The sequence below is a fragment of the Aotus nancymaae genome, unplaced genomic scaffold (assembly GCF_030222135.1).
Source record: "Aotus nancymaae isolate 86718 unplaced genomic scaffold, 86718_ANA_hifiasm-v0.15.2.pri h1tg000044l, whole genome shotgun sequence".
Classification (NCBI taxonomy): domain Eukaryota; kingdom Metazoa; phylum Chordata; class Mammalia; order Primates; family Aotidae; genus Aotus; species Aotus nancymaae.
Genome location: NW_026988458.1, coordinates 4,918,206 through 5,868,480, shown reverse-complemented (window position 1 = coordinate 5,868,480; position 950,275 = coordinate 4,918,206). Strand labels below are relative to the sequence as shown.

The window sequence follows — 950,275 nt, the reverse complement described above, 5'->3', positions numbered from 1 at the left end:
TAGAGGTTCAGATTTGACACAAGATTTGGTGGGGACACACATTAAAACCACATCAGGACTCTTACTTTTTTGGAAATAATATAGCAAGTAAATGTTTTGACTTTGAGCCTAAAGGTTAGGCTCAACCTATTGTATTCTATTTATCCTCCAATTTCTAGCACTGTATTATCAAGAAGGGACAATGTTTTTGTCTTACATTAGAAATCACATTAGAAATTGATAATAAGACTTTCACTTTAGAACCATTGATATATTCCATTCAGAATGGGTCACAAATGTAGAAGTTTTTTCAGTCTCTGGGACGTGTTTAAGAGATAATGACCTGCCAGTGAAAAATATGGAAACTGTCAAATAAGGAAATGTAAAGGACTTAAAACGTTCTCTACAAAAGGAAGGGCATCCTCCCCTCAAATAAAGAAGGCAAAAAAGAGAGAAAAGAAGGAAAGGAATATTTTCAATATTTAAAGAACAGTGAAATGACGGGATAAAATTAGAATCAATCGATAGAACTTACGGTTTTTAAGACTTTCTTAAATACAATACACATACTATAAAACTGTCCTATTTTGAATGTAACATTCAATGATTTTAATATGTTTACAAAGTTACACAGAAGTTACAGAATTTATTTAAAAATATTAGGAACTTGATATTAGAATCCTGGGAAGGGAGGACTTAGAGGAATATGAGAAAGAAGAAAGAAAGAAAGAGAGAGAAAGAAAGAGAGAAAGAAAGGAAAGAAAGAAAGAAAGAAAGAGAAAGAAAGAGAGAAAGAAAGGAAAGAAAGAAAGAAAGAGAAAGAAAGAGAGAAAGAAAGGAAAGAAAGAAAGAAGAAAGAAAGAGAAAGAGAAGGAGAGAGGAAGAGAGGGAGAAAAGGAGGGAGGGAGGAAGAGAGGAAAGGATGGGAGGAAGAAAGGAAGGAAAAAAACGAAGGAAGAAAGTTTGAGAAAAGTCCTGATGCACCCTTTGAAAGAACATATCAATGTCAATATCTTTTTGATCTTATAATATATTTAGATGTATAAAAATTGCAAAATTATACAGATAATGCCTATAATCCCTCACCCAGTTTCTCCTATTTTTAACACATTACTCACAAAATATTGATCACAGCTGAGAAACCAACATTGATGTATTGTTATTAACTAAACTCCATTCTCTGTTTAGATTTCAATAGTCTTTCCACTTCTGTTCTTTTTCTGGTCCTGAGTGTAGTCACCTGTACCTCATTGCATTAGCTGACATGCCTCCTTAACATCCCTTGGTCTCTGACAGTTTCTAGTCTTTCTTTGTTTTTCATGGCCTTGACAGTCTTAAGGAGCATTTGTCAGGTGTTTTATAGAGTGGCTCTCAGTCTGGGTTTATCTGATATTTTTCTCATGGTTGGAAGTGTGTTACATGTCTTTTGGAAAATAATATCTTACATGTCACATCAAAATCAGGGTACACGACCATCTGGCCAGATATCGTTTGTCAAATTCCCAAGAGATCACTTTGAAATTCAGATTTTTTCCTCTACTCATGAAACTACTGAACTATACACGCTACATTAATTTGGACACAAACCCACAAAAGATTCAGGTTAGACAATGTATGTAGCCGATTCCTTCATTTACATTGATGTACGCGTGCATTACCACTAGAGGGAAGCACTTGAACAACTAAAGTGTACAGTCTGGGTTATTCTTAAATGCAATTAAATTGATGATAGACAAACACCAAAATTTATAAAACCATGAACTGGAAGAATATTAAGAGACCAAACAGATACTTTTAGCGTTTCGTCAAGCCGTCTTCCATGCCTAATGAAAGTTTACGACATGGCAACTTCTACTTTTTTCCTATTTGTTGGAACCCATGGTTCCAGTTCAGTTCCAAATCAGTTGTGTACGTGAGGACTCTGACACACTTACATCTCCAGACCTTGGGAGCAAAGAGGAGGAATGCTGGCAGATAGCAGCTGTAGAGAGGGAGGTTAGAGGACAAGGTCTACCCTAAATTGGTTCAGTCTTTATAGGAAACTCTTTCCATTTTTGACTTTAAACAGCTCCTTTTCAAATTAGCCTGGATTTCCCGGAAGCGGTTAGTGGGATTTTCCCTTGGTTGACATATTTTTTTTCTGGTTCTTCAATGTCTTGACTTCTTAATCCCTTTCTAGATTATAAACCCTTTTCTATCTTCAGCCCAAAATATGCACATCCTTGACTGATGTACAATGAGATACATACCTGCCCTTTAACTGTTTTCATTGATAGATCCTGACACCTACACATAGCATGTATTTGTCTCCTTCTGTTTATGTTTTTAGGTTATCCGTGTATCAGTCACTGCTCTAACACAGTTTCGCCTATTATCTAATTTAATTTTTTAAAATGAGTAAACTTTAGTTTTTTATAGAAGTTTGGGGTTTATAGAAAAATTGAGCAGAAAGCACAGAGTTCCCATAAACTCCCTGTTTCCTAACCCCACAGTTTCTCCCATTGATGAAATCTTGCATTAGTTTGGTACATTTGCTGCAATTAATGAACATTTATATGTTTATTGATAAATGCTAATGTGGTAACTCAAGTCCATAGTTTGCATTAAGAATCACTTTGCATTGTGCAGTTCTGTGAGATCTGATAGGCACATAAAGCCCTGCATTCACCATTACAATAATACAGAATGTTATCACTCCCTAGATTTCCCCTGAGCTCCACCTCACCATCCTCTGCCCTCTCATTCAAACCCATGGCAATCGTGCATATGTTACTGCCTCTATAGTTTTGTTTCTCAGGATGTCATACGGTTGGAATAATCAGCATGTAGCCTTTACAGATTGAATTCTTTCACTTAGCAATCTGCACTTAATGTTTCTCCCCATCTTTTCACGGTTTGATATCTCATTTTTTATTGCCAAATAGTGTTCCATTGTGTTGATCATCCACAATTTGTTTATCCATTCACCTGTTGCAGGACGTCTTGATTGCTTCTAATTTTTAGCAATTACAAATAAAACTGCTGTAAAGGTAGGTTTTTGTGTGGATGTAAGTTTTTGACTTATTTGGACAAATACTTCATACTGTGTAGCACGACTGCTGGATCAGACAGCCAGACTATAGTTAGCTTTGCAAGCAACTGTCAACTTGCCTTCTAAAGTAACTGTATCATTCTGCATTCCCATAAGCAATGAATGAGAGTTCCTGGCATTCCACATCTTCACCAGCCTTTTAACGCTGGTGTTTCAGATTTAAGACATTGTAACAGGTGAAGAGAAGTATGTCATTGTTGTTTTAATTTGCAATTCCCTAATGACATATGACATTACGCATTTTTCCTGTGCTTTTCTGCCATCTGTATATCTTGTTTGATGAGATTCCTGTTTAGATCTGTAACCCACTTTGTAATTGGGTTGTTTTCTTATTGTGAAATTTTAAGAATTCCTTGTGTATTTTCGATGCAAGTTCTTTGTCAGGTATGAGTTTTGCCTACATTTTCTCCTCATCCATGACTTTTTATTTTTTAAATCTAATATGATTTTTGTAACAACTCATTGGGGCAGATGTTATTATTAACTGTATTTTACAGATGAGGAAATAGTGCCATAAGAAGTTATATATCTTGCCCAAGATCTCAAAAGCCAGTATGAAGTGTATCTAGAATGCAGAGCCTGACGATCTGAGTGCAGTTCATTGAGCTTTCTGCTTCATCACCCTTGTCCTATGCACTCATTAGCTTTGCATGGCAGGCTGCTCATACTCAGCTGAGACCAATTATGATAATGAGCCCCTAATATTGGTCTATTTTCCGTCTGTGTTGCTCTGGACACTAGTGCTTACTTAGAAATGAAAAGAAAAAGAAGGGCCATTGGGCTAGCAATAGTAAGACTAACAGCAGATTTTAAATACTGGAAAATCAAATATAGCCTTTAAAAAGTTTAATTGAGACCAACAGGAGGTGATTTTTACCGTCAGTGAATAATGAGATGGTTTCTTAAAGAATCACATTTTAAAGTCTGCTGTTACTTTCACATAGGAAAGAATTTTAGCCTTTTCCATTGTGGTAGGGAAAAATGAAACTTCAGAAGTGAGATCACAGTGTGCAACTCTCCTCATTTTAATCACTTTGGCCTAGAGATGTTACAAGGAGAGAGAAATGGTGTTTTGTAGTAGGCTTACTCAAAGGACACCCACAGAATAAAAGGTGTATGGGTGACACTGTGGGTGCCAATCTTCCTCAAAATGTGCTGAGATCACCAATATCTTCTAGTATCAAACTGTCGAATTGCTTGACTTCCTCCAGGCCTTCCCTAGCTTAAATTCTAAAACCTTTCATAATGTTCAGAATCTTCTTACTATTCTTAGGTATACATTAGTTTCCAATACATCTAGGTCTAGTGAAACCATTTAACTATTGATCTGTCTGCCTCTCATCAACTCATCTTTCCATCTGTCCACCTACCAATCCATCCGTCTGTATGCCATCTGGAGCCTCTCTGCCTTTCAGAAATTGCGTAGCTTTTCCGGAATCTAATTCCATTTTCCCTAACACCCCGGCGCTCTCCTGGATCATGCTTCCTTTTGCTTCTATTCTTCCTTGTCATAACACTGCCTCCTTCTCCTATTGTAGTCTGAATGCAGGGCTTAATCTTACTCACCAAGCTATAGTTGAAGTCCACCCTTTTTAAGCATTTTGTGACTTCTTTAATTGAAAATTGAGAGGATCATGAGGGTTCATGACATTCCCAGATGATGATCAGCGCTGTAGACTGGTGGTCGGCATCTCCCTGGCTTCTTTCTTCACGTTATCTCTCTTCTTTCCCATTGCCTCCACAGTCTGCAGGATCTCAAGGCAATCACTGGTCTTTGCAGAGCAATGTCACCATATCCTGCCCTCTCTCAGTTTCACCAGCCAACACTTACTTATATATTTTTTCCCACCAAAATATTTTTGTGTTTCTAGCAGTAATTCTGGGAGGAAAATATTCATACTTACACACACACACACACACACACACATGCATGTACGCACACACACACTCCAGTAAGCAAATATAATTGTTGATACTTTCATATCACAATGAATTTGATATATTAGACAGTTTATCACTTACAGCTACCCTACTTTGCTTTGAAGTAGCACATTTACTTCCTGAGAGCTATTATTTCTCTTACAGGAAGAAAAACAGCAAATATGTAAATGGACATCTAAATAAGCTACACTTTCTGTCAGTAAGTTACCTGGTCTTGTCCAGGAGTCTGTGCCCAAGCTCTGGTACACAGCTCGCTGAGTGGCCTTGGGATGCTCATCCCTTATCATTCTTCCCTCCAAGCTTTCTTATCCATAAAGGAATTTCTGTATGAAATTCCTGTCCTTGTTTCTTACAGAACTACACAGAGACCCAAAAACAATGTCTGCAGAGTGTTTTAAAACTGTCAAATGTTAAGCAAATATAAGTTCTTATATTTGTTCTCAAAAATGAATTAAATCGATGAAATAACTATTATATAACATGTTTAAATGAAGAAATCAGCTCCCAATTCTAAAAGTGCTTTTAAAATTTTCATTTTCATGTGTTATACTATCTGAAACACTTCTAGGCACTCCTGTTAGAGATTGTTAATCATATTTGTTATGTTGTGGCTGTTAGTTAAAATAGGAAATATTTTCACGTAGGGCTATATAGCATGGGGGTGGAGGGTGAGAAGCAAAGACATATTTACCTAAGAAGACAAAGCAAGGACCCTGCAGCTGAAGTCTCTGAGTGTCGGCCTTTGGTGAACCTGACTAGATCTCAGCGGCGGGCCCTCACCACTCTGCCAGTTTCACAGTGTGTTCTAAAGCTTAACACTTAGTACCAGGTAATCTAATTCCTTAGCCACCCATCAAATTACTTTTAGAATAGCTGTGTTCAGTAAAGCCTTTGAGTTGGGGATACAAAGATGGTGAAGACAAGGTCCCCACTTCCAGGCGATTTGAACTGAGTGTTTCTCACTTCATCTCTATCACCTCTCTGCTCACCTTTTTGGAAATGCAGGCCATAATCTGCGGTCTTTATCCTCCTAATTATTATTCACGCCAATTAGGATAAATTTGGGACCAGATAACCGATGATCCTTTAGCTGCAGAAATTTTCATTCATCGGCAGCTTGCTGGTGAATTGGCTTTGTGAACTCTATTATAGGGAATTACCTACGTTTTACATCAACGATAGCATTCATGATAATTCAAATCGGAAGAAAAAACGCTTGCTTTACTGCCATTCCTTGTTTTCTTGATTGTCCTCATTGTCCTGAGTTGCTTTGTAAAATCAGTTAATAGAAGTGTGTTGTGTTTATGCTGTATTGTGTATATATGTATTCATCTGCTAAGACTGCCGTAACAGAGTACCACAAACTGAGTGGCTTAACTAAAAGAGATCTATGGGTTTTTTTTTTGAGACAGGGTCTCGCTCTGTCACCCAGGCTGGAGAGCAGTGGCAAGATCTTGGCTCACTGCAACCTCCACCTCCTGGGTTCAAGCGATTCATGCCTCAGCCTCTTGAGTAGCTGGAATTACCAGCACCTACCACCACGCCTGGCTAATTTTTGTATTTTTAGTAGAGGCAGAGTTTCACCATGTTGGCCAGTCTGGTCTTGAACTCCTAGCCTCAAGTGATCCACCTGCCTTAGTCTCCCAAAGTGTTGGGATTACAGCTGTGAACCACCATGCTCAGCCAGAGACTTATATTCTCACGGTTCTGGAAGCCAGATACCTGACCTCAAGGAGTCACCAGGGTCTGTTTTTTCTGACACCTCTCTCCTTGGCTTCGGATTGCTGTCCTCCTGCCGTGTCCACAAAAGACTTTTTCTCTGTGCATGCATCTCTGCTGTCTCTTTCTCTCATTATAAGGACACTAATCCTATTAGATTAGTGTCCAATCTTATCACCTTATCTAACCTAAATTACGTCTTTAAAGGTTTTGGCACCAAATGTTATCATATTGAGGCTTAGTGCTTCAAATATGGATGGGGGCACAGTTTGGTTCATAGCAATACATCTGTACAGGTTCCTGCTGTATACACTGCGGGGTTCTGCTTCTGCTTATAACATCCAGGGATTTATTTCCCGGCTCCCAATGTCAGCCTTGAATGTCAGGAGTTTGCAGCCACCACCAAGGTTTTATTTAGTGATCTATTATGGATCTACTATCCATTAATTCTTAAATTCTTTGAAGCTCTTTATACTGTCAACTAGTGTTTCCTCTAGGGTAATAAGTTTGACATGTTGTTTTTTTCTGGAGGAAAATGGTGGATAGGAGGCAGGACTAAATTGCAGCTCCCACTTGGATGGAAAGAGCAGCATGTAGAGACTCACATCGTGAACTTTTGCTCCAAGAACTACCACAGGAACATACCAAGAAAGCTGAGAGAATCCACAGACCCTTTGAAGGCAGTGGATTGCTCCTGCAGGCCCCAGCAGGCAGCCCCTCAAAACTGTGAGTATGAAAGTATAAAAAGGGGGTTGTCCATCCTCAAACATGCACCCTCACTGGGGAACTTGACAGTACAGATCACAGAGGAAAGATGTGACCTCACCTGAAGCTGAGACAATCTAGAGAGCCGAGTGAAACACAGAGGGAGAAGAATCAGCAGAAAGAGCCCAGGGCTCTCTTGGTCCCCAGGGAAGCCATTTCTGACTTTGTCTCACATAGGCCCTTGGGGAAGGCTGCAAGAAGAACTGGGAAGAGACCACAGGGAGAAGGAAACTTCCAGCTGAATTTCGTAACAATTTTGATGGAACACAGTTTCCTGGGCAGAACCCTGGAGAGGAGGTAAATCAAGAATGCAAAGCACAGAAGCTGCGGTAGGTGGGGAGGCACAAAACCTGAACGCCTGGCTTGCTTTCACAGCCAGAAGGCTGGTAGCCTGAGGCAAGTTCTCAGCCCTGCTCAGCCACTGTCTGGAAACAAACTCTGTGCTGTGCTGTTGAGGGGAGCATAGTTGGAGTGAAACTGGTCTTTTGAGCTGCATGGGAGCTGGATGAGGTCTGTAACTGCCAACTTTCCCCCACTTCCCTGGCAACCTGCATGACACAGCAGAGGCAGGCAGAATCCCCTGGAAGCATAACTCTATTGGCCTGAAGAACTTCACCCCTATCCTCCACAACAGCCACTGCAAGCCCCGGCCAAGGAGACTCTGAGCTCGGACAGGCCTAACCCTGCTCCCACCAAATGGTCTTTCTCTACCTGCGCTGATAACCAAAGACAAAAGACATATTCTCTTGGGAGCTCCAAGGCCCCACCCACTGCCCAATCCTCCCTAAACTACCACAGCTGATGCTGTCTTGGAAGCACCATCTCCTGGCAGGAGGCCAACCAGCACAAAAATAGTGCAGTAAACAAAACTACAACTAAGGGCCCTCACAGTGTCCATTTCACTGCCACCTCCACCAGAGCAGGTGCTGCTATTCACAACTGAGAGACACGAAGACAGTTCACATCACAGGACTCTGTGCAGACACCCCCTAGTACCAGCCTGGAGCCCAGTAGCTCTGCCGGGTGGCTAGACCAAAAAGAGACATATCAATTACTACAGTTCAACGCTTGGGAAGCAACATCCCTAGGAACAGAGGAGAGCACTACATCAAGGAAGCACCCTGTTGGACAAAGGAATCTGAAAAGTAGCCCTTGAATCCCAGATCTTCCCTCTGACATAGTCCACCCAAATGAGAAGAAACCAGAAAAACAATTCTGGTAATACGACAAAGCAAGGTTCTTTAACACCCCCAAAATTCACACTAGCTCACCAGCATTGTATCCAAACTGAGGAGAAATCCCTGAATTGTCAGAAAAAGTATTCAGAAGATCAAGTATTAAGCTAATCAAAAGGGCAACATAGAAAGGTGAAGTCCAACTTAATGAAATCAAACAAAGGGTACAAGATGTAGAGAAAAAAATCTTCAGTGAAATAGATAGCAGAAATAAAAAAATACCAACTTCTGGAAATACAGGGCACACTTAGAGAAATGCAAAATGCTCCAGAAAGACTCAGCAATAGAATGAAATAAGGAGAATAAAGAACTTCAGAGCTCGAGGACAAGGTTTTCAAATTAACCCAATCCAACAATGACAAAGTAATAAAAGAATTTCAAAACATGAGCAAAGTCTCCAAGAAGTTTGGGAATATGTTAAACAACTAAACCTGAGAATAATTGGTATTCCTGAGGAAGAAGAGAAATGTAAAAGTTCAAAAAACATATTTGAGTGAATAATTGAGGAAAACTTTCTCAGCCTGGATAGAGATCTATACATTCAAATACAATAAACTCAAAGAATACCTGGTAAATTTATAGCAAAAAGATCATTGCCTAGGTACGTAATAGTCAGGTTATCTAAAGTCAAGATGAAGGAAAGAATCGAGAGCTGTGAGGCAAAAGCAGCAGGTAACCTACAAAGGAAAATCTATCAGATTAACAGCAGACTTATCAGCAGAAACCTTACAAGTTAGAAGGGATTGGGGCCGTATCTTCAGCTTCCTTAAACAAAACAATTATCAGCTAAGAATTTTGTATCCAGGAAAACTAAGCTTCATAAATGAAGAAAAGATACAATCTTTTTCAGACAAATAAATGCTGAGGGAATTTACCACTACTAACCCAGCACTACATGAACTACTAAAAGGAGTTCTAAATCTTGAAACAAAATAGAACCTCCTTAAAGCATTACTCTCACAAGACCTATAAAACAAAACCACAACCATTATAATTTAAAAAAATCCAAGGTGTTAGGCAACAAATAGCATGATGAGTAGAATAGTACCTCACATCTCAATACTGACATTGAATGTAAATGGCCTAAGTGCTCCAATGAAAAGATACAGAATCACAGAATGGATAAGAACTCACCAACCAAGTATCTGCTGTCTTCAAGACACTCACCTGACATGAAAGGACTCACATAAACCTAAGGCAAAGGGGTGAATAAAGATATTTCAAGCAAACGGACACCCAAAGCGGGCAGGATTAGCTACTCTTGCATCACACAAAACAAACCTTAAAGCAACAGCATTTTAAAAAGGCAAAGAGGGACATAAAGAACCAGCCCAACAGGAAAATGTCACAATCCTAAACATATCCACCCCACACTGAAGCTCCCAGATCTATAAAACAATTACTACTAGACTAAGAAATGAGATAGTAACACAGTAATAGTGGGGGACTTCAGTACGGCCCTGACAGCACTATACACTATACAGGTCATCAAGACAGAAAGTCAACAAAGAAACTGTGTTTATACTACATCCTAGAACAAATGGACTCAACAGATATTTACAGAGCAGTCTACCCAACAACTGCAGAATATACGTTCTATTCATCAGCACATGGAACATTCTCCAAGATAGACCATATGATAGGCCACAAACAAGTTTCAGTTTAATTTTCAGACATTTAAGAAAGTTAAAATTATATCAAGTACTCTCTCAGAACACAGTGGAATAAAATTGGAAGTCAACTCCCAAAGTAACCTTCAAACCATGCAAATATATGGAAATTAAATAAACTGCTGCTGAATAATCACTGGGTCAACAATGAAATCAAGATAAAAATAAGAAAATATTTGAACTAAATGTAATAGTAACACAGCCTACAGAAACCCCTGGGATACAGCAAAAGTGGTGTTACGAGAACAGCTTATAGCCTTAAATGCTTACATCAAAAAGTCTGAAAGAGCACAAATAGACGCTCTAAGGTCACACCCCAAGAAACTGGTGATTAGTCCTCTCGGTTCATATAATGTGAAGGCTGTAATGAGAGCTAATGAGTGCTGGGCCAGGGGAGGATTTGGATTCTTTTGCTTTGTCAATCAATCGTCTTCTCCTGTCAAATCAATGTGGAAATCCACAGAGGCCCAGTGGCCTTCTTTGGTAAAGCCCTTAGTAGTTCTGTTTTTTAAACAGCTTAACAAAGACCACAAGGAATGAGATTACATGTAAATAATGATTTAGTGAACTCTTTGCAGTGGACATGAGCTGCAGAAACTGTGAAATGCAGGTTGGTCCTTCCCCACCTCTCTCTAACATTCCCCCGCCAACACCTGAAAACCCTCACTCTGCTTCCTGTCACAGTTTGAGAGTTTGGGAGATAGATGTTCAGAGCCTCATTTTCTGCCCTTTGAATGGAGGAAAAGCATTTTCTTTAAATTGAATACTTGCAAGCCTCTTCTCATTGAAGTTTTTGATGAGAAGCTCCATTTAAACTGACGTTATTACGGCCTTCACATTGTTTCCTGAATCAACTTCTTTACCTCACAGTAGAAAATGCATCTACATTTCTTTCTTTCCATTTCTAATTAGCTTTTGAGTTTAATAATGAATTAAGTTTAATAGGTCCTGAGCCCTAGAGGCAGCCTTTTTGAATTTCACTTACTTTTGTTTGAACTGGACTAGCCATGCATCACCAGGAGCAAACGGATTCATCTGCATTGTGAATTGTATTAATAAAATACTATGGAAATGGTAGAATTTTAACGATTATGTTGCTAGTATCTAGGAATATTATAACTTTAATGATTGTGTTATTTTATTTATCTTAAAGTCTCAAATCATCAGTTTTCTTTTAAATTAATGCACCAGACCAAAACAAGGTGATGAATCAGGGAATATTTGATATTTTAAGGACCAGCCACATTTTACACTTTAACTAGAAAAAGCCTTCTGTAAATCTTCACCCACACACTTTTCTTTGAATTTGCCAGCTATGAATTTATAATTGCAGAGAAGCATGTATATGTATCTAAAATGGCAGTTGGGGTGGAATAATTTGTATTTTGAGTTTGATTAATTTCTATTGGACACCAATATTTTTGCTTATATAGGAAGCCACTTTCTTTGCCGTGAAGATTTTGCAAACCTCTCTAATTGGAGTCCCTCAAACCTTCCTCTGAAATGGCACAGGGCTTTACTTTTACATATTTGATGTATCTTATATCCTTGAAGAGCAGCTTTCTATCCTGACAGCAGCGTGGGAGCTAGAGACCGAGAAAACTGGTTTGAATTCCAACTGTGCTCATTTTAGATATGCATACTTGAGCAAGTGCTTACTTTTCCTGGGTCTCAGTTTCCTAATCTGTGAAATAGGGATGCTAATTTACAGCAGGGTTGATGTACAAATGAGAGACAAGTTGTTAAAACAAGGAGTTCAGCTCCTGCCCACAGTGGTCGGACAGTTATTATGCCAGTGCATCCGCCTTTGTCACTACACAAGCAAGTGCTGATCAGGGCGAAGGCTATTCCTGTCTTGTTCGCTTTTCTATCCCAGTGGCTTAGTGCGGTGTTTTACTTATAAAAGGTATCAGCTCATGTTTCTTGATTGAGGAAATTAATAATTAAAGAAATAAAGCCCATCGTAAACTCTAACAAGAGAATCTGGAAAGGTATGAAATTCCCACTTTCTTGCCCTGCATCAATTTATTTCTGTATGTGATGCCAGTTTGTAAACAGATGAAGGCGCTTACATTACGCATTAGCGAAGGTCTTACCGGGAGGAGTAAAATAATTTTCATATCTCAAGCGAACAGAGAGTTGAAATGGCCACAAAGAATGTGTTGCACATTCTATGTTGTTTCCTATATCCATAATTCTCATTGTGTCAACACAGTGGTTCAAAAGAGCTTGTCAATAGGCTTAGTAAACAAAAATGACTCCAGGTAAGTTACAATTCAGATAACAAAAAATTTGATGCAAAGATGCCTTTAAAAAAAAAAAAAAGAGCTTTTTTTTTTTTTTTTTTTGCTCACGGGTAAATAGACATTGTGGGAGATTGTGACTTCTGTTTAAAATGCAATCCTTATTTTCTAATACCATGCCCGTATAAATTTAGTAAGTACAATTATTTCTCCCATGCCGGTTCTTGAATTCAAGCATCATAGGAAAAGACTGACTGCTGAAGTAATATAACTATCTACGTGTTTTCATTATGAAGCTCAGGCCAATGTATTTTGCTTCCCTGTCCCCCATCCATCTGTAGTTTATATATTTTCTCCTTTGGAGATGTATGATAAGGATGGGAGTTGCCTGTTAGAATGAGAGGTGGAGGACTTCTGCTTACAGAAGTCACTATTAAGTCTCTACTAAAATGGAATTGGTCTCTACCAGACAAAACTTCAGAATAAAATAAGTTAAAATAAGTACAAAGCCTGGACATGAACAAAAGCCACAACCAGGAGGCCCTGGTGGGTGAAGAGAAGCAAGCAAATCCCCGGAGAAGAGCAGGCTCGCTCGGAGAAGGGGTGGTAGAAACTCCTTCAGTTAGGTGGGAGGGTGGCAGCGGGGCTAAGGCTAGAAAATTCCCTGCTGGGTACAATGTTCACTGTTGGGGTGAAGGTGCACTCCAAGCTCAGACTTCACTATATCCACACAACAAAACTGCACTTGTATGTATTCTCTAAATCTATACATTTTTTTTAAAAAAGAAACTCCCTAAGTAATTTTTCTTTGGGGGTTGTGGGGCACATGTGAGAAAAATCTAGCATCTTTCTGCAAGATAAGTAAGAAGCCAGAAAAGAGCTGTTGAAGAAACTAGGATAGTCTCAAAGGAAACAACTTAAGGATGGATGTCCAAAGTCTACCTCCTCACAGCTCTGACCCCTGAAACAGGCATACGAAGAATAAACTGAAAATCTACCTACCCGCAACTCTGACTGACTCCTGAAACATGCAAACGCAGAATAAACTCAAAGCATATCAGCTAAAGAACAAATAGCTGGACTAAGATCAGAACTGCTGCCTAAGAAACCGAGTTTCCACTTCAAAGCAGGTAACATAATTTTATATAATTACTTAAATATATAAATCCATATACCAAAACAGGAAGTGCTTTTGTATGAAACTATTATGTATATTAAAAATGAAATAATGAAGGTCGGAGAATCACTTAAGGTATAATACTAATTTAAGTATAATTCCTAATTTCGTCTATTTTGTAGTTTCAGCTGTTTTCAACTAACCTATGTTTTTTTTCCAAACAAGCAGTCTCAACGTAAAAGTCGTACCATTTTTTCTTCTTAGATTTTCATTGCCAGTTGTTGGTGGATTTAAAATCTGTGAAACCATTTTTATTTCTCTCTGTATATGTATTATGTATTTTTTTCATTTATTTATGTTTAGCATAATTGTACAAAACATTTTTTTGCTCATTCTCTTAGATTTTGAAGGGACCTTCAGTATCTTGTGTTGGCATATCCAATTATTTACTTCATTGCTTAATGAATTAAGCTTTTTCTGAGATAGATATATATCTGCTGGAAATGGGCCTAAATCAAACTGGTGACTCACATGTGTCATATCGTATTTTACGCACAACGGTAGTTACTACAATTGGAAGTAGGCAGCCCACCGCTGTCTAAGCAAACTGTCTACCGGGAGGTGCGCTGCAAAGGTGAGTACTGCAATCTGTATGCAGACATACAACCAGTTCTCTGTCCTTTTGTGTACTTTGGTAAGTGGTATGTATGAAAGATGTACTCAGGTGCAAATTCAAAAACTTCTTAAGGTAGAATATATCAAATCGCTCGAAGTTTTTGGCCAAAGGATTAACCAAAGGTTTAGATCTCTGGCACCATTTTAGGAGGTTAATCTACTCACGCCACAGAACTCATTTATACACTTACAAAGTGAGCCAAGAGAGATACATAACTATATTTAGCAATCATATATTGTGTACACCACTCATTTCTCCAATGAAATACTGTTTGTATCATCCCTTATGCTAATAAATAATTTTCTAGTACACATACAGAGTGAGTTATTCCAAGGGCTCCCTGTGACCCTTTAGATGAAATCCTGGTTCAGTCTTTCTCTCGCCCATCCCTGGAGTTTGATTCATGATGACTTCTCCAAAGTTGAGTCATCATTTCTTGCTCATGAATTGAAGGTAAATTGTTCACACGTATGTATCACTCTGTCTACATTGAACTTTACAAAGGAAATTACAGGTAACATAATGGTGATATGAAGCGCAATTATGTGAGAACAGTGATTTTAAAGCACTTTGGATTGTGTAGCAGGCTGGCAGCTTGGTTCCAGAGTAACTGAGAAGGGAACGAGAGGAGGCAGAAGAATTACTGTGCTGAAGGAGTCACGCTGGAAGCCGGCTCTCAGCAGGAGGGCGATAACCATTATCCATACCCCATCTACACTCCATGGATAATAATCCATAGTCTATTGTGCATGGCTCACATGGGAACAAAGGTCCTCCTCTGAGGACAAGCAAAAGCAGGAGATGGAAGGGCAAAGAAAAAGTAAAAATAGGAGTCTTCATTCTCCACGTTAAAAGTAAGGAAAAAGCTTACAGACCACCCCATCTTCATTTCCTCAGAGCATGTTCTTCAGAAAACTTCTGTATTCTTTCTTTGTCTTTTGTAAAGATATATAAATATTTTTAAAAGCTAAAGTGACCAGTTGCACAACCTGGGAGTGTCTTTCTCAAAGACCCAGGAGCCAAATCTTGGAAATGTAAACAAGGAGCACAGTGACCCTGTCTCTGATTTGCTGTGGGAGGGTAGGAGCTTCTTTAGGTGGGCACTTTGTTCTAGGTTGTAAAACTGCTTCCTGTCATAAAGAGAAGACAGTTTGTTTTTCCTTTAGATAAAGCTAATTAAGTAACATAGATGGTCACCCCAATTACCAGGTGGATTTCAATGAATTATGTGTAACAAATGCTACCATTGAGCCCTCTTACTTGAGGACTAATGGTTGTTTTGCTGGAGAGTATGTAGGTTGTGTATCCTCGGCTACACAAAAGGGTGACGTTTCCTTCTGTCTTTGCAATTTCTTAGCAGATGTCATGTGCATCACTTTCTCGATTAATGCTTATTCAACGGTAAAACCATTTTTTTTCCTCTACTAACTTTGTGGAGAGGATTTCTGGATTGGATTCAATTTTGTTTTTTATATTTCCCCAACAAAGTCTAAAGCTTGGGGAACTTCATGATTTATTTGTTATTTTTACTGCATCATGAAGATGACAAGATTTGCTCCTAGAACATTTTTTCTTTTTTGTAGAAATACAATTTATCTTCTAGTGGGTGAGCAAATTAACCCTCTCACCTCTGGTGGAATACTGTAACTCAGTTGTCTCTTTCATCACGTTGAGATCCCCGATCGATCTAATGGTTGTCTCTAGCTGAACCCTGAGGCCTTTCAGTTCATCCCAATGTGCTCGTAGGTGATTTGATCAATAGTGTTTAGCCAAGTGTAAACTGGGCCCCAAGATGATTTAGTCAAAATAATAACATACGCATATATTCTCTGAATAGTGCTTCTTCTGGTGTGTCACTAGAGTTTGTAGCTCTGTCTTTGAACAATTTAATCACATTTCAGATCTTTATCAGTATCTTCAATTTCTTTTTCAAAAAAGAAACTGAAAAAAACTGATTTAATTTTATTTTTTCTAGATTGAAGTAGAAAAAGAAAATTATCCACCTGTCAGAAAAACACACACAACACTAACTGCCCACAGATTCATACTTCCCAGTGTTTGGACATTTGAGTTTTTTCACGTATTTTTTATTGCAAAGAGAACAAAGCAGCAATAAATGAATATACAGTTTAAGAATACTTTTAGAAGGAATAAAGTAGAAACCACTCCCTCCAAATTCTTAGTAGCACCTATATATTTTAAACAGTCATTTTTACAAACCACTGTATTTTTAAGAAAATCCCATTTGAAGAACATTCATTTTCAATTAGGTTTTTATGTTGAACATCTTACTATCAGTTCAATTGCAGTAAGCCAAATTGCTTTCACTAAATTGCTTTCAGCCTAATCATACGCTATTTCTTAATACAGTGCTTCTTGTAACTACTGTCAATTAATTTGAGTAATCTTAAATAATTCTTTTTCATTATTGGAGTAATCATAAAGAGTTCTTTTTCATTAGAGAGGTTGTATTTTAGAATAAATTAATCATTTGTGTGGGATTTATAAAAAAAGAAATTTAGGATTCAAAAACAATTTCCAGATTGCAGGACATTCCCCATACTCTGTTGCCTGTTTGAAAAGTGTAAGCCCTTAGCGGCGCCTAAACAAACAATGGGTCTCTTAGGACAAACATCAATGACAGTAAAAGGTTACTGACCAGAAATCTAACTTCCAGCATTACAAAACTGTAGCAAAGATAACTCCTTCTGAGAGGAGGGACAGGCACAATAAAAGGGAAGTAATTATTTATTTAAACTAACTGTGAGCTCTGATGACCTTTTACAACGATCTCTCAACTAATTTTAATACTAGAGGAAATATTTCCTTAAGCATCGGTCTTGAGCTTCACTCGTCAATTCTAATTGCTTAAAAAACTAATATACTTTCTAAAGTGGCTTAATTTTTAACAAAGCACAAGTGAAGGCATGAGAAAATTTGGCTTCAATCGCATCCTGTCTCTTCCTTTTGAACACAAAAGGCTACTTCATTTCTTTGCAGTGACTGCCACTAGATGGGGCAAGCCAGCAGTGCCTGCTCTTCTGACTCCTAAGCAGCCCATAATAGAAAGCTTTTTTCCTCAGGAACTGCAGTCATCTCATGCATTCATATAATTTATTAATTGTCTCTTTAAGATGGAAATGTGATAATGTAATTGTGATTAAGCCTAGCCTCCTGTTTTACCTGTTTTGTGTTTTGGGTAGCCCTGGACAGGTCCCCTGTTCCTTCCCTTTCCTGTTGCACTCGTACCTTCTAAGGAACGGAAGGAAATCACCAGGTTGTCGAGGTGGTTAATTTCAGCAGAGCAAAAGATAATGTGAGTGCTGATGATTTTGCAAACCAAGGAGTAGAAGAGAGCATGTAATATCAATATCTTAATATTTTATCTTAAAGGCCAAAGAAGGGAGACCTGAGCTTTCAAAATTCTCTAAGACAAAGATCAATTTTGATATCTTGTTCTTGTTGCATAGGAGAGAAAAGGGAAAATGGAAGCATACAGGAAGAAACAGACATTTTGGATGACAACGTAGAAACAGAAACAGACTTTGCCTTGCTTTTGGTATGACTGAGAACTTCCAGGGCTGCAATGGTCTGAAGAAAAAAATACTATGTACCTTGAGATAAGCCAAGAGATAATAGATCACTCTACTGGTTCTGATACCTAAAATATTGAAACCTTGACTATTTTGCATAAATATGAACTTCATGACAAAAATTTTATTCTTGATTTTTTACATATTGATATCTGAATATATATTATGAACTTTGTGATTATATAACTTCTTGAGAAATTGCTTTTTCTAGAAAGAGCAGATTACTATAAACTCACTAAACATTGTGATTTGCAGCTGCTAAAAATATTGGTTATGTTTTATATTTGTTGAGCCAGTTTTTCTGAAGTCTGACTCTCCTAGAACTCCTTGCAAATAAAACCTTTTCATTTCTAAGTGACTCTGCCTGTGAGTCTTCCTTTGACAACATTTTCAGTACATATGCTGCATGCGAAGACGTTTGATGAAGAAAAAATCTTGCTTTCAGAAATAGCAATCAGATTTGATGTATCCCACAGGTTAGACAGCTTTTCCTTTGATGTATTTAAGCAACATCTTTTTAGAGTCTTTTCATTGTTGCTTCTAATCAAAAAGTGGAGACCACAGCCTATAATTCTGTAGTATTTTCAGCCTGGCGCACTTTGCTAGGCAACTTCCAATATCCTTTCTCTTCTTTCTTGATGGTAACAGAAGTTTATGCCAGGTTAATTATTTCTCAGAAGAGTGCATCGTCAGTGTCCCACCCTGAAGACGGATGTGGCTATTTGATATATATATAGGCAGCAGGAGGTGATGGAAAATGGGAACAGTGTTGGTGAAACTTCCCTAAAAGATATCTTACTTCTGTTCTCTACTGTTTTCCTCCTTGCCCATTACCATTTCCTGGTTGCAGGAATAGCATCACGGCTGGTGCTGGAGTAATAGCTTTGATCCACGAGGTGAATTTGGAAAAGATAACCATGCCCAGCTGAGAAAAAAATAGAGCTTGGCTTTCTGAGGATATTGCAGAAAGTAAACCAGCTGTGGATATACCATCCCTGAATTATATGAGAAAGAATGAATTGAATTAATTTCTATCTTGTATAAATCACTGATGTTTTAGGTCTTTCTTTTTTTTTTTTTTTGAGACAGAGTCTCACTTTGTCGCCCAGGCTAGAGTCCAGTGGCACAATCTGGGCTCACTGCAAGCTCCATCTCCCAGGTTCAAGCCATTCTCCTGCTTTAGCCTCCCAAGGAGCTGGAATTACAGGCGTGCACCACCACACTCAGGTAATTTTTGTATTTTTAGTAGAGACAGGGTTTCACCACGTTGGCCAGGCTGGTTGTGAACTCCTGACCTCAAGTGATCTGCCCGCCTCAGCCTCCCAAAGTGCTGGGATTACAGGCATGAGCCACTGGGCTCGGCCTGCTTTAGGACTTTTATGAGTTGAATTTTGTCCCTCCAAAAATGATCTGATCAATGCCTTACCCCACTACCTCAGGATGTGCTCTTATTTGGAGATGGGGTCTTTACTGAAGTAAACAAGTTAGTGTGAGGTCATTAGTGTAAGCCCCAATCCCAAAGGACACAGATGCACACACAGGAAGAATACCAGGTGAACATAGAATCAGCTGTCCATAAGCCAAGAAGAAAGGCATGAGGCAGAGCCTTCCTACACAGCCCTCAAATGGAACCACCTTGACACCTTAGTCTTCAATTTCTAACTTCAAGAACTCTGACATAATAAATCTCTGCAGTTTAAGCATCCCAGTCCATACTTCCTTATGGCAGCCCTAGAAACGTAATACACAGCCTGAGTATCAGTGAGCATTTTTTCAGGAATCATTCTAAGTGCTTCAAGTTGAGAGGATTTAACACATGAAATGGAGGTTAGAAAACTGTCAGAATGCCTGGGAAAGCAAATAGAAAAGAAAATGACTGCTGGTTTCAAGAAGTCAAGAATCACAGGAACACACGGCTGGCTGATGATCTCAGCTACCCGCTGGACCAGCGCAGGTGATCTGCAGGAACATCCTTGGAAGCTGCAGCTCCCCAAACTCCATATCCGCTGGCCATGGAAGCTCACACATCTGCCTGCTCCTCACGGAACCATGAAGCCTGCCACTCCTCTTCTTGCCCCCGATGCCTGAGTGAATGCCTCTTGGTGGTGGAATCTAAGTTAAAATCCTGCTGGCAACTGGAAAATGTAATTTTCAGGCTTTCAGCCCCTGTAAATACAAGGGAGAATATGGAAGTAGGCAGCAGTATTCCCGTGATGGAAATAGAAAAGCCAGCACAGCATCCATTACTCATAAACAAAACTAGTGAAACTTAGTACACATTTCACATCCACTAAAAACTATGTGTTCCCTTCCTCACTATGTGATCCTTTGGCAGTGTTTACAAAGTATAACTGTGAAGTCGATTTCAGAAGTATGCTTCAGATCCTCATGTACCTCAGGCAGGCTTTGTAATCAACCAAATGGGATCAAACCCAGATCCTTCATTTCCCAGCTGCATGACTTGGGAAACTTGCTTGGGCTAGGTCTTCCCCTGTGTCTGTAAAATGGGACTGCTAACAGTACTTATTTTCAATCATTTGAGGATTAAATGACATAAATTATGTAGAATATCTTTCAGTTGGTGCATCTAAGTATTCCATAAACGTTAGATCTTTGTGTTATTGCTGAGATTTACTTCCTCCCTTTGGTGTAAATTAGTTATTTACGTATCAGTCTGTCCATTGAGACTGTTGCATTCTCCTAAGGTCAGGAGTCTTACATTTTTAACTTATCCCAGTGAGTGGTAGGCAGTGTATTATTCTCAAGACACTGAGGCGGTTCTTATCTAATATCTACAATTCTAAAAGTTTTCAAGAATTTTACATTAATTCAACCAGCCATTCTTTTGACAATGTTGAGGTTAAAACTTCTAATGTATCCCTGATCACCTCAATTCTGGTATTTCTGTGTTCCTGTACAAGAATAAATTTATAGACAATGTGGTGAAACTTTATAAAAGATTAAGTGTTGGGATGGGAAAGGGGAGGCAACAAGTCAGGAGAGGGTTTAGATCTGCCTGGAGAAGCTGAAGACGTGGTTACTCATTATGTCCTCATATGATATGTTAAGGAGTTCAACCTCCTTGGGAGGCAATGGGAATTAAACAAGGAATTTATTTTGAATGAGAAAGTGATATTATACTTGTACTTTTAAGAGTACATTGGAATCACTGCCATGGATGGTTTGTCGGGGCGAGACAGGAGACGAAAGTTAGTTAAGAGGGCTTGAACTTCGGCGGTCATGGAGAGGAAGGGGAGAAGTGCATGGGCTGTGAAGACGCTGAGCAGGTGGAGCTGACAGAAAGGATGGCCCTCAGTCAGGTGAGGCAGACCGGGACTCAGAAACAGGTGGGAAAGGGAGGCAGGTCACTCAGAGAGAGAGAACAGCTTTGGTGAGGGCCACGATTTTACTTCTCACAACCTGTACCTGGAAAAAGGTAGTAAGTCTTCAGTTCTGGGCTTCTGTGGCTCGTGCAGGAGACCTTGACCATGGAACTCCCTGCATGCCTCCTTGAGGACTTGGGGAGCAGGAAACACTGTGCCTACCTGAAACCTTGCCCTCGTTTCTGTTGTCAGCATAGCTCATTTACGGGGTCCATGGTAAACTCAAGTGGAAACAGCCTTACTCCATGTCCCAACTGTCACTCACATCCTCTTTGAGCCCTGACTGGCTTCGGTCTCATGTGCTACCACGTCAGAACAAGATGGACCAAGAAAAGAATAAGCAACTCCCAATACACTCCAGCAGTTAGGATGGCGTGATTGACCTTGCTGGGAGCGGCTTCAATCCAGCCTATGGCTGATTGCTGTAGATCAAGAAATGCACGGAAGATAAAATAGTGGGGGTTATTGAGTGGATTTCGCTTCATTCAATAAGTTTACCTGCAAAAGGAAGAAGAGAGAAAAGGGAGCAGTAGCAGGAAAATGTCTCTATTTTGTCAATTGAAGTGTTCTCTGTATTCTGTTAGATGAATGGCATTTTATTTTACTGCTTAACTGCAAAAACCATTGACTGTATGATTAAGTATGTAATGCCAATAAAATTGACCTTTCAACCTATTGTTTTTTAAATCACCAAATTACTGCCTGGCTGTCAGTAATAATGAATCTGTACATACCAACAATAACAAAATGTTTATTTAGGACATGACCTCACGTGAGGACAGCCTTTCTAAGGAAGTGAACAGTCACTTGCTTTGTTCTTAAGGAAATGTTTCCAAATAGACCTCCTACCTTATCACTCACAGACCAAAAACTCCTTTTCAAATAAAAAACCTGGGCGTATTTTGCCAGCAGCAAATCCTGAAAAACATCTTAGTAGGAACTGGGAAACACCGCATTAGAATCTGAATCCTTCAGTAGCTTCCTTTATAGTATCATTTGCTTTTCAGAACAGTTTTACATTTACAGAAAAAAAAGAGAAATTAATACAGCTTTTAGATACTCTGCACCACATGTTACAAATACTGAAGCCGTGTGGATATATTATAAACCACATTTCACTCTGTACTCGGATATCCTTGATTTTTACCTGCTGTCCTTTTTCTGTTCCAGGATCCCATTCAGGATACCACTGGGCATCTGGGTGTCGTCCGTTTAGGCTCCTCGTGGCTGTGACAGTTTCTTGGATGTTCCTTGCCCCTTGTATGCAAGACTTTGATAGTTTTGAGGAGTGCGGCTCAGGGATTTTGCAGGATGCCTGCTATTGGGATTTGTCTGATGTTTTTCTCATGAGAAGAGTGGGGCTAGGAGTTACTGGGAGGAAGACCACAGGGTAAAAGTCTCATTGTTATCACATCCTATCCACTGGAGACATTATCAACATGATTTTTGATTCTTAATGTTGGCCTCGAGCACCAGGAAGGAAGTCTTTAAGTGCGGCCCACACCAAGGAGTGCTTCACCTCTGCAGCGGGAGAGGGGCGGTATCTACATACGTCATGGGAAATTTTTCTGCATGAAGGATTTGTCTCTTCTCCTATATTTATTAATTTATTCAACCATTTATATCCTACGAATCCATGGATATTTTTATTTGGGTTATAATCCAATGCTACTTACTGCTCAAAGTGTTCCAGCTTTGGCCATTGTTCATACTTTCAGCTGGCTTCTGTATTCTCCTGACACGTTCTATTATCCTGACACTTTCTTCTTCTTCCTCTTTTTTAACACTTTGTTACTTTCTGCTTATAGGGTGTGTGTGTGTGTGTGTGTGTGTGTGTGTGTGTGTGTGTGTGTCTGGTTCAGGGGAAACTGTCTAGACCTGCACCTGGGTCTCTTTAATACCCTTCCTTCGTTTTTGTCCCCCTGATAGCTCTTACACCAAGAATATGTTTGTGTCTGTCATTCATCTCTCACAGCTTCTGCTTTATGGCGAGTTGATGTGTTACTTGGTGCATAAGTATTCACGCCTTCTATATCTTAATGCAAAATATTTAAAATGATTAAATGATATTAATTTGTCCCACTTAATGTTTTTACTCAAATTCTCTTTTGGGTGCTGTCAGGACCACCATGCTGATGATATCGTTGATTCCATTTGCCTTGTGCATTTTGTATATCCTTTGGCCTTTCTGGGTCACTTCGTTTTGGGAGTGTCACTTGCGTGTAGCTTGTGGTTGGCTCTTGCCTCGTGAGCCAAGTTGAAAATGTTGATATGCTGAGTTTCAGCTCTGACATATTACTATTGTTGAATGTGCTGTGTTTTCCATTACATCGTTTTTCTGAAGGTTTAGTGCTAGTGCGGTTTTATTTGTTCTTGTTGGTGATCTGTACAGTGTTTTGGAGGATGTGTAAAGTGATTGCAGTTAAGTGATTGTCAGCCACCAAAAAATTCCCCACCGCTATTTCTTTTCAACATTTATCTTTCTTTTCTTGTACTCAAAAAGCTATAAAAAGGCAAACGCCCTTGGGATGTCCAAAATGGCTATGATTTGTCATGTCCTTTTGGCAGAAGTATTAATAAGGCTTTTAATAAAGTAATGGAAATGTATCTGACATTTTCAGAAAAGCCAGTCAAGATTCAGAGGATTATTTATACCTCAGCAGTCAATTCCCTCAATATTCATATGTAAATTTAATGAAATTACAATTACAATCCAGTAGAGTGTACCTAATGTAGAACTGAATAAAATGATCTTAAGATTCATATGAAAATTCAAATCTTTGGGAATAGCCACGACAATGCTTTTTAAAAACATATTTAACAGATGTCAACAAATATTATAAAGCTACTGAAGTCAACTTAATTTGACATTGGGTTAGATAGATTAGTCCAGCCAAATACCAAACAGAAGCAAGGGCCAAAGCCCAGGATACATAAGATAAATCTTAGACAAATAATCATATTCTAGTTCAGCGGCAAAGCGTGGCTTATTTAACAGGCAGTGCTGGCACACATGAAAGAGAATATTTAAAACCTCAGGCAGGAGTTAAGTGTCCCATCAGTGGTCCCATGTGTCTGCGTGGTTGGCAAGAACATAGTGCAGGGGGATAGGCTGGCGAGTGAGGTGGCTTTTTGACTGTGAATATCTTTCTATGTCATATAAAGGAGTCTAAATTCAACCTTGTGGGAAAAATGGGGAGCCATTTTTTTTTTTTTGGCAGAAGGAAGACAATTGTATATACGTTTCAGGAGAAAGTTGGCAGAAATACAAAAGGGGAGAAAAGTAAAAGTGCTGAAGGCAGCTAGGACGGGAGAGCTTGGGGAGGCAAGACGGGGAAAGACAGAGGGTTCTAAGAACCTGTGAAGAGCCCTGATTCTTGAGGAGGCAAAACTCGAAGCCAGGCATGGCCTGCTTGATCGTCTGCCCAGAGCCACTGTCTTGCTTGCCATGTGCATTGCAGATACTGACATGCTCCTGGCTTCCTGTTCTTCCCTCCCCTGCTGTACAATTATAGCGAGGCACAACGTGCTGTTTGTTTAGCTGTCTCACAACATAGTCCTCCTCTTTCTCAGCTCCAGGCACCAATGTTCATCCTGTGGACCTTTGTCCTCTTTATGGTGATCTGGTTCACGGTCATCAGCTCTGCAGTTCAATACTCACTCAAGGGAAACTGAAGATCTGTAGCTCAAAATTCAACCCAGAGTGTTCCCAAATTGATTGAATAGTCAACAGGGGCGTGGCGCCACTGGAGGGGCTGCGTTCCCGGCTGTGCCATTTCCCTCAGCTGCTGCTTGTCTAACGCAGCAGGTGGAGCTCGGCCGGGGCACAGCAGACGTACTGCTGCTAGTTGACAAGGACGACTGGGGTGTAAATTTTTTAAAAACACAGGTTAGATTAGGTTTAGAGTCTAATCAAACTGTGTAATGCAACATGTCTCTATTCAAACACAAAACATACCCAAGCCTGAATGCAAGAGTGAAAATAAATGTCTTCATGTTATATGAGGATTTCTGTTTTATGTTTTACAAGCTCTAAATTGACTTGGAAGGTCCAGGAAGCAGTGCCTTTTTTTCCCCCTGAGGCTTCCTATTATTATGGTTTCAATTGTTATTATTGTATATTATCCTTACATTAGTTTATTCGGTATTTTGTGCCAGGTATTCCAAGAAAAATATTTATTCTCATTTTATTCTTCATTCTCAAATCATTTTATTTTCAGAATAATCCTTATTTTATCAACTAGTGCTCTGAGATTTCAGCAAGATTAAATAATTTTCCCAAAGTCACACAGCTAGGAAGTGGAAAGTTTGTAATTTAACTCAAATGTATATGATTCAGAGGGGCCACAGCCTTCCCACATTGTATTTCTGAATAGGGCCAAACAACTAATTTGGTTACAGAGAAGTGAAGGATACTTTGGGATATTTTGGCAATGCATTTTGCCCTTACTACAATTTGTGTTTGTGCCTATAATCTTTTCTGTCTTTTTTTATTCTGAGACAGAGTCTTGCTCCGTCACCCAGGCTGGAGTGCCGTGGCGCGATCTTGGCTCACTGCAGCCTCCGCCTCCTGGGTTCAAGCGATTCTCCTGCCTCAGCCTCCCGAGTAGCTGGGATTACAGGCATGCCCCACCACACCCAGCTACTTTTTGTATTTTTAGTAGGGATGAGGTTTCCCACGTTGGCCAGGCTGGTCTCAAACTCCTTACCTCAGGTGGTCCTCCCGCTACAGTTCCCCAAAGTACTGGGATTACAGGCATGAGCTACCATGCCTGGCCTCTGTGACTATAGTCTTAATTTAATTGAATAATGCAACCCATCATTTTAATGTGAGCACTGAATCTAAAGAGGGTCAAACTGGTTTTTGATCTTTTCCTTATACCCTTACTGACCAGGCTCAGAATCTGATAGTCACTAGATGTTATTTAGGACAAGTTACTTAAGTTTTCTCAAGCTCAGTGTGCTCATGTTCCAGACATTCAGTAAAAATAGATGTAAATATATCTAGAGAATAATAACCACCAAATAATATCTCCAACCCCCTCATATCTCTTGTGCTTTAGACCCCTAGAAGTTTACACTTTAAATTTTAAATAAAACTCCTGTAGTGAGGATGGCATTTAACCCAAAGGATACATCTATCATGGTGGGATTTTATTATTAAGTTAAACAAAGAAAAAAAGAATTTGAGTTTTAGAATCTTCTCGGAATACTCTCAAATCTTAGTAAATTTTTGTCTGTTTCTTTAAAATGTGCTATGAAAATATAAGTTTTGGCTAGCATTCATTGACAAAGTTAGGCACTGAGAAAAAAGGGAAGAAGTTTTTGGAATGGAAAGAACAAGACCAGCACACAAAGAAGTTAAGACAAGTAATTTTGAAATGAAAACATACACACATTGTGAGAAAATGATGAGAAATAAATCACTAACTAACCATTTTGATAGAAAGTTTTGAATGTTGTTAGTATTTAACATTGCCATTTTTATCCTCATCATGTTAATAATAATTTTTTCATCCATTTGGTTTTCTATAAATTCAAGCATCACTATGAATTATCTAAGCCGAGAAGTTAAGGTTGGAGCAAAAATCAAGAATGACCTTCAATACTAAAGCACAGAAGCTGGCTGCTTTCACTGTTAAAGGCGACAGAATGAGAAGAGACTCACAGAGAATGTGGTATTCAGGTTCTATTTTTCCTGACAGTAACAGACATGCATTGTGACTATTTGCTGTGGGAAATTGTGTAATTTTTTTCTCTAGAGATTTTGATATGGTTTTGCCACAAGACAATGTATTACCTGACTATCACAGCTCTTCCCCTTGCCTGTGGGGAATATAATTCCTTATTTAAGAGCTCAAATTATCTTCTGTTGTGTTTCAAAGAATCTGGAATTCTATGACCACCATAACAAAAAGAATGTCATTCACTTCTGTAATTTGTTACACTGGAAATATAACTCAAAGTCTTTGGCAAGAGTACCTTTTTCTTAGCTAATCCTCTAACGGCCATTATGTTTAAAGTCAAAATAGAGCCTTTAATCTCTCGCTGGAGACTCTCAGAGGTCTCTCAGCTGAGGAAGGCACTTATGTCCAAAGTGATATACACAAATGGTCAAAACTATGTAATGTCAACGAAGAAAAATTGTTGGAAGTAACTGACATATTTTGAAACTTGATGTACAGAAAATAGGGTAGTAAAAAATGTCCTGTCATTGGTACTAGGTAATTGAAGAATCACTGGGTTGAAGCCTGCACAGAAAGAAAGACAGGAAGATGAATTCAGCTTTCCTCTTCATCAATATAATATTGACAGAGTAACAGTATAGCTCTTGTATGAAAATTGTAAGTAAGGCTGACAGATATACTGGTGAGGTCTGTTCACTTGCTTTGTTCTAATGGGTTTACTTTGGGGAGCCATCAGCTTCTATTTAAAATATTAAACAGAACATTGAGATGCAGTAGTTTGTTCTAAAAGCTTTACCTATCTCACTCCGTCAATGATCATTTTTGAGTGCATGCAATACAAATGTCAGACTCACTGTATTCAAAGATGGAAAAGACGTGGGGACTCTTTCAATAGTCAGTCTTCAAGGTTGCTGGAGTCCATCTCTGCAGAGGGGAACTGGGTAGATATTCGTTAAATTTTAATTTAGCTCCTTACTGTGCATGACCAGCAATTAGGGAGTAATTCCTGCAGTACTATTTGGCTCCCCTCCACATTTTTGTCATTTTTTTGTTTGTTTGTTTGTTTGTTTTTGCTACAGATGGAACCAGAGACTGGGTCATGCAGATGGTAATAGTCATCCAAGGAGGGTGATGACCCTTGTTAACATTTAACCCATCTTCTGAACAACAGGCAGTGTGGTGTTCACAAGATCACCACACACTTTCTTCAATCTGGAGTGGTTACAGCCTAGGACTCTCAGTAGTGAGGAACTGCATTGTGCTTTTGTATTGTATAAGAATGCTATGTTAGTCATCAGAGCCGTCACTGTACATCCACATGCCCAATGTCCACGTGAGAGAAGCTACTATTTCTGTTTCTCTGACCAACAAATGATATTTAAGAGACCCTCATTGATAAGAAGATGACTCAAGTTCACAGAAGATCATCCATGCAATACTTTGCTGCATATACTTTTGATATGTAAACAGATCATGACTCAGACATGCAAAGGGGCATACAGTCTATGTCTCCATAGGCTGAGTTTACTGATCACGTGCATGGATTTCAATATGAGAGACAACTTTGTTTCTTTGTTCATTTATTTAATTGAATTTACTTCCTTGGTGTGCTCTTTCAGTGCTGCATGTGCAAAACCACAATTTTATGCCTTGCTGGCCAGACCACAACCTTTGAAGACTCATCCTTGAAGGACTGTGTGGAATTGTGAAACAAGTTTTAATTGGTGGGCTACTATGTTCTGGGTCCTATTCTAGTTTTGGGGGATGCAGTAAGGAACAAAATACACAAAAGTCTCTACCAGGGAGCTTACATTCCAACGAAGGAGGTAGATAATACATAGAACATACAGCACATGCAATAGTGGCAAGCACTTAGGAGGAAATGTGAAAAATGGAGCGGGTGTATGAAATGTCAGAGTTGGGGCTGGCATTGAGGTAGCCTGGCCGAGAAAACATCACACAGAGAGTGACTTTTAGGTAAACACTCAAGGAAATGAGAGAGCTATGCATGCAGCTAACAGGAATGAGAGCAGAAAGGAAGCAGGAAGTAGAAGAGCATTGGGGTGGGAGTGCCCAGCGTGTCTGGAGAGCTGGGGAGAGCCCAGTGCACCTGGAGTGCAGAAAATGAGGAGGAGCCTGAGAAGAAATGAGCTCAGGCAACCAGGAGCCTTGGAGAGCATGGCTTTTACTCTGACACGGGAGTCTCCTGTGGAATTTTTCACAGAGGAGGAATAAGGTATGATGTATGCTTTCACAGGTTCATCCTGACTGCTATGTTGAGAATGTACTACAGAGAAGCCATGGTGTAATCAGGCAGAAACTTAGAACAATACCTAAGGGGGAGAGTTCATGGTGGCTTTGGTAAGGGAGTTGGTCATGAAGATAATGAGAAAAGACAGGATGATGAACTGCTGTGAGGAGCGAGGAGGTGAGAAGAAGAGAAGACTCAGGAAAAGAGAGTCTTGAGTTTGGGAAGATTGTGGGATGAGATTGTGCGGGTAGGGATTTATAAATTTGCTGTTTTTGTTGCTAGTATGATTCCAAATGTGGTGATCAGTGAACAGGTGGATATATATTTTCTGGAGTTTGGGGAAAAGTCGGGGCTTCAGGCATAAATTTGAAACTCATCAACAAAGGTAACAATTAAAGCTATGAAACTGAGTGACATTGACTAGACAATTAGTAAGATTTTTTGTTTGTTTGTTTAAGGCTCATGGGAACAGGCAGAGGGGCAGGGCTGGAGCAGAGGCTTGGTCAACACGTGAGGTACCTATTAGGCCTGTGGTATTTACCAGATATCAGAGGAATTCCAGTCCCACTTTTGGGAGCAGCTTCCATTCAGTGCTCACAACGAATCACCCGACTTGGTTAAAGTTCGAACTTGAGTCTGAATATTAAATAACCATAAAATCCAAGTCTTTAGTGTGTAAAGAGGAGAAGGGCTGAAGTAGGCAAAAATGAGGTGTTTAGTCATTAGTAATTCTGCCGATACAAATATTGTTATAAAATTAAGTATATACATATATTAAAATATTTAATTAATATTGAATATATGTTTTAAAATATAAAATTATTGGCATTGACATAACTTTGGCTAACTTTCTCAAAACACTCTCATAATAAGCAGAAGTTATCATTCTTCAGCCCTGAAGAAAGTCAAGCAAAATGCCTTGAGCATCCCCAAGAAACTGTTGCCATGACCTTTGCTCTCGACCAGTCTGTTTTTGCTTTCACTGGTCCACTTCCACCTCTCAGGAGCCATCGCTTTGATCATGCTTTGTCTTCATGATCATACGGGTAAAGCCATGTTTCATCTTGTGTTACAATTCTTTGAAGAGATGCTTCAGGGTCTTGATCCCACTTGTTTAAAATTTTCATTGAAAGCCCTGTTCTTGTCTGCAGCTGATCTGATGCGAAAGTTTGGTACTCATTGGGTGGAAAGTTTCCTCAACTTTAATTTTTCAGAAAGAATCGTGAAAGCTGAACCAAGTGAGATGTCTGCGGCATTGTCTAGTGTTTCTGCTGCTAATCATCAGTCCTCTTCAATTTGGGTATAAATAATAATCTCTTTTCTTTGTAATTGATGTGGATGGTCTGCCCCTGCAGGCCTCATCTTCAATGTCATCCGGTCCCTTCTTAAAATGAGTTGTCCGTGTATAAACTGCTGACTTCTTTGGGACATTTTTCCCATAAACTTTTCATAAAGCATCAGTGATAGCACCATTCTTCCACAAGCTTTTTCATAAATGTGAGGTTTGTCCTTGCTTCCTTTTGAGCAGAAGTTATATTCCTCTGATAGAGGACATTTTCAAAGTGCTTTCTTCTTAGTACTTCAAACTAGATCCTGTTCAGACGTAGTATAACAAATTTGTGCAAGTTTCATTTTGATACAAAAAAGTTTTGAAATTCTTTTTCATATTTCATGAAATATAAAATGCGTATTTTTTCCTAATACTCATTTTCCATGAGCCTTTTGAACAGTCTTTGTTTATTCATACATATCTTTATGTATGCATGTATTTAACTAAAATTGGCTATTCATCAATGTTATATCTGGCATCCTTGAAATTATCTAAGAACGTATAGTTGACTTTTAAAATGATTTACCATTATAGCGTATCATTTAGAATTACTGTTAATGTCTTTTTTCTTAAAATTTTTTCTTATAAATCTCAGGATATTATTAATACCTTAAAATTAATTAACAATATTCATATCAAGGTGTTTTAGCTGTAACTTGACATGAGCATCTCCTTATGTATTTCATATATTGAAATTTCTTTATTGAAATATAATCATATACTGTATTTATTATTGCAAAAGTCAAATGCAATGATTTGTGATGATCGTAATTTATGTATAAAATAATTAGGAACTTTCAAATAACTAACAAATAATACACATAGAGGTTGAAAAGTAACTGCAGATGCATTAGGTAGATATTGATGGAATGATCACTGTGCAATTAAGTGGGTATAAATTAAAAATTATTTAAATTAAAATTTAAATAATATTTCAGGCAGGACAGTAAAGATTAGATAAAATCACAAATCCAAACTGAGGAAATATAAGTGGCATTTATAATATAAAACAACATAAACTTTAAAAGCTATATTTTTTTAGTTTTTAAATGCTGATTTGACCTTCACTTTTTCTTTTCTTTTTTTTTTTTTTTGAGATGGAGTCTCGCTCTGTTACCCAGGCTGGAGTGCAGTGGTGCTATGTTGGCTCACTGCAACCTCTCCCTCCCGGGTTCAAGCGATTCCCCTGCTTCAGCCTCCCAAGTAGCTGGGACTACAGGTGTGCACCAGCATGCCCAGCTAATTTTTTATATTTTAGTAGAGATGGAGTTTCGCCATGTTTGCCAGGATATAATTTTTCTAAATAAAAATCCTATTTGGGCATTCTTAACATCTCACAAAAGTGAAGTAAAAGCAGAATATCCAATTTAAAATAAGGATCATGTCCAATACCATGTAAATAACATTAGTGATACACATTATTTTATCTAGGCATAATGAAAAATATGTAGACTAAAAATAATGGAAAGCATATTGGAGAGAAATGGAGTACTCTATGAGCGTAAACCTCAGTCAAAGCAAAGTAAATATATGCAAAGGTGCAGTACACTGATTGCAGCAGACTTCCAATAGCTGAATGTGCAGACGGGATTATTCCTTTGGTTCAATGTAAAACCTTTAAAATGGAGCCAGTCAACATTTTAAGAGTAAAATGTTTACAATTTAAAAATTTATATATTAGGCTTATTCCTATATTGAGAAGTTAATGCTATGGTGACATTCATCTTTGGTGGAATACTGATTTTAAGACTCAGCCATTAAGAGTTTGGATACAATATTATTTGAGGGTCTTTTTCTCTATGTATTAATTGATTCATGTATATTTACATAAATTGTCTTTCTGTCTCTGTGCCCATGTTTCTAGCAATCAATCTTTGAAACACAGTATGTTTTTTAGCACTTCAGATTTTTCACTGCTGAATCCAGGCTGCAGGTGCTTCTTTCTCTATAACTTTTATTTTCCTTATGTTTCCCACAATTGATCATTTTCTGTTGTTCTGAATTGTTTTATTCATTAAAGCCTAGATTACCAACCAGGTGGAAAAGTGGGGTTTTTATTACAGGGAGAAAGGACCTAGCAAGTTCTCAATAAATACTTCCTTGTTACGTGATGCTAATTTTATAGTCGTTTCTTTCTTCTCTTGCTGGAAATAGTCATGGTCCTAATTTTAGACTATAGAATTTAAAGAGAGATGAGATTATTGAAAGTACATTCATAATTTCAATATTCAAAAGGGTATCTTTATGACTACTTATTGACTCTACCATAAAGGTACATTTGTCGACTCCATTAGGGTTTAGTTAGTTGCCGAAAAAAAAATTTTTTTTAAAGAAGAGAGAAGAAAAGGAATTCCATTATTAGAATCTCCACAATGGTATTATCTTTTAACTGTATTTTGACTCCTACCCCCCCGTATTTAGAGAGTGTGATGCTAAAAATACAGTCTGGGACAGCTGGGTGGTGGATAACAGAAACTGCAGCTGTTCTGGGGGTAAACTTTGATCAATGCCATCTGCATGCCAGTTGTTAATTACTACCATAGCAAAGCTTTTCTTTTTCTTTTAAAAAATGGAAATAAGACCACAGCATTAGACCTTTCATGCAGCATGGAATTTCTTTTTAAAAATCCTCACAGTATGGTAACATAGTATAATGAAATATATAAATGATGTATTTTAATACAGTACCACTAGAGGAATTGACAGTGAAAAACGAAATATACATAGCTTAATTCCATAAACTGCTGGAGACAGACACAAAATCCGAAAAACAGGAGATAATCTTAGTTAGGTTCATAATTTGCATTTACTAAATGGTAAAATACATATGGCCAACACAAGTGATGATCCTTCACGTTCAGCCTTGTTGATTTGACCTGGGCCCTGAGTCCAGGTGTTGTGGTAGGCACTTCCACATCATAATCTCATTTAATCCCTGTAACAATCTTTGAAATGTGTTTTATTATTAACTTTTGTAGGTGTGGGAATAATGCTCACCCAGGACGAAGTACTTGTCCCAAATCACCCACTGGTTCTTGTAGATTCACAATAAAAGATTAAAAGTTAAAATTGGAAAATCAAATTATAAGGAGTGGAAACTAAGGACAAAAGAGGTGAGGAAATGTGCACGGGTGATCTGCAAATCCAGCCACACTGTCAAGGGACTCCCAGGGTGTCCCCTCCCAACAGTAGGGCGGGAATCTCACCTTCATTCCAGAATGACAGCACATTAAAGTGAAAAGATTGTGATTTTAGACTCACAAATGGACTGGCATGACTATTTTTAACCTCTAAGTGGAGGTGACAATGACATCCTCTGTACACATTATTCAGAAACTGTTTTTATAACCATTAAAGTGTATTCTTAGCAGGCATTTCAACAACTGAAAAGATTAAGAACAGTAACACTCTTTATAGAGTACCCATATATTTGCTCTAAATTATTCCTGCTAATGCTATTTTGCTGAGATGTTAATGAATTCAGCTAAGATGAAGGTGCAATATAGAATCACACAGTGGCAAGAATTTTCACTGACAGCTCCTTACTTCTCTTGTGTTGTCCCTAACTTTAATGGACTTTGGGATAATTATGACAAACATGAAGAAACAGAAAAACAGAAACCACAAAAATGAGTCTTACATGAAAAATAAAGCTCATCATTCATAGGTGATCGACAGTTGAGCTATAATGAGGTCTGCGTGGAGGACGCCACTCTCACTGACTGCCTTCCCATATGAGGACAAGTGTGACCTGGTGGGACATAGGACCCTAAGTCCTGAGACTTGACCCCCAGTCCCTGCTTTATGTCTATTACCTACACAACCCAATCTTTCTGCTAAAGTTTCCTACTCTGTCAGAAAGAAGATAATATGATTTGTCTACTTCTCAAGAACACTGTGAAGGTCAAATGAAGGAGTAAGGGTGTAAGAAAGAACTCCGTGAGCTCTGAGGGATGGTGTGATAGGCAGGGTTTCCTTCCTGGCTGGCTACACGTTGGAATCATCTGGGGGGATTTAAAAATTGCCAATGCCAGGGCCACACTCAAGAATAATTCCATCATAATCTTTGGGAATAAGACTCAAGCCTTAAGGTGTTAATTTTTATTTAAAGAAGCTCAGTGGATTCCCTCTGGTAGCCTAGGTTGAGACCCACAGGATTACAGGGTTGTTAAGAGCACTGCTAAATGCACAATGTGCTTGCTGTCTTCCTCACTCTGAAATGCCTCACACAGTCTCTGCAGCAAGCCTACTGAGCCCAGAAGGCCAGAGTTTTCAGCTATCATTACTCACACCCAGCGCTGTAGACCTCCCTCCAACAGATGGGCTACTGTGGGTATTAGCTCATAGCTGTGTGCTCACTAGCTATGTGCTAATACAATACTACAATTAGATTAGAAAATTGTATGGACTAAATGACAATTTGAGACCTAAGGAAATGAGAGAAAAAGGAGTTATAGCATGATATTACGGAGACAAACACCAATAGTACACATTTTCCCCCAAGATACAAAGTATCAAGATACAAATTATCTAAATAATGAAATGTTTCCGACCCATGGTAGAAATAGTCATTTATTCAATTATACATGCACATCTCACGTGGAAGTGTTTTTAAATAGGAGAAGTGTTTTTAAATGATACTCCCAAATTTAGAGTGGAGATATAATTGTGATAAGTTAAAATGTCGAATTTAGAAACAGATGTGAACTTGATGATTATAATTATGCTCATGCTAAGGTGAGGAAATTGTTCTTTATATGGATATGGCAAGCTGTCTTCATTGCATTAGAAGTTTCAAATTTTTATTTCCTGAATTTTTCTGAAGTGTTTATTCACCTAATATTTGAAGGTCCACGTGATCCAAGAATCTTTTAAGAAATGTCCTTGATAAAGACCAATTTATTTTTGCAGAGTCAGCCAACAGCTCTGTATTCCTCAGTGGAACAGTTAACAGTCAGCGGTCCCATCACACCTCACAGAATTTTAACGATACCGTTTCACAGGCACTCTAAATCTCTCCAAAAAGCAATCTTCACTCCAACTGGGCCTTTTCCCTGTCATGGCTGATCAATTCCAGCAACAGTATTCACGGTAAGTGTGTATGCAGCACAAATGCAAGCAAAGAAGGTTGTCGATTGTAAGATACCAATTGAGCAGAGGTCTATCATTAATCTTTGAATTTTATTTTTGAGAAGAATGAACCACATGGTGATCATAGTGGTGACTGCTGAGTGCTTGAGACATTGTTTATACCTGCCCCATTTAAGAAAAAGCAATGCAGGCTTATGAGCTATGATAGGCCCATCATGTCTCTTACACCTGCTGGTCAGCCACATGCCTAACCATTCATCTTTGCTCTGAAACAATCAGATAGTAACTTAGTAGGAAATTATTTAGATAATCCGGATTCCAGCAATTCAAGAATGCTCTGTTTTTGAATCCTGAGTTGTTCTTGCTGTTTACTTACTATCATTACTTTGAGTAAGCTGGTCTTCTCACAGCATTGATACTATAATTCCTGGGGAAGCTTAGGAAAATGAATGAATTGGAACTTCTAGTTGTATGCATCCTGTGGGAGCACAAAGAGGAGGAAGAGATTGAGATTTTTTTTTTCCAGGAATTAGTCTGAAAATATAAAGAGTTAATGTAATTTCTGCTCAACAACAAAAGGGTCAGCCACCTTCTCAGGAAGAAGGCAAGGTCAAGAAAATCTGAAACAGAGTGAAGCCGACTCCAAGCGGGATCAAAGCCGGCAATGATGTGGGGAAGGAGACAGGTGGAAGCCAGATGTGCTGGAGTGACTGGGTCAAGGCGTTGGCCGTGTGTCAGCAAACTTTGCAGCTGCCAAGCTCAGTGCAAGGTGACAGCACCAGTTGCTTACAATGATGCGGGGAAAAGATCCAGGCGGGGAGAGGAGACAGGTGCGGATGGCTCAGGACAAGGCTGGGGCGAATGAGTCTTGTTTGACTGCCATCAGGTCTCTTTGATATTGTTTCAGAAGTGAAGGTGGAGCACAGAGAGGCATCAGAATATTTTATTCTTGTTTATTTAGCTTCTGTATCCATTGTACTAAAATCTTTACAGAAAAAGTGAATATGTGTTCATGCGCCAATGAATATTTTAGGCTACGTGCTAATACAATGCTCCAATTCCATACAGGGACCCAGGAAATGTTTAATGGACAGCCTCAGCATCACTGTGAAAGCCCATTCAGGTGAGTGTCTGGGTTTGATTCCCTGCACACCCCTTTCCAGATGACTGACAATTCCTTCACCTTTCTCTGCCTCAGTTTCTTCGTGTGGACACGGGGATTATGCTGGTCACTATTTGATTCCTCTGTGAGGAGGATTAAATACACTTATTCTTGAGAAAAACACTAAAACACCAAAAAATGGAAGCTTTTATTTTCTCAAAAATCTTTTACAGAAATAGACTAAATATACATCCAGGTGAAACCACGGAGTTGTTCATGTTTTCTGCATCCTGGCTGGCTGTATTGAGTGAATAAGCTTAGGGGCAGAGGCATGATTCTCAGAGCAAACTTCAGTTAATGAATTGAATCCATCTTGTTACCAGGAATGCAGCAAAAAAATTGAAAAGCTTGAAGTTATTTTTTAAATATAATCAAGAGACTGTCAAACAATTTGTACATGTGTTTTAAGAAGCAAATAGAGCAGAAGCAATTTAAAAAAACATGAGATCCTGTTCCATCATTTTCCACCCGGGTTACTGCCCAAAGCAGCAAATTCTTTATGTGATCAAGAAAAACATAGGGCCGGGCGCGGTGGCTCACGCCTGTAATCCCAGCACTTTGCAAGGCCGAGGCGGGCGGATCACGAGGTCAAGAGATCGAGACCATCCTGGCCAACATGGTGAAACCCCGTCTCTACTAAAAATACAAAAATTAGCTGGGGGTGGTGGTGCGCGCCTGTAGTCCCAGCTGCTTGGGTGGCTGAGGCAGAAGAATCGCTTGAACCTGGGAGGCGAAGGTTGCAGTGAGCCGAGATTGCTCCAGCCTGGCACCTGGCAATGGAGCGAGACTCTGTCTCAAAAATATATCTATCTATGTATATGTACATAAAAATGCACAACTTGTAGGTGTACAGGGTGGATTTCTGTAAAATGAGCTCTTCTCTGTAGTCACTGCCTGCATCAAGCCATAGAGATGTGATGTCCAATGAGTGTGGCTGTTTAGCATTTACTATGTAATTACCAAAACTGACTACTTTTATTTATTGTGTTAACAACTTGAGCATATGACTTTACTTTTTATCTATAAAATTTATAAAATCTAAGTACAGATCAAGAAATTCTGTTGATAGATTAACATCTGAATTGAGATGAGTTATAAATGCAAAATACATAACTGATTGCAAAGACTTAGTACCAGAAATGTAAAATACCTCCTTAATACATTTTGTATTTATTCCACGTTAGGTTAAAGAAAATATATTAAAAGTATGATCTATTTATTTTACATTTTAAAAATGTGGCTACTACCAACTATTTTGTCACGTACAGCTTCTGTTCTATTAATTTTCATCCAGAATACTCCCCACCCTGATGACTGACTTGTGCCTATACCTAGCAGTAGTGGGAAGTCTTTATAGCTCTTTAATTTCCCATGGTTTCAGAATATCACCATTTATTTATTTATTTATTCATTTATTTAATTTTTTTGATACAGAATTTCACTCTCGTTGCCCAGGCTGGAGTGCCGTGGTGTGATCTCGGCTCACTGCAACCTCTGCCTCTCAGGTTCAAGCGATTCTCCTGCCTCAGTCTCCTGAGTAGCTGGGATTGCAGGCATGTGCCACCATGCCTGGCTAATTTTTTGTATTTTTAGTAGAGATAGGGTTTCTCCATGTTGGTCAGGCTGGTCTTGAACTCCCACCCTCAGGTGATCCACCCACCTCGGCCTCCCAAACTGCTGGGGTTACAGGTGTGAGCCACCACATTCAGCCTATTTACTCATTCTACTGGTCATCTGGATTATTTTCTTTTTCTTTTTTTTTTCTTTTCCTGCAATTTGGCTCAAGAAACCAAGCTTTTCTAACCCTTCAAAACCCGACTTTGGAATCTCCCTATTCCTAACATTGTTGCATGCGGTATCTCCAATTCTTTCTTGAGCTCATATTTTATTTTCTCAGACTATGTAGTTCAATGCAGTCTACTGGACCAGCGTACATTTTAAATATTTTTATTTTCATAGCTCTTAGGAGGTACAAGTGCTGCTTTCCAGCCTCTCATCTAGATTCCCGGCATCAGAGGCTCTACTCTTACAAACGCTTTCTCATGGTATCACGTGAACTTCCTGCAACATACCCTGCAAAATTGTTTGCTGGCTACTACGCCCTATTTCAACACCAACACCACATATTTTAGATTTTTGTTACAGCAGTAGCTCAAGTCAAGGTACCAATTTCTATTTCAGTCAGACTGCATGATCTGCCAAAAAAAAAAGTTACCCAGAATCTCCGCTTAGCAAAACCACAGTCTATTTCTTGCTGATGTCCCCGTACTGACTTTGTCGTGAGTAGCTACTGCTCCTTACACGTCAGTCATCCATGAAGAAAATCCAAATTTTCTTCAAATGCCTTAACCATTCCAAACATCTCGGTATCTGAATGGATCATCTGCATTCAGGCAACAAAGGAAAATAGAGATCGGGGGAGGAGAATAGTGTGGCTGTGAAACACACACATGGTCTGGTGAAATGTCCCAGGAAAAAAAGCACAGCATGGGTGACATCAAGCCCAGCCATTCTCTTTGGCAAAGTCCTTTTCGATTTTCTGTGGTGCCTTCCTTGTTGAATTCTTCTGACTTTCAACCTTGGAAATTATCATGTGTCATTCTTTAATACTGTGTTTTCCTCACTTTCAGGGAGATCGTTATAAATTGTACACTCCACCTCCCATACCCACTGCTTATCTTTCATGTCATTTTCCTTTTTCCTCTTTTATTCGTTCAGTTCATATGCACCTTCCAATTAAAGTGGTGTGGGTTTTGTTGTTGGTGTTGATTTCTGTTCTTTGACTCGTTTTCCTGGACCATTTTGTTTTTCTTTGGACTTTCCTTTTCATATTACAGAAGTTCTTACAATGACTTAGGTTTCTTGATTACTCACATTTAAGGAAACCATGATAGAGAAGCTGAATAGGAATTCTGTAAGTGCTGGTTGGCCTGTAACCTGACAGAATGCACTCTGTGATGATTGGGAATGAGCCAGCCAGTGAGCTGGAGCACCCCTGAATGTGAAAATAAGTCAGCTTTAAGCTAAGATTTCAAAGCCATCTCCAATTTCCTTGTGTCCCCCTGAACATGTCTTCAGAGAATACCGCCAGGAGTTATTTATAGTTTTATTTTGCTTATGTTTTAGGTGTTACCTGGGCACACATGATGCTTGGGAGGTGGTTTTAGAGAGAGGATATCGATCACATTCTCCCATCCTGTCTCTTCTCATACTTAAATCTCTCCTGGGCTTTGCTCAGCAGGTGGGCTCCAGCTTCTACTCTCAAAGACCATTTTTCAGCTTGATTCGTCAATAGAGAACTCTGTCTACCTTCTGTCTTCCGAGTATAGCTGACCCTTGAACAACACAAGTTTGAACTTCACATACCAATTTATACTCAGATTTTCTTCTGCTTCTGCTATCCCTGAGATGTCAAGACTAACTTCTCCTCTTCCTCCTCCTCCTTAGTCTTCTCAATGTGAAGATGATGAGAATGCAGACTTTCATGATCTACTTCCACTTAATGAATATTGAGTGTATTTTCTCTATAACATTTTTTCCTCTAGGTTAGTTAATTGTAAGAATACAGCATGTAATGCATATAATATGCAAAATATGTGTTAATCTACCATTTATGTTATCAGTAATGTTTCCAGTCAACACTAGGCTATTAGTAGTGAAGTTTTGGGGAAGTCAAAACTGATATATGGTTTTCCAACTACGTGGCGGTCAGCACTCCTAACCTCCCAAGTTCAAGGTCAACTGTACTTGATCTCCAATCACCATCTGATGGCTCTTATGTATCTTTTACTTTTTATGTGCTCGTAGACTTTTTTCTTTATTTTCAATCAGATATATCAGATTTGGGAAAGGAGAGAATGTTCTTCATCTATCATTTGGACAGAAGTTCCTGGTTGTTACAATTAAATTGATCCAAGAGAGGGTGCTGCTTTTCCTGGAGGCCAATTGAATGGTGAAATGGTGTTGTAAAGCATTAGGTAGAATATTGATTTCACTCGACTACTTAAGGTACGTTGTGGGATAGGAGTTTTCTGCTATGTTCTGGGGATTTTCAGACTCCTTGCAAGATCTAATTGATGAAAAAGCCAGGAACCTGCTTTATTTTTCTCTCATAAAGCTCAGTGTTGTTTCAAAGTGTCATTTACATTTTGTTTTTATAGATTCCCCTTTCTTTCTCTCTCTTCCTTACCCTCTCCTTTTTTCTTTTTTTTTATTGCATTTTAGGTTTTGGGGGTACATGTGAAGAACATGCAAGATTGTTGCATAGGTACACACATGGCACTGTGATGTGCTGCCTTCCTCCCCATCACCTATATCTGGCATTTCTCCCATGCTATCTCTCCCCAACTCCCCACCCCTCGCTGTCCCTTCCCTGTTCCTCCCTACAGACCCCAGTGTGCGATGCTCCCCTCCCTGTGTCCATGTGTTCTCATTGTTCAACACCCACCTGTGAGTGAGAACATGCAGTGTTTGATTTTCTGTTCTTGTGTCAGTTTGCTCAGAATGATGGTTTCCAGGTTCATCCATGTCCCTACAAATGACACGAACTCATCGTTTTTGATGGCTGCATAGTATTCCATGGTGCATATGTGCCACGCCCTCTCCTTTTTTCAAAGCATTATGAAACATTTCTTTTTGATATATTCATTATATGGAATTCACCAAAATTTTAATGATTAAAATATGATCCACATTTTAATTGATGGTTTAATATAAATTGCTGTCAAATAACAGCTAGGGAGTGTTTACTTAACAAGATATGAAATTTTGTTTCATGTACTCTACGCTAGAAAATGTATTTTGTTGTTAGCTCTTCTAGCTAGCACTTATTGGATGCCAGACACTTGACTAAGGGTTTTACATGAATGATCTTGTTTAATCCTCTCAATGGTCTTATAAAGTAAAAATAGTATTAACTCCAATGTAAAGATGGTAAAATTGAGTACTAAAGAGTTTAAATTTTTTGTCGAGTTTTTCATGGCTAACCAGTAGCAAATCAAGATTTAAAAACAAGAATTCTGACTTGAAGTCGTCTTAACACTGAAACACTTGACAGTTAATGCAGATGTCTTCGCTTCTATGGTCATTTTATACCATCATTATCACTTCTGCCATGTCCACACTGCACCAAGCTCTGTCTTCACGGTCTTTGGCTGTATTCATGTCCTACCAATTCTATTGTATATAATATGGGCCTTTTAATGCATTCACTTTTCTATTTCACTTAAATTAAAACACAAAAGGAAAACCCTCATTGTTTTCTGTATGGTAACCAGAGTAGTAGTGGTGTAAGTGTGAGTGTGCAGTGTGTAGTCTGTACGTACAGACATGATTAAAAGAGTGAAATTTTATTGGCCGAAGATCGGAAATTGTATTAAATGTTAAACCAAACAAAGACAACTCGGCATATTCACAAATGAAGGTACATCGACCTCCTGGCCCTCACGAAATGTCCCACGGCCATGAGGATTCTGTCAGGCATCAGAAGCTCAGATTTTCTATCCCTGAGGACAGTTTGAAAGCCTGGTCAGTCTGATTCTCACGACTGTTCTAGAAACCCCAATCAAATATGTTCCTGCAAATCAGGTACAAGTAAGTGGGGCAAGCAACTCCCAGAGCACAGTCAGGTGTTCCCTGCGAGAGGGGCAGATCCAAGGTCACTTACCACACATGTCATCTCTTGACAAATTCGAGCTTCAGCCCTGCCTAAAGTCCATTACTGCACATCAAATAAACGAAGGTATTACGTAAGATATTTTTCCTGCTTTTTTAGCTGGATGCTGTCATCAGCCAGAGCTCTAAGTCTGAATTTGCCTGTCTTTTTTTTCTTTATAGAAAGAGAGATTAGAATTGTGTCTTAGTCAGCATGAGCTACTGTGACAGAAATACCATAGACTGGGGACCTTAAAAAAACAAATTTATTTCTCACAGTTCTGGAGTCTAGAAGTCCAAGATCAGGGTGCTAGCCTATTTGGGTTCTGGTTCGGGTTGTTTTTCTGGCTTATAAATGGCCAACTTCTTACAACTTTCTTACATGGTAAAGACAGAGAGCATGTTTCTGTGTCTTTTTTTTTTTTGTCACCCAACCTGGAATGGCACAATTTCTGCTTGCTGGAACCACTACCTCCCAGATCAAGCAATTTTCCTGCCTCAGCCTGCCCAGTAGTTGGGATTACAGGTGCCCACCACCACACCTGGCTGATTTTTGTATTTTTAGTGGAGACAGAGTTTCACCATTTTCACCAGGCTGATCTTGAACTACTGATCTCAAGTGATCCACCCTCCTTGGCTTCCCAAAGTGCTGAGAATACAGGCGTGAGCCACCGCACTTGGCCTCCTATGTCTGTTATTATAGGGGCATTAATCCCTTCATGAGTGCTCCACCCTCATAACCTAATTGCCCCCAAAGCCACACCTCCTAATCTCATCCCATTGGGAATTAGAATCTCAACATATAAATTGGAGAAGAAGAGACCATTCGTCCCTAGCAGATTCTAACATATTTTAACATTCAATTTAGACTTATTCCTCACCATTGTTTTACGATTTTAAAGAGAAGTGAAATGGGAAATCTTCGCTTTGCAATGAAGTGATATTGAGTGTCCTATATGGTTATCACCTGCATCAGTTGGGGTATAATCTGTCTTTTACACTTACACCTTGGGAAACTCCACTCAGTGATACTGCTCCTAAATCAATGACAGTTTTGTTACTAAAGCTTTGGCCAATTTAATTAAGATGCACTAATTCTTGTTGTAGAGATCTTTCATCTTCCTGGTTAGCTTTAGCCTAGGTATTTTGTTTTTTTGTGTGGCTATTGTGAATGGGATTGTGGTCTTGGTTTGGTTCTGAGCTTGGACATTATTGGTGTATGAAATGCTGCTGATTTTTGTGCATTGGTTTTGTATCCTGAAACATCACTGAAGTCGTTTGTCAGCTCTAGAAGCCTTTGGGAAAGTCTGTGAGATTTTAGGTATAGATTTATATTGTCTTCAAAGAGAGATAGTTTGGCTTTCTCTCTTCCTATCTGGATGTGATTTATTTCTTCCTCTTGCCTGATTGCTCTGGCTAGCACTTCCTATACTATATTGAATAGGAGTGGCAAGAGCAGGCATCCTTGTGTTATTCCAGTTCTCAAGGGAAATGCTTCCAACTTTTGCCTATTCAGTATGATGTTGGCTGTGGGTCTGTCATAGATTAATCTTATTATTTTGAGTCTGTTTCTTCAATGCCTGAATTGTGGAGGGTTTTTTTAACAGGAAGGGATATTGAATTTTATCAAAGACTTTTCTTCATCTATTGAGGTAATCATATGATTTTTGGTGTTAGTTCTGTTTCTGTGGTGAATCACATTTATTGATTTACATATGTTAAATCAACCTTGCATCCCAGGAATAAAGCCTACTTGATCATGGTTTATCAAATTTTATTTATGTGGTGCTGGATTCAGTTTGCTAGCCTTTTATTGAGTATTCTTTTCAACTAAGATTCCCATCAACAGTGGACTGGATAAAGATGTGGTGCATATACACCACAAATCTTGTCCTTTGCAGCAACATGGATGCACTGGAGGCCATTATCCCAAACCAATTAATGCAAGAACAGAAAACCAAATACCATATGTTCTCATTTACAAGTGGAAGCTAAATATTGAATACACATGGTTGCAAAGATGAGAACAATAGATACTGAGGACGCTTGACAGGGGAGGTTTGGAGGGAGAAGTGGGTTGGAAGGCTACCTATAAGGTACTATGCTCACTATCTTGGTGACGGAATCATTTGTACACTAAGCCTCAGCAAGATGCAATTTGCCCATGCAACAAACCTGCATATGTACCCCTGAATATAAAATAAAAGTAGAAAAAAAAATTTAGTAATTCTTAATACATAAAAAAGGAAGTGAGTAAAAGTGTAAAAAAAAAAAAGAGAGAATTAGTGGAATAAAAGGAAGAAGCGAGAACCCACATGCTGTTTGTATAAGACGGCTATGTTGTCTAGGAGGGAATGAAGTTTGGTAAATTATTTTATTTAAAACAAAGGTACTCTACCAAGCTGGTTTGGTTATCAAGTTCTTTCTCAATATTAAAAAAGTAATTTTGACTGTTTTATGTGGTTTTATGAGTTTTGACACATACGTAGATTTGTGTGAACACCATAATAAGGTTACAAAACAGTTCCATCATCCCCTAAAACTTACTGACACCGCTCCTTTGCAGACAAACTTTCCCTCACTCAAATGCCTGGCTATGACTGGCCTGCTCCTTGACCCTTTAGTTTTTCATTTTCCAGAATGTCATATAAATGTAACATTTTGAGACTGAATTATTTCACTCAATGTACGTCTTTGAGATTCATGTACATTGTTGAACGTGTCTGTAGTTAGTTCCTTTTTATTGCTGAATAGTATTCTGTCGTATGGATGTGCTACCGTCTGTCTATCCCTTCATTAACTTGAGGATTGGAGAGCATCTGGGTTGTTTTTTCATTGTCCAGTATAAATAGAAATATTATAAACATTGATACGGTGTGGCTCTGTGTCCCTACCCAAATCTCACCTTGAATTGTAAAGATCCTCACATGTCAAGGCTGAGACCAGGTGGAGGTAATTGAATCATGAGGGCAGTTTCCCCCATGCTGTTCTCGTGTTAATGAGTGAGTCTCACGAGATCTGATGGTTCTATAAGCATCTGGCATTTCTCCTGCTGGCACTCATTCTCTCTCCTGTAGTCCTGTCAAGAAGTACCTTCCACCATAATGGTAAGTTTCCTGAGGCCTTCCAAGCCATGCAGAACTGTGAGTCAATTAAAGTTCTTTGTTTTATAAATTACCTGGTCTAGGGCATTTCTTCATAGCAGTGTGAGAACAGACTAATACAAACATTCATCACAAGTTTTATGTGAATGTAATTTTTTAATTTCCTTCAAATAAATCCCTAAGTGTAGTATTCTGGTCATAAGGTAAGTGTATGTTAACTTTTTTAAGAAACTTGCAAACTGTTTTTCAGACAGTGGCTCTGTCCGTTTTTATTCCCAGGAGGAAACTGTAGTTATGCATGTCAGGAGAACATCTGACACTAACGATGATATTCCCCATGCAGAGACTCAGAGATTAAGGTGACTCTTCCAGTGAAGACAGATGAAAGCCATTTGACATTATACTTTTGTGGATCCAAACTAACCAAGGATATAGGGGTGTGTGTGTGTGTGTGTGTGCACGCGCGCGCGCGTGTGTGTGTGCACACATGTGTGTGTACACATACATCTATAGGGATGAATGAGACAAAAAGCTGCTGACTTATAGCTTAGGAAACCTAATGTCAAGGTTTTCTTTTTACTCTGAAGAACTAAAGTGTGTAAAGGCTCAAGTTTTAAAACTAAGTCTTTCTAAAATACCAGCAATGTTAAAAGAGTATTTCATGTATAGTAGACGTGTCTTTAAGCAATAAAACTTCCAAGAGCTGATTAAAGAAAAAATGAAAAAGGAGGGTATGAGGATTCCAGCTACTCTGCAGCACCAGCATTTGGGGTTGTCATTGATTATTTCTTCAGTCCTTAATGTTTTAGCCGTTCCAATAGATTTGTAGTATTATTTTCTTATAATTTTATTATTTATTTATTTGTTATTATTACTTTACTTTTATTTTTTGGTACAAAGTAGGTGTGTATATTTATGGCATACAGGAGATATTTTGATGCAGTCATACAATAGGAGATATTTTGATGCAGGCATATAATGCATAATAATCACATCAATGTAAATGGAGTATTCATTGCCTTAAGCATTATCATTTCTTCGTGTTACAAACATTTCAGTTATACTCTGTTATTTTTAAATTATTGTTGACTGTAATCACCTTGTTGTGCTTATCAAATGCTAGATCGTGTTCATTCCAATTAATTATATAATTTTGACCTATTAATCGTCCCTACTTCTGCCTCTCCCAATACCCTTCACAGCTTCTGATAACCATCATCTACTCTCTATCTCCATGAGTTCAATCGTTTTAAATTTTAGCTCCCACAAATGAGTGAGAACATGCAAAGTTTGTCTTTCTGTGCCTCGCTTATTTCTCTTAACATAATGTCCTTTAGTTCAATTCATGTTTTTGCAAATGACAGAATCTCATTCTATGTTATGACTAAATAGTACTACACTGTGACTGAATAGTACTGCACATTTTCCTTATCCACTCATCTGTTGCTGAACATGTAGGTTGCTTCCAAATCTTGGCTATTGTGAACAGTGCTGCCATAAACATGGGAGTGCAGACATCTCTTTGACATACTGATTTCATTACTAGCAGTGGGATTGATGAATCATACGGTAGTTCTATTTTTAGTTTTTTGATGAATCTTCCTACTGTTCTCCACAGTGGTTGTACTAATTTACATTCCCATCGAGAGTGTATGAGGGTTCTCTTTTCTCCATGTGCTTGCCAGCATTTGCTAGTGCCCCTCTTTTGGACACAAGCCATTTTAACTGGAGTGAGATGATAGCTCATTGTACTTTTGATTTGCATTTATCTAATGATCAATGATCTTGAGCAAGTTTTCTTATGCTTGTTTGCCATTTGTATGTCTTCTTTTGAGAAATGTCTTTCTTCTGAGAAATGTCTATTCAGATCTTTTGCCCATTTTAAAATCAGATCAGTAGATTTTTTCCTATAGAGTTGTTTGAGCTCCTTATATATTGTGGTCATTAACCCAACGTCAGATGAATAGCTTACAAACATTTGTTCTCATTCTGTGCTTTGTCTCTTTATTTTGTTGATTGTTTCCTTTGCTGTGCAGAACCTTTTCAATGTGTGATACTTTTTTTATTTTTGCTTTGCTTGTCTGTGCTGCTGAAGTACTACTCAAGAAATGTTTGCCCAGCCCAATGTCCCGGAGAGTTTCCTCAATCTTTAATTTTAGTAATTTCTGAATTTCTGGTTTTAGGTTTAAGTCTTTATTCTATTTTGATTTGATATTTGTATATGGTGAAAGATAGGGATTTAGCTCCATTCTTCTGTGTATGAATAACCAGTTTTTTCAGCACACTTTATTGACGAGACTTCTTTCTCCATTGCATGTTCTTGGCACCTTTGCCAAAAATGAGTTCACTATAGATGCATGGCATTTATGATAGTTTCTATATTCTCTTCCATTGCTTTATATGTTTTTATGACAGTGCCCTGTTGTTTTGGTTATTATAGCTCTGTAGTCTAATTTGCAGTCAGGAAATGTGATTCCTCCAGTTTTGTTCTTTTTGCTTACAATGGCTTTGGCTATTCTGGGTTCTTTGTGATTCCATATATATTTTAGGTTTTTTTTTTCATTTTGGTGAAGAATTTCATTAGTATTTCAATAGGAATTGCACTGAATTTTGTAGACTGCTTTGGGTAGTATGAACATTTTAATGATACTAATTAATCCAATTCTTAAATAGGGAATATATTTATATTTTTGTGTTCTCTTTGATTTGTTGCATCAATGTTCAATAGTTTTTTTGTAGAGAACTTTCACTTTTTTGGTTCCATATGGAACACCCAGATATATAATGAAATTGTTAATGTATATATTTAGGTGCATATATATATTAATAATTGTTATAGCCTCTTGCTGAATTGACCCTTTTAACATTATATAATGACTCTCTTTGTCTCTTCCTATAGTTTTTGTCTTAAAATCTATTTTATCTGATATAAGCATAGTTATTTCTGCTCAGTTTTGGTTAATGTTGGCATGGAATATCTTTTTCTATCCCTTTATTTTTTTTTCTATCCCTTCATTTTCAGTCTATATGTGTCTTTATAGACGAATTCCATTTCTCATAGGCAACAGATTATTGGGTCTTTTTAAAAATTAATTTAGCTAATCTATGTCTTTTTATTAGAGAATTTGGTCCATTTACAGCCAATGATATTATTAAGTAAGAAAACTATTGCAATATTGTTATTTGTTTTTTGGTTGTTCTGTGATCTTCTCTTTCTTCCTTCTTGTCTTCCTTTTTGTGAAGGTGATTTTTTCTTGTGGTATGTTTTAATTTCTTGCTTTTTATTTTTTTTGTATCTGTTGTGTCTGTTTTTTTAAATATACTTTAAGTTCTAGGGTACATGTGCAGAACGTGCAGGTTTGTTACACAGGTACACACCTGCCATGGTGGTTTGCTGCATCTATCACCCTGTCAACTACATTAGGTATTTCTCCTAATGCTATCCCTCCCCTAACACTTACCCCCTGCTATACCTCCCCAGCCCCCCACCCCCTGACATGTCCTGGTGTGTGACGTTCTCCTCCCTAAGTCCATGTATTCTCATTGTTCAACACCCACTTATGAGTGAGAACATATGGTGTTTGGTTTTCTGTTCTTGTGTCAGTTTGCTGTGAATGATGGTTTCCAGTTTTATCCACATCCCCGCAAAAGAGATGAACTCATTGTTTTTATGGCTGCATAGTATTCCATGGTGTCCATGTGCCATATTTTCTTTATCCAGTCTATCATTGATGGTTATTTGGGTTGGTTTCAAGTTTTTGCTGTTATGAACAGTGCCACAATAAACATATGTGTGCATGTGTCTTTATAACAGAAGGATTTATAATCCTCTGGGTATATACCCAGTACTGGGATTGCTGGGTCCAATGATCTTTCTATTTCTAGATCCCTGAGGAATCACCACACTGTCTTCCACAATGGTTGAACTAATTTGCACTCCCACTAACAGTGTAAAAGTATTCCTACTTCTCCACATCCTCTCCAGCATCTGTTGTCTCCTGATTTTTAAATGACCACCATTCTAACCGGCCTGAGGTGGTATCTCAATGTGGTTTTGATTTGCATTTCTCTGATGACCAGTGATGATGAGCATTTTTTCATATGTTTGTTGGCTGCATAAATGTTTTCCTTTGAGAAGTGTCTGTTTATATCCTTAGCCCACTTTTTGATGGAGTTGTTTGTTTTTTTCTGGTAAATTTGTTTAAGTTCTTTGTAGATTCTGGATATTAGCCCATTGTGAGATGGGTAGACTGCAAAAATTTTTTCCCATTCTGTTGGTTGCTAGTTCACTCTAATGATAGTTTTTTTTTTTTTTTTTCTGTGCAGAAGCTCTTTAGTTTAATTAGATCCCATTTTTTTTTTTTGATTTTTGTTGCCAATGTTTTTGGTGTTTTAGTCATGAAGTCTATTTTAGTAATTTTTTTTTTGAGACAGAGTTTCACTCTGTCACCCAGGCTAGAGTGAAGTAGTGTGATGTCAGCTCACTGCAACCTCTGCCTCCCAGGTTCAAGCAATTCTCCTGTCACGGCCTCTCAAATAGCTGAGATTATAGGCACGAGTCACCACGCCTCACTAGTTTTTTGTTTTTTCCATAGAGACAGGATTTGCCACGTTGACCGGGCTGGTCTTGAACTCCTGACCTCAGATGATCCACCAGCCTCAGCCTCCCAAAGTGCTGGGCATGAGCCACCGCACCCAGCCTATTTTAGTAATTTTTAAAGAATAATTGCTTAACTAATGACTTTATGAAGTATGAGAGATCAGTGTTGAGGATTTTTGTTTTTGTTGTTTTTATAAGTAGCTTTTATAGACACACTGGAAATGTAACAAATGATTTTTTTGACCAGGAATTCCAAGCTTGCGGATGTAGGAGATAGTATGTCAACAACCAGTTTGACTTTATTTAAATCAAAAAAATAAATAAATGATATCTGTGTTTTTCAAGTTCAGTTTTTCATTTTGTGTTTATGCTTCTATGGGAATTAGCTTGTTACCATTACTTGTCAATGAGTTAAGCATCCCCCCACCTCCTACTCTACACCTTAATCACACATACATTAAGGAAAAAAATACCAATGTGATAACCAAATTTTGTAAATACATCATATTCACACACTCTAAAGTTTGCTTGGGAACACATTGACCTTCAATTTCAGGTCACCAGATTAGTGTACGAAAGGCTCTACTGTAGTACGATCTAGAACCAGGCATTTCTGAGAAGCGCCACTTACCAGAAAATCCCCATGGATTATCTGGTTGTCTTCTTCTTTAAGCTTGGATACATAGTCATGTCTGCTTGAAAAGAAGCAAGGCCAATACAGGAATCATTTATCTCTGGATTTCACTGGAAGCTCCTCTCACTGAGGGTCTGGGGCTCATGCCTCCTGTGCTCAGTTCCTAAGGCTATGAACAAATGTGTCCTTTTATATTGCTGAACTGAATTGTTTCCACAGCAGTTACTTCAAAGGGAGGACAATTTCACTTCCGGTGAACTACAGGGGCTAGATGATATGAGTCAGAAAATTGCATGTAAAACACACACCATTTTATTTCCCCAAGGACCACATGCTCCTCTAAAATTTTCTCTCTTGGACTCTTTATTGTCTAATTTGCTAAGTGTATATCATGGGTATTTTCACTAAGTCATAGACTATTAACTGACAGTAGAAGAGTTTGTATTTTAAGAATTTGAAAGACTGTACACAGTTCCATTTGGGTTTGTAATTCAGTTAAATCCGTTTTTCTCAGCTGTGGCAGTACTGACATTTGGATGCATAGTTCTTTGCTTTGGTTGGGGACAGGGGTCTGTCCTATGTGCTCTAGGATGTTTAGCAGCATCCCAGCATCCCTGGCTCTACCCACCAGATGCCAGGGACTCTCTCCCTCTATCTTCAGTCAGAACAATCACAAATGTCTCCAGACACTGTTGCCTGATCCTGGAAGTAGGAAAGCAAAACTGTCCCTAGCTGAGAACTACTGAGTTAGAAAATGATAGCATTGAGAGAAATGCCTAATGTAGATGACGGGGTGATGGATGCAGCAAACCACCGTGGCACATGTATACCTACGTAACAAACCTGCACATTCTGCACATGTACTCCAGAACTTAAAGTGTAATAAAAATAAATAAATAAATAAAAATACAAAGAAAAACCAAACAAACAACAAAAAAAGAAAATGGTAGCACTAAGTAGCAATGTATGTTTGCAGTGTTTGTGACTTCAGTTTGGAAACAAAGTCTGTTAATTTCAAAACCAAAAAAATTACATTTTGGAAAAATTGTGTTAAAGTCTTCACAGTGAAGGTGAGCTGTAAAATGCGTTGACATTTATATTAAACAGATGTATTAAAATAGTCCAATGTCATAAATTTCCCAAATCTCCAATGTCTGTTCAAGCACAGATGACATAAAATCATGAGTTGCACATATGTGTCAAATTCACTTAGTTTTGTGATTTAATTTTGCCATAAAATATTTAGTTTTCCTTTATAGACAAGTTTATTCTTCTGGCTGTTGGATATTTCTATTTTATGCTGAGCTCAATGGACTATAATAGAGCAGCTATTTGTGGAATCATATGAAAATATTCATGGCATTTTATTTTAGAATCACACATCTTCGTATTCAGTGCTGCAATTTTATGCAATTCACTTATGAAATGAATCTGTTTTCCCAGTTTTTTAAAACTCCATTTCATCCTTCTAAGTATCTCAGCAGGAGGTCTTTAATAGCTGTAGTGGACTATTTTTCTGTTTGACTTTGCTCACCTCTGCACAGAAGGCCAGTGACTAGTCACCTAATGCTACCTCCTCCTCTATTGTGTGGTATGTGAAGTCAGACTGACTCTTCTTAGATTTAAAATGGAACATAGAATTATTCACTTGAGACAGTAACTTTAAATTTTTTTCATTCATATGAGGACTATTTAAGACTCAAGGATATGAATGAAAAGAAGTAGCATGATTTGTTACAGGGTAAATTTTTTCAGAACTAAAACATTTTAAACAATACCATTTATAACACATATTTTAATATTTTTAATTTTTAGAATTTCCACTCCCAGATAAATAAACCTTAGGTAATTCAGAAGTAGTAATAAGTTTCCAAAATTCGTAGTTAAGAAATGTCTTCATAATTTCAAAGACCATTTGCTATTGTAATATAATTTAATGGTATCTAAAATAAAGAAATTTTAGTTCATTCTTTTTAATAACCACTTGTTAAAATGGTAGGGAGATCTGGTATTAAAATAAAACATTTATCATACTGAAAATCCAGCTGAAAATGGTCACTTATTTCTTTGAAAAGCATTGTTTACAGAATTGTAAATAATATGATGACAGTCTAAAACAGCCTTTGCAACTAGAAGCATAATTCATCTTTCTCCTATCTTTGTGAAGGTGACTTTCACCACTGTATTTAGACACTGACTAGCTAGGTGCTGGAAGTGATTACATTTCATAACTTCAGATTACTAAAACAAAATCAAAGCACACATCCAAGAAAATAACATGCTAATGTGCCTGCCTTCCTTCCTTCTTCCTTCCTTCCTTCCCTTCTTCCTCTCTTTCTTTCTTTCTTTCTTTCCTTCTTTCTTCTTTTTTGAGATGGAGTCTTGCTATGTTGCCCAGGCTGGAGTGCAGTAGTGTGATCTCCACTCACTGCAACCTCTGCCTCCCGGGTTCAAGTGATTTTCCTGCCTCAGCCTCCCGAGTAGCTGGGACTACAGGTGCCCACCACCACGCCTGGTTAATTTTTGTATTTTTGGTAGACACAGGGTTTCGCAACGTTGGTCAGGTAGGTCTCAAACTCCTGACCTCATGATCCACCTGCCTCGGCCCCTCAAAGTGCTAGGATTACAGGCATGAACCACTGTGCCCGGCCAAGAACATGCCTTTTAATTCCTCTTTAGCTTGAAAGAGTAGCAGTAACTTCATTCTTTCTGTATGGGTATAAAGCTCACTAAACAAGTCTGTTCTAGGGCCGAGAGTCATGAGACACAGTGGCGAAGCTGCTAACTTTGAAGCTCAAGCCTATGACCCAGGGAGGCATCAAACCACAGGAGGCTGGCGTGGGATGGTTTTGGGGAAGCACCGCGGGCCAGTGGAAACTGCTTAAACCTGGGAATAGGGGTCACCAGGGATTTTCAAAGGGTTCTGTTTATTTTCAGCACACTTTAAAATACTACTGTTTTGTGTCATACCCCAATGCATTAGCAGACATGAGCAAAACTAAGCCGGTGCCCAGGAATGACAGCACACTCACTTACCTTATGTAAGCTCTTAAAGCACCCATAAAGCACCCCAAATACACCATTCTCTGACTTGCCTTTCAGCACTCAGCAGTTTTGGTGAAACTGTTTCCTGCCTTCGCAATGCTCTCTCATTGACGCCCGTGACAAAATTCATGAACGCCCCGGGAGACGTGGTCATTCCCAGCCTCCCCACGCTGAGCTCCCAGCCCACAGCACCAACTCCAGGCTGGCCGCCTGAGTGACTCAGCTGAACACTTGCAGATGCTGTTCTGTATCAGGTGAGCAATGATATTTGCATTGGGATTTTCGTTAGCAGTTGAGGGAGGTGTGCAATCCCATTGAGACCTGTGAAAAGGTTCCAAGCCCTTCATTTCATCAAGGGCAGTGAACATGGATGGGCCAGCCCATAGGACTGTGCTCCCTGCTCCATCCCTGCACATGGGAGTCACTACCAATCCATCAGCACACCAGTCCCAGTGGGTGCTTGGACTTAGTCCTCCCTCACAGACAGCAGATCCAGTGAGCACACTATTCCCAGTGAGTGCTTGCACTGAGTCCTTCATCAAACAGCCCCTAGGAAGCCATTGTTAATTTATTAAGTTAGGACTAGAGTTGAAAGCTTTATACCATCCTTATTCCAATTCTCTCTTTGTCGCTGTGAAGTGGTGTCACCTTTGGTTGACTGCACCTATTGGTCTTGACTTTTTCGTCTGCAAAAGAAAAAGGGACTCATTTTTCATTCTACCATAATTAGCCTGACTGAAAGAAGGAAGGTGGAATATGTAAAATCTGATACTTTTTCCAATTTATTATTGTATCACGAAAAGCGTATGATACTAGGTTGCCTGTGAGAATTTGAACACTTCGCTTGCTTATTATGACTTATATGTGAGCAGATTTTCTTACTATAGTTCTTGAGAAACATTAATAACATTTCTATTTACAAAATAAACCTAGATTATTACCCAGAAATTATTTCTCAGTGATGACCAAGAATTCTGCAAGTTAAAGCCAAATAACAATACAAGAAATTGTCTTTTTTCTTAAAGAACACTTTTTCTCCAGCATTTTTTCTAAAATTCTAAAAAGTTTTATGTCTTAGTAATTAACTATAGCTTCCAATTATACCACTTTTAACACTCGGTATTCACATGAGAACAATTTGACCCAAATTCACTTAACATATGGAGCTGCGGCTGTTAGAGAAAAATGAGCCGAAGAAAGCTCTGGTGTCCTCCCAAGTCCCAGGTACAGTCACTAAAACACCAATCTGAGGGTTTCAACCAGCTTCCCGTGATACAGTATTAAAAGAACTACCATTGCTAGCAATTTCATTGTGCAATAAACATTCTCTTTGGAAATGGCTAGGCTTTTGGAGGTAGGGGCAGAACTGTACTTACGAGGCATGAGGTCATAGTACTTACAACTGTGGCTTCTAGAGACAGCTGTCTTGGTGCAGGCACTTGTGTGACCTTGTGTGACCTTGGAAGGTTATGGGACATCTTTGTGCCTTGCTTTTGCCTGTGTGAAAAGGGGCTTGCCTCTGTGGTGCTGTGTGCTTGTGTGACTAACTTGGCTAATCTATGCACAATGCTTGGGATGCTGTCTGTTAACTAGTAATGGTCCACTGCATGTAAACCATCATCCTTAACAAAGAAAAGTGCTCCAGGTTTTCAAGTGTCCTTGCTGTGAACCAATGCTCAGGAAGCAGCTACAGCGTTCAGAGTTGTTGGCTGTCAGCTATGATGAGGTCACAAGCTGGGTCAACAGCGGCCTCAGGGTCAGAGAACCAGACTGTGCTGTCAGAGATTGGGACATCCATCAACCTTCCATTCTCCTTGAGGGTTTCAGGCTCTCAGTTCCAGAGACTCTCACAGTGCTGAGGACTGGGAGCCAAGGAGATGCTGGCTTCTGGAGACCTGCTTTTGTATTTCCTGGGCTCTCTCAGGTGAGACCTCGGACTCCTCACTCACCAGTGAGGAGTCTGCAAGATGGGCCTGCCTCACCTGTCCACAACGGGGCTCGGCATCTGCTCCAAAGAACCACCGACTTCACAGCACCATTGCCAGGCACCATTCAGGACCGTTTTAATGACGCCTGGTCTCTGGGACAAGTCCTTCCCTGCTGCGGTTGCCTTCAGGTCCAAGGCCTTTTCCTGAGTTCTGCATCGCCGTGGGAAAGGTGGAGATCTTGGTTTATAAACTGGGACCTAAATCTTGGTCACCCCAATACTCAGGCTGCACACCAGACCAATGAAAATGAGAATAGCTGGCACTGAACCAGCACATCAGGATTATTTTAACCTCTCAGGTGTATCTGATGAGCAGTCATGGCTGAAAACCACCTCTGCTCCCCCAGGTGTAATCCCAGGCCCCTCTCACCTGGGATCTTGTTAGATGTGCAGACTCTCGGGCCCATCCCATGGTACTGAATCAGAATCCACATTTTCACAGGCTCCTCTGATGATTTGTTTGCATATTAAAGTTTGAGAAACTGTGGTTTAGAAAGTACGCTGTAATTTAGTAGTTCTTGGCCTGCCCTCACATTCAATATTCAGGCTTTTCCATCAGCTTTTATGGGTCTGGAGTGAAGTGTGGCATAGATTTCAAAATACTCCTCCAAGACTAAGACCCACTGCAACTGACCTGGGCTATGTCTTTGTACTTTACATCCTTATAACCAGGTATGATTAGTAAGATTGCATTTAGAATGCAACAGGTTCAGAAAGAAACTTTGAAAACACAAACATTTTTCACCTTAAACTTTAAACAAGGACTTTATTTCAAGCCTCAGAGCTCTCTCTTCTTACATTTTAAATGGTGCTAAATTACTACCACTCTCAATTCTTAATGAGTTTTGACTTCTGGCTACAATAAACACTTTCAGTAAAATGTATCATATAGGTTTTTCTTTTTTCCTGTGCTAAGTAATGATACTGGTAGGTCCCATAATTTGGGGCTCTAAAATAAATGTTTCGTTTACCTAACATGAAAATAAATTCACTTAAAACTGTTTTATTCAGTATAACCTTAAAGAGAAATTGCACCAGATAGGGTTAAACAAGTAAAGAAGACTTTATCCAAGACTGCTACCATTGGCCTGGTACAGACTTGAGCCTATAATCTCGGTTACACAGGAGGCTGAGGCAGGAGGATCCTTTGAGGTCAGAACTTTGAGGCCAGTTTGAGGAACATACTGAGACCCCGTCTCTAACAAAATTAAAAAGAAAATTATTTAACCAGGTGTGGTGGTGCATGCACATCTGTAATCCCAGCTGCTAGGCAAGCTGAGTCAGGAGGATCCCTTGAGCCCAGGAGTTCAAGGCTGCAGTAAGCTCTAAGAACACTGCTGCACTCCAGCGTGGGCACAGAGCAAGAGTCCCTCTTAAAAAAAAAAAAAAGACGATTATAACATGGAAGAGAGAGATTGAACTGAACTCTGCTGAAACAAAAGATGGAGAGTTTCTTTAATTTTCTTTTTTTTTTTTTTTAGACAGAGTCTCACTTTGCTGCCCAGGCTGGAAGCACAGTGGGGCGATCTCAGCTCACTGCAGCCTAGGATGGAGAGTTTCTAAGCACCAGAGTGAGCCCATGGACAGCTGTAGGGGACCTTAGGATCAACGTGATTAGGTCATCTGTGTTTAATTCTTAGTTAGGCCCGTACTGTCCCACAGAGACTGTAAGATCTGGGCCCCCTCTTCCTTGATTATTTCATTTCAAAGGGATGGCTCCCGGGTCTTTGAGAAAGACATTTCTGAATTTTGAAGCTGGCAAAAAAACTTTCAAAGGGATTTACATACATTTTTGGGGTAGGCAAAAAGGTCAACTTTCTGTGAAGGGTTTGATCTTTGGGCTCTTTTTTAGTCGCTGTTGGTGCAGAATAGTAGTGGGTCTAGGCTGGGACCCGAGCCCGGACAGTAGACTTAGCTACCTTCCTCCCTTTCTCTTCTTTTTCCGTGGGAGAGCTATCATCGGTGGGGCTCTGAGCTCTTTGGTACATTGGTGATGTGCTGGTCACACAATTTAAATCCAGATTAGCAGAAAGGAGCGACTCTCTTTAGGCCTTAAAACTAAATTATATCCTCTGTTTCTACTGGAACCAAGTATCAGGCACTTGAGTATTGAATGTTAAAAAGAAACTTTGATTTTCTATTTTCCACTTTTCTTTATGTATATCTTTTTCGGGAAGCAGGCAGAAAGAAGACATGATCCTTAGAAACTCTTACACTCTTAGGTGCATACAGTATTATTATTCAATAACTTTCAAACACTATAGTCACCATTTAATAAGAAACTGGATTGCAGCATAAACTGAACAGTAAACTGAAGGGGAAATGAGTTAAGAAATTGGCCACAGTAAGTTTAGCCTTTTCTACCCAGAAGCCCAGTTGGCAGGGAGAGCAATTATCCTCTTTCAAATGTTCCTTATTCTAAGGACCTCAGTGACTTTTATTTGATGTATTTCATCATGATCATCAGTCATTTTACTTCACCTACTGTTGACTAACTGCCATCCCTTCTCTGTATTTTGGGGACTCACCGACATCTTCAAATACAGGAATTTGAAAGCCTTCTGCATCCCTTTCTTTCTATAGTACCAGCATCTGATCAATTACCCAATGCTGATGACTTATTATAATTATGTGTCACATAATATCCCATCCTCCCCTTTTCATCTTCACCAGCTTAAACTATGCCCGCCTTTTTCTCTATCCTGAGCCATGTATCAGCCTCCTAAATGGCTCCTTGTCCCATTCTCTCATAAATGTGTCTCACATTATCCACAGACCAATTTTCCTAATGTAAAAACAGTTTTACAGGATGTAGCCTAAGGGGAAAGTTGGGGAAGGGGTAAAAGGTACATGGCATTTCTTCATATTATTTCTTTTTTTTCTTATATATTTTTAAATTATACTTTAAGTTCTGGGATACACGTGCAGAACATGCAGGTTTGTTACATAAGTATACACATGCCATGGTGATTTGCTGCACCCATCAACCTGTCATTTACATTAGGTATTTCTCCTGATGCTATCCCTCCCCTATCCTCCCACCCCACAACAGGCCCCAGTGTGTGATGTTCCCCTCCCTGTGTCCATGTGTTCTCGTTATTCAACTCCCCCTTATGAGTGAGAACATGTGGTGTTGGTTTTCTGTTCCTGTGTTAGTTTGCTGGGAATGATGGTTTCCAGCTTCATCCATGTCCCTGCAAAGGACATGAATTCTTAAAACTAAATGTGAATCAACAATTATCTAAACATTAAAAACTTTAACTGAAAAAAACAGTAACTCCCCTTTTCTTGTCAGATTCTAAAATATTTTCCCTAGTTTGCACATCCCTTTATAAACTGGCTTCTTGCATTCTGTCCAGCCTCACTTCCTGGTACACTTTGTCACCATACTTTTTATTTAACCATATGGAACTATTTATAGAGACCAGAATTTTCCACTTTGTCTCACACTATTGTCTTTGTAGGTGATATTCCCCTTGGCTTGGGTGTCCTCTGCAACATGCTAGTTGAAAAACTCTTTTTTATTCCTCAGATCTCTTCTTAGTTGCTGTTTTCACAATGGGGCCTTTCTAGATGGCCCCAAGCTAACCCAAAAGTTTCACGTTTAACACTGTATAGCAATTGGTATATATCTCTGTTTGGGCAAATGCTTATTATACAGTAACTGATTTTTGCATATCTCCCTACTTACTAGACTGTAGGCCCCTAGTTCAAAAGGGGTTCACAAGAAGCCTACCTTTTAGTGAATAGGGAGATATTAAAAAACCATTTAGTGAACAGTAAACATTTGCCCAAGCAGAGGTATACACTAATTGCTATACAGATTTAAATGTGAAACTTTTAGGGGTCTATTTATCTCTATATTTCTAGTAGCTGAGATAAAATGGATCTCAATAAGTATTTGTTACAAAATGCATGAATCATTTCTCTTGCTTTGATTAACAGATGCAATTTAAAATTTATTATGTCCCCAAATGTCACTGAAATATTTATTATAATATTGCTGATGCTTCTTGTCCACTTGGAAAATTATGCAAAAGTTTGGGAAAAATAAATAATTTTTTGTGCTTAGGATGAAAACTTGTTGAAGATTAAAAGATTTAAAAAACATTATACAATCAGATCACATCTTTCATTCTAAACATCTAAGTCAAATAAATAAGTAATTAAACCATTTTTCATCAATAGTTTATTAAAAAGATGAAAACCATATTCTTTTTAGAGTTCCCATCTTTCACTTAGCTGAAAAATGTTTATATGGAATAATGAGAAGTAAACCAATTTATATATAAGTTGTACAAGGGTTAGTGATAAAGGTGTTGGGAATTGAATACAAAGAGTGACTATTTAAATTACCTTAAAGCATATTTAAGGTATTTAACAGTATGGAGGAATTTAAGATTTTCACTGTGGATGAGGCCCCTGAATGTAGATATTCAGCTAGTGACTAAGATGTAACACTACAGGAGATGTCATGGCATGTGGACCAGAGCCGTGAAGACCATCATCACCAACTCCCTTTGTTGTAATGCCTTCCATGAGGCCTCATCCTTGAGGCAAGGTGGACTAGTGGGGAACTCAGGCATCTCACCCACTTGGCAGGCATAAGTTTATGAACGTTTGAATTTCACATTGTCTGTATGCTGGACCATGATGGCCTCTGGGTGCACTAATAATCACATTAATGAGCCTACAAAAAAGGAGAAAACCACACCTGGAATTAGGAGATTGTGCCAGTTTAACACCACCCTTGCATCACCCTTTCTGAGTGTTCAACAAAGCTTGACTTCTTATCACAAAACTTCACAACTCTGATGAGCAGATAACTAATGTGGTTTCTATTGAGCAACTAAAATAATAAAAGTGAAATTGAGCAGCTTAAATTAAATCAAATTTTTCCCATCACCATATTGTCCACATACCAGGACAAGATATTTGATTACAGTTGTTTTCTTCTTCCTTTTCTTTTTAACTTGGATATTTAGAATGAATTACATCATGCATTAAATTGGTATTTTACAATTGAATACTTTGGCTTTTAGAACACATAATTTAATTCAAATTAATTTATATACAATAATGGCTTTATTTAAACCAATGAAACCCTTAGATATGTTTTTAATATAATTTAAAGCCAAACATAATAGCTTAATTTTGTCAGGTTATTACAATAAGTCATTAAAATGAATATAAATGTAACACATACTTTTTAAACATTTTAACTAATTCCTTACAGGATATATCTGAGTGAGAAACAATTTACTGTATTCCCTATTTATATAAGAGTTATTTCTTATAAACTATTAAAATTATTGATGGTGTTATTTGCAAGAATGAATTAACTTCTTTTGAGGACAGTGGCATACAAACATCTTTGAAAGATGCCTAACAAAACTTCATGAAATTATGTTTAATGGAAGAAATTATTTATTCATGTACATACTATATGTATAATACACACCACACAGGCACACACACACACACACACACACACATCCCTGTGACATCAAATTCAATGAAGCATGGTGGGTGGATGGTGCTGAGTGTTGGATAATTAGAATAGCTGGTGATCTGAAAAAATAAAATAGATTGCTGTCAACTGAGCTACATGTTTTTATTTGCATACTACTGAAAAGAAAAACTAGTCAAAATGGCTCTTAAAGTATCCTGGAAAGTGTTTTGGGAGCTTGATATTCTGAGATAGTTAAGGATTTATTAATATAGTGAAAAAGTTAAAATTGCTAATCTTGCAAATGAAAAATGACTATTGGATAATTGTAAAGTAGGCATAATATTGACCCCGTCATGTATCTGTAGCTTTTGTCAAACTCTTTAATGTCTCTGAGTTAGTTTCCTCATCTTTAAAATGGGATAACCAAATTTCAACATCAGAGACAGGCTTCACTTTCAGGGAATCCCCCTACTTGACAGAGAAATCCTCTCCATCCTATGTTCTGTATCTTTCAGATTTCTATTATTACACTAATTATTATTAATAGTACACCCCACTCACACACACACACATACAAAATACACACACACACAGGCACACACTGAATTTAAGTATTTTCAAGGAAAGTGTATTCATTGCTGTATTTATTGCATTAAACAAGGAGACTAAACATATTTTTGATATCATTTAGTATCTTTCTGAATAATAACTACTGGTTCCTTAGGGAAATTATGTGTATTAATGAAATCCTTAACATGAATATTTCAAATGATGCTTGACACAATTTAGTGCTCCATAAATTTAGTGTTTCTATTTTAGTTTCCAAATGGTGCAAAATAACCAGATCCCAGCTTCACAAGATTTCAGGCTACGCAAAATTCTCCAAGCCAAACTCAGATAGAGGCATTATGGGCATAGAAAGTGAAATGCAAAAATGTGAGAAGAACAGAAGCAGAGTTTCAGATTCCCTGGGAGTTTAGGGATGTGTCAGGCCACAAGGTAGTGCTTGGCCCAGAGAAAGTGTTAAGTACATTTCACAAATATCAACTACACCATCATTCCCCCATCATCTTCACCATTGCCTGGTCTGTAACCACCAACCATCTACCGATAAATACCTATGAAAGACACAGAAAAGTAAACACCTTTTATCATCACAGATAACTGAGCTGTCAACTCAGTGACAGAATCTGGGAAGAATTAATTTTAATTATAAGGTCTGTGGTGGGGGCTTGAGAAAAAGTTAGAAGAGATGTTGGCTTCTCTTCAGGAAGCAGACGACATCTGAGAACAGGTAGGAAGATATTTTCTATTATTTGCAATGTTTTATTTGTGACTCAGACACCTGACAAGGAGATAATTAAGTTTTTTTCAGGCCCAGCAATAAAGTCAGAGATACTGTAAATCTCTAAAAATAATGCACAAAATTTAGGACACAACTTTTATGGTGCACTCTGAGGGGGTGTAGGGCCCACAAATAACATCTGCAAGGGGCAGACAGGCAAATCTTGGTAACAAGGATGGCTGTGAATCTCTGCTTGCGCTCCCATCTGTACCCAGTGCAGGTGGGTGTGGAGGGCTGTGTGGGTTGTGGGGGAGGAAGACACCGATAGAGAAAACTCAAAGCCTGTTGCATGTTGGACCTGGGAATTAGACTGAGGGCTTTGCACACCAATCTGCTTTTCGGTAGCAGATATGAGAACACTCAATCGTGATTGGGCAGAACGTCAGGGCCAAAAACTAATTTTTTATCTTAACATATGTCAAACATTATGCCTTGTTCAAGGCTGAGTTAAGAAATCTCGTGCACATCCATACACACACAGCAAATGGGATCTATAAAGAAGTACTACAATGCAAGTGCAGACGACATAGAAGAGAAAATTTATGTGATGAATATATGATGTTCTGACTTTTGCTCCAGAGATTACAAACTTTTACACAGGAGCCAAAGGATATTGTCAATGACTGGATGATAATTGACACTGCTGGAAATGATGGTAACCTGGAGTCCACCTACTCTATCCCAAAGTGAAGTTGGAAACCAGCCCCACTGCTTATCGCTGGGTGGAAAACGAGCCCAGTACCAGCCGATCAAATTTTTTCAGTAGAGCTGAATCTCTAAATTTTATGGGTGCCATCCCAATAAACATGTCTGTGGGCCCTGTGTGCCCCAGGAGAGCCAATATGTTACCTTCTTTGTGCACAGAATGAGAATGCATTAAATAGTTAAGTCTGAAAATGTTAGAAACACAAAGGCTTAATCACCATAAATGTAATATTTCACACTGGCACTTTGTCAGATCTGGTAATACAGTTTATCAAAGTCGGGGCTAGAGTTGGCTCAAAGTGGTCAGGTTATATGAAAACACCCTGAAGAGGAAAACACAAATAAGCCAACAAACAAATTAACAAAACTATACATTTAAGAAATTAGGACACAATCAGGTTTGTTCTGGAAATGCAAGTTTAGTTCATCACCAGGACATCATAAGTGATATAAAATAAACCTTTTGACAGCAAAAAGCAGGAAGTGAAATTCCATATTCATTCCCTTTTTTAAATATTAAGTAAGAGTGATGCTTTTAAGAATACCATCATAAAAATGAAAAGAAAATTAATGGAATGCAAGAAAATATTTGTGAATGATATATCAGATAAAAACTCAAAATGCATAAAGAATCTTACAACTGAACAACATAATGAAAAATAACCCAAAAAAAACATGGCCAAAGGATTTGAGTGGGCATTTCTCTAAAGTAGATAGACAAGCGGTAAATAAGCACTTGAAAAAATGTTTGATTAAATGAATCATGAAGGAAATGCATATCCAAACCATAATGAGATACCACTTCATACCCACTAGGATGGATGACATTTAAAAGGCAGACAACAGAAAGTATTGGAAGAAAGGGGAAAAATTGAAACCCTCATATATTGCTAGTGAAAATGTAGAATTCAGCCACTTTGGTAAACAATTTTAAAAAATGTTGCTATCTGCTATAACATGAATGAACTTTGAAAAAAAATTATACTAAGTGAAAGAAGCCAGACACACAAAATATGGTTACTTACTGTACAATTTCATTTACATGAATCTGGATATAAAATATCCAGAACAGGTAAATTCATAGAGATAAGAATGGGATTGAAGATTCCTAGGGACTGGAGGGGAGAGGAATGGGGAGTGAGTGCTAAGGGGGATGGAGTTCCTTTCTGGGGTGATGGCAGTGTTCTAAACTTAGATCGTGGTAATTTTTGCATGTACTAAACCAACAGAATGTACTAAAACTGGCAGAACTGTACACTTTAAAAGGATGCATTTTATGTATGTAAATCATATTTCAAAAACAAGTTACAAAAATAAAGTAGGAATAGAAAGAAAGATTCTTCTGAAATGGTACAGATTAGCAATAGGTTTGCATTTTCTTCTCTTTCCAAGCCCCCACTAAAATGATAGATAGAAGAAGGAAAATAACACAAATAAGGTATTGCAGGTATAGCCCACACACCACACTGATGATAGACACGATGATTTTAAATGAGAAGATCATCTCCTAATGTCACGCACTCCCCCACATTGCACACCCTGGAGGTCCTGGCAGCAGTGGCCCACATTCTCATGTGGATGCTGTGGCTGAGGCTTGGTGGGCTGCGTGGCAGCCACGGCCTTCAGGTGGAAGCCTGTGCTCTCCAGTGCATTTCAGCCCCTTTCAATTCCTAGGCTGGTCACCCAGTCCATGTCACTCATTAACTTTACTCACTTTGTCACAGCCATTTGTGACATCTGGCATGAAAGCACAATCCTAGAATGAGTGGGAAACATGGCTGACCACAGTAATCAGCAATTTCCGGAAGTCTGGATATGGTTGGAGGAGATGTACCTAGTGAAGTGGAGACGAGGAACCTGCAGTTCAGAGCAGCAGCTCTCAAAATCGTTCATTCTTTAAAAAGGAACCCACGAAAACCACCTGTTAAAATATCACTTGGAGGCACCAATTCCAGAGATTCTGATTCAGTTAGGTCCAGGGTGGCATCAGAGAAAGTGTATTTCTATCAACCTCCTCAGTGAGGTGGATGCCTTGACCCACAGACCACACATGGACCAATGTGGGTCTAGAGTGCGCAGGAGGTGGTCACGGCAGAGGAGGGAGGCAGCTGCAGAACCCCAAGGAACACTGAGTCTCAAAAACACCATTTACAAAAGAGTGCTGGAGCATAAGGTTGGAGGAGTGAATGTTGCAAAGTTGTTTTTAGATTAGCTAACACAATCTCCCCACGTCTCCCCAGCACCGAAGTGTTCACCCAGGCAAAAAATTGCACAGGTCTTTCGTCTAGAACTTTGATCTGGACCAAAATGCTCACATGACAGCCCTCCAAGTTACTTTCCTGCTTCCTGAATCATTACTGCAAAACAAGAGTGCTAGTTGACAAGACTTGCCCATACAAACAGAGCTTACAGGCAGCTTTTATTGTTTTCATCTCAAACATAACTGAACCATTGAGACCTTCTTATATTTAATGATATCCTTGTGATGTAAAAGATACAAAGATTAACACCTAGAACAACTGATCACAGAAGAATCCAAAAATAGATGAAACCCAAAGTGTAAAAAACAGTGTCTACTGATGGTCAAGAAAAAAGTTCATCCATAAAATAAGAACAAGATACTTAACAAGAAATTAAAAGCAAAAAGTACAGTTAGACAATTAAAACTATGATTTAAGAAATTTTAGAATATTTAATTACTGGTAGGAATTTAAAATCAAGGAAATAGCCTAGAAAGTGAAACAGGAATCAATGGGAATAAAAAATATGAGTGGAAGCAAGAGGTATGGAAATTATTCCAAGAAATTGAAATTCAACTACGTCTAACTAATAAAAATTCTTGAAAGAAAGAATGGAGGAAATAGATGGGGAAATGGTAAAAACTCTAACAACAATATTTTCCTGAAGTCAATGGCCAGGGGTCTACAGATGAAGTAAGCTTAACAAATGTCCAGTGAAATGATTGAGAACGGATGCGTGGTAAGTGTGCTGCTGTAATAATTAAGAACAGTGAATTTAAAGAGAGGTCCCTAAAATTTCCAGAATAAAAATCACCACAAAAGGATAAGAATCAAAAGAGGCATCAGACCCTCCAGAAATAAGAATAACTGCAGCTCAGAGGATTTATGCCTACAGAATTTTAAGTAATACAATTTTTAACTTAGAATTTTGTTGCAGCAAGATTTTCAGTGAAGTAAAAATAAATAAAAAATTTGGCCAAAATTTATTTTATTTCCACTTATCTTTATGTTATGGTGTGCTCTATGAAAATAAAGGATAGTTTTAAAAAAATGGAATCAATAATTGAATGAAAGCAAGAGCAAAACATCTTAGAGCAATAATGAAGGAACATAAAACAAAAACAGATGTGGAGTAGACGTCGAAAATTTAGCAAGTAGCAGGAGCACAGAGCACTCCAGCAGAAAGTTCGAGTGAAAAAGGGTGAGGTGAGAGGTGAGATTTTTGACGCTGTATTTGGAATATTTAATAAACAATAAAAGCAGATGATACCAGGCAGAAAAACTAACCAAGCTTGAAATGTATCATAGTTATAGTAATAAAGGTTGTTCTGAAGAAACAAACAATTGTATACACAGTAACTAAAGATGAAAACTATCTTTGTAGAGAGAGGATGATAGATAGATGAAAGATAGACAAACAGATGATACATAGACAAATAGATGATAGATGTAAATAGATAGATAAAATAAACGAACAGATGACAGGTAAATAGACAAACAGGTGACAGATAGATAGAAAAACTGATGATTAATAATTAGATCACTAAATAGACAAACATGATAGATGACAGATAGATAATAGATGATAGATAAATAGGTGATAGATATAAGATAGATAGACAGATAAATAGAAAAATAGTTTCCTTAAATAATATTCAGATCTCCCATTCCACATCTTAAAACTTTTTATGTGGAGACATAGTTTCCAACTTTGTTTATTGAGTGAAGGATTGAATGGTAGATTGTCAGCAGTAAGGTATTTTTGAAGGAAGAAGTTATCATATAGAAAGTGAATCGTCTTTTTGTTTAGAGACTTTGTGTTTCTTCAGTTTTTATATTTCTCATCTTTCCAGATAATGAAAACTTTTGTCCATAACATTCTTTGATTTTTTATGACATCAGCAGATTTTTTTCACTGCCTCTTCTCGGGAGACCAGTTAGCCGATTTAACAATGTGAAAACCCAACTTCCAGTTGAAAGGTATCCATATAGATTCAGTCATATAATAAAAGGTCGTGGTTTAAAATGTTGGTCACTACCAATGTGGTTAGTTCCTGACTTTAAAGATGTACTGTCATTAGACCGCTTAGCACTGAGATGAGCAGTAACTTCATTGTCTTACTGATTTCTCATGTCAAATTTTACATTCGTGCCATGTTTTCTCAGCTACTGAGAAAAGTTTAGATCGGTTGAGCTTTATGCTTAGGATGCATTCATACCACATTTGTGTGTACAACTTCTAAGAAGAATTATAATACTTCCCAGATAGTAAATACACATTCAGATGGCTAAGGAGTTTTCAGTAGTCAGAAAATCTGGGATGAAATTGGTCTAATTGGTAGTCATTTGTTTATACTTGTAAAAAAACTGGAGACATAAACTGACATGCACTAGAGTCAGGAAAATGTCTGGGCAAGAATACACTGAGGCAATTTTAATAAAGTGATTTTTTAGAGTTTCTTCCGTTTCTCTTTCAACTAGAGTTATATGCACAAACACACATATGCGTTTTCATGTTTAGGAACTTTGTGAGGTCACGCTATGCATATTATTCTATAATTTTAGGTAAATTCAGCAGTGACAAACACCCAAACAGTATAAAAACAAGGGCCTGTAACACCTGCCTCATTCTAGAATCTTACAAAATGTCACATTGTCCGACAGAAATGCCACCAGTTTGTAACGTCTGCTATATAATGAAAGATTAAGTTTGACTCCATAAAAATTCGCAGCTAGTCTATAGAAAAAACGTCAGACAAAGTAAACAGACAAGTAACATTTCTATATCTCACATATGGCCAACCAGAAAAGGTAAACAACCTTTCCACTAAATACTGAAAACGTACCAGATAATAATTTCAAATATTTTCTTCGATGCATGACTGAAAAGTTAAGTAAATAAGGAAAGTTCTTAATCATCAAAATTGAGCAAGAACAGAAATCCAGAAGTATCCAGCAGGGAGGAGGGGCAGAGCCTCTGGGGTTGGCAGGAGGGCAGACAAACGAGGCACTCTGCAGGGAGCAGGACCCCAGGGGGCCACATGCTCAGGAAGGGTGGGCGTGATGTCCACAGCCGAACACCTGCTCACGAAGGGTCCTGACTTGCCTTGGGAAAAGCTCACGCAGACACTTCCCCCTGGCTGCATCTGCAACTACAGATTGCTCTTTCCATTGCAATGGGGCCTGAATCCACACCAGTTGTGTGCTTTTAAATTCGTTTTCCTGGGAGGAATATACATTGAGCTCACTTTATGGAGGTTGATTTGGCAAAAACAATTAAAATGAAAAATATATCTTTGAACCAGGAATTCCACTTCTAGAGGTCTATTCATATAGGTGCACACACAAGACAGTATCTTCAAGGATGTTTTTAAAAGTTAAAAACAGAGAAAAGAAACAACTATATGCCCACCAATAAGGGTATAGGACTATTATTTATTTTAGGGTAATAAATAATGAGCCACAAATAAATAAATAATGAAAAGAAAGGAAAATATGACCGCAGTTATCATTGAACAATTTTTAAAATTTGACTAGATCAAGATAAATGACGGAAGTAACTGTGTTCCTTGTCCCCGTTCTGATTTCTGTTATCTGAGAAAGAAACACTGAAAATTCAACCCCATTTAGGGAGATAATTCTGGAGAAACATGTCTATAGCCTACAAAAGTGGAAGTGAGGAATAAAACAGTACAACTAAGTAGAAGGTTGAGGGCAGAAATCAACAAAATTTAACACTTTTGATAAACGTAGCTGGTATGAATCTCAGTCCACAAACCCAAGTCAGCAAGGTACATATATTTATAAAACTTGGGTATCCAGAAAACAGAAAATTCAGCTTTGTTTATTTTCAGGCCCTGTAGGGGGTGAACGTCCAGGGCCATATCGAACATCCGGCAATAGGAAGCCGCTCTCCTCGACCACCCAAACCACAGCAACCACGCTTCTCCCAGGCCCACGTGTGCCCGGGGCCATGCTAGCCTGCTGGGTGACACTGGGGACCTGCATTCGTGCCTCTGCAGGTGCACAGTTGGAATTTCCAGTGGGAGTCCTGCTGCCCGAAGGAGCTCCCGGTATCACCTCAAGTCCCACAGCTCCATCAAGGAGGCCTAGAAGCAGCAGAGCCCCTCAGCCAAGAGACTCTGCTCTCAGACCCTGCTCTAACCCCCGACTTCCCGTTCCCTTCCGGGTGTTCTGGGATTTACCCCCAACCCTTTCCTGGCTCCCAGAACTTTCCTCCTGCACAGACCGTCCAGAAAATCCAGGGTAATCTCTTCAGGCGGTTTAGGCTTTTACAAAGGACAGGGAGAGACAGACTGCCTTTGCTTTCATCCCAGCCAAAACCCCAGGGGAGTGGGGGTGGAGGGAAGATTTCTAAAAGAATTACAAATCCTGACTACTTGCTTGAAATGAGGAGAAGGAGAAAATTTCGGGAAGTACAGAAACAATGTACTATTTCAATAACTTATCTTGGCCACATAAAGAAAGAGGATTTAAGCGTGTCCAATTTAAACCACAGTGAAAATGCTTACGGCAAGAAAGCATCAGAGAAAACAGAGGCTTGTTGTCTGGTTAAAAATCAAATTCTAAATAAAACTGTGACATCAAATTCAAAGAGAAAGGCAAACAAGTCTTTGGAAGTTGTGAAAGCAAACTAACTTAGACGGTTTAAAACCTGCAGCTTGGCGGTGTTACTTCCCTGAATACAAAGGTGCCTGGTCCATGATCTCTGTTCTGAAAGGTCTGCTACCGAAGACACAACCCAGTAGAAAGGAGCACCAGGGATCTGCACTCTGCTTATTCAGCCCTGGGGGAAGTTGTCCTCGCAGCAGCCAGAGATGTCCTCCCTGTCAGAGTCAGGCCTCTTGCCCAAAGAGATCCAATTCACCAAGATGCCACTGCAAATAGACTTGGTTCCTTTCAGAATCCTGGCTAAATGAAGAGCAGGTGGTAGTGGTTATTGTCTTCTAAATCAAATTTATTTTCAAGAAGAACAATCGTGTTTATCCTTGCATTTTCCCTACATTTTAAATGTTAACTGGAATATACAAGATGATTTTCTTTCACATTTCACCATCCTGATTAACATGTGCTAGTAAACAAACAAACAAAATGTATAAATGCATTTCTGCGGAGATAATGAAGGAAACTGTCTCCTAGACTTTTGTTGTGAGAAGAAACAGAAGTGGGTTGGTTGTTGGAGCTGGAAAAACTATAAGTAGAGATTTGGAGTTTCTTGTTTGTTTTAGTTTTGCTCCTTTGGGGAATCGATGTGTGAGTGAACGAGTATAATACCATAAAAGAAAAAATGATGCAGCAAGACAGGGAGGCAAGAATTGCTAGCACCATCTTTGAGGAGAGAGGGAGTAATCCCAGTGGGCTCCTGGAGCAGTTGGCCTTAGTCAGGATCGTGATTGGTTCATGTAGGAACAGGAGGATGTGGAAGATGAACACTGATGCCGGACATTGACAGAAGGCATCATTGGGCGTCAGGAAGTCTCCAGTTGTTTCTCTTTGTGAATGACAAGAGCATTCGTGCCTCCCAGCACTTCCATAGATGCCATTGCTTCTCCTTTCATGGGAGTTCTTTATCTCTGAAAAACTCCCTTCTCCTGCATCTTTAACTTCTTTCTCGCCATTGACCTCTTCTCTTCCATTTAATGGCATTTTTTGAGTTTGCTCCATCTTAAACTGTAACAAAAATTCTCCAGATTTTCTCCACTTGGGCTACTATCATTCAACACATTCTTACTTAAGCAGCTGCTCTTTGCTAGATCCTAAGCTGATGCTAAGAATCAGAGACAGATACCAGGAGGTTCTGTTTCCTGGGGGCACTAACCAGCTAGTAGGCATGTCCTCTCTTCCTCCCTTCCTAGAGAGGAATCCGAGAACAGTTGTTTATAATTTCTGTCTCCATTTTCTCACTTTTCATTCCATCTTCTGGGTATTGCAATTTGTTTCCTGCCTCAGGAGTTCACTGAGATTCTTCTAGGGTCCAGTGATCTCCGAAATGACAAATCAATCCCTGAGCCATTTTCATGCCATATTGAATGTAGTGTGCAGACTCTGCAGGAACCCTCAATGCTTTCCACCTCCCAACATTCACGTCCTTCTTTAACCCTCTCCCTTAACTGCAGAACCTGTGACTTGCTCTAACCAATAGAATATGGCAATGGTGATGGGATGTCCCTTCAATAATTATGTTAGAATATGCAAGACTCCATTTGGCAGATGGAGTGAGAAATTCTCTTTGATGGCTTGATAAAGTAAGCAGACATGGAGAGGAAGGCCAAGCAACAAGAAATTGTGGGGTGCTTCTAGGATCCAAGAGTGACTCTAGCCAACACCTAGCAAAAAATGGAGCTACTCAGTCATATAGACATGAGGAAATATTAGGTTGGTGCAAAAAGAATTGTGGTTTTGCCATTACTTTTAAAAACCACAATTCCTTTTGCACCAACCTAATATATGCCATAACCTGAATGAGCCTGGAAGTGAATCTTCCCCAGTCAAGCCTCCACATGAGAACACACCCAGCCAACACCTTGGTTGCAGCATCCTGAGATCCTCAGCAGAAGGCCCAGAAAGGTGATGCCCAGACTCCTGACCCATGGAAACTGTGAGATAGTGAATACATGTTTTAAGCTTCTAAGGTTGTCATAATTTGTTAGGCAGAATCAGAAAATTACTGCATTGTACGAGTTAAGAAACATTTGTATCAGTTTACCCATTTTCTCTCTCTAGAAAATTTCTTTATCCTTTTTTATCTATATCATTTCTTTCTGATTTTATTGTTTACTCTGCAAAAATTTATGCTACTCTGGTATGTGAGTTGATCTTGTCTCATCTCACATTCTTCTCTTTTTTTTTTCTTTGAGACAGAGTTTCACTCTTGTTACCCAGGTTGGAGTGCAGTGACACAATCTCAGCTCACTACAACCTCCACCTCCTGGGTTCAAGCAGCTCTCCTGCCTCATCCTCCCAAGTAGCTAAGATTACAAGTATCCACCACCATGTCCGGCTAATTTTTTGTATTTTTAGTAGAGACTGGGTTTCACCATGTTGGCCAGGCTGGTCTCGAACTCCTGACCTCAGGTGATCTGCCTGCCTTGGCCTCTCGAAGTGCTGGGATTACAGGAGTGAGCCACTGTGCCCAGCCTCACATTCCTCTTAATGCTCATATTCCTCCGGGCTGTGCTCTCTGCACATGGTGGTGGCTTCCAGATTTGCATCTCTAACTTCAATTTCTTTAAAATCAAAGACACATATTTGTGATTTTTAAACAAACCCAACAACTCAAACTGAACATATCTAAACCCTGATATGCCTCCTGTACAACCTAACTAGAAATTAGACAACATCACTCAGTTTATCCCCCAGCCAAATTTCCATAAGGGACCCTCTAAATCACTCCCTGTCTCCAATGTGCCTCATTCAAAACTTCTGATTAGCCATACGTTAGTTGATGTTAAGTTGTACGTGTCTCCATATCTTTCCCTCCTCTCTCTCTACTGACAATACTTTGGTGTGGAAAGTCATTCATTCTTTCCTGGACTATTTCAACAGCACTATAATAGCTCACAATATTCTAGGCTTGTTCCCATTCCATGGTCAGCCCAATATTTCTTGAGCATATGCCGTATGATGCAGTCAGAGCTGAGAGTAGCTATGGAGTGCAAGCCCCATCTGGTGACACCCTTATGGAGCTCACTTCTCTACCATCCAAAGATGCTTATTGCTCAACAGGGAACTATCGGCTCACCTCTGAGCAGTGCTACCCAAGGTGCTGGTCTACAAAGAGATGAGGAGCTTGAGTCAGGATGTAAATTAATGTGTTACTATGTTCAGCAACGTGTAGCTTTTAGAAATCAGCTGAACTAAATGAAGCGCACTTCGTGAATTAGTTGATTTACATTCTGGAGCACAGTCCTTAACATGTCTGAGGCCAGAACAAATGGCTTGCAGACTGGAAGAGGATTCAGAGACAGCGCTTGGGTAGGAATGGTTCAGGGCGTCCCCGCTGTTGTTAAAATGACTTCTGTAAGAATGAGTCGTTTTTTTAATGCCTTTCTCTATAAATTAATTCAGTGGCTCTCTTTCACTTATTAGATAATCTACAAAGTCCTATTATTAGCACAGAAAAGACCTTAATGAAATAGCCCTTGCCTACCTCTCTATTCCTAACTTTATACATTTTATTATGCTTCTAGCATATGGAGCTATTTGCTTTTTTTTTTTTTTTCTACTTTGACATTTTCTCTCCATTACATTGTAAATTATTGCCTCTTTGCTAAATGCTACCTCATTCTTCAAGTCTCAAGCTTGATGGCCGGCATTTCTATGAAACATTCTGCCTCATAATATTTTGTACCCACCTCCAGTTTTGATTTTATGCTATCTTTCAGGATAATTGTCACCATTCACTAGATTGAGCTCTTCAGAGGCGATGATTTTGTCTGAGTCATACATGTATGCCCAGAGCACAGCACAATCCCTGGAGCTTGAAATATATGTGTAAAACAAAGCAAATTAGTCTTTGTCTCAATGCCTTCACTCTTGGAGATACTTGTTTTTCTAGGTATTCTGTGCTGTTTTCTGGTAGTTAGCAGCAAAACATCCCATACATGTCCGTCTTGGGAAATTTGTTTGCCTCAGAGATACTACATTAATGTAATAAATAATAATGAAACCTAATGATTGAAATTGCAATATTGTAGCACACTACTGGGAATGATGTTTTTTGTGGCTGATAGAATCTCACACGTTACTTAAGCTATTGACTAAAATCTACCTTGCCCGTTTTGCTTATAGAGAAAGTTTACTTGGGTGATAGAAAGAGTGAAAAAAAAATAGATAAAGGAATAGATTTGGAGCAGAGGTGAGGACTCATTTGTCTCAGTTGTTTATTCGTTTTTCTTTCTTTCTTTTTTCTTCTGGAGGCACTGCTTTTAAATTTTCTTTGTTTGCATCAGTAGCTCTAGGTTGAAGAGTTTGAACTTCCCAGATAAGGTGAACAACGTTTCTGATGAAAAGGCAGTTGTATACAGGGAGGTGTTTCTTCCTTTCTTGCTGTGTAGGGATTATTGCTGCACGGGGTTTCTTTTTATTAATAACATGCTAACGCCAATCACACTTTTTATGAGCACACTGTTCTTTCTCAGGATAAGCAGAATAAGCCTACCATTTTGTAATGACTATTTCACTATAATCCTTACGCACTTCCTCTTTTTGCACTGTGAAACGTTCGTGCTTCTCATCTATCATTTCTCCACTGTACCAGGCAGAATAAATTGCTTTCTTCCAGTAATTAGTCTCAGTGGAGACAGAATAAACACTGTCTTTAAACAGAATACTTTGCAGCCTAACATTTTTTAGTAATTTGTTTTACTGATTTTGGTTACCTATGCATATCCTTAAACAATTAGGCAATTGAATCAATTTGATGAGAAATGTTAGTTAACCTAATTGTCTTTGAGTCACTAGCATCTCAGTGGAATGCTTTAGAATACTTGGTTTTAAAAGAAAGGAATGAAATAAGAATGTCAATCAATAACCGGATGTCTTTTCACTATGTGAATTGATTCACTTTAACCAATTGATCCACAGATCTCTTATTCATATACTAACTTACAGTGTTTTAAAAGAAAATAATACCATGACAGTGAACTAAAGCAAAATGATACCTTTCTTTTATTCAGGACTAAATCCATTTGAAAGAATAAAATTTATGGTAACATATTTTATGATTTCATTTATATGAAATGTCCATAATGGATAATCTACAGAGACAGAAAGTGGATTAGTGTTTGTGTGGAGCTCAGGCAAGAAGAAAATAGGGAATGACTTCTGATGGATAGGGTGTTTCTTTGGGATGATGAGAATGTTCTGGAACTGGATTGTGGTGATGGTTGCAAAACTCTGAATGTACTGAAACTACTGAATTCTATATGTTAAAAGGGCGAATTTTATGGTGTGCGAATTATATCTCTATAAACAATAATAGATAGAGATGGTGTTATCTATTGTTTTTCAATTTCAATGTGCCTCTGTATTGAAAGCACAGTATTTTTTTTTTCTGTCTACTCCCATTGTTTTGAGAATGGAAAATTGACATTTTCTAGTTGAAGAAATACCTTTAATTCATGGAGTATCAGATTTAGGAGTTCTTTATTGGCTAACACTTCAATTTTTAGTTTTTAATAGGGGTATCTGTCCCTGAATAAATTTGCTAAGAGTTCCACTGACTGGCCACACGTCCTGGCTCAGCTTCCTGCCCCTCCCTGCAGGTGCATGGGCAGCTCTGGCTGGTCTCAGAGCAGAGCAGTAGGGTCTGTGAGGCACCGGGAGACACCATCAGAGGCTCAGACCCTCCTCCTTCTCTGAGAGAAACATAGCTCATTCATGTGTGCCTGCTTAAAGTAGTAGAGTATCATTGCTCATGCAGTGTCTACAACTACAGAAGGAACTCCATTCGGTCTCCCAGTCACTTATTGAATGACTTTCCTCAGTCTTAACAATAATAAATAAGACTGAGGCAGGAGGATCATTTGGAGGCCAGGAGTTCAAGACCAGCCTAGGCAACAAAGTGAGACGCCCCCATCTCTACAAAAAATTTAAAAAAATAATAATAAATAAATATCATACAAAGAAACATATAAACCAATAAATCTCCCATGGGCATTTTTACTGTGCTGCTTTTACGTGATTTACCACCTACGAAATGTGAGCAGATGATTCTGATATAAATCAGGTCTTATAGTATAGATACCCTGGAAACAATAATTACTTTCTCAAAAAGTGAAAAGACTTTTGAGCCCAAATTAGTTGCACAACTCACTTATTTTTAGCCTTTCTTGAATCAATAAACTTCCATTTAATGATCACTTAGATATTTTCTTTAAAAGATTATTTAACAAGGGCTTAGCAATACTTGTAAACTGTATTTGCAGTCAGTTGGAGGAACGATGTGGTGAGCAGCTCAGTAGCCCCTGACTAAGCAGCAGCCATGTCCAGCGGGTTTGTGTTGTTGGACACACACGATCAGGACCAAGAACAAACAACATGCTAAGATTTGTCTCTCCTCAAAAGGCAACAAAAAGATTCACTGAGCTTGTTTTGACTGTTACTAATAAATACCTTGATTATAAATTTTTAAAACTGTGTTGTACAAAAATTGTAGAATTCTTATACCTAAGTACTTTAATAAGCCAGACATTTGAAATATTAATTACAAAATATTTTTAAAAGAAATTGATAAAAAGAGACACTTTAAACATTATTAGTATGCTCCTACTCCTAGATATTTTTGATTTCCTGTTCACTTGAATTTAAAAGGAGACTTTAAAATAACTACAAAACATGCACACATGAAGTTCTTGCTACTATAATAAAATCAGCTCCTTTTTATGTAGACATTCATAAGGGTTTTGCTAGACTGTCTGTATCTGCTTTCTTATGTGAATTATATTTTAGTTCAGCACTCTTTATAAGCTGCAGGGAAAAATGGGTATTTTATCATAATCTGTGCTGACCGTAGCTATTAGTTTTTTTCTAAACCTGAATCTAGGACTTAGCATATATTTCATCGTCTGATGAAAAATGTTTAAAAAAGATAAGAGAATAAAAAGAAATGTAAATTAGACTTATTGTGTGAAAGACAATTATGCTTTTATTTTTATAATACATTCAAACTCTGCTTGGAGAGGAAACTAATTTTAGCTGAATTCTTAAGAGAGAAAAGGCACCAGCAAAGCTTCTTAAATTAGAAAAAATCCTAAAATATACAACTTCTTTTTCTAATCCAGAATTTGTTAGACTTATTTGAGTATTAATACCAGCCGATGCTCTTAATCAATATTTACACACTCTTTTCATTTTTAAATGGTTTTACTTCTTTGTTCTGCTTATGGTTGTCTCTGAATTAAAATTTTAGAAATGTGCTACAGAGATGCACTGTCTATTTCCCTGCTATTTATTTGTTTATTAAGACCAAACATGAATCAATCCACCCTAATAGAGCAAAGGCACTTATTTATTCCCAGAAACACAGCGCCAGCAGGGCACGTATCTCCTAACACAGCAGTCCCCAACCTTTTTGGCACCTGGGACCAGCTTGGGGTAGGACAATTTTTCCATGGACTGGGGTTTGTGGGGATGGTTTCGCAAAGATTTAAATGCATTGCATTTATTGGGTGCACTTTATTTCTATTATTATTACATTGTAATATATAGTGAAATAATTATACAACTCACCAGAATGTAGAATCGATGGTAGGTTCTATACAATTCTAGAATGTAGAAGCCCTGAGTTTGTTTTCCTGCAACTAGATGGTTCCATCTCAGGGTGAGAAGAGACAGTGACAGATCATCAGGAATTAGATTCTTGGAAGGGGTGTGCAACCTAGATCCCTCACATGCACAGTTGACATCAGAGTTTGAGCTCCTACGAGAATCCAGTCCCAGGGCTGATCTCACAGGAGGTGGAGCTCAGGCGGTAATGCGAGCAATGGGGAGTGGCTGTAAATACAGATGAAGCTTGGCTCACTGGCCTGCCACTCACCTCCTGCTGTGTGGCCTGGTCCCTAGTAAGCCAGGGACCTACTACGTTCATGGCCTGGGTGTTGGGGATCCCTGTCCTAATGGGTGTTCCAAGAGGTATAAAATAGGTGCTTCTTAGGAGCAAAAGATTCGGAGATCAATTCTTCCAGGAACTGTGGCGCTCAAGACTGAATCAGACTCACTTTGCAGAGGACTTGAACAGCAATGGGGCTGTGGAGGAGCAGCAGTAGAGGCTAAAACACTCCTCCAAGCGAATGGGATAGTTTTGAGAAAAGATCATGTCTTGTTAACTCCTGCATCCTCAGTGCCTACAAAAGTGTTTGGAACGTATAAGATGCTCAGTAAGTATTCATGGAATTAATAATATATTTGGGCAAATCATATTTTTGAAAAGAGTAAGATGATCTTTGCTGTTCTATTATTTAAATACATAATGGAATCCTTTGATAGAGAACTGACATAAAAATCCCTTATGCTAGAAATATGGGACAAAGCTCTCCTTTTCTCTGTGAGCTCTTTTTTCTTGTTTATTTAATGGTTCTTTGAGTGGTTTTATGATTGCTAAGACTCACAGGAAAAAGCAGTTGCCTGGTGATTACCTATATTTTTCTTTACTTGGGGGCTAATATTACTAAAAACAATGTTGTTTTTGAGGTGTTTTTAACCTATTTTTTTAAAAAACTCTTTTTGACACTCCAGTATCTAGTTTTATTTGTGTCTATGGGAAATCACGAGGAAGTCAAAAGCCCCTTTTTGCTGTGGTATCTCTTCACGTTTTGGAACTATTGAATAAAATAATTTTTCTATTCATTTAAAAATGAATGGATGGTTAACTCTGTCAAAGATAATTCTGGTCGTAGAAGCACATTAAAGGTGTATACAGTTACCTGCCATTTAATACTAGTTGCATTCAAATGGCCATCTGACTTGGGGATATATATATGGTTCATTGGTTCTAATTATGCTGACTTTTAATATTTCCTAATTTAGCCTTAGTGTACTCTACTAAGTACTAGACTTATAATATTTACTAATTTAGTTTTAGTGTATTGTATTAAGTACTATTCTAGTTGGTGGAGGCAAGTTTGCTGCAGGACATACCTTCAAGGGATTCTGGAAAATGTGATTTTAGCCTTCTTACCCTTCTAAATAGAAGAAGTTTGGAATGGAGTTGCAAAGAGCCAATCCAGTCATCAAACACATTCATCTTTAGTTGACTGAAAGACAGTTGCCTCCAATTCCAGGCATCACCTCTGTATCCAAGGCAAGATGAAAGTGCAAGACCCAGCGAAATCCCACCTGTCATTTGTCTTTCCCTGATGCCACATACCACTTCCCAGCAGAGACCTCCCTATGCTTCATTATTCATAAAAGTCTCATGAGGCCACATCTAGCTGCAAGGGAGGCAGACAGAGGGCGGGAGCTCTGAAATGCCTTGATCAGCCAATATGTAGTGCCACTTTATCCACTCAAGTGCCATTCAATAATCAAAATAAAGAATACTTTCAAGAATTCATGCTTTTAGGGACCACACAGTCTTGTTGAAAGAAGAGCACTTGATAATAAAATCAGCTGTCCAAGAGATGAATGAACATGTTCAGGGTACAGAATTAATGGTACGTGTTGAATCCAGTATTAAAGAAAGGTATGGAGCAGGAAATGAATGGTATAAATAACAACACCACATCAAGTTAGGCTGCAGTATGAAAGGGAAGAGGAGTGGAACAGAGAAGTGTTTAAATATTTGCATCTCTCATGGTGAGGGGTCAATAGAATCACCTAAAGATAATAACTTAGTTGAAGTTTAAGAGCATAAATAAATCAAAAAACAAATTATAATAACATAATCAAGTATATTATTGATGTAGGGAAGATGAAAGAAAAAAGAATAATTCATAATGTTTTAATGTCTTCATCTGGAACTTAAAGAAAAGCAGAGGTGAATATGTCTTTATTTCTTACTATTGTTCACCAGTATCCACTGCTGGTTTATTTTTATTTTTATTTTTTTTATTTTACTTCAAGTTCTGGGACACGTGCAGAATGTGCAGGTTTGTTACATAGGTACACATGTGCCATGGTGGTTTTCTGCACCTATCAACCTGTCATGTAGGTTTTAAGCCTCACATGCATTAGGTATTTGTCTTAATGCTTTTCCTCCCCTTGCCGTCTCTCCCCAACAACAGGTCCTGGTGTGTGATGTTCCCCTCCCTGTGTCTATGTGCTCTCACTGTTCAACACCCGCTTATGAGTAAGAGCAGTGTTTGGTTTCCTGTTCCTGTGTGTGTTTGCTGAGAATGATGACTTTCAGCTTCATCTATGTCCCTGCAAAGGACATGAACTCATTCTTTTTTATGGCTGCATAGTATTCCATGGTGTATATTTGCCACACGTTCCTTATTCAGTCTAACACTGATGGGCATTTGGGTTGCTTCTAAGTCTTTACTATTGTAAATAGTGCTGCAATAAACATATGTGTGTATGTGTATGTATAGTGGAATGAATAATGAACATTTGGGTATATACCCAGTAATGGGATTGCTGGGTCAAATGGTATTTCTTGTTCTAGATCCTTGAGGAATCACCACATTCTTCCATGATGGTTGAACTAATTTACACTCCCACCAACTGTGTAAAAGCTTTTCTATTTCTCCATAGCCTTGCCAGCATCTGTTAGAATGGTGATTTAAATAATCACCATTCTAACTGGAGTGAGATGGTATCTCGTTGTGGTTTTGATTTGCATTTCGCTGATGACCACCAGTGATGAGTTTTTTTTTTTTTGTATATTTGTTGGCCACATAAATGTCTTCTTTTAAGTGTCTGTTCATATCCTTCACCCACTTTTTTATGGGGTTGTTTTTCTCTTGTAATTTCTTTAAGTTTCTTATAGATTCTGGATTTTTAAAAAAGTATTACACAGATATTATTAATATTTAAACATAAATTTTTAAGACAAAATAAACTCAGACTATAATACTTCTAAATACATAGAGGGAAGGCACACACACAAGCTCCAAATTAAAAACATAGAGAAAATGGAGAAAGAGAAAAAAATTGAATAATTACTAAAAAGGAAATAGCTTTGGGAGCCCGAGGGCAGAGGATTACTTGAGGCCAGGAGTTCAAGAGCAGTGTGGGTAGCATAGCAAGACCCTATCTCTACAAAACAATAAAAAAAGAAATTAGGGAGGTGTGGTAGCCCTACCTGCAGTGCCAACTACTTGGGACACTGAAGCAGGAGGATCACTTGAGCCCAGGAGTTTGAGGCTGCAGTGAGATGTGTTAGTGCCACTGCACTCTATCCTGGATGACAGAGCAAGACTCTAAGAAAAAAAAAAAAAGAAACAAAAATAGAAAATGAAAAGAAAATATAATGAAGAAGACAAAACTGAGATCAAAGTCACGTGTCATATCCATAAATGTAGATGAGATGACAAACAAACTAAAGGAAAACTTTTCTGACTTTATCAAATATAGAAGCCAAACATTTGTACACAAAACAATGTATTCTAGAACATACTTATAAATAAATACTGAGAATAAAAGGAAAGGAAAAGAATTAACAGATAAATGTATACAAGTGAATTCAGGGATCATAAGATTATGCCATGCAAGTTTAAATACAAGGCAAAAATATTGAAAGACACAAAGAGATGCTTTATGATGATTAATGTTCAATATAAGATAAAGATTTACAATCATCATGAATCCAGTGCTGCCGATACAGTACACATTGTACGCTGAATTCAAGTGTTGTGCTGTGGGTTCTGATATATGTGAGATTTCATTTTGAGCACTGCATAGAGTGAGAGAGACAGAAGACAGGAGACTTAACCTAGGGCTATCCTAGGTTGGAAGTCTCATAGAAATTCCTTGAATAGAGCTGGTCCCAAAGAGTCAGCACTACTTTTTGTACAGGAAAGCAATAAATAAACCTGCAGAATCAAAGAAGGCAGGAAGGAAACTCACCTGCCATAACTTCAGCAGTGAGTGACCACATAATTTATCATCCAAACTGGGACACTTTTGAAGGGAAAGACACACTTCTTGTAATTGTGCTACGACAAAGTCTGGGATAGGAACAGTAATATTCTGAGAATTCAGTACCACAATACAGTTCTTAAGCCACTTTCAACAAGAGTTCACATTACCTACATGTCTCTGAAAAACCTATGCAAACAATTTAACTTAAAGTAGTCTCAAGGAGGTAGTAATCCTTGGGGCCTGGCAAAACAAATACCATTCCTCTTTCAGGAATACAACTTTAAAACAGGCCTAAAAGGATTTTCACAGGAAAAGTTGAATATGAGCATAAGGAAAAATATCAGAAAACATACAGAGAATAAAATACAATTTGAGTAAAGGCAGCAGAAAATCCAACTGTAGAATGAAGCCCTCATTCAAACAATTAAATAATTCCACAGAATGCAAGACAAAGAGGCAAATGTAAAAGCTGCAATTAATTTCCAAACTCCATAACATACAATTTAGTCATTGGTCATTTGTATAGCTGCAATTAAGTATTAGCTTAATCACAATAGATAAGAAAAATACATAAAAACAATCACAAATAAATACAAAACAAATGAAAATAGTTACATGTGATTACATTGCTAAACCCTAAGCTAATAATTTGAAAATCAGATTAAATGATAATTATTAGGAAAGATGAAATGTCTAAAATTGATCTTGAAAATATTTAAAATCTGTACAGTCTATCACTGATGGGCATTTAGGTTGATTCCATGTCCCTAATATTGTGAATAGTGCTGCAATGGACATACATGTGCATATATCTTTGTAACAGAATGATTTATATTCCTTTGGGTATATACCCAGTAATGGGATTGCTGAGTCAAATGGTATTTCTGGTTCTCACTCTGAGGAATTGCCACACCATCTTCCATAATGGTTGAATTAATTTTTATTCCTACCAACAGTGTAAAGACATTCCTATTTCTCCTCAACCTCACCAGCATTTGTTGTTTCTTGACTTTTTAATAATGGCCATTCTGATTGCCATGAGATGGTATCTCATTGTGCTTTTGATTTGCATTTCTCTAATGAGCAGTGATTGTATTAGTCCATTTTCACGCTGATCAAGACAGACCCAAGACTGGGCAATTTACAAAAGAAAGGGGTGTAATTGGACTTACAATTCCAGGTAGCTGGGGAAGCCTTATAGTCATGGCCTAAGGCAAAAAGGAGCAAATCATATCTTACATAGATGGCAGCGGAAAAAGAGAGAGTTTGTGCAGGGGAAGTCCTCTTTTTAAAACCATCAAATCTTGTGAGATTTATTCACTACCATGAGAACAGTATGGGGAAAACCACCCCATGATTCAATTATCTCCCACCAGGTCGCTCCCACAACATGTGGGAATAACTGGAGTACAACTGAAGATGAGATTTGGGTGGGGACAGAGGCAATCTATATCAATGATGTTGAACTTGTTCTCATATGTTTGTTGGCTGCATGAATGTCTTCTTTTGAGAAGTGTCTGTTCATGTCCTTTGCCCACTTTTTAACAGGGTTATTTGCTTTTTTCTTGTAAATTTGAGCGCCTTGTAGATTCTGGATATTAGACCTTTGTCCAGTGGATGGATTGCAAAGATTTTTCTCCCATTCTCCTGGTTTCCTGTTCACTTGATGGTAGTTTCTTTTGCTGTGCAGAGCTCTTTAGTTTAACTAGATCCCATTTGTCAATTTTTGCTTTTGTTGCAATTGCTTTTGGAGATTTCATCATGAAATCTTTGCTGGTGCCTATGTCCTGAATGGTATTGTCTAGATTTTCTTCTAGAGTTTTTGTAGTTTTGGGGTTTATATTTAAGTCTTTAATCCATATTGAGTTAACTTTTGCATAATGTGTGAGGAAGGGTTCATTTTCAATTTTCTGCAAATGGACAGCCAGTTATCCCAGCATCATTTGTTGAAGAGGGAGTCCTTTCCACATTGCTTGTTTTTGTTAGGTTTATAGAAGATCAGATGGTTGTGGGTGTGTGATTTTTTTCTGAGTTCTCTATTCTTTTCCATTGGTATATGTGTCTAATTTTGTGTAAGTACCATGCTTTTTTGGTTATTGTAGTCTTACAGTATAGTTTGAAGTCTGGTAGCGTGATACCTTCAGCTTCGTTCTTTTTGCTTAGACACCATGGAATATTATGCAGTCATAAAAATGAATTAGATTGTGTCTTTGCAGGGACATGGATGAAGCTGGAAGTCATTATCCTCAGCAAACTAATGCAGGAAAAGAAAAATAAACACCACATGTTCTTACTTATAAGTAGGAGCTGAACAATAGGATTACATGGACATGGGGAGGGAAACAACACACACTGGGGTCTATCGGAAGGTGGGGAAGGGGAGGGAGAGTATTAGAAAAGATGGCTAATGCAGGTGGGTCTTAAGACCTAGGTGATGGGTTGATAAGTGCAGTGAACCACTATGGCATACATTTACCTATTTAACCAACCTGCACGTCCAGTACATGTACCCAGAACTAAAAATAATAATAACAAAGAAAATATTAAAAATCTAAAAAAGAAATTACCAAAAACATTGTTTTGGATTTTTACTTTAGATTCAGAGCTACCTGTGTAGGTTTGCTATGCAGGTGAATTGGATGTCACAGAGGTTTGGAGTACAGATTATTTAATCACCTGGCATAATTCAGCATTGAGTAAAGGCAATAAGCATAGTACCTGATAGGCAGTTTCTCAGTGCTCACGCTCCTCCCACCCTCCACCCTAAAGTAGGTCCTGGTGTCTGTTGTTCCTTTCTTTGTGTCCATATGTGCTCAATGTTCAGCTCCCATTTATGAGTGAGAGCATTTGTTTTTAGTTCCTGTCTTAGGTTGTTCAGGAAAATGGCCTTCAGCTCCATCTGTGTTGCTGTAAAGGACTTGATTTTGTTCTTTCTTATGGCTGTGTAGCATTTCATGGTTTATATGTAGCACATAGACTAATAGCTTTCTTTTGGAAGTAAGCTAATACATTACAAATTATTAATATATCAAAGGAGAAAAAGCAGTATCTTGATAGAAGCTGAAAATCTAATTGATAAAATTCTACATCATTTATGATAAAAGTTATTAACAAATTAGGAATGTATGAGTACAAATATTGAATCAAAACCTAGAATAATGATTAATGGTAAAAGACAAGAGGCATTTTTATTATAGTCAGAAAATAATCAGAACACCAATTGTTCTTTATCACGGTTTGGGACAACTAGCTAAAGTATTGAAGAGACTGGAAAAAAGTGCAATAACATTTTAGCACACAAGATCATTTGAAAGTAATGAGGAAAAATCCAAAAGAATAAACTGAATGTACTTAATTGAAATGAAAGATAAGGAAGCTTAATAAGCTGACTGGTTGAAAAATTAATATGTTAAATTAATAGGCTGCAAATATACAAACACCATCCATTTAGAAATATAATGGTTTAGAAAAATTACTTTCAAAAGCAACATGAAAGAGAGAAGAGCAGGAAGAAGCCTTTTTCCTTCTCACTCAAGATTGGACTGTAAGCAATTTTAACAACTCCTCTCTGCCCCACACCTTTAGACAACAGCAATTTGCGACCCTAGGGCTGCTTACATTGCAAAGATCTCTATTTTCTCCCATCCCAGAGACAAACCCTGCTGTCAGTGTGGCTCTGCTGAGAGAAATTAGTTCATGTGTCTATTAAAAGATTGCATACAAATGTTCAAAGCATCCTTATTTATGATAGTCCCAAAATGGAAACAACCCCAGTGTGCATCACTGGGAGAATGGATAAAAACTTGTGGGATGTGATACAATGGAAGACCCTTCAGCAATAGAAGAAAAAGGAAATAGAGATTGTTACATGTGCCATGGCTGAATTTCATAGTAACAAGAACGAGAGAAACACTAAACATAAGAGAATGCTGAAGCATCCTCCATTGTATCACATCCCGCAAGTTTGAGAAGGAAAAGTGCTTCTTCCTGCTGTTCTTTCATGTTGCTTCTGGAAGTAAACTCTTCTAATCCACCCACAGTCTTTCCTCTCACTGTACCTGCCACACTTTACGGTTTCTGCATCTTCCAGATTCTGTTCCCTAAAACATGCAAACTCATATGTTAGCAATTACACGACTTAAAAAAAATGCTTGATGTTCAAGATTATTGTTTCTCTTATATATTTTAAGAGCACAAATTTTGAAACTCAAGTTCAAAATTGGACTCTCTAATCTTTACTCACTACCCTGAAGACAGTGAGTAAAGAAACACTCAATGTATCTGCATTGACAGGGGTTGGGGGTCAGAAAATTGAAAGTTAAAAGAAACATTGAAAATTATCAGACATGCAAATTATCATCTTGCATGTACATAGCACAATGATATGAAAAAGTATTTTTCATTACCTTTAAACATAAATTTCAAGTGAATCTATGTTTTTAATTTATAGAATAAATCCTTAAATTACTGGATGAAAACATGAGCCATTTAAAAAACAATTGAAAGCAAACTTACCATTAGACTTGATGTTTTTTAGAAAGATATTTTCATAAGTTTTCTTGGTAAACTGAAAATCTCAGCTCATGTTTTCTAATAGACAAACAAAGTCACTTCTACTAATACTTTTCATTTGGTTTTATTTGAGAAAGGGCACTCAACAGAAAAATAACGCAGCCATCACTGATGTGACTAAGAACAGTATGATTTTGATCTTGTTTATGTCCTAACTTTTCAATAGTATCTAAGTACTTGAAATTGAATTTTGCTTCAGAACTTTGCCAATGCCTAGAATCTTAAGAAAAATTATGTCTTTGCATTTTAACCATGTATCACTGCTTTTACAAAAATCGTACAACCCATATTGTGGAAAAATGCAAAGATTATAATTTAGTATGCTTATGTGGAGAACTGCACAATGAATACATATGTCTAAGATGACAGATATGAATACTTTTATGCTTTAATTTTTTCTATTTTATTCATCATTATATATCATTTTAGGTCATTTTAAAAATTCTAAAATATTAATATAAATTTCTTGTGCTATATATTTCCATTTCCCACTTCAGACTGTGAATTTACTTCTCTACTCTGCCCTTTGCCCTAAGAGGCTGATTTGAATGGACTAAATTAAATAAGTTATCTTGTCTTTAGGCTTGTAGTTGGCTTAAGCCAAAAGATCTAAGTAGCATGGGACTGGAGGAAGGAAGGAGAGGAAGGCTGGGGTATTTATGTTTTTGATTCTCTCAGGTGATTCCCCTGCCTTGGCCTCCCTAAGGGCTAGGATTACAGGTGGTGAGCCACCACGACCAGCCTTGAACCCCAGAAAACTTTTACATACCCTCTGGCAAATGTGACCAAGATCATAAAGCTCTGACTGACAAAAGGCTCATCAGATGCAATGGAGACTTCCATTCCTCCTGGACTAGATGAGGATGGATTCCTCCTTGCTTCAAGAGGAATTCCTTCCATGGAACTTCACCGTGCTGATTTCCCTTGCCTGCTCTGGGACCTACCCGTTACTCTTCAGTTACTTGAAGATGCTGAAACTCAGTGATGTTGTTTGCACCTAGAAAAATAAGCCTGAGGTTTTATTTTATGCTTCCTCCTCCCAGTGTCAATCTGTCTCCCATGCCACAACACGACATACATAATCCGTAAGAGAACAACAGTATGCAAAACTGCACAATAAAAACCATAAGGCTAGGGGAAAAAATTAGGTTAGGGATACAACACTCAAAAACGTTGTCAGTGACACAGTAAAGAAAAAAAGATATAAGCCTAATGAAAATGAAAGCACAATTTTCACATGTAAAATGGTCGGAACTAACACAATAAAAATGACACATTAAATTGGAAAAGAGCCCAGGTTGCTTATGGAAGGGGCGTAGAAACAGCTCCAGCTTGTGAGATACTGTGAGGTCATTGCAGTAGGGTTATTTGAAACAACAGATATGATAGGTGTGGCTAATCATATAAGAGAAGCTGAGGTTGCTGGTAGAGGTATGAAGCCTGTGCATTTTGTGTATTTCTTCATGGCTCTGTATCTAGGTGCAGTTTTTTGTATATATCTAATATTTCTTATAGACAAAACAAAATTCACATTAAACACAGATAGTTTTCAAATAAATCAGTCATATAGGAGCAAATTTGAATTTTTCTCAACAAATGTTACAGCAGAATTGGCTGCTCTTAATAATCTTTAATCATCTTTGCATACACTTGAATATATGGTACAACATTTATTTAGACTAGTGATTCACCACCTTGGCTATCTATTAGGTCACCTAGGGATCTTAAAAAAAAAAAAAATCAATGCCTGGGCCCAATCCTGGATGACTTAGAGCTGTCTCTTAGTATGTGGGTCCTGAGTACATTGTTTTATATATGTTCTGATAATCCTAATGTCTAGTTAGATTTGAGAACTACTGATTTAATTACACATATGAGTTAGAAAATTATATAGTATTATACTATGTGTTTATATTTATAATTTACATAAATAGTATTATACCATAAATCTCTTGGTTTTTTCTTTTCATTTATACTGAATATATAAATATATATATATATATAAAATACATATCTGAGAGCTCTCCATGTTTCTATCTACTTAATTACTCATGAATCTTTTCTTTATAGTATCCCCCTCTATGCATCTCTTAAATTTTGCATATCTATTACAATAGTGAACGTGAAATTACCTCAACATTTGTTATCACAGGAGGAGCTGGGTTCCTCCTCCCAAATCTCCCCAGGAGCAAGGCTCTTGGCTGATGGAGTGCGGCAACTCAATTTCACTGTAGGTGTCAGATTGCTCTCTGGAGTGGCATCCCTACCTGTTAAAATTGCCCCAAGAGTGTATGCAACTTTGGAATCAGGGTTCAAACTTGATACCCTAACTCCCTTACTTTTTTTTTTTTAAACTCTGGCAATTTTGTTCACTTTCTTAGGAGCCATAGTATGTATTTAAAGATTTACTTTTTATCCCATATTTCCAGTTAGACCGTGGGATTGAATGTTAGAATATCCAGGCGTCCATATTGCTGGAAGCAAAATTTTAGAAACAGTTTGTCCATTGCCTTTGAAAATTTTGTTAGGATTTGCATTGCATTGAGGCCTTAATTAAAGAAGAATTCACATCTTTACAACATTTCCTCCTACGAAGTGGAAAACCCCTTCATCTGTTCAGGTTTTATTTTATGTCCTTTGGTCTAATTTTAGGATTATTTTCATAAAGGATTTCTTCAGTGTTTAGTAGATTCATTCCCAGACACTTTTAAGTTTCTGAAGCTACTCTAAATGCCCTTTGAGTTCCTATGTTATTTTCTAATTGATTATGGCTGCTTTAGTGAAGCATGGTTGATTTTGGATGTTGTTCATGCATCTGGCAATCTTGCTAAAGCTGGATAATAGTTCTAGAGGTTTGTTCATTAATATTCTGGGTTTTCAAGGTAAGTATTTACGTGATACCATCTGCATACATGAAGGGAATTTAATCTCTTTCCTTTAAGGGCTTTGGTCTCTTCCTTCATTTTCTCATAATATGTTGCACATTATTCAACTGTAAGAGGAATGTTTATCTTTCCTTCAACCTTAGGGGGAGGACTCAATATTTATCCAGGGTTTTCATTAAATGTGATATTTGTTTTATGTTCTTGAAATTTTTTTGTATCCTATGACAAGTTTAGAGAGAGTTCTATATTTGGCATGCTAAAAAGACTTTGTTTCTCACTTTAATAGTGAATTAAAGATTATTAAATTCCTTTTTGACACTATCGAGATGGTTTTTTTTTTCTGTTTCAATTCATTATTGATATGTACAATGTGAAACCATCTTTCATTTCTACCAAAAACCCTATTTGATTATAACATCACTTTTGCTACAATATACATTTGCATTTGGGTAGCAAATACATTTTTGGTAGCTAGTATTTTATGTAAAATTGTTTCACCTATGCAAATATATCAACATTAACTAGGATTTTTTTAACTTTTTACCAACCTTGTTTATTTTCGATATTGGCACTCTAAGTCCTTCCCCTCGTTTTCTATTCTCTGACCATTTATTTTATCTTCTTTGCTATTTTCTGTAGCCACTTGTATAATATAGGAATTTCTTAAAATTTTGGCAGAATTGATAAAAACACATATGCCTGTGACTGTTGTGCATGCACATGTGAGAGTGTGTGTGTGTGTGAAAGAAAGAGAGAGAGGGAGAGAGAGAGAGAGAGAGAGATGCATGCATGTTCATACTATTAAAAGCAAAAAATTGGCTGGTGCAGTGGCTCACGCCAGCAATCCCAGCACTTTGGGAGGCCAAAGCGAGGGGATCACCTGAGGTTAGGAGTTCAAGACCAGCTTGGCCGACATAGTGAAAACCCATCTCTACTAAAAATACAAAAATTAGTTGGGTATGGTGGTGGGCGCTTGTAATTCCAGCTACTCGAGAAGCTGAGACAGGAGAATCACTTGAACCCAGGAAGCAGAGGTTGCAGTGAGCCAAGAATGCACTATTGCACTCCAGCCTGGGCAACAAGAGCGAAACTCCATCTTAAAAATAAAATAAAATAATAAATAAAAAGAAAATATTTCGAATGTCATTATAAAATTTTAAATTATTATTGGCCATGCCACATTTCCTTATTTCTCATTATGTTGTTTTATATTTTATAATGCTTTTGAAAAATTTATAACCATGTAATTTAGGTTTTCAAATATCATTGTACAGAAATTTTAGACTATATTTTGAATTTTACATTTTTGAGTCATTTTGATAATTTAACCCTATAAAATCTGTTTCCTGCTTATTTGCTTAAAATTTAAAAATAAGTACGTGCAATATTTTTTCCTATATCATTAGTCTTCTAAAAGAAACATTTTTCCACTTTGGTAACTAAATTTATTATATTTCTATTGTATTTCATTTTTGTCTTCTCTTTAATATTTTCTTTCTTGGTTTATTTTTTATGTTTAATCTGTTGACATTTTTCTTGCTGCTGAGTTCAAGATGAGTTTATTTCCTGCTAAATGTTTTAGAAGCTGTGTATTGCCCTCTGAATTCTGTCTGCATTCCACACATTTTGATAGGAGGAACTCACACTTGATGCCTGACACTTGATTGCTAGTTATCAGGGGCCATCACTCCAGGCCCCTGAAGCCCAGTCTCCCTTTAGGTTTCCTCCATATGTCACTGCCTGTCAAGAGCCAAGCCCTCATTCTAAAGAGACATAACAAATGGTGAAGTAATGAAGAGCTGAAACCAACAGTCACATTAAATACAAAGCCTCACATTTCCTCAAAAGTTACCTACCTTTTATCTTAGTCCATTAAGGCTAATGTAACAAAATACTGTAGACTGAGTAGCTAATGATCTAAAGGAATTTATTTCTCACAGTTCTGGAGACTGGGAAGTCCAAGATCATGGTGCCAGAAAGTTTGGTGTCTGGGGAGGGCCCACTTTCAGATTCATAGGGGTGCACCTTCTAGGCATGCCCTAACATGCTGTAAGGAACAAGGGAATTCTCTGGGATCATTATTATTATTTGTTTTTTTGAGAAAGAGTCTCTCTCTTGCCCAGGCTGGAGTGCAGTGGCATGATCTTGGCACAGTGCAACCCCCACCTCCTCGGCTCAAGCGATTCTCCTGCCTCGGCCTCCTGAGTAGCTGGAATTATAGGCACATGCCACCATGCCTGGCTAAGTTTTATATTTTTGGTAGAGATAGGGCTTCACCATGTTGGCCAGGCTGGTCTCCAATTCCTGACTTCAGGTGTTCTACATACCACAGCCTCCCAAAGTGCTGGGATTACAGGCATGAGCCACCGTGCCCAGCCAGGAGTTCTTTATCATAAGAGCACTAATCTCAGCCATGAGAGAGCCACCCTCATGATCTAATCACATCCTGAAGTCCTCATCTTCCCAATACTATCATCTTTGGAGTTAGGATGTCAACACAGGAATTTGGTAGGGGCACACAGACCATAGCATCTTTTTACCTTTCAGGGTTTTAGGGTAGCAAAAACATTCATTAATTTCTCAGCAATACAGTGAGTGTACCCCAGGTACAAATCTACTACAACAGACCCTCAAAGATAAACAATTTTCCTAAAAGTATAAAACAATTTCAAAATAAAACCAAAATAAAACTGGAAAGAATTGCCTTACCTTCTTTTTCCATGTTACGAAAAGCAAGTCACAGAATCCTCACTGAGGGAGCTGAGTTCACAGTTTGCTGAGTCAATGTGTGTCACCAACATAACACGTCTGCCCACGCACAGGAGAGAGGCGGGAAGCTGGCAACCGCTGCAGGTGGAACCAAGGCTTCTTTATGCCGTATGTACCAGCAGAAATGCTGCTCTGCTGACAGACACAGCCTTTATTTAGTTCTTGCATGATTGGTGAAATTGACCAAAAAGTTTTTGGTAGATAAAGTGAAGCTAAATAAAATAGTATAGATTCCCAGTATGCAAACGTGTGAGTGAATGCATGTATCTGGGTAGTGCTCTTCCTCTATCTTTCTGGCATGCTCTTGCTAACTGTATTGGTAATTTGGTTAGATATCACCTTAATCTGGTTAACAACCAGTTTTTACCTGATGGTAGCTAACCAGAGACGAAGACTGTGTAAGTAAAAGAGTTTAAACAACTTTTCCTTTCTTTGTTTTCATTCTTTATTTTTTTATTTATATTTTTAAAATATATTTTTTATTGTACTTTAGGTTCTGGGGTATATGTGCAGATCATGCAGGATTGCTGCATAGGTACATACATGGCAATGTGGTTTGCTGCCTCCATCCCCCCATTACCCATATCTGGCATTTCTCCCCATGTTACCCCTCCCCAACCTCCCTACCTCCCCGTCCCTCCCCTAGTCACGCACCCCAACAGACCCCAGTGTGTGATGCTCACTTCTCTGTGTCCATGTGTTCTCATTGTTCAACACCCACCTATGAGTGAGAACATGTGGTGTTTTATTTTCTGTTCTTGTGTCAGTTTGCTGAGAATGATGGCTAAACAGCTTTTCTAGGCCTCCTGGACAAACAGAAACTCTTCAACTGTTAATGATACGTCATAGTGACTTCTAAGAATCAAAGATTTTTCTTTAAAATTTTTAACCCCAACTTTGTGTGTTATGTGTATTTGCATCAGGTCATTTCCGGGTTTTTACAGGGGCTCTAAACTTCAAGCAGAGTATAGGAACAATGGTGGCCAAAACATGCATGTCCTAACAGCAATGCTGGAGATGGAAGGATAGTTCTGCCAGCCCATCATCCAATTGTAAATAAAAAATTGAATTGGAAGGTACAAGAAAGCGATAAAATTGTGAGTGTTACGGTGTTTCTGCCATTACTCATGTGAAAGAGGAGGTGGGGGGCTTCTCCTCCCAGAAAGCAAAGAGAAGGGGCTCTAAGAGCATCTTCAGAGGGCTTGGCACATGCTCCTAGACTGAGAGACACGGAGACTGATACTGGACTCACAGCTGAAAGTCTAAAGACAAGCAGCTAAGACCAGAGCTGCCACCTGAATGCTTGAAAAGCAAAGCGAAGTGCTTATGTGGGGACCAGCTACTTTTCACAGTGAAAGGAAATGTTTGAGTTTTGGGGGAACCAAGTATGAACCTTCTGATGGGAGCTGGCCTGAAGTTTGCTTAAAAGGGATCCCACTCAAGATAGGTGGAACAAAGAGACCCCCACAGAAGGATGGACTGCCCAGGGGCTGAAGGGTGAGTTTGAAGCATCAGTAACAGAAGCTTGTGCCAAACCAACTGCAGTGGGAGGATCCCAGCTAAAGATACCACAGCCAGCGAAGGGCAGCCAAAGAAAGCGAAGGCCAGCTACGGAAACATCCCTCGTGCTTGCTGGACAAGGTCGCAACTACTGACTGCATAGATGGTGCCGTGCTCCCCGCAAGCTGTTCCGCATCTGGGCCTCACCCTGGGGCAGTCAAAAGTGGAAATCAGAAGACCAGGAAGGAGAGACTGTGAAGAAAGAAGCCGGCCTTCCCGCCTTCTTCCTCTGCAGACTTCCTGAAGCAGGACAGAACTGGGACAGGGAGCAGTTCACATTGGACTGGAACTTGGGATTCTGATTGTATTCTAGGGAGAGCTCCTTAAAAGCTGAAGTGAGGCTGCACTTGTGACTAAAAGAAACTGGGAAAGCTAGATAGCCTGCCTGGACTTTTTCCTGGAAGCCTGGGAGAACGGTTCTGCTGGGTGAATTCACGGGAAGGGAGAGAGCGTAGAGCAGCTTTCTGCTTCCAGTCTTTGGGATCCAGTATGTCCCATAAAGTGGTTTCATACTTAATATCTTCATTTTGAGAGTCCCTCAGAAAATTCAGCATCGGGATTCCCAGGACTGAGCTCTTCATTATCCAATCTCATCCTCCTTTTGTAATCCCTGTCTCGGCAAACAGGACCATAACCCAAGCCAGCACGGATGCTCCATCTCACCTACTGGTGATTCCACCTCCAGCCTCCTGAAACTCACCAGAGTCATCTTGCATGCCACTGCAAGGCTATTGTTCTGCTAAAGGAAATGAGTTCATACACTTTCTTTTTAACGTATCACCTACGTTTTAGCCTAGGACATGGTGCCCCTCATGTCAAGTTTCTACACAGTCCTCTCATGTAAACTCTCCTCCCGCTCACAGCATCTACACTCTGTGATAGGCATTGCACAGCCACTCTGAACTACTGGGGGATCCCCCAAAGATACCGTGTTTCATCACTCTGAGGCATCACATCTTATGTTGGCATTATCTGAAATGGTATCTCCTCCTTGAAATTATGTTTTATCCTACAAAACTCAGGTTAAGCATCACTATTTCGTAAACTCTTTCCTGGTGCCGCACTCTGAGGCGTGTGATCCGCCTTAGTCCTCCCCTCATAAGCTGCAGTTTATCATACTTGGCCAGGAGAGCTGACTGACTTATTTTCTCTTCCTTGCTCTACACTTCACGCTCTTCTACGTCTTGTTTGAGATTACAATTCAGCACAATACCTGACACCAATTATGTGTTTACATATTGTTTGTTGGACAGATGAAAAAAGAAATAATGGGTGGATGGCTTTCTTAATGCAGTATATTATTATTATTTAAACCAAAAGCTTATGTTCAATAATGCTGGGCAGTTTGCAAATTGTTTCCTATGTATTATCCTATTGTTATCTTACTTTACCCTATACAGAAAGAGAACCCAAAGTTAAAACAAGATAGAAAACTTAACACAGGTAATCAAATAGTATTTCTTTTCTTTTTCCCCCTTTCTAACAATTGCAACTTTACAAAAGAGTTGGAATTGCAGTCAAAATGTTTTTACCAGAACTACTTGCGAGTCGGTGGCCAATCCATTGCCACACAAACACCGAATACTATAGTGTTCTAAAAAGGGAAATACAAGGCAAAGCTCAACCATCAAAATCAGGAGCGAATATGGATGCATGACTACCTTGTAACCCCATACAACTTCTGCCACTTGTACCAACGATGTCTCTTATATCAAAGAGTCAGAGGTAAGCATTACGGTCGGTCTCTTCAGGCTTCCAAGTCTGGAAGGATCCCTCTGTGCCCCTCCCTTGTACAGCATGATCATGATCTTGATGCCTTTGAGTATGAAGTAGGGTATTTCTCAGTTTGGACTTGTTTGCTGCGTACGTGATTTGATTAAGGTTATGCATCTCTGGCAGAAGTGTCGCTGAAGTGGCACCGTCTTCTTCTCATCCATCTTCGAGTGGTGCATGTTGTTGAGTTGTCCACACTGATGATGTTCACTTTGATCATGGATGAAGGTGTTGTCTTCCAGAATTTTCCACTACTAGGCTATATTTTCTGCTTTATAATTAATACATATTTTGTGGAGCTATATTCTGAAGCTATGTAAATATCCTGTTTCTCATCATGCCTTCAAATTATTAATTTATTTTTATCCGTGTGAACTCAGGGTTTCATTTTCTAGTCAGTGGGTCAAAATCTATTACTCTCATTATTTACTTTGATGCTCCAGTTGTCTTTGAGTTAACCAGTGCCCTTGTCCAAACTGGATTATGAGTGCTTTTGACATTTCCATCACACTTGGAGCACTTCTTTGTCTTCTGGCAAAACCGGATGTTTCAGACTCACACCCCCTGCACCCTGACCCCAGCCTTCAAGCTTTCTCCAAAGAGCCTTGGTTCTTTAGAAGAAAATAGCTGCTAAGTCTGCTTATTTCTTTGGGGTGTCATACCCTCTGTCTCTCTCAGTATACACACCTGGCGGAACACACATTAACACATACATTTACATCTATATTTATGTCTGTATCTATCCACGCACTCTGAAAACCACCAGTTCACACCAACACATCCAACTCCTATCCAACATCACATGATGTCTACTCTCATCTTCTCTTTTCCCATTTTTTGTAACTCTTTCCTATGAAAATAGAAAAACCTACTTTGAATCATCCTTAAGATATTTACTATTTTTTGACTTTTTAACCTTTTTGATTATTACCCCTGTGTATAATCAACTTGCCATTTCCACTTCCACCTGCTTCCCTACACGAATTCTCCCCTCAAACTACTTGGGCTTCAACCTCTGGGAGGCCACCCCTGGAAGGATAATTTCTTCCCACTGCTGGGGCTCTGACACTGTGACAGGCAGGCCCTCCCAGGTGCGCTTCCCTCACCTTGAGCTCTCACTGCTGCCCGTTCTCTGCTGTCGGAAAAGGAGCCTGCCTTGCTGTAGCTCACAGGGTAGAATGAGGCTTGAGTTATTCAGCATGGGCAGGATAGGGAGGAAGAAGAGAAAGAGGAGGAGCAAGACCTGTTGAGAAGTTGTAAGTAGCAGGACAAATTAAGACATACGGAGCTTTCAGTTCCAGTTTGAGGAACTGAATGAGATGCCAACTCATTGGCATCTCTTTGGTTGAAGCTGAAGGGCTACAGCTGACTTCATCTAGTGGAGCATGAAATGGCCTTGCTTCTTAATGGGCTCAGGGGCTAGGATCAGGCACAAAAGACTACTCATGTGTCTCTTAAAGAGATGTTCATATTGAAGAGGCTCAAAGCATTAGTCACATAGGTTATTTCCAATTTCTCTTTGATGAGTAATGCTCAATGAACATTTCTGTAAAAAATATATGATAATTTCCTTAGGATCAATTTCTAGAATTGAAATAAATGGCTGGTTCAAACACTGAATAATTTTAAAGTTACATACACACACACACACACACACACACACACACACACACAAAACTGTCTTAAAAATAAACTAGCTTTTTACTATATGTAATATATATAGTAAAGCAAAGAAATACAAGAACCATCTTGTAACACAAAGAGAAGACTCATATGCCCATATATCAGTGTCTCTACATATCACATAAATATATTTACTTAGGACACCTAGAACTGTGCCTAACACAGAGTAGACAATCCAAAAATTTACTAAACAAATGGTGCTTTCAAATATAGCACTATATCTGTATTCTTATTTTGTTGTTTTAATATTTTCTTTAGGTAATTGATCATAGATGATTGTTGCTCATTATTATCTTTTAATTAATTAAAAGCTTTAAATTTATTAAAGTATTAATTTTTTCTTACATATGATGTAAGTATGTTTTTATTTGCTTATTATTGGTTTTCTTTGCAATGAGAGACATAGAAAAAGGAGTTTAAATGTTTAAGTGTTAAAGTCTGTCAATCTGGTGCAGTGTTTAAATGACCTTTTTTCTTTCCAAAGTAGTATATAAATATCAATCTCTTTTTTCAAACAATTTAATTATTTTGGTGTAAAGATGATGATATATATATTTAATTTCCCTCCAAATTGCCAGCTGGTGTTTATAACTCTGTTTACAGTGTATCTTTTCCCTATGGATTTGAAATAATACGTTTATTATATATTAAATTTTTCAACATGCTCAAAGCCATTTTTGAATATCATCTCTGTTCCAGCTATCCAGTGTCTTATCTAGCCCAAGTTTTAATTATAGCATACTATCTTTTGATATCTTATAGGTTATTCATCTTGTTAGTTTGTTTCTCTCTTTTCTCATGTGTATTGTTTTAGAAAATCTTTAGAGTCATTTCTGGGAAAAAATGACACTGGTATTTTTATTAGACTTGTGAGAAATGTATATGTTTTATTGAGGTATATAGAGGTATCTTTTATTTTTAATATCCTTTTTTGCCTAATAAATTCTCATATAAAAATGTAGTCAGTCACACAATGTTAGTCAGATATTTTTATGTTAACGTTGTTTCTGATTAATTTATATATATGCATGTGTGTGTGTGTGTATATATATACACATTTAAATATATGTAATTTTTTTCTATTCTAACTTAACCTTTGTGGTGTATTGTTGGTATAAGTAAAACTACTCGTTTTATGTATATACATTTTTCACTAGTCTCCTTACTGAATTACTTTATGCATCTTTAATTTGATTCTTTGGGTTTTATAGATAGCAACTATTCCTATATATAATTTAACCTGTCACTTTATTTCAAATATTATATATTAGAATGATGAATGCTAGTAATCTGCTCACTGTCCATAACTCTGCTCCATCCCATATTTTTAGCAATAAAACAATGATTTTTGTTAGGAATGACGAGCCAAAAATATACAGCTTCTGAGATTAAAAGACAAAATTCTGGAAATGGAAACATGTAGGCAAGTTCTAGACATCCTTCTGGCTTTATTGGCTATGAAACTTTAGCAAGTTATAACATTGTCTAAGGAGACCCCAGGGACACCAGATGACAAGAGAGAAAACACAGAAAACCTAAGCTTCTGCAAGGGTTGTCTTTGGGGGAAACCAAAGGCGTTTAATAGGCTGGATGCATGTGAATTCTGATCATGCAGCATTTGACATGTTCCTCTATGTTTTCCACTTCTTGATGGGATCTTGAGAGGCAGGGATGGAGGATGTTTCATTACTATGAAAACAACGCTCATGATCTAGAGATGTTCCATAATGCACCTGTCTACAGCCTAGACTGGAAAAACATCCCATACCTTGGCAGAATCTTGGAGAAAATGTCACACCATAGTTTTCCACATTCGTGAATAAAATGATGCCTTCTAAGCCAAAAACTATTGTCCTGTTTCTTAAAATGTTGTTATATAACTTTCAAATATTATTTTATTAATGTTATGAGTGACTGGTATGGTTTGGCTGTGCCCTGCCCAAATCTCATCTTAAATTGTAGTTCCCACAATCCCTACATGTTATGAGAGGGACCCGGTGGGAGGTAATTGAATCATGGGGGTGATTTCCCCATGCTAATCTCTTGATAGTGAGTTCTCATGAGATCTGATGATTTTATCAGGGGCTTTCTCCCTGGCTCAGCTCTCCCTCTTCTCCTTACTGCCACCATGTGAGGAAAGATGTGTTTGCTTCTCCTTCTACCATGATGGTAAGTTTCCAGAGGCCTCCCCAGTCCTGCTAAACTGTGAGTCAATTACACCTCTTTCCTTTATAAGTTACCCAGTCTTAGGTATTTCTTCATAGCAACCTGGAAATGAACTAATACAGTGACAAAATACAAAAAATATCTATATTAGAATATAAAACAGACTTTTTAACCAATAGAACTACCAAAAAAATGGGAAATGTGGTCGATGAGTAAACCAACCACACCACTTGATGCTCACAACAAACTAAGTAAATGGCCTCATACAGAAATGGATGTTAGGATTTTTGTCATTATTCAAACTTAAAACTGGACTCAGTCAAAGGCAAGCAACTATTATATTTTTCTTACCAAAAAAAAGCAGGGCGTGTGATTTCAATCCTGAATACACTATTTATATCAGTAGCTCTCAATGACTGCCATCAGATGATAGAAAATTGCTGCTAGAATCATATTCCCCTTTCTGCCTTATTCAACCATCCTCTCCCTGATTCCCAAATTGTGTAGCTTCCCCAAACAAAGGAATGTTTATATTTGCCATATCAGTAGAACTCATATGTTTTTATTTTGCTTTAATTGAAAATAGGACAGATACATGAAATTTAAGAATTTAACAAAAAGGAATAGAGTTAGCACATAATGGTACCAATAGCCACTGAGAAGAATTTTGAAAAGCTAAGAATGTAAGCATCCTGGAGCAAAACTAGTAAGAATCTATCTCAAGCATGCTGTTTTGTGATTAGAAGTGGGACATTGTTCAGCTTGAACTTTTGCCATTGGTAGAGAAAACTGGAATAGTTTGAGATAGAAGAACATTGGCTCAAGTCTAAGTTTCTGTGGAATAAATTGTCAATGAGTGGATTCAGTTCTCATCCTCATCTTGAGGCTTTGATGAACAAAACTGGTTTGTCAGCACATGAGCCACTTGCTCTGTTTGACTTTCAAGTATATCACAAGTTTTTCTGTATTGCTTGGCAATGCTAGCAACTCTATATTTTTGCCAAGTTTTTGCCTTTTAAAAAAATCTAGCACATTTGTTTTGTAAACATAATTGCATATTATTGTAGATCTAGCTACTTATTAGTTTCTGTCTCTCTGATATCTGAATTATAGATGGGAGTGGAAGCCACAGCCTTAGAAGAAGGCGTCTTTTAGAGCAGATCAGCTCCTGGCTGAAATTTCTATTACAAGGGAATGAGATTAAGCCCACATTGAATTTGTACTGAGATAACCTTGTCGCTTCTCATTACTTAATTCTAAACAGTTATGAATAAGTGAAAGCTCCCATCATCCTTCTTGGATTATGCCAATGTCAGAGAAATAAGCACAGTATCTAAACCAAATTGTGCCATTGTCACATTGCCTTCAGCAGTTAACAGATTCTATGTAAACAAGATTGATAAGCTATTCTCAGATTTTCTGTGGGACCAAAAATAACCACTGAGTCTTCTTTGTTGTCATATAGGTTGGAATCCACTCTTCTAACAAATCTGAAGATATTTAAAATTTTTATTCTCTCAAATGAAACTATGATTTTCTTAACTACACAGCACAGATGCTAACACTCAACACAGCAGCCCTGGGAGCCAAGGGAGTGGGATGATAGACATGTAGGCTGTAAACAAGAGGCTGAAGCTTACATTACAGTCAGAGCAGCTACAGCAAATCATGGCCATCCTCAATCAGCTCTGGGGATGTATCTTTTAAAAATCTCCTTTTCAGCAGCATGTGCGTTAGATATTCTAATCACTGAAAGTTATTTATTAGCTTGGAATATTGAGAACGATCATATAGTATCTAAAAACTGTTTTTAACTAAGGCAGCGGTTTCTTAACATATTAGATTGGGGGTCGACAAACTATGGCCCATAAGCTAACTCTCAGTACCTATTTTGTACAGCCCATGAGCTCTGAATGGTTTTTACATGTTTAAATGGTCAGAAGAAAATCAAAACAGGAATAGCAGTTTATGATAGATAAAATTATGTGAAATTCAAGTTTCAATGCTCATAACTAAAGCTTTATTGCCAAGCAGCCAGGCTCACTTGTTTACATATCCGTGGTGGCTTTCAGGCTACAAACTTAGAGGGTTCCAACCAAGTGACTGAACCAGTCGAGAAACAGAATAAACTTTCGGAGGTTGTCCCCATCAAAGCTTTGCCAAAAGACATCTGATCATCATTGCTCCTGTCTCTATGATGACCTGAGCTTCAGGCCCATTTCAGGTGATGGTTAATTAATTATAGGTGTCCATTTGTGTTCTGAAACTCAACAAATGTTATTAGGTGTGGCCACTCTGGTGACCCACATGTCCCTGATGCAGAACTGTTGGCTGGGGAGGAGGCAGTGGTGGCTACGATCTTCAGAAAATGTCTTTAAGCAATTTTTTTTTCTTATAACCAAATCACTTTGTTATGGCCAGATGAATAGTACATAAGATCAAAATTCATGTTTGCATCTTTGTTTCAAGAAGTAATTACTTCTGACTCACGAATCTTTTCTCAGAGTTGCAGATGCATTCGTCACCAATATACATCTGCACAGTGGTTTGCAGTTTGCATAGGTGCTGATAATCGTGGTCCACTGTTGACTCCACCAATGCGTTCAGCTAGTCTTCGGTTCATTTCCCAACTCACCTAAAACCATGGACTAGCTTTCAGGGGAAGGAGCTGAGCAGAGATAGGCATATGTTTGGCTTAGGACACACCAGCCCTTCCAAAGCTGCTTCAGGGGTCTCCACGCTTGAAGTGCGGATGCCAAGAGCATGACACAGCAATTCATGAAAAAAAAAGCAAAACTAGGACAAACAAACTCCTTTTCCTCCTGTTATTTTCCAATGCTTGTTACTGTCAGTGTTTCTATGTACATGAACTCCAGGCCTTTTTGTAATTTTCTAAACTTCAAATGAGAGACAAAACAATAATGAATCATGCCAGAGATAGCATGACCCCCACACCTTACCCACCCCGTGTGGACAGGAGCTCAGGGGCCTCTACGGGCCTCTGTTTGATTATCCATGGTTGACAGTAATGGCCTGACAAGGAAGTCCATTCCAGTTTGCTTGCGTTTAATTATTAGATTACCCTCTCACCCCCACCACACACACACACACACACACACACACACACACACACTCTTTCTCTCTCTCTCTCTCTCTCCTTGTATGTAACTTCACAGGTTTCCACTTCTTGACCCCGAAATGGCCCATAATTAAACATGACCCCTTGTCCACAGCATGCTACGCCATCATATGTGAGGCAATTATCTGTTTCTCTCAATTTCCACTTCCAACTTAAGCATTCCCCACTTCCTTCAGCTCTTCCCAGTAAAGACCGCCTTTCAGCTCCCTCAGTGGCGGGTCTCCCTGCCTTTGAACACATGCAGACTTCAGGTGTAGTATGGGTGGTTTATATCACAGCTCCCTGAACTATAATTACGCTGAGGGTCCTTTAATACAGCATTCAATATTTTTCTTTACATACCTTCTCAGTGCCTATTTTCTTGCCAAAATGCTAGAAATAAGCACAAAGACCAACAAAACTAGTGATTTTTGGCACAGACATTTTCCCATAAACTCTTTGCTAATTTACAGAGAAAGTTAAGACTTTGAACTCATTCTTTTACTATCTCATGAAAACGTGGTACAAAGTATAATTCAGAGTAAAAGCAAAATTCTTATTTCTGAAATATTTCATCAAGGTTAGGTACATTTGATGAAAGAAGATAGATTAAGTAAGTGAAATTGGCTCACAATTAGCATTGAAGAGGCAAAGCCTGAAAAAATTCAACAGAATTGTGATGTTCTGATTTCAGGATAGCTTACTATTGAAGACTCTCCGGGATTAACACTAAACTGAATTTATTATGCATATTTATTTTTGGCTTGGAAAATGAGGACAAACTGCAATTCCTTCGTTATTTCTGAACCAATCCCAATTTAGAAAGTGTTGTAAACATCACCAAGCTTAAAATCCACATGGGAAATAACAAGGTAATGTTTAGCCTGGATAATTTGAGTTAATAGTTCTAGAGACTAGCAATCCTGAGCACAACCAGTCAGCCGGGAGCTGCTGAGAAAGCATCAGTGTTAGTGCTGGGAAAGCCTTTTAGATTGCAAAACAGATACAATTTGCAATAGGAGATAGGCAAATCCAGAGTGACTTCAGCTATAAGCAAGGAATCATCATACCCTGAGGTATAATCTTTCCATCTGTCATACCAACAAAGCTGGAGAATTCTAAGTACAAAGAGTGAACTCCGTGACATTCAGTGCACCTCAATGACATGAATATATGATAAAATATGAGAGGATACAGGAAAGTATCAGAGAAAAAAAGATTTTTTTCCCCAAAAGTGTTTTAAACTAACAGGAATCTGTATGAATACTCTAGCCTCATATTTTATGTGTTATGAAAAAAATAGTGAAGATATTTTGGGGGTATGTTTATACAAATGCCTATTAAGTGAATAATTTAATTGCATGCAAATAATAGAGACAGATTCAGAGCATAAGTGATTTTCAATTCCTATCTCTAGATGTGAGGCTTCTACTTGGAAATATTAGAAATATGTCCATAGGAAAGGGGAAAAAGGATTGATTCAAACACGTACAGGCAGAATCAGTTTGAAATTCAGAAATGGCAACATATTGAGAATGTGTGTTTCAGGATACGTGGTTCCAGGATCCTGCCTCATTTCAAATATGTAGCAGCTTGTTCCCTTCAACATCAAGAGGAGCAGAGTGCAAGACAGATGGCCCTAATGGCCTGCAATGCCAATATTTGAAATTCCCTGCCCAACTGTAACAATAATGTCCTTTCAGATTTTAATAACACCTGTCACCCAGGGGACTCATGACCCTCCTCGAATTTCATTATATGCAACGTTTCCATTGGGTTGGTTGTCTGTTATGTTATTCTCCACCCAGGAAGAATCATATTAGGGGTTTGTAAATTGGCTAATGTTATGATTCAGATTGGTTAATATATTTTTAAGTCTGGTATAATAATTGGACTCACAATTTCCTACACATTGGTTTACAGTGTACCTGATTACTGTGTTAATTTTCACAGAACTGTACCTTAGCAATTAACGTGTTTGGAGAAGGTGAAATTTAAATGTGTGTTACCTGTCAAACATAAGCAAAAGGTAGTTTCTTCTGAACATATTTACTCCTTCTCACATATCCTCTTGCATTTGAGAGACAAAGGAAATGAGGACTACCTAGATGACTCGCCTGGGATATTTAGTAAGATTGCAGGTCCATGGATTCACTGAACAGAAACGTTACTATTGAAAGTCAGAGCAAGCAACGCAGCCTCCACAGCACTGTGTGATTTTGCCAGGCGTCCTTTTCCCATTCTCCTGTCACCTTCTTCTATACCTCACCCTCACTCCAAAGACCCCAGGGTGGATTCCTTTCCACTTTCAGGAGAGTATGTTGTTGGACTAATGGCAAAATGAACATCTGTCTACATTCCACTGATACAATAAATTTCAAGTTTTCACCGTCTTAAATATTAATGTGTGTGTATACGAATTATCTAGGAAGTATTCAACCAACTGATCAAATCGGTCATTTCACTGAAAATGTAAAAGGTAACTTCCAGCCTTTGACGGATTTTGTCACTTTTCCGCATCCAACTTGGTGAGTGAGGCGTGTTGGCGACAGGGTTGCTGGCAGCTTAGACTGGACTTATTTTTCCCAGCAGTTCAACAATAACAATAGCTAACACTTACTCAGTGGCTTTCCTGGGCCGGCTCTGGGATCAGCACTCCGCACACTTCAGTGTATGGAAATCCTATGAAGCAGGCCCTATCGCCACCCCATTTTAGAGATGATGAGGCAGAGGCCTAGAGAAGCTAAGAAACATACCCGAACCGTACAGGCAGGTGGTGGTAGAGCCCGTGGAGCTCTTAACCCCTCTGCTAAAACAACCACAGAAAGAACATTCACCCAGGCCCCTCTTCATTTATCATTACATTTTGTGGAGGCTCTATATGCAGAATTGGCTGCATAATTTGCAGTGCCCAGTCAAAATGAAATGGGGGGGCCCCTGTTCAAAACTTATGGAGAATTTTCTGACAGTGAGAGCAGGGCATTAAGTTAAGTGTGGAGTGCTTCTAAGCATGCCCTAGACAGCAGCATAGTTCTCTCCCCCATGCAGCCAGCTCTGCCCAGAGGCTTCAGTTTCTTCAGCTAGAAGATGAAGATGATGGCATAGGGCAAGACCCTCTCCCATTCAGTGATTTTACGGTGGTGAGCACTTTCTTACCTGCCGCCATACCTGTCATTAACTGAGGAGAAAAGAGGGTCTGCATTTCCTGAATCAACAGATACTTCAACTGGTTTTATTCATTTAGATAATATTTGGCTTCACAGGTAAGTTATGGCCTTTATCCCTATGCAACCTTGAAATTACCTTGGTCGATCCTTTTTCTCTGTGCGCACACTCACAAACATGATCACTTTTCTTTCTTTCTTTCTTTCTTTCTTTTTTTTTTTTTGGAGACGGAGTTTCGCTCTTGTTACCCAGGCTGGAGTGCAATGGCGCGATCTCGGCTCCCCGCAACCTCCGTCTCCTGGGTTCAGGCAATTCTCCTGCCTCAGCCTCCTGAGTAGCTGGGATTACAGGCACGCACCACCATGCCCAGCTAATTTTTTGTATTTTTAGTAGAGACGGGGTTTCACCATGTTGACCGGGATGGTCTCGATCTCTTGACCTCGTGATCCGCCGCCTCGGACTCCCAAAGTGCTGGGATTACAGGCGTGAGCCACCGCGCCCGGCCCATGATCCCTTTTCTCTTGTAGATTGCCATTATCGAAATGAATCTGCAGCTTCTTTCCCTAAGTGTGAAGACGTGCACCTTCCTAAGGAGTGTGACAGTAAAAAATCTCTAGTGCTGGTATAACCCCCAAAACATGAAGCCCACAGATCCTTTGTTCCAGAGCTTTCAACAGCTCATCCTTTTCAGGAACATTAGTGACAGGGAACTGATAGTTGCTTATTTTGAGAAGTGCAATTTATAATGTTTCTCATGAAAAATGTCTGCTTATATTGAAAGGTACTGTTTGTGCTTGACATCTAATTTGAACCTCACATCCAGAAAGTTAGAAGTGAAAATTACCCCATACGTTTCACTTTCCACATCATTCCATAGAATCATGAATTCTCCATCTGTCCTCTTAAACTCAGATTCCAGGAAGTATAACCCTAAGCCCTTATGACCCAGCTTACTTGCTCCTGTCTTCAGTACTACAAATAAGAAACTTCACCTGCCTTATAAGGATGTGTTTCTTTAGGCTTGGATTTTCTTAGATAATTTATATGCCAAAGAGCCTTTAAACAATGTTTTATATCTTATTCTGTCAAAGTAAAAAAAAAAAAATTAGGATTTTTCTAATCTTTCCTTTACCTGCCTCTACAATAGTAGAATGCTAAATTGGGTTCTCACCTGTGGATGTGTTTAATCCTCATACTTATCTGAACCACTCCTCATATTTATTGTGTTCCTAAAATTTAACTTAGGGAATTACAAAAGTAGCTAATTTTACTTGACAAACTTCAAGATATTTCAAATACTCAACTGAAAATTAATTCCACAAAAGAAGATGTTTAAACAACATACAAAACTCCCAAGTTAATATAACCTTGAGCTATTTTTATAATGAAAAGAGACAGATGAAATCTGTTCACCTTGATAATATAAAGGACAGATTTCGGTCTAATATTGAGAAAAGCTAACACTTTTAAAAGCAGAAACATGTCTTTATTGCTAGCTGTATGTCTTATACCATTGGTGGTGCTGTAACAGAATATCTGAGACTGGTTAATTTATAAAAAACAGAAATTTATTTCTCACAGTTCTAGAGGCTGGGAAGATCAAGGTGATGGCATCTTGTCGGGACCTTCTTGCCACATCGTCACATAACAGAAGATGAAATGACTGAACTTGCCCTCTTATAATGGCATTATTCCCACTTGGAAGAATGAAGGCCCTCATGGCCTCATTTTCTCCCAAAGGTCTCATCTCTCAACACTACCACAATGGCAACAGAATTTCAGCATGAGTGAAACAAACATTCAAACTACAGCACTGTGGCATTCACTGTGCAAGATGAGCTCCAGCTGGTCTTCAGATCACTCTTCTGTTATCCACACCCTCCTGTTGAGCGTGGACTAGATTTATTGACCTCTTCCTAATATTAGAATAAGACACAGGTGAGTGTGACTCAAGACTAGGTGGTAACGCAGAGTGTACTCCCTCTCTCTCCCAACTCACTTGCTGTGGTGGAAGCCAGTGACCACCCTCTGGCAGACTATGGTGAGGCTCCCACGGCAAGAACAGAGATCTCCAGGCAAAGCAGGAGAGGGACAAAGGCCTCCTCACACCATGTTAGGAGTTTACAAGCAAATCCTTCAGCCCAATTGAGCCATGAGATGACTGCGGCCTCCTGAGTGATTCCTAACCCTCAGATACTCTGTGAGATAATAAATGTTGGTTGTTTTAAACTACTCAGTAACAGGGCTAATTTGTTACATGTCAATAGCTCACTAATACACTGGCTCAACATGATTATAAACAGAAACTAAAGAAAATAACATCATAGCCATGTATAAATACCACAACCAACACTTTTATTTTATGTTCCTTATTAAGGATGGTTATTTTTATTATTAGAAAATATGTAAATCAAGAATAAACAAATTGATGTAGAGATAATTAGATATATGACTTACATATAATTTTCTTCATTATATTAAAATGCATCTGTCAGGATTTTAAAGTCTTTTTAAATCTGGCCCTCTTTAACCTTATTTTCTACCACTTTTTGGCAGAATCTAGGGTCTAGCCTGGCTTCATTCTATACCAGGAAGACAGCATGGCCATCCCCCTTCTCCACAGAGAATAAGTTCCAAGACTGCCAGTAGATGCCTGAAACTTCAGATAGTACTGAATCCTATGTGTACTCTATTTTTCCTATGCATACATACTTAAAATGATGTTTAATTTGTAAAGTAGGGACAGGAAGAAATGAATGACAGCAGCTAATAATAAAATAGAACAACTATAACAGTAGATGGTGGCAAAAGTAACTTGACTGTGGTTCTCTCTCTTTCTCAATATCTTATTGTACTGAACCATGGGTTACTGACACCCTAGCAAGGGAAAGCGCAGTTAAGAGGGGACTACTCTCTGTGACATAATGTTCTCACTTCTTCGTTCCCCTGGTATAAAATTTGAATTCTCCTTTAAGGCACTGTTCTGATGTCATCCTGCCTACCTTAGTTGGGCTCCCTTCTTTTGACTGAATTCCCAAATACTGTACTTGTTTCAAATCTGGCTACTTTATATGCCATTTATTTAATATATGTGTTGCTTCCTTTATAAGATGAAGAATTTCTAAAATACAAGGATTCCAAGACCAGCTAGCTCAGCACTGAATATATTTTGTTGACATGATGAAATTCTGGTGAATTGATAGATTATGATCAACAATAAACTTATACCATATAATGCAAAACAATGTATCAATAACTTTTGCAAACACTATCTAATTTAATTCTCAAAGAAATTAATTCATCTAGGACATTGTTTTAAGCTAAATTGGGTTCCCCCAATTCATATAGTGAAGCCCTAAGCCCCAGTACCTCAGAATGTGACTGTACTGTATTTGGAAATAGGATCTCCGTAGTGTCTTTAGAAATATAATAAAGTTAAGATGAGCTCATGTAGTGGGCTCTGATCTCCTTTTAATGAGAGGAGATCAGGACACAGACATACACAGAGAAAGACCAGGTGAGGACCCACCAAGCAAGCGGCCATCTGCAAGCCAAAGGAAGAGGCCTCAGAGAAACAGACCCTGCCGGCATCTGGATCTCAGGTTCCAGCCTCCAGAACTGTGAGACCATAAATTTCTGTTGTTTAAGCCCCCTGGTTTGTGGCACTTTGCTGTGGTAGCCCTGGCAACCTGATCTATATTGCCATAGAGACGAGGTAATGGGGTCGAGGGCCTCATTCTTGATGAGCCGGACTGGGACTGGAGTCTGGGACTCTAACCCATTGTGCAGGCCTCTGGCGACCTCAGTATGTTGCTCTTTCCAAACGGAAGCTTTTTGAGTATTTTTTCTTTATTTTATGGTCTTGACTTTATGTTAAAACAGTTTCGCCTGGTAAATCTTTTAACGTAGTTAATCAAGTCAGGTAGGGCCAAGCATAAAGCCTCATTAACTGCTTTGTTCATAATGAATGGATAAGATTTAAGATGAGCACATTCTGGAGTGTTTCAGTTATCCCTAAGGGACAGTACGGGTAAAAACGTATCCTCTGTGTGCATGTTCTTCATATAGAAAATGTACGCAGGCTGGGCGCAGTGGCTCACGCCTATAATCCCAGCCCTTTGGGAGGCTGAGGCAGGATAATCGCTTGAACCTGGGAGGCAGAGGTTGCAGTGAGCTGAGATCACACCACTGCACTCCAGCCTGGGTGACAGACCCAGACTCCATCTAAAAAAAAAAAAAAGAAAAGAAAATATACGCATAACATGATTCACTGTCTCAAAAAATAGGAAAGAAAATGTACAGGTAACATGATTCACCTCACATCTTCCACTTTGCTTCTTGTTGCTACTCATCATTATTCTCACATGGATTTATAAGAAATAATCATATTTGGAACATTGAGAAGATGGTGAGGTTCTGAGAAATGAAATGACATGGTGTGTGGCATTTGCTTCAATGTGGGGAGGTGGATGAATTAATGCTCAAATTGAATGATGAATATAGCCATTTAAAAATGTCCAAGTGTTAAAATTATATTGTAGAAATGAGAATGTATTTAAAATTCAAGAAAACTTTCAAATAAATTACTTTGAAATAATGACGAAGCATTTATTTATAGGAAGTACAACCTAGCTTGGATATTACTAAATGAGCTTATTACCTGTAAAGCAGCAGCAGTGTCTGATTTAAAGACCACAGCCCCGTCTTCATCTCCCTCTTGTCTTCAAAACTCTTTGGACTCCCTGTTTCACACCTTGAACACCAGGAATATAAACATGTCTGGCAGTCTCATCGTTGTTTATCTGCAAAAGGCAGCAGTGTTCTCTACGGGCCACTGCTGAAATAGATGAAGTGCAGGGGCGAGTAAGAGTTCCTCCCTAACAGTGAAACTCTGTCTCAGAAAAAGAAAAGAAAAGAGTTCCTCCCTAGCTGCACTCAGTTCTTGGTATCCTGTTTGACCAAAGAGAGGGGCCCATGCCAAGTCTTCTCAACCTAGATGTGACTAAATTGTTGGCTTCTTCTGGACACCTCCCTCAGGCTACCCAGAGGGCTACAGGTATCACCATTTGAAGGTACACGTGCAATCCATTTACAGAACACTCCCTTTAAAGTTTCTCACTAGCTATATGAATAAAAACTGATATAGGAAGAGTCAATCCAAATTTTTAGGATCTCCATTCACTATCCCTTTGTCAAAGGAAAACAGCACTTTACTGAGAGATTATTGTGAAGCCTCTGGCTCCATGGCAGCCTCAAATAGTTCATCTAAGCTGCCGTAACCACCCCTTGCCTTTTCTCCACCTTTTGTTGCACCTGGATCTACTCAAAGGCTGACATTCAGAATCCTCTGACAGGCACACTCTCACATCTGGCTGATACCTTGTGCCAAGGCTTGTCCACCTGGTCATGTGCCTGCCTCAACCTACCCCCTGCCTTTGGACTTGAGTCTTGGTGTACCTCTTCCTTCCTATAGCCATGGCCCTGTCCTGGGTGTGCTGTTAATTCTGCTGTCCATTCCCTCTCCTGTCAGCTTCCATTTGATAATAATCTTTTAGACTCTTCAGGTTTAGAAACATCACTAATACTGATAGGACTGTTTCTCATATTGATGGCAGGACCAGTAAAGGCAGGGTAAAAGGCAAGCAAAACCGAAGTCAATCCATCAGAGACAATGTCCAAACCAATTGTCAAAATAAAAAGGCACATATGGAGAAAAACAGCTCTAAGGACACAGAGAAGCAGAAACCAATAAAGAGAGTTGGAATAGAGAGCCACGGGACTGGGCGGGGGTGGGGGAGGCAGGGGGCGGGGGCCGGGGGAGGGCCGGAGGCGGTGGCGGTGGGTTACTGTTAAATAGGAGAGTAGCCTGCGACTTGAAGAGGGTTGGTTAACAGCCTCTGGCACTGACTTCCAAGTGACTCTGGGACATTTGCGGCACAATAGGGAAGGGTCTTCTCTGTTTCAAAGGCTAAGAAAGGGGCAGGCAATTTCCTGCTACTTGACCTACAGCTTAAGAACTAAAACTGCACCGTGAGAGCAGACATTTTTCTTCCTGTTTCCAGCTTGCAAAGAATATCCTTTTTTTCATTCACTCATGAATTCATTTATTTACCAAAAATCTATTAAACAGATAATGAATGACAGCCACTTAGGCTGCAGTGGTCACTTGGATAAAGTCTGTGTCTTTAAAGAGTTTCCAGTCTAGTGAGATGTACAAGGAGATTCACAATTTCTATGAAAATAATTTACTGAGAAATTATGCTGAACTTGAGATAAATTGATGAGAGAAAAATCTTTGCACTAAAAGCATTCTTAGTTGTATCATTTATCTATGTCACAGTAATTGCTGAGTAATAATCGACTCTGAAGCTTAATGACTTTAATTAGTATAAATTTAGCTCATGAGGCTGTAGGTTGGTGGTTTAGACTGGTTGCAGCTGGCGGTACTTCTGACCTCAGCTTGTCTTGCTCCCATCTGTGGCTGATCCAAGGTGGCCTTATCTGGATTGACTCCACATGTCCCTTATTCTCCAGCAATCTAGCCTAGGCACATAGTCGGCCATAGTGATAGCAGAAGTGAGGAAGATTCAACACACCGAACTTTTTAAACCTCTGTTTGCACCACTTTGCTAAACACCATCAGCCAAGACACGTGGCCAAGGCCAGAGTGAGAGTGGGAGGACCCTACAAAGTTATAGAGCAAAGGGTAGGGAATTGGGCCGTTAAAGCAACCGGTGTACCCCCCACCCTGGGAGACAGCAGGCTTTCTTCTTTCTCCCCCCAACCCTGGGAGACACTGTCTTTCTTCTCTCATCAGCTCCCAGAATGAAGAGGCGTTTTCATTTACGCTGTCAACGAATAGGATACTTTGAGATTTCCCAACAAAACGGATACAGGTGTAGAAACCTGATATGGTTTCATTCTGTGTTACTACCCAAAACTCATGTTGAACTATAATCCTCAGTGTTGTGGGAGGGACCTGGTGGGAGGTGATTGGATCCTGGGGGTGGGTTTCCCCCTTGTTCCTGTGATAGAGTTCTCGCGGGATCTGATTGTTTAAACGTGTGTGGCCTTCCTCCTTTGCACGCTCCCTCTCCTGCTCCACCATGGTAAGAAGTGTTTGCTTCCTCCTTGCCTTCTGCCTTCATTTTACGTTCCTGAGGCCTCCCAGCCATGCCTCCTGCACAGCCTGCAGAACTGTGAGTCAGTGAAATCTCTTTTCTTTATAAATTACTCAGTCTCTAGTAATTGTTTATAGCAATGCGAGAACAGACTAATGCAAGACCTAAAGTGTTCATTCCTTATTCAGCAAAGCCTAGGGTGTATCGTTGTAGCTGAAATGTCCTCCTGGAAGTTTTGATAATCGACTGTTTTGCGCCGACTGCCCCTTTGCCACACAGTCCTCCCCGAAGGTTGAATTCAGCTGCATATCACATGGGGAGGAGCAAGGGCTTTTACTGGGCAAGTGGGATGGGGCAGTGGGCAGAAAAGACCCTGCCACAGCTCCCATCACTGACTTATCCCATACTGTCTTTGAATCCTTCAAGGCACTGGTAAGAAACAGATCCTTGCCACCCTAGGAGAATTAGGACAGCCACTTCTCTGCAACCGAGAAAAGACCACTGCCATGACAACACCACACTAAATGGGTCTCCTGGAAAGGAGGGAGCCCATCATTGTCTGTCTGCAGATACCACAATTAGCTCAAATGAGATAGAGAGTGACGGGGCCCTGGAATCGCAGATGGGTCTTTTGTCACTTGCAGAGAGGCTAAGCTGACTAATTATCTGTGAAGGGAGAGCAGAGGTAATGCCCGCTGCCTCCTAGAACTGAAACCACATCCATCCTTGAAGGAGAGTAAGCACCTTGGTTGCAACTCTTCAGGGGTGTAATTATCCATGTCAGCCCCATTGCGTATTTTGGATTGCTTAAAAAAATTTTATTCAGATATTCATTTTCTCTCTCTTTGTATGTATGTAAATTCAATCAAATTAACCCATGATTCTTACAAATATCTTTTAATACTTGAGTAAATAAACTGAACTGAATTACCTGAAGTCAAGTATGTTTTATTTTCTTGTTTTTAAAAAAGAAAAAAGATTAATGCAATTAGGGAAAAATCTATTGCCAATGTATAACTTCCGTAAGTAGACAGCATAGTAGTTAAGATCACACTATCAGTTGTATCTATTTTGACAAGTTACTTTTCTTTCTAATTCTCATATGGCAGTCTGAAAAACAGTGATATTAATTATACTCATGCAGATGGTTATTTTAAGAATTAAATAAGTTAATGCATGTAAAAAGCTTAACATAATTCCCAAAATATTGCAGTGGAAATCACTGTCGTAATTAAGAGTCTTCTATTAACTTGATCTGACTTTGGAAGTCCCAGTATTTAATTTTAAAAAGATTAAGTATCTCCTCCCTGCAAAAAATTCTACCAGATTCTGGAGTGATATAAAAATGAAAGCAATATAAACTTTGCTTTTAAGGAACTTATAAACCAATAGAGGTTGCTGTCACATATGTGGAAAAGAATATAATGAAAAAAATGTAATTATTTCAAAACCTATGTACTAGACAGAAATGAGGGTGGGCGTCTGAGAAGAGGTGGGGCTTTGGGATTTCTTGCAGGGAAAAGGGGGATTTTGAATAGTGAAAGGATTCCAGGCAGAAGAATAATAAGCAGACTTAGGGAAGCTGGAAAAATCAAGGTGCATTTGTATTTCAATAACCTACTAAAATGTCAGAGAAATGTATTATATGACATTATTATAATTTACATTATGTAATTCACATATAATTAAACAATTAAATATAAGACCTTACAAGATTGTGATTATTTAAGGGTCAACACATACTTCTATGATTGCATAATGTCTTCATTAATATTGAATATAGACCATGGCAAATGAATCCAAACACCATTTGTTCATTCATTTATTCATTTAATTAACATTTATATTGTGCTTACTATTTGCCAGGAACTGCAAGTAGGACTTAGAACTCAAAGCAAGTAAGATTCACACTGAGTTCTCAGGAAGTGTGAGTAGATGGAGGGGAAAGTTGACTTAATAGGCCTTTATAGTGCAGTGAAGCAGTGGGCTGTCCTGGGGCTGGTGGAGCTGCTAGGAGGTTGATGTAGCTCACGCTGTGGGAGGGGGAGTGAGGAGGATAGTGGCAGAGCTTCTGGAAGAGGTGACACGTGAGCCCAATTGTGCGGGATGACAAGGAATTAGATAAAAGTAAGAAAGAGGGGGTCGTTTATATCAGAGGCACTTTTTTTACATATTAATCAGAATTTTAGTTTCTTTTTCTGTGTGTTATTTGGTCATGTGCTTTGCTAGTTTACCTTGTACTGTGTATATATAAAAATGCATATATACACACACACAGTCAATTTGTAATTACTTTTTTAAAATTTTAAGAGTGCCATGCCTGGCACAAGACTCGCCTGTAATCCCAGCACTTTGGAAGGCCAAGGCAGGTAGATTGCTTGAGCCAGGAGTTCAAGACCAGACTAGGCAACATGGTGAGAACCTGTCTCTACCAAAAATACAAAAAAAATTAGCTGGTGTGGTGGTGTGTGCCTGTAGTCCCAGCTACTCAGGAGACTGAGACAGGAGGCTCACTTGAGTCTGGGAGGCAGAAGTTGCAGTGAACTGAGATCACACTACTGCACTCCAACCTGGGTGAGAGTAAGATCCCATCTCCAAAAAAAGAAGTGCCATTTTCTCTTACATTAGCTGCCAGTATGTATTTTTGTCCTTTTCATCTTTTACTCTACATAAGTATAGTTAAATTTATCAATTATTTTTCAATTTATAAAATAGATGTATAAAATTGCATGTGTTTATTGACAGACAAAAGGATAAATAAATGTGGTGTATATAAACAATGGAATGTTATTCAGCCATAAAAAAAAGGAAATCCTGTCATTTGCAGCAATGTGGATGGAATGGAAGGTTATGATGTTAAGTGAAAGAAGTCAGGCACAGAAAGACAAACATGGCGCCTTCTCACTCATATATGGTAGCTAAAAAGGTGAATCTCATCGTGGTAGATAGTAGTTTAGTGGTTACTAGAGGTGAGGAAAGGGCAAAGTGGGGCAGGGGGTGACGAGAGGTTGGTTAATGAGTAAAATAATACAGTTAGAAGGGTTAGGATCTAGTGTTAGATATTTCAGTTGGATGAATAGTTATCTAACTATAACTAGTTATAGTTAACAATAATTTATGGCATAGTTCAAAGTAGCTAGGAGAAAAAGCTTGAATGCTTCTAACATAAAGAAAAGATAAGAGTTTGAGACGAAGCGCATCCCAATTACCCTGATTCGCTCATCACGCATTGTATACATTTATCAAGGTATCATGTGTAACCAAATATATGTAAGTTTTTTATTGAAACATAATAAGTAAAAATATGCATATCTATCATGTACAGCATAATGTTTTGAAGCATACAGACTTCCAATGGTTACATCTAACAAATCCATTACCTCACATAGTTATTTTTTGTAACGAGAACACTTAATGTCTACTCCTAGCATTTATCATGGATACAATCTATTGTCATTAACTACTCACTATGTTGTACAATAGATCTCTTGAACACATTCTTCCTCTCTAACTGTGCTTACTTATTCTTTGACCAACAACTCCCTCAACGACTTCTTCTCCAAACCATACTATCCTCTGGTTAGCACTTATTTCACTTACTGTAACATCCTCCACGTTCATGTTCATCCATGTTAATAACAAATGGCAGGATCTCCTTTTCTATAGTTGGCTAGTATTCTACTGTGGATATATGTCACATTTTCATTATCTATTCTTATAGTGAACACTTAGCATGGATTCCACATCTTGGCTCTTCTGAATAGCACTGCAGTAAAAATGGGGGTACAGATATTTCTTTGACATACTCTCAAGATATTGTAACTTCACTTTTTGAGGATATTATCATACATCTGATATTTTCTTTTAATTAAAGATAAAAATAGAAGTATTTCTATTTGGCTATATTAATGGAACTGATCTCTTTCTGACTTGTATTTAATGTTTTTTTAAATTGTATTTCATTTTGTTAGATTTAGGTACAGAATTATTTCACCTGCAAAGGATAATTTTTCCACATCCTTTCTCATTTTACAATTTCTTTCTTTCTTTCTTTCTTTTTTTTCTACTTGCTCTGGCTAGCCCTCCTGAAAAGATTTCTAAGTGCTGATACTAGCAGTGAGCCTTCCTACCTTGATCTGGCTTACACAGAACCACTCTTAGCATTTCTCCTCTAAGTATGATGCATGGCTTCATTTTACTTGTGCTTTTTTTAATCAAGTAAAGAAATATTTAACTGTTCCTGTTTTATAGAATTTTTTTTTTCTGTAATCAGGAAGGGCGTTGGGATTTTTCAAATGTTATTTGAATCAAATGAAATGAAAATGTTATTTTATTTAAATTTATAGTTTACCTAATCTTTAACCATAATTGCATTACTATAATAAATCTATTTTTTTGTAGGCGTTATTTTTTTAATGTGTGTTGGGTTCTATTTTGTTTTGCAAGAAATTCAAAATTTAATTTGTTGTTTCCTTTTTTATGCTATCTTGAGGTTTATTCAGACCTTACTTTGCTATGGTACAGCCGGCAACAGACAGAAGAAAACTTCCTCTCCCCTCCTCGTCTCCTCCCCGCCCCTAACCTCCTTCCTTCCTTTCAAATTAAGAGTGAGATCCTCTTACTGATAGACTCTAAAATCTGAAATCATATTTAGGAGAGGATACTGGAAAGTGTAGCTTTCATATTCTTTCTGCATTGGAGACAAGATTTTATTTTTTATTTAATTTGAAATGGAGTCTCACTCTGTTCCCCAGACTACAGTGCAATGGCATGATCTTGGTTCACTACAACCTCCACCTCTAGGGTTCAAGCAGTTCTCATGCTTCAACCATGGGAGTAGCTGAGACTACAGGCACCTGCCACAACACCTGTCTAATTTTTGTATTTTTAGTAGAGACAGGGTTTCACTGTGTTGGCCAGGCTGCTGACTTCAAGAGATTCACGTGCCTTGGCCTCCCAAAGTGCTGGGATTACAGCCACCAGTCACTGTGCCCACTGGGACAAGACTTTAGCACATGATGGTGACACCACTGGGGTAGACAAGAGGCAATCTATCACAGTTGTCAGAGAATTAATTTTTAGCTTTATTTTGGTTTTATATCATTGCTTCTTATCTCCTTTGTTTTAGTTTGACGTGCTTTCACTAAATTCCCAGGATACACCTTTGTTTAATTTAATTCATTCTTGTTTAGTGACATAAATACTTAGTTTCATGTATTTGGTCTGAGTACTGCCTTACCCACATCTTAAATTAGTGCCGTGTGGCCAAATATATGTATCTTCCTCTCCTACTACAAAGACTATACGTGTTCCAAATTTCATCACAGTAAAATCAGTTCCTATGAAAGAGATAATGGGAAACATTTTTAGTCTATGCCAGTGGGAGTGTGACTTGAGAAAACTTTTAGAAAAAATTTTGGCTAGACATATAAAATGCATTTAAAACTTTCATGTGTTTTAATTCATGAATCAAACTTCTAGTTTATCCTAAGGAGATCATTAGTGATACACATAAAGCTTTATGTGCAATGACGTCAATCCCAGTTCTACTTACAAAACTTGAAAACAGCAAAAATGTCAAATAATGGAGCAGTGATTAAATACGAGTTTTGGTACATTTATGTGATGGAATATTCTACAGCTTTATTAATATTTTAACAAAAATATTAAACTATTAAAAGTTATTTTACTGGAGAATATTTAAAGACACAGGACACTTCTTATGAGTATATTTTATAGTGTAAAAAATACATATAGTAGGGGCAATATGTCTTTAATTTTGTAAGAGAATCATTTGCAAAATATAAGGCAAAATGTTTATAATGCTGATTTCTGGGTGGTAGAGATACAGATAACTTATATTTTTAATCTTTTTTCCTTCAAATATTCCATATTATGCATGCATTGCCTTTATAATAATAGAGAAAGAAATGATAAACATTTGTGTACAACATAGGAGATAAAGAATCCCAGTTTAGGAAGCAACCTGGGCATACAGCTCACCATATGAAAGTATCTGAAAAGCAGCCTGGTGCTACTTTTGTTCCAGATCATAAAATTTTTGAATTTTCTGGATCTCAAGCAGTGATCAAATATTTTAACTTCCAAAATTATTTCTTAGCACACACATTTAATTGTTAACAGAAAGTATGCCAAATAAATAGAACATTTCTGGACTCACGTTTTATAAGACAAAGCAGACACACATGCTTAGAAGCAGGGGAAACAGAGCTGCTGTCCTCCTTTGTCACTAGCTGGACAAGCTTCTCTAATATGTCCATAGAAAGTATTCAGACATTCATATGGCTTGGATATGTGTCCCCTCCAAATCTCATGTTGAATTGTGATCCCCAGTATTGAAGGTGGGGTCTTCATGGGAGGTGTTTGGATCATGGGGATGGATCCTTCAGGAACGGCTTGTTGCTGTCCTTGCAATAATGCATGAGTTCTCACTCTGTTAGTTCACACGGTATCTGGTTGTTTAAAAGAGACTGGCACCTCCTTCCTTCTCTCTTGCTCCTTCTCACCATGAGCTATGCCCCCTGTATTAGTCCATTTTCACCCTGCCAATAAAGACATACTCAAGACTGGGCAATTTACAAAGGAAAGAGGCTTAATTGGACTTCCAGTTCCATGTGGCTGAGGAAGCCTCACAATCATGGTGGAAGGCAAGGAGGAGCAAGTCACATCTTACATGGATGGCAGCAAGCAAAGAGAGAATTTGTGCAGGAAAACTTCCCTTTATGATAACCATCAGCTCTCGTGAGACTTACTATCATGAGAACGGCACAGGAAAGACCTGCTCCATCATTCCATTACCTCCCACTGGGTTCTTCCCACAACATGTGGGAATTCAAGATGAGATTTGGGTGGGGACAGAGCCACACCATATAACCCGCCTTCACCTTTTACGGTGACTGGAAGCTTCCTGAGGCCCTCACTAGAAGCAGGTGCCAGCACCCTGACTCTTGTACAGCTTGCTGAACTGTAAGCCCAATAAATTTCTTTTCTTTACAAATTCCCCAGCTTCTCATATTTATAGCAATGGAAGCCAACTAATGCAGGGACCCAAATTATTGACAGGTAAGGTTATAACTATGGGCCTAGGTTAGGGTTTTAAAACCTTTTATTCAAATAAAAGAAACCAGAAAAGTAGTTAATGTTGAATCAAAGCTGTTCTCATGAATACTATGCACAACACATAACCAACAGAGAGTAAGTTGTGCTTCTTTAGGATTGAAGTGGGTGGATGGGGTTTCTTTTAGAAATCTTTTAATGAAGCATTCTGAGCAGAAAAAGGCAAAACAAAGACTTATTTTAAAGTGCGTTTTGATCCTGCTTTTGGAGACTATGTGGGAATTACTGATGTTTGAAAACTATTTCTGTAGATCAAAACCAGACCATGAAAATGAAATTTATCTTTCCCATTAGAAATGTAAGATTTATTTCATAATCCAATTGCAAATAAAGCTGGTCTTCCCCAACCAACCTATCCACAGCAGGTCTGTGTTGATAATGTTCAGCACAGCCTTCTTTCTTTCACTATTTTGTTCTTTCTCTCTTTTTCACTCACTCTCCCTCCCTCCCATCCTTTATTGCTCTCTTTCTCTTTCTCCCTTCCTTCTTTATTCCTTCCTTCCTTCCTCCCTCCCTCTCTCCCTCCCTCTTTCTCTCTTTCTTTCTCTCATTCTTGCTCTCTCTCTTTCCTCCCTCCCTCCCTTCCTTCCTCCTTCCCTCTCTCCTTCTCTCTTTCTCTCTTTCTTTCTTTTTTCTTTCTTTTCTTTCTCTCTCTCTTTCTTCCCTCCCTACCTCCCTCTTTCTCTCTCTCTTGCTCTCTTTCTTCCCACCCTCCCTCCCTTCCTCCCTTCCTTCCTCCCTCTCTTCTTTCTCTTTTTTCTTTCATTTTCTCTTTCTTTCTCTCTCTCTTTCTTCCCTCCCTCCTTTCCGTCCTTCCTCTTGCTTTCTTGCTTTTTCTTGCTTTCTCACACCCTTCTGCTCACTTGCTCACTCTCTCTCCCTCATTATGTATCTGTTCAACGAGCGAAGACATGAATGAATAATTGGTTTATGCAGTGAGCAATATTTAGAGTCTGTTCAGATAATTACATGTATAACTGGATTATCTTCAACAACAAGAAAACACTGGTTTTGAAGTAGTGATTGGACAGTTATAACCTTATTTCTTTTTTTTTCCATGACAAAAGTAATCTCAGACAAAAGATCTTGCATTTTTCTTTAAGTGAGATTCAAAATTAAGTGCTAGGGGATTGTTTATGATCCAAAATGGACAGCTTCTCTTACGCTACTGAATGTAATAATACTTTCTATAATATATTTTAGAAGTGATATCAACAAAGGAAGTAGAGGTATGCAATTACAATATTTTTACTTTGAAACCTAAAGTCTATTCTAAACTCTGACTCTTCTTTTAATGAAACAAGTAGTAAGTCATGACAGTGAAACTGTTGCTTCTAAATACGGTTTAAATGTACCTTCAAATTTTACTTTAGTTAGATGGCTAAGCAGTGTGTCCACAGGAGCTCTGTGTCATATTTCTTTCTCCATCAATGACCCTAGGATTTTGATTAAAATTCCTGCCGTGTCTCTCAATTCCAAGTACTTACTGGGAGTGAGTTTGTGGTATTTATCGTTTAAGAATATGAACTTCAGGTCACATTCCTCCAGCTGGAAGTTGTGTGACCTTGGGCAAGTTTCTTGTATGTAAATTTCATTATAATATGAGAATTAGCAAAAGTACCTGCTAATATTACTTTCAATGGAAAAAAACTGCAAATACTTTTGCACCAGCCTAATATTTTGATTATGTGTAGAGTACATTTGTTGGTGTAGTTACAACTGTGTCAGTTACGTGGCAACGTTCCTCCTGCTACAGTTATTATTATCGTTACCATGAACGTTATTTAATGTGTTAGGAAGTCACCATTGACCTTGAGAGCTGACTAGATGATCAAAGAGGATGATCAAACAGGAGCTGAATTATCTTTAGGACCTGTTCTTAGCATTTGCTTTTAGGATGTCCCGTCTCACTTGTGGGTTCCATTCTCTTGCCTCAGAACGTTCTCAAACCTGTAACTTCTCAGTCATTTTATCTCTTCTCCCACTAGACATGACAGCAGCCAGAACTCACAGTGACGAAACAAAGTGGGTTGTCTTCACTTAATGTGTATTTCAAAAAGAGCTAAGAAAGGTGAAACTGTCCCAGTGAAAATCGCAGTGTGTTCAGTACTGGATAAACAGCGGTGGAATTCAGCGTGAATTTATAAATGTTAAAAGATCATTGTGTAGTGTCTAGGAATCCTGCAGTAATCGTAATATAATGCTAGTTTTCATATTTAACTTTCACAGGCATGCTCTGAGGGCTTTACATTTTTAAATTCATTTGACTCTCTTAACAAATTTATAGATATTAAGTCACTATTATTTTGCCCATTTTACAGATAAGCAAACTGAGGCACAGATGATTTAAGCCACTTGCACCATAACACACTGACCTTTGGTAGCATAACTATGGAGTCACAGAGCATGTCCATAACCAGTACCCTGCAGCCAAAGGCATGCACTTACGAACACTTTAAAATAATGTGTTAATTTGGGATATTTATCTGCTTAAATTATTTCAAGAGCATTATGACATTTATTGAACCCCTGTGCTACCTTACGCTTCTTCCCAAAGAAAGTTGGAAATCTCACGCAACGCTTTTCCTCTGCCTGTCAATTTATTCTGTGTAGGGTCTGCCCTTTAGACATATTCCAACGACTTCATGACTAGTAGTTTAACTTATTTCTCGGTTTTAAAATTAATAGTGGTTTCAAGTACTTCTCTTGAGTGCTATGCCTGTCACAGGCCACACCCAGGCTCTTTTCTCTGACAACGAAAGACGTACGGAAGACGCAGTAAGAAAGGAGACACAGAAGTGACCAGGTTGTGCCAGTGTGGCGAGCAGTGGGTGCTAGACTAACTGCCATCTGTCCCAAACCCTGGCTAAATAGTGGCACCTGCAGTGCCCGCCTCAGCCAGGACTGGGGTTTGCCCAACGCATCAGGAAGGAGGGAGGCACGGGGAAGCCCACACAGGGCACCATACATTTGAGATCTCATGAATTTGCACCGTGAATTGACACATTTGATTATGATACCAAGTGGAAGTCACACTAGCCAAGTTTAAGCTGTTCCCATCGGTCCTTGAACTGAAACTAGGCTTCGTGGTTTCCCTTTGCTCAAAGGCATTACTACTTATTTTCACTCTAAACTGAATATAGTTAAAGGTTTTGAAAGGTAAAGTATATAGATATATATACACAACACACACACACACTCACACACACACATATATACACACATGACAGGTCTTTATCATACATTATTGATTATCTCTTTAAAATATTGCTGAACTGAATTTGTTTTCATCATCAAGTAAAACAAATTGCACACGCCCCCAAATTATGTTTGTGTACAAATGTGAAATAATGAAGCTCTATCATTGTGAAACTAGAATCATTGTAAGTGGATCACTGAAGCTCTTTTAAATTGTTCCACATTAAAATTAAATGATCACTAAGTGTAAGACTGCATTGAAATTTAGTATATTATCAGGAGAGAAGACGGGGCCTGACTAATCCAGCAAGTTGATCTTAACTTTAGAGGAGTCATTACATTTCAATTTTTAAAAAACGGATAACTCCAAATACATAATTGTATGAGTTCTTACATTAAACATACTCTGTGTGTGTGTGTGTGTGTGTGTGTGTATGACTAAAGTGTAAAGATTATGACCTTTCCTCATTCCTCACAAAAATATTTCAATTGGTTAATTGCAAATTGAATATATATATATATATATATATATATATATATATATATTTTTTTTTTTTTTTTTTTTTTTTTGAGAAGAAGTTTTGCTCTATTGCCCAGGCTGGAGTGCAGTGGCGCAATCTTGGCTCACTGCAACCTCCACCTGCCAGGTTCAAGCGATTCTCCTCTCTCAGCCTCCTGAGTAGCTGAGATTATAGGTGTATGCCACTATTCCTGGTTTATTTTTGTAGTTTTAGTAGAGACGGAGTTTCACTATGTTGGCCAGGCTAGTCTTGAACTCCTGACCTCAGGTGATCTGCCCACCTCAGCCTCCCAAAGTGCTGGGATAACAGGCATTAGCCACCATGCCCAGCTGCAAACTGAATACATTTCTAAAGAAAATATGATGCGTGATCCTCTCTTCTAATCCAGAATGTCCATATTAATAGAGACACTTCTGAAACCATGTGGGAGCATTGATTTGTGGTTTTCTAGTTTCCTTTCCTTCACTGAACCATTAGCTGGAGTGTGGTGGAAAAATAGAAGATTCTGCATTCTCCCAAGTTTCGAGTAATCACAAAGTCCACAAAAATGAGATAGAATGGGAATAGAGTGACTCTCTCCAGACATCAGGGCCTTCTAGAGGAATCAGAAAACCTTTGAGCAGCTCCTGCTCAGGTTCTGTATATCTCCCTGTCTGTTGCCACCCATCAAGTATCACCAGGTATTACTGCCATTACTGTTGGCATTATCAACACTCTGGTCTTCTTACTAGAGACCCAATGTGTGGCCTGGACTCTGCAAAACATGGGTTTAACCCGCTGCAAGCATCACAGAGCCAGAACTTCCTATTCAAACTAGGACTTTCATTCATAAAACTCATATGAGAGACTTAAATGCTTTGCTGAAGAAATATCTTGCTAAAATGAAGATACACTACATGGTTTTGGGCTGAACTATCCACATCACATTATGAGGAAAGGACCTGTTGCCAGTTTGGTTACCTCGGTTTTAGAGAACCTATTTTGGTTCTGGTTCTGGTTCCCAACAATTATTTTTCTTTTCAAGTAATTTGCTCACAGAAAAGTAATTGATCCTCTTCTCCATATTGAAATAAAGTCTACATCTCACCATATGAGACCTGATTGGTCATTTTATTTTTAATAGTCTTTTGTTACTTTGTTTTACAGTAGTTTTGGAAAAAGAGTAGTTATAAGCAACTTAATAATTAGTGAGAGCCAATAATTGTGTACATTTAAAATCTTAAGAAAATGTGTAGAAACAAATGGCTGTGAAATAAAACATTGTGCTTTTCGACCAAATATAATTAATGAAAAAAATGTATAAATGAGCAGAAAAGAAAATCTACTGATTTTGTAGTGAAAAGTGGAGTTGAACCCTAGTAGGGAACTTTCACCTTGGTGTTTAGGTTCAAAATCCTGTGAACCTGTTGAAAATATGGGTTCCAAGAAATAAAGAATAAAAGAAACAGAAAAGCTAGGCTCTGAAAATAGTGTTAACACTTTTGTAAATCTGCCAAGCATCTCAATACAACTGCCAAAGTTTTGATTTTCAGAAAAACACAGTGGAATTGCTAACATGCACGCTGTATAAATGACTATTCATTGAATGAATGCTGTGGCTTATATGCAACTGCTTTCCCTGGCTCACTAATATATCAAGCACGGTACTTGTTTTGTGCTCTGAAAAACTTTGTCCATTACCATAGTAACCTCTTACATGCTGGCGGAAGCTGATGTCATTCAAGGTATTATTCATTCTTAGTGGATTGATACTCAGAGTGCTAATAAGTCTCAGAATGATAAAAAGAACTAAGCATACATACTGGTTAAACATTACTTAACCCTTTCACCCCAGGGAGTCCCCAGATGTCCACTGAGAGCATTACTGAGGACAGTTTAGAATGCTTTCTGTTCTCAAGACGGTTATTTAGCAAGAGTCAGTGTTAAATTATACCATACTTTGCTCAGTATGTTTGCATCACTGTATTCATCTGCTAGGGCTGCCATTACAAAGTATCACAGACTAGGTGGCTTAAGTAACAGAAACTTACTTTATCACAGTTCTGGAAGCGGGAAGTCTAAGATTAAGGTTCTGGAAAACGTGGATCCTGGTGGGGCTGTCTTCCCTGGCTTGCAAACAGCTACCTTCTCACTGTGCCCTAACATGGGAACCAGGAACTGGAGCTGTTATCAAGAACAAGTGGAGAGAAATCCTCAGAGGAAGACTGGCTCACTGGTCTGTTAAGCATCACATAAAATAAGCAGAAAAGTGTTTCTTGGATTTGGCAATTTAGAGATTGGTGACCTTGGAAAGTGACATTTTAATAATGTGGTAGCGATGAAACCATATTTAAATTGCTGAGGAATGCACAGAAAATGAGGTAGGAGATATACAGGGTTTAATTTCCAATGAGTAAAAATGGCATACAATGATAACTTAGGAGTGGTGGGCAGAGACCGGACGACAATCTCATGGGACATATTTGAGCATATTTATGTGCAGACAGAAAATAGCAAGTGGAAAAGAAGCAGAAGAGACAGAGACCTTCATGAAACACGGGCACAGTGAAGGCAAGATGGAACAGATTTTCTAGTAAAGAAGGAGGTAACAGTTTCAGAAAGACATAGGATGGAAAGGAAATAGGGAGACTTCTCAAATAACTAAAACTAGAACTACCATTCAAGCCAGCAATCCCACTACGAGGTATCTAGCCAAAGGAAAATAAATTACTCTATGAAAAAAGACACTTACACCTGTATGTTCATCACAGCGTTATTCATTATAGCAAAGTCCTAGAACAAGCCTACACGTCTATCAGTGTTTGACTGGATGAAGAAAAATGTGGTCTATACACACAGCACAAATACAATGCAGCCACAGAAACAATACGATCATGTCTTTCTCAGCAGGTGGATGCAGCTGGCGGACGTTATGTTAAGTGAAATAAGTCAGAAACAGAAAATCTCACTTATAAGTGGGAGCAAAACAGTGTGTATACATGGACATAAAGATGAAAATAATAGACACTAGGCACTCCAAAAAGAGGGAGAGAGGGAAGTGGGGCATGAGAATTGAAAAATAACCTATCAGGTACAATGTTTACTCTTTGAATAATGGGTAGAGTAGCAGCCCAGTCCCCACCAGTGTGCAATATACCCACATAATGAATATGCACAAGTGCCCCCTGAATCCAAAGTAAAATTAAATTGGAAAACAAGTATAGGAGCATTCTCAAGAGGTGTGTGCCATGTCTGGCCACCAGGACTGCTGTCAAGTTGTAGGGGTTGTATCCTGCATGAGGGTTCCTTGCACCTCAGGGAGTTGGATAGGTAAGCTCTATTTGCCAAGCTTTGTGTTTGGGGCACTGGTGCATCCCCAAACCAGGGCTTTTAGTAATTAAGATTATATATATATATATTTTAATCCAGAAAAGGTGCTTTGTAAATCCTCTCAAAGCCAAAGTATACATGTAGTCTTAAACACAATACAATTTCACTTTCTACTTTTTAAAGAATTCCTCTATCTATTGTATCATTTGATCATCATAACCTCCCTGGCCCAATCCCATGGTTGTAACTGCTATAACGCTGCCAATTTACAAACATAGAAAATGAGAGTCAGAGAAGTTTAATGCTATCACCGAGGCCACACATTTACGAAGTGTAAAAATAGATTGAAGCCCACCATCTATTAATAATAAATCTTTAAGTGATATTTTACTATACCAGATGTAAATACTACTTAACAGCAATGTTTGCTGAAGAGCTTCAGACTGTTGTGACTATCTTTCTCTTCCCCTTTCCATTCATATTGGAAGGGGAGGAGAACGCTAGGCATGAGAAAACATATCTTGAAATTAAGCCTTGTCTAATCTCAAGCACCTTTGTATCCCATAAGAAAAAAAAATTAGGGTCAAGGTATTATTGAGGTTACAAAGTACTGCAATGGAAAAAAATAGATGTATTAAATTAGAAGCTAACAAATTTTTGGAAAACGTATTGAAAGTTTAGGCTGAAAATCATCCAATATCAATTATGGGTGGGGGTGATAGTCACATTCTGCTTACACTTTGAGCTTAGGTTTTCAGATTTATTCTTAATCCTTCCAAAAAAACCTGATGAAATAAAGAGAATAAGGTCTTTTCTGTATTCCCTGCAGATGTATGGTGGTGATGGCACTGAAATAAATATTTAAAAATTTTCAGGAAATTGGGGAGTAGCCTTTCATTTTCAAGAAGAGATGTTTCATGATAATGGGGTGAATAAGAGGGAAATTCCTGGGCTCTGTAACTCATTCATTCAAAAAATAATTGAGCAACAATTAGGAGCACCAGTCACAGGGGCCATAGCAGTGAACAAAAGGACATGTTTCTGCTTTTATGGAGCTTACCTTCTCTTATCGGAGATGGAAATCCAAAGAGTTGATGGGTAATATACAAGGTGAGGATACTCATATTGAAATAATATAGCAGGAAAAAGCAGAATTACGGAGCATAGTGTGCTGTGTTCATTTTTAAATTTTATTTATTTATTTATTTCATTTATGTATTTATTTTGAGATAGAGTCTTGCTGTATTGCACAGGCTGGAGTGCAGTGGTGTGATCTCGGCTCACTGCAACCTCTGACTCCCTGGTTCAGGCAATTCTCCTGCCTCAGCCTCCTGAGTAGCTGGGATTACAGGCAAGTGACACCATGCCCAGCTAATTTTTGTACTTTTTTTTTTTTTTTTAGTAGAGATGGGGTTTCACCATGTTGGCCAGGATGGTCTCGATCTCCTGACCTCGTGATCTGCCCACCTCAGCCTCCCAAAGTGCTGGAATTACAGGCCTGAGCCACCGTGCATGGCCAGCATGCTGTTTTAGTAGATAGGCAGGAAAGCCTCTTTGGTAAGTAGCATTTGGAAAAAGACCCAAATGGAAGTGAGGAGGTAAACCTCATGCCTAGGGAGAAAGGCAGAGGGAAGAGCTCAAGGGATCCACAGGGAGACCAGCAAAGGAGGGAAGCTGAGGTAGATGATGAGCGTGAGGAGGTCCAACAGTGCTCATGAGAGACTCGAAATAGGCAAGAAACATTGGAGAAAATGGGAAACAAGCCCTCACTGGGATTTTAAAAGGATCATTCTAGCTACTGTGTGAAAAAAGTACAGTAATGAGGACAAACGTGCGGAAATTCCAGAGCAGGGCTAATCTAACAGCCCAGCTCACAGACGATGATGACTTGATCCAAGATGACCGCAGTGGAAGTGATAAGTTAACTGGATTCAGTGTGTAATTTGAAGGTAGACCCAATCGAATCTGCTTGTGGATTATTTGTGCAAAAGAGGAAAGGCTCTAGGTTGACACTAAGGTTTCTGGCCCAATCGCGTGGGAAAAATAGAATTCCCCTATCTTAGATGGGTAAGACTAGGGGATGATAGAAAACAGCCTTGGACAAATTGTTAACTAAGAAGTAGTTCTGAGATAAACACTTGTCACTAAACAAAAGTAGAATTAAATCATAGTATTTAAATTACTGGAAAAATATTAGTGTACTTTATTAAACGCAATATTAGATTAACCAGGAAACTGCTCCCACAACGTCAGATAATAGACACCATGGAACAAATTGAGTCTTGAAGAGTTCCCATCCCCAAACTTCCCACTATTTTCTTTCTTTCTCTCCCTCCCTCCTTCCCTCCCTTCCTTCCTTCCTTTTTCTTTTTCCTTTCTTCTTTTTGAGATGGAGTTTCACTCTTGTTGCTCATGCTGGAGTGCAGGGACATGATCTTGGCTCACAGCAACCTCCACCTCCTAGGCTCAAGCTATTCTCCTACCTCAGCCTTCCAAAGTGCTGGGATTACAGGCATGAGCCACCACGCCTGGCCCTCACTATGTTTTAAAATTACCATTCACAGAAAAAAAAATTAAAAATGTTATGAAAAACAGTTTGACCTAAACATGAGTGTGCATTCAATTTGTAAACCAAATTTTCTGGCTTGAATTTTAACAGCCATGTAAGAATCAGTTTTAAAGGAAACATGGGAGCATTGTCATATGCCTGCAATTCCTCAACATTCTGGCAGAGACTTTCTCCCTGCACTGTCCTGTGTCCCTTTCTCCTCCCTGCTGAGTGCTACAAATCACTCAAACAAGCATCCCTGATTTGATTCTGCTTCTTGGGAGCCTGACCTAAAATACATAAACACACAGAACACCTTACCAAGGGTTTATGCATCTGATTGCCTCAGAAAGAAAGCGCTGATTTTTCTTATATAAAATAAAGATGACTAGAGAAGATAAAAACTCACTTTCGCACTCACCACCACAGATAGCTACTATGAGCATTGTTGTATGTGCTATATATCTTTTTTATGTATAAAAATACGTATGTGATTAAATTTCAGTACTAGCTATACAATTCTGCATTTGCTTTTTCACTAAACAGTATAAGCTTGGCCAGCCTTCTCTGCCGTTACATATTCTTTGCAAACTTCTTTGATAAGGGCTGCATAGAATTCTACAATTTGGACAATTGAAATAGCAATTGGGGTCGGGGTCACCCTACATCCTAAGCTGTAGATAAGATTGCCTCAAAATCCCCCATATAATAGATTGTAGGAAGTTCAATGCCCTCACCAGGATTTCTATAAATTACTGGAGATATTATTTTTCTCACCATCAATCCTGGCTCTCTGTTCAGACTTCCATTAAATTAGTTTTCTCTTAGAATCTTCTTACTATCTCACATAAAATTTCCTTGTCTGAACTACACTGACCCAGATACGAATTTCAGGTATTTTCCTTAATAAAAATCTCAAAAGACATTTGTGTGTGTGACTGAAGGTTTGGGAAGAAGAAGGGGTTTATTTACTCTGCTGTAATGCAGAGAATCTTAAAACTAGCATTAGACATCACTCACTCCGGTTTTTGGTTGAGGAATTTTATAGAGGCTTCTGTGTTATACTTCGTCTTCAGCATGTGTCTCCCTCTTTCCTCTGCTCCTCCTTTTCTGCATGTTTGCTCACTTTTCTGCCCCTTTCTTTTCCAGAGCTAGACTGAGTTATTCTTTCACTTTTAGAAAACAGTGTGGCTTTCGGTAGTGTCTGGCCCTCTGAATCTCTTAGAAGAGAATCCTTCCATTTTCACCTTTTACTTATTTGCCATGGGGTAAGAAGTGAAGGAACTGACAATTTTCCATTTACAGAGGGATATCCTCTAATTCCTCTCGTGTTTGACAGTTTCAATGTTTCCATTTTTTGCCAATATAAATAACAATTCTGTGAAAAAATAACAATAATTTAATTATAAGATAAAATTTTATTATTTTAATAATAATTCTGTGATAAATATCTTTGTGTCTAAATTTACGTCTATATTTGATGTCTTCTTCTTCTAGATGCCTAGAGTGAGAATTTTCAAAGTCTGTGAACATTTTCTAAAGCGTATCATACTTATTGGTAACTTGTTTCTAGAAAAGCAATACCAATTTTTATTACCATTAGCAGTGTATGTGGACACCCTGGTCTTCTCCAGAGACTATAATTCTTTTTAATTTTTACCTACATGATATTTGAACATATAATCTCACTTTCTAATTTGCATTTCTTTAACTGCTAGTATAGTTGAATATTTTTTCTGTATGATTGGTAGAAATGTGAATTTCTTTTTTTCTAAATTGGCCCTTAGTCTCCTGGAAATTTTTAAAAATTACATTTTTAAAAATGTAATTACTTTTCTTAAATTGGTTTGTAAGGGGCTTTTGAATATTTACACTGCTAACCAGTTCATCACCGGCTGTTTTATTCATTTAGTCTGTTAAGTGTCCTATGGTTTTAAAACCTGCAGATGCATAAGTGTTCTAAGTAGCACTTTGAGAAGTTCACATTTCCTTTATGCTTCTGCCTTTGAGGTGTGATAGGACGCCTTTAATAGGACCCTGAGGAACACAAGTCAGAACCACCAAGCTAAGTCCCTCCCAGTTCCTGACCCATAGAAATGGATAATGCATACCTATTATTTTATGATGCTGAATTAGGAAGCAGTATGTTATACATCAATAGATAACTAAAATAGTGGTTATCTTAGGAAGCCTTTCAACCAAATATTATATAAAAAATTACCCTCTATGTTACCCTAGTTATGTTATTGTTTAATTTTAACAGTTAAATATTTGACCCATTAGGAATACACTATTGTGATACCATTTGGCTGAGTCCCCACCTAAATCTCATCCTGGATTCCCATGTGTAGTGGGAGGAACCTGTCGGCAGGTAATTGAGTCACAGGAGTGGGTCTCTCCTGTGCTGATTTTATGATAGTGAATAAGTCTCATGAGATCTGATAGTTTTAAAAATGGGAATTTCCCTGCACAAGCTCTCTTCTCTTGTCTGCCACCATATGAGACATGTCTTTCACTTTCCACCATTATTGTGAGGCTTCCCCAGCCATGTGGAACTGTAAGTCCAATAAACCTCCCTCTCTCTTTTTTTTTTTTTTGTAAATTGCTCAGTCTTGGATATGTTGTTATCAGCAGCATGAAAACAGATTAATACAGTCAACAAGAGGAGAATTACATTTAAAAAAAGATGGTTTTTCTTTATTTTGTAACATGAGGATTGCACATCTCTATCTTCATTGTAGGAATTTGCATTGATCAAGAGAAAAGTTATTTGTGAAAATGCTTCAAAGTTATAATTTTAGAACACACATTGTGGTTATATACAAAGAAGAACATTTTATATAAATGCTTTAATTTATACTGTATTAATCATGCCTTTTTATTTTTTATATTTTTAAATTCTTTCACATCTTGGGCCCCTGCTGACCTGGAAAGACTCTCTCAGGGGTAGTCAGCTCCTAGAGATAGTATCAGACTGATCCGAGAGCATCTTTCCATGTGTAAAACAGCCAATCCAGAGTCTACACACCCTCATCTCTTTTACTGGACTCTCAGACACCAGGACACTAAGCCCCTATCCCAGGCACCTCAGGGCCAAGTACCAGACAGCTAGGGACAGCCCCCTATACCCCAGAGCCTGCTGAAATTATACCCAAAACCTGTTTACCCCATCTCAGCCATTTCTTTCTTCAGAAACCACAATAAAGGGCTCTTCCTGTGTTTCCTCTTTGCCCCCTCTCCCCTGACTGAACCTGGTGCTTCCCTGGCTGCCCCGACATGATGTGCCACTCCTCTTGGGATCTCTAAGTACAAATCATGCAATAATGCATCACTTAACAAAGGGAAAATTTTTTAAGGCATCATTAGGCGATTTTGTCATTGTGTGAACATCGTAGAGTGTACTTAAACTGACCTAGATATTACCGTCTGCTCCACCTAAGCCATGTGGTACACAGCTTATTGCCCCCAGCTACAAACTTGTATAACATATTACCATACTAAATGCTGTAGGAAACTGTGACATAATAGTAAGTGTGTATCTAAACATATTAATTCAAAAGTTACAAGAAAAACATGGTATTAAAATCTTATGGGATCACCATTGTGTATGTGATCCTTCATTGATGAAAATATTATGTCACTCATAACTATATTAACTGTGTAACTAATCATCTTTTCAGTGAGTCATCTCCTGATCTGTTGGTATTACCATAGCTGAATATTGATAAACCTATATTTTAAAACATATCTATGTCTATATGTGTAACTATATATATATATATATATATTGCTCTATTACGTATATGTTTAGATGTCTGTGTGTGTTAGTGTGTTTTACTTGCTATAAAAGAATACCTGAAATGGGTAATTTATTTAAAAACGAGGTTCATTTGGCTCATAATTATGCAGGCTGTACAAGAAGCATGGTACCAGCATCTGCTGTGGTAAGGGCCTTGGGAAGCTTCCAATTGTGATGGAAGGTGAAGGGGGAGAGGCATAGCACATGGCAAGACAGGGGGCAAGAGAGATGCCAGGCTCTTTTAAACAATTATCTCTCACATGGACTCATTATTACAGTGAGGGTACCAAGCCACTCATGAGAGTTCACTGCCATGACCCAAACGTATCCCGCTAGGCCTACCTCCATCATTGAGGATCATATTTCAACATGAGATTTGGAGGGAACAGATATCCAAACCGTATCATTCTGTCCCTGGTACCCCAAATCTCATGTTCTTCTCATTTTACAAAATCCAATCATCATTTCCCAATAGTCACCAAAAGTCTTAACTTATTCCAGCTTCCACTCAAAAGTCTGAAGTCTCATCTGAGACTCCAGGCAAGTTTCCTTCACTTATGAGCCTGTAAGATTAAAAAAAAAAAGTTAATAACTTTTGAGAAACAATGATGGTACAGACATTGGAAAAACTGCCATTCCAAAAGGGAGAAAGTGGCTAAAATGAAGCGTTTTGATCATAAACACTTAACCAGTCTTTAAGAAATTACAAACTTTCCTTCATCTTCCTGTTTTCTTCTGGGGCCTGAAAAGTCTTCCAAACTCTGCATATTACCCAGTTCCAAACCATGTCCACTTATTCAGTTATCTTTAGAGCAACACTGCACTTTTTGGTAGCAATTTTCTATGTTAATTCACTTGCATTGCTATAAAGGAATACCTAAGACTGAGTAATTTTTAAAGAAATGAGGTTTACTTGGCTCACAATTCTTCAGGCTGTACAAGGAACATGGTGCTGACATTGGCTTCCGCTTAGGACCTCGGGGAGCTTCCGGTCATGGTGGAATGTGAAGGGAGAGCAGGCACATCCCGTGATGGAGAATAGGGAGCAAGAGAGATGCCAGGCTCTTTTAAACAACTAGATGCTATGTGAACTCATTCCTGTGGTGAGGGCAAATCTTTCATGAATGATCTGCAGCTATGATGCAAATACATCCCACCAGGCCCCACTTCCATCATTGAGGATTATATTTCAATATGAGATTTGGAGGGAACAAATATTCAGACCATGCCAATATGCACGCGCGTGTGTGTGTGTGTGTGTGTATACAATTATAAACTATACAGTTGCTTGTAACTTTAATAAAATTGTATTCTGGACAGGGAATTTTTCTATTTTTTCATGCTTTCAATGCCCATTATACTTTCTGATCAGATGAACAAATAGCTGAGGAAATAAAAGACAGTTTTTCTAGTCCATAATATTTCTCTATAAAACTTCTTTGGTGATGACAGACCTTGTTTGTAAGCTGTGTTTCTTTAATTACATTACTTATGGACATCAAGTGATACTCACCAGATTTACGGTGTGGGCGTTTGAGAAGAGGTTTACTGCTCTGCACTGAAATACCACCTTGTTGTCATTGAATATCACTGCAGTTTTTCTCACTAAGATTTACAGTGTTTTTTCTACTGACAGTTGCCAGTCACACCTTTTCAGCTTATCATGAAATAATACTTTCCCCATCGTTACCATCTTTCAACATTTATGGGCATGCAATGTGAAGATGGCACTCTGAAGTGCAGTGTTTGGCTGAAGAGTCAATCAGACAAATATAAAATATTCTTCCAAACACGATGAAGGCAATTTTCTGAAAAAAAATGACTAAGGTGGTAAAATTTAAAACAGGAGATTAAAGAACAAACACAGTTTTTAAAAACCCTGACATACTGCAATTCTCTCACAGAGAGATGAAACCACACATAATAATGTATATATTTTCTACCACTCTTCTAATCATATAGAAAATTCTCCTCTTATATAACTCTAATAGAGGAAAAAGGAGGTGAAATCAAAGTTAGATGAGAGATAAGGAAGGACTGAGATGGTAGTTTAACGGCGGCCAGGAAAGAGATGAAGTAGAATGAAGAGTGACAGGAGAGAGGAATGCATGTAATGGGTGAGAGCAGCTGCTCCTCCAGCCATCACCTGGGACGTGGGCTCAGAACAACGCACCAAGAACTAGCACAAATCTAACTTATTCTTGGGCTGCGAGGGAGAACACACCCAGAAACCAGCACCCTGCCAGGTGGCACCACTGCAGATTTGTCTTGCAGGGAAATGACCTGGAGCTTGTGTAGCAGGAGCTAGGAGATGCTTCTCAGCCTTTCTGGGTTATGACTACAACACTTTGCCAGCTCCTGCATTTGCTGATGCACAGCGTACTGGTTTAATAGTGCAAGATAAAATATCATAACACTTTTTCTAAGGCAGTGCTGAGATGGTGGAAAGAGCTTTCAAATCAGAGAAACAGCCATTAGCGTGAATTTGTAATTGTCTTTCTAGCCAGCTGAATGGTTCTGAGTACTCACTGACCTTTTTGAAAGGCTCAGTTTTATTGATAAAATGAGATCAATAATAGTAATTCATAGCCCACACATGAAACAAAGTTGCTGTGAAATTCTCCAAGGTAACACTTTATACAGAAATCTGTAAATTGAAAAAAAAAAAAAAAAAAAAAAAAACGGAACTACGCAAATCTGCAGAGGGGGAAGTTCCAGAGATCAACTTGGCATTATGGAAAATGCAATGAGAGATGCTGGTACCTGGCATCACCCTACACCTGCCGAATCAGAATCTGTGTTTAACAAAATCGCCAGGTGATTTGTATGCACGTGAAAGGATAAGAAATAGTCTTTTAAATCACCTTGGTGAATTCAAGAAACTCAACTTCTCATACTCAAGGGAACTTTCTGAGTAAAGTTTATGAACTAGTTGATATGGTTTTGGTGCTGTGTTCTCACCCAAATCGCATCTCAAATTATAATCCCACATGTCAAGGAAGGGACCTGTAATCCACACATGTTGAGGGAGGGAGGTGATTGGATCATGGGGGCAGTTTCCCCCATGCTGTTTTTCTCACAAAATCTTCTCAGAAGGTCTGATGGTTTTATAAGTGTTTGGAAGTTCCTGCTTTGCCCTTCTCCCTCTCCTGCTGCCTTTTGGTGAAGGTTCCTGCTTTCTGTTCCACCATGACTTTAAGTTTCCTGGGATCTCCCCAGCCATGTGGAACTGTGACTCAATTAAACCTCTTTCCTTTATAAATTACCAGTCTCAGGAAAATTTTTTATAGCACCATGAAAATGGACTTAATACAGTACATTGGTACCAGGAGTGTAGCACTGCTATAAAGATAACCTGAAAATGTGGAAGCAACTTTGGAAGTCGGGTAACAGGCAGAGATTGGAGCAGTTTGGAGGGCTCAGAAGAAGACAGACAGATGTGGGAAAGACTGGAACTTCCTAGAGACTTGTTGAATGGCTTTGACCAAAATGCCGATAATGGTGTAAATGATAAAATTCAGGCTGAGGTGGTCTGAGATGGAAATGAGGAACTTCTTGGGAACTGGAGAAAAGGTCACTCTTTCTATGCTTTAGCAAAGAGACTAGTGGCATTTTTTCCCCTGCCCTATAGATCTGTGGAACTTTGAACTCAAGAAAGATGATCTGAAATTGGAACTTATATTTAAAAGGAAAACAGAGCATAAAAGTTTGGAAAATTTGCAGTTTAAAGATACGATAAAAACAAGTTCTGGAGAGAAATTCAAGCAGGCTGCAGAAATTTGAATAAGTAATGAGGAGCTGAATGTTACAAGCCAAGACAATGGAGAAAATGTCTCCAGGGCATGTCAGAGATCTTGGTGGAAGCCCCTCCCATCATAGGCCTGAGGCCCAGGAGGGAAAAATGGTTTCAGGAGCCAGGCCCAGGGCTCTGCTGCTGTATGCAGCCTTGGGACTTGGTGCCCTGCATCCCTGTCACTCCAACTCCAGCCATGGCTGAAAGGGGACAATGTACAGCTCGAGCCATGGTTTCAGAAGGTGCAAGCCCCAAGCCTCGGCAGCTTCCACATGGTGTTGAGCTTGCAGGTGCATAGCAGTCAAGAATTGAGGTTTGGGAACCTCCACCTAGATTTCAGAGGATGCATGGAAACACTTAGATGTCCAGGCAGAAGTCTATGCAGGGGGAAAGCCCTCATGGAGAACCTCTGCTAAGGTAATGTGGAAGGGAAATGTGAGGCTGGAGCCCCCACACAGAGTCCCTACTGGGGCACTGCCTAGTGGAGCTGTGAGAAGATGGCCACCATCCTCCAGAACCCAGAATGGTAGATGCACCAATAGCTTGTACCATGCACCTGGAAAAGCCACAAGCACTCAATGCCAGCCTGTGAAGTAGCTGCCCAATGCCATGGGACTCCACTCCTTGCATCAGCATGCCTGGGAGGTGAGACATGAAGTCGAGAGAGATTATTTCAGAGGCTTAATATTTAATGACTGCCCACTGGATTTTTTCTTGCATGGGGCGTGTAGCCCCTTTGTTTTGACCAATTTCTCTCATTTGGGAGTGGAGCATTTACCTAATACCTGTATCTCCATTGTATCTAGGAAGTAATTAACTTGCTTTCGATTTTACATGCTCATAGGTGGAAAATATTTGCTTTGTCTCAGATGAGACTTTGGACTGTGGACTTGTGAGTTAATGCTGAAATGAGTTAAGTCTTTGGGGAGACTGTTGGGAAGGCAGGATTGATTTTGAAATGTGAAAAGACATGAGATTTGGGAGGGGTCAGGGGCAGAATGACATGGTTTGGCTCTGCGTCACCACCCAAACCTCATCTTGAATTCTAATCCACACATGTTGGGGGGGGACCTGTAATCCCAACATGTCTAGGGAGGGAGGTGATTGGATCATGGGGGCAGTTTCCCCCATGCTGGTCTAGTGAGTTCTCTTGAGAGCTGATGGTTTTATAAATATTTGGAAGTTCTTCCTTCACTCCTTTCTCTCTCCTGCCACCTTGTGAAGAAGGTGACTGCTTCCCCTTCTGCCATGATTGTAAGTTTCCCACACCCTAGCCATGCAGAGCTGTGAGTTGGTTAGACCTCTTTCCTTTATAAATTACCCAGTCTCAGGGAAGTTCTATATAGCAGTGTGAAAATGGACAAATACACTAGTTATATCCATCACAATGCACTAAGACCTACTTACCTCTGATCAAAATTCAGAAGAGAAACTCTTCAATGTAAACTAAAATCATAGATGACATGCTCAGGATAAAAATATAACATCAAAAATTCAGGAGAGTTAAATGAAAAGATTACAAAATATGGAATCATGAAATCTGAATTTGAGTCCTAAATCACCCTCACCGGATTTGAGAAAGAGCTACATTCAGTAACCTCAAATATTAAATCGAAGTGATGAAATTATTGCTTTCCAAGAACTTTAAGATTACAAGAACTATTTTATATAGAAGTTATTTTAAGCTATATAACAATTTAAAAGTGTTAATTTTTTTCTGTTTAATTATTTCTTAAAGGGTTTAACATCTTCTGAACCAGAGTATCATGCTAGGTAAAATTAGCTACAGTCATTCTGTAAACACTGCCACTTTGACAACCTGGTTATGTGTGCATATAAATAAAATGCTTCATTGGAAAACATTTTTCACAGACCAAAATAACAAGAAAAGAAAGTGTGCCATTGCCACAGCAAGTAACACACATTTATTTGTGAAAGATGCAATTATTGAGATATATGTTTGCGTTCCCTTTTACTGTTGATAATTTCTGAAACATCTGTGAGGTCCAAATTTAGTGGCCATTTATGCTTACTATATTTTAAATCAGTAATTTATTATAGATGACATTTTGTAAGACTGCAATAGATTGCTGTGTATCAATGACTCCTCTCATCTTAATGTTCTGCCTCCTCTGTTGTCTTTTGCTTTCATTTCTATACCTATTCACCTCTTTCTATAGCTGCTCTTTGAACAACACAAGTTTTGAGTTGTGTAGGTCAACTTAGGCACAGTTGTTTTGCAATCAAATGTAGCCTGAAAATACAGCATTGGCAGGATACAAAACCTGCATATACTGAGGGCAGACTCCTCATATACACAGGTTTCACATGGTGGACATAGGTACTTGCATATGGTGTACTCAGAAATCCTGGAACCAATCCTGTATATAACAAAGGACAACTGCATTTATATTTCTCCTCGTAAGCTGTCTTATGTTCTTTCAGAAAGAAAAGAATTAAAAATAGATACTGTGGCATGCTGTTCATAAGCAAATTCTGTTTGAAATATACATTATATACCTGTATATACATTATATATGTATATATGTATAATTTAGATTTTAAAATGCATTTTATGGTGGAACCAAATTTAAGAATGTTAAGTAATAATCACATATAACAATTGTACTCAATATTGTTAAAAAGACAAGATGTCATTGTCAAAAATTTCAGTTTTGAACATTGTGTTTTCAGAAACCAATGTTTTTTGTTTTTACTCTTAGTAATTGTTTTTAAAACACAGGAATAAGAACAACCATATGAAAATTTAATGGAGAAAATAAACCACTTTGGCCTCTAAAGATTTATTTGAAATTTTGACTCATTTTCTTAGGCAAATATATTCTGGTACAAAGACATTTCTAAAATGCCCAGAGGTGACGCATCTAGGTGGTTGACTTGAAACGAAGCAAAAAGATTAATTGCAGAGATTCAACATTGAGATAAATGTAGTCAACGTTGCAAACTGGCATTTGCATTTCAGATGTAGGCTGACTGAAGGGAGATCTGACCTTCATCGGCAATTCACCTTCTAGTGCCTCATCTTCAGGCGGAAGGTTGCCCTCCAAGACTCGTGGGGTGGAAGCGCTTCCACGAGGAGCATCTATTTGCACTATTCTCTTGACTGAGAATAAACTAGTAAGTTATAAAATCAGAAAGGCTGGTTTGGGGAATCTTCATTCTTTATTTGGCTTCCTTCCATCCTTGCATGGTATCTTGTCTCTTCCAGCCCCCTTAAGTGTATCTGATGACTTTATAGCAAATGGAAAATACGTTCTATCATCATTTAAAAAGACTAAAAACACATTCCCTGTCCTAGGTCAGCTCCACCTCTCTCAAACTTTTTTATTTTTAAATATTTTCATGTCTATAAAGAAATAATTTGTTGCTAAAATTTCAGATAATATGAAAGTAGTTTTTTTTCCTAATAGAAGGAGGATGATATTCTTACTTAAGATATACTTAAGCCGTGGCCTGACAATGAACCTGCTTCTTTATTTTCATGGCTCCATAAGGGAGAAGCAGAACCCCAAAGGTGTGCGACTGACCACGGCAGTCCTGGGGTGCCCCTTTGCTTCTCCTTCTTCTGCCTGGAAGTGATCCACCCACTTCACTTTTCCCCACACCCCCTCAGACTCATAGTTTCAGAATCAGTCCTCAGTGTGGCCTCTCCTGTATCTGGAGCCTTAGCTTCCCATCTGTGCCACATGGCAATTATGCTGTCATTTCCCAGCATGCTGTTTCTGCCCTCTTGGCACCTACAGTTTCTGAGATACCTGACATGACCACAGAGACCAGGAACAATAGTTTAAGTGTCTATCCGTGTTTAGGGGACTTGAGAGAAGATTGCGTAGACTTGCAGGCGAGCATCTGTGATCATCTAAGACTCTAAGATCATGGTAGAGGTAGGTTCAGGACAGGAGAATACATGATATGTAAGAATAAATATCTAAAACCTTTGTCTTTTAATGTTTAGTGATGATAATTTTAAATATAAGACAACAGCTATTATAAAAATATATCCTACTTAACCCATTTATAAATGTTGTAAGATTTTTTAAAAACACAAGAGAAAAATAAAAACAGTTTTAATTATTAGAAAATATGACAATGGTGTAAAACAATGACTTACCTTTCTGATCTAATTAGTATAAAGCATAATAATAATTACATAAATTATTAAAAACATCGGGTTCAGGTGGCTGAAAGTGTTTATTGCAATAATAAAGTCAATATACTCTATATCAATCCTCAAGAATTGTGAAATTGTAATAGAGTCGCATGCTCACTGGTCCTGATTTTCTAATCATGCCTGTAAAAATACGTAGCTAGCACTAATGATAAATGGAAAAGCGTCCTGATGTCTAGTGTAGGCTGGCGATAGAATAACAAAGTGCTGGTGTCAGAGCAGAAATAACGCAGGGAGTTATGGCTTAAGCAGACAGAATAATGTTGGAGACAGAATCAGTTTCAATATGACAGTATTGATCTAGGGAAGAAGTTTTACCACAAATGAAGACAGGGCTTAGAGACTTAGGCTTGGGAAATGAATTTCATTTTATATCAGGGTGTAAAAAGTCTAGTTTTATGAAAAATTACTGATAACTGGGGGAGTAATTAAACTGGAATCATAGTCCACACAGCCATAAAGCCTATGTAGGACTAAGCCTAAAGTAATAAGACCCAGAAGACTCGTACGTAGAACACAACAAGGATCTGGGGAGGAGAAGGAGCCAGTGCTGCTTGTGTGAAACCCGTCCTAACTTCAGAGCTCATGTAATAAAAGTACCATGGGGTATCACAGTTGTAAAAGTTTGATGGTCACGCTAGGAAAGTAACCTGACATTTCTTTGATAAAGTGAAGAGCTGCTCCGTCTTTAAACCTTTGATACAGCTGAAATAATTTTAATTTTTATGTAAATGTATTCCACATTTTGTAGCACTGGTAAATTACATTCTTCGAATAATAGAATTTAGCAGAAATATGTTGCCCTTTTTCTTTCTTCCTTCCTTCCCTCCCTCCTTCCCTCCCTCCCTCCTTTCTTTCCTTCCTTCCTCCCTCCCTCTCTCCCTCCCTCCCTTCTTTCTTTCCTTCACTCCCTCCCTCCTTCCTTCCTTCTTCTTTCTTTCTCTTTCTTTTCTTTTTTTTCAGAGACAGTCTTTCCCTGTCTCCCAGGTTGGAGTGTGTGGCACAATCATAGTCTTCTTTACTTCAGAGGTTTTCAAGACCATTAGTTATTGCTTTATACAGATGCTGGAAACTGCTATGAGTGAATGAACCATGATAATTGGTAATTACATTAAAGATAAAACATATTTAAATCAAAGTGAAACAATTATGCTCCAGAAAGAATATTTTAAAATTGAAAATGTTCCAGATCATTCTTATGCTTATAAAATCATAAACATGAACACTCATAGATTTATAAATAGTTTTCACACCACATATGTGGGCTCAATAACTGCTACACAATATTTAAAGTTTTCTAAACCACATCTTAGTTGTCCATAAGCTTGGCATATACTAATGACATTAGTGTATCCGTGGTAACCAACCAAGTTAAAGAGGTAAATCGCTTAAAATCAGAGTGATATTGAAAAGGTGAAAAACATGTACCTGACTATAAAGCCTGTAAAGTAATACCTGGTACTTTTGTGAAGAAGCTAAGGTAAATTTCTACAATTTAGGAGAAAATAGAAACTTTACAAATGATGAACCTTGGGGTTCAGAGAATTTGAAAGTATCTTTTTATTCTTTTACAAATATATGACAAAGTTTTATTTTTGAAATGACTTATTTAAAAAATTTAATATTGTCTAAATTTTGGGTGATTGTCTACTATGAAGAAAAATATTAAGTTCAGATTAGTTTGAACTGAAATTTAGAATGTTGCTTAACTAATTATATTTACAAGATGATTGTTAACAATCTTTTCATAATTACTCTGGGTATTTTCCTATGAGACACACTTGAATTAATTTCTTTTTAAACTACATATATGTATATATTCATGAATTTTTTGCTCATTTTGCTTTATAGAAAAGAAATTTTCACATTTGAATCAATTTCTCTTATTTCCCTTAATATCTTTGAAATAGCCATGGGTGGTTAGTGATTTTTTAAAGCAGTTCTTACAAGTGATTTGATGATAGCATTAAAGAATACATAAGCAGAGATTTTCACTTCTGTCCAAGAAAGAGTTACAGAGAGCAAATTTACTCATTGCTTAAAACAACTAAAAATCCAGACAAAATGTATACATCAGCTATTTTCAAGATGGTGAACATGAGCAGTGAAGCACAGTGATCCCTGAGAGATGAGGAGCAAACAAGATGAGTCCTATGATTACCCAGTGTATTTGTTTGTTCTCACACTGCTAATAAAGATGTACCTGAGACTGGGTAATTTATAAAGGAAAAAGGTTTAATTGACTTACAGTTCTGCAGAGCTAGGCAGGCCTCAGAAAACTTACAGTCATGGCAAAAGGGGAAGCAAACACTGTCTTCTTCACACGACAGCTGCAAGGAGAAGTTCAGAGCAAAGTGGGGGAAATGCCCCTTACAAAACCATCAGGTCTCATGAGAACTTACTTACCATCATGAGGACAGAGCATAGAGGTAACCAGCCCCATGATTCAATCACTTCTTACTGAGTCCCTCCCACAACACGTGGGGCTTATGGGAACTACAGTTCAAGATGAGATTTGGGTGGGGACACAGGTAAACGGTATTGCCTAACTTATTGCCCAGGGAAAATGTCCAGATGTAGTACAGGGAAAGGGAACTAAGGTGGATGTGGGTGGACTACAGAAATAAAGAGACTGGCTGAGAGTCTGAGAATGCCAAGTCAGCTGGATTTCACAGGCTGAATGCCAGAGATGAGACAGCTACACAGAGAGACAACTTTGGAGAGCTGGAGATGGTCATCTTCAAGCCTTCACATGACATTCAATCAACCCATGCCTATGAGGAAAATATCTGGGGCTGGGAAAATAACTACTCAAATTATAGTGAACAATTGGTGAAATTCACACAGAGCTAGGAATAGTGTCTATTTCCACAAGCCAGAGTGGGAAATGTTTTAATTCTTAGGGTACTAAGCAGAGTGCTCCCAGGAGTTTTAGTTCAAATCTGTATAAGTTAGACTGACACTAAACAGTTTTGTTTTTCAAACTAACATCTTAAAATTAAGATCCAAAAAGTTCAATCGATTTTTAAGAAATAAGTGTGTCATAGAACAAAGCTCAAGAATATTTACGGGAATATAAAAACAAACAGCACCAAAAAGGAAAATCACAATATATAGCGTTCAATCAAAAATAACTAGGGAAGCAAAGAAACAAAAAAGATGCCCATAATCAGAAGAAAATTGATCAATTGAAACCAACCAAGACGACAGAGTTTGTAGACAGGTACACTGAAATCATTATAAGGGGCCCATCCTCTATGCATGGCGTGGACACTGGACTGTGGTCTTCTGGGAGTTGATGATCATCTTTAGAAAGGACAAAGGGCATTGTGGGAGAGCTGCAAGTCTCTACAACACTGTTAAAATTCAGTGTGTTCTACCAGCTCTTAGAGGAGACATCTGTCCAGGCCCTGCCATCCATGGATTCCTTTGTGATAGCACCAGTATTTGTATTTGGAGGAAGAGTTGAGGATGAAAGATATAACAAGTTCTGTGAGTTATAAGCAGGTTGTTTGTTATGGAAAAAAAAAAAAGAAAAAAGAAAATCCCAGCCCCCATCTTTTTATTTATCTCTTTGTATTTAACTTATAAATTTTCACTAATGGTAACAATGGATATTCCTTTTGTGGTCTGAAAAAGAAAGGTAAAGAGTCAAAAAATAATATTGCCAGATATTTAAATCACTTCTATGAGCTGGAGCCACAGGATGCTTCTGGAGGTTGTGATTGTAACAGTCCAATGGCTCAAGGGATTGTGTCTTCTCTGAGGCATGTGGCCATTCTAGATTGTAGTAAGAAAAATTCTGTAGCAAGAAAGATTCTAGAAGCACTGATGAAAAATGTGATGCTTAGTTGAATGATCTATGGCAATTTGACATTAAGGCTATGTGATAATTAAAACCACAAATTGAAGGAACAGTGTCATTACCATGAAGTTTTTGCATAGCCTTTTTAGAGAAAAGAAGATGTATATTTTTTTTGGTGGATGGGATCCACATACAGGGAAAAATAATGAGTACTTGCCTCATGATTATGAATGGCAATATACCAGTTCATTTTCTTACCTGAATCTGGATACAATAACATAGACCACCCTCATATCAGATTCTTGGGAGCATTAAACAAACAAACAATCAAGACATAAGAACAACAGCTGACCATGTGCTGTTGCAGTTGGTAAGGTGCTCAGTTGTCTTTTTGGGGTGGAAGGATAGCTACAAAAAAATTGGGAGTAGTCACATATGCAGCAAAGATCTTTGTTACTTTGATACTAAGAAACCACTAGCACTATCATAAATTCTGCAGATAAAAGCTACTACCAACACTCATGTCAAGTGGCATACAGTGTATGTATAAGCTGTACTGAATTGCATCATTAGATTCTCCAGCATCACCACATAGGAAAGGATTCAGAATGCACTCTCACAGAAAGGCAGTAATAACATTATTCCCCAAAGTATTCAAGCTTCTCTGTTTAAATAACTTAAAACTCCATAATATAGTAAACAGTCAATAAACTGGACATACAGCCATGAGGGCAACTTCAGTAGACAACAAATTAGATCTCCAGATATGGGGAGAGGATATTTCATTTTTTATTTTGGTGACTAACACTTCTAATCATAGAAGTTGTAAGATGAATATGCTAAGGAAAAATGAAATTCCTTACACTTGAACAAAAGTAGATGAACTAAATAGTTGCCCGAGCTTAAGAAATTTCTGTACCTAGCACTGTTTTGAGCAAACAAATGATGGAAATCCAGTAGATCATGATTCTAGTAACTGGCTGTTGTACACTATTCTCTCTCATGTATTAGGTTGGCACAAAAGTAATTGATGCAAAAGTAACTGTGGTTTTGCTATGACTTTCAATATAATGAAATTTAGAATTTTTGCCATTGAAAGTCATGGCAAAACCACAGTTACTTTTGCTCTAATCTGTAGTATATATTTTCCACATTTTAAAAGTTCAATGTTTAAGTACTTTCTCTAACCTTATTTCATATGAACAGTGGTCTCTAGCAGCCATTTTTTATTGGATAATACATGTTATACTAGTTTTATTGGCCACCTGATTTTATTCCTTTTAAAAGTATTTCCAGTTAGTACAGAGCTCAAGAAATGTTTTAAAAGAAGAAAGTTCAGAAGTTTTGCTTTTGAGTTTCTATGATTTTCTAAGAATCATGGTAAGATACAAATTATTAATAAATATTGCTGATTCTTGCCAGACCAATATATTTGAATAAATTTATGGTCAATTCATGTAATTTATCTGGCCCTCAGTCTCTTCATTAATAAAATACCTTACATTTATACATTTTCCAGAATTATAATTCTGGATTTTTGTGACATATGAAACTTTTCATGAGCTATTAAACTGAATTCTTTGTAAGTTAAAATTCAAAATTAAAGCATATGTTCTACTATTGCAGAAAGAAGCATTTTAACAGGATACAAGTTTTAAAATAGTGTTTTCATTACTTATAAGATTTTGTAAATGTTTTAAATGTTTCATTTTCACAGAATTCACTTCAAAATTATATAAGCTTACTTCCAAAATATAAATACTGTACAACTTACTGAAGCTTCATTACGACCTTGAAGATGCAGAGAGACATCAGCCATGCACTACGGATAACTTTTAAATCTATTAGAAATGCCGTAATTGTTTTGCCTATTCAAATCTGAACTGAGTGTGCAGAACGATAATTGCAGAATAGACATTTAGAACTAAGAGCTCCAGTAATTTCATAGGCACAGGTCTCTACTTTTATACACATACCCTTATGCCAATTTAGTTTCACAGAGTAGCTGTGTTCCCGCAATTCATGTGTAAGAGTGAAACAGAGGTGGATTTGTTTGGGCAGGATTGATATGTATGTTGCAGTTACTAACTTAAAATATATAGAATGTTTTGTAAAGTTCCTGTTTTTGTAAAGAAATGGTATTTTTATACCACAGTATTCATAATTAATATGCTTTATTAATTCTTTTGAAGAAAACATGCAAACGGTTGGGTGCATAACAAATGTTTTCTGAACTCTAAGTGCACTTCCATGGTTTGATTAGAATTCCTTTCTGTGGTTATATGAATGCTAGAGCTTTGGGCGTACACTTTACATGCTGTGTTGACAGAGTATCGTTGGCTTGCTCCTCCAGCACCTCGGTGAGTGAGTGCTGCATTCTGCATTTGTTCAACTCATATGTTTTGCCTTTGGCTTATGACTGTTTTTTCTAACTGATAAAAATTTAACTTACCTCATTATTGTGTTTTAAAATCATTTACATAGACACATTTAATCAAATGTGTCTGATATAAACTACATAAACACTTCACCAAAGTTAAATTTAAAATAAATGGCAATCAAGTTTGTACATATTACATGCTAACCCTTGCAAGTGCATAGGTGAATTTAGATTAAAAATATAAATGTAAAGTTGTGGTAAGTGTATGTTTCAAGAATAATGATTTTAATGACCTATTTTTTGTCGGAGAAAGACTGAATTTTAATACCTTATTCTCAACATTCATTAGCAATTTTCTTCTTGAAGCATTCCTCTTAACAAGAAGAGACTATTTGACTTTCAGTACAGTATAGAATATGTGTGTGAGTACACACATTTGTACCTATTTCATACTTTCAAGTGGTTGGTTTACATAGTTTAAATGCCTTTGCAGCTGCAGAGCAGGAAGTGAAGATGAAACGGGCTCTGACCAATGCCTTACCCTTTCAGACAGAAGCGTGGCATTTCTATAGCAAGGAACTTGCTAAACTAAATAAACAAATGTTTTCAGTTTGAGAATTAGCCAAACTATTGTTCATTTTCTGGCTTGTGTGTGTTAACCACCAATCACACTTATTTCTTGCAGAAGTGACTAGTGACTGAAAGATATTATTGAGACGTCTTTGTGGCTTTGCTGTTGTTTTGCCATTGGTGCAGACAGAGAAGATCAATTATCTTCTTATGATTTGCATATTTTTCTAATAAGATCCTTTTGTTATATTCTTACACTATACGTATGCATGAGATAAATGTAAATGGTCTAAACATTTCAATTAGAAGGCAGAGATTGTAAAAATGACTAAAAAAGCAAGACCTAATAATATACTTCTTACAAGAAACACACTTTAAATACACAGACCTAAATCATTTAAAATAATTAGAAAATGTAAGATATCATGCTATTATGAACTAAATGGTTATGCTCCTTGCCCCCTCCTCCCAAAAAACTGTACATTAAAACCCTAATCCCCAATGTGATGGTCTATGGAGGTAGGGGCCTTTGGGAGATAATTAAGGTTAGATTAAATCACAAGGATGGGCCTCTAATGATAGGATTATTATCCTTATAAAAAGAAAAAACAGGATATTTGTTTTTTTCTGCCACGTGAGCTTCCAAAAAGATGATTATCTGCAAACCCAGAAGAATGTTCCCACCAGACCCAAAGCTGTGAGTGCCTTGTTCCTGGACTTTGCAGCTTCCAGCACTGTGAAAAATACTTGTTGATTAAGCCACCTGGTCTATGCTGTTGTGTTATAGCAGCCCAAACTGACTAAGACATATGCCAACACTAATTTTTTAAAAAGCTGAGTGACTACATAAATATGAGAAACAAAAGTAGATTGTTTTATCAAGGAACATTACTAGGAATAAAGGATCATTTAGTGATAAAATGATTAATTCATTAAAAGTATATAACATTTCTTGGTGATCACAGCAAACTGGTGAAATAGAAGCCAATACCATTCTACTTATCCTCTGCAGGAACACCAAATTTTAACAACTGACTACACACAAAATTGCACCATCACAAGAACCAAGAATCAGGTGTGTAATCATAGTACTTGATTTTAACTTCATATCACTAAAAGAGCCATGAGGGAGGGTAGGAGAGACAATCTGGAATTGCCAATGCCTCCCCTGGCATCACCTGAGGTCAGGAGTTTGAGACCAGCCTGGCCAATATGGTGAGACCCCATCTCTACTAATAATACAAAAATTAGCTGAGTATGGTGGTGCAAGCCTGTAATCCCAGCTACTTGAGAGTCTGAAGCAGTAGAATTGCTTGAACCCAGGAGGTGGAGGTTGCAGTGAGCTGAGATCATGCCATCGCACTCCAGGCTGGGTAACAAGAGTGAAACTCTATCTCAAAAAATAAAAATAAATAAAAAATAAAATAGAGTGCTGAAGGAGAAAACCTTTGACCCTAGAAAAGTATATCCAGCAAAAAGAAAAAAAAGGCCGAGGGAATTTTTTCATCGACACCAGACCTGTCCTACAAGAAATGCTAAAGGGAATTCTGCCATCTGAAAGAAAAGGATGGCAATTAGTAAGAAGAAATAATCTGAAGGTACCAAACTCACTGCTAATAGCACACAGAAAAATATAAAATATTACAGTACTGTAATTGTAGTGTGTAAACTACTCAAGTAAAAAGACTAAATGATGAACCAATCAAAAATAATTATAACTTTTCAAGACATAGTATAATAAGAATAAATAAACAAATAAATAAATAGAAAAAATAAGAGCTTAAAAAGCAGGAGGATGGCCAGGTGTGGTGTCTCATGCCTGTAATCCCAGCACGTTAGGAGGCCCAGGAGGCTGTATCTCTTGAAGTCAGGAGTTTGACACCAACCTGGCCAACATGGTGAAAACCCATCTCTACCAAAAATACAAAAATTAGCTGGGCATGGTGATGGGTGCCTGTAATCCCAGCTATTCAGGATGCTGAGGCAGGAGAATCACTTGAACCTGGGAGGCAGAGGTTGGAGTGAGCTGAGATTGCCCCACAATGCACTCCTGCCTGGGCAACAGAGCAAAATTCTGTCAAAAAAAAAAAAGAAAAGGAGGACAAAATTAAAGTGTGGAGTTTTTATTAGTTTTCATTTTGCTTGTTTGTTTATGCAATCAGTGTTAAGTTGTTATCAGTTTAAAATAATGGGTTATAAGGTAGTCTTTGCCCCCTTATGGCAACCTCAAATTGAAAATCATACAACAGATACAAAAAAAAAAAAGCAAAAAACTAAACCATATCACCAGAGAAAATCGCCTTCCCTAAAAGCAAGACAGGAAAGAAGAAAGAAAAGACCACCAAACAACCAATCAATGTGATCAAACATATCAACAGAATGAAGGACAAAACCATGCAATCATTTCAGGTGCTGAAAAAGCATGTGATAAAGGTTAACATCCTTTCACAGTAAAAATCTCTTAAAAAACTGGATATAGAATGAACATGCCTGAACACGATAAAAGCTGTATGTGACAGACCCACAGCTAGTATCCACTGAATAGGGAAAATCTAAAAGCTTTTCCTTTAAGATCTGAAACACGACAAGAATGCCCAGTTTCATCACTGTTATTCGACGTAGTACTGGAAGTCTTTGCTAGAGCAACAAGATGAGAAAAATTATAAAGGACCCCTAAATTAGAAAGGAAGAAATTGAATTATCCCTGTTTGCAGATTCTATAATCTTATATTTGGAAAAACATGAAGACTCCACAAGAAAACTATTAGAACTAATAAACACATTCAGTAAAGTTGCAGGATACAAGATCAATACACAAAAATCAGTAGCATTTCTATATGTCAACAGTGAACTGTTCTGAAAAAAAAAATCCTAAAGTCATCCTATTTACAATAGCCACAGATAGAATTAAATACCTAGGAATTAACTTCATCAAAGAAGCTGAAGAGCTCCTCAATGAAAACTATTAACACACTGATGAGAGAAACTGAAGGGGACACACAAAAATGGAAAGATATTTCGTACTTAGGCATCGGAAGAATCAATATTGTTAAAATGTCCATACTGGCAGGGCACGGTGGCTCATGTCTGTAATTCCAGCCCTTTGGGAGGCTGAGGTGGGTGGATCACGAAGTCAGGAGATTGAGACCATCCTGGCCGACATGATGAAACCCTGTCTCTACTGAAAATACAAAAACATTAGCTGAGTGTAGTGGCACATGCCTGTAATACCAGCTACTTGGGAGACTGAGGCAGGAGAATCACTTGAACCAGGGAGTTGGAGGTGGCAGTGAGCCGAGATTGCGCCACTGCACTCCAGCCTGGTGACAGAGCAAGACTCTGTCTCAAAAAAATAAAAAATAAAAAATAAATAGAAGTCCATACTACTCAAAACAATCTGTACATTCAATGCAATCCTATCAAAATATCAATGACATTCTTCATGAAACACAAAAACCATCCTACAATTTATATATAAAGTTAAAAGACCGAGATTAGCAAACAAAGCTATCCTAAGTAAAAAGAACAAAATTGGAGAAATCACATTACCTGACTTAAAATTATACTACAGAGCTATAGAACCAAAGGAGCATTGTACTGGCATGCAAACAGACACATAAATCAATGAAACAGAATAGAGAACGTGGAAACAAATCCGTACGCCTACAACGAGCTCATTTTTGAGAAAGTTGCCAAAAACATGCACTGGGGAAAGGACAATCTCTTGGATAAATCGTGCTGGGAAAACTGGATATCCATATGCAGAAGAATGAAATTAGACCCCCATCTCTCACCATACACAAAAATCAAATCAAAATGGGTTAATGGATTAAATCTAAGACCTTAAACTATGAAATGAATACAGGAAGACATTGGGGAAAATCTCTAGGACATTGGACTGGGCAAAGATTTTTTGAGTAATACCCCATAAGCACAGGCAACCAAAGCAAAAATGGACAAATGGGATCACATCAAGTTAAGCTTCCACAAACCAAAGGAAACAACAAATAAAGAGATTACCAACAGAATGAAAAAAAATTAGCAAACTACTTATCTGACAAGGAATTTAACCAGAATATATGAGGAGCTCAATCAACTATATTGGAGAAGAATCTAATAATCTGAATTCAAAATAGACAAAAGATTTGAATAGACATTTCTCAAAAGAGGATATGCAAATGGGAAACAGCCATATGAAAAGGGGCTCTACATCATGGATCATTAGAGAAATATCAAAACAGTTGTCCCACTCCACTCCAGCCTGGGCAACAGGCAAGACTCTGTCTCAAAAAACAAAACGAAACAAAACAAAAAACTGTAACAAGATGTAATCTCACCCCAGTTAAAATGGCTTTTATCCCAAAGATAGGCAGTAGCAAATGCTACAAGGGTGTGGAGAAAGGGGAACTTCCATACACTGTTGGTGGGAATGTAAATTAGTACAACCACTATGGAGCACAGTTTGAAGATTACTCCCAAAACTAAAAATAATGCTGCCATACATTCCAGCAACCCCACTGCTGGCTCTATACCCAAAAGGAAGGAAACAGTATATCAAAGAGATATCTGCACTTCCAAGTTTGTTGCATCACTGTTCACAATAGCCAAGATTTGGAAGCAACCTAAGTAGCCTTCAACAGATGCATGGATTAAGAAACTGTGGTACATATACACAAAGGAGTACTATTCAGCCATAAAGAAGAATGAGGTACTGTTATTTGCAGCAACACGGGTGGAACTGGAGTTCATTATGTCAAGTGAAATAAGTCAGACAAAGACAGACTTTGGATCTTCCCGTTTATCAAAGTGAGAAGCAAAAAATCAAAACAATTGAAGTCATGCAAATAGAGAGTAGAAGGGTGGTTACAAGAGGCTGAGAAAGATAGTAGGCAGGTTGTGGGGAGTGGGGTTAATGCATACAAAAAATAATTAGAAAGAATGAACAAGGTCTAGTATTTGATAGAACAACAAGGTGATCATAGTCAATAATAATTTGTACATTTTAAAATAACTTAAAAAGTATAATTGGATTGTAACACAAAGGACAAATGCTTGAAGGGATGAAACCCTATTTTCATGATGTGATTATTACACATTGCATGCCTGTATCAAAGTAATTCATGTACCCCATAAATATATATACCTACTATGTATCCACAAAAATTAAATATTAAAATTTAGAAAGGAAGTGTGTAACCATTTAAAATATGCACTGAAAAGAAATTTTCAATACAAAAGTAAAAACTGATAGCATTACAAGGAGAAATATAAAAATTCACAATTACAGCTGGAGATTTCAACACCCCATTTTCCTAATTGATACAATAGACAATGGGTATATAAAGGACTTTAATAACTCTATCAACCATCAACATAATTAACATTTAGAGTAACTCCACCTATAATCACAGAATGTGCATTTTCTTCAAGCGCATTTGTCACATGGTTGGCTCTGTGTCCCCACCCAAATCTCACACTGAATTGTAATAATCCCTATGCCTCAAAGGACCAGGTGGAGATAATTGAATCACAGGGGTGGTTTCTGCCATGCTGTTCTCATGATAGTGAGTTATCACAAAATCTGATGGCATCTTCATTTGCTCCACCCTCATTCTCTCTCCTGCCACCCTGTGAAGAGGTGCCTTCTACTGTGGCTGTAAGTTTTCTTGAGGCCTCCCCAGTCATGTAGAACTGTGAGTCAATTAAACCGCTTTTCTTTATAAATTATCCAGTCTTGGGTATTTCTTCGCAGCAGCTGTGAGTGAATTGGTACCAGTAGAGTGGGGTGCTGCAGTAAAGATTACTGAAAATGTGGAAGAAACCTTGGAACTGGGTAATAGGCAGAGGTTGGAACAGCGTGGAGGGCTCAGAAGAAGGCAGGAAAATGTGGAAATATTTGGAAGTTCCTAGAGACTTAGAGGGCTCAGAAGACAGGAAGATGTGGGAAACTTTGGAACTTCCAAGAGAGCTATGGAATGGCTTTGACCAATATCCTGATAGTGATATGAACAATGAAGTCCAGGGTGAGGTGGTCTCAAATGGAGATAAGGAACTTGTAGGGAAATCGAGTAAAGGCCACTCTTGCTTGCAAAGAGAATGGCGGCACTTTGCTTCTGCCCTAGAGATCTGTGGAACTTTGAACTTGGGAGAGATGATTTAGTGTTTCTGGAGGAGGAACTAATACAGTTTCGGAATACTTATGAAGGTAGACCATATTCTGGACCATAAAATAATGCGTAATGATTCAAGTCACATTGAATATGTTTGCTGGCTGCACTAAGAATGAATTAGACATCAATAACATAAAGATTTCTCTATAAATTACAATCATTTGGAAACCAAGCAACATGCATCTAAATAATCCATATGTCAAAGGAATAAGTCAAGACAAATATAGATAGTTTGAAATTAATGCTCTTTGTTTTACTGCAAAAAATTAGAAAAATCAGAGAAAATTGCACCCAAACAAAACTGAAGAAATAAAATAATAACAGCCATAATGAAAATGAGTAACATAGAAAACAGATCAAAAGAAAAATCAATAGGACTAGAATTTAGTTCTTTGAGAAGACCAATAAAGTTGATAAAGCTAGACCCATCAGAGGGAAAAATAAAGAAGACACAGATGATCAGTGTTGGGAGTGACAGAGATAACCTCTGTACCTACTCTAAAGTTACTAAAAAAAGAATAAGTTATGACTATGAACAGCTTTATGCCAATAAATTTGACAGCTTATATGAAATCAATAAATGTTTTGAAAGACATACACTACCAAAGCTCTCTCACAAAATATACCATGAACAGCCTTATATTTATTAAAGTAATTTAACTTGCAGTAAAATATTGTCTCAAAACTTTCTACCCAGTTATATTTACTTATGAATTCTATTAAACATTTAAAAATCCATTTCAGTTCTGCACAAAGTATTCCAGGAAAATGAAGAGGCAAAATATTTCCCAGTTTACTCTTTGAGGGCAAATTACTCTAGAGCTAAAGATAGACAGTGACATAACAATAAAAGAAAGCTATAGGCCAATATCCTCATGAACAGACAGACATGAAGTAGCTCCTAACTACATTTAAGGAAATAAAATTCAACAATGTATTGAGAGAATATCTATCTATCTATCTATCTATCTATCTATCTATCTATCTATCTATCTATCTATCTATCTCATGACCAAGTATGGTTAATTCCAGAATCCAAGGTTGGTTTTACATTTGGAAATTTATCAGGATAATTAACCATTCTAACAAATAAAAAAAGCAAAAGACCAAATGATCATTTCAATGGATGCAAAAAAGGCCAAGTGCCAAAATCTCAAATGCCAAATGTCAAATAAAAATTGAACACACATTCCTAAGAAAAACTTTCAGCAAACTTGAAAGAGAGGAAAACTTTCCCTTCTCATAAAGGGCATCTATAGCAAATCTAAAATTAACATCTTAATTAATGGTGAAAGGCTGAGAAAAGCTTTTCCTTAAAGATCAGGAAGAAAGTAGAAAAGTCTACCATCATCAATGTATTCAGTATTATTCTAAAGGTTCTCATAGGTGCACCAAGGCAAGAAAAAGAAGTAAAATAAATATAGATTGGAAAAGAAGAAGTAAACTTATCTTTACTTGCAGAGAAAATAATCATCTATGTAAAAAAATTATGGAATCCTCCAGAAAGCTACTAGAATTACTAAATGAATTTAGCAAGGGCACGGGATGTGGGATGTAAATCAAAAATTTATATCAGCAGTGAACATTGAGAGGTGGAAACCTTAAAATGAATACCATTTTAAACAGCATCAAAATGTGAAATTATTAGGAACAAATATCACAAAACATATGTATGACCTATACACTATAAAAATATTGCTGAAAGAAATGAGAACAGACCCAAGGAAATTGAGATACATAAATGAAGAGGAATGTGTTGTTTAAAGATGGGCATATTCAAGATTGTTAAAATGTCACTTATCCAGAAATTAATCTGTAGATATAATGAAATACCAATCATAATCTCAGCAGATTTCAAATAAATAAAATGATTCTAAAATTTATATGAAAATAAGACCTAGGATAGACAAAAACGATTTTGACAGCAGAAAAACCATATTCGAGGACTTACACAACTTGATTTTAAGATTTATTCTAAGCTATAATAAATGAAAACAGTATATTATTAGGGTAAATTTATGGAATTAGTTCAATAAAGTCCAGACACAAATCTACATGTATATGGCCAATTAGTGTTTTTTTAAAGGTGCAAACAAGTTCAATGGAGAAAGGATAGCCTTTTCAAGTACAAGGACAAGGACAACTGGATGCCCATATTTTTAAGCAAATAGAAAAAGGGAACTTCATTCTATGCCTTGTAGTACATACAAAATTAACTCTAAATAGTCATAGACCTAAATGTAAAATCTAAAACTGTAAAATATTTAGGATAAAACATATAATATCTTTGGAATCTTGGATCAGGCAAAGATTTCTGAAACATGATACCAAAGGCATAATACATAATATAAAAAAATGATAAATTGAATTGCATCAAAATTAAGAACATGAATTCTTTGAAATTTACTGTTAAAAGTTTTAAAAGATAACCTGCACATCAAAAGAAAATATTTGTGAAGTACATTTTTTTTGGTAAAAGACTTGTATTTAGAACACCTATTATTTAAACAATGTTTATTTTACTTCAAGTTCTAGGATACAGGTGCAGAATGTGCAGATTTGTTACATAGGTACACATGTGACATGGTTGGTGGTTTCCTGTGCCTGTCAACCCATCATCTAGGTTTTAAGCCCTGCATGCATTAGGTATTTGTTCTAATGCTTTCCCTCCAAACCCCCTGACAGGCCCCAGTGTGTGATATTCCCCTCCCTGTGTTCATGTGTTCTCACTGTTCAACTCCCACTTATGAGTGAGAACATGTAGTGTTTGGTTTTCTGTTCCTGTGTTAGTTTGCAGAGAATGATGACTTCCAGCTTCATCCATGTCTCTGCAAAGGACATGATCTCATTCTTTTATACAGCTGCATAGTATTTCATGGTGTATATGTGCCACATTTTCTTTATCCAGTCTATCATTGATGGGCAATTTGGGTTGGTTCCAAGTCTTTGCTATTGTAAATAGTGCTGCAGTAAACATATGTGTGTGTGTCTTTATAGTAGAATGATTTATAATCCTTTGGGTATAAACCCAGTAATGGTATTGCTGGGTCAAATGGTATTTCTGGTTCTAGATTTTTGATGAATCGCCACACTGTCTTCCACAATGGTTGAACTAATTTACACTCCCACCAACAGTGTAAAAGCATTCCTGTTTCTTCACAGCCTCCAAGAACTCTCAAAGCTCAATAATAAGAAATCAAATTACCCAATGCAGCCTGAGCACAGTAATCCTAGCACTTTGGGAGGCTGAGGTGGGTGGATCACTTGAGGTGAGGAGTTTGAGACCAGCCTGGACAACATGGTGAAACCCCATCCCCACTAAAAATACAAAAATTAGCTGGACATGGTGGTGCACACCTGTAGTCCCAGCTACTCGGGAGGCTGAAGCATTAGAATCGCTTGAACCCGGGAGGCTGAAACATTAGAATTGCTTGAACCCGGGAGGCAGGGTTTGCAGTGAGCCGAGATCGCTCCACTGTGCTTCAGCCTGGGCATCAGAGTGCGACTCCATCTCAAAAAAACAATAAACCCCAAAACAACAACAACAACAAAAACGACCCAATGCAAAAATGGCAAAAGATTTGAATAGATACTTCATAAAAGAAAATATATGGGTGGCAGTTGAGCCTTTAAATAAAAGGTCAACATCATTAGTCAAGAGAGAAATGAAACAAAAACTACAGTGGGATACTCTTGCACATCTATTAGAATATGTAAAATTAAAAAGGCTTTCATACCAAATGTTGACAAGGATCTGCAGAAACCAGAATTCTCATATAATGCTGTTGTGAAGGTAAAATGGTACAACCACTTTGGAAAATTGGCAGTAACTCAAGCTGTTAAGCATAATTTTGTCATCTGACCTAATCATTCTACTGCTAGATATTTACCCAAGAGATAGAAAAGCACTTGTTCAATAAAAATGTGATATGAATCTTCAGAGCAGCATATTTTATCTGCAATAGCCAATAAATAAACAATTCAAATGTTAATCAACGGGAATGGATGAGCATACTTCAGGCTATCAGACAGTGGCCTGTGGCTGCCAGAGCATAAGCTATTTACTCTGAGTTCACCATTTTGGTATACTATGTTTGTGAAATTATTTGGACATTTTTATAAACAAAAAATAAAATAAATGTATAAAAAAGTGATAGGGAATATGTTCTTAAAACTTATGCAGTGAAGGCAAAGTAATACATTATTTGATGTGCAAAAAAGGCATGTTCTGTACTGCAGCCAATCAGCAAGGTCTTCAACTACAAAGGAAAAGAGCAAATAAAAAATAGACCAAAACATTTGAAATCATGGTACAGATCATTGCATCCAAAAGAAGATATGTATTAGGTATCCTATAATTTTATATAATTTTCTGGAAACAAAGTCCTTTGAATAGTGACTCCTACTATTTAATCTTTTTTTTCTTTTTTTAAAAAAATCAACTTTTATACGTGGTTTTAGTAATAGTTACAATCACATGCTAATATACCCATGTATTTATTGTGTTGAATTTAACAAATATATATTCTGCCTCAATCATAACTCTGCCTTTGATTTATATTATTCAAAGAAGTATAAAAGCTAGGCTCTCTTTAAATAACTTAAAATGCAATTGGAGAAACTAGATTTTCATACAAATGGAGAAGCAGAAGTTATAAATTTGCAATAATTGTGATTTCCAATAATATATATAAAATTCTTCATACCAGTTCTCTGACACACACCGATGCAGTCATGTACCACATGATACCATTTTGGTCAACAATGGACCATGTATAGGATGGTGGTCCCATAAGAATATAATGAAGCTGAAAAATTTCTATAGCCTAGTGACATCATAGCCATTGTAATGTGGTAATGTAACCTATGACTCATATGTCTGAAGTGCTGCTTGTGTAGACAAAGCTAATGCACTGCCAGGTATATAATAGTCTAGCACATACAATTATATACAGTGCATCGTACTTGATATGGTTATAAATGACTGTGTTACTGGTTTCTGTATTTATGATACTATACTTTTTATCGTTAGAGTGTACTCCTTCTACTTGTATTTTTAAAAAGTTGGCCAGGCACGGTGGCTCATGCCTGTAATCCCAGCACTTTGGGTGGATCACGAGGTCAGCAGTTCAAGACCAGTCTGGCCAACATAGTGAAATCCCATTTTTACTAAAAATGCAAAAATTATCTGGGTGTGGTAGCACGTCTGTAATCCCAGCTACTTGAGAGGCTAAGGCAGGAGAATCGCTTGAACCCGGGAGGTGGAGGTTGCAGTGAGCTGAGATAGGGCCACTGCACTCCAGCCTGGGTGACAAAGCAAGACTCTGTTTCAAAACAATAACAACAACAAAAGTTAACTGTGACAGTTAACTGTGATACAGCCTCAGACAGGTCCTTCCTGGAATGCCAGGTCCTCTGGTATGCAGAAGAAGGCATTGTTATCATAGGAGATGACAGCTCCATGCGTGTTGTTGCCCCTGAAGGCCTTCCAGTAGGACAGGACGAGGAGGTGGAAGACAGTGATAGTAACGATTCTGACCCTGTGTAGGCCTAGGGTACTGTGTGTGTTTGTGTCTTAGCTTTTAACAAAAATTTTTAAAAAGAAAAAATATTCTGAAAATAGAAAAAAGCTTTTGGAATAAGTTATCAAGAAAAAATACTTTTGTAAATTTGCACAATATGTTTCTTAAATTGTTATTATAAAAGAGTCAAAAGTTAAAAAAACTTAGAAGCTTATAAAGTAAAAATGTTACAATAAGCTAAAGTTAGTTTATTATTGAAGAAAGACATTTTAAAAAATAAACTTAGTGTAGCTTAAGTGTACAGTGTAAAGTCTTCAGCAATGCCCTAAGCCTTCACATTCACTCATCACTCACTTACTGATTCTCCCAGGGCAACTTTTATTCCTGCAAGCTTCATTCATTGTAAGAACTTTTATGCCATGTTTTTAATGTAACTTTTCTATGTTTAGATAGTAGTAGATGCTCAAGTACTTACCATTGTGCTACCGTTGCCTGCAATACTCAGTAGAGTAACATGCTGTACGGGTTTGTAACCCGGGAGCTTTAGCATATGCAATAGGTGTGTAGTAGAGACACCATCTAGGTTCCTTTAAATGCACTTATATGTTTGCGCAACAATAAAATTGCTTAATGATGCATTTCTCAGAACGTAGCTCCATCGTTAAGCGATGCATGACGTTACTTTTAGGTACATCACTTTAATCTAGACATGGTGTTTTATGGAAAGAATTGTCTCTGTTTCCCAAACAACTGTTAAAAATTAGAAAATACTTTATATTTCCATGTCTATATTCTAGTTCATTTGAGAAAGGTATATATATATAGATACCTATTCTGCCTATATATATATATATATATATATTATATATATATATAAAATACATATAATACATATATATTATATATATATATAATATATATGTATTATATATATAATACATATAATATATCTTTTATTACACTCATAATATAGGCAGAACAGATTATGAGTGTAATAAAATACAAACAATTCACTTTACACATTTCCATTGGATGAACTTAATACTTTCTGTTTCGAAAAGTGCTAAAAACTTTAACTCAGTATATTGTGATAGCCATCTTCTTTAAGGTTTCTATTTTAGGTAATCCTCTTTTACCGCCATATACCTCACAGGGCTGCCAAAGCTGGATAATGCATACTCTGTCCTAGTAAAAAAATTACTATTTCAGAACTGGCTGTTTTCATTTAAACAGAGAAATCAGCAATGACAAATGAGTATTCATATCTCACTTTAAACAGGAAAATTACCTTTGGGAACTGAACCAGTATCGACATTCTTAATAACACATTGCCCATATGCATAAGTAGCAGAGTGATTTTTTCAAACCTTATCAATGTCAGCTGTGTATTTCAGGCCACTGTAATCACTACCTGATGTAGAATGTAATGGGAATACCTATGGAAATACCTAGAATGCAAACATGATTTCTATTTATGACTTATGCTATTTTCTTTGCATGTTTTTGTCTTATACTATCACCTGCTAATACAGAAACTTAGATATATGATAGAAGCATATATCCATTATATAACCTGTATTTGAGAATCACATACTGTAGCAATACAAAGCCTGCACTCTCGTCCTGACCACGTTAGTATTTTATCAGGCACCTCCACTGTTTGACCTCTGTAGAGGTTTAAAGGCTAGTTAACCAGAGCTTAACTTTTGGTAAGCTCAATTTCTGCAAGCATCTTCTTCTATACAAATCTTACAATATAAAGAAAAACAGAATGATTTCAAATATTATGCAATGCAATAACCATAAAATGGGTAATATTCTTCATACCACATTTATATTTCTCAGACACTAAATGCATAAAATGCCAGGAAAACAATAAGGTGCTGAAATAATTATTTTAGTTTAAATTCATAGTCAATCTTGTTAGCCTTCATTATTATTATAATTTTGTAAATTATTTTTATAAGAACTCTGACTTAGACTCCATTACATTACATATGGAAAACATCTTCATATGGTTTCATATTTAAGGTCAATTAATTAGTTTAATTACTCCTATCTTAAAAACCACAGAATATATTTCAAATAACTTAAGATGTGAAATATAAATAGCAATTAAAAAGCAGTATCTCGGCCGGGCGCGGTGGCTCAAGCCTGTAATCCCAGCACTTTGGGAGGCCGAGGCGGGTGGATCACGAGGTCAAGAGATCGAGACCATCCTGGTCAACATTGTGAAACCCCGTCTCTACTAATACAAAAAAATTAGCTGGGCATGGTGGCGCGTGCCTGTAATCCCAGCTACTCAGGAAGCTGAGGCAGGAGAATTGCCTGAACCCAGGAGGCGGAGGTTGCAGTGAGCCGAGATCGCGCCATTGCACTCCAGCCTGGGTAACGAGAGCGAAACTCCGTCTCAAAAAAAAAAAAAAAAAAAAAAAAAGCAGTATCTCAAGTCATTTTTGTTTAATCCATTCCTGAAAATGCAACCTTATAATGTCACCTAAGTATGAAATTTGAATTTCATGTAGAAAACTAACTATATAGAGTCTCTATTTATCATATATTCATGTATCATTCAATTTATCCAGGCATATCCAATAATTGATAAGGTAGTAAACTCATTTGAATAAACAGTTATTGAGTGTGTACTATGTTCAAAGCCCTCTGCTATTATGTCTATATACACGTATATATATAAACACATGTGATTATACATAATCCATTATATATAATCACAGTATATACATACATAGTATAATCACATTATATATTGTTTTATACATACATTATATAGATTATATATAATATATATTACTGTGTATAATATGTGTATACATAATCACCTGTGCAGTCATGCACTGCATAAGGAGGTTTGCGTCAACAACTGAGCACATGTAGAAAGGTGGTCCCATCAGATTATATTACCATGTTTCTGTTGTACCTTTTTCACGTTTACATATGTTTAGATATACAAATACCACTGTGTTCTAATTGTCTATGGTATTTGTCACAGGCCCATGCTTTACAGGTGTGTAGCCTAAGAGCAATAGGTCACCTACCATACGTATTTTGTGTGTGTGTGTGTGAGGCAGGGGTCTCCCTCTGTCTCACAGGCTGGAGTGCAGTGGCGCGATCTGGGCTCACTGCTACCTCCAGGGCTCAAGTGATTCTCCCACCTCAGCCTCCTGAGTAGCTGGGACCACAGGTCGCGCCACCACACCCAGCTAATTTTTTTTTGCATTTTTGGTGGAGAGGAGGTTCTCTTCATGTTGCCCAGGCTGGTCTCAAACTCCTGAGCTCAGGAGATCCACCCGCTTTGGCCTCCCAAAGTGCTGAGATTACAGATGTGAACCACCGCACTCGGCCTGTACCAGATGTCCTCAGTTAGCCCACTGAGTCCTGTGCAAGTCCATTCACCCCATGATGTTCGCGCAGTGACACAATCGCCTAAGGACACATTTCTCAGAGAGTACCCCTCTGGTAAAGCAACGTAGGACTGCCCATCTTCATTGACCCCAGAATTAATACAGCAAATAGCCCTCTTGGCAAAATGTGGACCGTGAACAAGTTTACACAGCCACCCAGGAACAAAATTGGGAGCGGGGGTAAACCTGCCATTGAGTTAAATTCCAATGTACTGGAATTCTCTGACAACGGTGACAGGGAGCCGTCCCCAGGACACATGTTCTTCAATGCTGAAGTTCATTTTTGGAGCCCAGTTCAGAAGGCTCTTGAATTAGCAGAGAGGGCGAAGGACTGTTACGGCCTCTGTAGCGTTAAAAGAGGTCACTCATTTCACCTGGTAACCAGTGCCACGGTCCGCGCGTGGCCTTTGTTCTGTTGGGACTGCCCAGGGGGACCCCAGCTGCAGGTCACAGCGCTGGGCACTCCCTTCCCCTCCTGCTCCCTGGATCTTGCACAAGTGGAGACGGAAAAGTTTCCGGAGTGAGCTCCGTTCTCAGAATTGCCCCAGAGAGAGAGGCGAGAGGGAGAGGAGAGAACCGGAGGGCAGGAGCGGAGAGAGGCGCGGTCTCCAGGAACGCGCGAGGAGCGTGGAGAAGAGGGCGCAGGAGATCTGGTGGCCGCCGGGGCGGGAATCCGGAGGGAGGCGGTTCCGCGTCCCGGCGCGGAGGGAAAGTGACCCGCAGCGCGAAGCGCGGCGCCCAGGGAGCCCGACCCCAGCCCCACGACCCGCGCTGCGGCGGGCACCACGCGGGGGGCGCGCGGGGAGGGGAGGGGAGAGGCGGGGCCGGCGGGGACCGTGTCGCCGCCGACGCCGCAGCTGCGGGTCGCAGAGGCTGGCAGAGCGAGCCGCCGCCGAGCGGGTGGCGGAGCCGTCCCCAGCCCGCAGCCGGCCCCGGGCGCAGGGGCGCCGCCGACCCCTCTCTTGGGCCGCGCGGGGCTGGTCTCCGCGCGGGGTCCCGGCCCTCGCCGCGCCGCCCGGCCCCAGTCAACCGCGGACCCTTCTCCTTCGGCAGGTAGGGGCGTCGGCGCGGCGCTGCGCGCGGTCCCAGCGCGGGGAACTTGGCGGGGCAGCCTCTCCCGGACTGGGACTGGAGGTCGGCGGGGCTGGGGGCGCAGGGAGGGAGGGTGCCGGGGGTCGAACCTGCGTCGCGGGGTCCCCACCCAGAGTTCCCGCAAGGCGAGGGCTGGATGCGCCTGGGGGGCGTGGAGAGGAGGCTCCTCGGTCCCTTTCCGGGAAAGGGATCGCGGGGACTTCCCCACCGTTAGGATGCCTACGCCGAAGCTGAGAGTAGACGCCTTCTCAACTCCGGACCTGGCCCAGGAGGAGGGGGCGAAACGGGCCATTTCGAGGGACGCGGCAGTCCCGTTGCTACGGGAGATGGGGGAAGCGGCGTGGTCACCTACACAACCGCTCCCGGGCGCGGCGGGGGCTCCGCCTCCCCATCTTCTGTGTCTTTGGGGTTGGAAAAGAGAGAGCAGAACAAAGATGCAGGGTGAAGGAGGGCTCCCCAGCTGTTGCCTCTCCGGTGGAGGCTGCTGACCCCTCTGCGCGACCCCCGCCGGGGAGTGTCAGCTCCATTGTCTCAGAGGCCGGCGGCCAAGTGAGCGGCCGGTGGGCGGGCGGCGCGCACCCACCCGGGTGGGGGGCGCCGAGCCTCAGCATCGCCCCGTCTTCCCTGGCTGCGGAAAACCACTAGGCCGGTGCAAGCGCTCCGTGTCACGGGTCCCTAGTACGCCCCCGAAAGGAAGCGGAGCCGATTTCCATCAAGTTCTCTTGGTATTTCTGTCATTTACGGAAAAGCGGTAGCTACTCACAAGTGGCTCCGATGTCTGTGTCGGGGTTGTGAGCCAGGGCATTACAATTGGGTGTTAATCGTTTGGCACTCGGAAGAATGATTAGCCATTGGAGGAGGGGCGGTCTCTCTTGCTAAGCAGGGTCAAGTGAAACTTGGCTGCTCCGAATTGGCCAGAGGAGTCAATGAGCCGAGGGCCGGCCTGCGTCCTCCCAAGGCAGAAGCGCAGGGGAAGCCCCAGCCTCTTCCGAGTAGTGGCTTTCTCTGCGAATCTCACGCAGTCTCTGGAGTCTGTGTTCGGAGGAAGGTTAAAGCGTTTACAACACGCATTTGCCATGTGTTCTTGGGAGTATTTCTGATGCTCCCACGGGCTATCCATGCATCTCCCAGTGCATTTCACTTAGAATCAAGAGGAAGAACAAGGGATCCCAAAGTCGTCAATGAGATCCTGAGATCAAAGCCACATGACTCAGGAGGGGCCAACCACAGATGCACTGGGACCACCAGCTTCCTTCTTGTGGGATTATTGCATAGCTGCCAGAATAAATTACATTTTCCTCTTAGTATTTTTAATTTTTAGAAGCCTTGAAGGTAATTTGTCATCTGTGGATTAAGGGTGCTTCAAAACATGTCTGTTGGTCTGTTTGAAGTTGTTTTATTTTGTTAATATTATACAAGCATATGTGACATATACTTAACACTCTCACATGTGATTAACCCGTGTAAGCATATGAGGTTTACATTTGATGGACTTTTGAAAACCAGTATATACAACAATGCATTACAGACAGCATTTGTTCCAGGGACAATACTACTTGCTATAAAAATCATCCAGAGTGTGACATTTAATTACTGAAGGAAAAATACATTTAACCAATAAAATGTTACCTAGAGGGCAGGATGCTATGGTTGAGTTTATCTGTGTACTATGAGAATTGGCAGGGGGAATTTAATAAAGTAAAATGATTTGTTTAGTATACATTAAAATAGCTAAACTATTTTGCATATACAATGAATACTATAAAGGTTTCTGCCCCTCTCCTCCAACCCCCTGCCTGAGAATACTTGAAGATACAAGCCCCACCTGCTGGGTCATCAATGTAATCTGTGGGTAAATCAGTTGCCTGTGGATAATGGAGAGTGTATACTGAATCCAAGTCTGCTGCAGAACCCCAATAAAAACAGAAATATTGCCTTCTTGAGAAATCAGAAAATAAAATGTGTTGGGTAAAACCACAATCATACCTAGAATGCATATATGATCCACATATATATGGATATGTGTGTATATCTCCATGTGTGTACATAACTTGCAGATCTTAAATGTGTTAAAACATTTGCAAAAGTGAGAAAAGATAGGCACTGGGATTGTGATATTTGAAAATGATACTTAAAGCCTGTGCTCAGCTGAGCACCTCAAAAATGTGTCTGCCCTTTCCGAATCTCATCACCAGGGCAAATCCAGGCCCATAATAGCACATGTTCATAGAATGAGAAAATGCTGGGGTAGAAAGGAACTTTCAAAATGTTCTGTTCGAGCGTGCTGTACTTCAAATGAAGGCAAAGAGGTCCAGAAGACTTAGGTAATTTTTTTCATGATCACACAGCTAGATATTGGCCAGGCTGCTGGGTCTTGCTGTTTCCACCAGACTGGAGTGGTAGATGTGCAGGGAGAGAGAGTGATTTGATTACTTTCTCCTGAGAAAAGGGCTGGCTAGTGAAACTGCCCCAGATGTGTTGCCTCTCTATCCTCTCCTTGCTCCCTTCCTGTGTGGTTCTAGATTCTGCTCTGTACTAGATATAACGCATTGTTCGTTAAGATTTCCAGAGAGCAAACAGTGAGCATGTGAAGAAAACAAGAAAAAACCTTACTGAGATTAAAATGCGTACAATTAAACCATGTGGGCTTAAAAAAATCTAAAAAGCCAGGCAGTAAAAGCAGATGATGTTTACCTGAAATCCACTGAGACAAAGACACAGTCCTAGAGGGAGAAATGTTGTCACTCTGAGAAACTGAAAAGCTCACAGTACCAACACCTTTCCTGTCCCTAAGTTGCTTTTCCCTTTAATGTCTCATTTGATCCTTACAAGTTCCCTGCCCAGATGCAGGGCAGGCATATTCATTCCACATTGCCGACTTCCTATGACTGAATTATGTTCCTTCTCCCTCTCACAGATGTCCCCAGACAAAATCAGGGGCTCCTCTGGGGCTCCGCTACGTGTGGGTGATTACCACCCTGTAACATTTGTTGTCTTTACGTCTATTTTCATCTCCATATCCTGGTAGCCTGCCCTCCACGTGCTGCTCAGTAAGGACTCAGTCAGTGCCTTCAGAGCATAGTTGACTCATGAGTTCATTGAGATAAAACATTCATACTCAACTTGCCTGTGTTAAGCATGGGCTTTTTTTCAAGAGAATGTGCTAAAGAATAATTTTCAGAGAATGAAAAATTATAAAAATTTATTAATAATTCTGTAGTGACATTTCCTGAAAATGAGTAGTCATTCAAGCATGCAGGACCTTGACTTTGAAGATTGTAAACTTCTAAGGACTGGCGAGGTGTGCGCCTCGGGAATGCCAACTCAAGATTTTCTGGAGATGCCCAGTAAGAATCTGATTCCCCAGCCTGTCCCAAGCCCATGGAATCAGAATCTGGGGCTGGGACACAAGCAGCCCCTGGGTCATTTACGGGAGCACAGTGCATGGTCTTTCAAAAATGTACATTGGGCGGACCCCGACCCACCCCATCTAGAACCGCGACTCTTTCCCATTTACGAAGGAATCTGCAAAGATTTTCTTATTTGGTTATTTTTGTGTTATAATAAGGAGGAAGATGTGATAATAAACCAGGCCATTAATTCTAAGGAAGTTTAGGTTTACATTCTCAACTCTTGCTAAAAGCAGACATGGGCGAAGTACTGGTGTTTTTGTATAGAGTATAAACTTTATGCCACAGGATCAAATCGACTCATTTATTGTATATCTCACACAGGATTACGATTCTTAGTATACAATTATGTTTTAAAAAATAACTATTTTACGTGACTCATTCTTTATAATTTCTGTGGTGTGCTTATTTCTGTGGCCAGAGAAGAAGTCTGGGCAGAGGCGGCTCCGTTCCTTCCCTCCACTTTATGGAAGTCCATTCCTCAGCTCTCTGCAGCCCAGCTTCTCTGACCCCCTGCCTGGCATGGCCCCTCTTTCCCTCTGCTCGGGTGGACCCTCCTTGCCCTCGCTTTGACCTCTCCCTTCCCTTCTTTCCCATGGCCGCAAGTGTCTGCTGCACCTCTTGGTGCGTGCATGCGCCTGGGCTCCACATCCGCCTCTCTGGTTCTGACCTGGAGGTTCCCCGCCGCACCTGATTCCTCACATCCACGCTGGAATCCTAACCTCCATTGCTCTCTCTAGGCCGGCCTCTGTGATTCCCGTTTATTCCTGTTCAGTTGGTTTGTTCCGCTGTTTTTCTCCTTCTTCCTTTCCCTCTCCAACATCCCATTTTCCATTAGTCATCAAGTCCTTACAGTGTATCTTATACATATGACTGAGATGGGTCTTCTCTATTCTGACCTTTTAGGACTGTCCTGCATCCAGTCTTCATCAGGCCCTGCCAGGGAGCAAGGGACCAGGCCCTAATTTATCTTCCTGCTCCGGTCTTACAGTTGCCAGAGTGATTTATCTTAAATGCAAATTTAGCCATGAAACCTCTGGCTTAAAAGACTTGAATGATTTCCTATCATCTGCAGCGTAAAGTGCCTGCTCCTCCCCGCGACAGACACCTTCTTGACTTGTTCCCCGCCCAGCTCCAGCCTCCTCTGACACCTCTTCCGACTCACATCCCTGCCCTTCACAACACCGAGATGTTTGTTCTCTGTGTGGAGCTTAGCATTTCTGAATACACTGACTTTATTCATCCTCCTGGACACTGGGCATGAGCTGCTTCTAACTTTGTTCAGCTGGAATAAAATCCAGATCATCTTCCCCCAAACACCCCACCTCATAGAGGTCCCTCTTCTGCCTTCTCCTGCTGCCTGCCCATCTTCACTGTTAACCCTTAGTGTATCACACTTTGTTGAAACGCCGGACTTTCCCCGGCACTGTGGTTACTGCTTCTTACTCATCTCTGTGTGTCTGGATCGGGTGGGTGTTCCACGAGTGGATATGAGCACTGCAGAAGATAAAAGCGAGCTGCCCTAGAGGCAAGAGTGCCACGGGGAGATTCTAGCTTCAGCAGCTCCCTAAGCTCTGCCTAGGGACCCTCTCTCTCACCTTTCATTGTATCTCTCCTCTGCCTTTAACCCAGGGTCCTACTGTATTCATTCTTCTGACCCTCTCTCATCTGCTCCCTTCCATAAAAGACATCTGCTCCTTCTACAGATGAGGTAAAGAAAACTCCGAGAGACTGAAGTATTTATTCAGTTACACTGCTAGCTTAGGGTACATCCAGACTTGCAGAAAGGGCTGATTATTTACTCTGTGCTCTTAGCACGTTTTAAAAGAAGAAAACTGGCTTTTTAAACAAGGGCCGTATAGAAAACCATCTATAGCAAGAACCAGGAAGCCACCACCACCAGTGGGCCAGCTCCAGCCTTGGCCTGTTTGTGTACAGCCTGTAGCTAAACATGTTGTTTGCACTTTTACACTATGGGAAAAACCCAAACCAAATAAAGAACGTGTGACCAACTGGGACTCTGCGGCCGGTACAGCCCAAAGTGTTTACTCTCTGGCCTTTACAGAAAGGGTTCGCTGAACCCCGATCATTGGAATAATGAGACCTGAAGATGATGTTTAATATAATTTATGTGGTAGCTGACTTTGGCAAATAATTGTGATACCAGAAAAGACTGGACATGCAAAAATGAGTTGTAGATTTATTGATTTTAGGGGAAAAAAGAAAGAAAACCCATACTATATTTAAATACTTGATGTCATATTTATTTCTTGTTTTTGACACATTATTTATCCACAAATAATTGGCATGATAGATGTAATTTTAAGTAATGTAAGTAAGTTAATTCCTCATCAAATCATTCTGGGCATTTTTGGCTAAAAATGCTTGAAGGTGTAGATAACAGCGAGTTTGATGTTCAAATTATAATAAGCTGAATTGAATTATGCATAAAAATTGATATTTGAATATCCTTTTTTTCTTTAACTAAAATGTTGAAAGCATTTTAATGTCATTTTTATTACTGAAATTAGTTGATATTTTAAAAATAAACCCAGGAGGCTAAAAACTGTAGCATGTGGTACTGTGTGGCTTTAATGAATACATTTGAAATATTAAATAATTCCTTTAAGAATGATAAAGTCTTATTTGAGCTTACTCATTTTCTTTCTAATTTAGATTATTGGTTTTAAGCAGTTCTGTAATATGTGGTTGGAGTTCCTGGGTTGAAATCATTTCATATGAGCTATCAAATCTTCTTTTAAAAAGTCTATTAATATGCCTTTTATCTTTATCATTTGGAACAAAGAGCCATTAACTTTACATTCATTTCAGAGATTTAAATCTATATAGAAGAGCAAGACAAAAGTAATTTGGCTTAAGAAATAAAGAAACTTAGTAGAACAGAATATAGAGAATATGTTTTTATATAAGGTATAGCTTGCTATTTTCATTTTATGGTGTATAGAAACAAGTTTTCTGGAGTGAACCTAAGACACGTTATTTCTAAGGAAGAGAGTTTGCTAAAGCTGTAGATATATAAGCATTCAGATAAGGATGATGATATATGGGGTTTTCCTAATATATACTGTAAAAGACACATTGAGGCAGGAAATTGCTATATAGTATAATATGGTCAATAAGAAGGTAAACGAGGTGGAGAAGATTCCAGTCCTGCTTCTCAATTCTCTGAGATGGTGAATACATGGAATACCCTTCCTAGGCCTCACCAGTGAAATGGTACAGGCACAGTGCCAGCTACAAGAGCTGCAAGGCAGAGGCCACCATCTGCCAGGAGCCAACGGTATAAAAAAATAAAGACCATTTCAAAGCAGGGCTGTTTTTCATACTTTTGGCCTCAATTATCTTTATCAAGAAGAAGTTCAAAGCAGTTTTTTTTTTTTTTTTTTTTTTTTTAAAAGATCAGAATCATGGATTAAAGCCAAAGCTAGGTGAGTAAATTAAAACAAAAATTTATTTAGCTCTGTGAAGGTCATTCAAGTTAGGGTCAAGTTCATCCCATGCCAGGAGACTGCAAGGATTGCAATGTGCCTTTGCAAGTGCTACTCGTAATCTTTAGGACATGATGGAGAATTATAGAAATGCCAGACAACTGGGTAGATCAGATGAGCTGTATAAAGAAGCATCCTCCATGACATAAGGTGGTAGACGAATGACATCAAAAATAAATTATATATGTAATATGTAGGCACGTATCACAAATAATTTTTAAACCTTTAAAACATGAGGAGCTAGAATATATCTCAAAAGTAAATCATTGCAAACTAACCTGATGACCTAGTCTTTAAAAAAAGCCAGATAAAATTAATGCAAGAGTTTGCTTATCTATAACACTGGGGATCTGGACTACTTAATTTCCAGGGTTCTTATGTTCTAAGAATTTATCACAGGTTTTATTTTTATCTTTTGCCTTTACTTGGTGTCAGCTTTTAAAAAACTGTGGTTAAAAAAAACACAACAAAATATATTATTTTAATTATTTCTAAGTGTACAGTACAGTAATGTTAACTACGTGGGAGTGGTTGAGCCACAGATCTCTCAAACTTTTAATCTTGCAAAGCCGAAACTCTATACCCACCGAATAACAACAATCTATTTTCCTTATAACTCCCAGCCCCTGGTAACCATGTTCTATTTGCTGTTTCTATGAGTTGACTCATCTAGGTACCTCACATAAGTAGAATAATACAGTATTTTATATTTTGTAACTATTTTTTTTCATTTAGCATAATGTTCTCAAGATTCATCTATGTTGTAATCTGTGACCGAATTTCCTTTACTTTTAAGGCTGAACAATGCTCCATTGTTCTAGGTAGACCACATGTTCTTCGTCCATTTATTTGTTGATAGAAATTTAGGTTGCTTTCACCGTGGCTTTTGTGAATGATGCGGCAATGAACGTGGGTGTGCAAGTATCTCTTCAAAATCCTGTTTTCAATTCTTTTGGATTAAAACCCAATGAAGAAGGATTCCTGGATCATATGTTAATTCTATTTTTAATTTTTTGAGGAACCGCTAAACTGTTTTCCATAGTGGCTGCACCATTTTACATTCCATCCGAAAGTGCACAAGAGTTCCAGTTTCTCCATATCCTCACCAGCGCTTCTTATTTTCTGGTTTTTGTTTTCTTGTTTGTTTGATAGTGGCCTTCCTAACAAGTGTAAAGTCATATGTTTAATTTGCATTTCCCTGATGTCTAACATCTTTTTCTTTTTTTATTATCTTTAAGTTCTGGGGTACATGTGCAGAACATGCAGGTTTGTTACATAGGTATACACGTACCATGGTGATATGCTGTACCTATCAACCCATCATCTACATTAAATATTTCTCCTAATGTTATCCCTCCCCTAGCCCCCTACCCCTGACAGGCCCAGGTGTGTGATGCTCCCCTCCCCATGTCCATGCTTTCTCATTGTTCAACTCCCACTTATGAGTGAGAACATGCAGTGCCTAGTTTTCTGTTCTTGTTTGCTGAGAATGATGGTTTCCAGCATCATCCATGTTCCTGCAAAGGACATGAACTCATCTTTTTTTTTTATGGCTGCATAGTATTCTATGGTGTATATGTGCCAAATTTGTTTTATCCAGTCTATCATTGATAAGCATTTGGGTTGGTTTCGAGTCTTTGTTATTGTGAAGAGTGCCACAATAAACATACATGTGCATGTATCTTTACAGTAAAATGATTTATAATCCTTTGGGTATATACCCAGTAATGGTATTGCTGGCTCAAATGGTATTCCTAGTTCTAGATCCTTGAGGGATCATCACATTGTCTTCCACAATGGTTGAACTAATTTACATTCCCATGAACAGTGTAAAAGCATTCCTATTTCTCCACATCCTCTCCAGCATCTGTTGTTTCCTGACTTTTTAATGATTACCATTCTAACTGGCATGAGATGGTATCTCAATGTGGTTTTGATTTGCATTTCTCAGATGACCAGTAACAATGAGCATTTTTTCATATGTTTGTTGGCTGCATAAATTCTTCTTTTGAGAAGTGTCTGTTAATATCCTTCACCCACTTTTGATGGGGTTGCTTGTTTCTTTCTTGTAAATTTGTTTAAGTTATTTGTAGATTCTGGATATTAGCCCTTTGTCAGATGGGTAGATTGCAAAAATTTTCTCCCATTCTGTAGGTTGCCTGTGCCTGTTTCTTTTGCTGTGCAGAAGCTCTTTAGTTTAATTAGATCCCATTTGTCTATTTTGGCTTTTATTGCCATTGCATTTTGTGTTTTAGTCATTAAGTCTTTGCCTATTCCTATGCCCTGAATGGTTTTGCCAAGGTTTTCTTCTAGGGTTTTTATGGTTTTAGGTTTTTCATTTAAGTCTTTAATCCATCTTGAGTTTTCCCAACATCATTTGTTGAATAGAGAATCCTTCCCTTATTGTTTGTTTTGTCAGGTTTTTCAAAGATCAGATGGTTGTAGATGTGTGGTGTTACCTATTCTGTTCCATTGGTGTGTTCTGTTCCATTGGTCTATATATCTGTTTTGGTAACTGTACCATGCTGTTTTTGTTACTGTAGCCTTGTAGTATAGTTTAAAGTCTGGAAGCATGATGCCTCCAGCTTTGTTCTTTTTGCTTAGGATTATCTTGGCTATATAAAGTCTTTGGTTTCACATAAAATTTAAAGTAGTTTTTTTTTACCAATTCTGTAAAGAAAGTTAATGGTAGTTTGATGGGGATAGCATTGAATCTATAAATTACTTTGGGCAGTATAGCCATTTTCACAGTATTGATTCTTCCTATCCATGAGCATGGAATGTTTTTCCATTTCTTTGTGTCCTCTCTTATTTCCTTGAGCAGTGGTTTGTAGTTCTCTTTGAAGAGGTCCTCCGCATCCCTTGTAAGTTGTAATCCTAGGTATTTTATTCTCTTCGTAGCAATTGTGAATGGGAGCTCACTCATGATTAGGCTCTCTGTTTGTTATTGGTATATACGAATGTTTGTGATTTTTGCACATTGATTTTGTATCCTGAGACTTTGCTGAAGTTGCTTATCAGCTTAAGGAGATTTGGGGCTGAGACAATGAGTTTTCTAAATATACAATCAAGTCGTCTGCAAACAGAGACAATTTGGCTTCCTCTTTTCCTAATTGAATACCCTTTATGTCTTTCTCTTGCTTGATTGCCCTGACCAGAACTTCCAATAATGTGTTGAATAAAAGTGATGAGAGAGGGCATCCTTGTCTTGTGCCGGTTTTCAAAGGGAATGCTTCCAGTTTTTGTCCATACAGTATTATATTGGCTGTGGGTTAGTTATAAATAGCTCTTATTATTTTGAGAAACATTCCATCAATACCTAGTCTATTAAGAGTTTTTAGCATGAAGGGGTGTTGAATCCTGTCGAAGGTCTTGTCTGCATCTATTGAGATCATCATGTGGTTTTTGTCTTTGGTTCTGCTTGTGTGATAGATTATGTTTATTGATTTGCATATGTTGCACCAGCCTTGCATCCCAGAGATGAAGCCGTTTTGATCGTGCTGCATGAGCTTTTTGATGTGCTGCTAGATTCGGTTTGCCAGTATTTTATTGAGTATTTTTGCATTCATGCTCATCAGGGATATTGGCCTGAAATTTTCGTTTTTTGTTGTGTCTCTGCCAGGTTTTGCTATCGGGATGAAGCTGGTCTCATAAAATGAGTGAAGGAGGAGTCCCTCTTTTTCTATTGCTTGGAATAGTTTCAGAAGGAATGGTACCAGCTCCTCTTTGTACCTCTGGTAGAATTTGACTGTGAATCTGTTTGGTCCTGGACTACTTTTTGTTGGTAGGCTATTAATTACTGCCTCAATTTCAGAAATTGTTACCTCCTTGAGGTATAAAGTTAAAATGTTAATTTAAGATTCTTTTTTGTTTTGTTAAAGTAGGTGCTTACCATTCAAAACTTCCCTTTTTGAATAGCTTCAGCTGCATCTTGTAAATTGTGGTTGTGCTTTCCTTTTCATTTGTCTCAAGATATCTTCTAATTCCGTATGTGATTTCTTTTTTGACAATTAGTTTCCAAGAGCGTATTGTTTAATTTCTACATATTTGTGAATTTTCCAGCTATCTTGCTCCTATTGATTTTTATTTTCATACCATCATGGTCATAGAAGATACTTGGTATGATTTCACATTTTTTGAATTTATTTACTTTTGTGGCCTAATTATTATCTATGCTGGAGGATGCTGGGTGTACGCCTGAGGAGAAAATATATTCTGCTGTTGTTGGGTGGAATTTATGTCTGTTAGGTTCCATTCTATGGCGTTGTTCAAGTCGTCCTTTTCCTTATTTATCTTCTGTGTGGCTGTTCTATCCGTTATTCAATGTAGAGTATTTAAATGTTCTGCTCTTGTTTATGTTATTACCTATTTTCCCCTTCAGATACGTTAATGTTTACTTCATATATTTGGGTTCTCTGATGTTGGGTGCTACATACTTATAATTGTAAGCATGCACTTCCTGGTTATTGACCCTTTTGTCATTATATAATGTCATTCTTTGTCTCTTGTGATAATTTTAGACTTCAAGTCTATTATTCTGATGTAAATCTGGCCACTGTGCTCTTTTAAAATTACCATTTGAATGAAACATTTTTAATCCATTCTTTCACTTTGGTTGTATCTCAATTGAAGTTGTTTTTGTAGAATACATACAGTTGGATCTTGTTTTTTGTTTGTTGTTGTTTTTATTCACTACTCAGCTACTGTGTGTCTTTTGATTTAGGACTTTAATCCATTTGCATTTAAAATTACTGACAAGAAGGAAGTAGTGTTATCTTTTTGTTAATATTTACTGTATCTTTAATATTTTGTCCTTTTACTTTTTTGCTGCCTTTCTTCGCATTTCACTGGTTTTTTGCAGTGATATGCTTTGATTTCTTTCTCATTTTCTTTTGCATATGTTCTATAGGCATTTTTGTAGTTATGATGTGGATTGCATAAAGCATTTCATAGTTAAAACATATTTTAAGCTGATAACAACTTAACTTTAATCATATATGAAACCTCTACCTCTTTACGTCTTCCTCACTTTATGTGCTTGATGTCACAAAGTACGTATTTTATACTGTGTATCCATTAATAGTTTACAGTTACAGGTATTTTTATGCTTTGATTTTTTTGATTTCCATATGAAAATTAAAATGATTTATGTATCACCTTTAAAGTGTTAAAGGGTTCTGTGTTTGAGTATACAGACAGTCCCTGACTTATGATGGTTTGACTTACAATTTTTCACCTTTGCTATGGTGAAAAGGGGATATGCATTCAGTAGATACCATACTTCTCTTGTCATGTTGGGCAGGAGCAGTGGGCCACAGTTCTTAGTCATGAATCCTTGACTTAAAATACTTTCAACTTATGATGGGTTTATTGAGACTTTCATTAACCAAGGAGCATCTGTATATTTAACTTTGCCAGAGAGCTTTATATTTATATAGGCTTTCATGTTGCTATCTAACTTCTTTGCATTTCAACTTGAAGGGATTCCCTTCAATGTTTCTCTTAAGGCAGGTCTGGTGGTGATGAACTCCTTTAGCTTTTGTTTATGTAGAGAAGTTTTTTTTTTTCTTCCTCATTTTTGAAGGGCAGTTTTGCCACATGTCATATTCTTGCTTGCTAGGTTTTTGTTTGTTTGTTTGTTTGTTTTTTAGAACTTTGACTATATCATCCCACTTTCTTCTGGCCTGTAAGATTTCTGCTGAGGAACCCACTGATAATCTTATGGGAGCTCCCTTTAATGTACCAAGTCACATTTTCTTTCTGCTTTCAAGATTCTCTCTGTCTTTGACTTTTGCCAGTTTGATTATAACGTATCTCTGTGTCATTTTGGATTTACCACATTTGTAGTGTGTTTAACTTCTTAAATTTGGATGTCTATTTTTATCCTCAGATTTGAGAAGTTTCTAACCATTATTTATTCAGATAAGCTCTCTGTCCCTTTCTCTTTTCTTCTGGGTCTCTCATAATGCATATGTTGGCCCAGTCAATGTTGTCTCATAAGTACCTTAAGATTTCTTCATTTCTATTGGGTTATTATTACAGATAATAATGTCACTTACATTATTATCTACCTTCTGATTAGATAACTTCAAATGACTTGTCTTCAAGTTCAATATTTTTTCTTTTGCTTGACTAAGTCTGCTGTTGAATATTTATAGTGAATTTTTTATTTCAGTTATTATATTCTTAAACTCCAGAAATTGTTCTTTTAAATGTTTAATTCCTATCTGTTTCCTAATATTCTCTTTTTGTTCACACAGATAGGTTTCTGGATTTTTTTCTTATTTGTCTATCTGTGTTTTATTTAACTCATTAAGCTGTTTTAAGATAGCTAAAGATAGCTATTTCAAATTATTTGTTATATAATTCATACATCTCTGTTTCTTTAGGCTTGAATTCTGGAGATTTATTTTGTTCTTTCTATTGGGCCAAGTCTCCCTTTTCTTTGTAATTTTTTGCTGATACTTGGGCAGTTGAAAAAAAGAAAAAAGCTGTCTTTCTTAGTCTTTATGGACTAGCTTTATACCGAGGAAGACTTTCACTAATTTGCCCAGCTAGAGATTCTGGGGGCCTCTCAGAACTTTTTTTGCGTTACACTTTCTCTGGCTAGTATGTGTAGTTTTCCAGAGAGGTTTGCTTGTTTCTTTTCTAGAAGTTTGTAATCTCCTGCTCCCTCTGGTGTTTCTCTTTGGTGCCACCAGTTCTCTTTTGTTCTCAGTGGCTCCCAGGGATCTAAAGTATGCAAGTTTTGTCAGTATTCTAAATCAGGTTAAAGAGAAACCAGTGTCTTGATATCTCCTGAAAGCCCTAACATTGGATGCACTTTTCTTCCTTCTCTTTCCCTCCTGAGAGAGAAACTATGAGCTGAGCTTTCTCCCAGCTGTGCTGAGCTTTGCCAGCTTGGGGTAGGGAGAGGGAGAGTAGAATGTAAAGGCTTTTCTTACCATTTCAGTGCAGGTATTCCTGATATTGCATTTCCCTGAGGGTACCACAGCTTCTTCACTGGTTTCTGGAGCTTTCATAAAAAGGTTTTGGTTCATATATTGCTTTTTAGTCAGTGTCTTTTTGGGAGAGTGAGGGATGGGGCTTACTATTCAGTTATCTGCTTATCATCCCATAGATTGGAGTTTAGCTTAGTTTTAACCAGATGTTCTGCAAACTTTCCTGGATTTTGTAGAAGATACTATTGCTCTCATCAGATGCGACTCCTATTTGTGGACAGGGGAAACTGAGTAAGATGAGAAACGTTGAGCCAAACCAGGTTGCTTTAAAGCAAAATATTTAATAAATCCGGTGTTAGCCTTAGAGCATCAAAGATGAATTTTAGTGAAGGATAGCGAAAAGAACAGGCAGAGAGATCTGAAACCTTCAGGGAGTAATATGTAATAGAGGACTGATCAAGGTCAAATAATGAAAGACCAACAGAAACAGAATTGAAAACCCGGATAAACATCAAAACCAGTATGATACTTGCACAACCTGAAGAGAACTTTGTAAGTGGAGATTTGTCTCATGCAGAAACTAGAGAAAGGGTTTTTGGTTATTAATAGAAACGTTACAAAGTACAAATAATTCAAAAGAAGAAAGTGAAAGAATTCATAATCTGACTACTCTATGGAAAGCTACACTTTACACTTTGTTGTACATCTTTCCCTAATGTCGACTGTACAACTGTGTATACGTGTATGTGTGCGTATGAAAATATACAAGTTACCATTAATTTCACTCTTTCCCCATAATGTAGTAACCACGTGGTTTGAATGAGATTGGTTCAACTCAAGCTCTAAAAGTGGGCTATGATTGGCCTACGTTGGTTGGCATAATCCTGCTTGTTCTGATGACTTTATTTTACCTTTGGTCATTTTTCAGGTTTAAGAATGTGACCCGACTGAGTGTGGCCCAGGACTTTCTTCATCATCGATTCTCTCTTTCTCTCCCCAAGTGCCAACATTGTTTTTCTATAGTCATGTTGCTGTCATACCAGAAGTCATTTCATTACTGATGTTGCTACAAGATACAACAGAAGTTGATCTTGGACATAATCCCAAATATTAGTTCTGCCCTGGAATGTTTGTAGATTATAAAAGGATAGTCATGATAGTTAACTTTAAAAAATTGATCTTAGTCTTTTATTGAGAACTATGACACATATAGAGAAAAATGCACATAATATACATGCACACATGATAAATTATTATAAGGTAAATATGTATCAAGAAATAGACTATTCAGCTACTCGGGAGGCTGAGGCAGGAGAATCATTTGAACCCAGGAGGTGGAGATTGCAGTAAGCCAAGATAGCGCCATGGCACTCCAGCCTGAGCGACTCAGTCTCAAAAAAAAAAAAAAAAAAAAACAACGTGTATAGACTATTACAAACCACTCCACCATCCAGCGTTCTTACCTTCATAGTGTTTATTTATCTTGCTTTTCTCTATTGTTTTGTCACCTAAGTACACATCTCTAAATGCTGTAATTGTGTTTAGAGTGACTGTGAACTTCATGAGAATAGAATCATTCACGTTTGCTGTATTGTCTGCAGTTTATTCAGTTTTGCTGCTGGGTACATTTATTCCTGTGAGTATACCAGAAGGTGTTTGATCATTCTACTGTTACTGGGCTTTTGGGTTTTTGTGTGCCATTTGAGTGATTTTGTTTTGTTTTGTTTTTAGAGACAGGGTCTCTCTCTGTTTCCCAGGCTGTAGTGCAGCGGTGCGATTGTAGCTTATTGCAGCTTCGAACTCTTGGGTTCAAGTGGTCCTCCCACCTCACCTTCTGAGCAGCTGGGACGATAGGCATGCACCACAATGTCCAGTTATTTAAAAATGTTTTTGGAAAAATGAGATTTCACTGTATTTCTCAGGGTGGTCTTTTTTTTTTTTTTTTGAGACAGTGTTTCACTGTGTTGCCCAGGCTGGAGTGCAGTGGTGTGATCTTGGCTCACTGCAGCCTCTACCTCCTGGGTTCAAGTAATTCTCCTGCCTCAGCCTCCTGAGTATCTGAGTCTATAGGCATATGCCACTACACCCGGCTAATTTTATATTTTTAGTAGAGACCGGGTTTCACCATGTTGACCAGGCTGGAATTAAACTCCTGGCTTCAAGTGATCCTCTCACCTTGGCCTTCCAAAGTGCTGGGATTACACACATGAGCCACTGCACCTGGCTGTGTGTTGTGAATAATGCTGCTATGTAGCGTCCTGGCATGTCCCCTGAATACATATGTGTACATGTGTCTGTAAGGAGTGTGCCTGGAAGGGGAGGGTGAAATCCTATACATGAATATCTTAGATGGTAAACCTTGATTCTAAAAAATCTTTACAGGTTAACATTTCAGGCCAAGAGTAACAAGAGGAAATTTGTTAGGGAGAATTGTAAGCCCTGCCAGTGAATTCAGAATATCAATGGCATACGTTCAGAATGTCAAAGACCCATCTTTACAACAGACACTTGGGAAAATATATGGGTATTAGTTAACTAATGTTCAACATAACAAGAGCAGCCTTGCCATAATTAATATGGACACTGTTGAAACTGAAATACAATGTCTAATATCCCAAGTTGATGGTTTTACTTTTAGAATAATATATTCATGTTGGGGAGCCATCTGTAGTTAAGGATTTTATAAACCGGAATACTGCCTCAGTCTGTTTGCTGGCTGCTGTAACCAGAATACCGTAGACTTGCTAATTTATAGACAATATAACTTTAGCTCTGGAGGCTGGGAAGCCCAAGAAAACACACCAGCAGATTTGATGTCTGTTGGGGGCTCTCTGCTTCATACATGGTGCCTTGTTACTGTGTCCTCACTGGCACAAGAGGCAGGAGAGCTCGCTCCAGCCTCTGTAATAAGGCACTAAACCTCTTCGCGAGGGTGGACCCCTCATGACTTAATCACTTCCCAAAGGCCTCACCTCCTAATATTATCATGTTGAGTATTAGATTCCAACATATGAATTCCGGGGGGACACCAACATTTAGACTATAACAAATATATAAAGAGGAAATAAGCCAGTATGGCTAAAGCCCAGAAAGAATAATGTGAAAAGTTTATCCTGGGAAGGTTTACCCTGTACAGGAGTAGAAAGAATGTAATATCTTCCACATAGAAACGTGATTATGCCTAATTTGTTATGTGTATAGCTGACCTCTGACCAATGGGTGGGGTTGGAGATGGTTGCATTAAGGCATCTTTAATATGACTCATAATTTAACATAAATTGGATTCCAATGATTCCAAGAAAAGGAAAACGAGATCTTACAACACAGAGGACTCGCCATCAAAAAGCTGTTCCAGGAATAGCATCTGCCTGAGATCTAAGGTGTCCTGAGTTTAGATGACGATTTTTTAGGGTCTTCTAAATATGTCTTCCTTTCCAGGAAGGTAGGAAACATTTACAGCCCTAAATGGCAAAATCCTGGGTGACCTTTAAAATATCCCACTGGAAGCAATTTTTAACTTTTTGAGCAGAGAGGTGTTTCTTTGTCCTAAATTATAGCTTTCATTCACCATGTGTGATGCGACATAGACAATTGCACCGGTTTTTCCATACAAATAATTACCACTTGGAGAAGTGATAAAGTAAAAACAGAGGGAAAAGTAACTTCTAAGGACAGATACTAAAAAAATACTGTTAAGCAAAATCACATGCCACAGTGAATAACTCTTAGTGTAGTCTGTTGTATAGTTCTAGATTACCTCACAGGCACAATTTTAATGGTAGAAGGAAATACAGTGTGGAGGGGTACTTAATTGAGAACAAAAGAGTATCAGAAATCAAAATGTTTTAGAAATTCATGATTATTTTAATTTTCTAAGGGAACTTAATAGAATTATAAATCTCTATCGTGCCAAAGGAAGCACATAAACTTAGTAATGTGACCTCACATTAACATACCTTTTCAAAAGAATAGAGACACCAAGCTTAAGCATCTTGGAATAGATGCTGCTTTGAAAGTGTTGAAAAATAGGAAAAAAAAAAAGAAATTATATTATATGGATATTTCCATAATTTTAAAAGATAGGTAGCATAAATATATTTCTTGAGTCTGCATCTTGGTCATCTCACCAGAGGCAAAAAGTCCAAATTTCACACAGGTGAGCACAGAATAGTTTAATCTTGCATCACAGATGGCTCCAGGTCAGTGGCCAGTAACGATCTGTAGCATGCCAGTGATGGGTAGGAAAGCCAGCTCTCTCCACAGAGTGCAACCTGCTTTATAGAACAAAACAGACTGGTGACTTTTACTGCAGCATGGAAATCAATCTTCCTTTCTCTCTCTTTCTTTCTACTCCAACCCCTCTGTTTTTTCTCTTTCTTTATTTGTTTCTTCATTTTTAAATTTGTTTTTTATTTCTGTGTCTAATCTGTGGATTGGACTGCATTTAGTTGTTCTGTTCTCTTGATTATGTAAAAGTACTGCATGTATAAGCCAATTGAAAACTTACTTAGATAAATTCGAACACTAGAAATAATGGAAAAAACAAGATTTCCTTGGCCAAAATAAGCAATATGCGAAACAACACACACACACACACACACACACACACACACACAGACACACACACCAGGAAAAATCAAACTTGTATACTAAGTCAATTCATTCTTAAGAGCTTACAAAGACTATCTAAGCATTACCCAAAAATAGCAACAGGAAGCCCATTTGTAGGAGTCAAAGTAAGTGTACTGGGGAATGACTCCTTTATGTCTTGTCTGACTTAGGAAAAGGAATTGAAATTAGTGACATTACATTAAAAAAACTGAAAACGTAAGTTTTGAGAAATTGAGTACTTGTACACTTTAATACTGTACCAGTTTTAATGAAAAAATTGTTTTAATGCACCATATCTAGAGGAACCTTATTTTTTGACCCTGAGACTATAACCCTGGGGCCATCAGTTTACAAGATAGCAACTTACTAGAATTATTTTGGAGTATATTTTCACTAAGGAAATAATAAATGTGAAGATAAAACTTTTAACATTCATTTTCTCTAGTTATATCTCCTTGTCTTCTTCCCTCCTCTTCTTTTTCTCCCTCTTTCTATGTGTCCTGGGTAAGTCACATAACATCACCATCATGGTGCTCTAACTTATAAATTGTATGTCACAAGATCTGTTTAGCCTGCTGCAGTTTTAGTAAGAATCAAATGAAATGATGCCTGTGAAAGTTATTTACACAACTGTAATATGCACACTATAATAAATACACGCATAATTATGTATCTCCAAAGTTAAAATATGCAATTGAAATTGCAATAAAACCCCACATCATTTTATTTGAAAAAATAAATCCAGTTTATATGTGTGACTAAATATATAATCAGACCATATCTGGCTTTAGAGAATATTAGGGAATATTTTTATCTCTTCGTTGTGAATTTTAATCTCTCATTTTAGCACTTTGCAAATAACTACTCATTTGGGGAATTAATAATCTTGATTCATTGAAATAATAAACTATGGCACATTGAACAAAATTGCTATTTGTCAAGGAGAAAATTGGTTAGTAAAAATCTATTGACAGTCTGATACATTTTTACAATTCATTAAATTAATACATTGAGATTTTCATCAGTCTCGGTACATTCAAGCCAATAAATTACTTTGAACACATCTTGTAGTATAGATGCACACAATTTAAAGGCACAGAAGACAAATGAGATCACAATAGAGTCGAAGTGTGCAGTGATCACATCGAACTAAATTCCATATGTATAGACAGTGAGCTTTATCTTCCAATGATAATTCTCAGTGGATGTTCCCAACACCTGTCAGTCAGTAGAGGATTGGCATTAATTAGAATTTGGGCTAAATGCCTCGAATTAGTCTGTGCAGTGGGTAATTCCCATCTTCCACGTGTTCCTCCCTCCCACGTCGCCATCCCTCTTTTTCTTTCTTTACTTTCTTCTTTCTCCCTCTTTCCCTCCTTTGCTCTTCTTCCTTCACTTCCTCCATTTCTTTTCTTTCCTTTCTTCTTCCTGTTATCTAAAATGTATGTAGTTCTATTTTGCTAGGTATGAGATGAAAGCTGCACAAGCTATATTCTCCAACCTTCTACAAAGTGGAGAGGCTGGAAATGAACCTATGAGATACGCGTGGCATAGTGCAAGCAACTGTGTGACAGACAGTCTGTCTCAGGAGAGGGAGACAACAGAAAGTGTTAGGGAAGTTTAGGAAGAAGCGGATTAGTGAGACTAGAATAGATAGGGAGACTTCACAGAGGGGTTGGACTTTTTAAAGGATGCCTGAATGATACAATTAAGTTATATAAGTAACAAATGCAGATTGTATAAGATCGTGTGGTTTATTAAATATTATTTTGCAAGTCAGCATTGGGTAGCAAGAAAAGCAAACAATGGAAACTTTAAAAATGAATTCCAACTTATTTTAATTATCTACAAAGTCTGTTTTCAACACAGCTGTCTGTTAGAGGGGAAGAGTCTTGTTTTTCAATTCTTTCGATCTCAAACATGATTGCCTATAATATAAATGTATTAGGTGCCTGCACACTGCTTACTGCGGTCACCTTTTCTGCAGCTGCCTGGTAAATAGCACTAATCGTACTGATAAGTGTGCCCTTTACATCTGATAATCTGCCTCTGAACCTGGCATTTGGGGCCTTAAGTAGTTTTGCTTGTAAATGTAATTATATTTAATGATCTGTTTTGTAAATAGAATGGCTTTTCTTTCCTGTGAATAGTCAACTAAATCTGAATGTGGAAAAAATAACAGAAGAAATGTGAGTATTAGATATTTCAGAAAAAGTTCCTATTTTGTATATATTTTATACTTTCTCTAGATTTACATTAAGTACAATTTTATCATTATTAATCCTCAATAACATAAATATGGCTTGAATTTATCTAAGCATTTGTTGGATGCAGACTGAATTTGTTTACTGTGCAATTTTCCCAGTCTTTCTTCTCCTCAGTAGAATATTTCTAATATTGTGTACACAGGTTTTTCAATAAATAGTTATTAACTATCTTCCAAATGTGAAAGCAAACTCAAGGTCAGGAAGGAAAGAGGAAAACACATTTAAGTACAAAGACTGTTTTGCACAGCTATTATTGATGTCCTGGAAAGGAATCTTTTTACCATGCTTTGCTGTAGCCCAGAACTGGGCCAGAATCTTGGAGACCCCCAAATTCTTCCCTATTCAGAAAGCAATGACTTCTATAAATTATAAGATTCAAATAATATGCTAAAAAGAAAATCCGACAAGTCTATTGCTATTTGTTTACTGAATAAATGAAGAAATAAATATATAATAATTACACTTAACGTGTTCCTTTTTTTCCCACATGGATTTATAATTTATTTCAGGGAAGAGTACAGTTCTTGAATCCTATAATTTCTAAGAACTTAGCAATATTTCACTTTTGAGAGTATATCAGCTTCCTAGGGCCAGCATGACAAAATCCCCCAAACTAGGGGGCATTACCAACATAAATTTATTGTCTCACAATAAATTGATTCCAATAAATTTGGAAATTTATTGAATCCAGGATATCTTGGAGTCTAGAAGTCCAAGATGAAGATGTCAGCAGGGTTGAGTCCTGAGGAAAGTGAGGGGGAATCTACCCCATGCCTCTTTCCTACTCTCTGGTGACTGCCTGGCAATCTTTGGTGTTCCTCGGCTTGTAGATCTCTGCTTTGTCTTCACAGGATGCTTACCGCGTGTGTGTGCGTGTGTGTGTGTGTGTGTGTGTGTGTGTCCGTGTGTCTGTCTGTCTCCATGTCTACATTTCTGCATTTAACAGGAACAGAAGCCCACTTTCATAACTGCATCTTAACAATGTATGTCTGCAATGACCCTACTTGAAAATATTTTCAAATACGGTCATATTCTGAGGTTCTGGGAGTTAGGTCTTCAACATATGAACTTGGGACAGGGGTAAACACTTCAACCCATGACAAAAAATGCCATAGAAAAGCCTCAATCCTTTCTACATAGAGTGCTTTGCACAGAGGATAACATTAAATATGGCAATAGACATAACAAGGACTTAGTGAAATGAATGCTGGGGTGGGTGAGGTCTCATGTGCAGGGACCCCAGTGACAGTGAAGCAGACACATCAGCTTGAGGCAAATCAGGGTTCCCAGGGACCTACCAGGGAGGAGACAGCTTGAGAGTTGAAGAGAGTGTGGATCTTGGTCCAGTGAGCAAACAGCTCAACTCCAACAGATCAAAGAGGAAACTCAGCTTTCCGAATAAACGTGCACTTGGCCTGAATTCCCTGGAGCCAATGGAACCTGAGTCTTCTCTCCCTCACATCTGTTTCCACTGCTGCTGCCCAGCTTCAGGCCTTACTCTGAGATACCAGTGCCCTGGCCGGCAGTCTCCCGTAACATTTCCGGCATTGGAGTCTTCTCTTTATCATCCCTCCTGCACATCACTCCCCGATTCATCTCCTCAGCACCCAGTTTGTTCATTATTCTGCAGACCCCAAACCTTCAATGTCTCCCTATCACCTTCCCATCTTATTCAATCTTATTCAAGCTCTTTACCCCAGTAGTCAAATCTTTTCAAAACCTGACCTGAGCCTCTGTTTCTCATGTCAACATTCAGTAAAGTTGAAGGGCCTCAACTCTGGAAGACTTTGGAAGTTACCTGGTTTAACTCTGCACCACATGCATGAACCCTTCAATATCCCAGCAAAGTGTGCATGTCTTATTTCTGTCTCCTGGTCCAGGAACTTGGGCTTGTTACCCAGCTGACCTGTGTGCATGACATTTCAAGTGATGATATAGTTTAGATATTTGTCCCCACACAAATCTCATGTTGAATTGTAATTTCCAGTATTAGAGGTGGGGCCTGTTGAGAGATGGATTGGATAGGAGTGGATTTCTCATGAATGGTTTAGCGCTATCCCTTTGCTGCTGTCCTCATGATAGTTAATGAGTTCTTGCAAGGTCTAGTCATTTAAAAGTGTGTGGCACTTCCCCCGACTCTCTCTCTCTCTCTCTCTCTTCTGTTTTCTTTTTCTTTCTTTGTTATTATATTTCAAGTTCTGGGGTACATGTGCAGATCTTGCGGGATTGTTACATAGGTATACACATGCCATGGTGGTTTGCTGCCCCCATCCCCCCGTCACCTCCATTAGGTATTTCTCCTAATGTTATCCCTCCCCAATCTCCCCATCCCCTGCCATCCCCCTAGCCCGCCACCCCGCAACAGACCCCAGTGTGTGATGTTCCCCTCCCTGTGTCCATGTGTTCTCATTGTTCAACACCCACTTATGAGTGAGAACCTGTGGTGTTTGGTTTTCTGTTCTTGTGTCAGTTTGCTGAGGATGGTAGTTTCCAGATTCATCCATGTTCCTGCAAAGGACATGAACGCATCCTTTTTATGGCTGCATAGTATTCCATGGTGTATATGTGCCACATTGTCCTTGTCCAGTTTATCACTGATGGGCATTTGGGTTGGTTCCAAGTCTTTGCTATTGTAAACAGTGCTGCAATGAACGTACATGTACATGTGTCTTTATAATAGAATGATTTATAATCCTTTGGGTATATACCCAGTACTGGGATTGCTGGGTTAAATGATATTTCTACCTCTGTATCTTTGAGGAATCACCACACTGTCTTCTACAATGGTTGAACTAATTTAAACTCCCACCAACAGTGTAAAAGTGTTCCTATTTCTCCACATCTTCTCCAGCATCTGTTGTCTCCAGATATTTTAATTATTGCCATTCTAACTTCTGCTTTTGCCATGTGAATTACCTGCTTCCCCTTCACCTTCCACCATGATTGAAAGTTCCCGGAAGCTTCACCAGAAGCTGAGCAGATGCCATCACCATGCTTCTTGTAAAGCCTATAGAACTGTGAGCCAATTAAACGTTTTTTTGTAAAAAAATTATCCTATCTCAGGTCTTTCTTTATAGCAATGTAAAAACTGTAAGAACATCCTAATACAAGTGCGTGGGTGTGCTATCTCATTTCTGTGTCTTTCTTTCTGCCGTAATCCTCTTTGAATCACCTTCATCTTTGCCTTACCTCACCAGTTAATATTACCCCATCATTCTCCACTATGAAAAATGATTCTGGTTCTCACATTATTACACCTGGAGCATGGATTGGGGCTGTGTGTGATGACAAGGTTAATGACATATATGAGAGAAGTGACTAAGAATGAGATGTTAATAGAAATATGTGCAGGTTTGTGTTAAAGGGTTGGATATTTTATGTAACATTTATTTTTGAAAATATTAAGATGGCTTTTAAAATCACATGCTTATCTAATATTTCTGATTTCAAGTAAAAATGATTACCCTATAGTTTATATTTTTAAACATATTTTTAAAAAATTAAACTGTTGTAAAGTAGTAGTTCACATTCAGAACTGAAATAAGACAGTGAAATGTCTGGGAGTGTAAGGACTAGAGTCCACTCAACACATGGACTCTACCTCTGGTTCCCAACGAGAATGACCATTCAAAATCACCTTGGACACATAAGATACCATGTGATGAATGCTCACAGGGCAAACCAAACTCACTTACCTCAAAAAAATACATTTTACAGCAGTGCATTATTGCCTCAAAAATAATCTTGTTTTATGTATACTTTGGGATGCAATAGAAGCCATAGCTAAAGTATTTAGCTCTCCCCAGTTTGAAGTGCTCGTCAGGTTTTAGGCACCCAATGAAAATAATTGAATTAACGAAATGATGAATACCATTCACTAAGCACTGTGAGTTCTGGGCTCTGCTCACGGTCCTCGAGCCATGTGGGGAATTTGCTGTGTTTTATGATTTCCCTTGAATGTACATTTATTTGCTGTGGGGACAACCCTGTGCCTCTGGCCTCTACCCTAGATGATAGAAGCACACCCTACCCCCTAGTTTTGATAACTAAAAATGTCTTCAGACATCGTTAAAATGTAATGGCAAAGTCACCACTGATCTTGATATTAGCACTAACTCCATCGTCTACTTTTCATTAATTCGAGTGACCGAGCACTTTGTGCAGAACACGTCCTCAGTGGGCCACTGTCCGGTGGCCTCGCACGTCAGGCAGGCATATTAGCTTGAAGAGGCTTTAACGAGAACCCTAAAAACAAAACCCATGCATTTTGGATTTCTTTAATGAGTGTATTGCACTTAACTCCAATGATCAAGAATTCATTACTTTTTACTCATTCTATACATTGTCTGCGTGTGCTTGAGCAAATGATACTTTTTTTTCTTTTTAAGTGTGGCAACAGATGCTGCTCTTCATCTTCCTAGGTCTGATTTTTTTTTTTTTTTTTGGCGGGAGGGGATAGGGAGGCGAGATGAGAAAGACACCAGCTGGTGAATGCAGAATTAATTACAGATTGTTTCCCTCAAGAAACACATACATGGATGACCAACCTCTAATGACTCTGGCAGCTGTTCCTGCCCTTTTAATATTACTAGTAACTGGACAGATACTCTATTCTTTTTTTTCTTTTTGGAAGCATATGTTGCAATTTTTGGGAATTTGGGAGTAGATGGTTTGTTACAGATACTGTATCTGATGAAAAATTTGGACTATGCTTCCATTTGACTCCAAAATCAGTTATAAAACTTATTAAATTACTAACTTTTTGGTATAACTTGAATTTTTTTACTTAAAAATGAGTAAGTACATTTCATAAAATGGCTATCTTAGAATTCAGCATATATGCCTTAAGAAAAGAAAACTTTCAGAGTGGTAAAAAATGATTTTTTATATTGAAAAATATGACTTCAATGACATTTAAGTGATCCTTAAGATTTGTTGTGTTCATGGCAGTAGTTTTGCAGAGGCATCTTTTTACCCCAAATACTGATTTGTTAACGGTTTAAGTGCATTGAAATAGCGCCTTTCGAGAAATGCTTGGGCAAAACAAACGGGATCATTACTGAACTAATAATGCTATATTTTTTAAAATGGAAATCATTTTAATTTAAATTATAGTTAAAAAGAATTTTAATAATCTCAAAAATTCTTTTTACATATTTTCTCTATTTTCTCACTTTTCATTTATTCCTCAGCCCACCAAATTTGAACTTTTGTCAAAGTATGCTGTTAATGAATACATTGTATCTTCCTGTGAATATTCTGTTATTTCTGCCTTTTTCTAGTCTCCAATTCTGCTGATTCTACTGCTAATATTTCTCTCTAGTCTATTACTTCCTTTTTGTACACGAGCAGAGTAGTGTCAGGGTTAAAAGCACAGACTTTTACACAAACTGCCTAGGTTCGAATCTTAGTTGTGCAATAGGCTGATCTTGTGGAAAGGCAATAGAATCTGTTATCTTGTTCTTTCACTAACAAATAAGGTTAAGTCATTAAATTTGGATGAAGTTACAAAATACTGTGTGATCACAGATGGTGAGTTAATTATCATGAGGCTAGTGTATAAAATCAACTTTCTATGAGAAAAATGGTTCATAACTCTAAGTGAACTAGCACAGCTTTCTAAGACAAATTTCTAACAAATGTAGCTTTTTACAATAAACAATCATAAGCACAGTCCTGGGAACTTACACATTATTAAAACAGATTTTTCAATATTTATAGGAAATGTTTTTTTCTCTCTCTCTTAGCAAAGACAGTTTATTTAGAAACTCAAGTTCATGATGACAAGCTTCAGATTAAGTGTAGAGTCAAGTTTGATCATAACTACTAAGTAAATATTGCCAAAATTGTTCTTGTTTTTTTAATAAGATGTAATGGATAAATGCATACTTAGATTTAACAAATTCCCCATGTCAACAGTTTCTAAATTATTTGCATGACTCCTTATTAAACTGTTCATTAAGGCTTCTAGCCTCTGGCTTCAGTTACAGTTTTGGGTAATGGCTGAGTCAAAGAATGTGAGGCTTGTAATTTTCTATTTTTGTGCATACTCATTAAAGAAATAATTTTTCAAAGATTCCTGTAGCTGCTCAAAATTGTTTGGCAATTTGAATTATGTAAGTGATCGTTCTTATACAGCTGCCTTTCTAAAATCTCTGTGGTAATGGTATATGCCAATGAAAGGATTCTTTGAAAGTGATAGGTTAGTTTCATAACTTATTTATTTCATTGTAAGGATTATTAATATAGCAATTTCAGATCAGTAATAATCCTGTTTGTTTTGTCTACCTTATTTTTGAAAATGCTCTTTTTTTCCCCCCACTGGGCCTTTCTAACATTTCTAAGTTAGCAGCATGCCAATGAAAGGATTCTTGGAAAGTGAAGGTGTTAGTTTTCTGTTTAACAGGGACTTTCCAAATGTGCCCCTTGTTTTATGATCTGGTATCTGTGTATCTCTGCTGTAAACATGTCACTTCAGTGACAGTTCGCTCTCTGAAACCTGATTCCATTCAGTTTGACACACGGAAAATTGGTAACTGCAGGATCCCCAGGCATCTACTGAAACATAAGAAAGGAAGATTATGGAAAATAAGTTAGAGACAGAAAATGGTGATAGGTGTGGAAAGAGGTGAACTCTAAGTAATTAAGTGGGATGAATGCTTCATGAAAACAGATTAGCACTTGTATTTACCATATCTGACAGACTTTTTATATGGCATTTTAAACCAAAGCATTGTCAATGAGGTGAAAGACAAAATCTCATAAAGGGGCAGACCCCATCAACAGTTTACCTTCGGCCAGATGGCATAACTTAGGGCTATTTATCTGGCTGTGAGGATAGAATTTGGGATGACAAATGTTAGGTCTGATGCCAAGAACAGGACAGGAAACTAACATAGTGAGGAGACTTGGAATTATCTGTTCTAAATAAGTATAGCGTGATTTAAAGTACAAGTTCTTATATTAACTAGAAAATATTAGTTCCCTAAATTGTACTTGAGAAATAAGAGTAACTTCATTTTGCCCCTCCCCTCCTCCCCTCCCCTCCCCTCTCCTCTCCTCTCCTCTCCTCTCCTCTCCTTTCCCTCTCCTCTCCCCTCCCCCCACCCTCTCCTTTCCCTCTCCTCTCCCTTCCCCCCTCCTCTCCTCTCCTCCTCTCCCCTCCCCTCCCCTCTCTCCTCCCCTCTCTCCTCCCCTCCCCTCTCTCCTCCCCTCCCCTTCCCTCTCCTCTCCTCTCCTCTCCTTTCCCTCTCCCCTCCTCTCTCCCCTCTCTTTCCTCTTCCTTCTTCCCTCTTCTCTTCTCTCTCTCTCTCTTTTTTTTCTAACAAAGTTTTCAGCTTTTGAAGAGGTGGGAGGAAGAGAAACTGATAATAACTTAGACAAATGAAGGAAGGGAAAGTAAAGAGAGAAGGAAACAAGATAAAGGCTTAGACCAGTGTAGGGTTTAACCTTTCCCAGGTTGGAAGTGATGACTTGGTAGCAACATTTCGGGTCCCAGAAAACTGCATATTCCTTTTAAAATTCCCTTTCATCTCTCTCTCTTTACATTTCTAAATCTTTCAAAACATAACCTAAATATTATTTCCTCCAGAAAGACTTTCTTATTAATTCACCCCAACACGGGATAATCTCCCACCTTCCAAACCCTGGTACTAACCACCGATTGTCCCTATGGTGTAACTGTATATTGCCTTATGTTTGTTATTGTTAGCATAAACATTTTTAATGCATTTTGTTCTGATCTTCGATTCTCATCTCTCTACCAGAGCACAAGGATCACTGGGACATTCAGAGCCAGTAGAACTACATGTGTGCTTTTCTCACTCCAGAATCTACCATGAGCCTTGAAGAGAACATGCTCTTCATTGGACACGTCACTTCTTCATTTGCTGAACTGTCAATCTGGGTATCATGTATTCATATTTTAAAGCTATTCTCTTATCTTACTAAAGTGGTCTCTTTGAAAGCACATAGGTTTTCCAGTGTTTTGGCTTTGTGTTTTCTCTGTTAAAACCCCATTAGGATGAACTTCACTAGAGCTAGCAATGTTCCCCATGCACATGAACTAAAAACGTTGGTTGGGTAACATAAAATGAAAAATATCAGAGGCAGACTGGGGACCTGAGTCTGGGTTATCTTCAGGATCAATTCCCCTTGAGCCTGACAGTTATTTGTAAAGTGCATAACTGGATGGGAGAGTAGGTTACAATGATTTTCCCCAAAATTACGGCCTTATCTTGAAGAGTGTTTTTTTAATTAATGCTGATTTGATTAACCACAAGGGTTCTCATTTACAAATCCTTGGGAATACTGAACACCTCCTATGATCATCCTTGGTGCAACAGAACCAGTTCTATTCTGACTTCTGCTAAGTTGAGCATTCTGGTAACCCACTTGGGTGCCACTGCATTGTCTTAGATCGACTCTGTTAGAGCACAGGGGCAGAGTGGGGAATTTTTTTGAAGAGTATTCATTTGATTTCCCTCTCATTAGGATTTTCTAGAACCCAAATAGTTCCCAACAATTTCCTGCTCTCCTCACAGAAAGCCTCCCACCTGGCCAGGTGGGTCCACGTGCATTCCCAACTCCTTCTGCTCCCAAGTGAGCTCAGTGCTGATGTATCTCTGGGTTTCCTGCTGCTCAGACTTTCCAGACACTGCTGCAGATCCTTCCATTTCTGCTACTTCCAAGTCACTTCTAAGTTCTATGTGGGAAATCTCCTAGAGAGAGAAAAACTGGGAGGGTGAGAGTCCACTCTATCAACAACTGCGTCAGAGTCAGTTGAAGGACAAATAGCTGGGAACCAAAAGCCAAAGAGAAGATGTAGCATTAAGGATGCTGAAAAAATGAGAGACTAAAAGGATAAACAGGACTAAAAGCTGCAGACAAGAATGGGATGTGATTATTTAAATGTTCATATTTAATGAATTTAAATGGCCTTGAATAAAAAAATGCAGATGTTCTTTTGTAGTGATTTTATCTGCATATATTCAATTGAACATACATAGCACCCTGCAAATGGTTCTCTGATTTTTAATACTGGAACTTTTCTCCTTATTGGAGATTTTACATTGCCTTCCTCTACCCCCTTATTTTTGCATAGTTGTGAAAGTGGATTTTTTTATGTTTGCTCAGACAGGCTGGGCATTACTGGAAGTGTTACAACTCAAGCTAATTACTATAATTATACAAGAATTGAAATGGTGCTTGTTCTGATTCTAAGAGGTTATTTTCTTGCCTTCAAGTTCTGGCTTTACATTTTGTTTATCCTTTAATTGTACTTGTGTCTAAAAATTGTTTTTATTGCATCAGCTTCAGTAATGGGAAATTCAGAAGAAAGCCTTCAGACAAGAATATTGTTTTAGTCATCTTTTAGGGTCATTCTTAGGAACCATTTCTGTCCCTTGGACCACCATTTCTACATGTTGTTATTGAAAGCGGAAAGTTTCATCTTGACTATCATAAAGCTTCTAGAGAAAGTTATGTTTAGTTTTGACATACTATTCGTTAGCCTCAGAAGAAACCCATTCCTCAGAGAATCCCAACCTTACTTGATTTTTCTTAGGTTTGGTGTCTGGTGATGATTTTTCATAGCAACAAGACAACAGCAAGAAAAATAGATCATGCTGCTGTCAAAGTAGCTGACTCCTGGTAAATTTCTTTAATGCCCTCATATCAGATCCTTAACCTTTTACTAAAACATTGCAGTCCTTTTTCCAGTTCCACCCAGGAAGGGTTAAAGTGGGAAACACAAGTCTCTACTCACTCTGCTTCTACATGAAATAACTCAAAGAGGAATCTCTGCTCTTCATTGTCTCACTTTGTTGACTCCGTAGCCAACTAATCTCTATAGGTGAAAAGTAACGCCTGGCAGTTCCTTGCTACTACCGCTACTACTGCTGCTGCTCCTTCTTCTTCTTTCTTCTTCCTCTTCCTCCTTCACTAGTACTTCTCTTTCTTTCTTTCTTCCTCTTTTCTCTCCTCTCTTCTTTCTTCTTCCTCCTCCTCCACTACTACCACTGCTATCACTTCTTCCTCTTCTCCTTCCTTTCTTCTTATTCCCTTCTTCTCTTCATTCTTTCTTCTTCTTCTCCTTCCCTTCCTCCCTCCCTTCCTCCCTCCCTCCCTCCTTCTCTCTCTCCATTCCTCCCTCCCTCCCTCCTTCTCTCTCTCCCTTCCTCCCTCCCTCCTTCTCTCTCTCCCTTCCTTCCTTTGTTCCTTCCTTCCTTCCTCCCTCTTTATCTTTCCTCTTCCTCCTCCTTCTCCTCTCACCCTTCTCCTTCTTCCTCTTTTTCTTCTTCCTCTTGTTCTTCCCCCCCATGTCTTCCCTCCTTTTCCTCCTCCTTCTTCTTTCTCTTCCTCTTTTTCTTTCTTCCTTTTCCCTTTATTTATTTATTTATTTGTTTAGCAAAGGGGAAACTCTTTGAGTGGGGAAATCATCTGCCAAACATCAACAAATCTCAGTTCTTTTCACTTGTATTACTTAAGTACAGGTTTGGATACAGTGGCAAGAAAACCCCACAACATCTGAAATACCAATTGTCTAAGTAATATAGATGCTGATTTTTCTTTCCTATTTCTTGACTGACATGCACAGCCTGGGGTGGGCATGGTGCTCCCATAGTCATTCTGGACCAGAATCCTTCTATCTGGTGGATTCCCATAGTTCTGTATGGTAGCAGCTCCAATGGACATTCTCACATTCTAACTTTCAAGGTAAATTGAAAAATAACAGAATATGCCATTTTCCTTTCAGGAAATCTGTTGAAAATTGCATTCATCATTTTCCCTTAAGCCCTGTGAAATGGAATTTAGTATCTGGCTTTACTTCGCTACAAAACATAATGGAATATAGTCTTTTTTCTTAGATGTCCTCATGTCAAACCAGAATTCAGGAGTGCTATTACTTCACTATAGTTTTAATAGGCTAGATCATGCCTTGCACTTTCTCTATAGACCCAGTTGCTTCCAAAATGCTAAGTACTTTTCAATATTTTACTTAATGTTGATCATTTTATTTGCCCTAATATCATTTCGTCTGAAAATTTGGAGTGGAAATCTTTTTAGAGATGTCCAGGTGATAAAAGAAAACTTCACTTTTGTCTAACTCCACATGTTCAGCCTTTCTGTGTTATATGTCTGCGTGTGTATGCACATACAAGTGTGCGCGCATGTGAGTGTGCTTTTGTTGGATATGGGAACATTGCTAGATGTGGCAATTTCTAAAAATCAAAGCCATTAGAATATATAGTGTAGGTCAAGTGAGAGTATTTATTGTCACTTGAAGAAAAGAGAAACCATTTTCGTTTTGGTGTAATCTCTTTAGGACCGGTAGTCAAAGAACTATACGTTTACAACTGACTGTTTCTCAGAGATTTAGTTTTGCAGTGACCATGCTGGACTTTCACAGCAGAGTAAGTTTATCAAATTATTAAAGCTGGGGAGGGCACAAGTTGAAAATAATGTTGCAAGAGAGAGCAAACAGCTTAAGATATGAAATACGTGGAATCCTTGTTTCTTGAAGCTCTATTTCGTGTATTCAGGAGTCAGGGTGGGGGTGGGGGTTAACCCTTAACAATAACAGTAACAAACTCTGTAACCTTGGACAAGTTACATAACCTGTCTATATCTTAGTTTTTTAAATCTACATATAGGGAAAATGAATGTATTATTCCTTCGTCACTTAATAATGAAAATCTCAGAAGTGAATCAGTCAATTTAACTACTTGGCAATAACTTTGGAAGTGTTAATGAAGGAAAATCTAAAACTTTTAGTTTAAACAAGAATTGAGGGCTTTTCTTATTATTTCTCACCCTTTCTATGTGAGAAATAAGATATGTCTATACAATAAGACATTCAATACTTGTCTTAATGTATCATTATAAAAATGGAGGGAGTAAGACATATTTAAAATCTAAACCTCTCATTGTACTAAGGAGACTGAACAGGATACCAAATAAATCCAACCTTAAGTCCATCATCACAAATAGTGTTGTTGAGATTCCTGGAACTAAAGTCTGGGGTTTCTGACATCAGGTCCTATGCTCTTTCTCTTTTTATTTGTATAATGCAGGAGGGTGTATGTCAGGCTTCTTACATGGATATATCGCATAATGGTGAGGTTTAGGCTTCCAGTGTATCCATCAACTGAATAATGAACGGTTACCTAATAGGTAATTTTTCAACCCTCACCCACCTCTGCATTTCGGAGTTCCCAGTATCTATTATTTCCATCTTTATGTCTACATGGACACATTGTTTAGTTCCCAATTATAAGTGAAAACGTGGTATTTGATTTTTGTTTCTGAGTTATTTCACTTAGGTTAATGGCCTCCGAACTCCATCTGTGTTGCTGCAAATGACATGATTTTATTTCCTTTTTATGGCTGCATAGTATTCCATAGCATACATTTTCTGCAGTTTCTTTATTCAATCATTAGTTGATAGACACTTAGATTGATTCCATGACCTTGCTATTGTGGATAATGCTGTGATAAACATATGACTTCAGGTGTCTTTTTGATATAACAATTATTTCCTTTGGGTAGACATCCAACAGAGGGATTACTGGGTTGAGAAATAGTTTTATTTTTAGTTTCTTGAAAAATATCCATGCTGTTTTTCACATAAGTTGTACTAATTTATATTCCCACTAAAAGTAGGTAAGCATTCCCTTTTCTCTGCATCCTCACCAACATCTATTGTTTTTTTGATTTTTAATAATAGCCATTCTGACTGCTGTGAGATAGTATATCATTATAGTTTTAATTTGTATTTCTTTGATGATTAGCGATGTTGATAATTTTTCATATGTTTATTTTCCACTTATACGTCTTCTTTTGAGAAATGTCTGTTCATGTCTTTTGTCCACGTTTTAATGGGATTATTTATTTATTTATTTTTCTCGTTGAGTTGTTTAAATTCCTAGTAGAGTCTGAGTTTTACTCCTTTGTCAGATGCATAGTTTACAAATATTTTCTCCCATTCTGTAGTCTGTCTGTTCTTTGTGTTGCTTGTTTATTCTGCTGTGCAGAAGCACTTTAGTTTAAGCCCATTTGTCTATTTTTGTTTTTTCTGTGTTTGCTTTTGAGATCTTAATAGTAAATTCTTTGCTGAGGCCAATGTCTAGAAGAAAACCATTTCTAGGTTTTCTTCTAGAATGAGCACTTTCTTTTTCTAATAGCACAAAATATATTTATGTATGGGAGAGAATTTAATCCGTGAAGATAGACTAATAAAGAGAATGTCACAGAAAGAGAGGTCCAAGGTAGGACCAGGGCAAATAAGAATATTTAAAGGGTGCAGAGAGTAGAAAAACTATGCAGATAGAAGAAGTAATCAGAGACTAGAAGGTCACCAAGAAAACATAATATCATCAGAAGAAAAACCAATGTTAAACTTGGGAAGCGTCCTACATGATTAGTGAGCAAGATTTTTCACTTTTGAAATTAATTGATTATTAGTGACTTCATCAGGAGACATTACACTGGTGGTTGTGCGGTTATGGGATAGAGGGATCAAATCCAGAACATAGTGGGTGTGAGAGTGACTGTTGGGGTGATGAAATGAAAACAGCAAATACTGATTGTTCCTCACCAAAGCTTAGCTCTGAATGGAATGAAAGTCAGGAGGTAGAGGAGCCTGTGGGTGATTTTTCCAGGGAGGCTTATCATTCTGGAGAGGTAGCTTCTAAGATTAATCCCTACTGGTATAGCATCCTTGCTTCCCTCCAACTTCACTCTGAAATATTAAACAACAGGTGTTCTTTTTATTTATTTCTGGGTCCCTAGTGTTTAGCACTCTGGCTATACAACTCAAAATCTATATGTGGAATGAATTTAAAAATTCTCACATGGCACTCTAACATAAAGTTAGTTTTTGTACCATGCCAGACACCAGTCACAAACTTGGATCTGGCCCCTGGTGTCTGTAGGAATATTCAACCTAGATTTGAAAAGGAATAACGTAAGTTTCAAATTTTCCCTTTTTGAGTTCTCCCAACTGAATAGTGTGTACCACTCAGTCTTGTGTGTTGCATTTTTCTCTTCCCTGTTCACCTCTGCTGTCACCTGGTGCTTTTCCCTGTGAGATGCATCACCTGCAGCTTTCTTGCTATAGTACCAGATTTTAAAAATAGACTGTGCGTGAGTTGTTATTTATCAGAGAAATTGCTTTCCAGTGTTTCGTGTCCTGTACCTGAGTTAAGAGAAATGGTTTTGATCAGTGTTTGCCAAAAATTCTATCTAAGAAAATATCCTATTTAATGTTAATGACTTACTGCTCAGACATCTGCTTTGCAGAAGAGTAAGCTGTTTTTTAAACCCAAGAAATCCTCACCGCTGTACATTACAAAGCAGTACAGGGCGTATGTTTCACTGGTATTGGTCAAATATCAATCTGCATGGACACCCCCTCCATTCAGTTTTCAGTTCTTAGAGAACTGGCATTTCATTCTTTGAGCAAATGAATGATGAAAGAGCTAAAACATCTGTTAAATTTCAGAGTTTGTCTAGGAAACCAGGAAAAGAAGCTGTGAATTAATGATGAAACTCCCTGTGGGACAAATAATGTATGATCTGCCAAATAGTAGATGGAAGGCTATGGCTAGGAAGTAATATTACAGGAGTTGTGTGCAGATATTTCTTACACTGAAAAATGGGTTGATTAATGGCATACTTATGGAGAAAGCTCTAATCTGGGATTCTGTTACCGTATTTAATTAACTAGTCAACCATTGAAGATCCATGAAGCCTAGGTCTAGAAGTGAGAGATGATCAGTTTTTGGTTTTGCTCTGTCCACAGCTGAGGAGAAGATGGTTGCAAGCCTGAGAAAGCTCAGCCAAAAGAGAAGATCAGTATTTCATTTTGTCTTTTGTTACTGGTCTTCGAAAGGGAGGAAATACACTTACCTTTTCCTTACTTTTTCCTTGGCTCTATGCTTGCACTATTTTCAAGGAGCTCAGAAGTGTGAATTGGAAAGAGAGTATTAAATTATTAGTGTCATTGCAAGATGATGATTACATGCCAAGCTTATGCAATCATTGTCGCTAAAATTAAAATTAATAGTGTAATAGGAGAAGTATAGTATCAGCAAATCTTAAGAGAATGATTCAAGATTTTTAGGGATGATCAGCTTGATTTCTGTAATTATATGGCTACCTTCTTCCTTTTCTTATGCAACTATTTATTGAGAGTCTGAACAAACTATACTGTAATTAAGGACACTGGTGAGAAGATATTTGGTATTATAGTCATATATACATAAATTTTTCAAATAATTTTCAATAAGGGAAGTTTTTTAATGATTGTATGGTTATAATAATAAATTATTTTTAATAGATCATTTTGACTATGCAATATTTTTAAAATAAAATATTGGCCGGGTGCAGTGGCTCACACCTGTAACCCCAGCACTTTGAGAGGCCAGGGCAAGTGGAGCACCTGAGGTTCAGGAGTTTGATACCAGCCTGGCCAACATGGTGAAACCCTCTCTCTATTAAAAATACAAAATTAGCTGGGTGTGCTGATGCATTCCTGTAATCCCAGCTATTCGGGAGGCTGAGGCAGGAGAATAGCTTGAGCCAGGGAGGTGGAGGTTGTGGTGAGCTGAGATTGCACCATTGCACTCCAGCCTGGGCAACAAGAGCAAAACTCCATCTCAAAAAAAAAAAAAAAAAAAGCACGATAACTTCTTTGTTTTTATGTACATCCAATACTGCAGGATGTTAGATATTTAGTGCTTTTAAGCCCTCATATATTAATATGTTTAAATTAATATGCCAAGTTGTGGCCTTGTTTATTCTAGGTAAATGTAGCCATCAGTTCTCACTCTCATTGATCTTCCTTAATCAGGAACAATCACCAGGTATTGCCCAATCACATAAAACCTTAGATGTGAGATGAGAAGTGAAAGAGTTTATTATTGAGCCATATTTTACTTCTTTATTCACTAATTTAACTTTTTAAATTTTTAATTTTTGTGAGTACATCTTAGGTGTATATATTTATGGGGTATATGAGATATTTTGGTCGGGCATGCAATGCATTAATAATCACATCATGGAAAGCGGGCTGTTCATCCCTTGAAGCATTAATCCTTTGTGTCACAAACAATCCAATTATACTCTTTTAGTTATTAAAAGAGTATTATGCTTATGTAGTTATAAAAGGTTATATAATCATGCCTGTATAACTTTCTATACCTATATAAAGAGTTTAAAATGTACAATTAAATTATTATTGATTATAGACCCCCATTGTGCTATCAGTTACTAGGACTAATTTATTCTTTACAATTTTTTGGTACCCATTAACCATTCCTAACTCCCATCTACCCCGCCAGCATCCTTCCCGGACTCTGGGAGCCATTTTTCTGTTGTCTGTATCCGTGAGTTCAATCGCTGTGGTTTTTAGATTTCACGATTGAGAGAGAACATGCCATGCAATGTTTGTCTTTCTGTGCCTGGCTTATTCCACTTAACATAACGGCCTCAGGTTCCATCCATGCTGTTGCAAGTGATAGAATCTCCTTTGTTTTTAATGGCTGATAGAACTCCATTGTGTGTAAGTACCACATTTTCTTTTCTTTTTTAAAATTTTACCTTTTATTTTAGGTTCAGGGTACATGCACAGGTTCTTATATAGGTAAATTATGTGTTGTGAGGGTTTGGTGTGCAGATTATTTCCTCACCCAGGTAATGCTCATACTACCTGATACGTGGGTTTTCAATCCTCACCCTCCTCCCATGCTCCACCCTCAGGTAGGACCCTGGGTCCGTTCCCTTCTTTGTCTCCATATGTTCTGGATGTTTAGCTTCCACTTATAAGTGAAAACGTACGGTATTTTGTTTTCTGTTCCTGTGTTAGTTGGCCGAGGATAATGGCCTTCAGTTCCATCCATGTTGCTGCATATGTGATGTGGTAAATCCCCATAAAACTCTGTAACACTAATGTGACAGGCAAGCGGTCCAAACCCACGCCATCTTGGCCCCTGCGACTTGTAATAAGTAACTAAGGTCTGTAATTTCCACCCATACCCAGACAATGTGTAAACTAACGCTTATCTTGACTTTTGTGAACCACTTAAGTAACAATCAGAATGTCAAAAGTCCCCTGGCCCTCGGAATGTCCAGAGCCCCTCACCCTCATCTCCACCCAGGAGGTGATTTACAGAATCCACTAGCCCTCAGAACATCTGAAGCCCCTCACCCCCACCCCAGCCCCTCACCCTCACCCCTGAGGTGGTTTTAGGGGTACAAAAGGTCTTGACACCCTCCTTTCGGGGCCACGGGTTGGAGAGACGCGAGTCCTCCATGGCCGCCGGCAGTAAAGACCCTGCAATTTGGCATACTTTTGTCTTGGTGTTGACTTTCTATGCTTGGGCCAGTACAACACATAGGACGGAATCTTGTTTTTTTATGGTTGCATAGTATTCCATGGTGTATATAAACTACATTTTCTTTATCCAGCCTACCATCGTAGGGCATTCCATGTCTTTGCTATTGTGAATAGTGCTGTGATGAACATATGAGTACACGTGCCTTTATGGTAGGATGATTTATATTTCCTTGGGTATATACCCAGTAATTGGATTGTTGACTTAAATGGTTCTTCTATTTTAAGTTCTTTCAGAAATTGCCAAACTGCTTTCCACAATGGCTGGACTCATTTTCATTCCCATCAGCAGTGTGTATGCGTTTTCTTTTCTTCACAACCTCACCAGCATCTGTTGTTCTTTTACTTGTTAGTCATAACCATTCTGGCTGGTGTGAGATGGCATATATTGTAGGTTTGATGTTGAATAAAAGGAGCAGGGAAGCGGGTGGAGTTTGACTTATACCTTGAGGGAGTATGTGGTAGCAGTGAAGACCTTGGCATGTCAGAGTCAGAACCAGGCTTGGTTTCTGCTTTTGATACTTTCTCTGTGTGTGGACAGCCTCTCCTAGCTTTGGTGAAATGGAGATAACCAACTCATAGCTTCTATGAGGACCGCATTTGAAAATTGTGGTTAGGGTCTGCCACATCACAATCTCTCAATCTACACTAGTGACTTGGTGGTAAGTTTGCCGTCATGTTGAGTCGGTGACCTTTGGCCACATGGTCCAGCTTCCTTTCTAGCTGGCCTGTGTGCACTGTTCTGCATGAGTGCCGACCCTCATGGATATAAGCCCTCCAGTTCTCAGTGTGTTTTGACTGTATATGATGCAGGAGAGACAGACAAAAGTGAGGTCAGGGGCTACCTAGCACAGATGAGAAGTAGCATTGGATGACTGGGGTTTCCAGAGGCATCAACAACTGCTTCTGCCAGAGGCTTTTAGGGCTGCATTCTGAGCTCATCATTCCCAGAAGGCTGTTATGACTTTGCTATTCTGTTTTCTTGTTATAAGTGAACTGAAACTAGGAAGCTTTTCTGAAAATAGGTTCTTTTAGAGAAGTTGGTTTTCAGGGTGTTGACACAACATCAAGAGGACCATGAAGGTGCATCTGAGAAGTTTAAAGTGTGTAATGTGGCACTGCAATGTCTCTGGAGAAGATATTTATCTCTAGACAATCTCCTTCTCTCTCCCTGTGACACACACGCCTCCACAAAAAAATCTAGCCCTTTACGGAGCTTGGCTGGCACTTTATGTTCAATTTCCGCAATTGCTTTCTGAAGGTTTATTGTCCTCACTCACTTTCCGAATATTTTGCAGAGAAAATAGCATTTGACGGATACCTGAGTCCAGAGCACATCATTACACAAAACGCCATGGTCCTCACTCCTCCCATCACAGCATGGATGCAGCACAGAATCCTCCAGTGGGGCATGGAAACCTTGTGTTTCTTCTCACCTCATTCTTGTTCATCAGTATAGTCAAAATAATAACATTGTTTTATTTGCATTGCACATTTCAGAACAGATCTTCAAATCACTGCAGAGAAAATCGTATGAGCTTGATAAGTGGTGAGTGGTAACTGTTATCCTTCCTCCAGGAGAGAGGCATGGAACAGACTCAAAGCTGTCTTAGTACCACTTAGTAAGCTTGTATCAGTGCTCAGAATAAAACCCAGAACTGTTGAATACTGAGCCCACCATCAATTCACTTGTACCCACAAGCAGTGTGCACAAGTAATATTTCACATTGGCTTTCATGGGGTTGGGCGTGGGGCCCCTGATTGTAACATGGTGTCTGCAGTATGAAAACTCAAATCATGGCTGATTTCAAGCTATCAACATATGATGTCACTGAACAGAGTTAGGAGAGATGTGTACCGTTGGGTTTTGACAGTCAGTGAACACTGCTCTGTGTACTATTAAGCAAACCTTCTTGGATATTTAGTGAGTAATTTATTGGATGATTATTAGGCTGTTTCCAAGTGCAACATAATGTACTATGGCAGTTGTAAAGAAATAGGCTATAGGTCATTTATCTAAGAGCTTAAAAATAAAATTGGTGGATGGGATGCTGTTAGGCATTGGTTGTATAAAAATCGCCATAGAAATGCCAGGTGGGTAAGAACACTTAAGACTGGATGAGTAGGGCTTTGACTAATAGTATGTAAATAAAGGAAATCTTCAGTGTGCATACTGGTGAATGAGGGCAGCCCCTATCCTCTTATTCTAATTTGGATCATTCTTCTGAATTTGTCATCCCTTCCCTCTAGTTCAGATACAATGTTATTTATGCTTTCCAAAAGACAGTGTGGTCTGATGGAAAAAGCAGTGATTCATTGAAAAAGTTCTAGGTTTAAGAGCCAATTCATTACCTTCTAATACAAGGTGTTGGGAAAGTCTCCTAAATGCCCTAAGATATCTGAGTCCATGTTTTCTTCTTATATGAAATATATGCGGTAATCCTTTGAAATCTTTTGATCTATTTAGCTAGTTTGTTTTGAGGATAAATGATGTATTCAAAAGGTAAAAATCAGTTTACCATCAAGTGTACCATGGTGTGTTACTGCTGCTACACATAATGGTGATGATAATGATGATGGTGATGGTGGTGGGAATGGGGGTAAGGATGAGGATGCTGGTGGTGGTTAGAATGATAAAAATTATAATGGTGGTTGTTGTGGTGTTGATGAGGATGATGACGGTGAGGATGTTGATGGTGGTAGTGGTGGTGGCGGTAATGAGGATGACAGTGGTAGTGGTGGTGAGGAGGAGGAGGATGATGGTGGTGTTGATGAAGATGATGATGGTGATAGTGGTGGTGGTAATAAGGGTAAGAATGATGATGGTGGTGGTGGTGGTAATGTTGAGAATGGTGATGGTGGTGGTAGTGGTGAGGAGGAGGAGGAGGAGGAGGATGTGGTCTGTTGTAATACTTTTATAAGATAAAAAAAGGCAAGGAAATTATCAGAAAAGGTATTTAGCTCTATACAGAAAAATAAAGTTGTGCAAAATGAGTTACCTAATATTTACATATATCTTGCTTGGACCATTCATAATATGGTTTTATTCTTAGTACAAGAATTTTAGATAAACATAACTTGAGTGAGAGGCTCAGATAAGGGAGGACAGTGTTTAACATTTGTAGTTACATATGTCTATAGAGGCTACAAATGCCTCTGTTACAAAATAAGAACTTTGTTTATACTTTGTACTATTATTATGCTTTGTTTTTATTTCCTATCACAATCTCATTTAAAAATGCAAGTAATTATAATTTCAAGAGTCTATTTTTTTTATCAGAAAGAAACTTTAAAAAGGCTAAGCCGTACATTGCTGTTTGCAGAGGTCCTGTTGGAGATGCGTGATTGTGGTGCTAGTGTATGTGTCTGTGCACTCACACTGGCACCTTATCAACAATGATTCATTTCACTTAGGAGAAAATGGCACAGAGGGCAATCAGAACAACCCCACGCCCAGCAGTCCCTCCCCATGCCACACATATCTAGAATAAAACTCAAGGGTTTAAATGGTTGTTTTTGTGGGCTAGGAGTGGCCCAGAGTATTCTTCTTCTTGCGAAGCTTAAATGATAAAGTTTGGTGACTACTTACTGGTTTCAATTTATTTTCTGTCAACTGGTTCTTGTTTGGCCAGATTTTACATTCTCCTTGCACAGCTTTCCAGTCTCACTGGTAACGTTTGAGCTCCTTTTGAGGGAGGAATATTTCCAGACGTGTGGTTGTAGATTCTGATATGTGTTTCTGGGGTCACATATCAACCAGTAGTTCTGTAGTTGTGAACAGGAAAATAAATAGTACATATTCTGTATATGAATTTTAGCTCATCTATTTACCTGGAAAACACTTACTCTGGAAGGAAACATTGCTTTTGACCTAGAAGACCTCAACTTGAAAGGTTTCTTTATATATTTAGTTGTAAGATAACTCATGGTGAATTCTATCTTACATTTTATAATTTTTAATATGATAGTATTATAGGTTATCATAGTATATCATTTATAACACATAAATAAGCTCTCATTTTATGGCATTTAAAGCCTATAAGTGTTATTTAGTGCAATAGAGGATTTACATGACTAAAATTTTCATAACATCATATGAGTTCCCAATTATTCAAGTTAAATTTTATGTCTCTTAAGAGCATGTTACAGTTTACACATTTTCACATACAGGTGTTGGAAATGTATATATTTGTATCTGTGTATATATGTGTATACATATACCCAATCACACCTTCACACCTTTCTTCTATAACACTGAAGTAGAATACATTTATTTATTGTCTGTGTCTCTCCATTAAAAAAATTATATTCTGAGAACATAATGTATTTATTTTATTCGCTGATGGATCCCAAGTGCTAGGAATAGTATGTGACATGTAATAAATGATGTAAATGTACTTGGTCAACAGATAAAAGTAGATGTAGATAAAATTCCCTCTCCATTACCATCTCCTTCCAAATACAGGTCTACTCTTAGCCAAAGTAGTATATATTTTCATGATTGGTCTATAAGTGTATTTAAGGGGTGTTTTTATAATTACCAATGAAAAAATAATTTCCAGAGCAGATATAACAAACTGGCAACTCATGGAAAATTTTGCAGAGACTTTTGTTTTCCCTAATAAAATATGTAATAAATGTACAGTTAGGTGGCACCTACATAAAACACGTGACTTTGCTTGACTTCCTGTGATAAGCTGATGTAATTGGTAGTCGCCCATCTCCGTTGCCCCCATTCCTAAGTGCAGGTGGTGGAAGCAGAGTCATGGCTGCCTCTTTCACATGGTTCAGGCATTCTCTGTCTGCCATGGGGCTCTACTGTTTTTGACTCTTCACTTGGATTCATTTAGGGAGGATCATTCATCCCTCCTGATCTTTGAAGCCAATTGCATTTTCTGTCTGTGTCCACTGAGTTTCCTCTTTGCACAAGACATAAAATAAAACAATAACAACAACGACTGGTGTGTCTTGAGCACCTTCCAGAAGTCAGACAACTGAGTTAATGTTATTTCATTTAATTCTCACAATAACCCAGTGAGGAAGTCCTTATTGTCTCTGTTTCAGATAAAACATCAACAAAACAAAACCAAGCAAAACTCATCCCCTTCTAGGGCATATTTTCATAACAGTGTCTTTACACACAGTGGTAGCGGTGGCTTAATAAGCTAACATGGCATAATTTCATTACTTACAAAATTAGTGAGATTTATTAGCTTCTGAAATGTAATAAATTACAACACAATAAGGGTTGTAATTCAACCCTTGAGTATCGTTAATTTTCTTAAAACCATTTCCCTCTTGCACCTTTTTATTCTCAGAATTCAATACCATTTTCTTTACACGATACATGCAAAATAAAGAGTTGCTGATACTCTGTGATAAAAGAGTTAGATATGTGAAGTGTTTTAAATCTGAAAAAGCCATTATTATGATAAATATGTGAGTCACGTCATTAGTAATTTGTCAATTACTTGAAACTTTTAACACAGAAGTTGTCTGATCATAGACATGTCTGTCTGAAGTTGTCTGAAACTTTTAAAACAGAAGTTGTCTGAATATACCACCACAGCAAACGAATTGTTCTTCATATGAATAAAACCATGGAAATGGAGGCCTTGTGAGCAGAAGGCTGTGGGTCAGGGAACTTTTATAGTAGTAAATTAAATAACTTTTAAAATCAAATATAAATGTCTTTAATTCTTTACTCCTAGCCTCACCCTCATTCTACTGAACCTCAGACTGACAGCGCCAGTGCAGCTGGCTAGTCACTTGCACTCCACTCACCTGGCTGAAGCTAGGTTCCCCTCTTGCAGGCTCCTGCTTAGCCCAGGCAACTCGCAGCAAAAATAAGCTCCAATGTGTTCCTTAACTCTGTTTCCACTTCCCACTGCCTATGTGAAGGCTTTATCACACTGAGACCCAGCAATGACTCCCAAGTCATTTTTCTCCCTCCAGTTTCAAATCCATCCACTGCTTTGCTGCCGTAATAATTGACTTTAAAGACAAAGCATTCTCCTGCTTTAAAGCCTTCAATGACTCTCTGTTTCCTAAAAGTTAAATCCCAACGTCTTTACTCAGCAATGAGAAGGGGCAAGAGTTAGTCACTGCCCAGCCTTCTTTCTGCTTCTCTCCTCCTCGCACGTTATGCAGCGTCAGTGATGGACTGTTCCTACGTTTGCCACGCACGTTGTTCAACCCTCATCTCCTCTCTTATCCCAGTGCTTTATGCAGTTGTTCATTGTCATCTATTGAAAATCCGCTTGTTTATTTCATCATCCAGAAAGATACGATGTTTGCACCTGCTGCCTTGCCACCCTGCTTTCCAGCTTGGCGTATGGCTTCATTTCTGAGATTCTGAAGATAACTAGATAGATAGATAGATAGATAGATAGATAGATAGATAGATAGAGATCTATAGATAGATGGATGGATAGGTAGATGATGGATAGATATATCTGCAGATAGAGCTATATAGATAGTGATAACTATAGGTAAATGTATAGAAAATCTATAGATAAATGGATAGCTCTAGCTACATATACATAGATAGATACATCTATAGATACACAGATTGATAGAAGAGAGAATCCCACAGCACTTCTTTCTGATTGCACTGAACATATACAAGGGCAGGGATTTGAAGAGAGTCTTACTGATTCGATTCCCTTATGTCGCAGGCAGAGTAATGCCTCTTGAAGATGCCCATGTCTTGATCCTCAGAAACTTTGAGAATGTTACCTTACATTACAAAGAGGACTTTGCAAATGCGATTAAGTTAGGAGTCTTGAGATGGGGAGATAATTTTGGGTTATTTGGGTGATCCCATATGATCCTACGAGTAAGAGAGACTATAAGATACTACACAGCTGGCTTTGAAGATGGAAAAGGGGCTACAAGCTGAGAAATGCAGGCACCTCCAGAAGCTGGAAAAGGTGGGAGAACAGAGTTTCCTCTGGATCCTCTCAAAGGAGTACAGTGCTGCTGGCACTGTTTTTGTATTTTTTTTTCCAGTAACATCTATTTTGGACTTCTGACCTCTGTAACTGTAAAATAATACATTTGTGTTAAGGCACTGTGTCTAATAATTTGTTACAGTAACAATGGGAAGTGAAAGCAACATAACTAGAGGAAGGGGTTCATAAATATCAATGTGTAAGTAAATGAAAGATAGAATGAAGCATATTAGATTTTATGTCAAATGCATGCATGAAAGTCAGTCCTCTGGGAATGGGAAGACAGTTATATTTGGTGGGTTAGTACAAGTGGGGAGACTGGTCCTGGTGGCTGTTTGAGATGGACAACTTTCAGATTATGGTAATAATATAAATAATGAGAAAAAAACCCCAGCTCCTCCTGCACTAGAAGACATTAAAAAGTGATTAAAAGTTTAAAAGACCCTAATATGTTTCACTTAAAATGGAAGCTAATTTCAGTAATAATGCAAAGCAGAAGGAGGAGTCATAATGAATTCAAGTTGTCTGAGCTGAACTTTAGTGCAGACTTTCTGGCCCCTGTGTGGGCAAGATACTTTGGATTTCTGTCTTCCATGGTCTGCCATGCGGCTGGCACTGAATCCAGCTCTATTTCATCTCCATAATGTTGATAGGGCCAGCTGGCTGGCACACCTCACAACTGTCTTTGTGGACCTGTGGCCTGGATTGCAGATGGGCAAGAAGTGAAGCATCTGAGCAATGCAAAGAGACAGTGGGCCTCGGAGACAGTTCAGCCACTGGCGACATGATCCCTCACCCATCTGCTCTGTGACACAGCTGCTGGGGGTGCCACTGCCATGGCGTCAGCCATTTGGCAGCCAAGCACGGAGTCTTGGAAAGAACGACAACCTTTGCAATTGCCTGGTAGTCCCAGCCGTGCCGTACCCCTGAGCTTTTAACGTGAATATCACTGGGTAAAACAAAGGACAAGCATGCTCAAGTCATGTCAGAAGCTCAGCCTCTAAGTAGCATTGATGCTTTACTTACATTCAACACCTTGGACTTGAATCTGGAGTCTTTCGTTTTTTTAAAGAAAGTATGAAAATAGTTTATCACCTGCTGGAATACAAACAAAATTAAAAATAGAAAAGCAAGCTGGTGATGTTTGTATTCTGGTTTGTATTCCTTGGTGATTTTTAACTAAGGCAAATAATATGGAATCATATCACTTTGAGATTGATTTAAGTTATAATGTCTGTGGATCTGTAATAAAGTAAATTAGAAAAGAAAAGTAATGATTATCATTTGTCTTTATTTTATTTTACTTACCAAATCTATCCCTCTCTTTTGGAAAAATAAAAAAGTATGTATTGAATCCCTGCTAATATTTTAAAACTGAATTATTGCATTTGGGAGAAAAGCATCATATTGTTTTAATTTTTCTTCTTTGCTGGCAATGGTAATGCTCTTTGAGAGCGTGTCTTAAAAGAAATATCCACAGGCATGATGCATGATTGAAAATGCACCTGATATCTTACACATTTGGTAACTATCAAGGTCAGGAAATCGATGTTTTGCAACATTTGGTGTTCTGCCTCGTGCCTTTTAATAGAAACTTCTTTCTTTGTTTTCATGATACCGAAATAACATTGTCGCCTCTGATAGAGCATGTCCTCCTTGCTTTCCTTCACATGCACATTTTAATTTATACTTTTCTTAAATAGAGGGATTCTGAAAAACTCTGTCTGTTCTATCTCCGTTTGTTTTCACACAACACCATCTTCCTGAGTAATTCCTTCTGTGCCCTGAGCTACATCTTTCAAGTATCCCTAGTAATTTCCTCATTCACACCTTCAGCCAGTCTTTCTCCTAAGTTTAAGATGTATCCACACAACTGAAGAGCACCTCTTCTCGTAGCTTGCTCTTCCGTTAAGTCTAAAACTGAACTGGTCCCCGAAACTGAAGCTGCTCCTCCAGTCTGCACAAAAGTGACTGGTCCTGCCTGGCTGTCCCTCTAAGCCTTATTTTTATTTCTCACGATACCTCGACTTGTCCACTTGCCATTTCTTGAAGCTGTTTCCATGTCACCAGTCCCACAGTGAAGCCTCTGGTCAGCCTTATTTTATTTCCTACTTGAATTGTGCAGTCCGATCTTAACTGTCCTGCTTATGTATATCTAGACTGCTTCCTCTCCAATTCATTATCGCAGTAATTCCAGAATTATTCCAAACATGGTCATATTTTTTGCTCCACAAAAATCTTACAAGGATTCTGCGTTGCCTAGGAATAAATTTTTCACCCCAAAGATTTGTAGGAAAGGACTTTGATTTAATCTGTATCTATTTCTCTCCACTTATCTCTTATCACTTCATAACTAACATCTAATGTTCCCAGCATACTAAATTTCCTGTAGTTTTCTCATGGTAACTGTTGTCTGGGAAATAATCCTGAGACAATGGTAGCTTCCAAATACACTATCCGTCAGGCTATTCCAGAGCTTGAAAGACAGAAAATATCATACATCAAATTAAAACAACTGAGTCAGTCTATCCACCAACTTAAACACAGAGGAAGAAGCAATGGGAAAGAAATGGGCAAGTTAATGTTCACAGGGCGGACTTCAGGCTGGCGCAGGGACCATATCTCCCTGAGCCCAGGGACACTGATGAAGATGATATGGTTATGAGGACCCTGGCTGAGGTTTGAGTGAGGGGTCCATGGATACAAGGTATCTTGGGCCGACAATCTGTGCTTCCCCTATGGGAGAGCAAGGCCATCTGGCTACAGGCATCCCTTGTACCTTAGCCTCCTGGACAGCCATGATTTTCATGTACTTTTCTTGGATCAAGCATATGTGAGACCAGAATGAGAATATGTTGAGTGTCACCAGTGGGTGGCTAAATTTGGGTGACAGAGCTGTCAACCTGGAGGTAGCAAGATCATGATTTGGTGCTTCTGTCCTTTCTGTCTATAACAGTGCTCTTTTTTGTTGAAACGTTTTATTTTATTTATTCCATCTCTCCTTGGCATGTCTTACAGCTCACTCACTCTCTTCTCGGTTCTGCCTGCGGTGCAGGAGCTCCCTGTTTACACATCATCCGTACGACCATTCTGCCTAAATCTTGCAAACTACCAGCTCACCTACAATTTATGTTCAACACTTTTTATGAGTGCATCCAACCTGTTTGCATATCTTGCCTTTAAGCAGAATTAAGTATTCTCAAATACATTCTCAGATGAGTATCAGCAAATACATAGGTGTTACAGTTATGTGCTGTGATATACCAGATGACTTCACTCCTTCCTCCTGTTGAATCTGTCTCCATCTGTTCCGTGTAACTATAACAGAATACCTGAGGCTGGGTATTCTGTTTCAGAAACTTACTGGATCACAGTTCTGGAGGCTAAGAAGCTCAAGGTCAAGGTGATGCATCTGTGGAGGGCCTTCTTGCTGTATCATCACATGGCAGAAGGAGAGAGGATGAGAGAGAGAAGAGGGGACTAAACTTGCCCCTTTTAGAGCAGCACAAATCCCACTTATGGGGGTGGAGCCCTCATAGTCTATTCATCTCTTAAAGGTCCCACCTCTTAACACTCTTTTTTTTTTTTTGAGATAGAGTCTTGCTCTGTCACCCAGGCTGGAGTGCAGTGGCACGATCTCGGCTCACTGCAACTTCAACCTCCGCCTCCCAGGTTCAAGCAATTCTCCTGCCTCAGCCTCCTGATTAGCTGGGATTACAGGCATTAGCCCGGCTAATTTTTGTATTTTTAGTAGAGACAGGATTTCATCATGTTGGTCAGGCTGGTGTCAAATTCCTGACCTCATGATCCACATGCCTTGGCCCCCCAAAGTGCTGGGATTACAGGTGTGAGCCATCATGCTGGCCTTCATACTCTTACAATGACAGTTAAGCTTCAACATGAGTTTTGCAGGGGACAAACATTCAACCCATAGCAGCATCTATCTGCCTTCCCTTTGATAGGCTCCTTTGTATTCACCCTTCAAGACCCAATTCTTGCATCCCTGGGAAACTTTCTTGACCCCACCAGTCTGGATGAGAAGCCCCAGAGATAATGTTTATTTTGTCTACATCTGTCATGGTATTTAATCATACTTTACTGTAATTTCATGTTTACTGTTTCATTCTCTTACATTACACTGGGAACAGCTTTGAGTAGAAATTTTGGTAGAACCTTTTATATGTTGCTACTCTTAGTTATCCCAAGCTGAGTTATTCCCACGGTGGAATATGAGGTTATGATGTTGATAACATAGTATTTTTCTAGTTTTGCCTTCACTCGGAATTGCAAATATTCCGGTGCCACTCCAAGACTGTGTCTTCCTGTGATAGCGTTAGAAATCCCAAGTGGTGTTTCTTAGCACAGCCTTCTCGGCTCCCACCTGGGGTCAGTTATTGAGCTTCTTTTCTTCCCTTACCTCCTCATGTAATCTGCTGCTGCTGATACTAGTGCCTCAAGTGAGAAGAGAAAAGTGTGTTGGAAGCATGTACCTGTTCTGTGGCCCATCTCCCTCTGTGCTGCTTCTGAAGTCAGAATGCATCCTCACCAATACATTCTGATGGTCCAAAGTCAGGTGCCATCTCCACATTGCTATACCATGGGTTTTCCTTGATGTGCCACACAAGGCACTTTGGGTTCTCTGCTATTTAGGGCAAATACTCTGTCTTTATTTTGCACTCTGTTTCATGGACCAACTTAATTCTGCCTTAACCTGACAACAAATTACAGAAATTGTACACTATGGACAATTTCTTCCTGAATTTGTTCTAGTCTGAATTCTGTTACTCTGCCTTATGAAAAAAAATGGCTTCCTTTCCTGGGTCTTTTTCTTGTGCTTTTCTCATCCAACCCCCCCGCCCGCCGACCCCAGAAATCCAAGGTCAGCAATGGCCTCCCAGTCTTTTCTATAAATACCTGTTTCAGAGTGTTTATCCATTCATTTTCCTTGAAGGACAACCTTTATGATGTTGGCTCCAAATTCTAAACCTTTAGCTTTGCCATCTCATTCAAGCACTGGCCATGTTCTTATTCTTGTCCATTTATGCACAGAAGTTTTGATGTTTGTCTGGTTTCATGAATTTCTCAAATCCACATTTATAGTATTTTATTTGAAAATGATCTGCCTCCACCTATATTTTGGTAGTGGTCTTTCATAAACTTGGAAGAGATCTGGATATTATGTAACAAACGCAAACTTCTCAGATTATACGGAAACCTGATATATGTATTTATTCTATTTGACCTGCTAGCATTGGTAATCTAGCAGGTATTTAATAAGTAGTCATTAATCGGCTATTCTTAAAAGAGAATCATTAAATATTTGGGCCTGTGTGTCTTCCTTAAAGCAATTATTTATCATTTTATCTAATCAGTCAACAAGATTTTATTGGGTGCTCATTGTGAGCTGGGCAAATAACTGAAAGTAAGGAGTCACAGGCACACAGGTAAGATGAACTCAGATGACATCTGCCAGTGTGCATGCAAAATGGGGTAGATCCCTGAAGACACTGGCTTTCAGATTTTTAAAACGTTTTTAAAATTTATTTTTTAAATTGACAAATAAAACCTGAATGTGTTTATTGTGTACAATACAATGTTTCAAAATATGCATACATTGTGAAATGGCTAAATCGAGCTAATTAGCATAAGCATTACCTCACATAGTTACTTTCTTGTGTTGAGAACACTTTAAGTCTACTGTCTTAGCAATTTTCAAGAATACAATAATTTGTCATTAACTGCAGTCACTATTTTGTATAATAGATCTCTTGAATATATTCTATCTAACTGAAATTTCATATCTTTTGACTGACATTGTCCCAACTCCCTCCTCCTCCTCCCCTTACCACAGCTTCCACGAGTCAACATTCTACTTTCTACTTCAGTAAATTCAACTTTTTTGATTCCACATATAAGTGAGATCATGTGGTATTTGTATTTTTGTTCCCGGTATGTTTCACCTAACATCATGTGGTCCAAGTTCATCCATGTGTTGCAAATGACGGAATTTCCTTCTTTGTGGTTGAATAGTATCCCATTGTATATATTATACCATATTTTCTTGTATCCATTCATCCATTGATGGACACTTAGGTTGATTCTGTATCCTGGCTATTGTGAATAATGCTAATGGATACTCAGGTTGATAATACATCTTCGCTATTATAAATAATGATGCAATGATGTGTTAGTGCTTATCTCTCTTTGACTCGCTGACTTTATTTCTTTTGGATATATATACCCAGTAGTATGACTGCCAGATAATATGGTGGTTCTATTTTTTGTTGTTGTTGTTATACTTTAAGTTCTGAGGTGCATGTGCAGATCTTGCAGGATTGTTGCATAGGTATATACATGCCATGGTGGTTTGCTGTCTCCATCCCGCTGTCATCAGCCATTTCTCCCAGTGTTATCCCTCCCCAACCTCCCCACCCCCTGCTGTCCCTCCCCTACTCCCTGCCCCCCAACATACCCCTGTGTGTGATATTCCCCTCCCTGTGTCTATGTGATCTTACTGTTCAACACCCACCTATCAGTGAGAACATGTGGTGCCTGATTTTCTGTTCTTGTGCCAGTTTGCTGAGAATGATGGTTTCCAGATTCACCAAGTCCCTACAAAGGACACATTCTATTTTTAATTTTTTCAGGAACTTTCACACTTTTGTCCATAATGGGTGTAATAATTTGCATTCCCACCAAGAGTGTGTAAGACTTCTTTATTCTCCACATCCTCACCAACACTTTTCTGTCACTCTTTTGATAATAGCCATTTTAACAGGTATGAGGTAATAGCGCACTATGGTTTTAATTTGAACCTGATGATTAGTGAGTGTGAGCTTTTTTTTTGTACACCAATTGGCCATTTGTATTAATTTTGAGAAATATCTATTCAGATCCCTTGCCCATTTTAAACCAGGTTATTTGTTTTTCTGCTGTTGAATTGTCTGAGTTCCTTATGTATTTTGGATAATAATCTCTTATCAGATATATGGGTTGCTAACATATTCTTCCATTCCGTAAGTTGTCTACTCACTCTATTGATTCTTTCCTTTTCTATGAAGAAGCTTTTTAATTGGACACAATCCCATTCATCTAGTTTTACCTTTTTTGCCTATGTTTTGGGGTTCATATTTAAAAATCATGGCTCTGACCAATCGCATGGTGCTTTTTCTCTATATTTCCTTCTAGTTGCTTTATAGTTTCAGATCTTGAATTTAATTATTTAATCCATTTTGAGTTGATTTGTTTGTATGTGATGTTCAATAACGATATAGTTTCATTCTTCTGCATGTGGATATTCATGTCCCAACACCATCTATTCACGGGACTGTTATTTCTCCATTGTGTGTTTTTGGCACCTTTGTTAATAATCAATTGACTGTTACTGTGTGTTTATTTCTGGGTCCTTTATGTTGTTCCATTAGCCTATGTGTCTGTTTTTATGCTGGTTCCATGCTATTTTGACTACCATAACTTCCCATTATATTGTGAAATCAAGTAATGTGATGCCTCCAGCTTTGTTTTATTTGACCAGGATTGCTTTGGCAATTTGGGGCCTTTTGCAGTTTCGCAAAAATTTTAGGACGGTATTTTCTATTTCTATAAAAAATATTACTGGAATTTTGATAGGGATTGTATTGAGTATATAGATCACTTTGGGTAATATAAACAACTTAACAATATTGATTTTTCCAATCCGTAAACACAGAATTCTTTTTATTTATTTTGTGTCTTTCTCAATTTCTTTTATCAAAATGTTACAGTTGTCAATGCACAGGTCTTTCATCTGTTTAGTTAAGTTTTAGGTTTTTAGATCATAATGCACATTAAGGTATACATTTAACAGGGCATCAAACATTTTGTTGATACCCACATACCGCACAAACATGTACACACTTGTAACTGAAAAACACTTTAAAATATAACTGAAACAAAAGTTTTACTAAACAGTATTTGTATTGTATGAAATAGACTCTGATACTTTTAAGCCTAGAAATGATGCTAGTTATTTTCCTCTGAACTGAGTCCTTGAACCACAGTTTGAACAGAACAGCTGTGGTTTATTTGAAATTGGAGACAACTGGCATTTCTTTCTTTCCTCAATGTAGGAAATGGTATGTGTATTATAAAACCTTAGAAGAAAATAAACATTTTAGATTATATCATATAATGAGTGAAAGGAGGTAAATATTTAAATCAGAAGAAAGACTTGAAATATTCATTTTAGCACTAGCTCTTTTAAAGGCAAAAGGGGTTATGCAAATAAAAATGAGCATTACATATGCATTTTCTTTTTTTCTTGTTTTTTTTCTGAGACAGAGTTTCACTCAGTCATCCAGGCTGGAGTGCAGTGGTGTGATCTCAGCTCACTACAACCTCCATCTCCTGGGTTTAAGCGATTCTCCTGCCTCAGCCTCCTGAGTAGCTGGGATTATAGGTGCATGCTGCCATGCCCGGCTAATTTGTTTTTGGTATTTTCATTAGAGATGGAGTTTCACCACGTTGGTCAGGCTGGTCTCGAACTCCTGACCTCAGGTAATCTGACCGCCTCAGCCTCCCAAATTGCTGGGATTACAGGTGTGAACCATTACACCTGGCTGTATTTCCTTTTTTATTTTATGAAATTATATTCTTCTGTAGCTATACAAAGCATATATCATTATATATACATAGATAGGTGATAGATACACACACATACACATACACATTATCACATAGTGAGGCTGCATAATAATTGGAATTAATCAAGCAACCATTATCAAGCAGCCATGAGAATAATTAACATAATCCTTTATTAAAATTTTGTTTTCATTTTTTTTATAGCAAATTTATGGATTTATTATTGAATTATTAGTAGTTCATAGTTGATCACAACATATTTTAAATTTTAATAATTATTAAAGAAAACTTACTGGAAATAAGATTAAAGGAGCTAATGCTTTTTTTAAATTGCATTTTAGGTTTTGGGGTACATGTGAAAAACATGCAAGATTGTTGCATAGGTGCATACGTGGCAGTGTGATTTGCTGCCTTCCTCCCCTTCACCTATATGTGGCATTTCTCCCCATGCTATCTCTCCCCAACTCCCCACACCCTGCTGTCCCCCACCACTCCCCCCCAACAGACCCCAGTGTATAGTGCTCCCCTCCCTGTGTCCGTGTGTTCCCATTGTTCAACACCTGTCTATGAGTGAGAACATACGGTGTTTGATTTTGTGTTCTTGTGTCAGTTTGCTGAGAATGATGGTTTCCAGGTTCATCCATGTCCCTACAAAGGACACGAACTCATCGTTTTTGATGGCTGCATGATATTCCATGGTGTATATGTGCCACATTTTCCCCGTCCAGTCTATCATTGATGGGCATTTGGGTTGGTTCCAGGTCTTTGCTATTGTAAACTGTGCTGCAATGAACATTCGTGTGCATGTGTCCTTATAGTAGAACGATTTATAATCCTTTGGATATATACCCAGTAATGGGATTGCTGGGTCAAATGGAATTTCTATTTCTAGGTCCTTGAGGAATCGCCACACTGTCTTCCACAATGGTTGAACTAATTTACACTCCCACCAACAGTGTAAAAGTGTTCCTATTTCTCCACATCCTCTCCAGCATCTGTTGTCTCCAGATTTTTTAATGATCGCCATTCTAACTGGCGTGAGATGGTATCTCAATGTAGTTTTGATTTGCATTTCTCTAATGACCAGTGATGATGAGCATTTTTTCATATGTCTGTTGGCCTCATGTATGTCTTCTTTTGTAAAGTATCTTAAAGAAAAATTCAAAATTTTAGGAGGCTTACAGTAAAATAAAAAAAATAGATATCAATTTTCTATAAACAGAGCTTGAATTTTTCTCCTAGCAAAGATAAAGAAGCCAGAGCTTCAGACATGTGCAGATTCCCTCCCTTTTTATTCAAGGTATTCACTATGCCAGAGTGGCCTGTTTTACATGGAAGTCAAATTGGCTTTGGTAATTCCTGCTGGCTTTCCCGCTTCCACTGAATTTTCTTTAGGAAATGTCTCCTTGTCCTTTTGCCTCTCATGTTTCCAGGAGGGCTTGGCACATCAAGAGGCATCATCTTTGCCATGCTTCCTTAGGTCTGCCTTGAATCAAAGGGTAAGGCATTGATAATTGACGGTTTTTGAGTGTCCTGAGTGTGGGCACCTCCACTGAGTCTTCTCACAGAGGACTTGCAACTGTGGCAATAAACGTACAGTGCAGGGCTCTATCTGTTGTTTGAAGATGAAGTCTGCCTGAGGGAAGTGAGGACAGGATGAGGCCTTGGCTGCCTCTTAGCTGAAGGCTCCTCCACTCGCCCCAGCTCCCACGAATGGCTTATAAATCCAAGTACACCTTGGAAGTTTTTCCAGCATCAGCTGGCAGAGCTGTCTGCTCTTGTTCCTGCTGCCCCCTATAACTTGCACGTGAGCATCTGCCACAGGAAGTCCAGGGTTCTGACCTTGAGTACAAGGATCTGCAGGAGAACAGTTCAAACTCCAAGGCAAGTGCAATATCCCATCATTGGGTATCTGTGTGGAAAGGCATATGTCATTGATCTTTTGTATTATTTTCATTTCAAAATTCATTTCAGAAACCCACCATTTTTGTCACTTGCTCATGTATCGGTGAGCACAGTTCAGTACCTCTTCAGCCTCTCCACACAGATGAATGAAGCCGTGAACTGTTGAGCTGTTGATTCTTTTTCCATATTGTATGTACGTTTCCTCAACAGTACTGTAATGGGTTGAATTGTGTCTCTGGAAAATGTTGAAGTCCTGCCCCCTGTACCTGTGAATGTGACCTTATTTGGAATTGGAACTTTGCAGATGTAATCAAGTTGAGTTCATTAGGGTGAGCCCTAACTCTGTGACCACTGTTCCTATAAGAGAAGACACAGAGATGTACGCAGAGAGGGAAGCGTGTGTGAAGACACACAGGGAGCGCTCTGTGTGACCACAGAGGCAGAGACTAGAGGGACATACTCTATGCCAAGAATTGCCAGGAGCCACCAGAAACAAATGCATGAAGCAAGTTTTCCCCTAGAGTCTGCAGAGAGAGCATGCCCTGCCAACACCTGACTTGGATTTCCAGCCCCCCAGAATTGTGAAAGATTACATTTCTGTGTTTTAAGTGACCCAGTTTGAGGTGCTTTTCTATAGCAGCCTTAGAAACTCATGCAAGTGCACAATCGCTGTGCCAGTAAAGATTCTATAAGAAAAACAAGGTGCAATACCACTAAGTTTTCCATACCTAGAAATCAGAAGATTTAATTTTAGACAACTTCCCTGTATAAAAGTGTAGCACCGTGACCAGATATTCAACCTGGAAATTAGTTACTTAAAAATCGTATGGTAATCTGAAGCCCCTCCAACACCCTTCCTAATGGTACCGCAAGTGAGCTTGTGTTCTTTTTTTTAGGGCTTTTAGAAAATGTTAGATATGCACCTGCAGTGTTCTCTTCAACATCAAGAATTAACGTTAATTTTCTAACATTGAATTATCATTACTTGCAATTAATATGCCAGGCTAAGAGTAAGCTAAGGTAAAATGACTCCTATCTCTGAAGGCACAGTGCTGTCTATTCATATGATGCCGTTCACCATACACTGGGACTTGAGCAGCAGAGCTTAGCTGGCGTGTTACCATGTTGCAGAGTTGCCATGGCAATATCAAACCAATGAATGGACCACCTCCCAGAGACAGGGTGGTGAGTAAGTGTGAAATTGATTCAGTTGTACACAGGGATACGCTCAAGCCAAATTTGTCAAGATAAAATTTCTGGTAGGAAACTGCATTTTAAAATAGACATTATGAATATGATATTAAATATTTGCTTTGGATATTCCAGTAAAACAGTACTTGAAAATTAAGTGTATCATTCTAATTTTATGCTTTTTAATGTACTGTCTACTTTGTATTTATTTCAGATAGCACTGATTTTGTTTCCACTCATTTAAATTTGGATATCTAAAGAAGAATTTTACAGTTTACATTAATATTTTAAGTTATGTGTCTTTGAAGTTAAAGTGGTGTTGTTTGCTTATTTTATATTAATATGCTTAGGGAAGTGACTTAGGAAATAGAAACAGAAGTTGCTATGTATATACATTAATTTTTAGATAACATTTATAAATTAGATTTTGCATTGAATAGTATAAAAATCAGACAAAAATAATCAAGTTTTTAATATTTTAGTACTTAAGAAGCCTATGGTTAGGCTTTACAAAAGTAATGTATTCACATGATATTTTATTGTTTTCAGAACTTATTTTTAGCACTTCATTGTTACAGAGTTTGATATTAGATATTAAGTATGTCTTGAACTTAGTCGCCATGATCTTTTAAGGTAAATTTTTATTTTTAGCTTCCTGATAAAATAGGTGTTATTTGCTTCCTTTCTTTTCTTACTCATAATACACATACAAGGCTTTGTCTGTCCCGTAAGGTTGCTGAAAACACTGAAGAACAGGGACAGGTCTGTCTGTGATGTGTCAATTACTGAAATGCCTCTCTCAGATATTAAATGCAGTTTATATTAACAAAATACATTTATCTGGTATAATCAGTTTGAAATTAGAACAAGACTAATATCGGGAGACCCTTACATACTAAGGGCTGTCTACTTTCCCATTAGTTCAACTTGTAGAGCAGAAGAGCATGACTTGTTTATGTAACAGAAACCAATATTTACTCTTTTTTATTCTCTTGGCATAGACTTCCAAGGGCAATGTTTGCCAGATCCTGGCAAAACCCTTGCTGACAATGCATTTCTTCTTGGGTAATTAAATGGAACTCTCTAAACTGAAGCAATACTGCTTGAATATTTTTATGACTTTCTAACAGTTACATGTGAAAACCTTGATTTTTTTTCTTATAAAAAGATACAGATGTTTTTAATTGAAACTGAAGTTAGATATTACAAAGTGTGTTCCATTTTCTTTCTTAACCTAACACTGTGGTTGTATATTAATATTTATTTTAAGGCACTAGCACATTAAACTGATGCTGTAGATTAAATCAGACTTTCTATTCAATCACACAGATAGCTATTTGTAGCAAATGCTATTATGTATTTCTTATTTGTAAACCCATTTAAAGCTGTGAACATCCATTCTTAATGGAGAAAAATGCATATTCAAAACAATAAATAAGATGAGCTTCTCAAGTGAGGAAATCAAATAAATTCTCTTGCTAAAGTCTTTATAAAAGTAATAGTACATTGTATGAAGTGAGTAAGCCTTTCCAAAACGGAATCTCAGGAGACAAGGAAAACATTTATAAGTACAACATTCCATCAGTACATTGAATCATTTGTGAGCCCACACTCTGTAATCAATTAAACCTCCAAATTTTACTTTCCCAAGTAAGCTTTTCACAGAAGGTATCTGTCTTAGCTTGAGCTGCTCAACGGTGTATTGTAGATTTTGTTTATGAACTTTATAGTCAGCAAAAATAACAATTTATTTCTCATGATTCTGGAGAGTGCAGATATATTTTTAATATACTGATTTCCTTTCTTTGGGGTATATACACAGCAGTGGGATTGCTGAATCATATGGTAGTTCTAAATTTAGTTTCCTGAGGAAGCTCCAAACTGCTCTCCGTAGCGATTGTACTAATTTACGTTCCCACCAACAGTGTACTAGCGTTCTCTTTTCTCCACATTCTTGCCAACATTTGTTATTGCCTGTCTTTGGATAAAAGCCATTTTAACTGGGGTGAGATCATATCTCAATGTAGTTTTCATTAACATTTCTAATGATCAGTAATGAGCAATTTTTCACATGCATATTTGTCATTTGTCTACTTTGCAGAAATGTTTGTTCAAATCTATTGGCTTTTTTTTTTTTGAGATGGAATCTCACTCTGTTGCTCAGTCTGGAGAGTGCAGCGGTGGGATCTCAGCTCACCACAACCTCTGTCTCCCGGACTCAAGCGATTCTCCTGCCTCAGCCTCCTGAGTAGCTGGGACTACAGGGGTTCGCCACCATGCCTGGCTAATTTTTGTGTTTTTAGCAGAGATGGTTTTCACCATGCTGGCCAGGCTGGTTTCGAACTCTTGATCTCATGATCCACCCGCCTCGGCCTCCCAAAGTGCTGGAATTACAAGCGTGGGTCACCACACTTGGCCCCTATTGCCCCTTTTTTAATCAGATGATTAGATTTTTTTTTTTTCTATAGAGTTGTTTGAGCTCTTTATGTATTCTGGTTATTTAGCTCTTGTCAGATGGGTAGTTTGAAAATATTTTTTCCCATTCTATGGATTGTCTCTTCACTTTGTTGATTGCTTCCTTTGCTGTGCAGAAGACTCTTTAACTTGATGTGATCCTATTTGCCCATGTTTGCTTTGGTTGCCTATGCTTGTGGAATATTACTCAAGAAATTTTTGCTCAGAGTAATCTCCTTGAGTGTTTCCACAATGTTTTATTTTAGCAGTTTCATAGTTTGAGGTCTTATATTTAAGACTTTATTCTGTTTTCGTTTGGTTTTTGTATACGGCAAGAGATGAGGGTCAAGTTTCATTTTTCATTCATACAGATATCCAGTTTTCCCAGCACCATTTTTCAAGAGACTATCTTTTCCCCAATGTAGGTTCTTTGCACCTTTCTTGAAAATTAGTTCACTGTAGGTGTCTAGATTTGTTTCTACATTCTCTATGCACTCCCATTGGTCTATGTGTCTGTTTTTGTGCCACTACCATGCTGTTTTGGTTATGATGGCATTGTAGTATAATTTGAAGTCACGTAATGTGATTACTCCAGTTTTGTTCTTATTGCTCAGCATAGTCTCAGCTATTCTGTGTATTTTGTTATTCCATATAAGTTTTAAAATCTTCTAATTCTTTGAAGGATCTTCTATTTAGATTCTTCTTTGATAATGTCATTAGTGTTTTGACAAATATTATAGTGAATCTGTTGGTTGCTTTTGGTAGTATGAACATTTTAACAATATTAATTACTGCAATTCATGAACATGGAATATCTTCTAATTTTTTGTATCTTCTTCAATTTTCTCATCATTGCTTTATAGTTTTCATTGCAGAGATACTTCTTTCTTTCTTTCTTTATTTTTTTAAGTTCATTCCTGGGTATTTAATTCTATTTGTGGCCATTGCAAATGAAATTACTTTTTGGTTTATTTTTCAGTTTTCTCAGTCTTGGCATGTAGAAATGCTACTGATTTTTGTATGTTGATTTTGTATCCTGCAACTTTAATGAATTTGTTTATCAGTTCTAGTAGTTTTTTTTTTTTTTGGTGGAGTCTTTAGGTGTTTCCAAATGTCAGATCATAGCATCTGCAAACAAGGATAATTTGAATGTTTCTTTTTCATTTTTGATACCCTTTATTTCTTTCTCACGTCTGATTGCTCTAGCTAGAACTTCCAATATTATATTGAATAACAGTGGTGACAGTTGGCATCCTGTTACGTTTCAGACAAAAGAGAAAAGCCTTTTAGTTTTTCCCCATTCAGTAAAATATTAGCTGTTGGTCTGTCATGTACAGCTTTTATTATGGTGAGGTTGTGTTCCTTGTATACCCAATTTTTTGATAGTTTTTATCATGAAGGGATGTAGAACTTTATCAAATGCTTTTTCAGCATCAACTGAAATAATCCAGTGCTTTTTATCCTTCATCCTGTTGCTCCATTGTGGCAGGTTGATAGATTTGCATATGTTGAACCATACTTGCATCCCTGGGATAACTCCCACTTGGTGATGATGAATGATATTTTAAATGTATCATTGAATTTGGTTTGCTAATGCTTTGTTGAGGATTTTTGCATCAATATTTATCAGAGATATTGGCCTGTAGCTTTTTTTTTTTAATGTGTCTTTGACTAGTTTTGTTATCAGAGTAATACCGGCTTCATAGAATGAGTTTGGAAGTATTCTCTCTTCCTCTATTTTTTGAGATAGTTTGAGTAGGATTAGTATTAGTTCTTCAACTATTTGGTAGAATTCAGCAGTAAAGCCATCAGGTCCTGGGCTTTTCTTTACTGGGAGAGTTTTTATTTTATTTATTTATTGTTTATTTATTTGTTTATTTTTAAATATATATTTTATTGCAGTTTAGGGGTTACATTATTCTGGGGTACATGTGAAGAACATGCAGGATTGTTGCATAGGTACATACGTAGCAATGTGGTTTACTGCCTCCATCCCCGTCACCTATATCTGGCATTTCTCCCCATGTTATCCTTCCCTAACTTCCTACCCTTCACTGTCCCTCCCCTAGTCCACCCCCACAGACCTCAGTGTGTGATGCTCCCAACCATGTCCATGTGTTCTATTGTTCAACACTTGCCTATTAGTGAGAACATGATTTTCTGTTCTTGTGTCAGTTTGCTGAGAATGATGGTTTCTAGATTCATTCATGTCCCTACAAAGGACACAAACTCATTGTATTTTATGGCTGCATAATATTCCATGGTGTATATGTGTCACATTTTCCCTGTCCAGTCTATCATCGATGGGTATTTGGGTTGGTTCCAAGTCTTTGCTATTGTAAACAGTGCTGCAATGAACATATATGTGCATGTGTCCTTATAATAGAACGATTTATAATCCTTTGGATATATACTACATGGGAGAGTTTTTATTATGGCTTCAATCTCATTGCATATCATTGATCTGTTCAAGTTACAAACTCCTTTGTGGTTCAATATTGGTAGATTATATGTATCTAGAAATTTATTTAGTTCTTCTAAATTTTCTAATCTCTTGGTATATAGTTTCTCATAGTAGCCACTAATGTTTCTTTGGATTTCTGCAGTATCAATTGTAATATCTCTGTTTTAATCTCTGATTTTCTTTATTTGAGTGTTTTCTAATTTTTTCTTAGTTTGGGTAAGGATTTGTCAGTTTTATTTATCTTTTCAAATAACCAAATTTTCATTTCATCGATCTTTTGTGTCATTTTTATTTCAAAATCCATTTATTTCAGCTCTGATCCTTATTATTTCTTTTCTTCTACTAATTTTTGGTTTGGTTTACTGTTGCTTTTCTAGTTCTTTAAGATGCATTATTAATTATTCAAACTTTTCTTTCTTGATGTAGGCATTTATAGCTGTAAGTTTCCCTCTTAGTGCTGCTTTCTCTGTATGCCATAGGTTCTGGTATGTTGTGTTTCCATTATCATTTGTTTCAAGACATTTTTTTCCATATCCTTCTTAAATTTTATTGACCCACTGGTCATGCAGGAGCATATTGTTTAATTTCCATGTTTTTATAGTTTCTAAAATTCCTTGTTATCGATTTCTAGCTTTATTCAACTGTGGTCAGAGAAGTTGCATGATATTTTTTCCATTTATTTGAACATTTTAAGATTCATTCTGTGACTTAACATGGTTTATCCTTGAAAACGATCCATGTGCTGAGGAGAACAATGTCTATTTTGCAGCTGTTGGATAAAATATTCTTTATATTAGGCCCATGGGCTCTTTAGTCAGCAGATGATGAATCCTTCTGGGACTGGGCCCTTCCCTTCAAGGCAGCAGGTTCCCTTTTGGCCCAGGGCTTGTCTAGAAATGTCATCCTGGAGCCAGGACCTGAAATGAGGGCCTCACGACTCTGCCCAGTGCTCTATCCTACTGTGGCTGAGCTGGTACCTAAAATGCAAGACAAAATCCTCTTTACTGTTTGCTCTTCTCTGCTTAAGAAGAAAGAAGGAGTCACTTTCATTGCTGTGAGCTACACTGGCTGGCGTTCAGGGAGGAACAGTGGGAGCACTCCCTTAGCTGCCCTTTCTGTTCTTACCCTAGGTCACCTGCCTCCCTAGATTACTGGCTCTAAGCCCAGTCTAGCACTAGTATTTGCCAAGGAATTGCAGTCTCTGTGTCCTAGGCTGTCTTTTAAGTTTACTGAGGATCCTAGAGCTCTTCAACCCCGTGGTGAGGTGTGCCAAGAAACTCAACTTCCAGCTACTGGGATGGGTGATTTCTCTTTGGCTAATGCTACTCCAAATGCTTCTGTGCTGGGTGCTGGCTGAGCCCAGCCAGCTTTATTCTCCCTTGTGGCAGAGCAGCACTGAGTTCAGTGTGAAGTCCTCCAGGCACTGTGCTCTCTCTTCCCAAAGTGCACATATTCTCTCTCTCTGCCACAGAGCCACTGCCAAAGGATGGGAGGGGGTGTTGTTGGTGATTCAAGACTCTGTCTCCTGCCCTCAATGCCTCTTTTGGACATGTGAAATTAAAACTAGGTACTGTGATTGCTCACCTGATTTTTGGTTCTTGTTATAGTGTTTTTTGTGTGCAGGCAGTTGTTAGAATTTTGTGTTCCAGTGTGGGGAATGAACAGTGTAGGCTTTTATTCCATTATCTTGCTCCGCCCTCTCAGGAAATGTTGAACTTGCTTGATGAGTGTAAAGTGATGCGAACTATGTACCACTCACATGTAGCATTTCCACATTTTTATCTATAATTAATGCTTTTAAAGCTCATTCACAGACATTGCTTAAAGAACATAGATGTGGTGGTGTAGCTAGGGACTAATTTTCATCAAAAGATAAAATGTCATGACTATATAGATATGAACTATAGCATATTTTTAATCTAGAATTTTTTATTTAAATGAGACAATTCTCATTCCGATGATAACAGTAATAACAAAACAAAAAACAATAATAAAACCCTGCCACTTCCTGTTATTTAACATACTGGACACCATGCAGGCTACGTCACCTACACTGTGCTACTTCATTTTTAAAATCACTCTCTAATGTGGTGGTATTATGACCATTATGAAGCCATTGAAGAGATGAAGAAATTAAACATAGAGCTTGCTGGAATTTTAGCACTAGTATATGCAAGGGCTTAAATTCAGGCATTCTTCCAAATCTTAGGCTGTCTTCACTAGACTCATAAGAAAGAGGTATTTGACAAGGCACTGTGGCTCACGCCTGTAATCCCAGCACTTTGGGAGGACGAGGCAGGCTGATCATTAGAGGTCAGGAGTTCTAAACCAGCCTGATCAACAAGATGAAACCCCGTCTCTACCAAAAATACAAAAATTAGCTGGGCATGATGGCGGGTTCCTGTAATCCCAGTTACTCAGGAGGCTGAGGCAGAAGAATTGCTTGAGCCTGGGAGGTGGAGGTTGCAGTGAGTAGAGATGGAGCCCTTGCACTCTGGCCTGGGTGACAGAGCGAGATGAAATATAAGAGTGGGGAAAGAATTTAAAGATACATTGTGATTATCTGAAAATGACTAAGAGAACCACAAAGGAGGATACTTATAGCATCTGTTTGCTTTATGTAATAAAATGAGGAGAACTTGGTGATGTAATGATGTTTTTGAAATGATGTCATGCAAAACATTAAAATGAGAATAGGCATGGCAAAGTCAACTTCTGTTTTAATATCTTTGAGATATAATTCACAAAGTATAAAATTCACCTTATTAAAGCATACAATTCAATAATTTTTAGTACATTCAGAGTTCTGCAATAATCACCACAATCATCACCCCCTACAAAAAACAAAACAAAACAAAACAAAACAAAACAAAAAAACCACTTCTCTGTACTCATTAACAGTTTCTTCCCATTTCAACTCATCTGCTCCACCAGCTCCTGGCAACCATAAATACATTTTTCTATCTCTATAGATTTCCTTACCTATACTGAACATTTCATATAAATACAATTAACATGTTTGTCCTTTTGTGTCTGGCTTTGTTCACTTACTGTAATATTTACAAGGTTCATCCATGTTGTGGCATGGATCAGTACTTCAGTTCTTTTTAACACTGTATTCACTATTCCATTGTAGAGATATACCATATTTTATTCTCACTTTATCCATTGATGAACATTTGTGTTGTTTCTACTTTTTGGTTATAATGAATAATGTTGCTGTGAGCATTTATGTACAAGATTTTTAAAATAAATTTTAGGTTTTCTTTTCTTTTGCATCTATGACTGCAATTGCTAGGTCATATGATAATTCCAATTTTAAAATTTTGAGAATCTACTAAACTTTTCCAAAGTGACAGTGATATTTTAAATTCCACCACCAATGCATAAGGGTTCCACTTTCTTCTTACCTTCATTAACACTTATAATTGTCTGAGTTTTGATTGTAGCCCTCCTAGTGGGTGTAAACTATCTCATTGTGGTTGTACTTTGCATTTTCCTAAAAACTGTATATTCAGAATATTTTTATGTGCTTATTGCCTGTTTGTATATCTTCTTTGGAGAACGATCTATTTAAATTCCTTGACTATTATTTACGTGGGCTGTCTGATTGTTGAGTTGTGAAAGTTCTTTATGCATTCTGGATAGCAGACCCTTATAAGAAATGTTTTGCAAATATTTTTTTCCATGGTGTGAGTTGTGTTTTCACGTTTTGGTGTTCTCAACTGCATGACAAAAGTTTTGAATTTGGATATTGTTCAGTTTATCTACATTAATTTTTTTTTTTTGCTACTTGTGCTTTTGATGTCATATCTAAAAAACCATTACCTAATCTAAGGCCACGGAGATTTACTCCTACATTTTCTTCAAAGAGCTTTGTGGTTTTATCTCTTAGAATTTGTTCTGGCATCTATTTTGACATAATCTTTCTGTCCAACTTTCTCCATTTGCATGTGGATACCCAGTTGTTCCAGCACTATTTTCTGAAAACCTGTTATTTTCCTGTTTATACTTTTTTCACATTCAATTGACCATAAATGTGAGTGTTTATTTCGGGAATTTAAATTCTATTCTTTTGATCTATACATCTCATCTTATGCCAGCACCTCACTGTCTTGATTATTGTAGCTGTGCAGTAAGTTTTGAAATTAAAATGTGAGCCTTTCTCCAACATTGTAACTTTCAAGATCATTCTGGCTAGTTTTGGTTCCTTGTATTTTCATATACATTTTATGATCAGCTTGTCAAATTTTTCACAAAAGTCGCTGGAATTTTCATAGAGTTTATATTAAGTCTGTAGCTCAATGTGAAGAATATTGCCTTCTTCACACTTTTGAGGCTTCCAGTCTGTGAACATGTAATGTCTTTTATTTATTTTGATATTTAATTTATTTTAACAATGTTTTCTTGGTTTTAGGATACAAATCTTGAGCTTCTTATGTTAAATTTATTCTTAAATGCTTCATGGTTTTGATGTTGTTGGTGGAATTGCTTTCTTAACTTTAATTTATTCATTGTTAACATATCAAAATACAATTGATTTTTTTAAAAATATTGATCTGGTAACTTACAAACTTCCTAAACTCAATTATTAGTTCTGATAGATTTATGGCATGTAAATTTCTATGATTTTCTGTATACAAGATCATCTCTTCTCTGAATAGAGATAATTTTACTTCCCCCTTTCCAATCTAGATACCGTTTATTCTTTATATCATCTAATTGTCCTGGCTAGAACTTCCCTTCAAATGTTGAATAGATGTGGTGAAAGCAGATGTCCTTATCTTTTTCTGATTTTAAAGTGAATATTTTTAGGCTTTTACCATTAAGTATTATATTAGTTCTGGGTTTTGTGTAGATGTCCTTTATTGGGCTGAGAAAGTTCTCTTTCTAGTTTGTTGGGTATTTTTAACATGGACTGTTATTGTCTATTGAAATAATTGTGTGTTTTCTGTTCTTAATAGTATAAATATGATGTGTTTGATTTTCATAAATTAATTGTTGATTGATTTTTATATGTTAAACTGATTTTGCATTCTTAGGATATATCCTAATTGGCCATGGTGTATAATACTTCTCAAATGTTTCTGGATTTCATATCCTTGTATTTCAGTGAAGATTTTTGAATTTCTAGTCATGAAAATTATCTGTATGTATTATTATCACAATCTCTGCCCAGTTTTGTAAATACTGGCCTCAAATAATTAGTTAGGATATGTTTTATTTTATTTCAGACTTTGGAAGTGTTTGTTAAGGGCTGGTCTTTCTTTCTTGCTTGCTTTTTTCCTTTCCTCCTTCCTTCTGTTCTTCTTCCTTTTTTTCTTCCTTTCTCTCTTTTTTTAATCTTGTTCTATCACCCAGGCTGGAGTGCAGTGGTGCAATCATACAGTGCAGACACAAACCCCTGGGCTCAGGTGATCCTCCAGCCTCAGCCTCCCTGGTACCTGAGATTACAGGTGTGCACCACCATATCTGGCTAATTTTTAAATTTTTCATAGAGATGGGGTTCCTATTATTTTGCCAGCTTGGTCTCATACTCCTGACCTCAAGCTTCCTCCCACCTTTGCCTCTCAAAGTGCTGAAATTATAGATGTAAGCCATCATGCCCAGCCTGTTTCTTAAATGTCTGTGATAACATACCAATGAAGCCATCTGGACCTGAGAAGTAAACATTTAAATATGGTATTTCTTGCCAGTTTGCTTACTCTGGGTACAAGTGTCTGAAATACCTTGTGCATTTTACTAAATCCATGCATATTTCTGTGATAACAATTCAGAAAGTCTTTTTATTTAGAACTTCATAAAAATTTTAAAAACTACTTTGAAATTGATCAAATCAGTTCATGATTATAAATGGCATAGTAGTAGCCAAAAACCTTGCCTCCTTGCTGACCAGGAATACTATTATTTTGTTTTTGAGCTATGCTGTTCAGTGGTTCTATAGAGAGATTAGTGCTTTCCTTTGGTATGACCATTATTTTGAATTAAAACATCTCTTAGGTCTATTAGTCACTTACTGAAAGTTAGCTTTAAAGACAAATATTTATCAAAAACATCCTAAGGAAGTCCAAAGTAAGACTCACAGGTTATTGTAATTTTGGGTTTTTGATATAGGTAAGTTTGAGTAAATATAGGTCAGATTTTTTTTTAATATTACAGAGGGAAAAGGGGAAAATAATAACTCAAGTCAAATAGTTTGTTCTGCAGTTGCCATTATTATTTTTTCCTTCAGGCTCTAAGAAAATGCCTTTTTGGTGACTGAATCTCTGTGAACTGTGGAAACCTAAGAATTGGTTCACTGGTTAAGGATAAGAGGATCCAGTGAAGATAAAAGCAAGGAGATCAGAGGATGGCTCAGGACTGAGGATTAGCCCTGGGACCAGGAAAAAAAAAAAAGACAAATTTGTCAAGATTTGTGGACCTTTGAAAACAGAAAAAATAATACAAGTGGTTCGGAAGTTGGCAAGAGCTCCAAGTGTTCATGTCATGATGTTGATAACTGATTTTAGAAATTTCTAAAATCATAAGAGGCTAATCATGAGTATTTGAGAGATTTCTAATGTAAGGTTTTTGTTAGTTATATACCGAGATTAAAATGTATTTTTAAGAAGGTCAGATGTGCCAAATGTGGAAGAAGAAATGAGGTTGCAGCTGCTACCTGGAGCCACTCTCTGAGTGAAAGAAGCCATGTGAGCAGGAGGTCTGCAGATCTCCTGGGTTCTCTGGCCAAAAAAGGCATTGCAGGGTGGTAGCCTTGCCCCTGTGCATGCGTGACTTTGCATATGTGTGTGTGTGTGTGTGTGTGTGTGTGTGTGTGTGTGTGTTGAGAGTTTGAAACAAAAGCAAGAAATCAATCAGGAGGTTTTTTACATTTGGAAAAAAAAAGTTGACTAACTATGAGTTCCCATGCATGTTTTGCATGTAAGTCTTCCTGAAATTGACTGGAGAAAAGTTTTCGTGTAAGCAACCACTGACACAATCCCGGCATCAACTTTTGTTGTTGTTTTTTCTTTTTAAACAGGATCTTACCCTGTTGCCCAGGCTTGAGTTCAGAGGTGCAATCACAGCTCACTGCAGTCTTGACCTCCCAGACTCAAGCAATCTTCCTGCCTCAGCCTCCTGAGTAGCTGGGGCTACAGGTGCATATCACCATGCCCAGCTAATTATTTTTTAAAAAGTATAGGGATGGGGTCTGGCTATGTTGCCCAGGCTGATCTCAAACTCCTGACCTCAAGTGACCCTCTGCCTTGGCCTCTCAAACTGCTGGTGTTACAGGTGTGAGCCATCACACCTGGCCTCTTCCATTTATTTTACTACCTTTTTCTTAATGCTGGCACCGAGCTTTACAGACACTGAAGTTTTACAAAGGCCTGTTTTCTGTGGTCTTCTCCCAGTAGCCATTGGGTGTAATCTGTATCATGTAAATGACTTAAAATACAAGTGGTAGTTGTTTTATTTGGAAAAAATATGATTTCTAATTTTCAAGTTATTATAATAAGTAAAGTATGGCCACCTGGGATGTGTAGGACTGAAAGGTTGTCTGCTCCAGCCTTCCCAACAGTGAGTGAATTCTAGCAATAAAACATGGTCATTCAGCCCCAGGTGAGTGCGTATTATTTGGTAGATCACAGTGTAGGAAGACAGCCCATTCTGCATTTTTGCAGCCATAACCGTTGTCTATATTGCCTTTCTTTAGGTCCTTTCCTCCCCATTTAAAAAAAGTCAAATTCCTTTATCATTTCTTTTGTGACATAAGTTACTGAAAATGTTACTATTCTGATTATATTCCTCTAGATTTGAATTTGGTGACCTCTACTTAATGGTATGCTTTAAACTCCAAATGGTGGGGTGTGTGTGTTAATAGTGGTATTGTTAACTGGTTTTTGCTACAGCAACAGGCCATGCAAAAATCTTCTGTCCAACCATAACAAGCACTAATTGCTTGACAACCTGAGGACTGTGAGTGTCCACTGCAGATAAACTGGCTCAGCCTCGTGGGTCTTTCTTCTGGGACCCAGGCTGAAGGAGCAGCTACTATCTGGGGCCACTCTTCCCAGGATGAGACAGAAGTCTAAGCAAGCAAGCAGAATCTCTCAGTGCATCCTCTATTCTCTGGCTGTCACTGGCATGCTGTTCCTCCCACCTGCAATCCATGAGTCAAAGCAAATGACACGGCCGAGTGTAAACGCCTGTACTTACTGAAGCAGAGGTCCAGGAGAGGGGACGCAGATGCAGAAACCAGCAATGAGGTGGAGCGATGGTTGTGTGCTTTCATTCAGCGCACTGGTTTCTTGGATTCAGATTGTAGATTATTCTGTTCTCACCTCTTTAGTTTTATCAACATTTTTGCAATGAATATAAGTTACTTTAGAAGTTGGAAAATAATATTATTTTTAAGAAATAAAACTTTTTAAATGTAGCACTTTAAAAAATACTACCTAAACTCAAATATCCATATAGTTGCAGTGAATGTAAGTTACTTTAGAAGTTGGAAAATAATATCATTTTTAAAAAATAAAATTTTTGAGAAGTAGGACTTTTTAAAAATACTACCTAAACTCAAATATCCATATATTTAAAAATTAATTGATGTATAATTTGCATATGCACTGTTTTGATACTTCTAGTTTATTAACAATTATTAACTGCATAGCAGAATTATCATGGTAGGAAATGGGAATCAGAGTGGCCAGGGATAGATTGGTGATAGATTCTGAACAAGAAATAAAGCAGGATAAGGAGGTCAATTATCTCCGTAGTGGTCTGGGAGTGGGGGAGGTCAGGGATGACACTGAGCCGTCCAATCTCCTCACCTGACTTAACAGGCTCAGAGATAGGGTAGCAGCCCCTCAGATGTTCATATTCTGCTCCTCATCCAGATGCGCTGTTTTCCTATTTAAAAATCAAATAATAAATACAGTCATTTACAGTCTTAGAAGGTCAGGTTCAGTATTTTTCATGAACCCTGATGATTGGGTTTCTGTTTTATTTATTTATTTTTAAGGCAGGGCCTTCCTCCATTGCCCAGACTGGAGTCCAGTGGCACAATCACGGCTCACTGTAGCCTGGACCTCCTAGGCTCAAGCGATCCTCCCATCTCAGCCTCCCAAGTAGCTGGGACCACAGGCACATGCCAGCACACCCATCTCATATTTTTTATTATTTTTGTAAAGACAGGGTCTCCTTATGTTACCCAGGCTGGTCTCAAACTCCTGGGATCAAGTAATCCTCCTACATCAGCCTCCTAAAGTGCTGATATTACAGGTGTGAGCCACCGCATCTGGCCTAATTGGTCAAGTTTCTCTTGCTTGGATTTGTCTTGAATACATCAACCGCTGGCTGGGCTTGCAAATGACATCCTTTGTGACTTGTGTCTCTTGTTGGCAACCAGCTTTCTATAGTCCTACGGGAAATTCAGGAAGCTGTCTGAAAGCTCTATGGTTATATGGAGCAAGGAAATGGGATAAAGATCTGTTGACCTTTCTTTCAGTGAGCTTTTTCTAGTTGCAAGAGCCAAGCATACCTGTAGTATCTAGTCTGTTGGTATATGGGTTTTCTGATGGAAAATCATGAAATAAATTTTAGAATAAGCTTTATCTCTCATGAAACCCACTAAACATGCTGAGTGCAGACAGTGCTAACTTTTATGTAACAAGAAGTCATCTATCCCTTTAATTCTCAATAAAACTTCAACACAGTGACTTAAAATGTCCAGTGTCTGAAAATCCTCACTCTTTCTAATACGATTTAAAGTTAAATCTTCTCCTTTTCTGCAGCATGGGTCCTACCAATAACAATTTCTCTCTCTCTCTCTCTCTGTGTGTGTGTACATTTGTATGTGTGTGAGTGAGAGAATAAGAGGTTCTTTTTTTACCAAGCATTTCTTCTCCCTCAGTTTGTTAAACACATTTGTTAATCACAACAGGGTCAAAGTTAGGTTAAAAAGGAAAACAAGATTGAGAAGTTCTCACTTGACTAATTGTATTATAAGGTGTACTCACATACAGCAGTGTGTAGAGCTAACCCTGTCATGCCACAAGTGTTCATGGGTTCATCAGGCACCGTCTTAGTTATACGACATGTTAATGATGTCATAATTCAAATAATCCAAGACAAAGCCTTGCTGTGTTGCCCAGGCTGGTCTTGCACTCCTGGCCTCAAGCGCTCCTCCTGCCTCAGCCTCCCAGCGTGTTGGGATTACAGGCGAAAGCCACTTTGCCCAGCTTGCAGAGCCTTTCATTTGATTCAATTTTTCTAAAAGGCCCCACCATACAGTTTTCTTGAATTGTCCTTTTCATGAGGCTTTTGGTCATTTTTTGTTTAATGCAACGTGACATCCCACTAACTTTTAACAACGATACAAAAATGAGTGAGAAATGCCACATTGATGTAATTAACCCATTCTTGGAGTGTGCCTTTAGGAGAGTAGTGACTTAGAGGAGCGAATGGCTAAAGGCTGGATTCTGGAGGCAGATGGCCAAATCTGGCAGTTAGAGAGTCTCCATAGCTCATCTATAGGACGAGGATAATGAGAGATCTCCTTACCGTGTTCTATGCATATAATGCAAATAGCAGAAGCTCTCTCTGTGCTCCAACACAGGGCACCAGCACAGCGTGGTCTAGTTTGTTACCTACCTGCCTTCATGCCTTTAACTTCTGCCTCTCCCCTCCATCTGGAGCCCCACATCCAACTCTTCCTGCCAGCGTCAATTCTGCCCTACCCATCAAGGTCTCACTCATGTCTCATTTATCCTGGAATGCTTCGAACCCACTGTGTGCTGTATTATCACTTTTAATATCTATTCCTAATATTTAGTGTCTTCTCTCCATCACTTGGTGTTAAAGTTGTCAGACCTTTTACACTGACTACAAGATCTGCTGTCGTCTCATTGACATTGTAATAATCATTTTGACTATAGGAAAGGTGATCAAGAAGTCTTTTGTTGAGAAAGTATTTAATAAAAGTTGTTTAATAACTAATTAACAAGAAAACTTTGTATCCATGTATTTATAAAAACCCCAAGCTTGCCCCTTTTACCCCACCCCGATATCTCTTTCTGATCATCTAATTCTATTTTGATTCTACTTGAGTTTCATTTAAGTAGCTTAATATGGAAGATAAAATAGCCCAATTAGTAATCTTTTATAATTTCCCTTTACTAAGTAAGTATATATTTTCTGCTTCTTTTTATGTTTTGATAAAAAAAATAGTTTTAAAGCAGATCTGGAAAATGAAATTTTCAGGATTAAATTACTTCTATTCCTTTGTTTTTAACCCAGCTTGAGAAGCAGTTACCAATGTTAAGCTTGGGTTTGAGGTAATATTTGACTTAATATTTATTCGACACATAAACAGCTGCCATCAGTTGCCAGAGTTTGTATATGGGTCTGAAATGATTTAGTATAGCTGGGATATCTGTGTAGGATTTTCCCATGTTTAATTCAATAATTAAAATACTAAAAATGTTATGTAAACTGCCATTTGAAGAGTGAAAACCAGATAATGAGAAACGTGTTTATATAACAAAATATCTAATTGCAATCCATTTCACAGTTCCTATTTTAAACTCAAATGGGAGCGATTATGCAAAATTACATATCGAGGTAATGCCAGTGCCAGATGCCCATTTGAGGACTTTAAGACTAGAAATGACCACTTAGAAAAGGCATGTTATAAATAAGGCATCTGGCCCAGGATTCCATATCCCTTTTTGTTTTTTTTGGGTTCTGTGTATTTATAAAGCCTCTCCTTTCAAAGAAAGCCGCTGGTGTCCTTCCCAGGGCTCCCACTCTTCCCTCTGTGTTTCGCCCTTCCCACTGGGATGTCTGGCTGGAATAAAACCCTGGCATTCCGATGCCCACGTTTCTCATATTTGACTTCAGAATATGGGTACTATTGGTCAAGATACGCATCGCTAAGAGAATTGTGACCTTTTCACATCCCCAGGCCCTTCACCTTCTGATTGCTCTTGTGATGTATTCCTAACTATGGACTACATATGCATCATAATAATTACTGGGAATACATTTTGAGCTCCAGTATATATTTATTATAATTATATGTATTATTACACATTATAATTACGTATTACATATATTTATTATCATATAATAAATACATATATATCCCAGTGTCAGAACATTGTAAATATAATGACTGGGAAATTGTATCTTTAAAGTCCTATTATATTTAGGACTCATGGAAAATTCGAAAGGGGTTAATAATATTATATTTTTTCTTGGTAGGGGACATTGGGGTAGAAGGACCAATGGCATCCTCAAAGGCTGCTTGGCATCCTGTGGAAACCTGGACAGGGTGGTGGCCCACACCCTCTGTAGTTACTTGCAGTTAAGGTGGTGTGTCCTTACCTGAGTCTCTTGCCATTTTCCCATCAGTCACCATTGGCTTTAAAATAACCTCAGTAACTAAAATGAAAAGTGTCAGAAATGTAGTGCCTAGAAGGATCATCCCAATGGTGAGTGAATTAGAGCCTGGAAGAGAAGTCCTTTTGAATGCATTTAGGTCTAAAGGATTAATGCTGCTCATTGAATCTCTATAAATGCTAAAGGCAAGATTGCAGGATATCTTCTTTTTTTTTTTTTTTGGTATCTGCAAATTAATTCTGTAGAAAAGTTAAGAGCCATGCCTATTGTTTGGGCATTTTAATTAATAGATATAGCTGGCCACTTGCTAAATAATAATTCACACTGCTATTTACAATGACTGTTATTTGTTGAGTAATAAACCATTTGGAGTTAGGTGGTTTGTAATCAGGTATTTTGAAGTTGATGATAATTTATAGATCCAGGGATTCCTATGACATTGACTAATTGACTACATTTTCCTGAATGGAAAATAATATAATTAAAATACATAATAAATCAGTGTTTGATACTTAAAAAAATAATAATAAAAATAAATGTAAAAAATAAATTCAATAAAAGAGTTCTAATTGATGCAGTTGTTTGCATGTACTGAAATACTTAAATGTGAACATAAACAGAAACAGTTTGCTATAGAGCATCCCTGGATAGACATCTACAGAGTAGAGGTTCAGTGTCTTTCTTTACTAAATCATACCTATAATCCCAATCTTGAGATTTCTATGCTTAACATTCTTAGGTTAACCTAGAACCAAAAGATACATGTGCAACAAATGGAGTGTGGAATTGTGCTGGATTTTTCTCGATTTTCCAACCTGAAACATTTAAAGTTGTTTATCCTCCACCTAATTGGACAGTTCTTTTGAGCCATTTAGTGTCTACAAAGAATTAATTTTAGTGTTCCTAAACACTAAATTTTTTCACTCTCTCTTTTTTCACTCAATTTATTTGTTTATTCAGTTAAATTTAAACTATAACAAGTAAAACTGGCATATCCCTGTTTGAGACTACAGGAGCATGCAGTCTTGGTAAGCTCACATCTCTATAGGTGGAAGTGGAGTGTCTGTTCAACTGAAGATGAGCCCGGTGGCTGTGTGTTGGGGTGTCGCTCACACTGCTCAGAGTATTTTGCAGTGAGACTGGAGGACTCTCAGTAAATGGAAGTCTGTTGGAAACTTTTAGAGTAGCTACTTGTTTTGTATAATTTAGCAATTCAGAAGATAACATATATAAACACATGTAACACTTAGACTGAATAGACAGGCTAAGAATATTGAGAGAAATGAATGTACATTAATTGTTTTATAAGCTTTCCACAGGCATATTTATTTCTATAATGAAATGTAAAATTATGCTTTTTTCTTCTCTATGGAAGATGTAAGTGGTGATTTAATTACATTCACTTTAAATACATTGCATGAATACATGCTACTATGTAGGTACATATGATTAATACACTACATATAAACATTTTAGGATATTATATTTTGAGTACTAATTTTAGAAAAGTGAAAAGCAGTATAAGAACTTATTAAGATGATTTATGATTCACTAGAGTCATACAGCAAAAGGAACAAAATATGTTGCCTAATACAGAATTTCTAAATGTAGACCATATCCTGGTAATGTGAATATGATTAGAGATTCCAGGTGGAAATCATTTTTGACTGTCAGAATCTTAAGTCATACACAGATGATATATACATATAACATGCAAGCTGCAATGAACATCCAAACTCTATTCCTAATTATTTTTCAAGAATATTCTCCAATAATTGAGGTATCTTTTTTTATACTAATATCCCTCAACCTTCTTCTTGCCTTTTTGTTTTGTATCTTGCCTGAATTTCCCTTCATTGTTGTTCCATTATGGTTTACTCTGTTCCTACTCCTTCTCATAGGCTGGCCCTAGGCACTGTTATAAAGTAGGGGGAGTGGCCGGGCAAGGTGGCTCATGCCTGTCATCCCAGCACTTCGGGAGGCCGAGGGAGGCGGATCACCTGAGGTCAAAAGTTTGAGACCATCCTGGCCAACATGGTGAAATGCTGTCTCTACTGAAAATACAAAAATTAGCTGGGCATGGTGGTGGGCACCTGTAATTCTACTACTTGGGAGGCTGAGGCAGGAGAATCACTTGAACCCAGGAGGTTTCAGTGAGCCAAGATTGCACCATTGCACTCCAGCCTGGGCAACAGAAATTCCATCTTAGAAAAAAAAAAAAAGAGAAAAAGAAAAAGTAGGAGAAATTAATCAGCACTGTTAGAAACTGGTGAAACAATTTGGATTTTTGCAGCATTCCCGATGAGTTTATTGAGCTAAAGTGTACATTTGTTGTTTCATTTAGGAGACTCTGCATTATTTAGGTACATTTGGTAATGTATTTTCTAGGTAGCTTTAAAGTCATTTTGCAGTAGTATGAAGACAGGGTTTTCCTAATTTGAAAGTATTCTTATGTTCAGATTTCCCTAGGACTTTTCATCATGATGGTTTGATTTTTGGGATCTTCTCTTGACAGTTTGTGACTCTCAGGTTCATAGACATAATGGGAGTTCTCTGAAAATATACTGAACTGGAAGATGAAACACCACCAAATCATTTATTTTTTTCCTATTGACTTTGCATCTCAGTTTGGTTCAAGTCTGTCAAGTTCCACATGTATGTATTCAGCCCATTTCATGTGACACATTCTCTCAGGTAAGGAGACACAAAGCAAAAATACACATACTTCTAAACCTGAGGATCTATAAGGAGAGGATGTCCTGACCAAGAGTGGCAGGTGGCACAACCCAACTCAGCACCCAGCACACCCGAGCCCAGCCAGGGGAACAAGAAAGATATCTAAGCAGAGTATTTCAATTCATAGTGTAAGTTCCCGGAAGCAGTGCTGCTGGAAGAGAAAACAGGGCAATTACCAAGTGTTCTTGTGCCTGTCTTGGAAATGGCGTCCATGTTATGTGAAGATTGAGTTGAGTCTTGGGAAGACTGGACCGATGAGTAGGGATTAGACAGATTGAGGCTGTGAGTGTGTGTTTTGGAGATGGGGGTGGGGTTTAGGATGAAGATGACCCTCTCTCACAAAAGGAAAACAAAGTATTGCAGTTGGGAAGTGTCACGGTGCATGGGCTGGGTTATTGCCTAAAAGTTTCTGAATAGTCCTGGAAGGTGGAGAATGACAAAATTATTACCTTCTTTGCTGACCTCTGAGGATTATAGGGTCATTCACTCAAAATGGAGTTATGAATGGAAAATCTATTTAAAGTCACAAAATTGTAGTATTATAATATTCAGCTTTAGCACTGATATTTTAGTTTCTGAGAATGCAATAGATCAAGTTTATAAGTAAATATTAGAATATTTAAAAATAGATTCTATCAAAGGAAAATAACATTTGTAGATTTGTAAAATTACATGGTTTGCATTTTGGCTGTTACAGTTTTTATAAAATGATAGGAGCAATAATGATTACCATGTTTTCATTTCTACTTAGAAAACCAAGCTACGTAGAATTTCTTCTTCTGTACATATTTATTTTCTTTACATTTTTGATCAACGAAGGTACTCAGGATGTGATATAAAAACTACATTATGGAACATATTTGTAAATCATCCTGGGGATGGAATAAAGACTCATGCATCAAGTTGACAGGGTTGACGGCATCATCCATGTAGCATTCCTGCATTTAGATGCAAAGGATGCTAGAAGAGGCTTTCCTTACACAGAAAAGCTTCTCTCAAACATGATTCTAATATGCTTTTGGGTTGCTAAATGGAATATTTTAGTGCATTGCAGATTTAAACCTCCTATTTCAATAATAGAAATACCACAAGTATGCATAGAGGACTTGGAATATTATAATCCAGTGACATGTTATTATTTTTGAACAATTTTAGAATTATTTAAAATGAAATCATAGCATGTAACATTTGCAGTTATATGGGTAATTCTGGGAAGGGATTTCAATGCATCCATTGACAAAGTGCTGGAATGATGAATGATAATAATCTACTGGGGTTTTTTTTGTTTGTTGTTTGTTTGTTTGTTTTGAGATAGAGTCTTGCTTTGTTGCCCTGGGTAGAGTGCAGTGGTGTGATCTCAGTTCACGGCAGCCTCTGCCTCCTGGCTTCAAGTGATTCTCGTGCCTCAGCCTCTTGAGTAACTGGGACTACAGGTGCCCGCCACCGCACCCAGATAATTTTTGTATTTTTAGAAGAAACGGGTTTTCACCATGTTGGCCAGGATGGTCTCAACCTCTTGACTTCGTGATCCGCCCTCCTCAGCCTTCTGAAGTGCTGGGTTTACAGGCATGAGCCACCATGCCCGGCCAATAATTTACTTATTTTTAAATTTTGTGTTACTCAGTGATTTTTCTAAATTACAAAGCTGATTCTGGCACAAGGTGGAATATTTGGAAAGCAAGATAAGCAAAGTGAAGGAATTAAATCTGCCTTCAATATCATCAGGCAGAAAGCAGTAACTCCTAACTTTCTGGTGCCTACCCATGCAGTCTTTTAAAGCTCTTTTGAGAAGACATTATCAAAAGATTAAAAATTAAGAATCCAAAGCAAGGAGTGTATCTTTGAGATTTGCCCACTAAAGTAGTCTTTGAATCAATTTTAATATATGTAATTGGATAGTTATTTGCATTGGCTATGATTTCTGGTCAAATACTATTGAAATCAGGTATTTTTAATTGGTACATCATAATTACACATATCTACAGAGTACATGTGATATTTTGACACATACATACAATGTGTAATAGGGTAATTGGCATATCCATTACCTCAAACATTTATCTTTCTTTTTTCTTTCTTTCTTTCTTTTTTTTTTTTTTTTTTGAGATGGAGTCTTGCTCTGTCACCCATGCTAGAGTGCAGTGGTATGATCTCGGCTCACTGCAACCTCTGCCTCTCAGGTTCAAGCGATTCTCCTGCCTCAGCCTCCCAAGTAGCTGGGATTATAGGCACCTACCACCGTGCCCTGCTAATTTTTTTGTATTTTTGGTAGAGACAGGGTTTTACTGTCTTGGCCATGCTGGTCTTGAACTCCTGACCTCTTCATCCACCCGCCGCGGCCTCCCAAAGTGCTGGGATTTACAGGCGTGAGCCACCACACCCAGCCACATTTGTCTTTCTTTGTGTTGGGAAACTTCCAAATCTTTCTTCTAATTGTTTTGAATTATACAAGAATTTATTGTTAACTGTAGTTACCCTACTGTGCTGTGGAACACCTGTACTCATTCCTCCCATCTCACTCTACGTTTTCCCAGTAACCAGCCTCTCTTCAAACTCCTCCCTTGCAACCCTGTCAGCCTCAGGAGCCGCCGCTCTACTCTCCACCTCCATGAGTTACCCTTTTTTAGCTCCCACATATGAATGAGAACATGAGGTATCTGTCTTCCTGTGCCTCGTTTATAAAATCAGGTACATGTCTGTTAGAGCAACTTTGGACCAAATATTGTGATGTACAACAATTATTACCATTACACATAATTAGATTTAATACCCTTAAAGTTGTATTTTTACAGAATAATTATAAATTGAAATCTGATTTTAGAGTTGGCCCAATAGAAGTATGATTTATCAATATGTTTAAGGCAAAGTTTGAAATTTAGTGGCTTTCCTCTTTTTAAGCCCATAACAAATGTGTAATTTAGTTATGAGTAAGATCTTATTTTCTCTTGTAGTTAACTGAGAGTAATGGTGAACCATTGGGAAGTTATTCAAAGTACTATCACTTATTATATTTATTTACTCTTAGATTTTGTTGACAAAAGGATTCAAACTTTGTAAAATATTTTCAGACATTTATTCTGAGCTGAATATGAGTTAATGTGGCCCATGACACAGCCCTCGGGAGGTCCTGAGAACATGTACCCAAGGAGGTTGGAGTACAGCTTGGTTTTATATATTTTAGCAAATCATGAGACATCAATCAAATACTTTTAAGAAATACATTGGTTTGGTTCAGAAAGTCGAGACAACTCAAAGCAGGGACTTCCAGGCTATAGGTAAATGTAAACATTTTCTGGTTGACAATTGGTTGAGTTTGTCTAAAGACCTGGGATCCATAGAAAGGAATGTTCAGGTTAAAGATAAAAAATTGTGGAGACCAAGTTTTATTATGCAGAGGGAGCTCTCAGCAGACTTCAGAGATAACAGGTTGTAAATTGTGTTTTGTCAGACCTGCAAGGAGGCTTGGCTCTTCCTTGATTATCTCCTGGATCTGGAAAGAAAGGAAGGAAAACAAAGGGGGAAGGGGATTCTTTATAGAATGTAGATTTTTCCCACCAGAGACTTTGCAGGGCAATTTCAAGGTATGGCAAGGAAATATATTTTGGGGTTAAATATTTTTTTCCTTGCCTTATAATGTTATGCCAGAGTCAGATTGAAAAGTAAGTCATAATATATAGGGTCAAATAAAACCCATCTGATGAGAATTTATGATTTGTAAGGCATGACTCCCTAGACCCCTTAGGTAGGAATTTGGATAAGATTAAAAAAAATCAGAGCTTCATTCTCAATTTATATGTAGATAAAAATATAAGTATTGATTTTCCAAAATTATAAGAAATTAAAGGATGGAGAAATCGCTTGTTTGCTATTTATTACAATGTTCAATCTTTAGCAAAATATCTTAAACTACCCAAGATTTGATCTGTAAACTAAAATGGATGAATCACTGGAAGTTTCAATAAGTTACCATATAAATGTTTTTAGAATAGATCTTGACACAGAGTAGGCATTCAATTAGCATTAATTATTTTAAATAACATTAAACTTATAAGATGCATAAGTTATATACATTCATGTCGTTTACACATAACTCACACACACATACACACATATATCCCAGATAAAGAAGAAGAGATCATTAGAAAAACATACTAACTTAAAATAAATGAATACAAGAAAAATACAGATTTTATCTGAATTAATATTAACAAATAATATTTATAAATGATAACTGTATGCTGAATATGAAGAAATCACATTTATATATGAAATATCCTTATTTGGCTATTTTTTAAAAATTTTCTTCAGAAGCTTTCCTCATCTTTATAATATTTTAAATTTGAAAAAATAGTTAAAATGGGCTGGGTAGTACTGAAGGTCCATTTGGTAGGCTGAGGTTCAGATATGCTAAGTAGTGTATCCAAAGAAAAGCAGCATCTAGAGATTTTTATTCCTGCCACCTGAATCTCAACTCCTCTCTGGAGGTGAAGGCATGTCACTGAAGGGTAGGTGCAAAGTAGTCACTTTTAAGGAATTGTCCATTCAAAGTAATCCTTTTATAATCAAATGTCATGTAGGTGAAAAATGGGTCAGGTACTTTAGAAAATGGTGGAATAAAACAACTGCCAAATTCAGGTAAGAGATACCAGTTATTACAATTTAACAAGTGACAGGATTCTTATGCTGAATCTCAGAGCAGACAACAGCTACTTCTCCAGCTTGTCTGTCCTTAACCCCTCAGTCTGGAGTTACTTTCAATTTCTAAAAGGACCTTTTATACCCTGTGATTGCATTATTGTTTCACAATATAGTGAAAAGGGCCTATTTTCCTGTCTTTCCAATGAGATCCCCAGGAAATTTGAAGGCAGGTATTTTCTTTGTTACCAAAAACACCAGGAGTTCCACTCTAGATTCTGCAGCTTGCTGCACAGAAAGCCAATCACAGAAACAGCAAGTATTGCTAAGGAAGAAGACTATTGGATACTACAGCTGAGGAGGTGGGAGATCAGTCTCAAATTAGGGAGCAGTAAGGAAGAGGAGTTGGTCAAGAGGAAGCAGGTAGTCAGTTAAGCCATTATGATCATGATGGCGAAGAGTCTGGCATCTCATTGTCCAGATGCAGTGATATGGTGAGTTTCAGCTCCTTGATATTTTCTGGATGGACTACTGGCTTTCTGAGAAAGGAATTCAGATAAGACAAATGTAAGTTTCTCAAGTTTTAGGCTAGGTGTGTCAATTTCTATGTTTATTTCAAAAGAAACATAAACATCAGTTCTATGGGACAATTAGGCTAGTTTCATTATCAAGGGGCCTTATAATATTTCACCACCTTAAACTACCAAACAATGCTGTGTCAGAAATGTTATTCACATTTTGAATTCAACAGCAAGTTTTAGCAACAAATTTGGATATTACATAAGTTAGGAATATGATTTGAATTGATACTGACAAGGTATATTTTATGAAAGAGTATAGGATGAGGTTAGCATTTGCTAAGTTTTGGTACCACTGAGAAGAAAAATTCATATGTAATCTTTTTCCACCACACAGCATCCTACATATATAACCAACATTTTTCACATGAAGATTCTTCTCAAAAAGGGGAATGACCTCCCAAGGCATCTAACTCTACTTCTAAAACAATAGTTTATTATAGCCATGCAATGAAGTAGTGTTTTAAAAGCAACCTAACATCATAATACACCGGTGAGCAGAGGTTAACATCTGGGCCATAAGTTACCTTCTCAGAGAAAACAGATATATCTGAATATAACCATTACATGAAGCACTTAGTTCCTTTTCTCCAAAATAATATCTATGTTTTTTCTTTTTACAAATGTAACGCAAGTGTACTGCAGAGTATCTGGAAAACAAAGAAAATATCTAAAGAAGGAAATATGTTTTTAAAAATGGACTCAAATACCATTACTTAGGAATAACAGCCTTTAAAATGTTTTTTCAGAGGTTATTATTATAAATACATATTCAGTTAATGTTGTAGAGATCATCTAATATATTGAATTTTGTGTGTGCCCTCTACTTGTCAGAATATTACATGCAATTTACTGCTATTTCTGTGTCTTTTTTTTTTTTTTTTTTTTTTGAGAAGGAGTTTCGCTCTTGTTGCCCAGGCTGGAGTGCAATGGCGCGATCTCGGCTCACCGCAACCTCCATCTCCTGGGTTCAAGCAATTCTCCTGCCTCAGCCTCCCGAGTAACTGGGATTACAGGCGCACGCCACCATGCCCAGCTAATTTTTGCATTTTTAGTAGAGACGGGGTTTCACCATGTTGACCAGGATGGTCTCGATCTCTTGACCTCCTGATCCACCCGTCTCGGCTTCCCAAAGTGCTAGGATTACAGGCGTGAGCCACCGCGCCCGACCATTTCTGCGTCTTGAAAGAAACTATATCTGTATTTCACAATCAACACTGCTTATTTGTGAAAGGGAAGTTTCCCTTATTTGTACTTTGACAAATGTGGCTATTTCCTAGGCTTTACTCGTCACAGAGACTGTGCAAAAAGACCCTGAATCATTACATGCTCAGTGCTAGGTAGGTAGAGGGGTTCGTATGGAAAATGGGACATACGTAAAACATGGTTTCCTATCCAGCATCTTTGAAACCAAGAGCAGATTTAGAAACAGTTTTAATAGACTTCCCCTCCTCAAAATAGGAAAGGAAAAATACCAATAAAGGTATTTATTAAGAGCCAGTTTCCAGAAGACATTAAGTTATGAAGTTATTTTTACAGTAAATATTCATTATACTTGCAAATATTTCCATGACCCCTTAGGTAGGATTGCATTTTGTAGTCTTTTCATGGTTGGGTGATACTGTGTGATTAGTTGCGGTGAACTGGATATGAACGAATGTGTCATGTGTCATTGCCAAGGAGTGACGTGCACTGTTGGTGAGAGGCCTTGGACATCCTTTCCTTTTCCTCGGTTTCCGTGATTGCTAAAGTTCAAGGCTCAGCTGAACGGAGACCCCTGCCTGCCCATGATGTGCAGGTAACCTGAGAGATAAGTATACTTTGCTTTCAGCCACTGAGCTTTGGGGGTTGATTTTTACTGCAGTATAGTTTAGCCCATTTTTACTCTTAACAATAATTGAATATTTATGGACTGTGGTACAATGTATTGGAATCAATGTTGAATCAATGAATACTTCTTCCTATTTAGTCATGGAAAAGACATTAGGATGGTGTTTCAAGGGCTAAAGCAATGGCACAGGCAAAGGTGAGCTGAGAGCAGTGGTGGAGTGGACTCAATTCATAGTGGCCCCACATCCAGGCGGGGAACGGTCTCTGCTCACACCTATTGTGCTTGAATAATGTTCAATAGCAACTTCTTTTCTTCTCACGGGTCCTGGTTTGGATGATAAACTGTGTCTTAGTTTTTCATAAACCACACGTTGACTTCTTTATCCTTACCTTTTCCTACCGAACAGATTTTATGATCTACTTGTTATTATTAACCTGATTACTGTGTTTTGGTATATTTTCATATTACTATTTTATTTCTCCTATTTTATTGTGCTATTTCTCAATATAGCCCTTGATGTTTTCATTAATATGTTTTCTTTTCTCCTGGATTATAAAATACTAGTATTTATTTAGCTGCCTACTTTATACTATGTTGTAATAAACACAGTGGAATTTATTATTTCATGATATTGTTATTACTGTGTAGCCAGTAATCACTGTTACAACAAAGCAAATACCCATGCAGGAAAATGACATCTGATGCCCCAATATTACTTCTTTTACCTTTTCCGAAGTCTTGTTTAGGGCTCCAGGTATGACCATATATATACTGAACACCTCTCTCTTGTCTTCTCTCTCTCTCTCCCTGTCTGTCTGTCTGTCTGTCTCTCTCAAGTAAGTAGTGGCATCCATCTATTTGAAAAAGTTAGAGCAAATGTTTCCTGGAATCATGAGTCTGGAAAATTGGCGGCAATTGGAGAGAATAGTTCAAAAACAGTTCAATTTTCTAGCTCCTATGGAGCAAAATTACATATGTATCACCATGGCAAGTCTTGAGAAAGGTATTAGGATGTCATAAACGTATTCTGCTTAATTTTCCTGGCTCAAATTTCCTCTGTTTAATTCTCTCATATGTACTTTCCCTTTAACCTTTTGCGTTTATTTCTAAATGTGTGCAGTGAAATATATATAAGAATATTTCATAATCGATATTATACTCCTATTTTTAAAAAAATCAAATTTTTATAATCATTATTAATGGAAGAAACTTTCGATTTCTTGAAACCCATTATCAAAATTCTGCTTTCTAAACAACATATTTCCAGCATAGATTAAATTACCAGTCTATTTGCTTACTAAGAAAGCAGACATTCCATTTAGAAGTACTACACATATTCACCAAGGTCTGTAAAATCTGAGTCCTATGCAGTAGTTCTCAAGTGGTTCTTGGTATGCACTAGAATTACTTGGTAAGTTTTAAAGAGTAGTAATGCCTGAGTTTAACCCTAGAGTCAGATTTCATTGGTTGTAGCCGAGTATTGATATAATTTTGAGTTCCTCTGGAGATTCTAAAGAGCAGTCAGTACGAAGAACTGCTCTTTTAGTGGATCCCAAACTTTGGTGTGCACATTTTGGGTTGAATGGTATCCCCCAGACAGATATGTTGAACCCCTAATCCATGGGACCTGCAAATGTGACTTTATCTGGAAATAGAGCCTTTGCAGATGTTATCTAGTTAAGATGATGTCATTCTGAAGTAGGGCGGGCCCTAAGCCAATGACTGATGTCTTATGAGAGGAGGGGAGTTTGGGCACAGACACACGCACAGAGAAAGCAGCATGAGAAGACACAGAAGGACAGAAGACACAAACGAGAGAAGGCCTTGTGAGGATGGAGGTGGAGACTGGAGTGATGCACCCACAAGTTGTAGAACACCAACGACTGCCGGCCACCACCAGAAACCGAAGAGGAGAAGAAGAATTTTTCCTTACAGCCTTCAGAAGGAGCACAACCTCAGCCCTTTGATTTTAGAGATGCAGCCTCCAGTACTATGAGGGAATATATTTCTGCTGTTGTAAGCCACCATGTTTGTGTTACTTAGTTATGGCAGTCCTAGGAAATTAATACAGTGCAGAATGATCCTTTGCTGATTTACTAAAGTCAGAGAAGTCCAGTCCCTGTGACACACAGACATAACTGAATTTCTGGGAGTGGGTCCGTGGATGGGTGGCTGAAATTTGCTACAGCTCTCTAGGCCCTTGCAGTCCCTGGACCAGCAGCCTTGACATCCTTAGAAAAAGTCTCAGGTCCCTCACCTGATCTCCTGACTCTTACCTGCATTGGGACAAGATCACCTGATGACTCCCGGGAGTCCATCCTGCAGTCTGAGAAGTCCTGCCTCCGGAGCATCACGAGGTGCCCCAGGGGTGGGCTTGTTTGCTGTAGCCAAAAAAATTAATTTGTAATATGTGTAAGAGCTTCGATCTCTCAGAAAATGGAGTTAGTTCTTAAAAACACAAGTATTTCCTAAACACAAAAGAGGAGCATTCGGTGTTTCTTTGAAAATCTAGTTGAAAATTGAGTTCAACACAAAATAATAATTCACTTGCTCTTTAAAATAAAAAAAAAATCAGGCTCATAAATGGTTAATATCTCCATCCTTTCATTTTGAGTTCCAGGCTTTGTTTCTTTTCTTCTTTCTTTTCCATTTTTAGCTTACAGTCAATGACTTTTCATAATGATTGGAAGGAAACATAACAAAAATCAATTTCATGACTTATTTTTCCTAACAATAGTGGACAATGTGCTTTAGAAAAAAAGTATTCGAAATAGGGTTTCACTGTTGTTGAGCCTCCATTTTTATGTTAACTGTTTTCTCTTTTCTTCCTTGTCCTTTTCACTGTGTAAATGACCTACTTTGAAGTTTCAAATAAAAAGAAGTTAAATAGGCTTTTATTTGGCTCTTGATTCTGTCTTTTTCTAGCAAATTTGGAAAAGGTCCTGACTTTGAGTATAACATGGCTGAGTGTAGAGAAGAAAAGAAAGAGCTTACCCTGACTTGTCTCCTTTTCCTGGTGTGCTCAGGAGAACTTTTCTAGCACGAAGCCTAAGCAACTAACCTGCCAATATTTGCACTCTATGAATAGAGGCATTTGGGTAAAAAATATATATAAAATAGAGGATGTTTATCTACTTCTAAAGACATAAGATAAAAATAATTTAAGTATGTTGTGTGTGGGGTGTGGGTGGGTGGGGGTGGAGGGGTGGGGGACTGTGTGGGAGGTTTGGGGTATGTGTGGGAGTGAGTCTGGGGCGATGCGTGTGTTGGGGTATGGAGGGGTGTGTGGGTGTGGAGGGGCGTGGGGAGCTGTGTGTGTGGGAGTGTGTGTGGGTTGTGTGGGGCATGTGGGGCTTTGTGTGGGGTGTGTGGGTATGGGGCTGTGTGTGGGGGGGTGGGGCTATAGGTTGAGTGGGGTGGGTGAGGTCTGTGTGTGGGATGTGCGGGGATTGTAGGGGCTGTGGGACATGTTGGGGGCTGTGTGTGGGATGTGGGGGGATTGTAGGGGCTGTGGGGCATGTTGGGGGCTGTGTGTGGGATGTGGGGGGATTGTAGGGGCTGTGGGACATGTTGGGGGCTGTGTGTGGGATGTGGAGGGATTGTAGGGGCTGTGGGGCATGTTGGGGGCTGTGTGTGGGGTGTGGAGGGGGATTGTAGGGGCTGGGGGACATGTTGGGGACTGTGTGTGGGGTGTGGAGGGGGGTTGTAGGGGCTGTGGGGCATGTTGGCGGCTGTGTGTGGGGTGTGGAGGGGGATTGTAGGGGATGTGGGGCATGTTGGGGGCTGTGTGGGGTGTGGAGGGGGATTGTAGGGGATGTGGGACATGTTGGGGGCTGTGTGGGGTGTGGAGGGGGATTGTAGGGGATGTGGGGCATGTTGGGGGCTGTGTGTGGGGTGTGGGAGGGATTGTAGGGGCTGTGGGGCATGTTGGGGGCTGTGTGTGGGATGTGGAGGGATTGTAGGGGCTGTGGGGCATGTTGGGGGCTGTGTGTGGGATGTGGAGGGGGATTATAGGGGCTGTGGGGCATGTTGGGGACTGTGTGTGGGGTGTGGGGGGATTGTAGGGGCTGTGGGGCATGTTGGGGGCTGTGTGTGGGGTGTGGGGGGATTGTAGGGGCTGTGGGGCATGTTGGGGGCTGTGTGTGGGATGTGGGGGGATTGTAGGGGCTGTGGGGCATGTTGGCGGCTGTGTGTGGGGTGTGGAGGGGGATTGTAGGGGATGTGGGGCATGTTGGGGACTGTGTGTGGGGTGTGGGGGGATTGTAGGGGCTGTGGGGCATGTTGGGGGCTGTGTGTGGGATGTGGGGGGATTGTAGGGGCTGTGGGGCATGTTGGGGGCTGTGTGGGGTGTGGAGGGGGATTGTAGGGGATGTGGGGCATGTTGGGGACTGTGTGTGGGGTGTGGGGGGATTGTAGGGGCTGTGGGGCATGTTGGGGGCTGTGTGTGGGATGTGGGGGGATTGTAGGGGCTGTGGGGCATGTTGGCGGCTGTGTGTGGGGTGTGGAGGGGGATTGTAGGGGATGTGGGGCATGTTGGGGACTGTGTGTGGGGTGTGGGGGGATTGTAGGGGATGTGGGGCATGTTGGGGGCTGTGTGGGATGTGGAGGGATTGTAGGGGCTGTGGGGCATGTTGGGGGCTGTGTGGGGTGTGGAGGGGGATTGTAGGGGATGTGGGGCATGTTGGGGGCTGTGTGTGGGGTGTGGAGGGGGATTGTAGGGGCTGTGGGGCATGTTGGGGGCTGTGTGTGGGGTGTGGAGGGGGATTGTAGGGGCTGTGGAGCATGTTGGGGGCTTTGTGTGGAGTGTGGAGGGGGATTGTAGGGGCTGTGGGGCATGTTGGGGGCTGTGTGGGGTGTGGAGGGGGATTGTAGGGGATGTGGGGCATGTTGGGGGCTGTGTGGGGTGTGGAGGGGGATTGTAGGGGATGTGGGGCATGTTGGGGGCTGTGTGTGGGGTGTGGAGGGGGGTTGTAGGGGCTGTGGAGCATGTTGGGGGCTGTGTGTGGGGTGTGGAGGGGGATTGTAGGGGCTGTGGGGCATGTTGGGGGCTGTGTGGGGTGTGGAGGGGGATTGTAGGGGATGTGGGGCATGTTGGGGGCTGTGTGTGGGGTGTGGGAGGGATTGTAGGGGCTGTGGGGCATTTTGAGGGCTGTGTGTGGGATGTGGAGGGATTGTAGGGGATGTGGGGCATGTTGGGGGCTGTGTGTGGGATGTGGGAGGGATTGTAGGGGATGTGGGGCATGTTGGGGGCTGTGTGTGGGATGTGGAGGGATTGTAGGGGCTGTGGGGCATGTTGGGGACTGTGTGTGGGGTGTGGAGGGGGGTTGTAGGGGCTGTGGAGCATGTTGGGGGCTGTGTGTGGAGTGTGGAGGGTGATTGTAGGGGGTGTGGGGCATGTTGGGGGCTGTGTGGGGTGTGGAGGGGGATTGTAGGTGGTGTGGGGTGTGTTGGGGGCTGTGTGTGGGGTGTGGAGGGGGATTGTAGGGGGTGTGGGGCATGTTGGGGGCTGTGTGTGGGGGGGATTGTAGGGGCTGTGGGGCATGTTGGGGGCTGTGTGTGGGGTGTGGGAGGGATTGTAGGGGTTGTGGGGCATGTTGGGGGCTGTGTGTGGGATGTGGAGGGATTGTAGGGGATGTGGGGCATGTTGGGGGCTGTGTGTGGGATGTGGAGGGATTGTAGGGGCTGTGGGGCATGTTGGGGAGTGTGTGTGGGGTGTGGAGGGGGGTTGTAGGGGCTGTGGAGCATGTTGGGGCTGTGTGTGGGGTGTGGAGGGGGATTGTAGGGGGTGTGGGGCATGTTGGGGGCTGTGTGGGGTGTGGAGGGGGATTGTAGGGGGTGTGGGGCGTGTTGGGGGCTGTGTGTGGGGTGTGGAGGGGGATTGTAGGGGGTGTGGGGCATGTTGGGGGCTGTGTGGGTTGTGGAGGGGGATTGTAGGGGGTGTGGGGCGTGTTGGGGGCTGTGTGTGGGGTGTGGAGGGGGATTGTAGGGGGTGTGGGGCATGTTGGGGGCTGTGTGGGGGGTGTGGGAGGGATTGTAGGGGATGTGGGGCATGTTGGGGGCTGTGTGTGGGGTGTGGGAGGGATTGTAGGGGGTGTGGGGCATGTTGGGGGCTGTGTGTGGGATGTGGAGGGATTGTAGGGGCTGTGGGGCATGTTGGGGAGTGTGTGTGGGGTGTGGAGGGGGTTTGTAGGGGCTGTGGAGCATGTTGGGGGCTGTGTGTGGGGTGTGGAGGGGGATTGTAAGGGGTGTGGGGCATGTTGGGGGCTGTGTGGGGTGTGGAGGGGGATTGTAGGGGGTGTGGGGCGTGTTGGGGGCTGTGTGTGGGGTGTGGAGGGGGATTGTAGGGGGTGTGGGGCATGTTGGGGGCTGTGTGGGGTGTGGAGGGGGATTGTAGGGGGTGTGGGGCGTGTTGGGGGCTGTGTGTGGGGTGTGGAGGGGGATTGTAGGGGGTGTGGGGCATGTTGGGGGCTGTGTGTGGGGGGATTGTAGGGGATGTGGGGCATGTTGGGGGCTGTGTGTGGGGTGTGGGAGGGATTGTAGGGGGTGTGGGCATGTTGGGGACTGTGTGTGGGGTGTGGGAGGGATTGTAGGGGGTGTGGGGCATGTTGGCGGCTGTGTGTGGGGTGTGGGGAGCTGTGTGTGGTGTGTGGACTATGAGGATGTGTGTGGGATGTGTGTGTGTGTGTGTGTGTTGGGGTATGTGGGCGTATGAGGGTATGGGGGGCCTTACGGGGGTGTGTGGTGGCTGTGGGGGTCGTATAGGGGATGATGGGTCGGGGAGGTGTAGGAGATGTGGGGGCGTGAGTTGTGGAGTGGGTAAGTTGCGGTGTGTGGGGTTGTGTGTGTGGTGTGTGGAGGTGTGTAAGATGGAGTGTGGAGTAGGGTGGGGCTGTGGGAGGCTGTTTGGGGTTTGTGGGGTGTGTGTGGTGTGTGTGAGGGTGGCTGTGTGCGTGGGGGTTGTGTACTGTGTACTTACCTGTGTGTGTGGGGGGGTGGTGGTGTTAGAGACCTGGGATTCATTCTCTCTTGGATGCTTTGATGCCAGCACAGGGCCATTCTCAATAGTATATGATGACAATGATTGCATTCCACTTTAAAAAAAAAAAAACTATATGCAACTGCTAAAATAAATAGTTGATGTAATTATTTGTTAAAATTTGTAGGACATTGTACTCTTCTCCAGAGAAAATTGCAATCATGGTTCCTTCCAAATAAGATTCCCTCTGCCACCACTGAGTTTGGTGACTGCCTCTCTAATGTTCGTCCCTGTGAGCCCAGGTGGAAGTGCCTCGTTCGCGTTGGGTCACCGGGAAATGAACACCTTCAGTATCATTTCACTGTCATCTCTGAGGGGCCTGTTTTCTCTCTTGAAAGTGAGGAGTAAATGGAGGGTAGAGGAGTTGGGGTGAATATCATGCTTCAGAAATGGAGAGTTTGTTAGCAGTCATTTAGTATGGACACATCACAGGATTAAACTAAAATACTCAAATGGCTCTTCTCAGAGGAATTTAAGATGGAAACGTAAGCTTCAATGCTCGTGTGAATCAGGCCGTATAAAAGGTGCAGAAGGCAGGCTGGAGTTCGGTTAATCCAGCAGAGCAGAGGTTTCTGGCAAAGGATTCTGGGAATCAGTTCTCCCAGGGAGCTGCCCGCAGGGGCGTGAGCTGCTCGCAGGACTGCAGTGTTTCCTTCAGCTGGACGCACCTGAGACACCATCCACAGCAGGACGGTGCGGTCAGCGCTTCAGAGTGTGAGACCTCACAGATGATGAGTTTCCCTGTGTATTTTTATTTTATTATTATTATTTTTTTTTTGAGACGGAGTTTCGCTCTTGTTACCCAGGCTGGAGTGCAATGGTGCGATCTCGGCTCACCGCAACCTCCGCCTCCTGGGTTCAGGCAATTCTCCTGCCTCAGCCTCCTGAGTAGCTGGGATTACAGGCACGCGCCACCATGCCCAGCTAATTTTTTGTATTAGTAGAGACGGGGTTTCACCATGTTGACCAGGATGGTCTCGATCTCTGTGTATTTTTAAAGTGAGAAATAAAAACTGGTTTACATAGTGGTATTTCTTAACCCATGACATTAGGAAACTGTTACCTATAAAACTAGACATGAAGAGACATGACCCGCTACTGAGGGTGTTGATACATTTAGCCCCAGGCTCTGCCTTTTTCAGAGCCTCACGTGTGAATCCACTGCACACACCTTTCTGCAAGGGCGAGGTCAACACTCCAGCTCAGACACCTGTTATGAAGTCATACTTAGAGTCTGCTGGGCTCTTGTGCCGCTCCCAGGCCCTGTCAGCCTGTCACGCCCTCTGTCCTGACAATAATAACTCACCTGCTGTCCTCCTAGAAGCACAAGACAGCCCCCAATACCCAGGAGGGTGCACCTGGCAGACACAGCTGGCCCACGGTGGTCCACTGAACATGAACAATTTTTCCAGACCTCAACCCTCAGCACAACCAGGTGACTCTGTGCTCATGATGGAACAAGACCCCTCTGTAACATATGAACTCAGACAAAACGTGAACATTATTCAAGCCACCCAAATGCTAGCTACCCGAGACACCCTTGCTGGCTAATCTGAGTGATGCTACTTCTTGTCTAATTACAGCCTTAGCCTGGCTCTTGTCCTCACTCCTTAGAGATGAGGTTTACCATGAACTGACCCATGTCCTGACAGCATCCAACCCCTAGAATATCCCTGCTTCCTTGAACACCCTCTAAAAGTACCTGACACAGTCCACATCCTGTAGGTCTGTCTTGCTGCGATGCCCACAATGCCTCCCTGGCTGCGTTCTCCCTCATTGCAGCGATGGGAACCCTCACGTGTTCAGCCTCAGGTGTGTCTGCAGGTCTTGGTGAAGAGCACTGGCACTCTTTCCTGCCTTCACAATGCCTGCTTCCCTCATCCTTTGCCTAATAAGTGTTTCTTGAATCCCAGCTGGGTATTCCAGCTCTTGCCAGCTGCTCTCCTCCCTAGTCAAGTGATTATTATGTTGCCATCTTTTAACAAATATTTTGGAAACTGTATACTGGAGAACTGGCCTCAATTGACCTACACTGAAATTCTTCAATGGCTCTGTTGGGACACTTTGGTGCCGGATAATTTTAGACAACCTGAAAGCTCTAGGCAGGGAAACTTCTTTGCATCCTTTGTTGCAATCCCTGGGGCTGAATCTGTTCTTTTAGCCCCCTACCAGCCCAGTGTTGTTGAGTGAATGACAGGTCTTGTACCATAGCCTGCTTGATATGTGACATTCTTAGAAATATTCAGGCATCCATTTGTTGGATCTCTGCATTGGGAAATGAGTGTGAACCAGTCATCAGCAGCACTCTTCCAAATAGAAGTTTCTCTGATGATATGATTCATAGAAGCTGAAGGAGAGGAATAATTTTTTGCCTCTTGGTGATCAGTTAGGGATAACTTTTGCTGAGAGGTTAAGGCATAGTGAATTCTGGCTCATACACATCAAAGGATTTCTGACTTCAAATTCTTAAATATATTCAATCTACATATTGCATGGCTATTTTGACTATCTGAACTCTAAAGTGAAAATGTCAAAATCTTGACTTCTGTGGGGAAGGTTTTTCTTCCTGTATATGGCATCTCTCTTCTTAAATTAGCTCTAATTGTTTTGTAGATACATATGTATTTCTTTCAGGGACCAATCACAGAAGTCTGGAATATCCAGACTGGAAATTCACAGTTTATATTGGCTTTATGAGTTCTGTTCCGGTTTTCTTCGTAGTAGTAGGCTAATTTAATTCATTCCACAAAATTGAATGGATTACAGAATCAGGTCAAATCTCCCCACCCCACATGGCTTGAAGAGTCTGACTGATACATTTTATAAAGAGCCTGACTTACAGCTTGCTCTTGAGTTTAAAAAAAAAAAAAAAAAAAGATCCTTCAATACAGTTTTGCATATTTACATAAGGTTACATCCCTAAGTGATTAAGACACCTAGTGCAGTTAAAATAGTCACATTCTTTTAGTGGAAGTCTAATCAGGTCTCTGATACCCCAGGCAGCGGCTCCCCTGCAGAAGTTCAAATCCCTCTTTGCTCTCTAATCACTATAGAGTCAGCCTCCTCTCCACCTGCTGGGAGTGTTTTGACAGAAAGCAAGGACTTGGCCCTCAGCAGCCTCTGATCCCTCCAATAAATAAGGCTGCTGATCTTCACGCCTCCTCTTCCCTCTGCCCCACTTCAACTCCAGTCCTCCTGTGTAAACCTTTAACTTTTTTTATTGTATGGATTTTAATGTTCATCATGCTGGCTACTTTGAGTGTTTTTAGAGATAAAAAGGAGTGCACATATCAGAGTTCAATGCAAATTCAGAAATTAAGCCTTTTTTTTTGTTTGTTTTTTTACCTTGAGCAGGCTAAGGCTTCCCTATTAATTAAAGAGCTGTACTCCAGCTCTCCAGTCAAAAAGGACAGCAGCCAACTGCTGTGGGCTGATTTTGGGGCTGCCTTTGAGTTAACCTGAGTTGATTTGTTTTATGGAATGACTTTTTCTCTTTTAAAGTCGATCTACAGGAATCAGCCTCATTCACTGTGTGTGTTGAGAGGTGGGGATGGGGGAGGGATGCGTCAGACTGAGCGTGGACCAGAACTGCGCTTGGAGACTTTCATTGAAAAGAGAGGAGAGATTTCCAAAGGTTGTATTTTCCTTCTGGTTGGAGCCTCTCATCCACACTGTGGTAAGTGGGTCAGCTCTGGTTCACTCTTCTTTTTAGAAGAACAGGAGAATTCCATGCAGAATTAACTCTGCATTTTCCACAAGTGAATTTAAGTTCCCTTGTTTTAACTTTAAAATGTGGGTATGTCAGTATTAAAAGCTTTTTCTTTGCTTTGGTTTTGTTTTTGCTTTCTGATAACTAGATTCAGCTCAGCCTAATTGAATCATTTTCTTTAAAAATTTAGCTCTAATTAAAGCTATTAAAAAAGTCACAGTTCTGAAAGTCTTCATGAGTGAAGATGAAATGTTGAAAAATTTTGAAAGACAGACAAAAAAGTGATTTTGTCAGGTATAAATGTTTTAGTAAAGTCTTGTGTACAATTTAAGATTGAAGCTCATAATAGAAAATAGTATTTTTTTCTTATTCAAGAGCACATACACATACATTTTAAATGCCTATATAATATGTCTAATACAATTAAAACTGACACCATTTTTTTTACAATATGTGATGTGTTTTGCATATATCATATTCTCACAAAACATAATGTACTTTTTGTAGAAACAGTGTATCTGGGTTATCTGAATTATTCAGCCTTGGCTTTTTTTTTAATAAAGCAATAGCCACCATTTGATAGACAAAACCTAGTGTTAGATAGATCAGCAGGGTGACTAAGGTTACAATAATCTACTGTACATTTCAAAATAGAAGAGAATATTTCAAATGTTTCTAGTATAGAGAAAAGACAAATTCTAAAAGTGATGGATCCCAGGTACAGTGATTTGATCTGTAAAAATTAGATGAATGTACTAAATTATCACATGTACCCTGAAACTATATACATCTTATGCATCAATAAAAATCAAGGTAAAAAATAATGGCCATTATTTATGAAGCTTCCTTTATTCAGGTGTTAGATCTTTACTGCATTATTTCACTATATACTTACAACAAACTCATGAGTTAGACATTTTTGTTACTCTCTTAAGATATATATTTATAGGAAAGTGACACATACACATGGTTAAAGTAAACCAAATAGTACTGAAGGTTCACAAGGAAAACCTACAATCTCTTTGCCCCATAGCCATCCTTACCTAGTTTTGTACCTCAGAGAAAAATATTTAACTATTTATGTCTTTAGATCTTGGGGGCTTTACCTCCAGATTCCTAAATAATATGTCAAGTCTGCAATTGTTTATTTTTTTAAGACGTTGTCTTATCAATATCTTGCTATTATAGATAGGGATTCAGCTCATCCTACACCATTCTCCATCTCCTATCACCCCATTGTGTTTGATACATACATGTAACTTTTAGTTTTTCTCCTGTCAGTCACCTTGATAACTTCAAAAACGCTTAAGCCTATATTTATTGTTCTATCAACAATAGACAGTATTTCTCAACTCATTTTATAAAATGCAGTTGGTAGTTCTTCTGCCCTCTCCTGCCCTGCCATTCCCCTCTACTTTCCAAACTCTATCAGCCATGGCTTGCTTTTGATCATCTTGAAAATATGAAATTGCTGATGTGTGATTACTGGTGGTTTCATGTGGTTATGGTCAAGGTAAAGAACATTAGATTGTGTTTCATAACCATTGTAAAGTCTTCCATATCTGTGGGATGGTTTCAAGGTGGAAAACCAATTCATATTACTTATAATCTTATAACTCTATAAATGTGTTTATAAACAGGGATACATAATAGAAAAAGATAACTTTTCCTTCTTTACCAGCCTTTATTGCAAGCGAGAAATTGCCTTAGAATAATTCTCCTTTTGAATAGTCCACCATTCCCTTACCCATGGCTGCTCCACCTCTGAAAATACTGTTAGTACTGAGAAGGTGAATCAGCAGCACCTTGGAGACAGCTGCTTTAGTGAGACATGGAAACGGGGGGAAGAGATCAATATCAGTGTTACTTTCCTTGGTTTATTCTGCAAATATTTATTGAGCAACTTCCATGAGCCAGAGATTGTGTGACAGGGCACAGAATGAATCACACGGTGAATCTGATTCCTGCCTTCAAGTTGCTGACACTCTAGTGGCAGTAATTTGTGTGTGGCTCTCCACGAATAAACACTGGAGTGATGGAGAGAGAGAGAGACAGACAGAGAGATGGAGAGACAATTAAACTTCTCACCTCTAATACAGAAATAGTAAAATTCTTATTTGTGTTAAGTTGTCTGGAAGATTTTATATTTCCATAATTTTGAGAATTAAGTTGAAATTTACATAACAAACCAAATTGAATTGTCTTTCCATGGTAGAACAATATTTTTAAAGGTTGTTATTCAAGTGATAGGTTGAGGCTTTTTGTTTTGTTTGCCTTTTAGCTGCTACTGTCAAATATGAGTTGAAAGTATCCATTTTCTGTTACTGGACTTGCTAATTCATAGAAAAAAAAAAACAGTTTTAATTGTGAAATAAGTAGTTTTGTTTCACATAACCAGAAACTCTTGAACAACCTTTGTTCATCAAATTCCCTCTACCCTTACACCTTCTCAGGGCAGTGTTGTCCTGAGAACTTACGTGATTTGTAGAGATAAATATGATCTCCACTCCCTCCATTTTTATTCATTGGAACATAAAACTGCTTTGATTGAGATCAAGTGCAAGAAATCTGTGTTTGAACAACTGGAATACTGAACAAAATTACCTGTGGTTTATTTCTCCTTGTGTAAGTACTCTTTTTTCCCTAGTATCTTGGGAAAACAAGGGTTGTGCTCACTCTAGGCTGTTACTTTATAATTCCAGTGTCAGTCGTAGGTCACAGTCTGCTTATAGCTAAGAAGGCTGTGTATACCACATAGAAGAGTGTCTGGATCGTAGCGCTCCATTCGCATGTTTGGAATCAGGGAAGAAGTAGAGCTATCCCAGATGCTGCTCAATGGCATTAAAACAAAAATCAAATGCCCGCTGTGAGGTTTCCGTGAATTCCTAGGGAGCTAAACATTTTTATGGTTCCTTGTGGCTCTAAATTACTCCTCCACCGATTACTATAATTTTCTGTTTGTCTTACAAAACTCACATGCTTTCCCAGTTTTGGGTGGAGAGAGTTCAGAGATGAAATGAGGTCCTTTCTTTGTACCCTTGAACAGGGATGGAAAGAAAAGTAAACAACAGAAAATCTATTCACAGAGGCCATTTGCCAGCATAGTGGACTTTATGCAAAGTTTGGGAAATTTTTCTTAAATTCCATGTCCAGTAATTTGGCCATCCATTTGCACAATCATCCATTGTATTTTTAGACACACCCCCAGGACTTATTTTTGCAAACAAAATTATTCAGCTGAAAAAAAGTCAGCAGTACCTCTCTAATTACTCCTATTTACCCTAATCCTTGACTTTTTAAGATCACATTTTCTTGGACTCTGATTCTGATGCAAAACTTTTGGCAACATTTCCCTGAGACAGTGTAAGGGTAGGGGGAAATTGATGAACAAAGGTTGTTCAAGAGTTTCTGATTATGTCAGACAAAACTGCATTTGTACTTTGGCTCTGATATTTACTGATCATTGGCATTGCTTAATTTGCTGAGCTTCTCTCTAAGTTGTAGCCTCCTTGTATGAAATGTGGGTAATTACAACATTTTACCTACCACATAGAGCTGTGAGCATTGAATAACACAGTGCATCAAAGGTGCTTAGCATTGTGTCCAGTAACTGGTAAGAAGACAAAAGCTTTCCTTTGTTAACATTGTATTATTAATGCTGCTGCTGTTGACCTTCACACATTCAGAAGACCTTAAGGTTCATCAATCATCTTTAGAAATTTTTACTACTACAGAATTTACTACATTTAAAAATAGTTCCCTAGGAGAGAAGCAAAACTACAAGACAAAAGGTAAATGGTGGGGAAAACCATACCCTAGAGCTAGTGGCATGACTGAACTATTTCACTTTCTGTTAGAAATTCTAGGACTTTGAAGTGTCAATACTTTGAAACTTAGCAACCATGGTATGAACAGGAGCACTATTTTTTCTTTCATTTTACGGTTGCTTTTGCAAAATTTAGTAAATGTAGCCCATAACAGACCTTTGTTAGTGATAACAGTCTTGCCTTAAATGCTGACCATTTATTTATTTTACTATGGATTTTTATAAGCAAATAAGCCTTTTCAACTTTATATTTTCCAGCAGGTCTTGTTGAAAATGGCATTATTTTTATGCCACTTTTCCTCATGAAGATTTTTTAAATTTTATTTTACAAAAAGAAATATGAAGAGAGAGAAAAAAGTAATCCCAATTCCTTTTTACTTGAGGGCTTCTTGTGTGGCTTTGAACTCGGCAGGTAGGGTATTTTGACCCATATAAAAGCCTTACAAAGGGACCACATTTTTTGTGAGGTAGACAGAGATCACTGTGGATGTGTGCTTCATTCAATGCCCCGTTTCCCTTTGCAGATGTGTGTCCCATGGAGCACCGCAACTGAATTTTAAGCTTTTGAAAGTAACATCTAGGATTTGATGAATTTGGACTGTGTTGTAAGAAAGTGGAAAATTGAAAAGCTTCCTAAAACCTGTTAGAGAATATCCTATTATTTATTTTAGCTATACACCATTAACAGAGTAATTATTTGAAATTTAATAGGTTCCATCCCAATAAATTTTTAAAAAAATGAGAAGGAACATAATTTTAAATCACATATATATAAGTTGTATGCAGAGGAAACAAAGGGAAATACCGAATTAATTATTCTCTGCTTAAAGAACTATAAATCCTATGGTCATCTAAAAGTCAGATTAGGGACTAAATAATTTATTTCTTTTTTAATATGACAGTATAGTAATTTGGTTTCAAATTTCAAGATGATTCTAAATTCTTCCATGCAGTGTATATGAGGAGGCTGTGCCCAGAGAAGTTATAAGACAATCCTAGGGACCCAGAGACTGTGCACATTCACCTGCATCCCAGACCTTTGTCCCAACTTCCAACCCCACCCTGAGCCTACATTTTTATATTTCTAGTCCTGTATTTGGAATAAGGGAAGGTAGGCAATGGGTGAACACTGCTGAGAGTTTGGTTATTTGGCTTTTATGTTGTCTTGAGGCAGTTTACCAACACATTCAGGAACCTACAGCTATCCCTCAGGCCTCTCAGTTTGGGAGAGTGTGACTTTGCAATTGGTGCTCTCGATTCTTTTGACCTGCTGTGAACTTGATGTGACTCAACCAAATTCATATGTTGAAGCCAAATCCCCAATGTGATTATATTAGGAGGTGGGGCTGTCGGGAGGTGAGGAAGTTATAATGGTGGGGCCCTCATGTTGGGATGAGTGCCCTTATAAGAACACACACTAGAGTTTTCTCTCTCTCTCATTGTCATGTGAAGATATGATGAAAATATAGCCCGGGAAGAATTCCACCACTGGACACCAGGTCTGCCAGTGCCTTGATCCTGGACTTCCCAGCCTCACAACTCTGAGAAGCACTTATCTGTGATTTAAGCCATATGGCCTGAGGCATTCTCTTTTAGCTGCCTGAACTGACTGAGGCACTGCCTACACAGGCATACAGCATTTCATCAGTTTTTATAGGATGTAGACCTCTTGCCCCTTTGGTTCTCTGTAGCCTTCTTTTCCTTTCCTTAACTCTTGCCTCTCTGATGCACTCTTTGGTAGTCATTTTCTATATAATTGCAACCTTAAAAGAACATGTGTAGATTTTTAATATATTGGTAAGAGTTTTGAAGATGTTTTGATAGTAATTTAATTCCTTCTTCCGAGGGAATTTTTTGAAAATCAACATAGTCATAGAACATGTCACTAATAAGTGAAAACATTAAAATGTAACAAATGTGGGGAAAAATTATATGTTATGTTGTAACTGTGGCCTAGAGCCTTGCTTTTGAGAAATCAATCTGTCTTGACTTTGAAATATTAAATAAGGCTACATTGGAAGTGGTAGTTTGGCCCTGCAATATTCTGAACAATACTGAGGAATATTTTCACTCCAGAAAATCGTTCACTATTTGTAGAAGAACCTTCATTTTGAAACTACCACCAATGGAATCCATTTTCCATCTCTACTCCTGCAGCTTTCTCTTATTGACTAAAAAGTTCCTACTGAATTTGGAGGCAAAACTAGAGAAACTGTAACACCTGCTATGAAGTAGTGGACAGGTATAGAAAAGCATATCCTGAATTGAGGGAATGCTCCTGGAGAAAAAAACCTGGAAAAATGTCCAGTTTCCATGTAAGCCCTGGTTACACAGTATGTGGTTTGAAGTGAAATAATGAGTCTATTGAAATGTATGTAATAAAAGAGGACTTAGACTCTTAAATAAATTACCAAGGAATTTGCTCTTTGTTTTAAAAAATATATTCCAAGGGAGTATCTTGAGATATCACAAAACACATATCTCACCTAAAAACTAACTGAGAATTAGATTTGATGTGTGTCATGATTGTGTTGGTGATGAAAAGATAGAGGGAACAGCCAGTTTTGCTAATTAGGAAAATCCTGGACATGTTTGCATCATCCTACAATGTTGTGATCAATCTAGAAGGCATTAAATTGACTACTTTTCCTAATAGAGATAATGCATGTGTTTTGAATTGTTAATTGGCTCTAAAATTAGTTATAGCATATTTCTAAATTGAACCAAAGTGGGAAAAACTCATAGGCTTAATCTGAAATAGGTTATTCATCAATTTCATATACAACTTTGGTTTTTTATGATTTTAGATGTTGAATCTTTGAAATAATATTTATATTATCTAATGATAACTTTTGATGTTTGGATAGGTCATTGTCTTTACATTTTAAATTTAAGCTTCTTTTTTGCTTTCAATTCATGTGATTAACTCCTTTGGATGAACTTGTTAGGTGTCTGTCACTGCAAGTTCATTTGAATGCCTTATTTTTTGACTTAAAGCACTATCTATATTTTGCTATATTTAGCAGTTTGACGGCTATGTTTGTACCAGGTTTAATGAACAAAGGAAGGTCAATAAATCATCCTGCTACAGCTAACACATATGCTTATGCTATTTTCTTGTCTCTGAGTAAAGCCTTAATAGATTATTCTTTTCCAAATCTTTTTTTCTTAAACACTAGTGATCCTTGATCTATAACAAATACATTCAATAAATATATTGAGTGCCTTGTATTAGTCTGTTATTACACTGCTACAAATAAATACCTGAGACTGGGTAATTTATAAAGAAAAGAGATTTAATTGACTCACAGTTCTGCGTGGCTGGGGAGGCCTCAGGAACCTTACAATCGTGGCAGAAGGGGAAGCAGACACGGCCTTGGGCAGACAAGAGAAATGCAAAGCGAAGGAGGAAGAGCCCCTTCTAAAACCATCAGATCGCACAAGAACTCACTATCACAAGAACAGCATTACCCCCATGACTAATTACTCCTCCTGAGGTCCCTTCCCCAACAGTGGGGATTATAATTTGGATAGCAATTTAAGATGAGAATTGAATGGGTTACAGAGCCAGACCATGTCAGTGCCTACACTGTGTGTAACCTAATGAGGCATACTAAGATATTTTGGTGAAAAAGACATCCCTGTGCCAAGGAACTAAATCTGAAAGTCCCTTTTGGGAAGGCCAGGCAAGGACTAAAATAGTGACTTGTAATATTTGAAGAAAGAATGCAGTAGTAAGACCAAGGAAATGAAGTAGCGTTTAGCAAAGTATGGACAAAAATCATAGTGAGTGAATGGGGCCATTTATTGCAATGGTGATAGCCCAAATGAACCAGCAGAATAATCAAGGCAAAGTTGAGATGCTAGTGGAGAAATTCTTGACAATACTAACTCAAATATTAACATTGAAGTTGACTTAAAGTTTTGAATTATTGAAGTCATCTTCAATGTATAAGTTTAGGTCCTAGATTCTGAACTTTTCTATCACAAATTTTAGTTTAATGCTTGATTTTTCTGATTTTGATGACTATTTCATTAGCAGATTTTTATTTTATGGAAGGATTTTAAATAAGCACTTACCAACTTAATTGCAACTGTGTTTCTGTTTTACTTAATACATTGTCAGACTTGGAGGGCAGGTACAGTGTCTGTTTTTCCACTTGTATACCTCTGCACGGTTCATGGCAATGGGTAATATATTATTGAATAAATGGCTGGATGCATAGATGGATGGATGGATTGGTGGTTGTCTAGATGGATGAATGGATTTGGAATGTCCCAGCAGGATTATGTATATTTGAAATATTCTATCCATGTGTATGCATTTCTACTTTTTCAGGAATTATCAATGGAGTGTTCTGTGGGAAACAATCCATATCTGGTAGTGACAATGGGTTTTGATAATAAGCAAAGCCCTTCTACCTTTATCATAGTCCTGCATCACAGTTATATGCTTGTTCAGTTATATATGGTCATTTCTTAAAGGACTGACTCTTAGACATAATATGGACTTCTGTGAAAGAATTATACTTGAATCCTAAATATAGCTATGAGTGCCAAGAATATAATTACTTCTGCTTTTAAGGAGTCAGTCTTAGTAATCTATCTTTGCTTAACTTACAGGAATATTCATCATCTGATTTTCTCCATATGAAAAAAAATCCCTTCCAATGTCCAAGTACCCTGCAATGTTGTAGGGTACTGATGTGGTCTGACTCTCTGTCCCCACCCAAATCTCATCTTGAATTATAATAAAAATTGTAATCCCCACACGTGGGATGTGATTGGATCATGGGGGTGGTTCCCCCATGCTGTTCTCATGATAGTGGGTGAGTTCTCATGAGATCGATGATTTTATAAGGGGCTATTATTCCTTCACTTGCACTTCACTCACCTGCCATCATGTGAAGAAGGACTTGTTTGCTTCCCCTTCTGCCATGATTGTAAGTTTTCTGTGGCCTCCCTAGCCATGCAGAACTGTGAGTTAATTGAACCTATTTCCTTTATAAATTTCACACTCTTGGGTATTTCTTCATAGTAGTATGAAAATGAACTAATATAGTAAATTGATACCAGGGTAGTGGGACTATAAAGATACCTAAAAATATGGAAGTGACCTTGGAACTGGGTAACAGGCAAAGGTTGAAACAGTTGGGAAGGCTCAGAAAAAGACAGGAAAATGTGGAAAAATTTGGAACTTCATAGGGACTTATTGAATAGTTCTGACCGAAGTTCTGATAGTGATATGGACAATGAAGTCCAGGCTGAGGTAGTCTCAGATGCAGATGAGGAACTTCTTGGGAACTGGAGCAAAGGTCACTCTTGCTATGCTTTAGCAAGGAGACTGATGCCATTTTCCCCCTGACCTAGAGATCTGTGGAACTTGAACTTGAGATAGATTATCTGAAATTGGCACTTACGTTTAAAAGGGAAGCAGAGGATAAAAGTTTGGAAAATTTGCAGCCTAATGATGTGATAGAAAAGAAAAATCCATTTTCTAGAGAAATTCAAGTTTGCTGCAGAAATTTGTGTAGGTAATGAGGAGCCAAATGTTAATCACCAAGACAATGGGTAATTTGTCTCCAAGGCATGTCAGAGACCTTCTCAGCTCCTCTCATCACAGGCTAAGAGGCCTAGGAGAGAGAAAAATGGTTTTGTGGGTAGGCCCAGGACATGGTACCAAGTGTCCCAGCTGCTTCAGCTCCAGCCCTGGGTAAAAGCCAAGGTACAGCTTGGACCAGTGTTTCAGAGGGTGAAAGTCCCAAACCTTGGCAGCTTCCACATGATGTTGGTCCTCTGGGTAGACAGAAGTCAAGAATTGAGTTTTGGGAGCCTCCACCTAGATTTCAGAGGATGTATGGAAATGCCTGGATGTCCAGGTAGAAGTCTGCTGCAAGGGTGGAACCCTAATGGAGAACCTCTGCTAGGGAAGTGTAGAAGGGAAATATGGGGTTTTAGCCCCTACACAGAGTCCCCACTCCTAGTGGAGCTATGAGAAGAGGGCCACAATCTTCCAGAACACAGAATGGTAGATCCACTGACAGCTTGCACTGTGCAGCTGGAAAAGAAACACTCAATGCTAGCCCATGAAAGCAGGGTACATGAAGCTGTACCCTGCAAAGCCAAAGGGATGGAGCTACCCAAATCCCTGGAAGTCACCTCTTGCATCAGCATGACCTGGATGTGAGACATGGAATCAAAGGAGATCATTTTGGAACTTTAAAGTTTAACGATTGCTCTGTTAGACTCAAATTGCACGAGGCTTGTAGCCCCTTTGTTTTGGCCAATTTCTCCCATTTGGAACTGGTGTACTTACTCAATGCCTGTATCCCCAAGATATCTAGGAAGTAACTAACTTGCTTTTGGTTTTACAGGCTCATAGGTAGAAGTGACCTGCCTTGTCTTGGATGAGACTTTGGACTTGGACTTTTGGGTTAATGTTGGAATGAGTTTAGACATTGGGGAACTGTTGGGAAAGCATAATTATGTTTTGAAGTGTTAGAAATATGAGATTTGGGAGGGGTCAGGGACAGAATCATATGGTCTGGCTTTGTTTCCCTACCCAAATCTCATCTTGAATTGTAACCTGAATTGTAATCCCCATGTATTATGGGAGGGACCATGTGGGAGGTGATTAGATCCTAGGGGTGGCTCCCCTGTGCTGTTCTCATGATAGTGAGTGAGTTATGAGATCTGATGGTTTTCTAAAGGGCTTTCCCCACTTCTCTCAGTACTTTTCCTGTGCCATATGAAGAAGGACATGTTTTCTTCCACTTTTTCCATGATTGTATATTTCCTGAGGCCTTCCTAGTCATGCAGAACTGTGAGTCAATTAAACCTCTTTCCTTTATAAATTCCCCAGTCTCAGGTATGTCTTCATAGCAGCATGAAAATGAACTAACACAATAAATAACAAACTAATTAATATACTTGCTCCCAGACTCTTAAAGTGGTAGTGTTGGTATAGAAAGAAAGGAACCCCCACACCTCCACTGCCTCTTGTGGAGCTTTTTGGGACTGAACTCAGTGTGCTCACACTTTCTCCAAAGCCAGCCAATAACACAAGAGCGCTATGTACCTTCTCACCCTTTACAGTCCTTCCAGCTGCCATGCTTCTGCTAAACCTTACCTACTGGTTGTTCTCTTAGGGTTTCACCCCTCTCTTCTCTCTGGTGCCTTCCCCTGCAATTCTCTGATCTTACAGTGCTCTCCTTCACCTCAATCTCAGCATGTCTAAAAACTGCTTATATTAAAAATGAGCAGTGTAAACATCATCAAGCTTCCCTTGATTTTCTCAGCTAGTCGGGATCTCTTTCCCACAGCACTTTGTAATTCTAATGATCAATAATTATCACTTTCAGTTTTGCAGATTTCTGGGAACTCTGATTTTAGTTTCTATCATTGCTTTGGAAGCTTCACATGATCATTTCAGTCATGCACATAGGCCAAGGGTGGCATCTAAATGTGACCTTTACTGCATGCATCAGGGGCCTGTTATCCAGCCTTTGTAGCTCCCGGTGGCATGGCCTCTGGCTTTGCCCTCCTCCCCTGTAGCTATGTGGGTATTTTCTTGGTTCCTCTACTAATAATTTGCCATTATATATGAGTGGCCCATGCTGCACACACTGCTTAGGAGCCTTCCCCTAACTAATGCTGATTCGTCACACACACCTCGTCTTAAAGCTTCCTCATCAAACCTGGCCAGAACCCTCCCTGCCACCCCAACAGCTAAATTACCCCTTTCCCATTCTTCTCTTTCATCATAATCTATTCCTGACTTTCACGGTATTTTCACAAATGCTATATACACATTAAACATAATAAATACATACACACACATATATATATACACACATAAATACATATATATCTGTGCAGAACCAAATAAATATCTGAACCAATTTACCCACGAATGATTTTTTTTTTTTTGAGACAGAGTCTCACTCTGTCATCCAGGCTAGAGTGTGGTGGCATGATCTTGGCTCACTACAACCTCTGCCTCCCAGGTTCAAGCAATTCTCCTGCCTCAGCCTCCTGAGTAGCTAGAATTACAGGCATGCACCACCAGGCCTGGCTAATTTTTTGTATTTTTAGTGAAGACTGGGTTTCACCATATTGGCCAGGCTGGTCTCAAACTCCCAACCTCAGGTGATCCGCTCTCCTCGGCCTCCCAAAGTGCAGGGATTACAGATGTGAGCTACTCTACAATGATATTTTTGAAAGTATATCTTTGTTACCAAAATCAATGTAAAAGAAATTTTTAATCTTCATTTCTTGAAGGACATTGAATGTGACCTAATGTGTGACCCCAGCGACACTCTTCACAATCTCTCATCCTCACTGCCTTATTTTCCATAGGCAGGTTCAACACCTCTCACTAGCCAACAACTCAAGCCCCTCTGCAGGCCAGCCCGTGAAACTATGGAGTCCCTGGAAGGTTCCTCCTCATTCTTCTCATGGCCTTTTCTTTCTCCTTGATCTGCCCAGCCTGTCTTCTTATTCTGTATCACATACAGCTGAAGCTGCTGGCTTTACACTGGGGAGAAAGGGCTAGAAATGTGTGCAAAGAGAAACAGGCTGCAGAAAAAGGGAAGACGGGAGGAGTGCTCTCAGGTCCCTGGGCCACCATGGTTCCTTAATGCTTAGCCTTCCTCTAGATGGTGATTCTCACGAGGGGAGGGCCTAAGTCTGTTCTGTTCATGGCACATACACCAGCCCGAAACAGGCGCTCAATGATATCAGTCAAGTGAATGAATGATGGAACAATTTTGGTCATTAAGCTGATGAGTAAATGTAGTACTGAATGAAAGACACTAGAGGGAGATCACAGAAGGACTTTAGCAGCATGAGCACCGCAGAAACCAAGATTCAGCTGTGTTTGATAGGGTGGAAATTTCATTTCTGCTTCTTTGTCTTAAATTTTAAACTTTTTAAAAATAAAAGTAAATTATATAGATAGATAGATAGATTTATTTATCTGAACTGAATCTGACACAAATCCTTTCTGTGTTTAATATGGGTCATGATGGTCCTACCATTTGTAGAATAATGTAAGACTGTAGATAGACATTCTAAGAAGATACTCATTTGAGTAAAAACCTCATGGAATGGCATAAATGGATTGTAGAATGAGCACCACTACCAGTCATCTGAAAGGACGGACACTTGAAGGAGTGCTGGGAGGAAAGTACGGGGTCAAACGGAAATTGTCAGACCTTCTCCTATATAGGAGAAACAGGAAATTATTTAGGAACAAGCAGAATAAAGTTCATGTGAAACTCTGGGACTGACTGATTGTTATGCCTGAAATGGGTATGCAGGCTTACTCTTTCTTCAACCTTGACAGTCACCTCTCTATTCATCGTTTGTCCATCTGTAAAATGGGACTAAGAGTAGTACGAAGTTTGTAGGGTGAAGATGTGGCAAGGATTAAAGGAGGGAGAGCACATAAGGACCAACACAGGGACTAGACCAGCGCACCCGTAGTCAGAACGTACTATGTGCGCTCTGTTGAGGCCTTCTGTGAAATTGATTAAATTTTCTAACATATGCCTGCCTCAGCCGTTTCCTCTCTTGGACTCCCTTTTAATGATTATGCTGCACTAGAAACTTTTTCTTGAGCAGTACTTCAAATTATTTGAGACCTGGAGCACTCTGTGGGCAAAGGTACTCTTCCCTTATTGTTGAAATCTTCCTGAATGTTGGTTCATCTGGTGAAAGAGAATGACAAGGCCCCCGCCCTGGTTTATGAAGAAGCATAGAGCACAGTGCCATTCTAAAAAACATTTCAGATTGCATGCAAAGGTGCTGAAGGAAGCGTGTGATGTCGAAGTTATACAAGCATTTTAAGTTCAGCCACATTCACGCTGCTGTTTATAGTAAATCCTCCTTCTGATATTTGCCTTATTCTTGGCTGCAGTATTTTGTTGAATCTGGCAGAGTTTCTGATAAGCAAGTGGCCAAGGCCGTCTCGACAAGGAAGAGGTGACCTTGAGGCAGAAGACAGGAGACACTGAGAGAAATGAGTAGATAGAATTACAGAATGGTTAAAAAAAAAAATGGCGCTTTTGCCTTCACTTTCAGCTTGTCTGTATTAGTGCTCTTTTTCCTCTGGATAGATAAGGGTACTGGAAGTTCATTTCCAGATGCTTCAGTAAAAAATTAAGTTGACTCATAGTAATAAAAGAGATGACGGGAAAGTCTTCAGTGGGTGCAAAAGCCATAATGTTTTGAATGATGAATTCTTATATGAACTTTAAAAATTAAAGATATCCATTAGGTATCACATATATCATTTTGAAAATAATGTCATGTATTCTGCCTAAATTTGAAAGAGGTAAGATATCACTTCAGAGAGCTTAGTTTATGTAATTTAGCTTTCCATAAGTAAGAGTAAGTCAACATAAAATAGAAAGAGACAATGGCATAGCCAGATCTGACAGCCTTCTAGTTTTAAAGACCTGGGTGGTGGACCTGGTCTGTTGTTTTCAGTTGCATTATCTCACAATAAAAATAGAAAACAGGGACCTTAAAAAATGAATCAAATTAATCACTTAAAAAAATTCTAACTTGGAAGTCACACTGAAACAAATGAAAAAGGAATTAATTTGGAGCTACTAGAAAAATAACATGTAGCCAGTATTGGATTCAATTCAATTTCAAATCAGAACAACTTTTATGTTTTACCATCTGCCTCACCAAGAGCCTTATAAAATTTGAACACTGCAGTCTTTAGAGACTCACATATGAGGAAAGCTTTTTAAAGACCATTTGATGAATATAAAACCAGAAGAAATAATGTTGGTGCTTGTCCATAAATAGAGTTAGTAATTAGTGATTTCTAAAAAGATAAGTCACATCTGTCATATCATGGGCTCAGATATTCCATTTGAACTTTTCCCACTACACAGTCCCACACTCGTCCAGTTAAATGATCTTCTGACCCATGGTAGGTAAGCAAATTGAGACTCAGAGAAGACAAGCCAGTTGGCTGTGCTCCTCCAACCTGTAAACTGGGGAAAAAAATGGAATTGAAGCTATGGCTCTAAACTGATGGATTTAGACATAATAGTTATTTTTTAAAATAGGAAAGAAGCATAAAACAGAAACAACTTCTTTCTGCAGAATGTCGTGTTCCAGTTATAAATTGAGATGAGCTAAATAGAAGGCAGGTAATATGTTGATAAACACTTTACTTTCCTCACACATACATGCATGCGTGTGTGTGTGTATGTATAGGGAGTTTAATCACTTGTTAGCTTTGGTTTACAGATAACGGATGAACATTTTATTTGCCCATTTAGTTGGCTCTTCTTCAGCTCCTCTGGACATCATGGTAACATATGTGCCTTTACAGTCCTGTGTCTTGCACGTTGCCTGCTCAATGCATTAGTGAATGTTGAGGAAAGAAGGAATCCTCAACAAGAAAAAAGGAACAAAAAAAGGACAAGATGGTGGTACTAGAAAAAAAAGTAGCAATATCATTGAATCAAGGTTTTACTGAAGCTAATCATTTTAAGAAAATGTAAGATTCTACAGGAGACAGCATGCTTGGGTGGTAGACGCTAATAAGACAGATCCAGCTACTGTGTGCACAGTCTTGACAGAAGTGCCTTCAGGTTTAAAAATACTGAAACACTAACTATTTATTGATTTAGCATTTAACACGTGCCAAGTACTCTGACCGGGTTAAAGTGTCAAACAAGACATGGTCCTTGCCCAAATGGAGTTCACAGGAGACACTCGAGGAGGAAATATATAAATAGACTATAAAGTGACAGGTGTGGAGATAGTCCCTGCACTACACAAAACAGGGCTCGGAGGAAGGGCACCATCTATCAGGGTGAGATTGGGAGGGGTAGGCTCTGACCTCCGACAACCTATTCCCATTTCCACCTTTCAGACCATAAGAAATGTCACTCATCAAGATTGATATCTGGTTCACATTCTTGCTGCCCTGTGAGTAGAGTCTGTCTTCCCTGCTAAATGAGAAAATAAACCAAGAAAAGTTATTTCAAGAACTAGGTCTTGAAATTAAACTAGTATGCCACTTGGGGAGAGGTAGCTGGGATAAGGAGAAGGGGTTATTCCAACACAAAGACTCTGAAGCAAGAAATAGCACTTCATGTTTGAAGATGATATAGTGTTTAGGGAGTGGAGCTGAGATGAAAGAGACAAGTAAAGCTAACTGAACTTGTAAAATAAAGTTTATGGCTTGGAAAGATGGGCTTGATTATGGCCACACTTTAAGGTCAACAAAGCAAATTGGGCACATTGTCTTATGAGGGCTAAAGTTTAATTAAATTTGATTAAAATATAAAAAAGAATTCAGCGTTTTCTGATTATGGTAGGGCTCATTTGTGTGTCTGGGAAATCTACATAATCTTTCTGGATTTGACATTCTGTCTGCCTGTAAAAACATTGGAAATATGCAAATGAGCGATTGTATCTAAATGTGTCCTCAATTATGGATAGGCTTAAGTTGTTCTAAAATTTATCTTACTTGTCTCTTCCTTTTATTTCTTGATATCTAGATAGGTAACATGCCCTTCTGGTTATGCTCATGGAAGTTATCCTTTCATGTGTAAGAAGCCACCTTCAAAACTTATGTCATAATAGATGAGGAAGGAACACTTCCCAATCAACCATGCTGCCAGCATGCCCTTATTCCAAAACCAAAGTCGTTCCACAGAAACTACAGGCAAAAGTCCCTTATGAATGTAAAACACAAAGTAGGTAACAGAATGCTAGCACACCCTATCCAGAAACATAGGAAATATTTATGCATGTGACCAGGTTGGACTTATCCGAGGAGTGTCAGGTTGGTCCAAGACATGAAAATCACTGAATGTAATACATCATATTAATAGATAAAGTATCACAAACGACAAGTTCACAAATGATCATCTCAGGAGACTCAGAAAAATTATTTGACAAAATATAACTCCCTTTTATGATAAAAACACTCAATAAATGAGAGACAGAAAGATGATTCCTGAATCTAATAAAACTTTATTCCCAAGACGAGGAACAAGACAAGGATCTCTGCCCCCAATACTTCGATTTCATAATGTACTGAATATTGTAGACAGGGCACTTATGTAAAAAAATGAAATAAAAGTGATTTAGATTAAAAATTAAGAAGCAAAATTATCTATTCTTAGATAACATGATCGTGCATATAGAGAATCGAAAGAAATCCACATAAAATATAGAACCAATAAATGAGTTCTGAATGTTTACAGGATAGAATATCAGCAAACAAAAATCCATTGTGTTTCTATAAACCAGCAATGAACAACTCAAAATGAACTTACAAAAAAATTCTAAATGCAAATAGCATCAAAAAGAATAAAGTCTTAGGGATAAATTAACAGAACAAGTACAATATTTGTACATTTAAAACTGTAAACTATTGTTTAGAAAAATTAAAGAACCCTTCAAAGAGAAAGGCATTCTTTGTCATAGATTGAAAGACATTATACTGGAAAGATGACAATGCTTCTTTGAAGTGGTGTACAGATAAAATGCAATCCCTATTAAAATTGTAGCTGGACTTTTTGCAGAAATTGACAATCTGACCTTAGAATTAATACATAAATGCAAGATATCCAGACTACAAAAAACTATCTTTAAAAAGAAAACAAAATTATAAGACTGATATATCCCAATTCCAAAATTACTACAAAGCTACAAAGTAATCAAAACAATGTGATACTGGCATAAGGCTGGATATATAAGTCAATGGGATATAATTAAGAGTCCAGAAATAAACACTTACATTTATGATCAATCAATTGTAACAAGCAAGCCATGACTATTCTATGGTTAAAGAAGGGTCTATTCAACAAATGTTGCTGAAATAACTGAATAGCCATATGCAAAAGAATGAAGTTGGACCCATCCTTCATACCGTATATACAAATTAATGAAATAATAGACCATGGAACTAAATGCAGGTGCCATAATTATAAAATTCTTAAAACACAAGAGTAAATCTTTGTGACCTTGGATTAGGCGATAGTTTCTTATATACATCATGCCAAAATCACAGTGACAAAAATGATAATTTGAACTACATTAAAATTGATAACTATTATGTTTTATAGGTCATCATCAGAACAGTGAAAAAACAATAGAATGGGAGAAAATATTTGAAAATTTTATATCTGATAAGGGATTTTTTCTAAAATATTTAAAGTGACTCTTGTAGTACAACAATATAAAGACAAACAGCTCAATAATAGAGGGTAAAAGATGTGAATAGTATGTCTCCAAACAAGATAAACAATTGATCAATAAGGAGAGAAAAATGTGATTAAAATCATTAATAATTAAGAAAATTTAAATCAAACCTACCATGAGATAAACTTTTTACCCATAATTGGCTAAAATAAAAGGTAACTCAGACAATAACAAGTGTTGACAAAAATATAAAGGAATTGAAACTCTAATACATTGGTAGTAGAGTTGTGGAATAGCACATCCCCTTTGCAAAAGTTTGGCAGTTCTGCAAAGTTTTAAATGTAGTGTTATCAAAAGACCCAGAATTCTGCTCCTATGTAGCGACCCAGGAGAACTGGAAACATGTCTGCACAAAAACCTGGACATTCATAGGATTCTTCATGATAGCAAAAGACCTAGAAACAACCTAAATGTTCATCTACTGAAAGGAATAAACAAAATGTGGTATATCCATACAATGGAATATTATTCAGTATAACAAGAATGATACATTGAGCCATGCTACCAAATGTATAAACCATGAAAACATTATATGCTAAGTGAAAAGTGTTAGACACAAAAGGCCACGTAAGGTATAACCTAATTTGTATGAAATGTCCAGAATTGACAAATCCCAGAGACAGAAAGCAGATTAATGGTTCTAGAGGCCTTCAGATTGTTCTGGGTTAGTATACACAGTTCAGAAAGAAAAAAATGCATATTTTACTGGACAATCCATTAGTATAAAAGTAAAATATGCATTTCTTTCTTTCCGAACTATTTATACTATTCTGTATCGTGAATTTTCTTGTCCACCTTCCTTTCTCTGCACAAATGCAGTCCCTTATATCCTGAAGTAGAATGCATCACTGTATCTTTAGTGCTCCCATGGCGTCGTGGAAACAATTTGATTTGGCATAAACTCTTATGTTTTCATGTGGCTGATGTTCTGAGTAAGTGCAAGCCCCAGTTTCCCTGGGGATTCTAATTCTTCACCATTGTAGTCTGTGCTTGGAATCATCAAGAAAACAGTGGATGGCGTCAACTCCATTTTCTTTTTTAGCTCTGCCTTGGCTGTTTAGTGACAGGTGATATGATGATGACTTGGGAACTGAATCATGAGCAGCAATCCTCTCTCCCTTGTTCATGTGTAAACCACGCTGTCAGTGAATTAAGTGGGAGATTATGTGGTTTCTAGGGAATGATGGCATTCTTGGTCTGGAATTTGAATTCTTTACTGACTGCTCTAAGTGCATTAAATGTTGTAGTATTTTAGGAACTATTTATTGTTTTAAGAAAGTTATTAGAATCCATCAGTGAGTCAAAGCAGTACAAAAGTGTAGAAAGAAAGGAGTTGTTAGGACTTACTCATTTATCTGCTTATGTCTTAATATGACAAGGTAGGAAAAGCCTAGAGGAAAGGTGAGGTGTTGTATACATTGCCCACACTATAACAAAAGTGATCGCCTAAAATGTCATTTCATTCTGGGGCTTGAAACCTGCGGATGGTTCCCTCCCCGCCATCCCCAAGATAAAATCCAAATTGCTCCAAACCATTTGGTGACCTGAAGAATAGCAAGCTGATGAGAGAGGTCACTGAGATGGAATCAGAGACCTCTCTCATCAGCTTGCTATTCTTCACTCCAGGCTCCAGCCATGCCCGAGCTTTCCTTTACACAAAAGAAAGCTGTTTGCCATTCTTTCTTGCCACAGAGTATGCCATTTTCTTCACCTTTTTGCTTTCCTAGAGCAGTGATTCTCAGACTTAGTGTTTAGCAGAGAGCTGCCTGGGGAGCCGGTGAGCTCGCCAGGAGCACTGGACCCACCCCAGAAATTTGGATACAGCACAGCTTGATGGAAGCACAGAGTATGCATTTCAAACAAGTTATCTAGGGATGCCACTGCTTCTGGTCCAGGGGCCACAGTTAAAACCACAGGACTGCATCACTCTTTCATACGCCCTCATTCCCTCATTCCTTCTATGTATTCTGCAGAGTTCGGCTATGGTAGCTCATTTCAGCCGTGTTATTTGATCCCTAGCAGTTGGGCAGAGGCTTTTCCATGTATACCTGAGTAGTTTAACTCCTCCTCACTATACCACTGAGCAACCTGTTGTTGTAAATGCTGAAATAATGTCATTTAAATGGTAAGCTCTTCACAGGTACGGGCTTTCATCCGCACCATGGTTGTCTCTCAGAGCCTAGTTCCTGCCTGATAGTACAGACCCCAGAAACAAAATTACTAAAGGAAAATAAAAGAAAAAATGAATGGAGACCAGAATCCATGTTCAGTCCATCTTATGTTCTCTCTGATACCAGCAGAGGCTGTACATAGCAGAAGCCCTGCACACATTTGTAGAATTAACAAGGGATGGTTTTACAGGGATCCAAGGACCAGACTTACTGAGCAGCCACTAAATGTGCTTATTTATTCCATTAACGTTTCCTAGATAGATCGTCCCCAGATAATAATTGATTGTCTTTCACTAAAACCATCCCCTTCCTCTTCCACTCTGCTTCTTCCTCCTCCACTGTCCGATCTCTCACCAGATACGCAGATGGCCTCACCAAACACCCAAGCACCTGGAAACCTGGCCTTCTCTCTCACTTCCCAATCCTGCCAGTCTCCAAGCTGTTGCTTCCTGAGAATTTACGCAGTCTGCCCTGTCTTCACTACCGTGACTCCATTTCAAGCCCTCATGCTCTCTTCCCTGGACCATTATAGGAACTTTGTAAATCAGTTTCCTTGCTGTCCATCTTGTTTCCCTCAAATCTGTTCTTAGCAGATCATCACGATTTAACTCCTCTGTTAAAAATCTGCTAACCACTCCCCATCTGCTGCAAGAGTGGTCTTAATTTTTCGGGTCAGGGATCCCTTTGAATAACTACCAACTCTCTCCCAAGATTCTATGGAAGAGTTGCATGTAATTAATTCAGGAGAGAAGAATATCTGCAAAAAAGGGAGAAAAGACTCCAAGCAGGGGACATCTCCTTCAAGGCAATGCCTTTAAGGCTGTGGTGGCAGTGGGTGTCCTGGCACATTTGCACTGCAGATGCTGAGAAATGGCTAGAGTTGGGTCTGCAGAGACAGACAGGAGCACCTCACAGAGGACATTGTATATGGTATGGAAGAGCCATGGCCTGGGCCAGCCCCCCTCTTCTGTGCCTCCATCTTGTCGTGTCTGAGCTTACCTTTGCATTTTCCACACTGTGTTATAGTTGCTGATTTGCTATGACAGGAAATCACTTTAAGGGCAATGACTGCCCCTTATTTATTTGTATTCATATGTGAAAGTACAGCAGCCTGTCAGTCAATAGTTGTTGAATGAATGAATGGTGAATGAACCAATGCTTCTGAGTTACCTTAGTTTTATGCCCTTGGAAAGCCTTTCCTCACTGTGTCTTTTGCTGCTATGTTAGGGACTATGTCACTATTTACAACACTTAAACAATAGATTATAATTTGCATACAGTAAAACACACATATATTACATGTACAATTCAACCAATCTTTATGTATCTCTCCATACTTAGACCTGTGCAACCATCACTCATCACCCAGATCAAAATATGAAACATTTCCATTGTTCTAGAAAGCTCCCTAGAGCCTTTTTTCTTATCAATAGTTCATTTCTCTGACTTCTATTATCATGAATTGCTTTTCCCTGTTTTTGGATTTTATCTAAATACAGTCATAAATTTGACATTCTCAAAATATCCCCCATCAGATTCATGTAAGACTTTTATTTTGGTGATATTTCTTCACAACCTTTGCACTACAACTTACTTTAATCCATTCAATTAACACTTACATAGTGGGCTTTAGAGATGTATATCAATATCCTCTGTGGTCTGGAAATAATTCCTATCATATTAGCAGCTTAAATATAATTGCCTGTATTCACGTTAAAAAATGTTAATGAATGTCTATTAAAATTGCTATCTCTTAGCTACTTCATAAGAATTGAAAATTTGATTCCCTGCTATACTCTTAAGTATTTAATATAAACATATGTACCTCTTCCCTTGATAAAGTCTTACTTCCGAAGATCTGTAAATCTTTTCTTGACACTTTCCTTCTCTTTACATTTTTCGTTGACTGCGTCTGTATGTTGCAATGTCTGCCTTGATAGATATTCGAGGGTATAAAAGTAACATCACTGTAGCAGCGTCATGTCAGCATTTTGAGAGGAAGCCTACGCAGGACATAAATTAGCCGTAATGAGATGTAGCATCAGGAGGTATCACAGCGATACATCAGTGCAGCTCACCTGGCCAAGAAGAAAGGGGAGGGACCCAAACGGGAAGCAGTTTGCCTGCTGTGACCCTCGAACACTTATTTCCTGATCGTTTTACACAACACCTTCCCTTCTCCGCCTTCTCCTCTCCAGATGCCTCTCCTACGTGCATCCTCTCCTCTCTGTCTCCCTCCCTATGTACATAACACCAACACAGAGGGTTGAAGTTCATCAGGCAAGGGAGGATGGGGCCTGAGGAAGGTATAAAAACTGTGGCAGATAGAAGAAAGGCCTGTGGTAAGAGTTGAGGGTACATGATGTCCTCGAAATCTAAGCCCAAACCACCCAGCAGGAGGGGTACTACCCATGTTGAAAGATACGGTAGACTCTGTGGCCTGAATGTCTTGACCGGCAGAGTCATGCTCTTGTATGGCCAAACAATCTTGGACATCTTGCTTAGTCTTTGTGCCTCAGTTTCCTCATCTGTTACAAAAGTGTTAGTACCCACTGCATTGTTCTGTTTCTTAAATGAACTGATGACTGTGAAGAGATTAGAATAACGCCTACCACATAATGAGCACTTTTTACTGTTTGCTATATAAGATGAAGCCTTAAAGGTGGAAGTCATTTCCTAGAAATATTCACTTAGAATTTTCTTACTTTTCGAATAATAAATCTGAATATTTATTCTGGAAATGCTGAAGGGAATGACGCTAACATATTTATTTCTTGACTATCTGAGATTTAGGTCTTCTCTGATTTTTGACATTGAAGCCACACTGAAGAAGAGAGGAAGCAGGGATGAACAACGCTAAGGGAATGCAGCCACGTTACTTTTTTCAGGCATCCCAGACTTTTCTCTTAATGCCAAGTCTAGGGCTGGAAATTCTAGATTTGGGGCTTCTTGGGATGAGAGGTTTCCAGGATTGGCAATATTAGATAAATTAAAGAAATATTGCATTGGGTCAGATCCAGTCCACCTTTGTGAGGACACTGTGGAAAGATGGAAGCAGAGAGGGATAGAGATTTCGAGATAGGAGGAGGAGGACTTCCCTGTTGGTCGATGACGGGATGTGCTGTCCACTTGACACTTCTCACTGCCTCTGCTCTGGCCCCAGTGCCTCGCCCTTGGGAGCTTTGGGCAGCCTCAGCTTCCCAAACACACTGCCCTCTCTATTTCTCCTGCTCCAATAATTTCCTGTGATATTTATAATTATCAGATCTAATCAACCCACTCCTCTTCATTAAAAGCTTACTTGTCTCTATATGACTCATGAGAAGGAACAGAGTCCACCCACCCTAAACCCCAGCCTGCCCTCCACTCACCTCTCTAACTCACCTCTCAACTGGCTGTGCCAGGTACTTTTTGTTAGCCATTCCAAACATTTCTGTTTATTTCTTGAACGTGTCATTGAGGCCCCCCACACCTCCCTTCTGCCCACCTGCTTTGCCTGGTCTCTTCCCATTCGTCCTCTGGTGTCTGCCAGGCACCGCATCTTCAGAAACACACTGCAAACCCTCAAGCTTTGGGTGCCTGCCCCGTAATGCCATACATTTTCTAGTGTAGTCTCTGTAATTCTGTTTCCCAGTGTGTAATCTTCGTAAACTCCACGGGGTAGGGTCTAGGTCTGATTCCTGACTATTGTGTGCCGAGTGCTCAATAAAGGCGTCCAGGGTTGATAGAATCCTATGGTAGTCCCCCCACTTATTTGCAGTTTTGCTTTCTGCAGTTTCAGTTAACCACAGCCAAGGGCAGTCTGAAATATTAAATGGAAATGTCTAGAAATTTCCATTTAATATTTATATTCCATTTCTAGAAATTCATTAATTTTAAATTGCACACTGTTCCGTGCATGGAGTTGCATGATGAAGTGTCACACCATCCAGCTCTATTTCTTTCTGGACATAAATCATTCCTTTGTCCAGTGTACAAACACTACATGCCACCTGCTTGTTAATCATCCACATCATCTACTCCTGACATCCAGTCATTGACACTGCCGTGGCTCAGTGATCCTGGACCATCTGCAGCAGATGATCCTCTCCTGGCTGCACTGTTAGGTCAATAGTAGCCTGCTCCACACCAAAGCCTACGTCATTCCCCTCACTTCATGCATCAGTAGGCATTTTATCATCTCACATCATCAAGAAGAAGGGTGAGTACAGTACAGTAAGATATTATGAGAGAGAGACACAGAGAGAGTACATTCACCTTTTATTATAGTATATTGTTGTAATGATTGTCCTGTTGCTGTTAATCTCTTACTGGGCCTAATTTATAAACTAAACTTTATCGTAGGAATATATGTATAGAAAAAAAATAGTGTATATAGGCCTTGGTATTATCTGTGGTTTCAGGCATCCACAGAGGATCTCGGAACGTGTTCCCTGCAGATTGGAAGCATCCTGTGTAATGTTTACTTGTTTAGCACCTGGTTCATGGGTCAACATGCCATAAATAATTACTGTGAAGGAGTTCTCCCAGTTATTGATACCCACAAGACTGTACCAAAGGCAGTGATGTCTTCAGGGCAAATCACATGATAAATGTTTTCACTAATATAAGGATAGCATTAGGTTAATACAACATCAGGGGTGTGTGAAATACTTCGATAGGAATGGTTGGAAGTGTATTTGTTGAGCATTTAGCTTGTATGGAGGAACCCTGAGCAGTAGGCATTATTCTTTCCATTTCCCATCACAGGAATTTGAACCTGACCTTTAGGGAGTGACAGATACAGGATTCATATCCAAGGAAGAAGTTTACTGATGTAGAAGTAAAGAGGGATGACCCACTAGAGGAGCCTTGGTAAGGGAAAGGATGCCCCAGTCTTCTGGGGTTTCATTAGCCTCACTCACTGTGGCTAGAATTTACCTGATCTGTTGCTTCACTCTGAGAAGTCCTTCCAGTTATTTATAGGAGTGTTAAGTATGGAGAGAGAGACAGAGAGAGGAGGAAGAGAAAAGGACAAGGGGGAAGGCAGCAGTTGGTGGGGAATGGAGAAGAGAGGGCAGGGGAGAGGAGAAAGAGGAGGTAAGAGGAGAGAAAAAAAGGGGTGAAGAGAGAGATTCTGATGGGAAACATGAAGTCGTGGATCATGAATCAGACATGGATCAGAGCACGGACCATTTTCTACTCACAGAGCATCCTGGCACTGACTTCCCAAGCCCCACTCTTCAGAAACCAATGCACAGAAAGCCTGATATTACCCCACGAGGGTAGTGGGATTGTAACATAGGAGAGGAACTAGACTTCAAGGACTCTAAGCTTTTATAGGCTGTGGGCACATCTGCCCATTTGAGAGAAAGAGTGTGAGAGAGAAAGGAAACACATTTTCTCTTGGAGAAGAAAAGAGAAAGTCTCCAGCCTCATTACCCTGAAATATAAGTCCATGGGTCTGGGGGCTAATTCTCCAAATCACTTCAGAGCGACACACACAATGTCCAGCTTCCAAAGCATGTTTTTATGCAATCACTGTTTAACCAAGGTTGCCAGTGCTCCATAGTTCAGGCTATGCAGCTAGGAGAATGTATTTATGGAGAACAATATCCCAACAATGAGGGCTGTTGAAAATTATCCAAAAGTCTTGAGACTTCAGTTCAGGGAAATAATTTAATATCATTTATGAATCTGGATATTTCAGTGTATATTTCTTTTCCTGGAACACTTCAAGATATTGTTAAATTTTGGGAACCTCTCTAGAAACCATATTGTATCCATTGTCACTCAAAGTAAATTAGCAATAAGGGAATTCAGTTAGAAGGAGAAAGTCAAACTTGCACCCAGATCTCCCTATGATCCATTTTAATGGAGCCTTCATAGGGAATATTGAAAAACCAGATAAACTCAGTTCACTAGTGTTTTGGACTTCACAGGAAAAAAGGAAAAATAGAAGATTTGAGAGTCAAATAACTAATTACCTACCTAGGAAGAGCCTTCCATATGATGCAATTTGAGAAAAATACAAAGCATTGCATTATAAATCTGGATTGACTGGTATGTGAAAAAAATGAATAGAGGGTTTAAAGAAAGTCAGAACGAATTTAATCAAAAAATAAAAAATTAAGAAGAGTTTGTAGATTAAATGGGCTTGAAGTGAATTTTGAAGAATGCATAGAATTTGAATAAGTAACTTAGTGTGGTTAAATTGTAAATAAGAGCATGATTCAACTCAAGAGACATATTTTGTTTAAAAAATCAACATATATCAATTGGAAAAGTATGAAGGAGAGGTCCTTATCTAATTGCCTCACAATTCCTTTTATCCTTTTCAGGAAAATTAAGAATATAGTTTAGGTCATCAAAAAACCTTCAGATATTGTCTTCCAGATGACCAGTGTATAGGGATATATCCAAACATTTCAGCCTGGTGTCCCAACTGTCATCTTTAGGCCATCAGTAATCTCTAAACTTGCTGTATCATCAATAGAAATTTATTTATCTGCCTATTCCTGGTAACTGGTTGCAGTATACTATTTCCTCCCTCAAACTGATTGAAGAACAAGGCAGAGAATACTTAATTATCTATGTGCTCACATGCATCCATATCACACACATGCACATAAGCCTAGACAGAGCCATACAGACACAAATCAACACTGTCTGTTTCTTATTCACCGTTAAGATATGCAAACTTTTGTTCAAGGTCAAATGTTAGTGAGATGAAATGACAACTGAAAATTGGAAAGTCCTCCTAGAAAGTTGTAACACATAAGCTGGAAAGATTTCAAAATGGTTGTTCGTATTCAAGTGAAAAACCTTACAAATGCTTTACAAATGTCCTACTTTAGATATCCAGTTAACTGGTCCTCACTAGAATTTAAAACATTTCATTTTGATTAAGGAAAAAAATCACCAAAGAGAGTGGGTGGCCAAATGCCCTTAGGGAGCAATGAGAACATCCCATATAGTCTGTGTGTATGTGTGTGTGTGTGTGCGCGCGTGTATGTGTGTGTGTGTGTGCATCTTCATGTATTTGTATCTGCACATGCATGTATTTGCTGTTCTATTAATCTATATTGTATTATACACAGTAATTTTCAGTCTTTGTGAAATTTTTAAAATTGCATTTCTTTTCTACATCACTATTCTATGAAAGTATTTGAATGATCGGGGGTATTTCCTATCCCTTATATGAGAAATTCACTTTTAGTCACTAAAGCAGTGCCTACCTGGGTTAGTCCTCACTGCCCTCTGACATGAAGAGGGCAGTTCCTATTAACCCCTACTTTATTTCCAACCATGCAATTCTGTATTGTAAATTCCCTCTTGTTTACCTCACAATTGGCCACATCTAACTTGAATGTCCATTTGTTCTGGTTGGAGAAATGTGAGACTATGTGAAGCTGAAGTGAGTACACAGCCCTGTGGAGTCCTGAATCCCATAGCTAGGGGTTTCATAGGCAGGCCAAAATCAAGATCAACCTCAACAGTCAGTAGCCTGAGAACAGGGACTTGATCAGAGAGTCAAGGATATGATCAGTCATTCAAGGTAGGCTTGATCCTGGTCCTGAGGCGCCTGGGATTGACCAGAGGCTGATTCTATAGTAATAACTGAGTGTATTTAAGCCTTATTTTTTGACAACTTGGATATTTTCTTCCCTGTAGCCTTCAGCCTCAAAGGGCTCTAAATTATTACATCAGAATTATATTCACCAGAGATGTCTTGACTCTATTCACCCAGAAGCAGTCAATATTTGTGATAGAGCATATTATAAATTTAACTCTCAGCCATTGTGTGTGAGACACTTGTGGCTCAGCGTCTCTAACTGTGTGTGATTTACTTCAAAGGCTAATATTTATAAGCCTCAACCTATTCCCAGGGCAGAGGCAGTGATGCTACCACCACAGAGCTTAAATGTGCATTACAAAAAACTGTTGTGTGTGATTTATATCTTCACTTAGAATTTTTGTTATGACCTACTAATAAAACATACCTTACCTAAATTGGTGATGTTTGTAAACTTGAGTTTTAATTCCTTCATTTAGTAAAGCATGACAATACAGGAACTATTAGATTAGAAATTATCTGTCAGTAGACTGGCATTAGGAATCTGCAGGTTATACATTGTCCAAATATGGTTTTAAATGAAAACATGAAGTAGTATTTCACCTGGGGGCTTTTTGGAGCTATGTGTCATTTTGAAAGATATTTACTAAGCAATTTGTAATTTTTAAATGCTATTCTCTCATTAGAATCATTGCAATTTCTTTCTTTCTTTTTTGGCTGGGAAATAATTTAGCCTTATTTGAAAAAATCTGGTGTATAATAATGCTAACATTTAAAAGAAAAAATCATGTGTTCATATTAGAAATAGTGTGAATAATGAGCAGCTGTATGGTGTATACAAGAGAAAAAGGAGTTTCTTGATTATTCAAAAATGCATTTGAAATATTATGTGTTTGTATTTGGGAAGAAAAATAGTTCATCGTAATAATTCTGAAAAATAATAAATAATTGTGCTTCATTTGTTTGTAAATTTTCTGGAAATGAAAAACAATACCTGCTTTCAAGTGCATGGATTTAATTTTGTACTTATGACCATATTCTACAAAATAGACAAATTGCTAATAATATATCTAATTTAGCTGTGGTAAGTTTTTGCTACTATCATCAACTCTGATATCATATTTAAAACCTAAAATAAAACCTCTGATACCATTTTTTAAAAAATCTTATTTAAAAAAAAAAAAGATTCTGCTGGGTGCCATGGCTCACGCCTGTAATCCCAGGACTTTGGGAGGCCAAGGTGAGTGAATCACCTGAGGTCATGAGTTTGAGACCAGCCTGCCCAACATGGTAAAACACTGTCTCTACTAAAACTACAAAAATTAACTGGGTGTGACGGGTGCCTGTAATCCCAGCTACTTGGGCAACTGAAGCAGGAGAATCTCTTGAACCTGGGAGGTAGAGAGGTAGAGAGGTGCAGTGAGCTAAGATCACGCCATTGCACTCCAGCCTGGGTGACAGTGAAACTCTATCTCAAAAAAAAATAATAACATATATATATATATATATATATATATATATATATATATATGATTCAAGGAGTCCTGAAATAATTGCTCCGACAATCCTTGAGTTGAGTTTCTCAGAGATGGACATATATCAGGAAATTTTAATCAACTTTAAATTACCATTTTAAAAAATTATGAAGGAAGTAAAGTTAATGGAGCCAAAGTTATTTTTCCTCATATTAACACCCGCATTAGAAACGAATTTTTGTTTTCTAGTAATGAAATATATAAATAGGTTTAAACAAAGTTCTCCCACTTTTAGAGCATGAGTATGTGGTTTCAAAGACTAAAAGGTAAAAGGGCTTCTTAATCTGGGGAAATTATATGTAGATACACTTTATACATCGGAAGCAGATTCTAAGTAGTTTAATAAATCTGTGGATACATTTCTCAGTGTATCCTCCTTCAACTCCTCAAAGTGGATTAGATGTTGCCCCTTGCTGTTTTAGAGGTCTACATTTCCAGTCTTAAAATTTCTAGCACGCCACGCCGTGCTATCTTGATTGACTCTATTTCATCTGACGATAAACACTTTGAGACCAGGGATGGAGTCATGTTTCTCTTGTAGCACAAAGAGTTGCCAAATGTTTATGGAATAAATGCATAGATGAGAAATAAACACGTCTGATAATGAGCCCCTGGAGATGAGATATTAATTCTCACAGGGTACCTTGGTTAGAGTTCTTATAAGAAATGACTTAAGTTACTTAAAAAATGTAGGACTCAGATCAATTATATTTTTAATAACATATTTTCTTTGTCAAGTGCACAACGTGCCTCTGACTGTGAGGCTTTTTTTTTTTTTTTTTTTTTTTTTTTTTTTTTGAGACGGAGTTTCGCTCTTGTTACCCAGGCTGGAGTGCAATGGTGCGATCTCGGCTCACCGCAACCTCCGCCTCCTGGGTTCAGGCAATTCTCCTGCCTCAACCTCCCGAGTAGCTGGGACTACAGTCACGCGCCACCATGCCCAGCTAATTTTTTGTGTTTTTAGTAGAGATAGGGTTTCACCATGTTGACGAGGATGGTCTCGATCTCTTGACCTCGTGATCCACCTGTGTCGGCCTCCCAAAGTGCTGGGATTACAGGCGTGAGCCACCGTGCCAGGCCCGACTGTGAGGCTTTTTTACAGTTTAATGAATGGTATCATGAAACTCAATTGTCTTAAGATGTTTGCCGAGTTTGTATATATGCAGAGGCATGCAATTTGCAGAAAATTAAGACATTTAGACATTTAAGGAAGGTATGTAGGCAACAAACTGTTTATCTGGCATTGTATTAAAAGGCGGGGGTAGGGACATCTAAATGGATACAACCTTACCCAAAGAGACATTAGGTAATGTTTCAGAAACTCACAATTATTTTATGCACATATAAAGATTTGTATTGATTTAAAGAGGAGAGAGCCTTACTTCCTGTGTTGAAAACAGGCATAGCTGTCCTTTACAGTTTTATTGAAACATTACAAAACATCCAAGAAACGCTTTAAAAATAAATTATAGATCCCTGATATATAAATGTTCTGTTTTAGACTATTTTATTCCTGAAAAGCACCCAAAATCATGACTTGTGTGACAGTGACTCTCAATAATTAATTGTGGAGTCAGTGAATAAATGAAGAATCAGCATTCCTGATAAGGGCAGCAAATTCCTCATTCTAATTTTTAGAAAAAACAAGTTAAAGTGTCCATAACCATCATTTGTCACATAACTAAATATTTTTTCCTTGTTAATGTTAATGACAACTTTTCACTGAACACAAACGAGAGAAACTGGAAATTTTATGTACATTATTTGTAACCTTCAGAATAAGGATTAGGAATTATATTTCACATACATAGATGAGGAAAGTGAGGCTTTAGCAGGTTAAATAACATGTTTACATTGATACTCTGGTAAGTGGTAGAACCTGTATTTGAACTCACGCTGTTCTGAGTGAAACCATTAATTTATTCTTCTATATCACACTACTAAAATGGTTAGAATATTATGCAGTGAAAATTTAATAGTCATGACCCTTTGTTGTATAGATTTGAATTTCATAATCTTCTAGTTTAATAACAGCACTGATCTTGGAGTTTTGTTCAGTAAGGTAATACAAAATTATGTTACTACCATAGAAAGATGTGTGTGCTTAGCATACTGTTCATGTTTACCATTCTGATACCCTCGAATCTGAAACATAAATTCTAGACTATCTCAACTTGTCTTTGGAGAAGATCATCCTAAAAATGTATCAATTTGCAAAAAAAGTATCACTTTGAATTTGTAAATAACTTAAAATATGACCTTTTTGTTTTCTATCATGGCTATTGCACTATGAGTATGCTATTCACTTTTATAACAATAAAGCCTAGAAGACCATATATTTCTTTCTGATTCCAATTCAGTCAGACTTACTTCATCCAAATGGGTTGTACAGTTAAATTCACTGCAGTCTGCAGAGGTAGGAGAATCGTAAATTTTAAAGCTATGCAAACCAGAAGCTTCTTGTGGATAATTTAAGTTTTACATTCTGCACAGAAAAGCAGAAAGATGTGTTCTGAAGCATAATGCAGTTTTTTCATTACTAGGGACAGATCAAAGATCTCTGATTCTAAGAGGTGGCTATTTTAAGCTCCTGCTATCAATTTCCTATTCACACACAGCAACTGGTGGCAACTAAAAATAATCTGCTTTACTACCAGCTAGGAATCTGGTCATATGTGGCTCATGGACAATGTGCACGAAGAAGATTTAGGATCCCTCGATCCGTGGCTTCTCTCCAGCCCACTCATCAGCTTAGTTTGCTGCCATTTGAAAGCTATTGAAAAGCCATTAACAGGCAGGACCGGGAGAGCCGCACTGCAGCACACCTCCGTGCGGCAGAATGTGGCTGCATGTGAACACCAATTAGAGCTGACTATTCCCGGGATTGTGGCACTCCACTCGGGGCTGTGTCAATCAAGGGTGCTACAATAGCACGTGCAGCAGTGGTGCCTCAAGACCACCGGGGAGAGGCTTATCTTAACTCCAGCTGCTGAATGAGAATGAGTTTGAAGCTCTTTGCAGGATCATGGAACAGAGCCTCCGTGCAATAGTGCATCCTGAGGTAAACTGTTACCTGAGTAAGGGCTTTAAGTAATGCATTTCCTGGGAACGACAGTTGTGACAGAAGAGAATGTTGGAACCCGTAGCAAGATTCCTGTCTGACATGGAAAGATGTCTCACTATCATTTTATCAAGTGCTGTAAGTAAGCTTGATGCTTTGCTCGTGTGGTTATTTGTCTTGTTGAAGTATTATTTTGTGCAGATGGCAAAATTAAGGCAGGTCTCCTGGTGTACCACATTCAGATGAGTGACATAGACTGGTGACTTAGAAGAATATTTTACAGGTTGGATATATTTCCTTTTAATTTCAGACTGTGAAATAATTCCAGTGTGATCCAAATGATAATAGCATAGAGATCTTTAAAACTTCAGCTTAAAAAAAAAAATGATTCATAGACACAGCAATGGGAAGAAAAACTAGCAACACATGGAAAGAAATTGTAAAAGCAAATTTTTGTTCATCAGCACATATTAATAAAGTACATGAAAACTAAGTTTATTAATATATGGCTGACGTTATTTAGCTAGTATTTTAGTCTCATGTTTCACTGCTTAAGCTTCTATTCAATGAATGCTTTGTGTAAGCTTGATCTTTAGGGTTATCCTTGACTGTAAACTTTTGTCCTTGTATCATTCACCTTGTGGTGCTCAGGGACTCCAGGGACTCGGTACCAAATGCTCTCCACTGATGTTCATATGGTGAAATTGACTTTGTCACCAGCTTCTCTACTGGGCTTATCCAGGGTCTCTTTAGTGTCTGAAATGTTGGCAGAATTTTCTGAGCTAGAGAATAGCTTCATCTAAACCAGCTCGGGATGGTCATAGTGAAGAGGAAGACATATTTATACAAAAACGGCTTGCTGGATATGCATTTTTGTCCCCTGTAGCACTTCTGAAAACTTCTGTTCATGTATGTCATGAGCTTAAAGTGACAAATGACATTTGTAGAAAATGATTTTCTTTGAGGCTGAAGATTTGCTGCCAAAGGACATGGCAATGTTAAATTTAAGTAACATGTTAAGAAAACATGTGTGTTGAATGAATCTTGAGCTTTGCACTAAAGGAGACTGAAAAGAATGATGATTGAGAAGGAGAAATATTTACTTTTCTCTTATTTTTGGTAGAGAATGTATACAGGAATTCAGACTATGATTCATGGAAATAAAAATGCTTTACTGTTGAGCATTGCCAAAAATGTCATGCTTTCATGTTGCAGAACAATTTTAATTCCCAAAAGGGTTCACTGGTCGTCTTGTAAGTTTGTAGATTAGCTCTTTAATTAATAAAAATTAGAGGCATGCAGCATATTTAAGAATTTTGAGAATAGTCTTCTGTTTAATCTCTTAAATCTTGGGGCTATTTCCTTGGAGAAACAGACATAGGACAATACTCTGACTGGTTTTTGTGTTGCCTCTCATGTTTTACTGCACTAGCAGAATGTCATTATTTTCCTTTCTGTGCCTCTGCAGAGGAAAAACCCTGCATCGTTCCTACAAGGAACCTGGGTGCTCCTGAGGCACAGTGAACACACCTGGCGGAGGGCAGCCATGGAGCACGGGCGGAAGCACAAAGGGACAGTGACATGGATGTGAGAGATTCAGGGAGCAGTTGGTCACCAAACACAATATGAGGTTGCCCTTTCTCGCCTTATGTTTTGTTTTAGTTGAATTATTTGACTGTAGAATTTCAGAAAATTATAGACATTTCAGAAACTTGGTCATGTCAATGGGAGCCTGTGAGCTATTCCTTTTAGCATGCTAGTATAAGAGATGAAATCTAAAATTAATGAATTTAAACATTCCTGATGCATTTCTGAAAGTAATTAGCAACTGCTTACTAAAGATCTGACTATTTTCTAAGCTTTGAGTGTGGCAGTCTGTGAAATGGAAAGGAGGCATGAATATTATTAAATGCTAACTTTACTGGAGAAATGGTGCGATGTGCTAAAGGAATTCAGAAATTATATTGCATTGTGTGCTGAACTAGTGAAGGGTGTTTTATCAAAAGAATACATCCTGAGGTGTATCTTAGAAGGATGAACAAAATACAGATCAAGGCCGGGCATGGTGGCTCATGCTTGTAATCCCAACACTTTGAGAAGCCAGAGGTCAGGAGTTCGAGACCAGTCTGGCCAACACGGTGAAACCCCATCTCTACTAAAAATACAAAAATTTGCTGGGCATGGTGGTGGGCACCTGTAATCCCAGCTACTCAGGAGATTGAGGTAGGAGAATCACTTGAACCAGGAGGCAGAGGTTGCGGTGAGCCAAGATGACACCATTGCATTCCAGCCTGGGTGAAAAGAGTAAAACTCCAACTCAAAATAAATAAATAAAAAAACGTAAATGCCTTCATGATATCATAAGAGTTCATGGATAAGATCATAATTCTTGGTTTAATGGTTGTTCCCGATGCATAAGATTTTCCCAAATTGTTGTCCCCATATTGGGCTGATCCACTGGCGAGGTTCATTAGCCCACCTTTGTCACACTCCGTTCCTTCTTCACACGTCCTCAATCTCCTACCTTAACCATTTCTGCCACATACCTGTCTTTCATTCTGAGCCAGATTTGTCACCATAGCATGTCGGTTTCCAAGCCAGGCAGCAATGCAGGAAGTGGATGAATTCCAGGGCAGGAGCACAATCTTCCGAAATGTGCAATATTAGCATCACGTGTGGTCCTAGGGAATCAGCGGAAGCCTTCGGGTGGGATGTTGGGTGACCAATAACTAATGCTCGCAAGAAGCTTTTAGTCACCTGGGAAAATGTTCATCATTTCAGGTTGAAAAAATTATACACTTCACGGTTGAAACTTAATCTAGCAGTTCTTATCTCCAGTTTATGTATTATCCATTACTTTGTAAAAAATAATTGTTTTTTCATTTAAAAAAATTTTTTTTGAGACAGAGTCTCACTCTCTCACTGAGGCTGGAGGGCAGTGGTGTGATCTCGGCTCACTGCAACCTCTGTCTCCTAGGTTGAAAAGATTCTCCTGCCTCAGCCTCCCAGGGAGCTGGGATTTCAGGCGTGCACCACCACGCACAGCTAACTTTTGGTAGAGATGGAGTTTCACCATGTTGGCCAGGCTGGTCTTATACTCCTTGCCTTAAGCAATCTGCCTGCCTCAGCTGCCCAAAGTGCTGGGACTACAGGTGTGAGCCATTGTGCCTGGTCTCCGGTTTACGGTATTATCAGTTACTTTTATAAATTCTTCCATAGTTTCAAAATTGTCAACAATGGACATGTTTTACTTTTACAATCAGAAAAAGAAAACTGTAAGGCGATGTTGGAATATCCAAAGAAAGAAATTGCTCCAGTCCATATCACTGCCTATATCCCTTTCTGATTCCATAGGGACTGACCTAGTTTGCATGGTCCATGTATCTTGTAAAGAAGTGTTAAAAACTAACTGAAAAAATTTACTGTGGAAGCAAGATGTAGCAGGAAAGTTTAGGAATGCCACAGCTAAAAGTGTGGAGGTTTCATGTATCTTGGTAGCTGAGAAGTAGCTTTAGATGGATCTGCAGTGAGAGCCAGTCTCTGAGCCCCATGCCTGTTGAGAGGTAGCATGTGAACATGGCCAGGCCCAGCTGAGGAGCAAGCAGGAATAATGAATGGAACTCAAGGGAGTAATGGGCTCACAGAGCTTTGAGGCCATGTGAGACTTAAATCTACTTTTGTTTTACTCTTAACAAACCGGAGCAGAGGCTTGAGGTCTAGCAGCAGAGTTCCCGTCACCTGCCTCTGGGGGTGAAGCATTGCAGTAACTACACCTGGCCTACTTCTCTCCTGGTTCAGCTCTTCTCTAGGCATGCACGTTTGGGGCAGCATTGTTTGCAGCAGGAAAAAGGTTAAAGTTATTTAAAATGAATGTTCTCCAGAGCTGCTAATTCATTTACAACAACTAAGAGTGAATTGTAGCAGAAAACCTGTTACTTTACATATTGTATTAGGGTTCTCTAGAGGGACAGAACTAATAAGATAGATGTATATATAAAGACGAGTTTATTAAGGAGTATTAACTCACATGATCACAGGGTGAGGTCCCACAATAGGCCATCTGCAAGCTGAGGAGCACAGAAGCCAGTCCAAGTCCCAAAACATCAAAAGTAGGGAAGTCGACAGTGCAGCCTTCAGTCTGGGATCAAAGGTCCAAGAGTCCAAAAGCTGAAGAACCTGGAGTCCGACGTTCAAGGGCAGGAAGCATCCAGCACGAGAGAAAGATGTAGGGTGGAGACTAAGCCAGTGGTTCTTCCATGTTCCTCTGCCTGCTTTTATCCTAGCTGTGGTGGCAGCTGATTAGGTAGTGTCCACCAAGATTGAGGGGGGGTCTGCCTCTCCCAGTCCACTGACTCAAGCGTTGATCTTCTTTGACAACGCCCTCACAGACGCACCCATGAACAATACTTTGCATCAAGTTGACAGTATTAATGATCACACATATTAAACATGTTTTATGATACACTGCAGTGGTTCTGCAATTCACTGACGCTCCCAGATGCTGGTCCCTCCATCTCCCTGCTCTCCCATATCCTGTTCTCTGCCTGGTCCAGACCCCATGGTCCATGCACTTGACTCCTTGCCCTCACCTCCCTCTGTTGCACTCAAGCAATGAATACTACCCAAGGTGGAGTCCCCCTTTCCAGTGTGTCTGTCCTTGCCCCAGAGCTTCTGGATGACCCTTGAAAAAGGAGATCAGAGCAAAATCAGGCTGATTTCATTTTGATGTCAAGATCACACATCTCTCCCAGGCAGGCGACACTCTCCTGTACCCTCGTCCTGTTTCCATGGTAGGCAAGACTGCTCATGCCTAGAGACCCCTTCTTCTAACTCCAATCTCCCAGGCGGAGGAGCTACACACCACCAGTTGTAACTCTCCTACCCTCCCACCCCTATATCTGCAAAGGTGTCTGTGTGTGAATTCCTCTTTGCCCACTTCTCATCTGCAGTCCTGAATTTCCTCCCGTGTGTCCAAGGCCAATGTGCTTGGGATTCTATCTCCTTCTGCCTCCTTCAAGGTTGTACGCTGCTTTAGCTCTTCCCTTTCTCTCCTGCATCAATTTCCATCAGAGTGAATATGTGGCCAATACATCCATCTTCCAATAAGCAAACATCTCCCCTTGGTCTCTCTTCCCTCTGGCCACCACCTCATTTCCTCGTTTGCAGCTTATATGTTGAAATGATCGCCCATGCACATGGTCCCCGCCCCTCATCTCCTTGTCTCCTCTTCCATGGCTGCATCCCGCTTCTTTCCTTTACCACTCAAGGGAATCCACTTTACTTAAACCACCTTTATGTGGCAAAATCCAATGGACACTAGACCTTCCTCGTGTTCGTTAATTTCTGGCGTGATTACCACCTCTTCTTTTGCAACTCTTGGGCGTTTTCTGTTACTTCACTGGCAACTTTTCCTCCACCCTAGCTGCTGGCTTTCTCTTCTGCTTAGGGCATGGCCCTAACACTTTCTTTTGACAACCTCGTCCTTTCTCATGGCTCTAAACATCATCTATATTTTCCCAAATATGAACCTTTGGCTCAGACTTGCCCTTATGCAGCACTCCCTTCCGTCCCTTAACCACATGGCGATCTTCTTATATATCCAGGTATTCTTTCTTGATAGTGAAGTATTGTAACAGTCTACAGCATTTATTAAACCATTTATGTATTCAACTCTTCCCTTTTTGACAGACATTGAGACATTCTGTGTTAGGTATTTTGGCTTATAGGAATATTGATTCACAAGAGCAGTAACACTGAATTAAATGGTATGTGTTGTTTAAGGTTTTGTAGAAACTGCTGGATTTCTTTCCAGTGAGTTGTATTACTTCAGAGTCCCACAATCAGCAAGCAAAGAACGCGCATCCCTGCACCTCAGCCAACCCAGAAAGGTACCTCTCACAAAATGATGTCACCTCCGTTGTTGAAATATGGTTTCCTGAGAGGTTCTCCATACTATTTAATAAATAGTCAAGGGCATTCCCCCATTTTTAACTAGTCCTGTTTCTTCATATCTGTTTTCATTATGTACGTTGGGTTTTTAATACTTTTTCTTATTGATTTCATGTAAACTTCTGTGTAAGGAAATATTAATGTTTCTCTAGGTATGAAGGTGCTGAAGATGGTGTTTCTATTTTTGACTTTTGCCTTTGTTTTGGGTGTTTCATGGCATCTAAGTTTTTATTAATTGCATAGAAAAATATGTCTTTGTTTTATAGATTTGGGTTTCATTTATTGCTTTGGGTAGGCTATTTATTCTAAAGCTGAATTCGTTTTCTACATCTTAATTTAAACTTTTATTTTTGTATTTTAAATTTTAATTCATGTGGAATTAAGTTGTATGTGTGATTTAAGTTGAGTTATTTCTTTCCCCCTTTCATTTCTATATGCACAAAACCTACTGAATTGAAATTTGCTTTTGTCATATTTTAAATTTCTAAATATATTTGCATCCACTTCTGGTTTACACTGCTCCATTGATTTAGCTTAAGGCTATACTGATTCATTATCTTCGCTTTTGGTAACTTTTGAGATATGATGAGGTAACTCTCCTCTGATTAGTGTTCATGACATTCTTAGGTCAAATATTCACTTTTCTGTTCAATATTAAAATAATTTCAACTAGTATTAAATGAAAAAAAAATTCCCAAGTATTTTTTACAAATGAACCCAGCATTTCACATTTTGAAACGGATTATAATAAGATCTAGAGATTTATAGTACCTATATTCTACTAAATAAATTTGTTTCAATACACACTATGATGACTTCAAACTGAGACTGATCTTTGTGACAGTGTAGCTCTAATTATAGGATGTATTACTTTTACTCACACTATTTTATAACTATTGTTCAGGTAAGTGATGTCCTCATACTAGTGGTTAAGTCTAAGATGTATAGACATAATGCAATTAAGAGAACGATAGAAATCGTTAAATATACTGCTAAGAGAAATCTTCAACTTCAGATATGCATATCTGTGTCTGTGTCCAGATCTATTCCATACCTCCCTCTCTATGTATGTATGCGTATATACACACATATGTGATATATAAAATGATAAGCTTATAATATATGTTTTTTGTTCAGCCTTTATACATTTGACTTTCAAGAACATCATGGGCTGCTTGTGTGCTGATGGCCTAATGATAATGTCTTTGTGTTTTGCGCACTGTTGATGTTGCATTATTTAAGGCTTGCCATTGTATCTGGAGGGTTTCACACTGACATCCTTACTTGGCATCTGTTATTCTACCTGGATACCCTTCCTTCTAGGTTGTTTGGTGGATGGGAGAGCTTATGCTTTCCTTATGCTTTCAGTGGTTGGCCCAGACTCATAAATATGCCACAGTAACTGAACTGAGCTGGGGAGCTTAAGTCAATTTTAGTTAGCTTTTATTTTATTCATTTATTCAGTCCTTAATTCATGTATTTATTTATTCATGACTTCAAGAAATACATTGAACTCCTGGTCCTTTTCAAACAATAGGCTAAGGCTAAAGAAACAAAGATGACCAGGTGCGGTGGCTCACACCTATCATCCCAGCATTTTGGGAGGCCAAGGCAGGCAGATCACTTGAGGCTAGGAGTTTGAGACCAGCCTGCCCAACGTGACAAAACTCTGTCTCAATCAAAAATCCAAAAATTAGCTGGGGATGGTGGCATGGGCCTGTAATCTCAGCCACTTGGGAGGCTGAGGCAGGAGAATCGCTTGAACCTAGGAGGCGGAGGTTGCAGTGAGCTGAGATCGTGCCACTGCACTCCAGCCTGGACGACACAGTGAGACTCTGTCTCAAAAATAAATACATAAATAAAAATAAAGATACAAAAATGAACAAGTGAGCTAGCATTCTTACTGTCTTGAAATCACCATGCCAGCGTCTGAGAGAGTAGGTAAGTAAACAAAGAAATGTTGGTAAAAACTTTTGGTAGCATCAACTAATTGCAAGAAAAATAAAAGTATTTAAAGACTAATGAGTGACCTGGAAGCAGAGTGGACTTGAAAGGTAATTTTAACTAGGTTGTCAAGGGAAGGTCGCTCTGAAGAAGTGGCTTCCAAATGACGGAGTGGAGTCAGTGAGTCAGCAACGTGAAGACCTGTGGGAAGAGTGTGCCCAGCAGAGGGGACAGCAAGTGCAAAGGTCCTGAGGCAGGAATGAGCACATTCCATGTTTTCAACCAGAGAATCAGACCTGTCAAAAATTATAGTTTTGTTAATTCTTCCCAAACTAATAGCTCAATACTACTTTTTATTTTGGTGTTACTTACTCAAGCTAATATCTCAGAACTCGACTTACCTTCACTTCCAAAGTTTAAAAAAAAATTATTGCTTCATGCTCCTCAAATACCTTTCCACTCAAATACTGCATTTTATCTCCCACATTGTTATTGTACTGAAGCATCAAACTCTTTTATTTCCCATTTATCTCAAATTATTTGCACATTTTCACTCAGTGACCATCTCTAACTTTTTAACCTCTCACTGCTTGCTTTTCTAAAAATAATGGTCCTTGTAACACTGACATTTTCTGCCCCTCTTACTTTTCCCACCTATTCTCATGTTTTAAAGTTTTCAGTCATTCACTCATGCCAGACATTTGCTATGCACTCAGTTTATATGTACAAATAGACTTTTTTCTACAAGAAATTCACAATCTAGAGGAAAAATTGAAAATGAATAATGAATTTTCAATTTCCATCTGTAAGTCAGTATTATGAGACAAGACAGAGGAAAGGCACCCAGTTCTGCCATGAGAAAGGTGTGCATGGGGCTGGGGCAAGCTCCTCAGAGTGGGCAGGAGGCATTTCAGGACGAGGAGGCATTTACTGAAGATCAATGGATGAGGAACTCAGGGAGAGAAAACCTGCACAGAGCACAGTGCTGTGAGCATGTGGTGCATTCAGAGCAAAGAGCTGGAGAAAGCAGAACCGTGCACAGTTTTGGACGAGTCTGATGCATTTTTGTGTTCCTCATTATGCAAGGGAGGGAGCTCCTTGAATGATTTTCAAGAGTGAGGGATGTGATCAGCTTGTGTTTTAGATCTGTCATTCTGATGATATTGTAGAGTGTGGATTAAAGGAGAGACTGAAAATGGGAGAAACCTTGAAATAGTCCAGGTGACAGCTTAAATCAGGAGGGTGGGGACAGGGGTGGGGAGGCAGGGTCTGACTAGAGAGGTATTTGTAAGGTGGAATTAACAGAATTTATTGTCTGATTAGTGAAAAATTCTGCATGTTGCTGTGCTCTTTTATAAACATATGTATCCTATATGGGTCATTATTTCATCTCCAACATCTTTGTGGCTGGGTTCCAGAAAAATCTGTCAGGCTGCGCCGTTGGTTTGGGTCTCCATATTTGCACTAATTGAACCCAAGCAGACCCCTGTATCCTATCAGCACTTCAAACCTGCACCATCCAGACCGAATCTCTGCTCTTCCTTCCTAAACCTGAATGTCCCAATCCTGAATCATATAGGAACCACAGGTCAGGTTTAGAATGTTGTAAGGACTTTTTCTGAAAACAGCTGGAGTCCACAAAGATATTTTAATCCTGAGTGGAAAGTAAAGATCTGTGTTAGAAAGATCAACTATGGAGAACAAATGGGAGGGAGCTGTGGTGCAGTCTAGGAGGCAGGTAGGTGGCTCTGATCATGACCCACCTGGGTGAAGAGTTTGTGTTGGTGATTGACCTGAGCATGGAGAAAACTGGAGGAATTTGAAAAAGATCTGAGTACCAGGACCTTAAGGCCTTGGGATGATTTAGGCGTTGTGGAGGATACAATAAGTGGAATATTCATGGCTCTTAGGTTTTTGTGTGAACAGCTATGTGTATGGTGTTGCTAAGCTTCAGATGGGAAGGACAGGCTTGGGCGTGCTGAGTCCCATGATATCCAAGAAGAGCTGTCCAGCACGTAGCCGTAGACACATCTGCAGATCAGATGAGAGATGTCTATTTGAAATAGGCATGGGAGTCGTTAGCATACTGGTTTAATTTAAGTCACAGGAGGGGAGGAAGTAGGCGACAAAGAAAGAGATGGCTCAGGTCAGAAATTTTAGAAGGGCAGACAAAGGATGAGTAGTTCGCAAAGGAGTTAAGAAGCTTCAATCAACAGCTCAGGTAACACTGTTTCAAGAGGCAAAGTCTGCTAAGCAGCCTGGCATGAAGTGAGAAGATAACAGTGCATGCTGGAGCCACACCCTCTGGCATAATGGATGAGGAGGCCATGTGTGATGTGGACACGGAGCAGGGCAAGTGGAGAGGTGGGTGGAGTTCCATCTGCAATGACGAGCTGCAATTGGAAGGGAATGAAGAGCACAGGACACATACAAGCTTTGACTACTAAAAGGAAAAACAGACACAGGGCACTGCTGGAGGAGGATGTGCTGCTCAAAAATGCTTTTTTTTTTTTTTTTTTTTTTGAGAGACGAAACACATGAGCAGTTTTAAATTTACTGTATCAAAAGTAGGTCACACGTGTTGATACGGTGCATCTTCTTCCTCATCTTTGGACACTGAGACCCGTCTATCCCTTCACACTCACCCTCCACCTGTGGTCCAAAGCCCTCAACAATTTGTGCTGTCTTTACAGAGAGTGAACAGAAAATCACTGAAGGCCAAGTATTGGGTGTGGGTTTTGCTTTTAAAACGTTTGGCATCCGACAATGATTTGAGAAACTTAAATAATGTAACAACAACCACAAGGACAACAAGACAGATTTGGGTGAGGTTTGACTTGAACTTGTTCTTCACTAAGTTTAACAAATTAATGCTAGAATAGAACACACAACATCATGGTTTAAGAGTGACTGTTCTGTCAGAATGAGCCTTCTTCATAGCACTGTGAAAGCCTGTTCCAAACCAAGGTTCAATGACGTTTTGCTTTCTAAAAAGAAAGCTTCATACTGTGGAGTCTATTTGGATAATTCTTAAGCTGTTGAGTTTTAAATCGACTGGTGCATTCAGAAAATGCTCAAGAGGTCACTGTAGAAATTTCAGTAAATATGTTATCTCCACATATATTTGTGGTTGCAAAAGCTTATTGGAAGCTGCTCAATACTTTAAAGCAAGGTAAGAATGCAAAAGGAAGTTTGTGACAACCTTGCGTGAATCAATGGTGCGTTCTAACGGCTGTTCCGTTTTGGTTAGTTCAGCTCAACACCGTCTTTTGCCAATAGAAAGTGGTTGAGAGAAAGACAGACAACGGCAAAACAGCTCCAGGGTCTTCTGAATAAGGAAAGATGAGAGACTTGAGTTACTGATTATCTATGAATGAGAAGTGACAGGAAAGACGGGCACAAATTAATGGATGGTCTTGTGGAAATCAATTGGCTGTTCTCCTTCATTCAAGTTGTTAGGAGAAAGAGGAAGGGAGTCATTGAAGTGGGCCAGGGACAAATGTGAGGTTCGTGAAAGACATTCCTCTTGCCGCCTCGTAGTTTAAGTATATTAAAGTCATTGTGGCAGAGTATGGTCGAGTATATTTTGAGTATATTAAAGTCATTTTAAGCACACTCTAAGTATATTAAAGTCATTACTGTGGAGTATTTTTGGGGAAAAAAGCCATTCAAAGGTTGAATTGTTTTCTACATGTCTAGTTCATTATTCTCTACTCTGAACGACTTTACCTATTAAGTCTAGCTTTGGAGGACCGAGCTGAGTTTGAACTCTTTCCACAGGGCACTCATGAGCTGAATTTTTGCAGGGTGACACTTTGCTTCACTTTTTCCATTCTTAGGGAATCCTAAACAAGTCTTCATTTCCCTTTCATCTCACAGTGATACATGAAGCACATCACCTGTGATGTACCCGCAAAAGCAGTTTAAGTGAAATTCAGTAAATCATCCCATGGCATACTTGGCCAGTGTGAGCTGTGGTGACAAAGGCAGCCGTGCAGGCTGGGCAGGGAGGCAGTACATGCCCTCTCTATCATCCACTCAACAGCTACTTATGGGACCACAGGGCAAATCCTAGGGTATCTTGGCTACTTTCCAGTTTTTATCATCACTTAACTCTTCTAGGGCTTGCTACTTGATTTCCCTATTTGAAAAATGAGGCCAATGAAACCATCCCAATTCATTCCCTAGGGGCTTTGAAAGTCAATCAAACTATTAATAACTTCTCCCTCCTTCCATTCTTTCCTTTATCCATCATACATTTATCCAACTATGCAGTCAGCTCTTCCTGAGCCACTGCAGATTACAGGGCAGGTACAGGAACTGCCTATGCTGTGGGACTGTGGATGTGAAAAGGACGTATTTTTTGCCTGAACCCCGGTCTGCAGTCTAGTAACAACATGTGAAAGCTCTTGGAAATGTGTGATATACCATGCAGATTGAGAGACTGTGGCAGGAAGGAGTTACTCTGCTCTTCCCCACTTTAACCAGACACCTTGGTAGCTTTGGTTGAAGTTTGTTTGTTTGTTTTTGGAGATGGAGTCTCATTCCGTCACCCAGACTGGAGTGGAGTGGCGTGATCTTGGTTCAAGCGATTTTCATGCCTCAGCCTCCTGAGTAGCTAGGATTACAAGCATGCACAACCACACCTGGCTAATTTTTGGATTTTTAGTAGAGACACGGTTTCACCATGTTTGCCAGGCTGGTTACAAACTCCTGCCCTCAAGTGACCTGCCCAACTCAGCCTCCCGAAGTTCTGGGATTACAGGCATGAGCCACCGTGCCCAGCCTTTGGGTGTTTCTTTTATCTGACTCCTCTGATTTATAGCAAGTGACGGAGGCTGGCATCTGTTCACAAGACTTCTTTTCCATCTTTTTAAAAATAGTTTTATTTACTAATCATAACTCCCACATTTTCTCTTATTAAAAATGTTCATTATGACAGCATGTAACTGAATCCCCTCAGTATTTTGTAGATTGATTTCAACACTTTGCGTTTTAACTTTCTGAAAGTCTGGTTCTAAATGAAACTATCTTCCATTATTGTTTCATCTATTTTGTTAAGTCAGGTTTATGGAGGTATAACTTACATGCATAACTTATTTCTAGGTGTATGGTTAAAAAATTTTGACAAATGCATACCACCAAGTAAGTGCCCCACAACAAAGGTGTAGAATATTTTTCTCACTCCAAAGAGTTCCCTTGTGTCCTTTATAGTCAATCTCCTTCCATAATCACTAGACTCTGTCAATCACAGATCTGATTTCTGTGTTTATAGCTTTGCATTTTCCGGGATGTCATGTAAATGAAGTTGTACAATATGTGATCTTTTGAGATTGGCTTTTTAAATCCAACACCAATGCCCTTAAGATCCAGCCAAGTTGTTGTCTACCGATGGCTTCTTCCTTTCTATTACTGAGTGGTATTCCATGGTGTGGATGCACATGGCTTGTTGAACTATTCACCTATTGAAAGACATTCTGTTTGTTTGTAGTTTTTGTCTATTACAAGTAAAGTTACTATGAACAATCCTGTACTGGTTCTTGTGTGGACACAAGTTTTCATTTCCTTTAGTAAATGTTCAAGAGTGCAATTGCTGGGCATGGCAAACGTGTTTAGTTGTTTAAAGAGACTGGCTTTCATTCTTTAGCATGATGCATCCAGGAGTCATCCACGTTGATGCATATATCACAGGTTTTTTCCTTCTCATTGTTGAGCAGCATTCTCTTTTATGGATATATCACAGTGTGTGCACCCAATTCACTAGTTTGTGGGCATTTTAGCTGTTTCCAGTTTGGGGCTATTATGAGTAGAGACTCTAAAAATATTTAAAGACACATTTGTTTGTCTTGCATGGGTGCATGGTTTTATTTGCTTCAGGTACATACTTAAATACTTAGGACTGGGATTTCTCTTGCATCTTGACACACTGAAATTCCTGGCCTACCATGGAGGATTTCACTAGCAGAAATCATAAAAATGCTGTATTCAAACCATTGTGATTTAATTATTAAGCCACTGAATGGGAAATATTAGATGAACCATTCTACTTTCAAAAAAATCTCAATTGGGCAAGTTCAACACAGAATATTTCTGGGCTTTCTTCTTTCATTGAGTCTATTATATTCTGGGCCCAGTTTCCTGGGTCCAGCTTGGGGTTTCTCTTTCTGTATGTGGCTCTTGAGTTTTGGATCCTCAGCTCTGAGACAAAGAGAAATTCCTGAGCTCATTCTGCATATATGGTAGGCTTCTGGTTTCCACGGCTGTGTGGTCTAGCAGTGTCAGCCCAGGGATGCTCCCGCACTGTCACTTTTGATGTCTTCCAGCTTCTGATGTCCAGGGTTCTTGCACTTCCACCACTCCACTCTCTTTCCAGATACCTGGTCTCAAATAGTTGGAACATCTATTCTATCATCTATCTGTTATCTATTTAAATGACTCCAACCCATGAGCTGAAATAATAAACTTTAATCTTATTTTACTCTGCTAACACAATGGGAAGGCTTTGCTCTTTAAATAATTAGTAGTGATGGTATTTTTTTAATGGAAAACCCATAGTCTCTTTACAAACTGCTTTGTGAAGAAGAAATTCTTGATGAAATTAAGCTCCAAATTTTAATTAACAGTCTCTAAAATACGTAGCATTTAACATTTTTTTTTCTCATTTGCTTACCTAACTTTACCCTTATCTTCATCTATTGATTCAGGCATAAATGACATTTCAGAAGTGTATTTAAATAACTGGTTTTCAATAGTGACAATGAAGGCCATAGAAAGAGAAATCTGTGTTTAACACTCACACCCATGAACATGCCAGAAGATACTGGTTTAAAATATACTCTGGAGTATAGTTCTCTGAAAATATTTTTAGATAGTTTGGTTAGTAATATTTGATGAAGTTAATAGTGGCAATTTTATTCCAAGAGTATAAGTAGAATAATACCAGCAGCATTTCTTAAACTGGTTTTCTGAAAAATTGGAAGTTCCAGAGTGTTGTTCTGGGCTGGTTTCTAGAAGTTCTGTGCCTTATCCCTGTACCCCTAGGAAACAGTAGCAGAGACATCGGGGTAAAGACAAGAGAAGAAGCAATGGTCATCACAGGTCTCCTGTGTCTTCCCCACTCATAGTGAAGACTTACTTTGGACCAGATCTAAGCTAGGTCTGGGTTGTCAGGACTAGACTGATCATACACTAAAGCTGGCTTGGAGTTAAAACCAAACTTACGTTGATAAGGTCTGACACATTTTCATGCTATTTGCAATAATATTTGGTAAAAGAAATTGAGTCATCAGTAGTAATTAGTACACATAAAAGACTGTCATAAATATTCTTTAATGAAGTCATGTTTCAGCGGTTCTGTTCTTAATTCCCCAGTGTCTACAATAGTTTGCAGTGTTGAAAATGACCCCTACACCTTGTATGTATTGTATGTCCACTGTTTCCTGTAACTTTGAAAAGGCTCCCATTGTGATTCTGAACATTCAGAGAACTCAAACTTCCCTACTCCATGCCCCAGATCTCCTTCCACCAACCTTCTTCCACCTCCCACAAAATAAGGAGTATGGTCTTGTTCATCTACAAGGGTTCTGGGGAAAAGATCTCCAGTGGTTTTCTCCTTGCCAGCTGTGACTTTGCTGAGGAAACACACCGAGTTGCATAAGATGATAGATGATAGTTGCATAAGATGATAGATGATAGTTGCATAAGATAATTCCATCTGAGTTGGATGGAATTACATGGAGGGTGCTAGATGAGGAGAAGGCTCTGAGTGTCTGAAAGGAATGCATATGGCCTCAGGTAGCAGCACAGCCCAACACTGCCCAGACAACCCTTTGTATCCTCCACATCTACCTTGTACATCCCCCACCTTTCCCTATGCCAAAGGGTTGAAGCTGGATCCACAGAGGAAGTGGAATCGGTACTTCCAAGTTTCCCAGCTCAGACTGAACAGAGCATAAGCAGCCCTACCCCAGGGCGGAGGAAGGTGGGGACTCTAGAGCTAGGAAGGAAACCCTCTTGGAAGTGCTTTCAAGGTCATGCACTTACTCCCAGCCCTGCCTCAGCTCTGCCCAAGGTTCAGGCTGACTGCAGGTGACCCCTGTCCCCTGGGGCACCACATTTTCCCTGGTTCCTTAGTTTGTGATCACATGTCTCCATGAGGAGAAAGTGGTAGCTTCCATGAAAGAAAAGTAAGAAAGACGAGGGCTGTTTTTGTTAGTTTAATTTTCTTTCTTTCCCTTTTTAAAATTTTCGTAATGTATCTGGATTATATCATCCACGATACAGTTTTTAGCATGCTTTTCTTTCTGTATTATTCAATTAATTTTTAACACATGACCAAAGATTTTAGAGGCACGAAGATGAACCACAAAACCCCATTTTATTAATATATTTGGAATAACATTTTAGTTGACTGTTGATTTAAAATCAGCTGTGAAATTGTCCTGTTAAAGGATAGTAATAAAAGTTATGGAAAAAAATCTGTTATGCGTCAGGGCAATTCCTCATGCCTCTCCTCAACTCATGATTAAGCAATTTATGTCATTCTGTAGAATTTATAAATTGGCATTAACTATTCATCTTTGAATTTCAAAATTTTAGCCTTTATCAAATTTCAGATCAAAAGGTATGAAATCTAACTTGACCTTCTCCAAGCACTAAATTCTTCTTCTACCTGAGTGAACCGAGCACTTTATCTAGTCCTCTCCTTTAGGTATAGGTATATTTAGGCCATTGTGCTATGAAAGTACTCTGTAACTAGTATAATCTGTCAAAAGAAGACAATATTGGTAATTTTGACATTATTTAGTAATAATTAAATGCACCCCTTTGAAAATCACATATTGCAATATTTTCTCATTTTTATAGCTTTAAAATATGTAATAGGATGAGACTTCTGCTTGTATATATAAACTGACAGCTAGTTTAAAGAAATTGTATGCAGCTAATATCTGTAAAATATTATAATTCCTTGATGGACATTTCCTACTTAAAACATTGTCAGCTAACAGTATAAATATGTATTCTGATACATAAGAATTGATAATTGATACATTTGTATCATAGTCATATGCATAATATATTATCCCCTCTTCTAAAATCCACGGCATTTTACCCTTTTTAGTGATGGTTTTACCTTTATTCTAGTCACTATAGTTTGAAAGTTCAGAGAACTTTCTTTCTCTACCTTCTGACTCTGCTTTCTCCCTTGTCACCCAGCAGGGCAATTCACCATCTCTCAAAGGTCCTTTCTCTTCATAATCCCTATCATTCACCCTGCATTGCATTATTTTGTTCTAACTCAGAGTCTCCTAACTTTCTCCCAGAATCAGTGCATATGCTTCCTGATGATGCTCCCCGTTGTGTCTCTCCATCAGCTGCTATAGAAGCCTCCAGATTTTTGATGGACTCCACTATTTTTATTGTAATGCTGTTTGTAAACCTTTAATGGCTCCCTGTGGCAGAACTAAAAGTGATGAAACTATTTTTACTCTCTCAGAAATGTGGATATTCCAATTCTTGTTTTAGCTTTATTTTCAACTTTTCACCCTCATGTATCTTTGCTTCTGCCAAACTAAGTGCTTGAGATGATCCTGTGACTTCTGCCTTTCTTCCATTTTTTTCCTCAACTTAAAATTGAGATATTTTTTCTCATCTTTGAATTTCAAAATTTTAGCTGTTACCAAATTTCAGATCAAAAGGCACAGAATCTCTAAGTACTAAATCCTCTGTATATATGAGTTAACTTAGCACTTTATCCTTTCCTCTTTTTTAGATACAGGTACATTTTTGGTAACTATCTTCTTTATCCTACTTGGTAAACAATATCAATGCAAAGTAACTGATTAAACTTGTAATCATCAAATGTCTAAGGACAACGCTCTGCATATAGCAAATTCTTAATAATATACTTGAATGACTCACTACATTATCAGATGAATGAATGAATTAATGAGCGCCTTTAACATGGCAGGACCCTTCAATTCATGAAGTTTATGGTCTATAGGGCAGAGGGAAAAAAAAAAAGAATACTGATTAAAGTCTTCCTTTAATCACAAGAGTATAATTATGTGGTGAGCCAACTGCTTTACATCAACTTTCAGACACATTCAGATGTTAAAAGAGTACAGTGCAAGCACTGGGCTCAATGGGCCATAATGGGAAAAAGACGGTTAAACTTAACTTTCATGCTCCGGTCCTTCTCCGGCTTTAACATCCCCTGGGAATGGTCAATGGTGTTTCCATATCCCAGGAACGGAAGCACTGAATACCGATTTTCATTGCCTCTCAATTCTTTCTTACATGCGTGCACTCTCACCCCCACAGTTATGTCTTCGTGACCAGGGATTTTATCTTCTACCTTTTTACGTCTTAGTTCATAGCCAAGTACACAGAAGACATTCAATGAATTTTTTGTTTATGAAGAATCAACCAGCTGAAGGGAATTGTTCTCACTATAAGTGCAGCGCATATCAAACACAAAATATGAAACTTTCTGATATCAGAAAATGTATTATTTTAAAATAAATAATATATTATAAATATGCTATGTAACATTTAAACTCTTGTTCTACTTGTGGAAATAAGCTATACATTCAAAAGAGGACAGAACTAGATATGCCAAAAGCATATGCCCTTTGGCATGAAGAAATAGATCACATGGATTTCTATATTACATGAGTCACTTGGTTGCCATTGACAGAAATCAACTCATAAGGTTTTAAATAAAAAAGGGTACACTACTTGGCTTTCATATTTGGAAAATTGCCCTTATACTCAGAAAATCTGAATGCCAATGGCTTCGTGTATTGCTGGATCAGGATTTTGGAGATTTGACTGATATTTTTCCATTCCAATTATTTCTCTCTCTTTCCTTCTTACTTGCTTGCTTTCTTGCTTTCCCTGTCTCTCTCTCTCTCTTTTTCATCTCTCTCTTTTTCTGTGTCAGAAGAGATTGACCTTGACAGCAAATGGCTCTATTTTCATGGACTGATATTAAAACAACAGAGAGAACATTAAAAAAAAATAATCTTCTGGTGTCCCTTTATCAAGCTTCAAGAAAGATCCTGAATTGCAGTCATGTCTTACACTAGAATCAGTCATTGATTGTCAGTGTCAGGGCCAATATGGTGAACTCAGCCCAATTCAGATTTCCAGTCCTGTGGGAAGTTGAATTGGACAATGTTTCTAATAACTTTAGGACCACATGGAGTGAAAAGGATGAGATGATTCCCCAGGGGAAGGATGTCCCCAGAAAAAATAATGGACCACCCTAGATAGTTCATTGCAGACTCTGTATAATGGAGTAGCAGGAAAATAGGCATAAGGATGGAAGATATATGGAAAAAACTGACTTTGTTTGGAATACAAATTAGTATTAACTTTCAATAAGCAAGGTAGAACCATTGACAATGGGTTTTAAATTTTGACCAGTCCTATTTCTATATGATTATTCTGAGTTAGTATAGAAACAAACATGTTTTTGAAGTCTACCTTGTAGAGTGATGTGGTGAAAGAATAAAGCCAAAGGTGTTTAATGCAATACTTCACACTTGTAATGAGGAGGGTTCTTACGTGGTACACAGAGAAACTTACCTGTGAATTGATTTCTGTGTTCTTGCATTGATCTTTAAATTCACCTTGCAGAATTTTTTGCATCTGAATGTGTCTTAGAAATTAATAAAAAGGGCAATGAAAATTCTTTAGAAATACAGAATATAAGTAAAACCTAAAAATGACAACAGAAATGTTAGCATCTTATTTTCCCTAAATGTATTTACAATGAAAAGGAAAATAAAACAGGCATCATAAATCCAAAATCGAATATTAAATGTGAATTTTAATTTTGTCTCGGGTCTTTTAATACTGAAAATATTTTACATCAAAAAATTAAATAGCAAATATTTTATATAAAAATAATTTTTTAAATAAAATTATTTTCAAGACACAGGAATATCATGAAATATCAAGTAAATTGCAGTCATGAAATTTAAGTTACCTGGGTGCATACACACATACATACATCCTTTTTTTTTTTTTTTGAGATGGAGTCCTGCTCTGTCACCCAGGCTGGAGTGCAATGGTGTGGTCTTGGCTCATAGCAACCTCCAACTCCTGAGTTCAAGTGATTCTCTTGCCTCAGCCTCCTGAGTAGCTGGGATTACAGGAGACCACCGCAATGCCCAGCTAATTTTTTTGTATTTTTATTAGAGACAGGATTTCACCATGTTGGCCAGGCTGTTCTCAAACTAGTGACCTCAGGTGATCCACCTGCCTCGGCCTCCCGAAGTGCTGGGATTACAGGTGTGAGTCACTGTGCCCAGCCATACATATATACTTTTAAATAAAAAAAAAAAACACTGAATTTAAGGGAAATTATTAATATAAAGCATAGGCTCAATAGTCTTGTATCTGAAATGTGTAATGTTCATTTTGCAATGTTGCTTCAGACTCAGACTAAAGGAATCCAGGAAGCTGCCTGAATGAAGCCAGCAAGGGCTTCTGTTTCTGTAGGAGGGAATCCTGTCTGAGACAGTCTGAGCACCAGAGAATTTGTCTATTAAATACCTTTCTGGCAGGAACAGTGAACTGAGTCTCTTCCAACCGGAACTGAAGATGTTGATTAAAGATGAAATATGTAGATATGGATTCAGAGCAGAAAATTGTTCAACATTTGAAGGTTCAAAAATGTATATTTGTGGTAGTGCATCTAAATTTATTTTATTGAGTATAAAACCAAAAAGAACTTCTCTCTTGGGATATAGCCTGTTTGGGCCAGGAATCCAAGCTTGTCTGAGACTGTCTTAATTCCAAAGCATCATCTTCTCTTGGAAGAAGCAGAGCAACAAATTGCACTTCCAAATCTTGAAGACACTCAGTAGTGGAAGCATGGTGTTTAGAACGGCAGGGGCATTTAGGAAAAGACAGGTCCTGGCATCCTGCTTATGGCACGTCATCCAAAGGCATCTGAGAACAGCCATAGGAGGCAATTCTGATCTTCAAGGGGCCAGATCTTTTAGAGAAATTGTCATCTGATAAGTCAATAGCTATGATGGGATGTGTCAGACCTTTGGCTGACACTTCACATGCATTTTATCATTGGACCGACATGAGACACAGAGAGGAAAAAGAATTTGCCCAAGTCACACAACCAGTAAATGGTTGAGTGAAGATTTGACATCATGCAGTTGGTTCCAAGGGCAGGGCTTCAAATCAGCAGACTCTCCAGAGCCTGGATGTAGCTGGCTGGTCTCTGCAGGGAACCTGGATGGTGGAGGCCCCCAGCAGTCTTTGCGCTGGGGCCTTAGCACTTGGATATGACTTTGGAGCTGTCTGTGGTACCACCTGCGTGGCATAGTACACTCCATCGGCCATAGGTGTGACTGGACATCTGGGACTACTGGGATAATGAACCAAAAACATCTCATCGTGGGGAGAAACTTCAGTTTTATTATTACCCTGAGACAAATCCTAGAAAGAATTATTACTGTAAATTTATATCCACTGAAAGATTTTTATCATAATCAAATCACTTGTTATTTAAGAAATATGGTAAGAGAAATATTAAGTGTAGAAAAGCGTAGATTGATGTGCAAAAAGTAAATATACCTTAAATTATACAGTAATGTTTATGTCATGTGTATTTGTGTTATTTCCATTTTAAAGAGAAAATATTTATTACATTCTCTCACTAGAAAAGCGTGCCCAAATGATTGGATGGAAACACAAGAAATGGCCTCTTGATACATAAAGTATTAAGAGATAGCTGTAAACTAGTGAAATAAAAAATATTGTTGAATTTCTTGAGAAGAATTAAAATTATTTTATTTCTCTGTCTTTTAGAGAAGTGTTTAAATGCAGGATTACATGTAGACCTAAATCTTCAAATATTTTAGGGCGTAATAGCTATATCTTGCCCAAATGTAATTTCTTTAGACTATTTTTTGCTCTAGAAAGAGGGATATGGGCCTGCAGCTTAATTACAGGGATGGTAAAACACAACACATTTTAAAGACTTCAGTGCTTAAGGAAGGTTTTTTTTAGGCTCTGAGGGAGTAGGTTGAAATTGATTATACCTCTTGTCTTTGAGAATCCTCATTGTTCCTTTGTTTCAGTATCATTGTACACGCAGTAAAAAAAAAAAGTCTTTGGAATAGTGTTATAACAATGGATTCTGATAATAAACCTTCTGCTAGAGGAGTTGTTGGGAGCACAGATACCAATGTCTATGTGTGTGCATGTCTGTGTGTGTGTGTGTGTGTGTGTGTGTGTGTCTATAGCACCTGCTTGCAGGCATGCTGTTTCCTGAATAACCATCTTTTAGGCTCTCAGAATTTCTAGCAAACACTTTTATAAAGTATGGTAAACAATAACTTTGTGATTACATTTTTTTGTGAAATACTTCAGCAAAGACTTCATGACTAAAACACCAAAAACAATGGCAACAAAAGACAAAATTGCCAAATAGAATCTAATTAAACTAAAGAGCTTCTGCACAGCAAAAGAAACTATCATCAGAGTGAACAGGCAACCTACAGAATGGGAGAAAATTTTTGCAATCTATACATCTGACAAAGGGCTAATATCCAGAATCAACAAAGAATTTAAAATTTATAAGAAAGAAACAATCCCATCCAAAAGTGGGAGAAGGATAAGAACAGACACTTCTCAAAAGAAGACTTTTATGCAGCCAACAAACATATGAAAAAAAAAGCTCATCATCACTGGTCATTAGAGAAATACAAATCAAAACCACAATGAGATACCATCTCACACCAGTTAGAATGGCTATCATTAAAAAATCAGGAGACAACAGATGCTGGAGAGGATGTGGAGAAATAGGAACACTTTTACACTGTTGGTGGGAGTGTAAATTAGTTCAGCCATTGTGGACGACAGTGTGGTGATTCCTCAAGGATCTAGAACCAGAAATACCATTTGACCCAGCAATCCCATTACTGGGTGTATACCCAAAGGATTATAAATCATTCTGTTATAAGGACACATGCACATGTATGTTTATTGCATCGCTGTTCACAATAGCAAAGACTTGGAACCAACCCAAATGTCCATCAATGATAGACTGGATAAGGAAAATATGGCACATATACACCATGGAATACTATGAGTCACAAAAACGGATGAGTTCATGTCCTTTGCAGCGATGTGGATAAAACTGGAAACCATCATTCTCAGCAAACTAACACAGAAACAGAAAACCAAACACTGCATGTTCTCACTCATAAGTGTGAGTTTAACGATGAGAACACATGAACACAGGGAGAGGAACATCACACACCAGGGCCTGTCAGGGGTGAGGGACTAGGGGAGGGATAGCATTAGAAATACCTAATGTAGATGACAGATTGATAGGTGCAGTAAACCACCACAGCACGTGTATACCTATGTAGCAAACCTGCAGATTCTGTGCATGTACCCCAGAACTTGAAGTATATTTTTTAAAAGCCCCCATAACGTAGCTCCTTGTGTCTTATCACTTTCTTTCATGTTCCTATAGTGGTAAAAATACATAATATAAAATGTACCATCTTAACCATGTTTAAGTGTACAGTTCAGCAACGTTAAGTATATTCTCATTGTTAGGAAACAGATTGCCCGAACATTTTCATCTTGCACTTCTGAAGCTCTGTACCCATAAACATCAACTTGCGTTTTCCCTCAGTCCCTGGCAACCACTATTCTACTTTCTGCTTCTGAGTTTGACCTTTTTAGAGACCTCATCTAAGTGGACTCCTACAGTATTTTCCTTTTATTGATCAGTTTATTTCACTTAAAACAGGTCTTCAGTATCCATTCATGTTGTGGCATGTACAAGAACCTCTTCCATTTTAGGCTGAATAATATTCCATTATGTATGTATACTGTATTGGTTTACCTATTCATCCCTGGACATCTGCTTCCACTTCTTGGCAATTGTGGATAGTGCTTTTATGAACCCGGGTGTACAAATATCTCTTCTACACCACACTTTCAATTATTTTGATGTATACGCAGAAGTAGGATCGTCAGATCATGTGACAGTTCAATTTTTCATTTTTTGAGAACTGTTTTCCATAGTGGCTGCACCACTTTACAATCCCAACAAAGAACAAGTATTTCAATTTATCTAAATCCTCACCAATGCTTTTTATTTTTTGTTTCTTTGATAGTAGCTATTCTTTCGGATATGAGGTCATATCTCGTTGTGGTTTTGACTTCTATTTCTCTGACGATCAATGATGTTGAGCATCTCTTTATATGCTTGTTGGGAATTTGTAAATAAACTTTGGAAAGATGTCTATTCAAGTCCTTTTCCCATTTTTAATCAGATTATTTGATTTTTTTGTTGTTGAGTTCTAAGAGTTCTTTATGTGTTCTAGATATTAACCTCCTATTAGGTATATATTGGTGAATATTTTCTCCCATTCTGTAAGTTGCCTTTTCACTCTGATGATTATGTCCTTTTATGCACAAAAGCTTTTAAGTTTGATGTAGTCTCATTTATCTATTTTTTCTTCTGTTTGTGATTTTATTGTCATATCTAGAATTCATTGCCAAGTCCAATCTCACAAATATCATAAATATTTTTCCCTTTATTTTTTTCTAAGAGTTTTTACAATTTTAGGTCTTCAATCCATTTTGAATTAATTTTGTGTATAATATAAAATAAGTCCAATTATATTTTTTGCATGTATCTTATTTTTATGCTTTTATTATTATTTATTTTAAAAACAATATTATTAAGTATGTCCAATCTGTGATAATATTTGTATCTTCTAAAATATATTCTCCCTGGTATAAGACATGAATGTTAATAGAAAATAGAAGAGGATATATATGCTTATATGCACACACACATATATGTATTCTTATATAGATCGTGCCCCTAGAAGCAGAATATGAGGAGTCAGGTGCACTTTCCTGTGTATTGAGACAGCTCAACAGAGAAAGCCCATAAGGGAGTGAAGGAATCAGGACATAGAACAGAAAAGAGCAGAAAAACTATGTAGTCTTTGGCAGAGTCTATTATCATTCCAATCTGCTTCGCTTTAGAGTATAAATCACACCATGGAGTGTCTCTCCTTGAGTCAACGAGACATGTTTTGGTATCCTTGTGTAGGTCTCTCAGTGACTGTGGCTTATGGGATGGGGTTAGGGTCTCCCGCTACCTGGGAGGCTGAGGCTGGCAGGGCAATTGTTCAGAGGAGGGGACAGCTGTGAATCCTTTCCGCCACTATCGAGGTGATATGGTTTGGCTGTGCTCCCATCCAAATCTCATCTTGAATTTTACTCCCATAATTCCCACATGTTGTGGGAGGGACCCAGTGTGAGATAACTTGAATCATGGGGGTGATTTTCCCCATACTGTTCTTGTGGTAGTAAGTTTCATGAAATCTGATGGTTTTATCAGGGCTTTCCATTTTTGCATCTGCCTCATTTTCTCTTGCTGCCACCATGTAAGAAGTGCCTTTCACCTCCCACCATGTTTCTGAGGCCTCTCTAGCCATGTGGAACTATAAGTCCAATTAAACCTCTTTTCCTTTCCAGTCTCAGGTATTAACAGCAGTATGAAAATTGACTAGTACAGTAAACTGGTACCAGTAGAGTGGTGTGTTACCAAAAAGATACCTGAAAATGTGGAAGCAACTTTGGAACTGCATAACAGGCAGAGGTTTGAACTGTTTGGAGGCCTCAGAGGAAGACAGGAATATGTGGGAAAGTTTGGAACTTCCTAGAGACTTGTTGAGTGGCTTTGACAAAAATGCTGATAGTGATATGAACATAAGGTCCAGGCTGATGTGGTCTCAGATGGAGATGAGGTACTTGTTGGGAACCAGAGCAAAGGCGACTCTTACTACATTTTAGCAAAGAGACTGGTGGCATTTTGCCCCTGCCCTAGAGATTTGTGGAACTTTGAACTTGATAGAGATGATTTAGTGCATCTGGCGAAAGACATTTCTAAGCAGCAAGCCATTTAAGAGGTGACTTGGGTGCTGTTAAAAGCATTCTGTTTTAAAAGGGAATCAGAGTGTAAAAGTTCAGAAATTTTGCAGACTGATGATGCAGTAGAAAAGAAAAACTCATCTTCTGAGGAGACATTCAAGCCAGCTGCAGAAATTTGCATAAGTTACAAGAAGCTGAATGTTAATCCCCAAGAAAGTAGGGAAAATGTCTCCAGCTCATGTCATAGGTCTTCATGGCAGCCCCTCCCACCACAGACCCAGAAGCATAGGAGGAAAAAGTGGTTTCATGGGCTAGAGTGAGGGTCCTCATGTTGTGTGCAGCCTAGGGTCCTGGTGCCCTGTATCCTAACCACTCTAGCTATTGCTAAAAGGGGCCAAGGTTCAGCTCAGCTCAGCTCATGGTTTCAGGGAATGCAAGCCCCAAACCTTGGCAGCTTCCACATGGTGTTGAGCCTGTGGGTACATAGAAGTCAAGAACTGGGGTTTGGGAACCTCCACCTATATTTCAGCAGATGCATGGAAATGCCTGGATGCCCAGGCAAAAGTCTGCTGTGGGGCGGGGCAGGGCAGTGTGGAAGGGAAATGTGGGGTCAGAGCCCCCCACAGAGTCCCTACTGGGGCTCTGCCTAGTGGAGCTGTGAGAAGAGGGCTACCATCCTCTAGCCCCCAGAATGGTAGATCCACCGACAGCTTGCACCATTCACCTGGAAAAGCTGCAGACAACACCAGCCCATGAAAGCAGCCAGGAGAGGGGCTATATGCTGCAAAGCCACAGGGGTGGAGCTGACCAAGACTATGGGAACCTACTTCTTGCATCAGTGTGACCTGGATTCGAGACATGGAGTGAAAGGAGATCATTTTGGAGTTTTAAAGTTTTACTACCCTGCTGTATTTCGGACTTGCATGGGCCCTGTAACCCCTTTGTTTTGACTAATTTCTCTCATTTAGAATGGCTATATTTACCCACTACCTGTACCAGCATTGTATCTAGGAAGTAAATAGCTTGCTTTTGATTTTACAGGCTCATAGGCAGAAGGGACTTACCTTGTCTCAGATGAGACTTTGGACTGTGGACCTTTGGGTTAATGCTAAAATGAGTTAAGTCTTTGGGGGATTGTGGGGAAGGCATGATTTGTTTTGAAATATGAGGACATGAGATTTGGAGGGGCTAGGGGCAGAATGATATGGTTTGGCTGGGTCCCCAACCACATCTCATCTTGAATTGTTCTCCCATAACTCCCACATGTTGTGGGAGGGACCAGGTTGGAGATAATTTGAATCATGGAAGTGGTCTCCTCCACACTGTTCTCATGGTAGTGAATAAGTCTCAGGAGATCTGATGGTTTTATCAGGAATTTCCGTTTTTGCGGAAAATCTTCCTCATTTTCTCTTGCCACTGCCATGTAAGAAGTGCCTTTCACCACCTGCCATGATTTTGAGGCCTTCCCAGCCACATGGAACTGTAAGTCCAGTTAAAGCTCTTTTCCTTCTCAGTCTTGGGTATGCCTTTATCAGCAGCATGAAAATGGACTAATACACCAGGTTAGCAGGGGATGGGTAAGGGGAATTGGGCAGGGCATCAACAGCATGCAATTCCATATTCCTGACATCTGAGGTCTTTGACATAAAGCATCTCCTAAATTAAAAATATAAGGAGAGATGATTGAAATATAATTCATCCATATCACATAAATAGATATATGTTCTTAATCATATTTGATAGCCTATTTTTTTTCCTTTACAGAAAAATCTCCAACAATTATTTTGTTTCCTTCTGTTGATTCATTTTCCTTTTTGAAAAAAAGTAGAACAATAAGCAATTTACTTTCATTCATGTCCAGAATATGTTGAACTTTTCACTAGAATCCACTTTATTCTCAGCTTTTTGAGGTCTACTCATAAAGGGTGAATACATGCCCACTAAAATCTAGTTCAAAAATGAAAGAAAAAGCAGTCAGTGAAAACAGGCACTCCATCCTAATCGTCCTGCTTCCTTGGTGCTCCGTGGAGACAGCTGACTCAGCACCAGACAGCAGACTGCCAGTGTCCACCACACATCCCCTAGCAGGCTCACTTAAGAAGGCACACATGCCTGCTTGTGTCTGAAGCTTCCAGGCCTCCCATGTTGAAAATCATCTGGAACGGTCTTCGTGAACCACATAATTTCATCTAGAAATGTTACTACATAATGTAGCTAAAGAAATTGCAGAACTATTTTTCTAAATAGCTGTGATACTTTAATTTTGATCATAATCTGAATATGCTCCCTCCATTGGCTAGCTCTTTGGACCTCTGTCACAAATCAGGTGGCTGTGTTTGTATAGAGCTCTTAGTTTGTTCTGTGTTCTGTTCCATTGGTCTAAGTGTCTATTCCTCTACCAAAGCCCCAGTTAGGAAATATCGAACAGAGAAAGTGGCCAAATAGACTTACATCTTCCAAAAATAGAGGAGTTATTTGAAAGGTTTATTTTTGTTACCTGTAATTTTTTTTATTGCATGCTACATTATTTTGTGTTTGTTTAATTTTATCTGCAGCAGATTGTTGAATAAATATATATCTTGGTTGTAGGAAAGATGATTCTATATTTTACTAAATATTTCCAATTTGCTTTTTAATTGTAATGACATTTATAATCATAATCAATGATGTTTTTCATCTTCTTACATTTTCCTATGTGTTAATAAGGTGGAGCATCTTTTGTTAGGTTTGAAAATGTAGCTCTCTTCTTCTGTGTGTATTTTGACTTGTATTCAGCAAAGTTCCTGACTATCACTCCTAATAACTGACTCATAGGATGTGTTGGTTTTTCCACATAGATAACAGTATTTACAATAACTGATGTTTTTCCTCTTCCTGCCCACGTTGTATGCTCCTTATTTATTTCCCCTTTCTTCTAAGCTAAGACCTTCATTTTGAGGTAGAAGCAGCAATAAAGGGCCTTCATTTTCTAAATTTTAAACAAAATTTAAAATAGAACCTTATTAGTAGATGTTTTATAACAAGCCATCCTTCTATTCCACTGGCAAACTACATTCAGGGGTTCATTTTGCTAATATGTATGCATGTGTGCTATTTGCATGTGTTTATATAAGAGATTGACCTGTAATTCTCCTTTTTGTGGATGGCCTTATTTTGGTATCAAGCTTATGCTAGTCTCAGAAAGTGAATTGTGGTAAATTTCTTCTTTTTCTATTGTCTGAATGAACTGGATGAAAATGTTGGTTATCCCTTCCTTAAAGACAGGTTAAATCATGTGGGTCATTTTCTTTGTTTGCTTTTATTTCTGGTCTATGGATTTTTAATAACTGATTTAATTTATATAATGGTTACATAAATTGGTTCTTTTCCTACTTCATCTTGAGTAGTTTTTTATAAGTTAAATTGTTCTAGAAGTTGTCAGTTTTTCATGTCTTTCTTCACCTTTGCTCTTTTCTTGTTTTATTTCTATTCATAGCATCACTTTATTTTCTTCTTTCTTTTTTGTTTCAACTTGTGTGTGTGTGTGTGTGTTCCTTTCTAACTTCATGTGCCAGATGCTTTGCTATTGACTTTAGAACTATATTCTTTTCTAAAATGTGATTAAGGTTATTAATTTATTTCTATGAACGACTTTACTTTTATCCACAAAACTATGATGAATTTTCTTTCATCAATGGTTGGTTCTAAAGATTTATTATTTCTGTGATTCTTTTTTCTCTGAAGCATGCTTTATGTAGAATTGGCTTTATAAGTTTCTGAACATATGGGGAGGTATGGTTTCATTTCTGTAGTTGACATTCCATTTTCAATTATGTTAAGAAAATGCCTGTGTAATTTCGGTTCCTCAGAATTTATTGAGATTTGCTTTGCTTTATGGCCTAAAACATAGTTAAGACCATATATCATCTATGAATTCTTGAAAAAGAATGTGCTTTTCACAAACTGTCTACCAGTTTTTATAAACCTACTTAGATGAAATTTTCTGTGCTCTCAGTAATATTCTGCCTCTTCAGCAATCACAGAGATTTGCTTAAAAATCTTGAACATTGAGTGTACCATGGCCGCAAGAAGATTTTTACTCTAGATGATATGGGGCATTTATGGTAGCTGCACAACAGAATAATTCTTATTTATTTAATTATTATTTTTATATTTTTAGTAGAGACAGGGTTTCACCATGTTGGCCAGGCTGGTCTTGAACTCCTGGCCTCATGATCCACCCATCCGTGCCTCCCAAATGGCTGGGATTACAGGTGTGAGCCACCTGGCATGGCTGAAAATAATATTTCTATAGCAGTTGGGGGTAAATGGACAATGTCTTTTGTGGCCAGAGGTAAATGGCCCAGGGGCCCCAGCACTCCAGGTCCCACTGAGCCTGCCCCACAGCTGAGGGCATTGGTATTTCCACACCCTACAATGCATGATGCCCCAGAACAGAGATCGGATGCTCTCCTTTATTCAAATGGGGAGTTGAGAGTATTGTAATTGTAATTGAATAAATAAGTATTCATACACTGTTTTTTTTCAAGAGATGGAAATTATATATATATAATTTATATAATTATATATATATAAAATAGGGCTTTAGTGCAAGAGAAAAGGGCTTTACTTCTTTCCCTGCCTGAAGTCTACATGCCTGATTCACACCCTCTCTTGAGTTCTGGCCAGGAGGCTTCTTACCCCGTTCAAATTGTTACAAAGTTCAGCTAGAGAATTCCTTCTCCCTGTGGAGTTTTACCCCCTGCTCCTCTAGCCACCCTCCCAATTGTTCCCTGTGGTGCCAGGCAGGAATGGACTGCTTGGCAACCCAGCGAGCTCCCAGGGCCTTTCTGCTGCTTCCTCTACTCCTGTATTTTGCTGGCCTCTCTAACTTGACTCAGCTCCAGGTAAAGTCGGAAACTTCTTCTGCAGACTTTTAGTTTCTCCAGTTGGGAGAGGGTGCGTTCAGGAGAGGAGGGTCTCTCTTTCCCACTTCAGCAGTTGGGGCACTCATTGCATTTGAGGTGTCTCCCAGGTCCTGCAGGAGCAGTTCACTTCCTTCAGAGGGTCTGGGGGTCCTCTTGGGATTGCTGGTTTCTTCTTGAAGTTTGTCTGGAGCTAAAATTCACAAGGCAAGCCTCCACATGCTGTTCTGTCCAGAGCTGCAATCTAGGTCTGCCTCCCATCAGCCATGATCTCCTAAATCCCTGTGTTGTCTTATAGATTCTTTCTTTAATTTTTTTGAGATAACTGGTCATATCATATATTTTATAGATTCATTGACATGTACATGCATGACACAGCTGGCCCACTTGTAATTAGATTAGAAGAAAGTCAAAATGCCCAATAAATTTTCAGAGTATAAAAGAAACAATTTATAAACTAACATTTTAGATCAAAACTTGGGGCATTATTTAACAAAATTACACTAAAAATCAAGATTTGAGAGATGGATGAATTTGAAATTTAACAATCATGGCCTTTGAGTTTTCCAAATCATAAAGGAAAATGAGAAAGTTAATTTAAGAGCCACGCTGTACATTCCCTCTTGATAGCCTGTGAGGGTTAACTCAATGAATTATGATCTGTCACCATGGATTCCTTAAGAGTTAATTGAAAATTCCACCAAGAGACCCTCCTTAAGAGTTACAAACTAGAGGACTGCTGTGTTTATTAGATGATCCTCAGTCATCAACTGCTGGCTAATCAGCACATGGCACTCCGTGATGTTATTTGTTTTAATTCTTTAGGTGTTTTATTTTTTGTGTGGTTGTTTGTTTTTGGCCCTGTTGATCCCCTGGGCATTTAACAACAAGCCAGAAAAGTCACAGAAGTCAAAGTGTCACCAGCATCAAAGTCGATCAATCAAACCCTGTGCAGTTTTCTAAACAGATGTGAAACAGAAGACATTTACACTTCTTTATTAATGAGCTCTCTCACACAATCTGTTTGTGGCAGTGATCATAGCTTTTATAAAGTAAGTGTACTCCGGAGCAATTTGTCATCATTTCATAACCGCTGTTGTCTATTTGCATTTAGGTCACGGGAAAGGGAACATTTTGTGTATAGCTAGCTGATACTTCTCACATCACTTTCACAAATACTTACGAAGAGTGTTATGAAAACATATGATACTAACATGTATAGCTTTTGTCAATGCAAATAAATGAACACAAAATCCCCCAACACGGCTTCTTTTTCTTCCTACATCTTACATAAAAACACTTATACATTCATTACCTAGCATTAGAGAATCACAGCGCTTTGGCTTTTTTCTCCTTTATGGAGCATTTTTTAGTCTGTTTATCTAATTGTCTCTTTAATCTTAGACAAGTGGCAGCGTCTCTCGACTTAGTTTACTTTATGTGCTAAACAGGGATGGTTATGCTGGTGCACCTGAGGGCTGTGAGAATAAAAAAGACTTACAAAGTGTCACAAGAAACAGAAGTAGAAATAGTGTTGTACTGACTTCTTGTTCCTTCAAAGGAGCATGGCATCTTGCTGAAGATGAACTATGCCCTTAGTATATGATCTCGGATATGGCACATGATCAACCACATTTTGTATATGCATGGTTACTTTAACCTCCTTGGGACTTCATATCATAAATATCTTTAGAATATATAAACACATCTGAATTTGTTTGCAAGCCAGCTTCTAGAATTTTTAATGCTTTAACATTGATTTTCTGCCAATAGTAAAATTTTAACCTGGTGACAAATGTAAGGGTTTGTACAATTCCATTACAGGTGCTTTGAGTGGTGTTTATAGCAAGTAGCCTTTTGAAACAAAGTGAATATTTTAAGTTTCAGAAATGGAAATTCAGTTTGTTAATCACTATATAAATAAAACAAAGACCGTAGCAGCCAAAATTCTCTCCACGATTTTGAGAATATCTCCGTGCCAACCCTCAGTCTTTATACTTAACCTCAGGTTTCTTGGAAATGAATTTCACTGATTATGAGAAAAAGAATCTAGCAATAAATTGGTGAAAAATGACCACTATATCATATAGAGTTGATAGCACATATATTCTTCTTGTTTCCTAACTCTGTCACCCAGACTGTAGTACAGCGGTCCAATTCTAGCTCAATGAAACCTTAAAACTCCTGGGCTTATGCGATCCCCACCTCAGTCTCCCAAGTAGCTGGGACTACAGCCACATGCCACCACGCCAGCTAACTTAAAACATTTTTTTTTTTTAGAGATGGGGCCTTCCCATGTTGCCCAGGCAAGTCTTAAACTTCTGGTTTCAAGTGATCCTTCCGTCTCAACCTCTCAAAACACTGGAATTAGGGGCTTGAGCCATCATACCTGGCAGCTTATATATTGTATTGCATTAAATTAACAAAGTCATGATTAGTCATAGTTGGAATGACTTTATGCCAACATTTAACATGCAAGTTAGTATTATTCAACTAGACAGAAGGAGCTTGACGCAACGGTGAAATCTGGAGGCTTTTGGTATGGACTGAAAGAAATAGGAAGGGATGGGTGGTTAGAAATTGTGTTGAGCTTAACTACATATGCATGTCTAATTCTACCATTTGTTTTATTACCACAGAATCTTGAGAAACACACAAACTGTTTTCCCCCAATCCATAAAAAGGACTTTGGATTTGCATATCAAGGGCAAGGAGAATTACTGCATTTATGACCTGTGCAATGGGCAATATAAAATCAAGTGTGCTGTGGTGCACACTGATAGCGGTTATATTAATAGTTCTGGTGACGCTCCCCTTACATGTCTTCCAGGTTGCTTTCAGCTATGTAACGTTTTCCGATCCCATGAGATGGAAATCGACCAGTGCTTGCTGGAGTCCCTTCCCCTTGGCCAACGGCAGCGTCTGGTGAAGCGCATGCGCTGTGAGCAAATCAAAGCCTACTATGAGCGTGAGAAGGCTTTTCAGAAGCAGGAGGGGTTCCTGAAAAGGCTGAAACATGCAAAGAATCCGAAAGTTCACTTCAAACTCGCGGACATGATACAGGACGCCATTATCCACCACAATGACAAAGAAGGTACATGATAAAAACGAAGAACCCATTTTCTGATGTGGTTTTTCATGATTGATTTTTGTTGGTTTGTTGTTTTTTGATGGAGCAATTGGGCAGAAAAGTTTTAAATATTGGAGGCTGCTCTCTTTTAACGGTTTGAATTATTCGAGAAAAAAAGGTCTTTCCAAAGAACATCATCTTTGATGTTCTTTGGAAAGAAGGCAGGCATCCAAAGTCCTGCCTCCTAGTAAGATGGAAAAAATATATATAAAAATTGTGGGGAAATTGTATTTCTTTAATTATTGTACTTTAGGTTCTGGGGTACATGTGCAGATCATGCAGAATTGTTGCATAGGTACACACATGGCAATGTGGTTTGCTGCCTCCATTCCCCCGTCACCTACATCTGGCATTTCTCCCCGTTATCCCTCCCCGACTTCCCCAGCCCCCTCCCTGCTGTCCCTCCCTTGCCCCCCCCAACAGACCCCAGTGTGTGAAGCTCCCCTCCCTGTGTCCATGTGTTCTCATTGTTCAACACCCACCTGTGAGTGAGAACATGCGGTGTTTGATTTTCTATTCTTGTGTCAGTTTGCTGAGAATGATGGTTTCCAGGTTCATCCATGTCCCTACAAATGAAACGAACTCATCATTTCTTATGGCTGCATAGTATTCCATGGTGTATATGTGTCTATCACCAATGGGCATTTGGGTTGGTTCCAGGTCTTTGCTATTGTAAATAGTGCCGCTATGAACATACATGTGCATGTGTTCTTATAACAGAATGATTTATAATCCTTTGGGTATATACTCAGTAATGGGATTGCTGGGTCAAATGGCGTTTCTATTTCTAGGTTCTTGAGGAAGTGCCACACTGTCTTCCACAATGGTTGAACTAGTTTACACTCCTACCAACAGTGTAAAAGTGTTCCTATTTCTCCACATCCTCTCCAGCATCTGTTGTCTCCAGATTTTTTAATGATTGCCATTCTAACTGGTGTGAGGTGGTATCTCAATGTGGTTTTGATTTGCATTTCTCTAATAATCAGTGATGGTGAGCATTTTTTCATATGTTTTTTGGCCTTATATATGTCTTCTTTTGAGAAGTGTCTGTTCGTATCCTTCTCCCACTTTTGGATAGGTTTGTTTTTTTTTCTTCTAAATCTGTTTTAGTTATTTGTAGATTTTGGATATTAGCCCTTTATCAGATGGGTAGATTGCAAATTTTTTTTCCCATTCTATTGGTTGCCAGTTCACTCTAATGATTGTTTCTTTTGCTATACAGAAGCTCTGGAGTTTAATTAGGTCCCATTTGTCTATTTTGGCTTTTGTTGTCAATGCTTTTGTTGTTTTAGTCATGAAATTCTTGCCTATGCCTATGTCCTGAATGGTTTTGCCTAGGTTTTCTTCTAGGGTTTTTATGGTGTTAGGTTTTATGTTTAAGTCTCTAATCCATCTGGAGTTAATTTTAGTGTAAGGTGTCAGGAAGGGGTCCAGTTTCTGCTTTCTACACACTGCTAGCCAGTTTTCCCAACACCATTTATTGAACAGGGAATCATTTCCCCGTTATTTTTTTGTTAGGTTTGTCAAAGATCAGATGGTTGTAGACATATGGCGTTGCCTCTGAGGCCTCTGTTCTGTTCCACTGGTCTATATCTCTATTTTGGTACCAGTACCATGCTATTTTGCTTACTGTAGCTTTGTAGTATAGTTTGAAATTAGGTAGCGTGATGACTCCGGCTTTGTTCTTTTTGCTTAGAATTGTCTTGGCTATGAGGGCTCTCTTTTGGTTCCATATGAAGTTTAAGGTGGTTTTTTCCAGTTCGGTGAATAAGGTCATTGGTAGCTTGATGGGGATAGCATTGAATCTATAGATTACTTTGGGCAGTATGGCCATTTTCATGATATTGATTCTTCCTAACCATGAGCATGGAATGTTTCTCCATTTGTTTGTGTCCTCTCTTATTTCCTTGAGAACTGTTAGTAGTTCTACTTGAAGAGGTCCTTTATGCCCTTTATTAGTTGTATTCCTAGATATTTTATTCTCTTTGTAGCAATTGTGAACCAGAGTTCCCTCATGATTTGGCTCTCTGTTAGTCTGTTATTGGTATATAGAAATGCTTGTGATTTCTGCACATTGATTTTGTATCCTGAGACTTTGCTGAAGTTGCTTATCAGTTTAAGGAGATTTTGGGCTGAGACGATAGAGTCTTCTAAATATACAATCATGTCATCTGCAAATAGAGACAATTTGACTTCCTCTTTTCCTGATTGAATACCCTTTATTTCTTTTTCTTGCCTGATTGCTCTGGCTAGAACTTCCAATACTATATTGAGTAAGAGTGGTGAGAGAGGGAATTCTTGTCTAGTGCCAGATTTCAAAGGGAATGCTTCCAGTTTTTGCCCATTCAGTATGATATTGGCTGTAGGTTTGTCGTAAATAGCTTTTATTATTTTGAGATATGTTCCTTCAATACCTAGTTTATTCAGAGTTTTTAGCATAAAGGGCTGTTGAATTTTGTCGAAGGCCTTCTCTGCATCTATTGAGAAAATCGTGGTTTTTGTCTTTGGTTCTGTTTATATGGTGAATTATGTTTATAGACTTGTGTATGTTGAACCAGTCTTGCATCCCCAGTATGAAGCCTTCTTGACCGTGATGGATAAGCTTTTTGATGTGCTGTTGCAATCGGTTTGCCAGTATTTTATTGAAGATTTTTGCATCTATGTTCATTATGGATATTGGCCTGAAGTTTTCTTTTTTTGTTGAGTCTCTGCTGGGTTTTGGTATCAGGATGATGTTGGTCTCATAAAATGATTTGGGAAGGATTCCCTCTTTTTGGATTGTTAGGAATAGTCTTAGAAGGAATGATACCAGCTCCTCTTTGTACATCTGGTAGAGTTCAGCTGTGAACCTGTCTGTACCTGGACTTTTTTTGGTTGATAGGCTATTAATTGCTGCCTCAATTTCAGCCCTTGTTATTGGTCTTCAAGGTTTCAAATTCTTCCTGGTTTAGGCTTGGGAGGGTGCAAGTGTCCAGGAATTTATCCATTTCTTCCAGGTTTACTGGTTTATGTGCATAGAGTTGTTTGTAGTAGTCTCTGATTGTAATTTGTATTTCTGTGGAGTCAGTGGTGATATCCCCTTTATTGTTTTTTATTGCATCTATTTGATTCTTCTCCTTTTTCTTTTTTATTAATCTGGCTAGTGGTCTATTTTGTTGATCTTTTCAAAAACCAGCTCCTGGATATATTGATTTTTTGTGTCTCTATCTCCTCCAGTTCTGCTCTGATCTTAGTTATTTCTTGTCTTCTGCTAGGTTTTGAGTTTTTTTGATCTTGCTCCTCTAGCTCTTTCAATTTTGACAATAGGGTGTTGATTTTACATATTTCCTCCCTTCTCTTATGGGCGTTTATTGCTATAAATTTCCCTCTAGACACTTCTTTAAATGTGTCCCAGAAATTCTGATACATTGTGTCTTCGTTCTCGTTGGTTTCCAAGAACATCTTTATTTCTGCCTTCATTTCATTGTTTATCCAGTTAACATTCAGGAGCCAGTTGTTCAGTGTCCATGAAGTTGTACGGGTCTGAGTTAGTTTCTTAATTTTGAGTTCTAATTTGATTGCACTGTGGTCTGAGAGACTGTTTGTTATCATTTCCATTCTTTTGCATTTGCGGAGGAGTGATTTATTTCCAGTTATGTGATCAGTTTTAGAGTAGGTGCCATGCAGTGCTGAGAAGAATGTATATTTTGTGGATTTGGGTTGGAGATTTCTGTAGATCTATTAGGTCTGCTTGATCCAGATCTGAGTTCAACTCCTGGATATCCTTGTTAATTTGCTGTCTTGTTTGATCTGTCTAATATTGACAGTGGAGTGTTAAAGTCTCCCACTATTATTGTGTGGGAGTCTAAGTCTCTTTGTAGGTCATTAGGAACTTGCTTTATGAACCTGGGTGCTCCTGTATTGGGTCCATATATATTTAGGATCATTAGCTCTTCTTTGATGCATTGATCCTTTTACCATTATGTAATGCCCTTCTTTGTCTCTTTTGATCTTTGTTGGTTTAAAGTCCATTTTATCAGAGACTAGGATTGTAACTCCTGCTTTTTTTTTGCTCTCCATTTGCTTGACAAATCTTCCTCCATCCCTTTATTTTTAGCCTATGTGTGTCCTTGCCCGTGAGATGGGTTTCCTGAATACAGCACACTGATGGGTTTTGACTTTTCATCCAATTTGCCAGTCTGTGTCTTTTGATTGGAACATTTAGTCCATTTAAATTTAAGGTTAATATTGTTATGTGTGAATTTGATCTGGCCATTTTGATGCTAGATGGTTGTTTTGCCCATTAGTTGACACATTTTCTTCATTGTGTCGATGGTCTTTACCATTTGGTATGTTTTTGTGTGTCTGGTACTGGTTGTTCCTTTCCTTGTTTAGTGCTTCTTTCAGGAGCTCTTGTAAGGCAGGCCTGGTGGTGATGAAATCTCTCAACAACTGCTTGTCCATAAAGGATTTTCTTTCTCTTTCACTTACAAAGCTTAGTTTGGCTGGATATGAAATTCTAGGTTGAAAGTTCTTTTCTTTAAGGATGTTGAACATTGGCCCCTACTCTCTTCTGGCTTGTAAAGTTTCTGCTGAAAGTTCTGCTGTGAGTCATGCTTTCAGTTGAATGGGCAGCTCTGTCTCCCAGGAGTTCCAGGTGCCAGCTGAAAAGGCAGCCCAGACTTATGTGAGTTTCTGTGTGCTGACCTGGCACCAGCTGAAACCGCCATGCTGAAAACTTGTGGTGCTTTTTGTCCCGGGAATCTCCTGGTCTGTGGGCAGTGAAAACTTGTTTGGAAATATGGTGAGCACTCACCTTCTGTGCCGCTCTCGCTGGGAACTGCACTCCAGAGCTGTTCCTATTCAGCCATCTTGGATCCCTTTGTCAAAATTATATTTTTTAAAAGAATTATCTATCAGAAATACAAGTGAGTTTCTTTCAATTTGTCCAATTCTAATTGTTAGGGAAACATTTTAGCAATGATGTTTTTTCTGTTTAAAACATTTTTATGGAGACAAGGTCTCACTGACTTGATCAGCCTGGTCTCCAACTCCGGGGCTTGAGCAGTCCTCCAGCCTCAGCCTCCCAAAGTGCAGGGATTACAGTGAATTTTTTTCCTGATGATGATTTTGGGCTGTGAAACTTGTTGATCCTTAGCTCATGATTGGATAGATGCAGCAATAATGTCACCTCCCCTGACTCTCAAGAGTCAATTTCTTTCTCCCTTAAATTTGTCTGGCTTGTGGTATCATGTTTTTCTAAGATTTCCCAATGCAAATCTCAATTGTCTTTACAAGATTGTTAAATTTTTCACTTTTCATATATTCTTGTGTGTGAGTTTTTCTGTTTTCCTATATAGTACCCACTTTACCAAGTTCTAATGTGAAAGAAATGTTCCAGCTCTGGATGTAATTCAAAGAAACAGATATAAGTCAATTTACCTTGATTGGTTCTCAAATCAGTATTTGGATGAATCTAAAATAAGCATTCTTCACAACTCATTATTCACAGTTTGAAATCCAAAAAGCTCTGAAATCATTTTGATAGCTCATTTAGTTGTAAAACGTTCCCTGACCTATTTATGGTTTATAACCTGCTCAGTTTGGAAAAATAATAAATTCAGTAATATATGTGCTTTGAAAGCTTTCAAATGGGGATTGTGGATCTATAGCTAAGAAAACTTACAGCACATTATATATAATAATAGTTATGTATAGTAAGAAGACTCAAGTCGTTCTTTTCATGGTTTTGTGTGGGCTTTTTCTAGTCAAACTGGAATACTCTGAGAAGTTCTGATTTTTTTTTTTTTTTTTTTTTTTTTTGTCTTAAACTGCAATGACAGTAACTGTGAATCTTTGAGCTGGAAAGTACCTACAAACATTTGGTGTGATCCTCTTACTTTACCCATGAAGGAACTGAAATTCAGCCATTGTATCACATTCTCTGGAAAGCTGTCTGGAGCACTCTGACCTTTCACTTTATTATTCTCCTCTCACCTACAGCTGTTCATTTAATGGCCATCTCCTCTGTGAGTCTGTGAGCACATCAGAGGTAGGGACAATGCCCATTAGGGTCATTGCTCTCTCCTGCCCATTTCATAACTTCCAGCAGTGTGGAGTAAAAGAGACAAAAGTGATCGGTTCTTGTTCAACACACAGTAGTTGTTACAACAAACTTAAATTAGAAATCAGGTCTTTAAATTGAAGCCCTATGTTGATTTAAATGTATTAAAACACAAAAATTAATTGGTGCCAGATGCAGTGGCTCACACCTACAATCCTAACACTTTAGGAGGCAGAGGTGGAAGCATCACCTGAGGCCGGGAATTTGAGACAAGCCTGGGCAACACTGTAAGACCCCATCTCTACAAAATATTTTTTTTAAATTAACTGGACACAGTGGTGCATGCCCACCACCAAGAAGCTGAGGTGAAACACTGTTTGAGTCCGGGGGTTAAGACTATAGTGAGCCATGATGGTGACCCACACTCCAATCTATGCGACAGAGCAAGACCCTGTCTCAAAAATGCTTTTTAAAATGTATTGGAAATGTTTTAAAATCTCTTGTGCCAAATACCTACAGTACACAATAATGTCTGGGTTAGGGTTAAAAGAAAATTCATAGTAGTAAAGTACTAAACCAAAAGCCAAGAAACAGTCATTATATAAGTTAGGTTTCCCCAAACATTCATGTTGTACAATCTGAATTAGTCCTTTCTAAGCAGTTGTTGTAGGTGTGACACTATGCAAGCTAGTTTCTCGTGGCAAGCTAGGCGAGAGATGATGGTGGCTTGGACCCAAGTGGAGCAAGGGTGTGGTGAGAAATAGTTAATTTTAGGATTTATTTTTAGGATAGAGCTGACTGAAAATGCTGATTGCCTGGCTATAGGGAGTGTATTAATTTTCTATTCCTACCAAAAAAAATCATCACAAATTTAGTAGTGGAGAACAGCATAAGTATTATCTTACAGTTCTGTAGGTCAGAGGTCAAGTATGGGCTTCAGTGAGATGAAAACAAGGTGTCATCAGAACTGGTTCAACAATTCTAGTTTCCAGAGGGCACCTGCCTTCCTTGGATCAGAGCTCCCTCCTCCGTCTCCAAGGTCAGCAGTGATGGATACGGGGCAGGGACAGTGTTCCTTCCCATGCCTCAGTTTGCCTGTTTCTTTGTCCATCCTTGCATCTGACTGAATCTTCTGCCCTCCTCTTGCACCTTTAAGGGCCCAGGTGATGGCAGTGGGCTACCTGGACTATTCAGGTTCACCTTCTGTTCCAGAGGCAGCTCACTAGTAACCATATGCCCCTTAGTAACCGCACATCCCTTTCTCCAGATCATGTCATGTAGTCATAGGTGTAACTCCAGAGGGTGAATCAGGACAGCCAAAATCCTCCCTACTATAGTGAGTGCGAATTTGAGGATAACATCAAGCTTTTGGGGCCTCAACAACTAGAAGAATGAAGTGCTATTAGCCACAGAGGGAGTGCCTCTAGGAGTTGCGAACAAGATGGGGTGGCATCCTGACTGGAGATGTAAATTCAAAACTCATATATATGCATAGATGATACTGAAAACCCCAAAAGTGGATAAAATGACTTAGAGAAAGAGTTGAGGTAAAACGATAAGAAGTCTAAGAACTGAGTCCCAAGGAATTCCAGTATTAAGAATTCGGTAAAATGAGGTCCAACCACAAGGAATGACCAGGAAGAAAGGATAGAAATGAGGGAGGGTGCTTTCTTGGGAGCCAAGATGAGGAGTTTTGAAGGAGGAAAAAATTTTGTTGATCAAGCAGAAGGGAACCTGAGAATTAACCATTGCATTTAAACGTATGGAGGTGATTAGTTTTCATGACTTGTTGGGAAGCAAAAATTTTAATGAATTAGGTTACAAACAGAGTAGGAAAACAGGAATAGACACAGAAAATACAAAGAGCTCTTTAAAGGAGGTTTCTGTAAAGAGGAGAGAAATGGAAAGATTGCTGAAGAGGGAACAGACATCAAGAGCTTTTCTTTAATGATGGGAGAATTAACAGCAAGTGTGTGTGCTGATTAAGAATAACTCATTTGCATTTCTCTAAAGACCAGTGATGATGAGCTTTTTTTCCTGTTTGTTGGCCACATAAATGTCTTCTTTGAGAAGTGTCTGTTCATATCCTTCACCCACTTTTTGATGGGGTTTTTTTTATTGTAAACTTGCTTAAGTTACTTATAGATTCTGGATATTAAATATGGTACATATACACCATGGAATACTATGCAGCCATAAAATAGAATGAGTTCATGTCCTTTGCAGGTACATGGATGGAGCTGAAAACCACCATTCTCAGCAAACTAATATAGGAACAGGAAACCAAACACCACATGTTCTCACTCATAAGTGGGAGTTGAACAATGAAAACATACGGACACAGTGGGGGGATAATCACATATGGGGTCTGTCAGAGTGTGGGGGGTAAGGGGAGGAAGAGCATTAGGATAAATACCTAATGCACATGAGGCTTAAAACCTAGACGACTGGTTCATAGGTGCAGCAAACCACCATGGCATATGTAGACCTATGTAACAAACCTGTATATTCTGCACATGTATTTCAGAACTTGAAGCAAAATTAAAAATAATAATAATAAAAAAATAAAATAATTCACGAGAGGGAAAATCTGGTGACGCTAGAGCAAGAGATGACAATTCATGAAACAAGCCTGTGCACATGCACACTGTGATGAGGTCAGCTGCTCACTGGAAGTTCTTGGCTTCATTCTCAGTCCTGGCTGTATAACAGAGTCATGTGGTAAGATTTTAGTTTTTAATTTCCAGATTTAGGACCTGCCCATAAACATGCTGACATAATGAGTCCGATGTGGGTCCAGGACAGTTTTTAATGGTGCCTAGAAGACTATGGTATACAGAGAGAGCTGAGAACCTCCGATCTAGGGAATAGTGGATGTGGTGTGAACCTGTGGTGATTCTCTTTCTGGTTTTGATACTAATCGATGAAAGAACCATGGCCCTTGGCTAAGAGTGAGGGTGTGGAAGATGAACTGAAAGTAAAGCAAAGAGGGGAACATGCAAGAATGGGAGAACGAATGGACCAAGGCAAATACTGTATTTTTAAAAATGAGACTTTGTAGAAAAAAATAAGTATAAAAATAAGAACTACAAAGAAGAATCAAATATGATTCGAGAGTTTCAGTAATGGTTTGGCATGGCCTCTCTGTTCCTTTGTCCTTATTCTTAGAACATATAGGACTTCCTATCCTGAAATTTCCTATAGTTTCTAGAATACATCTGTCCTTAATTTGCCTTCCCTGAAATTATTTCACCATTTTGGTGGAATATAATATAATCTTATCAATAGGCAGTCACTATTTGTTACATAATTAGAATCCATTGGTAACCACAAATGCCTGGCAAGGGTTTCTTAACACACATTTTTAAGTGCAGTAAATGAATAAGTGTATTATGTATAACAGTTTGTTTATATTATGAATGTTGGTACGAAGGCACGAAAATCTAAGGAAGCAGTCAGATCTGATTTTCAATCAAAAGAAGCAAAGAGTATTTTTTAATTTAAATTAATAGATGATTAACTTTGAGTTGTGTTTTACTTAAGAAATGGCTTTTTTATGTCTCTTTTTTGAATGGCAGAGGAGAGAAAAGACTGAATAGAAAAGTCCCATATTTTGCATGGTGTCATGATCATGTTAAGGTGCTCAAAGTGATAGGAACGACAGGAGGCAGACAAAAATAATCACACACAAGCACATACACATATGCACACACAAAATGTGTTTTGCATGCTTTCTCTGTGTACACAACAAACTGTATACACCCTTCCTACATGCGATGTTGTTTATGCTTTATGACAGGAATAACACAAACATTTCTGAAGATATTGGAGGGAAATAGCTTCAGAAAGACAACCAATATAATTTCATCCCTTTTAGTGAATAGCTTCCATTACTAAGGGAAGCAAAAATGATGGACTATAGTGAAAGTCATCATTGGCATCAAATGATGAAAAAATAGTTAAATGACTCCTACAATGCAATGAAAGTTTGTATATGTAACAATTATTATAATTTCAAATGCATTATTGCAATGTAAAAATTAAAATATTTGGCTCTAGAGGGTTTCTGTTCAGCTCAGGCTGCTATATCAAAATATCATAGACTAAATGGCTTAAACAGCAGACATTTATTTCTCACGGTTCTGAAGACTGGGAAGTCCAAGATCAAGGCACTTGGCTTGCTGACAGCCACCTCCCTGCTGTGTCCTCACTTGGGGAAGAGGAAGCTCTGATATCTCTTCTCTTCTTTTAGAGCACTAACTTTATCATGGGACTTCACCTCATAAACTGATCAAACCTAATTTCCTCCCAAAGGCTACAACTCCTATTACTATCACATGTGGGTTAGGGCTTCCACATATGAATCTTTTGGAGAAAGAAACATTTAGTCTGTAATAGGATATATTTATTTGGTGCTTGGAGCTGACCCAAGTATAAAATAATGGCTATACATGTATTATTTCGCTTGAGTTTCTCATCTACCTTGGAAATACCCTCGTGAGTACTCATATACCTCACTGTGCTAGGGGAAAAATGCGAATTTCTTACAATTTAAGAAAGTTGGATTGCAAATGAAAGTAATCTCTTTAGACAGTATAACACCTCTAGCCTATGTATCACTTCTCCCAAGAATGCATATAAGAAAAAGTTTTCACCTCATAGTGGTCATATTTTCATTTATCTTTAAGCTATTGAAATAGTCAAATGCACTTGTTTATGCAATTGAGAAAGTAAAAAAAAATTGCCGTAAGTAAAAAGGTTTCCATTTAAATTGTTGTTTAAACTTGCAGATTGTGTATTTGTATGAATAATTTTATCTCTTATTTCCAAGTACTTTTATTGGCTTACTGAGCATAAAGAATCAAATATTCTTTTTCAAAGCACAACATATCTGTGCTGTTATTTATGTTAAGTTTATAGCATGTAATTTAAAAGTAATTCAGGATTTTTTTTTTTTTTTTTTGCTTTAAAAATGTTGTATTTTTGTCAGTGTAAATTTAGTGTCTTTGATGTTTTTATTGTTCTCTTCCGGGAGTTGGTGATATTTTAATGTGCAATTTGTCATTTCAATATACATCAATCTAAAATGTGTTCAACAACTCTTCTTCCCTCTATAAGGAAAACTGTCCTAAATTTTCTTTTAAGGCTGTTAATTCATTTCTATTTGAGTTACACCACATGAAAGAAAAGGGAAGATGAAGGGAGAGAGAGATACAGAAATAGAGTGAGCAGGTGACTTAAAGAGAGGAAGCACATAGGGACAATTTAAGAAGGAATTAATTCCTCTATCGGAATTGCCACTCCCAAATATCACTTCTTACTAATTAGTCCACAATATGTTTCCATTAAAAGTAACTGCTAATGTTATTATCTGGTGCCTTGCAGGTATGCTTGGTATGGTCCAAGCTTTACATGACTTGACTTACTCCTTTCAATAGCATATGTAGTAGGTACATATGCTATTGAAAATACATAGGACATGCACCCTACTTTGCGGGTGAAGCAATGGAGCCTTAGAAGAAGAAACTGCTACCTCAGGGCTTTCTGAGTTGAGAGACCATGTTTTTATAGACAACATCATACAGCAAAACTGATTTATGATGGTATAGTTAGAAAATCTATTAACTCTGCAGGTTGATTTAGCTTCCTTGCCATTTGAAATTCTTTCTTCCGGCTTTCTAGTGGAGCTCTTTGCCTGCTGTCAAGGGAATGTTTAAAGGCCAGGAGAAGTATTCTTTATGCTTTGGGGTTTTCCATCTTCTTTCTCTGATCAATTCCTCCCTGTTCTTCTTCCTTTCTTTCAAAAGCAATATTATTTATTTACTACTTAAAATGCCAAATGTTTACTGAGGGTCTGTTTCAGTCCAGCTACACAAAGAACTCATAAGCATACTTACAGAAATATAGTATCATACTTTTTTTATACCTCTACTTTATCACAAAATTCTAAGTAATTTATTAAGAAAATTGAAAAATGTCAAATTGTAACACTGGGATACCTCTGTTTTCTTTTCCTGGCTTCTCAGACTTTCTGTCCCAGCTTCCTTGGTGGGTTTTCTGTTCTATTGATCTCAGACCCTGATTCTAACTCTCTTTCTACCCGTCTTCCCCAGGAGATCTCATTTTCCCCCATTGCATCCACCTCACCCATTCTAATTATCCCAAATCTGTATCCAGACGTTTTTCCTGAGTTCCAGTCTTCATTTTTTGGATGATCTTACCTTTATACATTGCCATATTTGAAGTTGAATATATCTGCCCTCATCTTATTCCCAAACCAGAACTTCCTCTACAATTCTCCACTGATGTTGCCATCACTCCCCGGGTCTTCCAGGACACAAACCTTGAAGTCACTTTGATTTTGGTTCAATTTTGTAAAGTATTGATGGTTTTACCTCTTCTGAATAACCTACAAGAAATATCAACTGTCTGCATGTCATTAAGAGCCCTCTAAGTAAATGCCTAAAATATGTGGACGATCAATGTACGTTGCATGATGTATTCATTGACAGGCTGCACATTTCATTTAGAATTTTGTAGGTAAATCATCAGGACCAAGCTTCCTCTCCTCTACGTACGCCATTCCCAAAAGTGCATGCTGAGGTCAAAGAACAAATTTCATATACACCTTAAGTGCTTTATACACAAAAAAATGCAATAAGACTGCGACTGCCCATTTACTTAGTTTGTGATTATTTAGTCCAGCCATTTCCTTGTATTTATTATATTGTCTCAGAAGTTAAAATTCAGCAGTAGCTGGTTATCAAGTAAGCTTATTTTCAAAAATTTATCTCCTAGTATCGAGGATATAAAGATAGAAGGAGCCTGTTATAATTTTCACGATTAGCATTTAGTGAGTGCTGTTTGTACGAGCATGACCCATCTGGGCTGGCACTGTTTCCACAGTGGTGGCGATGATGTTTTATTGGACGCAGCTTCACCCTCTCTCCCTGACCTCCCCACAACCAGCTACACAAATTAGCAGTTAGAAAATGTGATACTCCATAAGCGGATTTAAGCTGACACCTCAGAAATTGAAATCAGAGCCCTGCCACCTTTGGAATTGGTCAAATCTAAGAACGTGACAAAGTCTGGATCTGTGTATGCATTTTTAAATGAACATTACTGCGTGTGATGTATGTTAAGTACTCTGCAAGGATGAATATTTCTCCAACTCAAAATTAGGAGTATATTTGACATGGAATGTATGTAGATTCTCCCCAAAAGAGTCAGATTTCACCACTATGAGTGTCTCCGATATTAGATGCTTTGGTTGTAGAGCAAATATAAACCATCATCCTGTCCTAAGGAAGAAATAGGGAAGCAACATTCCCAGTGAAAAGACTTTGAGAGCATGGTGCTGTCTGCATCTTTCCTGCTCCAGAGTGGCACCAAGCCTGGGCAGAGAGAGGGAAGTGGCAGCTTCATCAGCGTCACTCCCATTTCATTAACTGCTCAATGGGACAGGAACATGCCACCCTCGGAATGCAAAGCTGTGGATTCATCCTTTCCTCTAACTTTGCCCAGGAGGGGAAGGCTGCAGGAAGAAGTAGCTTGGATAAGATGTTTGCTGTGGCAGCTACGAGATACAAAAGAATGGCTTCTGGATTTTCGACAAAAATTGTGAGTTTTCCAGCTCTACGTACCCACCTATGTCAGAGATTTGAATGGCCAAATATGTAGAGCTCAGGCACATGCTGGCTCTAGCCCTCCGGGGCAGGTTAGAATCTCACAAAGATACATCCAGTGTGTTATGATGCTATCAATTAATAGGTAACAGCTGCTAGGTAATTAACGGTGCCCATTTCCAAATCAGATATAAAATTACAAAAGGTTACAGATTAATTGCATTTAAATTCTGAAGGATTCTATATGAAGTGAATGCATAGCTTAACATTTCATGAACACAAATTCATATTTCTGAGCAGTACTGTTTTAATTGTCTGCTATACGGTCACAACTTTCATAGGTGTTGTGAGAATAATTGGGAAAAGAGGAAAAATATGCTTTATAGTCTTTTATAATGTAGATGGAAGGATGCACCATTCATTAGAAAGGAGTTGTTGTGGGCATTCACTGGGGTGAGGTAGGATGGCATGAATCTGAAACTGTGCTCTCCTCAATATTTTATGAGTTTGATAGGAAGAGAGAAAGGGACTTTCAGCTGTGATCAGTAGCGTGAGGGCAGCAATGGAGCCAGAGGAAAGCAGATTTCTGATATGAGAGCATCACCACAGAGGCAGCATCACTTGGATTTGGCATCAAGGATCTAACTCTGGAGTTCAGTCTGGGGGTTGATCTGTACTCTGGTACTTAAGAGCTGTGTGTCCCCTGCCAGGGCACTTTCTGTGCCTCATCTTTCTGCAAATAAGGTTAAGCGGTGTACCTCTCCCATAAGTGGTTGTGAAACTTAGTAGGTTAGATAATACATGCAAATACATGCAAATGGAATCTGCTGTGCATTGTCATATGCATAATAAATGTTAGCTACCATTATGATTTGATGGGAATTAAGAGATATTATCAGAGTGGTAAAGAGTGGCTAAATAATGACATTGGCATATGATTCAATGATAGTCACCATGAATATAAATATATAGGAATAATAGCACGGTTTTAGGAATGTATTAGGTGATCATATTTTAAATGATAATGAAATGGAAAAAGGCTGAAGATAGGTGAGCTAAGGGCACTGATGTAAATGACATAATGAGAAACCGGAATTCGATAGTTCCTTTGGAAGTGTATTGAAAGGGAAAAATTATTAAGGAGCATGGAGCAATGTTTTTATTTATTGTTTTTTGCTAATGTGTGGTTATATGTGCGTGTACGTGTATGCATGCCAGCCATCTCTCTAAACGCTTTATACATATTGTCTCATTTAATCTGAAAATAATCCTATGAGGTACTGTACTAGGTTAAAAATCTATGTCTACTGAAAACCTGTATGATGGTATTTGGAAATAGAGTATTTGCAGATGTAATCAAGTTCAGATGAGGTCATCAGTATGAGGGTGGGTCCTCGTCCAGGAACTGGTGTCCATTGAAAAGAAGGGGAGAGTGTGGGCACACACAGAGGGAGGACAGCATGAGAATGTGGACCAAAGTCCACATGGAGTGACACAGCTGCAAGTCATGGGACTAGCCTTCTCAGCAGCCACAGAAGCCAGAGGAGAGGCGTGGTTGGTTTATCTGGTAGTTCGGCAGTTCCCAGAACAGGAAATGCACTTGCTTTCTGCTGTGTCTACTGCATCTTTGCTCCAGGGATTTCCCTACCTGCCAGGAGCACCCTCCCTCCATTCCTTGTGATGTACCTCTCCTCTCCCTAGTGGAACCCTCCCTGACATCCTCAGGTGGAACACACAGAGCCCTTCCCTTGCACCACTGCCAACACGAATTTCTTGAAGTGTAATCTTTTGTTTGCATTCCCACATCTTTCACTAATTGTGTGCTATGCAAAGGAGAGGATCAGGATTCCTTCATCATTCATTCATTCATTCATGTAGCAAATGTCGATTGAATCCCTGTCATCTTCTATGTACTGTTCTAGGTGCTGGGGATGTGCAGAAGGGAGAGGGGATTCAGGGAAGAAAGAAAAGCTTGAGCAAAGGCACAATGAGAAAGATTTTCTTTTCCTGCCCTAATGAACTTCGTAATATTTCTATCTCTATTCCTACCACAGAGACTGTGTATGAGTCAGCGTTCTCCCGAGAACTAGAACCAATAAGATGCACATACATGTGTCTCATATATATATACACACACACACACATATATACACATACATATATACACACATGTGCATATAAATATACAGGTATATATACAGTATATACATATATTCAGGTATATGTGTATATATGTACATATACACATATATATACATGTGTTTATGTATATATATGCATATATGTATATGCATATATGTACCTATATATATATATATAATGCACATATATACTTATTTTAACCCAGTATTTTTGCATATTTAGGAAGTGGGAAGGAAGTCATGAGTACTGGGTTCTGGTCTTTATAAAAACATTGTCTCCTGATTTTGTAGTGTCACTTCCTCTGTGTAACTTTCTTGCTCCATACGATGTTATTTCTTAGAGCTGCTCCCTTCTGAGCCGGATGTCTAATAAGGATTAATGGCAAAACATGAAGTCTGTCATTTCTGTCTCTTCACAGTCAAGTTTTGATTACATTGAAACTGAAAAAACGCAAGCATTTTAGGTACCTGAATGAAAACTACAGCTCAGGTCTCCGATCCGTCAAGGTTTAGACAGTATTGCCATTCCTGGCATAAACCTAGAGTTTTCTGATTTATTGTGCTCACAACAGTCTATAAGAAAGAAGAAGAAATGACTGGTAATCTTCATAGGAAAAAGGCACAGTCTGTCAGCGGCCTGGACTGCTTTCTGCTTAGTGCACAGGTGAATACAGCTGCCAAACAATCTGCAGATGATCGCTGCCTCCGACAGTGCCACCGTAGTACATGCAGGAGCAAGATGTTCTGCAGCGAAGATGTAGATGTGCCATTTATGAGGTCAGAGAAGTCGCTTACTTAGTGCAAGAATGGACAGAACAGAATATATTATCAGGATTTTTCTGAGCCTTTTCAGTACACAGAGAATTTCTAAAACTGGACATGCGTAAACACTGCTTCATAAAGCAGCATTTGCAAACAGTGTTACAACTGCCACACTGGAGCCAACACCTCGGAACTTCTCAAGATCATTACTCTTTCAACCTTTCGTGATCCACAGAATAGGATCATATCCACAGAAGGGGAAAAGAATTTTAATGTCTTTGGAAGGAAAGGAAAAGAAAGCCAAACCACCTCCCCTTCGTTTTCGTTTCCTTCATAACCAACGTGGCTCAGGAGTGGTCTGTGCTCACAGGCTCCACTTTCTCTCTTCCATTGTCTCTTGAAAACACCCCTAGCAGGCTTTTCCCCAGCGATTCCACCAAACCTGCCTGTGGCCATGATCTGCCTGCTGCCAAGCTCGGAGGGTACATTTTTAGTCCTTGTCATATTCATCCACAAGCATCGTTGACATCCATTATTTCTTCCTTTTCCACTGACTTCTTTCACTTGCTTTTCTTCAGTTGGCTTTCTCTCCTTGGTTCTTCATCTACCTCACTGACCTTTCCTTCTCAGTCTCCCGTGCAGGTTACTCTTCGCCTCTGCAAATTATAGAGCTCATATGAGTATTGGTTTGCTAGGGCTGACATAACAAAACACCACAGACTGGTTGCTTGAACCATAGAATGCATGCCCTCAAAGGGCTGTAGGCTGGGAAGTCCAAGGTCGAGGCTCCGGCAAGTTTGATGTCTGTTGAGAGTCTGCCTTCCGGGTCATCGATGGCAGCTTCTCACTAGGTACTCAAAGGATCGAAAGGGCAAGGGAGCGTTCTGTGGTCTCCTTTATAAAAGCACGAATCCCATCAATGAGGACTTTACCCCCATCAGGTAATAACCTCCCAGAGGCCCCACCTCCTAGTATATCATATTGGGAATTGGGCTTCAACATAAGAATTTTTTCCTTAAATACCTCTAGGCTGCTCCTGCCTCAGGGTCTTTGTACTTACCAATCCAGATTCTGCATGGATCGCTATCGGTGTCTGTCAGATCGCCACTCAAATGCCGCCTAATCAGTGAGACTTTACTACTGACCTACATCAACCCAACCCCCTCACTCTCTCCACTCACCTGCTTTCTTCTTTTTCATTGCATTTATCACCTTGCAGCAAATTCCTCATTTCCTTGAGTTTCTGTTGTCTGTCTCCTCCTGGTAGACTGTAGGGTTACCTGAGTAAGAGCTTTCTCTGCTTAGTTTAGTATGTTCCCTGGGTTCTGGAGCAATGACTTGCACAAAGTAGGTGATCAACAATATTTGCTCAGTGAGCAAATAAGAAAAAGGAGCCTCTTCCTGAGCATCTTTTACGTATTCCGGGATGCTCAGTCCCCACTGTCAGGACCTGGTTGTGGCCGGCCACCATGATTTTGCATCTGGATTATTGCAGTTGCCCCTAAACTGATCACATTATCTTCAGTCTTGTCCTCCCTTAGATTCATTCTTCTCTCTCTAATGAAGATGATCCTAAGTGTACTTTTCTTGTTCCTGCAAAAAAATCTTGTAATAATGCTTAATTTCCAAACTTGTTTTCAAGAGAGTAGTCCTGGTTGGTCTTTAATCCTTCCAGAGTGATTGCTGACACAGCCAGCCTTCACCCTTTCCATTTCACACCCAGCCCACCTCCCACACCAGCCATTCCCATTGTACCTAGGCTTATCAGCTCCTCAACCTCTTGTGCCATTCCCTATCTAAAACTCTATATGTTCTAGTCCCAATACTCTCAGCTCTTTCTGTGTGGATAATCCCCATTCATCACTTAGATCCCAGTTTCTGTCTGAGCTCTGAACCTAGAGCTCTTCTTCAGAGAAGGCTTTGCTGCCTCCCAGAATGGTCCCTTAGTGCCTGGAGCTGCTCCAATCCCAGCAGATGTCACAGAGTGTATCAGGACATTGCACATTTGCGTCACTGGGACCAGAACTCACAGTGGGCTCCATGAGAGCAGGGCCTGGCTCTCATCCAAGTGACTGGATCCCAGTGCCTGGCAGAGTGTAGTTGCTCACATGTTACATGTTTCAATTACTGTCTATGTTATTTTTTGCATATTTGTTTTGCAATTAACATAAGATGTCCATTTCTAGATAGCTAGCTCTTTCTACGATGCAAAAAAAAAAGAAATGAGTTTTTTTTCCATTCATCTTGCTGAATATGAGATTGCCAGCTGTCTAGTCTGTTATTTGCTCACATATCCAAGGTCAATATATGGTGTCTGGATCAACCTCTCCAAAATTCTGTAATGCGGGCTTTGCGTCGAGTTTGGCACTTTTTAAAACTCATCTACGTAGAGAGAGAAAGCAAAATTAGCTGCTATGAGCGCCATCAAGAATACCACTTTTTAAAACACCTTGAGGCACTTTTTAACACAAAACTTAGGTTTCTAGATATTATACACATGTGGGTCAATTGGCCTTACTATTTGCCATAGGACAAGGAGGCATAATATTGGTAAGAACCCAGATTTCTTCATTACATATCCCCTCCCACCTTTGTGGTTGCCCCAGTGGACTCAGCCTACAGACGGGGAGCTGAAGGAGGGCATGGGAGAGGTTCAGGGCTTTATTAGGGTCCCAGATTTCATGTGTGAACAATGGTGTGGTAGCTTATATTTTGCATTTGTGTAGTGACTTCTTATACAGTGATTTTATTAAAATGTCAATGCTTATTAACAAATTCTTGCCAATACGATTTTTGACTCAAACATGTCAAATGTCTTTCTCATGACCTTGATCTCTTTCATAGGATCATATCCAAATTTGATTTTTCCAAAGTCTGGCCACTGATCTAACTTTTTCTCTTACATTTTTAATAAAAAACCATGCAGTCATGTAAAACCACTTATGTCTAACGCAGATCTGTTTTTCTACACGCCCACTCCTCCTTCCTCACAAAAATATGCTTCTCTTCCCCACGTGTGTGTGTCAATAATGTGGCCGTGTTTTTTTTTTTTTCTAGAAACTCCAGTCTGAAATCTAATAATTATATTTGATACTTTCTGTATAAACTGACCATGGCTCTTTCACATCTCCCTTCCAGACTCTGCTAAGGAGTTTCAGTAAAAGGCTTTGCCCTTCACCCTGCATGTGACAAGCCTAATGGGAGGCTTGTAACTCTTACAGTGTCCTTCTCCATCGCCTACTCTTCACTTCCAATGTTGTTCCAGCTCTCATTCATTCATTCCTTTGCCATATATATTTTCTGTGGCATATATGTGCCCAGAATAGTGTTCTATGTGGGAGGTTGTACTGAGCAAAATCAGGTGAGGTTCTTGATTCGTGGAGCTTATAGTCCAGAATAAATACTCATCCCATTGGTCTTGTTTTTCTGATTTTCCTCTTCTTTCTTTTTTTCCATCAAGAAAGTGAACATGTGCTCCTTGTTACTACTCTGCTGTTCCACAGCTACAGGGGGTAAGTAGAGAGAGAGAGAGCCAGAGTTTTAATTCTATCCTAAGAGATTTCTAAAGCCATCCATGTTTCTCTTTTATGTTTCTCTCTCTTTAAGTCTTGAATGGAATGGTGGAAATGTAGTCAGGCATTTGACTTCAGAGACTCTTCATCCCTATAACTACGTTGCTATTCCTGATCCTCCACAATCTTATTATTCCAATATGACTTTCTATTTCTTTATTTTATACTCCATAGACAATGGTGCCCCAAGACTGTTCCCAGGACAGGAGCTTCCTCCTCATCTGAGAACTTGTTAGAAATGCAAATTACCAGACCGCATCCCAGACCTGCTAAATCAGAAACTGGAGGGTGGGGCCAGAAATCTGTTTTAGTTAGGTTCTAGTGGTTTTCAACTTGACATATTTGCCAAATGACTCTTGTATACCACTGAAATGATCTTTTCAGGGGATAGAGACACTAAACATTGTGCATCTATGGCACGGTGCTAAACCAAAAAAGCCCATCCCATTCCAAATGCCTCAGTCATCACTGTTGAGAAACATGATGAATCTGATCTAATAGGGACCTTGCCATTCCTTGAATACAGTGGTTGGTTTCCTGCCTATTGTGAGCAGTGCAAGGTCAGAGATAACAAGAGGCCCAGGCTTGTGTCTTTCCACAATGTCAGGCTTTTATTGATGTTATTTCAATCACAAGAGCCATGAGCTGCATGGAATTCCCAAGGAGGCAATTCTTGGTGGTGCTTCCCATTTACTCGTAGTCAGAGCCACCGGGGCACACAAACCCAAGACACTCCACACGTCAATCAATATTGCAAACCATATATACGAGTTTGTTTAATCAATAGATAAATGCTATAGATTAAATATTCCACAACAAACAAAGTGACATTTAACATCAAGGGGAAGGAAAAAGGGTTAAGGAACCAGTCCAGGGAGAGTAATGTAGACAAAATGAATATCCTGGTCTGTCCTGGGCAGACCATGCACAGGTCGTGCATGGAAGAGTCAGTGATGTGGGCAGAGCATTCGGTGGTAGATTCCGGGTGCTTATCACAAGAGACAGTAAGAGGATGTCTCTTAAGAGGCTGTTTCGAGCTGCTGAAGTCTTGCTCTTTTTATGGCTGAGAATCCTCTGGTCAGGATTGTTAGTGGAAGAACGTGCTTCATCATGTCCTTATCTGGTTGGATGCAGTCTTTATTGATCAAGCAAAATATATGGTCCCTGATGGCAAGGTGCCTTGTGAAATATAAGATAGAGTCTTTTTCTAAGATGGAGCCACTTATGTCAAGGGTGCTGTATAAATGGCCTCTGTGGGTTTCCTCTTTCTGTTTTACCCCCATCTCAAAATATCTAAATTCTATTCATCCTAATGCCTGAATTAAATAGTACCTCCTTCAGATATCTTCCCTGATTTCCTCAGCTGAAAGAGTTATATTTCTCTTCTGTACTCCCACAGGCATTTTATCTGTGGATCTAGAATTCATTTATTTATACAATTATGATTCAATTCTTGATATAAGTGCCTTATCCTTCCCACCCTAAGCAACTGAGGTATGAGATTATGTCCTCAATCATTTATAATCCCAAGCAAAGTTGCTGGCTTGTGATAGGCTCACAGGAGAATCTTCTTTTTCCTTCCTTCCTGCTGTTCTATAGTAGCCTTTGACCACAGGCAGTAAGAATTACTGATTAATTTAGCAATGTGCAAAAAAAAAAAAAAAAAGAAAGAGAAAAACACCCAAACCTTACAGTCCATGACCTAACTCTCACAGAAAGCATTTATAAGCAGGAAATTTGTGTCTGATAAATGAGCCACTTTATGCAGAATTGGTGTGTGATCTAAGAAGCCGTAATTTGGCTAAGCTGCATGATAGTGGAAGCCATTTTTGAATACCCTGGGGCAACACAGATTTTGACAACTGCCTCTGTTTCCTTCTCAATTGAAAGTGATTCTACAAAGAAACACAATTACCTTCTTATTCTAATAAAATAAAGATCACGAACACAATTTTACATCCCATTTGAATCATAGAAAGATAAGGCTTAATGTTAAGCCTGAGAATCCGAGGCCTTGGTGTGTGTCCCCTGAACTTCTTTTTTGAGTGGGACAGATGATAGGAAGAAACATGCTTTATGCCTCTGGTGATTCTGGAGAAGCAAGATGTGTTGCCTTCTTTTTCTTTCTTTCTTTCTTTTCTTTTTTTTTTGTTTTGTTTTTGTTTTTGTTTTTGAGACAGAGTCTTGCGCTTTCACCCAGGCTGGAGTGCAGTGGTGCGATCTCGGCCCACTGCAACCTCAGCCTCCTGGGTTAAGTGCTTCTCCTGCCCCAGGCTCCCAAGTAGCTGGGACTACAGGTGCACACCACCACACCCAGCTAATTTTTGTATTTTTAGTAGAGACAGGGTTTCACCATGTTGGTCAGGATGGTCTTGATCTCCTGACCTCATGATTCACCCTCCTCGGCCTCCCATCGTGCTAGGATTACAGGTGTGAGCCACCATTCCAGGCCAGATGTGTTGCCTTCTTAGATGACAACAGGAAGGGCGTGCAGGCTGGATTCCATGTGGGGGCAACTCCTAGGACTTTGTTTTCTGTTTTTACCTTGCGAGGTTGTTTCAAGCATGAACGGTGTGTTTTGGCTTGTGTCTCCTTTTAGCAAGTCTGTGTTAGTTTGGATCCATTGAGAAGTGGACATGAGAGGAGGTTAGATATGCAGGAGATTTGTGAAGGGAACAGCAGCAAGAGAAAAGGGATGTGTGCTATTGCGATAGAATAAGAGATATATCTCATATTGTGCATGTATATATCTATATCTCTGTCTATTTATATCTGTGGATTTGTGGATCTGTATATATATATTTGATCTCTACCCTTAGTTTCCAACACAGAGCTCCTAATCCTTTGGGATTTCCTGGGTGATAGGGACATGTTTTGTTCTAATGAGGCAGTCACTAGTGGCTCCTGACTGGAGGCTGGTCACTCAGCCATGATTAGGAACTTGGAATTCTCAACTCCAACCCCTAACCTCTAGAAGAGGAAGAAAAGTTGGATATTGACTTAATAAGTGATCATGCCTACATGATGAATATTCCATAAAAATCTCTGAACTGTGGGGTTTAGGGAGTTCCCAGAATACTGAACTCATCAGGGAGCTGCAAGGGCTGCCTAGTGATCCTGGAAGCTCCCTGCCTGGCCCCAGACCCACCTTATGGGCCTTTTTGCCAGCCGTTCATCTGTGTGTGTCTTAATACTCTTTACAAAAAAATGGGTAAACGTAAGTCAAGTGTATCCCTGAGTTCTGGGAGTTGTCCTAGAATATTATTGAACCCAAGAAGGGGGTCGTGGGAACCGCAATTCATAGCTGGTTGGTCAGAAGTGCAGGCCACAACCTAGGGCTCAGAACTGGCATCTGAAATGGGAGGAGCCTTGTGGGACTGAGCCCTTACCTGTGCATTTACCTGTGCAAAATCTAATGGAATTGCTGGTGTCCACTGGGTGATTGCTTGGTGTGGTGAAAACCCCTATACATGTGATTGAAGGACTATGTTAACTTCTTCTCTTCCTGGGTCCACAAGGGGCATGGTTTCAAAGGCAAGAACTTCCCAGTACCATGCCTCCATCGACCTTCCCATCCTGGAGACCAGAGTTCTTTGTCTAACTTTCCCTTGTGCCGGAAGGGTAGACACTTCCTTTGTTTAGAAAGCCCACCAAACACCTTGGAAGGATGGGCTCTATTGCAAGCCAGGCAGCCAATCTAGCCCCAAGAATCGAAGATCAGTCACTCCAGAGAAAGTTTTAAAAAGCTCCTCTCACTGGATGAGAGCTTGAATGGGGCAAGAGTAACTCCAGGGTTAAAATCCCTGCTACTCACTTAACTATGTGGACTCCATCTCTGGATCCACTCCAATGACAGCATGGGAGCTCTCTCTCTCTCTCTCTCTTTCTCTTTCTCTCTCTCTCTGCCTAATAAATTGCTTTTCTGCAAAACTCTCTGGGTCTGATACTTACTTGAACAAGCTCACCGTGCCACCAACGCCCTCTCCCCATTCTTGGGTAAGTGAGGCTCAAGGACCTGGGAAAACACATCTGATCAGGGGACAGTAAGCATCTTTGGAATGCCTCTCAACCTGCTCCCGTACCCCAGTTACATGATCACAGAAGTGTCTGTGTTGAGTGTTTAGGGTGTAGTAGAAGGAAAACCAGTTGTTTGTTCTTGTTATACAAGGAAGGTCCCAGATGAGGCTGGGAAGACCTTCAAATGCCCCATCCTGGTGTGATCCTCACTGACAGTTGATAGCTGCCCAGACTACTATTACAAAACACCACATCCTGGGCAGCTTACACAACAGACATGTATTTTCTAACAGTTCTGAAGACAAGAAGTCCAAGATTAAGGTGCCATGTCAGGAAATTTGGTTTCTTCTGAAACCAGTGTCCTTGGCTTGCAGGCCATCTTCACTCTGTCTTCACAGGTTCATCCTCTGTCCTTGTGTGTCTGTTTCCTAACCTCCTTGTCTGTGAGGGCACCAGGTATATTGATTGGATTAGAGCCCAGCCTAATGACCTCAGTGAATCTTCATGAACCTCCTGAAAGACCCTGTTTTTGGATACAGTCACATTCTGAAGTTGCTTCAATATAGGAATTTTGGGAAACACAGGTCAGCCCATAGACCCAAGAAGGAGAGAAGAAAGCAGCAGACCTGGTAGGAAATGTTTCAGGACGTAGCAAAATCTAAGAATTTCCCAGTAGGCTGAGAAGTGGTTCTCATCCAGGCAGAGTTGGCTACAAGAGGATCCCACATCTTGCAGGAGTGGAGCTGCCTTGATGAGCATCCGTCTTTTACTCATTTGAGTGGGCTGGGAGTAGTTGGTGATGTGTGGCCTATGTGTGACTCCCACAGCAGCTGGGCCTGAGCCACTTATGCTTTTTGCTACAGGAGATTTAAGTAGGCCTTTCTGTGGGCAATACAATCCCTTTCATCATATCTTAAAAGTACTTTAAAGATATTATACATATTAAAATATCTTCAAGTATTTTAAAGATAAAGGCCTGTAGTATTTGCATTGAGAACTGAGATCCAGGCAGGAATATAAGGGCAGGAACTGCAACTGGCATATCTAGTGAAGGAAGCTGTGATGACACCAGACCAGAACAGGGTCAGGGGCCCAGCCAGGGGCTGTGGAGGTGATCAGACATCAGCTCTGAATACTTTGATTCAGAGTCACAAGGAAGAGACTGACAATGATCATTCCTAAAACTATGTGAGGGCTTAAACCAGAGGTTCAAATGTATGAACCAAAATAATTCCCTAAATTTTTATTTTTACGCATAGGAAGTTCTGACTTCCTGACATGTTATGAAATTGATGCTGTAAATCATGAAGAAGAGAACAGGCAACCATTTTCCTGGGTGATATGGATGTTCAGAGGCCTGACGACAATGCAGCAGCAGTGGGAAGAGGAGTGGTTTGTAACTGGGGAGTGAGATGCTTCCTGGAAAATAGCGTATTTGCTGTGAAGGCAGTGGAAGACATGGGCTGTGGGTGGTACAGCCGACAGCAGCAGCCCAGGCTGGACGTGGTCCTGGAACAATGGCTGCTTACCCCACCAGTCCCCCAGGATATCACCATGGGCAAGAACAATTATCAAGTTCATATGGTTCTGTTTTGGTTTGACTACCTGCTCTAAAATCCAAAAGGGAGCTATCTGATTTTGCATTTTTTTTCAGATAACAAGGATTCACGTGTAATGACTGATTCCACACAATGGAAGAAGCTTATGTAGTTATTAAATATGGATTTATGTTAAGCGTAAATATATGCATAGCAAAGCATAATTAGAATATAAATGTCACATCTCTGTAGATTAGTAGACTAATTGCAGTGCAGCTTCTCCTCCCCAGGGGTTTGATAAATAACATTGGCAGAAATGGTTATGGGTAAGTCCCTGGTTCTGGCCTCATGATTTTCAGTATCCTAAATAATTATAAACACACAGTCTCTCCTGTGTGTTCCAGGCTGATGTTTTTTTCACATTGAACCATACCAGGCTTGTCACTTCTCTCTCCAGAGCTGATCTACCAACTGTAGAAAAATCATAGCCACTCGCAGTTGCACAAATTCTTTACTTTAAGGTTCAAAATTCCTGCAGCTTCCTGGTTCTTGCTTTGCATTTGTTTTAAATCACTCATTTCTGGGCTATATACATTTTCTAAGTCTGTAGCTGGAAGAAGTAGAGAACACGTTGAGTATAGAAGGAGAATCTAAAAAGAACTTGATGAATTTGAACAACGTACTTAACCCACAATAGAAAAATGAGGCAAGGGCAACTGTAAATTCTAAAATACTGATTACTTAAGTAAAGAATTTATCAAGTGTGATTTTTTGGGCAATAATGTAATATGAGTGCTACCCTCTCCTAATAAATAAATCCAAAGTTTGTATAGTAGAATATGTTATCTAAAACGAGGAAGGCAGAAGGACTGGGATAATAAAATGTAATTTGACAGCCTTGGTAGATCTAGCTATAGAGAGGAGATTCTAGGACAAAGGACATTTGAGAAAGATGAGGAACCTAAAACCATCTTACATAGGAAGAGGCAGAGTAACTATGGGTATTTCACTCAAAGAAGAGAAAGCTCAAAGCAAAATGGCTTTGAAATACCTGAAGCATTTGCCATGTGGGGTTTTACTCTCATAGCTTATTCTTCTTATTGTGACTTATGTTTGTTCGGTATTGGAGCTGGGTAAAAGAAGGCCCTTGTAATTCTTTCTCTTGTGAAAAATGGGAAATTACAAGGCCTTAATTACAAGGGCCTTGTAATTTTTTTCCCTAGTAAAAAATTACAAGAGAAACAGAATGTAGCTCCATGCAAGGAAGCAGATTTACACCTTGAGAACAGGATGCCCTAGGAGGTCATGAACAAGTCAGGAACGTTAACTAAAACTTTCTGAACTTAACTAAACTCTCTCATCGGTAGAAATAGTACTGATGTGATGAATCCTATGAGTGGGAATTTGAGGCTTTATACCTAGAAGTTACAATTCTCATCATTACTTTATTATTTTGTATATAACTGAACTGGTTCATCTTTAAAATTTCAACCAATATTATCACAGTCCTGTTCTCCAAGTTCTTTATACTAAAATGATGACATGCTCAAGCTAGAACTGCAGGCTGAACTAGAACTGCTCCATAATTCCTGAGACTGTCAGGATCAGACGTTGCATAGGTTTCATCATAAATATACATTATTTTTAGTCCAGAAGTAGGATTTAGGGAGAAAACAGACTCCCATGACTTATTCCTTCTTTTCCCCTGAACTTTTTATGCAGGTGGGCATTTGAAGGGCTATGGATTAAATACACAGTTGTATAAATTTATTAAAGTGCTTCATGAAAATATATTTTTAGAAAGACCATCAATTTTGGAAGCAGTGATGTGTGAGTTATAAATGTCACATGGGTTATTTATGTGTCTTGATGGTATCATGCAAGTCAAGTTAATGTCTTTGAGCCTTGGTTTCCTTACCAGTTAAGTAGAGTTAGTACCAGCTTACAAACGTGTTATAAAGATTGGACATCAGCTAGATAATTGTTAAATAGCAGCCTTCTTATTAATAAACTGTCAAGGGATCACTGTAAGCATGTATTGTCTTTATGTTTAATACAAGTTATAATTATTACAAGGAAGAGATGATTAAACTATTGCTGTAAAATACTGTGATACTGTAATATATATAATACTATATTTTATATAGTATTAATACTGTGATACTATAAAATATATAATACTATAATTTTAAAACTTTAGGTGATGATCTTTAAGAACATATATTGTTGATATGACAACAATTTGCTTTTCAGTCAAATATAATTTTATTTTCATAGTTCAAATGGGTTTCAAATCTGCTAATCATCAGAAATAGTCTCTATTTTGAATTTTCAAGTTTTTCATTAAACCATTTTTTTTTATCACCAAGAACCTTCAAAAATGCATTGTGGACATTAAAATACATTAAATAATATGATTATTTAGCTACATTAAATAATTGTACATTTAGTTATCTATGTCCATGCTTGCCTTTAAATACATATACAGACATTTTTAATCTTACTTGCTAATTAAACTAATAATTGTAAAAGAACCCATTTTATTATGATATTGTGTTATAATAGTTAAATCATTTTACTTGAATGACCCATAAAGATTTCCAAGTGAATAATAGACATTTTTATTGTCTTTGCAATTATCACATTTAGTAAGAATTCAATTAACTTTCATTGTCAAAACTCACTTATGTTGAACTCAGACAAATCATCTATTTCCTTGCCTAATTTTATTAACTGCTATTTTGTAGAAAGGTAATGAATATACAAATACAGAGTCTCCAAAATACAAAAGATAAAAAATATGATAGCAGCAAAGAAGTTAAAGCTGAAAAGCTCAAACAATACCAAACCAGACTTTTAAACACCACCACAGCCAACATTTTTCTAATTGTTTCATTTCCAGCAGAAAATAATCAGTTAATCAAGGAACGGCATGTTATAGAAATAGTATTCAAAATGAGGTTCTACATCTAACAATTTGTAATGGGAACTGTAGCATGTCACTTGCTTTTCATATGATATAATGAGGTGTATATGTACCTACATTATTTTACCAAATGTGTATATGAACCAGCTCTCATCTGATGTCCCACTGCTTTCCCCACTAATTGAATAAAAATCCTCATTTCTCAGATAAGCCCAATGCCTTCCACCAGATACTCTCAAATCTGTTTAGCATAAAGGTCAGACTCAAATGGTGGATACCATGCAAAACAAAATTAAAATGCACTTGTACAGGCTTTTGTGAATGCTTCAGACTTCAGTAGGAAGGTTTGAAGGAACTTTCAACAAAAGAATAAAGCCATCCTTTATTTTCTTACCTTTTCCTTCTTGTCTTTATCCTTCTTTGCACAAAATAAAAATTCCTGCTATTTTCTTTTGCAAGTTATTTCCAACCTTTTACCTTACTGCCCAACTCATTTCCTACCTAAGAACAGGAAGGGCTTGCATGTAAATAATTGAGTTTTTAGCTAAAGTCTTTTCTTTTTCATCAGCTTCTGTTTAGTGGAGAATATACACGATCTCATTGATTCTTCTAATTAATGTCTTCATTGCAAAGTCTGAACTTAATGAATCTCAATGAAAACTTGATTAAATAACAAGAGCCACAACTCTATTGACTTAATGTTTATGCTTGAGCAATACTTATTCAGGATTGATTGAATTGGGCAGACCGGAGTTTTCGCCAAGTTGGGCTATTCTTAGATGATTGCAATAATCCTCTACCTGGTGTTTCTACCTTTAAAGTTTCTTTTTTCCAGCCTGTCATACCCAGCAGTATATTAACACTATTTGTAAAAATATCCTCTTTTTACCATATTATTCCCATTCTATCTGTCTTCCTTTACCTAGCAGGATAAATAATCCTTTCTATGTTGCTTAGTTTCAACATGTTTGTAAATTGACTTTTCATATTTTTCATCCTCTCTAATTTTTCTACAATGAGTGTTCCTATTCCAGTTCCTCTCTCTGTGGTTCTCCAAATGCATCTTGCATTTTCTTGTTCCATGGCTTCTTAATAATATTAGTTCCACTCAAAGGCTTTCTTCAATTATCTCAACCTCTGCTATGAATGCCCTGTAAATAAAATGTCTGTAAATAAAATGCCCTGTAAATAAAACCAGAGCTTTCCAAGAAACTCTCTATTCCCCATTCTCTCTCTCCCTTTTCCTCCAGGCATAGTTGATAAAAATTACCCCACAGATACTCAAAAATTATGAAAGTAATTTTTTCTTGATTTATAGACTGGTTTCCGTGAATTGCTTTAGGCTAGTTTAATTAGTTTTCTATTGTCCTATAGTAACTTACCATGTGCCTTAAAATGCACATTTATCATCTCAGTCCCCATGGGTCCAGAGTCTGGCGGTGGCTTAGCTGAATCCTTTGCTTAGGGTCTCAAAAGGCTGCAGTGAAGATGTTGGGGGTGGCTGTGTTCGCACTTCAGAGGCAACCCAGGAGAAGAATCCACTTCTAAGCTGACCAGGTTGTTGACAGAATTCATTTCTTCCTGGCGTAGGACTGAGGGCTCTGGCTTCCTGCTGGCCAAAGGCCACCCTCAGCTACCTGCACCCTAAGCCCTTCAGCATGGCTGATTACAAGGCCAGACTCTAACAGAGAGGCTCCAGTGTGACTCCACCAGCAAGACTGCTTCCTGGGACCGATGTCCCACTGCCTTTGCTATGTTCTGTTGGTTAGAAACAAGTCACAGGTTCTGCTGGCACTCCAGGGGAAGGGATCATAGAAGAACATGAACACCAGGAGGTAGGACCCCAAGGAGGTGTACACTCGCCTGTGTCCACCTCCTGCACTAGTCTGTCTTCTCTGTGATTGAAGCCTGGTAGAAAAGAAATGCACAGTGTCCCCTCTCATCTGAGGAACATACATTCCAAACCCCCGGTGGATACCTGAAACCGAGGACGGCACCGACCTGATCACCGTCAACCAAAACGCATTTCTATTCATGCCTTTAACCCACAAATGTGACGCCTTTTCTATCTTGACTGAGCAGTTATCACACATTGTGGCTGTAACTTTTGCTGGTTGTAATGTAACCGCAAAACTAGAATGAATTTCTTTTTCCTTCTTCACAATTTCACAGATAGAAGATTCATTTCCACTGTTGATCTTAGCAGCCTCTCAGCACGTGGGTGTTTTTCTTTCTTGAAATTGAGAACTCTCACCTTTTCATTTAAAGGAAGCTCTTTACAGCTTCTCTTTGGCATCTTTGAATTGCCAGCATCACTACTCTTGCACACACCCTTAACACAAGCACTGGGATACCACCACAGTGGACCTCATCATCGCGATGGCTCCTGAATGACTAATGGGTAGGTACTGCAGAGTGTGGACGAAGGAACATTTCCCATCCTGAAAGGGACGAGGGGGAGCTGCTCTGGATGGTGCAAGATTCCATCATGCTACTCAGAGTGACACACAATTGAAAACTTATAAATTGTTTATTTCTGGAAGATTTCATTTAGTATTTTCAAACTGTGGTGGACATCAAGTAACTGAAATTTGGAAAGTGAAAGTCAGATAAGGGAGGACTATGTACTTACATTTTTCTCTTTTTCTTTTCCTTTCTCCGTTCTGTAACGCACATGCATGTTGACCTCTGTTGGTCATTTGAATCCCACATCCCTACAGAGACTGATTAATTCATACATGGTTTATGAATCTAAAGCCTTCTGTATAATTAAAGTTCTTTAAATTCAGTTGATGTCAAATGTCCTTAACTGCTAAATAGTCTTTAAAAGACCCTTCAGATTTAAGTGAATTAAGTACAATTCACAGCATTTTAACTCTTATTATAGGATGGTTAGAGTATAGGCAGGTGTGATGTCTCACACCTGCAATCCCAGCCCTTTAGAAGGTTGAGGTGGGAGTATTGTTTGAGACCAGGAGTTCCAGACCAGCCTGGTCAGTATAGTGAAACCCCATCTCTACAACTTTTATCTAATTATCCAGGTGTGATGGTACACACCTGTAGCCCCAGCTACTGGGAGGCTGAGGTGGGAGGATCTCTTGAGTCCGGGAGTTCGAAGCTGCAGTGAGCACTGTCCTCCAGGCTGGGCCACAGAGACCCTGTCTATGAAATCAAAATAAATTTTTAAATCCTTAGCATATAAACTTTGAAAGAAAGTTCTATTACCCAGAATAAACCATTTCCCGTGGACTAAACTGTGCATATATGCAGTGCATTATTTTTCATTTTTATGTTAATATGTATATGTAGTTCAGAAAATTCAAATTAAATAATTGATGCAATTTACTACAAAGAGTTTACAATTGTTATCTACTATCAGTGCTGTTTTTAACTCGGGCCATAGTTATAGTCTCCTAATACCAACATACTTTAAATAAACAGTTTTTTCCACGTTGATTCGGAATTACCATTTTACTATTTTAGATCTATGTTATAAAACTAAAGGAAAAAAGTTCTATTGAAAACGACAGTTACAAGATACTATGCGTGATCACATTAGAAGATTAAACAAAAACTCTTTGGGAAGAAAAAGGAAATGTTGAAAATATTTTAATGTATAGGCCAGTTAGGTAAGACTAGAATATTACACATGTATGCCAAGATCTCCTTAACATATAAAATAGATTGAACCAATTAGCAAATCTGTATGATAGAATACAATCACCTTTTGTTCTACATGAATTTCGTTCTGCATTTGCTCCCTAAACTTTGTTCTGTGTAATCACACCAATTTTCTAATTAAAGAATTGAACTGCTTGCTTTGATAATCAGGAGCGATTGTAATCAGTGAAATTAAGATAATCGTATCAGCACAAAACACTGCATGCCTCTCTCCCTCTCCCTCTCCCTCTCTTCTCCCTCTCTCACTCTGACACACACATACACATACACTCACACATGCACACACATACACACACTCTCTCTCCCCCTTCTCCCGTCTCTCTCTGACACACACATCTACACACTCACACATGTACACACACTGTTTTTCCCTCTCTCTGACACACACATATACCCACACTCACACATGCACACACAGATACACACTGTTTCTCTGACACACATATACACACATGCACAATCATGTACACTCCCTCTCTCTCTCTGACACACACATACACACATTCACACATGCACTCTCCCTGTCTCTCACTCTTTCAATTATGCTCTGAAATACCATGATTGGGCTTTTGTGCCTAAGAGGTTTTACCTTCGAGTGTTTTTCCTATCATTGTCCTTTGCCATCGCTGGTCGGCTTTGCTGGTGGAGCACCCATACCCATTGCTTCTTCTCCCCCATGGAAGCTCTGTCGGGTGGCCACAGCACTTGGCTCACCTGTCCCGCTATGGTACACCTTCTCTATATCTAGATCTCGTTGTGTCTCTAATGTCAGCTCAGTCCTTTAATTCTGCAGGGATGTTGCTTGTCTGTTTTCTTTCAACTCACGCTTTAATCCCCTAATCTTCTAGTCAGCCACCTATCTTGACTGTTAGCTGTGGTCTAGACTGCTGCTTCCAGTGCGTTAAATGTTTCAAAGTGGCTAAGTCTTTTGATCCAATCAAAATCAAAATCATTATCTTTTTCTTACTTTGGGGCTTAAACATTTTGTATTGCACATATAGAAACCATGGACACATTTTAATTATAAATTCCTTTTTACATAGCTTGAGTAGGTGATTATAATCTAAAAAGGTTTTTGATTATTTGAAAATGCAAGTTCTAGCTTAGTACAAAAATGAAACCTTTCATAATTCCTGGAGCTAAACTTTAAATGTAGCACACAAATATATAAAAATATTGATAAACTAGATGGGCAAAAATTGTGAACATTGTTCAAGTCATTATTATGAAATGATGTTTATTATACTTGAATATATGATAAAGTATTTACAATCCAGGAAAAGTGAGATGGGGTTATTTAACAAATGGGCAGAATAAAGGGCTAATTTGGAAAAAAAAAGAAATCAATTTGTGATGATATTTTCTGATTACTCAGGTAGGGAAGGGGACTATGTTATATAAGAATTTCTTACAAGTTTTTTCCAAAGTACCTGTTCCCTCCTGTGTGGAGTTTTGTCAAGTCTCCTTGGTGTTATGGTGCTCAACGTCCTGCTGCTTAGCCACCAAAGCTATGGGAGTGCTTTGGAGCAGAAAGACATTGAGAATCACAATACATCTTATGTCATGCTACGGCCTTAATTAAGTTGGAGCTGCATTCATCAGTTTAATGTCTAAGAAACTTTTAAATACAGTTAGATGTTTACCTGATTTCCAGAAGGGTAAAGTATTCATAAATAAAATGGAATAAATGCTATTTATTTATTTTACTTAAATTTCTAATTTAAAGTTGGCAGTGAATCTAATATTTATGCAACAATTTGTCTCCAGCACTTTTTTGGGTAATAAACATCAGTGTGGCCAAATGTTACCTCATTCCACTCGTATGTCAATGACAAATATTTATAACAATGTTACTGACAAAAGTATAACATTTTTCTTGTAACTATTTTGTTTCTAAAATTAAACGCTGTTAAAAAAATAGTATCGCGAGGCACATTCTGAAAGGTATGAAATTTGTGGAGGTGGCGGTTAGGAAGACAGTTTCAGTTCAAGTATATTAATTCTTCAGACTGCGAAGGATCATACCTTAATACCAAACTGTTATGTAACTAAGCTTCTTTCTGTTCTGAGTCACCATTCTCTCCTGTTTTTAAAATTATGATTCTTATGGTAGATGTAGGTCTTGATTAATTTTAGCATGGCAACAGATTAACAAATTATTATTGATATAGCCTTTTCATGTGTCCCAGTTAGAATCAGCCTCAAATCTTCACAGCATGTCGACTTTCAAGGCATCGGCTACAGTTCTGGTTTTTTATTGAATGGAATATATGCTCATGTAACCTAAATAAGTACGAGGCTCGTGAAAGTGTCTTGGTGCTAATTCATTTACTTCACTTACTCTTTACACAAAGGATTTATTTTGGGAGCATCTCCCAGATTTTCGCCTACTAGATTGTATTGTAAATAATGGAAGGAAATCCAGACAACCAGAGTGATCTACGTCCTGTAGATAAATTAGAGGAGTAGGGTGTGTGTGTGTGTCTGTGTGTCTGTTTGTGTGTGTGTGTGAGAGAGAGAGAAATATTGAGGAGTGAGAGAGAAAAAGAGGGAGAAATTTGTACTAGAAACAATTATTTCCTAGCACAAAGCATTTGATTCTTTGGGTTTCTGCTTACTGTTTACTTGCTTTTATGTTCGTTTTGTTGTTTTCTTTAGAGACAGGGTCTCGCTGTCCTGCCCAGCCTGGAGTGCAGTTAGAGATTGTAGCTTACTGCTGCCTTGAACTCCTGGGCTCAAGCGAGCCTCCTGCCTCAGCCTCACATGGTGACTTGTACAGTAAGGATTCACTTCATCTGAATTCTAAAGGGTAGAGGATGTACTTATTCAGTAATTCTTGCCACTTGCTTAGTCACTCGAATTTCTAAACCAATTCTTTTGGGTTTAAAGCAAGATGACTTTTGCAGTTCACACTAATAGTTGATGATACATTTGATGAACAGAGGTAAGCTGGAAAACTAGCTGGGACTATTAAAATGGTCATATTTCTGAATTTTTAGGAAATAATTCTCTATATGGGACAAGACCTTGGTTTAGAAGTCACGACTCAGTGACAGCACAGAAAGTGCCCCCTTTCCCAACCAAAGCAAATGCATTTTTGCTGTCTCTAAGTTGACTGAAAGACATCACTTCCAATAGCAATATTTTGAAATCTTCCTAAATTCTGACTCATTCCCTCTAATTTTGTTTTTGTTTTTGTTTTGAGACAGAGTCTTACTCTGTCACCCAGGCTGGAGTGCAGTGGCATGATCTCAGCTCATTGCAACCTCTGCCTGATGGGTTCAAGTGATTCTCCTGCCTCAGTCTCCCAAGTAGCTAGGATTATAGGCACCCACCGCCATGCCTGGCTAATTTTTGTATATTTAGTAGAGACGGGGTTTCACCATGTTAGGCTGGTCTCAAACTCCTGACCTGGTGATCCGCCTGCCTTGGCTTGCCAGAGTGCTGGGATTACAGGCATGAGCCACCACTCTGGCCCCCTCTAATGTTTCTGACTTACTGTTTACATCTAATAATGAACTTTAAAAAAAGACATCATGAATCAAATGTAAGCCTCCAGTGTATTTAAGCTAATCCGACTTGGGCAGCAGGAAAATGTGCTCTTGAGCCAGCATTTGCTCTTCAAAGAACGATCTTCATCCCACAAGCTTTCTGTTTCCTCGATTTTTCATGAAGCAGAAATGCCCTCAGCACTTCTGAAACCAACTGAGGTGTTTGGTATTCATCAGTGTAACCGAGCTGGTTCACACAAAATTGGATTTTAAAAAATGTTTCAAGTAAAAACTGAAAGTGAGTAAATTAAAATAAAATACTCATCATGCAAGGACATCAGATACTGTTGATTTTGCCTTTGTGGGGCAGTTCCCTCCTGTGAAGGTCTAATACTGACAAACAGATTGTTCCTGCAGCTTCCGTGGTCATGAGCAGCCTGGGAAGGAGTAGGCTCTGGCAGTTTTGTGGAATCCTGAAGCCTCTGGCGAATGCTGCAATTGGAATTGATAACGTCCTGAGGGGCAGCATTTATCTCTCTTCCTTAATACGTCACATGCCACACATCTTTCTACACAAGCTTCTCTGGGGACTACAGTTATGAATGCTTAATGGGGCATATGTGTGAGGATTAGAAAAAAATGTGCTTATTAATGAAGTACAAAAAGAAGGATAGTGGTTTAACTAGGAAGCTGGGAAATAACTGGGTAAACTGTCAGCAATTTGACAATGTGGCTTATCTGACTGAGTAGAGACCCTGAAACGCCGATGTCCGCATTGTGGACAGGATTTGAACTAGCTCTGTCTCTATGGAGCAATTCTTAGGTGATCAGAAACCATAACCATGAACTCAAAACTATTCTCATGGCTACATGTACATATATCTTGCATATCAGAAAGAAATTACAAATGAATAGTATACAGACAAGAAGCCTTAATTATCCTCCAAAGTCGCTTTCTTCATACCTCATAATTACGAAAAAACACGAACAGGATTTATGCAAATAAAATTATTTAACATTAGATTTTCTATACAGACAGTCTTATAAAATACAACGATAATAAACAATATATGGCTTAAGAAGTTTATGGAGTTTAAGAACACCAGTGTCAGGAATTGTGGCTCTTTATGGTGGCAAAAGACACCTAAAATGAAACTCATCCTTTTGACCATTTTGAAGTGTACAGCTCAGTGGCATTACTATATGCAGAATGTCATGTGTCCGTCACGTCTGTCTGGCCCCAGGACATTTTCATAGCCTCAAGTAGAAATCTTGTGCCCGTTAATTAGTCACTTTTCATCTCCCCACTTCCTCTAGCTTTGCAAACCACCAATCTGCTTCCTGTCTTTGTAAATTTCCCTACTTTTGATATGTTATGTAAGGGAAGTTATACAATGTATAACCTTTGTGTCTGGCTTCTTTCACTCAGCCTATTTTTAAGGCTCGTTCATGTTGGAGCTGCACTGGTACTCCATTTTTTCTTGGAATAGCATTCCATTGCATAGATATAGAAAACTTGGTTTATCCATTGATCAGTTCATGGGAATTTGGCTTGTTTCCTCTTTTGACTGCCGTTGATAGGGCTGCTATAAACGTGTCTTGGTCGGACTACCTGTTTTTCTTAACTTTTAAGTTCAGTGGTACATGTGCAGGTTTGTTATATAGGTGAACTCACGTCATGGGGGTGTGTTGAATAGATTATTTAACCATCCAGGTGTAATGCCTAGTATCCGGTAGTGGTCGTTTTTTAATCCTCTCCCACCTCCCACACTTCACCCTCTGGTTGGCCCCAGTGTCTGTTGTTCCCCGCTATGTGTCCATGTGTTCGGATCATTTAACTCCCAGTTTATAAATGAGAATACGTGGTATTTGGTTTTCTGTTCCTGTGTTAGTTTGCTAAGGATAATGGCCCTCAGCTCCATCCATGTCCCTGTAAAGGACGTAATCTCATTCTTTTTTATGGCTGCATAGGATTTTATGCTCTACATGTACCATATTTTCTTTATCTAGTCTGCCTTTGATGGGCATATAAGTTGATTCTATGTCTTTGCTGTTTTTAATAACTACTAAACTGTTTTCTACAGTGGCTAGACCATTTTACATTCTCTCCTGCAATGTATGAAGGTTCTAATCTCCCCACATTCTCACCAACACTTAATGTTCCTTTTAAAAATGTATTTATTATAATCGTCTGATTTCCCAAGCATCTTTCATGTCTTGTTGGTCATGTTTATCTCTTCTTTAGAAAAAAGTACTTTGTCTATTTTTGTTTGACTTTTTGGTGTTCAGTTGTAAGAATTCTTTGTATACACTTTTTGTGTGCTACACCCCTATCAGATACATACTTCGCAAATATTTGATCTCATTCTGTGGGTTTTTAAAGTCCTTTTGATAGTGCCCTTCAATGCACGTTTTAAAAATTCATGTCTGTCTCCTCTCTTTACTCTCTCTTGCCGTCAGATGCCCTTTCTTTATTCCAGGACTACCCAGTCCCCTCAACAGTGCCTCTGTTTGTCTTCCACTGTGATCGTGAGGTTGGCTAAAGTCCTATCCCCAGCTATCCACAGAATTCCACCCAAAAGAGAAAGTCTAGAGATTACTCAGAATGGGCGGCCATTTCTTTTCTAGGAATTCCAGTACACCTCCTTGAATTGAAGTTCAATTGTGTCACTGATTGTGACACAAGGGTCTAATGTACAACAAAGACATCAGCTCACATGTAAACTGTATAGAAGTTTTGATTTAAATTTATGACTATCACTGCTGCCGATGAAATAAAAAGAAAAATAAGAGTATTTTTTAGAATCAATTTGTATGTTTTTGTTTTTAGTATCTGATTTATAATCAGTTATATTAAACTTTATTTACAAAGGGATGTGTATTGTTCCTTTTTTTTTTTGATACAGAGCCTCAGTGTGTCACCCAGGCTGGAGTGCAGTGGTGTGATCTCAGCTAACTGCAACCTCCGCCTGCTGGGTTCAAGCAATTCTCCTGCCTCAGCCTCCCTAGTAGCTGGGACTGCAGGCATGCACTACCAAGCCTGGCTAATATTTGTATTTTTAATACAAAAATTGTGTTTTGCCATGTTGCCCAGGCTGGTCTTGAACTCATGGCCTCAAGTAATCAGTCTGCTTAGGCCTTCCAAAGTGCTGGGATTACAGGTGTGAGCCACCACGCCTGGCCAGGATGTGTACTACTCTTATACCAGATTAATATCTACGTCAAACCACTCCTGAATAATATTTTTATTAATTTGTGCCAAGTGTGAAAAATTGACAGAACACTTTACCTAACCTGATAAGGTAATATACTATTCTCCCCTTTTCAAGAGATTAGAGCTATAAAATTCTTACTAGTAGTTTTAAAATCAGAATTTTAAACTTTTTTTTTTCTACTTACAAGACACAAGAATATCTTGGTCTTATTTTGTGACTATTTGGGTGAGTCATAACTGTGGTAAACATAAGTCTGTATATTTTATACTAAATGAAAAAGGAATAGATAAAATTAATAAAAGTTATGGTTTGATAAATATAAATATTTGATGTGCTACAACATTCATGTAGTTCAGCATTTACTTGACAAAGTTGCTCTAAATAAAAAATCCACTTCCATAAAAGATAGCCCTCTAGACCTTATTGTGGCATTTCTTTAAATACAGTAAAACCAGAAAATGATTGCACTAAATTTATTATAAGTATGGCAGATTTGGCCTCATCATGCTCACCCGCATCATGAAAGTGGCTGATGTGACATTTCAAACCCACTGCAAGGTGGTGAATTTTCAAAAGGTAACTCCTACTGAAGCGGTTTAAAGCACATCAGCCAGTTCTTTGCCACTCCTACCACTGAAGCTTGGAGTCTGCATCGTTTTTCCTTGTACATCAGCAAGAGTTTTTGGTTGCCAATATACAAAACAGAACACAGCTCATAGATGCTACATGACTTCAGACTCCACCAGAAACTGGGCCATTTGCTCTTTGAGGTTCCACTTGCTGTGCAAGAAGTCCTGACTGTCTAGAACCACTGTGTGGAGACTTTACATGGGTAGAAACATGTAGAGAGGTGGAGGTGGGTGGGCTGCTTGAGCTCAGAGTTCGAAATCAGCCTGGGCAATATGATGAAACTGTGTCTTTACCAAAAATACAAAAATTAGCTGGGTGTGGCGGTGTGTACCTGTAGTCTCAGTTACTTGGGTGGCTGAGATGGAAGAATTGCTTGAGCCTGGGAGGCAGAGTTTGCAGTGAGCTGAGAGAGTGCCACTGCACTCCAGCCTCGGCGACAAAGTCAGACTCTGTATAAAAAAATAAATAAATAAAAAATGTAGAAGCAATAGATTGTAGATAAAGAGATGATATATATATAGAGAGAGACAGATTATAGGTAGAATATAGATGACAGATAGATAATAGATAGATGGGGGATGATAGATGATAGATCATTGATGATAGGTGGGTGGGTAGGTAGGTAGATAAGAGAAAGAAAATCTCTCTCTCTCATGTTCATGGGGCCTCAGCTAGTCTAGTCCCTAAGTTTTCTCAGCCCAGCATATAATTGAAGAATCATTCAGAATGACCCATCCCCAGCCTCCATCTGACCACTACACAGAAGACCTTAAACCAGGTCTGGTCAACAGAGCCCCATCACGCCCCAGATGTATGAGCAAAGTAAATGATTTTAATTTCATGCACTGTATGGGGGTCATGACTCACATAGCAACAGATAATCTACTGTGACCCACCTAAACTGAGAGCTGTTTCGCCACCCTCTCCCAGTTCAGAGCCTTCACATCAGTGTTTGAACAATGTAGGATGGCTCTGCCGTTACCTCAACTCTGTTGCTCAGTCATAATGAGAAAGTCTCCTTTGATCTTTACATTATCCCGGCATGGGCAATAAGTTGTATGGCTACACTAGTAATTAACTACAGATGCATTGCCTGAGTCAGGGAGGGTTTTGTTATTTAAAAAACAAACCAACTCATGTTTACTGAAGTGCACACCACGTAGGAACGAGGAAGTATCCCACAAATTTAAGTATGTGAAGTGAGACCACCCATGGAACTGAACATAAGGCCCAGGAACTGGAACGTAGGTAGGGCGTCTGCTTCACTTTCTTTCTGGTCTTCATGCCCTCAAGTGAGTAGGCTCGCTCTTTTTATTTGCTCTCTGCCTTCATTCCTCCTCTGCAGATTGGGCTCTCATTTGTATTTAAGCTATTATGGCTATCTCTATATGGCACTTAGTTAGGTCACGTTCCCTGTCCAGGGCCCATAACTAGTAACTAGTCTCTGTGTCCCAATCCCAAATTCCCAGCTGGAAAATCCATCATGCCCAATGGGTCAGATGTCCAGGTCCACTCAGTGGTATTCGGAGAATAAACGTAATGTGTATGCAGTAGGACCCCTTGCTGAACAGCTGAAGGGGGTAATTTTCAGGAAAAAAAAAGTGTGGACCGATGTATACTGTGGTGATTGCAGAATAAATGAGATAAATAAAACTTGAGATGTGATTTCTGTTCCCAATTGGAAATGTATCCTTTGGTAATTCATGTGGTGATTGTATCCTATTCCTGAGGGTTTGGGAAATCTTGTGATCCTGTGGATTTTTCTCAAATCTCACATCAGACAAACACAGAGACTATGTAAGTACTAAGGCTCCTTGATTAATTAAAACCTGACAAGATAAGAATGTCATAAAATTATCTAAGATAAAAGGAAATGCATGATGAAACTGCAGGGTAGGGTGTGACTTCACTTCCATAAAGACATTTCTCAGATAGGCCTAAAAGATACGTTTGAAAGGAAAGGAAATTAAGAAATAACTGGAAGTTATTTCTGCGAGTTGTAGTTGAGATTTCTACCACAAAAGCTTTGCTTTCAAAGCCGCATGCTCAATAATTGTCACCTTTTGAAAAGCTTTCTCAAAAACTGTCTACTGCCTCCTTTATGCTTTCATCCTGTCCCCAAAATTAATGAAGTAATGATCGACCATAACATTTATATGGTATATTATCTCTCACAATAACATAGTGCTTTCGCCATGGTTTTACAAATGAGGAAACTGAGGCCCTCCCAAAAAAGTCAATGAGCAGAGTAAGTGCCACAAACAGCACTGTGATACAGCCCTTTTGATTCCCAGGTTAGCTTTATGCAATGGTCAGTGACATACTAAGATATTTCTCTCCCACTTGACTTACCTTTAAAAGACTATATATGTATTTTAAAGAGTATATATATGTATATGTATGCATGTAAATATAGTTATTACATATAGACATATATATGTATTTATATATAGTTATTACATATATGTATGTATATACAGCTATTACAAATAACATTTTACTCACATTTTAATAACTTCCACAGATATTGGCATGGTTTCCTTTATTTTTGTTTCTATTATCTCAAGATGTAAACAAAATTCCAGATTAGTAGTTATGTCAGTTCTTTTTATTTGTAAAAATGAGTCATTTTTTGAAACTGTTTATTTCTAAAATTTGGCATAAAAAAGAGCATTTTAAACTTACATAAATTGGCAGAGAATTATATAGAGAGAAAATAGGAAGCGAAGCATGCATTTATATTGCGTGCATCCTGGATTTATTGTTTCTACATCAAGATATGAGGCAATATGCTCTCAATTTTATGATATTATAATACTGTCACTTTACATCTGTTCTGGAATATATAGAGTCAATGATTTATAGGACTGGCTTTGGTAAGCAGACCATTCCTGATTCCCACCAGATAACTTGTACTACAATAGAATATAGTAAAAGTTCTGTGGACCATGTAAGTTTGACAGTAGCCTTTTGAATACTTTTTCTATCTTACAGAAACTTGGAAATTTAATCTGTAGCAAATAATAATTATTACTATCAATTTAATATTAGCTAATTTATTCTTCTCAATGGGAGATAAATCGTTCTAGGGATTCTTCTGTCAGGTTTTAAGATAACGGGGGAGACCGCTCCTGGGACTACAGAGAGATGATCACTGAAAATCTGTCCTTCATAAAGCAACAAGAACACTGGCACAGTCAACTCTTTTGGCACGCTGGAGATTAATCAAAGGCTTCCAACAATCTAAGAAGCATTTATTCAGGAGGAAATGGTTGCACTCCAGCAAGAACAGTGTTTTGCGGGGCTTCGACTTTGGTAGCCACATCCTCTTCTCTGCAGCTCTCCAGTAGCCCTGAAAACCAGCAGCCTTGGAGCCACCGGAGGCTGCAAACTGGGTCTAGATCTCCTCCAAAAACCCCATTCCATCATCATGTGACATATCTGGCAACTTCCACTCACAAGATTTGTTTTGATTTAAAGTGACTCAGAATAATAAGCTCACTACAAACCTTTTCCCCAGAGCATTTGTGGAAAACAACCAGCAGTAACCCTTTAGTTGTGCAGCAATTGGGACAAACAAGAAGCTGGCCTCGTGATCCGCCAGCCTCGGCCTCCCAAAGTGCTGGGATTACAGGCGTGAGCCACCACGCCCGGAGATCGAGACCATACTGGCCAACATGGTGAAACCCTGTCTCTACTAAAAATACAAAAAATTAGCTGGGCATGGTGGCGCGTGCCTGTGGTCCCAGCTACTCTGGAGGCTGAGGCAGGAGAATTGCATTGCTTGAACCCGGGAGATGGAGGTTGCAGTGAGCCGAGGTCGGGCCATTGCACTCCAGCCTGGCGCCTGGTGACAGAGTGAGACTCTCTCAAAAAAAAAAAAAAAGAAAAAAAAAAAAAAAGAAGCTGGCCAAAACACTTAGAAGGAAAACTATGGAATGAGATCCTCAGAGTCTAGAAGGTTATGCACATGTTCAGAGCTGTGGGTATACTCGTAAGATACCTGGGAAGACTCCAATTTCTCTCCTAAGGACTGACCTTAGGGCTTTACACAAGTAGGAAGTGCTGACTAAGGAAAAGATGTGAACTGTCTCCCAGAGCACCACAGGAATGCCCCAGCACAGACACTGAGCTCTTCAGCAAAGGCTGAGAGGTTTATTGGTTCAAGCTGTTTCAGGAAATATGTTTAGTCATTGACTACTACAATAAATGGGCAGATTTCAGTGTCTGCACATGACACATAATGTAGACATTGCAGATGTAGTTAAGAAAGGTAATGAAACAAACTAACAACGATTAAAAGCAGAAACAACGACCTACCCTGGAGAGGAGAGTGAATCTGATTTTCAAATTTTCCACATTTTATTATTTATCATGTGTTGTGCTATGTTTGGAAAGTTTGTCCCCTCCCAAGCTCATGTTAAAATTTAATTACCGTTGTAACAGTATTAAGAGGTGATTAGGCCAGGACTCTGCCCTCCTAAGTGGTTTAATGCTGCCATCACAGGAGTAGGTTTATTATTGTGGGAGTGGCCTCCTTCTAAAAGGATGACTTTGGTCCCTTTGCCCTCCCCTTCTTCCTACCTTACACCATTGGATGACCCAGCGAAATATTTCTCATAATATGCTAGCCCCTTGATTTTAGACTTCTCAGGATATAGAACAGTTAGAAAATAAACTGCTGTTTTTAAAAATAAATTATCCAGTCTGTGCATTCTGTTATAGAAGCACAAACCAAACTAAGAAATACAGTTAGTTGTCAACCAAAAATTATATTCAAATAAACAAGAAAGTATGTTCCATAGAGAGAGAAAAAAGTAGTCAAGGGAGAGGGATTTTAAATAAACAATCATAAAAATGTTCAAATAACTAAAGACAACCATATTTAAATAGCTAAAGGAAAGTATGAGAGTGGTATCTCCCCATATAGAGGAGAACAATAAAAAGATGAAAATTATGAACAGAAACAAGTAGAAATTCTGGAGTTGAAAAGTACAGTAACTGAAAAACATACATTAGCAGAAATAAAGTATATTTAAGCTGGCAAAACAAGCAGTGAATTTAATGATAGCTCAATTAAGATGATCCAGTCTGAGGTAGAGAAGAAAAAAATAATGAAGAAAAATGAACACAACCTGAGGGGTCTGTAGAGCACCAACAGGTGTACCAACATACATAATGTAGTCACGGATGAGAGGAGAAAGACAAGGCAAACAGAACGTGAGAAGAACTGATTGGTGAAAACTTGCTGAATCTGTTGGAAAACATTATTCTACACATAAGAAGAAGCTTCTCAGATTCCAGGTAGGATAAACTGAAACAGATCCATGCCTAGACACAACATAATCAAACTGTGAAAAGCTAAAGACAAAACACATCTTGAAAGCATAAATACAGAAGTTATGCTTCATGTACCTCAAGAAAATTAACCACTGACTTCTAATCAGAAACCATGTAAGCCAAAAGGCAGTAAGATGACAAATTCAAAGTGCTAAAAAGGAAGACTGTCAGCCAAGAATTCTATATCCATGGCAACCACCCTTCAAAAATGGAGGAATATTAAGACATTCATGATAAACAAAAACTAAGAGAATTTGTCAGTAACGATCTGCCCTTCGTGAAATAGCAAAGGGAATCTTTCAGGCTGAAATGAAAGACATTAGACTTGAATTTGCATAAAAGATAAGCAGCACTTGGAAGTTAAACACATAAGTAAATATAAAAAACTGTACCGCATATTTTTGTTACTGTAATTTTTAATTATATTTAAAGCATAATTACATAAATAAATAAATATATGTCTGTATAAATGAGCTCACAATGCATAAAGATGGAATTTGTTTGAACATAATGACCCAAAGTTAGAAGCATAGGGCTAAAGCTGGCTATATAAAAGCAAAGTTTTGTACCCTATTGAAATTTTGTTGGCACTAATCTGAACTAGATTATTATGGATTAATACATTAATTGTAGTCCCCAGGGGAATAATGAGAAAATAAATAAGATATGAAAATATACACAAAAGAAGGCAGCAATGGGGCATAGAAAAATGAAACAGATATAATACACATAACAAACAAAAAGCAAAAGGCTAGGCATAAATCCTACTTTTTCAGTAATTGCATTAATATAAATGGATTTAATACTCAAAAGTCAGAGATTAGCAGAATTGATTAAAAAGTCATTCAGTTGTATTTTGCCTGTAAGAGACATCTATTGGATTTAAAGACACAAATTGATTGAAAGTAAAAGATGGGAAATCATGTACCATTCAAAAAGTAACCCACAGAGAGCTAGAGTACGTATGTTAATATCATGTGACTCAACTTTAATGTAAAAATTGCTATTAAAGAAAAAATAAGGACATTATATAGTGATAAAGGAATTATTCCATCATGAAGACATACAAATTATAAATATATATGTGCCTAACAACAGGGTTTCCAAATACATGAAGCAAAACTGACACAATTTAAAGGAAAAACAGAGCATTTATAGATATTTGAATATTCTGGTACCTTTCATAGTAATGGGTGGAACTAGACAGAAGTTCAACAAGAAAATAAAAGACTTGAACAACCATATACAGCAGAAATTTATCAAACCCACTATTCCACAACAGCAGAACATGCATTCTTCTGAAGAGTACATGAAACATTCTCCAGGACAGACCACATGCAAAGCCATAAAACAAGTGCCAATAAATTTTAAAAGAAAATTAAAATATTACAAAGTATGTTCTCTGACCATACTGGAATGAAAATAACAATACCTAATAGATGGAATTTTAGGAAATACACAAATATATAAAAATGCTCTGTCATGGGCTAAATTTTATCCTGCCCTGTCCCCTCCCCCCAATTCATATGTTGGACCCTTAGGCCCCAGTAACTCAGAATGTGACTGTATTTGGGAACAGGGCCTTTAAGGAGGCCAATAAGTTAAAAATAGGTCATTAGGGTGGTCTCAAATCTAATACAACTGGTGTTTTAATAAGAACAAGTTTGGACAAACACAGTGTGTGCCATCAGAGAGTCACGTGAGGACACAGTGATGACACACTGAGAAGGCAGCCATCCACAAGCCAAGAAGAGAGGCCTTAGAGGAAATCAAACTGCCAACACCTTGATCTTGGATTTCCAGTTTCCAGAACTGTGAGAAAATAAGTTTCCTTTGTTCAAACTGCCCATGAGGTCTCTTGTTATGGTAGCCCTAGCAAACTACTAAATTAACCAGAATACTCCTAAATAATCAATATATCAAAAAAGAAATCATAATAGATATTATAAAATAATTTTAGATAAATGAAATGAAAATACTACATACTAAAAGATTTCAGGTGTAACTAAAGCAGTTCTTAGAATTTCATAGCTGTAAACACTCATATTTCTTTGAGAATTTTATTTTTAAGAGAAGCTTTAGATTCACAGCAAAATTAAGAGGAATGTATAGAGATTTTCCATCCATCTCTTGCTCTGACACATGCATAGCCTCCCCTGTTATTAATCTCCCCCACATGAATGTTACACTTTTTACAATTGATAAACCTACATTGACACACGCTAATGACACAAAGTCCATAGTATTAAATGCCTGCACTTAAATAAATTAATAACCTGACTTTTTATATTCAAAAATGAGAAAAGTAGTAAACAATATCCAATTCCAATAAAAGGAATGATATAATAAAGATGTGAATAGAAGTAAAAGAAATATAGAAAATAAATAGAGAAATCAATAAAACCAAAACTTGTTTCTTTGTAAAGATCAACACAATTGAAAACCTTAGCTACCATGACTAAAAAAAAAAAAAAAAAAAAACTGACCAAAACAAAAATTAATAAAATCAGGAATGAAAGAGGATACAATAATGCCCCCTTACCTATGATTTTACTTTTCATGGTTTTAGGTACCTATGATCAATCCTGTTCCAAAAATAAAAAATAGAATATTCCAGAAGTAGATAATTCCCAAAAGTTTAAATTACACAGCATTCTGAATAGCATAGTGAAATCTTGTGCCATCTGACTCCATTCCATCTGGAGCATGAATTAACTCTGTCCAGAATATACACTGTGTACACTACCTGCATGTTAATCATCACTATTGTCTGCTCCTGTCATCTAACAATTGACATTATCATGGCTCAGTGATCTAGGATCACCTGGAACACAGGAACCTTTTTCTGACCTATCACCAGAAGGTCAGTTATAGCCTAATGCAACATCACAGCGTCTATGTCTCCTTGTCATAGAGGCATTTTATAATCTCACATCATCACAAGAAGAGTAAGGGTGAGTACAATACAATAAGATATTTTGAAGAGAGAAAGAGACCATATTCATATAACTTTTATTACAGTATATTGTTATAATCATTCTATTGTATTATTGTTGTTGTTAATCTTCTCTGCCTAATTTATGAATTGAACTTTATCATAAATATGTATGTGTAGGTAAAAAAAACATTGTATATACAAAATTTTGTTCTATATGAAATTTCAGGCATACACTGGAGATCTTGGACTGTATTCCCAGAGAAAAGGGGAGTGTACTGTACATTAGAATCAAACTTAAAATGAATTAAAAGGTAACACTAGAAAAATTATATGCCTTTGGCATATATGCCTTGGGCATAAAAAATTAGCCCACATGAAACGAAACATTTCCTAGCAAGACACAGATCGTGATAGGCTTGTAACAAATAGATTTAATTAATAAAACCTTTCCACAAAGGAAAGCCCAGGCACACGTGGCTTCATGGAGGAATTCTTCCAAATGATGAAAGAATAATTAATAGTAATTTTCATAAATGCTTTCAAAAAGTTGAACAGGAAGGAGTACAGCCTAACACACTCTGTAAGACCAATCAAATAATAATATCAGTAACGACAGGCATGTCAAAATGTAAGATCAAGAGAAACAGTAGAAAAATTGAAACTGACTCACAAGTGATACACATGAGATAGTTATCAGATTTGATTTCATAATAACTCTAACCAATATGTACAAGAAGTAATGACAAACCCTTCTACCAGGTAATTAAAATCTATATGGCAGTATCAAATTGAATGTCCAGGACTAAAAAATAATGTGACAAATTAAAATTGAATTGATGGTTTAATAGTTGATTGTACATGGCTGAAAAGGATTTCACATTGTGGCAGAGCAGTAGAAAATATCCAGGGTAACATATTGGGAGAAAACAAAGGAAAGCCCTAAGAAATACAAGGAACATGATGATAATGCTGAACATACATCTCAGTGTGATCTGTGAGGAGGGGAAGGAATGAAATGGTTACAAGGGATAAATGCTAATTCAGTTTTCAGAACAAATTCAAGATATTTAGCCAGCGATTCAAGAACTATTGCAAATCCCCCTAATATATGATTATGATCCCATTTGTTCTCTGTCTTCTCTACCACGAGTGCCCACTAGATTATACACTCTATGAAGGCAAGATTGTTTTCCATTTCTTCTCTGTACACCTGCACCTCTTGGGACAGTGATAAGTATTAATACGTAAAGGACACTCACTAAATATTTGTTTCATTTGTCGTTACTGCACACTGGATTGGGATCAGAGAATCTGGGTCAACCTGGCAATGAAGACCTTAGACTTGGCTTATAATCTTCAGGATTTAGTCAGGTCCAGTTTTAATCAAGTTGAGTAGGAAAGAAGAAATCTTAAACCCATGGCCAAAGTGACATGAAATGAATTTTAACTGGTTAGACTGTTAGGTCTCTGGGGCTAAGGTGGGTCTCAGCCACGGCTTGACTCCAGGGTGCTTCAAGCTAATTGGCCCATAATTCCCTTGCTAAGGCTGGAACCGAAGGCAGCCTTGACTTCATGCCAGGCCCTCATGGGTCTCCTTGTCCAGGAGGGTGGCTGGTAGCAGCCTCTTGTGAGTGCATGTGGATCTGATTCAAAACAGAAGCAACTACTGAAGGTATGATTGAGCAGGTCACTTGAACAAGGACTTCAGGCAGAGCCCACCAAAGCTCCAGCAACCTGGTTAGACCCTCTTATCATGAAGCTACTGTTGCCAGGCTGGATGGGAACAAGCTGATTCCCACGGCTGTCTATGCTTCTCAGTATTCCAGTCATCAAGGAACATGGGCTCAGTGGACACACCCTTGACTGACTGGATTTAATAATCTGGTGACAGAACACAGGAATTTGTATCTTTATGAAGTTTGGGTACAGGATCTAAAGCGTAGTGAGGGTCGGGAGTCATTGCCCAGACTCAGGCTCTGACCGGGGGCCTCCCCATCCACTGCGGCCTGAGCACCTCCTGTAAGATCACCCTGATTATTCCGGGGGGCCCAGCTTCATGTGCATGCACTGAGAATTCTGTGTGTCCTCAGGGATACTGTAGGACATATGGCACTAGAGGCCGAAGTCTCAGTGGCAAATTAATGAGAAAGGATCTTCCATCAAGTCTTATCTTTGCCACTTACTAATTCTGTCGCTTCCAAATGAGGCATTTAGAGGTAATTTCCTGAGACTGTAAAATCGTAGCAGTTTTTCTCAGAATGTCTTTAGGGGGCCATCTGCACCAGAATCTCCTGGAGTGTGTGCGTGCATGTGTGTGTGTTTTTTTTTAAATACACAATTTTAGATCCCACAACAAAGCTCTTGAATCAAAGGACTGAAGAGATGGGACTGGGGCCTGATTCTAGCGGGGGCAGAAATAGCTCCAAAGGTGCAAGAATGGGATTCTGGAGGACAAAAAGCTAAAGCAATGGTTTGTGACCCTCCATCCAGCCACACTCCATAAGCAGATATCCCAGCCTGTCTGCGTTATTACGGTTTCATGGAGGGTGAAGGGGTGATAATAAAAAACAGATTGAGAAGCCTTGACTTAGGGAAATTCATCTTAATAAAATTCTCAAGTTATTCGTATACATCCTAAAGTTTGAGCCCTACTTAGGAAAAGAAATCTGCCTTTCAGCAGCACTGCTGTGCAAATAGATGTTTCTGTGGTGTTGATAACATAATTTCTATATTCCTGCTTTCTGCTTCTCTTCTTGGTTGACATGTTAATGAGATGAGATAACGTTTTCAAAGGTTTTCTTAGAGGACTATCAACTGTATGGAAATTCTTCTACATATATTTTTAGAAGTCTTCACATTGATGTTTTCATTATCATTTCAGGAGGAAAAAACATGACACTGGCTTGATACTTTGTTGTTATTCACTGTAACTTCTTTGTTTAGAAATAAAATCAAACTTACAGAAAACTTTCCCAGATAACACAAGAACTCCCATATGCCCTCTCACCAGGTTTAGCAGTTGCTAACCTCTTACCACATATGATTGTCCCTCCCTCTCTCTGAAAACCATCTTCTGCAGGGCTCATAACTGGAACAGAATTGAGAAGCCAGGTCTGCTTTGCTTAATTTTCCTTTCCTCTGTTGATGTTAAATGTAACACCTTTGTGAACACAAGAGCCTCTGTGGTGGAGATTGTGTGTGAGTAGGTGTAGACTGCTGTGCAGTCACATGTCCACACCAGCTAATGGGATCTCCAAAGAGCTTGCAGATGAATGGGTGCAACACAGTATCTAGAAACACAAAATAAACGCTGACAACCAGGTGGACTATATTGTGTTTGGTTATTGCTGGTGATGGTGAGAACCAGCTGCGTAGTCTATTAAAGCCACTTAGCAAATTTTATGATGTATTTTAGTCCATTTTCACCCCAATAGCTGAAGATTTAGAGAATGAATGTTTCTTTTTAAATATCAAATCATGCCCCCCACACAGGCATCTCAATGGTGTTCTGCTGCAGCTTGATGATGAAGCCACAAATATACAATAAATGCTGAATCCGTTCCAAGCGGCAACACTATAAAAGGAAGCCTGCGCTTCGTTATTCTATTTGGACCCCAGATGGCTGTTTTCCTTAGGCTGTTTCCTTGCAGATTTTGTCATAACGGAAAGACTCCGAGTGGTCTCCGTTTCATTTCACTGGCGGCTCCAGCCATGTTATTACAAGGTTGCTATGAACCCCTCCCTTTTTGGATAAAGCATTTTAAGTGAAATTTGGGTAGTTTCCCACTCAGTAATTCTGAAGCCAAGAAAGTTGATCTTGATCCCGGCTGCGATTGTGAAGTTTTACTGTCGGTTGCTGTTTGGGGTTGAGGGCGCAATCACTGGAGTCCTGTCGCTGCCCTTGAATTCTAGATTCATCACGTACCTGCGGCTTCAGGGAACCACGCAACGTAGCAGAGCCTCAGCTTCCTTATTAGCAAAAGAAAGAGTGACGATTATAGTATCTGTATTAGACAGGTGTCGAGAGAATTCAAGTAATTCTTACACGTAAGGTGCTTAGAACAGGGTTACACCAAATATGTTCAACATGTGTCAGTTTCATAATTTTCTTCTCAAAATTCTTATAAAGTACTTATTATACAAACGATATTTTCTTCTATATATCTTCATATTTAGGTCCCTTACAATTCCAGTTTTTAAACCCTAGCAGAGTCATGCAATTTAGCTCACCACTATTTGTATATGCAAAGAATAACCTATTTCTCTATTTTGCCAGTAGTTGATTTTGTCTTCTGCTTGAGTCCTTACTCATGGTAATGATGGGCAAGCCAGTCAATATCGAGTCTGTGGTTCTAGTATGGTTCCATCTTGATCATGTAAACAGCCGTCTCAAAAAAACTGTCCTATCTAGGACAAACAAAATACAGATTGCCCTTTTCTCACTAGGATGATGCCTGGCTGGATGGAGGAAGAAGCTTGTCTTCCTCACCTGTTTCTCTGTGTTGAGAAGGACCTTTGGAGAGCTTGAATGTAGCCCTGCTCTCATTCCCGGGCGTGCCTGGGCAATGTTCTTTATGAGGTTTTTTTTGTTTTGTTTTGTTTTTTGAGGCAGAATCTTGCTCTGTCTAGGCTGAAGTGTAGTGATGTGATCTCAGTTCACCACAACCTTGGCCTCCTGGGTTCAAGTGATTCTCTTGCCTCAGCCTCCTGAGTAGCTGGGACTATGGGACTACAGACACATGCCACCCTGCCTGGCTATTTCTTTTTTTGGATTTTTAGTAGAGACATGTTTCACCGTGTTGGCCAGGATGGTCTCGATCTCCCGACCTCATGATCTGCCTTCCTCGGCCACTCAAAGTGCTGGCATTACAGGCATGAGCCACTGCTGCGCCTGGCCTCTTTATGAGTTTCATGACTGCCCACTGTAGTGAGCTGGAGGTCTCCCTTGCCAGCTCCTGACAGCCAACTGTTAAAATTCCAGGAATTTTGTGAGTTGGTTATGAAACAGTTAAATTACACCTATATTAAACCTTGAATGCCATGAACTTAACAATGGAGTAGATTGTATCGAAAGCGAAGGTAATGAAGATTCAGTTTCTCCATGCTCAGCATTCTCCTTTGCCTTCTGTATGTTCTGCTTTGTTCCACTTTTGTCTGATAAATTATACACTCATCCTCCAGGTTAATATTGCTAAATTTGCCTCACTTATATTCTGCAGTTAAATTCGACATGTAGTAACCAGAAAGTTTGGAAAAATTCAGACTAAATCTTAAAGTGTGGATTCCATGATATATTATTATGGGGTTTTATTGCACGTAGTCATTCCGGTCATTTATTGATCCTTGCAAAGTGCCTGGAGCATGCTACGTATGTTGTCTTGTTTAATTCTCACAAAACCCCCATGAAGTGAGTACAACTGCCCGTTGTTTCACTGACAAAAAACTGACATGTAAAGTTCAGTAGCTTTACAGGTCTCATGCTGAAACCTATGTAACCCCAAACCCAAAAATATGAATCACTGATTTCTATTATGTATAACTCACTGTGTGTCTGCATAATGCATTCTGCATAAAAATCTGATGGCATTTTCCTAATATTATAACATGATACAATCTACTTCACATTGTCTTTGTAGTGAGACCACACTTATGCCAGTTCTTTGCAGAATATTAAAAAAATCAATATTAGTTAATTCATGATGGATAATTTCATTTCCTAAAAGGATAAATACCAGAGTAAAAGGGCTGTTTATCATCTGAGGAAACCATTGACAAATGTATGAAATGAACTTTCTATTATCGTGAAAGGGATTTTAAATGTTAAGAGTAACGAGTACATGAGGTTGCAAGAAGTGCCTTCATTTATTTGATATATAGAGAGATGCAGAGAAAGGGAGGGAGGAAGAGCATCTGCACACCACGTAGCAGGACTATTCTTAGCAATACAGTGATGAACAAGAGCAACAATGGCCGTGGCCTTCTCGACTTTCCTTGTAACAGCAGAGAAAGAAGATAACCCAGTTGGCAAATGAATATGACATGAGCTGTCAGGTTACAGCTGATCCTACAAGTTTGCCACCTTTGAGAGTGCTTTTGTAACACGTTACTCAATGTTAGCAGATTCTAGGTTATGATTCCTTGGTAATGAAAAGATGTGGACAGGCTTCTATTCAGGAACTTCTTCCTTGGATGTGCCCCAAGGGTGCACTGATGTAAGGAAAGATTAGACAGGGCACACAGAGTGACTGCACCCACTGTCCGAGAGCTTGGCCTTCCTGGAGAGGGAACTTGGCATGAGTGACAATGTCTGCCGAGACTCATATTACCTTCTGTGATATGCTGTTAGATTTGGGGAAGATGGTCAGAAACTAGACGTTGGAACACTTAAAAGAGTTGGAGTGCCACAGGAAGGAAGGCACCTTCAGGCAACATTTCACGTTACAGGTAAAGTTAATAGGAAGACAGTATGCCTCAGTGAGGTATGAGTTTGAACCTGAGCCATTTCGTACAGTTCTGTGTTATGATGAAATAAAAGAGTAACTGTTGCTTTAATTTTGTGTGTGTGGAAAAAGCACTAATGGTATTTTATTAAAGGTGTGATATTGCTGTTTGTAGTGGAAACCATTATAGTGCCTTAGGGGATTGAAGAAACTTTCTATGGGGCTTGTCTTACAGCTTCATTTTAAGTAGCAGAGAATGTAATACAATCAATCAGTCTCTTAATACTCTGTGGCATTCCATGTACTAATGAATTCACCTTTGCTGTTCAAATGGAAATACAGGTCACCTTTCAACTATGAATTTATTCTAGTAATTGGTATACAGTTTGATCTATTTAACTTAACTAATTTGGGTATATGTGGTTTTGTTCTGAAGTGCTTTGTGAGGATGGTAGAAACATTTTCAAGGGCTAATGGCACCAGTGGAAGGTTAATGTGCAAAAGTAACTTTTATTGCTTTAAGCCAATGGGCCTTAATGATTTAAAAAAAAAAATTCAGTGACCTAATGTGAACCTAACGACCATGTGGACCTAGTGAAGTCATTTCTTCCTTTTTGCTTTTTTGTTCTACAGTGGATTCATACACCAGACACTTTGAAACAGTAAACTTTAAAAAACCTGTTTCACTTTCTCATTCATTTGCATGGTTGTAATAGGAAATTGCATTACCCAACCATGGAATAAGTTTGAAGGTGAAGAGAAACACCAGCAATCATCATAGTGAAATAGGGTCAGATGGCACAGAAGCCGTCTTCGTTGGTGTTCACAGCTGTTTGCATTTTAGATACTAATGAAAGGCTACACATTTGGTTGCACCGTGGAAGGAGGACTCGCTGTAACTCCGTTCTCCTCTCTGTTGTTTTCAGTGCTTCGTCTCCTGAAGGAGGGGGCAGACCCCCACACCCTCGTCTCCTCAGGAGGGTCCCTGCTCCATCTGGTAAGAACTGCGACAATCAGTGCCAGCGTGTGGGGACACCCGGGGGAGAATGCATTACAGGTTCAGACTCAGGAACGAAATATACATCTCGCAGATGATCAGAAAAATGATGTATTTCTGAGTAATGGGTTTGGATAATAAGCTGAAATTATTATTATTATTGATTACTGCGTTAACATTTATAAATCTTTAATCAATGAAGTTAGCGTTTCTTCCCTAAGCAAATCACTTTTAAAAACTAATAGCTTTCAACAAATAAGTAAAATAATATTGTATCAATTGTGTATTAGGCAATCATCCTTTCTTTTTTCCTACAAGTTGTCCTTATTCCTTCAATGAAATTTTACTGTACTTTGCTCATGATCCAGCTCATATAAGCCTACCTTGTAGTATTTTACAAACAAAGCAGGGGTAAGTGAATAAACAAATAACTACATTTAAAAATATATTATCAATAACTACGTTTCAAAATATCATGTTAGGTTCATGTGCAAGAAATTTTCACTGGTTCTGTTAGGGGCAAAAATAAAATCAACAGGTATTTGATTTGGTGGTCTTTACAACTAATTTAAAGATAGGAACTTAATTTTGAAAAATACAGAAGTTAATATAAGATATCTAATTTATGGTTGTCTCTCAAGACAAAAAAATAATGCTGTATTTCTTCACATCATAGCAAACTGTAGCAGAGGGGGTCACGCCCTTAACTTCCAGAAGCTCCTTAGCGTCACATAAATTTTCAACCTTGATCGCACCTGGGAATCATGTGGGTGGTATGAAAATACTGACACCTGACTCCCAACCTGAGCTGAGCCCACAAGGATTCTGATCTACTTTTTCTGGGATGTAGCTTGACCATGGGGAGGTGTTAAGACTTCCCAGGTGATTCTAATTTATGGCAAAAGTTAAGAAAAACTGCATGAAAGAGAAATTGGTGTGTACCAAAGGCTCAGAGATCTGGAATGCAAGTTATCGTGCTATGTAGTCAGCAGAATAGAAAAAGAACAGAAAATTTGCTATAGGAGACAGTTTGCCAAAAAATATAGGTGATTTCTCTCTAGCATTGGCAATAGATACAAAGAGAGATTTCCAGGTAACCTCTTCCTGCTCTGGAATGTTTTGGTTCTGAGACTTCTCTACACTCAGATCCTTACATGGCTTCTATGATATGTTCAAGGAGCCATGCCTCATTAGTTCCTGGATCCTAGGTTTAATTCTAAGGAATCCTAGATTAAAGCGACGTTCTGCTAAGAGTCTTCCGTAGATAAATATTCTCTTCATGCCAAATATCATAAGCCTGTTTTTCAGGAGGTGTAGTTATCAGCATGTTCGACATCCCAGTAGAAGACAGACCTCTCCCATGAACAAATCAGTACAAGTCATTGTTGCTGTTACAAGGAAAGTGTTATTTCTGTGTATTTACGTATGAGAGAGGATGGAAAGGAGAAGGAAGAGGAGAGGGAAGGGGAACAAGAGGCACAGGGGACAGGGAGAGACTGTCACTTCTTCACGTGTATATATATATAAAACACATAAATGTATATTATAGATATTAGCTTGATATTTTATGTTAATTTTGATATTTTTCAAAATTAAGTTCCTATCTTTAAATTAGTTGTAAAGACCACCAAATTGAATACCTGTTGACTTTAACTTAATTTTTGTCCCTAACAGATATATGTGTGTGTGTGTGTGTGTATATATGTATGTATATATAATCAAACTTTTAATGAACACATACATCTCTGTACTCCCAGTCAACAAATCAGCGGGTGCTTTCTTGATCTTTGAAATAAAGCCAGAACATCACCATCTCTCATCCCCTTGACAGCTGCCAGCCACTTTTAAACCACCATCTCTCTTTTCGGGATAAACAGCTTTCTCACTCCTCTCCCAGGGTCCAGCTTTGCCTCCACTATACTGTTTCCCACTCACAGCCAGGTCCTGTCACTTCTGTGTCTGAAATGCTCCCACAACTTTCCTTCTCTCGTAAGTAAAAGCCGAAGTCCTGCCTGTGGTCACACTGCGATCTGTCTCCAAGCCCCAGTTGCTATTGCAACTTCTGCCCCAGTCACTTTCCCTCTGCGCTCTGCTCCACTGACGCTGGCTACGTTGCTGCTCATTGAGCATGGGTCCCTGCTCCCGTTCCATGTGATCTTGCTGGGTTTCCGCAAAGCACATGCCTCCCAGAGGTCATGCCTCCCTTGCTGACTTGCTGTGGGTCTCTTCTCGACGTGATCTAAAGGAGCAGCCTTCCCTGGCTTCCCTGTGGGGTATAGTAACTCACCACTGACGCCTCACAAGCAACTCCACTTCCATCCCTTTATCTTGTTCTTTCCCGTCTTTTATGGCAAAGTTGTCACCAAACCTATCATAGGTTCACGTGATTATTTTCTACTTCCTAGAATGTTAGCTCCATCAGAGATGGGACTTGTCATATTTTCATAAATATTAGAATGCCAAGCAGAGTGCCTGGCAATTGGAGATGCTCAGTAGATTTGTTAAGGAGATAAGCTAATTAATTACTGTTACTACTTAATTAATATCTGACACTGTGATAGATGTTGGGGGTGAAAAGATGCAAAATGCATATACTGTGTGCACCTGAGGGAGATAGAAAAATAAACCGCCGATTGCAGCAGACTGGAGAGGGATAGGCAGATGCTAGTGAGGGAGGCAAACAGTGGGGCCGCTTGGATGCTTGTAGGCATCAGTTATAAAGGCCTTTCTCACTTTCCTGGTCTAGCTTAATAACCCTTTTGTCCAAGCTCTCATAACATATACTCCTTGCTTCTCTGTAGATACTGTCACAATGGGGTATAATTAATGGAATATATGACTTTTTCTCTCTGCTAGGCTGAAGTCTCAAAAATTGTGGCTGTCTTGGATACTTTTTTGTTCTTAGCATGTGAGGCACAGTGAATACTCAATACATAGTCAATGAATGAATGAATGAATGAGTGAGCTCTAAGGACATAAGAGTCTCTTTGGGTGAAGATCTAGGTGACAGTATCAAGAGTGTAATCTAGGTGTAGGTAACAGTAGAAAGATTCAGAAATGGTAGCATCTGAAGGGAAAAGAAATGAGAAGATTAAAGTGATGAGGTAGATGGAGAGCCCTTTATTAACTCTCAACCCAGTGCAAGAATATTGTATTTTTATGTTGTTATGCCAAGGTTGTGAGACTAAGACAAAGCGGAGGATGAATCTGGAGGACGGGTAAGGAAACCTTGGGGCAGCTGAAGGAGGGGGCGTTCAGTGCTGAGTCTCCTTTTCCTGGGGTTACCAAGTAAATGAAAACAAATGAAAAATTGCAGGTTGCTGGAGAGATAAAATTACAGGGTTTCAAAATGTCTTAGGTTCTGAAAAAGGCAATTTAGCCATCTGAAATGTCAGCTGTGAGTAGCTGTGCTGTTTGCATCACCTTTTGGGCATCCCACGTTATGGGGCCTGATGCTTCTTCAGCACTGAGCTCTAATTATAGAAGATCAGCGACTTTGTGGGAAAGACGGAATGTATCTGTGTGGAGCATCAAGAATAAGCCGCAGAAATTGCTGAGTTGTGTATGTTTAACTCGATTGTTGTTAAAGGTAGATATTTGAGAAACATATTTTAATATTTGGGGGCATATAACACCTTTAGTTTTATTTTTTTTAATAAAATTTCAACAAATACATCTGAATCAATCTCTTTGCCCCACCATTTATTAAATAATGTGTGTTAAACATACAGCAGGTATCAGGTACTCTGACAGATAGAAGGGGAATAATCGCAAAAAATAACAATGTCTGTATCCAAGGCATTAGTCTAACGAAGACAGCATAGAAGAAAACTTAGATTTAACTCTTTGCAAAAACATTGTTCATGAAGTAAAAAACAGTATTACATAGGCTTTGCTAAAATGTTGTCTAGGGTTTTGTTATTACCTTTATTTAATGAGCAGTTGAGAAGGAGCTCCCAATGGTAACTGAACCCTCTTGACTGGAGTAGGAAACGCAGTCTCTTGTAATTCTGTGCTGTGACAGCCTCAGACTATAGCCAAGCTCAGCTGAAATATATTAGAAATAAGAAATACTCTTTCTTTGATCAAGTGAATTCTACTTGTAACATAGATCTAGCAATTTAAACAGTGGAATTGATGTAACTGTTATAAATATTGAGCGATAACATATTTGAAACTATGTCCAAAACATATTATACATTCCAAAAGCAAGTCAAAGAACAGTGCACATAGCACAATCAGACGGATGAGAGAGAAAGAGAGAATCCTTTTAAGAGCCAGCAGAGGATCTTGAAGACCAGATAAGCAATTTTCAACAGTTACTCAGGTTGGGCAAAGGGGGACAAGGTCTTTTAACTTTTTTCTGTTTCCTTTTACAAATTACTTGAACATTTTAAATAATAAAATGCGTGTTTCATATACTAAAAGCAACAGATAAAACCAGTTAAGACTGTTTTTACTCAAATGTTTAATTTTGAATAATTTGACAATTTTGCTGCTCTAACAAAATGTGGTGCTCAAGACTGAGCGGCTCTGTGCTTCACCATCAGTTTCTCTGAAGGCTTTGATGCTCTAAGAAGCAGAGATAGTTAGCAATTTACTACAGTGGAGGTGGTTCAACAGCCTCATAGCTTCAAAATCTAGCAGAAAAGACTATTTTGTAAAGAGGCAGAATATCGGGATTCTAGAGAAGATGCCTAGAGAAATATCTTATTTTTTTTTAAATGTCTAGGTGTTAAAGAACAAAAATAGTTGGTGTGTGGAAGTTGCCCACTGGTGACCTTGCCCGCCCACCTGGACTTTGGCCATTGAACGCCCAGCCCTTTTGCCCGTTTTTTTTTTTTTTTTTTTTTTTTTTTGCTTTCCTGGAAGAAAAAGAGGAAAAGCTACAAGGGCAGACTCTAGCAAGAACATCGGTCGCAGCAGAAGACAATATCCTCTCTGCATGGGGGGGCACTGCACCCGGACCCCCACTCCACGTCCTCCAAGGACCTCACAGGGGCTGTTCCTGCATGTTCCTTGGAGGATGTGGAATGGGGGCCCCATGCAGGACGCAGCAGCAGGAAGCAGGGTGCAGGCGAGGGGCAGGGAAGAGAGTGGGCACAGCCAGGCGAGTTTGGCGATTCTGATGTCGGAGTGTGAGCCATGCAGGGTGCCGCCTGGTGCTGGCAAACAGGCAGTGGAGGGGCCACGGACTGTGAACGAGAGACTCTTCACATATCCCCAGGGGCGCCATTCAAGATTCAAAATCCTGGCTGGATGTGGCTTTTTTCAAATTCAGTGTCTTTTAGGTCTTTGAGAACCATAGCATCCATAATTGAAAAGTCCTGGTTCAGAATTTTAGATCATTAGTGAAATATCCAGCTGAACCTTGGATGAGAATCATAACCTTGACCTGCCTGCGGGTGTATTTTTATCCTTACTCCCTGCAGGCATGAATTAGGGGCAAAAGAGCAGCAGAAGGGCGCATTGTGATGATGCTTCAAATGCCACCAGAAACCCAGTGGATGAGTTTTCCATTTTTTAAGAATATACCACACAGGCCTGATTCACTCCACATCACATGATCTGTGATGGGAAAGGGCCCGGTGAAGTTACCAGCTAGATTTTGTGTTTTGTTTTTGTATCTTTGTGACAAGGATCCCAAGTTATTAAGAAGCAGAACTCTTTCCCGACAGGGTGAAGGCAGATAAGAAGGCATTTTTCACAAACTTCGTATAGAATTGTAGCTCCCTTAAGGAAACTTGCAGACATCCACTTCAAAGCCACTAGTAACATCTTTCCTATAGAAACTAGAGTTTTGTAGTGAGAAAGGTTTCCTTACTTATCAGCCAGAAACTCACCTACCAAGAAAGTCCTTCTTTAAGCAACCCTAATAATTTATATTACCCTCTAGTACCAAACTGCTTAAATTTCCACAAATGGCTGTTTCCATTCCTCCTCAATATCGCTCAGACTGTTTCGTGCTTTTGGGAGCTCTGCCGAGACAGCCCAGTAGCTCACCACTGTCCCATCTCAGCTTTCTGACTGCATCATCCCCCAGTTGTAGAATGTTGGTCCAGAGAGGATTTCTCATTTGCAATATCAGCCCTCTGGCTTAGCACAGCACTGGGTGCATAGTAGTTCCTCAATGAATATATAGGTTTAACTAACAGATATATAAGTGTCTCACCCCAGCCCCCACCCACTTGTTATTAAATGCCTCCTGATCCTTCAAGACTAGCTCCTGTGTTCCCATATTCAGTTATCTAATTCTTATCAGGCTGTAGGTACCTTCTCCTGTGACTCCATAGAATACTATGCATACCCTTTATCACAAACCTCACAACATCAAACAGCACTATTTCTTAAGAGTAGTCACTATGTAATTCTCCTTTATATATACCTTGCCAAGCACAGTTCCTGGGAATAGTGTTGCCTAATAAAATCTAGGGCATTTAAAATGCAGCAAACCAATGCTGCTGATGAAGGAGATGGGTTTACGTTCATGTAAAAGGATAACAGTTGTTTTTTTTTTTTTTAACCTGGAATATATAATTTTACCTATCAATTATACCTCAGGAAAGCTGAAAGAGGGGATTACTAATTCTAACAAAATACAGGTTAAAAAAAAACTTTTATTCAGCAGTGTTATAAAGATGTAAATTGAAAACAAAAGAAACAAAATTCTATCCACAGTCTTCTCATCAAAATCCTTCAGTGGCATTCCTCTTTGTGGTGTTCCAGTCTTGCCACTTTCACTAATGACTGTCACCCTGTGTACACCGAATTTATCCTACATGACAAAATGGCAATGTCCAATTAGATGAGTTCTCAGATTCTAGGATGACCAGAAGAGTGCTGTCCTGGGTCAGAAAAATCCCATGGAAGATGTGGGGGCTGCGTGAAAAGGTCCAGCCCTCAGTCCCCGGATCTTCACCCAGGGGCCGCCTCAGCCTGCACCTGCTCCCTATCACTGCAGCCCTGCCCTAGGCTGGCTGAGGTCTATTTCTACCGAGGCAGTTTTGTCCCCAGCAGCGACTGGATGACATGGGATGAAAGGACACACCTCTCCCTCGCCCAGTCTGGTTTTCTCTTTCCCTGGAGACCTGGTATCTTGGTCAGAATCCTCCAAACGCCGCTTTTTTAGGATTTTAAATTTTCTGTATGTGGTTCAGTGTTTAGAGTCTGGTTCAATTGGCTGGAAGCTGTGGCTCTCTGGAATGCAATAGAAATAATAAATATAATTCAACTCGCAGCATTCTGGGTAGTTTATCTATGGCAGGATAACCTGGAGTATAATATTTGCCAGAGAGAAGATCATGAAAAGCAAAAATAAGTATGTTCAAGGTGACACTACAATAAATAGAATCCTTCAGTGTGATATAGTCGTGAAGTAGATGTGAGTTTGCACAGATCCAAGCACAGGCTGAAAGGGCTGGCCTGTAGCATCGCTGTTGAATACAAACCAGCGTATGGAAGTTCCAGAGTGATGTTAGGTTTTGAGAAATTACAACAAATTTAAATGTATTTTGCTCTGATATAAATTTGTCTCTTTTCTCCCCCACTTTTCTTCTCTGTCACTGTTTCTTTCATTATAGAAATGTTGTTTGAACTACTGAGAACTCATAAACATAGGACAAAAACATGGACAATATCTCGTTCAAATTATGTACATCACTTCACTGTTTCTTCCCCCATAGCTACCTAAAAGTTCAGAGCTTTTTTTTTTTTTTTTTTTAATTTACTAGTGGAACTGTGCCTGGCACATGACATTTGCTAAGACAGCCTAGGATCGAACTGGATGCTTTCCTAGTAATTCTTTCTCTGGTCTCCTCCGCCATGACTATTCTGTAACCACTACAGAGAAGAGAAGGGGAAGTTTACATTGTAAAACATGCACACTTGCGAAAACTCATGTTAAAATAGATCCAACACTCATTTTAAAAATTGGTGAAAGATAACTTTTATGTATGAACCATAGAGTTTGGTTTGAACCTTCAGACTTGATGTGTGATTTGTAACGATTTTCTGATTTACCGAGTGATAGATGTCGGGGTCATTCATGACATGTTCATTAGCCAGTCAGAAGGACCAGAATCTAGAAAATACCCCTAACTCCAAGACAGAAAAGAAAAAAAAAAGACAACACATTTTAAATTCAAAGTTCCCTTTGTTTGTGATTTGGTTCCGCTGATTTTCAGTGCTTTCAGATGAATCAGTATTGTGCATTGTGTTGAGTGTGTATATTAAGACATATTACCTTTGTTTAGAAACAATTAAAAATGAGTGAAAGAGTGCATTACAAGAGAAGCTGTGAGCTGCTGATGCAGTGTTGAAGGTATCTGTGGACACATTCTAATCAGACAGTCAAAGCCTTGGGCGGCCTGTGAGGAAGGAACTGTTTATCACCTTGCTCTCTCAGTTTGTCATAGGCAGATACTTTAGTTGTGAATTGGGATACCAGAACATAATACTTCAGAGTGAAGCCAATCTTGCTAAATGACAAACCAGAGGGATGGATAAAGATTGGTGGAGTCCAGAGGGATGACATTTTGGGGTTCTTAGGTGGAGGAAGTGATACTGTTAACGTTTCCTCTGTTGATGGTGCTGTAAGTGGAGAGAAGGCTGTCATCATGGTCCTCGAGTCTTCCATGACAGAGGAGTGACCAGGTTGGGAGAAGAGGTAATACATAAGGACGGGGTAAACCTTAGAAAGAAGCACATCAGTGTATGCATGCAGTGATTCTAGAAGAATCAACAATAAGCTCAGAAAATAGCCAAGCTGTTTCAGGGTCCTGTGGAAGAATAAGTTTACCTACACTGGGCAAGGCTGCAGGAGAGATGGTGTTTTCAGGCAGACTGATTTCCTTTTAGGTTCTTTGGACATTTCCAGAAGTGGAAATTGGGCTGGATTCCCATCATTCTGTGGAGGGGAGTAATCTGTGGGCATGCAGGAGCTTAGTTGATTAAGGGGCTTGATCATTCAGGGCAGGCATCACAGGCAGGTTCCCCCAGAGTCACACAGGGCCTTCTGTTTAGAGAGGTACTTTGCTTGGTTTCACCCTCTGATATCACTATCTTGAAATTGTTAATAATTCTAAAACTAGAAGGCGCAGATTTTCGTTTTATGCTGGGTCCCACCATAGCTTGCTCTTCCAGCATTTTGAGAGGTAAATGAAGGTGACAGCAGGAGCTTGGGGACCCAGCTCCAGGCTGCAGGCAGAAGACCTGGTGGTGTCGGAGTCCTGCGAGGCATGATAGAACGTGAGTTCAGTCACTTTCTTGACGCCGTAAAGTGTCACCAGAAAGTGGCTGAAATAAGGAAGATTTCCTGGCTTAAAGACAATTCTTTCTAGGGAAATAGATTTACTACATAACAGTATTATAAGAACATTGTAACAGGAATGTTCCACCATCATAATCTTTTCAGACAAGAGTGACTAGAAGGTATTTATTGCTATCAAATTATTATTCATAATCCTCTGAAATGTGATTCCCAAAATTATATCACTCAAGAGGGGCTGACATCACTTTCAACGTTGGATCTAATTAGCTCTGTTTGGTGAAAGACAGTGAAAATCCAAACCTCAGGTATCTGAATATAAATGTAGATTCCTGAGGTGCAAGTCGAGGATATCTTGACAGGTACAGAAGGAGGAGGTCACATCTTTATTGATTATACACTGAGCTATCACAAAGCTAAAGTGAGTAGAAAAAAATACTTGCATATGAATTTCCTAAAATGAGCTGGATCCGGGCCTCACATTCTAACATCAATGTATTGAACTTTCATACTGTGGCCATTCACCTTCTGTGTCCTTGCAGCCAAACTTGAAGCTCCAGGGGATGGGTCTCAGTTCATATTGTCAGGGCATGAGTGTTACCGCTACACATCACTGGGAACATCAGATACAGGAAGATCTTAGTTCACAACCAAAATAATTCTGTCAGAATTCACATTTGTCATTGCACCAATTGCTTACTTGCATCCTAATAATGATGTCTGCTAATACCTTCCTCCATACTCTGCAGGGACCTCACACCATGCTTTTTCATTGTGGTCATTGTATACTCCTCAGATGATCTGATAATAGGGGACGGTATGAGTATTCAGTGAGTGTATCATGATTGTGAACCATCATTTGAACACTCATTTGTTTGGTGAAGTGAGAAATAAAATATTTACCTCATCTTTGAAGCTGTTTTTTATTTGTTTGTTTCTTTTTTAATACTGAATTTTGAGAGTTCTTTGTATATTCTTGATAAATGTCTTTTAACAGATAGGTGTTTTGGGAATATTTTCTCTTAGGTTACGACTTATCTTTTTATTCTCTGAGAAGTATCTCCTGAAGAGTAGAGGATTTTTATTTTAATTAAATTCAACTTAACTAATATTTCCCCTGATAGACTGCATTTTTAGTAACATCACTGAGATTTTCTGTCATGTTGTTTTTAGAACTTTCGTAATTTTTGGTTTTACATTTTTTGCAATTTTACATTATAAGTAAAATTTGTATATAGGGCAAAATGTAGGTCAAAAGGATTTTTATACATATGTGTGCCCAATTGTTTCAGTATAATGACTGAAAGAACATTCTTTCTTCACTGAATTGCCCTTGTTACTTTCTTAAAAATTAATTGTCCATACATGAATTGATCTATTTCTAAATTTTCTATTGTGTTTCATTGATTCATTTGATTTTATGCCAAGACCACACTGCTTTGATTACTATAAGTTCATAATAAGTCTTGAAATTAGGTAGCTTTAGTCCACAAATTTTGGGTTTCTCCACCCTAAAGCTTTTTGGGCAATTTTAGGTCCTTTGCATTAACTTGTGAATTTTAGATTCTGCTTTTCAATATCTACAAAAAAAAAAAAAAAAAAACACCATCTTTTGGAATTATAACACATTTGGATTGAATTTACAGATCAATTTGGGAAAGACTGGTTTCTTAACAATATTGTGTCTTCTGACCCAAGAACACACAGTAAATTTCCATTTATTTAGGTTTAAAAAGACTTAATCTCACTAATGTTTTGTTGATTTTGGTGTGCAGATCTTATAGATATTTTGTCAGATTTATCCCTAAGCATTTCAATATTCTTAATGCTATCTTCATTTAAAAAATATTTTCCAAAATCTGCTGCTAGCATATAGGAATACCTTTCATTTTTGTGTAGTGATCTTGTATCTTTCAACTTTGCTAACTTAATTATTGGTTCTAGTAAGTGTCTATATTCTGTTATATTTTCTACATAGATGATGTCATTTGTGAATGATGGCAGTTTTAATTTCTTCTTTTCAATCTGGATGAATTTGGTTGCTTATTCATTCCTTTTTGCCATGACTAGAACTACCAGTGGAATGTTGAAGGGAAATGGTAAAAGTGAATTGTCATCTTCTTGGTTTCCACTTTCAGTGGAAAGTGTTCAGGGTTTCTTGGAGACAATTATTAGGTCTTGCTTTGTTATCTAGTTTAATACTCTCTGCCTTTTAATTGTGTCGTTTAGAATATTTACACTTATTTATATGGTGACGTGTGTAAGTTGAAATCTTACATTTGTTAGTACTTGTCCTATTTATTTCTCTTTCCTCTTTTTCTGCCTTCTTTAGGTTTGAGTATTTTTGGTGATTCAACTTTATCTCTTTTGTGGTTTTATGCACCGTACATGTTATATTGGTGGTTGCTTTAGTATTTTTTGGGTACACCTTTGACTTAACCCTCTGTTGTTTCAAATAGCATCCTACCCATTCACATGTAGCATAAAAACATTACTTACAATATTGTATTTTCATTTCCCCCCTTCCAGTCTTTGTTTTATTGCCATAATATATTTTAATCTCTATATTTTATAAACCTCATACTCTGTGATGTTTAGACAATTATATTTTAAATATACTAAATGATTATATGTAACTCACATGGTCACAATTCTTCATGCTCTTCTTTCTGATATAATCTTTTGAAAAGATATCCCACGGATCACTGATGCTTTGCCATTTTAAAAAATCATTTTTCTTTCCTTGTCCTATTTTGTTTAATTTACATTACTGTTTTGAAGTTCACTAATGTTTTCTTCTGAAATATCTTGTCTGCTGTTGTTGCCGTCTCAGCCACTGAAGGTCTCATCTCTGAAAGTTAAATTTGAGTCTTTTTAATATCTTCCATGTATGTCATTAACATCTTCAATAGTTCCTCTCACTTTTTGAACATAGAGAATATAGTTATAAATACAGTTTTAACACCCAGATGTGTGTATTCTGACAGATGTATCACTTCCTGGTTTGTTTCCATTATCATTTTTTTTCTGTTCATTGTGGATCCTATTTTCCTGCTTTTATTGGTATACTTGGCATTTTTTTCTTGTTGTTGGATTCTAGACACAGTAAATTTCGCATTCTTGGATATTCAATAGTTTTGTAAATAATCTTGAACTCTTTGGGGGCTACTAAGTTATTTGGAAACATTTTCATCTTTCTAGGACCTGAATTTGAAATTTTTTAGTTGAGAACAGAGCAGCGTTTAGTTTAGGACTCATATTTCCCCTCCACTGAAGCAAAACACATCTAGTACTCTACCCACTGCCCTGTAGGTTACGCGGTTTTCAGTCTGGTTGGCAGGAACAGGCACTGTTTCTTGCAATTCATGAGCCCTGAGTCCTCTTTCTTTTCAGGCAGTTTTTTCCCTGACCTTGGGCAGTTTCCTAGAGTGCATGCACTGATCATTATTCAGCTGAGCACTTGAGGGAGGCATTCTTTAGAACCTTAAAGTTTTTCCTCTGTGCAGCTTTGTCCTCTCTGCTACTCTGCTCTGTGAAATTTAACCACCTTGGTCTCTCAAGACATTTCAAGAGCCAGCCCTGGTCAAGCCGGGTTCTTCTTTCTGTGCTGTAGCTTGGGAACTCTTTCCAGGTAGGAGGCTGGAACGGTAGTAGGATTTATCTTGTTTGCTATCCATCATTCAGAGGTCATACATTTTGGTTTTGTTTTTTAGTTGATTCAAGCAAGAAGGTAAATCTGGTCCCCGTTACAGGGAAGCAGAAAATTTCCAATGATTTCTTTCTAATGATAATATCCAGTGAATTGGTGGATACATTTGTATGACAATGCTTCCAGTGGGAGTATTGATTGGCATTCTTTTGGGGAGGGAAATCTGTTCTATGCATCCGAATCACATAAGAAGTATGTATCTCTAACCCAGAAATCTTGCTGACCTATTTATTAATAATTTTTTAAAACTAATTTTACTAATATGCATTTGACATTAATGTAACTTATAGATGTAAATATGAAAAATACTAATAAAAGGACTGGATGATTTGAAGAGGCCAATGCAAATAAATATGTGGGACTTTTCAAAAATTATTAAAAATTCAAGATGGTAAAGGCAGATCATCAAAGCACAAGGCTCATTTAAGCACCATTGCATAGATCGTACACCCATGATGCCAGCTGACTTACACATACAATATTTACCTGAGTTTGAACTATAAATAATAATAAAGTTAAGTTTCTGGCTGGTTTGATTTAGTGAATTATTGAACCTATATAAAGTGCAACATTATAAAATCATTAAAATTCATATTAGGAGACTCTTTAATTTCAGCTGTTAGCTTTTACAATATGCTGTGAAATGTGATTAGGGTGAAGGTTACATATGGGAATGTTGAGGAATTAAGTTAGAGGGATTCTGAAGGGCATTGTCTATTTTGGATGCAGTAAAATAGTTAAATTTATTCTTTTGGCAGTGATAAACTATGCATGTTTTAGAGTAGAAGGGTACTATGATCAACTCTGTATTTTTAGAAAGATAATTATTGTAAATGGTTCAAGTTTTTTTTAAAATAATCCTATCATCAAATGAAACAAAAACCAATAAGTAAAGTACTTTTTTAACCTTCCTACTATCTTCCCCAATTTTCTTCCTTCTATCTGCTATTCATTGACCCAATTCCCCATAAGTCTTGCATATGTTCCTTTCTTTGTTGGTTAGTTGGGGAAATACAGCTTTTCTCAGGTTAGCTTCACCTCTCAAGTTCCAAAATTGGTACTGAAGTTTTTTTTTTTTTTTTTAATCTGTGGACATTTGGAAAAAGCCATATCATAGTTTGTTATAACTGGATATTACCTTGTATTCTTTCTTTTAGTGTGCTCGGTATGATAACGCCTTCATTGCAGAAATTCTGATTGACAGAGGAGTCAACATCAATCACCAGGATGAAGACTTCTGGACACCCATGCACATTGCCTGTGCATGTGATAACCCTGATATTGTCCTGCTTCTCGTATTAGTAAGTAAAGCAATTCAGCTTACCATTTGAAAATTTGATGGCATGTAAAAGGCTATATATTTAACTATATTTTACAATATGTAATATTTTGGTTAAGAAAAATCTGCATAGGCTATCATTTATCCCCTTAGAATACAAGAGAATTAGAGACTAAGGTTGTGGGTCACATAGTTTATAAAACAAATTGTGCAGATACTATGCCAGTCGCAACTTCTCTTGCCTTTCCTTGGGAATTTCATGCCTTGATACAAGTTAGTTTCAACTAAAATGGTTTGATAATTTTGTTTTTCAATTCATTCTCATTTCTAAATTTTTAGCCAAAGAAGCATAACAGTATAAGGAGATATGGTTTATGTTGAATTTTTTTGTTCTTGGTTGTATCTAGTAAAGAATTGTCTACCATGTTGGTTTACGTGAAAATGAGAACTTTAAACGTAAAGCATTGGGGTGCGTTGTTTTGGTGGTTGTTGTCAGTTAATATTACATCCAGACGTTGATCCTCACACGTACTTCATTTTGGAACAGTGATCTCTAGAAAAGATTGTAAGAAACTATTTGTAATTTTTAGAAAACACAGTGGAATATACAAGTAGGAATGATTTGCTTTTATTTATTTTAAAAATTATCTAACTTCTTAATGGCTTGTTATTAAGCACCTGGATTTTCACATTTTTTTATGAAAGCTCTCAAGATTTTACACAAAAGCAAATTGATGCTCACATATATTAAACAACTTGCTCCAAGCAAAAGCAAACGATAGTTAAGAACTCGAGTTCATTGTCAGAAGTCCATTTTGTGTCACTGAGCCATGCTGTCAGTATGAGTTTCCTGTGCCTGCCGTACCAATTACCACATAGTTGGTGGCTGAACACAGGCACAGTTTGGAGGTTAGTAGTCTGAAGTCAAGGTGCGGGTAGGGCCAGGCTCCCCCTGCAGGCCCTAGAAATGAAACTTCCCCTGCTGCTTCCTAGTTACAGTGGCCCCTGCAGTCCCTGATGGTCCCCAGATTATATATCAGCATCACTCCCATCTCCCTCCATCTGCACATGACTTTCTTCGGTGTCACTATGTCCAGATCTCTCATTCTTTCCTTTCAGAACACCCATCATAGGATTTAGGACCCACCGCAAGGCAGATGGCCTCATTTAACATGGTTACATCTCCAAAGACCTTATTCCCAAATAAGGTCACATCTACAGTTCTAGGGAGCATAGCTTTTTGTGGAAAACATTTTAAATATACCACATTGCCCCTCTTCCCCACTTTTTAAAATTATGAATAGGGGGTGAGGTGGCTCACACCTGTAATCCCAGCACTTTGTGAGATCGAGGCGGGTGGATTGCCTGAGGTCAAGGGTTGATGACCAGTCTGGCCAACATGGTGAAACCCCATCTCTACTAAAAATACAAAAAAATTAGCCAGGCGTGGTGGTGTATGCCTGTAATCCCAGCTACTCAGGAGGCTGAGGCAGGGGAATTGCTTGAACCAGGGAAATGGAGGTTGCAGTGAACCGAGATTGTACCACTGCACTCCAGCCTAGGTGACAGTGAGATTTTTGTCCCCAATATATATATATAAATAAAATTTATGAACAAAAATATTTTGGTATTAAAGGCTGTAAATTGGGAATCTCTTAATCCTGTATAAGGTTTAATTTTGTCTAGTTTTCTCTGATTTCTCCCTCAGGAATGTGTATACTTAGAATATATATACAGTTTTTTACAGTAGAAATATTTGTCACTAAAAATGTATTCCTTTCAAATCCTGGAAGATTGAGGCCATATTAAATTAATAAGGAAAGACAAATAAAATAAATATTATTTAGCTTGAAATATAAACTTTTAGAGGGCTAGTTCTCTATGTGAAAAAGGCATCAAAATCTACCTGATTTGTTTATAAACCAAGATCTTTATTTTGTAGTCACAGAGCCTAAAAGGCACTAAATTACCCATTCACCATAAAAGTCATAGGATTTCCCCAGAATTGAAAAAAAAACAAACTATAAAATATATTACAGAAAGGAACCAAATCGCCTTTCCAGTAATGCTATGACATGATCAACTTTGGAAATCTTTAGAATTCTCACAACTCATAGAGCACTCAGTTGGGTTATTTAAGGAGGAACTCAGTTCGTAGCAGTTGTTTGATATATTTTTTTGATAGTTCAGCTGGCTGCTTCAGTTATAAAAGAAGGAGATAGAAAAGTTTGATTCACGACTTTTGCAGTTTTTCTATATTTTGATTTGTCTTTTTTCTAAATACTAGTTTTAAGAATCAGTAATTTTTTCAAAGCCCATCTCTATTTCTTTCCCCTAATTATTGTTAATTACATTAAGCCATGCCAAAAGAAGCTCTTTTTTCTGCGTGCAGAATGGCCATACTTATTCTCACAAATGAATATTCATGTGGTTGTGCTTAACATTTTAAAATCCTTCTTCTGTTTCCTCAATGCAAATGTCTGGACACAGGCTTCAGTTTCTTGAGTTCAGACACGTTTGTGAGATCTCAGTTTCACTGCCAGCCAGGTTTCCCTTCCTCCATTCTGGATGTCACCGTTTCTTATTTCTGACGGGAAAGAGCAAGAGGATCTGCCTTCTTTCTGCAGTCTCCACTGAGTATAGATCTTGGTATCTCATATGATACTCACAATTAAATATTGCAGGAACAGCTCTGAGTTGATGAACCAAATTGTGAGAAAAAAAGTAAAGAGTTAAATGTGAGTTACATTTCATGCAAACTAGCTCATAAAATAACAGTGTAGTGACTCAAAGGTTTGATATCTGTAACTACATGAAATGATTCCCCTTCAGCATCTCCGAGACTGGTATCACAGATAGCATATGATAAGGTTTGGCTGTGTCCCCACCCCAATCTCATCTTGAATTGTAGTTCCCATATCCCCACATGTCATGGCAGGGGCCCGGTGGGAGGTAACTGAATCATGGGCGTGGTTTCCCCCATGCTATTCTTGTGATAGTAAGTTCTCATGAGAGCCTATGATTTTATAAGGGGCTTCCTCCTTCATTGGGCTCTTATTATTGCTCCTGCTGCCCTGTGAAGAGGTGCCTTCCGCCATGGTTGCGAGTTTCCTGAGGCCTCCCCAGCCGTGCAGAACTGTGAGTCAATTAAACCTCTTTTCTTTATAAATTATCCAGTCTCAGGTATTTCTTCATAGCAGTGTGAGGACAGACTAATACAGCATAATTGTCAGAACTAGCATCAATAGGCTAGAGGTAGCAAAACGCTTAGACCACCCTGAGCACAAGAAGGAGATATGTTTATAACCAGAGCTAGGATTGGGGCTGGCTACCAGGGCTGGTATCTGGGGTATCAACATAATTATAAGAATAAATTAAATATACTGGCAAGTTACTCAGACCCTCAGACCTTTCCTCTGACTCCTTGTATGACTGAGGAAATAGACATTAGCTTTGTTCATGTTGAGGCTAAGCAGCATCTTCCAAAGGAAATTTGATTAGAAAATGGCACCAATCCTAGTCTTGTAAATAAATGTTTAGAAAAAGGGTAACAATTTTGAGAAGTGATATGTTATTGTTCTAACTAGGAATACCCTCGCATCACTGTCAGACTCAGTGCTAAGTTATTAGGATGTGGAGAGTTCTAGATACTCCTTCTCTGTAGTTTTATTTTCCCATTCTTTGATACACACCCCCATTTACTGTTAAGATTAGCAGTACATTATCCATGTTCCTCGATATTTCATCCCACTGTGAATATTATGCTTGTTTAAATAATGACTTATTTTTCTCTTTGTTCTTATGAGATCCAGTTTCTATAACTCCTATTTGTTCCCATGGCAACAACTCAATTGCATTAATTGCCAGTTGCCTTTATAATAAACATCTCTTCTGCCTGGAACAATGTGATGTATATTCAGTAATTCTTTATCTAACTTACACCAGCAGTGTTCCCTAGGAGCTTCAAGTTAGGCATTTAATAAATAATTAGCTTCTAGCAAGTCACAGAAGCAGTTAGCGCGTGCATGCACTGCTGTTTGTTCAAACAGCACCTAGCACTTGATAGATGCTTAGTGTATGCTCAAATATTAACTCTCAAGCTAAATATAGGAATCAACAAATGAATGAAAGCAAGCAGGCTAGTTTTTGGAGTTCAGCCTGAAAAATATTGACAGTATCAACTCATATGTAATAAAAGCTGTCATACAACCACACCCACCATTTTACATATTCTAGACATTTTTACTTCACATGTTCTACTCTTGTATTACAAGTGCTTGCTTTAGCACATAAATGATCTCAAAATTGGATGAGTTTGCTTTTCTTCACCAGACAGAATTGAGAGGAAAAGTAATCTAGTTGTATTTCATGGATGATCATGGAGTTAAATCTATAATTTTCAAATTATTAGCAAAATTTTCAAGGCTCAGCAATGCCCTGTTTCTCACAATGTAGAATAATCCAACCTAATATACAAAGTAATGTATCTGTTAGTTACTCTCATTCAATAACTTCTACTAACCAATCATCATCTTCATTAACTTAGCTAATAAATATAAATGATCACCAATTATGTATGAACATAAGCCCTGCCCTAAAGGAAATTACAGTTTGTTTTTTCCTTCATTCATTTACTAAATGTTTATTGAATGACTACTATGTTTTAGTGCTACATGGTGAATGAGAACATATTTTATAATCTACAGTAATGGTGAAAACAAACAATGCAATTAATCAAATGAACCCCTGGGAAATTTGATTAATGGATTCAGCAAATCTGAGTAGCTGTATTCATACCACGTTACAGCCAGCCTAAGTATCCATCCACAGAAGCAATTTATTTAAATAAATGTTGATAAAATATGTTGTCATAAAAATTCTAATTACTATAAAAATATGTTCCTGCCAATAACCTCAAAAGAGAAATCTATTTTACTTCCCAGATGAAATGCTGTTGTCCAGTGTTTAAGGCTGCATGCTCTATCTTCTTTCCATTTTCCAAAGCTTAATGATGGACAGAGAGACTGCAGCATTTATGCATTTATGAAATCTGTGATAACTGTGTGTACTCAAGAGAGTCAGCAGGGAGCATAAGCAGAAAAAGCCCTGCCTTTTAGAGCTTACATTCTATTAAGGAAAAGCAGATGAAACACATAAATGACGAAAATAATAGTATATCAACTAGTAAGAAGTTTTGGTAAGGTTGAGAAGAAAGGAACAGAGTATTAAGATGGCTTCATGAAAAAGGTCACATGTGAGCTGGGAGCCACGTGGATACGTGGGTCCAAGTGTGTCGGCCAGAGGGGACGGCACATAGAAAGCTATGTGGCAGGGTCTGTGTGCTGGAAGGACAGCAAGGAGACGAGCACAGCTGCAGTGAAGTGACAGGGGGCCTGGTGGTGGATGAAGTCAGAAGGGCAGGGGGATGAGATCAAGCCTTTGCAAAGGCTTGAGAAGCTACTTTTACCGTAAGTGATTAGGGAAGCCTTGAGGAGAAGGTGAGAGAAGGAGTGACATGATGGCTTCAGTTTAAGAGGATCACATTGCTGCCCTGTTGAAATTATACGACTGAGAAGAACAGGGAACATTTAGGTCTCTATTGTCCAGACTAGAAGTGGTGGAGGTGGCAAGAAGCGATTGACATCTGGATAGACAGGATTTTGAAGGCAGAATTGTCTGTATTTTGTGTGATTATTGGATTTAGGGTTGAGTAAAAGAACAGAAGTCACAGACGACTTCCACTTGTTTGGCCTGAAACCTGAAAAGTTACCATTGTAATTTTTGTTTACTGAGATAGAGAACATTAGAATAGAGTGAATGGCAGGAGATTGGGTTTCAAAATGAATAGAAGATATATTCGAACCACATTTTTCACGTTCTTCAGGAAGTCATCTATAAAAATAATTTTATTGATGTGTGAGATGATGATTTATTGTGAATTGCTAAGGAGAAACATGTAAGTGGGTGTAGAGGGGTGTCATCGTCTACTTAACAGCACTAGAACAGTGCTGCTTGAATTGAGCCACAAATGTGTTTTATTTTGGAGGAGGCTTTGCTACTGTGAATGAAAACTCTAGCAGACACTAACAATTAACTTTTATGCAGTCCTCCATATGCAGCAGGCATTTTTCACATGCTTTACAATTAGTAACTCCCTTGATTCTCACAGAATTATATTATGAAGGTGCCAGCATTTTCTGCTTTATGTAGCTGAGGCTACTGATTCAAAAAAGGCAAATCTACATGCTGAAGGCCAGACAGTAGTAGTCATAGAAACAAGATTTGATCCTGTAAAGGCGAGCATCAGAGCTTGGACCCCTGACCATTCTGATCTGGTGCTATATTGCTTTTAATTCATTCAGAGCTGAGTCCCTAAGTGGGCTAATAATATGACTTTCACTTTAATATTATCATACTTTTTTTTTAAACACAGCTTTTTAACTTGATTATTTAAAATTGGGGGAAAATATTAAGAAATACTACAGAGTAGATGCTCCTTATTCAAGGTAGTTTATTATATAGCGTCATTATGAACACAGAGTTAGCAAATACTGAGCTTCGTTCCTAGAGGAAAGACAAGGTTAGGTTCCTTCAAATCCCTGGACACAGTATTTTCATGAACAGATCAGCCTACCACCTCATTTTATGTGTCTGTTTGCAGGCACCTTATTTAATATGTAATATTGCTTCTTTAACATGGAACTAATTGAGTGAGTGCTATAACTCACTCCCAAGTGAAACCTAACACGTTTAGTTTCTTCATTAAAGCACATCAAATCCTTCTCAATTAGGAACACTGGACAGCACCTCAGCAGTACACTTGGGGGCCACCTTTACAACTAAAACGTGAAAAAATGGCACTAAATAGACCACAGAAAGGATACTTGTTTACTCTATGAGAGCTAAAAGAACAGGTAGTTTTTAACCTCAAAAAAGGTGTAGTATATGACCTCAGCTGTGAATGTGAACCCTGGCTGACTAAAATTTTTCATCATTCTGTTAAGGCTCACAAATTATCACAAAAGTGCCATGAGAAATTATTTTAGTGTTACAAATAAATGTTAGCAAGTAAGTAAATCTGCGAATAGGGAATGCATGAAGAATGAGAATCAAATGTGTTTATTATTAAGCAAAACTATTGACACTTTTCTGAATTTTAAGTATGAAATAGAAGTCATTGAAGCCCAATATATTTTAGGAATTGGAGTGGGTCAAAAAGTGATGCGTCTTTATAATACATTTTCCCAATTTGAACAAAAGAGGGCCTCATTATTATAATTTCTATCATATTGTTGAATAGGGTTTTGCAGTTTCCTAGCTGTATTATCTCACTGGGTATGAAGAGTGCTTCTACGCCATAAGCATTACACTGATAATCCTTATTGTTTGCTTGTTTGTTTGATTTTGAGACAGAATCTTACTTTGTTGTCCAAGCTGGAGTACAATGGCATGATCTCAGCTCACTGCAACCTCCATAACCTGGGTACAAGCAATTCGCATGTCTCAGCTGCCTGAACAGCTGGGACCACAGGCACACACCACCACGCCCAGCTAATTTTTTGTATTTTTAGTAGAGGTGGGTTTTCACCTTATTGGCCAGGCTGGTCTTGAACTCCTGAACTCAAGTGACCCACCTGACTCAGCCTCCCAAAGTGCTGGGATTACAGGTGTCTTCCACCACACCCAGTCCTAATCCTTATTGTTATCAGAGAGGTTGGCAGTGGCGTGAAATCTCAAATACAAATGTTTTGGCTCCCCCCAGACAATATTTTAATGCATGATAATTTTTTAAATTCTATTTTTGTGATTATATATTATAATTGTATAAAGTTTGTCCACTAAGAATTTTTTCACTTATATTTTTATTATTTGAGCATATCAAATATATAATTTTTATTTTACAGTTGATATAATTTAATTTTCAAAATATTATCTAACTTGCACTATACCCAAGCACCAATGCTCTATAACTCAAATATGTTTTTCTACTTTTAAAAAAATAATTCCAAGATATTTTACTTTTTCTCAGATTGAGAAGCCTTTTTGTTATGCAAAAGTAAATTCACAAAGCTAAAAGTGATTTATTCTCTTAAAAATCTTGACTTCATGTTTATTTCAACATGTACATATTGATATGTATTTATTTCTAAGATGTGGAATCAATGCAGCTATGCCCTGAGTTAAATTCCTGTGAAATACCCTCAGAATCTGCTCAGTCACTTGCTTGCTGAGAGAGGAACAATGGACTTTTCTTTGCTATTTTGGTCATGTGATTTTTATAGGGCATGTTCTCTGAATAGCATTGCTCAATTCTCACTTCTTTTCCGATGTGATTTTAGATAAAAGGTTTCCATTTTTTCTGCTGCATGCCAGATCTAAATTTTCACATTTAATTTTACAAAGTGGCCACAGTTGCTAAGCTAGTCTGTACAGTTAGCAGTTCTAAAGCTGTAACAAATATGCACATTTTAATAGTTGCATTTCAAGCCATAAGAAACAAAATCTTTTTTTGTTACTATTACTTACTTTAAAGGGGTATTACTTTATGTAAATTGCATAAACCAACTTATGATGCTTATATTTAGGAAAAAGGATCACCAATGTTACTGACTCATCTTCTGAGGCTTTTTACTTTTTCTTATTGAAAAAATTGGGGTGGAAGTAATTTGATACCTTTTGTATCCTGGAATTATTCATTGAATTTTACTATAAAGAATATCCATCATACATAATTTCAAAAAATTGATAATAGAGAAGTAAAAGTCCAAATACTATTTTAAATAGTTCTATTTTTTGAAAGGGGTGATAGGCAATATCAGATTGCTGAATTCTCACTTTATATTCAGTGAGGAGATCTTTAAAGATTTTTTCACTGCATGAAATCGGAAGTTGTAGGAGGAAATATTAGCCAATGGATAGTCATTTGCTAAGTGAGGCTCAGCAATGACATCATCAGTCTTTTACTTCAGTAACAATGGATTGATTACTGGAAATTACAGGGAGCATTTTCTTAATCCTTGGCCTTTTGTGTTTGAACATCTGATATTAGTAACATCTTTGCCTGTAGGATGGAGTGTGACCTGTTCTGTAAGTAATGGGCAAGATGGAACTAGATCATGTTAATGGGCGCTGCAGGCAACTGCTGGAACTGAACCATTCCATCATTGCTGAAACAGTAAATATTTCATAGACATATGGCTTATTTTATATGAAGTGGCTTACATTGATAGATCAAAATTAAATCGTTCCAAACCTTTACACATTAGTTGTTTAGACGATTCCTAGGTTAAATACTACTACCTAAAATTGTTTACAGTTTGTTATAAATTCCCTTTTCATCAGTTTCTTACATATCAAGACACAAGCTGCCTTTGCTATTTCAGGTGACACCCCTTTGTAGAAAATAAGTATACATTTAAATGGTTCAAGGTAAGTCTAGTTTTCCTGTGTGAACTGTGGTAGAAAATCCTGGCCAAGCGTCTGAATATCAACTTTTCATGTAAATGACCACACATACAATATTTAATCTCTTTCTCATCAGTTGATCTTGCCTTTGACTGCACTGAGAAAATCGAAGTCTTCAAGCTTGAACGCTTTCAACTTCCTACTAACAAATGATTGATTTTTTTCTATTTATTTGCTGCCTTTCTTTCATTCTTAAAGAGGTGTTTATTCTCCTTTTAAGCTAAATAATCCCTCCACCCACTCACTAAATTCTACTCATAGTCACCTCTCCAAGGATTTCTCCTTATTCCTCTCGTTTTCAGTCATTCTAGTATCCTTTTCCTTTAAATTCATATTTATGTCCCAGTATCTTTCATTAAGCATTAAAAAACAGAAAAAATAATCAAACTTGTTTCTTTAGTTGCCTCTTTACTGTTCCTCTCACTTTTACACTGAAGCTTCTCTAAGAACAGTGTGATTCTGCTGACCCCACTTAGCAGCTCTGGACAGTTCTCAATCCAGACTATCTGACTTCAGCCCACTGGAGCCTTTCAGATGGCCTTGGCCATGGATGCTTTCGATACTTTTGTGAAATCAGCAGATGCATTTTCATTTAATTGTTTATTCTACTTAATATATGTCACTTTATCTTAAGGCAAGTTGGCCATAGAAGGAAACTGGGCAAGCGTCTCATTTTTTACCCACAGTCGTGTATTTTGGCATGAACAGTAAAAATTTGAAAGAGGCTATTCAGCTCCTGTGCTGTTAGTGGCCTTTGAAGACAAGAGCCTTTTGTTTTTTAGGTTTTGATTTTATAAATCTGCTGCTACTTAAATCCTCCCATCACTAGAATCTATGGTGATAAAATATTCTATCTGCAGTAAAAATGCTTACTTAATATTAACCGTGATTAGAACTATAATATTAGATTTTAGAAGATAAGCAATAAAGTGTCATTGAAAAAATAAATCTGTAAGATTTCTAATTTCAAGATCAGTTCGTAATTGTCACTCTGTTAAGAAAAATTGTTATGACACTTATTGTCTTAACAACAAAAACAAATCTGAACTGATTGAAACTCGGTGACTTTTCTTGGACCTATCAGAGAACTAAGTCGTAGGGAAAAGCCTATCAACTCTAAAATCTGAGGGGATGCAGGTGTCCTGGAGCAGAAGGACAGGAGTCCTGTACTGGTAGGAATATTTAAATGGCAGTGTGTTGACTTGGTGGAGGCTGAGTGCAGACTAGTATGGAGTGAGGTAACTCTGGGGGCCACAGTCTTAGGGGGCCCCCCATTTTCATGGGTTTTTACCTCTAGGTAAAACGATAGAGTTTCTCACAAGGAACTCACCAGGTTCCCACAGGGAAGATCTGAGAGAGGTCCTATTGTGGCTCTGGAAGAGAGAAGTGAAGATTAATCCTTGTCAAATATTCTCCGCAAGAAAAGCTTCTCCTCTAGGGAGAAAGACTACCAGAGCCTGATCTCACCTGGAGGAAAGACATTTCTCTCACTCCAGGCACCACCTAGTTTTCTTGTCTGAGCTAAGTTTAATCATAAGATTATCAAATGTTTGTTCCTCCCATAGACCTTACCACCATGCCAGGAGGGCATTGGTTAAACAGTACTGGATTATGGTTAAAAGGATTTTATCCATAAAACAGATTTTCTGCAGAGGAGTACTTGGAAGTACAAAGTCAAGAGACAGGCAAAAACAAAGAAATTTTGGAAGCCTCTGGCTTCTAGAGTTACAGCAGACGTTAAACACAGCCCAGCTTCTGGCCAGATCAAGATAAGCTCTCACTTCTTAGACCTAATTACCTCAGTTACTAATACCTAATATGTGACTTTCAATGAAAAATTAAGAGACATGTAAAAAGACAAGGAAAATACAGTTTGAAGATGTAAAAAAAGCATGAGAACTAGTCACAGATATGACAGATATTAAAATTATCAGACAGGAAATTTAAAAGAACTGTTATTAATATACAAAGGATTCTCATGAGAAAAAGTAGACAACTTACAAGAACAGATGGACAATATAAGCAGAGAGATGGAAACTCTACTAAAGAAACCAAAGGAAACTCTATAAATCAAAAGCACTGCAATAAAAATGTAGAATGCCTTTGATGGGCTCCTCAGTAGCCTGAATATAGGCAAGGGAAGAATCAGAGAGCCGCCTCTGACAGCCAACAGGACTTTCTAAACTGAAATGCAAAAAGAACAAAGTGACAGGAAACAACTATAGAATAATTTCTTTTTTGTTCTTTTTTCTTTTTTTTCAATTTAGGTTGTCACCAACTACAGAATAATTTCAAAAGGTTTGACATGTGTAATGGGAGTACCAGAAGAAGAAGAAAGAGAGAATAAATACACACTTTGATAGAAAAAATAAGATGCAGTATTTGATAGATTAGTAGGGTGATTGTAGTTTATAATAATCTATTGTATATTTCAAGATAGCTAGAAGAGAAGAATTAGAATGTTTATAGCATAAAGAAAAGACAATATTTAAGATGATGGATATCCCAACTTTACTGATATGATCCTTATAAATGATATAAATGTATTAAATTGTCACATATATTCCCAAAATATGTACATCTACTTTGTATGAATTAAAAAAATAAAATTTAAAAACAAAAAGAAAAGGCAGAATACATATTTGGTTTAATAATGGCCAAAACTTTCTGAAATTCATGACAGACACCAAACCACAGATCCAGGAAGCTCAGAGAACACCAAGCAAGATAAACATAAAAATCAAACAACACAAAACCAAAAAAAACCCAGCTATACTTAAGTACAGCGTATTTGAACTGCTGAATACCAAACAAAAATAGAAAATCTTGAAAAAAGCTAGGCAAGAAAAAGTACTTTACTTGTAGAAGAAAAAACATAAGGAATCACAATGGGCTTCTCTCTAGAAATCATGAAAGCAGTGAGTGGCGTGAAATATTTTAAAATGCTAAAAAGAAACACTGCCAACATAGAATTGTATTTCCAGTAAAGTTATCCTTCACATGTGGAAGAGAATAAAGTTTTGTCAGACAAACAAAAGTTGAGCCAATACTTTGCCAGCAGACTTCCTGCCTTGCAAGAAATGTTAAAATAAGTTGTTAAAAAGACAAAAATAAAAAAAGGAAAATTGTATAGGTCAGAATGTTTGACTACATGAAGAATAGAGATTATTGAGGAAGAAATAAATAAAGGCAAAAAATAACCCCACACAACTTTTCTTTTATTCTAAATTTATCTAAAATGACTATTTAAAGTAATAATGATAACAATATATTGAGTTATTATGGCATAAGGATAAGTAAAACTACTGACCGTAATATCACAGAGGGCAGAGAGGAGGGTGTGGGAATACTGTGTTATAAGATACCTGCACTACATGTGAATCTATATGGTGTCATTTGAAGGTAGACTTGGATTAGTTAAAAATGTGTATTGAAAACTTTGGAACAACCAGTATAAATTTTTCATAAGTATAATTGTCATGCTAAGACAGGATATAAAATGTGATCATATAATATGATCAATTAAATCAATGGTGGCAGAACAAGAGGAGAAAATGGAAACAAAGGGCAAATGTAATGCATGGAAAATAGAAACACACAGATTAATGCAACTGTGTCAATAATTGCTTTAAATGTGCATAGTCTACACACATCAATTAAAAGACAGAGATAGTTGGTACTGATAAATATATATGACCCAACTCTAGGTTGTCTACTTGAAACCACACTGAATATAAAGATGCAAGCAGGATAAATGTAAATGCAGAAAGATCTACCATGCCAACATTAATCAAAAGACAGTAACTATATGAATTTTAGGAGAAATAGTGAAACCCACTATTATAGACTTCACTGTCCATTTTTCAGGAATTGATAGATCAAACAGACAAAAAGAGTAGGCAAATGTCCACTTTCATGAACAACAGCATGAGTCAACTCTGTTGAATTAACATTTGCAGAGTATTCCAGTCAACTGCAGCAAACACACATTGTTCTCAATCTCATATGAATAATTCATGCCAAGGTAGACTGTCTCCTGAGCAATAAAACACAGCTTAAAATTTTTTAAGTAGAACAAACATAAAAAATATGTTCTCAGACCACAGTGAAGTTAACTAGAAGCCAGTAATAGAAAGATTTCTGGAAAATCATCAAATATTTTGAGATTAAACAGCACACTTAAAAATTATGTGTAGGCCAAAGAAGTCTCAAGATCATTTAAAATATGTTTTCAGCTAAATAGAAACAGAAGTACAATGTATCAAAATGTATGGGATGCAACAAAATCAAAGCTTAGAGAGAGATTTATGGTATTAAATACATGTATTAGAGAAGAAGAAAGACACAAGAGCAGTAATCTAAGCTCTCCCCTTTGGAAACTAGAGAAAGAAGACAACTAAAGCCTAAATCAAACAGAAGAGAGAATAATAATTGGAGCAGAAATAAATTAAAAATAGGAAAAAGTAAAAATTTAATGAAATCGCAAGCTACATTGACATGCTTATTATAAAACTACAGTAATCAACACAGGTTTTCGTGAAAGAATAGAAGATTTTCCTATACGTCAATGAAACAAAAGAGATAGCCCACAAGTAGACCAAAATAAGTATAGTCCAGTGATCATTGACAAAGCACAGCGAAGCAAAAGGGAAAAAGTACATTTTTAAAGAAACAGTCTTGGAACAATTGGTCTTCTCTGTGCAAAAAAATTAACCTGGAAACAGATCTTAAACCTTTCACAAAGTTAACTTAAACCGAGTCACGGACTTAAATGCAACAAAAAAAAACTTTAAAACTTTCAGAAGAACTCATAGGTAAAATCTAGGTGACCTATGATTTGGTGATGAGTTTTTATACATCTGTTAATATCAAAATTGTAACCAATGAAAGCAAAATTGATAACTTGGACTATAATATATAAAACAAGTATCTGATAATTTTTTTTTGGTTTGGCAGGGTTTTTTGAACACATAAAATTGTACATATTTATATTGTACAACATAACACTGTGATATAGGTATGCATTGTGGAATGGCTAAATCAAGCTAATTAACATACGCATTACCTCACATGCGTATAATTTTTTCAGTGAGAACACTTAAAATATTTGTCCTCAAGTATACAATATACTGTTATTAACCATATATAGTCACTATGATATGTAATCAATCTCTTGCATTTATTCCTCCTATCTGGCTAAAGATTTTTGTCCTTTGACCAGCATCTCAATTCCCCCAACTCTCAGCCTCTAATAACCACCACTTTACTCCCTGTTCCTATGAATTTATCTCAGAAGGAACTTATAGCTAAAATATACAAAGAATTCATAAACCTCAACAATAAGAAAACAAACAACCCAATTAAGAATGGGCAAAAGATCTTAACAGACCCCTCACCAAAGAAGATACACAATGGCAAACAAGCATATAAAAAGATGCTCAGTGGCATTTGTTATTAGACAGTTGTAAATTCTAACAAAATGCAGAACTACCATGTACCCATTCCAGTGGCCAAAATACAAAACAAAGCCAAACAAAACCTAGTAAGACATTCCTAGGCAATGATGCGGAGCAGCAGGAGCTCTCATTCACTGCTGGTGGAAACAAAATGGCACAGCCACTTTGGAGACACTTGGCAGTTCTTAACGAAGTTAAATATAGTCTTACAATACAATCCAGCAATCATGTTCCCGGGTTTTTATGCAAATGAGTTGAAACTTATGTCCATTTAAAAGCCTATACTCAAATATTTATAGCAGCTTTATTCATAATTGCCAAAACTTGGAAACAGCCAAGAATGTCCTTCTGTAAACAAGTGGATACACAAACTGTGGATCACCATGTAATGAAACAGGAGTCAGCAATAAAACAGGACTGGCTAACCAGCCATGAGCAGACATGGATGAATCTTACATGCATATGCCATCCAAGTGAAAGAAGCCAGTTTTAAAAGGCTTCTGGAAATAGTAAAAACTGCAGAGATAGTAAAAAATGTCAGTGGTTGCCAGGGATTTGGAGATCAAAGAGGAAGGTCAAATAGGTGAATGAAGCATAGGGGATTTTTAGGGCAGTAAAACTCTTCTGTATGATATTGTGATAGTGAATACACGACACTATGGCTTTATGAACAAAAAAGAAACTTACAGCACAAAATGTGAACCTTAATGTATGTAAACAAAAACAATCATTTAGGATGTCCTGGGATCCAAAGATGGAATACAGAATTTGACAACAGAATATAAATGTATTGCAAACTCCTGAAACAATTTTCCTGAAGAGGATGGAAAAAAGAAAGGTGTCAATAATGACTGGCCTCTGTGAGATTAAGGCAAAACATCTTAGCACTCTACTTCAGTCCACAAAGTTACCTCTCATGGAGGCATGGGTTAACAATTCTGGGCGGGGTGCTGAGGCTCACGTCTGTAATCCCAGCACTTTGGGAGGCCAAGGTGGGGTAATCACTTGAGGTCAGGAGTTTGAGATCAGCTTGGCCAACATGATTAAAGGTCATCTCTACTAAAAATACAAAAAAAAAAAAAATTACCTGGGCATGGTGGCATGCACCTATAATCCTAGCTACTCAGTAGGCTGAGACAGGGGAATTGCTTGAGCCCAGGAAGCGGAGGTTTCAGTGAGTCGAGATCATGCCACTGTACTCCAGTCTGGGCAACAGAGTGAGACTCAGTCTCAAAAAAAAATTCTGATACTGCCACACATGTCACATGTACACTGGAAGTGGACAATTACATAAATGGATGGTGGGAGGCAGCTTTCTCACTGATGCAGTAGAAATTTGCAAATAAGCAAGGGGAGGGTCTAGAGTGACTCGTGGTGATGGATTAGAGCAGACAATATCAGTATGAGCGCATGTTTAGCTTAATAGGGTTACAGATGGTTATACATAGAAATATTTATGTGTGCGTGTATATATATGTTAACACACACACACACACACACACACACACACACACATTTCCCTCCTCTGTCAGCTGAAAGGGCCAAATCCATGATACTTTCATAGCAATGAGCACACTGACCTCCAAAATCTTGGGTCCCCATGTAACTTTCCAATAAAAAAAGTGATTTTGGGAAAAATGACTAAATCTAGGTCTTGCGTAAAATTTGTAAGATGAGCCTGCATCAGCTTGTAGTGCTCGAAACTTGGAAGGTGATTTTTTTTTAAAGGAGTATGTCAAAGAAATTCAGAGCCAATTGAAAGAACTCCTTCCCTGTGGCTCATGCTGAAATGATTTGAGCAACATGATGAAACAGTAGTATTGGGTTACTTAAATATGAAATAAATATTCATTAATCCACAAATAATATAAATAAATGGGGTAGAATATACAAATCTACTGTGCCGAAGAATTCCAAATAATTTATGTAGATTCTACATCCTCAGAGAATTGTAGCATAAACCCCTACTCCTGAAATATGGGCTGCTCCAAGTGACTTCTTTCCAAAGTTTACAATCTGGAAAGGGAGAAAAAGAAGTGACTTTTCAGTGGAGAGACTTGATAAAGACTACGTCAGTCAGGTGGTGACAGAGACCTCAAGAGTGGTGAGCCATACTGATATGACATACCCTTCATGTCATGTCACGGGAATGGCATTCCACCTCTGTGGGACACCTCTAAAACCACACAGGCAGAGTCTAAGCATAAGAAAACATCCTGCATATCCCGGCTGAGGGTCAGTCTTCAAAATTCATCACTAGTACTCCTCAAAACTGTCAAGGTCATAAAAAACAAGGGCAGTCTGAGAGACCATCACAGCCTAAAGTAACCCAATGAGATAGGACTAATAGATGCAATGTCGTATTCTGATGAGGTCCTGGGACAGATGCAAAATAAGATATAAACCTAGAGGGGTTTGCATGTAGTGAGCACGTCAGTTCATAATAATGTATCTGTAGAATTTCATTAATTATAACAGTTATACCATACTAATGTAAGAATTGGGGATCGAGGACACTTGTATAAGGTATATAGAAACACTCTGTGGTATTTCACAATTCCTTTTCAAGTCTAAAACTGTCCTCAAATAAAATATTAATTTAAAATATGTTTTTTAAGTGTGGGTTTTCCAACAAAAATTATACATAATTTTATGTTTCAGGAGATCAAGAAAGACCAAGTTTCATTGTGACTTGAGAAAAATCTTATAGAAGTCACTATCTGTAATTTTATGTTCTTTTTCAGAAAAATTCTGTGAAAATATCTGTAGTAGGTTTTCCTGTGTAAGCAGGCACCTACAAACTAGTACATATGTGTGTATCTATTGGTTAGTAAGGGGCACAGATTCTTACAAAGGTTATACTTAATTTCATGAGGCAGCTATAAAGACAGGACTATTAGGATTCTTGGGATAACTCTGTTTAAGTGCAAATGTTATAGTCATTCGTCACTGGCAGAAATCCTAAGAGACGTTTCATTAACCCACTGTTCATTGACATTAAGAAAGCTTGTGCCATTAAACTTTGTTATGAGACTGGGGATTTCCATTTTGTTTTGAAAGATTATATGGCCTTAACTTATAGATGAAAATGATTATGTAAAACAGTATTACATTTTTGTATATCAGAAATGTATTAAATATGTTAATAAGGTTGATGTAAGAGATGGGGTAGATGGGACAGTGCACCAGTATTTCTACTAAAAAGATAATGCAGATGTAATAACAATAAAATATAACCCTGTTTCTTTGGAGGATTATGTATATATGTTTTTGTATTCTTTAAAATGCGTCTTTCAGTTTAGGAGTTCTTTCTTTTTGGGAATGGCTTTATTTACTCATTTCATAACCAAAAATATTAAGAGGATTCTACAAGAGATATCATCACAGTAATACTGTCAATTCATGTGCACTCAAGGAAGCAAAATGGATTTTGACATAGGTATTAATTAAAATGTATTTGCTTTTTAAATTCTAAAAATATAGAAAGTATGAGATGTATTTAAGTCTGCTACTGAGGAGCTCCTGCAGCTGCTCTTAAGGTGCATTTCTAAAAATAAGTTCTTTCTGGGCCATCAGAATGAACTTATAAAATGATAATCAACTGGAAAAGAATCAAGACCTACATCGACTTGCACAAAGGTAGTAAGAGTCAGCACCTTTCAAATCCTGCTACCTAAATAAGTGGTCACTACAAAACATAGACAAAAAAGAGGCTACGTTGGAGGATTTGGCAGATCTCAGACAGCTGACAGTGTGTGTGTGTGTTGATATTACAGTAGATTTCATATCACCTTCTCACATCACCTGCATTTATAGGATAAATAAGTGAAGAGGTCAGCAGTGATTTCTGGTAAAGCAGTCACAGTGTTCTAGTAGAACTGTTGCTGTCACCGCACTCTGGGGTGTAGCATGCAGAACAAGCAGAGAATGTCTATGAGATTGCCTAAGGAGAGGAAATGAGGGTTTTCCTCAAGCTCAGCCCAGTCAATGCTAAGGAATAAATTAATGCACAGATTATTGATGTATATAGTTCTCTAATGGAGAACTGTATTGACATACTGAATAAAATTTTTGAGCATGAATAAAACTGCTAGTAACAGATTCTGACCATGGGATGTGTGTGTGTATGTGTGTGTGTGTGTGTGTGTGTGCAATAAAAATGGTAAAGTCTTAAAGTAAAAGAAATAGATTTAAAAATGGTTCCTTGACCTTAAGGTTGAAATAAAACATTGTGGCAAATGGCAAAGATTCTAGAGTTGTCTGCTCCTTAGTGTAAACCCAGGTAGTCCTCTTCCTAGCTGTGTGGCTTTGGTAAAGGATGTTCTTACAAATAAACTCCACAATCAAGAACTTTATTGTCTGCATGGTTCTGCCTGTCCATCCTCCAGCAGTGGAATGTTACATAAAGTCAAGCCTATCCCTTTCCTCAATAAGCATTTACAGTGTACATGGTATTAGTTTGGCATTACACTCTGCGATTTTAGTGAAGAATAAAAAATATAAAGAGCATTTCTGTGTTAGGAAAACACAGGAGGACCATATACACAATAAATATGTGATATATGCATATATGTATGTGTGTGTGTGTGTATATATATGTGTGTGTGTGTGTACATATGTGTGTGTGTGTGTGTATATATATATATAAAGAGGGACAGAACATGTGGTTAATGTCATAAAAAGTTATAAGAAGTATAAAGTTTTGATGGCAATAAATGTGAGACAGCATTCAGGAGACAGGGGACTCAGGCACACAAATGATCTAGGGCGGACATAGATTGGGAGAGAGGGGACCCATAATTTAAGTGAAGAGGTCAGCAGTGATTTCTGGTAAGGCAGTCATTGTGTTCTAGTAGAACTGTTGCTGTCACAGCAATCTGTGGTGTAGCATGCAGAACAAGCAGAGAATATCTAAGAGATTGCTTAGGGAGAGGAAATGAGGGTTTACAAGCTGAGCCCGGGGAAATCAGGCACACAAATGATCTAGAGCAGACATAGATGAAAATTTTGCTGAATACATAAATAGATGTGCCCATTGAACATAGTGCAAATCATTATACAACTACCAAAATGTTTAATTTTTATGAGATAATTCTCAATACCATCTTAGATCTTTCAGCTCATCACAATTATTCTTTTGAGTAAGAAAACACATCATTTTATCTTAATTTTGACATAATTATTAAGAGCAAATAGATATGTCTTGCTACTCTGTAATTTTTCTCTTCAAATTGCAAAAAAAAAAAAAAATTCAAAGGCATAGATCCTAAAAATATATATAATTATTTTAGTTGTTTTTATGATTGGTGTTTTTTGTCCAACTGTAGTGACACTATATTTAAGTTCAAAAAATGAAGTAATTTTAAAGAATGGCTGGATTTTGAATTCTTCAAATCTGATTTTTTTGCTCATTTATTATGATTGCCAATGTATTTTTACTGAAGTTACTACGTGAAGTGGTTTGTGTCTAATGACGTATCAGTTCACTCAGCAGTCACTCGGCAGTGAACTCGAGATGTTCTTACAGTACTATGGAATAAAAATTTCAAGTAGACCATTTTGTACAGATGTATTAAATATTCAGGAATTCTCTTAATCGTGGTTGCCATTGTTAGAATAGTAATACATTTTTGAACTGCTTCCATTACTTCTGTGTTGTATTTGTGGCACAAAACTTAGCATTATATTGACAACCCTTTACATTGAAATTTGTCAAATTTTTACATGACTTTTTATTGTCATTGAGTTCTCTAATTTTATTTTTCTACTTAATATAAAGTATCTACACAGGAAAATAAAAGACCTGTATTTTTACCTAGCATGTGAGTTAATTTATTATAACATGCTCTATTGTGAGTTAACGTTTTTTAAAACTTCCAGTGTTGATGGTTAAGATTTTCTTTTCTGGACTTATTTTTCAGTAGAAGAAAAAGTATTATTTAGATGTAAGAGCATGCAACTCAAAAATATGTACTTTATGAAGTTTCTATAATTTTACATGAAATCCTTTGAATTATGTATGTTTGAGAAGTGTCTACATTGCAGCATTTCATAGGTGTCTGATACAAATGTGGGCAAATGATGTTTTCGCCTGGGTTTAATAAGTTGGAGAAACACGTCTGTACCATCTATACCCAAGGTCTAAGAAAAACTTTGTTATTTACTCTGTTCATTTATTTATGCTTTTATTTTTGATAAATTATATTCCCTGTTAGAAAGTGCTTTTCAAGATAATTTTTTTCCTTTATATTTTATTAGAGGAAAATTTAAAATTTGAATCGTATACATTAATATTGTAAAGTATTTATATTTAATTTTTAAAAGTTATTTTTGTAAGATGTTTCATTTTTCTAGCTACAGAAGGAATACACATTTATTTTAAAAGCATTGGAAAATAAAGAAAAAAAACAAAGGAAAATGAAAGTCACCTGTAGTCCCACTAATCAGAGAAAACCAATATTAACATTTTTAATACATATCCTCTTCTCTATGTGTGAGTGGGTGGATGGGTGGAGTGGGTATAAAACCCACACCTAAAATTTGGATGTGTTTTATACACATATTGCTTCTTTTAAACCTCATACCATTTTGTGAATATTTTTCCATGGTTTTAAATATTTTACCTGAACATGAATTTAGTGGCTGCATGGCGTTCCATATTTAGATGTCACAATCCTTTAAGTCATCTTTTGGGCAACTGAAGCTGTATCCAATTCTTTACATTTATAAAGGATGAATAGTTTATAGCTTGAGAGATTTGTATTTCCAGTAAAGCATGATTATCAATTTCCTTCCTCTATGACTAAAATGAAATAAGTTCAAATATGGAAATCTCTGAAGATAAAGATGAATGTTGACAAATCTGGTTCTTTCTATACTTGAGGCATTGAATTGAAGGATTCTTCTTGCTATTGCCAACTGTATTTCAGCGAAACAGTTCGTCATGATGCACTGCTCTAAGACACCCACACTGTGGAGTGGCTTACAGCTCTAGAACGTTCCTACTAATGCAATCTTTGGAAGAATTGAGGAAATAGGCAAGTCCAGAGCCCTTGATGAGAGACGCTGTGCCACTGTGCCCCATTATAATTTAACACGGCACCTGGGCCACCACCAGGGTCAAATACACCTGAAAATAGTTCCTGGAAGTGAAAAGTCATGTAGCATTCACGCTGAGCTTTATTTCCCTCTCTGACTATGCTTCCACCATTGTAACTCAAAAGCAGGTCTAGAAATGACAAAATGCTTCTACCATTATAACTCAAGAACAGGTCTAGAAAGATGAAATATCTGCCTCGTATGCTTGACATAGCATGTGAGTCATTATTTGATGTGGTCGAGTCTTAATCTGGAGTGTGCATTTAATGTAGATGGCACGCTACTGGATATAGAGTAGGGAAAGTAAATACATAGGAAAGAGGGCCTCTATGAAGACTGACGTGAGGCTGAAACACGCCTAAATGTGAGATACACAGGCTTGGATGAAGTAGTGTAACTAGAAAATAGTAAAGGATGCAGTAAGCCTCATTTCCATGAAGGTAGGGCTCGCATTCTTAAATACCAGAGTCACCGAATCTTCCACATGCTATGGAATTCTGAGGAGGAGGGTTCTAATCAGAAAAGGAAACAACATAATTTGAGCTAGTGGCATAGGTGGAAAGTAAATTTTATGATATACATGAGTAGACTGATCTCTGCTCCATTTAATGACAGCATGACTAAGACTTGCTATTAAGAATCTCAAATTCTAGACATGGTGTGAGTTATCTTAGCTGAGGGGCTACTCTAGGATGCTACAGGAAAAGTTATCAGCATTCACATCAGTAGGATCTCGAATGGTGAGCAATGGCATGAAAGTAGCATTGGTGAGACTGTTTTCTGTAGAACACACACTTATGTGAAGGAAGAGTGTGGTAATCAAGGATATGAGACAGACAGAAGGTTTGGAAAGACTTCCCAGAGGTGCTGATCCTCCAGATGAGAGCCCATGATGACCCAGGTATGTGCAACACATGGAGAGGGAAGAACATACCAGGCAGTTGAACAGCTTATGTGGGGACCCTTTGATGAGAAGGTGCAGGTCTGAAAGAAGGCCAACATGAAACCTTGACTAGAAACCAGTAGGGATTTTAAAGTGATGATTGGCCAGGTTTGTGGTCAAATCGTCACGTGGAGATGATCCTTCTTGATGTGTGGGAGAGAAAGGATTGGAAGGTTGGAATGAATGCTGTTAGGATTGCTCAGGTTATAATGTGGCTTAGAAGAGGAGAAATGGAAACATGGGCCATGGTAATCAAGATGGTCTTGAGAGGTGAAGCAAGCTGGCAGATTAATGATTGACAAAATAGTTATAAAACAGAATGGATAATATAGTCCTGATTTAGAGAAAATAATATATCCTCAGGCATATATATATATATATATGTGTGTGTGTGTGTGTGTGTGTGTGTGTGTATAGACACGTACATACAGAGAGAGAGAGAAAGAGATAATTAGATTTATTATAGTTCTTAGCTCATGTGATTATGAAGACTGAGAGTTTCATGACCATCCCCCTTCAAGGTGGAGAAGCCAGTGATGTAATTTAGTCCACATCTAAAGTCTTGAGTCAGTTTGGTAGCAGGGGTGAGAGTAAGTCATGGTCTAAGTCCAGAGGCCTGAGAAGCAGGAGTGCTGATGTTCACAGACAGAAAAAGAAGGACGCCCCAGTTCAGTCAGAAGCAAATTTGCCCCTCCTCTACCTTTTTGTTCTATTCAGGCCCTCAGTTGGATGGTACCCACCCACAAGGATGAGGGCATTCTGTACTCAGTCTGTGGGTTTGAATGCTAATCTCCCAGGATTACTCTCATAGACACAACCAATAACAATGTTTTACCAAATGTCTTGGCATCTGTAGCCCAGTGACATTGACATATGATTAACCATCATACATTCTGTGGATAATTTTATGGAGTTTACATTATGGTATCCATACTGTTTTATAACACAGTCTATTGGATGTCTTAATATGACAACTTGCAAGGCTGTACTAAAATTTATCCAATAGCCCTTGGTTTATCTATTCTTTAAATTACAATGAAGATGTTGAAATAGAAAGCCATGATTGCTTTTGATATTTTTGCAAATTTCTAAAACAATGATTATAATAAATATAATAATAAATTTAACTTTTAATATTAACTTCAAAAGTTCTCAGGAAGCCATAGTGCAAAAGGCAAAGTCTACCTATTGGACAAAAATGAACATTTTAGCATGGTTCATAAAAGCATTTTAATAGGATATTTATTGCCAGGAAAGTTCTGAGAGAAATATATTTATACACTCCCAAGCACATTATGTCTGTGATAAATTCACCATGAGGGCAGAGTTTTGAAATTTTGATTTTTGAGTTGTCCATAGGATATTTTATTTCTAATGCAAGAAAAACATTTATAACAGGAGTTTCTAACATCCTTGATGGTTTGAAGGTAGAGATGGATTGGACTTTCATCTAAAGACTTACAGTCATACTTAAAGTTGTTTTTATGACCAAGCTAATTTTAAAGTATGATTATTTTTCAGTGTTTCATTTTGTTATACTAACATATTCACTGCACCATCAGACCACGTGGCTGCTTAATATGAGGGCAATGCTACAAACAGAGTCCTGCTGATATGTATGCGTTGCAGTGACTGGGTGCTACGGTCTGAATGTTTGTGTCCCTAAAAATTCATAAGTTGCAATTCTAACCTCCAAGGTGATGGTATTAAGAGTCTTTTGGGAGGTGATAGTCATGAGGATAGAGGCCTTGTGATTGAGATTAGTTCCTTCATACAGAGACTACAGAGAGCTAGCTGGCCTCTTAAGCCATGTGAAGACACAGCAAAAAATGCTATCTGTGAACCAGAAAGCAGTCCCTCACCAGACACAAAATCTTGAGGCAACTCGGTCTTGGATGTCCAGACTCCAGAACTGTGAGAAATACATTTCTGTTGTTTATAAGCCACACAGTCTAAGGTATTTAACAAAATAGTAGTCTGAATGAACTAAAACAATTGACTATTGGTTTTTCTTCTGTTAAAATTGTATTTTTAAAAATTTTGTTTCCTGTAAGTCAGTAACCAGTGTCACACGTGGATTTACCCCAAGTATGTGTCCCCGAGGTGGAAGATTGTTTTCACAGCATATTTTATCACCAGTGACTTTTTATTGAAACACATCTGTAAAAGATCACTGTTATCGGGACTGTTCAGTTCTGATATTGTTTGATTTTCACACAATCTTTTCAGCTAAAGGGAAGAGAAAAGGAGCAAGTCATTCCCATGTGCACAGGCAGATGGAGAAATGTCGATCTTTCAATTTCAGTCATCAGTGGTCTCTCTTTTATCTTTTGACTCCATTAGAAGAACAGACATGACTGTCACACCAGCTGTTAGATGTGGATGACAGTGTGCATTTTATTCAATTTAGAACTCATCCTGGGGAGTTGAGTGGCATGTTTGTTAATAGATCAAGCTCCACAAAATACGATACCCATACACATTTAAATTTAAAGACTTATTTCGTCTTAAAGCCATATCAAAAAGTATGTTATAATATCAGCATATTACATTTTGAGGACTCAGAAAAATATCAGATACAGGATAGTACACATTCCTGATATGTGATTTAGTGTAGTATCTTTTTCTTCTTTCAGAATTCTTGACATCCTTATTTCTGTTAAAATATTGTATCTATTACAACTGCCACATTTGGGTACTTTAATATTAATAGAAATGTTAGGTAATTTATTTTTTAGCTTTTTATCATTTTCAATGAAGATATTATGAAACATGAATTTTAAATAATTTAATTTAGAAAGCTTGAGCCAAACGAAGGGACTTGCCAAATGAGAATCACTCTAACAAAGATTTTGTGGACTATCTTCTCTTAATTATTGTAATCTGTGAAAAAAAAAAAGGAATAACATCTAAACCTTCTAAAGATTGCTACTTTAAGAACTGGATAACTAGAGCAGATGTTTCAACAGAATTACAGAATTCTGTGTTCAAGTGTGAATAGTTATCAGTTGTGTTTATGTAGATGCGAGAGGAATTACTGTTTCCCAAACACACACATCATTCTGCTGTGTTTATAATACTATTCCTGTACTTTTGGTATTTTGTCTTGTTGGCATGTGTTACTATGTACTGTTTGTTAAATCACTGGCAAGTTAAGACATGACTTAGGAGAAATGCAGCAATTTCTAATACCTAGAAACTGAGATAGGAAATGAGAGAGTATTACATGAAAGAAATGAAGTGAGCAAAGTGTGATAAAGAACATATCTGAATTTAGTTTAATTGGCCTGCTCTAGGGATATGGAACATGAAAGTAAACAGCCTGGAAATAATTTGGTAGACAAAAGGGCTTCTACTTTTTTATTGACGTATAGTAGTTGTACTTATTCTGGGGACACGTGGTATTTTGACATATGTATACAATGCGTAGTGATCAGATCAAGGTAACTGGGGTATCTATCACCTCAAACAATTATCTTTTATTGTATTGGGAAGATTGCAATTCTTCTGTTTTAGGTATTTTGAAATATACAATAAAGCACTGCTAACTATCATTTCCCTACTATACTATCAAATACTAGAATGTACTCCTTCGACCTAACTGTATTTTTGTACCCATATCTGTTGATTCTGAGAAATGATTAAAGGATGAAAAGCAGCAATTTAGGCTGGACCTATTTCTCACAGCTCCTTTAGAGAGCTCTATATGGTGGGCACTCAAACAGATAGTTTACCTACTTTGTCTCGTGTTTCCTGGCAAAGTTAGCTTATTTCTACCACCAGCCTTTCAGTGACGTTGACAACAGCATCATCTGCCTCTCTTGCTTCTGTTATTTTCAGAAAACATAAATCTATTCCATATCTGCTTCTTCTTGGATGACAGAAAATCCTTAATGATAACTGTTTTTTTTTTAATCATTTTGGCTTTGTTTTTTTTAATTTACTTTCTAGGGCAGGAAAAATATTTTTTACTAGAAATATTCTTTATGTATGTGTTCATTTCCACCGGACTTATAGTCTTTGAAATTTTAACCTAAAGCTGTTACTAAAGTCCTTTAGTCATTACAGAAAGTAGTATAAGCACTTTTAATGCCACATGTTCTCAATCATATGTGGGGGCTAAAAAAATGAAACTCCTGGAGGTAGACAGTAGATTGGTGGTTCACAGAGGCTGGGGAGGGGAAGCGGAAAGGGGAGGGGGAGTGGAATGAAGAGAACTGTTTGTTTGCACCTTTTAATCAATCTCTTTTTCATCTTCTCTCCCACCCTCCCAGCCTCTGGTAGCCACCATTCTACTCTACCTCCATAAGATTTTAAGCTCCCGCATATGAGTGAGAACAGGTGATATTTGCCTTTCTGTGTCTTGCTTATTTCACCTAACATAATGACCTGCAATTCCATCCATGTTGCTGCAAATGACAGAGTTTCATTCTTTTTTGTGGTTGAATAATATTCCATCGTGCACGTGCGCACATGCGTGCGCACACACACACACACCCCGTTTTTTCCCATTTATCTGTTAATGGATACTTAAATAACAAAACTAGTAAATGAGAGAGAGAGTAAAGGGTTTCAGGGCTCTAGGCCAAGTGCATCCTAAAGTGACCTTTACAGACAGTGCTTGGAACTTTCTTGCTGAGCCCAGCATTGCCTGGAACATTTGGATAAGCTCATCTGACCCTTCCCAAAACACAGAGACATGGCAGTGCTCTGATGCCTTATGTAGTGGTAACAGAGACCTAGAGTATACAGGATTCCTCAAACAGATTTGATCACGGACACTTAAAAAAAAGCAACTCCCTTACAAAAATAATGTGCCATAAAATGCAGACAAAAGCTGAGGAAGCTGATTAGTGAAGCTCAGGGAGGAGAGAGAACATCTGCTGTCATTTCTGTTACCGCCTATGCACATTTAATAGGTAGCAATAGTGCAGGAAGGCAGCATGGTGGAGAGTTTCAAGATGAGATTGGGAAGAATTATATGGAAAGTCAGCAATAAAAGAAAAATCTCCACAAAGACAAGTTTCAAGAAAGCATCCACTTGAGTCTCATCTCAAAGCGAAATGATTATTTCTGAATAATACCTGAATATTATTGCCCAAATGTACACAGGTAGTAAAATTTGAGGGCTGGGAATCACCAAGGGATCGTCTATTCCCAAAAGTCAAGTGTGCTCCCCTGCTCCACCATCTCTCTGTCTCTATTGCCTTCTTTATGCTGGTTGATGCTGATGGGGACATTTTGTAAATTTAACTAGACTCTTCTGGTAAAATGCAAACTTTTTAAATTGTATACATTTATGGAGCACAAGTACAGTTTCGTTACATACACAGATTTCATGGTGGTGAAGTTGTGGCTTTTATGGTATCCATCACACAAATAGTTTAAATTGTCATTCATTAGGTAATTTCCCATCACCTAGCCATACCTTTACAAGCCTCCAATGTCTGTCATTTCACACCGTATGTCATTATGCACATATTATTTAGATCCCACTTATAAGTGAGAACTTGTGCTTTTTGACTTTCTGATTTGTTTCACTTAAGATAATAGCCTCCAGTTCCATCCATGGAGTATTTCACAGTCTATATATAGCACATTTTCTTTATCCAACAGTCTGGTGATGGACACTCAATTTGATTCCATGCGTATGATATTATGAATGGTGCTGCAATAAACATATGAGAGTCAGCATCTTTTTGATATAATGATTTATTTTCCTTTGGGACGATACCAAGTAGGGTGATTTTTGGATTGAATTGTAATTCTATTTTTAGTTCTTTGAGAAATACCCATACTGTTTTCCATAAAAGTTGTACTAACTTACATTCCCACCAATAAGGTGTAAAAGTTCCCTTATCTCTGCATCCTCACCAGCATATGTTATTACTTTTTAGTTTTTAATAGTAGCCATTCTGACAGGAGTAAGATGATATCTCATTGTGGTTTGGACTTGCATGTCTCTGATGATTAGCGATGTTGAGCATTTAAAACTGAAAATACCTCGAAGGTGGCTTCTTTGACTTATAGTTCTTATACCACATTTGCGTTCTCATCTGAGAACAGCAATTTTTTGAGGAAGAAAACCTCAAAAAATGCAATAACATCCTGGAATTTTGTAATTTGGCAGGGATCGTGTCCTGTTACCTCTTTTAAAGAGTGACTTGAACTATCTCAGATAAAACAATGTTTAGGGGCTAGGTTTGAAGAAGATCCTGTCTTAACTTACCAGAACACCCTTGATAGATCTGTTCTTTGCATTCTGAGGGGTTTAACTTTTTCCTATGGCAGTCAAATTTACCTGTTTTTCAAAAGTACCCAATTCTGAATTAACATAAACATCAATTAACATTTTACAATAAGAAATTAGTCCACAATGCATTGTAACAAAGTCGCTCATCTTTCTCTCAAATTCAGGACAATAATGGAAATATCATTTTCCCCAGTAACTCCAGTTAAATTATGATATGAATTCTTTAGCTTATTCATTCATTTAACATAGCACATTCTTTATTGAGGGTCTGCTATGTGCCAGGAACCATGCTTGCTCTTGAGGGTACAGGAGTAACAAGGAAACATGGTGTATGCCTTAAACATTGATATACTTGTGTGGTATACTAGTTCATGGAATGGCATATAATCACATGCATTTCTACAAGTGTTTTTATGCATGTCATGCATAAAATCTTAGCTTTCAGAGAGTTCTGTGATGGAATAAGTAAACAATACTATGCAAACTCACATGCGGGATGCCTCACCTAGTCTAACAGACCCTGAGAGCAATGTAGAGTAAGCTTGCAGGGGGAAATGATGGAGATTCCGTCCTTGCAAGAACACTGCATAAAATCCCAGAAAGTGATTGTGGTGTTCAGAATGGTGACGAAGGAAATGAAGAAAATATTCATGATATAGTTTGGAGTTCAAATCAGTAGTAATGTTGATATTTTAATATAGGTGTTAAAGAAGATGAGGGACAGGTTTAAGAATGACTCCCAGCTACCTGTTTTGGGGAATCTGGGAGAGATGGTGCAATTTACCAAAAAAGCAAACACCAACAAAGAAATCTTTTTATGTGAGAGGGCCTTGGGTTCCTTTAGGATGTATTAGGGTCAGGGTCCCTAGAAGACATTCACTTTAAGAAGTCTAGGAGGCAGTTGGTCCTGGATGTCAAGGGAGAGAGAAAAGTCGTGCGTGCATGTGTACGTGCGTGTGTGCATGTGTGTGTGGTGGGTCGTGGGTGTATATATGGTAACAGAAGTCCTGGAGTAAATCAGATTAACCCATGAAAATGTGCAATCTGAAATCGGAAAGAACATTTGAGATAATCCAAAGTAAAACAATTAAATTTTTAGAGAAAAAAAAAGGCTACAAAAAAGACAGAGAAGGAGAAACTCGATTTAAAATAAAAACCAGAAATTTGTATTGTCATGAAAGTATAGAGAAAAATATTTTGAGAATTTCTTTGTGGAAATGGGAGTGATATCATTCCAGGAGAAGCTGGCCATTCAAGCACAGAAACACAAACTCTTTAAAGTTGCAAACTGCGTTCTCAGCACAAACATGGAGACAGATTAACCTTTTCTGGTTTCTCCCTCCTATGTACATAAATTTTACTGTGTGAAACACTATAACAGGAAAAGAATATTTTAGACTAAAGAAAGAAAAGGAAGTATAGATGTTGGTGCCATAATATGCTAGAGATAAATTGCACATTCAGGACATTAATGCAGGACATTGAGAGACAGAAATTCTCAACTGCTCATATTTTTAATTTGTTGGTAAACAGACCTAGAAAAGGCTGTATATCCTCAGAGCAGATATAGAGTGTTCATATTAGAAAAATATGCTTTTTCAAAAACAGAGTAAACAGACTGCTATTGCAGAAAAATTAAATGAATGATTAATGAGGTAAGTGGGCACTGGCTGGTTTCATTCAAGGCTTTGGTCAATAAATAAATATCAAATACCTACATGTGGTGCATATCAGGGGAAATGACTGGCTTAGTAGGAAATGCAGTATAAGTGAATCAAAATTGTGCTGAATTTAGCCTAACCATATGGAGCTCTTTACTAGCCCTGGAACCCATGATTTCTTTTCTTAGCTTTTTCTCAGAAGCACTCACTCAGTAGGTTTCCTTGTGAAATTCTGTCTTGTAATTGGATAGTTGACCTTTCATTATATTCTGGCCATTAATTGATTCCAGTGTCACTCAAACTAGCTCCCCAGACAATCGTTAACTTGTCTAAAGTTTTACTCCTCACCTCTGAATTTAGTAGATTTGAAACTTGAAGCTATAGACACAACAGAACAGTCATACACTTTTCTTCTTGTTTCAGTTTTGTTCATTTCCAGAAATATTTTTCTCAATATAACATGTTTATTACAGAAAATTGGAAAATAACTACACATATGAATAATACAGTTTAGAATCACAAATAATTCCATCACATAGAGATAATTACTGAATCTTTGATGTATTTCTTAATCAGTCTCTCACTACTCTCCCTCTCCCATACACATAGGTAAATCATTTAAAAAGTAGGTATCATGAATACATCTGTGTAGCCTATCCTTTTATACACATTTTCTGCACTTCTCCAGGCCTTAAGATTTTCTCCTCAACATGATTTTTAGTGGTATGCAATTGCTTTATATAAATACCATTAAGTATTCTTAATAAGTTTTCACTACTTTTTAATTTTTTTTACTACTTTTCCTAATTTTATTATATTGTTCTTACACTATTATGATAAAAAATATTTTTACGCATGGCGTTACTGCTTTTCACGTCAGATTTTTATCTGTCATACATACCCATGTTCTCAAAGTCAGGTCATCCCGAGTTTGTGGAAAACAGCAGTAGTCCCCTCAGGGCTCCCCTTCTGAATTTCATTTCTAAATACAATAACTTTCAACTCTTTTCAATGGTTCTCCTGGTTTTTTACTCATTTTACACTAAATAATTATGCTTCTGTTGCTACACCGTGACTTTCCGTCTTCAGCATGGAGGATCGGGTGGCTGTATTCACACATCCCATCCCCGTTGGATACACACTCTGCCCTGGGGCCCATCCTCCCCTTGTCAGCATGGCAGACGTTTTAATGTCAACCTGTGGAGGCTTCTGAGTGTGACTGTCAACTCTCTTTGCACCCTACTCACTTAGGATCATTCCCCTTTGTTACCTTTTCTTTCTTATACATTTAGTTTCGTTATTTAGTGTGGCAGCGTGCTCCATATCACTATTTATGTTTCCTGAGGTCATAAGTACTGACCTCCGGAAGTTTATAAAGGGAGCTGTAGGAATCTAATCTAATAGCTGTAGGAGCTGTTCAAATCTAATTCAACTTATAAAATTTTAAATGGCTATAATAAAGGTTTCACATTTTATGACCATAAAAATGTGTAGTCACAAACATCTCAAAGTACATTTTAGCCATTATGGATAAAATTATTTGTTAGGGGTTGGTACATAGTTCCTTAATAAACAAACGGACGCCCCGACCATATTACCTCCTACATTATCTGCCAAAAATCTAGAACCTAAAGAATACTGTGTGCTTCTAGTTTTCTCTGTGTGGAAACGGTGAGAACCTGTGGGAAGTCTCTGTTGGAGACCAGGGAGGCATGACTCTGTTCATGACCAGGGAGGCATGACTCTGTTCATTCCCCTGCGCTTCCTGATCACGAACAGATGGAAGTTAAGCAGTTATCTGGTTGATTTGACTCAAGTACGATAGAGAGAGCCTGGCCTGAGATGTTGGTTCCGTCATTCACTGCTGATCACCAAGAATTCCCTCTTATGGTTTTTGCAGGTGCACATGCTACCTGCCAGCCTCTCCCCTGACTACCATTGGGCCTTCACTGTGACATGTCATCTGAGCATTGTGAAAAGGGATAGCAAGGGCCGGGTGCGGTGGCTCACGCCTATAATCCCAGCACTTGGGGAGGCCGAGGCGGGTGGATCACGCGGTCAAGAGATCGAGACCATCCTGGTCAACATGGTGAAACCCCGTCTCTACTAAAAATACAAAAAATTAGCTGGGCATGGTGGTACGTGCCTGTAATCCCAGCTACTCAGGAGGCTGAGGCAGGAGAATTGCCTGAACCCGGGAGGCGGAGGTCGTGGTGAGCCGAGATCGCGCCATAGCACTCCAGCCTGGGTAATAAGAGTGAAACTCCGTCTCAAAAAAAAAAAAAGAAAAGAAAAGGGATAGCAGTTCAATGACTTTGCATTTCTTTACCAGTTCACTTAGTGGCTTAAATTTCGGAGCAAGGAGGGCTGCTTTCTGAATGACTCTTATAAAATTGCATTTCCTATCGATTTCCATCGACAACAATAAAGAACATAACATTTTAGAAAGTAGAGGGGGTAATTAGTGCCCAGCAACATCTGCGTCTGCTATTCCTGACTGCATTTGGTTGCCCTTTGGGATCTTTGTCTAATATTCATTTTTCAGTCATTTTCAGGGTTTTTTCTTTTAAAGACTCATGGGTTTGCTTGTCTTTTTATGAAAACAGCTTGCTGGCTTTGGCCTGATTCATTTGAAGGTTTAACAAATCTTTGGAGTTTGTCCTTGAAGATAAAGGGCAGAGTTGTGAAAACTGCTCTTTTCATTCTCACAGATTTGGTTGTAAGTGACAGAAAAAGCTGTGTAGCACTTTCCTGGGTCAGTAGCTGGGATACACACTTTAAAAACTAAGTACGGAATTGCCGGGAAATTGATGAATTAAATACATTTATTGGAGATATCTTTCAGAGGAACTTCCATAAATATATTTTGTTGTTGTTGTATCTGGGTATTTTTTTTTGGGGGGGGATGGAGTCTGTGTCACCCAGGCTGGAGTGCAGTGGCGTGATCTCGGCTCACTGCAACCTCTGCCTCCTGGGTTCAAGCAATTCTCTGCCTCAGCGTCCTGAGTAGCTGGGATTACAGGTGCCCACCACCATGCCTGGCTAATTTTTGTATTTTTAGTAGAGACAGAGTTTCACCATCTTGGCCAGGCTAGTCTTAAACTCCTGACCTCGCGATCCACTTGCCTTGACCTCCCAAAGTGCTGGGATTACAGGCATGAACCACCACACCCGGCCCTGGGTACTTTTTAAGAAACAGATTTATAAAGGGCTCTCTTATACATCTCGGGGTATGGTGCATTGTTTTCAATAAAGGTAGTGAGAGAAGGTGTTCTGTTATTTGTCTGGCCTTACGTAACCACTACGCTAGAAACTTTAAACTTTTAACATGGCTAGGCCTCAGTATTCTTGGAATACCATCTTACAAGCATTTCTTGCCTTTAACTGAAATTATTGTATTTCCCCATTCCGGTTTTGTTAAATACACTGAATGGTAAGAGTGAAGGGAAGAAGGCAGGTAATCAAGCCAAATCTCCTGCCTTCAACATTTCCTGGAGCCTTAGGCTGAACATTTTCCAATCTCCCTTCCTATTTTATTCTGTTACCTGTTTTTCAGAGTATGCATTTTGACACTTAGCCCCCAAGTTTGCAGGCAGAGAGGAATGTGTGGTTTGCTATATTAGTTCATAATTGTCTTCGCAAAAATGCACTGTAATGTGGTTTTCTTTTCCTTCTCACTCTTTTATTCATGTAGCAACAATTTGTTAGCTGCCTACCGTATTGCCAAGCAATGGGCTGGGTATTTCATGGGCTCATACTGACCGTTTATTGCAGTATACATCAAATACTGACAGTTGTCTCTACTTTGCAAATGGAAGACTAGAGTGAAGTGATTTGCCCCTGGTTGCAGAACTAGTGAGTCATACACCTGAGATTCCAGCCCAGGCTTCTCAGAGTCCGGGCCCTTTCTTTCCACTATGCCACATGGAGTTTCTTTCCACTATGCCACGTGGAGTTTCCACTATGTTACATGGAGTTTCTTTCCACTATTTTACATAGAGTTTCTTTCCACTATGCCATGTAGAGTTTCCACTATGCCACGTAGTTTCTTTCCACTATGCCACATGGAGTTTCTTTCCACTATGTTGCATGGAGTTTCTTTCCACTATTCTACATAGTTTCTTTCCACTATGCCACGTAGAGTTTCCACTATGCCACGTAGTTTCTTTCCACGATGCCACGTAGTTTCTTTCCACTATGCCACGTAGAGTTTCCACTATGCCACGTGGAGTTTCTTTCCACTATGTTATGTAGAGTTTCCACTATGCCACATAGAGTTTCTTTCCACTATGCTATGTAGAGTTTCTTTCCAGTATGTCACGTAGAGTTTCCACTATGCCACATAGTTTCTTTCCACTATGCCACGTGGAGTTTCTTTCCACTATGTTGCATGGAGTTTCTTTCCACTATTTTACATAGTTTCCACTATGCCATGTAGAGTTTCTTTCCACTATGCCACATAGTTTCTTTCCACTATGCCATGTAGAGTTTCCACTATGCCATGTGGAGTTTCTTTCCACTATGTTACATAGAGTTTCCACTATGCCACGTAGAGTTTCTTTCCACTATGCTATGTAGAGTTTCTTTCCACTATGCCACATAGTTTCTTTCCACTATGCCACGTAGAGTTTCCACTATGCCACATAGTTTCTTTCTACTATGCCACGTAGAGTTTCCACTATGCCACATAGAGTTTCTTTCCACTATGCTATGTAGAGTTTCTTTCCACTATGCCATGGAGAGTTTCTTTCCACTATGCCATGTAGAGTTTCTTTCCACTATGCCATGTAGTTTCTTTCCACTATGCCACGTAGAGTTTCTTTCCACTACATCACATAGAGTTTCTTTCCACTATGCCACGGAGAGTTTCTTTCCACTATGCCACGTGGCACCTTCTCCCATTTTTCTTCTCTGTCCATTTGCATCTTTTCCTACCTCCCCTGACTGTAGCATTCCTCAGCTCCTTTGTGTTCCTATTACACAGCTCTGGGGGCTTCATTAGTCCATTTTCTAATATTTTCATCAACCTACTGTCTTGATGAATGCAAGGTAGTAGAAAATACAAGATTAAACTGTCATGAGCTGCTTCTATGTAGGAAGCCTAACTTAGACTTTATGCTCTCATCTAAATAGCTGTTTCTTTCTTTGGAGCGTGCATTTCTTATAGAATGGCAATATTTGTTGTTTAATTAATGAGACACCAGGAATAGATGAACAGTGAATATTGTTGCCTTTCCAAAATGCAGAATAATTGTGGTCAAATTAATTTGAAAATATAATATTTGAGAGGACCTTAAACCACTTTTTTAAGTTCAGAGCTTCTCTGAGACTTCGGTATGCAAACATGCCCCCAAAACCTTATAGGACAGAGACATCGTGTAAAATGTTTTCCAATATAGACCTTTGAAATGAGTTTCAATAAAACAATTAATGTTATGCATTTGATGATCATGTTTAGGGAAAAAATAATGAAAATGAAGTTAAATTACATTAGCCTTTTACGGCTTATAATGTCTGAATACTGAACCATTCCAAACAGCTTGGGCTGTTTGGTCCAGAGAGCTGGGGCTAAAAATTGGCAAGTACTTTTTAATATTAGTGAAAAACACCACCCCAAAGTTTAAATAAATAGCCAAAACACTTGAACAGATAATTTATGAAAGAAGAAATACAAATGGCTATGAACATGTGAAGAAATAGGTAGCTTTTCCTGGATTTAAAGGTGCCAACTAAAAACTGTTCTAATATATTATTGGTAATAAAATGGAAATATTTATTATTATTCATAATTTATTGACTTATAGTTATTTCCTTAGGTCCCAAAGGATATTCTGTCACAGATCTTGCAATCCAGGAGGGGATGTGATCAGTTAGTAAACATATGTGTGTTTAACACATTGGCCAGTAATCATTGCTGGGAGGAAATTAGAATAGCAAGGGAATGTGAAATGAAGAAGTGTGGGGACAGAGGCTCTTGGACAAGTGGCTCTAGGAAGAAGCTGTAAAGGAACACGCCATTCCAAGACACCCTCAAGGACACCAGGACGGTCTAGAGAGTTGAAACAGAAGGGACAGAGTCAGAGGGAGCCATATGTGTGAGGGACAGAAGAAGATCTGTGGCCAGAATTGAGTGCGCTAGAGGTGGGTGGAAGTGCGATGATCAGAGAAACGGCTGGGAGCAGAAGGCTGGATCCGCAGGGACACTTGGAAATCAAGGGAGAGAGGGGAGCTTTCATTCTGGGGATCATGGCAGATTTTGACTGGAGGGGGAGGCAACGAAATGTGTCTCTTAAAAATCCCTCTGGCTATTCTGTGAAAAATTAACTCTGCAAACGATTTTGATGAGGGGCTGTGGTTTTGATAAACTAGAACCAACTAAACCTGTTAAGAGACCACTAGAGCAATCTGAGCAAGACAGGGTGGGTCTGGAATAAGGGATTAGAAGAAGAGTTGGTGAGAATGGTCAGATGTGATTCATCAGGAAGAAAAGCAGCGGCAGAAATCGCCAATTGATTTGACAAGTACGGCAAGAGAGAGAAATCGAGAATTTCCTTATTTGGGACTAAGTAGGTGGTTAATAAGTCAGTGAGGCAGAGGCACTGGAGCACCTCAGAAAAATGTATTAAGCACCCGAATAATTTTATATGATTTGGTATAATAGTAATTTCAGTGATGGAAATGCTTTAAATGGGGTAAAGGGAAATGTTGTCTAGATTTACGTATAATAGTGTTATTTATAACAGTGACATGTAAAAGTCAATGTGTAAAAATAAAATGGCTAAATGAATTGGCATATAAATGTAATGGAATGTGGCATAGTCATTTAGGTACTGCCTAGTGACCCAGGAAAGAAAATGTTGACGATTACTAAGTAAAAATGAGGATATAAAACTATAGGCATGTTATGTTCTCAATTTATTTTCAATAAATGCACCCATTTAATGAACATGCATTGAATGCTTACAGCATGTCTCTGAACACATAAAAAGTAAACTCATTGAGATATTAAGGGTATTTATCTTTGACTGGAGAGATTATAAATTTATTTTATTTCAGTTTTACTATCTTTAAAAGTTTAGATAACTGTATTAATGTAATAATTTTAAAAGCTTTAAAAAAGCAGTATTTCTATAATAGCAAAGTATTTAAACTGATAACTTTTCCAAACTTTACATAAAATATATATGAAATACACAATTTCCTCATCTGGATGTTTCAAAATTATGAGGCATTTGTGCCTTCTTAAAAATGTGTGAGCTGTTCCTCAGCAGTATCTTCCAAAGTGTCACATCAGCCTCTCTGATCACAGCTGCCTACATTTTCCAGTTCATATCTTAAAGCTCAAAGTTACCTCCTCATCACACTCTTTGGGGGCGTGTACACAGGAAAATGGAGCCACTGAGGTATGAGAGCCCAGTGAGAAAATAAGAACTATTTCCAATATAAATCTCAACATGAAGAACTTTTCTCACACAATGACAAGGACTACACATTAGAATGTAGTGAGAGCAGCACCTAGACAAGAGTCCAGGTTGTCCACTAACCAAAGACCATTCTCACTGGTGACTCAACAAATTCCCTAGAATAGAGTGAGCCATGGGCAAGTGGAAATGATGAGGTTGGAGAGAGTTGGGTCCAGGTGAAGTGGATACTTGAAAACCTCTGGCATCACAATATAATTCCGTGTTATTAGAATAAAAGCTTGCAAAATACTAATGGCATATTTTCTGATCTAAGTATCTATCTATCTATATCTATCTGTCTATATATACTATATACACGTCTATAAAGATGAGAACTACAGAAAAAAGGACTATCCTCTCCCAAGTAGGAGAGTAGGGTGTAAAGGGTAGTTCTTACTTTATCAATCAATAACTATATAGATACATGCATGGGGGTATATATATATATTTATATATAAAAGAGGGTAGTCCTCACTTTTTTCTACAAGATGTCGCAGCACATGAATACAACAGCACTCCATTTGCTATGGAGAGAGAAAAGCCATCTATAATTCATAAGCATAAAACATCCACTTATAGGGCTTATTTTCTATTTTTCCTTTCATGTTAGATGCCAGCATTTATTTAGACTTTTTTTAGAGCAGTTTTAGGTTCACAGCAAAATTTGAGTGAAAGATAGAGATTTCACATGTACTCCCTGACCCCCCACACGCACAGCCTCCCCTGTTTCCAGCATCCCCACCAGAGCAGTCCATTTGTTACAACTGATGAACCTACCGTGACCTATCGTTGTCACCCCAAGTCCATAGTTAACATTAGGGTTCATTCTTGGTGGTGTACATTCTATGGGTTTGGACAAATGCAGTGACATGGATCCACTCAAAGCATTTTTACTGTCCCAACGACCCTCTGTGCCCTGTCCATTGATCACCACCTGATCCATTTCCTGACAATTACCAAACAATCTTTCTATTGTCTCTATAGTTTTATCTTTTCCAGAATGCCATCTACTTGGAATCATACGAAGTTTAGACTTTTCACACTGGTTTTTTTTTTCACTTGGTTATATGCATTTAAGGCTTCTCCATGTCTTTTCATGACTTGATAGTTCATTTTTATATAGCTGTGAATGATATTCCAATGTCTGGATGTACCACAGTTTATTCATTCAGCTACTAAAGGATATCTTGGTTGCTTCTAAGTGTTGGCAGTTCTAAAAAAAGCTGATACAGACATCTGTGTGTAGGTACGTGTGGATGTAATTTTTCAACTCCTTTGGGTAAATACCAAGGGGCATGATTGCTGGGTCATAGGGTAAGAGTAGGTTTACTTTGTAAGAGATTACCAGGCTGGCGTGGTGGCTCATGCCTGTAGCCCAGCACTTTGGGAAGATAAAGAAGCAGGATTGCTTGAGCCCAGGAATTAGAAACCAGCCTGGGCAACATGGTGAGACTCAGTTTCTGCAAAAGAAAAAAGAATTACAAAGAAAGAAATAGGTGAGCATGGTGGTGCACACCTGTGTTCCCAGCTACTTGGGGAGGCTGAGGCAGGAAAGCCCAGGAGGTTTAGCCTTCAGTGAACCATGTTAGTGCCACTGCACTCCAGCCTGGGCAACAGGGCAAGACTGTGTCTCAAAAGAAAGAAAGAAAGAAAAAAAATAAATTGCCAAACTGTCTTCCCAAGTGGCTGTACCATTTTGCATTCCCACAAACGATAAAAGAGAGTGTCTGGTCCATTGACTCACACCCTCACAAGCATTTGTTGCCATCAGTGTTCTAAATTTTGGCCACTTTAATAGGTATGTAGTGTTGAAGGAGACTAAAGAGAAAGGACCTCTAATGCAATGGGTGATCCTGAATTACATCCTAAGTCTTGGAAAAAAGTGCTATCAAGGGCGTACTTGGAAAAATTGATGAAATTTGAATATTAACTGTGGTTTAAGTAATTCAACATGTTAATGTTGAATTTTCTGGTTTTGATAACTATTGTGTAAAGGAATAGCCTTGCTCTTATAAAATATATACTAAAATATTTAGGGATAAAGAAGCATGATACCTGCAAGCTTTCCAGTGGTTCAAAAATTGTGTGTGGGAGGTGTGCGGGAGAGAGAGAGTTTGGGGGTGATAAAGAAAAGGAGGAGGAGAGAGAGCATGAATAAAAATAGAGAACAGTATAAACAACAGGTGAGTTTGGATGTCTCAGTCTGTTTGGCCTGTTAAAACAACATAAACCGGGCGGCTTATAAACAACAGAACCTTATTTCTCACAGTTCTGAGGGCTGAGAAATCCAAGATCAAGGTGGCAGATTTGATGTTTAGTGGGAGCCTGCTTCCTGGCTTTCAGAGTTGGCTGTCTTCTCACTGTATCCTTAGCTGGCAGAAAGGGCAAGAGAGCTTTTTAGGGTCTCTTTTATAAAGGCACCAGTCCCAGTCCTGAGAGATTCAACCTTATGACTTGACCATCTTCCAAAGGCCCCACCTTCTGACATCATAATCCTGGAAGTTAAAATATTAGCATATAAATTTGGGGTAGTATCTCCATATATGTAAACATGGAGTCCATTGTATTAGATAAAGGGTATTGTGTTAGTTTCTTAAGGTTGTCGTAATAGAGTACCACACGCTGGTGGTTTCAAACAACAAAAATGGGTTCTCTCATAGTTTTGGAGGCTAGCAGTCCAAAATCAAGGTGTCAGCAGTACTGTGATGCCTCTAAAACCTCTAGCAGGACTCACTCTCTCGCATCTCCAAGCTCCTGATAGCCCCAGGTGTTCCCTGGCTTGTGACAGCTTCACCCCAGTGTCTGCCTCCATCCTCACATGGCTGCCTTCCCCTGTGTGTGTGTCCATTTTCAAAATTCTCTCTTCTTACAAGAATACCAGTCGGACTGGATTAAGGCCCTTCCTACTCCAGCCTGACTCATCTTAACTACTTACATCCATAGTCATCCTATTTCCAAATAAAGCCACATTCACAGGTACATGGAGGTAAGGCTTAGATATATCTTTTTGGAGGAAATGCAGTTCAAACCATAACAGGTACATAGGAGTGCTTGGCATTACTCTTACAACTTTCTGTAAATTTGAAATGATATTTTAAAAGTTACCAAAGTATGTTAGCATGTAAAAAAGTGGTCTTTGTTTACTAAAATGCCATTAGATAGATAATTATCCTTTAAAATGTGACCATTCCAGCCTGGATGACATAGTGAAACGCTGTCTCTAGTAAAAAATAGAAACATTAGCTGGGTGTGGTGTGAGCATCTGTAATCCCAGCTCTCAGGAGTCTGTGGCAGGCGGATCTCTTGAACCTGGGAGGCGGAGGTTTCAGTAACTGGAGATGGTGCCACTGCACTCCAGCCTGGGTGACAGAGCGAGACTCAGTCTCAAAAAAACCAAAATAAATAAATAAATAATAATAAAATAGAAGCGATTATTAATGTGTTAGATAACTATTACTAAATGAAATAATTGACAAGTATATTCTTTGAGGTTAAATTGTTACATAACATAAACCAATAAATTCTTTTTTTTTTTTAAAGGAAATGTACACCTCTTGGTTCCTATGCCATATGGCTTGTGGTAAATTAAATTTCCATTTGTGGGGAATGATATATTTGAGTTTCTTGTGGGGAATGATATATTTGAGTTTCATCTCCAACACTCCAGAAACATAGTTGAGGACAAATTGGAAGTTAAGCCGTATTCCAGTTTCAATAATTAGAGAGGAAATTCGCTCAGGGCTCCCAGTAGGAACTGTGCAGTCTTCAACTGCAGAAAGTATTTGAGAGGTTGCTATTGCTTTTGCACATATAACTTTAATTAATTTTATTTCCCTGATGAAAATCAATTATGATATGATTGATTGATTTTTTTTGAGCCAAACTGAAAGACATGCCTCACACTCTATGTTGGACAAATACAGCATTTTTGTGGCTCTGTATAAAGCTTTTGTTAATTTGGAATTACTTCTTTCAGTAAGACAAAAACTAAAAAGTACTGTCAGTATGACAAATTTGACATCTAGTGATTAGATGTAGGAATAGATATTATGAAGATATTGGATGTATGTGCACACACACGTACACAAACCCTAGGGTTTAGGCTGTTAGTGGGCACCAAATATCAAGATGTTCTCTTGCATCATGAGAAAGTATGTATGTTTTTAATTAATTCTCTCTTTCAATATCATTTTCACACACCCACTTCCTAATCCATATGTTCTTATAAAGTTCAGCATTCAGTCACTTAAAAATATTACTTAAGATTTAGAAACTGTAGCGTGATGGCCGATGCTGTTCTGTATTACGAAGTAAGTTTAGGCTTTGATATTTGTTTTATGTGTGAAATTCTTCTCTAAAATCCTCAACTCTCCCTGCTTCTCATCTTCTGAAATAAAACAAACATGTGTACAGTCAAAGATACTCATCAATATATGAAATTATCATCAATATTTATGTTTAGTGTGGCTCCTCCTTCTGGTAGAAAGTATTGAGCCATTTACTCAAGGAATCAATCAATATGAGCAGTGATTCAGGATCATTTTTCTCTCACTTTTTTTATTCATAGCTGAAAAATTATGTACTGGAGTTTTCAGAGGAATGAAACTTGAAATGTAAAAAGAACATTTTTAAAAGATATGTTAAAATATCAAGTTTGTATTTTGGAAGAGAAAAAATATATTGTAGAACACATAGATTTTTAAGTCCTCATATAAATGGGCAATGTCAAAAGAAATTATTGAATTTGATTCTTTTCATTTCACAAAATTTAGTAAATAGACTTTCTATGCCTGAGTGGTTCAAAATGGAGTTGTTGTTTTTTTTAATGAGAGCTAATATAATACCTTATAAATGCTACTGATTCCTAACCTCATGGGTCGTATCACCTTTGGTATGCTGAAAACTAGATTTTCTGAGGTTCTCTGACATTTTGACACAGTCTCATCAGCTCCTTAGTTCCAGTGGACCCCATTACCGACTAAAATTGCGCATTTACTTCTGAGTTAGCTGGACTGACGATAAAAATCAGCTGTGAATCTTCTCAGTGGGGTACACAGTAATCTTAACGTACAGTAAAAGTAAGGAAACTCGAAATGAAATTAATTTATGCAAAAGGGAAGAATTACGGTGTTTGCACATATGCAAGTGTGAGATATTAATCAAGTTTTCTAGGGCTCTTTGGAGTATTTACAGCACATCACCTTAACTTTGTCCTCTATCGTGCTTTCTTCCAGTGCAAAAACGGGTTTGGAATCCCCAAGTCTCAGGGGTAGGTTTGTCCTATAGAACTTCCATGAATTGTTATAACTTGAGAAACAGTAAAGCCTTCACTTGCCAAAATATTTGACTCTAGCCTGCCAAGGAATCTACATGCCCGGCTTCGAAGAATCCACTTTGTGTCAAGGCATTATCTCCAAATGCAAGTATTTTACACAATTGAGGGAAATGTTGTGGCCAGTTTTCCTAAGGACACTTATATTTTTCATGATAGGGCATGGGAAGAGTCAGATTTTATTCATGGAGGCAAGACAGGACTCTGCACATAGCACGAATTGGGAAGTTGTGGGCATCCAGAATAAAGCATGGGAAACTAAGGCATAGATTACATAGAGAAGTGGATACAGAGAGATACCGCTGGCCTAAGCTAGAACTTTCCAGAGCTGTTAGCACCATTCCACAAGCTCCAGACCTTTCGACCTTGGTCCACACCTCCTTGGTATAGTTAGCTCATTAATGAGTGGTGACATATACTTCACTAGACACAGTAAGCATTTATATTATTTCCTATATTCCTTAATGGAGTATTATGCTAAGGGTGTTTGTCTCTACATGCATGTATTCTTATCTGTAGCACTCCAATAAAACTGCTTCAAATAGGCACTTACGATGCCCTCCTGAGTTTTAATACCAGGAAAACTGGATCTTTTCAGTAAGATCACACTAGACATTTTGCTGGCTGCACTACAGCTTATTATCCAAAGCCTGATAGAGAGGTCCTTGCACCCGGTAATATATTATCAGTATTTTTTATACTTTACCAGAATTAACCTATTTTATCTTCACAACAACTCTCTGGGAGAATTAAAGTCAGAGAGGGCAAGTAGTTTGTCCAAGGTTACATGACTGGTAAGTTTTGAGCAGAGATTTCAACTGGTTTTGTGTCCTTAAACGTTCAGCTCTGCTGCCCCTGGTGGAGAACTGTGGGCGTATGCCTTGAGACCATCACCGACACACACAGGCCATGTGGGTTAATACATTTGTTAAACGCAATAGCTCAGATAGGGTGTGTGTACTTAGAACTCTGCATGCCAAGTACCATGAGTCTCATGCATGTAGTCTTCCCAAGTCGTGCTTATAATTAGCAAAGCTTGCTTTTACCTGTGAGGAAACTGGGGCATAGCAACCTTAAGAATAGGTCATAAAGTTCATGAGGGGAGGCCCCAGGATTGAATCATAGACCATTAACTTTGCATTACTGTGCAATACTCCTCACTTTCTCATAGAAACGCACCAGTAAAAACAGAGGTACTAGCCAGAGTCCAGTAGAAGACAAAAGGTCCACCAAAGAAGGTAGTTTGAATAGGATGCATTTAATATAAAAATCATCTAGTGAAGGTAGATGAATTACAAAGTGGGGGTAAAGATGATGCTGAAAACTAACACAACAACAGATACAGGAAGCAGCCGCTGTTCCCCACATTGGGAGAGTATCTGGAAGAGACGCCTCAGGGATTGAAATTTGGTAGACCTTTTTAGAGAGGATGTGGGTGTGGCCTCTGCATGGTGAGGAAATTCACAAAGGTACCTGAGGCTGGTTCTGGCAATTACGAAGCTATTGGCCGGGTGGCAGCAAACCTGGCTGGAGGGCGTGCACCACTGGGTACCAGACAGTGGGCAAGAACAAGAAGGAACATCCTGGGCCAGTGAGAGGAGCCCCTTCCTCCTGCAGTGTCCCCTCGTCCCCCAACTGCCAAAGCCACCACCTTAAATCTGGAATCTCTTCTAAGTGGTCCAACGTCAGTGAAGTGAATTCGTATTCTGCCTTTGTTTGTCTAATGTTCTAGGAATCCATGTTTACCTATGTTCCCCAGGTATGTAGGTTCATGAACATTTCACATACATACCTACACAGCTGAGGAATGTCTCCCTCAACCACAGAATATTGTTCCCTGTATCGCTATTCCCATACTCTTCAGAGTTCTCCAGATTGCAGTCAGTAGTGATTCCCTTTTTCCTCATTAATTATTCACATTCAATCTCTCATTAAAATTATTGGTGGAAATTCTGGCTCCTAAAGGGAGATACATGTCATATAAATGTAAAATCTCGTAGTTCTCTTGATGAGTCAGCTGCTTCATCCAGGGTCCTAGTATTTACTTTCCCCAGAGGATACTGGGATTTCACTCTAGGCATGATCTAGCAGAAACAGGGGGTGGTTATGGTGGGACTAGAAGAAAATGAGTATCGTCTTTCAAGGCATTTTTTCCAGGTGAAGTCATCACAGTTTTTAAGCAAACAATGGGGCATCTCCTCAGTCACAGGAGGTCAAGCGGCATCCCTGGAGAGGAATAATACTCAGGGTGACTTGAGGACTCAAGATTGTCTGTTTCACGTCTAGCTGCAGTGGCTTACACCTGTAATCCCAGCACTGTGCAGGGCCAAGGTGGATGGATCATTTGAGGTCAGGAGTTTGAGACCAGCCTGGCCAACATGGAGAAACCACATCTCTACTAAAAATACAAAAATTAGCCAGGCATGGTAGCGTGTGCCTGTAATCCCAGCTATTCAGGAGGCGGAGGTAGGAGAATGGTTCAGACCTGGGAAGCAGAGGTTGCAGTGAGCCAAGATCACGCCACTGCACTCCAGCCTGGGTGACAGGGCAAGAATCCGTCTCAAAAAAAAGAAAAAGATTGTCTGTTTCACTGGAGTCCAATCAGATATTGCCATTTCAGGTCTCAGGACACCAGTCCATTGCAATTAACAAGAACTTTCAGAAAATATATGATGAGAGTGAATTCACCGGGCGTTGTAATTCAGCCACCTACACAATTATGTTAAATTTTTTATTGAACATTCAGCAATATGAACTCTCAATGTGAAAAATTCTTCCAAGGCTGGGATAGAACCTCTCTGGTTCTCATATTATGACTTGAGCTTATGGTTAAAGGACTTGGCCTTGGTTTGTTGTTTGTTTTGTAAGACTTCCACTGCACTCATGGTGTGGGATCCATGACACACCACCGTCCTTGTCATCATCATTTCTGCCGTAATGGACAGGTGCCAGAATCTTGGCCACTATGGCAGAAATGACTCCCAAGACACTTGCTTCAGTTTACCCCTCAGGACAACGAACAGGTGATAGCTTGATTGCTTTGATTATTTTAGTAATCCAAGCTGTGGACTCCTGAGCTGTTGTCTCCCGCTGGCACGGCCTCAGCAGCATATCACACTCAGCTCATTACACCCATCACCAAATCCTAGCATTGAGGGCCTGTTCCCATCCCCTAGGACCACCCATTCTTGAAAGGTGTCCTGTTAGCGTCCATCCAGGATCCAGAATTTCCACCAATCACTTGAAAAAGAAAGATTGACCATAAATAACTACTAACTAGTAAAAAAAAAAAAACAAAAAAACAAAAAAAAAACCAAAACTACTATACTGTGATCAAGGTAACTGGAGAATGTAGGAATAGCAGATTCAGGGAGCAGACACTGCTTCTGGGGCTGAAGGTGACAACTCGGGGGAGGAGTCTGCTTGGAAGTGGCCCCTCCCCAAGGCTGAGAGTCAGACCCCATTGGAGAGGGTGCGGCTGTGACCACAGGGCGGCCAGAAACTTCTGGGAGGTGGCTCAGGCCAGGCTGCAAGCAGGAAACAGGTACCAGCAAAATATGCCAGGAAGCTTCGCTCTGGGAGGCCAGTATAAATCGGCGGGCCATTTGCTAGGATACAAGATAAGCTTGCTGTTGGGCTGCTAGGGAAACTCGCCCAGGGATGTGCGCCCCTGGGTCCCCCACACAGCAGTGACAAGGAGACCTGGGGCTTCCTCCTGCTGTGTCCCTCCGGCGCCCTCTACTGGCAGGCCCAACACCGTTCCCGCTGGTAAAGGAGGACTCTCCAAAGGCCCAGCCCCAGGATCACCAAGGCGGAGCAAAACATGGGTTGACCTGGAGTTGATCCTTAACTGCTGATTGGCACAACATGGAGCCTGAAATCATTCATTTCATTTTCAAGGTCTCAGACTTCCTGACAGAGCAAACCCTCTAGCCATAAACTGCAGAAATGCTTCATTGACCACGGATTACCTTGGTGGGGTAAGAAGAGCAAAGCGTCCTTTCCTTGTAAGTGTCACGTGTGGCAGCTCAGAAAAAGTAGCAACATTATTTTTTACTTTTTGTTTAGCCAAAGTTTGTACCATCACAAAGGCAATAATGAGAAACAATTCCCTGGACTTAATGTTTAGAAGAAAAATGACGGTACATTAAAATTAATTTGTATTTGAAGAGTGAAAGCAAGGCATTTTTTCCAAATGTTTGGAAAATTAGTAATTATGGATTGAGATTGAATCCATCATTCAATCATGGATTGAAGAATGTGGGCTCTCAGTTATGTTAGTCATAAAATTACTGACATCAAGAAATGTAAGAAAGAGAGGAAGGAAGGAAGGGAGGAAGGGAAGGAAAGAGTCTCTCACAAATGTCATTTATCTGGAATGATTGAAGATAGCTAAGATGAGTATAGTGATTTTTAACTATATAAACCCTTGAAAATAAAGGTCAGGAAATTTAGTTAAAAAGAATTGCTATATAAATTATAATTCTTTGTCTCAATTTTTACTGATTAAGTTCAGTTTTTTACTATTTTTCAATTTGTTTCAATAAATCTTTTCTAGCACCTCACATGCGCCAGGCACTATGGTAGATATTGAGAACAGAAAGGAGATGGAAACGTGATCTGTGAGCAGAAAGGCTAGCAACTCTCAGAAAGGCCAGCTTCTATATTGGGGATAATACCAGGTAACTTAGCAGCACAGGAGAGTGAGTGACTCATGAGTTGAAATTTCAATGAAGAACCCAGCTAAAACATTCAGCCCCATGCTTCAGTTGCAGACTTTCTCTGGAAGAGCCTGATGACTTCTTAAAGCACAGACAATATTCTAAGTGTACCATCTCTCTCAATGCCGTTACTTTTCTATTGGTTTTTCTTGTAATTAAGAATACATGACTCCTAATTGTATTCACTATCACCTGTGCCCAGGGGTTTGGCATATGTAATATTTCACTGGGAACATTTATGAATTGGGAAGGATTCTCTACCACTGATCAGTGGAGTGCAGATTTTTCAATTAATATTGAAAACAGTCATGACACCCCCGCAGTTCTGTCTCTTGTTAATTGATTCTTTAGCAATTGATATTTGAACAGGAACTGTCAGGTTCAAGTCCAGTTTCCAGCCCATGCGGAGGTCCAGGGGGAGTGGGTGGATAAATGGCAGATAGCTGAAAGGACACTCGGGGTGGGGCATAGGCGGGTGAAATCTGGCTTTATTCAGCAGCACTCTCTCTCATCAGCAGCTCTCTCACAGTTTGCTCTGTCTCGGCTGCTTGGTCCAGCCACTCCCATGCACAGCTGCATGGCTGACTCTCCCTTGCCTTCAGGGTCAGCAGCTTAACTCTTTCTCTCTCTGTGCATGAGCAAACAGAGATGTGTCCTGGCTACCCTCTGTCCAACTGCAAAGACAGACAGTTCCGGCTCTCTTTGTCTTTCTCTGGGTGCAAGTATGCCTGATACGGTTTGGTTGTGTCCCCACCCAAATCTCAATTTGAATTGTATCTCACAGAACTCCCACTTGTGGGAGGGACCCAGGAGGAGGTAATTGAATCATGGGGCCGGACTTTCCCGTGCTAGTCTCATGATAGTGAAGAAGTCTCACGAGATCTGATGGGTTTATTGGGGTTTCCGTTTTTGCTTCCTCCTCATTTTCTTTTCTGCTGCCATGTAAGAAGTGCCTTTCACCTCCTGCCATGATTTTGAGGCCTCCCCAGCCATGTGGAACTGTAAGTCCAATTAAACCTCCTTTTGTTCCCAGTATGTCCTTATTAGCAGCATAAAAATGAACTGATACTGTAAATTGGTACCAGTAGAGTGGGGCATTGCTGAAAAGATAGACCAAAATGTGGAAGCAAGTTTGGAACTGGGTAACAGGCAGAGGTTGGAGCAATTTGGAGGTCTCAGAAGAAGGCAGGAACATGTGGGAAAGTTTGAAACTTCCTAGAGACTTGTTGAATGGCTTTGACAAAATTACTGATAGTGAAATGAATAATAAGGTCCAGCGTGAGGTGGTCTCAGATGGAGATGAAGAATTTTTTGGGAATTGGAGCAAAGGGGACCCTTGTTATGTATTAGCAGAGAGACAGGCAGCATTTTGCTCCCACCCTAAAGATCTGCAGAACTTTGAACTTGAGAGAGATGATTTGCGGGTATTTGGAGGAAGAAATTTCTAAGAAGCAAAGCATTCAAGAGGTGACTTGGGTATTGTTAAAAACATTCCATTTTAAAGGGGAAACAGAGTGTAAAGGTTCAGAAAATTTGCAACCTGATGATGCAGTCGAAAAGAAAAATCCATTTTTTGAGGAGAAATTCAAGCTGGCTACGGAAATTTGCACAGGAGGCAAAGAGCCTAAGGTTAACCCCAAGACCATGTGGAAAACGTCTCCAGACCATGTCAAAGACCTTCAGGCAGCCCCTCCCAGCACAGGCCAGAGGCCCAGGAGGAAGAAGTGGTTTTACAGGCTGGGCGCAGGGTCCGCATGCTGTTTAGAGTGAACAGGTCCACGCTCTGAAATGTGCGGACATGAGATTTGGCGGGGCCAGGGGCAGAATGACATGATTTGGCTCTGTCTCCACCCAGCCTGGAGACTTGGCGCCCTGTGTCCCAGTTGCTCCAGCCATGGCTGCAAGAGGCCTTGCAGAGCTCGTGTGTTGAGCCTGCGGGTACACAGAAGTCAAGAACTGAGGTTTGGGAACCCCTGCCTAGATTTCAGAAGATGTATGGGAATGCCCAGATGCCCAGGCAAAAGTTTGCTACAGGGGTGGGGCCCTCATGGAGAACCTCTACAGCAGTGTGAAAGGCAAATGTGGGGTCGGAGCCCCAGCGTAGTCTCTACTGAGGCACTGTCTAGTGGAGCTATGAGAAGAGGGCCACCATCCTCCAGACCCCAGAATGGGAGATCCACTGACAGTTTGCACTGTGAACCTGGAAAAGCCACAGACACTCAATGCCAGCCCATGAAAGCCAGGAGGGAGGCTGTACCCTGCAAAGCCGCAGGGGTGGAGCTGCCCAAGACCATGGGAACCCAGCTTTTGCATCAGCATGACCTGGATGTGAGTCCTGGAGTCAAAGGAGGTCATTTTGAAACTTTAAAATGTGACCACCTTGCTGGATTTTGGACTTGCATGGGGCCTGTGACCCCTTTGTTTTGGCCAATTTCTCCCATTTGGAATGACTGTATTTACACAATGCCTGTACCAGCATTGTATCTAGGAAGTAACTAACTTGCTTTTGATTTTACAGGCTCATAGGCAGAAGGGATTTGCCTTATATCAGATGAGACTTTGGATGGTAAACTTTTGAGTTAATGCAGAAATGAGTTAAGACTTTGGGGTACTGTTGAGAAGGCATGACCGGTTTTCAAATGTGTGGACATGAGATTTGGAGGGGCCGGGGTGGAATTATATGATTTGGCTATGTCCCCACCCAAATCTCAACTCGAATGGAGAGGTCATTGAATCATGGGGGCCAGTCTTTCCTGTGCTATTCTTGTGATAGTATATAAGTCTGTGAGATCTGATGGGTTTATCAGGGGATTCTGCTTTTGCTTCTTCCTCATTTTCTTCTTACTGACGCTATGTAAGAAGGGCCTCTCACCTTCTGCCATGATTCTGAGGCTTCCCCAGGCATGTGAAACTGTAAGTCCAATTAAACCTCTTTTTGTTCCACTTTTGGGTATGTCTCTATCAGCAGTGTGAAAATGAACTTGTACAGTGCCTGTACAGTGTCAGCAGGGCAATTCTATGTTTTACAGACAACAGCGACTTAGGGCCAAGGCATGGCCTTCCCATATTATGGCTACATGGCTGTGATAACAAGCAGAGTTATATACCTGTGCTCTAAACTCACTGAGTCACCCTGGATGTTTACCTCGGCCTATCCTTGACCAAAGCACAGCCATGTTCCTTACAGGAACGCAAAATCTTATTCCTGTAGTTTGGAGACTAAAGGAAAAGAATCATTAGCAAAGTCTACCGAAGAATATGCCTGAAATAAGGTTTTTTTTTATTTTTTTTTCAAACTCTGAATAATTTAAACATACTAACAAGATAATTTGAAGTCTTGAGGACCTTAAATTATAAGTGTCCTTAGGTAAGTAAAAAATCTGAAATATATGACTTGCTCTGTTCAGATAAAGTAATATCTTTACATGGTTATAGAAAATATAGTACACTCAATATGGTGAGGTAAGAAACTCAATTTATCTTGGGAGAAAATGTTAAGATATCAAATATTTTACCATGTTAAGCTACTTTTTTGTTTGTTTTGGGTTTTTAAAAACAATATATTTGGAGTGGTTGTTCGGAAATCTGTGCAGACTTGCTAAAGTATAGAAAATCACTTTGCATATAAAGAATAGTAGAAAAAACTCTAAATGTTAACATATAAAATTTTAACTGTGAATTATATTTTATGTAAAGCCATAAATTGGAATAGAGTAAGAACTATACTAGTATTGCAACACAGAATGCTATTTTGTAAAAGGAACAGGGAAAATCTTTCCTTTGTCTGGCCTGAGTTTAATGACATGTTACCGAGAGGTATGTGGGAAATCTTGGACAATGGGCATATGTTCGTGCCATGTCCTAAAAGAAATGATGTGAGCCATGCCTGATAAATTTTATGGAGCTCATTAGGGAATGTGGGAGCAATGGTGACAATTCATGTGACTGATTTCTGAAGAGTGCAAGCAAATCTATCATTGTATTGAAGCTGAGATGGACAAGGGGTGAAACAGGAATGCTCAGATGTGCTAGGCTGATGAAGGGCCCTTGGAAGCTAAAACGTGGAACAGCCATATTTAATACATTCAACCCACTGAGATTTGCAGATCATGCCTTTTGTTAGAAAACAGTTTCTGGAAAGAGAAAAATCAACCCGTAGTCATTAACTCAGGCCTTGATTAAAACATCGTAGTGTGAGATCTCCCAGATGAGTTTCTGTAGAGAACAAGGAGGTTAAAGATTGTATAGGATAGATTGTTCAAAGTTCAGCTTATTTCCTGAAGAGTTATTTCAGAATCTTTGAAGGCATCAGACACTTCTATTATATTAGAAACAAGACCGAATGCAGGGCGGCCAGTGTAGAGGCGAGGTGTGGGTTTACAGCCACTGACTAGAGACTGTGGGTTTAGCAGAGGGGTGGGGAGAGGTAGCTAGGGCCAAGGTTCTGCAAGGGTCAGCAGAAGGTTTTCAGAACATTCATCTCCACAAATCATTTAATGTATTTGTCTTAAAAAATAATTTGAGCTTCCTACCTTATTCTTCAGGGTGCTGTCTACTGTAAACTATTTCTGCATCTGTTTCCCAGCTGAGATTGAAGTGAAACTCCTAATCTGCTTTTTATTTGAACAGTATATGTGATGTTATATTTTTTTCTTTTTGTTAGGCTGGAGCCAATGTCCTTCTGCAGGACGTGAATGGAAATATCCCATTAGATTATGCTGTAGAAGGGACAGAATCCAGCTCTATCCTGCTGACCTATCTGGATGAAAACGGTAGGCAGAACTTTATAAAACCATAGAAAGAAATAGATTGGGAGAATTGTAAGTGCGTATTCATTTTCACAGGTCTGCTTACATGATTTCCGATGGACGTAGTTTCCCCACGTGGTGTAGGAGATGGTATTTCTTCCCTTCGGCTCTCTATTGCTTTCACTGCACTGCATTGTGGTTTAGTCAATGCTGGGTTTTTTTTGCAAGCCAGCAGAAATCTGGAGGCCAACAACGAAGGGAGGTTTTAACAGGCATCTAAAGTCCATAATTAGTGGGACTGGGTTTGTAATTATAATCCATTCTCCCCTGGGAGGCGAAGGGACGTCAACCAGCACAATTGAATTTTGAGCTAATGAGAGCAAGGTCATCTGAAGTGGATTCTCTTAGAAGCAGGTGGTCCTAGCCAGAATTATAGGCGAGGAAATGAGGGCTTAAGTCAAGGGCAATGTGCATATCATCCCCAGATCCACTCTTTGTGACACTTAAAACACAAAGGGCATCAGAAGAAAGCCCCGTGGTCATGATGCTCGCCTGAGAAGATGAGACCGAGCCCCTAAATGCGTTCACTGACAAAGGATTTTTAATTATGCAAGCCCAGCATATAATCCCACCAGTAAGTGTAGCCTTGGGAAAGTGGGAGATATGAGAATATCTGAGCCCAATATAGTATTAAACTAAATAATTATGCCCCTCCCTTTTTCCCCTGCTGTTTAGGTGTAAATAACAATAAAGAAATTCCAATCCCTTCAAGAATGACCCTTGGCCAGAGAAACGTTTACAGTTTGTAAGAGCCACACGGAGCTTACGCAGACACTCTTTTTGCTCCTAAGGAAACCTCACATCTGCTGCATTGTTCCCTTGTGCTCTCTGCCTCCTCCAGATTGCTTTCATGAGAAAGCTTCATTCTGAGGATGGCTTTGAATAATAATAATTAGTGCTTAGCAGCAGTGAGTTCTCAACTAAAATAGTCTCATTCTTTGTGAAAGCAAGGTAGGTGTGGTTAGCATGACAGGGGATGATGTGAGATGCTGCTGAAGGTCACCAAGTGGGGATTTCAGGCAGAAGTCTGGGTCAGGCGGGCAGTGCGTTCGGTTGACCACTCTCCAGTTCAGTCGTGCCTGGGCACTGTCAGCTGTGGGAATGCTCGTTCACTTTCTCCAAGCCTTGTTAGCTGTACCTTGATGGAGGCAGATTCCATTACTTCCAAAGGGACTGAAGCTTGACGTTATGCAGACTTCGCTGTTGGGAAGTTAATGATCTGGATCTTTGCCAGATTTCACATGTAGCACGCAATTCTGAATTTAGGTGAAAAACTGGGCACAATGGTGCCTATGGTTAATAATACTGTACTGCATACTTTGAAATTTGCTGAGATTATAGTTCTTATGTTAAGTGTTCTCATCACCAAATAATAGTAAAAGTAATAGTAAATGAAGAGCGTGGGAGGAAATTCGGAGGTGATGGCTGTATTGACGGCATATAACGTGGCGATAGTTTCAGGGATGTATCCTTATCTACAGACATCGAGTCGTATACGATAACTATGTACAGTTTTTGTATGTCGGTCCTACTGCAGTAAAATGGTTTAAAAATAATAAAAGTAGGGATGCCAAAGTTTAAAAAATTACTTGGCCATGTTTTGTTTGGCTGTGCCAGTTCTATATTATTTCCTGTATTTTCTGTTGTTCTGACTTTTTAAAAACTACAGTAATAAATGTTTCTTTTAGAAAATAAAATTGTATTTATTTGCAAATGCATGCACATTGCTTATAAACCTCTCCAGCTCATTACAGCATTTTAATAGGAAATTTTAGTATTGCAAGATCAGTATTTTATATCCTGTGTAAAGAATAAAATAAATGTATTCCTTTGAGAAGTTGATTTAAAAACTGAATAAGCAAAACCAAACCAAAATAAAAGAAAACAGACAAGAAGAAGGTACTAACTCGTAAATTGCTAGGAGAAAATCTGTCACTACTATTGCTGTCACAGTCAGCTGGTAAAATACATGTTTGCTGGAACAAACTCAATTTAATATCTCTTAAATTTTTAATTCTGTTTGCCATTTGTCACTGCAGTCGCTCTGGCCCCTGCCTTCACATCCATCTGCCCTTCCCTCAGTTCATTCACAGTCTGGTTCTGCTTATGTGGGTCTTCTTCCACTATCTCCATCATCTGCCGTAGTTCCCAGTAAATACTGTCTAATTCGATTTATTCTCTGGCCCTCTGCTTGGTACACGTTTATAGTTATCTACTGCGACAGCATGGGCTGATGTCTTTAGAAATTCCTGATATTTCAAGATGAGATTTTTGTTATTGTTTGGCTCTGGGTATTTCAGCATCACCTTTGTATGAGAGGTGGTTGCAATCCTGGAGTTTTCATTTTGCGTTGTGCGGTTTCGCATCCAAGTACTTATCACCCGTCACATCAGGATGCATGTGGCAGAGGAGGCCGGCAACGTCATGAACAAGTTGATTACATGGAAAATCGCTGGTCACAAGTCCTAATTGTGCTGTCACCACTGACTTACACTGTAAACTCGGGGACAGCAATTAACCTCGGCTCACCACCTGAGCCTGGCAGGCTGGAAAATGAGACAACCACGGAGAGCTGATTGAGCATTTGATGAATATTAGATCTCCAGTGCAAGGAGAACCAGCTGGCATGCAAGGGAGGCAATCGATTATAAAGTGAGCCAGCACGGAGAGAAAGCACCGATGGAGAGCCCGAGGAGAGAGAGCCAGGACAAAGATCAGCATAATGTATACATTAGACACACACATATAGAAATATCCGTGTTCCTGAAAGACACCGGAAGCTTTAGTTGGCTCTGCATACATCACCATTCACTGTCTTTTCTTCCTCCTTTCAAACCTATTCTTCTGTCAATCATAGCCCACGTTTATTTTCCTGAGTTCCTGGTCACCTGTGGTTCAGCTCACTGCAGTTCAGCTTCTAAACCTACAAATCCACTGGAAAGGCCCCTGCAACAATTGCTCTTACCTTCCGTAGTTTTCTATCCAGTGATTGCTTTTCTTTCCTTTTTTATTATCTTGTCTCTCTTGGACATTCGGTGACCTTGGCGACACTCTCTTAGAAACATTCTCTCTCCTGCCATCTTCCTACAGTTTTCTTTCACCTCTTTGAGCTTCTACTTAGGTTTCCTTCGGATGCTTCATGTGTCTGTCCAGATTGCTAAAAGTTGGTCCCTCCTGAGGCTTCGTCTTTGAGAATCTTCCATCTCTCCTCATGCTGTTCCTGGGTTGTCCCACCCTTTTGCTTCTGTTGTTACCACCTGTGGGGTCTCAAGAATATCCCTGTAGCTTAATTATCTTTCAAGACCTTCACTCCTGTATATGCAGTTTTATTAAGTATCTCGACTTGAGTGTCAGGTAGTTTGAAGTAACGTGTCTCGATGGGATGTATTATTGTCCTTTCACCTTTCACTTTCTCTATTTCATATTTTACCATTATCACTGGGAACATCACTTTTCTTCTCCCATATCCCTGTGTCTGATTCTCACCAATTCTTATAGATTCTGCTTATTTGATATCTTTCAAATATGTCCACCCAGACCTCAAATCATACTGTCACTGCCTTAATTAACATGCTGGTGTTTCTACTTTGGATTACTACAGTAGCCGACAAAACCGGTCTTCTTGCCTCCAGTCTTAACCCTTCCCCTTCATTTTTCAGAGGACTCCCAGATGAATAAGTATACGAATGTCATGTGACTTTCTTTGGCTTAAGGCAGTTTATTTGAAATGCTGTCCCTGCACCAGCCTGTCCAAAATCATGCATAGTCGGGGTTACGGTCTGCATGACTGGGTAAGATGGCCGCAAGTCATGCCTGCTCTTTGGGTCGGGAGAAGGGGATGGGTGGAGGGTAGCAACACCCTTCCCATTTGTTTCTCTTTGCTGGAACTACTTTATCTGACTGCTCAACTCTTTTACTTCCTTGCATCTCTTAGAATGCTTACAATAGAAGATAAAAATTTGGGTTAGCAGAAGTTCTATGAGCTTAGAGGATCCCATGCTAACATCATGGGAGAGGTCATATTATAGTGAATTGCAAATGCCTGCTTAGCTTTGTTTCCTTTTTGAGGGCAAAAATGATGTTTTATGCATGACCAAATGATGGTACAATGGCATATGATAATGAATAAGAATAAGCCATATGCAGATCTTGTAAAAACACCAAGGAGGAAGGATATGATTTTCCTTAGAAGGGCTACAGGAGGCATAACAGAAGTGACATTTACACTAGGCTGAAGGAGAGGGCCTGGGTTACCCTAGAGAAACCAAGCAGGGTGGTCTGACCCAGGCAGAGGGAGCAGCATAAGCAAAGGCAAGAAGGCTGGAAAAGCCACAGAAGGGAGGTGACGCAGATCCTCCCACAACTCGAGAGAACACACAGCTGTGAGTTCAGTGGAGTCATAAAGCAGTCATAATAACAGCAAAGAGTAGCCCTAATGTAAACAGAGAAAATGGAAAGTTGAACTCTTACAAAAACAACATTATCATAAGAGGGACGGTTAAGGAAAGGTAAATTAGGGTTCGGATTGACTTGTAGTGTTGATGTAATTTCAGTTTTGTACAAGTATCCATTGATATTATCAAATTAAACCAGGCAGTGATAACATCACAAGTAATAACTTGTGGATTTCAGGTAAATTCTTTTGTTTTTTAATAATTACATTAAAATAAATTACTAAATTTATTTCAAAATAATAGATTTAAACAGACCTTCCATTAATTTGTTTTCAGAAAACAATATGAAAATCTACATTTTGCACAGAAAACGAGAATGGATCCACTATCCATTACGAAATAGACTTAGGAGCTACAATCATCTTGGCTGGTTTTATCCAGGAGCGTTAAAGAAATCTTTTTGACAATGAAGAGGGGGAGTTTCTGTTGTGTTATATTAACCAAAAGTGATTTGGGCTACTTTCCTGAGCATATATTAAAAAAATCTAAAATTCACATTTCAATTGGCATCATATCTGATTCAAAATTAAGTTTTAAAATATTAGAATGCAATGTAATAAGATTCCCCTGTGATATCTTCACAACAGGGACCAGAAACAGATTTTTTTCTCTTAATATAATGAGTCTGCATTGAATGATGTCTTATCTCTCTTTTAATTTGTGTCTTGTCTTTAATCTTTTTTGTTTTTATCACTCCATTTTAAATACATCAATAATAATCTAAGAAATTCACATACAACTTTAGTAGACATTGTAACATCCTAAAAGTCAACAAAATAACTTTACAGTGACTATCAGATTCTGCAGCCACTTCATGCAAAACTCAAGGCTGACATCTGAGAAATAGTTGCCAAAATAAAATCACACATGAAATCTCATCATCCTAAAAGTCAGAATACGTGACAGTTTTAGCTGATTTACAGACCTCAAATGACTCTATGAGGGAAATGTTAGTTCTAAAATGACATGTCCATAAATCAGAAGGTGAGGAATGGTCACGGTGTTTCTATTTCATTTTTCTACTAAAATGGATTAGCTTTGAACAGAATATTTGGAACAAGATACATTATTCAAATGCTGCATGTGGCTTTATTTTGTTTGGTTACTCCATGCCTCCTAAATTATCAAATGATAATATATGACACACCTAAATGAGAGGCATGGAAAGCACATGTCAGAAGGCTGACTAGTGATCACAGATCACTTTTATTTAGTGCTTACTGCAAGCTAAATACGTTTTATATGTTTTACGTGTTTTCACTCATTCTCATAGCAACTGACGAATCAAATGCTATCAACACCATTTTGCAGTTGAAGAAACAGAGGCAGAGGATGCCCACATTGGCACAAATAGTCATTGTTACACACAGCACTAACAGTAAGGAGCTGTGGCTTGAGGCAGAGTTGAAGTGCCCCAAGGGGGAAAAAAAATACCAGCTATGCAACATGTTTGATGTGATTTCTGCTATAGAGATACACCTTAAAAGTATGAACTACTAACTGAGTGACTAAGCTCGTTGAAGCTCACACAGGTTAAACAACCTTTGCAGAGTCAACCTGGGGAAGGAAACCATAACCAGGCATGTTCAGGAACATCAGTCCAGGGCTTATTCTTGGGTCCACTGTGTGACGTTTCCTCTCAATGTTTGCTGCAAGGATGCACTCAGTTAAGAGACAGAGTGCTCAGAAGAGTGGCTGGTTCATAGCAAACACTTGCTGTGAGGGAGGTATCACTATCATTATCATTTTTCCCTTAAAAGAAGATGAATTCGTTCTCCTTAGGAAATACCTATTTTATCCAGGAGCCCATGCTAGGAACAGGGGACACATCAATGAAAAGACACAAGCTACCATAGAGATGATACGTCATGAAATTTCAGCTTAAAATCTATGCTGAATAGAGGTATAGACAGGAATTAAGCAGACCCGAGCCTTCTGCGTGTGTGTCACTTATCCACCTGGGTGAAGTCGGACTGGATTCTGCACTCAATGCGAGTTATCTTTGTTAACATTAATAGTCTTGAAATGTTCAGTTGATGCATCATTTTTAAAAACCGATTCCAAAATCATTTTAGATTACAGGAAAGTCTAAAGACAGCACAGAGTTCCCAAATGCCCTTCACAGAGCTTCCCCTAATGTTAACACTTGCACAGCCATGGTACATTTATCAAAACTAAAAAGTTAACATTGGTACAATATTCACTATACTAAACTACAGACTTTATTCATAGTTTTCCAGGTTTTGTACTAAAGTCTTTTTTTTTTTTTTTTGAGACGGAGTTTTGCCCTTGTTGCCCAAGCTGGAGTGCAATGGTGCAATCTCAGCTCGCTGCAACCTCCGCCTCCCGGGTTCAAACAATTCTCATGCCTCAGTCTCTCGAGTAGCTGGGATTATAGGCATCCACCACCACACCCAGCTAATTTTTGTATTTTTAGTAGAGATGGGGTTTTGCCATGTTGGCCAGGTTGGTCTTGAACTCCTGACCCAATGTGATCTTCCTGTCTTGGCTTCCCAAAGTGCTGGGATTATAGGTGTGAGCCACTGAGCCCAGCCTAAAGCCTTTTTTTCTATTCCAGGATACTAGACTGCTTTTAGGAGCAACTATTTGGGCCGGAAAAATCACAGCGATCAAAAACCGTATCTTTGTTATTTGTTTCTGTTTAAGTACTTTAAAATACTTAGGCTAATGTGTGTTGATGATTTATACTAAAACTGATATTAATTGAAAACCTGCCATTATAAGGCATCATCTATTTTATAACAAGAGACAATTTATATTCTTTAAAGGCTATAGTTGGAAATAAAATATGTGCAAAGATAAACAATCAATTCTTTGAATGAGTGTTCAAAGTGGAAGAGGAGCTTAAAAGAAGAACACATTGAAAGAATAGATGATAAACCTAGGTTTTGACCCCCAGGAACTGAGAAGCATCTCTCCATTCTGGTTGAAAGGCTCTTTCTCCCCACAGGAGTGGATTTGACCTCACTGCGCCAGATGAAGCTTCAGAGACCAATGAGTATGTTAACAGATGTCAAACACTTCTTATCATCTGGAGGCAATGTCAATGAGAAAAACGATGAAGGAGTAACACTGGTAAGTTAACATATTTGGCTCAGAAACTGTTTAAATAGATAATTTAAGTTGATTTCTAAAACATAGAATTCATTACAATCAACCTTTAAATAATTGTTATGATAATAAAAGTAATACATGCCAACTGTAGAAATTTTGGAAAACACCTAAGTAGGCAAAGAAGAAAATTGCAGACCCAGAAATCCTATTATTGGGTATCTACTCAAGGAATATATATCATTCTACCGTAGACACGTGCATGCGTATGTTCATGGCAGCACTGTTAATAATAGCGAAGACATGGAATCAACCTAGTGTCCATCAAGGTGGACTGGATAAAGAAAATCTCATGCATATACACCATGGAATGTATACAGCCGTAAAAAGAACAAAACCACACAGATGAAGCTAAAGGCCATTATCCTAAGAGAATTAACACAAGCTGATTAACACAAAATCTAAAATGATTTTGAAATCATTTTAAATTACAGGAAATTCTAAAGACAGCACAGAGTTCCCAAATGCCCTTCACAGAGCTTCCCCTAATGTCAACACTTGCACAGCCATGGTACATTTATCAAAACTAAAAAGTTAACACTGGTACAATATTAACTATACTAAACTACAGGCTTTATTCATAGTTTTCCAGATTTTATACTAAAGTCTTTTTTTTTTCTCGTGTGTGGGATCCAAACACTGAATACACATGGACACAAAGAAGGAAACAGGAGACACCCAAGCCTGGTGGCGGGTGGGAGGAGGGTGAGGATGGACAAACCCCTTACTGGGTAGGATGCTCATTAGCTGTGTAACGAAATAATCTGTACATCGAGCCCCTACAACATGCAATTTACCCATGTCACAAAACTGCATGTGTACCCTCCTGAACCTAAAATAAAAGTTGGAAGGAAAAAATGCAAAATACTGCGCCACTACCCAGGGAAAACCAATCTCTCTATGTTGACATGTTTTCTTCAGGCCTTCCTCCTATGTTTGTTTTCTGTACGAATTTAAGATGATTTTTATACATCATTTAGTCCATGTCATTTTTGAAATGTAACTTATAGGAGCATGCTTTCATTTTAGTGTTCAGTAAAACAAACTCTGGATGACTTTGGTGAGTGAATTTCTAAATTCAAGCAAACTCCTGCCATTACTTTTTATTGCTATCAAGCACTGTTGCAATGAATTATTAAAAGATCAACTAAATTCAGATTAATTTTTATATAACTGATGTCTAATCACCAAAATAAGAAAATTTTGCTCCACTGACCCATAAAACTTACCTGGATATGTGTGGGTTAAAATTAATGATGACATAAAGAAATGTAAGACCCAGGGAAAAAAAATTGAGAGAAAATAAACTAGACTAGGAGAAGAAAGTCTGAAAGTTTTGAAGGGCGAATTGCATACAAATATTTCAAATCAGTGATTCATTTCTCCCATGGAAAAAATACGGGGTGAGATTGAAGACAATTGATGAGGAAAGTGTTTTAACTAAATAGGTAAAAGTTTTGTTGTCTGAAACATTTCCTTGAGATCTAATACATTTTTATATTTATTAAATGCAGATTAAGTGCCTGTGACCTCTGGATGGTCACAGTCTAAAAATTTGTTGTTTTCCTTTCTTATGACTTAGAGTTACATTGTTATAAAAAAGTTTATAAATTTATAAATATTCTAGAAGGTAAAATTTAGAAAACTATAAATTTAAAATTTTATAATTGCATATGCTTCTAAAATTTTTACATTATACTTTCCTAAATTTTATCTTCTAAAATCAATATTTATAAATTTGTAAACTCTAGAAAACATCTTAAACTGTCATAAGAAAATAAAGCAAAGCATATGTAGAGTGTTTTGAAAAATAAGACATTCAAATGGCAAAGTATTCTAAATTGGTGAAGAAATATAATTGGCCACATGCTATGAACAAAATAATAGCATTATTATTACCAAAGTCCTTTTGTCATGGATTCACATTTCAGTTGGGCAAGTGGATAATATGCGCTATAAATGAGCTAAATATATAGTATGCTAGTAATAAGTGCAGGGGAAAGAGCAAGACAGGGACAGGATGGTCATATTGTTGTCATTTTGGACAGACAGGAAACCGCCAACCAACAAGGATGCTTTGACTAATGACTTAGAAGAAGAGGGAGCGTGGTGTGTGGCTCTGAGGGGGTAGCATTCCAGCTGAGGGTGAGAAGTGCAAACAACCAGCTCCTGCCCTGTCAGGGGCTAGTGCGGTGTGCTTGAGAAACGGCAGGGTGCTCCTATGGCTGAAGCAGTGTTAGCAAGGAGGGAGAGACAGCTGGTACCAGTTCACACAAGCTTTTATGGGGTGACATGAGGACCATGGCTATGACTCTGCAAGGGATGGGAAGACAATGGAAACTTTAGAAGAGAGGAGGGGCATGAGCCTGCTTCTTTTTCAAAAGGATCACCTCCTCTGGATGTTGTGTTAAGAACTGACTGTAAAAGGGCAGGGGTGAAGCTGAGAGTTTGTTCAGGAGGCTTTTCCAGTAATCTCGGCCATCAGTGATGTGGCTCAGACATCAGGGGTAGCATTGTAGTGCAACTGGACTTCCTGATAAATACGTTGTGTGAGATACAGTGAAGGCTTTGGAATGACTCTAAGCATTTAGCTTAAACTACCAGGGTGATGGAGTTGGCGTCAAATGAGATGAGGCTGAAGAAGACACAAACCTGGAGCAGGAAAGATCACATCAATTTTGGAGATACTAAGTTTGAAACGCCTCTCAGCCATCTTAATGGAGCTGTTGGATTTGTGGTTGGACATTGGAGTCTGGAATTCAGATCTCTAGATGAAAGAAAGAATTTAGGGAACATTAGCATGTATGTGATATCGAAAGCTTTGATGCTAGGTGAAGTCACTACTTATATGCAGAAGGAAAGAAATTTGGGACCAAGCCATGGAGACGAAGAAGAGGAGGCTCCAGAACGGAGATGAGAAGGAGGAAGCACTAAAGTAGGAGGAAAATCGAGAGGACGAAACGTCCTGGGAGCCAAGTGAAAAGCGTGAGGAGGAAGGAGGAATGATAGACGACCAAATACTGCTGAGTGCTCAGTTTAATGGGAGTTGTGAATTGCTTATTGGACTTAGTGACTTGGAGGGCATTGACTTTCTCCTGGAGGACAGTTTCACTGGACTGGTAGGGTCAAAAGTCTGATTGGAGTGAGTTATTTCATTAATAATTCATGTATTACATGAATTAATGCCTGACATATTATGGTAGAATATATTACAACTTCATATTTAAAAAAAAACATTGCTAAATAAAAACAAAATGCATACCTCAACCACTGCTAAATATACACACTTCAGTAGAGAAGCTACTGAAACAATCGATGCAGAGCAATAAATTGCTCTCATTTTCAATTTTGACTTTCCTCGTGACCTTCTGATCGAACAGAGAGCATAAATGTTGCTAATAATTGTTCTAAAATAACCAAATCTTGTGGCCATCATCTTTGAGCTTTTAACAATGAAGTAACAATGAAGAAAGGCTGGGATGCTGTCCCTTGAAGATTACAGCATTTAACAGCATGTGGTTTGGTTTGATTCACATGTCTGAATTGGTTAGTCTGTTTACGTTAATGACTGTCATTTCCTTGTGCTTTCTCTTCTGTAAGATCTGTAGTGTATTTATCTGTTGTGGAGAGGAGGATGACAAGACACTTTGTTCACAGATTGATTTCCATACCTGAATTGGAATGTCAGTTGTGGTTGAAAATTAGGCATAATTTTTCACACTGTTAAATTGTTATTTGCAAAAGAGATCAAACTAACAAAAGGCTCAATGGGAATAAACTTCTAATAAGAGGGGTTTGGGGTTATCTTTACCTGCTTTATTAGAATATGTAACAAAATAACCAAAAATAACATACCTCTTTTTAAAAGGGATCTCTTAGTTTACATTAGCTTCTTGTTAAAGTAAATAGAAGTCTCAGAAAATGAAAAAATTTTAATAAACACCATGTTATAGAGTATATGAAAATGAATTCATTAGTTTGAGAATATGGTCTTTGAAAATATTAATGTGATCACTAGCATATATATTATGAAGACATTGTCACTTTATTATTTACTGTGTTAGCACATAATTTGATATGTCACACCTGGCCCCGAGGCTTATTTATCTGGTTTCTTAGGAAAGAAATATTCAAGAGATGTAAGTATCAAGCGATTTTATTTTTGTCACCTTTCCTTATTTCAGTAATGCAGGTTCATCTTTTACTTATGGATGGAGACAGCCATTGATTTTATGGTTATTTTTAAAGAATATATATGGTCACTTTATGTCATAAGCCAACCTCAGATTAAACTGTCGGATCCCATATTGCAATTAAAACTGTCAACTTAAGTCAGGAGTTCCTGAATTTTTGTGTGATACTTCCCAGTGACTCTTTGGTGTAACCCATGGTTCGCCTTTCAAAATATTGTTTAAATTGTGATAAAAAATGCTGCATAGAAAACAAATTATGTTGAAATAGAGTAATCATAAAAGTAAATGTGTGATATATAACGCATGTGTTCTCTGTTATTTTACTGAGAAACAGATCTAGTAATTACCATGATTTTAAGGTGGCATTGACCGTGAATGCTATTTTGAGCTATTTGCTGCAACAGAACAGCGATATGAAAATGTCAGGACTTTTATTGATGATGTCATTCACGGGTTTGCTTTTTCTGCTCATTGTTGAATAATCTACTAAATTTTAATTAGGGAGTCGAAGAAAATAAAGTGATTTCTCACCCAAGTTTGCAACCTCCCTGAATTCCACCTACAAATCCTGCAGGGATGAATGGGCTCAGGTGTTAGGGTCTGTGAGTTTCGTTAAATCTTGAATCCGTTCCCAACTTAGTGCTGTACCAGGTTGGGAAGTCCGTAGAAGAGAGGGTGGACATGGGTTACTATTTTTCCTCTTGCCACTTTTCTCCATCCCTCCCTCCCTTATTAAGCTCCACTGAAGTTAAGAAGAGGAAGAAGAGAGGAGGGAAAAGTTGGGGAAGAGGAGAGGCAACAAGAGCAAGGTTTTTAACTGACTGTTTTTTAGATGATATATAGCTCTCTGACCAAGAAGTTGAGTCTTCTATTGTGAGAATTTGGGGAGTTTTTGAATCCCACCCACACACCATCATCATGGGGAAGCCCTAGCCTGCACCGGATCTGGGTGATGCACTCTTCCAAATGGTCCCTTATGCTCACTCAGCTCTCAGGAATTTGAGGACACTCCAGATTTTCTCTCCTAAGCTGTGCTTACTCCCTGAGGCATCCCCTAAAATAGAACCAGAAATGACCACGGCTTCATGGGTACACCAGCCCATCTCTTACCTTTTTCTCCACGCAAGAATCAAAACCAGTTTTTTCTATGTCCACCAAACTGCTCAGGATATGCAGCTTCTCAGGTTGGTCTCTACAGCCTCTCCCTGACATAAAATTGAGAGGAACTCACAGCCACCCTGATACCACCACCTACACACAGTGGGAAGGGAAAGTGGGCTCCTAACACATTAAGAGCGCTCTTTAAAAATTGTCCGACATTATTTTCTCATTTTGTCTTTAATTTCTGACCTAGTGTGCCCTCAGTCTCAAGGTAGAGTTCAAAAGTCATCTGAGCAGTTTTAGGGCAACTATTTTCCAATTTATGTGTATGGTCTCACTTTGGGATATGATTTATATTATCTTCATACTTCAGTCAAAGCTGAGATAATCAAAGTCTTGTGTTAGTGTTAGGATGCAATAGATGAAGACCTGAAATTATTGTTCAGCAATCCTGACTGCACCTAGGAGGTATTTGAATGGCTCTCAAGATTAGTTTTCATTTCTTCCTAACATAGATTTTATTAAAATATAGCATGAGCCTCAGCATGATCTTCTAGCTTTAGAGTGGCAGGAGTCACAGAGCTTCAATAAGATCAGATTCACTGGAAATCTATAATAATATTTTACATACAGATTAGTAAAAAATCAGATGCACAAATACAGGGGTGAGATAATTAAAAACAATTACCTGATATTTTCCAAGTTATACATGTGGAAAAGACTTAAGCCTGTGGCAGAAACCCTTGCGATGTAAAAATATGAGGAAAAAAACACAAAAATGTTAATATCTTTGATTATGTCAGAAATTATAATTAACATTTTGTATTAGACAGTGAGCAAAATTAAGAGGCAACAGGTAATTTGCTGAGAGTAATATTTGTAATAGGTTTCACCAAATTTTAATATGTTCAAAATATGCAGAGTTCATAGAAATTAATAAAAAAGATGACCACCTCTTACTAGAAAATAATAACAAGTCAATTCACAAAAGAAAAATATACAACTAACCTATGTATATGAAGAGACCACTGTTGGGAATTAAGTAAATGCAAATTATTTGAAATCATGTTAGAAATAAGTAATAGTGAAGACCAGAAAAGCTAAGAAGGGTCTGTGCAAATGGATTCTTTCATACACTGCTGGATTGTGGGTAAATTGTTACATTCTAGAACTCAGCATGGCAACATGCCACAGGAACTTGAAAAAGTGCTTATTATTTTAGAATCAGGATTTATCAGAAAGAAATCACTAAGGACATATATAATAATCACCAACAAAATAGTTTTTAAAAACAGTATAAAAAATGGTAACTACATAAATACCCAACAATTAGCAATCAGCCCATCAATGATAATGTATCTGTAGAATTGTATACTTGCTTTCCTTAAACTCTAGGATTTAGAAGCTCAACAGCACCGTGATAAAGGGGCCAGATAGACCTACCTGGGTGCTCATCCTGGAAGGCTCCATCACTTCCAAGCTGTGACTTGTGCTGGTTTCTTAAACTCTGAGTTATAATCTTCTCATTTTTAAAACTGGAATAATAAGAGTGCCACACTGTAAGATAAACAGGCCCAAGGAGACCGTGTATGTTACTCACTCGGTTTATTGCCTAGTTTATACACAGTGAGCTCTCAATCAGAGTTAGTCTTTAAGTGATCAAATCATTCAACAACATGGAAAATATTAGCTATATTTGAATGAAATAAATTGCTAAATACACAGTGATTCTCATTTTATGTAATATTATTTTAAATTGATAATACTTATATGCATTTATGGGGTACAATGTGATGTTTTGATATATGTATACAGTGTGAAGTAATTAAATCATGCTAACTTAGCCTATCTGCCACTCTTCTTACCATTTTTGTGTTGAGATATTTGAAATGTATTCTTAGTTATATTAAAATATATAATACATGTTTTATTGACAGTAGTCATCCTGCTATGCAATGGATCTCAGAACATATTTCTCCAGTCTAGCTGAAACTTTGAACCCTTTGACCAACAACTCTTCATTTTCTCTCTTCCCCTCCCCCAGTCCCTGGCTGCCATCATTCCTCTCTCTACTTTTATGAGCTTGACTTGGTTAGATTTCACATAGAAGCGAGATAATGCAGTATTTGTCTTTCTGTGCCTGGCTTATTTCACTTAACATAATGTCCTTCAGTTTCATCCACATTGTTGCAAATGACAGGGTTTCTTTCTTAAGGTTGAATAGTATTCCATTATGTATCTATACTACATTTCCTTTATGTTTTTACCTGTTGGTGAACACTGAACTTGGCTATCATGACTAGTGCTGCAGCGAGCATGGGAGTACGAATATCCCTATGACATAGTTACTTCAGTTCCTTTGGACATACACCAGAGTGGGGTTTCTGGATCATAAGCTAGCTGCATTTTTGGTTTTTTGAGAAACATCTATACCATTTTCCATAATGGCTGTACTAGCTTACATTTCTACCAGTAACCTAGAGATATTCCCCTTTCTCTGAGTCCTTGCCCACACTTACTTGTCATTTTTTGAACAGCCATCCTAACAGGTATGCAGTGATATTTCATTGTGGTTTTAATTTGCTCTCACTAATGATTAGTAATGCTTAGAATTTTTTTCATGAGCCCATTAGCCAATTTTATATCTTCTTTTGACAAATGTCTGTTGAGGTCCTTTGGCCATTTTTAAATTGGGTTATTTGTTTTCTTGTTATTAAGCTGTTTGAGGGTTCTACTTTTATAAAATGAGTGACATCATCAAATAAAAATAAATCATCAGAATCTGAAAAGTGAAGCATTTATCCAGAAAGTCCAGTTGTCAGTTTCTTTAATCTGACAATTTATCCAGAAAGTCCAGTTGTCAGTTTCTTTAATCTTTTTATATTTTACACATTTTAAACTCTGAAAAATAAATACAAAGCAATTTAAAGTTAGAAAAAGAATTTTGGATTTTACTTGAATAGATGCATTTATCCAGAAAGTTCAATTGTCAGTTTCTTTAATCTTTTTATATTTTTATACATTTTAAACTCTGAAAAATAAATACAAAGTAATTTAAAGTAAGAAAAAGATTTCTCGATTTTACTTGAATAGATGCTTGAAAGGGCCCAAGAGTGTGTTTCTCCTAAACCAGGCAGGGCCATCTTGGTATTCATCTGTGGACATTTGCTCTGTGTTGCTTAAACCCTGTCTGGAGCAATTGATTCAGCTGAAAACAATGATAATGCTACTTATTTTAATTTCTATAATTATTGGATTGAGGTACTGTTTTTCAAATATTAGCACTGTCATTTATTTGGGAGAATAAATGGAAAACCTCAAACTTCAGAAACAATTGGTAGTCTATAGTATGTTTTCTAGCAATTGACACTATCAGTAAATGAAATGAACAGGCTATCAGTGACTGAGATGCTGTAATATGAAATGGCCACAGTGTTGGGGGCTTTGACCTGATGTAATGAAAAATTATCCTTATATGGGATCATACAGAAAGAAGATGTTCTAATTACCAATGACCCTGTTGTGTGTCTTCACCCAGGCCTATATCACACTGGGTAAGTGTGTGTCGGGGCAGGGGGAAAGTTTTAGAGGGGATCCCTTCGGGGGAAAGTTTTAGAGGGGATCCCTTCTAGAGTGGACTCACACTCCCAAATGTGGAGCCTGGGATGCTCCTGTCCTTTGCATAGCTGAAAAACACTAGGACTTGGTGATGGTTTAAGCATACCAAGAGGCAACATGCCACATTTACCAAACAACACTGTGCTTGCACTGATGGAGAGCCATGGGAAAGCTGAAATAATCATGTAGCTATTGTGTATCATCCAGAGACTAAAATGTTAATATAAAATCAGTATGTTGGAGAGTCAGGGACATAGAAGTGGTTGAAAGAAGAAAATAATTATACTGACATACAAAAATGATGTTTTGAATGCAAGATGTATTAGAAGCTTCAGTATGGTAGTGTTATCCTTGTGGCTTGGCCTCATTACGTGCCCACTCTTCTGTGCTATTTAAAATCTGAAGGCTGGTGGCTGGAGAACGTGGCCTCCGATCTCAGGGACCATGCTTCTTCCTGAGACCAGTCACCTAAACTCTAAACCACTGCTTCTCCCTCTGCAAAATAAAGGCAACAATCCTATCACAGATTGTAAAGATTGGAAGAAATAACTTATGAGTTTTATACCTAATAGTTTAGCAGCCGCTCCAACCATTTGTCCTGCTTTGTAGCTGGATGGGTGATTTCCAAATTGTGATTGTTGATGGGAACTGTGTTTGCAAATACGCTGCTGCTAGTTCATGGCAGAAATGATAACCACCTCTGTGTTTCTCACAAGACCTCTTAAAGTAACAGGAGAGGAATATTCTGAGACACGGTAGTGATCAACACTGTTACAGGTGGGCACCTGACGCCCTCCAGTCACAGTCAGGACAAGTAGTAGGAGCATAAATTCCATTTCATAAATAGACATTTTTGTTATTGTTGTTTTTTTAAAAAAAATCTTTTAACTCTAGGTCTAACATGTTCTTAGTGATGAGAAACTATACCCCATAGAGGCTAGCAGTTTGCTTATGGATTCAGACGTTGATTGCAAGTAGACTCGAGATAATGCTCTTAACTCCTGCTGTTTTATTATCATTAAAAAGTTGGTTATCTCATGTAATTAAGTCAAAGGTTTCAATTAGGTTTTCATTTGTTTGTTTATTTTGGTTTTGGGATTACCTAGAAGTAAATTTGCCAGTCACCACAAAGATCACTGGTAGTAATACTTTGGATAGAGTCTCTAGTGACTGAGCCAGGATTCTAGTCTTCTGTCCCAGCTGTGCTTGTGATAACTGGCCTAAAATTATGAAAGCCAATTTTTGCTATATGGAAAACAAATCTAATCCTGCAGGGATCGGCCCTGCGAACTTGACATGATTAGTATCAACTGCTAACCAGAAAATGAATTCATTCTTGACTCCATTTGTAGATTCTTCTTTATACTAAAAATTAGCATCTTCTGAGGTTCAGATTAGTGCATATAGCACAGAGTAACTGCCAATCACTTACTGATTATTCAAATAATGTAGAATCAATTTAGAAGCAGATGAATAGATTAATTCTCTAGGATAGCAAGTATATAAAATTATATTTTCTAAAATACTTGTGGATATATCATCATTCTTGAGACTGTTTGCTAGAATATTAATAAGATTAATTTTATATGTAGCAAGCATGGCAAAATCTATGAGAAACAGTATCTTAATTTAGATGAATATATTTATTCTAATGTATAAACATATATTTATACTCTGTAGATTGAAGAGCATAATTAAGTCCAAAGGTATAAAAATAAATGTTTCTGTTAAATTTTATCAAAATGTACACATTTAATAAGCCTTTTAAAATCTTGTCTTTGTAATAAAAACACGATAGAACAGGGCTACAAAATTCCATGCTATCACAGCTAGAAGATGGCGTTGATTTTACCACTTTTAAGTTTCTTCCTTTCTTTTCTGATAGTTTCTTATTCCTAATTCTTATGTTTATAAAATAAATCAGGTAGTTACTTAGTAACCTCATTTGAGTGTGATGATAGTTTATATAGAAATAAAGGCTGCTACCTTAGAAACAGGAATTCCCTCACCTGAAAAATGTAAAAAATTCTCCAAACCTTGATCTCATCATTATTGTTCATAAGGACTTATTTCTAAACTTAAGATTCCATTAAAAAACTAATCTGGGGCCAGACATGGTGGCTCATACCTGTATCCCCAGCACTTTGGGAAGCCAAGCCCGTTGGATTGCTTGACCTCAGGAGTTCAAAACTAGTCTGGGCAACACACAACATGGTGAAAACCAGTCTCTACCAAAAAAAAAAAAAAAAAAAAAAAGTTAGCTGGGTTTAGTGGCACGGACCTGTAGCACCAGCTACTCAGTAGGCTGAAGTGGGAGGATCACTTGAACTCCGGAGATTTAGGCTGCAGTAAGACATGATTACACCACTGCATTCCAGCCTGGGTGACAGAGAGAGACCCTGTCTCAAAAATATAATTAAAAAAGAAAGAAACTAAAACTGGGAGAATGTTACAATGGTAGCTACATAGTCATTTTTAAGCCTGCTGGGATTAGTTAATTCTTTCTAGTGTTCCTGTGCCTTTTACACAGACAGACGCATCACACTGATCACATTTCCTGTTTTTGGTTATTTGAATTACCTTCTATAGCACCAGGTACAATGCCTGGAATATAGAGCTAACCAGCAAATATTTTACCCTTGGGCAAGAAGTGGCAAACTTTTCAATGATTCTATTGTATATTCTGAAATATTCAGATTGCGTTGAAAAGAAGCTCTTTGAGGGGGATGGGAGTTACATGAAAAAATGCACACTATCAGATTAAGAAGGAAAATAATAACCATAAGCATCCTTTCAAAGACTGATAATTACACCCACTTATACCAAATAAATAAAATCACATGTTCTTTTGTTTTTATGGTCTCTGTATTTTAGATCCAATATTTCATTAAGTAGCTCTATTTAAACCACTGAGTGAACTCTATGAATATCACTACTTTAACAAAATGAATAATAAGATGTCTCTTCGCTGCAGTTACACATGGCGTGTGCAAGTGGCTACAAGGAGGTGGCGTCTCTTATTCTGGAACATGGTGGAGACCTCAACATAGCTGATGATCAGCACTGGACTCCCCTGCATTTGGCAGCCAAATATGGTCAGGTAGAGTGATTTTTTGAATTCTTTTAAAAATCGTTTTACATAATTAATGAATAATTTCATATTTAATTTTGGTTTGATTTTATGTGTTAATCATTATTGAAATTTGACTTTTAATTGCATCTTCTTGCTGAATAAATATTTTTATGGTTAAAAGAAAATGCTAGCATGCCAAAATGTGTTCCTTATGTATCTGAATATTGTAGTAATAATCAAAATCTGAAAACATTTGTCCTAATATGGAGTTAAACATCTTTTTTCATATTCTATAGTCTTCATAAACTTGCAGTTTTATGAATCTAACAATTATTTGTTTTCAACAGCTAATGTTTTGTTCATGGTAAGAGTATGGAAAGTAACTTAGTTTTACACACATATGGAGATTAAGCTAAGTGTGTTCAACTCAGAACATTATTTTGGGGTAACCATCACATCTAGTAAATTTGTAGTAAGTTAGATCTCTTAGAGACTAATCATTATGTAAAATAATCTGTCATAGAATTTCAGTAGTATTAACTGTTAAAAGAATTGAAAGGGTTTGCATTTCACATACTTTAGAAAAAAAGCATATTGCCTGGGGAAGTTCTTTCAAACTAACAAGAACAGTGTTTTGACAGCACTTCCTGTGAAAAAAAGATCCATTTATTCAATAAATACATTTAACAGTCTACTAAATATCCCTGAATTGTGCTTCTAGCCAGTGAGTCAATCTCTTTGTTACTGGTCTGTTCCAGCTTTCCATTTCTCCTTGATTGAGTCTTGGTGGGTTGTGTGTTTTTAGGAATGTATGAGTTTCTTTGAGGCTATCCCATCGTTTCATTGTATTCACTGATAATATTCCGTCATGATCCTTTTAAGTTTCTGAGCAGCCCGTTGTACCATCTCCTCTGCCAGCTTTTTCTGAGTTGCTTGCTGTTTCCAGGGTTATTGTCATAATTAGCAGGGAGGAACAGGAAGAAAATTCTAAGTTGGTGTATTTTAAAGTAGCTGTTTCTGCTTCTTAAAATACTAATTTCTTAATGTCTTGTAAAGCTTGGTAAAGAAATAAAGTTAATTTATAATTATCTTCACATGAAACCCACTGGAAAAGCAGGGAAATTAGTATACGTTTCTGCAATTGTTCCATTATAATGTGTCTATTGCAATCTTTGGTTCTACATGTTGAGTGTCTCTAAATGTAATCAGTTTTTCCTGACTCATAAGGAGAATCTAGATATTTATTTCCCACTTCCTGGAAGCGGTAATGACCAAGGCAGAAAGAAAAAGATCTGTTTAGAATCAGAAATTGTATCCCTCAAGCAATCAGATCAAGCTACTGACCTTTTTTCCAGAAATGCATAGACACAAAAAGTATGCCTACAATTTCAGAGGTTGAGCTCTCTATGAAAGCTAGGCATAGACCTTCCAGAGGCCCATAAAAAACCCTGCTCTGCAGAAATAGCTTTTTTTTTTTTTTTTTTTTTTGAGAAGGAGTCTCACTCTGTTGCCCAGGCTGGAGTGCAGTGATGTAATCTCAGCTAACTGCAACCTCTGCCTCCTGGATTCAAGCAGTTCTCATGCCTCAGCCTCCTGACTAGCTGGGAATACACACACTCACCACTACACCCGGCAAATTTTTTCTATTTTCAGTAGAGACAGTGTTTTGCCATGTTGGCCAGGCTGGTCTCCAACTCCTGACCTCAGGTGATCCACCTACCTCCACCTCCCAAAGTGCTGGGATTACAGGCGTGATCCACCACACCCCGCCAGGAAATCATGCTTTTAATAAAGCTATATTATATAGTAAGAATTGAGATACAATATCAGTCAGATAAAATTTGTGTCATGTGTAAAAAATCTGTAATTAGTTTGAGCGATCAAAATGGATTTTTAAATGTTAATTTATGTAGTTAGATTTAACAATAAAAATCCTTTAATGATTGACATAAATGCCATACATGATACATGCCATGCACAGGGGTGGAGGGAACATCAGCCCAATCTACTTCTTTCAGGAAGCTTCCTAGAGGTTCCTGTTCCTTAAAAGGCTTAAAATACTGGCATCACTGAATGATAAGGCAGAAGGAATTAGTGGCCATTGGTGTTACTACTTGCCTTTACCTGTCACATTCGAAAAATTTCCCAAACTTTTTTTTTAATATCTGTTCTTTCAAATTAGAAAAACACAGTCATGAACTAAACATGAGAAATCTGATTCAGAGCCACGTTTGCTTTGTCAGATGCAAAGGAATTAAGATTGTTTTTCTTACTCCTTCTCCAGTGTGCCAGCTAGGTTTCTAGCATTCATCATTTATTCATGATAAGTGAATTAAGAAACACCAATTATTGAGAACCATGAGCATCTGTAGAAAGGGGAGAGTTTTACTTAGTTCAGCAGGTTTTTGAGAATCATGAAGGTGAATGCCTCGTGTGTGTATTGATCATCAGTCAGCACGTGTCCTGATCCATTGACAGTTGCTAGATTGGCACAGACAGATATCTGAACCAAAGTTTTCCGGAAATGGCCATGTACAATGTGCAGATGAGGCCAGTGTTTACATTACCTTTATCCTCTGCTTCTCTAGACGTGACTTTAATTATTTTCTAACTTCTGATGCATGTTAGTACTAGGGAAAGTGTCTGAATATCATGTGTCTCTGCTACTTTGTTCCATTAAGCCTACTCAAATAGTATCTCCACTCAAAGGCATGCCCAGAAAAGCAGACTTTGAGTAGCCCATTGTCCAGCAGAGTGACCAAAAGAAAGGACAAAGACAACCAACCCAGAACTAGGTGCAAAATTGGATTGGAAATCCTGAGTGTAGATGAGACTTTTGTTTTAGAATAGAAGACACCAAAACCAAGATATTCTTCTTTTACTCAGACTGAAGAAAAAAAAAACTGAGAAACTTATGGTAATAGAAGATTTTGAGTAAATTACATCTCAATTATTTTGCCAAGAAAGATAATATATGAAATCTAGAATTATTTTAAAAAATTGTTCAGCCATGAAAATATCATTTAGTATGCACTTCAGAAATTATATTTTAGAAACAGGTTTATTTGAATATCAATTTATATGCATGGAAGGTTTATAATGCTCTCTGAAGAAATTTGCTGTAAATATATTGTTTCTGTGTTCAGGGGAAAAAGCTTTAGGAATGTGAACATTAGAGAGACTAATGGCATTTTTAGAGACATTCACAGTAATTTCACTCTTATGAAGACCTTATAAATGTAAATACCTTTATGGAGAAGGTAGCTCACAATCTATAACTATATTTATTATTTACATTTATAGTGGGATGATATATGTATTTTAAAACTGCCTTTTATAAATATGTCAACTTTTGCAGTGAAAAACAAGAGAGAAGCTTGATCTCGTTGAAAACTAGGAACTGAATAAATTATATGAGTGATAAGTCTTTTGGTTTTACAACTGTGTCATGAGTTGTACATAAAGTAAAATTTCATTCTAGTCTTGCATGTATTTACTGTATTTAGTATTTAAAATTGAATTGGCAATACTACACCAAAAGTTAAGAAAATATTTGTGCAAATTCTGGAATCTAAATATTCTTATTTCCCAAAGTATTTTATATGATATAACTCACACATCTTAATAGTTACAAAGCCATTTGTATGCTCAAATACATTTTTACCCAAGTATATAAAAATTAAGATATACTCAGAGCTTTTATTTTTTCCATATATTTCTTCTTTGCATTGGAGAAACTATACAGTCTGGTTATGCCCCTACCCCTCCGACCATGCAGTATCAGTAAACTCCATGCTCCAACCTAGGCTCCTGTCTCTTTTTGATGTTTGCAGTGTCTTTGAGAAATATTTTCATGCCCACAGCTTCAAATGCTGTCTACATACTTGTAGCTACCAAAGCCTCCTCTCTGTTTCTCTCCTGTTGGGGTCTGACCCACAGTCCCCAATCCAGTGGTGGATGAACAAATCTACTCAAACACAAATCTCCAGTGAAAGTGTGGGCTGGAGGTCCATGGCCATTCACAGACACTACTAAGAGAGGTAGCAGCCATGGCCCTGATCAGCTGGTACTCTAGGCATTTATTTAGTATAGATTTAATAACAGAGGCTCTGAGTCAACACACTTATGGATAATGATTAAAGGCCAGGTTCTGAGTCCTAAAGCAAACACCATTTGTGGGTTATAAATCTGGTTGCCCTCCCCGCTCCTCCAGAGACAGCCAGCTGACCCATGGAAGATTAAAGGTTAGTTTTAGGATCACATGAGTAAATAAGTTATTTAGATAAACTCCCCCATATTCCCTAGTTATTTGCTCTTCTTTATCAAATAAAGGTAAAGGGTATTAGTCTGCCTTCAGCCGAAACTTCTACTGAAACTATGCAGACCTCCATGTCTTCCCAGATTATATAGTCTGTAATTGTACAATCTTTCCAATCATCTTGACTGAACCCCCCACACTCTCCCAAATTCTACATCTATGTATACTACTGCCCGGGGATTGTCTCTATCTTTCTGTCCTCTAACACTACCTGTTTAAAAAGAAAATCATCTCCTCTTTCCCATTCCCATTTGTTGCTCTTCTGTTTCGTCATTTATTCACCACAAAACTAGTCCTTTGCCATTTTCCTACCTCTCCCTCCTCTCATGCCTAACAAAACACAGAGCCTAAAAACTCCTACCCAGTAGATTGTGTTGAGATATTTAGGCTGTAATCACCACAAATCAATCTGTGCCTCTTCACTGCCTCTCCCCTCACCCAGGGCACTCATTTCTCTTTATCTGAGTTAAACCATCAGCCTTTAGCAAGTTTCTACCCTTCTCCCCTACTCTTCTCTTAACAGTGAGGCTGCAGTCATTCTACATTGCAGACATAATCAGACTGTTTCAACACAGTGTCCTTTCCATTGCTGTTGAAATAAAATATGTATTCCTTAGCACCATTTATAAGTCCCCACATGTCAGAGCCCCTGGTTAAGTCTTGTGTTTTATTTCTCCTGCCTCACCCCACCCTATTTGAGGGTAAAGCTATACTGCATGTATCTCCATTTCTAGAATGCACCACCACATATAGCCTATTCTTTGCTCTTTCTGAAATTGTTAAATTTTCCCTTGCATGGCTACATTGAGATGTCACTTCACTGGCTGTCTTTCCTAATGCTTGGAATTTGCATATGATGCTTCCTCTCCTCTCTATATACGTGCACTCTGTGTATCCTGTATCATAAACACAGCCTTACTGCAACTTGCTGTAGTTGTCAGTTCATTCATCTGTATCACCTTTTAGTCTGTAAGAACTGATTGTAGGAACATTTGTTTGGCTTATAAAAATATCACGGCATCCCAGACAGGAGTCAACACAGAATACTGGCTAAGTTACTGTTTATTTAATGAGAGAATCAATAAATGCCCTAATGTAATACATATTTACCTTTGTCAATGGATCACTGAATACATGTGTGAAGGGTAGATGAGTGGGCACACTTCTGAGACTGGTTTTTGCAGGAAATCCTCATGGAGATTTCCAAGAGAAACCTGGGCACATGCAAGGGCTTTGGTAGCACTGGAGATAATTTGGGATGGATTACTCAAAGAAATCATGCACACATGAAAGGGATTTCAACCAAGGGCAATATATTGTGAGCAACTCTGTATTTAATGGCTTCTATATATGCCCCAAAATTTGTGTTGCAAAGTTAATCCCTGGTGAAGCAAAATTAGGAGGTGAGGCCTAATGAGAGGTGTTTAGGTCATGAGGGTTTCATTCTCATGAAAGGATTAACACAACTGTAAAAGGAAATTGTGGGAGTGGTTCTTTCTTCTGCTTTTCTGCCATGTGAGGGTATCATAATCCTCTCCTCTGTAGGGTGCAACATTTAATGGGGCACCTTGAAGGCAGAGAGACTAAGGCCTGCTGGCACTTCTATCTTGACTTCCCAGCCTCCAGAACTGTGAGCAATAACTTTCTATTCATTATAAATTACCCAGTCTCAGATATTCTGTTATGGCTGCACAAATAAGACTGTGACAACTGTATAAAAGCAAAGTACCATAAAAGGAGATTCAGGAGAGGTGGACACAGGCAGAGGAGGACTACGTGGTTTGCTGAATAGAAATAAAAGAGGAGCGTTTCAGAAAAGAAATACATGGACAGTTACATGGAAACTGCAGTGATTAGAAAGTATTTATTTTGTGGTATGAGGGCAGAATCATTTGGTTAATGAGAAATCATAGTTGAATCATTACAAGTAGTAATGTATTGGACTTTTAAAAATATTGTATCTGAAATACTTCACATGGTTCTCAGAATCAGACATATTTACACATTACAATGTAGAGTATGCACTACTGAGCATAGGTATATGTAATTCAAGTGGGGTATGCAAGTGCTGAGTTTCCGAGAGACTGTAACATTATAATTTCCCCTTTATTAAATTAAATCAATCTTTTTTAGCTTTTGAACTAGGAAGGAATGAGTGCTGGCTCCAAACACTCATTGCTGTATTTTAACTTTTTAAAGAGATACTGTGACAATCAAGAAATTAATTTTGATAAATTTAGCCTCACTGAAATACAACTGTCTGAAGAATGAGTAAAGTCTATACCAGCAACTTACATGAATTCAAATTTCAGCTTAAATACATTTTCTGTTAAGTCACTTAATGTTTCCTTTTATACAGACACACTCCCCTTTCTCTCTCTCTCTCTCTCTCTCAATTATAGTCACCTTAACCTCTGATAGCTTTGCTGATTATGAAAATCTTTTAATAGTGGAGATGAGTTGTAATTGAATGGCACACTCTACCTGTTCACATTTCAAGTGATTTACGTAAAGTTTTTTGTGAGGTTAAGACAGATGTTCCAGAGAAGAGTAATTGGAATTAACACTGGCCTGCTTAATTCAGTTCTGCAAAGTGCCTCACTGATTTTTAATTGGAAGCACATGGAAAATACTGACTTAACAAAAAGAAAGGAATTCCCCAAGTAGGAGAAACTTCCTTATTCCACACATGAATGTTTATTTTTACAGGCCTGAAATAAAATGGAATTACTTTTATTGTTAAAGATTTTCTTGTAGGAGATACTCACTTTTCTGACTTAAATGCTTTCTGCAGTTGGAGTTGTAGAGAACAGTAGTTTTCTGGGATATTGCACATGATTTTATTTGGAGTTCTATAAAGAACAAGTTCAATTTAGAAATGCAACATAATTATTAGACTCTCTGATACACTGACATTTTTGCAAAGATATAAAACCTTTAGCATTATTGTTGCTCTTTCAAATTTGTGGAAAACAAAGTGAATCTTAACTAATTTTTGACTTTTGTTTTCTTTCTTTCTGAACTTTTCTTTCCCTTCCTTCTGTCTTCATTTTTCCTCACCTTACTCCATCTTCTATTTTTTGTTCTTTCCTTCCTTCCTTCATTTCTGACATGTGACATAAAAGGAAGAAAATGTCACAAATCTTTAATATAAAGCAAAACTCATTCTTGCAACTATTTTAATGTCCTGGGAACCTACAACATATATTTTATCTTTCAGATTTAAATATAGCCTCTCTTTCTTTAGCAAACTATATATTTGGAAATCAAAATGGGCAACTTCTAAATATAAGCACCCTGCTGTAACATGAATAAGTACTACTGAAATAATTTGTGTTCTGCAAAACCAAACACTAATTTTGAATGGGCTTGTAAGAAATCTAGCAATAGGGCATACCATTGGAAACCTAATTAATTTTATAGTGAGAACACTGGCAAAAGCCATAATTATTTGGGGAGATCTCTTAGAATGCTTGGGCCAAAAGCTCAGCATTAATGAAAAATGCCACAGAAAGTGTTACAAATGCAAGCAACCAAGCAAACAAACAAATGAACCCCACCTCAGACTGAAGAAACCCCTGTCATTCTAACAAGAAAAATAATGCAAGAAATGAAAATGAAAGGTAAGGTTAGGAAAGGAGAAAGGATAATAAAAATTCCAAAGAATCTCCAAAAAACTTTTTAAAATTAGAACCATTGAATGAATTTATCAAGGTTTTTTTTGCAGTAGGGTTAGAATCATAAAACAGATAGTAATATGTTTAACAAATGATGTGAAATATTTGTACAGTTATCACTACAAAACATTTCAGGGATGATCGAAGACCTATGCAAATAAAGAGGTAAGCCCCACTCATTGATACTCAGTTGTCATTGAGACACTGAATATTGTTAAGGTATCTGGGAAGGCAGAATAGTGGCCCCAAGCAACATTGACATTCATGCTCTAATCCCCAGAACCTGTCAATGTGTTACAAGGCTAAGTAAAGAACTTTGCATTGTGACTAATCTAAGGATCATAAGCTGGAAAGGCTTTCCTGGATTCTCTAGATGGGCCCAGTGTAATCACATGGGCCCTTAGAAACAGAGACTTGCTTTTGGCTGAGAGACATACTGGGGTGTGACTGTGGGAAAATGGCCAGAGACATGCAGTGTTGCTGATTTGAAGATGGTGGAAGGGGAGGGACCGTTAACCAAGGAATATGGGTGACCTCAAAACTGGAAAAGCCAGAAACAAATTCTGCCTTAGTACCAGAAGGGAACACAGAGCTACCAGAACCCTGGCGTCAGCCCGGTGATACCTGTGTCAGACCTCTGACCTACCGAATTGTAAGACATTATACATTTTTATTGTTAAAGCCATGAACCTTGTGGTGATTTGTTATGGCAGCCATATAAAACTAATATAGTAGCTACCTATTTAAAGCAATCCCAATCTAAATCCTAGCGGTATTTTCTTACAACAATTGAAAAATTCATTCTAAAATGTGTATGGGATGCAAAGTACCTATAATAGACAAAATGGTCTTGAAGGAGTAAGACACAGACTTTTTTTCAAGACACTATAAGTCTTTCACTTGCAAGATTTCAAAACTTGCTGTAAATCTATACTCATAAAGTTGTTAGGTAATATAGTAAGGATAGACCAATATATCAATGAAACATAAAAATAGCATCTACAAATGAACGTAATGAGCCAGTTGATTTCCTACGAAGATCTCAAGGGAATTCAATAAGAAAACATGGTCTTCTCAACAAATGTTGCTGAAAAATAGATGGTGCTGGACCATACAGGCCTTTACATGGCATTCACAAAAACTCGCTTGAAATGGACCATAAATATAAAAGTTAAAATGATAAAGCTTTCAGAATAAACTGTAGTATAATATTATCATGAACTTTGAGTAGATAAAAATAGGTAGAGATATTGTACTAAACAAAAGTAAAAGAAATAAAAATGTTTTTCTGCTCATCCAAAGGCATTTTTAAGAACATGACTAGGCAAGCCATAGCATGGGAGGAAATATCTGTAATACATACACCTGAAAAATGCATCTAGATCACATAAAACTGCACAGAGGCTAATATTAAAAAGGTAAACAATCCAGTAATAAATGGACGAGAAATTCTTGAATATCTGCTTCACAAAAGATGGCCATTAAGCACATGAGAGTGTTCAATATCATTAGTCATCAGGGAAATGTAAATTCACCTGCCCTGAGATACTACTTCAGTGGCTAAAATTGTTTTACTGTGACAATATCAAGTATTGGAGAGGGTGTGATAAAATTGCCAGTGAGGATAAAAATATTAAAACCACTTTGTAAACTTTTCTGGCAATTTCTTATAAAGTTAAATATACACTTACCAGATTACCCAGGATTCTACTTTAGAATGTTCAAAAGAGAAAAATCAAAAATCTACATTGATAAAATGACATATGTCCATAGTACCTCATTTGTAGAGCAGGAAACAAAAGTCTCAACTCTCAATTAAGAAGAAAATGATGAACATGTTGTAGTGTAGTTATACCTTGGATTACAACTCAACAATGAAGAATGAAAGTGTCAATGCATGCACAAACATGAACAAATCTCAAGAACATTATGTTGGTCAAACATATGTATTTCTGTGTTCTATTTAAGAATAGACAAAACTAATCTGGGGTGCTGTAAATTACACTGTAGTTTCCAGTATAGATGAAGATTGTCCATAGAGGGTCAGGGGTACGTGCTGGTGATGAGAAATGTTCTATAGCTTATTTGTGGTGCTGATTACACAGGTACACACATTTGCCCAAATTGTTATAACTGTGCACTTATTATTATCCATTTCACTGCCTTTAAATTACTTCATTGTTTAAAAAAAGAGTATTTGTAGAAATACAGCTAAGACAGCTTCAGTTTCCAGCACAATGCAGTTGAGGTCATTTAATTTGATGATTTCACTTCTGTTGTTTTGGCTCCTCTTGCCCAGGAAAAAATGGTATCTACAAACATTTATCAATTGAGTATGAGCTACTTTGAATCACAGAAACACACTTTGTTTCAGAACTTACTGTTCTCTGTAAGTCAAAAAAGACATACAATGACCATTTAAAAATATCTGGAACAGAATCATAATAAAAAAATTACATTGTCTCTATCCCTATGGGAGCTGTAAAGAAAGTGGAGGTAATTTTCCTTTGATGAAAATTTACAGCTTTAGAGGTTGCATAGCAACCTTAGATGTTTATATTGTAAAAGGGAAGTTTGAAAAATAATATTGCAACTTACAAAGTTTATAAGAGATTCATAAAATAGGCCAGGCTCTGGCTCATGCCTGTAATTTCAGCACTTTGAGAGGCTGAGTCAGGTAGATTACTTGAGATCAGGAGTTCAAGACCAGCCTGGTAAACATGGTGAAACCCTGTGTCTAATAAAAATATGGAAGTTTTCCGTGTGTGGTAGTGCATGCTGGTAGTCCCAGCTACTCCAGAGGCTGAGGCACAAGAATTGCTTGAACCTGGGAGAAGGAGGTTGCAGTTGTAGTAAGCAGAGATGGTGCCATTGCACTCTAACCTGGGTGACAGAGCGAGACTTCATCTCAAAAAAAAAAAAAAAAAAGAAGAGAGAGAGAAAGAGATTAATAAAACAAACACAGAATGCGTAAATGAGGTTATAAAACAGATAGAGGCCAAAGTGATTGAACTGTTAAAAATACCATAGAAAGAATCAACAATACCTCAAATTGGTTCTTGTAAAGATTAATGAGGTGAACAAGTTTTGGAAGTACTGGTCAGAAAGATAGAGAGGACATGCACAAAATGACTGATAGTGTGCATGCAAATGGAAACATAAGTGCACAAACAGCACAGCTATTTAAAAGACAATAAAAGAAAAACACAATAAGAAGATATAACCAACAGTATCGTGCCAGTGCATTTGAAAACTTAGGCAAAAATGGCAAATCTCTAGAAAGTAATAACTTTAAAAAGTATTATATAAAATCATACCAAAAAGAAATCCAGGAGAGTCCTATAGCTACTATAGACCCTCATTTTCAAAGCAATGCACCATTAAACCACAATGATCTATTCTTTTACACCCAATAATTTAACAACAAGTAAATGCCTGATAATAAAATTATTAAGTAGAACGTAGAGCAATAGAAGTCCTTGTTAGAAGTAGAAGTGTAAATCTGAGCAATCTCTTGGAAAAAAATATATGGGCACTACCTGGTTACTTTGATGATATCCAAACTGATACCCCAGCAATGTCATTTTTAAGTACATATATCCTGAAGAAAGTCTTGTATGTGTGCACCAAGAGATATAAGTGAGAATACTTATGATAACATTATTTGTAAAAACAAATAAATGACTGCAAATGGCTTGAATATTCACTGGGAGAAAGGTGAATCAATTGCGATATATTTGTGTGATACAATTCCATGCAGCCAAGAAAAAGAATGAACCTTGGTTAAACCCATCAAGTCTGATGGCTCAAAAATGCAATGGTAAGCCATGAAAACAGGACATGGAAGAATCCGTACACTATGATTTCATTTCTATAAATGTCACAAACAGATTAAGCAGTACGTTGTTTAGGGATACTTCCATACACATGTGCTAAGCATATAGAGAAGATACTAATGGTTATCCGAAAAGTCATGATCTTAGCCAAGTCTAGGACACAGAGGCATAGTTTGGGGTAGAAACACACAAAGATATCATTTTTTAAAAATGTTGAGTACATATTTTTAAAATTTAGGTACACTGAAATTTATTTTATTATTGCTTTTTCAATAGCACATGTACATTATATATAGCCTTTATATGTGTGATATAGCATTTTTTTAAAAAAATACTTAATTTCTGAAGTCGCTTAAGTCTTATAGCTTGAGATAGCATTTTTCTAATGGTACAATGTGACTTTAGGTTCACACTGCCCACATTGCTGTCAGAGAGGAACAATATCAACAAGTTAGACTTCAATGAATTGTTCAATTAAAACGGAACAAAACACACTATACCATATAAGGAATATACATTATGGACTTTCAGGTTGTATTATGGCATAGAATCAATACTGTACTGTGGTACTTGGTTGTATTTTGCCTTTCATGTTTTAAACTTTCTGGGTAGTGATCCATTCAGTGTAACTTACTTCCCTTATAAAGACACATGAACACACGTATGTTCATAGTGGCACTGTTTACAATAGCAAATACCTGGAACCAACCCAAATGCCCATCAATGATAGACTGGACAAGGAATATGTGGCACATATACACCATGGAATACTATGCAGCAATAAAAAATGATGAGTTTGTGTCCTTTGTAGGGACATGGATGAATCTGGAAACCATCATTCTCAGCAAACTGACACAAGAACAGAAAATCAAACACTGCATATTCTTACTCACAGGCAGGTGTTGAACAATGAGAACACATGGACACAGGGAGGGGAGCACTACACACTGGGGTCTGTTGTGGGGGTTTAGGGGAGAGACAGCAGGAGGTGGGGAGGTTGGGGAGGGACAACATAGAGAGAAATGCCAGATATAGGTGACGGGGGGATGGAGGCAGCAAACCACATTGCCACGTACGTACCTATGCAACAATCCTGCATGATCTGCACATGTACCCCAGAACCTAACGTACAATTAAAAATATATATACAGAGAAATATAAATAAAATCCATACATTTCTGAGCCATGAAAAAATATATGTATATAATTTTTTTTTACTATTATTTAACTAGTTTCTCGTTCTACCAAATACATATAAACCTGAAAGTTATAAAGTATCCTTTTCAGTGATTACATCCTTATTAGATAGATAATATTTTCTCTGAATTCAGAAAGGGCTGAAATAGTTTGAATACCTGACACTTTTACAAAAGGCACTGGGAATGGGGCCAGGAAGGAATTCTGAGTGGGAATGCTGATACTGTCTCATTCCAGCTGCTAGTGCTCTCGAGGGCAGCCACAGTGTATGACTTACCGATGAATCCTTACCATCTGGCATGGTGTTTCCCATTTCAATTATCTTTAATATTTCAGACCAACCTGGTGAAACTTCTTTTGATGCATCAGGCAAACCCACACCTTGTGAACTGTAACGAGGAGAAGCCGTCAGGTAGGTTGGGAGCATCCTGGGACCATTGAGCAGGTACCATTTTCTTCCTTTCATGTCAGAGTTGTCCATCATCTTTAGCACAGCTACAAAGTGGGGGCTGGACACACCTGTGAAGCTGTGTAACAACCCGCCCAGTTCAAGCACAATTCATAACCGCCTATGCACGGCTCTATTACAGGAGGCTATTCACAGTTTAATCTACACTGTGCTGTTGTACTGTGTTGTATTTTGCCTTTCATGTTTTAAAACTTCAGGTAATGATTCATTCAGTGTAATTTACTTTAAAATATGTTTTTACTGTTACTTAGCTAGTTTCTCACCCTGCCAAAAGCATGCTTATCCATTAGGGTGTTTTTGAAAAATAATAGCATTATTATATGTGCAGATATTTAAACTACAAGACATATAGAGAGGCTGACATTCTCATGCAAATTTAAAACTTTGAAAATCTTGACAATATTACTAATTTTTAATAAATATCTTTTTGAAGATTTCTAAAATTATTTTAGTCACTGTCATTTTGTATATTTATATGCTTATTTAATAAATATATTTAATAAATAAAAAATACATTAATTTTGTAGCTTTTAGATTTAACACAATGTTACTACTACTCATAATTATTTTTGCAATAGTAAAAAGAATTCCGAATAACAAAGAGAAAAATCTAGCATATTTAATACCATAATATCAAAATTTTGAAGGCAGTAATTGATCTGAATATGTTAATAAATCTATTTTTTCACTTGCCTACCTCTACTTACTTAAATGTACTTTATTTTTGAGATTTGTCATTTGATATATTTTCGGGAGTATGAATTTCTAATAAATCTCTAGGTAAAGCCAGAAGAAGGGATTTTTCTCTATTTGTTATTTATTGGAAGTAAGTATCATTGTTTAATGTTTATTACTTCATTTTCTCTGCTAGAGTAAACTGAGGCTTTACCAAACAGATATTTAAGACAGCTTAAAAGTCACAAACTTGAGAACCAAGCTAATATTACTTATAGTCTAGTAATTTTAACATTAATTATGTTAGTATGATAAATATGATAAGTATCAAAAGAACAAATAAAATTTGTAGGTTTTTTCTTATTAAAAATGTATTTATTATGAATACAAGTTACATCCTCTGTTAACTCTAATCTGGTTCTAACAGTAGCTCACATTTTCCAAGTTCATATTCCTGGCTTATTTCCCAGACATGGGAAGATATGACTGACTTTTGACTACATGGACCCCCATGGTAGACTTTCCCCATGTAGGTCTAGTGTCATTTCAAACAGATGTCCAGGCATGGCAGATGACAATCTTAGGAACAGAGGCAGTGAATGAAAGGGGCTCAGAGGCAGGCTCAGCACTGGTCACCTCAGCACAGTGCATGAGGACTCTCACAGGCAGCTTTTTCCATATTGGTCATGCAAAGCCGACTAGCAATCCGGTACTTTATTCATGGCCTTTTGGCAATATGAGACATGGTGCTGGGCCCATAATAGATCCTCAGTAAATATTTACTAACTGAATAAAAATACTTTTATCACATGCAAAAAGCAAAGCATTATAATGCAGTGAGCGGTTTCAGCTAAAGCAGATATGCCAGTAATCCAGTGAGCAAGCAGGTAAAAGGCAAAACCCGATACAAGAATAGAGCAGAGAACAGTAAACCAGAAGCCCATGTTATAACTGAGCAAATGAAGGTCGTGATCAGTACCATAGTATATTATTCGTATTTTATGTTTCTTGAATTTTGAATGGATCCATTAAAAAAATTGGGGGAGGGAAAAACAGTTTGTTAGGTGGGACAGAAACTATCTCACAAAGTAAGAAAGCTGAGCACTCACCTGCTTTTTACATGTGCATAATTTAATCTGAGGCAAATAATGATAAAATCTTTACATAAATATCTTCTTGTGGCAGCTACATTTCTGTGACCAGCCCAGAAAGCCATATAACTGTAATTTATAGGCATAGCTGGTCACGCAGTCTGGTCCTAACGACTGACAATGAGCGGCTGCCTCCAGTAGATTCTTAACTGATATGAATGTTGTTTTTTTTCCTCATGATCTATATCAGTGTCTATATCATAACTGTTGTTTTTGTAAACTTGACTGATACATATCTATATTGCTGCCCAAACATGTTCCGATGTCACTGTTTATGTGTAATTTGTAAGGAAATATATTTATTTGTATTTGCAATAGATAAAGGTAAAAATATCATGGCTAGAGGGCAGACCCCTTGTTTAAATGATACGACTGAGTATCTGCTGTACATCTACCTGTTTAGTAGACTGTTTATAGAATGCCAACACATGCTTTATAACTCAGTCGATGGGAAAGTGTAGCTATTTCTGTAATTTTAGTTCATATTCACCAAGATATAGGACAGGTTTTACTGAGAATGAAATGACATGAAGTTTGTTCAAGCTTAGCCACTCAATCATTTTTTATTTTACACATCACCATCCAGTGTATACTATTTTCATATTTTATTTCATTTGTACTTAAATATGTCACCGATGTAAAACAAAATAGTCTTTTAAAATGGCAGTACTTCAATTTTATGCCAGCCATAGATTTTTAATGTTTTTTGTTATGATTCATACATTGATAAATTTTTAGCATTTTAAGCATATCGGAATTATTGAAAGTAAATAGATTTATATGCTATCACCACTCATCATTTTTCTGATTTTTTGATTTTTTTCTGGTAGATATTGCTGCATCTGAGTTTATCGAGGAAATGCTGCTGAAAGCTGAAATTGCCTGGGAAGAAAAAATGAAAGAGCCTTTATCTGCTTCTACCTTAGCGCAAGAAGAACCCTATGAAGAGATCATCCATGATCTCCCCGTATTGTCGAGTAAGCTGTGAGTGTCTTCCTGCTTATTCTCATTTGACATCTTCTCTACTTGCTGGTTATTTTAGAGCCAATATTAACTGAATCTCAGCAAAAAGAGTTAGAACAATTAAAATGGTTTATCAACATATGTACTGAAGAATACTTGTTTACAGTGATGAGTTAAACATAATTTTATAAAAACCATCTGATTTAAAAATGTTACTATATCAGTTATTAAATGAATTTCATGTGCCATGAGACCAAATAATATCTTAAACACATTCCAAAATTTTAGCTAAATTGATAATGAGGTTTCCAGTGATTATCATAATGACTAACTTTCCTGAAATAGAAAATACTGATATACATTTTTTCTCTCATAAGCATAAAACCAATTATTTATTGTTGTATATGTTATTTCTTAAAAATAACTTTCCTGTTGCATTGAAAATAGCAAATGGATCGATATCATTTTCAAAGTCAGAAAAAGTGACACAAAGTGTGACTAATAAGAATGACAAATAACAACCCACATTTGAATTAATGTTAAATTTACTGAAGAATAAGTGTTCATTTAACTCATAAAATGATGCATATGTTTCCAGAGTTTCTCTTTACCAGCATATATTTATAGTATGGATATATAAACACAGGTGTTATACATATAACTTAGGTTTGCTTACATATTTTTTCATTTTAAAATATATGTATTCAGAATGTACTGACTGGTACTTGGAATATATAACAAAACAGATAGCAAACATTGTCAGGTAGAGATGAACTGTGAGTATTTAAATAAATAAACACATCTCTATGAATAAATAACATTGCATGCAGTCTGTGGGACTTTGTTTTAAAGTTCGTCCCAAATTTAAAGATCTCCAATAGCAGCAGTCAGGTAAAGAAATTGTGTATCCAGAGCAATATTATAAAAAATTGATAGTACCCATAAAATTACTGAAAGAGAAATTATTAAACACTGGATAGCTTGTTACCTCCAGAGTGCTACTGCTAAAATGTGCATTAAAAGGAGTAAGAGAAACATGGAAAGCTTTATGAAGGGTTTTACCATGATATAAAAGTTCATTTAAAACCATAGAAATACCCCTGGTGAAATGAGCAAAAAGCAAATATATGAAAATCTGGATATTCTAATGCAAACCTCTAAAACAGATTTCTATGAATTTATATATATTCATGGTCTTCAGAGGTAGTGTTGTGGTTACTGGAAAGAGCTTTGCCTTATGGCTAATATTTATTTTTGAATAGTTAAATAAGTTGATGCCCAACTTTCAAAAACAAATAGGACAAGTAGGTAAAAGATGAACAGGGAAGAGGAGACTTAAATAACGCTATAAGCCAACAAGATCTAACAGACACATTTAGAGCACTTTCATCCAGCAATAGTGGAATACATAATCTTTTGAATTGCACCTGGAACATTCTTTTACTAAAATCAGACGTGAAAGAGGAACATTACTCCTGGATTTACAGAAACAAAAATAATTAAAAGAAAATACTATGAGCAATTGTATGCCAAAATATTAGATAACCTAGATGAAATTGATGAATTCCTAGAAAACACAAACAAAACTAACACAAGAAAACAGAGAACATTTGAATAAACCTACAACAAGTAAAGAGATTGAATTAGTAATCAAAAACTTCTCACAAAGAAAAACTAATGACCACATGGCTTCAGGCTGAATTCTTCCAAATGTTTGAAGAATTAACACCAATCCATCACAAACACTTTCAAAAATAGAAGAGCAGGGACTTGTTCCTGACTCATTCTATCAGGTCAGAATTACCCGGATACAAAAAATAAATTGAAAATGTCAGACAAAAAGAAAACAACAACCTTATGAATATAGCTCTAAGACACCTAAATAAAACACCAGCAAACCAAGTTCAGACACATATAAAAAGGATTGCACAATATGTCTTTGTGAGATTTATGACAAGAAAGCAGGCTGAGCTTGCAAAAATCAGAAAATGTTATATATCATGTTAATAGCATAAGGAACAAAATTACATGAATATCTCGATATATACAGAAAAAGCATTTGACAAAGCCCAACACTCTTTTATGAGAAAAAAGTAAATAAACTAGAAATGGGAGGAAACTTTTTCAACCTGCTAAAGGATAAGTACCAAAAAATAAAAAAATAAAAACAGAGCTAACGTCATCCTCAATGGTGACTGATCACTTTCCGCTTAAGACGAGGACAAAGGCAAGAAGAGTGTCTTCTGTCACCAACTCTGTAACATTGCATTGGTGGTTTTAACTCAAGAAACTGGGCAAGAAAATGAATGAATGAATGAATGAATAAATGAATAAAAACACATCCAAACTGTAAAGGAAGAAGTAAAACTATCTCTATGTGCAGATGATATAATCTTGTATATAGAAAATTCTAAGGAATTTTTAAAACATTATATTTGAACTAAGAATATAGTTCAGGAGGTTGGTAATATACATGATCGAGACACAGAAACAATCTGTATTTCTATACACAGCAATTCATAATTCAAAAATGAAATTAAAAACATGCTTGCCCAGTATGGTGGGAAAAGAGGAAAGATTATAAACAATTTAATTTACAACAACATTTAAAAAACCAAAATACTTACAAGAAAATTTACAAAAAGAAGTGCAAACTTTTACACTGGAAACTACAAAACATAACTGAAAGAAATTGAAGAGCCTAAATATGTGGAAAGAAATATTATATTCATGGATTGGAAGACTTAATATTGTTATCACAATCTCTATTAAAATACCAGATGACTTTTTGCAAAAATTGATAGGCCAATTTTTAAAATCACGTAACAATTCAAGGACCCAGAATACCTAAAAAAATTATGTAAAAAAAGAACAAAGTTGGAGAACTCACACAACCCTATTTCAAAACTTACTTAAAATCTATAGTAATTAAGACATTTTGATACTGGCATAGGATAGAAATATATCAATGGACTAGAACTGAGAATTCAAAAAGAAAACGTTTTACATATATGGGTTAACTGTTTTTTGTGAAAGAATGCCAAAATGATACTATGGGAAAGAATGGCCTTTTACAATAAACAGTACTGAGACAACTAGATATTCACATGCAAAATAATCAGCTGGACCTGTACTTTATACCATACATAAAAATTCACCCAAGATAGATCATTGACTTAAAATAAAAGACAAAACTATAAAACTCTCTTTAAAAAGTGTAAATCTTTCTGACTTTAGCTGAGGCAATGGTTTCTTAGCTATGACACCAAAAGATAAGCAATAGAACTAAAAATAGGTAAACTAAAGATTTTAGTGGTTTCAAAGACACCAATAAGAAATTTTAAAAAAAAAACACACACACACACAATGGGAGAAAATTTCTTCAGTGGTATATCTAACAAAGTATAAAAGGATCGCTACAACTCAACAATAAAAAGACAAATAACTCACTTCAAAATAGGCAATGAATTTGAATATGTTTCTTCAGAGAAGATACAGCCCATAAGCACACACAAAGATACTCCTCATTATTTATCAGGAAAATCCAAATGGAAACCACAGTGAGATACTACTTTATATTTCCTAGAATGGCCATTAATAAGGAACAAAAATAAATAAAGTAAGTGTTGGCAAGGCTGGGGGGGAACTGCCACACTCGTTTACTGGTAGCCGGAACCTAAAATGGTGACGCAGTGTTGAAAAACAATTCGGCAGTTCTTGAAAAGCTAAACATAGATCTACCACGTGACCCATAAATTCTTCTCCTAGGTATATTGTTTGTCTCCCAGATAATAAAAATGTATGTCTACAGACAAACCTGTATATAAACATTCTTAGCAGTTTTATATGTAAGAGCGATTAAAAAAAAGGGGAACAACTGTCCATGACTTCACCATGTATATTCCCTCATCTGAATCATGGCTGCTCATTTTGCTTCATCGGTTTTAACCCCAACTTCTTATTCCTTTGCATTCTAAAGTTGATTTGTTTCTTTTTCTTTTTCCCAGGGTATATTTTGCCAAAATTTCAAGAAAGAATGGAATAGTTCATTTTTTTCTATTATTTCAGGATACAAGTCAGATTTCTGCTTTACAATAAACTCAAGTTTGTTGTTTCGTTGAGCATTTTGTGCAGTAAATCATGATTTAGTAAGGTTAAGGACGTCATTTCCACTATGCCCTGCTGTCAGTAACCACTGCCTGTCTTTGAACATTTGATGAATTGGAAATTTCTGTGCTATTGGATTATCTCATATTTCATGTTTTCTAAGGTGCCTCCTATCCAATCAGCATTCCTAAGTCTTCCCTGCGTGGCCTGACCTTCAAGCTCATGTCTAAGAATGTGCATCTTTAATTCCAAAGGCCCTTCCACTCGTAACGCTCTGTATCTGTAAGGCCAGCTCCCTGTAGGCCTGCTTTGTCTTCTCCATAGTTGGAGAAGAGAACAAGAAAAATTTTTTTTGTTCTTTATTACTGACCATTCTAGGAAATATAAAGTAGTATCTCACTGTGCTTTCCATTTGGATTTTCCTGATAAATAATGAGGAGTATCTTCGTGTGTGCTTGTGGGCTATCACTCTGTCTTCTTTGCTCTTCACTCTGCTCCTCTGTTCCTTCTGACTGGACACCTCCTCTCTGTGCTGCCTTTCTGTCCTTCCACGTATTCACGTGCCTCACTTGCTGTTATTTCTGCTAATGAAACAGCTGCTGCTGAGTATGCCCTTTGGTGTCTGAGCACGGACGTGTTCACCCAGGGTTTTCACCGCTGAGCAGTTTGGGTATGTGCCAACTTGCATTCCTAATATTCTAGTTCATGGAGCCCATGAGAATGAACCCACAGAAATTCTGCGTGTTGCCTAAGTGGAGTTGTTCATTGATGAAAGGGGGATTTTCACTTAGTATTTGTAATAATAACAACAACAATTTTGGCAACTGATTTTTTTTACTACAGTTACCAGGTGTTGAAACGTGAGCAAACTTGTTTGGGTAATTTCATTTCACTCTCAAAACAACACCTGGATGTGTGTCCTGTGACTTATTCAACCATGTGATACACACTTGGCTGAGGCTGGGAGCTTCAAGAACATGATTCATGCCACATGTGTGTTCAATCTTGTATTGTTTCAATGAGGAGGTCATTTCTATTTGTAATTCCAAAGCTTCTCCTTTGGCCTTTAAAAGGAAATTTGATAGTGCCTAAACTCCCTCCCTGAGTGTTACTGGTGAGGCCCTGCGGTGTGGAACTTTTGGGCAGAGACTTCAGAGCCACTATCCATCTGCAGATCCTGGCTCCACCCTTTACTGGCTCTATGACCTTGAGCAATTCAGTCAACCTCTTTGTGACATTTTTATTCAAGTGCAAAATGTGGGTGTTATTTCGTAAAAAATCTGGCTGATTTTTGTTCTTGGTTTCTGGGAGGTAAACTAAATCCTTGGAATTTCCCAGGGGATTAGAGTGTCTTTGTCATTCATGAGCCCCTTGGATCACATCTGAGTTTATTCTAACAGGTGAGATGACTCAGGGTAGGGGTCTGGTCATGCCAGAAAAACCGACCCTGTGATTAAAGAAAGCCAGCCCAACCTCCAGGAGGAGCAGGACAGGCTTGAGATGGAGTTCAAATATGTGATCGATGATGGCATCACTGATGCCTATGCACCAAGACACCAATAAAAACTGTGGACATTGGGGCTTGTGGATTGGTGAGGACATCAGTGGGCTGGAGTTTGATATGCTCTGCTTCCTTGCGGAGGGGACTCAGAAGCTTTGCATTTAGGAACCCCTCAGACCTTGTCATATGTATTTATTTGCTAGACTTGTCCCAATTTGTATTCTTTATCATAAAGCTGTGTTATTAAGCGTAGCACTTTGCTGAGTTTTGAGAGTCATTCTAGCAGATTGTCAAACCTGTGTTGCGAGGGAAGTGGGGTTTATGAGAACCCCAAAATTTGTAGCTAGTTGCTCAAAAGTACAAGTGGCCTCGGGACCCCCAAACTTTTGGCTGCCATCTAAAATGGGGGCAGTCTTGCTGAGGACTGTGCCCTTGACCTATAGACTCTGGACTAACCCTACACAGTTAGCATAATTGTGCTACAGAACATCAGAGTTTGATGATGATAATAACAATAACTATATCATAGGCTAGTTCTTCATAACTGAGTTAATATTTATAAAGCATTTAGAGCAATGTCTGCCTCATTGTAAAAACTAAATAACTGCTTAAGGAATGACCAAAAAAAAAAAAAAAAAAGATATTCTTCACTTATCTTTGAACTGTCAGCAAAATCATCTAAAGCCAGAATGATACATTCAGGGAAATTTCTAGCAAAGTTAACACTTGAAACTTTCAGAATCTTCCTTCATATATCCATAAAACCACTGAATTATACAGATTCTCCCTTAAATGAGCTATTAAACTTTTTTTGCATGTATCTGTTTAGAGCTGTTGAGATTAATATTTCTTAAAAAAATACAAACTCCAGTTCAGCCATGTGCCACATTAAAAGTTTTATTTGGTTTTTAGACACAGGTAATATTTTACCATAATGGTCTTTAAATTGTAAAAAAAAAAGTTCTTACAGAAATTAATTTTTGGAAGGACCAAATATACAGCAATTAATTCAAATCTCTCCAAGAGCTCTTTCATTTAATATTAACCATTGGATCTTTATCTTATTTTATAGAGACAGAAAAAAAACAAAAATTTAATTCAATTTTCTACAGTGAACAATTTATGTAGCTATGTTTCTCGGAGTAACGTTGAGAACTGTCCATTCCATCAATTATTTAAAGCACAAAAATAACCAAGTCACATACGTCATATATTTACATCTGTTTTTTTATTGTTGTTATTGTTTTTGTTGGCTTCATGTATCTCAATATATTCAATTTTATTTCATCTCTATGGTTTTCTAAAATTGCTTTAGTTATAATGGGCAATAATTGTTGCCTTTGTTAGTTTCATGTTATTACATTCCTGTTTCCATTTTCAGAAAGAAAATCCTATTTCCTGTAGGCACATTTTCCCTGCATGAAGTTACTTTTATGTTTGTCAAAATAAGTAAGTCTGGCAGAAATCCAGTAGAGTTCAGAAATTGGTTGTCTGCTGGTAAATTCTCGTCTCTTTCTTTTCACAGTCAGAGTTAAGTCCATCTCTACTGTATTAATCTAAGCAACTCTTGGATGATACTGACTTTCTTTTTTTAAATGTTTATGGGATCTCTTTTACCCATAGAAAATATACTATCTCATTTCTTTTTTTTCTCACCAGATAAACTTCTATTGCTAGTAATTTCTTTTTAATAATCAGAATAAGAATTTCCTGTTGAAGAAAATTTGGAGAGTGCAAAAAACATATAGAAGCATGAAAAAATTACTCATTTACTTCGAAGAAAAATTGCACCTGAGATGTTACATAGGAAAGAAAGACTTTACTTAAAACTATTACGCCGGGCGCGGTGGCTCACGCCTGTAATCCCAGCACTTTGGGAGGCCGAGGCGGGTGGAGCATGAGGTCAAGAGATCGAGACCATCCTGATCAACATGGTGAAATCCCGTCTCTACTAAAAATACAAAAAATTAGCTGGGCATGATGGTGCATGCCTGTAATCCCAACTACTCAGGAGGCTGAGGCAGGAGAATTATCTGAACCCAGGAGGCGGAGGTTGCGGTGAGCCGAGATCACGCCATTGCACTCCAGCCTGGGTAACAAAAGCGAAACTCCGTCTCAAAAAAAATAAAAAAAAAACTATTACAATAAGGGAGAATAATTGAACACAACTCTACTAAACAAAAGTGGGAGAGTTTCTTTCTTTTTTTTTTTTTATACTTTAAGGGAGAATGATTCAACTCAACTCTACTAAACAAAAGTGGGAGAGTTTCTAAGTATTCCGGTGAACTAGCAGAAAAGTACTATAGGACTTTAGGAAGGAATTTGGCCAACGTGATTAAGCCATAGGCATTTGATGATTGTCCTTTATCAAAGTTAGGCTCCCGTGCTCCACAAAAACTGGGAAATAGTGGGCTGTGTTCTTCCCTGTTTAGATTTCAAAGGGATGACTCCCAGGTCACAAAGACATTCCTGGCTTGTAAAACTAGCCAGAGGCTGGGAGAAGATATACATCTCAAAGGGGCAGAGAAAAAATTTGCAGTTCAGTTTTCTAAAGTCAGCGCTCAAGAAAAGGGAGTTCAAAGGACTAAAGATACTCCAAAGTTTAGCTGAGAGGAGAAGGTTAAGGCCTTCTTGGTCACTACTCCACCTTTTCGATGAAACTGCTACTAACTTGAAATTTTTCCTTTTGCCCTTTATATGTTTCATTTTATATATATTTATATATATTATTAAATATATATATTTAATAATATATATTTAATAGTTTCATAATAGATAATATATTTAATATATATTTAATAATATAAATAAAATATATGTATTTAATAATATATAATAATATAATATATATTTAATAATATATAATATATAATAAATATATACTTTTTAAAATATATATAAATATATGTAAAATGAAACATATAAAGGGCAAAAGGAAAAATTATACATATATATAATTCCTATATATATTCAGTCTCTCACTATATATAATGATATATATGTATATATATAATCACATCCTATTTTAAAACATAATCTGATACTTTGCCAATCAATAAACATTTAATGAATATTAAGAAAATACTAATGATTACTTTAAAATTACTTCCTTTTTTAACAAACAGCATTTTAATATATGTGTCCTTAAATTCTACAAATGCATAGTAAGTAAAAATTTAAATATATTGAAGTTAAATTGTCTGAAGGCTATTATTAATTATAGATGATTATAGATAAAATGTTCTTTATTAAAAGAAAGAGAGAAACCTAAACAATTATTTGATGGAAATTTAAAATATTGTATGCCATCAGCCTAGGTGTACAATTTGCACATTTCTTATAGAAAATATGTGCATGACTAATTAATATGTTGCCTTTAAAAATAGTTTTACTTAGAAGTGTTTTTTTTTCTTCTTATATGAATAAGAGAGTGATATGGTTTAGCTGTGTCCACATCCAATTCTCATCTTGAATTACTAGTTCCCATAATCCCCATGTGTCCTTGGAGGGATCTTGCTGTTCTCTTGATGGTGTGTGAGTTCTCACAAGAGCTGATGGTTTTATAAGCATCTGGCATTTCCCCTGCTGTCACTCATTCTCTCTCCTGTCACCTTGTGAAGAGATGCCTTCTGCCATGATTGCAAGTTTCCTGAGGCCTCCTCAACCATGTGGAATTGTGAATCAATTAAACCTCTTTCCTTTATAAATTACCCAGTCTCAGGTATGTCCTTGTAGCAGCATGAGAACAGACTAATACAGTAAATATGTATCAGGGGTGGAGTGCTGCTGGAAAGATACCCAAAGGTATCTTTCTTTGGAACCAGGTAACAGGCAGAGGCTGGAACAGTTTGAAGGGCTGAGAAGAAGACAGGAAGGTGTGGGAAAGTTTGGAATTTCTGAGAGACTTGTTAAACAGCTTTGATAAAAATACTGATAGTGATATGTACAATGAAGTCCAGACTGAGGTGGTCTGAGATGGAGATGAAGAACTTGTTGGGAACTGGAGCAAAGGTGCCACTTGCTACGCTTTAGTAAAGAGATTGGCAGCACTTTGCCGCTACCCTAGAGGTCTGTGGAACTTGAGAGAGATTATTTAGGGTATCTAGCAGATTAAATTTCTAAGCAGCAAAGTGTTCAAAAGGAAACAGAGCATAAATTTTGGAAAATTTGTAGTGTGATGATGCAATAGAAAAGAAAAACCCATTTTCTAGGGATAAATTCAAGCCTGCTTCAGAAATTTTTATAAGTAACAAGGAATCGAATGTTAATTATCAAAACAATGGGGAAAATGTCTCCAGAGCATGTCAGAGACCTTCACAATGGCCCTTCTCATCACAGTCCAGGAAGCCTGGGAGGCAAAAATGGTTTTGTGGGCTCAGCACAGTGTCCCCCTGCTGTGTGTTTCTGAGGTACTTCATGTCCTGCACCCCAGCAAATTTAGCCTTATCTGTGGCTCAAAGGGGCCAAAGTACAGCTCAGGCCTTGCTTCAGAGGGTGCAACCCCAAGCCTTGGTGGAATACATGTGGTGTTGGGCCTGTGCGTGCTCAGAAGTCAAGAATTGAGGCTTGGGAAACTCCATCTAGATTTCAGGGATTTATGGAAACATCTGGATATCCAGGCAGAAGTTACTACAAGGGCAGAGCCCTCATTGAAGAACCCCTGCTAGGGCAGTGCGGAAGGGAAATGTGGGGTTGGAGCCCTGACACAGAGTCCCCACTTGGGCACTGCCTAATGGAGCTCTGAGAAGTGGGCCACCTTTCTCCAGACCTCAGAATAGCAGGTCCACTGAAAGCTTGCACTATATTCCTAGAGAAGATACAGACCCTCAGTGCTAGCCTGTGAAAGCAGCATGGGGGTGGGGGGCTGCATACCCTGCAAAGCCACAAGAATAGAGCTGCCCAAGCCCATGGAAGCCCACCTCTTGCATCAGCATAACCTGGATGTGAGACATGAAGTCAAAGGAGAATCATTCTGGAACTTAAATGTTTGATGACTGCCCTATTGTATTTTGGAATTCCATGAGGCCTGTACCCCTTTGTTTTGGCCAATTTCTCCTATTTGGAATGAGGTTATTTACCCAATGCCTATACCCCCAGTGTATCTAGGGTGCAACTAACTTGCTTTCAGTTTTACAGACTCATAGGTTGTAGGGACTTGCCTTGTCTCAGATGAGATTTTGGACTTGGACTTTTGCGTTAATGCTGGAATGAGTTAAGACTTTAGGGGACTCTTTGAAAGGCATGATGTTTGATTTTTTTTTTCTTTTTTTTTTTTTTTGGAAGAAAGAAAGAAAAAAAAAAGAATAAAGAAGAGGAAGAAAAAGGAAGAGAAAGAGAGAGAGAGAATGGGAGTATTGCTTTCTTGCCCAGGCTAGAATGCAGTTTAGTAATGGGTATTGAAAACCTCTTTTATACCAATAATTATACTTAATGATGTAGACAGGAAGGAATAAGGGAAGAAAATAACAAACAAGCAGTCAACCAATATTTCATTTAAACCTATGAAATGCTATGCGATTACTGAGGAGTGATTTACTTCCAATTATGTAGTCACTTTTGGAATAGGCGTGAGGTGGTAATGTATGTTTTGTGTATTTGAAGTGGAGAGTTCTATAAATGTTTATTAAGTTTACTTGTTCCAGGTCTGAGTTCAAGTCCTGGATGTCCTTGTTAATTTTCTGTCTCATTGATCTATAGAATTGTTAGCTCTTCTTGTTACATTGATCCTTTTGCCATTATGTAATGTCCTTCTTTGCCTCTTTTGATCTTTGTTGCTTTAAAGTCTACTTTATCAAAGGCAAGAATTGCATGTCCTGCTTTTTGTTTATTTGTTTATTTTTACTCTCTGTTTGGTTGGTAAATCTTCATCCTTCTCTTTGTTTTGAGTCTTTGTGTATCATTGCATGTGAGATGGGTCTGGATGCAGCATACCGATGGGTTTTGGCTTTTTATCCAATTAGAATGTATATAAGTTTAATACTGGCATTTGATGCTAACTGGCTGTTTTGCCCATTAATTGGTGTAGATTTTTCATTGTGTTAATGCTCTTTGCTTTTTGATATATTTTTGGAAAGGCTGATATTGGTTGTTCCTTTATATGTATAGTGCTTCTTTAAGAAGCTCTTGTAAAGCAGGCCTGGTGGTGGTGAAGTCTCTAAGTACTTGTTTGTTCGCAAAAGATTTAATTTTTCCTTCCATTATAAAGCTTAGTTTGGCTGGATATGAAATTCTGGGTTGAAAGTTCTTTTCTTTAAGGATGTTAAATATTGGTCCCCACTCTTTTCTGGCTTGTAGAGTTTCTGCTGAGAGATCTGCTATAAGTCTGATAGGTTTCCCTTTATGGGTAACCTGACCTTTCTCTCTGGCTGCCCTTAGTATTTTCTCCTTCATTTCAACCCTGGTGAATCTGATGATTATGTGCCTTGGGGTTGGTCTTCTTGAAGAATATCTTTGTGGTGTTCTCTGTATTACCTGGAGTTGAATATTACCCTGCCTTGCCAGGTTGGGAAAGTTTTCCTGAATGATATCCTGAAGAGTATTTTCCAACTTGGATTCATTCTCTTCGTCACATTCAGGTACACCTATCAAACGTAAATTAGGTCTTTTCACATAGTCCCATATTTCCTGGAGACTTTGCTCATTCCTTTTTATCCTTTTTTCTCCAATCTTGTCTTCTTGTTTCACTTCACTGAGCTGGTCCTCGACTTCTGATATCCTTTCTTCTGCTTGATCAATTCGACTGTTTAAACTTGTGCATACTTCGCGAAGTTCTCGTGTTGTGTTTTTCAGCTCCATCAATTCACTTATATTCCTCTCTAAATTGTCCATTCTTGTTAACATTTCATCAAATCTTTTTTCAAGGTTCTTAGTTTCTTTGCATTGGGTTAGAACAAGTTCTTTTAATTCACAGAAGTTTCTTATCACCCACCTTTTGAAACCTGCTTCTGTTATTGGAACACACTCGTTCTCCATTAAGCCTTGTTCTGTTACTGATGAGGAATTGCAATCCCCTGTAGAGGGAGAGGCATTCTGATTTTGAGTATTCTCTGCCTTTTTACGCTGGTTTCTTCCCTTCATTATATATTTATCCCTCTGTTCTTTTTGTAATTACCGACTTTCTAACTAGGTCTCTGAGCGGACGTCCAACTTGTTGATTCCCAGCGCCGAAATCTGAGCAATCCACTGCGCCGGCCAAAACAGCGGTGTTAAGATTGCTGGTGCTTTTCTGCCCGGGAATCTCCGGACTCTGCACCAAGAACTGCCACGCTAAGGCACCAGCAAAACCACCGCACCGGCCACAAGAGTTGCCCTGGCGACCCGTGGGGCTCCTCCGCTGGGAATCTCTTGGTCTGTGAGCAACAAATATTTGTCTGAAAGTGTGGCATCCTCTTGTTCTCTGCACTTTCACTGGGAGCTATGAGCCTGAGCTGCTAGTGATCAGCCATCTTGGATCTGAAAGGCATGATGTTTGAAATGTGAGGACATGAGATTTGGGAGGGGCCAGAGGCGGAATGATACAGTTTGCCCATGTCACCACTCAGATATCATCTTGAATTGTAGTTCCCATAGTCCCTACATGTGGTGGGAGGGTTTCAGTGGGAAGTAAGTGAATCATGGGGGTGGTCTTCCCCATGCTGTTTTTATGATGGTGAGTGAGTCTTGTGAGATTTGATGGTTTTATAAGCATCTGGCATTTACTCTGCTGGCACTCATTCTTCCTCCTGCTGCCCTATGAAGAGGTGTCTTCTGCCATGATTGTAAGTTTATTGAGACCTCCCCAGCCATGCAGAACTGTGAGTGAACTAAACCTCTTTATAAATACCCAGTCTCAACTATGTACTTACAGCAGTGTGCAAATGGACTAGTACAGAGACTCTGTGTAACTATTTATTTGTGATTATTGTTAGTGGTGTATCCTATATTATATTACCTATGATATAACTGAGTGAGCTAGTGACTTATTTTTAGAGATTCAGGTGAAAAGTTACATGAGGAGAGATTATTTATCAACAATACAAAACTGTAGGGCTTGATATACACTTAGATATTGCCTCGTTTAACTCGTGCATTTTGTAAAGGTGAAGCTGTGACCCAGAGATTTCAAAGACCTTAAAAGTTCAGGTGGTAGCCAACTTGAGGCAAAATCTGATTTGGAATGATGTCTCCATAATCTTAAGCCAATCTTTTTTCCAACCATAGCTCTCATGGAGTCTGCTAGTATTAGTGCAATTAGATTTCAGATATGAAATGGATATTTTAGCTATTTTAGTAAACTCAACACTTCTTCTGAAGAAAAGTATTTATTCTAAAGAAATCTTTATAATTGGTGATTTCTTTTTTGTATTCATAAACTATCTACCTTGTTTGTACCTTGACCAATCTAATTACTCTTTTATTTATCACCCTTTACTCAAAACCTTTGGTATATGCAAACCCTCTCTTTAGTTTATAAAACTCTCTGATAAAGAAGGAAAAAAAGATGATTGATATATGAAGAAAAATAAATACAGAAAATATTTTCATAGATGCGAGAGCAGATGCAGACTGTTGGTTAAGCACACAGGCTCTGCAGCTTAGAACCGACAGATTCAAACCTTAGCTCCAGTAGCACCTGCTATGTGTCTGGAGCAAGTTCTTCTCCTCTGCCCCTCAGTTTAATCATTTATAAAACAAATACACATTGTAAAATAATGAAAACTTTATAATCTTGTTGTGAAAGTGAAAAAAATTAATACATCTGTAGCATGTATAGAACAGAAAACTATCATGTTAAATGTCATATAATTAATAAAACATTTTGCAGATAGTTCACTCAAATTATAGAAAAAATAGGGAAAGACCAGGCACGGTGCCTTATACCTGTAATCCCAGCACTTTGGGATGCCAAGGTGGGTGGATCACTTGAGGACAGGAATTTGAGACCAGCCTGGCATCAGAGTTTCATGGTGAAACCCCGTCTCTACTAAAAAAAAAAAAAAAAGCTTGTTGTGGTTGCCCATGCCTGTAGTGCCAGCTACCTGAGAGGCTGAGGCGGGAGAATCACTTGAACCTGGCAGGCAGAGGTTGCAGTGAGCCAAGATCACACCACTGCACTCAATCCTGGGTGACAGAGTGAGACTCTGTCTCAAAAAACATATATGTGGAAATCATGACAACTATTTCAAAATATGTGAAGGGGTTTTATTTCAAAGAAGCACAGAACATATTCTTAGGAACTCTTTGAATAATGAATGAAGTTACAGCAGACAGGCATTGTCCCAATGGTGCTTGTGGAAGAAAGAAGGTCTCTTTGGAAGTAATATTTTATCAGTTGATGGTATTTGTCTTAGTTCATTTTTTGTTACCTATAACAGGATACCTAAAACTGGGTACTTTATAAGAAATGAAAGGTATTTCTTACCGTTCTGGAGTCTGGGGAGTCCAAAGTTGAGGGATGACATCTGGTGAGGCTTCTTTCTGAGGGGACTCTCTGCAGAGTCCCGAGGTGGCACAGCAGATCTCATGATGAGGGGCTGAGAGTGCTAGCTCAGGTCTCTCTTCCTCTTTTGGTAAAGCCACCAGTCCCACCCTCATGATAAGTCATTAATCCATTAACCCAATAATCTATTAATCCCTGAATGGATTACCTTATTTGTGGGGTCAGAGGCCTCATTACCCAATCACCTGCTAAAGATTCCACCTCTCACTACTGCCTCACTGGGGACAAATACTCAAATCACAGCAGAATCAAGCAGATCTGGCTATGAAATTTTTATGAGCATTATAAGCCTTCCCTTTTCTTAGTAAACTTTTCCAGTTAATAACTATACTATTGAGAAGGACCATCTACCTGAGTTCCTGAGCATCCTTCACATTCCTGCTCAGTTTGTCAGACTGCAAGGCGTATGTAGATAGCGATATAGGCAACTGAGTAACTTTAAAGACCCATATCATTCACTCCCCAAAGGAGGGGACTGACTTATTTGCTCCCTGATGCAATGTGTGTTGCTTGCTCAAAAAATACTTGCTACCTAGCTGCCTTTCTTTCCTGCAACAGCACTTTCTCTAGCATTGGCATCCATTAAGATCCAACTGTGTAGCCTCCTTCCTACTTTCCCCTCCCCACTACATGGGACAAATGATAAAGGGGAACTGATATAAACATAAAGCTCTGTGTCTTCCATAAGTAGTAAAGTCTTTTACCTCTGCTCCAGAACTCTTGTCTTCTGCAACTAACCATGAAATAGTAACAAGCTAACTTGTTAGATTCCAAGTAGGGTGAAATCTCAGAAGCTTGACAGTTCTAGACACATACAAACAGCAGCTGATTTTGTTGCCTGCTTATGGCCATAGTCATGGTTGTAATCCCTTTATTTGCATTGTGTTGGGAGTCCTTTGCTATAGTCCTTTTGCAATTTGGCTTTACAGAATGACTACATAACTCACCAGACATCAAACATAGTACTTTGACTGACTTGAAAGTATATGCCCATACGTCTGTACTATACCACGCTACCTCATATTAATATATTACTCCCTGTCCCCTCAACTACTCACAAGTATTTTCATTGGCTAAAACACTATAAAACATTATCATACAGAGTTCAAAGGAAGGGAAACTGACCTTGCATTTCTGTAAACTTATTTCTTAATATTCCTGCCTTTCCATCAGGCCTGGCCTATTTGCTAGACTGTTTTTTAATTCATGCTTTCCTAGGTTCTGTAGTTCAGTTGGAAGGCAGGGCATAGCGATGGGCTGCAAAATGGTGAGACTGTGGTGGTTACTGAAAGCAACCCTTCAGTTTACTCTGTTCTTGCTATGTCAGGGTTAATATACAAAATCATTTGTGTTTTGATATACTAAAATGTAATAAATGGAAATTGGAATTTTATTTGTATTTATTCATTTATTCAATTATTTTTTGAGACCAGATCTCACTCTGTCACCCAGGCTGGAGCGTGGTGATGAAATCACAGCTCACTGCAGCCTCAACCTCATGGACCTGAGTGATCCTTCCACCTCAGCCTCCTGAGTAGCTGGGACTACAGGTGTGCACCACCACAGCTAGCTAATTTTTACTTTTCATAGAGATGGGGCTCAGTATGTTGCCGAGGCTGGTCTCAATCTTCTAGACTTAAGCAATCCTTCTACACTCAGCCTTGGAATTTTAAAATACATTTATAAAAGCATAAAACAGAATAAAACTAAAAATTTTTTGGAAGATTTTAATTCTGAAAGCTAAAACATGTTGATAAGGGAAATTGACAAAGATCAAAATAAAACACTTGTTTTCATGGATGACACAAGTTGACATTGTAAGCATTTCAATTCTCACCAAACTGATTTATCAATTGAATTCAATGCTAATCAAAATCACAGCAAGTATTTTTGTAAAAATTCACAAATAGATTCAAAATGTATATGAAAATGCTAAAAATCTCTAATTGCCAAATAATTTTCAAAGTGAAAACAAAGTTGGATGACTCACATGACTGGTTTCAAGGCTTACTGAGAAGATACATGAATCAGATGGTGTAGTATTGATTTAAGAATGAATGATTATATCAATGAAACACAATGGAGAGTCCCAAAATGGACCCACACAGATATGGTCAATTGATTTTTAACAAAGATGTCCTGCTAATTGGAAGGGAAAGTCATGTTTTGAAAAAAAAATGCTGAAACCTTTGGACATCCATACGAGAATGTACTTCAACTCATATGTAGCACCATATACAAAAAGCAAGTCACAATGGGTCATATACAAAAGTGTAAAGCTTAAAATTGTACAATTTCTAGAATAAAGCCCAGGAGATATTTTTGGTGACATTGGGTTAGGAAAAGAATTTGGATAAGTTATAAGCAGCACAAACCATAAGAGAATTTTTTTCTTTGAAACACAGTTATGCAAACAAAAGCACAAAGATGCTGAGTGGGAGAATATTTGCCAAGATCGTATCTGATAAGCGATTTGGATACGGAATATATCAACTCAACAATCTGAAAACTCAGAAAGCAATACAAATAGTCAAAAGATTTGAGCCCACACTGTACCAAAGAAAAGAAATCTTGTATGGAACTACAAAAAACTCTAAATAGCAAACACTATTTATTTCAGAAGGAGCAAAGTTAGAGGCATCACATCCCTCAATTTTAAATTATATTACGAAGCTATAGTAATCAAAATAGTATGATACTGGCAATAAAACAGACACATAGACCAGTGGAACAGAATGGAAAGCACAGAAATAAACCCAAGCATCTGTTGTCTATTGATCTTTGCACCAAGATGCAACGGGGGGAAAAAGTTACTTCAGTAATTGTTACTGTGAAAACTGGATATTCACATACAAAAGATTGAAACTGCACCCTTGTCTTACACCACGTGGAAAAATTAAGACAAAATGGATGAAAGACTTAAATATAAAATTTAAAACCATAAATTTCCTGAAAAAAGAAAAAAGCTCCTCAATAACTTTTGTGGCAGTGAGTTTTATGGATATGACACCAGACAACAAAAAGCACAGATGACAAAAGAAAAAATAAGTAAAAATAAGTCAGTTACATCAGACTAAATGGCTTCTACACAGCAAAGAAAACAGTGAAATCAGCAGCATGAAAGAGCAACATGTTTAATGGGAGGAAATAATTGTGAACCATATACTTAGGTATATATATGTATGTGCATGTGTATGTGCAAATATATATGATAAGGGGTAAATATCTAATGAACTCACACAGCTGACTATAAAAAAAATCCCTAAGTTTTTAAAATGAGCAAAGAACCTGAATAGACATTTTCCCAAAGAACATATATAATTTTGTCCAACAGGTATATGAAAAGGTATTCAACATCAGTAGTCATCAGAGAATTCAAATTCAAAGCACAAGATGCTACCTCACACCTGTAAGGATGACAATTATTAAAAAGACAAGAGATAAGCAGTGTTGGTGAGGGTGAGGAGAAAAGGAAGCCCTTGAACACTGTGAGGATGCAGAGTGGATAGCCACTATGGAAACGAGTACAGAGTTTCCTCAAAAAATTAAAAAATAGAACTACCATATGATCCAGCATTGCAATTCTGGATATTTTATTCATAAGAAATGAAATCAGGATTTCCAAGAGATATGTGCTATCCCATGTTCATTTCAGCATTATTCGCGATAGCGATGATATGGAAACAAAGCCCATGAACAGATGAATGGATAAAGAAATCGTGGTGCATATGTACAGAATATCATTCAGCTACAAAAAAGGGAAATCCTGTCATTTGCAGTGGATGAATGTGGAAGACATTAGGCCGAGTGAAGTAAGCCAGACACAGACAGACAAATAGCGCATGATCTTGCTTGTGTGTGGACTCTAAAAACCTGAAAATCGCAGAAGCAGAGAGTAGAACAGTGGCTGCCAGGCATTGGAGAGTGTGAGCAAGGAGAAGTGTCAGTCGCAGAGCACACACTTTAAGTCGTAAGATGAGCAAGTTTTGGAGATCTAATGTGATATGTTAATTAAAGAATTGTAGTAGCCTTTACAAAATGTATATCAAATATGACCACATTATACACCTTAGATATATTCCATTTTTATTTAGTAAGTATTCTAAAATAAGAAAATAAAATTCAAATTAGAATCACAGTGTGAGAAACCACTATCATACCTAATCATAATTGACTCCAAGGGGCACAAGGGGTCTCTTGGAAATGATAAAGTATTCTGTACATTTCTGGTTATTTTGCTTATGCAAAATTGAATCTCATTGAACTAAACAAGAAAGGTTGGGTTTTACTGGATGTAAACTAGACCTCAATAAATAGAAGTTTAAAAGAGGCAAAAAATTAGCTCTAATTAGAATCTCAGTGACAATGGTAGACTACATGAAATACTTATGTTTATATAGATTTCACTTGATTAAATACACATGCATTTCTGTTTATATGCTAACAATTCAGGAGACACATTTTTAAATCTTAAAGTGATACAATGCAAATTTAACGTTTATTTTCTATTTGTTTTTAATGAACATTATAAAATAATGGCTGTATTTTGGCAATAAAGTCAATAGAAGAATAAAAAATTAAGTATCATTTATTTTTGGCCTCCTTTGAGCTGTATAGAACTAACAAAAGTTACTCTGCTTGTAATATTGTGGTCCTTAAAGATATTATTTTTTAAATTCTCATATTATTCCATTGCAAACTTGAAATTTTGCCCATGATTTTATACTTTAAATCCTATATGAGTAATTTTTAAACTAATTATACAATTATGCCTTTATTAGGTTGTTTGCAATCCATTTTTGCATTCAAATGTTGCATCTTGCCTAGTTCAGGCCTGCATTTCAATCCCAGCTCTTAAATTGTGTATTGATTCATGTGTTATAGTCAGATATACATTTGTAAACATTTTCTTCTGGAGTTCAAATAAATATATATTTTTTCTTTTAAAGGTAAAATTGAATAAAGTCTGGAATTAATTTCAAAAGGTTTACAAATTTCTCATTAATTTCTTGCCTGCAGCTTCTAAGAAGTATTTCTTATCTAAATAAAATCACCATCTATAGTCCAGCTATCCTGTGCTGACAGTTTTCACTTGATGAAACATTAGAAAGATACTAATTGTAGCATTGATATTTTTCTTGTAGCAGTCCCCTGGTGTTACCAATCGCCAAGCAAGACAGTTTGTTGGAAAAAGACACTATGTTCAGAGATGCCACAAAAGGTCTGTGTAATCAGCAGTCTCAGGACAGCACCCCTGAAAACCCCACGATGAGTGGGTCCACCAAACCCGAGCAGGTAATCATGCCCTCACTGTGTGTGTACTAGTGCTTTTTCGTATCAAGTAATATATTAAAATCCAACATATTTCAAAAACAAACGTGTACTGATTTCCATTCAAAGACTACTTAATGCATAGGTTAATATTTTGCTTGCAGTTTTCATAAACTGATCCACAAACTTAAATGCTGTTGTTCTTTACAACAATTTGAATTTTGGTTTTGACTTATATACCAGGAATGTAAGCTCAGCCAGTATATTACTTCTTAAATATTTCCAGTTGAATCATTTGTCATTATTTTTACTTTTACGTATTCTGTGATTTTTGGTTTATTTCAATGATCCAAATATTTTACAAACAAGAAGGGCAAAGCAGTCACTGAATCATTTAATCTTAAAAGTAACTATGGTCATGCCTTGTGTGTGTATCTGTGTGTGTCTGTGTGTTTATGTTGCATGTGTGTCTGTGTGTACATGTGTGTCCTGCTCTGGTACCCAAGTTATGGGAGATAATTTTTTATTTGAAGGGGGAGAAAGGGATGAGCTTGGAGTTATGGAAATTAATGTATTTTCTTTAATTATGGCCACAGAAATAAATGACTTTTGTGTATTTCTGTTTTATAGGTGGCAAAATAACTTCTATCTTGGAAAATATTTTTCTTCAGTGTATCTAATTTTTAATATTTTACAGACATTTTAGCCAGGTGTTCTAAAGATCTTCTTAAAATTTAATTTTAATTTTATTAATTTTTGTTATTTCAAGTAACTAAAACAGGTAAGGAAAACATTTGAAACACTTTTAAATTTTAGTAGGTGTATTCATCTGCTCAAGCTGCCATGACAAACACCACAGTCTGGGTGGCTTTAACAACAGACATGCCTTTCTCAGAGTCATGAAGGTGTCTGGATTCTGAGAGTCCAAGGTCAAGGTGCAGGCTGACTGCAGGTGCAGGACACCTTTCCACCCTTGCAGGGTGGGCAGAGGGAGGCAGCGTGAATGGGAAGGAGGGAGAGGCAGAGAGGAACAGGGGGAGGGCACTCTCTGGAGTAATCTTGTAGGATCAGGATCCCACCCTCAGGATTTCATTCAACCTAAATCACTTCCTTATAGGCCCTATCTCCAAATACAGTTGCATTAGGAATTGGGGCTTCCACATATAGATTTGGAAGAATACAATTAGTCCATAGTACTAGACAAATTAAAGGTTAGGTAAAGTTTAAGACAAAATACGTATATATTTTCGGGGACAGAAGATCACCATGTCACTCAAGCTGGAGTGCAGTGTCACAATCATGGCTCATCAAGGCTCAATCTCCCAGGCTCTAGTGATCCTCCTGCCTCAGCTTCCAGATAGCTGGGACTAGGGTGTATGCCACCATGCCTGACCTTTTTCTTTTATTTTTTATTAAGATGGGGGTCGCACTATGTTGCCCAGGCTGATCCTGACTTCCTGGGCTCAGGTGAGCTACCCATCTTAGCCTCCCAAAGTGCTTGGATTACAGGTGTGAGCCATCACACCTGGCAAAATATGTCTTAACTTTCTAAAGGATCCTATTAACTTCTGTTAACATTCCAAGTGTTTCTGAGCCATATAATTTGTGTACTTTAATGTCTGACATAACTTTCCATTTCCAGTTATGATTTAATACTATCCTGCAATTAGTATCCTGTACTAGAGGAAAAATGACTGTTGATTAACTATGTCTAACACCATCTCCCCCTCATACATTTTAAAACTGTGCTCGTAAATGTAGTAATTTAAAAGCTTAGTTTTTGTTTTCAATACAGATATTTAAGACTCAAATTAGTTTGCAGTTGAGTGGTGAGGAAACAGATTTCTGAGTTACTTTACAACAGCTGAATCTCAAGAATGATTTCTGTTTCCTGATTGTTTTCATGGGCAGCTACTTTGAATAAAGTCTTACGGGGTGTTTTCTCTTGTGATAGATAAACCCATTACTGCTCACCTTTAGCTTTAACAAAATAATATCTCATATGTATATATATTTATACGTATATATGTTTCCATTTGGGAGGGGAAATATTTCGTTTTTTCAATAACTTATTGATTGATTAAAATATTACATCATATGATTCTGTTAGAATAGGTATGTGAGCAAAGAAATTGAGTATGGCCGACAATTGAATGCTGTTTTTAAACTTACGGAGTTATTTTCCTCATACTTTGTTATTAAGAATGGGAATATTAATATTATTAATTACATTTATTAGAGAAATTAAAGATAACTTTAAAATGTGTTTTTGTTTTTACTGGTATTGTTTTGAAGGATTTTGTCTTAATTCATTTATAGAAATGTGTGGAAAAATCTCAGGCTAATTGATTTCCTACTGTTCAAAGTAACCAACATCCACACACTTTCGAATGCAATTATTGATAACGGCGTGACTTGTAGTCAATGTGTATATGTGAAATTATTGTCCATTTCTATTAATTTGCTTTCAAGCTGTATTAATTAGGTGTTTGAGTTTAACAGTAGTAAGTATGACTATCATTTATTTAATTAAAGAAGAGCAAACTAGGTCAACCCTTTCATCAAGGTACTGAGATTTCTCCCTCTGTGGAGTCAAAGCAATTTCTGATTAGCAGATTGATTGCTTTTAAGTGGTAACTTAATAAGATATTTCCAAAAGACATAAAATATCCTTCAAACATAAGACATTCACAGCATAAGAATATCAATCGTATTCTTCATGAGATAACTTTTCTGTTTTAATGTAGACATTTTACAATTGTATCCTAGTGATAAAGAGTAATTGTAACCATGTTCTGTTTATGTGTTATTAAAGATGGAAAGGCGCTGCCCGGGCTCTCTGCTCCCATGTGATCTCATGCTCACCCACTAACATGCCATGCTGTGTCCATCATGTTCCCATATGCTCTTGCCCACAAGGTGCGAGCTGGACGGTCCTCTCCAGGGAAGATTAGCATGAGAAACTGAGCAGATTATATATTCACGTTTCATAGGAAAGCTTTCCAAAACACTTTTCAAAGCTATAAAGTTCTGATTCACATTTTAGAAATAAATACATCATGTGGAAAAATTTTTTAAATTAAAATAAAAACGACTTAGCATCTCTCTTTCCAGATTTTTAAAGTGTAGGTCTTACCAAGTGGTAACTGTGTAAATGGATATTAAAGGCTTGATTTAACATTGTAACTTTTTTTTGATTTCCAAGAACCACTAAAATTAACATTTGTTTTTATAATTTCTCTGAGAACACAGAATGTTTCTTAAATTAGTTATAATGTGCAAGACTTCCTTCTCTTCCCTTTGACTCCTGGTTTCCTCCCTTAACTGCTGGGTTTTTTTCATTCTTTTCTTGGTTCCCTCACTTCTTATTTCCCATCTTTCCTCCCTCTCTTCTTTCTCACATTTTATTTAACTTAGGTTTAAGGTTGAAATTCAAGTCAAGTCTTTATTCTATTTAGTGAAGCCATGATAGCCTTGAGTAGAGAGAAAGCCTGACAGGGACATGCAGCTTTGCTGTGGTTCAGGTCTGTAACTCAGGAGCTCTGTGGAAGTTCCATAGCCTCACTGAGCCTCATCTGTAAAATGGGAACATAGGACCAGCCTTTTATGGTTGTTATAAAGATGACAGTAGGTGAGGCCATATGTTACTATCAGGAACATAATACAAATGCAGTCAGATGGATGTATCATTTATTTTTATTACTGTATAGACTGACTGTATGAGACTGACTGGAATTACATACTCTAGTTTTGCCAGAACAATAAAATCTTTTACTCCTTGCAGGGATCTGCTCTAAAGGTATGTAGTTCCAGTCAATACATCCACAGGACTTTATATTTTTCAATGTAAATGTAGAATATTTTAGAAAATAATAATGCAAAATAGTATGTTGATTAATATTTCAAAGCTTAAAAATTCTTTCACCTGCATTATCTGAATTCTCAAAATGTCACTGTGAGCAAGCTATTGTCTACTTTCACTACATAACTTAAACTCAAGTTTCAAACTGAGTTTCAAGCTGATCAAACTTAAACTCAAGAAAGTTAAACTGTCTGAGAGCAGTGGCTTACACCTATGATCCCAACACTTTTAGAGGCCAAGGACTGCTTGAGGCCAGTAGTTCAAGACCAGCCTGGGCAACATAGCAAAACCCCATCTCTACAAAATATTTAAAAATTAGCAGGGTATGGTGGTGCACACCTGTGGGCCCACCAACTCGGGAGGCTGAGTTGGGAGGATTGCTTGAGCTCAGAAGTTGGAGGCTGCAGTGAGCTAGGATGTCATCACTGCACTCCAGCATGGACTACAGAGTGAGACCCTGTGTCGAAAAACAAGTTAAATGAATTATCTAGAATCTGAACTGTTTCTTTTATTTTGTTTCCAGTGCTCTATTGGGGGCACCACAGCGGGTTTCTAGGATCGGCTCTAACTTTCTCCACCAGCACACATGTACACCAGCCCATAGATCCCCAACCAAGTAACGGGAAAGGGAAAGGGGCTGGTAGACTTCACTATTTAAGAAACACTTGGCAGAGTAACAAAAGGAGGGCAAAACTACACAGGACCGTCCAGGCATGGCATGGGTGGAGGCCTTGGGAAGCGAAGTAAAGTATGTGTCATTTTATCACCCTTTCCTAATCTGGTCATTCCAGTCAACACATAGTCTTTTTTAAAACATTTCCTCTTTTCTTTTTACTTATGCTTACTAGACTGCCTTCCTCCAAATCCTGTTGCCCTGATCCCACCTGTCAGATCATCTCTGCTGCCCGTTGGGCTTCCAGTCACTGGACATGTACTGCTAACCTCCCAGAGAGAAGTCACAAACAAGCAAACAAAACAAGACAACACGGTAAAGCCCACGGTGCTCAAAACAGCATCCACACAGTAGAGACAAAGGATCAGCAAATTCAGAAAACTTTCAAAACTTAAATTCACTTTGGAGCTCGAAACATTCCTCAAAGTCTTTCTCCTAAATTCTTCCTGGTCTTCTATTCTAAATTATGTCTATCTTGTGTTTTAGATCTCTCCTTTCGGAAATATACAGAATAAAAACCTTGATGGTCAGTTTTGGAGAGGATAGGTAATCTCTTGTCCTTACCTGGTAATGACTCTTGTGATTGTTTGGTAGACATTGGCGGTGCCCACTTTTTAGCCTACAACTGCGACATAAAAACACTCACAGCATACTTGGTATTTTTCTTTCTACTTATCAGCTGTCACAGTGCTTTTGAAATCTGTAAAGAATGTGTTCCTTTGATAGCCTTGCTTAAGATTGATTATCAAAGCTTCCTTTCGGGTTCTTTTGGAATCTGGATGTGAGAAATGCAAGGAACTCTTCCTTTGATCTGCTCTCACACTGGATCTACCCCACTGTGTAACTATAAACAGGCTAGGGAGTATTCACATTTTTACTGTCAGCCTAGTAGTTTCTCTGACCCATGTAACAGCTGTGCCACTGAAGACGAGAATCCACAGGAATACCAATGAGATGTCTGTGATAGCTGCTCCAGGCTTGCTGGAACGAATGCAGAACTTCTGTTAGTACTATTCATGCCTTTTCTAAATGTGCACACAGAAATTTGCATTGAAGTTGTTAGCATCGTGACTGTAAGAGGGATCTTTTTATCCTAGCATAAATCATTACTCCTGAAGAAAATACTAATCTTGCTCTTGATCTTCCTCCTGCTTCTGATTCCTTTGGGAGTTAAGGATGTATGCTAACTCGCTGGAGAGTTTTACCTTATTTTCACATTCCTCAAAGTTATTGCAATCGTTATTGATCTACATCAAATTATGTACATGTATGAATATGCATATGGATTATTTTTGTACATACATGCAGGTATACATGCATGCATAGATAGTTTTTGGAGTTGTCTATATGTGTGTGTAAGTTCATGTACTTCGGAAAAATGTTGCAAAGGTATTAAAAGAAAATATATTTACATCCATCCCTAAACTGATGGTGAACGTTCCCTTTTATGTGTCTCTCTACATAGGACTTTGGCCAAAAGTTATTTAACCTCTAGAACATGCATTCTTACCTAATGGCACTTATTTTCTAGATGACTTTTATATCCAAAGGCAACTGTTCCAGTCTGTGATCCTGGAATGCAGTCAAGTTGTCCATCTTTATAAGGAAACCCTCAAGCTTGTCTAAGTTAATTCTGGTTAGGAAATCAAGTGCAATTTAGTTGCATACAGTTGCATATGGCAGGTCCTCTTTTTCTTAAATTAATGTACGTCCAATCCGTTGCTCCTCCTCTTTGGCCTCTTCTTGGGCCCCTTTTTTCTAGAGCTTGCTACTGTTCTCACCACTCCTGCCTCTCCTCTGCTCCAGCTGCCAGAGTGCTGTCTTGGCACGGTGAAGCTGGTCTTGCCGTCCCCATGCTCATTACCCTCTGTGACTTTCGCTAGTTCCTGGAATGAAGCAGCTCTTCCTCAGGGCTCAGGACCCTTTGCCAGCTCCTTCAGTATCCCCCGCTGCTGCTTCCCCCCACCTCTTCCACACCAGGGCAGATTCCAGGGCCTCCCACACCCCCCTCTCCTCCCCACCTTCCAGCCCTCACCGTGTCCTTCCCTCTCCCTGAGACATCTCCCCCAACATCCCACAGGACTGCCTTTTAAAATTATGTGCAATTTCAACTTCAGTGTGACCTCTTCAAAGAGGACTTCTCGGACCATCTAATGTGAAGTTTTTCTCTTTTCAAAGCGTCATGCTTTTCCCTTCATGTACATTTTGTACTTGTAATTTCTTATTTCTGTCCTAACTTCTGTCCGGCCTAGAGGAGGTCACAAACATCATTCCTTTGTTCTTCTTTGTACTAAACCTCTACCACAATGACCAACAAAGAAGATAAGCAAGGGAAATGTGGCACATTATTGAATGGATGTCATCAGATGTATCCATTATCCACTGGATTCCTCCTGCTTCCCAGTGGTTTTCATGCCAGCTTCTGCTTCTGATTTATCAGCCGTGTGACCCTAGAAAAAGCACATGTCCTCTATGGGTCTCAAGTTCTTCATCCATTAATTAAGAATGTTGGGCTGTAACAATGAATGCCAAAGTTTAAAAACTAATGTTATTCAGTAGAAGAACCTTCTTCAGAAAGAAATATGTGAACGAGAACTTTGATTCCTAAAGCAAAGGAAAACCGAGTGTCTTTGCTGAGAACAGCACAGACAGACCCAGGACTTCCCACACTCACTTGCATGCCTCCCTCCCCCAGCCCCAAGGGAAGCTGGCAGGAAGTTACATGGTCTCCATGGCCCCTAGATATGTTACTAAGGGCACTAATGAGGGACACTTAGCTGCAGAGGAGGTACAGGACCAAATTCTCCTCGTATATTTAATTCTCTCAACCACTCTATGAAGTACATACTATCTTTCATCACATAGAGAATGAAAAGCAGCTTCATCATGTTAAGGAAGAAAAATATTCAAGAACTCACAGATAGGAAGATGTACGACTGGGATTGAAACACTCTTGTTCACCCAGCTGAATACAAATAATTGATGTTTTAGAGTTAGAAGAGCTTGCGTTTTCTAACTTTCGAAGTGGGGAAGCTCAAATTACCGTCTAAGATATTTACCTGAATTTGCACGACCGATGAATGCAGAATTAAAAACTGCCTGGATCGAGACCACCAGTTCCTTTGCCTGAGGGCTACGGTAAAGGCAGCATCATTTCTTCTGTTTTCATGCCTCTCTCTGAGCCGTCAGTCTAGGTAGCGCTTTGTGCCTATGAAGCTCCTCAAAGTGGAACTCAGCGTATAATGTTAAAAAGTTGATATCAAACAATTTCAGAATTGTTTTGACAACCCAGGAAACACTGGCATAGCTGGAACACTATGACTTCTATTTTTATCAACAAAAAGCGCCAGTTTTGGGATACAACTCTTGAACGATTTAAGTAGATAATTCTGACAGCATCAACGCCTTAAAGCTATGTCTCTAACCCAACGTGAAATAACTACTTTTAGTAAGACTATATTATGTGCTTTTTGTAGGTTAATGCAGAAAGATATTTGGAAGTGTTTTTCCTTTAAGTGCTGCAAAGTAGAAAAGATAATGAACTCAGGGTGTTTGAGTTTGTGCACCTTGGTGGGGAAGGGGGCAGTCTTGTTCTTGATATTTCTGAGATCTAGATTTTTTTTCTTTTTTGAGAGAGGGCCTAGCCCTGTCACCCAGGCTGGAGTGTAGTGGCACTATCATTGTTCACTGCAGCCTCAAACCCTGGGGCTCAAATAATCCTCTCGCCTCAGCCTCCTGAGTAGCTGGGACTACAGGGCAAATCACCGTGCCCAGCTAATGGAATATTTTACAAATTAGTTTTTAACGAACATGCACGTACTGGAATATTGTGTTTCCTGCTTATACAAATGGTTTGAACTCCAGTGCCATAAAGCTTGCTGCCATGCCACCATTTTAACTAGAATTCATAACAAACCGTGCTCTGACCTTTCAACATGCCTACTACTCAATTTGTGTTTCTATTATTGTGTGTATGTGTGTGTGTCTATATATATATGTATATTGTGTGTATGTGTGTGTGTATATATATGTATATTGTGTGTGTGTGTGTGTCTATATATATGTATATTGTGTGTATGTGTGTGTGTATGTATATGTATATTGTGTGTGTGTGTGTGTGTGTGTGTATGGGTTTTTTTTGTTTTTTGTTTTTGAGACAGAGACGTGCTCTGTCACCCACGCTGGAGTGCAGTGGCTCTATCTTGGCTCACTGCAACCTCCACCTCCTGGGTTTAAGCAATTCTTGTACCTCAGCTTCCTGAGTAGCTGGGATTACAGGCGTGTGCCATCATGTCTAGCTAATTTTTTTTGTATTTTTAGTAGAGGTGAGGCTTTGACACGTCGGTCGCAAACTCCTGATCTCAAGTGATCCACCTGCCTTAGCCTCCCTGTGCTGGGATTGCGGGTGTGATCCACCAGCCTGTGTTTCTATTATTAATACGTTAGGTTTAGAAAGTCCGGAGAGAAAATCAACTGACTTTGTGAATTCACGGAAAAGATTACATTTTGCGAAATGTTCACTAATGTCAGAAAAAATAATCCTAAATTTAGTTTTATTAACAATGTTTAGTACTTTTTATACTATACTTACTTGATAAGAAGAAATATTTATGTTCAAATTGTTTAGCAATGGTATGTACTATTATTAATATATAATACAGATACAAATACAAAATGCAAATATAAACATAGACTACAAACATGAATACAAATATCAATTATTAAAAATTTACTAGGAGTATCAAACAACTCACATTGATACGAATATTCTTGTCCCTTTGCTCCTCTGTGTGTGACATTAAAAACACTACTACCGTATTACAACAAGTGTCTGCTTTTCTCAGCATATTCTGTGTACATCAAATTAAACTTGCCCATTTCTAATTTGAAAATAATGGATTTTCATTTAATTAAAGAATCCAAATTCATCTTTTTTATTTGAAATGTTGCACAGTCTTTAAACTTTCACAGCATATTAAATTGAATAGGAAAGCATTTTTTTCTTTATGACAGTTATTTTAATCTCATAGCTACCTTGATCTTAAAAGTAATATAGAGCAGAATAGAAAGATCTAGAATCTACTTTTAAAACCTAGCCTCATCCTGAATGAATGCAGAATCTAAATTCCATACACATTTCTTCCTTACCATGCCAACAATGGTAACATGAGAAGTTTTGCTTTAGCTTAGGGAACACGACAAATATATGAGCGGTTCGACTGCCTGTCTTTCCGAGGACTGAGAACAGTACGGAGCCGACTAAGATATCAGTAGGGAATAAGAAGAGTCAACATGCTGACATGATCCTGGCATACCTAATGCCTGAGTGACAAGGTAGCAAACGGGGTGTGTGCATCTGCACACCAGGGAGGATAGAACAGAAATTCTCATCTGAATACATTGCTCTGTGACTTCAGATGGTTTTTTTTCTTTTTCATTGAACCATTTCATCTTTTAATAACAGTTCCTAGCTCAGGTTGTCGTTAAACTTTTGACAGGTAATTAAAAGTGGAACATCCAGCTGTGAAGAAAGTTGATTGGAAAGCAATTAGAATTGATCATACTTCCTGTTCTTCCCCAGGTCAAGCTAATGCCTCCTGCCCCAAATGATGACCTGGCAACACTCAGCGAGCTCAATGACGGCAGCCTACTCTATGAGATTCAGAAGCGCTTTGGAAACAATCAGATCTATGTGAGTGCCCTGGAAATTACCTTTGCACTGCTTTTGTCCTGCTGCATATTTTTATCACCCTTCAGTGCTTCAAATGCTACAAGTAAAGGGCTCATTGGAGCTTCTGGTCATGGTGATAGCTTAAGTTGAATTTCTTAAGGTGAGTTCAGTTTCATTCTGGCTCAGTTATAAGGCAAATTCAGCACAGTTCCACATTTTGGAGTTACATATAAACTAATACCCGAGGACAGACACTGGTGCTGCTATTAAACTTTCCTGTTGTCATCGTTGCTGCGAAGATCTCGCTAGAACCAGCAGGATCTGCACATGACGTAAAAATGCTGTCTTCTCTTCTACTTTTCCTGAGCCTCCTAGATCAGGAACAGGAAGCGAAGAGAATACGTTGACTGTGCATGTAAGTCTCCTCTCTATTTGCATGAGAAGAGAAACTGTTGTGGCTCAGAATTTCCAGGAAATGTCTTTGTAAAGTAAATAATTTATACACAGATTCCTGATAGTAGAATACAAAAATGCTGCTCAAATGGTAAACAGCATGGAGAATTTATTTACGTGGTTCTATTCTCATTTGTGTGTTACTTTCCCAGCACTGATAACAAATTAGACAGCTTGTAATATCAAAATCCAGCTCTTTTTCTTCCTCTTTTTCTCTCTCATTCTCTGATTTTATTATATTCTACACAGAGCACAGAGCAATTCAATCAGAATGTCTATAGAGAAATCTGATTATGCATATACCCAGTATTCCTTTTCGATTACACTTGTTTTTTTTTTTTCCTGGTCTAATGAGAAACTGATTAAGTAATTTTCATGTAAATGTGAAATCTGAGATTTCCTTATAAGTAATAAATTGTCAAATGCTGATTAGCCTATGAAAATGCAATGTAGCATCTTAATGCTTAAATAAATTGCCTGCCACTGTAAATACACTTAAAATTAAATACTTCTGTCAAAATTAATGAAATCATGCCATTGGCATAAAGTGGTGAGACCTGATTACTTTGGTCTCTGTTACCACCCTGTTACTTTTGTAAAGTGTGTATTTTTATTCCATTTTCTCTTTTTCCCAGTATTGCAGTGATTTTTTTTTACTCTTAATTATAGAAACCTGGAACTGCCTGAATTATTTTGTCTTTCTTTACCCCTTTGTGCCTTTAAAGTGACATTTCATCTACATATGCATTTAATCTGCTTCTTTCCACCCCTGTGGTAAGCACCCTCATCAAAGTCACTGCCTTCCCTTCTCTAACAGCCTCCTAACTTTCTAGAGGAGACTTCATCATTCTTGTTCAATCTAGTCTCACAATGAACTAGAGTAATTTTTATAAAGCACAAATGTAATCTCAAAACTCCCAGTCTTAAATCTTCTCTACGGCCCACCACTTTTCATGGGACAAAGACCACAGCCCTTATTCCAGAGTCTGGAATCCTCATGATCTGCTCCAAACAGTCACTGAGGACTCTTCTTCACTTATGTCTAAATTACTTGATTATTTCCTGCCTTCCTGCATCAAGGACTTTCCATACACTGGTTTTTCTGTTTGTCTGTTTCCCATAAAGTCCTCTTTCTACTGCATAAAATACTTAGCTTTATAAACTCCCACTCAAATAGTCTCCATTTTTAAGTCAACCTTTCCAGAGCTTCCAGATTACACCATCATGGACTATCTTTCTTTAGAGAATTTATTACAGTTTGTTATTCTATGACTCATTGGTGGTTTGTTAACGTTGGGTTCCGGGGCTGCTCAAAAGCCAAACACCAGAGACGAGGTTGATGAGAGGAAAAGTAGGTTTATTTGGAAAGCTGGCAAAACTGAGAAGATGGTGAGCTTGTGTTCTAATGTAGCTTCTCCAGTTTCTCAGGCTGCCCAGAGGGTGTTTATGGGAGGGACATTTGCAGAAGAGGAGGGTGTTGGTATCAAAAGGTGCATAAGGGCTAGAGACCTCTGGGGACCAGGGAGTGTCTGAGGAGTCGGGAACTTTGTCCTTGTCGGGCTACAACTATCCTCGAAATATTTAACAAAACATAGTTGTTTACACATTTTTCCTGTAATCCCAGAGTTAGTTCTGGAAACTACATGACGGCTGTTTTTGCATTATTATCTCTGTGGTTTAAGATGATCCTAGTCCACGTGCAAGAACATGAAAGCCACTTAACAAAATGGAATTAGTTATGTAAGTTTTTCTGCGTTATCACTCTTTTTTTTTGAGACAGAGTTTCGCTCTTGTTACCCAGGCTGGAGTGCAATGGCGCGATCTCGGCTCACCGCAACCTCCGCCTCCTGGGTTCAGGCAATTCTCCTGCCTCAGCCTCCCGAGTGGCTGGGATTACAGGCATGCACCACCATGCCCAGCTAATTTTTGTATTTTTAGTAGAAACGGGGTTTCACCATGTTGACCAGGATGGTCTCAATTTCTTGACCTCATGATCCACCTGCCTCGGCCTCCAAAGTGCTGGGATTACAGGCGTGAGCCACCGCGCCCGGCCCCCGTTTTCACTCTTTAAACAGCAGATACTTCCTACGTTTTTATCAAACTCCTGTCTCTAGCTTCTCCATACAGTGGACTATCTTCTTAAATAATTTTTTTATACTCAGTTTCTCTCTCTTTCTTGATAGTTTGAGCCACGAATACTGCTCTCTGCTTTGCTAACATTCATATGACATAAATTTGCCACTGTATGAGGCATGGGTTTCCTCTGCTCAATTCCTGAAGTCCAGAAAAGCTCAATTGATTAGGATCAATTGTGTAATAGGAGTGCTGTACATTATGGTGTCTGAAATCACATCTAATAGGTAGACAAGCAATTGAAACATTATGGATTAAACAATAATGTGTGCTTCCCAATGTGTTGTCTGTGGACTAGTAGATAGATGATATTTTATTAATAGTGTGTAATGAAAATAAGTGTTTTTATAGAAACTCTTACAGCAGTTAGTTGGTTTAATTCCTATCTGTTGGAGCTAATAAGAATCAGAGCTTGCATTTCGTATGACTTTTAATCACGTTTTTCTAGTAGTTCGTTATATTATGTTTTACAAAGATATCAGTTTGTAATTAACTGGGACTGAAAGCAAGTAATCCTTCCCCACAAATAGGAAAGCACTAGGTTAGTAGAAACCTCAAAATTCAAATACCCGAATTTGGTCATCGGAGCTCTTCCAACCTGCACTTCTCATGGCCTGTCCCCCCTGGCTCACGGCAGCCCCACCCTCGTCGTTGTCGGGCCGACGCACTTGGTAAGACGGTTGGTACTCGTTTTCCTTCCACACTCCACACCTGATTTCCGGGCAAATGTCACCAGCCCTACCTTCAAGTTACACACAGAAGATCACCCCCACTGCTGCCTCTAGACACATATCTTATTACAGCGATTGCGTTTTGCACTTGCATTTTGTACTGCAAATAAGTGTCTGGGCTTCTCTTGATCTCCCTTCTGTCTGTTCTCAACACAAAAGCCAGAGTAACGTTGTTAGAATGTACATTGCATTATGACACATCTCTGCTAAAAGGATGTCCAGTTCACTAACCAAAGCCAGAGTCTGAGGAAAGGCTCATAAAGCCTCCACTCTTTCCTCTTGCCTTTGGAATTTCTGACGTCAGATGCTGGCACCCTCCCCTGGGTGCCTCTGTCCGGGCCACATTGCTGGCCTTGGTGTCTTGTGAGTGTGGCCAGCACCTCTGTGCAGGCCTTTGCCTGAGTAGTTTGACCTCCATTTGCCTGTTCCTCCCTCCCTTCAGGTCTTCACAGCAGTGTCATCGCTTCTGGAGGCCAGCTGCCTAGTCTATTTCACATCGCAAAATGCACTTCCTATCCTTTTCCTTGATATGTTTCCTCCACAAACTTACCACTCTCTAACATACTGTATATTTTTCTTATTTAGATTCTTATAAATACCATGTGCTGATTCTCCTTACACACACACACACACACACACACACTCTCTCTCTCTCTCTCTCTCTCTCTCTCCCCCTTTCTCTCTCTCTTTCGCTCTCTTTCATGCCCATACTCACCAGAATGCAAGCTCTATAAGGGAAAGAATTCTTGTTTCATTCACTGCAATATATGACCCATAATAAGTTCCCAATAAATATTGAATAAGTGAGTAGACTTCCTCCACCACATCCTCATTTTTAGACAAGAGAAATAAGTTAATATTTATTTATCCATAGCAAACAACTGAGGGTTGAGTTATGACTTTTTTCAGAGCAAAGATAAAATATTTTAGCTGACTTAATCATTTGACCAGGATTTTCATCTCTTTTTGCTACAGTCTGATTTGTTTTATAATGTGATCTTTCAAAACAGATTGTAAATTCCTTTTTTACTGAGTGTATAACCTTCTATTTGGATGTTAGATCAGGGAGTTTCCACAGTCTGTAGTATTAGGAAGTTCTCAAACCTTCATACAGAAAATGAACGGCAGGTGACAAGACACATGCTTACCAGGAAATGCACAGAATACAAGCATTGCATTCTCTGAATACTTACTGCCAATAGTACCAGAGAGAACAGAATATTCAGTCAAATTCCTTTATGGACAGCAAAGAAGTTTGCTGGAAGTATTAATTTTACAAGGACATCAGTGGGACTTGAGACTCATTTTTTAAAAAGCCACAAAATAAACACAAGACCTCCTGTAACATCTGGTTAGCCAAGAGAATTCTGAAACAGATATATTGTAATTGGCACCAAGCAAACCAAAGCAATGAAACATTGCTTGGAAGCTCCTGGTGCACAGCCTGGCTCATTTCAGGCACTTAACATGCCACTTGGGATGACCCAGGTTGATGTAGCAGAGCCTCTTTTTTTTTAACTTTTATTTTAGGTTTGGGTTGTAAAGATTTGTTTCATAAGTAAACATGTATCATGGGGGTTTGTTGTACAGATTATTTCATGGCCCGGGTATTAAGTTCAGTACCCAATAGTTATATTTTCTGTCCCTCTCCCCCATTCCAGCCTCCTCACCTCAGTGACTCTTGTTTCCTTCTTCGCATTCGTAAGTTCTAATCGTTATAGCTCCCACTTAGAAGTGAGAACATGAGTTTGGTTTTCTGTTTCTGTGTTAGTTTGCTAAGGATGATAGCCTCCAGCTCCATCCATGTTTCCAAAAAAGACATGATTTTGCTATTTTTTGTGGCTGCATTGTACCCCATGATGCATATGTACCATTCTTTCTTTATCCAGTCTGTCATTTATGGGCATTTAGCTTGATTCTGTGTCTTTCTATTGTGAATAGTGTTGCAGTGAACAGCCATGTGCATGTAACTTTATGGTAGAATAATTTATATTTCTCTGGGTGTATACCCAGAAATGGGATTGCTGGGTCGAATGGTAGTTCTGCTTTTAGCTCTTTGAGGTATCACCATACTGCTTTCCACAATGGTTGAACTAATTTACACTCCCACCCACAGTGTATAAGTGCTGCACATCTATGACCATCTGTTCCTGGACAAAGCTGACAAAAACAAGCAATGGGGAAAAGACTCCCTCTTCAATAAATGGTGCTGGGATAACTGGCTAACCATATGCAGAAGAGTGAAGCTAGACCCCCCCTTACCCCATACACCAAAATCAACTCAAGATGGATTGAAGACATCAATGTAAAACCCAAAACTATAAAAACCCTGGCAGACAACCTAGGCAGTACCATCCTGAACATAGTAATGGCCAAAGATTTTATGACAAAGATATCAAAAGTAATCATAACAAAAGCAAAAATTGACAAGTGGGATCTAATTAAACTTAAGAGCTTCTGCACAGCAAAATTACTATCAACAGAGTAAACTGACAACCTACAGAATTGGATAAAATAATTGCAAACTATATATCTAATAAAAGTCTAACATTCAGCATCTATAAGGAACTTGAATTTACGAGACAAAAGCAACCCCATTAAAAAATGGGCAAGCCTGGGTGTGGAGGCTCAGGCCCATAATCCCAGCACTTTGGGAGGTCAAGGAGGGTGGATCACTTGAGGTCAGGAGCTCGAGACCAGCCTGACCATGATGGTGAAACCCTCTCTCTACTAAAAATACAAAAATTAGCAGGACGTCATGGTGGACATCTGTAATGCCAGCTACTGGGGAGGTTGAGGCAGGAAAATCACTTGAACCCAGGAGGTGGAGTTTGCAGTTAGCTAAGATCATGTCCCTGCACTCTAGCCTGGGTGACAGAGGGAGACTCCATATCAAAAAAAAAAAAAAAAAAAAAAAAATGGACAAAGGACATGAACAGACATTTCTCAAAAGAAGACATACATGCAGCCAATAAACATATAAAAAAAACCTCAACATCACTGATCATTAGAGAAATACAAATCAAAACCACAGTGAGATACAGTCTTAATGGCTATTATTAAGAACACATGGACACAGGGAGGGGAGCACTATACACGGGGGTCTGTTGGGGGGGAGGGGGGATAGTGGGGGGGTGGGGAGTTGGGGAGGGATAGCATGGGGAGAAATGCCAGATATAGGTGAAGGGGAGGGAGGCAGCAAATCATACTGCCAGGTGTGCACCTGTGCAACAACCTTGCATGTTCTTCACATGTACCCCAAAACCTAAAATGCAATAAAAAAAAAATAAAATAAATAAATAAATAAATAAATAAATACTCATTATAACCATCAAAAAAAAAAAAAAAAAAAGTGTAAAAACAGGCCGGGCACAGTGGCTCACACCTATAATCCCAGCACTTTGGGAGGCTGAGGCAGGTGGATCATGAGGTCTAGAGATTGAGACCATCCTGGCCAACATGGTGAAACTCCATCTCTACTAAAAATAAAAAAATTAACTGGGCATGGTAGCACATTCCTGTAATCCCAGCTACTCAGGAGGCTGAGGCAGGAGAATCACTTGAACCAGGGAGTCAGAGGTTGCAGTGAGCTGGCATTGCGCCACTGTACTCCAAACCTCGGTGACAGATGGACACTCTATCTCGAAAAAAAAGTAAAAAAAAAAAATATTTTGGCCAAGGTTGTGCAGAAAAGAGAACACATAAACTGTTAGGTCCTGTGTTTAAAATCATTTCAAGAGGCTAATGTTGACAAGCTTGTGTCAGAGGTTGAGATTTCTCTCATTTCAAGGATATTTGAAGTTATATAAATGCACACATTTTCCTCAAGCTGAGAGTGCCCCTTGCCTGCTTATCCAGAGCTTCATCTATGACATACTGTGTTGTGCTATGCGATACCTGCTGTGTGGTTCCAGATCATTCCACTCCATCTAAAAGACCCTTTTGAGTACTTAACAAGTATGCTGTGGGGGAAAAGAACCTTAATATATTAGAAAAATGAGTTGAGGGAATTCTCATTATTTTTCCAATTTAAAAAATTATTTATCTGCAGTACCTTTAAAATGCTCCATTTCATTAAAACAGGCTCCTTCCTTTTGATGATTTATACAAAATTATACTCTATGACTTTACAGTAACATTAATTCACATTATTATAAATCATTTTTGTTTCTCTCAAAATGGATTTTCAGAGACAGTCTCAAATACCTTCAAAAATCAGACCTCCAATTTAAAAATTATACCTCAAGAGAAAAATGCAATTTTAGTGGTATTTATTACTTGCTTTATAAATGTCTTATCTTCTTTAATCAACACATTTCTAAATTCACTCACAATCTGCTTTCTAGCTCCATTTTTCTTCTCTGGAATTTAACAGTAGTTTTCAGATACTACATTAGTAAGATCCTCTTCAGATGTATTATTTCACTTTTATTTCTTATTTACTTGGGTGTAGAAAACTGAGCAATCCTTCTTTTACATAAATGTTTGATTGAATATCAACACAAAAACAAAGTAATGCACAACTCATTAGTGTGTAGCTTAATGAACTTTTATTTCATGAACACATCCACGTAACCTGCAGCTTCACAATGAAATAGAAGAGAAGGTCCTTTCGCAATCCACACTTAGTTATTACAAAATATTCTGACATTTACAACTATAGATTGGTTTTGTCTGTGTCTTTTAACTTTATATAAATGCAATCTCTTTTGTAGTATTCCTTTCATTATTATGTTTCTAATAATATTCAGCTATACTATTGCTTATTAAGAACAACTAATTTTTGTTAATGAAAAGTAAACTACTAATTTATCCACTCTACAGTTGAGGAACCTTTGAGTTATTTCCACTTTTTTGGTAATTATGAATAATGTAGACAGTTTTACACCTTTTTATTTTTTGGCCCACATAAATATTTCTCTGGGGCCATTAAAAATGAGTTTTCTTTCTTTTTCTTCTTGATACATAGGAGTTTTTACGTATTCAAGATATTCTTTTTGTTGGGAGACATACATATTGAAAGCATTTTCTTATAGTTTATAGCTCATATTGTACTCTTCAAATAGTGTATTTAAATGAAGAAAAGTGTACAGCTTTGCAGATTATTTAGGGTTCATATTTTTTGTGGCCTGTTTAAGAAAACTTGGCTTTGGTTAAGAAAATATTTTCCTACATTTTCTTTATAAAGGTTGATTATTTTAGCATTTACATTTAAAGTATTTTGGTGCTGATCATAATTCTTAAAGACACATTCCCAATGCCATAATTCAGAATGTTGGAATCTCAAAAGATCGAAATCCCCCAAAATCAAAATCCCCAAAGTCTAAAATCACAAATATCTGTAATCCTGCACATCACAATCCTGAAAGAATAAAATTCTGATTGTTAAAATCCTGAAATCTGAAATCTGAATTCTGAGAAAGGGATTATTGTGTTTTTTGTTGTATGCAGAAGAGTTGCGTCGTGATTTTCACTTGTAGAATTTTGGACATTAGGTATTTCACTCTTCTGGGATTTCAGCATCCAGGATTATGTTGTTTAGGATGGCGTTTTTTGGGATTATGGCCCAAACCCAAGGCATATTATATTACCCATGTGGAAATGATTTTACAATGGTAAAAGGAGGATCCAGATGAAAATTTTTCCCACATGGGTCTCCCCACTGCCTGGCCACAGCACCTTTGTCCTAAACAGGTGACCACAGGGAGTGGGTTCATGTTCTAGGATCTGTCTTCTTTTGTATTGGTCCATGTGTTCATAAACCAATCCCAAAATATCTTAATCATTACAGCTATATAGTCAGTCCTGAAAAATAGTCCCGTAAGTTTGTTCTTAAACATGTATTAGCTAATCATGACTTTTGATTCATGTATACGTTAAAGTCAATTTAACAATTTCAATTGGATTTTTATTGGTATGGCATCAGATACATAGACTAAGTGGAAATAATTGAGATTTTTACAATATTTGATTTTTCATTTCACAGAATGTTATGGCCCTTTGTTTGGCCATCTTTAATTTCTCTGGAGCAATTTTTACTTTTTGGTGTAGAAGTCTTTCCCGTATGTATTAAATTTGTTTCTCAACATTTCTTCATGTTTTGAGGACATAATAAATGTTTGCCTGTTTGTTTGTTTGATGGAAAACAAGAAGAAAAATTTATTTTCTAATTGTTCATGGGTAATATATAGAAAATACAATTTTGATTTTTTTATATTCATTTTTTATCCATCAAGCTTGCTAAAGTTATATGTCAGTGTAAATTTACATAAACATTCCATTGGTTTTCACCATCAATGTCATAGAGTCTGCAAATGATGAATTTGATTTCTTTTTTTAAAAAAAGTCATACCTTTTTTTCTTACATTATTTCATGAGATAGAACTTCACTACAGAGACTGGAAGTGGCACTAATAGGTGCCCTGTATATTGCCAGTCCCAGAATAAAAGCTTTGAGTGTTTCAACATTAAGAAAGTTCTTTTCAGTAGCTATGCCATAGGTATTATTACTTTTCATTAGATTAAGGAAGTCTCATTATATTCATGGTTTTCAAAGTTATTTTTTAATCAGTAATAGTTAATTTTTAATCAATAATAGGCATTGGATATTGTTAAATGCTTTATCTCCATTTATAGAGATGATCATATGTCTTTTTAACGCTTTTTTTTTAGTGTTATTAGTTACAAGTATTGATTTTCAAATATGAAATCGAACTTGCATTTCTAGAATAAAGCTATTTGGCTGAGATGTATTATCATTTTTACTAAATTGCTGGGTTCAATTTGTTAATATTTTGCTTAGGATTTTTACATGTATTTTAATGAGAGAGTTCAGTCTGTAATTTTCCTTTATCACAATATTTCTATTAGATTCTAATGTCAGTTTTATGAGATGTTCTTAAAATGAGAAGTGTTCCCTTTTCTGTTATTTTCTGAAATAATTTGAACAATATTTGTTTATTTTGTATATCAATGTTGGGAAGAATTTACCAGTGAAGCCTAAGTTTTCTTTGTGGAAAAATATTTTAGACATAGATTCAGCTTACTTTATAGGAAAATAACTAACCAGAATTTCTGTCTTTTATTGTGTCAGTTTTGGCATGATGTATATTCCTAGGATTGTTGTCTACTTGACCTAAATTTCCAAACTTAGTGGCTACAATATGGTTCATAATACCATCTTCACCTGTTTCTATGTCTGTAGAATCTGTAGTGATGTTATATTATTGATTGCTATTGGTAGTTTGTGCATTTTCTCTTGTTTTATGAATCAGTTTTTCTGGGGTAAATTGTAATTTTTTCAAAGGATCACCTTTTGACTTTTTCTCCCTATTTCATTGATTTATGCTTTAATTTTGATTATTTATTTATTTTACTCATTTATTTCTTTATAATTGACATACTTTTTTAAACTTCTTGAAGTTGATACTTAAATCATTAATTATGACTCCTTTTATTTCTTTCCTAACTTGTATTCTAGATTATAATTTTTATCTTAAGTAGACCTTTAGTTGCATCACACAAGTTATGATATGTTATAATAGAAATAATCTTATTTGCATTTTAATTCCTTTTTAACTCATGAGTTATTTTCAGATAAATTGAAAACTTTCCTAATGTTTGCTGATTTTCTAGGTATCTACCAGTGACTTCGATATCTTTTTAATTAAAAATAAGCTTTTTTTACTGCATATTTTTAAGGGATACAACATGATTTTTGTTTGCTTTTTTGTTTTTGTTTTTGAATTTTTGGACAGGATCTCACTCTTTCACCCAGGCTGGAATTCATTGATGAGACATCACCTTACTGCAGCCTCAACCTCCCAGGATTTAACTATATCATTTCTTATATGTTCAGTGAAATAAAGCCTGTTTTATTTAATATGAATTATTTAATTCATTTAATATTTTAAATTCCAAACTTTAAAAGAAATTACAAAATATTTAAAAATTACAAAATATTAAAGTAGATTTTTCTCATTTTTTATATTTGATACAATGATTTTTAAATTATATGATTTTTATTTTTTAAAGATTCTATTTATATGAATCATGAACTGTTGGCCTTCCTTTTTTCACAGACATTCATTGGGGACATCCTTTTGCTTGTTAACCCATACAAGGATCTTCCAATTTATTCTTCCATGGTGAGTACAAAATTTTAAATATCATTGAATAATGTATAGTAATATTCTCTAGACATGCATATTTGTGTCAAATAACTAAAAAATTAAGTAAGGCAAACTTCTAAAAAATTTTTTTAAATTCTGAATTGAATGATTGCATAGTAGTGACTTTAGTTCATTTTGAGGCAACATTGAAAATCAGTTATTTTGTCAAAAGGTTTCTTTGCACTTAAAATGTGTAATTTGTTTATGACTATACCCATTAGACAGACTTCTAAAATTAAATACTATATGAATATATTTCCCATACATTCTTGACTAACTCAAGATAACTTGGCTTAGAGCCCTTATTTGAACATGTGACTTGTTCCTGAAGAGGTCGATGATGTTAAAGCAATGGGAATAAGAAAGGGAAATATTTCATGTTTATATTTTCCCAAATGACTTGCCAGGTTTAATTACGAGGCCCTAAAAATTAAAATAGAAATTGCTTGTAGAAAACTATACCCTTCAATTGAAAATTCAATATGATCTTTGAGTAGAAGTGAGTCAAAAATACTATATCATAGGAGCTTTGTGTGTGTGTGTAATCACAAGGCTAGTCCCACTAATAGAGAACAGGAGCCTGCCAGAAACTAGGAGGCAGGTGGTGAGTATATGTTTCTGAACCCATGGGTCATACATAGATGTTGGGGGGCAGGGAGGAGGACAGAGAGAGGAGAGAGAGAGAGAGAAATGCTTCCAAGTTCCTAGGAAATCAAATATGTATTTTCACAGAAATAGTTCATGAGAACAAGAGATCATCCCCTCACCACCCCACCCTCCACCCATCTTATCAAAAGTCAATTCTGGCTGGACTCGGTTGTTCATGCCTGTAATTCTAGCACTTTGGGGGACCAACGCTGGCGGATCACTTGAGGCCAGGAGTTTTAGACGAGCTTGGGCAACATCATGAGACATCCATCTCGACAAAAAAAGAAAAAAAAATTAACCAGCCATGGTGGTGTGTGCCTGTGGTTCCAGCTACTCAGGAGGCTGAGGCAGGAGGATCACTTGGGCCCAGGAGGTTGAGGCTGCAATGAGCTGTGATTATATTACTGTACTCTAGCCTGGAAGACAGATCCAGATCCCATCTCTAAATAGAATAAAGTAAAGTTAAATTAAATTTAAAAGTCAGTGCCTTGATTACATTAAAGCTGTGTTGAAACCTTCCTACTCCCCTCATTCATATGGCTCCTATGCCAGCCTCACCCTGTGCAATCTAAGGGTGTATGTGAGCATGAGAGACTACAGCAAGGGAATCACCCATGATCATTTCAGGAGTTGTGTCCAAGGACTGAAATTAATCGGACATATGCTTATTAAATGGCTTTGAGAAAAAGCTCAGTTCTGTATCTTTCACTTTGTTGTTGAATCCTAATATTTATGTGAATATGTGTGTTGAAGTATAATATAAACGTTGCATAACATGCAAATATTAAATGTTCTGTTCAACTAATGTATACAAAGTGATGACCCTCTTAAAACCATCATGCAGATGAAAAAGTAGAGCATTAGTAGGGTCACAGAGGTTTCTCATGTCCTGTCTGAGACATGACATACCTCCCCAAAAGACAGCACAATTCTGACTCCTATTTCCCTCCCCTTTGCGTAGATGAACTTCATGTGGGTGAAACCTTGCAGGCTGTCTTTCTCTGTACCTAGCTGCTTCCTTTCAATATTATGGAAGGGAGATACACCCATGTTTTTGTGTGTAGTGATACAATAAATACAATAGGTTATTTTCTTTTGTATTGCTATATAAAATTTCCTTTTGTGGATATATGGCGGTCTAATTAACTGTTGATGGAGATTTTGTCTTTTGAAGCAAGAATATTACTGCTGTGAACATCCTCACAAATGCTTTTTTGATAACATATGTACGTCTTTTGTTGGAAAGAGTGGAATTGGTACATCAAAGTGTATACATACATTGAGTTTTGATAAATACCAACAGTTTTCTGAGTGGTTGTACTAAGGCATATCTACAATTTAATACAGAAAGAGTTGCCTCTCTTCTTTGCTCAATTTTATTTGTCTATTTATCATTCTACCGGGTATATACAGTGGAATCTTATTGTTAATTTGTGTCTCTCTGGCAAACAATGGTATTAACCACATTTTCACGTAATTACTGTACAGTTATATCCTGTTTTGTGATGCATCCATTCCAGGATTTTATCCTGCTTTGAAATTAAAAAGTTTAAAATTGGTTCATCTACCTTTTTCATTGACTTGAAAGATCTTTAAGCATTCTGGATTCTCAATGCTTATTGAAGACATCTTCTAAGAAGTAGGGGTCAAGATTCATTTTTTAAAAATGTGTATAGATTTGACAAAGTACTGTTTCTTAAAAAGACCATCCTTGGCCGGGCATGGTGGCTCACGCCTGTAATCCCGGCACTTTGGGAGGCCGAGGCGGGTGGATCACGAGGTCAAGAAATCGAGACCATCCTGGCCAACATGGTGAAACCCTGTCTCTACTAAAAAATACAAAAAACAATTAGCAGGGTGTGGTGGCGGGTGCCTGTAGTCCCAGCTACCTGGGAGGCTGAGGCAGGAGAATTGCTTGAACACAGGAGGCGGAGTTTGCAGTGAGCCGAGATCAGGCCACTGCACTCCAGCCTGGTGCCTGGCGACAGAGCAAGACTCTGTCTCAAAAAAAAAAAAAAAAAAAGACCATCCTTTCTCCAGGACGTCATACTGGCACTTTTACATAAATCTGGTAACCATATATGAATGGATATAGAGTTTCCATTGAGTTTCATTGGTCTATCATAATACGTTTTTATGCTTTGTACTCTAAGTCATCCACCTTTGATCTTCAAAATTGCCCTAGCAATGAATTCCTGGCCCTGTCCTTTAAGGTTTAGAATCATTTGTCAATTTTAGGGGGCTGAGAGGAGTCCTCCTGGGATTTTGAATTTGATTGCATTATATTTACAATTCAGTTTAGAAACAGATAATAAAAATGTTAGTAGTACTGAGTCTCTTAACTATATTCATTTATTTAAAGCTTTAAAATTTGAAGTTTAGTGTATCGTCCTGTGTGCTCTTCTAGAAGATATCTTGCATAGTGTTCATTAAATATTTTTAAGTGCTGTTATAAATAATCATTTTAAAATTTTATTTTCCAATGGTGTGTGCTCCCTGTATGTATAAAAACACAATAAAAATTTTTTTACCTTAAATCCAGCAAGTTTGTAAAATTTATTAGCTATAAAATTATCTAGTGTGTTTTAAAAATGCTATGTGTACACAGTCTTATTGCCTGAAACAATAATAATTTTATTTATTTGTTTAAAATCCTATTATTAGTCTGTTCTTATGTTAATGGATTGGATTACCAGAATAATGTCAGATACTATTAGTAATTTCATTTAAAAATACATATATTTCTGATCTCAGGAGAAACTTTTAGTAATTAAGCCTTAAGTATAAAAATGGTTATAAATTTTACATAAATACCGGTTATCAGATGAAGGAAAGTTCATTTTATTGCTCTCTTAAGAAGGCTTTATTATAGAAAATGTATTGAATTTTATCAAATGTAAGTATTTTTTCGTACCAGTTGTTGATAAGAATATTTTTCTCCTTTATTTTGCTTGTGAATTATATTTCTTGATTTTGAAATATTAAACTTACCTTGCATTTTTGATGTTTTATCCTTTTCTTTATATTACTGGAGTCTTAATATTTTGCCTAGGGCATCTATGTTCATGACAAATATAAGACTCCAATTCTTTTTTCACTTAAAAAAATCTGCTATAGCAAAATTATTCTGGTTTCATAAAGAGAATACTCTGTTTTCTAGTCTCTAAGTTTGTAAACTTGATATTATTTCTCTCTTAAATGTTTAGAAGAATTCACAACTGAAACCATTAGGACCTGGTATTTTCTATTTTCTTTTCTCTCTCTCTCTCTCTCTCCTCTCTCTCTTTCATTCTTTCTTTCACCATTAGGACCTGGTATTTTCTTTTTCCTTCCTTCCTTCCTTCCTTCCCTCCTTCCCTCCCTCCCTCCCTCCCTCCTTCCTTCCTTTCCTCCCTCCCTCCCTCCCTCCCTCCCTCCCTCCTTCCTTCCTTCCTTCTTCATTCTTTCGAGACGAAGTCTTGCTCTGTCGCCAAGCTGGAGTGCAGTGGCTCAATCTTGGCTCACAGCAACCTCTGCCTCCTGGGTTCAAGCAATTCTACTACCTCAGCATCCCAAGTAGCTGGAACTACAGGCACATGCAACCACACCCAGCTAATTTTTGTATTAGTAGAGACGGGGTTTCACCATGTTGGCCAGGACCTGACCTCCATCTCTTGACCTCGTGATCTGCCCACCTCAGCCTCCCAGAGTGTTGGGATTACAGGCGTGAGCCACCACACCTGGCCAGGACCTGGTTTTCTTTCCGAGAGGGTTTTAGTTCTGGATTTAATTTCTTTGACATACATAGAACAGTTCACATTCTTTTTGTGTTAGTTTTTAATGACTGCATTTTTTAAGAATTGTATTACATTTAATCTTCAAAAGCTTTCGGCATAAAATTATTCATAGTTCTCTTTATCTTTTTAATTTTTGTAGAATTTTGAGTGGCTTCTTTTTATTCCATGTGTTGGTAATTTGTGACTTTTCTGACTTTAAAATTTCCCTCTTTCTAATTTATTTGGGTATAATTTGATTATTGTTTATGTTGTATAGATATAGCCTTCATTTCCTGCCTTTTCTAAAATAAGTACTTGAGGCTTTTTTATTTTGCTTTAAATGTAACTTCACTGAATTCTACATGTTCGATATTTTATAAATTCATTATCAATTAGTTTAAGGTATTATCTGTTTCCATTTGTGATTTCTTTCTATAAAAATCTACATATAGGTGTGTGTATATATATGTATATATGTGAGAAGTCCATAAAAATACAAACTGAATTAATCTTTTTTTTCTACTTTTATTTCTCTTTGACCACAGCCTAGATAATTGGCTGGCCATATTTTAAATTATCTTTCTGTTGTTTTAAATCTGCTGATAAAATCATTCCTTAAAATATTGATGTCTGTTACGTGATTCGTTTCAATGCTAAAGTTTTCTTTTTATACTCTTAGGGTTCCCAGGTTTCTGGTGAAATTCTTCATCTTCATCTTGCCACCTGTTCTCTTGAACATGTTAATCAGTGTTATTTTTAATTCTGTGTATTATGACTCTAATATTGGGGTCTGTTTCTACTATGTGACTCGTGTGTGTGTGTGTGTGTGTGTGTGTGTCGGTTTTACATATAAGGATATATTTACTGACATTCATGGGCATTTTTGATGGAATATTGAACTTTCCATATAGAAAAACCGTAGGGTCCAGGAAGATGTTATCTTCCTTCCAAGAAGATTTGGCATTTCCTCCTAGTTGGCACATAAGTTGTAGACAGACCACCTTGACCCTGTGAAGTCTCGTTTAATTTTTTATTTTAATTTATTATTATTTTTCATTTGATCTCTTCGAAAAGGGAAACCCCCTTACGAGTCTTAGGTGAAAAGTCAGGCTGATGTTCATTTTCTTTTCCTCTGTTTCTGAACCCTGAACTTGGCTTTGTGTCTCCCCAGTATTGTGTGAGGCTGCTCAAATCTCTGCTGAGCTTGAGGCACTTAGGCTGACTTCCCGTGATGCTGCTGAGAGACAGTCAGCACAGTGGCAATGTGTGCTGGGAGGAGCGGATGGAAAAGATCCAGTGTGGCCCGGGGCATCCTGATTTTCTTTCTTTTTCTTTTCTTTTCTTTTTTTTTAAAGACGGAGTTTCACTCTTGTTGCCTAGGCCGGTGCTATCTTGGCTCATTGCAACCTCCCCCTCCTGGGTTCAAGCAATTCTCCTACCTCAGCCTCTTGAGTAGCTGGGATTATAGGTATCTGCCACCATGCCTGGCTAATTTTTATATTTTTAGTAGAGATGGTGTTTCACCATGTTGCCCAGGCTGATCTCAAACTCCTGACCTCGTGATCCACCTGCCCGAGCCTCCCAAAGTACTGGGATTACAGGCGTGAGCCACTGTGCTCTGCCCACATCCCGATTTTCTTCAAGACCTTGGCTCCCTAAGTCCTTGCTGCTCTGTTGATTTTATTATCCCTGCAATCAGATGCTTGATTTGTATTTTATCTAGTCTTTGCAGTTGTTCATGGTTAGGAGAATTTGACTGATACTAGCTGCTTCATTACAGCTACAGGGTAAAGTAGGCTACATCTATTTCTATTGCATTGGTGTCAGATCATTTGCCCTCAAATATCTACGTTAGTTTGGCATTGCGTGCCTTTTATTTTTTAATTCTGTATGCATCTTTTCAAAAGGGGCGGGAGGAGAAAGAGAGAGAGAAAAACAAACCCTATTTAAAGTTACTGTTAATATATTATTCCTGGCTTATGTTTATGGTCACAGTTGATTGTAGAGTTAACAAGAATTAACAGTGAGACAAAAGTCAGCTTTGAATCATGGAATGAAAAGTTTTTTTAAAAAAAGACTCTTATTTAGATGCTTCTATGGATCTAGAGGTAAAGTTTTATGTCTTAGCCAAAATTTAACATAGTAAATTTTTATTGTATGACACAACTTGCCATACTATAGTGTCTTGTGATGGGAAAAAAGTGTTAACTTCTGGTATGTTTGTTTTGAAAGTGTTGACAGTCGTATTTTTAATGGTTTTAAATAATGTGTTGTATTTGCAGTTTTTTCAGAAATACACATTTGTAAAGAAAAGGAGAAACACATTAAGAGACGTATTTGTTTATTAATGTAAGAATGAGATATAATACATTGAGATTGTTACCAGAACAATCACAGTCAATTCTAACTTTATATTCATCATTTCTAACTCTGTCATACAATAACAATGGAAAATAAATACAAAACATATCAGGTAAAGGGTGAACTGATGTAAAGCTTACCATAAAATCGCCTACTTTTTGTAGGTCATAAGAAAATGTAAAAATGTCTAGTCTTTCTGGACTTGACATCTATTATGTAGACTCAAATAGCTTGTACTCTCCTCGCCTACAGGTGATAACCCATAAAATTATAGATATTAGGTTGATACAAGGACATACATTTTACATTGAATTAGTGGTTATTCCCTGTAGCAATATTAGTGTCTAGTAAATACCGCCAAGTAGTCACGTATCAGGTATTCATTACAACAATCTTGTCCTCAGGCCACACAACAAAAATTTATTTCTTTTTATTTCTAGTGATTATCATTGTATTATGTCTGTTGTTTTAAATGACACATTTTATTCAAATATTTGGGTTTCTTCCCATGTCAATCACTTTATAAGAGAAAAAAACAAAGCATTAAATATGACTACATCTGTAAAGATTACAAAGACCAGGAGAGTGACTTCTCTGTTTTGTGTTGAAAATAAACTCACATATAACATCTGGATTTTAGTTTTATTTAATTATTATTAACTCTGTTATATTAAGCCTTTGTGTAATGTTCATTTTTATTTCTGGCAAGTTACTAATCATGGACGTAGAACACGCTTGAGGCAAACTTCATTTTGAGACTGATGTCTACACAAGGCAGTAGCCAGCCCCCCGAGTTAGGTTGCTTGCTGCCACAGCAGTGCTGATCTGATGCTAGCAAGGACCACTGCCGAGACGTGGGTCACATGCGGGCGAGTCAGCACGCAGTTCCAAAGGCAGTACAGCCAACCAGGACAGCGTCTGTTATTGTGCTGCCTATTTATGTCGAAGACAAGTAATATTCAGTTTATTTTTTTTAAGTTTTGAACTTTGTGTTTTCTGAGGAATTTGTAAATTTCGTTTTTTTAAAGTATACTTTAAGTTCTTGGGTACATGTGCAGAAGGTGCAGGTTTGTTACAATTAAACATGTTAGATATAGGGGAGAAAGAGAAAACAGAAAGGAGCCAGATCTTCCTGCGTGGACTTTACGAGAAAGCAACCCTAAACATCAGAAACAAAGATGCATCATCAAGCCAACAACCATCTGGTGACTCTAAAAAAGTACATTTCATTAGATATTTAGCGTGTCCTCATCCTTGAGCACTGTGCAGACATTCTAGGAACAAAACACAAATAACAATGAAAAAATTATAGACTTCACTTCTAGCTGAGGACAACAATTAAATAGCTGTTTGAGGGTGTGCAGTCCTAACAGGCAAGTCAAGAGGTTGGAAAGGAAATAAATCCTATCAGGTTTTTAAAAAGCATCACAATGAAAAAGAAATGTGGCTCTAGTCCTTTCTCCTGCTCAAAATACACTCCCTCTTTTGAGCAGGAGAAAGGACTAGATCCACATGATGGGGTTTAAAAAATATACAGGACTGTTTAGAGAAATACACCACGCAATTTGATGTGAGCAAGAAGTTCGAAAACCTAAACATTTGCAATTCTAGGAAATGAAAACAGCTGCCATTGTTTAGTGCTTATTACATGGCAGAACCGCCTCAGTGGCTTTCCATGTATCGTCACATTTCATCTTATTACGTGGCAGAACCGCCTCAGTGGCTCTACATGTATTATCACATTTCATCTTATTACATGGCAGAACCGCCTCAGTGGCCTTACATGTATTGTCACATTTCATCTTATTACGTGGCAGAACCGCCTCAGTGGCTTTCCATGCATTGTCACATTTCATCTTATTACACGGCAGAACCGCCTCAGTGGCTTTCCATGTATCGTCACATTTCATCTTATTACGTGGCAGAACCGCCTCAGTGGCTTTCCATGTATCGTCACATTTCATCTTATTACGTGGCAGAACATTTCATCTTATTACGTGGCAGAACCGCCTCAGTGGCTCTACATGTATTATCACATTTCATCTTATTACATGGCAGAACCGCCTCAGTGGCTTTACATGTATTATCACATTTCATCTTATTACATGGCAGAACCGCCTCAGTGGCTTTACATGTATTGTCACATTTCATCTTATTACACGGCAGAACATTTCATCTTATTACATGGCAGAACCGCCTCAGTGGCTCTACATGTATTATCACATTTCATCTTATTACATGGCAGAACCGCCTCAGTGGCTTTACATGTATTGTCACATTTCATCTTATTACACGGCAGAACTGCCTCAATGGCTTTACATGTATTATCACATTTCATCTCAAAAGGCAAGCAAATCATTATAAGAATTGTTATTTCTACTCTGCAGATGAATAAGCTGAGACTTGAGATTAAGCAGATTTTCTAAAGTCTTCCCAAGAGTGGCAGAGCTAGCATCGAAGTCCAGGTCATGCAATTCTAGAGCAAATGCTTGGCAGGCTTCTCTCAGCAGCATGAGTGCTGCACCCAGAGGCAGACAGTTTCATTATTATTATTATATGTGATCTTTTTAAAAAAGCAATCACATACTTTCTCAAAATATGTCACCTATACATAGGTATACAGTTAACAAATAGGACGTCTATGCAGGCATGCAGAGTGGGATGTTCATAGCATAGTGCAACACCAGCAGCCCTGGCCATGTGGAGCCATTGGCATCTGGGAGGTTCCACAGAGTTTCTAGGCTCGCCACAGATGGGGGCCAGTGGCTTAATGGCTCTCTCATAAGCTATGGAAGTGTTGGTGGCTTTAGAAATCAGAACATGGCAGGATTCTGCAATCTGCTGGTGGTTTATTGAGAAGTATAACGCACAGTGAAAAAAGAAAGGAGGGACTTTATCCATAAAAAAGGAAGAAGGAACTTATTCACTAGAATCAGGGTCTAACAAAGATTAGCAAGGCTGATCTCTTGTCATCTCACCTATGGGCTAAAACGGAGTGCTTAAAATATCCCCTGACCAGGAATTCTCTCGTTTCAAATGATACAAATAAGGAAAGAAAACAGTGAAGTGAAGAGAAAAGGCAGGTGGGGAAGGAAGTGGCTGGGCCTGATGATATTTACTGGACCTAATCAGAATGTGCAATACTAGCAATGAGAATGGTAATCAATAAAAAAGTGAGATGGCTTGCCCGTCACTCAGAAAACAGGAACTGCATAAGCGGAAATCCTCGAGGTTTTATAGAATTTCACTGTCATGATTACTTCCATAATTATATAATGTACAAAGCATAGAATCAGCATCAAGCAACGTGTTGCCAGGTGGTAGCAATGGACTATTCCACAACGTGAGCTGTAACACTGCATGGGAAAGAGATTTACAAGAAAAGGGAGCTGAGAGAGGTTATGAGTTTATTAGGAAAAACTTTCTTTAGACACTCAAGGCTCATCACCACATCTACTGTCCAGTAAAACTTGGCATAAAGAGACTATGTAAGCCCAAATAGATCCAAATAAATAAAATTTAAAAACCCTAGCCAGCCGCGGTGGTGGTATGCACCTGGAGTCCCAGCTACTGGGGAAGCTGTGGCAGGAAGGTTGCTTGAATCCAGGAGATGGAGTCTGCAGCGATCAATAATTGGGCCGCTGCACTCCAGCCTGGGCGGCCGAGCAAGACCCTGTCTCAGAAAAAATGAAAATGAAAAACACATAATGAGAAAGTGAAATGAACTCATGTACACGAAGATTGATACATGATCCAGGTGCTCTCTTGAACATCTAATGAAATTCTCATTTACAAAATAGAGAGTTGAAAAACATTTTGTCAAATTAGATTCTAAGTCTATGTTGGACTTGGGGAGAAGTGAAATAGTGTTAGTAAAGGTTTTCAAAAAGAACAGAAATTGGATCTGCTGGAAAATGAAGCTGGACTAAAACTCCTTAGTTTTATGAATTATAATGTGTATATCAGTATCATTTAATTATTCTTAGTATTCATTTAACTTCTGGGCTAATTAAAAAATGAAAAAAATTCAAGCAGAATACAACAGATAGTTGTGTGCCCACCACCCATATTGGTTTCATATCTCTTTTAAAAACATTTAAAATTGAAAGTGCTGTATTTTTTTCACATGTACTTTTGTGATTGGGATGCAGCTTTAAGGGTGTGGTAAGAAAACACTGTGTCCTAATTTAATTGTTACATTTATTTTCTGAGTAGTACAAAAAATGATGTATGTTTTAATTATATGGTGTCTTAGATTAGATAGATGGCATGTTGTTCTGTAAACACAGGGTAAGTGCCACTTCAACCCACGTCTTTTAATAAGCAGTGATAACGGTTACCTTGCAGTTTTTATCCTTCCATCCGGTATTTTATATGTTTACTATATACATGGACACATAGATACATTCAAGAAGTGGGTACACCATTGTTTTCTATATTTTAATTAACTCATAACATTAACTATATTCTTTTACCAAAAAAAGCTGTTCATCAGCCCTCTCGCTTTCAAAAATTTTTCATTTTGAAATTTCAGACCTAATTTATTCTAAAGTCCCTCTAGTATTTTATTGTAATGACACACAACCAGTTATATTTGTCTGTTAATCTTATTATAGACATTTAAGTTATTTCTGTATTTTCTGCTCTTACAAAGAGTCCTAAGAATTGTTTTATGAATTCTCTTTTTGCTCATGTTTGAGAGTTTCAACAGGGATATTCCCAGTTGAACATGAATCTTCAAGTTTAGAAGTTATTTCCAGATGATTCTTCCAATTAGCTAAAAATACAAGACTCGGTAGTATAGACATGTTTTTCCAGCCCAAGAGACAACTTCATTTGGAAATCAGGCACTGCCACCTACTAGCCCTGTCCCCTTGGGCCAGTCATGGCACCAATTCTCCTGCCTATAAATATGAAAATACTTCTCTTACTCCAGTCATAGTTTCTGTAGGACTGGAAGAGTGAGTGCCTGTGAGGTGCTGAGGACAGCACCATGCTCATTATTACTAAACTATGATTAATTCTGCTAGTATTTTGTGTGTAATATAGCATCTTGTAGTTTGAAATAGCACCAGAGGGAGCTGGTGCTCTCAGAGCTTTCCATTCTTTCTCATATTTATTTTCCATCTTTTTAGTTTATATTGTTTGCCCAAATTTCTATTATAGTTCTATTTTTAATTGATTTGTAGGAACGTGTTATAAATTACTGCTAATCCATTGATTATATGCACAGCTGATATACCTCTCTGTCTTTGCTTATTTGTTATTATTATATGGTTGACCAGGGCTTGTTGAATGTAGTTAGATTGCGCCATCATTCTCATTATGATTTGTGTTTTTGAATCCTATTTCCTTGCTTACATGCAAATCGTGAGAGTTTCATTCTATATGCTTGCCTAAATGCTTCAAACTTTGCTGTTCATATTTGGGATTCAAATTCACTTGTAAGTAATTTTTACACATGCTGTGCGATAGAGATCAACACTCGTTTTCTTTACGAATAGATGATCAGTCCTCTCAGCAGCATCCTTTATCACTGAGAGGTGGTGCAGCCTGGTGGGTCATACACTATATCTTTGATGCCAGCAGGAGGCAGGGAGATACTGGATAGAATAGGGCAGTTCCCCAGCAAAGGCCCCACCCTCAAGCCTGGAAACCCATAGCCATAAATAGGAACAGGTATTCCTGTTTTCATCCCCCAAAATTGCCTTTAGCCCACCATGCCCTCCATCCTGTACCCCCAAACACCAGGCTCCACAAGCAGATGAACAGAAGAGCAGAAGAGTGGCAAAGAAGGAGAGAAGAAAAGGAGCGTCTGAATACTGAGAGGAGTTCAGCTGGGGATAGTTGGATCATTTATTCTTTCAAAATTTTTTGCTATAATTTTAAATGTGTGTAAAATGTGTAGACAAATTGTACAAGCAACTTTTGATATCATGTATTTTAAGGCACTTTGCTGGCATGTGGTTCCATCTACCTTGAATATGTTTATCCTGTATTTAAAGAAAGGTATTCTCCTATGTAACCTCCGTACAGTCATCAAAATGGAAATGTATCACTGATGCCCTGCTATCACCGAGTCGGGAGACCTCGTTCAAGACTTCCCATTGTCCCAGTAACGCCCACAGAGCGGCAGATCCAGTCCAGCATTGCATGTTGCATTTTGAACCACCAGGCCCTTGACTCTCCTTCAGTGTGGACCAGTTTTGCAGTCTTCTTTTGGCTTTTCTGACGCTGACATCTTTGAAAATACAGGCCACATATTTTGTAAAATAAAAATAGGTTTGATTTCTTCACAATCAAAAACTTTTCCTACTCTTGAGTTTTTATTCTAAAGTAATGGAATTTACTAGAAATTCCAAAGGACTAAAAATACTGGAAATGAATCATTATGGCAATCATTATAAATCACAGTTTCTCTGAAATTAATTAAATTTTTGTTTTTCTGAGAAATTTATAAACACAGGTGGTTCAGCTCCAATTGCCTCTCACATTCAAGTTTAAAACTTTTGCTATTTTATGATATTGAAATTAAATATTGTTGAGAGAAATTGTATTTGATGTGAATTACCACAGTTTCAGCTTACTGCACAGATATCTATTAAACTACATTTTTTGTGAGTTGCTCTTCTTAAAGACAGCAGAATAATTAAAGCCTGTGGACCAAGTAATGAAGGATAAAGTATAAGCCTCACTTTGCCATTATGCATGCTGAAAATGTGCTGAGAAGGGTGTAATTTCACAAATGTTTTTACGTACCAATGAGATTCAGAATTAGAGATTCATTCGCTTTTGTATCCTGGACATAAATCACTTACATTATGGGAGGAGGAGTCCTGGCGCCTTCTCACCGGGGTTTTCCCCCTGCTGCCGCGCTGTTTTCCAGGTGTCCCAGATGTATTTCAGCGCCTCAGGGAAGCTGTGCTCCTGGCTGCCTCCTCACCTCTTCTCCTGTGTGGAGAGAGCCTTCCACCAGCTCTTCCAGGAGCAGCGAACGCAGTGTTTCATCCTCAGGTGAGCCTCCCTGAACCTCGTCTGCCATGCTCAGGTTTGCCGTGGGGCTTGGCAGTAAAGATGTCCTCGTTTCCCGTGATTTACCTTTATTTAGTTTCTCAGCACTTTGAGGTCCAGTATATCTTCGCAGTAAGTACATTTGACTCGTTACAAGGGAGAAACATCTCGACTATTAGGAATAGCCCCAAGTGTAGCTGGATCAATATCAACAAACTTAACCTGAAACTCATTTCCGTTTGAAGATTTAAAGCTTAGATAAAGAGTTTTTGCTTTTGAACCCAAGAAAACGAGGAGGAAAAAAAAGCTTCCAATGTTAGTGAACCTAAACCACCGTTCCTCAAACTGCAGGGCAGCCCCAAATATAATTTTCTTTCCAAAGGTATGTTTTCGCAGTCAGCTGTTTGTTATTTACCTTTGCTCACACTTCCCTGAATTCTACTTCCTAAACTATTTTTTTTTTGGGACAGGGTCTTGCTCTGCCACCCAGGCTGGAATTTAGTGGCATGATAACAACTCACTGCAGCCAAACTCCCAGGCTCAAGTCATCCTCCTACCTCAGCCTCCCAAGTGGCTGGAATAGAGGCAAACGCCACCATACTTGGCTAATTTTTTAATTTTTGTAGAGATAAGTTCTCACTATTTGCCCAGGCTGGTCTCAAACTCCTGGGCTCAAGCGATCGTCTTGTCACAAAGACTCTCAAAGTGCTGGAATTGCAGGCATGGGCCACCACGTTTGGCCCAAAATATTTTTTATTTGAAATGTAATGCTAGTTTTAACTCATAAGTTAATAAAAAATTAAAGAAACATCTAAGTGTTAAAATCTGCATTAGAGACCTGTATCTTATATGTGGCCAAACCTCTGCAGGGACGGAAACCTCTAAAATGCAGCAGTGCCTTGGTTGTTGCCAGTAGTGCTGATCGGAACTGAACCAGTGAGTGCAGTAGCACACAACTCAGGTCAAAGTGAAATGAAAACCGTGTAAAGTTAGAACCGGGTAGAATTCAAAGGCTTATTTAAATATTAAAGTCAGCACTGCTTTGTTTATATGGATTTTATCAAAAATTCTGCGGAGGGTGGAGGGACAGACTGACCGGCGCACACTTTAGTTTTCTAGTTTTCAAAGCAGCATGCTAGTGGGTGTTTTCATGCTGGATTCCGAAGCATCCAAAGGATGAGGAAGGTGCTGAGGCAGGGGCTTGTACCCACTCTAGACTCAAGGATAAGAAAGATGCCGAGGCGGGGATTCCACCCATTCGAGATTCAAGGATGAGAAAGGCAGTGAGGCGGGGGCTCCAACCCGTTCTAGACTCAGGGATGAAAAAGGCACCGAGGTGGGGGCTTCTACCCATTCTTTTTTTTTGCTTTTTTCTTTCAGATAGATAGATAGATAGATAGATAGATATGTATGTATATGTATGGAGTTTCGTTCTTGTTGCCCAGGCTGGAGTGCAGTGGCGTGATCTTAGCTCACTGCAACCTCTGCCTCCTGGGTTCAAGTGATTATCCTGCCTCAGCCTCCTAAGTAGCTGGGATTGCAGGTGTGCGCCACTGTGTTGAGTTAATTTTGTATTTTTAGTAGAGTCAGGGTGCCACCATGTTGGTCAGGCTGGTCCCAAACTCCTGACCTCAGGTGATCCACCCGCCTCAGCCTCCCAAAGTGCTGGGATTACAGGCGTGAGCCACTGCTCTGGCCATTCTACCCATTCTAGACTCACGGATGAGAAAGGGGCAGAGACAGGGGCTTCCACCCATTCTAGACTCAGGCAACCCTATTTTTATCTCTTTTATCTGTTGAATTTTCTGGTCTTACTTTGATAAATGGGGAAAACCTTTTTAAAAATTGCTTGGGAGGCACTGTAAGTTGGTGAGATAGCAGGGAGCGTGTAACACTGTTGACAATAACAACGTTTATTGAGAATTTACTGGGTGCCAGACTCTTGGCTAGATTATTTCTGTGTATTATCTTATTTATTCATTTAGAATTTACGTAAATTCTGAGTGCTTCCACTTAATTCTAGGCTGACCATCGCAGCTGTTATTCCTGAGTTGTTGAAAGCGTGGGTTCTGAGAAAGGCTCTGAGGGGAGAAAAGGAGGTGCCAGCGGGCCCAGGTGCTTTGGGAGTCCTCCTGGGAGAGGGCACACAGCGTCCAGCAAGTTCTTTCAGTGAAGAACCCCTTTTATCTTAGTTTAACCCAACAATTCTGACATGTATTTGCTCATGGAACTTTTTTATCCAGTATAACTCATTAATATTCTGTAGAACTAGTTTTCCTTTGGGACTTTTTTTTTTTAAAGCTAATGATTCCATGTGTCAACCTCTTATTTTGAAAAAAAAATCTCATCGTTCAAGTTTCAAAAAGGCGTTATTGACGGATTTTGCTCCTTAGCTCAGCTAGGTCTGGGTTCTTGCCTTACGACCTGGAAAAATGAGGCGTGCAGACATCAGAGGGTGAGAGGAGTAGACTTTATCATGCAAAAGGAAGCTCTCAGCAGAGAGGGGTCCTGAAAACAGGTTGCAGATGCACGCCCCCTTCTCAGTTGAGTACCAGGACTGGCAGTGCAAATTCCTGGCAGCTCCAGCCGAGTCCTTCCAGCGCACGTGCTTGGACTGAGCTGCTCCATATTGATTTATTTCCCTTGCTACACTTGTGTTAGGAATGGAATTTTCCACGGCAGGGATGTTTAGGCAAGCCCCTTCTGCAAGTTCCCTTATCTGCATGAAACATCTATGTAAGCGCTTGCGGGATGGGTGGGAGGTTCTCAGAGGACCCTTCCCTTACTGTCTGCCTGAAGCAAGCTGGCGAGCTCCTTTCAGTATTGCTAGTCCTGGCATACAGAATTGAAGAGCAAATCTGTGGTACTAGGACTTACTATTTTAGTGATTCTCTTTCGTCTTTCAAAATTGTGTGTGCTTTTATACAGCTTTGCCACATCATTGACTGGTAGACTAAGATACACGTTTTTTCCATTTTTGCTAATATGATAAAATTAGCCATTTGAAATTCAACTAAGTAAGTTGTTTACAGATCATTATTGAGTGCTGATTGTGTCCCAAAATGAACACTTACAAAGAGTAATTTAACGTTCAGCAATCCAAACTCAAATGTTCTTGGAATGGATGTCTCCACACTCAGTCCCCAGACCATGAAAAACTTTATTTTATTTTCTAATGTTTATTTATTTATTTATTTTGAGAGAGAGCACAAGCAGTTTTTCCTTTTTATTTCCTTTTAGTTTCACTTTCTTAGATCTCCTGGTACGTTCAGAAAAGCAAAGACACGTGCCTGGAGACCTACAGAAATGCTCTGATATTGCCTCAGGGAGCAGGAGTGGATCTGAAACGATGACATAAGAAAATGCATAAATATCCTACAATACAGGGTAGAAGTTAATGTTTTTCAGAGCAATGCTTTTCAGTAAGTGGTTAATACTTCATTTATTGGTACTTTTAGGCCCCAGTAGTTCAGAGGTCTGCAGAAATGAGTGGAAGCATCCATTAACGACTCAACACTTGAAGAAAATAATTCAATTTCAACTTCTTTTCTGGCAAACACTAGTCACCTTCGTTAAAACAGATGTTTTCTAGCAGAAAACCAAGGAAGCACTCGTAAGAGGGATTTTTTAAAAAGTTTTTTGGTTACCAGATAAGTAAAGGCTGTTTTTATGAGTTTTTCATCTGGGTGAAGTAATAACTTTATTGAAGATCCAATCACTTCAGTATAGTAATTATTGTATTGGAATTTTATGTTAATCCTATATCATCTGGTGTCAGGAATATAATATTTGCCATTTGTAAAAATTGGGTGAGTTAATAAACTATGCCTGGGATGTATCAAAAGTGATGACGTTATAAATAATAAGTTCAGTGATCATTCCTAGATGAAAGAAAAATAACTGTAGAACATCAGAGCGAAAGCAAGCTGCAAAGGAAACCTAACAAGGTTAGATTTAGGATCTGCTGAATGACAGAGCCACGTCTGAAGACCTCACTGCCTTAGTTTAGTAGCTATTCACTTTACATTCATTTCAAAGAACAAAGAAGGAATGCTCAGAAAAGATTTAACAGCTTTTCCACGGAAGATGTCATGTCTTTCCTGTAAGGCCCGTGAAGCATTAACAGCTCTCCCAAGGCCAAGTGTGAGCCTGCATGTCTCAACACAGAGCACCATCTCTGGGGATGGATCTCCTCACTTTATGTGGACTTGCTGAGTCAAGTTGGTTATGTCTTCCTTGTCAGCCCGACACCTTTCTGGCTTAATTCACCTATACCAGGTGGTTCTACCCTGTGAGATACTGAATGGCAGAACCTGTGTCATATTCATTTGTAATGCCAGCATCTGAACCACCGTCAGGGACATGACACAGTAAACATATGCTGGATATTTTGGACAAATGCATCAAACTGAACTGAAAACATAGACCACAAACTCATTGGAAGTCGTGTCATTCCGTCCTCATTTTTGTGTCTGAGAATTCTCTCCAGTTAAATTTTTACTTGTTCCTTCAAAGTAGCAAACTAATGTTTTCCCTCTCTGTTTTCCTTAGTGGAGAACGGGGATCAGGAAAGTCTGAAGCCAGCAAACAAATCATAAGACACCTCACCTGCAGGGCTGGCCCTATCAGGGCTGTGCTGGACTCCAGATTCAAACATGTAAGTTTTTTGTCTGGGTTGGCAAATGTGTGAATGAAGACGTTGAGCTGATTATCAGTTACAAATAAGGGAGAGGGCATCATAATAGACACAAGGGGGTCAAAATTTGTGGAAATGAACAAAAAGTTATTGATCTTAGGTGCAAATTAATATTGTTCAAGTGAACATTTATTTATTTTACATATTTAAAAATATTTTGTACATAACTTTCTTTTTGTATTTGCTCTGAATAGTTGGATCTAAGATGTGTAACATAGGTAGATGTTGTTATTCACAAAGAAAGTGCACTTTGGGGCCAGGCCCAGTGGCTTATGCCTGTAATCCCAGCACTTTGGGAGGCCGTGGCGGGTGGATCACCTGACGTCAGCAGTTTGACACCAGCCTGGTCAACACGGTGAAAAACCATCTCTACTAAAAATACAAAAATTAGCCAGGTATGGTGGTGGGTGCCTGTAATCCCAGCTACTTGGTAGACTGAGGCAGAAGAATTGCTTGAACCCGAGAGGCGGCAGTTGCAGTGAGCTGAGATCGTGCCACTGCACTCCAGCCTGGACGACAGAGCAAGACTCTGTCTCAAAATAAGTAAGTAAATAAATAAATAAATAAAATACACTTCGGTGTGTTAGTACATTTTGGGGAGCTGGCCAGAAAAGAAATTATTGTAGGTGATCACTGAGGACTGATAATAAGTCTTCAGTGTATCTCAAAGGATCGGCAATAGTTAGCCTTAAAGACTTTGATGTGCAGGCCTTGCACCTTTGGGGGCAGAACAGATTTTAAATTATATTCAGAAACGCTTGCAGTGTTAACTGTCCTGTTACATCATCTATCTAAAATATCACTGTGATTCAAGGAGGAAGCAAAAAGACCCGTTAGCAGCTAAGATAAAGCTGAAAACATTCCACACAATAAAACTCAGAAATTTTACTCAAGGAGCCCACCACAGGTGCTTATCCATAGACTGATCCTCTTGTTTATACATAATTGTAGCAAGTTTTGTTGAAAGGTTTGTTGAGACAACAGCAGATGAGAAGAAGAAATTGAAGGGCCCCTGGAAGGAACATCCAAGAGTGGGGGAACAGACAGAACGCTTACCAATAACCAATCCAAAAGAACGGAACTCAACAGTCTGCCCTCTAGGGGCGTCTACATAGAGATGGAACCCTCCCCATTTCCTAGTTTCTTTTGGAAGTCACTCCAGAGGCCTGGAGGTTCATGATGATTGTCCTAAGGTTGAAATAAAATAGCGTTTTGGAGGATACTCCACCCCTGCTTATGCTGATGACCATGATCAGTGCCATGGGTACACCAGCAGCTGCCGCTCCTAATCTCCATCCCGCCTCTCATTCTTAAGAGGCAGATCCACCTGTCCAACACACTTCCTGGACATGCCACAGTGCACTGCAAGACATGGCCAAAATTTAAGTCTGTCTTTCTTTTATTTATTTATTGTTATTTATTTATTTTTGAGACAGTCTCTGTCACCCAGGCTGGAGTGCAGTGGCATGATCACCACTCACTGCAGCCTTAACTTCCTGGACTCAAGTGGGCCTCCCACCTCAGCCTCGCAAATAGCTGGGACTGTAGGCACATGTCTCTAGCCCAGCTAATTTTTGTATTTTTTTTTTTTTGTGGAGATTGGGTCTCCCTGCATTTCTCAAGCTGGTCTGGAAATCCTGGGCTCAAGTGATCCACCCGCCTCAGCTTCCCAAAGTGCTGAGATTACAGGTGTGAGCCACTGCACCTGACTGTCTCTCTGTTTCTAACACATTCAGAATATCCTATTCCTCCTAGCTCTTTAGCCTGTCCAGTTTCCTTCAGGCCCACAGTCATTGCTGCTGTTGAGTCATCTTCTCACATGGCATCGTCTTTGAGACTGTTCTAAGATGCTCCCTTTCTTTTTACATTCTTGGCCGTCTTCCAGGGCATGGCCATGGTTGGTAGCTCTGCTCCCCAGGGTCAGGCAGGGCCCAGGCCCTGTCGCTCCTCAGGCACTTTCTCACCTGCTCAGAGGAAGGGAGCAGCAAGCCCCAGTCCAGAGAGCAGGCTCATCATGTGCAGAGGGGCTGCCTGCCTTCCCATCACAGTTATGGGCTTGAACTTAGTTGTATTGCCATCTAGTTAGGACTCATTGCTAACTAGGCAGCCATGTATTCAACTTTTTTTTTTTGAGATGGAGTTTTGCTCTTGTTGCCCAAGCTGGAGTACAATGATGTGATCTCGACTCACTTCAACCTCTACCTCCTGAGTTCAATAAATTCTCCTGCCTTAGCCTCCCGAGTAGCTGGGATTACAGGCATGAACCACCATGCCCGGCTAATTTTGTATTTTTAGTAGAGACAAGGATTTCTCCATGTTGGTCAGGTTGGCCTTGAACTCCCGACTTGAGGTAATCCACCTACCTCGTCCTTCCAAAGTTCTGGGATTACAGGCGTGAGCCACCATGCCCGGCTGTGTTCAACTTCGGTTGGTAAATGGAGGAAGAGGAGAGTTGATGCTGGTGAACTGCCATCAGCCTGTACCACCACAGACTCCTTTGCTCAAAGTTCTCGAATGCTTCTCTGTTCACGTTACATCGGGTCCAATAAATCAGCATGGCCCGGCGTTCTTTCCGGCCGTATTATTCTTTATTGTTGTTTTTATTTTCTTCTCTAGCCTTAGAACACTGTATCCCTTTCCCGCTTCCTCTTTTGAGCAGGTCTCCCTCTCAGCCTGGCCCGTGCAGTCTCATTCATTTGCTTTCTCATTCCACAAGCATCTGTTAATGTAAAGTGGCGACCCAGTGCCTGTGCCTCGAATTCAGAGATGCTGTCTCAATAGCATAGTTAGATCCCAGTTTCCATGTGGGGAATAAATGAATACACAGATAAGTGTTGTGACAGTGTAAGAGAAACGTTTAATTACCCCCAGTTTTCTAACTTAACTTCCTTAGTTAACTCCACATTATCGAGTAAGTTTAATGTGGATAACCCGTTTGTCCGTCATCAGGAGGCTGTACGTGGCCTGTGCGTGTTTCCTTGTATGTGATTTATAGCGCCAACATCGACATTTGCTTCCATCTGTGTTACCTACCCTGCTTTTGGGAATTTTCTGTCTCTCTTCCTTTTGTTATAACCTTTTATTTTTCATTCAAGTGTAGGGAAGACACATTAAAAAAAAAAAGTCTTATTATCTCGCAGGTCAAGAGACCACTAAATGCATATATGAAAAATTGTGTTCAATTACATATATACACTAACAGAACATAAGATTTTCTATGATTAAATCAACATTCTCTGTATAACATTCAAGAAAATAATGTACATGTGTGCTATACCATTTCCTTGACTAAAGAAATAATGCACGTACACATGCTAGGCCATGTTACAATAGTGTAAAACTTTCTGCTGGCACTTGTTTCAAAGCGTGATATTGATGCAGTGTGAAATTTTCACCAAGGAGCCTCTGATGCTGGCATGTGTCTCACTGTGCACACATTTACAGAAGGATACCTGCATTTCAGTCATGATTTTATATTTCACAGTGTCTGATTATATCCGCTAAAGACCGCTGTGCTTGTATCATTTCCTAAATCAATGCCATCTAAAGGTTCAAAAGTTAAAAATACAGAAACATATTGTACAGTGAATATTGTGTTGTGTTTGTTTCTGTATCACTTGCTTTTTTATCCAGCTGCTACAGTGTAGAGTTATTTTTTACCATGGTGGTACTTCTCAGCATGTTCTGGAAATTTATAGTATCTGATCCCTCATGTAGAAATGAGAGGGACTGATGTTTAATCAATAAATTAGTATTATTTTGCATATTTTATACTTGTGAATTATAAGTAATTTTAAAATTTATTCTGCTCTAATAGATCCCTAAGCCTAGGTCTGATTCTGTAGACTTGTCTCTTTAAAAAGAATGCATAATTAATTAGTTTTTCAAGTATCTATGGTGTCATGTGTGTTCATTAATGACTAATTCATAACCATGTATTAAACTCATACTGTATTGAGCACCTGCATAATTCTACAGCAAGCTCAAAATATATATATTTTTAAATAGAGTCTCACTGTTGCCCAGGCTGAAATGCAGTGGCATGATCTCAGCTCACTGCAACCTCTGTCTCCCAGGTTCAAGCAATTCTCCTGCCTCAGCCTCCCGAGTAGCTGGGATTACAGGTGTGTGCCACCACACCCAGCTAATTTTTGTATTTTTTAGTAGAGACAGGGTTTCACTATGTTGGCCAGGCTGGTCTCGAACTCCTGACCTCAGGTGATCTACCTGCCTTAGCCTCCCAAAGTGCTGGGATTACAGGCATGAGTCACTGCACCTAACCACTCAAAATAATTTAACATTGAGGCCGGGCACGGTGGCTCAAGCCTGTAATCCCAGCACTTTGGGAGGCTGAGGCGGGTGGATCACGAGGTCAAGAGATCGAGACCATCCTGGCCAACATGGTGAAACCCCGTCTCTACTAATACAAAAAATTAGCTGGGCATGGTGGCGCGTGCCTGTAATCCCAGCTACTCAGGAGGCTGAGGCAGGAGAATTGCCTGAACCCAGGAGGCGGAGGTTACGGTGAGCCGAGATCACGCCATTGCACTCCAGCCTGGGTAACAAGAGCGAAACTCTGTCTCAAAAAATAATAATAATAATAATAATAATAATTTAACATTGAGAGTCAACTTGGGAAAATAGCATAACCTATCTTCTTTATTCAAATATGTTAATATACTGACCACTGACAGTTACAAGTTAGAGTATGTGTAAAACAACATGGTTATAAAATAGCCTCAAGTTAACAGACACAACAGAAGCTGATAATCATAATGACAAGGAACAATGGAACAGTAGATCCCCTCTAAGTTATAGACTAAAACAATCATCTATTAAAATCATCCTTTGGGAGATAGCAGGCTGCGTAATTTTTATAATGCATTCTCTATTGCATTATGTAAGTTGACTTTACATTTTAGTTCAAATGAATACATTCTGAAGTACATTCCTTTGGATCAGGTAGATATAACCGTCCCAAAACAATTAGCATCTGGGAGTCCAGATTATAATATCAGTGCATATTTCAAGAAAAACTAATTCTAGTTAACGTGTGTGTTTTATTCACTCCTCATGACAAATAAAAGATGTCATAAATAAATGACTTAAAGTCTCAAGAAAAAATATTGCCCAGGTTTGAGCATGGCTTAAATTCCATGTCTATGGTTTCATTGTGTCCCTTTAAATTATCCACGTGAGTATCATTCAGAGTCTAAGATGTTCATGAAAATCATCAGCCACCATATCTGAAATCATCCAAGTGTGTGTACCAGAATTAAATGCAAGCATTGAATATATTTTTTAATTTACTGTGAATATAAAATTAGAGGGTTTGGTAAAATTAAGTGTATTTAAGAGATGAACCAGTACAATAAATTCTCACAATGTCATTGATGGGTTCTTGGAAACTGTGACTTTAAGCAAAACTATTTCCTGTCTGCTGTAAGAATGTAACTCTTGTTTATATCAATTAGTCTGTGACAACATTGGTTTCATTAGGAGATACATTGTTTTGCTTAAAGTAGAAGTTTCCAAGAATCTATTGATGATATTAAGTAAGTACTTCCTGTACTTTCTGAGTGAAGGGAAAATCTGATTAAGGAAATGAGTTGAAAAGAACATCCTTGAACAGCCTGGATCTATGGAGCTGTCTAGTAGAAGTTTTGAAGCTCAGGATAAGGTGAAAGGGAAGTTCACTAGGGGGCCCTGAAAGGAGAGGACAGTGAGCTGCTGAGAGACACGGTTTAGCCGTATTTGATTGTGGGACTCCACTCTGGATCACAGGCCGACATGGGGAGTGCTGGCAGGCAGGACCAGGTGTGCAGCAAGCACACAGATGGTACATTCCAACTGGGAGAGCCTGGCTCCTTCTAAAGGAGACAATCTTGCCTTGAATCCTAGGAAAATACTCATTGGAGGTCATTTGGATCAGCAGTTACCGAGTAATGTAGCAAAAGGATGATAGAGAAATAAAAGTCAGTGCATTAGTCCGTTCTCGTACTGCTAAAATGATACTACCTGAGACTAGGTAAGTTATAAAAAGAAATAAAAGGAGGTGTAATTGAACTCACGGTTCCACATGGCTGGGAAGGCTCAGGAAACTTACAATCATGGCAGGAGGTGAAAGAGAAAGAAGCAAGTCATGTCTTACATGATGGCAGGAGATTCATCGTGCGCGGGGGAAACTGTCAGTTTTAAACCATGCAGCTTGTGACAGCGCCCTCACCATCATGGGAACAGCATGGGGAAAACCGCCCCATGATTCAGTCACCTTCCACCAGGGCTCTCCTTGGCACGTGGGGATTACAATTTGACATGCAGTTTGGGGGGGACACAGCCAAGCCACATCAGTCGGGATGTATTGGGGTGGTCTTCAGTGTAGCATTGTGCAGACCCGGAGGAGTAGACAGTGTTCCTTGTGGTTGACACCAATGGCATCATTGTCAAAATTAAAGATTGTCATCTCAGTGGAGTATGGGAAGCAAGAGAACCCAGAATGAAGGGTTTGGGTGGAAACTGTGCATTTCATACCGTCACAGCATGCAGCACTCACCCTGAAGGAGGGTTCAGGGGAAGGGAAAGGAGGAGAAAGATTTAGTTGGTAACAACTAGAAAGTGAGAGTGTAGCATTGAGGTCCAGAAATGGCTTTTGGTGATTAAATGCAGGTCAAACACTTATTCTTAAGATACATGACTGAAATAGTTCTGTCGTACGCCTCAGTTGGCCCGTCTTAAAAGCCCACCTGAGCTCACATGCCTTTGTCATGTGCTTCAAGCGCACTTTACCTGCTGGGTAGATGGACGGATGGAACCCCATCACTACAGACATGACTTTGTTCCCCCGTACAATTCCAGAGCAGCTAAGAGCAGTTAGGAACGGCTGTTTTGTTTCTAATCCCTGCATTTGAATTTCAAACATTGGAAGCAGGGGATTTTCCATGGCCTTAAATTTATTGGAACAGAAAAGTCATGTTTTGGAAGGAAACCACCTGGAACTTTCACCAATTCTGGCCCAAATGAATTTCAACTTTAGGAATATTTGATTCCATGGAAATGACTTAAATAAGCATTTACTATGCAATAGCTTTCAGAGAGCAGAGGGATGGGCTGATATTGATTGAGGTAATATTTTTTTTATTGAGGATGCCACAAGTTTTTACTTTTAGAAAATACAGTAGATTAACTCATACCATAATAGTCCACAACTTATAGGGACATAAATTTATAGAAAAAAATACCATACATTATAAATGGTAAAAAAAAAAAAAAAAAAAAAGTCAGTGAAATTTGAATGAGTAAATATTGAGGAATACATATATTTAATTTTCTTCATTTATATTTTTATTTAAATTTTGTTACTGTGCAACATTGCCATTATTGTTTTTGATATCAAGGTGAGCAGTGGAATAACGCTAGTTTTGTTTTCTCTTAAAGACATTTATTTAGTGCCATCTATCGGCCAAGTGGCCAATTAAAGATTCAATAAATGGTTATTTCATAGTTTATTTAGCATTTTAATCTTATGGATGGCAATGTACAATGAAAGAACGCCATGGAGTATTTACATTTTGTTAAATAGTTGTAGACTTATATGTCTTCATTAGTATTTCAGCAGTAATTGCTGCATAGTTCAGTGGTTAAGTGTGTGATACTGCAGCCAGCTCACCTGGGTTCAACTCCCAGTTTCACTGCTGACAACCTCTCAGACTTAGGAAACTACTTAATCTATTTCCTTTTTTTTTTTTTTTTTTTTTGTAAAGCAGTGTGAAATCTACACTGTTTCTGGGAATTAACAGAGAACACACATGCACAGACATGTCTCATGTTAGAGCACTGCCTGGCACACAGTGAGCACAACAGGAATGTTGTCTGTGACTATTAAAAAAGTCAAATTCACTGTTGTTATTTGCTGAATGTTTTCTCCATGCCAGACATAAAGCTGAGTGCTCTACACAGAAGACATTGACAAACACTGAAGGAGTTACTTTTCCTGCGTAAGAATTAAGGAAAATGAGGTTTGAGGAATTCAGAAGACCTGCTCAGTGTTACATAATTTCTCATTAGCTGTGCTGGGGTGTGGAGGTAACCCCTTCTCACTCCAAAGCACATGCATTTAACCTTTCCCTGTATTTCCTGCTTGGGGAACAAGCTATTAATTACCAATAATGCCCTTTTATCTAGAATAATCAAAACATCACTTATCAGACACAACACCAAAATAGCCAGAAGCAGAGTATTTTAAAGATTATCCTATTTTTATGACTTGTAAAATAGTTAATGTAATATTATTAATGTTTAAAATGTGCTATCATTATGCTCTTATTTTCACTGTATGTATATCACTACATATTTAATCTTAGGTTCTAGGGAAAGAAATAAAAACTAAGAGTTACTAAGTATTATTTCAGTTTTTTTCAGAAAACATTTCTATCATCACTGCTATCAATTTACTTTTATCATCTTTAAAATTAGGTTATTATATACAGACCTAAAACATAAAGTTTTTATAAGGAATTAATGTATGTTTATCTCAAAAATTCAAACTTCAAACACAGAAGTTTTAAATACTTCACTATTATCACAACTTATAGCATTTTTTTATTTGTGGTTAGCATCAAAATATTTTATAATATTTCACAGTATAAAATACTTCCAGGTTAATTCAATGCCTTAATGTAGCAGATGCCAGGAAATTTAAAAGTGGGATCAAAGTGGCTGGGTGTGGTGACTCATACCTGTAATCCCAGCACTTTGGGAGGCCGAGATGGGTGGATCACCTCAGATCAGGAGTTTGAGACCAGCTTGGCCAACATGGTGAAACCCCATCTCTACTAAAAATACAAAAATTAGCAACTTGGCGGCATGTAGCTGTAATCCCAGCTTCTCTGCAGGCTGAGGCAGGAGAATTGCTTGACCCCCGGAGGCAGAGGTTGCAGTGAGCTGAGATCATGCCACTGCACCCCAGCTTGGGTGACAGAACAAGACTGTCTCAAAAAAAAAAAAAAAAGGAATCAAAGCACTTAAAAAAACAGAATAATGTTCTCAGAAAACACTATTAGAAACGACAGGGAACAGGAAAACAAGCCAGTGTTATCAGTAAGGTGTTACTGTGCTCCCTCGTGTGGCTGACGCAGAAATCGCATGGAACACGACTATTGAAAGACAGACACCCTTGACCCTGCAGATTTTCATACGTTTCGGAGAATTGCTTGGTCCCCATCACCTCCACAGGCAGAGTCATTTGATGGAGAAGCAGTGACTTTTATTCTACTGTTAATGCTTAAGGAAACAAGTCAAGGAGGAATTTCAGCCCCTAGGGTTGGTCTGGGGAGCTTTATCATAGCATTGCAAAGCCACAAACTTGGGAGTCTGCAGCAAAGCACCGGGCAGCCAGAGAAGACTCCCCTGGGGGTCTCCCTGCTGCCCTGTGGGAGAGAGTGGTTGGTGGGCAAAAGCACGGCATGGAGGATAAGGGGGGTCAGGGTTGAAAAGAGTGTGCGTGGAAAGTAAATAAGGATTCAAGGGAATGTTCAATGCCGATGTTTAAATACATTTATTATTGTAAAATAAATTCTGAATATTGCTTATATTAATTCGACTGCCTCCCTTCCAAAATTCAAACATGACTGTTCTACTCAAGGTTGAAATCTCAATAACGTTTGTTAAGCTTGGGGCTGTGTATGAAGAGAATGGCTTTCCTTCTCTTGTACAGGGAGAGTGCAGTGTCGTGAAGCAATCTAATATCACTTCATGAACGGCAGCCACAACTTGAGACATGGGATGCTGGTAGCTTGCATTTGACGAAAAAGCCTTAAAAATCCAATGTGGTACTAAATGAGCAGTGTAGAACAAGAAGTACTCCCTGCATCTTTGCTGACTATTGCTCCTCAGTTTTAGTTTTTAAAATATGAGTAGTTCAGTAAAATGCTCTCCTCTCCTGCAGGTCATATGCATCTTAGAAGCCTTTGGACATGCCAAGACCACACTTAATGATTTGTCCAGTTGCTTCATCAAGTACTTTGAACTGCAGTTCTGTGAGAGGAAAAAGCAGCTAACTGGAGGTAAGTGCAGCATTTGCAAACGTGGGTTTCTGGTGCTGAGCCAGCATGCGGCCACGTCGCACACAGCACACAGCGGAGGACACCACGTATCAATCAACGCTGGGGAGAGAAAACCTATTCTTCACTATGACTGTGTGTATAAACATCTTAAGATACTTCTGGGAAGTGTTTATTAGATTAGAACAAGAATCAATACTCAGGCACTCAGTTGAGGGTGTGTGTGTGTGTGTGTGTGTGTGTGCGCGCACGTGCGTACCGGGGATGTCAGTGTAAGTGCTAAAGTTACTGTGAATTGAAACATATTCTCAAATGCAAGCTGGACCTTTTGAAGATGATTATTGTATAAATTAAATAATGAGAAGCCAAACCCAAACCAAACGTAGCTGAGAGATCATCCTCGCTGAATATAGAGACAAACTCAAAGACTGTAATTGAATAACTAATACCTGAGTATTATATATAATTTCTTCACAGACACACATTGAAGTCTATTTTAAATAAAACTGAATCCACATGTTTAAATGATTGAATTAAATCTAAACATCAAGAAATAATCACCAAACTAAACCCAGTTTCATATTTGATTTAAATATTTAATGTGTATTTTATGAAAACTCTTTTTTTCAAATTTAATTTAAAATTCACCTAGGATTTTACATCTTTCCAATTAAAGCAGATTATTCATGCAAATTAATAATATAAACACAATTGTACGTAGAATTTTTAATATACTTGAAGTAATTGAAATTTTAAAAAACTTTTGCAACAGCTGTCAGCACATAAACATTGTCAACTATAAATGATTTCTGAAAGAGCTTAATTTTATTTTGCTTTTTAAAGTTACCCTATTTTCCCTTCAGGAAACAAAAGTTAGTTTTGACTATAATCTAGAAACAAAATAGTGTATTTTGCAGAAAGTCTATGTTGGAATCAGATTTCTATGAATGAAATGTGCTAGATAACATGCATAAAAAGAGTAGGAAAAGAGGCTTTCAGATGTTGAAGTTACAGGGTTAATTTATGCAAAAGGAAAGCTATTTGTTCGTTTGTTTCTGAAACCCATGGCTTAGAGTTCTGAAGGTCTGCCCTGTTATGAAGACCTTTCCAGCATCAAGCTCTGGTTTTCTAGTCTCGGTTTCCCAGCACCTGGCTCCCTGTGCTCCTTCAAGGGAAAGACCCGGATTTCCTTCTCTAATACTGAGAACAGTTATCCCCCTGAGCTTTTAGTGACTGGTGGGCTGTGACGATGTTCTCTAAGAAGGTAGTACATTCTTCAAAAGTAGGAAGCTAAAACATTTAAAGCTCCATGTTCCAGCCCCTTGGCCACTCAAACGTGTGGCCCAAGGACAAGCATTGTGTCATCACTTGGGAGTTTGTTATAGATGCAGAATCTGAGGCCATACTCTGGATTGGCTGATGGAGACTGCAGTTTACAAGATTCCCAGGTGACTCATGGGATTGTTAGTGCCTGGGAGTGCTGAGAGCTGAAAGCAGCCCCACACGTGTTTATGCACAATTAGTGCAAGGAAGAAAAGCTCATCTGGGGTGTTACCAGCATGACTTTTTCTTCTCAATTTCATGTTTCCTTTACCAAGAGGGAGAGAAAACAGCTGGCTTCTGAAGGTGTTATTCATTGCTAACTGTTTTTTCTTTTTTTTTTTCCTTATTTATTTTTCTGGATAGTTTAGAGGGTCCTTTTCTTTAGGAATGTTAATTTAGAAAATAATTACATACACATATTAAAAAGAACTGGAAAACTCTATCATAAACACTGATTAATTGAGCCTTCTGTTAACAATGTCCATGAACACGTGGTCACTCAAATCTTCAGCATCATCAGCCCCACACATGTCCCTCAGGCAGCTTGTCCAGGCACTGTTGAGACCCAGAGATGATGCATATTCCTAATGATGGGCCTGGAGCTGCTGAAGGCCCTGAAAAGCCCTCTGAATCAATAGGGAGCTGTGACCATAAATTCAATATAATTTCAGCCTTGTGTAGAGTTTTTTTTTCTCTTATGGAAATGGCAATTGGGGCGTCGATGACAGGTGTGCTCCACGTTTCTCCACTTTCCACGTGGACTTTCTACTCATTCTGTTCCCCTAATTAACATCCTTGACTTAGTTCTTATCACTTATGTTTGTCTGTTTGATAGCTTCCTGCTGTGTTCTTTTAAAACTCTGGACAAATGATTTAGTGATCCTTTTTCATGTCTTTTTTTTTTTTTTTTTTTTTGGAGACGGAGTTTCGCTCTTGTTACCCAGTCTGGAGTGCAATGGCGCGATATTGGCTCACCGCCACCTCCACCTCCTGGGTTCAGGCAATTCGCCTGCCTCAGCCTCCTGAGTAGCTGGGATTACAGGCACGTGCCACCGTGCCCAGCTAATTTTTTGTATTTTCAGTAGAGACGGGGTTTCACCATGTTGACCAGGATGGTCTCGATCTCTTGACCTCGTGATCCACCCGCCTCGGCCTCCCAAAGGGCTGGGATTACAGGCGTGAGCCACCGCGCCCGGCTCATGTCTTTTATTGGAGAGTAATACAACTGCTACAGAAGAAAGTAGCAAAGCCAGTGCTGACTGAGATTGCATTCACAGAAGTCTGCCGCCTAGATCATAAACGTGGTAGGACCACAGTGTCCTGAAGGGGTGAGACTGGGAGCTCAATTCTTTATTTCCTGTTTTTAAGAAGAGAAATAAAAGGAACATGTTCAGAAAATGTTTATCAGAAGAGTGAAAGTTCCAGTATCATGTTTTTTGGAGTAAAGTTTTGACAAAACTAAAAATGTTTACACTGTAAAAGAAATAGGACAAGCTTCTTCAAGTATCCCCTACTGAGGCCGGGTTCCAGGACCAGGGAAGGCTCAGCTCACTCCCCTGTGGGCTGTTTTCTTCCAGGCTCTTGGTCCCTCACTCACCCAAGAGTGGGTGCGGTGCACTCGTAAGTAAATACTGGACCCCAAAGAGTTTTGCAGAAAGTGATTTATTTAGGTAGAGAGAGAAGAAAAGGAGAAAGAAATATAGTTAGAGAGAAAAGCAGCTCCCACGAGGTTGTAGAAGGGGATCCAGATATGGAGTCCACCCCAATGTGGGGGACAGGGATTTTTAACCTGGGAGAAATTCCCACCCCATTCAATTTTTTCCGTCCTATGAAAGGCATTCCTTTAAACTTCCACTGGAGTGATTGATCTTTGATTTATTTCCCGTGTGTGCAAAAGTTAAACAAAGACCTCTAAGATCCCGGATGGGGAGGTGAGTGGAGGTATGGCACTGGGAAGTTCTTGCCTTTGAAACTCCACCCCCTTGTGGACCCGGGAAGAGAATACATTCCCTCACTACCACGTGGAAAGGGTGTTGAGTACAAAGATATATTACCCGTCCTACAAAGAGCTGGTTGATGTTTCCAAGAAGGAACATCTTCACTCAGTCATCAGAACCTGCCATAGAACATCCTCATGGCTGCCACATGCTCTCTCATGCCGACACTGGCTCTGTATAAGCAAGAGGAAGGGGCAGACACCAGCTGGACCAGATAATTTTAAAGGTGCTGCCTAGTGCCCAGCATTAAGTTCAAAAATGGAGTGCTCTGTTAGCTGTGGTTCTGATGCTCCCATGGCTCTCAGAATAACTTAATAGCATGTACTTGTCTCCCGTGCCTGTTAGCATAGAATGAGTGGGGTTGATATGAGAATGTGTTAGAGTATGTCAGTGTTCAAAGCTGCAGTAGCAAATGAACACCAGTATGGTGGCTGGAAACAACAGAAATTAAGGGTCTCACAGCTCTGGAGGTTAGAAGTCTAGAATTCAGGTGTCTGTAGAGGCATGAGCTCTTGACTTCTCTGGAGGGGATCTCCCCTGCCCATTTCTAGCTCTGAGGGATGCTGCTGATCCTGAGTGCCCCTTGGCTTGGAGATGCATTGCTCCAATCAGATGCATTGCTCCAATCAGATGCATTGCTCCAATCATGCATTGCTCCAATCAGATGCATTGCTCCAATCAGATGCATTGCTCCAATCATGCATTGCTCCAATCATGCATTGCTCCAATCAGATGCATTGCTCCAATCATGCATTGCTCCAATCACGCATTGCTCCAATCAGATGCATTGCTCCAATCATGCATTGCTCCAATCAGATGCATTGCTCCAATCATCCATTGCTCCAATCAGATGCATTGCTCCAATCTCTGCCTCTATTGACTCACGGACTTCTTCCTGCACCTCTGCTCTTCTCCAAAGGACGCTGGTCACATTGGATTAGGACACGTCCTACTCCAGTATGACCTTATTGTAACTTGAGTACAGTAGTTTCACCCTTATCTAAAGTTTTGCTTTCTATGGTTTCAGTTACCCAAGGTCAGCTGTGTTCCAAAAATATTAAATAGAACATTCTCAAAATAATTCCTAAGTTTTCAATTGCCTGTTATTTTGAGTAACGTGATGAAATCTCATGCCCTCCAGTTCCATCCAGCCTGGGAAGTGAATCATCCCTTTGTTCAGTGTATCTATGATGTTTACACAACCTGCCTGTTAGTCACTTAGAAGCTCTCTCAGTTATCAGATGGTGCCAGTTTCTTGGTGCTTGTGTTCAAGTAACCGTTATTTTACTTAATAATGGCCTCAGAGTGCAAGAGTGGTGAGGCTGGAAATTTGAATAGGCCAAAGAGAAACTGTAAAGTGCTTCCTTTTAGTGAAAAGGTGAAAGTTCTCAACTTAATAAGGAAAGAAAACAAATTGTATGCTGAGGTTGTTAAGATCCATGGTAGGAAACAGTCTTCTACCCCTGGAATCGTGAACAGTATATTGTTATAATTGTTCTAATCCATTATTAGTTATTCTGTTAATTTCTTGCTGTGTCTAATTTATAAATTAAATTTCATAGGTGTGTATATAGGAAAAACATCACGTATATAGGGTTTGGTAGTATCCCCAGGTTCAGGGGTCCACTGGGGATCTGAGAACATATCCTCTGATCATGAGGGGTAACTATTGTATCTCTGCATTGGTGCTATTTCCAAAGAAGGTTACATTCCAAGGTATTGGGGAGGAAGATTTCAATATATATGTTTTGTAGGATACAGTCCATCCTGCAACAAAGAGTAACAGAGATCTATTGTGTGAATTTTTACTTTAAAATGATTTTCAGTTTAAGAATGAATATGGGGCCAGGTTCGGTGGCTCATGCCTGTAATTCCAGCACTTTGGGAAGCCGAGGTGGGCGGATCGCGGGGTCAAGAGATCGAGACCATCCTGGCCAACACGGTGAAACCCTGTCTCTGCTAAAAATACACACACAAAAAATTAGCCAGGTGTGGTGGCATACGCCTGTGATCCCAGCTACTTGGGAGGCTGAGGAGGAAGAATTGCTTGAACCCAGGAGGCAGAGGTTGCAGTGAGCCGAGAGTGTACCACTGCACTCCAGCCTGGTGACAGAGCAAGACTCTGTCTCAAAAAAAAAAAAAAAAAAAAAAAAAAGAATGAATATCATCACTACTCAAAAATATAGACATTGAACACTTTAAGAAGCTATCAGTAAATGATACTTTTGTTATACATTAGTGATACTTTAAATCCATCTGTTGCCAAGACTCCTTTTATGAAAGAAAAATTAAAAACACATTAACTTAAACTACTTTACATACATTTTAAAGAGAGCTGAGTCATTCAAATCGGTCCCCTGTAAAAGCATTCTGAATTGTAAATGCTCACTAAAATAGTTAATCAAATTGGAGTGGGGCTGCTTTATGACATTAATGGCATATTCATATATGTTTTTCAAAAAGTTATGGTCCTGAATACATATATATATATATATATATATGTGTGTGTGTGTGTGTGTGTATACATATATGTGTATATATGTGACCATATAAGTTATGGTCTATGTGTGTGTGTGTTTACAGATTGTATGTAACAATATGCAATGAAGTATTTCATAGGGCTATACAGTTTTGTTCATTGTGAAAAAAAAGTTGGGGAAATAAACTTTCTTCTCTTTCAAGAAAGAAAAGTTCCTGCCCTTGTCCTTCCCATTGACTTCCAGAAACTTCCAACACCCACTGTCATCCTGTTGCACTTATCTTATTATGGGTACATGACCACTTAGGGCTTGTTCCTGGAAAAGGAATGACAGTTCTTTCACTTCTGCACAAGATCATTCCCTGTCTTTTATGGGTATAAAACTATAAAGTTTTCATTCACTTTAGAGTATATGCAGTTTTTTATGTAGTAGGCAGAACTGTCTCATGGAACATACCCAGATAAAGTAGAATAATATAGTGGCTTCATTCTTATCAAATAATCACTTTATTGTTTTTCAGTCCTGAAAATATGTGATAGTGATATTTTTAGTTAGCTCTTTCTTATTTTAATTTGCTCACAAGTCACCTGTTTCCTGAGAATGACAAATCAAGTTGTAAAACCATCTTCATGCAAGGCAGCTGGGCACGTGCAAAGGGCCTTCTAGATGGAATTGCAGGATATCCATCGGGTTATCAACTCAGGTGAATGGGTGAATGTCACTGATAGTCTTTACCCAGCTTTAAAATTACATAGACTCCACGGTCTCCTATGTTCTCTTCATCTACTTTTCATTTAATTGGAAATAAACCACTTTTGAAGTTGACTATTTCTGGTATCGTGATGGAACTATTAGCAGTTTAATCAGGCTGCCTCTGAAAAGAAGCCAGTGCCAATAAAGGGTGCCAAGCACACTGGCCTCGGTGCATCTTCAGAAATCTGATTTGGCTGAGGGGCCTTGTGAAAGGAGCACAGGAACCACCATGTCCCAAATCTCACTCAGCAGCTACATGTTCAAAACTGAGTCAATCTGTTTACCCAAGGCAAATCTTAGCTATTGACCAAATAATTTTGCAAACAAGAACATGACCTCCTCTTCTGGAATATTCATTATGAAGAGAATTCTGTTCACCAAAATCAGATTGAAGGACTTTCAGAAGGTCACCATATTCCAGGAAATACAGTATTTTATGGTCTCCTATGGCCACTGTGGGTTAGGGGATGGTTTCTTCTGATGATACTGTTTTCTTTTCTTACACTTTCCTCAAGAGCTTACTTGCAAAGGACTGGAAGACATTGAGAGTCCATCAGGCCGTGCTTTTAACTGTGCCCACAATGTGCAGAGGGCCAAATTCATCCCCATCAGCAATGCATTCAGCGAGCTCAAAAGGCAGATGTTTGCTTGAATCTAAGCTCTGAGCTCCCTCTGTAGTCCTGACGAGCCACAAGGCCTGGGGTTGAGTCCTGGCTCATTTATTTTGTGCCTGCTGGCCTTGGGCAGCTCACTGGATCTTCCATTCCTCATTTTCTCCTTCTGTCCAAGGGGGATAACCATCATCCCAAACTCTTAGAGTTCCCATGAATGCGCACTACGTTAACACTGCTCTTTAAATCACTCGCTGCTTTCTTTTTCTTTCCCTTTTATTTCAAATCTTAGACTCTCCCTTTCCCAGAAATAAGTGGGAGGAACTCAAAAGGGAGGGAGGTCCAGAGTCCCCCTGAGGAATGTGAAGAATATTTGGCTTTTGGTATGTGTACCCTGAAGATATCCAAGTCTATTTAAGTTGAAATCGAAATTTACTAACAATAGAAAGTATCTTACAGTAAAAATATCCAGGCTATGTTTTCTATTTAGGAAATTTAAATCTCAAAGTTAACAAAAGTGAAATGGAAAATATATGAGGGCCTTTGCTCTGTGTTTTTTTTTCCAAATCCTGATGTTAAATAAATGAACTAGAGACATAATAAAAGGTGAATTATCATCTTTGTTACCATCATCAGATAGTCTTAGAACTAACTATATACTTAGCAGGACGTTCTTTTAAAAGTTTTGAAGTGCTTTAGTTGTTTTATATATATATCTATATAGATAGATAGATAGATAGATAGATAGATAGATAGATAGATAGTATTTTAGGTTTTGGGGTACATGTGAAGAACATGCAAGATTGTTGCATAGGTGCACATGTGGCAGTGTGATTTGCTGCCTTCCTCCCTTTCACCTATATCTGGCATTTCTCCCCATGATATCTCTCCCCCATTCCCCACCCCCCGCTTTCCCCTCCCCTATTTCCCCCCAACAGACCTCAGTGTGTAGTGCTCCCCTCCCTGTGTCCATGTGTTCTCATTGTTCAACACCCGCCTATGAGTGAGAACACGTGGTGTTTGATTTTCTGTTCTTGTGTCAGTTTGCTGAGAATGATGGTTTCCAGGTTCATCCATGTCCCTACAAAGGACACGAAACTCATCGTTTTTGATGGCTGCATAATATTCCGTGGTGTATATGTGCCACATTTTCCCTGTCCAGTCTATCATAGATGGACATGCTTTAGTTGTTGGTTTTTTTTTTTTTTTTTTTTTTTGAGATGGAGTTTCGCTCGTTACCCAGGCTGGAGTGCAATGGCGTGATCTCGGCTCACTGCAACCTCTGCCTCCTGGGTTCAGGCAATTCTCCTGCCTCAGCCTCCTGAGTAGCTGGGATTACGGGCACGCACCACCATGCCCAGCTAATTTTTTGTATTTTTAGTAGAGACGGGGTTTCACCATGTTGACCAGGGTGGTCTCGATCTCTTGACCTCGTGATCCACCCGCCTCAGCCTCCCAAAGTGCTGGGATTACAGGCGTGAGCCACCACGCCTGGCCCGCTTTAGTTGTTCTTATGTGAAGAGCTGCATCGTTTATTGCAAACAGCCTGGGCTTAGGAGACGAGACAGTTGGGTTTAAATGTGAAAAGGCCTGAGACAGAATTTAAATGAGGCGATGTTAGAAAGACACTAGAATAGTGTCTGGTACACAGTAGGTGCTTTAAGTGGTAGTGCCTTCATCCTGGAGTCCAGAGAAATCTTGGGACCTTTGTGTCTTTTCTTCTTTGTATTAGGGATAGGGAAAACGAGGCCCAGAGAGGTGCAGGGATTGGCAATGTCAGACTGAGGGAGTAGGGTCCGTCCATTTGACTCCTCCGGGAGGCACTTTCACTTAGGTTATATCACCAGAGTGAGCACCACCCTGACCGTGAATAATGAGATGGAAAGAAATGCATAGGTATGAAAGAGAAAATATTTGGCTATCCTAATTAATTGGTAGTATGCTTTTGGTGGTTACTAATTGGAGGCATGATAATACTTTCCGGGAACAGGCCCTAAGTGGTCATGTACCCATAACGAGATGGATGTGACAGGGTGAGAGTGGGTGTTGGAAGTTTCTGGAAGTCAATGGGAAGAACAAGGGCAGGAATTTTTATTTCTTGAAAGAGAGGGAAGTTTATTGCCCCCACTTTTTTCATAATGAACAAAAACTGTATAGCCCTATGAAATACTTTATTGCATATTATGTTACATATAATCTACAAACATATATATTTTTTCAGCACCAAAACTTTGGAACACATATATAAATATGTGGACACTTGCAGAGAATTGCAAGTGGGTTTCTAGTCAAAAGTATTTCTGACATAAAAGAGCTTTTAAAACACAGAAGTCTTGAGAAGTTAAGAGCCCAGGTAGTAGAATGTTTCTTTCTATGTGTGAACACTTATATGAATGTGTCCTGAAACCTTTTTCACTTAGAAACCCATCATATTCCTTCCATTTTTATGGTTTCATTTCAGACACAATGAAAAGGTCTGAATTTCTCCATTTGAAAGAATATTAGAGTCTCATGGCAATTTGAATTTTGGGCTGTTTTGTGTTTGCCTCCATCTAAAACCTCACTCAAGATACATACATATTTTGAAACCCTGCTGATCAGAATTCTGCTAATCCACAGCAATTTTATTCACTGCTGGAGATGAACTAACCAGGTTGATTAATAATTACAGTGTTTTTGAATTTAGATGAAATGTATTGAAGAGACTCCATGTTGTGGAATTTGATTAGTTTTGAAAACTGCTTCAAGCAGAGCTTGCATATTGACTGGGATAAGTGGGGCTTAGCCAACCCTTTCTCCAGGAACGGTAGCATGTTGACTATTCCCTTCTCCTTTCTCACCTGACACTTCATGCTTAAAGACTAGGAATAGAAGGAAGATTATCATGGCAGGTTTATTTAAAATGTCTTTAGATTTTTAAAAAGTATCCTCTTGATTAGTAAATTAATTCAAGACTAATATTATTAATATTAAACAGAAAATGTTTTCAGCCAAGAATTTAAGGAGGAAAATATATTTAAAACTTAACTTGAAATGGCCACCTGATGGATTCTCATGGCAACAGGTGCACACGCACCCACGTACACATGCTCACCCTCTGAGGTTTGTTACTAGTTCAGGGCTTGACACCACCCCCGGTTCCAATTTTACCATCACCTTTGGGCTTTACTGTTACCAGTAAAAGGGATATTTTGAAAGACCTCTTATTTATGCACTCCTGGCAACTTTTCCCAAAGTTGTCTCATTAGACGACTTTTCTCACTTAGAGATATTAATTTTGAAATTTTTAAAATCTCCAGGAAGAATTCTGATTAGCTAAACTGGCCACTTACTAAATGCATGGGAAAGCACTGTAAATAGTGGTTCCAGTTGTTCGAACAGATTCACTGTATAAAATTAAACTGGGAGACATCACATTTTTGCTTTTAGTGGCTGGACTTTAGAATAATTCTTAGCAGATTCATTACATGAGATTTTTTAAAAGTTCAAATGTAGAAGATAATTATATCTGTTTGCTTTTCTAAGAACTGCCATTCATTAACACCCCTCATCCAAATAATATTGATAATAGATTCTTACTTCAAAGAAGAAAACTATAATAATTCACATTTGCATTTAAAATTGAAGTACAGGTCTGGTGTGGTGGCTCACTCCTGTAATCCCAGCACTTTGGGAGGCCAATGTGGGCAGATTACTCAAGGTCAGGAGTTCGAGACCAGCCTGGCCAATATAGCAAACCCCCGTCTCTACTAAAAATACAAAAATTAGCTGGGTGTGGTGACATGCACCTGATCGCACCTACTCAGGAGGTTGAAGCAGGAGAATCTCTTGAACTAGGGAGGCAGAGGTTACAGCAAGCCAATATCACACCACTGCACTCCAGCCTGGGCAATAGAGCGAGACTGTGTCTCAAAAAATAAATAAATAAATAAAAATAAAATTGAAATACATAATCTGAATATTCATAATGATAAAAATAAACCTATATTCACTTTTTAAAATGTTCCAGAAACAATGCAATTTGCAGCATGCCAAAAATACAGTCATAATTTTAACCAACACTAGCTACTGAATTGCTGATCTTAATCTGTAAAGCAAAATTGAGGTTGTGATTCCCATATTGCAGTTTTTGGCTTTTTTTTTTTAATTAATTAAAATTTTGAAAACAGAGGACTAAATAAGCATTAGATAGTAGTCCTATTACCATGCGTGTGTGGTCACAATAAAAGGAGAAGATGTCTAAACACTGTTCACATTGGACGTGTATTACTTTACAGAAACCTCATCTACCTCATCCTCAAATACATTCTGTATATTAAACTAGACCTGTGTGAATTCAGATTCCATTTTCCTTTGCCGCAGTGACTTTCTTCCAGTGTTTCTGGCAGTAAGAGACCAGGGTCTGTGTCCCTGGGGCTTAACAGTGTGGTCATATGTAATTCTGATCTAGTTGCTGGGAATGCTTGTCAGTACGGTGTATGTTAATATCCACCATATCAACACGGCCAAGACTCAAACAGTGAGACATTAATGAGGAAAGTTCCAAAGCTTATTTCAAAGCCTTTGTTACAGGCAAGAGCAAATCTCATTTCAGATTGTATTTATGCACCAAGTTCTTTGTTGGATATGGCACAAGGAAGGATGTCCCCTTAAACTGTGTCTTTCAGCATCATATTGAAAGTCCTAGCTAATGCAATAAGACAATACAATAAAATGTAAACAGGTGGGAAAGGGGGAAATCAGCAGTCCTTGTATCTCCTGTAATTAATTAATATGTGTTAATTTATGGAAACGAAATGAATACTGCCATTTAACAGAATCGCTTTTCTTTTCCCAACCAGCCAGAATTTATACGTATTTGCTAGAAAAATCCAGACTTGTTTCACAACCTCTTGGCCAGAGCAATTTTCTCATTTTCTACTTGTTGATGGATGGGTTATCTGCTGAAGAGAAATACGGACTTCATCTTAACAATTTATGTGCACACCGGTGAGTGATAAAGTATTTTGTATCTAAAAGCCATGCCTTCAAATTGGGATTGCAGTTTGGTAGTCTCAAATTATCTTCTTACTTTCCAGAGACAAAATGGTGAGTAAAAGGTAACTGTTGGATACTGTTGGGTTGAAACTATCCGCCTAACAACGTTCTAACTGTTTATTAAATGTTTGGGTGACGTTGTATGTGTGTGAACAAATATATTTCTGTTTTACTAGTTTTTAGATCAGAAAAAAAATTAAGCATATATAAACTCCTGTATTCCTTTTAAGTATTTTGACTGTAATAGTACTTAAGCATTCCTAACCCATGGCCTTGTTTTGAGATAATGGGCAATATGATTTGAGTAAGTATGAGTATTCATTTGTGTCAGATGAAGTTATATCATGGATTAAGATGCACAGCACACATAACCTGAGGGGCTGATTCCTTTTACCGGAGGAGGAAAGCACTTGTGTTAACACTAGGATGCCTTGGTCATAGGAGGTTGATGGGAGTGACAGGCCATGTAGACAGTGAGTGAAGAATGTTTTCTCGATGTTTGCGCTTCTGCTGATTGCCTGGTTTAGTGTGTCTCTGCCACAGGGATTGGGCCAGATGGTGTTAGGATGAGACTAAGAAATGATACGGGAAATGAACCCCATTCAGAAGAGAAGCTGGTGGGAGAAGAGAGCAAGAGAGAAATGGATTCTGATCCAAACTCAATTCAGTGGCGGGGGTGTGGGAACTAGGCTCTGAGGGACATGTGGATTGGCTTCAGATACCTGCTGACACCTTTTTTATAGTTTATGGGGTGTTTGTTGTTAGATCTAGAAGAATGGTGTGAGTTTGCACAATTTTAGGAGAAATTTTGTGAGAGAAACTAAAGGATGCTATAGGAGAAAAACCACACACACACACACACACACACACACACACACACACACACAGAGAGAGAGAGAGAGAGAGAGAGAGAGAGGGATCGCTTCTCTCACCGCATGTAGTCAAGGCAGTGGTTAAGGCCAAGTGATTATTGAGAGAACATTTTGGGGGGGCTTCTTCAACAAGCCCCCTCTTGAGTACACACGTAGTCTGTTTTAAGCCTGCAAGAATATCTCTAGTTCTCTCTGCTTTGCTGTGCTATTTCTCTATCTGAAGCCATTATGTTCTGACTGGGGAGACATTAATAAACAGGTCCGTCATAGTTGAGGTGATATGATATAAATAAATCAGGGTTGGGGAACAGAGGAGCAGGCGGGTGTCCTGCTTTTAGATGGGTTAATCGGGAGCCTCCTATCATGTAACACCTGTGGTACAGACACCAGAGAAAGCCATTCACAGATGTGGAGGGGTGTCCAGGGCAGATGGAAGTGTACGAGGGGCCTGAGGGAACATACTCACTGTTCGAGGGAGAACGTGAAGGCCAGGAGCTGAGACTACAGTTGTGTGGGGAAGAGGGAGGATAATAGCCATGGTCAGAAATTTAGATTTCATTCTGAGTTGGCTAGAAGTGGTTGCGGGTTCTGAGTATGCAAGGAAATTGGTTTTCACTTTGCAGGTGACTTGCGTCTGTGGAGGTGTCCCTGTGGTAGTCCCAGCTGGAAGCAGAGAGCTAAATTCCTGTTGTGGTCATGGGGAGGTGGTGATGGCCCTGATGTGAGTGGTGGTACAGGCAGTGAGGAAGGGAAAAACATGTGTTACGCTCTGAAGGTAGGAAGGTCAGGAAGGATGGATGCACCTAAGGTAGGACATGAGGTAAAGAGATCAAGAATGATTCCTGTGACTGTGTCCTGAGCAACACATGGTATGGTTGTGCCATTTACATGGTGACAAGGCTGGGGGGAACCAGGGTGCTGGGGAGGGGAAGAGTGGTCAGAGAGCCAGTGGTGCTGCTTGAGACAGCAAGCTGGAGATGCAGGAGTCAAGAGGGCACTGGAGAGAGGAAGGATTTTCCAGGGTGCTGGAGCCAGTTCAAGGCTGAACTCCTAGAACCACTTGGAGAAATTACAGGACAACCTCTGTCCCGCCGCTGCTCTGAGGGGCGAGTGATGGTGCAGGTGTGCTCAGGGGAAGAGAATGAATTGGCCTAATTTACTACCACGTTGCTAATCACTGTCATTACATTTCAGTGAAGACGTCTAGGGCTATGGATATGGTTTGTCATGTCGTGTAGGTGGAAAGTAGTCAAGAAGTATAAAAGGCCTTATCAAAATCGTGTTTTATTTACAAGGAAAAACTATTTTAGGGTTTTCTGTTCCCAAAATACAATAGCAATTTAGAAGAAAGTGCTCATATTAAAGTATGATCGCCCAAGCAAAAGTAACATGAATATAAAAATTCCAAGCTTCCAGGACATTAGAAATATTTTTAATCAAATCCCTTCATATTATAAAGGAGGAAATCAAAGCCGGAGACATGAGGAAGCTTGTACTCAAGTGAATTCCTTTTATGCAGCAGCAGTATTGACAAAACCCATCAATTGAGATTCACTTTGTGTTTTTCTACCTTGAACATGGGTAATTGAACATGTTCACCCTGGGAGGAAGCACCTAATTGGATTCCAGGGCTTGCATGCTGAGAGACAGCCCGTGAGGAAGAGAAGAGCTTTGGGCTTCTCTGCTCCCAATCCTTCGAACCAGCAAAAGCTCAAAGCTTTGAACTGATATGTGGTTTAGAGTGCATCTGCGTGTGTGTGTGTGTGCGCGCACGCACGTGTGCGTGCACGTGTGTGCATGTGGGTATGTGCTTGGCATTGCAGACATATAGCCACTGATGAAGAAAAAAATAATCTAACCTATAATTTAAATAAACAATTTAACTTCTTGATCTATGGTTTAGATGAGTCTTTTGAAGTGTGAGTGTGTGGGAGAAAACAAGAATTTCTGTATTGAGCTGCAATTCTGATACTCGTTTCTCTTGCAAAAATGAGTTTGGAGTCACTTAGGCTATTTAGAAAGTCAAACAGTCAGGGGTGACTTTATAAGGAGCTCCAACAGGAAGGAACTCAGGAAAATCATGAATAATTCAGTTCTCTTGAACAAAGCAGTTATTTTATTAAAATGTATCATAAATATCTAATGGGTGCAAAACAACATTTTCCATGAAAATATTCACCACCCTCAAGATTCATGAAGACATCAATTGGAGCATTTGTACGACGGCAATTTCACAGGAGAACTTTAGTGGTAAAGCGAGCTGTTTTCCAAGTTATAACACAATATGCATCACAGGATTTTTGTGGTTCGTGTTATGCAGGTCTTCTTACATTTATAATACTGGCGGATCTTCTCACTTTGACAATGTTGGTTAGGTTTGAGGAGTTCATATTAGTTTAATGTTTACATTTAGGTTGGTATCTAATCTTTGTTTAGTAATTATGAGTATTAAGTTACATAATTTTGGAAACTGTTTGGGTTGCTCACAATAGAAATATAAACCTGAATTTGCGAGCCTTCTAACTTTTCACAAACTGATGATCCTTCTGAATCTCTTTCTTAAAATTGGTACTTATAGGTAAAGGATACTGCTATCTGTAGCATGGCTTAATACCATGTGTTAAAGAAAACTAAATGTGGCCGGAGAAGAACTCCATGCTTTTATATTTGAGTCCTTGTGGATGAACTATAACCTAGCTTAACAGGCAGACAAGATTGAAAACCTAGCTTAGGAGTTTGCACCTGTAAAAATGGCTGAGACTTGGCCGATCCCAGCGGCTGTACTTCAACCACTCATAGACTGTTGAGTGGTCAGTTGTTCAAATAAGACAAACACCAACCTGTAACCAATCCAGCTGTCACACCGCTCTGCCGATTTCTGTATGGCACTTCCCTTTCTTTGTCTATAAATGGTGGCACGCACCTGTAGTCCCAGCTACTTGGGAGGCTACTTGGGAGGGAGAATTGCTTGAACCCAGGAGGCAGAGGTTGAAGTGAGCCGAGATTGTGCCACTACACTCCAGCCTGGCGACAGAGCGATACTCTGTTTCAAAAAAAAAAAAAATTTGTTCTGAGCACAAGGCATCCCTGTAATCTCTCGGAATCTGCTGTGATTCTGAGGGCTGCCTGATTCTACATATATGTAATACATCTACTACTATTAAGTAGATAATTATATCTACTATTATGAATAATTAGTATATCTCCTATTATTAATATATGTATTATATATTATATATAGTTTATTATTAAGAATGACATTATTATTATCATATCTACTTGTCTGATTTTTTCAAAATAACATTTCCGTTTCTATTATGTAGACTAAAGCAGCCTGCATGTGACCATATAAACACAGCATCTATTCACTGGTTCACTCATTCCACAGTGCAGCTTTTAGTGGAATTTGGATGAAGTACACTGAGTCCTAAAGCAAATACTACAAAAATTACAAGCCTTCTTCCTTCAAATTCATTCTCTCTCTTCTTTGTTCCATAACAATTCATTAGATACCTGAATCAAAATAAAATATACATGCATCAGTAATTGAGCTAAAGGCATATTCAATACTTATGTGATTAGACCTCCAGAGAGAAGAAAACATTGCTGTAATTCCTCCTACCTCTTCATTTTTTTTTTTTTTGAGACGGAGTCTCGCTCTGCTGCCCAGGCTGGTGGACAGTGGTGGTATTTCGGCTCACTGCAACCTCCGCCTCCTGGGCTCAAGCGATTCTCCTGCCTCAGCTGGGATTACAGGGTTACGGCACTATGACTGGCCGATGTTTCTGTTTTTAGTAGAGACAGGGTTTCACCATGTTTACCAAGCTGGTCTCGAGCTCCTGACCTCAAGTGACCCACCGGCTTCGGTATCCCAAAGTGCTGGGATTACAGGCGTAAGCCCCTGCACCTGGTCTGTAATTCACTTTTATCATTAAAGGTACAAAAGTGGTTTTTACCTTCGACTCTGTTTTTGAAGGTGAAAATGTTGAAAGTATCACATGAAAATGTATGGAGGTTTATTTCCGCATTAAAATGGCTGTAAAGCTACTTTCCTGATTGTGACATAGGACTGCTATCTAGAAACAGCAGATAGGACGTTTGCCTAACCAGAATATAAGTGATACAGATATAGACCTCGCCTCCTGAGGCTTAACTGCATGAAAACAGTATTCATAACGCTTTGCATAAGCGTCTTCCTCCACAGATTATTAAAACAACAGGAAAAAAGTCTCTAGGTTCCTATATTTTGAGCTGTGGCAGTAAGACTGCATGGACCTGGAATTCCACAAGATGGCGAGCTCTCCATGAAGTCAGATGAGCAAAACAAAACAAAAAAATCCAAACCAAGAAATTAAAATAAAAACAGAAAAATGAAGAAACACAAACACAAATGCTGGTTACTAAAAGTTCCTTTTTCACTTAGGGTCCTTCCTGTATTGACTGCTTTCCCCTAACTCCCCCCACACCCAACACACCCAACACACACAGACACACACACACCCAACACACACACACACAGAGACACATACACACACACCCAGGCACACACACACCCAACACAGACACACACACAGACACACACACACACACAGACACATACACATACACACACAGACACATACACAGACACACAGACACAGACACAGACACAGACACACACACAGACACAGACACACACACACACACACACCCCACACACACCTCCAGCTGTTTGTTTTATAGGTGCTATTTCAATTTTTCTTTCCCTTTGTATATCATACATTTGGGGAATGAATGTAATTTCTGCTTTTGGGAATTGAGATTTAATGAAAGCTGGAAAGAGTAATTCATTGTTTATCTTCAGCATACCTTAAACAGCTTAGATGGGTTTAGTCCCAGAAAAGCTAGGCTCCTAAATCCAAAAAGTTATTCCGAGTCTCCTTTTGTATTGATTAATGGTGGAAATGATGGTGGTGCTGCAGGATAACATTTGTCAGTAAAGGTCAGATTTTGAATTCTAAGTTGAAAACAAGCAGTGTTTGACTCAGAGCATGTGACCTGTTTCTAACCCGTGTGGCCCTGAAAGGAAACGCTGAGTCACCGTGAGCTTGAACTTGTGATCCTGCTGGGAGCCATACCTGTCACGGGGAAGCCACGGCAAGCAGCTCCCGTGAAGGTTTGGTTTCTGTTAAGGGTTTATTATGAACAGTGAACCTAATCTGAGAGTGTCACATACAAAGTTTAAAAAGAGGTAAGGGAAAGAAAGCTTACATACCATGTGGAAGTGAGCCTTCATTATTATATAATAAGCTGTTATTTAGTAAGTAGCTTGACGGTGCTCCCAAGATAAAAATTCAAGACAAGAGGTGCCTCCCTCAGTTTCTCACAGACTCCATTATTGATAACCTACGTGACAACTGCAGCCATGATCAGTGCAGCTCACGGGGCCCTTCCCCTGTGCCAGGCACTCTCTGCAGTGCTGGTCTCTGTTCACTCACTGAAGCCTCATCCACAGCTAAGCAGAGGGTGCATGGCTGTGTCTGTACTGTATAGTGAGATGTCACCCAGGAGTCAAGATCTGAGTCCAGGCCCTGCTGACTTTATCCCTAAATTGTCTCCACAACAATCCTGCCTATAAGGTGGCAGTCACTGGCGTTAGCTCCTTGTGTCACTGAGATTCTAAAGGAAATAAAAGAGAAAGCATGAAGTCTGAGTCTGCATGTCTGTCTTTATTTTAAATGGCTTAAGCAAAACTAGCTCGTGACATTCTAGGGATTGCCACCTCTAATGACTATGAAAACAAACGACTCTAGGTCTTTATTTTAATCTAGAAGATCATAAAACTTTCAGAACTAACAGAGCTTTGTTACCCTAGGTGGACAGCGTAGCCATGCTAGGAGTGGCTGGACTACCTATGTAAAGTAGCAAGGACATTTCACTGTGAAATGAGAATGAGTTATAAGTGCTCAAAAGAGAAAAGACGAAAAAAGACACGAGTATCAGGTGCTGTGCTCTGTCCCTTTCATTACTCTTCAAAACCCTGTGAGGAGTGATGAGCATCCCAAATGTTATATGTAATAAGTCAGAAGCCAGATACGTCACTTGTTCAAGGATAGTTACCTGGAAAATTAGGTAAATGAAAGAGGTGGATTTCAAACTGAGGTATGTTTGGTTTAAAATTTCTCTTCATTGGAATTCCTTGATTGATAGTGTTAGATTCCCAGCTCCAACACAGTTAAAGAAAAAACGAAAAGAAAAGGGAGGAGTGTTGAGATGATGGCAGAGCTGAAGAGAGCAGAGGTTGTGCTTGACACAGGGACAGGAGATGCAGGAACTCAAATGTGGCTTCTCTCTGTCACACTCATGCACATGGCATGGGCACGTGCACACACACCAGTTTTGTATGTGTTTTCTAACACAGAGAAGGACATGACCACGTGCTGCCCTGGGGTTCCCTAAGTTAGGAGCCACTTGTGTCTCTGTCAAAAGACCATCTTGGTGGCTCAGCCCAGGTCTTGGGCCCATATCTGGACCTGAAGTTAAGGGCAGAAGGAAGAAGTACATTTGGCCGCTGCGTAGGATTGGAGCTATTTAACAGAAGGAAGGGGGCAGGGAGAGCTCAGCACAAATCAACAGGCAGCAACAGGAGGCCCTGCGCTTTCCCCTGCATGGTATTCCAACTACCAGGAGGACTCCCAGCCCAGCAGGCAAAGGCCAGCGCCTCTGTCAGAAGGCAGTTGTCCGTAAGTCCGGGTAGCGGTCCTTCAGCACTCTCCACTAGTGACGGCCAAACTTACCACCTTGGTAAGTTCTTCATGAAGTAGATCTACACTACTGACGGTCCTGTTTGAGTATTTCCAGCTACTTATACAGGACCATCATAGTGCAGATCTATTTCATGAAGCCTATAGATGAATATTGAAATGTATTTCCTTATGACTTTTATTTGTATAGATGTTTCCAAACAATATTGTATGAGGTTAAAACAGCGGTATAATCTGCCCAATCTACAATGTCATTAAATAGCTCGTGTTGTACTTGTTATCTGAATATCCCTCAAAAACTCAGACGTCAACACTGCTTTGAAATGGTTAAATGTATTACATGATGACACACTGTTCTGGCTGTTGTCCTTGGTTTTGTGGTCACCCTTGTGATACTTCTGAAGCTAAGAGCAGCTGTCATTAAGCACTTCTCAGAGATTTTCTCTTTGTCTACTCATGCTAATTGTGGAACATTGCAGTTGAGTCACCTGAAGTGACTGAGAGCTATGGGTGCTTGGCTAACCAACCAGCAAGGGGCAGAGGTGATGTTTAAACTTCAGTCTGTTCAATTCTCAATTATTTGTATGAATGGTTTTCAAATGACTCTATATAGTATAGGAATTTACATCACAGATGAATTTAACTGCCTCTGCTTTAGCAAGAGAACTGTTTGCTAAAATCGACATCTTAACCCTTCTCGTTTCGTTTTCACATTTTTTGACAATAGTGGCATCATTATGATTTTTATTAAGAAAATAGACCATCATTAAGCCAAATAAAAATATACCAAATCATGAATACATCATTAAGAGGGTGTATTCATGTAATAAACTTAAATAAACATGCACACACAACTGCACATGCAAATAAAGTTCAGCAAGAAACTACCTCCATTAAAATTTATTGAGTGTCAGGTATAATAGTCAGTAATTAATTCTCACTTCATTCCTCTGATAACTCTGTGACCATCCCTGTTTTGTGACCAAGGAGGACACAGAGGTTAAGTAGCAGCGTGCTCAAGGTCAGGCGAGGGAGGAGGTCAGAGATGGTGCCCAGTGGCCCATCTCCCAGCAGAGGGGGCCTGTCTCCAGCAGTCCTGGCCACTGACTACTGACGCCATTTTTCCTTGAGGAGGTGATGGCCAACTGTGTTGTTTAGAAACTTACACTTGGCCAAGCGCGGTGGCTCATGTAATCCCGGCACTTTGAGAGGGCGAGGCAGGTGGCTCACTGGAGGTCAGGAGTTCGAGACCAACCTGGCCAACATGATGAAACCCCATCTCTACTGAAAATACAAAAATTAGCCAGGTGTGGTGGCAGGCGCTTGTAGTTCCAGCTACTCGGGAGGCTGAGGCAAGAGATTCACTGGAACCTGGGAGGCGGAGGTTGCAGTGAGCTGAGATCACGCCATTGCACTCCAGCCTGGGTGACAAGAGTGATACTCGCATCTCAAAAACAAAAAGAAAAAAGAAAAAAAAGAAACTTACACTCAAACTTATACTCTCTGTTTTGACATTAAAACCTAAGGCCAATGTCCAGATAGTCACAATTTGGGGAAAACAGATACCAGGCTCTTTTTCTCCAAAAACCCAGGCTCTTTTCAAAGTTGTTTTTCTGGCCTTTACAATTCCTATTTGATTGAGGCCGTTTTCCCAGTCATGTGTGTAAAAACAGGTGCCGTGAGCCTCGTGGCTGTCATGTCTCTTTCTCTCCAGGCAGCACAGGTGCTGGTCGTGTTGCCCTGCGGCCCATGTCCTTGGTGGGGCCCTTCCTACCCCGTCTTCCCACACTGCACAGCATCTTCAATCTCACCCTTTAATCTCAGGTCAGATTCACATATTTTAAATTTCAATTTAACTATAAAACTTCCTAACCCAAAAATATTTAATAAATATTGCTTTTCTGTCATATCCAATAATGTCTCCTCGATGACGCAAGGCCACAGAGATGGCTGAGCCTTAGGGAATTTGGCAGGAGCGATTGCTAACTGGTTCTTTGACATCTTCTCTATTCCTGGTCTCAGCACTTCCTTTAGGAGTGGAGTTGGTTATCAGCGAGCTAAAACCAGTTCTTTGCTGAGCGAAGAAGATGTTCACTTGATGCTCGATGTACAAGCAGCATATTTACCATTAGTGTATAAAAGAGAAAGTCCTTCTTGTGTCAGGAGAGAGTTAAACACTCCAGCCTCACTTCTGCAGTCAGTGAATTAAATGTCATAAGACATTCTCAGGGTTTTTACGAGTAAATAAAATTATGAATTTAAAGCATGTTGGTCTAGGTCCTTGATTGCTTATTTATAATTTCAAATTCCAAAAAGTTCAGAAAACCAAACATTCACTTATGACTCATGTGCTCATAAAAAACATGACCCAACCTGAACTTATTAGCAGCAAAATCTCAACTTGATTGATGTAAGTGTATTTATAATTCTTACATATTTCTCCGACTGTGAATATTCATATGTGCTTTCCCCCCAAATGAAAATACTTGACTGGGGACACTGCTCCAATCCTACTGGGGATATAAACACTCCATTCACTTTTTAAAAATCTGGATTTCAGAACATGCTTGTCTTCAGAAGTTTAGAACAAGTGGCTGTAAGGTGTGTAATCTAGCTTGTGGAGGTCTGAAAACATGGCAGTCATTACCTTTCTCACCAAGTTAAAGACTTTTACCTTACCTTGTAAGACCACGTGTCAAATGTTTGCTGAAAATGATCAGTAAACCTGCTTCTGGGTCTGGACAAGGAGGCTCTGAATTCACTTCCAAAATAGTTCTCGCTCCCTCTTGCTCCTCCCTCTCTTTTTTTTCTCAGTCTCTTTCTCTCGGTCTCCGTCATTTCTTTCTGTCTCTGCCTCTTTAACATTGTTTATTCCTTATAAATAAAAGAAATTATTTTTTGTACCTTAAATAGAGAAGAACCACATGGAGATGTGAAAGAGGCGCAGATTTCAGAGGATGCTGCTTGACTTTGCCGACAGTCGTGATACCGCTGGTCAGTGGAGGTGTGAGCCTCAGAGACCGGTGAAGGTCGCAGAGCGTGGCTCAAATGTCTGCCTGGAGACCCCACTGCCATTTGAAAGGACCCCTGCACGGTTCCACATGTGTGTGTGTGAATCTGTCTCCTTCTTTCCAAAACCCGCCCACGTGGCTGTAGCAAACAGCATCACGCACTGGACCAGCCCCGTCGGCCTAGCCAGTGAAGTCCCTGTCCAGCTGATGTAGTCGGTGTTTCTTTTTCTCTCAACCTCTCCTGCCCGTCTCTTCCCAACTGTTAGGCCATCCTCCCACTTGTACCCGGCAACCCCAAGCCGCCTTGTCCAGCGGGTCTTCCTCTGGGTCTGGAGTGACCACCTCTTTCTAACAGCCCTGCTGGGTGAGTTGGCCTGAGCTGCTAGGAGCCTGGGTGGATCATGGCCCACGTCCCAGTCCAGATCTACTCCAGCCTGGCCTCATCCCCTTGCTGACACAGGCACCATTGGTGACCATTCTTATGCATGACACATAAAACCCTCTCTTATCAGTGTGTTCCATATGCACTCCCCATCTTTGAGGTTTCCTTTGTAGCGTGCAGGACACATATAGGATACGTGTGGCACAGCTGAAGATAGAATGCTTTTCTTTGTCCTATTGATATTGGACATTGCAAAAATCAATTGCTATACATCAATAGCTGTTAGCAAAATTAGACCTTTTAGGTATGTAGGCTTATAAAATAAAATCTTCCATGACTGCTGACATTTAGAGAGATTATATCCTCCATATAGGGTGACTGACTGTCTTTTGCAATTTATGAGTATTCAATGATAACTATGTGTGAACTGCTAAAAGCAGCAGGCTTATTAGTTGAAGGCACAGAGTTTACCTAATTCAGGATCCACATCTCCCTGGCTGGGGGATCTGGGAAAATCATGCAGTGCAGCCTCTCTGCTTCCCTTTGCTTATCTGTAGACCATGGGTAGCCTCAGAGTGCGGTTGTGAGTGGATTGTATGGGCTATCCCATGAGTGACAGAGTGAGTGCGATGGAAGGGTTGGAAAGGATTATCACTGTTAGCATAGAAGGCTCCTTCCCATTGGAGTCATGTGAGAACTGAAATAATAATTGTTATGCAAAGTTATGATTTGGAGTTAGAGCTTTAAAATACATGGAATCAGTGGAGTCTGGTCTTGCTCCTAATGTACATCTCTGTGTCTCTGCAGCCCTGCCCAGAGCCATGCCCACCTCTCTCACTGGGCATAAACTGGTCTTGCTCCTAATGTACATCTCTGTGTCTCTGCAGCCCTGCCCAGAGCCATGCCCACCTCTCTCACTGGGCATAAACTGGTCTTGCTCCTAATGTACATCTCTGTGTCTCTGCAGCCCTGCCCAGAGCCATGCCCACCTCTCTCACTGGGCATAAACTGGTCTTGCTCCTAATGTACATCTCTGTGTCTCTGCAGCCCTGCCCAGAGCCATGCCCACCTCTCTCACTGGGCATAAACTGGTCTTGCTCCTAATGTACATCTCTGTGTCTCTGCAGCCCTGCCCAGAGCCATGCCCACCTCTCTCACTAGGCATAAACTGGGGTCTGGACTTGCATTCATCATGTGGCTGTGAGGAATTATGAATTTAAATGATTTAAACCTAATGGAATCTTTCATGTAAATCAACCCAGCATTTTGACGTGAGGGTGGCTGAGGATGGACAAGGAGAGGAAAGAGGAGGGCAGAGCCTTGGAGGCCTGTTGGGTGGGGTGGCCAGAGCCTGGTTGCACGCCAGCCCCAGGCTCAGCTTCTGTGCAACCCTCATGTCATAGGAACAGAGAGGGGCACGCTGCTGAGAGATATCTTTAAAAGGGCAGAAATCGAACACTTCTGTAAAACTTCCTCTTTCACGTCTTCCTTGGTACCAAAAAAAATCCATTCCTGGGTCTTAAAATGCTTTGTTTTTCTGTACTAGCTAGAGAAGGAGAAAAGAGAAACTTTCTTGAAGTCTAAAATCCAGTGCTTACTTAATCAGAGATGGCAAAGTCAGTAAGATTTGGAATGCGCGATTCGTTACCAGTCATCTGTGTCTTCAGGTGGAGTCTGTCAGGTTCAAACCAGGCATATGTCATACGGACTACGGGTGGGTTTTGGAATTGATGACATGTTATGGATATTTAGGTAGAATCCTATGATTTAAAAAAATGTGTGTTTATATGTGTGCACAGGAAGCTAAAATTACCTTCTATGCCGTAATGGGAATTAGCACATTGAATCTAATGCTTTAAAGCATATAATTAAAATGACAACAACCAGCATTTGTTCAGCACTGAGTTTCGGAAGGAGAGTATGCCAAAACCTTGACATAACATCATCTCCCTCTATCCACAGCCCAGTCCAGAAGCAGGTTCCTCCCCTTGCTACTCACGAAAAAGCAAACACAAAGAGACATCACACGAACCTCCCAGTCGCACACGAGGAGCCTGGGAGCCATGGTTTTGTCTGGATTTCTCTTAAACACTTCACAATTTGCTTTCAAACCCTGATTTGTAAAAACAGGTGAAAGACTTTGTGACGGTATTTGCAAATGATCCGCAAAAGGACAGGAGCACCTAGAGTAAGGGCCACTCATGAAGGCATAGGCTGCGTGTATCCATCTGTGTCCCTGTCCAAGGCGTCACTCTGGATGCTGGATGACCTCAGAACACGGTTGAAAACAGATAGGAAAGGGAAATTAAGACACGGGAGAGAAGGAGTTAGAGGAACTAGTAATGAGGTGATGGCAGTACGGCTCAGTCACTGCTTTTGCTAGCAGTCACTGACACTAGGAGAGTTATTTCAGAGGAAGACGATGGGTGAAGCCAGCACTGTTTGGAGCAGTGGAGGGGGCTCTGACCAGGCAAACCATAAGGGCAGTGGGTGTTTCCTACACAGCAGGTGCTACCTGGACAGCGAGGATGGAGAAAGGAGAGGGAACTCTAGCTCACTCCAGCGTGGCCGACCTGCTGGCCAGCACCTCACCGCCCACCTCAGTCTGGGGCCCTCGCCATCCTGCTTTCACAGCCCCAGTGCTGCCGGGGCACGGCCGATGAGGAGCCCTCAGCCTGCAGACTTCTCTTCACCCTCTGCTTCTCAATGTCTCCTTTTCTTTGCAAATTCGGGAGTCTCAGAATTCAGGCTGAGCACTTTTGGCTTTTCTGTCTTTGTCTGTTTGTGTGATTCTGCCACACCAGGACTTCATAGTAAACCTTATCATCCACAAGCATGCATAGATTTCATGTTTTACATGAATTATTCTTAAACCAGCATTTTTTCCCAGCTAGCATTTGCATGCTTCCATTTTGGAGCTGACCTATTGGCATTGTTATATAGGCTGTTACATTTCATTTTGTTCACTTTTGCTATTTTGACATTGGTGTCTTTTTACTGTTGAACTCTTTGGGCCGTGAAGCTCCTCACAAAATCTTAGAGACAGAAAAGGGTTTCTGCCATCTCCCACCATCAGTTTAGGGCCATAGAGTCCAAAGGTACATTAAAATATGCCCAGTAATCTACATTTATATACATTAAAAATCCACTTGGGTAGGATACTTGGTCCCATCAATTTGCCCGGCTGGACGCAGCAGAATATGCACAAAGCGTCATGAGCCATTGTGGCCACGTTAATAGTGATGTGTTGTGGCCATGTGAATGTCATTGTGTGACACCATTCTTCCTGTGACTCCAATCTAAACGAGGCTTCTGAAACAGGTCAGAGCCAGGCTCCTGCTTTTCTGAGTCATGGGAAAGTCATTAGCTCTGCTTCCCACCTCCCACCTCTACAGAGTATCTTCCCCTTTGTAAGTACAACCTGCTGAGCGATCATCCTTAATAAAGTGCTCCAGAGAGCCACCCTCACCCCCTGTTGTCTGAATGGTCGATGATGCTTGAACTTCAATAGGAAGAAATTCTCATTATTCAAGTCAGATACTCGAATATGTGATTCCCGCATAGGAATGGAATCACTTAGATTCAGATTCAGTAGAACCGAATTCCCAGACGTTCCCCACTTACTGATTTGCAAATGCTGTGTTTTTTTTCCATTACTTTAGTCTCTGTGTTGCTAGCTAGGGCAGTTCCCTGTTACACAAAGGAAGACAGTGGGAGTCGTATCTGCACACCCACAGAGGTCTTCCCAGCAACTCAGCATGGCATGAGCCACTCACTCCTGATGTCACATCTTCTGCTCTCGGTGCAGGCTAGTGGGTTTTGTTCAGCTTGTATTTGTTGGCCACACCCTGACATGTTCGGTTTAACATTTTCACGTTAATTCATAGCAGCAGATAAACAATTCCTCAATGTCGTTTCTCTGAATGTGTCATCTCTTCTTAAATCCATTTTCAACACAGGAAATTCATTTTCAACATAGGAAAGGGCTGTACTTGTCTTTCTGGGAATAGAAGGTATGAGTTCAAGGGTCCATGTGTTTTCCTGCCACTGTGTTGTTCAGAATTAAATACACATGGTCAGTTTTTGAATTTAGCTGAGCATCAGCCAGAGGCACCAGAGCCGAGGGAAGTTGAAGGTAGGCTCACTTGGGTGCCCTTGATTCTGAAAGGATGGCGTTCTCTTGCTAGTTCCAGCCCCTCTGTGGGCATCCTTTAAGATGTTTAACTTATCTTTTAAAACAATGAAGTCATTGTGGTGCGTTTGCTTTCAGGAGCGACAATGGGGCAACTGGGGAGAGTGTCACAGAGATGAACTCAGGTTAAACCAAGCCCCGCTGCCCTATTCCTGTGTTGCTGGGCACGTTTCTGAGCCTCACCTTTTACTTACTTATTGATAGAGGGAAGTGTGGATGCTCTTAAATTATTGATGGTGGGATCACAGATAGGTAAACATGATACAATTTATAAATGTAGGTAATAAAATAGTGGTATAATTTTTATTGTGAATCTTTAGTAGCTTTGGGTTGAGCATTTTGATTTTCTCACCTAAAGAGCCTGGATCCCGCACCAAGTCTTCTCCATCCCAGTAAATGGCATCTCCACTCACACTAGGATCTGGAATGTTATTCTTGACTCTCCTCCTTCCTCTCACGCTGGCCCATCTGCAAGTCCTTCTGGCTCTGCCTCCTGAACATGCAACAAACCCGTCTACATCTCTCCATGTCTCTGCTACAGTACAAGACCTGGCTCCTATCATCTCTCACCTGCAGTTCTTCAAGCCTTCCGGTCCCTGACACTGACCAGCCCCCACGAAATGTCATGCCCCACTGAGTGGTTCAGAGTGTGCTTTCCAAAGTAGAAGGTTGATCCTCTCACTCACCCTTCCCGCCCCAATTAAAGGCTTCCAGTGTTTCCCTTGGACAAGAGAACAGAATTCGTCCTCGTCACCTGTGCCTGGGATCCTCCCATCCAGTCTCTGCCACTGTCACCAGGATGCCACTGCAGCCACCTTTTCTGACCCCACAAAGATTTAGAGCCACCTGCTCCATGGCTTGTCCTCCAGACCTCCATTTGGAAACCTCCTTATTTTTCAGATCTCTATGCAGACATCCTGTTTTTGCAGAGGCCTTCCCAGAATGAAATGCACTGAGGTGTTTCAACATGGTACTGAGCAGAGAAAGCGAAGTGTCTAGAAGACCAGCCTTTCAAGAGGCTGCAGAGGCAACCAGCACCAAGGAGTCTGTTTGGTATTAGTTGCACAGGGTCGCGATCTTCATTTGTTCTCTCCCTGATTCAAAGAGTAGCTATTATCTATTGTATTTGAAGCACAATGCTCCTTTCTGAAGATGAGAAAATAAGAGATGGTCCCTGCTCTAAAGTTGCTCCAAGTCAAATTGTTCAAAGTTTAAGTAATCAGCACATAGACATTAAATTGCAGTGTAAGAAATGTCCCCAACATATAAGTGAAGAATCTCAGGTGCACTCAAGGAGGCATTGTGCTCAGGTGCAGGAGGAGTGAAAAGCAGGGGGCGGGAGCCAGCCAGAGAGAGACGAACACACAGGACTGTGCCAAGGGCTGCATGTAAAGGTCGCCAGGAGCAGGAGGGCATGAGTGGGACCAGGCGTCTAGAGACCAGCAGGCTAACCTGGAAAAAGAGAAATCAGAGTGATGTTTTCTCAAGCAGTTTTCGGAGAGAAGTAAGAGCAGTGCCGTCGACATTTCAGTGGGGGCGATGGGCTCATTCCGGAAAGGCTCTGTCCTTACTGGAAGGATAAATCATCGACAGGGAAAACACTGATGAAGTTGACCCACTTCACGATCAATGCTCCTTTTGAATAGATGGTGTTAAATAAAATCTTAAAGAAAAAACAGAAATAATTTATTTTCAGATTGCACTTTATTCTGTTTAGGTTAAGGCACTGTTAAGTGTTACTAAAATCAATTTTTAGAATCCTGGTATGAGAAAGGCCCACAGCACAGTGCAAATCGCTGAGTGTAGCATGACAACATGGTACATGTGCCACCCTCAGTCAAGAGCCACGTCTTGGATAATATGACTCCCAGGTGAGCAGAGGAGAGGGTATCTAGCAAAAACTGGAGAGAGAGAGAGAGAGGGAGAGAGAGAGACTGTCCTAGATGAAGATATAGCACAGGGAATAACACACTTAGAGAAAATGAGTGTGCCAGCCACAAGCACCAGTGATTCTCCTAAGTGAGGTGGTAGTGAGCAGTGTATTACATTTGCACTTACAGCATTAGAATCTTTCCTCCTATTTGCCTTCCTCCACCTAACAGCAAGGGTGATTTTTCTAAATTAGTGATTTTCAACATCCCTTGGCGAGTGTCACACCTCTGATGCCTTCCACTTCCTGACGCTTCTGGTATAACAGGTCTGGGGCATGACCCAGGCACTGGGACTCACTCGCCGCCCCATGATTCTGGCCTGCCCTGCTGAGGACCCTGCCACACATCAATTAGATGCGGCATTTTCCAGGAGCGATCCTTCTAGAGGCTCCCAGAAAACCCAAATAAACCCCAAGATTACTGGATTGATTTTCAAATAAGGCTCTCTGACCTGGAAGTAGATTTATATTTCACATGATTTTTGAAATTTCACCCTCTCCATGGATAAGGAAATAAATGCAAGGCAGAGAGATCTGCACTCTGGAGTGCCCGAGGTCACAGGGCCAACGCACGCACCTGGCCTGGAGCCTGAGCATGCGCGCAAGGCTGCCCCGTCTCACCTCCACGCTGATGTCCACCAGACAGTTCATTAAAGGGGGTAGGAACTGCTCAGCAGCGGCTCTGCCTGAAGCACTTGGGTGAGGTTTCTAGAACCTTCTACCCTTCCATTTCCAGCCCATCTTCTGCCCTGCACTGCTCTGCATTTCACAGTCATGTCTTCCAACAGACTCCAATATGCTTGCCTTCTGGGGCTTTTCTCCTCTGTGCACAAGGAGAGAGAGATGGGAGCTGCTTCCAGGAGAGAGAGGCAGCTGGGCCACAGGGAGAGACAGACGGGCAGAGAGGATGGAATCAGCCTGGAGGTGAGGAAGTGTACCGAGGACAGAGGGGCAGAAAGGCCAATGCAAGTGCCAGATGCCCCATCACATGTCCCGTAAATGCAGGCGTCCATTCAGCTACTGGCAATATGGTTACAGCACTGTGCCATTATGTTATTACATGGTGTAGTCTGTTAGCGAGGGATCTATAGCAATATAGAATATTATATGTTATGGCATAGGATGTATAATTATGTATGATAAAATGGGATTTAATATTCATAATGCCATGTGTTTTATCGCTGACGAGCAACATAGAATTCTTGCATTTGAATAAGTCACGTCCGGTGGATGTCAACATATAAGAAAAGGCTAACTTCTGATACATAAAGAAGTAAATATCTGAATGACTGAAAGAGAAAAGGATGGAGTCATTTGTTAGGTAAAAGCAGTGAACTCGTGTAGATTGACAATTTATGTCAAGGACCACTCACAATACTATAAAATAAAAATTCATAGAAAGGAAATGGGCCTAAAGCTGGATTATCTTTTGAGCTTAAAATACCTAAAAGTAAAATAATGAGCAAAGATATAGCAAGTAAGCCAATCACGTTTTTATACCAAAATCTGTACTCTTCATATGAAACTATGTTTCCGACACATGTGGTGCACTTATTTTTAAAATGGCCATATTTTGGTCATAGGTTATAGTTTAATAAATTTACAAAATCAGAAATTGTACAGGGTATATTTTCCCTCCACAATGAGATACACTTAAAAATTAAATTTAGAAGTAAAGGTAAAGAAAGTCACTAGAGAACTCAATGTTGATAACTGGTAATAGAAACAAAAGGTGTAGCCACATATGCAGTGACACTAAATAAATAAAAGTCCTTTGTGCAGATCTAAAATTCACTGTAAAAGAAATTTTGAAAAATCAAATTATGTGAATAACGTAGAAGAGACCAAGACTGTTTTCATCCTGAAGGAGCCAAGTTCGGGAAGTTCCAAAACATGAACTTTCAAATCTTCAAAGAATACAAAAATTTTTAAACCGTTACAAAAATTAGAATGAAGAACTTTGTGGTTCCTTTTCCAGAAGGCAGCAGCATACAGGTGAAGGCCTGAAGTTTCAGTCGATATGTGGAAAGATGCAATTTCTCACGAGTAAGGAAGGATTTGGAAATGGAAAGAATAATGAGGCGCCATCTCACAATGAAAACATTTGCAGAAATAACAAAAATCAGATCATAGGAAAATAGACACAGACACTCTAATGAGGGTTAGTACAGCTAACTTGATGAACAGTGCCCAATATTCTATAAAGTTGGAAATGTGCATAACACATCATCATGCAAGTGGTGACTGATCTTCCTCCACAGAGCACACCTGGGAATGTCTGGAGATATTTTTGGCTATCACAACTCAGGAGAGGGGATTCCAGAATCTAGTGGGTGGAGCACAAGGTCCTGCCTTCCACGTGAGGACCCCACTGTAAAGAGCTATCCAATGCACAACTGATAATGAGAAAAATTTAAAAGTACAGAGGCAGCTGCACAGTGGCTTAGAAATCCGGGCGTAGAGAAACACACACATGTATTAAAAAAAATGTACATAGCTCTTCAGTGTCATGTTTCCTGAACACACGAGGAAAAGGAAAATAAAATAAATGATCATAACTAGGGAAATGAATAAATTAGTCTGATTATAATCATGGCACTTTAAAATATTTTAAATAAATGAACCTAAACTATATGCATTAACGAGAATAGATTTATAACCTAAAGTTGAGTTAAGAAAAAGAAATTTGCTGAATGATGCATGCACTATAAATAACTTTAAATGCCCATGATCTTACTTATTTTATAGGTATATACACATATAATGTGAAAAAATTAAATAGACTGAAAATATATTGCAAAATTAATCATTCTTACTTCACCAAATAAGGAGGAAAAGAGTGTATAGATGGATTGTTAACTTTATCTGTGAAGTTTATTTCTAAAAAGCAAAACTCTGAAGTAAATATGGCTCAGTGTTGCTATTTCACATTATTAGAGAATGACATTGTCTCTATATCCCGCCTCAGCCTCCCAAACTGCTGGGATTACAGGCATGAGCCACCGTGCCTGGCCTGTAACACACAAAAATTATGCTAGATTCCCAAGGAGATATCAGATTAAGTTGTGAAATAAACCCAGTATCTTTTTATCATTGATCCTTAAGTTTTATCGTTAGAAAAGAAATGAAATGCAATGAATAAAAATTACCAAGAAAGTTAAAACTATCGGTACCACTATTTATAAATAATGTTCGTCTACCTAGAAAAATCCAACACAAATCAACCAATGCCAAAGCACATGTTCTAATACTGTGTTTTAGTAAAGTTTGAGTTACAAAGTAAACATACGCAAAAACGAAATATCACACGCATATCAGTCATAACAGTTTAGATGAAATAAATAGAAATATTTCTTTTAAAGATACTGCTAAAGTGTAAAATATCTGTGCATGAAAATGAGTCCAATAAAGACACTCCCAGATAAACTGCAGTCGTGAGGAGGCTGTGTGACCCATCGGGCTCCCTGTAAATGTGCTCTTGCACGTGTGCACTTACACACCTGTTCTTCCATCTGAACAGCTGTTTTACCTGTTCTATATGTTGGAATTTAAATGATTCACATTTAAAGCTTATATGATGGGAAAAATTCTGAAACCATTGCTCTCAGGCATTTCTGCCTGACAGTTCTTTGTTTTAATCTCTGTCTATTCTCATTTAAGGCACTCCCCTACCAGTCTCCAGAAGTCTTCTGTCCTCCAATAGCAATGCACTCCATGCATCTTGCCAGACACGTTTGTGAATGAAGGACAGAAGGAATGCCTTTGTATGCTCTTTCTTTTGCTTGGATTCTCCTGCTCCATCAATAAAGCATTCCCATTCTGAAAATTCATCCTGAAGACCTTCTGTTATTCGTAGCTCTCTCTGACACCTTTCCCTGTCCTTTGTAGGCACAGGTGGTCCCCCCACCGCACTTCTGAATACCAGCGTCCTCTCTGTGTATCTCTACTGTGGAATTCATGAGGGGGTATAAATTATTCATTTACGTTCCTGTTTTCACTAATAAAGCACAAATTATAAGATTTGGGACCCTCACTTAAGCAACGTTATGCCAATAAGTCCTGGCACCATCATTCACACGTAGCGGGTATATGATAAAATGGGTGAAAAAACGTTGCTCTGTACATCTGTGTACATGGGGGTGAGTGGGTGTAGATTTCTGGTTTTACCACAGTGACCCCAGATATTAGTTTTTTAAAATTAATTGTGCTTAAGGCTTCTGATTTTTACATTATCAGATGCATTTACTTTACCAGTTTGAAAAATTATTGGCCATGATCTTTGTGAATGTTCCCCCTTCATTTTTTTTCTTCCTTTCTTTTGAGAGTCCTTTTAGATGCATGCTGTCCTTTCTGATTCTCTCTCTGCTCCTTACATTCTCCATGTCTGTATCACTCTGTGCTTCGTTCTGGATAATTCCTGCAGTGCTTTCTTACACTTCATTCCGTTTTGAACAGTGAAAATTCGAAGTTTAACTCATGTATTACATATTAATTTCAATGACTTTTGTTCACTTCGAAGAGTTCTGCTTTTTCTTTTTCAAATCTGTTTGTTCTCAAATTTTGTTTCTTGTTCTTTTCTCATATTTCTAGTTTTTAAAATATCCGTAGTTGTTTTATTAAAACATGCTTATTGCACAGTCTATAACCAATCATCATATATGTGAAGTCACTGAGCTTCTCCTACTGCTGCTTATTCTGTCTGCTGATGGTTGCTCAGTGAGATTATTTCTCCATGTTTTGTGATTTGGGGTGTGACTTGGTATTCCTTGTTGACTTGGCAAAGAGGGTCTCGTGTGGCTTAGGTCATGGGTTAGCTCTCTGGAGATGATTGATTTGGCATTGGTCAAGGCCCCCAGATGGCTACTAACCTAGGACCATTTTTATGTTAATTCCATAGTTTAAAATTATCTGGTGACATGTGCAGTCTAAGTTGAAACCTCTCAAACCAAGAGAAGGCTGGCTGTGGCTTTTCCGGGGATAGCCATTTTTCCAGGGATGGACATTTTTCCAGGGATAGACATTTGTTTTCCCACCCAGTCTCTACCCAAGATAAGTTGCCTTGTTGTCTGTGCATCTATGGACAGAGATTTCATGGTATACCCTCCCACTGAGATAGTGACTTGTCGATCATCAGTCTTACATAGTTTCTAGGGCCAATAATGTGCCCCCTTTTTGCACTGGTCCTTTGAAACAGGACCTCTTGATTAATAAAATAAGCCAGAGTTCCCATAAACACTGAGAATCAGGTGGCAGTCTTCTCTGAGTGGCCCAGGGACTGTCTCTTACTTCCTGAGATGCCTTCTCTCCTTTTGAGCTGATAGTGTCTACCCCATGACGAATTCCACAGTAGAGATACACACAGAGGATGTTGGCATTCAGAAGGTGGAGGTACTACCTGTGCCTATGAAGGAGAGAGAAAGGCTTCAGGGAGAGCTACAAATAACAGAGGTCCTCAGATGAATGTTCAGAATGAGAATGTTTCCTTGGTGGAGCAGGAGGCTCCAAGCAAAATAAAGAGTATACCAAGGCGTTCCTTCCGTCTTTCATTCACTAACTGTTTGGCGAGGTGCATGGAGTGCATTGCTATTGGAGGACAGAAGACTTTGTGGGAACTTGTAGATTAACTTGAATGAGAATACACTGAGGTATAAAGAAAGAATTGTTAGGCAGACAGGAATGCCTGAGAGCATGCTTTCAGTCGATCTGATCCACATGGTCCCAGAAGTGGCCAAAACAAGTCCTTCTTTCCTAATAATGTATTTCTGACTTGAAGAAATGAAGAAATCTTTGTTTCTCTTCATTATAAGTCCAGAGTACACGGTGGTCTTCGGTTATTTTAAGATATATGAGATGTCGATAATGTAAGATCAATTATTTGGATATGTGTGTGTGTGTGTGTGTGTGTGTGTGTGTGTGTGTGAGAGAGAGAGAGAGAGAGAGAGAGAGAGAGAGAGAGAGAGAGAGAGAGAGAGATTAAAAGCATCCCTGCATAACCCCAGGAAACAGATCTTACTAAATTTTATTTCTCAATTTTTATTTTAGATTCACGGAGTACATATGCAGGTTTTTTACCTGGGTATATTATATGATGCTAAGGTTTGGAGTACAAATGTTCCCATTATCCGGGTACTGAGTGTAGTACCCAACAGTTAGTTTTTCTGCCCTTTCTGCCATAGCTTCTTCCCACCTCTGGGAGTCCCTAGAGTCTACTGTTACCATTTTTATGTCCATGAGTCTGATGTTTAGCTCCCACTTATAAGTAAGAATGTGTGATATTTGGTTTTCTGTTTCTGACTTATTTCACTGAGGATAATGTCCTCCAGCTACATTCATGTTGCTGCAAAGGCCGTGATTCCATTCTTTTTTGTGGCTATGTAGTATTTATTCCATGGTCTATGTATACTTCATTTTCTTTATCAAACTCACTGTTGATGGGCACCTAGTTTGATTTCACACCTTTGTGATTGTGACTAATGCTGCAAAGAACATGTGAGTGCATGTATCTTTTTGGTAGAATGATTTCTTTTCCTCTGGATAATAAAGGAAATGGTGTTATATCAGTGGTGAATGGTGTCCTAAACTTCTTGAGAACTCTCCAAACTGCTTTCCACAGTGGCTGAACTAATTTACATTTCCACTAACAGTGTGTAAGTGTTCCCTTTTCTCCTCAGCCTCACCAATGTCTATTGTTTTTTGACTTTGTAGTAAGAGCCATTCTGACTGGTGTGAAATGCTAGCTAATTGTGGTTTTGATTTGCATTTCTCTGGTGATCAATGATGATGAGCATTTTTTCTTATGATTGTTGGCTGCTTGTGTGTCATCATTTGTGAAGTGTCTGTTGATGTCTTTTGCTCATTTTTCACTGGGGTAATTTGTTTTTTGCTTGTTCAATTGTTTAAGTTTCTTATAGATTCTGAATAATAGACCTTTTTCAAATGCATAGTTTGTAAATACTTTCTTCCATTCTGCAGGTTGTCTGTTTACTCTGTTGATAGTTCTTTTGTTGTTCAGAAGCTCTTTAGCTTAATTAGGTCTCACTTGTCAATTTTTGTTTTTGTTGCAGTTGCTTTTGAGGATTTAATCATAAATTCTGTCTCCAGGTCCATGCCCAGAATGGTGTTTCCTAGATTTTCATCTAGGATTCTTACAGCACCAGGTATTACATTTAAATCTTTAATTCATTTTGAGTTAATTTTTGTATATAGTGAAAGATAGGGGTCTGATTTAATTCTTCTGAAAATGGGTAGGCAGCTATCCCCACATCATTTATTAAATTGGGAGTCTTTTCTCCATTGTTTACTTTTGCTGACTTCGTTGAAATTAGATGACTGGGAATGTGGCTTTTTTTCTGGGCTCTCTATTCTCTTCCATTGGTCTAAGTGTCTGTTTTTGTACCAGTACCATAACGTTTTGGTTACTGTAGCTTTAGAATATAGTATGAACTTGGGTAATGTAATGCTTCTAGCTTTGTTCTTTTGGTTAGGATTGCTTTGGCTGTTCGGGCTCTTTTTTGTTTTATATGAATTTGAAAACAGTTTTTTCCAATTCTGTGAAAAGTGACATTGGTCATTTGACAGGAATAGAATTGAATCCGTTGCTTGTTTGGGGCAGAATGGTCATTTTAATGATATTGATTCTTTTAATCCTTGAGCATAGAATGTTTCCCCCTTTGTTTGTGTCATCTGTAATTCCTTTTACCAGTGTTTTGTAGTTACCTTGTAGAGATCTTTCACCTCCCTGGTTAAACGTATTCCTAGGTATTTGCATGTGGCTTTTGTAAATGGGATTGCACTCTTCTTGATTTGGCTCTCAGCTTGAACATTATTGGTGTATAGAAATGCTACAGATTTTTCTACGTTACTTTTGTATCTTGAAACTTTGCTAAAGTCTGTCATTTATCAGTTTCAGGAGCCTTTTGGTGGAGTCTTTAGGGTTTTCAAGGCATAGAATCACATTGTCTGTAAAGAAAGATAGTTTGACTTCTTCTTTTTCAATTTGGATGCCTTTTCTTCCTCTTACTTGATTTCCTGTACTATGAAGCCCTAGTGAACAGAAGTGGTGAGAATGGGGATTGTTTGCTTGTTCCGGTTCTCAACAGGAATGCTTCTGGCTTTTGCCTGTTCAATACGATGTTGGCTGCAGCTTCGTCTTAAATGGCTGTTATTATTTTGAAGTGTATTCCTTTGATGCCTAGTTTCCTGAGGATTTTTATCTTGAAGGGATGTTGGATTTTATAAGAAGCTTTTTTTGTATCTATTGAGATGATTATATAATATTTGTTTTTAATTCTGTTTATGTGGTGAGTCACATTTATTGATTTGTGTATGTTGAACAAATTTTTCATACCAGGAATGAAGATTACTTGATCATGGTGAATTAACTTTTTGATGTACTATTGAATTTGTTTTGCTAGTATTTTGTTGAGAGTTTTGTGTCTATGTTCATCAGGGATAGTGGTGGTAGTTTTCTTTCTTTCATTTTTTTTTTTCATTGTGTCTTTGACAGCTTTTGTTATCAGTGTGATGCTGGCTTTGTAGAATGAAATCAAAAGAAGTCCTTCCTCCTCAAGTTTTCTATAGTTTCAGTAGAATTGATACCAACTCTTCTTTTTATGGTAAAAATTTGCTATGCATCAATCTGTTCCAGGGGTTTTCTTGGATGGTAGATTTTTTATTACTGAGTTCAGAAGTCAGTATTGGTCTGCTCAGTGTATCAGTTTCTCCATGATTCAATGTTGGGTGATTGTATGTTTCCAAGAATTTTTCTATTTCCTCTAGATTTTCTAGTTTGTGTGCATAGAGCTCTTCATAACAGTCTCTGAGGATCATTTTTATTACTGTGGGATTGGTTATAATGCTTTCTTTGTCCTTTTTTTTACTGTCACTGGTTTAAAATCTATTTTATGTAATATAAGAATAGTGATCCCTGCTTTTTGTTTTGTTTTGTTTTCTTTTCTTTTCCATTTGCAAGGTAGATCTTTCTCCCACCTTTTACTTTGATTCTATAGCTGTTGGTACGTGTGAGGTGGATCTCCTAAAGACATTAGATGGGTGGGTCTTGTGTTTTTATACAACTTGCCACTCTGTGCCTTTTAAATTCTTACCTTTAAGAATGTAAGTTGTGCTTAGGCCATTTACATTCAAGGTTGTTATTGATATGTGAGGTTTTGATCCTGTCATGAAGTTGTTAGCTCTGTTCTTTGTCATTTCTATTGCGTTTTTGCTTTGTAGTGTCTGGGAGCTACGTACTTAAGTGTGTTTCTGTGGTATCAGGTATTGTTCTTTTGTCTCCATGTTCAGAACTCCCTTAAGGGTCTCTTATAAGGCTGGCCTACTTGTAATGAATTCCCTTAATGCTTGCTTGTCTGGAAAATATTTTATTTCCCTAATGAAGATTCATTGGGCAGGATATGAAATTTTGGTTGGAATTTCTTTTTTTAAAAAATGCTGAAAGCAGATCCCCAGTTTTTCCTGGCTTATAAGGTTTCTGCTGAGAAGTCTGCCTGATGTGGTTCACCCTGTGTACATGATCTGCTTCTTTTTTATTCTCTCTCTAGCTGGCTTTAGGAATTTTTTTTCTTTAGCATTGACTTTGGACAGTCTGGTAACTATATGCCTTGGTGCTGTTCATTTTGTATAATATCTCACAGGTTGTCTCTAGATTTCTTCTATCTAGATGTCTATCTCTCTAGCAAAATTAAGAAATTTTTCTTGAATGATTCCCTGAAATATATTTTCCGAGTTGTTTACTTTTTTTATTTTCTTTCAGAAATGCCAGTAATTTGTAGGTTTGGTTGCTTTACATAATCCCATATTTCTCAAAGACTTTGCTCATTTTTTTAAATTATTTTTTCTTTATTTTTGTCAGCTGTGTTAGCTCAAAAGACTGGCTTTCAAGCTCTGAAATTCTTCTGCTCCCTTCAATCTATTGATAAAGCTTTCAGTTGTATTTTGCCTTTACTTAAGTAAGTTTTTAAATTCAGAACCTCTAATTCTCTGATTGATTTTAGAATCTCTGATTAATTTATTTAAGATGTTTATCTCTTCTTTCATTTCTTTGATTACTTTAGAAGTTCCTTTGTGTTGATTTTCAACCTTGTCTTGGATCTCAATAAGCTTTCTTGTAATCCGTGCTTTGATTTCTTTACCTGTAATTTCTGAATTTCCATTTTTGTTAGGGACCATTGCTGGAGAGGTAATGCGATCCTTTGGTGGTATCACTGAATTCAAATTTTTTATGGTTCCAGAATTCTTGTATTGCTTCCTTCTGATGTGGGGAAACTGGCACTTCTAATTTTTGTAATTTCTTTTATGCATGTTTTTTTTTCTTTTTCTTTCTTTCCCTATGATATTGTTGTTAATTATTATTATTATTCTTGTGTATTCCTTTCCTCTCCCGTTCCCCCCTCCCTAGGGGTGTGACTATAGAGATTGCTGGGTACAGTATTTTAGCTTTGCCTCTATACCCCTATGCACTTTTTTGGGGCAGGTTTTGTGCTGAACTTTGCAGTTCATCCTACAAGCCTGTAGATAGTATTTGTAGCTAAGAGCTGGCTGGGGCCAACATGACAGCATATATATACTTGTTCATTGTTTACTGGCTGAAGCTCTCTGTTGCCTCAGGCAGTGAGCTGGTGCACGGAATGCACAGTAGTCTGAGCTCCTTGCTGAGCCTGGGGGTCAGGGGAGCCAGGAAGGGCAGAGCTGGACTGGGCAGGTTCACCCACAGGTCCCCTGTTAGCAGGCACAAACACCAATGCTAAGAGAGAATCCAGTGGGTGGCCACCAAGCACCCAGAGGTGTGCTTAGACATGGAGCTGGGAAACCACCTAGCCCCCAAGTTCTCTGCACAGAGATGTGGGGGTGGCTAACTCCAGGAGAGTGGGTGCTCCAGATCCCTGGAGATGTGCCTGGGCATGGAGCAGCCCCTGCACAAAGACCTCTGAACAGTCATTCTCCAGGCAAGCAGGTGCTGTAAATGCCTGAAGATATGCCTGGACATGGAGTGGAAAGGATCTCACTGCACCATGATCCAGTTCAGGAAAGGTCGGATGGCTCAGACTGCTGAACCAGGTCAGTGAGTATTCCGAATACCCAGAGATCTGCCTGTGCACAGAGCAGAGAGAGCCCTGCTGCATTACAATCTCAGGGGGGTAGGTTGGTGCACCCAGCAATGGCTCACACAGATCAGATCCAGATCACCAAGCTGGCCAGGGCTGCAAGGCTCGCCACCCAGGAGAAACTTCAGCTGTAGCAGCTCTTCTCTTGCCTCAGGCCTGTGGAGAGAGCACAGAGCACCTACTGCTGAGGCACTTTTCACAGTTCTGGCTGTGGAGGCCCATACCCCACTCCCGAGCAGGCTCTCCAGTCTCAGGCCCAAGACGAACATGCCTGCAGAGCCACAGTGCAAGGTTGCTACCGAATGGCTGCCTTTTTAGGTGCCCTGATTAAAAATGGCATCCTGCTCCCAGTGCTGGGTCTGGGAAATGTCTGAGCTTTTCTGAGTATGTTTCCCTCAGAGCATCTTTCCAAGCCTCTTTCGCAGTTAACTCCGTGAGTTAACTCCAGAGCTTGGGAGAAACAAAGTGCTCTCCCTCGGCCAGGGTGCCTGAGGTCCCCAGTGGAAAGGAAAGCGACAGAGGGGAGTTTTCTGCCTTTCTCATGTACTGGGGCTTCACCCTCTTTTATCAGTCACGTGCGTCCCTGGGGCTGTTTGCTGGTGTTCTCCCCTCTGGGATCTGGGGTGTCATTCACAATCTGGTAGATTCCTGTTTTGCTTCCTGAATTAAAACTGGGTTTTAATTGGGTTGATCTTTCTGTACTATTTTGCTATTTCCAGGTGCCCAAGGCACACTGAATGCCTCTAATGTGCCATCTTAGAAATAAAAATCTAAATTTTATTACAGCTAAATATTTTGATAAAGTCTAACCACTTTTCTACTAACTTGAGAATATTATTAGAGATAATAATAGTAAAACACATTTCTAATGTGTCTAATTCAGAGTTTTAGCTATTAGACAGATTAACACATTTATCAGAGAAAAGTATACAAAAATCAATATTAATAAAAGGTACTGGGTGGCACTATCAATAGTGTTGTCATGCTATCATAAATGATGCTGCATATATATATACACACTATATATTATATAGTATATATAATATGTACTCTATATAGTGTGTATAGTATATATACATAAATTATATATTATAATTTATATTATGTATAATTTATGTATATATACTATATAGTGTATATATTATATATAGTATATATAGTATATACTATATATACTAGTATATATATAATGTACTATATATGATATATACTATATATATTATATATATTTCTGTATATTATATGTATACAATATTTCTGTATATTATATGTAGTGTATATATAATATACTGTATATTATATATTATATGTAGTGTATATATACTATATAATGTATATATTATATATAGTGTATATATAGTATATAGTGTATATATATACACTATTTCTGTATATATTATCTATAGTGTATATATACTATACTATATATTATATATACTATATATATAACATACATAATATATATACACTATTTCTGTATATATTATATATAGTATAGTATATTATATATACACTATTTCTGCATATATATTTTATATATACTATATGTTATATATACATATTATATATAAAATATATACTTTACTATATCTGATGTCTTTACTATATCTGATGTCTCTGGATAAACACTGAGTCTCATTCATCTTCAAATTCCCCAGTAATCCCAGTTCTTGGCACATGTAGAAACCCAGTATTTCTGTTTTCTTGACTGAAGACTTACTATCTTAAATCAGCAGTTTATAATAACAAGTGAGATGTTTATCACCACCTGCGGAGGTCTTGCCTGCAGACTTCCGCAGGTGGTGATATTTAAGTAGAGGAGAATTTGTCCTAGGCATGTTGCAATATCTCACCTAGTTAAATATTTCTTGATAAGTAGAACAACATGCGATAGTGACTGATTATTTTTCTCAATTGTTTCTTACACCAAATACGTTAGTGCAGTAAAATAATTCACATATTGTACCTGTAACCTCTTCCCCCATGAAATTTCTGCTTATTGATAATCTTAGAAAAATAAAAATTTAAAGAGACCCTAAACACTGAGAACAGCAGAGAAAACTTAGGAATGATTGAAAAGTTAAGGAGACAAGATTCATATATCACACTGAGTAGCTAGGTCTTCTGTGAGCTCAATGAGATAGGATAAAATTCAGATATTTTGGCCTATGTTGCCTAATGGAATGCTTCCTATTTCTCATAAGAAAGATCATTTGTATTATGTTCTGCTAAATGTGGATCACCTCCCTGGGTCCCCAGAGTGAGCCACGGGCTCACTGGGCACTCCCTGGGCAGGTCCAGCTTCCCAGGGAGAAGCTGCTCTGGACATGGCCGTCTGTGCCTGATGAGTGGTTTTGGTGGAATCTGAAGGAGAATGAATCCATTTCAAGTATGAAGAAGCCAGACAGGAGAGGTCACTGGGAGTCAGTTTCAGGAGATAGACCCAGAGGAGGGCTGACACTGACATTAGCCTTCTACCAGGGGCCTGCTTCCTGCCACTCCCCAAAGCATTCTGGAGTGAAGACGGATCCTACCCCATGGGATCAAATCACCCAGAAAAGAATGAGCTGTGAAAGTGCAGGAAGGAGCCAGAGAGAGGCTATGACTGTCCGTTTGCTCGTTTGTTTTCTTAAAGAGGTTTCCTGAAACATTGATTCAATCAAGAGAAATGCTCTTTCATTTTTGGTGTTGGTGTGAAAACCTCACTGCAGCAATGAAAGTTCCAATTAATTAAAAATTAACATGTTTTCTGCCTGGGTTACTACAAACACATCATACTCCTTGATTCAAAGCAAATTTTGTTTTGTTTAATTGACTTTGAATCTTCTTAAATGCCTGAGTATATTTAATTATATACATAAACTATTTTGTAGATTAATTGGCATAAATATAATGTGTTTTGTGTTTGTAGTATAGTATATGCAATTCCGCACTTCCAGAGATACCAGAGAGGCTAACGGCCTGCGTTTTACAGTTGATCATGATAGTGCGCTGGTACTTCATTTAACTCTTTTGTGATTAAAGACTTGTTTTTTAATCCTTCATTTATTGTTTCAAATAGTAATCCTATTGTTTGACTATCTTTTCTCCATATTACATAATATAATTATTATTACAAGCACATTTATTCTAAGCATCTGTGTTACTTCTGAATAGACTTCCCTTAGACAAGGGATCGTGTTATGTTTGAAGAATTCCCAAGATCGTAAAGCCCCTTAGAAAATGTGCTGATGAGGGTACATGGATTTGCAGAATTGTTAACATTTTACTCCATTACTAATTGAAATAAGCATACAGAGTTTCTGATCAAGTCCATTGTTATTAGAACAGGCACCAGCATTTCAATGTTTAAAAAAACACTCATATTTTAAATATTAGTTTGCCTTCTCTGAATTAATAATTAAATGGTCATTGATACTGTGCATATCACTATTCTGTATAATATATAGTAAAATGTGGTATATGTATATCTTACTGTAATTTTGTCTCTACATATCTGTTCCCTTTGCTGATTTGATGTCTCTGGATAAGCACTGAGTCTCATTCGTCTTCAAATTCCCCAGTAATCCCAGTTCTTGGCACATGTAGAAACCCAGTATTTTTGTTTTCTTGACTGAAGACTTACTATCTTAAATCAGCAGTTTTAATAACAAATGAGATATTGATCACCACCTGCGGAGGTCTTGCCTGCAGACCTTGACTCAATGGCAGATGAATGAATGCACTCTCACACCTGGTTCAGTGATTCAAGTGGGCTAGAGATGGTCGTCAGCAGCTTTCAGAGGGCGAAATGCAGCCAGTCGACCAAGACCCCCTGTACATACACACATTTATTCAGTAAAGATTTCATAACAGGTTTTATGTCAACACACTTGTGGATAATTAACATTGTTAAAACAGTGGTTTTTACAAATGAAAAGAGCTTTAGTTTCCTGGGCCCAGAGTAAACACTATTAATGGGTAATTCCCCTCTGACCTCCCCCTGAGAGGACCATCCAGCACAAAGTTTACATGAGTAAACAGTTAAAGTAGAGACAAAGGGATGTGGGGTAAACAGATTTAAACTGGGAAAGCCTTTTATCGTCCCTGTCTTTTTCCTGAGGGAATGGACCGGCTGTCTTAGGCTATTCCAATGAAGCCTTTCGGCCTTCCAAAAGGTTTGAGACTCTATATTTTTCCCTAATATTTCCTTAATATTTTGCCAACCACCCTGAGTGAATCTCAACAAACAAAACCACAAAACATTGTCTGTCAAAAGTATACAGTTTGCTCAAGTCAATCTTTATAAAGCTTGTCCAGTTCCCCCAAGCAGCATGGCGTGCTACAGCCATTACCTCTATTACAGCAATTGCCAGCCTAAAATGTAACATCTTCTATGAGTAACAGGAGGGTAGGAACCTTGTTTCATTCAGGTCTGTGACTCCAGAGAGGAAGCGTGATTGGTATCAAATTAAACATTTAGAAAGTAAATCAACTGATGAATGAGCAACACTTGAATTTGCTGTGATGATAAGAATGTCCATCTAACAAAAGAAATGAATATTCTGGCCCAAAAGAGGAAAGGTATGAAACACTTCTTTGAGTACCCATTGCTCAAACATGAACACTGTATTTTTAGCTTTCCACACTGAGGAAATTAATTGGTGGTTGGTAAACTGGTGCCTTTAACTTGATGCTTTACCTGCAAGAATATTGTTTACCAGGACCACGTCCTTATTATATACAGGTTTTGCCGAAATGCAAAATGAGTTAAGTAACATGTCATTAGACCCTACAGCAAATTCCTGATCTAGATCATTATATAGATGTAATACTTTTGTTTAAGTGTGATGTCATCAACATTTTGAAAGCGTCAAATGGAACTTGTTTCCTCTGGTTTTGTTTGTTTTTGGTTTTGTTTGTTTGTTTGTTTGTTTGTTTTTGAGATGGAGTCTCGCTTTGTTGCCCAGGCTGGAGTATAGTGGTGCCATCTCAGCTCGCTGCAACCTCTGCCTCCCAGATTCAAGAGATTCTCTTGCCTCAGCCTCCCAAGTACTGGGATTACAGGTGTGAGCCACCACACCAGGCTAATTTTTTTATTTTTAATAGAGACAGGGTTTCACCATGTTGTCCAGGCTATTCTCGAACTCCTGTCCTCAAGTGATCCGCCTGCTTCGTCTTCCCAAAGCACTGGGATTATAGGCATGAGCCACCGTGCCCGGCCTTTCTTCCTCTTTAGCTAAAATGTGTCATAGATTCCAATTAGCGGTGATTTCAGTTTCTGCAGGAAGAGATTTCCTCTCTGAAAATGGAACTTAGTGGGAAGTGAGAAGGACGTTTAGAACAGTTGCGTTGGCAAATCAGCTGATCAGGGTTCCAGCCCCGAATAATCAGAGCACAGCACAACACATGAGGCTGAACTGTACTAGGGGGTGTTGTACCTCGGACTCTGTCTCTTCTGGATTCCTTCTTTTCTGCTGAACAGAGAGAGTTCCTGCTTTGGAGCAGTGTTTGTCGTAGGACTATTCTTCTGGGAGATGAGATATAAATAAAATAGTATGAGGTTAGAGCAAAAGTAATTGCAGTTTCTGTCATTATTTTTAATTACTTTTGCACCAACCTAACAGTAATAAAAGAAAATATGCACCTTACTCTTAAAATAAAACGTTTTAGGATCACCTGTTAATATTGAAGGCGAAAAGGGACAAAGGGAGGGGCACTTTCAATTGTATGTGATAATGAAGACATGAAGACTGATTTTTCACTTATTAGTTCATTTGTGTAATTTAATTTCTAACCCCTGCTTTGTTTTTAATTCCTAACAAATCAGAAGTAAATGTCTAATGACATAAATTTTGCTAATTTAGAGTTTTTATTTTCATAAAAGTTGAGATTTGTTACCTATTTGAAGTATTTGATACCTTAAATGTAAGTATTGATGTTAAGTCATTAAAAGCAGAGAATTGGGCAGAAAGATGCTATCAGAGCAATTACTAAAAGATAATGTCCAAAGAGTCTACAATGTCATAATTCCATTTCCATTTATTTCTAAGGAAATATATACTTCTGTATGTTTGAAAATTGAAGATAAATTTGTCAGAGATGATACATCTGAGTTTAATCATATTTTCCTTGTAACTCTTTTTATTAATATTTTAATCTGTATCATTGGTTTGGACAACTATAGAGTTATTTTCTAAATAAGAACAATACTGCGAATGGCAGTAGTAATGATATATGAGTAACCCAGTTTTGCAAGGTCAGAATACTGCTTCATTTCCTAAGTATATGAGAAAAATATAACAGAATGCTAATTATTTCTGAGTCAACAAACATATTAAACTCAGGATAGTCATGCCTGCTGGTCTTGTTCCAGAATCCATCTTTTGTAAAACAGGTTTTAAATATTTTATATTGATTCAGTATCTTTCTGTGTAACTGATTGCTTCACAATTTTCTTGTGTAACTTGCTTGGATTTCTCATGCTGACATCTCTAAATGAGAATACTGCAGCTGGAGCTGAAGCACATCAGTGCAGCCTTTACAGATAATTAGTTTTCAGAACTTTTTACTTTCCATTAATTTTTGAATGTAAATATATGATGGCAATTAGACAATATGATTGGGACTTTTCTGGAAATTTTCTTTAATATAAAGTGATTGTGACCTGAAAGCACAATTCATGGCCAGGGACCACTTATTTGGAGAGTTGTTCCATTATGTGAACTTTGTTATTTCATGAATAGCTTTTTTTTATTCCTTCTTTACTTTCACAATTTTTACATTGCTGTCAGACGTCTTCTCGGCATTTGCTTTGAATTCTATCTTCAGTGCGTCTCTCACTGCTGAATAGCTTTTTTAATTGAAAATATATAGCATATAAGTAATCACAACAATGGTTCTGAAAGACATCCTCGACTAGAAATTATTTGAAAAACAGGAGCCAAATCTCATGCAATAGAACAGTAGGAATCAAAATGGAACCCACATTTCTATTCTGTTTTATCTTGACTTATTAGGATTAATTATAGTTAACCAGGCATTTTTACTCAACTTTAAAAAATTATAATTAATATTTAGCAAAAAAGAAACTGTGGGTTATTTAGTTTTATTTACTTTATGAATCTATTCTGAAATAACCAGATCTAATATCCTATTACTGGTGTCATTTAGTTGCATACATTGTTTTGGATAAGATTGCCTTAGCAGGTACAGCCTATATTTGAATTTGTTTTTGTGGTTGAAAAAAAATCTCCCTGAACTTTACTTTTAAAGATTATCTATATGTTATCTATATAGTATACAAGTTTTACTCATTTTAAGTTCTTCACTAAAAGCTCAACTTTAATGAATCTTTAAAACTGGAGGTGCTGATGTTTCTAATTAACATGACGGAAGGTTTTCAGCACACTTCCCTCAGGCTATCCTGAAGCTCGCTTCTGAGCTGTATACATGGAATGTGCATCTCTGTGCCTGGGGGTAGACATGCCAGTTTTTCAAGGTTAAATTGGCTGTTTGCCTAATTACCTTATCAGTAAAGGCAATCAGACTAAGTGGAGTATTTAAATTTCTGTTGGTCACTATTTTATTGTCTCTCCATTCCTTCCCTCCTCCCCATTTGTCTTCCAGAGCATCTCTGATCAATATTTGTATGTTTGTTTCTTATACTAAACTTTCTTCACTAAATAACCTTTCCTAATGCATCCTTCATTGGAGTATTTGTTTCTTTTGATTTTGACAAAAAAAAAAGGGTGGGGGGGTTGGCTTTTATGGCATCAATTTTTATCTTATTTTGCCAGCCTTTGACCAAAAGAAGAGTGGAGCTCATGTTCACTATGGACTTATCAATCAGCTACATCTGGCACTTCCAGATATACTGAGACTGTATTGGGTAAAAATGTAACCAACTAGGTATACATACGGAAACTCTGAAATACATATGGAATCTTTCAGGTGTATATAAAACCTTCTGTACACCCAATATTAATTTAAATTTTATCAGAATCCACCAGGAATTTTAAGACACAATCTTTACCCATAAGCAAGTTGGTAACATTTAATTTTTATGTTAAATAGGAGCTATTAAATATTTAAATGTATGAATAAGTGAAATGGTGAGAAGAGAATGTGTTGGTCAGGGTTCTCCAGAGAAACAGAGCCAACAGCCAAGAGGATATAGATATATACAGAGATAGAGATGGATTTTTTTTTTTGAGACATAGCCTCGCTCTGTCACCCAGGCTTGAGTGCAGTGGTGCAATCACAGTTCACTGCAGCCCCGACCTCCTGAGCCCAAGTGATCCTCCCACCTCAGCCTCCCAAGTAGCAGGGACCACAGTTGCAGGCTACTGCACCCAGCTAACTTTTGTATTTCTTGTAGAGACTGGGCAATTAAAATTTTCTATTAGTCCTGCTAAGCTAAAAGAGGTTGCTTGATACATCAGTGGGTTACATTCAGCACAATGTTCTTCACACAGTAAGTACCCTGTGAGCACGATGCTGCTCACACAGTACCCCGTGAGCACGATGCTTCTTACACAGTACCCCGTGAGCACGATGCTTCTTACACAGTACCCTGTGAGCACGATGCTTCTTACACAGTACCCCGTGAGCACGATGCTGCTCACATGGTACCCAGAGCATGATGCTGCTCACACGGTACCCCATGAGCTCGATGCTGCTCACACAGTACCCTGTGAGCACGATGTTGCTAACACAGTACTCCGTGAGCATGATGCTGCTCACACGGTACCCAGAGCACGATACTGCTCACACAGTACCCTGTGAGCACGATGTTGCTAACACAGTACCCCGTGAGCACGATGCTGCTTACACGGTACCCGTGAGCACAATGCTGCTCACACACTACACCATGAGTACGACGCTGCTCACACGGTACCCCCATGAGCATGATGCTGTTCACATGGTACCCCAGGAGCATTTGATGAAGGTCATGGGTGGGGCCTAGATGAACCTGCCTAAAAATGACTTTGTCAGCAGTAACTATCTGTACATGATCATGTGTCTGAATCAAATAAGCTGTAATATTTGCATGCTGTTGAAGTTTCGGTGTAGGTGCCTATGTTAGTTGGTATTTAAGACACGGGTTGGGTTGAAGTTTACCCTCCCTGTTAGTGCTGTGGGCATGGCCTTACACATACTTTCTGGTCACCTTCTCCCCTGAGGAGGCCTTCGGCACCTGTTCAGCCTCACCTGTGATATTATTTCTGTGTGCATGCATGCTGCCCTCCTCCTGTACAGAACCCTCCCTAGGCTGAGATGTCTTGGTGTGAGTTAAAGAAAGTTCTGCCCACCTCCCCTCCAGGCAGATGCCGCTCCCAGGCGTTGACTTGTTAAACTAATCCTACCATCTTCAATGCCAGGCCACCGACGCGTTCTGAGCAAAAACTTATTTTTCTCTCCATTTCACTACTTCACTCATTTAAATATCGACAGCTCTGTGTCTGTGCTTCTGGCTGTGTTTATGCTGGACACAAGGCTCAGGGATGAGTTCAGGCTGGGGTCAGCCCCTTAACCGTTGTCCAGGGCCTTCTGTGCAAGACACAGCCACCCTGTCTGTCTCCACCCGCCGGCTCTCCCAACTAGATGTTTTCAAGAAACGAGTAATTGGCCATATGAGCATTCACTATTTGTAAGGTGGCAAGAGTTTTGAATTTGTTTCGCCAGATGTTTTGAAGAATTATTTCAACTGATTAGAAAAATATGGATGAACTATTCTGGGAATGTCATAAGACACAAAGACTTTCTGAATGTGTAATATGTTAAAAGGATTCTGTTCTTTTCCTGAATTTATTAGATTCTGTTCTTTTCCTGGAGACCACTGACAAGGTTTTCTCTTTCCAAACAAAACAGTTTGTGACTCATGTATTAATTCTTTCCAGGTGGAGATTTATGTATCTGAATGCACGGTTAATAAAAAGTTGTACTCATATTCCTTTAGCGGGGAGACTTGAAACTTAGAATTAGTTAATATGTTCCAGATAGTTTGAAAACAATAAAGAAAAGAATTTCTTTTTCAGGAGCAAAGTAAGGGCGGGTGGGCAAAAAGCAGCACTGGGCCATCGTCATTAGCAAAGTGTGCTGTCTTTATTGATACCAACTGTTTAATTTTGCCTTATTTGGCTTCTGTTTCTATATTAAACATGACCAAGTAGAAGGCAGCTCTGCCCACAATAGAGACGACACTGTTTCTTTGTATTCGCACAGCAGATAAAAAGCTGAGCGTAACATTGTGTTTGTAGTCTGTGAGCCTCTGACTCGATGAATGGACTATGCACGTTTGTTTTTTAAGTAGTAACATTTTTGTTTATACTTGAACCTTCAATCCCAGCATGCCTTGGGCACACAAGGAGGCAAACAAGGGTTGATTCATGCGCACTGATCTCTGCACCTGCTGAGCAGGGCCACACCTGCACCCTGGAGACTCAGTAGGTGCGACCACAGGGAGAGCACACGGGCCTTTGAAGTTCCATGGGGCTGTTTTTGGCAAACAGTCAGTGTTTGTATTTGACCTTCACGTCACCTCTATTCCCACTCCTTAGCGGATACCGCACACCGGATGGTAACGTTTTTGTGTTGTGCCTCCACATAGCACTTCTTGAAAGAAATTTCCAGTGTGGACTCCTCTGTTACAAAGGAAAACCCTCCTGCGATTCAATTCACGGCTTAATCTTATTCATATGTTCTCAGGTGACATAAGAAATGTGTACCAGGGCTTGTTTTACTTTGCCCCAAAGCAAAAGTATCAGCACACACCCCCACACTCACACCTCACGTGTATACACACATTATTCTGGCTGTGTTATCGACTCACTTTGCGTGATGCAGCATCAGCTTGCTCTTTGTTATCAGGACAATAAACACATTGGTTAAGTGGATGAGTTGATTAGAAATAGTACATCATCAGCAGTTGTTGTTACTGACTTATTTTCAGTAAATTTAACTTGTCATGAAAACCTTTTCTCATCCAAAGTCCAAGTCGAATTCTATACAATGTAACACACATTCATCTGGTTTGCTACCGTTTCTTCTGTAAGAAGGAAGATACCTGTAGTTCTGCAGAAGGTGTGCTTTTCTCATACTTATCAATAAAAATTTAATTTAAAACTTAGTCTAAAGAAAGCACCATTAGACTTTGTGAAGAAAAGCAGGTGGGAAGAACCAAGGAGCTTACAAAACCAAACCAAGGATCTAAAACTAGTAAGTGAGTTTGCCAATTGACAGGATATGAGAAAAGTGAACAAAATCAATCACGTGCGTTAATCATTACACATTAACAGTGAATGTGTGGAAACTGAAATTTAAAATATAACATCCTTTCCAGTTTCTGCAGGAAAATGAAATACTTAAGTATGCACTTAACAAAACAGGTACAGAATCTGGAGGCTGAAAATGAAAAAAAAATGAATGAAAAAGAGATGTCAATTATCCCTAGGGTGATTTATAGATTTAATGTAATTCCTGTTGAAATCTTAGCAGTATTAAGACACATATGCAAGCTTATTCTAAAATTTATATGTAAAGGCACAGACTTTCTAATAGCTAAAAAAAAAAAACTTGAAAAAGAATAATAAAATCAAAGGAACAACTCTATCCATATTAAGCCCTACCGTACAGCTAGAGTAATCCAGACATTAAGGTATTGGTAGACAGACAGACACAACGATCAAAGGAAGGGAAGGGAGGACACAGAAATAGACTCGCACAAATATCCTCAGGTGATTTTTGACAAACATACAAAACACTTGAGTGGAGAGAAGATCACCTTCAACAAAAGGTGCTGGACAACTAGGTGTCCACAGGCAAAACAGGCGAAACAAAAATATTCAAAGCAACGCCAGAATCTCACACATTATGGAAAAACATCAAGATGATCAGAGACCTAAATGTAAAGCATAAAGCAATGCAACTTTTAGGGAACAAAAGAAGGAAACATTTGGGATCTATGCCTAGGCAAAAAGAACTTAAGCCTGAAATCAAAATCATAATGAACATTAAGAAAAAATGATAAATTATATGACATCAAAATTTAAAACTCTTATTCTTCAGAAGACTTCATTAAAAATATTGTAAGATAAGGTTCAGGCTGGGAGCAAATATTGCAACCTTCATATCCAACAGGGGACTAATATTTAGAATATATAAACAGCACTCCAAATTAACAGTAGGAACATAAAAACTGTTGATATTTCACTAAAGATGAATATATGGATAGCACATAAGTGTGTGCAAAGATGTCGAGTGTTCTTAGCTGTTACTTAATTGCACATTAAAACCCCGGTAAGATACTGCCACATACCTATCAGAACAGCTCAGATAAAAAATTGTGACAGCATCAAATGCTGGTGAGGATGTGAAGAAACGCACTGCCCCATGCATGGCTGGTGGGAATGTCAAACAGTACAGCCATGCTAGAAAAGACTTGGACAGTTTCTTATAAAACTATAAATGCAACTACCCTATGACCCAGGTATTGCACTTCTCGGCATCTATCCAAGGGAAATGAAGGTGTATGTTTACGCAAACACCTCTACGTAAACGTTCATAGTGACCTTATTCATCAAAGCCCCACTAGAAGCACTCTAGATGTCCCTCAGACGGCTAAGTGGCTGGTCACATTGCCCTGCATTAATGCTGGAATACTACTCAGCAGCGGAATGGAACAGCTTATCCACACACAGCAACCTCGAGGAATCCACAGAAAACTCTGCTCCCAGTCTGTGATTCATAATTTGTAGAGCTTCTTTTTTTTTTTCCTCTTTAGAAAAATTTTTATTGAGAACTTTATAAACTTGGTAACAGATGTAGGAATAATTTAAAAGCATTACCTTCCTCAAAACATGACTCCTGTAGCTAGTTCATAGGGAGAGAGAAAACGCCAAAACCTCAAGATATGAAGTTAATCAATGGCAAGTGAATCTTGCCTCAGCCTGGAGGTGGTGGAGAGCTTGACTGAGCGGGCCTGATGATGAACACTATGAGGGCAAAGACTGCGGGGTTTCCTGGACGCCTTCCCCAGGGCCCGTATTTTCCCCAGGATGTCCTGCCAATTAAATACCTGTTGAAATTATGTTATCAAGTGGCACTTTTCACAGCATTAGGACTTTTATGTGATTTGACACTTTAAGAACATGGAAGTTTATTTTTCCTAGAACTTGCCTCAAAGAGAAATAACCATGCGTAAATAATTGGTGAAAATTTGGAGAGAAGAAATGAACAATACATAAATTAATAAACAGTAGCGATGTAGACAGATTTCTGGTGAGGAAAGATATTAACTAATCACCTTTAGTTGCCAACTCAACCCAACACTTAAGATCAAGACACCTCTTCACTTCTTAAAAAATAAAACTGTATGTAGTTGATATCAGTGTTATTAAAATTTGTACGGAATTGGACTACCGAACTTCTAGTGTTTTTATCCTTTTTCTGTTAATAAAATGTAGGATGCGTTACAGATTGCTGACTTTCAGGAGGGGTGGAACAGGGAGGTCTTCAGTGCATCCTGTCACATTGCAGGAAACTCCTAACTGAGCCTGGGAGACACTGGGCTCAGGGGCCGGACGGGTGCATGCTGCTGCGACAGCGGCTAGCTTCACAACTTCAGACAAGCTTCACTGCCCTTATTTCTGAAATAGGTAAAGTGATGGCTCCTTTTGTGAATTGCTGTGAAGACTAATGGAAGAAGTGCCTCAAAAACACGCGGCGGAGAATTTGGCCCGTCAGTATCAAGAAATATTAGTTCCCATAGCCTTTCCCTTTGAGTGGAATTAGTTAAACAGTATTAATCCATCTGTAGTTTTCATCAATACATAGCACCCATGTTAATAGTCTTCTACCCATGATAGAAACAGCAGCCAGAATATTCCCTTGATCTGCCAGTCTTTTAAAAACAAAGCTGCAGTGACTCTTAACAAATGCTATCTCTGAAATGTCTGACTCTGCACATGGAGATATCCAGATGTTGCCGGCGTTCCAGGTTCCAAAGAGGATTAGCAAATAGGTTGAAGCTATAGACATGTGATTTTGACTCGTAAAAGACTCATACAGGAGGCATTGAATATTAAGTTAAAAGGTCTGAATGCCGGGGTTATGTGACCGCGAATTAATATGGGGGAACAGTTGCAAACTCTCAGATGAAACCCTTGCTTTTGATTTTTCTAGGATGGTTCCAAACCACAGTGTTGAGATTAGTGGGATACATCTGTGGAGCTGAAGCTAGTCCACTGGCCACTGCGAAGTCCATGACCCATTACCCATCATTAGTCCTACCTATTTTAGATTGTTAAAAAAAAAAAGTCCCTGTAATCCCAGCACTTTGGGAGGCGGAGGCGGGTGGATCACAAGGTCAAGAGATCGAGACCATCCTGGTCAACATGGTGAAACCCCGTCTCTACTAACACAAAAAATTAGCTGGGCATGGTGCCGCGTGCCTGTAATCCCAGCTACTCAGGAGGCTGAGGCAGGAGAATTGCCTGAACCCAGGAGGCGGAGGTTGCGGTGAGCCGAGATCGTGCCATTGCACTCCAGCCTGGGTAACAAGCGAAACTCCGTCTCAAAAAAAAAAAAAAAAAAAGTCTGGGAATGCCATTGTAACATTGCACCTAAGTTTGTCAACTTTTAGGCGAGTCACGTCTGTATACAACAGTCATGTGTGAACTGTGATCTTTTCCTTTTACCAATTTATTATTTTTATCTGTCTGAGTAGTATAGAAAAGCATATTTTATAGTTTAAGATGGTTAAAACTTTTCAAAGTGTTTATTTTACTTGGCACAGTTATTTATTTTATTAAGAGCTTCATTAACGACAGAGCACATTGACTAAAAGTTCCCCACATATGCAAGAATAGTCATTCCAGGAAATACTCCTCTTCCGTACATTCATTTCAACCTGAGTGTAGGAAGCATACCACACACAGTATTTCTTTTGTCATTCACAAAATCACCATGAACTAGAAATGGAGAATTTTAAAATCTATTCTTAATATATTTTCACTCTGTTTTACAGATAATAAAGATTTAAATGTTTTAGTTTTTTATAGAAATTGTCAAATAGTACTTAAATATGTCTCCAGATTCTTGGTTTCCATATTTTACCTTGCGTATTTTTCAAGTGTTTTTTGCCCTTATGTGATATTTCATGATTGAATGATGTCAAAGGGAAAGTTAGTATTTTTAGTCTCCAGAAAATAAACGGGTAGTTTTTTGTTTGTTTGTTTGTTTTTTTATAATTCTGCTACTAACCTTCCCATTTTAAGATACAATCTGACTCATAATTAAGAACCGAATTTCAGGTAAAATCATCCTAGATGCTATCGAATAGTGGGAAAACTTGAAGCATTGTTTCAAAGGCATTGTGTTTTTTTCTTTGGCTTGTGGCATGTTTTCTGGCTGCAGAGGAAAATGCTCACAACCAAGCTGAAGGCATCTTTCCTGCCATCAGGCAAACTGCCCTTTCCCATGGTCTGTTTTGAATTGGCTCCCGTCTGGTCCATTACATAGTTAACGGACCTGTCTGCAGCCACCAGAATTACTTCCCAGGGCTTCATGTACCCAGAATTTAACTGAAATAAAAGTGCCGCTCTGTTCATACTTTCCCATGGAGCAGCGCGTAGCTGCTGTAAATTCTGGGCTAAAAAGTAAAATAAAATGGAGGATGAGGAGGTTTAAAGAAATAGTTAAAGTAGCTGGTGCAAGGCCATGGGATGCTTACTGATTGATTACTTATCAAGAATTGTAAAAGATACATAATTTTTTGCCCCTGTGACTCGAATGATAGCAGGAGCCAATTGTTCTTTGTGAGACAAGTGGCCCCTCAATGGAATAGTAACCTGTGCAATGATCAAGTAATCAGGAGAAAAAAAGATAATGTCAGGAAGATGCATGGAAACCTGCTGCGAGGGCCAGAAGTGTGGAGAGGGGTTACAGCTGTTTTTCATTAAGATTTATCCCTAGGGCCAGTGTGTGGTGGCTCACACCTGTAATCCCAGCACTTTGGGAGGCCAAGACATGCAGATTACTTGAGCTCAGGAGTTCAAGACCAGCATGGACAACATGGCAAGACCCTGTCTACTAAAAATACAAAAAATTAGCCAGGCATGGTGGCATGTGCCTGTGATCCCAGCTACTTGGGCGGCTGAGGTGGGAGGATCACTTGTGCCTGGGAGGCAGAGCTGTAACGAGTTGAGATCACACCGTGTACTCCAGTCTGGGAACAGAGCGAGACCCTGTATAAAAAAAATTAAAAAAAAAAGATTTATCACTAAAGTTTTATAGATTGCAGACAAAAGGACCCTCTGACCATGGTAAACCAATCTCTTACTGATGTCATTGCCCTTGACCTTTTCATGTTGTTCCACTGCCCCAAACCCCAGCTTGCTCATCCTCCATCAGGCATTCGAGGAGCCGTAGAGGAAGTGACAGCAACCCCAGCCTCTGGTCACGCCGCAGCATCAGCTGACCTCCTGTTGCTCGCCGCTTCGCAACTGTGTCCTCCTCCACTGCAAATGTCTTAGATTCCCACGACCTTCACCTGGTCCTCTAATCCTCAACCTCCTTCTGCAGTGAGAGGCAGACGTCCTTCTGCGCACCAACTCCACGCTGTCTCCCTGCCTCATCGTTTGCCCCCTCTTCAGCGCTGTCCACAGCTCCTTGTCTTGCAGTCTTTTATGCGTTTATTTGTGCTTCTGTCTCAGCAGGTTCACATTCCAGTCTCTCCCACGCCCCACTCCAGCCCCTACATTGTTCTTCCACCCTCAGCGAAGACTGAGGAAAAATAAGTTCTCACAGACCCAGCTCACACGGCCACTGCAGTCTGCCCGTCACTTCCAAACATGACAAACTCTTTTTCAAGCTGTCCAAAGCCCTGGGTGCCTCTCCAATCTCACCGATCTTTGCTCATCTCACCTTAGGCTCCGATTTTGCAGACGTGGATGTATCTTCCCCGTATACATTATGCTTGACCAATGCCAATGCTGTCTGCTTCGTACATGTTGCTGATTATTCCAGGGATAACCCGAAAGCCTGGGAGTTGCTTGGCAAATCCTTACATGGCAACTCCTGGAACCAAAGCCTGCTTTTCCCACCCCGTTTCCTCACTGTCCGCTGCTGGGGGCGGCCCCCTTCTGCACACTCACACCTCGAGTCTGTCTCTCTGATTTTACCCCCCTTGTCTGTGGCTCTGGACACTTTCTTTTACTGTTGTTGAGTCCTTTTTCTTCATTTCTCAGCTTCTTGGTATTGCCTGTATTAAATAGGTGATTCGTACATGTTTGTTGAGGGAAAGGAGTAAATAATGGCCTAATCAACCATCTCACCATTAAAAGGTACCAACAAGGAAAAATAATAATTTACTAGAAATTAGGCATCTTTACTTCAAATGTTAATTACAAACCATATGAAAGAACCTGTCGAATTTTTGTATGAAATACATGAATCACTTGTGACCTTCTCCTGTCACAAGGAAAGGGACAGCTGAGGTGAAAACCGAGTAAAGCATGTGAATACGTCCTGGTACCACGAGAAATAATGCTTTCCTTCCTGGAGACGTCATGTGCTGTTATGCATCAAAAGCTTTGAAAACACATGGGGACACCGTGTCCAGTGATTCTCATCATTTTAGACATGAAATATGGCACAAGTGACTTCTAACAACAGAAGTCTGACCAAAAGCCAAGCCGTAACGTGATGTGCCTTGTATCCTAACAGGTATTTGAGCCAGACCATGCAGGATGATGCGTTGACAGGGGAGCGTTCTCTGAACAGGGAGAAACTGGCTGTCTTGAAGCAAGCCCTGAATGTAGTCGGCTTCAGCAACTTGGTGAGTCATGTCGTAAATATCTCACTGAGAAAAATCAATGTTCTACTAATGTATACAAGTTATTCGTTCAAAAGCATTTACTGAGGCCCTATCACATTCCAGATGTTGCCGAGGACACTGATGATTCAGCTGACAATAGGCCCCAATCCCTCCCTCCTGGAGCTGACTTCTAAGCAGGGTAGGGGGTCAGGACTTAAGCCACATGTTGAGGAAGAGAGGAACTAGGAAGAAAACAGAGCAGTCAACACAGAGTGGCAAGAGAGAGGGTGCTGTTTTCAAGAGGGTGGACAAAGAGCCCTTTACCAAAATGAATATTATATATATATATATTACCTATATATTTAAAATATATACTTTATAATCTATTATTTTAAAATATTCAAAATATATTTTAATAAATCATAATTTTATAACTGACAAATTATATTTTTAAAACATAACTTATAAATTATAAAATATAATGTATGTTAAAATACAATTTGTAAGTATATTTTTAAAATATAATTTAATATATTTAAAATATACATAATATTCAAAATATATATTATATATATATATATCCAAAACAGATCAAATAACTTTATATTTGATCAACCCATGGAAAAGCTGATAAATCTGAAGTAACTATTCATGTTAAGAATCACTTGAAAATTAACATAATCGCCTAGTTAAAACATCTTCTTGAACAATACATTTTTTTAATATTGTTATACTTAATCGCACAGAATTGCCGAATACCTGCAAACATATGAAGCTGAAAAATTTCACTTTCAAAGTTTTAGCCCATGGCTGTGCAGTAGAAATGCGTCCGATGATGGAAGTGTTGGTGGCCTGCGCTGTGCTGTGCAACAGGGTGGCTTCCAGCCATGCCTGGCTCCTGGACACGTGCACTGTGGCTAGTGGGACTGAAAAAATGAAGTGTTAATATTTCTTTGTTTTAATTAATGTAAATTTTCATAGCTATATGTGGTTAGTGGTTGCTGAATTAAACACCACCTGTCCAGTGAATCAGACATAAGAAATGAATAAGACCCTAAGCTTTGAGCGAGACCTGTCAGAATCTTCAATCTCTATTTCTCAGAGGCATTGTCTCTGCCTCCATTCAACATGGTGGTGTTTTGGATCATGGCCAATTTATGGCCAATTCCTCATGAATATTTAATATAATATCACAGGGATGACTTGGACATGCCACTAGTTCACAGCCCAGATTTAGTCACAGATTTAAATTTGTTGTTTCTTTTTCTGAAGCCAATACACTGATGGATTTGGGTCTGTGTTTATTCCCTTGCCCACACAGCTATGGCTGATGGGGCAGTGAGTGGGTGGGGAGGGTGGAGAGGTCCTCCAGGGAAAGGGGAAGGAAGTGAACGCAGGGGCATCTTGCTGCACCCACCCTCGCCGTGTTCGGAGACGAGCTGGAGGAGCCAGCAATCGCATGGCGCCTCGTTCTGCTTTGCTCTGATTACCCGGCCTCTGTTTTTCTCCTCCAGTGAGTCCTACCCACTGGCACCGTTCTGTCTTTGCACTTGCTGCCATGGCAGTTTTTTTTTTCCCCCTCCTTCCATGCCTGAAATGCCTGCTTCCTCATAGGAAGTGAAGCTAGGGATGTGGATAGAAACCATTCTGCCAAAATACCAGTTGCTTGGAAACAGGGCTTTGAAAATTCATGACTGATGCTCAAAGGCAGGGCAAGCAAAGTACACTTTCTGACTAAGGTAACCCGGGGAGACTCGCAGAGGCTTTTTGGTAAAAGAAGTAGGTACACACTAGCAAAAAACATGAAATTAATTCCTTCATCCTGATCGCGGGAGTGACTTGAATGGTGACAGTTTAGTCCACTTTGGAGGGATTGATTATGTGCGGTAAGATTCAAAGGAAGGTATTTCTGGGCGAGCGAAGTCCTTGAATCAACACTTGTGATTGTGGTCCTGGAGGATCTGTTCACAACAGTGCCTCCAGCTCTCCCGTCTAGCAGGGCGGCAGGAATGGCTGCTCACTACACAGACACACCGCATCACAGCCTCCTCTCTGCTCACGGAGGAGTTTGTTTTTGCTTTTGTCATAGAACCCACCAGACTAATGCACGTCATAGTTATCCTCACAGCTCTGTCTCCGTCACTAATTTGTGAGGTTCTTGAGAACAGTACCAATTCTTCAGCTGTCTATCCAGAGGCGCCTATCTTGCAGGTCCCAGAACCTTTCATGAAAATTAATTGATTAAAAAAAAAATGCTGGGCATGGTGGTGCACACCTGTAATCTCAGCACTTTGGGAGGCCAGGACAAGAGGATTCCTTGAGGCCAGGAATTCGAGACCAACCAGAGCAGCATAGTGAGATGCCCATTTCCACAATTTTTTTTTATATTAGCTGAAACGTGCTTATAGTCCCAGCTACTCAAGAGGCTGAAATGGGAGGATCACTTGAGCCCAGGGGGTCAAGGCTATGGTAAGCTATGATTGTGCTACTGCACTCCAGCCTGGGCAACAGAGTGAGACCCTGTCTCAAAAAGGAAAAAAAAAATAAGCTGACAAGTAGTTAAGTAGTTTGAGAGGCTTGAATAATGTCATTTTATACACATAAGTGAATTAAATTTGAAATACGAATTTATGATTGAGGGGTTAACCAAAAACATTTTTGTATGTATATCACCTTCATAGAATATTATTATACCTGAAAACTAGAGGTCATTCTTTTCAATGCTCTTATTTTAAAATTGGTAAAATCATACCTTATTATGAAAACTACAGGCTCTGGAGAAAATCACGGAAGTCTCAATAAGTATATTGTTTCCACTGTGTATTTATAAAGCGAATCAGCGTTGCTCTTAGAACAACTCCCACAGTAGTTATGGAAGGAGTTTTTGTTCTCACACTACGGATTAGGAAGCTGAGAACATAGCAGGCTGTGTCACCGCCCTTCTTAGGGCTCAACCTGTTTTACTACTGATCTCATCATGCTAAATATTTGACATTCTAGAGAAGTACGGTTTAACTTGCAGCTTTTTCTAGATCTTTCATTCTTGCCAAAAAGTGACTGTCCAAAACCAAACTTAAGGTCTCGTTGATTCTTTTCTGCAGTGTTCCAGATGCTCTTCCAGCATTCTCTTACTTCCTGCTACCCTCTGCTCAAAGATAACTCTTGCCAACATCCATTTTTTTCTGTTTTCCTTAAAATACCTTAAAAAACAATTAGCATTTTGTTAGTCTAGGCACAGTTGTTTTCATTATGCCTCCTTTAGTTTTCCAGGAGAAGTGAAAAATTCTGCAATCATCATGTTAATTTATCTCGTAAGAGAGATAGCAAGGAAATGAACACCATGTGTAGGTCCTTGAATGAAGCGGCCACAGCATGTGCTGAGTCTGAGTAGTGTTCATCGTGAGCCTGCAGAGGACAGGGGTGAAGTCTGACCTTACAAGTGAAACCTTCAGCACACAATTATTCATTTTTGTTATGACCATTATCTACAAGCTGTTAATTTATATCAGAATAGTATTACCTTATTCTCTGATGCTTCAGGAACAGAAACATTGGTCTGGAGAAAATATGCTTTGAATGATGAGACTTGGATTTTGAGGTAGAGATTGGTAGTTTTCTCGCCATATCAAACATTTGGGATCTGCAAACTCACAACCTCATTAATAGGGCCATCATTTTTGTAACCTACTTTCAGATATTTAAAAATTCTGCCTTTTAATCTTTCTTCTAAGCACCCTATTCATTCTCTGTTTGTAAAACTCATAGGAGGTGGAGAATCTGTTTGTAATTCTAGCAGCAATATTGCACCTTGGAGACATTCGGTTTACTGCTCTGACCGAGGGGGACTCCGCCTTCGTTTCTGACCTCCAGCTCCTGGAACAAGGTCAGTGGAACATGACCTTCTGACATTAACCTCATTGATGTGCAGCGTTGTAGATCTACCAGTAGATGGAGACATAGTACAGAAAAGCCAGTTGGCGTAAACCTTTTATAGTAGTATTCAGTGAGGAGGTAAAATGGTCCACTTTGTTTTTTCTTATAATCTATTAGGGAAATGGGAAGCAAGATGTACTTTTATTCTCATTCTGTGCGCCACATTAACAACACCGATTCTTTAACACATACTTATGTTTATTTATGTTGTTCTAAGTACTCTTCACCCCACCACCCAGTATATTTTGGGGGCATGTTATTAGCTAAACATTTTAAACAGAATGTAATGACTTATCTTCAAAGATCTTGCCAAGAATTTATCTCTTTGAAGTTGCCTCATTAGTCGCTCCTAGATTTTTAAAAAATACCTTAAAACCACAGATTGTCAATAAACAACATATCTCCACCTATATCAAAGTGATTTAACCAGGAATTTGGAGAGAAAAAGAAATTCCATACCATCTGTGAGAACAGGGAGGAAGAAAATCTGCTGTGGTTTAGTGCACAGGACTGCAAGAACTCATTAATGTTTTGATTACTCTAAGATGTTTCTCTAGTTGAATTTGACAATTACAGTAGTGATGACTTTTTAAATTACCTATGTTTTATGTGTCTATATAAAACTTATCAATTATAGCCATACAATGCAATGTTCTCAGTAACAAAAAATATACTAACTTTGTGTTTATAATGCTGATTTAATTTCAGTGGCTGGAATGTTACAAGTATCAACAGATGAGTTGGCATCTGCCTTAACAACTGATATTCAATATTTTAAAGGTAATTTCTTAAACTTTAACATGTTTGTGCAATTTGGAATCAAATATGAAAATTAAATCCAGTTTGGCCTATCTCCACTCAGTGAAACTATTTCTATGAATTGAATGCCAAATGAGAAAAGCATTATGAGCCTTTTTGGTCATTTGATACAACTATACTGTAGACTCTTTATGCTCCTAAGAGACCATTCTTCCTAACTGGTCACCCCTTCTAGCTAATCTTTCATCTTAGAAAAGCTAAGCCATCAGTCCAAGAGGGTTTATTCAAATAAAATATTGGATCGATTTGCATGTGTGGTGTCATGCTGCACTCTTCAGTGAAGGACCCACCTTTTCCTGCTACCTCATTGGTTAGAATAGCTGTCATTTATTGGGTATTTATAAACAGATAGGTATTGTGCCAAGTCCTATAAAAATTGTAGTGTTTGAATTCTCACCAATTGCTCTGATGTGGCCATTACTATTTCCATTTTGACAGATGGGAACACTAAGATTCAAGTAAGTTAAATAACTTTGAACATCAAATCACTAGTAGGTGACACGTTTGGAATTAGAATCTAGCGCTGACTCACTCCCAGATGACACACTTAATCTCCATGCTACATGCCTCTCTACTCCGTGAGCAAAGACAGTGGTTTCCCACATAATCCTCGAGTACTCGCTCTGAATGATGGCCTTATGACTTTCCTCTTTATTGTGACTGTGAGAACTCACCATTCGTCTGACCTTTTTTTCTCTGAAATCGCTGCTGTTCATCCTCTGTGGCCTTTTGTACCTACTTGCAGGTATTTAGGTAGGTGGCTCACAGTTTCTGCCTCACTCCTACTCCCAGAATGAATCTCCCCATTGTTCACTCAGTTGCCCAAAAGTTATCCTTGATAGCTCTCTCTTCCACCTCCTCCATGCGTTGGTCAGACACACGCCAGTTCAACCTCATCAGTATCTCCCATTCTTATTGCCTTCCCTTCATTTTCTTAGGCACTGCTGAAGTTATCATTCATTCCTGCATTACAGAAAGACGCTCTTGGTTCCTCTTTTATCTGACCTTATCTCTGCTTGCCCTTCTTCCACACTGCTTCTGAAATAATCTTTCTGAAATCCAACAGGCATTTTAGAAATAAGACCAACAGTTTCAAAGGTACAGAAACTCCTTTAGAGGAAAGCTCGTCACTTTAGATGGCTTAGGAGGCCCCACTGGCACCCTTGCCTCTAGCCACACTAAGCATCTTGAAGACATTGTTCTTCTTTGCACCTTCTTTTGAGAAACATCGAGCTCATCATAGTATCTATGATTTCCTCCGCTTTACACCACCCTCACCTGTTACCACCACCCTGTGGGTGCCCCACCTGCACTCCACAGTCATCTGGCTCTAGGAATGTCAATTTCACAATGTCATAAACGGCCACACCCGCTTTTGCTGCCACCTTGTGTTGTTCCATCTCGATGGCCTTGAACTTGTAGCTCTCTGACTACATTTCTCCCAGTATCAGTAGGTATCCTTCCTCACCTGTGCTTCTAACAGATTGAAAACCCTTCAACCCCATTCCACGTGGATCCCACCCTGTTCCTGGTCTCCTGCTCTGCCTGAGATGCAATGGTCAGTAAGTTTGGCCAAGGCCATAGAATATGAATTCTAGACTTCCATTCACACTCAGCCCTCCTGTCACAGTGGTGGGACCGGCTCAGTGGCAAACCACCCCTGCTCCTTGTTCCTTGGCCCTGTCTCTGTTCTGTTCTCTTTCACAAACCTGTCACTCAAGAGCTCAATCACTGTCTCTTTGAGAATGACATATAAATTCCCACCTAAGTTCCAATCTTCTTTCCAAACTCCAGACCCACTTTCTGGTTGATGAAATCATGTCTTTGAAAATATTTAAAATATATGATTTTCCAGACAGCTTATTTCCAAATGCCTTAGGAAGATTCAGTATCCAAACCAGTGAGTCGTTATCAGAAGCCTTGCCGGGAGGGGCCCTGTGAAGAACTGGCTTCCTAACTGAGGTGAAATTACACACCCTACAATAAAGGTGCAACTCTGTGGCCAACAGTTGTAATGAAGAAGATTGCAATGCACATGACATTCGTTTTAGGAAATGTTTTGCATAATAACTGACCGAGACCTTCTCATTTGCTAGAATCAATATGATCTTTATACATCACTTGTCGAATGGATGTGTGGGGAATAAATAGGATGTGTGGAGTTTTGGTTGGCTTCCAAATGAGGAAACCCTTGTGCTCACGCCTTCTCTCCTTTCTGCCGTTTTAGGAGACGTGATAATAAGACGACACACCATACAGATGGCTGAATTTTTCCGGGACCTCTTGGCCAAGTCCCTGTACAGTCGTTTGTTCAGCTTTTTGGTGAATACCATGAATTGTTGCCTCCACAGTCAAGATGAACAGAGAAGGTAGGAGTTGCTGGACGCTAAGTTCTGTTGTTATTACCGTAATAAGTCACTTAGAGGCTCAACTCCTAAAGCAGCTTCATTATTACAGGTGACCCATAAGTTAAACTTCATTAATAGATTTCATTTTAACAAGGTAATTTGACTGCAGAGGTTTTATTGATTATTTACATTCATTTATTAATATATTCAATGAAATATATTCAATCATTAATGTATTTCATTTTAACAAGGTAATTTGACTTGAAGGGTTTTTGTTGTTGTTGTTGTTGTTGAGACGGAGTCTCGCTGTGTCGCCAGGCTGGAGTGCAGTGGCACGACCTCGGCTCACTGTAACCTCCGCCTCCTGGGTTCAAGCGATTCTCCTCCCTCAGCCTCCCGAGTAGCTGAGACTACAGGCATATGCCACCACACCCAGCTAATTTTTGTATTTTTAGTGGAGATAGGGTTGCACCATGTTGGCCATTGGCCAGGCTGGTCTTGATCTCTAGACCTCGTGATCCACACACTTCGGCTCCCAAAGTGCTGGGATTACAGGTGTGAGACACCATGCCTGGCTGACTTGAAGGATTTTATTGATTACTCTTTAGGAAGTGAAACCCCCTCCCTCCATTTGCACTGATGAATTAATCATCTCCTATGCATAGATATTCAAATGCATTCTTTATGGCAGAAGGTATATATGGCCTTTTGTGCATCAGTAAGTATAAAAACATTATAAATCTAGGAAGAAGACAGTCTAAGAACACCTAAAGCACCGGGATTTGTTGAGTAGCTCATGCCTCTTTCAGAACCGATTTGATGATGTTTTGGGTCAGTAAGTCTTTGTCTTATTTCTTCACTTATTTTGTGGATTATTTGACAGAGGGTCCCTATGGTAATTATGTTGATTCATACCCCTAATCATCATAAACAGTAGCTTTTCAGGGCTCTTTCATCATATAAAGATTCTATATTCCATACTTATGAGTGGAAAACTTTCTTGTTATCCTTGTCACTAGTAGTGACCTTGAGCAGATAATTGAGAGCACAATCTCATTCACAAGTCCTCACATACAGGCTTGTCTTCCAGGGAAATCTGAGAATTTCTTTGTCATCCGTACAGACTTCTTAAATTTAAATTAAATTCCTGAAAACTGATGGCTTTAGAGGTTTCTTGGAAAACATTAGAACTAATATATATTAATGGGAAAGTTCTTAAATAAATATAGACATCTCAGAAGATTGCAAAGACAAGAGGATACTGAAATTTGTATTAAAATGTACACATCTCAAATCCCACTGAACACTGATTAGCTGATGAATTAATCATCTCCTATGCATTCAATAGTCTGTGATTTGAGAGTAGCTACGATATAATCCATATTTCAGCAGAAATATTTTAGTACTTAGTATGGTAAGGACTCTTGATTTTGCTATTGTTTATTGCTATCAGTTAATTTGTTAATTTCCTGTAAGTATAAAGATGATTCACAGAATGATACTAATATGCTCAGTCTACCAAATTAACTATGTATAAAATTATTGACAGTTCTGCTGAAGTTGACACTGAAAAAAAATGAATATATAAGTCTAGCTGTACATAGAAGATTTTAGAAAATTTTTATTTGACATTTAAATCTTACAGAGCCTTGAATTTACATAATTGGAAATACTTATGGAATGGTTTACATTTTTTGCTACAAACACACACACACAGAAAATCTACAAACATAAACCGTGGAAAACACTTTTTTGTCTTTTCATGGGAATATTGCCACTGCGTCAATGTGTAAATGTAAGAGGATGGTCTTATCTTTTAAAATTTGTTACTAAGCAAATGAGTGAGGACAGGGCTTAGTGGGAAATTAGAGGTGAATCACCATATTGTAAGCTTGACTTCCAAGAGACGGTATTCTCCTTTGAGTCATAACTCTCATATTTTCTTCTCTATTTCTTCCATGGGTCACCAAAACCTGAATTTAAATCCCCAAATAAAGCAAGAAAAGGTTATATTTGCAGTATTTCTAACTCATTTAAATTCATGGAAAGCTTACGGTTTTGCAGATTTGTAGGCCCATTTCCTAAGTTACAGAAAGGTCTCAAAAATGTGGATAACATTAGAATAGGCTCTTGGTGTTGACCAATCCCCAGTTTTTTTGAAATTTTGTAGTCATGTCAAAAAAGACTATATAAATAAATTGTATCCTCATGGTCAAAGTTGTAGAGCAAGATTGTGACAGAATAGACATATTTTTCACAGTATATATGTGTGTTTGTGTGTGTGTGTATATATATATACAGTAAATATACACTGATTATGATAGGATATACTTCTCATACAGACATGTATACATACATACAGTATACAGACATGTGTACTATATATATGTGTGTGTGTTTGTGTGTGTGTATATATATACAGTAAATATACACTGATTATGATAGGATATACTTCTCATACAGACATGTATACATACATACAGTATACAGATATGTGTACTATATATGTGTGTGTGTGTGTATATATATATACAGTAAATATACACTGATTATGATAGGATATACTTTTCATACAGACATATATACATACATACAGTATACAGACGTGTACTATATATATATGTGTGTGTGTGTATATATATATACAGTAAATATACACTGATTATGATAGGATATACTTTTCATACAGACACGTATACATACATACAGTATACAGACATGTGTACTATATATGTGTGTGTGTGTGTGTGTATATATATATACAGTAAATATACACTGATTATGATAGGATATACTTTTCATACAGACATGTATACATACATACAGTATACAGACATGTGTCCTATATATATGTGTGTGTGTGTGTGTGTGTGTGTGCATGTATATATATATACAGTAAATATACACTGATTATGATAGGATATACTTTTCATACAGACATGTATACATACATACAGTATACAGATATGTGTACTGTATATATGTGTGTGTGTCTGTTTGTGTGTGTATATAAAATTTGTAAATTTGGCAAGAGAGAATAAATATCAGTACGATTTACTCTAAGAAGTTATAAAGGGAAAATGAGTGAAATTGAAGCAGGTGAAATATCTGTATGTTGCATGATGGGTTCATTTCTTGGATTACAGTAGAATAAGTGCAATGTTAATCGCATAGTATATTAAAATAATTCTACTTTCTCCACCTGGGTAGGTGTTGCTTCTAAACAAATACCCTGGGTGCCATGCAGGTGAGGTTGATGGGATTAATTGAAATGAGCAGAAGCACTGGTCAGTTTGCCGGATCAGAACCCAGTCTCTAAGATGAAGGTGTAGCTGCCTGCTGAGGTGTTGCCCTCTGGGAGCCTGACTTCTGTACGGTGCGTGGCCTGGACCCCTCAGGCTGGGGACCACTGAGGGCCACAGTTAGTGGTGCTTTAAATATTGAAACACTGAAACTTTATTTATTAGGCTTAGGTGAAAATGATCTGGTCCAAACAGTTAAAATAATAATAGCAGTAATAAAAACAAAACAACAATAATATAATGCCCTGTATTTGCTTAAAACTTTGTTGTTCACCAAGCGTGTACATATAAATTACCTTGGGAAGAAATTCTGTTAAATCGCTGAAAACGACACATTTTATGGTAACAGTGACTCTCGGAAAATGTGAAGCACAGTTCACAATCGTGACCACGGTCTGCTTCCTCACGCCCCTTCCAATGCGCTTCTTCGGGAGAAACTCGTTTAAAATCAAAGGCTTCGTATTTTAACCATTTTCAGAGGTGTTTCTTTTTCTAAACTATAATTCTATGACTTCTAAAATGAAGGCTATTGTATATCATTTAAATTTGTATGAGAATGTCATTATTATAAAACTCACATTTACAGTCTCCAGTGCCACGAGCAGAGTTTCGCTCAGTCCACCTCGCTTTTCTCCCGCACACAGACACGTCGTCAGCCCCCTCCAGGGGCACCTGTGCTCTCTCTCCTCACTGCGTCTTCACCTCTTGTTCACTGCCATTGTGCTTCTGCTGCATCAGATGCTCTTGTGCCCGAGTTTTCTCAGTGCCATCATGGTCTTCCACGGGGGGATATTACCTAATAGCACCCATTTTCATCTCTGATTAATTGAAGAGTAAGACAATGTAGTAAGAGGCCAGGTTCGGAGGCTCACACCTGTAATCCCAGCCCTTTGGGAGGCCAATGGGGGTGGATCACTTGAGACAGGAGTTCAAGAGCAGCCTGGCCAACATGACAAAACCACATCTCTACTAAAAATAGAAAAATATTAGCCAGGTGTGGTGGTACATGCCTGTAGTCCCAGCTACTTGGGAGGCTAAGGCAGGAGAATTGCTTGAACCTGGGAGGCAGAGGTTACAATGAGCCGATATCACGCCACTGCATTGCAGCCTGGGCAACAGAGTGAGACCCTGTCTCAAAAAAAAAAAAAAAAATACAATGGAGTAAGGCATTTGGGAGTCAGAATAGCAATTTGATGAGTGACACAGCAGATGTGAAAAGATGCCATTTACATGCTGAACCAATTGCTTCTGCCCACTGTGCCCCAGGCTCAGATGGACATGCCCACTGGTTCCCAGTAAGCCCTGAAGTGGCCGGCGCCCTCTTAGAGCTTGGAGGAGCAGAGGCCATGATGTGCTCCCCGCCAGCCCAGGAAGACTGCCCGGAGCTGTCGTTGTCCAGGCTTCCTCCTAGCCTCTAGGGGAATAAGTCAGTCTTCCACAGGCCAAGAGACTCACAGCTCAAGGGCTTCCTTTCCCTGTAAGAAAACCTCAAGACTGAATAAGCATCTCCACCTAACACATGTGAGTCCACAAACTCGAAAGATTGAGGGACAGTCTAACACACAAAGGCATGTAGGCTTTGAGACTTCCATTCTGAGTGAGCCGGGTCTTTTTAAAATTTTTTTCCTGGTGTTTTCAAGAGCATAGACCTGAACTCGTCTGGCCACTAGGCATATGGAAGACCCATGTAGTTTATTCATAACTTACCATCATTTCACATTAAATTGATCATATTTAGCAATTAAAATATAATCTTAAATTACATCAAATTATTTCTAAAGAAAAACTAATAAAGTCGTTAAATTTGTTTTGACTTTTCTAGATTGTTTGGCCCCAACACCTCTGTGAATTGTCAGCTGACACCCAATGACCACTGTAGGTGTAAACAAAGTCCTTGTTAAAACCATTAGGAGAGCCCGCACATAGATTCCCATCATTTCACATGTAGAAACTTGGCAACCACTGACGGGTATGGACGACAGGGATCTTCCCTTCCATTCTCCTCACGGTCCACTTTCCGAAAGTGAGTTGCCCTCTCTTCCCAGACACAGCCATTCTCTCCAAGGAGCCATCACCTCCCCTTGGGCGTTTCATGAATCCCACTCAGACCAAAGCCATGCTCTGCTCATTCTTTTTAGGAATTGTGAGGGTGCCAGGGGTTCTTCTACAGTGTTAGCACATTTGAGTGGCAGATAGCAGCATCAGATGGCTTCCCAAATGAGCTCAATCACCTCTCTGCCCGGCTACAGCAATCCCATCGAGAACTGCAGATTGTTAAAGCTTTTTTTTCTATAGCTCCAAATAGGTTTCTTTCCAGGGTTTCACCACTGTGATTTAGACCATCATCTTAAGAACATACCTTGTGAGACAGAGAGGATGTGGTGTAGAATTTCCTTAACACTTCTATCCTTTCATGGTCTATTTTGCCTCATTATTGAAGAAACCCTGTTCTATTTTGTGATACTAGCTGGCTGTTTCTAATGTAATACTGAAAGGCTTTCATTAAGTATTTGCATGCTTTTCCTTACGAAAATTGCAAACCTTTGAACCAGATAGCTAGGGGAACACGCTAAAATTATCTTTATCTGAAAGGGCAGCATTATATTATGGTGGCTGCAAGAAATGTATCTGTTTTATGGTAGTCGACATTATGAGTAGAGTTGTTTACGGCTTTTCCAACTGAGTCGCCTTATGCTTACTTATTTCATTGTAACCAAATTAACCATTATATTAAACTATTCTCACTTATTTTGGTGTAACTCTATTAAAAAAAGTATGACTTGTGGTATAATGAAAACATATTTTCTGATGTCCCACCTCCCTTTAAAATTTATTCAATAGGAGTAATATTTGTGTGACTCTGAGATAAAACTTAATCAGGGCCCAAGACTTTTCTGCTCATTTTAAAATAAATCACAGTTCTATGGACTGTTTAATACCAAAGTAGCCAGCATTGGAGCAGAAATTACATATGTTCAAAGGTAAGAGTTCCCCTCCCGCTGTACAGGTGACGTCTGTGGAGGGAGCTGTCAGCCTCCCAGGAAGGGTATGAGGTGGGGTGCTGCACCCCAGTGTGGAAGGAAAATGGGAGCAGGAACAAGGAGGTGAAGGATTTCTTGGCTTGCTGATTGACAGTGGATCACAGCTTCCCATGGCTCAAAACTGATGACTCCACTCAGAAATGAGAAAAAAGAACACATCCAGCAGGATGTAAATTGAAGGTGATATCAGTGTATTAAGTGAGTACATTCATCCCTAGCATCTGACAACACTTAAGAGAATGTTAGTGTCTAAATGAACATAGAGAATCTGCACTAATAAGATTGTAACAAGCAATTTAATATTCTTCAGAAAATTTGTACTTCCTCATTAGGGGAGACTTGTTATCTTTACTTAATTAAAGGGAAAAATATTTCATATTGAGAACAAATAACTATAGCTTTGAAGAATTGTGCAGGCTGGTTTAAAAAAAAAAAACCCAACTCCCAGTGGCATTTTGGCTAATCCATGTTTGGTCTGCAGACTGTCTAACCGAATGACAGAAGAGGCTGATCTTTACCTTGATGCTGTGAAAGTGAGGTGAATTAATTGGTTTAAGGGGATCAAGTTAAATTGGCTTACATTCTCATTTCCTAATTCTACACTTGGGTTTTGTTCTACTAAGGATTCAGTATGTATACTATTAGTTTTGAATATGCATTGGTGTATATGAATGTGCTTTTTGGGTATCCATGGATTTCAAATATAAGAGAATATTTTTTGCTGTTGATATTAAGTGATACTAGAATTTTCTGTGATTTTGTATATCTCTGATTGATGCAATCAGGTAGCGCTTAATATACTTATAAAACTTTATAGTGTATCTCAGCCTCTTCTAGGTCAAAGTCTAATGTGGGAATTCAGCAAGTGCCACACACACACACGCGCACACACACACACACACACACATGCACAGTTTTCCATACAACTTCTGGGGATTCATTGTTCCTCCTCCCCACAAAATCCATATAATTGGGCTATAATTTCTCAGTTTATTGATTAGAAAATTAACACCTTCTGAATTAATATCCTCAATATTGTTCATAGTCTCCTTGTAGTTCCTGAGGACTTTTACTGCTGAGTCTTTTGTATAATGATTTTGTTGTTGACTTTTTGTAAACTAAAGAATTCTATTTTTGTATTTTAGGTAAAATTTGTGATTTTAAAAACATATTCTGAGATACCTCCTAATAGATGAATAACATAATTTTTGAAATAGTGAAATGACACTAAGCGTGTTGTCTATTTTGTAAGATTATTTTTACTGGATTTGGTTTTTCAGCTCTAAGAGAGTATTTATCAAGGATCTTGGTCATTAGGGACAATAAGCCAGAGCTTTGTTTATAAAATGTTGTCTGAGCCTGAAGATAGAGCTAAGGAGGGAACGTCTTTCTGCCACACTGTAGGCAGGCTATTAAAATACCTTTTAGATAGTTTACATCTATCCTGTTTGCACTGACCACTTGTGAAGACTTTACCTAGCAACTTATGACTGTTTCCAAATTTCATCTTATAGGTCTATTTGGGTATTTATTTATTTGCTTTCTATGCAGGGTGGGTTGTCGTGCTTCTGCAGAAAAGATTACCCATCTTTACTGTGGAATTCTTGGTGTGCTTGCTAAGTACAATTTCAGTTGGCGGTATACTAATATGCTTTAAGCTTTGGGATGCTATTTTTCAAGTTAAAAAATGCCACTATTGTGGCCATCAGGGGTTCCCCATTGTCTCAGGTTTTGCTGTATGCATACGCCCCAAAATCCAGTCAGCTGTGTAAATCCATGCCTGTGTCTCTGTGTGTATATGCGTGTGATTATTTTATTCTCAAATAATTCAACAAAGAGGTTATTATTTATTTATTTATTTATTTATTTTGAGACACAGTCTCGCTGTGTCGCCAGGCACCAGGCTGGAGTGCAGTGGTATGATCTCAGCTCACTGCAACCTCCTCCTCCTGGGTTCAAGCAATTCTCCTGCCTCAGCCTCCTGAGTAGCTGGGACTACAGGCGCATGCTAACACGCCCAGCTAATTTTTGTATTTTTTTAGTAGAGATGGGGTTTCAACATGGTCTCAATCTCTTGACCTCGTGATCCACCTGCCTCAGCCTCCCAAAGTGCTGGGATTACAGGCGTGAGCCACCGTGTCCAGCCTATTTTTTAAAAAAAAATCAGATGCAATTTCTGACTTTTTAAAAGGACTGGAATGTAGCCATACTAGCAATTAATCATTCTTATAAAGCATGAATAATATTTTGCAAGTAATTGAGGTCAATGTGGGAAGGTTAAATCTTTGAGTTAAAACTTTGGGGCCGGGCGTGGTGGCTCACGCCTGTAATCCCAGCACTTTGGGAGGCCGAGGCGGGTGGATCACGAGGTCAAGAGATTGAGACCATCCTGGTCAACATGGTGAAACCCTGTCTCTACTAAAAATACAAAAAAAATTAGCTGGGCATGGTGGCGCGTGCCTGTAATCCCAGCTACTCAGGAGGCTGAGGCAGGAGAATTGCCTGAACCCAGGAGGCGGAGGTTGCGGTGAGCCGAGATCGTGCCATTGCACTCCAGCCTGGGTAACAAAAGCGAAACTCCGTCTCCAAAAAAAAAAAAACACTTTGAAGATTAATCTCTTTCAAGGGATGCAGCCATTGGGAGCATCTCAGGTTTGATGTGGGAATATTCCATTCTGGAAAATATCAGAAGGGCATAAACACTTCATTTTCCCAGCCATGCTTCCTTACAGACACGTCTCCTTTGCTTTAGATGACGGCTTGACATTATTCCCTCCACCAGAAGCCTAAAGTGGAGAGTACACCCTCCATTTTGAGGCAGGTGATTGGGAAATATTTTAATGAAAATAAGCAATATGATTTTTTAGAATGTATGTGCCTTCAATCCTCCATGTGAAATAGAACTTGTATAATAAGCATCATCTAATTTCACATTTAAGTGTTTTCTGCCCTTTGAGACTATCCATGTCATTAACTAGATGATCTATAGTGATTCTTAGCAGTATGGAGTGAGGTGGGATCAGTAGCTTTTCATTACAAAGCAGAGAAATATTAAAATTAAGTATTTTTTGTCAGCTCACGTACAATTGCCCTTAACGCTCCAGGAATTATGGTGAGAGAGAATAAGCAATATTTCTCATTTTCTGAGTGTGAAATAAGAAACTTAATCTAAGTGGTAGACTAAGCGATAGAAAAGCAGAGTAATAAGAAAACGTCTAGAAACTGCCAAGTAATTAGAAAACTTCCAGAAATTACACTTTTTTATTTTTTGATAATAACATTGGAAATTAGTATTTCCAGGAAAACATCTGACCATATGACATATTTAAAACCTCCTAAGTGAATTTTTTTTTTTTTTTTTTGAGACAGAGTTTCGCTCTTATCACCCAGTCTGGAGTGCAATGGCGCAATCTCGGCTCACCGCAACCTCTGCCTCCCGGGTTCAGGCAATTCTCCTGCCTCAGCCTCCCGAGTACCTGGGATTACAGGCACGCACCACCATGCCCAGCTAATTTTTGTATTTTTAGTAGAGACGGGGTTTCACCGTGTTGACCAGGATGGTCTCGATCTCTTGACCTCGTGATCCACCCGCCTCGGCCTCCCAAAGTGCTGGGATTACAGGAGCGAGCCACCGCGCCTGGCCCCTAAGTGAAATTTTATCCCTCTCTCTTTCTCTCTGATGTAATCTATATTTTATCAATTGCTGTTAAACATTTGGAAAAGGGGCTGGGCGCGGTGGCTCATGCCTATAATCCCAGCACTTTGGGAGACCGAGGCGGGTGGATCACGAGGTCAAGAGATTGATACCATCCTGGCCAACATAGTGAAAACCCATCTCTACTAAAAAAGTACAAAATTAGCTGGGCATGGTGGCGCGTGCCCGTAATCCCACCTACTTGGGAGGCTGAGGCAGGAGCATTGCCTGAAGCTGGGAGGCGGAGGTTGCAATGAGCCGAGATCACGCCACTGCACTCCAGCCTGGCACCTGGTGACAGAGCGAGACTGTGTCTCAAAAAAAAAAAAAAAAAAAAAAAAAAAATTTGGAAAAACACAAGAGATATAATCTGTTCTCATTTAACAGGAACAAAACTGGGAAAAAAAATTGAAACTTGTTTCTGAAGCAGGGATTGAACACAGATAAATGAACCTGATTAAAACCAAATGTTTTTTATGTATGTTTTCACTTTTTCCCTTAGATTAATCATCTTATTGGAATGCTTATCAAGATTCACACTCTTTGGTGACAATTACAAACCAAAAAGATATGTGTAAGAAAGAAGAATCCCCAAATCTAGACAATCCATTTATTATTAATTGAGTGTTGGTATAAAATATATTTTATGCATAACTTTCTCAATTATACTGAAAGTACTTAATTCATACTAAATGCATTTATGTTTATAATTTTCAAATGCCTTATAAAAGAAATAACACTTCCTGGGCATTTGTGAGAAAATAAAAATAGGCTTATCCTGATTTTTCTTTTTCCATTTCACGCATAAAAACGTCTTTTATTTTATGTTACAAATTTTGGGAAAAATTCAGTAATCAAGAAGAGTACAAAAGGAATATAGGCAAACCACCCATGGATCTACTACCTTGAATTAATACTACTAACATTTTTCAACTTTTGACTCAGATTTTCATTATCATAAGAGACATAGAGGATTACAACTAAAAACCAAGGTTGCTTTTGTTTTTTTATATATAGTTACATTCTTCTTCCCTCCCCAGAGACAACAATATTATCAAATGCATGTAAGCTTCCAAAATTTTTAAAATCTCTCTAGACACTGGTTTTTCATAGCAAATATATAAAATTGTGAGTAAGAATTACAGAAATGCTATCCTACAGTATATTTTATTCTCTACTTCCTTTGCTAATTTCATATGGTCTTTGAAATTTAACTGTATTGATACCTCAAGACCTAGTTTGTTCTTTTTAACTGCTGCCCTACCTGTGGATGAAGAAATCTCGGTATACTCATCTATTTCACTACTGATGGACACTGAAGTCTCCTTTCATTTTTTTTCTTAGTTGCGATCAGCACTGTATCCTCATACTTGTCTCTTAAGATATATGTTTAGAATTTTCCCTGAGGTATATATTTAGTGGCAGAATTGCAAGGAGAGCGATCATTTCCTTTTTTTTGATTGTAAGCGAAGTCGACATCTTCTGGTGAGGCAAATTGTGCCCTGTACCCTGGCACATGCCCACGGATGTTCATTGGGATTTATGTAATCATATCCCATGTTCCGGCTTTAGCCTTATCATAGACATTCTGTTCCTACCACAAGGTCATCTCACATTTTTTTTTAAAACCTTTAGATTTTCAGCGCAGCAAGAAAATTACTGTGTATATAAGGAATTGATAAAGTTTTTATTTTTACTTGAATATTTGATGATCCCTCCCCTGTTTATTAGCAATGTTTCTTTACTCCTCTCTAGATTTTGAAGCTATTTTACTAAAACTGCATCAATGATATATTGCTTTAATTACTTCTATAGGTTCTATTTTTCTTAAGTGTTTTGGTTATGTTGGGGTCTTTATTTTTACATATTAATTTTATGATCAGTTTGACTCTATAAAATAATTCTTCTGAGATGTTGACTAGAAATACATTTATAGATTAATATGAGAAAAATTATACCTTTTGGGTTATTGATTGTTTTCTTCCACAAATATGATATATATTTTAACATTTATTATTGTATTCCTTAAATAATGTTTGATTTTTTTCCCATCAATTTCTTGCACAGCTTGATTTCTTTTTCTATGAATCTCTTTTTTGTGTATTGCTATAATGAGTTCTATTCTATTACATATTAATTTACTGGAATACTGAACCTAGAGTTTCTTACGTTGATCTTATATTTAGAAATCCTGCTGACTTTTCTTATTAGTTCTAATAAATTTCCTGTAAAATGGCTTAGTATTTTCTTATGTAAATCATCATAATTATCCTTTTTTTCTTTATGTATCTTACTTCTTCTTATTTTATTGCATTGGCTAGCAGTGCCAATACATGTGGAAAATTTGTGATGATAATGGATCTTATTGTTTAGTTTCCAAATTCATGGCAATACCTATAAATATTTGTCATTAAGTACTATATTTACATAGAGTTCCAATAAATAAGCTCTGCCCAGTGTTTTCTTTTGATCATGGATGGATATAAATTTTTTCTAACGTTTTTCTTTATTTATTAGGGAGACCATAGCAATTCCCTTCTTTTCTTTTCTCATATGACAAATTACATTGATGTTTATTTTTTGACATTGAATCGTTCTTCATTTATAGTGCAAACCCTGTTTGCTCCTGATGTACTAGATTCCATGTTCAAGTCTTTATTTATGTTTGCATTTATTTTCATTAGTGAGAAGTGAGATGAGATTTTTTTTTTTCTTCTTACATAATCATTTGCTATCAAATTAACATTAAAGTTAGGTAGCTTTCTCTTTTCTTCTGTCTCTCTCTCTCTCTCCTTTTTTTTTCTCTAAAAGTTTGTACTAAATGAAGATCATATATTTCTTTAATGTCTGGTGAAATCTCCCTAAAATTTTCTGAGCATTTGAAAGGAGAGTTGGCTTTGGATACTGATTATTTTAAAATGTATATTACGTTTCAAATTATTTTCTTTCTTTTTTGAGTCACACATATTTTCTGGAATTTCATCCACTTTGATACTTTTAATTTATTCACGAGCTAAATCATAGCTAGCTTTGTTTAGTAATCTTTTAGACTCTATTTCAACTGTAGTTTGTCAACATTTATATTCCTATAGTTTGTTTATGCATTGTCCCCAATATTGCTAATTCTTTCTCAAGAATCTGCCTATAAGAATTATTTTCAAGGATCATATTTTTGTTTTGTTGTCATTTTCATGTTTATGTCATTTTAACTAATTTATGAAACTTCAAAAACATATTTTCTGTAGTTTTATTATATCCTTCTTTTTCCTTTCTTTGGATTATGTCTTTTTGGGTGTTTTTTTTTTTTTCCTGAATTCATGAGCTGAATGTTTCATAGTTTCCAATGATGTTTTTACACTGAGTCTATAAAGTATCTCCTAAATACTTCTTAGTGTATTCCAGAAGTTTCATCTGGAGTGCTTCCTTTGTTGTTTAGTTCTAAATATTTTGTCTTTATGTTCTTTCAAAGATAAAATAACAAGCGGTTTTTCAGAAAAATAAATCTGACACACCACGTTTTTCCGTCCTTCATCCAAACTGGGGATTTTTTTTTTTTAAACCATTAAATAATGAGATTTCTTTGATTCTTATGAATATAGTATGAGTGACTTCTATTTCTGTGTAGACTTATTTAAATCATGTTGCTTATTACCATGACAACCAAAACTACACAATTTAGCAAATATCTGAGACAAACCTGCTTTCTAAATAATCCCCCTTCTGCTCCATTTCCTTACCCAAACACCCATATGAATAATGATTTCCTAAAGAGCTAAAAAGTCTTTTCTCTGCAATAGTGCATTTGTTTTTTCATTATTTTATGAGACAATCTTTATTTTCAAATAGAAGAATCTAAAGGAATAAAAAAGTATTGGGGTTTTACCAAAGCATCATGCAGATTATAATACTCAAAAATAATTTTAAATTATCAGCTAATAAATAAAACATAATGAATAAAAATTTATCACTCATTATTTTGAAAAAGGCATACACTATAGATAAAATAGTGGTTAAATGAAATATTAATCATGATAGCTATGATAAATTGCTTCAAGAGTAGTGCAGCTTATTGACCCAATAAGCAAAATAAATTTTGCCCTAAGTACATGTTTTCAGGAGATAGAGAAATAGATTCATCAGATCTAGAAGAATATGACATTTTTAATATCAAACGGTCATTTTTTTCTGCTAATGACTAATATGTTATTTACAAATATTGAAAGCCACATAGTTTTAATAAAAAAATGAATATGAAATGCAACAATATATAAGGCCAATAAAAACCTTTTAGCGTTTTATTTTGCTACCTCTTTCTTGAGCCAAGAGTGCAGAGGCTAAAGCTTGTATATTTTATACAAAGGAAAAAATTCATTGCACTGTTAGCTATTCCTGCTCTCGTTTCATTTCTAACTGGGGAAATGCATTTGGCCTCTTTTCAACCCCTGATAACTGTCCTGCTCAATAGAGTTAGCCGAATCTTTGTTTATTATGCTCCCTGTGCCTGTCATTTGAGCATAGTGGCAGTTCTGCCAAAATAAATAACACTGCAGTGGCGTTCAGAAAGGAGAGCAGAATGTCCCTTTCTGACTCTCTGCGGCCCTGTCTGTCCCTGAAAAAAACACCAGGAAGGAAATGTCAGTACCACTAGCTAAACACTGTTTGCCTTTTTCAAATGTAATTTTCTAATTGAGGAGGATGTGCTTTGCAGCTAAAGGACATTTTCAGTTTTTGTCAGCCTCATACTTTGAACTTTTCTCTCTTCACATACTGTCTAATGGAAAATACATTTTCCAAGCCTGGCATTTTTATGTGTGCAGGTGTGAGAAGTTGTAAAGGTACGATTATTGTGGTTATTATTTTTTGAATATTTCCTGTAAATGAGACAGGCTTGGAGCTGTTGATTCAGTTTACATTGACATTAGCTATGAGATAGTCATTCTTGTCTCCCTTTTACAAATAAGGAAACTGCAACTCAGAGAGGTTAAGTAAATGGCCCAAGTCACACAGCCAGGAAATGATGGGCTTGGGATATGAACCTAGTATTCCAGACTTAAAATGCCTCCCATGTTGAAAATAGTAAGAAAAAAGGTTAGTTTTAAAGCTTAAATGGTTTTTAAATAACCTTTAAAATATAGGTAATTTCTTCTTTATTTCAAATGAAGTTATTATTAAAGTTAAATCTATATGAATATGGGCATGCCCCTGTGGGCAAGGCTGTCATCTATCCCTTTGTATCTGGGTCTTCACTATCCAGCACAGTGCTTTCACAAATGAGGTGCTCAGTATATATTTATTGAAATGGTGAATGAACTAATAACAGAATTAAATAAAGCCTAGCTTAAATGCCATTATAAAGAGAAGTATTTTGTGGTAAATTGCAAAAAAATGATCCCAATTATTAGTCTCTGCATCCATGCCTGGTACAGTATAAGTTTGATGCTTCTCTTGTAAGAGGTTAATTCTTTTTCCTTTCCCTTCGAATTCAAGCTGGCTTTGTGACTTGCTTTAGCCAATAGAATACACCAGAAATGGTGGTGTGCCACCCCTGAAGCCTTGTGTGATTCTGCTTCCTTTATCCCTGTCACTGCCATGTGAGTAAGGCCAGGCTGGCCGGCTGGAAGATGAGACAGACACTCGTGTTGCTCCAGCCTTCGGCCGGTCATTTGCAGAGTTGATGGGTTAGGTCATCCTGAACCTGATAGTGTCCACCAGGTGGTCCAAGGTGACACACACAATTATGAACAATAATAACTACTTACTGTTTTAAGTCTCTGAGCTTTGTGGTGCTTGGTTATCCAGAAACATCGACCTGCTACAAGTCACTATATAATTAAATGTTCATAGTTGTTACTTGGAACCACACATTTTTTGTACGTACATTTGAAGGTGATTATTGAAAAGACAGCTCTCCATTTCACAAGTGATTTGGAGATTCTGAGATGATCCACCTTCCCGGTGTTTTCAAACCCTGTGGTCTGTCATCTTCTGGGCCATTAAAATCCAAAACCTTAGGGATTGAGGATTCTTAGTTTTTAATACCTGTACGAGGTTGCAGAGATATCCGGAAGTGCTTTGTAAAACACTTAGTAGCCAGCAGCTCCTGGAGGAAATGACGTAAGGAGATGGAGATAGAAGGATACAAAGTAGCAAGTATGTGGGATGAACAAGTGGAAGGACCTCCTATCGGATATGAGGACTATGGTCAATGCCAGCGTGCTGCATTCAGGGTTTTTGCTCAGTGAGTAGATTATACCTGCTCTTGCCATGAGGCAGGGGCTTGGATAATTATGTATGGTGATAGATGCACTAATTCATTCTACTCCAATAACCATTTACTACATATGTGTATCACATAGCATCATATTATATACTTTAACATACACAATACAATTTATTTAAAAAAAAAAACAAAATAAAAAATAAAGGAGTGTTTGAGCTGGGAGATAATTAAGGGAGAAAAGCAACTCTATTAATGTAAGCATGATAAGTTAAAACAAAGTGAACAGCACTTTTTACTGTAGCCTTTAGCTACGGGTTGAAATGACATGCAGCTTCCAAATTTTGTCTATATGCATCTACAGTAATTCTATCTTTTAACTGGGTTTTAATTTTTTAAAGGGTAATAGGAAGCAAAAGATCTGGATTCCTATTCTGAGCCTACTACTTAACATTAATGAAATCTTTAGTTAAACATTTATGTCTTGTGAATCTTAATTTTCTTCATCCCTAAAATTGTGATAATCACATCCCATCTGCCTACAGATGGAGGTTTAGCCTACATATCTCTTTGGCTTGTTTTTGATCTTAAGACCTATGAGTCTATAATTCCTAGTTAGGATAAGTTTGAAATTGTCAGTAACACCCAAATATCCTATGCTCTTAAAATACATTTGGGATAGATCAGACCAATCCATACATCACAGCACTCCTAGACACAGTCAGTTTTCTGATTGGGGTGGCTAAAATTGGAATGATTTGGTGCCACACTTCCTTCCATTTATAATTTTTTTAAAAACTACCTTTTCAATTGATATTCATCTCCCAACTGCCAGTAACATTTGGATTTTTTTATTGATAACATGTGTCAGCTCAAGGCCGAAGACTAAATCAAAATAAGAAAGGTAGATTGCAATTCTCCAATTGGTTTGAAGTACAGAATAAATATGCCATGCAGAGTAAAATCAAAATTGTCTTTCTGGAACCAAATACCATCTGTACAATTGATTTCCTCTCTCCATTCTCCCATTTCTCTCTCCTGTCCCCCTCCTTCTCTCTTGCCAATACATTTCTCCATCTGAATCTTACGTGAGAACCACGGGAGGAAGAAAGTGATTGGGCCCCAGACAGTGTTTCCCAGAGAACATCCTGTGGGATATTCATCCAAGATGTCCATGAAACACATTTTAAAATTCAAGAAAGGGAGTGGCTCTTGTCAAAAAAAGAGTTGTGCATTCTCTTGAAACAGTACAAAGTCCAATGGACTGAAAAGCTTTGAATGTAAGGTAAAGAGTAGCCAGCTTTAGTTGACCATAGAACTGAGGACACATTTGAAAAACTCTTCAATGGCCTATTTAAAAACATTTAGGATCATTGGAACCCGAAATGCTATGTGCCTTAGTAGACTGCCGATTTCTCCAAGTGGAAGCAGGCAAGCAATTCAGTATTACTAAAGGTGAAGATGACCTCTCCCAGCTTGTCGCTCTCCAAGTAGACTGAACGCTGCCTGAGGACAGGTTCTGTGTCTTACGTTCCAATTGTTAACACTGAAGGGACCATGAGGCTTTACAGTACTTTCTAATTGACTGATTGAAATTGTGAGGAAGTGTCCATAGGCTTCTCTTCCCATTTGCAAAATAGTTATGTTGACTCCTCTCTCACCTCTCATTAGTAAAAGTTGACCCAACTACCTATAGCACCCTTACTACACTGATCTAACATCAGGAAAAGGCAAAATAGAATTAATCAGCCTCAAAAGGTTTTCACCCCTGAGGAGAGCTAGTTGTTCTATGAATGCTTCTAAAATATTCATGGAGCTCAATAACCCACCCATAAGGCTTTACCAGAAGCTGTACAAAGTCTTCACCCTGCTCTATCACAAAACTTTCTTTCTGAAAATGAATTTCACTACTGTATACCTTAATGGGTGACCTCTGAATTGGCTTCCTCCAACCCAAATTATGTTATAAATGCATCCAATTCCATGGATCCTGTGTTCTTAGGAGAACTGGTAGGGCCACTATTAATGGGTGAATTTTGAAGGCTGCAAATCAGAAGCTCACGTTGTAAATCCTCATACCCATGGCCTGGAATAGCTTACCTCTCCCACTGCATCTACCTTAACAAGTCCAAGTCCCAGAGAAGCGCTAGAACTCTGGGGAGAGCCTAGATTCATGCCTTTCCTGACGTCACCATCCATATACATTTGCCATGGCTGGCTTTCTTTTGCAGGGAAGCATGTACCTGGTAGAACTTGTTCAATCATTCACACAGGGGATTCAGACATAGGGAAAGCTCTCTTTTCAGTGATTGGTAATCGAACCTTTTCTTTGACAATCACAGAAGTCTTCCACTGCACCTATCTGGATTACTCCTGCTGGGGTCCCAACTTTGTCTCTGTCTTCTTGAATTGCTAGCCACTAAACTAGACACGTGTACTTGGGTTTCATGCTTTTTGCATTTCCCTGCAATTTTCCTGAGCGCTCTGTGACAGCCCCTGTTCATGTTCTCTAACTCACCATCTTCTCTGTGTACCTCAGGTTTGTCAAAAGCCAAAACATAAACTTCAGATACACCTCAGGCTCAGTCTCCTTCAAACCCATCCCTCTGTTGATGTGCTTGGATCCTTCTGTGGCATGAGATCTCTCAAATATCACTGGGCTAACCTGATTCCAAGTCCTGAGTCCTGAGGCTGAACGTTTTCCCACAGTCATCTGCAAACTGACACAGGCAGAAAGGAAAGGAGAAGCCTCTCATGATATAATATGGACATTAATATTTCCTTGAAAAGACAAATAAGCTGCAGAATTCCTGCGTCTTCATACAGGTTTTCATTTTGACTTCACCATTTTACAAAAGATAGCCTAAATACATGATGCAGACTCATTGTTTTAGAACATAGATATAACCACTCTCTTATTGTATGGGATGCAGAATAATGTAGTTGGCCGCTGACTTTGAGATAGCAAGTGTAAATCACACGTAGCTGACTTCACGTGTTATCGTTGTTGGGGTGTTTTAAAGCTTTTACCCAAGCTGTGCGTCTGTAGTTGATGTTCATGGTCAGGAAATCCGTCCCTCCTTGACAACGTACATCAGCAGCGAGCAGCTTCCCTCTAGTTTGTCTCGCTGACTCACATCCAGATCACTGCTCGAACACAAGAAACTATTTATCATTTTCGTTGGAGGGAGTAAAGTCATTATTCTGAAGATATCCCTAAGAAACGGCTCTTCGCCTTGCAGAGCAGTGTGTAGCTGACGAGAGCGTCAGCAGACATAGGGAGGATATAACAACCATAAGGAGAACATTAGTGGGAGAAATACTGAGATCAGTATATTTAACTTCATGAAGATTGTATTTCAGTTCTTCCTGAAGTTCTTGTCCACTCAAACGTCTTGCCTGTGATTGACTTCCCTGCTGATATCTTTATACTAATAATTGATGGTTGAGCCTCTTGTAGTAGCCAGAGTTGACTATAATTTCACTATTCTAACATTATATTTGGCTTGGCAATGCCAAAATAAATATGCATTTAAGTGCTTCTGATTTAACAAATATTTACCTAATAATCTCTATCATGGTGCATAGTTGTGATCCACATGAGCATACATTTTGTTCGTTTGTTTGTTTTTTATTGTTTTATTGAGATATGTATTAGTCTGTTCTCATGCTGCTAATAAAGACCTACCCGAGACTGGGTAATTTATATAGAAAAAGAGATTTAGGCCGGGTGCGGTGGCTCATGCTTGTAATCCCAGCACTTTGGGAGGCCAAGGCGGGTGGATCACGAGGTCAAGAGATCGAGACCATCCTGGTCAACATGGTGAAACCCCATCTCTACTAAAAATACAAAAAATTAGCTGGGCATGGTGGTGCGTGCCTGTAATCCCAGCTACTCAGGAGGCAGAGGCAGGAGAATTGCCTGAACCCAGGAGGCGGAGGTTGCGGTGAGCTGAGATTGCACCATTGCACTCCAGCCTGGGTAACAAGAGCGAAACTCCATCTCAAAAAAAAAAAAAAAAAAAGAAAGAAAAGAAAAGAAAAAGAAAAAGAAAAAGAGGTTTAATGAACTCACAGTTCCACATGGCTGGGGAGGCCTCACGATCACGGCGGAAGGCAAAGGAGAAGCAAAAGCACTTACATGGCAGCAGGTGAGAGAACATGTGCAGAGGAACCGCCCTTTATAACACCGTCCGATCTCCTGAGACTTATTCACTATCATGAGACTGGCATGAGAAACACCTGCCCCCATGATTCAATTACCTACCCCAGCGTCCCTCCCATGACTCGTGGGGATTATGGGAGCTACAATTCAAGATGAGATTTGAGTGGGAACACAGCCAAAGCATATCAAGGTAGAACATAGCTGAAGTGCACACGTTGTGTGTACAGTTCAATGTATTTTTATATATGTAACATGAACATGTAACCTCCATAAAAACTAAGGTGTAGTCCAGGATGGTGACTGATACCTGTAATCCCGACACTTTGGGGGGCCAAGGCAGGCAGATCACGAGGTCAGGAGTTTGATACTCTCCTGGCCAACATAGTGAAACCCCGTCTCTACTAAAAAAAAAACCCATGGCAGTGCATGCCTGTAGTCCCAGCTACTAGGGAGGCTAAGGCAAGACAATTACTTGAACCAGGAGACAGAGGTTGCAGTGAGCTGAAATCACACCGCTGCACTCCAGCCTGGGCCACAGAGCAAGACTCTGTCTCAAAAATAAAAAAAATAATTAGAAGACTAAGATGTAGAATCAACCCAACACTCCAGAGGGCGCCTCCCTGCACTTTTCAAATGTCTGTCTCCTTTTGCTCTATATTTTCCATGTGAGACGCAGATTGAAATTGAGTATGGTGGTAATTCATTCTTATTGTATTCCCGTATAATGTTATTTTGTAAAAACATGTCTGGACATACCTCTACATAGGATTCAGTTATTTATTTTACTATTGATGACACTTGTGTTGTTTCCAGTTTTGACCACTAGAAATAAAGCAGCCCCGGCCGGGTGCGGTGACTCACACAGGTAATCCTAGCACTTTGGGGGGCCAACGCAGGTGAATTTCTTGAGGCCAGGAGTTCAAGAACAGCCTGTCCAACATGGCAAAACCCCAACTTTTCTGAAAATACAAAAAGCCAGGCGTGGTGGCGTGCACCTGCAGTCCCAGCTTCTTGGGAGGCTGAGGCAGGAGATCGCTTGAACCCGGGACGCAGAGGTTGCAGTGAGCCAAGATTGCACCACTACACTCCAGCCTGGGCGACAGAGCAAGACTCCATCAAAAGAAAAGAAAGAAGAAAGGAAGAGAAAAGAAAGAAAGAAAAGAAAAGAAAAAAAAGAAAATTCTTCTCCATGTGCTAGCATGAATGTACATACTTGTTCTCCAGGCTACGAGCCCATGAGTGGAATTTCTGGGTCACTCAGTAGTCATGTGTTCAGCTTTTGTAGATGAAGTCAAAGCATTTTCCAAGTTTCAGCTTCAAGCTACCAGCAGCTATGTATGTGGGTTCCTGATGCTCCACATCCCATAAGTACAGTTTTGTTTCTGGCTCTTTTGTGGATACAAACTATTCTGTGATAACTGTTTATCCACGTTCCTGTCTGTGCTTCATAACCATGCTTTTTAACAATTGCGGAATACTTGTGGACTACTGGCGTCTTATTTACTAAGTCTACCATTATTCTGAAATGAGAGTTGTTTCAGAGCAGACATGTAGAAGCAACATAAATATTATTTATTGTTTCTGAAAAGTAATTAAATTGTGTTGTAGATTGACTTGATTCTTGTTTCTAAAGATGCTTTTTGCAACAAACAGACATATATATCATTATTATAAATGCAGCATAAAATGCATAAGAACACGTATTTATTAAGATACTAAGTATTCAGCAGGGCACGGTGGCTCATGCCTGTAATATCAGCACTTTGGGAGGCTGAGGTAGGCTGATCACTTGAGGTCAGGAGTTTGAGACCAGCCTGACCAACATGGAGAAAGCCGTCTCTACTAAAAATACAAATTTAGCCAGGCCTGATGCACATGCCTGTAATCCCAGATACTCGGGAGGCTGAGGCAGGAGAATCTCTTGAACCTGGGAGGTGGAGGTTGTGGTGAGCTGAGATCATGCCACTGCACTCTGGCCTGGGCAACAAGAGTGGAACTCTGTCTCAAAAAAAAAAAAAAAAAAGATAGTATTCATGCTTTTAAAGTGCGAATGTGGCTTTCACTAATGTGAAGGATAGAAGTGATCCGTTACTATGTATGTTCTACAGTTATTGATGAACTGCTCATTCTCTTATCCCATATGCAGACAGCACCCTTCCTGGTTTCTAAGGAGATCAAAATTAGGCTTGCGTGTGTGACCAGCAGTTGGAAATAGTTGTCTGCAGTGCTTCATAGATCTTACAGGCACAGGTTCTTCAGCTAGATGCCAAGTTCACATCCTTGGCCTATCTACTACTCATCTGTGTTTTGGGGAAGCTTACTTCACCATTCTGTATCTCGGTATTCTGTCCGCAATGGGAGTCATTCTAGTATTTAACTCCTAAGTGATTGTTAGGATTAAATGAGGCCAAGCATTTTAAATGCTCATAATAGTGCTTTGTGCACGGGACTCCAGTGTTCACCTGAAATCCAGATTTTTTCTATGTCTAATCAACTGCAGTCTTCCTTGCAAGGTGTCAGCCGTTCTGTACTTCCTAGTATATATTTGCTGTGGGGAAAGGTGCAGGGAATGACCGCATCTAGGAAGATGTTAGTTTGTACGATACCATAAAGGATAGAGAAGGCCAGACGGCCGCTTTGGTTACTCTCAGCTTCCAGCTCAACTGTCAGAATTGCAAAGGCTTCCCATCATTTCTGGCATGGTTTCAGAAAGTGAGAAGCCTCAGGTACTTTCTTCAAAGAAAAAAAGAGAAAAGTCCCACTTCTTCCCAAGTTTCTCTCATAGACTAAAACAAAACCCTGAGAGATTGAAATAAGCTAAGGTGTAAGCAGGGTTCACCTCCACAGTGAGGCATGGTGCCAGTTAAGGAAAACAAAACATATTGTAAATGAACAAATCAGCATATTGACGGTGCAGTTGGTGAATGCCATAGCATAGCTCGGCGTCCCCAGGGACTTTCCACCACTAGCCTCTATGTACTAGCAGCTGATCCCAAGGGCAGTAAGTCTGGACAAGATTGCTCACGTCTGGAATGTGTTTATATTTCATTCTTACCCCATCTGCAGTCCTACTGATCTAACTCAGTCTAAGGGTTTTGTGCCAAGCAGGGTTAAGCTACTTCCTAAACTGACTACTTGGATAAGTCTCTAGGGAACCTCCTTGCCTGAGGATGATTGAGGACAAAGGCTGACTTGTACACGCCATCAGCTTGTTCTGATTGGATGGAGTCAGTTTGCCCGTGTTCTAAGATAGACATTCTCTTTAATGCAGTCCTTTCTCCACCCTACACCTGTATTCATGAAAGGCAACATGAAAACCAGACTGATGTCTTGGCATTTAATATTTTGTCTGATATAAAGGGTGTTGCATTTTTCTAATATGTCAATGCAAGCTGACAGTTTTGTTAACTATCAGGGAAGCTCTCAGGAGAATTCTAAGGCAGAATTTGAACTGAAACAGATCATCTAATTCATATGTAAACTTTGCCTATAGGGTAGAGTCTTGGCTGGATCACATGACCTCTCTGCTCCGCCTTGTCAGAAATTGAATGTTAAGATAAATGCCTGTGGAATAGGAGTCAGGTATCAATGAAGAGAAGACAGTCACGCGGGCTGCTACATGGTACCGGCGTTTTGCTGGCTCAAAGTTTTTCTTAGTATCCTGCCAAGGTTACTATTGCAGTAACAGACACATATTTCAGTCATAAATGATGAAATAAATTATTTTAAATGAACATGTTATGTCTGTCAGTAATTGTAAAAGTAGTTCTTAAAATGCTTTAAACTTGCATTTTTAATTTTCTCCTGACAACGGAATTTTCTTTTTTTTTAAAAAAAAAATATGTTTGGAGTATCTATGAAATGTGAAAAAAATTATTTAAGAGGAATACCCTTCCAATCAAATATCTGCCACTCTAAATTACTAGTTAATAATTCACTTTCCCCCATATGGAACCCTTCTTTAATGTTTTTTGCTCACCCACACATGCCAGTGGCCAAGTATCTCTTCTCTGTGTGTTGATGCAATTTGCCATCCTTGTGAGGAAGGGAGGTATGTATGAACTGACAGGTGGTTACTGGTTTCTGTTGCTCTTTTCCCTAAATTCTATCAAAACGATATGCCGTGATTATAGGGTCTCTGCTGCCAAGGTCAACTGGAAACCAAAGAGGGTAACTGGACCTGAGAGCCTGACATAGGGACACTGATGTCAGTGGACAGAGAGGCATCCCTGCTTGGGACAGCACCTGGCCTTAGGAGACCCCAGACTCCTGAGTCCTGAAGTCACCCGTGCACCAGCGGCATCTACTGTCACTGGCAGAACCAGACGCTTTTCTCCTACCACGACTGGGCCCTAGTTTCCCCTCTCTGCCCTTAGAGTTATTGGCGTCACCTTTCTCTACAAAATTAGAAAATGCCCAAATATATATTTTTTAAGGTTAAAGATATATATTCTTATAATAGTATAGAACATTTAGGAAATTGAGAAATCACCTCCAGGTCTACCATCTTATTACATGCACTATTAACATAGACTTTATTTTTCCTATGTCTTAGGTTTATTTTTTAATATAGCTCAAATTATACTTTAAGTATACTAAAGGCATAGATTTTGTTTCTGGCTTTTGTTTTGGGATTAACGTTCATGAACATTTCCTCTGTTTTCATGTTACCTTTATATACACATCAATGAAATATTTACTAGTTATAAAAATAAATGTTTCAATATAGAAACCTTAGAAAATGGGGAATAGTTAAAAGAAGTAAGCAAAGCAATTTCTCTGTTTCCTCTTTCAAGGCTCACCCTACTTCTTCTAGGTCTTCTGGATATATAATTGTGGTTATTATTTATACAGAATTTATATATTGCTTTCTTAATTTATCATAAGGTGCATGCTATTTAGTTAATTGTGTTTTTAGTGTGGGGTTTTTTCCTTATCATAGTTGTAGTAATTAAGATAACAATGAACATCCTTTATAAGTCTTTAAAAGCATTTCTGATCATCATCTTGGAATAGGTTCCTATATGTGGAAGTTCTGGTTCAAATGATATGAACCTTGCAAAGCTTTATAACAAAATCGTTTTTGAGGAAGTCTCTACCGATTTAAACTTTCAGAAAAAGTATATAGGAAAATATCTTTCCCATTCTAATTTTTTCATAGTATATGTTTTTTATAATTTTAATAAGATTGATATTTTTAAAAACTGCTTTTTAAAAAAAGAGGCAACTTTTTGGAAACGCTATATAACAACTATTGTTTTAGAACTTTAGATCGTCTCTAATTCTAGCAATGATCTAGGTGGACAAATTTTACTTGATCTCCTATTTGTATACATGACGAAACTCCGGCTCAAAATATTTAAGTAGCTTGTCTAAAGTTAACCAACCAGAAAAGCATGTGAACCTACCCCAAGACTGAACAAATCCGAGGTCTGACATACTTTATCACTAAACTGCTTTAAGAAAAACGATGCAGCTCATCACACAGACAAATACACACGCACAGAACCAAAACAAACAAACAAAAAATCACCCTAAGCCTCAGCATCATTGTTAGCACTGAATGAACATCACTCCAAACATCTATTTGTATCGTAAGGAGAGCAGGATGGAGAGAAGGATGATTGGATGCTGGATGGTGAACGGAAAGCTGGAGAGATACAGCAGTAGATTGAACAAAATCTATTGAAACGAATGACACAATACATCTTTACGTAACACTTACCTCTAATGGAAACCATTTTATTTATATTACTCATCCTGCAAAGTAGTTTAATAGTTGCAAAAGCATTGAATAATTTTAAACATTTGAGTTTTCCCAAAACTGAAATCATAAAGAAAAACTCATATTTGTTTTCTTATACCATTTTAGTGTCTTGTTCTGACATTTAACTACTCCATGTAGAGTTTATTTGGACACACTATGAGTTATAAAGCTCTTTTTATTATTTCTTCTAATAAACTAAGTCAATGAGGAAAATATATTGAATGATTCCTTTTTCTCTCACTGTATTATATTCTTTAACATCTGAAATTTGTATGAAGGCTTTTAAAAAATTCTCTCCCTCCTACTTATGAAGCTTATAGTCTACTTTATATAACAACAAATCTTACAGGCAGGATTTTATAGAATTATGACTACATTTTCAGAGGAAAACCATGGTCATCAAAGCGATGTATTATAAACCCTCATGGATTATAATTATGTACTACATATGAAAAACAAAATACAGTGCAAAGACTGAGGTGTTTGCCAGTTTGGTTCTGCAATTTGGAAAACGCAAGGAAATAGTAATTTAACAACCAACAGACTAATGGATATTGACCCTATAAGAACTATAATAATAACAGAACAGGGTACCCGTTGGCAGAAAATTAAGACAACAGTTGTCCCATTCATACTATACATCAATGATGTAGAAGAGGTGGGATGCGTGCTTTCCTGGAAATTCCAGAATTATCTCTGGGCTTACTTTGCAAGAAGCAAGCTCATACTGACATCCCCATGCTGCCCTTCCCCGCCTTCCACGCAACCCTCTTTACCTGATCACTGTTGCTAGAGCGGCTGCCACTGACTCAGGCCCCTCTTACATCTTTCCTTGCTCACCAAGTGCACTCAGACATCTGAGATTTTTATCATCTATGACTGTAGTAAATTCTGTTTCCAAGAGTGACAGTTCACTTTGAATAACAAGGTTGATTTCTTTATGCTCCAAAAGTTCTACTTTTTTCATTCTTTTGTAAGAGTTACTTCTGGAAGAGTTTTTTTTTTTTTTTTTTTGAGATGGAGTTTTGCTCTTGTTACCCAGGCTGGAGTGCAATGGCACGATCTCGGCTCACCGCAACCTCTGCCTCCTGGGTTCAGGCAATTCTCCTGCCTCAGCCTCCTGAGTAGCTGGGATTACAGGCACACGCCACCATGCCCAGCTAATTTTTTGTATGTTTAGTAGAGACAGGGTTTCACCATGTTGACCAGGATGGTCTCGATCTCTTGACCTCATGATCCACCAGACTCGGCCTCCCAAAGTGCTGGGATTACAGGCGTGAGCCACCGTGCCCGGCCTGGAAGAATTTTTAAAGTGAGTAAATCTGATCCATCAAAAAACATGTGTGTGATTTTATTGTGTTTTACCTTACGTTATACTTGGGTGTGATGAAAAAATTCTGACTTACTGCTTGCATAGCCTGAGAAGACACAGGTACAGCCAGTGAGGACCACTTGACGTGTAGGCTCGGTTCCTTAAGGGAAAAGAAGTCCAACCTAAAGTGACATCCACAAGGACTGTTTCAGAGAAGTAGATATTAAACCCACATAGGGTTACATTTTTAATTTAGAAATCAGTGTGGTTTTGGGGTGTTTGGCCTCAAATTCGTGTGTTCTTTTAATTTTTAAAAGCTCAGGGGTGCATATACAGATTTGTTACACAGGTAAACTTGTGTCATGGGATTTTGTTATAGAGATTATTAAAAGAAACTATCAACAGAGTAAACAACCTACCGAATGGGAGAAAATGTTTGCAAACTATGCATCGGACAAAGGTCTAATATTCAGCATCTATTAGAAACTTAAACAGATTTACAAGATGATGTGTTTTATAAATGTGCATGTGTTTGAATCAAAGCATTAAAATAACAGTTTTGCGGGGGCCTAACTTTCAGGTTTTTTAAAATGAGACTCTAATTATTTACATATTTTTAGTCCAAATTGGCAGCCATGTGCTAAGTGGCTGGATTCTTCTGACCTGAAGAATGAGCAGAGGGCCATGAAGGGGTTTTAAGGATGCCCATTTATCCTGGTGTATTGTTTCGTTTCAGCATGCAGACATTGGATATTGGAATATTGGACATTTTTGGTTTTGAGGAGTTTCAAAAGAATGAATTTGAACAAGTAAGTAATCTTCCTTTTAAAATTGTGTGATTTGGATGGCTTTTTAAAAACTAAAGCTTTCATATGTTTGTTGGCCTCTTGTATGTCTTCTTTTGTAAAGTATCTGTTCATATCCTTCGCCCATTTTTGAATGGGCTTGTTTGTTTTTTTCTTGTAAATCTTTTTTAGCTCGTTGTAAATCCATCTCTATAAAAAAATTTAAAAAATAAAAACCTAGCCAGGTGTGGTGGCACACGCCTGTAGTCCCAGGTACTTGGAAGGTTAAGGCTGGGGAATCACCTGAGCCCTGGAATTCAAGACTGCAGTGAGCTGTGATCATGCCACTGTTCTCCAGCCCAGGTGACAACACAAGACCCTGTCTCTAAAACACACACACACACACACACACACACACACACACTCTCACACACATACATACATAGATGCAATATATCTATTAGTAATTTGTTAAAAGAGATTATGGTACATTCCCCGCATATGGAATAAAGTGCAACTATTACAAGTTAAAAAAAAAAAAAAAAACTAAAGCTTTCTTTAATTCTGTAAAGACAGTATAACTACTTACAAATATGGAATTAAAATAAGTATTCTCATGTTTTGAAATTAGTATATCTGGTTTATTATATATTAACCATTTTATGTGGCATTGTTAACAACTGGAGTAGTCACACATTGAAAACAGAATCACCTGTTTTAAAAGGCAATGCAAAATGCAGAACTGAGTTGTGCTAATGGAAATGCTATTTCAACTAGGTCAGAGAGAAAGGAGACATGAATATTTGAAATAAGGCAAAGACTTTCAAAAACCTTGGCCAAATATCAGAATGAAAATGCTCTATTATGCTACATGCTGTTATTTGTAGATTAATCTCCATGTGACAATCATACATAGGACTATTGGAAACTCATAAAAATACATTAGAGAGGCATGGGTTGTTTCTAATCCATCTACAATTTAGGGCATTTTAAAAGTATTAAATTGTTTTGGCATCTTAATAGCACTGCATGAATAGTTTTATCAAATATACCCCAAAACTAAGTGTTAAGACAGCAGAAATACAGCTCTCCTTATCAAAGAGAGGGGGGGAAAAAACCCAACCTGTAGGAAGGCAAACATGAAAAGAGAAAAAACCAAGCTACGCTGTAGTACAGGAAGAATTACGACTCCATAGCATTCGGGAGCAATTTTTCATCATTATGTAATTTGTTTAGCTTTGTTTACTTAAGGCGGGTAGTGTGGTAGGATAAACAATTAAATAGAATGTGTTTGAGACACAAATCTGTGACTTTTACTAGCATAGATTTCTTGGCCAAGGTGAAGACCCTATAGTGAACCTTGGTTTTCTTATTTGTGAAATCAGATTAATAGACTTACAGAATTGTGAGATTAAACACGATTAAACAGAGGTTCTCATGTCAGTTACTCTTGTACATGATTAAGAAATGATGAATAGCTACCCATTACTGTTGCAAATGGAAACGCTTCAGAAACTTTTAAAAGTTGGCCAATTTTATTCTTAGAAAAAGCTCTGCATCATCTGGTGTTTAGACCTTAATTATGCTGACTCACCTAGTCCAGGGTGAGTCAGCATGAACCATGTTCTTTAAAAAACTTCACGAAACGTCTAGTTTAAACTAAAACTATGGAGGCCATAGATTTTTTCTCCTTTCATAGTTTTCTGTGGATTAATAGAAAATACTTCATGTTTTTATTTTTATTGCTTGCTGTAAGAAAAATAGTGATGAACATAAGGAAGAAAGCAGTTAAGTGTGACCAGCAGTATATCCAACAGTACATGTGGGTCTGCAGGGGACTTCTGAAGGTGCGTCTCTCAGCTCAGGGGTTTGAAGCTGTCTGACATCAGTAGAGATTCCTTGTTATTATCTTAGAAAACAGGCAAGCTTTCATGTCTGCAATGAGATTCACTGGTTTATCCATCTCCTGGTAAGTGATGTGTGGAAATTTCAAATGGAATGATGTCCTCTAAAGTCTACTGGGGACTTGCCTCACACGCTGCAACTCCACATCCAGATGTAATTATCAATAGAGTGTGCTAATGACAAATACATGCAAAATGTTTAAGTTGTTTTCTTACTGAAACATGTTTATTTTACTACAATTATGTAATCTCTTATTAATCCTTCTTTTGCTAAATATTTTATGATTTATTTAGGAATATATTTACAGGCTGAGATTTCCGTAAAATAGGAAGGCATTTTTTTAAAATCTAAAGAGTAGGTCTCTATTAAATGTAAATGCCAAAAGCTAGCTTTAGGCATTTATAGGTGAAAAATCTCAGGAACAATTCTGGGACTTAAATTATGAAAAAAAAAAATTTAAATATATATATCATTTTTAACAGGTTTGCTTTGCTATTGTGTACAAAAGCAAATAGGTGTCATTTATAAGAATAAAATTATTTTTCTTGTGATGAGTACAAATCTCATATTTTGATGCATGCAAATCTGCATGTAGTTTTGTAAAAGCCATTGGTTTGAGCGATACGTTTTAGATTTCTGTGTTGCTAACAGAAGCTGGACCTTCTCACATTTTATTCCACTATAAACTTTCAACAAAATGCTTAACAAATCAATGCTGTGTTCAGAATCAAACCTAGAAGAATATTAGTGCTTTTATTAAGTATGTACTTTATTCTGCTTTGAGCTTATTGACCCATCCATCAGCTCTTCACCAGAATGTCAACTCCTGCAGAGTTGAAATTGTGTCTGTGCTTTGTTTATAATAGAAGTTCAACGAGCATGTTTTCAATTGAAGTTTAAAGAAGAATAAACTCATAAGAAAAAAGTCTTCACAGTGGATTTCATAGTGGTTCTTCTTGTTCAGGGATAAATGTGTGTATTTCTTGACAATTGTTCCTTCACAGGAAGCTTGACAATTGTTCAGAGTAGGGACACATTTGAGAAGATATTAAGAAACACTCTAAAACTTCAGCATCTCCAACCTCAGTCTTCTCCAGTAGCTCTAAAAGACTAAATGGATTTTCATCTAAAAGATGAGATGCTTCAGCTAATAGGAAATTCAAATCCCATTTTCTTTGACTTTGTCTTAGTTCAGGCAGCTATAACAAAATACCGTAGAGGAGGTAATTGATGAACAGCAGAAATTTATTGCTTATAGTTCTGGAGGCCAGGAAATCCAAGATCAAGACGCCAGCAGACTTGGTGTCTGGTGAGGGCTCTCTGCTTCATAGATGCTACCTTCTTACTACATCCACTCATGATGGAAGATCAAGGCAGCTCTCTGGGGCTTCTTTTATTAAGGGCACTAACCTCACTCAGGATGGTGGCGCCATCATGACCTAATCACCTCCCAAAGGCCCCACCTTCTAATCCCTTACTTTGGCAAATTATGGAGGAACACATTCAGACCATAGCAGAATTAGTGGCTCATTTCTATTCAAAATTATTTTTATTATCAAAAATAATAAAAACAACACTAGCATAAAAAATAGAGTTGACATTATCTCAGCAGTAGTTTGGTACTTCCGGTGGTACTTTTCAGTGTGTGGAAAACTACAGAACAACCCACTAACTTCTTCAACATAAAAAATGCAGAGAAAAATTGTGAAAGGAGGGAACCTGTGGATTACAAGCTATTTAAAGACATGCACAGCAGGTGACTGTGTGCACATTCTTGGGCCCCAATGTGCTAAATTATGTATAAAAATTATAATTAAAGTAATGTGAAATCTGGACAGCTGATGACATTTTAAAAAATTACTATTGCTTGTATTATGTGTGATAGATACTAAACGATGTGTTTCTCTAAGTCCTTGTATTCTCAGAGAATCATACTAAAATATTTACTGATTTAAGGAAATACTGCCTGCAGATTGTTTCAAATGAGTCCACCTTTGAGGGCAATAGGGAAATGGAAAAAGCAGAATTGGCCTAAGTTGGTACTTATTAATGATTCTTGAAGTTAGTTGGCGGTAGATGGAGGTCATCACATTATTTCCTTCATGACTGGCTATGTTTAAAATTGTCCATCATATGCCATTTAAAATCCATGAGAAAAATTTGAGATTATTCAAATATTACTGTAATAAATGACATAATTTTTCTCTCTAAACATGTTACTACAAAGCTCTGTATGCTGCAGATCTTCATTAATGAGCAAAGTCATGGAAACAAATCATTTCACCTACGAATAATTTCCCTAAATTCATTCTCCCACTAGACACATATGTGCAAAGGCATGCAGGGAATCTTCTAAAGCCACAGTGTCTAGTAAAATAACGTAATAACAGTATGCTGGAATGACAGGCACAGTGGCTCATTCCTGTAATCCCAACACTTTGGGAGGCCAAGGCAGATGGATCACGTGAGGCCTGGATTTCGAGACCAGCCTGGTTAACATGGCGAAACCCTGTCTCTACTAAAAATATAAATATTAGCCGTATATGGTGGCACATGCCTGTTATCCCAACTACTCTGGAGGCTAAGACATGAATATTGTTTGAACCTGGGAGGTTGAGGCTACCATGAGCTGAGATTGTGCCATTGCACCCCCATCTAGGTGACAGAACAAGACCCTATCTCAAAAAAAAAAAAATGATGGAAAAATTTAGAGAATTTGGAGACAGAACACATTTGTTCAAAACAAAATCTCCCTTTGTAGAAGATAGAATTGAGATATATAGGCCAGGCACAGTGGCTCATGCCTGTAATCCTAGCACTTTGGCAGGCCGAGGTGGGTGGATCATGAGTTCAGGAGTTTGAGACCAACCTGGCCCATGGTAAAACCCCATCTCTACTAAAAATACAAAAATTAGCTGGGCGTGGTGGCGGGTGCCAGTAATCCAGCTACTCCAGAGGCTGAGGCAGGAGAATTGCTTCACTTGAAACTGAAAGGCAGAGGTTACAGTGAGCCGAGATTGTGCCACCATACTCCAGCCTGAGCAACAAGAGCGAAACTCAGTTTCAGAAAAAAAAAAAAAAAAAAAAGAATTGTGATACATAATTTATCTTCAAGCCAGGCTTTATCTAAATTGATTTCATTAGATTTGTCAAGAATTCAAATCATTTTCCTGCTTACTGACTGTTTTCTAAAAACTGAGATTTACTGGAAAGTTCAGATGGCCAGTAACTCAGTGGGGCTTGGGGTATGTGCTCAAAGTTTGGAAAAATTGAGATACTTTGACTTTTAAAGTTTTATAAAATTATATTATAATTTGACAATGTCAACCCTAAGAAATATTTTACCGCCCTTCATTGTGAAATCATGATGCTAGAGATGACAGAGAAATGGAATAGTAAGTTAACTTCTCTTAATTGGACTCTTCCCACTTGCTCTTCACATGGATTATCACATTTCACAGATGAGAAGATTGAGACTGCTACAGCCTGAGCTTTGCACGTGTGTGCTAGCAGGACCTAGTAGGATATATTTTTCTGGCTTAGTTGCATCAGAAATCTAGGATTCATTCATTCAATGAACATTTACTGTATATGCCTGAAGTTCCAGCCCCTGTATTAGGCACTAAAGTTTATACAGACATTATGGTATGGTAGGCACGGTACAAATGTTAAAAGGCCAAATTCCTTTTTTAAAATTGGATTTTCTCTGGCCAGATAATATGTTCCCACTTCTGCACCAAATCTCTTTTCCAGTCCTACACATTTTTTTAGTGTTCCAGCTTTTATGATTATATAATGAATTACCTGAAAACTTAATGGCACACATAAACATTTATTATGCTTACCTATTCTTTGGGTCAAGTATTTGAACAGGGCAGAGGGGCACAGACTGTCTCTGGTCCATCATGTGTGAGGCCTTAGCTGGATGACTGGAGTGTTGGAGGCAAATGCCATCTGAAGCCTCCTTCAATCACAAATCTAGAGGGTAACACTGGCTGTTGGCTGGGGGGCCTCAGTCCCTCCTTGCATGAGTCTCTCCATGTTAGTCTCTTCCTGTGGCTTCTCTGTACTTTCTCGTAATTTGATGGCTGGTTTTTCTAGAGTGGCTTCCCGAAAGGAGAAACATATATGGAAACTGGATGCTTGTTTGATGACCTAGTTCCAGAGGCCACATAGTATTACTTCCTCTATAGGTTGGCACAATCAGGAGCATGCCCAGGTTCAGGGAGGAGGGTAAACTGAGTCTAGCTCTGCATGATAAAGGACAAATTTTGATTGGATGTCATGGAAAAAGAACTGGGGGTGCTCAAATGGAAAAAGGTTGCTATAGTAGTCTAAGTGTGGGACAGGAGCCGTGTAATTTTACTCACACTGTATCTTCTGATAGCTATTAGGTATCAATATTGATCTGTCCACTGATCAGTTGATGTACAAATATGATAAAATGTTATTTTCAGTTGTTTCACACATAGATTTCAAAATAATACATGTGTTAAATATCTACCTCTATCTTAAAGCATCTTCTACTCTGTGTATCTCCTTTTCACAATGGTATTGAACTTTCCAAAATCATTTCAGGGACTTACCAGCTGTTAATCTGATATTTTTAAAATTTGAATGAGGAAATGCATTTATTTTCACTACTTATCAGAGCTCTAGCATAATGCTATTCAGGTTTCTACAGAAAAACAAATAGAGATAGATCATTAAATAACGAGATGCTAGTATAATATACCTCTTACAGATTCTATGTTTATAGATAGAGTGATTATTGGTCTTCTTTATATAACAGTCTTCAAAAACTTGTTTTGGGGAAATAAACAAAATGGGTGGTAGTAACATAATTAAGAATTTTGAGCATATAAACTATACATTTAATTAATTTTTCCCTCAAAATCTCTGTAAGTTAAGTAATATTACCTCTGAGCTCAAATAATTTAAGTGGCTCATAGAAGTTCACACAAAACCAGGGTCTGAATTCAGATTTAATAATTAGAGCTATTTGCAGTTCCAAAGGTTCTTGGAAAGCTAAATGTAAATTTTATTAGTATATATTTTCTAAACTTCACTTGATGTCCCATTTGTTTGTTTTTCTCTTAGGACTCAGTATGAATTATTCTATTATGTGCAGAAACAATAAATTCTTCATAAATTTTATGTGCCATTTTTTTCCATAGTGGAATTTATCACCAAATCCATTTAATATAAATAAATAAATTACATAATGCCGGTGTATCTTTTTCACTGTAGAGTACCAGGATGATTAAAAGGAAATGTTACAAAGCTTAATAAGGAGAATTAATGCATTTGAAAACATCTATCAGATCACTTTAGAGAAGAGTGAATTGAGTTATCTTAATGACCAGGAAAAGGCTTAAATTTATAACTGTGGCTGTCCACCCATAACACTTCCATCCCAGATGCACAAGCTAGGAAAATGCTTTCATGTAGTTTTCTGATAATAATTGATAATGCCTACAATTTCTTGAGCTCCTACTATTAGTCAGATTTTTTAAAATGTAATTTTTAACTCTTAAAACAGCTCTTTGAAAAAATTAAGAGTTATCCCCACAAGTTGTATGAGGCCCAGTCGGAATTCAGAGGCGGATGCGTGAGGCCCCAGGACCCAACCCAGCACAGGCCATGCTATCAGTTTGCTATTCAGTATCTCTAAACTTTGCATTTAATTCTGAATAATTACAACTATTTGAAAACAGGTTCTTATTTTGGTAGAAATTATATATTAATCATGGGTTTTGGACTATATGAATAAATTTATATAAAAAGAGAGAGCATATTGATTAAAGGTTTATTACTAAACAAGAAAATACACATTTGTTTTGAAAAATATTGAACCATTTGATCGAGTGACTGAAGCTCTAAAATAAGAGCATTTTAACCAGAGGTTATGTTTCCAGCTCTTGGCATGGCTTCTATTTAAATTGAGGGATATATTTTATGTACAAGGTATCATACGTAATATCTAAATATAATATTTTAAATTTGCGTTTTTCAATCCTGATCTTAGCATATTATTATATAAGATTTGGCAATAAATTTAGCCAGTTAGCTTGTAGTTGATGGACTCCTTTTTGAAGAGCAATTCTCCAAATCTTAAAGTAGTAATTACTTATATTAAAGGAGAATCTAATCATGAATTAAACCCATCAAAATACTAGATTTTGTTGTTCTGAGTAATAGAGTAAAAGAAAGATTGTAAAGAGAGAAAGTGTTTTTTATTTGAATAAAACAATGTCTATATACATGTGAAGTAACTGACATTTATATTTGCTTAAAATTTGTTATATATACTTTAATTTAAAAAATCGAAGGGGAAGCCAGAGAAGGAAAGATGATCGGTTCCTTTAAGAAATAGTAATTTAACAAAATTAAAAAATTTAAAAAAGGAAGACAAGGGGAAAGGGGAATAGAAGGATGAAAAAACAAATACAAACAAAAGCCGATATGGCAGCCTGGGGCCAGGTGGTCAGCTGTGGGTGATAGCGGATGTGTGCCCAGTTTACTTCCTGGATGTTGACTGCGGGTCCTGATGTGGGGCTCTGGTAAAGAAAGCAGCCCTTCTCTGCTGTGGCTACCAAGCATCCAAGTCCTCTATTTTTAAAATAAGATCAGCTTATTGGCAGAGGTAGTATTCTCCATCGGTAAGAGTGATGGTGCTAGTGAAAGAGTAAACAGGACCTTCCCCAAACAGGAATGGTAGGAAAGAAAGGCCTCTACAATGGCAGATTCTGAGAAGACAAAATAAATTAGACTTTTCAAACTGAAATAAACAAGAGCGGTGCTAGCCCCTCGCCAACCTCCTATACCTGTCATTTCATAGGCAATATATGGAAATTGGGGATAATTGATTTGTTGGAGATGTACCTGGAGCAGTCTGGTGAGCCCCGAGGTAATCTTCAAAAAAGTTGAGGTTTACAGTACACTTGACGTGTTCAAGTCCCTGAGAAGTCCTGCAGAGAAGCCTATTAACTTATCTCCATGTTTCCCCAATGGGCTTCTGCTTATGTAGTGTTTTTAGACGATAGCTATTAAAGTCTCATACGATCAGTGTTCTGCTCAACATATTTCAGGAATGTTGAATATCTAAAATCTAACACCATTCCCTCCCTCCCTCTGTCTCTCTCTTTTTCTCTCTCTCTCTGTCCCTCTCTCTCTCTTTCTCCCTCTCTGCTGTTTCATGTGCACACACACATTAATATCTTATATATACACATGTATATTAACTAATGATCAAATTAGTTAATGCGTAGTGCATTCTTGATTTTACCATCTATCTCAGTGTATTCAACCATATCTACCCATTAGAATCACCTGGAAAGCTTTTTAAATATATCAATGCCTGTGCCCCACTCCAATTTAATTGGTTTGGGGTCAGGCCCAGACATCAGCCTTTCTTAAGAAGCTTCTCCATTAATTCCAATGTGCAGATAGGATTCAGAATCACTGCCTGGGGCTCTGCCTTCAGCTGGAGTCAGCTTTAATTAATCTCCTACTTTAATTCTGTGATGTATATGCCATGCTCTATTACATTTTTATTTCAAATATGTTTCACTGAGTAATAAAAATAAAGGGAGAACAGTTGGTGAAAATTTACTTAAGAAATTGTTTGTCATTAATACAAATGATGAGCCATCTGGATAAGCAATAAGGTTCTGTTCCTAGAGTGTGTTCCAGGGGTGCATAATTTTTATTATTAAAGCACTTAGCAGTGGCACTTCATGTACAAAGCATGTATTTGAATTAGAGAGGAGCACATACTATCTAAGCAGTTACTTGATAATTATTCATGACCATTTATGAATACTCGCCTTTCACCCACATTTATGCCTACTCTGAGGAATATCTGGAGATCTAATGGAACCCCAAAACAACTCTACAATAGGTAGATTTGAAAAATTAATGATCGTTTTGCATTGAAGCCAATGATCTCAATTACTGATGCAGATTTATGCTTCTAGGTACACAAACTAATTTGCCTGTAAAAGTCTTCACTCTATCTTTCTCTGATTGTGTTGAACACACTCCCACATATGCATATTCACACACACATAACAGAGTTCAGTGAAAATAAATCAAGAATAAGGTTCTGTCCACAATTTTGGCCAAACCATTTGGTTTGTGGGGTACTTCTTTTAAATTTTCAGTGAGGTATCTGATATCGAATGACACGTTCTCATTGTTAACCTTAGCTACATGTTTCAGCAGTTTTGAATTTCATGGCACAGTACCTCTATATTTTAACTTTGGTTCAAACAATGAGTGCTTTGAACAGTTAGAATAAAGGCAAACTTTAGGCAAAACATTTAAATTACACATCACACCAAAATTGTTTTGAAAAAATTCTATTTTGAACTACATATGTTTCCAGTGATTCCCTCTACCATTCCATATCACTCTCCCCTGTTGGAAACACAAATATAGTTCTAGAAGACACCTTCGTAATAAAAAGTACAAATTGGAAATCAGTCCACAGTCTACTTGGTTTTACACATGAAGCTGGAATTTTCTCTATGGGATTTTAATAATTTACTTTAATATTTTTTCCACCAGAACACAAAGAACATGATGTACCATAAAAGGTTCAGGTGCGTTGTAAAGATCACCCTATGCCACAAAAAGAACTCCCAGCCAACGCTGCAGCTTAACAATGCTAGGAGGCCCACAGAGACACTGTAGGTTTTATCAGTTATTTTGACCAGGAGAGGAATAAATTGGGTTGCTCTGTCCAGAGGCACGGGCCACATCCATTTCTGTTATCCAAAGTTTGGTAGATTGCTTTAGACCTTCGTGGAAAAAAGGAAGAAATCTGAGACCTGGCTTCTTCCAGCCCTGGTATTTGCCCTGGCTTCATCTACATTCACACTTGGTTTCACTGCTTTGGTTAAAACAGTGAATCAATTCAGTGAAGCCAATATTCAATTCAATAAAGTATTAGTAAGAAAAAAACAATTATGGTATCTGTTTTCTATTATGAGAAGCCTCAGGTCAGTTGAAACACGACAGAGGTTGTGTTCTGTAAGACAGTCAAGGCCAGGGGGATGCACTCAGATTGTAATTGAAAGCAGTTTTTGTACCTACAGAGCTGCAACCTATTCTGAATACAAAGTAGCCAAAGAATTATAGTCAATGTGTTAGAGAAGAAGCATCCATGTCCATCTAAGTATTTCCAATTAGAGACTCTCAAAATGAGAGGAAAACAAAATGTCATATAATGTGGGTATTTCTTGTAAATAATCAGCCACTGATTTTTTAAACTTTGGAATCCTTTTGATCAGACTTATCATTTTGCACAGTAATAGACATTACCTTATTTCACGGATTTAACATTTCTCAGCAATTTGTTTCCTAAAATGTATTCTACTTAAGCACACTATCCATAAACAGTTTTAAGTCAAATTGTTGAGATAAAAGACCTATTTGTGTTAATTTTTAAATGATAAAATGTATTTTTAATAACAAAAAACATGAGAAGTTACAATTGTATGTTATATACTTAAAGAAAATATTTTCCAATGCTTTGATTCCATAAGTCATTTTCTTCTGTACATTTTCAGTAAATATTTCACCCCAAGCTTTACTAATTTTATAGTATTTATTATTCCTTTATAACAAAATTACTTAATTATTGGAGTTTACCAAATTATTGAAGGAATGTACCAAAATATTATTTCTGAAGCAAAGTGAAATAGTTTAAACATTTTTAATTTCTCTTTAACAATTTCTATTTTTTATTTATGATTGAAATGGAAGTGACACACGGATGTATTACTTTAACAGTAGGGATGCAATTGCGGACAGATGCTACATAGTTGCATGGGAAATGGTTTTTCTTTCCAAAACCATGCCCTGTAGGATAAGATAAACAGAAGCTGATCATGAAGATCTGGATCTCCTGGCATCACTTGGTCTTGATGGAATAATTCAAGAGGATGAATGTGCTAGACTGTATCAGTTACAAGAAAGAAAATATTTTTCTTATGCTATTTAGATACTGAATGCCACTCCTCCCTCTGCCAGCTATAATGTGCAGAATTTATTGGTCTGTGTCCATATTCAAATCGTATTTGCCTTGACAACAATGCCTTTAAATTAAATGTTTTATATGGTATGTTCTCTCATCTGAAGTGACTATTTTAATTAAGAGAAATGATCACTGAAGTGTGAGTTTACCTAAGAAACAGTTTAAAAGGTAAAGAGCTTCCAGCTTTGCACATTTGTCTTGAAATCTAGTTGCCAGAAGAAAGAGAATAAAAGTTCTAGCTACTTACTGGGAAAATAATGTGTAAAGAAGGAAATCCAGTAATCACGAAGGGAGTGCTGGGGGAAGAAGACGATACCATACCAGGAGAGACTCCTGGTTTATACAAATCCTCAAGTGCTTTCGCTGTTAAAATGACTTCTACAACCACCACAACGTGGCAGGTTCTTCTTTAAGTTTTAACTTAGATTTCATGTTGTAATAGAATATTTTAGGAAAACTTCTTTGATCTACAGAAATGCATTTATCATTGAATTTAAGAAGCAATCTTTTATCATAAAGGCAGAGAGACAAAATCTTCAGGAAAGGTGGTAGTCATGGGGCACAGTGTTTTGACCTGAAGCTAAGAATTATTTTTGCTTTTGTTTGGGTGTCAACATGTGATATTGAGATCTTATTTTAATATGGTTATTACTTTAATATTTTGTTTGGTGTATTTCTACTATACTATTATTCTCCACCTATTATATTAATAATAAAAATGACCATGTGCATTTGTCATTAAAATAACTCCATCACGTTGTGAGAACCTCTGCACTTTGAGCTCTCCCATCTTGGCTTCAGTCAAAGACCCCCTTGCCTGCCATCCTGTCAAGCTCTAATCACCCCGCTTCTGAAGATGTTTGAGCTAGCTACACCTGCACTCAACATTCTAACCCTGCAAGAAGCCTGGAACTTCATAGCCCATCCACCCGTCCCACGCCACACTCCCTTCTATGTTCAGACCAGTGTTCTGCTCTTTGATATGTTTGTTTCTTCTCTGAAGGCGTTTCCCTCTGAGACTTCTTCATGCCCTACAATGATGTCATTTTCCATTCTCCCAGGTAACTAGATCTGTGAGAACATGCCCTTTTTCATCTAGGTGCATGCAGTTCTCACTTCATTACTAGCCACACCCTTAAGGGTAATTGGGGGCTTCCTTTGAGAGAACTCTCTTGTGGAGTGACCCAGAGAGACCTGGTCACTTGAGAAGGTGACTTGTCTTGCTCATTGGAAGCTGTCCTTATATGGGCTAGAAAGAGGACATGAATGCCCATTAGCGGGACATAGGAACATCTAGAAGGAGCTCCTACTTTCCAGGTGTCGTGATGATATCAGACTTGGAGAAGATTTGGGGTATGTGGAAAAGAGGAACCCAGGAAGTTCTTTCTTTCTGTGCTCTTTCTTCCAGTCTTAATTAATTATTTATTTATTTATTTAGAGATGGACTTTCGCTCTGTCACCCAGGCTGGAGTGCAGGCTGGAGTGCAGTGGTGCGATCTTGGTTCATTGCAACTTCCGCCTCTTGGGTTCAAGCGATTCTCCTGTCTCAGGCTCCTGAGTAGCTAAGACTACAGGCACCTGCCACCATGCCAGGCTAATTTTTGTAGTTTTAGTAGGGACAGGGTTTCATCGTATTGGTCGGGCTGCTCTTGAACCCCTTACCTCAGGTGATCCACCCACCTCAGCCTTCCAAAGTGCTGGGATTACAGGTATGAGCCACCGCACCAGGCCAATATTGTTATTTTTTTAACCAAAGCTTTGGCATTTGTTTATATGAATACAGGAAGCTTTGGCATTTGTTTATATGAATATAGGATATTTCTCATTAAATATAATCCTTGATATTATTCCCCTTGCAGATGTGATCTAATTTTCTTTCAAATGTTTCATCAATTGTTTTCATCTATATAAATATTCATCTTTAATTATTTTTAGTTACTGAGCACTAAATAATTCTAACTGGCTTTAAATTTTATCTAGTATAACATAGTGGTTTAGGGTACAGATAAGGGAACACGAGGGCCTGTGTGACTAAGTGAGTGCACAAAGGAAGTGGATATAGATAGAGAAGAGACAAGGCCCAGAGACAGACCTCTGGACACTCCAACATGAACAGGCCAGGAGTCGGTGAAGAGTCAGGAAAGGAGAGAGGGAGGAAGCAGCCAGTGAGCGAGCTGGAAAGCACAGGTGAGAATGTGCCCCATGGAAGGAGAGAAACCGACCCAGTCAAATAACGCTGGGGTGGGGGTGGGTCAGGAGAAATGAATGTGAGAGTTGAACATAGGATTTAGAAATGTGCACATTGCTGACGACCTCCACAAAAGCAATTTTGATGATGCCGTGGTGTCAAAAGTTTTACTAGAGTGGTTTCAAGAGGGAATGGGAGGAGAAGAATGTGAGATAATAAGTAGAAATCAGCCCTGTGTGTGTATGTGTGTGTATGTTTGTGTGGTGTGTGTATGTGTGTGTATGTGTATATATGTGTGTATGTGTATATGTGTATGCATGTGCGTCTATGTGTATGTGTGTATGTATGTGTTGTATGTATGGACCTGTGTGTATGTGTGTGTACCTGTGTGTATGTGTGTCTATGTATGTGTATGTGTGTGTATGTATGTGTGTATATGTATATATGTTTGTGTGTATGTATATGAGTGTATATGTGTGTATGTGTATGTATGCATGCATGTGCATGTATGTGTGTGTATGTGTATATGTTGTATGTATGTACATGTGTGCACATGTGTATATGTATGTGTGTATGTGTATGTGTGTATGCATGTGCATGTATATGTATTTGTGTGTATGTGTATGTGTGTGTTCGTGTGTATTTGTATGTATGTTCCTGTGTGTGTATGTGTGTGTATGTATATGTGTATGTAGTGTGTGTGTACATGTGTGTATGTATATGCATGTGTGTGTATGTGTGTGCATGTGTGTGTATATATGTGTGTGTGTATATGCATGTGTGTGTATGTGTTTGCATGTGTATGTGTGTGTATGTGTTTGTGTGTGTTTTGATATGAAAGGAAGCAGAGAAGTAGAAGAGTAGCCTAGAGGGGAAGTCAGATTTTATGTTGGTTAGATTTGAGTTATGGTTTAGTTTTTTAAATACTTTAAGATAAATAAAGGGTTTTTTTTTAAGATTAAGAAATAACATGTTTGTTTTCTGATGGGAATGTCTTGTGGAAAGAGAAAAATTGACAGTTGAAGGAATGTGGAAACTTTTCTGATAGGGAAAATAATTTATACAATAAAATGATTTGACTGGTGATCAGTATTTCTGAAAGAAGCCCCACATTCATTCTTGCCCATCAGTAATATACAATCAGAAATACGGCCCTCAAGAAATGCTTTTCTTTTCTCTGGGATCTCATGGTAAGCCCAGTTTTATCTTCATTACTTGATGAGAGCTCATATATATCTTCCTTTTGGAACTACTTTAAATGCTCAAATGTATTCGAGACCCAACATTTGTAAGTTAATATTGTAATCATACTTTGTGTCGGTTTTAACATACTTTGAGTAGTTAGATGATATGGTTTCAGATATAGTTGATTTGTGAAATGTGTGCAAGTCCATTACTAAACTTCGAGGGAAACTCTGACTTCCCAGGCAACATTGTCATGCTTTATGTTGATGGACTAATTGGTTGGAACTTCCCTGAGCCGATAGTTTACCAATCTGAAACTGTGTCATTGAACAAGTGAATATGCACTGCTGTGCTCTCTTGTGAAATGTTTTCTTTTTTTCCCCACAATAGCTTTGTGTCAACATGACCAATGAGAAGATGCACCATTATATCAATGAAGTGCTTTTTCTCCATGAGCAAGTGGAATGTGTGCAAGAAGGAGTTACCATGGAAACAGCATATTCTCCTGGTAACCAGAATGGAGTTTTGGATTTTTTTTTCCAGGTATTCATACAATATAATTAGATACTTAACAGGATACATGGACTTAAACATACTGGAGACAAAGAATTTTCTTTCAGGAGGCCTTATTTTTGAGATATCTTTATATGTGAGATTCTGCAATAATTTTCCAATTCTACTGAGGTGCACAAGTTATCCTTTCCTGAAAGGGAATTTGAAGGATCACCAATTCATTAAAAGGACAAGAAATATCAGATCATTTTCATATAGAAATATTCATCATTGTTTATTCCACATCACTAAAACTCTCCTTTTGGCAATTATAAGTGTCTATTGTAAAAAACTGACTTTTTATAAAATAATATGGATAATTATGGATTAACTTTTTATAAAATAATAATGATAATTATGGATTAATCATTCCATAAAACAAGTTCAGCAGAATCTTTTTTGTTAATTTATCTTCAAAGTTTTTAAGATTTAAACTTGGAAAAACTGGCAGGGAAAACATGTAAACACGTATGTAATGTGGCCTAAATTAAGAGTCTCATGGCGTCTGCAGGTGTTTATAGTTCTCTTTATTTTTTCTGCTTTACAATGAAAAAATTTCGACTCAGTGTCTCTATCATATAAGCCAAAATCTATCACATAAACAGCAATTGCGACTTACTAATATAAGAATCCATTATATGGATTTACTCACATTATCTTTAAGACACACGGACATTGTTGAAAACAGACACCATTCAGCTATTTGGAGAATATTCTTTATTCTCTCTTTCTTTTATTCTCTCCTTCTATAAAGATAGGTTTCTAAATTATTTCACGCATTTTTCTAATTGACATATTCTTGTTCTTGCTACTAACTTGTCAGCATTTTTCTTTTTTAAAATTACAGCCCTCTTCCTCCAGAAAGCTCTCATTATGACATACATAGCCCATAATTAATTTATTTGAGGTTTAAAAAGGTCTTCAGACTGGCAGGACTGTAACTTAATTGCATGCGGGAAGCCTCAGGCATCTAGCCCCTTCTCTCCAGCTTGCCATGCTCTCTTCTGCTGCGAACCAGGGGTCATCAGAGTGAATACTTCATGGGCCATATTTATATTTCAAGGATTACCTGTTCGTCTTTGCCTCTGAGGGGTGGGGTTGATCCAGATTTTTACCAAATCCTCCCAGGGTCTAGTACATTTTGTTGCACTCTGTAGTATTTGATGAAGGTGAAGCTGCATGTGATAACCTTTCACATGGAGTAGAGCCATTCAATCTCTTCTAAGCCTTTACTGCTAAAGGAACTGAAGGTCATTACTCCTTTTCTTATGACTTATTTCCCTGTGTTATATTTTCGTCTTTAGACACTTGTGCCAGTTTTCAAAGTCTAGAAGGTTAATTGCCCGGTTCTTTTATGGCTTTATTTTGGACATCCAGAAAACATCACACACAAGATTTTGTTTTTAATTTGAAGACAATACAAATAATAATGCTTAAAAAAATGTTGCTAGCAATCAGCCACCTTATCCCTGGAGAACATCAGCTTGATTTCTGGAGCAGAATCAATTAGCTGTCTGAATTTCTGTCTTCTTTATACTGATTTAGGGCCTTGTCTCAGTTACCGCAATACCCATTGACAGCTTTACCAATATTTTCACCCCAAAGAAGAGGTCTGTCACTGCCCTTGAAACAGGAACAGACCTGCAGACAAGCAGTGGCTCATTTGTCTTTCTGCTGTGTGTCTTGTGTATGTTTGTGTGTGAATCTGTAACAGCATTTACAGAAGTATCTTGACCTGACGCTCAGATCCATAGAGGAAGGAATGATATAGAATATTGTCATATCAACATTTTCCTTACTCTTCAGCAAATAGCTTGCTATTAATTGAAATAAAGAATTGTTTGATTTTGAAGACATCACAGGTGGAACCAATCCTTGGCAAGCTTCTCACATAGACTGTTTTCTTTTAGGGCTTCTCTCTATTCTCTCTCTCTCTCTCTCTCTCTCATTCTATATATATATATATACACACACATATATAATATTAAATGTATTAAAATATGTATTACTATATAAATATTTATTTATTTCTTTACATATACATTTCTTGACCTCTAGCCTCTTCAGGGGACTCCTCACGGTGTCCCAGCCACTCTCAACTTCTCGCAATGTACTCTGTAGAACTTCTATTGAGCCAGCATTCCCAGTAAAAGGCTTTCTTCTCCAAATTCCTTTATCCAAAAACACTTTTGTGTTGCCAACAAAAGTCTCATCAGGCATTGCTGACCTCAGGTGACTTGGCGGGGTGGGTCAGCTTGCTTTTGCAGGCATTCCTACTTCCTTTCACCTGCCATTCTCCACCCTATGAGGCCTTCCTCTCTTTCCTTCCCAGGGAGGTTATTTGGTTTCTCATTCTAGAAATGGCTGTCATAGTTGCTGGATATCTTCCAGGAGCTTCGTCTGCTGTGTGAGCCCCACCAGCGGTGTGCGCGTCCGTCTCCTGTGTGAGCCCCACCAGCGGTGTGCGTCCCATGGCTGGCGTTATTTGCTTTCACTCCCTTGGGCTGGCAAGGGAGTGATCTCACCATTACAGCTCTCAGACAATTGCAGTCTTTGGATTTCTTTTAGCAGGAGCAGGAGATGCTGAAAGGCCTAAAACAACTAAAATATTTAAGACACAAAGGAATGGCCTTCGTTAGCCAAATAATTAACATTTTGGGATGCCTGTAGCGGTATGGTTTGGTAACCTCAGGTCAAAATACAAACTGAAATTACCATAGGGGTCAATATATGTCTCTTCACTTTCTGAGAAGATTATTCTTATAGTATCTACACATTTAAAAGTGCACTAAGAACAATTAAGATATATTAGGGATTCATATGAAGAAGTTTCATAAATTACCTTATTTTAAAAGGTAGATTTGAAATGTCAAGAAAAAACAAACATTCCTACGGGACACAATAGAATGAAAAGATAAAGAGCACTAGGTAAGAAGTTATTCAATAGTCATCTAAACCAGGGGTCCCCAACCCCTGGGGCACAGACCAGTCCTGCTCGGCGGTCTGTTGGGAACCAGGCCACACAGCCGGAGGTGAGGAGCAAGTGCAGGTGAGCAGGCTTCATCTGTATTTACAGCCACTGCCCGTCACTTGCAGCACCGCCAGAGCTTCACCTCCCGTCAAATCAGTGGCGGCATTAGATTCTCAAAGGAGCAGGAACCTGTGAGAGGGATCTAGGTCGCGCACTCCTTATGAAAATCTAATGCCTGATTCTACATTACAGTGATGGTATAATTGTTTCATCGTATATTACAATGTAATAAGAATAGGAATAAAGCACACAATAAATATAAGGCACTTGAATCATCCCCAACCCCAGGTCCATGGAAAAATTCTCTTCCACAAAACCAGTCCCTGGTGTCAAAAGGCTGGGGACCTGTGGTCTAAATCATGTGGCCAGAAGGCATCCCACATGTGGGGCATGGAATATAAGAGGTTGGGAAGTTATTTAAGCAGCCTTTGCTCTCAGATGAGATTTATTTCACATTGTTGTTTGATATATATGAGGTTTTAGTTTTATTGTTCAGTAGTTATAAACTGTCAAACTTCTAATTTAAGTTTTATAAGTCATAGCTTCAAACTTTCTTTAGATCCCAAAATTGGAATATCATAGTCACTTCTTCCTGCCGAGTAGGATTTTGCCATCATTTTTTTTTTTTTTTTTTTTTTTTTTGAGGCAGGGTTGCACTCTGTTGTCCAGGATGGAGTGCAGTGGCATGATCTTGGCTTACTGCAACCTCCGCCTCCTGGGCTCTAGTGATCCTCCCATCTCAGCCTCCTGAGAAGCTGGGACTACTGGCACACATCACCATACCCAGCTAATTTCTGTTTTTGTTTTTGCTTTTTTCTTTTTAATAGAGATGAGGTCTTACCATGTTGCCCAGGCTGGTCTCAAACTCCTGAGCTCAAGCAGTCTGGCCACCTTGGCCTCCCAATGTGCTAAGATTACAGGCCTGAGCCACTGCACCCAGCTTTGCCATAATTTTAATGACTTACCTCATTATTAGCTTTATTTTTTGATAAGTTTCTCTTCTTAGGAATAGGTATGAAATATTTTATATGGATTATAGGTTAAGAAAAATGAAAATTTTCCTGTAGTCTGAAATTTTATTTTTCTTATTAAGATGAAAATGTACTTTTTAAATAACTACAGTATTCTAACGACATTACAATACATTTTTCATTTATTTGTTCATTCATTAATTAAATCAACATTATTGGGGGCCTACTTTACATCAGAGCCCTGCTAGGTGGTAGGGCAGAAATAGAAATATATGAAGGTAAAATGTGATTCATTTTCTGAGTGTCTGTATGAATATAAGAAAAATCTAAATAAGCATGCATGAATAATAACAGAAATATCAAACTAAGTAATAGACAAAACAACTCCCCATCTCTTCTTAACTCTCAGAAGCCATCTGGATTTCTCAGCTTATTGGATGAAGAAAGTCAAATGATTTGGTCAATGGAATCAAATTTTCCAAAAAAGCTACAAAGTCTCCTAGAATCCTCAAACACAAATGCCGTCTACTCCCCCATGAAGGACGGGAATGGGAACCTCGCCCTCAAAGACCACGGTGCGGCATTCACCATCATGCACTACGCAGGAAGGGTAAGTCACCAGAATGGTGTCATTTTTCATACGTGCTAATGATCAAAGGTCCTGGTCTAGGTCCAAGCTCTAGAGTTGTTGAGATTTTAAGGTGTATTATTTGGATAAATGGAAGCTGGATGAACAGCCCACAACATGTACTTTTCTAAGCAATTTTTTTTAGCCTGATAAGGAATTAACATCTTCAGAATAATAATGCACAATGTGCAAGCCTTCTCATAATGATTTTAGAATTATAACTTTATATGAGCAAAGGATCCCTGGTTTTAATACAGAAATCTCTGCTGTAAACTTTGGAATGTTTTTCAAAATACAGATGAACATTGGACATCTGAGTTTTCTTGCCTTGAATGTAGATTTTAGTATTAAAGAATTATTTCTTTATGATAGACTGGATAAAGAAAATGTGGCATATATACACCATGGAATACTATGCAGCCATAAAAAAGAATGAATTCATGTCCTTTGCAGGGACATGGATGAATCTGGAAACCATCATTTTCAGCAAGCTGACACAAGAACAGAAAACTAAGTACCTCATGTTCTCACTCATAAGTGGGTGTTGAACAATGAGAACACATGGACACAGGAGGGGAACATCACATGCTGGGGTCTGTTGTGGGGTGGGAAGCTGGGGGAGGGATAGCAGGGGGTGTGGAAATTAGGGAGGGATAACATTAGGAGAAATAGTTAATGTAGGTGACGGGGCAATGGAGGCAGCAAACCACCAGGGCTTGTGTATACCTCTGTAACAAACCTGCATGATCTGCACATTTACCCCAGAACTTAAAGTATAATAAAAACATATAAAAAAAAAGAAAAAAAATTATTTCTTAAAGCATGTCAAATTAAGGAAGGAAGAAAAGCTACTCTCTCAGATATCTCCCAGTTCTCTAAACAGCTTTCTAAAACGGGCTTCTTCCTTTAAAACTTTCAAGGACTTCCTCTTACCTTATAAAAATGATCATTTTCCTTAGTCTAGGCTAATGTAAGTTTTCTCCAAGCTGATCATAACTTTTTTCCATGACTTACCTGTCATAACTCCCCTGTGCAGGACCTCTGTTCAGGTTATTTTTTCTAATCCACTCAGCTTTTCTGCATTTTGGCCTCCTTTAAACTCCTTTACATTAAGCTTGAAATATCCTACTTGCCTTCTTAACAAGATCAAATTTTATCCAAGTTCCAGTATTAAATCCATGTTTGCTTATCCTCAGTCTAGATCCCAGCTGTGGTTAGCATCTTCTACTTTTGCATGTGCAGCCCTCTGTCTCCTACTCTTAATCCTTTGGCCCCACTTAGTACAGATTGGATGCTGGGGGCAAATCTCTTGCTGCTGTCTTACAGCGTATTTCAGTTCGTTTTGACCAGTGTTCCCAGAGATGCTGCCTGATGCCAAAGAAGGAGAATTTGAGAATCAAAGATGAAGAAAACCTATTCCTTGCCCCCAAATATCTCAGCTTCAAATAGGGAAAGGCAAATTAACAAATATTAATATGAATAATGTATTATGTTGATATAATAATATCAACAAATGTATATGTTACAGTAGAGAAGGAAGTAATTAATGGCTTGAAAAATGTATAGCCATGATTTCCAAACCCAGACCTTCGAGGGTAATTGAGAGACCACTAATTGTAAAAGAGAGAGAGGACATTCTTAAAAAGCCATAGAATTTTGATTCAGGATTCAGTTGTGTAGGGCAGAATCCACCCTACCTATTCAAATAAAAAATAATTTAGTTTGGGAAAATAATCACTGGAAGACTCTAAGTTGAACTTTCAGAAATAACCTTAAAAGCACACCACAGAACGGAGTTAGTAAGACAGTTACGGCCTTATCTTAGGTCAGGAAGCCTCTAGACAAATTGAGAAGCTGCTGCTACAGTTACTGATTCTGTCCCTGTTCCCATCTGCCCAAGTAGTGTGTGCATTCCCTACCACTCCACATTGAAAGAGTGAGGGACTAGACCTGGAGATTCCCACTGCAAGGGAAAATCATCTTCACTGAGGCTTATCCGGGAACACAGCAGAAGTAGCAGCAGCAGCGTGGCCCTCACTGCATCTGCTTCTGAGTCTTGTGCCATCACACCAGACTGGTGGAAACTAAAGAGCAACTGGATCCCAGGCGCAAGGCCATGCGGAAAACAGGCTTCTCCTTTTCAGCCTCGGCGGTACAAGCAGGAGCCAGGGTGAATGGGCGATGCCATTTCAACACAGCACCTACCTAGTGTTTGGGAAGTTGTGTCAGAAGTTCAGTTTTGTGTAGAAAGAGCGGTAGGTGGCATGTCTAAGAAGATTGGGTTGGGCCAAGTCATGAGTAAATATGCGTGTGCAACCAAGGGCTTTGTCCTCTTGACGCTGTTAACTCATTAAGTGTTGTTAGACGGGGTAGGAAGATGAAGCAATGAAAGAAAAAAAAAGCAGAGGGCCTGATACAGGCGATATTGGTAAAACGGTAAAGGGGCCTTTGGAAATGCCCTATCAAGGTCTGCATTTAAGCAATAGCAGTGGACAAGAGGAGGCATTTGGAGGAAGAAGAAGCAGGGACGGTGACTGACTGTACGTGCAAAGCTAAGGAGGCACAGCCTGGAAGGACAATGAGGGCTCTCGTCTGGCTCCCTGACAGAGGCTGGTATTACGGCAACTGAGAGGAAACCCTGGAGATTGCAGCAGTTTGGGAGGAATGCTATGCAGTTTTAGATGTTCTGAATTTGAGGGTTTTTTCATGCAACTTCTAAAATGACGTTAAAAACACTTGGTGCTGAGATAAAATAGGTTGGTTGGTTTTGGACATATGGTTACAGACTTGGAAATGTGTATCTTGATTATGGCACTCAGGAAAAGAATGGAAGAGAGGGAAAAAAGAAGTTAGTAGAAAAGGAGTATGCTAAAAAACAAGGGAAGGAAGAAGAGGGTCAACAGGAAATGCACCTGGCTGATGTGGTAGTCAGCCAGAAGAGGAGCTTTGAGAGGCATTATAGTGTGGCATGGTCTCAGAAGAAGGTGGGGTGGTGAGTGGCATGTCAGAAGGAAAGCCATGGAAGATTTTACATGTATATAAAATGTATATCAATATATACATATTATATATTTATGTATAGCATATATTTATATGATTAAATATAACTATATGTACATATTTATAGATACAAATAGAAATATATATATTTATATACATATATTTATATTTATTAAATATTTATACATTTACTATAATATTAAATATATGTTTATATATTTATTAAATATTTATATATACACATTTATAAATTTATAAATATATGTACATATGTGCATATATGCACATATATAAGTTTATAAATATATATATATTTCTATTTGTATATATTTATCTATATTTATATTATAATATATATTTATACTTTATATATAAAAATATATGTATATATTTACATTTAAATTTTTATATATTTAAATATAAATTTATATACATACATTTTACATAAAATATATACATTTTATATATAATTTATGTTCTTTAAATTTGAGAGATTTTACTATTAAAAATTCTTTAGAAAAACAGGAATCTTTGTCTTGCATTTCAATTTTTTAGCCTGTATTTTCTTCATAGTAAATATTTGTTGAATTTCTAGGCAGTATTTTACAATTTACAATAAAAAACTGTGATTTCAGGAAATTACTTTTCTAAAGGTTTTATGGAAGCGATGGTAAGCGATCCATACTTGATATGCCTTCTGAGTCTGTTTGTATTCTGTGTTGGAGATGCACTAGATGTTCAATAAATGCTAACTGCATTAAAGTAAGGGGAAATGTCCTTTGGAATAATAGTTCTAAAATTATTTTATGTTCGGTTCAAAAGTTGCTGTACATTCACTTAAAATTTCAACTTTCAATTATTTTTAGAAAATTTTGAAGAAAACAACTAAGTTTAAATTAATAATTATTTCACTGAGTTCTGATAGAAATAAAGCAAAAGGGGGAAACCAATTGATTGGCTGGTAAACAGCCTAAATCCCTGTGGAAACATGAATGTTCCTTAAAATCACCTTTATTTTTTTAAGCAAGATTTTTATCATGGGAGTCGGTTTTGCGGTTTTATAAAAATCTTTTATTGTACTGAGATGTATTAATGAGTCTTAGCCAAAAGACTCCCTGAGGACTCATTCACATGTTACAGTGTAGATATGTAATTTGTGGCAATGTGTCAAGCCATATGCCATTTGAATAATCAAATGTAGACACACTTAAATTTTGAGCTATTGCAGTTTCAAAAAAAGCTGCAACACTTTCTGCATGTTATAAATCAAGAGATGTAGAAAAAGTTAACTGATTTGAAATCAACATGCAAGGTCTAGTTTGGACAATAGGATGAACATTGCTGAATAGTTCTCCAATAGTAAAGTTAGCCCCAAGGGAGAGCTCAATGGCCCCGGGGTCCTTGGCTTTGTTGTCACTTTTTTGGCCAGAGGATGGGGTAGAACACATCTTCCTCATCACCACTTGTTCCTCCATAATGGGATTACTTGGTCTTTTTAGTGAAAATTCATTACATCTCATAGGAAGGATCATTATTACTGCTGGATGATATTGGCATCCAGCTCCACCTGGAGGGACTCACCTGTCCTGAAAGCTCTGACCAGGAAGCCCGGCCACACTTCACAGTCTTGTTTGGAACAGAGGCTCAGAGGTGCTTTTAGAAATGTTTAAGCAACATTATTTAAATTATAGCTGAAAATCTTCTGTAAACACATTTGAATTTTTCATTACTCATAGGAGCATGGTATATTTTCCAATCTCCATTACAGAAATATTTTAAAGTAAATGGGAAAAGGCCATACATGAAATATTAACAGGGTCTCATTAATGATCATGAATCTGAATTAAGGAAAGCTTGTAGGGTTTTTTGGTTAGTTATTTGTTTTAGCAAATATTAAATCATATATGGGATTATCACTTATAGGGGCTGTTCTTAAAATTCTACCAGTGATTAATATGATTGATAAGCATTAAATTTAGAAATGTGTCTAATTTTATTGGCTATTAAAATTAAGAGTCTTGAAGGAAGAAAGAATTATAGTTTGGCAAAAGACATTGGCTCTTAGGAGAGTTAAATTTCCATTAAGGTGATTCTAAACTAACTCTAGTAAGAAACAGTATTTTTAAGTTCCTAAATTTTTATGTGAGATGAGCAAATAGATTAGGAGATACTAAAACAACCCTAAATAATGAAAATTGCATTAAGGAAAATGTAGGCAAAAATTGATAGTTATACAACATATGACATCTGCCTTTATGACACTTGTTTGTTGTCTGCTCATAGAATCTTTGTCTGAAAGTTGTTTAGTATGAAAATTTGTTTTAGCATGAAGTGAATCTCTTTCATCTCAGATAAGCATCCCATTGTGATTGGCCTGAATGGTTTACAGGCATCAGGTTGGTGATATCGTTCTTACACCTAGATGATGCATCCCTGTCTTAGCTCCTTCTCCCTGCAAACACTTATGCATTATAATGGGTTGAATGGGAGCCCTCCAAAAATATTTCCAGGCCCTCATCCCTGGAGGCTGTGAATATGACCATATTTGGAAAAAGGGTCTTCATTTATATAGTTAAGTTACGGGTCTTGAGTTGAGGAAATGATTCTGGATTATCTAGGTGGACTCTACATCCAAAGGGTACTCTTAAGAGTTAGGCAGAGAGAGATTTGAGAGAGAAAAGGAGGAGGCCACATGACCACGGGGTCAGATATTGCAACAGCCAGGAGCCGAGGAACACCTGGAACTCCCAGAAGCTGGAAGAGTCAGAAAGGGTCCCACTGAGCCCCTGGGGGTGTGGGTTGGCCAGATTTCAGAGTGCCAGCCTCCAGTGCTGAGAGAGAACACTTTTCTCTTGTTTTGAGCCACCTGACTTCTTGTTATTTGTTGCAGCAGCCCTAGAAAACTAATAAAGTATTTATTGGTTCATCTTGACAGATGACAAGAGAAGTGAGTAGTTTTATCAGACAACATTGTAGCGTTTCTTTGCCATGTTTGATTCGTTTTTAAGTGATTCTTATACTTCTCTCTCTCAGGTTTTGCTCATGTGGTTTTCCTTACCTGGAACATCCCTTTTCTTTCTCTTTCCAAATCTTATCTTCCCTCAAATCAAGGTCTTGGTCTGATTCAAATTTTCTTGATCTCATTCCACCCTCATCCATATGATTCCTTGCAGTAATGATTCTTTGCAATTCCTTGCAATAATATTCCAAGCAATAATGAAGCTTGCATGACATTTTCCAGTTTACGAAGTACTTCCGTGGCATTGTCACCACATTCTTGGATGTAAATATTACTCTTTCCATTTTCCAGGTAAATAAGCCCTGGTGAAGTCCAGTGATTCACCAAAGATTGCACAGCTGCGTATTAATGTCCTAAGCCTGCCAAAACCAGGTATGGTAACCTGGATAGCTTAAAACAACAGAGATTTATTTTTTCACAGTGCCAAAGGATAGAAGTTCAAAGTCAAGCATTGGCAGGGTTGGTTACTTCTGGGGGCTCCGAGGGCGAGGCTGTTCCAAGCCTCTCTACCAGCTTCTGGTGGTAGCCAGCCATTGGCATCCCTGCCTTGCAGGCCCCCCTTCCTGGATTGCAGACCTATCACCCCAGTCTGTTCCTCCATCACATGGCCCTATCCCTCTGTGTTTCTCTCCTCTTCTCACAAAGATTTAATCCAGCATGACCATATATTAATTTGGGTATTTTTATCTACAAAGACCCTATTGTCGAATAAGGTCATATTCTGCTGATCTGGGTGGACGTGAATTTTAGGGTACACTATGCAATCCGGTACAGGCTGACAGTGACAGCATTGTGTCTTATTTTCCCCAAGTTCCCTGTGCATTTCTCTCTTCACCACATCGTGGGGTGAAATTCCTAAGGTGTTTCTGGTCTGTCCTTATAGAATTCAGCTGGCACAATGGAAGGAGGGTGGAAAGGGCAGGAGCCCTGTTTGGGGCCCAGCTGGTCCAGGGTTTGACTTCCAGCTCCATTGCTGTGTGTCTCTGAGGAGGGTAAGGACCCTCAGTTGCCACTCCGTGAAATTTATCATTAAATAAAGTATAATTATGAACCACATAAACTTGTCCTGAAGGTTAAGTACAGGGCAAGCAATAAATGCAGGTGCCATTGTTTTTACTGATTTTTCCAAGTATGTGAGTCATGTGTTTCCTCAACAGTGGCTGAAGGTCTTCAGAGCAGGAATAACACAGTAGTTAGGAAAATTTTGAATTCATCAGTCACAGATACTGAATACCAGAAAATATTTCAGGGGTCATCAAATCAACTTTTGCCGTATATTCAGATGAGAATATTGGTGGCCCCATTGGGTTACTCAAATGAAGTAAGTGGTAAAATGTCCTTGATTTGTTTTTAAAAAGAGTTAATTATTTTATCTTATAAAAGTGTTCATTTTATATAAAGTAATATTTTAGAAATCATGTTAGAATGTTTATTTTTTATTTTCATGTTTTTTTGAGATGGAGTCTTGCTCTATCACCCAGGCTGAAGTGCAGTGGTGCGATCTTGGCTCACTGCAACCTCCCCATCATGTGTTCAAGTGATTCTCCTGCCTCAGCCTCATGAGTAGCTGGGATTACAGGCACCCGTCACCATGCCCAGCTAATTTTTTGTATGTTTAGTAGAGACAGGGTTTCATCATGTTGGCCAGGCTGGTCTTGAACTCCTGATCTCAGTTGATCCACTCTTGGCCTCCCACCCTAAGCATTTTTACATAATGTGCTGTAGGAATCTCTGCCTGTTCAGCTTCTCAGTTCCACCTGTGTCAGGAACACCTTTTATAACTTGTCCTTTGCCTGCTCTGGAGATTTGTGGGAGATACATCGTACCCAAGAAGACTCTGAGAGTGAACTTTTAAATTAAAAAACAAAGGACATGAGCTAATCAATAGGGCAGTTTTCATTTATTTTCTCTCCTTTTCTCCAGGCAGAATCCCCAGACATAACAATCAAATCTGTCTGATCCAAGCCAAACTGATACTCTTAAAAAAGCTATTTGACAAAGATATTTTGACCTGCACAGAAAGAGCTTAATTTACATCTGTATTTGTTCACCTCTTGAGCAGATGTTTTGAAAAATAAAAAGTAGCTCTACCAGGCTCCTGGTGTTCCACTGCTTACATGAATTTCACCCTGGACAGAAATTGTGCAGGAGGCATTATCCAACTTTTCCCACCTAGGTTTTATTAAGACAAAATGTAATATCTCATTCGGAGAATCTTCTGTGTCTTCAAAGATTTAATATATTCCATTGTCTTCATGAGCTCGCAGAAAGTTATAAAACTGGATTTTCCACAATATTGATAGTTTACAGCTAGTTGATTGGTATATTTTTTCACAAAGGAATCAATGAGGTACATTTATAAATTTCAGCTGTGTCATTTTCAAGGGAATATCTATATCCAGATTTCTAGATATCTAGATAGGACTCTTAACAACATTACTATATGATCCTAATAACCTTCCTTGTTGATTACTATTCATCAACTTAAAGTGAATCAGAAGGAAAACAAACAAACAAAAAACACTAGTGGAAGGAATCAATAGAAAAGTAAAATAATAGAGGCTCTTGCTTATAAATATTGACAATATATAGAGATCACTTTACCACTGCAGAAGAAACTGAGACTCTTTTTAGCAAACCTCATAGAAAGCTGAAACCAGGCAGGGAAAATAATTGGATACATTTATATTTGCTGAAAATGATCACTTATTTATTTTGTTAAAATCCAATCTTCACATACATTCTGATGTAATATAATGAATTCAAGGGTTTATCTCAAAACTTTGCATTTTAAATTATCACCACTTCCAACACCATAAAAGTGGTTTAATTAAACATTTAATTCCCACCACTTCTTTCCTAAGGATTATATTTTTCATCATGTAAATAACATGATAGAGAAAGGGATTATAAATTTGATGGATGTATAAATTTACTTTCCTTTTGTGAATATTGATGATGTTTCTCAGAGCAGGGAGCTTATCGACGCCCAAGATTCAGTTGCATTGCACGATGATTCCCAGATCTGCACTCTATTTCTGCTGTGGGCTGCATAGTTAATATCTCCATTAGTACAGCATGTTAAATTCCACAGGAGAAAAGTCAACTAAACTCTCTACCCATCTCCCTCTTTCACTCTTTCTCTCTCAACTCACTTCAAAGAAGTAAAAAATAAAACTGATTTTCTGTATTTGTCCCACCTTTCAATTCATGGCAAAACCAGACACCCAATTACTCAACCAAGTATAAGCTACTCTCTTTCTTATTTCACTCTCAATCCAAATACTTCACTTCTCATCCCAGTATGCTGGTTCACATCACCCTCCTTGCTCTCTGGACTACTTCAGTAGTCCCTCAACACTGATTGATGGAATGAATACTAATTATCATTAAAGAATAAAGGAATGAATGAATTTTGTTTTGTTTTGATTTGATTTTTGTGATGGAGTCTCTCTGTTGCCAAGGCTGGAGTGCAGTGGCTCGATCTCTGCTCACTGCAACCTCTGCCTCCCGGGTTCAAGCGATTCTCCAGCCTCAGCCTCCCCAGTGGCTGGGACTACAGGCGCCTGCCACCATGCCTGGCTAATTTTTGTATTTCCAGTAGAGACGGGGTTTCACCACGTTGGCCAGGTTGGTCTCAAACTCCTGACTTCAAGTAATCCACCCACCTCGGCCTCCCAAAGTACTGGTGAATGAATATTTTTACTTAAAGGAATATTAACTGCCTCTAATTTATTTAGTTTTTTTTTTTCTTTTTGACAACTCTCTTCAAAATTAAATGTGATTACTTTGATTTGACTTGTTAATGACAGGCCTAAGCTATTGGCACTGATGGATCTCGGTTTGGCAATTGCGCATAAATAATCCCTTTTAAACATTTCCGTCCCCAAGCTTATTTCTCATAGTCGAAGAATAAAGCTTGCTTTCTCTTTTCAAAACCAGAATTTCTAAATCATTTTCACGTTTTTGTTCTTCATCTACCTGGTAGTGAAACAGACACAATTCAGAGGGTGTATTTGGGATTCCATAATATCATGGGCTTTATTGCTTTTTAAAGTATATTCAGCAAGATTAATTTTTTTCCTGTAATCAGATAAAAACTTGGGCAGCTCCAGTAATATTTCTGGTCTCTCTCTGGTCATACAAAGTCATTTATTTGCTCTCATTGGCACTCACAGACCCAATTCAGTAATTAAGAACTATAATCATCAAAACAGCATACTTTACGGAAAGTTAAGTCACCTCCTGCCTCAGGTACTGCCTGGACTCTGTACAGTGGCCTAGAAAGTCCCTTTTTCTTCCTTTTCATGCCAACCTCTGCCTCCTCTGACTTGCATTGTTTCAGTGTGGTGTCCTGCACACTGTGCTTCGAATGTGCAAAGCTGACACTCGCTCAGGTGCTTTCTTCGGCCTCTTAGAGGGACCGCCCTTCCCAGGTGTGAGTGATGCTCATTTTTGGCTGACTCCTCCCCCTCGACCCTGGTTTGGGGTTTGATTCCACATAGACCCTCTCTACTAGTCTCCATTATTCCCAGCCTCCCCTGCTGGATTTAACACAGCTCTGGCTTGTGTACCAGATGAAGCCCCATCACCATGTCCTTTGCAATCCAAACCCCCATCTGCGGTGTGGTCTTTGTTTCCATGTGCTGGCCCAGAACAGCTCAGGCCACTGCAGTAGAAGCTGTTCTTTCTTGCTCCCGCACCGTCCCACACATCCCCATCCTTCGTGCTTCTTCCCAGGGCCAAACGCCAGTGCACAGCATCTCCCTAGCCAGAGGCACAATGCAAAGGTTTAAGAAGGTTCCCATGAAGCCTCCCTTCTCCTGATTTAGAGGACAAAAGAAGAAACCGTGGAAAGCACTTACGGCCCTATTTGGATGCTATTAAAGCAATAAAGCAATCACTGTTGTGTACTCAAATTGAGTGCAAGATCAATAGATTGATAGATGTAAACTTTGGTGTATGAATTAAACACAGTAGAGAGCTAGCTAGATGGGCAGACACACACATAAATACCACTGCTGATAGACACACATGTGTATTATCCATGCTGTAGTCTTGGATATTATTCAGTGTCTAAACTGTCACTGAGGGCAGCTTCATTAGAGGAACTTTAACTTTTAGCAGTTTAACTACATGGAAATGTAGATTTCCATATGAGAAATATATTTAAGATATAGGTGAGATAATATACTGTAATTAGCATTTGATTTGACCATACCTAACAAGGTAGCCTGTGCTTTAGGAAACTCTCTAATTTTAATGTAGAGAATTGCATATAATTCTCTAATTTTTACGTAAATTATGGATAATCTTAGCTAGGTAAGAGTAATAGGGTAGGAAAATTAAGGTGTTTTTATAAGAGATCTAAGTAGTGAATCTCTAAGCAGTGCCCCTAAAAGCCCTCCCAGGGACATAATGCCATGGTTTGGCTATTCAGAGGCATTTGTGTGCGCACCTACTGAATGACAGAGAGCTGAAGAGTGGCAACATCCATATTTTTACCCTTGTCCAAGACTCCATTTCTTCTCGTCTCTCCTTTCTGTAGCCTGTGAGGCAGTGCACCACTGCCAAGTGTTCTGAGACCCACGGGGCTCTCTGCACAGTACTCATTCTGCAGCTCAGATGGTTTATTTCTCCTACATTGGATGATTCTCACTTGCTTCTGTCTGTCAGCCTTCATCATCCCACATCATTCTCTTTGCTTTCCTTTATACCTTCAAGAGCTCCATTATCTTTCTTTAAGAGTCTTAAACAGTGCTGTGCAGCATCTATCCCTGTCTTTTCCTGAGCTATGTAGCAGGAAGAAGCTTCTAAGCTGTCAGGAACAAGGCAGAGTAGACAAAACAAGAAAATGGAAAATCGTTGAGGTTGATCAGGATTCCATCTCAGGAATAAACTGTACGAAATTTTCAAGGAGCAGAAAATGATTATAGGGAATAGATTCCCCAGGAAAAGTTGAGCAGACAGATAGGGGACACTGAAGCGATCTAGAGATTATCCACAGCAGGAAGTAGCCACATTCCCTAAGGCTGAAGGATCATGGGAGGAGAAGGTAGCTCTGGACCCCAGGAGGTGAGGGCAGAAGCTGAAAGCCACATGTTTCCACAAGGCCACTGCCCTGGAAGAATAGGGACTATGAAGAATGGGCTACAAGACACAAATGGAGTCAGGGAGGAAATTCAGTGTTGGTAGGAGGGAAGATAATTACCAAATCGTGGACTCTCCTCCTGCCTTGTCATTTTCTGCTTTGTTTTTGGGGGTGCAGCCCTATCTGGAAGGCCAGGTTGATGCACTGAGAACCCCACTGCCTCCACGCATCTCAGAGCAGAAACGCGCATGCATTCATCTGAGAGCAAATGGGTGTACTTTGAAGGAGAAAGACATCACAATTTGCAGTAGAGTTCAGGTCACTTGAAAGTGCATACCTGGACAAAGTTAGATTCGATGGCTATAGACATATAAGTTGAAGGTTGGCTACCTCAGGAAAAAGGAATTAGAGGTAATTTTTAATTTTATTGCTTTTAGCATATTCCAAATTTTATAAATGTGTCTGTGATATGGTGAGGCTTTGTGTCCCTACCCAAATCTCATCTTGAATTGTAATCACCATATAATTACCGTAATCCCCAAGGGAGAGACCAGGTGGAGGCAATTGAATCACAGGGGTGGTTCTCCCCGTGCTGGTCTCATGACAGTGAGTTCTAACAAGATCTGATGGTTTTATAAGGGGTCTTTTCCCTTCGTTCAGCACTTCACCTTCCTGCTGCCTTGTGAAGAAGGTGCCTTGTTTCCCCTTTGCCCTCCGCTTGATTGTAAGTTTCCTGAGGCCTCTCCAGCTATGCTGAACTGTGAGTCAGTTAAACCTCTTTCCTTTATCAATTACCCAGTCTCAGACAGTTCTTTGTAGCAGTGTGAAAACAGACTAATATAGCATGTAACATATTTTACAAAATATTTTTAAAAGATTAGCCCCCTGCTGTTTTCCTTGGCTTACTAACAATTTAGTCTTTTAACCCTGATAAACTCCTCAATCCAATGATGATATTGTAATAAGCTTTGATATTAGCCATATCAAAGCCAATCTGAAAATGTAAATAGATGGTGTCTATCCATGCCCATTTACTAAATTCACATATAAGACAGCCCTAGCTCCCTAAAATAATGATTTTATTGATGGATTATGTTAATCAATAACATCATTAAAATTAATGTGAACTGGCCAGAGATCAAAACTCAAATAGATAAGAAACTGTGGGTCAGAGAAGCTGATTATTATGTTCCCATAATTAATTATTATAGCACATGGCCCATGAATGTTTCTATAGGTTGAGAGGCAGAAACTATAATACAATGAGAATTCCTTCTTCTTAACCCTAGGCCTTTGTTCCTTCTACTTTACCACACTCTCATTGTTATGTCATTTTCTCCAAAATTCCAACACCATATATGGCATATGTAGGGTACCACGATAACCAGGGATTTTTGAAAAATTGGTGCTTTATTGCTACCCTCTTAGATAAAAGTATTTGAAGGTTTTTCCTTTACAAGAACTTTTTCATAAAACACTAACTCTCCTGAGAAAATAGCTTAGCCTTGAGTGTAGTTATAGTGTAATCTCATCTTAAACTTATCAGCAATTTAAAAGCACATGAATATCTGCTCTAATGGTTGTTCTCAGAAGGATCGTGATTCTTTATTTAAAATGCACTGTGGGCCGGGAGCAGTGGCTCACCCCCATAATCCCAACACTTTGGGAGGCAGAGGCGGGTGGATCACTTGGGGTCAGGAGTTTGAGTCCAGCCTGGCCAACATGGTGAAACCCGCTCTCTACTAAAAATACAAAAATTAGCTGGGTGTGGTGGTGCACGCCTATAATCCCAGCTACTTGGGAAGCCGAAGCAGGAGAATTATTTGACCTGGGAAGTACAAGTTGCAGTGAGCAGAGATCATGCCACTGCACTCCAGCCTGGGCCACAAAATAAGACCGTGTTTCAAATAAGTAAGTATTATCTAAAATACACTGTGAACAGTTACTTTCTGCAAACCCTGCTCCCATGCTCCTTTCTCACCTGCCAGCACCACATAGGACTGAGTTAACAGAGCATCCTAAGCTCCTAGTAGCTGGAGCTGTAATTCTCATACTTAATGTGTATCCACATCAACTGGGAGCAAGTTTAAAATGCAGGTTCCTAGACTTCCCTCCAATAAGTAATGACTAAAGACATCTGGCGTGAAGTTTACAGCACTTGCATTATCCTGAGCTACATAGCAGGGAATCTGGAAACACATTCTGAGAGACTCTAAAATTATTAGCCACGTAGTAGGTGCTCACATTTCACAGTTTTGCATTGTGCTCCCACTCGGTACAAGGCACAGAGAGACATGAGGCTGCAGACATAAAGAACTCACTATTCCCCAGCTGTGGCCAAACCTGGACCTTCTTTAGCGAGGTGAAGAAAGCCAATTGCTCTTGCTTTCAGTTCAGAGAATTAAAATCCAGTGTTGGTGGATAGAGTTATTTCTGTGGCGCTCTCTTGCCTTTGGGCTTCAGTTTCCTTGGTGATTAGCCAAGCATGAGGCTGACAGCCTTCAGTTAGGAAGAAAATGCATGTGTTTGGCATTTTTGTAATTTTTGTTTTCTTTGTGAAGCCAGGAAACTCAGTATCTTGATGAATTTTGAGTCACAGACATGGTGAAAGTTTTATACTCCTTCTTTTCATATATAGCTGACATAATTTATCTTTTAATTGTATTTATTGCAGTGCTGGAGTGTTACAGCAAGTGCTTCCAAAAAAGCCGCATACTGTCGCTGCTCTCGAGTTTATATTGCACCCCTCATTTGGCATCCACACTGGAGCATTTAAATGAGGATTGCTAACTGCCGCAGCATAAGCAAAATGCTAAGTTTTCTTTTGAGTTATTTTATTGAACAGAATCATTCCAAAGGAAATTTTGAATACATGACAATTTCCTTAAAGATCCATATTGAGTCGTATGAATATAAATTTCTCTATTACATGCATGAGGGACGCTGCCATGTACTGCATGTATCCTGTCTTCCAAATCTTCAGAAGGAAAAATAAATACATAAAGCCTGAAGATCAGTTATGTAAAGAGAGTGGGAAAAAGGAAGGCATAAACCCAGCCTCTATCTTTGGCTTCTTTCATGTTTGTCTCTCCTTTCATCCCCCAAATAATAAACCAAAAAAAGACGAGCAAGGCCATGAGCCGAGCAGCTGCCCTGAGTTACCCTGGAGAGCCTTCAACCTACAGTCTTCTCCCTGGTGCTCCAGCGGCACCAACCTGCTCTCCCCAGTGGCTCAGCAAAGGGCAGACCTTTATCTGTCAGCAGACCTGACACTCCAGACTCACAGAGCTCTAGGTGAATTCTAATACAGGCTGAGTTTCTCCTTGGTGCCTTTTCTTTCCTAGAAACGCTTGTATCTCACTAGGCTCCGGGGCTCACTTTCCTTTGAATTGCCCAGTAGCCCACTGGCTGTGTCCGCACTGTTTTGCAGCTTTTCCTTGTTTCTTCTCTATGCAAAGTTATTGCCTCCTCATGGTGCTGGAGGCGGCTGCTGTCAGCAAAGTCCAGGTGCTGATGAGTTTCATGGGCTGTCCTATAGGCAGACTTTGCTTCTTTGGAAGCATTTTCTTCATAAGTTGTCAATGAATTTCGACTGATACAATTATGGGTCTAGAATGAGAAGCTTTTTATTGGGAGGCAGCCTATTTAGCAGCCTCAAGACCGATTACCTAGATAATGCCCTGAGTCCTTCTCAAGTAAGTCATGTATAAAAATCTGGAAAACAGCAGAGAAGAAGGTACAGGTGAGCATTAGAAACATCCATTAGCGATATTCATGAGAAAACTGTAGTTACTATGGAAAGGCGGGTAGGAACAAGCCTTTTTATTTATCTCCAAAGCCACTGAGAGACACAGAGAGAGAGAGAGAGAATGGGAGAGAGAGAAAGAGTGAGCTAGAGAGAGAGGTCAGCACTGCTGTCTATGTGTCCTAGATGAGAGGCCTTGAAAACTCAGTAACTTGCCCTGGTTATCCAGGCCCTGGGGCTTGTTGAAGCTGGACCTCAGAAGGTGTGTCACTGAGCAGGGCCAGTGCTCTTTTCACGACAGCTTGGTGCATCTCAGAGACTTGGGCCTAGAAAGGCAGGGTTGGCCTTGGTTGCTGGAGAAGCTGGAAAGGAGTTTATTGAAAGGAAAGGCAGCAGTGATGGCAAGCGAGGAGTTTGTGAGTCGGGTAGAGGAAAGTGAAGAGCAGAGTACAACAGGGAAAAATGGGAAAATGCTATAAAGCAAAGGATTTAATTAGGCAAAATGTACATGTTTTAAAGACAGGATTTATCAGAGATTCAACATGATCAATCATCAAGTTAGATTTTTTTTTTTTTCCATTTCCATCTTACTTCCGAATTAACTACCAGGTTGTGATGGTTAATTTATGTGTCAGTTTCACTGGGCCATAGGATGCCCAGATGGCTGGTCAAGCATCATTTCTGAGTGTGTCTTTGAAGGTATTTGGGGAAGAGATTAGTATTTGATCAGTAGATTGATTAAGCTGATGCCCTCCCCAGCTTCCGGTGGGTGCTGGGCACCACCCAACCCCTTGAGGGCCTGAATAGAACAAACAGGTAAACAGGCAGAGGGAGGTCGAATTCTCTCTGCCCGACTGCTTGAGCTATAGTATCAATCTCTGCCTTGGTGTTCCTGGATTTCGGGTCTTCTGACTTAGACTGGCGTCTGCACCATTGGCTCTCTGGCTCTCAGGCGTTCAAACTACGTTGTCGACTTTCCTGGGTCTGCAGCTTGCAGACGGCAGACTGTGGGACTTCTCAGCCCCCATAATTATGTGAGCCAATAACTCAGACTATATATATTGTACTATACTATTGGTTCTATTCGTCTGGAGAACCCTGGTGAATACAAAGCTTTTGTATTCATTTAAGACAAAAAGAAAACATTTGGGCTATCTTAGTCCAGATTATAATTTTTTTAGAATAACGTGTTACATTTTTTAAATCAAAAATTTAAAGAAGCTTTTTAGTTCTATTTATTAAAATTACAGTTTTCAATTTAGTATGCACAATTTTTAAATGCATAGGTCTATTTTGGATCTTAGTGCTGTGCTAAGATTCTAAAGGGATATTTTTCTCCTAGCTCCCTGCCACTGTGGTGATATCAAAGGAGGTCTGGTAAGGAGTTAGGACTTCCAGCACTGTGCAGAGGTAATACTTCCCTACCCAGTTAATGAAGGCCATGTAGGAAGCAGTAAAGAAGTGTTTCAGCCCCTTCTGCTGCTCATCCCACAGCCAGGGAAGAATGACTGGAGGCTTAGTGGAGAGGTGGACCTTTACCTTCACCCAGTATTAATGAGGATTCGTTCTTCTTGCATATCAGAGGACACGGGGCAGGGACCTAGACATCTACTCTGATCAGACAGCAGTGAGGCTGTGCCTTCCGTCTCTTGCCAAGTGCTGGAGGAGGCCAGCTAAACAGAAGGGGATGCTGGAAACTTCAAGACCCTCCTCTCAACAATTGGTAGAACAAAGACACAGGCAATCAGCAAGGATATGGGAGAACTGAAGAACACCATCACCAACAGGATCTACTCAATTTTATCAACACTTCTACCAGCAAAAGCAGAATTCATATTCTTTTCGAGTATCCATGGGACATGTGTCCACATGAACTATCTGCTCGGTTGTAAAGCAAAAGTAAGCAGACTCAAAAGAATTGAAATTATACGGAGTAGGTTTGCTTACCGCAATGGAATCAACCCAGAAATCAGTAACAGAAAGATAACAGCTAAATCTCCATATACTTGGAAACTTAGCAGTGCCCTTCCAAATAACCCATGGATAAAAGGAGAACTCTTTAGAGAATTAAAAATAATATGCTGAGCTTAATGAAAATAAGGTACAACATATCAAACTTGCGTGGCACAGCTAAAATACTATCGAACGAGAAATGTATATCACTAAATACATACATTAGAAAAAAGGGAAAGTCTCAAATCAATAATCCAAGCTCCCATCTCAGGAACCTAGGAGCAAAATAGACCCAAAGTAAGCAAATGGAAACCAATAACAAAAAAGAAGAAATCAATGGAATTGAAAAAAAAAAGGAGAAAATCAATGAAACAAAGAGCTAGTTCTTTGAAAACACCAATAAAAATTATAAACCTGTAATATTAGTGACAAATGAAAAGAGAAAAGACATAAATAGCCAATATCAGTAATAAAACAAGGAAAATCATTATAGGCCCTGTAGACATCAAAAAGATACAAAAGGGATATTACAAACAACTCTTACACATAAATGCTATGACTTTGATGAATGGATCAATTCCTCAAAAAACACAAACTACTTCAATTCACCCAATATGAAATAGACAATATGAATAGCCCTATAACTTTTAAGAATTTGTAATTTAAAATCTCTCAAAAAAGCTTCCTATTCCAGATTGTTTCACTGGAGAATTCTTCCAACTGTTTTAAGGAAAATTAAAACCAATTTTACACAATCTTTTCTAAAAAATAGAAGATAATACTTTCTAATTCATTTTATAAAACAGCTATTATCCTAACACCAAAACCACACAGACAGTAACACACTAACACACACACACACACACACACACACACACAGAGTGAGACAAAAATATCCCTCATCAATATAGATGCAAAATATGCTTAAAATATTAGCAGATAGAATTTACAATATATAAAAAGAATTATCTACCATAACAAAATGTTTTTTGTTTTTGATTTTGTTTTTTGCTGGGGGTACAAAGCTGATTCAATAGCTGAAAATCTGTCACGGTAATCCATCACATCAACAGGCCAAAGAAGAAAAACTACATGATCATATCAGAGGATGAAGAAAAGCATTTGATAAAATTTAACATCCAGTCATGATAAAAAAAAAAAAAAAAAAAAACTCCCAAACTAATAGGAATGGAAAAGACCACCTGAACTTGATAATGGGTTTCTACAAAAATCCCACAGCCAATATTATATTTAAGGGTAAAACCTGCATGTTTTGTTCCTATGAGCAGAAACAAGACGAGGATGTCTTCTGCACCACTCTTATTCAACATAGGCTGCTGGAAGTTCTAGCAAGTGTAATAAGGCAGGAAAGGAAATGAAAGGCAAACAGATTGGAAAGGAGGAAATAAACCTGTGCCTATTTATATAAATAGGCATAATTGCCTTTGCGTAAAATCCCAAGAAATCTACCATGAGAAAGAAGGAAAGGAAAGAAAAAACTCAAGGAACTAATAAGCTAGTTTAGCAAGGTCACAAGACACAAGATAAACATTCAAAAAATCCATTGTATTTCTACATACTAGCAATGGGCATTGAAGTGAACAACACGATTACATTTTCAATTGCTCATAAAAATGTAATACTTAGGTGTAAATCTAACGAAATGTGTAGGGAACTTGTGTGTCAAAAACCACAACGTGCTGGTGAAAGAAATCGAAGATCTAAAGAAAAAGGAAAAGAAAGACATTTCATGTTTGTAGATTTGAGACGATAAAGCGTCAACTGAATAGTAATCACCATAGTGTTAGTCAGTTCTCCCCAGATTGATTTATAGTCTAATGCACTCCTATCAAAATCACAGTAAAATTTTTGTAGACATAAAGATATAGATGATACCATTCTAAAATTTACATTGAATGGTAAAAAGCTAGAATAGCTAAAACTATGTTTATAAAGAAAAATGAAGTGGGAGGAATTAGCCTACTCCATTAAAAGTCCTGAATGCACGTTACATAGATCAATGGAACAGAGTAAGAACACAGAAATAGAACCACACAAATGGACTCAACTGATTTTTGGGAAGTGAAATTGTTTGTAAATTAGCAACATGCAGGATCCGTGTGCTGATGTACATATTCTGTATTTTTACTGCATTAACGTCAATATCCTGGTTGTGATAGTTTTGCAGGAGGTTACTATTGAAAGAAATTAGGTAAAGAGTACACAAGATTTGTCTATTTCTTGCAACTGTATGCAAATCTAAACTTATTTCAAAATTAAAACTTTAAAAATATTTAAAGGTAATAGAAACGGGATACATATAGACATAATAAAGGGCATGAATGGACATCATTGATTTAGATTATTTAGATTTTCACATTGCCTTTTTTATTTTTCTGAGACACAGAGTCTTGCTCTGTTGCTCGGGCTGGAGTGCAGTGGTGGTGCGATCTCAGCTCACTGCAATTCTACCTCCTGGGTTTAAGCAATTCTCCTGCCTCAGCCTCCTGAGTAGCTGCGATTATGGCATATACCACCACACCTGGCTAATTTTTGTATTTTTAGTAGAGACAGAGTTCTGCCATGTTGGCAAGGCTAGTCTTGAACTCCTGACCTGAAGTGATCTGCCCACCTTGGCCTCCCAAAGTGCTGGGATTACAGGTGTGAGCCACCAGGCTGGGCCCTCAAATTGCCTTTGACACGGCCAATATGAAACTTCACTGATCGAGGAAAGTATCATGGTTAAAAGACCTCGTTTGGAATTGGGTAGTATTTTATCTTTAAATGTAAAAGAAAAGTATTTGTGCATGCGTGTGTGTGCATATTTCTGTTGCGTATTTAAATTACTTGACTCCGTCCACTAGAAATGTCTTGAAACATTGGTTGCCCCAGCAGTCAATAACACGATGTGCTATTATGAATCCTTGCAGTTCAGGTGGTCTCCGGTGTCATTTCTCTTCACAAAAATTTGCAAGATGTCCTGGAGGGAATTCTTGATTCCAGACTTAGCACCAGGAAAACGAAACAAAACCACTGTTTGGAACCATGTGTTAACAATTCACTAAGGCCAATTTTATGTAATATGTTATCAATTATTTGCATTATTATGATAACATTTGTCAGCTGTTTGGATACTCTCTAAATTAATCTGTGTTCATCAGTCAACTCAAATCATGTCAGTACTGGCCAGCTGTATCTTATGGGTAGGGTCAAAGGCTTTTAAAACTGGAGAGCCCTTGGTAATGTTATTTAACACATTAAGAAAGATTCAAAGAATTTAAAGAGCTTGTCTAATATCACAAAAATAATTAAGCTCACCTGCTTCCTAATTTATTAACTTCATACAAATGTCCTTTCAGCAATTAAAAAAGAGTTACTGAACACTATGCTTCCTACAAAAATCAAACTACCTCAGCAAATGTTTGTCAATGTCGGTGGATGTTAGATACATTTTCCCAGATAGCAGTGAATCCAAGTCTCCAAATGGGAAGATTTTTACTTTAGTTTGAATGAGAGACCTTCAGCTTCTTCCCTAGGTATCTACATACAACCAAGTGCCATATACTGGAGCTTTCCAAAGAATATGATCTTGTGATGATGAAAGACTAGTTAGCAGAATCTTAAATAAAAATGACAGCACGATGTCATGCTATATTTGGTTACAATATAACCAAAACTTGTTATCCACTTTGCCAAATAATTATTGATTGCATCCAATAGACAAGGCATTGTGCTGGCTGCTGCAGAGACAGAACTGAGAAATGCATAGTCATTGCCCTCAAGGCACTTGGGAGCAGTTTTACCAGGGAAGTTTGGAAGCAGCATCAAAAACTAGCCGATAGCATGAACAAAGATGGACGAGAAATATATTTAAAGAAAATATGATGGTCCAATTGTGTGTGTGTGTTTCATTAGAAATCATCACATTCTCATGCAGAGAATAAGCTAGAATTGTAGATTGTAGCTATATAGAGGAGGACTCTCTATGACAGGGTCTATTCTGAACAGGAAAAAAAAATGACTTTCTCGGTTCAATATATGCATCAAATAGCAGTGTTGCACTAAAGTAAGAATGTAAAAGGCCAGTGCTTAGCTTTTTGATTATTTCCCTGTCGAAATAATAAGTGATGGTTTTTACTAGTGTGAAGGTAGTAAACATAAAAAGGCAGGGATTGAGGGGGAACAGAGGGGAAAGCCGCAGCCATTGGCAGATGACAGGGAGCCGTCCTGGGGGAGGGGATCCCAGATGGCTCCGTGGGTTCTAATCTACATAACGTGCAGCAGTGAACACGAGGAAGGAGAGAAGGAAGAATGAATGATTCAGAGGTTTCAAGTCAGACAGTATTGAATTTTTAAGTAAGAAATATGGCCATCTTCTGAGAATGAGCCAATCTGGGGCTGGGGCTGGAAGCTTAAAAACAGGCAAAACGATTTCTAGCGGTTACTGTGAAGATTGTAATCTGGTGTAATCAAGAGGTGAATCGGGGAACTTCTTAGCAGCCAGACAGGGTCCATCTGAGATGTCAGCATGAATTTGTGGCAGATGCAAATGACACCGAATTACAGTCAGATCCAATGATTGACCATGCCATTAGCTAGAATTGTGAAGGACTATGATTTAAAAAAAAATGATGGCAGCTTATCAGTGGCTTTTGCTATTTAAATGGCTAAGGCCTAAGGTTCAGATTTTCTTGAGACCTGAAAGAAGTCAGAATAGGCAATTGCTTTAGAAACGTTGGATGGATTAAAGGAGGGGAGATGCCAATGGGAATGAAAAGCATGTTTAGAAAGTGGAAGAGAACAACACAGGCTATTAGAGATGAGAGTCAAGATTTGAATATCTTTGAGGTAGGGTATTTCCAAATATTTGCACCAAATATACTCAAAGTCATGGAGAAGGATATGATTGGGGGCATTTGGACAAGATCTTTAGTAAATGCACAGTCCTTTTTGATGTAACTGAAGTGACATTTGAGGAAGCTAGGAATAAAATGAAAAACAAATCCCTGATACAGAATTTGATGGTTGTACCTTTTATAAAGTATGCTAGAAGAAATTACCTCAACTTCTATTAATTTTCTAGAAGTGAATTGGAATAGCTACCAAAGTCATGTGAGCATGGTTGGGTAATAGCACAACACAGTAGCCCTCTGTAGAGATTACCCACACTATTTGTAGCCCCTTATATTTCGAATAACTCTTTCTGGTTTACAAAGAACTTTCATGTGTATTACATCACAATATTAACAGTGTGGTACTCCTGTTGTACCAAGTAAGAAACTGCAGCGCTGGGACATTGAATGACTTGCCTAATTCCCCGTAGCTCCAGGTGGCTTCTGAAGATGCGTTGACTTCCCCCATGGTTTTGCCGGGCACTGCTGCTCCTAACTCAGGAAGGCACGGGGAAGCCAAACCTCTTGATGGAGGTTTCTTGACCTCAGCACTATGAACATTTGTGGCCAGCCTATTCCACACGGCGGGAGCTGGCCTGGGCACCCTAGGATGTGTAGCAGCATCTCTCTGCCCAACCGTCACCCCCAGTTGTGACAAAGAGAAATGTCTCCAGAAACGACCGAGTGTCCCCTGCAGGGTCTGACTGAGAACCGTTGCTCCAGATTGTGTAAATTGTTTGCATTTCACAGTGTATGATGTATAGCATCGTACGTACCTGACATTTCAGTAACACTAAGCCACGTGGTGGCACAAGTGCAAACTGGATAATTAGGTAATAGTTTACTTATACCTGAACGTAGTTTAAGAATTTGGCATTGTCCCCCAGCTCAACTGGTCTTCTGACTCAAATTTATTGGAATACCTGGGAATGTGTGGGATGCCTTATTACTTCTATTTTATTTAAGCCCTTGTAACAGCAAAGAATAAAAACTCAGCCTTTATGGGAAAGATGGACATAATCAGTCACTGGATTTATAGAAGCCTATAGAAAGGAAGTTGCATCAGGGATCACCCGCCTTTTCCAGGTGCTTCCACCAGCCGCACAGCCCTTTCCTCACAGTTTCTTCTGCTGTCTCTGTCTAATACCCTTTCACTGCAAAGAATCCAGTCCTCTCTGGACAAAATTCCCAAAGAACTCAATTAGCCGTCTATACTACCTCATAAGTGACACTCACATGTCCACAGCCATAATTTTTATACTCCCTTATGGGTGATGCTCACTCTCCCTCATGTGAGACACAAATTCTCCCTCATTGCTGATGCTCACTCTTCCTCATGGCCGACGCTCACCCTCCCTCATGGCCGACGCTCAACCTCCCTCATGCCTGACGCTCACCCTCCCTCGTGACTGATGCTCACCCTCCCTCGTGACTGACGCTCACCCTCCCTCGTGGCCGACGCTCACCCTCCCTCATGCCTGACGCTCACCCTCCCTCATGGCCGATGCTCACCCTCCCTCGTGACTGACGCTCACCCTCCCTCATGGCCGATGCTCACCCTCCCTCGTGACTGACGCTCACCCTCCCTCGTGACTGACGCTCACCCTCCCTCGTGGCCGACGCTCACCCTCCCTCGTGGCCAACGCTCACCCTCCCTCGTGACTGACGCTCACCCTCCCTCGTGACTGATGCTCACCCTCCCTCGTGACTGACGCTCACCCTCCCTCATGGCCGATGCTCACCCTCCCTCGTGACTGACGCTCACCCTCCCTCATGGCCGATGCTCACCCTCCCTCGTGACTGACGCTCACCCTCCCTCGTGACTGACGCTCACCCTCCCTCGTGGCCAACACTCACCCTCCCTCGTGACCGACGCTCACCCTCCCTCATGCCTGACGCTCACCCTCCCTCGTGGCCGACGCTCACCCTCCCTCATGGCCGACGCTCACCCTCCCTCATGCCTGACGCTCACCCTCCCTCATGCCTGATGCTCACCCTCCCTCATGGCTGACGCTCACCCTCCCTCATGGCCGACGCTCACCCTCCCTCATGCCTGACACTCACCCTCATGGCCGACGCTCACCCTCCCTCATGCCTGACACTCTCTCTCCCTCATGGCCGGTGCTCACCCTCCCTCATGCCTGATGCTCACCCTCCCTCATGGCCGACGTTTACCCTCATGGCCGACGCTCACCCTCCCTCATGCCTGATGCTCACCCTCCCTCATGCCTGATGCTCACCCTCCCTCATGGCCGACGCTCACCCTCCCTCGTGACTGACGCTCACCCTCCCTCGTGACTGACGCTCACCCTCCCTCGTGGCCGACGCTCACCCTCCCTCGTGGCCAACGCTCACCCTCCCTCGTGACTGACGCTCACCCTCCCTCGTGACTGATGCTCACCCTCCCTCGTGACTGACGCTCACCCTCCCTCGTGGCCAACGCTCACCCTCCCTCGTGCCTGACGCTCACCCTCCCTCGTGCCTGACGCTCACCCTCCCTCGTGCCTGACGCTCACCCTCCCTCGTGCCTGACGCTCACCCTCCCTCGTGCCTGACGCTCACCCTCCCTCATGCCTGACGCTCACCCTCCCTCGTGACTGACGCTCACCCTCCCTCGTGACTGATGCTCACCCTCCCTCGTGACTGACGCTCACCCTCCCTCGTGGCCGACGCTCACCCTCCCTCGTGGCCAACGCTCACCCTCCCTCGTGACCGACGCTCACCCTCCCTCATGCCTGACGCTCACCCTCCCTCGTGGCCGACGCTCACCCTCCCTCATGGCCGACGCTCACCCTCCCTCATGCCTGACGCTCACCCTCCCTCATGCCTGATGCTCACCCTCCCTCATGGCTGACGCTCACCCTCCCTCATGGCCGACGCTCACCCTCCCTCATGCCTGACGCTCACCCTCCCTCATGCCTGACGCTCACCCTCCCTCATGCCTGACGCTCACCCTCCCTCATGGCCGACGCTCACCCTCCCTCGTGACTGACGCTCACCCTCCCTCGTGACTGACGCTCACCCTCCCTCGTGGCCGACGCTCACCCTCCCTCGTGGCCGACGCTCACCCTCCCTCATGCCTGACACTCACCCTCATGGCCGACGCTCACCCTCCCTCATGCCTGACACTCTCTCTCCCTCATGGCCGGTGCTCACCCTCCCTCATGCCTGATGCTCACCCTCCCTCATGGCCGACGTTTACCCTCATGGCCGACGCTCACCCTCCCTCATGCCTGATGCTCACCCTCCCTCATGCCTGATGCTCACCCTCCCTCATGGCCGACGCTCACCCTCCCTCGTGACTGACGCTCACCCTCCCTCGTGACTGACGCTCACCCTCCCTCGTGGCCGACGCTCACCCTCCCTCGTGGCCAACGCTCACCCTCCCTCGTGACTGACGCTCACCCTCCCTCGTGACTGATGCTCACCCTCCCTCGTGACTGACGCTCACCCTCCCTCGTGGCCAACGCTCACCCTCCCTCGTGACTGACGCTCACCCTCCCTCGTGACTGATGCTCACCCTCCCTCGTGACTGACGCTCACCCTCCCTCGTGGCCGACGCTCACCCTCCCTCGTGGCCAACGCTCACCCTCCCTCGTGACTGACGCTCACCCTCCCTCGTGACTGATGCTCACCCTCCCTCGTGACCGACGCTCACCCTCCCTCGTGGCCGACGCTCACCCTCCCTCGTGGCCGACGCTCACCCTCCCTCGTGACTGACGCTCACCCTCCCTCGTGACCGACGCTCACCCTCCCTCGTGGCCGACGCTCACCCTCCCTCGTGGCCAACGCTCACCCTCCCTCGTGACTGACGCTCACCCTCCCTCGTGACCGACGCTCACCCTCCCTCGTGACCGACGCTCACCCTCCCTCGTGGCCGACGCTCACCCTCCCTCGTGGCCGACGCTCACCCTCCCTCGTGACTGACGCTCACCCTCCCTCGTGACTGACGCTCACCCTCCCTCGTGGCCGACGCTCACCCTCCCTCGTGGCCGACGCTCACCCTCCCTCGTGACTGACGCTCACCCTCCCTCGTGGCCAACGCTCACCCTCCCTCGTGGCCGACGCTCACCCTCCCTCGTGGCCGACGCTCACCCTCCCTCATGCCTGATGATGCTCACCCTCCCTCGTGGCCGACGCTCACCCTCCCTCATGCCTGATGCTCACCCTCCCTCATGCCTGATGATGCTCACCCTCCCTCGTGGCCGACTCTCACCCTCCCTCATGGCCGACGCTCACCCTCCCTCGTGACTGACGCTCACCCTCCCTCGTGACTGACGCTCACCCTCCCTCGTGGCCGACGCTCACCCTCCCTCGTGGCCAACGCTCACCCTCCCTCGTGACTGACGCTCACCCTCCCTCGTGACTGACGCTCACCCTCCCTCGTGGCCGACTCTCACCCTCCCTCGTGGCTGACGCTCACCCTCCCTCGTGACTGACGCTCACCCTCCCTCGTGACTGACGCTCACCCTCCCTCGTGGCCGACGCTCACCCTCCCTCGTGGCCGACGCTCACCCTCCCTCGTGACTGACGCTCACCCTCCCTCGTGGCTGACGCTCACCCTCCCTCGTGGCTGACGCTCACCCTCCCTCGTGACCGACGCTCACCCTCCCTCGTGGCCGATGCTCACCCTCCCTCGTGGCCGACGCTCACCCTCCCTCGTGACTGACGCTCACCCTCCCTCGTGACTGACGCTCACCCTCCCTCGTGGCCGACGCTCACCCTCCCTCGTGACTGACGCTCACCCTCCCTCGTGGCCGACGCTCACCCTCCCTCGTGACTGACGCTCACCCTCCCTCGTGGCTGACGCTCACCCTCCCTCGTGACTGACGCTCACCCTCCCTCGTGACTGACGCTCACCCTCCCTCGTGGCCGATGCTCACCCTCCCTCGTGGCTGACGCTCACCCTCCCTCGTGACTGACGCTCACCCTCCCTCATGCCTGATGCTCACTCCCCTTCTTGTCTGTTGCTCACTCTTGCTCAAGAATAGTGAGACTTCATTGGTTTCGTGACTCCCTTATCCACTCTGGGTTCACTCAGGGCAGAGGATAGACTGATACACTGGCCATGGTGCTATCCCTCAAGGTGTATCTTCAAAGCAGCTGTTGGAACTGGTAAGACTTTAAAAGAATGTGTGGCTGATGAGCTTCCCATGACTGCTGAGATTTCATACTTGGTTGACACTAAGAAAGACAACAAACTATCACTTCTTGGCCTTTTGGCTAAGATCAAATGAAAGACAACAAACTACTTCAGTCTTCAAAGATCAGATCTCTCAGCCCCTACTAGTACGCTAATGAAATTATATCATAACATTCTTCAGATTGATTCCTAAGTCATCTATGGTGAAGAAAATTCTCCTTTAGTAATCTGGAAATCATTGTTTCCTGTGCATTCTTCTTTGTAAAGACTTCAGAGTGCTGATTCTTTAAATATTCAAGCAGAACTTTTTAAATTAGGAGACTATTAAATTTCTCAAATTGAAATCACACTTCATTCCCAAAGTTTCACAAGCATGTTCACTTGGCTTAGTGAGTTTTCTGAGCAAGTTAAAGTCCTTAAGAGAAAAGGAGACTACATAAATGCGAGCCTTCACTATTTACTCTTAAACTTGGAGATGAAAGGAGACCTTCACAGAATAGAACAGAAGAGTGTTCCCTTGTTTAATGTACAGAATGAGAACAGACAGATTATAGCTTTGAACTTGCATGTAACATGAACTCTAAGACCTGAAGACACTTCTTTTTTGAATAATTTAAAACTTCAGCTGAGTCAAGTTATCCTTTAAAGGAATTTATTTTCATGGTCGTGTTTAATCATTAGTAATTATGCTGCTTTCTTTTATTCTAGGTAATGTATGATGTTGTTGGGGCAATTGAAAAAAATAAAGACTCTCTTTCACAGAATCTTCTATTTGTAATGAAAAGTAAGTTGATATTTTTTCCTGCCCTACACTGGTTAAAATGCCATGTATTCGTTATTTCTTTATCTCTGAATATTTTCCTATAAAATATGTTGCCAGCTGACACATAATTGAAATACCTTTTGCATTCTAATGCCCAGAATATTAAGAAATGGGTCTTGCTGCACTATATGTTGGCTACAATGTAGTTTGGATACCAGTGGAAACCATAATTTAACTAAGCTTTTAGCAGATAAAAATGTAGAACACCTTTACTACTTTAGTGGGTTGAATATAGAAAAGCTTTTCTGTGAAGACTAATGAAGATGAGTGCGGCTTCCAACGTGATTTAGGCCACGATAGGGTGAATTTCATTACTTAAGATGACTCTAGAGCACAACTAAGGGGGGTATGTTATTCTTCTGTATTTTCAGTTATCAAATATTAATGCTCACTAAGAAGGAGGAGTAAAAGGAGTATATACATGTATATCCATGTACGTTTGAATTTATAGGACCCTTCTACTTAGTGAGCATTAATACTTTAGATGCAATATCTACTATAATTCTATACTGTAGAAGATGCATACAAAATGTATATATATGATAATTAAATATATATCCATACATATATATAATATATACAAAATTCTGTCTCCTCTAGTAATTATTTACTTAACAGCAGTTCTGCAGTGATTCACATTTTTCTAATAACCTTTTCAGTTAATTAAAACATATCATCTTTTGTGCTTTAAGTTGCTGTAAGTGAAATAGTCATTCATCTTTAAAAGAAGCACAGGATAGCTTTTCATGAATTGGTTGAATGCTCCATCATTGAAAATAAGAAATCCATATCACTTCTGGTTTGAGAAACATATTTGCCTCAAATTATAGCAGCACAGCTGTAACACATTGTTTTTCACTGACAATTATTCTGCTTGCCCCTCAGAACGTATGTTTATTGTGAGTTCTCTTAGCTAAAACTAATGAATAATATTATGAAGACAAAAAGAATTAGTTTTATTTATTATCACTGGAAAATCTTTTATTTAGTTTGTTATTATTTGCACTCTTATACATAATGCACTTCTCTTTTATGAAGGTCTAATATATAGCATGTATTTAAAAGTTTGCACAATGGTTTTTTACTTTTGGATTTCATGGTGAAATAGGAGATAGATAGATAGGTAGATAGATAGATTTAGAATGAAAATGTGATGGCTAATGATATTGCAATTCTGCTTATCTTAATAGAGCCCCTATATTTTAAAATCATTCTTTTGTGTGCATTTGTACACAAAATGTGTTCTAGGAAAAAAAAATGAGTCTGTTTTTTTTAGTCTGGTTTTTGTTTTTCTTCTTTTGAGATGGAGTCTCACTCTGTTATCAGGCTGGAGTGCAGTGGTGCGATCTCGGCTCACTGCAACTTCCACCTCCGATGTTCAAGCAATTCTCCTGCCTCCGCCTCCTGAGTAGCTGAGACTACAGGCGCCCGCCACCACCATGCCTCGCTAATTTTTGTATTTTTAGTAGAGATGGGGTTTCACCATGTTGGCCAGGATGGTCTCGATCTCTTGACCTCCTGATCCACCTGTCTCAGCCTCCCAAAGTGCTGGGATTACAGGCATGAGCCACTGCACCCGGCAAGTCTATTTATTTATTTTTAAATTCTTTAGGAGGTAGGTGCTTCTGAGCAAAAGGACAGAATTTACAATATACCCTTTTGTATTTATACAAGAGGTGTCAGATTATTTTTTTGTAAAGAGTCAGAGAATAAACAATTTAGACCATGTACACCATAAGCTCCTTGTTGCAGCTACTCACCTCTGCTGTTATAAGGTGAAAAACAGCTATAGACAATACAAATGGATGTGACTGTGTTCCGATAAAATTTTCTTTACAAAAACAGACAGTGGGCCATGTTTAGCTCAAGAGCCATGATTGCTCACTTACTCTGTCATAAAAGCTAAAGGTTCGTGGTTGCTATCATATTTTATGAATCTGTGAAATATTTTGATGCTTGTACATAGTTATTAAAAGCAAGTGCAATTCTTAAATAATAATTTTTATTTGCAGGTACTTTGCTTTTGGTATCTAATTCAATTTTCATGGCATCAAAAAGCTGCCGGTTGAGGAAGATGGTGAGGTCTGTTGTAGAATCTACACAAGCAGAGCTGTGTCTCTGAGACCGCTAACCAGGTGCAGTCAGGGAGCTTAGAGACAGCTCATAGAGACATGCAACAAATACATGCATTTGTGCCTGAGATTAGAAGTAAAGTCTACCTCACTCAAAAACAGGCAATAAAATAAAATAAAATAAGCCAAGAGCCAGACTGTTAACTCTGCCTACAAGAATAGGAAATTGTAGGATTTAGGAAAATTTAGGATTTACTGTCAATTATGTCAATAATTATTTAGTCTTTTTTTGCTGTGAGCCTCTGTACACTTGCTTATAAGTTAGCTTATCCCACTTTAGGTAGAAAGACCCTGTACAATGATTGTAGATCCCAGGGAGGGACACTTCCTCTCTCAGTATGTATATAGACGGACGTGAAGAAAATGGTTTATGGTCAGTGACTCCTTGCAATCCCAATGAGGGAAATTCACTGGAGTTGCCTTGCTAGGTTTTAAGAGGCAAATGGATAGCAGATTTCTCCCTCAAGTCCTGGAGGAACTTGCTGTCTCCTGCAGTGTGCTCAGCTGTGGTGAGGGCTCTCCCGTTAGGGTCCCGATGCATGATGCCAGCTCCCCGTGTCGGGAGGAGGACATGGGTCTTAGTGCATCTTCATGCAGCCTGACCATATGATGCAGAGAAAATACAAAACGGGGTCAGTTACATATTTTGGACCATATTTATGTCTCATGTTGTGAGTTTTTAAAATCTTTTTATTTTACTTTTTTAAAATATCTTTTGTACCACCTACCTTCTCTGTAATCTTTTCAGCTTTATTAGAGGTGTTTTCTGTTATAAGAATAAAATGTTGCATTATTTATCTGTCGGTTCATTTATACATAGATGTGCTATACGTATAAATAGTAATTATTTAGTTATTTAAATTGGCTATAGTACTATGTATTTATCATTTAACTGTTTATTTTGAAGTGGTTTTAAACTTAAAGTGAAAAAATTATTATGAAGTTCTCCCAGGTAGCCTCTCCCAGAATTCATCTTTTTCATCACCTTTCTTTTAGTCTCTCACTATCTTTCTTTCTATCTCCTTCCATCTTTTGCCCTTCTCCTCTTTCCTTCCTTTGTCCCATGTGTATGTACGTGTGTATGTACGTGTGTATGTACGTGTGTGTGTGTGTGTGTGTGTTTACTTTCTGTCATTTGAAAGTAAGTTGCTTACCTCTTCTTGTCTAAATACTTTGGTACCCACCCTAAGAGAAGGGATATTATCTTACGTAATTTCAGTAAATTACCGGAATATTTAACAATGATATCCTACTCATATCTAATCCAGAGTTCATATAAAGTTTCACCAGTTGTTCCACTAATAGGAGTTTTTATGGTCGTTTCCCACTAATTCAAGGTCATTGATTCCATTTAGTTATCATTTTGCTTTAGTATTTTAAATCTGAGAAAATTCTTCAGCTTTTCTCTCTTTCACGATATTAACTTTAAAAAAAAATGCCACTGAATTTGTAGAAATCACTCTGTTTGAGTTTATTTGCTATTTCTTTATATTAGAAGCAGGTTATGAATTTTTTGGCAGGAATCCCAAGAGGTAGTGGGGTATCCTTCTCAGCATATCACATTCAGACGCAGTCACAGTTTCAAACAGGTTAACCGTGGGCACTGTGATAAGGTGGTGTTCTTCAGTTTTTTCTAACATAAAGCTGCTGTTTTCTCTTTGTTATTAATGAGTAATTTGTGAGAAGATACTCTGAGATTGTGTAAATATTCTGTTCCTCATCAAACTTTTACCAATTAGTTTTACATACATTTATGGTTCTTGCCTAAATCAATTATTTCTCATGAGTACAAAATTTTTATTGTCTCACCCCATCTTTCCATAAACAGTGGCATTCTACTATGGTAATTCTCATGTCTTTATCTATTGACTAATTTATTAATGTACACTCATGGATTCTTATGTTATTCAATGAATAATGATTCGTTACTATCACTATATTGATGCTAAAATTGTTTCAGACTTGACCAGTAAGAACCCCTTCAGGCTAGCTCCTATTTCTTTTTGACATATCCTCATGACTTTCTTTTTTTTTTAACACTTCCTTACATTCTGGCCTTCCAAAAATGTTCCAGAATCATTCATCTTGCCTCAAATCTAGAATCAGACATTTGTTCAGGAAGCCTTGATTTATCTTAGAAAAGAATGGTATTCAGAAACTCCAAGCTCTGGGGGCTGGGTGAGCTCATTGCTACTGGTGTATGATTGCTTTTAGGCCCTTTCGGAACTGGAACATTTAAGATGTAGGTGTAGATAACTTATAGGTATATAGATCTGTAACTCTCTATTAAGAATCAGGAATTTCTCTTGCTATCTCTGCTTTTATCCCAACATCACAGGGCCCCTTTTGCGTTGCATAATTGTAGCTCCCTTTCCTGACAGTTCTTCCTGCTTCCCTGTTTGTTTATTACCTAATGTAGGAATTTTTTTTAATGGAAAGCATGACAGCTATGCATTATGTGACCTGTATTTTGCACCTAGGCAAATAATTGGAGTGCGGAAAAAGTAGAACCAAACTGCTTTGCCACGAAAGGTTGCCAGCTGTCTGACTGGCTACCTGTGATCCTAGTGATCTATGTTCATTATTTCACATTTTAATTTTGCAGGGATTCTCAAAGTAGGTACTGTCATCATTATTTTATAGGAAAGGACACTTAGGCATAAAAACTGCCTACATACAGATATAAGTAACCCGAGTAGCATTCCTTCCGATCCTTGACCACCACACACATTGTTTTCCCTGTGATTTTTAAATTTGAAACCCAAAATGCGCTCATCTGAGCTCCAATTTCTCTCTGAGGTGTCAAGAAAGGAATATGGACTCAGAATTATTTGATTTTTATAACTTAAACATGAAAATACATCATTTTGCTTTTTCCTTTTCAGCTTAACTGTGCTTTTGTTTTTTAAATAAAGGACTTCTTTTCCCTTTAACCTAGCGACTGGTGCAACCAAGTAAGGCAGGTCCTCTCACAGGTACTTACAGGTGGCTCTGAGAGAGGTGAGTTAGGCCCTGGGGAAACGTTTTCCTGGGTAGTTATTTTCCTGGAATGGGGCGTTTCTGATAGAGACCATAAGTCTTCATGATTTGGCGAGTGAACAAAAGGCCCTGAGGTCTGAGCAGGTAAGATTGGTTCCGAAAACTAGGATAGAAGTGCTGCTCATTTAGAGAGCAAGGGACAGGTGGGATCAGGACTCCTGGTTAAGGCAGTGAAGGGCAGAATTTGTCAATGATATTAAACAGTGGAGGAAATAGAAGGATACAGGTAGATGCCTCGGTCTGCTGCACCAATGAAATCTTGTGCCCAGAATGTATCAGTGGCTAAAGTTCTTGTATGAGGACTAAGTTTAATGCTTAAGTAATAATTTTAGTGCCACTTACAATATTCATTGATTTATTTCCTAGCTAGTGAAAATGTCGTGATCAAACATTTGTTCCAGTCGAAGTTGTCACAAACAGGATCCCTCGTGTCCTCCTATCCTTCCTTGAAATTCCGAGGACATAAGTCTGCCCTGCTCAGTAAGAAAATGACAGCTTCTTCAATTACCGGAGAAAACAAGAATTATCTAGAACTTAGTAAGGTAGGACTTTTTGTGATTATTGTCGGGTTAGTTTTAATTTTGATAAGTACATTTGCTTCTTTTTTTTTTTTTAAAGCACAATTTGAAATACCAAGGGAAATAAATTGATATTCTAATAGAAAGTATTCAGGAAAAGATTGCCTATCTGATGTATAAGCATCAGAATGAAGGAAGAATAGAGGAAGATGCAAGATAGGGACAATTCAATAGTAAGTACAGTCTGAGTCATTTTATTGGTTGTCTATGCAACATCCCAGTCATGTTTCATCTCCGACTGCCTTTGTTGAAGAGTAGAAGGCGACTTCAGATACTGTCGGCTTAGAGGAAATAAACTTAGCGATCTTATTCTGTTGATATTAACCACTTCAGGTAATTTAGGTCTCTAAATAATAAATTGTTGTTTCTCTTATAGACGTAGGGTACTGTTCGTGTGCTAGGATGTTTTTACTGCATATTTGTAGATATTTTATTTTCTTGTATTATACTGATTTTTTAATGTATGTATGTATGTACAATCTCAAGATTCTATGTGGAAAAGGAGAACTAAAAACTCAGTGAAGAGTTGTTTCAAACTGATAGGAAACATGTATGGAGTGTTTTAGGTTTCTTAAGAATCCAATGCCAGATGGTGTTCCAGAGTGTTTTGCTTATGTCTACCAAAACTATAAAAGATGAGGAATATAATTGGGAAGGTGTGCAGGACAATTAATTTTAGAAATGCAATTGTTGCAGCTTCTGGAATACATTTTAGCTTACCAATTAAAATATAAGCATAATTAAACTCAACTCTATTTTAGAAGAGTCACCAAAATGTGTGTTAATATGAGTGTGAGTGAGTATGTGAATGTGTGTGTGTGTCTTCAGCTACTGGATTCTAGAATGGCAGATCCTTTGATGTTGTTTAGAACTAAATGATCATGGGAATTAGTATCTGCCACATAGAAGATGGCATTTTTTACATTGAAAAGACATAAGGTTATCTTTACAAGAAAGATCTATCCCTGGGGATCTCTCTGAACCTTCTGGACCTTCTTTTCTCAATCATCCTAAAAACCGAGAGCAAGAAACCAGCACACACCTCTAACCTCAATTATTAAACATTACGAGGCCTAGATGCCATTAGGCTTTTCTCTAAAGGGCTGCAGAAGGGAGACAACTCACGGTAGTTCCTCCAACCCAGAGAGGGAACTGGAGTGTTCAGTTTCAAGGGACAGAGACCTATTTATTATGATTATTCCTTAAATGTTCTATTTCTCACTTCCCTCAATTCTTCCCTTCAAGCTGCCTCATCCATGCACAACTATCCCTGTGGCCAGGAAAATAGGGTTTTCCCTACTCTTTAACTGAATGTTACACATTGCATGGTGTTTGTAGAAAATGGGTTGATCTTGGCCCAATCACTTCATTTTACATTCCCTTGTCAGTTGCAATGAATCACTTCAGCTTGACAGTTCATCTTCACAGAAGGAAATGAGCTATTGTCATAATAGCAAATGCTCTAAATCCACAAGAATGTTTTCTTGGATTCCCTTCTTGTATCTGTAACTTTTTTTAAGAAAAACAATTTTAGATCAATAAGTGCATTAGTCTAATATGTAATTTTGTGAAATAGTAGGTTAGTGGCTGAGTTCCTTTTAACCCTGGATAGAATTTAATTAATTACCTTCTGCCCTTTATTTCCTTTTGGCCTTATTTTCATTGATTTTATGTCTCCATTATCATTTAATCTTTGTTACATATTTTTTTATCTTCAGGGCCGAACATATTTAGTTATTTGGAAAAAATACAGTCTATTACCATTTTTCACAGATAGACAATTTAGTAACATCTTTTAGTAGTTAAAAAAAAAAGAAGAAGTGGAGGAAAGGGAAGAAAAACCTGGTAAGGAAGCACCAGACCTATTTATTCATTCAGTTCCTGAGGGTAGTTAAATTTAAGGGAACAAACCAATGGTGACTGAAACATCAAATCTTGGTAACATAAAATAGCATCCTTCTGCCTCAGAGTAAACTACATCTCCTGGTAAATATGAAAAGTTGGTAGCATAACCAGGATATGGTAGTGAGTTTATTGTACCAGCAGGCAAATCAGGATCTGTGTATATTTGCACAGTAAAAGGGGTGCAGGATGGTGATGGATCTGATTTACACAGCAGCCCTGCACTTGAGAAGTTGGCAGTAACAGGTGTTATTCTCCCAGTAGTTGCCCATTTCCTCAACTTGTACACCATTACAAAAGTCACTTGGTAGTGATTTTTATAAATATGTTTTAAATTCACATTTGCCTGTTAATGAATGTACATGGATGTGAGATTTTATTTTTTGTTCTTATGAACTAAAATTTAGTAAAATAAATTTATTCACTTTTTCTCTTCTTCATTCTTTCTTTTTCCTTTCTCTTTTCTTCTTCCTCCTTTTTTCTTTCTTTATTCTTTCTTCCCTCCCCTTCCCTCCCTCCTTTTCTTTCTTTTTATTACAGTTATTAAAAAAGAAAGGAACGTCTACATTTCTTCAAAGATTGGAACGAGGAGACCCAGTCACCATAGCATCACAGCTCAGGGTTAGTAAAGTTTTCAGATTTCAAAAACTTGATGTATGTTTATAGCAACTAAAGAGGGTTCACGTAGACTTTTATTTTCCATTTTTGACAATTTAGGTATCTTCAGAAAAAAAGTAAACACACACATGTACACAGAGTGAATGCGTAATAAGATTTAAAGTTGTGGCCAGGCGCGGTGGCTCACGCCTATAATCCCAGCACTTTGGGAGGCCGAGGCGGGTGGATCACGAGGTCAAGAGATCGAGACCATCCCGGTCAACATGGTGAAACCCTGTCTCCACTAAAAATACAAAAAATTAGCTGGGCATGGTGGTGCGTGCCTGTAATCCCAGCTACTCGGGAGGCTGAGGCAGGAGGATTGCCTGAACTCAGGAGGCGGAGGTTGCGGTGAGCCGAGATCGCGCCATTGCACTCCAGCCTGGGTAACAAGAGCAAAACTCCATCTCAAAAAAAAAAAAAAAAGATTTAAAGTTGTGAAGACTTTGTATTTAAAAGCTGCTTTTTAATTTTAGCTAGTGTCTCCTTTGGAGAATCAGTTGGGTTTTACTTCTCTCCTTAGAAATCACTAACGGATATTATTGGAAAACTTCAGAAGTGCACTCCACACTTCATTCATTGCATCAGGCCCAATAACTCAAAGCTGCCAGATACTTTTGATAATTTTTACGTGTCTGCTCAGCTACAGTATATTGGGGTCCTGGAGATGGTGAAGATCTTCCGATATGGATACCCTGTTCGCCTTTCCTTCTCGGATTTCCTGTCAAGGTAAATTCTTCTGCTCTTAAAATCGCCGTTCTAGCTGCTGTTGAGTGCAGGATACTGACGCTGACACTGTGGTAGCAAGGGTCTTCTGTTCCATTTTTTGCCATTGCTTTTGTCGTTTATGCTTTTCTATCTCCAATAAGCAAAATACTCTGGGAAACAATGAAATACACTGAAAAAGCTTACATAAAAATAATTAACCTACTGAAGACAGTACCTTGGAAACCATTCTCATGTTCCTTTCAAAGTGTGGCTTTCCTTGGATTAAAGTTTTATAAAATGATTGCATATGATATTTACTATTTATCATTTAAAAGGAGAATGTATATAAGTGATTATTTCCCCATTTATAGATGGACAAAATGTTGTTTAGATCAGTGGTTGGCAAACAATACTCGTGGGCCAAATCCAGTCTACCACCTGTTTTTGTAAATAAAGTTTTATTGGAACATGGCCACAATCATTTCTTTGCACTTTTGCACTGCAGTGGAGATAGACAGTGTGCCACGGTGTAAAATATTTGTTCTTCCCTTTAGAACAGAAGATTGTTGACCTCTGTTTTCAGTACATTCAGGTGAAAAACACACTGTGCACCAGACAGGGCACTAATTACTCAGATAAACTCTAGTCATGTGGCCTCATCTTTGTGTCTGTATTAGCCCTTCTCCCATGGTAGCTTTATCCCAGCCATTTGCAAGAAGGACCTAAACTCACCCCAAAGCAATATCATCCCTGCAGGCTATATATTTGTTCATATGTATTTTATTTGATCAGAAACTTTACTCTGATTTTAAGTAAATTATAATCCTCAGTAATGAATCCATTTTAAATAGATTAGTTGTTGGAAATTAGCTTAATTTACAGAGATATGCTACTATGCATTATTCCAGGCCACATCTTTGGTTGAGGTACATTGTCGTGCTGTACACTCTAGCTTGATGAACATCCCGGTTTAGACAGGTAACGCGTATGCAAATCATAGCCATTCAGTGCTTGGAATATTACAAAGTGTTAGTATTTTACAAAGGGTTGGAATATTACAAAGTGGTACAGACCATAGTAAGGAGGTAATTTGGGATCAGAGATGGCTTTCAAAGATACTTGAAAGATATTGTCATTCTGGTGAAAATAACGAGACTATCTGTTTTTAAGCACTCAAAAAATAAAACAGGGGTGGGCAAAAAGGAAATCAGAAGACATTTGGTAATTCTATATAAAATAAAATGAGATCTTAAAATAATACTGATATAAACTAATATAAGTATTGCAAGTGTGAAATCTCACATTTATGTTTAAAAATTAACTGTATAACTAGAGTATGAAAAAGTCTATTTGATAAACCATTCATCCAAAAAAAGAGATTTTAAGACTTTTGTTGACTAGTTCAATGTGAGCCACTATTTTGAGGAAGCTGTGAGACAGAAACAAAATAAGCCAACAGCTTAAATCACTACGTTTGACATGTTTAATCCAGAACAAAGGGAATAATATTTAAATGATGACTGAAATGCTGTGTTTAATTTTTATAACATTTGTTTTCCCAGAAGAAAGAAGGCACATTTACTTACTGTGCATTTTGGTAAATTTTATAAAGACACAAAATAAACAACATATGAGTTCAGCTTGAGTCTTCCATTTTAAAGGGGTGATAGAATATCTTAGATCGAAGATAAGCAGAAAGAACCACATGGGGATGGATTTATTTAAATTGTAGAATATGTATTTCAGATGGACAAGATTTAGTGTTTAAAATTTAAAAGGTGCTTGTAAATGAGATAATAAACATATTGTCTCTTAATTTATAAGGAATAACTACAAAGTTGAGCTTACATAGAAATAAGTAAAAGCTGGATAAAACACTTGTTTTGGACTGGAGTCAGGGTAGCTATCACTGACTGTTGCAGGTTTTTGGTAAGGACAGCTCTTGACCCGTCTCTTTCTGGTCCTTCGGTGGAAATCCCTTCATAGTCTTCAGAGATGCTGAGCCTGTTGAGAGCTGATATTTCTTACATTTTACAGTTTGTAAAGTATAGGTGGTCTTTGGTTCTAGTTTAAAATCTGTTCTTGTGTAAGTTTAAACCTTTCTCCAAATTTACCCCAGACTTTCTGAATCAGAATCAACAGAGAGTGGGGACTGGGTTTGTAGCTCCGAAGACGATTCAATATGAAATAGAATGAAGAGTGTCAGTCCTAGGGCTGAGGTCTCAGGAAGTGATCTGCCAGTAACAGTGGCCTCAGAGGGTGGCGGGCCTGGAGACATTACAGTTCTTTGTAGATTGTGGATATTAGACCTTTATCAAGTGGATAGATTGCAAAAATGTTGTCGCATTCTGTAGGTTGCCTGTTCACTGTGATGGTAGTTAATTTTGCTGTGTAGAAACTCTTTAGTTTAATTAGATCCCATTTGTCAATTTTGGTTTTTGTTGCAATTGCTTTTGCTGTTTTAGTCATGAAGTCTTCGCCTATGCCTTTGTCCTGAATGGTATTGCCTAGGTTTTCTTCTAGAGTTTTTATGGTTTTAGGTTTTATGTTCAAGTCTTTAGTCCATCTTGAGTCAAAACCACAATGAGCTACCATCTCAAACCAGTTAAAATGGTCATCATTAAAAAGTCAGGAAACAACAGGTACTGGTGAGTATTTGGAGAAATAGGAATGTGTTTACACTGTTGGTGGGAGTGTAAATTAGTTCAGCCATTGTGGAAGACAGTGTGACAATTCCTCAAGGATCTAGAACCAGAAATACCATTTCACTCAGCAATTGCATTACTGGGTATATACCCAAAGGATTGTAAACCATTCTGCTCTAAAGACACATGCACCTGTATGTTTATTGCAGCACTATTTACAGTAGCAAAGACTTGGAACCAACCCAAATGCCCATCAATGATAGACTGGATAAAAAAATTGTGGCACATATACACCATGGAATACTATGCAGTGATAAAAAAGAATTTCAAGTCCTTTACAGTGACATGAATGAAGCTGGAAACCATAATTCTCAGCAAACTAACAGAGGAGCAGAAAACCAAACACCACATGTTCTCACTCATAAGTGGGAGTTGAACAATAAGATCACTTGGATACAGGGAGAAGAATATCACACACTGGGGCCTGTCAGGGACTGAGGGGTAAGAGGAGGGAGAGCATTAAGACAAATACCTAATATCACACACTGGGGCCTGTCAGGGAGTGGGGGGTAAGAGGAGGGAGAGCATTAAGACAAATAGCTAATGCATCCCATCAGCTAGGGCATAAAACCTAGCTGATGGGATGATAGGTGCAGCAAACCACCACGGCACATGTGTACCTATGTGACAAACCTGCACGCTCTGCACGTGTATCTCAGAACTTAAAGTAAAATTAAAAAAATAAAATGGATGGACTGTAATCCAGGCTTTGTTGTTCCATTTATGGAGCACAGGGAGAGTAGACGGTGTAATTCTTGAAGGCCTTAGGGTTTTTTGAATTACAAATGATAATTGGCTTCAACTTAAAAATGCCAGCTGTATTAACCCCTAACAAGAGAGTCAACTGGACTTTGAAACTTTGAAGGCAGGCATTGTCCTTTTTCTAGCTATGAAATTCCTAGATGGCATCTTTGTCCAGTGAAGGCTATTTCATTTACATTGAAAATCTGTTGTTTGCTGTAGCCACCTTTTTAGTATTTTATCTAGCTGTTCTGGGTAACTTGCTGCAGCTTTACATCAGCATTTGCTGTTTCTCTTCACCCCTTCATGTTGTGAAGACAGCTTCTTTCCTCAAACCTCATGAATCAACCTCTGTTAGCTTACAGTATTTTTCCTACAATTTCCACACCTCTCTTAGCCTTCATAAAATTGAAGAGTTAGGGCCTTTCTCTGGATTAGGCTGTGGCTTAAGGGAATATTGCAGCTGGTCTTATCTTCTATCCAGACCACTCAAACTCTCTCCATATCAGCAATAAGGCTGTTTGCCTTCTTATCATTCGTGTGCCCACAAGAAGAGCACTTTTTGTTTCCTGCAGTAACATTTATTTTGCATTCACGACTTGGCTAACTGTTTGGTGCAAGAGATCTAGCTTTTGGCCTGTCTTGGCTTTTGACTTGCTTTCTCTAGTAAGCTTAATCATATCTAGCTTTTGATTGAAAGTGAGAGATATGCAACTCTTCCTTTTATGTAAATGCTTTGTGACCATTGCAGGTTTACTAATTGGCCTAATTTTAATGCTGTGTCTCAGTGAATAAGGAGGTCCAAGACGAGGGAGAGAGAGGTGGGGGAACAGCTGGGAGTTGGAACAGTGAGAACACACAGGACACTTATTGATTAAGTTTGTTTTCTTATATCAGTGTGGTTCATGGCCCCAAAAACAATTATAATAGTAATAGTGATCACTGATCACAGGTCACCATAACAGATTAATATTAATGAAAAGGATTTAAATATTCCAAGGATTACCCAAATGCAAAACCGAGACGTGAAGTGTGAACATATTGTGAAAACTATGCTTATTAAACTTGCTCGATGTCAGGTTGCGACAAACCTTCAATTTGTGAAAAATACAAACGCTGCAAAGCATGGTAAAGCAAAGCACAACAAAATGAGGTGCACCTGTGCGGGATGTGAAACGGGACTTACTCAGAGAATAACAGAAAAGTGCATTTAGTGTATTTTTTTTCTGTTTCTTCATTTTGTTAGAGTTCCTTAGATCCGTGATATCAAAGATTCTCTACATTAAAGGGTCCCTCAGTGGTTGTCTAATATAACCTTTGGTAGCTATGTGACTATTTCTTTTCTTCTTCTATTATACTTTAAATTTGGGGGTACATGTGCAGAACATGCAGGTTTATTACACAGGTATACACCTGCCATGGTGGTTTGCTGCATCCATCACCCTGTCATCTACATTAGGTATTTCTCCTAATGCTATCCCTCCCCTAGCCCCCCACCCCCAACAGGCCCCGGTGTGTTTGTTGGCTGCATAAATATCTTATTTCAAGAAGTTTCTGTTCATATCCTTCATCCACTTTTTGATGGAGTTGTTTTTTTCTTGTAAATTTGTTTAAGTTCTTTGTAGATTCTGGATATTAGCCCTTTATCAGAAGGATAGATTGCAAATTTTTTTTCCCCATTCTGTTGGTTGCTGGTTCACTCTAATGATAGTTTCTTTTGCTGTGCAGAAGCTCTTAAGTTTAATTAGATCCCATTTGTCTATTTTGGCTTCTGTTGCCTTGCTTTTTGTGTTTTAGTCGTGAAGTCTTTGCCCGTGCCTATGTCCTAAATGATGTTGCCTAGGTTTTCTTCTAGAGTTTTTATGTTATTAGGTCTTATGTTTAAATCTTTACTCCATCTGGAGTTAATTTTTGTAACAGGTGTAAGGAAGGGATCCAGTTTCAGCTTTCTGCATATGGCTAGCCAGCTTTCCCAACACCATTTATTAAATAGGGAATCCTTTCTCCATTGCTTGTTTTTGTCAGCCTTGTCAGAGATCAGATGGAACAGAACAAAGGCCTCAGAAATAATGCTACGTGACTATTTCTAACCATTATTCTAACGATCAGTTATCCAAATTGCTCTATTTCTCCAGAAGAGAGTGAAAAGTGTGTGTGTGTGTGTGTGTGTGTGTATCATATATCATAAAATTAGAAAATTATTTTTACCTTTGCTTTTGTATATTTTGAAGTCAGTTTTATGTACACTGTATTAGGATTACTTTTTCACTAAATTAGTAAATGCAATTAATACGTGTTAAAAATTAAGTATAATTTTTATATGTATGCAGTAGACTATAACTTCTTCTAAACAAGAATCATATCATATTCAACCACAATGCTTGTGCATTTTAGGTGTTTAACAAATGTTTTCAAAATGAACTTGGCATTGTAATTTAAGTGGTTGTCATTTTAAAGTAATATTCCTGCATAACAGAGACCATAGGCATACTTTTAAAAAATATAGTGTGTAAAAAAGAATAGTGAGGATGGGAAATGATACTTTTAGGTAATTCTTTGCATTTCTTTTAGCATTCCCTTGTTTAAAATGACATGTGATTTCTTTTTCTTATCTTTATCTGTAATGGCATATCAGTGGAAATGGAATTATGAATTTATTTTAGAGGAAATTTGCCCATATCTCTCTTACATTTAGGATGTCAGTCTGAAATAATATTACAAAAATATTGATTCATAGAGAGATTATCGGTTTCTATAGAAACTGAAGAATTTAAGTAAGATACAATCAACATACTGTTACATCAAGAAATAGCATACTTTAGTATTTCTTGAGTATTCAAAAAGCTCGTCAAGTCCTTGAAATGCCCCCAGGCAGTGGAAACATTATATTAAAAAAAGCCTGGAGGTGTAATTTAGTAGAAATTTTTGGTTGGTTGTTTGGTTACGAAAATTTCAGGTAACAGAATGTATTATTGCTATGCAAAATATTTATTTTCTATTTACATCACCTTGTCTTAACTGTCAGAGAATAAAAATCCATCAAAAAAAGTGACTTCATGAAGTACACAAGAAATATGATTACCACAAAAATCTTGAACAAAGTAAAAATGTCCAGTTTTGCAATTGGGAGGTAAGCAACCACTGATTTGAGCAGGATGTGTTGTTTCTGAAATCTGACATGACAATAAATGTGAATAATGAACTTTTCTTGGAATTTGTAGATGGATATGAGGTTATAAATTTGCATGATGGTATCTTGGCTTTAATAATTGTCCATCATTCTGAGTCTTTCTCATTGAAACTGGAGCATTGCTTTAGTTGAGAGGATACTATTTTGATTAAATGTAGAAAAATATGCTTGTCAGTATTTGTTTTCTGTATATTCCTTGTGTAATACGGCTTCAGAGTGGGATGATAAAGACGTAAGGACCCTGTCTCCAAACGCAAAAGACTTCACAAGTTTGGAGACATGAGGAACAATAAAACAAGCAGCAGGAAATTTATTATGTGCAAATTATGGTACATAATTAGATTGCCTACAGCTGTGGACTTACAGTGTCCTCCTCTATATGCATATGTGACTTATTTGGATGTGGAACCTCTAAGAAGGTAATTACGGTTGAATGAGGGCATAAGAATGTGGCTGACACCTCAACTTCAGCCTTCTCAGCCTCCAGAACTGTGAGAAATAAATTTCTGTTGTTTAAGCTGCTCAATCTATAGTATGTTGTTATAGCAGCCCACCCAAACTAAAACAGCCGTGTTTGTGTGTTTATTTGGTGTCAATAGGCAAAAAAGCTCTACAAGTTGTGTTCAGAAGTTTTGGAACTAAGTTTACGTTACTTGATACTTGTTGTGTTGATGGAAGGAAATATGGCTTGCCTGAACATACCATGTGGTTTCTAAGACTTTGAGGCATCAATCATGTACATCCCATTATCTTTTCCACCTTGTTTCCTTTATTGCTCTTCAGTGTTCACTCAGGTATCTTCTCCTTTGGAAGTCATTTTATAAAATCCCAGATAAGTTGATGTCTCTAAGGTTCAAAATGTATTGTATAATACAATTATCACATGCCTATTAGATCATGCTGGAAATATCCACGTATGTGCTCATCTCAACCACTAGACCAGAGGTTAGAAAATGACAGCCCAAGAGCCAAATCTGGCCTGCCATCTGCTTTCATGTGGCCTGAGAGCTAAGAATATTCTTTTACATTTTTAAATGGTTACATTTAAATGGTTATATAAGTACCTATATAATATCCTCAGTTTTGCCTCTTAGCATGCAAAGCCTAGAATATTTACTCTCTGGCCCTTTACAGGAAAAGTTTGCTTATCTCTGCTTTAAACCATAAGAGGCATTTGCCTGGCCTCCAGCAAGATGCTGGTCACCCTTCCTACCTCTGGATCCAAACTTTATGCAACTGAAGGAAAAAATCTGATCTCCTCAGTAGATCTCAATAATGTTCTCTAACGTCAGTCTCATTCTTCCGTTTATGAGATGTTTTACTGATGGCACTATCAAAGCCAACTTCCACCAGTATGTTCTGTAGAACAAAAAAAATCCTAAATCAGTGGCTTGCAGCAGCAATTGTTTCTTTCTTGCGTTCCATTTGAGTGTGGTTTGGAAGTAGCATACCTAAGCTCAAACCAGCTCTAATTGTTGTTGTTGTTGTGATTCTTATTTTGGTTTTTAATGGGATTCAGGTTTAAAAACTAGCCCAGATCCAGGATATGCTCTTCTTGAGTCACAAGGAGAGGCTACTGAGGCATGGCCTGTGTCACTGACATGTGTCCCATTGGTTAAAAGCGGTCACTTGGCCAAGACCAACATCAATAGAGTGGAGAGGTGCCCTCCTCATAGGGAGGTGCTGCAAAACACGTAACAAAGGGTTGGAAATGCATCAGCTTCTGGATGAGTTATCTGTTATTGTATATTAGATCATCCCAAAACTCAGTGACATAAAACAGCCATTTATTTTTTCTCCCAATGCTGTGAGCTCACTGGGATTAATGGGGCAATGCTTGCTTGAGGTCTCTTCTCTAGTTGCAGCCATCTGGCTGAAGAGGTGGGTGTTAGCTAAGGCCTGGCTGGGCTGGGGCATGCACAGGATGGTCCCTTCACTCCTACACCTGGTGCCTCTCCTCCTCCAGGTGGCTCTCTCTCTCTAGCAGAACAGCCCAGACTTCTTACCCACTGGGTCAGGTTTCCAAGAACAAGGAAAGAAGCTTTCAGCCTTCTTAAAAGCTCGGCCTGGACTTGGCACAGCATCACTGTCCCTGTGTTTTATTCGTCACAGCACTTACAAACCAACCCAGATGTGTTCCATGGGAAGCATGCATGGATAGCACCAATTTCAGACAACCTACCATCCTTTCAAAGGCAGAACATACAAGTGATAGGAAGCCATAAAAAGCCATGCCGATGCACATGAATTATTATTTTCCTCTCTCCCCAATATGTGCATGTAACTTTGATGTGTTGAATAATATAACCAAGTTTTTTTTTTTTTTTCAAAATTATAGATTTTAGAGAAAGGGTTATAGGAGGCCACACTGAAACAAAACAAAACAAAACAGCTTTGAAAATTTCCTACAGGAGACATTTTTTAGGGTCTCAGCCACCTTTCCGGATGCTCCTTTATCCCCCTGTATGCTTGTGGCATTCTTTTTTTTTTTTTTTTTTTTTTTGAGATGGAGTTTCGCTTGGTACCCAGGCTGGAGTGCAATGGCGCGATCTCGGCTCACCGCAACCTCCGCCTCCTGGGTTCAGGCAATTCTCCTGCCTCAGCCTCCTGAGTACCTGGGATTACAGGCATGTGCCACCGTGCCCAGCTAATTTTTTGTATTAGTAGAGACGGGGTTTCACCATGTTGACCAGGATGGTCTCGATCTCTTGACCTCGTGATCCACCCGCCTCGGCCTCCCAAAGTGCTGGGATTACAGGCTTGAGCCACCGCGCCCGGCCGTGGCATTCTTATTCATACTTTTTTTCCAGTGAACATCAAGGGCTGTGCCAGAATGTGGTCCTATGCCTCTCTCTCAAGGTGTCACTCCTCTCCATCTTCATCTCAGCTTACAAGGAACATCCTTCAGAGTCTAACTCCAGACCCAGGGTGGCAAGCTTGCATGGGTCACTTCTGTCGTTCATTTAAGGGATTATTTATGGTTGGCAGGGAAGAGTAGGGTAACTAAATGGAAAGCTTACAGTTAAATGAGGAAAACTTATTTGGAAAAGACAGAAGGACTTGTCAATAAAAGCACCAGAGGGTTGGCTATTATGCTTGGCACGGTGAGGAACCATGAGCTGTGTTTTTAGATTGTTACTGGATGAAATCCCTCTCAGAAATAGCCCGAACCATTTAGCTTGTCTAAATGACACAGTTGTTGCTGAAAGGCCTCGCTGTGAAAGGACACAGCCATGATGTTAAATTGGGTGTGTGGAGAGGGATGAAAGAGGACACACTTTCGTCTGTTGAATTGAAACTACCAGACAGTGGCTGTCCAATGAGGCAGACCCTCGCCAGAGAAACAGCCTGTGCTGGAGTCCTTTAAAAGTCTGCCTTGTTAAAAGTTGGAGATGCCAACTACTGTCAATGCATCTTTTAGAAAAATGTGAATTCATAAGGTCAGGAGAGATTAAATATTCTTAACAGCTTTAATTGGCAAAGGATGAACTTTCTCCAAGGTAATTTTGCCAAATCTAACCATTTTCTTTCGGCTGAAACTTTTCTTGAGTGTTGGCTGCTTGTATAAGGTTTAATGAAATTTGAGAGGAAATAAGACCTGTAACTTTTCAATGAAATGTAAAAAATGTCAGAGAAACTTAAACAGCAGCTTGCAGAAGTCATTTTAGCTTAAACATATCTTTTTTTTTTTTCCAAGACAGAGTCTCACTCTGACACCCAGGTTGGAGTGCAGTGGCATGATCTTGGCTCGCTACAACCTCTCCTTCCCAGGTTCAAGCCATTCTCCTGCCTCAGCCTCCCGAGTAGCTGGGACTACAGGCGCATGCCACTACAGCCTCGCTAGTTTTTTGTTTGCTTTTGTTTTGTTCTTTTTGTAATTTTAGTAGAGATGGGGTTTCACCACGTTGGCCAGGCTGGTCTCGAGCTCTTGACCTTATGATCCACCTGCCTTGGTCTTCCAAAGTCCTGGGATTACAGGCATGAGCCACCATGCCCAGCCAGCTTACACGTATCTTACTGAGAATTTGTTATACTGCTCAGTGAATTACAGATCCTAAGTTTCCCCATATTCTACTTTAAGGATCTGCACACTTTTCATATAAAGGACCAAATAGTAAGTATTGTGTACTTTATGGCCATGCGGTCTCTGATCCAGCTGCTCAGCTGGGCCTCTCCAGCAGAAAGCAGCACTCAGCAGTGTTTAAACAAATGGGTCAAGTGGTGTTCCAGTAAACTGGCGAAAACTGGAAGTGGCTGGTTTTGACTCAAGGGCAACTAAATCTTGGTCTAGTCCCACTCATCTTCTTTCTAATACAATTGGGGAAATTTTTTAGAAAAAGGGATTTATGAAAGGTGACTTTACTGTTTTGTTTCATCATCTAGCTCAGATTCTAATTTCTACTCTACCAAGTGGTGATCCCCCATAACAGCATCCACTCATTCCTTCATCATGTATTTCTTCATCCTTTATTTACTCACTCTTATTTCATGTAAGCAGTTTACTAAATCAGAATCAGTGTAACTTAGGAGTCCGCATCAGCATGCACAGTCATCATCATGGGGCACTGCTGTGTACCTGCTGGGAGTCAAGCTCCACACTTCACAGTATGCTCACTATCCTTCCCTTAGAATAACCTTTTAGGGTAACTACTCTCATTATGTGCATACTTGTTACTATGTAATTAATAATTGCCTTAGCTTTGATTTAATGTTATTCCAAATAATGTGTATCAGTACTTACTAGGCACTGGGCGCTGCACTAAGCCCTTCACAAGCATTATCTCATTTAATCCTCATAGCACTCCCGTGAAGCTGATTATTGCCAGCATTTCTATTTTATAGTTGAGAAAACTGCAGTTCCCAGGAGGTGGGTCCAAAGTCTCACACCTCTTCCCTGAGGGTGCCTGTAACCACCGCAGGACACGAGGTTTGTACTGATACTGGTCCTGTTCCAAAGTAGCTGTTCTTTGCACTTACACAATGACATGCTGTTTCCGAGGCTTGGCTGTCATTAGCATCCACCCTCAACTGCACTGGCATGCCAGAACCCCACTGTGACATCAGGTGAAGAGAAGGCCTTGGAGATTTCTAAAATTCAGCCATGGGCCTTACTCTCTGGATTGCCTTTGGTCTAATTCCTGAAAAACAATCCAGTTAATTTTGTAGAGTTTCCTGGATGCAGCAGCCACTGCCATACTCCTCACCAGCCATCCCACAAAAGCATTCGTGGCGTAAGGCGGCTGGGTGATGAAATGAGGCCGAATCAGTCACAACCTTTGAAAAATCAGCTCAAAGAACAATAAGAAAAGCGATGTTTACAAATGAAGGATTGTACATTTTTGCTTAAAACAAAGTGAAAATGAAAATAGAAAGTCTTTAATAACTTCCTAACAACAGCCTAACAAACAACCTCGGAAAAAAATATCCAAAGCTGACCAGCCCAAATGATTTAAAATGAATATGTAATTCCACTGAGCAAACATTCAATACCAAACAAATGACATGAAGGTGATTATTCCAGGAAAATAAACAGATCTATTTGCAACCCGAATTTAATATTTTGACAATTGCAGTGTACTTTTAATGCAATTGTGAGGTCCATTAAAAAATTCAGTCCCAGAATTCTGAATATTTTTATTAAAAATGCAATATCCGATTTCTGAATCTTGGAGCTTGGAGAAACAGAGAGAAACACATGTTTCTTTGCAAGCAGTTTGTTCACAAGCAGCTGAGAATGCTGTGTGTTTTCTCCCCAAGATTAACAATTAGATAAGTCCATCACTTCACCTTCCTTTAGGAAGTGGGAAAGGTTAGGTGGCCCAGTGTGTCACTCTACCTCCATCTGTAAGGAAACATCAGACCAGAATGTCTAGTGTTCTGCCATGTTTTGCTTTCTGGAACTACTGGTCTCACCCAATAAGCTTATAATAATAGGCATGACCATATCCCTGGGGGGATAGTCAGTCTTTAGGAAGATTCTTTCTCTCATCTTCGTGAGCACACCACGGCTTCATTGTGTATCCGTCTGGGACCACTGATAAGCAATGTAAATTTTCTTTTTTTCAGGTTTTGTTGCCTAGGCTGGAATGTGGTGGCAGGATTTCATCTCACTGCAGCCTCTGCCTCCCAGCTTCAAGTGATTCACTTGCCTCAGCCTCCCGAGTATCTGGGATTATAGGCATGCACCACCATGCCCAGCTAATTTTGTATTTTTAGTAGGGATGGGGTTTTGCCATGTTGGTCAGGCTGGTGTCAAACTCCTGACCTCAGGTGATTCTCCCGCCTCGGACTCCCGAAGTACTGAGATTACAGGCATGAGCCATCGTGCCCAGCCCAGTGATGTAAATTTTGTACCCAAAGATACTGAAATGGGTCAGCAGTCAACAGAGTATTTCTTTATTCGTCTCCAGGCCACTCTACATTGAAGGCTATAAATTCCTTCTATTTCCCATCCCAAACCTTGACCTGACACATTGTCCAATGTAGTTCATCAGGGGTCCTGTAACCAGAATAAATGAAAATGTTAAAATAAAACAAAAGAGCTGTTCTAATAATAAAATCCCAATAGCCTAGATATCCTCCATATTTGACTGTAAGTCGACTTCCATTATTAAGTTCCCAGTGAGAAATGAAAGTTCAAAGATTAATATACTTCATAAATTAAAGTCCAGAGATATTCAATTCCAAAGGAATTGAAATCCCAGATCTGATTATCTTGCCTCTCTGAGTTAAATGTCCCAAATTTCATATTCATAAGTTAAATTATTGTCCCCAAATCATCCCTTCCAAGCCATCCTTTCCCAAGGCTGGGAAAGGATCCTTTCCCAAACAGTGTCTATTAGCCTGCTTGGACTGTCAGATCAAAATAACAGACTAGGTGGCTTAAAGAACATTTATTTTCTCACAGTCTGGAGGATAAAAATCTGAGATCAAGGTACCAGTAAGCAGGCTGGCATCTGGTGCGTGCTTGCCCCTCGGTTTGTAGAGGTCCACCTTCTCACTGTGTGCACGTATGATCTCATGGCCTTTCTTTGGTGTTTGCGTGCCATGGGAAGTCAAGAAGGAGGTCTGGGGAGTGGTAGCTCTCTCTTGTCTCTTCTTATAAGGACACTAATCCTATTGGATCAGGGCCCCACTCTTATGACCTAATTTAGCCTTAATTATCTCTCAAGTGATCTATCTTCAAATCCAGTGACATTGGGGATTTAGGGGCTTCAATATTTGAATTTTAAGGGATCACAAGCATTCAGTCCATAACACTCATCTCAATAGATGTGACTAATTCAGAGCTTCACTTGTGTTAATTCTGTGCCAAATCTCTCATGATCTTTACATTGAGAGTCCAGTGAGTAAATAGTAGGCACAACTATTAGGGCACTAGTCTCACACACAATTAATTTAGAAATCTGTCTCTAGTCTTCAGAGCAGCATATTACCAGCAGCATTATTCTAGAATCTAATACTACACGTGGCTAAAGACAATGGTGATTTTATAGTGTATGGACCAAACCAAGACATGTTTTATAGTAAGACAAGGCACTATTAATAATTTTTCCCAGGAGTACAGTTACTAAACTGGGACTGTCCTGATGAAGCAGGACATACAGTCGTCCTCTCTTTATACTGCTCCATCTTCCCATAAGACTCATGGCATTTCACTACCAGGATTCTGTATTCTGTAATTCCCAATAGACTCTAAGCTCTGTTAAGGAAAGTCTCCACTCTGTGCCCGCCACCTGGTACCTAGTGGGTGACCAACAGACATTTGTCAAATGGACTAACACACAACATGATTGATGTTCTAGTTTTCTATATAGTTTTATAGTTGAGCTCTAAATTTTGTGTCTTAGATATAGTGTTTATTAATATCCCATCCAAGACATGTTAGTAGGCCAAAATAATTGTTATTATCTTACCAGCTTAAAATGTTTAACTATCAGTAAATGTTTCCATTTTAGGTAGCCATTTAAATTTTAGAATGAGATAATCATCCCGAATTTTGATATTGGTACAGGTTAATAATAATCTTCCTCCCCAAAAAAGCACCCTGAGTCATTTTCTGAAATATCTACCCATGTAGTATCTATGAAACGAGGCATAGATTAGTACTTCTATTTTACATTTTTTAAAGGCTACATTTGATTTTTCTTTCTTAGGTCTTTGAAATGATTTGTTAACTGAGCACATTCCTTGTAATATTCCCAAGATGAAAGATCAATTTATACAGCAGTAATATGTTTAGGGATAAAAACATCAGATCACAATAGACACTGTATCGCTGATCTCATGTTTAGGTGAGAAGCTATTTTTAACTAAGAAAAATTCGGAGCTGACCCACTTTACAGAATTCCACAGAACACTCATGGAATGCTCTACCACCAACTGCATCACTGTGAGACCCTAGCACTTAAACTTGAAAAGTTAGTTTTGTGGCAATTTAAGTGCTAAACACTTATACGACATAAAGATGTTCACTTTTAGTGGAATCTAATTCTGGACTACACATAGCTTGTTTTATTGTCTAGAAATCCACATATTTTTAAAAACACATCATTTGCTAAAGAATGGAAAGGATGATGACAACATATTTTAGAATTTTTAAATCGTATTCTTATAAATTTATATCTTCCCATTTATGACAAAAACATATTTATAAGTTCTCAACTACTATTTCTACAGTTATCAAAACTTGGACAACTTTATGTTAGAAAGAAACTTTTTTGTATATTCAAAACGAAGCGTGGGCATGGTGGCTCACACCTATAATCCCAGCACTTTGGGAGGCCAAGGCAGGTGGATCATGAGGTCAGGAGATCGAGCCCTTACTGGCCAACATGGTGAAACTCCATCTCTACTAAAATTACAAAAATTAGCTGGACGTGGCGGAGCGCACCTGTAGTTCCAGCTGTTTGGGAGGCTGAGGCAGGAGAATCACTTGAACCAGGAGGCAGAGATTGCAGTGAGCCGAGATCATGCCACTCCCCTCCAGCTCAGTGATAGAGCGAGACTCCATCTCAAAAGAAAAGAGAAGAAAATTGCAGAAGGATGAATGCTATTATAAAGTCTCCTGAAAATGAGCAGCGCATGTAGTGAGGGAATCAGTAGGAAAATACTTTAATAGGAAATATGTGAGCTACCTCAATTACTGATGAATGATGAGAGATGGGGCAATGTGCCCTATTTCCAGCTCTGATCATTATGACACTAAAAATCAGAGTCCCATTCACAAATCAGAATACAACATGTGGCATTCATCAAAATTATGAGCTCTGTTTTGAAGGAACTTCTAAGTCTCTACAAGGCTAAGAAATAGAAGAAACCATTTATACATTAGATTTAATAAATCAGTGATTATTTAACAATAGAGTAAAACATGAAATTTATGCCTACACATTTTTTAAAAAAATTAGTGATGACCTACACATCATTTGAAGATTGACTTTCATAGAATTACTAGGAAGAGACTTTTCAAGAGGAATCATTACAGGGACTAGTAAAATATCTATTGGTCTTGTTCTAGTGAAAGATATATTTGAGGCGAGTGTACACTCAGATAATCCATTTCTATACCCAACACCCCCCCGCCAGCTAAGACCAATGTGAATGCTGTAATCACCTTCTCACACTTGAATGAAAACCTTCAGCCCTTAATTACATATTTTATATGTTGGCTTTAGTTCTTTATTGTACTATGATTACAGTGCCAATAAAGCATACACATTCAGATAATAGGAAATGTATTTCCTCAACACCCAGCCCAGTGCACTGTACAGATTTTGATTGAAGGCTCATCTCAAAGCAGCCTCTGTGCTCTAGCTGTGTTTCTTGTTTTTGAGGCTCATCAGCATCACAGTCCAGGTTAGGTCCTCTTGTTAAATCTCTCATGGTACATGTCCACTTTCAATTTTTACAATTCATGTTATAAAGTACCTTGGAAATGCCGTGATAGCAGTGTCTTTTCCCATTCCAGGTCTTTGTCATTGGAATAGAAGATATTTGGAATAAAGATTTGCTCTTCCCACTATCCCATAATGTCCTCTCAAAATCTCATCTAGATGCAATCTGAGTGATATTTACAAGCATTCCATTTTGCACTGTGTCTCCCCACCTTTCCCTGGGCCTGGTACAAGGTTACTGCCTCATTAATTACATTTTGCTCTTGAAATAATTAATACAGATTTCAAATTATAATTGGAAGTTTTCCAGGGAATCCTCTTTCTTCTTGTGCCATGGCTAATGGTTATAAAATCTGTGGCATCACACACACACCCACAACCCAAGCGTTCTTCAGACTAAATTCTTTAAATCAGTGCCTCTCAACCACGGCTGCTCAATAGATGTACCAGGGCATTTTGCAACCAGGATGGCTGAGTTAGGCCTGTACAGTAGGTAAGGTTGTGATAAGACATAGAGTATTTCAGATAAACGACAAATGTCGACAACTAAAAAAACAAGATTATGTCTTAAGGATGCCGTGACATTTCCTGGGTGAGAATTTTAAGCATTCCTCCCCCCTTTGTCTTCTGTTTCCTCCCATTCTTTACCCTCATCTTCTTTCCTTTCTTCCTTCAGCAAATATTTATGGATCATTTCCTATGTACAAGGAATTCTTAACTACAACAGCTAATGGAGTTCCCTTGCAATTCGTATAGACCATATTAGGATATTCAAATTTAATACATTTTAATTTTCTATTTGATTTATATTAACGATTGTTAAATATTGAGTATAGAGTGAAATTATGGAATATATATATATTTTTTTGAGATGGCATCTCGACCTGTCACCCAGGCTGGAGTGCAATGGCACAATCTTAGCTCCCTGCAATCTCCTCCTCCTAGGTTCAAGAGATTCTCCTGCCTCAGCCTCCCGAGTAGCTGGGATTACAGGTGTGCACTACCATACCTGGCTAATATTTGTTTGTATCTTTTTAGTAAAGATAGGGTTTCACCACGTTGGTCAGGTTGCTCTCAAACTGCTGACCTCGTCATCCACCCACCTTGGCCTCCCAAAGTGCTGGGATTATAGGCATAAGCCACTGTGGCCATCTAATGGAGAATTTTATATTGGTGATCTGCATTCAAATTATTCAAAAGCATTAGGGAAAAATGAATTCTTCCATTCAGTGTACATTTTCATCTTTGTCCCATTATTTTGAAATAAGGGGTGTCAGGCCAGGCGCGGTGGCTCATGCTTGTAATCCCAGCACTTTGGGAAGCCGAAGCAGGTGGATAACCTGAGGTCAGGAGTTTGAGACCATCCTGGCCATTAAGGTGAAACCCCATCTCTACTAAAAATACAAAAGTTAGCTGAGCGTAGTGGCAGCCACCTGTAATCCTAGCTATTTGGGAGCCTGAGGCAGGAGAATCACTTGAACTTGGGAGGCAGAGGTTGCAGTGACCTGAGATCACGCCACTACACTGGAGCCTGGGAGACAAAGTAAGACTCTGTGTCCAAAAAAATAAAATAAAATAAGAAGAGAAATAAGGGGTGTCAAACCTAGAACACATACAGAGATACATGCTTTAACCACTAGACAGATACATGCTGAGGCAGAAATAGGGTGGTGATTTGGTATGTGAATTATTTATTAGGCCACTAACTGCCTGTGCTATATCCTGTAATCAAATTTTTCTGAAAATGTTACATACACATTGACCAAATAACAGATGCTTTTCTGCCCTTCAGCATATCCTAGTGAGACTAATCCTTGCAAGTTAAATATATTCATAACTATAACATCCAAAATGTAGCACTTATTCAATACTAGTGACTAATATTGAATAGTTTTGCTGTTGGCCAGACACTGTGAAAGCGTGCATATGTAAGCTTATCTGCCTAGCAGTTCAGTCAGCTAACTTGTGATTCCCATCAGGATCTCAAGCGCAGTTCCCCTGAGTCTGTTTGTCCATTTTCTTTGCTTTTTCCCACCACTGGAAGATACTCCTTGAGTGTTTACTTTTGTGCAAACTGTACATCAGAAGGAGAAAGCATTTGGGTTTTGATGGTAGTCATCCAGGACAGATTTTTTAAGTTTCTCTGAATTATTTTTATGAATGTACATTTAATTTATTTATTTTTAACAATTTTAACAGCTTTATCATGAGCCCACTCTGTAATCAAGATGGTAACATCCATCACCCCCAGAAATGCTTCAGGTCCTTCTACAGTTTCACCTTCTTACCCGTCACCACTTTCTCATCCCCAGAAAAGCATTGAAATGCTTTTGCCTTCTGTATTAGTTCATTTTCACACTGCTGTAAAGAACTACCTGAGACTGGATAATCTGTGAAGAAAGTAGCTTTAATTGACTCACAGTTCTACATGGCCGGGGAGGGCTCAAGAGAAAATTAAAATCAGGGCAGAAGGCAAAGGGGAAGCAGGCATATCTTACAAGGTGGCTGGAGGCAGACAGTGAGGGGGAACAGCCGCACTTAAATGCTCAGATCTCATGAGAACTCACTATCATGAGAACAGCACGGGGGAGCCACCCCCTGATCCAGTCACTTTACGCCAGGTCTTCCCCCAACATGTAGGGATCACAATTCAACATGAGATGTGGGTGGGACGTACAGCCAAACCCTATCACCTCCTATAAATTCACTTCATTGTCTATGTTTTAAATAAATGGCACTGCAAATTGTATACTCGTGCATGATTTCCTTCACTCGGCATCATAACTTTGGCATTCACCTATGTTGTTACAGTCCGTTCTTTTTTATTACTGAGTAGTCTTTATTTTGTATATTTACACACCCCATTGGTAGATATTTGGGTTTTGGGTTATTACCAATAGATCTTCTATGAACACTGGTGTACAAGTCTTTGTATAGACATGTTCTCACTTTTTGAAGGAATGGGAAAATGATAGGAGTGGAATGGCTGAGGGTTGTGGTTATTATATGGTTAACGTTTTTTAAAACTGCCAAACTGTTCTCCAAATTGGTTGTTTCCTTTTGTCTTTCCATCTACTCTCTGACACATGGTTTGATCAATCCTTTACATTTTTGGCATTAAAATGAATTTACACCAGCATCTCCTTGTGATTTTACTTTGCATTTCTCGAATTACTAATGTTAATCATTTTTTTTTTTAAGATTGTGTCTCATCTGTCACCCAGGCTGGAGTGCAATGGCATGGTCTCAGCTCACTGCAACCTCCGCTTCCTGGGTTCAAGGGATTCTCCTGCCTCAGCCTCCAAAGTAGCTGAGACTACAGGCATGTGCCACCACACCTGGCTAATTTTTGTATTTTTAGTAAAGACGGAGTTTCACTGTGTTGGTCAGGCTGGTCTCAAACTCCTGACGTCGTGATCCACCTTCTTCAACCTCCCAACGTGCTGGGATTACAAGTGTGAGCCACCACTCCCGGCCTGAGCATCTTTTTATGGGTTTATTTGCCATCCATACGTCTTCTTTGGTGAATTTTCTGTTCAAGTATTTTGGATAAATAGTATCATGTTGATTGCTTTTTTGAGTTCTTTATATATTCTGAAGACACACATGTATTAGATATTCAGTTGGCAAACATTTTTTGCCAAGATGGTGTTCTGTCTTCTACCTTGTAGAATAGACTGTGCAGAATTGGTATTAGTTTTTTCTTAACTATTTGCTAGCCTTTGCCTGAGAAAGCACTTGGGTATGAAGATGTCTTATCTGAAAGGATTTTGAGCATGAGCTCCCTATCTTTAGTGATCTATTTGCAGTTTGTAGTTTCTGAGGAATTGGTCTATTTCATCTAAGTCGTAAATGTATGTGAGTGGGTCCCGGTACTCCTTATTATCCTTTCAATGTCTGCAGGGTGTCCAACGATATCCTCTTCTTTGTTCTCTGTCTTTTTTTCTTTGCCAGTCTGGTAGAGTCGTATTATGTTATTTATTTATTCAAAGGAAAATGTTTTGATGTATTTTCTTTGTTTTTGTTTTCTGTTCAAACGATTATTCACATCAATTTCATTAATTTCAGCTCTTATCTTGATTATTTCCTTTCTTCTCCTTAGGTTTATTTAGTTCTTCTTTTTTCTAGTCTAAAGGTAGAAGCTTAGATTGGTGATATGGAACCTTTCTTCTAATATAAACATTTAGTGTAAACTTCCCTGTTTGTTGAAAGAGCGCAGAGTTGATGGTGTGTTCACCATGGCCTGGAATCCAGGCAGCTTTGAACCCAAACGTGGGCATTAATGCAAACAGACACAGCTCCAGGAGAAGCCTGTACTTCAGGCTCAAGGAGCAGGACATGAAACTCCTGATGCTCCCAGTGTGTGGGAAGACCATTTCTTATTTCCTACGTCTTCCATGCACCATCTCAAGAAATCCCGTAGCAGAGGACCCAGAGACACCCAACCCTCCTCCAGAGTGGGACCTTCCTTTTCCGTCAGCAGAGAAGTGGTTCTGAGAGAGTGGGGTGAACCTCTGGGGCTGTTTTCCTCTTCAGTCAGCGTGCAGCATGGCCCCAGATGTACACGCAGTCAGGATGAGTGCACAGCAGAGACGGCAAATGAAGCCCAAACTTCAGGCTGGAGGACAGAGAAGTGGAGAATCTAAAAGTAAGATTGGGAAGGAGGAGAAGTTGTGGAAAGTGACTCTCTCTATATATATTTTAACAAACTCATAGGCTCACCTCCAAGCTGCGGTGCCTAGATCTTATCTTATACCTACATTCTTTTTAGCTCAATTTATTTATTTGTATAGACTTTTTTTTTTTCGGAGACCCAGTCTCACTCTGTTGTCCAGGCTGAAGTGCAGTAGTGCGATCTCGCTCACTGCAACCTCTACCTCCTGGGTTTAAACAATTCTTCTACCTCAGCCTCCCGAGTTGCTGAGACTACCAGTGTGTGTCACCATGCCCAGCTAATTTTTGTATTTTTAATAGAGATGGGGTTTCACCACGTTGGCCAGGCTTGTCTCAAACTCCTGACCTCAGGTGATTTGCCTGCCTTAGTATCCCAAAATACTGGGATTACGGGTGTGAGCCACTGTGCCTGGCCTATAGACTTTTTTGTTTGTTTGTTTTTTGAGACAGAGTTTTGCTCTTGTTGCCCAGGCTGGAGTGCAATAGTGCAATCTCTGCGCACTGCAACCTCCACCTCCTGGGTTCAAGTGAGTCGCCTGCCTCAGCCTCCCAAGTAGCTGGGATTACAGACATGTGCCACCACACCCAGGTAATTCCCTATTTTTACTACAGGTGGGTTTTCTCCATGTTGGTAAGACTGGTCTCAAATTCCCCACCTCAAATGACCCTCCTGCCTTAGCCTCCCAAAGTGCTGGGATTACAGGTGTGAGCCACCACGCCCAGCCCTGTATAGACATTTTTAGAGCAATTGCAGTTACATAACAGGACTGAGCTGAAGGTGCAGAGATTTCTTGTAGACCTTCCCCATCCCTCACACACACAGCCTCCCCATCTTTACTATAATTGACGAATTTGCATTGACACATTATCATCACACAGAATCTGTGGTTTGCGTGAGCTTTTACTCTTGATGCTACACATTCTTACGTCACTTGTGGAAGGCATTTTGATGAGAAAGGCATTTTAGGTCAACAGATTTTTCTTTTAGTATTTTTAAGATTTTATTCTTCTGTCTTGCAGTTTTCCCAAGAAGCAAGCTGCTGTCCATCTTAGCTTTGTTCTTCCCTACACAACATACCTTTTATTTCCATATGCTTCTAAGGTTTTCTGTATGTTTCTATGTTTGAGTAAGCACTTAGGTATAGTTCCTTCATGTTTCTCATACCTGAGTTTCATCAGACTTCTCGGATTTTTGAGTTTACAGCTTTTATAAAATTTGGAAAAATTTTCAGATATATTTTCTATTCTCTTTTCTCTTGTTTCTCCTTTAGAAATTACAGTTTTATGTGTGTTAGGTATTTGACGTTCTCCCACATAACACCCATGCTCTGTTTATGTTTCTTAGTCTTTTTTCTCTATGTTCATTTGGGATTGTTTCTATTGCCATCTCGTCCGGTCCATTAATCATTTCTTCTGCAGTGTCTAATCTTCTGTTCATCCAATTTGATGCATTTTTGGTTTCAGTTATTGTAACTTTTGTTTCTAGAAGTTTAATTTGGATCCCTTAAAATTCTGCAAGTGTTTAGGCTGGGTGTGGTGACTACACGTGTACTCCCAGCACTTTGGAAGGCCAGGGCAGGTAGATTTCCTGCGCTGAGTTTGAGACCAGCCTGGGCAACATGGCAAAAACCCATCTCTACTAAAAATACAACAACAACAACCACAACAAATATTGGCTAGGCATGGTGGTGCACACCTGTAGGCCCAGCTATTCAGGAGGCTGAGGCATGAGAATCTCTTGACCCCAGGAGGTGGAGGTTGCAGTGAGCCTCGATCTCACACCACTGCACTCCAGTCTGGGCAACAGAGCAAGACTCTATCTCAAAAAAAAAAAAAAAAAACTACACGTCTTTAACATATTTAATTTTTCTTCTAATATCTATTAGTGTACTAATTCCATTATCTGTGTAATTTCTGGGTCAGTATTAATTGATTAATTCTTCTCTTTATTATAGATTCTATATTTCCATGTCTTTGCATGCTGGTAATTGTTGAATAGTATAGAGTTTTATTTTTCAAGTGACATACATTTTTATACTTCTGCTAATATTCTAGAGTTTGATTTGGGGTACAAGTAAGTCACTTGGAAGCAGTTTGTTGTTTGGGGGTTTTACTTTTCAGTTTTGTCACGTGGAGTCAGAGCAGCATTTAATCAAGGCCTAATTATTTCTTACTACTGACGCAAAACAATCAAGTTCTCTACCCAGTGCCCGTGAGTTATGGAGTTTTCACACCGGCAGATGGGAACAGCCCTTCTTCCTTCTGTCCCTGCCCTAAGGATGGTTCCCTCTACTCCACTCCAGTGGTCCTTTTCTGGGCCTTGGGTAGTCTGTTCATATGCCTGTGCTGATCTGTGTTCCGCTCATGACTTGAGAGGGAGGCTCTGGAGATCTTGGAAATTCCTATCTGTGCAGCTGTCTCCTTGTTGGTTTTCCACCCTAAAACTCTAATGGCCTTGGTATCTTTCCTCTCTCATCTCTTCCAGTCAGATTTCCGGATTTCACTTTGGTTCCCCTCTCTGTGTCATAGCCCAGAAACTTCCATGAAGTCAGCTGGGGCAGAGTTAGGGATTAATTCATTTGTTTTCTGTCTCTCAGGGGTCACTGACTTCGTTGGTGTCATGTAACCTGGGAGCCACTGCTTCCTATTTACTGCCCGGTTTCAGGTGTCTCAGGAGGGAGTGCAAATCGGTGACTATGGCTCTATCTTGGTTGCACGAAGAAATCTGGGATTTGTTTATTTTCTATATGAGTTCCCTACCATACGGGTTTTTTTTTTTTTTAACTATTACATTGCTCCTGGAATACTATGCAGCCATATTAAAGAATGAAATAGTGTCCTTTGTGACAATATGGATGCATCTGGAGGTCATTATCCTAAGCAAATTAGCACAGGAACAGAAAACCAAATACCATGTGTTCTCACTTATAAGTGGGAGCTAAACATTGAGCGCACATGGACATAAACGTGGGAACAACAAACACCACAGACTAGGGAGGGGGCATGGGTGGAAAAATGACCTATCATACACTATGCTCACTACCTGGGTGACAGGGTCCCTACTCCAAACCTCAGCATCACACAGTACATGCATGTCACAAACCTGCACATGTACCCTTTGTATCTAAAATAAAAGTTAAAGTAAAGTAAAACTGAATAAAATAAATTGCTCATGGGGTATCTTGTGAGCACCTACAATTAATTCTTATGGAGAACTTTCTACAACGATGGTTTTGTTTGAACACTTGTATTTCCTAAGATAGCTTTTGATAATGTGGATGATGTTTTCCTATATGGGTAACTGTTTTCCTGCTTTGATTATTTAGATTATGTATACCACCTTTTCCTAAACAGACATATCTCTGTATAAAAATTAACATAGAGCAGCTGGTATTTCATAAAATGATGATGCTAGACATGAGTTTTGGATAGGAAGTGGAGGCGAGTCCTATATTTGTTTGAATGTGCATGGATTTTAATTAAGTTAAAATTAAGCATACTAGAAATTGTCCAGGAAGATGATGACTTTCATTCTTTTTCTTAGGGATATCTTGGATTGGGAGCTTTCATGACCAAATGGTCAGAAATGTATTTTTATCTGTAGAGTTCTGAACAGAGTTCTGAGCATTCTGTCCCCCTGTTCAAATAAACAAACAAACAAACAAAAAGGTGCTTTGGCTCAGGACAAACTGCCACCTTCTTCCTCCACAATAGAATGTGGGAGTTAGCAGGAAATCCTCCTCTGTCTTAGTGATGATCTGCTAGTGCTATAACCCGGGAACTCTGAGACATGAAAACATTCTTAAGATGTTTAAGAATTTATGAATAATGAACATAGTGGAATATGCTTTTTTTTAAAAGTACCTTTCCCTTATATTTCTCACATACCATCTCAAAAGTTTTTATAGCAACCATTACTTGTAAGTGTTGGTACTGAATGACCATTTATCAGGTCAGGAATGAGGCTCAAAAGCTTAGTATTTTAGCACATGCCTCTGACCTTTATTATATGCTCTTACCATTCAATTTCAGTGATCAGGGAAATCATACATAATCTCATATTAACAATATTTAATCTGTTTCAAGCAAACAAACAAAAAACATATGAAGACAGGCTTGAAAGGTGTAAGCTACATGTATATATATATTTTATTTATATATTATAGGTATACATACATATATATATGTGAGTCTTGTACATTTTATTCTTAGAATTCTCATACATTATCTATTCATTTGGTTAAAAATAGAAATTCTTCACATGAAGCTACAGATATACTTTCTCAACATAATTCATTGAGATATTTAAAATTAAGAAGTCATCTCAAATAAAATCTAACAAAGTAAAATACATGGTACCTTTATTCTAAAAGTTTATTTATTGCCAAAATGTTCCCTGAAGACCTAAAAGCTTGAAAACTCAAAGACATCTGCATAAAAGTTATTCATTAGAACGAATATTGAGTCCCACAGACTACCTGATGTTGTTCTACACGTTGAAGATACAAAGATGAGTAGGTCCTGCTTAATATGAAAAAGGCATGGGACACGTTAAGGTGTACAGGAAAAGACGCCACCATTGCAGTGTCATAAGAACAAGTAGAAAAGTTGAGAAAGTGAGCAAAAGGTAGAACCTATGCATTTTAGGGTATAAAACTTGGACTTTATGCCACAACTAATAGTCATTAAACATTTCCTGCAACGCGAATAATGTGATTGTATTTTTCCTTAAGCTAGATCAAGGGTTGGCAAACTTCAGATGACGGGCCAAATCCATCCAGCTGCCTGTTTTTTAGGTAAAGTTTCATTGTTACACATACCCATTTTTTTTCATAGCATTTTCAAGGCAGAGTTGAGTGTTGCAATACAGACTATATGGGCCACAAAACCTGAAGTAGTTGCTCTCTGGCTCTTTAGAGAAAATGCTGACTTCTGAGCTAGATTGCTGTACACAGAGCAATTTGGCATTTGACGTTTGTGGCCTGATCATTCTCCATCGTGGTAACTGACCAGTGATTTATAGAATAGTATCAGCATACATAATCTCTATTCACAGGATCAAGAAGCAGCACCCCACTTCCCATCATGAGAACAAAAACATCTCCAGACACTGCCAGATGCCCCTGAGGGAGATAACATCACTCCTCTTTAAGAAACACTTTTAGCAGCTAAGCAGAGTTTAGTTTTGAGTGAACTTGATGGTAGCCGCAGTTAAAACAGTGGTAATTTTAATGAACTGAAGGGATAGTTGTGAAAAAAGATGTTTTGAATCTAAAAATAGCATTACTTAACTATAAATATGAGGCTTAAGAAAGATAAAAAACTGAAGATAACTTCCAGAGATCTAGCTTAGGTTACAGGAGGAGTAATGATGCCCTTCACTGAGATAAGTAATAATGGGAAAAAAGCAGACCGGGTGCCGTGGCTCACACCTGTAATCCCAGCACTTTGGGAGACTGAGGTGGGCAGATCACCAGAAGTCAGGAGTTTGAGACTAGCCTGGCCAAAATGGTGAAACCCCATCTCTACTAAAAATACAAAAATTAGTCAGGTGTGGTGGTGGCGGGCTCTTGTAATCTCAGCTACTCAGGAGGCTGAGGCTGGAGAATCGCTTGAACCTGGGAGGCGGAGGTTGCAGTGAGCCCAGATCGTGTCATTGCACTCCTGCCTGGACAACAAGAGCGAAACTCTGTCTCAAAAAAAAAAGAAAAAAAAAGAGTTTCTGCAGTAGAGGACCAAAAAGCAAGGGCTTTGAATTGTCCGTTGGATCTGTGAGTTAGGGAAAGGTGTACTGAGGGTGCTGGGTTGAAGAAAAATGGTGTCAATTGAGGCATAAATGATAGTCAAGAGCTTAAGAAACATAATGAGAAAAAGACAAAAAACGGTCAAATATCAAGAGCCAAAAGCTCCGTGGCCTCTAAGGTTTACTGTAAGTGGGAGTCATACTTAATGCTGGCTGGAAACGTTTCCAATAATCCCGTAGGTGAGCGAGACACAGTGCTTCAATGTTTATAAGGGCAGGTAAATCCTTGCAAATCTCTAAAGTGCAGATAATTGCACTTGGTGGGTAGCAATCATGATATCGTGAGAGAGTTTTCAAGGGCACCAGCCTCATACCAAATATTTGCAACAGTCTGTAAAAGAGATGGAGTGTCTAGGAATGAAGCTTTTGTGAAGTCATAGCTTGCATCTATTTCTATTCCATAATATAGATCTGTGGTCATATGCAGTATGTATCTCTCTATTACAACACATATATAATGCATTATGTATAAACATAGGCTTAAAGTTGATCCATTTTGTCATTTTTACTGAAGTTAATCCACTCAGCAGTTCCTGTTTCTAAATGTATTTTAGATGTTTAAAATTGATGTTAAGCAAATTGTCATAGGCTTCTTTTAATACCATCCAATCTAAAAGTGTAAAAGAAGACACATCTAAAGAAAACTTAGGTACTTATAAATTTTTCAAAATAATCCAGATGAATAAGAGGAAAAGAGAGCGATTAGATAACAATCGTGTAGAAGCCTAGAGAAGCAGTGATAGCACGACCAGTTCATCCTAATGACTGCGTCTGTTCCCGAGGCACTGGATTGACGGCACCAGGACAACTGCCGCCTCCTCAGTGTGAACGGGCAGGTCGATGACAGACCTGATGATGACTTTGACCTCAGACGTGGCGGCCAGGTGCCACTTAAAGTTACACTGTCGGTACCCTTCAATATAATTAGAAATGAAAATAAGACGTGAATGGCTATGAATTTGCACTTTTACATTGATGGCTAATGAAATAGGCTGGGTGCTATTTCACTTGTTTTTATATATATGTTTAACGGGATGGTCACTATATATAATCTATATATATATATATATATAGATTATATATATATATATCACTTATATATATATATCACTTGTTTTTATATATATGTATATATATATCACTTATATATATATATATCACTTGTTTTTATATATATGTTTAACGGGATGGTCACTAGCATGATCACATCCATGAGCTGTTATTAGAATAATAGCAAATCATATTTAAGTATACTCACTTTATAAGTGTGTGTATATATATATATATAAACACTATATATTAATTACTTTAAGAAATAAAAAATATTTAATTATTAAAATTTTTTCTCCTACCTCTTCTCATTTCTCCTTCCATCCCTTCTTTCCTGTTTTTTATTCACTCAGCAATAGTTTGTGAATGTTTGCAACATGTCAGATACTGTGGAACACTTTGGGAATAAAAATATGGAATATACAAAAAAGCTCCTACCTCCAAAGCCAGGGAAAGCAGAAAAATGGCCATTTGGAGTAATGAAGTAGAAGGGAACCCAGAAAAGAAGCATCTAGACCAGTCAGTGTGGGATTATGGGTAGACCTTTATAGGACATCCTGCGGTAGGTGACGTGAAGCTGAGTCTTGTAGCCACTTAAAATTAGCCAGAAAGGGTTGTCCACGCAAGCAGGTGCAGAGGTGCAACTGTGAGGGAGCGTGGGAGTTTGGCAGGTTCACCTTGGGGGAGAGCAGATCCCAGTGGGCAGGGAGATATTGAACTAGAGAAAGACACAGCAAGGACTGCCTCGTGAAGGGTCCTGGTGGCAAACTAAAAACTAGGACTGGATGCGGAGGTGAGGTGCCACCGCGGGTTAGTAAGCAAGACCGTGCCACAAATTAACTAGAGAGGGCATGAGAGTTGTATTTTGGACACTATTGATGATCGTAATTGAGAAAGATTTAGTTGAGATTGTAGGGAGAAAACTTCATTGAGCTGAAGAAGACGACATAAACTTTGGAGGTGTTTAGGATGTGGAAGTATCACAACTTGACAAACCAGTGTTGGCAGAGCCCAGGTCTGCAGGCAGGGAGGTGGGGAGAGGGCGGACCCCAGGGAATAGCAGCGAATGATTGGGGATGTGGGAGGATGGATGGTCTTGAGGTCTCCCTGGGACATGGAAGCTGTGCTGTCCAGAAGGAAATTTAACATGTAGGCGTGAAGGTCAAGAAAGGGAGGATTGCATTTAGGTGCATAACATTTTTAAGTCATTCATTCCTAAATGATAGTTTTAACCTTGAATGTGTTTGTGATTGCTGAAGAAAGACATGCCAGCATAGCCAAGACGCAGATGCTGAGACACACACATTCACTGGGGGTGTGGACAGAGCAGGTTCTATACGGGGTACTGAGAACGTGTGAGGCAGGCGAGAGGGAAGAGCCAAGCACGGATGATAGTCAATGACAGGCGGTTTCAATGAGGGAGAAGTCAGCAGATCCATACACTATGGAAACAGAAGTCTGTGGTGGAGAGAAACCTTGAAATATGGTTATTAAATTTGACCTGCAACATGTTAGCTATCTTGACATGGGATGCTTTGATAAAGTGGTGTGCCCAAACTCCAGGCTCTGTTTACAGAAGAGACTAGAGAAAATATGTTAGAACCAGTTCAAGTAAAAAATAGATTTATAGAGTTTTGTATTTTCTACCGACAAAATTTATCTGTGCTGCCCAAGATAGACATCAGTTGTGCTGCTTTGGAAAAGAATTATTTGCATTGATAGAAGTTTTCTATTTACACAGAGCTGTAAAATAACCTTCTCAAACGCAATCGAAGGTCACACCTCTATAGAATTAGGTAGTTACCAGAGGGCCCACTGGACAGTGCCCAGCATTCTGTCCAGAGGATACTCCAAGACAGGATTCTCTGCTTCACTGCGGTTTCCCCAGGACCAAGCACAAGGTTGCATATGTGTTTGTCTTAATGGGGTAATTGTCAAAAGAGGTGAATTCCAGATAGAAAGCATACATAGGATCCAAACCTTCAAATATGTGTTGTGTCAAAGGCATGTGAGATATCAGTGAATATTAAGAGATTAACTATTTCTTATGATATTAATGTCTGTAGGGTTCTAGCTAATTCTAACTTTAATCATGACTTTTTTATAAATTTAGATCTTCATTACCATTATTAGTGCCTATCAGTGAATGATAATATACTTAAATTTCCACATTTCAACTGTCATGCATTTTTTTCTTATCATTTGGACCTATCCATCCAATATTTACAAATAGTGGAAATAAGTAATCAAGATACAATATGACAATTTGGTGCACAAATTATTTTCTCTCTGAATATGTATCTGGGACTCTATTCTCTCTTTTTTTTTTTTTTGAGACGGAGTCTTGCTTTGTTGCCAGGCTGGAGTGCAACAGCACGATCTTGGCTCACTGCAACCTCCGCCCCCCGGGTTCAAACGATTTTCCTGCCTCAGCCTCCTGAGTAGCTGGGACTACAGGCACATGCCACCATGCCCAGCTAATTTTTTTGTATTTTCAGTGGAGACGGGGTTTCGCCAAGTTGGCCAGGATGGTCTCGATCTCTTGGCCTCATGATCCACCCACCTCAGCCTCCCTAAGTGCTGGGATTACAGGCGTGAGCCACCGCGCCCGGCTGGGACTCTAATTCTTAATGTTGCTAATTACCCCTCACTATTATCCAGTCATCATTGTTACATTACTCAAAAGCAACATATCTGTGTTTAAAGTGTCCCACTGAAGAGAAATAGGAATTCAATTATTTATATTAAATTGATCATTACGATGATATGTTCTGAAAATGTACATGTCTATTGCAGTTCTTGACTCAATGTGGCCTAACACAGTCAAATGGCATTAAAATTCACTGCTGCTAATATTTACTATCTCACTGGCCAATGTTTGTCTTTATAATAAATATTGATCGGCTGTATTTTTTAAAGTAATACTTTTCCAAATTAACAAACACAATTCAGTTCAGATGCCAAACCCTAGGTCTTAACTGAACCTTGCCACACTTTCCAAAGGAGATGTGCAGAGGAAAGTGCCTGGCTGTATAAACAGTCATGTAGTCTCAGCACCGGGCTGCTCCTTTGGAGATAATTGTAATTTCAATCTTAACTGCTCAATGATTTGCTAATCAATTGCACTGGCAATGATACTCTGAACAGTCGATTCATATGGTAGTGGGTAACTCAACTTAATATCTGAAATAGGCATAAACTTGTTTAAATAATAAAATTATTGGCATTAGCCACAAACGGCCAGGTGTTTGTGGCTCACACCTGTAATCCCAGCACTTTGGGAGGCTGAGATGGGCAGATCACTTGAGGTCAGAAGTTTGAGACCAGCCTGGGCAACATGCCAAAACTCTGTCTCTACTAAAAATACAATAATTATCCAGGGATGGTGGCAGGTGCCTGTAATCTCAGCTACTTGGGAGGCTGAGGCAGGAAAATTGTTTGAATCCAGGAAGTGGAGGTTGCAGTGAGCCATGATTGTGCCACTGCACTCCAGCCTGGGTGACAAAAGTGAGATTTCTTCTCAAAAAACAAACAAACAAAAACAGACAAACAAAAAACTCCACAATACTTGTTAGCCATTTTCAAGTATAGCCTTCTCCTTCAGTCAGGGGAGAAAAACGCTGGAATAACAAATGTCTCCAACAACTAGATCTACCTGTTTAGTTTTCTGTCCCTACTCGAAGATAGGAGGTCAGACTGACCTTGGTGAATATTTGATTAAGGAGCAAATTGCTTTAGGAATGGGATAATTTTACTTAAACCTCAGAGCTTAAACAGGTCTTTTATTTAGGCTTAAACAACAAATGAACATCTGTTCTTTTCAGTTTAACAAAACAAGCTGTTCTTGTAGCTGATAAATACAAGCCGTGGCCCAGCCAGTGAATTATAAAGTGTATGCAGAATAAAGATATTGATTTGAATGTACGGAACAGGCTGGGCTCCATGTCCTCCTGAGATGTGTGACCAAATCAGAGAACAGTGTGGTTACTTCCTCTGCCTCCGACCATTATTTCAGCTCCATCGAAGTCTAGGTTCTCCAAGAGGGCACAGTTTTAAATTAAATGTTCCCTTTGGTAGATGGCTCTGAGTATTAGCTATGCACGGCTAGGGAGTCCATGCAGAAAAGTATCCAGGGCTGTATTGGAAGCAAGCAGAAACCTGGCTAAAATAAGCATCACGAGCGGGAAAGGCTGCTCAGGTAATGGAACTTGGGGTATCTTTCATGCTGAGACATTGCTGACTTAGTGTTTCACTTTCATCCACTTATTGAATAAATACAGTGTTGTTATATGGCACAATTAAAACGAAATGGTGGGACCAGCTTTGAGTAAGAGAACTTGAGAGTATTATCATGTAAATTCTTAGCAGATGCTGTGAATTCATTTTTTATCTGCTTTCTGGTGTTGCCTAATCCCAGGAGCTAAAGTATAATTCGGCATTCTTTTTTATTATTCAACTCCCATATTGTCTGGGAGGAGAGGCCCCTGCCTTAAATACTTAAAGTACTCGGATGAATCCCTGGGATTAAGGCGGTGTTGCCAGTGCCGTGCTTGAGAGCCGTGGCTGTGGTGGAAGTGAGCTCAGCGGGCTGCAGCCCTTCACACTCGGCCCCGCCACGGGCTGCCCTTCCGCACCGCACCAGAAGACACAGAGCCTTTAGACAGAACCACAGATGGGGAGCTGGCACAGCAGCCTGGTCATTTCCAGACGATGGTGAATGCCCTGCCGAGGGTCTTTGGTGGTCCTGAGACCACCTCAGGAGGGCGGGCATCCCCTCACTCCTCCAGGCCCACTGCTTTCCCTTCCTCTGCGTTTCTGCCAACAGCATTGTGAAAGTCAGAAGCTGAGTCTCATTGCAGATGCTGTTTTAGAATCTTAAGAGATTAATTCCTAATAAATATGGCCATGAGGACATTAAAATATAGTAACAGAAACAACCACCACCACAGAGAGAGAGAGAGAGACGGAGACAGGGAGCATGGGGGAATATGACTCTGATGTAGAAGACTTGGAATTTAAGGCAAAAGCTATCATAAAATTTAATAGGAAAAATTAATAAAAGGAATCTTGCCTTTTTCATTTTCTGTATTATTATTATTATTGTTTTTGAGACAGAGTCTCACCCTGTCTCCCAGGCTGGAGTGCAGTGGCATGATTTGGGCTCACTGCAACCTCTGCCTCCTGGGTTCAAATGATTCTCCTGCCTCAGCCTCCTAAGTAGCTGGGTTTACAGGCACCCGCCACCACACCTGGCTAATTTTCATATTTTTAGTAGAGATGTGGTTTTGCCATTTTTGGCCAGGCTGGTCTCGAACTCCTGACCTCAGGTGATCCACCTGCCTCCACCTCCCAAAGTGCTGGGATTGCAGGTGTGAGCCACCATGGCTGGCTGTTTTCTGTATTATTAATATGATTCAGTTGTACATTATTCTGTATGTTGGTTGCCTTTATCCTTTCAAGCACAAAACAAGAGGGATGAACGTCTATCATCATCCCATCTCCCATATTGATTTAGAAACTACATTTGACTGAAGATCCTACAGCCCAGATTAAGATGCTAGCTTTGCAATAAACTGACTCTGTCTTATCACATAATGTCTTTAAATGTCGTTCTGGAGTTGTTGTGAGAAGTCAGTTATGATATGGCATCGTCTCTTATCACACCTGGAATTTAAGGGCACTCTATAAATCTTCCTTTGTCTTCCTCTTTCTCTGTTCCTCCCTCCCTTCTTTTTCTCCCTCATGCTCCATTTTCAACTCCAGAATGTTGTACGCAGAATCCAGGGAAGTCCCTTACCATGCCAGTCCCCCAGACTGCAAGAGAGACCTCCTGGGGCTGCAGGGTGGCCCTTCCGGAAGGTTCCAAGGAGGCTCTTTAGCCAAGAATTACATAGGAAATAACATTTGCAGCAATGTGAAGCGTCATGATGTCTTCATTTGAATGGTGCATCCGTGTTTCTAAAAGATGATAGCAACCTGTTCTCCCTAGTTTGGAAGTAGAAGGGAAATCCGTGTTGGCCAATTCCAGAAGCAGTAGGCCTGGCATTGTTGTGGTGATAATGCAAAGACTTCTTCCTGCCTCAGCAGAGCCGTGTGCAGACCGTGGTGAGAACTAAGCCTCATACGGGTCCCTGTAGATGTGAAAATAAACTCAAGACCAAATTCAAAGCCTCAGCACTCTAGGAGGTGCAAAAGCCATTGCACGATATAGCTGATGTCCCCTTCGGTCTTTCTTGTAAATACGCAGGGCAGGTCATGGGAACTGAGGGGAAGGACAGGCGCATTCTATGGCTGTGCATCCACATGTCAGCGAACAGGCTCTAGTTCAACAGCAGGGCAAGCGCCAGGGATTGTGGGGAGATGGGAGGTGATGTGACTCGTCCTGATCCAGCGGACCCTTCCAAAGGGGCAGAAGGTGATAAGGGGTGGGCAGGGGTGTGTGGCAAAAGGCTCCATGTGCTTTCCTGCAGTGTGGGCCTAGGGAGGCTGCAGGACAGCAGAGGAGACCCACAGCGGATGGACAGAACTCAACTGCAGTGATGGGTGGGGTATTTCCTGACTGTCAGTCATGGGAAAGAGGGAAAGAATGTGCACGTGTAGAGAACAAAGTAGATTTCTGTGTGAACTAGAATGCTTTTGACAACTTTGTCTCTGCTTTTATATCCTTTTCCTTAAAAGAAAAAAACACCAATTCTCCCTCTTTAGTGAAAAGCACTCCTGCAATTCTCGCCCCTCCCTGTCCCACTTCTCTTTCCTACCCTCCCCGGCTCTCCACGCTGCTGCAGGTTTTATCTCTCTCTCAAGCCCACTTGTGCTCCTTTTTCTTCATACTTCTCTCTGTTTTCATGATGTATGTCAGTCTTGTTGCTAGGCAGCTGTTATGTTCAACCCACCATGCTGCCTTCTGAATGCTGAAAATTAGCCCCAAATAGCTAGAAAATCACCCTTCCGCACCTGCTCTGTGTTTACTGTGAGAGCAGGAATATGAATATAAGTTCACAGAATGGGGGAGATGCATCCATATGTAGCCGTGGGCAGACAGCCATGGTTGTGGTGTGCATGGCAGGTACAGAGACCATGCAGTGCCCCCAGAAAAAATGCCCAGGAGTGGTCCCAGAAGAAAGTACATCCTCATTCTATCAGAGCTAAAATTTATAAAGCAGATAATCTGGTGAAAAATGGAAATATATGAAAATAAATATGAATAGAATATAGACATTGTGTGTATTTCTACAAATGTTGCTGCCTGCGGGCTTAATCAGTTTTTCCTTGCCTCTGTAAAACAAAAAGCGCTCATTGATTCTATTTCACCCTCCAGCTATTGGTCTTTTCTTTGATCGATGTTATGAACCACCAGCTGCTAGGGTCTTGATGCCATCGTAATCTAGTTTCTCCCATGAATGACGTTGCCACTGACGCCACAGTCGCCAAACCCCACAGCCCCGCTGTGTGCAGCCGCATCTCTTCCTCTGTGATGTTCAGCACTGCCGACCACGTTTCCAACGTTGCCTTCCCTTGGCTGCTCTGAAATCAGACAGCTCCCATCCAGTCCTGTCTTGCCCGGTCCTCCTTTCCCCTCCCGTTCAACACTCTCTTTCTCTGTCGGTCCTCCAGTAGGGAGCTCCTATGACATTCCAGTTTTCTCCTTCACTTTCGCTCTTTTCATTGATTATCCAGTCTGTTTCTGGAAGAGCAGGAGGTTAATGGTTCTCCCCAAAGATTATTTTCTTGTTCACAATGAAGTAATTGGATTAAATAGTATAATGTCTTCAAATAAGAAAAACATATCTTTTCTGAGGTATAATTTTGACCCAAAAAAAGTCTTGCTTTATATTTGACCATATGCAGTAAAATTAGAATATTGCTTTACATGTCTTAGTGATCTTGGCGTTTCTTGGCAGAATACTTTGCTCATAGTAAGTGTTCAATACATAGAATTAAATTTTTAAGGGGTTTCAGGATACTGAAACAACATAAGTTTTACATTTTCTGTTTTGTTTTTGTTTTTGTTTTTGTTTTTGTTTAGACAGAGACTAGCTCTGTCACCAGGCTGGAGTGCAGTGGCGCGATCTCGGCTCACTGCAACCTCCCAGGTTCAAGCGTTTCTCTTGCCTCAGCCTCCCAAGTAGCTGGGACTACAGGCATGCACCACCATGCCCGGCTAAGTTTTGTATTTTTAATAGAGACGCAGTTTCATCATGTTGGCCAGGCTGGTCTCAATCTTCTGACCTTGTGATCTTCTCACTTTGGCCTCCCAAAGTGCTGGGATTACAGGCATGAACCACCACGCCTGGCCAGGTTTTACTTTCATGAAAAATTTTCCTTGCGAATGAAGAGGTAAAGCCAATATTTAACAAATAGAAACATTTTCAGAGAAACTGCATCTCAGGTTAATAAACATTAGCTTGACATACATGCATTGTATTTTTCTAAGAAAACAATTATTCCATTTCCTGATAGTCTTTTTTAAGTAGTCAACTAAAATTCACTATGTTATTTTACTTTATTTTATTTGAGATGGAATCTTTCTCTGTCACCAGGCTGGAGTGCAGTGGTGCGATCTCTACTCACAGCAACCTCCGACTCCCTGGTTCAAGCAATTCTCCTGCCTCAGCCTCCTGAATACCTGGGATTACAGGCACATGCCACCATGGCCAGCTAATTTTGTATTTTTAAGAGAGATGGAGTTTCACCATGTTGGCCTCCCAAAGTGCTGAGATTACAGGCATGAGCCACTGTGCCTGGCCAAAATTCACTATGTTTTAAAATCAACCTAAATGCCCATCAGTGACAGATTGGATAAAGAAAATGTGGTACATATACAACATGGAGTACTATGCAGCCATAAAAAAGAATGAGATCATGTCATTTGTGGGAACATGGATGGAGTTGGAGGCCATTATCCTTAGCAAACCAATGCAGGAGCAGAAAACCAAATACCACGTGTTCTCACTTACAACTGGAAGTTAAACTGTAAGAACTCATGAGCATAAAGAAGGGAACAATAGACACTAACTTGAGGATGGAGGGAGGGAGGAGGGAGAGGAGCAGAAAGGTGACGACTGGGTACTGGCTTCAGACCTGGGCGATGAAATAGTATGTCCAACAAACCCATGCCACGTGTCTACCTGTGTAGCAAAGCTTCACATGTACCCCCCAAACCGAACAGAAAAGTTAAAAGAAAAAGTCACCATGTTTAATCTGAATCCTGTGGTGACTGCATGAGCTCTTCTTATCTCTAGGTCCATGATGCACAGGATGTCAAAGTTCGCCTTTATGTTGGAAGGAACGATCACTTTTGAAGAGAGAAGCACTATTCATCCCTTTCCTTAGGTTCTTTACACCTTTTACCAGTTAGGTTTTCTCTTCTTCTTCAATTTCAGCCTGTCCTTTTAAACAATCTATGAGGTGGCTCCTTCACTTATAATTTTGTAAGATACCATGATTTCTCTTCTTTCAGTGTTATATTCACAATACGCGAATGTATGGAAGCGTGTTTTTATGCTTAAATCCTTGATGTCGAGAACGTATTTGATGAATGGTGCTCATATTAGAGAATTTTTTCTTTATGATAGCACTTTTTATGAAGCTACACACTTAATATACACTGGCAACTTAGGATGTGGACTGACAAGAAGAAGAGGAAGTTGAAAGTGTTTAGAAACCCATCACAAGAAATGGGTTTCTTCACAACAAACCCATCACCAGAAAAACTGAGGCAAATGCAGCATTTAATATAACACAGCTTGAGGTTGGAACCCCATGAGGGCAAGAGTATTCTGCACCTTCACAGAAGCTGCGTCCGTTTCGTGAATGCTCAACACCGCCCTGTCCCATCAGACAGAGATGTATGAGAGTAAAGAAACCAGCCACAGATGAGTAATGGGCAACCATGAAGGTAATAAATCCAGTGTAGGGAGACTGACTGACGTCCCATCAATATCTCTTCCAGAGCTCCACCCAAATTTCTCCTTTTCGGTTCTCAGTCACAGTATTTCCCGCCTGTTGAATAGCATTAGTCTGGGGAATAACTGCTCTTCCCTGTCTACTATACTGTGGGAAACGTCAGACACAGCCTCCAGTTTCTTAGATCAAAAACCTTGAAGCCATCCTCTCTTCCTCTCATAACCACATTGATCCATTCACCAGAAAATCCTGTTGGGTCTACCCAAGTACGTGGAGAGCCCTACACAGTTTTAATGCTTCTGTCGCCATAGCGTTGGTTCAGTGCCTTCTGCCTGGACTATAGGAAGGGCCTCCAGATGGCAGCCCTGGCTCTTCCCTGCCCTCTCCAGGCCCCCATCAATGATGCCTTTCTTTAAAGTCAAGGGACAGAGCTCCTGTGCTGAAACCTCGCTCCTGGGAATTGGAGTCAGAGCCCAGGTCCTGACAGTCACCTGTGGGATTCTGATCCTAGCCCCCTTGCACTGACCTTTCCAACTCACCTCCTACACCACTCCTCTCCTTCCTCTTCTCCAGCCACACTCGACTCCTTGATGTCGCCAGAGTAGCCTTGCACCACCCCCACTCCACCAGGACTACCGTTCCCCCAGAGAGGCCACCGGACCCTCCCTCAGTGTCGGGCGTCTGCTCATGGCGAAAGCTTTTCTGACTTATCTTTCTCCATGTCTCTCATTTTATTGGGCACACTTACTTATTTACTTTATTTTTTTAAGAGTTGGGGTCTCTGTCCTCCAGGCTACAGTACAGTGTTGTGATCATAGCTCACTGCAGCCTCAATTTTCTGGTCTCAATCCATCCTCCAGCTTCAGCTTCTTGAGTAGCTGGCACTATAGGTTTGTACCACCAGGCCTGGTTAATTCTTTAGATTTTTTGTAGGATTGGGTCTTGCTATGTTCTCCAAATTTGTCTCATCCTCTTGGCCTCAAGCCATCCTCCTGCCTTAGCCTCCCAAGGTGCTGGGACAACAGGCATGAGCCACGGCACGCAGCCCTCATTTAAGTTTTAATTCTACCTCTCTCTGCTATAAAGGACTCTGGTTTCTTATTCCCGGCTACATTCCCTGCACCTAGGAGCATTCCCAGCACAGATTTTGTACTCAGTCAATACTGGTGAATTGATTGATTGATCTGAGTGAGCCACAAACCTCGATTCTAGATATGAAACTAAATAACAGTTGTTCCCCTCATCCCAAACCAGGATAAGACAAGAAGAGCAGCCTGGCTAGAAAGGTTCATGTTTACTTTTTTTTTTTTTTGAAACAGACTCTCACTCCATCACCCAGGCGAGGGAGTGCAGTGGCTCCGTCACGGCTCACTGCAACCTCCGCCTCCCAGTTTCAAGCGATTCTCCTGCCTCAGCCTCCTGAGCAGCTGGGATTACAGGCACGTGCCACCACAACTGGCTAGTTTTTTATTTTTATTAGAGATGGGGTGTCACCGTGTTGGCCAGGCTGGGCTGGAACTCCTGACCTCAGGTGATCTGCCTGCCTTGGCCTCCCAAAGTGCTGGGATTACAGGCATGAGCCACTGCATCTGGCTCATGTTTACTTTTTACAGTCCATTGATTTGCCTCAGACACAGAGCAAGAGAAGCCTAAATATACGTGTCTTTAGTGGATTGAGGTGACCTGTCTGTCTTGGATGACAGATGCTGGGAGAGTTTGGGGAGAGCAGACAAGTCATTCTCCAGTTGCGCCTATGCTCAGGACTGAGGTCCTGCTCTAGGCTCGTGATTGCCTTATGGCCTCAGATCACAGGTACTGGGGGAATTTGTTTTAGCTCAGGAATGGAAGGTGACCCTCTCTTTCCATCCTGTGACACCACCTTTAGACAACACTCACACTCCAAAAGACAAGATGTTTTACATAACACTAACATAGAGTATCTCATCCTGTCTGAGATTAGTTTTTGCTTTAGTTGAAATGTCAGAATTATACCATTTGAAGTGTCAAAAGAACAATATAAAATGAAAAAAAAGCATCAGGTGCCTGATTTTTCATTCTGACTTGTTAATACTATATTCAGATGCTTGAATTATATCAATTAAAGTCTTGCTTAGAATTAACAAAGTTTCAGAATGAGACAATTATGAGAGAGAATAAGAAGATAACTTGAGAGATTTCATTTCAGTTATTACTCTGGCTAAATGGTAGAAACACGTGGCTTTCCTAAGGGCATGAATGAGTTCACTGTTCAAGAGCGTCCGGGCACCGGAAGGCCAGCAGACCAAGGCCTCTTATCCCTACATCTCCGATACTATGATGGTTACTGTTGAGTTTTACTTTTTTAATTTTTTTAGGGTAAATCTTATCCTTTTTCACTCTAGAACCATGCAGGGTTAGGGCTTGTTAGTTGTCATCAAGACTGTAGTAATGGCAGTGAAGAGCTTGGCCCTGGAGTCAGATTGTCCGGGGTTCAATTCCAACTCAGTCACTTCCCTGTCCCAGAGCTGCTATAACCAAGTGCCACAGACTCGATGGCGTAACACAGTAGACATTTCCTCTCTCAGCTCTGGAGGTGAGAAGTTCAACACTGACTTGCCAGCAGGGCCATGCTTCCTCTGAAACTTGGGGTGGCATCCACCGTGGCCTCTTCCTGATCTCTGGTGGTTCTCATAGACCCTCAGTGTTCCTCGGCTTGCAGCTGTCACTGACACCTCTGCCAGCATCACATGGCCCTCTGTTGTGTGTCTGCCATGGCGTTTCCCTCTTCTTTCCAGGACATGAATCATATTGGATTAGGGCCACCCCAATGATCTCGTCTTAACTTAAGTACTCTACAAAGACCCTAAAGATCACATCCACTTATCTTTCAGGGGTGGGGACTGGGGGGCGTGCACAGTTTAGCCCATAACAGCATCCCCGTCAACTTGGGTAAGTGAATGAACGTCTACAACCATTATCTGTCTCACTATCAAAAGACAATTGTCATCCAGGTCCTGTATCTGTGAGGAGGACATGAGCAACATGAAAAGCCCTTTGCATTCATTCAGGGCTCAAGAATTGTGACTTTCCATATCCTGCTCTACACCCCCTGTCCTGGCCATCATTATTTAAACTTGCTACATTCAAAGGCAACCTAGGAGGCCCCATATAATGTACAAAGGTGGCCCCTTAACCCTGGGTGAGCTCAAACACTTTGAGGAGAGGTCGGAGTTTGTAACACAGAACAGAATTTACGTCTTGTCTGGAGAAACGCAAACAGGCAGTTCTGAGGGAGGGAGGGTGTTGCTTGTTAGGTGGCTTGCCGAGGTCCTTGTAGCACACTGGTTACAAAGTGGGAAACTAAATCTCAGTTTTCAGATCCCCACTTCAGTTTCTTTCCTGTTTGAACACATCGTACAATTATATCACTTGTCACCTTTTAACTACTCAGACTTTATCCAACTTAACCCATGTTTGCTCATAAGAGGTACTAATGTCAGCCAGGCACAGTGGCTCACACCTGTAATCCCAGCACTTTGGGAGGCCGAGGCGGGTGGATCACCTGAGGTCAGGAGTTCGAGACTAGTCTGGCCAATGTAGTGAAACCCTGTCTGTACTAAAAATACAAAAATTAGCCAGGCATGGTGGTGGGCACCTGTAATCCCAGCTACTTGGGAGGCTGAGGCAGGAGAATCACTTGAACCCAAGAGGCGGAGGTTGCAGTGAGCCGAGTTCGTGCCATTGCACTCCAGCCTGGGAGACAAGAGTGAAACTCCATTAAAAAAAAAAAAACGGAGGTACTGATGTCATGTGACAGTCACTAGGGGGATGCCCATAACCTTCTCGGTGGTCCACATGCACTGCCCTTTACACAGCTTACTCCAGGTTCCCAGCCCTCCGCATGTCCCCCATTATACCCATTTGCCCTGCTCTGTTGTACAGGGGAAATTCAGTTTCTTCTTCTGCAGAAACCCCAATAAAAATAATTAAATATAAAATAAAGCACATAGATACCAACTTCAGTACATGCAGTGTAAGAAATTACATTTTTGTTACCTATCAAAAGCAAAACAATTCCCAAATACTTCACCCACTGACAAATCACTGAAGTCCATTTAGTGTGAGCAAAACTGAGCCCCACTTTTCATATCTTTGCCTCTGGCACTGCAATTTCAGTCTCACTTACTTCAGTCTCAGTCTGTTGCGTACCACTTTTTGTATTTTTATGCTTTCCTGTATCCTAAGTTTGATACGTGAGCAAAAATCATACACTGACTTTTCAGTGTGAATGCTGAGGATTTAAGAAAGGAAATAAGAAATGTCTTCAGCTAAGAAGGTAACTAGGTACTGTCTTGGTCAGTTTAAGCTGCCATCCCAAATTACCATAGACAAGGTGGCACATGAGCAACAGAAAGTTCTCATAGTCCTGGAGGGTGGGAAGTCCAAGGTCAGGGTGTCAGCAAATTACGTGTTCAGTGGATGCTTGGTTTCTGGTTTGCAGAGAGAGCCTTTTTGTTCTCTCTATGAACTGCGTTTTCACATGGTATTAGGTTAGGGCAAAAGTAATTGCAGTTTGGGGCCGTGAATATTAAATCATGATAACTAAATTCAAACATATCTTTATTAATCAAAATAGGAACCATTACAATCAACACATTTTTTCCAATGAGAAATAAGTTTATCTCCGTGTAAAATTCTGCGCTTTGAGATTCAACAAACTCTTGGATGGAAAGCATTTTCTGCATCCCGCCACTTGTGGAAGCTCGTTCCCTGCAAAAAGTTGTCGAGATGCTTGAAGAAGTGGTAGATGGTTGGCAAGAGATCAGGTGACTATGGTGACGAGGCAAAACCTCATAGCCCAGCTCTTTCCACGTTTGGTTGTGTGACGTGAGGTCAGGCGTTGTTGTGGAGAAGAACTGTGCCCATTCTGTTGGCCAGTGCCAGCTGCAAGCGCATCTCATCAGTTTGCTGAGCGTACTTCTCAGGTGTGATGGTTTCTCGGGGATTCAGAAAGCTGTAGTGGGTCAGACCACAGTGACCAGGACCTTTTTTTGGTGCAAGTTTGGCTTTGGGAAGTGCTTTGGAGCTTCTTCTTGGTCCAGCTGATCATCACCAGTTGTCATATAGAATCCACTTTCATCATACATCATAATCCAATCAAGAAATGTTTCCTTGTGGTTGCATAGAATAAGAGAAAGTAATGCTTCAAAATGAGTTTTTTAAAATTCTCGCTTAGCTCATGAGCCACCCACTTTCTGAGCTTTTTCACCTTTCCAATTTGCTTCGAATGTCAGATGACCCCAGAATGTTTGATGTTGAGTTCTTTGGCAACTTCTCATGTAATTGTAAGATGATCGGCTTCGATGGTTGCTCTCAGTTGGTCGTTGTCAGCTTCCGATGGTCAGTGGCTACACTCCTCATCTTCAAGCCTCTCGTCTCCTTCGCAAAACTCCTTGAACCACCACTGCACTATGTGTTTGTTAGCAGCTCCTGGGCCAATGCATTGCTGATGTTGTGAGTTGTCTCTGCTGTTTCACGACCCATTTTGAACCAAAGAAGGAAATCGCTCAAATTTATCTAAAAAAAATCACATTTTATCTAACATCATTCTCATAGTCTAAAATAAATATAAAATAAACAGCAAGTCATAAGTTATTAGCAAAAAAACATAAAACGAGGCTTGCACACTAAAATGGTGTATAACATAACCACATTTGTTTAAGAATGTATTCCAATATCAAAAGGAAAATTTCAACAATGCGAAAACCACAATTACATTTCCACTGACCTAATAGAAAGGAACTAGCCTGTTCTCTTTAGCCTTACCTAAAGCACTAATTCCATTCGTGAAAGCTCCACCCTCGTGCCTTAATCACCTGTCAAAGGTGCCCCTCTTAATATCATCATATTGGGGGTTAGGATTTGAATGCAGGAATTTTGAGATATATTCTCTCCATGACTGTGTTTTCCCAGCCGTTACACACCAGCCTGTACCGCTGCACATGTGAGCCCTGCCGAAATAAGACTCGCGTGTGATTCCTGTGTGGCCGTCCATGAGATGTGTCCCATACTCCCACGGCTTGCTAAGAGGGAAGCAAGTAGGCAAAACACTCCCTCCCTTAACTGCACTAAGGAAACGGAATAAACTCATTTTAGGAGATGCCAAATTTACTGCAGTGAACTTTAGATGAAACACTAAGGTATTCTACAGAAAATAACAGAAAACTTATGACTTAAGCTTTGGCATTGAGTTTCCTTCAGCTTGCCGAGCAACCCAACGTGAGAATCATAAACACAGAAGGCAGCAGGGTGCGACTGCAGGGATCTTTGCTCATTTCCTTTTTGTTTTTCTCCTCTTCCTCCTCCTCCATTGCAGCCTTGCCTACATCTCAGGTTAGACACCGTAAGCGCAAAGGGAATTTTACGTACATTTTTTATGGGTGATATAATTTTGAAAGTCATTTTTGAAAAGCCTGTAGGAAACTATTATATTGCCATGAATTTCAGCTAGGGAATGGAAGTCAATTGCTCACTGATACTTTACAAAATAAAACTATCCCAGAATATTTTAAATGTTCAGTATCTAATATATGGGCAAGAAGCGATGCTACCTCACAAATAAGTATTCTGCATGAACATTTTGGTATTCCATTATTATGGACTCTAGTTACATCTGAATTCACTCTTAAGTGGCCATAAATAATGCTTGACTCTCTTAAAAGGTGTATTTTTAAAGAGCATACCGAATGTTTAAAAATAGCTGATAGATTAATTTTCATTTCCTTCAAATTTCCTTTGGTTCAATGGTTTGAATTGCTCCATATTCGACTCATTGTAAAAACCATTTTCTTTGTAAAAGATAAGGATTGTTTACAGTTGCCTGGTAAATGCACAGTGGACAGGTATTTGGATATTCCTGGGATAAAGAAAGACGGGGAAACCTTTGAGAAACCACATATCAAAGACAGCCCTGTTGAATGTGATTATGTGCTTGGCAAATGCAGTCATTGCTTTCTACGTCTGCTGCTTTTCACAGGTATAAGCCGCTGGCTGATACGTTCCTGCATGAGAAGAAGGAACAGTCGGCTGCCGAGCGATGTCAGTTTGTACTCCGGCAGTGTAAATTACAAGGCTGGCAGGTTGGTGACCTACAAGCTACGAAAATACCACTTTAGGATTTGAAATAAATGAGCTGAGTCATTGCAGGGAGCCACCAGAGTTTTCCTGACAAAAACAAATTCCTTTGATGTGTTTGGCAAGGCGTGACATTAAGTGTATTCCCTGGAAATTTGTCAGTCTTTATGACTTACTGATTTTAACATCATGCAGCCAACATGAGAGGCGATCTAAGAGGCTCCCTTTACAATCATGGCAGAAGCTCATGAGCCCCATTCTGTCTGCCCATGTGTCAGGCTCAGACCTTGTCACTAAAGCATTTTGTCATATTTACCCATAGCAAGAGTCACAGAAGCCAAAATTGAACTAAGGCTGCTTTCTCTGTGCAGAGTTGGTAACTCACAAGTGCATGTTCGACCTGGACTTCTCCAGTTCGTTCAAGTCTCACTCAGCCCCCTTCCTTTCTGTTTCTCTTTGCTCTGCTTCTCACCTGCCATACGGTGAAAATGTCACTATCTTTTGAACCTCATTTGTTGGTAAAAGCTTCATAATTGGAAACACTTTATTATAGTCTGCGATCCATTTGAATGGCAGAGCCTAGGGTTCACTGAAAGCTACAGCTAGACCTGCAGAAAAGGGAAATAACTTGAGGCAAAATTACACAGCAAATGTTTACCAGAAACAGGAGAAGAGGGTTCCAGATTTTGTTTAATACCGTAAACAACATCTGAGTCCCATTCTTGACTCATTTTAGGAAGAAGAGGTTTAAAGTGAGAAAGGCAGATTAGAGCAGAAATGAGAAATTAGGTTGTCCATGACACCAGGGATTATTTGGAAGTTTCATGTTGTAAAACCACCAAAAGTACCTAGGTGGCAAAAACAATGGTAGCTAAAAGCTTTGGTAAAAACAAGACGATTGCTGGAAAGTAGACATAAATTGCTTCTTTAAAAAGTTATAGTGAGAACATCTATGAGTAAAAATACATGACAATTGATGAGTCAAAGGATGAGGGCTTGGCTCTAGAGATGACATGAGCAGATGATTCAGAATTGCTGAATATGTCCAAAAGTGGCCCAGTCTAAGTCAAACGGAGAGGGAAGACTGGATTGACACTCGCACACTCATCTGTCTATGACAAAGAACAAAGAACCTAGAATTTTGGCTTTGATGAGTAATGATTTAATTGTCTGTGCCACCCAATCTTTTTCTTTGTTATCCCTTTCCTTTTTTTTTTTAACTAATAATGAAATTTGAACTTTAAATAACAATCTGAAGGAGGAAGCTTACTCAGTCTGTAGTTGTCAGTGATGCACATCAGTGCCAAAAGATTGGATAAAAAGGGAAGGAGGAGGAAGGAGGAATTACTAACCAAAAGTGATGTCCGCCAACCCCTCCAGAGTCAGTGACATAGGGGTGGGATTCACATATATCAGCGTTTCTTCAGTCTGTAGGTAACTGAAGTCAGTTCAACAGCATCGTTGCTGAGATTTTAAATAAGTAATTATATAGTAGTAGTCCATGGATGATATAACACTAAGATTTTCTTACTGTATTCTTTTGCTTTTAAAGAATACCTACAGATATATATATCTGTGAGATAGATGTATGTGTGTGTGAAAGAGAGAGGGAGAATTTTTATTTGTAGAAGAAAGCAAGGGAATCTGGAAGAATTCTTTCACTAAGAGAGTGATTGGCAGTAACCATGATACCTAAGCAGTGTTCCCTCTGACCGACCACTGTAAAGTACAGGTCACACATGAGAGGAGACTGGAAGAAAAATCAGTATTCCCTGCCAGCCACCATTTCTTCTGTGTCTGTGCTTTTGCCAGGATACTTGAAATTACAGCTGAGGATGGTATTAAATGAAACATACATTGGGACTTTCAAAAAGAGCATTAATTTTTTTCCATGGGAAAGGGATCCCATTTCATTACATTAATCTATTTTCTCCAGACTTTTCATCTGCCTAAAAGGATGCTGAAAATATAAAAGAAAAAAAAAAAGTAAAAGGAAAGAGAAACAAATGTGCTCATTCACTGAGAGTATTTGCTTATGAGTTCCCTGTTGTCTAGTCAGAAAAGACAGTGTTTCTTCAGCTTCTTCAAGATGTAACCTATGATATACTTTATACTACAAGACAAGTAATCAACTTCACAGAAATAAAGTTTATTCATATTTCACTTTTATGTTAGTCTGACAAAGGAAAAAAGCTTGTTAAAAAATAAATAAAAATAAAACAAAACAAAAAACACTTATTCCTAACCTGGAAAGTTAGACTCCTCAGTTTCAAAAGCAAAGCATTTGTTTGAAATGTATTGCTAGTTACAGAAAGAATTCCTTTTGGTCTATTCTGGGTTTTTAATTAATGCAGTGATTAAATCAGAAGCTGTTGGACTACAGGGACAAGGTTGTATCGGATGCTTAGTGTATCTGTAGCATTATTTCCAAATTGCTGAGAGTTATAATGTGTGCTTTCATTAAGCAGGCAGTTCATCCTTTAGTCCTGAGTGTTTAGCATGAAATGAATGCTTATTCTTTTCCACAGTTTTAAAAGCAGTGCTGGAGGAAAGAAGAGATTAGAATTATATTTTGCCATGTTAACTTGTATATGGTGTTAGCTAGAAATTCACTTCTTTTAACTGAAAGTGGTAATTTCCTTGTCATTCTAATGGGTCTCAGAGGTCTGGCAGGTTTCGTCCTCTCTCCTTAACTTTAATCAGACCCTGTGCAAGTTAAGCCTTGAATCATCAATAGGAGATTGTAACTCTGTAATTCTTATACTCTCCAACATCGCAGCAATTCAGTAAACCGTGGCACACGTTTGATTTCCTTCTGTTTCAGATGAGGATAGAGATGTCATATCTTCAGTGCTATTACTTTTGTATGCCGATCTATGCACCTGTGTCTGCTTTTCATGCTTTAGGTAGTCACATGTTTGTAGTCTGTACATGTGGTACTACAATTTTTAATATTTAATAACTAATAATTCCTCTCATCAACAGAGTATATTACAACTCTTCATAGTTTTTATTTTATTTTATTTGAGCCTAATAAAAGGTCTATGCAGAAAAGGAAAGTAGGCTGCATGTACAGGAGTGACCTTATTTTAGATTTGAGGAAATTGAACTTCACGGAGAGTTCTTGTCTTAGTTAGAGATCAGTGTACTGATCAAAATATTAGGTGCAGTTAATATTCAGGTGCAGTGGGAACACCACTTTGCTGAGACCAGCGTCTGGCTTTTCGCATGTCATGTTCTTTCCACTGCATTTAACTCGATTTATATCTTTTAATATGACTATCTAAAGTCATTTTGCTCATATTACAGGACTTGAAAGGGATAGGTTATGCATCACAGTGCGAGCTTTGATCAAAGGCATTTACACCCTTTATTCATCTGCCCTTTGTACATAGTGTCTTTTTTATGTTTATAATTCACCCAGCAAATGAAGGAAAAGCAAGCAGACTACTTCCCGTTACAGGGTGACTCTGCTCAGAATCCTTTTCTACCCAAACTGTCAACCAAACTGACCCTGAAATGCCACAATGCATTTCCACTGTCATTTCCCACTCTCATCTTGGAAACAAGAGGAGAAGGGAAAGGAGAAAAGGAGGAGAAAGGAAAGAATATAGAGAAGGAGAAGAACTAGAATCAAGTGAAGATTCTCAGGAAGCTTTTGATATCAATTCTACTTCTGAGAGTTAAGACCTAGATGTGACTCGGGCCATCCAGAGGAAGTGACATGGGTGGAGGGACCTCATGGGTGGCACTGGTGGAAATGCGTGTCATAGGAGCATTGCTGCATCTTGGCAGGTAGAGCAAAGGCAGTTTGAAAACAATTTATTAGACTGTTTTGACAGATCCGCAGTTTGCAGTACACCGGGTTTTGCTCACATGCCAATTTTCAGTGAGGCATTCCCTGGCTGCCACATTTTAAATTCTCATTATCCTTGGCCTTCCTACTGCATCTTCTCGTCCTCTTCTCTGCATTGCTCTTCTCCATGGTGCCTAGAACTTCCTGTTACGCCTCACATTGCAATCCTTAACACGCTGTTCACCACCTTTCCTCCATAGTAGGGGAGCTCCATCCCAAGGGCTTTGTGTCTGGAGCTTACTGCTGCATCCCCAGCATAGAAGCCTGAGAAAGACACAGGGAAGACACTCTGTGCCTGGATGCTGGGCCAAAACATGAGTTTCTGTAAATGAGAAATTACTAAACAATGCAATACACTTGATGTGGGTGCAAAGACATGTAAGAACTTTTTTAGGCCAGGAGAAGTGGCTCACGCTTGTAATCCCAGCACTTTGGGAAGCCGAGGCAGATGGATCACCTGAGGCCAGGAGTTTGAGACCAGCCTGGCCAACATGATGAAACCTTGTCCCTACTAAAAATACAAAAATTAGCCAGGCGTGTTGGTAGACACCTGTAATATCAGCTACTCAGGAGGCTGAGGCAGGAGCGTTGCTTGAACCTGGGAGGTGGATGTTGCAGTGAGCTGAGATAGAACCATTGCACTCCAATCTGGGCAACAAGAATGAAACTCTGTCTCAGGAAAAAAAAAAAAAAGTACTTTTTAAAATTTATTGTTTTGAAATGAAATAAGAATCAAATGGAATTTTAGCTTTAAATCTATGTTATAAGATGCAGGTATTAATACATTAGTTCTATAATTAAAAATAATTTTTAAAATTTGAAATCACTACATAAATATAATTTAAGCATAGAATATTGCATAGGGTCAAATTAATTATTCCAACGATTTGTGAAAAAGCTGTAAATCATGCTGCATTTTGCACCAAAGCATTTTTGGTTTCCAATACATAATTTCTGTTATGTCTTTTATACCACTAGCCTGCACTTCTCAAAGGAATCTTGTGCCCGCTTTCATAGAATTTGAACTGGTCACCACAAGTTTTGGCAAACTCATGCATGTTGCTGTTTACTTAACCTACTCAAAATTGCTACGTTTATGTAATGTGCTTTGATTTTGAAGAAAAGTGAAGAAAATCAGGATGTAGTGGTGGTTAGAAGGGAATCCTTCATCTTGGTGGCTTCTTAAGTTTACAATGAAATGATATATTTTAAAAACATGGCGGACTAGTCAGAGCCACGTCCTTATTTGTAAAGCGGGATTTATGTAACTTGTTTGCAAAAAGGAGTGGAAGTATTTGGAAATGATTTGAATAGGACCTGCATGACTAACTTCTAGTGCTGTTTTCTGTCTCAGCAGATACAGTGTTCTTTATGAAACAGAGTTCATGGATTACTTTGCTATGGAAAAATACCCAGATAGTTTGAATTAAGTCATAGTCTAAAAACAAGTTAAGTGAAGCCAGTAGTTATTAACCATCTGCTGTTTGTTTTATTGTTGTTGTTATTATTCAGGTATTTTACTTATCTAAATATATACATTTTAAATTCAGTGCTGTCTGAAGGTAATTTGGAAAGCATCCCTCTGGAACTGTGTCTAGTTAACCAAACACTATTTGCCCGAATTGCTCCAAGCCATAGAAAAGTGGCTGGACAGCAGTTAGGCCCATGTGGAACATGCTTGTTTTGCGTGTTATGTCATTTATGTAAAATGAAAACCTTTGAAGCTAATTCTAAGTGGAAAAATAAGTGGTATAATCTGATTTTCACACATTTTATATGCATCAACTGGTTATAGGACGATTTCTTCTGTGTAGTTATTTGAATGCTATATTCATTTTAAAGCCATCTGGAGGGATGACGAATGAAGAAACAAATCTGTCAGAGTCGGTCCATGTGATGCCAGGGGTGCCGCTTTGGAACGCAGGCACTCGCACAGCACCGGGAAATAGAGAGGGGACTGCACGGATGTGGCTCGGTGCAGAAAGGCTTTCCCAGTGGTGCTTTTCACTGATAGTTCAAGCAGGTGTTGAGAACTTTGGGGTGAAAGGAATTTTGTGGGCAGGCAAGGAAGAGTGGCTTGTGCATCCCCTTTGACGCAGGAACTGGTGCTGTCTGTACTGGAAATTGTGGAAGGAGAAGTTGAGATCTTAACCTTAGAGATAACATATCATCCAATATTTTAAGGATGAGGAGTCAGACACAGAAACTTCTGGTGACTTACTCAAGATTATACACAGACAGGAAGAAAGAAACAAAATTAGAACATCAACTTCATCCCAAGTACTGACATGAGAGGACACTTACTCGAGTGCGTGTGCATGCGTGTATGTGAAAGAGACAGAGAGAGAGGCTCTGAGAAAATGACAAAGGGTACACACAAAAACAGCCTCCAGATTGCAGAGAGATACACTTTTCCTATTTCTGTTTACTCATGAACAAAGAAATTCACCATCTTTTTTATTATCGACATCTTCTAATGTAATGCTTATGGAATAGTCTAGATTTTGTTACCCAAATAGTTTGAAAGAAGTCATAGTTTGAAAACAAGTTAAATTAAGTTATGATCTTTGAAGGATTTGCTCTTATAGTGCTAAGAATTGCAACATTAACATTTTGCCATAACATTACATAAAATCAGTTGGATGAAGGTTTTATTATTTCATTAATCTGCAATAGTACAGGTGAGATAAAATAGAAGCGCAAGGAACTGTTAAAGTTTTAACCACCTCTCACTTTTTTTACACCCTCTATGATAAGACAATTGTATTAGGGCCCTCGGTTCTTATTAGTACAATAAATTAATGGTTTATGACCTTTGTTTTATTACTCAGGGAGCACTCCATAAATCAACTCTAAGGACGAGCAAGAAAATAGCCTATACAATGATTCTTTCTTGCGTATTCCTTCTCCTTCTCTGGAATTATAAATGTTGAAAATAATAAGCATTAGAAACTTAAGAGTACACCTTGAAACTATGTATATTCCATTGGGAATCACCATATATATTATATGTGTATGTGAATTTCCTTTCTTCTTTTGTGCCAGACACATGCATACACACACACTGTGTACATATATGACATATTTTTGCTATAAAAGGAGTATGTATTCTTGATAAGAAATTTGAAAAATAGAAAAAAACTGAGGGAGAAAACACAAACTACCCAAATTGAACTACTGAAAATATTTGGTGCATAGTCATTAACTCCATTTTAAAAGATAATATTACATCTATTTGATCCTTACTCAGTGTGTCTTTCTCCCTTTCCACACTGAACTTTCTCAGGACAGCTGTCACGCCACTGTGTTCTTTGGTATTTTCACGTGTGTGTGTGCATGTGTGTGTGTGTGTATTTCACTATGACATCTCCTACAGGGTCTGACACATAGTGTGTATGCAAGCTGTGTTTGTTGAATGAATGAATAAATGAATGAATGAATGAATGAATGAGCCTCCTACTGATGGCAACATCTTCTCTGTAGAAATGAAGGTATCTGCAGTAAGTTTGGGTGACATGTATGATAGGTTCTGCCTTTAGAGTAATTTTACATTATTTCACTCAGCATCGTTATGCAACATGAGGACTAATATCTTAGAGTACTATCTGGCACTTACTAATTGCTGATTAAAACTGACTAGGCCTATGCCCAACCCAACTTTCATCTCTTAGAAATCCATCTGATTGGGCCGGGTGCAGTGGCTCACGCCTGTAATCCCAGCACTTTGGGAGGCCGAGGCGGGTGGATCATGAGGTCAAGAGATCGAGACCATCCTGGTCAACATGGTGAAACCCCGTCTCTACTAAAAATACAAAAAATTATCTGGGCATGGTGGCGCGTGCCTGTAATCCCAGCTACTCAGGAGGCTGAGGCAGGAGAATTGCCTGAACCCAGGAGGCGGAGGTTGCGATGAGCCGAGATCGCGCCATTGCACTCCAGCCTGGGTAACAAGAGCGAAACTCCATCTCAAAAAAAAAAAAAAAAAAAGAAATCCATCTGATTTCCTCTACTTCAGGTTTATTGATTGACTGATTCAACAAGCATTTATTGATCACCTTGTGAGTTCCCCAAATTAGCCAAGGCAATTGTGATGGCTTACAGTCTGCTGGGGGTGAAACAGTCAGCTTTCAACCAATAAATAGTCACAGACTAGGATCCAGGTGCAATGAGAGCAGAGTGGACACTGTAGTAGGGAACTGGAGGGTTCCTGACCTCAACAGGACAGTTGCCACGCAGGGTATCTCTGGGATGGCCACATGGAGGCCCCGATCTAAGGGGTGAGAAGGAGCTGGGGACATGCTGAGGCAGGACCAAGGGGCTCAGGGTGAGGGGCCTGAGGTGAAGGGGCCCAGGGTGGGAGACCTGAGTGTTCTGAGCCCCCGAGGGGAGGACATCCCAGAAGAACCGGCAGGAGAGCAGGAGGGCTGGAGACAGAATCAGGTAAGAACGGGAGATGGCAATACCATAATGCAGTGTTTTGTAAATAATGAAAAAATAGCGAAAACTTTATGTTTCCATCATTGCCCCACTAAGGAGAAAAACTGAGAGAATTAATAAACAATTTAGTTCTGGGGAGGCGAAAATAACTTTGTGATTACGACAGTTTCTGACCTTCGAAGCCCAGTCCTACAGGATAATATGAGGCCCCTAACAACTGCTGAAAGAATGGCATCTGTGCCTGTGCTGAGAGACCCAGCTCCATCTCTTACATGTCCATGTACATTTCCCCAATTTCAAGATGATTTAGTCATTCGATAAGCACTTACTGAGCACCTATGATAAGCCAGAAGTCTTGTAATTGCTAACATGTTTTTTCTTCTCAAGAACAAGTCGCACCCTCTGGACAGGATCACAAGGAGAAGGTGTGCTCAAAACTAAATGGGTCAGAACCAGTGGGATCTTGTGTGTCAAAGTGCAGCATTCTTGCATTCTTTTCTTTTTCTTTTATTTTTTTGAGATGGAATTTCATTCTTATTGCCCAGACTGGAGTGCAGTTGTGCAATATTGGCTTACCACAACCTCCGCCTCCCAGGTTCAAGTGATTCTCCTGCCTCAGCCTCCCAAGTAAATGGGATTACAGGCATGCCTCACCTCGCCTGGCTAATTTTGTATTTTTAGTAGAAATGGGGTTTCTCCGTGTTGGTCAGTCTTGTCTCAAACTCCTGACCTCAGGTGATCCACCTGCCTCAGCCTCCCAAAGTGTTGGGATTACAGGCGTGAGCCACCGCACCAGGCCAAAGTACAGCCTTCCATTTCAGGTTCAATGAAAGCTACTGACAAGCTTTAGAGAGGGTAGGAACATGACCTGATTTATGCTTTAAATGTAAAAAAGTGTTATTAGAGAGCAAGAACAGAGCTGGGAAATGAGTTCGCAAGCCAGTGTGGTGGCCCAAGCAAGAGAGATCAGAGCCATGGTGGCTGGAACAGGGAGGAAGGCAAGCACACGAAGCGGGGGAGAGGACCCACCATGGGGACGGCAAAGGTGCTTGTCAGGTTATATTGACCTGAAGAGTGGAATCTTTTTTAAAACCAAACCTTAATGTAGATCAGGAATGTACTCAAGCTCTTCAAAAATGAACTCTGCATAAAATGTGTTTGGAGCTCTAGACTATAGGAAAGACTTGGCCCTTTAGGGCCGAAAACAGAAGATGGTTCACAAAATTAAATGGGATTCGCAAAGCAAACATGAGCACACCACAGGAAAGAAATATGGGGGATTAGGAAAGCAATGTCAGTACTTTTGAATATCTACAAATATTCGTAAGGATGAACTACATATCAATAAAAAGCCGTGGTATCATATTTTTAGAAGAAAAGCACACCTCAATATACATCAATGCCATCAACTTGGCAGATGACGATGGGACAAGGGCTCCCACGCCGCAGGGAGTGCCAAATGCCCTGACCACGTTTGTGCTGCTGTTTGGCCATTTATGACATACACTCCCATGGGGCAAGTCATTATGGACATGATTTGGACCGTTTTGTTAAAAAGCAAGATCAAATATGTGCTCTGACTGAATACATTAACTTATCAAATACACTCTCCTCTGTGCTTTTGAAGTTAATTACCTTTGTTTGGGTGTGGCTTTGGTTTGCTTTTTCACAATGTGTCTCTTTGGGAGAAGCAATTTTTTCAAGCACTCTTGACCATGTCAATATAATTTCCATAATGAAATAACATATGGAATTACATAGTGAATCATAGTAAGCTCAAAATAGTAGCTTTTATTCATCACTGCCTGCTGTGCAGGTCATACTGTTCTAGGTAGGAATAATTAATTTTTCTTAAACTATAATTATATGTAATTCAAGCCAAACCACCTTCTTCAAATACCAGAAGATACAGTGCTCTATTAGATGTGTGTGGCTGTAATTATCTTTTCTGTGTTGAAGTTAAACTTCAAGAATAGTCTATTTATAACAAAGAGAACGTGTATTTTCATATAAATGTATCCTTTGAGAACGTTTAAAAAGTACATTCAGACATTCGGAGCCAGGCTGAACATGAGAATTTTTCTATTTAGTAGCTTTTCAAAGCAACCATGAAAATGTAAAATGTGGAGCTATTAATAGTAAAATATTCACACACCAAAAAGAAACGGTCATTCTTAGAAATTTAATGAATTAAAGTTGCAGATGGAGAAAGGTGAATTCAGCCTGGAGGGGGTACATTTTAGTTCAATGGTTTCCTTACCAAGCTTCTTGAAAGGATAAACTGTATCTTGCTAATCCTTGTGCTCCCAGCATGTGCACCCTGATGGCATGAAGAAGGCACTTGGCAAACATTTGATTTATGAATGGATACATGAATGAATGAATGAATGAATGAATGAATGAACTAATGAGTGAATGGATGTTCAGAGCAGACAGATGGTAGGATGACAGATAAATAAATGTGATAAAAGGAACATCAGGAAAAATATAAGTATAATGCAACTGAGTGTTATGAGAAAATGATATTGATCCAGGAATGAATTATAGATAAAGGACTGTTCATGGCACCCATGTAGAAATGTTGGGGTTTTGAGGTTTGTTTCTTTTGGAAGAGATGACCTGGTAGTCACAGAAACTGTTTTGCATAGCAAAAATAGAACATGGTTGTAAAGGACCACAATGACATTCTCAGATCAGCGAGAAGGAAAGCAAATCTGAAAGGAGAACTGTGCAGACAGCAGAGCACATGAAAAGATGGTGTTGCTCATATCATCATCAGTAAAGCTACTCTTAACAAACTGGGAACAGAGTCACATTGCTGGGCCCTTTAACAAAATACTAGGGCATTATTCCAGAATACTATTATGTGAAAGATGTGACTACTTTTGAGGCAATTATGGTAGTGCATATCCTTTGTGAAAGCTGGAAGTATTTACTAGACTGGGGCTGTTTTTAGAGCAAGGGAGGTTAAAATTTTTAAAGGTTAATTTTGTATTGAAAGAAAGCATTTTAATTGCAGAAAAGAAGCTCTAACATTCGCAATAAAACCTTTCTCATTAAAATATAATCTACGTTAGTAAAATATTTCAGTGGTTGTAGAGTTAGAAATAAAGGGATAGCATGTAACCCAACACTAATAACAGTATTATCATTCAGTGATCCTATTCATAAGAATGCCATGGGCCCTGTACAACTTATACAGAAGGTTCACACTGGTTTTCTTCTTCAGGAGAGTGTGTGGGATGTTAAAATAACAGTAAATAGCATCTCTTTTAGAGAAATAAAAAGGGCTAGCTCATATTATGGAGGGCTTTATAGGCAACATGAAATCATTGAAGTTTCTAGAAGACTAATAAGTTGAAGTCAGGCGCAAGGTGAGTTAAAAAGCTGGTAAAGGATAGATGATGAGTTCCATTCTAGATTTTAGTCTGTAATGATCCCATATCAGAGGTGATGGCACTGGACATATGAAACTTAGCATTTTGTTTCTTTAATCCTATTAGATGTATTTGAATAAAGTAAATCAAATAGTTTAAGTTTAAAATGTTTAAGATTTAATTTTTGTAGACAAATGAAATTTTAAATATCTGAAGTCGTTATAGTGCTTATTAAAACCACTTTTTAAAAATTCTTCCTTCTCCATTTTATGCATCCATTCCCTTTCATTTCCTTCACCTTAATACATGTGAGTTATGACCTTTATAATTTTCTAACATTATCTGAATTTATAACTATCTCACACTCAAGCTGAATAGTCAGACAGATATACAAATAAGAAGAAAACCAGGACTTTGATGCTGTTGTGGAGATGTATACAAGGTACATTAGTGACATGGATGTACTATTATAATGAGTATATTATCATAAAGTACACATTAAACAGGAGAAAAATGAATTCTCACTTTGGATCAGAAAGCAATATGATATAGTTGGAGAACAGGTAAGCTTGAATGTACTGAATAAGTTCTAGAAGCCCACCATACAACATTGCACCGCTATTTAACAGCACTGCATTGTACGCTTGAAATTTTGTTAAGAGGGTAGATCTCAGGCTAAGTGTTCTTACCACAGATTTTAGAGGGAAGGAGAGGGAGGAATGGAGAGGGGGAAGAAGAAAAGGACGAAGGAAGGGAGGGAGGAGGGGAAGGAAAAAGGGAGGGAGGAGACCAAAAAGGCCATACGATAGAAAAGTCTAATAAACTTTCAAAGGCATTTGAACATCATCCTGAAAACCATTACTAAGTGATTTTAGGCAAGAAAGTAACATGATGAAATTGATGTCTAGAAAGATCACTCTGAATCTTGTTTAAAAAATGGGTGCATGTAGACCCATGATAATTTAGGGAGCTACTAAAATTATTCACAAAGGTAAACAGGAAGTGGATTCAAGAAACCTGAATAGAATGTATGACTAAATGGGCCTGGGGGAAAAGTTGTAAACACACTTAGATGATGCTTGAGGTTCTGGCTTGGGTGATGAGGTGATGATGACTCCATTAACCTCGAAAGGTAAGAGTGGGTAGGGATGGATGGAAAAGTGTGTGAGAAATGACCTGTGAAAATCTCTAGGGCTTGAGGTACTCAGGTGACACCCAGGTAGATGGTCCTTTCAGTCACTGAGGTGGAGAATACAGGATAAGAGGAAAACACATGAGTGAGGATACAGTGCTTATGAGACATCGACAGAAATGTGTGCACTAGGAGATGGACTCCACAGGTCTGGACTCAGGAATAAGATGAACTTTTAGGAAGAGTCTGTAGGGAAAGCTTTTGGAATAATGAACTTACCAAGGAGATGATGAAAAGTAAGAGGAGAATTCAGTGGGGAACTCTGAGGATAGCTAACATTTCAATGGGAGTAGCAACATAGGAGCCTCGAACAAACATTGGAACAGAGATGACAGACACAGAGCAGGGGACCAGGTGAGCTTGTCAGAGAAGTCAAGATTCAAGAAAAGAGAGTGTCCCAGGGTCTCACCACTGAAAATGTGGTCCACAGACCAACATCACCAGCATCGTTTAGGAACGTGTTAGAATGAATCACTGGCACCATCCTAACCTACTGGATCAGAATCTACATTTTGACCAGATCTCCAAGTGATCAATATGCATTTTTCAGTTTGACGGTCAAAAGTATCTGTTTCTTTAAGTCTGGAGCCTGTAGAGTTCAGATGCACTCATCTCTGGCACTGACTTTCTGTATGGACTGTGTGAATGCCATGTGTCCTCTCCAAAACATGTCTTTTTCTCTAGAAAAATGAAGAGGTTGATCGAGATGGTTTCTAAGATCTAACCAGAACAGTATGTGTTGTGGGCACTCTGTTCCTTTGCCCCTCCTTTGTAGACGATGAATCCTACTTGTGTAGGCCATTGTAGATAGCATGAGTGCACATTTTCTTAGAGGAAATTGTACTATTATTCCAAATAAATTTTATCCAATTTTCTATGTCTTCATAAGTAACTAAAGTGTTTTATGTCATTTTAACTGACATGCCCTTCTTCTGTCAAAGTAGAGCCATGTGACTTGAGCTTTCTCCTTTAACTTACCTACGTGGGAAACAATTACTGACTATATTATTTAGTAGCAGTAAATAAGTAAACTAAATTAAGTCACACATAGGATACAAATAATGTATATTTCTTCAACTCCCAAAGAATTCATAGATATAACAAAATGAGAGGCATCACTATTTTTCTAAACTACCAAAATGTAAGAATAGTCCTACCTTCAGTGTTTTTCTCAATTTCATTAATACAGAGAGAAATGTGTATCATAGAAAAATATGAAAGGATAATAGCTATATTTTTTCTTTGTAAGTGCTGTTTCAAAAGTACTGCCAGAAACACTCAGCACTCCTAAAAATTGTCTTTAAAAAAAAAAGTGCTCTACAGGTTCCCTTGAAGTCTCTACTAACCCAGCTTCCGTGCCACCTACACTCTAGCACAACCACCGTTCCAGCGTTTGTCTGTACCTCCACAGCCTACACCTCTCAAAAAAAAAAAACCCTAAAAATTGTAGCAGTAATTAGAGCTTTGGAAGTCATCAATGACAATTTTGTTTAATCCTTTAAAATCTGTCACTTAACAAGAAAAAAAACTCTAATGGTTTTCTAATAAAAATAGCGATGACTGTAATTCACAGATGGTTTACTTTTACAGGAGTCAGAATGACATTAACATTTTAATCTCAGCTAGAACACTCTGCATCTAGCAGTGCACAGGGAGAGGGCTCAGTTGGAGAACATTTTAACCTCTCCTTTTCTCTGCTTAGTAAGAAACATTCTTTGATGTGAGCATGCCTCCAAAATTAAAAATGTAGGTGATCTTAACCTTTGGTCTAATTTGGATGAATCTTAATTTATTGGATTTGATATAACACTCTAAGACTGATTGTACAGTAACATTCATCCATAGGAAAAAAAACCAATAAGAGTCAACAATTTTCCTTCAGTCAATGTCGTTAATAGACAACATGAATCTGTGAAAATTCAGAATATGTGTGATCTTATCTGTGTTTCTCTGCTAAAGAAGGATTCTTAGATTTGTATCTTCATTAATCCCTAGCATCCGTGAAAGTAGAGAACTGTAAAGACTAAATTCAGAATGGTTTCTGAAGAACTCCAGAATACTACTTAACTGCTAATTTCATTGTTTTCAGAAAGACCAAACATTTACTACAAATATAGCATCTCCAAAAAAAAAAAAAACCAGCAAAATCAAACACATGCTAAAACATCCAATGAGTCTCTCTAAATATTGCCAACCCACAAATAAATTATATAGTACAAAGTGATGTGAAATAAAACGGTCCATTGGATACCCATAAAATATTCCCAAGTAGTTGAATGAAGAATTTTTTTTTTTTGAGACAGAGCCTAGCTCTGTTGCCAGGCACCTGGCTAGAGTGCAGTGGCACAATCTTGGCTCACTGCAACCTCCGCCTCCCAGGTTCAAGCATTCTCCTGCCTCAGCCTCCCGAGTAGCTGGGACCACAGGTGCACGCCACCACGCCCAGCTAATTTTTGTATTTTTTAGTAGAGACAGGGCTTCACCATGGTCTCAATCTCTTGACCTTGTGATCCGCCCGCCTCGGCCTCCCAAGGTGCTGGGAATGCAATAGCAGCAAGCACAATACCCAGCCATTGTAACAAAGTCTTTAGCTATGTCTTAGTAGGATACTTGTATTGTGACTTCAGATCTCCAGCCTCCACCGTGTCACTCTGAAGCCCAGAAGCCCCTCATAACTTACAAAGCCCTTGGTTGTATCTCAGCAGAGCAGATTTGCGCAGGCATCACTACATCCAAAACCCACCAGGGAACTGGAGAGCCGCCCACCCTTCCGGCTCCTACCATTGCAAGTATCTGCCTTCTTCTCGTTTGTGCTTCAGTTGCCAACCCTGCTCCTTCCCAGCCATATCGCCACCCATGGCTCCCAGCAAGAAGTCCTTTTCTACACCCCCAAATCTGGCCTGACATGTGGATGTGCCCTATGAAACTACCAATCCACTTCTCAATGACCCACCATCAGGAGCTTCATGAAATCTCTAGTATATTCCAAGAAAAGTTCATTTCAACCTCTGTACTCTTCCTATAATGTTCCCTCCATATCTGAACCAAAACTGGCTATTTCCTGAATATACTCTATGCTGAGCTTCCCCTTTTTCCCACTTCTTTGTCTTAGAGGAGGAGAAGACAGGCTCAGCCAGCTCCTGACCCTCCAGCCTGTGGCCGCATCATTGGTAGGCCAGTTTCACTCCAGCTTTCTCTTTGCCTTTATTTCCTCCATGACTTATTCTATCACCTGCCACTTCCATGACTTACTTCTGGATTGCTGAATGACTTTAGGTTTCTGACTTAAGTTTTCATTTTCCATCTTATTTTCACCCTAGAAGCTATCATCTGTCTCTGTGACTCATTTTATGCAAGGGCTTCACAATTCTTTATCTTCTGTTCTTTTTTTCTAATCTGAATTCATCCTGCCCACATCCCTGCCACTTGTGCATTTCAAGAATATATGTCCGTATTCTTCAGGAAATGCAAATATACGTGTATAATGATAAATACATACAATGCACCATAATAGGATAAATAATCGTTTATAGGGTGCTCTGGGAACACAAATAGAAGGTGTCAAAGCCCTAATGGAAGTGGAAAGGTGAATATGAACACTCTAGTAATGGAGATGAGGCTTGACTTCAGTTGTAAAAGATAAAGAGGAGTTGGTCAACGGGGAAGCAGCAGTTGCAGAATCTTTATTTTAATTGCAGTATTTCGCCCTGCCTTGCCAATGATCAGCTCAGCAATCCACTCTTCAGACAGTTTTCAGAATTCAAGACAAATTTTTAAAAATATTTTTATCAAATGTAGATCTGGTCCTTTACATTTTCCAGCATATCCAAATTGCTCACGGGAGAATTTCCATGTTTTTCCCATAGTACCCTTCATGACGTGGCCACCAGTTATACGTGTAGCCTCTTCCCTACACCAGTTATAGGTGTAGCCACCAGTTATAGGTGCAACCTCTTCCCTCATTTATAATCAGTCTCCATATAACTGTACCCACAGATGATTTGTTATCTTCTGGTTCTTGCCTTTCATATGCTAGTTTCTCTGTCTTCTCACATCCACCATCTCAAGATGCCCTGGGAAATTCCTGCTTGTCCCTCAAGACCAAATGGCTTAGAAAACATGCTTCTCAGTGAACCCCATCTGATCACACCTTGATCGCTCTCTTTTCTCAAAAGCTGTTTCTTGGATACAGCTCTATGTCCTGAGTATGGGCAATTGCCAGAATTTGCTCACTGCTGACCTTCCCCAGTACACTATGAGCTCCATGAGGACAGAGGCTTCCTCTGTATCCCCAAATCTAGCACAATTATCAAGAGCTCAAGATAAACCTACACTGGGAGGCTGTTGGAAGTGCCACTGTAAGAAATCATACTCATTTTGTCCACTTCTCCTCCTGCTCAGGGTCTCGACTGAATTAAGAGAGGTGAGCTAGAATCCTCTTCTCCTGTTTCCTTTCCACAGGTCTTTTAGTCATGGTGCTCTTCTTCCATATGTGAATTCCCCTCATGATCAGGATTGATCCCATCCATTGTGGAGTATCCCCAGCCATCATTCCTTTGGAGTTTTGTTTTAGAACCCAGGTTTGGATGAATTTTGTCTTTGGGAGTTAATCTCCTACAATGAATTACATCCCACAATCAGTGATGAACAGAGAGGTGACATGCTCCCTCCTTTCCAATGCCTGTCTCACAGATTTGTTCTGCAGAGCTCACAGACAGGACCAACTGTTCTTCCTGTCGACTGCCAAAATAAGTCAGCAGTTGGGAAGGAGAAAAAAAAAACTATGAATTATGGAAAATAACTGGGAAGATAAAATGGCAATACAATGAAAAAAAATGTAACAATCTCAGTAGCCACCCACTCATGTTACTGTCTCAAATTTCAACCAACTAAAAGAAAACTAAACTAAATGAAGAAGAACATCTAGTGAACCAGAAGTCTCTGGAATAGACCAGTAGTTAAGAGCTTTCCCTGTTGATCTAACTAATTAGCCTGACTGTCATCACGCAGGATTCAGTCAAAATCTTTGGAAAAACTGTGTTTTATTAAGACGGAAGATCATGTAAGGGAAGAGTTAGGTGGAAAGGAGCGAAGTGACAAAGTGTGTTTGGAATAAACTCCATTTTCATATGAACTGGCTCATAAAACATCTCAGGCCAACCATTCTGAAGACAAGGATGACCTATAAACCTTTCCAGTACCTAATGGTGTGTGCACACGTGCCAGCTTCTGGTGACACTGTGATGTATGGCAGATGCTACGGGGTGTTATCATTTTAATGTCCCCAGTTCATGCTTGAGAGCACACATATTCGACTTCTCACTTTAATGGTGTTTGTCTCAAGTGCTAAGACTATGATTATAAACTTATCACAAGTAATATTCTCCCTTTATCTAACAGAATGTCATCTCAGAGCTTCCTTGGCAACCATGTTAGGATTCACCAGGCTCTCTTGCAATTACTTATGTCTACTTCGCCTAAGAGATCATGAGTGCCTTCTATGTGAGGGGTATTCCTCACACCTACCTCGGTTCTGTGAATTATTCAAATAAGCACAACACGCAAGAGAATTACTTAAAAAGTGTATGAATGTGGCTTGCTGTTATGTGTTAAGAATTTCCTTTGGCAGCTGTCTTCATCAATATTCGTATGTTTGGATAAGTTCTCATGCCACCAGAGTTTGTCACAGAAACTGATTTCGTGTCGTGCTAAAATTTTTTAAAAAAATTCTGGTAAAGAATGTTCATCACATAACTACTGTTCGTGCAAACATCCCGAAGATTGTTGCTCAGAGATGACTTTCTCGTCTTTCTTTAGACTTTCAAACTTTAGTTCTGAAGTTCTGTCATTGCAGCTGTACAAACATTTGATTTATAATAATAGGTGGCACAGTGGCAAACATTATAGAAGTAAAACAATTTTATGTGTCAGCTTTATGTTTCATTTTGATCTTCTGAGTGTAGTTTTTCTTTGTGTAAACTCGAACTCCCTGCTGTGAGAAGAGGAAGGAAAGATGAGGGTCTAGCTCTAGAATGGAAGAGTCCATTCATGGGGATGGCCTTATCTTCTGACTGATACTCAAGGCCAGTGTTTCTCTTTTGCACCACATGGTAACGCCCACATCAGTGGTATGTAAGCATCTGCAAACAGTGTGACAGAGGCATCAAACATACTTATTACAACAAAGCTTTTAGGATTGTGATCACATGTAATCGTGTTTAAGAATCAGGGGCATGTACTCTAATTAATTTTCTTGGTTTGTTCCTTCTAATCCTCTGCTGGAAAAAAATCTTTTGTATGATTATTTTTCCATCATCATTTTGGCATCTTCATGCTGTTAAATGTTTCCCTGCTGTTTGCATTTTAGATGGGAGTCCGAAAAGTGTTTCTAAAATACTGGCATGCTGACCAACTCAATGATTTGTGCCAACAGTTGCAGAGAAAAATTATAACCTGCCAAAAAGGTAACATTTATATGCCAACGTTTCTGAACTTCTTGGAATTGTGAAATGCAAAATCTTGTAGTGTATCCCCGAGTTTAAGTGTCAATGGGGTCTGCACCCTAGTAGGCCACTCTATCCATTCCTGGATGCTATCTTTGGGCAAATAGTTTTTGGGTGTTTAGGAAGCATTGTGGCTTAGTTTGCTATGTAACTGTCTCAGAATCAACATTTGTAGACATTGCTCATGCTTTAATTGGTCATCCTTTCATACAAAATTTTATATTGAATTCCCCTAAATCACAATTTGGAAGAGGGAATATACATCTCTTACTATGTATGCATCCATTACCCTGCAGATACTTAGGCTTTTTAATTCATTCCAAAAGCACAGGACAATGAGAATGTAACTTTGACTCTGCAAAAGGAAAACCTCCTCACCTGGCATGCAGGTGCAGTTATGGCATCAAATTCATGTGCCAGTTTGGCAGCGCCACAGGTACGCCAGAGTTTGGAGAACTGGAACAAGCCGATGAGCTAAACAGCATTTTGTGTAATTATACATGTTGCTTGGAAAAAGTATTGACTTCATTTTTCCTCTATGAAGTGACAATAATATTTGGAGTACTATCTTTGAAAGCAGACAGTTATCTATTCATTTTAACTTTAGAAGAGATTCCACTTAGAATTGTCTTCTCTATCAAAATCCGAGTGACTATTGAAAATGGGTACGTTTTTAAAAACATAACTATGCCTCATATAAGATGTACATGCTTAAGAGATTATTTTTAATTTGCTTAATAATTTAATTGTTATATATGTATATATATGCATGTATGTGTATGTGTGTATATATATGTATATATATGTGTGTGTATATATATATATTTCAGGAATATATATATACATATATATATTCCTGAAAGAAGAATAAAAGAGGGAGAAATGATCTATATGCTAGCTTTTAGTGAGATACAGTGAACTCAATTCTGATATATTTGAAACCCTTACTCTAACAAGGTAACCTAATAGGATCCCAAATCACTTTTATTCTTGTCAAGCCTCTGTCCGCTTTTTCTCTGGGACTCATTCAGGAATGCTCCTGTGTGACTCTCCAATGGGTCTTTTCATTTTCTGATAATAAAACATCCACCTGTAATCCCAGTTACTCAGGAGGCGGAGGCAGGAGGATCACTTGAGGCCAGGAGTTCAAGACCAGCCTGGGCAACATAGTGAGGCCCCCATCTCTCAAAAAATGTCTTAATTAGCCAAGCATGGTGGCACACAACGGTAGTCCCAGCTACTCAGGAGACTGAAGTGAAGGATCCCTGGAGGTCAGGAGTTCTGGGCTGCAGTGAGCTGTGTTTCTACCACTGTACTCCAACCTGGGTGACAGAGTGAGATCCCACCTCTAAAAGAAAAAAAAAATTAGAATTAAAAAATTAAATAAAATAAGAATCCCTGTTATATGCTAGTCCCTGAAACAGTCTCTGTTCAGGTTTCAACACATCCAGCTCAAATAATGATCAAAATTCAGAACTTCATTCTAAGTTAAAACTTCCTTCTTGGCTGTTTGAGGCCTGTCCCATCCTTAGTGGGTGTGGGACTGATCCCAATCTACTCAGGTTGCCTCTGGGTCTTCCAGGGTTAATGAGGAGGGAAGAAGTAAGGCAGTGTCTTCTGATGAAGACAGGTGTTCTGATGGCACAGGCCTACTATGGCGTGGGTCTCCTCCCACTGGGGCAGATTTCAGCAGCTCTCCACCTATTCAGAAGCACTTCAGTGACTTCCTTCTCTAACTGGCAGCATCCTTCTTTGGCTGGTCATTTGTAACTCACCCCTCAGCCCCAGGCACCTTGCAGACCCTCTGCTGGAGCCTCATTGCTCTCTCAGTACACATTATCTGTTGAAAACCATATCTGGTGCCAAAGAAACAAACTCTTAGATGATTTCCTGGGTGCAGCTTTTCTCTAGCAGAGCCTGTGTTCCATGTAGGGCCTGGCAGGAGCCATGGCCACAGCTGTGGCCTCTGAGATACCACAGTGTACAGCGACTCCCAAGCCCCAGGAGCCATGGCCACAGCTGTGGCCTCTGAGATATCACAGTGTACAGTGGCTCCCAAGCCCTAGGAGCCATGGCCACAGCTGTGGCCTCTGAGATATCACAGTGTACAGTGGCTCCCAAGCCCTAGGAGCCATGGCCACAGCTGTGGCCTCTGAGATATCACAGTGCACAGTGGCTCCCAAGCCCCAGGAGCCATGGCCACAGCTGTGGCCTCTGAGATATCACAGTGCACAGTGGCTCCCAAGCCCTAGGAGCCATGGCCACAGCTGTGGCCTCTGAGATATCACAGTGTACAGTGGCTCCCAAGCCCTAGGAGCCATGGCCACAGCTGTGGCCTCTGAGATATCACAGTGCACAGTGGCTCCCAAGCCCTAGGAGCCATGTGTCAAGATCTCTGGGTGGCCTCCTGAAGCCACTTTCACAAGGCTGGGGCAACAGGGGGCCTTGGAAAAGAGAGGGCCAACTCCTACCTCTCAGTAAAGGAGGCATCTTCTCTCTAGTTTGTGATGACCTGGCCTTCCTAACTTCAGCCTTCATCAGTGCAGGGGAGAGGGCGGCCCACAGTTCTGTTTTGAACCTCCCCCGACAAGTCCCATTTGCACGTTTGGCCCCGCCCTAACCCATGCATCCGTGGAACACCAGCAGCACCAACATCACCAGGGATCTGGCTGGCAAAACAAAGCCTCAGCTCCCACTCAGGTAGGACCTGTGGCATCCAGAGCTTCATCTGCAGCCTCAGCTGAAACTGGGACAGGGAGAGTCTCATTTAATATATAATGCTAGAGACAGAACAGCCTATTACAAATTCTCCTGAAACTTCCCTTAAATGTAATGAGAAGAAATTTTGCCCCATTAGAAACTTCTGTTCTATTGAACAAAAATTAAATTGCTATACCCTATTGACCTGGAACAAAAAAAAATGAACAGAACTGTAATTATTTCTTCACCTTTCTAAATATAAAAACTATGAATGGTATAAAAATTGGCATCAAGATAGAAACTATAATCTCATATTGCATAAATGAAATAGTGGATGAGTATATTTTTTAAAATTACAGGATTTTAAATACAAAGCATTAATTATTGATTTTTTTATTTTCATAGTTCTTAAAACAGCTCCCTTAATGCTTTTTGCTAATATTAAATTTACTCAAAATTTATATAATCTGGAGCCATTTCCAGTTTGTTTGTTTTTTTTTAAGAATTCCATTTTTTAGTTTAAAAATGCCCAAGGGAAAGAGAGCTGTAGCTTTTAGTTTTAAATTTAATCATTTTAATTTAAAATTATTCCTACCAGAAGTTTTCTCTCTGACCCTATATGGTCATGTTATCTTGGATGAAAAATATGTGTAACTCAAGACCTTCCATGGGCGACGTCTTAGAAGCAATCTTCTGAATCTGTCTGAAAGACAACAAACATCAACATCCGCTAGCGGCAAGTTTATTTTTACCAGTTGCCCCTATTGGAGACATCAATATTTAGCAACTTGTGTAACATTTTTAAAGAATTTTAAAAGGCTAGTGGGATGAAGTGTGAGAAAATGAAGTCTTCTGGATGCGGGACAATAGACTCCTGGGTGAATGTGAGTCCAGTGAATAGCTGTGCTGTAGTGGGAGGTCAGGACAAGTCTGGCACATCCACATTAATCTTCTCTTTATTCCAAGAGATTAAACATCTTGAATATACTCTCACTTTCACTCTTCCGAGAGCCAATGTTTCCCTTTTTTTTTTTTTTTTTTTTTTTTTTAGTGTAACAAGAAAGAACAAGTGAACAGGCCAGTTTCAAGTCTTCTGCCTTTTTCTCACTCAGGGTGCCCATCACATGGTTCATCCTGCTCCACTTTATTCCACATTTTATATTCCCGGAAGTCTGATTGAACCTCGTACTGTTTAACATTTTTCCCTTAGGTTACTTTGGAATGAATGCTTTACAGTTAATGCAACTGCATTCCAGCATAAGTCAGCCTTCAGTAGTGCCATCTGAAAAACATGCTTTCAGCATTTCAGATGTCTGCATGTTATTTTCCTCTGCAGCCATCATTGTAGATCATTCTGTTCAACTTTCCACCAGCTACTCAGCACATCAGTGAATATCATAGGTACCCCGCATGTTTGTTAGTTTATAGCCATGAATTCTTTTAAACCACTTAATATTTTACAGGCTTCTTCCTTTCCCAAGGGCAAGGATAAAGTGTCTTTGCTGCAGACACAGGCTTTCCTAAAATTATAAATCTTCTGTAATCTTAACCAACTCCTTATCATCCTAGAAACTTTTAAAATTGGGAGAGACGGAATCATAAAGTTTGAAAAGACTGTAATCGGAATTCCTCCACCTGCACTTGTCCACTTGACCCATGAGAAGGGGCCACTGTGCTGGCCTTCTGCCCACTCAGGGCCTGGGAAGCAACTCTTTTCATGAGGCGGCCCAATCCACTTCCACCCTGTGTTAATTGTTAGGAAGTTCTGTTCAAGACCAGCCTGGTCAACATGGTGAAACGCCCCCGTCTCTACTAAAAACACAAAAATTGGCTGGGCATGGTGGCAGGCACCTGTAGTTCCCGCTACTCAGGAGTGTGAGGCAGGAGAATCGCTTGAACCTGGGAGGTGGAGGTTGCAGTGAGCTCAGACCATGCCACTGCACTCCAGCCTGGGCTTTCAGCCTGAATGAGACTTAGTCTGAAAAAAAAAAAAAAGAAAAGAAAGTTCTTTCTAACATCGATTGCAAATATGCTTCCCTGTAACTTTCTTGGTTGCTGATCGGCTCCCTGGAGAGTTAGAGATTATGTCTGTGTGACTGCAGGCTAATGAAATATAGTTTGACCTCCTAAGCTTGGGGACATATGAGCGCTGCCTCTACCATTCCTTGGTTGTGTTTACCTGAGGAATTTTCTTAGTTTCACTAAGGGAGTGCCATTGTGTCTAAAATGGAGATAGTGGCATATTTTGTCATTGAGTTTCAGAATTGAATAATGTATTAGAGTGTCTTACACACAGAGGTCCCTTTAAATGGGAGTCTTTTATTTTTAATTCTTGTATTTCTTACTGACATAATGATTTCAAAGCATTTTCACTCATTTCTCCCAATTTTTACACATTCTTCTAGCCGTCCTTTCCCAGAGAGCAGGATGGATATCCTATATTTATACACAATCTTTTTCCAGAGTCTTAAATATAGTGTTAATTTCTCTAAGAATTAAATCACAATCTTAGAAACAATATATGCATGATATTTCCAAAGACAAATCCCATAAGCCTTAGGTGTTTATGTAATAATGTGATGTAATGAAAGATGATTCGTACATCCCAAAATGGGGCAGCTGGAGGCACACCCCAAAATTCTGTGGGATTTGAACCTAGGTCTTTCCCATTGACTTAACTCCCATCCATCAGTGTCCAGCTTTTGTTACCAAAAACAGTGTTGGGGTTTATTATCAGTATTGCTTGCGAGATCTCATTCAGGTCAAAGGGCTTTGCCATTAGTGTTATCACTGCTGATTTAGATAAATTCTTATTCTGGGTTAAATGTATCTTATTTTAGAACTGCCCAGAGATAAGTATATTGTGATTTTTATTTGTGCATGTCTGAGTTTTTCACTTTTGTTCCTTTTACTGACCCATGATTCTTCTATCAAAGTTATCAGAGGATTTTTGGCACGCCAGCACTTGCTTCGGAAAATGAGCATCAGACAACAAGAGGTGACGTCTATCAATAGCTTTCTGCAGAACACAGAGGACCTGGGCCTGAAAACCTATGACGCCCTGGTCATTCAGAATGCTTCAGACATTGCCCGGGAAAATGACCGGCTCCGGAGTGAAATGAACACTCCCTGCCATAAAGAGAAGTTAGAGGTTAGGAACACACAAGAGGAAGGAAGCGAAAGGTAAAGACAGAAAGCATGCAACTTTAATTGCCTTTGTGATTGATTCAGTGGAGTCATGAAAATTCAAATAGCCCTTAATGCAGAGCTCGGTCAAATATGACAGGTGTTATAGGAACAGGTATGCATGGTTTGTTATTTGAAATGCCAGCAGTCTAAGCAGATGCTTTCCTGTGCTGTCTTCTCATGAGCAAGAGGCTGTATGTGTCCCTTCACTCGTATGTAATGATGACTGCCCCACCTGCCACGCTTGTGTCACTTAACTGCCTCAGGTACACGCAAAGTCTAAAGCACTGACTGCTTCTGTATTGGCAAAAATATATATCTTGGCTGTTGACATTTTACACAAGTGTTACGGATATAAGGCTAGCTAATAGAAACTTCAGGAACTCTGACCCAAAACATCGAGATGCCACTCTAAAAACATGAACGTAGTGAACTCAATAGATAGATTAAGTATATTATATATCCCTGTGTAAACTGTCACATTTCTCTTTACTGATAAAGCAAGCTTTAGGGAAAGCTTTTTATGTAAAAGTTTACTTTAGATGCTTAGCTTAAAACACGAAGACCACCTGGTCCTTCTCCATTATGTCATTCTCCTCTATCTGTGAATGATGAAGACACCTGGGAATCACAAGGCTCCTAGAGGAAGGGAGGGCGAAGAGCTGCTTCCTTTGGATCGCCGTTCATCGTAGGGAGATGTTCATTTTGCTATAGAAACTTGGTAGTATCTTGTTGTTTCTCACTGAAAGTGACTCTCCTTTGCCGTTTCTGCCAATGTCAATTTTTTTTATTAAAGTGGAAATGGCAATGTGTATCTTGTTAATTAGCTTCAAATGTCTCAGTGATTAAATACTGAAAAAAATCCCCTTTGTGCAAGGAAAAAAAAAAAGTCTGTAATTAAACATTACAGGAAAAACAAATTATCCACTGAGTACCACACTTTCATCTTCAGCTATTTCATTTTCTACATGGGCGGCTGACTCTGCCGTGTGGTAGATTCTAGCCCTGTTGGTGTTCCGCCACAGAAAGATATAATTATAAAAAACAAACGCTTGGAAACTCCTTGTAGAGTGAATGTATTGGCATCTTGCTAGCACATGATTACGTTGACATGTGAAGCCAGAAGAAATTTTTTTAAACAAGATAATTATTAATTTTATATGACTTCTAAAATAATATTTATTATTTTCTCTGCTGGAACTAAACAGCCACCCCAATTTCTCAATTTGATTATGTATGTGTTTTCCCGATACAAAATTAAGTCAAGAAGTATTTGTCTGTTTATTTACTGAATACCAGCAGTTTACTTGGCACTGGCCAACCGCAGGGACTTAAGGAGGAAAAGCAAGAGCTCTGCACATAATTAAATAATTTCCGGTAGAATTTAAATGGCAAGAGTGATGGGGAGAAAGAGAACACTGAAATGTAAATTTCTGAGAGTTTTAAGTAAGAGTCTATCCTCTTGTGAGGGGAAATGGTGATGAACTCCCAGCATTTGATGCATCAGTAACTCTCTATTAAGATGGATTTGCCAGAAATTATCATTCAGATTGAAATTCTGGTTTTTTGATTTGCTTAATAATCAGAGTGTGAAGAATTCATTCAGTGAGTGCCGATGGAAAATGTGAAGGCCCTTAAGTAGTGTTGCATTTGTGTGAGAATGTTTAAAAAGTAATCATGATGGATATCCCGTGTGCTCATGTGCTTTTCATCACAAAGCAGGAGCCGGAGGAAGGGTGGCCTTCTCCAGACCAACTGGTCACCAGAGGGCTGCACACGTCCTCCAGCCACAGCAGGAGGGACTGCTTGCCAAAAGCCATCGTTATGTCTGCTTGAGCGGGTTCCTTGTTGTGGGGATAATGCATCTGGGCCTCTCTGGTGTGGTGCTGTTTGTGTTTTGTTTTCCCCTAAGAACTGAAGACAGGAGCGGACCCAGGCATTTCCATCCCGGCTCCATGTCAGTCTGCATGGCAGTGGACGGCCTGGGCCAGTGCCTCGCCGGCCCGTCCATCTGGTCTCCTTCGCTGCACTCGGTGTTCAGCATGGACAGCAGCAGCCTCCCGTCTCCACGGAAACAGCCTCCGCCCAAGCCAAAGAGGGACCCCAACACCCGGCTGAGCGCCTCCTATGAGGCTGTGAGCGCCTGTCTCTCTGTGGCCAGGGAAGCGGCCAACGAAGGTCAGCCCTGGGGAGGGAGCCAGCCTTGTGGTACTGACTTGCCGATGCTCTGACAGTCTCGGGATGCCCATAGCAGTACTGTGGCCCTAATGTACTCTTAATAGAAATAAATCCAATTGTTGGCTTGCCAGCAGCTCTTAATCATTAAATATAAATAATATTTATTCAAATCTCTAAGCCTCTTAGGGAAAAGCTACTTACATGGCATTTCCTTAACTCCCATCCCCACCTCTGGCTCCAAAGAGCAGCATGAAATCAATTCAGAAAGTCGGCAGCTATTCCATGGGAAATTTCACCCATTAGAAAGTCAAAAAAATGCATCAGGTGTTCCAGTTATCACAATCTAATAAAAAATTAAGACTGTTTTATTATGTGATAAGTGAAATTATATTACCCAGAGGATAGTCACCATGCAGGAAAATTCTGTTAGGAAAACTTTTGAGATGAGTTCATAAAAGTTTCTGCATCCGTTGTTTAGAAACAGGGACGCACACGAGGGAACACTGCAGTTTATTCTCAGCCAGATCTCATAGGTCAGTAATGAGACGGTTACTGTTTAATTATTAATTTTAAGAATTGTGAGAAATAAAGGAAGTTCTTCTTAGCGGAACACTTACGAATTGAACAGAGTTTATTGATCATCTGCTATGCGTCAGGCTCTATTCTAGGCATGCTGTATCGTTCTTCATGGAGTTTACATCCTAGTGTGGCAAAACAGGTGGTGAACGTAATAAAAAAGTAAATACTTTAGAAGAAGATTGTTGCTGCTAAGAGAAAAATAAATAAACTCAGGGTAGTGCAGGGTGGAAGAGGGGTTGAAATTCTAAATGAAATGGTTTGGTAGAACTCACTAGAGAATAATATCTGAACATAGGATGAAACACAGTTCCTTCATTAAATAAATGAACCCAAATACAAAAACGGCAGATCCATAAGCTCAACTCTGGGATGGCTGACAGCAAGAAGATGGTAGGAAGATATGGGGCAGAGGCCTGAAGCAAGCAGTAAGTCCATCCAAACAACTTCTTTTCTTTTTTTTCAAATTTATTTTTAATTGACATAAAATTGTATGTTTTTGCCATGTACAACATGTTTTGAAATATATGTACATTGTGGAATGGTTAAATTCTAGCAAATTAACAAATTCATGCCTCGCACAGCTATTATTTCTGTGTTGAGAGCGCTTAGTATCCACTTTTTTAGCTTTTTTTTTTTTTTTTTTTTGAGATGAAATTTTACTCTTGTTGCCCAGGCTGGACTGCAGTAGTGCAATCTCAGCTCACTGCAACTTCCGCCTCCCAGGTTCAAGTGATTCTCCTGCCTTAAGCCTCCTGAGTAGCTGGGATTACAGGTGCCCGCCACCACGCCCAGCTAATTTTTGTATTTTTAATAGAGACAGGGTTTCACCGTGTTGACCAGGCTGGTCTCAAACTCCTGAGCTCAAGTGATCCGCACGCCTTGGCCTCCCAAAGTGTTGAGGTTCTGTAATTGCAGATTCTGTAACAGTGAGTCACTGTGTCCAGCCCTTTTTTTTTTTTTTTGCGTTTGTTAAGAATACAATATATTGTCATTAACTGTTGTCACCATGCTGTACACTCTTCAAAGTGCTTTTTATTAGTGCATTAGGAAAGAATAGATCTTTAGGATTTTTTTACTTAAAAAAGTTACCATCTTAGTGGACAAGCCATGTTTCAACCATGCCTAGATGAAAGTAGTGGAGAAATTCCTAAGACTTTGGGGAGGAGAGTCCAAATGTGTGTTTTTAAAGTCCTGGTGATAAGGACAACAAGAATCTGAAAAATGACGTTAGATAAGATCATCCATAGGAAAGTCCTCAAAGTGGACATAGATATAAATTAGATATAAATTTAATTAGATATGAATTAGAACAGGACCTCCAAGGATATGAGGCATTCTCCCCTGGTGCCACACATGCCAGAAGAAGCCCACAGTCTGAAGGAGCCAGCAGCACCCCCCCGAGCAAGTGGGACGCTTCACATCGCCACTGTTCCTCCTTTCAGACCTCCACTTTAGATTTGTGGCCCATACCTCCATGTGATTAGAGTAGCAAGAAAGATTTTTTGGCAGCTTGTGTGAGGAAGACGGTCTCTAAAATGCTATCTGTGAGATAAAGAGGGTGGGAAATTAAGACTCCAGGGAGTATCCGACATCGAAAAAACAATGATGAAATATGATTGAAAATTGCAGCAAATACAAAATGAATCTCCAGTGAAACTTGCAAGCAGGCTCTAGAAATTTGCATAGACAGGCCTCAGAATACCTTGTAACATCTAGAAAAAGCTAACGGTTTGTGTGGACCCTAAAAGACACTTCCCTGGAGTAATGAAAGGGCCACTTTGTCACATGTTATGAAAGGAGATCAAACAGTGACAAAGAAGCTGAGCTCAGAGTGGAGGCTGAGCTCTCTCATCTGGGCAGCAAATAATAAGTCAGTTAAAATAAAAATTACTCAGGAACCATAGGAGATATATTATAGATATACAGACATCGATATCAACATAGATATAGATATACACACATATATGAAAGCAAAGTGACCCAATTAAAGGTTAATAAAGAGGATAGCTGTAATAACTCAAATTCCTTTTTACACGCTATCGAAATACATCATCTGATAGCTTTAGGCATGCAAGATATTTATGTAAAATTCAGTTTCTTGGATCCTAATTTTGTCTCATATGTGACTGTAAGGTACTTAGAGATGTGTTTTGTTCACTGCGTGACCCCCGGTGGGCACACCTTTTAGAAGCTTGTCAAAGGGCAAGTGTACACATTGTCTCCTTTTTACTGTCCACATTATCTGTTCCTTCTTACCATACATAATTCCTCATACTGGTTACTTTACAACCACCACCACAAAAAAGAAAGTCTTCCATGTCCGGCAACTAGAAATGTATTTCTGCATTCTGGCATGCACTCTCAATACTGCATATTTTTAAGAATAAGAAAATTAAACAGCTTAATCTGCTTGAGCATGCTCGCTGATTAGTTTTTACAGTATTAGGGAGTCAGAGAGGGCCAGCGGAGAAGCTTAGCACCCAGTCTGGCTGGGGTCTGGGTTTCTAATCCATGATCGCAAAGATAGCTCCACACGCATGTGATAAGCCAGCTGTCAGATGGGGTTCTGGTCCCTTCTGTGCCATTGTGTCAGGAGCTGAAGGTGGTTGAGTTTGGATGGTAATGAAATTGATCCTAGCATCTTAGATATCTTCCTCAGTACAACACAATTCAAATATAATCCAGGTCTTCGTTGTTCAATGCAGTAGCCAGTAGGCACATATGTCCAATTAAATTTAATGTAAATAAAATTAAATGCAATTTTAAATTCCATTCCTCCATCATCAGTCACTTTCCAGGTACTCAGCAGCCACAGGTGTAGAATTTTCCATCATCACAGAAGCTTCTCTTAGACAACCCTGATTCTAAATGCTTCCTGTGTCTACCAAGCAGTGATACTTTATTTTTTGTACGTAGTAACATGTCACAAAATTATTCTCCTTTCTGTCAAAAGGTAGGGAAGAAATTTGACCACTTTTCCAAAATGCTTGGTGAAAACCTTGGTTTCACAGGATTAAGGACTCTGGCTGAAGTCAGGTTGGTACCTCAGCCATCCTTTCTGGCATGTTAAAAAATCAAGTTCATGTTCTTTTCAACTAAAGTTGCTAATGAATTCAGATGGTTATAGAGTGAAAGGAGACCTGATTGCAGAGCGAGGGCCCAGGATTGTAGGGTGACCAACACCAAGGTCACATTAAACCTGCCTTTGTGTTTATTCTTGTGCTTACTAGCACAAGTGTTTCTTAGTAGGTCCTTACCCATTAAAAATGGTCGTAGTGAAGAAAAACAGTACAGAGGGCTCGTTTTTTTTCCTCATTACCTTTGTGCCTCAAAAGCATGAAACAATTTTGCAGGCCAATAAATGTTAACACTTCTTTGCAAACTATTAGCAAGCTAGAGACAACTATTTAAAAGTACCATATTTGTATTAGGTTGGTACAAAAGTAACTACGGTTTTTGCCATTGAGTGAAAGTCTGCAGTTGTTCTTTGCAAATAGCGGCCAGGAAAGGAAAGACAGGGCCTTGTTTCCACTGCCTCTTGGCTGCGGCCTCCCAGCTGGAGTGCTGTTCTGCGAGTTCATTCCTCACACGCCAGGGGCAGCCTTTCTCCCAAGACGGTTAACATTCTCTCGAATTGTCTCCTGACTGGAGTTAAATATAAGCCTGCATTTCATGCATGTGACTTTGAAGAAGTGACTCAGTGTTTCCAAGCCCATGTACTGCAAGTAGCAGCCACAGCAGAAATGCGGCCAGAGGGTTATATCTGAGGAGTTAGGAAGCAAAGCCCTGTACAGCCTCATTGCCCGGGACATAACTAGTGCTCAGCAAAGTTACCTGCACATAACTTTGTTGTTAATGAAGCCTCTGACAGTCAGTTTCCTCATCTGTGAAATGGGACACTAAATGTGGGACTTGCAATTAAAGTCACAATGTCGGTGGTGCTGTGCCTGCCTTGGAGTGACAGTCGCTCATGGTGAAATTGCAAAAGCTAGCTTTTCTTGGGCAGCACTAGTCCCCCTGTTCACCGTTCTGTGTTGACGCTTCCACACACCCTCCCATCAGACCCCAGTTGTCCCCTCCTTGGAAATTGTACCTTAATGAACCCATAATTGTTTTTTCAAAAATTGCTGTACAATTCCATTCTCCACAAAACACAGTTTACATGTGTAGACAGACAGTGGTTCAGCTCAGTGGCCTAATTTGGAAATGCTGATTTCTGTTACTGGCTTCTTTCTGTCTTCATTCTAGAGCAGCATGTGTCACATAGTAAGCACTCAACAAATACTTACCAAGTGAATACACGTTAGAGAAACCTATTTCTCTATACTCCCTTCGTTAAAAGAGAATTAGCTTCCTATCAGTATATAAGAGGGAGCACAATTTGGCAAGGTTTAAGAAGTACCCTTGAGATGTGTCAAGGCTGGATTTGTCAGCATATTTTTAACAGAAGCCCTTTTATAATATTTTTTTCTATTACCTGAAAATGGACAGAACTTAGGTCTTCCATGAACACTCTTCTGAGAAATGTGTTACCGGGAATAACAGAACACAATTGCATGGTTCACCACCTATGACGCAGTTGGTCATTCAACAAATAGAAGTGTCTTCCATGAGCCTGGCTTCTCCCCGAGGACCTGACAGCCTAGTTGGGGAGATAAGTGGTCAAACAAATTACAGGAGGAGCAGAGCCACAGCAGTGAGGGCGTGAGAGGTGCATACCAGGCCACAGAGCGCCTTGCCTTCCGTGGAAACGATGAAAGGCTCAGGAAGGGCATTTCAACAGCATCGAGGGCAGGAATGCAATCGGGAGGGTAAAGATGGGAGCAGGGAAGGCAGTGATATTGCCCGAACTGCTCCTCCCACCAGGAAAGAAAAGTTATAACAAGGTCGTGATATATGACAGCTCAGTAGAAGCCCTTTCTGTCCAATTTGCAGCTGGTTGTAAATCCATCCTACGTTCACTCATGTATGCAGCCTGAGCAGTCAGCTAGCAGGCAGTTAATTAAGCATCTTTTATGTCGTAGGTCCTGTGCTCTGTGCTATGTTTGCTTTTGCTCTGAAACTAAGCACAATTACACAAGACGCGTTGGAAAATGGAGGATAAAAAACACACAGACTCTTTATTTTGGATGAACAAGCGTCTCATTCCTCCTTTTTCTCATAGATTCACTATGCAGGTATTTTATTCTTGTGAGAATGGATTCAAATAACGTGCACACAAGATGATTTAAAAGTCACCGACATGCCTTAGCAAAAATACCAAAAGGAAAATATTTTGTAGGAGAATATGTCGATTTCCTATCATGACACACATGTGCGTATCATTCTGCAGCAGTTCAGATAAGAGTCAAGTTTATGATGTAATAAGACGGCTTCAGAATGTAGTCTAACTCCTGAGCTACTGTTAGGATCCTAGAATTTGCCCTCCAAGTATTCTGTGATCAGGGACTGTCTTCCTTACTCCATTTCATTGACTTTATCAAGTAGTTGCAAATGTCTTATGCATAAATATTAGAACAAAAAATAAGAAAACTCTTGATGCAAATTCATTTTAATAGCCCTCTAACCAGTATTTGCAAATGAACTTTTAGCATATATACACATACACACATACGTAGAAGTAGCCACAAACCAAATTAGACTTTAATTTGTTAACTGTCGTTTTCTAATTTTAGTTTATAAAGAATGTTTATTTCCAGTTCTGACCCTCACAGGTTCCAGTTTAATTATTAGGGAGTAGAACAGGATAAAGCACTGTAGTGATCCAACATTACTAAACCCCAGACCACACTTTTAGGAACCACCCTTCTATCTCTCATGGTAAATTTCTGGTTGTGCAGCAGTAATTATGTTGATCATGATGGATACTTGGTGATGTTTATCATGTATGGGCATTATGCTAAGCATCTTTCATCTGTAGAATGGCCCTACCTAGTAGGACTGTCATCATGACCCTATGTAGAGAAGGGCATAAGTCACAGAGCAATGGTGTAACTCGTCCAAGGTCACATAGCCAAGCTTTAGAACCTCAAGCCCAGGCTCTCAACAGCCTCCCAACAAACATGAAACTTTTACTTAATAATTGTTTAATGCAAAAAGGCCCTTCACCGCATCTGAAGCAAACCTTGAGGGAATACTATACCAGTTATGTGTGGTTGCATAAAACCCACCCAGAACTTACAGATTTACATAAAGTACTGATTGTTTTACTATCTCTCTCAGGCTCTGGGTGTCAACAGAGCTCACTGGGGCAGTTGTCACTCGAGCTTTTTCATGCAGCAAGGTGGCTGGAATCATGTGAAAGCTGGCCTTGGGCATGTCTGGTGTCTTGGATGTCTGAGGATTGGGACTCCTTGAGTGTCTCTCTCTGTCTACATGGTCTGTCTGTATTGCTTGGGCAGCATGACAGCTTCAGGGTATCCGACTTCTTAGAGGGAGAGTCAGTGCTTGGGGGCCATGTGCTTTGGGAGAGAGAAAGCAGTAGATGTAGCATCGCTTCGAGGGAGCCAGCCTTGGGAGGTGAACAAACTCCCTTCTGCCACGTTCCTTCCATCACCTCAGTCCCAAAGACCCATCCAGGTTTAGGAAAAAAGAAACAGATTCTACCTCTGGAAAGGATACATTGTTGTGGCCAATGTGTTGGAATGTACCATCTGTATCAGTCCACCCTCTAAGCAAAACAATCTGTATCCTTCTCTCATACAAACTATACTCACCCCTTCCCCAGACTCCTCAAAGCCTCATTCATCATCACATCTGGACCAGGCTCAAGGGTCAGATCACATCATCTAAATCAGATCCAGGTGTGCTGGTGCCTCCAGTACAATTCCTTAAATGTGTTCTCTTCCATCTGAAGGCTTGCGACCTAAAAAGACAAGCTGCCTGATCCCCCAGCCAACCAAAATACACTGGAGGGACAGGTAGAGGATAATTGTGATGCATGCTTCTGCTCAGACATGGGAGGGAGATCAGCTGACACACAGTTGTCATTGGTGGGTAGCAGTCGTGAACAAGAGCTGGATGCGTGTTGCAGGTGCCTTCATGAGAATTTAGTCCTAGTGCCTGGAAACAGTTTTTCATAGTTCTTAGGTCTACGTTCTGGAATCTTGGTTCTCCCCTTTTTGACTAATAATTCCCGATCCATACGAAGTGACTTGTGTTTGGGACTGGTAGTTTTCTCAGCCTGCTTCTTCCTTATCAGGGTTGTGCTGTTGCTTTTGTGTAGAGGTGAGGTCTTGCTATGCCGTCCAAGCTGGAGTTCAGTGGCTGTTCACAGGTATGAGCATAGCACACTGCAGCCTTGAACGTTCAGCCTGAAGTGATCCTCCTACTCAGCTTCTGGAGTAGTTGGGACTGCAGGCACACACTGCACCTGGCCAAAATTTTGAGAGACCAAAGTTTCTTCATTTTTGTATTCACTCTGCTCCTTTCAGTGTAAACTGATACAATTCCTTTAAAAGCTTTGTGACTTTCTTGTGAATCAATTCATAATTTATTAGTCAAAAGCCACATCCACAAATCTCTCTGAGATAATCTCTTCTCTATCTGGAAGCTCACTGCAGTATTTCCATAGGGCAAGGTCCTTGATATTCTTAGAAGACCTGTGGTTTTGCTTCCTTGAAAAGATCTATGAAGCCCCTCCTTGAATATTTCTGAGGACTTAATGAAGGGTCTCATGCGAGTGTGCTTGACTTCATCTTTAGATCATGTTTTTCTGAAAATTCCCTGAATTTTATTTCTGCTTGGAAGTCATTTCTTAATATTCAAATTATTTGCCATTTGAAGAGCCTAGCAGTGAGAACCATTTTATTTTATTTTATTTTTTAAATTTTTTTAAACCTGCATTTTAGGTTTTGGGGTACATGTGAAGAACATGCAAGATTGTTGCATAGGTGCATACGTGGCAGTGTGATTTGCTGCCTTCCTCCCCTTCACCTATATCTGGCATTTCTCCCCATGCTATCTCTCCCCAGCTCCCCACCCCCTGCTGTCCATCCCCTATTTCCCCGCAACAGACCCCAGTGTGTAGTGCTCCCCTCCCTGTGTCCATGTGTTCTCATTGTTCAACACCCACATGTTCTCATTCATAGGGTGGTGGAGAACCATTTTGTTTTTAAGCTCAGAAGGTCCTTATTCCTTTATAGTGAATAGTTCTTTATTTACTTTAATTGCTGCATTCTCATGATTTACTCTAGGCAGGTAGAAGAATCCAAGAGGCATCACCCAGCTCATTTTCTGTTTTCTATTTTCTGCATGACTGCAGGTGAGATAGTGTTGCCAGACTTTTCCACTATGGCTGAAGTGTTCTGTTCCCTCCAGCTTCCAACATCTTCCTCATTGTTCTTTAGGTATCATCAAGAGCTTTCTTGAGGCCACCACGCTTCCCCGGATGGTCCCGTCAAAGCTCCTCTCATGTCCCAAAGCAACTTCCAGTTTAAGATTTTTTTGTTTTTTGTTTTTGTTTGTACAGCAGCAGTCCACTTCCAGGTACCAATGTCTTTATGAGTTGTCTATTGTTATGTAACAAACCTCTCCAGCTTAGTAGCTTAAGACACCAAAAAACTGTTATAAAATCTCTCATGGTTCTAGCATTTGGCTGGGCTCTGCTGAGCAGTTCTCAAGGACCTTCTGTCATCGCTGCAGTCAGACAGTGGCTGGGACTGGGATCACTGGAAGTCATAGTTAATTACATCCCTGATGTCCGGGATGGGAAAACTGGATAGCTGAGGGCTGGAGCAGACGGGAGTCCTCTGGCATCTCCCTCACGTCCACGTGGCCTCTCCACAGTTCCCACAGTGTAGCTGCTTCAGGGTGTACAAACCTATACGTGGAAGTCCGGGCTACCTAGACATGTGTCCCAGGAGAAGGAGGGGGCCAGGCAGAGGCTGCATTGTCATTGGCCCAGCCCCGGAAGGCAGGCGACATCATCTTCTAATCATCGTATTCGTTGGGGCAGATGCAGAGACCCTCCGAGGTTCAAGGTTCTGGAAGAGTATGTGGGGCTGAAAATATTATTGAAGCCAGCTTTGGAAAATACAATTCTCACAAGTCCTTTAAATTATTCATATCTTCAGAGCAACTCTATAATCTCAACGTTAAAAAATGGGTTGCTTTATTCACTTCCTAGAAGCTTAGGGGCTGCTATGTGTTAGCCCATTGAAAGTCACTGGAATAATGCTTATTAATTAGAGAACTGCACACTTTGGGTATTTTCTATTCTTAAAAGTTGGCTGCTTTGGGAAGCCCCGAATAATACTAACTTACAAAGATGTCCATGGCGTTCAAAAATTACCTTTGTTCTTTTCCATTCCCATTTGAATGATTTGTTTTTTTCTGGTGAGAGCGTGTCGAGAACTGAGCATAGCACTTTCTCTACAGTATCCATTTTATTTCTTCAAGATAGTTTCTCATATCACCATCTTATCCACAACTACCCTGAGGCTCAGAGAGGTTTGCCAAAGACCTCTTCTAAAATTCCAACCCTGCCCCACCAACCCCTGCACACACACACAGTTCTGTGACCCTGACCCTGGCCTGTTGGTTCTCAGTTTCATGGCCTGTATCACGTTCTAACATTCTGTAGAACTCACTCATTTGGTGTATTTCCTTTTTTTTTTTTTTTTTGCTGTTGTCTGACTGTTCCCACTATTGTAGAGGAGGGCTGGAAACTTCTCCTTATTCACGAATTTATCTCAGTAAATACTGGTTGAATGCATATGATTAAATGAATGAATGAATAAAAGGTCCATCTGATTCCAAAGCTTTAATTTGAACCCAGGTCCATCTGATTTCAAAGCTTTAATTTGAACCATTATACTTCATTGTCTTCCAAAAACTGGTTACAGAGACTGCTGTCATAATATGCAGTCACAGTGAGGGAAGAATACGGCTGCCTCGGTTAAATAACTCGGGAACTCAACGAAGTCAGATGTGCCTTTATCAAGAATTCCTACAGATTCAGAAAATATCAAATTAGTAAAACTAATAGAAGATTTGGGAGTCTGGGCATTTCTAAGACTCGAGGTAATTTTTCCAAAATTCACATCTCTGTTATCAGAGAAATTATATTATTTAATAGAGCATTATTATAATTTACACTAAAAGAATTAGAAAAAGAAGTCTTGTGGAATGTCTTTTTTGACTTAATTTTCAATAATTGTTTCAAACACATATGTAAGTAGTTTTGTTCCACGTCTTTTGAAACTCGCTCTTGTAATAACATTATGTTTATTTGTTTTTCTGAGTATGGCTTCTTTTTTCAACTTCAGGAGTTTCTCCTTGAGAAGTTCTTAGGGAAATGTTATTCTCATGGTTTCTCTGTTAGTGTGTGTTTCTGTTAAGGATTCAAATGTACTGATTGTAAAATCTATCCTCCGTGACATTGGAACAAAGTTCTTTTTAAAAGTCGCTCCATCCATACAAGTGTTTTGTCCATTTTACATCATCTATTTATTTACTTAAATTTATTTTTATTTATTTATTGATTTATTTTGAGACTGAGTCTCACTCCGTCACCCAGGCTGGAGTGCAGGCAATGTCAGCTCACTGCAGCCTCCATCTCCTGGGTTCAAGCGATTCTCCTGCCTCAGACTTCCGAGTAGCTGAGACTACAGGTGCGCGACACCAGCCCAGCTAATTTTTGTATTTTTAGTAGAGACGGGGTTTCACCATGTTGGCCAGGATGGTCTCGATGTCTTGACCTCGTGATCCGCTCGCTCGGCCTCCCAAAGTGCTGGGATTACAGAAGTGAGCCACTGCACCTAGCTCATTTCACATCATTTAAATAATCACGCGTACTCATTTCCGACAGGAAGCTTCCATATGCCACTGTTAATAGTTAATCGGCCAGGTCTCCTGGGCTTCATTCCTAAGGAGCAGTTTCACCCATACCTTACGTCACACCCGAGTTAGGTCCTAAGAATCCACGGCTAAGTGCGCTCCACCCCCCCCACCCCCGAGGGTCCCTTCCCCACCGCGTCTCCCGCGACCGCAACTCCGCGGCCTCCGTGGGTGGCTGGCGTCCTGGAACCCCTTGACGTTCCACTTGACATCCTCCTCAGAGGGTAGAAATCTTCTTCCATCTCTAAGATCGAATCTCTTTTCTCGGTGGTCGTCTCGGGAGTTCGGGTTCAGCCAGGAAGCCTGGCGGGTGGAGGGATACGCGGGCCCGGGCCCGTGGGCTTCTCAGGGCGCGGGGCCGTGGCTCCAAGGCGAGCCCTGGGCGAGGTGGGCACCCGTGGGCCTGGCCTGGCACCCGCTGACCGCGTCCTTTCCTGCCGCAGCTCTGGCCCGGCCCAGGCCTCACAGCGACGACTACAGCACCATGAAGAAGATACCTCCTCGAAAGCCCAAGCGCAGCCCCAACACCAAGCTCAGCGGCTCCTACGAGGAGATCTCGGGGTCTCGGCCCGGGGACGCGAGGCCCGCGGGCGCCCCGGGGACAGCAGCGCGCGGCCCTGTCCCGTGGACTCATCTGTACGCACTGCCCCCGGCCGCGCCCCCGGGGGACGAGGACGACGGCGAGCCCGTGTACATCGAGATGCTGGGGCACGCGGCCAGGCCCGGCAGCCCGGACCCCGCGGAGTCCGTGTACGAGGAGATGAAGTGCTGCCTGCCCGACGACAGCGGCTCCTTCCTGCGCGCATCGCCGCCCCCGCTCCACCGCGCGCCGGAGGACGAGGCGGCGGGGCCCCCCGGGGACGCGTGCGACATCCCGCCGCCCTTCCCCAACCTGCTGCCGCACCGGCCGCCCCTGCTGGTGTTTCCGCCGACCCCCGTCACCTGCTCGCCCGCCTCGGACGAGTCGCCCCTGACGCCCCTGGAGGTGAAGAAGCTGCCGGTCCTGGAGACCAACCTCAAGTACCCCGTGCCGTCGGAGGGCTCCAGCCCGCTGTCGCCGCAGTACCCCAAAAGCCAGAAGGGCGACGGCGACAGGCCCGCATCCCCGGGCCTGGCGCTGTTCAACGGGTGTGGCCGAACCTCCCCGCCGTCCACGCCGCCGCCGCCCCCGCCCCCGCCCGGGCCGCCCCCGACGCCCTTCAGGCCCTGCGCGCACTTGGCCTTCGCGCCCGAGCCCGCCCCGGGGAGCGCGGGGAAAGCGGGGCCGAACGCAGAGGCGCCCAAGGTCCACCCAAAGCCAAACTCTGCCCCCGGGGCCGGGCCCTGCAGCTCCTTCACCAAGATCCCGTATTCCCCGGTGAAGGCCGCCAGAACCGACGCCAGGAAGGCGGGCCCCAGTGCCTCGCCCCCTGCGCCCTACAGTCCCCCCAGCTCCAGGCCGCTCAGCAGCCCCCTGGACGAGCTCGCCAGCCTCTTCAACTCCGGCAGGAGTGTGCTTCGGAAGTCCGCGGCGGGAAGGAAAATCAGGGAAGCCGAAGGTAAGTGGTGCAGACACGCCCTCCTCCTTTTGCATGGACGCTGAGCTCGCGCGCACCTGTGCACGTCCGTGTCTGCACAGGTGTGAAATAGGAGAGGTTCAGGTGATGGCCGTGGTCCTTCAGAACAGATAGCAGCTTTAATAAACAATCGTATACACCCAATCGTGGCCAAATAGGTAGGAATGAATCTTTCCGTGTTGCAGAATATGACGGGAAAGGCTGGTGATATACAAAGACACACACCGCAAATGGATTTAATAAATTATAACTCCATAAATATTCGACAGAGCAAGGTTAAATGTTAGCTGCTGATTTCTTTCTTTTTTTAATAATGATGCTTCCTTATAATATGAAAATGGTATTTTGTGTAAGTTACTATTGTCGATTTCCATTTGATGTACAGTTCACTGCTAAGCCGTGAGTGTGCAGTTTGCTAATCATGGTGCTTTGCCTGGCGGTGTCTGGGATGATGACCCATCCAGTTACTACCCTGTGCTTAATGCCACTCAGCTGTGGGCTGTTTCGGGTGAACTGCTTTTCTTCTGGTCGTATCCCACCCAAGGAACACTTTTTTTATTTTTTGAACAGAGTCTCTCTCTGTTGCCCAGGCTGGAGTGCAGTGCTGCAATCTTGGCTCACTGCAACCTCCGCCTCCTGGGTCCAAGCAATTCTTCTGCCTCAGCCTCCTGAGTAGCTGGGACTACAGGCACACGCCCCCACACCCGGCTAATAATTTTATTTTTTTTCTTAGTAGAGACGGGGTTTTACCATAGGTCAGGCTGGTCTCGAACTCCATACCCTGTGATCCACCCTCAGCCTCCCAAAGTGCTGGGATTACAGGTGTGAGCCACCGCACTGGGCCCGACTCAAGGAACACTCTAACGTGGCTTTGTTATCTCTATTTTCTCATCCATCTACTCACCCACAGTGGGGTTTGCAGGTGCAAATCAGTTTACTCAAGTGAGCTCCATGACAGGCTGTTGCCTGCATTAAAAAACATTATTTTGTGTCCCTGTAAAAGAAGAATGTAGCTGGAAGAATAAGATTTTCATGACGACTTTTTTGCCAGTCTTTTGTAACTTGCATAACCACATGGCTCTTCCCTCAGATGAGGCAGCCTCTGTGCCAAAGGTACTGCTTTTGCACAGATTCCTTTAATAATCACACAGAATGTCTACATTTTCCAAAAGACACGTTAGGGTTTGTATACAAAACCAAAATGTTTTCCCAGTGGTGTGTATTTTCAGGAAGAAGTTCATTAATGAAAAGCATCTTCTCCTTAAGGAAAATTATAACCAGTCTCTTCCATCATGATGGTATTCCATCCCCCACTTCCTTCCAGGTGAGGCAGGAGGATAGGTTCTGGAGGCAGGGAACTTAAGGCCATTTCACATTGACTCCTTGGAACTAAACTGAAAGGAAAACTCTAACTTTCCATGCCTGAGTAACAAAAGGACCAGAGACTACTCCCTTTGCAAACCCCCACCTTTCTGTACAACAGACAGGAAACTGGCTGTTCGAAACCAATCAGACTTATGGGCAGAGACTTCTTTTGTGTAGAAGTGCAACTCTGTAACATCACCTTAGCCTCTGATCCATTGCTTTTCGCAACCGATCAGATGTTTGCACAGGAGTGTGACCTTTTAACATCACGTCAGGCTCTGATTGGAGGCCACCACTTTGTTTACATGAGGTGAGCTTGAAGCAGCCAATGGGAAGCTTCTAGGGGATATTTGTACCCGAAAAGATTCTGTATCTGGGCCTTTGAGCCGCTGCCCAGCCCACTCCCACACTGTGGTATGTACTTTTTCAGTAAATCCCTGCTTTCATTCTTTCATTGCTTCATTCTCTCTTTGCCTTGCTTGCTGGGAGTTTTTTCTAATTCTTTGTTCAAAATGCCAAGAACCTGGACAACTTGGAGTCAAGAATTTCTACCAGTAACAGAGGGTAGATGGCAACTGTGGACATCCTCATTTTATACATGGAAAACTTAGTGGTGGAGAGATTAAATATCTCCCTTAGCGTTCAGTGGTAGAATTGGAAGTAGATTTGACCCACAGCGTAGTAACATTTTATGCATGCATTAACCTGCTCCTTCACCAAAAGAAAATACATACATGTGTAAGCTTTCGTCATTTGATTAGCAAAATGACTTTAGGTACAAAAACTAGAACATCTAGTAAGCAATCTGGACAAGCGAAAAGTAGGTCAAGGCTAAGAACCTTTAGCAATGAATGAATTACCTTCTCCCTATTCATTCTTCAGATAAATAAGCTAAATGTTTGTTTAGCTAACAATTTCTTCTTAATTATAGGCCATTAATAAATGAAATTGTAAATAGCAGAATGTTTTAATTTCACAAATCGTGTTTCATTCCAAGGAACAAAATGGATAAAAGAAATCATTAAATGAACAAATTAATATTTGCTTTTAAAACTAAAAGTTTATTAAAACCTCATGAACCTCATTTTACTATATAATGGAACAGGGTAAATTCTTCTTGACTCTATTCAAGGAAGTGAAGTTAATGAATTTCTAGACAGACTTCATCATTTGGAAATCCCAAAGTCTAGGCCTCAGAGGATAGTGAGAATCATAGTGAGGCCGCCGGGCATAGTGTGTAAATTTGCTAATTGTATTTCCCTGTGGTGGCATTAACCAGTATTTGGGAACAAACATCAAAATCTCAAGTACAACATAAGACATCTACTTCCTTATTGTGGACTTTTCTGAAATACTGTTTAATTTGAAAAAGATTGGATTGAGCCACTTGTGACTTTCTCAAAAATACATAAATTGGCAACTTTGGCCACGGGCACAATTGCTGTAGTAATAGAAAATTTAGCAATACCAGACCAGGTCATCCCCACACCCCAGATTATGGGAGTCCTAACTACACAGCTGAGAAGTGTATAATTTTTTTTTTTTTTTGAGATGGAGTTTTGCTCTTGTCACCCAGGCTGGAGTGCAATGGGGCAACCTTGACTCACTGCAACCTCTGCCTCCTGGGTTCAAGCATTTGTCCTGCTTCAGCCTCCCAAGTAGCTGGGATTACAAGTGCCCACCACCGTGCCCAGCTAATTTTTGTATTTTTAGTGGAGACGGGGGTTTCACTATATTGGCCAGGCTGGTCTCGAACTCCTGACCTCACGTAATCCACTTGCCTTGGCCTCCAAAAGTGCTGGGATTACAGTTGTGAGCCACCACACCTGGCCAAGTATATAATTCTTTATGGGCTGTGATGAGGGAAGTAAGTTTACAAGTTTGGATGTCATGTTATCATGGGACAGTTCATGCCATTCTTTTAGAAGGTAGGAAGGGGTGAACAAAAGCTGTGGAAGGGAAAGCGTTTGGTGCTGGTGCTCAGCACTGGGGCTGGTTATGTGACTGTTAAGGTTTACACAGTTTGATCCTGAGATTAGTAATCCATTTTCTTCTGAATGAATTCAATGACTGTTATCATGATTTATGGTGGTTTTGGAATTTCTTTCAAGTTTTAAATCTTTTAATTTACTCTTACCCTCTTTATGTTTAAAGACATTTTTATTTTCACCGTGAAATAGCTTTCTTACCAAATAATACAGTGTGTGGCTAATTTATCTTTCAGGGTTCTTAAGGTAATTAAACTTTATTTTTTTTGTTCAATTTTCATAGGGGAAAATTATTCCACAAATTTTGCAGAAGGGTTCAAAATGTTACCCTTGGCTCTTTGGAACAGTTATCTTAAGGAGATTAAACTGCTCACTAATTCACCACTTGAAGAATTTCTGGTTAAAATATAATGTGCTACAATGTACGGCGAGTTGTGTATAGGAAGCAAGGTTATTTCATGTGTAATTCTACTCCATTACTATTCCATAGCCTTATATGTAGGATTTCACAAATTTCGTGTTGCCCAAACCATTTCATTTCCCATAGATTCTTAGATATGCAATCTGAGGTATACAAAACCATGCAGATTCAAAGAGTGGCAGACACACATACAGGAAAGGTATGATTGTACAGATGATGGATGTGACTGCAGTCTGAGAAGAAGTATTTGTAGAAAGGAATTGTAGTCCTTACTGTGTGCCAGGCACTGTCTGAATAATGTAATTCTCACAACACTATAAAGCATATGCTACACTTATCTCCATTTTACAGGTGGAAAAACTGGGGCACGGGGAGATTAATCCACTTTCTCAAAGTTACTGTGCCCATGGGAGACAAAGAATTACTTGAGTGTACTACATCTGTCTCAGTAAATCTGTCTCTTCCCCTAGCTACCTGTGCTATACTGCTCAGACAGCAGGAGAAAAGAGACAGAAAAAAAGGCCTTAATATTAATACCTTCTCACTGAGGTGCAATGAGTCCTAAGAATTTAGTTGAAGAGAACTGTCCCATGAACTCAAGAATGCCACATGAATTTTATACTGATTATGGGTATATGTAATTCTGGGATACAGTGTCTAGGCTACTTGGCCTTTAAAATTAAGATCGACTAAATGTTTAATTGTCTATGCCATTCTGGATGTAAAGATCCCATTAATTCACAACAGTTTTTTTTGTCTCATGTAATGGTATGACTAATATTATTATGCTAATTGTTTCTAGTTGCTTGGTTTCAAAAACTATGAGACCCAATTCAAATGGTGAATGAGAGTCCTTGGCTCATTCCGGCCACTAGGGTGCTCCATTGCTCTGAATGGCATCTCAGCATCTGGTTGAGTTTATCCAGAATAAAGTGAAATCACATGAGCATGTTATTCTCTACTCACTGAAAAAGATCAGGAAGACAGGGTCCTGATAAAAATGCAATACATCTCAGAAATCTGGAGAAGAAAGTGGAAGACAGTCAGGCTGAATTAATGAAAATCTGACTCAAAATACTTTTTGAAATTCAGTTTTATTACTTTCTGATACAGTGCACCCTTAGCTTATAAGTTATAAACAGGTACTTAAAAATGATGTCAACAAAAAACTCTAATGTACAGTATTTCTTTGCATATAGTAGGTGGCTATTAAATAATTGTTTGATGTAAAATTTACCTAAAAAGGAGCAGTTTGACATATAAATCTATTTGGTAGAGCTAGCTCTTGTGGCATTTTTACTTAACAGGAAACACATAAACTAAATGGAAGTTACTATTAATTTCAAACATTTTATTTGATTGCATAAATATTCTGAATAAGAACATTTTGAGTTTGGAGTCAGAGTATTTTATAAATACTTTTTTTTCCAGTATATTTTTATTCCATAGGGCCATTTGTTTACAAAAGAATTTTTTTCAAGTTTTTCTTATGGAAAATTTCAAACATAGACAAAAGTATAAAGAGTAGATTGATTAACTTTCTCTGTGGTCCATCCTATTTCATATCTACTCCTGCCCATTTCCCTCCTCTGGCACTGCATCATTTTGAAACACATCCCAATGTCAAATCAGCCAGGTGTGGTGGCTCACACCTATAATCCAAGCCCTTTGGGAGGTTAAGGTGGGAGGATCACCTGAGGCCAGGAATTTAAGACTAGCCCTGGCAAAGTAGCTAGCCAGACCCTGTCTCTACAGAAAAACAATAATAATAATAAAATAGCCAGGCTTCATGGCAAGCGCCTATGGTTCCAGCTGCTTAAGAGGCTGAGATGGGCAGATGGCTTGAGCCTGGGAGACTGAGGCCACAGTGGCCGTGATTGCTCCACTACACTCCAGGTTAGACCTCAGAGCAATACACTGTCAAGAAAGAGAGAAAGAGAAAAAGAGAGAGCAAGAGAGAGAAAGAAAACCAATGTTAAACCATTTTATTAATATATATTTAAATATTTATAAATACTTTATCATAGGTTTTCTTTAAAAAAAAAAAAAGCATTTATTCTTAAAGCACTTTAATAAGTACTCAGACCAATCAATCCATTTCAGTCTTCACGAACATGTGACTGCTATTCACGACAAAAGCCTGATTCTCGAAGCCAGGACATCATTTTTCACAATATAAACAAAATAATTCTTGGGCTAGCATTCCACCAAACAATACTACTCTGCAAATTCCTCCAAGGAGACACCAGTGGGCAGCCCCTTTCACTACAACAACAACAAAAAGATATTATGTCAGGTAGAACTAACTGTGAAAGATCAAAATTCAAAAAGACAATTGCATCCTAAGTTTCAGATGTTTCTATGCCAAATCAAGTGCAGTTACCATTCATTGTTTAGCAACAAGATGCAGGATGCTTTAGAATGACTCAAATGCCCCTCAATTACTCACAGAAACCTGGGATGTGCTCCAGGATGGTGTTTGCAAATAGCTATTCTCTGCTCCTGATGTTTGAAACAGAAGTTCCAACATTATCATCATTTCATCTCTGACACATTGAAACGAGACTGAAGTAGGAGACATTAGTCTGCCTATGCAAATTTTGACATCCCATAATGAGATGCAGAGCTTAGCATCCCCTAGGCTTCTTGCCTCTGTGCAGGTCTTGTAGTGTTTTATCCTGTCTGAAGCAGTTAAATCTTTTTCACTCCCCTTGATGAGTTCTCCCCGTGGTGATTTATTTGTGTGTGGGGAGTTGGGGGTGGGAGTGCTCAGGAAAATTAGAAAAAGTGTGGAAGATAGTACTGATGTGCGCTCCTGCTGCTGGTCTGTGACTGCGTGCATTCTTGTCTCATACAAAGTGAGGCGCTCCTCTGCATTCCAGAACCATTTTAAATCAATGCAAAATTTTCCTCATTTTCCAAATGAGTAAGTCCTTTGGGGAAACTAGATTAACATCCCCAGAGAAGGAGGGGGTCTCCATTGATCACTAAGTGGACGTTAAGCAAGGAGGAGCCGTGTGAAGCTTCTTCCCTTGCCATGTTAATAAACCTGAGCTTGACAAGAGGAGAATATGTCTCTTTGGAAGAAAAGGCATTTTTTTTTTTTCTGATTTCTTCTCCTCTCTGCAGTAGCCAGGAGTGCCTATGCCTGAGATTCGCAGCTATATATTGCATTGTTTCTAATTCTCTAAATGTCTAGTAGAAATAGTACTGTGTTCATCTACACCTCGAATTGAAGTTTGAATTTTAATAAATGTATCAGTTACCAAATTTATCTACGTTAAGAGCACAAGGCTCTTTGTTCCTTATATTAATTAGAAATGTATTTTTAATGCCTAAGGATTTATTGTGAATGTTTGTGACATTTTTCTCACAACGTGTAACATTTTCTCTGTATAAATGCCCAATAATTCATACAGGGAAATTGTGCAAGCAGGCGGCCTATAAACCAGACTTGCATTAACTTGTGGAGCTAATTCCCTTACAGTCATCCAATAAGCATGTGCTTAATGTAAGCACAGGGATTGCTACTGGAAATCCCAAACACTGGTGAACAAATCTGGCATCGCCTCTGCCCTCTCACAGACCATATAAGAGATAGGAGGTGCATCCAGTTTCAGTAAAAGAATACCAGAGAGGAGAGAATTTCTAACCTGGAAGTGATAAACCACTCGCGGATTCATAGTTGAGCTCGCAGGGGCCCCTGTGACCCCATGGTATACATGCCACTTGTATAAATGAGTGAGCTTTATAAGCTTCATTGGATCCTCCCAAAATGTCAGTGACCTGGGAAAGCGAGGAGCCATCACAGGCGATCTCCACACACGGCATTTTCTGCAGCCGAAAGAAGAAGGAGGTAGACACCTGAGAGAATCTGAGGGCCTTACAAGCAGAGCTGGCAGAAGGGCGGGAGGAATGCTGGAAGCAGATGATGGGCGGGTGGAGTCTGTAGGTGCAGAGGTCAGGGTAATCGGCACTGCAGGCAGATGGATGAATATAAAGTTAGACCTGAAAGTCCAGGGTGTGTGGTTCCTTTAGAATATAGCCCTGAATGTTGAGGCAGAAGGAGGAGAAAATGACTTCCCTTGCATGGAATCAGCAGAATAAGCTTTGTACCTGGAAGCTCCTTGCTAGCTTGATAACAAGGCCCTGGATTTTTTCCATTGTTTCTCTTCTGTGACACAGGAATTCAGCATTAACTCTTAAGATCTTTCCTACAAAGTGCAAAGAGCCAGAGGAAGACAATGAACAAAAACCGTAGCAGCGCTTCTAGGTACATACACGTAATGGGAAATACTCAGATATACACTGTGATGTGTTAATGGCACCCTGTCATAATATGAACAGCTATTTGTAAGGGGCTCTCTCCTGTTGACCAAGCACATTGATATCTTTTTTTTTTTTTTTTTTTTTTTGAGAGGGAGTCTTGCTCTGTCACCCAGGATGGAATGCAATGGTGCGATCTGGGCTCACTGCAACCTCCGCCTCCCAAGTTCAAGTGATTCTCCTGCCTCAGCCTCCCAAGTAGCTGGAACTACAGGTGCACACCACCACACCCAGCTGATTTTTGTATTTTTAGTACACACAGGGTTTCACCAGGTTGGCCAGGATGCTCTCGATCTCGTGACCTTGTGATCTGCCCACCTTGGCCTCCCAAAGTGCTGGGATTAGAGGCTTGAACCACCATTCCGGCCACACTGACATCTCTTTTCTCCCCCTGGACCCTTGCATCTCAGTGAGGTGGGTAAAGCAGGTGTTACCATCCCTATTTACTAATGAGCAATCTGAGACTTTGAGGGATTAAGTGATTTTCCCATAATCACAAAAACTAATAGGTTTCAAAGTCAGGAATCAAACATGTCTCCTTTCTTCAAACCCTAGATTCTTTCTATTATGTCCTTCATAGTCTCTGAAAACAATAAAATTAACATAATGACACAGGAGCTCTGTTTGAGAAAGGAATTCCCTTCTAAAGTTAAACATAAATTCATGTGGGAAGTGGACAGATAACACTGTTTTGCCCATCATCAATGTCCCACCAGACTTCACTTTTGAAACAGAGCATGTTCTTCCTGTGTCCCCTGCCTCCTCCTCCTCCTCTTTTTCTCCGCTTTCCTGGAAAATCCTTTCTACCCGCCTGCCATGAAGCATCTTCAGTAGCATCAGGGATCCACAGCACACGTGAGAGACTAGGATTATTCCTCACATCCAAGACTCGTGTCTCATTTTCCATTTCCCTTTTTCTTGGCCTCTTTAAAGTTTTACTTGGGACTGAGTTCCTAATTACTGAAAAGAAATTCAGACTGAAATTGTACTCACTTGCAAAGTGGCCCAGCATATTTTTTGTAGGAAGCATATGACTTGCTGGGGATATCGGCTTCACGCAGGGTGTCAGATGCCTGCCCCAGACCCACCAGAAATTAAATAGGTAATGAGCCCTGACCTTGCACCAGAACCATGCTGAGAACTGTACAGACAGATGATCAGCAGTGATTCTCAGTAGCCACCGTGATTGGAACAGGGGAAAGACAGACACTCAAAAACACCTCGCTGTCTGTCTCTAGAGCAACTTTCTTTAAAAAGGCAAAAATCCATTCCTCTCTCGATTAGATGAAATGTAGAAACAGACATTGATAATGGCAAAGTGAGAAACATGACTGAATAAAGCCAGGGCTATGCGTGCAGCCCCTCAATAAATATTTGTTGGGAGAATATAAAGCTCATTGCTCTTGTGACTATGCTGCTCCTGCTAGGTCATGCCACTTCGTTATTCTTTGAGCAAAACTAAGCAGAAGGTTATGACTGTTAAATATTTAGATCAATCTGATCAAAAAGATACCCTTTGAATTGCATGAAGCATCCTGAGGAATTACCTTAACATAGTAGCTGTACATCTGCAGGCAGCTAGCGTCAGACCAGAGATACGTATCTAGCATAAAGAGTTTATCATTTTTTTAGATTAGCCAAATGCGGCAAAGAAACCTTTACAACCAGGATGCTCTACAGTGCACCATCAGCGGGGAAAAGATCTATTGTACCTGAAATTCTGAAATAAGGCAGTCTTCTCAGCAGTGGATTATCTTTCATAACCAGTAAATATTTTTCATACTATCAACCCATTAAAGCAAGCAGCTATTGGGTATTGTGTCTCTACACTGGATTGCAAATTAAACTCCCACTGGGGGCTCTACAGAGAAATCCAGTGCTTTATCCTCTAAGCCACTCAGCAGCTCTCCTAAAGCAAGTTAATAAGGACCTTCCTGACTATCTGCATCTCATTATTGCCACATAATACAGTATCCTGGGGTTTTCTTCCTTTTGTGAAGAAATGCTTAGAAGCAACATGATGCATGGAATATTGTCCTAAAGAGAGGCTGGGCAGGTGCCATGCTCGCTCTCTCCTGAAGAGCATTGGAAGAGAAAAACCTATTTCCTAATTATCTACCAGTGTTTAGGCTCTTTATGTCTGACTTAAGTCATTTTTATGATTAATCCCCAGATTAGCCTAGAAAATTTTGCACCATCGAGAGTGAGCTGTATTCAATATCATTTCACCCAGTGCTGTGTTCCATGAGTCAACACAGTAGTCCACCGTGTAATCTGTACACAGCTTCTCAGGCCTCTGCTGGCCCCACCCTGCTTTCTCCTTGAAATCTTCAGTTTTCATACTTAGACCGTGTACATGGGCAATTAGTGGCTATTTGCAGATTTAATAACGCATGTTAATTGTAACAAGACAAGAAACAATATGATTCATTTCTCTCTCCCACACACGTGACTAAGTTTTAAAATATGCAGAGCCCAAACAAGGTCAGACCTGAGCTAGACCCGAGACTCACACTGATTTACCACAGAACACTGGCTGCAGGAGACACCTGAGAATGCGCACAGTACCCAAAGTCCTAAAAGCCCACAGAAGAGATACTGAAAACTCTGGCTCAGAATCACACATAGTCCTTCAAAGGAAATCTCCATTTTAAAGCAAGGAAGAACTGATATATGCACAATTGGTTTGTCAGGGTATGTCTCAGAAAAATATGTATGTTTTGGATTTTGGCTTATTATTTTCCTTTTATATGAAATGCTGGATAAACTGGGAAGAAGTAAGTGAAAATGAGACTTTGGCAAAGCGAAGAGTGAGGACTGTCGCCACACAGGCTTCTCCATGTCACCACAAAGCAAACCCCAGCTGTGAAGTTACTTGCTGAGGTCACACCCGTTTGGTGGCCTCACATTCCTTTCACTTCAGCTCTCAGGTGAGATGACCTGCTGGAGGGGATCGGACTGGTTTTAACAGCAGGATGGAGGGGACATATGGGCGTGCAAACAACCAGCTTAAAGTAGGTGGTCTCCGTCACACTTCTGGCAGTTCACAGATTCTTCCTTAAGTAAATAACCAATGCCTAGCAGCAGATCCTGTGAGGCAAAATAGTATATATATTAAAAAACTTTTATGAGAGTTATATTGACTCTGCCTCTTGGTATTTAACTACATATATATATGTAGTTTATATATACATATATATATGTGTGTGTGTGTATATATATATATATATATATATATATATATATAAAACCAGTAATAAAGTCCCCTTAGCAAGAAAGACCCCTTACATGTTTAATCAATCAGTTGCCTTTAGAGTAACTATATCAGTCCTTAAGGAATAGGAGCCATGGCGCCTTGATGTTGGAGACAGGAGCACACCTCGGTGCTGTTCTAGCTCCTTCTAGTCACGCCCTATTTGCACCACATAAACCTTAGCACAACTAGAGATTTGGTTGAATCACTTACATGTCATACCAGACAGTAAAACCCTAATTGTTAACATTAATTTCACTGATGCAGTTGCAGCTTAGTGGGGGGTCTCCACCGTACACTTACCCAGGCTTGAAATTATCTCTAATTTAGAGGTTGGGGACAGTGACACAGGAAAGAAGCTCTGTGCATTATATATGGAGATGTGGGATCATAAAAATGTCTTTTTAATCTGATGATCATTAAAACATCCAGTGATGTGTCCCAGCTGCTAATGGGAATGCATTTCCATTTCTGTGCGGATTGAGTGTGTCTTAGGAATCCTCTGCAATGGCTTTGGAAACAAATGTTCCTTTTATCAGATGATACAATTATCCTATGGCATGTCTTAGGATATGTAGTTTTTTTAGGCTGTAAAATATCAGAGGTTAACTTCAGGCAAAATGGTAAAACTAGCAGCAGTAGTATTTCCTATTACTATTTGCAATTTGCTTCAAAATTTCAAAAAGGTTTGGAAAAATCATTAAATACAAAAAGCACACTTCATTCATTTATTCAAAAGAATCTGCTTGGTGCCAGACATTGCATGGAGTTGTATGGATTTTTGAAATGAAATGTGGGTTCTCTCTTAAGCAGACCGTGGCAGGGAAACTTGAAAACTCCGACGCATCCAAGGAGCGAGAATCATGTTTTACATAAAGACACTACACAGGATTCACAAAACACTGCTTAGCCATGATGCTTGTTAAGTGCTGCATTTTTACTGGTAGTATTCTATTCTTTTTCATTTGAAAATGCTTGTTGTGACCCACTAAGTTGATTTCTGAGCCCACAAATGTGTTCTCTGAAACACTGGTCTAGACGGGAGGATTTATACAGACAAATAGGAAACAAAATTTGCAAAAGAGAAAATATCAGAACAAGAGGGCGATGTCCTTCCCGTGTGCTAGAGGCCACTGTGTGCCTTATCCTGCACATTAAAAGAATTTTTAAAAAGGCATAATCAAATTATGTTTTGGAGTAACTATATCAGAATAGCTATAGATACATAGATATAGAAAGGATATATTTTTTTCTTGCTATTTCTATGTTTCTATTTGCATGTGAACCTATATACTGTAAAAGTGATTAATCTGGCCAGGCAAGGTGGTTCACGCCTGTAATCCCAGCACTTTGGGAGGCTTCAGTGGGTGGATCACCTAAGGTCAGGAGTTCAAGACCAGCCTGGCCAACATGGTGAAACCCCGTCTCTACTTAAAATACAAAAACTAGCTGGGTATGGTGGTGCACGCTTGTAAACCCAGCTACTGGGGAGGCTAAAGCAGAAGAATCACTTGATCCCGTGAGGCGTAAGTTGCCGAGATTGCTCCATTGCACTCCAGCCTGGGTGACAGAGGGAGGCTCTGTCTCAAAAAAAAAAAAAAAAAAAAAAGAAGAAGGATTAATCTGGGCTGATTAATTATTTAAGAAATGAAGAGCTAGGAGATGGTAAATCCCACCACCTGCCTGGCCACCTGATGGTCTCTTCCTGTGGTCCTGGGTGAAGTGCGAATCCACTGGGAGCTTAGGCTCGGTCTTTCTCGACGGCATCCCAGTCGTTGGTCTTTCCCGAATCACTGGCACCAGCCCTGTGGCCCATCAGGGGAAATTGAGTCACGTGAGCATATAAAGAATTAGTCACTCCGGCCAATCTACCACCAGGAAGAGATACAACCGCTACAGGTATCAAAGACACAGTACATGTGGCTTGTCCAGAATTTCTAGAATAATTTGAATCTCCATAGATATTTTAAATGTAATTTTCAAGGCCTCAGAGCACCTGGCTGTGAGCCAGTGAGTGTGGGCAGGTGGGCTGTGCTTCAGCTGGTGTCCACAGGCACTGCCACACTCGTATTAAAATATGGAAATGTCTTTATGCCAGCTGGTGAAGGGCTGCTGCCCCGAGCTCTCAAGGTCCCCACGGCCATCCCATCCCCTCGGGTGTCCTGGCCCAAGCCCGCCACGTTTCTCCTTGGAGAAATGTTGATGCAGCAAAATGCTCAAGGGCGATGTCATGTGCTTGTTCTGACTGGCCCTGGTCTGTGTCTTTTTCGTTACTAAGTACTTTAGTTGATTAAATGTGTAATAAATTCGGAGCAAGGGATTGGAAAAGACCTCACATCCACCACTGCTATAGTTTTTCTATTTCTTTCTTTCTTTAATTGTTGCTGTTTCTTTTTTGTGGATGACCGGCACCACTAGCTTACCATCCGGGCTGTAGGTGTCACCAACACGAAATGCTCCCAACAGAAGAGCAGGGATGTTATCTTCTCACCGTCGCTTTCTGGGGAAAGTGAGGAGGAACCATTTCCCTCTGGGAAAGCATATGTTGCTGACACCAACCGTGCACTTGGCCACACATCGTGGCTCAGGACTCCTGGATTTACATTACCACCTGGCACTGAGGAAATGTAAAAATAACAGCCATATAAATAACCTCATGACCTATAAAAGTATGCATGAGGAACGGGGCTCTGGGCCAGGCAGGCTTGTTGTTTAGGTATTGCATACTCGACTAATTATGTTAAAAAAGAAAAAGAAAAAAACTACCCAAGTACAAGAAAAGGAAAGGGATTGAAGTGATTTTTTTCCCCTTTATGGCAGGGACAGAATAAATGGGCAAAAAAGGATTCAGTTAGTTAAATTTAAAAGGAAATTGGCACGACTTAGTTTTCTGTGCGTTTTTGGGTACTGAAAGCCTTATTTACACTGACAGTCATTTTTTAGCTTTACTATCGATGCATTTCTTCCCTTGCTCAGCACATATGTTGCTGAAGACATCGCTCTGCTTCCTACTTCGGTTGGTGTTTTCTAGCACAAACCATCTCCTTCGACTTGGCAGGGGCGTGGGTGGCAAGAGTTAGGAGTGAAGGACGGGCAGACGTTTTCGTTCCTCCCTGCTTAACCTGAAGGATAAGTATTTGCGGCGCTCGCTACCGCAGAAGAATGCTTAAAACATAAGTGCAAGAGGAATTTCCATCTACTCCCGGGTGGTGATTTCATAAGGGGTTATTAACAAGTAGGAAGGAATGTCGGGAGCCCAGCCCTAGACGTTTAAGGTCAGTAGACGGCCGAGCAAATAGTTTCTCAGCACGCATTCCCCTTCCAAGGTCTGCAGTGCTAGATTTTTCTGTTTCTTGAGTAATCAATGTTTGTAGAAATATAACCTGTCCACATAGTGTGGGTAACAGCTGTGTCACAAGAGTAACTGCCTGGGAACCCAGTTCTCTTCCCAGACCTCCATCACAGCTAGACTCAGATGCCCTCTCCCCATACATTTCTGCAGGCGTTCGCAAGGGGAGGAGACAATCTGTCCCACATTTTCAAGAGGCGATTAGAATTGTGCCATTCAAAACACACACGATTGACGTGTGTCACCTCCGTGGGTTTATCACATTTCCCCTTTCACGGTTTTCCGCTCTCCTCACATCTATCCATCGCCACGTGAACCCTCTCCTCTCAAGTTTCAGATCAGCTTCTGTGGTTCTTCACACCTGAAATTCGTCTTTCTGAGAGACAATAACACAAATGTTGGGATTATGCTATTATGGAAAGGAAAGAAAATTCTATTGTGTAAAACAAACAAACAAACAAAATGCATTATGTAAAAGAAAACAAATCACTTCCTAGAAGCTTATAAAGTGGAATGCAGGTAGACTTGGGTGGGGGGATGGCAAAGCCTGTCTGCATTTCTTCCTTATGTGCAGTAACACAGGATTCCAGAGAAATCTCTGTTTCAGAGATTTCAAAGGAGTTGCCCTGTGTAACACAAACTAGATTTGGTTTAACACAAGCGAGACGCCAATTTCAGGTCGAAGTGCTTCTATCCAAATTTAATTACGCACCATCTATGTGTATCTGCGAGCGCTGTCGAGCTGCGACTTCTAAATTTTACAAACGAGAGCTTGAGAAGTGGTGGGAGCCTGCCAGGCCCCTCTCTCTGCATTTGTACTTTGCCTTGATGCCAAGTAGGAAGAAACAAGCACATTCCCTTCACGCGGTCGCCTTTCTGAAGAGGAATTTTCCTATAGAGTTTCAGAATGAGTTATAGCCAGTATGAGTAATGAGTTTAAAATGTATTTTCACATTTTTTATGCCTTACATAGCACTCTCAGTATTAAGTCAGCCAAACAGCTATAGTTTGTTTTTCTCCTGCGTTACTGAAACCTGGGTCCCATCTCACAGGATTCCAAAATACACTCTAATCTGATCTCTAGTGCAGGTACCTAAGAGAAAAACAATGTTTTCAGCATCTTGTTGGGGAAACATTCCCTGGCTCCTTTCTCTCCCCTGCTTCCTGGCCTTTCCCCGGCGCTGAGGATGTCAGCCGCCCTCCGAGTGAACAGCCCTGCCCTCTGTCAAGGCTCCCGGCCTGCAGCCCCTGCAGCAAGCCCACACCTGCCCTCCTGCACGGCAGTCAGCTGGGCATCCCCTTCTGCTGCCTACTCATGGTTGGGAGTGTCTCTTCCTAGAAAATTCCTCCTTCCTGAGAGGTTTTTAAGTCTCTCCTAGCGGTTTCCTTTTCAGTGCCAATAAATGCTTTTGTTCAAAAAATTGCCACTCAATTTAATCCTCAGGCCTGTGGCTGTCACTTCAAAGTCCGCAAGTCCAACCCCAGATGCGTCCTGCTCTTCAGGTGGGAGCTGCGGCTCTGAACCACGCCCAGCTGCTGCGGGCCCCACGGGTCCCAGAGGGATTGAACTCAGCGTCCTCCTGCCTTCCCACTCCTTCCTCTGCTTCCCCAGCCTCTCCCCTGGCTCTCTTTCTAATCTCTCCTCAAGGCTCATTCAGCTGTATACTTTCTTTGCTGGATTAATATACATATATATTTTAAAAAATCTTCTTCTTCACAGCATGCCCTTGCTCAAAATACTTGCTGGAACCCACTCCTATGATGCTCATAGACTCCAAAGCTCTCTGCCCCACCTTCCCAGTGTGGAGATGTGGGCAGAGCCAGCCTCCTCTCCCTCAAGCGCAGTCAGCTCTGCCTCCGCCTTTGTGGCGTTCCCTTCCTTTTCCCTCCCCTCTCCACATTCTGTCCACAGCTCAGAATCCAGTGCTTCTTCCTCCTGCCTGCACCACAGAGGCTCACCTGGCTGCTCCATCCCACTCTGACCTCTCCTAAGCATTCTGCAGAGCTCCCATCCCAGCCCCTGGCCCTTTGCAACCTTAACACATGCCCTGAAGGCGGCAGTCCCCCTTAGCACTGATTCACCACAGAGAAGCCTGGGAAAAACCATCCCTTAGAATGCACCGTGGATGTCCCTGTCACATGGGTTGACATCATAAGTGTCAAAGGCTTTAACAAATGAATAAAACGATCAAAATAAACTAGCTGAGCAGGATGCGAATCCACAGAGGCGCTTCCAGGTATTCATTCTTCTACCCCGCCCCCAGGATAGACGTAGTGCCTTTTCTTCTTGCGCTCACCCAGTTGTCATAATTCTTGTTATCTGCTGTGCCCCTAGCCCCTCTAAAATGTAAGTACTTGATGGATTATTTCTTTCAGAAGAATATTTCTTAAAGCTCTAAAGTAAATCTTAGCACCAGGTTTGGACCTTGTAAGACGTGAATACCTGTTGAATGAATGGAGAACTCCCTAGCTTGGAAGGGGAATATGGTTTGCTCATGGCCCACCACTCTTCCTTTCTTCTGCTGTCAGCACTCACATTTCGAGAGTGGCCGCTGTGCTCGCGGGTATCTGTCTGCCTTCCCAGGGGTGAACCAAGCACTTTCATTCTGCCAGTTTCTTGTTGCTCTTGCTTTGGAGCAAGGACTCATCTGAACCCCCAGAGGCTCCCCCTGTTTCTCCAGCTCTCCCAGAATTATTCAAGAACATTTCTCTCTCCCTAGTAAGAAACGTCTCTCCTCCCCTGCAGAATTTTTGCATCCTTCCTTAAGAGAAGTTTCTCTTCTCCGGCTCCATCCTACCTCTTTTTCCCTCCACAAAACCCTTCCTGCCTCTCCTTTCCCAGACACATGCCTGATGTTTATTCATGCCTCTCCCGTCAGGACAAACTTATAAAACAGTCTTGTTCCATGTGAGGGGTCAGGCTTTTCCCATAAAACATTTCCAAGGTGAGCAGGAGGTGATGTGGCCTTGTCACCTCATCCAGTGACCTCACACCTGCTTCTCCTCCCAGCCTGTGAATTACTCATGGGTAAAGATTTCGTCATGTAGACTACGGCTAGAGGCCTCCATGCTTGAGACCCATTCTGCTATTTGACCAGAAATTGAAGCATATACAATTGAGGAGAGGGGGGAACGTCTTTAAAAAAAAAATAAAGATGAAAGTGAACATTTAGAGAGTGAAGTGGACATTGACTTACAATGAGAAAATAAATCCAAGTCTGCATTTGTAAAGTATTACAAATGTTAGCTGTTTGCCCATTGCTTGAGTCCCTCCCTGGGCCTGGGGAAGAGAGGGGTGCATGGAATCCCCCTCACTTAACTACAGGTCAACGCACTGTTCCCACCCCGGTCACCAGGACTCCAGAGTCGCACTCGGCACAAAGCATGCCAACATTTATCAAACTGATGTTTATCTCCTGATATTACAGATTGTAAATCAATGTAAAGTATAATTTAAAAAGCTGAGTATGTACGGACCTGGTGTCTTTGAATTCTCAAACCATGGTCAGGAATTGGTTTCAAACATCCATAGGTCTTTTCCCTCATAAGTTAACAAGCTCCCCTCCTTTGCATAAAAGAAAATATTCACCTCATGCAATGAGATATTTTCCTTAACTTATACTTTTAAATAAGTAAAGCTCAGCACTCAAAGGTGTATTAACCCTGAAAATGCTTCCAGATATTGCCAGTCTCGTGTGAATGGGAAGAAATGGTCATTGTGGTGCCTGGTGTTACTGTACTTATTTGCATAAAGTTTTCATTTAGTAAATGTATACACTATTTTACAGGTACAGAAAGTATAGCTCCTTTCAGAAAGCAAAATTTCTATAGCAACATTATTAAAACTAGTTTATTGTCCATTCTTCTTTTTTCAACAAATATTAATTGAGCGCCATCTGTGTGCCAGGCGCTATTCTAGGCACTGAAAATACAACCCATATTGTATTTGCCCACATTCCAGAGGAAGGAGACAGAAAACAAACAGTTGAGCCGTTCTGTGCTGTGCAGTGAGAAGGACTGTGTAGAAAACTAAAGCAAGACGCGGAGACAGGAACTGACCTGGCAAGGGAGACAGGTGCTGGTTTTCAGAAGGTCATCCAGGAGGCCTGAACACAGCGCAGCTGTCACGCCCTGCTGGACGCTGGAGAAGGAGAGCGAGGCGGGGAGGCTGACAGGGATGGGAAGGCAAGGCCGAGGCCAAGGCCTAAGGCGTGTAAGGGGGGCCGGGGCCCAAGGCCAGCAGGAGTCAGGGCATGCAAGGTCCTTTCAGCCTCAGGAAGGCTTTGCATCTTAATGTGAATCAACTCAGAAACCAGCAGAGAGGCTTGAGTCGGGAATGACATGATCTGACTTAGGTTTTAAAGCAGGCTTTCTCAGCCTCAGCACAATTGACGTTCTGAGCCGGATACTGTCATTCCAGGCTGGGAGACTGTCCTGTGCATTACAGGAGGTTTTGCAGCATTTCTGGCCTCTGCTCACCAGATGCCAGTTGCACACCCCCATCACTCAGTTCTGACAACTAAAAAATGTCTCCAGATGTTGCTGAATGTCCTCTGGGGGTCAAAAAGCACCTATCAAGGGCAACGGTTTAAAACAGAATCACATTGACGTGGAGTGATATTTCAGTTATATAAAAACTAGCACAAGACAACCAAATAACATTTAGAGATTTGCTCTCCCTAGATTAAAATTCAACTTAAACGTACCTTACCTGCATACTTGTAGTTAATAATCATATCCTAATGCAAAAGCCAAGACTTTATTTTTGAGTCAGATCATGATGTGATTCAATTCTTCTGTACCTATAAAAACAGCACCAAGCCCAGGTCACAGAGAAATCTTGTTAATAAGCTAAAAGGAAACCCTGCAGGTATCCAGACCAACCTGTGTTACCGTAGACCTAGACAGGATGTCACTGAACCGCACAACCCCTTACTTCACCAGATGCAGAGACACAAACATGTCTCAGACACGCCTTTGAATATTACACAGGATTTACAGTGTTCACTTCCCTACTTGTTTACTTAAATTCACTGAGAGTTCAAATATTTTCTTTTGATGTGACTTTTCTTCATTCTCAGAACTCTGATAGCCACTGCTCGAAGGCGTGAAAAGGCTTGATGATTTTGTTTGCACTGTGATATTCCTAAAATTCCCCTGAAAGCATGCATCATGTCTATGCACTTTTAACAAAGACCTCTTCAAACCTAATGCCAGTGTCCGCTTGATTTCTGATTGTTGTAATTCCCGCATTGCTGAAGTGCTGGTTAATGGAAGTGCTTTTGACAAGCAATGTTGTGCGCTAGGCTACCACTTTCCAGCAGAATCCAACCATCCAGAGTTTCTGCATTTGGTTCTCAATGTGTTGGATCTAGAAATTAACAAGTCAGGGCACGGCTGCTTATACGTGTTTGGATCTAACTGGGAGAATGGTGTTTATGAGCAGAGGCTGATGCATAATTCAGTAGAATCCCCCGGCTACTACGAGCAGAGGAGAACCCCAAAGAGGGGATGTCAAGACTGAAGCTGCGACGTTATTGCAGCTGCCAGACTGCAGCTTTGCAAGCAACAGTTTCCAGTTCGTTGCCACCGAGGCCTGGGTGGTAAGTTGTCAGAGGAAAGAAGCTGCCCTATCCTATCCTTTACATTGCAAATGAAACAGTGAGGGAAAACTTTCCGTAGAGGAGCCAAGAGTCAAAGAATGAGCGTGGGGACCCCGAGCCCTAAGGGCCTCAGTCTGAATCCAGCTGCCATGCCAAGAGTTGTGAAATGTTTACACAGAGATTAACCTCCCCAAGCCTCAATGACCTCATCTCTAAGATAGGCGTAGTAGTGACAACTCTTCAGAACTGTCATGAGAACAGAGCTAAACCAAGCACCACATCTAGCAGGGAATTGGCAACTAAGACACACCAGGGCGATGGTAACTGTTGTAAGATCAATGCGAGGAGGTATCACGCTGACCATTAATTCCCATGCCTTATGTTAAGAAGGGCCTATTCCCTTATCCCCATCCAGAGCCAGCCTTAAGTAGGTAAATGCTTGTAAGATTTAAAAAAATAAAATTTAGCAGATAATTTAAAGATTGAAGCCTAACCTATATGACCATTTAAAAACATATCTTGGTGGCTGGGCATGGTGACTCACAAAGCACTGACATCCCAGCACTTTGGGAGGCCAAGGCAAGCAGATCACTTGAAATCAGGAGTTTGAGACCAACCTGACCAACATGGTGAAACCCTGTCTCTCCTAAAAAATGCAAAAATTAGCTGGCCATAGTGGCACGCATCTGTAATCACAGCTACCCCGGAAGCTGAGGCAGGAGAATCTGCCAGGAGGTAGAAGTTGCAGTGAGCTGAGATCATGCCACTGTACCCCAGCCTGGGTGACAGAGTAAGACTCTGTCTCAAAAAACAAACAAACAAACAAACAAACAAACAAACAAAAAACATAGCTATAGTTTAACCTGCTGATCGAAAAATGGAAATACTTTCAAACTTTAATAGCAAAAATGAGGATTTGGGCTATAATTTAAATACCTCAGTTGATGAGATAGAATCAGTTGTGAAGCCAGCCTGAATATTCAGCTCAGGAGTCAGCAAGTGTCTCATTGCCACCAGATGTAAGAGAACTGTCCTCATTCAAAGCCTTGGGGGAGCCCTCACTGCTCTGAGAATGAAACCTCTCAGTTCCTCTGTGGTGGTTTCCCAGGCCCTGACTCATTAGTACCTGGTTCCCTGAAAACGGTGAGCTCTTTCCTGCCCGGGGTACGTACACATGGTGTGGAGCTTGCCTTTCTACAACTATGAGAGGAAATGCAACCCCATGGACCCTGCCTACCTTGCCTGGCTCCCCACCAGTGTTTTCCGCCTACTGGGTTTTCCACACAGCTGTGAGTCCACCATGTTTCATTATCTGCTTGTGTATCTGCTTGCTTATTGCCAATCACCTTTTTGGGGGAGAAGCTCCCAGGCACCAGGTAGTGGTATTCATTATGTATCTCCTGCACTCAGTGAGTATCTGACACATAGTAGGCACTCAATAAATAACTGAAATAAAGAATGCAAAAACGAAATATGTGAAAGAAACATAAAAGCAGGTGAGTACATATTGAGCCAGTTTTAAAACAGAACCTGTTTTACTGGCATTCAGAAGCTTAAGACAAAAAATGCAAACCAGAGTTGACCATGTTGAATAAGCATTCTTTCAGTTTCAGCCCATTCAATAATTGCCCATTGTCAAGAGCTAAAACGGTTAATATCAACCTGACTTTCGCTTTTGTTGCCATTCTTGTGTGTGATAACTTGACTGAAGGTCTTTGTTTTTATGTATAATGGAGCCAGGAGACACAGTGGCTTACTGGAAAATTTAAATACAAAGTCTTCTGCCTAGTTTTCAAAGCCAATAGTTTTGCCTTTATTCCATCTATCCAGCATTTCCAGCTCATAAATCTTTACACGCTTTCCTTTCTGGGCAGAGCAGGCTGTGCTCTGTGCCTATAAAGGAGAGGTACTTGCGGGTGATTTGACAAAGGTCCTGACTGGTGGGTAGGAAGACTCAGGGTTGATGCGGGAGAGGGCGTGAGTGCACCAAAGCAAGAAAACAGGGGTCAAGATGGAGAGTTTGGATAAACAAGCATTGCTTGTAGTGCTATTTGAGGGTATGTCTCAAGAGGCAAGAGGAGATAATGTCAAGGAAGGAGTTAGGAGGGACCAAGTCAAGACCAGCCTTTAGAGATGAGCTCTGGAGAGCTGGAGCGAGCCTGCCTGCCTGCCTTCCTTCCTTCCTTCCTTCCTTCCTTCCTTTCTTCCTCCGTCCCTCCCTCCCTCCTCCCTTTCTTCCTTCTTTTCTTCCTTCCATTGTTTTTCCTTTCTCACTCCTTCCCTCCTTCTTTCTGTAGTTTGTAACCAACAGCAGTTTATCCAAAAGTTTTAAGCATGGAAATGACATAATCCAATTTGTCTTTTCATGAAAAATAAGGACTGAATAATAATGACAACATACAGGTTAAAGTTCAATTCTGTCTCTTTCAAGCTACATGACTCTGAGTAACCGTAATTCCTTCTTCAGCAAAATAGGGATAACATCTCTGCCTATGGAGGTAGTGGTGATTGGGATTGGGATGGTAATACACTGTTCTGCCGTATTTAAAGTATAATGAAGCAAATGATGCGTGTTCTTCCTTTCAAAAAATGTGTTAGTCTAAATCTTTAGAAGGGCCTAACTTTAAGACAGTCAGAATCTACTGTGTCCCAAGAGAAAAGAACCAGAGTTGCACACGTATCCTTGATGCTGAATCAAAAATAACCTCTAGGCTGGAGCTTTTTTGAGATTCCTTGGGAAGCAAGAGCCAACCCCAGGTGCATCTGTGCAGTCTAGAAAGGGAACCTGGCAGAGGTGGTGATGGGGGGATGTCTGACCTCTTGATGGGCAGTTGTGCCTGATTTGCAAAGCGACTGTGTGCCGAAGGGTAATGCAGTGACCGTGGGGAAAACCTACCTCTGTTAAACATTGCTCCAAAGCGCAAGCATTTGTTTCGTTTTATTAATACTACATCCTTTTGAAAAGGCCCTTCATTTGGCCATTCAGCGGAATTTGGACAATGGCTTCTATGTTCGTACCTCTCAAAACACTTAATATAGAACATGCATTAAATACTTGTGTAATGGTCTCAGTGTACAGAATGCAAAAATCGGGTATTGAAGTTTAGTATTCCAATATGGACACTAAGAAATTTCACAGTGATGTTGAAAATATGTTTCTCATTTTTTCCAAAGCTATAAGATTACCTAAATTTATTTAAATTTAATAATTCAGAAAACTCCTGAAACATAAACTCATTGCTTTCTCAAGATAGGCAATACTATAATGACAAGTTATTTGATCTATGACATCAGAAATTCTGCATAAATATGTTTAAATGCAGTAAATTATGCAATTGATTTTTACCACTTAACATTTTCCTTTTTGTTTAACACCATTGTGGCCAAATTTGGTGAATATTATATAGGCTACAAAATTGATTAAAGATTATTAAATAATGTCATTTTAAATGTCATGAATGTTCGATTTGATGTCTTCTTATTTTCTCTGAATGTTATATTCAATGTATTCAATACATGTTATCAGACAATAATAATCTTTTCTAAAATTTATTTTAGGTTTTGAAACTAACATGAACCTAAGTAGCCGGGATGACCCTAGCACATCAGAAATTGCTTCCGAGACTCAAGATAGAAATGCAAACAACCATGGAATTCAGTTATCTAATTCACTATCTAGTGCTATAACTACTGAAAATGGAAATTCCATCTCAAATGGTAAGCACTTTTTAAACTCAGAAGTAAATGGATAAAAGTTTTAGACTGTATCAACTTTCTAGAAGGAATGGATTTAAAATATGAAAATGAAGTAAGGTTAAAAACTGGAAAACAGAATATCAGTCATGAAACTTCCTGTAGATATTATTGTCAGCATATAATTGCTTAGGTTAAAGAATTAGAATTGTATTCACTCTTTGTTGACTGTTCAGAAATTTCATGGAGTATTAGTCTAAAAAAACTGGTCTGAAATTAGTCTTATATGGAGCAGAAGGAGGCAATGGGTTCTCTACCAATTTTTTAATTAAAAAATTTATTTTTGCAACTAAGAAATGTGAAGGAAAATAATACTAAAGAAGTGGTAAGTGCCAGACTGACTTCAGGTATTTTAAGTGCATCAGTGAGTCCCACATACACAAAGTGGCTTGGTTGCATGTACAAAAGCTGAGGATCATGCAAGTATTTTCTCTCACAAATAAATGAAGACAAAGGCTTCTAGGAAGAACTGATGGGAAGATTCAGAACAACTATTCCAGAGAGTCTCCCACAGGGCTGGGAAAAGCATGTGTGTTTAGTCTGCTTGGAGGCACCGGAGAACCATCACAACACTGAAATTCTGGGAAGCAGCTCAAGATGTAGGAGTGGGGTGAAAGGTGAGCCGAAGCAAGGAAGCCCACATTTGAGGCTTGGCTCATAGGGACATAGGGGCACCCACCTTGTTCAGCGAAGGCAGTCAAGAAGTCCAGCTGTGCTTCTGACTGCCTTCTCAGATTACAGGGCAAGAGACTGAGTCCTGACCCCAAGACCTTGAGGTGGGACCTTCAAGTGTTCTTCCCAAAAGTCAGACTGAACCAGAACCAAGTACCAAGCAGAGTTGCCCAGAAGCAACCAAGCCTAAAGGTACCTGGGAGAAACACGTGTAAATCTACCCCAAAGGAGAGTAATAGCATCCTAGGCTTCAAAATATTCTTACAACCCATTTTTCAAACGCAAAGTCCAACACAGAAATATCCAGGCATAGGAGCACACAAAATAAGATGAAAAATTACAAGCAGAGACAGCTGTCAATTGCAGTATGTCCACAGGAATTCAAAAGATTAGAATTCAAAGACACATGCCTTAAAATAAGTATGTTTACTCAGCCCCCACGAAATAAAAGAATGAGAATTTCAGCAGAAATGGGAAACTATAAGGAAATCCTCTAATGGAAATTCTGGAATTGGAGAAAACAGTAATAAAATTGAGTGCAACAGAGGCTGAAGTTAAAATTAATTAGATATCATTGTTTAAAACAAAATAAATGAAAAAACTGTGGAAGTGGAGGATAACTCAGAAAATCTCCAGAGTGAAACAGACTGAAGCAAAAGAGAAGACTGGAAATTCCAGACAACTGTTTAGAGAGATAAAGGACAATGAGAAGGACAATTGAAGTCTTAGGGAAAAAAGAGAAAGTATACAAGCAGGAGGAGGACTTGGTGAGAAATGTCAGAGCATCTTCCAGCACTGATGAAAGAGCATCAGGAAACAGATTTAAGTTGGCAGAGTTTTATAACGTTCAACAGACATTTTTCATGGGATCCAGCAATCCCACTCCTCAGTATCTTCCCAAGAGAAATGACAACAGTGTCCACACAGACACCTGTATGCAAATGCTTATGGTGACATTATTTGTAATTACATAAAACTGGAAATACATTCAACATCCTTCAACTGGTGACTGACTTGTATTAGTTATCCATTGTTGTGCAAAAAATTACTCACAAAACTCGGAGCCTTATGTAAGAAATGGTGATTATTTCATAGTTTCTGTGGGCCAGGAAGCCGTGTGTGGCTTAGCAGGGTGCCTTTGCCTTAAGGTCCCTCATGAGACAGCATCAAGCTGTCAGCCAAGGCCACAGTCATCTGGAGGCTTGAGTGAAGGCTGATCCATTTTCAAGGTCACTCACATAGCTATTGGCAGGCTGCAGAAGGTTCACATCCAAATCAACTCACATGGGCCTCTCACAGCACAGCAGCTCCCCTCACACCCCTGAGCATGCAATCCTAGAGAGAGCACCCCAGATGGAGGCCACAGACTTCACATCACCAAATCTTGAAAGTGACAGCCCCGCACTCTGTCACGTTCAGTTGAGTCACTACATCCAGGCCACACTCAGCAGGTGAGGAGTCCGTGAGTGTTTGGAGGTGGGCTTACCGGCATCTCACAGGCGGAACTAGCACATGGATGGATGAACTCTGCAATAAATAAGAGTGATTGGCTGTCACGTGCATCGCAAGGGATGGCTGAAGCATTGTGTTGAGTGAAAAAAAAAAGCCAAAAGACTAAGTGTGATCCTGCTTATATGACATTCTGGAAAAAGCAAAGCTGTAGAGGCAGAAACAGGTGAGTGGGTTCCGGAGGCTGGGGGTAATGGCAGGAGATGAACTTCAGGGGACATGCGGGTTATAGACAACCAGGAGTGCTCCTGTCTCTGCAGATGCACAGCTATGTATGTCTGAAAAAGGTGAATCTTACCATTTCTAAGTTCTGCCATAATCAATCCAAATTTTGTAAGAACAGAACAGAAACTTTTGCAAAGCCTGAGTAGGATACATAAAACTATCCTACACGTATCATAGTGAAATACCTATAAAATGGAGACCAAGAATTAATGTTGAAAGCAACTAGAGGTAAAAAGGTGTGCTACCTTCAAAAAACAGCAGCTGAAGTCCAAAGACAATGAAATGGCATAGTAAACATGCTCAAATAAAATAACTGCCTCCCCAAAATTCCTGTAATGATGAAAGGGAGTTAAGGATATTTTTAGAAAAAATGAAAAGAATTAGACATTGATAGAATGCTTAGAGATAAAGGAGAGAATAAAGAATAATTTAAAAGGCAAGTAACATTTGGAGAGGTCAAATAATATTTAATATTACACACTGATAAACCTAACTTGCCACTTATAACCTCAAAGGTAACTCTTGAAAGAATATTAATGGGGTAGATAATTTCCAAACTAGTAAAGGAAGAAAAGAAAATCATAAAAAGTCAACTCAAAAGATGAAAAAAAAAGGATAAAATAGGAAAAACAGGGCAAGGAGAAAGTTCTGAGATGGTAGATATAAAAGCACATATGAAAATAAATTTATTTAATTGTAATAAACTTTAAAAGACACATTTAATATAAATTGATATGAAAAATGATTAACTATTTTAAAAACTAAGAAAACAGTAAGACATGAGGATTCTGAAAGATTAAATGTAAAGGGATAGAAAAGGAAAAGATACAATGTGCAAATATTAAAATGCAACAACAGTGCTTATGTTTTTGGAAGTCAAAAATTACCTCTCTAGGCTGGGCGTGGTGGCTTATGCCTGCAATCCCAGCACTTTGGGAGGCTGAGGCAGATAGATCAACTGAGGTCAGGAGATCCAGACCAGCCTGGCCCACATAGTGAAACCCCATCTCTACTAAAAATACAAAAATCACCTGGGTATGGTGGTGCATGACTGTAATCCCAGCTACTCAGGAAGCTAAGGCAGGAGAATCACTTGAACTCGGGAGGTGGAGGTTGCAGTGAGCCGAGATTGTGCCACTGCACTCTAGCCTAGGTGGCAGAGCAAGACTCCGTCTCAGGAAAAAAAAAAAAAAAAAAAAGAAAAGAAAATTACATCTCTAAAGAATTAATGTATTCAAGAAGAAATCACAAAATAAGTTAAAAACCAAAACATTTTAACTAATGACAATGCAAATATGACAACAGAACTTTTAGGACGTGGCTAATGTCTTTTTTGTATAAATTTAAGGGGTTCAGGTGCAGTTTCAATAGTGGATGTACTGCATAGTGGTGATAACTTGGCTTTCAGTCATCATCAACTGAATAATATATATTATACTGATTAAGTAGTTTCACGTGCTTCATTCCATCCACCCTCCCACCTTTCCACCCTTCTGAGACTCCCGTGTATGTTATTCCACACTCTACTTTCATGTGTACACATTATTTAGTTCTCACTTATAAGTGAGATCATGCAGTGTTTGTCATTCTGTGTCTTAATAATGGCCCCAATTCCATCCATGTCACACAAAAGAACTCTCAAGAAATGGAAATATATGGGTTCAAACATTTGTATCACAAGAGAACAAATACAATGAATGTTTAAAGTATCTAGAAATTAGAAATAGAACAAAAATTAAACATCGAGAAAATAGAAGGAAGGTATGATAGAGATAATAAAAGCATAAGTTATTGGAATATAAAACAAATAACAAAATAATGTAAAAGGGGTAGAAAGGAAATGAAGATAGAAAGTTGTTTGTTTTTCTAAAAAATTATCTTGAAAACATTAATAAGATTGAAAACTTTCTTGCAAGGGGATAGAGAAATAGAGAAAATGGGCGCAAATAGATTCTGGATTGAAAAGGGACATCCACACAGATCTGGCCGAAATTAAAAATAATAAGAGGAGAATATTATGAACAGTTTTATGCCAAGAAAAATTTGCAAATTTACATGAACAATCACATTCTCAAAAAAAAAATACAAAAATGTACAAAAGAAACAAGAATGCTAAACAACACTGTAAATGTTAAATCAAAGGAATTTGTCATTTGATGCCTTCCTACAAGGAAATCCCCAAAACCAGATGGTTTCTCCAGCGTATTTTTCCAGAATCCTAAGAATGAAATAATGCCAATGTCACATAAACTCTTTCAGAGAATAGGAAGGACGGAGGAGAAAGAAAACAGTATTACTCCAGCTTGCGTAATTAGCCGCTTAATTTATGACAAAATTGGCACGGTAGGGCACTGGGGAAGAATAATTGATTGCTATCCATGTGGAAGAAACAGTGAAACTTGACCCGGCCTAATGCTATACACGCAAAACAATTCCTGATAGATTATAGATCTGTACGCCAATGTCAGATCATAAAATGGATAGAATAAACAATAGGAGAATGTTTTTTTTTCTTCGCAAAAGGAAAGAAGGGCTTCTTAAACAAGACACAAAAGTGTTAACCATAATGAAAAATAAAACATAAATAGGGAGAAAATATTTTCAACAAAGTTACCCAACAAAGGCTAATATTCATCGTTTATTTAAATTAAAAACAAAAGACAACTGAAAAGAAAACTGGACAGGATACCCGAATACATGCTTAGAAAAACATTTTTAGTGGAGTCCAACCTCATTAGTAACTAGAGAAATGTAACTGAAGACTCCAGGGCGATACTACCACGCACACTCTAGAATTAGAGACCTGCACACAAGGAAGAGGCGCACGGAGAAGGGACTGCCACCAAGTGAGGAGAGCGATTTCATTCGGAGGAGAAAGCAGGTAGTGATTTGGAGAGACGGCCACAGGAGCTTCCGCAGAGCTGCCAGGGTGCTATTTCTTTATTTGTGTGGTCATCACGATTCTGCAGTTTAAAAAAAGAAGAAGAAGAAAGATATGGAGAAAAAGAACTCTTCACCAAAATATTTAACATTTTCGTGTTTTGAGGCAAAAGGCAAAAGCTACAGCCTTGAAGATGATCCTAAAAACTAAATACAAAAAAAAAAAAAGAACTGTGAGTCTTACTCTAAATATCAAACTATAACCAAACACCAAGAAAACAAACAAAAATTCTCTAGTCCAAAATGGAGATGTTTGTGGAATAGGCCCCATGAAATTAATAATATCAATTCTTTAGGAGTATCAGGCTTCTAAACTTCAGCATGTAACAATGTGTATGGCCAAAGCCTGCAACACAGATTTCTGTGTTCTCCCTTATGTGCCTACAGATTTTAAAATAAAGTTTGTGCTATGCTGTCATTAGTTAAAAACCACTTGAAAATCTCTAGAGTTATGTGTGCAGAAGGAAAATTATTTCAATTGGAAATTCAATCTTTCAAAGCAACTTGACACATTTATGCTGATCTGCTCTTGTGAATGCCATGCATTTCTGAGTGCCCAGAGCTTTCCCCCATGATTTTTAAAACATCCAGCACAGTGCCCTATATACTTAGGCCCTCAGTAGGCCTTTACTGATTGAAACAAGATTGCTTATTACATGCTAACAGAGGGCAGAGTCAGAAAAACTGCCCTAGTCAGTATTATAGAAATTGAACAAACCTTACACATGTGCAGCATGTGATGTATACATGAGCATGGTAACTCTTAACGCAATTATTAGTACAGATTCATAACTTACAACGTGCAGCCAATGTGCTTTCTAAATAAGGGCACAAGATGAAAATAAATGTTTAAAATAACGTAAAGTTCTAATAGAATCACAAACAGTGTTATTTTCTAGGAAACGTGTCTCTTTTGAATGCCAGTATCCGCATGCTACCTCTGCTTCCCAGAAATAATTATCTGTTTGTTCATTTGTTGAAATATAGTTATGTGTGGGTAATTATAGCTATCACTTACTTTAATTGCCGTCCTTTTACTGATGTGAACGCAGACTTGGATCTTTTTTTTTTTGTATACTTAATTATTCCCTGGACTTGTGGTTATTTATCATTAGATGAAAGAGCAGTTTTTAGTGTTAGAGTGTTTTAGCTTTATCAAACAAAATATTGTGAACATAAAGATGTTTATTTTGTGGGGACACTGAGTTATAAAAAATTCCAACTAGGGCATTTTATGTTCAGTATTATTTTCTTTCTTGCTGTTCAGTGAATATACATAATATGTCTGAGTATGAAGAAAAATGGCAATTAAAGGATACAGTCATTGCGATTGCATTTACATTTATCTTTCTGTGCAAATTGTCTCTTTTTAATTTGCATTATGTTCCTCCTCAATGCACAATAAGGGTTATTTGTGTTGAATAAAGGCTTCCTAAGGCAAAGAGTTGGGGGACATCATTTGCAGGGCCAGGAAATCTGCATTCTGTGCATCGACTCTGGCGCCACATTGAACTTAGGGTCATTAGAGCACCGGCCGCACCAGTTCTGGGAACACCTAAGAAGGCTTCCATCAGCCACACCTCGGAATCAATTCAGACCACCGGCCAAGGAGCCTTTGGTTGGAGCCCATAAATATCTTTAATATATATTTTACAACATCACTTTCTTTGTGGAAATTGTGCACATTCTTTGGAATTCATATTCCTATCTGACTGAAAGTCTAATAGCCAGAGAAAAGGAAGCAAGCCTCACCTGATAATCTGGAATATTTTGCAATCATCTATTTTAAACAATAGAAGTTACCTTTGCAAAGAAAGAAAACTCCTGGGGCATGGACTAAGCCCTACCCCACTCATCTTCCTAGTTAAAAGCATTTTAAAATCACATTAAATAATTTCTAATTTTGATATTATTTAATTACATTTTCTCCACTGCAGTTGAGAAGTCAGGGTTGAAGAGGAACAGATTGAAATGCTCACTCTGCTATTTCCTGGCAGTGGAATATTGTTCCCAGTGCTTAAGGAGTCATTCTGCCTTGGTTTAAAGCTCAGCTCTGATGCTTATTAACTCCCCGACCATGGGCAAGTTACTTAACCTCTCTGCTTTTCAATTTTCTAATCTTAAAAATGGGAATAATGAAAGAACCTACTTTATGGATTGCTGTATTTTATATGATGATTTTTAGCAGAAAGTTAATACTCAACAAATAATACCTATACACAGTTATTCACAAAATATATGTTTTAGAGCTAGAAGAGTCATGAGGATTTATCCAACAAAAACAACAATTACATGAATGAGGTAGATGAGGTGCAAGGCAGTGAATTCGCTTCTCTGAAACCATACAGGCTGTAACAGTAGATAAGTGCTTTGTGAAATGCCCACAAATGCCCAGATGTACAGTCAAATACACAATATTACTTTGATGGCTTACTCTGGTATTCAGGGCAAAGACAGACATTACAATTTGGAGTCTTAGGGATGAATAGAAGCAGGAATATCTGGGTGGAGTTCAGGGGAAGGGTGTATTTAATATCTAGGTTAGAGGATTCAAAATAATATGAAAGGCAGGATGGCAAGAGGAAACCCAGTGAAGAGAGAGGTGTGCATTAGTCAATCAAAGCACTTATCAAGTGCACCTGTTGCATGTAGGCATTGTGCTATGCATGGGAGCTCTATGATTCCTAAGCAACACCAGATGACCTCTTTGTGTGAATGGTGAAACCACGTAGCACACTGAAAATACATTCCAAGGAGACTGCAAAATAGGACAGTCAGCAGTAAGTGTCAAAGGAATACCATAAATAATGATTACTCTGTTACTTTCCACATAGATTGAAAAAAAAAAAAAAGAAAAAGATGTTTCCAGTGCGCTGGGATTGCTAAGGATGCTTCATAGAGAAGGTTGGGATTTTCAAAATGAGTTTAGTTCAGAAAAGAAGGGAGCACATTTCCATGAATTTGCTGTACAATGTGTTGTGACAGCAGTGTGAATCAGCTTCTCTGAAAGAATAGGTGGATAAATAGTACAGGAGAGAAACAAATAGAAGTCTACAGGGCCATGAATGCCAATTTAAAGAGTGTCTCTGGAAGTGCTGTCCTGGTTTTGAGGGGGTACTATCTGCTATTTTGGAGAGATGTACCTGATTGTACTATCCAGGGTGAGCAATAGAATTGGAAACTGAGTTTGGGGGTGCCAATTTTGTATTCATTCACTCAAGCCTTGGCAGGTTTTGTATATGAAGCAAGAGTATTGAAAACTATTTTGGTATAGGAGTCAAGAAGAGGGAGGTGTCAAGAATTACTCCAAGAATTTGAGATGATTGATGGGAGAATACTGCACTCTTTAGAAGGGAAGGGCAATTCTCAAAGAGGTTAGTTCCATAAGTGGATCTGGAGCTCAAGAGAGAAGGACTTCTGATTATGGATGATTTTTCCATAAATGATGATTACAGATTTGGAATATAGACCAGGATTCCAGGATGGAGAAAGAAAAGCCAGAGTTTTCCAAGAAGCTGGAGACATGGTGATGATCTATAGCATCAGTGGAACAATCATAAAGAAGAATAAGAAAAGCAATATGATGACCAAACCATATAGAATGCCCGACTCTGAGAAATATACATTGAGAAGGGTGGAAATGGAGACATACAAGAGGCACTCAAGAGACAGAAGACAGATGTCCAGTTTCATGGAGACCAAGAGAGGAGAGAGGATTTGAAGGGAATGGAGTACTTGGAAAGCTGGACAGATGTAAAAAGAGAATTCAAACCCACTTGCCATTGACTAATCAAGTTTGGTTCTCTACATAATGACAGATTGTGCCTAGCAGATTCTAATCGGTTAGCCATGTAAAATTCAGTGCCATGCCACCCCTTTAAAGTCCCTCTCATTCTTGTCTTCATATAAGATTTCACATGAACCCACTGGGTTCTGCATGTAGAAATCATGACCTCAGAGTCTCTCACTTTTCAAAATTACTTAAAAAATCACCCAGAACTATAGGGACCAGGCCTCCACCCCAGTGATGAGGAGGATGTCCTAAAAGCCATTCCTGTTTGTGTTGTGGAGGAAGGTTTAACTTTAATTCTCTGAGCAGCCTCCAATCCATGAGGAGAGGAGAGCAGAGGCTTCTCCTTCCAGCTAAACCCTCAATCAAAGCCAAAGCCTTTCTGACTTTTGCCCCCTCAGGTTTAAAGGGACAGCAGCAGGTTCTACAGGGTGTCCACAGCGTATCCATTATGCCATGGAGATCAGCTTTGGGGAATTCCTTCCCCTGAGCATCTGTGTGTTTTCTTTGAGCAGAAGAGCTGCGTATCTGAAGGGCAGGGTACGGTCGATGCAGCTTCAGAAGACCTTGACTCTTGCTGTCATTTGGGCAAGAATTATAAAACATATAATATTTTTGAAATAGTTTGTATCAAATGGACAAAAAGCTCAACTTTTTGAAGCACACTGTTGCTGCCCTGGAAAGACTACATTCAGCAAGGGACACAGGAATCTCTAAGCTGGGAATTGTTGACTACAAGCCTGGTCCTGGGAGAATGCTGCTGCGGTAAGAGGAGCAGAGGGGGCTTCTCAGAATGTGCTGAAGTTCCTTCTTGGGCAGAATTCCACCTTTTAATGAAGGCACGGATAAAGGGCTCCACGTTCACTTTAAATGTTCCTCTACCATGATTGGAGTCTTCACCCTGGTTAAAATGCGTGATGGGGTTCTCTACCCCACCAAGACCATGGGACTTTTCTGGGAGCCTTTGCTTAGCCATGTTCCCATTATCTACATGAGGAAATCCTTGATATGTAAAAAAAAAAAGAAAAGAAAAGAAAAAAGTCCTTGTCAGTTAGGGACACATGTACAAATATTTTTAGATTAAATGACATGATTTCTGGGATCTAAGTGAAAAATGAATACAAATGGATAAAATTGACAGCCGAAAGTGTTGGAATGGGTGCATGGATTTTCACTACATATTCTCTTTATGTTTGAAATTTTTGTAATAAAAGGTTTTAAAACTTGTGTTATTTTGTTAGATAAAATGAGTGCTACTATAGTCCCATATGCGTTACTTGGAACTCTTAATGAAATTGAATATGTGTAATACTTAGTAGTCATTCATATTTTTTCTCCTTTATTTTCTAAACTTATTCTTTGTCCATTTTTTAAAATCTAAGAGTAGGTCCTTTATTTTGATCTGTAGAATGCTTTAAGAATTAATAAAGCCTCTTATTTACCATATTTCAGTGTTCTATATTGTTCTTTTAAAATACACGTTTTATTTTTAGGACATTGTCAATATGTTTATTTTTAATGTTTATATAGAGACATGAATCTTTTTTTCTAATTCATGTTTTGTGCCTTTGGTGTTTTAAAATTATTTGCCTTAAAAAGGTACTGCTTCTAATATGGTGGGTAAATAAAATACTGTGCTGGTAAACACACACACATGCACGTGCATGCGCACACACACACACACACCCCTCCTGCCGTGTAACCTCCTTCACACTTTTGGCGCTTCCTGGCTGTCACTCTACCCCTTTCAGTTCTCACAACCTCGGTGCATGGGTCGTGATGAGGACCCTTGGCCTGTTTGCTACAACCTCCAAAAATCCCCTTCCCTCTGACTTCTCAGGCCCAGTTGCTTGTCCCACCTCCTCCTCCGCACGCCAGTCCCCCCAGCACCCACTCACCTGCCTCCCTCCCTGCTGTCCTCGCCTGGCCCTCCACCCGCACGCATCCACCTGCCCACTTTGCCATCTGTCCCTGTCTGTGGAGCTCTGCCTCAGGTTCTGGGACCCATTCTTGTTTTAGTCAACAGTTATGAAGGAAAGACCTTTGAACTCATGACTTAGATAAAATGGCATCATATTTGTTCTGCGAAGTCTGCAGTGCTACCCATTGTCTCCAAATTGTGGTACATTTCCGTGAAACCTCCTTGTGTTTTGTTGACTTATCACATTTGTGTTCTCAGCCAGGCAAGTCCTTCTCGACTGTCTTCCCCTTCCACGTTTCTCCTCCTCCTGGAAGGCCCAGGTCCTTTGGCAACACCACCATGAAGTTTTCTCTAGTCCCCTCCACCAGAATTAATCCTTGCCTTCTCCAAGACCCTATTCAACGTTACCTGTACTCACTCCTCTTAATCCTGAAATCATTCTGCTGTGTTTAGCTTCACGGCCATTCTCATTGAACGATGAACGTCCTCAAGGGTGGGGGCTTTTCTTCATTCTTCATTATATTTCCCAGTACCTTATGGAAGGGGTTGTTGATGAATGTTTTTAACCTTAATTTAATTGACTCTATGTAGTGCTCAGCAGGCTATCGATTCTGCTCTGAGTTTGTACCCATTTAATTGAGTTTCTCTTTTGATTATGAGATCCAACTTCTAATTTTATTTATTTGTTTTTTTATTTATTTATTTTGAGATGGAGTCTCACTCCGTCGCCCATGCTGGGGTGCAGTGGCAAAATCTCAGCTCACTGCAACCTCTGCCTCCTGGTTTCAAGCAATTCTCCTGCCTCCTGCTACTCCTCCAGAGTAGCTGGGGCTACAGATGTGTGCCACCATGCCTGGGTAATTATGTATTTTTTGTGGAGACGGGATTTCACTATGTTGGCCAGGCTGGTCTCGAACTCCTGACCTCAGGTGATCCACCACCTCAGTCTCCCAAAGTTCTGGGATTATAGGCGTGAGCCACCGCAACCAGCCCAAACTTCTTATTTATAATTTAGTTTTGAAAAGTGGATCGCAATTGTCTTCTCCTGCCTCAGATCCCCTGTCTTAGTAAGACATCTGGCGAACTGGTTTCTCTATGGTTCCTCTAGAAGTGGAGATTTATCTTGCTTGTCAGTCAGCCACTTCTCCCCAGCACCCCATCCTTTATCCCCCTCAAAGAGGGGGTCCTTCACATGAACCCCAAGCCCTTTATTGTGCCCGACAACCTGGAAACATATTTTTTTGCCAACTATCTGCTTTATCTAGTTTCTTGAAATTTCATATTGTGCTTGATCTTGGATTGCCACACCCTTCCACCTGTGTGAATTTCAGGCTGCTCCGACATTCACTGTGATTAGAGCCTTTCCTGTGTCCTGCGGACACTTCCCATGTAGCACCTGAGGCTACTGCTGCTGCCTGTGGCCGAGATCTGTTCTCCAGCATGAGACACCACCCCACCCACCCACTGGCCATAGTCCGCCCAGTCCTCATGAAGTTAGCATTTCCATAACAAGGTATCCGTACATGTATCAAGATCACCTGGAAGGCCTTGGTATGTGTTGACAGGATTCTGTGGACTTCCCTGAGGAACTCTCTCCTATAATTGGAAAAGTGTGCACTGATTGTCAAATGATTTTTAATTTAGGATTAATGTATATGTTTAATCAATTACACTGTGCTAGTTAATTATGCTTTCAGAAGAACGTAGTAATCACTTCAGTATTTAAGGTTCTCAGAGTTGAATTCATTTGGTTGGGTTCTTATTTCTCTTTTTGTCTGTTCATGTTTATTAACCGAGTCACTTTGCATCGATGCATGATGCCTTTATCACAGCGGTTCTCAGCCAGTGTAGGGGGATGACTTTACCCTCCAAGGAATGTTTGGCAATGTCTGGGAACATTTCTGGGTGCCACAGATGGGGGTACTGCTGGTATCTAGTGCGTAGGGGTCAGGGATGCTGTTAAACATCCTGAAGTGCATGGGACAGACCCCACTGCAAAGAACTATACAGGCCAAAATGCCAGTAGTGTGGAGGCTGAGAAACTGCTTTTATCATAAAGGATCATTAATAACATCAATTGCTACCTTGTAGTGACTTCGTGTTGTTGGGGGGTATGTAGTTTCATCAACCTGCGACTTACCCTACGTGGTTGCTCGTGAATTGGTGCGTTGTGAACCTGCAGCTCTCCCAGCCTTTTCCTCACGGAAAATCAGTCAATCTCTTTGCTTCCTTTTGCACAAAACGGCCAGTGGAATTCATCGGACGCGCAGGCTTAGTTCTGCGCTATCTGACTTCCGTTCCCTTCCTCGCCTCCCTGCAGTCCTACCAAAGACAGCCACGCTCTGGCATCTGCAGTCACCCCAGCGACTCAGTGGGCCCATCACCAACCCCAGCTGCTTCTTCAAACCTTTTCAGTCTCTAGAAGTTTCCCTTCTCCCCTTCAATACGTATCTGCTCACTTTTGTGCTGTTATCACGTATTTCCTTCTTATCATTGTATCTACTTGGCAGGATATGTCCTTTTTCCTAAATGAAGCTGCCACGGTACTGTGTGTGCCCATGTTTCATTGCAAAATGTAGTATTTACTTTGTGTTTAAGGATAATCATTTCAATTCGTAAAAGATAACAATTCTAGTTTGTTGTAATGAGTGCATGACTGACTTTATTTGGAAAAAGGAGACACTATTTAACTCCCGATCTGTGTTGACCTCAATAGGTTTATCCGAAGAGGACGGATACTCACGGTTGTCTGTGAGTGGCACAGGACCTTCCTCATTTCAGAGACACAGGGACAGTCACACCACTCAGGTAATGACATCTATCTGCTCACATGTACAGTGACAAATGGAATTCACTTATGACAAGGTATTCGTTAACATGTTACGAATAGATGCTCTGTGTGAAATGGAGAGCTCAGCTGCTCTCACCTCTGCCCCGCACTCCTTCATCTGAGCGGTCTCTCTCCGCCTCAGCTGACTACAATTTTCTGCCTGTTTCCAAAATAAAGAACAATGTCCAAAACAACTAAAACGTCATAAGTAGTTTTAAATGGAATATTGTAGATTTAATTTATATTGTGGTACTTTAAAATTACTGTTGGGTGAAGATGATATTAAACCTGCTGAATGAAGTTGCTATGCATTTGACCTTGGCTAAAATAGGACGACTCTAAGTGACCACACCTGGGAATGAAATGCATGAACCACCTGTGGCTTCATTTTATCTCAGTTATGACCTCCAATTCCATGTAATTCACATTCATTTAAAATATGACATGATGAGAACTTAGTAAAATCAAAACGGGATTGCAGTTCACAAAACTGTTTGGATGTGTATTACTGGTTCCATGTCAGTGTTTCCTGTGTCTGGCCCTAACAATTTCACCAAAATAAACAAGATAATCACTTCAAGGGGAAAAAAAAAAGCCCACTGGTGCTTTTAGAAAGTAAAAAATGTATATTGTACAATAGAGTGTTTTCTCCTTTTTTTTCTTTTTCAAGACAGAGTCTCACTCTGTCACCCAGGCTGGAGTTCAGTGGCATGATCTTGGCTCACTACAACTTCTGCCTCCCAGGTTCAAGTGATTCTCCTGCCTCAGGCTCCTGAGTAGCTGGGATTACAGGCACCCACCACCACACCTGGCTAATTTTTGTGTTTTTAGTAGAGACAGAGTTTCGTCACATTGGCCAGGCTGGTCTTGAATACCTAACCTTGTGATCCACCTACCTTGGTCTCCCGAAGGGCTGGGATTACAGTCTTGAGCCACCGTTGTTTTCCTTTTGAATTTTGTTGAATTTTAAAATATACTTTAAATAATTATCTTTAAGATATATAATGTTGCATTCAAGGTGATGAACAAACCACAAATTAGAGAGATTTTGTTATCAATATATTAACAGATTATTGCTTTAGCAACAGGATTCTCATTTTATCTCAAGTTACAGCACAATTCTTATGTCAAACATCTACATAAAAATCTAAAATAACTTCAGCCAAGTATCCAGATGTTTCCATGAAATCAACTATCCAGCTAATGATCAGCTTTCATTGGAATATTTAGCATTATGGAGGCATGTCCATATTATCAGCTGAGATTTTTCTAAATAACACTGATGAGGTAGTGAGAAAAATCAATAATTTGAATCTTAAGAATAAATCTTACAGTAGGCAATCTACTGAAATCATTTGCACTGATATCCAGTCACTGAAATAGAAAGAAAATGCTGATTGGTTGCAATAATAGATTGTCCTAATCTCCCCTCTAGTCCTTAGAGATGCATCTCCTTTACCTTGTAACCATCACAAGTGCTTCATCTGAGCTTGTGCACAGGGGAACCTCCTGGTCATAAACAGTGGTTTGATTTTTGTATTATCAGCCTGACTCCTGTACATTAGAACACAATGCTAGGCCATCTGACATCCTTTCCAGGCCTGCCCCTACAATTCGGTTCTTAGACAAAGGGAGTCATTTGAAAGACGGTATATACAGTAGGCAGCTTTGTGACTTTTCCTCTCCGTTTGGCTAAGAATCAAAGAGAGATGGGAAAGGTCATCAGGAATCATTTTCCACTCTCGGATTTCAAAGAAGGCTTGTTTTCAAATGCAGACATCCCAGATGAAGCAGGAACTGCCAGTCATCTTGGGCCACATTCTTTTTTTCAAGGAAACTGAAAACCATGCTTATTTTCTTTTCATGCAAATTGTGGGCACTCACCTGATGAGACAGATTCCTTACTGGTGAGAAGCTGTAAGAGTTATGGGAAACTGTGTGTTTAATGGCTTTCGGAATTTCTCTCTCATGTGACAATACAAGAAGTGCGGACACGCACAGGGAAGCAGTATTTTAGCTTTTCTACTAATGCAATTAAATAGAAATTCTACAAAATCCAGTCCTGGGCAGATTGGGCATGTAGCAGTAAAATTAAATGCTGACCAAAAATGAAATTTCTCTTTGAAGATGCCTATATTTTCATTAGCCTCATCAGCAGTTTTAATAAAATCCTTTCAAAGAAGATAAAATGTCTGGCATTATGTTAACTGAAGAAAAGAGAAAATAGAGTCAGTAATTTGCCAAAGATCATATGGACAATTCACGGAGTCCACAGTTTGAATGGAAATCAAGATTGTATGTTTCATTTCTGAGAATGAACTTGTCATAACCCATTAAAAGGAATAGAGGAGTCATTCAACTGTTTCATGAAATTCATTTATTTATTTATTTCTGAGACACAGTGTTGCTCTTGTTGCCCAGGCTGGAATACAATGGCACAATCTCAGCTCACTGCAACCTCTGCCTCCTGGGTTCAAGCAATTCTCCTACCTGAGCCTCGCGAGTAACTGAGACTACAGGTGTGCATCACCACAGCCAGCTAATTTTGTATTTTTAGTGGAGACGGGGTTTCATCATGTTGGTCAGGCTGGTCTCGAACTCCTGACCTCAAGTGATCCCACCCGCCTCGGCCTCCCAAAGTGCTGGGATTACAGGCTTAAGCCACCAAGCCTGGCCTGCTTCATAAAATTAAAAAAATTTTTGGTTCAAAATAAAAGTCTTCAGTAGCCATAGTGGACATCTGTGATTTGTCTTTTTCCTGCCAGTCCCACATTTATGTTTCGCACCTACAGTGATGAAAATGTAAGGGAAGGGACTCCCTCTTCCTCCCCTGCTTTGATGGCTGCACTAATACATGTGAGATGGGCTCAGTCAACCTACCTACCATGGATACAGAGTGAGGGACATGTAATGGAAGGGACAACAAAGGACCTGGCTCCATGGGGTGACATTGGCTAGTAATGGCTCCATGCAGCACCAGGAGAAGAATATTAGTGAGAGAAGAGCTTTGCTCAGAGCATGCTGCCTGCTGGCCCCTGCATCCACCTCACCCACTCGCCAGACCTTTCTGTCATAGTTCATGTCTTTCCTTTGCCTTCCAGTGAAACCTCCACCTGCCTGAGATGTCCAGACTTAGTTTCCTTTGCTTAGAAATCAGAACTTTGACTAATACACACATTTAATTGTATTGTTATTATCCATAAAGTTTTACATCCAAACAAGTATTTTTTTTTTACACTAAGTATACAAACTCTTCATTTGTTCTCAAAATAGACACAAAACATTTTCTGATAGGGCTAGAGCCTCAGTATATGGTGGTTGTTTATGTAGAAAAAACATGCAGAGAATGTAGTTGATGTACTCCATTATAATTTTTTATAAATTTGAAACTATAATGGCTTTACATGAAAGTAGTGAAAATTAATTTTACGTAAAATCTTTGAAAATAGCAAAAGCCGGGACATTTGCTGCGCTGTGCATGGGGCTGTGTTCATGTGTGCTCCTTTTGTAGAGGGCTTGAAAGACCTGTGCTCTGTGCTTCCCAAGCACTGGGCATGAATAAAACCGGCCTCGAGAGATGACATCATGGAATTCCACACACTGGCCCTTGAGGGAGCTTAGTGGCAGTTCCCAGGACTCAGATCTAGAATTTCATAGGTTATAGAAGTATTTTAAACTGGCTTTGGAATTAGACAGCATTTATGAAAGGAATCTGACATTTATCTACTTGCCATTTTATGAGATTTTGCATCTTTTTAAGTTTACGCTATTTGGCGTGATGCAATCCTTTAGAAGTAACTCCGTGGCGAGAGGCTCAGCAGTGGAGGAAATGCTGAGAGCGTCATCCAGCCAAAAATGACTTCTTGGCATTTTTTGCCATGATGGCAATCCTCTGCTGACTCAGAGGGCCAGGTAACCTGACACAGGAAGCCCACAATTTATAAATAGAGCAAAAGCATGAAAGTCACAGGGAGGTGGGAGGATGTCCTCAAGGCAGAATGATAGCAGAAGGGGACACTAAGAAACAGAACTGTGTGGTGCTTGCCCTCAGCATGAAGATTTCTACTTACGCATCTGTTTAGAGGTCCACACCTGACGTTGAGAAGAGAGATGTTTAACTTCTTCATTTGAGCACAGGCTATCTCTATTTACGTTGCTATTTTAACTCTACCACCTTTTCCTTCTTGCCTTCTTGTTCCTCTCACAGTCTGCTCTCCACAGTAATATCGTGGGCTTTATGTTCTTTTATTTTCATTATGGGCATTTATCATATGTCTTGCCAAGTTTTAAAAAATATTCTTTTGTTTTTGTAAAGAATACAAAAAGTTATTGTGAATATTGATCATATTCAGATATTCATTGTAAGAAATCATTCATGGTCTTTGATAAAATCATGGCAGTCTGGGACCCAAGATCTTCATAAATATCCAGGCCACTCCTGCCATAGCTGCCAATGAAAGCCGTAATAAAATCAGTAAGTAATGGAGTCACATCAAAAAGCAAATGGTTATGTGGTGCTTTACTGAATAATCAAATAAACCTTTTTGTAATGTCACATAGCAACAAAATTAAGAGTTGCAGAGCACTAAGTAAATCCAGTGCCTCCTTTCTGTATTCATTGTATTTGTTATATAGACTGACATATATTATAGCATGGAATTAAAACATTGTGTTAGATACAATAATGAAATGTAGAAATATTTCATTAAATCATTAAATGATAATTCTAAAGATATGTCAGGGAGCAGAAACTAGGTAACCCTTTCAAAAGGAAACATATATAAATGTGTATTTTATATAATCATATATGAACTACGAAGAGAAGGAGATCTGGCATGCACAGCTCTTGCACACAGCCAGCGTTCAGGGAATCCGTACTCACCACTCATGACTTACAGATTATGTGCGAGAAATGAAGGTGGTAAATTAATTTGATGGTATGGGAAAGGTCATGTCCAATAGAGATAAACAGAAATTTGAAAAATAAAAAACGAAAACGTATCCTGTATTTTGTATTTTTCTATCATAAGATTGCACTGTATTTATTAACATATCCTAAGCATATATAAATGCACAGTTTTTCTGATCAAGACACTATTATCAACAAGGAGGATTTAATTTTAAGAGAATAAGAAGTCAGAGTAGTGACTATGTTTGTTTGTTTGTTTGTTTTTTGAGATGGAGTCTCCCTCTGTCCCAGGCTGAAGTGCAGTGGCATGATCTTGGCTCACTGCAACCTCCACCTCCCAGGTTCAAGTGATGCTCTTGCCTCAGCCTCCTGAGTAGCTGGATTACAGGTGTGCGCCACCACACCTGGCTAATTATTTTTGTATTTTTAGTAGAGACAGGGTGTCACCATGTTGGTCAGGCTGGTCTCGAACTCCTGACCTCAAATGATCTGCCTGCCTCGGCCTCCCAAGGTGCTGGGATTACAGGAGTGAGCCACCGCACCTGACTGTGACTATGTTTTAAAGAGGAAAAAGTCTTGTGATATTTCTGCAAGCTCACCTTCTAGATGGGAAATCTGCAGTTAGCAATGTTATTGTATAGTGGAGGAGTAACAAACTAATTGAAAACATGTGGCTAACTATAAATTCTAGGTAACAACAATTTCAGTATTAATTTAACTGGTTTTAAAAGAGAAGAAAAGAAAATAACTAGATAAGAATCCCAGATTCATTATTTATCATGTAAGTGCACAAAAATGATAATTTTGGAGATCAGTTAAAGAAAATATATGTAACCTGCCTAGCATGCTGCCTGGAATACTGTAGGTGATATATATATATATATATATATATAAATCACAAAGCTTGCTTGCTCTCGTTACTCCTTTCTTTGCAGGGTTAATATTGTGAAAAACGGTTCTGATTTTAACATTGTAGGTGCTGTCTAAAATATGTAGGAGATTAGATTGGATCAAGAGAACCCAACATTTATCTGGGACTTTGGTAAAATCTATTATATGTGTGATTTTTAAAATAGAATATTATAAACTTAGAAAGAAACAATGATTAATGAAACACCCACCTTTAATAAGTCTAACATTTTGCAGTACTTACTTTAGAGCTACATGGAAAAATGGAAAAACATGTATCCTAGTTCTCAGTCTCATCCCTGCCTACCACACCAGAAGTGAGTCATCACAGTGAAGTTGGCACATAGCCCTTCATCCATGTTTGCACCTTCACTGAGCATAGGTGTACTCATAAATCATATCACATTCACAAGTAATAACTAATGATATGCATGCCTTTAAAATGTAAAAATATATAATAGTCTCAGTTTCTACAGATTATTCTGCAAACAGCTTCTTGTTGCTGCAGAAGGACTTTTTTTTTTTCTGTTTTTATACGTGTTCCTCCCACTTGTTATTTTATTCTACGTATTAGCTCCAGGTGAAATGTACAGACTTTAGGGTTGACACCTGTAGTCCCAGCTACTCAGAAGACTGAGGCAGGAGGATGACTTGAGCTCAGGAGATTGAGGTTGTGGTGAGCGGTCTTCACACCATTGCACTCCAGCCTAAGCAACAGAGACCCTCTCTCTCAAAAAATAAAAAATAAAACTTTAGGGCTGAGGTATCAATACAATAAACTTCTGATGACCAGCACATATTTAGTGCAAAATTATATTCATATTCCTTCAACAAGCATGGCAGGGAGCAAGGTCAGGAGGAGGGAAACGCATTAGGGACTGAAGGGCAGGTGCCGCATGACCTGCTGCTTCTGGTCCTGGGTGCTGTGGTGCCTCAGGGAGCCAGAGGAGCACAAGGCAGATTGCTTTTTAGATGCAAACATGCCTCCTCCATTGGAAACTTTTCTAAGAAACAAGTTCCATATACGTATGGTGATGGTATTTCTTAAGAACATGTCTACAGTTTGACAAAAGTGAATGGAAAACTTACATAAAAATCATTTCCAAGTTATCAGTGTTACAAGCCATGTTACAATTAACAACACTGAAAATGCCTCTAATTTACAATTGAAAAAAATAATGCCAAAGGTTCTCCTAGAAATGGAAGTGCTAAGTTTCTGCTCATGGACATTTTCAACCACAGTGGTTATTGCTAAATTACTCCCCTAAAAGGTTAAATCAATGTATATACTTTTAAAAGAGAGTGAAGTTTTTCATCTCTCCTGGTAAACACTTGGTTTAATTATTCATTTTATTTTTTGCCAATATGATAAATGTAAAATGGATCTTATTGTGGTTTTATTTTATATTTCGTGGTTGCTAAGCAGTATTTTCACATATTCTCAGACTTGTTAATCCAAATACGTGCTTTTCTGATTTCCTAACTGGTTTGCATGATTTTCTTGATGGTGTTAGGAATTTTCCACATATTCTGCATAATATTCCGTGCCAGTTTCATGCAGGGCAAACATTTTGCTTATTGTGTTTTCTTGGTCTGTTTAACTACAGGTTTATCAATTTTATTGATTTTTTTTTAAAGTAGCTTTTGATTTTATTGATTATCTCTATTGTTTGTCTGTTTTATTGATTTCTGTTGTTTTTTATTTATTATACTTTAAGTTCTGGGGTACATGTGTAGAATGTGCAGGTTTTCTACATAGGTATACACATGCCAAGATGGTTTCCTGCACCCATCAACCCGTCATCTACATTAGATATTTCTCCTAATGTTATCCCTCCCCTAGCCCCCCACCCGCTGACAGGTGCCAGTGTGTAATGTTCCCCTCCCTGCGTCCATGTGTTCTCATTGTTGAACTCCCACTTATGAGTGAGAACATGAGATGTTTGGTTTTCTGTTCTTGTGTTAGTTTGCTGAGAATGATGGTTTCTAGATTCATCCATGTCCCTTCAAAGGACATGAACTCATCCTTTTTCTCACCTGCATAGTATTCTATGGTGTATATGTGCCATGTTTTCTTTATCCAGTTATCATTGATGGACATTTGGGTTGGTTCCAAGTCTTTGCTGTTGTGAACATTTCCACAATAAACATACATGAGCATGTGTCTTTATAGTAAAATGATTTGTAATCCTTTGGGTATATACCCAGTAATGGGATTGCTGGGTCAAATAGTATTTCTAGTTTTCAATCCTTGAGGAATTGCCACACTGTCTTCCACAATGGTTGATCTAATTTATACTCCCACAAGCAGTGTAAAAGCATTCCTATTTCTCCACATCCTCTTCAGCATCTGTTGTTTCCTGACTTTTTAATGATTGCCATTCTAACTGGTGTGAGATGGTATCCCATTGTGGTTTTGATTTGCATTTCTCTAATGACCAGTGATGATAAGCTTTTTTTAATATGTTTGTTGGTTGCATAAATGTCTTCTTTTGAGAAGTGTCTTTTCATATCCTTTGCCCACTTTTTGATGGGGTTGTTTTATTCTTGTAAATTTGTTTAAGTTCTTTGTAGATTCTGGATATTATCCCTTGTCAGATGGATAGATTGCAAATATTTTCTCCCACTCTGTAGGTTACCTGTTCACTCTGATGAGAGTTTCCTTTGCTGTGCAGAAGCTTTTTAGTTTAATTAGATCTGATTTGTCAATTTTGGCTTTATTGCCATTGCTTTTGGTGTTTTAGTCATGAAGTATTTGCCCATGCCTATGTCCTGAATAGTGTTGCCTAGGTTTTCTTCTAGGGTATTTATGGTTTTAGGTCTTACGTTTAAGTCTCTAATCCATCTTGAGTTAATTTTTGTATAAGGTGTGAGGAAGGGATCCAGTTTCGGCTTTCTGTATATGGCTAGCCAGTTTTCCTAACACCATTTATTAAATAGGGAATCCTTTCCCCATTGCCTATTTTTGTCAGGTTTGCCAATGATCAGATGGTTGTAGATGTGTGACATTATTTCTGAGGCCTCTGTTCTGTTCCATTGGTCTATATATCTATTTTGGTACCAGTATCATGCTGTTTTTGTTACTATAGCCTGGTAGTATAGTTTGAAGTCAGGTAGTATGATGCCTCCAGCTTTGTTCTTTTTGCCTAGAATTGTCTTAGCTATGCAAGCTCTTTTTTTGGTTCCATATGAAATTTAAAGTAGGTTTTTTCCAATCTGTGAAGAAAGTCAATGGTAGCTTGATGGGGATAGCATTGAATCTGTAAATTACTTTGGACAGTATGGCCATTTTTATGATATTGATTCTTCTTATCCATAAGCATGGAATGTTTCTCCATTTGTTTGTGTCCTCATTATTTCCTTGAGCAGTGGTTTGTAGTTCTCCTTGAAGAGTTCCTTCACATCTTTTGGAAGTTGTATTCCTAGGTATTTTATTCTCTTTGTAGCAATTGTGAATGGGAATTCACTCATGATTTGGCTCTCTGTTTGTCTATTATTGGTGTATAGGAATGCTTGTGATTTTTGCTCATTGATTTTGTATCCTGAGACTTTACTGAAGTTGCTTATCAGCTTAAGGAGATTTTGGGCTGAGATGATGGGCTTTTCTAAATATACAATTGTCATCTGCAAACAGACACAATTTGACTTCCTCTTTTCCTAAATGAATACCTTTATTTCTTTCTCTTGCCTGATTGCCCTGTCCAGAACTTCCAATACTATGTTGAATAGGAGTGGTGAGAGAGGGTATACTTGTCTTGTGTCAGTTTTCAAAGAGAATGCTTTCAGTTTTTGCCCAGTCAGTATGATATTGGCTGTGGGTTTGTCATAAATAGCTCTTATTATTTTGAGATACGTTCCGTCGATATCTGGTTTTTTGAGAGTGTTTAGCATGAAGGGCTGTTGAATTTTGTCGAAGGACTTTTCTGTGTCTCTTGAGTTAATCATGTGGTTTTTGTCATTGGTTCTGTTTATGTGACGGATTACATTTGTTGATTTGCATATGTTGAACCAGCCTTGCATCTTAGGGATGAAGCAGACTTAATCATGGTAAATAACCTTTTTGATGTGCTGCTGGATTCTGTTTGCCAGTATTTTATTGAGGATTTTTGCATCGATGTTCATCAGGGATATTGAATTTTTGTTATTGTTGTTGTGTCTCTGCCAGGTTTTGGAATCAGGATGATGTTGGTGTCATAAAATGAGTTTGGGAGGATTCCCTCTTTCTCTGTTGTTTAGAATAGTTTCAGAAGGAATAGTACCAGCTCCTCTTTGTACCTCTGGTAGAATTTGACTGTAAATTGATCTGGTCTTGGACATTTTTTGGTTGGTAAACCATTAATTGATGCCTCAATTTCAGAACTTGTTACTGATCTATTCAGGGATTCGACTTCTTCCTGGTTTAGTCTTGGCATGGTGTATGTATCCAGGAATTTATCCATTTCTTCTAGATTTTCTAGTTTATTTGCAAAGAAGTGTTTATAGTATTCTCTGATGGTAGTTTGCATTTCTGTGGGATTGGTGGTAATATCCTCTTTGTCATTTTTATTGTGTCGTTTTGATTCTTCTCTCTTTTCTTCTTTATTAGTCTGGCTAGTGGTCTATCTATTTTGTTGATCTTTTCAAAAAACCAGCTCCTGGATTCATTTATTTTTTTTGAAGGGATTTTCGTGTCTCTATCTCCTTCAGTTCTTCTCTGATCTTAGTTATTTCTTATCTTCTGCTAGCTTTTGAATTTGTTTGCTCTTGCTTCTCTAGCTCTTTTCATTGTGATGTTAGGGTGTCGATTTTAGCTCTTTCCTGCTTTCTCTTGTGGCCATTTAGTGCTATAAATTTCCCTCTACACACTGCTTTACATGTGTCTCAGATTTCCGGCACATTGTGTCTTTGTTTCAAAGACATCTTTGAAACAAAGAACATTGGTTTCAAAGAACATCTTTATTTCTGCCTTAATTTTGTATTTACCCAGCAGTCATTCAGGAGAAGGTTGTTCAGTTTCTATATAGTTGTGTGGTTTTGAGTGAGTTTCTTATTCCTGAGTTCCAATTTGATTGCAATGTGGTCTGAGAGAGTGTTTGCTATGATTTCCATTCTTTTGCATTTGCTGAGGACTGTTTTATTTCCAATTATGTGGTCAATTTTAGAATAAGTGTGATGTGGTGCTGAGAAGAGTGTTTATTCTGTTGATCTGGGGTGGAGAGTTCTGTAGATGTCTATTAGGTCTGCTTGGTCCAGAGCTGAATTCAAGTTCTTGATATCCTTGCTGATTTTTTATCTCATTGATCTGTTTAATATTGACAGTGGGGTATTAAAGTCTCCCACTATTACTGTGTGGGAGTCTAAGTCTCTTTGAAGGTCTCTAAGAACTTGCTTTATAAATCTGGGTGCTCCTGTATTGAGTGCATATATATTTAGGATAGTTAGCTCTTCTTGTTGCATTGATCCCTTTACCATTATGTAATACCTTTCTTTGTCTCTTGTTGGTTTAAAGTCTGTTTTATCAGAGACTAGGATTGCAACTCTTGCTGCTTCTTTTTTTCTTCTTCTTTCCAGTTGCTTAATATTTCTCCATCCCTTTATTTTGAGCCTATGTGTGTCTTTGCACATGAGATGACTCTCCTGAATACAGCACAGTGATGGGTCTTGACTCTTCATCCAGTTTTCCAGTCTGTGTCTTTTAATTGGGGCATTTATCCCGTTTACATTTAAGGTTAATATTGTTATGTGTGAATTTGATCCTGCCATTATGATGCTAGCTGGTTATTTTGCCCGTTAGTTGATGCAGTTTCTTCATAGTGTTGATGATATTTACAATTTGGTGTGTTTTTGCAGTGGCTGGTACTGGTTGTTTCTTTCCATGTTTAATGCTTCCTTCAGGAGCTCTTATAAGGCAGGTTTGGTGGTGACAAAATCTCTCAGCATTTGCTTGTCTGTAAAGGATTTTATCTCTCCTTCACTTGTGAAGCTGAGTTTGGCTGAATATGAATTTCTGGGTTGAAAATTATTTTCTTTAAGAATGTTGAATGTTGGCCCCACTCTCTTCTGTCTTACAAGGTTTCCGCAGAAAGGTTCACTGTTAGTCTGATGGGCTTCCCTTTGTGGGTAATGTCACCTGTCTCTCTGGCCGCCCTTAACATTTTTCCTTCATTTCAACTTTGGTGAATCTGATAATCATGTGTCTTGGGGTTGCTCTTCTCAAGGAGTATCTTTGTGGTGTTGTCTGTATTTCCTGAATTTGAATGTTGGCCTTCCTTGCTAGGTTGGGGAAGTTCTCCTGGATAATATCCTAAAGAGTGTTTTCCAACTTGGTTCCATTCTCCCTATCACTTTTAGGTACCAATCAAACATAGATTTGGGTTTTTCACAGTCCCATATTTCTTGGAGGCTTTGTTCATTTCTTTTCACTCTTTTTTTCTCTAATCTTGTCTTCTCACTTTATTTCACTTGAGTTAATCTTCAATCTCTGATACCCTTTCTTCTGCTTGATCAACGTGGCTACTGATACTTGTGTATGCTCCACGAAGTTCTCATGCTGTGTTTTTCAGCTACATCAGGTCATTTATGTTCTTCTCTAAACTGGTTATTCTATTTAGCAATTCATCTAACCTTTTCTCGAGGTTCTTAGCGTCCTTGCATTGGGTTAGAACATGCTCCGTTAGCTTGGAGGAGTTTGTTATTATTCACCTTCTGATGTCTATACTTCTGTCAATTTGTCAAACTCATTCTCCATCCAGTTTTGTTCCCTTGCTGGTGAAGAGTTGTAATCCTTTGGAGGAGAAGAGGCATTCTGGTTTTTGAAATTTTAGCCTTTCTGGGCTGATTTCTCCTCATCTTCATGGATTTTTCTACTTTTGGTCTTTGATGTTGGTGACCTTTGGATGGGGTCTCTGAGTAGACATCCTTTTTGTTGATGTTGATATTATTTCTTTCTGTTTGTTAGTTTTCCTTCTGTCAGGCCCCTCTGCAGGTCTGCTGGTGTTTGCTGGAGGTCCACTCCAGACCCTGTTTGTCTGGGAAACACCAGTGGAGGCTACAGAACAGTAAAGATTGCTGCCTGTTCCTTCCTCTGGTACCTTCATCCCAGAGGGGCATCTGCCAGATGCCAGCCAGAGCTCTCCTGTAGGAGGTGTCTGATGGCCCCTACTGGGAGGTGTCTTCCAGTCCAGATACATGGGGTCAGGGACCCACTTCAGGAGGCAGTCTGCTGGAGATCCGCTGCTTCCTTCAGAGCTGTCAGGCAGGGACATTTAAGTCTGCTGAAGCTGTGCCCATAGCCACCTCTTCCCCCAGGTGCTCTATCCCAAGGAGATTGGGGTATTATATATAAGTTTCCGAATGGAGTTGCTGCCTTTTTTTCAGAGATGCCCTGCCCAGAGAGGAGGAATCTAAACTGACAATCTGGCTGCAGACGCCTTGCTGAGCTGCAGTGGGCTCTACCCAGTTTGAACTTCCCAGGGGGTTTGTTTACACTGTGACGGGAAAACCACCTACTAAAGCCTCAGCAATGGCAGATGCCCCTTCCCCCATCAAGCTGGAGCATTCCAGGTCAAGCTCAGACTGCTGTGCAGGCAATGAGAATTTCAAGCCAGTATATCTTAGCTTGCTGGGCTCCATGGGGGTGGGACCTGCAGAGCCAAATCACTTGGCTCCCTGGCTTCAACCCCCTTTCCAGAGGAGTGAACAGTTCTGTTTCACTGGCATTCTAGGTACACTGGGGTATGATTAAAAAAAAAAAAAAAAAAAAAAAAAAAAAAAAAAAACTCTTGCAGCTAGCTCTGCATCTACCCAAATGGCTGCTCATTTTTGTGCTGGAAACCCAGGTTCCTGGTGGCATAGGCACCAGAGGGAATCTCCTGATCTACGGGTTGTGAAGACCGTGGGAAAAGCACAGTATCTGGGCCGGACTGTGTGGTACAGTCTCTAATGGCTTCCCTTGGCTAGGGGAGGGAGTTCCCTGACCCCTTACACTTCCCTGATGAGGCAATATCCCACCTTGCTTCAGCTCACCCTCCTTGGGCTGCACCCACTGTCCTACCAGTCCCATTGAGATTTATCAGGTACCTCTGTTGGAAATGCAGAAATCACCCGCCTTCTGCATTGATCTTGCTGTGAGCTACAGACAGGAGCCATTCCTATTCAGCCATCTTGCCAGCCTCTATTTTCTTTTCCTTTGCTTGCTTTGGGTTTAATTTTCTCTTTTTCTGTTTTCTTAAATAGATAGTGCAGATAACTGATTTGAAGCGTTTCTTTTCTCCTAATAAAAGCATTGAATAGAGTTACACATTTCCATCTCAACACTGTAATAGCTGCATATCACAAATCTTAACTTGTTTTGTTTCCATTTTCATTCAGTTCAAAACATTTTCTAATTTCCCATGGGACTTTTGACTAATATTGATGCTTTCCAAGTATTTGGGGTTTTTCAGGTACCTTTCTGCATCTGAATTCTAGTTTAATTCTTCTATGATCTGGGGGTATGTCTTGTATGATTTCAGTTCTCTTAAATGTACTAAAATGTTTTATGGCCCAGGATATGACCTGTCTGGGTGAAATTTCCTTGTGTACTTGAAAAAAAAATTTGTATTCTTCTTCCATTGGCTAGAGTATTCTGGAAGAGTTAGGTTGGTTACTCATGTCCACATCCATGTCTCTGCTGGCTTTCTGGCTGCATTTTTTATCTATTACTGAGAGAAGACCACAGAAGTCTCCAACTATGCTGTGGCTTTGTTCACACCTTTCAGTTTCATCAGTTTTTGCCTCATGCATTTGGAAGCTATATTTTAGATACAAAGACTTTTAATATTATTGCATCTTTTGGTGAAGATCTTTTCATCATTATACAATTTCATTTTTTATTTGTATTTCTTTGTCAAAAGTCTACTTTGTCTGAAATTAATATAGCCACTCCATTCTTTTGCTCATTGTCTACAAGGTACTTTTTTATCATTTACTTTTTAAAAATAGTTTTATCAAGATATAATTCACATAGCACACAACCCATGCCTTTAAGTTATGTAAATTCAGTGTTTTTTCTTAACTTCTTAATGTTGTGCAACTATCTCTACAATCTAATTTTAGAACATTTTGCCTCCTCCTCCCCAAAAATTCATCCCTTCAATGTGTTTATATTTCTGTATTCAACATGAGATTTCTGTAAGCAACATAACAGATGAGTCTTATTTATTTTTATCTAATCAGATAATCTTTCATCAGACCCTGTCTATTAATGTAATTACTGATATGGTTAGATTTAAGTATGTATTACACAGGTTCTCTAGAGGGACAGAATGAACATGATAGATGAATATATAACGGGGAGTTTATTAGGAGAATTCACTCACACAATCACAAGGTGAAGTCCCATGATAGGCCATCTGCAAGCTGAGGAGAAAAGAAGCCAGTCCAGGTCCCAAACCCTCAAAAGTAGGGAAGTCAACAGTGCAGTCTTCAGTCTGTGACCAAAGGCCCGAGAGTCCCTGGCAAATCACCGATGTAAGTCCAAGAGTCCAAAGCTGAAGAAGCTGGAGTCCAATGTTCAAGGGAAGGAAGCATCCAACACAGGAGAAAGATGGAGGCCAGAAGACTCAGGAAGTCAGCTCCTTCCATGTTCTTCTGCCTGCTTTATTCTAGCAGTGCCGGCAGCTGATTAGATGCTGCCCACCCCCAGTCTACTGATTCAAATGTTAATCTCCTTTGGCAACACCCTCACAGACACACCCAGGAACAATAGTTTGCATCCTTCAATCCAATCAAGTTGACAGCATTCACCATCACAACGTATATTAGTTTTATTATGTGCTTTTCTGATTGTCCCTGCTGTTTTCATTCTTCTGTTTCCTTATGACGGCTTCTTACAGATTATTTGCATATTTTAAAAATTCCATTTTACATTACCTGTTGGTAAATTAAAATCATAATATATACACACCTGATTTCAGTCCACCCTGTCAACCATCTTGGTCCCTCACTCTGTATCACCTGTCTTTACTTAGCAGTGTTGTCTCATGTGCTACATCTATGTACATTGAAACCCCCCAGGCCATGTTGTAACTTTCAATTTTGACCGTCATACAGGGAGAAAATAGTCGGGAAAAATTGTCTTTTATGTTAACCCAATACTTAGAATTTCTGTGGCTCTCCTTCATTCCTGAAGTTCTGAGTTTCCTTCTGGTATCATTTAACATCAGCTTAAAGCTCTCCCGTTAGCATTTCATTTACAGTAGGCCCAAGAAATCTTAGTTTTCTTCACCTGAGCATGCCTTTATTCTGCCTTCATTCTCTACATTTTGATTCCCTACCACAATTTGCTTGTTTTTTGTGGTTGTGTTTTTGTTAACTTTCCCAATTACTCAGAAAGATGTTTTGTATTTTATAGAAAGTTTGAGTTGTAATCAGTGAGGGAATTAGACTGTAGTGGGCTTACCGGTTTATGTGTTTATCCCATATCAAGTTTTAAGGTTAATATAGTCAAATTGGTTAATCCTTACCTTCATGGTTTGTACTTGTGTTGTTCTGTTTAAAAAAATCTTATGCAATTTTTTTAAGAGAAAAAATTCTTTTACTGCTGCCTGCCATAAGGATATCATCCTATTATGTTTTTTATAAAGTTTAGGTTGATTTTTTACATCTAGGGATTTAAGCTACCTGGACTTTGTTTTTGAGAATGTTATGAGTTAGCAATGTAATTTTACATTTTTTTTGTTCCAAACTTTTCACAACTTAAGGCTGTGCTTCTGGCTTCCTCCTAATACTGAGTATATCGCCTCAGTGACATACAATCAGTCAGTGTAATATTATCATTTGTGTGTGTGTGTGTGTGTGTGTGTGTGTGTGTGAGTACCTTGATAGACCTGTGAGTTTATAGAGAGTGCATTAAATGCATCTTAATTGCTTTTGAATTCCAAACACAAAGCATTCAATAATTTGCCAGCTCAATGTAATTGTTAACCAGTAGCAACCCCAGAAGAATTAAGAGAAGCGGACTGATATATTATTCCCTAACTTTACAAAATATTTTTAATTTAATTCCATGTTAAAAATGTATCAATAAACTTGGTAATTGGGATCACAGGCAGTTGCTTCACTGGTTGGACGAAATTAAAGTGAAGTCACATTTTATACAGTGACTGGCTTGTAAAGTTATATAATTTGAAAGTGACATATAATGAAAATGACTATGGAACATCCCTTACACTACCTATCAAGAATAATACACAAGGTTTATAATTCCATTCAATTATATGCATGCATTTACAAGCAATGCATAAAGCAACTTAACGCATATAATACTATACATTTAGCATTTAGAATTCCAAGAGAGTGGATTGCATAAAATTGGATTTTCAAAGGCTCATTCACTGAGCAGCAGTTCTGCTTGTGCTAGGCATAGGTCTGGGCACTTGGGATACCTTGTTACAAAGCAAACATGCTTGTCCTCATAGAAGTTAAATTCTAGCATGGGAAAGTAAGCAGCATTTAAGTAAAATGTGTAATACACTAAAAGAAAAAAAAAATGTGGAAAGTAGAAAATGTTAAACAGGGTAAGCAAGGTTTGGAGGGACCAGAGTAGAGAGTGGTGAGGAGGAAGGCTGGGTGGAGTTGCAATTGTAAATCAGGGATCAACAAAAGCCTCCCTGAGCAAAGATATGGAAGTCAGGGAGAGACCAGTGCTGAAGTCCGGGCAGAGTGTTCCAGGCAAAGGCAACAGCCAAGGCCCTGAGGTAGGAGCATGCCTGCATTGCAGAATGGCCAGTGTGGCTGCAGTGAGATTACTCTACTTGTCGCTAGATGTTCAAGTGGGGTTGAAATTACTATAAGTGTTAATTCTAGGAAAGGGATACTTTCCAGTTATGAACTACAACAAGAGGCTAAATATAAAACACCAATTATGACTATATTATATTACAACTTTCTTTAAAATCATTTTACTAGGTTTGGAAACTTTAATCTGTTCAGAGTGTAAGTAAAGATTAAACGTTTGCCTTTTTTGTAAGTTGAAAATATGACACATATAGCTTTGTTTCTGCTCAAGAGATCTGAGAATTGGAAGAGAGACTCCAGGGAACCTGGGCCCCATATTTTCTGACAATTTTGAAAGCAAATTTCAGGCTAAGAGAATAGAAGGATTTCCATTATGCTGAAACAGCAGAGTCTTGTCTCTTTTCCTTCCTAATCCTCCTTGATATCTGTTTTTCTTTTCTCTAACATTTGTACCCACATCATTTCCTCTGACAGTATCTTAAAGGCACTGGTATTGACCCCAGAGTCACAGTGGCAGATGCTGTGCCTGCCAAATCCATGCCTTCTTTTTCTGAATCACAAAGCTAAACTACATGCCCCAGCACCCTTCGTGGTTAGGAGTAGTCATCTGACTGAGACTAGCCAATGGAATGAGAGCCGTAGTGAGGGGTACCATTTACAAGTGCAGCCCATGCAAACCAACCTTGCCTGATCTTCTATTACCTTTCTCACCCCAAAGCTGGATACGAAATCCTCCAAGTCTCAAAAAGAGGCCAGGTTCACTTATGGTGACACGAAAGGTCACCCACTCATCAGACTGTGGCTTCAATATGAGCAAGAAATATCCTTCTTTTGTGCCAAGCCACTGATACTTATGATTTATCTGTTATAGCATCTTGGGTAACCTAACTGGGACCTCTTCATCATTTATTTGCTTAATATTTTATTGTTGCTGTTAGGCAGTAATATTTGTGGTACCTAAGTTTAGCTTTCATTATTCAGTAATCTTTATTCACTAAGCCAAAATCATGCCTCTTCATGCCTTCCAATGATAGAATTATAGGAATATTGCTAATAAGAAATGTTAATACAAAATAATGATCAGTTGGTGCTCCATCAAGCTACCCTTCACACACACACACACACACACACACACACACACACACACACACAATGTTCTCTATGTGTATATAAAGTTCATAACTCTTAAAAATTTTTCAAAAATAAATGAACTTAATTTTGCTGAAGGGAAAAGTCAATTCCCTGTAAAAAATTGGACACCCTGAGAAATAGAAATATTTTAATAGGTTCAGCACTTTTTGAGGGCATTCAATGATTATACAGAAGTGCCTGTCTTGCCTCCAGTTCTCAAGCAGTCACTAACAGGTCACTGGACTTTAGAGTTGCTACTGGATCCCATTGAGTTGTTAATCTGTGCCCTTTTCCAATTATAGTTGATGTTTTTAAATCTACTTGGTTTGGGTTCTGTTAAAATACAGTTTCACAAAATTATTTTCTTCATTCCTATTTAATTCTATTTAATACTGTTGCACATGATTAAATAGCATGATTATTTCTGGAAAAAACTATTTTGAGAAATTACTGAATTCATAGTTAAGCTATGTCCTGCAAGACGATGTAAATTAAGATACCGGGTAATGTAACAAGTCGGAAGCAGTATCCTTCTACTTGAGTCCTGTCTCTGAAAGCTGTGGGTGCCATGCTACCGTGATTCTGACCCTTGCCTTCCTCACCTTACCACCTTTCCTAGTTACTCACAACTCTATTGTTACTCCAAAGTCAACTGTCAAGTCCTGTACCACATCTCACAGGGCTTTTCTCTCTCGGTTTTATAATAATTATATACATGTAAGCAAAATATGAATACCATTTGTTACACCACTTAACCCAACCAGCCTTTCCTCTTCTTGTGTCCTACTCATCCTTTTAATGCAGATCAAATCACACATTGCATTGGCCATACTGCCTTTAAATGAGTTGTTTCTCCTCTGTATTCCAACAGCAGTAATCACGTACATAAGTTATTAATCAGTTAATGCCATTGTGCCTTTTAAATTTTTCGTATTTGTGTCTTGTCTAAGCATCTTTATTTTTAATACATTTTTATGCATTTATATCTCATTTCTCAGTATGAATAAAAACCCCTTGATGGAGGCGGTCGGATTGTGTGCATCTGGCTTACTCCTATAGAACCACCACAGTTCTTTCCATTTTCATAAACATTTGAAGCACATTTATTAATTGATTGACAGGGAAAACTTTTTTGGAAGGCAGTGTAACTAATACACATAAAAGTTGACTGAACTCAACTGTACCTGAATTGGCATTTTGACTCTACAACTTTCTAGCCAAGTGACTTTAGGCTGGAAAGGTGACTTTGTGCATCTATGAAATGAGGCTAAAGATATTTAACCTGTACATTTCACACAGTTGTGAGTGTTTATACTAGAGTACTAACATGTGAAAATGCTTTAAGGATGTAAGACAATATCATGAAGCTGATACTAGAAATGGGCCTCAGAAACCTTGAGGAGGCATCCATCAGGCAGGGTATTTTAATTTGGATGTACAAACCAGGACGCTTGTAGGGAAGAAAAATAGAATTCCAGGGTGTGTTCCACATATATCTGGTTGGGTTGAAATATAGAGACTGTGTCACAATGGATGATGACGAGGCTAGAATAATTCAGTGTGGCCAGAATATAGAGAACTTTCTCGAAGCATATGGGCTTGATTCTTTCTTTAGGCTAGGGGAAGGCAGTGGCATTAAAGATTTTTGAGCAAGCAAATTATATAGACAGAGTTTTTTCTCTCTAAAGAAAGTGGCAAGAGAACAGAGTTCATACAAAATCCTTATCCTAAATGTCACAAATTAATTATATTGCATGATTTGTAGTAAAATTTTAAGTTTCTACTTTATAACTTTCAGTTGGTATGAGGAAACATATACGTTCACTCATCAGAGTCCATTTTTACTCACAGCTATGTGTAGAGAGGTTAAAATCAGCTGCCAAATGCAAATAAATTTGTATTTAAATTATACTAAGTGTGTTCCAATATAGTGTTACTTATTATAAAAGTAAAAAATAGTTGTTGATATTTTTAAAGAAATTAAAGCATCCAGATAAGGTAAAAAATGCAAATCCTCTCTCTGGCTTTCCTTCCTCACTGTTGTCCAGATATAGCTACTCTTGTTTCCAATAAAACTTTTAACATGTCTTTTAAAGGACATTTTCCCTTTTTTTTAAACCTTAAGCAACAAAGGAAGCAAAATCCCAAGAATGAATTTAATTGTATTGCTATATAAACGAATATTTCTGAATTAGGAAGGCCCAACTCTTAAAAAACCAGAAGTGCCGTTTTTACTTTCAGATAATTTTTTTTCATTCTTTAGAAGTATAGATACATGTAAACTTTTAATCAAAGACTTTTTAAAATCACATTTTATGCTATATCTTTAGGATTTATTTAAGTACACCTTGGTTTTACAGACTCTGTTTTTTCAAATTTCATTTTTCAACATTTTTAATTCTTCAACATCTTGTTAGCACCAAGTAGAAATGTGATTTGCATTTGAAACACTAATATTCACTATTCAGTCAGCCAAGACATTTCCTTCTTTTAATTTCCATAAATGTCAGTAAATGCCTCTTTTCACCTTTAGGTGAATAGTCAATAGAAAAATCAATTCTGTGACAAATGAACAGCAACATGATTTTACATATGAATTATTTAACAAAGACTATTTTTATCCTTGAAGGGAAAGACTTAAGTTAAAAATCAGCAGCAAATTATTAATTTACATTTATTAATATGATCCACAGGAATGCATATCCATAGAAGGTGAAGAAAATTTACATTTTATTTTTAATTAGTTCATGCTCTGGACCTCATAATTGCCCAATAGGAAATTATTGAAAATTAGTAAATATGTACATAAGCAATAAACCTCATTAAGCCTTTAGATCACGTTGCATTTTCCTCCAGATTGTGAGAGATTTAGTGTTTTGTAACCCCTGATAATAAGTGAACTAATTACAAGTGCCTCACTTTAGAGAAAACACTTGCATAATCTCCGTTTTTACATCACTTTATCAAACTCTGTCTTCCCATCTAATTGATATCTCCTGGATGTTGGGAGCCACAAGATACTTCATAATATAAGTATGGAAATTGAAACTAGATTCATGTCTTGAATGTCTAAATTTCAAATCACCAAGGTTTTCTCAATAACAGAATAAAACCATTTTTTAAATCCCCACACTGAGTTGTCAAGTTAGTAATCACTAGTATCTTAAGTAGCATTGTAATTTCCTAAGAATTACCATTTCTATGAAGGAATCTTCTTGTTGGAAACCTGATGAATGAAGGGATTTTGTTTGAGGGTGAGTATTGCAGCCCATAGGGAAATGGGTCTGGATCGTGATCATTTATGTATCTGTTCGCACATGCTGGGAGCTTGAAATGCTTTTCTGGTCTTCAGTGGTCTTCAGAGGCATAGACATTTATTGAATGCAAATGACTTAGCTTTTACCTTATATAATTCTTTCTTAAGAGCAGAAAGGAGAACATAGTGGTGTTAGAGGTTTAACTCAGGTCACATTTTAGGTGGTCTAAACTGACAGGAGATTGCGTATGAGAAACGCTGGCGTCACCCTAAGTGCTCCCGTAATAATACTGCCCTGGCCACTGGTGTCCGTGGAATGGCTCCTTTTGTCAATTTCTTTGGACGTCAGATTTTCCTAGCTCCCTATAAACTGACTTTGCTCTCTCACTACAGAACTGCAAGTGGAGCCCAAACTTTGAAACTTTCAGCTCTCTTTTGAATGTCAACTTTAAAAATACAAATTATGGGATAACTAGTGTATTATTAGCTTATTCACCAAACAATTTTGTTTTCAAAGACATTAAACTGTCAGAGAGCCTGTACACTTTTCTAAGTGCCTGGGTTTTGTACCTGTTATAGAATCGTACGATATTTTCTGTGCCATCCAAACATAGTAATTTAGGACACGTACGTTTGTCTGATCCCTTAACCCTAAGGCACCGCGGTAGTTGTTCGGCCGCCGGGAGTCCGTGGTGACTGTTCCCCTCTCCTTCAGAGGCTCCACCCGCTGACCATTCAGGCCTGTTTAGGCATGTCTGAATTCACAGCAAGAAATGGGCAGGGACCACCCACACCCTGTGTGATTTCAGAGCAGCCGAGCATTTTTAATAAGTTCCCAGAGCTTTCTAGTGCTTGAAAATCCCTTCGCTGAATCTGTGAATGTGAAATACAACTCACGTGTAAGAATGCGTTCAGGGGAAGCCTGGCATTGCTTGAAGGCCCGTTCTTCTCTTCTCTTTCCTGGACTTGATGGAGCTGAGGTGCCCATTTACCCCCAAGACTTTTTTTTTAATGGACCCACACATTTAATATTGTGTGATAACGTTTCTCCTTTCTCTCAAACGAGGGTCATGCATTCATACTCTTACTCCATTTAAACTCTCTGAGCAAGTACACTGGATACTTTGTGCTAGGTAGACATTAATTTACTCACTTGAGGCTCCAAGGACACCATAGCCCTGTGAAGCAGTAACTAATTCTATCCACACGCAATAGATCAACATTTCTCCTACTCTTGTAATACACATGATACTTTTTAAATCAAGGAAAAATCCCCTTGACCTTAAAGTTTCTTAAATTATTTCACAACAATGCTAATTAAATGTATAGACTCGCAATGTTGCACACAATCTCTTTATTCTTTTAGCTTTCATTTCGGCTACAAAACCAAAGCAAATTGACCAATTGAGTAGGATGAAAGTCTACAAAAGCAAAAAAAAAAAAAAAAAAAAAGTTCAATTCACAGCATTGATGTTAGGCATGAGATTTTGTTTAGCTGAAATGACGTGGCTGTTGGAAATATGTGCACTGATTATTCTATTCATTAAGTTCCATCAAGCTTCATGCATTTTTCCCACCTTATACCACTGGCTAACCAAACCCCTACCACTATCTCTATTTGAACTGACAGTCAACTTTTGAACATACCCTACTTTGCAATATCACGTAGCTTTTCTTTCAGGAAAAAGAATATGTATTGCATATTAAATCCATCTGCTCTTTTCTCATTAACTACAACAATATAAATAATAATACTTCTTTCATCCTACTTGTAAATTAAATTCAAAGACAAAAAATCTCATTGAGCACTAGCTTGAAATGTAGATATTCAAGATGATACAAATCACAATTACTTTAAAAAGATATCATGAATATATAAATGCAAATACATTTTAAGTTGTTGAAGGAATTTGAAGACTCCTGAAAATACAAACCCTGACTTCAGAAGCATTGCATTTAACAACTATTAAATAGGTCAACCCTGACTTCAGAAGCATTACATTTAACAACTGTTTAAATAGGTCACTAAAGTCTCTTTATACTCTTCTTTTTCTTACCCCTAAAATTCAAAAAAGCTCTAATTGTTTTCAGTTTTCTTCCTGTAAAAGTTTCTTTAGTTTTGACTCATATATAAATCATAGTTATGTTTTAAGTCCAATGTGTTGCTCAGTAGTTTCAGGGTTGCTTTTTGGTAATGAAAGAATAAATTATGTTATGTTTATAAGAGGCCATGAATCGTGAGAAGTGCTTTCATTTAGCATTATTTAATTTAGTCATCAGGATAATCATAATTCAGCAGTGTTTAGTGATTTTTTCCAAGTCAAGGAGCTAACCATAGCACAATCATAACAGCTCATATTTAAACAGCACTCTCTACTTTTTTTTAAGGCATTCTTTTAAGTCACCTGCTCATGTGACTCATATAATCCACACCAAGTTGTTACAAGGCAGGTAATTTCTTGTGATCCCTCTTTACAGGTGAGGAAGCCAGTGAATGCTTGCTCAACATTGCACAAGTATGTCACAAACTTGGGTTCCATCCCACGCATTCGGTCTCCAGAGGCCAGGTTTTTCAGCTATACTGACTGTGCTCAAAACCATCCTCCAATTCCACATGGGTTTGTCATTTCTTGTTAGAAAATGAAGTTCAGTGCCATTCCTGTCACTTGTCTACGTCAAATCCTATGGAAATCCTTCTCCCTGTCTGTCCTTCTCCCCTTTTCTAACTGGTTAGGTACCCATCTCATTTCTCAACCATCAGACCAAAGGTTAATTAACTTGTGAAGCCTCCCCAGACTTACCTCCATAAAGCTCCTTTTCCCAGGTAAATGGTTTAATAAAAAAGTTAAAAAAAAACCCACGTCATTTTGCCCTGCTCTGTCTCTATGCCATGTGTAACACTTTAAGACACTTAGGTGTTTCGTTTGTCTAAAAGCTCCTTGAAAAGCAGAGCGTTTGTCATATTCACGAGGCAGGAGCTCCTCGAGCGCAAAGGTTTGCAGATGTGGAGCCCTTTGTACTTCCCCAGTCATAACACTCGCCTTCTGGTTCTAAAAGATAATGATTCTGTGTACAAAGACTATTATAAAAGTTCCAGAAAAGAAAATAAGTAAGTGACTTGTTATCTGAAGTGGGGATAAGGGCTGAAGATAATAAATATTTTAAAGCAATGGAAAATGAGCTTGAAGTTGAAAGATACCACTATGGCATCTTTTGCACTGTACAAACAAATCAGGATAAATTATACTTGGTGTGAAGCCAGCTGACTCCAACCTCACACTGCCAGCAGCATCCTTAATCCCCAGAGGAAATTTTTTCTCTTTCTGAAGAGAAATGATATCAAAACTAAAGCTTTTTGTTACAAAATTGCTATTGCTTTTTTTTGATAATATGTAATTTATTGTGATTATCAAAAATTGGTAAAGGAAGACATGAGTGTTTTTGTTGCTACCAGTAGGACCTAAAGTTTAAAGAATGGATAAACACTGATTTACATGATTTTACAGCAATATTTTAAATACTTTGTACTGTTTTTATAGTATGGGGCTGCCATTTAGATAGCTCGCATTCATCATTGCATTTGTTTGCTATTCTGAAATTTTAAAGCTTTTTCACTATCTATGAGAAAAGTAATTCTTGTTTTTCAGAATCTAATAAGTAAATAGAAATATAGCAGATTAATATTGTTAAGGAATACTGGTCTCCTCTTCTGATCTTCTATTTCTTGTCTCACAGATGATAATTTTAAAATGCCCTCTCGACTAGGTTGAAGGTAGTGGCCTATCATACAGTCTTACATAGAATTTTAACCTTCATTATAACATAACCTGTGAAAATTATTTGGTTTTATTTTATTTTTATTTTTTTGAGACAGAGTCTCACTCCGTCACCAGGCGCCAGGCTGGAGTGCAATGGCGCGATCTCAGCTCACTGCAACCTCCGCCTCCCGGGTTCAAGCAATTCTCCTGCCTCAGCCTCCCAAGTAGCTGGGACTACAGGCACGCCACCGCGCCCAGCTAATTTTTTTGTGTTTTTAGTAGAGACGGGCTTTCACCATGTTGGCCAGGATGGTCTCGATTTCTTGACCTCGTGATCTGCCCACCTCGGCCTCCCAAAATGCTGTGATTACAGGTGTGAGCCACCGCGCCCGGCCGGTTTTATTTTAAATCAAGATCAATAATGTAAGATGTTAGCATCTTAGTTCAGCCATTCTGGCAATTCTTATATACCCAGTGGATTTTACTCAATAGCTGTTGATGTCTGTAATAGAAAATAAGAAAATTTCCATGAAATCCCTCAATAAAGGGGTTTATTCTGAATGTTAATTGGTTATTGCAAACATCAAATCTTTGCTTATCAAAGAACTATGCAAAGTTCTTGTCTGTTGATTCAAATGTGGTGTCCTGTACTCACTACATTATTCAAGACATCGATATCTTCGTTAAGAAAGGGCTTTCAAAGGGTTTGTGTGAGTAAGTTTCACCTTTTATAAGGTGCTTGGGAATTCAGATTTTTTAATAAACACTGAGAAGCTTTGAAAGTGTAAGAGAGCATTTTTTTTTTTTTCCAAAAAGAGAAGCAATGACTCAAGGGATTTGGACATTCTTTGTCAAAATCCTTCCCGACAAGCCTGATTCAGATGAGCAGCTGCTGAAAGTCACTCTCAGCAGACTAGCAGTGCAGCTAGGCTTCTATGGAGTGACTCAAATCTTTAAGTCTGTTCCTATTATGAAGGTTAAGCAGAGGGTCACATCTAGTGTATTTTTGGTCACTATGAAAAGCTGCTGAAAAGAGTTTAGGGTTTAGAGGAAATATGGAGTGGATGTATTTTGCACTTGGTGAAATCACGGAGTTGTATGGTCTATCAAACACACTAGCATCAAGATAAATACAGCATATGCCATAAGGGGACGGAAGAGTAATACCAACGGCTGGGTGGAGATTTGGATCCTGTTTCTCTGGTTTTTATGCTTTACTTTGTCTTGTAAGGAATTAGCCTCTATTTGTATACCCTTTCCTCTACAGTTCACGCATTCTTTTAGATTAATTGGATATTTATTATTTCACTGTGATATTAACTTTGATTAAATATTTTATTTATTCATAAGAGGAGAAAACATGCATCATTTATTATTTCGCTGTTATATTAACTTTGATTAAATATTACATTTATTCACAAGAGGAGAAAACATGTATCCTTGACTCATTGCTTCCTAACGGACTTGATAACTTCGACCGCTTTTCTGATACTGCTGGAATCTTCAGACCTTGAAACTCTATTTAATCCCAGTAACAGCATTTTGCAGTTATTGTTGGCATGCACTTGTATTCTTCATGTAATTTAAAGTTTATAAGACATTCCAAGCATATAATTTATATTTACTCATGGGTTTGCTAATTCCCGTGTTCTTAATTCCCTCTTACATTTCCATTTCTTCCATCTGGACTCATCTTCTTTTATCAAAAAAAAAAAAAATCTTACTTATTTCTTTATATCAGTGTGAGAGTTTTGATGACAAATTTCCTCATTTTTGTTTGTCCAAAAGCATCTTTATTTCACTTTCTTTTTAAAATGTCTTTATTTCCATAGGTTTTTGGTGAACAGGTGTTATTTGGTTACATGAGTAAGTTATTTAGTGGTGATTTGTGAGATTTTGATGCATCCATCACCCAAGCAGCATACACTGAACCCAATTTGTAGTCCTTCATCCCTCATCCCCTCCCGCCCTTTCCTCCCAGTCCCCAAAGTCCATTGTGTCATTCTTACGCCTTTGCATCCTCATAGCTTAGCTCCCATTTATGAGTGAGAACATACAATGTTTGGGTTTCCATTCCCGAATTAGTTTACTTAGAATAATAGTCTCCAGTCCCATCCAGGTACCTGCCAATGCCAATAATTCATTACTTTTTATGTCAGAGTAGTATTCCATCATATATATATATATATGCACACACACACACACACATATATATATACACATTATAGATATATATGATATCCTATATATCATATATAGGGTATATATATGATATCCTATATATCATATATAGGGTATATATATGATATCCTATATATCATATATAGGGTATATATATGATATCCTATATATCATATATAGGGTATATATATGATATCCTATATATCATATATAGGGTATATATATGATATCCTATATATCATATATAGGGTATATATATGTGTATGTATATATATCATTATATGCCACAATTTCTTTATCCACTCATTGATTGATGGGCATTTGGATTGGTTCCACATTTTTGCAATTGCGAATTGTGCTGCTAACATGCATGTGCAAGTATCTTTTCATATAATGACTTCTTTTCCTCTGGGTAGATACTCAGTAGTGGGATTGCTGGATCAAATGATAATTCTACTTTTATTTATTTAAGGAATCTCCACACTGTTTTCCATAGTGGTTTTACTAGTTTGCATTCGCAACAGCAGTGTAGAAGTGTTCCCTTTTCATCACGTCTACACCAACATTTATTATTTTGTGATTTTTTGACAATGGTCATTCTTGCGAGAGTAAGGTGTATCACATTGCGGTTTCGATTTGCATTTCCCTATAAAAATTATAGAAGACAACATTGGAAAACCCTTCTCGACATTGACTTAGGCAAAGACTTTATGACCAAGAACCCAAAAGCAAATGCAACAAAAACAAATAGGTGGGACTTAATTAAACTAAAGAGCTTTTGTAGGGCAAAAGGAACAGTCAGTGGAGTAAACAGACAACCCACAGAGTGGGAGAAAATCTTCACAATCTATACATCCGACAAAGGACAAATGTTCAGAATCTACAACAAACTCAAACAAACTAGCAAGAAAAAAAACAATATTATCATTTCATTTTTGAGGGGTATTTCTTATTCAGTGTAGAATTTTACATTGACCTTTTTTTCCCCTGGTAATTCTGGCTTCCAGTGTTTCCGTGAAGACATCAACTTTCACTCTTAGGGTAGTTCCTCGCTGGGCTGTGCTGGAGAACCAGTCTCCCCCCGATTCTCCCCTAATCCTCAGGCTTGATCCACCTGTACCTTTGATTGAGAGGTCTTTGTTCCTTAGCACTGAAAGATGACAGCAGATTCAGCCCTGTGTTTCAGAGCTCCCAGCCTGGCTCTGCAGCCTTGTGCCTCACACAGTTTCAAAATCCAGCAAATGTTTTAAGACAAGACTGGCCACATGCTGGAAGCCATCATCACCCCTACCAGGGTTTTACTTCTGAAGCACCTCTGTCATTGTAGGAGATTTCATTCTGCTTTTTATAAGCTTTAGCCTAAGGCAGCCATCACCCTTTCAGGTGAACAGCTAAACAGGTGTCCCTTGTGGACAATGGCTGTGCATTTGAGGATGCCCAAGTCTCCACTTAGTTTCCTTAGTCAGATGCAACTCCAAGATATCGTGTGGTTTCTCTTTCTTCCAGAAAAGACTCTCTGGATCTGGAGAAGAGCTCAGAATTGGCAGATGTCCTGTGGGGTGGGGGAAGCAGCTGGTAATTATCAGTTCACCTCAAAAAGCTTCACTCCCTCTGGAATTTTCTCGATTTGTCAGAATTTCCCGATGCTTTAGAAAAATGATTTTTGTAATTGACTCTTTTTTGAAATTTTTACAATGGGAACAGTAACGTGCTGTAGCCTGTTATTATATCTTATCCAGAAGTGGAAGTTCCCCAGTTTGTTTTCTAAATAAGTGAATATGAAGTTGTGTCATTTAGGAAAGATGGTGTCTCAAGAAAGCTTGGGGAAAAAAATCAGTTGACATGGTAGAGATATTCTTCCATCGGTTAAATGTTTTTTTCCTAATCCGGTGACATTGTTTTCAAAGATCACTACTGTATGCTGAATGTGTGCCAAGGAACATGAATACGAATGTTCCATGTCCACAGTAATGAGACTGAAGGGAATGTAACCAGCACAGCACACACTGGTGGAGGATGATGGAGGAGCTGGCACACGCTCCTGGAGAAGCAGAGATATGACTGTGGTCCCATTCAGAAAAAGAAGGAAAGAGGAACGTGGTGCAGGGGGCTCTGATTCTTAGCCTGTATCAGATCCCAGGCAACGATAGTTGGGTTAAGCACAGTGGAGTCACAGCTAAAAGCATGGACTCTTGGGCCAGGCTGCCAGGATCTGTCATTTCCCACGTGGCTCTGGGCAGATGACCTGACTGCCCTGCTCCTGTTTCCTCACCTGCAAAATAACAGCACCCACTTTAAGAAGGGCTCTTAAGATCTGACGAGCTAATGCCTGGGAGGTGCTTGGGAAAGCACCTAGCATATGTGCAGCCAAAGTGTCCACTAAACAACCTCATTTCATGCATGCTCCCACCACCTTGCTTTCTTGGCTTACTCTGCTGAGAGTGGAAGCAATCTGGCTTCTACAAGCATCTGCCCAGCAGAATTTCTCATTTCCAGGTCATTCTGATGTAGCATTAAAGACTAGCAAAAATACTCTTTTAAGGGGCCCAGTCTGCTCTGCAGCTCACTCTCTGTTATGTCTGGAGATTGCTCAGGGACCGAGTAGCCATAGTCCTCTTTTCTACCCTTAAGCTTTTCCTTCCTCTCGTTGTCTGTAAATTCAATTGGGGAGGCTCCTTTTACTAATAACCAGCTCCAGTTCTCTAGTTATGGACTGTGAATATGGGTTTGACCTTTGTGCTGTAAACATCATTTCCTTGATCTCAGCCTTGAAAGTCCTCTTTCTTGGGGCAACAGCAGGCTCAGATGTTGGTGTTAGAATTGGGCCTGGAACACTAACTACCTTTGCTGCTTTCAAGTGACTGTTTTCTACATAAGATCCATAATGACTTATATTCTGTTTTGTTTCATTTTCTCTCATTTTAATGGAGAGGGTTGTGATGAGATAGAAAAGGTACTGGAACAAACCAGTTGGTGCTTTGGAGGTGGGATAAGTCATCTCATTTCCTCTGAATTCTCCCCAGTATTCCCATTCTGTTTTCCAGAATCTCATGTTTTTTAACCAGTCTACTCCCTTAGAATTGTCAGAAAAATTGATATCTGTAATGTCCAGCTGCTACAGACGTCTGGCATCTGGCAGAGAAAGGGTGACCACATAGCCAGCTTGTCTTATGCCCTCGCTGAAGTCAGGGGATAAGCTCGGTCTGCAGGGTGTCTCTCTTCGGGGTCCATAGGGACACAAGATGACGTGGCCAATACAATTACATGTTTTGATGCTTTCCTGCAAAGGCCCGTAGTGTTCCCATCTTTGAGGGCTCAGAGCCTGAGGGACTACACAGTTGCTAGTTTAGCTCATTGTTTTGTCTCACTACCACCAAATAGAGCATGCAGGTAGATACCCCAAAGAGGCTTCAAATATTCTCAGGCACACCTAGCCTGCCTTGAATGAGCTCACTGGATATTTTGGTGACTGCCTTTTGTAACAGCTAATGGTTGAAAACAGTTTCTACATAAGTGCGATTTGATTCTATATTGTCTAAGAATGACCCCTCATGAGTATGGGTCCATTTTTGGGCAATGCCTTACGGAAGGAAGTGAGGTCATGTAAGCCTCATAGTCATGTTTGACTGTTGACTATGTGGACAGATGGAGGAGCGGCTCCGAGGATGGAGTGAAGCTTGAGGAAGCTCTGTTAATAGGAGAACATCTATTATGGATAGAAATTAAGTGAAGAAAACGTACAAGATGCCATAAGAATGTACACAATAATTGAAGGCGTAGGTCAAGCGGACTTTGATTCCTTCTTGTAGCCTCTGCAGGTGCAGCCACATTCACACTCCACCTAGTTCCCCGTGTTCTGTTGCAGTCATTGCCTTCACTCAGCAATTCACAGCCTCCCTAGCCCAGGGCTGTTTCCAGAGGCAGCAGTGCATAGAGATTGCGGAAAGAGGCTGCCGCTTTCAGCTCCAGCCCTGCCCGTTTGTATCCAGACGTTGCTATCACACCTCACACTCATTCACAGTATTTGGTGCTACCCTTTTCCCCTCTTTCTTCATCCCACAGGTAATCCATCAGCTGAGGCTCTCAGAGAATGAAAGTGTGGCCCTGCAGGAACTCTTGGACTGGAGGAGAAAGCTCTGTGAGGAAGGACAAGACTGGCAGCAGATCCTGCACCACGCTGAGCCCAGAGTGCCTCCCCCGCCTCCCTGCAAGAAGCCTAGTCTTCTGAAGAAGCCCGAAGGCGCCTCCTGCAACAGGCTGCCGTCTGAGCTCTGGGACACCACCATTTGATGCGGCCTGAACTGCAGAGTCACAAAATAGAACTGCCTGCTGATTCCAGGCTGCAACGACAGAAGGCTGCCTTCTGACACATGCTGTGTCTTCTTTCCATGCATTTAGACAAAAAAAGCACAGGACACAGACGCTAAATATATGAGATCCTGTGTGCGCGCGTGTGTGTGTGCACGCGCACGTGTGTGTGCGTGTATATGTGTTCTTTCCTATCCATCTTGTGGTGATACACTCTGATTTTCAGGCTCCTCATTTACGGCTCAGCTCCGTGCTACCTCTAGGTAGCAAGAGAGAGGCTGGGAAACGTGTGGAGACAGGCAGAGAGAGCGCGTGGTGGAGGAAAGGAGCAATCCATGCACACCCTGTACAGCTGTTTTTCTACCGTTCAACAGTCTGTTTATTGTACTTCCAATGGTTTTATTATAATACAGTATACAGGACATATATCTTATTTCTTTGTAGGTATTTGTGTTTCATTGGTATGACAAACCTGATAATTATTTACATGTTTATTACTGTAATTTTATAACTTTATGCAATTGGTGGTGCTCCCTTTCTTCAAAATACAGATTTTAAAAAATCATTTCTAGATTATTTTTTTCCTCCACAGTCCTTTTTTTTTAACCTAAAGCACCTCAAACCTTGAAACCACATTGTTGTTTTAGCTTTGCCAGTGTCACCCCTTGCAAAACTATGAACGGAGTCCCATGTTTTAGGTGTTACTCACAGATGAGGAGGCTGTTCTTTCCTATGCCCTGTATTTCTGGATAAGTGGATTGTGCACCCTTTAGTTAAATTTCACCTCCCGACTTCAGCATAGGTCACAGGCAATCACATGACACTCGGTTAAACACGTGTGGCTTCGATACATAGCTGGTGGCATAAAATGGTCACATTCATTCAAAGGCCTGCATAGTATAGATGAGCACGCTGCCGTGCACTGGTTTGAGCAGCAGGGGCTGCGTCACACGATGCTCTCCCCTGGGAGTTACACTGCATGATTCCCTCGCTGTATATCCTCAACCCTCCCATAATGCAAGGCCTCGTTCATTGATGTGCTTTCGTTGGCTGTTGGAAAGTTCTGAGCAGTGGCTTGAGCAGTGGCTCCAGACCACCTTGTCTTGCTTCTTGGAACTTTTTATTCATACCAGCCTTTGAAAAGTTACTGTGCCAATAAAGACGTACAACTGCGTTCTTCTACTGCTTTTGTCATCGTTATTTTTGTCTCCCATGAACTCTTGTGTTTTCTGGTCTGAGAAGTAGGGGCAATGAAGTGGTCTCAACCAGAGCCCCTTCGTGTGGGGCCCATAGCATTTTGCAAACTTTGGACACCAGTGATTTGTCTTACAGTATAGGCTTTATGATGATTTAGGTATGTTGAGACCAACAGGTCTGGAAGGGAGTCCCATTGAAAAGAAGGTTTGTCATACTCAGAAATCCCAAAGAAGGGAGCACGTACTGCCATCACAGGGCCCACCAAGGTCAGCCAGGAAGCAGAGGGCATAGGGGTAGCCTTTTATTTTAGTTTGCACAACACTAGGAAATGGCATGGCAGGATAAGCAGGCATAGAACTGGCTGCTTTGAGAAATGTGGGTGGGTTCTGGGGTGGAGGAGCCGCACCTACCTGTCCGGGACCTGGCCTTGAGGTGATTAGGGTGGGTAGAGGGTGGCCTGGAATGACAGCTCTATGGGAGCCCACAGGGGAGGCTCTCCAGGGATGTGGGCTCCAGATTGGTGGACTTGTATTTGAAAATCACGTTCTGGGGTGAGTCATCACTATCTTTTGGACAGGGTTAACCCTGGGAAGGGCAGCTCCTCCAAGGTCATCAGGGCCCCAGATGCCAAAGCATCAAACCCAACAAACAAAAGCACATGGTGAATGTGTAGTTACTGCAATGCTACTTCGGCCCGCCGACAACCACAGGAAGTGTTCTGCCTGACATCCAGCCTGGCGGCAGCCGAGCCCCTCTCCCTGCCTGTTTCTCTCATCTCTGTCCCTCTGACTTCCAACTCCAGCCAGGAAGCAATGAAAGAAGCCAACTTTCCCTTGATCCATGGCTTCCTGGGCCAAGCTTTGCACACAGTAGGCACTTAACGATCTTGGCTGAATTAAAACTTTGAATTGCATTCCTCCTCCCCACAATATATCTAGGCCAGGGTGAAAAATAAACCGTTCAAGCACTGCACATTGCAAGAACTTGTTTTAAGTGTTCACTGAGCATTGTGGTGACTGTGTGAGGTACTCAGCCCATATGATTCCTAAATCAGCTATTTCAGTGAGGGCTGCTGTAACAAATTGCCAGAGGCAGGGTGGCTTCAGCTTCAAGCATGTATTCCCACAGTTCTGAAGCCTAGGAAGTCCAAGACCAAAGTTTCTGCAGATCCTGTGTCTGGTGAGGGCCTGCTTCCTGGATTGCAGATGGCCATCTTCTCATCACACCCTCGCATGTTCAGAGAAGAAGAGGAGGAAGCTCACTCTCTGGTGTCTCTTCTTATAATGGCATGAATTCCATCATGAGGGCTCTGCCCTCATGACCTAATCATCTCCCAAAGACCCTGCCTACAAATTCCATCATACTGGGGATCAGGGTTTCAACACAGGAATTCTGGGAGGACACAGTACAGTCCACAGCACTGACATATGCCTACAAGGTAATTTTTATCATTTTTGTATTGATACTGAAATTGAAGCTTATAGCTTTAAGTAGTCCATTAGAATATAAACTCTCATCTTTATGATTCCAATGTCCATGCCATCTTAATTTGATATATAGAAATTGCCAATTTATTGTATCAAAATATATGCACAATGATGATGCATGACCATTGTAGGGAGACCTTACATGAAGTAAGGAAGTCACAAACCACATATATGTGTGTCCAAACCACACAACTCTCTATTAGCCCAAGTTGAAGCACGGAGGCCTGTGTCATTGTTAGGTAAACCTGACAGTCACCTACGAGGGTACTATGATCATCGTGAACATGAAATATTTAACCTCTGTGGTAGACCCTCTGCCTCATTTAAGATTTGTTGACCTTCATACACTAAGAGCCAAACCCTAGTAGATTGTAGATAGAGTCTTTAAACACAATCTTCTAAATCAGTGTAGACAGATCCTTTAAACATAATCTCCTTAATCAGTAAGCAAGCCCTTTGTGTTTAATTGTGTGGTTTCTCTGCTGTGGAAAGAGAAGCAGGTGTGTGTTAGTCACTACTTTAGGACCATCTGATTGTGCTTGCTCTACTTACATGATATGAAAAGCAGCAGAGGCCCAAAAGCATTCATAGCCAGGACGGCAGTCACAGTATTAATAGTCTCAAAATACAAAGTCCAAGGCTTTGTGTGGATTAGAGTTACCCTCAGAATGGCTCTCTAATGATTATGCTTTGTCAAGAAAATAAAGAGGTACTATTCTGGGCAATAAAGCACTGAATATTATTCTAAATAAGCAAGATCTCAGCTCTTATGTGTGTTTGCAAAATATTTAATGGTGGTATTTTAATTGCCATCAGACCATAAGGTATGAATTAGGATATATTATTGAGGCTGCAACCTTATGTTTAGCAATATAATTGCTATGAATTATTACCCCATGTTCAAACACTGCCCACTCCTATTGCTTTTTTTAAAAAAATTATTTATGAGAGCGCTCTAAAAACCACTATCCCAATGTGTATAATGAGTTAAAATGATTTAAAATGTATTTTTCAGGATGGAAAAAATATATCATCAGTATTCTTAAATAGTGGTATCTAATTTAGTAGAATTATGCTTATATAAATCTACTCAGTAAAGGCAACAACCAATTAAAATCTAAGATTTATGAATGGACTTCACAAATAAACATTACACACCTTGAACAAAAGGTATATTATGAATTCCATAGTCTGAAAGGATGGATGAACTTTTGTCAAAATTCTATTGCTGTCAGTTTCCAGCCAGACATCAAACTCAACTCACATCACAATAAAGGATATGAGGGTATTAAATAGTAACGTTTCTCAATAGGACACATTTCACCCATCAACCATCACTCGGAACTGCTCAGTTTTTTTCTAATCATTTGAATGTAGTTTTGGGTGAGAAGTGAATGGAATTGATTTCTATTTCTCATCAGGAAACTTTCAGTAAAAAAGATTCTTAAATTAGCTGGAGAAAAAAAAAAAAAAAAAAAAAAACAAACTCTGTTCCAAGTAAACATTTAGTGTAATTTTATTACATTTTTCAAATTGTTTTTAGCTGCACATAAAAATCCATATAATGAAGATGAAAGCAATTAAATTTCTGTTTACTGTGGAATAGTGAGTTCTGTGTGATACTCATGGGTTCCCAGAACAGTAGCACAGCTCTGAAAAAACTAAAAATATAATCTCCACCCCCATTTTTCTTCCTTTACATCTTATTCATAAGCAATGACTTTATAAAACAAATTCTACTACCAACAACGTTCTGTGCTGCAAGGCGTCCATGTGAGTTACAAAGATACCCATTAGATAGCAAAAGATTGTAGCATGCTGAGTTACGACTGGGAAGAATAATCTTTGTAGTTTTTTTCACTTTACCTAAGTACTCCAAACCCCTGGGATGTTCTATTATTGTGGTTCAGTAAGTTTCTCTAAAATCCAGAATGCTTTATAAACTTTAAAGATGATATTTTTCAAAGGGTATGTCTTAATAGGTGCCTATAATACATCACTATCACCTGTTCTAATTTCTCAGATCATTTTCCAGGCTATTTGAAATGTACTTATACTTTCAATATCATTCTTGTGTGTGTCAAAATCAGCACGATATAAGCTAAATTTTATGTAATTTATGGGATCATTATAATGGCAGGAGAAAATGTTGATGTCCTATCATAAGAAAATAATTAAAGGTGAATAAATCTATGCATTCGTTTCTATTGTTGTTTTATAATAGGAATTATCAAATGTGTCTTTTTTTTTCCTTTGAATTAGTCATGGGACAGACACCCTGCATATCTGCCAGCTTGCCTTTCCCTGTAGCCCCAGGGAACGTGTGCTGCTTCAAAGGAAGGCCAGCGAGCCTGCTCAGATGACATTTTCCTGATGTCACCATTTGGCTTCTGAAGTCTAAAGAAAATGAAAGAGAATGAAACTATTGATAAATTCCAAGGGAGGGGGGATCAAAGCTCTACAGAAAAATGGAATAAAACCAAATTCAATTTGAGATTTTGATCTTTTAAGATTTCAACAAACAAAGGGGTTGGAGGTCTGTGATCTAAAACAATTAATTGAAAAATGGATACATTCTGTCATATTTGAAGAGAGGTTTTCTTTCTGAAATTAATTTTTATGATAAATTGCGTTAGACTTCTGTGTGGCAATAAGAGGAGCATAGCCTCCAGACTAACTCCCTGTTACTCTCCATCAATATTGGTGTTGAATAAAATAATTACATTTCATATCACAAAGCTAGTCTTTTGGACACTTTTTAATATAAATGGGTCATCTATATACACGTGTTTTGTAGGGGAACTAGTTCTTCAGACAATTATAACTGCATTTTGTGGTTGGAGAACTATTGTGATTCCCTTGGGCTCAGAAAATGTTACATAAAAGGATGACCATCTATATTTTTAAAAGCAAGAAAAGTTTGCCAGCAAAAGAGAAAAGGAGGCCACAAGAAATCCACTGAGTCATGGCCTCAGATGCTCAGGGTGTCAACGGTAAGGAATTAGGAAATTAGAGGTGACACCGTCTCATCACTGACATGTTTTTATCCCATCACCAAGAACTCTTATTTTTCAGCCTCAGAAGATAAGCCAAAAGTTTGCCCACAGTGACTCAATGAGAAAATTCATTCAAGGTGCCAGTCACTCTACCTCCCAGTCTTGCTCCTGGCAGTTGGTAGTTGGTGCTTGTGGGCAGTTTTCTTATTTGTCTTGCATTCCCACATTCGTTACTCAAGTTGGATGTTTTAACAACCACAGGATCTAGTGGTTTCACATATTAAAGCTGTCTTTCTATGTGAGCGTTCTCTCTTCGGTCACACTTGGCACAGTCATTCAAAGATCAAGGGTCCTTCCGTCTCATGGCTCAGTCTCCTCTAGGTCTTTGGGGTGCTCCTTACTTAACCAGTGGAAGTGGATTAGAACACGGAGATCAGACCCAGGAGGGATTCACGGCCTGCCTAAAAATGGCTAAGATACCTCCACATTCCATGGGCCAGATCTCAGTTATGGGGCTGCACTTGGCAGGATGAACCTGAGACATTGTAGTCCTAGTCATAGAGTCTATGACTAGAAGGAAAGGGAAGTTCTAACTGTAACTATCTAAAAGCAATTTTATATTTCCTTCTAGACTAAGAAGGTGCCCAGAGTCACTAGCCTTCCACCAACCATGAGATGCAGAAAATTTCCTACATCAGCAGCCACCAGCCCACCTTCCCAATGGGCCCTTGTAAGTCTTACTGTACCCAGCGCTGGAGGGTAATGGGGTGAGGATGGATGGGAGGATGGGGGAAATAGGGGAGTCCCTGACTTGCTGGAAGGCTTCCCCTCTCCAGGCCTGGCAGCAGTTCAAGCATGGAGCACTGGGAGGACCACGTGGAGGAGCAAGCCGACTTCTCTCGGAAGATGCAGTGGGCTCTGGAGACTATCTGTTGGGTCCTCTCTCCTACAAGCAGACAGATGTCTCTGTGTTCCTAGAGCTCCTGAGGCTCCCTCCTGAACTCATGGACATCAGGAGGAGTCCTCTGTCCTGTTTCTCTGAAGTCTCTCTCCAGTCTCCTTCACACACTTCATGGACAGTACTCTCTGCCCTTCAAAGTGTGGTCCAGTGGGCAGGAGCAATGGCTTCGCCTGGGAAACTCTCCATCCCAACCCTGCACCTGCTGTCAGAATCTGCAGGTGAGCCATGTGCACATGAGCATTTGAGAATCCCTGCTCTGGAGGCCCCCGAGTGGCACCCACTAAACAGCCCACATACAGCTGTTGGGGGAGCCCTCACGCAGTGCTTGCCTGGCAGGACAGGCTGAGCCCTGAACAGGAGCACTCTCAGCCCCGCCTCCAAAGTGAGTCAGCAGCCTTCCTCATGGGACAGGTAGTAGTTCTTTGCATCTCCCCAGTGTAGTAAGCACCTTTTCCAGTGCTCCACTGGGGCCTTGGGGGAGGGCCTTCGTTAGGCTCGGCACTAAGAGCAAATGCACTCCCCAAACCCCTTCCAAAAGGGCAGTATGGAGCGTACAGTTGGCCAAATAAATATTTTTATCAATTTTTCCCAGTCCTCTCTCCAACCACTTTTTGTATCTTTAACATGCTGAAGGGCCCAAGCGATAGAAGCAGGTTTCCCTCCTTTCCCTTGTAAAGTCTGCATCCGACTTATACAGGGCCACCTGTGTGATACTCCCTCAGTATCCCAATCATTGTCATTTAGAAATTTCAGTGGAAATTGAGGCAAAAAGAGTCTCAATCTAATATCCTGTTAGAGCTTTATCCTTGAAAATATATAAAATATGAAATTTATTTAAAAGCCCCATAATTCTTGACTAATTCAGACAGGCTTTACTCTAATAACATTGCTTGAAAAAGGTTGCTGTCAATGGCAGTCAACATGCCTCTTTAAGGATTTTCTCCTTTTATCACTTTGCAGCTAAAGAAAGCATGACTCAGGTTTGAATCCAACTTCTACACTTTGCTGGCAGAATGACACTATGAAGACGAATACTTGCTGTAGAGGGGATTTCTCTATTTGAGTCCATGCCTAGTGCTGGGCAAATAGCTTGGGCAAAAATGTTGAGATTGTGCCCCATAGAGCCAGAGAGAAGGTTCAGAAGTTGTATTAGTCCATTCTTGCACTGCTATAAAGGACTATGTGAGACTGGGTAATTAATTTTTTTTTTAAAGAGGTTTATTTGTCTTATGGTTCTGCAGGCTGTACAGGAAGTGTGGCTGGGGAAGCCTCAGGAAACTTACAATCACGGTGGAAGGTGAAGAAGAAGGAGGCATGTCTTACATGACCAGAGCAGGAGGAAGAGATGGGGGAGGTGCCACACACATTTAAACAACCAGATCTTGTGAGAACTTAGTATCATGAGAACAGCAAGTGGGAAGTCCACCCCCATGATCCAATCAGCTCCCACCAGATCTCTTCTCCAATGTTGGGGATTACAATGCGACATGAGATTTGGGTGGGGACACATATTCAAATCATATCAGAAATTAGGAATTGAAACAATTTCTAATTGAAACAAATTAGGAAGAAAGCAGAGAGCTTTCTTCCAGGGCAGTTTCTCCTTTTGTTTCAACTCCTTGTGATCACTTGTGATTGGGGAGCAAAGATTAGAAAACCCAGAGACTTGGGTTTTAGCTCAAACATTGTGCCCATTGAGCTGTCCTCACAATTAATTTCACTGAGCCTGGCTCCTTGTAGATAAGATGCAATCATGTCACCCTTGGTGTCTCTACTCTCACTGGGTTGTCAGAAATATATATATCTATAAAATAAAGTGTGGGAAAACTCTTGGGAATCTACAAAGGACTAAGCAGAATGAGATGTTGGCATCCTCCCTGGGGAGGAAGGTGAAGTAATGATAGGAAGATGAGCAAGGCAGGGCATAAGCTGATGGGTCTCAGGACTGGCTCATCCAAGCTAAGGCCCAGCAGGCAGTACAGGGCAGTCTCAGGCTCCCTGCGCCCTCCCTCTGCTCACAGGGGCAGCTTGTGATCTCCCAGAGACATGAAGCCTTCTTTCTTTCCACACCAGAGAATGAAAATTATATTTCCAACTCACTGCCTTCCTTTTAGAGGAGATGAGGGCTCCAGGATGTGTTTGGGCTTAGAGGAAAATAGCAGCTCCTCTCCTGTGATTCTAGGTCTCCTTCCTTCCCAGAGTCTCAGGGTGCACCTCCACAATAGCCACCATGGAAATGACATCTGTTTTTCCACTTAGCTAAGTGTGAGTACATTATTCTATCTAATAAATTATTGGCATTTATTAAAATATAACATGTAGATTTCTATTTTCATTTTGCTGCCACTACACTGAAAAAAAGATACAGTTAAGTTCCCATGACAGGTCAATATATAAGTCAACTACTTATTATTATGTGAAGACCTACTCTACCACCCCAATGTCCCTAAGCCTTTGGACCCCTTCCTCTACATTAAACCAAGGGAAATGAGGCATTTCCAGCTCACTAACAGTGGGCCATCTTATAATCCATATTTTTTAACTCCCCAAGCTGCAACATTAAATGCAGATTCCTTACTTGGTGGGTCTAACTCAATAAATTCAGCCTGATTCAACTTGAGGTTCCTTCCACCGTTATCCCACACCCTTAATACCAATTCCCATACCTGTTCTCTGGATTTCTGTTTATATAAATCAGAAAACTCAAGCAGTTCTTTTTGAGTGTAGCACAACTCCTCATGGTCACACTCTCAACCTCACCTCTCGGGGCCTGCTGGGACTTTAGTCTGGTCATAGGTCTAGAAGCAGACAAGGGTGTTGGGAGTGACTCCTGAGGAGAATCGATATTCAGACAAGGGTGTTGGGAGTGACTCCTGAGGAGAATCGATATTATCTTGCCTGGCAGCTGTCTCAGGGGAGATGATCACTTTTGCCTAAGGAAACACAGGGTTTATCTCCTCAGGCAAAGGTGGAGAGGCTGACGGCAGTGTGAGTTGGAGAGGGAGTGTTGCCACTACTGGCGATGGGGAAGCTGTTCCTTTGGCAAAAAAGGTTCACCCTAGTTTACAAACTCAGTGCCCCCAGCTTCATCAGGGTCCTCCCACATGTCCCCATTCCAAGTTGCAGGGCCCCATTCTTTTCCTGTCAGTGCCCTCACTCTAACAGTAGACACCTGACAAGGCTGTGCATGCATGTTTCATTGCAGGTCAGCCACTCGCATGATAAGAGCTTGTGTCTGTTTTTCCACAATTTCAGCTCTCTCTCTACAGCAGATAAGACTCACTCAGGGCAATCTTAGCAGATCTGAGGCTCAGTATCTGCCTCTGAAGCCAAGACATAGAATCCCTGAATTCATCATTTTCTTTCATCATTTTGTCCACTGAACTTAGGAGCAACCAACCAGCTTCATTATGCTCCTTGGTTCTCCACATGTGGTCAAAGGTATTATGTATAGAGTCACTGAACTCCTTGCCTCTTATGAGCGATGAATCAGGAATGCCAAATGCATTTACTTTACATAATTCTCTAGTTTATGCCAAGGACAATCAGTGTTCTCCATACTATCAGAAGTAGAGTTCTTAGCATTTTGGGGTCTAATCAAAATAAGCAGTCAATTACAGAACCCCCCAAACCAATGAAAGAACATAATAAACCTGGTTGGTTGCTCCTAAGTTCAGTGGACAAAGTGATTAAAGAAAATGATGAACTCAGGGATTCTATCCCTTGGCTTCAGAGGCAGATACTGAGCTTCAAATCTGCTAAGATTGCCCTGAGTGAGATTCTTATCTTCTGTAGAGAAAGAGTTGAAGTTGTGGAAAAACAGACACAATATTAAGGAACCTTAATATTCTGTTCCTCTAGAACCACTCCTGGTACCAAAATCTGTATTAGTCAGGGTTCTCTAATGGGGAGTTTTTAAAGTATTAACTCACATGATCATAACGTCCCTCAGCTCCTTCAGGCTGAGGAGGAAAGAGTGCCAGTCTGAGTTCCAAAACTGAAGAACTTGAGGTCCAGTGTTCAAGGGTCAGAAGCATTCAGAACTGGATAAAGATGTAGGTTGCGAGGCTAGGCCAGTCTCTCTATTCACGTTTTTCTGCCCGCTTATATTCTAGCCTCAGTGGCAGCTGAATAGATCTGTGCCCACCCAGATTAAGGGTGGGTCTGCCTTTCCCTGCCCACTGACTCAAATGTTAATCTCCTTTAACAACACCCTCACAGACATACCTAAGATCAATGTCTTGTATCCTTCAATCCAATCAAGTTGACACTCAGTATTAACCATCACACCAGGTTTCTCCATGTTGGCCAGGCTGGTCTTTAACTCCTGGCCTCAGGTGATATGCCCTCCTTAGCCTTCCAAAGTGCAGAATTACAGGTGTGAGCCACCACCCCCAGCCCTAACATGCTTTCTATTAAGAGATGAAGCACAGTCCACTCCTTTTGAATATAGCCTTACCTTAGTGACTTGATAATAACATATAGATGCCACCTGACTTCTGAGGTTGGGTCATAACCAACCTCGTGACACTGCTTCCATCTGGCCCACTTGAAATGCTCATCTCTAGAATCCAGATACCATGGTAGAAAGAACTCCTGGCCACATGGAGGGGCTACATGGAGGTGCTTCCGTCAACAGTCCCTGCTGAATTCCCAGTTAACATCCCACATGAACTGCCAGCCAGGTGTGTCAGGAAGCTTTGCTGTGACAACAGCCTTGGTCACCATCTGACTGCAACTGCATGAGAGACCATAACAAGAACTTTCTAGCTGAGGCCAGCCTCCTCTCAGAACTCGTGGAGGGTTGATGGTAATAAATGACCATTGTTTTACACCAGTGTGTTAGGGTTCTCCAGAGGAGTAGAACCAATAGAATACTAATAATGTAAAATTTCTACTCAAGTATGATTATTCCTGAAGAGTTGTAATTTGACACCAAGAAAGCATATGGACAATCACTCAAAAAAGCCCAGACTAACAGAGGTCAGACTCCTTTGGCACACTGCCCCCATGCCAACATGTCTTTCAATTCCCAGTCAGAGGAATGTGGGGAGCCTTGGGAAGCACAGATGGGCAGTTTCTATGGGCCAGACCTGCAAACAGCAGACCGTAAGTTTGTCATTTCATTGGTTACAGCTAAGTTCCAGGACCACGAATAACAGGAAGGGAGACTGAGAAATATGGTTCAGACAAGACAGCCCAGGAGAAAAGAAAATGGCATCAGCTAAAGGGAGCCACTCTCTGTCACAACATCAGGAAACAAATGGAATTCTAACCCCGTCATGATTGTAGGGTGAGATGGGAGAGTGTGGCTGCACTGTTTTGTGGATGTCTGGACCTGGCAGCTGGTGAAAATCAGTCTTGAACCAGGAGAATACAGAAAGAGGAAAAGACTTCAAATGAATGATTTCTGTTTGGAAAATATTGATGTTGATGTATTGAGAGATATCGAGTGAAACTATCTAAAGGTTGTTGAAAATATGGATCTTGAATTCTAGAAAGAGGTCCAAGCTGTAGATAGAGACATTCGGCCAAGGATAACTCAGTCCTCCTTGGCAGCAGTACGGGAGCTTCAACAATTCTGCTGGATATCGTTAAGCTGTGGCAGCGAAATCACCAGAATAAAGCCAAACCTCTTATTTCTCAGGGCTTGCTGTGGTCAGCAGATAGGCATCCCTACATCTAAACTTTTGAAGTTGCTCAAACGCATTTTGTAAACCAGGAGCCACACATAATTAAAAGACTCTGGGTTCTTCTGTGAGCATTTTTTTTTCCCCCACTAAAAACGATTTAGTGAAATATTTGGGGGAAAAAAACTTTTTCCAATTGTGTTATGTAAAAATAATTGTTCTCTTCAAAAGATCAATATGATGCCCCTTCTCCCAGATGTTGAGTAGATAATGAGGTGAGATGTATTGGTTAGCTATTGCTGTGTAGCAACTTATTCCATCACTTAGTTGCTTAAAGCAGCAGGTAGTATCTCATACTTCCTATGATTCAAGATTGTGGGAGTGGCTTTGCTAGGGTCTCTGGTTCAAGGTCTCTCCCAAGGTTGCAAGCAAGATGTCATTTAGGAACACAGTCATTTCAAGGTCAGACTTGGGGGTGGGGGTGGAATCTACTTCCAGGCTCACTCATGCAGCTGCTGGCGGGATTGCATTCCTTTTGGTTGTTGGATTCTGGGGGCTTCAATTCCTTGTTGGCTGCTGGCTAGAAGCACCCTCAGTTCACTCCACATGGGCTTCTCCATAGGGCAGCTTAAAACATGGCAGCTGGCTTCCCTCTAAGGGAATGAGTGGGAAGCACTACAGAGAAGGAAAGTGAGGGGCATCCCATCAATTCTGGCATGTTATATTTGTCAGAAACAAGTAACCAGTACCAGCCCACCTGTGTCTCCAGGTCCTAGATGAAGAGGTAGTGATTATTGGGAACCATCTAAGGCCCTAGTGGGGTCCCTGGTAAAGCAACTACTATACATAGAAGGTCCTTGCTGCAGCTAACTCCAGTTCCCACACCCTGGAATGACTTCTGTTTCAGTGATTACTCTTGTGTGTCTTGTACCTCAAAGAGCTCATAAATCCATTCAAATTTTATCAGTTGAATGTCAGAGAGAATGCAGGAATGCCATCTCTGTTTCTTTCTACTGATGGTGCTTGCCAGTGCAGAGATGATGCATTAGTCTGTTCTCACACTGCCATAAAGACATGCCTGAGACTGGGTAATTTATAAAGAAGAGAGGTTTGATCAGCTCATAGTTCTGCAGGCTGTACAGACTTCTACTTCTGGTAGGCCTCAGGAAACTTACAATCATGGCAGAAGGAGAAGGAGAAGCACTCCTTTTTAAATGTAAGTTTCAGTTTTAGATCATCTCTTTGTTTACGCAGATGAGTGTGGGCTTTTAGAAGCAGCCAGGGCATATCTTGAATGATTTGTTGCTTAGACCTTTCTTCCACCAATTGCCCTAAATCATCTCTCTGAAGTACAAATTTGCACAGATCTCTTGAGTTGGGCACAATGCTGCCAGTCTTTTTGTGAAAGCATAGCAAGAACGACCTTTGCTCAAGCTCTCCATAAGTTCTTTATCTCTAGCTGAGACCATCTCAGCCTGGACCTCATTATCCATATCACTATCAGCATTTTGGTCACAACATTTAACAAGTCTCTACAAAGTTCCAAACTTTCCTTCATCTTCCTGTCATGTTCTGAGTCCTCCAAAGTGTTTCAACCTCTGTTCGTTACCAGTTTAAAAGTTGCTTCTACATTTTCAGGTATTTTTATAGCAATGCTTCACTTCTGGTACCAATTTTATGTATTTGTCCATTCTTGCACTGCTATAAAGACACACCTGAGACTGGGTAACCTATAAAGAAGAGGAGTTTCATCAGCTCATGTTTCTGCAGGCTGTATAGACTTCTGCTTCTAGGGAGGCCTCAAAAAACTTAGTTACGGTGGAAAGCGAAGGGAAAGCAAGTGCATATTCACATGGCCAGGAGGAGAGTGAGGGCTGGAGAAGGTACCACACACTTTCAAACAACCAGATATCATGAGAACTCTATCATGAGACAGCACTAGGGGAGTGGTGCTGAATCGTTAGAAGTCACCCCCATAATCTAATCACCTCTCACCAGACCCCACCTCCAACACTGGGAATTACAATTCAACACGAGATTTGTATGGGGACACAGATCCAAACCATGGCAGATGGAATGCTCTTGAATTCAGTGGAGTGAAGAAACGGAGAAGCAAACTCAGGTAACTGGATGGCGAAATTAGAAAAGCTAGCAATGTTTCAGGGTGAAAATAGAACAGAAGCAGCAATGTGCAACAGGGGAGAGTCTGTTTAGGGCAAGCACAAATACGCCCTGACCATTGTATGGCTCCAGGTGTGGCCTATTCACTCCTGTGTCTTGAATGAAGATATGGAAAGTGATAGAGACTCTGATGGGATGGAAGACGGGTGGTGTTGGAAATAGGAGCAGGATGAAAGCAAAACAGAAATGAAGGCAGGGTCTGTGCACCAACCATACAGGACAATGTCTCTAAGACAAGGCTGAAGAGAGGGAAATGGGATCCAACTCTGCAAATGTGGTGAAGGAACAAGCTAGAAAACCATCCCCATGAAGCTGACTCATGGACAAAGGTCCCAGCTAGTGCCTGCAAACTGTAGTATAAAAATAAGGTCAAGGACCTAGGAAACCTAAGTACCTGTAAGTCTTTTGAAAGGGGACCAGACAAGTTACTATCCTCTTAGCTGAGGGAGACGTGACTCTTCCCATTTTATTTTTCTAATAAAACCAACTCAATATATGTGAAAATATTTCTGGACCATTCCAGCTAAAGGTCATTGATTTCTCTCTCCCTGTGCCTGCGTTTTCACTCCAATTTTGAGGGGTTGTGACACTATTACAGGTTAGAAATTACACAGGTAAAATTCATGTCTTTTTTGTTGTTGTTTTCTGCACAACCTGCAGAATTTCAATAATAGTTTGTTATCTGCTAGTCTCAAGTCATACTGATATTTTCATTTATAACTATTCCTGGTTCAAAATTTCTGTCTAAAATTTGTTTACAAGTTTTTATGTTACACCTAATGTTGACTTGGTTTGAATTTCCATGCCTTAATCAAGAATAAACCTTCACGTAGCTCCTATCAAGCCATTAATGCCAGGTGAAATGAAGTAAAAGCAAATTTGCTACCAATGAATTCAGTTGACACGTAGCCCATGCATTCACTGTCATCTCTAAATAAGAAAACATATTGGCATATTTTACCCTGAGAAGTGTACCATTGGAAAATAAATCGAAGACAAGAATATTCCAAAATGCAATGCTTCGTTTTCAGCCATCAGACCCGTGTTTACTTCTTGGAAGCTTTCTTGCTTCCTGTGGTTTGCTGTTTTTCTTTGTTGTTTGTTTTTTAATTTTGCCTTTATTCATGGCCTGTTAATATCCTCTCCTTTTTATGGCTGTTACAAGAGTACCGTTTGCACATCCCAAAATGTTTGCTCATTCGGAACTGTGGCGCGGATCATTCACTGGGTGAGAAATGATGCCCCAGCACTGGGTAGCTGTTGAATGAGGGGTTCCTACCCTCTTGCTGGATGGCTGTGGTGGGCCTGCCTGAAGCTGGTGGAGCTGAGATGGGGCCAGGACTACTCGTTCTTCTCTTCAGTCAGATGAAGGGGGAAAAGACAGCAGTGAAAAGAAATGCAGTTTCACTCTCACCATAGATTAGTCATGAGTGTGAGAATGAGACTAAGTTGGTGAACGCATTCTCCTTGCATTTTTCAATGGAGAAATAGGACTGATATTTTGGTGCAAAATTCACAGAGAAGCCCACTGAAATTTTCTCTGTGCATATCTTTATCCTTTATATATGGACCACCTAGAGCAACTTCATTTATTCACATTTAAACATAGATTTCTGAAACTCCTCCTCTGCACATTTGGCATGGAATATATGTTGGTGTTACAGTAGGGAGGAAAACACTTAGAATAATTCCACATATAACCATTTAAAAGCAGTGTTGTCAAGCACTATGAGTGCAAAAGTGCGGGGCATAATAAAAATCCAAAGAAAAAATCTGGTTTGCTTAAAGGAGTCATGGAAGTATTTTCCAAAGTGGAATTTATACTGAGACATAAGAAACAGTGAAAATTGGCAGGTGAAAAATAAGATGAATGTACAACTCCGTTACCATGCTGGATATAGAGAGTCCCAGAAATGGGAAGCTCAGATGTACCCTCTTCTTCTAAATGACTCTTTCCTCCTAAGTTCTCAGAAATCCTCTGCATACACCTTCACTGCAGCACCTGGCAACTGGTGTCATGATTACTATCATTCTCACTCGACTGTGGGGGTGTAGGAAATCTTGGTATGTCTTAGATTCCAGAGCAGTCCTGGGCACATAGAGAACAGCAATGTACTATTAATGGATGAATAAAGTAAGGAGTGCAAAAATTAATGAATGAAAACTGATGAAGGGTTTTCAAGATAACAGGATGAACACTTATAATATCATTTATGATATCCGCATCATCCCAAATCTCTAAAAACAGTGTAACAAATATTTGTTTAACATGTAAATCATTACATAGGACTTTTGGTGGATCAGAAAATGTGGGGGAAAAATATTCCTTAAATGTGGAATATAGTGACAACAGGATTTCAAAGGAAATCACAGCATAGCATGCATGCAGGAGAGCCACAGCCAGTAGGGGGCAGATCCCACAGCACTCCATGGACGCAAAGGGGCCCCAGGACCCTCTGAAGGTGCTTAACTAAGATACCCCCGTAGGAGAAGCCAGGTGTGAAACACAGATATCTCCCCTTTCCCACTATTAGTCAAGCAGAATATGCAGAGTCAGTGCATGTCAAAAGACTCATTCAGGGCCTTTTGAAAGGCAGGGCCTCGTGCTATGTTCTAAATGTTGGTGTCCCCCGAAAACCATATGTTGGAACCTGATATCATATTAAAACATGGGACCTTTGGGAACTGAGTAAGTTGTGAGGGCTCCACCCTCACGAATGAGATTAGTGCCCTTAAAAAAGAAGTGTAAATGAGGTCCCTTTCCTCTCCTGCCTTGTGAGGATGCAGCTAGAAAGCACCATCTTCAAAGCAGAGAGTTCTCACCAGACACCGAACCTGCCGGTGCCTCGATCTGGGACTTCTCAGCCTCTAGAACCGAGCAATACATTTGCATGGCTTGTAAATTGCCAGGTCTATGATACTTTGTTACAGCAGCAATCTCATCTTGCATTGTATTCCCACGATTCCCATGCGTTGTGGGAGGAACCCGGTGGGAGATCATTTCAATCACAGGACCAGTTTCCCTCATACTGTTCTTGTGGTAGTGAATAAGTTTCACAATATCTGATGATTTTATCAGGGGTTTCTGCTTTGGCATCTTCCTCATTTTCTCTTACTGCCACCATGTAAGAAATACCTTTCGCCTCCCGCCATGATTCTGAGGCCTTCCCAGCCATGTGGAACTGTAAGTCCAATTAAACCTCTTTTTCTTCCCAGTCTTGAGTATGTCTTTATCAGCGGTGTGAGAACGAACTAATACACAGCCCAAAGAATGAAAGCGCTTGGATATCCAGGCCCCTCAATCCACTTGGAGTTGTCAAGAGGCAAATTCAGCCCTCCCATCTCTTGCTGAAAACAATGTCAAATAGAAACCAAGGTGGCACATTCCACCCCTTCCCTGAGGTGGCAGCACAAACAGATTAATCAGAAAATCTAACTGCCTTGGCACAAAAGATGAAGACACCAGCAAGGGTCACCAGCTACTTAAAAGAAAAAAAAAGACAATAATAACTTCAGTGCAAGAATGAGATTATGCCCAAAGAACAGCATGATTAGAGCAGCAGAACACTGTTGACACAGCATGTGGTCAGTAGTTTTGGTGACAGCTTTCCATTTTGGCAGGGGAAGAGCTGGCCCTGGAGCTGGCTTCCTTGTTCTGCAGGCATCTTCCCGATTTTGTCAAATTCAACATCGCTTGTGGCAGTCTGGGCTTGTAGTACAGGGATCTTCACATAAGGCTCAGTCTGGAGACTATTCTTCAGCACCCCCTTGAAGATTCTGTAAGCCATTTAATATCCTGTAAGAGAAAGTGGCTAAAGTAGCTAGAGTTGACTGTTTCTTCACCTGAACTTCCTCGATACAGTAATTGGTGCCAGAGGTAGCTGGAGACAATGGACTCTTGAGGAAATGGGGATCTGAACTGCATTGTCTGAACTGGTAAGATTTGAAGGCAGCAAAGTTTCTGCCAACATCGAAGGATGAGACCCTGGCAGTCCACAGTATCTGGTGGTGAAAGAAATACTTAAACTATCCCCTGCACTTGTGGGAAATAAAGTGCCCATTGAAGGAAGGCTTCAGCAGGCTACATGTCTACTGTTGTGGGCAAGTGTGGCAAAAATGAGAAGCACAATGACTATGGAGTGTGTCTGGCTGTATTCGACTGTGTTCGAAATCTTAAAGGCCGAAAATGAAACACTCAGGACTTTTCATTCTCAGCTCATGACAGTCAGTGGACCAGGTATCATCTGTGGCTTTAAGGCTATCTTCTCTCTCATAACTATGAAGCAGGCATCATAAATAAAAAGAAGAAGAAGAAAATCAGGATCTGATCCTAAGTGTGGAGTTTGCAGACTCACAGGGCTTTTAAGATTAAGACATTGGTTGGAAAAATATGGGGCCCACAGAACTGGTGCAGGGACTAGTGGGCAAATTTAATTACTGTGAATACCCAAAGATCTCCAAAGCCTTGAACTTCCCCAGCCAGCAAGAGATGCTCTTTCTTTCTTTTCTCATGGTCCTATTCCTGCCTTACTTAAAGACCACTGAGGAATACTTACCTCAGTGAATTTCAGAAATGCAGAGCTTCTTAGCCATGGCCACATAGTAAAGTCACTTGCGATCTTTCAAAAATCCTAGTGCCCAAACTACACCTCAGACCAATCAAATTAGAACCTCTGAATGTGAAACCCAGACATCAGCATTTGTATAGCTCCACAGGTAATTACGAGATGCAGCCAAGATTGAGAATCACAGCTGTGAGGGGTTCAGTTGATCCTACGCTTTCTTCTATCAACTGCTTTTTCTTACTACCTACCCTGAGTAGTAAGCATAATTCCATTTTTTTCCACACTCCCTGTTTACCTTCTACGAGTTATTTTCTCTGTAACATTTATAACCATCTGACATATATTTTGTATGTGTATTTTTCTAGTATATCTTCTATTTCTCTATGGTAGACTATAAGCTATACTCTACTGGGGTTGCTAAATCCATCCTAGTGAACAGACAAATCTTGTTTACCCTCCTATGTAAGATAGAAGTAGGGAGGTACATGAATTCACAAACAAAGGCTAATGCTTTATCTAGATAGTCAAAGACTTGGAAAAATGTAATCAGAAGACTGGTGAAAGGAAGATATTTGTGAAAGAATTATGAGACTGGAATTTTAAAAAATGAGTCACATGTGAATATTCTCCAGAAGAACTCATTTTAGAGAATGTTGTGCAAACCAAACCTATGGACATCAGTCAGCCTCATTTTTTTGTTTTTTTAGCTACCCCAAAGACATTCTCCAAAGGACTTGAACAAAATGACCGTAGCAATAGCGATGGAGATCAAGCATGGCTTAACATATGTACTGCCACTCAGCGGGTCTTATGAGGTTGCTGAAACTTCTAAGTGCCCAATCTTCCAAAAGACGAGACCAATAATGAATACCTGTTATGACCTCATAACCCACAGGCACCAGCCTATAATGTTTAATTGACCTGTGATGGGTAAATGAAAATGAACCTCTTCAATCATGGAGGAGATTTATCTTCACTTTCACTGATACATTCTGGTTATGAATTTGCCATCCCTTCTTGCCAAGCTTTCTCCAGCAATGCCATCCATAAAATTACAGAATGCCTTACAACCATCTTAGTATCATACAAAATTCTTCCTATCTAAAGCCTCATTTTCTAGAGAAGTAAGGACGCTGATGACTGATGCTTGTGGCATCTACTGGCTCTCATTACCCAGAAGCCTTTTAGCCTTGAAAAATGGTGAGATGGCCCACTAAAGACCAACTTATAGCACCAGCTGGTAGGTATTCAGCACCGTGTAAGGAAGGTGTTTACAATAAACTGAAGTTTACTTCACATTCTATGGTACCAATTCTCCCATAGCCAGGACAGGTGGGTAAGGGATCCAGGATGGGAAATGGGAAGGACAGCTCATTCTCCCACTAAGTAGCATGCTCACACAATGTGTGAATTTCAGCATTGGGCTCTATGAATATAATGGCTTGAGATCCAAGGAAGAAACCCTTCCATTGACACCCAGGTCACATGTTCATGGTGGGTCCCTTATAACCCTAGAGTGACAGTGGATTCTGTATAAGGAGTCGTTTGTCTTTATTATCAAGGGAAAATGGGGTGTAGGAAGAATATGTATGGCTTGAATTAAGGGGTTCTGTAGGTTATATCTTACTACATACATGCCCTATAGTGTAAATTAAATAATAGAGCACAGTAGGTCTACAATAACGAAGGTTGGGGCGCTTCCCACAAGGGAAGAATCCTCTTTGCCCTGGACAAAGGGACATGGAAAAGATCATGGAGAAAGCAAGTCATAAACCCCAGTGCAGAAGTGCCACATCAGCTTAAAACAAGAAGGGAATCTGCTATCCATATAGTTTACTTGTTTTATGTATGCATAGAAGGAGGACTACAGAGCAAATCACAGGAGGATAAAATGGAGGACTGAAAGATAGATGATGACTAGTATATAGATGGATGGATACTGGAACACGGATTGGAAAACTACAGTTTTCATCATTTTTTCTATTTTCTTTCTCATACTGTTATGCAGAGTAAGTCTAGGTGGCAGTAATATTCACAATCAAATTCATGCGTTATAGGATATTGAATCATGTTGTGATTTACATGGAAAAGGAATAACAATCATCTGGAGGTGCGCTACAAGGCTTATGAAATGTTAGGTCTACTCTCTGAAGAAAGAGAAAATTGGTCACTTTGGACAGGAACATGCTGTTGTTACTATTGTTGCTTCAAATTTAAGAACATAAAAGATACCAATTTCTTAACTTTCAGATTTATAAACATTCAAACGCTCGCTGACATGTTCTGAAGGCCAACACAAAATGCTTCAAACACTATGCAAGGCAAATCCGTCACATCTAACAATTCAATTTTGTCACATTACATGTGTATTGGACCCTGCAATCTCATTTCTAATCATTTACGTTGAAGGATACCTTTTCAAATCCAAAACAACGTGTGTACATGGTCAACCATTGCAGCATTATCTGCAACAGCAATATATTGGAAACAATAAATATTCAGCAATAGGAAACCAATTGAATAAACTATGCTATCTCTACACAGTGTCACACTATATACATCTGTTCAAAAAGAAGAAAGGAAGATCCTACAGACTGATAGGGAGTGATTTCAAACATCCATTGTTTATTGAAAAAAAGGAGACTGGAAAGGAACATATGACATATGCTATACTTTAGGTCAGAGAAAGGGAAACTAAAAAGACTGTCAAGCCAAACCTCATAAAACGTTATAGAGGGTCAGTGAAATGGGCTGAAGTGACAGAATTGGGAATGAGAAATCTGAGTAACTTTTTTACGTAATTTTGACTTTTGATGCACCTAAATGCCTTATAAATTAAAAAGTACAAGTTAATCAAAATAATGTCACCTCTAAAAGTAAATTAAAAACAGACCCAAGTGAACCAAGATTTGAATCAAATTACTAACCATTATCACATATAATAAAAAAATTAATTCAAGTAGCTTTTGAACAAGTATTCTAACTGTACATCTTTACTAGACTATAGTTCAAACAAATCTTAAACTTAACAACTCTGTTGAACCATGGTATTCTTAAAATTATTCTGAAACAATTTTGTATCTGTTGTAGAATTGAACAAATGAGCAGATATGTTGATGTTAGGTACCTCCATTCTTACTGTAGGAGAAGGAAGATATAAATGTAGAATGAGGAAAGATGAGGGAAAAGCCCATGGTTTCAGATTTCATTTGAAGGTTTCCGAATAAAGCGTAAAAGCATTCCTTGCTCTAGACTCTGAACTCACCCGGAAATCACAAACCCCATCAGCAGTGCATACACATCACACCAGAACTACGTTGTTAAATAGCAGATTTCACCTCTGGAGCAGAAAGAACATGTGGTAAGCCTGGAATATCTGCTTGAATCAGAAAGCGAGGAAGTAGTCATGTCAACAGAAAACAGGAGCTGACTTGAAAGGGCTCCATTAGCCAAACTTAGGACTCTTCATATTAAAATTTTAAGAGGAACACAAAATAACTGATATAGACAGTTTACATTTCAAGCAACTAGAGAAAAAAATCTAAAACTGAAAGTCTAATCCAACTAAATAACAAAGAGGCAGGAATTAAAAAACATGAGTACACAATTTAGGGGCAATGTAGATTAAAAGTGTAAGTCAAGAATGCCAGAATTCTTTGAACACACAGAAATCATAGTAAATGTGAGTAGATATTAACTTATGAAAAGATGGTGAAATTCAAATTGTATTTTTAAAAGAAGAAAGAGGCCAGGCGCGGTGGCTCACACCTGTAATCCCAGCACTTTGGGAGGCCGAGGCAGGTAGATCACAAGGTCAAGAAATCGAGACCATTCTGGTCAACATGGTGAAACCTCATCTCTACTAAAAATACAAAAATTAACTGGGCATGGTGGCGCAGCCTGTAGTCCCAGCTGCTCGGGAGACTGAGGCAGGAGAATTGCTTGAATCCGGGAGGCAGAGGCTGCAGTGAGCCGAGATTGTGCCATTGCACTCCAGTCTGGGTAACAAGAGTGAAACTCTGCCTCAAAAAAAAAAAAAGAAAGAAAGAAAGAAAGAAAAGAAGGAAAGAGAATGGAGAAAACAAACAATAGCTGAAATAGAATTTAATGTCAGAACATGGTATAATTTCCTCCCCCTATATTGAGTGTTTGAACATGAAAAATTTATTTCACTGATGTGAACCTCAGTATGCTCAACAAGAAACGAAGGGTAGTATTTACATCTTCCCTGTATGAATTAAAAATCAGTATTAAATGAAATGATACAGGTGAAAGCAGTAAACTGGGCAAACATTAATTAGCATTATTATATCTAGAGTTACTACTTCGTTACTTAACTATTTATGGCTCTCTAATAGCAAAAAAAATTAACTTTTGCTTATCATAAGTGATTTAAGACAGCCCTGAGGTAAAGAAAACAAAAGAATAAATATTCATTCCATTTGCTCTCCTATTTTACTTCAGAAAGATACAATTACTAGACCAGTCACCGTGATTGCAAAATGTAGAAGTCTGATATTCATTCATCAATAGTGAACATGGACTGGAACTACAGGAATCTGGATTTTAGTTTTGGCTTAGTAGTTAGTTTGCTTTTTTTTGAAAGAGAGAAAGAGTGAGAGAGACAGCTGGGGGCAAGGAGGTAAAAGGCTGTATAGTACATTTCTAAATGATAGCTCTAAAATGTTATGATTCTTATCATAAGGAGAGTACAAGATTGATGCTTTTGAAAAAATGAAATAGAATAGTCAAAAGATTGTTTTGTCCCAATCAGAAAGTATAAAAAGTAGAGAAGACAAGTCTCTAATCAGAGGGAAGAATGAAACTTATTCAAATTAAAATAGTAAGTTTTGTGAATATATACATAAGTTTACAGAAAAAAATACTACGAAAATGACTTCAAGAATCAGCTGAGATAGAAATATATGCCCATCATCTTCAAAGTATGCACTGACACTTATTCCCTAGACAGCCATTTCTTTTTGAATGATGAAAATACAAATGGTTTGAAATTGGGAATAAAGCCCTCCCCCTAATGATTTGACAGTGTTAGACCTTGCCTAGGGCAAGCCCAAGGAAGAAGACAAAAAAACACAATGAATTCAGAGTGCCAGAATTTATCAAAGTCAAAATAGTATCTTCTCAAAAATTCAAGTAAGGCTTAAAGGATGATTTAATAAAAATGAACACCTAATCTGACCAAGTGGGGAATTATACGGGAGGTATGGAATCTCTGAATGCATATTCCTTCCAGGATGGAGCCACACCAGTGAAGGTGTCAAAAAAGATACTTTGAAATCTAAAATTAAGGCAAGAACTATAAACTGAAATTTAAGACATTGGTTTATAAGTCTTTATAAAATCCTCAAAAATCATAAAGTCAAAGCAATTAAAAAGGCCCTAAGCTGCTGCTACACTGCACATTTGAAAACGCAGACTGCCATTAAAACCTTTCAAATTAAATAGACAATGTCACTTTTTTCAAGTTTATTTGCTATGTGTTTGTTTCATCTATAATGACCTTTTCCCTCTGATTATTCTGAGAAAAGAAAAAATATTCCAAGTTAATGAGTTGCTAACTGATAAATTACAAAGGAAAAACTCAGCTTCTTGATGCAATCAATTAATCCATATTTTGAGCACTTATAACATGGTAGATACGGTTTGTCTCTGTGTACCCACCAAATATCATCTCAAATTGTAATTCCCGTAATCCCTGTATGTTGAGGGTGGGACCTGGTGACAGGTGATTGGATAATGGAGATGGCTTCTCCCATGCTATTTTCATGATACTGAGTGAGTTCTCATGAGATCTGATGGTCTTAGAAGCAGCTCTTCTCCCTTCACTCATTTGCTTTTTTTCACCTGCTGCCGTGTAAGACACGCCTTTGCTTCTCTCTCACCTTCCTGCATATTGTAAGTTTCCTGAGGCCTCTCCAACAGTGTGAAACTGGAAGTCAATAAACTGTTTTTCTTAATAAATTACCTAGTCCTAGGTATTTATTTATAATGCAGTGTGAAAACAGAATAACACAGTAGACTTGCAGTAGTCCTGTGGTTCACAAAACCAAGAATTCCAGAGCTCCAGGTCATGAGTATGTAACCATCTGGACTGTTGAGCAAAAGAACAATAGCAGGAATTCTTAGGATGTGAAAATTTAGCCATTATGGCAACAGATTTCTTGGAGATGAGATTGAATAATTGATAGAATACAGAGGAGGAGGAAGGGTCATCCCAGCTTGCCATGTGCCATGAAAACTTCAGAGGAGAGGAGATGAATTATGACTGATGAGATAATGTAAAGAGCCCGGTAAAATGTATGCAAGCATTCTAAAGCTGTATATGCGAGACACAAATGAAGAAATAATGTCTCTTTGAATAAGCAATTAGAGAAATGCATTAACAACTAATGAAAGAGTGAATTATTTTATGCCAGCTCAGAATTTTTTTTAAGCTACGTTGGTGGTTTTCATCCATCTCCTCATTTAATCCCACCTCAGGGTACCAAGTGTGTTTCTGTGCTCATCCCCTGGGTTTGAGAGGATGCGTGGGCTTGGCTCATTCAGATCTGAACTCCCCTTTTTGCACTAATCCCAACCCCAGTAGCAACAAAAATGCTTTCTTTTTGACCAGATGGAAATCTGAGGCTAGCCTAGGACATGGCACGCATTTCAATCCAGTGACTCAGCATAGGACGACTGGATCAACCCAGCTCTAGTGAAACCAGGTATCTCTTCCCTGCTGTATACATTGGGAGAGTGATCATAATATGTCCACCTTATTTTAAATCAGCTGTGGGTCACCACCACACTGTTTCCATGAGGTCATTTCTTGTTCATCATCCACTAAGGCATTTGCCAGGAGCAGCAGCACAAAGGACGGAAAGCTCTCGAAAGGAGAAAATGAAATGCAACACAGCCAGCTCACATACTTTCCATGTCACAATCCCCACCACCTAACATTCCGTTCTCGTCAATGAGGAAACAATATAATGTACAGTCCTGTCACTGTCGCTATTAATAACTTGGAGGGCTTCCAGAACCACATGGGTTCAGGGGAATATGCTGCCCTTAGCAGTCACATCAATGCTTAGGCATCTCTTCATGAGACTGTGTCTCTGTGTCTCCTGCCTGCCACGTGTGAAAGTTCTAATTTTCAAGTCACACATAAGCCCTGATTAGTGGTGATAAGGCCGTAAGTAGGACTGGTTTTTTTGAGACTATGAAACCACAAAGAACTCTGAGTTTCAAAACACTCTATTAGCACTTTCCAGTCCTATTTTAGAAAACCAATGGGAAAAATGTAAAATGGAGTGGGCTGGGAAATTTTCATCAAAGTGTAATTGTAATTTTTAAGTAGGAGTTTTGTATTTAAAGCCCTTAATGGCAAGCGTGATCAAGAGAAGCTTGGCTTCACTGTTTACAGCAAACCTTGATTAAATACAAACCAGCAAATGGAACAAAAAAGAAAAGAAAAATGAAAAGAAAAAAATCTTTCTGGAGTATCCTGGGGTCCTTAGCCAGGAGAATTATCTTGGAGGGGGAAAGAAAATCCATGGAGTCAGCCATCTGTCTCTATCCCCTTCCTTCCTATTTTCTTCAATCCTTTGTCCATCTGTATGATTTGCCTACACTGGTCTGTCTTTTGAATTTCAGCTTTTCAAAAAGCAGATACCACACCAGCTTATTTTATTTTCAGCATCTATCACTGCAGGCTTTATTAAATGTTAAGGAATAATAAGACCTATTATTGCACTGCGACTCCCTGCGATTTTTTTTAAGTCAGTAAGGCCCAGTGTCATATGTTTGCATTTTCTCTGGGCTGTAGATGCCAGGAGACCAGGACCATTAAAAGAGGAGGGAGAGAAAGGGAAGGTTGGCAGGTTATTATGCACTCTTGGAGGTTTCTTTCCTACAACGCTTTCCCCTGCTCCCTTCTGTTCCTGCTTCTATAAAAGGAGTAAGCACACAACAACCGTCACATAAACCAACATCAGAAAAGCAAAAAGAATTCATCTGTCAAGAAGAAAGAGAAAATCTGTTACGGTTACAAATGGTTATAGCAAAGTGAATAAGGAGTAGAATGTTGGCAATAAATGAGAACTTATTTTATTACAGAGGGTCTAGCTCTGTGCTAAGGAAAAATCTGCAAAGTCTTAGAGAAGCAGAAGCATGATGGAGTGAGTAGGTAACACTTACCTGACAGCCTAACACATGACAAGTGGTATTTGAGGAATGAACCTGTAGACAGGCAAGGCTACGGAAAGCAAACTCAATGTCGCTGCGTGAGTTGGACGAGGGTCTGTGGGAAAGTTGGCTCCCATGGAAAATAGTTCTTGTAATATGAAGTAGATTAATTGTTCTGATTGAAATTGAGCTGAGTTTACTGCCTCCTTCTTCCCATTTTCCTTCTTCATCTTCCTCCCACTTCTCTTTCTCCATTCCCTTCTCTTTCTTCTTCTTCCTAACTGCACGTACAAATACAAAATTATTAATGCAAAATTTAATACATGATGGAGATTTCCGCTTCTGTAGCAAAGGTTGGATTTATCCTCTTGCCTGAATAAAGAAAATGACAAAATATATACAACAATGGTTTTCAAGACACAGGATATGAGGCAGCTGTCCTTGTGAGAGAGAAAACAAGTGAAATAAGCTCCAAAGACTCTCCAACTTCTGGCCCTGAGAATTTTGCAAGCAACAGACCAGTAAAGGGGAGCTGAGGTGTGTACTGGTGGACTCTCTGAGTTGAGTAGAAGGAGCTGGAAGACCACAGTAACTACAGTTCACAGGAGAGGTCTTCCAGGAGGTAGCTCTTCAGGGTTGCTCAGAGGACCCCCTTGGGTCCTCAGATGATTAAGGATATGTTTCTGCATGTGAGAAAGCCACCTAAGGCTGGGAAAAAAATCCCACAAAGGATTCGTGGCAACATTACCTGACATTCGCGAAAGTCAGAGAACAATGCCTCTTCCCCTGAGCTAGACTTGACAATGTCCTGATTCTCAGGGATTTGGGAAGAGCGCATAGAAGAGTCTTGTCTGATTGGAGGATGATAATTAGTCTAAACTGAGGATGACTCCAACCCTTCCCAACAATCCTTAAAAGGAAAAATCAGTTTCCTAGATAATTAACTATATACTAGAACCAAAATGAGGAATATTTACATAAACACACAATTTTATAGCACCCAACAAGATACAATGTATAATATCTGACAGTCAATCAAAAATTACCAAGCAGGAAAATATAATCAGTAAAGAAAGAAAAATCAGTCAACTGACTTTAATCCAGAAATGACACAGATGTAATATTTAGCAGGCAAGAACATTAATACAGTTATTATAACTATACATTCAGAAAGTTAAATAGATAAATGGGAAACATAAAAAAAGAACTAGTTCCTAATGCTACAGATGAAAGCAGAAATGTGCAGGATAAAAAATACACTGAATGAAATTAATAGCACTTAGGTATTTAGAAGAAAAATTAGTGACTTTTAAGAAATAGGTCTATAAACCATTTAACATTAAATATGGAATAGAATTTTTAAAAAGTATGAGAAAGAGTACCCATAAGCTCTGAGAAAGTTTCAAGCAGCTTAAAACAAGTGAAATTTAACTCCCTAAAAGGGAGGGAGAGGGGCATACTGGAAGACAGAATGCCTGAAAATTCTCTACATTTGATGAAAATGAGAAAGCTGGAGGTACAAGAAGCTCAACATACTCAAAGCACAAGAAACATGAGGAAAATTGTAGCAAGGCAAATCAGAATCAAATTGTACAAAAGCAGTGATAAGGAAAGAAAAATAATAGCAAGAAAAAAGAAAAAAGAAAAAAGATTCCATAGAGAGGAACAAAGATAAAGATGATCGCATATTTCTCATAAGAAGCAATGCAAGTGACAAAAGAGCTGGGCAACATCTTTGAAGTACTAGGAAAAAAAAAGTCAACTCTAGAATTCTGTAACCAGCAAAATACCTTTCAAAAAGAAGCTAAAATCAATACTTTTCCAGACATACAGAATCTGAATTTGTGACTAGCAGAATGTTAAAGGAAGTCCTTCAGACAGAAGGTAAATAATACAAAATTGCCATATGAATCTACACAACTTGATGAAGATCACCAGAAATAACTACATGGAAAAATCTAGAAGATATTTTATTTTAAAAATCTCTTTAAAAGAAAATTGAATATTTAAAAAAATGCTATCAGGTATTGTGGGATTTATAACACCTGTGTAAGTATAATGTATGACAACAATAGCACAGGCTTGGAGAGGAAAAATAGAAATATACCATCACAAGATTCTCTTGGTATGTGTAAAGTGGCATCATATCATGGATGTTAGACCGTGACATATTAAAATGCATACCATACACCCTAAATATACCTCTAAAATAAATAAAATGTTATATTTGTATAACATTACATTTATTATCACATGCCATTATATATAACACTATTATATCTATATAACATACAGGATAAAGTGGAATTATAAAAAAATGCTCAATCTAAAAGAAGGCAGGAAAAAATGAAAATGAAAAAAAGAACAGATGGGACAAGTGGAAACAAGTAGCAAGATGGTTAGTTTAAACCTAACCATGCCAATAATCACACTAAATGTAAATGCTCTAAATATCCCAATTAAAAGATGGAAATGATCAGATTAGGCAAAAAACCAAGACCCAACTCTATGCTGCATAAAACAAACACACATAAAACATAGACAGTAAAAAGTTTAAAAGTAAAGTATAAAATATACATTATACTATAACCAATAAAAATAAAACTGGAGTGACTGCATTAGTACTGACAATGTAGATTTCAGAGAAAAGAATACCAAGGATAGAGTCATTTAATCAAAGCCTCAATTCATTAAGAATATATAATATCATAAAAGTTTATGCACATAGAAATAGAAATTATAAATATACAAAAGCTGAAAATTACATATTGGATAAAAGGTGTTAAATAAAAAGCTTTAGACAAATTAACTTTAACAGTCTAAGTAGGCAAAGAGTGATTCATGATTGGGCACTACCCAAACCGGAGTAAGTTCAGAGCAACTCCAGTGTAGCCACGTAGTCAGATAATATTTATGAACAGAAAAAGAAGAGTGATGTACAGAAAACAGAAGTGCAGTACAGAAACAACTGGACTGGTTACTGTTCCTGGCATTTGCGTTATTTTAATATGGTTTAAACAGTTGGCTGCCTGTGAGTGGCCGAAGCTCTGTGATTGTATGAGAGCAGATTACAGTCTGTTTACACATCCAGTTAGGTTGCAGCTTACTATGTGCAAAGAAACCTTTAGTGCCAAACTTAAAATATGTAAGGAGGCAACTTCAGGCTAAATTTAATTTAACAAGGACATGCATCCAGAATATGTGTGGAACTCAAACTCAGTAATAAGAAATCAAACAGCCCAATTAAAAACTAGAAAAAAGATTTCAGCAGATACTTCACCACAGAAGATATGTAAGTTGCAAATAAACACACAAAAATACTCAACATCAATAGCCCTTAGGAAAAGAAAGATTAGAACCACAATCTGATGCCACTATACATCCATTTGAATGAGTAAAATTATGAAGATGGTTAATATCAATTGTTGGTAAGAATGTGAAAAAGTTAAATGTTCATACACTGGTGTTAGCTGTGTAAAATGGTAAATTACTTTGGAAAACAATTTAGAAGTTTCTGAAAAATGTAAACATACATCTATCAAGTAATCCAACCATCCCTCTCCTTCATGTTTACCCAAGAAAAATCAAAGCAGATGTCTATACAAAGACTTGTATGTTAATGTTAATAGTAGCTTTTTTTGGTAATAGCCCAAAACTGAAAACAATTTAAATGTCCGTCAAAAGGTAAATGAATGAACAAATGGCTGTCCATCCATATAATGGAGAGCTACTCAGCAATAAAAATGAATGAACCATTGATACACACTATCACGTGGTGACTCTCAAAATAACTATGCTGTGGGAAGGAAAATAGACTCAAAAAAGTACAGGCTCTATTATTCCATTTATATGCATTTTTAGAAATTGCATACTAATCTATAACGACATAAATTGAAATAGTGGTAGCCTGAGGACAGGGAAAGGGTGGATTGAATTACAATGGGGCCTGAGGAAACTTGGGGGCTGATGAATGTGCTTTTTCCTTTGATTGTTTTGATAGTTTTATAGGCACATACACATGTCAAAACTTATCAAATGATATACATTAAATATATGCACTTCACTACATGTCAGTTATACTTAACTAATGCTCTTGAAAAAAAAGAAAGGGAAAGATTAATTACAGGGTTTAGGAAAGAGCTCTTGCAGGTGACAAGGCATAGAACTTAACTTTTAGGAACTTAGTAGTGAATATTTCTGTTCACACAGCTATCTCTCTCATTACTAATACTTCTGAAAGATTCATCTTTGTATCTCTGTGCCTAGCAGAGTTCAGAGTGGCTTTATTTGTACCTGCCCAAAACTGAAAACAGTTTAAATGTCCATCAAAAGTTAAACAATAAACAAACGATAGACTATCCATATTGTCACAAGATAATTGTTCAATTAATTCTTCTAACTGACTGGTTGACCAAAGAAACTAATGTTTAATCTCTGTGTGGTATCCAAGGTCATGAGACAATGCCAGATGGAAAGTGAATGCAGGGTTGTAGACGAGACCTGCAGATCGAATGAGTCATCTTTTTATCAAAGAAGCAGAATCACTAGAATATAAGAAACCCCTCCATATGAAAAAGAATTTGATTTAGGTATTTAATCTTAGGCAACTGTAGGGCTGGTTGTTTACTGAGAGACAATTTCTCAGATTTCTGGTGCTGCAGCTTGAAGTCAGCAGGCAGACAGTCAAGAAAGGAAAGCATAGGTGAGTGGAAAAGATAAGACCAACAAGGAACAGCCAGGAGGAGCGGACTCCACAAAAATTGACAGGAAACCTCCCATTTCTCAGTGCCCCTAATCCTCCACCCGTAATGATAGAAATGTCTTTCAGGAGAAACTAAACCCTTCCTCATGAAGAAGAAAAGAAAGGTAATGACTGTAAGGGTCCTTGGGTTCTTGCCGAGTTTAAAATGAAGAAACTGACCCAACACAAGAAGATCCAATGCGAATTTATTCAGCTCCCGGGCGAGGTTCTGCGGTCCAACAGGAGGGGCTGGAGAAGTCGCTTGGACTCCTCTCAGACATGGAGTTTTATAGGGAGCAGGCAAGCTTGCTATTGGCAGGTAGGCAGGGTTTGAATGCTATTGGGTAGATTTACAAGACTTGACTGCTATGGGGCAGATTTACAAGACTCAACTGCTATTGGGTAGCTAAGACTCGAATGCTATTGGGTAGATTTACAAGACTTCTTTTGCATTTTGGCAGGGTTCCTTAAGGGAGGGCTAGGCTGTGTGAGGGGGGTGGGCGTGTCCAAGCTCCCGGAGAGGGAGGGGGTATGGGCATGTCTGAGCTCCCAGTGAGGCAACTGGCCTTACAATGACAATGGTCTTAATCACGCATTCCTTGTTTCACTTGTAAAGTTTTAAAAAATGCATTCTTCTAGTTAGCACCTTGTCTATCTCATTATTGTCCAACATTGATCTTTCACTCCACTGCTTTTTTTTTCAACCATTATTTTCAACTCTTTCAAAGTTCAGCTCTAACACTCCTTTGTCAGGTAAGTGTCCAGGCACAGTATGACTTTGTAATTTTTACATGCTACACAGTAATGCTTGTAGTTCTGTGGGCCCAAATCATGCCTTCTGTTTAGGATACATATATAATGAGTGAAAGCCCAGTGGACACGTTTTGTCTGACTGATGGACTAAAGGCTTTAAGGAGTGTATTGGGTTTACAGAGCAACTTTATTTCCTATTACTGTTTGAGCAGTTGCCAAACTTAATTTGACTCCCCTATCTGTGGAGCCAATGAAATTTATTCAAAGTAATATTGGGAATTTTCTGGATCAATATTGCTAAGTGTTCATTATCAAGAATCCCTAGAATATCACTTGCAAATAGGTTGATTTGAGGAAGATAATTGGTTTCTTCTAAGCTCCTTGAATTAATGCTGCCATTATTTTTCAACTAAAATTCCAACTTTAATACTTCACAAGGGCATTTTAGAAGCTCATTACAAGACATAAAGTGCAACACATGAGAGGTCATTTAAACAAGTGAAAAGATGTAACAAGAAAAGCCTGAAGAACCAGATTATATTGTATTTTCTTCTCTAACATTAGTTTTTTTTTTTTAAATCATATTGAAGATACAATGAATATTCAATTGGAAAGAATTACAGAATATTGAAATATGTATTCCCTCTACTGAAATATATTCAAAATAGTTTTTCTCATATTAAATGCATAATTTGTTTTTCAGTTAAAAGGCCTGAAATATGATGCAATGATCAAGAGCTGCTTATTAGGAAACTGATCAAACTTTAAAAGGTGGAAGGTTGTCGGGGATAAATTCAGTTTGGAAAGGAAAACAGGTCGCTTTTGATCTGATTAAAACTATGAACTGTAACTTTATAAATCTTTTTTCTACTTTACCCAAAGTGCCAAAAATAAAGCTGTATTCCTTTGGTAAAGATTTCTGAAGACAAAAATAGCAATGTTGTTTCTTTAGAAAATCAATAGTTTTTCCTAATTGGGACTACAGAGCTTACTGTCAAGGAGATCACAATGTCTGCACTGAGAATTTTCTAGGTAATCTTTCCTGGCTAAGTCTCAAGAGCTTCAGAACTGGCAACAAGACTCAAAATGCTGTGAGAAGAATATCTCCCATAATTGGATTAGCACAATTTTCTAAGTCAGGATTAAAAGAAATTTTTCTTAAATATGGAGGTTTTCTTAAGCTTACTAAGTCAAATCATTTAGTACTTCTTCTAGAAAATGGCCCTTTGTTATTAAGGAACTTTATCTTTTTTGAGGAAGCATGAAAATTCAAGGAAAGAAATCCAGAAGTGATGAATGGGGATGTTTGTTTAGTTAACCACTTTCTGTTCTGGCAATCCCATTGAACATCAATTTCACATCCCAAGATTCTCTGGACATCAGTGATTCTTTACATCGGCTGGCTCCAACTTGGGTAAAACCTCTATGTTCTGCTATATACAACTCATTTTGTCACGACATCTTTGATCTGTATCAAAATTATTGAGGATAAGTTTGATGAAAGCATATCCAATGTGAAAAGGTGAAACTTCTTATTAAAAAAGTAAAATAAGCAGGAAAAGAAATATAGATATTAAAAAAGACACAGTGAACTCAGAGTAAAAATAAAAATAATACCCTGATAATAAAATAGCATACATTTTTAAGTGTTTTTATTACACAAAATGGCAAACATAAATTAATAGAATAGTAAAACAACGCCTCATACACCCATACGCTAGCTTCAAAACTTACCAACTCAAGACGAGTCTGGTTTTGTTCCCGCCCCACCCACTACTCTCCCTTACTATCATTTTGAAGAAAATCATAGTCAGCACATCATTTCAGTTGTAAATAGTTCAGTATTTCTAAAATGGATGAAAGCTTATGAAAAAGAAATGCTTATAATGCAATTGTCACATCTAAAAGTTGGTAATTCCTAATATCATCAAATATTAAATTACTGTTCAAATTTCTAAATGTCTCAAAATGTCATATGTTTTATAGTTTGAGTGAAAATCTAAGTAAGATCAGCAATTACGATTAGTTGAAAAGTCACTTAAACGTTTTATAATGTATTGTGTCTCTTCCCTCCATTAGATTTTTCTTGTAAATTATATTTTGAAGGAACCAATTGTGTACCTCCTAAAGTTTTCTTGGTCTGAAGCATGACTTTTTTTAAAGTAGTACATCCGAGAAGAAGTTACACTAGTGCCCACTGTTGAACTTTAGATGCCTGTTCTATTTAGTTCACTAATGGTAAATTTTTAAGATTAATTTTCTTTGTCAATGAAAAATTATTTTTACAGCATTCCTGCTATCTTGTTAGATTCTCTCAATTATTTTGTATTTGTTTGGTTTTGTGACCCATGAAGAAAATCATATAGTTGTCAATTACCTCTTGAGAGTTACTGCCAAGGAGTATCATGCTAAATTTAAATAAGGTATTGTGGCAGACACAATGCCATGTTTTTATGAAATTCCATCCCATTTTTCACTGCATGGGCACACATGACGTACAATATCCAATTTCCGTTATAAAGTGATGCCATTTGACCAGCTCGTGGCCACTGAGTGTGGGCAGAAACCGTGTCCTAGCCTGGCTATAAAAGCCTCTGCACTCTGGCTCCCACATGGTTAAAACAGCAAGATCAGTGTCTTCAACACACCCTGGGAAAGCAGCTGGCTGACCGACGTCAGAGCGGAACAAGAGTGAGATGTAAAGCTTTGTGCTGCAGCAGTTGAGTCTAAGGATTGTTGCCACAGCATAGTCCAGCCTCATTTATCTCAACCAATACTAAGATTTTTAGACTAAAATAGAGACTGCATCATTGCCCGTCTGGTTGAGAACATTCCCAAGCTCCTATTTGAGTAAGACTCTCCATTTGGGCTTAAATGAGCCAAAACAGAGGTTGAAAATAGACAATACCTATATAGGCTATAGAGTTATTTTTTAAAAAATAGTAAAATACTTAAATATTTTCATCACATTTACTTTAAAATCTAAATGTTTATTCGACATCAATATATTGAAAGGGAATAAAATGGTTACTGGAAATAGGAGCAACTAGTCCTTTACTTTACTATCAGCTCAGCGTAGAGGAAAACAGCTTAGCTAAACGTTTGATCTGAATGCAATTATTTTCAGCATCGAGAGGAGTTTTCAGACAAATAATCTACTACTTTGAAATAGACAGCCAGAACCTACTTTTCAATAGAAGTTCTTTCAAAAAACCGGAAAGAAAAAGTGTAGGAGTCGTTGATGGTGGTGGAATTTTGAGTCCATGCCCATATGACCCAGGGCCACTCCGTCACCTGAAGGGATTTTCTGAGACACATGGAGTGCCCTCTGGGCCACTCTTTAAAAGTCCATTCTTATACCACAGGTCAATCTCCATAAATCCCACTGTGTTATTTAACTGAACCTGTTCCTGTCCTATCTTGTTGATGGTCAAATAGACAGGCAATAGAGATGAAAAGATAACATGCATTTTATCCAAATGAAACAGCATAGAATCCCAGGAATTTAGCATGGGAAGTCATAGAGCTCATGTGACCTAATTCCTTTATTACATAGATGAAGAACCTATGTCACAGAAAGGCGAAGGGGCTTATCCAAGGACAGAACACAGTCTGGCATGATGGACACAGGCAGCTAGGTCCAGTGTCCTGGCTCCTGCCTCTGAACCCTTTCCCTCTCTCTTTAATGGAGCGTCACTTTAACATAACTTGCATACACTAAATAAACTGACTTATTACAAACCTGATTGGAAGATTCTTGGGACTTGGAATATATATTCTTTTCACTAACAGACACAAGAAATGATCTTTTTTTTTCTTTTCTTGACACAGAGTCTTGTCCTGTTGCCCAGGCTGGAGTGCAGTGGCACGATCTCGGCTCACTGCAACCTGCATCTCCCAGGTTCAAGTGATTCTCCTGCCTTAGTCTCCTGAGTAGCTGGGACTAGAGGCACCCGCCACCACACCCAGCTAATTTTTCTATATTTAATAGAGACAGGATTTCACCATTTTGGCCAGGCTGATCTCGAATTTCTGACCTCAGGTGATTCGCCTGCCTTGGCCTCCTAAAGTGCTGGGATTACAGATGTGAGTCACTATGCCTGGCCAAAACCACCTTTCATAAAAATGTAGAATGACCTAGTGAGAGGCAGATTATTAAAATGGAAACAGAATGGATTTTGAAGGTTTAGTTCTAATCTTATCTCTACTGTTCTAACCTTGGAAAAATTACACTGTGTGAATCTCAGATTCCTCATTTGTAAAATGGGGAAAGTAATAACTCCACACAGAGTTAGTGTCACAGTTACCAAGTTCTCAGCATCAGGGAGGCGCCACCAGGCAGTAGAGCTTGCATTCAGTAAAGGCATCCATGCGTGCCTTGTGTTACCAAAGATCTTGGAAAATCTCAATTCAAGATTTGGGGACACATGTCGTTGCTAAATTTATTGCAAGTTTCAACTTTCAATTTTGAGCATCCTGGCAAACAAACCCACAATAACCTATTTAGTGTACCACTGACATAAATGTTTTCTAGTGAAATCAGCACTGTATATTTTTAAGGACCACAAGTCTACAAAATCATATCTTGCTTTCATGCCAACTTAATTGCCACAACTAGCTCTAAGACTCCATTTTAAACCTAATTGCTTCAAGGTGGCAAGAAATGTATAGAACTTTATTTGTTTAGGCTATTTGCAAAAGGAAATACAGCCTGTCCCCATGCACATTCTATTGATGTGGTATGTGGTTGTTCACTATGAAAACAGAACCATTTAAAATTGTGTAGCACTAAACACACCCCGGTATGATGAAGTGTGAAAGAACAGAAACACAGAACTCAAACACTAGGAAAAATGAACAATCTCATAGCAGTGAAATGTTGGTATGAAATTGGCGCAAAGGCGAAAGGAATTCAGAAATAACACAACAAACACTCTTTTCTTACTTTAGCCATTTAACCCTTTCTTTCACTTTCTAGTAACAAGCATTTTTTACATAGAAAGAAAAACACAGTGGTAAAAGATTATTTCACCCCTACTAAAATGAATGGTACATATAAAGGGCAATGATACACAAAGATTACAGCATATGAATATGAAATTTGTTTTTCCTTTAAAAGCAACACAGGTTTAATTATGTTATTAAGCAGAATTTTAACAAGCAATTATGTGTGCTATTCTGAAGACTATAGATGATGCCTGCTACTATTCAGAATAGTGAAGACATGGAATCAACCTAAATGCCCATCAACGGTCAACTGGATAAAGCAAATGTGGTACATATACACCATGGAATACTATGCAGCCGTAAAATAGAACAAGATCATGTTCTCTGCAGAGACATGGATGGAGCTGGAGGCCATTATTCTTAACAAACTAAGACAGGAACAGAAAACCAAATACTCACATATTCTCACTTGTAAGTGAGAGCCAAATGATGAGAACACATGGACACATAGAGGAGAACAACACGCCGGGGCCTATCAGAGGGTGGAAACTGGGAGGAAGGAAAAGATCCCGAAAAAATAATTAATGGGTACTAGGCTTAATACCTGGATGATGAAATAATCTGTAAAACAAACCTCCATGACACAAGTTTACTTATGTAACAAACCTGCACTTGTACCCCTGAATTTAAAGTAATAGTTATAAAAAGATGCATGGTACAGTCCCAAACATAAGAGAGGCTGTAATTCAAAATATTGCTATTAAAACTTTTCCTTAATACTTTTAAATTGCAAATGAGAAAAGAGATATGTACAGAAAAGTGCATCAATAAAGTTTAGTTTTTTCAAGGTGTTTGTTTGTTAATTCATGTGTTTGTTTATGTTTCAGTTGTTGCTGATTGTGTATTTGGGGGTGAGGCTGGGGATATTTATTTCCTGAGGGCCTCTGCATTTTCTGACTCATATTTGAATGTGCTAAGGCAAACTGAGAAAATTCAATATTGTGTCCAACTATTTGACTTCTCGTGTCAGGTACCAAAACAAAACCTATGGGATTACATCAAAGAGCATACTAGGGATTCCTGAGTTAAGGAGAAAAAAGTGTGTAACATTCCTAACTAGAGTGATGGAGTGTGAACTATTTAAGGAAATCTATCATCAGCATTGACAAATATTTGTTATGTAAGGCACTAGCCTCCCTGTAAAGCAAGACAATACCAGTGAACTCAGAATGCAAGCAACCCACGGCCTGGTACTGAAGTTATCCTGGACTTTCCTGCCTGTGTCCACACAGATAGGAATCCTAGTCATGATGAAACTGAACATCCACACTGGCAGTTAGCTCCATGATAGGACATGTGAGCACAAATAGTTCAAATTGCTAAGAGGGAAAAGTCAAAAGCACATTGTGCAATCTGACTCTTTGGAATGTCAGTGTGAGGCATGAATCACCTGACAGAATTTGCCTCAGTCCATTTAAAGACATTATTCAAAGAAACTCATCCACACATCACTGCCCAACAAGGAGACGTTTCTATTTCAAAAATAAATAAGATCCTCACAGCAGACATCATGATTATTGAATATGTGATAATCCACAATGTGTTCAGTCCTTCTGGATTACAAAGGACACATTGTAGGAAACTGCAGATTTGGCGACAGCAAGGCACTGAGAGTGAGAAATCCTAGATTCTAGACCATGCCAAATCACCTCCCAAACAGGTGACCTTGGACAACTGCCTTCATCTTGCTAAACTTTTATTTTTATTTTCCTCTTTGTTAAAAATAGTAGTAAGAGTTCCTGCATTTTTCATCACACGGGGATTGCATGGGAATCAAAAGAAATGAAGTCTATAACAATATTTGATAAAGCTTAATGTATATGGACATTATAATAATCATAATCATTATTAAATATTTTTATACGAGCAAAAGCTTTTAAAAGAAATTTTTAATTCAAGTCATGGGAATAAATGAGACTGTTCAGAGAACTTGTAATATAAGTCAGAAAGAGGCAAAAGAAAACAAAAGCCATGAGAAACACTAATACTTAGAAATAAGGCAGACCCAGGAGCCAATAAAGAAGTGAGAAGGTGGGATTGTCGAAGTACCAGGGAACTTCTGTGTTATAGATGTCAGGAGAGGAGAGGAGTAGTCATCAGCAAAGTGCCTCCCAAATGAGTCAAATAGGATGATCACAACTAAATGGAAATTCTTGGCTTTGGTAACTAGAAAGTCACAGCTCAGTTTCTATCAACTGATTTTTGCTTTTTCTTGGCAAGGTCACATTTTCTTGTAATTTTCTTGTAAAATTTTCTTGTAAATTTTCTTGTAATTTTCTTGTAAAATTCACATCTCTAGTAATTTTAATTGGATATTTGACATCAACACTGTTGTTCGATGTCTGGATTCCTGTCTTCCTTTAAAATACTCTGTACTTTGTTCTGGAAGGAGATTAATCTATTTGAAGATCAATTTGACCTTTACAAGTCTTTCTTAGGATGTTTTTAAGCTTTGTTAGAGAAGGTTTAGAGTAGCTTTTGCTCCAGGGCTAGGTGAGCCCTGCACTGAAGATGTGGCCTTTGTGGAGCTTCCACTGAATGCTCTGGTCTTTCCATTCAGCTAGTTGGAACCCAAATGTCTCCCAGCTCTACATGAGCTACAGTAGTTTGTGTTTCTGGTTCTATGACAGTTATCTTTTCTTGATAGCTGTTCTGTACCTTATACAACTTCAGATTACTGTTCAGACAAAGACTCAGGGAAAACTCCAAGTTGATTCTGAAGCTCTTTCTTTGCTTAGCCCTTTTCTCTCTAGTACTCTGCCCCAAAAACTCCAACTGTGCATTTCCTGTGCAATTACCTTTATTCTCAGTCTTTCTGAACTTTGATCTCTATCACCTCATCTCAGTGAGATTCCATGCTCTGCTTGTGCTGCCCCTTCCTGGGCCCTGGTCCCGAAGCACTTCCAGGCAGAAAGCCAAGGCATCGGGGGTCCACCCCACTAGTTTCTTTCCTGCCATGGATTATATTCCTATGGTGCCTTTTCTTTAAAGTCTGAAAAACATTTCTTTTTCAGTTTCTCTAGCTGTTTGTCTGGAGGACTAGTTCAGTACCAGTTACTAAATTTTAGCCAGAATCTTAAGTCCACTGGAGATCTTAGGAAAAGCATTTTCAGTGGATTTAGGCATAAATGAAAGAAAGTAATGAGCTAGCACATATAAGCAACTCTTCAACAAAGGGGCAGAGATAGACTGAACAGCGACTTGAGCAGAGATCTTCATCCCACTTATTGTTATTTGGTTATTTATGACTTAATTTTGATAATATTTCTTAATGTTTGACTCTATATGGGTAATAACTGTGTCTACTTTGGTTAGTCTTGTATCTTCACCAGTTAACACAATTTCCATAACACTGGCCCATAATAGGGACTTAAATAAATACTTGCTGAATAAATAAGTAAATAATGAATGAATGAATGAATAATGAATGAATGACTGGAAGAACCAGTCTCCACTTTCCAAATGCTTAAAAGTGCAATGTTATGTGAATTACAACACTTATATGTCATATTACAGGGGAATTTTATTTCTACATCAAGCTTCCTTTAAAAACAATTTACTTTGTTTTCTAGTGGATCGTGTCCTGTTTGAATCTAGAACATGACCCTTTTGAGAAACTGGTTGTCATTTTGTGAACTTTGAGGAATGCCAACCAGGAAGGAACAGTTTGCATTATGAGAAATTTGAGTAGGTACACCAATCAGATGACAGCCATACTTCAGAAACACAGCTTAAAACAAATGAACAGCTCTACCTGGCCAAATGCAACCTCAGCAAATAACTGTTCCAGGCACCTTAACAACATACATGAGAAAACATGAATCCAGACTTACCGTACAAAATAACTAAAATGTTCTTCTTACCTGCAAGACATATTTTGTAAGTGAAGTGGCTTTTGCTTTACTGGATGATACCAGATTGATAATTGATCACACATGGGATATTGCTAGCTTAGTCTTCTAATGAGCGACTTTCAAAGCCTGATGATGGAAAAGTTAAAATCTTTAGTGATGCTTTCTGCACATATTGTCTTCTTCATAAGAGACAATTAAGGATTTACAGTTTTTGTAAGAATGAGAAGTTTTCTCAACATATTAAAATACTATTCTCCCTAATTTTGTGCTGCCATACCCCTACTCTACACTAGCAAAATAAGAGGAAACTAAAGCCAAATGGCTAGAGAAAAACAATCTCATACATTGACAGAAATACAAAATGACCTTATCTTTAAAAAAGAGAATTTGGAAATGACTAATGGAATGACTTAGGCATTCACCTTTGACTTAGCAATCTCATTTCTAGATATCTATCCTAAAAGGACATGACAAAAAATGAGAAACAGAGAGGTGTGCAAGCCTATTCCTTGCAGCATTATGGCTAATAGAGAGGGTGCGAGAGCAATGTTTTCCCCATGTTTCAATAAACTATGCTATATCCTCACAACAGAGTACTATAGAGCTGTACAATTAAAAGACGAGTACTTCTAGAAGCTTTAGTGTATAGAATATTTAAGAAGAGTATGTGTGTATATATGCATATGTATCTACACAAAACACGTTTCATTTTAATAACTTAAAAAATTGTACCTAATGTAAGGCCGATTGCCTCGCCGGGAGCTCGGACGCACACCCCCACCCCATTTTTTCCCTGAAAGCTCGGACAAGCTTGGGCATGTTCCCTTCTCCCCTTCTCACACAGCCTGGCTTTCCCTTAAAGAACCTAGTATGCAAGTGGGGTCTTGTGATTCTAGCCAATTGCAGCCAAGTCTTTCTAGCCAATAGCAGCCGAGTCTTTCTAGCCAATAGCAGCCGAGTAATTCTAACCAATAGAAGCCAAATCCTGTATGCAAACAAAGGCTTGTAACCTTACCCAATAGTAGTCCTGCTCTCCCACAACCAATCAAGCTCTTCCACTCCCTATAAAACCCCACGTCTGAGAGGAGTCCGTGCGACTTCTCCAGCTCCTCCTGTCAGACCACAGAACCTCACCCAGGAGCCTGAATAAATTCATTTATATTGGATCTTCTTGTGTTGGCCTCAGTTTCTTCTTTTAAACTCGGCAAGAACCCAAGAACAAACCTTACACCTACAGAGGGTTGAGTACATATAAGAGACAGGAATAGAAACAAGTCTTCCCTGAATATACAATGTCTTGTATAATTGACAAACAACTCATGTAAACGTTTAACATTATATTAAACAAAATGAAAATTACAAAGACTAATCTTTAATAAAATCAAAAGCAAATTGAAAAAAATAAACCAACCTGTTTATCAGGTTAGTAGCATATCCATAAAAAGAGAAAACTTTCAAGTAATTTTAAAGAATATTGATTTACTATACCCTCCCTACTGGCTTAGATACTTAAAGAACAATCTTAAACTCTTTTCAATAATCACATTATTAGTGACAGAAGTGATGCAACTATTCTGAGAGTATATTATTATTTTCTGCATGTAATGAGTAATTATAGTGTGATAAATCACATGAGCAATTATGCTGTTGTCATTGAGGACTGGCTTTTTCACCATGAAAGGAACAAGATACAGATGTAAGGTTGATAAGATGAATAAAAACCTGAGTCTTAAATTTTATTTAAAATTAGCATTTGGTATGAACTCATATTGTATATCACATTTGTGAATATATATATATATATATATTGTGTGTGTGTGTGTGTGTGTGTGTGTTTCTTAGCTTTGTCCTCTGGAAAAATCTAGAAACAGTGACTAACTCAATAGCAATTAGCACCTCTAGCACAAAGATTGTGGTCTCTAAATATGATTTCCCACTAAAAGGAACCAGAATTCCTTGGTGAAATAATTGCTTTCAGCTTGAGAAAGAAAATATTAAAGATGAGTCTGAAACATCTGTTCTTTCCAGAAAGTAAGAAGCTAGCAAAGTCTATTGAAATCATGAGCAAAGAATTCAACAGTCACATTCAAGAGTTTTTCACCAGCCATTGATGGGCAAATTTGAACACAAATAACATTAATAAATGAAATAAATTTTATTAAGCATGTAAATTCATGTGTTTATAATAATACTGTATTAGTCTATTCTCATGCTTCTATTAAAGACATACGGGAGACTAGGTAATTTATAAAGAAGAAAGGTTTAATGGACTCACAGTTCCACATGGCTGAGGAGGCCTCACAATCATAGCAGAAGGCAAAGGAGAAGCAAAGGCACATCTTACATGGCTGCAGGCAAGAGGACATGTGCAGGGGAACTCTCCTTTATAAAACTATCAGATCTTGTGAGACTTGTCGTCACAAGAACAGCACAGGAAAAACTTGCCCCCATGATTAAATTACCTCCCCCCAGTTCACTACCACAACACATGGGGATTATTACAATTCAAGATAAGATTTGGGTGGGGACACTGAGTCAAATGTCATTGATCATCTTCTGAGAGTGAAAGGAAAACAATTGATTATTTTGAAAACTAGTAGATAAGAGGATATAACCAAGCATTTACATTGCTTTTCCTATAATAACCTTACCACAGCGTAAACAAATAATGTATAATGGAATGGTATTGCTTATAGATACACTACAGACAATAAATTTAAAAGAAATGATCACATTAAGACATCACCCTTTTGTAAGACTTTTACTTATTTTTAATGTGTTTTAGTCAGATTAGTCATCTACTTTTACAAAAAAAGACATGGCCAGACAATCAATATGCATCTCCTAATAGCAAATATAATTCTGCCTACAAGGATTTTTGAATACAAAGTAAAATACAGTAAATAAAACCCTAACCTTACCAAGATTTTAGGTTTACTAGTTTATAAGAAATACAGGTTTCAAAGGAATTGCAATACACAATCTGGACAGTAAAAATCTTCTTAGGACAAATGATCCTGTTTCTTCAACAAATAAAATGCAAGGAAAAAAGCCAACAAGGTCTATATCTTAAAGGAGGTTTAAAAGATAAATCAATCAGCTGCAAGATATAGATCTTTTTGGGACTTCTGAGTCAGGCAAACTGTAAGAGAAGAAAAGAGAATCAGGAAAATTAGAACACTTACTAGATATTTAATAATATTAAGTCACCAGGTGTGGTGGCTCATGTCTGTAATCCCAGCACTTTGAGAGGCTGAGGCAGGTGGATCATTTGAGATCATGAGTTTGAGACCAGCCTGGCCAACATGATGAAACCCCATCTCTACTAAAAGTACAAAAATTAGCTTGGTGCAGTGGTGCACATCTGTAATCCCAGCTATTTGGGAGGCTGAGGCAGGAGAATCATTTGAACCCAGGAGGTGGAGGTTGCAGTGAGCCAAGAGCACCCCACTGCTCTCTAACTTGGGTGACAAAGCAAAACTTTGTCTCAAAATAAAATAATATTAAGGAATAATTTTTAATTTTTAAGTAGATTATCATATGGAAGTTAACCTTTTGAAAGAGTTCTAAACATTCAGAGATGTATATTGAAATATTCATGGAGGAAATTATATGATGTCTGGTCTGGGATTTGCTTCAAAATATTTGGCGAGGGACAGGGTGCAAGATAGGATTATACATGAAGCAAGACTTGAACTTTCTCACCCTGTTTGGTTATACTTTCTGAGGTTCTACAGAGTAGACAGTTACAGGGGTTAATGGCCTGCTATTTTAAAAATATAGGGGCAGCCAGGGCTGTGGCACATTACTGTAACCCCAGCACTTTGGGAGACCAAGGCAGGCTTGTGGCTTGAGCTCAGAAGTTTGAGACCATCTCGGGCAACATGAATAAACCCCGTCTCTACAAAAAATTAGCTGGGCATGGTAGTGCATGCCTGTAGTCCCACCTATGTGGGAAGCTAAGGTGGGAAGATTGCTTGAGCCCAGGAGGTGGAGGTTGCAGTTAGCTGTCATCACATGACTGCACTCCAGCCTGGGCAGCAGAGCTAGAGATGCTGTCTCAAGAAAAAAAAAAAGTTTAAGTCTTTAATCCATCTGGAGTTAATTTTAGTGTAAGATGTTAGGAAGGGGTCCAATTTCTGCTTTCTGCACATGGCTAGCCAGTTTTCCCAACACCATTTATTAAACAGGGAATCCTTTCCTCATTGCTTGTTTTTGTCAGGTTTGTCAAAGATCGGATGGTTGTAGATATGTTGTGTTGCCTCCGAGGCCTCTGTTCTGTTCCATTGGTCTATAGCTCTGTTTTGGTACCAGTGCCATGTTGTTTTGATTACTGTAGCCTTGTAGTATAGTTTGAAGTCTAGTAGTGTGATGCCTCCCGCTTTGTTCTTTTTGCTTAGAATTGACTTGGCTATGTGGGCTCTCTTTTGGTTCCATATGAAGTTTAAGGTGGTTTTTTCCAGTTCTGTGAAGAAGGTCATTGGTAGCTTGATGGGGATAGCATTGAATCTGTAAATTATTTTGCCGAGTATGGCCATTTTCGTGATATTGATTCTTCCTTACCATGAATGTGGAATGTTTCTCCATCTGTTTGTCCTCTCTTATTTCGTTGAGCAGTGGTTTGTAGTTCTCCTTGAAGAGGTCCTTTATGTTCCTGGTTAGTTGTATTCCTAAGTATTTTATTCTCTTTGTAGCAATTGTGAATGGCAGTTCGTTCTTGATTTGGCTCTCTTTAAGTCTGTTATTGGTGTATAGGAATGCTTGTGATTTTTGCACATTGATTTTGTATCCTGAGACTTTACTGAAGTTGCTTATCAGTTTCAGGAGATTTTGGACTAAGACGATGGGGTCTTCTAGATATACAATCATGTCGTCTGCAAATAGAGACAATTTGACTTCCTCCTTTCCTATTTGAATACCCTTTATTTCTTTTTCTTGCCTGATTGCTCTGGCTAGAACTTCCAGTACTATATTAAATAGGAGTGGTGAGAGAGGGCATCCTTGTCTAGTGCCAGATTTCAAAGGGAATGCTTCCAATATTTGCCCATTCAGTATGATATTGGCTGTTAGTTTGTCATAAGTAGCTTTTATTATTTTGAGTTATGTTTCGTCAATACCTAGTTTATTGAGGGTTGAACAATGAGAACACATGGACACAGGGAGGAGAGCACTACACACTGGGGTCTGTTGGGGGGAAATAGGGGAGGAGAGAGAGCGGGGTGGGGAGTGGGGGAGAGATATCATGGGGAGAAATGCTAGATATAGGTAAAGGGGAGGAAGGCAGCAAATCACACTGCCACGTGTGTACCTATGCAACAATCTTGCATGTTCCTCACATGTACCTCGAAACCTAAAATACAATAAAAACAAATAAAATAAATTTTTAAAAAAGTGGAAATTATATCACTTGGCTCAGTTATAGAAAATCAGATCATATATACCTCGGTCAAGGTATCCACCCCTCTGATCATCACTTTGATGTCTTATTTAAAAAAGGCCAAATCCCTTGGCTGCTTCTTAAGGCAGGGAAATGTGATCATATGAACTCTGAAACACTTTCCATGTGCATAATGTTAAGGGTGGATAAAAGGAGTGTGATAAGTGCTCAGTTATTATTTAATGAGCACTTTTGATGACAGCTAATTTTATTGAAGAATTACTATGTAGTAGGCATTATTAGTAGGGTTTCGTGTGCATTAGCTCATTTAATCCTCAAACAACCCTGTGAGAGAAGTATGGACATCTTTTCAAAGATGAGAATACTGAGGCAATCAAAGGTTAGTTAGGTTGCCCTAAATCACACCCTTTAGGTATCATTGGCAAGGAATGGAGTCAGGATTCACAGCCAGGCAGCCCTGTATTCTTAAGCACCATATTCTGCTGCATGTTTATTCGATGCATTTTTGCTTGTTGATATTTGTCATCGATCAATATTGATTATTGCTATTTATTTGAAAACTCTGATAGGAAAGATAAAAGAACAGAAAAGCATATATGGAAACATTTGAACACCTGTTCAATCAGGCTAATAATTTAGTTCCTCAGAATAAGCACGTGTGAAATGTATATTAAGATAAACTAAGCACTGAACAAGGAAGAGCAGAATGGAGGAATTAAAAGACCAGCAAGTCCTTGCTTTGATCACCTTATTGCCCGAAGCCCTTGAAATCCCCACACCGATATGCCCACTCAGCAGAATAAAGCCCCTGAAGTTACCAGAATATTTAACTATGACATAATACTCCTCAAGCATTCCCCTTGAAGGAATCACTCCCATAGCCAAACCAAGCGGCTTATCAAGATATCACTTCCAACCATGTACACTAAGACACCTTTCAGAGAGAACCTGCGGAGAATACAGTTTCTTCATCTAATGATTACCCAGGGGCCTTTGGCATTTCTTATCAGCCGCCATCACTGGCAACGGCCTACCTTCATATGGCTTCAGAGAATTTCCCTGCTAACAGAGATTGTTCAGGAAACAGCTATGAACATCTGTTATCTGCCTTCCCAGAGCTTTCTTTAACAATAAGACCCTTCTCTTGGCCATTATTTTCATCATTATTTTGACTTCTCCCTTGTCCCCTAAGTCCAATTAGCTGATTGGAGACCTTCCCACATAATCTGCCATTCTTGCTTCCTTCCCATTCCCAATGCCACTGGATTTGACTAGATACCATAGTGAGCAAGGAGGTAAAAAGAGACTAGCGATGCAGATAGGGCAAAAATTCCTCAGCAGAACTTCCTTTCTAACCAAAAACAGCCCAAGAAAACACTTCCCTTCGAACAAAGAGCAACCTGGAAGATTGGGCTGCAAACATAATAAGGAAACTGGAAGCTTGCAGCGGGGAGGTGCCTGCAACTGCAGCAACAGAAACGGGTACCTGGGGCCAGGCATGTCCACCACGGGGCCTCCACCCCCGTCCCCCTCTTTTTTTTAGCACATGCAAAGTAGGAAAGCAAGGTGGAGGAGCTCAGGCAAAGGACCCACCTGCATAATAAAAGGTTGGGGTGGGGGCTGCCAGAGATTCACAATCTATGCCGATGGCACACCTGATCTTAACCAGTTTTTCACACCCTTTGTAGGTAAAATGCTGCCTCTCCACTAGCTCACTTATCAAAACGCTTGGAGGATGGCAACCCTTTTTGGGACCCCTCTCTGCAACAGAGAGCTGTTCTCTTTCTTTCACCTATTAAATTTCTGCTTCTGCTCTGACCTCACCCTTGGTGTGTCTGCAGCCTTGATTTCCTTGGCTGTGAGACGAACAACGTGGGCACCACCCCAGGCAACAAGGCCGTTTCAATAAGGGAAGTAGTAAGTGTTTTCAATCCCTGTTACCAAAAATTGGCCTAAAGCTTCACTCTAAAAAAGTAACCCAAAGTAGACATGACAAATATTTCTAATAAGTGACTGAAATATTTAGCACATATCTACCTTATTTTGATGACTAATCACATTTCTAGTTCCCCTGGGGACGGAAACAGTATACTTTCCTTCTCTACACAAGCAATGCTTTACGCAGAGACACAAACTTTAAATCAGAATACAAATGCAGCAAGTTTTAATTCTGCTTCTCATCGTCCAGCAAAAATCATGGGGAAGAAGGAAAGCATCCTTAGTCAAAAGGGGTACAGAGACATAGAACCTCCCCACCACGCTGCAGTCATGCAGAGCAGCTGCAGGCAATAGAAAAAGATGGTGGTCGTTCCCTGAGGCCCTGGCAAACAAGGCCCTCTCTCAGGCAAGGAGACAGGGGCAGCACTCCTATCATCTCCCAGGGATATAGAGGTTAAGAAGGAATTACTTAGGCAGATAGCGAGGGCATGGGAAAACTGGGTTAGGCTTTTCTTTTAATGAAAAGCAGCCCCAAATCATTTTCTAACCAAGAGCAGCCTGTAAGCTGGGAGCCTGCATCGGTGAATGCCAGCAGGAACTAAGGACCAGACATTTTCAAAATGGCGGCTTCATCTTCTTTTCCCTGCCTCCACGTGTATTGTAAGGAGCAGACAAGATGGCTCAGATCAACTGGAAAGCCTATTTGCATAATAAGGTTATAGTGGAGTGACCAGCCTTCCCTGCACACTGTGTAGAAGTCATACCTGATCAAAACAGTCTGTGAGTCCTATGTAAATCAGACACCACCTTCTCCAGCATATCTATAAAATCAGTTTTGGTCCAGCACCTCACCACTTTTCAGATGTCTCTCTCTCTCTCTCTCTCTCTCTCTATCAAGGAGCTGTTCTGCTCTCTCCTTTCTTCTGTCTAATAACTTTCCACTCCTTAACCCACCCTCATGTGTCTGTGTCCTGAGTTATTTCTTGGCATGAGACAACAAACCCCAGGGTGTATACCCCAGACTGAGTGGCTGCTTCACCAGCAGGGACGGCAGCTGTTGCATGAACTGGAGATGAACAGGAGGTAAGTCTGATGTCTTGGAATTTTGAGGAAAGTGGGTAGAAAGTTGCCAAGCAAGCTGAAGAGGCAAGCAAAAGCGATCATGTTCTGGAAGAATCCTTAGCAAGACAACACTCAGAACTTCAGTTAAGGTGACTGGTCTGAAAGGAGGAATTACATGAAAATAAAACGCAACCATGCAAAACCACAGGTTTGTTGTTAAACCTTATCTAGAGACTAACTGTGAAAAAGCCAGCTTGGATTATTGATGAAGGACATTCAGAAAAGCACAATTTTGCCATGCTTATTTAAAGAGCAGAGATGATGGTGTTATTGGCCTGTGGCTCAATTGTAAAATTGGGATGACTGGATGTCACGAGACCATTCTGTTCCTCAACCCTCTCGACACTCACCTAACAAGCTTCCAAATTTACTGTTTCTCAGTCATTGTAAGGATGTCGCATGTTTTAGGGATGCTTATAGAATGGACGTGTTCTACATAGAGAACATGAAAAGCTACAATATTTTCTTTTATAAATTAATATTTTGGCATTTATATTAGTTCCCCTAAATCTAAATAACCATGAGATTATTGACAAATTTGACTTTCCATAACTTTAAAGGCAAGGCTAGACACGGACCACAGTGACTTTATCTATGCAGTACCACGCTCCACCAGCTGGGATGTCTGGGTAACAGCCTCCCCAGACTGCAGCCTCCCTCCAGCACCAAGTAGGATTAAGAGTCTGTTTGTTTTCATTTTAGCTAAGTAGATTTGTCAAATTTTATCCCTCTGGACGTCAGTTTTCTCATAGGTAATATGATGCATTGGCCTGAATGTTTTCTGAGCATTTCCAGTATCAGTGAGTCTCTTCACTGAAAACATTGTTGACTTTCTTTTTTGATTCTTCTGTTTTTCTTTTTAATGTCAAGAAAGCACTATGGCAAAAGTCTTTCAGTAAAACTGGAACCTTGGGGCTTGTTTCTAAGTCTGACATGCTAAACAAATTAAAGAACTGTTCAACTGATTAGTCATATCCTTCTTCAATTCCTATGGGAATATGGGTTACTTGCGCATGAGAAAATCAGCCAATTTTGACAAGAAGATGTCTTTCAGGTAGGTAGGCCACTCGTGATGAATTAAATCATTAAAGAAAGTCTATTTACTTGTTGCCTGAATACAAGCCTGCAGATTACATGTAAGCCGCCATACACGTACTCCTAAATGCGATTCCACAGAAGTGACAAGCCGTCATCATTCACATTTGTGTTTATTTGTGCAACTACATTGTTTGAAGTAATCAACTAATTCATCACAGCAGATATTTGAGAGGAGGGAAGGAACTTTATCTGTACCAATGAAAGAAATAACATTTCTGCTTACCATTTGTCAGTTTTAAGTCGTTAATAAATGTTTGTAATAATTTTCATATTTTGATATGGTATTCACTTGTAAGAATATGCAATTTTTAAGATTTATGATGAAAATGTTTCTTTCATAACATTCCGCTTTAAAAAGTTTTAGGAAAACTATTCATTACGTCTCAAAAGTTAAATGCATGAAAAATGAAATACCTCTTATTGGTTGCAGTTTTCTAAATGTAAGTCATGCCTATTACTTTGATAATTAACTCAAATATATTAGCAGTAATTGAAAGCTCTTGAGTGCTACAGGTTGATAAAAAGTCTGGACATGTAGAATAGTCATCTGTATGTTAAAATTATTTTTATCCTCAAAGCCAACATAACAAAGTAAGAATTATGTCAGTATTTCTGGCTGTCCGACCTGGGTCCCGATTGGTGATTGTCAATAGAGTCAAACGCACCTTCCAGTGTCCAGCTCCACTTCTCCAAAGCGAACTCCTCTCCCTTTGCCACCCAGAAACCACATTGAAACCTGGAATCTAAAGAATGTGTTTGCATTATCAAAGAACTCTCCCTCTCCCAAGGGGTCCACCCTGGGATTCCATTCTAGTGACTTTACAAAACTACAAAACACTTCTAATTACTAATTAGTTAGTTCCCATAATCCACTTAAAGACTTGTTTACTTGTTTTACTTGTTAACAGAGAGGGTGGGGAATCTAGCCTTATATGTCAGTGGAACATTATAAGAAAGATAAACATTATCTGAAGTGATCACAATGTTCTTGAATACCTGAGCCAGACAGAATCAAGAGCGCATCATCTTCCTTCTGATTTTCCAAATGAGCACACAGGAGAGGTCACCCTAAAGTCACCCTGGGAAATGTGTCTGCCTCCAACCCCATTCACAGCCCCTGGCACTGGCTTGTCATTAGATAGTGTTCAATAAATGCTTGTTGAATTGAACTAACACAACGTGGATTTACACTGTCAGATAGCTAGTTCTAAAAAGTTAGACCTGCACTTCAGCCATGCACACTCTGATGCAGGGGAAGATGCCTTTTGCCATAACAGAACCATACCGAGAAAGATCAAACAAAATCACACCAAGAGAGTGCATGTGCAGGTAATTTCGTTTGCAATGATTGCAGCATGCACCGAGTTCAAAACATCTCACCCACGCTTTATGAGCGAAAAAGAAAACACCCGAGGGTCAGTGTGTTCTCTACGTCCTGGCACAGGAAGACCTGAGCCACGGAGATGTCCAGTGGTTTGTGTAAATGACATTCCTTTCATGGAGACAAATTGACACATGGGGCCTAAAAGCCATTCTGTAAGACATATTCCAAAAATAAATGTTTCAGTACATTTCAGACTGTGCATGTAACAACAAAAAAAAAGCCCTTAGCTGCTAGGTCACATGTACCGAACAGCAGTTCATTACGATGCAGTAAGACCCCGCCGCACTTACTAATTTTATACCAAGAGGATGAAATGAAGTTGTCTAGGGAACAGGATAAGAGGGAAGGGGTTTAGGAACTCAGAATTTTGTTCTGGCTCTGATGCTAATTTTCCTATGACCTCAGCCAAGTTCTATAAATTGTTACTATCTGCAAAGTGAAGATAATGGACAAGTCTCACAGGATAGTTGTGGAGATTAATTAGGCAGCTCATTTGAGATTCAAAGTGCTGTGAGCCCGCGAGAAAAGTCCTGGGGAAGAACAAAGGCGGGGCTCACGCTTCGTTTCAGCAGGCCGGGACCACACCAAAGGCGCTTCAGGGATGCAATTGGTGGCACCCCGGTATTTGTTAATTAACTGGTATTAGGAAGTCATTATGGTTACCAGGGGTTAATGGAAAGATTGAACTTGCAAAACTGGGCCCATAGAGGCGTAAATCCAGCACTCCTTTGTTCAAAGGGGGATTGGGCCCTTTAGCATTAAACCTATCTGGAGTGTGCTTCCTGGCCTTGCAAATATCTTTTGGAAATCCAAATCAGGCAGTTGGTAGCATGAACATTTTATTTTCTAGTGAAAAATGAAATCTTTTACTTCCCAGTATGTCCAAAACAAAAAATATTCAAGAAAAAAAAAAAGAAAGAACAAGTTAATCACTATGCCTTTAGTGATCCGCTGATGGAAGAGTTCCATCTCTGCATCCCATCCACCTACAGCTAGGGGGTGAACGCTCACATGCGTGCACACACACATAGAGCTGAATGAGAAGTCTGGGAAGAAACCAGCATAACACTCGGGGGAGGAGCCCAGAGGAGTCCCCAGCTTGCACAGAAGGAACTCAGGCGAAGTACACAGCATAGAATAAAATAGATCCCAGAATTTTCAAAGCGAGGCTCAGCTTTGCAAGAGAAGCTCAAATGAATACAAAGCAGTCAAGGAAGTTGTAGAAGGAAGTGAGACGCCTGACTTTTTGTGAAAGGTGTCTTTTGAGGGCAAATTTTGTGAGAGGTATAAGTGGAAGGGAGGCGTATGGATAAAGATCAAAAGTACTACATTCCCTAGGCTGGTTTCCATGTGCTTCTGTTGGTGGAGGCTAGAGTGTGCATTTCAGCAGGTCGCTAAAATCCTGGCATCTCTAACCAGCCCCAGTTGTCCTATTTGAATATGGCTCTGTATAGATGACAAGCATGAAAAGCCATACATGCTGCAATAGCCACTCAGTCCTTGAAGGAGCACTACAGTCCTACCTGCCAGGAGAAACCACTTCATAAAGAAGAAAGGAAAGAGGGAGAAAGACAAGAACAAGCCGTAAATAAAGCAGGACTAAGAAATGAAGCAGGAAGATGCCCCTTGAAGAATAATACAAGATGACTAACAGGGCTCAGGACACGCTATCCTAGAATACGGCGTGCTGGCATTTAAAGAGACAGCAGAAGCAGAAAGCTCTCTCTGACCTTCTCCGATTTCCCCTAAAGCCAGCCATGAAAGAATTCTCTGGCCTTTCTCTAAAATAGATCTTAACACTCTCATTACAGAAGAGTGCTCCCTATATTGGGAAGAAAGAAATGAAGACACAAAGACACCAAGATGAACCTGAACAAGTCTTGCTAAGTTCCCCCCATTCCGTAACCATTAGGTCACACCCATATTGTCCAGTCATATTTTTTGCATGACTGTGCAACTCTTCGTCAAACCTAAACATCTGCAGATTTCCCTGTGTCTTCGGGTCTTCATTTCCGAAGGCTCTCATGTCACGTAAAACTTACATTAAGTGCACGTATGTGCTTTCTTCTCGTGCATCTGTCTTTTGACATAGTGGGTCTCAGCCAGGCACCTGCCATGGCTGAGAAGCGTAATCTTTCCTCCCCTGTGCTCCTTTTCTGTCCATTCCACTGGCTTGCACAAAGTATTGGAGTATGTATCAAAGTCTGGAGTTCTAGTCACAGGGCAGTAGCTACCTTCTAGATGGGCGTCCATTCTTTCCATTTAATTCTCATGGTTTGAAGATACACAGTATGGTCTTGAAATGGATTAATGTCTAGAGAAACAGACGCTGGGCCAGACACCACGCTCTGCACAACGTGGATATTCTTTATACTCTGTATCTAGACCTCAGCGCTCTCCAGAGAGAAAAGACTTGTTTTTCAAGATTACCGCCTCTGACATTAAGAACACTAAGCTGGGGTTTAACGTTGCTTTCTCTCTGGTCTTGGAACTTCTGCGGCTTGGGCTGACCACCCCTGCCATCGTTAGGGGCAGAGTGAGAGACAGTCCTTCTTGTTTAAGGTCAGACAGGCCTTGTTCTCCCAGCCTTGCAGGGCCTTGGTTGTCTGAGGAAAGTGACCTGGGTGAAAATTCTAGGCAGCAGTTGACTTTTCAAGGGAGAAGCAGAGGCTGTGTTTAACATGCCTGCCCCCATTCCTGCTTAATAAGGCTGGAGAATACACATTGAAATACTTAAAACATAAATGTCTAAATAAGAAGGGGCCGGGGGTTGATGGTGGTGAATACCAATGGTGCCACAATCATCTACCCTTAAACAACGTTCAGGCTGTCCAGGCGTCTTTGGAATTCGATGCCCCACGTCCTTCCCTCTCAGCGTCCTTTGCCAGCCCCTTGCTACTGTCCTTCCTCTTTGCCTTTCTCGTCCTTCCTTTCTCTGCTCGCTGATCGCTGATCTCTCTACTTCTTTTGTCTCTTTTTCATCACCACAACAATTGATTGTTGCTTTCTCTGTAGTCTTGGAATTTCTGTGGCTTGGGCTGCCAAACCCTGCCAGTTGTCAGGGGCCGGGTAAGGGGTGACCCTTCTTGTTTAAGCTAAGGGAGGCCTTGTTCTTCCAGCCTTGCAGGAGCCTTGGTTGTCTCAGGGGAGTGGCCTGGGGAAAGACCCTAAGTGCAGGACTTACCATCACAACCACAATGGAAAGGGAAGACAGACAACTCCCACATGCCCAAGGCAGCACCAGGTCTGTCCTTCAGAAGCAGCAGGACTTGTGTGAGCCCTGCCCTCGCTTAGCTCCAGTCTCTCCATGGGAAGCTGCGGGCTCCCCAGCAGTGTCCTCTGGCTGGTGCTATAACTGCAGCCCACCCAGCCCTGTCTTCTTCTCTAAAGGACAGCATCAGCGTGTCATGCAAAATCCTCCAACACTTCTACTATGCCCTGCCACAGCAGACCTATACGTATGTACCTGGCTTTCCAGATTTCTCATAACACAGCTCTGCCCTGCCTATTCAGAAGCATTTCTCAGTATTTCCCCAAATGCACTGAGGCTACTTGGGCCTGGCAGCGCATTCTCTTCCCTGTGATCACACCCTGAGGCACCTGCCTGAATGTCTCCCAGCTTGCCTTCCCCGAGGCATCAGACCCGTCCTGTTGCCCTCTGAAATCCTTCCCCAAAGGCCGTCACTGACATGGCCATGACCCAGGGAACCCCCTTGGCATGGAATTTCTTGGCCTTTTTTATTTTTGACTGCAGGGCTTCACTCTAAGCCACTGTGTTTGCTCATCACCTTTTCTAAAGCAGACCCTGCCCATCACCTTTCTACCTCTACCTGGCTTAATTTGTCTTCATAGTTTATCATTACCTGAAATTAAGTTACATAGTTATTTAATCATTGTCCCTTGTTCCTGGTGAGTGATATATCCCATGATGGTCGGTACCTTGTTTATATTGTAAACAAGATGTGTCCCCATTGCCTACATCTGCGTGGAAGACAAGAACAATCAACCACAAATGTTTTCATGGCACCTACGGTGGAGCACACCATTCCAAGTGCTTTTTTATTTTATTAATTTAATCCCCACAATAATTATTTCTTTTTCCTTAACTTTTTTTTTGAGATGGAGTCTCACTCTTGTTTCCCAAGCTGGAGTGCAGTGGCAGGATCTTGGCTCACTGCAACCTCCCCCTTCCTGGTTCAAGCGATTCTCCTGCCTTAGCTTCCCAAATAGCTGGGACTACAGGTGTGCGCCACCACTCCCAGCTAAGTTTTTGAATTTTTAGTAGAGATGGGGTTTCAGCATGTTGGCCAGGCAGCTCTCAAACTCCTGACCTCAAGGGGTTCCCCCACCTTGGTGTCCCAAAGTGCTGGGATTACAGGTGTAAGCCACCACGCCTGGCCAAGGTAAGTATAATTATTACTCCATTCACAGATGTGCAAACTGAATCACAGATGGGATGCATAAAACCCTTATGCACACTACTAGCATGTGGCCAGACCAAGATTCAAGTGTGAGCGGGTTTGATCCAGAGCTCCAGAGTTTAGCTGATGGATGCTACATCATAGGCACTCAATAATTACCTTGAATGATCAGAGGAGTAAAAATCATTTTCTATTAACTGAGTTTCCTTATGGCATGGAAGGACACGTGCGCTTTCTTTTATTTTTTTGAGACAGAGTATTGCTCTGTTGCCCAGGCTGGAGTGCAATGGAGCGATCTTGGCTGACCACAATTCTTTTGCCTCAGCCTCCTGAGTAGCTGGGATTACAGGCATGTGCCACTACACCTGGCTATTTTTTGTATTTTTAGTAGAGACAGGGTTTCACCATTTTGGTCAGGCTGATCTCGAACTCCTGAACTCGTGATCCACCTGCCTCAGCCTCCCAAAGTGCTGGGATTACAGGTGTGAGCTATGGCACACAGATGCACACATGACCTTTCTAACTCTACCCCCATCTCAGACCTAAGCAGGTGACATGACCCTTAGTAAATTCAGTGCCCCAGGACTGGCTAATACCACAGACCCTCTATCTTGAGGATGCTCTCACCTGACTAGGTGCACACGACTGAGAAAACGCTTCACCGACTCTTCAATCTGCACTCCATACATCAAGGAACACTTGAGAATTGCTTTTCAGGAAGTACTTTAAAAATAAAATGATGCCTATTAATACGTCAGTCTCTTACTAAGAAGTGCTCAGGCACATGACCTATAGAAGCCTGATAGTAACTTGGATTTAAAGAGACCTGGGTCCCAATGCCATTGTCTCGCTAAGTGACCTTGAAAAAGCCTTTGGTCATATGCAGCTCAGTGTCATCACCTGCAAAATGATGATGACATCGGTATCTCTTTCCTAAAATCTGTGTGCCTCAGACACAGTAAGCACAAAAAGACATTAACTATCATAATTATTAAATAACATCAATGACTCACCTACTACTTGTATGGGAGGGTGGGGAGAGTTCTGAACATGAGACAAGTAGACACAATAAAGACCGTCTAGGACTTTTTAACCCTAAGGTTGTATGAAGATTTTTACCCACAATATTAAATAATGCCATTTGTATGTTATTCCACAAACAGTTACGGAGTGGCTAAGATGAGAAGGGATGACCTACAGTGCTAGATCTTAATTCTAATTCCTCCTTTATCATGATTTCGATACTACAGTGTTTTGCAACCCAGGGGAACACCATTACCATTCCTAGGAGTTAGGAAAGGGAGCCATCAGTCACAGGGGCCAGGACTGAGGCATTCAGAAACAAAAGGCAGGCTGGCGTGGTGGCTCACGCCTGTAACCCCAACACTTTGGGAGGTTGAGGTCAGTGGATCACTTGAGGCCAGGAGTTTGAGAAAAAAACAAAACAAAACAAAAAATCAGCCAGATGTGGTAGCGCACACCTGTAATCCAGCTACTTGGGAGGCTGAGACACGAGAATCAGTTGAACCCAGGAGGCGGAGGTTGCAGTGAGGCGATATCATGCCACTGCAATCTAGCCTGGGCAACAGAGCAAGACTTCATATCAAAATTAAAAGAAAAAAAGAACAGGAAAGAAACAAAGGCAAAGGGATACACCAGAGGGCTATTGAAATCCGAAAGGGTTTCCCCAAATTTAGGGCTATGGTACCAGTGTATCCACAATCACAGCAGAAGGAAAGGGGTCCTAACCTTGCGAAGGACACAATCTGTAGAGTAGATAATGAAGGATTTCAGAGCATCTTTCTTCTGAGGCGATGAGAGGACATGGGATAGGGTACTGAAGGTGTAACAGCAGTAAGGGCGATGGCTTCATGCTAGCCAGCGCTGGGACCTAAAGAAGAGGAAGAAGGAGAGTAAAGATGGGAGAAAAGAGCTGAGTTTAGGTATTGCCTGAATCACAGAGAGGAACGAAACTAAGCCCCCCTTCCATAGTGACACTGGCATTAGGGTTGCCAGATAAAATACAGGATGTTCAGTGAAATTTGAATTTCACATAAACAATGAATGTTTTTTAGTCTAAGTATATCCCAAATATTGCATGTGATTTACTTATACTGAAAGTATTTCTTGCATATCTGAAATTCAAACCTAACTCGGCATCCTGTATTTGCATTTGTTAAATCTGGCATGACCACGCTATTTGGGATGTCTACCTGGAGTCTCTAAAAAGAAAAGCAAGAAATGGCAGATTATTAGATGGCAGGTGTATCGGGGTTCTTTAGAGAAACAAAATCAACAGAGTGAACACATTGTGTGTGTGTGTGCGTGCATGTGTGTGTGTAGAGAGAAAGAAAGAGAGAAAAAGCAAGAGAGGGAGAGAGAGAGATTTATTCGAAGGATTGCCTCATGCAATTTTGGGGACTGTTAAGTCCACAATTTTCAGGGTGTGCTGGCAGGCTAGAGACCAGGGAATTGTTGGCGTTGAAGCTCATCGTCAAAGGCAGTCAGCTGTCAGAAATCCCTCCCACTCGTGGCATTCAGGCTTTTTCCTTTTCAGGCCGTCTACTGATTGGACGAGGCCCACCCACACCACACAGGGTAATCTGCTTTACTCAAAGTCTGCTGATTTGCATTTTAACATTAAAATGTAATTTAATTGAACTTACATTTTAAAAATACCTTGGCAGAAACATCCTTTGACCAACTCTCTGGGTACTGTGGCCTAGCCAAGTTGACACATAAAAATAACTAACACATTAGGGAAGGCAGCTGGCTTCCAATTAACAACATATTCATGGGAATCTCATCACAGAAGGACGTGTTAAATCATAGAGCAAAACAGCAAACACACATACTGCAACAGCACAAGTGCTCCGGGCATATGCCTTGCTAACGGGAACCTTTTTTCTTTTTTGAACTGGTTGCCTAGAGATACTTTGTTTTGCTTTGCTTTTTTTCCTTTTTTAAAACATTGATCCTTGGATGAAAGGAAGTGAAGGTTACTATTTGTTTTAGCTCCTGCTCACAACAGAATGGCTGTGAGAGAAATAGTGAATTTGAAAGGGCTTAGCTTGCTGAAGCCAAGCAGAATTCGAAGCCTCTCTAGATCACTGTAGACAAAACAAGTCGTATGGCCAACACTTACTCATTTGGCCACATAGGCACTTGCTTGGACTCCCAGTCAAAAGCTAAATTTAGCAGAACAACTGTCAGCCAGCTTCCCTGTTTGAAGGTGAGAGCTCACGGGGCCAGTGAGCTCCCCGTTGGTCTCTGTTTACTGCTTCACAGCAAGAGGTTCAATGGTGGCAGCATCTGGGGAAGCCTCGGTGGACCTCGGATGCCCGTCCCATGGGTGATAAGCCGCCCACTCTGGGTTGGGAGCCAGAGAAGAGTGGCCGGTCCCACTCCTGGCTTCACTTGCCTGTTTCCCGCAGCTTCCTCTAATCATCCACCTACACCCGCTGCCCAGTTCCCTAGAAACCTGCCTAGTGTAAAAGGAAGCAATTCTGGAGAAGCGATTCAGAAATCAGAAAGCAAGGCCCTGTCCTCCGAGTTCTCTCCGGGATGAGGACCGAGGAGGGGAAACCCAAGCAGGGGGTGCTTCTGCCACACCCAGGTTTTGTTTATTTGCCTTTTCTGTAGATTGAGAAAAACATCTCCCTTAGCCTCCAGAGGGAGAAAACAGGGCCATATTTCCCAGAGCCATATGAGGAAAGTGGGTGATTTTCAGCTCTAATTAGAGCTGGCTCTAACAAAACACACCATGTGCGTGAGATCTGCTTCTTCTCACATAACCCAATTGAGGAAATTTCCCCAATTAGATCTTGTTTCTTGTCTCTTTTAATCAGCAAGACTTTATACAATGATGCTCCTACTACACTCTCATCCAATTTGCAGATCCACATATAAATAACAATGAGCATAGTAGGAAGTGTTTTCTTCTTATTTATTGAGTGCTCATCAACTTCCAGATACTGTCTTGAGGAATCCACATGTACTAACGTATTTACTCCTAGGAGGTAGGGACTACCATGACATCTGGCTTCAAAACTCCCTCTGTTCCTCAAGGGGAATCATTTTTGGCATTTCATAATAATAACTATTGCTGTATTAAGTCTTATAAAGCTTTTAAAAGTGTTTTTAAGAACTCATATTCTTTCTTCTTTATTACTACTGGTGAGATAAGGTATTTTGTTGTTAACATCCACATCACCTCCATTGGAAAAGTGAGGGGGATCAGACAGGGAGAGGTTGAGGGATCAGCCTGGCCTCCCCTGGGTGTGCAGGTGAGCTGTGTGACTCTGTACCAGATGCTCTGTCTGCCGAGGCACGGGTCCCCTTGCCTGTAGTCATCCAATGCAGTGTCAGAAATCTGTCCCCATCTTAGTGTCAAAGTCTTTCCAAATGCAACCATAAGCTAAAAAGCAATGAACACCTTCCCTCCATAAACCATTATTCCAAATTCTTCTGCTCTTGCCAGTCACAATCATCTGCCTTCTGGTCTTCCAAAGGAAGAATCAAAGAAGATGCTTCCAAAGGAGCCATCAAAATAAAGGAATCATCTCTGATAATCGTCCTCCTTCTCAACATGATATATGAAGTGCCAGTGTCCAATTGGTTGAACAAATACTAACCTAGCAGTACCACACCAACGATGATGTGACAGGTGCAAAGATGGGGGAAGAAAGATGGCCCCAGAGATCATGGTTTTGTAAAGTCGTGGAGGGGATAAATGGAACATGAATCATTATCAACCGAGATAAGAAACGAGAGGACACAAGAGAAGTAACTTAAAACATTCTTATCCATTTGAGGGACCTCGTGGAGGGTGTGTTTACTTCCAAGTGTAGCAGAGAAGAGAAGAAACCAGAAAGCATGTAGCATCTGAGCTGAGACTGGAAGGACTCTGGATCTACAGAAATAGGGCAAGCTGATGCTCAGAAGTCGGAGTGAAAAGACAGAGCAGTTTTCCCTTAAGTTCCTGTAGATTCGCATTAGCTGGGGACTCCAACTGAAGCAACCATCATGCATGCAATGTTGAGTAATGGTCCATAATGTAACTGCATGGTTTCAGAAGTGTATGTGTTGGCAGAGAGAGACATAGTGTTCACATTACAGGTCTAAATACTTGCTAACTACCGTATTTCACTGAACAAAAGATGGACATTTTTTCACGGCTAGTATCTCTGAAGTTAGTCTTTCAATAAATGGCATTTTATATTGCTAATAGGCAGCATTTTAAATAGTACATTAAGTACATATATCTTATATTGATAATAGCTCAGATTTGATTGATTATGTCATGTAACCTTAGGCACATTACTTAATCTTTCAGTGTCTAAGTTCTTACTAAATTGTACAGTCCGGTAATATCCAGATCTTAGGTTGGTTATGGTAATTAAGGAAATATGTTATACATAAAGTGCCTTAAACACTATTGTCTGGCATACAGCAATTGCTCACTACATGTTAGTTATAACCATTGCCTTTTGTAATATTCAGGGACATGAAGTGAATTGAACAATTATCTGATCTTTCTCAATAGGCCATGCAAGAAATGTATCTGTTTTATTCTCCTGTATCCCTAGTTCTTAGATATCTGTTCTATCCTGGTACTTATTACGTATTTATTTAGTGTGGAGTTTATGAGGGAAAATGAATATGGTATGCTCTTCCCTACTTGTGTGACTAATTTTTATTCCTGATTTTTTTCAATAAGAGATCTTTTTTTGATTGTATTTCTATTTTTTCCAACAAGAAGTTTTTTTGTAGTAGACCTACAATAACTCCACCATAAAAAATCCAGTCCATTCAACCAACAAATACTTCATTTAATATATAAAAATCACAACATCCAAATAAACTCTAAGATACATCAATAGCACTTTAAAAAATTAAACACAAAAGTACCTTTGCCCATCCAATGTCACCCTCCAGGAGAAAATCATCGTTATTTTGTATGAATCTTCCCAAACTATTTTCTCAATGCTTTTACAAGCAAGTAGTGTGCACTGAGTGGAACAGTGACTGTGTGAGAAGATACTTAAGCCTCCATGAGCAACGTCACACAGAAACAGGACAAACTCTCACCTGGCCGGTGGCAAAACTACCCAGTCTCCCAGCCCACACTGCATCCAGGCTTCTCCCCTCATGGCCCCCATTTCCTGATAAGGATGAAGTCTGGAGACAGTTAGGGTGGACTTCCTCCAGGAGTGAAAGCTCTGGAAAAGGCGGAGACACTCTTGAGAGCTCGGAAGGGCCAGTGCGTCCAAGCACACTCAGGAAGCTCACGCTCCCCACCATGTATACTTTTAAATGCTCTTTTTCTCCCATCTGCCTGGGATTAACATCAGGCGCGCTCTTCTTTGTGGAACTATATATTTTTCAAGCTCTCTAGATGACCATCTGACAAAATGAATCAAAATTCAAATGTCAACAACCTTTGATCCAGTGACTCTACAGGCAGAAATTGATCCAAAGAAATAAAAAGGTAAGTGCAGGAGTGAATATGTAAGTATGTTCAGGTCATTGCTTTTATTTTTTACGTTATTTACTTATTTATTTTCATTAACAAATTAAAATTGTATATATTTATCATATACAACAGGTTGTTTTGAAATGTGTATAGACTGTGAAATGGCTCAATTGAGCTTATTGACATAGGCATTACTCCACAGACATCTTTTTCTGAGGTGAGGACACTTAAAATGCACTCTCCTAGAAAGTTTCAAGAATACAGTATATTGTTATTATCTGCATTTGCCGTGTTGTGCAATAGAACTCTCGTGCTTATCCACTTGACTGATGTTTTATATCCTTCGACCAAACTCTCCCAATCCCCACCCAATCCCAGCGCCTCACAACCACTGTTCTACTCTCTACTTCTGAGTTCAGCTTTCCACAGCATCGCTATTAAATAAGATACATCAAAAGCTGAATTAACCACTGGTAGTGGTGTTATTAAGTTATTGTAGGTTTATGCAAAGACCTTTATGTGCCATTTAAAGACAATGAACCAAGGGAGGCCCAGGTGGGTGGATCACTTGAGGTCAGGAGTTTGAGGCCAGCCTGACCAACATAGTGAAACCATGTCTCTACTAAAAATGTAAAAATTAGCCGGGCATGGTGGCACACACCTGTAGTCCCAGCTACCCAGGAGGCTAAGGTAGGAGAATTACTTGAACCTGGGAGGTGGAGGTTGCAGTGAGCCAAGATGGTGCCACTGCACTCCAACCTGGGCGACAGAGACTCCATCTCAAAAATTAAATAAATAATAAAATTCAAAAATAAAATTTAAAAATGATGAAGCAGATCTATAGTTATTGGTATAAAATTTTTTTAATGTCAAGATTTGTTTTGTTTTGAATTACAGGTCGTCATTTTCAGAATTATACACACAAACATGTAAATATGCAGTAAATCTGGATACGGATTTCAAAATTTAGCTGTGGTGGTCTCTAAGAAATTTCTAGTGATTCTTTTCTTCTCTGTAATTCACAGTATCCTCTGCTTTTTGATAATCATCATAATATAACTTTTATAATAAAATAAGCTATTTTAATTTGAAAAAAGTGTAAGGTCTATCTTCACTGTGAAGTTTTCTCCCAGTATTTTGCGGCTCACAGAGGCGACATCAGTCTCAGGCCCCTAACCCTTGCCTAGTTCAGCAGTATCATCTCACCCACCGTGGTCATCCCATTGTTAGAAAGAGCCAGGAAAGAAAGATGAGAAAGGAAGAGAGGGAGGGAGAAAATGGTCTCCAAGAAAAGAAAACTATTGACTGGTAAGATTCAGCCCAGCTTTTCTGTTAAATTATGTGAATTCAAATTGTTGATATATATCACCAACATGACATGTGAAACTATTATCTCAAAGCATATTATAAAATAATACATACGAAAACACTGACAAATACGCTGTAGTTGATGAGCACCAGAGATGATTATTGTTCTTTTCGTGTGTGATTAAAGGTGATAGACAGATGGTTTTCTCAACCTATATAACTTAAGACACAGATCATTCACAGCACAACTTAGGATCTCATTAGTCAGAACAATTTTATGAAGGAAAGACTGTGAGTGTCACTCTTTCTTGTTTAAGTGGAAAGGGGTGATTGATTTCTGGCAGATTTGTTTTATACAGTTTGCAAAATCTATTCTGTATTCATGTGGTTTGTAAGGTTTTTGTTATCACTTGAAGAAAAAAAAATCCCAAAAGAAAAGCCTTGTAGAATCTAATATGTAGGATTATTTTTTCTCAGATTTTGCCCATTTCTGTCTCATTTTGCGGATAGGAGACTGAGAGTCCCTGGAGGCAGGGCGTACTAAAAAAAAAAAAAAAAAAAAAAAGCTGTTCTTCCCCCAAATTTAAGACAGTTGAAGGAAAATCCACTTTCTACCTGTATCCCAGCGTGGAAGAACGACAAGTCCACTTCGATAGAAAGGCCAGGATTCTATCAAAAACTGAATCGCCTCGGATCTCCAGCTACCTTCAGCTCTGTCCTTCCTACGCATTTGGCTGTTTATTTTTGTCAGAAAGACAGACTCAGTCTTTTGCCAGGGAATTTTCTAGCATCCTGCCACTAACATCTGCACAGAATAGAATGCTTTGGAAGATCAGATGAAAAGAAAAAAAAAACAGCCTCTGAAGAGTGAGAAAGATACTAGTGTTTCTGTTTGAAGCAAAAGAATGTGCAAGAGTAAGTGCCAACTAAACCCTATCAATGAACCCTTGTGCCCGGCCAAAGCTTCAGCCTGCAAAGGGATCCGAGGCCACTTGACAAAGGTGGAGGAGACGGGAAGTGACTTCCGGTTCCGGCCACGCAGAGCGCATTCTGGACAGAACGACCGTTCTGCAGGCACTCAATCCTCTCCTTACGTAAAACACTCTGAAATTGCACTTGAAAGCTTTTCTCACTTTTTATTGTTTTTCTTCTCCAGCACATTGTAAACTCTAGAAAACAGAAAGTATGGTTAATATGTTCGCCAGTCGGTGTCTGCCACACAGTAGATACTAAACGATAGTTGAAGGAAAGAGGAAGGGAAGAAGGAAAGGATTTGTGTATTTATCCAGTTATATTTCCTCTGCCATCCACGCTGCATTGCTTGCTTTTTGAAAATGCACCTAGCACAGTGCCTGGCAGGGAGTAAAATAATCAATAAATGTCTGCTAAATTTAGTAGATTCTTTAGTGCTCATTACGTTAACAGTAGATTAAAGTTGACATAGTTTAAAAGAATGCTAATATAGACATGCTTATAAATAAGCACGTTAAATGACTTGGTTTCATAAAAAGAAGTTTTTGAATTTGTTCTGATAGGGAATTATTTCTGTTACTAAATCTTCTATATGCCAGGCATATTTCTAAGGCTGGAGCAAGTGACTGTCAATGTGCCGGGATTGGATGGGTCAGCTTTGCACCGGCAGGCAGACTTCCTGTTCCAATCAGATTCACTCTAGGTAGATCAGTTAGGAGAACATTTGGAGGGCTGGTTCCAGTGGACTAGAAAGATTATGCCTCAGCTCAGCTATTGTGATACTTTAAGATTATTCTTTATCAGAGGTGGAATGACCTGCTCCCAGAGTTCCCTCCTGCGAGGACAAACATACATTAAAATGCCATGGGAGAGGGAAGATGGGATCCATTATCAGATTCTGTCTTCTCCCCAAAGCTCACACTCTCTGCTGCTCAGAGCTATTGCTAAGCTACAGCATGGATGCAAACTTTCCAGATCCAATCTCAGCTTTACCTGGCTGGATGAGTGATGTGAGCAAGCCAGAGCATCTTTGTCAGTTTTCTAATCTGCAAAATGGGAATCAATAATCTCTGTCTCTAGAATAACTGTTGCAGTGATTAAAGTGAGCTTCAGCATTATCTTGTGCAGGATTAATCACTGAGCACATATGTTGCTGCTAGACGTCTCTAAGGAGTCCTTATTGTGTGTCAAGAATTTTGCAAAGCACTTTAAGTGTATCGAAAATCCACAACAAACCTATAAAGAAGGTCGTATTTCTAGTAGTAGTACCTTCTACAGATGTGGAAATTTATAGACAGATGTGAAAGACACAGACTCTGCATGAGTAAGGTGGTGATTTTATTCCAGTGATTGAAATCGGAAGAATGACTCAGTAATAGCTCAAAGGAAAGGAAGGAACCTGAGGTCCCACACAATCAGGTAGACGTGAGTCTTAGGGAAATCTGGAGGAAGGATAGTCCAGGGTCCTGTCACCAAGGAGGGGTGCAGGAGGGGAACATTTGGAGTATGTGGTAAGCCATTTCCTGGCACACAAAAGTGGTGGAAGTGCTCCCTGGTGCTGTATTCCTGGAAGTACAAGGTTGAGGTAAAATTCAATATTAAAATTCTTGGGTAAATTCATCTGTAATCCTAGAACTTCAGGAGGCCAAGGAGGGCAGATCAGTTGAGGCCAGGAGTTTGAGACCAGCCTGGCCAACACGGCGAAACGCTGTCTCTACTAAAAACACAAAAATTAGCCAGGTGTGGTGGTGGACACCTGTAATCCCAGCTATTTGGGAGGCTGAGGCAGGAGAATCACTCGAACCTATAAAGTGGAGATTGCGTGAGCCAAGATCATGCCAGTGCACTCTAGCAGTTTTTGGCAAAACAGCAATTACTTGTTCACCCCAATTTAATAGTAGTGGTAGTAAATAGAATCTTAATAATGATGGCAGTGCTAATAGGACACATTTATTGATGATTTGCTCTGTGACATGTCCCTCGTACACTAAAATCCTTATATGCTTTTCATGTACAATAACCCTATAGGGAAATTTCCTAACTGATTTTTCTGTTTTGCAGGTCAAAATGTCAACTTTCACAGAGATCAAATAAAACTCATCCAAGTAAAACTGACAGGAAGTGGAAGCTTTGGCTTTGCACCTGGGCTCTAACTTCCCATCAGATTCACCCCTGATAGCATAAGAGAGTTTCCATGCAATGAGATCTCTCTGTATGTTCAGCAATGAAACAACTCTCTTGATGAGAACAAGAGTTTATTTTCTTTCTCTCTCTCTCTTTCTTTCTTTCTTTCTCTCTCTCTCTCTCTCTCTCTCTTGTGTTTCTGTCTTCTTGGAGTCTTGCTCTCTCACCCCAGGTGGATTGCAATGGTATAATCTTGGCTCACTGCAATTCCACCTCCCAGGTTCAAGCACTTCTTCTGCCTCAGCCTCCCAAGTAGCTGGGATTACTGGCACCCACCATCATGCCCAGCTAATTTTTGTATTTTTGTAGAGATGGAGTTCACCATGTTGGCCAGGCTGGTCTTGAATTCCTGACTTCAAGTGATCCACCCGCCTCAGTCTCCCAAAGTGCTGGGATTACAGGCGTAAACCACCATGTCTGGCCAGTTCTGTTTCTTTTTTTTCAGTTTTCTTGTTTTAACTTATAGACCAGCATCACACAACATGCCTGAGTCTTCCAAGATCCCTGAGTCTTCCAAGATCTCTGGTTAGGGATGAAAAATTATGCAATAGTGACTTTTAAGATTAAGATGATTGTAATATTACTTTTTAAAAATGGCTAGAAAGAGAGGTCAAATATATGGGAAAGTCAATCTAGAGAAAATCTTTACGTTGACTTCCTGATGCTCTACATACCATTGCATGCATTGATAACTGTGAGATACACAAAAAGGTTATGCTGAGGTATCATCTCCGAGAATTCAATACAGGAGAGAGGTGGAGATTGCCTTTTGTGAGTAAATCTACAAGCCAACTTAATAGATCAGAGCGGAATTAAGGCAAAATTACTTTAAGATAATGGAAGGTCTCCCTGGCCAGAGCAAACTTGAACTGAAGGAATTAGCTTTTTAAAGAAAGAATGTGCCTTTTAAAAAGAGAAGGAAGTAGAGAGTAGTTAAAGAAAAGTGAAAAGACAAGCTCTGAGTGGTTGCAACCAAGCCCCGTCCAGGAAAAGAACGTGGTTTCCTACGTGCATGTGAAGCTGATGCCCTTCAACATCAGAAGGCAACTAGTCAAACCTTTTCCTAACGTCACACTCACTATACAGGTTAAAGGCGATCGGTAAAAATCATACTGTCCTCCCTGATTGGGACTGGTGGCTGACTAACTTAAAAAAAATCACTGCAGATAATTACACAAATGATTTGTACATATCTTAAATATTTTGTTCAAACTCATTAAAACATAAATTTACATTCATTTACATTGACGTTTTCACTAATGATTGCACTAACTGGACCTTGCCATAATATTTCTTACATTAACACACAGATGACAAATTATAAATGGTCTGTTTCTTCCTGTTTTTGTTTTAAGTCAGAGTATAAATTTACTAACCCCTGTGAAACAACTTAATTCAGATAAGTTTATTCAAGAGTTTTCTCCTCAGTATTTCCTGTTGTCCCATCAACATTCATTTGGAAAAAGAATAGTTTTAAAGATTAAGGTATTTTGTGAGACTATGAACTGCTATATTTAGAATTTTGTTGTAAACCCAACTTTAAGAGCAATGTTCATGATTAGAAGGAGCTTGTTAAGACAGCATTCCTCCCCTACACAACCCAGGGCAGACATTGCCTGCAAGCTCACACTGGCAGTGAAACGCCTGTGCCATGTTTCCTGGGGTCTGTGTTGGAAGAACTTCATAGCCTAAGCCAAGGACACAGGATGTGCTGGGTCCTTATATTCCCCTGTCCCTGGGAACGGGGTGAGGTACTCCAGGGACCCTAGGACAAAGGTTCTTTGAGTCAGGAAATGCCCTTAGAATCCTCAGGCAGCAGCGCCCTTCCCCCAGGCAAGCAAGGGGAGGACTGTCTGGGGCCTTGCACTATAGAGTGATTCATATCATACACACGCACACCCTGTACACACAACTACACACACTCTATACACACACACCTCCACACACCCCTACACATATACCTACACACACACTCCCCTAACATCCCTACACATATACCTACACACACACTCCCCTAACACACACCCTATGCACACACATCCCAACACACACACACCTATACACACACCTACACACACAAACATACTCCTACACACACCCTAACACACACCTTAAACACACATATCTCTACACACACCCTACACACACCCTATGCACACATACCTACACATACCCCTATACACAAACCTACACACTCATATGCCCCTACACACACCCTAACACACACCTCTACACACACACCTACACATACACCCCAACATACACCCTACACACACGCCTATACACACATATATGCATACATATTCCTACATGTACACACTCCGTTAACACACCATACATAACACTTCTACACACACACCTACACACAAACACACATGCCCCTACACATACTCCAACACACACCCTATGCACACATACCCACACACCTCACACACATACCCCTACACACTCCCCTAACATACCCTACACACACACTTCTACACACCACATATACACACATACCCCTACACATACACACTCCCCTAACACCCTACACACAGACCTCTACACACACAACCCTTCACACACTCCCCAACACACTCTTCACACACACTCCCATAGCTCACACCCTACACACACCACTACACACACTCTATGCACACATACCGTACACACACAAGCCTATACACACACCACACACACATACCTCTACCCACACTCCCCTAACACACACCCTACATACACACACCTAGATGCACACCCCCAGATGTACCCACTCCCTTAACACACACCCTACATATACACTTCTACACACGCACCAGCACACACACTCCCCTAACACACACCCTACACACACACCACACATACATACCTCTACACATACACTTCCCTAACACACACCAAACACACACCCCTACACACGCCCCAACACACACCTACACACACTCCCCTAACACACTCCCTACACACACCCCTACACAAACATATCCAAATATGTATACAGCTTCACACACATCCTTACACACACAACTCTACACACACTCCTACATACCCAAACACCCCTACACATATCTGCATACATACATACACCCTTACATACACATACTTACATACATACATTTAAATGCATACACATGTACACTCCACACATACACACCTGAACACACAACCCTATACACACCCATACAAGCACAACTCTAAAGAAAAACACCCCTACACACACACATCTGCATGTAATCATACACACATACACCCCTGCATACATATAGATCTACACACACACACACATCTACACACACATACCTACACAGACACATTTACTTACATACACATCTACTGTATTAGTCTGTTTTCAAGCTGTGAATAAATTGCTCAAGACTGGGCAATTTACAAAAGCAAGGTTTAATGCACTTACAGTTTCAGGCGGCTGGGGAAGTGTCACAATTATGGCAGAAGGCAAGGAGGAGTAAGTCACGTCTTACATGGATGGCAGCAGGCAAAAGGAGAGCTTGTGCAGGGAAACTCCTCCTTATAAAACCATCAGATCTCATGAGACTTATTCACTATCATGAGAACAGCACAGGAAAGATCTGCCCTCATGATTCAGTTACCTCCTACTGGGTCCCTCCCACAACATGTGAGAATTCAAGCTGAGATTAGGGTGGAGACACAGCCAAACCCTATCATTCCACCCATGGCACCTCTGAAATCTCATGTCCTCACATTTCAAAACCAATCATGCCTTCCCAACAGTCCCCCAAAGTCTTAACTCATTTCAGCATTAACTCCAAAGCCCACAATCCAAAGTTTCATCTGAGACAAGGCAAGTCCCCTCTGCATGCAGCCTGTAAAATCAAAAGCAAGTTACTTACTTCTTAGATTCAATGGGGCTATAGGCATTGGGTAAATACAACTGTTTCAAATGGGAGAAATTGGCCAAAACAAAGGAGCTACAGGCTCTAAGCAAGTCCAAAATTGAGCAGGGAAGTCAAGTCTGAAAGCTCCAAAATCATCTCCTTTGACTCTGAGTCTCACATCCAGGTTACACTGATGCCAAGAGGTGGGTTCCCATGGTCTTGGGCAGCTCCACCCCTGTGGCTTTGCAGGTACAACCCTCCATCCCAGCTGCTTTCACAAAACTGGCATCGAGTGTCTATAGCTTTTCCAGGTGCATGATGCAAGCTGTCAGTGGATCAACCATTCTGGTGTCTGGAGGAAGGTGGCCCTCTTCTCACAGCTCTGCTAGCAGTGCCCCAGTAGGGACATTACATGGGGGCTTCAACCACACATTTCCCTTGTGCACTGCTCTAGCAGAGATTCTCCATGAGGACCCTGCCACTGCAGCAAACTTCTGCCTGGACATCCAGGTGTTTCCTTACATTCTCTGAAATCCAGATGGAGTTTTCCAAACTCCAGTTCTTGACTTCTGTGTACTTGCAGGCTTAATATCACATGGAAGCTGCCAAGGCTTGAGGCATTCATCCTCTCAAGCTATGGCTCAAACTCTGTGTTGGCCTCTTTCATCCATGGTTTGAGTGGCTGGGATAAAGGGCACCAAGGGGATAAAGGTTTTGAGTGGCTGGGATAAAGGACACCATGGTTTGAGTGGCTGGGATAAAGGGCACCATGGGGACCCTGGCCTGGATCATGAAACCACTTTTTCCTCCTAAGCCTCTGGGTCCGTAATGAAAAGGGCTGCTGTGAAGACCTCTGACATGCCCTGGAGACATTTTCCCCATTTTCATGGGGATTAACATTTAGCTGCTTGTTCCTTATGCACATTTATGCAGCTTGAATTTCTCCTCAGAAAATGGATTTTCTTTTTTATCACCTTGTCAGGCTGAAAATTTTCTGAACTTTCATGCTCTGCTTCTTTTATAAAATTGAATGCCTTTAACAGCACCCAAGTCACCCTTTGGATGCTTTGCTGCTTAGAAATTTCTTCCACCAGGTACCCTAAATCATCTCTCTCAAGTTCAAAGTTCCACAAATCTCTAGGGCAGGAGCAAAATGCTGCCAGTCTCCTTGCTAAAACATAACAAGAGTCATCTTTGCTCCAGTTCCCAACAAGTTTCTCATCTCCATCTGAGACCACCTCAGCCTGGACTTTATTGTCCATATTGCTATCAGGATTTTGAACAAAGCCATTCATTGAGTCTCTAGAAAGTTCTAAATTGTCCCACATTTTTCTGTGTTCTTCTGAGCCCTCCAAAGTATTCCAACCTCTGCCTGTTGCCAAGTTCCAAAGTCACTTCCACAATTTTAGGTATCTTTTCAGCAGCACCCCACTCTACTGGTACCAATTTACTGCATTAGTCTGTTTTCATGCTAGAAAGACACACCTGAGACTGATCACTTTACAAAAGAAAGAGTTGTAATGGACTTACAGCTCTGTGTGGCTAGTGAAGCCTCACAGTCATGGCAGAAGGCAAGGAGGAGCAAATCATGTCTTACATGGATGGCAGCAGGCAAACAGAGAGAGAGCTTGTGCAGGGAAACATTCCCTTATAAAATCATCACATCTTGTGAGACTTACTTTCACAAGAACAGCATAGGAAAGACCTGCCCCCATGATTCAATTACTTCCTACTGGGTCCCTCCCACAACACATGGGAATTCAAGATGCAATTTGGACACAACCACACCATATCACCTACACAAATGCACACCCCCACAAACACTACCCTACACACACACACACCCCTACAGGCACACCCCTATGCACACACACACAAATTCACACAAAGAAAGTTATTTCTGAGAACATGAGCACCTCCACCCTTGAAAACCTAACGTTCTGAGCTGTGGCACTGCTGCCTGTGATCTTCCACATCCATTCTTATAACAAAGGCTGCACAGGCAAAAATCAACTCTTTCCCACCTCTCTTTCCCCAATGTCCTCTAAACAAGAAGAGATCATGTCCAGATGAAGAAAAAATTTGGATTGAGTTCATGTCATGTCATGCTTAGATGTGCAGCAGGATTTAAGTGGTCCTTGGGTGAGAGAAATGACAAAGCAGCCAGCCATGTCTGGCTGCCACAAGGTTGCTGCAGACCTGCGTAATGGAGCCTCCTTCTCCAAGGGTGCTGACTGTCTTTCTTCCTACTGCTCTGTTTTTTGGGTCTAAAGGGCCTCAAACCCTTGCCCAGTCTTCCCTGCAGCTGCAGAGGAAAGTTGCAGAAAATAGTTTGCAATATTAAAAAAATTCACATTACTATTCAATTTGTATGCTATGTATTTTAAATCTTTACTCATCTGAATATTGCTGTCCATGAAGAGAACACTGTATTAATTTGTTCTCATACTGTTAATAAAGACATACCCAAGACTGGGTCATTTATAAAGGAAAGAGGTTTAATGGGCTCACAGTTCCACAGGCTGGGGAGAACTCGCAATCATGGTGGAAGGCAAAGGAGGAGCAAAGGCATGTCTTACATGGCAGCAGACAAGACAGTTTGTGCAGGGGAACTCCCCTTTATAAAACCATCAGATCTCGTGAGACTTACTCACTATCACAAGAATAGCATGGGAAAGACCTGCCTGGATTATTTAATTACCTCCCACTGGGTCATTCCCACAGCACATGGGAACTATGGGAGCTACAATTCAAGATGAGATTTTGGTGGGGACACAGTCAAACCATATCAAACACCCAGACACTCACAGTGCTAAAGAAATTACTTTATCTTTGATAGCTTGCTCACATCATCAATATTGTAGATTTGTATATGCTGCTTACTTTGTCATTGTGAAAGTATTTTTGTGAGGGAATGGGGTATAGAACATTTTTTAATCAAGAAATTTTGGTAAATAAACTGAAATTATTAGACATACAATATGTGGGCCCTAACTGCTCCTTTTGCCCGGTACCCACAAGGGCCATCTGTGATGATGGTGACTTTATAAGCAGAGCATTCCCACTTCTCTGTTTGCAGTGTTTGCTGCTAGAACCTTTCAACTTGCTCTTACATTAAGATAGTTGTTAATTTGTCTTTTTTTCCCCTAAGATTATTTTCTTTATGATTGAAAGAAGAGCTCTAAAACTTAGCCCTCATAGAGCAAAACTGAGCAGATGACCATTAGACCAGATGCATCCGTCATATGTATGAAGTTTGGCCCTTTTCTCATGGAGAAAAAAACAAGTCAAAATTACCGATATTTATAAATTGGAAAATTTCACTAGAACAGTAGATGATCTGAAAACCCAGGCATTCCTTCAGAGCAATGATAGGCAGAGCTGAGTCTCAGCTGACTCTGTCTGAAGAAGGAGCCTGCCATTTGTCACAGACTCCACTGCTCCATTTTTCCAGTCACTGAGGTCATTGTTGTTTCTCACCATTCTTTCATTGCTGTTCATCAAACAACAGCTTCAATCTTTCATTTCTAATCTCTCCCTTGGCAAGAACATTGGAGCTTACCATCGTAAGTGATGGGAACAGCATTATCTCCAAACCTGGGATCCTTCCAATGGGAATTCTACAACTCCTGGGAGTATATGGTTCACATGTGTAGACAATGTCTCTGCCTATACTCAGAGATATAGAGTGGCCTCAGTAGAGTTCATTGAGCTAAAACAATAGGTGAACAGTGGAATTTATTTTCAAGACTAAACTTAGTTCTCATTAGTTCAAGATTAACATCAACAAAATAAACCCAACAACGGGAAAAAAAATGAAAAAAAAAAAAATGACACCCCTGCACTAAGTATTTTGGCCTAGCTGACATAATCTCAACATTGAATGATACTGAAAAATAGGTTTCCTTGTGTATTCAATGTGAAGTTTTGGTTGTTTTTCATTTTCCAATGAACATTGAAGTCATCTTTGGATTCTCTGCATTTCTGAAGTCTGGATATGTTTTATTCCTCTCACTGGCAAAACACATCTCAGCTATTGAGCATTTGCATCTGAGATCTGGAGTAAGCAGAACTGGTTTGTGTGCTTGCATCTGGGAAATGAATCAGAGCTCCTATTAGACATGATTGCCCTTATTAGTGGATGTGACTTTTCAGCCAGGCCTTTGGGGGTTTTATGACTAACAGGAATGCATGGAAATTGTTCAGGAAAATGAAAGATCTTATTCTAGCAACCTGAATGAAAAAGAAATAATACAAAATAATACTGGCATTTTTATAACAAAAAGGAGAGAAAGTTTAAGCTGAGGTTGCCATGTGAGGTTATGGATATGATTTTGTAAAGCATGAGATCAGCTTTATGTTGAATAAACCGTGGAAGTTGAACACTTACTGATCATTGACAAGGCTCAACAAACTGCAGTCAGTGTAGTTTCTAGCCATTGCTTTTATAAATAACTTTTTGCTGAAATGCAGTTATCCTCATTCATTTACCTGTTGTCTGTAACTGCTTTCACATCACAATGGCAGGATTGAGCAGTTGCCACAGAAACCTGCTTAACAAATTTACTATGGAGCCCTTTATAGAAAAATTTTGCCAACTCCTGCCCTGGCATCTAAATTACAAATGATTTAAAATTTGACTTTGCAGCAGTGTCCCCAAGAACATGTGTGTTCTCTAGAGGTAGATGGACCTGGATGTAAATCCTGGTCTATGTATTCAATGAGTAAATATGGAAATATCCACTCTGTGCTAGGCACCAGTATCGGTGATGAGGATCAAAGAGTACACAAGGCCGGACCCTCCGCTCTCAGAGACCTTAGGTTCCAGCAGTCCCATCACCCAATATTAGAAACTACAGGAAAGGTGTTTCTCAGAAAACCTATTTCCTCAGCAGTAGGGTCCACTACTACACAATTTGTAGAGTTACAATGGTGATTACAAGTTAAAATATGCGAAATTGCCAGTAAAATGTCTTCCACAAAGAAATAGTGACATAAATATTATTTTACTCTCAATAAACAGAGGGGTGTGAACTACTTTATTTTGTTATTTCAGGGTCAATTCAGCTAGTAAGTAATTTAAGTTAGGGTTGTGTTGTGCTCAAGCTGGTTACGTCGCTTTGATGAATCCTTGGAAGTAAGGTGAATGAGGTGGGGCTCGGCCCACCATGACACTGGATGTGTAGCTGATGAAATTGATCTTCACAGATGAGGGCCAGGGAATACTTTGAGAAAAACTGTTAACATGGGTGGATGATAATCAGATCCATGATTTAGAAAGATAGTTATGGTACATGTTTGGATACTAGGTTGATTTGGTAGTTCTGATTTTATAAAAGATAAATAACCTGTCTTTAAACACATAAATACTCAATCACCTAGAGCTATGTTGTCAATATAATAGTCACTAGTCAACAAGGCTAGTGAAATTCAAATACATTAAAATTTAAAAAGCAAGAAAAAAATGGGTCCTCCAGCAGAGGAGTCACATTCTCAAGTGCTGAACAGCCACCTGGGACTAGATGCAGTGACAGATATGGGATATTTCTGTTATCACAGGAAACTCTACCGGGTAATGCACAGGACACTTCAGAAAACTTCTAAGTTAATGTTTTTCAGACAAATGATATACTGTAATTGCTTGGAGTTGATAGTTCTGACTTAACAGCTCTGGAAATCTGATGATGTTTTGGTAGGAAATGAGGGAGATTGTTGAATGAGAATGAAGGAATTTCTTCTTCGCATTGGGACCTATGATTTGGGCCCAGACCATACAACAGAGAGCAGCATGGAGGGATCCCAACAATGAGAATGTTTTGCCCTGAACTTGTGGATTCAGACCAGGAGCAAGTGCTAAATCTGGTGCCATTGTGATTGACACTAGCTCCACTCTCTAAAGGCAATTCTGTGAGCTCAGCATCTTCTATAACAGCCAATATCCAAGATGACAGTGTGGAGACTTTTGGCCTTAATTGGACACATCTGAGTTGTAAATGTGTTATTGCAATCAATATTGGCAATAAGAATGTACGTTGGTCACCAAAATTAGTAGTATACTCTTTATGAGGTCCAATGGGACAATGCTGGTCCCCAGCCCATGCAGTCATGCACAGCAGACCAGCAATCTCAGAGAGTCATCAGCTATTGAGGAGCAGCTAGTGACAAGAGGAAAAGCCTGGAAGGGAAGAACATGAAGAATCCTTTCTGGATGACAACACCTTCTCAAAAACTTGCAAAAATACCTGGGAAACATTTTGAGGCAAGCTAATATCTATCAAGGGAATAGGTTATATTGCATACTACAAAAACTTGGATGTAACAGCCAGATGCTGTGGCTTACACCGGCAGTCCCAGCTGCTTGGGAGGTTGAGGTAGGGGATCACCTGACACCAGGAGTGAGCAGTGAGCAGTGACCTGTAATCACATCAGACTGAGCAGGTGTTAGAGTGAGAGCTCAACTCTTAAAATTAAAAAAACTTGGATAGAAAAGAATATGTACTCTCATTTTATAGTGAAAACCTGGTGAGGTCTGATATATGGGAATAATCTTTTCTCATCACCAAAGAAACAGTCATTTGAAGGCTTTTTGCATTACTGAAATTAAGAATTTATAATTTTCTTTTGGAATATAATAAAGTTTCTTAATTGGAATGGATGACCCCTGACAGAGTAGTCTAAACAACACCTTAATCATTAACAGGCCTCTTTTTTCTTTTCTTTTCCTTTCTTTGCTTTTCTTTTTCCCTCCCTCCCTCCCTTCTTCCCTTCCTTTTCTTCTTTCTTCTTTTATTCTTTTATTTGTCCTTTCTTTCCTTCTTTCTTTTTCTTTCTTCCTTTTTGTTCCTTCCTTTCTTCCTTATTTTGATTTCTTGTATCAGAAAAAGAAAACTGGTTATTCTTCAAGTTTTTCTTCATTTCTCTGATAGGTTAATGAAGTTTTATTTATTTAGTGGGATCTTCTGAATATTAATCCTGGACAGAATGAAAGTCAGCCTCTCCTTACATATGTGAAACTGTGCATGTGACTTGCATGTAGTTAGTTTTTCAAAGGCCCCTGGATGATTTGCATGTGCAGCCAGTATTGAGAGTCACTGTGGAATAGGATAGAGACCCACTAAAGAACTATGGGCAAGATCATGATGCCTTTGGAGGCATACTTGCGAGAGTTTATTCTCATGGTAGTGCAGAGGAAGGAACGGGAGCAGGTGAATTCTGGTGACTTGTCTATAGTCATTGTCAAGAATCTGAACTAAAATCATGAGATAATTTAAATAAATCTTTGGGTGGAAGAAGCTACAAATTGGAAAAGAAGAGTTTCACCTTGTTCTAAAAACTGAGCCTTGGTCATCTCTGCTTAGGTGAGAGAGACGTGATTCTTGTTGGATCGCTAGCCCCCTGCCTCCCGGGAGCTGAATTGGTGGTAAGTGGGTGGCTAGCTCCAGGGAACTGGTGGTGAGTTGTGCAGGTGATGTCATGCTAGGAACAGGCCACAAGGATCATCACAGCCCTGCATTCTCCCCTCTTTTGAAGGTGACATATGTACTTGTCTCTAATAGAGAATGAGAGATTCCTCCAGAGAATATGGGTCATTTGCCTCAGTAAGTGCATGTGCACACCTAGGATAGAAGAGCTCCCGAAATCTGTGTTAAGAATGCAACCGTGCCCTGGAAATCAGGCTCTGGGTTCCAGCAGCAGCTTGGTCTTGGGACTGCAGACTCCTGCTGAGCAGCCCCTCTCCTGTGTGACTGGGATTGGTGTCATGTGCCTCCCCCAGGAGGGCTCCCGGCATCTGTTCAGAACCTGCTCTGGGAGCCATGAAAAGCTCGCTTGCGATCTGAGCCTCCTATTAGGAGATGACAATACTCGTGGTGCTAGACTCGGAAATCACCATATGTGCCACCATCTTGCAACCATCTGTGGCCAAAAGCAATATAATTCTGACCAGACGCAAGGGCCAGACTTCCAGCCAACTACTCTGTTTTGATCAAATGAGCCCTCCTACCAACCTCCGAAGTCTGCCGACCATTTGTGTTTTGCACAAGGCCACTTTGAGTGAAAGACGGCACGGTTCTGCCCTGAATTGTTGAAGTAAGTCCCTCAGTCCCCATGGCCTGAGGAGGGGCTTGGCTTAAGTCAGCTCTCCTGGGAGTCTTGATTTCTCCTGAGAGCCCCAGACTCCAAGCCTACATCGGTTTACTCTCTGCCCACGTTTGTTTTTGCTTGGATCTAGACAAAGCTCATTTTGGGCTTTATCACTGGAATTGTAAGATGGGTTTCAGGGAATATGAACAGGATATATTAATGGTAAAGAAATTCCCCTGTAAAAAAATAAAGCAACAGTATTTCTACATTATAAGTGCTATATTTGTAAAAACGATATGGAACCATGTTATCTTTGTGAATAATCAGTATTAGTCTAATAAAAACCTACAGAAATCTAAATTATCTTCTACAGAGTCAGCCACCACAGCTACCCTCTCTCATAGAACCATTACTTTCAAAACTATATACACAGCCACAATATATATTTTCATCATTTTGCTACAAACCATTAAAGTTTTATGAGACATTGAACTGTCATTGAGTCGTAAGGGTTTTTAAATGCAATTGTACAGCTAAGATTTAAGCAAGGTTAGATATACTACTGTGACAAATATTTATAAAACAGAAATGTTTTTATAACGAAGCCTTAAAGACATCTTGAATGTATCTGTTTCTTTTCCTTTTGGTCTAGTGAGGTGGGAAAAATTACAGTTCTTGGCATCTTAATTAAAATAATATTACAATGTTAGCAAAACAAACAAAACAATCATTTGACATATTCATGTGGTAATTACGTTAAAAAAAGATTACTCTCCATTATTCTTCCTGATTGCAATAAGCCATCTGTGCTTGTAAAAATAATAATAGACAATGAATATCATATGCCATATGTACTATGCTGTTTAATAGTAATTAAGCAATAATCCTAAAGCTATCACTTGTTAACAGTGATCATTGTTTAAAGATAATTATTTTGTAATAAATGATAATCAATTATTTATAATATAAACAATAATTTTATTAACTTTTCTACCTTTAAAAATTGCTGGTGGCTATGGCCTGTCTCAGCAGCTGTGTTGTAAATTAGTAATTCTATTTGGTTAATGACAGATTTTCCACGAATCAAAATTCTAGTTATGGTCTATTAGATTTGTAATGTGTGTATTGTATTCTTAAAAATAAGACTGCTATAAATAGCTCATCTATCTTGTTCTTAAAAATAAAGGGCTTTAATAAAACTCATAGTAAATGTGAAATGTGGAGGGATTGATATCGTGAAGCACAATATAAACATGAAAATGGCAGAGTGTTCTGTCCCCAGTAAGAATATGTTGATAGAAAACTACATAATTGAATGTAATTTGGGGCAAGTGGGAAAACTAAGCTGTAACTGCCTATTCCAATTATTTATTTTCCAAATGTATTACTACTGAGTTTAGCTTTAGACAGCCTAATAAGTCATTCCAGGAAATGACATGTAATCTTAAAGTAAGGCATCCCTTATACCAGAGCAGAGACTAACTAAACTATACATATTTAAGCAATGAAACAATTTAGAATGCTTATGATTCAAAGCAAGTATTTTGTTTTACTTTTAATATGGCCAAAATAATGCATTGAACTAAAACTATTCTTTCTGAATCTGAATTTCATATTTAAGGAACAAAGCACTCGGTACAGTCTCTTTACTCTGAATTGCTGTCTGACAAGAAAATACCCAGAAGAACATGTTCAACTGTATCTAGATCAGTGTTTCTCAACCAGGGGTGATGTTGTCCACTTGTGGGCATTTGGCAACATCTGGGACATTTTTGCTTGTCATGGATCGGGGAGCGTGCTCATCACATCCAGCAGGTGGAATCCAGGGAGGCTGCCCAAACCCGCTAGGTACAGCACAGCCCCCATCACAAGGAATCATTTGCCTAAGATGTCAATGACACTGAGATTGAGAACGCCTCAGTTAGATACTTGTTTTGGAGTTCGATAATTCACAAAGGGATCAAAGCATTTCGACTGTGAGAGTTTCAAAGCAGAAGGAAAATACCTAACTTTCAGGAACATTGTCCCTCTTTCTTTCCACCAGAGGAAAGAGGAAGTAACCCAGGGACAAAAATACTCCTTCCAAGATAGGACGTTAAGCTGCAAATAGGAAAGTAAGACCAAAATCTCTGGCTATTTAAAAAAAAAAAAAAAAAAAAAGAAAGAAAAAGAAAGAAAGAACTTTATTAAAGAAAATTAGGTAGCTCAAGAGATCACCACTTGGTCTTCCTTACGAGGAAAGTGGCTAAGCTTCTTCTAATGATGCTGTGAACCACATCACAGAAATGGTTAGATGCAGAAACTCCGTTTCTACAGGTGCTGCCAATGCCAGCACATCCAATACCTGGGACTGCGACCTCTGTCATCACCCAGAGAAAGATGGACTCCTGCAGAGGCTTCACACTTTCTTTGTGTATTGCAGAACCAAGAGCAATGATCTCTTGTGGAGGTCCCAGGGCATGTGTAGATACCGCGGGTTCAAGGGGGCTGCAGAAGAGCCTGTGCACCTTCTGGAGACAGGATTCGAGAGTCTGTCCGAGTGTGTGGAGCGGCTCAAAGGATGACTTGTGGCCACAGACAGTTGTGCGTTCTAGTGATCTGGGGACCACACAGAAGAAACAAAAAAGAAATGTGATCAATTTGCTTTTGGAAACAACAGAGCTAGAGTGATTGAATCTCAGTATTTTAGGGTTGTAAAGGATAGAAGGTATTATTTATTCTGAATGTGATTCCTCTTCACCCTCAGCCTCTGCTTCCACTGATGTTCAGTTTATATCTCTTATTTTTTCCCCTTTCTCCCTTTGGTCCACCAGTAAATATCTACTGAATGACTACTTTGTGCAAGGCTGCTCTAAAGGATACTGCAGGAAGTAAAAGAGGCAATACTCCGTGCATGTGTTTTTCAGATTTGGGGAGAAAAATAAAAAATAATAGTAAGTAAAGTTTTTAAAGTATCTCCAGCTGTTCAAACTTGGGAGCTAAACACATACAGGTAAACTTTTGAATAAATCTCTTGTTATTCAAATTCATTTTACTTGCCGTCCAAAATTCCAGCACCAAACAAATTCAGATAATGTATTATCTCCTTCCACTCAAACTCAGTATCCCAACTCAGGAATCAAATAGAACTGAGATGTGAAGAAAACTGAGTTTTTCAGATGGTTTTAGGGTGATAAATGCCAAGAGAAAAGTGAGGCGATGTGGCTGGGAGTGGCAGTGATAGTTATTGCAGGGAGGGGAGAATTGCTGTTGCAAATAGTGTGCATGGCCTCACTAAAAAGGTGATACTCAGGAGAAGTTCCAAGCAGAGAGAGAAGCAAGTACAAACGTTTAGGAGAGGGAGGCTTCCGCTGGGCTTGAAGAATTGCAAGGCAGCCAGGAAGTTTAGGGATCGAGAAGAGACAGAGGATATCAGAGAAGTAGCTGAGCTCAGATCAGGAAAGCTTTGTAGACCTTTGTAGGAGCTTTGGTTTCTGAGATGAATGGAGACTCATTGAAGGGCTTTGAGCAAAGGAATGGTGAAAGTGTGTGAACATATATTTAGAGGGATCACTGTGTTGAAAAGGTACTGCAGGAACATGAGAATTAATGCTTGGAACCAGTTAGAAGGCAAGGCCAATAATCTCTGTGTGCCCTGATGGTGGCCGAGACCAGCCAATGGAGTTGGTAAAGTCAGATTCTGAACTTAGTTTGAAGATAGAGCCAAAGCAGCTTCCTGGTGGATTAGAAAGGGAATGTGAGGAAAAAAAAAAAAGATGACTCCAAGAATTATGGTCAGAGAAACTGTAAAGATGATAGAAAACACCAAAGTGAGGAAAGGACATGTGTGCAGGTTCCTGCCTGTGTGTGTGTGTGCCTGTGTCTGTGTGTGTCTGCCTGCCTGCCTGCCTGTGTGTGTGTGTGTGTGTGTATGTATGTGCATGTTAAGAGGCAGTGGTTCTGTTCTGTAAATATTGCACTGGAAGTGCCTCTAATACATTCAAGTGTAAATATTAATGGAAATACGCTTCTGTGATTTAGGGGAGAGCTCTGTACTGAAGATAGGCATTTGGGAGCCCTCAGAATAGGGATGTTATTGAAAGGTGTGCCTGAAGTTGCCAGGGGAATTCATCTGGATGAAGAAGGGAACCAGGCCCAGAACGCTGGGGTGCTCCAGTGTTGGGAGGTTGGGAGTGATGTGGAGGAATCAGCAAAGGAGAATGAGATGAAGCAACTGAGGAGCAGAAGAAAATACAGAAAGTCTTTTTGTTTTTTCATATATTGACAAGTTAAATATGTGAGGCACTGCTGAACACCCAAAGAGAGGAAGGCTTTGAATTGCTCATTGTGAGCAGCCATGTCGAAGCCATCAGCACCGGCCCAGAGTGGCTTCAGCGGAGGTGAGGGTGAGAGCCCGACAGAAGAAAGTGCGAGAGAGGATGAAGGGAAATGGGAGATAACACAGCAGAAAGTGCAGGAAGCTTTGCCCTTGAGGGAGAAGAGAAATGAGCAAGCATCCAGAGCAGTGGGATGCAGGAAATAACTGCACATTTAGATGGTGATAAGAATGACTCAGTAAAGAAGGAGAGCTGATGATGGAGAAGAACGAGCTTCTAATTAGCCATAGGAAGACCCTATGGGATGAACTAGGTTTTGCCCTTAATAGGTCACTTTCCACCTTTGACTAAGCCCTTAAGCATCTTGAAAAATCTGAGTCTCTCTTCCTGCAATGCAAATGTATCTTCAGCTCCCGTCTTGATCTTCTGTCCTAGGCTTTCAACTTCAAAAGTGGGATCACCAGTTAATTTCCTGAGTTCCCAGAGAGTATTTCTACTCCTGCCTCTACAGCCAGAAGTGTGCCTGAACCACTTGTTTCACTGATACTAATTTATGTCAAAACACTTCATGAAATTTATTTACCAAATACCTGCTCCCATGGTTATTTCTTCTATTATTTCTCTAGACCCTTCACTCTCTTTGTACCATTCACATGGCCATACACAACTCATGGTCATGCAGAACTTTCTGGAAGCTCTCTAACCTAGGATGTGTTGTGGGTGCTGCAAAGCTTTATCAGCAGGCGATTGCAGAAGGCTCTTATCTAGGTACAAACATGCGACTCCCTCCCGCCAGGTCTTCCAGAATGACTGAGGCCCTCAACCCTTCGCTTTTTGAATGCAGCTGACTTTTCAGGCACATTCACAGCACTTTCACCGACCCTCTGCCATGCATAGGCCACCACTATCCTACACTCAAAGGAGTGCACTAATCTCTGAGGAGTTGCTGACTGGCCTCCCCAGGGTTGGGTTGGTGTGGTGCCGGTTGAAGTATTTGCACTGGGCAAGCAGGGGGCAGGGCCCTTCAGGAGTCCCTCATTGTCCTCAGGTGCTCTACAGACTCCCATGGGCAGCATGGGAGGCACTGCACACACATCCCTGGGAACACCTGCAAATTCCCTCACTGTCTGAACTGCTGCCCCACTGCGCAGACATGCTCAAAGCATAACTTAGGTCTACATACCCTGGAGTGTTAAACTAATATGGTTTTTATTTCCTGAGGAGCAACATGGATGAACAGAGACTAGATTGCAGAACCCAGGGACATTAATGGATGTGCAAGAGATGGAGAAATAGAATCTGCAAGGAAAATGAAGAACTTAGAAAGCAGAAACACTTTAGGAATTTAATGTACAGAAAGATAGTTGTTTATCAAAAAGAGAAAAGGGCAAGCAAAGATTGGGGGAGCCAAGTTCAAATATGCTTTACTTATTTAGTTATTCCTTAATAAGTTCATAGCAATAACCAGTGGCGTGCTGATAAATGTTTGGCAAACAGCTGTCCAGGAAAATCAAGAAACCCTGATTAGTAGCAGTCGCCAACTTGTATGGTGTAAATGACCCCATCATGGGTGGTTTCCAGCTACCAAGATGATGACCCTCACTGAAGAGAGTTGAGACATCATGTGCACAATTAGCTTTTGTGAGCTGGTCAAAGCTGGCTCCAGCATACCCTGAAATAACTAGCATTTATTATGATAGTATGTCACAGGACAGGATTTTGCAGAGTGTACCCTGAGTCAATGATTTAGATGCATTTGATTTATTAAGGGCATGTTCCCATGGGAAGCTTGTGAGGTAGGGAGAGAAAGGGACAGGGATGGAAAGGCAGGCAGGGAGGGGTGTGATGCAGAAGGTTGCTTCCCTTGGGAGACTTGGGAGGACAAACTATGCCTCTGGGTTTTCCCAGATCTCTCCCAGAAAGTTCTTCAGGATGTCACCTATTCTTGGAGGTAACGGTGTGCAGCTGAATGCTGTATTGCCTTCTCCAGCTCAAGATGCAGAGGGAAGAGTAACTCCCTCACCGGCAGCTTGGAACGTGGAGGGAACAGAGACTTTATTGCAAAGGTTAACCCTGTGATGGGTTCCGTAAGATCAACAGGGGCTATATAAGACCAAAACTGAGGTGGGGGAGTTTCAGGGACAAAGCAGAGCATGTGCTTATCCAAAATGACGGGTTTCGACCCTGCCTATACCTTAGAATCGCATGGGAAGCCCTAAAATGTAGATCCTGAGCCCTGCCACCAAAATCTAAGATTTGATTACTTTACGCATTGGTAATTGTTAAAGCTCCCGATGATTTGTCTATGTTGTCAAGGTTGAGGACTGGTATAACAAAACTCTGAAGCAACACAGCATTTTTTGAGAACTAAAGTAGTCTTGTGGTAAAGCACCTGGGGAGTGTGTGCGTGTGTGTTTATGTGTGTCTATAATGGAATACCTTGCATGGTACTGTTTTATATGTTATATTTGGTTGCATTTTGTACATAAATAATTTTGGCAGAGCTACCTATATATATGGAATAAAGGTATTGCAACTTTAATTCAATTTTCATGTTTTTTTCCCCCCAAAAGGCTATTATTTATTCAGCACTCATTAAACTCCTCCTTTAATAAATCTGGTCATATTTATAGTCAGTTAAGTAATTGACTACTAAATTGTATTATTCTCTACTTCTTGCCCATAAATCTTCTTGTTCAGGTTGTAAGTTCTATTAGAGAAGCATGACACCATCATATTTTTCTTGAATTCTCCATGACCAAGCCCTCACTGAGGGAGGGAGCCACTCTCTTTCCTGGGGGTCAGTGAGGACTCTGACAGGTTGTAGATTCATCTAAGATTTCCAGTCCTTAATTTAGCATATTGTATCCAAATAAAGTATCTCATTTCAGAAAAAGACGTCATTTTAGAAAAAGATGGCAGCAATTTGATGATTGGCCTCCTTCATTTTAAAATAATTTTGAAGTTTTAGGTGAAAAGTTAGAGGTCTTAGTTGCGTTAGTATGACAGCTATAAAACCCTGCTTATCTGTTCAATATTAAAGACACAGCTGTGGCTGCCTGTGTTTTTGTCAATCACTTTCTCTGGTAGCATCAAATCTGTGCTATTATCTACCATGCCCCATGTTGTGGAGTTGTGTTTACATTGTGCTAAGTTAAGCAGAGGTTGGGCAAATACTTGGACAATACGATCAATAACAATAATCAGCACAGTCACTACTTGGTAATATTGTCAGAAAATTTAATTTGTTTCTAGCAGAAGAAAATAATTGGCTTTGCCATATTGCCTGCCCTAATTTGGAAGAAAGCGTGCAGGTGTAGCCAGCAACACACGCAAAACGATCAATCAGACTCACAGCTGAAGGACTTTGGTGAGATGAGGTTATCATACATATCCAAAATGCTGCATGAGACAACCTTGGTTCCCATCATTTCCCAGCCCTAGTGGTGTGCTCTGAAGAGCTAACATTTATCTTAATCGTTTTGAATTCAGCTCAGTAGGAGATCTCACTGAAGGGACAAGCAAACAGCGCAACTTCCCCTGATAAGGTAAATATTGTGTTAAGATAATTGTTAACTTTGGAATGAGCACCACTGCAGGGTATGTTTAACCACTAGCCAAAATTGCACACACCTCTCTTTTAAGCAAACCTCCCCTCCCCACAACACAAGGCTGCTGAGAGCAAAGTAAGTACAAATGAGGCCTGATTCCACATTAGAGAAAAGCCCTGGATCATTTTCAGGATGAAGTGTGGGAAACTTTTCACCTTAGTACCAAAAGTGTCCCCAACGGTTTAAAGAATATTTAATTAATAATGACAAACATTACTTGAGAATGTACAGTCTGCCAGGCCTGTCCCGCCCTTTACAAACAGCTTGCATTTTACTCCGCACAACAATCACAAACATAAAAATCCTGAGAGAATACATAATGAGTCAAAAGCCTCCTCCACCAAGAAGCCTCCTCAGATGTTCCATGGATCAGATAGGCTGCCCCTCTTGGGACCTTTCATGGCCCCGTCACCCTCCTCATTCACTGAATGCATGTGTGACCATATTTCCATTCTGAAATGTAATTATTCATATTT

General features: G+C 39.1%; 1 protein-coding gene and 2 long non-coding RNA genes across 5 annotated transcripts; 1 reads left to right on the top strand and 2 right to left on the bottom strand.

The window, feature by feature from the left end:
* Positions 1–164,419: 164,419 nt before the first annotated feature.
* Positions 164,420–865,290, top strand: MYO16 (myosin XVI). 3 transcript variants are annotated; one of them, XM_064361880.1, is made up of 35 exons: positions 164,420–164,470; positions 325,097–325,360; positions 380,685–380,755; positions 394,887–395,030; positions 448,064–448,172; positions 455,634–455,758; positions 467,681–467,806; positions 481,144–481,219; positions 483,933–484,086; positions 504,296–504,446; positions 514,539–514,649; positions 526,027–526,092; positions 539,767–539,894; positions 544,443–544,548; positions 554,531–554,648; positions 566,651–566,798; positions 612,803–612,914; positions 616,659–616,776; positions 617,535–617,606; positions 619,873–620,014; positions 648,228–648,300; positions 663,987–664,139; positions 668,560–668,760; positions 697,330–697,405; positions 702,982–703,157; positions 705,636–705,716; positions 706,276–706,481; positions 751,441–751,543; positions 770,768–770,864; positions 776,540–776,786; positions 778,702–778,967; positions 790,829–791,923; positions 815,805–815,963; positions 829,773–829,864; positions 861,850–865,290. In XM_064361880.1, the coding sequence occupies exons 2-35, from the start codon at positions 325,135–325,137 to the stop codon at positions 862,075–862,077; spliced, it is 5,556 nt and encodes a 1,851-aa protein (XP_064217950.1). In that variant the 5' UTR covers positions 164,420–164,470; positions 325,097–325,134; the 3' UTR covers positions 862,078–865,290. The 3 variants fall into 3 exon arrangements, with proteins under 3 accessions (XP_064217950.1, XP_064217949.1, XP_021533058.2); XM_064361879.1 differs by lacking the exon at positions 164,420–164,470 and adding an exon at positions 258,773–259,104; XM_021677383.2 differs by lacking the exon at positions 164,420–164,470 and adding an exon at positions 291,180–291,667.
* LOC135268843 (uncharacterized) lies at positions 751,225–752,610 on the bottom strand. The gene is made up of 3 exons (XR_010337180.1): positions 752,197–752,610; positions 751,855–752,010; positions 751,225–751,465 (listed from the first exon to the last, which is right to left on the bottom strand). It is a non-coding gene; the product is annotated as an uncharacterized LOC135268843 (long non-coding RNA).
* On the bottom strand, positions 814,825–818,190 carry LOC110569581 (uncharacterized). The gene is made up of 3 exons (XR_002479663.2): positions 817,910–818,190; positions 817,528–817,602; positions 814,825–815,009 (listed from the first exon to the last, which is right to left on the bottom strand). It is a non-coding gene; the product is annotated as an uncharacterized LOC110569581 (long non-coding RNA).
* Positions 865,291–950,275: the final 84,985 nt, after the last annotated feature.

What these genes read in the sequence shown, in the direction of transcription:
- MYO16 (XM_064361879.1), top strand. Translation starts at nt 258,909, where the DNA reads ATGACTTTTTCTCTTTTAAAGTCGATCTACAGGAATCAGCCTCATTCA. An exon ending in TTTTGGATTTTTTTTTCCAG is followed by an intron (nt 664,140 to 668,559) that starts GTATTCATACAA and finishes CTTAACTCTCAG; the next exon opens with AAGCCATCTGGATTTCTCAG. An exon ending in ATTATCTAGAACTTAGTAAG is followed by an intron (nt 703,158 to 705,635) that starts GTAGGACTTTTT and finishes TTTTTATTACAG; the next exon opens with TTATTAAAAAAGAAAGGAAC.